This window comes from Scyliorhinus torazame, chromosome 21, assembly GCF_047496885.1.
Source record: "Scyliorhinus torazame isolate Kashiwa2021f chromosome 21, sScyTor2.1, whole genome shotgun sequence".
NCBI classification, from domain to species: Eukaryota; Metazoa; Chordata; class Chondrichthyes; order Carcharhiniformes; family Scyliorhinidae; genus Scyliorhinus; species Scyliorhinus torazame.
The window spans coordinates 57,834,785-58,988,217 of NC_092727.1; the positions used below are offsets into that span (position 1 = coordinate 57,834,785).

General features: G+C 47.8%; 1 protein-coding gene and 1 non-coding gene across 12 annotated transcripts; one reads left to right on the plus strand and one right to left on the minus strand.

Annotated features, from left to right (window-relative positions):
• The first annotated feature begins 142,282 nt into the window (after positions 1 to 142,282).
• trnam-cau (transfer RNA methionine (anticodon CAU)) lies at positions 142,283 to 142,355 on the plus strand. The gene has a single exon. It is a non-coding gene; the product is annotated as a tRNA-Met (tRNA).
• Positions 142,356 to 179,896: 37,541 nt separating this feature from the next.
• LOC140398303 (rho GTPase-activating protein 32-like) lies at positions 179,897 to 972,425 on the minus strand. Of its 11 annotated transcripts, none has more exons than XM_072486839.1 (25): positions 972,283 to 972,425; positions 838,343 to 838,463; positions 724,635 to 724,698; positions 637,353 to 637,461; positions 563,975 to 564,066; positions 523,891 to 523,975; positions 468,575 to 468,661; positions 396,754 to 396,891; positions 367,573 to 367,665; positions 357,972 to 358,094; positions 356,291 to 356,368; positions 353,815 to 353,896; positions 297,407 to 297,556; positions 276,509 to 276,611; positions 269,488 to 269,632; positions 243,598 to 243,680; positions 242,188 to 242,295; positions 235,388 to 235,533; positions 232,149 to 232,350; positions 228,627 to 228,781; positions 228,269 to 228,340; positions 216,744 to 218,090; positions 191,028 to 191,368; positions 185,244 to 187,056; positions 179,897 to 181,555 (listed from the first exon to the last, which is right to left on the minus strand). In XM_072486839.1, the coding sequence occupies exons 3-25, from the start codon at positions 724,679 to 724,681 to the stop codon at positions 181,479 to 181,481; spliced, it is 5,676 nt and encodes a 1,891-aa protein (XP_072342940.1). In that variant the 5' UTR covers positions 724,682 to 724,698; positions 838,343 to 838,463; positions 972,283 to 972,425; the 3' UTR covers positions 179,897 to 181,478. The 11 variants fall into 11 exon arrangements, with proteins under 11 accessions (XP_072342940.1, XP_072342941.1, XP_072342933.1 ...); XM_072486840.1 differs by having other exon boundaries at positions 179,897 to 184,324; XM_072486832.1 differs by having other exon boundaries at positions 179,897 to 187,056.
• Between the last annotated feature and the right edge of the window lie 181,008 nt (positions 972,426 to 1,153,433).

Sequence of the window (1,153,433 nt, forward strand, 5' to 3'; positions counted from 1 at the left end):
ATCAGCCATTTTAGGTGGCTACATGTCCTCCTTGTGATCCTAACGCGAAGCGTGAAGGATCACATAAATTTTGTCCTTTCCGTTCCCTGACCGGGGGGGACACATCCTACATGGCCACTATTCTGACCCTAGCTATGCACATAAATTTACCTAAACAATTCTTGAGGGCGCTATGTCAGGCAGGGGCATGTATCTAAAATAATAAAAAATTGGAATCTCTAATTCTACCTAAATACACTCATCAAGCATTGCATCACCCTATCTCTCTAAAACATACAACAACAATCATAACATTCCATATATAACTACCTTGGTATAATATCCGGTATGTTAGTGTGTCTGTCCTTCGGGGCCAATTATTCCCTTGTAATTGGTCACTATATGTGCCTCCCCCATTCTTTCTTCAAAACAAATGTTAGGACACGGCACACTTCCCAATGGTGGACCAGTGCTAAGTTTATCATCCAAATGTTCCTGGATGTAAATAGCATTTGGCAGCAACCCAAAGGTTGCCTAAATAAACAAAACTGTTTTTGAAAGGAAAAGGTCGAATGAGGTGCGTATGGGCCGCGCCGGGTAAGACTTGGATGGAGTCCCCGGGTAGGACGGCTACCAATACCGTATCTCCCCTACCCGAGCGTTTTTGACCAATGGGGGGGTCCCAGGCAGGGCGGGTCTCACACCGTTTCTCCACTGCCTGAGCAACCGACAAGAACGGGCAAAAATGTAGTCATCATGGTGGGGTTACTGTTGTGATTTTCCCATCAAATCAGATCGGGTATCTGGCACTTGGACCAGTACCAGCCGAAAAGCTAGTTCCTCTGAACAAGCGTTGGGTGCTGTGCTTCTACCATCGAATCAGAACGGGCGTCTGGTGGCCGAACAGGTATCAGCTAAAGTGTCTGCAGACAAGCTAGTTCTGCTGAACAAGCGTCTGGTCTGTTGACCAGGTATCTGCAGATTAGTTGGTACCACTGAACAGGCATCTGGCCGCGGTGGGGGTTTTGGAAAGAGCTAAAAAGTTTCAGGTGAATGGGTGTGTGACAGTGAGACCCATTCTCCTGTCGGACGAACAACATTTAAACAAACCGACAAACAACGCAAAACATTCTGCAGGTTCCATCAGGAAGGACAACACTTTTCACCAAGTGTCTCCTTTAAATCACCATGTGGACACCTCAGTTCTCTGTTGCGAACAGGGTCGCAAAGGGGTTGGCGGATTGGGGGTCTGAGTCGGGGTCATCCCCTTCTCCAGGGTGCCAAATTCTGGAGTGAATTAATGTTGAGAGGGCTGTGTGGTATGAGTTGGGGTTGCTCTCGTCGTTGCGGACGAGTCTGTAGGAGTTGTCGCGGTGCCAATGGCGTTCGTCAAGTTGTGTGGGGATAAAGTCGGGGTCGTCCGTCTGGTTCGGTGGTCGGCGGTGTGGTTTGTTTAAGAAAGTGATGAGGAAGGGGTCACTGGGAGTCGCTGGGTGTGGGACCAGGATAGTAGGGAGGCGTGCTGTGGCTGTCGTCAGAGTCACAGTCGCTGTCTCTGCTGCTGCAGTCTGTGGGCATTCCGGGGCGGAGTGTAAAGTTTGTGGGTGGAGTCGGGGGCGAGTCCGTGTCTGGGCTGGACGTGGAGGGGGTTGGTGTGGTCACGTTGGCTGTGGGCGGGGTTTGGTCTGCTGTGTCAAGCATGACGTGGTGGGCGTGGTTTGACTGTGCTCCATAAGCCTTTAGCTGGTTTATGTGAAACCACGCAGTCTTACCATTTGGGTATTTGATTTTATATACCGATGGGCTTACTTTATCCGTAATGGAGTACGGACCCGAGTATTTCGGAGACAGAAATGTGCTGGGGTTATACACAGACAACATCACGTGTTGTCCTATATTATACTCCGTTGCATGTACTGTCTTATCAAAACAGGCCTTGCTCTGTTTCTTTTTAATGCCCAGTTTAACAGCGGCTGCTAACTGAGCCGTTTTAACATTTACAAGTAATTGTTCAACGGCTTTCTCATGGGTGAGTGCCGTAACTTCAGGGCTGGTCAGGTCTAAACTTAACAAGTACTCTGTCCCTTTCATGGGGAGTCTGGTCATGAGGGTATGTGGGGTGAAACCTGTGGAGGTGGAAACAGTGTAACGCAAAAACATCAGCGCAAAGGGGAGGACCGAATCCCAAGTGATGTTGTTCTGCTGGACCATTTTTCTAAGGGTGGTTTTTAGGGTCCGATTCATGCGCTCCACTATACCACTCGATTGTGGGTGGTATGCAATGTGAAATTTTTGGGTTATGCCAAATATCGTGAGGACGTTCTGCATGACCCGTCCCGTAAAGTGAGAACCTTGGTCCGACGTGGTGGGTTAGGATTTTGGCGGTGGTTTTCGCGGTGTTGGTGCGGGCTGGAAATGCTTCCACCCACTTTGTAAAACTGTCTATGACCACCAGAACATATTTATAGCCATTCCTGCAAGGGGGCAATGGACCTATAAAATCGATCTGGAGGTTAGTCCAGGGGCCGTTAACGGGTCGGGTGTGGCTGAGATGTGCCTTTTTGGCATATCTATCTGGGTTGTTCTGTGCGCAGATGAGGCAATTCTCAATGTAATGGGATACATCCTCTTTGAGATTAGGCCACCAACAAAGCTGTTTGAGGTAGGCTGCGGTGGGTTCAATTCCCTGGTGTCCATGACCATCATGGAATAAACAGATTATTTGGTTCCTATCCTGCTCAGGAACTACATAAAGGGTGTCCTTTAGCACCACACCGTCATGTGTGGTTATTGTATTCCTGTACCTCTCGTATGTGGCTGGAAACTTCCCTTTCACGATTTCAGTGAGAGCGCTATCCTGCTTCTGGGCCTCTACTAGATCTTCGATCCTGGTCTGCGCAACCTGAACTGCACTCACTGGCGCACTCACTGGGGCGCTCTCGGGGGGCTTCCAAAAATACCCATGCCTGGATCCTGCCTTAGCCAGTGCGTCGGCTTTTACATTTCCGGGGGGGGAGGAACGATGGTGGCTGCGGACTTTTATAATGCCAAAGGTCCGGTTCTTGGCTTTTTGCAAAATATGGCGGAGTAATGGGGCTGAGGGGAAGGGTTTCCCATCCGCGGAAACAAATCCTCTTGTTTCCCAGAGGGGCAGAAATTCAGTGAGGCTGTTGCAGACGTATAGACTGTCTGAATATATGTCTGCTGGGCTGAGGAAGGAATCTGGGTGCTCTATGATGTAAGCGATGGCCGCAAGCTCTGCTGCCTGCGCGCCTAAGTGTCCGGGTAATTTTAATGCGATTTCCTCGAGGGCTCGTCCCTGCGCGTCCTCCACATAAATCCCACACCTGTTATGCGTTGCCCATCCAGGACTGTGGAAGATCCATCCACATAGATCCTAATGGGGTCACACGTGTCCGGGTGAGGGGGGTTCTGAGATGGAGTGGCTAGTTTTCTGGGGGGTGTTTTAGCTATAAAGGGGCCTGTATTATGGTGGGGCGAGATGATTTCACACTCATGGGGGGTTCTGGGGTACTGTAGATTGTCCGCTAAGTATGTGTGTGTTTTGGTCCGTTTGACTGTGATGTCCCGTCCTTGTAAGAGAAGGGTCGACCTAGCAGCGTAGATTTGGCTGACGGTCCCGTCTTTAAGTCGCCCGTCTAGTAAAAGTTGGGTGAGGGTGTGCTCGGTCAAAATGGTGATGGGGTTCAGTCCGGTAATGTATGAGAAGTACTGGACAGCCCAGAAAACTGCGAGCAGGTGCCTCTCACAGGCTGAGAATCCCTGCTCCACAGCATCTAAAAGTCGGGAGGCATAAGCCACGGGTCTTAGCTGGTCATGCCGTTCCTGGAGGAGCACGGCTGAAAGGGTGCGGTCTGTGGTCGCTACCTCTATTGCGTAAGGGGAATGCGGGTCGGGAACTTGTAGTGCGGGGGCGGCTATGAGTGCCTGTTTTAATGATTCCACAGCATCCGTATGCTGCGGAAGCCACTCCCAGGGGGCTCCTTTCTTTAAGAGGTCTGAGAGGGGCGCTGCCTTGCTGGCGAAACCGTCAGTGTGGTTTCGGCAGTAGCCAACCAGTCCTTAAAACGACCGGAGGGCGGAAACGTTCTGGGGAAGGGGCAATTTAGCGATCGAGTCAATTCTTTTGTGCTCGATCTCGCGTTTGCCGTGTGTGATAATAGTACCCAAATATACCACCTTTTCTTCCAATATCTGGGCCTTTTTGGGGTTGACTTTACAGCCAATGGAATGTAGTAATTCCAGGAGTTCGGTCAGAAGCTCAATGTGCTCTTCCTTTGTGTCTGTCTGCAGTAGTAGATCGTCTACATACTGTACCAGACATTCAGGGCGAGAAAATTTGCTCGTCCATTTGCCAGCTGTCGGTGGAAAATGGAGGGGGAGTTGTGGAAGCCTTGTGGCAGGCATGTCCACGTGTACTGCTGTGCTCTGAAAATGAAGGCAAATTTATACTGGCACGCCTTTGCCAATGGAATGGACCAGAATCCATTACTGACGTCCAAAACCGTGAAATATCGGGCATGGAGTCCCTGTTTGAGCATGGTCTCGGGACTTGTTGCAACGGTGGGAGCTGCTACGGGGGTGACTTTATTGAGTTCCCGATAATCTATGGTCAAGCGCCATGATCCGTCGGGCTTCCTTACTGGCCAAATCGGGGCATTATTAGTTGAGGCTACCGATCTTAGGATGCCCTGCTCTAATAAACTTTCTATAACCTTGAGGATTTCTCCCTCTGCTTCGAGGGGGAATCCGTACTGCTTTTGGGGTCTCGGGTCCGGTCCTGTTATTTGTACGGAACCGGTCATCCGTCCACAGTCGTGATTGTGGGTCGTGAATGATGCCCTGTTTTTTTGCAGGACTGCCCTAACCTGTCGGTCCGTGCTGAGTGTGGTGGGGTTGAACCAAAACTCGCCTACTGCGCTAATTTTGTTCATATAATCCCCTATATTGAGTGTTGCGGGGGCTCCAGCGGATTTCGCCATCTTCTAGACACACTGGTTGACTGGATCGAAAGAGAGGTGATGAAAATTCATGAAGTCGATCCCCAAAATGTGCTCTGCTGTTGGGGGCAGGTCGACTAACACTACGGGGTGTTTTGTATTAATGGTTCCGGTTTGGATGGATACAGGGGTTGTGATGTGTCCCTGCTGTGAGTGGCCTGTGAAGCCGCTGAGGGTGATAGTGGCTGTGGTGGGCCACGTGTCCTTACCAAGGGTGGAGGAATTTAAGGTTGTGCGGGACCCTCCTGTGTCCAAGAGAAGCTCGATCGGCTGTCCCCTAACCTTTGCTGCGACTACGGGTCATCCTGACCTATCCCAAAGGGTATCGCAGACCCAACTGGGGGAGCCTGTACACCGTCAGTCCGTTCCGGTCAAGTCTGTCTGATCAGACTGGGCGCTAACGCCAAGTATGGGAGTGCCTGTCTGTTGGGCTCTCTGTGGTTTTTTAGGGGCCTTGCATTCTTTGGCAAAATGTCCCAATTGTCCGCAATTGTAGCATTCTTGCAGTTTTGCTGGGGGGCTGCTCTTTCCCTCGTTTATCCAGGCGGGGTTGTGGAGAGTGGTTCTTACTGCCTGCACGTCTGCGGCGGCTTGCTTTTCCTCGGGGGTTCTAGCTGCGGGTTTACTGTGAGCCGCTTGTTCCCAAACGCGGGACAATCTTTTGACCACCCACTTCTCATTCTGAGCCTCCTCCAAAAGGTCATAATTATTACAGGCATTCTGTCCTGCTTCCGTGGCATGGGAGATAAGGGTGCGGGTCCATTTGGCCATATTGTCTGTGGACAAATGGGCATGGTCTACATTTCCGAAAACGGCTTCAAAGTGAATCCACAAGCGTCCTGTGAACGCTGTGGGGTGTTCAGACTTTTTCTGTCTGCACTTATTTAGACCGTCTACGGGGTCGCCCCGGTTATACCCGATCGCATCCAGGATCATCGCATCAGTATGCATTTCTGCAAGGGTGCCTCCTCCTACATTCTGTGGGTCGGGAAGGGCTGCTGCGACCGATGGGTCTAAGCTGAGGACCGTGAGCTTTACCTGCTCTTTCTCATCCAGGCCGTACAATGTCGCCTGGTGTTTGACGGTGGCAAAGAAATGGTGTGGGTCTGAAGCGGGGAGGAACGGTGTGATTTTAGCACACGCGTCCCGTAATTGGGTCACTGTGAGGGAGGTGGAATATAAGATTTCCGCCTCGTCTGCTGTGGCTGTGCGGTGGGTTGTTACAGGGTTCATGGAAGCCTGTATTACCTGCTGTGTGGAGGGGGTGGGGGTGCTCTCCTCCTTTGGGGCTTTCCCTGCGCACATGTTCCCTGCGCACATGTTTCGGCCACTGCAGGCGCCGACAGGTCTGGCCCGGCATTCAATTGCTAATATGTTGCAATTGTTCCCGGGGATAGCCGATTAAAATGCAGATGTCTGGGTTGATGTGCTACTAATAGTCACAGGTATCGATCTGGGCCGACTTCCCCAGAGCCGAATATGCTATTCTGTCTGCAGCTGTCCGTTTGTGTCCTGTTGGCTGCTTTTCCCATCAGCCTTTTCGGTTAGCCATTTTAAATCGGGTTTTGGCCAAATTAATAGGGAATCAGCCATTTTAGGTGGCTACATAACTATTTACAATTTATGATTTAAATTTACAATTTAAAATGAAGCAATCAGTCGATCGAGGGCCCTGGCTCTCCGCTGTGATTCGGTGGTGACTCCGGTGGAGGCTCAGGCGTCTGTGACTCCGGGAGCGTGGCCTCGATCTCTGTGGCAGCTTCAACACCCCTAGACGGCGCTGGTGGGGAAAACAGTTGACCTGGGGGATGCGTCGGTGGGTGGGGGGGCCTAGACGGGGCCGGCAGAAGGACCGATCCTCTTGTAAGGTGCACTGGTGGAAGGGAGGGTGGGACTGGTGGCTGGGGTGTGCGTGGGGCTGCGGGCGCCAGGTCTCGTAGGGAGACCGTATCTTGTCGGCCGTCGGGGTACGCCACGTAGGCGTACTGGGGGTTGGCGTGGAGAAGATGGACCCTCGCGATCAACGGGTCCGACTTGTGCGCCTGCACGTGTTTTTGGAGCAGGTTGGGTACGGAAGCTTCCAGCCAGGTCGGGAGCGAGGTCGCAGAGGAGGACTTCCTGGGGAAGACAAGGAGATGTTCGTAAGGTGTCTGGTTGGTTGTGGTACAAAGCAGTGACCGGATGGAGTGGAGGGCATCCGGGAGGACTTCCTGCCAGCGGGAGACTGGGTGGTTCCTGGACCGTAGGGCCAGTAGGACGGTCTTCCAGACCGTTCCGTTCTCCCTCTCTACCTGTCCGTTACCCCGGGGGTTGTAACTGGTCGTCCTGCTCGAGGCGATGCCCTTGCTGAGCAAGAATTGACGCAGTTCGTCGCTCATAAAGGAGGACCCCCTATCACTATGCATGTAAGCGGGGAACCCAAACAGTGCAAAGATGCTATGGAGGGCCTTGATGACGGTGGTTGCGGCCATGTCGGGGCAGGGGATGGCGAATGGGAACCGGGAGTACTCGTCAATCACGTTCAGGAAGTACGTGTTGTGGTCGGTGGAGGGGAGGGGGCCTTTGAAGTTCATGCTGAGGCGTTCAAAGGGACGGGAAGCCTTTATCAGGTGCGCTTTCTCTGGCTGGTAGAAGTGCGGTTTGCACTCCGTGCAGATTTGGCAGTCCTTGGTGGTTGTCCTGACCTCCTCGATGGAGTAGGGCAGGTTGCGGGTCTTGTTGTAGGTGGAGTGTTCGATCCTCCACCGCAAGATCTTATCGTATTTTATCTTGCCCCGCTGTGCATTATCGAACATGAAAGCAACCGACCATTGGTCAGTGAGGAGAGTGAATCTCCTGCCGGCCAGGTTATGCCTCCAATGTCGCACAGCTTCTACTATGGCCTGGGCCTCCTTTTCGACTGAGGAGTGGCGGTTTTCGGAGGCATGGAGGGTACGTGAGAAGAAGGCCACGGGCCTGCCCGTTTGGTTGAGGGTGGCCGCCAGAGCTACATCAGACGCGTCGTTCTCGACCTGGAAGGGGAGGGACTCGTCGATGGCGTGCATCGTGGCCTTTGCAATGTCCGTTTTGATGCGGCTGAAGGCCTGGCGGGCCTCTATCGACAGGGGAATTGTATCAGGGGACGGGCCTTGTCCGCATAGTTGGGGACCCACTGGGCGTAGTAACTGAAGAACCCTAGGCAGCGCTTCAGGGCCTGGGAGCAGTGAGGGAGGGGGAACTCCAGAAGGGGGCGCATGCGCTCAGGGTCGGGGCCTATAACTCCATTTCGCACTACGTAGCCGAGGATGGCTAGGCGGTCGGTGCTAAACACGCATTTATCCTTGTTGCATGTAAGGTTAAGGATCTTTGCGGTCTGGAGGAATTTTCGGCGGTTGGTGTCGTGATCCTGCTGGATGTGGCCGCAGATGGTGACATTATCGAGATAAGGGAATGTTGCCCGTAAACCGTACCGGTCAACCATTCGGTCCAACTTGCGCTGGAAGACCAAGACCCCATTGGTGACTCCGAAGGGAATCCTTAAGAAGTGATAGAGCCGCCCATCTGCCTCGAAGGCAGTGTATTTACGGTCACTAGTGCGGATGGAGAGCTGGTGGTAGGCGGACTTAAGATCCACCGTGGAGAAGACCTTGTAATGCGCGATCCTGTTTACCAGGTCAGATATGTGGGGGAGAGAGTACGCGTCCAGCTACGTAAACCTGTTGATGGTCTGACTGTAGTCGATGATCATCCTATGCTTCTCCCCGATCTTTACCACCACTACTTGAGCTCTCCAGGGACTGTTGCTCGCTTCAATGACTCCTTCCCTCAGTAGCCTTTGAACCTTGTCGTGTTGGAAGCTCTGCTACACAGACGAACCAACACGGTTGCAGAAGGTACAACTCAGTTTTATTACTAACAATTATTAACATTTGTAAACTGGTTGCTGTGGTTTGTTCATTACCCTCTAACCTGTGGACCCAGCCCTAACACTATCTTGGAGAGGCACTCAGCACATGGTGAATGTCTGAGTGGCTTGCTGTGAGCTCTGTGCCCTGAGCTGTCTCCTGCTGGAATGAATCGGAAGTGTCATGTTCCACGTTTTATAGTGTGTCTGCTCTTGCTTGTGATTGGCTGTGATGTTGCATGTGTATTGATTGGTCCATTGATCTGTCCATCAGTGTGTATGTGTGTTTGCACCATGATGTTTATCTGAATATCATGACATCCCCCCTTTTTTACAAGAATATGTGCCTATGTGGTAATAAATATAGATGTGTGCTGAGTGCAGCTGAATATGTGTGTGTGCAATATCTACAACATGGACATGAGGCTAAACTATATATATAGGAAGGTGGCAGGTGCAACATAGCAACGAGGTTGTACCATCAACAAAACAAGTGTAAGCATCAAGCATCAAAATGAACTCCTGTAACGACAAAAGAGAAACTTATTAACATAGTGGCATAAAACTTTTAGTGAGTCCAATGTTCAAACAGGCTCATAAGTCCAGCCTAGTAGGTGGGCGACGAATTTATCATAGAATTTACAGTGCAGAAGGAGGCCATTCGGCCCATTGAGTCTGCACCAGCTCTTGGAAAGAGCACCCTACCCAAGGTCAACACCTCCACCCTACCCCCATAACCCAGTAACCCCACCCAACACTAAGGGAAATTTTGGACACTAAGGGCAATTTATCATGGCCAATCCACCTAACCTGCACCTCTTTGGACTGTGGGAGGAAACCGGAGCACCCGGAGGAAACCCACGCACACATGGGGAGGATGTGCAGACTCCGCACAGACAGTGACCCAAGCCGGAATCGAACCTGGGACCCTGGAGCTGTGAAGCAATTGTGCTATCCACAATGCTACCGTGCTGCCCCGAATTAGGGTTGACCACCTCAAGGGTGGGTCAGGAACCACTGGCTGAGGAATGGGCCTGGCCACAGGCAGCAGAGGAATGGGCGTGGTGGCATGAAGCTCCACAAATTCGACATCAGGAACACCAGGAGGGCGTGGCACTAGCGTATGTTCCCGTAGCGAGCGCGGAAGCAGACGAGGAGCCCGGCGATTGCGCCGGTGAATGGAGCTATCAGGCACGCGAACCAGGAACGAGCGGGGAGCCACGCATCGGAGAACTTCGGCAGTTGCCGACCAGCCACCCTCTGGTAGGTGGATGCGGACGTTGTCTCCAGGCGCCAAGGCAGGAAGATCAGTTGCCCGAGTGTCGTGTGCCACCTTCTGCTGAGCACGCTGCTGTCGCATCCTTTGCAGTACTGGAATGTGGTCGAGTGTAGGGACAAGAATGGATGGCACAGTGGTCCTGAGTGCACGACCCATCAACAGCTGGGCTGGTGAGAGGCCAGTGGCTAGTGGGGCCGAGCGATAGGCCAGCAGGGCTATGCAGAAATCCGATCCGGCATCAGCAGCCTTGCAGAGGAGCCGCTTGACGATATGAACACCCTTTTCCGCTTTGCCATTTGACTGGGGATGCAGAGGGCTGGACGTCACGTGTGTGAAGCCATACGATGCAGCAAAAGAAGACCATTCTTGGCTTGCAAAACAGCGCCCATTGTCCAACATGACAGTAATCGGAATGCCATGGTGAGCGAAGGTATCTTTGCATGCCCTTATGACAGCGGACGATGTTAAATCATGCAGGCGTATGACCTCTGGATAATTTGAAAAGTAATCTATGATGATGACGTAGTCCCTGCCAAGTGCATGAAATTGGTCCACACCCACCTTCGCTCAGGGGGGGCGTCACCAGCTCATGGGGCTGAAGCGTCTCAGGAGGTTGTGCCGGCTGAAACCTTTGGCAGGTGGGGCAGTTGAGCACCATGCTGCCAATGTCATCGCTGATGCCCGGCCAGTACACAGCTTCTCGGGCCCTCCGTCTGCACTTCTCAACCCCGAGATGCCCTTCGTGCAGTTGGTCGAGGACCAGCTTGTGCATGCTGTGTGGAATCACAATCCGGTCCAGCTTTAGGAGGACACCGTCAATGGCGGCCATGTCGTTCCGGACATTGTAGAATTGTGGGCACTGTCCTTTGAGCCACCCTCCCGTCATGTGGCGCATCACACGTTGTAGAAGGGGGTCAGCCGCAGTCTCCCGGCGAATACGGGCCAGACTTGAATCGTCAGCTAGCAGACTGGCCGATGTGAAGGCCACATGCGCTTCGACCTGACATACGAACCCCCCCGATTCGGGCAGTGTGCTCACTGCTCTGGATAGGGCATCCGCAATGATGAGGTCCTAACCCGGGGTGTAGACCAGTTGGACGTCATACCTCTGGAGCTTGAGCAGGATGCGCTGGAGGCGAGGGATCATCTCGTTCAGGTCTTTATGTATGATGCTGACCAGGGGATGATGGTCGGTTTCCACGGTAAACTGGGGGAGACCATACATGTAATCGTGGAACTTATCTATTTCGGTCAACAAACCCAGGCACTCCTTCTCGATCTGCGTATAGCGCTGTTCTGTGGGACTCATGGCCCGCGAGGCATAGGCGACCGGGGCCCATGATGCAGTGTCGTCCCGCTGTAGGAGTACCGCCCCAATGCCGGACTCACTGGCATCAGTCGAGATCTTCGTATCCCGAGAGGTGTCGAAGAACGCCAATACCGGGGCTATGGTGATCTTAATTTTGAGCTCCTCCCATTCCCTCTGGTGTGCGGGCAGCCACTGGAACTCCGTGGACTTCTTAACTAGGTGGCGAAGAGCCGTTGTGTGGGAGGCAAGGTTGGGAATGAACTTCCCCAGGAAGTTGACCATGCCTAGGAAGCGTAGCACTGCTTTCTTGTCTGCCGGCTGCGGCATGGCTGTAATGGCGCTCACTTTGTCTGCATCCGGACGCACTCCTGACTGGGATATGTGGTCCCCCAGAAACTTTAGCTCAGTTTGGCCAAAGGAGCACTTTGCTCGGTTGAGGCGCAGGCCGTGTTCCCGTATCCGCGCGAAAACACGCTGGAGACGACTGATGTGCTCCTGTGGTGTGGTGGACCAGATGATGACGTCGTCAACATAGGCGCGCACCCCTTCGATGCCCTCCATCATCTGTTCCATGATTCTGTGGAATACCTCGGATGCCGAGATGATGCCAAACGGCATTCTGTTTTAGCAGAACCTGCCGAAAGGAGTGTTGAAGGTGCACAGCTTTCGGCTGGACTGATCCAGTTGGATCTGCCAAAAATCCTTCGAGGCATCAAGCTTTGTGAAAATTTTAGCCCGGGCCATTTCGCTCGGATCTCCTCCCGTTTGGGTATGGGGTAGTGTTCCCTCATGATGTTGTTGTTCAGGTCTTTCGAGTCGATGCAGATCCGGAGTTCGCCAGAGGGCTTTTTAACGCATACCATGGAGCTGACCCATGGCGTGGGCTCCGTGACCCGGGATAGAACTCCTTGGTCCTGGAGATCCTGCAGCTGCTGCTTGAGGCGGTCTTTGAGTGGTGCTGGGACTCTACGAGGCGCGTGAATGACCGGGGTGGCATCCGGTTTGAGCCGTATTCTGTAGGTATAGGGCAGTGTGCCCATGCCTTCGAATGCCTCCTGGTTGTGGGTGAGGAGCGAGTGGAGCTGTGCCCTAAATTCAGCATCCGGGAAGTCTGACGTGCCTTCTGGAGACAGAGCGTGTACCCGCTGAGCGAGGTGGAGAACCTTGCATGCCTGTGCACCTAGCAGGGAGTCCTTTGATGAATCAACAATCTCGAAGGACAGTGTGGCCTTATACACATTGTGCGTCACCTGGAGCTGGCAGGATCCCATGGCTGGGATAACGTTTCCGTTATAGTCGACCATCTTACAACGAGATGGCCGAATTGGTGGTCTGACCTTCAAGGCGTAGAAGGCTGACCATGCTATCAGGTTGGCGGAGGCACCAGTGTCCAGACGGAATGTGATTGATGATCGGTTGACCGTTAGGGTGGCACACCATTCATCACCCGGATTCACACTGTTCACTGACATTGGCTGGTGGGTCCTGCTTGGAGACATCCGGTTCCTGTCGATGACCGCAACACGGAAGGCTTCCCGGTCGTCTGTATCGCCGGTCTGTATATCGTCCGGGTATGATTCGGAGTATGGAGGATGAATGGTCCGCATGTCTCTGCGAGGCTGTCGGAATTGGGAGCGTTGGCAGGTTGAGCTGCTCGACAGCAGGCAGCGTAATGGCCCATCTTGCCACAGCGGAGGCCTTGTCGATTCTTTGCTGGACATTGCCGCTTTAAATGTGTGGATTCACAGTTGCCGCACGTCGTGATGTCATGGCGTTCGTTGCGCCATCGCACATGCGCAGTTCGATCCTGCGTAGAGCGCGCCTGCGTGTCATATCCCTCTGCGTCGACGTCTCTTTTGGCGCGTACAAGCGCGGGAGGCCGCGAAAAGCGCGTGAAATGGCCGCCCCATCCGGGCCGCGGGCCGGGAGGAACTCGATGGACTGGACCCGCTCGGCCTCGTGGGACCCCTGTCCTGCCGATTCGGCCGCGTAGGACCCCTGCCGTGCCGATTCGGCCGCTTGGAATTGGGAGTAGTGGCTGGTCGCATTTTCATGGAGGACGCAGGCTTCGATGGCGGTGGCTGGGGTGAGACTTTTTATCTTGAGGAGCTGCTGGCGTAGGGCGCCCGAGGTGACCCCAAAAACAATCTGGTCCCGAATCATGGAATCGGAGGTGGTGTCGTAACCGCAGGACTGCGCGAGGATACAGAGGTGTGTTAGGAAAGATTGAAAAGGCTCATCCTTACCCTGCAGGCGCTGCTGGAAGAGGTACCTCTCGAAGCTCTCATTTACCTCGACGCTGAAGTGTTGCTTGAATTTGAGAAGGACCGTCTTGTACTTCGCCTTGTCCTCACGTTCCGCGAACACCAGGGAGTTGTAGATGTGGATGGCGTGTTGCCCTGCCGTGGAGAGGAGGAGGGCGATTCTCCTGGTGTCCGAAGCATTCTCCCTTTCTGTGGCTTCTAGGAAGAACTGGAAGCGCTGTTTGAACAACATCCAGTTAACGGCGAGGTTTCCAGCGATTTGGAGCGGCTGCGGCGGGCTGATGGTGTCCATGGCGCAGGATGGCGGATCCCTGAGGATGTGTAGGTAGGTCTCACAGGTACTGGGTTCCAATTCTGGTACTATGTCGTGTTGGGTGCTCTGCCACACAGACGAACCAACACGGTTGCAGAAGGTACAACTCAGTTTTATTACTAACAATAACAACATCTGTAAACTGGTTACTGTGGTTCGTTCATTACCCTCTAACCTGTGGACCCAGCCCTAACACTATCTTGGAGAGGCACTCAGCACATGGTGGATGTCTGAGTGGCTTGCTGTGAGCTCTGTGCCCTGAGCTGTCTCCTGCTGGAATGAATCGGAAGTGTCGTGTTCCCCGTTTTATAGTGCATGTGCTCTTGCTTGTGATTGGCTGTGATGTTGCGTGTGTATTGATTGGTCCGTTGATCTGTCCATCAGTGTGTATGTGTGTTTGCACCATGATGTTTATCTGAATATCATGACAGACCTCTGACCTAATAAAGATCCGATCCTGGGCACTGTACCGTCTGCTCCTGGTGGCGACGGGTTTGCAATTTGGTGTGAGGTTCGCAGACAGGGAAGGCGGATCGACCTTGAGGGCCGCGAGGCCGCAGTCAGTGAGGGGGGGGGTATAGGGCCGCCGAATTTGAAAGTTAGACTTTGGAGATTACACTGGAAGTCTAAACCTAGGAGTGTGGCCGCGGAGACGTGGGGATGGACGTAGAACCGGTAATTTTTAAACTCCCTTCCCTGGACTGTAAGGTTTGCTGCACAAAGCCCCTTTATCTCTGCTGAGTGGGAACCGGAGGCCAGGGAGATTTTTTGATTAACGGGGTGGACGAGGAGAGAACAGCGCCTTACCATGTTGGGGTGCATGAAGCTTGTGGTAGTATGTATTGGGGGTCATGTGGGACTGGAAGCCCTAATGTCATTGGCTGACAGATCCCGGGTCCTGGTTGGCCGTTGACCTCAAGCTCCGCCCTGAAGGCGGAGTATAAGAAGCCGGAGTCTTCCCCCGCAGGCCAGTTTACTATCGAGCTGCGGGGGAACAGACACGCTTAATAAAGCCTCATCGACTTCACTCTATTCGTCTCATGGAGTCTTTGTGCGCTACAATTTATTAAGCGTGCCTAAAAAGGACTATGGAGCTCGGGATCATTCCGGAATGCCTGAGGATCAGCCCCTACGCAGTGAACGCGGCAGCAGCCTTCAAGCACTGGCAGACTTGCTTCGAGGCCTACCTCAGAACGACCACCGGCCGAGTCTCAGAAGACCAAAAACTGCAGGTCCTGCACTTGAGGGTGAGCACGGAGATTTTCTCCCTCATCGAAGACTCGGACGATTTCCAGACGGCGTTCGCAGCACTGAGAAGTCTCTACGTTCGCCCAGTTAACCAAATCTACGCTCGCTACCAGCTCGCGACGAGACGGCAAGCTCCCGGAGAATCGATGGACGAGTTCTACGCCGCGCTGCTGATTTTGGGAAGAGCCTGCAGCTGCCCGTCGGTGAACGCAAACGAACACACGGACATGTTAATGCGCGATGCTTTTGTGGCAGGTGTGCAATTCTCCCAAATCCGCCAAAGACTTCTAGAAAAAGAGTCGCTAGGACTCTCAGAGGCACGGGCCTTAGCAGCCTCCCTAGACGTGGCCGCGCGTAATACCCGCACCTACGGCCCCGACCGCGCGGCAACCCATTGGGCCCCGTACGTACCCGTCGCGGCAAACCCCCTACCCCCCCCCGGACACCCCACAGGCTTGCGCGGTCCAAACGCCGAGTCGCACCGGGGGCACCCGCTGTTATTTCTGCGGCCAGGCGAAACACCCCCGACAGCGCTGCCCGGCCCGCGCAGCTATCTGCAAAAGCTGCGGGAAAAAGGGCCATTATGCGGTTGTGTGCCGGTCCCGCGAGGTCGCCGCCGTCCCGGGAGCACAGGGAGCCCTGCAAGCAGTTTACGCGCCCCAACCCCCCCAGCACGCCATGGACGACCCGCAGGCGCAGCCGCTCTGGGTCCCGACCACCGCGGTCCCGGGAGAACTGGGAGCCCTGCACGCCGCCTACGTTCCCCAACCCCCCTCCCCGCAGCCCATGCATGACCCGCCGCCGGCGCTACCGCGTTGGGTCCCGGCCAACACTCTCCACGGAGAGGAGGGAGTTTTCCGCGTCCCTAACGCCACCCTAACCCCCACCCCGCGCCCCACGCCTGACCCGACGGCGCCACCTACTTGGGCCCCGACCACCGCTGTCCCCGGCGAGGGAGCTCCGCACGGTCCCAGCGCTCGCGGCCCCACGCCTGACCCGCCGGCGCCGCCGACTTGGGCCCCGACCACCGCTGTCCCCGGTGAGGGAGCTCCGTGCTGTCCTAGCGCTCGCGGTCCTAGAGCTCGCGGTGAGGGAGCTCCGCGCGGTCCTTGCGCTCGCGGTCCTAGCGCTCCCCAGCCCCCCCAGCACACCATGTGCGACCCGCAGACGCCGCCATTTTGGGTCCCGGCCACCACGAGGGGAGGAGGGGCGCCGATGTGCGACCCGCAGACGCCGCCATTTTGGGTCCCGGCCACCACGAGGGGAGGAGGGGCGCCGCCATCTTGGACCGCCCCAGACCTGTATGACGCATGGGGGTGGCCATTTTGTTCACCCCCGCCGCCATCTTGTGACCCCCCAGCCACGTGCGATGTATGGGGGCGGTTATTTTTTCTTCATCCCCGCCGCCATCTTGGACGGCAACAACGGACCCCACTCCACTACTACAACCACGGCTCGCTTCGATTACGCTCGATCAAGCCCGGCCCCGGACACTCCAGACGACGACGACAACGGTACTAATAAACGGCCACGAGACGCCATGCCTAGTCGACTCCGGGAGCACAGAAAGCTTTATACACCCCGACACGGTAAGACGCTGTTCCTTGACCACCTATCCCAGCGCACAAAAGATTTGCCTAGCTGCAGGATCCCACTCTGTACAGATCCGGGGATTCTGCATAGTTACCCTAACGGTGCAGGGGAGGGAGTTCAAAAACTACAAACTTAACGTCCTTCCCCAACTCTGTGCCCCCACCTTGCTGGGATTAGATTTCCAATGCAATCTGCAGAGCCTTACGTTCAAATTCGGCGGCCCCAAACCCCCACTCACTATCTGTGGCCTCGCAACCCTCAAGGTGCAACCCCCGTCCTTGTTTGCGAACCTCACCCCGGATTGCAAACCCGTCGCCACTAGGAGCAGACGGTACTGCGCCCAGGACCGGACCTTCATTCGGTCCGAAGTCCAGCGGCTACTAAAGGAGGGCATAATCCAGGCCAGTAATAGTCCCTGGAGAGCGCAGGTGGTAGTAGTGAAGACAGGGGAGAAACAAAGGATGGTCATTGACTATAGCCAGACCATCAACAGGTACACACAACTAGACGCGTACCCTCTCCCCCGCATATCCGACATGGTCAATCGGATTGCCCAATATAAAGTGTTCTCCACCGTGGACCTCAAGTCCGCCTACCATCAGCTCCCCATCCACCCAAGTGACCGCAAGTACACAGCCTTCGAGGCAGACTGGCGATTATACCATTTCCTACGGGTCCCTTTTGGTGTCACAAATGGGGTCTCGGTCTTCCAACGGGAGATGGACCGAATGGTTGATCAACATGGGTTGCGGGCCACGTTCCCGTATCTCGACAATGTAACCATCTGCGGCCACGATCAGCAGGACCACGACGCCAACCTCCAAAAATTCCTCCAGACCGCCAAAGCCTTGAACCTCACGTACAACGAGGACAAGTGCGTTTTTAGCACCGACCGGCTAGCCATTCTGGGCTACGTAGTGCGCAATGGGATAATAGGCCCCGACCCCGAACGTATGCGCGCACTCATGGAATTTCCCCTCCCACACTGCCCATAAGCCCTGCAACGCTGCTTGGGGTTCTTTTCGTACTACGCCCAGTGGGTCCCCCAGTACGCAGACAAGGCCCGCCCCCTAATACAGACCACGACCTTCCCTCTGTCGACAGAGGCTTGCCAGGCCTTCAGCCGCATCAAAGCGGATATCGCAAAGGCCACGATGCGCGCCATCGACGAGTCCCTCCCCTTCCAGGTCGAGAGCGACGCCTCCGACGTAGCTCTAGCGGCCACCCTTAACCAAGCGGGCAGACCCGTGGCCTTTTTCTCCCGAACCCTCCACGCCTCAGAAATCTGCCACTCTTCAGTAGAAAAGGAAGCCCAAGCCATAGTGGAAGCTGTGCGACATTGGAGGCATTACCTGGCCGGCAGGAGATTCACTCTCCTCACCGACCAACGGTCGGTAGCCTTCATGTTCGATAGTGCACAGCGGGGCAAAATCAAAAACGACAAAATCTTAAGGTGGAGGATCGAGCTCTCCACCTTCAACTGTGAGATTTTGTATCGTCCCGGAAAGCTGAACGAGCCGTCCGATGCCCTATCCCGCGGCACATGTGCCAACGCACAAATTAACCGCCTCCAAACCCTCCACGAGGACCTCTGCCACCCGGGGGTCACTCGGTTTTACCACTTCATCAAGTCCCGCAATCTCCCATACTCTTTAGAGGAGGTCCGTACAGTCACAAGGGACTGCCACATCTGCTCGGAATGCAAGCCGCATTTTTTCCAGCCAGATGGAGCGCACCTGATTAAGGCTTCCCGCCCCTTTGAACGCCTCAGACTCGATTTCAAAGGGCCCCTCCCCTCCACCGATCGCAGCGCATATTTTCTTAATGTAGTGGACGAATACTCCCGCTTCCCTTTTGCCATTCCCTGCTCTGACATGACCGCGGCCACAGTCATTAAAGCCCTGAACAGCATCTTCACACTGTTCGGTTACCCCGCATACGTCCACAGCGACAAGGGGTCCTCTTTCATGAGTGACGAGCTGCGCCAGTTCCTGCTCAGCAAGGGCATAGCCTCAAGCAGGACGACCAGCTACAACCCCCGGGGGAACGGGCAAGTAGAAAGGGAGAACGGCACGGTCTGGAAGGCCGTCCTACTGGCCCTACGGTCCAGGGACCTCCCAGTTTCAAGGTGGCAGGAGGTCCTCCCGGACGCTCTCCATTCCATCCGGTCGTTATTATGTACGAGCACTAATCAAACGCCTCATGAGCGTCTCCTTGTCTTCCCTAGGAGGTCCTCCTCTGGAACGTCGCTGCTGACCTGGCTGGCGGCCCCAGGACCCATCCTGCTCCGAAAGCATGTGCGGGCACATAAGGCGGACCCGTTGGTCGAAAGGGTTCACCTCCTCCACGCGAACCCCCAGTACGCCTACGTGGAGTACCCCGACAGCCGACAGGACACGGTCTCCCTGCGGGATCTGGCGCCCGCCGGCAACACGCACACCCCCCCAACACCTCCCAGGACCAGCCCTGTAAACCCTTACCACCATACGAAGCATCACCCCGCCGGGTTCATTTTTGACAAGGGGTGAATGTGCTAGTATGTATTGGGGGTCATGTGGGACTGGAAGCCCTAATGTCATTGGCTGACAGATCCCGGGTCCTGGTTGGCCGTTGACCTCAAGCTCCGCCCTGAAGGCGGAGTATAAGAAGCCGGAGTCTTCCCCCACAGGCCAGTTTACTATCGAGCTGCGGGGGAACAGACACGCTTAATAAAGCCTCATCGACTTCACTCTATTCGTCTCATGGAGTCTTTGTGCGCTACAAAGCTCTCCCTGCTCCCAGAGTCGATTAAGCAGGACGTCTCGTGCCCATTGATAAGTGCAGTCGTTGTAGCAGTTGAGAGTGTTCGATGCCGGGACTGATCCAGAGTCACCGAGGCTAATCGCAGCAGTTGAGTGTTCTCTTCGGACGGTGTGTGGTCAGCCGAGTTGGGGTCCTGGGAGTCCATCCAAGATGGCAGCTCCCATTGGTCGCACATGGCTGGGGGTGCACAAAATGGTGGCGCCCATCTATCTAACGTGGCGTCCGCGGGACAGGATGGTGGCGCCTGGGGGCCGCACGTGGCCCTGGAGTAGGAAGATAGCGGCGCCCGCTGGTCGCATGGGGACCGTGGAGAGGCTTGTGGTGGCAGTCCGCATTCGCCGCTGGAGACCACGGCAACCGCACGGGCCTGGCATACCACCACAAAATGGCCCTTTTTACCACATCCCTTGCAGGTGGATGCGCGGGCCGGGCAGCGCTGGCTGGGGTGCTTGGTCTGCCCGCAAAGGTAGCAGCGGGGCCCCCCGGGGTTGCCAGGCCGCCTTGCAGCCCAAGCTTGTGGGGGTATGGGGGATGTCTTGGGGTCGGCTGTGGAGGGGTTCCACGCTGCCCAGGGGGCTGCCGCGCGGTCGGGAATGTAAGCGCGGGCGTTTCTGGAGGCCACATCCAGGGAGCCGGCAAGGGCCCGTGCCTCCTTGAGGCCCAGGGTGTCTTTTTCCAGCAATCGCTGGCGGATCTGGGAGGACAGCATACCTGCCACGAAAGCGTCCCGGATCAAGAGTTCTGTGTGGTCGCTCGCCAAAACTTGTGGGCAGCTGCAGTTTCTCCCCAACACCAGGAGCGCACGGTAGAATTCTTCCAGCGATTCCCCAGCAATTTGTCGCCTCGTTGCTAGCATATGTCGGGCGTAGACCTGGTTTACTGGGCGGATATAATGTCCTTTTAGCAGCTCTATTGCCGCATCAAAGTCTTCCACATCCTCGATGAGGGTGTAAATTTCCGGGCTCACCCTCAAGTGCAGGACTTGCAATTTCTGTTCTCCCGTGGGTGTGTTTCCGAGATATCCTTTAAAACACGCCAGCCAGTGCTTGAAGATTGCCGCTGAGTTTGCCGCGTGGGGGCTGAGTTGCAGACACTCCGGCCTGATACGGAGCTCCATCCTTTTAATTCTAGCTTATTAAATTGATGCACGATCAATGACCACTAAAGCGAGGTTGTAGTCCAACTGAAGGCTTTAATAAGCTAGATGTTTCCCCCAGCAGCTCAGGTACAGAAAGAAGGCTGCTGGGGCGGCACAGGCTCTTATACCCCGCCTAGCAGGGCAGAGCTACCATACAGCTTGATCAATAGGAAGCATACAATATCTACCAATGGTGTTCCAGCATTACCAGGTACCGTAATACCTCTACACACACTACAACAATGGGGTAGTGTGTGTGTGTGAGGGGGTAGTGTGTGTGTGAGAGGGGGTAGCGTGTGTGTGTGAGAGAGGGCGTGGAGTGTGTGTGAGAGAGTCGAGTGTATGTGTGTGAGAGAGTCGAGTGTATGCGTGTGAGCGAGAGAGTAGAGAGTGTGTGTGAGGGGGAAGAGTGTGTGTGTGAGGGGGTAGTGTGTGTGTGTAAGAGGGGGTAGAGTAAGTATGTGTGTTTGAAGGGTTAGAGTGTGTGTGTGTGAGGCGGTAGAGTGTGTTTTTGTGAGAGAGGGGGTAGAGTGTGTTTTTGTGAGAGGGGGTAGAGAGTGTGTGTTGGGGGGTAGAGTGTGTGTGGGAGAGGGGGTAGTGTGTGTGAGGGGGTAGAGTGTGTGTGTGTGAGGGGGTAGTGTGTGTGTGTGTGTGAGGGGGTAGAGTGTGTGTGTGTGAGGGGGTTGTGTGTGTGTGAGGGGGTAGAGTGTGTGTGTGTGAGGGGGTAGTGTGTGTGTTTGAGGGAGTAGAGTGTGTTTTTGTGAGAGAGGGGGTAGAGTGTGTTTTTGTGAGAGGGGGTAGAGAGTGTGTGAGGGGGTAGAATGTGTGTGGGAGACGGGGTGGAGTGTGTGTGGGAAAGGGGGTAGAGTGTGTGTGTGGGAGAGCGGGTGTGGTGTGTGTGAGAGAGTCGAGTGTATGTGTGTGAGAGAGGGAGTAGAGAGTGTGTGTGAGGGGGAAGAGTGTGTGTGTGAGGGGGTGGTGTGTGTGTGTGAGAGGGGGTAGAGTAAGTATGTGTGTTTGATGGGTTAGAGTGTGTGTGTGTGAGGCGGTAGAGTGTGTGTGTGAGGGGGTAGAGTGTGTGTGTGTGAGGGGGTAGTGTGTGTTTTTGTGAGAGAGGGAGTAGAGTGTGTTTTTGTGGGAGAGGGGGGAGAGTGTGTGTGTGTCAGGGGGCAATGTGTGTGTGTGAGGGGGTAGAGTGTGTTTTTGTGAGTGAGGGGGTAGAGTGTGTATGTGTGTGAGGGGGTAGTGTGTGTGTGTGTGAGAGGGGGTAGTGTGTGTGTGTGAGGAGGTAGAGTGTGTGTGTGTGAGGGGGTAGTGTGTGTGTGTGAGGGGGTAGAGTGTGTGTGTGAGGAGTAGAGTGTGTTTTTGTGAGAGAGGGGGTAGAGTGTGTTTTTGTGAGAGGGGGTAGAGAGTGTGTGGGAGACGGGGTAGAGTGTGTGTGGGGGGGAGGGGGTAGAGTGTGTGTGGGAGGGGTAGTGTGTGTGTGAGTGAGGGGGTAGAGTGTGTGTGTGTGAGGGGGTAGTGTGTGTGTGTGAGGGGGTAGAGTGTGTGTGTGTGTGAGGGGGTAGAGTGTGTGTGTGTGAGGGGGTAGTGTGTGTGTGTGAGGGGGTAGAGTATGTGTGTGTGAGGGGGTAGAGTGTGTGTGTGAGGAGTAGAGTGTGTTTTTGTGAGAGAGGGGGTAGAGTGTGTTTTTGTGAGAGGGGGTAGAGAGTGTGTGGGAGACGGGGTAGAGTGTGTGTGGGGGGGAGGGGGTAGAGTGTGTGTGTGGGAGGGGGTAGTGTGTGTGTGAGAGGGGGTAGTGTGTGTGTGAAAGGGGGTAGTGTGTGTGTGAGAGGGGGTAGTGTGTGTGTGAGAGAGGGAAGAGTGTGTGTGTGAGAGAGGGTAGTGTGTGTGTGTGAGATGGGATAGAGTGTGTGTGTGAGAGGGAAGAGGTGTGTTTGAGAGAGGGAAAATGTGTGTGTGAGAGAGGGTAGTGTGTGTGTGTGAGAGGGGGTAGTGTGTGTGTGAGGGGGTAGAGTGTGTTTTTGTGGGAGAGGGGGGAGAGTGTGTGTGTGTCAGGGGGCAATGTGTGTGTGAGGGGGTAGAGTGTGTTTTTGTGGGAGAGGGGGGGAGAGTGTGTGTGTGTCAGGGGGCAATGTGTGTGTGTGAGGGGGTAGAGTGTGTTTTTGTGAGTGAGGGGGTAGAGTGTGTGTGTGTGTGAGTGAGGGGATGGAGTGTGTGTGGGAGAGTGGGTAGAGAGTGTGTGTGGGAAAGGAGGTAGAGAGTGTGTGTGAGGGATAGAGTGAGCGTGAGGGGGTAGAGTGTGTGCTTCTGTGAAGAGGTAGAGTGTGCGTGTGGGAGAGGGGATAGAGTGTGTTTGTGTATGTTTTAGGGGGTAGAATGTGTGTGAGGTGTGTGGTGGTATGCACTAGGGGTATTACGGTACCCTGTGATGCCAAGAGGCTATTGGTGGATAGATGCCGGGTCCCGATTGGATCAGCCGCCTACTGGCTCCACCCAGTAAGGCAGAGTATAAGAGCCCGGGTTCTCCCAGCAGCCGCATTCTGTAACTGTGTTGCTGGGGAACAAGTCTGCGTAATAAAGCCATCGATTGACTCCTTCTCATCTCGTCTCATGGGTGATTGATTGTGCTACAAGGTGTTAGTGTGTGTGTGTGAGGGGGAAGAGTGTGTGTGTGTGAGGGAGAAGAGTGTGTGTGTGTTTTAGGGGGTAGAGTGTGTGTATGTGAGAGGGGGTAGTGTGTGTGTGTGAGAGAGGGAGTAGAGAGTGTTTGTGTGAGGGGTAGAGTGTGTGTGTGTGTGAGAGAGGGTTAGAGTGTGTGTGAGAGAGGGAGTAGAGTGTGTGTGTATGAGGGAGTAGTGTGTGTGTGTGAGAGAGGGAAGAGTGTGTGTGTGAGAGAGGGTAGTGTGCCTGTGTGTGATGTGGTAGAGTGTGTGTGTGAGTGGGTAAAGTGTGTATATGTGAGAGAGGGAAGAGTTGTGTTTGAGAGAGGGAAAGTGTGTGTGTGTGTGTGAGGGGGTAGAGTGTGTTTTTGTGGGAGGGGGGTCGAGTGTGTGTCTGGGAGAGGGGGTAGAGTGTGTGTGTGAGGGGGTAGAATGTGTGTGTGGGGGTAGAGTGTGTGTGTGAGGGGGCAGTGTGTGTGTGAGGGGGCAGTGTGTGTGTGTGAGGGGGCAGTGTGTGTGTGTGAGGGGATAGAGTGTGTTTTTGTGAGAGAGGGGGTAGAGAGTGTTTTGTGGGAAAGGGGGTAGAGAGTGTGTGTGAGGGGTAGAGTGTGTGTGAGGGGGTAGAGTGTGTGCTTCTGTGAAGAGGTAGAGTGTGCGTGTGGGAGAGGGGATAGAGTGTGTTTGTGTATGTTTTAGGGAGTAGAATGTGTGTGAGGTGTTAGTGTGTGTGTGTGTGTGAGGGGGTAGAGTGTGTGTGTGTGTTTTAGGGGGTAGAGTGTGTGTGAGAGGAGGTAGTGTGTGTGTGTGTTTTAGGGGGTAGTGTGTGTGTGAGAGAGGGACAAGAGTGTGTGTGTGAGAGAGGGTGTGAGTGTGTGTGAGGGGTAAAGTGTGTGTGTGTGAGGGAGTAGAGTGTGTGTGTGAGGGGTAAAGTGTGTGTGTGCGAGAGAGGGAAGAATGTGTGTGTGAGCGATGGTAGTGTGTGTGAGGGTGAAAGTGTGTGTGTGAGAGAGGGAAGAGTGTGTGTGTGTGAGAGGGGGAAGAATGTGTGTGTGAGAGATGGTAGTGTGTGTGTGTGAGGGTGAAAGTGTGTGTGTGTGTGAGAGATGGTAGTGTGTGTGTGTGAGGGTGAAAGTGTGTGTGTGTGTAAGAGAGGGAAGAGTGTGTGTGTGTGAGAGAGGGAAGAATGTGTGTGTGAGAGATGGTAGTGTGTGTGTGTGAGGGTGAAAGTGTGTGTGTGTGTGAGAGAGGGAAGAGCGTGTGTGAGAGGGGGTAGTGTTTGTGTGTGAGATGGGTTATAGTGTGTGTGAGAGAGAGGACAGAGTGTGTGTGTGAGAGAGGGAAGAGTGTGTGTGTGTGAGAGAGGGAAGAATGTGTGTGTGAGAGATGGTAATGTGTGTGTGAGGGTGAAAGTGTGTGTGTGTGAGAGAGGGAAGAGTGTGTGTGAGAGGGGGTAGTGTTTGTGTGTGAGATGGGTTATAGTGTGTGTGAGAGAGAGGACAGAGTGTGTGTGTGAGAGAGGGAAGAGTATGTGTATGAGAGGGGGTAGTTGTGTGTGTGTGTGAGATGGGTTAGAGTGTCTGTGTGTGTGGGAGAGGGAAGAGTGTGTGTGTGAGAGAGGGGGTAGGGTGTGTGTATGGGAGAGGGGGTAGAGTGTGTGTGTGGGAGAGGGAGTAGTGTGTGGGAGTTGGGATGTGGTGTGTGTGTGGGAGAGGGTGGAGTGTGGGTGGGAGAGGGGGTAGAGTGTGTGTGTGGGAGGGGGTTAGTGTGTGGGAGAGAGGTGTGGTGTGTGTGTGGGAGAGGGGGTGGAGTGTGTGTGTGGGAGAGGGGGTGGTGTGTGGGAGTTGGGATGTGATGTGTGGGTGGGAGAGGGTGGAGTGTGTGGGTGGGAGAGGGGGTAGAGTGTGTGTATGGGAGAGGGGGTAGTGTGTGGGAGAGAGGTGTGGTGTGTGGGTGGGAGAGGGTGGAGTGTGTGGGTGGGAGAGGGGGTAGAGTGTGTGTGTGTGGGAGAGGGGTAGTGTGTGGGAGAGAGGTGTGGTGTGTGTGGGGGAGAGGGTGTGTACTGTGTGGGTGGGAGAAGGGTTGTGTGTGTGTGTGTGGGAGAGGGTGTGTACTGTGTGTGTTGGAGAGGGGGTGGAGTGTGTGTGTGGGAGAGGGGGTAGTGTGTGGGAGAGGGGGTGGGGTGTGTGTGTGGGAGAGGGGGGTGGTGTGTGTGTGGGAGGGGAGTGGAGTGTGTGTGTGGGAGAGGGGGTGGTATGTGTGTGTGTGGGGGGGAGAGGGTGTGTACTGTGTGTGTTGGAGAGGGGGTGGAGCGTGTGTGTGGGAGAGGGGGTAGTGTGTGGGAGAGGGGGTGGAGTGTGTGTGTAGGAGAGACGGTAGAGTGTGTGTGTGGGAGAGTAGGTGGAAACACTTCTTCAGTGTTTCCCTCGCTACCCCCTCTAACCAAAAAAAACCTCCTGTTATTCCTTCCAAAATGAATCACCTTGCACTTTTCTGCATTAAACTTCCAGCTGCCACCTCCCAGCCCTGCCATGCAGCTGATCTATGTCCCTCTGTAACTTGTAACATCCCTCCACACTGTCCACAACTCCATCGACTTTAGTGTCATCTGCAAATTTACTCACCCATCCTTCTACGCCCTCCTCAAGGTCATTTGTAAAAATGACAAACAGCAGTGGCCCCAAAACAGATCCTTGTGGTACACCACTAGTAACTGGACTCCAGTCTGAACATTTCCCATCAACCACCACCCTTTGTCTTCCTCCAGCTAGCCAATTTCTGATCCAAACTGCTAAATCACCCTTACTCCTATGCCTCCGTATTTTCTGCAGTAGCCTACCGTGGGGAACCTTATCAAATGCTTTACTGAAATCCATATACACCACATCAACTGCTTTACCCTCATCCACCTGATTGGTCACATTCTCAAAGAACTCAATAAGGTTTGTGAGGCACGACCTACCCTTCACAAAACCATGTTGACTATCTCTAATCAAATTATTCCTTTCCAGATGGTTATACATCCTGGGCTAAATTCTCCAGTATCGGCGCGATGTCCGCCGACTGGCGCCCAAAATGGCGCATATCAGTCGGGCATCGCGCCGCCCCAAAGGTGCGGAATGCTCCGCATCTTTGGGGGCAGAGCCCCAACCTTAAGGGGCTAGGTCGGCGCCGGACGAATTTCCGCCCCGCCAGCTGGCGGAAAAGGCCTTTGGTGCCCTGCCAGCTGCCGCGGAAATGACATCTCCAGGCGGCGCATGCGTGGGAGCGTTAGCGGCTGCTGACGGCATTCCCGCGCATGCGCAGTGGAGGGAGTCTCTTCCGCCTCCGCCATGATGGAGAGCGTGGCGAAGGCGGAAGGAAAAGAGTGCCTCCACGGCACAGGCCTGCCCGCGAATCGGTGGGCCCCAATCGCGGGCCAGGCCACCGTGGGGGCACCCCCCGGAGCCAGGTCGCCCCGCGCCCCCCCCCCCCCCCCCCCCAGGACCCCGTAGCCCGCCCGCGCCGCCTTGTCCTGCCGGTAAGGTAGGTGATTTAATCTACGCCAGCGGGACAGGCCTTTTAGCGGCGGGACTTCGGCCCATCCGGGCCGGAGAATCGCGGGGGGGGGGGCCGCCAACTGGCGCGGCGCGATTCCCGCCCCCGCCGAATATCCGGTGCCGGAGAATTCGGCAACCGGTGGGGGCGGGATTCACGCCAGCCCCCGGCGATCCTCCGACCCGGCGGGGGGCTGGAGAATCTCGCCCCCTATCTCTTATAAACCTTTCCAAGATTTTGCCCACAGCAGACGTAAGATGACTTAAAGATCAAAGAAGGACCGGTCCTGGAGCAGCGAGCCAAGTCGGGAGCGACACCCCAGATGTGGACTTCCTGGGGAAGGTAAAAACACGTTCATGAGGTGCGTTATTAGTGACGGTGCACAATAGTGACTGGATAGAGTGCAGAGCGTCAGGGAGGGCCTCTTGCCAACGAGAGGCTGGGAGATTCCTGGACCGTAGGGCCAGCTGGACGGCCCTCCAGATCGTCCCATTCTCCCGTTCTACTTGCCCGTTTCCACAGGGGTTTTAGCTGGTCATCCTGCTGGAGGCTATACACATGCTGAGCAGGAATTGATGCAGCTCATCGCTCATGAATGAGGATCCCCTGTCACTGTGGACATAGGCGGGGAAACCGAACAGAGCGAAAATGCTGCTGAGGGCCTTGATGACGGTGGCAGACGTCATATCGGGGCATGGGATGGCGAAGGGGAATCTGGAGTACTCATCGACCACACTGAGAATGTATGTGTTACGGTCGGTGGAGGGGAGGGGCCCTTTGAAATCCACGCTGAGGCGTTCAAAGGGTTGGGAAGCCTTCACCAGGCACGCACGGTCCGGCCGGTAGAAGTGCGGCTTGCACTCCGCACAGACCTGGCAGTCCCTGGTGACTGTCCTTACTTCCTCGACAGAGTAGGGCAGATTGCGAGCTTTGACCAGATGGTACAATCGAGTGACCACCGGGTGACAAAGGCTGTCGTGTAGGGCCCGGAGTTGGTCCACTTGTGCGCTGGCACATGTACCTCGGGAGAGGGCGTCTGGGGGCTCGTTGAGTTTACCGGGGCGATACAAGATCTCGTAATTATAGATGGAGAGCTCGATTCTCCACCACAAGATTTTATCATTTTTGATCTTGACCCGCTGTTTGTTATTGAACATGAAGGTTACCGACCGTTGGTCCATAAGGAGAGTGAATCTCTTACCAGCCAGGTAATGCCTCCAATGCTGCACAGCTTCAACGATAGCTTGGGCCTCCTTTTCGACGGATGAGTGTCGAATTTCCGAGGCATGAAGGGTGCGGGAAAAGAATGCCACGGGTCTGCCTGCCTGGTTTAGAGTGGCGGCAAGGGCGACGTCTGAAGCATCGCTTTCTACTTGGAAAGGCAGTGACTCGTCCACTGCGCGCATCCCGGCCTTGGCGATGTCTGCTCTGATGTGGGCGAAAGCATGTTGTGCCTCGGCCGCAACGGGGAATTGGGTGGACTGAATGAGTGGGCAGGCCTTGTCCGCATAGTTTGGGACCCACTGAGCGTAGTAGGAAAAGAACCCCAGGCAGCGTTTGAGGGCCTTGGGGCAGTGGGGGAGGGGAAGTTCCATGAGGGGGCGCATGCGCTCGGGGTCGGGCCCGAGAAGTCTGCTTTGGACTATATCGCCGAGAATGGCTAACCGGGTCGTGCTGAACACACACTTCTCTGTGTTGTAGGTCAGGTTGAGAAGAGTGGCAGTGCGGAGGAATTTATCGAGGTTGACATCGTGGTCCTGCTGGTCATGGCCGCAGATGGTGACATTATCTAAGTACGGAAAGGTGGCCCGCAAACCGTACTGGTCGACCATTCGATCCATCTCTCTTTGGAAGAGCGAGACCCCATTTGTGACACCGAAAGGGACCCTAAGGAAGTGGTAGAGGCAACCGTCCGCCTTGAAGACAGTGTATGGCCGGTCCGTCTTCCGGATGGGGAGCTGGTGGTAGGCAGATTTCAGGTCAATTGTTGAGAAGACCCACTACTGCGCAATCTGATTGACCATATCAGATATGCGTGGGAGGGAGTATGCGTCGAGCTGCGTGTACCGATTGATGGTCTGGCTGTAGTCCGCGACCATCCTGTGTTTCTCCCCAGTTTTAACCACTATCACTTGGGCTCTCCAGGGGCTGTTGCTGGCCTCAATAATACCTTCCTTAAGCAGCCGCTGGATTTCAGACCTGATGAAGGTCTTGTCCTGGGTGCTGTATCGTCTGCTCCTAGTGGCAACGGGCTTGCAATCCGCAGTTAGATTGGCAAAAAGGGAGGAGGGATCGACCTTGAGCGTCGCGAGGCCGCAAACGGTAAGGGGGGGTAAGGACCCGCCGAATTTGAGGGTGAGGCTCTGGAGGTAGCACTGGAAGTCCAGGCCCAACAGGAGTGCAGCGCAGAGATTAGGAAGGACATTGAGGCGGAAGTTCCTCAATTCTATGCCCTGGACCGTGAGGGTGACTGTACAAAAGCCTTGGATCGGGACGGAGTGGGATCCTTTGATTGGCAGGGTGGACCGCGAGGGAGCAGCGCCTTACCGTATCTGGGTGAATGAAGCTTTCGGTGCTCCCGGAGTTCAGCAGACACGAGGTCGCGTGGCCGTTGATTTTAACCGTCGTCGACGCGGTGGCCAGGTTGTGCGGGCGAGATTGGTCCAGCGTCATCGAAGCGAGCTGCAGGTAGCCATCGGATGCTTCGGGTGGCGAGCGTGTGCGGTTCCGATGTCGGGATGTCCGGAGACCCTGTGGGGGACAAGATGGCGGTGCCCATGGGGCTCACGTGGCCGAAGGGGGACAAGATGGCGGCGCCCATTGGTCGCACATGGACCCGGGAGGAGAAGATGGCGGCTCCCATTGTGTGTCTGGCGTGGGGGAGGGGGCGATAGCAGGCGCGATCGCAGCGACTGCACGGGACTGGCACACAGCCGCGAAGTGGCCCTTTTTACTGCAGGATTTACAAACTGCAGTGTGGGCCGAGCAGTTTTGGCGGGGATGCTTCTGCTGACCGTAGAAGTAGCAGCGGGGACCCCCAGGGTGCGTGGATCGGCGTGCGGCGCAGACGTATTGGGAAGGCAGGGCCCCGGCTGAGGAGGTCGTCAGCGGGGTCCAGGAGGGGTAGGAAGGGGGAGAAGGGTGGGCAGCGCGGCGGGAGGGGTAGGACTGTACATTACGGGATGCGACCATCATGGAGAGCGCCAAGGTTTTCGTCTCTGCCAGTTCGAGCGTGGCCCCTTCCAGTAATCGTTCTCGGATGCGGTCCGACGCAATCCCCGCACAAAGGCATCGCGCATGAGGAGATTCGCGTGTTCGGCGGCCGTAACGGCCTGACAGTCCCAGTCCCGGATGAGTGGAATTAGGGCCCGCCAGAAGTCTTCAATGGACTCACCAGATAGTTGCGAGCGGGTGGCGAGTACATGCCTGGCGAAGAGCGTGTTCGCCTTCTGCGCGTAGTGTTCCTTAAGGAGTTCCATTGCTTTTGTGTAATTCGTGGCGTCTTGGATCAACGGGAACACGCTGGAGCTCAGTCTGGAGTACAGGACGTTTATCTTCTGAGCCTCCGTTGGCTCGGGGTCTGCAGCCTTGATGTAGGCCTCAAAACATGCTAGCCAGTGAGTAAAGTCTTTTCTGGCGTCGGGCGAGTGCGGATCCAGCTGCAGGCAATCGGGCTTAATTCTGATATCCATTCTATGGATCTGACTGTAATAAATTGATGCACGATCAATTGCACAAAGACTAAAGTTGGGTACAACTGAGGCTTTATTACAGTCAGATGTGTGGCCTCCTGCTGCAGCTGACGAAATGGCAGGGCACTGGAGGTCATGCATATTTATACAGTTCTCTGTGGGTGGAGCAAGCCGGCAGGAGCTACCAGCGAATCTATAGTGCAGGTCCTGCCTTACATCTTCTCTTACAGTGGTTCACCACACAGATGAATACAAATTGAGTTACTGTGACCTTCAGAGCCACTGGAATTAAGTGCCCACCTGCACGGTTGAATGTGATCCGGCCCAATCATTGATTGATTGATTGATATTTATTGTCATATGTACTGAAGTACAGTGAAACGTATTTTCCTGCGGCCAAGGGAACGCACACAATACGTACATAGTAGACAAAAGAATAATCAACAGAGTACATTGACAATGGTACATCAACAAATAGTGATTAGTTACAGTGTGGAACAAGGGCAAAACAAGAGCAGCATATGGCGTCATGAATAGTGTTCTTACAGGGAAAAGATCAGTCCAAGGGAGAGTCGTTGAGGAGTCTACTAGCTGTGGGGAAGAAACTGTTCCTGTGTCTGGATGTGCGGGTCTTCAGACTTCTGTATCTTCTGCCTGATGGAAGGGTCTGGAAGAAGGCAATGCCTGGGTGGGAGGGGTCTCTGATAATGCTGTCTGCCTTCCTGAGGCAGCGGGTGGTGTAGACAGAATCAATGTGAGGGTGGCAAGCTTGTGTGATGCGTTGGGCTGAGTTCACCGCACTCTGCATTTTCTGACGATCTTGGGCCGAGCAGTTGCCATACCAAGCTGTAATGCAGCTGAATAGGATGCTCTGTATGGCACACCTGTAGAGGTTTGTGAGAGTCGATGCAGACTTCCGACTGTTGCATCAATGAATTATCAACGGCACAATGCTGTCTCTGGGAGATGGGCCTCATCAGGCACTGGACCTTGGATATGTTGAGGTAGTTGGGTCAATGCCTGTGCACTATGGCAGCAGGATAGTGGTGCCTTCTGCAGTACCATCCGCATTGCCTTCCGTGCTGGCTCTGCACCCCCTGTGCTTCCCTTCCCACAGGCCTCTCCCATTGACGCCGCCTGCAAACGCCTGGCCTCCTCTATCTTCAGACCCTCAGAGGAGGAGGTGCTTCCAGCTGTGTACACAATCCCCATCTGCTGAAATGCAGATTGCACTATCCCATGGGCTGCAATGGGCAGAAATGCTCCCACAGAGTTGACAAATCAAGAATATTCTGAACAAGGCTAACAAAGCAAATACTTCAGAAGGAAAAGGTCTGAAACCTCAAGACTGAAACAATAGCAAACTCTCACCTGAACTCCTCACAAGTCACACAGCCAATGTCCCAGCTCACTTTTTCCGGCCCTTGGATGAGAAAAGTGAAAACACTGGATGGTCGCCTGCCTGTTGCCTGTGCAATGACCTAAAAATCACACAGCCTCATTGTTGTGTTATGCTGCTTCGGATAACCCAGGCTGCTACTTGATGCAGTCTTAACTAAAGAATGAAATGAGTTCAACATGTTTATTGAACTATTAACACAGTTCTCAAATGAGTTCGACTCTCTGCTAATCTAACTGTAGTAACTCAGTCTAACTGTACCAGCCTGCTCTAAGCCACGTGCTGGGGTGTGATGCTGCTGATCAACCCTGTCTAACTCTTTAGATGTCTGTCTATGGAAAGAGGCAGGGTGCGAGTGCCTCATCCCTTTTATAGTGTTTGTGTCATGCCCCCTTGTGGTGATGCCACCTCTGAGTGTCCTGACTGCACATTGGTTGTGTCCTATTCTGAGTGTTCATTGGTTGCATGTTTGCATATCATGACATCTTCCCCCTTTTTTTGTTTTTGTTTTAGATGTATATACATGTGAACGTGTCCGTCTAATGTGACTGACTGAGGAATACAGAATAGAACAACCAAAACAAATGCTCATAAGTCCAGTCTCTGAGGCTTGCGTCTGACCCTCGTCGACCGCCGGAGAGGTGGTGGAGGGGGGATGATGGTGTCTTGACAGGCGAGTGGGAGGCACGTCTGGTGGCCTCGTGGTTCGTGGTGTCTGGAGGTGGCAATTCAACATGTGGAAATGGAGGGGAAAGTGGTTGTGGGCAAGCAACGTTTCGCAGTGCCCTTCGATTCCTTCGCACAATGGAGCCATCAGCTATACGTATGACATAGGATCTGGGCGCGGCCTGTTGAATAACGACAGCCGGAGCAGACCACCCACCATCCGCTATCTTGATCCTGACCGTGTCTGCCGGGGATAGCACGTCCAGATCGGTGGCATGTGCGTCATAGCCCTGCTTCTTGCTGTCGCGAAGCTGCTGCATCTTCTGCAGCACCGGGAGGTGATAAAGGTTGGGCAGGTGTATGGCTGGAAGCATCGTCCACAGGTCCCTTAACAATGTGCACCCCTTTTTCGACTTTGCCATTGGGCTGCGGATAGTGCGGACTGGAGGTGGCATGCCTGAAATTGTAGCTCTTGGCAAACGTGGACAATTCTCGACTGTGGATGCACGGGCCATTGTCGCTCATGACGGTGTTCGGGATGCCATGCCGTGAGAATGTCTCTTTACACGCTTTGATGACGGTCCGTGAGGTGAGGTCTGGCAGCTTCAGCACCTCAGGATAGTTCGAAAAGTAATCGATGATTAAGATATCGTCGTGACCATTCGCGTGGAATAGGTCAATGCCAACCTTGGACCATGGAGAGGTCTCTAGGTCACGTGGTTGGAGCGTCTCCTTGCTCTGCGCTGGTTGGAACCTCTGACAGGTTTCACAGTTCAGGACCATGTCCGGGCCAGATAGCTTGGCCCTGCGTCTGCACATTTCTACGCCCAGGTGTCCCTCATGAATCTGCCGCAGCACCATGCTCTGGAGATGTAGCGGGATGACTATCCTGTCCAGCTTGAGCAGGATGCCGTCGATTAGCGTCAGGTCGTCCTTGATGTTGTAGAATTGAGGGCATTGCCCTTTCTGCCAGCCATTGCTGAGGTTGTGGATGACTCACTGCAACAGGGGGTCTTTGGCCGTCTCTTCTCGGATGAGAACAATCTTCTCATCTGTCACTGGGAGAGTGCTTATACACAGTTGTACCTGCAATTCAATGTGCTGGATGATCTCGCTTAACAGCACGGTAGCCTTGTGGATAGCACAATTGCTTCACAGCTCCAGGGTCCCAGGTTCGATTCCAGCTTGGGTCACTGTCTGTGGGGAGTCTGCACATCCTCCCCGTGTGTGCATGGGTTTCCTCCGGGTGCTCCGGTTTCCTCCCACAGTCCAAAGATGTGCAGGTTAGGAGGATTGGCCATGATAAATTGCCCTTAGTGTCCAAAATTGCCCTTAGTGTTGGGTGAGGTTACTGGGTTATGGGGATAGGGTGGCGGTGTTGACCTTGGGTAGGGTGCTCTTTCCAAGAGCCGGTGCAGACTCGATGGGCCGAATGGCCTCCTTCTGCACTGTAAATTCTATGATTCTATGATTCTATGATCTCCAGTGGTTCACTGGGTGAGTTGACGGAGCGGGACAATGCATCAGCGATGATGAGCTCCTTGCCAGGTGTTTACACCAAATTGAAATCATACCTCCGGAATTTGAGCAGAATTCTCTGCAAACGAGGCGTCATGTCGTTCAGGTCCTTCTGGATGGTGTGGACCAGAGGCCTATGATCCGTCTCAACAGTAAATGTTGGCAAGCCGTAGACATAATCATGAAATTTGAGGATGCCGGTGAGAAGACTAAATATTCCTTCTCAATCTGCGCATATCTGGTCTCAGTGGTGTCATTGCCCGTGATGCGTATGCTATTGGTACCCAGGATGACGTGCCGTCTCTTTGAAGCAACACCGCCCCAATGCCATCCTGACTCGCATCTGTGGATATCTTGGTCCCTCGGTCGGGGTTAAAGAATGCAAGGACGGGTGCAGTGGTGAGCTTGGCTTTCAGCTGCAGCCACTCTGTTCGGTGCTCCGCCTTCCACTCAAAGGCGGTTGATTTTTTTCACCAGGTTGCGTAGGGCCGTGGTGTGTGTGGCCAGATTTGCGATGAACTTGCTGAGGAAATTGACCATTCCCAGGAAGCACAGTACTGCCATCTTGTCCTGGGGGACTTCCATTGCCTCGATGGCTTAAATTTTGTCTGTGTCCGGGCGCACACAGTGTTGCGAAATCTGATCGCCCAGGAACTTCAGCGTGGATGTCCCAAAACAGCACTTGGACCTGTTTAGCTTGAGGCCATGTTCTTGTATGCGTCGGAATACTTTCTTGAGTCGCGACACATGTTCCTCTGGGGTTGTGGACCAGATTATGATATCGTCAACGTGGACACGAACCCCTTCTATTCCCTCCATCATCTGTTCCATGATGCGATGGAAAATCTCTGATGCCGAGATGATGCCAAATGGCATTCGGTTGTAACAGAAGCTGCCAAAAGGCGTGTTGAAGGTGCAGAGCCTTCTGCTGGATTCTTCATGTTGGATTTGCCAAAATCCTTGGGGTGCGTCCAATTTTGTGAAGAAGTGCGCGTGTGCCATCTCACTCGTGATTTCTTCCCTCTTTGGGATGGGGTAATGTTCCCACGTAATGTTTTTGTTTAGATCCTTAGGGTCAATGCAGATGCGTAGTTCCCCCGAAGGCTTCTTTACACACACCATCGAGCTGACCCAGTCAGTTGGTTCAGTGACCTTGGAGATGATGTCTTTAAGTTGTAGACTCGTGAGTTCTGCCTGCAGGCACTCTCTCAGTGGAGCAGGGACACGTTGTGGTGCGTGAACCACTAGCTTGGCATTAGGCCGCAGTAGAATCTTGTACACGTACGGCAGTGTGCCCATCCCGCTAAATACATCTGGGTACTGGGTTAGGATGTCGTCGATGCTGGCTTGAAGATCCGAATGGGACGGTGTCGTGGTGTAGATCCTTTGAATGAGGTTCAGTTGCTTGCAGGTGTGCACACCTAGCAGGGCCGCCCTGTCTGGTTTAACAATCTCGAAGCGTAAGCTTGCTTGTGTGTGTCAGCTGGACACCTGCAGATGGCAGGACCCCAGTGCCTTGATTGCGTTTCCATTGTAGTCCAGGAGTTTGCAGGCAGCTGGAAGGATTGTGGGGGGCTTCTTGATTCTTTTGAAGTCCACCTGCAAAATCAGGTTGGCGGAGGCACCTGTGTCCAGTTTGAACTGGATGGGGCAGTGGTTGACCTTCATCACTGCATACCATTTGTCCTCGGAATCCACGGACAGGATTGATTGGAGTCGCGATGTGTCCGGTGTGGCGTATTCGCACTTCGTAATAATGCCCACTCGGTAAGTTGTAGCAATCATCTGGATTCATCAGTATTCATCATTTGGATCCGTCGCACTGCCTGGATCAGAGTCATGCATCCAGTGTTGCACACTTCTGATGCACCCTGTCGGAATTGGGAGTGCTGGCTCCTGACTGGCGTTGCAGATCTGCACAGGGCTGCATAGTGGTTTGGTTTCCCACAGTTTAAACAACGTTTGCCTCTTGCAGGACAGTTTTCAAAAAATGGACGGCGCCGCAGTTCGCACACGTCATGACGTCGGCGTCATGATGCTCAGTGCGTCATTGCGCATGCGCAGTGTGGTTCCCGGACATCTGCACCTGCGCAGTGCGGTTTTCCGCCGATTTGTGTTCCCGATCGCATTGCGCGTGCGCGGTCCGGTTCTCGGACAATTGCACCTGCGCAGTGCGATTTTCGGCCGCTTTGTGTTCCCGATCGCATTGCGTCGGGCCCCGGGAAGAGCGCGCAAAATGGCCGCTTTCGTCAATGTGGAGGCGCTGCCTACGGAAGATGGCCTGAACACTCTCCACCTCGTCGGAGGCTTGTTTCTTACTTTCTGCCATTTTGTACTGTGAATAGCGATTTTTATAGTGCTCATGCACAGTACACGTTTCAATCGCGACTGGCAGGGTCATGTGCTTGATTTTCAACAATTGCTCTCACAGAGGATCTGAGTGGACTCCAAAAACGATTTGGTCTCTGATCATGGAGTAAGTGATACCACCAAAGTTGCAGGATTGCGCTAGCAGTCTAAGGTTAGTTAGATAGGAGTTCAAGGATTCGTCTTTACCTTGCATCCTCTGCTTGACGATGTAGCGCTCGAAGATTTCGTCGGTGTCCACCTCGCAGTGGCTGTCGAATTTGTCCAGGATGGTTTGGTACTTCGTTTTGTCCTGCCCTTCGGAAATGTGAAAGGAGTTGAAGATCTCTATCGCATGGTCACCCGCAGTGGTGAGTAGAAGAGCTTTCTTCCGAGCATCGGTTGCGCCATTGAGGTTGGATGCTTCCACGTATAGTTGAAATTTCTGCTTGAATGATCGCCAGTTGGCACTAAGATTGCCGGTGGTCTTGAGCTGATGAGGAGCCTGTATCTTGTTCATTGTGCCTGTATTCAGTAGCTGGTTGTCACAGATCTTGCTGAGGTAACTAAATAGATTGAACAGTCACACCTGGTATCATGTTGTGTTATGCTGCTTCGGATAACACAGGCTGCTACTTGATGCAGTCTTAACTAAAGGATGCTCCAGACTCTGAAATGAATTCAACGTGTTTATTGAACTATTAACACAGTTCTCAAGTGAATTCAACTCTCTGCTAACCTAACTGTAGTAACGCTTTCTAACTATACCAGCTTGCTCTAAGCCACGTGCTGAGGTGTGATACTGCTGATCAACCCTGTCTAACTCTCTAAATGTCTGTCTGTGGAAAGAGGCAGGGTGTGAGTGCCTCATTCCTTTTATAGTGTTTATGTCATGCCCCCTTGTGGTGATGTCACCTCTGAGTGTCCTGGTTGCCCATTGGTTGTGTCCTATTCTGAGTGTTCATTGGTTGTGTTATGGGCCAGGGTTTAGAGAACCCCAAAGTGTATCATGGAGTTCACCTGACCCACAACTTTTCATAGATTGTGGTATGGGGAGCACACGGCCCATTCTACAGGTGTGGTACAGCAGAAATGGAAAAGTGTTTTTTAAGCAAAACAATGTTCATTCTATGAACTCAAAACAAACAGTGAACATCTTAGCAACCATTAATTCAAATACAACCCCCAAAGAGTACAAGACTAAGTAATGCTTACGCTGTCCTTTTTACATCCAGAAGACTTACAAAAAACATAACCTTTAACAGAAGCACATCAGGTTAAAGTCACTATTGAAAACTTTTATTATTCTGAATTCACCAAATGATCAAGAGATAGTCTTTTCATGGCAGAGAGAACAGCAGTACACCTGCTCTGCCTAACTTCAGCTCCAACTGAAAACAAAACTAAAACATACCCTGCAGCAAATAGCCTAAAACAAAAGTAAAAAGCGGAGACAGCCCAGCTCCACCCACTCTCTGACATCACTGCAGTAGTAAACACCCATTTCTTAAAGGTACTCTCACTACAGATATTTATATACACACCCACTTATAAACACCCATTTCTTAAAGGTACTCACACTACAGATATGTATATAAACACCCACTTATAAACACCCATTTCTTAAAGGTACTCTCACATGACAGTTGCATGTTTGCATATCATGATACACGTCAATTACCCTTTTAATTGCCTTAACTGACTGATTAATTGTCGGCAGTTTTAGTGACATCTGTAATTTTTCCTTTATGTAACACAGAAGCATTGTGTTTATAAAAAAGGAGATGCTGAGGGTGTAATCACCCAGTCTTCACTCACACAAGCTCAGGATCGCCTGCTCACTCTGTTTCAGCCTGGAAGAGTTGCAGTATGAGTTTTCCAGTATTCCCCAAGGATGTAATTGGATTCTGTTAACTCAGGTCCTGCTGATGGTAAATATTCAGGATTGCCGTAGATGATTGATGACTTTTAAATTTTGTCATCTCATCAAAAACCACATCTTGTGCTGGGTAATAAAAATGGGTTGCTCATTACATGTGAAACCCCTGCTATGTACTTGATCAGGACGTAACAAAGAAAGTAAATCAGATTAACAGCCTGAGCAATTATTTCAAAAATATGGCAGGGGGAATTCTGAATCTGACAATTTACTGCTTCACATTTCCTTCTACGATTGTGGAGAAAGATCAGGGAAAGGAAAGTCTGAATCAGATTCTCATGTTGACAATCATGATTAGAGAAATAATCCAATGATTCATAATTTTGACTGGTGGGTAAATGTTGACATATTCTTAACGTGTAAATTTGGAGTTGGTAATTGTGGATGGGGAGGTTCAATCATTCGGCGATATAAATATAATAGAAACTGGAAAGAAAATGCTCAGCTTCATTTTGAAATAAACAGCATTCAGTATTAATGACTCACAGTATAAAGTCAACTTAACCTTAGTCTATTTATCCGAGCCCGATGCTTAGTTGTCTCCTTGGGGACTTCATTCTTCAAATAATTTGGAATGGGGCACAGATTAAACAATTTCTCTTTGTGGCATTGGATGGTCAAGGTAGGCAACATGGGTGAGGTCTTCACGTTCCCATCCGTGCATGGTGGTGGTGAGAATTCGACACGCTGTACCATGGCCTCCACTTCATTTCTTGAGTTATCTGTCATCAGCTATTCATAGTGAGCTTCCAACAGAATTCCTGTTAAAAAGCCTCAGTTCACCAATGACACATCCATGACCATTCCTGCAGCACCAAAACAACTTGGAGCCTCATTAAATGGGAAGAAATACCACAAAAGATTAAAGCACCTATCCCACTTGGTCAAGCACAGAACCTTCAGTAGCAAAATGCTATGAGCAATAGAGAGACAATTACCACTTCAATTTCCTCTCCTTCGACTAGGGACACACATATATACAAATTAGGAACAGGAGTAAGAGTAAGCCATTTGGCCCTTTGCATCTGCTCCGCCATCTTCTTCTTCTTTGGCGATCACTCGCTAACGAGTACGATAATCAACCGCAGAAATTGGGTGTGGGTAATGTGCTGGTTTCCTCTAGGTAGATGCCAGGGATGGCACATCTTTTAACCTGGGTATGCCATTGCACATTCACAGACGCACGGTCCGTGACAGAGGGTATGTCCAGTTCAAATGGCAAGGGAACCTTGACGACTGGGGATCTCCCCACTGCTGCAGTCTTCATCCACCATCACAGCCGTTGATGCCTTACGAGTATTTCCTGCTTGATCCACATTGAGGACTTGTTTTGGATTGCGCTTTGTTTGGTTCCTCCCCTCCGACCTTACTGTAATGTGTGACCCTACCAGGAGCGTAACACCCGCAACAGCATTGCTCTCGGGATCAAAGGAAGATTCAAGCCTTTTCACCATGGCAAAGCCGCAATCCAAGGAAAGGCCAATCTGATTGTGGCCTCAACTCTACATCCTCAACTACCCAATACTCTTTGACTCCCTTGTTAATCAGAAATCTATTTATCTCAGCTGTAAAACTATTCAATGACCCAGTCTCGACCACTGTCTGGGGAAGTGAGTTCCAAAGACTCTGAGAGAAAACATTGTTCCTCATCTCCATATTAAATGGGGAGCCCATGGGCTGGAGTCTCTGTCGGCGGGATCCTCCGTTTCGCCGGCAGCGCACTCACGCCCGTGGATTTTTCCGATGGCGTGGGGGTGCCCAGAATGGGAAACCACATTGGCCGGTTGCCTGGACGGAGAATCCAGCTGCCGGCGGGCATGAGCCGCAGCAGAAAACTGGAGAATCCCTCCCCTTATTTTTAAACTTTATATCCCCTAGTTATAGTCTCTCAGTGGGAATTTCTGGGCCATCCCACTGATTTCCAATGGATATGACCAAGCTTTGTCTGACAATCCTAGAGAGTGGTAAGAACAGGGGCAATTGGAGGGAGGTCTCCAGGAATACAGGCATTGGGTGATATTGAGGGCAACTAAGGTCAGGCTGGAGAGAGTCTTTCTGCCCAATTTTCCTCACTAATTTTATCCGTATCCTATGGAATGGGGGGCAGGCCAGTGGGGGAAAATTCATGCTCTTATGCCAACAAACCAACCAAGAAACCTACTGAGCAGCTGCTTAATACTGATTCATTATATTGATATTGAGCTGACTGTAGCTCACGAGGCCAACATTTACAAACCCATCTGTACCCAAATACAAGACTTTTCTGGTCTCAAAAGAACAAAGAAAGGTACAGCACAGGAACAGGCCCTTCGGCGCTCCACGCCTGCGCCGACCATGCTGCCTACCTAACCTAAAACCTTCTACACTTCCGGGGTCCGTAACCCTCTATTCCCATCCTATTCATGTATTTGTTAAATGTCACTATCGTCCCTGCTTCCACCACCTCCTCCGGCAGCAAGTTCCAGGCACCCACTACCCTCTGTGTAAAAAATGTTCCGCGCACATCTCCTTTAAACTTTGAGTCTCCTGAGAGACGAAAACAACAATAGCTTTTATTTTAAATTTGACACCCAGCCACATAAGCAGATGTTCAGGAATATGACCAAAAACCTGGTCAAGGACCTCCGTAAAAGAGGAGAAATGTAGAGAAATGTAGAGCTTTAGGAAGGGAATTCCAGAGTTTAGGATCTAGTCACAGATACATAGATACATAAAAGATAGGAGCAGGAGGAGGCCTTTTGGCCCTTCGAACCTGCTCTGCCATTCATCACGATCATGGCTGACCATCCACTCAATAGCCTAATTCTGCTTTCTCCCCATAGCCTTTGATTTAGCATCAACTGCTTCCTATGGTAATGAATTCCACAGGCTCATCACTCTTTGTGTGAAGAAGAGTCTCCTTGTCTCTGTCCGAAATGGTTCACCCTGAATCCTCGGGCTGTGACCCCTGGTTCTGGACACACCCATCATTGGTAACATCTTCCCTGCATCTGCCCTGTCTAGTCCTGTTAGAATTTTATAAGTCTCTATGAGATCCCCCCTCATTCTTCTGAACTCCAGTGAGAACAATCCCAACCTAGTCAATCTCTCCTCATATGACAGTCCCGCCATCCCTGGAATCAGTCTGGTAAACCTTCGCTGCCCTCCCTCAAGAACAAGAACATCCTTCCTCAGAGAAGGAGACCAAAACTGCACACAATAGGCCAGGTGTGGTCTCACCAAGGCCCTATACAATTGCAGTAACACATCCCTGCTTCTATACTCGAAACCTCTTGCAATGAAGGCCAACATACCATTAGCCTTCTTTACCGCCTGCTGCACCTGCATACTTACCTTCAACGAATGTAGCACAAGGACACCCAGGTCCCGCTGCGCACTCCCCTCTCCCAATTTACAACCTGTCAGGTAGTAATCTGCCGTCCTGTTTTTGTTTCCAAAATGAATAACCTCACACTTATCCAAATTATACTGCATCTGCCATTGGTTTGCCCACTCTCCCAACCTGTCTAGATCTTGCTGTAGGATCCCTGCATCCTCGTCACAATTCACCCTCCCACCTAATTTGGTATCATCTGTTTTGTGAGGGCCACAAAGAATCCAGCACGAGTTTTAAGGATACAAAGAAATAACATTTAATTACAATAACATATATATACAACAGCAGCAGCAACTTTGCTTGCTGCTCACTCCTTCCTCCTGGTTCCAAACTGGTCAGCTTTATTTATACAGGTAGCCTGCTAATGATTTCTCCACCCTCCTCATTGGGGAAGCTCATACTCCCACAGGATTGTGGGATTGTCATTAGTCCCCAGCCAATGGTAAGCAGGCAGGTTATAACATCCCTCGCCCCCCAAAGTCCAAGGACTCCACCGAAGACCCTGGCGAAGGAGGGCGTCGGACTCGTTTTGCCACAGGCCGGACACCATTTGCACGAGGCGCTGGATCGGGCAACGTGTAACGAGACGGAGACCAGTACTTCCGTGATGAACGGCGTAATGGTTGTACATCCACGGCCCGTGGGCCCGAGGATTCCCCCTCTGATGCGTTCTGTGTCTCCATCTCGGAGTCAGAGTCTGCTGCCTCCGTCACCTCGGCGTCACTATCTCCACGCAGTTCTGTAACAACCTGCGCAGGCTTTGAGTGAGGCACCAGAGGAAGATTGTGAGGACTACTTTCCATTGTCTCTGGTCTCTGTGGCTGTAGAAATGAGCTCCGGGGGCGGGGAACCTTTGGAAGGAATAGTCTTCTGGACCGAACGTGGTCTACATGTTTGCGCTGGAGACGACCCTGGGCTTGCACCTGGTAAGATATAGGGCCCGTTTGGCAAAAGATTACACCAGGGACCCACTGGGCACCACCAGCAAAATTCCGAACGAACACTGGGTCACCGGGCGCAAACTGCCGAATCGGCCGATGCTGAGAAAATCCCTGTCCCTGCCGTTCTTGTGTGCGGCGTACCTTTGCGCCAATGTCCGGAAACATCATGCTAAGGCGGGTGTGAGGTCTCTGGCCCATTAGGAGTTCTGCGGGAGCTATCCCAGTCACCGCATGGGGGGTGGTCCTATACGAAAACAAAAAGCGAGCCAGTCTCATGTCCATTGACCCAGAAGACTGCTTCTTTAGGCCTCGTTTCAATGTCTGCACTGCGCGCTCCGCCAACCCATTTGAAGCCGGGTGGTAAGGGGCAATGCGGATATGGCGTATGCCGTTCATCTTCATGAACCTCGCAAACTCCTCACTTGTGACTGGAGTGCCGTTATCCGTGACCAGCGCCTCGGGGAGGCCATGCGTACTGAAAGACAAACGCATCTTCTGAATTGTTGCGCAGGACATTGTGCCTAGCATCTTATGCACCTCTAACCATTTAGACTGGGCGTTAATTAATGGAAGGAACATGGATCCTTGAAAAGGGCCGACGAAATCCGCATGCAAGCGCACCCAAGGCCGCCCTGGCCATTCCCAGTGATGTTGGGGCGTGGCCTCGGAAGCTTCTGATGCTCCTGGCAAATGGAACAGTTTTGGGCCACCTTCTCAATGTCGGTGTCGACGTCTGGCCACCAGACATAACTCCGGGCCAACATTTTCATTTTGGTCACACCTGGATGCCCATTGTGCAAGTCTCTTGGTATCAGCTCCTGTCCTTTTTCCGGGGCAATCACACTCGTCCCCCACAACGTCTTCCACGCTGAATTCTGACAGCTTAGAGGAAAATGCCCACAACTCACCTGGGAGCTGTCTATGCTGCCCACCATACAGGACTATGAGCCGAACCTTTGACAGGACTGGCTCCGTCTGGGTCCACTCACGGATCTGTGATGCCGTGACAGGCAAGGTGTCCATAAAATTTAGGGTTGTAACCACCTCACCGGTCGTGGGGGTCGACATGGGACCGGTCGATAAAGGCAATCGGCTCAGTGCGTCAGCATTCGCTATCTGCGTTCCTGGTTTGTGCTCCAGAGAATACTCGTATGCAGCGAGCAACAAAGCCCAGCGTTGGATCCGTGCGGAACCAATGGGCGGCATTGGCTTATCCTCTCTGAAAAGTCCCAGCAGAGGCTTATGATCAGTCACGATAGTGAAGTGGCGGCCATACACGTACTGGTAGAAACGTTTCACCGCAAAGACCACTGCCAGGCCTTCCTTCTCGATCTGCGCGTACTTTTTTTCAGCTGCAGTCAATGTGCGGGAGGTGAAAGCTATCGGCCGCTCGGCCCCGTTCTCCATCTTGTGGGACAGGACGGCCCCAATACTGATGAATGTGATATAAAATAGTTAGTTCAAATATTAGTTACAGTAATGTAGATGTAGGCCAGTTTAATTCTAGTGAGTTCACAAAGGACAAAGCACAAAGGAATTCAGAAAGCATGGCAAGGCAGATGGGGAAAAGGATACTGGGTAACAAGAGGCCCGGGTTAAGGAATGCGAAGGTATACGAAGTGAGCCAATCAGGATGTATGGCCAGGTCAGGAGGGGTATATGATGACCTATGGGAATCGTGTATGTGAAACTTGATGCCATTTGAATGTATTTGCAGAGATCACTTTGTCTCCGACCTCATTCGTTTTCGAGGGGTCCAGGAGACAGTTTCTGTGTTCTGAGTCTCTGTGAAGCGAGTCAGCCTTGCAAGTTGGTTAAAATAAATAATGCTATACCCACAAATCCATCTCGAGCTTTATTGAGGCCAGACTGACGGGTAAAGAATTCAATATTGTCATTTGGTGCCGAAACCCGGGATTTCTCCAGAAGGTCACCGACCAGCTGCGAAATCAGAATTAGACTGATGTTGGACAAGGGAAGTGGAAAATGTGTGTAGCTGGAAAATGACCACACATTGATTTTCCCCTCTTCTCATGGCCTGATTGGTCTGGTCACTCGCGGTTGGTACGGAAAGATCGTCTCGACGAAATCAAAGGTCAGTCTGGGGATTAGAAAATTAAACTGATGGGATATCATAAATTGATAGTTCAGTTTTGGGTTAATTTTGGAATTGATGGGACATCAGATTGATGGTTTAATTCCATATGTGTGTAGTTTTGGGATTGATGGGACATTGGATGATGGTTTAATTCCATATGTGTGTAGTTTTGGAATTGATGGGACATCGGATGATGGTTTAATTCCATGGGTGCGTGTTTTGGAATTGATTTAATTCCACGTGTGAGTGTTTTAGAAACTATAGTTGATTAAGCTAAAATTGTATCCATGGACTGTAGTGGCGAGAAACGCAGTCTTACGGATTAGTTCGAGATTATGGGGATTTGCTTGGATAACACGAGTGATCCAGGCAGTCCATTGCAAATATTATGTGATATTTATCCAGATAAAGCGAGAGATTTTAGGAAAATGTCAGCAACCTTAAGGAAGAAATTGAGTGACGAATGGCCACTAGGGGGCACTATAGACCTGGTCATCCTTAAGAAAATTCAGGGAGAAATCTGGAAAAAGGGCCAAAGTATTAAAGCAAAGGAATTAATTGGATTATGGAGACAATATTGTCAAGAGGAGAGAGATAGGATCATGTTATCAAGTTGGCAAGAAAATGCCCTTAAAATGGGGATTCCAATTAGTGAAGGGGGGAACCAGAAAACTCTGGGGATCTTGAAAAAGGAGTGTGCATTCAAAAACGCGCAAGTAAAGAGAGGGTGGACTCGAGTAAAAGAAAATGGGCTACGTAGTTCAATGGCTGGTCTTGCATTGACAGACGCAGATGATGACCTAGAGAATTGGACCATGTCGGCTAGAGTCCCGACTGCACTAGTAGCATTGTCTGCACTAATTCCGGAACCATCAGGGTATCATAATTTATATCCAGTCACTGCTCCCCAGATTCAAATCATGCCAGCCTCTCCAGCCCCTTCGTTAGATAGCTTGGGTCCTATTTCAGCACCTTCACCGTCTGTTAGAGAAGGTTTTACCATCTTCACTATCTAAGGGAGAAGGGGAGCTCTGTTCCACAAGCCCAGTTAGCTCTAGGACCCAATCTCGGACAATGATAGAGGGGCCTGATCCTATCCAGAAACAATCACGTATACCACCAGACCGATATGGTAGGACAGAAAAGTATGAGAACAAATAAAGAAGACAGGAATGGTCCTGAGGAGCCGGAGCTCCCCCTATCGGAACGGAAAGACGTCAACGTTTTTGAAGAGCCAGAGGAATCCGCTAAAGCGCCCCCTAGTGAGACTCTGAGACAGTTGCCGATTAGGAAAATACCTAACCCCGATGTTGCAACAGCAGCAGCCCAGCCCACGATAGACGTTTATTTCCCATGGAGACCAAGTGAGATGATGGCTATTCTGGCTGCAATCCCAGACAGGAAGAAATCTCCTGCTGCTTTCATGGACTATCTGAGAACTACCATCTCAGATTATCAAGCTGATTCAAGGGACCTCTGGGCCCTAGTCCAGCAGGTTTTAACCCCAGCAGAGTACTGCAATCATCTCAATCACTTGAATTATGCTAGCCACGCTGCACTTCAGCAAGCCCATGCTTTGGACGATGATAGATGGGCACAAATCCTGAATGCGTTGAATGTCACATTTCAAAAGCCCATCAACATTTCTGGTATCTTAGACCTCAAACCTAAAAAGACTGAGGAGCCAGAGGAATTTCTGGAACGTTTTAATGAAATCTACCGTGGGCAGTCAGGCGACTTGCCGTACCAAAATGGTCAGAATTCCCCTCAATATTGTGCTATGTAAATGCATTGTCTACCACCTTTCGTGGCTACTGCCGTGAAATGTAATAACATGAATTGGACAGAGAACGACCCTTCTCAGATGGCCAGGGCAGTCAGATTTTATTGGAAGGAGGGTGTAGGCCAGGAAGGAGGCTCAGTTACAAAGATTAAAACGGAGTATGTAATGAAAAAGGATGATCTGAGACCCCAACCAGCGGCAGATACGGTGGCTTACCAGCTGGAACACCAATATTGTGACCTTGGGTGGGTGGATCAACACGGGGGAGGATATCAAACCCACCCAAATGGACCCTCAGCTCCTCTTTATGGCCCACCGTATGCACCAACAGCTTTATAACTGCCGCCCCCTCTGAGGGGCCTTTGGTCTACTGGGAAAAAAGGACGGGGCAGATATAGAGGGAACAATACATGTTTTAATTGCGGCCGTGCAGATCACTGGCATCAGGAATGCCCCTTTAAAAGATGGGCAGCAGAAGGAGATTACCCGAGCCAAAGGAGGGGGTACTGTAGCCACCTAAGTTGGCCACCTCCCGATTTAAAACGGAGAACAGCAAAGGCTGAAGGGAAATTCAGCCAACACAGGCAGAAACCAGCAGGTGCAGGTTTGCTGTGTATTTAACTCTGCAAAAGCCCAGACAGCATCGATACCAGCGACCATCAGCATAATAATGTAGCAGCCATCTACATACTAATGAGAAATCCCCGGAAACAATAGCAACATTTGGGACACACAAAACTAAGCCAGACACCCCGCCGCCAGCAGGAGCCAACACAAAAGAGGTTAACGAACACCTCAAGACCGCCCATCGATCAGGGAACCGCTCCAGCATTGGAGAAATCGAACCAAGCGATTGGAACAAAGTCCAATCACCTAGAACCAGGTACAGGGTCCGCCCCGAAAGGCGGGAAGCCCCTGGGGACTATAAAAGTTAAGCCCCAAGTTCAAATCGTTCTCCTTGACCGGGTCACTCAGCAACACGAAGCAACCTCTGAGAGTGAACGGTCCAAGCTGCCACATCCCTGAAGTAAGTCTCAAGTCGACCCTCGCTACGAGATAGGCGCTCCTAGCTACCAGTCCATACCGGCTTTGAATCCTGCCGTTTCAGATTCCGAACGAAAGGCCATTTGGTCCCCTGATCTGGTGGGCCAGTCCGAAGTTAAGTATAGGCCTGTTAGTTGTAGAAGTAGCTTAGACGTAGAATTTGTGCATGAGTAGCGATTACTGTGTATAATAAATGTGCTTTGATTTGAATCTTACTAATTGGTGTGTTGAGTTATTGATCATTACTTGGACTTGAACTTCGTGGCGGTATCATAAAGATACCTGGCGACTCGAGAGCAAAGGTTATAAAACAGAGCCAATTGAACCAACCAAAAGTTAGCAACAGTACCCACCAAGGGGAGGACAGATGAGGTACACTGACTTCTCCCAGGCAAACCCTTTCCCAACACAAGATTGACTAGCTAATTTAGTCATAAGGACTCTCCACTCGGACAGGGAACCTATTATTTCTCTGCAGATAGGAGATCAACACTGCCCATTTGTAATCGACAATGGAGCAGCAAAGTCTTCGGTGCAATCAGAACTTCGACTACCACTATCCGACCACACTCAGCATTTGTCGGGGTTCCAAGGACAGGTGTGTGAGTATCCTATTTCTGAACCTGTGACAGTCACTTACGAGAATAAGTCTGCAGATCATCAGTTTGTGGTGACTACTGGATTGAACTGTAACTTGTTGGCCCGAGATTTACTGTGTATCTTCCAACTACAGCTAGAGTGCGGAGACAAAGGGGTAATGGTTCAATCATGGAGGATGAGACAACAGTGCTATATTTCTATCACACCCCAGTGGTGAACGTTAGATATTGAACATTCACTGCACCACGTTACCCTGGCCTATGACAGAACCGGACAAAACAGCGAGTTGGAGGACAAACACCAGTCGTTAATTGGGACCGAATGGCCAGTCAAGGTTACAGCCACAGTCACAGGAAAAGAAGGTACAGCCGATTTTGTTGCAATACCACCACATTTATGGCCACAGTCAGCTTCTGTAGGCCCTCATATTACAAATCAGGTCCACGACCAGTATCATACCAAGGATCAGGGGCCTATGGTAAGGAGGGCAGTGGACCATTCAGATCCAACAGAGTACACACTTCAAGTAATGCCAGACGGCACTTCCATACAATATTTTGAGGTTCCTGAAACGATTAACACTCGACTTCAGCATCACCTGGGACGTGACGTTTTGGAATATGTCAACCCACAGGTCTGGGCGGAATAACCATCACAAGTGGGACAGGCAAATGTTACACCCATTAAGGTAACGATTAAGGACCATGTAACGCTGCCTTCCATTCGGCAATACCCCCTGAAACCCCAAGCTGCCCCGTCTATAGACAAATTAATCCAAGAGCTGTTGCAACAGGGTATTCTGGTCCCTTGCCAATCATAATGTAACAGCCCCATACTTGCTGTGCCTAAACCAGCCAAACCAGACCAGTACCGATTAGTACAGGATTTACGTTCAATCAATGCCATCGCACAGCCGTTACATGCTCTCGCCCCTAATCCTGCCCACATACTGGCTCAAATTCCAGCTCGAGCCCGGGTCTTCGCCATAGTTGACCTTCAGCATGCTTTCTTTGCCCTTCCACTCGCATCTGAAAGTCAATATTTGTTTGTCTTCACTTACAATGGACAGCAGTATACCTGGACCCGACTGCCTCAGGGGTTCGTCAACTCACCTACGCTCTTCTCCAGATGTCTGCAGACCCAACTCCAGGCCTTGTCATTGGAGCATGGCTCCACTCTAGTGCAGTATGTAGATGACATATTGGTCGCGAGTCCCAACGAGCCCAGTAACAGGGATGATGTGATCCAGTTATTAAACCACCTATCCTCGTTGGGTTATGTTGTTTCACAATCAAAGATCCTGGTGGCTCAGACAAAGGTCAAGTTCTTAGGAGTTTTACTGACAGACACGGAAAGAAGTCTCGAACCCAGTAGGATTGAACCACTATGCCAATTCCCCGGCCCTACCACAGCCAAGGAGGTCCGTCATTGGCTGGGTATGGTGAATTATTGTAGGCAGTGGATACCAAACATCACTGTCTATACAAAGTTGCTGACACCTTACACGAGTGAAGAGGGGAATTTTACTCTCACCACCGAGGCACTCGAAGCCTCCCATTGCCTGAAGCAGGCCTTGTTACAAGCACCGGCCCTCGGTAGGCTACTGTACGACCGACCGTTCCAGATATACTGTACTGTTCTGGAAGGATGTTCAACAGCGGTACTCACCCAGCATGGGGAAAAGCACCGGCCCGTAGCATATTACTCTTCCAAACTCGACCCAGTGGCGTTGGGCCACCCTGTTTGCACCCAGATCTTGGCAGCGATATACAATAGTTTGCAGGCTGCTGCCAATACGGTATACCAGCTCAGTTAAGTTCTGATAATGGGCCTCATTTTATTGGACAGATTAATAAAGAGTTCTGCTCCCAGTTGGGCATACACCAGCAGTTACACTGTGCGTACAGACCGCAGGCGGCCCGGTTGGTTGAGAGACACAATCAGACCCTCAAAACTAAATTGGCTAAATTAAGAGCAGACACGGGACTGACATGGCTTAAGGTGCTCCCCTTTGCACTCTTCCAGCTGCGGGTTACACCTGCGGGACCGTCCCGGCTCTCTCCTGCCGAGATCCTTTATGGCAGGCCCCTTAAAACTCCCTGGGGCCTGCATGCTTCCAGACTGGTTCAGTTTCACCATATGACTGAAGAAGTGACCACCTATGTTCTAGCCCTCACTCAGGTCCTCAAGGAGCTCCATGGCCAGGTCCTCGCGGCTCACCCGCCACCGCCCCCATTACCTAGCTCACTTTCAGTGCAGCCTGGTAGTTATGTCATGGTCAAAAATTGGACTCGGAAAGGGTAGGAGCCACGGTGGGAGGGGCCCTTCCAAGTTTTCCTTACCACCCCCACTGCAGTTAAAGTGGAGGGGCAGAGTGCTTGGGTCCACCTCCATCACTGTAAATTGGGTCCACCTCCACCACTATAATAAGGTCGGTCACTAACCTGCCTCCCTTCCCCAGCGCTGTTTTACAGGTGTGAAGCATGATAGGGTGGCTGCACACCGCCTGTGTAATCTTCGGCCTCGCCTCGCTTGGAGTGACATCGGCGACGGACATGGAAAAGGGAAATATCATCTACATCTGTAACCCCAAACAAACTACACGGACATTTCATTTATGCAGAGGTGACGTTCTTCGCTGCCCCCATATACGAGGACATGGTATCGACTCATGGAAGGTCATCAGGTTAACGAACAATGCAGGACTCATGAAGCAATTGCACCGGTCCCGGCGATGGGAAGGGAACATTACATGGACATTGCCTTGTTTTTGGAGTACATGTAAATTTGATTTTGGATGTGTTAAGATTGGTGCCATAAAGGTAAAGTCAGACCGTCAGGAGAGCGTAGGAAGAGGTTGTGAGAGAGAGAGAGGGGGACTAGAAAGAGGACGGAGCGTGTAAGTGTAGAATCCCAAGTTTCTTTACCCGTCAGTCTGGCCTCAATAAAAGTCGAGATGGATTTGCAGGTACAGCATTAGTTATTTTATTTAGCTTGCAAGCGTTCCTCAATTCTCAGGAGCACGAAGCACATTCTGCTCCATGGACTTCTGGAATCAAGTGAGGATATGGAACAAAGGAATCTGTACTGATACATTCAAATGGCATCAAGTTTCACATACACGATGCCCATAGGTCATCCTATATCCCTCCTGACCTGTTGATCTATTCTGATTGGCTCACTTCCAATCCCTTCCTCTGGCCCCTATTACCCAGCATCCTTTTCTCCTGCTTTGGTGGACACACCTCTTCCTGCTTTTCCATGTGGTCTGAAATCCTTTGTCTGTGAACTCACCAGAATTAAACTGGCCTACCTCTACATTACATTAACTAATATCTCTAAAGTAACTATTTTATATCACATTCGTCATAAGGAGGGGAGTACAACTAGAACGTGGGTTATCATTTAGGACCCAGAATGAGGAAAACCCGGGTAGTATGAATCTCTTCTACCAGATTTACCACCGCTTGTATGGCCAGGGATGGGTTGTCTGCTACCCGAACCCCACAGCGGTGTCTAGGTTATTTTCTGTTTCACCGCTTTGGGGCACTCCCCAAACAGTGGTTCATTGTCAGCGTTCCGAGCCACCGCCCGAGCAAGTCACTCTTCCTTACGATCTGGGTTCAGCACCACCAGCTATTTGCCTTTTCCTTCCTCGGGATAATTCCCACTCACAGTATGATAGGCTGCAGCAGTGGAGGGCGTACATACCTAGCCACTTCACTCCCAATAGAGACTCCCGGTCGTACGAGAATTGTTTCAGCAGTGACGGGTACGGCTGTTTGCTGGTCGAGGTGGAAACGAATATAACATGTCTGTTCCCCACCTGTACGGACAGGAGGTGCCATATCACCCAGGCGTCTGGCCAGTGCGTCTGTTACAACACCACCTGCGTTCCATAGAACGCCGGCCTCCAGCTCCTTTGTGGCTGGGCGAATGTCTCTCACATCACTGTTGGGACTAAGGCTTTCCGCATTGCTGGGAGGCCTGAATGGGCGTTCCAAAGTTGGATAAACTGGGCTACTGGGGGATCCCTACGCAACCGATATACTGATTGTGATGTACACGGCGCAAGGATACTACTTTTTTTTTAATGGCACAGCGACCAATGTTTTATCACCCCCATTTCCCCGCCAAATTGCTATTGGGACTCTAGTCCCTACCACAGTCCCCTGCCCCTCTGCGTGGATACTGCATAATCAGTTAGCACGCCGGGCAGTCTCAGCTGAATTCTGCGAGAACTGGAAAAAACCTCAGGTTCTCGCACCCAACCGGGGCCACTCAGCCGGGTGGGGAATTCTGAGCGTCTTGAAACTGGGAGGTGTGGCGGGTTCCTTGGCGGTCAGCAATAGGAATTATTTTATTTGTGGCCTTACCATCCTGGGAAACAAAACCTTGGGAGCCCTCAGCTGCGGTTGTTTGCAATGCAGAACCGGTATGCTCTTGACTATCTTCTGGCCCGTGAGGGTGGGGTATGCGCCATAGTGCAGTGCAAGTGTATCATGGGAGTTCAAGACCTAACCGCTAACATCACTAAATTTATGGATCGCATACGGGATCACCTGGACGGTATGCAGGACCCTGGCACTTGGGGTAACTGGGGATTCGGAGGTTGGAAGGACTGGTTGATAAATATGGCCATGTATTTAGCAGTAGCACTCGGCTGCATCTTTGTGGATCTGGCCACCCTGAAATGCGTGATGGGTAGAATGCGGGGTGCACTGGAACAGATAGACGCCCCTAGAACCTTGGCTGTTAGGATCCACGAGCGTGCAGCGGATGAAGGGGGGGATACAACAGGAATTGGAAATTCAGCGAAAAATCTTTTTAGATGAGGGTAGCTACGGATTGAATAGATAGGTTAGCATGAAATGATAAAAGGAGGGAATGACGAATGTGATATAAAATAGTTAGTTCAAATATTAGTTACAGTAATGTAGATGTAGGCCAGTTTAATTCTAGTGAGTTCACAAAGGACAAAGCACAAAGGAATTCAGAAAGCATGGCAAGGAAGATGGGGAAAAGGATGCTGGGTAACAAGAGGCCCAGGGTTAAGGAATGCAAAGGAATACGAAGTGAGCAAATCAGGATGTATGGCCAGGTCAGGAGGGGTATATGATGACCTATGGGAATCATGTATGTGAAACCTGATGCCATTTGAATGTATTTACAGAGAACTCTTTGTCTCCAACCTCATTCGTTTTCGAGGGGTCCAGGAGACAGTTTCTGTGTTCTGAGTCTCTGTGAAGCGAGTCAGCCTTGCAAGTTGGTTAAAATAAATGCAGCCTTTACCGCAAACCCACGGATAACCTCACAATGCTCCACTTCTCCAGCTTCCACCCTAAACACATTAAAGAAGCCATCCCCTATGAACAAGCTCTCCGTATACACAGGATCTGCTCAGACGAGGAGGAGCGGAACAGACATTTACAGACGTTGAAAGATGCCCTCGCACGAACGGGATATGGCACTCGACTCATCGATCGACAGTTCCAATGCGCCACAGCGAAAAACCGCACCGACCTCCTCAGAAGACAAACATGGGACACAACCGACAGAATACCCTTCGTCGTCCAGTACTTCCCCGGAGCGGAGAAGCTACGACATCTTCTTCACAGCCTTCAACACGTAATTGATGAAGATGAACATCTTGCCAAGGTCATCCCCACACCCCCACTACTTGCCTTCAAACAACCGCGCAACCTCAAACAAACCATTGTTTGCAGCAAACTACCCAGTCTTCAGAACAGTGACCACGACACCACACAACTCTGCCATGGCAATCTCTGCAAGACGTGCCAGATCATCGACATGGATACCACCATTACACGTGAGAACACCACCCAACAGGTACGCGGTACATACTCGTGCGACTCGGCCAACGTTGTCTACCTCATACACTGCAGGAAAGGATGTCCCGAAGCGTGTTACATTGGCGAGACCATGCAGACGCTGCGACAACGAATGAACGGACATCGCGCGACAATTACCAGGCAGGAATGTTCCCTTCCAGTCGGGGAACACTTCAGTAATCAAGGGTATTCAGCCTCTGATCTCCGGGTAAGCGTTCTCCAAGGCGGCCTTCAGGACGCGCGACAACGCAGAATCGCCGAGCAGAAACTTATAGCCAAGTTCCGCACACATGAGTGCGGCCTCAACCGGGACCTGGGATTCATGTCGCATTACATTCATCCCCCACCATCTGGCCTGCAAAATCCTACCAACTGTCCTGGCTTGACACAATTCACACCTCTTTAACCTGGGGTTACCCCATCTCTGGGTCTGTAAAGATTTAATCACCTGCTAATGCTCGCATTCCAAGCATTGTCTAGCAGCTTTGAATTTGTCTAGAATTTGCTTCTGGAACATACCTCTTCATTCACCTGAGGAAGGAGCAGTGCTCCGAAAGCTAGTGACATCGAAACAAACCTGTTGGACTTTAACCTGGTGTTGTAAGACTTCGTACTGTGCTCACCCCAGTCCAAGGCCGGCATGTTCACATCAAAATAAATAATACTATACCTACAAATCCATCTCGTGTTTTATTGAGGCCAGAATGACGGGTAAAGAATTCAATATTGTCAATACCATACGGGGATGCATCACATGTGACGAGCAAAGGCTTTCCAGGATCATAGTGGGTTAGTAACCCAGACGACGACGATTGTGTTTTACCCACCGGAAAGCGGTTTCTTGCGGCTGACCCCAAACCCAGGTGTGATTTTTCTTTAGCAAAAGGTGCAACGGGGCCAGCATAGTTGCCAGATTAGGGAGGAACTTCCCGTAATAGTTTGCGAGGCCGAGAAAAGAACGAAGATGCGAAGTGTCTGTCGGGGCGGGGGCATGTTGAATTGCACGCACCTTCTCTGCGACGGGGTGCAAACCTTCGCGGTCCACCCGATAACCTAGGTAGACTACTTCCTTCGCCTGAAAGACGCACTTTGTGCGACGTAAATGGACTCCAGCCTCCGAAAAGCGTCTAAGGACAACCTCCAGATTTTCTAAATGTTCCTGCTCTGACGTCCCTGTGATCAAAACGTTATCTAAGTAGACAACGACACGCAGTAAACCTCTCAAAATGCCCTCCATAACGCATTGAAAAATAGCACAGGCAGAGGATACTCCAAAGGGCAACCATGTATATTCATACAGGCCCCGGTATGTATTAATCGTTACATATGGTCGGGAGGCAGGGTCCAGCTCCAACTGTAGATAGGCGTGACCCATATCTAATTTTGTGAACGAGAGTCCGCCTGCAAGCTTCGCGTAGAGATCCTCTACGCGAGGCATTGAATATCGGTCGAGTTGGGAAGCAGTATTCACTGTAAGTTTATAGTCGCCACACAAGCAAACTGTGGCATCTGGCTTCATTACAGATACAATTGGTGCTGCCCAGTCAGCGAAACGGACGGGCCTGATAATACCCAAAGTCTCCAAACGAGTGAGCTCCCCTTCTACCTTCTCGAGCAAGGCATAAGGCACCAGGCGCGCCCGGAAATAGCGCGGCATGGCTCCTGGTTCAACTTGGATACGGGCTACGGCCCCTTTTATTTTCCCCAAACCAGGCTGGAATACATCTGGGTATCGTCCTAGCACCTCTGTCAACCCTCCAGAAACTGTTTGGAGGATGTGCTGCCATTGCAACCGCAAATGGCGCCACCAGTCCCAACCCAAGAGGCTGGGCCCATGGCTGCGAACCACAATAAGTGGGAAACGCCCCTCCTGGCGTCCATAAACAACAGGGGTCACCGTAGTTCCTGCAATGTCCAATGGTTCCCCCGTATAGGTGGCCAATCTGGTCTGTGTGTCGGTCAGCAGGGGCTGTTTAGCACAGGGCTAAATCGCTGGCTTTGAAAGCAGACCAAGGCAGGCCAACAGGTTCAATTCCCATACCAGCCTCCCCGAACAGGCGCCGGAATGTGGCAACTAGGGGCTTTTCACAGTAACTTCATTTGAAGCCTACTTGTGACAATAAGCGATTTTCATTTTCATTAATGTAAGGGTCTGTATACCCTGCTTGATGCGGTCGAATGTCCTCTGGGTGATCACGGAGACCTCTGCACCAGTGTCCAACACCATCTCAAGCGGGTGACCATTGACCCGTACTGTCACCTTAATGGAGGCCACACGGGGAGCTGCCACACAATGCAGCTGCAGGCAGTCGTCCTCCGTCTCCATGACCTCAGGAGTAGTCGCCGCAGGTTCATCCACATGGAAGGTGCGGCCCCTGCGCTGGTCCAAGTTTCGGTCGTAACGACGGCGCGTCTGGCGCCCCCAGGATCGGCGTCTGCGGCGGGGTCGACGCCTACAGTCCGTCTGACATGGACATGGCTCCTCATCCATTGGCTCAGGAGAAGGCTCCCTTCGGGGAGGAATGTCCGATGGCACTGGCGTCGATCCGGACGTCGCCTCGCCCAAGGTATCGCAGGAGTGCGAGGGGACGTTTTCGGACGGAAGGGGTTGCGCCCCAAGGCATGCACCTCCATTCCCTGTAGCTCCTGCACTCCTCGTTCTGCGCTCTCTCGGGACAATACTATTTGAATGGCCTGTTGAAAAGTCAATGTTGGCTCAGCTAACACCTTTCTCTGGGTGGCCACATTGTTAATACCACAAACCAAACGGTTGCGTAACATTTCTGACAAGGTCTCACCAAAATCACATTACTCCGCAATCCTGCGTAGCCTGGATAGAAAGTCGGCAAGGGATTCTCCTGGGGTCCTCGCAGCGGTATTAAACCGGTAACGTTGGACTATCGTGGACAGGGTTGGGTTAAAATGTTGCCCCACTAAGTTCACAAGTTCATCAAACGTTTTGGTGTCCGGCGCAGCTGGGTACATAAGGCTCCTAATCACCCCAAACGTATGCGGGCCGCAGGCGGTGAGCAATATGACCACCTGGCGCTCATTTGTGGTCATGTTGTTTGCCCGGAAATAGTAACGCATCCGTTGTGCGTACTGGTTCCAGCTTTCCACCGCAGCATCAAAAACATCCAAATGTCCGTATGGAGGCATGGTATAATAGAAAACAACTTCCAACCTTATTCCAACAAAACTCCAAAGAGGTGGCTTCAGCAGTGTAGATAGTTATTCACTTTAACCCTCGTCACCAATTTTTTGATGGCCACGAAGAATCCAGCACGAGTTTTAAGGATACAAAGAAATAACATTTATTTACAATAACATATATATACAACAGCAGCAACTTCGCTTGCTGCTCACTCCTTCCTCCTGGTTCCAAACTGGCCAGCTTTATTGATACAGGGAGTCTGCTTAATGATTTCTCCACCCTCCTCATTGGTGAAGCTCATACTCCAACAGGATTGTGGGATTGTCATTAGTCCCCAGCCAATGGTAAGCAGGCAGGTTATAACAATCTGAAAACTTTGAGATGTTACATTTTGTTCCCTCATCCAAATCATTAATATATATTGTGAATAGCTGGGGTCCCAGCACCAATCCCTGTGGTATCCCACTGGTTACTGCCTACCAATTTGAAAAGGACCCATTAATCCCTACTCTTTGCTTCCTCTCTGCCAACCAGTTTTCTATCCACCTCAATACATTTCCCCCAATCGCATGCGCTTTAATTTTGCACAATAATCTCTGATGCGGGACTTTGACAAACACCTTCTGAAAGTCCAAATATACCACATCGACTGGCTCCATCTTGTCGACTGTACTGGTTACCTCTTCAAAGAATTCCAACAGATTTGTCAAGCATGATTTTCCCTTCATAAATCCATGCTGACTCTGACTGATCCTGCCACTGCTTTCTAAATGTCCCGCTATAAAGTCCTTGATAATGGTTTCAAGCATTTTCCCCACTACCGATGTTAGGCTTACTGGCCTATAATTCCCTCCTTTCTCTCTACCTCCATTTTTGAATATCGGAGTGACGTAAGCTACCCTCCAATCTGCAGGGACAGTTCCAGAGTCTATAGAATCCCGGAAGATGACCACCAATACATCCACTATTGCCAGAGCCACCTCCTTAAGCATTCTGGGATGTAGATTTTCAGGCCCTGGGGATTTATCCGCCTTCAATCCCATCAGTTTTCCCAGCGCCATTTCTCTACTAATCGAACCTGGAGCTGTGAAGCAATTGTGTTAACCACTATGCTACCGTGCTGCCCAATGTTGAACTCCCTCAGTTCTTCCCTCTCACTAAACCTTTCATTCTCCAACATTTCTGGGATCTGATTTGTGTCCTCATATCCAGATTTTGGATGTGCTCAAGTTGTGGAATGCCAAAGATGGGATGCTGGTCGGCGGAAGGTTGGAATAGTCAAGTCTAAAAGTAATATGAAATGAGGATTTGAGCAGCAGGTGAGCTGAGGCAGGGTGTGCAGCCATGGTTTTAGTGAGGGTGTGGACAATGGAAGTTCATCTGGCAGTCAAATATGAGACTGAGATTAATCCAGCCTCAGTCATTAACTGCACGGAGACGACCTGCAGCGGTCACGCCATACAACGTGGTGTCGGTCGCATGCGAATCCGACTGTCAGATAGTGCCCCCCTGGACACCCATCGCCACCCCCGGGCCACCCCCCCCGCCCCAGCCCTTGCCGAAATCCCCTCGGCCAGCAGCACGGCTCCCTCTGACTGTGGTGATGCTGGACACAGTCCGCAGCTGCCACACCGGTTTCACAAAAACTGAGAGCACACATGTCCATCGGGCTCGGCCCATCGGGGGTGGTGCATTGGGGGAGGGCCTTCAGGTAACGTCCTGAGGCTGTCCCAATGGCGTGCGGCGTACTCCTCGATGATCCCGCTTTGGAGGGGGCGGAGCATCCGAAAACAGGTTCGGCCGCAAACAGGGATTCTCAGCCCGATCGCCGATTACGATATCGGCGTCGGGGAACGGAGAACCCCGCCCGAGATATCATGGACAGGCGATAAAGGGAATGATAATGATAATATTAAAGACCAAAGCAGGTGTTGATAGTGGTCTATTGATCAGATGGAGGACAGAGTTCATGGTCTGAAGTTGTTGAGCTCAATGTTAAGTCCAGAAGGCTGTACCGTGGCTGATCAGACAATGAGGTGCTGTTCCTCCAGTTTGCGTTGGGCTTCACTGGAACATTGCAGCAGGCCAAGGACAGACATGTGAGCATCAGAGCCAGGTGGTAAATTGAAATAGCTTGTGGATTGAGCAAAGGTGTTCCGCGAAGCAGTCACCCAGGTTATTTCGAATATTCTTTTCAACCCAAGTTGCCAATCTGTATCTTGTTCTCATGTTGCTTTCGGAGAATGCTGAACCGTGTTCTGCAATAAACATATTCTGCTCTTGCTTTCTGTCAGATCTGACCTTTATGCCATATGAACATCTGTCCTTTGGTCAATCATTACCTCTCTCTTTGGCTTGTCTCCATGAAACCTTTGTCATTTAATTTCTCCTGATAGCGAACTGATCCCTGATCTTCTATTTTGTTATACCTACTCCACCACCACCCCTTCCAACAGCATAAAGCCCATCACATTTATACCTCTCTTCTTGAAACACTAACTCTGTTTTTCTATCACCACAGATGCTGCCAGAACTTATCCACCATTTTCTGTTTCAGATTTCCAGCGTCTGCAGTATTTTGTTTTTATCAAGTTGTCCATATTGGCGTGTGGAAGATTCTGTAAATTAAGCTTTCTTCAGTGTCCACCATTTTACTTTGTCCTGATTTTCCAATAATAGATGTGCACCAAGGTCATTCAGTTCTATCCTTCTTGGCAGCACACAGGAATCCTTTAGTGTCGAACATGTGAAATATAAAGGTTTCCAAGGCCATCCCAAAATTCTCCGCGGCAGAGTGTCCATGCCGTCGTAAACGCCGTCGCATTTTACGACAGCGTGAACGGGCCATTCCCACGACTAATTCTGGCCCCTACAGGGGGCCAGCACGGCGCTGGAGCAGTTTGCGCCGCTCCAGCTGCAGATCCCGGCGCGAACTGTGCGCCGCGCCGGCCCCGACGCAACATGGCGCAGGACTACTGGGGCGGCACGTAGGAATGGATGCCCCCAGCCACAGAGGCTGGCCCGCCAATCGGCAGGCCTCGATCGCGGGCCAGGCCACATTGGATGCCCCGCCAGGGTCCTTCCCCCTCCCCCACCAAAGGCCGCCACCCGACCCTTACACGCCTAGGTCCCGCCGGCCCAGAGCAGGTTAGAACAGCGCCGGCAGGACTCGGCTCTTTTCTTATGGCCGCTCTGCCCATCCGGGCCGGAGAATCGGTGGGCAGGCCGCATAGAGTGGCCCGCGACTGGCGCCGCGCCAACCACGCTCTGCGGAGAATTGCATGCTGGCATCGGGGCGGTGTGGCGCAATTCGCGCGGCCCGCCGGCGATTCTCCAACCTGGCGCGGGGTCGGAGAATCCCAACACAGTAGACTATAAATGATGGCAAAGGTTGCGGCTTTGTTGAGATTTGTGGACGTATGGATTCTCGACAGTATTTCTGACGCTGCTGACTGTTGGATGACTGGAGCATTGTGTCATCGAAAGGTCAGTCCAATTATCGAGTGTCTGTGAATGAAAGGCCATTGTTGAAAGCATCTCAACTGAGTCAGGTCATTTTACAAGGAGAACCCCTTTGGATTTTAAGAATTGAGCTGTAGGAGAAGAGCCTGCAGACGCCTTTACTTTAGTCAAACAAATAGCTTTCACAGGTCAATCGCACAGATTGTCAGATCATTATCCTAAAAATATCTGCAGCCAAGTCATGCAACATTAAAATTCCTTCAATGGTGCCACATTCAAAGGCTGAGTGTCACTTTAATGACTGTATTAGTTCACTTAATGTGTTTCAAATGAAGTGCAGCAGCTGGAAATAGGAGATTAATGGCTCAGATAAAGACACAATAGGTTAAATAAAGCACAGACACTGAGAGTTAGGTCCGTTTCACTTAGTCCTGCCTTTGACCGAGAGTGTCCTGTGTTCATTTGTGATCGAATCGGACAAAACCTTGGTCCAGATCTTGTGGGGAGAAGCAATGTTGAGCGGAATGTTGTTGAGCTCGAAGATTCCCTGTCTCAGGACAGCTGGGTGTTTTTTTTCCGGGATCTTCCGATCCCAACTTTCACAGAAAAGTTCAGTGCCAAGCCTGGGAACTCCACGCAAATGGAACAGAGTTAGGGGAAGACAGGACATGCCTCCTTTTTTATTGTATTAGCTACTATATGGTAGGGTGGCACAGTGGTTAGCATGACTGCCTCACAGCGCCAGAGACCTGGGTTCCATTCTGGCCTTGGGTGACTGTGGAGTTTGCATGTTCTCCCCGTGTCTACGTGGGTTTCCTCCGGATGCTCCAGAGGGGGTGTGGGCCGAGATAAGGTGCTCTTTCAGAGGGTCGGTGCAGGATTGATAGTCTGAATGCCCTCCTTCTGCATTGTAGGAATTCTAAGGTAAGTTTAAAGGTTCAGTGATTGGCCAGGTTTTCCGTCCGTTACCGAACTCTCCCACCACAGTTTTCCCAGTGATGAGAGGCGCATATCACAGAAAACCCCATCGACAGCGATGGGGCCAGAAGATCCTGCCGCCATCCAATAGCAGCCGCCTCTGTCACGTGAAACACGCCATAGGGCACGCGCAGAAAATCCCACCCATTGAATTTTAGTGAATGGATGGACGGGTGAGTGCATGATTAGGTAGGTGGATGATTTGGTAGGGTGGGTAAAGGTGTGAGCAGATAGCTGGGTAAGGGTGTAGGAGCATTAGTGGGTAAGGTGCATAGTTGGGTCGAGGGTAGGCTGCTCAGGAGGGGAAGACAGGTCAGGGATAGTTAGGTCAAATCTGACGAGTAGTCAGGTGGGGACAGTAGGGTAATTGGTCAGGCCGGGTGGGGAGTTTGTTCCAATTGGAGAGGAAGTCAGGTGGATGGGAGTAGTTGGGTCACGTGGTCAGGGGTGTATTCGGCAGCTAACGGGGGATTTAGTCAGGTTGGCGGGAGGGGTGTGATCCAATTGTTATTTGTGGAATTATCCAAATGTTAGACCAGGTTGTAATCTGTGTAACATTTCCTGGGGTAACTAACCTGCTAAGTATTGCAGAACTCTCCCAGATCTCCAACACTAACTCAGTCAGAGATTTTGTGGAGGATCCTGGAGAGCAGAATTGCCCTTTGGAAGTGTCAATTTCCCATGCAGTTTCCATATGGATCAATGCATCAGGAATTCCATAAGATCCCGACACACATCTTCAATTGTACAGTTGGTCTCCAACCTTCAGTGCCTGGACCGCAGGTGATTGTTTCCCTAGACACGGAAATGGCATTTGATAGGTTGGAGTGGGGATATGTCAGAGAGATTATCAGAGATTATCAGAGAATCTCTTTGAGATTCTTGGGAGGTTTGGATTTGTTTATTGTCTAGGGCCCCCACTGCTAGTGTTCGCACAAATGCTTTAAATTCGGTCTACTTTCCACTAAATAGGAGTACGAGGCAGAGATGTCCATTGTCTCCACTCCTGTTTTCTCTGGCAATTGAACCGCTTACCACAGCAGTTAGATCTTCCAGTAAGTGGAGGGGGATAAATTGGGATCAGGGAGTGGTGGAACGTATGGTGTCCTTGGATGCGGATGACCTGCTTCTTTATATTACAGACCCAATATCCATTGTGGATGAGATAACGAAGCTGCTTGGGAACTTCGGCTCCTTCTCTGCGTATAAGTTGAATCTGGATAAGAACGAATACTTCCCGGTTAACCCCCTGGGGAAGGGAGTTAATCTGGGGATGTTACCTTTTCGCCTTGTCAGATCTAGCTTTTGTTATCTGGGAATCCGGTGGCCCATGATTGGGCCTCGCTTCATAAATTAGATTATACTAGATTGGTTAATGGGGTCAAATCTGACTTGCAGAAGTGGAGTAACCTTCCCCTGTCCTTGCCGGGCAGGGTCCAGACTATTAAAATGAATATGCTCCCAAGATTTTTATTTATTTTTCAATATCTCCTCACTTTTCTCCCCAAGTCCTTCTTTGTCAAAATTAACAAGTTAATGTCCTTATTTATTTGGGCGGGTAAGACCCAATATCCCTCGGACGTTTCTCCAGAGAGATAGGAAATCAGGAGGTTTGGCTTTACTCAATTTATTATTTTACTATTGAGCAGCCAATATTGAGAAGATACTGGGGTGGTTTTGTGATCCCGGCTCCATAAGGGGCAAATGGAGGTGGGTTCTTGTAAGGGTTCTAGCCTTGGTGCATTAGTAACCACATTAGTAACCACATCGCTGCTCTTCTCTCCGGCAAGATTTTCCTCAAATCTGGTAGTGGTGTCCACCCTGAGAATCTGGAATCAGTTCAGGCAGCATTTTAAACTTAATTCCATGTCTTTGCTGGCCCCTTTCTTCAATAATCCCCTCTTTCTGCCAGCGGGTTAGGACTCAACGTTCAAGTCATGTGAGGGGAAGGATTTGGAGAGGCTTGGGGACTGGTTCGTGAAGGAAAGTTTGCCAGCCTTAAGGAACTGTCGGGTAAATTTCAACTGCCTGGTTTCAGTCTGTTCAAATACTTTCAGAAGCACCATCCTCCTCCCTGCTGAAGAGGGTTTTGTCTCTGGCCATGTCTAATGGGGGGATTACGTTGTGCATATACAGCCAGATGGAGTCAGTGGAGTCGGCTCTGTTGAACGTGTTAAGGTGAAATGGGAGGGTGAATTGGGTCCTATTCTAGATGATGAGGTATGGAGCGAGGACCTCACAGTGTCAGCTCCACGTAATGTGCTCGGCTTTCTCAGATCCCATTCAAGGTGGTGCACAGGGCTCACCTGACCAGGGCGAGGATGAACGGATTCTTCTCTGGGGTGGAGGACAGGGGCCAGCTAACCACACTCATATGTTCTGGTCTTGTCCCAAGTTAGTCAGCTTTTGGGTCTCTTTCTTCAACACCCTGTCAGAGGTGTCAGTGTCAATCTGGAGCCATGTCCGCTGATCGCCATTTTGGGGATATCAGACTCCCGGTGCTACAAAATCCTGGAACTCGCTGTCGGGCAAGAGAGAATCCCGCACATTGCCTTTATTTTCGAGTTTACCTTTCCTAGTTCCATTCTCAGTCCATTAAAATTATTACTCCCCCAAAATCTCTTGGTCGTATTCGAGTCAGTCATTAGCATAAAGCTTGGCCGGAATCTTCCGGCCAGCTACAGAGGGAAACCAATGAGGGAAACTTAATTTGACATGAGGCCACCGTTACCTGACAGTGGGATGAACCTTTGCAATTACCTTCTGGGAATTTTAAAGGTGAATCAAGCTTCCTCACAAATGGAGTCAGAAAGTCCTTTTACTTGCATTAACATCCATCCATGTTCATTCAGGCAAGCTGACCCATTCCTAATTACCATTTGTTTGCCAGCGAGAAATTAAAATGTTTACTTTTACAATTACGTCCAAGTGACGTGCAGCTGGTGAGGTTGGCCTCTTCCATGATTTTGAAATGATTGAGACACTGCCTTGTCATTCTTGGGGATGGCTGACATATCTCTGCCTTTTGGGAAGATCAGGTGTTCATAGTCCAGGCTGAAGGTTGGGCAAGGGAGGCAGGGCCAGCAGGGGAAGGGGAGCGGAGGCTGGACTGTTAGGTAGGCTGAGAGGGAATGGAGGCTGGACTGGGGGTAGGCTGAGGGGGGAATGGAGGCTGGACTGGGGGTAGGCTGAGAGGGAATGGAGGTTGGACTGGGGGTAGGCTGAGGGGGGAATGGATGCTGGACTGGGGGTAGGCTGAGGGGGGAATGGAGGCTGGACTGGGGGTAGGCTGAGGGGGAATGGAGGCTGGATGGGGGTAGGCTGAGGGGGGAATGGAGGCTGGACTGGGGGTAGGCTGAGGGGGAATGGAGGCTGGATGGGGGTAGGCTGAGAGCGGATTGGAGGTGGACAGCGAGGTAGGCTGAGGGGGGAATGGAGGTGGACAGCGAGGTAGGCTGAGGGGAAATGGAGGTGGTTAGCGAGGTAGGCTGAGGTGGGAATGGAGGCTGGGCTAGGGGTAGGCTGAGGGGGAATGGAGGCTGGACTGGGGGTAGGCTGAGGGGGAATGGAGGCTGGACTGGAGGTAGGCTGAGGGGGAATAGAGGCTGGACTGGGGGTAGGCTGAGGGGGAATGGAGGTGGACAGCGAGGTAGGCTGAGGGGGAATGGAGGCTGGGCTGGAGGTAGGCTGAGGGGGAATGGAGGCTGGACAGCGACTTAGGCTGAGGAGGGAATGGAGGTGGACAGCGAGGTAGGCTGAGGGGGAATGGAGGCTGGACTGGGGTTAGGCTGAGGGGGAATGGAGGTGGACAGCGAGGTAGGCTGAGGGGGAATGGTGGCTGGGCTGGTGGTAGGCTGAGAGGGAATGGAGGCTGGACTGGGGGTAGGCTGAGGGGGAATGGAGGTGGACAGCGAGGTAGGCTGAGGGGGGAATGGAGGTGGACAGTGAGGTAGGCTGAGGGCAGATTGGAGGCTGGACTGGGGTAGGCTGAGGAGGGAATGGAGGCTGGACTGGGGGTAGGCTGAGGGGGGAATGGAGGCTGGACAGTGAGGTAGGCTGAGGGGGAATGGAGGCTGGACTGGGGGTAGGCTGAGGGGGGAATGGAGGCTGGACTGGGGGTAGGCTGAGGGGGGAATGGAGGCTGGACTTGGGGTAGGCTGAGGGGGGAATGGAGGCTGGACAGTGAGGTAGGCTGAAGGGGGGGGGGCGTGAGAGAGTGTCTGGGTGTCTGGCCAAGGCACGGCAAGCATTTCTTGGAGCTGTTTTAGGATGGTGGATGGGTCTCTGGGCAGTGAGCACCATAGAGAGATGGGTCTAAAGGGTGTGGCCTGTGAGTTACTGAAATGTGTCCTAAGGGGTGGAATGAGGGCTCGAGGACGCAAAGGCAGGCTCCAGGCAATTCTGCCTATTTACTGACTCTCGTCCTGATGAGGGGGAACAGATGTAGGTGAGCTCAGAACCAGGAGGGACATCTGCCTCAGCAGCAGCAAAAGGCAGCAGGGCCTCATGAAGGTCAGGATGCTGGTGACCAGAAACCAGTGCAATGGTGAGCATTTACCCGACCCATGGGTATGTTACAGGTGGTGCAGCCACCTGCAGATGAGCAAAAAGCAATGCTGGAAATACCTTCGCGTGTCCCAGAATGTGGTTGCCCACATCTGTCAACTTCACCATGAAGACCTGCGGCTGCCAGGGCAGAGAGGCAGTCCCATGACGATGACATTCACCGCCATCCTAAACCACTTTGCCGGTGGCTTCCGGGTCTCCACTGGGGTCCTGAATGGCATTCCCAATCAGCGACACAAAAGTGTACCCTGGTTGTGACTTCAGGAGAGGGTGCCAACTTGTCCAATTCCGTCTGGATCCCAAAAGCCAGGCAGCCACAGCGATGGTTTTTTACAGCAAATCGCAGGATTCCCACAAGTGTAATAAGGGTCTATTTTTTTTTTTTTTAATAATTTTTATTAAAGGTTTTCATAAAATATCAAGAACAAAATGAGAAAGAAAAAAGAACCCAACAGGGTTAAGTACAAAACACAATCTAAAAAAGCAACCCCCCAAACCCCTCCCCCCCGTACCTAAATAATAAATTAACATTAACACCCCAACTTAAGACAACAGGTGTATACACCCCCTCAGGCCCTTCCAGTGTAAATAACATAAACAAAAATAAAGTAAACCCACCCCCCGAGCTGCTGTTGCCATTGACCAATGTCTAGCGTTCTGCCAGAAAGTCTAAGAACGGTTGCCACCGCCTAAAGAACCCTTGTACCGACCCTCTCAAGGCGAATTTCACCCTCTCCAATGTAATGAACCCTGCCATATCGCTGATCCAGGATTCCACACTTGGGGGCCTCGTATCTTTCAACTGAAGGAGAATCCTCCGCCTGGCTACCAGGGACGCAAAGGCCAGAATTCCAGCCTCTTTCGCCTCCTGCACTCCCGGCTCCTCTGCCACCCCAAATATTGCGAGCCCCCAGCCCGGTTTGACCCTGGATCCTACCACCCTCGACAGCGTCCTCGCTACGCCCTTCCAAAATTCCTCCAGCGCTGGGCATGCCCAGAACATATGGGTGTGATTTGCTGGGCTCCCTGAGCACCTAACACACCTGTCCTCACCCCCAAAGAACCTGCTCATCCTTGTCCCGGTCATGTGTGCTCTGTGCAGCACCTTAAACTGTATGAGGCTGAGCCTCGCGCATGAAGAGGAAGAGTTCACCCTCCCTAGGGCATCTACCCATGTCCCCTCTTCGATCTCCTCTCCCAACTCCTCCTCCCACTTACCTTTCAACTCCACCACCGAGGCCTCCTCCTCCTGCATCACCTGATAAGTTTCCGAGATCTTCCCCAATCCCCCCCCCCCGAGAGCACCCTGTCCTGTACTGTGTGTGGCAGTAGCCACGGGAATTCCACCACCTGCCGTCTGGCAAACGCCCTTACCTGTAAGTACCTGAAGGTGTTCCCCGGGGGGAGCCCGTACTTCTCCTCCAGCTCACCCAAGCTCGCGAACTTCCCGTCCACAAACAGGTCCCCTAACTTTCGTATGCCTGCCCTGTGCCACCCCGAAAACCCTCCACCTGTTCTTCCTGGGGCGAACCGGTGGTTCCCCCGTAATGGGGTCCACGCCGAGGCCCTAACTTCCCCCCTATGTCGCCTCCACTGCCCCCAAATTTTGAGGGCCGCCACCACCACCGGGCTCGTGGTATACCTCCTTGGAGGGAGCGGCAGCGGCGCCGTTGCCAGCGCCCCCAGACTCGTACCCACACAGGACGCCGTCTCCAGCCTCTTCCATGCAGCCCCCTCCACCTCCATCACCCACTTGCGCACCATTGTCGCATTGGCGGCCCAGTAGTACCCACAGAGGTTGGGCAGCGCCAGCCTCCCCCTATCTCTACTCCGCTCCAGGAACACCCTTCTCACCCTCTGAGTCCCTCGCGCCCACACAAACCCCATTATACTCCTGTTAACCCGCCTGAAAAAAGCCTTCAGGATAAACACGGGGAGGCACTGGAACAGGAACAAAATCCTTGGGAGCACCGTCATTTTGATTGACTGCACCCTACCCGCCAGGGACAGCGGCAACGCGTCCCACCTCTTGAATTCCTCCTCCATTTGCTCCACCAGCCTTGTAAAGTTAAGCCTATGCAGGGCCCCCCAGCTCCTGGCCACCTGGACCCCCAAATATCTGAAACTCCTCTCCGCCCTTTTTAGTGGGAGCTCGCCAATCCCCCTCTCCTGGTCCCCTAGCTGAACTACGAACAGCTCGCTCTTCCCCATATTGAGCTCGTACCCCGAAAAGTCCCCGAATTCCCTAAGCATCCTCATTACCTCTGGCATTCCTCCCACCGGGTCCGCCTCATACAGCAGCAGGTCGTCCGCATAAAGCGACACCCTGTGCTCCTCCCCACCCCGCACCAACCCCCTCCAGTTCCTCGACTCTCTCAGTGCCATAGCTAGGGGTTCAATCGCCAGTGCGAAGAGCAGGGGGGACAGGGGACACCCCTGTCTCGTCCCTCGGTGCAACCGAAAGTACTCGGACCTCCTCCTATTTGTGGCGACACTCGCCATCGGGACCTCGTACAACAGCCTAACCCACCTGACAAACCCCTCCCCAAACCCGAACCTCTTCAGCACCTCCCACAGGTACCCCCACTCTACCCTATCGAAGGCTTTCTCAGCGTCCATCGCCACCACTATCTCCGCCTCCCCCTCCCTCGCCGGCATCATGATAACGTTCAAAAGCCTCCGCACATTCGCGTTCAACTGTCTCCCCTTCACAAACGCCGTCTGGTCTTCATGGATGATCTGCGGCACACAATCCTCCATCCTCGTGGCTAAGACCTTCGCCAGCACCTTGGCATCTACATTTAGCAAGGAAATCGGTCTGTAAGACCCACATTGCAGGGGATCCTTGTCCCGCTTCAGGATCAAGGAGATCAGTGCCCGGGATATCGTCGGGGGTAAAGCCCCCCCCCCCCCTCCCTTGCCTCATTAAAGGTCCTAACTAACAGCGGGCCCAACAGGTCCATATATTTTTTATAGAACTCGACCGGGAAACCGTCCGGCCCCGGTGCCTTCCCCGCCTGCATGCTTCCTATCCCTTTGATCAGCTCCTCCAGCCCAATCGGGGCCCCCAGTCCCGCCACCAGTCCCTCTTCCACCTTTGGAAACCTCAATTGGTGCAGGAAATGGCCCATCCCTCCCTCCTCCCGTGGGGGCTCGGATCGGTACAATTCCTTGTAAAAGTCCCTGAAGACCCCATTGATGCCAACCCCACTCCGCACCACGCTCCCGCCCCTGTCCTTAATTCCCCCGATCTCCCTAGCTGCGTCCCGCTTCCGAAGCTGATGCGCCATCATCCCGCTTGCCTTTTCCCCATACTCGTAGACCACCCCCTGGGTCTTCCTCCACTGCACCTCCGCCTTCCTGGTGGTCACCAAGTCGAATTCGGCCTGGAGGCTGCGCCTCTTCCTCAACAATCCTTCCTCAGGTTCTTCCGCATACCTTCTATCTACCCTCACCATCTCCCCCACCAGCCTCGCCCTCTCCCCATGCTCCCTCCGCTCCTTGTGGGCCCTGATGGAGATCAGCTCTCCCCTCACCACCGCCTTCAGTGCCTCCCATACCATCCCCACTCGGACCTCCCCGTTGTCGTCGGTCTCCAAGTACCTCTCTATACTTCCTCGGACCCGCTCGCTCACCTCCTCGTCCGCCAACAGCCCCACCTCCAAGCGCCACAGCGGGCATTGGTCCCTCTCCTCCCCATCTCCAAGTCCACCCAATGAGGGGCGTGGTCCGAAATGGCTATTGCTGAATACTCGGTATCCTCTACTCTCGCTATCAGCGCCCTACTCAAAATGAAAAAGTCGATTCGAGAATAAGCCTTATGGACATGTGAGAAGAATGAAAATTCCCTAGCCCCCGGCCTTGCAAATCTCCAAGGGTCCACCCCTCCCATTTAGTCCATAAATCCCCTCAACACTCTAGCCGCTGCCGGCTTCCTACCCGTCCTAGACCTGGAGCGATCCAGTGCAGGATCCAACACCGTGTTAAAGTCTCCCCCCATTATCAGGCCCCCCACTACCAAGTCTGGGATCCGACCCAACATACGCCGCATAAAACCCGCATCGTCCCAGTTCGGAGCATACACATTGACCAGTACCACCCTCTCTCCCTGCAACTTACCACTTACCATTATGTACCTACCGCCATTATCTGGCACAATGCTCGACGCCTCGAATAACACCTTCTTTCCCACCAAGATCGCCACCCCTCGATTTTTGGCATCTAGCCCCGAGTGAAACACCTGACCTACCCACCCTTTCCTCAGTCTTACCTGATCTGCCACCTTCAGGTGTGTCTCCTGGAGCATAACCACATCCGCCTTGAGCCCCTTCAGGTGCGCGAACACGCGGGCCCGCTTAACCGGCCCGTTCAGTCCCCTTACATTCCAGGTTATCAGCCGGATCAGGGGGCTACCGCCCCCCTCCCCCGCTGACTAGCCATGACCCCTCCTCGGCCAGCCACGCGCCCGCACCCCACACCCGGCCCATTCCCCACAGCGGCATACTCCCGTCTTGACTCACCCCACTCGCTCCAGCTCCTCCTTGATCTTAGCAGCAGCAACTCGATTCCCCCCCCCCCCCCCCCCCCCCCCCCCCCGGGCTAGGACCCATCCTAGCTGGTTTACTCCCCCCATTGCACTTCCGCAAGTCAGCTGACTCCTGCTGACCCCGGCCACTCCCGCCTCCCCTTCGACTCCTCCCATTGTGTGGCACACCCTCCTCTCCCACTCCCCATTCACAGGCTCTCCCCTTCCGTTTTAAGTGCGGGAAACAATCCTCGCTTGCCCGCCCCGGCCCCGCCCCCCCAGTCTTCGGCACGGGAAAAAAAATCCCGCGCTCTCCACCTACCAGGCCCCGCCACCAACCAAAACAGTGCCCAACCCGCCCCATCCACCCTCCCCAACCCGAAAGAGAAAAACACAGAGAAAAAGAAACCCAAAACAATGCAAAGGCCCCCCACCCCCCGAACCAAAAATAGGCATAACATATCCACCACAGTCCCCAATCGCCCATCCCGACCCTCAGTCTGTGTCCAGCTTCTCAGCCTGAACAAAGGCCCACGCCTCCTCCGGAGACTCAAAATAATGGTGCCGGTCCTTGTAGGTAGCCCACAATCGCGCCGGCTGCAACCTGCCAAACTTCACCCCCTTCCTGTGCAGCACCGCCTTCACTCGATTGTACCCGGCCCTCCTCTTCGCCACCTCCGCACTCCAGTCCTGATATATCCGAACCTCCGCGTTCTCCCACCTGCTGCTCCTCTCCTTCTTGGCCCACCTGAGCACACACTCTGATCGACGAACCGATGGAACCGCACCAGCACCGCCCGCGGAGGCTCGTTAGCCTTGGGCCTCCTCGCCAACACCCTATGGGCCCCTTCCAGCTCCAGGGGCCCCTGGAAGGACCCCGCTCCCATCAGCGAGTTTAACATGGTGACCACATAGACCCCCACGTCCAACCCCTCCAGCCCCTCCGGGAGGCCCAGGATCTGCAGATTCTTCCGCCTCGACCGATTCTCCATCTCCTCGAACCGCTCCTGCCATTTCTTGTGGAGCGCCTCGTGCCCCTCCACCTTTACCGCCAGGCCTAAGATCTCGTCCTCATTGTCAGAGATCTTTTGTTGAGCCTCTCGGATCGCCACCCCCTGGGCCGTCTGTGTCTCCAGCAGCTTATCAATAGAAGCCTTCATCGGCTCTAGCAAATCCGTTTTAATCCCTCTAGAGGCAGCGCTGGATACCCTCCTGTTGCTCCGCCGCCCACGGCCTCCACGCTGCCTGGTCTCCGCCCGCCGTCATTTTGTCCTTCTTCCCTCCCTTCTTCTGGTCCACCACCACCTTTTTTGTCGCCCCGCTCCTAGTTAAAGCCATATACTGACGGGGAGCTATTATTAACTCCTTCCCACACCGGGAAACATCGAAAAAGTGCCCTTGGGGGCCCTGAAAAGAGCCCAAAAGTCTCGAGAGGGAATCCTTTTGGCAGTATTCGCTTCAACAATCTGCCCCAAAATGTCCGTGGAAGCTCCTGAAAAAGGTCTAAGTTTCCGTTCCAGACGGGAGCTGCCGAATGCGTGACCTACTCCTCCATGGCCGCCACCGGAAGCCTCGTCCCCGCTTCTTCAGTGGCCCTGGTGAGATCTTTTCACAGTTGTTCCCTCTGCTGTTAGAATTCACTTTTGATAAAGGTCCTCAGGGCTGTTTGCAACTTTAAGCTTGCCCTTCCCCCGCTTGCATGCTGCAAACTGCTGCAAATGCTGTTTATCCTGTTGCTGCCAAATCTTCCACTGCTTCTGCCGGGCCTGGCAGCCAAAATACACAACACTCCTGGGGGACACTGTCAGGGGAGTGTTGCAGTCCTCTTCCCACACCGGGAAATGTCAAACAAATGCCGTGGGGGCCCTGCAAAAGAGACCAAAAGTCCGTTCCAAGTGGGAGCTGCCGAATATGCGACCTAGCTCTGCATAGCCGCACCCGGAAGTCTGTAAGGGTCTATTGACTGAACATGTGTACATGTGGCGTTCAGATCTCCCGGGATCAGCCTGTCACATTCGTCAACGGGAAGGTTTTGCACTCTTTGAACATGCAGCTGCTATGTGATCACACAAGACAATTGCTGTACGTTTGTGCTCAGTTCTCAGGGAGTGCAGCCCTCCCGCTGCCCACATTCTCACCCACTTTGAGGTGCCAGGACCTCAGTGATTGCAGGGCTGGCAGGGATGCCAGTTCACCTTCCACAGAGTGCCGCTGAGGAGAGCTACAACTCGGCACATGCCTTCACAAGTGCCAACATTGAGCAGACGATAGACCTCCTTCAGATAAAGTAGATGTTTGGATTGCTCAGACGGGGTTCCCCGTTACTCACCACAGAGTGTGTCCCAGATCATCATTGTTTACTGCACCCTGCACAACATTGCTCAGCAAAGGGCAAATGTCTTGCCTGAGGAGACATGGAGAACCCAGATACCTCCTCTGACAATGAGGATGGTGAAAGGGATGATGATGATGGGGGCCAGGTTGTCGTGGAGATCTATGCAGAGGCCCTTGCAAGGGTACAACATGGCAGACAGAGTCCAGGCAGAATAAGCTGCTGTTACATCTATTTGGTTTTCTATTCTCTGCTGGCTGGCAGGCCCCAGTTACTTTTTTGTAACATACATTATATTTGCTCTCATGTACCTTGATTTATGACAACTGATTTGAATTGCACTACTTAATCTTTGCCCTACTGGCATTGTGATTTTTTGCATGTTCCAAACTATCCTGATTATACAGACCAAGCAAAATGATCGCATCAGAACCTGCACAGCACTCCATTCTCTGTGCACTCCATTCTCTGTGCACTCCATTCTCTGAGCACTCCATTCTCTGTGCACTCCATTCTCTGTGCACTCCATTCTCTGAGCACTCCTCCATTCTCTGACCACTCCTCCATTCTCTGAGCACTCCATTCTCTGAGCACTCCTCCATTCTCTGAGCACTCCATTCTCTGTGCGCTCCATTCTCTGAGCACTCCATTCTCTGAGCACTCCTCCATTCTCTGAGCACTCCATTCTCTGAGCGCTCCATTCTCTGTGCACTCCATTCGCTGAGCGCTCCATTCTCTGAACGCTCCACTCTCTGAGCGCTCCATTCTCTGTGCACTCCATTCTCTGAGTGCTCCATTCTCCGTGCGCTCCGTTCTCTGAGCGCTCCATTCTCTGTGCGCTCCATTCTCTGAGTGCTCCATTCTCCGTGCGCTCCATTCTCTGTGCACTCCATTCTCTGAGCACTCCATTCTCTGAGCACTCCATTCTCTGAGCGCTCCATTCTCTGTGCACTCCATTCTCTGAGCACTCCATTCTCGAAGCAGTCCATTATCTGAGCGCTCCATTCTCTGAGCACTCCTCCATTCTCTGAGCACTCCATTCTCTAAGCAGTCCATTCTCTGAGCGCTCCATTCTCTGAGCACTCCTCCATTCTCTGAGCACTCCATTATCTGAGCGCTCCATTCTCTGAGCACTCCTCCATTCTCTGAGCACTCCATTCTCTAAGCAGTCCATTCTCTGAGCGCTCCATTCTCTGAGCACTCCTCCATTATCTGAGCGCTCCATTCTCTGAGCACTCCTCCATTCTCTGAGCACTCCATTCTCTAAGCAGTCCATTCTCTGAGCGCTCCATTCTCTGAGCACTCCTCCATTCTCTGAGCACTCCATTGTCTGAGCGCTCCATTCTCTGTGCACTCCATTCTCTGAGCACTCCATTCTCTGTGCACTCCATTCTTTGAGCACTCCATTCTCTGTGCACTCCATTCTCTGAGCACTCCATTCTCTGTGCACTCCATTCTCTGAGCAATCCATTCTCTGTGCACTCCATTCTCTGAGCACTCCATTCTCTGTGCACTCCATTCTCTGAACGCTCCATTCTCTGAGCACTCCATCCTCTGAGCACTCCATTCTCTGTGCACTCCATTCTCTGAACGCTCCATTCTCTGAGCACTCCATCCTCTGAGCACTCCATTCTCTGTGCGCTCCATTCTCTGAGCGCTCCATTCTCTGTCCACTCCATTCTCTGAGCGCTCCATTCTCTGAGCGCTACATTCTCTGAGCGCTCCATTCTCTGAGCGCTACATTCTCTGTGCGCTCCATTCTCTGTGCGCTCCATTCTCTGAGCGCTCCATTCTCTGAGCGCTCCATTCTCTGAGCGCTCCATTCTCTGAGCGCTCCATTCTCTGTGCGCTCCATTCTCTGAACATTCCATTCTCTGAACGCTCCACTCTCTGAGCACTCCATTCTCTGAGCACTCCATCCTCTGAGCACTCCATTCTCTGTGCGCTCCATTCTCTGAGCGCTCCATTCGCTGTGCACTCCATTCTCTGAGCGCTCCATTCTCTGAGCGCTCCATTCTCTGTGCGCTCCATTCTCTGAGCGCTCCATTCTCTGAGCGCTCCATTCTCTGAGCGCTCCATTCTCTGAGCGCTCCATTCTCTGTGCGCTCCATTCTCTGAGCGCTCCATTCTCTGAGCGCTCCATTCCCTGAGCGCTCCATCCTCTGAGCACTCCATTCTCTGTGCACTCCATTCTCTGAGCGCTCCATTCTCTGAGTGCTCCATTCTCTGTGCGCTCCATTCTCTGAGCACTCCATTCTCTGAGCACTCCATTCTCTGTGTACTCCAATCTCTGAGCACTCCATTCTCTGTGCACTCCATTCTCTGAGCACTCCATTCTCTGTGCACTCCATTCTCTGAACGCTCCATTCTCTGAGCACTCCATCCTCTGAGCGCTCCATTCTCTGAGTGCTCCATTCTCTGTGCGCTCCATTCTCTGTGCGCTCCATTATCTGAGTGCTCCATTCTCTGTGCACTCCATTCTCTGAGCGCTCCATTCTCTGAGCGCTACATTCTCTGAGCGCTCCATTCTCTGAGCGCTACATTCTCTGTGCACTCCATTCTCTGTGCACTCCATTCTCTGAACGCTCCATTCTCTGTGCACTCCATTCTCTGAGCGCTCCATTCTCTGAGTGCTCCATTCTCTGTGCGCTCCATTCTCTGAACGCTCCATTCTCTGTGCACTCCATTCTCTGGGCACTCCATTCTCTGAACGCTCCATTCTCTGTGCACTCCATTCTCTGAGCGCTCCATTCTCTGAGTGCTCCATTCTCTGAGTGCTCCATTCTCTGTGCACTCCATTCTCTGAGCACTCCATTCTCTGTGCACTCCATTCTCTGAACGCTCCATTCTCTGTGCACTCCATTCTCTGAGCGCTCCATTCTCTGAGTGCTCCATTCTCTGTGCGCTCCATTCTCTGTGCGCTCCATTCTCTGAGTGCTCCATTCTCTGTGCACTCCATTCTCTGAGCGCTCCATTCTCTGAGCGCTACATTCTCTGAGCGCTCCATTCTCTGAGCGCTACATTCTCTGTGCGCTCCATTCTCTGAACACTCCATTCTCTGAACATTCCATTCTCTGAACGCTCCACTCTCTGAACGCTCCACTCTCTGAGCACTCCATTCTCTGAGCACTCCATCGTCTGAGCACTCCATTCTCTGTGCACTCCATTCTCTGAGCGCTCCATTCTCTGTGCACTCCATTCTCTGAGCGCTCCATTCTCTGAGCGCTCCATTCTCTGTGCGCTCCATTCTCGGAGCGCTCCATTCTCTGAGCGCTCCATTCTCTGTGCACTCCATTCTCTGAGCGTTCCATTCTCTGAGCGCTCCATTCTCTGAGCACTCCATCCTCTGAGCACTCCATTCTCTGTGCGCTCCATTCTCTGAGCGCTCCATTCTCTGTGCACTCCATTCTCTGAGCGCTCCATTCTCTGAGCGCTACATTCTCTGAGCGCTCCATTCTCCGAGCGCTACATTCTCTGTGCGCTCCATTCTCTGTGCGCTCCATTCTCTGAGCGCTCCATTCTCTGAGCGCTCCATTCTCTGAGCGCTCCATTCTCTGAGCGCTCCATTCTCTGTGCGTTCCATTCTCTGAACATTCCATTCTCTGAACGCTCCACTCTCTGAGCACTCCATTCTCTGAGCACTCCATCCTCTGAGCACTCCATTCTCTGTGCGCTCCATTCTCTGAGCGCTCCATTCGCTGTGCACTCCATTCTCTGAGCGCTCCATTCTCTGAGCGCTCCATTCTCTGTGCGCTCCATTCTCTGAGCGCTCCATTCTCTGAGCGCTCCATTCTCTGAGCGCTCCATTCTCTGAGCGCTCCATTCTCTGTGCGCTCCATTCTCTGAGCGCTCCATTCTCTGAGCGCTCCATTCCCTGAGCGCTCCATCCTCTGAGCACTCCATTCTCTGTGCACTCCATTCTCTGAGCGCTCCATTCTCTGAGTGCTCCATTCTCTGTGCGCTCCATTCTCTGAGCACTCCATTCTCTGAGCACTCCATTCTCTGTGTACTCCATTCTCTGAGCACTCCATTCTCTGTGCACTCCATTCTCTGAGCACTCCATTCTCTGTGCACTCCATTCTCTGAACGCTCCATTCTCTGAGCACTCCATCCTCTGAGCACTCCATTCTCTGTGCGCTCCATTCTCTGAGTGCTCCATTCTCTGTGCACTCCATTCTCTGAGCGCTCCATTCTCTGAGCGCTACATTCTCTGAGCGCTCCATTCTCTGAGCGCTACATTCTCTGTGCGCTCCATTCTCTGAACACTCCATTCTCTGAACATTCCATTCTCTGAACGCTCCACTCTCTGAACGCTCCACTCTCTGAGCACTCCATTCTCTGAGCACTCCATCGTCTGAGCACTCCATTCTCTGTGCACTCCATTCTCTGAGCGCTCCATTCTCTGTGCACTCCATTCTCTGAGCGCTCCATTCTCTGAGCGCTCCATTCTCTGTGCGCTCCATTCTCTGAGCGCTCCATTCTCTGAGCGTTCCATTCTATGAGCGCTCCATTCTCTGAGCGCTCCATTCTCTGTGCGCTCCATTCTCTGAGCGCTCCATTCTCTGAGCGCTCCATTCTCTGAGCGCTCAATCCTCTGAGCACTCCATTCTCTGTGCACTCCATTCTCTGAGCGCTCCATTCTCTGAGTGCTCCATTCTCTGAGCGCTCCATTCTCTGAGCGCTCCATCCTCTGAGCACTCCATTCTCTGTGCACTCCATTCTCTGAGCGCTCCATTCTCTGAGTGCTCCATTCTCTGTGCGCTCCATTCTCTGAGCGCTCCATTCTCTGAGCGCTCCATTCTCTGAGCGCTCCATTCTCTGTGCGCTCCATTCTCTGAACACTCCATTCTCTGAACATTCCATTCTCTGAACGCTCCACTCTCTGAGCACTCCATTCTCTGCGCACTCCATTCTCTGAGCGCTCCATTCTCTGGGCACTCCATCCTCTGAGCACTCCATTCTCTGAGCGCTCCATTCTCTGAGCGGTCCATTCTCTGAGCGCTCCATTCTCTGTGCGCTCCATTCTCTGAGCGCTCCATTCTCTGAGCGCTCCATTCTCTGAGCGCCCCATTCTCTGAGCGCTCCATTCTCTGAGCGCTCCATCCTCTGAGCACTCCATTCTCTGTGCACTCCATTCTCTGAGCGCTCCATTCTCTGAGCGCTCCATTCTCTGTGCGCTCCATTCTCTGAGCTCTCCATTCTCTGAGCGCTCCATTCTCTGTGCGCTCCATTCTCTGAACATTCCATTCTCTGAACGCTCCATTCTCTGTGCACTCCATTCTCTGTGCATTCCATTCTCTGAGCACTCCACTCTCTGAGCACTCCATTCTCTGTGCGCTCCATTCTCTGAACGCTCCATTCTCTGTGCACTCCATTCTCTGAGCGCTCCATTCTCTGAGCGCTCCATTCTCTGTGCGCTCCATTCTCTGAGCTCTCCATTCTCTGAGCGCTCCATTCTCTGTGCGCTCCATTCTCTGAACATTCCATTCTCTGAACGCTCCATTCTCTGTGCACTCCATTCTCTGTGCATTCCATTCTCTGAGCGCTCCACTCTCTGAGCACTCCATTCTCTGTGCGCTCCATTCTCTGAACGCTCCATTCTCTGTGCACTCCATTCTCTGTGCATTCCATTCTCTGAGCACTCCATTCTCTGAGCACTCCATTCTCTGAGCGCTCCATTCTCTGAGCGCTCCATTCTCTGTGCGCTCCATTCTCTGAACATTGCATTCTCTGTGCGCTCCATTCTCTGAACACTCCATTCTCTGAACATTCCATTCTCTCAGCACTCCATTCTCTGTGCGCTCCATTCGCTGAGCGCTCCATTCTCTGTGCACTCCATTCTCTGTGCGCTCCATTCTCTGAGTGCTCCATTCTCTGAGCGCTCCATTCTCTGTGCGCTCCATTCTCTGAGCGCTCCATTCTCTGAGCACTCCATTCTCTGAGCGCTCCATTCTCTGAGCGCTCCATTCTCTGAACATTCCATTCTCTGAACGCTCCATTCTCTGTGCACTCCATTCTCTGTGCATTCCATTCTCTGAGCGCTCCACTCTCTGAGCACTCCATTCTCTGTGCGCTCCATTCTCTGAACGCTCCATTCTCTGTGCACTCCATTCTCTGTGCATTCCATTCTCTGAGCACTCCATTCTCTGAGCACTCCATTCTCTGAGCGCTCCATTCTCTGAGCGCTCCATTCTCTGTGCGCTCCATTCTCTGAACATTGCATTCTCTGTGCGCTCCATTCTCTGAACACTCCATTCTCTGAACATTCCATTCTCTCAGCACTCCATTCTCTGAGCGCTCCATTCTCTGAGTGCTCCATTCTCTGAGCGCTCCATTCTCTGAGCGCTCCATTCTCTGAGCGCTCCATTCTCTGAGTGCTCCATTCTCTGAGCGCTCCATTCTCTGAGTGCTCCATTCTCTGAGCGCTCCATTCTCTGAACGCTCCATTCTCTGTGCGCTCCATTCTCTGAACATTCCATTCTCTGAACGCTCCATTCTCTGTGCGCTCCATTCTCTGAACATTCCATTCTCTGAACGCTCCACTCTCTGAGCACTCCATTCTCTGAGCACTCCATCCTCTGAGCACTCCATTCTCTGTGCGCTCCATTCTCTGAGCGCTCCATTCGCTGTGCACTCCATTCTCTGAGCGCTCCATTCTCTGAGCGCTCCATTCTCTGTGCGCTCCATTCTCTGAGCGCTCCATTCTCTGAGCGCTCCATTCTCTGAGCGTTCCATTCTCTGAGCGCTCCATTCTCTGTGCGCTCCATTCTCGGAGCGCTCCATTCTCTGAGCGCTCCATTCCCTGAGCGCTCCATCCTCTGAGCACTCCATTCTCTGTGCACTCCATTCTCTGAGCGCTCCATTCTCGGAGTGCTCCATTCTCTGTGCGCTCCATTCTCTGAGCACTCCATTCTCTGAGCACTCCATTCTCTGTGCACTCCATTCTCTGAGCACTCCATTTTCTGTGCACTCCATTCTCTGAGCACTCCATTCTCTGTGCACTCCATTCTCTGAACGCTCCATTCTCTGAGCACTCCACCCTCTGAGCACTCCATTCTCTGTGCGCTCCATTCTCTGAGTGCTCCATTCTCTGTGCACTCCATTCTCTGAGCGCTCCATTCTCTGAGCGCTACATTCTCTGAGCGCTCCATTCTCTGAGCGCTACATTCTCTGTGCGCTCCATTCTCTGAACACTCCATTCTCTGAACATTCCCTCTCTGAACGCTCCACTCTCTGAGCACTCCATTCTCTGAGCACTCCATCGTCTGAGCACTCCATTCTCTGTGCACTCCATTCTCTGAGCGCTCCATTCTCTGTGCACTCCATTCTCTGAGCGCTCCATTCTCTGAGCGCTCCATTCTCTGTGCGCTCCATTCTCTGAGCGCTCCATTCTCTGAGCGTTCCATTCTCTGAGCGCTCCATTCTCTGAGCGCTCCATTCTCTGTGCGCTCCATTCTCTGAGTGCTCCATTCTCCGTGCGCTCCATTCTCTGAGCACTCCATTCTCGAAGCAGTCCATTATCTGAGCACTCCATTCTCTGAGCACTCCTCCATTCTCTGAGCACTCCATTCTCTAAGCAGTCCATTCTCTGAGCGCTCCATTCTCTGAGCACTCCTCCATTCTCTGAGCACTCCATTGTCTGAGCGCTCCATTCTCTGTGCACTCCATTCTCTGAGCACTCCATTCTCTGTGCACTCCATTCTTTGAGCACTCCATTCTCTGTGCACTCCATTCTCTGAGCACTCCATTCTCTGTGCACTCCATTCTCTGAGCACTCCATTCTCTGTGCACTCCATTCTCTGAGCACTCCATTCTCTGTGCACTCCATTCTCTGAACGCTCCATTCTCTGAGCACTCCATCCTCTGAGCACTCCATTCTCTGTGCACTCCATTCTCTGAACGCTCCATTCTCTGAGCACTCCATCCTCTGAGCACTCCATTCTCTGTGCGCTCCATTCTCTGAGCGCTCCATTCTCTGTGCACTCCATTCTCTGAGCGCTCCATTCTCTGAGCGCTACATTCTCTGAGCGCTCCATTCTCTGAGCGCTACATTCTCTGTGCGCTCCATTCTCTGTGCGCTCCATTCTCTGAGCGCTCCATTCTCTGTGCGCTCCATTCTCTGAACATTCCATTCTCTGAACGCTCCACTCTCTGAGCACTCCATTCTCTGAGCACTCCATCCTCTGAGCACTCCATTCTCTGTGCGCTCCATTCTCTGAGCGCTCCATTCGCTGTGCACTCCATTCTCTGAGCGCTCCATTCTCTGAGCGCTCCATTCTCTGTGCGCTCCATTCTCTGAGCGCTCCATTCTCTGAGCGCTCCATTCTCTGAGCGCTCCATTCTCTGAGCGCTCCATTCTCTGTGCGCTCCATTCTCTGAGCGCTCCATTCTCTGAGCGCTCCATTCCCTGAGCGCTCCATCCTCTGAGCACTCCATTCTCTGTGCACTCCATTCTCTGAGCGCTCCATTCTCTGAGTGCTCCATTCTCTGTGCGCTCCATTCTCTGAGCACTCCATTCTCTGAGCACTCCATTCTCTGTGTACTCCATTCTCTGAGCACTCCATTCTCTGTGCACTCCATTCTCTGAGCACTCCATTCTCTGTGCACTCCATTCTCTGAACGCTCCATATTCTGAGCACTCCATCCTCTGAGCACTCCATTCTCTGTGCGCTCCATTCTCTGAGTGCTCCATTCTCTGTGCACTCCATTCTCTGAGCGCTCCATTCTCTGAGCGCTACATTCTCTGAGCGCTCCATTCTCTGAGCGCTCCATTCTCTGTGCACTCCATTCTCTGAGCACTCCATTCTCGAAGCAGTCCATTATCTGAGCACTCCATTCTCTGAGCACTCCTCCATTCTCTGAGCACTCCATTCTCTAAGCAGTCCATTCTCTGAGCGCTCCATTCTCTGAGCACTCCTCCATTCTCTGAGCACTCCATTGTCTGAGCGCTCCATTCTCTGTGCACTCCATTCTCTGAGCACTCCATTCTCTGTGCACTCCATTCTTTGAGCACTCCATTCTCTGTGCACTCCATTCTCTGAGCACTCCATTCTCTGTGCACTCCATTCTCTGAGCACTCCATTCTCTGTGCACTCCATTCTCTGAGCACTCCATTCTCTGTGCACTCCATTCTCTGAACGCTCCATTCTCTGAGCACTCCATCCTCTGAGCACTCCATTCTCTGTGCACTCCATTCTCTGAACGCTCCATTCTCTGAGCACTCCATCCTCTGAGCACTCCATTCTCTGTGCGCTCCATTCTCTGAGCGCTCCATTCTCTGTGCACTCCATTCTCTGAGCGCTCCATTCTCTGAGTGCTCCATTCTCTGTGCGCTCCATTCTCTGAGCACTCCATTCTCTGAGCACTCCATTCTCTGTGTACTCCATTCTCTGAGCACTCCATTCTCTGTGCACTCCATTCTCTGAGCACTCCATTCTCTGTGCACTCCATTCTCTGAACGCTCCATTCTCTGAGCACTCCATCCTCTGAGCACTCCATTCTCTGTGCGCTCCATTCTCTGAGTGCTCCATTCTCTGTGCACTCCATTCTCTGAGCGCTCCATTCTCTGAGCGCTACATTCTCTGAGCGCTCCATTCTCTGAGCGCTACATTCTCTGTGCGCTCCATTCTCTGAACACTCCATTCTCTGAACATTCCATTCTCTGAACGCTCCACTCTCTGAACGCTCCACTCTCTGAGCACTCCATTCTCTGAGCACTCCATCGTCTGAGCACTCCATTCTCTGTGCACTCCATTCTCTGAGCGCTCCATTCTCTGTGCACTCCATTCTCTGAGCGCTCCATTCTCTGAGCGCTCCATTCTCTGTGCGCTCCATTCTCTGAGCGCTCCATTCTCTGAGCGTTCCATTCTCTGAGCGCTCCATTCTCTGAGCGCTCCATTCTCTGTGCGCTCCATTCTCTGAGCGCTCCATTCTCTGAGCGCTCCATTCTCTGAGCGCTCCATCCTCTGACTACTCCATTCTCTGTGCACTCCATTCTCTGAGCGCTCCATTCTCTGAGTGCTCCATTCTCTGAGCGCTCCATTCTCTGAGCGCTCCATCCTCTGAGCACTCCATTCTCTGTGCACTCCATTCTCTGAGCGCTCCATTCTCTGAGTGCTCCATTCTCTGTGCGCTCCATTCTCTGAGCGCTCCATTCTCTGAGCGCTCCATTCTCTGAGCGCTCCATTCTCTGTGCGCTCCATTCTCTGAACACTCCATTCTCTGAACATTCCATTCTCTGAACGCTCCACTCTCTGAGCACTCCATTCTCTGCGCACTCCATTCTCTGAGCGCTCCATTCTCTGAGCACTCCATCCTCTGAGCACTCCATTCTCTGAGCGCTCCATTCTCTGAGCCGTCCATTCTCTGAGCGCTCCATTCTCTGTGCGCTCCATTCTCTGAGCGCTCCATTCTCTGAGCGCTCCATTCTCTGAGCGCCCCATTCTCTGAGCGCTCTATTCTCTGAGCGCTCCATCCTCTGAGCACTCCATTCTCTGTGCACTCCATTCTCTGAGCGCTCCATTCTCTGAGCGCTCCATTCTCTGTGCGCTCCATTCTCTGAGCTCTCCATTCTCTGAGCGCTCCATTCTCTGTGCGCTCCATTCTCTGAACATTCCATTCTCTGAACGCTCCATTCTCTGTGCACTCCATTCTCTGTGCATTCCATTCTCTGAGCACTCCACTCTCTGAGCACTCCATTCTCTGTGCGCTCCATTCTCTGAACGCTCCATTCTCTGTGCACTCCATTCTCTGAGCGCTCCATTCTCTGAGCGCTCCATTCTCTGTGCGCTCCATTCTCTGAGCTCTCCATTCTCTGAGCGCTCCATTCTCTGTGCGCTCCATTCTCTGAACATTCCATTCTCTGAACGCTCCATTCTCTGTGCACTCCATTCTCTGTGCATTCCATTCTCTGAGCGCTCCACTCTCTGAGCACTCCATTCTCTGTGCGCTCCATTCTCTTTGCACTCCATTCTCTGTGCATTCCATTCTCTGAGCACTCCATTCTCTGAGCACTCCATTCTCTGAGCGCTCCATTCTCTGAGCGCTCCATTCTCTGTGCGCTCCATTCTCTGAACATTGCATTCTCTGTGCGCTCCATTCTCTGAACACTCCATTCTCTGAACATTCCATTCTCTCAGCACTCCATTCTCTGTGCGCTCCATTCGCTGAGCGCTCCATTCTCTGTGCACTCCATTCTCTGTGCGCTCCATTCTCTGAGTGCTCCATTCTCTGAGCGCTCCATTCTCTGTGCGCTCCATTCTCTGAGCGCTCCATTCTCTGAGCACTCCATTCTCTGAGCGCTCCATTCTCCGAGCGCTCCATTCTCTGAGCGCTCCATTCTCTGAGTGCTCCATTCTCTGAGCGCTCCATTCTCTGAGTGCTCCATTCTCTGAGCGCTCCATTCTCTGAACGCTCCATTCTCTGTGCGCTCCATTCTCTGAACATTCCATTCTCTGAACGCTCCACTCTCTGAGTGCTCCATTCTCTGAGCGCTCCATTCTCTGAGTGCTCCATTCTCTGAGCGCTCCATTCTCTGAACGCTCCATTCTCTGAGCGCTCCATTCTCTGTGCACTCCATTCTCTGTGCACTCCATTCTCTGAGCGGTCCATTCTCTGAACGCTCCATTCTCTGAGCGCTCCATTCTCTGTGCGCTCCATTCTCTGAACATTCCATTCTCTGAGCGCTCCATTCTCTGAGCGCTCCATTCTCTGAGCACTCCATCCTCTGAGCACTCCATTCTCTGTGCGCTCCATTCTCTGAGCGCTCCATTCGCTGTGCACTCCATTCTCTGAGCGCTCCATTCTCTGAGCGCTCCATTCTCTGTGCGCTCCATTCTCTGAGCGCTCCATTCTCTGAGCGCTCCATTCTCTGAGCGTTCCATTCTCTGAGCGCTCCATTCTCTGTGCGCTCCATTCTCGGAGCGCTCCATTCTCTGAGCGCTCCATTCCCTGAGCGCTCCATCCTCTGAGCACTCCATTCTCTGTGCACTCCATTCTCTGAGCGCTCCATTCTCTGAGTGCTCCATTCTCTGTGCGCTCCATTCTCTGAGCACTCCATTCTCTGAGCACTCCATTCTCTGTGCACTCCATTCTCTGAGCACTCCATTTTCTGTGCACTCCATTCTCTGAGCACTCCATTCTCTGTGCACTCCATTCTCTGAACGCTCCATTTTCTGAGCACTCCACCCTCTGAGCACTCCATTCTCTGTGCGCTCCATTCTCTGAGTGCTCCATTCTCTGTGCACTCCATTCTCTGAGCGCTCCATTCTCTGAGCGCTACATTCTCTGAGCACTCCATTCTCTGAGCGCTACATTCTCTGTGCGCTCCATTCTCTGAACACTCCATTCTCTGAACATTCCATTCTCTGAACGCTCCACTCTCTGAGCACTCCATTCTCTGAGCACTCCATCGTCTGAGCACTCCATTCTCTGTGCACTCCATTCTCTGAGCGCTCCATTCTCTGTGCACTCCATTCTCTGAGCGCTCCATTCTCTGAGCGCTCCATTCTCTGTGCGCTCCATTCTCTGAGCGCTCCATTCTCTGAGCGTTCCATTCTCTGAGCGCTCCATTCTCTGAGCGCTCCATTCTCTGTGCGCTCCATTCTCTGAGCGCTCCATTCTCAGAGCGCTCCATTCTCTGAGCGCTCCATCCTCTGAGCACTCCATTCTCTGTGCACTCCATTCTCTGAGCGCTCTATTCTCTGAGTGCTCCATTCTCTGAGCACTCCATTCTCTGAGCGCTCCATCCTCTGAGCACTCCATTCTCTGTGCACTCTATTCTCTGAGCGCTCCATTCTCTGAGTGCTCCATTCTCTGTGCGCTCCATTCTCTGAGCGCTCCATTCTCTGAGCGCTCCATTCTCTGAGCGCTCCATTCTCTGTGCGCTTCATTCTCTGAACACTCCATTCTCTGAACATTCCATTCTCTGAACGCTCCACTCTCTGAGCACTCCATTCTCTGCGCACTCCATTCTCTGAGCGCTCCATTCTCTGAGCACTCCATCCTCTGAGCACTCCATTCTCTGAGCGCTCCATTCTCTGAGCGGTCCATTCTCTGAGCGCTCCATTCTCTGTGCGCTCCATTCTCTGAGCGCTCCATTCTCTGAGCGCTCCATTCTCTGAGCACCCCATTCTCTGAGCGCTCCATTCTCTGAGCGCTCCATCCTCTGAGCACTCCATTCTCTGTGCACTCCATTCTCTGAGCGCTCCATTCTCTGAGCGCTCCATTCTCTGTGCGCTCCATTCTCTGAGCTCTCCATTCTCTGAGCGCTCTATTCTCTGTGCGCTCCATTCTCTGAACATTCCATTCTCTGAACGCTCCATTCTCTGTGCACTCCATTCTCTGTGCATTCCATTCTCTGAGCGCTCCACTCTCTGAGCACTCCATTCTCTGTGCGCTCCATTCTCTGAACGCTCCATTCTCTGTGCACTCCATTCTCTGAGCGCTCCATTCTCTGAGCGCTCCATTCTCTGTGCGCTCCATTCTCTGAGCTCTCCATTCTCTGAGCGCTCCATTCTCTGTGCGCTCCATTCTCTGAACATTCCATTCTCTGAACGCTCCATTCTCTGAGCACTCCATTCTCTGTGCGCTCCATTCTCTGAACGCTCCATTCTCTGTGCGCTCCATTCTCTGAGCACTCCATTCTCTGAGCACTCCATTCTCTGAGCGCTCCATTCTCTGAGCGCTCGATTCTCTGTGCACTCCATTCTCTGAACATTCCATTCTCTGTGCGCTCCATTCTCTGAACACTCCATTCTCTGAACATTCCATTCTCTCAGCACTCCATTCTCTGTGCGCTCCATTCGCTGAGCGCTCCATTCTCTGTGCACTCCATTCTCTGTGCGCTCCATTCTCTGAGTGCTCCATTCTCTGAGCGCTCCATTCTCTGTGCGCTCCATTCTCTGAGCGCCCCATTCTCTGAGCACTCCATTCTCTGAGCGCTCCATTCTCTGAGCGCTCCATTCTCCGAGCGCTCCATTCTCTGAGCGCTCCATTCTCTGAGTGCTCCATTCTCTGAGCGCTCCATTCTCTGAGTGCTCCATTCTCTGAGTGCTCCATTCTCTAAGCACTCCATTCTCTGAGCGCTCCATTCTCTGAGCGCTCCATTCTCTGAGTGCTCCATTCTCTGTGCGCTCCATTCTCTGAGCGCTCCATTCTCCTGCCATTTGGTACCTTGATATAGAAATTATATTCACGGAGACTTCCGGGTGCGGCGATGACCAGCTAAGTCGCACGTTTCGGCAGCTCCCGGTGGAACGGACTTTTGGGCTCTTAATAAGAGCCCCAACGGCAATTTTAACGGCTAGAAGCACTGTGCGGTAAACCAGAAGGGAATCCCCCCTGGAAACGGATGGAAAAAGGAGAGGGAAGTGGCCAGATTGCAGTGGATCCTTTGGAGCAGCGGCAAGGAAGGCAAGCAAGAACCAAGATGGCGACGGAAGGTGGCAGTTTAACATGGGGACTTGAACAACAAGAGTTTTTGAAATGTTGCGTGGAAGAACTTAAAAAGGAAATGAAGAAGGAGCTGTTGGCCCCGATATTACAGATGATCGAAGGGCTAAAGGATGAGCAAAAGACCCAGGAGCGGGAGCTTCGGGTCGTGAAGGCAAAGGCTGCCGAGAACGAGGACGATATACAGGGCCTGGTGGTGAAGATGGAAACGCATGAGGCACACCATAAACGATGTGTGGAAAGACTGGAGGTGCTGGAGAATAACGCGAGGAGGAATAATTTAAGGATTCTTGGTCTTCCTGAAGGTGCAGAAGGAGCAGACGTCGGAGCATATGTGAGCACGATGCTGCACTCGTTAATGGGAGCGGAGGCCCCGGCGGGTCCGCTGGAGGTGGAGGGAGCATACCGAGTGATGGCGCGAGGACCGAGAGCAGGAGAAATTCCTAGAGCCATAGTGGTGAGATTCCTCCGTTTTAAGGACAAAGAGATGGTCCTTAGATGGGCAAAGAAAACTCGGTGCAGTAGGTGGGAGAACGCGGTGATCCGCGTATATCAAGACTGGAGTGCGGAGGTGGCGAGAAGGAGGGCGAGCTTTAATCGGGCCAAGGCGGTGCTTCACAAAAAGAAGATAAAATTTGGAATGCTGCAACCGGCAAGACTGTGGGTCACATATCAAGGGAGGCACCACTACTTTGAGACGGCGGATGAGGCGTGGACTTTTATTGTGGAAGAAAAACTGGAATAAGCGGGTTATCAAAAAAGAACGTTTGAAACAAAGTGGTGGGGCGAGTATGGGGGGCGACGAGGGGGGAAAAAGGGGGGGAAAGATTAGTTTTATGTTATTAATCCTGCGATGCGGTAACTTTTCTCTCATCCACAGGTGGTGGTGGAGGGAGGAAGGGAGGTGGAGGAGATGGGGCGTTGGCCATGGGGGGTGAGGCCAAAAGGGAAGCGCGGGCTTTGTTCCCGCGCTATGATAATCATGGCGGGAATAGGGAAGCAGGAAGGAGGGGGCGTCGCACGGTGCGAGCCGAGGTCACGGGGGGGAAGCCGAGGTCGGACAGAGTTTGCTGACTTCTGGGAGCAACATGGGGGGTGTAACTACGCTAATGGGGGATCTAGCGGGGGGGGGGGTGGGAGGGGGGAGTTACTGGGTTGCTGCTGCTGGGGAGAGGGGGGAGCCGGAATGGGGTGGGGTGGGCGGGGGGGTACCGCCTGGGGGGGACACAGCTGCGTGGGAACCGGGTGAGGAGCTGGAAAAAGGGGATGGCTAATCGACAAGGGGGGTGGGTAAAAAGCCCCCCAACCCGATTGATCACATGGAATGTGAGAGGGCTGAACGGGCCGATAAAGAGGGCACGAGTACTCGCACACCTTAAGAAACTTAAGGCAGACGTGGTTATGTTACAAGAGACGCACTTGAAACTTATAGACCAGGTTAGACAACGCAAAGGATGGGTGGGGCAGGTGTTTCATTCGGGGCTAGATGCGAAAAACAGGGGGGTGGCTATACTAGTGGGGAAGCGGGTTATGTTTGAGGCAAAGACCATAGTGGCGGATAGCGGGGGCAGATACGTGATGGTGAGTGGCAAATTACAGGGGGAGGCGGTGGTCTTGGTAAACGTATATGCCCCAAACTGGGATGATGCCAATTTTATGAGGCGCATGCTAGGACGCATCCCGGACCTAGAGGTGGGAAAGTTGGTAATGGGGGGAGATTTCAATACGGTGTTGGAACCAGGGCTGGACAGGTCGAGGTCCAGGACTGGAAGGAGGCCGGCAGCAGCCAAGGTGCTTAAAGAATTTATGGAGCAGATGGGAGGAGTAGACCCGTGGAGATTTAGCAGACCTAGGAGTAAGGAGTTCTCGTTTTTCTCCTATGTCCACAAAGTTTATTCGCGAATAGACTTTTGTTTTGGGAAGGGCGTTGATCCCGAAGGTGAGGGGGACGGAGTATACGGCTATAGCCATTTCGGATCACGCTCCACATTGGGTAGACTTGGAGATAGGGGAGGAAACAGAAGGGCGTCCACCCTGGAGAATGGACATGGGACTAATGGCAGATGAGGGGGTGTGTCTAAGGGTGAGGGGGTGCATTGAAAAATACTTGGAACTCAATGATAACGGGGAGGTCCAGGTGGGAGTGGTCTGGGAGGCGCTGAAGGCAGTGGTTAGAGGGGAGCTGATATCAATAAGGGCACATAAAGGAAAGCAGGAGAGTAGGGAGCGGTTGCTGCAAGAACTTCTGAGGGTGGACAGGCAATATGCGGAGGCACCGGAGGAGGGACTGTACAGGGAAAGGCAAAGGTTACACGTAGAATTTGACTTGCTGACAACGGGTACTGCAGAAGCACAGTGGAGGAAGGCACAGGGTGTACAGTATGAGTATGGGGAGAAGGCGAGCAGGTTGCTGGCCCATCAATTGAGGAAAAGGGGAGCAGCGAGGGAAATAGGGGGAGTGAGGGATGAGGAAGGAGAGATAGAGCGGGGAGCGGAGAGAGTGAATGGAGTGTTCAAGGCATTCTATAAAAGATTATACGAAGCTCAGCCCCCGGATGGGAAGGAGAGAATGATGTGCTTCCTGGGCCGGCTGGAATTTCCTAAGGTGGAGGAGCAGGAGAGGGTGGGACTGGGAGCACAGATCGAGATAGAGGAAGTAGTGAAAGGAATTAGGAGTATGCAGGCGGGGAAGGCTCCGGGACCGGATGGATTTCCAGTCGAATTTTATAGGAAATATGTGGACTTCCTTGCCCCGATACTGATGAGAACCTTTAATGAGGCGAAGGAAAGGGGACAGCTGCCCCCGACTATGTCGGAGGCAACGATATCGCTTCTCCTAAAGAAGGAAAAAGACCCGCTGCAATGCGGGTCCTATAGACCTATTTCCCTCCTAAATGTAGACGCTAAGATTCTGGCCAAGGTAATGGCAATGAGGATAGAGGATTGTGTCCCGGGGGTAGTCCATGAGGACCAAACTGGGTTTGTGAAGGGGAGACAGCTGAATACGAATATACGGAGGCTGCTAGGGGGAATGATGATGCCCCCACCAGAGGGGGAAGCGGAGATAGTGGTGGCGATGGATGCCGAGAAAGCATTTGATAGAGTGGAGTGGGATTATTTGTGGGAGGTGTTGAGGAGATTTGGCTTTGGAGATGAGTATATTAGATGGGTACAGCTGCTGTATAAGGCCCCGATGGCGAGCGTGGTCACGAATGGACGGGGGTCTGCGTATTTTCGGCTCCATAGAGGGACGAGGCAGGGATGTCCTCTGTCCCCATTATTGTTTGCACTGGCGATTGAGCCCCTGGCAATAGCATTGAGGGGTTCCAGGAAGTGGAGGGGAGTACTCAGGGGAGGAGAGGAACACCGGGTATCTCTTTACGCGGACGATTTATTGGTGTATGTGGCGGACCCGGCGGAGGGGATGCCAGAGATAATGCGGATACTTGGGGAGTTTGGAGAATTTTCAGGATATAAGCTGAACATGGGGAAAAGTGAGCTGTTTGTGGTGCATCCAGGGGAGCAGAGCAGAGAAATAGAGGACTTACCGCTGAGGAAGGTAACAAGGGACTTTCGCTACTTGGGGATCCAGATAACCAAGAATTGGGGTAAATTGCATAGGTTAAACTTAACGTGGTTGGTGGAACAGATGGAGGAGGACTTCAAGAGATGGGACATGGTATCCCTGTCATTGGCAGGGAGGGTACAAGCGGTTAAAATGGTGGTCCTCCCGAGATTCCTCTTTGTGTTTCAGTGCCTCCCGGTGGTGATCACGAAGGCTTTTTTCAAAAGGATTGAGAAGAGTATCATGAGTTTTGTGTGGGCCGGGAAGACCCCGAGAGTGAGGAAGGGATTTTTGCAGCGTAGTAGGGATAGGGGGGGGCTGGCGCTACCGTGCCTGAATGAGTACTACTGGGCCGCCAACATCTCAATGGTATGTAAGTGGATGGGAGAAGAGGAGGGAGCGGCGTGGAAGAGATTGGAGAAGGCGTCCTGTAGGGGGACTTGCCTCCAAGCCATGGTGACGGCGCCGTTGCCATTCTCACCGAAGAAATACACCACAAGCCCAGTGGTGGTGGCTACTCTGAAAATTTGGGGGCAATGGAGACGGCATAGGGGAAAGACGGGAGCCTCGGTGTGGTCCCCGATAAGAAATAATCATAGGTTTGCTCCGGGGAGAATGGATGGGGGATTTGGAACATTGCAAAGAGCAGGAGTAACACAATTGAGAGATCTGTTTGTAGATGGGACGTTTGCAAGTCTGGGAGCGCTGACCGAAAAATATGGGTTGCCCCAAGGGAATGCATTCCGGTATATGCAACTGAGGGCTTTTACGAGGCAACAGGTGAGGGAATTCCCGCAGCTCCCGACGCAGGAGGTGCAGGACAGAGTGATCTCAAAGACATGGGTGGGGGACGGTAAGGTGTCAGACATATATAGGGAGATGAGAGACGAGGGGGAGATTATGGTAGGTGAGCTGAAAGGGAAATGGGAAGAAGAGCTGGGGGAGGAGATTGAGGAGGGGCTGTGGGCTGATGCCCTAAGTAGGGTAAACTCATCGTCCTCGTGTGCCAGGCTAAGCCTGATACAATTTAAGGTGTTACACAGGGCGCATATGACTGGAACACGGCTTAGCAAATTTTTTGGAGTAGAGGATAGGTGTGCGAGATGCTCGAAAAGCCCAGCGAATCACACCCACATGTTCTGGTCATGTCCGGCACTACAGGGGTTTTGGGTGGGGGTGACAAAGGTGCTTTCGAAGGTAGTGGGGGTCCAGGTCGAACCAAGCTGGGGGTTGGCTATATTTGGGGTTGCAGAAGAGCCGGGAGTGCAGGAGGCGAGAGAGGCTGATGTTTTGGCCTTTGCGTCCCTAGTAGCCCGGCGCAGGATACTGTTGATGTGGAAGGAAGCCAAGCCCCCGGGTGTGGAGACCTGGATAAATGACATGGCAGGGTTTATAAAGCTGGAACGGATTAAGTTCGTCCTAAGGGGATCGGCTCAAGGGTTCACCAGGCGGTGGCAACCGTTCGTCGAATACCTCACAGAAAGATAGAGGGAATGGAAAAGAAGAAGACAGCAGCAGCAGCCCAGGGGGGGGGGGGGGGGGGGGGGAACCAGAGGGATTCTCAGGGATGTTAATATATAAGTATAATATGTATAGGTTGTTGTTATAGGTAATTGTATATTGGACTGTTAAAACATATTTTTGGAGAATATTTATCTGGGACAAGGCAGTTGCCATTTAGTTTTGTTTTTGTTTTTGTTTATATATTATTTATTTCTTGTTTATAAAACTGGCCATTGTTATTTATATTGTTATATTACTGTGTAAAGGATACACAATGTACTGTGATGGTTGGCCAAAAATTTTCAATAAAATATTTTTTAAAAAAAGAAATGATATTCACCCCATGTCCTCACAAAGCCGAGGGGTAGATTCTCCGCCGGCGGGATGCTCCATTTTGCCGGCAGCCCAGGAGTTTCCCGACGGCAAGGGGCTGCCGCACAATTGGAAACCCCATTGACCTGCCGATGTAACGGAGCATCCCACCGATGGGGTGATGCAGAAATGTGATGCGGCGGGACGGAGAATCCCGCCGATATGCAAGGCAGATTAATAGCAACATGAAATCTTACCTGGGCAAGGTTGCACTCATTGTCGCCCTCGCACCGGTTCCCAATGGAGTGCAGACTTTGCAGACAGCTCTACCAGTCAGAACCAGAAATACTGATGCATAGGGAAGTACTGAGATAGCCCCTGAGATTGCTCGTCACCTTGCTACCAATCCCCAATCACCATTCGCGCACACTAACCTCATATCCCTCCACGTTTATCATCCCAAAAAGCTTAGCGGTTACTTTGGTGTTCACTCAATGACAGCGCCTCCACTGTACTAAGGGGTTTTGAATACCAACCACTCAGAACCCTCCCACTGGAGAGACCCTACAAATCTCTGTCCTAGATGGCCTTCCTATTAAGGCGAGAATGTGCTCTATCATTCTGGACACCTCAGCCAAGGCAAGCATCTTTCCAGTATGGACCCTGCAGAGCCCTGTAAGCAGATGCTTCCTCTTGCGGAACATTCTAAAACAAGAGGTCATAATCTTAGAATAAGAGGTGGCAAATTTAAAACAGATTTGAGGAAAAACTACTTCTCCCGAAGGATTGTGAATCTGTGCAATTCACTACCCCAGAGTGCGTTGGATGCAGGGACAGTGTGTAATTTTAAGGAGGCGTTAGACAGATTTCTAATTGGTAATGGGTTGAAGGGTTACGGAGAACGGGCAGGACATTGGAGTTGAGGCCATGATGGGGTCAGCCATGATCACATTGAGGGTGTTAGGCTCGGGAGGATAAATTGCCTACTACTGCTCCTAGGACATGTGTTCTAGGGAGGAGATGCTCTGGCTGATTTTGCAATCCAGCTCTTGGTCTGTAGGTAACAGATGAGGAACACATCAGCCATGATAGAATGGCTGAGCAGACTAATTCTGCTCCTCTATCTTATGAACTTTGAACTTATGAACCCTTGAAGCTTCACACAGATAACCTCAGTCCTCAGTATGGTCCAGGGAACAGGCCCATTCGCATGCTCTCACCTGACAGGATTAAACCCCAGTCTTTCAATGAGGTCTGCTGCATTTTGATTGCAATCCCTTCATGCGAGTCTATTCCTACTCTTGATAAGTGGACGATCAGGCCAAACAATTCTCCACGTGAGTTCTCACAAAGGCTGCAGTCAACTACAAACACCTCTTTAATCTTACTCTCAATCTCTCTATTACAGACAAGGCCAATCTTTCAACCTGAAAACTGCACATACAATATTCCTTGGCACTCACAAAGCCTGCAAAACCTGTTTAACTCTCCACGAGTACTCTTTGCAACACTTCACAAAGGCAGCAGCAGGTGCAATGACCTCACTGCACACTCTGCATAGACATCATTCTCAGAGCTCTGAACCAAGTAATGGATTGAATGATGCAGACCCAGACTGCACACTCACAAATGATTGCCAATGCTTAAATATCCTGATGTCAGAATATTCAATGATGGTGAGAGAAGCGATTCTATAGGAGGACATTATTGGACTCTGATAGGGGATCTAATGTCCTTGACCATTTAAGCAACTAGCAGCAAAGTGAGAACACAGGAAATTTCCAAACTGTGCAAGAGAACAGATGTTTACAAGTGCCTAAACTATGTTTGTAGACCAGTGCCAGCTGTATGTCTTCAAAACGTCTTTATTTTTATTTTCCTACACCTTGGTGCAAGCTCAAGGACCACAGCTGAGGTGGAAGAAGCCTCCTGGCTGCTTTGCCTTGGTGACTGTGATTACTTTGGTGGGTGTCCTGTGGTGACTCAAAGCCTGCCAAGGGTCTTCTGCTCAGGTGTAGGTGCATCGTCCTCGGCCTGCCCTGCAGGAGCCAATGGGGTCACTGGCAAGGGGAGGGGGCAGCAGGGCATCCTTGGAGTGTCATGTGATGAAGCCCCTGAGGTGCCTGGTTGGCATCTCCTCTCTATGGGTGCACAATGGCACCTCCTTGACTCCTCGAGAAGAAAGAACACCTGGAGGGAGGTCAAGGTGCCCCTTCCCCCTCTTGCCACACTGCTGCACTGAACCCATGGCTAGAGTGACAGAGTGCAGGTCTGAGCACATAATACTTTTCACTGTACATCGGTACACATGACAATAAACAGAATCCACTCCAATAACCGGCAGCCACTGTACGTTCTGCTGGACCTGGGTCTCCAAGGCAGCACCACCCTTTCCAATGAGGCAGCCTTGCATGCTGGAACCGTGACAGCAGACACAACATGGTTGGGCTCCTCCAGCCTTTGTTCCAGTCGGACAGCTCTGCCTGATGTTCCCCTACCTGTCTCTGCATCTCCACAAGTCTCTTAGGGCTGAGTCCAGAGGCTCGTCACCTGAATGGGGCTGAGGAGGGACCTAGCCTCCAGCAAGTCTCCCGAGTGTCAGAGACCTTGTGTGTCACTGTCTCCACCAGCTGCGGAACCTGATGTGTTCGGCAGGTCGGTTCGGTGTGGACTGCACTTGATGCAGCGATGCGAGAAACAGACCTCGAACACTGTAGAAGATCCAACACGGTTTTATTGAACGATAGAACTAACATACATATTTAACTGTGGGTCGACACTATACTGAACTGACTGGAAACCATGTACTAGCCTGACCAGACTTACTAGCTACCGCATGTGTTTGCACTGTGCTCGCTCGTGGACTCTGACTGTCTCAGTGGCTGGGTCCAGAGAGAGCGGGAAACCTAGTGCCCTCTGGCTTTATAGTGGTGGTGTACTGTCTGGTGATTGGCTGCACTGTGCTGTGTGCTTACTGGTCATTCTGTGTGTCAATCACTGCCTGTCATATACATGTGTGGATATTATGACAGAACCATTTCTGTGAGGAGCTGGCAAAGGATGCAGGCATCTTCCTCAGGAATGGGAGTGAAACTGGAGCTGGGGGTGGTCTTCCTGTTTTGCTTCCCCCTTTTCTTGCTGGTACCTGAAATGGACTTGAGAGAGATTTAGTGGATGCCTAGACAGGCTCTCTTATCTATGTTCCATCTGTCGGTGCATTGACAACTGCAACCTGTAGGTGCCCTCACTGGCTTGCTGGGAGAATCCTGTCTCCTATTTCTGCAGCCTCCTTTTTGAAGGATATCTGGATGGTCGTCTCCGGTCTGGGTCCACTCCATCCTGTTGTGTGTGCTCTCGTCCTGCAGAAAGACAAAAGGATTGATTGCCATCTGTTGCTCTTTTTAGCTTTAGTTTATTACCTCTAATTCTGTCACCTTTGCTCACGAGTCGCCAGGTATCTTTCTGATACCGCCACGTGGTTCAAGTCCAAGTAATGATTAATAATGCAACACACCACTTAGTAAGAATTAAATCAATGCTCATTTATTATATACAGCAATTAATACTTATACAATAATCCTACTTCTAGACTAATACCTACAACTAACAGGCCAATACTTAACTTTAGGAATGGCCCACCAGGTCAGGGAAACGAATGGTCTTTCGAATTGGTCCTGAGCCCGCGGGATTCAAAGGCTGATACAGGTCGATGGTTAGGAGTGTCTATCTGGTAGCGATCGCTGGAGTCAAACTTACAGTTTTCTTTATCGAAGGTTCTTGCGAAGGTTGCGAGCAGGAAGAGAAGGGTCGAGCTGAACTTGGCCCCTATTCTTATAGTCCCCAGGGGCTTCCTGCCTCTCGGGGCGGACCTTGACCCTGGTTCCAAGTGATTGGACTTGGTGCCAATCACTTGGTTCGATATGCTCCAATAATGGGGCATTCCTTGATCGGGGGGTGGTCGCCCACCTTTCTTTGTGCCAGCCCCTGCTGGCGCCGACAGGTCTGGATTGGCTTTATGTTGCTAATGTGTAGCAATTGTTCCCGGGGATGGCTGCTTACTATGCAGATGGCTGGGTTGTTGTGATGTTGATGGCTGCAGGTATCGGTCTGGGCAGACTTCCCCAGAGGCGAATACACTGTTTTACCTGCAGCTGTCCGTTTGAGTCCTGTTGGCTGATTTTCCCATCAGCCTCTTTCGTTCGCCATTTTAAATCGGGGTTTGACCATTCTAATCGGGAATCAGCCATTTTACGTGGCTACACATCCCAATGATACATGACCACTTCAGGGGCATGCATGTTTACATTGGCTCCTGAGGCCTCCCCAGTAACAAGCAGAATGTCTTGCAGCTTATAGAACATTGGGAGAATGATGTGGCCGGCACACATTCAGTACACATGTTCCATCTGCTGCCGAATCCTGGAACTTATTCCTATCTTATATCCCAATGCACTTACACACTTACATTGCCCGATTCCCCGATGAGTGTCACTGTACAGTGAGTAGAAAGTGTCACTTATTCTGGCGGAGTGCAGCAGATTGTTCATTCTTTTTTGACATAATGGGCTGTTCTCATGTGGGCCCCATGGGATGTACCCTCTGCTACGACCTCTATCCAGGCCGCCACGATCGGACAAAAGACTTCCTGTTGCCTTTCCTGGATGGCCTGGAGGAGAACCTGCAGGGAGGTTTCACCACACCGTGGGGCCAGACCTTGTCTGGTCTGGGACGTTCTGTTATCTGCAGTATCTCCTCTTCTGGAACAACAGCCAGGCTGATGCTCTTGGCCTGCGGGGAGTGAATAGCTGTCCAGCCGCCCTGCAAATATGCTGCCTGGACCATTGACCCCTTGAGACAGCGAATTCCTACGCAGCCCCACCACCAGATTTGCCATGCTCCTCGAGCATGCATATGTAATGAGCTGAACATCACAAAATCGCACATGGTCAGCCGACCTGCCCAAGTGGAAGTCACTCACATTTCCACTCCCAACACTCAATTTATACCCAGAATGGAAGATATCGCACCTCACTGCATTGTGATTGGGATTGTCAAGTACCCCCAACTTTCTTTCTTACCTGCTTTGCACCATTTCTCATTTCTGTATCCAGTAATTATTCTTGTCTTGTTGGCTAAGAAAGAAATCCCAATTCACTGAGAAACTCCATTTCACTTTCTCTTACCCTCACATGACACTTTAATTGGAGGCTATTGAAAACCCCCATGATTAATATTAGATGTCTTTTACTCATTTCATAGATTTACTTCCAAATTTCTTCTTCTACTTCCCTTCAATTATTTGGGTACCCGGCCTTTTCTGAAAGTTGTGCTATTTGGATTCTAATTCCATTTCATTGTTAGTTATGTCCATTTTCTCTATTGCCATTCTGTTATCTCGAATCACTAGACAACTCCGCCTTCCATTTTCCTTCCCTCCTTCTCAATACATTACATCCTGTGATATTTACCAGCCAGGCCTATTCTTTCTGTACCCACGTTTCAGTTCGCCATACTACAGCTGGTTCTTCGCTGCAAGTTGTTACCTCCAATCCTCTTGTTTTGTTTGCACTTTGTGGGCCAGGAAATTTAATTTGCTTTATTTAAGCATTCCACTCATTTTATTTTTAATTGTTATTTTGTGTTGCACAACTGTTCCCTGATCATTTTTGTAACTTTTATTTCTTACCTTGCTCTGAGCTTTACTCGCATCTCCTGTTTCTTTACTTTCAGGATTATGTATTTCTACCAGGGGCGGGATTCTCCGTTTCCCAACGCCCAATTTCGTAATCCGCGATGGGGCGGAGAATCCCTATTTACGATGAAATTATGGGTGGCGCCTGTTTTCGGATGCTCTGCCCCCTCCAAAACGGCGTCGTTAAGGAGCACGGCGCATGTTGTTCCCTGAAGGCCCTCCCCCGATGCTCTGCGGGAGGACGTGTGATCTCAGCGATCGGGACCCTGGCATGGCGGCTGCGGACTGTGTCTAGCGCCACCAACAGTCGGGCGGGAGCCGTGCTGCTGGCCGTGAGGGGCTTCAGTGAGGGCTGGGGGACTGGTGGGCGATGGCCCGGGGGGTGGTGAGAAGGTATCCAGAGGGGCACTATCTGGCAGGTCTGGCCCGCGTGCGGCCGGCACCATGTTATATGGCGCAATGGCTGCAGGTCGTCGCTATGTGCATGCGCGGTCACAGACCCGCCAATTCTCCAGGCGTCTATATCGGGAAGGCCATGCTAGTCCCTCACCAGTCGGAGGATCGTTGCTGGGGCCTCGCCGATTTTTCTCATGTTAAACACCACGGATCCTCCAGACATAGCCCCAAAATAGGAGAACCTAGCCCCAGATCGTTTCGCTTTCGTTCTCGATTAAAGTCTTATCCATTGCCCTATTTATTCTTTCATCTATGACACTGATGCAATTCCACTTCAGATGGAGTTGTTACAGCAATATAGCTTCTTCATAGTCCAGCGCTGATGCCAGCGTCTGATCAGATCTCATGCCAGTCTTTCACCCACACATTCGCTTTTCTGATATGCTTATCCCGAATTGCTTGGTATGCTGTTTCCCCTGGCATCAGGTGGGCTACACACCTCCTGGACCCTTGGTCAAGGCGGCGAGGGTGTTCCCAATCCCTGATTATTTAATTCCCTATGAATAAAATCTTTTTAAGATCGTAAGACCGTAAGACATAGGAGCAGAATTAGGCCACTCGGCCCATCAAGTCTTCTCTGCCATTCAATCATGGCTGATATTTTCTCATCCCCATTCTCCTGCCTTCTCCCCATAACCCCTGATCCCCTTCTTAATCAAGAACCTATCTATCTCTGTCTTAAAGACGCTCAGTGATTTGGCCTCCACAGTTGAGGTACCCTCAATAATGATGCTTAGAGATTAAACTGTAAAGGCTTTATTAGGCTAATAACTATGCTACAGATTTGGACGAGAGCTGACTGCTATACAGACCATGAGGCAGGCCTTTATGTATGGCTCCCAGATGGGCGGAGCCAGAGGCGGAGTCCCCAGGGTTCCAAGCCTGTTCTTAAAGGGGACATCACCTTACATGATGATAAGGCAGTAACCGTTCATCACAACAGTCTTCTGCGGCAAAGAGTTCCACAGATTCACCACCCTCTGGCTGAAGAAATTCCTCCTCATCTTTGTTTTAAAGGATCGTCCCTTTTAGTCTGAGATTGTGTACTCTGGTTCTAGATTTTCCTACAAGTGGAAACAACCTCTCCATGTCCACTCTATCCAGGCCTCGCAGTATCCTGTAAGTTTCTATAAGATCCCCCATCATCCTTCTAAACTTCTCTTTATTCTGCTCTTTCCTCTCGTGGACTGACCACTGCTCCACAGTGCCATGTTTGTGGCCAGCTTGACTCATCCCGATTCTCACAGGCAAGACGTGGACTGCACCTGTTGAAAAGGACCAGTGTCTTTGGGATTTGCTTCTGTACCACCTCAAAGCTCCCCATGTCCTGCTGACAGTCAAACCCTTCCCTTGCTGGACAGGTGCCTTTTCCTGCAGTTTGACTTCAATCTGGAGGAACGATTCAGAAATATCTCTCCTCCCTGATGTGTCAGAGTGTCTCTCACGCTGCAGCTCAGGGAGAATGACTCGAGGCAAGAGACATTTTCTGTATATGTAACAATCAGGGGCGGGATTCTCCATCCCGCCAGTCCCGTTTTCCGACGCGGGATTCCCCGTCAACAGCGGGATTCTCCGTTCCGGCAGCCGGCCAATGGGGATTCCCATTGTGGCCATCCCAATCCATCGGAAAACCCACGGGCATGGATGCGCTGCTGGCAAAGTGGAGGATCACGCCAACGGAGAATCCCACAGTCTGCCTTTGCTGCTATTTCTAATCTCTGTTCATTTATTGTTAGCAGTAATATATTTCTAGAACTAACAGAATTACTAGAATTTTGGAGTATAATTACTAGACCAATTCAATATGATTACAAATCAATTCATAATTAATTACTCAGATTGTCTCTATATATTAAATTACTTATCTGGAGCTGATAGATTGGTTTATAGCTGAAATTAGTGCAGATTATCAATTTAACAATTTACAGAAATGATTTTGTCTCTGACAATGCTTCACTGTACTCGGAAGAAGATGTTCGACTTTGGGACACAGGCATCCGGATTAAATTGGGATTCCTGAGCTCCCACTTTCCAGAAATGACACTGGCTTGGCAATTATATTGCTGGCAGCCTCCTAACTGTTGCCTCAAGGCCTCCTGGATGACAGAAGGGCCCCTGCTGCTGCTGGCCCAGAGGCTCAGCACCTCTGAAGCCTGAAGGTGGATACTGCTGATACAGGGCAAAGTTCAGCGCTCCTCAAAATGGAGGTGGTCTGAAGAGGTGCCTCTCTGTTTTATGTAAAAAATCAAAAATTTCACCAATTGCGGATGGTAGCCGCTACGGCCCCGAAGGAAAAACCTTCCGTTAGCAAAATGCTGGCGGTCCGGTAAAATGGTCCTTAGCAGGGATTTTAATCATTCAACTTCCTCAGTGATAGGACAGTGGCGGGAATCCAGCATTCATAGAATCATGGAATTCCTACAGTGCAGAAGGAGGCCATTCGGCCCATCGAGTCTGCACTGACTGTCTGAAAGACCACCCTAACCAGGCCCAATCTCCCACCTTATCCCTGTAACCCCAGAACCCCACTTAACATTGTGGTATTATCATATTTGAAGATAATGTAAGGGTTAATGAAATGTATACAGGCAGCCACTAGAGGGAGCTAATCCTCGAAGTATACAAGAGATAACGCTGAGCCTTGTGGAACAGAAGGTTGGAGTCGGTGGTAGGAGCAGGAGCTGGCTAGGAGGATTGAAGATAGTGAGAGAGCAAGAGAGTAATTTAATCTGTTAGTGAGTTAGATGTAGATGAGTATAGTGAGCATAGTTTATGTGTGATCAATCAACTGTTTGTTTCTTAGGGATAAGTGTTGAATCCAGTTAGTAGTGTTCAATAAAATAGTTCTGTTGGTTTACAAGACTCGTTGTTCTCTGAACAACGCTATACATTGAAGCCATCTGGATAGAGCAAGGCAGAGAACAACACAAACCTTTTGGACACTACGGGGCAATTTAGCTTGGCCAATCCACCAAACCTGCACATCTTTGGTCTGTGGGAGGAAACCGGAGCCCCCGGAGGAAACACATGCAGACAAGGAGAGAAAGTGCAAACTCCACACAGACAGTGACCCAAGGTCAGAATTGAACCTGGGTCCCTGGCTCTGTGAGGCAGCAGTGCTAACCACTGTGCCACCCTGCCGACACACTGGCACCAATCGTGCCCCATTATTCAACATTGGTTTTAACCTCTTTGTTGCTCTAACATTTTTTAAAGTTGTTCTTCTCTGCCGCGGTGCTCTTGGGAATGGAATGGTAAACTCGTATTGAGCAGGTTGTCTTTTCCTGATGTGGTGTGAGGAGAGGTGGGGGTAACTGAGAGAATGGAGAGGAATGGAGGTGAGGGAATTGCCGCATATGAATGTTTTACTGATAACATCCTGATTCATTGGCATGCTGTTTGTGGAGTACAGTGGTTGAATCACTGACCCAAATTTGCAGGTCGAAAGCCACTTATTTTAGCCCAAAGGTTTCTCACCATGAATTATTTGGTTTGTGAAAGGGTGCAGAGACTGTGTGTGTGGCCCTGGCTGCAATGACGGCAGCTTTCACTGCACACAGTTCCTGTGTTCCATCTGAGCGAGTTGACAAATGTGAGTTCCGACTCAAGGCTGCAGAAATTCCCCAATGATTCACTAATTGCTTCTTTTTCTTCCTGCTGGGCTCCAACGCTCTTGTTCTGATATGAACTCGCGGTGCAGAGGACTAAATCAGGGGTGTGATTTATTGGCTGCTCCTGAGGAGCTTTCCGGGATAATATTTCATCTGGTATCAATTCTTCATCAGTGCTTGCTTCAAATGGAATGGACAAATGAAAGGAATGAGGCTGGAGATCTGAGCTGCAAATAATTCCTCTCTCTCTGATCGCCAAAGTGACTCTGAGGACCCTGGGGAGTGAGTGGACTGGCCAGGAATTCAACGAGAATGAGATCGAACCCACACAAAAGTATTACGCATTTTCCAAATCCTTTTATCTTTCAATGAAACAGTGACATTGTCCTTCTGGCCAACGGGAGAGGAGAAAGAGGAAATAGCTCCCATCTTCAGTAGCTTCATCAATGACCTTTCCTCATCAGAATGTCAGAAGTGGGAATTTTTCGGATGATTGAACAGTGCTCAGTACCAGTCACATTTCTGTAGATACTGAAACAGTATTCTTAAGGCCTGGACAACATTCAGGCCTGGGCTCATAAGTGGCAAGTAACATTTGTGCCACACAGTGCCAGATGATGGCCATAGAGTCATAGAATTACTACAGTGCAGAAGGAGGCCATTCGGCCCATCATGTCTGCACCAACTCTTCAAAAGAGCACTCTACCCACTCCCCCGTCCACCCCGTCCTATCCCCATAACCCAGCCTGCACATCCCTAGACACTCAGGGGCAATTTATCATGGTCAATCCACCAAACCTGCACATCTTTGGACTGTGGGAGGAAACCGGAGCACCCGGAGGAAACCCACGCACACACGAGGAGAAAGTGCAAACACCACACAGTCACCCAAGTTCGGAATTGAACCTGGGTCCCTGGCACTGTGAGGCAGCAGTGCTAACCACTCCATCTCCATCTCCAACAAGAGAGAATCCAACCATCTCCCTTTGATATTCAATGGCATTACTGAATCTCCCACTATCAATATCCTGGGAATTATCATTGACCAAAAACTGAACTCGACCAGCCATATAAGTACTGTGGCTGGGGCGACAGGTCCGAGGCTGGAAAGTTGACAGAGAGTAATTCACCCCTCACCCCCTGACTCCCCAAAGCTTTATGCCTAAATTGCCCACTACATCTTCAATCCAATTTCCTAACATTTCCCTATCGTAACACACCTCACACACTTCTCACACTACCCACACACACTGCCCACACCTCACATGCTCACACCTCACACTACCCACACACACTGCCCACACCTCACATGCTCACACCTCACACTACCCACACACACTGCTCACATGTCACACTTCTCACACCTCACACACTGCTCACACCTCACAACTGCTCACACCGTACACTGCTCACACCTCACACACTGCTCACAACTCACACTGCCCACACCTCACACACTGCTCACACCTCACTCTGCCTGCACCTCATACTACCCACACATACACTACTCACACCACACACACTTCTCACACCTCACACTGCTCACAGCTCACACTGCCCACACCTCACACACTGCTCACACCTCATACTGCTCACACTGCACACTACCCACACACACTGCTCACACCTCACACTGCTCACACCTCACACATCGCACTCCTCACACTGCTCTCACCTCCCGCTACCCATACCTTACACTGCTCACACCTCATACACCTCTCACACCACTGACCCTGTTCACACCACACTACCCACACCTCACACTGTTCACACCTCACACACTGCTCACAACTCACACTGCCCACACCTCACACACTGCTCATACCTCACTCTGCCTACACCTCACACTACCCACAAACACACTACTCACACCGCACACACTGCTCACACCTCACACTGCTCACAGCTCACATTGCCCACACCTCACACACTGCTCACACCTCACACTACCCACACACTGCTCACACCTCACACTGCTCTCACCTCCCACTACCCATACCTTACACTGCTCACACCTCATACACCTCTCACACCACTGACCCTGTTCACATCACTCACTACCCACACCTCACACTTTCACACCTCATACACTTTTAACACCTCTTACACTTCTCACATCTCTCACACTTCTCAAGCTGCCCACACCTCACACTGTTCACACTGCTCACACCTCACATTGCCCTCACCTCACATACTGCCCACACCTCTCACACTGCTCACACCTCACATTGCCCACACCTCACACACTGCTCACAACTCGCACACTGCTCACTGCCCACACCTCACACACTGCTCACACCTCCCATTGCTCACAACTCACACACTGCTCACACCCCACACACTGCTCCCACCTCACACACTGCTCACACCTCCCACTGACCACACCTCACACACTGCTCACACCTCACACACTGCTCACACCTCTCATTGCTCACACCTCACACACTGCTTACACATTACACACTGCTCACAACTCACACACTGCTCCCACCTCACACACTGCTCACACCTCCCACTGACCACACCCCACACACTGCTCCCACCTCACACACTGCTCACACCTCCCACTGACCACACCTCACACACAATGCTCACACCTCACACACTGCTCACACCTCTCATTGCTCACACCTCACACACTGCCCACACCTCCCACTGACCACATATCTCACACTGCTCACACCTCACACTGCTCACACCTCACATTGCCCACACCTCACACACTGCTCACACATTACACACTGCTCACAACTCACACACTGCTCACACCCCACACACTGTTCACACCTCCCACTGACCACACCCCACACACTGCTCCCCCCTCTCACACTGCTCACACCTCACACTGCCCACACCTCTCACACATTATAAACTGTTCACATCTCTCACACCGCACAATGCTCACACTTCACATTGCCCACACCTCACACACTGCTCACAACTTGCACACTGCTCACAACTTGCACACTGCTCACTGCCCACACCTCACACACTGCTCACACCTCTCATTGCTCACACCTCACACACTGCTCACACATTACACACTGCTCACAACTCACACACTGCTCACACCCCACACACTGCTCACACCCCACACTCTGCTCACACCTCCCACTGCTCACACCCCACACACTGCTCACAACTCACACACTGCTCACACCCCACACACTGCTCACACCCCACACACTGCTCACAACTCACACACTGCTCACACCCCACACACTGCTCACACCTCACACACTGCTCACACATTACACACTGCTCACAACTCACACACTGCTCACACCGCACACACTGCTCACACCCCACACATTGCCCACACCTCACACACTGCTCACAACTCACACACTGCTCACTGCCCACAACTCACACACTGCTCACACCCCACACACTGCTCACACCCCACACACTGCTCACACCTCACACACTGCTCACACATTACACACTGCTCACACCTCACACACTGCTCACACATTACACACTGCTCACACCCCACACACTGCTCACACCCCACACACTGCTCACACCCCACACACTGCTCACAACTCACACACTGCTCACACCCCACACACTGCTCACACCTCACACACTGCTCACACATTACACACTGCTCATAACTCACACACTGCTCACACCGCACACACTGCTCACACCCCACACATTGCCCACACCTCACACACTGCTCACAACTCACACACTGCTCACTGCCCACAACTCACACACTGCTCACACCTCATACACTGGTCACTAACCCTAACACTTCACACATTTCTCATACCTCACATACAACCAACATGCCACACACAGCTCACACCTCACATTGCTCACACCGCACACTGCTCACACCTCACACTGCCCAAACATGCTGCTCACACCTCACACATTTCTCACACCTCACATACTACCCACATGCCACAAACTGCTCACACCTCATATTGCCCACACCACACACATTGCTCACACCTTACACACTGCTCACATCTCTCACCCTGCTCACACCACACACTGCTCACACCTCACACTGCTCACACCTCACATTGCCCACACCGGACACACTGCTCACATATGTGGAGCAGCACGGTAGCATTGTGCATAGCACAATTGCTTCACAGCTCCAGGGTCCCAGGTTCGATTCCGGCTTGGGTCACTGTCTGTGCGGAGTCTGCACATCCTCCCCGTGTGTGCGTGGGTTTCCTCCGGGTGCTCCGGTTTCCTCCCACAGTCCAAAGATGTGCAGGTTAGGTGGATTGGCCATGATAAATTGCCCTTAGTGTCCAAAATTGCCCTTAGTGTTGGGTGGGGTTACTGGGTTATGGGGATAGGGTGGAGGTGTTGACCTTGGGTACGGTGCTCTTTCCAAGAGCCGGTGCAGACTCGATGGGCTGAATGGCCTCCTTCTGCACTGTAAATTCTATGATATCTCACACTGCTCTCACCTCACACACTGCTCACAATCACACTCTGCTCACATCTCACATTACCCACACCACACACACTGCTCACACCTCACACACTGCACACACCTCACACACTGCACACACCTCACATTGCCAACACGTCACACACTGTTCACACCTTGCACACTGCGCACTGCTCCCACTGCTCACATACTGCTCACAGTTCACACTGCCCACACCTCACACTGCTCACACCTCACACTGCTCACACCTCACACACTGCCCACACCTCACACTGCCCATACCTCACACTGCTCACACACAATGCTCACACCATACACTGCTCACACCTCACAACCACACACACTGCTCACACCTCACACTTCTCACACCTCACACACTGCTCACATATCACACTGCTCACACCTCACACTGCCCACACACACACTGCTCACACCATACACACTTCTCACACCTCACACTGTTCACAGCTCACACTGCCCACACCTCACACACTGCTCACACCTCACACTACTCACACCTCACACTACCCACACACACTGCTCACACATCACAGTGCCCACACAGTTCACACGTCGCACACTCCTCCTCTAAAACCGTCCTATCCCCGTAACCCTTCACATCCCTGGACACTGCGGGGCATTTTTCCATGGTCAATCCAGCACGCTGACCCAGGAGAAGACTTTTTTAAAAAATTCAATTCAGTCTACCTGCATCTGGCTTGAATATGCGCAATGGCCGAGCCTGCGGAACTCTCTTTGACTTGTGCCTTATAGATGGTGGACAGGCTTTGGGGGTCAGTAGGTGAGATACTCGCCGTAGGATTCCGAGGCTTTGACCTGCCCCGGTAGCCACAGTATTAATATGGCTAGTCCAGTTCAGTTATGACCAATGGTAACCCCCAGGATGTTGGGTTTTGGGAAGTCAGCGATGGTAATGCCATTGAATGTCAAGGGGTGATGGTTAGATCCTCCCCTGCACGAGATGGTCATTGCCTGGCACTTATGTGGCGTGACTGTAACTTGCCACCTGTCAGCCCAAGCCTGGATATTGTCCAGGTCTTGCTGCATTTGGACACGGACTGCTTCATTATCTGAGCAGTTGTGAATGGTGCTGAACTTTGTGCAGTCATCAGTGAACATCCCGACTTCTGACCTTATGATGGAAGTGAGGCCATTGATGAAGTAGCTGAAGATGGTTGGGTCTAGGACACTATCCTGAGAAACTTCTGCAGTGATGTCGTGGAGCTGAGATGATTGTCCTCAAACCACCACAGCCTTTGTGCCAGCCATGACTCCAACCAATGGAGAGTTTTCCCCTGATTCCATTGACTCCAGTTTAGCTAGGGCTCCTTGATGCCATATTCAGTCAAATGATGAGAAGGGCAGTCACTCTCACCTCACCTCTGGCATTCAGCTCTTTTGTCCATGTTTGAACCAAGGCTGTAATGAAGTCAGGAGTTGAGTGACCCTGGTGAACCCAAACTGAGCGTCCGTGAGCAGGAGCAGGTTATTGCTGAGTAAGTGCCATTTGATAGGACTGTTGATGACTCCTTCCATCACTTTGCTGATGATGACCCGTCATTGATTACCATCTCCATAACCGCCTCCAACCACTGCCCCCCAAAGGATATAGAGCCCGTGAGGTGGGTTGGCCAGCACACATGCAGGGATCACCTGGTGGAAGATGATCCTAAAGGCAAAAGTCAGACTGTGGTGATGCTGGTCGCTCCCATCCGGTGGGGAGGGTAAGCTGGGTGGTGGGATGGAGTGAAGGGAGGAGAGAGAGAGAAAGTGCGAGTGGCTATGGGGAAGAGGGTTCCATTTGGAAGGATGCGGGGGAATAGAGGGGTGGGTTAGTGAGGCGATGCTGCCAGTGGCCAGGTCAGCAAATCAGGACTTGATGAGGAGACCCTGGAGAGCACATTGAGTGGCCTGCCCTGCTAGCCTCGGCTCCATGCCTGGTTTTTCCTGGACATCCTCCTCGTCAGATGAAGCCTGGGGTTCTTCCTCCTCCTCCATCATGTCCCCGCTTTGCTGCACAATGTTGTACAGGATGTATCAGGCCATCACAATGCTCGAGAACCTCCTGGGGTTATATTGGAGAGCCCCATCAGAGCGGTCCAGACATCGGAAGCACATCTTGAGCACACCGATGCACCACTCAATGATGTTTCTGTTTGGTGCATGGACGTCGTCGGGTCTCCGCATCGGCCTGGGGCCTCGGGTCAAGCACTTTTGACCATGACCCCAGTGTGTAAATCTTGTCACCCAAGAGCCAACCCCTCATCCGACAGAGCACCTGAAAGATGCCGGGAGCCAACTAGTGCACATTGCCTAGATATCAGGTACAGACGTGGATGATGTGCATCTGGTGGTCACACATCAACTGCACATTCACAGAGTGGAACACCTTCCTATTGATGAAGGGAACTGTGCAGTGAAGGTTGACAAGGGCTGCCTCACCCACTCACATAACTGGTTGGCAGTTAAGTGTCAGTCACTTTAAGCTACTTTGATCTAAAAGCAGGTGGGGGGGGGGCGGGGAGTCAACTCGGGCCAATTTAAAAAGAGCAACATTAACTCACTCCCAGTGAGTTCTCCCAGTGAGCCAGAGAAGACACAGCCAGAGTCAGGCACAGAGAGGAGTGAGTTTGGGAATTTGAAGCTAGGTGGGAATTCAAAGCTGGGTTGGGATGAGGTGCTTTTTATCCCTGGTAAGTGACTGGTAAGTAGTTTTTTCTTTTCATTTGTCTATTTATTTATTTTTTCTTTCGTTTTTTGGAATTGTAGTTCTATAAGTTAACCTAAGGTTTAAGACATGGCAGGAGATCCCAGACCCGTGCCATGCTCCTCGTGTGTGATGTGGGAGCTCAGGGACACGTCCACTGTCCCTGGCTCCTTCACGTGCAAGAAGTGTGTCCAGTTGCAGCTCCTGTTAGACCGCTTGACGGCTCTGGAGCTGCGGATGGACTCACTTTGGAGCATCCGCGATGCTGAGGACGCCGTGGATAGCACGTTTCGCGAGTTGGTCACACTGCAGGTGAAAGGTACCGAGGGAGATAGTAAATGGGTGACCAAAAGACAGAGCAAGAGTAGGAAGGTAATGCAGGTGTCCCGTGGGGTCATCTTCCTGCAAAACAGATATACCGCTTTGAATACTGTTGAGGGAGATGGCTCACCAGGGGAAGGTAGCAGCAGCCAGGTTCATGGCACCGTGGCTGGCTCTGCTGCGCAGCTGGGCAGGAAGAAGAATGGCAGGGCTATAGTGATAGGGGACTCAATTGTAAGGGGAATAGACAGGCGGTTCTGCGGACGCAATCGAGACTCCAGGATGGTATGTTGCCTCCCTGGAGTAAGGGTCAAGGATGTCTCGGAGCGGCTGCAGGACATTCTGGGGGGGGGAGGGTGAACAGCCAGCTGTCATGGTGCACATAGGCACCAACGATATAGGTAAAAAAACGGGATGAGGTCCTACAAGCTGAATTCAGGGAGTTAGGAGTTAAACTAAAAAATAGAACCTCAGAGGTAGTAATCTCAGGATTGCTACCAGTGCCACGAGCTCATCAGAGTAGGAATGTCAGGAGAGATAGGATGAATGCGTGGCTCGAGAGATGGTGCAAGGAGAGATCTGCACCTGGGCAGGACTGGAACCAATGTCCTGGGGGGGGGGGTTTGCTAGAGCTGCTGGGGATGGGGCAGGGGAATGGATCCGATATAGGAAGTCGGGGGGGGGGGGGGGGGGGACAAAAAGTAGTAAGGGGAAAAGTGTAAGGCAGAGAAGCCATAGTCAAAAATCAGAAAGGGCCACAGTACAGGGTACAGTGATTGAGGAGAGTGTGAAAAGGGAGGCGGTCAATGCAGGATGGAGGGTGTTGTACCTAAATGCGCGCAGTATACGGAACAAGGTAAATGAGCTTGTTGCGCACATTGAAATTGGCCGGTACAATGTTGTGGGTATCACAGAGATGTGGCTGCAAGGGGATCAGGGCTGGGATCTAAATATACGAGGCTAAATGACCTATCGAAAGGACAGGCAGATGGGCAAAGGGGGCGGGCTGCATTGTTACTAAGGAATTAAGTTGAATCAATAACAAGGAACCACATAGGATCAGAAGGCATAGAATCTCTGTGGGTAGAGTTGAGGAATCGCAAAGGAAAAAAGACCCTGATGGGAGTTATGTACAGGCCCCCTAGCAGTAGTCAGGATGTGGGGCAGAAAATAAATCAGGAGATAGAAAAAGCTGTAAAAAAAAGGCAATATTACAATAATCATGGGGGAATATGCAGGTGGACTCAGAAACTCAGGTTGGTAGTGGATCCCAAGAAATGGAATTTGTGGAATATCTAAGAGATGGTTGTTTGGAGCAGCTTGTGACAGAGCCTAGTAGGGAAAAGGCAATTCTGGATTTGGTGATGTGTAATGAGGCACACTTGGTTAGGGAACTTGAAGGTGAAGGAACCCTGAGGAAGCAGTGATCACAATATGATAGAATTTACCCAGCAGTTTGAGAGGGAGAAGCTGCAATCAGATGTAACAGTCATACAATTAAATAAGGGTAACTACAAAGACACGAAGGAGGAGCTGGCCAGAGTTGATTGGAAAAGGAGCCTGGCAGGGAAGACAGTGGAACAGCAATGGCAGGAGTTTTTGGTGGTTATTAGGGAGGCACAACAGAAATTCATCCCAAGGAGGAGGAAACATGCTCAGGGGAGGACAAGGGGGGAGGTGTTCAGGGAGTCCGGCGAACCATGTCCATATGTTTTTGTCAGGAAGGTGTTCAGGGAGTCCGACGAACCATGTCCATATGTTTAGGTCATGCCCGGCACTGGAGGGGTTCTGGAGAGGAGTGGCGGGAGCAATGTCTCAGGTGGTGAAAGTCCGGGTCAAGCCAAGCTGGGGGCTAGCAATATTTGGAGTAGTGGACGAGCCGGGAGTGCAGGAGGCGAAAGAGGCCGGCATTCTGGCCTTTGCGTCCCTGGTAGCCCGGCGAAGGATCTTGCTAATGTGGAAGGAGGTGAAGCCCCCTAGCGTGGAGGCCTGGACAAACGACATGGCTGGGTTCATAAAGTTGGAAAGGATTAAGTTTGCCTTAAGGGGGTTCTACAGGCGGTGGCAACCGTTCCTAGACTACCTCGCGGAGCGTTAGAGGAAGGTCGGTCAGCAGCAGCAGCAACCCGGGGGGGGGGGGGGAACGAGAGATTGCTTGAGGGGACGGACGAGCAGGGGATAACATGGAGGGTGGGGGAAACTGGCACGAACGGGCGAGAGCCAGTGTTTCAAGCTCTGTAAATATATCATCTTACCATGTATATATCTTGCTTAGGGCGAGTTTGTGTTATTTTGTTCCGGGGGGGGGGGGGGTTATTGTTTGTAAGGGGAAAAAATTGTTTTGTTTTGTTAAAAAACTTTAATAAATATATTTATTTTTTTTAAAAGGGGAGGACAAGGCATCCATGGCTGACGAGGGATGTCAAGGACAGCACAAAGGCAAATGAAAAAGCATACAAAGTGGCAAGTATTAGTGGGAAACCAGAGGATTGGGAAGCCTTTAAAAGTGAGCAGAGAACAACTAAAAAAGCAATAAGGGGGGAGAAGGTGAAGTATGAGTGCAAGCTAGCTAGTAGTATAAAGGAAGATAGGAAGAGATTTTTTCAATATATAAAAGGTAAGAGAGGCAAAAATAGACATTGGACCACTAGAAAATGTGGCTGGAGAAGTAATAATAGGAAACAAAGAAATGGCAGACGAACTGAATAGTTACTTTGCATCAGTCTTCATGGTGGAAGACACCAGTGGGATTCCAGTGTTCCAGGAGAACTAGGGGGCAGAGGTGAGTGCAGTGACCATTACTAAGGAGAAGGTTCTGGGAAAACTGAAAGGTCTGAAGGTGGATAAGTCACCTGGACCAGATGGATTACACCCCAGCGTCCTAAAAGAGATAGCTGAGGAAATTGTGGAGGCATTAGTGATGATCTTTCAGGAATCACTGGAGGCAGGAAAGATCCCAGAGGACTGGAAGGTGGCGAATATAACACCACTGTTTAAGAAGGGAGGGAGGCAGAAGACGGGAAATTATAGGCCGGTTAGCCTGACTTCGGTCATTGATAAGATTTTAGAGTCTGTTATTAAAGATGAGATCGCGAAGCACTTGGAAGTGCATGGTAAAATAGGACTGAGTCAGCACGGCTTTGTCAAAGGGAGGTTGTGTCTCACAAATCTGTTAGAGTTCTTTGAGGAGGTAACAAGCAAGTTAGACAAAGGAGAACCAGTGGACGTGATTTATTTAGATTTCCAGAATGCCTTTGACAAGGTGCCGCATAGGAAACTGTTAAATAAGTTAAAAGCCCATGGTGTTCAGGGTAAGATCCTGGCATGGATAGCGGATTGGCTGACTGACAGAAGGCAAAGAGTGGGGATAAAGGGGTCTTTTTCAGGATGGCAGCCGGTGATTGGTTTGTGCCTCAGAGGTCTGTGCTGGGACCACAACTTTTTACAATATTCATTAATGATCTGGAAGAAGGAACTGAAGGCACTGTTGCTAAGTTTGCAGATGATACAAAGACCTGTAGAGGGACAGGTAGTATTGAGGAAGCAAGGGGGCTGCAGAAGGATTTGGACAAGCTAGGAGAGTGGGCAATGAAGTGGCAAATGAAATACAATGTGGAAAAGTGTGAGGTTAGGCACTTTGGAAGGAGGAATCTAGGCATAGACTATTTTCTAAATGGGGAAATGCTTCAGAAAGCAGGAGCACAAAGGGACTTGGGAGTCCTTGTTCACAATTCTCTTTAAGGTTAACGAGCAGGTTCAGTCGGCAGTTAAGGAGGCAAATGCAATGTTAGCATTCATGTCAAGAGGGCTAGAATACAAGACCAGGGATGTACTTCTGAGGCTGTATAAGGCTCTGGTCAGACCCCATTTGGAGTGCTGACCTTGGAAAGGGTCCAGAGGAGGTTCTCAAGAATGATCTTTGGAATGAAGAACTTGTCATATGAGGAACGTTTGAGGACTCTGGGTCTGTACTCGTTGGAGTTTAGAAGGATGAGAGGGGACCTTATTGAAACGTACAAGGTACTGCGAGGCCTGGATAGAGTGGACGTGGAGAGGATGTTTCCACTTGTAGGAAAAACTAGAACCAGAGGACACCATCTCAGATTAAAGGGATGATCCTTTAAAACAGAGATGAGGAGGAATTTCTTCAGCCAGAGGGTGGTGAATCTGTGGAACTCTTTGCCGCAGAAGGCTTTTGAGGCCAAATCACTGAGTGTCTTTAAGACAGAGATAGATAGGTTCTTGATTAATAAGGAGATCAGGGGTTATGGGGAGAAGGCAGGAGAATGGGGATGAGAAAATATCAGCCATGCTTGAATGGCGGAGCAGACTCGATGGGCCGAGTGGCCTAATTCTGCTCCTCTGTCTTATGGAACCCCCTGATGAGCCGGTGCTCATAGTGTTCCATCGATCACCCCCTGGAAGTGGGGCATGCCAGTGATGGGGGAAAATCCTGCGATTTTGTTGACAGAGAGGGGCCGATTTTGTTGACAGGGAGGGGCCGAAGCATGGTTATTTGCATTACGCACAATTCTGCGCCTGATCGCGAATCGCGCTTCTTGCGTGGTGAAACGGAGAATCCAGCCCCATGTTCAGAAGGAATGTCAGGACAACACCTCTGAATTATCATCTGATTAGATCATCATCAAGTCAAAGGAAAATTATTTGGAAAGACAAGATAAAATCAAAATTAGACGTGAGAAATGTGCAGGTGCAGAGTCTCCTCTTTGTGTCAGGCAGAAAGTCAAAGTGATCCATCCCCAAGAGAGGACATGCTTCCCTGTGGAGGTGTCTTTGAAAGACAGAGCTTTGACAGAGCTTTGAAAGTAGCAACACAAGTGGACAAGGCAGTCAATAAAGCATACGGAATGCTTGCCTTCATTGGACGGGGCATCGAGTATAAAAACTGTCAAAAAATGCTACAGTTGTATAGAATCTTGGTAAGGCCACACTTGGAATATTGCGCATAATTCTGGTCGCCGCATTACCAGAAGGATGTGGAGGCTTTGGCGACGGTGCAGAGGAGGTTTACCAGGATGTTGCCTGGTCTGGAGGGTGTTATCTATGTGGAGAGGCTGAATAGACTTGGCTGTTTTCATTAGAATGACGGAGGTTGAGGGGCGCGTAATAGAGGTCTACAAAATTATGAGGGGCATGGATAGAGTGGATAGGCAGGCACTCCTTCTGGGGGTGGAGGGGTCAGTCTCTAGGGGGTATTGGTTTATGATCGGTAGAGGAGATATGCGAGGGAGGTTTTTTACGCAGAGGGTGGTGAGTGCCTGGAACTCGCTCCCAGGGGAGGTTGTGGAAGCAGCTCCGTTAACGGCATTCAAAAGGCATCTTGACAAATACATGGATAGGATGGGTATAGAGGGATACAGCACTAGGAAGTGCTGAGAGTTTTGGCCAAGGGTGGCATCATGACCGGTACAGGCTTGGAGGGCCGAAGGGCCTGTTCCTGTGCTGTATTGTTCTTTGTTCCTTTTGTGTAGAAGTTCTGTAATGAGCTCAGGTTACATCTGGTGACCACCCTAAATGAAGTGACGTTGAGAAGGAATAGATGCCAAGTGAGAGAATTATCCAACAGCATCATAACTAACTTTCCTGTAGCATCAGGAACATGCTCACATTAAAGTTCTGAATGGAATTCAGTGGTTAGCACAGTTACTTCACAGCTCCAGGGTCCCAGGTTCGATTCCCGGCTTGGGTCACTGAGTCTGCACATTCTCCCGTGGGGTTCCTCCGGGTGCCCCGATTTCCTCCCACAGTCCAAAGTTGTGCAGGTTAGGTGGATTGGCCATGATAAATTGCCCTTAGTGTCCAAAAAGGGTAGGTGAGGTTACTGGGTTACGGGGATAGGGTGGACATATGGGCTTGGGTAGGGTGCTCTTTCCAAGGGCCGGTGCAGACTCGATGGGCCGAATGGCCTCCTTCTGCACTGTAAATTCTATGATTCTATGATATAATGAATTAGGGAAAATGGCATCACAATACTTAAGTGCAAGATAATTGTCAGTCGATACGTGCAAGTCATTCACAAAAAAGTGGCAATCCCAGATCTCAGCAAAGTTTCACTGTTATCAGATCAAGTGGAGGGTGGCACAGTGGTTAGCACTGCTGCCTCACAGCGCTAGGGACCTGGGTCCGATTACGACCTCAGGTGACTGTGTCGAATTGGCGCTTTCTCGCCTTGTCCGCGTGGGTTTCTTCCGGGTGCTCCGGTTTCCTCCCACAGTCCAAAGATGTGCAGGTTAGGTTGATTGGCTATGCTATATTGCCCCTTTGGCAAGGTGAGGCCGGATTACGGGAAGAGGAGCAGTAGGCCACTCGGACCTTTGAGCCAGCTCCGCCATTCAATAAGTCTATGACCTCCCGCATGCCCCCAGTAACCCTTCACCCTTTGCTTATCAATAATCTGTCTACCTCTCCCTTGAAAACATTCAAAGACTTTGCTTCCAGTGCCTGAAAAGGAAGAGTGTCCAAAGACTAGCTAACCTCTGAGAGAAATATTTCTCCTTATGTCTGTCTTAAATGGGCGACCTCCCGTTTTTAAACAGTGACTCCCGAGTTCGAGATTCTCCCACAAGAGGAAACATCCTATCCACATCCACCCTTTCACTACCCCTCAGGATCTTATAGTTTCAATCAAGTTGCCTCTTATTCTTCTCCACTCCAATGGATTCAAGCATGGCCTTGCCAATCTTTCTTCATAAGACAACCCACCCATTCCAGGTATTAGTCTGGGAACAATAACACTCAAGAAGCGACACCATTCAGGACAAACCAGCCCGCTTGATTGCTCTCCCTTCCACAAACATTCACTCCCTCCACGAGCAGTGGCAGCCAAGAGTAACATCTACAAGATGCTCTGCAATAACTCACCAAGGTTCTTTAGACAGCACCTTCCAAACCCACGGCCACTACCATCTAGAAGGACAAGAGCAGCAGATACCTGGGAACCCCACCGCCTGGAGGTTCCCTTCCAAGTCACTTAACACCCTGACTTGGAAATACATCGCCGTTCCTTTGCTGTCGCTGGGGTAAAATTATTTAACTCCCTCCCTCACAGCACAGTGGTTGTACCTACACCTCAGGGGCTACAGTGGTTCAAGAAGGCAGTTCACCACCACCTTCTGAAGGCCAACTAGGGATGGGCAAAAAACTCACTGGGTAGCTGTCGTACAAGGCTGTCTCACACTTCTGGCCCTGTTCCCTGCCACCTCTCACTCAGGGTGATCCCAGGGGGGATGTTCAAGTGTCCTTGGCACCCTGCCCTGTGCCATCTCCAACCACCCCGTCCCCCCCACATGGCACACCCTCTGCACCCAGCTGTAGCCCATCCCTAACACCCTTCAGACAAAGAATAGAAGCAGGTCGGAATGTTGGTGAAAAAGCATTTACTGGTGACTATATACATTATTGTGCCCTGACCCCTAACTCTCACGTCTGTGCTGCAATTCCCTGTGCTATAACGCTCCTTCTCGGTGTGACCCCAGACAGCACATCAGATGCGGAGGTGGCCTGCTGCGACTCTCTCACCCTCTGACCTCAGAAACATTTAGCAGCAGTCCTCTGGAGGACCTGTACCTGGATTGGTCTGACTGACCTTCAGGTGTCACAGGTGACGATGTGCCACGCTGTTCTGCTCGCTTCCCATCAGATGCGACAGTGTCACGTGGGGGGATTCAGAAACGCTGAGGTGTTCCAGCAGCTCCCCTGGGCCCTTACCTTTCCTCCTCCTCGGGGTACTCGATGGTTCCTGGGTTATTCCATAGGATGGAGAAGAGGTTGGAGTGCGCTCCAGAGGCTCCACTGTCACCTGACATTGCCAGTCCTAGAGGCCTGCTCTCGTTTAAGCCATGGTCTTGATGCCCTCAACCACAGTGCACTGAGACTGGGACACGTCCCTCAGCAAGTGAGACATGGCCCTCACTGCCTTGGTCATGTCCCCCTGGCACTGTGAAACATCCCTCTGAGACTTTGCCATGACCCTCGCTCACTGACCTTGGTCAGTCCGTCAGAGAGCCAATGATCTCGATGGCCTCAGCCATGGAACTTGTGACTAGGCCAAGCTCTGGAGTAACACAGAAATATCCATGCGAGCCCGGGATATGTCTGCCTGTTACTAGAGTCCTCTGCTCTGCGCCTCAGCCAACGACTGCACAGACTCTCACACGCCTTCAATGTCCTGACTCCTGGCTCGGACATCCCGCCCCAAGGCTTCCACCCATTCAGTGTTGGCCTGGAAGCACACAACACATTAGCGGCATTATCTCCTGCACCTGTAGTTGGACTCCTCCACCTGCGTCTCTAGGTGCTGGAAAGTCACTGACAATCCCGTCCTATAAATCCTGGCTCCGTATCTGCATTTCTTCTAGTGATAGGATCATACCTTCCAGAAGCACGATACTTGCTGGACTACAGCTGCTCCTGGGATCGTGTAGCCCTCCGACCCCCCGCTACCTCCACCTGATCTGCTGCTACATGTGTGCAGTTCTCATCCGAAGGTGATCCGGGAGACTCTTCCCTAAAATGCCCCAACGAGGTGATAGTCTCTATGATTGTGGAACTCATTATCGCACAAGGCTGTCGAGGCCAAGTCACAGAGTGTCTTTAAGACAGAGATAGGTATGAGCTTGATTAATAAGGGGATCAGGGGTTATGGAGAGAAGGCAGTAGAATGGGAATGAGAAAAATATCAGCCATGATTGAATGGCGGGGCAGACTCAATGGGCCGAGTGGCCTAATTCTGCTCCTATGTCTTATGGACGTATGCCAACCTCCGCTTCGGAGAAAGTTCTGTCATCTGCCTCATCCGCTAGCTCCTTCGCCCTCTGCTCCACACTTGCAGGTCTGCTCTCACAGGCCTGCTCCCATAGGCCTGCGATGTCCGAGTCGGTTTTCTGCCGCACCCATCAATTATGGGTTGTCTTGTCCTATGAGGGACATAATGGACATAGTGAGATGCATGGAGGGGAGTTCGATGGAGGACTGGAGCTGGTGGCATGTGTGTGCAAGGCACCTGGCCAAAGAGGATAATACAGGTGTTGGGATTTGGGGGAGGGTGGGTTATAGAATCATAGAATCATAGATGTAAGGGAGTTGCAAGCAGCAGGGGTGTGGTTGGCCTCTCGGGGTATGGAGGATGATGAGAGGAGCGAGGGACAGGAGTGATGCCAGAGGCACGAGGTGCTGACTCACCCGAGCTGCCCTAAGGAGGTCATTCATCTTTTATTGGCACTGGGTTCCAGTCCTCCTGGTGAGGCACTGACCGCCTCTGCCACCTCCTCCCAGACCCTATTGACGATGCTGGGCTTGAGTCTCCTGTCCACCATGGGGAGTAGGGTGCCCTCCCTCTCCTCCACGTTCAACATTCTATCCAGCTCACTCCGCATGAATCTTGTCACTAGTCTTCTCTGAGCCATCCTCTTGGCTGGAATAGATGCCTAGATACATAGAAGATAGGAGCAGGAGGAGGCCTTTTGGCCCTTCGAGCCTACTCCGCCATTCATCACGATCATGGCTGATCATCCAACTCAATAGCCTAATCCTGCTTTCTCCCCTTAGCCTTTGATCCCAACCTCCCCAAGTGCTATATCGAGCCGCCTCTTGGATATGTTCAATGTTTTAGCATCAACTACTTCCTGCGATAATGAATCCCACAGGGTCACCACTCTTTGGGTGAAGAATGAGAGTGTGCAGGGAGCCGAGAGCTTAGAAACAACTCCAGCTTGTCAGGCTCTTCAGCGTCAATTGCGGCACCAGCGAATCAGAGGCCAGCAGGAATGGGAATTGTTCTAATTTCATGTGGGTGGAATGCTGGCCCATTTGCATGTCCTGACTCGCTCCCGAATAGCGCTCCCAACGGGGAAGCAGCCCGCACCCAATTCAGTACTGGTGGCAACGCTTCGTCTCCCAAACGGAGAATCCTGCCCATGATCTATGCTGGGAATGGCAATCTCTTTCTATCTGCTCGTAGGTGTTACATTGCTATTTAAATGTCTTGACTGGTCTCCTTACATTTCAAAATCATTGACTTCCCCATCTGCACTATCCTTTCTGCTGGCCCATTTAACCTTGGACAGTGTGAGGATGATGGTTTTACAGCACATTTTGCACACATGTCTTGGAAGAGTTGTCTGTGGACAGGTATCCGACACTATCTCCTCCAGCAACCAAAATAACTGAAAATTGTGCTCATCGTGTTTGCCACCGATATTAGCGAAAGGTAGGAAATTTGGAGAATAGTCTGTGACAAGTAAGACGTCGTCGTCTCTGACAGTAATTAAGTTACTCACTGTTCATCCTGTTCCTTCAATGCCCAATGTCAAACTGACCCAGATATTTCTGCTGCAGATTCTCAAAAGGCTCAATTACACTTGCCGTAACCGTCCAATCTTGGTGACTTACTGATCCTACAAATGGTCAGGATCTGGAGCTCACTGCATGCTGACAGTCTTGCACCACTCGTCCATTGGTGCCAACAATGCAGAAGACTTGTGGTCACCATGCAGAACTTCCATAGCTGCACTTGGATTGGCAAACTTTTAAATAAAGTGAGTCTAGCTCGTGTTGACTATAACATAGACTCCCATTTTACCATGTCTTTGAATATCCACAGTGGTAACATTTTGACACTTGTCCCCATATCTACCTTACCTTGTGCTTTCCACTTTCATGAGGACATCTCAACTGTGGTGAAAGCTTCCAGGGGGGTGATTGCAACACATGCTGTATAATTGGCACTGCATGGAAAGATTGTTCACTTTCGTTCATCACTCTCAGCCTTTGACTACCTTGTAAGCGTGCCTGGGTTGAACTGCTATTTGGTGAACTATTTTTGCCCCTGTGTCGTATTTGTTTTTTGCTGAGTTGTCTTATTCTGGTTGCTGACCACTTTCTCACTACCAGACTTCCTACATCATCCTGCTTAGTTCCCTTTCGACCACACACCTTGCAGGCTTTCCTAAATGCAGGAAAATTATGCGGCTGGTGCATTAGACTGCACTTGCTGCATGTTTTGCCGTCGAGGTGCAGCCTAATTTTTGTTTTGCTATCTTTAGGTAGACTGTCTATACCGTGTCCCTTTTGTGCTTCAACCAGATGCCTTTCGAATATCTTTCAGAGAGACTATGCGATTAGCAGATCCATTATTCTCCCAGAAAAGTTGCAATTTCTGCCTTTGCCCAAACATCCCCATGAAGCTAAAAGCAAATTACTGCGGATGCTGGAATCTGAAACAAAAACAGACCGCCTCAGCATCTGTGGAGAGAGAAGGGAGCTAATGTTTCGAGTCTGGATGACTCTTTATCGTGAAGTGGCCCGTCCTTTCCTTGTAGTCTATAGGCCATCAGTTTAAGTCAATGGATTCTGAAGTTAACCTTAACTCTTGACTGATTCTCCAATTTCTTCCACAGTGTAAAAGGATCTTTCTAGTCTGCTTCTGACAGTCCAGAAATGTTGACACGATGAAGACCTTCATTGCCAATCGCTATCTTTATTTTACTGCTTGCTTGCCGGGCTCTGTAACTGCAAGATTTATGAAGCACAATTCCATCCACTGTCACAATTTGAATTCATTGAGGATTTTCAGAGCCTTCATTAATAACTAGATATTTTGTTGTCATGGTGTCAAGATTTTTTGCTTCTCAAAAATTCTTGTTCCCAAGACTTTGCCCTTTAATGATATTTCCCTGAAGAGTGAAGAATCGACTGTGTCTGCAGCACTGGATCTCCAACACACCCAAGCACCGTGGCCTTGGCACAGATTTTCAGCCTCTACACTAGAAACACTCCTTTGGCGGCATTTTTTTAAGCAGGAAAGACTCACAATATAATAATAATCTTTTTTTATTATCTTTATTATTGTCACAAGTAGGCCTACATTAACCAATTCAGATCAACTTTCCAGCCCAAACCGTCAGAACACTGGTCTGCTCTCCAGTGTCTCAATCCACCTCTCCGTTCAATTACTTACTCTCTCGGAGTACCAATTCTCAAGGGTGATCTCAGGACTCGATCCCAAACTGTTGCTTCTCCCAGCTGTTTGCTGGAGTTATCCCAGGCATTTTGACTTTTTGTCTTGCCCAATGATGTAATGAGTGCTGGCAGTAATATGAATTGCTACTACTGCATTGTTCACGGCTGTTACCTTCTTGTGCACCGCTGCCACCATGTTGTGTTTTTAGCTCTGAGCACAAATTTACCAAATATTATGACAATAATTTATAATCTAAATGATGGGTTCTTTATTGAAGAATAACAGGATTCCAGGAGAGCTCACTTGTCACCTCCTGATCAATAACGCTGCACCTTTTATATCACATATTAACTTGTATCACTCCTGCGACGATATATACCAAACTATTTAGTTTTCAGCCGCATGTTAATCAGTATGTAAAACAACATGCGATACAAACAATATTACAACAGCTTTCCCTTCCAGACACCACTCACTTGCCATTGATATATTGCTTCCAGTTGGTGAGCTACTGACATGCCAAAAATCCTGTGGGCTCAGATATAATATGAAACACAGTTAAAAATAGCATTCAATTGGCTGCTTGGCAGGATTAATTACCCGCCCAACACATCTGGAAAAAATCAGCTGGACGTGTGAACATGACAAGGTTTTGCTCTGATGTGTTCTGCTGCTATTTTATCTCCAATCCCAGCACCCCAAGGCTGGTAATGTTCAAGCCAAGAGTTCTTGTAGCTAAAGATGGCAAATAATTCAGTGGATTCAGTTCCAGAGAATAGAAACTACATTGGTGGCACCAATAGAGAACAGGCATTGGAAAAAGGCTGAATATTTATAATGTGTAAGAATCCTCCTGTTAATCTATGTGTTTCCTTGTATTTTCCTTTTGATTTCTGTTATTTTGTTCTTTCAATTTCTGTACATGGTGTTGACTTCTACCTTTATTAATAATAACCATTATATGCGAGTGCATTCCGTGTGTTGGACAAATAACCACACAACCAGTATTTTAGTACAATCACAGTTTATTATCAAACATAGGATTAGTTCTATACTTGATAAATTACACGCTTCTACACATTAGAATATAAATTAGCAGTTTAAACGACCTTTACTTAACTTCCAAGTGACCGGCTCTGTGCAGGTTAGATAAGGCCTTTATCTGGTTCCCCACGTATGGCTGCTGGAGGTTGTCTGGTTCGTCTAGGCTGAGTGTCGTCCTTCAGGTGGAGGTCGCGGGTCCTTGAACTTGGCTGGTCGAGGTGCTGCAGTTGGTACACAGAAGCTGGTCTCAAAAGAAACAGAATGTTAGTCGCGCAGTTCTTCTTATCCTCCGATCTTTCGCGCTCTTTTGAGCGGTCCCAGGTAGGGATCCAATGGATCGATAGGATTTCAATCACCCGGATTGATTCTGGCCAATTAGGGGCGGATACCTTGATAGCTCAGCGGGTTGTAGTTGTTATTGTCCAAGGCATGTAGGCACTCCCAAATAAGGCAAATATACGCCCCTGAGTCTGTTACTAATGTTAAGTTTCAATCTGAAGCCCAATGTCCTGGGGAGACCTGTGAGTGGCCTCTAGCACTTCTAATGTCGTCCCACCAGGTGGGGTCTCGGTTTCTAACAATTGTTGGATGATATCCTGGGTCTGTTGTGTGGTGTTTGGGGCTGGCCTAGGTCCTGTCCTGATTTTGTACAGGACCAAGTTACCCTTTGTGAGTGTCCCGGGGCATTTTTGTCCAATTCCCAATCCTTTTTCGGAATCCAATTTTTGCTAAACATCCAATTCCAGGACACCCTTCATTTGGAAATTCCAACCAATCCCCTTTTCCGGTGGTGCTGCTATAGCATTCTGATGTGGTCCCATTGATCCAGTCGATTTCGGCGGCGTGAGAGCAGCTGGTTAGTCAGTTTCAGCGGGAGCATTGCGGAAGGAGGGTGCTGGGAGGTAAGTCAACCTTTAAAAGCACTTCTCTTTGCAGGGGCAGGCCAGTCGATTTCGGTGGCGTGAGAGCAGCTGGTTAGTCAGTTTCAGCGGGAGCATTGCGGAAGGAGGGTGCTGGGAGGTAAGTCAACCTTTAAAAGCACTTCTCTTTGCAGGGGCAGGCCAGTCGATTTCGGTGGCGTGAGAGCAGCTGGTTAGTCAGTTTCAGCGGGAGCATTGCGGAAGGAGGGTGCTGGGAGGTAAGTCAACCTTTAAAAGCACTTCTCTTTGCAGGGGCAGGCCAGTCGATTTCGGTGGCGTGAGAGCAGCTGGTTAGTCAGTTTCAGCGGGAGCATTGCGGAAGGAGGGTGCTGGGAGGTAAGTCAACCTTTAAAAGCACTTCTCTTTGCAGGGGCAGGCCAGTCGATTTTGGTGGCGTGAGAGCAGCTGGTTAGTCAGTTTCAGCGGGAGCATTGCGGAAGGAGGGTGCTGGGAGGTAAGTCAACCTTTAAAAGCACTTCTCTTTGCAGGGGCAGGCCAGTCGATTTCGGTGGCGTGAGAGCAGCTGGTTAGTCAGTTTCAGCGGGAGCATTGCGGAAGGAGGGTGCTGGGAGGTAAGTCAACCTTTAAAAGCACTTCTCTTTGCAGGGGCAGGCCAGTCTATTTCGGTGGCGTGAGAGCAGCTGGTGAGTGGTGAGTCAGTTTCAGCAGGAGCTGAGACTTTTTCTCTTTTCTTTAAATTAGTTTTTTAGGCGGGATCAGGAAGTCGACCCGCGGACGTCTGGGAAGACCCTCACCAATATATTCTGGTGGCTAAGGTGCTCTTTAACTCATTTACTGCATCTGTGTGCTGTGAAAGCAAATTCCAGGGGGCATTCTTTTTCAGAAGTTCTGAGAGAAGGGCGGATTTAGTGGAAAAACCATCAATGTGATTCCTGCATGTGGTGAATGTATTCACCATAATGCATGACACTGTAACCATTGTATCCACCTAATGTAACCTTTGACCTGGAAGTGGTGATACGAGCTGCTTCCGGGTACTGTACTGAAACCCCGGTGGGCTCCGCCTCTGGCTCCGCCCTCACTGGGGCCATATATAACCTGGCCACCTGCGGGTGGCACTCATCTGCACAACCGACTCTGGCTAGGCAAGTTCACGACTAATAAAGCCTTATGTTCACTCGCTCTCTCAGCCTCTTGGTGAATTGAAGGTATATCAATTTATTAGTCGTCGACAGCACCATGGAAGCCGCTCGAAAGCCAATCAGGCTCGAACTCGACGCCCGCGCGTCCGAAGCCAAGGAAATATTTGAACATTGGCTTTGATGCTTTGAGGCATACATTGACTCCTCCACAACAGCTCCCTCGGAGACCCACAAACTGCGACTCCTCCACGCTCGGGTGAGCCATCGAATCTCGGTAATGATTGAGAAAGCGGCCACGTACGAGGAGGTGGTTGCAACCCTCAAGGCGCACTTCGTGAAGCCCGTAAATGAGGTGTTCATTAGACACCTCCTCACTACTCGCCATCAACGCGCCAGAGAATCACTGGACGAGTATCTGGAAACCCTGACTCTACTCACGAGGAACTGCAGGTATCGTGATGTGACGGCGGAGTAGCCTATGAACTCACAGATCCGGGACACCTACATGGCGGGGGTCCACTCGAACTATATCAGGCAGCGTCTGCTGGAAAATGGCACCTCCGACCTGCGGGACACGGTAAAGCTAGCTACCTCGCTAGCGGTAGCCTACCAGAAACCTAGCGCGTTCCCCGTGGGCCCGACGAACCCCTCGTGGACACCATCGTCGCGGCCCCCGTCGGACCCGCCTATGTCACAGGCCTGTGCCGTGCATCTGCCAGCCCAGCCCGGAGAACAGCAATGCTGCTTCTGTGGCCAGGGCCAACACTCCCGGCAGCATTGCCCTGCCCGCACAGCGCCGTGCAGCGACTGCGGGAAAAAGGGGCACTACACGAGAGTCTGTCTGGGCTGACCCAGAAATCAAAAAGGCACCAGGCCCGACCTATAGACTCGCAGCCCCACAGACCCCGCAATGTAGCTCCGTGCCTGCCCGGAACGCCCCTTCCAGATGCGTCATCGGCATCGTGCGAATCGTGGGGGCTGCCATCTTGGCCGCCGGCCCCAACACCGACCGACACGTGCGACTCATGGGGGCCGCCATCTTTGCCGCTGGCCCCGGGACCAACCGACATGTGCGACCGATGGGGGCGGCCATCTTGGTCGCCACCTTCGATCCCGTCCAACACATGCAACACATGGGGGCTGCCATTTTGTGACACCACCGGCCACGCAGGCTACCCGCAGCTGGGCGCGTTGACCCTCGACCAGGCGCAGCCGAAACCGCTAAAGAACTCCATGATGGTCGTCCGGGTCAACGGGCACGAGACCCCCTGCCTCTTCGACTCCGGGAGCACGGAGAGCTTTGTCCACCCCGACACAGTATGGCGCTGCTCCCTCCACACCTACCCCGCCTCACAAACAATCTCACTTGCCTCCGGGTCTCATTCGGTCCAGATCCGGGGGTACTGTATCACCAATCTCGCGATGCAGGGCGCGGAGTATACCCGCTTTAAGCTCTACGTCCTTCCCCACCTCTGCGCCCCCCCCACTGCTCGGATTGGACTTTCAGTGTTATCACCGAAGCCTGACCCTACAGTTCGGCGGACCCTTGCCCCACCTCACAGTATGCAGCCTCGCGACCCTCAAGGTCTCCGCCCCCCCGTTACTATTTGTAGAGGGCAGCAGAGTGGAGCTGCTGATTGGCTGTTGCAGGGAGAATTTGCATCAGTGCATTGCGGTCACTGTATCTAGAAGGTGGTTTGTGCAGGAGCTGTTGTCAAGTGACAGTGATGTCACAGCCTGCAAGTAAGTGATTGGCTGGTGACTGGTAAGTAGTTTTTCTTTTCCCTGAGGTATTCTCGTGCGGGGCCCAGTGGTTGCTGAGTGAGTGCTTGCTGAGAAGGGGAGTAAATTTTTAAAAACCTTACTGTTGGGAGTTTCCAGCTGAATCCGGTCAGAGTGAGGACAGAGTGACTGCTGGGTAAGTAGTAAAGATTTAAATTGTTTGCGCGGGCCTATATCAGCTGATTGCTGTTCTTGTGCGGGGTGCAGTGGTTGCTGGTTACGTGTTTTATTTTTACCTGTATTTAAGTTGGGAGGTTCCTAAACCCTAGACACTACACTTGTAGTGTCCCCCACCCTTCCACCTTCTCTAACCTAAGGGGTAGAGTGACTAACAGGTAAGCTCTTTTTTTCTTTTTCTTGTTTTATCTAGAGGGGATGGCAGGGAAGACAGTGCAATGTTCCTCCTGCAGAATGTTTGAGGTGAGGGATGCCGTCAGTGTCCCTGCTGATTTCACCTGTGGGAAGTGCACCCATCTCCAGCTCCTCAGAAACCGCGTTAGGAAACTGGAGCTGGAGCTGGATGAACTTCGGATCATTCGGGAGGCAGAGATGGTCATAGATAGTAGCTTCAGGGATGTAGTTACTCCGAAGAATCAAGATAGATGGGTGATGGTGAGAGGGGCTGGGAGGAAGCAGTCAGTGCAGGGATCCTCTGTGGTCGTTCCCCTCAGTAACTATATACCGCTTTGGATACTGTTGAGGGGGACGACCTACCAGGGGTAAGCCACAGTGAACGGATCTCCAGCACTGAGTCCATCCCTGTGGCTCAGAAGGGAAGGAGGGAGAGCAGGAGAGCAATAGTTATTGGAGACTCGATAGTTAGAGGGACAGACAGACGGTTCTGTTGCAACGAAAGAGACTCATGGATGGTATGTTGCCTCCCGGGTGCCAGGGTCCGTGACGTCTCGGACCGTGTTTTCAGAATCCTTAAGGGGGAGGGGGAACAGTCACAAGTCATGGTACACATCGGTACCGACATGGGTAAGAGAAGGGACGGGGATTTAAAACAGGAATTTAGGGAGCTGGGGTGGGAGCTGAGAGCCAGGACAAACCATGTTGTCATCTCTGGTTTGTTGCCGGTGCCAAGTGCTAGTGAGGTGAGGAACAGGGAGAGAGTGCAGATAAACACGTGGCTGCAGGGATGGTGTAGGAGGGAGGGTTTCAGTTACGTGGATAATTGGAGCACATTCTGGGGAAGGTGGGACCTGTACAGACAGGACGGTTTGCACCTGAACCAGAGGGGCACCAATATCCGGGGAGGGAAATTTGCTACGGCTCTTCGGGGGTTTTAAACTAATTTGTCAGGGGGATGGGAAAACGAGCTGTAGTCCAGAAGCCAGTGTTCAGAGTAGTGAGTGTATCAAGGTCGCAGGAGTGTACCAGCAGACAGAAATGCAAGGAGCATCCGGAATAAGGTAGGTGAACTTGGAGCGTGGATTGGTACTTGGGACTATGATGTTGTGGCCATTACGGAGACATGGTTAGAACAGGGACAGGAATGGTTGTTGGAAGTTCCGGGGTATAGATGTTTCAGTAAGAGTAGGGAAGGTGGTAAAAGATGTGGAGGAGTAGCATTGTTAATCAAGGATAGTTTAACGGCTGCAGAAAGGCAGTTTGAAGGGGATCTGCCTACTGAGGTAATATGGGCCGAAGTTAGAAATAGGAAAGGAGGGGTCACGTTGTTAGGAGTTTTCTATAGGCCCCCAAATAGTAATAGAGAAGTGGAGGAAGAAATTGCAAAACAGATTATGGAGAGGTGTGGAGGTCTCAGGGTAGTTGTCATGGGTGACTTTAACTTTCTAAATATTGATTGGAACCACTGTAGGTCGAACAGTTTGGATGGGGCAGTTTTTACACACTGTGTGGAGGAGGGTTTCCTGACACAATATATGGATAGGCTGACAAGAGTGGGGGCCACATTGGATTTGGTACTGGGTAATGAACCAGGCCAAGTGTTAGATTTGTTTGTGGGAGAGCACTTTGGAGATAGTGACCACAATTCAGTGTCTTTCACTATTGCAATGGAGAGGGATAGGGCCATACGGCAGGGCAAGGTTTATAATTGGGGGAGGGGTAATTATGATGTAAATTAGGGACCATAAGATGGGAACAGAAACTGTCAGGGAAAGGCACAAAGAAAAAATGGAGCTTGTTCAAGGAACAAATACTGCGTGTCCTTGATAGGCATGTCCCTGTCAGGCAGGGAGGAAATGGCCGTGTGAGGGAACCATGGTTCACAAAAGAGGTTGAATGTCTTGTCAAGAGGAAAAAGGAAGCGTATGTAAGGATGAGAAAACAAGGTTCAGTTGGGTCACTTGAGGGTTACAAGGTAGCGAGGAATGAGCTAAAAAGGGCTCAGGAAAGCTAGGAGGGGGCATGAGAAGTCCTTGACGGGTTGGATCAAGGAAAACCCCAAGGCTTTTTACTCTTACGTGAGAAATAAAAGAATGACCAGGGTGAAGTTAGGGCCGGTCAAGGACAGTAGTGGGAACTTGTACATGGAGTCAGAAGAAATAGGAGAGGCGTTGAATGAATACTTTTCTTCAGTGTTCACCAAGGAGAGGGGCCATGTTTTTGAGGATGAGAGTGTGATACAGGCAGGTAGGCTGGAGGAGGTAGATGTTCTGTGGAAGGATATATTGGCAATTTTGAAAAGCCTTAGGGTCAACAAGTCCCCTGGGCCAGAATGGATATATCCAAGGATTCTTTGCGAGGCAAGGGATGAGATTGCAGAGCTTTTGGCTTTGATCTTTGGGTCCTCACTGTCCACGGGGATAGTGCCAGAGGACTGGAGAGTGGCGAATGTTGTTCCTCTGTTCAAGAAAGGGAATAGGAATGACCCTGGTAATTATAGGCTGGTTAGTCTTACTTCGGTGGTCGGTAAGTTAATAGAAAAGGTCCTGAAGGATAGGATTTATGACCATTTGGAAAGATGCAGCTTAATCTGGGATAGTCAACACGGATTCGTGAAAGGTATGTCTTGCCTCCCAAATTTGATTAAATTCTTTGAGGAGGTAACTAAGTGTGTAGATGAAGGTAGAGCAGTTGATGTCGTATACATGGATTTTAGTAAGGCGTTTGATAAGGTTCCCCATGGTCGGCTTATGAAGAAAGTAAGGAGGTGTGGGATAGAGGGAAATTTGGCCAATTGGATAAGTAACTGGCTATTACATAGAAGGAAAATTTTCAGGCAGGAGACCAGTTACCAGCGGTGTACCACAGGGATCAGTGCTGGGACCTCTGCTATTTGTGATTTTTATCAATGACTCGGAGGAGGGGGCTGAAGGGTGGGTCAGTAAATTTACTGATGACATCAAGATTGGTGGAGTAGTGGATGAGGTGGAGGGCTGTTGTAAGCTGCAAAGAGACATTGATAGAATGCAGAGCTGGGCCGAAAAATGGCAGATGGAGTTTAACCCTGATAAGTGCGAGGCGATTCATTTTGGTAGAAAAAATTTGAATGGGGATTACAGGGTCAACGGCAGGGTTCTGAGGAATGTGGAGGAACAGAGGGATCTTGAGGTTCATGTCCACAGATCTCTGAAGGTTGCCAGTCAAGTGGATAGAGCCGTGAAGAAGGCCTATAGTGTGTTAGCGTTTATTAACAGGGGGCTTGGGTTTAAGAGCCGCGGGGTTATGCTGAAACTATACATGACCCTGGTGAGCCCACATTTGGAGTATTGTGTGCAGTTCTGGTCACCTCACTATAGGAAGGATGTGGAAGCATTGAAAAGGGTGCAAAGCAGATTTACCAGGATGCTGCCTGGTTTGCAGGATAGGTCTTGTGAAGAAAGGTTGAGGAAGCTAGAGCTTTTCTCTTTGGAGCGGAGGAGGATGAGAGGCGACTTAATAGAGATTTATAAGATGATGAGGGGGATAGATAGAGTGGCCGTTCAGAGACTTATTTCCTCGGGTGGAGGTAGCTGTTACAAGGGGGTTTAACTATAAGGTTCAGGGTGGCAGCACGGTAGCATTGTGGATAGCACAATTGCTTCACAGCTCCAGGGTCCCAGGTTCGATTCCGGCTTGGGTCACTGTCTGTGCGGAGTCTGCACATCCTCCCCGTGTGTGCGTGGGTTTCCTCCGGGTGCTCCGGTTTCCTCCCACAGTCCAAAGATGTGCAGGTTAGGTGGATTGGCCATGATAAATTGCCCTTCGTGTCCAAAATTGCCCTTAGTGTTGGATGGGGTTACTGGATTATGGGGATAGGGTGGAGGTGTTGACCTTGGGTAGGGCGCTCTTTCCAAGAGCCGGTGCAGACTCGATGGGCCAAATGGCCTCCTTCTGCACTGTAAATTCTATGAAATATAGGAGGGATGTCTGAGGTAGGTTCTTTACTCAGAGAGTGGTTAGGGTGTGGAATGGACTGCCTGCTGTGATAGTGGAGTCGGACACTTTAGAAACTTTCAAGCGGTTATTGGATAGGCACATGGAGCACACGAGAATGACAGGGAGTGGGATATCTTGATCTTGGTTTCGGACAATGCTCGGCACAACATCGAAGGCCGAAGGGCCTGTTCTGTGCTGTACTGTTCTATGTTCTATGTTTTATGTTTGCGAATCTCACTCCTCACTGTAAGCCATTGCCATCAGGAGCAGGCAGTACAGCTCGCTAGACATGGTATTTATCAAGTCGGAGGTCCAACGACTGTTGAGTGAAAGGACCATAGAAGCCAGCAACAGCCCCTGGAGAGCGCAAGTGGTGGCCATCCGGGTCCGGGGAAAAGAAGCGGATGGTTGTGGACTACAGCCAGACCATTAACCAGTTCACGCAACTGGATGCGTACCCCCTCCCCCGCATAGCGGAGATGGTCAACCAGATCGCGCAGTACCATGTGTTCTCCACGGTCAATCTGAAGTCGGCCTACCACCAGCTCCCAATCTGCCCGGAAGAGCACCACTACACTGCCTTTGAAGCAGCCGGCCGACTCTTCCACTTCCTCAGGGTTCCCTTCATCGTCACTAATGGGGTCTAGGTCTTTCAGAGAACGATGGACCGAATGGTGGACCAGTACGGTTTGCGGGCGACATACCCGTAGCTGGACAACATGACCATCTGCGGCCATGATCAGCAGGACCATGACGTCAACCTTCAGAAGTTCCTCCAGGCCGCCCAATCCCTCAATCTTACATACAACAAAGAAAAGTGCGTCTTCCATACTACCCGACTGGCCATCCTCGGCTACGTCGTGGAGAACGGAGTTCTAGGGCCCGGCCCCGACCGTATGCGCCCCTTCACAGAACTCACCCCTCCCCACAGCCTCAAGGCCCTAAAACGATGGCTGGGGCTGTTCTGCTACTGCGCACAGTGGGTCCCCAACTACGCGGACAAAGTCCGCCCACTTATTCAAACCACCAGTTTTCCCCTGACGGATGAGGCCCGCTCGGCCTTCAGCCACATCAAGGCCGACATCACCAAGGCCGCAATGCACGCAATGGACGGGTCCACCCCCTTCCAGGTAGAGAGCGATGCGTCAGACGTGCCCTGGCCGCCACACTCAACTAGGCGGGCAGGCCAGCAGCATTCTTCGCTCGGACCCTCCACGCTTCCGAAATCCAACACTTGTCGGTCGAGAAGGAAGCACAAGCCATAGTGGAAGCCGTGCGGCTCTGGAGGCACTACCTAGCCGGTAGGAGGTTCACCCTCGTCACCGACCAGCGGTCGGTCGCTTTCATGTTCGACAACGCACAACGGGGCAAAGTAAAAAATGACAGAATCTTGAGGTGGAGGATCGATCTCTCCACCTACAATTACGATATCAAGTATCTTCCTGGGAAGCTCAACGAGCCCCCAGATGCCCTGACCCGTGGGACATGCGCCAGCATGCAAGGTGACTGACTTCGGGCTATCCCGAATGTACAAATGTGAGGTAATGCATTTTGGAAGGTCTAATGCAGGTAGGGAATATACAGTGAATGTATATTCAAGAGTATTGAAAGTCAAAGAGACCTAGGAGTACAGGTCCACAGGTCATGGAAAGGGGCAACACAGGTGGAGAAGGTAGTCAAGAAGGCATACGGCATGCTTGCCTTCATTGGCCGGGGCATTGAGTATAAGAATTGGCAAGTCATGTTGCAGCTGTATAGAACCTTAGTCAGGCCACACTTGGAATATAGTGTTCAATTCTGGTCGCCACACTACCAGAAGGATGTGGAGGCTTTAGAGTGGGTGCAGAAGAGATTTACCAGAATGTTGCCTGGAATGGAGGGCATTAGCTATGAGGAGCGGTTGAATAAACTTGGTTTGTTCTCACTGGAACGAAGGAGGCTGAGGGGAGACCTGATAGAGGTATACAAAATTATGAGGGGCATAGACAGAGTGGATAGTCAGAGGCTTTTCCCCAGGGTAGAGGGGTCAATTACTAGGGGGCATAGGTTTAAGGTGAGAGGGGCAAGGTTTAGAGTAGATGTACGAGGCGAGTTTTTTACGCAGAGGGTAGTGGGTGCCTGGAACTCGCTACCGGAGGAGGTGGTGGAAGCAGGGACGATAGTGACATTTAAGGGGCAGCTTGACAAATACATGAATAGGATGGGAATAGAGGGATACGGACCCAGGAAGTGTAGAAGATTGTAGTTTAGTCGGGCAGCATGGTCGGCACGGGCTTGGAGGGCCGAAGGGCCTGTTCCTGTGCTGTACATTTCTTTGTTCTTTGTATCCACAATGACCTCTGTTACCCGAGGGGTCACCCGGCTTACCCACTTTATTAAGGCCCGCAACCTGCCCTACTCCACCGAGGAGGTCAAGGCCATGACCAGGGGCTGCCAAGTCTGCGCGGAGTGCAAACCGCACTTCTACCGGCCAGACAAGGCCCGCCTGGTAAAGACATCCCGGCCCTTTGAACGCCTAAGTATCGATTTCAAAGGCCCCCTCCCCTCCATCAACCGTAATATATATTTTCTCACCGGCATCGATGAGTACTCCCGCTTCCCCTTCACTGTCCCCTGCCCCGACATGACCTTGGCCACTGTAATAAAGGCACTGCACAGCATCTTCACACTGTTCAGTTTCCCTGCGTACGTCCACAGCGACCGGGGTACATCGTTCATGAGCGATGAGCTATGCCAGTATCTGCTCAGCAAAGGCATCGCCTTGAGCAGGACTACGAGCTATAACCCGCAGGGAAACGGACAGGTGGAGAGGGAGAACGTGACTGTATGGAATGCCGTCCTTCTGACCCTCAGGTCTAGAGGTCTCCCAATCCCCTGGTGGGAGGAAGTCCTCCCCGACGCCCTCCACTCCATCAGATCACTCCTCTGCACAGCCACGAATGAGAACCCTCACAATCGTTTGTTTATCTTCCCCAGGAAGTCCATCTCCGGGGTCTCGCTTCCACCTTGGCTGTCAACTCCGGGACCTGTCCTTCTCCGGAGGCACATGAGGAGCCATGAGACCGACTCACTGGTCGAGAGGGTCCAGCTGCTCCACGCCAACCCCCAGTAGGCCTACATCTCGCACCAGGACGGACGGCAAAATACAGTCTCCCTACGAGACCTGGCACCAGCTGGTTCCCCTACCAACGCAGTCCCCCCGTTACCCGCCCCCGCCCCCAGCACCCCGTACACCCCCCTGGGTCTCCTGTACTGTCCCGCGCCGACACTGCTGCCACCCACCACCCCCCTGCCTATCCCCACACCCCAACCGTCTCCGACTCGCCGGACTGAGGCTCCAGCTCCAGACACAATGCCCCTGGAGTCACCACCTGCAACAGCCGTGCCCGCCGCACCGCCAGAACTGAGGAGGTTGAAGAGAACGATCCGCCTCCAGAGAGACTGAATATGTAATGACTGCACGCCATCCCCACTGGACTTGATTTTTTAACAGGGGGTGAATGTGGTGAATGTATTCACCATAATGCATGACACTGTAACCATTGTATCCACCTAATGTAACCTTTGACCTGGAAGTGGTGATACGAGCTGCTTCCAGACACTGTACTGTAACCCTGGTAGGCTCTGCCTCTGGCTCCGCCCTCACCGGGGCCATATATAACCTGGCCACCTGCGGGTGGCACTCATCTGCACAACCGACTCTGGCTAGGCAAGTTCATGACTAATAAAACCTTATGCTCACTCGCTCTCTCGGCCTCTTGGTGAATTGAAGGTATAGCACCTACAAACCCGAGGAATGAACGGAGTGCTCTTACATTACGTGGCAGGGGCAATTTTACGATGATGTCAATGCGCTTCTGCTCAATTTCCCTTTTGCCGTGGGTGATAATTGTCCAGAAGTACAGTACTTTATCCCTCATGACTTGCGCTTTTTTGGGGTTTACCTTACAGCCGATAGAGTGGAGCAGGGCTAGCAGTTCAGCTAGCAGAGCCACATGCTCGTCCTTGGTGTCGGTTTGCAAAAGCAGGTTGTCCACATATTGTTCTAAGCACTCAGGGCGGGAGAATTTGGACAAACCAGTAGCTAACTGTCTGTGGAAAATAGACGGGGAATTGTGGAAGCCTTGTGGGAGACACGTCCAAGTGAGGGCTTAAGTGGGTGGGTGCAGACTCAATGGGCCAAATGGCCTCCTTCTGCACTGTATGTTCTATGTACTGCTGGCCTTGGAATGTAAAAGGAAATTTATATTGACAAGCTCGGTCTAGGGGAATGGACCAGAAGCCATTGCTAATATCTAGCACGGTGAAATATTTCACATGCACCCCCTGTTTAAGCATGGTCGCGAGACTCGTGGCAACGGTGGGGGCTGTTAAAGGGGTCACTTTATTCAATTCACGATAATCGATTGTGAGTCGCTATAAGCCATCTGGTTTCTTAACTGGCCAAATCGGAGCATGGTGGACACTACGGATAGAATTACGCCTTGCTTTAATAAACTGTTGATCACCTTTGTAATTTTGTTCTCAGCCTGCTGGGGAAAGCCGTCCTGTTTCTGTGGTTTGGGTCTAGGCCTGTAATCATCACCTCCCCTGAGAATTGCCCGCAATCATGCTTATGCATGGCAAAGACCTCTTTGTGTTTGGTGAATCCCTCCACGATGGTCGGGTGAGTGCTAATCACTAAAAGATTAAACCAGTATTCTCCCGCTGAACAAATCCGATTAACATAATCACCCACTGATAGTGTGATAGGAGCACTCGTTATGGTGGACATCTGCCATACACACCTATTTACAGGGTCAAAAGAGAGGTTATTGGAGTTCATGAAATCCATTCCCAAAATGTGCTCTGCAATGGATGTTATTTCGACCAAAACGACAGGATGATTAGTGGCTATAGTTCCAACACGGACAGGTATAGGGGATGTAATGTATCCTTCTTCATGTGCCCAATAAATCCGTGTGATGGTGTCCGTGATCGGCCATGGGGTTTCGAGGTGCAGGGTGGATGAATTCAAAGTGGTCCGAGAGTCCACCTGTGTCCCAAAGAAAATCAACGGAATAACCCCGGACTTTGCCTGTGACTACCTGCGTCTCGACATTATCCCAGCGTGTATCACAGACCTGCCTTGGAGAGGCCGAGCACCGTCAATCGCAAGATCATCTACGCGGGCATTTGCGGTATGCATGGGGTGAGCGTTGCTTTCTAGTTGGCGTGGTTAGCGGTCGTGATCGGGCCTATTGTTTCTTGGCGGGGAATTGGAGTTTCCCTGTGGTCTTTGGTATCGGTTGTAAGGTGGCGGATTTTGTCTACATTCACGGGCGAAGAGTCGCGATTTCCCAAAGCTATAACATGACCCTCGGGGCGCATAAGGTGGACCCGGTGCTCTGGTGTATTGCTCTCTGGTGTATTGTTCCCTTCGATATTGGACCTCTCCTCTACCCTCATTTATCCATGCGGGTCCCTGCTCAGTCTTAACTGGGTACATGGCATCTTCCAGGCCGTTCTGTTGTATTTGCTCCTGCAGCGACTGTTCCCATGCTCTAAAGAAATGTCTCAGCACCCATGCTTCATTGTGCGCCTGCTCTGCTGGGTCAAAGTTTGCGCAAGCCTTTGTACCTGCTTCTGGGGCATGTGTCTTCATCACCTATTATAGCGCAGTTTAAATCTCCAAATACGGCTTTGAAATGTACCCAGAGGCAACCGGCAAAGGCAGTCGGATGTTCCCCTTTCCTCTGTCTGCATTTATTTAAACCGTCCACAGGATCCCTCCATTATAACCGATGGCAGTAATATAGCTTCCTTCATTTCATCTAGGGTTCTCCCTCCTACATTTTGGGGCGCAGGTAGAGCTGACCGTATGCATTGGCCAAGGCTCATAACTATTCATTTTACCTCTTCCCGTTCATCTAAACCATACATAATTTTCTGTTGGCGAACCTCTTCAAAGAAGCAATGTGTGTCCGCAGTGGGCTCAAATGTTGTGATTTTGTCACACGCGTCCCTTAACTGGGTTGCCGTGAGTGGGGTGGTGTAGGTAATAGCAGGACCTGCAGTATTCCCTAGCCTTCTTTACGGGTTCATGGGTGCCGGGGCAGTCCCATTACTCACTGGGATTTGGTGTGACCTGTGCGACTGGGCCTGCTGGTGCGGCTGGTGCATTTATTACTGCGGTTGGTGGTGGTTGCTTTCGACTCTCAGTTCTTATTGCTTACATCTGAGCGCTTTCCTGTAACTCCTCCCAATCAGCCATCTCTTCTTCCTCTGTCCCTATTGTCCTGAAGGTACACATAAATCCCTCTTGAACTGAAAGCAATGAATGGAGTCTCTCTATTTCTCGCTGGCATTTGGTGTGGTCAGGGATAGCTTGCCATTGCTCCTTAGTGGACTGATGGAGCGCTCTTAAAGCTGCTAGTAAATTGGTATATTTGTTCTCTAACTGGGTGACCTTCTGATCGGCCTCCTCTCTTACCACGACAGCACGTTGTGTGACCTGGTAGGCCTTGTTGTACTGGGTTTGGAAGCTGCTAAGATGGATCATACTGGATTGGTGGACACATCCACAATTTCCCTGTCCTTAACGGCTAACTTCTCCAGGTGTTCCTCACCTTTTTTCTAAATCTCCTCCTCCTTCTCTACTAACTGACCGCGGAGCAACTCCAAGACCTCCTCGGTTGCTCTTAACTGAGCCAAGCAGCACACTTCGGCCATTGGCTTTTTAAACTTTGTTACATTGTTCTTGTAAATCCCGCATAAATCATCCCACCAAGTTTGTCCTATCTTCCCCGGACCTGACTCTATGTTCACGCAGAAATTTGCCCATAGGGGCCATTCTTTCCCTTTTAAGTATTTCCTCAGTACATCCTCCCATCTGGGACACTTCTCAGACATGTTGAATACTTCTACCTCAGTTTGCTGTGGATTCATCTTCTTTTCTAACAATTGCGCTGCCATTTCTTCACTATTTAATTTGGAGCAAGGGAATAGGGAGTCGATCGAACAACGGGTACAGCTTATGGCTATGTTCCGGTTCAAAATCTCTCTAGATTTGCGTGCAAATCTGTAGAGTTTACCCTATCCTTCCCTGTTAGTTTTGCATGCGGTTAGTACACACTTCCAAAATTCGGTTATTTGGTCAATACGGAACTCGTATTCGTGGTTCGTTTTTCCTTTTTACCAATGTAATCAAAGTTGTGGGATCTTTTGGAGTAACAAAGTTACTTCTAGTCGAGTCCCACCAAAGTCGCCAATTATGTTGGCTTCTATCTTTATTAATAATAACCACAATATGCGAGTGCGTCCCATGTATTGGACAAATAACCATATAACCAGTATTTTAGTACTATCACAGTTTATTATCAAACATAGGATTAGCTCTATACTTGATAAATTACACGCTCCTACACATTAGACTATATCTAGCAATTTAAACGACCTTTACTTAACTTCCAAGTGACCGGCTCTTTCAGGTTAGATAAGGCCTTTATCTGGTTCCCCACATGTGGCCGCTGGAGGTTGTCTGATTCGTCTAGGCTGAGTGTCGTCCTTCAGGTGGAGGTCGCGGGTCCTTGAACATGACTGGTCGATGTGCTGCAGGTGGTAGGCATAAGCCAACCCCAAAGGAGACACAATGTTGGTCGCGCAGTTCTTCTTATCCTCCAATCTAGCAGGTGCAAGTGTCTGCATAAGTCCGAGTTGTTGTTTGCAATCCACACAGGCTGTGTCCCAACCTGATCACAATTCCCATCATCCTTTGCAGGCAGCCATTTTAGATGGCCACAATGGACAACTAATGTGCCTAAGCTTTTAAGTTGGACTTCACCTTTACTTCGAGTGGCTGGTAAACTGAGGGTTGACCTATGGCCCTAAGACAAAGCAGGATGTGATGTTGTGGTCTGACATCAGTGATTATACATCTTGATGGGCTTGGCTGACGGCCAATGAGCTGGCTCAAATTGCCAGGCTTTTGCTGATACTCAATGCTGATTAATGCCGATCATTCTGGGGGATCAGCCAGGGGGATTAATTTTGCTTTCAGTTTAAAAAAATCCTCCAGCAACACCTCTACTGGAGCTCTCTCCAAGAAAACAGATCCAGTCAGCTTTTCCTCTTTATCCAGCCTGTGAGTATTTAATTCTTGGAGGCAGATTGGAGGGAACTTTTTGTGTTTCTCTCCCTGAAATGTTAACAGACCTCTCTAAAATGCTGTGGGAGCTGCTCTGATACTCTTGTTTTCCTCAGTAAAGCTGGGAACATTCTGGTGAGACTGGAAAGCACTTAAGTTCAAAACACAGGCTGCAGTTGGGGAGAAGGAGAGACTGAGAATCTTAAGACTCAAACTGCACTGAGGCTGTTCTTTTGAATGAAGGCCCAGGGTAACAAAAGTTAAAGTGACTCCCTCAGCGGAAACCCTACAGTCTGGGAATTCTGACTGAATGCTCCTGCCAGAAGATCCTCACTAACATTACACTGGTGGCTTCAATCCTTAAGCATTCTGGGAGGACAGCCTGCTGCAATGGCTTCAATATCAGAAGCAAGGACATTCCTCTCTCTTTTCATTTTAATTCCTATTATTTTACCCCACCCCCCTCTCTCCTATGTCTGTCTTATGTGTGTTTGGGTATATGGTGGGACAGTAAAAGGGGATGAGATAGCAAATTAGTTACCGTTATCATGTTGCATTTACTATATGTTTCAACTCTATTTTTGTTATAAATAAACAATTGTGTTTAACTTACAAATTTAGTGCTTGTACGTCTTTGGAGCAGTTAAAGGCCAAAAAATTCAGAAATCTTACAGAAATGAATTGTTTGATTTTTTAAAAATTTGTTTAATGGCACTAGCCGAGGGTGTGGCAACAAATGATATCTATGAGATAGACCTGGACAGTCCAGGAAGAGAATGTCAATAAATGACTGCATTGACAATATTCTATGAAAATAACTTTTAGCCCACATCTAGGGCAGCACAGTAGCACAGTGGTTAGCACAGTTGCTTCACAGCTCCAGGGTCCCAGGTTCGAGTCCCGGCTTGGGTCACTGTCGGTGTGGAGTCTGCACGTTTTCCCCATGTCTGCGTGGGTTTCCACCAGGGGGCTCCGGTTTCCTCCCACAGTCCAAAGATGTGCAGGTTAGGTGGATTGTAGCACAATGGTTAGCACAGTTGCTTCACAGCTCCAGGTTCGATTCCTGGTTTGGTCACTGTCTGTGTGGAGTCTGCATGTTCTCCCCGTGTCTGAATGGGTTTCCTCCGGGTGCTCCGGTTTCCTCCCACAGTCCAAAGATGTGCAGGTTAGGTGGATTGGGCATGATAAATTGTCCTTAGTGTCCAAAACGGTTGGGTTAGATGGGGTTACGGGGATAGGGTGGAGGTGTAGGGATAGGGTGGAGGTGTGGGGTAGGTAAGGTGCTCTTTCCAAGGGCCGGTGCAGACTCGATGGGCCGAATGGCCTTCTTCTGCACTGTAAATTCTATGAATCTCCCACAGGATATGCCCAATCGCTTCATCATGGAACTATCACTCCCACTCCAACATTTCTCTCTGATCCATAGCCAGCTAACTGACTTGTACGATCTTGTATCTTGGATCAGTCACTTTCCTTCCTATTGTGTCCCACTGGACCAACTCTGGCTGTGGGACTAGTTTATCCAAGGTTGATGCCCCATTTCAATCCAACAGCTTCCAGGCAGAGTCCAATATCATTATGACCATACTGTTACAAGGATGTAACTCCTGAAGCAGCAGCTTCACTGGGGCTCCTTGATCTCAGGCATGTTTCAGGGACTGTGTAGCAGATATTTCTAGATCAATGATGGTAAGGAGACCAGGTTGTTTCTTTTTTTTCTGATTGTTGCGCGATGAGTAAAGGACAAAGTTGCAGAAAAGCAAAGACCATTGCCTCTAAATCAGCAGCACAAAAATTATGAATTAATTCAGGCAGATTGATTCATCTCTAATATATGTTGTGCTATTCACCCTGGGGTAACACGGACTGCAACAGGATGCAGATGACCGGTAAAGCATATACCAAACGTAGGCGTTGGTTCAATACGATTTATTGAACTTCTGTAACAATGCACAATGGCTGTGGGTTGACACTCTACTCCTCTAAGTGTACTAACTCTAACTTACTAGACCAGGCTATCTCTGATCTACGTGTAGAAGGTGCTGACTGATATATACACCCTGACTGTCACGACAGTTGTCACCAGTGGATAGAGACGGAGTGCTGATGCCTCGTGTGTTTTATAGTAGGAAGCCCCCCTCTAGTATTCTGTCTGGTGATTGGTTGTGTTCTGTCCTGTGTGTTGATTGGCTAACCTGGGTGTCTGTCACTGTCTGTCTTTACCTCATTATGTGCATGAGTGCATATTATGACAGATTCCAATGCCCGAATCGGGGCGGGCCACCGGGGGTATGACGCCGGTCCACCATGCACCGCCCCCTCCAAGCCGGCGTCGTCGTGACGTGCGCTGTGCGCCGTTTCAACGGCACTGGCGCGTCATTGGCCAGCCCCCACGATGCTCCGTCCCTAATGGGCCGAGTCCTCGACGGCGCTGGCCACTTGTGGTCCCGTGTATGCATGAACCCTGTGTGCAACTGCGGACAGTGTCCAGTGCCACCACACCCAGCCGGGATCCATGCCGTTGGCCGGGGAGGGGTTCTGCTAGGGCTGGGGGGACTGGTGGGGGGTGGCCAGGGGGTGGGCTGTGGAGTCGCGGTTGGCGGGTGGGGACCGTGCATGGCCAGCACCACTTTGTACGGCACGGCCTTCTTAGCGCAGTAGGCAGCGCGTCAGTCTCATAATCTGAAGGTCCTGAGTTCAATCCTCAGAGAAGGCAGATTTTCCTTTCAAGTGGCAGTTGAAAGGAATACAGGACCGGCATGTTCCTGTGAGGAAGAAAGATAAATACGGCAATTTTCGGGAACCTTGGATGACGAGTGATATTGTAGGCCTCGTCAAAAAGAAAAAGGAGGCATTTGTCAGGGCTAAAAGGCTGGGAACAGACGAAGCCTGCGTGGAATATAAGGAAAGTAGGAAGGAACTTAAGCAAGGAGTCAGGAGGGCTAGAAGGGGTCACGAAAAGTCATTGGCAAATAGGGTTAAGGAAAATCCCAAGGCTTTTTACACGTACATAAAAAGCAAGAGGGTAGCCAGGGAAAGGGTTGGCCCACTGAAGGATAGGCAAGGGAATCTATGTGTGGAGCCAGAGGAAATGGGCGAGGTACTAAATGAATACTTTGCCTCAGTATTCACCAAAGAGAAGGAATTGGTAGATGTTGAGTCTGGAGAAGGGGGTGTAGATAGCCTGGGTCACATTGTGATCCAAAAAGACGAGGTGTTGGGTGTCTTAAAAAATATTAAGGTAGATAAGTCCCCAGGGCCTGATGGGATCTACCCCAGAATACTGAAGGAGGCTGGAGAGGAAATTGCTGAGGTCTTGACAGAAATCTTTGGATCCTCGCTGTCTTCAGGGGATGTCCCGGAGGACTGGAGAATAGCCAATGTTGTTCCTCTGTTTAAGAAGGGTAGCAAGGATAATCCCGGGAACTACAGGCCGGTGAGCCTTACTTCAGTGGTAGGGAAATTACTGGAGAGAATTCTTCGAGACAGGATCTACTCCCATTTGGAAGCAAATGGACGTATTAGTGAGAGGCAGCACGGTTTTGTGAAGGGGAGGTCGTGTCTCACTAACTTGATAGAGTTTTTCGAGGAGGTCACTAAGATGATTGATGCAGGTAGGGCAGTAGATGTTGTCTATATGGACTTCAGTAAGGCCTTTGACAAGGTCCCTCATGGTAGACTATTACAAAAGGTGAAGTCACACGGGATCAGATGTGAGCTGGCAAGGTGGATACAGAACTGGCTAGGCCATAGAAGGCAGAGAGTAGCAATGGAGGGATGCTTTTCTAATTGGAGGGCTATGACCAGTGGTGTTCCACAGGGATCAGTGCTGGGACCTTTGCTCTTTGTAGTATATATAAATGATTTGGAGGAAAATGTAACTGGTCTGATTAGTAAGTTTGCAGACGACACAAAGGTTGGTGGAATTGCGGATAGCGCTGAGGACTGTCGGAGGATACAGCAGGATTTAGATTGTCTGGAGACTTGGGCGGAGAGATGGCAGATGGAGTTTAATCCGGACAAATGTGAGGTAATGCATTTTGGAAGGTCTAATGCAGGTAGGGAATATACAGTGAATGGTAGAACCCTCAAGAGTATTGAAAGTCAAAGAGATCTAGGAGTACAGGTCCACAGGTCATTGAAAGGGGCAACACAGGTGGAGAAGGTAGTCAAGAAGGCATACGGCATGCTTGCCTTCATTGGCCGGGGCATTGAGTATAAGAATTGGCAAGTCATGTTGCAGCTGTATAGAACCTTAGTTAGGCCACACTTGGAGTATAGTGTTCAATTCTGGTCGCCACACTACCAGAAGGATGTGGAGGCTTTAGAGAGGGTGCAGAAGAGATTTACCAAAATGTTGCCTGGTATGGAGGGCATTAGCTATGAGGAGCGGTTGAATAAACTCGGTTTGTTCTCACTGGAACGAAGGAGGTTGAGGGGAGGCCTGATAGAGGTATACAAAATTATGAGGGGCATAGACAGAGTGGATAGTCAGAGGCTTTTCCCCAGGGTAGAGGGGTCAATTACTAGGGGGCACAGGTTTAAGGTGAGAGGGGCAAGGTTTAGAGTAGATGTACAAGGCAAGTTTTTTACGCAGAGGGTAGTGGGTGCCTGGAACTCGCTACCGGAGGAGGTAGTGGAAGCAGGGACGATAGGGACATTTAAGGGGCATCTTGACAAATATATGAATAGGATGGGAATAGAAGGATACGGACCCAGGAAGTGTAGAAGATTGTAGTTTAGTCGGGCAGCATGGTCGGCACGGGCTTGGAGGGCCGAAGGGCCTGTTCCTGTGCTGTACATTTCTTTGTTCTTTGTTCTTTGTTCTTTGACCGGTGTAGGTCATCAGCACTGCGCCTGCAGGGCCCAGAACCCGGCTATTTTCCGGCGCCGGTGCTAGCCCCTCGCTGGTACCAGAATCGGTGAGGGTTTCAGACCTAATGTTATTGCTCTGCTGGCAAGAACATTTAGTCTCCCAAACAGAGAATCCAGCCCATTATCTATTGCCACCACGGTAAAACATTTTTATAACAATTCAGAACACTGCCCGACAGATATTTTAACCATGTACTTATCCATTCCGTTTCTTCTCACCAACAGTTCTACACTCGAATTGGTGGCAAAGTAACCACTTGCTTTTCATTCCAAACCTTCTAGAATATTCTGTCAAAGAATAAAAAGTAAATTAAAGTCTTTGATGTAATTGTTACATTGTACTTACTTTCAAAAGGATGCCACCTGCTGTTCAGTTAACAACAGACATGTCCCACACACCAGTAATATCAATAAACAACTTTATAACAGGCGGCACGGTGGCACAGTGGTTAGCATTGCTTGCCTCCGTGCCAGGGACCCGGGTTCAATTCCGACCTCGGGTGACTGTCTGCGTGGTCTTTGCACGTTCTCCCTGTGTCTGCGTTGGTTTCCTCCGGGTGCCCCGGTTTCCTCCCACAGTCCAGGGATGTGCAGGTTAGGTGGATTGGCGATGCTAAATTGTCCCTTCATGTCCAAAAGGTTAGGTAGGGTTACGGGGACAAGGTGGAGGCCTGGGCTTACGCAGTGTGCTCTTTCCAAGGGCCGTTACAGACTTGATGGGCCAAATGGTCTCCTTCTGCTCTGTATGGATAAAGGCACACAAGCTTGGTTTGCTGTTCATCTGTGGAACTTCAATTGCTTCACTTATTGGGTAGCTCAGCGACATCTGCAACAGTCCTCTTCCTAGTTCATGTCTGTTCAAAGGAATTGATGTACCAGCGTCTGACTGACCATTTCCAAGAACAACGATTTGCTTCAATGTGGCACCTTTAACATCCCAAGGCATTGCACGGAGAGACATTGAGGCAGGAAAAGATGTCAATCCATGGAGGAGAGATTCAGGAAGGTAAAAAAAAACAAGTCCAAAATTCGAGTCCTGAGAATGTAATTACAATGATGGAAAGATAAAGATGCTTAGAAATCTAAGCAGGGAAATTTCAGAACACAAGGCTGAATTGGTCAAAGGCACTTTTTCCAAGAGAGGTACAAAGGAAGGAGCGATGAACAGAGGCCAGAATCAGATCTGGTGGACAGAATGAATGTTGCAGCATTAGAACAGGACAAGGGTTTCAATGTAAAGGTGAGGATTTTTAATTGAAAACATGGGGAATGAGGAAATCAAGAATTAGCAAAGTTTGGCAATTAGAATCTTGCAGATTGTCAGGAAAGAAGGTTAAAGAAGTTAAGGATTCCATGAATTTGAGAGCCTCGGACAACATGGTACGAATTTTGAGTTCAATACAGTGCAGGTGGAGGAAGGAGAGGATGTCGGACATGGAATTTAAACTCTAGGACTGAGTCACAAAAGTGATGTACAAAAGAGCTGAATTCTTGATGTATGATTTATAATTTCAGATGTAAACCTAGGCAGCCGGATCCAAACACAGACACAGGTGGGACACAAACACGTCACACATTCGATATAGATTGCCTGTGCACGAGCTATCCACTTAATTTGACTTTCCTGCTCTTTCCCCATAGCCATGCTATATGTTCTTTATGTATAAATTCAGTTTCCTTTGTAAAGTTAACTGTGAAACTGCTTCTACCGTTCTTTCAGGCAGCACATTCCAGATCACAACAACTCACTGTGCAAAAAACAATTCCTGCCTCTTGTCCTTTAGCAATTACCGTAAACCTACATGTTTCAATTATCAACCATTCCTGCACTGTAAACAGTTCCTGATTTACTCTGTTAAAACACCTTTGCTAATTCTCCCCCAAATCTCTGCTGTAAGGAGAATAATCACAACTTCTCTCATCTCTCCACATAACTGAAGCCCTTCAACCCTGATTTCATTCAAACAAAGCTCTTCTGCATCTTCCCCTAAAGTGTGGTGCACATATATGGGACACAATACTCCAGAACTCTCTCAATGCTGTATCTATTCTCAATGTTGTACGGTGGCACAGCGGTTACAGTCGCTTTACAGCTCCAGGTTCCCAGGTTCGATTCCCCGCTGGGTCACTGTCTGTGCGAAGTCTGCACGTTCTCCCCGTGTCTGCGTGGGTTTCCTCCGGGTGCTCCGGTTTCCTCCCACAGTCCAAAAATGTGCAGGCTAGGTGGATTGGCCATGCTAAATTGCCCTTAGCGTCCAAAAAGGTTGGGTTGGGTTACTGGGTTACGGGGATAGGGTGGAGGTGTGGGCTTAGGTAGGGTGCTCTTTCCAGGGGCAGGCGCAGACTCGCTGGGCTGAATGGCCTCCTTCTGCACTGTAAGTTCCATGATACCTAGAAATGAAAATTATAATTGACAGAAGTCTTTGGATCCTCACTGTTGTCAGGTGATGTCCTGGAGGACTGGAGAATAGCCAATGTTGTTCCTTTGTTTAAGAAGGGTAGCAAGGATAATCCAGGGAACTACAGGCCGGTGAGCCTTACGTCAGTGGTAGGGAAATTACTGGAGAGAATTTTTCGAGACAGGATCTACTCCCATTTGGAAGCAAAAGGACGTATTCGCGAGAGTCAGTACGGTTTTGTGAAGAGGAGGTCATGTCTCACTAACTTGATCGAGTTTTTCGAGGAGGTCACAAAGATGATTGATGCAAGTAGGGCAGTGGATGTTGTCTATATGGACTTCAGTAAGGCCTTTGACAAGGTCCCACATGGCAGACCGGTACAAAAGGTGAAGTCACACGGGATCAGGGGTGAGCTGGCAAGGTGGATACAGAACTGGCTAGGTCATTGAAGGCAGAGAGTAGCAATGGAAGGGTGCTTTTCTGATTGCAGGGCTGTGACTAATGGTGTTCCGCAGGGATCAGTGCTGGGACCGTTGCTGTTCATAGTGTATATAAATGTTTCGGAAGAAAATGTAACTGGTCTGATTAGTAAGTTTGCAGATGATACAAAGGTTGGTGGAATTGCGGATAGCGATGAGGACTGTCAGAGGATACAGCAGGATTTAGATCGTTTGGAGACTTGGGCAGAGAGATGGCAGATGGAGTTTAATCCGGACAAATGTGAGGTAATGCATTTTGGAAGGTCTAATGCAAGTAGGGAATATACAGTGAATGGTAGAACGCTCACGAGTATTGACAGTCAGAGAGATCTAGGTGTACAGATCCACAGGTCACTGAAAGGGGCAACACAGGTGGAGAAGATAGTCAAGAAGGCATACGGCATGTTTGCCTTCATTGGCCGGGGCATTCAGTATACAAATTGGCAAGTCATGTTGCAGCTGTATGGAACCTTAGTTAGGCCACACTTGGAGTATAGTGTTCAATTCTGGTCGCCACACTACCAGAAAGATGTGGAGGCTTTAGAGAGGGTGCAGAAGAGATTTACCAGGATGTTGCCTGGTATGGAGGGCATTAGCTATGAGGAGAGGTTGAATAAACTTGGTTTGTTCTTACTGGAACGACAGAGGTTGAGGGGCGACCTGATAGAGGTCTACAAAATTATGAGGGTATAGACAGAGTGGATAGTCAGAGGCTTTTTCCCAGGGTAGAGGGGTCAATTACTAGGGGGCATAGTTTTAATGTGCGAGAGGCAAGGTTTAGAGGAGATGTACGAGGCCAGATTTTTACACAGAGGGTAGTGGGTGCCTGGAACTCACTGCTGGAGGAGGTGGTGGAAGCAGACACGATAATGACGTTTAAGGGACATCTTGACAAATACATGAATAGGATGGGAATAGAGGGATATGGACCCCGGAAGTGCAGAAGATTTTAGTTTAGACGGGCAGCATGATCGGCACAGGCTTGGAGGGCCGAAGGGCCTGTTCCTGTGCTGTACTTTTCTTTGTTCTTTGTTCTTTATAATAAGTGAAGAGGGAACACAGAAGAGTTTCTGTCTCCATCGTGCTTTATTAACTCAACATTTTCATAATTATCAGACCTTCCCTGAAGCATTTCCCTTTCTGGTTGATGCTCAGCAACTACAAAGTCATAAAACAAAATATGTTTTATTAACAACTTCCATGTCACGGAGGAGGCTTCAGACCAATCCATATCCAACAACCTGCTCTGAAAACTCTGCCCACATTTTGACAGCTGTGATAAATTCCACCACAGCAGCCGAGACAATCTATAGCATTCTAAAACAATCAACAACATTTGAAATCAAAAACCCACAACATTCTGAAAGAAGTCAATTTTCCCCATCTCTCAATGTTAATGGATCCTTTGTAAAGTTCCAAGATCTGGATCAGGATTGTCACCAAAAATTAATCATTTCTTCTTTGGACCGTACCCGATGTGTGTACCACATCCGGTTGAAATAAACACCTTAGTTTTTTAGATACTATTTACAAACAAACTGACTAACAAACAGGGGCGAAAAAGATTACCTCCAATCACCTTCAATGATGGAATGAATGAATAGACTGTCTGGCTACTATGCTTGACTGCCCCTATTGAATTTTTTTGAGGATGTAAAGGGAGAATTAATAATGGTACTTTTGTAGATGTAATTTATATGGATTTTTGAAAAGGCCTTAAATAACGTGACCAACAATGAATAAGGTCACTGCCCCATCGCTTGCGATTCCTCTGCAATGAACCTAGTCGAGTCCACACTTTCGAACCACATAACTATTCAATGCTTCAAAAATCTGTGTGCCAGTCATGCTGGTTGGTAATGTCACGTAGCACAGCAAATCCTCAACAAATTCATTTTGCCAAAAATACCGAATGCAAAATAGCAAGGTTGCATAATCTGAAAACTCTGAACTTTCATCCAGTTGTATTGAGAACTCATGTGCTGACTTCAAATGAGAAATATGCTGAGCTTCTAAATTCTCAGCAATATCACAAATTTGGTGAGCCAGTTTTATCAATAAGTGGTATGTATTTCAGTTATTCAGCTAACCTTTCATCTAGGACCATACGAGCCATGTCTAATGTTGCAGGGAAAATTAATCTCTCTGTTATAATATGGGGCATTTTCTGTTTAGCTACATGGTCAGTTGCCATGTAAGAGGCTAATTGTGCTTGGTCATTCTGCTACGGACATCAGCTGAAGATTTAAGTTCTCGCCGCATCCTTTGAAAAAAATGAAGAGGTTTGCCCTTAAGCCATAAGATCATAAGACATAAGAGCAGAATAACGCCACTCGGCCCATCAAGTCTGTTCCACCATTCAATCATGACTGATCTCCATTCTCCTGCCTTCTCCCCATAACCCCTGATCCCCTTACTGATCAAAACCCTATCTATCTCTATTTTAAAGACACTCAGTGACTCGACCTCCACTGCCTTCTGCGGAAAAGAGTTCCACAGATTCACCACCTTCTGGCTGAAGAAATTCCTCCTCATCGCTGTTTTAAAAGAGCGTCCCTGTAGTCTTAGATTATGTCCACTGCTTCTACTTTTTCCTACAAGTGGAAACATCCTCTCCACGTCAACTCTATTCAAGCCTCGCAGTATCCTGTAAGTTTCAATAAGATCCCCCCTCATCCTTCTAAACTCCAACGAGTGCAGATCCAGAGTCCTCAACCGTTCCTCATACGACAAGCTCTTCATTCCAGGGATCATTCTTGTGAACCTCCTCTGGACCCTTTCCAAGGCCAGCACATCCTTCCTTAGATACGGGGCCCAAAACTGCTCACAATACCCCAAATGGGGTCTGACCAGAGCCTTTATTAGCCTCAGAAGTACATCCCTGTTCTTGTATTCTAGCCCTCTCACCATGAATGCTAACATTGCATTTGCCTTCCTAACTGCCAACTGTACCTGCACGATAACCTTAAGAAAATCGTGAACAAGGACTCCCAAGTCCCTTTGTGTTTCTGATTTTTTAAGCATTACCCCTTTTAGAAAATAGTCTATGCCTCCATTTCTCCTTCCAAAGTGCATAACCTCACACTTTTCCACATTGTAATCCATCTGCCACTCCTTTGCCCACTCTCCTAGCCTGTCCAAGTCCTTCTGCAGCCCGCCTGCTTCCTCAATACTACCTGTCCCTCAACAGATCTTTGTATCATCTGCAAACTTAACAACAGTGACTTCAGTTCCTTCTTCCAGATCATTAATGTATATTGTGAAAAGTTGTGATCCCAGCACCGAGCCCTGAGGCACACCGCTCGTCACCAGCTGCTATTCTGAAAAAGACCCATTTATCCCCACTCTCTGCCTTCTGCCAGTCAGCCAATCCTCTATCCATGTCAGGATCTTACCCTTAACACCATGGGCTCTTAACTTATTTAACAGTCTCCTGTGCCGCACCTTGTCAAAAGCCTTCTGGAAATCTAAATAAATCACGCCCACTGGTTCTCCTTTGTCTAACTTCCTTGTTACCTCCTCAAAGAACTCTAACAGATTTGTCAGACATGACCTCCCCTTGACAAAGCCGTGCTGACTCAGTCCTATTTTATCATGCACTTCCAAGTACTCCGCAATCTCATCTTTAATAATGGACTCGAAAATCTTACCAATGACCGAAGTCACTCTAACCCGCCTTTAATTTCCCGTCTCTGCCTCCCTCCCTTCTTAAACAGCGGCGTTACATTAGCCACTTTCCAGTCCTCTGGGACCTTTCCTGCCTCCAGTGATTCCTGAAAGATGACCACCAAAGTCTCCATAATCTCCATGCTTAGTCTTCAAGTGCCTTTGAAGTTTGAAGGGTTTTAAATTCCCATTTCACTGCATATAACGCACATGGGGCGGGATTCCCCGAACCCGCGCCGGCTTGGAGAATTGCTGGGGCCAAGGGAAATTCCCGCTACGCCGCTCCGGTCTCCAGTCTCCAATCGCACCCACGCGGCCGCTGCAGTGCCGGTCGGGGCTGCTGAAATAGGCTCCCGCGCCGATTTTCTGCGGGCGACCGGTCGAACGCCCGCCGAGTTCCGCCAAGTCCCGCCGGCATGGTTCTAACCAGGTACCACCCGGCAGGAGCTCGGATGCGCGGCCGCTGTGGACGTCCTAGTGGGGGAAGGGGAGGGATCTGACTCTGGAGGTGGCCTCCACGGGGACACCTGATCGGCGGGCGGCCGTGATCTGGAGGGGCCTATCTCCTTCCTCGAGGCCCGCTGTAAAGTCCCCAACATGTTGCTCCGCGGCGGCACGGAGATGGCAACCACGCGCATGCGCCAGTGTGGAGACGGCCGTCGTGCACATGCATGAACCTGCGCCGGTGGTGCAGGGCAGCCTTTCGGCGCCGGAGCAGTGCGCAGCTTTCTGGCGCCGTGCTAGCCCCCTGAACAGTGGTGAATTGCTTGGCCAGGAGGCCCGTTGACGGCGGCGTACACCATTTGGGAGAATCCAGGCCATGGTCTTTGCATCCCGATTTGCATCTTTTCACTGCTTTGTTCCCGATTTCAGTTTTTTTTGTTGGCTGATCACCGGAGTCCCTCGAGCTCTGTACGCAGCTAACACTAGCACTGCTTTGTCCTGCTATGGACTCTCCTGTGCAGCTCTCTTCAGCATATTCAGTTTTGAGATCTTGGCCAGGAGGTACACTGTCTGTGTGTCTCTGGCCATCTCGTCCTTATAATAATATGATCCGTCTTCACAGTCCTGTTGCCTTGCAAGCTCGCAGCTAAAAAATGGAGGAAGCTCTTCTGCATGATTTTGCGGCAAAGCAATGGACATACGTGACGTCAGTGTACGTGCCCGACGCGTGAACTGCTCTCCGCTGCTGCTTCTGGCCAGAAGACTACATCGCTCAATTGAATGGTTGTGGCCCGCATTCTCAAATTAAAAGCCGGTTGCGGCCGTGGGGCGCTTCTCCCACTATCGGGAATGCTGCAGCCAATCACTCCTTGACCTTTCCGATATCCCCTCTTGGCCCACGTGCCGGAGCGACCTGCACTTTGAAAAACCTTGATAATGCCATGTGCATAGACTGTGTGGACATACATGAGTACATGCACCTTGGCGCAAAGTTAGGTAATTGCACCCTGACAGAGGTGAAAATCCTAGGTATACTCGTTCAAGCTGATTGAAATGGGATAACCAAGTGGACAGAATGTTACAAGACACAATGGGCGGGATTCTCCGTCGGCTGATGTCGGATTTGGGAAACTCAATTGGGCTGAGAATCGGTTTTGACGCCAAAATCATGCCGGGTGCCGGTTTCATCTCAAATTGCATTTCTCCAGTGCCCCGACAGCGGCATCAATGCATTCCACTCTGCTCGTACAGTAAAGGCGTTGGCATATCATTAGCGGCCCTGACCCGGTATTCTCCGAGGCCTCTGCAATGCTCTGCCTCCTCTGGGATGTGTTCCTGATGGCAAGTTTCACTTATGCTTTTAAAAGTCGTGAAACAGGCGCGGGAGAGAGAGGGGGGTACGGAAAGAGCCCAACATCACCATAGTTTGCTGACAGTTGTGCCACTGGCCAGGGGGCTTCTGCCAGGGTCGGGGGGAGTAACACGGGGTGGCCAGAAGGTGGGCTGTGGGGTCAGGGTGGATGGGCAAGAACACCAAAGCCACAACCTGAAAGCAGCTATGCAGCTTTGCACGCTGCTGAGTACCCACTGTGAACTTAGAGCCACAGGTCATAGAACATAGAACATAGAACAATACAGCGCAGTACAGGCCCTTCGGCCCACGATGTTGCACCGAAACAAAAAGCCATCTAACCTACACTATACCATTATCATCCATATGTTTATCCAATAAACTTTTAAATGCCCTCAATGTTGGCGAGTTCACTACTGTAGCAGGTAGGGCATTCCACGGCCTCACTACTCTTTGCATAAAGAACCTACCTCTGACCTCTGTCCTATATCTATTACCCCTCAGTTTAAAGTTATGTCCCCTCGTGCCAGCCATTTCCATCCGCGGGAGAAGGCTCTCACTGTCCACCCTATCCAACCCCCTGATCATTTTGTATATGGTGTCCCCCAGACCACCCTCTGGCCCCAGCCGACTTATCAGCAGGATGGGCGTGCTCCAGCGCAATCAGTGCCATCTTGTTGGCTGGAATGAGGTTGTGTGGGGAGTGAAGTGTGTATAGCCAGCTGCAGCGTCTGAGCCTCCCAAGTGTCAACCTCGGAACCGGCACATTGGATCATTTCTCATTGGAATCGATTGTCGAAGGTGCTAGCCCCTCAATGGTCGCTGAGTCGGTCATGTGAGGCACCAGCTGGTGTAGACGTCCATGAATCCTGCCCCGGCATCAACACTTAGTCTCAGGAGTGGGGATTCCATAATAATAAAGATTATTAGACTTAGAAATTTCAACATTTAATACTTTGAGGAACCATTTAAGGAATTTCGTTGGACCTCTGGGGCTGCATTCTCCACCAGCGGGATGCTCCGTTTTGCCGGCAGCCCGGGGATTTGCCAACGGTGTGGGACTGCCCCACAATGGGAAACCCCATTGACCGGCCGGCGTAACAGAGCATCCCGCCGGCGGGGTGAAATGGAAACGTGGCACAGCGGTGAATCCAAGATTTCTCCTGATTGCTCTGAAGGGCGGCACGGTAGCACAAGTGGATAGCACTGTGGCTTCACAGCGCCAGGGTCCCAGGTTCGATTCCCTGCTGGATCACTGTCTGTGCGGAGTCTGCACTTTCTCCCTGTGTCTGCGTGGGTTTCCTCCGGGTGCTCCGGTTTCCTCCCACAGTCCAAAGACGTGCGGGTTAGGTGGATTGGCCATGATAAATTGCCCTTAGTGTACAAAAAGGTTAAGTGTGGGTTACTGGGTTACGGGGATAGGGTAGATACGTGGGCTTGAGTTGGGTGCTCTTGTAAGGGCTGGTGCAGACTCGATGTGCCGAATGGCCTCCTTCAGCACTGTAGATTCTATGATTCTAACGTGGATGGGGTAGGCACGTCTGAAACTGGGTAGATTACATGAGAGCCCTTGTGAACTTAGCGCAGATATTGAATTTTCTTGTTTGTAGAGTTTCGAGCTTTGTGACATGAGGTGCTGTCGTACATCTGACAATGAGGGCTGAAGACCTGTTTCTGTGCACACTTCTTTTGATTTGGGCAGTTTGCTCATGTGTGATAATAATAATAATCTTTATTGTCACAAGTAGGCTTACATTAACGCTGCAATGAAGTTACTATGAAAACCCGCTCGTCACCACATTCCGGTGCCTGTTCGGGTACACGGAGGGAGAATTTTGAATGTCCAATTCACCTAACAGCACGTCTTTCGGGACTTGTGGGAGGAAACCGGAGCACCCGGAGGAAACCCACGCAGACACGGGAAGAACGTGCAGGCTCCGCCCAGGCAGTGACCCAAGCCAGGAATCGAACCTGGGACCCTGGCGCTGCGAAGCAACAGTGCTAACCACTGTGCTACCGTGCCGCCCTAAGTCAGTACCTGTAATGTAGGAATTGTGTATTGGTTTGTAATTTTAACATCATTTTAATTCAATATTCCTTCTTTTAATATATCATCCACCATTTCCATGTTCCCTGCTAAATTTGTCAATTTTTGTTACCAATTCCTCTCACGTTTGTATGTTTCTATCCTGATTACTTACCCTATATATGAATTTTTCGATGTAAGCTATACAGCAATTCACTCTTCATCATGCGTTCCCAATAAAATAGCATTATTATTATAAGACTGCAACCAATATGAAGGAAATTCAGGAGAAAATTTTTCAGCCCGAGCATGAATCCATAGACTCCCTACAGTGCAGAAGGAGGCCATTCAGCCCATCGAGTCTGCACCAACCCTCCGAAAGGGCACCCTACCTCGGCCCACTTCCCCGCAACCCCATAACCCCACCTAACCCCACCTAACCCACACATCTTTGGATTGTGGGAGGAAACCGGAGCACCCGGAGGAAACCCACGCAGACATGGGGAGAATGTACAAACTCCGTACCGTCACCCAGGGTAGTTGAGGTAAAGAGCAGAGATGCATTCAAGAGGAAGCTGGATAAATGAAAGTGGGGAGTGGAAAATAAGGCTATGCAAATGAAGTAGCGAGTGGGAGGATGTTTGTGTGGGACAAAAACACCGCCTAGTCTGTGCCATCATTGCCATGTAACTCACCGCAGAGCTGTCTCTGCCTGACACCTGCTGGTCAGGAAGTTGCATGCAAATTTCTTCACTTTGATATCAATTCTAAGGATTGTTTTAATTTTCTTGTCAGGAACTTCAATTCTGATCACATGTCAACATTTGTCATAATTTCTGTAACCTGACCTGTGCACTATGACCCTGAAAGTCATCCATTCACTCTCTTCAGATGTTTTAGTTGGCAGACAGCGGCTGGGAAAGAGGCGACAATGTGAAGAAAATATTTTTTGTGTAGTCAGTAGTTCGCACCTGGAGAGCACTGCCTGAGGAGGAGGATGAGGCAGTGCCAATCATGGCTTTCAAAAGGGAATTAAATAATTACTCAAAGATTAGCAGGCCTATGGAGGAAGGGTGGAGGAATGGTGGAGGAAGGGACAAGGGGGCTTGTTCTTGCAAAGAGCCAGCACAGACATGATGGGTCAAATGGGCTTTCTCTGTGCTTTAACCATTCTGATTCGAGAAGCTCAGTCACAACAAAGAATCTGGTAGCAGTGGTGACAGACAGGCAAATGGTCCTGTTCCAATGGTGGAGAGAGAGAAAGAAAGAGGCAGTGGGAGAGAGAGACAGAGTATGTGAGAATGCGACAGGAACAGGAGAGACTACAAGCAGGGTTTTACAGGTGGTTCGTTATCATGGTCGGTCTTAGCTGGGGTTGCTCTTGATTAGCATGGGCAGAGACAGGGCAGATAACCCCACTGATATCGGCAGCCCCACTGCCATTTAACACTTTGAGCAGCAATAATTGACGGGAGACAGGAGATTCACTGAGCTGAGTGGTCCCACGAAAGGTGGTTCTCGTCTAAGAATCTCGACAAAGGCCTTTTAACTCCAACCATCAGGCACCAAAAGTACTCTTAAGCCCCCAGACTAACCCTCCATCGACTGCACTGCCAGGCAGAATGGGAAAGAATCAACCACCCAGCCGAAAATCCAGTAGAGGCGAGGGCAGGGAAACCTCAGCCTCGAACTACACATGGAGGTACAGAACCGGTAACGGTCGACCCCACAGAGCTTCCAGCGCAGACCCAGGCACTGATGGACAAATTGACGGACTCCAGAGACACAGGGAGAAGTTGAGAAGAGACCTCCTGGCAATGGTCAAGATGGCACTGGAAGCCGTGACGGCCCCGAAGAGGGAGGATATAGACAAGATGGAGTGGAGGCTTGAGGCCCAGGAGACAACGACAATGGCCCTTGAAAAAGCTGTCACAGACCAAGGGGATCGGATCGTGGCACTCAAGGCTGAGGTAGTGAACTTGGTCAGAACCCTGAAGGGGCTGAAGGATAAAGTTGACAACCAGGAGAATCGGTCGCCTCGGCAGAATCTGAGAATCGTGGAGCTGCTGTACCCCGCTTTATCCACCCTGAAACGGTAAGGCGCTGCTCCCTACGCACCCATCCCGCATCCCAAACCATAGCCCTCGCATCTGGGTCCCACTCGGTACAAATCACGGGGTACTGTATTGCGGATCGCTCGATCCAGGGTGCCAAATACACCCGTTTCAAATTTTATATCCGCCCCCACCTCTGCACCCCCCTGCTGCTCGGACTGGATTTCAAGTGCAGCCACCGAAGCCTGACACTGAAGTTCGGCGGACCCTTGCCCCCCTCACGGTGTGCTGCCTTGCGACACTGAAAGTCGCACCCCCCTCGCTATTCGCTAACCTCACTCCCGACTGTAGGCCCGTCGCCACCAGGAGCCGGCGCTACAGTGCCCAAGATATGGCTTTTATCAAGTCAGAGGTCCAGCGTTTACTGGGAGAGAGGGTCATCGAGGCTAGCAACAGCCCTTGGAGAGCGCAAGTGGTGGTAGTCCGGTCCGGGGAGAAGAAACGGATGGTCGTGGATTATAGCCAGACCATAAACCGATTCACGCAGCTTGATGCGTATCCCCTTCCTCGCATCGCGGAAATGGTAAATCGGATCGCCCAATACCGAGTCTTTTCCACGGTCGACCTCAAATCTGCCTACCACCAGCTCCCCATCCGACCAAAAGACCGCCTCTATACTGCCTTCGAAGCAGCCGGCCGGCTCTTCCACTTCCTCAGGGTCCCCTTTGGTGTCACAAATGGGGTCTCCGACTTTCAAAGGGCGATGGACCAAATGGTGGACCAGTACGGTTTGCGGGCTACATACCCGTACTTGGACAATGTCACCATCTGCGGCCATGATCAGCAGGACCATGACGCTAACCTCAAAAAGTTCCTCCAGACCGCCCGAGCCCTTAACCTGACCTATAACGAGGGCAAATGCGTTTTCCACACCACCCGGCTGGCCATCCTCAGCTATGTCGTGGAAGACGGGGTCCTAGGTCCCGACCCCGACCGCATGCGCCCCCTTAAGGAACTCCCTCTCCCCCGCAGCCTCAAGGCCCTCAAACGGTGCTTGGGGCTTTTCTCCTATTACGCCCAGTGGGTCCCCAAGTATGCGGATGAAGCCCGCCCACTCCTAAAGACCACCACTTTTCCCCTCTCGGCTGAGGCTCAATTGGCCTTCAACCGCATCAAGGCCAACATCATCAAGGCCGCCATGCACGCGGTGGACGAAACCATTCCTTTCCAGGTAGAGAGCGATGAATCAGACATCGCCCTGGCTGCTACACTCAATCAGGCAGGCAGACCAGTAGCGTTCTTCTCCCGAACCCTCACCGCCTCCGAGGTTCGACACTCTGCAGTCGAAAAGGAGGCACAAGCCATTGTGGAGGCTGTGCAGTGCTGGAGACACTACCTCGTCGGTAGGAGGTTTACCCTCGTCACCGACCAACGGTCGGTCGCCTATATGTTCGATAACACGCAACGGGGCAAAATAAAAAACGATAACATTTTGAGGTGGAGGATCGAACTCTCCACCTACTCGTACGATATCAAGTATAGTCCAGGGGAGCTCAACGAGCCCCCAGATGCCCTGTCCGGCGGCACATGCGCCAACGTGCAGGAGGACAGCCTGCAAGCCATCCACAATGACCTCTGCCACCCGGGGGTTACCCGGCTCGTCCATTTCATCAAGTCCCGCAACCTACCTTACTCAACCAAGGAGCGTAAGGCCATGGTCAGGGCCTGCCAGGTCTGTGCGGAGTGCAAACCTCACTTCTATCGGCCAGACAAGGTTCGGCTCGTGAAGGCCTCGGGCCCCTTTGAGCGACTGAGCGTGGACTTCAAGGGGCCCCTCCCATCCACCAACCGTTATGCCTATTTCCTCACCATTATCGATGAGTTCTCCCGTTTCCCATTCGCCATTCCCTGCACCGACATGACCTCAGCCACGGTGATTAAGGCACTGCACAGCATCTTCACCCTGTTCGGTTTCCCTGCTTATATCCACAGCGACCGGGGTACATCGTTCATGAGCGATGAACTGCGTCAGTATCTGCTCAGCAAAGGCATCGCCTCGAGCAGAACGACCAGTTATAACCCACGGGGAAACGGGCAGGTGGAGAGGGAGAACGCGACCGTGTGGAAGGCTGTCCTTCTGGCCCTGCGGTCGAGAAATCTCCCAACCACCCGCTGGCAGGAGGTCCTACCCGATGCCCTACACTCCATTAGGTCACTCCTCTGCACGGCCACGAATGAGGCCCCTCACGACCGATTGTTTCTCTTCCCCAGAAAGTCTACCTCCGGGGTCTCGCTTCCACCTTGGCTGATGGCTCCGGGACCTGATCTTCTCCGGAGGCACGCGAGGAGCCATAAAATGGACCCCCTAGTTGAAAAGGTCCGACTGCTCCACGCCAACCCGTTACGCCTACGTGGAGTACTCCGACGGCAGGCAAGATACGGTTTCCCTCCGGGATCTGGCGCCCGCTGGATCCTCCACCACAGATGCCCCTTCCCGCGCCGCTCCCCTGCAGGACCCGTCGCCCCCTACAACACACCCCCTTCCGGCCCTACCACCCGTTGGTGAGCTCCTACCATGCGCCCCCCCTTGACACACCCCGCCGGCGCCGCTACCCCCGGCCCTGCCTAGTTCCTCTGCCCCGACCCGGACCGAAGCTCCGACCGCTGTGCTCCCGGATGTGCCCTCAACCGGGATGTCCGTGCCCGCCGCACCACCGCCCGAATTGAGGAGGTCGAGGAGGACGATCCGGCCACCGAGACGGATGGACCTATGATGGCACTTCACCCCCGCCGGTCTCCTTTTTAAACAGGGGGTGAATGTGATGAACGGTTACTGCCTTATCATCATGTAAGGTGATGTCCCCTTTAAGACCGGGCTTGGAACCCTGGGGACTCCGCCTCTGGCTCCGCCCATCTGGGAGCCATCCATAAAGGCCTGCCTCATGGTCTGTATAGCAGTCAGCTCTCGTCCATAGCTGTAGCATAGTTATTAGTCTAATAAAGCCTTCTTTACAGTTTAATCTCTAAGCGTCATTATTGAGGGTACCTCACCAGGACATTGGTGCCGACCTGGCCAAGCATCGGGCAGAATTCAACAGTGCTAAATCTGCACTCTGTGAAAGTGGGGTGCGGTTTGGAATGCTCTACCCTACCAAGCTGTGGATCACGTACCAGGGTAATGAACCCTACTTCGATGCCCCAGAGGAAGCCAACATATTTGTCCAGAAAACTTGCCTGGATAACCAACAATAGAGAGTAATGGCTAGAACGTCGGATGCAAGAATTTGAGACGGGCAGGGGCGACTCCTAACACAGGAGCGAAGGGAGGTAAGGGAAAGAGGGGAGAGAGGTAGACAGGTCAAGTATGGAACTCCAAGCTGGGACACTGACGGGCCGGCTGGTGTTTGGGAGTACAGCGAAGGGAGAGGCTGTGGTGCACCCCCCGGGAGGGAGGCTGCACCAGGCAGAGCAGAAAGGAAATACAGAACTTCAGGGAAACAGAGGGTGGAAAGTGGGTCAGGGGAGGTAAAGAAAGGGATTAAGCCAAGAGGGGGGAAGACTAGGAGGGAAGGGTGGTGTGAGTATAGGGGGAGAAAGAGGGGGAGAGGGGAGGGAGAGTGCTGGTTGCAGCAGATGACACGTGGAGATGGCAAAAGTGAGAAAGTAGTCAGTAGCCATCTTGAATGGCCTGCGAGGAAGGGTAGGTCCCAGGGCAAATAGGGCAAGGCCCAGGCCTACAGGGTGAGTATGGTTGATCCCACAGGAGGGGGAAGGGGAAGGGGGGAGGGTGCAGCATGGGATGGGAATAGAGGGATATGGACCCCGGAAGTGTAGAAGATTTTAGTTTAGACGGACAGCATGGTCGGCGCAGGCTTGGAGGGCCGAAGGGCCTGCTCCTGTGCTGTATTTTTCTTTGTTCTTTGCTCCCCATCCAGATAGTAACATGGAACATGAACAGCCTCAACTGGTCGGTGAAGAGATCCAGAGTGTTCGTCCATCTCAAGGTTCTGAGTGTGGACATTCCCACATCTCTCACACCTAAGAGAGAGAGACCGATAGCCAGTAAGGAAGGGCTGGGTGGGACAAATGTTTCATTCAGGTTTCAAAACCAGGACAAGGGGGGGTGGTCATACTAATCAACAGGACAGTTTCATTCAAAAAGGGATGAGGTTGTAAAAGCAGAATACAAAGAACAACAAAGAACAAAGAACAAAGAAATGTACAGCACAGGAACAGGCCCTTCGGCCCTCCAAGCCCGTGCCGACCATACTGCCCGACTAAACTACAATCTTCTACACTTCCTGGGTCCGTATCCTTCTATTCCCATCCTATTCATATATTTGTCAAGATGCCCCTTAAATGTCCCTATCGTCCCTGCCTCCACTACCTCCTCCGGTAGTGAGTTCCAGGCACCCACTACCCTCTGCGTAAAAAACTTGCCTCGTACATCTACTCTAAACTTTGCCCCTCTCACCTTAAACCTATGCCCCCTAGTAATTGACCCCTCTACCCTGGGGAAAATACAGGTAGCTAGGAAGGAAGTTAAGAAATCAGACATCAAAGGGGTTATCTCAGGATTACTACCGGTGCCACGTGCTAGTCAGAGTAGAAATGACAGGAAATATTGTTTAATACATGGCTGAAAAGATGGTGTCAGGGGGAGGGTTTCAGATTCCTGGGGCATTGGGACCAGTTCTGGGGGAGGTGGGATCTGCACAACCTGGGCAGGACTGGAACTGATGTCCTATTTGCTAGAGCGGTTGGGAAGTGTTTAAACTAATATGCCAGGGGGATGGGAACCTATGCAAGGAGTCAGAGAAAAAGGGAGCAAGGACAAAAACAAAAGGTAGAAAAGGGAATAAGAAAAGTGATAGGTGAAGAAACCAAGGGCAAAATTCAAACAGGGCAAAAGTGAAAGATATTGGAAGCAAGACAAACAATGTGAAAAAGACAAACTCAGAAGGCTCTGTGCCTTAATGCACGGAGCAGTTGCAATAAAGTGGATGAACTAATCGCCCGGATAGATATAAATGGGTACTATATAATTGGGATTATGGAGACATGGCTGCAGGGTGACCAGGGATGGGAACTGAATGTCCCAGGGTTCTCAGTATTTAGGAAGAACAGGCATAAAAGAAAAGGTGGTGGGCATGGCGCTGCTGGTTAAAGAGGAAATTAACACAGCAGTGAGAAAGGATATTAGCTCTGACAATGTGGAATCTGTATGGGTAGAGTTGAGAAATACCAAGGGGCAAAAATCTTTAGTGGGTGTCATATATAGACCCCCAAATTGCAGTGGTGATGTTGGGAATGGCATTAAACACAAAATTAGAGATGCATCTTAGTAAGGGAATGTCAGTGATCATGGGTGATTTTAATCTTCACATAGATTGGGCAAATCAAATTAGCCACAGTGCCGGGGAGGGGGAATTTCTAGAGTGTATAGGGGTTGGTTTTCTTGACCAACATGTGGAGGAACCAACTGGAGAGCAGGCCATCTTACACTGGGTACTGTGTAATGAGAAGGGAATCATTGCCAATCTGGCTGTACAGACCCCTTGGGGATGAGCAACCATAACGTGATAGAATTTATCAAGATGGAGAGTGAAGTCGGTGATTCAGAGACTAGGGTGCTGAATCTTAATAAAGAAAATTATGAAGATATGAGGCGTGAGTTGGCCTTGATAGATTGGTGAGAGTTACTTAAAGGGATGACAGTGGATAGGCAATGACAAACATTCAAGGAACACATACGGGAACTACAGCAAATGTTCATTCCTCTCTGGCACAAAAACAATGGGGGTAAGAGGACCAACCATGGCTTACAAAGGAAATTAGAAATAGTATCCGATCCAAGGAAGATGCATACAGATTGGCCAAGAAAAATAATAGGTCTGAGGATTGGGAGCAATTTAGAATTCAGCAAAGAAGGATCAAGGGATTGATTAAGGAGAAAATACAGTACGAAAGGAAGCTTGCAGGGAACATAAAGACTGACACTAAGAGTTTCTATAGATATGTGAAGAGAAAGAGAATGTAGGCCCGCTACAGACAGAAACAGGGAAATGCATAATAAGGGACAAAGAAATGGCTGAGCATTTGAATACATACTTTGGTTCTGTCTTCACAAAAGAGGACACAAATCAGATACCAGAATGAAAGGTTTAGTAAGAGGGACGAACTGAGGGAGATCAATATTAGTAGAGAAATGGTGCTGGGAAAATTGGTGGGATTGAAGGAGGATAAATCCCCAGGACCTGAGAATCTGCATCCCAGAGTGCTTAAGGAGGTGGCTCTGGAGATAGTGGATGCATTGGTGGTCATCTTCCGGGTTTCTATAGACGCTGGAACAGTCCCGCAGATTGGAGGGTAGCTAATGTCACTCCAATATTCAAAAAGGGAGGTAGAGAGAAAACAGGGAATTATAGACCAGAAAGCCGAACATCGGTAGTGGGGAAAATGCTTGAATCCATTATCAAGGACTTTATAGCGGAACATTTAGAAAACAGTGGCAGGATCAGTCAGAGTCAGCATGGATTTATGAAGGGGAAATCATGCTTGACAAATCTTTTGGAATTCTTTGAAGATGTAACCAGTACAGTCGACAAGATGGAGCCAGTCGACGTGTTATACTTGGACTTTCAGAAGGTGTTTGACAAAGTCCCGCATAAGAGATTATTGATCAAAATTAAAGCGCATGGGATTGGGGGAAGTGTATTGAGTTGGGTAGGAAACTGGTTGGTGGAGAGGAAACAAAGAGTAGGAATTAATGGGTCATTTTCAAATTGGCAAGCAGTAGCTAGTGGGATGCCACAGGGATCGGTGCTGGGACTCCAGCTATTCACAATATATATTAATGATTTGGATGAGGGAATAAAATGTAACATCTCAAAGTTTGCAGATGATACCAAGTTGGGAGGGTGAATCGTGATGAGGATGCAGGGATCCTACAGCATGATCTGGACAGGTTGGGCGAATGAGCAAACCAATGGCAGATGCAGTATAATTTGGATAAGTGTGAGGTTATTCACTTTGGAAGCAAAAACAGGAAGACAGATTACTACCCGAATGGTTGTAAATTGGGAGAGGGGAGTGTGCAGTGGGACCTGGGTGTCCTTGTGCACCAGTTGCTGAAGGTAAGCATGCAGGAGCAGCAGGCGGTAAAGAAGGCTAATGGTATGTTGGCCTTCATTGCAAGAGGTTTCGAGTATAGAAGCAGGGGTGTGTTGCTGCAATTATACTGAGGAAGGAGCAGCGCTCCCTAAGCTAGTGACATCGAAACAAACCTGTTGGACTTTAACCTGGTGTTGTAAGACTTCGTACTGTGCTCACCCCAGTCCAACGCCGGCATCTCCACATCATGGCAATTATACTGGACCTTGGTGAGGCCACACCTAGAATATTGTGGCAGTTTTGGTCTCCTTCTCTGAGGAAGGATGTTATTGCTCTCGAGGGAGTGCAGCGAAGGTTTACCAGACCGATTCCAGGGATGGCGGGACTGTCATATGAGGAGACATTGACGAGGTTAGGATTGTTCTCGCTGGAGTTCAAAAGAATGAGAGATCTCAGAGACTTATAAAATTATCTTTTTAAAAAACATTTTATTAAGGCATTTATGGTTTTATACCAATAAACGATACAAATACAAATGTAAACAGTGTCCAGTGCGTAACCCATCCCTCCATCTCCCACTTTTCCCGCCTACTCTAAAGACAAAATAGTCTAACTCCCCCCCACCCCCCTACTGAATTTGCTGACAGTTTAGTTTTCTCTGAAGAAGTCGATAAACGGCTGCCACCTCCGAACGAACCCTAACGTTGATCCTCTCAAGGCAAACTTAATTTTCTCAAGCCTAAGAAACCCAGCCATGTCGCTAACTCATACCCCTGATTTCAGGGGCTTCGAGTCCCTCACGCTAGCAATATCCGTCTTCGGGCTGTGAAGGAGGCAAAGGCCAAAACGACAGCCTCTCTCGCCCCCTGGACTCCCGGCTCTTCTGGCACTCCGAAAATTGCCACCTCTGGACTTGGCGCCACCCTTGTTTTTAACACCGTGGACATGGCATCCGCAAATCCCTGCCAGTATCCCCTAAGCTTCGGGCATGCCCAAAACATGTGGACATGGTTTGCAGGTCCTCCCGTGCATCTCACACACCAGTCCTCCACCCCAAAGAACTTGCTCATCCAGCCCACCGTCCTGTGTGCCCGGTGAACCACCTTGAATTGTATTATCACGCCGAGCCTGGCACAAGATGAAGACATGGTGACTCTGCTCAGAGCATCCTCCCACAGACACGCCTCTACCTCCCCACCCAGCTCATCTTCCCATTTACACTTAAGCTCACCTATTTGGGTTTCCTCCCACTCCATAAGTTCTTTATAGATTTCCGATACCTTCCCCTCTCCCACCCCCGTTCTAGAAACTAGCTTGTCCTGTATCCCCTGTGATGGTAGAAGCGGAAAGGCCGAAACCTGCCTTCGTGCAAAATCCCTTACCTGCAGATATCGAAACACATTCCCTCCCGGCAATGCAAACGCCTCCTCCAAATCCTCTAAACATGGAAAGCTCCCATCAATAAATAGATCCCCCAGCCTCTCAATCCCTGCTCTTTGCAACCCCCCCCCCCCCCACCCGCCATCCAGCCTCCCTGCGATAAACCAGTGGTTGCCACAAATTGGAGCCCACACCGACATTCCCTCCACTCCCATATGCTTCAGCCACTGCCCCCAAACTCTCAGAGCTGCCACTACCACTGGGCTTGTGGAGTACTGAGCCGGCGAGAATGGCAGAGGACCCGTTACCAATGCCCCCAAACTTGTGCCCTTACATAAGGCCGCCTCTAAAATTCTAACAGGACTAGGCAGGGTAGATGTTCCCAATCGTGGGTGTGTTCAGAACCAGGGGTCACAGTCTGAGGATTCAGGATAAACCATTTTGGACAGAGATGAGGCGACATTTCTTCACTCAAAGAGTGGTGAACCTGTGGAATTCATTACCACAGGAGGTAGTTGATGCTAAAACATTCAATATATTCAAGAGGCGGCTAGATACAGCATTGGGGGGAGTGGGATCAAAGGTTATTGGGAGAAAGCAGGATTAGGCTATTTAATTGAATGATCAGCCATGATGGTGATAAATGGTGGAGCAGGCTCGAAGGCCCAATCGGCCTCCTCATGCTCCTATCTTCTATGTATCTATGTATGTAATCACGGTGACAGACCCGGTTGGGGAGAGGGGGGGGGGGGGGCGGGGGGTGATACGTTATGGTCAGCAGGACCCTGGAAGGAGCCCTGGTAGTCTTAGCAAATATATACGCCTCGAACTGGGACGATGCTGAATTTGTAAAAAAGACAATGGTCGAAATCCTAGACCTAGACACCCACCAGCTCATAATGGGGGGGGGGGGGGAGGGTGAGAGACTTGAACTGCCTACAGAACCCGACAATGGACAGATCCTACCCCAGGACAGGAATGGTGTCAGGCATGGCTCGAGAATTGAATGCCTTTATGGAGCAGGTGGGGGGGGGGGAGGGGGGGGGGGGCGTTGGACCCGTGGAGGTTCAATCAACCGAGAGAAAAATAATTCTCCTTCTCCCACGTGTGCACAAGACTTACTCATATATAGACTTCTTTCTTGTAGGGAAATGGGTGCTTCCAGGGGTAACAAGCGCGGAATTCTCAGGGATTATAATCACCAGTCACGCGCATCATAATATCAATGTATGGTTGAAGAAAGGCCGGACCCAATGTCCCCATGGGGGCTGGATGCAGCTCCCCTTGCCGAAAAGGAATTCTGTACGATGATCAGAGAATGGAATAGGTGTGAGCAGTGAGATGATGGAAGAGTACAGATGTGATCAATGGAATGATGAAGAGCACAGGTGTGAGCAGTGGGATGATGAAGAGTGCAGGTGTGAACATTGGGATGATGAAGAGTACAGTTGTGAGCAGTTAGATGATGAAGAGTATAGGTGTGAGCAATGGGATGAAGTATACAGGTGTGAGCAGTGGGATGATGAAAAGTCCAGGTGTGAGCAGGGGGATGATGAAGCATACAGGTGTGAGCAGTTATGATGAAGTATACAGGTGTAAGCAATGGGATGACAGTGAGTAAAAGAATGATCAAGAGAAGCTCGAGTACTTGTGTGGATGGTGAGATGGTGAAGAGTACAGTTGTGAGCAGTGAGATGATGAAGAGTACGGGTGTAAGCAGTGGGATGATGAAGAGTACAGGTGTGGGTAACATCAGGATGAAGAGTACAAGTGCCTGCAAGGGGATACTGAAGAGTGCAGGTGTATGCAGTGAGATGATGAAGCATACAGATGTGTGCACTGAGATGATGAGTGCAGGTGTGAACATTGGGATGATGAAGAGTACAGTTGTGAGCAGTGAGATGATGAAGAGTATAGGTGTGAGCAGTGAGATGATGAACAGTGCAGGTGTGTTCACTGAGATGATGAAAAATTCAGGTGTGAACATTGGGATGATGAAGAGTACAGTTGTGAGCAGTTAGATGATGAAGAGTGTAGGTGTGAGCAATGGGATGAAGAAGTATACAGGTGTGAGCAGAGGGATGATGATGCGTAAAGTTGTGAGCAGCTATGATGACGTATACAGGTGTAAGCAATGGGATGACAGGGAGTACAGGAATGATCAAGAGAAGATCAAGAGTACTTGTGTGGACAGTGAGATGGTGAAGAGTACAGTTGTGAGCAGTGAGATGATGAAGAGTACAGGTGTAAGCAGTGGGATGATGAAGAGTACAGATGTGAGCACAGAGAAGATGAAGAGTACAGGTATGAGCAGTGTGATAATGTAGAATACAGGTGTGTGCAGTGAGATGATGGAGAGTACAGGTATGAGCACAGTGAAGATGAAGATTACATGTGTGAGTAGTGTGATAGTGAGTATTACAGGTGTGATAATGACAAGCATAGGTATGAGCGCAGTGAAATGATGATTACAGGTGTGAGCAGCGATATGATGGAGCTTACAGGTCTGAGCAGTGAGATATTGAAGAGTACAGGTGTGAGCAGTGAGATGATGAAGAGTACAGGTTGGAGCAGCAAGATAATGAAGAACGCAGGTGTGAGCCACGAGATGATGGATATTACAGGTGCAAGCACAGAGAAGATGAGAGTACAGGTATGGGCAGTATGATAATGTAGAATACAGGTGTGTGCAGTGAAATGATGAAGAGTAGAGGTGTGAGCATAGAGAAGATGAAGATTACACATGTGAGCAGTGTGATAGTACAGGTGTGATAACTACAAGGTCAAGAGTACACTTGTGAGCGCAGTGAGATGATGAAGATTACAGGTGTCAGCAGTGAGATGATGAAGTGTATAGATGTGAGCAGTGGAAAGCTGAAGAATGCAGGTGTCCGCACTGGTAAGGTGAAAAGGACAGGTGTGAGCAGTGAGATAATAAAGCATACAGGTCCAAACACTGAGATGATGAAGAGGACAAGTGTGAGCAATTGGTTGTAGAAGAGTTCAGTTGTGGACAGTGAGATGGTGAAGAGCACAGGTGTGGACAGTGAGATGGTGAAGAGCACAGGTGTGGACAGTGAGATGGCGAAGTGCACAGGTATGGACAGTGAGATGGTGAAGTGTACTGATGTGAGCAGTGGAAAGTGGAAGAATACTCGTGTGAGCACTGGAAGGTGAATAATACAAGTGTGAGCATGAGAAGATGAAGAGTTCAGGTGTGAACAGTGGGATGATGAAGAAGAAAAGACTGAGCAATTGGATGATTAGTGCAGCTGTGAAAAGTGAGATGATAAAGAGTACAGATGTGAGCGGCGCAATAATGAAGAGCACATGTGTCAGCAACTGCACGAAGAGTACAGGTGTGTTCACGAGGAGTGTAGGTGTGATCAGCAAGATGATGAACACAGGTGTGAGCAGTGAGATGATGGTGATTACAGGTGTGAGCACAGAGAAGATGAAGTGTACATGTGAGTAGTGGGAAGATGAAGAGAACAGATGTGAGCAGTGGGATGATGATGATTACAGGTATGAGCAGTGGGATAATGAAGAATACAGGTGCCTGCAACAGGATAATGAAAAATACAGGTGTGAGCAGTGATATGAAGAGAAGTACATGTATGAACAGTGAGATAATAAAGTGTACAGATGTGAGCACAGAAATGATTTGGAGTGCAGGTGTGAGCAATGGGATAATGAGTACAGGTGTGAGATCGGATGGTGAAGAGTACACTGTGAGCAGTGAGTGGATGAAGATTAAGGTGTGAGCAGTTGGAGGATTAAGAGTCCAGGTATGAGGTGTGAGATGATGAAGAGTACATGTATAAGCACAGGATGATGAAGGGTACAGGTGTGAGTAGTGAGATGATGAAGCGTACAGGTGTGAGAATGAGAAGATCAATAGTGCAGGTGTGAGCAGTGGTATGAAGAAGAGTACAGGTGTGAGCAGTGGGATTATGAAGTGTACAGGTGTGAGAACGAGAAGATCAAGAGTACAGGTGTGAGCAGTAGGATGATGAAGAGTACAGGTGAGTAGTGAGATGATGAAGAGTACAGGTGTGAGCAGTGAGTCAGGTCTTGGGTGGATCAGCTGGCGGGGGTATTCACAGACATCTTTAACATCTCTTTACAACAATCTGAGGTCCCTATCTGCTTCAAGAAAACGATCACCATCCCTGTACCAAAAAAAAGCCAAGCAGCGTGCTTTAATGACTATCGTCTAGTGGCTCTGACATCCATCATTATGAAGTGCTTCGAAAGGTTAGTCATGGCACAAATCAACTCCAGCCTCCCGGATTGCCTTGATCCACTACAGTTCGCCTACCGCTGCAACAAGTCCACATCAGACGCCATCTCCATGGCCCTGCACTCTACCGTGGAACACCTCGATAACAAAGACACCTATGGCAGACTCCTATTTATCGACTAAAGCTCAGCCTTCAACGCCATCGTTCCTACGAAACTAATCTCCAAACTCCGTGGCCTTGGCTCCTCCCTCTGCGACTGGATCCTGAACTTTCTAACCCACAGGCCACAATCAGTAAGGATAGGCAACACCTCCTCCACGATCATCGACACCGGTGCCCCACAAGGCTGTGTCCTCAGCCCCCTACTATACTCCTTATACACCTATGACTGTGGCCAAATTCCTCTCCAACTCGATTTTCAAATTTGCTGGTGACACCACCGTAGTAGGTCGGATTTCAAACAATGATGAGACAGAGTACAGGTATGAGATCGAGAATCTGGTGAACTGGTGCGACGACAATAATCCCGCCCTCAATGTCAACAAAACGAAGGAGACTGTCATCGACTTCAGGAAGCATAGTGGGGAACATGCCCCGGTCTACATCAATGGGAACGAAGTAGAAAGGGTCGAGAGCTTCAGGTTTTTAGGTGTACAGATCACCAACAACCTGTCCTGGTCCCCCCATGCCGACACCATAGTTAAGAAAGCCCACCAACGACTCTACTTTCTCAGAAGACGAAGGAAATTTGTTATGTCAGCTACAACTCTCAACAGCTTCTACAGATGCACCATAGAAAGCATTATTTCTGGTTGTATCACAACTTGGTATGGAGCCTGCTCTGCCCAAGACCGCAGGAAACTACAAAAGGTCAAGAATGTAGCTCAATCCATCACACAAACAAGCCTCTCATCCATTGACTCTATCTATAATTCCTGCTCCCTTGAAAAGGCAGCCAGCATAATTAAGGACTCCTCACACCCCGGACATACTTTCTTCCACCTTCTTCCATCAGGAAAGATACCAAAGTTTGAGGCAACGTCCCAACCGACTCAAGAACAGCTTCTTCCCTACTGCCATCAGACTTTTGAATGGACCTACCTCGTATTAAGTTGATCTTTTCTCTACACCTTGCTATAACTGTAACATTATATTCTGCAGCCCCTCCTTCCTTCCCTGTGTACGGTATGCATTGTTTGTAGAGCATGCAAGAAACAATACTTTTCACTGTATACTAATACATGTGACAATAATAAATCAAATCAAATGTTGAGGATAGAGGTGTCAGCAACAGGATGATGAAGAACGCAGTTGTCAGGAATTGGATGAAGAACTGTGCAGGTTTGAACTGTTGGATCATGAAGAGTACAGGTGTGAGCAATGAGATAACAACGTGTACTAGTTTGAGCAGTGGGATGACGAAGTGTACAGGTGGGAGCACAGAGAAGATGAAGAGTAGAGGTGCGAGAAGTGGAATGATGCAGAGTACAGGTGTGAGAAGTGCGATGATGTAGAGTACAGGTGTGAGCACAGAGATGACGAGTAGAGGTGTGAGCAGAGGGATGATGAAGTGCTTAGGTGTGACCAATGGGATGTCAAAGTGTACTGGTGTGAGAACAGGGAAGATGAGTACAGGTGTTAGCAGTGGGATGATGAACATGTCACGTGTGAGCATTGAGATGTTGAAGATTACAGATTTGAGCAGGACGATGTTGAAATGTAGAGGTGTGACCAGTGGAATGAAGAATGTGGATGCCTGCAATAGGTTGATGATGAATACAGGTGTGAGCAGTGAGGTGAAGAGGAGTACATGTGTGAGATCATAAAGTGTACAGATGTGAGCACAATGATTTGGAATACAGTTGTGAGCAATGGGTTGATGAACACAGGCATGATGTCAAAGTGTACAGTGGGATAATGAAGAGTACAGATGTGAGCACAGGGAAGATGAAGATTACAGGTGTGAGCAGTGGGATGATGAATTGTACGTGAGTGCCAATAGGGTGATGAAAAGTGTGAGCAGGGAAGTGAGCTGATAAAGAACCGAGGTGCAAGTAGTGAGATAAAGTGTACAGGTGTGAGCACGAGAAGATGAAGGGTAAAGGTGCGACCAGTGAGATGATGAAGTGTGCAGGTGTGAGCACAAGATGATGAAGAGTACACATGTGAACAGTGGGATGAAGAGTACAGGTGTGAGCAGTGGGATGATAGTACAGGTATGAACAGTGAGATGATGAAGCGTACATGGGTGAGAAGCGGGATGTCAAAGTGTTCAGGTGTTAGCACAAAGAGGAAGAGTACAGGACAGAGCATAGGGATGATGAAGAGTACAGGTGTAAGTTGAGAAAATGAAGAGTGTAGGCATGAGAAGTGGGATGATTAAGAGTACAGGTGTGAGCACAGGGAAGATGAAGAGTACTGGTGTGAGCAGTGGGATGATGAAAAGTCCATCTCTGAGCAGTGAGATGAAGAGTACAGGTGTGAGCAGCGAGATGATGTAGAATACAGGTGTGAGTAATGAGATGAAGAGGAGTACCTGAGTAGTGAGATGATAAAGTGTACAGATATGAGTACAAAATGATTTAGAATACAGGTGTGAGCAATGGGATAACGAAGAGTGTATTTGCGAGCAGTGAGATGAAGCGTACAGGTGTGAGCACAGGGAAGATGAAGAGTACTGGTGTGAGCAGTGGGGTGATGAAGAGTCCATCTATGAGCAGTGAGATGAAGAGTACAGGTGTGAGCAGCGAGATGATGTAGAATACAGGTGTGAGTAATGACATGAAGAGGAGTATGTGAGCAGTGAGATGATAAAGTGCACAGATATGAGTACAAAATGAATTAGAATACAGGTGTGAGCAATGGGATAATGAAGAGTGCAGTTGCGAGCAGTGAGATGAAGCGTACAGGTGTGATCACAGAGAAGTTGAAGAGTACAGGTGTGAGCCTTGAGATTATGAAGTGTACGGGTGTGAGCCATGGGATAATTAAGAGTACAGGTGTGAGCACAGGGAAGATGAAGAGTACATGTGTGAGCACAGGGAAGATGAAGAGATCATGTGTGAGCACAGGGAAGATGAAGAGTACAGGTGTGAGCAGTGGGGTGATGAATTGTACATGAGTGCCAATAGGGTGATGAAAAGTGTGAGCAGTGAAGTGAGCTGATAAAGAACAGAGGTGCAAGTAGTGAGATAAAGTGTACAGGTGTGAGCACGAGAAGATGAAGGGTAAAGGTGCGACCAGTGAGATGATGAAGTGTGCAGGTGTGAGCACAAGGTGATGAAGAGTACACATGTGAGCAGTGGGATGAAGAGTACAGGTGTGAGCAGTGGGATGATAGTACAGGTATGAACAGTGAGATGATGAAGCGTACATGGGTGAGAAGCGGGATGTCAAAGTTTTCAGGTGTTAGCACAAAGAGGAAGAGTACAGGACAGAGCATAGGGATGATGAAGAGTACAGGTGTAAGTTGAGAAAATGAAGAGTGTAGGCATGAGAAGTGGGATGATTAAGAGTACAGGTGTGAGCACAGGGAAGATGAAGAGTACTGGTGTGAGCAGTGGGATGATGAAGTCCATCTATGAGCAGTGAGATGAAGAGTACAGGTGTGAGCAGCGAGATGATGTAGAATACAGGTGTGAGTAATAAGATGAAGAGGAGTATGTGAGTAGTGAGATGATAAAGTGTACAGATATGAGTACAAAATGATTTAGAATACAGGTGTGAGCAATGGGATAACGAAGAGTGTATTTGCGAGCAGTGAGATGAAGCGTACAGGTGTGAGCACAGGGAAGATGAAGAGTACTGGTGTGAGCAGTGGGATGATGAAGAGTCCATCTATGAGCAGTGAGATGAAGAGTACAGGTGTGAGCAGCGAGATGATGTAGAATACAGGTGTGAGTAATGACATGAAGAGAAGTACGTGAGCAGTGAGATGATAAAGTGCACAGATATGAGTACAAAATGATTTAGAATACAGGTGTGAGCAATGGGATAATGAAGAGTGCAGTTGCGAGCAGTGAGATGAAGCGTACAGGTGTGATCACAGAGAAGATGAAGAGTACAGGTGTGAGCCTTGAGATTATGAAGTGTACGGGTGTGAGCCATGGGATAATTAAGAGTACAGGTGTGAGCACAGGGACGATGAAGAGTACATGTGTGAGCACAGGGAAGATGAAGAGATCATGTGTGAGCACAGGGAAGATGAAGAGATCATGTGTGAGCAGTGGGATGATAAAGAGTACAGGTGAGTGCAATGGGATGATGAAAAGTGTGTGCAGTGAGATGATAAAGAGCACAGGTGCAAGTCGTGAGATGAAGTGTACAGGTGTAAGCAACGGGATGATGCAGAATACATGTGAGCAGAGGAAGGTGAAGACTGCAGCTGTGAGGAGTGGGAGGATGATAAGTACAGGTTTGACACGAGACGATGAAGAGTACAGATCTGAACAGTGGGATTAAGACGTGTGCAGGTGTGAGCAGTGAGATGAACAAGAGTTCAGATGTCAGCAGTAGGAGGGTGAAGAGCACAGGTATGAGCAGAGCATGATGAAGAGTACAGGTGTGAGCAGTGAGATGAAGAGTACAGGTGTGAGCAGAGCATAATAAAGAGTACAGGTGTGAGCAGTGAGATGAAGTGTATAGGTGTGAGCACAGCATGATGAAGAGTACAGGTTTGAGTCAGGTGATGAAAAGAGATGTGATCAGTGGGATGAAGAAGAGTCCAGGTGTGATGACAGGAAGATGAAGAGCACAGGTATGAACAGAGGGAAGATGAAGACTACAGATGTGAGTATTAGGATAATGAAGATTAAAGGTGTGAGCAGGGATGGTAAAGAGTACACATTTGAGCAGTGTGTTGATGAAGGGGACAGTGTGAGCCCATAATGATGTTAAATGCGGGTGTGAGGACAGAGATGATGAAGAATACAGCTGTGAGCAGTGTGGTGAAGAGTCCATGTTTGAGCAGTGTGCTGAGGAAAGCAGGTGCGAGCAGTGGGAAGATGAAAATTGCAGGTGTTAAGAGTGGGATTATGAAGAGTACATCTTGTGAGCAGTGAGATGATTAAGGGTACACGTGTGAGCAGTGAAATGACAGAGTACTGGTGTGAGCTGTGGGATGATGAAGAGTAAGGGTGTGAACAGTGAGATGATGAGGTTACAGGTGTGCGCAGTGAGAAGATGAAGATTGCAGGTGTTAAGAGTGGGATGAAGTGTACACTTGTGAGCAATGACCTGATGAAGAGTACAGATGTGAGCAGTGGGAAGATTGAAGATTACAGATGTTAAGGGTGGGATGAAGTGTACACTAGGGAGCAGTGGCCTGCTGAAGGTTGCAGTGTGAGGATGAAGATTACAGGTGTTAAGCATGAGATGACGAAATGAACATGTGTTAGCAATGAGATGAAGACGGGAAGAGATGTTAGCAGTGGGATGATGGGGAGAGTAGGTGTGAGAAGTGAGATGGAGAAGAGTACAGGCGTAAACTCTGGGAAGAAGACTACAAGTGTGTGTATTGGGATATGAAGAGCAGTGCTGTGAGCAGCAGTTGGAGGTGCAATATTTTTTGCAATACACTCACCAGTTGTTTTCTCAGTAGGTACAACCACATCAGTTATTTTAATGGTTTTTGGTTCTTCATTGAAGGGGAGTATTCTTCATGAATATTTCTCTGCTGCCGGTGAAACTTCAGTATTGCTGATCTGAAAGAGGCCTTCTGAAAAGGAGTGATGATGTACCATTTTTGTTATGTCCTCTGCCATGGCGAAGCAAATTGGGGTGTCATTCTGCAGGAACTTTTCTGCTATCACTGCTCTGGAAATGCTATGGAATCTGCATAAAACACCATTACATTGTGTTCTGGGATTTAGTCCCTCTGCTGATGTTCAGGTGAATGAATCTTTGCGTATCTCCATGATGTCCGCACGCTATTGGAATATCATCTTTTGGACACTGATTTCAACTTTGTTGATTAGTTATGCTCTCTTGTTTGAATGCATCAAGGGTTCTTACATTAATGGTGGCCTAGAAGAGGTCCTTGTTGACCCACTGTCACCATTATTGGTCAAAACAAAAAGGTGCAGAGGTCCCTGCAGCCCAAGGAGCATTGCTGAAAAAAAACCTTTTGGCTTTCACTGATGAGGAGAGCCACACATGATAAACAGGGAAGGGAACAATAATTTATACCGCATGTGAAGAAAGAGCTGATTGTTTGGTAAGTGTTTGATAGAGGTGTTGCCAGAGAATGTAGCAGAGAGCTATTAACTGCTAACATTCGTTTCAAATTCAAACCAAGTTGACTGAATGGTCAAGGCACTTCCATGGGGGAATGAACCGGAGAATCCCTGCCCCTCAATCTTTTGATTGTTGTAAAAGGCATAAAGCGTGGACATATTCGCGGTGCAACAGGTGATTAAGAAGGCAAATGGAATTTTGTCCTTCATTGCTAGAGAGATGGAGTTTAAGACTAGGGAGGTTATGCTGCAATTGTATAAGGTGTTAGTGAAGCCACACCTGGAGTACTGTGTTCAGTTTTGGTCTCCTTACTTGAGAAAGGACGTACTGACGCTGGAGGGCGTGCAGAGGAGATTCACTAGGTTAATCCCAGAGTTGAAGGGGTTGGAATATGAGGATAGGTTGAGTAGACTGGGACTGTACACATTGGAATTTAGAAGGATGAGGGGGGGATCCTATATAAACATATAAAATTATGAAGGGAATAGATAGGATAGATGCGGGCAGGTTGTTTCCACTGGCGGGTGAAAGCAGAACTAGGGGGCATAGCCTCAAAATAAGGGGAAGTAGATTTAGGACTGAGTTTAGGAGGAACTTCTTCACCCAAAGGGTTGTGAATCTATGGAATTCCTTGCCCAGTGAAGCAGTTGAGGCTCCTTCATTAAATGTTTTTAAGATAAAGGTAGATCGTTTTTTGAAGAATAAAGCAATTAAGGGTTATGGTGTCCGGGCTGGAAAGTGGAGCTCAGTCCACAAAAGATCAGCCGTGATCTCATTCAATGGCGGAGCAGGCTCGAGGGGCCAGATGGCCTATTCCTGCTCCTAGTTCTTATTCCTTTATCTGCAAAGGGAAGGGCTGTGGTTATGAACTAGTGCGGATTCTAGCATGCCTAAGTGAGCCACACTATGAGCCCAACTGACAATCTTCAATTAGGTTCCCATGTAATTTTTAGCACAATCAGGATTGTTTAGCAAGTACTGTCCAACCGAGTATCTGTTAAACATCAACCTCAATTTGCATTAGGGAGACAGTGGGGTGTTGGGAATGTTAATGGACTAGTAATCCAGAGGACCAGGCTAATGCTCTGGGGTTGTGGGTTCCATTCCTACCAAGGCAGCTTATGGAATTTAAATTCAATTAATAAAATCTGGAATTGAAAGCTAGTCTCAATAACGGTGACAATGAAACTATCATCAATTGTTGCCAAAACCCTTTTGGTTCACTGGTCCTTTAAAGAAAGAAATCTGCTGACCTCATCCGTCTGGCCTACATGAAACCCCACATCATTAACTGCCCTTTGAAATTGACTCCAAGGCGGGCAACGTTGTTTGCCAGCAATGCTCATATCCCATGGAAAAATAAAGACATTTATCAACACAATGGACGTATTAGGGTGGCACGGTAGCAGAGTGGTTAGCACAGTTGCTTCATAGCTCCAGGGTCCCAGGTTCGATTCCCGGCTTGGGTCAGTGTGTGTGTGGAGTCTGCACGTTCTCCCCATGTCTGCGTGTGTTTTCTCCGGGCACTCCGGTTTCCTCCCAGTCCAAAGATGTGCAGGTTAGGTGGATTGGCTATGCTAAATTGCCCTTAGGTGGGGTTGCTGGATAGGGTGGAGGTGTGGCCTTAAGTAGGGTCCTCTTTCCAGGAGCCGGCCAGACTCAATAGGCTGAATGGCCTCCTTCTGCACTATAAATTCTATGGTTGTGCACTGAATGAACAGCTGCTGCTCCTGTACAAAGATGCATCTTTGATGTTCACAGCTACAAAGCACTCTGTAATCAAAATATCATCAATATGACGTTTTTCTTTTCAAATAAATGCAGCGGCATATATACACTCTGGCCATATTTTCCTGCTTTAAAACTGATAGTTCAAATGATTTAATTTCTGCCAGTTAGCCAGGTTCAGCCTGAGTTCAGTATCAGAATTGTCTCAAATTGCGTTGGACGTCCATCTGACAGCTTATATGGTGTTGAAAAGATTTTTTTAAAGAGAAACTGGAATTACCTCTGCATTGTCGTAGGTTTAATTATAAATATGTCACAATAAGGGTGAAGCGTATAAGATAGGAGCATGCAATTGACATTGTAAGGGCCCTTCCTGTTGACTCCCTTTTTCCCCATTTCTTTATTTTATCATTTTGATGCATGGACGCTTAATGGACATGTGTCTTTAAGTCGAGCAGAAAAAGTGAAGAATTCAAAAGAGAGCACTGTGCTCGCCTTCAGTCAGCAGAATTCAGAATTTTCTGCACCAGAGGGGTCAGTGGGACTTGGTTCGATTGGTTGGCTGGTGGCCAATTATTTGGCCAAAATATCGTATTCTGCCAGGTAACAGGTGGTGATTGGGTCTAGCCTGAGTGGGATGATTTTCTGAGAGCTAGGGGAAAGGCAGTTGGTATCCTGCACGCTCAGAGGAAAGAAGCTGCTCTCTCCCTCGTGTTTTCTCCAGAAAAGCGGTATAGCTGTATAGTGAAACTCCACGAAGCCAGTGAAAACCTCAAACTGGAAGCTGAGATTCAAGGAAGGTGCTAGAAACAACCATCTGAAACAAAGACTCATCCTTTTACTATTATTTTTACATCCCTCTTCTTCTCTCTGTGTTTGTCTGTCATGTGTGTGTGTGTATTTATATATATATATATATAAAAATCTGGCTGTTTAGCACAGGGCTAAATCACTGGCTTTGAAAGCAAACCGAGGCAGGCCAGCAGCACGGTTCGATTCCCGTACCAGCCTCCCCGAACAGGCGCCGGAATGTGGCGACTAGGGGCTTTTCACAGTTACTTCATTTGAAGCCTACTTGTGACAATAAGCGATTTTCATATATATATATATATATATATATAAAAAGGGTGGGGTGCGTTAACTCTTAAACCAAAGAGAAAATGCTGGAAAATCTCAGCCGGGTTTGCAGCATCTGTAGGGAGAGAAAAGAGCTAACGTTTCGAGTCCAGATGACCCTTTGTCAAACCAATGTGATGAAGGACCCTGACGGTGTGTTTTCCCACACTGGATGCGGCAAGGCATTAGCCGGCGGCAAAATCTTGATGATCGTAGGATATAGGATTTAATGCTCAATATGTCAAACACACCCAGAATGTGATCTGATTTAGCCTCAGAGTTGGGGAGGGAAATTGATTCAGTTCTGAGTTTGTCAGGTTCAGGATTTGGTCTTACTGATGTTGAGCTTCTGAAATTGAGACCTGCACAATAACCTGAATTTATGGAGCACCGTGAACATAGTAAAACGGCACCAGTCACTTTACAGGGGCATAATCAGATCATCTCTGCTTAAACATTGACACTGAACCAAAGGTGGAGGCAACAGGGCAGATGAATGAACGAATGGTCAAAGAAGAGAGTATTATAGGAAGAGAGATCAGTGGAAAGGTTTAAGGAAAGAATGAAGGCACGGCCATAAATGGTATAATGCAAAAAGTCGTGTGGGGCGGGCTGAATGTACAAGGAGCCATTTAGGAATGCCAAGCTCTCAGAAGGTTGCAAGGCTGGATCAGGTCAGAGGAAGGGATATGGTGATAGCCTTGTCAAGAGGACTGACAATTGGGAGGCAATCAGGACATCCACTGGAGTGATGGAGAGTGAAAAGTACTGAGCCCATGTTCATAGATAAAAATGTCAAATTAGGCAGCTAATCAAAGGGGAAGATGCTGAGTGTACATTTCTAGGAGATGCCAGTGATGGGAATGCTGGGTAAAGAAGGCAAGGCACATTTATGGAGTTGTGCTGGTTGTGGGGCTACATTAGAATGGAATCATGCAAAGGCAATCTCAGGGTGATGGATGACAGAGGAGAGGCATTAAAGCAGCATGAACAACTGATCAAAGGTGCAGAGTGAATTTTAAAAGGTGATGTGCTTCAGCTACTTGTCAGAGGAGCTATTAGGAGGTGTATAAGAGTTGTTCTGATTTGAGAGAGGATTGTGTAAATGGTGACACAAAGAGAAAGCCATTTGACATACAAGCATTGGGCAGTTTGCAGCAATAGGATTTATTGAAGTGGAATGTATTACAAATTTGGTGACTGTGAATATTGAATGCATTAATTGCAATACTACAACTGTAGTGCAGCATCTTATGTGTAAGAGCACCACTGCGTTGCATGAGCTATTAGTGTGCCAAGTTAAATGCATAATTGAATGCTTGGGCTGAATGTGTGTCGGATTTCAGAATTTTTCGGATATCGGAATATAATTTTCAATGGGGCAAAATGGCTTGTTCCTGGGACCAGCACGTTGGAACCTGCGCAGGTGCGGCGTGCGTTGGGACCTGCGCAAGTGTGGTGCGTTGGGACCCGTGCATCGCCCGGGAACCTTCCCAGAGCCTTGTGGGATTTCACACTTGTGCCGTCACATCGGTGTTTGACAAAAGTGCGTATTTCACAATTTTTCAGAATTTCGGAAAAGAGATGCTCATGCTGTACCAGATACACAACCATGGTTTAGCTCACTTGGATAGGCAGCTGGTTCGTGATGCAGAGCAAGGCCAGCAGCGGGGGTTCAATTCCCGTACCAGCTGAGGTTATTCATGCCTTCTCAACCTTGCCGCTCACCTGAGGTGTGGTGATCCTCGCATTAAATCTCCACCTGTCAGCTTTCCCCTTCATCTGAGGCTATGCTGACTTTACCTTACCTTACCTTACACAGCCATATCTGCATGTTCAGCATGGGAAGGGCACATCCAAGACACACATCTTGTTCCAGAATGCGGATTTTCAGCATTGAGACAGGAGGGAAGGTGAAATAATGTGCACCAGATTAATGCACAACTCATTGAAAGTGCTCTCAATATACCTGAAGTATTTAATCAATGAGAGAACCAGAGTGGAGATGTTGATGTTGCCTTTTTTATGTAATGCAGCTGAGATCCTGTGTAATGGGACAATGCGACACTGCTGAATTGTGCAAGGCCGGCTCATCACTATACAGTACAAAAAAAGAGAAAAATCAACTCCAGTTTTGATACAAGGGTGGCAGCAGCAAGAGGTGTCCAATATGTACAGGAATCACAAACAGAATCCAGTATTTACACATAGTTACAACAACTTTGCTTTTCACACTTTACATCAAGACACAAAATAAAACCAAAAAAGACAGAAAATAGAAAGATCAATTACATGTAGCAATTGACACAATTGGGTGACTTTCTCCCAGTACTAGATCCATCAGGAATTCAGAAGTGTCGCAAAGTTGGGCTATTAGATTTCTCCTAAAGAATACCGTCAATATATTTCTTGAATGTTGTATGTCTTATCAGCACGAGTTAAGCACAAACTTCTTGACCTGCTTCTTCAGGCACTGGGTGAAATATACACTTCACGCTGTTCCCATAGTTTGAAACAACTGGCTAGCTCGAATTGGAGCTGCTGCAACACTGATTCCTTCATATATCAAGTCTGACGATGCATTTAGTGATAATCACAATAGCTCAGACCCCATTTTACACAGTGTTTACATGGAGCACTTTTCAGAGATTGAAACAAGCTTGTTGCATGGGGAATCGTGGACATCACAGCACAGAAATATCACCAAGCAGAAATCATTGTTCCTGTTTGCTATCCCACCTTTAAAAGAAGCTTGCTTGTACCCAGAGGATTCTTTCTCACCAATAGAAATTGAGAATGCTGGCAATCTGAAAACAAAACAAAAAATGCTAGACATACACATCAGGTCTGTCAAGTTGGTTCAAAAGAAATAGGAACAGGAACCAGCCATATGGCCCCTTAAGTCTGTTCCAACATTCAATAAGATTGTGACTGAACTTATACTTCAATTCCATTTTCCCACATCAGTTGCACAACCTGAAATGTTAGCCGATCTCTTTCAGAGGATGACAGACCTGCTTATTCCAATTGCTTTGGGCTTGCTTTTCACTGGAAGCTCTGCTTTATCACTGGACATGTACATCTTGAGACAATCATAAATGCTTTAGTGCATCTAAATGAGGCCCACCACAAACAAATGGATATCATCACCATGCGCCAATTTTCCAAAGCATTCTCACAATTTACTGGAGATAGTGCGGGAAATGATCTCCTTACTATCCTATCTGAGCTTTGAAAGCAGAACAAATGTCAGTTCTGTTTCTATAAACAGCAGTCAATGTTCCCTACACACTACTATCCTGCATACACTGTGCCATGTTGTAGTCTTGCTCACTGCAGCTTGCTCTTCTTTAACTCAAATTGCCATTCCAAAGGATCAAAATGGTTTAGGTGGAAAAATTCACTATCAGTATATATACATGTAACATTCAGTCAAATGATTATCTTTTAACATTTTACTGTGATTTTCTGGCTAGCTTTATTTAGTTTTTCCGAGTGACTAGGAAGTATTATGTTCAATCAACATCCATACAACAGAAACAGGTGTCTGCACTGGAGGGTGGCTATACCAGAAGTGAGCGAGGTGTGAGCTGCTGTTTAGGATGATTAATTGCTTGCCTCTCGACAGATGCTGCCTGATCTACTCAATATTTCCAACATTTTCCGTTTTTATTACACCTCCGCTGAACCCAAGTTTTGTTTCTATCCCTCTCTCATTATCAGTTTCTTCTGACTTGTAGTATAATTCCTTCTGTCATTTAACCACTTCTGCCCTCTACACTACCACAAACCCTTTTGTTCGGTCCTCCTTTTCTTCAGGCCTCTGTAATTTCCTAAAGTTATTAGTTCTGATGAAAAGTCATCGACCAGATATATTAACGTTTGTCTCCTCTCTCCACAGGTGGTGCATGACCATTCCTGCATTTTGTTTTTACATCCAGTGATACAATAACTCTTTGTTAGCTGACTTCTCTCACACTGTTATACTTCATTTCTGAAAATATCAAGACTCACCGTTAAAATGACTCAGGAAGAAAATGTGAAAATCAGTGTTGATATCTGAAGGGTCATACGGACTTGAAACATTAACTGTTTCTCTCTCTCCAGATGTTGCCAGACCTGCTGAGTTTTTCCAGCATTTCCTGTTTTTATTTCAATATCTGAAGCCTTGATTTGAAATTCGACAGGCTTATCTTCTTCAAGAACCCTTGGCCAGTGCAGTGCATAATCTCAGCATATTACAGTGACCTTGCCAAGTGCTGCCTTTAATCTGTGCATTCCAATTCAACACGCAGGGAGATCATCTCAGACTATTGGGCAGAAACCTCACTGCTGGCATCATTCGCAAAATGGAAAAAAACAGGTGTCCAGCTTTTTGGTTCAGTTTTCAGACTGGAAGATTTTGTTAGAAGGATTAGACATGAAAACTGCCTTATCTTCTGAATAAAATGGAACGGTGGGATAAATCAACATGAACAATGTCACTAAGACAAGGATAAGGTTAGTGGCTCCCAACAGTTGTTACTGACTCACTTGATAATCCAATAATAATTGTCCCATAACATTGTGCATAGGGTGGGCATTGCTACAAAAATAATCACAGTTTTAATACCCTTTCCCCAGTTACATATTTTACTGAATGTCACTCTGTAAATTATGGGAACATTATATAAACAAATTTACACACGTGACTCAAAACAAGAGGTCTGTTTGAGTAATTCACAGTGTTACTGCGTCTCCTGCAGACTGTGCGCAAACATTAATATCTAGTCTGAAACACCTTTAAACATCTCCAAGAAGGGGCAGTCCAAACAGGGCAAGGGTGGTGACAATGGCTCAACTTCAAAACAATTGTAGACTGCAGGGATTTCAGGCCAACATTATCAGCTTACACGAAGCACCAGCCTTCGGGTGCTCAGGAAGTCCTGGCACGCAGTCCCGGATCCGGCACAGTATAGCATTGATCAGCAGGGGACAAGACTTTGCTCCTTATTATGTCACAATGAGAGCACAACCCCAGCCAGAGCACAGAGATAAAAAAAAAGGATTGCTCCACTGGGGAGTCTTGTAGTTACGTGCAATTTATATACTCGATTCAAACTGGTAATGGAAATGATAAAGCTTTGATATATTCAATTGGATGGTGCAGTCTGACACTCAAATCTCAGTTAGTTTCAACCCCTGGAATGGTAAGTTAGTATCTACACACAAGCATAGTGAACAAAAAATAGATATATTTAAAATCAGCTGAACTCACTAACTGACAAACTGGTAGATATGGCTAGCATCAAGGTGGTGTATGCGAGTTGGGTAAGTTGCCACTCTGCAATAGCTATCTGCCATTTTGTGATTTATTCCCAACTAATTGTTGTTCCCAGTATGTCTGAAGTCACAAGACATGAGTGCAGGGCTAGCTCTGTGCTTCCATTAAACTAAATTTCCAAAATGGAGGGGGACTAACTCTCTCAGAGACCATGAAACTGGCACAAATATGAAGAAAAAACAATTGGAACAGTAAACAGTCCATTATTGACTCCGGCTGAGGATGAGGTGTCTTCACAGAGGCAGAGCCAGACCTGCAACAGAGGAATGTTGTATGGGTGACAAGGCGGTGGAGGGTATATAAATGCAGAGCCAGCCCTGCAGGGGGGTAATTGGGGTAGGGGTAATTGATCGAGGCAAAACAGGTAACAAGCTCTCCTCAGCAGTCTCGCTGATCCAAATCATTTTTCTCACTAGAAGCAAACAAGGAAGATAATTCCCTTAATTGTTGAGCCCTCGTGCTGTTTTTAGATAATTATTAACACTGAGCTGAGAGTCATTCACCAAGGGTACAAATGCAATCTCGTGTATCATACATGTACTTGAAATACACAACACAAAAGATCCAATATTCGCCATATTTTGTGTTTAAAAACAGTACTCTGGTTATCTTTTTAAAAAATAAAACAGTCTACTGCCCAGCAGAGACTGCATAGGATAAAATTTCTGCTCATTCCACATGTACTTCTGCTTCAGACCTCTGCAATGCCAGCTCTGTCGCCATGAAACTTCCTTGGCCTAAAGCAGTGCTAAATGTGCTCCCTTGGGGATGACTGAAGCCCAGAGGTACAAATGGGGCACTTCTTCCCAGACCTCCCCTCTGCTGCTGGGACAGAGTGTGATAGTCATCTAAGTTATCATACTGAGACATCACTGTCAATGTACTGTGCCGTTTACTGCCTGCATGCCCCAAGCATGGGTATGGGTACGAGAGAGATTGTTCCCTAACCAAGGGTTCTGGATGTTGCTGAAATCTGGTGCTGTAACTTCTCTCCAGTTGGCTGGATACCAATGGCCTGGCAGACTCATCTTCCTCACTGTAGCAGTCTCTGGAAGACTGGTCCCCTCCACCCCCTCTCACTTTGGGTCTTTCCAATTCCGGCCTCTCACTTGCTGCCCGGAAGGATTCTTCATAACTATGTAAAGGCTCATGAGAAGAAAGCGCATATTTACCCGTTGCAGATGGATATGTTCGTGAGTCTGGGTGGTCTGGTCTATGCTTCAGTCCATAGCCTGCTGGAACAGAAGTGTGTGTGCTGTACATCTGTCCCCCTTTTGAGTCTGCAGAGGGCCTTTGACAGGAATCATACTGTGATCGATCATAGAGAGATTCGTGTGGCCGCCTGGTCCTGTTGGTGCTTTGTTTCTGAGGAAGTGCTGGCTTCTCCAGCTGCCCATTTCCAAAGGGTCCATGGTGATGAGCTGCTGGTTCGATATATGGTCCACTGTCCAGTTCACAGTCCATGTGCTGATAGATGTACGGTGGGTCAGGGTCTGGTGTCTTTGAGGTGGCAGGATACCACCTTTCCTTTCCCTCACTCCCCACCATACCGGTTTTCCCAGGATCAGACTTGCTTCTGGAATGGATGATCTCCAGCCCCCCAAATTCTTCCTGTAGGGCAGGGGTCACGTTATCATACTGCGACATCACTAAGCCCTTGGTTTTTTGCCGGCTTCGGATTTCTCGTCGAATGGACTGGAAGCGGGATTTCTCAGCATCTTCCGGATCCCACATCATATGGGTCAGTTTCACATCCGGAGACGGTGGCACATCACGACTTACAAAACTGTGCTCCCGGCTCATCGCGTTGGCATGGGCACCACTGCGTGGGTAGGGTGGTGTACTGGGATATGGAAAGATTTTACCTTGAAATCTGCCACTGTAGGGTGGAATATCTCGACTGGTAAAAGAATTGAATTGTCTCAACCTTACTGAACCATAGGGATCTGCAAAGTCATAAATCACACCATCAGTCCCATGTAGGTTACGTCCAGAGGTGGAGTAAGGGCTGTACCTGTACTGAACTCGGCCATTTTCAAAGTACGGTTGCAGCTGAGTAACGTGATAATCTGACTGAGGTGGTGGTGGTGGTTGGCAGGGTTTATACTGATAGATGGGTCTCTGATAGTAGAAGAGCTCATCCGCTGGAGGCACCTCAGTTCTTGAAATGGGAACTGATCTAATGGAAGATGGAGGCACATACAGAGAATGAACGCGCCTTATTGTGGGGTACGCTGGCTCCTCAAACTGGGAATGTGGACACACAAATGTCCGCATAGCAGGATTCCCCACAGGAACATAGTCTGACCTTGAAAGGCGAGGCTTGGGAAGGTGAACGGAGGCTGCTTTAGGCTGGTTGGCAAAACTGTTAAATCGAGATGTAGCCGAGGGAATGTTCTCAGGTCGTGGCCCATACGATAGATGCTGGGGTGTACTTTCTGATCTGGACTGGTAGGACAAGTGCTGGGGTACACTGTCAGCCCGGCACTGGTAGACTAGTGGCTGCATTGAATGAGCATTCTTCTGTTGGAAGTGGTTGTCTAGATCTGGCAAGTTTTCCATATTGGAATGATACTGATGTGACTGGCAAAGAAAAGGTGGTTTGGGAGGAGGAGGTGGCGGTAAGGCATCCTCTATAGATGATGGTATGGTTGTTGAAGCTAGCAATGATTGGAAGTTGGAGGCATTAACGGCATCCGACATGGAATGACTAGGTGGCACCCGACTTTCCACAGATCGGACAGGTGGCACTGGTGGAGTGTTACTATAAATACTGCAATCCACAGGTACAGACTCAGATCTTGGTTTTACTGCTGGTGCTTGGACACTGTCTCTTGCCTTCTCCTGATATCCACTGTGAATAGTCATGATCGTGGCAGGGTGAGTGACATAGCAGTTGTCAGGGCTGAAAGCTAACCCTGACTGCTCAGGAACATGTGGCTCTGACTGCTTCACTGGAGTTCCTGCAGAAACTGCTGTTCGAACCTGGAAAGAAGGAGAAAAAACAGCTATGACAGCTACCAGATTTTAAGAAATAATTTGTTCCGATATTACTTAAAATATTGGTGCTTCCTTTCTCCTACCCCATACCATGAACAATTCTCTAGCCAAGTTTGATCCTCTTTTTGATGCTTGAAGTTGTGTATCAGTGTTCTGCACAAAGCTGCCCTTCAATTTCCTCTCTTTCTCTGCCTGCACAAACTGCTGAATCCTGCTCTGTTGCTTCCAACTCTCTGTCTGGACCTCTCCAAGACCACGAACTGCATGAATGTTCAACTCCCCTGACAGCCAGACTTAGATCTAATCCCAAGACCAGGTTCAGGTACTCCTGTATAAAAAGCTGAAATTGCCCATTGTTTTGCAATCAAACTAATATAAAACTTTGTTACAATTTGAAGAAAATAAATTGAATTGCATACCAATAATATTTTCAATTGAATATTTGAAGTGTGAAAATAATCTTCATATTTAAAAAGAATTTTCAACTCCAAGGAATAGAATGATCAGATTCTAACAGAAAGGGATAGGCACACTAGATTAGACAGTGACAATGTGAACATTATAGAATAAATGCAAAATCAAGTAAGGTACCTGCACCTTCCAATTGTGTGTAAGATTGTAAAATTTTATTGTACGCATACTATCAGCGCACCCCACTCTGAAAAGCCTTCCTTATTAACTTGTGGAGGCTTGTGCCAAAATTAGGAGAACAATTCCACAGACTAATCACACAATTGCCTGACATAGTCATACTTACAGAATCTTAACTCTCGGATAATGCTTCGGACACCATCACTATCCCTGGGCATGTCCCACTGGCAGGACAGACACAGCAGAGGTGGGAACACAGTGGTATACAGTCAGGAATGGATTGTATGACATTCAAAGGCATTGCCATCACTGAATCCTCCCTAATGGCATACTAAAAGTTACCATTGACTAGAAACTGAACTGGAGCATCCATATAAATGTTGTGGATAGAAGAGCAGGTCAGATTCTGGGAGTTCTGAGGCAAGTAACTCAACTCCCTACTCCCCAAAGCCTGCTCACCATTTACAAAACAAAAGTCAGGCTTGTGATGGAATACTCTCCACTTGCCTGGATGGGTTTAGCTCCAACAACACTTGGGAAGCTTGATTGGTACCTCATCGATCAACTTAAACATTCACTCTCTCCACACTGGTACACAGTGGCAGCCATGTGTACCATCTACAAGATACACTACAACAACCCACCAACGTTTCTTTGACAGATCTTTCCAAACCCATGGCCTTTACCACCAATAAGAACAAGGGCAGACACATGGAAATACAACCAAGTTCCCCTCCATGGCACACACCATCCTGACTTGGAACTATATTACCATTCCTTCGCTGTCGCAGTCAAAATCCTTGAACTCCCTCCCTAACAACACCGTGGTCGTACCTACACCACAGGGACTACAGTGATTCAAGATGGGAGCTCACCACTACCGTCTCAAGGGCAACTAGGGATAGGAAATAAATGCTGTCCGCAGCCAGAAACATCCACATTCTGTGAAAGAATAAAACAAATATGTAAATTATCCACTTAAGTGCACAGGCCATCTCAGGTTTTTTTTGTGTGTCTGCATAAGTTCAGTAAAAGGGGAGGACCCGTATTGGGTCTGTGCAGGTGGATCCAGGTTACTGCGCAGCTTCAACGGACTACTGGCACTATGCCCAAAACCTATTGGTCTTCCAGTGCGAAGAGCTGTCCCCAACCAGGTGTTGCAAGCTGGCACGTTCCAAATCCCAGGACTATGTGCTCAGGGATGCACTAAAGCTTGGGGCAGACACCACAGAAGCGCAATGGGAGAAGGTTGCTGTCTTAAGGCCTTTCAGCCATAGTGAACTGAGTGGCTGGGAACGGTTTAGACCCCCTTTGGGCTGTATGACTTGCATTGAATCTATACAGTGAATATTAAATGTATCACAATTGTATTGAAGCACCTCAAGAGTGCAACAAGATTTGTTTTGTTAAAGTTGTATGAGATGGTACGTAAGGCACTACGAGGTGGTAGCGACCACAATATGATTAAATTTTACATTGAGCCTGAAAGACAGAAGAATGGGTCTGAGAGTTGTGGTTTGTGGAAGCTGAGCAGGGTATAGTAAACTGGAATACCAGGCGAGGAGATAGATGAGTAGAGAAGCAGTGGCAGACATTTAAGGGGATATTTCAGAATAAGTACATTCCTGCTGTAAAGAAAACATTCTAAAGTGTGGACCCACCATCTGTGGTTAACTAAAGAAGTTGAGGAAAGGGTCAATTGTAAGGAAAGAACTACACAAAGAGGAGTGCCAGGTCAGATCATTGGTCAACATATAAAAGCAGTAGAGAATGACTGAAAGGTTAATCAGGAGAAAGAAATTAGAGTATAAGAGGAAGCTAGCTAGAAATGTAAAAACATAGCTTCTACAGGAATTTAAAGAGGAAAAGAGTAAATAAACTGAGCTTGATCCTCCATAGAGTGGGAATGGCGAGTTAATAGTAGATAATGAAATGGCGAATGAAATGAACAGATATTTTGCTTCTGTCTTCACTACAGAGGGCACAAGAAACATTCCAGTGATAGCTGTAAATCAGGAAGTGGAAGGGAGGAGTTTGGTGAAATTACAATCACTAGGGAAGCGGGATTGTGAAAACTGAGGGATCCTCAGCTGACAAGTCTCTGGGTCCTAATGGACTTCATCTTAGGGTCTTAAAAGAGGTGGCTAATGAGGTCGATGATTTGCTGGTGTTAATTTTCCAAAATTCGTTCAATACTGGAAAGGTTCTATTAGACTGGAAAGTAGCAAATATTCAAGGGAGGCAGAACACAGAAAAATTATAGGTCAGTTAGCTTGACACTGTCATGGGGAAGATGTTAGAATCGATCATTTTAGCAGGTATAGTTGGGCACTTTGGCAAGCTAATTGGGAAGAAACACCACGGTTTTATGAAAGGGGAAATTAAGGTTAGCCAATTTACGAGAGTTCTTTGAAGGAGTAACATGTGCTGTGATAGAGCGGGGCCTGTAGGTTCTGTAATGCTTCCTCTTGTGCATGAGCCCAGAACTAGGGAGCATGGTTTTAGGGCTCGCCCTAATAGGACTGAGGCAGAGAATTTTGTTTTATCTAGAGGGTTGTGCAACTTTGGAACTCTTGGCCTCAGGTGGTGGTGGTGGAAAGGGGATCACTGAATATTTTTAACGTGGAGGTTGATTGATTCCCTTGCCTAACAAGAATCTAAGGTTATTAGGGGTAAATGGGGAACATGGAGCACCACACAAACAGATTAGCCATGACCTTATTAAATGGTGGAGTACGCTCGAAGGGATGAATGGCCTACTTCTGCTCCTATTTTGTTATGTTTGTACGTGTTAGTTGCTCACTCAGCAAGTGAAATCAACCAGAATAGATCACAAAAGTAAAATACTGTAGATACAGGAAATTGGAATTAAAAAACAGAAAATGCTGGAAATTCTCAGCAGGTCTGGTAGCATCTGTGAAGTGACAAACAGAGTTTACATTTCAGGTTGACAACCTTTTACCCGAATGGATAACATTTCTGATAAAAGGGCATTATCCTGAAATGTTAACTCTGTTTTTCACAGCTTGTTTTAAAATTTGAAGACCTAGTACTGGCATTTCTCTATTTGGGAGCGAGTGAGTGGTGTTGACTGTAACGAGAAACTTACTTGATACTGCACTTTATAGAGGGACTCAGGAATGTTCAGATTTATTTCTCAATACATGACCCGAGCGTTTCACAAATAGATTTTAACCTCATGAAGAGAGCTATTATAATAGTGGTTATTGATAGAACGATTCTAACTGCAAAATAACTTAATCAATTAACGCTTATACGTTTTTTTGTTCAGTCCGAAATCTAGTAGGGGAACTGCACCAAATTCCCAGAGTCCAATTGACAGATTAATCCTTTGTTTCCCTTACCTGGCCTGAAGCTGTAGGCCCTGCTATAGTGTTGGGAGGGACTTGGCCAGTGGCAGGTTGCGGTTCGACATTTGGCTGTACAGTTATCTGATAGCTGACCGTTGTAGGAGTTTCTGAGGCAGCTGATATTGGGCATGGCTCTGTAATAGGGGCAGTGTAGAAGTTCTGATCAACCGAGGCCTGTCGCCCAGGCTTCTTCTGAGACTGCACAGTGGCCTGCTGGGCACTCTCAGCCAGAGCTAATGCCAGCAAGCGAGCAGCACTCTTTGGCGGTGGAGGTGGTGGAATGAGAGGCACAGAGCTAACCGGAGGAGCCTCCTGAGGGGATTCCATAGGAGTCACTGCAGAGAAAACAAAAGAACAGATATTATTTAGCCCCCAAAAATCTTTGCAAAATAGCATACTATCTGCTTTGTACGCAATACATGACATGATCTTTTCCAAATGTTACCATATTAGTGGCACCTTCATAGAATTCACTGCACAGGAGGAAGCCACACAGCCCAGTTTACCCGTGCCGGCACTGGGTCTCTGACTGACATTTGCTGTTCTAATCCCTTCATTGGATCTTCATTATATTCTTCTTTATCCAATTCCCTTTTAAATCATCTTTTAGTTTCTGTCCTTTAAATTTCTTCTTTAAGTCTTACTGATTCAGAAACTACTAGAAATACTTACTCTCTCAATATGCTTCATGTTTTTGAAACCGTTTATTAGATCCTCCCCTCCCAAAGGCCCAGTAGAATATTTTTCAAGCCGTAATCTGTAATGAGAAGTCTAGTTTCATCCCAGTACAACTTCATTGCCCTCTCTCTTTTGATATGCTTACAGTGGGGGGAAGCTAGAACTGGACATACCACTCCACTGTGGACGAATCAGTGCCGTACAAGCCCAACATCACTTCCTTGCTTTCACTACAAAACCCCGTGCTTCATTCATCTTCCTTGAACTGTTCTTTCCTCAAATATACTCGTTCATGTTTCTCTCACTGTTCAATTCTGTAAATTTAATAAGCTGCATATGCCAGTATCAACTCATTTCACTAACCTGTCCACCTGCCTCTGTCACATCCCTAATATTTGTAACTCCACCTGATAAAAAAACACATCTATAATTTTCTGCAGTTTACTATTAATTATAATCCCAGTGTGCATGAATGTCATCTAAATCAATAATCACAGCAATTGGTGGGTGGTACAATAGCACAGTGGGTAGCACTGTTGCTTCACAGTTCCAGGGTCTCAGGTTCGATTCCCGGCTTGGGTCACTGTCTGTGTGGAGTCTGCACGTTCTCCCTGTGTCTGCGTGGATTTCCTCCCACAAGTCCCCAAAGACGTGCTGTTAGGCAATTTGGACATTCTGAATTCTCCCTCTGTGTACCCGAACAGCGCTGGAATGTGGTGACTAGGGGCTTTTCACAGTAACTTCATTGCAGTGTTAATGTATGTCTACTTGTGACAATAAAGATTATTATAAAAGATTATAAACAACAGCCCAAATCCTTGTTTGTTCCAAGTTAAATGAACTCCAGAGACCACGACTCTCCTTAGTACCCTTAACTTTTAGTAAGGGTGGCAGTTGCAGAAAATCAGCCATGGTTTCTGTCCTTGACTTCTATGTAGCAGGTTCAATTTTGAACTGCGTTTCTAACTTAAGGACAGGTTCAAGCTTGCACGCCAGGCTTGTACAGCCCATTGGCCCTCAACATTCAGGTTTTACGAATGAAAGCAATGCCTGTGAAACTATAGACAGCAAATCATAGAATTCCTACAGTGCTGAAGGAGGCCATTTGGCCCATCGAGTCTGCACTGACCCTCCAAAGGAGCACCCCACCAGTCCTACCCCCCGTGGTATTATCATAACTATCAGCATTACAAGGGTTAATGTAGTATCATGAATAGCCACTCGAGGGAGCTGCGGATACAACTACATAAAGCAGTGATGCTAGGCCTTCGGGGAGGAGTGTATGCAGGAGACAGCTCGTGAAGGTCATAAGAGCAGTTAGTGTGTGAAGGTTAGATTATAGTTTATAGCAGTAGATGAGTGTAGTCATATGTTATTGATCAATTCTGTATTCTAAAGGACTAAGTGTCGAAACCCAGTTTAGTAATGTAAATAAAATCATAGTTTTAAGTAAAAGCTATACTATGGTCTTTGTGGAACACCATGCCAACCATTCTAAATAAGCAACACAAAGAACAACACATGGTACCAGGAGTCTATTCCTTGAAGGAAACAGTAATTAGATTAGTTTGGAATAGCATTGGATGTTGAAAAAAGCAATCCAGAGTCGGGTAAGGCCCGGGACCGGACGGCTATCCAGTGGAATTCTACAAGAAGTACTCGGAGATGCTGGGTCAGCTGCTGGTGAGTGCATTTAATGAGGCAAGGGAGCGGGGTGTCCTTCCCCCAACAATGTCACAGGCCTCGATCTCACTGATCCTGAAACGGGAGAAGACCCAGAGTTATGTGGGTCATATAGGCCAATCTCCCTATTGAATGTGGATTCTAAACTGTTGGCTAAAATATTGGCCTCAAGGATATAGGACTGTGTCCCTGGGGTGATAGAGGAACACCAGACGGGGTTTGTTAAGGGCAGGCAGCTGACGGACAATGTCATGATGTCCTCGGGGGAGAGAAGAGATGGAGGTTGCGATGGATGCGGAAAAGGCCTTTGACCGGGTGGAAGTGGAATAATTTGTGGGAGGTGTTAGGACGGTTCGGGTTTGGGCAGGGCTTCATTGATTGGGTTTGGTTATTGTACCAGGCACCGGTGGCGCGTGTACAAATGAATCGGTTAACGTCGGGCTATTTTAAGCTGCACCGAGGGACAAGGCAAGGGTGCCCCTCTCCCTGCTGTTGTTTGATCAGGCCATAGAGGCATTGACGATGATGTTAAGAGCATCTAGGGACTGGAAGGCGTAGGAGTAAGTGGAGGCAGCATCATGCAAGGGCACAAGTCTGGAGGCATTGTTAACGGCACCTCTGCCGTTCTCGCCAACCCGGTACTCCACAAGCCCGGTGGTAGTGGCGGCCCTGAGAGTCTGGGGACAGTGGAGGAAACATATGAGAGTGGAGGGAGCATCGGTCTGGGCCCCGATTTGCAATACCCATCGGTTTGTACCGGGAAGGCTGGATGGGGGGGTTCTGAGATGCAGAGAGCAGGGACTGAGAGGATGGGGGATCTATTCATAGATGGGAGCTTTCCTTGTTTGAAGGATTTAGATGAGAAGTTTGCAATGCCTGCAGGAAATGGATTCAGGGATCTGCAGGTACGGGGTTTTTTGCGACGGCAGGTTTCAACCTTTCCACTCCTACCGCTACGGGGGATACAGGACAGGGTAGTTTCCAGAACGGGGGTGGGAGAGGGGAAGGTATCGAACATCTAGAAAGAGCTTATGGAGTTGGAGGAAACTCAGATAGAGGAGCTCAAGGGCAAGTGGGAAGATGAGCTTTGGTGGGCGATAGAGGTAGGTCTGTGGGCGGATGCTTTGAGCAGAGTTAACACATCCTCATCATGTGCCAGGCTTAGCCTGATATAATTTAAGGTAGTTCACCGGGCACACATGACGGTGGCCCGGATGAGCAAGCTTTTTGGGGTAGAGGACAGGTGTGCGAGGTGTACGGTGGGGGAGGGGGGGAGACAGCAAATCATGTCCTTATGTTTTGGCCCTGTCCGAAACTTAGGGGATTCTGACAGGGTTTTGTAGGTGTCACGTCCACGGTACTAAAAACACAGGTGGTGGGGGGAGTTAGGCTATTTTCTGTTAAGGGTAGGATAGACTTGTTAGGGATGGAAATGAAGTATGTACTACATTTATATTTATATTCACTTTCTTTTCTGTTGTTATTGTTATTATTATAAAACTACAAATGCCTTTATAAAATGTTTTTAAAAGAAAAAGAAAAAAGCAATCCAGAAGCTGCAACTCAGAAAAAAATCGACAGTAAAGACTGATCAGAAGATGGAAAGTCTCAAGAAGCCTGACCACTTCAAGACACACGGTAAACTATGCCAGAACTGGGCTTTCTTTCAGCAATAATTTGAAGTCTTTATTTCTGCCTCCGTGCTAGAAAAACCTTCAGATCAACGTAAAATAGCTCTCCTACTAAATTTGGCTAGACCGCAAGCATGGAAGCTATTCAATTTATTTGAATACAGATGAGGATAAAAATAAATACAGCATGGTGCTACAGAGAGGTCCGATTGTGAACACATTCTATGAGCGCTACATGTTAAACAAACAGCTGCAGTTCAGAGAAGAGTCTGTAGATTCAGACATCACAGATCTTAAGTTCCAAGTACAGTCCGGTAATTTTTCCTCAGGCTCCGAGTCTATGCTGCGAGATAAAGTTGTGTTCAGAATAAACGGTGAACCGGTGCGCGAGAAAAAATTCAGAAGACCTGTGTTGTCGATTGAAGATGCTGTAAACATGTGTAAGGCCAGCGAGCAGGCATCGAGTGAATATGCCAAATTCGTGGCTAAGGAAAAGAGCGCGAAATCGATAAACGTGGCCGACACCATTAATGCTGTGTTGCAGCAAAGAAAACTGCGTACACGACCGGCGCCCATTTTGAATGTGACGGTATGAGCATGATGGCGTGAACAGGCTGTGGACACGCCCACAGTAAAAAGATTGTCCGGCGAGAGGGAAACATTGTTCCAATTGTGGCAGACTGAATCACTTCGCAGCACAGTGTTGTTTATCAGCAACTGTTCCAATAACCAAATTTAAACAGCATCATAGGGATGGCAGACGGATCGAAAATGTGCAAAGTGTTGCGAGAAAATCCAAAATCATAGAGGATAGAGAGGATTGCTCACCATTTTCACTTTCAGATACCTTCATGATAGAAGCTATTACGAAGATTGAAATACCAGATTGAGGATAAAGACCAGTAAAAGCACTTTCAAAGATAATAAAGGAGTGGACTGTCTCACTTGAAATAAATGGAGAATTGATCCCATTCAAGATTGATACAGGAGCGCATGCAAATATTATCACATACCGATCTTTAAAGCAAGCAATCCGAAAGCCTCTAATAAAGCAGTCCGTTTGTAAACTCACAGATTACAATGGTACCACAATAGCTACAAGGGGTCATGCTGTCTCGTCATGAAGAATGGGAAAATTGAGATACTCATCGATTTCGAGGTGGTAGAGATTGAGAAATCATTATTGATTGGAGTTGATGCTTGTGAGAAGCTGAACCTGGTGAAGCGCATTTATACGGCTGACAGTGTTCCGGAGGCACTCCAGGGTGACATCGAATAACTCTTGGACGAGTATGATCATGTCTTTTCAGGGATAATAATAATAGGCATCAGAAATTATCATAGAATTTACAGTGCAGAAGGAGGCCATTCGGCACATCGTGTCTGCACCGGCTCTTGGAAAGAGCACCCTACCTAAGGTCAACACCTTCACCCTATCTCCATAACCCAGTAACCCCACCCAGCACTAAGGGCAATTTTGGACACGAAGGGCAATTTATCATGGCCAATCCACCTAACCTGCACATCTTTGGACTGTGGGAGGAAACCGGAGCACCCGGAAGGAAACCCACACACACACACGGGGAGGATGTGCAGACTCCGCACAGACAGTGACCCAAGCCAGAATCGAACCTGGGACCCTGGAGCTGTGAAGCAATTGTGCTACCCACAATGCTAACGGGCATCTTACCGTTCACCTGTTTGATTAAGTTGAAGAAGGATGCCAAGCCACTAATACATGTGCCACAGAGAGAGCTGGTTCCGTTACGAGAGGGGCTTAAAGCTAAGCTTGAGTGCACGCAGAAACAGAATGTAATCTCCCAGCCGACGGACTGGGTCAGTTCAATGGTCCGTGTACGAAAGACCACTGGAGCCCTTTGGATATGCATTGATCCACAGGACCTTAATGCCAACATAATGAGAGAGCAGTACCAGATCCCCTAGAGGGAAGAGATTACGGTGGAAATGGCGGGTGCTATTCACAAAGTTGGATGCATCCAAAGGGTTTTGCCAGCTCAAGCTGGATGGCCCAAGTAGCAAGCTCTGCATATTTAACATGACTTTTGGGCTCTATTGTTTTAATCGCCTTCCGTTTGGCATCATAACGGTCTCAGAGATATTCCACTGAGTCATGGAGACTGTCATAGATGGGATTCCAGGGGTGAGTGTCTACGTGGATGATATCATCACTTGGTACAGCACTCCAGAACAGCACATGATAAATAATCTTTATTGTCACAAGTAGGCTTACATTAACACTGCAATGAAGTTAACAGACTTGGACAGGTAGTTGACAGGGTCCAACATTATGGTCTCATACTGAATCGGGACAGATGCCAGTTCGGTCCAAGAACATAAGAACTAGGAGCAGGAGTAGGCCATCTGGCCCCTCGAGCCTGCTCCACCATTCAATGAGATCATGGCTGATCTTTTGTGGACTCAGCTCCACTTTCCGGCCCGAACACCATAACCCTTAATCCCTTTATTCTTCAAAAAACTATCTATCTTTATCTTAAAAACATTTATTGAAGGAGCCTCAACTGCTTCACTGGGCAAGGAATTCCATAGATTCACAACCCTTTGGGTGAAGAAGTTCCTCCTAAACTCAGTCCTAAATCTACTTCCCCGTATTTTGAGGCTATGCCCGCTAGTTCTGCTTTCACCCGCCAGTGGAAACAACCTGCCCGCATCTATCCTATCTATTCCCTTCATAATCTTATATGTTTCTATAAGATCCCCCCTCATCCTTCTAAATTCCAACGAGTACAGTCCCAGTCTACTAAACCTCTCCTCGTAATCCAACCCCTTCAGCTCTGGGATTAACCTAGTGAATCTCCTCTGCACATCCTCCAGCGCCAGTACGTCCTTTCTCAAGTAAGGAGACCAAAACTGAACACAATACTCCAGGTGTGGCCTCACTAACACCTTATACAATTGCAGCAGATCCTCCCTAGTCTTAAACTCCATCCCTCTAGCAATGAAGGACAAAATTCCATTTGCCTTCTTAATCACCTGTTGCACCTGTAAACCAACTTTGTGCGACTCATGCACTAGCACACCCAGGTCTCTCTGCACAGCAGCATGTTTTAATATTTTATCATTTAAATAATAATCCCTTTTGCTGTTATCCCTACCAAAATGGATAACCTCACATTTGTCAACATTGTATTCCATCTGCCAGACCCTAGCCCATTCACTTAGCCTACCAAATCCCTCTGCAGATTTCCAGTATCCTCTGCACTTTTTGCTTTACCACTTATCTTAGTGTCGTCTGCAAACTTGGAAACATTGCCCTTGGTCCCCAACTCCAAATCATCTATGTAAATTGTGAACAGTTGTGGGCCCAACACTGATCTCTGAGGGACACCACTAGCTACTGATTGCCAACCAGAGAAACACCCATTAATCCCCACTCTTTGCTTTCTATTAATTAAACAATCCTCTATCCATGCTACTACTTTCCCCTTAATGCCGATCATCTTTATCTTATGCAGCAACCTTTTGTGTGGCACCTTGTCAAAGGCTTTCTGGAAATCCAGATATACCACATCCATTGGCTCCCCGTTATCTACCGCACTGTTAATGTCCTCAAAAAATTCCACTAAATTAGTTAGGCACGACCTGCCCTTTATGAACCCATGCTGCGTCTGCCCAATGGGACAATTTCCATCCAGATGCCTCGCTATTTCTTCCTTGATGATAGATTCCAGCATATTCCCTACTACTGAAGTTAAGCTCACTGGCCTATAATTACCCGCTTTCTGCCTACCTCCTTTTTTAAACAGTGGTGTCACATTTGCTAATTTCCAATCCGCCGGGACCACCCCAGAGTCTAGTGAATTTTGGTAAATTATCACGAGTGCATTTGCAATTTCCCTAGCCATCTCTTTTGCACTCTGGGATGCATTCCATCAGGTCCAGGAGACTTGTCTACCTTTAGCCCCATTAGCTTGCCCATCACTACCTCCTTGGTGATAACAATCCTCTCAAGGTACTCACCTGTCATAGCCTCATTTCCATCAGTCACTGGCATATTATTTGTGTCTTCCACTGTGAAGACCGACCCAAAAAACCTGTTCAGTTCCTCAGCCATTTCCTCATCTCCCATTATTAAATCCCCCTTCTCATCCTCTAAAGGACCAATATTTACCTTAGCCACTCTTTTTTGTTTTATGTACTTATAGAAACTTTTACTATCTGTTTTTATATTCTGAGCAAGTTTATTCTCATAATCTATCTTACTCTTCTTTATAGCTTTTTTAGTAGCTTTCTGTTGCCCCCTAAAGATTTCCCAGTCCTCTGGTCTCCCACTGATCTTTGCTACTTTGTATGTTTTTTCCTTCAATTTGATACTCTCGCTTATTTCCTTAGATATCCACGGTCGATTTTCCCTCTTTTTACCGTCCTTCCTTTTTGTTGGTATAAACCTTTGCTGAGCACTGTGAAAAATCACTTGGAAGGTTCTCCACTGTTCCTCAACTGTTTCACCATAAAGTCTTTGCTCCCAGTATACCTTAGCTAGTTCTTCTCTCATCCCATTGTAATCTCCTTTGTTTAAGCACAAAACACTAGTGCTTGATTTTACCTTCTCACCCTCCATCTGTATTGTAAATTCCACCATATTGTGATCGCTCCTTCCGAGAGGATCCCTAACTATGAGATCCTGAATCAATCCTGTCTCATTACACAGGACCAGACCTAGGACCGCTTGTTCCCTCGTAGGTTCCATTACATACTGTTCTAGGAAACTATCGCGGATACATTCTATAAACTCCTCCTCAAGGCTGCCTTGACCGACCTGGTTAAACCAATCAACATGTAGATTAAAATCCCCCATGATAACTGCTGTACCATTTCTACATGCATCAGTTATTTCTTTGTTTATTGCCTGCCCCACCATAATGTTACTATTTGGTGGCCTATAGATTACTCCTATCAGTGATTATTTCGCCTTACTATTCCTGATTTCCACCCAAATGGATTCAACCTTATCCTCCATAGCACCGATGGCATCCCTTACTGTTGCCCGGATGTCATCCTTAAATAACAGAGCTACACCACCTCCTTTACCATCCACTCTGTCCTTCCGAAAAGTTTGATACCCTCGGATATTTAACTCCCAGTCGTGACCATCCTTTAACCATGTTTCAGTAATGGTCACTAAATCATAGTCATTCACGATGATTTGCGCCATCAACTCATTTACCTTATTCCGAATACTACGAGCATTCAGGTAAAGTACACTTATGTTGGCTTTTTTTACCTCTGTTCTGAATCTTAACACCTCGATCAGTGACCTCCTAAGTTATATTTCCTCTTAACCTTTCTCCTAATTTTCATTGTCGTTGAACCCATATCTTCATGTAACAACCTGCCGCGTCGCTTACCATTAATGTTTTCACTTCCCGTTTTATTTCTTTTAGCATTCCTGGTCCTATTCACTGAGCTCCCCTCAGTCACTGTACCTTGTACTGTCGTCCTTTTTGATTTTCGACTATGGCTTCTCTGCCTTACACTTTCCCCCTTACTGCCTTTTATTTCTGTCCCTGTTTTACTACCTTCCAACTTCCTGCATCGGTTCCCATCCCCCTGCCACATTAGTTTAAACTCTCCCCAACAGCTCTAGCAAACACCCCCCCTCGGACATCGGTTCCAGTCCTGCCCAGGTGCAGACCGTCCGGTTTGTACTGGTCCCACCTCCCCCAGAACCTGTTCCAATGTCCCAGGAATTTGAATCCCTCCCTCTTGCACCATCTCTCGAGCCACGCATTCATCCTCTCTATCCTGACATTCCTACTCTGATGAGCTTGTGGCACTGGTAGCAATCCTGGGATTACTACCTTTGAGGTCCTACTTTTTAGTTTAACTCCTAGCTCCCTAAATTTAGCTTGTAGGACCTCGTCCCCTTTTTTACCTATATCGTTGGTGCCTATGTGCACCACGACAGCTGGCTGTTCACCCTCCCCCCCCCCCCTCCCAGAATGCCCTGCAGCCGCTCCGAGACATCCTTGACCCTTGCACCAGGGAGGCAACATACCATCCTGGAGTCTCGATTGCATCCGCAGAATCGCCTGACTATTCCCCTTACAATTGAGTCCCCTATCACTATAGCCCTGCCATTCTTCTTCCTGCCCAGCTGCGCAGCAGAGACAACCACGGTGCCATGAACCTGGCTGCTGCTGCCTTCCCCTGGTGAGCCATCTCCCTCAACAGTATCCAAAGCGGTATACCTGTTTTGCAGGGAGATGACCGCAGAGGACACCTGCACTGCCTTCATACTCTTGCTCTGTCTTTTGGTCATCCATTTTCTATCTCCCTCAGTACCTTTCACCTGCGGTGTGACCAACTCGCTAAACGTGCTATCCACGGCGTCCTCAGCATCGCTGATGCTCCAAAGTGAGTCCATCCGCAGCTCCAGAGCCGTCATGCGGTCTAACAGGAGCTGCAACTGGACACATTTCTTGCACGTGAAGGAGCCAGGGACAGTGGACGTGTCCCTGAGCTCCCACATCGCACACGAGGAGCATGACACGGGTCTGAGACCTCCTGCCATATCTTAAACCTTTGGTTAACTTCAACAATTACAATTTACCCCAAAACTTAAATAAATAAATAAACAATGAAGAACAAAACAAATAAATATACTAATGAAAAGAAACAGAAAACAGAAACACTACTTACCAGTCACTTACCAGGGATAAAAAGCACTTCCTCCCCCCCCCCCCCCACCCCCCCAAGCTTTGAATTCCCACCTAGATTCAAATTCCCAAACTCACTCTTAGCTGTGTCTCACTCCTGGCTGTCTTCTCTGGCTCACTGGGAGAACTCACTGGGAGTGAGTTTACAAGTTGCTCTTTTTAAACTGTCCTGAATTGACTCCCCTCCCCCACCTGCTTTTAGATCAAGGTAGATTTAAGGGACTGACACTTAACTGCCAACCAGTTATGTGAGTGGGTGGGGCAGCCTTTGTTAACCTACACTGCACAATACTAGCTTAATTTAAATTAATTTAAACTCCTGAAATTTAAAAGGAGCTGCCTTACTGATTAAATTCAATTCCCACCTAGATTCAAATTCCCAAACTCACTCTTAGCTGTGTCTCACTCCTGGCTCTGTCTTCTCTGGCTCACTGGGAGAACTCACTGGGTATACACAGATTGAACTTCTTGGGTGACAATATCTCATGAGAAGGTGTTCGACCAAACCCGGACAAAGTAAAGGTCATTGGCGACATGCCAAAGCCAGAAGACAAAAAGATGTTTCTGCAAAAGCTTGGAGTGGTGAACTTCATGGGAAAGTTCATTCCTAATCTCTCCAGCTGAACGCAGGCTCTTAGGAACCTCATTAAGAAAAATGTTGCATTCGAGTGGACGTCTATTCATGTGGCAGGACATGAAGGAAGTCCTGACCACTGCTCTGGTGTTGGCATTCTATGATCCCAAAAGAGAGATGAAGATCTCCACTAACACCAGCAATCAGGGCATTGGCACAGTTCTCCTACAAAAGGAAGATCACGAGAGGCAACCAATTGCATATGCGTCGCGGGTCCATGACTCCCATGGACCAGAGATACGCGCAGATTGAGAAAGAGTGCCTTGGCCTTGTCATTGGCATTATGAAATTCCACAGCTACGTCTATGGCCTACCACATTTTACTGTTGAGACAGACCACAGGCCATTGGTGCATATTATCAGAAAGGAACTGAACGAGATGTCCCCACGGTTGCAATGCATGATGAAGAAGTTAAGGAGATACGGTTTTGACCTGGTGTGTACGCTGGCAAGGAACTAGTTGTGGCGGACACGCTGTCTCGGGCAACTACTGATGCTGAAACATTAGAACCCGAGTTAGTCCGAACAGTGGAATCGCAAGCTCATTTAATTTCTGAGAACACTACCAGTACCTGATCGCAAACTACAGACCATAAAAGCTGAAACGGAAAAGGACTTGATGCTCCAGAAGGTAAAACAATACCTCAGAGAAGGATGTGCTGCTGGATTATGTCCCTTTCAAGACATTAGAGATGATCTGACTACAATTGATGGTGTCCTGCTAAAGTGAGACAGGACAGTGATACCTGCAGTTTACGTTTAGACATTCTGCAGCAGATTCACGAGGGTCATCAAGGCATCAAAAAGTGTCGTAGGCGAGCCAGACAGTCGGTGTATTGGCTGGGAATAAACAGAGTCATCGACCAGTATGTTCAAGCATGTCCAATTTGTCAGATGCATCAGCCTGCACAGAACAAAGAAACCATGCAACAGATGGAGATTGTGACCACTCCATGGAACAAAGTGGGCATTGATCTATTTCATTTCCAGGGTCATGACTACTTGATAGTCAGAGACTATTACTTCAACTTTCCAGAGGTGATGTTGTTGAAAGATTCGACTGCCAGATCAGTGATCATAGAATTTACAGTGCAGAAGGAGGCCATTCGGCCCATCGAGTCTGCACCCGCCCTTAGAAAGAGCACCCCAGTTAAGCCCACACTTCAAATCTATCCTCGTTACCAGGTAATCCCACCTAACCTTTTTGGATACTAAGGGCAATTTAGCATAGCCAATCCAACCCACCTAACCTGCATATCTTTGGACTGTGGGAGGAAACCGGAGCACCCGGAGGAAACCCATGCAGACACGGGGAGAACATGCAGACGCCACACAGACAGTGACCAAACCAGGAATCGAACCAGCTGTGAAGCAACTGTGCTAACCACTGTGCTACCATGGGTTTACCGTGACAAAGGTAACAAAACCGTTTTTTGCACGCCATGGTATTCCGCTTAACGTTGTTTCTGACAATGGCCCCTGTTTCTCGAGTTGGGAACGGACAGTTTGCAGGGCAATATAATTTCAACTATGTGATGTCTAGCCCATGTTATCCTCAGTCTAACGGTAAAGCAGAGAAAGGAGTAGGGATAATTAACCAGTTCTTCCACAAAGTGAGTGACGATGGTCAAGACGTGTCATTAGCGTTGTTAGCATACTGAGCAACACCGTTATCGACGGGTCTCTCACCTGCTCAAATGTTGACAGGGAGACGATTACTAACCACTTTACCACAAATCATCAGTCCAGAAACTGATAACAAGATAGGTGACAGAATCACGGCCACAAAAAAGAAGCAATAAGAGGTCTACAATAGACATACCAAGCCTCTAGGTGAGCTTCACGAAGGTGATTTTCTGAGAATTCAAAATCCAAAAGATGGCTGGCAAAAATCTTGTGAAAGTTCTGAAAAGGGTAGCACCTAAGTTCTACTTAGTATGAACAGAACAGGGATCGCTATTCAGGAGAAACAGACGAGCATTACATATCAAGCACAAGGTTCAATATCAACTTGAAAATGTTGTACCACGTGATGACATATTCAAGGATATTGCCTTTCCAGATCTATGTTTAGCACAGACACAGCTAGAAAATGTGGCAGAGCAATCCAACGCTTTGAACATTCCACTGAGATGATCTACAAGAAGAAGAAGACCTAAAGAGAGACTGAACTTGTGATTGTTAATTTAACCTATTCTCATCTAAGTGATGTAACGGTCATTACAAAAATACTGTATTGTATGATAATAAGATAGTTACGAGTTATTTAGACAAAAATACGCCAATAGGGTCAGAGTTAAACAAAATATCACAACCACTATAATAATATTTTCTTTTACAAAGAAGGGGGATGTGGTATTATCATAACTATCAGCACTACAAGTGTTAACTAACTTGATAGTTTTTCGAAGAGGTCACAAAGATGATTGATGCAGGTAGGGGAGTGGATGTTGCCTAGATGGACTTCAGTAAGGCCTTTGACAAGGTCCCTCATGGTAGACTCGCACAAAAGGTGAAGTCACACGGGATAAGGGGTGAGCTGGCAAGGTGGATACAGAACTGGCTAGGTCATAGAAGGCAGAGAGTAGCAATGGAAGAGTGCTTTTCTAATTGGAGGGCTGTGACTAGTGGTGTTCCGCAGGGATCAGTGCTGGGACCTTTGCTGTTCGTAGTATATATAAATGATTTGGAGGAAAATGTAACTGGTCTGATTAGTAAGTTTGCAGACGACACAAAGGTTGGTGGAATTGCGGATAGCGATGAGGACTGTCAGAGGATACAGCAGGATTTAGATTGTTTGGCGACTTGGGCGGAGAGATGGCAGATGGAGTTTAATCCAGACAAATGTGAGGTAATGCATTTTGGAAGGTCTAATGCAGGTAGGGAATATACAGTGAATTGTAGAACCCTCAAGAGTATTGAAAATCAGAGAGATCTAGGTGTACAGGTCCACAGGTCACTGAAAGGGGCAACACAGGTGGAGAAGGTAGTCAAGAAGGCATACAGCATGCTTGCCTTCATTGGCCGGGGCATTGAGTATACGAATTGGCAAGTCATGTTACAGCTGTATAGAACCTTAGTTAGGCCACACTTGGAGTATAGTGTTCAATTCTGGTCGCCACACTACCAGAAGGATGTGGAGGCTTTCGGGAGGGTGCAGAAGAGATTTACCAGGATGTTGTCTGGTATGGAGGGCATAAGCTATGAGGAGCGGTTGAATAAACTCGGTCTGTTCTCACTGGAACGACGGAGGGTGAGGGGCGACCTGATAGAGGTCTACAAAATTATGAGGGGCATAGACAGAGTGGATAGTCAGAGGCTTTTCCCCAGGGTAGAGGGGTCAATTACTAGGGGGCATGGGTTTAAGGTGCGAGGAGCAACGTTTAGAGGAGATGTACGAGGCAAGTGTTTTTACACAGAGGGTAGTGGGTGCCTGGAAGTCGCTGCCGGAGGAGGTGGTGGAAGCAGGGACGATAGTGACATTTAAGGGGCATCTTGACAAATACATGAATGGAATGGGAATAGAAGGATACGGACCCAGGAAGTGTAGAAGATTGTAGTTTAGTCGGGCAGCATGGTCGGCACGGGCTTGGAGGGCCGAAGGCTGTTCCTGTGCTGCACTTTTCTTTGTTCTTTTGCAATGTAGTATCATGAATAGCCACTAGAAGGAGCTGCAGATACAACTATATTAAGCAGAGATGATAGACCTTGGGGGAGGAGTGTAAGCAGGAGACAGCGAGTGAAGGCCATAAGGGCAGTTTGTGTGAGAAGGTTAGATTATAGTTTGTACCAGTAGTGAGATTAGCAGTTGATGAGTGTAGTCATATGTTATTGATCAATTCTGTATTCTCAAGGGCTAAGTGTTGAAACCCAGTGTAGTAGTGTAAATAAAATCATAGCTTTGTTTAAGTGTGGTAATACCAGGTATTGCGGTACCTGAGAGGTGGATGACCATTGGCTAGACCCAGGAGCCTACCATTGGCTGATGTACATAACTCCGCCCTGAGAGGCGGAGTATAAGAACCAATGCCGTCCCAGCAGCCTTCACTTTCTGTATCGGAGCTGCTGGGGAACAGTTCTAGCAGATTAAAGCCGATTAGTTATGACTCATCTTGTCTCGAGAGTAATTGATTGCGCATCATTCAGTAAAAGCTATACTTCGATCTTTGTGGAACACTACGATATCCATCCTAAATAAGCAACACAAAGAACACCATAACTCCACATAACCTTTGGACACTATGGGGCAATCTAGCATGGCCAATCAACCTTACCTGCACAGCTTTGGGCTGTGGAAGGAAACCGAAGCAGCTGGAGGAACCCACAAAGACACGATGAGAACATGCAAACTCCACACAGACTGTCACCCAAGATTGGAATTGTACCCTGATCCCTGGCGCTGAGAGGCAGCAGCGCTAACCACTGTGCCATTGTGCCGCCCAGGTGGCCAAAAAGGTAAAGACAAAATTGGTTAGTATGATGCAGAACCAAATTAGATCCCTGGTCTGAATCGAGTCAGTTAATCTCATCAACGCAGTAGATGCAATGCCAAAAGAGTTTTAACAGGTCCTTTCCCCATCACTCCTCTCAGGTGCAATGCTATTTCTCCTCACATTCCCACACCGGAACAGAATACAACACTGTGTCCACACCATCCCCCAGCTCACAACTGAGTGTAACATTGTGTAACTCAAACTTGGGACTGAGTATGACAGATCAAAGTGAATGGTGATGTACAATTACAATAACTGGAGAAAATTTCATAAATATCCCCATCCTCAATGATGTCGAAGCCAAGCACATCAGTCCAATTGACAGAACTGAAGCATTTGTAGCCATTTTCATCTAGAAGTCAGAAAGTGGGTGCACAAGCATTGGGAGAGGCATCACCTGAGTGAGACACAGTCCAAATGGGAATTTGGAGCATAGTGGAAATTCGGTGCACAAGGGAAAGAGGTGCTCGTCTGCTTTTTGCTTTCTAACATTTTCACCCTTCAGAATGTGATCTTGCCCTGCTGCAGTACAGGTGAGTTATCTGGTATTTCAGCTGCTGTGAGGAAGCAGTGGGGGAAAAAGACAACCAATATCACGGAAAACTGGTAAATGGATTGGCTGCTAAGTGCTCAGTGTAACGGGCAATGCGTTAAAAACCAGCGTCTGGAATAAGGGAAAGTTAGGGCTTACATAGCGAGGTAATACTAGCAATTCAAAACAGAATAGAGCTAACAGAAGAGAACTAAAGTTAAGATATGGCAGGATAGCGCAGTCAACTGTGTCCTGTAATATGTACAGTCATGGACGTTATTGGTGCCCTAGACGACAAGTACAGGAAGTGCTGTCAGCTGCAGAAACTTGAGCTCCGGGTTTCAGAGCTTGAGTGGCACCTGGAGTCACTGTGGCGCATCCATGAGGCCGAGAGCTACGTGGATAGTATATTCAGAAAGGTGGTCACACCACAGCTTAAGGGTGTGGAGATCGAGACGGAATGGTTGACCACCAGGCAGTGCAAGAGAACTAGGCAGATAGAGCAGGAATCCCCTGGGGTCCCGCTCACAAATCGGCTTTTTGTTCTGGAAGTTTGTGACAGCGTTGGTTCCCCAGAAGAGGGCAGTCAGAGCCAGGTTTGTGGCGCCACGAGTAACTCAGCTGTACAGAGGGAGGAAGAAGAGAAGAGCAATAGTGATCGGGGATTCATGAGTGAGGGGAACAGACTGGTGTTTCTGTGGCTGTACACCTGACTCCAGGATGGTATGTTGCTCCCCTTGGTGCGAGGACCAAGGATGTCAGTGCGGCTGCAGGACATTCCTGGGTGGGTTGTATCAGAGCAGAGCTGGACTTGAGTTTCTTGCGGGCGTTTTGCTGGTGCTGTTGAGAGGGTTTTAAACTAACTCGGCAGGGGTGTGGGAACCAAGAAGAAATAGTAGACAGGAATACCATGATGTACAAAATATTGGGTGGGACAGAAAACACTAGTAGAGCGAATAGTAAGTTATTGGGTGATGCCAGAGTAAGGGAGAAAGTAATGACATCCAGATCAGGGTTACTGTGCACGCATATGAATGTACAACGTACAGTAAATAAGATTGGGAGTTACAGGCACAGGTTGCATTGTGGAAATATGATGTTGTAGTGATAACAGGGACCTGGCTAAAGGAAGGGACTGGGTGTTAAATACTCCTGGGTACAAGGTGTTCAGAAAAGGAAGGAAAGGGGAAGGGTGGCAGTATTGGCAAAGGAGAGTGTTGCGGTGCTGGAGAAAGAGGGTGGCCCAGAGGGTTCAAGGATAGAATTAATTAGGCTGGAGTGAAGGAAAAGAAAGGAAGCAATTGCTTTGCTCAGTGTAGTCTATAGACTGCCAACTAGTGAGAAAGATGTAGAACAAATCTGCAGGGAAGTTACAAAGAGACACAAACATTCTAGACTAGTTATAATGGAACACCTTTACCCAAATGTAGACTGGGACAGTGTTAGTGTAAAGGGGGAGTTTGCGTCCAGACCACCAAGAAAGGATGCACTGGTGGACCTGGTTCTTGGGAATGAGACCAAGTAAATTAAGTGACTGTGAGGGAACATTTAGGAGACAATGATCATTGTATTATGAGGCTTAGGATGATGATAGAAAAGCTCAATAGGCAATCCAGTATAAAAATAATTAACTGGGGAAGAGCGGACTTCAATCAAACTGTAGATTAACAATGGGGGAAGAGCTGGTTTGTGATGCAGACTAAAGCCAGGTAGGGCAGTGGATGTTGTCTCTATGGACTTCAGTAAGGCCTTTGACAAGGTCCCTCATGGTAGACTAGTACAAAAGGTGAAGTCATACGGGATCAGGGGTGAGCTGGCAAGGTGGATACAGAACTGGCTAGGCCATAGAAGGCAGAGAGTAGCAATGGAAGGATGCTTTTCTAATTGGAGGGCTGTGACCAGTGGTGTTCCACAGGGATCAGTGCTGGGGCCTTTGCTCTTTGTAGTATATATAAATGATTTGGAGGAAAATGTAACTGGTCTGATTAGTAAGTTTGCAGACGACACAAAGGTTGGTGGAATTGCGGATAGCGATGAGGACTGTCGGAGGATACAGCAGGATTTAGATTGTTTGGAGACTTGGGCGGAGAGATGGCAGATGGAGTTTAATCCGGACAAATGTGAGGTAATGCATTTTGGAAGGTCTAATGCAGGTACGGAATATACGGTGAATGGTAGAACCCTCAAGAGTATTGAAAGTCAAAGAGATCTAGGAGTACAGGTCCACAGGTCACTGAAAGGGGCAACACAGGTGGAGAAGGTAGTCAAGAAGGCATACGGGATGCTTGCCTTCATTGGCCAGGGCATTGAGTATAAGAATTGGCAAGTCATGTTGCAGCTGTATAGAACCTTAGTTAGGCCACACTTGGAGTATAGTGTTCAATTCTGGTCGCCGCACTACCAGAAGGATGTGGAGGCTTTGGAGAGGGTGCAGAAGAGATTTACCAGAATGTTGCCTGGTATGGAGGGCATTAGCTATGAGGAGCGGTTGAATAAACTCGGTTTGTTCTCACTGGAACGAAGGAGGTTGAGGGGAGACCTGATAGAGGTATACAAAATTATGAGGGGCATAGACAGAGTGGATAGTCAGAGGCTTTTCCCCAGGGTAGATGGGTCAATTACTAGGGGGCATAGGTTTAAGGTGAGAGGGGCAAGGTTTAGAGTAGATGTACGAGGCAAGTTTTTTACGCAGAGGGTAGTGGGTGCCTGGAACTCGCTACCGGAGGAGGTGGTGGAAGCAGGGACGATAGTGACATTTAAGGGGCATCTTGACAAATACATGAATAGGATGGGAAGGGCAACATGGTAGCACAAGTGGTTAGCACTGTGGCTTCACAGCGCCAGGGTCCCAGGTTCGATTCCCTGCTGGGTCACTGTCTGTGAGGAGTCTGCACGTTCTCCCCGTGTCTGCGTGGGTTTCCTCCGGGTGCTCCGGTTTCCTCCCGCAGTCCAAAGACGTGCAGGTTAGGTGGATTGGCCATGCTAAATTGCCCTTTGTCTCCAAAATTGCCCTTAGTGTTTGGTGGGGTTACTGGGTTAAGGGAATAGGGTGGACGTGTGGGCTTGGGTAGGGTGCTCTATCCGAGAGCTGGTGCAGACTCGATGGGCCGAATGGCCTCCTTCTGCACTGTAAATTCTGTGTGATACGGACCCAGGAAGTGTAGAGGATTGTAGTTTAGTCGGGCAGCATGGTCGGCACGGGCTTGGAGGGCCGAAGGGCCTGTTCCTGTGCTGTACATTTCTTTGTTCTTTGTAAGGGTCAATTCCTGTACCGGCTGAGTTATTCATGAAGGCCCTGCCTTTTCAACTTTGCCCCTCTCCTGAGGTGTGGTGATCCTCAGGTTAAATCATGACCAGTCAGCTCTCCTCCTCAAAGGGGAAAGCAGCCTATGGTCATCTAGGACTACGGCGAATTTACTCACTTTTCCTTCAAAACAGAAATGGTCTGGACATAAGAAATGGTATATTTCCTTAAAAGGGAAAGGGAGGGTAAACAAATCCAGAGCCCCAGGATGAAAAAGGAGATACAAAATACGATAAGGAAGAAAAAGGGTACTTATGACAGTGTCCAAAAGGTTAGGTAGGGTTACTGGTATAGGGTGAAGGTGTGGGCTTAAGTCCCTATCCTTGCTCTATCCAAGTGCTGGTGCAGACTCGATGGGTCGAATGGCCTCCTTCTGCACTGTAAATTCTAGGATATAATGGTAAGTAAACATGGCTTGTCTCGCGCAGGTCAGCCGACGTAGGTCGTGAAGGTTGGTGGTTAGCAAAAGTGGGACCTGGGAAAAATGTTTGATGAAACATTGATCTACATCTTGGTTTCCAGAGGACAGTTTCTAAGTCTGCTGGTGATACAAAACCTGGAAGTATTGTAAACTGTGAAAAGAGGACAGTGTAGAACTTCAAAAGTCCATAGACAAGTTGCTGGACATAGAATTTACAGTGCAGAACGAGGCCATTCGGCGCATCAAGTCTGCACCACCCCTCCACCCTATTCCTGTAACCCAGTAACCTCACCTAACTTTTTTAGGACTCTAAGGGCAATTTAGCGTGGCCAATCCACCTAACCTGCACGTTTGGACTGAGAGGAAATCGGAGCGACCCAGCGGGGAAATCGAACCTGGGACCCTGCCGCTGTGAAGCCACAGTGCTAACCACTGTGCTACCGTGCTGCCCCGGTGCCTGGGGGAATGGTCATGGCAGGTAGGAAGGGCGGTGTGGGGAGTGGGGGGGGATTGCAACATGGTGTTGGACCCGAAGGTGGACAGGTTTCGGCAAAGCTCGCCGGTCCCTTCGGGGGGGGGGGGCGGTGGTGTTGGTTGGGTTCATGAGAAAGATGGGAGGGGTGAATCCGTGGAGGTTTGTGCATCCGCGGGATAGGGAATAATCATTCTTTTCGTTGGTGCATAAATTGTACTCAGACATTTTTGTGGCGGAGCATAGGCTGCCTTTGTATGGGGATGATCTGCTGCTTAACAACTTGGACCCTAGCTCGTTGGTAAGGCAAATAATGGGGTTGCTGAGGAAATTTTCAGGATGTACCATTTGTCAATGTATTCTGTTGTTTATTCTTTTTTGTCTACTATGTACGTACTGTGTACGTTCCCTTGGCCGCAGAAAAATACTTTGCACTGTACTTCGGTACATGTGACAATAAAATCAAATCAAATCTCAGCTCACCTGCTGCTGAAACATTCAACCATGCCTTCATTACCTCTATGCTCGACTATCCCAACAGACTCCTTGCCGCTCTCCCACACTTTACCCATAGAAACCCAAGGCCATCCGAAAATCTGCTGCCCGTGTTTTATCTATCAAGTTTCATTTCCTATCACTCCAGTGCTCGCTTACTTACACTGGCTCCCGGTCAAGCAGAGCCTGGATTTGAAAATTGTTTTCAAATCTTCCCGTAGCCCTTGCCTGGCACATACTCCAGAACCCTCCAGAGTATCAAAACTTTGGGGTGGCATGCTGGCGCAGTGGTTAGCACTGTTGCCTCATGGCGCCGAGGACCCGGGTTTGATCCCGGGTCACTGTGGAGTTTGCACATTCTCCCCGTGGGTCTCACCCCCACAACCCAAAGATATGTAGGGCCATGCTAAATTGTCCCTTAATTGGAAAAGAAAATTGGGTACTCTAAATTTATTTCTAAAAAGTATTGAAGCTCCTCTAATTCTGGCCTCCCCAATTATAATTGCATCACCACTGATGATCATGTAGTAAATTTCCTGGGGCCCCAGAATCCGGAAGTCCCTCCTGATACCTCACCACCTTTTGATCTTGCTTTCTTCCTTTCAGTTACTTCTTAAAACCTACTTCTTGGCCTAGCTTTGCTCATCTGACCTAATACCTCTTTGTGGGTAGCTATCATGCTTTGTTTTGTAATTCTCCTGTGAAGCGCCTTAGGCCTTTCATTACATTAAAGGCACTATATAAATTGAAGTTGTTGAGTTGAAACACACCACTATCGTGTTTACTCCAAGTCACACAGCATCTTACGTTTCTTCACTGTCACTGGGTCAAAATCCTGGAACGCCCCTCCTAGCAGCACTGTGGATGCGCCTACACCATATGGAGTGCAGCATTTCAAGGCAACCACTACCTTGTCAAGGGCGAAAAGGGATGGGAAATAAATATTGGCCTAGTCAGTGACACCAACATCTCATGAACAAATAATAAGTGCCTATTGCATCCCAGAACTGAGTGCGATACTGTGCATTGAGCAACACAACCTGTCCACATTGTGTCTGAAAATTTGAAGTCCCTCTTTACCAAATTCACTATTACAGGCTTAACACCAATCCGTGTGCAGAACCTCTCCCAATGAGGCCTCACCTTGTGTAGCAATTCTTTTTTTTAATAAACATTTTATTGAGGTATTTCTTTGGCATTTTAACAGCAAAATCAACAATATAAATAACAAGAGAAACATATACATAGTGCAAATTCCACCACCTCTCCTGCAGGTCTTGCCATTACTTACCCCCCTAACCTACACTAACCTAACCCCCCCCCACCCCTTTTCTGCTGACGATTAGTTCTCTGCGAGGAAGTCGATGAATGGTTGCCATCTCCGGGCGAACCCCAGCAGATGCCCTCTCATGGCGAACTTAATTTTCTCCAGGCAGAGGAAGCCTGCCATGTCCAATAGCCAGGTCTCCGATTTCAGGAGCTTTGAGTCCCTCCATGCCAACAATATGCGCCTCCGGGCTACCAGGGAAGCAAAGGCCAGAACGTCTGCCTCTTTCTCCTTCTGGATTCCCGGATCCTGCGATACCCCAAAAATCGCCACCTCCGGACTCATTAACACCCTCATATTTAATTCCGTGGACATGGTGTCGGCAAACCGCTGCCAAAATCCCCACTTTTGGACATGCCCAGAACATGTGGACATGGTTCGCTGGCCCCCCTGCACATTTCGCACACCTATCCTACACCCCAAAAAACCTACTCATCCGGGCCACTGTCATGTGAGCCCGGTGAACAACCTTAAATTGGATCAGGCTGAGCATGGCACATGTTGGGTTGGCATTGACCCTTCCTAACCCATCCGCCCAAAGGCCCTCCTCTATCTCTCCCCTAACTCCTCCACCCACCTTCGCTTCAGCTCCTCGGATTGCGTCTCCTCCGAACCCATAAGTTCTTTATATATGTCCGAGACGCTCCCCTCTCCTATCCATCCTCTGGAGACCACCGTGTCCTGAATCCCCCTTAACGGCAGGAGTGGGAAGGTTGGTACCTGCTTCCGCAAAAAGTTCTGTACCTGTAAATATCGGAGTTCATTTCCTCCAGCCAATGCAAACTTCTCCTCCAGCGCCCTCATACTCGGGGAGCTACCTTCCAAGAACAAGTCCCCCATCCTCTCAATCTCCGCTCTCCGCCAAATTAGGAACCCCCTCATCCATCCTCCCCGGGGCAAACCTAAGATTGTCGCAGATTGGGGACCACACCGATGCCCCCTCTGCTCCCACATGCCTCCTCCACTGCCCCCAGACTCTCAGGGCCGCCACCACCACTGGACTGGTGGAGTACCGTGCCGGCGGGAAAGACAGGGGCGCCGTCACCAGTGCCCCTAAACTTGTGCCCTTACACGAAGCCGCCTCCATATGCACCCACACCGGCGCCCCCGCCCCACCAGCCACCTCCTCACCATGGCTATGTTAGCCGCCCAGTAGTAATTACTGAAATGCGGCAGCGACAGCCCACCATCTCCCCGATTCCGCTCGAGCATTGCTCTCTTCACCCGCGGGGGCTTACCCCCCCCCCCCCCCCCACACAAAGCCCACAATAACCTTATTAAACTGCTTAAAAAAGGACCGCGGGATGAAGATGGGGAGGCACTGGAAAACTAAAAGGAACCTCGGGTGGACCGTCATTTTTACCGACTGCACCCTACCCGCCAGACAACGGGAGCCAACCAGGCCAGGTTCGATTTGTGTAGCCTGTCCCAATCCCTCACCACTTGAATACCCATCACCTAAATCTGTCCTCTACCACTCTGAACAGCAGTTCCCCCAGTCGCCCCTCCTGACCTCTCGCCTGAACCACAAACAACTCGCTCTTCCCCATATTAAGCTTGTACCCCGAAAACCGGCCTAGGATTCCCATAATTTCCTCCATCCCCTTCATTGGGTCTGAGACATACAGCAGCAAGTCATCCGCATACAACGAGACTCTATGGTCTACCCCCCCACCCCCACCCCCCCCAACCCCTTCCAGCTCCTTGAGGCCCTTAGAGCAATTGCCAGCGGCTCTATCGCCAGCGCAAACAGCAGTGGGGAGAGGGGACATTCCTGTCTCGTCCCCCGGTGTAGTCTGAAATATTCCGAAGTCATCCTGTTTGTCCTTACACTAGCTACCGGAGCCCGGTACAGCAACCTAACCCAGTCAATAAAGCCCCTCCCAAACCCGAACCGCTCCAGCACCTCCCATAGGTAATCCCACTCGACCCAGTAAAAAGGCTTTTTCCGCGTCCATCGCAACCACCACTTCAACTTCCCTACCTTCCGGGGGCATCATGATCACATTGACCAACCTTCTTACATTGGCCCCCAGCTGCCTACCCTTAACAAACCCTGTCTGGTCCTCCCCTATAACGTCCGGTACACAGTCCTCAATCCTAGAGGCCAGAATTTTGCCTAGAAGTTTGGCATCCACATTCAACAAGGATATCGGCCTATAAGAACCACACAGCTCCGGGTCCTTGTCCCGTTTCAAAATGAGTGAGACCATGGCCTGTGACATCGTCTGGGGTAAAACCCCTCTTTCCTTGGCCTCGTTAAAGACCTTCAACAGTAACGGCCCCAAAATTCCGGAGAACGTTTTATAGAACTCGACTGGGTACCCGTCCGGCCCCGGGGCCTTCCCCGACTGCATGGCCTTCAAGCCCTCTACTACCTCCTCCAGCCCGACCGGGGCCCTCAGCCTTTCTACCCATCCACCTTCGGGAAAGTCAGCCCATCCAAGAAGTGCCTCATTCCCCTCCGGCCCCCCAGCGGGTTCGGATCTGTACAACCTACTATAAAAGTCCCGAAAGGTCTTGCTCACCCCCTCCGAGTCCCCAACTAAGTTCCCATCGCCGTCAACAACTTTCCCTATTTCCCTAGCTGCCTCCCTCTTCCTGAGCTGATGTGCAAGCATCCTACTGGCCTTCTCCCCGTGCTCGTAGATCGCCCTTCACCTTCCTGAGCTGCTCCACTGCCTTTCCTGTAGTTAACAAACCAAATTCCGCCTGCAGCCTCCGGCGTTCCCTTATTAGCCCTGCCACTGGAGTCTCCGCATATCTCCTATCCACTCGTAGAATCTCTCTTACCAGTCGGTCCGTTTCTGCCCTATCGGCCCTGTCCCTGAGAGCCCGGACCGAGATCAGCCTTCAGCGCTTCCTAGACCACCGCTGCTGGGACCTACCCTGTGTTGTTTACCTGCAGGTAGTTCAGCATGCACTTCCTCTACCTCTCGCAGACCGCTTCGTCCGCCAACAGCCCCACATCCAACCTCCATTGCGGGCGCTGTTTACTATCCATACTGACCTGCAGGTCCACCTAGTGCGGAGCATGGTCCGAGATCGCAATCGGCGAATAACCCGTGTCCACCACCCCCGCCAACAGAGCCCTGCTCACAACAAAGAAATCTATCCGGGAATACACCTTGTGAGTGTGGGAGAAGAAAGAAAATTCCTTGGCCCTCGGCTGCCTAAATCTCCAAGGATCCACCCCCCCCCCCATCTGCTCCAGGAACCCTTTCAGCTCCTTTGGCATTGCTGGCACCTTGCCTGTTCTCGAGCATGGCCGGTTCAGGCCTGGATCAATAACCGTAATCCCATAATCAGCCTGTGCGGTGTAGCAATATTTTTAACATTTACCTGTGTGTGAATGGGTGGATGGTACTGCCTTGTTTTGGCTGATAAGCTCATGCCAGTCTGGACTTTGCCTTTTTGCTTCCACATGCGAATGGGTAGATTGTAGAGGCTTACTTTGATTTGTCAGGTCATGCCCATCTGGAATTTGCCCTTTCGCTCCTGCTTGCGAAAGGGTAGATGGTACAGAGTTGCTTTGATTCGTTAATTCAGGCCAATGTGAATATTTCCCTTTTATCCCTGCTTGTGAGTGGATTGATGGTGCTGCCTTGTTTTGATTGCTCGGTTCAAACCAATCTGAACTTTGTCCTTTCATCCCGGCTTGTGAATTGGTAGATGGTGTAGACTTGTTTTGAACGGGGAGATCATGCCAATCTGAATTTTGTCCCTTTGTCCCCATTTGTGAATAAGTAGGTGGTGGTGTTTTGTTAGGGTTGATCAGTACCTGCCAATCTGGACTTTTCCATTTTGCCCCCACTTGTGAGTGGGTAGATTGTACAGCCTTGTAGTGATAGGTCTGATCATCCCAATCTTGACTTTGCTCTTTGGCTTCAGTATCTGTTCGAACAGCAGAAAGTTTGCTGTGGATCTCCTGACGGCATCCCTCAGGTAGTTGCATGTCACTGGTCTTCAGCAGCATTGACATCATTTGCGGAGGTGACTGGTTGATATTGCTGTTCCCTGCTTGGTTTGTGCGAGGTGTAGATGCACCCAGTGAAACAGCTGCCATATTGCCAATCATTTCAGATACTCGCGTTGGTAGAGAAATTGTCATAGGTTCAGAAATGGTCAACAGAGGGGACTTGGGAGACTTGCGTCCAATCTTTGGCGAGAAAGCATGAACTACCTTTTCTGCAAAGGAGGTTGGTTTAGCCAGTTTCTCGTCAGTGGGGCTTAGATCTGGAGAGAAGAAGGGGCTCATCAGCTTATCTGGGGAGTGAGAGGCTAGTTCAGAACTAGTAGCACTTCCAGGGGTCAGGCACACACTGCTAAAATCTGACTCCCTCTTGCTGCTATTTGACTTGTCTTTTCCACTGGTTGAGGAATCCATCTGAGATGTGCTGCTATCAGGACCTGCAAGCTCTGCCCTTGGTGGACTACATTGAAAGGACATTGGGTCAAAGTCCAATCCTGCTGCTCCCATATCTGGTGGACTCAATTCTACATCCTCCATTCTGGGAGACATCAGTGCAGGGATTTGGCTTCTGGCATGCCCTCTTTCATTCTCAGCATTGGGTAAGTTATCATAGGAGTTGCAGTGGTTGAGACCAGGAAGGCCAGCAGCATTGAAGGAAACAGAGAGAGCATCACTGCTGGACCGAGGCCTTCTAGGTCTGTACACCTTGGATTCTCCTAGGAAAGAAAAAGCAGCATATTATTCACCACAAGCCTGCGATATCAATATGCACAGGTAAGCAATCAAACCACATTGTGTGCCACAGTATTTACCCTTCTATATATATTCCAATGTTACAAATTACATGCTTGCTTTGTTATTAGACAGAATTTCGCATCATGTCCATTCCTGAGGTTGTTCATTCTCTCACCAACTCTGTAAAACAGTTTCCTGCCATCAGACTGTATGAATTAACTAGAAGGATGAAAGGTAACAAGTCCTGTTCACCTAAACTGTGTTAAAATAATTTTCCTTTCCTTCCTGCAAAACTGACATTGACCTAATGCCTTATCAGTCAATAATGGATCAGTCTTCTTGGTCTGATGCCGACCGTGACCATCTAATGAAGATGCTAAAACATAACAGAAATAGAACAGCCATCTGAAAACACAAATCCATGCAAACAAAGAGGCACAATATCAAAATTAGTGTGAGGCTGTACAGGGGTGATGTCTGGAAGCACCACTTCACAAACAGAATTCTCTCCTGCAAACATCTTTTGAGACTGGAGGGGGTGGGGGTGCAACTGAAAACTTTAAAACCATGACTTGTATAAAAACAAAATATTTCAGATGCTTGAAATTTGAAATAAAAACAGAAAATGCTACAAACACCGAGCAAGTCTAGTGGCATCTGTCAAGTGATAAACTATCTGCACTTTGTTTTTTTTTGTTGACAGCAACAGTTGATGATAATTTGTTTATCCTATTTACACCTACTGCAGATCCATCATTACCCCCTTTGCCATTTAATGCATTTTACTCTATCACAGACCTTCCCTGTTGTTGGTTCCCCCTCCACCACTTTCTGTGCCTTGGTACTTGCTTAAAATCTTTTACATATAACTTTTTCTAGTTTTGAAGCAACATCATTGACCTGAAGCACTATTTTTCTTTCCAAAGATGCTGCCAGACTGGGTGTGTATTTCCTGCATTTTTAATTTTTATCAATATGATTTTTGTTAGGCAATGGTATTAGTGTTCACGGAATCATGGTGGGTAATGGGAGCTAGGAAATAGATCCACGAGCTAAAAGCTACTTCTGTTTCGATGTTCCAGCAGTATTTCTTGAGAGGGAGACTTGTTCAGTCTTTCAGCTCACACTAACCAGCACAGAACATAATTTTTAATTATCAATTTATTCTTTCCAGTCCTGTTAAATGTTGTAACTGTGAGTTGCACAATATTGGTGTTAGCTTCATGTTTACTGAAACGAGAGAGGTTTTAAATCTGAAATCCTTCAGTATTCTGAGAGTGATCACAATAAAAGGACATCTGTTAATTCACTCTTACCTTTGATCTGGTAAGCAAGTAGCTAACCTAATATTGTACACAATGAGAATATACAAGTATTTAATTAACTTTTGAGACTGCCCAACTGCAAGATTGAAAGTTATAATGGTGTTCAGATTGAGAAGTACAAATTCAGAGAGAAAATTATTTAATTATCAAAAGCATTAAATTTGTCACATCACAAACTGATGAACCATTGCAACAATTTATACAATGATTGTAAATCAAGTACCACCACATTAACTGAGCAAATGAATCAGTGTCCACTCATTCATCAAAATCACAACCATGAATAGGAAGAAAAGGCTCACTCTCTGCCTGCTGGCCCAGTGACATTGGGATTACAGTCTCTGCCTGCTGGCCTAGTGACATTGGGATTACAGTCTCTGTCTGCTGGCCCAGTAACATTGGGATTACAGTCTCTGCCTGCTGGCTCAGTGACATTGGGATTACAGTCTCTGCCTGCTGGCCCAGTGACACTGGATTACAGTCTCTGCCTGCTGGCCCAGTGACACCGGGATTACAGTCTCTGCCTGCTGGCTCAGTGACATTGGGATTACAGTCTCTGCCTGCTGGCCCAGTGACACTGGATTACAGTCTCTGCCTGCTGGCCCAGTGACACCGGGATTACAGTCTCTGCCTGCTGGCTCAGTGACATTGGGACTACAGTCTCTGCCTGCTGGCTCAGTGACACTGGATTACAGTCTCTGCCTGCTGGCCCAGTGACACCGGGATTACAGTCTCTGCCTGCTGGCTCAGTGACATTGGGATTACAGTCTCTGCCTGCTGGCCCAGTGACACTGGATTACAGTCTCTGCCTGCTGGCCCAGTGACACCGGGATTACAGTCTCTGTCTGCTGGCTCAGTGACATTGGGATTACAGTCTCTGCCTGCTGGCCCAGTGACACTGGATTACAGTCTCTGCCTGCTGGCCCAGTGACACCGGGATTACAGTCTCTGCCTGCTGGCACAGTGACACCGGGATTACAGTCTCTGCCTGCTGGCTCAGTGACACTGGGGTGAGTCTCAGCCTGCTGGCTCAGTGACACTGGGGTTACAGTCTTTGCCTGCTGGCTCAGTGACATTGGGATTACAGTCTCTGCCTGCTGGCCCAGTGACACTGGGATTACAGTCTTTGCCTGCTGGCTCAGTGACATTGGGATTACGGTCTTTGCCTGCTGGCACAGTGACATTGGGATTACAGTCTCTGCCTGCTGGCCCAGTGACACTGGGGTTACAGTCTCTGCCTGCTGGCCCAGTGACATTGGGGTTACAGTCTTTGCCTGCTGGCTCAGTGACATTGGGATTACAGTCTCTGCCTGCTGGCCCAGTGACACTGGGATTACAGTCTTTGCCTGCTGGCCAAGTGACACCGGGATTACAGTCTATGCCTGCTGGCTCAGTGACATTGGGATTACAGTCTCTGCCTGCTGGCACAGTGACACCGGGATTACAGTCTTTGCCTGCTGGCTCAGTGACATTGGGATTACGGTCTTTGCCTGCTGGCCCAGTGACATTGGGATTACAGTCTCTGCCTGCTGGCCCAGTGACACTGGGGTTACAGTCTCTGCCTGCTGGCTCAGTGACATTGGGATTACAGTCTTTGCCTGCTGGCTCAGTGACACTGGGATTACAGTCTCTGCCTGCTGGCCCAGTGACACTGGGATTACAGTCTTTGCCTGCTGGCCCAGTAACATTGGGATTACAGTCTCTGCCTGCTGGTTGAGCGACATTGGGATTACAGTCTCTGCCTGCTGGCTCAGTGACATTGGGATTACAGTCTCTGCCTGCTGGCACAGTGACATTGGGATTACAGTCTCTGCCTGCTGGCTCAGTGACATTCGGATTACAGTCTCTGCCTGCTGGCACTGTGACACCGGGATTACAGTCTCTGCCTGCTGGCCCAGTGACACTGGGATTACAGTCGTTGCCTGCTGGCTCAGTGACACTGGGGTTAGTCTCAGCCTGCTGGCTCAGTGACACTGGGGTTACAGTCTTTGCCTGCTGGCTCAGTGACATTGGGATTACAGTCTCTGCCTGCTGGCCCAGTGACACTGGGATTACAGTCTTTGCCTGCTGGCCCAGTGACACCGGGATTACAGTCTCTGCCTGCTGGCTCAGTGACATTGGGATTACAGTCTCTGCCTGCTGGCCCAGTGACACCGGGATTACAGTCTTTGCCTGCTGGCTCAGTGACATTGGGATTACGGTCTTTGCCTGCTGGTCCAGTGACATTGGGATTACAGTCTCTGCCTGCTGGCTCAGTGACACTGGGGTTACAGTCTTTGCCTGCTGGCCCAGTGACACTGGGATTACAGTCTCTGCCTGCTGGCCCAGTGACACTGGGGTTACAGTCTCTGCCTGCTGGCCCAGTGACACTGGGATTACAGTCTCTGCCTGCTGGCTCAGTGACATTGGGATTACGGTCTTTGCCTGCTGGCCCAGTGACACCGGGATTACAGTCTCTGCCTGCTGGCTCAGTGACATTGGGATTACAGTCTCTGCCTGCTGGCCCAGTGACACCGGGATTACAGTCTTTGCCTGCTGGCTCAGTGACATTGGGATTACGGTCTTTGCCTTCTGGCCCAGTGACATTGGGATTACAGTCTCTGCCTGCTGGCTCAGTGACACTGGGATTACAGTCTCTGCCTGCTGGCCCAGTGACACTGGGATTACAGTCTTTGCCTGCTGGCCCAGTAACATTGGGATTACAGTCTCTGCCTGCTGGCTCAGTGACATTGGGATTACAGTCTCTGCCTGCTGGCCCAGTGACACCGGGATTACAGTCTCTGCCTGCTCGCTCAGTGACATTGGGATTACAGTCTCTGCCTGCTGGCTCAGTGACACTGGATTACAGTCTCTGCCTGCTGGCCCAGTGACACCGGGATTACAGTCTCTGCCTGCTGGCTCAGTGACATTGGGATTACAGTCTCTGCCTGCTGGCCCAGTGACACTGGATTACAGTCTCTGCCTGCTGGCCCAGTGACACCGGGATTACAGTCTCTGCCTGCTGGCTCAGTGACATTGGGATTACAGTCTCTGCCTGCTGGCCCAGTGACACTGGATTACAGTCTCTGCCTGCTGGCCCAGTGACACCGGGATTACAGTCTCTGCCTGCTGGCACAGTGACACCGGGATTACAGTCTCTGCCTGCTGGCCCAGTGACATTGGGATTACAGTCTTTGCCTGCTGGCTCAGTGACACTGGGGTGAGTCTCAGCCTGCTGGCTCAGTGACACTGGGGTTACAGTCTTTGCCTGCTGGCTCAGTGACATTGGGATTACAGTCTCTGCCTGCTGGCCCAGTGACACCGGGATTACAGTCTTTGCCTGCTGGCTCAGTGACATTGGGATTACGGTCTTTGCCTGCTGGCCCAGTGACATTGGGATTACAGTCTCTGCCTGCTGGCCCAGTGACACTGGGGTTACAGTCTCTGCCTGCTGGCTCAGTGACATTGGGATTACAGTCTTTGCCTGCTGGCTCAGTGACGCTGGGATTACAGTCTCTGCCTGCTGGCCCAGTGACACTGGGATTACAGTCTTTGCCTGCTGGCCCAGTAACATTGGGATTACAGTCTCTGCCTGCTGGCTGAGTGACATTGGGATTACAGTCTCTGCCTGCTGGCTCAGTGACATTGGGATTACAGTCTCTGCCTGCTGGCACAGTGACATTGGGATTACAGTCTCTGCCTGCTGGCTCAGTGACATTCGGATTACAGTCTCTGCCTGCTGGCACAGTGACACCGGGATTACAGTCTCTGCCTGCTGGCCCAGTGACACTGGGATTACAGTCTTTGCCTGCTGGCTCAGTGACACTGGGGTTAGTCTCAGCCTGCTGGCTCAGTGACACTGGGGTTACAGTCTTTGCCTGCTGGCTCAGTGACATTGGGATTACAGTCTCTGCCTGCTGGCCCAGTGACACTGGGATTACAGTCTTTGCCTGCTGGCCCAGTGACACCGGGATTACAGTCTCTGCCTGCTGGCTCAGTGACATTGGGATTACAGTCTCTGCCTGCTGGCCCAGTGACACCGGGATTACAGTCTTTGCCTGCTGGCTCAGTGACATTGGGATTACGGTCTTTGCCTGCTGGTCCAGTGACATTGGGATTACAGTCTCTGCCTGCTGGCTCAGTGACACTGGGGTTACAGTCTCTGCCTGCTGGCTCAGTAACACTGGGATTACAGTCTTTGCCTGCTGGCTCAGTGACACTGGGATTACAGTCTCTGCCTGCTGGCCCAGTGACACTGGGATTACAGTCTTTGCCTGCTGGCCCAGTAACATTGGGATTACAGTCTCTGCCTGCTGGCTCAGTGACATTGGGATTACAGTCTCTGCCTGCTGGCTCAGTGACATTGGGATTACAGTCTCTGCCTGCTGGCCCAGTGACACTGGGATTGCAGTCTCTGCCTGCTGGCTCAGTGACACTGGGATTACAGTCTCTGCCTGCTGGCTCAGTGACATTGGGATTACAGTCTCTGCCTGCTGGCCCAGTGACACTGGGATTACAGTCTCTGCCTGCTGGCTCAGTGACACTGGGATTACAGTCTTTGCCTGCTGGCCCAGTGACACTGGGATTACAGTCTCTGCCTGCTGGCACAGTGACATTGGGATTACAGTCTCTGCCTGCTGGCCCAGTGACACTGGGATTACAGTCTCTGCCTGGTGGCTCAGTGACATTCGGATTACAGTCTTTGCCTGCTGGCCCAGTGACACTGGGATTACAGTCTCTGCCTGCTGGCCCAGTGACACTGGGGTTACAGTCTTTGCCTGCTGGCCCAGTGACACTGGGATTACAGTCTCTGCCTGCTGGCCCAGTGACACTGGGGTTACAGTCTCTGCCTGCTGGCCCAGTGACACTGGGATTACAGTCTCTGCCTGCTGGCTCAGTGACATTGGGATTACGGTCTTTGCCTGCTGGCCCAGTGACACCGGGATTACAGTCTCTGCCTGCTGGCTCAGTGACATTGGGATTACAGTCTCTGCCTGCTGGCCCAGTGACACCGGGATTACAGTCTTTGCCTGCTGGCTCAGTGACATTGGGATTACGGTCTTTGCCTGCTGGCCCAGTGACATTGGGATTACAGTCTCTGCCTGCTGGCTCAGTGACACTGGGCTTACAGTCTCTGCCTGCTGGTTCAGTGATACTGGGATTACAGTCTTTGCCTGCTGGATCAGTGACACTGGGATTACAGTCTCTGCCTGCTGGCCCAGTGACACTGGGATTACAGTCTCTGCCTGCTGGCCCAGTGACACTGGGATTACAGTCTTTGCCTGCTGGCCCAGTAACATTGGGATTACAGTCTCTGCCTGCTGGCTCAGTGACATTGGGATTACAGTCTCTGCCTGCTGGCCCAGTGACATTGGGATTACAGTCTCTGCCTGCTGGCTCAGTGACATTGGGATTACAGTCTCTGCCTGCTGGCCCAGTGACACTGGGATTGCAGTCTCTGCCTGCTGGCTCAGTGACACTGGGATTACAGTCTCTGCCTGCTGGCTCAGTGACATTGGGATTACAGTCTCTGCCTGCTGGCCCAGTGACACTGGGATTACAGTCTCTGCCTGCTGGCTCAGTGACATTGGGATTACGGTCTTTGCCTGCTGGCCCAGTGACACTGGGAATACTGTCTCTGCCTGCTGGCTCAGTGACATTGGGATTACAGTCTTTGCCTGGTGGCCCAGTGACACTGGGATTACAGTCTCTGCCTGCTGGCTCAGTGACATTGGGATTACAGTCTTTGCCTGCTGGCCCAGTGACACTGGGGTTACAGTCTAAGCCTGCTGGCTCAGTGACACTGGGATTACAGTCTCTGCCTGCTGGCCCAGTGACATTGCGATTACAGTCTCTGCCTGCTGGCCCAGTGACATTGGGATTACAGTCTCTGCCTGCTGGCCCAGTGACATTGCGATTACAGTCTCTGCCTGCTGGCCCAGTGACATTGGAATTACAGTATCTGCCTGCTGGCGCAGTGACATTGGGATTACAGTCTCTGCCTGCTGGCCCAGTGACACCGGGATTACAGTCTCTGCCTGCTGGCCCAGTGACACTGGGGTTACAGTCTCGGTCTGCTGGCTCAGTGACATTGGGATTACGGTCTTTGCCTGCTGGCTCAGTGACATTGGGATTACAGTCTCTGCCTGCTGGCCCAGTGACACTGGGGTTACAGTCTCTGCCTGCTGGCCCAGTGACACTGGGGTTACAGTCTCTGCCTGCTGGCTCAGTGACATTGGGATTACAGTCTCTGCCTGCTGGCCCAGTGACACTGGGATTACAGTCTCTGCCTGCTGGCCCAGTGACACTGGGGTTACAGTCTCTGCCTGCTGGCCCAGTGACACTGGGGTTACAGTCTCTGCCTGCTGGCCCAGTGACACTGGGATTACAGTCTCTGCCTGCTGGCCCAGTGACACTGGGGTTACAGACTCTGCCTGCTGGCTCAGTGACATTGGGATTACAGTCTCTGCCTGCTGGCACAGTGACATTGGGATTACAGTCTCTGCCTACTGGTTCAGTGACAGTGGGATTACAGTCTCTGCCTGCTGGCCCAGTAACACTGGAATTACGGTCTCTGCGTGCTGGCCCAGTGACACTGGAATTACAGTCTCTGCCTGCTGACCCAGTGACACTGGAATCCGGTCACTGCCTGCTAGCCCAGTGACTCTGGAACCCGGTCACTGCCTGCTAGCCCAGTGACACTGGAAATCCGGTCACTGCCTACCGCCCAGTGACTCTGGAATCCGGTCACTGCCTGCTAGCCCAGTGACACTGGAAATCCGGTCACTGCCTACCGCCCAGTGACTCTGGAATCCGGTCACTGCCTGCTAGCCCAGTGACACTGGAGATCCGGTCACTGCCTACTGCCCAGCGACACTGGAATCCGGTCACTGCCTACCGCCCAGTGGCTCTGGACATCAGGTCACTGCCGACCGCCCAGAGACACTGGAATCCGGTCACTGCCTACCGCCCAGTGACACTGGAATCCGGTCACTGCCTACCGCCCAGTGACTCTGGAAATCCGGTCACTGCCTACTGCCAAGTGACACTGGAATCCGGTCACTGCCTACCGCCCAGTGACTCTGGAAATCGGTCACTGCCTGCTAGCCCAGTGACACTGGAAATCCGGTCACTGCCTACCGCCCAGTGACACAGGAATCCGGTCACTGCCTACCTCCCAGAGACACTGGAATCCGGTCACTGCCTGCTAGCCCAGTGACACTGGAAATCCGTTCACTGCCTACCGCCCAGTGACTCTGGAATCCGGTCACTGCCTGCTAGCCCAGTGACATGGAAACCCGGTCACTGCCTACTAGCCCAGTGACACTGGAATCCGGTCACTGGTTGCTAGCCCAGTGACACTGGAAATCCGGTCACTGCCTACCGCCCAGAGATACTGGAATCCGGTCACTGGTTGCTAGCCCAGTGACACTGGAAATCCGGTCACTGCCTACCGCCCAGTGACTCTGGAATCCGGTCACTGCTTGCTAGCCCAGTGACTCTGGAATCCAGTCACTGCCTACCGCCCAGTGACACTGGAATCCGGTCACTGGTTGCTAGCCCAGTGACACTGGAAATCCGGTCACTGCCTACCGCCCAGAGATACTGGAATCCGGTCACTGGTTGCTAGCCCAGTGACACTGGAAATCCGGTCACTGCCTACCGCCCAGTGACTCTGGAATCCGGTCACTGCTTGCTAGCCCAGTGACTCTGGAATCCGGTCACTACCTACCGCCCAGTGACTCTGGAATCCGGTCACTGCCTGCTAGCCCAGTGACATGGAAACCCGGTCACTGCCTACTAGCCCAGTGACACTGGAATCTGGTCACTGGTTGCTAGCCCAGTGACACTGGAAATCCGGTCACTGCCTACTGCCCAGAGATACTGGAATCCGGTCACTGGTTGCTAGCCCAGTGACACTGGAAATCCGGTCACTGCCTACAGCCCAGTGACTCTGGAATCCGGTCACTGCTTGCTAGCCCAGTGACTCTGGAATCCGGTCACTGCCTACCACCCAGAGACACTGGAATCCGGTCACTGGTTGCTAGCCCAGTGACACTGGAAATCCGGTCACTGCCTACCGCCCAGAGATACTGGAATCCGGTCACTGGTTGCTAGCCCAGTGACACTGGAAATCCGGTCACTGCCTACCGCCCAGTGACTCTGGAATCCGGTCACTGCTTGCTAGCCCAGTGACTCTGGAATCCGGTCACTGCCTGCTAGCCCAGTGACACTGGAAACCCGGTCACTGCCTACCGCCCAGAGACACTGGAATCCGGTCACTGGTTGCTAGCCCAATGACACTGGAAATCCGGTCACTGCCTACCACCCAGTGACACTGGAATCCGGTCACTGGTTGCTAGCCCAATGACACTGGAAATCCGGTCACTGCCTACCACCCAGTGACACTGGGATGATGGTCACTGCCTGCTAGCCCAGTGACACTGGGATTATGGTCACTGCCTGCTGGCCCAGTGACACTGGGATTACAGTCACTCTGTGGAAGTCTTGTAGAGCTATGTTACAGATATTGACTGCACAGCTGAAAACAAAGATTGCATTTAGTTTATTTTCATTAATGTGCAATTGTTTTAACCTTGTTTACCATCTTATTTAGTGGGGCCTTCACGGCACACCAGTGTACCAGAGCACACCGGTTTGAAACCTCTGCACTAGTGTTATTGGTCATGGCTGCAAGAGAGCAACCTCCTGATAATGGTAGCAGCATAAATGAACAGATGCAATATGGAAACCTATTGCACCACACAAACATGCCGTTACCTATAAGCAAGCACACTTCAATATGTAAGATACCAGGTGAATGCACTGATGAATGGAGAATGCATCGAACTAACCTTCAACATTGTGCAGAGATGAAAGAGACTCCTCACTTTTAGCAGAGCGAAGTGTTCCTGAATCACCCCTGGCTGATGGGAAGACAACACAATCACAAATGTTCAGAAGGAAACCAATCACAACTGTCTATCACACTGCCTACAGCTGCTGAATCTATGGCTTTCCGATACCTCATTTAGTACAGAATTCTAAAGGCAGAAGCTAGGGGTATCAATGAACTTCCACACACTTGAGTAACCTGCCAACATTCATGGTGTCTTCTTGCATGTGTCGAACAATCACTTCCACAAGATGGTACTTCAACAAGAACGTGAACAGGAAAAGTTCATTCTCCACGATTAATCTGAAAACACCCACCTGCCAAAACTATGGACTTCATTTGCATTGGCTCACTGGGGTTACGGTGCAGTTTCCGCTTGATCACGGAGGAAGATTTGCCCTCTGCCTTGAGGCCAAAAAAAGAGCGCCAGGTACCAGCAGGTGATTTCTTGGGTTTGCTGATTGTTCTCTTCCTGGTTAAAGATAGCGAAAGATTCAAAGTGACACTTTACATTCTAAACAGGACACCATAAATTGCAATAACATGGACTTCCACAATCTTAATATTGAAAGTCATTCCTTGATGTATCACGGAGATGGAATCAGACTAAATCTGACACTAAAGGAATAGATATTAGGAGTGAAAAGCAAAAACTTTGTCAAAGTAGCAGATTTTAAGGGGGTTCTTGGAGAACGAGAGGGAAATGGGGAGTGCGTGTAGAACAACAATCACAACAGCGCAGAGAGGGAGCGAGGCCGAGGACCGACGAGAGGGAGCGAGGCCGAGGACTGACGAGAGGGAGCGAGGCCGAGGACCGACAAGAGGGAGTGAGGCCGAGGACCGACGAGAGGGAGCGAGGCCGAGGACCGACAAGAGGGAGCGAGGCAGAGGACTGACGAGAGGGAGCGAGGCCGAGGACTGACGAGAGGGAGCGAGGCTGAGGACCGACGAGAGGGAGCGAGGCCGAGGACTGACGAGAGGGAGCGAGGCTGAGGACCGACGAGAGGGAGCGAGGCTGAGGACCGACGAGAGGGAGCGAGGCAGAGGACTGACGAGAGGGAGCGAGGCCGAGGACTGACGAGAGGGAGCGAGGCCGAGGACTGACGAGAGGGAGCGAGGCCGAGGACCGACAAGAGGGAGCGAGGCCGAGGACCGACAAGAGGGAGCGAGGCCGAGGACCGACGAGAGGGAGCGAGGCCGAGGACCGACGAGAGGGAGCGAGGCCGAGGACCGACAAGAGGGAGCGAGGCTGAGGACCGACGAGAGGGAGCGAGGCAGAGGACCGACAAGAGGGAGCGAGGCAGAGGACTGACGAGAGGGAGCGAGGCCGAGGACTGACGAGAGGGAGCGAGGCCGAGGACTGACGAGAGGGAGCGAGGCTGAGGACTGACGAGAGGGAGCGAGGCCGAGGACTGACGAGAGGGAGCGAGGCCGAGGACCGACAAGAGGGAGCGAGGCCGAGGACCGACAAGAGGGAGCGAGGCAGAGGACTGACGAGAGGGAGCGAGGCTGAGGACCGACGAGAGGGAGCGAGGCCGAGGACTGACGAGAGGGAGCGAGGCCGAGGACCGACAAGAGGGAGCGAGGCAGAGGACCGACGAGAGGGAGCGAGGCTGAGGACCGACGAGAGGGAGCGAGGCTGAGGACCGACGAGAGGGAGCGAGGCCGAGGACCGACGAGAGGGAGCGAGGCAGAGGACCGACGAGAGGGAGCGAGGCAGAGGACCGACGAGAGGGAGCGAGGCCGAGGACTGACGAGAGGGAGCGAGGCTGAGGACCGACGAGAGGGAGCGAGGCCGAGGACCGACGAGAGGGAGCGAGGCAGAGGACCGACGAGAGGGAGCGAGGCAGAGGACCGACGAGAGGGAGCGAGGCAGAGGACCGACGAGAGGGAGCGAGGCAGAGGACCGACGAGAGGGAGCGAGGCAGAGGACCGACGAGAGGGAGCGAGGCCGAGGACTGACGAGAGGGAGCGAGGCCGAGGACTGACGAGAGGGAGCGAGGCCGAGGACTGACGAGAGGGAGCGAGGCCGAGGACCGACAAGAGGGAGCGAGGCCGAGGACCGACAAGAGGGAGCGAGGCCGAGGACCGACGAGAGGGAGCGAGGCCGAGGACTGACGAGAGGGAGCGAGGCCGAGGACCGACAAGAGGGAGCGAGGCCGAGGACTGGCGAGAGGGAGCGAGGCCGAGGACCGACAAGAGGGAGCGAGGCCGAGGACCGACAAGAGGGAGCGAGGCCGAGGACCGACGAGAGGGAGCGAGGCAGAGGACTGGCGAGAGGGAGCGAGGCCGAGGACCGACAAGAGGGAGCGAGGCTGAGGACTGGCGAGAGGGAGCGAGGCCGAGGACCGACGAGAGGGAGCGAGGCACAGGACGGACGAGAAGGAGCGAGGCACAGGACGGACGAGAGGGAGCGAGGCCGAGGACCGACAAGAGGGAGCGAGGCCGAGGACCGACAAGAGGGAGCGAGGCACAGGACGGACGAGAGGGAGCGAGGCCGAGGACTGGCGAGAGGGAGCGAGGCCGAGGACCGACAAGAGGGAGCGAGGCCGAGGACCGACAAGAGGGAGCGAGGCCGAGGACCGACAAGAGGGAGCGAGGCAGAGGACCGACAAGAGGGAGCGAGGCCGAGGACCGACGAGAGGGAGCGAGGCCGAGGACCGACAAGAGGGAGCGAGGCCGAGGACCGACAAGAGGGAGCGAGGCACAGGACGGACGAGAGGGAGCGAGGCCGAGGACCGACAAGAGGGAGCGAGGCTGAGGACTGGCGAGAGGGAGCGAGGCCGAGGACCGACAAGAGGGAGCGAGGCTGAGGACTGGCGAGAGGGAGCGAGGCTGAGGACTGGCGAGAGGGAGCGAGGCCGAGGACCGACAAGAGGGAGCGAGGCCGAGGACCGACAAGAGGGAGCGAGGCCGAGGACCGACAAGAGGGAGCGAGGCCGAGGACCGACAAGAGGGAGCGAGGCTGAGGACCGACAAGAGGGAGCGAGGCCGAGGACTGACGAGAGGGAGCGAGGCCGAGGACTGACGAGAGGGAGCGAGGCTGAGGACCGACAAGAGGGAGCGAGGCCGAGGACCGACGAGAGGGAGCGAGGCCGAGGACTGGCGAGAGGGAGCGAGGCTGAGGACTGGCGAGAGGGAGCGAGGCTGAGGACTGGCGAGAGGGAGCGAGGCCGAGGACTGACGAGAGGGAGCGAGGCCGAGGACCGACAAGAGGGAGCGAGGCTGAGGACTGGCGAGAGGGAGCGAGGCTGAGGACTGGCGAGAGGGAGCGAGGCCGAGGACCGACAAGAGGGAGCGAGGCCGAGGACCGACAAGAGGGAGCGAGGCTGAGGACCGACAAGAGGGAGCGAGGCACAGGACGGACGAGAGGGAGCGAGGCCGAGGACTGGCGAGAGGGAGCGAGGCCGAGGACCGACAAGAGGGAGCGAGGCTGAGGACTGGCGAGAGGGAGCGAGGCTGAGGACTGGCGAGAGGGAGCGAGGCCGAGGACCGACAAGAGGGAGCGAGACCGAGGACCGATGCGAGGGAGTGAGGCCGAGGACTGAGGGGGAGGGAGAGAGATCCCTGAACCAGAGACACCGACCAAGCGAGAGAGAGACCGAGACACCAACTCGGAGAGAGAGAGAGAGAGAGAGAGAGGGAGAGGCACCCTGACAGAGAGAGTGAAACCCGGAGTCCACAATTCAGGAAAGAGAGGACGTGAATTCCCTGCTCAGAGTAAGCACAGCACAATTAAGAATCTCTGGACATTGGTGGGGTGTTTCTGTCACAGATTAATGAACACATTTCTTAACACCTGCTGCAAAGGAAAGTTATAAAGGTGATGCTTTAATTACCTGTCAATTGGGAAGTCAATGACTGTGTGGAACCTGCCCTGTAACGCTGCAGGTCCATCACCCACTTCGATGTACTTGCTGTCTGAATTAACAGGGGAGATGATCTGGACCTGGGTTCGAGCCTGTGCCTCCTCCAGGGTGAGTAGTTTTGTGGAGGGGGATGACACCAACAAGGACTTGGGCCGAGACAGAGATGCATGTCCTGCGGAGAACAGAACAATGTAAGGATAAATGGCCACCAAACCTTTTCCCGTTCATAGCTGGGTAGTAACAAACATGTTTACATAGTGTTGGTGGATATGTGCAAGATCTATATTGTAATTATTTTTAAAAAGATACCATTGAATTTAACAGGCATAGAAGTCTAGGACAACGGCATTAATGTAAATATCTTAAGAACACTCCACCAGTGGGCAATGCAGTTTCTTAACCCAAAACACCACTCCATTGCACTGTCAGACAGAATCCTATCTCATAGCCTATCATTCCCCAACAGAATTCCATCCCACAGCCTCTCATTCTGAAACAGAATCCTATCCCACAGCCCCTTATTCCCAAATAGAATCCTATCCCTCAGCGCCTCATTCCCAAACAGAATCCTATCCCTCAGCCCCATTCCCAAACAGCATCCTATCCCTCAGCCCCATTCCCAAACAGCATCCTATCCCACTGCCCCATTCCCAAACAGAATCCTATCCACAGCCCCATTCCCAAACAGCATCCTATCCCTCAGCCCCATTCCCAAACAGCATCCTATCCCACTGCCCCATTCCCAAACAGCATCCTATCCACAGCCCCATTCCCAAACAGCATCCTATCCATAGCCCCTCATTCCCAAACAGAATCCTATCCACAGCCCCATTCCCAAACAGCATCCTATCCATAGCCCCTCATTCCCAAACAGCATCCTATCCATAGCCCCTCATTCCCAAACAGAATCCTATCCACAGCCCCTCATTCCCAAACAGAATCCTATCACACTGCCCCATTCCCAAACAGAATCCTATCCACAACCCCTCATTCCCAAACAGAATCCTATCCACAGCCCCTCATTCCCAAACAGAATCCTATCCACAGCCCCTCATTCCCAAACATAATTCTATCCATAGCCCCTCATTCACAAACAGAATCCTATCCACAGCCCCTCATTCCCAAACATAATTCTATCCATAGCCCCTCATTCACAAACAGAATCCTATCACACTGCCCCATTCCCAAACAGAATCCTATCCATAGCCCCTCATTCCCAAACAGAATCCTATCCAAACAGAATCCTTTCCCATAGCCCTTCTCTCCCAACTTTTGAGCAGGATGGATGGCATCAGAAGGGAAACATCACTCGGGAAGTAGTGTGCCTTTTTCCTTCACCATCCTATACGCACAGGGAAACTGTTATGATCAGGTGAGGAGCGGCAGAATATCTCCCCCCTCTTTTCCACACTTATTTAATCAGAACAGTTTTTTTGACAAGCATAGGCTTGCCAGTTCAGTGAGAGGTTAACTGTTTATGTGCTGTGACTCTAAAAGCCACACACAGGCAGGTTTCCTTGTCAGTTATTAAAAAGAAAAGAGGATTATATTTATTGTACTTAACCCGGTCCAATAAACATAATAAAAATGCTCTGATTTTCAAGCACATATGCACTCAGGTTTACAAACACACTAATTCCAGAGTGTAAGGAGAGATTAAGCACTCTCTTTTAGGATCCAATAAAAGTTAAATGTATATGGGCCTTGTAGATTGATGACTTGTATGGTTTCAGACTGAACTCAATGGTGTTGAGACGATTTAGCATGTGAGACAATTTTTCTGTTCTGATGATGCCGACAGCGCTCTGCAGCTTCTTAAAACGCTGCCTGCCGCATGTGGGTGGTCCAACAACAAAGTGTTCATACATGCAGGATAGAGAATGAGAGGGAGAGTCCTGTCTTTTAGGCGTGTGGCGTCTCTTCTGCTTCATTCTGGTCTGGAGAAAAGCAGTTTCTCAAACAGAAAAGAGGGTTAAGTTGGCTTGTCACATGATCACCTCTCCCCACTGGTCAGTTATCCAAATATGATCATTGTTAGTGAATTCCGGGCGTATCATTTCGACTTGATTAAATTCTGGCTGGGTGAATTCCTCTCTCAACCAGGGTCCACTGTCTGAAGTGGTTACTTCTAGGTGGTATCAGGACGTTCTGTAAATGGCTCAGGAGATATAGCTCATTCCCATCCATCTCGGGTGATTACTGATAGGTTTCTGTAGCCAGGTTGACTCCATTTTACTGACTTTAGAATTTATAAGGGACAGTAATGCAAATATTCAGCCATCTCAGTAGCCGCTGTTTCAAGTCACTAAATTCTGTTTCAATCTTTAAAATTCAATGTTTTTCAGCTAATAAATATACAGTCATTTTTGATAGAAAGCATGGCTTTATGGCAGAAACCAATTTAACAGAACAGAATTTTAAAGAAGACTTTTGTCTATACGGGGAAGGTGGAATATTGTCAAGTATGCACTGTTCAATATATAGACAGGGGGTATTGCACAGCAGTTTATGTGGAATGAAACTCCAGTTGCAACTTGCGTGAAGAGGGATTAAAGAAAAGGATTACAAGCCCCACTTCTAAATTAAACAAAGAAACAACTTTAGCCAGAAATCTATGTTATAACCACTAGGCAGTCAGAGTAACAGATCAAAGACAAGATTGTGGATTAATTGCTAAAGCTTATAACTTGCAAACTCTGGGCATAATTACCAAAGGCCGTTCAGAAAACTCTCTCTCTGAAGAAATGAACCTTGCTGATACACAATATTGAAGATAACAGGTGATGCCTGTGGGCTCTTTTGTACCATTTTTGTATCAAGGATACAACGTGACTCAGTGATGAGCTTCAGGTAGTTGACAGGCATGTAGCGCCAGCAATCTTACTCTAGCTTTGATTTTCAGTAGTTGACCAGTGAGAAAAATATGGAATAAAATAATTGTGCTAATCTTTTCGGCGTGACATCTCTGCAGGAACAGAAAACAGCAATCCTGGTTGGACATAACTGTAACGAAGGGTACTGTGACTAGTAGTCCCAAAATTATCAATCTACCAAACCAAGAATGTGACCACTCCAGATCAAAATCAGATTTGATTAACAATGGCGACATGGTGTGGAGGCTGAGATTCAGATTATAACTTAGTCATTGAATATTCCGCCATTTAATAGGTTTATATCAAAGCAACTCAGCAGGATGGGCTGGGACCTACCTGGACCCTCTCGCATTACTGAGCTCAACTTGGAGCTGAAGAGCATGTCCACATGATTGAGAATAAATTCGACCACCACAGACTGAATCCGAACCTCCATGAAGGCAGCAGTACCACTGAAACAGGCCGATTCGATCTGGCGGGACCTGAGGACAGATTCAGAGAAGTCAAAATGAAACTGGGAACTTAGCTCCCCCAGTTACAGAAATTCTCTGAAAAAAGGAACACCTCGTAAACAGAGACAACGCCCAACATCCCCTCCCCCACCCAGTGACAGACACCCCTCCCCAGTAACAAGTCACCTCCCTGCAGGACATTTCCTCTTGCCAGTAACAGAGAAACTCTTTCCACAGAACTGTAAACATAGCACTTGTTACTTTAACATTTAAAAAAATACATCTATAAGACCATAAGAGATAGGAACAGAATTAGGCCATTCAGCCCATCGAGTCTGCTGCGCCATTCAATCATGATTGATATGTTTCTCATTCCCATTCTCCTGCCTTCTCCTCATAACCTTTGTTCCCCATCTTAATCAAGAACCTATCTATCTCTGTCTTTAGACACTCAGAGACTTGACCTCCAAAGCCTTCTGCGGCAATGAGTTCCACAGATTCCCCACCCTCTGGCTGAAGACATTCCTTCTCATCTCTGTTTAAAAGAATCATCCGAAAGTCCCGAAAGACGTGCTTGTTAGGTGAATTGGACATTCTGAATTCCCCCTCAGTGTACCCGAACAGGCGCCGGAGTGTGGCGACGAGGGGATTTTCACAGTAACTTCATTGCATTGTTAATGTAAGCCTACTTGTGACACTAATAAAAATGATTAGAAAGATGAATAACCTCAATTTTCGCAAAGTCATTGAGTAGGTATATTGCTTTATACTAACATTCACCTACATCAACCTATACCTGAGAGGTCACTTTAACTCTGGAAAACAGGGAGTTCCGGGTGCGGCGATGACCAGCTGAGTCGCACGTTTCGGCAGCTCCCTGTGAAACGGACTTTTGGGCTCTTGATAGGAGCCCCAACGGCAATTTTGACGGCTAAAAACACTGTGCGGTAAACCAGGAGGGAATCCCCCCTGGATACGGATGGAAAAAGGAGGAGAGAGTGGCCAGATTGCAGTGGATCCTTTAGAACAGCGGCAAGGAAGGCAAGCAAAAACCAAGATGGCGTCGGAAGGTGGCAGTTTAACATGGGGCCCTGAACAACAAGAGTTCTTGAAATGCTGTGTGGAAGAGATAAAAAAGGAAATGAAGAAAGAGCTGTTGGCCCCGATACTACAGGCGATCGAAGGGCTAAAGGAGGAACAAAAGACCCAGGAGCGGGAGCTTCGGGTCGTGAAGGCAAAGGCAGCCGAGAATGAGGACGATATACAGGGCCTGGTGGTGAAGACGGAGACGCAGGAGGCACATCAGAAACGATGTGTGGAAAGGTTGGAGGCACTGGAAAACAACGCAAGGAGGAACAACCTTGGTCTTCCTGAAGGTGTGGAGGGAGCGGACGTCGGGGCATATGTGAGCACGATGCTGCACTCGTTAATGGGAGCGGAGGCCCCGGCGGGTCCGTTGGAGGTGGAGGGAGCATACCGAGTGATGGCGCGAGGACCGAGAGCAGGAGAAATTCCCAGAGCCATAGTGGTGAGATTCCTCCGTTTTAAGGATAGAGAAATGGTCCTTAGATGGGCGAAGAAAACTCGGAGCAGTAAATGGGAGAACGCGGTGATCCGCGTTTATCAAGACTGGAGTGCGGAGGTGGCGAGAAGGAGGGCGAGCTTTAATCGGGCCAAGGCGGTGCTTCATAAAAAGAAGATAAAATTTGGAATGCTGCAACCGGCAAGACTGTGGGTCACATATCGAGGGAGGCACCACTACTTTGAGACGGCGGATGAAGCGTGGACTTTTATTGTGGAAGAAAAACTGGAATGAGCGGGTTATTAAAAAGAACGTTTGAACAAAGTGGTGGGGCGAATGTGGGGGGCAAAGAGGGGTTTTATGTACTAATCCTGCGATGTGGTAACTTTTCTCTCTCCCACAGGTGGTGATGGGGGGAGGAGGGGAGGTGGAGGAGATGGGGCGTTGGCCATTGGGGGCGGGGCCAAGGGAGAAGCGCAGGCTTGGTTCCCGCGCTATGATAATCATGGCGGGAATAGAGAAGCAGGAAGGAGGGGGCGTCGCACGGTGCGAGCCGAGGTCACGGGGGGAAGCCGAGGTCAGCCATAGTTTGCTGACTTCTGGGAGCAACATGGGGGGAGTAATTACGCTAGCGGGGGATCTAGCGGGGGGGGGGGGGGTGGGAGGGGGGAATTACTGGGTTGCTGCTGCTGGGGAGAGGGGGGAGCTGGTATGGGAGAGGATGGGCGGGGGGGGCACCGCCTGGGGGAGATACAGCTGCGTGGGAACTGGGTGAGGAGCTGGAAAAAGGTGATGGCTAATCGACAAGGGGGGGGGGGTAGGAAGCCCCCCAACTCGGCTGATCACGTGGAACGTGAGAGGGCTGAACGGGCCGATAAAGAGGGCACGGGTATTCGCACACCTTAAGAAACTTAAGGCAGATGTGGTTATGTTACAGGAAACGCACCTGAAACTGATAGACCAGGTTAGGCTACGCAAAGGATGGGTGGGGCAGGTGTTCCATTCGGGGCTAGATGCGAAAAACAGGGGGGTGGCTATATTAGTGGGGAAGCGGGTAATGTTCGAGGCAAAGACTATAGTGGCGGATAACGGGGGCAGATACGTGATGGTGAGTGGCAAACTACAGGGGGAGACGGTGGTTTTGGTAAACGTATATGCCCCGAACTGGGATGATGCCAATTTTATGAGGCGGATGCTAGGACGCATTCCGGACCTAGAGATGGGAAAGCTGATAATGGGGGGAGATTTTAATACGGTGTTGGAACCAGGGCTGGATAGGTCGAAGTCCAGGACTGGAAGGAGGCCGGCAGCAGCCAAGGTGCTTAAAGATTTTATGGAGCAGATGGGAGGTGTAGACCCGTGGAGATTTAGCAGACCTAGGAGTAAGGAGTTCTCGTTTTTCTCCTATGTCCATAAAGTCTACTCGCGAATAGACTTTTTTGTGCTGGGTAGGGCATTGATCCCGAAGGTGAGGGGAACGGAGTATACGGCTATAGCCATTTCGGATCACGCTCCACACTGGGTGGACTTGGAGATAGGGGAGGAAACAGGAGGGCGCCCACCCTGGAGAATGGACATGGGACTAATGGCAGATGAGGGGGGGTGTCTAAGGGTGAGGGGGTGCATTGAAAAGTACTTGGAACTCAATGATAATGGGGAGGTCCAGGTGGGAGTGGTCTGGGAGGCGTTGAAGGCGGTGGTTAGAGGGGAGCTGATATCAATAAGGGCACATAAAGGGAAGCAGGAGAGTAAGGAACGGGAGCGGTTGCTGCAAGAACTTTTGAGGGTGGACAGACAATATGCGGAAGCACCGGAGGAGGGACTGTACAGGGAAAGGCAAAGGCTACATGTAGAATTTGACTTGCTGACTACAGGCACTGCAGAGGCACAATGGAGGAAGGCACAGGGTGTACAGTACGAATATGGGGAGAAGGCAAGCAGGTTGCTGGCACACCAATTGAGGAATAGGGGAGCAGCGAGGGAAATAGGGGGAGTGAGGGATGAGGAAGGAGAGATGGAGCGGGGAGCGGAGAGAGTGAATGGAGTGTTCAAGACATTTTATAAAAAATTATATGAAGCTCAACCCCCGGATGGGAGGGAGAGAATGATGGGCTTCTTGGATCGGCTGGAATTTCCCAAGGTGGAAGAGCAGGAAAGGGTGGGACTGGGAGCACAGATCGAGGCAGAAGAAGTGGTGAAAGGAATTAGGAGCATGCAGGCGGGAAAGGCCCCGGGACCGGATGGATTCCCAGTCGAATTCTATAGAAAATATGTGGACTTGCTCGCCCCGGTACTGACGAGGACCTTTAATGAGGCAAAGGAAAGGGGACAACTGCCCCCGACTATGTCTGAAGCAACGATATCGCTTCTCTTAAAGAAGGAAAAGGACCCGCTACAATGCGGGTCCTATAGACCTATTTCCCTCCTAAATGTAGATGCCAAGGTCCTGGCCAAGGTAATGGCAATGAGAATAGAGGAATGTGTCCCGGGGGTGGTCCACGAGGACCAAACTGGGTTTGTGAAGGGGAGACAGCTGAACACGAATATACGGAGGTTGTTAGGGGTAATGATGATGGCCCCACCAGAGGGAGAAACGGAGATAGTAGTGGCGATGGATGCCGAGAAAGCATTTGATAGAGTGGAGTGGGATTATTTGTGGGAGCTGTTGAGGAGATTTGGTTTTGGAGAGGGGTATGTTAGATGGGTGCAGCTGTTGTATAGGGCCCCAGTGGCGAGCGTGGTCACGAATGGACGGGGGTCTGCATATTTGCGGCTCCATAGAGGGACAAGGCAGGGATGCCCTCCGTCCCCATTATTGTTTGCACTGGCGATTGAGCCCCTGGCGATAGCGTTGAGGGGTTCCAAGAAGTGGAGGGGAGTACTTAGGGGAGGAGAAGAGCACCGGGTATCTTTGTATGCGGACGATTTGCTACTATACGTGGCGGACCCGGCGGAGGGGATGCCAGAAATAATGCGGATACTTGGGGAGTTTGGGGATTTTTCAGGGTATAAATTGAACATGGGGAAAAGTGAGTTGTTTGTGGTGCATCCAGGGGAGCAGAGTAGAGAAATAGAGGACCTACCGCTGAGGAAGGTAACAAGGGACTTTCGTTACCTGGGGATCCAGATAGCTAAGAATTGGGGCACATTGCACAGGTTAAATTTAACGCGGTTGGTGGAACAGATGGAGGAGGATTTCAAGAGATGGGATATGGTATCCCTGTCAATGGCAGGGAGGGTGCAGGCGGTTAAGATGGTGGTCCTCCCGAGATTCCTCTTTGTGTTTCAGTGCCTCCCGGTGGTGATCACGAAGGCTTTTTTTAAAAGGATTGAAAAGAGCATCATGGGTTTTGTGTGGGCCGGGAAGACCCCGAGAGTGAGGAAGGGATTCTTACAGCGTAGCAGGGATAGGGGGGGGCTGGCACTACCGAGCCTAAGTGAGTATTATTGGGCCGCTAATATTTCAATGGTGAGTAAGTGGATGGGAGAGGAGGAGGGAGCGGCGTGGAAGAGATTAGAGAGGGCGTCCTGTAGGGGGACTAGCCTACAGGCGATGGTGACAGCCCCATTGCCGTTCTCACCGAGGAACTACACCACAAGCCCGGTGGTGGTGGCCACACTGAAGATTTGGGGACAGTGGAGACGGCATAGGGGAAAGACTGGAGCCTTGGGGGGGTCCCCGATAAGAAACAACCATAGGTTTGCCCCGGGGGGAATGGATGGGGGATATGGAATGTGGCAAAGAGCAGGAATAACGCAACTGAAAGATCTGTTTGTGGATGGGAAGTTCGCGAGTCTGGGAGCGCTGACCGAGAAATATGGGTTGCCCCAAGGGAATGCATTCAGGTATATGCAACTGAGGGCTTTTGCGAGGCAACAGGTGAGGGAATTCCCGCAGCTCCCGACACAAGAGGTGCAGGACAGAGTGATCTCAAAGACATGGGTGGGGGATGGTAAGGTGTCAGATATATATAGGGAAATGAGGGACGAAGGGGAGACTATGGTAGATGAACTAAAAGGGAAATGGGAAGTGGAGCTGGGGGAGGAGATCGAGGAGGGGCTGTGGGCAGATGCCCTAAGCAGGGTAAACTCGTCGTCCTCGTGTGCCAGGCTAAGCCTGATTCAGTTTAAGGTATTACACAGGGCACATATGACTGGAGCACGGCTCAGTAAATTTTTTGGGGTGGAGGATAGGTGTGCGAGGTGCTCGAGAAGCCCAGCGAATCATACCCATATGTTTTGGTCATGCCCGGCACTACAGAGGTTTTGGATGGGGGTGACAAAGGTGCTTTCAAAAGTAGTAGGAGTCCGGGTCGAACCAAGCTGGGGGTTGGCTATATTTGGGGTTGCACAAGAGCCGGGAGTGCAGGAGGCGAGAGAGGCCGATGTTTTGGCCTTTGCGTCCCTAGTAGCCCGGCGCAGGATATTGCTAATGTGGAAAGAAGCCAAGTCCCCGGGGGTGGAGACCTGGATAAATGACATGGCGGGGTTTATAAAGCTAGAGCGGATTAAGTTCGTCCTAAGGGGGTCGGCTCAAGGGTTCACCAGGCGGTGGCAACCGTTCGTCGAATACCTCGCAGAAAGATAGACGGAATGGGAAAAAGAAGGCAGCAGCAGCAGCCCAGGATCGGGGGGGGGGGGGGGGGGTGGGGGGGAGGAGGAACCAGAAGGACTCTCAGGGTTGTTAATATATACTGTATAGTATGTATAGGTCGTTGCTACAGATAATTATATATTGGACTGTTAAATTATATTTTTGGAGAGTGTTACTTGTGACAAGGCAGTTGCCAATTAGGGCTAGTTTTCATTTTTGTTATTTATTCATTTTTTGTTTATAAAATAGGTCATTGTTATTTGTGTTGTTATAATATTGTGTAAAGGATGCACAATGTACTGTGTTGGTTGACCAAAAATTTTCAATAAAATATTTAATCAAAAAAAAACTCTGGAAAACAGTAAATGGGGTCACCAGAGAGCTCTGTATGATGACCTGATATATGTCTCTAGGCATTTGTCACAAAGATAATCAGCTGCTGCCTGAAACACTTGGCATGGGGTTGACTATCTTCAATCTGGCAAAGTCAGTTTTGCATTTAAGGTCTGTACAAACAGCCTCAACATTGCACCTCATATCCCATGGCTAACAGTTCACCTGTTCTTACCTCAGAAGATTTGGAGCCCAAACAATTGCCAGGTTCTTAGTGTGCATGTTGGTGATGTAACTGAAGGTCGCTAATCGAGCCAAGTGCCTCATTAGAAACTCCAGGGTCCTGGACAAAGAATAAATCATAATTTTGTTAAGATTCAGCACAATATCAACAAAGGATGTGGAGGAGAAATTTCACAAACAGGGCAGTCACACTTCACCCTAGTGCTGTGAAGACAGCCAATTAAAAAAGAAGAAAGCAGTTATAGGAGTGGTGACATTCTGGTGATATTAATGCAATTCTGTTCATACATGGGAAAATTAATGCAGTTTTGGGAACGATTAAAAGTGACAGAAGTGAAGGGAGCAGGGACAACAGCACGCAATGACCTAAAGCAGTCATCAAAAGGAGATTGATAAACAATACTTGTGCCAACAGTTGTGATTAAAAGCCTTATGAGACAGTGCTCTAAGTGCAGCAGACTGTCAGAATGCTGATGGGTCTTGGTGTGGCAAAGATACTCATGTAACCAGCGTGGGGTTACTGCAGGTCAGAGATCCACCCCATCACCCAACCTACCCATGTAGCAGTTCTAATTTTCTTCCTTTGATTGCTGCGATTGTATTTCTCTGTCAGAAATTAGAGTAACTATTACCAATGTTAACCTAAACATAGAGAAATGTATCCATTTGATATTCCACCTCCTACATTTTTCCAGTACACAATTTATCACAGCAAAGTTAATTTCGGAGGACATAAAACTTTCAAATATTGAGATAGATTTCAAAATGACGGAAACAGGCTGGGGGAATGGACGGACACATAGCAGATGAAACTAACGCAGAGAAGTAAGATGTGATACATTCTAGGAGGAAAAATGAGGAAAGGCAACATAAAACAAAGGGTACAAATCTAAAGTGGTTGTAGGAGCAGAGCGGCTTGTGCACAATTTGTTGAAGGTGGTAGAATGAGAAAACTGTTAATATGGTATACGAGAGAAAGTTGAGAAGATGTGATAGATATATTAAAAATTATGAGGGATCGGGACAGAGTCAATATCGAGAAACTGTTCCCATTGGCGGAAGGGTCGAGAAGCAGTGAACACTGATTTAAAGTGATTTGCAAAAGAACCATGAGGGGAAACAATTTCTTGCAGCAAGTGGTTGGGATCTGGAATGCACTGCCAGACAATGTGATATCGGCAGATTCAGTCGTGGTTTTCAAAAGGGATATCTGAATAGGAAGAAATTGCAGGGCTTTGGAGAAAAGGCAGAGAAGTGAGATGAGCTGAGTTACTCTTGTAGAGAGCTGGCATGGACATAATAGGCTGAATCGATTCCGTCTGTACTGTAACCACTTTGTGTTTCTATAACAAAGATTAGGCATGTGGAACTGCTCTCCAGTGCTCAAACAATTAATCCTTACCTGTAATGAGGAGGAGGAAGCTGCTGGATGACATCATGAATTTTAATCAAGCGATCTTCATCTGAAGCTACTGACACAGAATCCTACAGGACACAATCAGTTAAAGTCAGCCTCCTCTCACTGAACACATTGAAACCGACCCTTACTCATCACCCCAAACTTCACTGGAAAAAGGTGAACACTTTTTTATTATTTGTGTGCGATGTGAGAGCATTGGCAAGTATTTATTCAAGATCCCCAAGTGCCCTTGAGAAAGTGGTGATGAACTGCCTTCTTGAACCGTTGCAGTCCACCTGGTGAAGATACACCCACAGTGCTGTTAGGGAAAGAGTTCCAGGATCTTGACCCAGTTAACGGTGAAGGAAGAGCAACATAATTCCAAGCCAGGGTGGTGTGTGACTTGGAGAGAAACTTTCAGGTGTTTGTGTCCAATATATCTGCTGCCCTTGTCCTTCTCAGAGATCAGGGGCGGGATTCTCCGACCCCCCGCCGGGTGGGAGAATCGCCGGGGGCTGGCGTGAATCCCGCCCCCGCCGGTTGCCGAATTCTCCGGCACCGGATATTCGGCGGAGGCGGGAATCGCGCCGCGCCGGTTGGCGGACCCCCGCCGGTGATTCTCCGGCCCGGATGGGCCGAAGTCCCGCTGCTGGAATGCCTGTCCCGCCGGCGAGAATCAAACCACCTCTCTTACCGGCGGGACAAGGTGGCGCGGGCAGGCTCCGGGGTCCTGGGGGGGGGGGGGGGGGGGGGGGTGCCACCACGGTGGCCTGGCCCGCGATCAGGGCCCGCCGATCCACGGGCGGAGGCGGAAGAGACCCCCTCCACTGCGCATGCGCGGGGATGATGCCGTGAGCGGCCGCTGACGCTCCCGCGCATGCGCCGCCTGGCAAAGTCATTTCCGCACCAGCTGGCGGGGCACCAAAGGCCTTTCCCGCCAGCTGGTGGGGCGGAAATCAGTCCGGCGCGGGCCTAGCCCCTCAAGGTGAGGGCTCGGCCCCTCAAGATGCGGAGACTTCCGCACCTTTGGGGCGGCGCGATGCCAGACTGATTCCTGCCGTTTTTGGCGCCGGTCGGCGGACATCGCGCCGATTGCGGAGAATCCCGCCCCAGATGTCATAGGTTCAGAAAGTGCTTTCTCAGTAGCCTTGGCATCCTGTAGATGGCGCACACATTTGTGGTGGAGGGAGTGGATGTTTAACATGGGAATGGGTGCCACTCAAGCGGGTTGCCTTGTCCTGTATGGTGTCAAGCTTCTGGAGTCTTGTTGGAATATTCTATCCCACTTTTGACTTGTGTTTTGCAGATGGTGGAAACACTTTGGAGAGTCAGATGGTGAGTAACTCTGCAGAACTCCCGGCCTCTGACTGCTGTTGTGGCCATAGTGTTTCTTTGGCTGGTCCAGTTCACTTTCTGGTCAATGACGACACCCAGTATATTTATGGTGGAAATTCAGCAATGATGATGGTACTGAATGTCATGGGTAGATGGTTAGATTCTCACTTATTGCAGATGATCATTGCCTGGCACTTGTGCAGCAAATATTACTTGTCACTTATCTGTCCAAGCCTGAATGTTGCCCAGGTTGTGCTGCTTGCAGGCAGAGACTGATTTTGTATCTGAGAGTTCTGAATTGTGCTGAACATTTGTGCAAAGATCGCCAATCATTCTATTTCTGACAGTATAATAGTGGAAAGATCAATGATGGAGCAGCTGAAGATGGTTGTATCCTACAGCAATGCCCTTGACGTGAAGGACAGTCAGACTTGCCTCACTTTTAGAATTCAGCTCTTCTGTCTAATTTTGAACCAAGGCTGTTTTGAGGTCCGGAGTTGAGTGGCCCTTGGCAAAACCCAAACCTTTTCTTCAGCGAACAATGTCAAACCCCACCCCCGCACTGACCAAATTGAACCTTCCCTCTCACTCACTGAACAGTCACTCCTACCAAATTGAAATAGTCATGCTCCACACCCTGAACAAAGTCAGCCGCTCTCCTCCACTGTCCAATGACACGACCTCTGCCCCTTTGGAATCGGTCTATGATGGCAAGGGTGACAGTTAAAGGCTGTGTGGCTGGTGTTTGACCTTGTTGCTGTGTGTTTTGCTATGGATCCACATCTTTGTTCCCTGATGCGTGTCATGCTATGGTGGGACTGAACAAAATGAGCAGATAATTTAGTGTAAAAGTCTGCAAATGTGTTGGAACATTGGTGCAATTTAATGGCCTCCCATGAGGCAGGTTAGAGGTGGGGTGGTGGGGGTGCATTTAATTACGCTAGAGAACCCGTACCCCGATTAAGACTATGGTAGGAAAGCCTATTGTTACAGGCTGGTTAGGGACAGTACTTTTTTCTTATAAAGTACACAAAACTTGAAATCCCAATTACATGAGAGAAGAAGGCCACAAGATTTCACAGTTTTAATCAAACAAAATAAGCTTTACGATATCAATATTATACTCTAACATTCAGAATTAACAAGGGACAAATATGAATTGACTAGCAAACTGTGCTTGAACACAGCACACTGTACATTCAATTTCAGATGCAACCAAGACAGATCCCATGGATTTGCCAGCAACCCAGCCAGATATCAGTGGCCAGTGAGTCACAAAATCTCAGTTGTCAGTAACCCAGCCAACTATCAGTGACCAGTGAGTCACAAAATCTCAGTAAAATTCTGAAGGGTTTCAACTCTTAATTTATGAAGATATAGCCTCTGAATTCTCTCAAAAGCTGCTCCGATTCAAATTGCCTCAACTACTGCTTACCTCTCAATGGTTCAACCTCTTCTGCTTTTCACATGATTCACAAAACTGCACTCCCACTTTTAGTTGCTGGCACATTTCCAACTCTTTTGCAGACAGCTAGCTTTACTAAACTGGCACAGTGGCTGTCCATCACCTTCCCGCTTCCAGGGACTTCTTTGAGTCCGAATGGCTTGGAGCATGTTAACAGATCTGAGAGTTTCTCTGTGTGCTGCAAATCACATGAGTTCCAAACTGCAACCCTGTAAAATATCTCTTTGGACTGCACTTCATAGCAAACAGTGAAGACATCAGGTCTCCAGTTCTGAAGCTAGGCCAGTCCACCTGCTGGTTTATAGCTCCATCCCTTCTATTCTGATTCTATTAAACAGACATACGTAACCTTCTGAACTGCCACCCTCTTCTGTATATCTAACGCCCAGAATTTTAGTTACCTTACCTTCATAACAACAATTACCCTCTAACATTACCTTTAAAAAGTTAGCATGAACCATGAACTAGATATTCATCACACAGTAGATGGCCTTCCCCCATCCTGATGTCAATGGAAGCCCTTACTAGATGATTGTTGCCAAGTTAAGAGTCACAATCTATCGCCACTGGTTGAATAATGGCGGGACAATCACCGTACAGAAGCCTGAAAAGTAAACACTTGTTGAGTTTGCTTATGGGTTTTCAGGTTCAAAGACCCGATCAGTGCTTGATTGAAGGACCTGGCAACAGTGCAGGGGGCCCAATGAGAGCCACCCCAATTACCCTTTCTTCTGACAACCTCAAACTCAGCCAGCGACCCTTCCCTATGACCTGCTCTCACTTACCTGTGGCCTAGGCCCATTACTGATCCTAGGCCCCTGCATTGCTGGCAGCTATCATCACTCATGGTGCACTCATGGTATGAGGAGTTGCTGACTCTGGCTGGCAGTTTTCAGGACGTGAGCAGGATTTCCACTCTGGGGTCATTAATTCCAGGAAAGGACCAGTGTGCCTGACTGCAAATTAATATGGCAGACCTTCCCCAAAGGAGGTGACTTGAGGCTCTTGCCAGCTAACAAAATCCCCATCACCCCGATTAAATTCTACCTACCCTCTCTGTCCATATTGTAGTGTTACTGTATGTGGGTCTAAGCTCTGGTGTCACTGTCCTCAGAGCCTGCACCTCATTGCCGAGCAATGCTGCTCTCAGTAGATGCTAATTCAGAAAAAATCAGTGTTATTTTTCCTCTCACAATCTAACAGCTTATTTGGAGCAGATTGAACTGGATTAGTTGGTAGCTTGCTGAATCTTCACCAGCAGATATAGGTATCAGGGAGAAGTGACAGCCAGTATGAGCTCAACTAGCAGCCAGTCCCCCTTGACCTGGGATTTAGTCTTCTCACATCAAAAATGTTTGGGAGCTTTGTAACTTCATTGCACTGTTAATGCAAGTTTACTTGTGACAATAATAATAATAAAGATAAAAGAAGTAGAAGCACTGTCGTTTGGGAACTCTGTAAAAGCACTGTTGTTTGGGAGCTCTGGAAAAGGACTGTTGTTTGGGAGCTCTGTAAAAGCACTGTTGTTTGGGAGCTCAGTAAAAGCACTGTTGTTTGGGAGCTCTGGAAAAGCACTGTCGTTTGGGAGCTCTGGAAAAGCACTGTCGTTTGGGAACTCAGTAAAAGCACTGTTGTTTGGGAGCTCTGGAATAGCACTGTCGTATGGGAGCTCTGTAAAAGCACTGTCGTTTGCGAGCTCTGTAAAAGCACTGTCATTTGCGAGCTCTGTAAAAGCACTGTTGTTTGCGAGCTCTGTAAAAGCACTGTCGTATGGGAGCTCTGTAAAAGCACTGTTGTTTGCGAGCTCTGCAAAAGCACTGTCGTATGGGAGCAATGTAAAAGCACTGTCGTATGGGAGCTCTGTAAAAGCACTGTCGTTTGCGAGCTCTGGAAAAGCACTGTCGTATGGGAGCTCTGTAAAAGCACTGTCGTTTGCGCGCTCTGTAAAAGCACTGTCGTATGGGAGCTCTGTAAAAGCACTGTTCTTTTGGAGCTCTGTAAAAGCACTGTCGTTTGGGAGCTCTGCAAAAGCACTGTCGTATGGGAGCTCTGTAAAAGCACTGTCGTTTGCGAGCTCTGTAAAAGCACTGTTGTTTGGGAGCTCTGTAAAAGCACTTTCATTTGGAAGCTCTGGAAAAGCATTGCCATTTGGGAGTTCTGTAAAAACACGGTCGTTTGGGAGTTCTGTAAAAGCACTGTCGTTTAGGAGCTCTGTAAAAGCACTGTCGTTTGGAAGCTCTGTAAAAGCACTGTCGTTTGGGAGTTCTGTAAAAGCACTGTCGTTTGCGAGCTCTGTAAAGCACTGTCGTTTGGGAGCTCTGTAAAAGCACTGTCGTTTGCGAGCTCTGTAAAAGCACTGTCGTTTGGGAGCTCTGTAAAAGCACTGTCGTTTGGAAGCTCTGTAAAAGCACTGTCGTTTAGGAGCTCTGTAAAAGCAATGTCGTTTGGAAGCTCTGTAAAAGCACTGTCGTTTATGAGCTCTGTAAAAGCACTGTCGTTTGCGAGTTCTGTAAAAGCACTGTTGTTTGGGAGCTCTGTAAAAGCACTGTCGTATGGGAGCTCTGTAAAAGCACTGTCATTTGGGAGCTCTGTAAAAGCACTGTGGTATGGGACCTCTGTAAAAGCACTGTCGTTTGGGAACGCTGTAAAAGCACTGTTGTTTGGGAGCTCTGTAAAAGCACTGTTGTTTGGGAGCTCTGTAAAAGCACTGTCGTTTGGGAGCTCTGTAAAAGCACTGTTGTTTGCGAGCTGTGTAAAAGCACTGTCGTATGGGAGCTCTGTAAAAGCACTGTCGTTTGCGATTTGTGTAAAGGCACAGTCGTATGGGAGCTCTGAAAAAGCACTGTTGTTTGGGAGCTCTGTAAAAGCACTGTCATTTGGGAGCTCTGTAAAAGCACTGTTGTTTGCGAGTTGAGTAAAAGCACTGTCGTATGGGAGCTCTGTAAAAGCACTGTCGTTTGCGAGTTGTGTAAAAGCACTGTCGTATGGGAGCTCTGTAAAAGCACTGTTGTTTGGGAACTCTGTAAAAGCACTGTTGTTTGGGAGCTCTGGAAAAGCACTGTTGTTTGGGAGGTCTGTAAAAGCACTGTTGTTTGGGAGCTCTGTAAAACAACTGTTTGGGAGCTCTGGAAAAGCACTGTCATTTGGGAGCTCTGTAAAAGCACTGTCGTTTGGGAGCTCTGTAAAAGCACTGTCGTTTGGGAGCTCTGTAAAAGCACTGTCATTTGGAAGCTCTGTAAAAGCACTGTCGTTTGGGAACTCTGTAAAAGCACTGTTGTTTGCGAGTTCTGTAAAAGCAATGTTGTTTGGGAGCTCTGTAAAAGCACTGTCGTATGGGAGCTCTGTAAAAGCACTGTCATTTGGGAGCTCTGTAAAAGCACTGTGGTATGGGACCTCTGTAAAAGAACTGTCGTTTGGGAACTCTGTAAAAGCACTGTTGTTTGGGAGCTCTGTAAAAGCACTGTTGTTTGGGAGCTCTGTAAAAGCACTGTCGTTTGGGAGCTCTGTAAAAGCACTGTCGTTTGCGAGTTGTGTAAAGGCACTGTCGTATGGGAGCTCTGTAAAAGGAATGTCGTTTGGAAGCTCTGTAAAAGCACTGTCGTTTGGAAGCTCTGTAAAAGCACTGTCGTTTGGGAGCTCTGTAAAAGCACTGTCGTTTGGGAGCTCTGTAAAAGCACTGTCGTTTGGAAGCTCTGTAAAAGCACTGTCGTTTAGGAGCTCTGTAAAAGCACTGTCGTTTGGAAGCTCTGTAAAAGCACTGTCGTTTATGAGCTCTGTAAAAGCACTGTCGTTTATGAGCTCTGTAAAAGCACTGTTGTTTGGGAGCTCTGTAAAAGCACTGTCATTTGGGAGCTCTGTAAAAGCACTCTTGTTTGCGAGCTCTGTAAAAGCACTGTTGTTTGGGAGCTCTGTAAAAGCACTGTCATTTGGGAGCTCTGTAAAAGCACTGTTGTTTGGGAGCTCTGTAAAAGCACTGTCGTATGGGAGCTCTGTAAATGCACTGTCATTTGGGAGCTCTGTAAAAGCACTGTCGTATGGGAGCTCTGTAAAAGCACTGTTGTTTGGGAGCTCTGTAAAAGCACTGTTGTTTGGGAGCCCTGTAAAAGCACTGTCGTATGGGAGCTCTGTAAAAGCACTGTCGTTTGCGAGTTGTGTAAAAGCACTGTCGTATGGGAGCTCTGTAAAATCACTGTCGTTTGTGAGTTGTGTAAAAGCACTGTCGTATGGGAGCTCTGTAAAAGCACTGTTGTTTGCGAGCTCTGTAAAAGCACTGTTGTTTGGGAGCTCTGTAAAAGCACTGTCATTTGGGAGCTCTGTAAAAGCACTGTTGTTTGCGAGCTCTGTAAAAGCACTGTTGTTTGCGAGCTTTGTAAAAGCACTGTTGTTTGCGAGCTCTGTAAAAGCACTGTCGTTTGGGAGCTCAGTTAAACACTGTCGTTTGGGAACTCTGGAAAAGCACTGTCATTTGGGAGCACTGTAAAAGCACTGTTGTTTGCGAGCTCTGTAAAAGCACTGTCATTTGGGAGCTCTGTAAAAGCACTGTCATTTGGGAGCTCTGTAAAAGCACTGTTGTTTGCGAGCTCTGTAAAAGCACTGTTGTTTGCGAGCTTTGTAAAAGCACTGTTGTTTGCGAGCTCTGTAAAAGCACTGTCGTTTGGGAGCTCAGTAAAACACTGTCGTTTGGGAGCTCTGTAAAAGCACTGTCATTTGGGAGCACTGTAAAAGCACTGTCATTTGGGAGCTCTGTAAAAGCACTGTCATTTGGGAGCTCTGCAAAAGCTCTGTCATTTGGGAGCTCTGTAAAAGCACTGTCGATTGGGAGCTCTGTAAAAGCACTGTCGTTTGGGAGCTCTGTAAAAGCACTGTCGTATGGGAGCTCTGTAAAAGCACTGTCATTTGGGAGCTCTGCAAAAGCTCTGTCATTTGGGAGCTCTGTAAAAGCACTGTCGATTGGGAGCTCTGTAAAAGCACTGTCGATTGGGAGCTCTGTAAAAGCACTGTCGTTTGGGAGCTCTGTAAAAGCACTGTCGTTTGGAAGCTCTGTAAAAGCACTGTCGTTTGGGAACTCCGTAAAAGCACTGTTGTATACGAGCTCTGTAAAAGCACTGTTGTTTGGGAGCTCTGTAAAAGCACTGTAGTTTGGGAGCTCTGTAAAAGCACTGTCGTTTGGGAGCTCTGTAAAAGCACTGTTGCTTGGAAGCTCTGTAAAAGCACTGTCGTTTGCGAGTTGTGTAAAAGCACTGTCGTATGGGAGCTCTGTAAAAGCACTGTTGTTTGCGAGCTCTGTAAAAGCACTGTTGTTTGGGATCTCTGTAAAAGCACTGTCGGTTGCGAGCTCTGTAAAAGCACTGTCGTTTGGGAGCTCTGTAAAAGCACTGTTTGGGAGGTCTGTAAAAGCTCTGTCGTTTGGGAACTCTGTAAAAGCACTGTTGTTTGGGAGCTCTGGAAAAGCACTGTTGTTTGGGAGGTCTGTAAAAGCACTGTTGTTTGGGAGGTCTGTAAAAGCACTGTTGTTTGGGAGCTCTGTAAAACAACTGTTTGGGAGCTCTGGAAAAGCACTGTCGTTTGGGAACTCAGTAAAAGCACTGTCGTTTGGGAGCTCTGGAAAAGCACTGTCGTATGGGAGCTCTGTAAAAGCACTGTTGTTTGCGAGCTCTGTAAAAGCACTGTCGTATGGGAGCTCTGTAAAAGCACTGTTGTTTGCGAGCTCTGCAAAACACTGTCGAATGGGAGCTCTGTAAAAGCACTGTCGTATGGGAGCTCTGTAAAAGCACTGTCGTTTGCGAGCTCTGTAAAAGCACTGTCGTATGGGAGCTCTGTAAAAGCACTGTTGTTTTGGAGCTCAGTAAAAGCACTGTCGTTTGGGAACTCTGCAAAAGCACTGTCGTATGGGAGCTCTGTAAAAGCACTGTCGTTTGCGAGCTCTGTAAAAGCACTGTTGTTTGGGAGCTCTGTAAAAGCACTGTCATTTGGAAGCTCTGTAAAAGCATTGCCATTTGGGAGTTCAGTAAAAACACGGTCGTTTGGGAGTTCTGTAAAAGCACTGTCGTTTGGAAGCTCTGTAAAAGCACTGTCGTTTGGGAGTTCTGTAAAAGCACTGTCGTTTGGGAGCTCTGTAAAAGCACTGTCGTTTGGGAGCTCTGTAAAAGCACTGTCGTTTGTGAGCTCTGTAAAAGCACTGTCGTTTGGAAGCTCTGTAAAAGCACTGTCGTTTGGAAGCTCTGTAAAAGCACTGTTGTTTGGGAGCTCTGTAAAAGCACTGTCATTTGGGAGCTCTGTAAAAGCACTGTCGTTTGGGAGCTCTGTAAAAGCACTGTCGTATGGGAGCTCTGTAAAAGCACTGTCATTTGGGAGCTCTGTAAAAGCACTGTCGTATGGGAGCTCTGTAAAAGCACTGTCGTTTGCGCGCTCTGTAAAAGCACTGTCGTATGGGAGCTCTGTAAAAGCACTGTTGTTTTGGAGCTCTGTAAAAGCACTGTCGTTTGGGAGCTCTGCAAAAGCACTGTCGTATGGGAGCTCTGTAAAAGCACTGTCGTTTGCGAGCTCTGTAAAAGCACTGTTGTTTGGGAGCTCTGTAAAAGCACTTTCATTTGGAAGCTCTGTAAAAGCATTGCCATTTGGGAGTTCTGTAAAAACACGGTCGTTTGGGAGTTCTGTAAAAGCACTGTCGTTTAGGAGCTCTGTAAAAGCACTGTCGTTTGGAAGCTCTGTAAAAGCACTGTCGTTTGGGAGTTCTGTAAAAGCACTGTCGTTTGCGAGCTCTGTAAAAGCACTGTCGTTTGGGAGCTCTGTAAAAGCACTGTCGTTTGCGAGCTCTGTAAAAGCACTGTCGTTTGGGAGCTCTGTAAAAGCACTGTCGTTTGGAAGCTCTGTAAAAGCACTGTCGTTTAGGAGCTCTGTAAAAGCAATGTCGTTTGGAAGCTCTGTAAAAGCACTGTCGTTTATGAGCTCTGTAAAAGCACTGTCGTTTGCGAGTTCTGTAAAAGCACTGTTGTTTGGGAGCTCTGTAAAAGCACTGTCGTATGGGAGCTCTGTAAAAGCACTGTCATTTGGGAGCTCTGTAAAAGCACTGTGGTATGGGACCTCTGTAAAAGCACTGTCGTTTGGGAACGCTGTAAAAGCACTGTCGTTTAGGAGCTCTGTAAAAGCAATGTCGTTTGGAAGCTCTGTAAAAGCACTGTCGTTTATGAGCTCTGTAAAAGCACTGTCGTATGGGAGCTCTGTAAAAGCACTGTCATTTGGGAGCTCTGTAAAAGCACTGTGGTATGGGACCTCTGTAAAAGCACTGTCGTTTGGGAACGCTGTAAAAGCACTGTTGTTTGGGAGCTCTGTAAAAGCACAGTTGTTTGGGAGCTCTGTAAAAGCACTGTCGTTTGGGAGCTCTGTAAAAGCACTGTTGTTTGCGAGCTCTGTAAAAGCACTGTTGTTTGCGAGCTGTGTAAAAGCACTGTCGTATGGGAGCTCTGTAAAAGCACTGTCGTTTGCGATTTGTGTAAAGGCACAGTCGTATGGGAGCTCTGTAAAAGCACTGTTGTTTGGGAGCTCTGTAAAAGCACTGTCATTTGGGAGCTCTGTAAAAGCACTGTTGTTTGCGAGTTGAGTAAAAGCACTGTCGTATGGGAGCTTTGTAAAAGCACTGTCGTTTGCGAGTTGTGTAAAAGCACTGTCGTATGGGAGCTCTGTAAAAGCACTGTTGTTTGGGAACTCTGTAAAAGCACTGTTGTTTGGGAGCTCTGGAAAAGCACTGTTGTTTGGGAGGTCTGTAAAAGCACTGTTGTTTGGGAGCTCTGTAAAACAACTGTTTGGGAGCTCTGGAAAAGCACTGTCATTTGGGAGCTCTGTAAAAGCACTGTCGTTTGGGAGCTCTGTAAAAGCACTGTCGTTTGGGAGCTCTGTAAAAGCACTGTCATTTGGAAGCTCTGTAAAAGCACTGTCGTTTGGGAACTCTGTAAAAGCACTGTTGTTTGCGAGTTCTGTAAAAGCACTGTTGTTTGGGAGCTCTGTAAAAGCACTGTCGTATGGGAGCTCTGTAAAAGCACTGTCATTTGGGAGCTCTGTAAAAGCACTGTGGTATGGGACCTCTGTAAAAGCACTGTCGTTTGGGAACTCTGTAAAAGCACTGTTGTTTGGGAGCTCTGTAAAAGCACTGTTGTTTGGGAGCTCTGTAAAAGCACTGTCGTTTGGGAGCTCTGTAAAAGCACTGTCGTTTGCGAGTTGTGTAAAGGCACTGTCGTATGGGAGCTCTGTAAAAGCACTGTCGTTTGGGAGCTCTGTAAAAGCACTGTCGTATGGGAGCTCTGTAAAAGCACTGTCATTTGGGAGCTCTGTAAAAGCACTGTCGTATGGGAGCTCTGTAAAAGCACTGTCGTTTGCGCGCTCTGTAAAAGCACTGTCGTATGGGAGCTCTGTAAAAGCACTGTTGTTTTGGAGCTCTGTAAAAGCACTGTCGTTTGGGAGCTCTGCAAAAGCACTGTCGTATGGGAGCTCTGTAAAAGCACTGTCGTTTGCGAGCTCTGTAAAAGCAATGTTGTTTGGGAGCTCTGTAAAAGCACTTTCATTTGGAAGCTCTGTAAAAGCATTGCCATTTGGGAGTTCTGTAAAAACACGGTCGTTTGGGAGTTCTGTAAAAGCACTGTCGTTTAGGAGCTCTGTAAAAGCACTGTCGTTTGGAAGCTCTGTAAAAGCACTGTCGTTTGGGAGTTCTGTAAAAGCACTGTCGTTTGCGAGCTCTGTAAAAGCACTGTCGTTTGGGAGCTCTGTAAAAGCACTGTCGTTTGCGAGCTCTGTAAAAGCACTGTCGTTTGGGAGCTCTGTAAAAGCACTGTCGTTTGGAAGCTCTGTAAAAGCACTGTCGTTTAGGAGCTCTGTAAAAGCAATGTCGTTTGGAAGCTCTGTAAAAGCACTGTCGTTTATGAGCTCTGTAAAAGCACTGTCGTTTGCGAGTTCTGTAAAAGCACTGTTGTTTGGGAGCTCTGTAAAAGCACTGTCGTATGGGAGCTCTGTAAAAGCACTGTCATTTGGGAGCTCTGTAAAAGCACTGTGGTATGGGACCTCTGTAAAAGCACTGTCGTTTGGGAACGCTGTAAAAGCACTGTCGTTTAGGAGCTCTGTAAAAGCAATGTCGTTTGGAAGCTCTGTAAAAGCACTGTCGTTTATGAGCTCTGTAAAAGCACTGTCGTATGGGAGCTCTGTAAAAGCACTGTCATTTGGGAGCTCTGTAAAAGCACTGTGGTATGGGACCTCTGTAAAAGCACTGTCGTTTGGGAACGCTGTAAAAGCACTGTTGTTTGGGAGCTCTGTAAAAGCACTGTTGTTTGGGAGCTCTGTAAAAGCACTGTCGTTTGGGAGCTCTGTAAAAGCACTGTTGTTTGCGAGCTCTGTAAAAGCACTGTTGTTTGCGAGCTGTGTAAAAGCACTGTCGTATGGGAGCTCTGTAAAAGCACTGTCGTTTGCGATTTGTGTAAAGGCACAGTCGTATGGGAGCTCTGTAAAAGCACTGTTGTTTGGGAGCTCTGTAAAAGCACTGTCATTTGGGAGCTCTGTAAAAGCACTGTTGTTTGCGAGTTGAGTAAAAGCACTGTCGTATGGGAGCTCTGTAAAAGCACTGTCGTTTGCGAGTTGTGTAAAAGCACTGTCGTATGGGAGCTCTGTAAAAGCACTGTTGTTTGGGAACTCTGTAAAAGCACTGTTGTTTGGGAGCTCTGGAAAAGCACTGTTGTTTGGGAGGTCTGTAAAAGCACTGTTGTTTGGGAGCTCTGTAAAACAACTGTTTGGGAGCTCTGGAAAAGCACTGTCATTTGGGAGCTCTGTAAAAGCACTGTCGTTTGGGAGCTCTGTAAAAGCACTGTCGTTTGGGAGCTCTGTAAAAGCACTGTCATTTGGAAGCTCTGTAAAAGCACTGTCGTTTGGGAACTCTGTAAAAGCACTGTTGTTTGCGAGTTCTGTAAAAGCACTGTTGTTTGGGAGCTCTGTAAAAGCACTGTCGTATGGGAGCTCTGTAAAAGCACTGTCATTTGGGAGCTCTGTAAAAGCACTGTGGTATGGGACCTCTGTAAAAGCACTGTCGTTTGGGAACTCTGTAAAAGCACTGTTGTTTGGGAGCTCTGTAAAAGCACTGTTGTTTGGGAGCTCTGTAAAAGCACTGTCGTTTGGGAGCTCTGTAAAAGCACTGTCGTTTGCGAGTTGTGTAAAGGCACTGTCGTATGGGAGCTCTGTAAAAGCACTGTCGTTTGGAAGCTCTGTAAAAGCACTGTCGTTTGGAAGCTCTGTAAAAGCACTGTCGTTTAGGAGCTCTGTAAAAGCACTGTCGTTTGGAAGCTCTGTAAAAGCACTGTCGTTTATGAGCTCTGTAAAAGCACTGTCGTTTATGAGCTCTGTAAAAGCACTGTTGTTTGGGAGCTCTGTAAAAGCACTGTCATTTGGGAGCTCTGTAAAAGCACTCTTGTTTGCGAGCTCTGTAAAAGCACTGTTGTTTGGGAGCTCTGTAAAAGCACTGTCATTTGGGAGCTCTGTAAAAGCACTGTTGTTTGGGAGCTCTGTAAAAGCACTGTCGTATGGGAGCTCTGTAAATGCACTGTCATTTGGGAGCTCTGTAAAAGCACTGTCGTATGGGAGCTCTGTAAAAGCACTGTTGTTTGGGAGCTCTGTAAAAGCACTGTTGTTTGGGAGCCCTGTAAAAGCACTGTCGTATGGGAGCTCTGTAAAAGCACTGTCGTTTGCGAGTTGTGTAAAAGCACTGTCGTATGGGAGCTCTGTAAAAGCACTGTTGTTTGCGAGCTCTGTAAAAGCACTGTTGTTTGGGAGCTCTGTAAAAGCACTGTCATTTGGGAGCTCTGTAAAAGCACTGTTGTTTGCGAGCTCTGTAAAAGCACTGTTGTTTGCGAGCTTTGTAAAAGCACTGTTGTTTGCGAGCTCTGTAAAAGCACTGTCGTTTGGGAGCTCAGTTAAACACTGTCGTTTGGGAACTCTGGAAAAGCACTGTCATTTGGGAGCACTGTAAAAGCACTGTTGTTTGCGAGCTCTGTAAAAGCACTGTCATTTGGGAGCTCTGTAAAAGCACTGTCATTTGGGAGCTCTGTAAAAGCACTGTTGTTTGCGAGCTCTGTAAAAGCACTGTTGTTTGCGAGCTTTGTAAAAGCACTGTTGTTTGCGAGCTCTGTAAAAGCACTGTCGTTTGGGAGCTCAGTAAAACACTGTCGTTTGGGAGCTCTGTAAAAGCACTGTCATTTGGGAGCACTGTAAAAGCACTGTCATTTGGGAGCTCTGTAAAAGCACTGTCATTTGGGAGCTCTGCAAATGCTCTGTCATTTGGGAGCTCTATAAAAGCGCTGTCGATTGGGAGCTCTGTAAAAGCACTGTCGTTTGGGAGCTCTGTAAAAGCACTGTCGTTTGGAAGCTCTGTAAAAGCACTGTCGTTTGGGAACTCCGTAAAAGCACTGTTGTATACGAGCTCTGTAAAAGCACTGTTGTTTGGGAGCTCTGTAAAAGCACTGTAGTTTGGGAGCTCTGTAAAAGCACTGTCGTTTGGGAGCTCTGTAAAAGCACTGTTGCTTGGAAGCTCTGTAAAAGCACTGTCGTTTGCGAGTTGTGTAAAAGCACTGTCGTATGGGAGCTCTGTAAAAGCACTGTTGTTTGCGAGCTCTGTAAAAGCACTGTTGTTTGGGATCTCTGTAAAAGCACTGTCGGTTGCGAGCTCTGAAAAAGCACTGTCGTTTGGGAGCTCTGTAAAAGCACTGTGGTATGGGACCTCTGTAAAAGCACTGTCGTTTGGGAACGCTGTAAAAGCACTGTCGTTTAGGAGCTCTGTAAAAGCAATGTCGTTTGGAAGCTCTGTAAAAGCACTGTCGTTTATGAGCTCTGTAAAAGCACTGTCGTTTGCGAGTTCTGTAAAAGCACTGTTGTTTGGGAGCTCTGTAAAAGCACTGTCGTATGGGAGCTCTGTAAAAGCACTGTCATTTGGGAGCTCTGTAAAAGCGCTGTGGTATGGGACCTCTGTAAAAGCACTGTCGTTTGGGAACGCTGTAAAAGCACTGTTGTTTGGGAGCTCTGTAAAAGCACTGTTGTTTGGGAGCTCTGTAAAAGCACTGTCGTTTGGGAGCTCTGTAAAAGCACTGTTGTTTGCGAGCTCTGTAAAAGCACTGTTGTTTGCGAGCTGTGTAAAAGCACTGTCGTATGGGAGCTCTGTAAAAGCACTGTCGTTTGCGATTTGTGTAAAGGCACAGTCGTATGGGAGCTCTGAAAAAGCACTGTTGTTTGGGAGCTCTGTAAAAGCACTGTCATTTGGGAGCTCTGTAAAAGCACTGTTGTTTGCGAGTTGAGTAAAAGCACTGTCGTATGGGAGCTCTGTAAAAGCACTGTCGTTTGCGAGTTGTGTAAAAGCACTGTCGTATGGGAGCTCTGTAAAAGCACTGTTGTTTGGGAACTCTGTAAAAGCACTGTTGTTTGGGAGCTCTGGAAAAGCACTGTTGTTTGGGAGGTCTGTAAAAGCACTGTTGTTTGGGAGCTCTGTAAAACAACTGTTTGGGAGCTCTGGAAAAGCACTGTCGTTTGGAAGCTCTGTAAAAGCACTGTCGTTTAGGAGCTCTGTAAAAGCACTGTCGTTTGGAAGCTCTGTAAAAGCACTGTCGTTTATGAGCTCTGTAAAAGCACTGTCGTTTATGAGCTCTGTAAAAGCACTGTTGTTTGGGAGCTCTGTAAAAGCACTGTCATTTGGGAGCTCTGTAAAAGCACTCTTGTTTGCGAGCTCTGTAAAAGCACTGTTGTTTGGGAGCTCTGTAAAAGCACTGTCATTTGGGAGCTCTGTAAAAGCACTGTTGTTTGGGAGCTCTGTAAAAGCACTGTCGTATGGGAGCTCTGTAAATGCACTGTCATTTGGGAGCTCTGTAAAAGCACTGTCGTATGGGAGCTCTGTAAAAGCACTGTTGTTTGGGAGCTCTGTCAAAGCACTGTTGTTTGGGAGCCCTGTAAAAGCACTGTCGTATGGGAGCTCTGTAAAAGCACTGTCGTTTGCGAGTTGTGTAAAAGCACTGTCGTATGGGAGCTCTGTAAAATCACTGTCGTTTGTGAGTTGTGTAAAAGCACTGTCGTATGGGAGCTCTGTAAAAGCACTGTTGTTTGCGAGCTCTGTAAAAGCACTGTTGTTTGGGAGCTCTGTAAAAGCACTGTCATTTGGGAGCTCTGTAAAAGCACTGTTGTTTGCGAGCTCTGTAAAAGCACTGTTGTTTGCGAGCTTTGTAAAAGCACTGTTGTTTGCGAGCTCTGTAAAAGCACTGTCGTTTGGGAGCTCAGTTAAACACTGTCGTTTGGGAACTCTGGAAAAGCACTGTCATTTGGGAGCACTGTAAAAGCACTGTTGTTTGCGAGCTCTGTAAAAGCACTGTCATTTGGGAGCTCTGTAAAAGCACTGTCATTTGGGAGCTCTGTAAAAGCACTGTTGTTTGCGAGCTCTGTAAAAGCACTGTTGTTTGCGAGCTTTGTAAAAGCACTGTTGTTTGCGAGCTCTGTAAAAGCACTGTCGTTTGGGAGCTCAGTAAAACACTGTCGTTTGGGAGCTCTGTAAAAGCACTGTCATTTGGGAGCACTGTAAAAGCACTGTCATTTGGGAGCTCTGTAAAAGCACTGTCATTTGGGAGCTCTGCAAAAGCTCTGTCATTTGGGAGCTCTGTAAAAGCACTGTCGATTGGGAGCTCTGTAAAAGCACTGTCGTTTGGGAGCTCTGTAAAAGCACTGTCGTATGGGAGCTCTGTAAAAGCACTGTCATTTGGGAGCTCTGCAAAAGCTCTGTCATTTGGGAGCTCTGTAAAAGCACTGTCGATTGGGAGCTCTGTAAAAGCACTGTCGATTGGGAGCTCTGTAAAAGCACTGTCGTTTGGGAGCTCTGTAAAAGCACTGTCGTTTGGAAGCTCTGTAAAAGCACTGTCGTTTGGGAACTCCGTAAAAGCACTGTTGTATACGAGCTCTGTAAAAGCACTGTTGTTTGGGAGCTCTGTAAAAGCACTGAAGTTTGGGAGCTCTGTAAAAGCACTGTCGTTTGGGAGCTCTGTAAAAGCACTGTTGCTTGGAAGCTCTGAAAAAGCACTGTCGTTTGCGAGTTGTGTAAAAGCACTGTCGTATGGGAGCTCTGTAAAAGCACTGTTGTTTGCGAGCTCTGTAAAAGCACTGTTGTTTGGGATCTCTGTAAAAGCACTGTCGGTTGCGAGCTCTGTAAAAGCACTGTCGTTTGGGAGCTCTGTAAAAGCACTGTTTGGGAGGTCTGTAAAAGCTCTGTCGTTTGGGAACTCTGTAAAAGCACTGTTGTTTGGGAGCTCTGGAAAAGCACTGTTGTTTGGGAGGTCTGTAAAAGCACTGTTGTTTGGGAGGTCTGTAAAAGCACTGTTGTTTGGGAGCTCTGTAAAACAACTGTTTGGGAGCTCTGTAAAAGCACTGTCGTTTGGGAACTCAGTAAAAGCACTGTCGTTTGGGAGCTCTGGAAAAGCACTGTCGTATGGGAGCTCTGTAAAAGCACTGTTGTTTGCGAGCTCTGTAAAAGCACTGTCGTATGGGAGCTCTGTAAAAGCACTGTTGTTTGCGAGCTCTGCAAAACACTGTCGAATGGGAGCTCTGTAAAAGCACTGTCGTATGGGAGCTCTGTAAAAGCACTGTCGTTTGCGAGCTCTGTAAAAGCACTGTCGTATGGGAGCTCTGTAAAAGCACTGTCGTTTTGGAGCTCAGTAAAAGCACTGTCGTTTGGGAACTCTGCAAAAGCACTGTCGTATGGGAGCTCTGTAAAAGCACTGTCGTTTGCGAGCTCTGTAAAAGCACTGTTGTTTGGGAGCTCTGTAAAAGCACTGTCATTTGGAAGCTCTGTAAAAGCATTGCCATTTGGGAGTTCAGTAAAAACACGGTCGTTTGGGAGTTCTGTAAAAGCACTGTCGTTTGGAAGCTCTGTAAAAGCACTGTCGTTTGGGAGTTCTGTAAAAGCACTGTCGTTTGGGAGCTCTGTAAAAGCACTGTCGTTTGGGAGCTCTGTAAAAGCACTGTCGTTTGTGAGCTCTGTAAAAGCACTGTCGTTTGGAAGCTCTGTAAAAGCACTGTCGTTTGGAAGCTCTGTAAAAGCACTGTCGTTTATGAGCTCTGTAAAAGCACTGTCGTTTATGAGCTCTGTAAAAGCACTGTTGTTTGGGAGCTCTGTAAAAGCACTGTCATTTGGGAGCTCTGTAAAAGCACTGTCGTTTGGGAGCTCTGTAAAAGCACTGTCGTATGGGAGCTCTGTAAAAGCACTGTCATTTGGGAGCTCTGTAAAAGCACTGTCGTATGGGAGCTCTGTAAAAGCACTGTCGTTTGCGCGCTCTGTAAAAGCACTGTCGTATGGGAGCTCTGTAAAAGCACTGTTGTTTTGGAGCTCTGTAAAAGCACTGTCGTTTGGGAGCTCTGCAAAAGCACTGTCGTATGGGAGCTCTGTAAAAGCACTGTCGTTTGCGAGCTCTGTAAAAGCACTGTTGTTTGGGAGCTCTGTAAAAGCACTTTCATTTGGAAGCTCTGTAAAAGCATTGCCATTTGGGAGTTCTGTAAAAACACGGTCGTTTGGGAGTTCTGTAAAAGCACTGTCGTTTAGGAGCTCTGTAAAAGCACTGTCGTTTGGAAGCTCTGTAAAAGCACTGTCGTTTGGGAGTTCTGTAAAAGCACTGTCGTTTGCGAGCTCTGTAAAAGCACTGTCGTTTGGGAGCTCTGTAAAAGCACTGTCGTTTGCGAGCTCTGTAAAAGCACTGTCGTTTGGGAGCTCTGTAAAAGCACTGTCGTTTGGAAGCTCTGTAAAAGCACTGTCGTTTAGGAGCTCTGTAAAAGCAATGTCGTTTGGAAGCTCTGTAAAAGCACTGTCGTTTATGAGCTCTGTAAAAGCACTGTCGTATGGGAGCTCTGTAAAAGCACTGTCATTTGGGAGCTCTGTAAAAGCACTGTGGTATGGGACCTCTGTAAAAGCACTGTCGTTTGGGAACGCTGTAAAAGCACTGTTGTTTGGGAGCTCTGTAAAAGCACTGTTGTTTGGGAGCTCTGTAAAAGCACTGTCGTTTGGGAGCTCTGTAAAAGCACTGTTGTTTGCGAGCTCTGTAAAAGCACTGTTGTTTGCGAGCTGTGTAAAAGCACTGTCGTATGGGAGCTCTGTAAAAGCACTGTCGTTTGCGATTTGTGTAAAGGCACAGTCGTATGGGAGCTCTGTAAAAGCACTGTTGTTTGGGAGCTCTGTAAAAGCACTGTCATTTGGGAGCTCTGTAAAAGCACTGTTGTTTGCGAGTTGAGTAAAAGCACTGTCGTATGGGAGCTCTGTAAAAGCACTGTCGTTTGCGAGTTGTGTAAAAGCACTGTCGTATGGGAGCTCTGTAAAAGCACTGTTGTTTGGGAACTCTGTAAAAGCACTGTTGTTTGGGAGCTCTGGAAAAGCACTGTTGTTTGGGAGGTCTGTAAAAGCACTGTTGTTTGGGAGCTCTGTAAAACAACTGTTTGGGAGCTCTGGAAAAGCACTGTCATTTGGGAGCTCTGTAAAAGCACTGTCGTTTGGGAGCTCTGTAAAAGCACTGTCGTTTGGGAGCTCTGTAAAAGCACTGTCATTTGGAAGCTCTGTAAAAGCACTGTCGTTTGGGAACTCTGTAAAAGCACTGTTGTTTGCGAGTTCTGTAAAAGCACTGTTGTTTGGGAGCTCTGTAAAAGCACTGTCGTATGGGAGCTCTGTAAAAGCACTGTCATTTGGGAGCTCTGTAAAAGCACTGTGGTATGGGACCTCTGTAAAAGCACTGTCGTTTGGGAACTCTGTAAAAGCACTGTTGTTTGGGAGCTCTGTAAAAGCACTGTTGTTTGGGAGCTCTGTAAAAGCACTGTCGTTTGGGAGCTCTGTAAAAGCACTGTCGTTTGCGAGTTGTGTAAAGGCACTGTCGTATGGGAGCTCTGTAAAAGCACTGTCGTTTGGAAGCTCTGTAAAAGCACTGTCGTTTGGAAGCTCTGTAAAAGCACTGTCGTTTAGGAGCTCTGTAAAAGCACTGTCGTTTGGAAGCTCTGTAAAAGCACTGTCGTTTAGGAGCTCTGTAAAAGCACTGTCATTTGGGAGCTCTGTAAAAGCACTGTTGTTTGGGAGCTCTGTAAAAGCACTGTCATTTGGGAGCTCTGTAAAAGCACTGTTGTTTGGGAGCTCTGTAAAAGCACTGTCGTATGGGAGCTCTGTAAATGCACTGTCATTTGGGAGCTCTGTAAAAGCACTGTCGTATGGGAGCTCTGTAAAAGCACTGTTGTTTGGGAGCTCTGTAAAAGCACTGTTGTTTGGGAGCCCTGTAAAAGCACTGTCGTATGGGAGCTCTGTAAAAGCACTGTCGTTTGCGAGTTGTGTAAAAGCACTGTCGTATGGGAGCTCTGTAAAATCACTGTCGTTTGTGAGTTGTGTAAAAGCACTGTCGTATGGGAGCTCTGTAAAAGCACTGTTGTTTGCGAGCTCTGTAAAAGCACTGTTGTTTGGGAGCTCTGTAAAAGCACTGTCATTTGGGAGCTCTGTAAAAGCACTGTTGTTTGCGAGCTCTGTAAAAGCACTGTTGTTTGCGAGCTTTGTAAAAGCACTGTTGTTTGCGAGCTCTGTAAAAGCACTGTCGTTTGGGAGCTCAGTTAAACACTGTCGTTTGGGAACTCTGGAAAAGCACTGTCATTTGGGAGCACTGTAAAAGCACTGTTGTTTGCGAGCTCTGTAAAAGCACTGTCATTTGGGAGCTCTGTAAAAGCACTGTCATTTGGGAGCTCTGTAAAAGCACTGTTGTTTGCGAGCTCTGTAAAAGCACTGTTGTTTGCGAGCTTTGTAAAAGCACTGTTGTTTGCGAGCTCTGTAAAAGCACTGTCGTTTGGGAGCTCAGTAAAACACTGTCGTTTGGGAGCTCTGTAAAAGCACTGTCATTTGGGAGCACTGTAAAAGCACTGTCATTTGGGAGCTCTGTAAAAGCACTGTCATTTGGGAGCTCTGCAAAAGCTCTGTCATTTGGGAGCTCTGTAAAAGCACTGTCGATTGGGAGCTCTGTAAAAGCACTGTCGTTTGGGAGCTCTGTAAAAGCACTGTCGTTTGGAAGCTCTGTAAAAGCACTGTCGTTTGGGAACTCCGTAAAAGCACTGTTGTATACGAGCTCTGTAAAAGCACTGTTGTTTGGGAGCTCTGTAAAAGCACTGTAGTTTGGGAGCTCTGTAAAAGCACTGTCGTTTGGGAGCTCTGTAAAAGCACTGTTGCTTGGAAGCTCTGTAAAAGCACTGTCGTTTGCGAGTTGTGTAAAAGCACTGTCGTATGGGAGCTCTGTAAAAGCACTGTTGTTTGCGAGCTCTGTAAAAGCACTGTTGTTTGGGATCTCTGTAAAAGCACTGTCGGTTGCGAGCTCTGAAAAAGCACTGTCGTTTGGGAGCTCTGTAAAAGCACTGTTTGGGAGGTCTGTAAAAGCACTGTTGTTTGGGAGCTCTGGAAAAGCACTGTTGTTTCGGAGGTCTGTAAAAGCACTGTTGTTTGGGAGCTCTGTAAAACAACTGTTTGGGAGCTCTGGAAAAGCACTGTCGTTTGGGAACTCAGTAAAAGCACTGTTGTTTGGGAGCTCTGGAAAAGCACTGTCGTATGGGAGCTCTGTAAAAGCACTGTTGTTTGCGAGCTCTGTAAAAGCACAGTCGTATGGGAGCTCTGTAAAAGCACTGTTGTTTGCGAGCTCTGCAAAACACTGTCGAATGGGAGCTCTGTAAAAGCACTGTCGTATGGGAGCTCTGTAAAAGCACTGTCGTTTGCGAGCTCTGTAAAAGCACTGTCGTATGGGAGCTCTGTAAAAGCACTGTTGTTTTGGAGCTCTGTAAAAGCACTGTCGTTTGGGAACTCTGCAAAAGCACTGTCGTATGGGAGGTCTGTAAAAGCACTGTCGTTTGCGAGCTCTGTAAAAGCACTGTTGTTTGGGAGCTCTGTAAAAGCACTGTCATTTGGAAGCTCTGTAAAAGCATTGCCATTTGGGAGTTCAGTAAAAACACGGTCGTTTGGGAGTTCTGTAAAAGCACTGTCGTTTGGAAGCTCTGTAAAAGCACTGTCGTTTGGGAGTTCTGTAAAAGCACTGTCGTTTGGGAGCTCTGTAAAAGCACTGTCGTTTGGGAGCTCTGTAAAAGCACTGTCGTTTGGGAGCTCTGTAAAAGCACTGTCGTTTGGAAGCTCTGTAAAAGCACTGTCGTTTATGAGCTCTGTAAAAGCACTGTTGTTTATGAGCTCTGTAAAAGCACTGTCGTTTGGGAGCTCTGTAAAAGCACTGTCATTTGGGAGCTCTGTAAAAGCACTGTCGTTTGGGAGCTCTGTAAAAGCACTGTCGTATGGGAGCTCTGTAAAAGCACTGTCATTTGGGAGCTCTGTAAAAGCACTGTCGTATGGGAGCTCTGTAAAAGCACTGTTGTTTGCGAGTTCTGTAAAAGCACTGTTGTTTGGGAGCTCTGTAAAAGCACTGTCGTATGGGAGCTCTGTAAAAGCACTGTCATTTGGGAGCTCTGTAAAAGCACTGTGGTATTTGACCTCTGTAAAAGCACTGTCGTTTGGGAACTCTGTAAAAGCACTGTTGTTTGGGAGCTCTGTAAAAGCACTGTTGTTTGGGAGCTCTGTAAAAGCACTGTCGTTTGGGAGCTCTGTAAAAGTACTGTCGTTTGCGAGTTGTGTAAAGGCACTGTCGTATGGGAGCTCTGTAAAAGCACTGTTGTTTGCGAGCTCTGTAAAAGCACTGTTGTTTGGGAGCTCTGTAAAAGCACTGTCATTTGGGAGCTCTGTAAAAGCACTGTTGTTTGCGAGCTCTGTAAAAGCACTGTTGTTTGCGAGCTTTGTAAAAGCACTGTTGTTTGCGAGCTCTGTAAAAGCACTGTCGTTTGGGAGCTCTGTAAAAGCACTGTCGTATGGGAGCTCTGTAAAAGCACTGTCGTTTGGGAACTCTGTAAAAGCACTGTTGTTTGGGAGCTCTGTAAAAGCACTGTTGTTTGGGAGCTCTGTAAAAGCACTGTCGTTTGGGAGCTCTGTAAAAGTACTGTCGTTTGCGAGTTGTGTAAAGGCACTGTCGTATGGGAGCTCTGTAAAAGCACTGTTGTTTGGGAGCCCTGTAAAAGCACTGTCGTATGGGAGCTCTGTAAAAGCACTGTCGTTTGCGAGTTGTGTAAAAGCACTGTCGTATGGGAGCTCTGTAAAAGCACTGTTGTTTGCGAGTTGAGTAAAAGCACTGTCGTATGGGAGCTCTGTAAAAGCACTGTTGTTTGCGAGCTCTGTAAAAGCACTGTTGTTTGCGAGCTTTGTAAAAGCACTGTTGTTTGCGAGCTCTGTAAAAGCACTGTCGTTTGGGAGCTCAGTAAAACACTGTCGTTTGGGAACTCTGTAAAAGCACTGTCATTTGGGAGCACTGTAAAAGCACTGTTGTTTGCGAGCTCTGTAAAAGCACTGTCATTTGGGAGCTCTGTAAAAGCACTGTCATTTGGGAGCTCTGGAAAAGCACTGTTGTTTGCGAGCTCTGTAAAAGCACTGTTGTTTGCGAGCTTTGTAAAAGCACTGTTGTTTGCGAGCTCTGTAAAAGCACTGTCATTTGGGAGCTCAGTAAAACACTGTCGTTTGGGAGCTCTGTAAAAGCAATGTCATTTGGGAGCACTGTAAAAGCACTGTCATTTGGGAGCTCTGTAAAAGCACTGTCATTTGGGAGCTCTGCAAAAGCACTGTCATTTGGGAGCTCTGTAAAAGCACTGTCGTTTGGGAGCTCTGTAAAAGCACTGTCGTTTGGGAGCTCTGTAAAAGCACTGTCGTTTGGAAGCTCTGTAAAAGCACTGTCGTTTAGGAGCTCTGTAAAAGCAATGTCGTTTGGAAGCTCTGTAAAAGCACTGTCGTTTATGAGCTCTGTAAAAGCACTGTCGTTTGCGAGTTCTGTAAAAGCACTGTTGTTTGGGAGCTCTGTAAAAGCACTGTCGTATGGGAGCTCTGTAAAAGCACTGTCATTTGGGAGCTCTGTAAAAGCACTGTCATTTGGAAGCTCTGTAAAAGCACTGTCGTTTGGCAACTCTGTAAAAGCACTGTTGTTTGCGAGTTCTGTAAAAGCACTGTTGTTTGGGAGCTCTGTAAAAGCACTGTCGTATGGGAGCTCTGTAAAAGCACTGTCATTTGGGAGCTCTGTAAAAGCACTGTGGTATGGGACCTCTGTAAAAGCACTGTCGTTTGGGAACTCTGTAAAAGCACTGTTGTTTGGGAGCTCTGTAAAAGCACTGTTGTTTGGGAGCTCTGTAAAAGCACTGTCGTTTGGGAGCTATGTAAAAGTACTGTCGTTTGCGAGTTGTGTAAAGGCACTGTCGTATGGGGAGCTCTGTAAAAGCACTGTTGTTTGGGAGCCCTGTAAAAGCACTGTCGTATGGGAGCTCTGTAAAAGCACTGTCGTTTGCGAGTTGTGTAAAAGCACTGTTGTATGGGAGCTCTGTAAAAGCACTGTTGTTTGCGAGCTTTGTAAAAGCACTGTTGTTTGCGAGCTCTGTAAAAGCACTGTCGTTTGGGAGCTCAGTAAAACACTGTCGTTTGGGAACTCTGTAAAAGCACTGTCATTTGGGAGCACTGTAAAAGCACTGTTGTTTGCGAGCTCTGTAAAAGCACTGTCATTTGGGAGCTCTGTAAAAGCACTGTCATTTGGGAGCTCTGGAAAAGCACTGTTGTTTGCGAGCTCTGTAAAAGCACTGTTGTTTGCGAGCTTTGTAAAAGCACTGTTGTTTGCGAGCTCTGTAAAAGCACTGTCGTTTGGGAGCTCAGTAAAACACTGTCGTTTGGGAGCTCTGTAAAAGCACTGTCATTTGGGAGCACTGTAAAAGCACTGTCATTTGGGAGCTCTGTAAAAGCACTGTCATTTGGGAGCTCTGCAAAAGCACTGTTGTTTACGAGCTCTGTAAAAGCACTGTTGTTTGGGAGCTCTGTAAAAGCACTGTAGTTTGGGAGCTCTGTAAAAGCACTGTCGTATGGGAGCTCTGTAAAAGCACTGTCGTATGGGAGCTCTGTAAAAGCACTGTCGTTTGGGAGCTCTGTAAAAGCACTGTTGCTTGGAAGCTCTGTAAAAGCACTGTCGTTTGCGAGTTGTGTAAAAGCACTGTCGTATGGGAGCTCTGTAAAAGCACTGTTGTTTGCGAGCTCTGTAAAAGCACTGTTGTTTGGGAGCTCTGTAAAAGCACTGTCATTTGGGAGCTCTGTAAAAGCACTGTCTTTTGCGAGTTGTGTAAAAGCACTGTCGTATGGGAGCTCTGTAAAAGCACTGTTGTTTGGGAGCTCTGTAAAAACACTGTCCTATGGGAGCTCTGTAAAATCACTGTTGTTTGGGAGCTCTGTAAAAGCACTGTTGTTTGGGAGCTCTGTAAAAGCACTGTTGTTTGGGAGCTCTGTAAAAGCACTGTTGTTTGGAAGCTCTGTAAAAGCACTGTCGTTTGGGAGCTCTGTAAAAGCACTGTCCTATGGGAGCTCTGTAAAATCACTGTTGTTTGGGAGCTCTGTAAAAACACTGTCCTATGGGAGCTCTGTAAAATCACTGTTGTTTGGGAGCTCTGTAAAAACACTGTCCTATGGGAGCTCTGTAAAATCACTGTTGTTTGGGAGCTCTGTAAAAGCACTGTTGTTTGGGAGCTCTGTAAAAGCACTGTTGTTTGGGAGCTCTGTAAAAGCACTGTTGTTTGGGAGCTCTGTAAAAGCACTGTTGTTTGGGAGCTCTGTAAAAGCACTGTCGTTTGGGAGCTCTGTAAAAGCACTGTCGTTTGGGAGCTCTGTAAAAGCACTGTTGTTTGGGAGCTTTGTAAAAGCACTGTTGTTTGGGAGCTCTGTAAAAGCACTGTTGTTTGGGAGCTCTGTAAAAGCACTGTTGTTTGGGAGCTCTGTAAAAGCACTGTTGTTTGGGAGCTCTGTAAAAGCACTGTTGTTTGGGAGCTCTGTAAAAGCACTGTTGTTTGGGAGCTCTGTAAAAGCACTGTTGTTTGCGAGCTCTGTAAAAGCACTGTCGTTTGGGAGCTCTGTAAAAGCACTGTCATTTGTTTGAATTGCACTGCCATGAACTATTAAGGATTGCTTTTAATTCACCGACAGTGAAAGTACTTACTGAGAATTTCTCATACAGCTGGTAGGTTAGTAGTGGGTTTGGTAGCTCTCTGAAGTACAGCTTACACAGGGATCCAACACAATGGATATCCTGGAGGTAAAGATCCTTTGTTAACTCCGGAATCTGCTCAGAGTCAAACTCATGTCTGTAAGAGAAATTAGTCAAAATCAGCTCACTCAGTGACGAAACACACAAAAAAAACATGCAATGCACATTTTAGCTGATGCTCTCTTCCCAACGAGCTATGGGAAGTTGCAATGAAGCTCTTGATCTTAATCACAAGTTCAGTGTCCCAGCATTTGCTTCAGGAAGCCACTGGGAGTTAAGCACATGAAGACATTGTCATGTCACCTTCTAGAAACAGGTGAAGACCATTCGAACGAAGTGGGTTCTACCATTCAATTCGATCGTGGTTGATCTGTATATCAACTCCTGGCTTTCAAACCTTCGATACATTTGCTTAACAGAAATCTATCAAGTCTATCAAGCTCCGTTTTTAAAATTTTCAATTGATTCCCAGCCTCATTAGATTTCTGGCGGAAACAGTCCACTACCCTATGTGTGAGTAAGTGCTTCCGGATGTCACCCCTGAATGACTTAGATTTAATTTTAAGGTTATTTTCCCTTGTTCTGAACCCTCTCACTCAGAGAAATAGCTTTATCTACCCAATTAAATCCTTTAACAATCTTAAACATCTCGATTAGATCATCCTTTAATCTTCTGCATTCAAATCTTGTCCTATCAACTTAACCTTTTTTAGCCCGCTATAATTCTAGAACTGATCACATTTAATCAGAGCAGACTGCATCACCAATAAATAGCTCCTTAATTTTTAAGGAGGAACATTTCCGGAGAGTGAAATACCATGGGCGGGATTCTCCGAAATGGAGGAAGAGTGTTCGCGTCGTCGTGAACGCCGTCGAGGTTCACGATGGCGCGAAACGGCCCCTATCCGACCGATTCAGGGCCCGATAATGGGCTAGGAGCGGCGCCGCGTCATTTACGCATGCCAGGCCTTGGCGCCGCGTAAAGGCGGCGCCGCATACATGACGCGGCCGGCGCCGCATAACTGGCGTCACCCGCGCATGCGTGGTTGCCGTCCTCTCCGAGTCCGCCCCGCAAGAAGATGTCTGACGGATCTTGCGGGGCTGCGGAAGTAAGAAGGGAGAGGACGGCCCGACGATCGGTGGGCACCGATCGCAGGCCAGACCCCATTTGAGGCCCCCCCCCCCGGTGCAGGATCCCCCCTCGCCCCTCCACAGGCCGCCCTCCCAGCGTTCCTGCCGGCAGCGACCAGGTGTGGACGGCGCCGGGGGGAACCCGCCGTTTTGGGCAGGCCGCTCGGCCCATCCGGGCCTGAGAATAGCAGGGGTGCCGGAGAATCGCCATTTTGGGTGTCTCGGGTGATTCTCCGGCCTGCACCACGCGGAACTCGACGGGGCCGTTCTCGCCGCTTGGGTGAATTGCGGGAGGGCGTCTGACCGGCGTCGCGGGAAAATTTGGCGACCCAGGCGATTCTCCCAACCAGCATGGGAGCGGAGAATCGCGCCCCATAAGAACGCACATTGGCAATTTAATCCATAAAAACGGGTTTGTATGGGCATTTTCACTCCAGGGCCGGATGAAGGTTCGAAGCTCAGAACTCTTACTAGGGTGTCTTTATTTCTCTACTGGAAGAGATTTTACTCAGTAAAGCAAGATTGCAGGTGGTGACTCAATTTGTGGTTATCCTAGGCTTTTGCTCATTTTATTTTAACACAAGGGATCTATTTAATACTTCCAGACAATCTTAGGCAGTGGTAGTCAAGTTTCACCACAGAGATCAGAGCTTTTAACAGACAGGGAATGGGGGAAGAGTGCAAAAGAAGTGATGGCTTAAAAATTTCAATAAAACCATTAAAAAATATGCTTCGTGTCTCTCCTCCTGCACTGCCTGGGTCTGGAACTCATTATACTAAAAAAACGCAGAACAAAAAAAACATTTTGAAAACGACTTTGAAAAGGATTCTGCACCACTAATGATTTAATGATGGAAAATGGAACAACATGCATTTATATGGTTTCTTTATGTCTCAAGGCACGAAACAGAAGTATTATTAAATACTGCTCATCACCAAATCGCACAAGAATATAGGATAAGCCTCGTTAAAGATCGGTTAGTAACAGAATAAACCGATACCCTTGTTCTGGTAACGGTGAGGGCTTGGTTCATTGTGCTTTCACTCGCAGTGCCAAACTCTCAGACAATCCTGGTGATTTTTTTCCTTCATTTTATCATAGAATTTATCATAGAATTTACAGTGCACAAGGAGGCCATTCAGCCCATCGAGTCTGCACCGGCTCTTGGAAAGAGCACCCTACCCAAGGTGAACACCTCCACCCTATCCCCATAACCCAGTAACCCCACCCAACACTAAGGGCAATTTTGGACACTAAGGGCAATTTATCATGGCCAATCCACCTAACCTGCACATCTTTGGACTGTGGGAGGAAACCGGAGCACCCGGAGGAAACCCACGCACACACGGGGAGGATGTGCAGACTCCACACATCCAGTGACCCAAGCCGGGAATCGAACCTGGGACCCTGGAGCTGTGAAGCAAATGTGCTAACCACTGTGCTACCCATAATTAGTTGGTTAGGCATTAATATTTGATAGGGCACCAAGAGAACCCTATTTAACTTCTAATAGTGTCATGGGATCTTTCACATCACAAGCCGGCAGACAAGACCTTGATGTCTCATCCAAAAGATCACAGCTCTTGACAGTGCAACACTCAGCACTGAGGTGTCAGTCTTGATGATGCACTCAGGTTTGAGGGTAACATTTTGACCGAGGCAAAAGTGTTACAACTGTGCCAAGGGGAGACTTGTAGTAATTATTTAACCAGTGCCACATCTTGGGAAATACATAAACATGCAACCACTGGGAAAGCACACAAGAGTGTAACCTCTACTCCAAGGGAGAGGCAGCGGTTGTACCCAGTGAAAGTCAATGCCAATCAAACCCATAACCCAGTGAAATTCAGGAATGGAGGGAAAGAAATTGGCAAAAATAGAAAATTAAATCTGACTTCAGTCAGAAGAAACACATATATAGTGCAAGTGCCAAATAGAAAACAGCAGCTTAGTAACGGTTCACCAGACAGTAACTTTGACCCTGCAACAGTGAAGGAACGATGATATATTTCCACGTTAAGATGGCTCGAGGAGAATTTGCAGGTGGTGGTGTTCCCACGCTCTGCTGCCCTTGTTCTTCCACATGGTAGTAGTCGTGGGTTTTGATGGTGCTGTCTGGGGAGTCTAGGTGAGTTCCTGTAATGCATCGTATAGATGGTACACATTGCTGTCACTGTGCCCCGGTGATGGAGGGAATGAATGTTTGTGGACTGGACGTCAATCAAGCAGGCTGCTTTATCCTGGATGGTGTCAAGCTTCTTGCCATAGTGTTTCTAGCCTCTGACCTGCTCTTGTAGCTGGTCGAGTTCAGTTTCTGGTCAATGATAACAACTCTCCCCCCCCCCCGCCCCCCGCCCCCCCCCCCCCCCCCCAACCCAGGGTGTTGATGGTGGGAATTCAGTAATGGTAATGTTATTGAATGTCAAGATGGTTGTATTTTCTTTTGTTGAAGGTTGCCTGGCACTTGTGTGGCACAACCGTACTTGTCACTGGTCAGTCCCAAGCCAGGATTTTGTCCGGGTCTTGTTGCATTTGGACATGGACTGCTGCAGTATCGGTGGAGTCACAAATGGTGCACCTGAGGGAGCAGAGGCCACCAGGGAGAGTAGGGGCACGGAGAGATTAGGAATACAGGGGAAAACACTTGACGAGCAGGTGGAAAGGAGCCTTTTTAATGAGAGCAATGCCATGGGTGGTCACCCATAGTAGTTGCCCAGCTGTCCCAGCTCTGTGTCGTGGACTCTCTGGAAAGGCTCCGTGGACTCCAGTATAAAGCAGCTGAAGGTCCAGTATGAATTTTTGTCTGTATTTTCCTCTCTGCAGAAGACAAGCATTCTATTTTTGAGACCTCAGCTTATCCTCTATACTGACCCTCAGAAGTTTACCTAATACAGATCTGCCTTTACCTTGTTTACACTTCTCATGAACAGCTGTGTCAAATAGGAAAAAATGCAGTGCATATTCCTGCAATCTGATCTATTTACAGATTCCAGTTGAGGAATTTTACAAACATTGCTCGATGTTCTCCTGTATGTTACAGTAGCACAGTGGTTAACACTGCTGCTTCACAGTGCCAGGTACCCGGGTTCGATTCCCGGATTGGGTTACTGTCTGTGCGGAGTCTGCACGTTCTCCTCGTGTTTGCATGGGATTCCTCCGGGTGCTCAGGTTTCTTCCCACAAGTCCCAAAAGACGTGCTTGTTAGGTAAATTGGGCATTCTGAAATCTCCCTCGGTGTACCAGATTGTGGTGACTAGGGGATTTTCACAGTAACGTCATTGCAGTATTGATGTAAGCCTACTTGTGACACTAATAAAGATTATGATGACTATATTGTCCCATATTAACCAGTCAATGACGTACAAATCCATTTCAAGTTTAGTTCTCAACAATTCTGGAAAATTGATGTTTATGTTGTTGGTATCAGCAGAGCTGTAGATAGAATGACTAATACTTTGTGAAGCAACTTGAGCAAACACAAACTGTGGAACAAGGTAGCTCATCAATGGGAAAGGAGAAGAAGAAAACATCAAAGGATAAAATACAAGTGATTTTTTGTTTGACAAGTATCGTTTGTACGTGAAGGCAAATAAAATCATGTGTTAAATTACACAGTAATTCCACTCTTATGAACACACCATTCCTGTAGAATTTAGATTAGATTACATGTTCACAGAGAACGATAAATACTTAGTTCCCCCCTTCAATCATCTTGAGCTTATCCAAAACTCTGCAGCTTGTACGCAATCTCACACCATGTCCTGTTCATTCATCACCTGCTCACTGATGTACATTGGCACCCAATCTGACAACGTCTGAAACATGTATTAAATCCCTCCACAGTCTCGCCCTCCCTTTGTCTTTAATAATATTCAGCCCTACAATCCTCCAAGAAATCTGCTTTCCTCCAATTTGGGCCTCCCGTTAATACCTTCTCCACTCCATCACTGACCGGGACTTCACCATAGAATCAAATAATCCTTACAGTGCAGAAGGAGGCCATTTGGCCCAGCACCCGCCACCCGCCATCCCCCCCCCCCCCCCCCCCCCCCCCCCCCCGCCCCCGTAACCCCATCTAACCTTTGGACACTAAGGGGCAATTTAGCATGGCCAATCCACCTAACCTGCACATCTTTGGACATCCAGGAAACCCATGTAGACATGGAGAACACGTGCAAACTCCACACAGACAGTCAGCCAAGGCCGGAATTAAACCCATGTCACTGGCACTATGAGGCAGCAGTGCTAACCACTGTGCCACCATGTTGCCCTGATACATTCCTGCGAAATGCCTTAGAACATTTTACTATTAAGGTGCTGTATAAATCAGAGCTTGGTATCGTTGTTACATATGGATATGCATTAAAACAAATAGGCAGCAACCAACCCCGAGTGACAGCACGGTAGCATTGTGGATAGCGCAATTGCTTCACAGCGCCAGGGTCCCAGGTTCGATTCTGGCTTGGGTCACTGTCTGTGCGGAGTCTGCACATCTTCCCCGTATGTGCGTGGATTTCCTCCGGGTGCTCCGGTTTCCTCCCACAGTCCAAAGATGTGCCGGTTAGGTGGATTGGCCTTGATAAATTGCCCTTAGTGTCCAAAGTTGCCCTTAGGGTGGGGTTGCTGGGTTATGGGGATACGGTGGAGGTGTTGACCTTGGGTAGGGTGCTCTTTCCAAGAGCCGGTGCAGACTCGATGGGCCGAATGGCCTCCTTCTGCACTGTAAATTCTATGATCTATGACATTCAGATAAAAATAAATGGCCTAATCGGTTTATCATTCCATAGTATCCAGTGAATGGTCATGAACCTAGAAGGTTTGCTAATCTCACACAGAGGACAGTAACTGTGTTACACTTGTTATTTGCTCTTGGTTGCTTCCAGATGCAAATCAAAACTCATGGAACCACATCCAAACAAGGGGCAACAACATCCAGGATAGAAGATAATTAAATAACATCAACTCAAGGATGCATTTTGAAATCATTTGAGTAGGAGTGAAAATGATGGGCGGCATGGAATTGCTCGATATGTTGGAACAAGAAACTGATGAGTGGAAAATCATTAGTGGAATTCTTGTGGAAATTCCCATTATAACACAAACTGTTAACTAAACTCTCTCACTCAGCTGCACAAGCATATTTACTTCTGTTTCAGAACCTAAATTTAGAACCAAGCCATTTTACAGCAAACATTTATTTCCCACAAAAAGGGTAGTGGAAACCTGGAACTCAATCTCACAAAAGGCTGTGGATGATGAGTCAATTAACATTCTTAAAACTAAACCGGTTTTGATTTTTGTTACGCAAGGGATATGGGACTAAGTTGAGGTACAGATCAGTCACGATCTACTAAATGGTAGAACTGGCATAGAGTTGAAGGTCCTGCGATTAATTCGACAGATTTGTGTGTTTGAGCTTTTCACCTTGTGATCCTCTTTTGTTCACTTCATATTTGGTCACCAGACTCTCACTGTGAAAAGGAGAGTTTGGCAGGGAATCTGCTGTCCTGGAGATGTCCACCAATCACCCTCTGTCCATGGGACGTGCCCATCTGGATTCAATGCTGCCTCACAGTGGAGTAGCTGGGCTCAGTCTCACATTATATGGAGCTGGCTGCTGGCACTCCAGCATTCTCGAACAATGTGATTGAGTCTCCCGTCACTTCAACGGATAAGTGTTCAGCAGAAAAAAAAGTTTACAGTCGACCAATGTAGCTTCATTCCTTCCTCATACTATTTATGTCTCCAATTGGAAATTGATTGCTTTTAAAGAGACTTAAGAGGAAGATGTCATGTGAGATCATGCGACAAGCCCTCCATTCTTCTACTGTGGCAACTTACCGTAGTTTCTGAATATTGGATGCGATTCCTGAAAGTCGGTAGATGCCGTCCACAACTCCATGCCTCTCAATAAACTCTGTGCAGCTTTTAAGTACCTGGGGGACTGAGGAGAAGGGGAGACTTATCAAAAGGTTTAAAAAAAGTACATTCCTCTCAGGTTCAAAGCAAAGAAAACAGTTACATTTACACCCCACCAGGTGATCAATTCCCTTTCCACCTGGAAACATTCAAGCACTCTAATGGGACAAATGTATCTTTCAGGGGTGTCTTGAAAGAACGTTATCCTTCAGAGTACCAGAGTCACCTTATCCTCATCCTCTCTCACCATCTAATTTGTTAACTGCAGCTCTGTGCAATAAACTACCCTTTTCCAGAAACATTAGCGGTCATTTCTTCATTGAGTTTACTGCATAAAATCACTCACGTCAACTGCAACTTACACAACCGTATAAAGGTCTATTGTGTAAAAATGCCTGGATGCTTAGTTTATGACAAAGGCCAACATCAGTTACTCAAGGCTTATCTGTGAACAGTTGGTAGAATTCCCCACCCCACTGGCTTTTAACATGAATGAGCTCCTGTATTCTGTTTCCAGGCAGATGATATTTGCTCATCTCATCATAGTATTTTCACCGAATGTATATTGAAATGGTTACACCTTCAGCAGCATCAGTAGCCAAATAAATAAACCTCTCCCAAGAACAGTGTAATGTGGCTCAATTACTCTGAGAGTATAAAGTATGTTTATGTTCTACAAAGTCAACTATTCAGATTATTTTACAATGCTCCCTTTGTTTAAATTAAATGGGATCACAGTAAATTCACTGCTAAAATCACTGAAGACCAAAACAAAACAGCTTTTCATTGTACTGACAGACAGATTGGTTACTCCAAAAAGTTGAGAAGCTCCTGGACATTGCCAGCGATGACACGGGTATATTACAAGAGATTCTCCCTTGACTGCAGATGTCAATGAAAACAGAAGAAGCCAGTACAGAATCTCAGGTGATACTGTGACATCTGTACTTCCTAGTACACTAGGACAAATATGCGCCATTGAACAGATCAGTCAACTAAATGGAATCATTGTGTACAGGTTTAAAACTGCACTGGACTGCCGCACCAAGATTTTAACAGAGAATAACTTACATTACAGCACCCATTATATCCATTTTTTTTTGCTGAATGTTCAATTAGTAGATTTTAAAACTCCATGAAATAAAAATGAAATCAGCACACAAGAGGCTAAAAAGCAGCTGACTTTGAGGCAGGCGAATATGCAAGAGATCCAGGAGGCGTGTGTTGCCTTCAACTTCTCTGACATCTGAAGATACATTAGTGGGTACTTACCCCTCATCCCTTTCCCACTATCGCTTTGTCACACACTGTAAAACCTTACCTTCAATTCAAAAATATCTTTGGAGTATTGTAACACATGGAGAAGGAAATGTAAGCCTCACCATGGATTCTCACAGTCTAACCACAACACAAACAATACGAGATGTTCATTAGTATGATACCAAGTTCAGTGGACATTGTGGCACCAGTCATAAATAACACAAAGTTTTCAAGTTCAATCTCTAATGCGCTGACTTTAGAAAATAAAATGTGGAAATGCTGGCGTTGGACTGGGGTGAGCACAGTAAGAAGTCTTGCAACACCAAGTCCAACAGGTGGTTTGTTTCAAACACTAGCTTTCGGAGCACTGCTCCTTCCTCAGGTGCTTCTTCACCTGAGGATGGAGCAGTGCTCCGAAAGCTAATGTTTGAAACAAACCTGTTGGACTTCAACCTGGTGTTGTAAGACTTCTTACTTTAGAAAATAAAGGAATGCATTCATATAACTCCTCTCAGGAACATGTCAAAGCACCTCACAAACAAATTAACTACTTCAAACTTGTTACAAAGAATGCTCACATTTTGTTATGCAAGGTAAAACAGCGGGTGTTTTACACACCCTGACAGAAGCACAGAGATGAATGGCCAGTTAATCTGCTTTGGGTCTCGGTTCTGCAAGTGATATTGGATTGGATTTGTTTATTGTCACGTGTACCGAGTTACAGTGAAAAGTATTTTTCTGAGAGAAGCTCAAACAGATCATTTAGTACATGAAAATAAAATAAAATAAAAAGAAAATATATAATAGGGCAACACAAGGTACACAATGTAAATACATAGACACCGGCATCGGGTGAAGCGTACAGGATGATATCAGCTGGATACTGACAGAATTCCCTGCTCTTCCCTGGATTAAACTGCATTAACCAGCTGAGTTATCAGGGAGCCATCAATTATTTTTAACATGGTCATTAACATTGTTATGTGCCCCAAGCCTCTGCTTGCAGGGTGGGGGATGTTCATCAAATAGTTCACCATCAATCTGAGATCGAGATACAGATGTTGGATTTAAAACAGAAATGTCAGTTCCTGCATCAGTTTATGTAGAACTCGTGTGTAGTCCTTTCCACCCTCACTGGGCCCTCCGCCCCCTCCCTTCCTATTCGCCATTGGCCACGAACAGGTCTTGGAACAGGCTGATGAATTTCCCCCTTGCTTTGTGGAAGCCCTCATCCGACCCTCCAAGATGGAGAAATTCCAACAGGTTTGCCAGCCGGTCCGCAGCTGTGGGTAGTGCTGCTGGATTCTCCGGCGTGTCATTAGGGATGCAAAAGCAAGAATATCAGCTCTCTTCCCCATATGAAGTTCTGGCTGGTCCGATACCCCGAAGACTGCCACTCTCAGGCACGGCTCCACCCTCAACCCTGGACATCGCCTCGAAGAAGGCTGCCCAGGACCCGACAAGTCTGAGGCATGTCCAGAACATGTGGGTGTGGTGGCCAGGCCTCCCTGGCACTGTTCACATTTTTCCACCACCTCTGGGAAGAACCTGCTCATTCGGGTTCCAGTCAGGTGGGCTCTGTGTACCACTTTAAACTGCATAAGGCTTTGCACAGGGGAAGGTGGAGTTGGCCCTGCTCAGTGCTTCGCTCCAGAGTCCCCACCCCACCTCCGTCCCTAGTTTGACCTTTCATTTCTGTTTTGCTCAGTCCAGTGGTGTCTTTGCCCTTTCTAACAGCTGTCCATACATGTCCGAGTAGTTCTCCTTCTCCATACTGTCTGTCTCTGCAGGTCCTCCAGCATTGTGTCTCTCGGAGCCCTCGGGTACGTCGTCGTTTCCTGCGGAGAATGCTTTTGATTTGTAAATGTCGGAGCTCCTGTCCGTTCGGTAGCTCCAGTCTTTCTGTCAGCTTGTCTAGGGTTGCAATTCTGTCCCCCCCTGTAGAAGTCCCTAATTGCTAACGTCCCCCCAACATGTCTCCTCTTCTTAAAAGTGGCATCTAGAATGGCTGATGAGAATTTGTGGGTATCGCAAATGGGGCCATGGTGGACACAGCGGTTAAGCAAAGTGCGAACTCATCTGGTTCCAAGTTTTTAAACTTAGCTACGACCACTAGGCTAAATGCGTACTTTGTCGGGGGGGGGGGGGGGGAAGAGAGAGAGAGAGCGAAAGAGAGGGAGAGAGAGAGCGAAAGAGAGCGAGCTAGTGCTCGGAGGGTCGTTCCTGTGCAGGAGGACTCCTCCATTTTCACCCATTCCTTGCTCGGCTCCTTTACCCATCCACTCACTCTTTCGGCTGTGGCTGCCCAGTGGTAGGACTGCAGGTTCGGAAGGGCCAGGCCGCCCATGTTTCTTCTCCTCTGCAGTGTATTTTTGGAGATTCTTGGATTCTCACCCCGCCCAGTCACACACAAACGCCATAATCATTTTGTCTATTCCTTGTAAAAAGGCCTTGTTGGGGATGAAGATCGGTGTAAATCTAAAAAGGAAGAGAAACCATGGCAGTCGGTTCATCTTGATCGTCTGCACCCTCCCTGCCAGGGAGAGTGGGAGTGCATCCCATCTCTTTAGGTCCTTTTTAACTTCCTCCGATAGTCTCGTCAGGTTCCATTTGTGGATCTGTATCCTGTCGTGGGCTATCTGAATCCCAGTAAGTGGAGTTTTTGGGGGGCTAGTTTTAATGGTAGACCTTCCAGCTCCATCCCTCCCCCATTTGGGTTCACCAGGAATACCTCGTTCTTTCCATGTTGAGTTTGTAGCCCGAGAAGGCCCCAAACTCTTCCAGGAGCCTCATGATATCCGTCAAGCTGTTCCACGGGTCCAAGGTGTAGATGGTCATCCGCATAAAGTGAGACTCCTGTGCTCTCTGGCTCCTCTTCTGATATCCTCCCAGCCTTTTGTGATTCGCAGCGCGATCGCCAGAGGTTCAATTGACATGGCAAACAGAATGGGGACAGCGGCATCCCCGCCTGGTGCCTCGTGCAGCTGGGAGTATTCAGAACTGGTGGTATTGGTCCATTCACTTGCCGTGGGGGCATTGTACAAGAGTTTCACCCATGTGGTGAACCCTGTCCCTAGCCCAAACCACTCCAGTACCTCAATGAGGTACTTCCATTTAACTCTGTCAAAGGCCTTTTCTGAGTCCAGGGAGCCGATCACCTCTGGTGTTCTCTCCCCGGATGGGGTTAGTATCACATTCAGCAGCCGTCTGATGTTCGTAGTTAGCTGTCTGCCCTTGGCAAACCCAGTCTGATCCTCTGCAACCACTTCTGCTATGCAGTTCTCCTGTCCCTTGGCCAGGACTTTCGTGAGTATTATCGCATCTATGTTAAGCAGCGAAATGCGTCTATACGATCCACATTCCATCGGGTCTTTGACTTTTTTGGTTATCGGTGATATGGTGACCTGTGTTAGCGTAGGAGGCAGGGTGCCCCTCATTAGCGGGTCTGCGGACATCTCTCCGAGGAGTGAGGCCAGAGCTGATGTGAATTTTTAATAGAAGTCAGTCAGGAACCCATCGGGTCCTGGCGCCTTCCCCACCTGCATGGAGTCGATGCTCTCCATAACGTTGCCCAGTCGTATTGGTGCTTCTAGCTCCCTCCGCCTATCATCCCCCATGACTGGCATGTCCAGTACATCGAAGAACCGTTTCATTCCAAGTCCTCGTCGGGAGGGCTCAGAGGTGTACAGTCCCTGGTAGAAGGCTCAAATGCTTGGTTGACCTTTTTTGGTTTGGTTACCAGTCTGCCTCTGCTGTCCTATACCTGGGCTATTTCCCTCGTGGCTGCCTGTTTTTTCAGCTGTTGAGCCAACAAGCAGCTAGCCTTCTCCCCGTTGTGGTCATATGCATCACTGTAAATACACAAGGGGTTAATGTGAATACCCTACGATTAAGTAAACACTAGAGGGAGCACCAGAGACGTCATGACATGCAGATATACTGCTAATGAACACATAGAATAGGACACGCCCAATGGGCAGTCAAAACAAGAGGTGACACTGCCGCAAGGGGGAATTACACAACCCATATATAAGGACAGGGCACACATGCTCTGTCTCTTTCCACAGGCTACACTTAGAGAGTAGGACAGGAGCAGATCAGAAGCATCACACCCATCACGTGGCTTAGAGCAGACTGGTTAGTTAGACTGAGTTACTATAGCAAGATCAGCAGGAGTGTCGAACTCATAGAGAACTGTGCTAATGGTTCAATAAATCACATTGAACTTACTTCAAAGTCTGGAGTATCTTTTGGTCAAAGCTGCATCGGGTTGCAGCCTGTGTTATCCCAGAGTACATAACACAACACCCATGTTCATAAAAGGTCCCCTCGGGTATCTGGCAGAGTTGGTGCACTGCCTTCCTGGTACATATCAGGTGAAAGTCCATTTGCAGCATTTTCTCTCCGCCAGATGCTCTACGTCGGGGCCTCAGCATATTTTCTACTGACCTCCAGGATGGAGTCGATCAGTTGTTGCCTAGCCACCCTCTCTTCCCTATCTCTACGAGCCCTGCAGGCTATAATCTCTCCCCTAACCACCGCCTTCAGTGCCTCCCAGAACATGGAAGCTGAAACTTCCCCATTCTGGTTGTTAGTGTTATACTCGCCTCTGGCCTTTGATGTTTTCTGGCAGAAGACCTTGTCGGCCAAGAGGTCCGTGACCAACCTCCAAGAGGGGCGTTGGGCATGGCCTGTCTCCAACTTCACATCCATGTAATGTGGAGCACGGTCAGAGATGACTAATGGGGAGTATTCCATAACTTATTCCGCACTTATTATTTCTGGAAGCATTGATTTCCCCACTGCAAAGAAGTCGATACGGCTGTATACCTTGTGCACCGGTGAAAAGAACGAAAATTCCTTCTCATCAGGGTGCAGGAAGCGCCATGGGTTCACTGCCCCATCTGCTCCTTGAATGCTCCCAGTTCCCTGGCCATGCCTGTCTTTTTCCCGTTCTGGGGTTAGATCAGTCCGTCAATGGGTCCTGTACATAGTTAAAGTCCCGTCCCATCATTAGTGTGTCTTGAAAGCCACCGTGGGAATGTTTACCCGAACATTGGAGGTTGACTGTCCTTGACTGTCGATGTTGGGGTTTTCCAGCATGGTCTTCTTTATGAAATCAGAGTTGCCCCAGTTGGGCGCGCACACGTTTACCAGGACTACCGGTACCCCGTCGAGGACATCGCTGACCATGACATACTGCCCCCCATGGGTCTATGACTGTCCTTGTTGCCGTAAACACAGTCTTCTTACTAATCAGTACAGCTACCCCCCAGCCCTCGTCCCATAACATGAATGGTACATCTGTCCGACCCAGCCCTTCCTTACTCCCAGTTGGTCCTTCTCCCTCAGGAAAGTCTCTTGAAGGCTTTCATACTTCTCAAACGGGTGACGATTCTGGATCTTTTCACTGGGCTGGTAAGTGCCCTAACGTTTCAGGTGATAATCCTGGTCGGGGTTTTTTGTGCCCCCCTTTCTGCAGGATCAACCATACATACACTAGGTAGTGGACACACCCCTGCACTCCAGGGTTTCCCTTTGTTAGGGGGCCATCCAAAATGGCCAAAAGGGACCACTCCTGCCTGGCGATTGTTGCGCGGTGTCTGTTCATCCTTTGTCGCAGCGTCTGCATGGTCTTGCCGATGTACCATGCCTCGGGACATCCTTTCTTGCGGCGTATTGAGGTAGACCGTCAAGGACATTCAGCCTCCGATGTTCAGGTAAACATTCTTCAAGGTGGCTTTCAAGATGCACGACAATGCAGAATCGCCGAGCAGAAACTGGTCGCTAAGTTCTGCAGGCATGAGGATGGCCTCAACCGGGATCTCGGGTTCATGTCACAATTCATGTAACCCTCACGGGTTACCTGTCGTTACCTCATGTAACCTGTCCGGGTTTGCAGAACCCGACTAACTGTCCTGACTTGAGACAATTCACACCTCGATTACCTGTGATTATCACTCACCCAACTCACACTGTCTGTTCCTGTAAAGGTTTGTTTACCTGTAAAGACTCACATTCTGACCATTCTTCACATTCCAATCTGCAATTATCTTGCAACTGTGTCTCTGCCTATATCGGCTGTGATTGTGAATCTGCCTCTACTTCACCTGATTATAAATCAGAGAATTTACAGTGCAGAAAGAGGCCATTCGGCCCATCGTGTCTGCACCGACCCTTGGAAAGAGCACCCCACTTAAGCCCACGCCGCCACCCTAAGGCGGAGCCGAAAGCAGCTAAATGTGGTGCACAGAGCGCACCTAAGCAGAACACAAATGAACGGTTCTCCTGGAGGTGGAGGACAAATGTGATCTGTGCCAGGGAGGCTCGGCCGACACAACCCACATGTTCTGGGCGTGCTCCAGACATGTCAGGTACTGGACGACCTTCTATGAGGCCATGCTCAGTGTTGTAGGAATGAGGGTGGAAGCATGCTCAAAAGTAGCGGTCTTCAGAGTATCAGATCAGCCAGGACTCTTCACGGGGAGGCGGGCTAATGCCTGAATTTGATGTATCATCTCAAAGTTTGCAGATGATACCAAGTTAGGTGGGAGGATAAATTGTGACAAGGTGCAGGGAACCTACAGCATGATCTGGACAGGTTGAGTGAGTGGACAAATCAATGACAGATGCAGTATAATTTGGATAACTGTGAGGTTACTCACTTTGGAAGCAAAAACAGGAAGGCAGATTACTACCTGAATGGTTGTAAATTGGGAGAGGGGAGTGTGCAGCGGGACCTGGGTGTCTTTGTGCACTATTCGATGAAGGTAAGCATGCAGGTGCAGCAGGCGGTAAAGACGGCTAATGGTATGTTGGCCTTCATTGCGAGAGGTTTCGAGTATAGAAGCATGGATGTGTTGCTGCAATTATACAGGGCCTTGGTGAGGCCAGACCTGGAGTATTGTGTGCAGTTTTGGTCTCCTTCTCTGAGGAAGGATGTTCTTGCTCTCGAGGGAGTGCAGCAAAGGTTTACCAGACTGATTCCAGGGATGGCGGGACTGTCATATGAGGATAGATTGACTAGGTTGGGATTGTTCTCACTGGAGTTCAGAAGATTGAGGGGGGATCTCATAGAGACTTATAAAATTCTGACAGGACTAGACAAGGTAGATGCAGGGAAGATGTCACCAATGATGGGTGTGTCCAGAACCAGGGGTCACAGACTGAGGATTCAGGGTAAACCATTTAAGACTGAGATAAGGAGACATTTCTGCACACAAAGAGTGGTGAGCTTATGGAATTCATTGCCACAGGAAGTAGTTGATGCTAAAATTTTGAATATATTCAAGTGGCGGCTGGGTATAGCACTTGGGGAGAATGGGATCAAAGGCAATGGGGAGAAAGCAGAATTAGGCTATTGAGTTGGATGATCAGCCATGATCGTGATGAATGGCGGAGCAGGCTCGAAGGACCAAAAGGCCTCCTCCTGCTCCTATCTTCTATGTATCTATGATCTCCCGCCTGCTCAGTTGGCAATTGGCAGCACCACCCAAGGCTGCAGACCGGCTATCTGACCCGGCGGAATGTTTCAAGCTGGAGAAAATAAAATTTACCATCTGTGGGTCGGAAGGCATTTTCCTCAGGACGTTGAAGCCATTCCCCAACTTGTTTCAAGACCTGTTCATAGCCAGCAACCAGCAGAGTAAAAGGGGGCATTTTGGTTAAGTCGAAGTGGGAGACACAAGCGAGCCCCAGGAAAAGGTGAAGGCAAGCAAAATGAACGTGAGGGACAAGGAGGAGGGACAAAGCCGCAGGGAGCGATCCTAAGGCCAACTAAGACCCAAACTAAACAATAAATAGCAGCTTGTAAATATGTATTTTGGCCATATTGGGGAATGTAAAATAAGTATGCCGACTTAAAGGAGGTCACGGCCACAATTGTAACGAAGATGCCTGCTTGAGAATATATGTGTTGGTTTTTTGGCGCGGTTTTGAAATTGTAATTTATAACTTGTAGGATATAAAATACGGAAACTTTATAAAAACATTTAAAATAAAAGAAGTGCCAAGTGGATGATACATTGCGGTGTTTTCTGGAGGTCCCCAGCATTACAGGTGCCAGTTTTCAGCCAACTCGATTTACTCCACAAGAAACGGCTGAAGATATTGGATACTGCAAAGAAAATGGGGCCTGCCAATATTCCAGCAATAGTACTGAAGACTTGTGCTCCAGAACTTGCCACACCACTTGCCAAGCTGTTCCAGTACAGCCAGAACACTGGCTTCTACCCAGCAATGTGGAAAACTGCCAAGGTATGTCCTGCACATGAAAAGCAAGACAAATCCAAACAGGACAGTTACTGCCCCATCAGTCTACTCTTGATCAGCAGTAAAATGATGGAAGGGTTATCAATAGTGCTATCAACAAAACATGTTTAGCAACAATCTGCTCGGTGATGCTCAGTTTGGGTTCCGTCAGGGTCACTCAGCTCCTGACCTCATTACAACCTTGGATAAACAAGGACAAAAGAGCTGAACGTCAGTTGTGAGGTGAGAGTGACTGCACTTGATCAAGGCAGCATTTGACTGAGAATGGCATCAGGAAGCCCTAGCACAAAGAACAAAGAAAAGTACAGCACAGGAACAGGCCCTTCAGCCCTCCCAGCCCGTGCCGACCATGCTGCCCGACTAAACTACAATCTTCTACACTTCCTGGGTCCGTATCCCTCTATTCCCATCCTATTCATGTATTTGTCAAGATGCCCCTTAAATGTCACTATCGTCCCTGCTTCCACCACCTCCTCCGGTAGCGAGTTCCAGGCACCCACTACTCTCTGCGTAAAAAACATGCCTCGTACATCTACTCTAAACCTTGCCCCTCTCACCTTAAACCTATGCCCCCTAGTAATTGACCCCTCTAACCTGGGGAAAAGCCTCTGACTATCCACTCTGTCTATGCCCCTCATAATTTTGTAGACCTCTATCAGGTCGCCCCCTCAACCTCCGTCGTTCCAGTGAGAACAAACCAAGTTTATTCAACCGCTCCTCATAGCTAATGCCCTCCATACCAGGCAACATTCTGGTAAATCTCTTCTGCACCCTCTCTGAAGCCTCCACATCCTTCTGGTAGTGTGGCGACCAGAATTGAACACTATACTCCAAGTGTGGCCTAACTAAGGTTCTATACAGCTGCAACATGACTTGCCAATTCTTATACTCAATGCCCCGGCCAATGAAGGCAAACATGCTGTATGCCTTCTTGACTACCTTCTCCACCTGTGTTGCCCCTTTCAGTGACCTGTGGATCTGTACACCTAGATCTCTCTGACTTTCAATACTCTTGAGGGTTCTACCATTCATTGTATATTCCCTACCTGCATTAGACCTTCCAAAATGCATTACCTCACATTTGTCCAGATTAAACTCCATCTGCCATCTCTCCGCCCAAGTCTCCAAACAATCTAAATCCTGCTGTATCCTCTGACAGTCGTCATCGCTATCCGCAATTCCACCAACCTGTGTCGTTTGCAAACTTACTAATCAGACCAGTTACATTTGCCTCCAAATCATTTATATATACTACGAACAGCAAAGGTCCCAGCACTGATCCCTGCGGAACACCACTAATCACAGCCCAATTAGAAAAGCATCCTTCCATTGCTACTCTCTGCCTTCCATGACCTAGCCAGTTCTGTATCCACCTTACCAGCTCACCCCTGATCCCGTGTGACTTCACCTTTTGTACCATTCTGCCATGAGGGACCTTGTCAAAGGCCTTACTGAAGTCCATATAGACAATATCCACTGCCCTACCTGCATCAATCATCTTTGTGACCTCCTCGAAAAACTCTATCAAGTTAGTGAGACACGACCTCTCTTTCACAAAACCGCGCTGCCTCTCGCTAATACGTCCATTTGCTTCCAAATGGAGTAGATCCTGTCTCGAAAAATTCTCTCCAGTAATTTCCCTACCACTGACGTAAGGCTCACCGGCCTGTAGTTCCCTGGATTATCCTTGCTACCCTTCTTAAACAGAGGAACAACATTGGCTATTCTCCAGTCCTCTGGGACATCACCTGAAGACAGTGAGGATCCAAAGATTTCTGTCAAGGCCTCAGCAATTTCCTCTCTAGCCTCCTTCAGTATTCTCGGGTAGATCCCATCAGGCCCTGGGGACTTATCTATCTTAATATTTTTAAAGACACCCAACACCTCGTCTTTTTGGATCTCAATGTGACCCAGACTATCTACACACCCTTCTCCAGACTCAACATCTACCAATTCCTTCTCTTTGGTGAATACTGATGCAAAGTATTCATTTCGTACCTCGCCCATTTCCTCTGGCTCCACACATAGATTCCCTTGCCTATCATTCAGTGGGCCAACCCTTTCCCTGGCTACCCTCTTGCTTTTTATGTACGTGTAAAAAGCCTTGGGATTTTCCTTAACCCTATTTGTCAATGACTTTTCGTGACCCTTCTAGCTCTCCTGACTCCTTGCTTAAGTTCCTTCCTACTTTTCTTATGTTCCACACAGGCTTCGTCTGTTCCCAGTGTTTTAGCCCTGACAAATGCCTCCTTATTCTTTTTGACGAGGCCTACAATATCTCTCGTTATCCAAGGTTCCCGAAAATTGCCGTATTTATCCTTCTTCCTCACAGGAACATGCCGGTCCTGAATTCCTTTCAACTGACACTTGAAAGTCTCCCACATGTCAGATGTTGATTTACCCTCAAACATCCACCCCAATCTCGGTTCTTCAGTTCCCGCCTAATATTGTTATAATTAGCCTTCCCCCAATTTAGCACATTCACCCTAGGACCACTCTTATCCTTGTCCACCAGCACTTTAAAACTTACTGAATTGTGGTCACTGTTCCAGAAATGCTCCCCTACTGAAACTTCTCCCACCTGGCCGGGCTCATTCCCCAATACCAGGTCCAGTACAGCCTCTTCCCTAGTTGGGCTGTCTACATATTGTTTTAAGAAGCCCTCCTGGATGCTCCTTACAAACTCTGCCCCGTCTAAGCCCCTGGCACTAAGTTGACTTTTCTCGTCAGCTATAACCATGAGAGTAAGGGAAGATGATGGAAGTAAAAGGGTTAAATGAGAACTCATTAAGAATAATTAACCATAATCATATTAAGCAAAACTTGAGTGCAACAATAGCTGGGAATCCGGCTGCAAGGTCAGTGAAACCAACTAGCTAAAAGGCCCCATTGTATTGTAAGAACTGGTGCTGCTGTCCCAGCACGGGCAGTCCCGTTTCTATAGTAACAGCCAGTCTAGGGTGATAATTAGGGGCTGTTTAGCACAGGGCTAAATCGCTGGCTTTGAAAGCAGACCAAGGCAGGCCAGCAGTACGGTTCAATTCCCGTAACAGCCTCCCTGAACAGGCGCCGGAATGTGGCGACTCGGGGCTTTTCACAGTAACATCATCAAAGCCTACTTTGCTTCACAGCTCCAGGGTCCCAGGTTCGATTCCTGGCTTGGGTCACTGTCTGTGTGGAGTCTGCACGTTCTCCCCGTGTGTGCGTGGGTTTCCTCCGGGTGCTCCGCTTTCCTCCCACAGTCCAAAGATGTGCGGGTTAGGTAGATTGGCCATGATAAATTGTCCTTAGTGTCCAAAATTGCCCTTAGTGTTGGATGGGGTTACTGGGTAATGGGGATAGGTGGGGTCACTGGGTAATGGGGATAGGGTGGAGGTGTGGGCTTGGGTAGGGTGCTCTTTCTAAGAGCCAGTGCAGACTTGATGGGCCCATTCGGCGCCTGTTCGGGAAGGCCGGTACGGGAATTGAACCCGCGCTGCTGGCATTGTTCTGCATTACAAGCCTGCTGTTTAGCCCACTGTGCTAAACCAGCCCCATGTTGTTGGCCAAATTGTTGGAGAAGATACTGAGGGATAGGATCTATTTACATTTGGAAGAAAATAGACTTATCAATGATAGGCAGCATGGTTTTGTGCAGGGAAGGTCATGTCTTACAAACCTAATAGAATTCTTTGAGGAAATGACAAAGTTTTTTTCAATTTTTAAAATAAATTTAGAGTACCCAATTCATTTTTTCCAATTAAGGGGCAATTTAGCGTGGCCAATCCACCTAGCCTGCACATCTTTGGGTTGTGGGGGCGAAACCCACGCAAACACAGGGAGAATGTGCAAACTCCACACAGACAGTGACCCAGAGCCGGGATCGAACCTGGGACCTCGGTGCTGTGAGGCTGCAGGGCTGACCCACTGCGCCACCGTGCTGCCCCAGGAAATGACAAAGTTAATTAATGAGGGAAGGGCTGTAGATGTCATATACATGGAATTCAGTAAGGCGTTTGATAAAGTTTCCCATGGCAGGTTGATGGAAAAAGTGAAGTCGTATGGGGTTCAGGGTGTACTAGCTAGATGGATAAAGAACTGGCTGGGCAACAGGAGACAGAGAGTAGTGGTGGAAGGGAGTGTCTCAAAATGGAGAAAGGTGACTAGTGGTGTTCCACAGGGATCCATGCTTGGACCACTGTTGATTGTGATATACATAAATGATCTGGACGAAGGTATAAGTGGTCTGATTAGCAAGTTTGCAGATGATACTAAGATTGGTGGAGTTGCAGATAGCGAGGAGGACTGTCAGAGAATACAGCAAAATATAGACCGATTGGAGAGTAGGGCAGAGAAATGTCAGATGGAGTTCAATCCAGGCAAATGAGAGGTGATGCATTTTGGAAGATCTAATTCAAGAGTGGACTATATGGTCAATGTAAGAGTCCTGGGGAAAATTGATGTCCAGAGAAATGTGGGAGATCAGGTCCATTGTACCCTGAAGGTGGCAACGCAGGTCGATAGAGTGGTCAAGCGGCATACAGCATGCTTGCCTTCATTGGGCGGGGTATTGAGTACAAGAGTCGGCAGGTCATGTTACAGTTGTATAGGACTTTGGTTAGGCCACATTTAGAATACTGCGTGCAGTTCTGGTCGCCACATTACCAGAAGGATGTGGATGCTTTAGAGAGGGTGCAGAGGAGGTTCACCAGGATGTTGCCTGGTATGGAGGGTGCTAGCTATGAAGAAAGGTTGAGTAGATTAGGATTGTTTTTGTTGGAAAGACGGAGGTTGAGGGGGGACCTGTTTGAGGTCTACAAAATTATGAGAGGTATGGACAGGGTGGATAGCAACAAGCTTTTTCCAAGAGTAGGGGTGTCAATTACAAGGGGTCACGATTTCAAGGTGAGAGGGGGAAAGTTTAAGGGAGATGTGCGTGGAAAGTTATTTTTTGCAGAGGGTGGTGGGTGCCTGGAACGCTTTGCCAGCGGAGTGGTAGAGGCGGGCACGATAGCATCATTTGAGATGCATCTAGACAGATATATAAACGGGCGGGGAACAGAGGGAAGTAGTTCCTTGGAAAATAGGCGACAGGTTTAGATAAAGGATTTGGATCGGCGCAGGCTGGGAGGGCCGAAGGGCCTGTTCCTGTGCTGTTATTTTCTTTGTTCTTTGTAGATGGCGAAAGGCTTTGGAGAGTCAGAGGTAAACTACCTGCTGCAGGATTCCTAGCCTCTGACCTGCTCTTGCAACCACAGTATTTATATAGCTAGTCCAGTTCAGTTTCTGGTCAATGGCAACCACCAGGATGTTGATATTGGGGATTCAGCAATAGTACTGAAATTGAATGTCAAGGGAAGATGTTTGGATTGTCTCTTTTTGGAGATGGTCATTGCCTGGTACTTATTCACGCCACACAAGTGGTTAGCACTGCTGACTCAGCACCAGAGTTCAATTCTGGCCTTGGGTGACTGTCTGTGTGGAGTTTGCACTTTCTCCCCCTGTCTGCTTGGGTTTACTCCGGGTACTCCGGTTCCCTCTCTCAGTCCAATATGTGAATGATTCGACATGCAGAAGCAGCAGATGCAAGACGCCCATAAGTTTAAAAACTTACCTTGCAGGAGAAGCGGCCTTCATATTTTCGGCAGGAGCAGTGGCCAGGGGTCTTTCGGGAAGGTAAGTTTACCTCTTTAAAAACTTACCTTCAGAGCTGCAGGAAGTCGGCCGAGGGGATTTCTGGGAAGATTTGTTAGTACCTGTATATAGGTTGGGCGGTTGCTAAACCCGAGATACTACACTTGTAGTGTCCCCCACACTTCCACCTCCTCTAACCTAAGGGGTTGAGTGACTATCAGGTAAGCTCTTCCTTTCTTTTTCTTGTTTTATCTAGAGGGGATGGCAGGGAAGGCAGTGCAATGTTCCTCCTGCAGAATGTTTGAGGTGAGGGACGCTGTCAGTGTCCCTGCTGATTTCACCTGTGGGAAGTGCACCCATCTCCAGCTCCTCAGGAACCATGTTAGGGAACTGAAGCTGGAGCTGGATGAACTTCGGATCATTCGGGAGGCAGAGGTGGTCACAGATAGAAGCTTCAGGGATGTAGTTACTCCAAAGACTAAAGATAGATGGGTGACGGTGAGAGGGGCTGGGATGAAGCAGTCAGTTCAGGGAACCCCTGTGGGCGTTCCCCTTAGTAACAAGTATACCACTTTGGATACTGTTGGGGGGGTGACTTACCAGGGGTAAGCCATGGGGTACAGGTCTCTGGCACAGAGTCTGTCCCTGTTGCTCAGAAGGGAAGGGGGGAGAGGAGTAGAGCATTAGTCATTGGAGACTCTATAGTTAGGGGGATAGATAGGAGATTCTGTGGGAACGAGAGAGACTCGCGGTTGGTGTGTTGCCTCCCAGGTGCCAGTGTCTGCAATGCCTCAGATCGTGTTTTTGGGATCCTTAAGGGGGAGGGGGAGCAGCCCCAAGTCGTGGTCCACATAGGCACCAACGACATAGGTAGGGAAAGGGATAGGGATGTAAGGCAGGAATTCAGGGAGCTAAGGTGGAAACCTAGATCTAGAACAAACAGAGTTATTATCTCTGGGTTGTTACCCGTGCCACGAGCTAGCGAGACGAGGAATAGGGAGAGAGAGCAGTTGAACACGTGGCTACAGGGATGGTGCAGGAGGGAGGGTTTCAGATACCTGGATAATTGGGGCTCATTCTGGGGTAGGTGGGACCTCTACAAACGGGATGGTCTACACCTGGACCAGAGGGGTACCAATATCCTGTGGGGGGAAATTTGCTAATGCTCTTCGGGAGGGTTTAAACTAGTTCAGCAGGGGGTTGGGAACCTGAATTGTAGCTCCAGTATACAGGAGATTGAGAGTAGTGAGGTCATGAGTAAGGTTTCAAAGTTGCAGGAGTGTACCGGCAGGCAGGAAGGTGGTTTAAAGTGTGTCTACTTCAATGCGAGGATCATCCGGAACAAGGTGGGTGAACCTGCGGCATGGGTTGGTACCTGGGACTTTGATGTTGTGGCCATTTCGGACACATGGATAGAGCAGGGACAGGAATGGTTGTTGCAGGTGTTGGGGCTTAGATATTTCAGTAAGCTCAGGGAAGGTTGTAAAAGTGGGGAAGGGGTGGCATTGTTAGTCAAGGACAGTATTACGGTGGCAGAAAGGACGTTTGAATCATAGAATTTACAGTGCAGAAGGAGGCCATTCGGCCCATCGTGTCTGCACTGGCTCTTGGAAAGAGCACCCTACCCAAGGTCAACACCGCCACCCTATTCCCATAACCCAGTCACCCCACCCAACACTAAGGGCAATTTTGGACACTAAGGGCAATTTATCATGGCCAATCCACCTAACCTGCACATCTTTGGACTGTGGGAGGAAACCGGAGCACCCGGAGGAAACCCACGCACACACGGGGAGGATGTGCAGACTCCGCACAGACAGTGACCCAAGCTGGAATCGAACCTGGGACCCTGGAGCTGTGAAGCAATTGTGCTATCCACAAGGCTACCGTGCTGCCCCTGAGGACTCATCTACTGAGGTAGTATGGGGTGAGGTTAGAAACAGGAAAGGAGGTCACCCTGTTAGGAGTTTTCTATAGGCCTCTGAAAAGTTCCAGAGATGTAGAGGAAAGGATTGCAAAGATGATTCTGGATAGGAGCGAAAGTAACAGGGTAGTTGTTATGGGGGACTTTAACTTTCCAAATATTGACTGGAAACGCTATAGTTCGAGTACTTTAGAAGAGTCCGTTTTTGTCCAATGTGTGCAGGAGGGTTTCTTGACACAGTATGTGGATAGGCCAATGAGAGGCGAGGCCATATTGGATTTGGTACTGGGTAATGAACCAGGACAGGTGTTAGATTTGGAGGTAGGTGAGCACTTTGGTGATAGTGACCACAATTCGATTACGTTTACTTTAGCGATGGAAAGGGATAGGTATATAATCGCAGGGCAAGAGTTATATCTGGGGGAAAGGCAATTACGATGCGATGAGGCAAGACTTAGGATGCATCGGATGGGGAGGGAAACTGCAGGGGATGGGCACAATTGAAATGTGGAGCTTGTTCAAGGAACAGCTACTGCATGTCCTTGATAAGTATGTACCTGTCAGGCAGGGAGGAAGTGGTCGAGCGAGGGTAGCGTGGTTTACTAAAGTATTTGAATCACTTGTCAAGAGGAAGAAGAGGAGGGTTATGTAAAGATGAGACGTGAAGGTTCAGTTCGGGTGCTCGAGAGTTACAAGTTAGCTAGGAAGGACCTAAAGAGAGAACTAAGAAGAGGCAGGAGGGGACATGAGACGTCGTTGGTAGGTAGGATCAAGGATAACCCTAAAGCTTTCTATAGATGTGTCAGGAATAAGAGAATGACTAGGGTAAGAGTAGGGCCAGTCAAGGACAGTAGTGGGAAGTTGTGTGTGATAGGAGAGGTGCGAGGAGATAGGAGAGGTGCGAAATGCATATTTTTCGTCAGTATTCACACAGGAAAAAGACAATGTTATTGAGGAGAATACAGAGATACAGGCTACTAGACTAGAAGGGATTGAGGTTCATAAGGAGGAGGTGTTCGCAATTCTGGAAAGTGTGAAAATAGATAAGTCCCCTGGGCCGGATGGGATTTATCCTAGGATTCTCTGGGAAGCTAGGGAGGAGATTGCTGAGCATTTGGCTTCGATCTTTATGTCATCATTGTCTACAGGAATAGTGCCAGAAGACTGGAGGATAGCAAATGTTGTCCCCTTGTTCAAGAAGGGGAGTAGAGACAACCCCGGTAACTATAGGCGAGTTAGCCTTACTTCTGTTGTGGGCAAAGTCTTGGAAAGGATTATAAGAGATAGGATTTATCATCTAGAAGGAATAATTTGATAAGGGCTGGTCAACACGGTTTTGTGAAGGATAGGTCGTGCCTCACAAACCTTATTGAGTTCTTTGAGAAGGTGACCAAACAGGTGGATGAGGGTAAAGCAGTTGATGTGGTGTATATGGATTTCAGTAAAGCGTTTGATCAGGTTCCCCACGGTAGGCTATTGCAGAAAATACGGAGGCATGGGATTCAGAGTGATTTAGCAGTTTGGATCAGAAACTGGCTAGCTGGAAGAAGACAAAGGGTGGTGGTTGATGGGAAATGTTCAGCCTGGAGTCCAGTTACTAGTGGTGTACCACAAGGATCTGTTTTGGGGCCACTGCTGTTTGTCATTTTTATAAATGACTTGGAGGAGGGCGTAGAAGGATGGGTGAGTAAATTTGCTGATGACACTAAAGTCGGTGGCGTTGTGGACAGTGCGGAAGGATGTTACAAGTTACGGAGGGACATAGATAAGCTGCAGAGCTGGGCTGAGAGGTGGAAAATGGAGTTTAATGCAGAAAAGTGTGAGGTGATTCATTTTGGAAGGAATAATAGGAAGACAGAATACTGAGCTAATGGTAAGATTCTTGATAGTGTGGATGAGCAGCGAGATCTCGGTGTCCATGTCCATAGATCCCTGAAAGTTGCTCCCCAGGTTGAGAGGGTTGTTAAGAAGGTGTATGGTGTGTTAACTTTTATTGGTCGAGGGATTGAGTTTCGGAGCCATGAGGTCATGTTGCAGCTGTACAAAACTCTGGTGCGGCCGCATTTGGAGTATTGTGTGCAATTCTGGTCGCCGCATTATAGGAAGGATGTGGAAGCATTGGAAAGGGTGCAGAGGAGATTTACCAGGATGTTGCCTGGTATGGAGGGAAGATCTTATGAGCGAAGGCTGAGGGAAGGCTGTTTTTGTTAGAGAGAAGAAGGTTAAGAGGTGACTTAATTGAGGCATACAAGATGATCAGAGGATTAGATAGGGTGGACAGTGAGAGCCTTTTTCCTCGGATGGTGATGTCTAGCACGAGGGGACATAGCTTTAAATTGAGGGGAGATAGATATAGGACAGATGTCAGAGGTAGGTTCTTTACTGAGAGAGTAGTAAGGGCGTGGAATGCCCTGCCTGCAACAGTAGTGGACTCGCCAACATTAAGGGCATTTAAATGGTCATTGGATAACCATATGGATGATAAGGGAATAGTGTAGATGGGCTTTAGAATGGTTTCACAGGTCGGCGCAACATCGAGGGGCGAAGGGCCTGTACTGCGCTGTTGCAGAATTGGGCCACCATCTTGTTAGGCAAGCTATACCTGAAGCTGAAGAAGGCAATGAACACAAAGACACAATGGCAATTTGCAACAGAAAAATTGAAGTGCAAGGACATAGCCCTCTCCAACAGATTCGAAGTACAGTAGAAAATCTTCCAAAGAAAGTATGGGGAGTTCAGAAGTCACCATCGGATGGGGTAGAAGAACCAAGAAACAATGATGGATCGTTGGCCCAATGTGTATGTTGATTGGCAAAGAGAAAGAGACACCAGGAAAAGATCATTGCGCAAAGCCGAAAAGGTGTTCAGAAGAAGACTGGATAAAGCCAAGAAGAACAGCAGAAGTGGCAAATGAGGGTGCATAGATATAAAAGATGGGACATCGTGACCGAGAGGTGTCTGAGGCTGGCAAGACATGTATTTTCCCCTCGTGCTCATATTCCCCACTAGGAAGGCAATAAAATGAACACGATTGGATGGAAAATGATGACAGGGCCAGCTAAAGAAGACCGGGAGAAGTACATTTAAGGAGGATCTCTAAGAATAGAACACCACCTGAGCTGCTGAGAGGGAGATTACGATAGACTAGTGCCAGTGACAGAGTCTTGCTGCCCATTGTCCAAGTCCAAAGTCCAAGTCTGGATAGAGTAGATTGAGACTATTCCCATTAGTGGAAGGATCAAGAAGCAGACAGTCTGAATTTATGATGATTTGTAAAAGAACTAATTGTGACACGAGGAAAATATTTTAAGCATCGTGCGGCTAGCATTTGGAATATAATGCCAGAAGTGATGGAAGTAGGTTCAATCATGCTTTCAAAAGAGAGTTGGATAAGCACTGAGAGAGAAAATATTTACAGCATTACGGGGCTAGGGCAGTGCAATGGGACTAGCTGAGTACTTTTGCTGAGAGCCAGCATGGACACAACAGTCTGAATGGCTTTGTTCTGTGTTGTAATATTCCATGATTTTATCATGAACACATGTAAAACTTTTCAGAGTGAACATCACCTCTGTGAAACACTGATATCAGAATCAACTGCCAGGATTAACACCAAATGTCACTCATGTAGAATTGCAAAGGGGACAGCTGTAATTCAACCACAACATGAAGGATACACAACAGAATGGCAATTGCCAGTGAAATACTTGCTTTATAAACTCCATGTAACTCCTGCACTTTTTGAGCCTTACCATCATGACCAGAGTTGAGTAGGTGTTCGCCCAGGTCACAGCCAAACACTCGCTCCTTCAGGATTCCTCGCTGTTTCAGCTTCTGCTTGGTTGGCCGTGACTTCATGAATGTGCGCAGGAAGGTAATGAGTTTGCCGTGCTTTTTTGAAACTGGAACAAAAACAAAAAAGAGAAATTCTGTACATTTTGGCTTTACGGCAGTGTGAACCTTTGACATAACTACAGGCATCTGCAAGGTGGTTAAAAAGAGACAAGTTACAAAAAGGAAACAAAGGGTTCTGCAACAATCAAATGGATAAAGGCACTGCTTATGCTTCATCGAGCTGCAGAAACCTGGAAAGTCTTGGGTATAATTGCTGGTCTTTGCAGTGGCAGACAGCTACAGGTAGGACTCAGGACTGCTGCTCAATGGAGCATGGTTTACAACAACCGAAGAGAAAATGCTGGAAAATCTCAGCAGGTCTGGCAGCATCTATACGGCTGGGCTTCGAGAAAGGGTCACCTAGACTCGAAACGTTAGCTCTTTTCTCTCCCTACAGATGCTGCCAGACCTGCTGAGACTTTCCAGCACTTTCTCTTTGGTTTCAGTTCCAGCATCCGCAATAATTTGCTGTTACCCATGGTTTACAACAACCAGTCATAACGTCTATTCCACAACCACTATTGTCCAGAAGAAGGGAGGATAAAATGGAAAAAATCCTAATTGAATAAGATTCCTTGATGATCAAGTGGGTAAAGATGGTGTCTTGGAGGCGCTGGATCCTAGTGTGACATCTGTGGTCTTATTGATAGTTTCTTAAGAAACGTGGAGGTCAGTTACTGAACATATTCACAGAGGTCCGATTAACTTTTAATACAAAGAATAAAGTATTATTAAAACAAGATAAATAGGTTGGAAAGATCTCAATACAAACAAGACCACCAGTCAACACCCACTATTCCTTTACTCCAGCAATATCTTTACTGACGCATGCACCAGTGATGAGATACCACTAGCTTGACATTGGCACAGTTGCGATTGGTTTTCTTCCTGTGAACGTCTGAGCATTCACTTGATGCTTCTCCCCCAATTCTTATATCTCCCCAAGACACTCAAAAACTGCACTGTAAAGTCTGCTTGTTCAACTGTGGAGAAAACGAGGTCTAAGCTCAGGTTTCCAGTAGCACCTCCAGTAAACTGACCACTCTTTGGAGCACAATAAATCATTATTCTGTTAACTATTGTCCAAATAGCCATGCAGTTTTTCTTCTCAGAAAGCTTAAAATTTCCTATCTTCTCTCACTGTCACACACACAGCCTGGACTCTCTCCCTCTCAACTCTGACTTTGTTTGTGTGAGCGTTACTGGATCACTGTCGCTGTGCAATAGTTAAGCTTTTTCCACTTTTTATTTTGTTTCTCAGAACCACTGAACTTTGAACCGCTTTTAACCCTTTTCTTTAACTTCAGGGGTTGTAAGACCTCATTAAAAATGTTTACATACAAACAAACCGAAAAGAACGGAAACCTTTTTGTCACAATCCAGACACCATGGTTCATAAAAAAACACCTTATTTTCACGAAATTAAATTTTTACTTTCTTAACCCAAACATACATGTATATTATATGTACATAGACTCAACTTCAAAATTCTACATTGTTCATAACACTAACGAATAGGAAACAAGATATGGTATTGATGTTGTCGCTTCCTGAAAGAAGTAAATTCAGAAGTAAGGTATATTTGTGAGGTGGATGCCTCACAATTGGATAGTGATTAAAGCTTGGGCATGCCATTGGAGTTCTTAGATGAAATATAGAAGAAAAATGATCACAGAATTGTTGCCGCTCAGGAGGCGACCATTTAGCCATTGTGTCTACACTGGATCGGTTTAAGTTTCCAAAAGGGTGGCATGTGGTTAGCACTACTCCCTCACAGCACCAGGACCCGGGTTCAATCCGGCTCTTGGTGACTGTGTGGAGTTTGTACATTCTCCCTGTGTCTACATGGGTTTCCTCCAGGTACTCTGGTTTCTTCCCACAGTCCAAATGTGGATTGGCCATGCTAAATTGCCCCATAGTGTCCAAATGTTTGGGGGGGGGGGGTTACAGGGTTAGGGTGAGGGCCGAGGTAAAGTGCTCTTTCAGAGGGTCGATGCAGACCCGATGGGCCTCTTTCTGCACTGTATTGATTCTATGATTCTAAAATATGTTGAAGCTTTGATAGATTTGATGGGCGGTGCGTTAGCACAGTGGTTAGCACTATTGCTTCACAGCGCCAGGGTCCTAGGTTCGATTCCCGGCTTGGGTCTCTGTCTGTGCGGAGTCTGCATATTCTCGTGTCTGCGTGGGTTTCCTCTGGGTGCTCCGGTTTCCACGCACAAGTCCCGAAAGACATGCTATTAGGTCATTTGGACATTCTGAATTCTCCCTCAGTGTACCCGAACAGGCGCCGGAATGTGGCGACTAGGGGCGTTTCACAGTAACTTCATTGCAGTGTTAATGTAAGCCTACTTGTGACAATAAAGCTCATTATTTGATAGAAAACAGATAGAATGACAATGTAGAGATATATCATGGACTTTAACAGATTGTATAAAAAAACTAGGACTACTTGGACCAGTACAAGCATTTAAATCCTTGGATTGTGCTATTGTGTGTCTTATATGGACAAGTTATGGTTGTAACTGGTGTTTTGTTTTTGGAGGAGACCACCCTGTTGGATCAGGAGATTGCTGCCTTGATAATGTTCCTCGGGAAGCTTTCATGTCCTTCTGCCTTTGTGGAACAAATCAGACTTTCCCCATTGACACAAATAGTAGAGGGCTTAATGACTACCAGAAAATGAAAACAATGGAAAGGTTAAAGACAGGCAGGAAGCGATAAATGCTGCTTGTGCAGATCTGCCATCACTTCAGGAAACAGAATTTGAACAGAAAAAATAGTGAATTAATCCCGGTAATGCCAAGGAATAGTTAATGAGTGGTTCAGTATAACCTGAAGTGTCATTATGCCACAGGAGGCAGGCAAGGACATTGAAATGACACATGAAACTCTGAGGAAGAGAATGAAAATAATGATGAATCCCAACAAATTGTACTGGTCACAAGGAGTGATGAATGAGTTAGTCTCTAACTTGTTTAATTGTGCACTGCACTTTGAAAGTATTGGAACAAATTAGTTCAAATGTTAAAGACAGAAAATGCTGGAAATACTCAGGACGTCAGGCAGCATCTGATTAATCAGCTAAAATTGTGTATAGTATTTCAATGCTCACTACATCCAGTATCCACTTTCAACTGCAGAATTCACAAACATGGATTTCCATGGTTTCACATGTGTCTCTCAACTTGTCATTGGCAATTCCCCTCCGTTTCCAGCCCGAAACTTTGGTGAAGGCCCAAGTCTGGTCCTCCTTGATTTTGTCTTTAATAAATCTTTGGTTCTTACTATGTATTATTGCAAAAAGATTAAATCTGCTCGACAAAATGGAGAATCAAAATATTGATTTTGGTTCCACAGCTTTGGTCACTAAGTCACATGTCAATGGAAAGTTTATGGATGGAGAGGCTTGTTCCGATACCATTTACAAATTTCACACTTCTCATTTAACCATCCTGCACCTTTCAGCAGGATATTTAAGCTTTCAACAAGTAGTCTGAACAAATTATGATCAAACTTTAAGACAATTCTTTCTTTCTCTTTTTGATTCTTCTCATCTGATGTCATTTATATATGTCTAATACTCTAATGAGAAACATCAGGCCCTGTTAAGGTGATACAATAAGCCAGTCCTGACTGGCTAAACTGCAGAATTATTGACTTTCCAAAAACAATTCCTCTATTGGGTCTAAGAGCAGATCCATCTATTCAACAACATTAGCAAACGAGGTTAAATGGCAGCCATTTAAAATAGCACTGATCAAAGTCTGAGAATGATTTGCTGCCACTTAAACAAGTCCTAATAACATTTTTGAAAACATGAACTGTATTTTCTCCAGCTGAAATATTGCACCTGACCCACAAGTCTGATTGAAGCAGAAAGAATACATAAAATCAAATATTCTAAAGATTGGCTATTGTGAAGTTTTTTATTTGGCACTGAGATATCCTTCAACTGAAACTGCAAATTAAAGAAACCAGGCTGATTAAATTGACCACAGTTGAACACTGGTTTTCGACAGGATTACCTTACGAAATTTGTTTTCAGATGAAGCAATCAGAGAAGGTTCAGCGTTCCCTGATTCTTCTGAAACAGGAATGTTCCCTTCCCTGACTGACATCATCAAGGTGCCCGCTACCTAGCCCTTCCGAGTACACCTAAAAATGTAAAATATTAACCAAGTTATACACATGAAGGTGCAGTCCCAATAACCACCTTGCAATAGGTGCAGAAGGTCTGAGCTGAGGGCTGTTGCACTAACTGTTGCAGGGTTCTTCTCAGCGCCATCCATTGGTACTGTTCAGCTTCAGAAACTCTGAATACTAAACCTCACTTCAGGACTATACAGATCAGAGTCTCAGAATTCAAGAGTGATGAACAGGAATTAACAGAGAGCTCTCACCCACACATTGCTGCGGCTGATGCCGAGTGCAAACATTTGAGCCAGGGAAATAACTGAAACAGATTGCCTGCTTTAGCTACTATCTGCATGGTAGAAACCGAACTGATGAGCCAACTGGGAGGTACAGTCAGTTTAAATGCAGCCACACACATATTCCAATCCGAAGTACACGTTAAAGGCAAAAAACATTAAGTTACAAGATCCTTTCAGGTTTGACACACTGTCAGTCTGTTCATGCCAGTTTTAACAATTGAGTGAGTTGGACATAACTAATTGGAAAAATTAGCGGCTTGGGTTTAAAAAATGTGAAGCAAATCACTCTGTACTTAACACAAATATGTAGGAACTTTCCCAACTCACCAGTAAGTCAAAGATGTAATACAATTCTAGCGGATAAAGATCACACAGAAGCCAACACACTTTAATGTGCTACACTGTAAATTGCTTTTCATAACTGCCGTCACTCTGCAATTCTGGGTCAGCAGAACGATTAATCTAACTGCCGTGCAATCGTGTGGTGATCAAACTAGTGTACTACATTCTATTCTATTTAACAAGTGTAAATAAAAATTGTAACCAGAGGGTAAGATAACTGCATTGTAATCCAACTCCACTGTAATTGTTGGGTAATCTGTTTTTTCTTATGTACTCAGTCACTGACAAGGCCAGCATTGTGTCCATCCCTGTTTGCTGTTACTTCTTTGAACCACAGAAGTCTGTGTAGTGAAGATACTCCCATGTTTTTGTCAGATAGGAAGTTTCACAATATAGATATGGAGTTTTCATCACGATGCAGCAGTATTTACAAATCAGAATGGTGTGTGACTTGGGAGAAGAACTTGGAAGTGGTAGTATTTGCATGAGCCTGGCACTTTTGATCTTTTATGTGGCCACCTGGTTTGAAAGGTACTGATGGAGAAGTCTTGGCAAGTTTCTGCATGGCATTTTGTAGATGGCACTCTGCAGCCACGATGCACCTGTGGTGGAGGGATGTTTATAACGTGAATGGTATGCGAATTAAACATGCTGCCTTGTGCTGGATTGTCAACCCTCGAGTGATAACAAAGAACAATACAGCACAGGAACAGGCCCTTCGGCCCTCCACGCCTGTACCGGTCATGATACCAACCTTTGCCAAAGCCCTCAGCACTTCCTTGTGCTATATTCCTCTATACCCATCCTACCCATGTGTTTGTCAAGATACCTTTTGAATGCCGTTAATGTATCTGCTTCCACAACCTCCACTGGCAACGAGTTCCAGGCATTCACCACCCTCTGTGTAAAAATACTGCCTCGCACATCTCCTCTAAACTTTGCCCCACGGACTTTAAACCTATGCCCCTGGTGACTGACCCCTCCACTCTATCCATGCCCCTCATAATCTTGTAGACCTCTATCAGGTCACCCCTCAACCTCTGCGGTTCTAATGAAAACAGTCAGAGTCTATTCAGCCTCTCCACATAGCCAACAACCTCCAGACCAGACAACAGCCAGGTAAACCTCCTCTTCGCCCTCTCCAAAGCCTCCAGGTAGTGTGGCAACCAGAATTGTGCGTAATATTCCAAGTGCGGCCGTACCATGGTTCTATACAACTGTAGTATGTGTCATGTGAGAGTACCTTTAAGAAATGGGTGTTTATTACTGCAGTGATGTCAGAGAGTGGGTGGAGCTGGGCTGTCTGTCAGCCTTTTACTTTTGTTTTAGGCTGTTTGCTGCAGGGTGTGTTTTAGTTTCATTTCCAGAGCTGGATAGCTGCAGTCACAGCCAGAAGGTGTGTGAATCTCTCTCTGTAATCTAAAGACTGTAAATCGATCCTGGTGATTTAAAACTAATAACAGTAGTGACTTTAACCTGATGTACTTCTGATAAAGGTCTTGTTGTGGGTCAGGTGAACTCCATGATACACTTTGGGGTTCTCTAACGCTGGCCCACAACACATGACGTGCCAGTTTTTATACTCGATGCCCCTTCCAATGAAGGCAAGCATTCCGCATGCTTTCTTGACTACCTTGTCCACTTGTGTTACCACCTTCAAAGATCTGTGGAACTGCATGCCCAGATACATAGAAGGTAGGAGCAGGAGGAGGCATTGTGCCCTTCGAGCCTGCTCCGCCAGTCATCACAATCATGGCTGATCATCTAACAATAGCCTAATCCTGCTTTCTCCCCATAACCTTTGATCCCATTCTCCCCAAGTGCTATATCCAGCCACCTCTTGAATATATTCAAAGTTTTAGCATCAACTACTTCCTGTGGTAATGAATTCCACAGGCTCACCACTCTTTGTGTGAAGAAGTGTCTCCTTATCACTGTCCGAAATGGTTTGCCCTGAATCCTCAGTCTGTGACCCCTGGTTCTGGATACACCAATCATTGGTAACATCTTCCCTGCATCTACCTTGTCTAGTCCTGTCAGAATTTTATAAGTCTCTATGAGATCCCCCCTCAATCTTCTGAACTCCAATGAGAACAATCCCAACCTAGTCAATCTATCCTCATATGACAGTCCCGCCATCCCTGGAATCAGTCTGGTAAACCTTCGCTGCACTCCCTCGAGAGCAAGAACATCCTTCTTCAGAGAAGGAGACCAAAACTGCACACAATACTCCAAGTGTGGCCTCACCAAGGCACTGTACAATTGCAGCAACACTTCCCTGCTTCTATACTCAAAACCTCTGTTCTCTCAGATCTCTCTGACTTTCTATATTCCGAAGAGTTTTGCAATTTACGGTATATTTCCCCTCTATGTTGTTTTTTAATAAACATTTTATTGAGGTATTTTTGGTATTGTAACAACAACAAAATAAACAATGTACATGAAACTATAAACATAGTGCAAACGCCATCTCCCTTCCTTACAGGTCCCACCTTTATTAACCCCCTACTCTAAGCTAAACTAACCCCTCCTGCTTCTGCTGACGATAAATTTTCCACGAAGCAGTCGACGAACGGTTGCCACCTCCGGGTGAACCCTAACAGTGACCCTCTCAAGGCGAACTTGATTTTCTCCAAACAGCGAAAGCTAGCCATGTCCGATAAGCCAGGTCTCCGACTTTGGGGGCTTTGAGTCCCTCCAAGCTAATAGTATCCGTCTCCGGGCTACCAGGGAAGCAAAGGCTAGAATGTCTGCCTCTTTCTCCTCCTGGATTCCCGGGTCTTCCGACACCCCGAAAGTCGCCACCTCTGGACTCAGCGCCCCCCTTGTTTTTAACACCATGGACATGACATCTGCAAACTGCTGCCAAGATCCCCTAAGCTTCGGACATGTCCAGAACATGTGGACATGGTTCGCTGGTCCTCCCACACATTTTGCACACCTGTCTTCCACCCCAAAGAATGTGCTCATCCGGGCCACTGTCACGTGAGCCCGCTGAACGACCTTGAACTGTATCAGGCTGAGCCTGGCACATGTTGCGGACGCGTTGACTCTACTCAACGCCCATAGACCATCCTCTATCTCTCCTCCCAGCTCCTCCTCCCACTTGCACTTCAGCTCCTTGGTCTGCGTCTCCTCTGACCCCATAAGTTCCTTGTAAATGTCAGAGACGCTCCCTTCTCCTACCCACCCCCTGGAAACTACCCTGTCCTGAATCCCCCTCAGCGGTAGGAGCGGGGAGGTTGACACCTGTTTACGTAGGAAGTCCCACACCTGCAGATACCTGCATTTGTTTCCCCTCGCCAACCCAAACTTCTCCTCCAGCACCCTCATATTCGGAAAGCTCCCCTCCATAAACATATCCCCCATCCTCTCAATCCCTGCTCTCCGCCATATCCGGAACCCCCCCATCTATACTTCCCGGGGCAAACCGGTGATTATTCCCTCTGCTCCCTCTGCTCCCACGTCTCCTCCATTGCCCCCAGACTCTCAGGGCCGCCACCACCATGGGGCTGGTGGAGTACCGTGCCAGCGGGAACGGCAGAGGCACAGTTACCAACGCCCCCAGACTGGTGCCCTTGCATGGAGCCACCTCCATATGCTCCCATGCCGACCCCAACCCCACCACCCACTTCCTGATCATGGCTATATTCGCCTCCCAGTAATAGTTACTGAAATTTGGCAGCGCCATCCCGCCCTCTCCCCGACTCCGCTCAAACATTACCTTCGCCCGCCCAAACGAAGCCAGTGGTCACTTGAATGCCTAGGTACCTAAAGCTTCCCCCTACTAATCTAAACGGCAGCTCCCCCAATCACCTCTCCTATCCCCTCGCCTGGACCGCAAACATCTCACTTTTCCCCATATTTAGCTCATAACCCGAAAACCGGCCAAATTCCCCTAGAATCCTCACGATTTCTTCCATCCCCTCTATTGGGTCCGATACATACAGAAGCAGGTCGTCTGCATAGAGCGAGACTCTGTGCTCCACCCCGGACCAGCCCCTTGAGGCTCTCAGAGCAATTGCCAACGGCTCTATAGCTAGCGCGAACAACAGTGGAGAGAGGGGGCATCCCTGTCTTGTCCCCCGGTGCAGTCTAAAATAGTCCGATGTTGCCCTATACATCCGTATGCTTGCCACAGGAGCCTGACACAGCAACCTGACCCAGTCAATAAAGCCCCGCCCAAATCCGAACCGTCCCAGTAAAAGCCCCGACCAAATCCGAACCGTCCCAGTACCGCCCACAGATAATCCTATTCTACCCGATCAAAAGCCTTTTCTGCATTCATTGCGATCACTACCTCCACCTCCCTACCTTCTGGGGGCATCATGATCACATTTAACGACCTTCTTACACTGGCCACCAACTGCCTAACAAACCCCGCCTGGTCCTCCCCAATAATGTCCGGAACACAATCCTCAATCCTGGAGGACAAAATTTTGGCCAGCAAGTTAGCATCCACATTCAACAGGGATATTGGCCTGTAGGACCCACACAGCTCCGGGTTCTTGTCCCGCTTCAGAATCAGCGAAATCGTGGCCTGTGACATCGTCGGGGCAGCACCCCTCTTTCCCTTGCCTCGTTGAACATCCTCATTAACGGCCAATATCCCAGAGAACTCTTTATAAAACTCAACTGGGTACCTGTCCGGCCCTGGGGCTTTACTCGACTGCATGGCCTTCAGACCCTCCACTATCTCTTCCAACATGATCGGGGCACCCAGCCCTTCTACCAGCTCCCTCGACACCTTTGGGAAATTCAGCCCTCCAAGAAGTGCCTCATCCCCTCCGGCCCCGTAGTGGGTTCCGACCTGTACAGCCTACTGTAGAAATCCCTAAACGCCATATTCACCCCTGCTGAATCTCCAGCCAGGTTCCCATCTCCGTCATTTACTTTCCCTATCTCCCTGGCCGCCTCCCTCTTTCTAAGCTCCTGTGCAAGCATTCTGCTGGCCTTCTCTCCATGCTCGTAGATCACCCCCCTCGCCTTTCTCAGTTGCTCCACCGCCCTCCCTGTGGTTAACAAGCCGAACTCCGCCTGTGGCCTCCACCGTTCCCTTAAAAGCGCTGCCTCCGAGGTCTCCGCATACCTCCTATCGATCTGTAGTATCTCCTTTACCAGTCGGTCCGTCTCTGCCCTGTCCACCTTCTCCCTATGGGCCCGTACCGATATCAGCTCCCCTCTGACCACCGCCTTCAGTGCTTCCCAGACCACCGCTGCTGAAATTTCCCCCTTGGCGTTGACCTGCAGGTAGCTCTGAATACATTTCCTCAGCCGCTCGCACACCCCTTCGTCAGCCAAAAGTCTTACATCTAACCTCCAGTGCGGGCGCTGGTTACTGTCTTTACTAACCTGCAGGTCAACCCAGTGCGGAGCATGGTCTGAGATTGTAATCGCCGAGTACCCCGTGTCCACCACCCCAGCCAGCAAGGACCTGCTCAAAATAAATAAATCAATCCGGGAGTACACTTTATGCACGTGTGAGTAGAAGGAGAACTCCTTCACCCTCGGCTGCCCAAATCTCCATGGATCCCCCCCTCCAATCTGCTCCATGAACCCTTTCATTTCCTTTGCCATAGCTGGCACCCTGCCCGTTTTAGAGCTTGACCGGTCCAAGCCAGGGTCCATAACTGTGTTGAAGTCCCCTCCCATGACCAACCTGTGCGAGTCCAGGTCCGGTATCTTCCCCAGCATCCGCTTTATAAACTCCACATCATCCTAATTTGGCGCATACACATTTACTAATACCACCTGCACCCCCTCTAACTTCCCACTGACCATAATGTACCGGCCTCCCACTTCCGAGACTATTGTACTCGCCTCAAACATCCCGAAAATGAAATGAAAATAGCTTATTGTCACAAGTAGGCTTCAAATGAAGTTACTGTGAAAAGCCCCTAGTCGCCACATTCCGGCACCTGTTCGGGGAGGCTGGTACGGGAACTCGCTTATTGATCAGGATCGCGACCCCTCTAGTCTTTGAATCTAGTCCCGAGTGAAAGACCTGACTGACCCAGCCTTTCCTCAATCTAATCTGGTCAGTTACTCTAAGGTGCGGCTCCTGCAACATTATCACGTCCGCCTTCAGTCCCCTCAGATGCGTGAACACACGTGCCCTCTTGACCGGCCCATTTAACCCTTGAACACTCCAGGTGATCAGCCTAGTTGGGGGTCTCATTGCCCCCCCCCCCCCCCCCTCGCCAATCAGCCATCCCCTTTTTTGGGCCTGCCTCCAGCCCACGCTCCGCGCCTCCACCGGTCCACCCCCAGGCAGCCTCCGCTCCCAACCTCCTCTCTGTCCCTTAGCCCAAGTCCCTCCCTCGTCAGCAGAACATTTACCCCCCCTCCACCCCCAGTAACAACACTCTGTAACCCAATCCCTTTAATAAACCGAACACATGCACACCCCCCACTGCGCTTTCGTGAGTTAGCCCGCCCAGCTAGCTTGGTGACCCCCAACCTTGCCGCCGGATAGTCTCCCACCTATTGTTCCCTCCCCCCCCCCCGCTCATGCAAACATACTCCAACATCAAACAATCCCCACACAATTGCCCTGACAGAAAAACACAAGATCTAAACAAGCACACCTCCATCCCCCAACAGTGCAAATGAAAACCTTAACTCACTCAGCTCTACTGCTAGTCCCAAATCAATGCTAAAGGCATTACAAACAGCTTCCACAAAACGAAAAACTTTTTTTTTTTTTAAAAAGAGAAAAAAACAAAACAAGAACGTTGCAGCAAAGTTCAAAAGTTCTCAGTCCACCACCAGTCCTTTCCTTTTCGCAAAGTCCAGCGCGTCTTCAGGCAACTCGGAATAAAAGTGCTGTTCCTCGTACGTGACCCAGATACGGGCCGGATACAACAGACCGAACTTCACCTTTTTCTTAAAAAGGATGGACCTAATCTGGTTGAAGCCTGCTCTTCTCCTGGCCACCTCCACACTCAGGTCTTGGTAAACCTGCAGGATTTACAGCTCCGTGTCTGCTTGGCCCACTTTAGAATGCGCTCCTTATCCAAGTACCTGTGGAATCACACCACCATTGCCCTTGGGGGGATCGCCCATTTGCGGCTTCCTCGCGAATGCTCTGTGAGCCCTGTCCACCTCCAAGGGCTGGGAGAATGCCCCATCCCCCAGCAGCTTCTCAAACATGTCTGCGATGTATGCCCCAGCGTCCGCTCCTTCGGACCCCTCCGGGAGCCCAACGATTCTCAAATTCTGCCGGCGGGACCTATTCTCTAGGTCCTCCACCTTCTCCAGGAGCTCCTTCTGCTGGTCTCTCAGCATCCCCATCTCCAACTCCACCGCAGTTTGATGTTCCTCCTGCTCAACCAGCGCCTTCTCTACCTTCTGGATCGCCCAACCTTGGGCGTCCAATCTAAGCTCCAGCCGCTCAATTGACTCTTTTATCGGGTCCAAGCAGTCCCGTTTCGGCTTAGCAAAGCCTTCCTGAATAACTTGCATCAGCTGCTCCGTTGACCGCTGGGTCGACAAACCAGATGTCCGGTCCTCCGCCATGCTGTCTCCTGCTGCAGCTTCAGCCCAAGCCTTCTCTGTCTTTTTGTTTCTGCCTTTACGAGTACTTCTAGTCCTTCTCTCCATGCACCGATGTGGGAATTCAGTACACAATTGCCTCTGTCATCAGTTTTACAATTCAAGTCCGGTAGAAAATCAGGGGAAAAGGTCCAAAGGTCCGACCAGAGCGGGAGCCACCAAATGTGCGACTTACTCCTTGATAGCCGCCACCGGTAGTCATTTCCCCTCTATGTTTGACCTACAAAATGTTGTTGAAGCTGTATTCATCCAAGACAAATTGAGAATATTCCATTACGCTTGTGCCTTGTGGAAAAGGTATGGGGAGACAGGAGCCAAGCCACTCGCCTTAGAATACCCAGCCTATTAGGTGGGTGATCCAGTAAAGCTTCCGGTCAATGGCAATCCCTAGGATGTTGATGGTGTGGAATTTGACAATGGCAATGCCACTAAATATCAAAGGATGGTGGTTAAAAACACTCTTGGAGATGTTTACTGCCTGGAACCGTGGCCTGAACAGTATTTACCACTGAACAGTCCAAGCCTGAATGTTGCCCATGTGTCACTGCATGTGGAAATATGATCATTCGCTGAGGAATTACAAATGGAACGGAACATTCTAAACTTAACAGCAAGCATCCCCAGTTTTTACTTCATGATGGAGGGAACATAATTGATGAAGCAGGTGAAGGTGACTGGACTGAGGATATTGCCCTAAGGAACTCCTGCAGCAATGCCCTAGGACTGAGATGATTGGGCTGCAGTAACCTCAACCACCTCCCTTTGCTATAGATATGACTCCAAACAATGGCCTACTCCACTTGGAGTTGTGTGCTGCTGTCTCTCTCCCAAATATTTCCTGCCTGCTGTTTCTGAGTCTGCAGAGAATTCTCAAGACCCTGATAAGTCTACAGTGAGAACCATTACAGACGGAAAGCAAAGACATCATCCAACTGGTGCCCTAGACTGAAGAAAAATCTAACTGGAAGACATCTATCTGAAATAGAGACTTTCATCCTTGTACTTTTAGTTTTTCTTTCAACATCACTCTTTTCCCTTTGTGTTTGTCTATCTTGTGTGCGTGTAGAGGGTGTGGCAAGTTAAAGGGGGGGGGGGGTTTAGAAATTAGATAGTAGTTAACCAGATGTATTTGTTGCCTATTTAATTCTTGCTATTAATAAAAGTTAATTGTATTTAAATTTACAAACCTGGTGATTCTAGTTATTGAACAGCAAAGACCAAAGACTTTGCGTATTTTTAAAATCTCAAAATGATGCCAGAGCATAGCGGCTCTCTGCGAGCTCCCGCACACAGATCCTCTTCCCACATCTCTGATAACCATACTAACGGTTTGGGGTAGCACAAGTGGATAGCACTGTGGCTTCACAGCGCCAGGGTCCCAGGTTCGATTCCCCGCTGGGTCACTGTCTGTGCGAAGTCTGCACGTTCTCCCAGTGTCTTCGTGGGTTTCCTCCGCGTGCTCCGGTTTCCTCCCACAGTCCAAAGGCGTTCAGGTTAGGTGGATTGGACATGATAAATTGCCCTTCGTGACCAAAAAGGGTAGGAGGGGTTACTGGGTTAGGGTGGAAGTGAGGGCTTAAGTGGGTCGGTGCAGACTCGATGGGCCGAATGGCCTCCTTCTGCACTGTATGTTCTATGTTCTAATCTATTAAAAACCCAAAACCGACGAAGACCCCACACGAGGACCCGAACGCAACAAAAGATAGACGCGTACGTGTGGAATCCTGGGGCTGTGAACATGACTGTGAAGTGCCGCACATACTACCTTCCATGCAAGTTCAGTTCAGCCATTGTCACAGTGGTCTACATCCCACCCCGGGCAGAAGTGAAGAAGGCACTTGATGAACCGTACACGGTTATAAATAACAATGAAACAGAATACTCGGAGGTCTTGTTCATCATGGCCGGTGACATCAAGCAGGCCTATCTCAAGAGTGTACTGCCAATATTTCACCAATGCAGCTACTGCCACACCAGGGGTGCCAACACTCTCGACCACAGCTACACAAACATCAAGGACGCCTATCGATCCATCCAACGAACGGACTTCGGAAAATTGGACCATAAGACGGTGCTCCTTCTCCCGGCATACAAGCAGAAACTTAAGTGGGAGAATCTGGTTAAGAAGGTAACGCAATGCTGGTCCGAGGCAACAGAAGAGCTCCTACGCGATTGCTTGGAGTAGGTGGACTGGTCCATATTCAAGAACTCAGTGGCCAACCTAAACGAGTATGCCACCACCGGCACAGACTTAATCGGCAAGTGTGTAGAAGATTGCGTGCCGAAGAAGGTAGTACATACATTCCCCAACCGGAAACCATGGTTTAATCGGGAGATTTACTCCCTACTGATGGCCAGATCTGAGGCATTCAAGACAGGCGACCTTGATCTACACAAGAAATCTATGTGCGACCTCCGCAAAGCAATCAGGGATGCTAAGAGACAATATCAGATCAAGCGAGAGTCACAGACTAATGACACGGATGCCCATTGGTTGTGGCAAAGATTAAACAACATAATGGGTTACAAAGTGAAGCCGAGTAGAATCTCCGGCAGCAGCACACCCCTCCCGATGAACTCAATGCTTCTATGCTCGATTCAAACAGGAAACCAACAAACCGCTTTCAATTGCCCCAATAGCCTCGACACACCCATACCTACTGTCACAGCTTCCAAAGTCAGACCCGCTGCTTCAAGAAGACCATCATCATACCGGTACCAAAGAAGAACCAGGCAATGTGTCTCAACGACGACCGTCCAGTAGCTTTGACATCTATCATTATGAAGTGCTTTGAGAGGTTGGTCATGAGACACCAACTCCATATTCCCAGAATGCTTTGATCCACTGCAATTTGCATACCATCACAACCGGTCCACAGCGGATGCCATCACCCTGACCCTACACTCATCCCTGGAGCATCTCAACAACAAAGACTCCTACGTCAGACTCCTATTCATTGACTACAGCTCCACCTTCAACACCATAATCGCAGCCAAGCTCATATCAAAATTCCAAAACCTAGGACTTGGCTCCTCCCTCTTCCAACTGGATCCTCGACTTCCTGACCCATAAATCAAGTTAGTAAGGATAAACACCACCTCTGCGACAGATCTCAATACCAGAGCCCAGCAAGGCTGTGTACTTAGGCCTCACTATACTCCCTACAAACACATACAACTATGTGGCAAAATTTGGCTCCAACTCCATCTACAAGTTTGCTGATGACTTGATCTTAGTGGGTCGGATCTCGAACAATGATGAGTCAGAGTACAGTGGGGAGATAGAGAACCTAGTGGAGATGGAGAATCTAACGATAACAAGCTCTCCCTCAACATCAGCAAAACTAAAGGGCCGCTCATTGCCTTTAGAAAGCAAAGTATCGTACACACCCCTGTTTGCATCAATGGTGCCGAGGTGGAGATGGTTGACAGCTTCAAATTCCTAGGTGTGCACGTCACCAACAATCTGTCCTGGTCCACTCATGCCGACACCATGACCAACAAAGCGCAACAGCGCCTATACATTCTCAAGAAACTAAGGAAATTCGGCATGTCCACATTGACTCTTACCAACTTTTACAGATGCACCATAGAAAGCATCCAATCTGGCTCCATCACAGGCTGGTATAGCAACTGCTTGGTCCAAAACCATAAGAAACTAGAGTTGTGAACACAACCCTGTCTAACATGCGAACCCACCTCCCATCCATTGACTCTGTCTACACCTCCCACTGCTTTGGGAAAGTGAGCAACATAATCAAAGAACCCTCCCACACGGGTTATTCTCTCTTCCAACTTCTTCCATCAGCCAGATACAAAACTATGAGAACATGCACTGTAAGGCTCAAAAAACTTCTTCCCCGCTGTTACCAGACCCCTGCTTGACCCCCTTATGGACTGAACTGATCTCTTCACACATCTTCTCTACTGAGTAGTACTACACTCCGCATACTCACCCGATGCCTGTGCCTATGTATTTACATTGTGTATTTATACATGTCCTATGTATTTTCATGTATGGAATGATCTGTCTGGACTGTACACAAACAATAGTTTTCACTGTACCTCGGTATACGTGACAATAAATTAAATTAAATTTAAATTTAAATTTAATTTCAATTGTGTTGCGACTCCGGGTCAAGTGGGGCTGGAATTCACCACGCATTACCCGTGGACCCATAATTGGGTTGTGCCTTTATCAGAAGACTCAGGTGAAACAGGACACTTGCCAGGACATTGCGTTCCCAGGTTTTGATTTTGGAGAGGAGAGATCAGACTCTTGGCACCGGATGGATCTTAGGAACTGGTTTTGAAGGAAGCCAGTACGATTGGTTAACTGGCAACCAGTGGGTTGGCCAGGGATAGTGTTCTACCGGACAACGATCAGTCATTGGTTCCTGCGTGATGCTTTCTGAAAGAACTGGGAGTGTTTAGACCTTGGGAGGAGGAACGCTCTCTCTTTGGCGGCACGGTAGCACAGTGGTTAGCGCTGTTGATACACAGCGCCTGGATCCCAGGTTCAATTCCTGACTTGGGCCACTGTCTATGCGGCTCTGCACGTTTCCCCCGTATACATGTCCTATATTCCCCGTGTCTGTGTGGGTTTCCTCCGGGTGCTGCAGTTCCCTCTCACAAAGTGCCGAAAGAGGTGCTGTTAGGTAATTTGGACATTGTGAATTCTCCCTCAATGTACCCGAACAGGCGCCAGAATGTGGCGACAAGGGGATTTTCACAGTAACTTAATTGCAGTGTCAATGTAAGCTTGAAGTGAAAGAAATGCCTTACTGTTCTGAAAGCAGTGAGTGCCTGACACATCTTTGCTGTGAGCCAGAAATGATGCTGAGTGGCAGAGAAGGTAGACAACCTTGCCAGAGAGAACTATCCCAAGCCTAAAAGGCAGTATCAAAACGAAAGCTTAACTTCAGAAGGATATTAACTAGAAGTCACCCTAGTGCATCAAAGATCTTTATCCTTTTATTTTTAGGAATATTTTCTTTCCCTTTTCAGAACCTTTTCTTCTGTGTTGTTTGCCTGTGTGGAGAGAGTGGGGTAGTTAGGAAGGGGGGTTGGGAAAGGGGTGTTAGATATGAGTTAAATTTTTTGTCATTTTAATTATAATACTGTACATAATGAAAGGATACTTGTGTTAAAGTCACAAACCTGGTGACTGTAACATTTTGGGGCTCAACCAAGGACCTAGGGTATTTCAGATGTGTTGTGATTCCGGGTCAACTGGGGCTTGAATTGACAGCACTAGCCCAGGGTGTCATGACACTGATCGAGGTGAGCTCAAGGATGTCCCTCTTCTTGCTTCCCTTACTATCTATCACAGGTCAAGTCTGGCAGCTATTTCCTTCAGGACTCAGTCAACTTGGTCAGTTGTAGTTCTACTGAGTTAATCCTGGTGATGGACATTGAAAATCCCCACACAGGAGTTTGCTACCTTTGCTACCCTCAGTGCCTCTTTAAAGTGGTGTTCAACATAGACGTTGATTGATTCATCAGCTGAAAGATGATGGTAGATTTCCATTGACCATGAAACTTCGTGAGGTTCAAAGTCTTGCTGATAATACCGAGTGAGACAGAGACAGAAAGTGAGAGAGAGACAGATAAAGAGAGAGAGAGAGAGAGAGAAAGAAAGAAAGAGAGAGAGAGAAAGAGAGAGAGAGAAAGAGCGAAAGAGAAACAGAGAGAGAGAGGGAGAGAGGGAGTGAGAGATTTGGTAAGGTGTCCAGCGGGAGGGGCAGAGCCGGGCAGCGGGGGCAGGGGGGGGGGGCAGAGCCGGGCAGCGGGGGCAGAACCGGCCAGCGGGAGGGGCAGAAACGGCCAGCGGGAGGGGCAGAACCGGCCAGCGGGAGGGGCAGAGCCGGCCAGCGGGAGGGGCAGAGCCAGCCAGCGGGAGGGGCAGAGCCGGCCAGCGGGAGGGGCAGAACCGGCCAGCGGGAGGGGCAGAGCCGGCCAGCGGGAGGGGCAGAGCCGGCCAGCGGGAGGGGCAGAACCGGCCAGCGGGAGGGGCAGAGCCGGCCAGTGGGAGGGGCAGAGCCGGCCAGCGGGAGGGGCAGAACCGGCCAGCGGGAGGGGCAGGACCGGCCAGCGGGAGGGGCAGAGCCGGCCAGCGGGAGGGGCAGAGCCGGCCAGCGGGAGGGGCAGAACCGGCCAGCGGGAGGGGCAGGACCGGCCAGTGGGAGGGGCAGGACTGGCCAGCGGGAGGGGCAGGACCGACCAGCGGTAGGGGCAGAACCGGCCAGTGGGAGGGGCAGAAACGGCCAGCGGGAGGGGCAGAACTGGCCAGCGGGGCAGAGTACAAACTAAGTTAAATAGAAAGTTTACAAATATAACAATTTTGGAATGTACAGTATTTCAGCTTATAGCAAATGTAATAATAGTAATTTTTGTCACAAGTAGGCTTACATTAACACTGCAATAAAGTTACTGTGAAAAGCTCCTAGTCGCCACATTCCAGCGACTGTTCGGGTCCAGAGGGAGAATTCAGAATGTCCAAATTACCAAACAGCACGTCTTTCAGAATTTGGGGGAGGAAACCAGAGCACCCGGAGGAAAACCACGCAGGCACAGGGAGAACATGCAGACCAAGCCAGGAATCGAACCTGGGACCCTGGGGCTGTAAAGCAACAGTGCTAACCACTGTACTACCGTGCCACCCTGTAAACGTTATGTTTAATTTTTTGTTCTGATAGGAAAGGTTCTACAAAAGCTAACTACAGTTTTTACGTTGGTTGTAATAGGAAAGTCTGATTTGCTTGAAGTTGTTTCACTTAAGATGCACTATTCAGAAACGTGACTAACAATAAGTGAGGAATTACTACACTAACCTTGTAAAGCTGGACTTTCTCAATTCAATATAAATTCTCCAGTTGCCAGGATTGAATTTGAACTGATAATTGCATGCAGATCATTACAAATCTAGTCCAGCAAACCTTTTAAAATGCCATAGCTTTATGAAAAGCTAATTAATGAAACCACACAAAATTGTTCTGCTGTATATTCACATTGTAATTCAACTTTACTGTAACTATCTGAACCAAAATATACTTTAGTCGTGCTGTAATCTAACCGTTGCAACTATTGTTTTAACCATGTTCTTTAACTGTACTGTAAAACTACAATTGGCGATAGTTCAGATGAATTGTAGCAGTAAAATTTCGGACATCTGCCTTCAGGCTTCATTGAATTCCTGGCAGCAGCACTGATCAAAATGCCAAGAGATCATATGGAGTATAAAACACACTGGCCGCAATGGGAATAGTGCTGATTGTAAATAGATTCACTTTAAGAGCACATGATTGTCTGCTCAGTTAACAAGAGAAAATATTTAACAACCTAATCACAAAAATACAAATGTGGTCCTTACCCTAAGTCTGTAGCGCCAACTTTCAGGTGTCTATCCAAAATGGGTTTGAAGTGCAACTTCAGATAGGCTCCCAGCACGGCATTCCACACTAGGCACCTTACTACTAGAGTACAAGCTGGCAGGTTTATATGTCTTTGTAAACAGTTTTCATTGACTGCTTCTTGCCTGGTCCTGTAAACCTTAGCAGTATCGTCTGACAAACGTACCTTTGTCCTTTACAACATCGCTCTGATATAAACAGCTCACTGTAAATCCTCACTTCAAACAGCCTGGTTCACTTGCCCCACCCTCCCCTTGCCTACTCAGGCAATGGTTTGGAAGAGACAGTCCCATTGGTTATTATGACACAGATCTGTTTACCTGAAGCAGATATCTGGGGATTTACAGCAGCCGAAAGAGTTTTGCATGACACCAGGAATTAGTAATGCTGCGCGAGGTGACGTCTGCAGCAGCTGACAGCTCCTACTCAGTGTGGTTAGCTTTCAAACTCTTGCCCTGGGAGCTCTCTAATTCAGAAAGTTGCTTCACATTGACAAACTGATCACTGCAGTCTTGCCAGTAGTAACTGCTGGCAAGACTGCAGCATTGGGGCGGGTTTAAACTAACGTGGCAGGGGGATGGAACCGATGCAGGAAGTTGGAAGGTAGTAAAACAGGGACAGAAACAAAAGGCGAAAGTGTAAGGCAGAGAAGCCATAGTCAAAAATCAAAAAGGTCGACAGTACAAGGTACAGTGACTGAGGGGAGCAGTGAATAGGACCAGGAATACTAAAAGGAATAAAACGGGAAGTAAAAACATTAGTGTTAAGCGACGCGGCAGGTTGTTACATGGAGATATTGGTTCAACGACAAGGAAAATTAGGAGAAAAGTTAAGAGGAAATATAACTTAGGAGAGGTTACTGATCGAGGTGTTAAGATCCAGAACAGAGGTAAATAAGCCAACATAGTGTACTTTACCTGAATGCTCGTAGTATTCGGAATAAGGTTGATGACGCAAATCATCGTGAATGACTATGATTTAGTGGCCATTACTGAAACATGGTTAAAGGATGGTCACGACTGGGAGTTAAATATCCAAGGATATCAAACTATTCGGAAGGACAGAGTAGGTGGTAAGGGAGGTGGTGTAGCTCTGTTATTTAAGGATGACATCCGGGCAATAGTAAAGGATGACATCGGTGCTATGGAGGATAAGGTTGAATCCATTTGGGTGGAAATCAGGAATAGTAAGGCGTAAAAGTCACTGTTAGGAGTAGTCTATAGGCCACCAAATAGTAACATTATGGTGGGGCAGGCAATAAACAAAGAAATAACGGATGCATGTAGAAATGGTACAGCAGTTATCATGGGGGATTTTAATCTACATGTCGATTGGTTTAACTGGGTCGGTCAAGGCAGCCTTGAGGAGGTGTTTATAGAATGTATCAGCGATAGTTTCCTAGAACAGTATGTAATGGAACCTACGAGGGAACAAGCGGTCCTAGGTCTGGTCCTGTGTAATGAGACAGGATTGATTCATGATCTCATAGTTAGGGATCCTCTCGGAAGGAGCGATCACAATATGGTGGAATTTAAAATACAGATGGAGGGTGAGAAAGTAAAATCAAACACGAGTGTTTTGTGCTTAAACAAAGGAGATTACAATGGGATGAGAGAAGAACTAGCTAAGGTAGACTGGGAGCAAAGACTTTATGGTGAAACAGTTGAGGAACAGTGGAGAACCTTCCAAGCGATTTTTCACAGTGCTCAGCAAAGGTTTATACCAACAAAAAGGAAGGACGGTAGAAAGAGGGAAAATCGACCGTGGATATCTAAGGAGATAAGGGAGAGTATCAAATTGAAGGAAAAAGCATACAAAGTGGCAAAGATTAATGGGAGACTAGAGGACTGGGAAATCTTTAGGGGGCAACAGAAAGCTACTAAAAAAGCTATAAAGAAGAGTAAGATAGATTATGAGAGTAAACTTGCTCAGTATATAAAAACAGATAGTAAAAGTTTCTACAAATATACAACACAAAAAAGAGTGGCTAAGGTAAATATTGGTCCTTTAGAGGATGAGAAGGGAGATTTAATAATGGGAGATGAGGAAATGGCTGAGGAACTGAACAGGTTTTTGGGTCGGTCTTCACAGTGTAAGACACAAATAACATGCCAGTGACTGATAGAAATGAGGCTATGACAGGTGAGGACCTTGAGAGGATTGCTATCACTAAGGAGGTAGTGATGGGCAAGCTAATGGGGCTAAAGGTAGACAAGTCTCCTGGCCCTGATGGAATGCATATCAGAGTGCTAAAAGAGATGGCTAGGGAAATTGAAAATGCACTGGTGATAATTTACCAAAATTCACTAGACTCTGGGGTGGTCCCGGCGGATTGGAAATTAGCAAGCGTGACACCACTGTTTAAAAAAGGAGGTAGGCAGAAAGCGTGTAATTATAGGCCAGATTATAGGCCAGTGAGCTTAACTTCGATAGTAGGGAAGATGCTGGAATCTATCATCAAGGAAGAAATAGCGAGGCATCTGGATGGAAATTGTCCCATTGGGCAGACGCAGCATGGGTTCATAAAGGGCAGGTCGTGCCTAACTAATTTAGTGGAATTTTTTGAGGACATTACCAATGCGGTAGATAATGGGGAGCCAATGGATGTGGTATATCTGGATTTCCAGAAAGCCTTTGACAAGGTGCCACACAAAAGGTTGCTGCATGAGATAAAGATGCATGGCATTAAGGGTAAAGTAGTAGCATGGATAGAGGATTGGTTAATTAATAGAAAGCAAAGAGTGGGGATTAATGGGTGTTTCTCTGGTTGGCAATCAGTAGCTAGTGGTGTCCCTCAGGGATCAGTGTTTGGCCCACAATTGTTCACAATTTACAAAGATGATTTGGAGTTGGGGACCAAGGGCAACGTGTCCAGGTTTGCAGACGACAGTAAGATGAGTGGAAAAGCAAAAAGTGCAGAGGGTATTGGAAGTCTGCAGAGCGATTTGGATAGGCTAAGTGAATGGGCTAGGGTCTGGCAGATGGAATACAATGTTGACAAATGAGAGGTTATCCATTTTGGTAGGAATAACAGCAAAAGGGATTATTATTTAAATGATAAAATATTAAAACATGCTGCTTTGCAGAGAGACCTGGGTGTGCTAGTGCATGAGTCGCAAAAAGTTGGTTTACAGGTGCAACAGGTGATTAAGAAGACAAATGGAATTTTGTCCTTCATTGCTAGAGGGATGGAGTTTAAGACTAGGGAGGTTATGCTGCAATTGTATAAGGTGTTAGTGAGGCCACACCTGGAGTATTGTGTTCAGTTTTGGTCTCCTTACTTGAGAAACGACGTACTGGCACTGGAGGGTGTGCAGAGGAGATTCACTAGGTTAATCCCAGAGCTGAAGGGGTTGGATTACGAGGAGAGGTTGAGTAGACTGGGACTGTACTCTTTGGAATTTAGAAGGATGAGGGGGGGATCTTATAGAAACATATCAAATTATGAACGGAATAGATAGGATAGATGCGGGCAGCTTGTTTCCACTGGCGGGTGAAAGCAGAACTAGGGGGCATAGCCTCAAAATAAGGGGAAGTAGATTTAGGACTGAGTTTAGGAGGAACTTCTTCGCCTAAAGGGTTGTGAATCTATGGAATTCCTTGCCCAGTGAAGCAGTAGAGGCTCCTTCATTAAATGTTTTTAAGATAAAGATAGATAGGTTTTTGAAGAATAAAGGGATTAAGGGTTATGGTGTTCGGGCCGGAAAGTGGAGCTGAGTCCACAAAAGATCAGCCATGGTCTCATTGAATGGCAGAGCAGGCTCGAGGGGCCAGATGACCTTCTCCTGCTCCGAGTTCTTATGTTCTTATAAACAAGCTAAACTCAGAAAGTTTTGGGTTCAAATTCTACCTGAAGTATTTACGACGAAACTCCAGTCTGACACTCTAATGCAGTGCAGAGGGAGGTGTCCTCCTTTGGATGAAATGCCTGCACTCTCTGATGGGCAAAGAAAATCCCATGGGAACGTTTTGGAAAAAGAGCGGGAGAGTTTGAGGTCCTGGATCAACAATTATCACTAAAGCAACATCACTCAAGTAAATAATTGGGGCATGTTTTTGTGTGTGGACCTTGCTGTGTTCAGACTGCCAAATTTCCCACTTTACAACAGTGACTATATCATAATATATGAACAGAAATAGGCCATTCGGCCCATCAAGTCTGCTCTGCCTTTCGATCATGGCTGATAGGTTTCTCATCCCCATTCTCCTGCCTTCTCTCCATAACTCCTGATCACCATATTTATCACAAACCTATCTATCTCTGTTTAAAGACACTTAGTGACTTGGCCTCCACAACCTTCTGTGGCAATGAGACCCACAGATTCACCACCGTGTCTGAATAAATTCCTCCTCATCTCATTATTAAAGGATCATCCCTTCAGTGAGGCTGTGCCCTCGGGTTTTAGACACTCCTACAAGTGGAAGCCACATCCATTTTATCCAGGCCTCTCAGTACTCTCAAGTTTCAAAGAGATCCCCCCTCATCTTTCTAAACTCCACCGAGTACAGACCCAGAGTTCACAACTGCTTCTCATATAACAAGCCCTTCATTCCCAGGATCATTCTTTTGAACCTCCTCTGGACCCCCTCCATGGTCGCCACATCCTTCCTTAGGTACAGGATCAAAACTGCTCACAATATTCCAAAGGGGTCTGAAAAGAGCCTTATACAGCCTCAGAAGTGCATCCCTGCTCTTGTAATCTTGCCCTCTCGAAACTTGCCTTCCTAACTGCCAACTGAACCTGCATGTTAATCTTAAGTGAATCATGAAGCAAGACTCCCAAGTCCCTTTGCGCTACAGATTTCCGAAGCCTTTCCCCATCTAGAAAATAGTCTCTGCCTCTATTCTTCTTATCAAAGTGCATAACCTCTGAAGCACTAAGCGTCAAGAACCACAAAGACATGTGAGACTTTAACTAAGGCTTTAATATACTACATGGGAGGCTTACCCGACACAGACGACCCCAGACAGAATGGGGCCGGTCCCAGAAGAGGGTTCTTATACGTAACTCCCGGGGAAGTGGCTAAGGCGGAGCTCTCCGTGGCCAGGTCGGGTTACCTACCAGTGACCGAACCTCTGCAGAGCTACAGTACAATACACAGTATTACAGGGCCACGTTACACACAACTATTATATACTATGTACAATGGTAGGGAAGTACAGTGGTGTATCACCACAACCTCACTTTTCCGCATTGTATTCCATCTGTCACTTCTTTGCCCTGTCATATGAGAGTACCTTTAATAAATGGGTGTTGAAGAAATGTACCTTTAAGAAATGGGTGTTTATCAGTGATGTCAGAATGTGGGTGGAGCTGGGCTGTCTGTCAGCTTTTTACTTTCATTTTAGGCTGTTTGCTGCAGGGTGTGTTTTAGTTTTGTTTTCAGTTGAAGCTGAAGCTAGGCAGAGCAGGTGTGCTGTTGATCTCTCTGCCATGAAAAGACGATCTCTTGATCATTTGGTGAATTCAGAATCATAAATGTTCTCAGTAGCGAATGTATACCTAATGTGCTTCTGTTAAAGGTGTTTCTTTTGTCTTCTGGATGTTGTTTGCGAAGTTATTAAGGATTACTTAGTGTTGCATCCTTTGGGGGTTGTATTTGAATTGGTGGTTGCTAAGATGTTCACTGTATGTTTTAAAAGGTTAACTTGAGTTCATAGAATAAACATTGTTTTGATTTTAAAAATACTTTTCCATTTCTGCTGTGCCACACCTGTAGAATGGGCCGTGTGCTCCCCATACCACAATCTATTAAAAGTTGTGGGTCAGGTGAATTCCATGATACACTTTGGGGTTCTCTAAACCCTGGTCCCTAACAAATTGGGGGCTGGAGGGGGATAAAAGTCTACCTATTGGATTGGCTTAGTGAACTTAAAAACAGCGACGGGTGAGCGTATTGTGGTTGCTTTTCAGGTGTGGTATTTCAGTTAAGTTGGGAGTGTGTTGTGGACAATGGCTCTTTCAGAGGCTCTGGAGTTTTTGGGGGGTGGAGACGGTCACACGCAGTACCTTACGGACAGAGAATAACAGCAGACTGTTAGATTTGGCAAAAACATTGCAATTAACATTACCTGACAAAATGCGAAAAGATTAGGTAATTATGGTGGTGGCTAAGCATTTAAAGTTGCCTGAGATACAGTTTGACTCAATGGAAATGGCAAAGATTCAGTCACAAATTAAACAAATGGAACATGAGAAAGAATTAAAGCAGCTTGAATACAAGAGAGAGGAAACAGAAAGAGATAGAGAGGAAAAAGAAAAGGAGAGAGAAGAGAGGAGAAAAGAAAGAATAGCCCTAGCAGAACAAAAAGAAAGAGAAAGGGAGATACAGATCAGGGAAAAAAATAAAGAGAGAGAGTTTGAACTTCAGAAAATGGCCATGAAACACGACAGTCAGTTAAAATTGGCAGATGTAAAGGGAAATGTACAGTTGGATGATAGTGATGAGGATAGTGAGAAAGAGCATCATAGTCAAAGGCTTGGTGGGGATCTATTTAAATATGTCCAAGCATTGCCAAGGTTTGACGAGAAGGAGGTAGAAGCCTTTTTCATTTCATTTGAGAAGGTAGCAAAACAAATGAAATGGCCACAGGACATGTGGGTATTACTGATTCAAACAAAGCTGATAGGTAGATCTAGTGAAGTGTTTGCATCACTACCGGTGGAGGTATCTGGGACATATGAGGAGGTGAAAAAATCCATCTTAGGTGCATATGAACTAGTACCTGAAGCCTACAGACAAAGGTTTAGAAATTTAAGGAAACAATTTGGTCAAACATACATGGAGTTTGAAAGGATCAAACAGAGTAATTTTGATAGGTGGATAAGGGCTTTGAAAATAGACCAAACGTATGAAGCTCTCAGAGAAATTATACTTTTGGAGGAGTTTAAAAATTCAATTCCTGATGTAGTGAGAACACAAGTGGAAGAGCAGAGGGTTAAAACTGCGAGGTTAGCAGCAGAAATGGCAGATGATTATGAATTAGTTCATAAATCAAAGCTTGGTTTCCAACATCAGTTTCAGGGAGGGGTAGAAACTGGGGACATGAGAAATACTCAAGTGGTAAAAGTAAAGATGATCTGATGGGAGATAATAAGGAAAGTGTACCTCAGATTTTAAAAAAATCCAGGAGTGTGCAAAAGAAATGAAACATTTCAAATGTTTTCACTGTAATAAACTAGGCCATGTAAAGTCCCAGTGTTAGTGGTTGAAGAAAAGCACTGGGAAGGCTAATGTGGTAAAACAGGATAACTCAGTGGGGTTTGTTAAAGTGGTAAAGGAAAGCACAAATGAAGCGAAGGAGGTGGTAAAGAGTGTACAGCCTGGTCAAGAGGTAATTGATAAGAAGGTGCCAGATCTCTTTAAAGAATTTGCTTGTGTAGGTAAAGTTTACTCATGTGTATCAGGAGGAGCAGGTAAAGAAGTCACAATTTTAATAGATACGGGAGCTAGTCAATTATTAATGGTATGAGATGAGGAGTTATGTAGTTTGGGAAGAATGTTGCCAGAAAATGTGGTAATATGTGGAATTCAGGGTGAGAGGAGTAGTGTTCAATCATATAAGGTAAGTTTGCAAAGTCCCATGAAGAGTGGTGAAGTGGTAGTAGGAGAAATAGAGAAATTATCTTGTCCAGGAATGCAGTTTATCTTGGGTAATGATATAGCTGGATCGGAGGTGGGAGTGATGCCTACTGTGGTTGATAAGCCAGTGGAAAACCAGGCAACTAAAGTGTTGAAGGATGAATATCCTGGGATTTTTCCGGACTGTGTGGTAACAAGGTTGCAAAGTCACAGGTTAAGACAAGAGGAGAAATCAAAGAGTGAAGATGAAGTTGAAGTGCACTTATCAGAAACGATTTTTGATTAGATGGTTGAAAAAGAACAAGAACAGGTGGAGGATGAGGCGGTTATTTTTAGTTCAGGAAAATTGGCGGAGTTAGAACAAAAAGATATGGAAATAAAACGGATGTATGAGAAAGCATACACGGAAGAGGAATCTGAGTGTATACCAGAGTGTTATTACCGTAAAAGGTATGTCTTGATGAGAAAATGGAGACCTTTACATATGCAGGCGGATGAAAAGTGGGCAGAAGTTCATCAAGTAGTATTGCCGTTAGGGTATAGAAAGAAGGTGTTGCAAGTTGCACATGAGGTACCAGTGGGAGGTCATTTGGGAACAAGGTAAAATCCAGAAACATTTTTATTGGCTTGGACTACATAAAGATTTAGTTAAATTTTGTCGATCATATCACACATGTCAATTGACAGGGAAACCTCAAGCAGTGATAAAACCAGCACCCTTCTTACCCATTCCAGCATTTGAGGAACCTTTTGCAAGGGTCCTAATTGATTGCGTAGGACCGCTTCAGAAAACGAAAAGTGGTAATCAGTATCTTTTGACGATAATGGATGTGTCTACTCGGTTTCCAGAGGCCATTCCAGTACGTAATACTACTGCTAAAAAGATTGTGGAAGAGTTACTTAAATTCTTTACTAGATATGGACTACCCACCGAAATACAATCGGATCAAGGATCAAATTTTACCTCCAGGTTATTGAAAGAAGTTATAGATAGCTTTGGAATAAAACAATTTTTATCAACTGCGTATCATCCAGAATCGCAGGGAGTGTTAGAAAGGTGGCATCAGACATTAAAGACAATGTTGAGAGCGTTTTGTCACGATTATCCAGAGGATTGGGAGAAATGAATTCCATTCGTATTGTTTGCAATTAGGGATGCTCCTAATGAGTCAACCAAATTTAGTCCTTTTGAACTAATTTTGGTCATGAGGTAAGAGGACCACTTAAATTGATTAAGGAAAAATTGGTGAGTGAGAAATCGGAAATTACATTGTTGGATTACGTGTCAAATTTTAGGGAATGATTAAATAGAGCAGGTGAATTGGCGAGACAACATTTGAAAGTTGCACAAAATGTGATGAAACGGGTAGCGGACAAGAAATCCAAAGTTCGTAGTTTTGCCTGTGGAGATAAAGTTTTAGTATTGTTACCAGTGATAGGTGAACCTTTAAAAGCTAGGTTTTGTGGACCTAATCAGATTGAAAGGAAATTAAGTGAGGTGAATTATGTGGTAAAAACACCAGATAGAAGGAAGACTCACCGAGTGTGTCATGTGAATACGCTTAAAAGGTACTTTGAAAGGGAAGGAGAGAAAAAGGAGGTGGTTTTAATGATTCTAACTCAAAGTGACAAACCAAATCCAGATGACTGTGAACTTGACATACCTCAAATTAAATTGGAAAACGAGGATGTTCTTAAAAATTGGGATAAACTGTTAAGTTACCTTCCAGAGGATAAACGGACTGACCTGAAAGAGTTATTGTTATCACATGGGCAAGTTTGTGGAGATAAATTGGGAAGTACTAAAATGGCTATTCATGATGTAGATGTGGGAAAGACTGTTCCGATCAAACAACATCCGTACAGACTTAACCCGTTAAAATTGGCACAAGTTAACACAGAGATTGAGAGTATGCTTCAAAATGGCATAACTGAAGTGGGTTGCAGCCAATGGAGCTCACCTATATTGATGGTACCAAAACCAGATGGTACCCAACGGTTGTGTGTGGACTATAGAAAGGTTAATGCAGTTACAAGAACGGACTCTTATCCTATCCCATGTTTGGAGGATTGCATTGAGAAAGTGGGAAAATCAGCTTTTATGTCCAAACGGGATTTACTTAAAGCATACTGGCAGGTACCTTTATCCGAAAGGGAGAAGGCGATTTCAGGTTTTGTGACTCCAGATGGTATATACTAATTCAAAGTTATGCCATTTGGCATGAAAAACGCCCCGACCACATTTCAACGGTTAACTAAGAAATTTGTTTCAGGATTACCCAATTGTGCGGTATACATCGACGATCTGGTAATTTTCAGCCAGATATGGAAAGAACATTTAAAACATCTGATGGGAGTTATTCGATCGACTTTGGATTTGGTGGTAAACCTAGCCAAAAGTGAATTTGGAAAAGCCCAAATCGCTTTCCTTGGCCATACAATCGGACACGGTCGAATGGTCACATGGGATGTGAAACCAACAGTTATTGAGGAGTTTTCAATACCCTCAAGATGAAGGGAAATAATGTGATTTCTTGGCATGAGGGGATTTGATCGAAAATTTGTGAAACATTTTTGTAGCGTGGTTGCTCCACTGATAGACTTGAAGAAACGTCGAAAATTCCAGTGGACAGCTGACTTTCAACAAGCATTTGACAGCCTGAAAGCTGTGATAACCAATGCTCATGTGTTGGAGAATTGCAAGGGACTCTGTGGTCAGATTGAACTAAAGTATCTGACTTTAAAGAGAAATGCTGAGGCATAGAGAAATGGATGGATCGTGCAGAGACCTTCTTGTCCAAAGAGACTGTCAATCGAGAAGGTTTTCAGTTGGAGGAAGAACGAACAAAAATGGACGATATTATTATACCTGTTTGCTTGCGGGTGTTGTTTTTTTGAAACGATAAAGTATATTTACTGTGTGAATTTCTTAAAGGATGGTGAAAAGGTGAAAAATGAAACCAACTTGAAGTTGATTGTTTATTTTTTTTTCTGGGGGGGGGGGAGAAGTGTCATGTAAGAGTACCTTTAAGAAATGGGTGTTTAAGAAATGTACCTTTAAGAAATGGGTGATTATCAGTGATGTCAGAGTGTGGGTGGAGCTGGGCTGTCTGTCAGCTTTTTACTTTCGTTTTAGGCTGTTTGCTGCAGGGTGTGTTTTAGTTTTGTTTTCAGTGTTGGAGCTGAAGCCAGACAGAGCAGGTGCACTATTGATCACTCTGCCATGAAAAGACTATCTCTTGATGATTTGGTGAATTCAGAATTATAGATGTTCTCAGTAGTGAATGTAAACCTAATGTGCTTCTGTTAAAAGGTGTTTCTTTCGTCTTCTGGATGTTGTTTGTGAAGTTATTAAGGATTGCTTGGTGTTGTATCCTTTGGGGGTTGTATCTGAATTGATGGTAGCAAGGATTTTCACTGTATGTTTTAAAAGATTAACTTGAGTTCATAGAATAAACATTGTTTTGCTTTAAAAAGTAGTTTTCCTTTTTTTGCTGTGCCACATCTGTAGAGTGGGCCGTGTGGTCCCCATACCACAACCTATTAAAAGTTGTGGGTCAGGTGAATTCCATATACACTTTGGGGTTCTCTAACCCCTGGCCCATAACAGCCCACTCTCCTAGCCTGTCCAAGTTCTTTGGCAGTTTCCCCGCTTCCTCAATACTACCTCTTCATATCTTATCATCGACCAACTTAGCAACAATGCCCTCAATTCCTTCTTACAGATGGTTAATGTATATCTTGAATAGTTGTGATCCCAACATTGACCCATGTGGAATACCACTAGTCACAGGCTGCCTTTATCTCCACTCTCTGACTTCTGCCACTCAGCCAAACCTCTATCCATGCCCGTACCATGCCTCTAACACCATGGGCTATTATCTTATTTAGTAGCCTCCTGTACCTGCTGCACGACACCTTGTCAAAGGCCTTCTGGAAATCTAAATAGATCACATCCACTGGCTCCCCTTTATCTAACTTCCTCATTACCTCCTCAAAGAATTCCAATGACCTCCCCTTGATGAACCTTCAAAAGCGGTTTGCGGTCTGTGAAACATCATGTAAAAGGGACTACATAAATGCAAACCTTTCTTTCCCTCTTTCTCCGTGTTTAAATTTCCATAGCCTTCTGGAATCACGAGGAGAGATACCGAGGCCGACAGTGAGAAGCTGAATTTTGACGTAACACAAATTTCCTCATAACACAAATCAAATTTGAAGTGAGCAGTCAGCTCCATTTTAAGTGCTGGTCAAGATGGTTTTTTTAAAAAAACTCTCACAGACAGCCTAGTTTAAATGACTGGGAATTTCAATAACTTTTTTTATCTATCCAACACAGGCAGACATTTTAAATTTTTAAAAAGCTAAGAACTTAATTAACCTCAACGCTTTAAAGTTCGGCAGACATTCTACGTCCTTCAAAAGTATTTGTGTTTACTCTAAACATTTGTGATTCCCACACTGTGGGTAAAGGCCCTTCCTGCAGTAAACGTAGGGTGTTTGAATTCATCAGTGTTGAAATGACCCTGCTGAGCTTGGGTTTCCCCTATGTGTGAATAACTCCCTTTCCCCTCCTGCCAAAAATGGGTTCTGTTGGACATGCGGGTGGGACTTCTCGATCCAGGTCCAACTGCCTCTGCAACTTTGAAAATTCAGACCTTTTCCTTATGATTGCACTTATCCTCACTCTTAGAATCATGCCATCCACTCTTAGAAACATAGAAAATAGGAGTAAAGGCCAATCGGCCCTTCGAGCCTGCCCCACCATTTATTATGATTATGGATGATCATTCAACTCAATATCCTGTTCATGCTTTGCCCCCATATACTTTGACTCCTTTATCCCCAAGAGCTAAATCTACCAACCTCGAAAATATGCAATGTTTTGGCTTCAACTGCTTTCTCCGGAAGTGAGTTCCAGTGACTCGCCACTCTCCGGGTGAAGAAATTTCTCTTCATCTCAATCCTAATTGGTTCATCCCATATCCTCAGAGGGCAGTGAGGCTATATGGGTAGAGATCAGGAATAAGAAGGGTGCAGTCACAATGTTGGGGGTTTACTACAGGCCTCCCAACAGCCAGCGGGAGATAGAGGAGCAGATAGGTAGACAGATTTTGGAAAAGAGTAAAAACAACAGGGTTGTGGTGATGGGAGACTTCAACTTCCCCAATATTGACTGGGACTCACTTAGTGCCAGGGGCTTAGACGGGGCAGAGTTTGTAAGGAGCATCCAGGAGGGCTTCTTAAAACAATATGTAGACAGTCCAACTTGGGAAGGGGCTGTACTGGACCTGGTATTGGGGAATGAGCCCGACCAGGTAGTAGAAGTTTCAGTAGGGGAGCATTTCTGGAACAGTGACCACAATTCAGTAAGTTTTAAAGTGCTGGTGGACAAGGATAAGAGTGGTCCTAGGGTAAATGTGCTAAATTGGGGGAAGGCTAATTATAACAATATTAGGCGGGAACTGAAGAACCTAGATTGGGGGCGGATGTTTGAGGGTAAATCAACATCTGACATGTCGGAGGCTTTCAAGTGTCAGTTGAAAGGAATTCAGGATCGGCATGTTCCTGTGAGGAAGAAGGATAAACACGGCAATTTTCGGGAACCTTGGATAACGAGAGATATTGTAGGCTTCGTCAAAAAGAAAAAGGAGGCATTTGTCAGGCCTAAAAGGCTGGGAACAGACGAAGCCTGTGCGGAATATAAGGAAAGTAGGAAGGAACTTAAGCAAGGAGTCAGGAGGGCTAGAAGGGGTCACGAAAAGTCATTGGCAAATAGGGTTAAGGAAAATCCCAAGGCTTTAATATGTACATAAAAAGCAAGCGGGTAGCCAGGGAAAGAGTTGGCCCACTGAAGGATAGGCAAGGGAATCTATGTTTGGAGCCAGAGGAAATGGGCGAGGTACGAAATGAATACTTTGCATCAGTATTCACCAAAGAGAAGGAATTGGTGGATGTTGAGTCTGGAGAAGGGTGTGTAGATAGCCTGGGTCACATTGAGATCCAAAAAGACGAGGTGTTGGGCGTCTTGAAAAATATTAAGGTAGATAAGTCCCCAGGGGCTGATGGGATCTACCCCAGAATACTGACGGAGGCTAGAAGGGGAGGTCGTGTCTCACTAAGAGTTTTTCGAAGAGGTCAGAAAGATGATTGATGCAGGTAGGGCAATGGATGTTGTCTATATGGACTTCAGTAAGGCCTTTGACAAGGTCCCTCATGGTAGACTAGTACAAAAAGTGAAGTCACACGGGATCAGGGGTGAACTGGCAAGGTGGATACAGAACTGGCTAGGTCATAGAAGGCAGAGAGTAGCAATGGAAGGATGCTTTTCTAATTGGAGGGCTGTGACTAGTGGTGTTCCGCAAGGATCAGTGCTGGGACCTTTGCTGTTTGTAGTATATATAAATGACTTGGAGGAAAATGTAACTGGTCTGATTAGTAAATTTGCAGACGACACAAAAGTTGGTGGAATTGCGGATAGCGATGAGGACTGTCAGTGGATGCAGCAGGATTTAGATTGTTTGGGGACTTGGGCGGAGAGAGGGCAGATGGAGTTTAATCTGGACAAATGTGAAGTAATGCATTTTGGAAGGTCTAATGAGGTAGGGAATATACAGTGAATGGTAGAACCCTCAAGAGTATTGAAAGTCAGCGAGATCTAGGTGTACAGGTCCACTGGTCACTGAAAGAGGCAACACAGGTGGAGAAGGTAGTCAAGAAGGCATACGGCATGTGCTGTACTTTTCTTTGTTCTTTGTTCTTAGACTGTGACACCTGGCTCTGGAAATCCATCGTCTGGAACATCCTGCATTCACTCTGTCTCGTCATTTTGAATTTTATAGGTTTCTATGAGATCCAATCAGGTTAGCCATTTCTTTGTTCCCCACTACAAATGGCCAGTTTCTGACCTCCCGTTCTTTTACCTCCACAGCTACACTCTCAGTCTCGCTCTTTCTCATGCTCTTTTGTCTCCTGGCTCCATGCTTAGTCTCGCTCTCCCTTGCGTTCTTTTATCTCATGGCTCTACTCAATTTCGCATTGCACGCTTCCCTTTTAATTTCCTGGCTCCGCTCTCAGTCTCACTCTTTCTCTTGCTCTTTTATCTCCCCGGCTCCACTCAGTCTCGCTCTTTCGCGGGTTCTTTTATCACCTGGCATACACTCTTGTGCTCCTTTGTCCCCCAGCTCTGCTCTCAGTCTCACTTTTCCTCGCATTCTTTTGTCTCCCGGCCCGGCTCTCAGTTTCGCTCTTTCTCATACACTTTCTCACGTCCTTTTATCACCCAGCTCCACACTCAATCTCGCTTTTCCTTACACTCTTTTGTCTCCCAGCTCTGCTTTCAGTCTCGCTTTTCCTCGCTCTCTTTTATCTTGCGGGCTCCGCTCTTAGTCTCGCTCCTTCTCGCACTCTTTTATTTCCCCTTTGTGGTAGTCACCACTGTTTGTATATAGTACACAAATGAGATGTAATACGGTAAGGCTCCTGTACTACAGGTACGGGGTAGATCCCTGCCTACTGGCTCCAGCCAATAGGCGGAGTATAAATGTGTGTGCTCACCGAGCTGCAGCCATTTCGGCAGCAGCTGTAGGAGGCAACACATCTCTGCGTAATAAAGCCTCGATTACTCTCTACTCTCGTCTCGTCGTAATTGATAGTGCATCAATTTATTAAGCAGAGATTTTATAGTGATGGACCTACGCATCAAGCCAGATCACCTGCAGCTCCACCCTCAAGCATACAACGCCACGTCGGCCTTCAACCACTGGCTAGCTTGCTTTGAAGCCTACATCGGATCAGCGACAGAACAACCCTCAGAAGCACAGAAACTCCAGATCCTGTACACACGGTTGAGCTCCGATATTTTTCCACTTATCCGGGACGCTCCCAACTACACTGAGGTCATGGCGCTTCTGAAAGAGAACTACACCCGGCCAATCAACAAACTCTATGCCAGGCACCTCCTGCCCACACGGCAACAACTCGCTGGTGAGTCATTGGAAGTTTCTGGCGTGCCCTGCACACCCTGGCAAGGAACTGCGATTGCCAGGCAGTTTCGGCCGTTGAACATACCAAACTCTTAATCAGGGACGCTTTCGTTACGGGCATAGGGTTGGCGTACATCCGCCAGCGCCTCTTAGAAGGGGGTATGCTCGACCTTGCAGCGACCAAGAAACTCGCGACCTCGCTAACGGTAGCCTCCCGTAATGTACAAGCGTACACCCCTGACAGCACGGCGCCCCCCCTCCTGGACATCGCATACCCCTCCAGCGACCACCCCCAGCCAACCCCAAGCCTGCGCCGCGCGGCAGGCAGCCAACCCCGGGGGGCCCCAAGTGCTATTGCTGCAGGCAGACAACGCACCCCCGGCAGCGCTGCCCGGCACGGATCACAATCTGCAAGGCCTGCGGGAAGAAGGGACATTTTGCTGCGGTGTGCCAGGCCCGGTAGATCGCCGCTGTAACAAGGCCCATTGTTCCTGCACCCCCCACTTGCGACCCGTGGGCGACGCCATTTTTGTCCCCGCAACCCACGTGCGGCCCGTGGGCGCTGCCATCTTCCTCGTATCAGAACACGTGCAGCCCGTGGGCGGCGCCATCTTCTCCCCATCAGACCTCGTGCGGCCCGTGGGCGCCGCCATCTTTCACGCCGCCATCGTCGGCGCCATTTTGGCCGGCGCCTCAGGGCCCCTGCTCATTGGGCACCTCATCGGGCCACTCATCGTCTGCAACCGCCACCGACCAGCCCGGGGCCCACCAACACCAGCCACAGCTCGCCTCCATCACGCTTGACCAGTCCCGGCCACACAACCTCGCAATCGCGACAACGATGGTGAAAGTCGATGGCCACAAGACACCTTCCCTTTCGACTCCGGGAGCACGGAGAGCTTCACCCACCCCGATACAGAAGTCCACCTCCGGGGTTTCGCTCCCAACGTGGCTGGCAGCTCCAGGACACGTTCTTCTCCGCAAACACGTGCGGCTCCACAAGGCGGACCCATTGGTCGAGAGGGTACAGCTACTCCATGCAAACCCGCAGTACACCTACGTGGCGTACCCCGACGGCTGCCAGGACACAGTCTCCCTCAGGGACCTGGCACCAGCTGGGTCCCCCCCCCCCACCCCCCAACTGCCCCGGCGCCACCCATCCTCCCCCCAGTGCACCTCACCACAGCCACCCGCTCCAGGACGATCCGTCCTCCCATTGGTTCCACCCGGGGATGAAGATGAGGACTACACACTCCCGGAGTCACCGGCGACCAAGCCGGCGCCTGCATCGCCACCGGGACTGCGGCACTCACAACGGAGGATCAAGGCACCCGACCGGCTGAATTTGTGAACTTTTCCAGAACTGTACACTTTAAAAATGCTCACTTACATGTAAATAGTTTTCCACCACCCCCGCTGGACTCTTTTTTAACAGGGGGTGAATGTGGGAGTCACCACTGTTTGTATATAGTACATAAATGAGATGTAATACGGTAAGGCTCCTGTACAGGTACGGGGATAGATCCCTGCCTGCTGGCTCCGCCCAGTAGGCGGAGTATAAATGTGTGTGCTCGCCGAGCTGCAGCCATTTTGGCAGCAGCTGTAGGAGGTAACACATCTCTGCGTAATAAAGCCTTGATTACTCTCTACTCTCTTCTCGTTGTAATTGATAGCGCATCACCCGTCTCCACTCTCATTTTTGCTCTTTCATCCTCTAGGCTCTGCTCTCAGCCTCTTTTCCCTTTATCCTCCCCTCTCTTTCTCATGTTCTTTTATCCCACGACTCCATTTTCAGTTTCACTCTTTCTTGTGCTCTTTCATCACCCTGGTCCCACTCTCAGTGTCCCTCTCTTTGCTCATCTTTTTTTACTCTTTTCACCTTGGTACCATCCTGCACGCAGACCTCTTGGTAAATGTTAGGTTATAATTGCAAATATTTCTCCAAATTATCCATTTTCCAAGCTAGGAGAGGAAACGTAGCTGCCACAGTAGTTGCTGTAACATGGGACCAACAAAATGGTGTGCAGGGTCTCATTGAGAAAGCAAACCAAAGATTTTAAATGAGGCTGTAAGGAGACAGGAATCTTAAAACACATTTTGAACATGGATCTCCATGGCTCTCCAGTTGCCTTAACAGGCCTCAATTCAATCAATTTAAAGATAAAAAGAGCTAATTTTGAGACTGGGACTTCGGACCAGAGGTCACTGGACAAAACTTGGCAAGTTTATTTTTTACAAAAAGACAGACTGTGCTGTAATTGGAAACAAAGGCATAACAAAATTCAGCCTTTGAATTTATTTTAAGATGCTAAACCCAAGTGCTTTTTAAAAAAGTGAATTGTATCAGTACATGTCACCAATCAATTTGTAAAACGGGCCCAATGGCGAGACTTTGTTTGTTTTTATAAGATGCAGGCAGAACAGCTTCTTCCTCATGTCTGTAATCCAGAATTTAGGGAGAGGCTGTGATGTAGTGGTAATCCAGAGTTCCAGCCTCTGAATACACACACACATTCAAATCTCACCGTGGCAGCTGGTGAAACTCAAATTCAATGGATAAATACGGAAATACAAGCTAATCTTGGTAATAGTGACTGTGAAGCCATTGTCAATTGTTGTAAAAATCCACCTTGTTCACTAATGTCCTTTAGGGAAGAAAATCTACCATCTTTACCTAGTATGGCCTGTGACCCCAGATCCACAGCAATGTGGTTGCCTCTTAAGTGCCCTCTTAAATGCCCTAACAAGTCACTCAGTTGTGTCAAACAACTATAAACCGTGATTAAAAAGGAATGACATCAGACTGAAAATCTGGCATTGATCTAGGTCCTGAAAACAACAAAGACAAAACCAGCCTTGTCGACCCTGCAAAGTCCGCATCACTGGTGTCTGGAGGCTTGCCCTGGAACTGGAAGACCTATCCCAAAGACCAGTTAAACAACAGCCTTATATAGTCACACTCCCCGAATCATACCTTTCACTGTCCCAGATATCACCATCCCACCTTGCCAACCAACAGGACAAACCCACTAGAGGTGGCAGCACAGTGGCATACAATCGGAAGGGAGTTGCTCTGGGATTTTGCAACATCAGATTTGGACCTCAAGAAGTCTCATGGCAGCAGGTCAAACGTGGACTAGGATATATCACCGTTCGTTCACTGTCGCTGGAACTCCCTCCCAAACAGGACAGCAGATGTACCTACACCTCAGGAACTGCAGCGGTTCAAGAAGGTAGCTCACCACCACCTTCTGAAGGGCAAGTAGGATTGGGCAATGAATGCTGGCCTAGTCAACGATGCCAATATCCCACAAAAATTAATAAAAAATAAACTGCGCTCTGCTACTCTCTGGACAGTCCAGGCCCCAGGTTACAATAATTTTCTTCCCCAAATGATTTCAGCATTTTGCCGGAATCACATATGCTGTCTCTGGAGGATAATGGGGAGGCTGGAAATTCTGGATTGGAAGTGAAGAGGACAATTTGGGCATCTTTAGATATTACACTGCAACCAGTTTAAAAATTCTAGTTCCATTATTTACTGGAAAAGTTAAAATATTCAGTTCTGAGAGACTTGCCAAATTGTAAAAAGACATCACAAGGACAATCTGTTAGTTGGGGCCAGCTTCCAGGCATGAAATCTGCAGGTGTTAACATTCAAGGTATATTCTACAATGTGGTGCAGCGTATCAGTTGCTATGACTCCAGGATGTCTGCCGATAAAAGCAGGGAGGGATGATAGCATCCATGCCTTGAGAGGAGCCATTAAACAGCACTCCAGATATTGGACCACCGATATCACTAATTGCAAGCCAACATGCGTGCCTTTGTAATGATTAGATAGTTTAATTAAGCATGCGGACCTTTAATGTGATTGATTAATTATTCTCATATACCATGCATGATGTAACCATAATCGATAGTTATAATTAGATATGGTTCACTAGTAACAAATGTGGACCTGTGAGGGAGGAAGACGGCCTTTGTACTATGTTTATATTTGTATGTACACTGTTTCTTGTTATTGTTATAAAATCATAAATACCTCAATAAAATGTTTATTTTAAAAAAAACTAGTAGCAAATGATTGTCAAATGCTACTTTCTTGTAATCGAATCTCGACGTATAACTGTCTGTACTATCCTTGAATCTGTGCTCTCTGCTGTCCCAATTTGGAATGCCAATAGTCCTTGCCATACATTGTAATAAAGGACTAGTTTTTTTACTCATCATCTGGTTTCTCGTGAGTGGAAGAGTGAAGTACACTAAAGGTCGAATAGCTGTACTTTTCTCTGCAACAGAAGAGCAGCTCCTCAGATTCTGTCGGTTATACAAATAGGGGCAACTTGTCTTTCATTAGTCACCCGTGATTGAAATTTTGAGGTCATTTCAGGGCAATCGGTGAAGAACTGCCCACTTCCCCCATGTATTTTGAACCCTGATTCAAATAAATAACAGTTTAATTCCCTGGTATTTTGCCAAGTTTTGGGAGAATAATTTCAGTCGCCATTTTTACTCTTTCCTTACATTTCAGGGACAAAATGAATAGTGTGGGGTGAGGGAGGGAAATGAGCACTGGTAAGAGAAAATCAGGCCATTGGAGAGAGCGGAAAGAGATACGACAGGAGAAAGGAAAGACAATCAGGTAGTTTGGGACTTGGGAAGATTAGATAGAGCAGGGAGGAAAGGGGAAGGGGTCAATGCCAGGAACAAGTTGGCGAAAATGGTCAATACAGGAGGTGGGGAGAGAAGAGACAGCATAGAGGACTGGAATGAAAAACTTGGGACAGTGTGAGGGAAGGGGAGAGGTCAGGCAGTGCGAGGGGAGAGGTCGGACAGCGCGAGGCGACAGGTCTGACAGCGCGAGGAGGCAGGTCTGACAGCGCGAGGAGGCAGGTCTGACTGCGCGAGGGGAGAGGTCGGACATCGCGAGGGGAGAGGTCAGACAGCGCGAGGGGACAGGTCGGTCAGCGCGAGGGGACAGGTCGGACAGCGCGAGGGGACAGGTCGGACAGCGCGAGGGGAGAGGTCAGACAGCGCGAGGGGAGAGGTCAGACAGCGCGAGGGGAGAGGTCGGGCAGCGCGAGGGGAGAGGTCGGACAGCGCGAGGGGAGAGGTCGGACAGCGCGAGGGGAGAGGTCGGACAGCGCGAGGGGAGAGGTCAGACAGCGCAAGGGGACAGGTCGGGCAGCGCGAGGGGACAGGTCGGACATCGCGAGGGGACAGGTCAGACAGCGAGAGGGGACAGGTCAGACAGCGAGAGGGGACAGGTCAGACAGCGAGAGGGGACAGGTCAGACAGCGAGAGGGGACAGGTCAGACAGCGCGAGTGGACAGGTCGGACAGCGCGAGGGGACAGGTCGGACAGCGCGAGGGGACAGGTCGGACAGCGCGAGGGGACAGGTCGGACAGCGCGAGGGGAAAAGTCGGACAGCGCGAGGGGAGAGGTCGGACAGCGCGAGGGGACAGGTCGGACAGCGCGGGTCGGACAGCGCGACGGGAAGGGGCTAAGGAGCAGGGAAGGAATATAGTGAAATAGAATTTCCTTGTCAAAACGGCCTCTGTTTTTGTGCAGTAGAAAGCTACCTCTAATAACTGCAAGTGCATTATCACATAGCCTCTCAATATGAAGCGAAGATCATTGGCGGCACAGTAGTACAGTGGTTAGCACTGTTGCTTCACAACGCCAAGGTCCCAGGTTCGATTTCCGAATGGGTCACTGTCTGTGTGGAGTCTGCACATTCTCCCCGTGTCTGTGTGGGTTTCCTCCGCGTGCTCCGGTTTCCTCCTACAAGTCCCAAAAGACGTGCTTGCTAGGTGAATTAGACATTCAGAATTCTCCCTCCCAGTACCCGAACAGGCGCTGGAGTGTGGCGACTAGGGGATTTTCATAGTAACTTCATTGTAGTGTTAATGTAAGCCTACTTGTGACACTAATAAAGATGAGTAATATTTGACCATTACGAATGTAAAACACATTACTAGAATTCTTCAAAAATTCCAAACCTGCCTTTACTGCAAGAGAACGTCAAAACAAGTCACAGCAGCAGTGATGTTTGTCCGACATTACCAGTGGAAATCACTCAAATTCCCCACTTGGCATTCTATGAGTGAAGCAGGCAGGTTTGATGGTGTGGTTAGAACAGGCCAGAGCAAAAATGAATCATGATTCGGAGACAAATCTCACGTCAGAGTGACTGACTCCATTGTGAATCACAACAACCACAGATGTTGACAAACATAACCATACTACCAGTGTGTCAATGACACGAAGGACGTGAGACACTCATCTGATGCTTTCAGACTGGCGTGTGGCCAGCCAAACAACCCGGTTAAAGCTCTGGAACTGGAAGTGAAACTGCATGGGATACAGGGAGCCAGACTGCACCGTCTCAGAATGATTAAACTATTTATCACTTAGGATTTCAGAATAAATGGGAGACTCCCCAAACCACCTCCTCACTATTATTGAAGCCCATTCTTTCTGCAGCCTGCCATAGTGTAGAAATGACAATCTCTCACCACACAGTCATTTACCTGGGAGATGCTCATGCCTCAGCATGCTGTGTGTGTACTGTTGCTGGTTCGTGCCATAGGATGTGCTGTCACTCCTGCACATTCTTAACATTTCTCGGAATGATTCACAACCATGGATTTCTTTGGCTCCTTGAGAATCAAACAGGTATTTCCAAACACACCTCCATTAATTTGTAAATAGAATTATATGGTATAAACAACACATTTGTCCAACATGTCTGTGCCACCATTTGAGCTCCACATTGCAACATTTGAGATTCCATCTCATTTCATCACATCCTATCAACCTATCATTTTGTTTCTTCCTTCCTCAAATACATTTCCAGCTTCCCTCTTAATTGGACGTTAGGCTTTAACTACTCCTGTGGTAGTGAGTTCCACATTCTCACCATTCTCAGTAAAAAGATTACTCCTGAATTCGCAAGTTGGATTTCTTGCTGACTACTTTATATTTATGGACTCCCTGACAAGTAGAAACATCTTCTCTACATATGGCCAATCAAACCCTTTTATAGTTTTAAAGATTTTCATCTAATCACCCTCAGTAGTCTCTTTATTCGAAAAACTGGCCTCAGCCAGTTCAATATCTCCTGAGAATTTCAGTTATGGCATCATCTTGTAAAATTCTTTTGCACTTTGCTCAGAGTTTCGATATCCTTTTTGTGATATGGAGACCAGAACTGTGCACAGTACTCCAAGTGTAGTCTAACCAAAGTTCTTTACAAATTTAACATACCTTTTCTGTTTTTGATTCTATTTCTGTAAGAATGAACTCCAATGCTTTGATGGGATATTTTATACTAAGATACAGCACTGCTACTTTTAAGGCTTTGTGAATAATTCCGATGGATCTTTGTGCGTCTTTATCTGATTTAGACAGAATGGATATAATATTATTACCATACATGATAATAATGGTGCCATAGTCCCAGATGACCATAGGCTCACCCTTTGAGGGGGAGAGCTGACTGGTGGTGATTTAACCTGGGGTTGACCACACTTCAGGCGAGGGGCAAGGTTGAGAAGGCTGGGCCTTCATGAATGATCTCAGCCGGTATGGGAATTGAACCTGCGCTGCTGGTTGTAGAAGCCAGGTATTTCTAATACACCTACTGTAGGTAAAAGATAGCTGTTTAAGTGTAAATATTAAGCCCCAGTTTTAAATTAAGGATTGAAGAGACACATATTCTGCAAATTCATTTTACATAGTTTTAAAGTAACACCGAAGTTTGATAAAACAAACACTTTTAATTACATTTCTTCAAGGACAAGGGCTGAATTCCATGGCAACGAGGTGACAAGAATCCAGTAACTTAAAGGCTCTACTATTCTCATTTTGGGCCATTAGTGATTACAGCGTGAACCACATTCCATAACTTATACAGGCTGAAACATTTTAATGGACAGTTTATAAAACATCAAATCAAAATATTTGATTCGAACATTCTCAAAACATAACAATTTACATTTTGCAAATCATTGTCCAGCATTGCATGAAGAGATTACATGAAGTCTCCAGTGTTATGAGAGCCAAGCCAGCATAAAACCAGTTTTTTGCTGGTAAAGACAAAGCAGAATATCGCATTCCTTAACATACACAAGTATGCAGATACGGAAAAATTAGAAGTAATGTTACAGATTGAAGATGGACGGCTTACCGTCAAATCAAATGTGTTTGAGTCTAACCGAAACCAATTAGGATTATATTGGGGTGTGATTAGATGACTTAAGACAGATATGAAAGAGTATAACTGAAGAAGTTTCGGCCCGCCATTTTGAGTTTTAGTTTTAGTTTTTTGAGTTTAGTTGGAGTTTAGTTTTAGATTAGATTTGCATTAGGTTTAGTGGTAGAATGTTAGTTTTTGTTTTGTTGGTTTGAAGCTGAAGATTAGCTCTCTCTCTCTCTTTTTCATATTTGATTTTCAGACTTTGACTTTTTAAAAAAAAAGTTATTGTCGAGCTGTTTGCCTAAGCAAGATAATGTCTGTGATTCTTTGAAAGCTTCAAATTGTCTACGAATTGCCTTTTAAATGACTTTCAAATTGTAATCAATAGAAGACAAATAAAACAATTCCTATTGGCACCTGAGAAGTTTTAACTTAAATTTCTACTGAGTTCCAGTAATCGCAAAGTGCTGCTGGTCACCGAATGGTAGAAATCCTTCACTGGCCTGGCTCTGTATTCACCAACCAGCTGTCCAGACAACTGAGCTAAACTGTTCGAAAGACCAGCCTTCGAAAGACCACCCCACCCAGGCCCAAGCCCGCACCCTATTCCTGCAACCCCACCCTAAGGGGCAATTTAGCATGGCCAATCCACTTAAGTTGCGCATTTTTGGACAGCGAGGAAATCAGAATACCCGGAGGAAACCCACGTAGACACAGGAATGAAAGTGCAAACTCCACACAGTCTGGAGCAGGAACTGAATCCGGTGCCCTGCGCTGTGAGGCAGCAGTGCTAACCATGTGCCACCCTTTTGGGGACTAGTGTAGACACAATGGCTAAATGGCCTCCTTCCGTGCGACAACAATTCTGTGATCATCTTCTAAATTTCATCCAAGAACTCCAATGGGTTGCCCAAGCTTTAATCACAATCCATTTGTGAGGCGTCCACCTCACAAATATACCTTACGGGCAGCACGGTGGCGCAGTGGGTTAGCCCTGCTGTCTCTTGGTGCCGAGGTCCCGAATTCGATCCCGGCTCTGGGTCACTGTCCGTGTCGAGTTTGCATATTCTCCCCGTGTTTGTGTTGGTTTCGCCCCCACAACCCAAAGATGTGCAGGGTAGGTGGACTGGCCATGCTAAATTGTCCCTTAATTGGAAAAAATGAATTGGGTACTCTAAATTTATTTTAAAAAACAAATATACCACGGTGCCTGAGTCCGGATTGTGACAAAAAGGTTTCAGTTCTTTTCGGTTTGTTTGTATGTAAATATTTTTAATGAGGTCTTACAACCCCTGAAGTTAATGAGAAGGGTTAAAAGCGGTTCAAAATAAAAAGTGGAAAAAGCTTAATTGTTGCACAGCGACAGTGATCACACAAACAAAGTCAGGAGTTGAGAGTGAGAGTGTTCAGGCTGTGTGTGTGACAGCGAGAGAAGACAGGAATTTTTAAGCTTTCTGAGAAGAAAAACTAAAGGCTATTTGGACAGTAGTTAACAGAATAATGATTTATTGTGCTCCAAAGAGTGGTCAAAGAATGTACAAACTCCACACAAACAGTCACCTGAGTTGGGAATCGAACCCAGGTCCCTGGTGCAGAGAGACAGCAGTGCTAACCATTGTGCCACCATGTTGCCACAAATTGTGTTGTTCCCACTAATTGGTCGGGGACCCTGGTTTACACGTTAAAGTAATTTCTCAGCATGTCTAAAATTTGCAGTGGGGTGGATATCAGGGAGAATAAGGCCGTAAGTTGAGTACCCTGATTTTCAGACTGCTACTGCCTAACTTGAAAACAGGTGAAAATTAGCCCCAAAGTCAAAATCCAAACACTGTTTGTTTAAATGGCATAACAACTAAAAATAATCCAACATTACAACCTCCTGCCAGCACTGATGCACATAAATGATCAAAACCTCGATATTTTAACCTTTTGCACAGACTTAGTAAATCTGTTTCTCACACCCACATCAGACCACCCATATGTGCATCTGACTCCAGTTACCAACTTCTCCCACACTCTTCATACATCAGTAATTTTCAGCTGCATTAGCTCTCAAACCAGCTAAGGTAATGATCCCAGAGTTATGAACATGCTGTTTTTATTTAACTGCCAGCTCATCCACTATTCTTGCATCCGTTTTCTGATGGTGAACTGTTTCCGTTACAACTGTTTCACCTCCAACGACTGTGTTGCTTGCTGCTAACACTATGTCAAGCCATCATGCCAGTGTCTGAGAATTAGTGTCAGCACATATGACAGTACAAGAGTTAAAGCATCACATAGTATTAGTTTAGTGTTCATACACAGAATTTGGTGTTACTCCCATGATCATGTCTACCTGAGCATGGTCTGGATCGCAATGGAGGGATGGCAACACAAGCAATACTTGGATATGCACTTTCCATCTTTAAATTTGCATGCAAAGCGAAAAATACATCAGGTCAAAGGATTAGATCCTGCTTCCCAAGACAATGACTCTGGTCATTTAATTAGAAAGAGTCTTGTTTTTCCACGCAATAGAGTCAGACATTCTTCAGAGCAATACAGACTGAGCCCAATTCTGCTTACTGAGGGGATGGGGGCTGTGGGAAACATGTGTGCCACACCTTTTCATCACTCTTCTTTCTCCTGCAATTGTTCTTTAATGACAACATGATGATGCCTTCATCGTAAGGTAAGTTACCCAAGGGGGTACTGTTGTATTGGATGAACATAACTGAATACCTATGTTGATGAGCACCCTGGAAAACAGTTGTAGGCGGTATAGTGGTGCTGGTGTGCATGACTCTACTCACCTATTGTGTCTGTGGCTGATGCTACCACCGGCGTCGATGCTACCACCAAGAAAGCACAACAGCGCCTATACCTCCTCTGGAAACTAAGGAAATTCGGCATGCCCACATTAACTCTTACCAACTTTTACAGATGCATCATAGAAAGCATCCTATCTGGCTGCATCACAGCCTGGTATGGCAACTGCTCGGCCCAAGACCGCAAGAAACTTCAAAGAGTCGTGAACACAGCCCAGTCCATCACACGAACCTGCCTCCCATCCATTGACTCCATCTACACCTCCCGCTGCCTGGGGAAAGCGGGCAGCATAATCGAAGACCCCTCCCACCTGGCTTACTCATTCTTCCAACTTCTTCCATCAGGCAGGGGATACAAACATCTGAGAACACGCACAAACAGACTCAAAAACAGCTTCTTCCCTGCTGTTACCAGAGTCCTAAACGACCCTCTTATGGACTGACTTCATTAACACTACACCCTGTATGCTTCACCCGATGCCGGTGTTATGTTGTTACATTGTGTAACTTGTGTTGCCCTATTATGCATTTTCTTTTATTTCCTTTTCTTGCCATGTACTTAATGATCTGTTGAGCTGCTCGCAGAAAAATACTTTTCACTGTATCTTGGTACAAGTGACAATAAACAACTCCAATCCAAAGCATCTTAATTGGGCTCGCAAGCTTTGGCAATGATCATAACAAGTTTGGGATAGTGAGCAGGATGGGAGAACAGCACTTCAGGTGCTTATCAGGAGGCTGCTGATTATCTTAGACACATGCTGGCAGTGGGCCAAGCACTGGGCCCAGATTGCACAGAATTTCTCTAGCCTCAAGGAGATTTTCTTCCATTTCAGCAGTCTTTGGAGCCAAGTCTCTCAAGTGCAACCAGCAGATTGGCAAGTCAGGAATCCACTCAACTCAATCTATCAATTGGACTATTTATTAATAAGCATCCTGAACCTGGAGCCTCAAAACCCAGACTTCTAGTTGTGTTTTGCCATTGCTTGTCTACTCAATACACCCAATTGCTACAGGACAAGGGGAGTGGCATGAGATCAGAGTCAATCACGTGTTCTGAGATCAATGTCTATCAGAAACTGAAAACAATCAAGAATGTCTCCCTCTGCTGCAAAGAGGCAAGAAGGATATTTCTGCATTTGCAAGGATTCCAAGAGCAGGGAATGTAAGCAAAGGGGCAAATTTAAAGAAAATTAGCTTGTCTTTTTAAAAGGAGCCAACTCTGCGGTAATCGAATTAAAACTTTTAATCATGAAGGAAGTGTACTGATTCAGGTAAATTCCCAATGCCAGAGGATTTCGATTCTGGACTTGTCTTTGAGAAGTTTAAGCCAATAGGCACCAAAGGAAATATCCTTCCACTGAGTATAATGCTGTTCTGGAAAGACTCGAGCAAAATAAAGTAGAATGTATTTGCTGTGTTGTACATAATGGTTCCATTTACAAAGTACAATGATGGGCAGTGAAACCTTTTTTACATAAAATTTCAACGGTTAAATTGAATTAAATCAAAGCAACTGCTCCACTGGTTAACTGTGATCACATTGAACTTCCTGTGAACATTTTAATTTGATTAATTGCTTGAATAGCAAATTCTCATGGATGCAAGGCCAGTGCTGTGAAATAGTTTTCATAGTTTCATAGTTTTCATAGTTTTCATAGAATTTACAGTGCAGAAGGAGGCCATTCGGCCCATCGAGTCTGCACCGGCTCTTGGAAAGAGCACCCCACCCAAGGTCGACACCTCCACCCTATCCCCATAACCCAGTAACCCACCCAACACTAAGGGCAATTTTGGACACTAAGGGCAATTTTATCATGCCCAATCCACCTAACCTGCACATCTTTGGACTGTGGGAGGAAACCGGAGCACCCGGAGGAAACCCACGCACACACGGGGAGGATGTGCAGACTCCGCACAGACAGTGACCCAAGCCGGAATCGAACCTGGGACCCTGGAGCTGTGAAGCAATTGTGCTATCCACAATGCTACCGTGCTGCCCACTAATATTTGTGAACAGGAGGTTCCAAATTCAAGCCTTGGTCTGTAGTTAATTGACCTCAATTAGAGCTTTACAGTCAACTTCGGCACTGGGTTAGGAAGGAAAAAAAGTTCTGACAAAGGATCCCATTCCTGATCACGAGCTAATGACCCTTTGCTGGATAGGGCAGTTGTACGAATGGCCAGTGCGATAGGATTAAACCATCTACCAGACAATAATGTTCGTAGCTTCATAGATTACTAAGCCAGCTGGCAGTAACAATTCTATGTGACAGGAGAACTGGAAACATACTGCGAGAAAAGTAACTCCAGGAGGTTGGACAGATTCCATGTCGGGGGGGAGACTGGGAACGGACAAGCAGAAACAGCGTTAAGCACACCACAGTAAGCAAGTTTGCTTTTCGGAACATAGTAAGAAGTCTTACAACACCAGGTTAAAGTCCAACAGGTTTGTTTCAAATCACTAGCTTTCGGAGGAATGTAGCAATGATATAGCAAGGCAGCTGTTGATGATGATCACACTTCCTCCAATGCTACACACCAGTTCAAGGATAAGCGTCAGTCAGCTTGCCTGATACATTGTGTAAATGGACCCACACGATTTTATCACTGTGCCTCCACCATACCACAAATTAAGCTTCAAGCCACAAAAAAGTAACTACCTTGCACAGCAGCCTGATGTGTACATCCAGTTGAAAATCTGAAATAAGGAACTAAATCTGGGGCAAAGTACTTCTGTTAGGTTTCCGTGACAGTCATTAATAATACTCCAACAACTCTCCAGACTCAGGACTCTATCTAGTTTCAGTCCCGGGCCCCAGCACTCTGTCAGTCTGGAATCAAGTCACACATCACTACTATAAAGGTTATTATTTACTCCTGGAAGTTGAATATATTCACTTTCCCAAGTTTTATCACCTAAAGGACAAATTATCTGATCCAGTGCCTTTTGATGACCTCAGATAATTCAACTCTACCTGCTGGAATACTCAGAGCTCTCACATCTTAATGAAAATGTTAACAAAACACTAAATGCAAAACATGTGACTATCACTTCACTGTAAGGTGCAGTCTGATTTGAATTTGCTGATTTTATTTTTATTTCTGCTCAAACTGGTTTGAATTTATTTTGAAAACCGGTGTCACTAACCTAGTATCAATCCTGTTCCTTTGCATGGTTCGGCCTTAATAACATACCTTATTTGGACCAGGTATGCACCATGACAGAAACTAGTTCCACACAGAAACCACATTGATTGATTATCTTCCCAACGCAAGCACAGGAATGAATAAACGCCAACAAAAACGTAAGGCATACTATACTCCAAAAACAAGCTCACGGCAGAATATTCTCCAATAAAAACATATGATAGATTATACTCCAACAAAAACACAGGACAGAAAAGAAAGGCGAGCAGGGGCTATAATCGAAAATTTTGCTCCAGTATACAGTATTCCATAAGACATAGGAGCAGAATTAGGCCACTCGGCCCATCGAGTCTGCTCCGTCATTCAATCATGGCTGATATGTTTCTCATCCCTGTAGCCACCTGGGTTGGCCACTTCCCGACTTAAAATGGAGATCCGCAAAGACTACAGGGAAATTCAACCAACACAGGCAAAAACTAGCAGGTGCAAAGTTCCTGTGTATTAGAACTTGCAAAAGCCCAGACAGCACTGAAACTCACAGCCATCTGCATATTACTGAGCGATCCCCGGGAACAATTGAAACATTTAGGGTGAATAAGACCAAGCCAGACTCCTCGGCGCCAGCAGGAGCCAAGACAAAGGAAAGCCAACGGACACTCAGGGACCGCCCAGCGATCAGGGAACGGCTCCAGTATTGGAGAAATCGATCCAAGTGATCGGAACATAGTCCAATCACTTGAAACCAGATACGGGGTCCGCCCCGAACGGCACGAAGCCCCTGGGGACTATAGAGTCCCCAAGTTCAATTCGGTCTTCTTGGCAGAGCTTGACAGTGAACTGCCTAGCTGCCGCATCAACCAAGTAAGTCTCCAGTCAACGCACGCTACGAGATAGGCGCTCCTAGCTACCAGTCCATACCAGCTTTTGAATCCTGCAGGCTCAGAATCGAACGAAAGGCCATTTGTTCCCCTGACCTGGTGGGCCAGTTCCAAGCTAAGTATAGGCCTTTTAATGTTAGAGATAGTCTAGTAAGTAGAGTTTATGCATGAGTAGTGATTGACTGTGTATAATAAATGCGTTTTGATTTGAATCTTACTAATCGTGTTATTGATCAGTACTTGAACTTGAACCTCGTGGCGGTATCATAAAGATACCTGGCGACTCCAGAGCAAAGGTTATAGAAACAGAGCAAATTAAGTAAAGACACAACGAGCAACATTTAAGAGCCAACCAAAAGTTTTTACTGGTGACACCGCTGGGACCCGACTTACTTGGGAGGCAGAGGGGGTCATAGATAGCAGCTTCAGGGAGTTAGTTACACCAAAGATTGGAGATAGATGGGTAACTGTAAGAGGGACTGGGAAGAAGCAGTCAGTGCAGGGATCCCCTGCGGTCGTTCCCCTGAGAAACAAGTATACCGCTTTGGATACTTGTGGGGGGGGGGGGACGACACTTACCAGGGGTAAGCCATGGGGTACTGGCCTCTGGCACAGAGTCTGTCCCTGTTGCTGAGAAGGGGAGGGGGAGAGGAGCAGAGCATTAGTAATTGGGGACTCGATAGTCAGGGGCACAGATAGGAGATTTTGTGGGAGCGTGAGAGACTCACGTTTGGTATGTTGCCTCCCAGGTGCAAGGGTATGTGATGTCTCGGATCGTGTTTTCCGGGTCCTTAAGGGGGAGGGGGAGCAACCCCAAGTCGTGGTCCACATTGGCACTAACGACATAGGTAGGAAAGGGGACAAGGATGTCAGGCAGGCTTTCAGGGAGCTAGGATGGAAGCTCAGAACTAGAACAAACAGAGTTGTTATCTCTGGGTTGTTGCCCGTGCCACGTGATAGTGAGATGAGGAATAGGGAGAGAGAGCAATTAAACACGTGGCTACAGGGATGGTGCAGGGGGGAGGGATTCAGATTTCTGGATAACTGGGGCTCTTTCTGGGGAAGGTGGGACCTCTACAGACAGGATGGTCTACATCTGAACCCGAGGAGCACAAATATCCTGGGGGGGAGATTTGTTAGTGCTCTTTGGGGGGGTTTAAACTAATGCAGCAGGGGCATGGGAACCTGGATTGTAGTTTTAGGGTACGGGAGAATGAGAGTATAGAGGTCAGGAGCACAGATTTGACGTCGCAGGAGGGGGCCAGTGTTCAGGTAGGTGGTTTGAAGTGTGTCTACTTCAATGCCAGGGGTATACGAAATAAGGTAGGGGAACTGGCAGCATGGGTTGGTACCTGGGACTTCGATGTTGTGGCCATTTCGGAGACATGGATAGAGCAGGGACAGGAATGGATGTTGCAGGTTCCGGGGTTTAGGTGTTTTAGTAAGCTCAGAGAAGGAGGCAAAAGAGGGGGAGGTGTGGCGCTGCTAGTCAAGAGCAGTATTACGGTGGCGGAGAGAATGCTAGATGGGGACTCATCTTCCGAGGTAGTATGGGCTGAGGTTAGAAACAGGAAAGGAGAGGTCACCCTGTTGGGAGTTTTCTATAGGCCTCCAAATAGTTCTAGGGATGTAGAGGAAAGGATGGCGAGGATGATCCTGGATAAGAGCGAAAGTAACAGGGTAGTTATTATGGGAGACTTTAACTTTCCAAATATTGACTGGAAAAGATATAGTTCGAGTACATTAGATGGGTCGTTTTTTGTACAGTGTGTGCAGGAGGGTTTCCTGACACAATATGTTGACAGGCCAACAAGAGGCGAGGCCACGTTGGATTTGGTTTTGGGTAATGAACCCGGCCAGATGTTGGATTTGGAGGTAGGAGAGCACTTTGGGGACAGTGACCACAATTCGGTGACGTTTACGTTAATGATGGAACGGGATAAGTATGCACCGCAGGGCAAGAGTTCTAGCTGGGGGAAGGGCAATTATGATGCCATTAGACGTGACTTGGGGGGGATAGGTTGGAGAAGTAGGCTGCAAGTGTTGGGCACACTGGATAAGTGGAGCTTGTTCAAGGATCAGCTACTGCGTGTTCTTGATAAGTATGTACCGGTCAGGCAGGGAGGAAGGCGTAGAGCGAGGGAACCGTGGTTTATCAAAGAAGTGGAATCTCTTGTTAAGAGGAAGAAGGAGGCCTATGTGAAGATGAGGTGTGAAGTTTCAGTTGGGGCGATGGATAGTTACAAGGTAGCGAGGAAGGATCGAAAGAGAGAGGTAAGACGAGCAAGGAGGGGACATGAGAAGTATTTGGCAGGTAGGATCAAGGAAAACCCAAAAGCTTTCTATAGGTATGTCAGGAATAAGCAAATAACTAGGGTATGCGTAGGACCAGTCAAGGACAGGGATGGGAAGTTGTGTGTGGAGTCTGAAGAGATAGGCGAGATACTAAATGAATATTTTTCGTCAGTATTCACTCAGGAAAAAGATAATGTTGTGGAGGAGAATGCTGAGACCCAGGCTATTAGAATAGATGGCATTGAGGTACATAGGGAAGAGGTGTTGGCAATTCTGGACAGGCTGAAAATAGATAAGTCCCCGGGGCCTGATGGGATTTATCCTAGGATTCTCTGGGAGGCCAGGGAAGAGATTGCTGGACCTTTGGCTTTGATTTTTATGTCATCATTGACTACAGGAATAGTGCCAGAGGACTGGAGGATAGCAAATGTGGTCCCTTTGTTCAAAAAGGGGAGCAGAGACAACCCCGGCAACTATAGACCGGTGAGCCTCACGTCTGTAGTGGGTAAAGTCTTGGAGGGGATTATAAGAGACAAGATTTCTAATCATCTAGATAGGAATAATATGATCAGGGATAGTCAGCATGGCTTTGTGAAGGGTAGGTCATGCCTCACAAACCTTATCGAGTTCTTTGAGAAGGTGACTGAACAGGTAGACGAGGGTAGAGCAGTTGATGTGGTGTATATGGATTTCAGTAAAGCGTTTGATAAGGTTTCTCACGGTAGGCTATTGCAGAAAATACGGAGGCTGGGGATTGAGGGTGATTTAGAGATGTGGATCAGAAATTGGCTCGCTGAAAGAAGACAGAGGGTGGTGGTTGATGGGAAATGTTCAGAATGGAGTTCAGTTACAAGTGGCGTACCACAAGGATCTGTTCTGGGCCGTTGCTGTTTGTCATTTTTATCAATGACCTAGAGGAAGGCGCAGGAGGGTGGGTGAGTAAATTTGCAGACGACACTAAAGTCGGTGGTGTTGTCGACAGTGTGGAAGGATGTAGCAGATTACAGAGGGACATAGATAAGCTGCAGAGCTGGGCTGAGAGGTGGGAAATGGAGTTTAATGTAGAGAAGTGTGAGGTGATTCACTTTGGAAGGAATAACAGGAATGCGGAATATTTGGCTAATGGTAAAGTTCTTGGAAGTGTGGATGAGCAGAGGGATCTAGGTGTCCATGTACATAGATCCCTGAAAGTTGCCACCCAGGTTGATAGGGTTGTGAAGAAGGCCTATGGAGTGTTGGCCTTTATTGGTAGAGGGATTGAGTTCCGGAGTCAGGAGGTCATGTTGCAACTGTACAAAACTCTGGTACGGCCGCATTTGGAGTATTGCGTACAGTTCTGGTCACCGCATTATAGGAAGGACGTGGAGGCTTTGGAGCGGGTGCAGAGGAGATTTACCAGGATGTTGCCTGGTTTGGAGGGAAAATCTTATGAGGAAAGGCTGATGGACTTGAGGTTGTTTTCGTTGGAGAGAAGAAGGTTAAGAGGAGACTTAATAGAGGCATACAAAATGATCAGGGGGTTAGATCAGTGGACAGTGAGAGCCTTCTCCCGCGGATGGAAATGGCTGGCAGGAGGGGACATAGCTTTAAACTATCTGTCAGAGATCCTGGTTACTCATACACACCTTTTTGAGCCACATTTAAGTTACAAGTGCTGACTCAGCTTCCTGCCCACAATAGTTAGCCCCTATTCAGGCAACCACCAGCAGCTGTTAAATGATGCTTCTGTTAACTATCTTGCAGTTTCATTACAGTTTAAAAAATTCCAAGTCAACTGCAAAAATATTAAACTAAATTAGTTTAAAATTTTCTCACCTACCAATTACAAGTGAAATGTCAAATTCCAGGACAGATTAAACTCCAACACATAAATGTGACAGATGTTATTCCAATACAAGGACCAGGACAGACTTCACTCTAATATAAATGCAAGAGAACTTCATTGTAACAAACTCCAATACACAGCACAGCTGAGTCATCAAACTCCAGTCACATCCCCCACTTGCAAAGTTAACTCTCTCCATTGCTATTAGTTTAGGCTGGGAGATCAGCCACTGTATCACAAGTTGCATTTGAATCATCAACTGGATAGGAAAATGGCCTGCAGCGCTCCGAAAGCTAGTGACATTGAAACAAACCTGTTGGACTTTAACCTGGTGTTGTAAAACTTCTTACTAAATATTGGAAAGACCAAGGAACTGATCATCAACTTCAGGAAGCGTACCACGGCACACACTCCCGTCTGCATCAATGGCTCCGAAGTGGAGATGGTCGATAGCTTTAAGTTCCTGGGGGTCACCATCACCATCCTGGTCCACTCACGTTGATTCAACAGTCAAGAAAGCCCAACAACGTCTCTACTTCCTACGGCAGCTCAAGAAATTTGGTATGTCTGCATCGATTCTCACAAATTTCTACAGATGTGCAATAGAGAGCATCCTATCCAGCTACATCACAGCCTGGTATGGCAACTGCTCGGTCCAAGATCGCAAGAAACTGCAGAGTGTGGTGAACTCAGCCCAACGCATCATACAAGCTTGACACCCCCACATTAATTCTTTTTACACCTCCCGCTGCCTCAGGAAGGCAGACAGCATTATCAGAGACCCTTCCCACCCAGGCATTGCCTTCTTCCAGACCCTCCCATCAGGCAGAAGATACAGACGTCTGAAGACCCGCACATCCAGACACAGGAATAGCTTCTTCCCCACAACTACAAGACTCCTCAACAACTCCCCTCGGACTGATCTATTACCTGTAAGAACATTATTCACGACGCCCTATGCTGCTCTTGCTCATGTATTTGCTTTGTTTGGCCCTTTGTTCCGCACTGTAATCAATCACTGTTTTTTGATGTACTATTTGTCAATGTTCTCTGTTGATTATTCTTTTGTCTACTATGTACGTACTGGGTACGTTCCCTCGGCCGCAGAAAAATACTTTTCACTGTACTTCAGTACATATTACAATAAATCAAATCAATCAATCAATCTTTGGACTGTGGGAGGAAACGGAGCACCCAGAGGAAACTCACGCAGACCCGGGGAAAATGTGCAAACTCCACACTGATAGTTACCCGAGGCCGAAATCGAACCAAGATCCCTGGCCCTGTGAGGCAGCAGTGCTAACCACAGTGTCATCATGCCGCCCCTTGTGTTGGATGCTTCCATGTTCAGCAGGCTGCATTCATTAATCACTGCGATTTTGCAGATTTTACAATTTACACATTCCTGAGATTACAAAGAGAACAACAGCTTCACAATCTAGTGTAAAGATACAGTGAGATGCAATTTCTTCTCCCAGATGTATTTTCTGCACAGCTTAATACACAAATGAAAACTCAGAAATGCCAGTGTTGAATAGGTTTGTTTCATGTAATGCTACACTTAAATGGCTGTGTAAGGTTATGATGACATTTTTCTGGAAGTTCCAATTAATATGACTAATATATTTCGGAGTTAACATCACAGAGCAAGATATCCACTGTCAGCATTAGTACTATTTACACCTTCCTGTAGAAATCATCGATGAACATTTAGAGATTCTGACACCCACATCAATCAGAACTGGGTTGGATGCTATCTGCACAGCAGGTGCAGGATAAAGGGTTACTATACCTGGCTTTGGCATTGCGCTCGTCACAGAATGAGGAACTTTATCATTAATGAGCTCCACACACTCGCTGGGAAAGAATCCAACCTGCAAATCAAAGAAAGCTACAAATCAAACACCAAGTCCCAATGTTGTTCACATTTGTTGATTTACTGATTGAACATTCCAGTTAAAATCAAAAAACAATAAAATTAAAATCCAATTAAGATCAAAATGAAAAAAATAGTTAAATTTAAAACTAAGATGCATAAGGCACCTTGACTTCAATTTCTTATAAATGGAAGAGTTTCAAACTGTGAGGTATCAAACTGAAACTAACGCTCACAGAAAAATGTTGTACTGCAATCTGGTCTAGGGCGGTCCAAGAAGGCAGCTCACCAACCACCTTCAAAAAGGCAATTAGGGATGAGCACTAAATGCTGGCCTAAGCAGCAACACCTGTATCCCTTGAATTAATAAAATAAAAAACATCCTATCTGTGGGGGTTTATGAATTTCAAATTGGTTTCCTGAGCACTGCTCTTAAGAATAAAGAGACAGTCCCTGAGAAACTGTCAGCTGGATTTGGATTTTGGAAATCACAAAGGTCGACCAGCCGAGACACTGAGCATCCGCTCCTGCATCTGCTCCCCAACTCACCCAGCAGTACAGATTCCTCAACCACCCCATTCAAAGAAACCACACAGAAATAAACTTATTATTAGTCAGGACAATATATTGTTCACATTCACAGTTTACTCCTGATCCAGATCTTGCCATTCAGAACTCAACCTTGTCTGAGACTCTGATTGGATTAAATACATTTATAGCTCATTCCTGCTCATCATATTTTGCACATTTATTAAATAGTTATATATATTGCTTTTGTTACACTACGATTACATGGGTCATTTTCCAGTGTTGAGAGGGTCTTTTATGTTCTAGTTACACATCCTGGTATGTTTTCTCCTCCTGTGGGTTACTTTGTGAAGAGAGGCCAATTTGAACACTGTAGAGTTCCACATAGAGCAATGAGATAGATGGTCACTTAAATTGTATTCAGTAATGTTGCACGGTGGAGGAATATTGGCTAGGCCACCAAGAGAACATTTTGTTCTTCAGTGAATGGTGTCAATTGCTCGTTTAGAACCACTGAAACAGCCCTTTGGAGTTTCACTTCACATCACAATAAAAGGTCGCAGCTTGCTCAGTGCTGTACTGTAAGCCTCAATCGAGTGCTAAAGTCCCAGAGCGAACTTAAACTCACAACCTTCTGATGCAGAGGCTACAATGGAGCCAGGGCTGATACTCTCTTAGTTCATCTACACAAATCTTCATGATGTGATGATAAGTTGATAAAACTGCAAAGGAAAGGGAGTCCAGCTTTTATAAATGAGGGTAATTATGGCAAAAGCAAAGAGGAAATGCTAAGCTTGTAAAAATCATTGATTCGGCTCCAGAAGAAGTGTTGGGAACCCTACATTAGAACAAACATTTCATAACCACAGAGAAGATGCAGCATAGATTCGCTGTGATGATCGCAGGGATGAGAAGAATCATTTGAAAAAAGTCTAGAAAAACTGGAATGTTTCCCACTGGGGCAGAGAACTACTCAAAACATCAAGGGGTTTGGATAAGGCCAGGTGAAGAAACCATCTCAACTACTCAGTGAGTCAGTAACTAAAGAATGTAAATTTAAGGCCACTACCAAAAGACTAAAGAGAGATTAGGAGAAATATTCAAACAAGGGTTTATTAGGACACAATTGTGGAAACATTAGCTTTTAAAAGCGAACCTACACTAGATAAATATTTGACAAAGAAAAAATTAAAAGGCAATCAGTAAAGGACAGCAGGGTCGGGAATGATGTGGCTAGTTCCCCCAGAGAGTTAACACAGATGCAATGCACGTTCACGCTATAAAATAATAATATACAACATGCAAAAAAAAGGACAGAAGGACTAAAAGGAATGCAATAGCTATTCCACTCATGAGGAAGATTTTATGTTGTAATTCTTCACAATAAAATAGTCAGAATATTCTCGCTTGTGCAATAAATGCTGTTTCCACAACAGCTGTGAAAGTCACAAAGGCATTCCAATTTCACAAAATAGTAAATCCCCAAATATATCCTCAAAGGAAAATGCAATACAGCTTTTCTCAGATTTAAATTCTTCCAACAATCTTACTGCACAAAACGCAGTTTTGAATAGAAATGGCAAAGCAGAAGTGAAAAAGTGTTATTGAGCATATATTATTGAGAGAAAATGAGTAAGTGTTATATGGATGGAAGGCTGAGCAAAGAAAGATACACAAGTTTTGTTCGTTCCCAGCAACCTCAAGTTCATGTTCAACTGAGCACTGTGTTTAAGGAACAATTTATTCAAATTTTCTGTTTAGGTAAATGTGCAAAAGAGGAAAGCCCACATCTCAAAACATCAATACGTCAGCTCAGTGCCCAGATCCGAACACTGTACCATCACAGTCCTGCACAGATCCTTACCTGAAAGCCATGTTTTCCTCTCCACCAGGTGGTATCTTCTTTGGGTGGCATGTCAATAACAGACACAATATCTCCAACCTGGAGAAACAGAGTCAAACAACACTTCGGTCAGTCTTCTCGCCGCTTCCCTTGCCAAGTGAGTAGTATACTAGCCACCCAGCAACAAGTGCTTCTTCACTCCAATATTGAATGTGCAATGGATGCAGTAAAATAACTAAGCTTAGAAATTTCACACACTTCTTTGCAACTGCAACAAATCCAATCTTAGCATAAAACCATAGCATCGTAGCTATACATAGCACAAGAAAATGATCAGTTTCAAGGTACACTGCATATGTAGTGCAGGAAAAATCACAAGGTAGTCCTGACAGTACCTGCACCAATGCAATGAATACGGTCTCCTTTCTTTGCAAACCAGTTTAAGATGTGCAGGACAGAGCATGGAGGTTCACAGGTGACTGGCACTTTTATTGGCCTGCTCTGTGGGTGGCAGATCTCAGAATTGCCACAATCAAAAATGGGCGAGTAAAAGGAAGCAAGTTCCACACTTTGGACATCATCCAGCGACTAATGGCCTACAGATTCTCAAATGATTATCAGAGGCTCAGAGAATGAATGCGCCACCAGCTTTGAATGGGTACAGAAGGGAACTGGCTGATCACTGGAAAATTCAGATTTAGCACTGCAGTTTAGAGAGCTTTGATTTAAAGCTTTGTTTTATATCTGCTATATCACTGATATAAAAAACTGTCACATATCTAGCCAGGTGTTCAATTAAGTTGTGCACAGCAGTGATAGAGGTAACGTAAACCATGTCAAACACTTTTAATATTTTAAAGAAAACCAATTAGTTGCTCCAGCTGTAGGCGGAATATTTTCAAACAGTTGAATGGCTACGAGCTGATGCACTCTCACCTATCGGTGACTGCTGACTCCCGATCAACCAGATGGCAGATAGATCTAACAAATTCTACAAGATATTTGCCTGTAAATACAACTTGGTTCTGAATGCTGGCACTGCAAGAAGCTCAGGCACAGGAGCTATGCAGTACAGCTATGCAGTACTCTCAATTTTGCAGCGACTGAGCAGCTCAAAGAACTTCAAATCTTACAATTATGATTGCACGTTTGAGAAACTGGAACTTCTAATATTAGATCTGTTAATCTGATTGGACATTTCAAATCCAAAGTTAGCCAATAAGTTGGGTTTTGATTCTTGGGAGTCCAGTTTTTATCCAGGAGCATCATGAGTACAACTCCTTGATGCTTAGTTGATGAAGATAAGTGTACATTGAACTATACTGGTCAGCAAGGCCCAAGTACAATTCTCAGTCTATGCTGACTCCATTAATACATATGGGGGCAGCATTGGCCACTGCAATAAGGATACAATTCACACACATGCCCACTACCCCATTGATACCTGCTCATTTGCACACATTTACGGACAATAGTGAGACGGGATCAGGATTGGGCTTGGGTTTGATTTCTCCAGTCAGAATCCCACAAACAAAAGACTGATAAGTAGGGAAAGGTTAGCTGAAGCAGTTAGTGTCCATAAATGATGTCAGCATTTCCAGGAGAGAGGGGAGAAAATTGGAGGAAAAAAAATTAAAATAAAAAAGAATGATCATTCCATTCTGTCAGACTTATTTTGGCTTGTAATTAACTGGCGACTTACCTCAAAGGACAGCTCATCAGCAGCCTGGGCGGTGTATCGCTTGATTACGTGTGCAGCAGCAATGGCAGGAACATTGATGGAGGACTCTTCATGCACCAATAGATGGTTCCCTTTGTTATCTATCTGTGAGGAGATTCAGCACAATCACATATAAATAGATTTTACAGCACACACTTGTAAACCATCGAATTGGAAGAACACGTTATTGATACCCACTTTAATATACCCAAATAAATGTCAGAGTCTTTCCATCAGGATCATGTCTAGTCATCAGTTATGAAGAGAAGTCTTCTACAGCAATCAGCAACTAAGCTGCTTGGTGACATGGGCTGTGTTAACTGAGATCTCAGTCAGCACAGTGGAGAAAATACTCAGGTAAGCTTCAGAGCCCGAGTCCAAGTGGCGATTTCAAATAAGATAATTAAGATTCCAGATAACCATCTAATGACTCCTGGTGTGATTGGTGCCAGTGAAAAAAAGATATGGTTTGTTGTGATAGCTCCTCCTCAGCTCACATAAGTAAGGGTGGCTGATAAGTGAGATTCAACATCTACAGCACAAAATAACAAAAAAGCAAAGGGAATAATGAGGGGAGGGGAAAGCATGAACACTAATATCCTTTCACTCTTCAATACAAACGCTCAACTCATTTTGACAGTAAATGATAATATCAATTGAACTTGGCTGAAGGATTTTGTGAAGGAACAAGATACCTAGTAAAGATACAAGAACAAAATGAGGCAAAACGCATCATATGTGTGTTCCCCTGCCTCCCTCAGTGATTCTACCAACTATATTCCGCCAATGTTCACTATCCAGACAAAAATATTTTAGACATCAGGGAATAGACAGATTCAAAATTATCAAAATTCAGTGTACACACTTGGTTACATGCTCAAGAAGTTCAATCAAATTTGTTAGGCATGACGTACCTCTGACAAAGCCATACTGACCATCCCTGATCAAACCTTGCCTCTCCAAGAAGAGATAGATTCTCCCCTTCAGAATCTCCTCCAGTAGTTTCCTAACCACTGATGTGAGACTCACTGGTCGGTAGTTCCCAAGTACGTCTCCACAACCTTTCTTAAAAAGTACGACCACATTAGCTGTTCTCCAAACCTCTGGCACCTCCACAGTGGCAAGAGAGGAAATAAAAATTTGGGTCAGAACCCTTCTCCTCCCTTGGCTCCCACAGCAACCTGAGACACAATTAACCCAGACCTGGAGATTTGTTCACTTTTAAGCCCAATACCTTGTCACACCCTATGACAATTTTCTCAACAACCTCAAAATCTAGAGGGGTCTGCGTGCGCGAGAGAGGTCTGCACGCGTGCGCGAGAGAGGTCTGCACGCGTGCGCGAGAGAGGTCTGCGCGCGTGAGAGGTCTGCGCGCGTGAGAGATGTGCGCATCCGAGAGGTGTGCGCGCGCGAGAGGTGTGCGCGCGCGAGAGGTGTGCGCGCGCGAGAGGTGTGCGCGCGCGAGAGGTGTGCGCGCGCGAGAGGTGTGCGCGCGCGAGAGGTGTGCGCGCGCGAGAGGTGTGCGCGCGCGAGAGGTGTGCGCGCGCGAGAGGTGTGCGCGCGCGCGAGGTGTGCGCGCGCGAGAGGTGTGCGCGCGCGAGAGGTGTGCGCGCGCGAGAGGTGTGCGCGCGCGAGAGGTGTGCGCGCGCGAGAGGTGTGCGCGCGCGAGAGGTGTGCGCGCGCGAGAGAGAGAGGTGTGCGCGCGCGCGCGAGAGAGGTGCGCGCGCGCGCGAGAGAGGTGTGCGCGCGCGCGCGCGCGAGAGAGGTGTGCGCGCGCGCGTGCGAGAGAGGTGCGCGCGCGCGAGAGGTGCGCGCGCGCGCGAGAGAGGTGCGCGCGCTGCGCGCGAGAGAGGTGTGCGCGCGCGAGAGAGAGGTGTGCGCGCGCGCGTGCGAGAGAGGTGCGCGCGCGCGAGAGAGAGAGGTGTGCGCGCGCGCGTGCGAGAGGTGTGTGCGCGCGCGCGAGAGAGAGGTGTGCGCGCGCGCGCGAGAGAGGTGTGCGCGCGCGCGAGAGAGAGGTGTGCGCGCGCGCGCGAGAGAGAGGTGTGCGCGCGCGCGCGAGAGAGAGGTGTGCGCGCGCGCGCGCGCGAGAGAGGTGTGCGCGCGCGAGAGAGGTGTGCGCGCGCGCGCGCGCGAGAGAGGTGTGCGCGCGCGCGCGCGAGAGAGGTGTGCGCGCGCGAGAGGTGTGGGGGGCGCGAGAGGTGTGGGGGCGCGAGAGGTGTGCGCGCGCGAGAGGTGTGCGCGCGCGAGAGGTGTGCGCGCGCGAGAGGTGTGCGCGCGCGAGAGGTGTGCGCGCGCGAGAGGTGTGCGCGCGCGAGAGGTGTGCGCGCGCGCGAGAGAGGTGCGCGCGCGCGAGAGAGGTGCGCGCGCGCGTGCGAGAGAGGTGTGCGCGCGCGCGGCGAGAGAGAGGTGCGCGCGCGAGCGAGAGGTGCGCGCGCGAGAGGTGCGCGCGCGAGAGAGGTGCGCGCGCGAGAGAGGTGTGCGCGCGAGAGAGAGGTGCGCGCGCGAGCGAGAGGTGCGCGCGCGAGAGGTGCGCGCGCGAGCGAGAGGTGCGCGCGCGAGAGGTGCGCGCGCGAGAGAGGTGTGCGCGCGAGAGAGAGGTGCGCGCGCGCGAGCGAGAGGTGCGCGCGAGAGAGAGGTGCGCGCGCGAGAGAGAGGTGTGCGCGCGCGCGCGCGCGACAGTTCTGCGCGCGCGAGAGGTCTGCGCGCGCGAGAGGTCTGCGCGCGCGAGAGGTCTTCGCGCGCGCGCGAGAGAGGTGCGCGCGCGCGCGAGAGAGGTGCGCGCGCGCGCGCGCGCGCGAGAGAGGTGTGCGCGCGCGCGCGCGCGAGAGAGGTGTGCGCGCGCGCGAGAGGCGCGCGCGCGAGAGGTCTGCGCGCGCGAGAGGTCTGCGCGCGCGAGAGGTGTGCGCGCGCGAGAGGTGTGCGCGCGCGAGAGGTGTGCGCGCGCGAGAGGTGTGCGCGCGCGAGAGGTGTGCGCGCGCGAGAGGTGTGCGCGCGCGAGAGGTGTGCGCGCGCGAGAGGTGTGCGCGCGCGCGAGAGGTGTGCGCGCGCGCGAGAGGTGTGCGCGCGCGCGAGAGGTGTGTGCGCGCGCGAGAGGTGTGTGCGCGCGCGAGAGGTGTGCGCGCGCGAGAGGTGTGCGCGCGCGAGAGGTGTGCGCGCGCGAGAGGTGTGCGCGCGCGAGAGGTGTGCGCGCGCGAGAGGTGTGCGCGCGCGAGAGGTGTGCGCGCGCGAGAGGTGTGCGCGCGCGCGAGAGGTGTGCGCGCGCGAGAGGTGTGCGCGCGCGAGAGGTGTGCGCGCGCGAGAGGTGTGCGCGCGCGAGAGGTGTGCGCGCGCGCGCGAGAGAGGTGTGCGCGCGCGCGTGCGAGAGAGGTGTGCGCGCGCGAGAGAGAGGTGCGCGCGCGCGCGAGAGAGGTGCGCGCGCGCCCGAGAGGTGCGCGCGCGCGCGCGAGAGGTGCGCGCGCGCGAGAGAGAGGTGTGCGCGCGCGCGTGCGAGAGAGGTGCGCGCGCGCGAGAGAGAGAGGTGTGCGAGCGCGCGCGTGCGAGAGGTGTGCGCGCGCGCGCGAGAGAGAGGTGTGTGCGCGCGCGAGAGAGAGTGGTGTGCGCGCGCGCGCGAGAGAGAGTGGTGTGCGCGCGCCGCGCGCGCGAGAGGTGTGCGCGCGCGAGAGGTGTGCGCGCGCGAGAGGTCTGCGCGCGCGAGAGGTCTGCGCGCGCGAGAGGTCTGCACGCGCGAGAGGTCTGCACGCGCGAGAGGTCTGCACGCGCGAGAGGTCTGCACGCGCGAGAGGTCTGCACGCGCGAGAGGTCTGCACGTGCGAGAGGTCTGCACGCGCGAGAAGTCTGCACGCGCGAGAGAGCGAGATCTGCACGCGCGCAAGAGTTGTCTGCGCTCGCCCGAGAGGTCTGCCGCACGAGAGATCTGCGCCCGCGCGCGCTAGAGAGGGGGGGGTGCGCCCGCGCGCGCGAGAGAGGGGGGGTCCGCACGCGCGCGAGAGGTCCGCGCGTGCACCAAGAGGTCTGCGTGCGCGTAAAGGTCTGTGCACGCGCGAGAGGTCTGCGCGCTTGAGAGGTCTGAGCTTCTGAGAGAGGTGTGCACCTGCGAGAGATGTGTGCGCCTGCGAGAGAGGTGTGCGCAAGAGGTCTGTGCCTGCGAGAGGTCTGCGCCTGCGAGAGAGGTCTGCGCCTGCGAGAGATGTCTGCTCCTGCGAGAGATGTCTGCTCCTGTGAGAGAGGTCTGCGCTTGTGAGAGATGTGGGTGTGTGTGAGAGATGTGTGAGAGATGTGTGAGAGACATGTGTGTGTGAGCTGTGGTTGAGAGAGAGAGAGATGCGTGTGTGTGCGCAAGAGGTATGCGTGGGAGGTATGAATGTATGTGAAAGTTGTGTGTGTGTGTGTGCATGCGCACGTGCGAGATATGTGTGTGCCTGCGCGAGGTGCATGTGCATGTATGCACGAGAGGTGTGCGCGCGCAAGTGGCATGTGTGTGCGCACGTGTGAGATTGTGCACGCACATGAGAAGTGCGTGTGCACGAGTGGTGCATGTGCATGCATGAGACGTGCGTGTTGAGAGGTGTGCATGCGTGAGATGTGTGCATGCACGAGAGGTGTGGATGTGTGTATGTGTATGAAAGAAAGCCGCGTGCAAGAGGTGTGTCAAAGGCGTGCGCGAGAGGTGTGTGTGTGTGAGAGAGGCGTGCGCGAGAGGTGTGTGCATGCGAGAGGCATGCACGAGAGGTGTCTGTGTGTGTGAGAGAGGAGTGCGCGAGAGGTGTCCGTGTGCATGCGCGAGTGTTGTGTGTGCGTGCGAGAAGTGTGCGTTCGCGAGGGGTGGCTGTGGCTGCGTGAAAAGTGAGAGAGAGTAAGAGCGAGAGAGGTGCATGTGTGTGAGAGAGATGCAGGGGTATGAGTGTGTTTGTATGTGAGGGAATGTGACTGCTTGCGCTTTTGGGTGCGAGTGCTTGTCTGATATGAAAACCCAGCTCTCCAGCAGCAATCCCAAAATTAAACAAATTTGTGAGCAAAAAATCAGCATCACTCCTCCCATTAATAATGACAAAAAAGGTAAGACTTAAGTGTTTGTTCAATAAGAGAACTTATCAATTGTAATAAATGCATATATATAAGAAATAGAACAGACTTCAATCAATGCGTTTTTGTATGTTTGTCAATTTTATGCAAAACAATCATTTTTTTGCGGTTCAACTCTTCAACACAATAAGGATGTTTCTTAGGGCTTCCATCAGTACTCGTAGGAGGTCAGAAGGCTTCTGTGGCTGGAATGGTTTGGGAAACCCTGCAAAAACAGATTCTGCTCGATGCATAATTGCCCGCTATTTAAAAACACGCAGGAACGTAAAGATAATCTCTGGCTTAGTTTCTACACCACAAAACATACTCAGAAACCATCCTCTCCTGCCTTCTCCAACCTCACCTCCAAATTGCAGGGTCTATGGACTTTTTGTCACAAAGATTACGACTGAACTGCCTGTCACTTGGATTGGATTGGATTTGTTTATTGTCACGTGTACCAAGGTACAGTGAAAAGTATTTTTCTGCAAGCAACATCATTAAGTACATGGGAAGAGTAGGGAATAAAAGAAAATACATAATAGGACAACACAAGGTACACAATATAACTACATAAGCACCGGCATCGGATGAAGCATACAGGGTGTAGTGTTAATGAGGTCAGTCCATAAGAGGGTCATTTAGGAGTCTGGTAACAGCGGTGAAGAAGCTGTTTTTGAGTCTGTTCGTGCGTATTCTCAGACTTCTGTATCTCCTGCCCGATGGAAGAAGTTGGAAGAGTGAGTAACCGGGTGGGAGGGGTCTTTGCTGCCCACTTTCCCCAGGCAGCGGGAGGTGTAGATGGAGTCAATGGATGGGAGGCAGGTTCGTGTGATGGGCTGGGCAGTGTTCACGACTCTCTGAAGTTTCTTGCGGTCAACTTTCAGGAAGAAACTTCTCTTCCTGCTCCAAGCCAAAATTCCTCACTGCCTTCACCCTGAACCTGTACCTTGCTCTAGACTATATCCTAACTCTTGCTGTGCTCTCTGAGCTTATCTTGTCCATGCAACCCACCTCTTTCTATTTCAACCAAACTGTGGACCATCCAACTTCCAGATATCTACTTATCCAGTAGTGAATGGCGGGCAAGCAGTCTGATAACTTGGCAACAGTCGTGGAGTCGAGAAGGGTAGCAGTGAAGTAGAGTCAGGTGTCAGCAATGTACAGGTGAAAAATATTCCTGTTCTCAGATGATGCCACCAAGGGGTGACCTGTGAATTCAAAATGGGGGGGGGGGGGGAAAGGACAGAGATACCGGTGCAGTAGTGAGAAGAAAAGCTATTGCCAGTGATTCTCAGGCTATCATTAGTTAGGTGAGGATGGAAGCTGGTGAGAGTAGTCCCGTCCAGCTGGACAACAGTGTGTGGTCAAGTGTGTTGAAAGCTATAGACAGTCAAAAAGGAGGATATATAGTTTACCGTTGTTACAGTCACATTGGATGTCATTTCCCCCTCAGCCTTCTAGTATCCCAATCTTCGCCAGCAAGCCCCTTACATATGTGCAATGTGCTTTGTTCTGATTTTTAGAACTTAGTTTTGGGCTGAACTAAATCAATCTTGGAGACAATTTCCAAATTGCTGGATCGGTTCTGAATCTATCCCATTTGGCATGGTGGTAGCATCACACAACTCAATGGAGGGTATCTTCAGTGTGAAAATGGGACTTCATCTCTACAAGGACTGCAATAATCACTCCCACCTATGCAGTCATGGACAGATGTATGGGCTTGAAATGTAAATCGATATACTGTAGAATTGGTGGCGTCTGTTTCCTTATTTGGAAAGGCCTATGTGCCTCGGACACCAAAGGACATGATCGGCAAGGACATGGCCCACCATCAAGGTGGCGGGCGGGTCTTGATTGGACTTAATCGATCAGGGTGATCGAGCCCTGATCGATTGGTTGGACATGCCCCTTGGACCGCCCAAAAGGACACAAAAACTCAGGGGGTTAGAAGGTGCTGCGCAATCCCTCACTCGCTCTCTCGACAGCAATCAACAATGGTGACCCTTCACCAGCCAAAGAAGAGGAAGACCATCCAAGCCATCGATGGAAGGGCCAGAGCCTATGACAACAATGAACCAGCAACAGACTTTCAACACTGCCAGACTGCGGACTCCAGATAAAGCCATATCTGCGCGGTACTTGCCAGTCACTTGAAAATTAAGTTAAGGTCTTGTTTGTAATAGCTTATAAATCAACTTGCATGTGTGTGTGATTAAGATAACTTTAACATTGTGTGCTAGCCAATAAATTATATTATTGTATGAAACAACTTGTGGTCATTTGTCGATCGTATACCAGTTAAAGACACACTGTGCGGCCCTGGGTCACTGTCCGTGTGGAGTTTGCACATTCTCCCCGTGTCTGCGTGGGTTTCACCCCCACAACCCAAAAGATGTACAGGGTAGGTGGATTGGCCACGCTAAATTGCCCGTTAATTGGAAAAAATAATTGGGTACTCTAAATTTAAAAAAAACACACACTGTGGTTTAGGCACAACAGAGCATGAGTTTGTTAGACTGTCACTTGGATCAGTCTATGGAACATTTCTCTCAATTCTGGCACAAGTGCCCAGATGTTAGAGGACATTGCTGGGTTGATAGGGCTAGACATCCCTTCATTGTATCTGATGCTTGCATTGTTATTGGGCGGTCTGCGTGTTTGTATTTTTAATGTTTTTTGCAGTAGTTTGATACAACTAAGCCACTTCAGAGTGTGGTTAGGGATCAGGAACATTGTTGCAAATCTGCTTTCCCTTCCTCTCATTACTCCCTTTCCTTTTTTGTTCTTTTGTGCAATAGGTGTTGACTCTCACTCACCAACTACCCTTTTATGTGTGAACCTTTATAACCAAGGGCTATCATAGTCAAGTCTAATCATTTCTCGCTGGCACCAATCACAAAGGTGTCACTTGACAGTCACATAAAGGACAAACTTGGTAAGGATGGCAAATCCTTCCTGAAAGGACATGTGGCAGTTTCATGTATACCAGGATCTAATGCAGCAGAAAGCAGGAATGACCTGGAGCCTCCTTCACAATCAGTGTGCTTTCACAGAATTAGTTTCCGATTCAGCCATGTATAAATGGGTTAACCATTGAATGGTCACCAGATCCATTCTGAATAAGAAATTCCCATTCTGAACTCACAAGAACAGTACCAGAGTTTACATTGGATGGGATTCTCCAGCTGCGCCCGCCTGGCGACTGGAAATTCCTGCCCGAAGTCACTGGGCCTTTACATGGTCCACGCCCCGCCCGTGGCGATCTTGCAGCGGGCAGGGCAGAAGAATCCAGCCCATTCTGACTACCGCTGTTACCTTATCAGTAGTTTTCTATTTTGAAGGGTGAACACATGAACTGCATTGAAGAATACTCAATCACTGATCCACTGGGACATGCAGTTTTAGGTCAAGGCCACACACACTCATTGCTATTATTTTTCTGAGCAGAATCTAGTGCTGTAAATATCAGTGAATACATTACCAAACTATCTGCCACTGGTATACCAGAATCCCAGAACATATAGCGAAGTCTCCTGAATTAATAACCCAGATTCATTTACTTACAGGAGATGTAAGCCAAATAACCGCTAAAAGACCAGAACAAGAGGTCATAACCTTAAAGTTAGAGTTACGTCGTTTGGAGATGATATCACAAAGCATTTCTTCACAAAAAATGCTGTGGAATTCCGAAACTCGCCCTCAAAAAGCTGTTGAGGCTGGATATCAGTTGAACAGTTTCAGAACTGAGATTTTTAGATTGTTAGGTAAGGATACCAAGGATTATAGAGCAAGGCAGTAAATAGAGTCAGATACTGATCAGCCATGATCTAACTGAATGGAGGCACAGGGTCAAGGTCTGGCGGCGTTCTGATGTTCCTGCCTCCTCACAGCAGAGAAGGCGAAGGGGAGATTTAATTGAGGTGTTCAAAATCCTGCAAGATTTTGATAAAATGATGAAGGAGAAACTACTTGCAGTGGCAAAACTGCTGGTGACCAGAGGTCACAGATTTGAGGTAATTTGAATAAAACCAGGAGCAAGGAGAGGAGTACCCTTTTTTCCCCCCAGAGTTGTGGTGTCTTGGAATGTACTGGATGAAAGGGTGGTGAAAGCAGATTCATCACCAACTTTTAAAAGAGGTTAGACAAACACACTTGAAAAGAAGATATCTGTATGGCTTGAGGAAGGGAATGTTGCACAGGACTTTTTGGAGACCTCTTTTGAAGTGATGGCAGAGGCCTGATGGGTCGAATGGCCACTTTTTGTGCTATATTATTCTATAATTCAATCGGCATTAAGAGTTACAGATCCAAAGCTGGTAAATGGGGTTAAGATATAAAGTATCCATGATCTAATGGAATGATGAACAGACTTGAGGGACCTACTCCTGTTGCTATGTATTCCATAATGATAACTGTCAAGAGCAACAGAGTAATCTATAATGAATCTCTGTTTAGTGCTGTACTTTGCAAATCCTGTTGCATATTACACCTTAGGGTGCAGTAGCAGAGGACATACCTCCATCCATGTGAGAGCAGGCCCGCAGTTGATCTTGTTATCTGCTATGAGAGTGAGTCGGGCCAGAAAAGCCATCAGCATCTGGGTAACGGCCTGTATAAGAAAAACAATAATCGGTTGTTAGAACAGACACCCCTGAAGCAATGGTAAACAGTCCCCAGACACGAGGAAAACAGAGGTGGCTAATTCATTCTTCTCGTTCCAACTCGCAAAGAGAAAGATGGCTAACCCCTGGAAAGCAAAACTTAACAACTAGAAATATTAAAATGGCCTCTCCCCTCTCAAACACTGGACTTGGTGAAAGGAAACTTTCTGAAAGCTGTGCTGGCTGTCCAACATTCGAAGGGACTTCCGCATTCATTGAAAATAGTACTAATTAGGACAGTCCCGTCATGCAAACTGGTGAAAGAAAGACTTAAAGGAACCATTGAACAAAAGCAGAGAGTTTGGATCAGAACTGGGAGAAGAACTGAAGCTAAGAATTACAGGTACAGATTGGAACAAGGAATGAATTAAGAGCATGGATGGGAGCTAGGGCATCAATTACACACACGGATGCAATCTATGGCAGGAATATAGGCACAGGTCAGAGATAAGAATTGGAACTACGGCAGAGATGTCAGAGTCAACTTGCCAACCAATCAGTGTACTTTTCTCATGTCCTTTGCTTCCTTTGAAATTTGACATTCTTGCATGTCCTGATGAGTGCAATAAAAAAGTTTTAACAGCACGTCCCTTTTTTCAGAAATAGCCTGATAGAGTTGGGTGGTTTATTACGATCCCAGACCTGACCCCAATAGTGGCTATGATACTGGACTGAAACCCCAATATTTTAGTTTATTTTAAGACTGTGCGGAAATAATGATTCTTTTCATGCAAGAGAGATTGCATGAAAAATATAGGGCATTGGTATTTCTAAAACAAACCTTTATTATAAATACAATATTCAACTTTTTAGCTTCACACCCGAAAAAGAACAGCTCAGGATTACCCCGAACACAACCATAAAATTTCCCATTGAACAAAAGAAACATACAGCTCTTAATCCAGCTTAAAATTAGCAGAGCATGGAGTAACGCTTCAGTACAGAACTGATTCTGGATCTGGTTATAACCCCTTCAGACTCTGGCTGAATACCTTCAAATAGCTGCTTCAACTGGGTTGTGATATTTCAGCCTCTTCCTTGTCTTCAGACAAGATTGCTCTGCTTTTAAAATATTACTTTCTTCTTTTACTCTCCCGAGAAAGAAAACTGCCTTCACTTGTGGTCTCAAGAAAAACAAGGATTGCCATATCAGACTTCACTTCCAAAAGCCTTTCTCCAAAAACCCTGTCTCTCTCACAGTTTTCTCCAAAAGTGCTTCTCTCCACAGCTTCTCAAAACTCACTGCCTCTCTGGGCTCCACCCAGCAATGACCTTATCTCCCCAAGCTAAAAATCTAATTCACTCCGCAGGCTGCAAAAGCACATTAACACCCCAGGGACATCCCCAGTCAAACCACAATCCATTAGCCTAGACTGAAAAACACATTCCTTGTCAGTTTCACATGCTGGCTACTAAAACACCCAGGCTCTGCAGAACAGAATGTTTTTTAAACAAACACATTCTAACCCCAGACTTTTAAACCCTTAATTGCTCACTACATTTATAATCCAATTTTCCTAACATCTTCCAATCGTCATAGATTAAAGAGAGACAGTTGGAGTTAGGGAAGAATGGAGTTAGAGAGAACTGGGTTAGACAGAGGGATGAGGACAGGAGATCAGGGGCTATGGGGAGAAGGCAGGAGAATGGGGATGATAAAAATATCAGCCATGATTGAATGGCGGAGCAGACGCGATGGGCCAAGTGGCCTAATCTTGCTCCTATGTCTTATGGCCCAAATATAGAGAGCTTGCCTAAAGTGAAAGATGAATGAGATCGGGGGTAGAGAGAGAGAGATCGGGGATAGATAGAGAGAGAGATCGGGGGTAGAGAGAGAGAGATCGGGGAGAGAGAGTGAGAGAGAGATCGGGTATAGAGAGAGAGAGAGATCGGGGGTAGCGAGAGAGAGATCGGGGTAGATAGAGAGAGAGAGAGATCGGTGATAGAGAGAGTTTGGGGATAGAGAGAGAGCTGTGCAATTAAGGTCATGTCCATTGAGCTGATTTCTTGCTCTCGGGATGAGTCGCTCTTTCAGGTTCAGAAAAGCCTTGTGCTTGCGACTTATCAGCTCCTGGATCTCTTGGTCATTTACATCAAAACAGTCTTGGTCTTTCTTGGTCAAATGACCAAGTACCTCTTCACAGGTGCTAATTATGGAGGTCTTAAGGGCAGACCAGGCACTCTGAGCACTCTGCATCAGTGGGAGTCATAGGCTGGCAGTGAGGCACTGGCTGAATTGGCTCTCTTATCAGTGTCTTTGAAAGCCTCAGCTTGCAGTATTGTTTCTGTTGCCGTCGCTGCTTTGGGGCTACATTGATGTCGATCAGAGCAGATGAGACTGGGGTCCATTCAGGAGTCATCGGCACGGATGATACACACACCCTTGCAGTCCCTTGCTCAATCGGTGTGTAGTCGTTCAGGTGCCAGTGCTTGAAGCGAGGGTGTTGCCATGACGCCTTGTACGTGTCTCTCTGATGGAACAAGGCGTTGGTGATGACAAGGCATTTTTCTAGATATTTGTCAAGAACAGGATACCATTGATGTTGGATTTCCCTACTCCCTCTCTGCTGATTACACCTCTCAAGAGGTCTGTGTTCTTTCCAACCCTGACGCTGAAGGAGATTATTCAGCCCACCATTTGCACGCCAGTTTATAAAGAGCTATTCAGTTTAATCTCATCTTCAAGAGCTCTTGCTCTGTAGCTTTGTGCACCTCAAATGCATTTCCGATTATTTTTTAAAAGTGATGCGGGCTTCTGCTTCAAATACCTTTCAAACAACGAATTCCAGAGTCCCTCGACACTCTGGGTGAAAAAGATTTCTCCTCAATTCTCCTCTAATCCTGCTGTCAATTCATTTAAACCTCTGTCCTGGATAATGGTCTCTCTGCGAAGGGAAACAGATCCATCCTGTCCTCCCTGTTAAGGTCCCTCATAATTTCATACATCTTAATTAAATCTCCCACAAGCCTCCTCTGTTCCAAAACAAACAAGTCCAGCCTATTCATTTTTTCCTCAAAGCTAAAATTATCTATTCTTGGCAACATTCACATAAATCTTCACTGCAACCTCTTTGGTGTGATCACATCCTTCCTGCAATCAGTGGCCAAAACCATCGGTAGTACTCTATCTTTGCCCTAACAAGTGCTTTCCACAGTTCTAATCCAAACTGCTCCCTCTTCTGTTCTCGAATGTTGCCGATAAGGAAAGAATTCTGTATGCCTTCTGAAACATTTTATCTAACTTTATCCCCTTCAGGGATTTGTGGACATGCACTCCAAGGTTCCTCTCTTTTTTTTAAATTTAGAGTGCCCAATACATTTAAGGGGCAATTTAGCATGGTCAATCCACCTAGCTGCACATCTTTGGGTTGTGGGGGTGAAACCCACACAAACACGGGAGAATGTGCAAACTCCACACGGACAGTGACCCAGAGCCGGGATCGAACCTGGGACCTCAGCACCGCGAGGCTGCAGTGCTACCCACTGCGCCACCATGCTGCCCTTCACTCCAAGGTTCCTTTACACTGCTCAGTATTCTCCCATTTATAGTGTATTTCCTTGGCCGTTTGTCCTCCCCAGTGACCCGTTTGTCCAGATTGAATTCCACTTACTTGTCTGCTGATTTGATCTTTGCATTGTAGTCGTCAGCTTTCTTCCTTATAATCAACCACACAGCCAATTTTCCCATATCGGCCTCCCACCAGTCAACCAATTTTGGGTCCAACTTGCCTATTTCCTTTAGATTCCATAAGCTGTTACTTTTCTGATCAGTCTGCCGTATGGAGTTTTGTCAAAAGCTTTGCCAACATTTTTGTGAAAGCGGAACAGTCCATGCAGCAAGATTCCAGATAAATAATGGTTACTTGGATGAAGTACCAGAGAGTATCGAGAGCCCAAGTAACTGGATCCCAGCAAGAAAGGTGAACGTGGCAGGAGAAAATAATCTTTTTGTAGCATTTGGCTCCAAACACACAGAGGTTAGTCTATATATTCCAGGAATTAGAGAATTCTGACTCTGGCTTGTATCTGCTCCACAACTGATTCCAAGCCTTGTGCATTTGTGAATTATGGGGTAGATTTGGTTATGGCAGCACTTTGATCCTACTCGGTCGGTGATCCGCAGAAACTCAGATAACATGACACGTTGCTGTGAAAGTATTAGGATAGGCTCAAGGAAAAAGATGGAAGCAGGGACAAACAGAAACCTAAAAATAAAAGGAATGACACAAACTGCACGGCAGCAGCACTTTGCACTCTGCCGAACCCCTGTTTGCACAGCCTCTTTGGCAAGGTTGAGCAGTTCATCCTCTTGCCCTCCACTCTATCCGACGCTGTACGCCATAACTGTAGATTTGGATTGAGATTATTGGCATTGTTCATTGGAGTACTGGAGGTAAAACTGACTTCTTTATTTTTCTGTTTTGTGTCTCATTTCCTCTCTTTGTTGCTGGCAAGTGAGACTACCCAGGCACATTCACCTTTTAATTGCCCTCATCTATCTTGGGAGATACTACAGCCTTTCTTCAGCGCCAGCTGCTCAATGGTTGCAACTTTTAATCCTCAACAAAGACTAAATTACAGCCAAGACAGTCAATGCTACCCCAAGCTACTACTGCCACATAAATATTGCCCCAATCAAAAGCATCCCCAACCCTAGGGCAAAATGTGATCACACTTGTCTTTTAATCTTCTGCTTAAAAGAAATGTAATCCCAGAAGCAGATAGAGGGGTTTTCATTAACCCTCAGGGCGATGAAAAGACACAGAAGCTTTAACCAAGAATAGGCAGGACTAAGGGTGAGGGCAAACAGGCAGAGGTCGTTATTAGTGTCGGGTGGGGTTACTGGATTATGGGGATAGGGTGGAGGTGTTGACCTTGGGTAGGATGCTCTTTCCAAGAGCCGGTGCAGACTCAACGGGCCGAATGGCCTCCTTCTGCACTGTAAATTCTATGATAATCTTTCAGGCTCTCCCGATCTTTATACCAAAGGCCTTTTTTCGGAAAGTGGACACAATCATCTCTGACTTTGTATGGGTGGGGAAGGTGCCGAGGGTGGGGAGGACCCTGCTACAGAGACAGCAGGGGGGGCTGGCGTTGCCAAACCTGCTTCATCATTATTGGGCGGCGAATGTGGACAAGGTGCAGCAGTGATGGGAAGGAGAAGGGGTAGAGTGGGTTAGGATGGAGGAGGAATCTTGTGAGGAGTCTAGTTTGAGGGCTATGGTGACAGCAGCAATGCCAATGGCTTCGAGTAGGTATTCAGAGAGCCCAGTCGTGCAGTCCACGGTGAAGATATGGAATCAGTTGAGGAGGCATTTTAGGGTGGAAGGGATGTCAGTGCTAACGCCGCTTTGCGAGAATCATGGGTTTGAGCCGGGGGGGGGGGATGGTTAGCGAATACAGGAGGTGGAGGGAAGTGGGGCTGGTCAAGGTGAGGGATTTGTATTTGGAGGAGGGGTTCGCCAGTCTGGAGGAGCTAAGGGGAGGGTAGAGCTGCCGAGGGGTAGTGAGTTCAGGTATCTACAGGTTAGGGACTTTGCACGAAAGATCTGGGAGGGATTCCCTAGATTGCCGGAATACACCCTGCGGGAGCGACTGCTGATTCCGGATGTGGAAGGGGAGGGAAGAATTGGAGATATATATAAGTGGCTGAGGGAGCAGGGAGGCGAGCAGGTGGTGAAGATCAAGGAGAATTGGGAAGCGGAGTTGGGAATGGAGATCAATTGGGGAGTATGGAGTGAGGCACTGCAAAGGGTAAATGGGACCTCCTCTTGTGCAAGGATGAGCCTGATACAGTTTAAGGTGGTGCACAGGGTTCATATGACTCGGTCGAGAATGAGTGGGTTCTTTTAGGGGGTAGCAGATGAGTGTGAGAGGTGTGGGCGGGGGCCAGCGAATCAAGCGCACATGTTTTGGGGCTGTGAAAAATTGGGAAGATTCTGGGCGGAGGTGTTCGTGGTCTTAGCCAGGACAGTGGCGGAGGAGGTGGACCCTTTGGTGGCGATATTTGGGGTTTCAGAGAAGCCAGAGCTCATGGAGAGGAGGAAGACCGATGTCATGGCCTTCACCTCTCTGATTGCACGGCGACGAATTTTACTGGAGTGGCGGACGGCATCGCCACCGGGTTAGCAGCATGGTTGGGTGACCTGTACGACTTCCTGCGATTAGAGAAGATAAAGTATGAGTTAAAGGGCTCAGCAGGGGAGTTTGATAAAAGGTGGGGGATGTTTGTGACCGTGTTTGAGGAGCTGTTTGTCGCAGGGAGGAGGGGTGAAAAAGGAGGAAAATCTGTACAAAGTGTACAGTTGATTGTTGGGAAGAATGTTTCACGGGGTGTTTATTTGCTGTAACTACTTTGATACATGTTTGAATAAAATGCGTTTAAAAAAAAATTCTTTCCATAGGAAGACAACTGAATCAACTGAGAGGCACAATAAGGCACCACAAGTTCTTACCTTAACATTTAAAAATTTTAAAAAATAAATTTAGAGTGCCCAATTAATTTTTTCCAATTAAGGGGCAATTTAGCACGGCCAATCCACCTACCCTGCACATCTTTTTGGGTTGTGGGGGCGAAACCCACGCAGACACGGGGAGAATGTGCAAACTCCACACGGACAGTGACCCAGAGGCGGGATCGAACCTGGGACCTCGGTGCCATGAGGCAGTAGGGCTAACCCACTGTGCCACCGTGCTGCCCACCTTTCCTTAACATTTAAGATCAGCCTCTGGCTCCAACCCTGGAAGGTATTTAATTGGAGGAGGGGAAATAATATTGCTATTAGACAGGAGCTGAGGAGCATAAAGTGGGAACAATTGTTCTTGGGGAAATGCACAACAGTAATGTGGGGGATTGTTTAAGGAGCACTGGCTGCGAGTGCTGAATAGTTTTGTCCCACCGAGATGAGGAAGGAATGGTAAGGTGAAGGAGCCTTGGATGACAAGAGAAGTGGAGCTTCTAGTCAAGAGGAAGAAGGAAGCTTACATAAGGTTGAGGAAGCAAGGATCTGACTCGGCTCTAGAGGGTTACAAGGTAGCCAGGGAGGAATTCAAAAATGGACTGAGGAGAGCTAGAAGGTGGCATGAAAAAGCCCTGGCACTAAGGATTAGAGAAAACCCCAAGGCGTTCTACACTTATGTGAGAAATAAGAGGATGATCAGAGTGAGAGTATGGCCGATCAGGGATAGTGGAGGGAACTTGTGCCTAGAGTCTGAGGAGATGGGGGAGGCCCGAAATGAATACTTTGCTTCAGTATTCACGAGAGAGAGGGACCTTGTTGCTCATGAGAATTGTGTGAACCAGGTTAATAGACTCGAACAGGTTGATATTAAGAAGGAGGATGTGCTGGAAATTTTGAAAAGCATCAGGATAGATAAGTCCCTTGGGTCTGACGGGATATATCCAAGGTTACTACGGGAAGCGAGGGTGGAGATTGCTGCGCCGTTGGCGATGATCTTTATGTCCTCACTCTCCACTGGAGTAGTATTGCATGATTGGAGGGAGGCGAATGTTGCTCCCCTGTTCAAGAAAGGGAATAGGGAAATCGCTGGGAATTACAGATCCATCAGTCTTATGTCTGTGGTGAGCAAAATATCGGAAAGGATTCTGAGAGATAGGATTTATGATTATTTAGAAAAACATAGTTTGATTAAAGATAGTCAGCCTGGCTTTGTGAGGGGCAGGTCATGCCTCACAAGCCTCATTGAATTCTTTGAGGATGTGACGAGACACATCGATGAAGGTTGGGCAGTGGATGTGGTGTACATGGACTTCAGTAAGGCATTTGATAAGGTTCCCCATGGTAGGTTCATTCAGAAAGTTAGGGGGCATGGGATACAGGGAAATTTGGCTGTCTGAATACAGAATTGGCTGGCCGAAAGAAGACAGCGAGTGGTAGTGGATGGAAAGTATTCTGCCTGGCGGTCGGTGGCCAGTGGTGTCCTGCAAGGATCTGTTCTGGGACCTCTGCTCTTTGTGGTTTGTATAAATGACTTGGATGAGGAAGTGGAAGGATGGGTGAGTAAGTTTGCCGATGCCACAAAGGTTGGGGGAGTTGTAGATCGCGTTGAGGGTTGTTGCAGGTTACAGCAGGACACTGACAGGCTGCAGAGTTGGGCTGAGAAGTGGCAGATGGAGTTCAAACTAGATTAATGTGAAGTGATTCATTTTGGAAGGTCGAATTTGAATGCTGAATACAGGGTTAAAGGCAGGATTCTTGGAAATGTGGAGGAACAGGGGGATCTTGGGGTCCACATACATAGGTCCCTCAAAGTTGCCACCCAGGTTGATAGGGTTGTTAAGAAGGCGTATGGTGTGTTGGCTTTCATTAACAGGGGATTGAGTTTAAGAGCCGCGAGGTTTTGCTGCAGCTTTATAAAACTCCCGTTCGACCACACTTGGAATATTGTGTCCAGTTCTGGTCGCCTCATTATAGGAAGGACGTGGATGCTTTGGAGAGGGTACAGAGGAGATTTACCAGGATGCTGCCTGGACTGGAGGACATGTCTAATGAAGAAAGGTTGAGGGAGCTAGGGCTTTTCTCACTGGAGCGAAGAAGGCAGAGATGTGACGAGAGGCATGGATAGAGTGGATAGCCAGAGACATTTTCCCAGGGTGGAAATGCTGTCACGAGGGGACATCATTTTAAGGTGATTGGAGGAAGGTTTCGGGGAGATGTCAGAGGTAGGTTCTTTACGCAGATGGTGGTGGGTGTGTGGAATGTACTGCCAGAAGAGGTGGTGGAGTCAGAATCATTAGGGACATTTAAGCGACTCTTAGACAGACAGACACACGGACAGCAGTAAATTGAAGGGGTGTAGGTTAGGTTGATCTTAGATTAGGATAAATGGTCTGCACAACATCGTGGGCTGAAGGGCCTGTACTGTGCTGTACTGTTCTATGTTCTATGAACCAAGAGTCATTTCCTCTGATCTCAACATAGATATTGGAAGTCCAGCGTGATGAGTGAAAATATCAGGGCCACAGTAAGGAACAAGGTGATATCAATGGTTGAGGAACACGTACACAGAATGTGTAAATAATGGTTTGAAATAAAGAGAGGTGAATAGTTAGTATAAACAGATTAAATTGACTGTACAATATTCAAAACAAAATGGGGGAGACTGGAGGCAATAATTTGTATTGAGGAACCAGATGCATTAGGGATAACTAAAACAAGGCGACTCATCTAAAGAGGTACGGAAAAATGGTATTACAGGATTGGTGGGAGGGAGGCACGCGAGCTGTATAGTGATTGAGGTAAAGAATAACAAGATATCACACTAATCTGCACACCAGTGAATAGTAGAAGTGGAGAAAGAAATATGCAAGCATTTCTAAACCGAGTAAAGGACATTGAATAATAAACAAAGGCGATTTCAACGACCCCCAAATAAACTAGTAGGAGGGAAGGAGAGATGGTTATGGACTTTTGTAGTGTTCAGAAAACTTTGCTTACCCTTGAAAGAGGGAAGACTCGAGAGATATTTGACAGAGATACAGTAATTCCTCCCTTAAAGTGTGGTTGTGTTACTGAAAGTAGTGACTTGAAATGAAACGACTTAAAGTGAACCATGGGTCCCCATAATAAGCAATGTTAAAGGCTGAGTTTGGTTCCTTTAGATAATTCTTGCCCAGAAAAAAAACAATGTACAAGTTGAAAAACTGTACCACACATGGGCACAGTACTGTGTACTTTTGCTGAGATAACTTGCAAAATAAACAAATGTATTGAATATAACAGAAATACTATATAAATTCAATCAGATACATCTCTCTCTCTCCGGCCTCGCTGCCTCTCTTTTGCTGCCATCTCTCGTTCATGCGGCTCTTTCCTTTCCCACTCACGCTCTCTCCCCTTTACCTGCTCGTGCTCGGTCTCTCATTTCCTGCTGATGCTCAACTTTATCATTTCTCACTCACATTCAACTCTCTCTCGTTTCACGCTCATGCTCAACTCTCTTGCTTCTGACTCACGCTCAAATCGCTAATTTCTCGCTCATGTGCGCTCTCCCTCCTTTCCTGCCTGCGCCCTCCGTCTCTCTTTCCCGCTCGCACTCTCTCTCGCCATCCAGCTCTCTCAAGTGCTCTTTCTCTTTCCATTCCCGCTCCATCGGTTTCTCTCTCGCCTTTCCTGTTCCGTCCGTTCCTCGTTTTCCACTCAGCCTGTCTCTCTCTCCGACCCGTCTGCTTCTCCTTTGCTACCATCTCCCTCTCTCCTTTCCCGCTCGCTCCGTTTCTCTCTCTCTCCTTTCCCGCTTGCTCCATTTCACTCTCTCCTTTCCTGCTCGCTGCGTTTCTCTCTCTCCTCTCCTGCTCGCTCCGTTTCTCTCTCTCCTCTCCCGCTGACTCCTTTCTTTCTCTCCTTTCCCGCTCGCTCCGTTTCTCGCTCCTTTCCCGCTCGCTCCGTTTCCCTCTCCTTTCCTGCTCGCTCCGTTTCTCCCTCTATTCCGCTCGCTCCATTTCTCGGTCCTTTCCCGCTCACTCCGTTTCACTCTCCCCTTTCCCGCTCCGTTTCACTCACTCCTTTCCCGCTTGTTCCGTTTCTCTCTCTCCTTTCCCGCTTGTTCCATTTTCTCTCCTTTCCCACTCGCTCCATTTCTCTTCTTCCCCGCTCGATCCATTTCTGTCTCTCTCCTTTCCAGTTCGTTCCATTTCTCCCTCCTTTCCCTCTCGCTCCGTTTCACTCTCACCTTTCCCGCTTGCTCGGTTTCTCTCTACTTTCCCGCTCCGTTTCTCTCTCCTTTCCCGCTCGCTCCGTTTCTCTCTCTCCCTCCTTTGCACCCCATTTCTCCCTCTCTCCTTTCCCGCTCGCTCTGTTTCTCTCCCCTTTCCCACTCGCTCCGTTTCTCTCTCTCTCCTTTCCCGCTCGCTCCGTTTCTCCCTCTCCTTTCCCGCTCGCTCAGTTTCCCTTTCCTTTCCCTCTCACTCCGTTTCTCTCTCCTTACCCGCTCGCTCCATTTCTCTCTCTCCTTTCCCGCTCGCTCCGTTTCTCTTTCCTTTCCCGCTTGCTCCGTTTCACTCTCTTTACCCGCTTGCTCCGTTTCTCTCTCCTTTCCCGCTCGCTCAGTTTCCCTTTCCTTTCCCGCTCGCTCAGTTTCTCTCTCCTTACCCGCTTGCTCCATTTCTCTCCCTCCTTTCCCGCTCGCTCCGTTTCTCTCTCTCCTTTCCCGCTCGCTCCGTTTCCCGCTCTCCTTTCCCGCTCGCTCCGTTTCTCTCTCTCTTTCCCGCTCGCTCTGTTTCTGTCTCCTTTCCCGCTCGCTCTGTTTCTCCCTCCTTTCCCGCTCGCCCCGTTTCTATCTCCTTTCCCGCTCGCCCCGTTTCTCTCTCCTTTCCCGCTCGTTCCGTTTCTCTCTCTCTCCTTTCCCGCTCGCTCCATTTTCTCTCCTTTCCCGCTCGCTCCATTTCTCTCTTCTTCCCTGCTCGCTCCGTTTCTGTCTCTCTCTTCTTTCCCGCTCGCTCCGTTCTCTCTCCTTTCCCGCTACGTTTCTCTCTTTCCTTTCCCGCTCGCTCCGTTTCTCCCTCTCCTTTCCCGCTCGCTCAGTTTCCCTTTCCTTTCCCTCTCACTCCGTTTCTCTCTCCTTACCCGCTCGCTCCATTTCTCTCTCTCCTTTCCCGCTCGCTCCGTTTCTCTTTCCTTTCCCGCTTGCTCCGTTTCACTCTCTTTACCCGCTTGCTCCGTTTCTCTCTCCTTTCCCGCTCGCTCAGTTTCCCTTTCCTTTCCCGCTCGCTCCGTTTCTCTCTCCTTACCGGCTTGCTCCATTTCTCTCACACCTTTCCCGCTCGCTCCGTTTCTCACTCTCCTTTCCCGCTAGCTCCGTTTCCCTCTCTCCTTACCCGCTCGCTCCGTTTCTCTCTCTCTTTCACGCTCGCTCTGTTTCTCTCTCCTTTCCCGCTCGCTCTGTTTCTCCCTCCTTTCCCGCTCGCTCCGTTTCTATCTCCTTTCCCGCTCGCTCCGTTTCTCTCTCCTTTCCCGCTCGCTCCGTTTCTCTCTCCTTTCCCGCTCGCTCCGTTTCTCTCTCTTTCCTTTCCCGCTCACTCCGTTTTCTCTCCTTTCCCGCTCGCTCCATTTCTCTCTTCTTCACCGCTCGCTCCGTTTCTGCCTCTCTCCTTTCCCGCTCGCTCCGTTCTCTCTCCTTTCCCGCTCCGTTTCTCTCTCTCCTTTCCCGCTCGCTCCGTTTCTCTCTCTCCTTTCCCGCTCGCTAAGTTTCCCTTTCCTTTCCCGCTCGCTCCATTTCTCTCTCTCCTTTTCCGCTCGCTCCGTTTATCTCTCTCCTTTCCCGCTCGCTCAGTTTCCCTCTCTCCTTTCCCGCTCGCTCCATTTCTCTCTCTCCGATCCCGCTCGCTCTGTTTCTCTCTCCTTTCCCGCTCACGGTTTCTCCCTCCTTTCCCGCTCGCTCCATTTCTCGGTCCTTTCCCGCTCGCTCCGTTTCTCTCTCCTTTCCCGCTCGTTCAGTTTCTCTCTCTCCTTTCCCGCTCGCTCCGTTTTCTCTCCTTTCCCGCTCGCTCCATTTCTCTCTTCTTCCCCGCTCGCTCCGTTTCTCTCTACTTCCCCGCTCGCTCCGTTTCTGTCTCTCTCCTTTCCCGCTCGCCCCGTTTCTATCTCCTTTCCCGCTCGCTCCATTTCTCTCTCCTTTCCCACTCGTTCCGTTTCTCTCTCTCTCCTTTCCCGCTCGCTCCGTTTTCTCTCCTTTCCCGCTCGCTCCATTTCTCTCTTCTTCCCTGCTCGCTCCGTTTCGGTCTCTCTCCTTTCCCGCTCGCTCCGTTCTCTCTCCTTTCCCGCTACGTTTCTCTCTCTCCTTTCCCGCTCGCTCCGTTTCTCTCTCTCCTTTCCCGCTCGCTCAGTTTCCCTTTCCTTTCCCTCTCACTCCGTTTCTCTCTCCTTACCCGCTCGCTCCATTTCTCTCTCTCCTTTCCCGCTCGCTCCGTTTCTCTTTCCTTTCCCGCTTGCTCCGTTTCACTCTCTTTACCCGCTTGCTCCGTTTCTCTCTCCTTTCCCGCTCGCTCAGTTTCCCTTTCCTTTCCCGCTCGCTCCGTTTCTCTCTCCTTACCCGCTTGCTCCATTTCTCTCTCTCCTTTCCCGCTCGCTCCGTTTCTCTCTCTCCTTTCCCGCTCGCTCCGTTTCCCTCTCTCCTTTCCCGCTCGCTCCGTTTCCCTCTCTCCTTACCCGCTCGCTCCGTTTCTCTCTCTCTTTCACGCTCGCTCTGTTTCTCTCTCCTTTCCCGCTCGCTCTGTTTCTCCTTCCTTTCCCGCTCGCTCCGTTTCTCTCTCTCTTTCACGCTCGCTCCGTTTCTCTCTCCTTTCCCGCTCGCTCAGTTTCCCTTTCCTTTCCCTCTCGCTCCGTTTCTCTCTCCTTTCCCGCTCGCTCCATTTCCCTCTCTCCTTTCCCGCTCGCTCTGTTTCTCTCTCCTTTCCCGCTCCGGTTTCTCCCTCCTTTCCCGCTCGCTCCATTTCTCGGTCCTTTCCCGCTCGCTCCGTTTCTCTCTCCTTTCCCGCTCGTTCAGTTTCTCCCTCTCCTTTCCCGCTCGCTCCGTTTTCTCTCCTTTCCCGCTCGCTCCATTTCTCTCTTCTTCCCCGCTCGCTCCGTTTCTCTCTACTTCCCCGCTCGCTCCGTTTCTGTTTCTGTCTCTCTCCTTTCCCGCTCGTTCCGTTCTCTCTCCTTCCCCGCTCCGTTTCTCTCTCCTTTCCCACTTGCTCAGTTTCTCTCTCTCCTACCCCGCTCGCTCCGTTCTCGCTCCGTTTCTCTCTCCTTTCCCGCTCCGTTTCTCTCTCCTTTCCCGCTCCGTTTCTCTCTCCTTTCCCGCTCCGTTTCTCTCTCCTTTCCCGCTCCGTTTCTCTCTCTCCTTTCCCGCTCGCTCCGTTTCTCTCTCTCTCCTTTCCCGCTCGCTCCGTTCTCTCTCCTTTTACGCTCCGTTTCTCTCTCCTTTCCCGCTCGCTCCGTTTCTCTCTCTCCTGTCCCGCTCGCTCCGTTTCTCTCTCTCCTGTCCCGCTCGCTCCGTTCTCTCTCCTTTCCAGCTCGCTCCGTTTCTCTCTCTCCTTTCCCGCTCGCTCCGTTTCTCTCTCTCCTTTCCCGAACGCTCCGTTTCTCTCTCTCCTTTCCCGCACGCTCCGTTTCGCTCTTCTTTCCCGCTCGCTCCGTTTCTCTCTCCTTTCCCGCTCACTCCGTTTCTCTCTCCTTTCCCGCTCGCTCTGTTTCTCTCTCCTTTCCCGCTCGCTCTGTTTCTCTCTCCTTTCCCGTTCGCCCCGTTTCTCTCTCCTTTCCAGCTCGCTCCGTTTCTCTCTGTCCTTTCCCGCTCGCTCTGTTTCTCTCTCTCCTTTCCACTCCATTTCTCTCTCTCTCTCCTTCCCCGCTCGCTCCGTTTCTCTCTCTCTCCTTTCCCGCTCGCTCCGTTTCTCTCTCTCTCCTTTCCCGCTCACTCCGTTTCTCTCTCCTTTCCCGCTCGCTCCGTTTCTCTCTCCTTTCCCGCTCGCTCCGTTTCTCTCTCCTTTCCCGCTCGCTCCGTTTCTCTCTCCTTTCCCGCTCGCTCCGTTTCTCTCTCGCCTTTCCCGCTCACTCCGTTTTCGCTCCTTTCCCGCTCGCTCCATTTCTCTCTTCCTCCCCGCTCGCTCCGTTTCTGTCTCTCTCCTTTTCTGCTCGCTCCGTTCGCTCTCCTTTCCCGCTCCGGTTCTCTCTCCTTTCCCGCTCGCTCCGTTTCTCTCTCTTTCCTTTCCCGCTCGCTCCGTTCTCTCTCCTTTTCCGCTCAGTTTCTCTCACTTTCCCGCTCTCTCCATTTCTCTCTCCTTTCCCGCACGCTCCGTTTCTCTCCCCTTTCCCGCTCGATCCGTTTCTCTCTCTCCTTTCCCGCTCGCTCCGTTTCTCTCTCTCCTGTCCCGCTCGCTCCATTTCTCTCTCTCCTGTCCCGCTCGCTCCGTTGCTCTCTCTCCTGTCCCGCTCGCGCTGTTTCTCTCTCTCCTTTCCTGCTCGCTCCGTTTCTCTCTCTCCTTTCTCACTTGCTCCGTTTCTCTCTCTCCTTTCCCGCTCGCTGTTTCTCTCTCCTTTCCCGTTCGCTCCGTTTCTCTCTCTCCTTTCCCGCTTGCTCTGCTTCTCTCGCTCCTTTCCTGCTCGCTCCATTTCTCCCCCTCCTTTCCCGCTCGCTCCGTTTCTCTCTCCTTTCCCGCACGCTCCATTTCTCGCTCTCCTTTCCTGCTCGCTCCTGTCTCTCTGCGTTCTCATTCGTTGTTTCTCTCCCTCCTTTCCCACTCGCTCCATTTCTCTTTCACCTTTCCCTCTTGTTCTGTTTCTCTCTCTCTCCTTTCCCACTTGCTCTGTGTCTCTCTCGATTTTACCGCTCGCTCGGTTTCTGTCTAGCCTTTCCCATCATCTCTTCCCTCTTCTCCTTTTGAGGGATTGAGTGATATGGTGGTGAGGCAGAGCAAGGTGTCATTAGTATAGCTGTGGAAACTGATACTGCATTTTCAGATGACATCATCAAGGAGCAACAGGAAGATAAAAAATAGGAGGGTGTCGAGGATTGATCCCTGAGGGACACAAGTTATAACATTCTGTGAATGGTGATTTTCTGGCTTTGAGTAAAATGTTATGAATGATGATAGGCAAATACAGACCCATCCAGCCGGACAATATTGGAGAGGTGTTGGAGGAGGATAGTGGTCAACTGTTTCAAAGCTGTCAGACAGGTCGAGAAGGACAAGGAGGGATAGTTGCCTTTGTCACAGTCACATCGGTCATCATTTGTCACTTTAATAAGAGTCGTTTCAGTACCATGACTGAGGAAAAAAACTGTTTGGAAAGATTCCTCTGGAGCCCCCGAAAGGTTGAGCACAAATGTGGACAAAGAACAAAGAAAAGTACAGCACAGGAACAGACCCTTCGGCCCTCCAAGCCTGCGCCGACCATGCTGCCCGACTAAACTAAAATCTTCTACACATCCGGGATCCATATCCCTCTATCCCCACCCTATTCATGTATTTGTCAAGATGCCCCTTAAACGTCACTATCGTCCCTGCTTCCACCACCTCCTCCGGCAAGTTCCAGGCACCCACTATCCTCTGTGTAAAAAGACTTGCCTCGCACAACTCCTCTCAACCTTGCCCCTCGCACCTTAAACCTATGCCCCTAGTAATTGACCCCTCTACCCTGGGAAAAAGTCTCTGACTATCCACTCTGTCTATGCCCCTCATAATTTTGTAGACCTCTATCAGGTCGCCCCTCAACTTCCTTCATTCCACTGGGAACAAACCAAGTTTATTCCACCTCTCCTCATAGCTAATACCCTCCATACCAGGCATATCCTGGTAAATCTCTTCTGCACCCTCTCTAAAGCCTCCACATCCTTCTGGTAGTGTGGTGACCAGAATTGAACACTATACTCCAAGTGTGGCCTAACTAAGGTTCTATACAGCTGCAAAATGACTTGTCAACTTTTATATTCAATGCCCTGGCCAATGAAGGCAAGCATGCCGTAAGCATTCTTGACTACCTTCTCCACCTGTGCTTCCCCTTTCAATGACCTGTGGACCTGTACACCTAGATCTCTCTGTCAACACTCTTGAGGGTTCTACCATTCACTGCATATTCCCTACCTGTATTAGACCTTCCAAAATGTATTACCTCACATTTGTCCGGATTAAACGCCATCTGCTATCTCTCCGCCCTAGTGTCCAAACAATCTAAATCCTGCTATATCCTCTGACAGTCCTCATCGCTGTCCGCAATTCCACCAGCCTTTGTGTCGTCCGCAAACTTACTAATTAGACCAGTTACATTTTCCTCCAAATCATTTATATATACTACGAACAGCAAAGGTCCCAGCACGGAAGCCTGTGGAACTCCACTAGTCACAGCCCTCCAATCAGAAAAGCACCCTTCCATTGCTACTCTCTGCCTTCTATGGCCTAGCCAGTTCTGTATCCATATTGCCAGCTGACCTCTGATCCCGTGTGACTTCACCTTTTGTACCAGTCTGCTATGAGGGACCTTGTCAAAGACCTTACTGAAGTCCACATAGACAACATCCACTGATCTACCTGCATCAAACGGGGCGAGCGGGAAAGGAGAGAGAAACGGAGCGAGCGGGAAAGGAGAGAGAAACGGAGTGGGAAAGGAGAGAGAAATGGAGAGAGCGGGAAAGGAGAGAGAAACGGAGCGGAAAAGGAGAGAGAAAGTTAGTGAGACACGAACTCCCTTCACAAAACTGTGCTGCCTCTCGCTAATACATCCACTTGCTTCCAAATGGGAGTAGATCCTGTCTCGAAGAATTCTCTCCAGTAATTTCCCTACCACTGACGTAAGGCTCACCGGCCTGTAGTTCCCTCGATTATCCTTGCTACCCTTCTTAAACAAAGGAACAACATTGGCTATTCGCCAGTCCTCTGGGACATAACCTGAAGACAGTGAGGATCCAAAGATTTCTGTTAAGGCCTCAGCAATTTCCTCTCTTGCTTCCTACAGTATTCTGGGGTAGATCCCATCAGGCCCTGGGGACTTATCCAGCTTAATATTTTTCAAGACGCCCAACACCTCGTCTTTTTGGATCTCAGTGTGACCCAGGCTATCTACACACCCTTCTCCAGACTCAACATCCACCAATTCCTTCTCTTTGTTGAATACTGTCGCAAAGTATTCATTTATTACCTCGCCCATTTCCTCTGGCTCCACACATAGATTCCCTCTCCTGTCCTTCAGTGGGCCAACCCTTTCCCTGGCTACCCTCGTGCCTTTTATGTCCGTGTAAAATGCCTTGGGATTTTCCTTAACCCTATTTGTCAATGACTTTTCATGACACCCTTTTAGCCCTCCTGACTTCTTGCTTAAGTTCCTTTCTACTTTCCTTATATTCCACACAGGCTTCGTCTGTTCTCAGCCTTCTAGCCCTGACAAATGCCTCCTTTTTCTTTTTTGACGAGGCCTACAATATCTCTCGTTATCCAAGGTTCCCGAAATTTGTCATATTTATGCTTCTTCCTCACAGGAACATGCCGGTCCTGAATTCCTTTCAACTGACATTTGAAAGCCTCCCACATGTCAGATGTTTATTTGCCCTCAAACATCCGCCCCGAATCTAGGTTCTTCAGTTCCTGCCTAATATTGTTATAATTAGCCTTCCCCCAATTTAGAACTTTCACCTAGGACTATTCTTATCCTTGTGCACCAGCACTTTAAAACTTACTGAATTGTGGTCATTGTTCCCGAAATGCACCCCGACTAAAACTTCTACCACCTGGCCAGGCTCATTCCCCAATACCAGGTCCAGTACCGCCCCTTCCCTAGTTGGACTATCTACATATTGTTTTAAGAAGCTCTCCTGGATGCTCCTTACAAACTCTGCCCCGTCTAAGCCCCTGGTACTAAGTGAGTCCCAGTCAATATTGGGGAAGTTAAAGTATCCCATCACAACAACCCTGTTGCTTTTACTCTTTTCCAAAATCTGTTTACCAATCTGCTCCTCTATCTCCCGCTGGCTGTTGGGAGGCCTGTGGTAAACCCCCAACATTGTGACTGCACCCTTCTTATTCTTGATCTCTACCCATATAGCCTCGCTGCCCTCTGAGGTGTCCTCCTGCAGTACAGCTATGATATTCTCCCTAACCCAGTAGCGCAACTCCTCCACCACTTTTACGTCTCCCTCCATCCCGCCTGAAACATCTAAATCCTGGAACGCTTAGCTGCCAATCCTGTCCTTCCCTCAACCAGGTCCATGTAATGGCAACAACATCATTGTTCCAAGTACTAATCCAAGCTCTAAATTCATCTGCCTTACCTGTTATACTACTTGCATTAAAACATATGCACTTAAATCGCTGGCTTAGAAAGCAGACAAAGGCATGCCAGCAGCACGGTTCAATTCCCGTACCAGTCTCCCCGAACAGGCACCGGAATGTGGCGACGAGGGGCTTTTCACAGTAACTTCATTTGAAGTCTACTCGTGACAATAAGCGATTTTCATTTCATTTCATTTCAGGCACCAGACCTGCTGTATTCAGCAATATCTCCTTGTCTGCTCTGCCTCTATACTGGCCCTATTTCCTAGTTCTCCCTCAAACTTTTCACCTTCTGACCTATTGCTCCGGTACCCTCCCACCTGCCATACTAGTTTAAACCCTCCCGTGTGACACTAGCAAACCAAAATGCCTTTCCAGTTTAGATGCAACCCGTCCTTATTACGTCCTTCCCGTAACAGCCTCCCCAAACAGGCGCTGGAATGTGACGACTAGGGGCTTTTCACAGTAACTTCATTTGAAGCCTACTTGTGACAATAAGCGATTTTCATTTCATTTCATTTTCTTTTTTTAAAAAAATATATTTATTAAGAATTTTATAACAAAATTTTCAACCTTACAAACAAGCCCCCCCCACCGTAACACAAAAGAAAGAAAGTTTGCGTAGCAATACATGAACTTGGCAAGTCAATATGATACAGAACTTTGTACACTGGATTCCTCCCGTACATTTCAGTTTTCCGGATCATTCATGTATATTCTTGCTCAAATGCCCCCCAGAAACACACCCCCCCCCCCCCAAGAAAGATATCTCCCCTTATCCGAGGGTATCAAACTATTCGGAAGGACAGAGTGGATGGTAAAGGAGGTGGTGTAGCTCTGTTATTTAAGGATGACATCCGGGCAATAGTAAGGGATGACATCGGTGCTATGGAGGATAAGGTTGAATCCATTTGGGTGGAAATCAGGAATAGTAAGGCGAAAAAGTCACTGATAGGAGTAGTCTATAGGCCACCAAATAGTACCATTATGGTGGGGCAGGCAATAAACAAAGAAATAACTGATGCATGTAGAAATGGTACAGCAGTTATCATGGGGGATTTTAATCTACATGACCGACATGGTTAAACCAATCGACAAGGCAGCCTTGAGGAGGAGTTTATAGAATGTATCCGCGATAGTTTCCTAGAACAGTATGTAATGGAACCTACGAGGGAACAAGCGGTCTTAGATCTGGTCCTGTGTAATGAGACAGGATTGATTCAGGATCTCATAGTTAGGGATACTCTCGGAAGAAGCGATCACAATATGGTGGAATTTAAAATACAGATGGAGGGTGAGAAGGTAAAATCAAACACTAGTGTTTTGTGCTTAAACAAAGGAGATTACAATGGGATGAGAGAAGAACGAGCTAAGGTATACTGGGAGCAAAGACTTTATGGTGAAACAGTTGAGGAACAGTGGAGAACCTTCCAAGTGATTTTTCACAGTGCTCAGCAAAGGTTTATAACAACAAAAAGGAAGGACGGTAGAAAGAGGGAAAATCGACCATGGATAACTAAGGAAATAAGGGAGAGTATCAAATTGAAGGAAAAAGCATACAAAGTAGCAAAGTTTAGTGGGAAATCTTTAGGGGGCAACAGAAAGCTACTAAAAAAGCTATAAAGACGAGTAAGATAGATTATGAGAGTAAACTTGCTCAGAATATAAAAACAGATAGTCAAAGTTTCTACAAATATATAAAATAAAAAAGAGTGGCAAAGGTAAATATTGGTCCTTTAGAGGATGAGAAGGGAGATTTAATAATGGGAGATGAGGAAATGGCTGAGGAACTGAACAGATTTTTTGGGTCGGTCTTCACAATGGAAGCACAAATAACATGCCAGTGACTGATGGAAATGAGGCTATGACAGGTGAGGACCTTGAGAGGATTGTTATCACTACGGAGGTAGTGATGGGCAAGCTAATGGGGCTAAAGGTGGACAAGTCTCCTGGCCCTGATGGAATGCATCCCAGAGTGCTAAAAGAGATGGCTAGGGAAATTGCAAATGCACTAGAGATAATTTACCTAAATTCACTAGACTCTGGGGTGGTCCCGACGGATTGGAAATTAGCAAACGTGACACCACTGTTTAAAAAAAGGAGGTAGGCAGAAAGTGGGTAATTATAGGCCAGTGAGCTTAACTTCGGTAGTAGGGAAGATGCTGGAATCTATCATCAAGGAAGAAATAGCAAGGCATCTGGATGGAAATTGTCCCATTGGGCAGACGCAGCATGGGTTCATAAAGGGCAGGTCGTGCCTAACTAATTTAGTGGAATTTTTTGAGGACATTACCAGTGTAGTAGATAACGGGGAGCCAATGGATGTGGTATATCTGGATTTCAAGAAAGCCTTTGACAAGGTGCCACACAAAAGCTTGCTGCATAAGATAAAGATGCATGGCATTAAGGGGAAAGTAGTAGCATGGATAGAGGATTGGTTAATTAATAGAAAGCAAAGAGTGGGGCTTAATGGGTGTTTCTCTGGTTGGCAATCAGTAGCTAGTGGTGTCCCTCAGGGATCAGTGTTGGGCCCACAATTGTTCACAATTTACATAGATGATTTGGAGTTGGGGACCAAGAGCAATGTGTCCAAGTTTGCAGACGACACTAAGATAAGTGGTAAAGCAAAAAGTGCAGAGGATACTAGAAGTTTGCAGAGGGATTTGGATAGGCTAAGTGAATGGGCTAGGGTCTGGCAGATGGAATACAATGTTGACAAATGTGAGGTTATCCATTTTGGTAGGAATAACAGCAAAAGGGATTATTATTTAAATGATAAAATATTAAAACATGCTGCTGTGCAGAGAGACCTGGGTGTGCTAGTGCATGAGTCGCAAAAAGTTGGTTTACAGGTGCAACAGGTGATTAAGAAAGCGAATGGAATTTTGTCCTTCATTGCTAGAGGGATGACGTTTAAGACTAGGGAGGTTATGCTGCAATTGTATAAGGTTTAGTGAGGCCACACCTGGAGTATAGTGTTCAGTTTTGGTCTCCTTACTTGAGAAAGGACGTACTGGCACTGGAGGGTGTGCAGAGGAGATTCACTAGGTTAATCCCAGAGCTGAAGGGGTTGGATTACGAGGAGAGGTTGAGTAGACTAGGACTGTACTCGTTGGAATTTAGAAGGATGAGGGGGGATCTTATAGAAACATATAAAATTATGAAGGGAATAGATAGGGTAGATGTGGGCAGGTTGTTTCCACTGGTGGGTGAAAGCAGAACTAGGGGGCATAGCCTCAAAATAAGGGGAGCTAGATTTAGGACTGAGTTTAGGAGGAACTTCTTCACCCAAAGGGTTGAGAATCTATGGAATTCCTTGCCCAGTGAAGCAGTAGAGGCTCCTTCATTAAATGTTTTTAAGATAAAGATAGATATTTTTTTGAAGAATAAAGGGATTAAGGGTTATGGTGTCCGGGCCGGAAAGTGGAGCTGAGTCCACAAAAGATCAGCCATGATCTCATTGAATGGTGGAGCAGGCTCGAGGGGACAGATGGCCTACTCCTGCTCCTAGTTCTTATGTTCTTATTAGTGTGAGGTACTACGTTTTGGTTAGAGGTATGAGGAGACCATATACTGTTTGTGAATAAAAGTCGAAATGGGACAGAGGAGCAGAGGTTCACAATCAGAAATAATTTAAAGCAGTAAAGTTAGTTAACAAAGAAACACTCAAAGCACAGCGGTACCTTTCTCATGCATAAGAATTGAGAAGTAAGGAAGTTATGTTAAATGTGCCTTCGACCTTGGTTAGACAACACTTGGGAGTATTTGGCACATTAAAGAAAGAATTCTTTCTTTCGATGACACAGTGGCGCAGTGCTGTCTCACATCTCCAAGGTCTGGTGTTCAATTGCCGCCTCGGTTGACTGTGTGGAGTTGGCACTTTCTCCCGTGTCTGCATGGCTTTCCTCCGGGTGCTCCGGTTTACTCCCCCAGTCCAAAGATGGACAGGTTAGGTGAATTGGCCATGTTAAATTGCCTTTTAGTGTCCAAAAGGTTAGGTGGGATTACTGGATTACGGGGATAGGGTGGAGGCATGGACTTAAGTAGGGTTCTCTTTCATGCGCCGGTGCAGATCCCCCATGGGCTGAATGGCCTCCTTTTGCACTGTAAATTCTGTTATTCTATGAATTCAGAAGAACCCAAAGTGTTAAAAAAAACACAGATGTCAACGAAACTGAAGATACACATCAGGAAATTCTAAACAGGCTGTGGCTCTTTCATTTAGGCCTCCAGCACAGAAAATGCCGTTCGGCCAATTGCGCCTGTGCTGGTCAAAAATAACCACTTAAGTATTCTAATCCCATTTACCAGCCCTTGGCCCATAGTTTGTATGCCTTGGCATCGCATGTGCACATCTAAATACTCCTTTAATGTTATGAGATTCTCTGCCTCCACCACCCTTTCAGGCAGTCAGTTCCAGATTCCTACCGCCCTCTGGGTGAAAAGGTTTTCTCCTCGCATCCCCTCTAAACTGCCTGCACCTTAACCTAAATCTACGCCCCTGGTCATTGATGCCTCCACCAAGGGGAAAGGTTTTGTCCTATCTAGCCCATCTATGTCCCTCACAATTTTATACATCTCAATCATGTGCCCCCTCTGTCTCCTTTGCTCTAACCTCAGTCTATGCAATCTCTTTTCACAGCTAAAAAATCTCCAGTCCAGACAACATCCTGGTAAATCTCTGCACCCTTTACAGTGCTATCACATCCCTCCTATAATGCAGATTCTAGAATTGCACACAATATTCTAGCTTGGCATTCTATACAGTTCCAGCATAACCTCCCTGCTCTTAAGTTATATGCCTTGGCTAATAAAGGCAAGTATACCATATGTCTTCTTAACCACTGTTCTTCTACCTTAAGGGATCGGTGTACAAGCACACCAAGGTCCCTCTGATCCTCAGTGCTCCCAGATCCTGCCGTTTAGCATGTATTCCCTTGCCTTGTTCATCCTGCCCAAGTGCATTGACACACTTATCTGGATTGAATTCCATTTGCCATTGATCAGCCCATCTGACCAGCCTGTCAATATCCTCCTGTAACCCAAGTAATCTCTTCACTATTTACTACCCCACCAATTTTTGTATCACTTGCGAACTTACTGATCAACTCTCCTACATTCACGTCTAAATCATTTATATAAACGCAAACAGCAAGGCCGCCAACACTGATCCTTGTAGAATCCCACTAGATACAGGCTGTCAGTCAGAAAAATGCCTCTTGATCATCACCCTCTACTTCCTGCCACTCAGCCAATTCTGGATTCTGGATCCAATTTGCCAAATTTCCTTGGATTTTGTGGGCTCTTACCTTTGCTATCAATCGCCCATATGGGGCCTTATCAAAAGCCTTGCTGAAGCCCAAGGAGATTACGTCAAATGCACTGCCCTCATCTACGCACCTGGTCACCTCTTTGAAAAACTCAATCAAGTTGGAGAGACATGATCCCTCTTTAACAAAACCATGCTGGCCGTTCTTGACTATTCCCTGCCTCTCCGAATGCAGATTAATTCTGTCCCTCAGTTTTGCTTCCAACAGTTTCCCCAGCACTGAGGTCAGACTGACTGGTATGTAGTTTCCTGGTTTATTGCTTCCTCCCTTCTTGAACAATGGTACCATTTTATCTGTCCTCCAGTCCTCCGGCACCTCTCCTGTGGCCTGAGAGGAATTGAAAATTATTGCCAGAACCCCTGTTATTTCCTCCCTTGCCTCACTCAACTGGGATACATTTCATCTGGCCCTGGAGATTTGTCTGCTTTTAAGCATGACAGACCATTCAGAATCTTGTATCTGTCAATATTAATTTGTTCAATTTTATCCTGATTTCTATATCCACACCAGCCCTTTCACTAGCGAACACCAACACAAAGTATCCATTTAGAACCCTACATACGTCCGCTAGCTCCACACACAAATTACCACTGTGGTCCTTAGGTCACCTACTTTGTCCCTTGTTATCCTTGTACCCTTAATGAACTTGTAAAACAACTCAGGGTTTTCCTTTCTTTTATCTGCGAGTATCCTTTCATGTCCCCTTTTTGTTCTCCTAATTTCATTTTTAAGTTCCCCTTTGCACATTCTATATGACTCCAGGGCTTCTGCTGTTTCGAACCCTTAATATCTACCATAAGCCTCCCTTTTTCTCCTTATCCAATGCTGTATATCCTTCAATATCCAGGGTTGACTAAGTTTGTTGGTTCCACCCTTTTTCTTGATTGGAACATGTTGGCCCTGTACTCTCCCTATTTCCTTCCCATTGTTCTGTCACAGAATTACCTAAAAGTGCCTGTCCCCAATCAATTCTGGCCAAATCGTAACTGATCTTATTAAAATTGGCCTTCTCCCAGTTTAGAACTTTGATCTCAGGCCCATCGGTTCCTTTTCCATAACAATCTTGAATCTGATGGAGTTATGATCAGTCTGTAAAATGCTCCCCCCCAGTTACTTCAACCCCTTCCCCAGCTTCATTATCTAAAATTAAGTCCAGGACCGCCCTCTCTTGGTAGGATCTTCTACATACTGGCTTAAAATGTTCTCCTGTATACATTTTAAGAATTCCACTCCCTCTAAACATTTTACACTATGACTACCCCAGTTACTGTTGAAGAATTTGAAAACCCCTACTATTACTACCCTAATACTTTTACTATTCACTGTCTCGCCTGAAGATCATATATCCTGGAATATTGAGCTGCCTATCCTGCCCGTCTCTCAACCATGTCTCAGTGACAGCAATGGCATCATACCCCAATGTTTTAATTTATGCCCTCAACTCATTTGCATTGTTCGTCAGATTCCTTGCATTGAAACATCATCCAATCTTGCCAAACTCCCTTGTGACTTAACTGATCCAGTCAGAAATCCTATGTCTTCCTGACTCACTTAATGTCTCTTCTAATTTTGCCTGTGCATCTATTCCTGCTGAACTATTTCTCAGGATCCCAGCAAAGTTAGTTTAAACCCTCCCCAACAGCACTAGCAAACGTCCCTGCAACACAGTGGTCCCATTTTGGTTAAGGTGCAAACCGTCCATCTTGTACAGGTCCCCAATGTCCCAGAAATCTAAAGCCCTCCCTCCTGCACTATCTCTCCAGCCACGCATTCATCTGGACTAACCTATTTCTATACTCACTTGCAGATGGCACTGGAAGTAATCCAGAGATCTGCAGAAGAGATTTACCAGGATGTTGCCTGGTATGGAGGGCATTAGTTATGAGGAGAGGTTGAATAAACTCGGTTTGTTCTCACTGGAACGACGGAGGTTGAGGGGCAACCTGATAGAGGTCTACAAAATTATGAGGGGCATAGACAGAGTGGATAGTCAGAGGCTTTTTTCCCCAGGGTAGAGGGGTCAATTACTAGGGGACATGGGTTTAAGGTGCGAGGGGCACGGTTTAGAGATGTACGACGCAAGTTTTTTTACACAGAGGGTATTGGGTGCCTGGAACTCGCTGCCGGAGAAGGTGGGGGAAGCAGGGACGTTTAAGGGGCATCTTGACAAATACATGAATAGGATGGGAATAGAGGGATACGGACCCCGGAAGTGCAGAATATTTTAGTTTAGATGGGCAGCATGGTCGGCACAGGCTTGAAGGGCCTGTTCCTGTGCTGTACTTTTCTTTAGTTTTTTGAGATTACTGCCTTCTGGGTCCTGTTTTTTAAACCACTCCCTAGCTCCTTAAATTCTGCTTACAAAACCTCTTCCCCTTTTCTGCCATTGGTACCAACGTGTACCACAATATTTGTCTGTTGCCCTCCCCCTTTAGTATGCCCTGCAGCTGTGCATGACATCCCTGACCCTGTCACCAGGGAGGCAACATACCATCCTGGAGTCCCTTTTTGCAGTTGCAGAAACTCCTGTCTGTTCCCCTTACAATTGAATCCCATACCATTATAGCCCTGACATTCTTCCTCCTCCTCTCGTGCAGTAAACCCATCCATGGTGCCATGCAAATGGCTGCCACTGCTTTCCCCTACAGTCATCTCCCCCAACAGATCCAAAACCGTATATCTGTTAGAAATGGGGATGGCTTCAGGGGACTCCTCCACTACCTGTCTTGCTCTACTCTGCCTGCTCATTCTTCACCTGCGGTGTGACCACCTCACTGAACGTGCTATCACAACTTGCTCAGAATCCTGGATGCACCACAGTGAATCCACCTTCAGCTCCAGCTCGGAAATGAGGTTAGCCAGTAGCTGCAGTTGGACACACTTCCAGGGATAACTGAAGTTTCCATGATTTGCCACATAGCACAGGAGCAGCATTTCACGGGTAAATGCTTTCCTTCCATTACTACCCTTAAGTTGCTTATTTACTCCCTTTTTAAACAAAACATTACACTTATATCAGAATACTATTAACTTACCTCCTATACACTAACTTTACTTCCTTCCCTTTCTTTACTTAATAGTACTTTATTATAATGACCCTGACTTTCACTGATTTGTGTTTTTTCTCAGTTAATCCCTTCCTCCAAAACAAAAAATAAACACTTCTTAAACTCATAACTGCTTCACTGTGACACTGACTGTGAGGTCAATGAGAACAGGAATCCGACCTTGATGTTTATGAAACTCCGTTACGCTCCTCCACTCCTGCCCGCACTGTGACTGAGCTCCGCACTTCAGTCTTTTAGCTTCATCTTCTCCCGGTTTCACCTACCTTCATGCTTTGCACCCAACTTCAAAAGCACTATCGTTTAGCCAGTGTTAACTTTGTTTACTGACTGGCCTGGAGAAGCCACTTTGGAAATTCTGCAATGTTGCACATACTCTATAAATATAAGCTGTTGTTAAAGTTGAAGTAGAGTCAGAGGAGACTCGTGGGAAGCATAAATAGATGGACTGAATAGCATGTCTTTCTGTTTAAATTGTATGTGCAGCCAAAACTAAAAATTGAACCCAGAGGTCTTGAAAATTATGAAAGAGTAACTGTGAAAAAAGAATCATTTGTGGGAGAGTTGAAGACTAGAATCACAGAATCCCTACAGTGCAGAAGGAGGCCATTCAGCCCAACGAGTCTGCACCGACCCTCTGAAAGAGCAACCTAACAAGCCCACTCCCCACCCTACTCCTGTTATCCCAAAGAAGCTATGGACACTGAGGGGCAATTTAGCTTGGCCAGTGCATCTAACGTGCACATCATTGGACTGTGGGTGGAAACCAGAGCATCCGGAGGAAACCCACGCAGTCACAGGGAGAATGGGCAAACTCCACAGACAGTCACAGAAGGCCGGAATTGAACTCGGGCCCCTGGCGTTGTGAGGCAGCAGTGCAAACCACTGTGCCACCTGTCATAAGTATAAAAGTGACCCATGTATAAGATATTCAGTCGAAAGTTCTTTATTCAGAGAATGGTTACCATACAGAACGGACTACCATATCTATTAAATGTTAATTTCCTACATTACTACAAGGTCTACACTTCAGAAGTACTGATTGGCTGTAATACGGTTTGGGGTGTCCTGAAAGTTGTGGTGAAAGTCACTGTATAAATCCAAATGCCTTCTTTCACATGGAGCAGTTGAGGTGAATAGATTGATGCGTTTAAGAAAAAGGTAGCTAGGTACATGAGAAAAGAAGTGAAAGATATGCTGGTACAGAGCTGCGAACTTCGATTGGCAGGCAGCTCTCAGAGAGGTGGGGATTGAAGGGTTGGGGACCCGTTGGCCAGTCGGAAAAGCCTGCTGCTGGCCTGTCAGGTGCCTGAGTGGCATAAGTTGAAGCAGGCCTTTCCGAACAGAGGCGATGCAAATATCTTGCCAAAGACCATCGCCTCACATGATTCTGTGGGGAGTGGCGGGAGACTGCGGGGAGTGATGGGGGGACCGCAGAGAGTGATGGGGGCGGGGACCACCAGGAGTGGCGGATCGGGGGTAGCTGTAGCAGGGGGAGAGGAAGGGAGGGGAAGGGATGGCAGAAGAGGAATGGATGTGGGGGATAGAGAGTAAGAGGAGGGAGAAGAGAGGTGAAGGAGGAGAGGGCAGGAAAGGGGTCAGGGGAGGAAATGGTGAGGGGCTGGGGTGGAAAGAGGCAAAAGTACAGGGATGAGGCTAAGTACAGAAGAAGAGCAGAACTAGGGTCACTAAAGCAGAAAGAAAAGGGATTGTTAAAAAAAAAGGATAAGGTTGGTAGAAGAGAGAAAGCCAAATAAAGATATGCAAGGAGAAACAAAAAAGAGCAGGCAAGAGAGGAAAGGGGAGAAAATAAGTACAACATGGCCTGGCCAATCCTGTGGGTGGTGGCTTGGGCAGGGGCAGAACATGACTGCATCATACCTCTGCACTGTCATTCAGCCAGTCTGTACGAGGCAGCTCTGCAAGCTGGGAAAAACGCCGATCGTAAATGCAGAGATGGAGGTGTTTATCCAGCACCCGGAAATCTTCATAACTCCTCTTCACAATCCAACTCCTGCCCTGCAGATAGAAGAAAGTTTACTGAAGACATTGAACATCTCATTTGGAAATGAGCCAATACAAAATCAAGCGATTTGAAGAAAGGAAACAGTTGGTTTCAATAAGTGTCTTAGAAATACATTTTGTATTTTATTAATTAATGTCAACTGGTACTTTCAGGAAATCCCTCCAATCAGGTTTCTGCCCCTGCTACAGTACCGAAACAGTGCTTACCGAAGTCAGAAATTACACCCTATGTAATTATGACAAAGATAAACTCTCCCTTCTCGTCATTCTTCACCTGTCTGAAGCCTTTGACACAGTTGACCACATTCATCCTCCATGAACACCTCTCCACTATTTTCCAACTGGATGGGAATGCACCGGGTGCCAGGTTACATTTTTATCTCTCAAATTGTAGCCAGGGAATTGCCATCAATGGCTTCTCTTCTCACTCCCGCACCGTTACCTCTGTTGTCCTCCAAGGATTTATCCTTGGCTTTCTCCTGCTGTTCCTCACTGGCATCATCCAAGAGCAACACATTAGTTTCCACATGCAGAATTGACACCAAACTCTACCTCACCACCTCCACCGTCTCGGAACTGCAAGTTTGAAAGTGTCTTCACCAATATTTATCCCTCAACCAGCATCACCAAAACAGATTAGCTTGGTCATTAAGCTCACAATTGTTTGTGGAATCTTACTTTGCACAACTGTGCTGCCTTTTTCTCCACAATATAGTAGTCATGAGAGGAGCTATATGAATGCAAATTATTTCTTCAACATATTTCAGTCTCATCATTTAAATATTTATAATATATTAACATTTTTCCCCCCATAAAACCTTACCACTAACGATGGAGCACTTCCTCTCCCCCATGACCTCTCTGACTAATCATCTCACTGAAGCAGCCACACCAGTGAGGGGAGCCTGGGACAACAGTGCAGCATGGCACTGTGCTAATTTAAAAAAAAGGTGTGCTCAATATTTTAAGCAATGTACAAACTTTCAACATCAAATTAATCATTTTGAACAAAAAGTACCCCCATATACTTGCTTTCTTCTTTATATTCAAACTGGTAACTTGTGGGCAATGGGAAATACTCACTCAGATACGAGATCTAAAAGACATGTTTTCTGAACAAGGAAATTACATATAGATCCAAAAATCACTAAAGATTTGGTGCTGTTCAGGTCTCAAACAGAGTAATTTACACAGATCCCTGGTACAGGGAAAAGACTGTGGGGGAGGGAAGTGGGGCGGAACGACCAATAAAATTTAAACCACTCTATCTCATAATTAGTACACAACATTTCTACAGAAAAGAAAATGATGAATATGAACAGTTTTATTAAACAGGAACTGCTTTCTGAAGAAACATCTGCGCTCCGTCACAGCATCTGTCAGTTTAGACTTTTTATTTCTTATTGCTCCAGAGCCAACTCGGAGGCCCTGGTCCACAAGGAATTAAGACCACAGCTTGCTCCATATTGACCTTTAAAGCTGTAACACATCAGTGTAAGCAGAAAATCCTACTTTCTCACAGCCTACATATGGCTATACTGAGAGTACAGCCAGCTTACACAATCACTGCTACATATTTCAAACACTTTAAAATATCCCAACTCTCTTGGCTCAACAAGAATGCAATTGTGTTAGGATTCTCAAGAAAAATGGGTGATACAGGCTGGCTACTGCTGGCTTCAATGTGTGCACGCATGTGTGTGGTGTCCTTATGGCATGTGTGTGTTTGAGACAGAGACAGAAAGAGAGAGGTGCCCTTGCAGTGTGTACGTGCAAGTGTGAGCATGGTGCTTACTCCAATTTCTAAATTCATTGATGACATCAGATTCAGTGGAATCGTTTTTAAAAAAAATATTAATTCAAGGAATGTGGGTATCATTTATTGTACTTCCCTAACTGTCCTTGAGAAGGTGGTGATACACTGCCTTCTTGAACCTCTGCAGTACAAGTAGTGTGGGAACATCAACAGTGCTGTTCAGAAGGGAGATCCACAATTTTGACCGAGTGACAGTGAAGGAATGGCTCCAAGTTCCAAGTCTGGATGAAGTGTGATTTGGAGGAAAACTTGCAGGTGATTGCATGCCATTGTCCTTCTAGGTGGTAGCGGTCGTGGGTTTGGAAGGTCTTGTTAAGTTCCTGCACTGCATATTGGAGATGCTACGCACTACTGCAACTGTGCATCAATGGTGTAGGGAGCGAATATTGAAGGTGGTGGATGGAGCACCAGTCAAGTGGGCTGCTTTGTCCTGAATGGTGTCAAGGTGTTTTGAGTGTTGTTGGAATTACACTCATCAAGGCAAATAGAGAGTATTCCACCACACTTATGACTATTATCTTGTGGATGGTGGACAGGCTTTGGGATTCAAGAGGAGAGTTGGACTTTGCAGAATTACCAGCCTCTGACCTGTCTTGTAACCACAATAGTTATCGGATTGGTCCTGTTCAGTTTCTAGTTAATGGTAATCCCCAGAATGTTGATAGTGAGGGATTCACTGAATGTAATGTCATTGTATGCCATGGGGAGATGGTTGGATTCTCTCTTGTTGGAGATGGTCATTGTCTGGTACTTTTGTGGCACAAATGTTACTTGCCAGTTATCAGCCCAAGCCTGGATATGTTTTGCTGCATATGGTCACCGAGTGCTTCAGTACCTGTGGCGTCACAAATGGCGCTAAACAATGTGCAATCATCAGCAATTATCCCCACTTATGACCATATGGTAGAGGGAAGGTCATTGGTGAAACAACTTAAGATGGTTGGGTCAAGGCCACTGCCTTGCGGAACTCCGGCAGTGATGTCCCCGTTCTAAGATGATTGACCTCCAACAACTACAACCATCTTCCTTTGTGCTGGGTATGACTCAAACCAGTAGAGAGCTTTCCTCCTACTTCCCGTTGACTCCAGTTTTTCAAGGGTTCTTTGATGCCACAATCAGTCAAATGCTGCCTTGATGTCAAGGGAAGTCACTTCTGCCTCTTGAGCTCAGCTCTTTGTCCATGTTTGGACCAAGACTGTAATGAGGTCAGGAATTGAACGGCCCTGGCGGAACCAAAATTGAGTGACAGTGAGCAGGTTATTGCTGAGTAAGTGCAGCTTGATAATACTATCGATGACCTCTTCTGATAATTGAGACTAGACTGATGTCTTTTGGATCCCATATCTACGAGTATTTCCCATTATCTACAAGTTACCAGTTTGAATATAAAGAAGAAAGCAAATGTATGAGGGTACTTTTGTTCAAAGTGATCAATTTTATGTTGCATTGGCTAGGTTGGATTTGTCCTGCTATTTGTGGACAGGACATACCTGGGCAATTTTCTACATTGTCATGTAGATGCCAGTGCTGTAACTGTATCATAAGAGCTTGGCTAGGGGAGCAGCTAGTTCTGGAGAAAAGTCTTCAGTACTATTGCTGGAATGTTGCCAGGGTCCATAGCCTTCGCAGTATCCAGTGTGTTTAGCCGTTTTTCATTTCACATGGAGTGAGTCGAATTGGCAGAAGGCTGACATCTAAGATGCCGGGAACCTCAGGAGGAGGCAGAGATGGATCATCCACTCAGCACTTCTGGCTAAAGATTGTTGCAAATGCATCAATCAGCCTTGTCTTTTGCACTGATGTGCTAAGCTCCCCCATCAGTGAGGATGGAGACATTTGTGGAGCCTTCTCCTCCAGTGAGCTGTACAATTGTCCATCACGATTCGCGACTGAATGTGGCAGGACTGCAGGGTTTATATTTGATCCTCAGCTTTGAGATTGCTTAGCTCTGTCTATTACTTGCTGCTTCCGCTCTCTGGCATGCAAATAGCCCTGTGTTGTAGTTCCATCAGGTTGACATCTGAGTTTTAAGTATGCCTGGTGCTACTCCTGGAATGCCTTCTGCACTACTCATTGAACAAGGTTGATCCCTGGCTTGGTGGTAATGGTAGCGTGGGAGCCATGCCAGGCCATGAGATCACAGATTATGGTTGAGTACAGTTCTGTTGCTGCTGATGGCCACAGCACCTCATGGATGCCCAGTCTTGAGTTGCTGGATCAGTTCTAAATATATCCCATTTAGCACGGTGGCAGTGCCACACAACTGATTGACGGTATCCTCAATGTGAATACCGGTTGTGATGGAGATCACACTGTCTGCAGAATTCAATTTAGAATAAGGAAATGTATAAGTAGCAGAAATTAATACATCAAGTGTTTTAATTCAAAGTAGAATAAAATCACTTCAGTAGAAAGGCCTTTCAAAAGTCACCACCAGCTGCAAAAACTTTAGCTGATCCCTAGGATCATTAAGCCATCCTAGACAAATGCGGGATAAGGAAGATCCTTGAATTGACAGCCCATAAATTCTTCAAATTACCTTACTGCAATTATAACCATAAGCTAGAGGGTGGGAAGGTATATTAGAAGATGGCAACTGGAATAAATTAAACAAACTTCTTTCTTAGACTATAAACCTTAACACTTAAGATAACACCATTTGGAATAGTGGCAATCTGGACATCTATATATTTAAGAATCTTAACACATTGAAAATAGACAGAAGTAGAAATGTGTCTCAAACAACTCCTTGTCTGACCATATATCTAAGACACCTGACATTCAAGCAGACACTAAGATCATTAAATCACATTATTGTTGATTAACCACAAACCTGGCCATTTGGCATTGGAAATTGTCCAGTAGAGAAGATAAGACCCAGGAAAAGCTATTCACTAAGTAGGGAGAATTATATATAAAAGATGAGTAGTTTGGGAGAATCAGCTCTCACTCTCTCCTGCTAGAGTACAGTCAAAGGTCTGTTCTTCCGCCTGCATTGTCCAACAAAGACCATTGTGGTTTTTGTAAGTATGATTCTATTAAACCTCTTAGAAATGTATTAGAAATTGATATGATATACTTTAGGATTTTCCATGTATACATATATCCTTCTCTTAGAGAAGTTAGTTTGTTAGCGGATAACAAAGGACTGTTAACTGTTTTTTTTTTTTTAAACAGATAACAAAAGACTTTTAATCAATTTATATTTTTAACTCTACAATTCTGTAAGTATCAATTGAGTGTATCTTATAATAAAAATACTATTAGAAATTAAACTGAGCAGTCTTACTCTCAATAAATTTTAGATCCTAGACACTCATTTAGGAAGTCTTAAATGACAATGTTCCACGACCGACAGAGTTGGGGGTTTAGTCACGAGTGACGTATTTGAACTTCTTCCATTGAAAATAACTGAAATCCTGTTTAACTGTTTGAGACACAGAAAGTAACCTCCCCTCGTGAGAGCTATTCTGAGTCTTAACAGAGAAACAGATTTCCCTTTTTTGGTGGCTTAACCTGATATGTGTTAGTAAGATAATCCCTTCGGATCTGGAATACCAAAACCGCTCACTGGTTCTGCACAAGGACTGTGCAGTGGACACTCCTACATACTATCTTGGACAGATTCATCCACAAAAGGTTGTCGTTTTTTTCCCTCTAATTAGTTCCCACACCACCTGCCAAGGACTCAGTACAGCAGCTATAATATTCTTTTGGACTCGGCTGGCTCATTCAATAATGATGCTACCAAATCATTCTTGGCATTGAAATCCCCACCATGAGCACATTCTGCACTCATGCCACCCTCAATGCTTCTGCCAAGCGGTGTTCAACATGGACAAGTACTGATTCATCAGCTGAGCAGGGACGGTACAGGATAACCAGCAGGAGGTTTCCTTGCCCATGTTTGTCCTGATGCCGTAAGAGTTCATGAGGTCGATTGACTTCCGGTGGCGGCTATGAGGGAGTAAGTCGCACATTTGGTGGCTCCCATTCTGGCCGGTCTTTTGGACCTTTTTTCCCCAACTTTTTTGCGGTTTTGAGCACTGGCTTTGAAGGCGCAGATAATTTGGTACTGGATCCACACATTGGTGTATGGAACGAAGAACCCCAAGGGATCGAAAAGGAAGAAATAAGAAGATAAGCAAGGGCTGAGTGGAGGTTGCGGCTGAAGACAATAAGGCTGATGTTCGGACCCCTGCTGCAACGGCCCAACCATCAACGGAGGAGCTGATGCAGGTCATCCAAGAGGGCTTTGCTAGACAGAAACGGAACTGTCTTGACCCGATAAAGGAATCGATCGATCGGCTGGAGCGCAGGCTGGATGCCCAGGATTGGACGATTCAGAAGCTGGAGAAAGCGCTGGCGGACCAGGAGCACCAAACGGTGGTTGAGCTGGAGGTGGGGATGCTGAAGGATCAGCAAAAAAGGTTGCTGGAGAAGTTAGAAGACCTGGAGAATAGAGCTCGCCGGCAGAACTTCAGAATTGTCGGTCTCCCAGAAGTGGCTGAGGGGGCTGATGCTGGCGCGTTTGTGGCGAGTATGTTTCAGAAGCTTCTGCGGGAGAGGGCTTTTCCCCGACCATTGGAGGTGGACAGGGTGTACAGGGCGATGGCGAGGAAGCCGTGGCCGGGGGACCCCCCAAGGGCGATGGTGGTCCGGTTCCACAGATCTTTGGACAAGGAGTGTGTTCTCCAGTGGGCCAAGCGACACGGAGCTGCAAATGGGACAATAGCATTTTGCGTGTCTATCAGGATCTGAGCGTGGATGGAGGGCAGGCTTTAACCAAGTTAAGGCAATCCTGTTCAAGAAGAAAGTGAAATTTGGGCTGCTACGACGGCGCATCTTTGGGTTACACACGAGGACCAGCACCATTATTTTTAGTCGCCCGAAGACGCGCTTAGAAGAAAGGGCTGGTGCTGAACTGAGAACTTTTTGTTTTAAGTTGTAACTTTTCTGAGTGATGTTTATACGTTTTGATTATTGTTTTTCTTCTGCATTTGAGTTTGGTTGAAGATGGGGGAAGTAAAAGTTATTCGGTTTCTGTGGGTTTTCGGTGTTTTGGTGGGGGTGGCTGGTGGTGCTTTTAACTTTTTATTACTTTGATTTGCACTATGGCGGGGGGTTTTCGTGGGTCTTTCATTTTGGGTTGTCGCTTATGGTAATTGGGTGATTGTTTGGGGTCGGTTTGATGAGGGAAGTGGTTTTGATGGGTGGGGGGGGGGAAGAGTGAGGGAACAACAGGTGGGAGACTTCTTGGCGCCGGTGGCGAGGGGCCACCAGGCTAGCTGGGTGAGCTAGTCTACGAGAGCCCAGTGGGGGGTGTGTATATGATTAATATATGGCAGGGGTTAGGTTACAAAGCGGTGTTGCTAGGGCGGGGAGGGGAGGGGAGGGGGGAGTTACTCTGCTGATGAGGGAGGAACTTAGGATTTGGGACAGAGAGGAGGTCGGGGGTGGGGGCTGCCAGGAGGCGGGCCAATGGAGACACGGCGCATGGTCTGGAAGAGGGCCCAGGAAAGGGGATGGCTGATCGGGGGAGTGGGGTGCACGGTGCCCCCCAACTAGGCTGATCACCTGGAATGTCAGAGGGTTGAATAGGCTGGTTAAGAGGGCACGTGTGTTCGCGCATCTGAGGGCTCTGAAGACGTGGTAATGCTGCAGGAGACACACGTGAAAGTGGCGGATCAAGTCAGGCTAAGGAAGGGTTGGGTCAGTCCGGTCTTTCATTCAGGGCTGGACACCAAGACAAGAGGGGTGGCGATTTCAGGTGGGCAGTATAGTCTCGGACGGGGGAGGGGCCGTTATGTCATTGTGAACGATAAGCTGGAGGGGAGGAAGGTAGTCTTGGTTAACGTGTACGCGCCAAACTGGGACTATGTGGAATTCATAAAGAGGGTGCAGGGGGTGATACCTGATCTGGACTCGCACAAGTTAGTTACGGGAGGGGATTTTAATGCAGTCATCGACCCCGGCCTGGAACGGTCGTGTTCGAAAACGGGGAGGGTGCCAGCGATGGCAAGGGAACTGATAGGGTTCATTGAACAGATGGGGCGGGGGGGGTTCTTCCCCATGGAGGTTTAGGCAGCCGACGGGGAAAGAGTTTTCTTTTTATTCGCAACTTCACAAGGTTTATTCCCAGATTTACTTTTTCCTTTTGACCAGGGATTTGCTGGCGGGGGTGGTGGACTCGAGGTACTCGGCCATCACTAATTCGGATCATGCCCCACACTGGGTGGAACTGCAGGTCAGTGAGGAGAGCTTCCAGCGCCCGCAATGGAGGTTGGACGTGGGCTTGTTGGCGGGCGAGGCGGTGTACGAGAGGCTGAGGAAGTGCATGCAGAACTACCTGCTGGTTAATGACACGGGGGGTGGCGGGAGTCTCAGCAGCAGTGGTCTGGGAGGCGCTGAAGGCACTGGTGAGAGGGGAGCTGATATCGACAGGACGGATAGGGCAGAGACGGACCGACTGGTTAAGGAGATCCTACAGATAGATAGGAGGTATGCGGTGACCCCGGGGGTGGAGCTTTTAAGGGAACATCGGAGGCTGCAGGTGGAGTTCAGGGTGCTGTCCACAGTTAGGGCAGTGGAGCAGCTTAGGAAGGCGAGGGGTGCGTTCTACGAAGTTGGGGAGAAGGCCAGCAGAATGCTGGCACAGCAGCTTAGGAAGAGGGAGGCGGCCAGGGAAATAGAGAGGGTGGTTGATGGGGATGGGAACTTGGTAGGGGAGTCAGCAGGGCTAAACAGGGCGTTCAGGGACTTTTACAGTAGGCTCTATTGCTCGGAACCCCCCACGGGGCCTGAGGGGATGGGACGCTTTTTGGACGGACTGACCTTCCCAAGGGTGGGTAGGGAGCTGGTAAATGGGCTGGGGGCCCCGATTAGGGCCGAAGAAATAGTTGAGGACTTGAAGGCAATGCAGTCGGGTAAAGCCCCAGGGCCGGACAGGTATCCGGTGGAATTCTATAAGAAATTCTCGGGGATTTTAGGGCTGTTGCTGGTCAAGGTTTTCAATGACGCAAGGAATAGAGGGGTGCTACCCCCGACGATGTCACAGGCCACTATTTCGTTAATATTGAAGCGGGACAAGAACCCGGAGCTATGCGGGTCATATAGACCTATCTCACTGCTTAATGTGGACGCCAAGTTGCTGGCCAAAGTTTTGGCCTCCAGGATTGAAGATTGTGTGCCGGATGTGATTATGGTGGATCAAACCGGGACTGTCAAGGGCAGGCAGTTGGTGGCCAATATAAGAAGGCTGCTCAACGTGATCATGATGCCCCCGGAGAGCAGGGAGGTTGAGGTAGTTGTGGCAATGGATGCGGAGAAGGCGTTCGACCGGGTGGAGTGGGACTATTTATGGGAGGTGCTGGGACGATTTGGGTTCGGTAGGGGCTTTATCGACTGGGTTAGGCTGTTGTACCAGGTCCTGGAGGCTAGTGTAAGAACGAATAGGACGGCTTCAGACTATTTTAGACTGTATCGGGGGACAAGACAGGGATGTCCCCTCACCCCACTGCTGTTTGCGTTAGCTATAGAGCCGCTGGCAATTGCTTTAGAGCTTCAAGGGGCTGGTTCCGGGGGAGAGACCTGGTTAACTGACATGGCAAGCTTTCTTGGCCTAGAGAAGATTAAGTTCGCCTTGAGAGGGTTCGCCCGGAGGTGGCAACCATTTATCGACTTCTTCGCAGAGAATTAATCGTCAGCAGGGGGGGGGGGTTAGGGTAGCGTAGAATAGGGGGTCAATTAGGCGGGTCTTGGCGGGATGGGAGTCGGTGATTGCACTATGTTTGTTGTTCTTTGTACATTGTTTTTATACTGTTGCTGTTTGTAACGCCAAAAATACCTCAGTAAAATTATTTATTTTTTAAAAAAGAGTTCATGAGGTCCAGAGTCGGTGTTGAGCACTCCCAGAGCAACTCCCTCTCGAATGTATATCACTGTGCCACCAACTCTGCTGGGTCTGTCCACGTACCCAGGGATGGTGGTGGTGTTGGCTGGGACATTATCTGTAAGGTATGACTCAGTGCGACTGTGTCAGGCTGTGCTTGACTGGTCTGTGAGACAGCTCTCCCAATTTTAACACAATGCCCCCAGATATTAGTAAGGAGGACTTTGCAAGACTGATGAAGGAAGACACTGGAGTGTTGGAAAGAGAGGATGTCCTGGACACTGCACAAACAAAATCCATTTGGTTGGTGTTGCGAAGCAAAAAGAGGAAGAATACACTACCAGTGGTATTTTGCAGGCCTCTGAATAGTGAGAGATAAAGACCTAACCTGCGGAACAATCACACAAATGTACAAGAACTAGAGTGGTGATTTGGAACTCTTTAATTAACCAAATATTATATTATTAAATTAATAGCATACATGGCACAGAAAAGCCCATTCAACCTAACTAATCCATGCCAGTTTCATGCTCCACTTGAACCTCCTCCCATCTTTACTCATCTAAATCCACCATCAAATATATTTGTCCAGATTCCCCTTAAATCCATTTACACTATTCCCTTTAACCGCTCCTTGTGGGGGCAAGTTTCACATTCTCACCACTCTTTGGCTACAAAAGCTGTTTTTGAATTCCCTACTGGACCATATTGATGGCCACTAGTTACGCTTTTCCTCTCCAAGAGGAAATATTATCTGTCGATCCACTCTATCAAAACTTTTCATAATTTTTAAAGACCTCAATTAGGTCATCCTTCAGCCTTGTTTATTCAAGCAAAATGAAATTTAGTCTGTCAATCCTTTTCTGATAGGTAGACCCATCCAATATTGGTGTCACTTTTGTAAATCTTCTCTGCACCATCTCTAGTGCATATCCTTTTCATAATATGGCAACCAGAACTGCACACAGTACTCCAAGTGCGATTTAACCAAAGTTAGAAATGGGTTCAGCATAACTTTCATACTTTTCAATTTAATCTCTTTAGAAACAAAGCTGTGTGTTTGGTTTTCTTTTGTTATGGCCTTGCTAACCTATGGTGCAACATTTGGTGATTGACACATTTGTCAAAGATCCCTTTCTTCCTTTACCGCGTCTAGACTTGCATCTTACAAGTAATAAATGGTCTCTCCATTTTTCCTACTAAACTGGCTTACATTTTGAATCGATCATTAAAGAGGTTATAGCTAGGCACTTAGACACTGGGCACGGTGGCATAGCAGTTAGCACTGCTGCATCACAGAGCCAGGGACCCGGATTCAATTCTGGCTCATTCCCCCCATGTGTGTGGGTTTCCTTTGGTTTTCCCCCACAGTCCAAAGATGTGTAGTGGGGTTATGAGGTTACATGGGTAGGGCAAAGGAGTGGTCCTAGGTAGGGTGATCTTGTTAGGGTCAGTGCAGACTCGATGGGCCAAATGGCCTCCTTCTGCACTGCAGGGATTCGATGAAGCTGAAGGTAATAGCAAGAGTCAGCATGGTTTTCTGAAAGGGAAATCATGTTTAACCGATCTACTGGAGTTCATTGAAAGAGTAACATGTGCTGTGGATGGAGGGGAGCATGTAGATGTACTGTCCTTGGATTTCTAGAAAACATTTGATAAGATACCAGATCAAAAGTTATTGCAAAAAGTAAAAGCTCATGCTGTGGGTATTCATATAGTAGCCTGGATTGAAGATTGGCTGACTGGCAGAAAACAGAGAGTATGCATAAATGTTTTTTTGTCGGTTTGGCAGGATGCGATGAGTGGAGTCTTGCAGGGGCCAGGACTGGGGCCTCAACCTTTTACAATTTACATCAATGACTTAGATGAGGGGAGTGAAGGCATGGCAGCTAAATTTGAAGATGACATAAAGATGGGTAGAAAAGTATATTGTGAAGATGACATACGGAGTTTGCAGACAGATATAGTTATGTCAATCGAGTGGGCAAAAAATCTGGCAGATGGAGTGTAATATGGAAAAGTGTGAAGTTGTTCACTATGACAGGAATAAAAAAAGAGAATTACTTAAATGGAGAGTAACTGCAGAATGCCAAATGCAAAGCGATCTAGGTGTTCTCGTGCTTGAGTCACTAAAAGTTAGTATGCAGGTGCAGCATGTAGTCAAGATGGCTAATGAAAGCTATCCTTTATTTCGAGAGGAATTGAACATAAAAGTAAGGATTTTATTCTCCTGTCATATAGGACATTGGTGAGACCACATCTCACAAACTGTGTGTAGTATTGGTCTCCTTATTTAAGGAAGGATGTAAATTTGTTGGAGGCGGTTCAGGATTGATGCCTGGAATGAACATGTTCTCTGAAAAGGGAAGGTTGGACTGATTGGGTTTGTTTCCACTGGACTTTTGAAGAGTGAGGGGTGACTTGATTGAAGTAAATAAGATCCTGAGCGGTATTGACAAGGTGGACATGGAAAGGACGTTTCCTCTTGTGGGTGTGTCCAGAGGTAGGGGGCAATGTTTTAAAATTAGGGTCACTCTTATAGGACAAGAGATGACGAATTTAAAAAAAATCTGAACTCTCTGCCTCAGAAGGTGCTGGAAGGTGGGGCGACTGAATATTTTTATGGTGAAGATAAATAGATTCATGTTCGGCAAGGGAATCAAAGGTTATTACATCAAACATAGAATTTACAGTTCAGAAGGAGGCCATTTGGCCCATCGAGTCTGCACCGACGCTTGGAAAGATCAGCCCACTTAAGCCCACACTTCCACCCTATCCCTGTAACCCCATCTAACCTTTTTTCTGGACACGAAGGGCAATTTATCATGGCCAATCCACCTAACCTGCACATCTTTGGACTGTGGGAGTAAACCAGAGCACCCGGACGAAACTCACGCAGACACGGAGAACGTGCAGACTCCGCACAGACAGTGACCCAAGCCAAGAATCAAACCTGGGACCCTGGAGCTGTGAAGCCACAGTGCTAACCACTGTGCTATCCTGCCACCCCCGATATTGGGGGTACGTGGGGCTGTGAAACTCCACAGGAACAGTTTAGCCATTGAAAGGTGGAGCAGGCTCTAGGGGCCGAATGCCCTACTTCATCTCCTATTTCGTATGTTAATTTTCTAAACTTACATTTATCTGCATTGAACTTCATTTGCCAATTATTTACTCATTCTTAAGCTTATTCGTGTCCACCTCAGTACTGGCTGCCCACCAATCCGATGTGATTCATAAATTTACAAATTGTGTTTTTGATTTCTAAGTCCAAATAGTTAATGTAAATTGTAAAGGGCAGTGATCCCTGCACTGTCAGTTGATTGGAATACAGGACCGGCATGTACCTGTGAGGAAGAAAGATAAGGGTGGCAAGTATAGGGAACTCTGGATAATGAGGAATATTATGAACATTGTCAAAAAGATAAAGGAAGTGTTATAACCTGCCTGCTTACCATTGGCTGGGGTCTAATGGCAATCCCACAATCCTGTGGGAGTATGAGCTTCCCCAATGAGGAGGGCGGAGAAATCATTAGCAGACTCCCTGTATAAATAAAGCTGGCCAGTTTGGAACCAGCAGGAAGGAGTGAGCAGCAAGCGAAGTTGCTGCTGCTGGAGTATATATATGTTATTGTAAATAAATGTTACTTCTTTGTATCCTTAAAACTCGTGCTGGATTCTTTGTGGCGACAAGGGTTAAAGTGAATAGCTGAAGCCACCTCCCTGGATTTTTGTTGGATACAGGTTGGAAGTTGTTTTCTATTACACATTGCCTCTGTATGGACGTTTGGATGTTTTTGATGCTGCGCTGGAAAGCTGGAACCAGTACGCACAACGGATGCGTTACTATTTCCGGGCAAACAATATCACCGAAAACGAGCGCCAGGTGGTCATATTGCTCACCGCCTGCAGCCCGCATACGTTTGGGGTGATTAGGAGCCTTACGTACCCAGCTGCGCCGGACACCAAAACGTTTGATGAACTTGTGAACTTAGTGGGGCAACATTTTAACCCAACCCTGTCCACGATAGTCCAACGTTACCGGTTTAATACCGCTGAGAGGACCCCAGGAGAATCCCTTGCCGACTTTCTATCCAGGCTACGCAGGATTGCGGAGTACTGTGACTATGGTGAGACCTTGTCAGATCTGTTACGCAACCGTTTGGTTTGCGGTATTAGCAATGCGGCCACCCAGAGAAAGTTGTTAGCTGAGCCAACATTGACTTTTCAACAGGCCATTCAAATAGTATTGTCCCGAGAGGGCGCAGAACGAGGAGTGCAGGAGCTACAGGGAATGGAGGTGCTTCTCTTGGGGCGCAACCCCTTCCGTCCGAAAACTTCCCCCCGCACTCCTGCGGTACCTTGGGCGAGGCGACGTCCGGATCGGCGCCAGTGGCCGTCGGACATTCCTCCCCGAAGAGAGCCTTCTCCAGAACCAATGGATGAGGAGCCATGTCCGTGTCAGACTTGTAGGCGCCGATCCCATCGCGGACGCTGATCCTGGGCCGTCGTTCCGACCCAAACTGGGACCAACCCAGGGGCTGTACCTTCCATGTGGATGAACCTGCGGCGACTACTCCCGAGGGCGCGGAGACGGAGGACGACTGCCTGCAGCTGCATTGTGTGGCAGCTCCCTGTGTGGCCCCCATTAAGGTGACAGTACGGGTCAATGGTCACCCACTTGAGATGGAGTTGGACACTGGCGCAGCGGTCTCCGTGATCGCCCAGGGGGGTGGGGGGTGGGGGGGGGTGGGGGTGGGGGGGGGTGGGGGGGTGGGGTGGGGGGGGGGGGGAGGGGGGGGTGGGGGGGGGTGGGGGGGGAGGTGGGGGTGGGGGAGGTGGGGGGGGGGAGGTGGGGGGGGGGAGGTGGGGGGGGGAGGTGGGGGGGAGGTGGGAGGTGGGGGGGGGGGAGGTGGGGGGGGGGGGGGAGGTGGGGGGGGGGGGGAGGTGGGGGGGGGGGGAGGTGGGGGGGGGGGAGGTGGGGGGGGGGGGAGGTGGGGGGGGGGGGAGGTGGGGGGGGGGGGAGGTGGGGGGGGGGGAGGTGGGGGGGGGGGAGGGGAGGTGGGGGGGGGGGAGGGGAGGTGGGGGGGGGGGAGGGGAGGTGGGGGGGGGGGAGGGGAGGTGGGGGGGGGGGAGGGGAGGTGGGGGGGGGGGAGGGGAGGTGGGGGGGGGGGAGGGGAGGTGGGGGGGGGGAGGGGAGGTGGGGGGGGGGGAGGGGAGGTGGGGGGGGGAGGGGAGGTGGGGGGGGGGAGGGGAGGAGGAGGAGGAGATGTTATAACCTGCCTGCTCACCATTGGCTGGGGACTAATGACAATCCCACAATCCTGTGGGACTCGTGCTGGATTCTTTGTGGCCCTCACAAAAGGAAGCATTCAAAATATCTAAAAGGCTTAGGACAGATGAAGTCCTTGAAGAATATAAAGCAAGTAGGAAGGAACTTAAGGTAGGAGTTAGGAAGGCTAAAAGGGGTCATGAAATGTCATTGGCAAACAGGTTTAAGGAAAATCCTAAGGTGTTTTATCCATATGTAAAGAGCAAGAGGGTAGCCAGAGAAAGGGTTAGTCCATTCAAGGCTATGGGAGGGAATCTATGCATGGAACCAGAGGAAATGGGAGAGATACTAAATGAATACTTTGCCTCTGTATTCACCAAAGAGAAGGACTTAGTGGATGAGGACTATAGGGTGGAGTCTGTAGATATTCTGAGTCATGTTGATATTAATAAAGAGGACATGTTGGGCATCTTAAAAAGCATTAAAGTAGATCAGTCCCCAGATCCTGATGGGATCTACCCCAGAATACTGAGGGAGACAGGGGAGGAAATTGCTGGGGCCTTGACAGTAATCTTTGTATCCTTATTGGCTACAGGTGAAGTTCCAGAGGCTGAAGAGTAGTCAATGGTGTTCCATTGTTAAGAAGGGCAACAGGGATAATCCAGGAAATTATAGGCCGGTGAGCCTTGCGTCAGTGGTAGGGCAATTATTGGAAAAGATTCTTAGAGACAGGATTTACTCACATTTGGAAACAAATGGACTTATTAGTGAGGGACAGCATGGTTTTGTGAAGGGGAGCACTAATTTGATCGAATTTTTCAAGGAAGTGACAAAGATGATAAATGAGGGAAAGGCAGTAGATTTGTACACATGGACATCACTAAAGAGTTTGATAAGGTATCGCATGGTAGACTGGTACAAAAGGTGAAGTCACGTGGGATCAGAGGAGAGCTGGCAAGTCAGATACAGAACTGGCTTGGGCACAGAAGACAGAGGGTAGCAGTAGAAGTGAGCTTTTCTGAATAGAAGGCTGTGACTAGCGGCGTTCCACAGGGATCAGTTCTGGGACCTTTGTTGTTCGTAGTGTATATCAATGATTTGGAAGAAAATATAGCTGGTCTGATTACTAAGTTCGTATACGACACAAAAATTGGTGCAGTTGGGGATAGTGAAGTGGACTGTCAGAGGATGCAGCAAGATATAAATTGGTTGGAGTCTTGGGCGGAGAAATGACAGATGGAGTGTAATCCGGACAAGTGTGAGGTAATGCACTTTGGAAGGTCCAATGCATGTAGGAATTACACAGTAAATGGTGGAATTCTTGCGAGTATTGACAGGCAGAGAGATCTGAGCGTGCATGCGATCGATCACCGAAAGTTGCACGCATGTGGAAAAGGTGGTTAAGAATGCATACGGCAGGCTGGCCTTCATCGGTCGGGGCATTGAATATAAAAATTGGCAAGTCATGTTCATAGAATTTACAATACAGAAGGAGGCCATTCATAGAACAGACAGTGCAGAAGGAGGCCATTCGGCCCATCGAGTCTGCACCGACCTACTTAAGCCCTCACGTCCACCCTAACCTGTAACCCTCCTAACCTTCTGGCCACTAAGGAAAATTTAGCATGGCCAATCGACCTAACCTGCATGTCTTTGGACTATGGGAGGAAACCGGAGCACCCGGAGGAAACCCACGCAGACACGGGGAGAACGTGCAGGCTCTGCACAGACAGTGACCCAGCGATGAATTGAACCTGGGACCCTGGCGTTGTGAAGTCACAGTGCTAGCCACTTGTGCAACCGTGCTGCCCATATTCGGCTCATTGAGTCTGCACAGGCCCTTGGAAAGAGCACCCTCTCTAAGCCCACACCTTCACCCTAACCCCGTAACCCCACCTAACCTTTTGTGGACACTAAGGGCAATTTAGCATAGTCAATCCGCCTAACCTGCACATCTTTGGACTGTGGGAGGAAACCTATGCAGGCACGGGGAGAATGTGCACAGACCGTGACCCAAGCTGGGAGTCGAACCAGTGACCTTGGAACTGTGAAACAACTGTGCCAACCACACTGCCCTCTGTACAGTTGCAGCTGTACAGGACCTTAGTTAGGCCTCATTTGGAATATTGTGTACAATTCTGGTCACCACACTACCAGAAGGATGTGGATGCATTGGAGAGGGTACTGAAGCGGTTTACCAGGATGTTGCCTGGTTTGGAGGGCATTAGCTCTGAGGAGAGGTTAGATAAGCTCGGTCTGTTCTCACTGGAACGACGGAGGTTGAGAAGGGAGCTGATAGAGGTCTACAAGATCATGAGTGGCATGGACAAAGTTGATAGACAGATGCTCTTTCCTCGGGAAAAGAGTCAGGTACTAGGGGACATAAGTTTACAGTGCATGGGGAAAAGTTTAGAACAGATGTGCGAGGCAAGTGTTTTTTTTTTTAAACACCGAGGGTGGTAAATATATGGGACGCGCAGCCTGGGGAGGTGGTGGGAGTAGGTATGATAGCGGAATTTAAGGGGCATTGAGATAAATATATATGAATAGGGTGGGAATGGAAGGATACGGACTCCGTAAGTGCATACAGTTTTAGAGGGGAGCTTTCAGAGTATGAGGGCGCTAGAGGAGAAGTTTGGGTTGGCGAGGGGAAACAAATTCAGATTATCTGCAGGTGTGGGACTTCCTACGTAAACAGATGTCAACCTTCCCGCTCCTACCGCTAAGGGGGATTCAGGATAGGGTAGTTTCCAGAGCGTGGGTAGGAGAAGGGAGCGGTCTCGGACATTTACAAGGAACTTATGGGGTCAGAAGAGCCGCAGACCGAGGAGCTGAAGGGCAGCACGGTAGTACAGTGGATACCACTGTGGCTTCAGAGCTCCTTTGTCCCAGGTTCGATTCCACGCTGGGTCACTGCCTGTGCGGAGTCTGCACGTTCTCCCCATGCATGCGTGGGTTTCCTCTGGGTGCTCCGGTTTCCTCCCACATCCAAAGACGTGCAGGTTAGGTGGACTGGCCACGCTAAATTGCCCTTAGTAACCAAAAAGGTTAGGAGGGGTTATTGGGTTACGGGGATAGGGTGGAAGTGAGGGCTTAAGGGCTTAAGTGGGTTGGTGCAGATTCGATGGGCCGAATGGCCTCCTTCTGCACTGGAGAGATTCTATGAAGCGCAAGTGCGAGGAGGAGCTGGGAGGAGAGATAGAGGATGGTCTATGGGCGGGCGCGTTGAGTAGAGTCAACGCGTCCGCAATATGTGCCAGGCTCAGCCTGATACAATTCAAGGTCGTTCATCGGGCTCACATGACAGTGGCCCGGATGAGCAGATTCTTTGGGGTGGAAGACAAGTGTGCAAAATGTGCGGGAGGACCAGCGAACCATGTTCACATGTTCTGGACATGTCCGAAGCTTAGGGGATTTTGGCAAGGGTTTGCAGATGTCATGTCCACGATGTTAAAAACAAGGGGGGGCGCTGAGTCCAGAGGTGGCGATTTTCGGGGTGTCGGAAGACCCGGGAATACAGGAGGAGAAAGAGGCAGACGTTCAAGCCTTTGCTTCCCTGGTAGCCCGGAGACGGATACTATTAGATTGGAGACTTGGCTATCGGACATGGCTAGCTTTCTGTTTGGAGAAAATCAAGTTCGCCTTGGGAGGGTCACTGTTAGTGTTCGCCCGGAGGTGGCAACCGTTCGTCGACTTCTTCACGGAAAATTAATCAGCAGCAGAAGGCGGGTGGAGGAGGGGGGGGGGGTTAGTTTATCTTCGATTGGGGGTAAATAAAGGTGGGACCTGTAAGGAAGGGAGACGGCTTTTGCACTATGTTTATAGTTTCATGTACATTGTTTATTTTGTTGTTGCTACAATACCAAAAATACCTCAATAAAACGTTTATTAAAAAAGAAATGTTCAGGCAAGGTGGATTGGCCATGCTAAATTGCCCCTTTGTGTTCAAAAATTAGGTGGCGTTACGAGGATAGGGCGAGGGAGTGGGCCTAGTTCGGGTGTTCTTTCAGAGGGTTGGTGCAGACTCGATGGGCCGTATGGCCTCCTTCTGCACTGTAGGGATTCTATGGTGTTAACTAAATTTGTATGTGAATTCTATGTTTTGTTAACTTATGAAATGAGATAAAAGCTGCTCCCTGACGAAATTTTGTATAAATATTAGGGAAACCATTTAACTGTATGGAATGATCAAGGAAGATTACTTAAGGACTACTATTAAGAAAAATGTCCTGAACTCATGCTTTCAATGAACAAGGATGCATCATCACTCCTCTCTGAAGGTTGCTCTATATATTTCACTGCGCACATAGACCACAGCTTCTCTTCCTTTTATAGAAGGCATATAAAGCGGATCAGTACAATTGACATGTTGAAACTCAGCATTATGAAACATTTTTTTCAAATGATGAAATGGATTTATTACCATGTAAATCTCATGGTTGCACAGCATTTATGAGTACATCGATTGTGCTGGTACTGAACGATGGTCAGAGGAGCATTTGTGAAACACAGCCAGTCTCTGGTTGCGTGTCCAAGGCACTCACAGATTAATGCTATTACACTGCCAGAAACACAGATGGGAAATGCTCAGCAAACATTTATTATTAAGGAGTCAAACAATGAGGTCTGCAATTCAGCCCGACCAGCTATTACATTCAGAAGCATCAGTTTCTATTTGTGATTAGTGATTAACAGCCAGAATCACATCACTCAGTTGCTCCCGCAGCAGGGAAATACTCTCTAATGGGTTATATGATGATGGGAATCTCACAACGAATTTAGTGTGTACAATCTGTCAAACCAAAGCAAGTTGTATTGTATATGTGGCATACCTTTTCCTGAGAAATGTGTAGCTTGGAGGTTTTTTAAAGCCACATAAATCACCTATACTGAAAAGTACTGTATGAATGGCCTGGCTCCCATTCCATCCACAACGCAAGCAGTCACAAAATGCATGTGCTGTTAGCCAATTTGAGGGAGAATCCTTCATCAGAGGATGGGCAGCACAGTAGCATTGTGGATAGCACAATTGCTTTACAGCTCCAGGGTCCCAGGTTTGATTCCGGCTTGGGTCACTGTCTGTGCGGAGTCTGCACATCCTCCCAGTGTGCGTGTGGGTTTCCTCCGGGTGCTCTGGTTTCCTCCCACAGTCCAAAGATGTGCAGGTTAGGTGGATTGGCCATGCTAAATTGCCCTTAATGTCCAAAATTGCCCTTTGTGTTGGGTGGGGTTACTGGGTTATGGGGATAGGGTGGAGGTGTGGACCTTGGGTAGGGTGCTCTTTCCAAGAGCTGGTGCAGACTCGAAGGGCCAAATGGCCTCCTTCTGCACTGTAAATTTTATGAATCTTCATTATTTGTCAATGAATCAATCCCTGCACAAACATGAAAATAAATGAAACTATATCCACACGCTGTTTTTATGGTGTATTTGATTCCTCTGCCAAAGTACTCCATCCCCCAGGCAAAGTGGACAACAAACCCCGATTGTTGATGGACGAATACTCGTGCTTTCAGTGACAAGCATCGAGAGAAGTAGGAGAAACTCCAAATTCAGCCTCCTCACGTACATACAAGAATAAAACAATCTCCACACAACCAATACACAATCCTATTACTCCCACCTGAAGTCTTTCCCCCCGACAACATAGATGCAGTCAAATTGTCAAGAAAACCAACTGCACTTTTGTTCTCCCTAAATTTTAATAGTCCAGAAAGATCACTATAGTTTTGAAGGATGAACTAGAACAGAAACACTGACCTCCAGAAATCCCACTACGTGATTATAAGGCCCATCCAGCCACAAGCAGCAGGGCGAGAGTGGTTTCTGGTAACCAAGGTAGTAGTTTTCTTAACTACTATGTGAAGCAACACAAAGGTTTGGTAATGATTTCTGCTTTACTAGTACAGGTGACGATATAATTAATACAGTGGCATCACATTCTGCCAAGTCTTTCCTTTCTTGAAACACACCCTTTTAAAAAGAGCTCACACAGGTCTGAGACCCACAGCTTTGAACACAGTTTTTTCCCCATTACTCACTTTCAAAACATGTCACACGAGTAATAAAATATTCAAATTCAAGTTTCCCTGAGCCCAAGCCTACCTCAATTTGCACAGCCTCAGCACCGATGAAGTCATCGCACCACCACATGATAGCCAGTTGGAATACTGGCTGCTGTGAAACATGGCAATAACTGTCACCGATCAGATAGATAAAGGGACAATCCACAAGGCACCAATTTTGACAATAGGCACTGCCAGCACTCACCTACACTGCTCAATTGGGCATCTTTCAAGCATGACTGTTACAATCCTTCAATGGCAAAGGGTGCCTGAGCTTAGCCCTGTCCTGTTTCCTACTGACATCCTCGCCCAATACCCCCCAAAGTCCTGCCCAAATGTTTCCAGCGGGGATTGTTGGATACTGCAAGCCACTTAAAGGCCAAGTAAAGTGGCCTTTAGCTAGAAACCTGAAACAGATGCATTAATATTATGTTGGCAGAAAGCCCTGTCCCAAAGTCAGGGCAGTTTTGCGGTGAATCCTATTCCCAAACAAATCCAGCAGGAGAAAGGGCAACAAGTAAAATAAACGGATATTTAAGAAGAAAAATACTCAATTTTTAACTGTAAAATTATCTATCGAAAGAGGAACTTGCTTAAAAAACGAATTCAAGGTTTTTAATGTCATGAATAAGGAATGATGTGGAGATGCTGGCGTTGGACTGGGGTGAGCACAGTACGAAGTCTCACAACACCAGGTTAAAGTCCAACAGGTTTGTTTCGATGTCACTAGCTTTCGGAGCGCTGCTCCTTCCTCAGGTGAATGAAGAGGTCTGTTCCAGAAACACATATATAGACAAATTCAAAGATGCCAGACAATGCTTGGAATGCGAGCTAAGAATACAGTTACAATAACAATTACAGCTAAGAATAAAGAACAAAGAAAATTACAGCACAGGAACAGGCCCTTCGGCCCTCCCAGCCTGCGCCAATCCAGATCCTTTATCTAAACCTATTGCCTATTTACCAAGGATCTACTTCCCTCTCTTCCCCACCCATTCAGATATCTGTCTAGATGCATCTTAAATGATGCTATCGTGCCCGCCTCTACCACCTCCGCTGGCAAAGCGTTCCAGGCACCCACCACCCTCTGCGTATAAAACTTTCCACGCACATCTCCCTTAAACTTTCCCCCTCTCACCTTGAAATCATGACCCCTTGTAATTGACACCCACACTCTTGGAAAAAGCTTGTTGCTGTCCACCCTGCCCATACCTCTCATAATTGTCTTCAGGACCCGCGACAACGCAGAATCGCCGAGCAGAAACTTATAGCCAAGTTCCGCACACATGAGTGCGGCCTCAACCGGGACCTGGGATTCATGTCACATTACATTCATCCCCCACCATCTGGCCTGCGAAATCCTACCAACTGTCCTGGCTTGAGACAATTCACACCTCTTTACCCTGGGGTTACCCCATCTCTGGATCTGTAAAGGTTTAATCACCTGCTAATGCTCGCATTCCTAGCATTGTTTGGCATCTTTGAATTTGTCTATATATGTGTTTCTGGAACAGACCTCTTCATTCACCTGAGGAAGGAGCAGCGCTCCGAAAGCTAGTGACATCAAAACAAACCTGTTGGACTTTAACCTGGTGTTGTAAGACTTCGTACTATGAATCAGGAAGGGGAAGGAGTAGGGGGAGGTGGGATTGGAGAGGGAAAGGAGGTAGGGATGGATGGAAAATGTGGAATAGGGAAGTGGCGGGAGAGCAGGAAGGGAAAGAGATAAACAGAAAATGGGAAGGGGAGAGGAGAAGGCGATGTCAGCATTTGCATGGGAACACAGCCACCTGGAAGTTCTTCTCCAAGCCACTCACCATCCTGACTTGGAATTGTATCGCCGTTCATTCAGTCATTGGATCAAAATCCAGCAATTCCCGAACAGCACTGTGTGTGTGTCTACACCACATGGAAGGCAATGGTTCAAAATGGCAGCTCACTACCACCTTAACGAGGGCAATTAGGGATATGCAATAAATGCTGGCATATACAATGGTGCGGCGAGGCGGGGGGAAAACGGCAAGGGCGGGTAAACGGGGAAGGCGGGGGGAAAACGGTGAGGCGAGGGAGGGGGCAACGACGAGAGTAGGGGGAAACGACGAGGGAGGGGGGAAATGAGAAGGCGGGGGAAAACGGCGAGGCGGGGGGAAACGGCGAGGCGGGGGGAAACGGCGAGGAGGGGGGAAACGGTGAGGTGGGGGAAACGGCGAGCGAGGGAGGGGGAAACGGCGAGGCGAGTGAGGGGGAAACAGCGAGGTGGGGGAAACGGCGAGGTGGGGGAAACGGCGACGGCGAGGGAGGGGAAACGGCGAGGCGAGCGAGGGGGAAACGGCGAGGGTGGGGGGAACGGTGAGGGAAGGGGGAACGGTGAGGGAAGGGAAACCAGGAGGGAGGGGGAAACCGGGAGGGAGGAGGAAACGGCAGAGGATGAGGAAACGGCGAGGGAGGAGGAAACGGCGAGGGAGGAGGAAACGGCGAGGGAGGAGGAAACGGCGAGGGAGGAGGAAATGGCGATGCGGGGGGAAACAGCAAGGTGGGGGGAAACGGCGAGGGAGGAGGAAATGGCGATGCGGGGGAAACGGCGAGGTGGGGGGAAATGGCGAGGCGGGGGAAACGGCGAGGCGGGGGGAAACGGCGAGGCGGGGGGAAACGGCGAGGTGGGGGAAACGGCGAGGTGGGGGAAACGGCGAGGCGAGCGAGGGGGAAACAGCGAGGTGGGGGAAACGGCGAGGTGGGGGAAACGGCGAGCGAGGGAGGGGGAAACGGCGAGGCGAGCGAGGGGGAAACGGCAAGGTGGGGGAAACGGCGAGGTGGGGGAAACGGCGACGGCGAGGGAGGGGAAACGGTGAGGCGAGCGAGGGGGAAACGGCGAGGCAAGCGAGGGGGAAACGGCGAGGGTGGGGGGAAACGGCGAGGCTGGGGGGAAACGGCGAGGGTGGGGGGGAACGGTGAGGGAAGGGAAACCGGGAGGGAGGGGGAAACTGGGAGGGAGGAGGAAACAGCAGAGGAGGAGGAAACGGCGAGGGAGGAGGAAACGGCGAGGGAGGAGGAAATGGCGATGCGGGGGGAAACGGCAAGGTGGGGGGAAACAGCGAGGGAGGAGGAAATGGCGATGCGGGGGGGAAACGGCAAGGTGGGGGGAAATGGCGAGGGAGGAGGAAATGGCGAGGTGGGGGGAAACGGCGAGGCGGGGGAAACGGCGAGGCGGGGGGAAACGGCGAGGCGGGGGAATCGGCGAGGCGGGGGGAAACGGCGAGGCGGGGGAATCGGCGAGGAGGGGGGAAACGGCGAGGAGGGGGGAAACGGCGAGGCGGGGGAATCGGCGAGGCGGGGGGAAACGGCGAGGTGGGGGGAAACGGCGAGGTGTTGGAAACGGAATGACAGTGAAAGAATAGGGAGGTAGAAGGGAGCGATGGTGTCATGAAGTGAGTGTGCGATGATGTCATGAGTGAGCGATGGTGGCATAGTGGTGAGCATAGCTGCTTTCCCAGCAGTTGACCAGGGTTCGATTCCCAGCCTTTGCCGTGATAATTTATTCAGAAACTTTGTGGGCGGAACGGTGGCACAGTGGTTAGTACTGTTGTTTCGATTCCCAACTTGGGTCACTGTCTGCGTGCACGTTTTCCCCGTGTCTGCGTGGGTTTCCTCTGGGTGCTCCGGTTTCCTCCCCCAAGTCCCGAAAAGCGTGCATTGGGTGAATTGGGCTTTCTGAATTCTCCTTCAATGGACCCGAACAGGCACCGGAATGTGGCGACTAGACGATTTTTATTTCATAACACTAACTTCATTGCAGTGTTAATGTAAGCCTACTTGTGACACTAATAAAGATTATTATCTATCCATCATGGATCAGTAACCCTAGTTCTCAATTTTGACATTTAAAAAAAATTATATTTTGAGGCACCCCAAATTTCCACTATTTGTTGTTTGTAGAGGTGTTTCCTGAATGGCCCAGCTTTCATTCTAAGACTGGACTCCCCCCCCCCCCCCCCCCCCCCCCAGGTAAATAGTTTCTCTCATTCTTGCCCAGTAAATCTTTTGGTCATCTTAACTACCTTAACCCTTAATCATCTATTCAAGGGTATGAATATATGTTGTGGGGTCATCCAACCTAAACTCAGAATTTAACCTTTTAGTGTTTATGGAATTCTTGCTTCAAAGGAAGTTACTGTGAAAAGCCCCTAGTCGCCACATTCCGGTGCCTGTTCCCATAACAGCCTCCCCGAACAGGCGCCGGAATGTGGCGACTAGGGGCTTTTCACAGTAACTTCCTTTGAAGCCTACTTGTGACAATAAGCGATTTTCATTTCATTTTCAATCGGCACTGTCTCATCCAAAGGCTAATTTAACTTTTGCAAGATTGCAGTGCCAAGGCCTGAATGCAGTACTCCACAGTGGTCTGACCAAGGGTCTATACAACTGCATCCTTTTATACTCCAATGTCCTTGAGATAAAAGCCAACATTCAGCCCATCAGCTTTTAAAAAAATATTTTGCACATGTCGACTAGCTTTTGATACTTTTTGCACGTGGATGCCTAAACCTTTCTGTTCATCCACAGTTTCTCGGTTTGCACCATGTAGAAAATATTCTGATTTGTCTTTCTTGGGTCCACAGATGACTTTGTACTTCGCCACACTGAATACATTTGTCATAACTTTCCCTGAACGGATGGTATTTAGTGGAGTTGACGGGGTTCTTGCCCACCGACTGGAAAACCCGTGAAAGTCCACCGTAATTTCTTTGGGGAAAGTCCACTGCACTAAGTGTACCTCAGGCACTATCGCCTGATGCAGATAGACTGAGCCAGGAACCTTCCCGATTACCACTACCCGCCTTGAGGGTAAAAATCCAGGCCTATTTACTGAGTATTGGCAGAGGACAGTTTCATTTTCTAATCCAAGACTTGTGCATGGCACAAGAATTGAACAGAATGGAGAGGGGAGAAACAAAATTCATGTTTCAGAAAAAAAAGCATTCAGCAAATAAACATGGTTTGGCTCGGGGTCTACACAGAATAACCATTATTTATTTCAATATGTATGGTGTCCCCAACTTCTTCACAAGATTATTTTCTAAGAACATGCAAGTATGAAACACAGACAAACCGAGAAGGCAACCCTCCTATGCCAGATATATTATGGATTTGGATGCACTCTCCAGCTCTCTCCATTGAGCAGACACCAAATACATTCCCTAAGTGCCACTTGTAGCACCAGCTTGTACAGTGCGACCATTTTCTTTTTTACGTCCTCCTCACAAGCAGACCGAAGGAATCTTTACTGTTATCAAATTCACTAGTACTCCAATAAATCTTTTAGATTAAATGCAAATTTAAAAAAGCTTGGATGTTGTTGCGGCTAAGGAGAACATATGTACTATTCTCCCAATTTGTTAATCCTCTTGAGGCTTGAACACTCCCTTCACATTCTGAATTACGCACATTTCCTTCAATATTTGCCCAATATAGAATTTCCATTGCCGAGTACTGTATTGTAAAGGGAAAAAGGAATTGTTTTCAGACAGGCTGGTGAGATGGAATGCATACCTAATTTTACTAAGTCATAGAAATACTGCAGGAGGCACAGACAAGATTATGGGTTCATCAGATATGTGTAGGTAAAACCCTCAGGCAAAAAGAACAGTTCCAATATTCTACCACTGTTAACAAACAGCAATTTAAATGTTTCTCAATACCAGTGATGACTAGCCCAGTAATGAGAAATTAGCACCATATACTGTCAAACATTTATAAACAGAAGTGTAGGCGTTATAAAATCAGTAGCTGAGGATATTATTCTGGCTATTCTCATCTCAGCAGTATAAGCAGCAAGAATATTAAGATAAATAGTATCCTGCAGACGTGTAAATAATTGAAGAAAAATCAGAATTTGGATAGGATTGCTAAACACAACAGACTCACAGGTAATGACAATAAAATAGAAATAAAATTCAATAATTACTTTGCTTCAATATTTACACAATCCAGTAGTAATTAACAACTTAGATGAAGGAATAGGAAACCAAATATACAAATTTGTCAATGACATAAATAGACAATATATGCAGTGTAGATGGAAACAGATATACTGGTGGAAACAGATATATGATAAATTAAGTTTCTGAGAAACTAATAGGATAAACGTGACATTAAGAAAAGAGGTGATTAAATCTAAACTAACTTAGAGAGAATAAAATCTCTGGTATTGGTGGGTTGCATTCATTCCTATCCAAATTAAGCTTGGGAATTGCTATCAGAGGCACTATTTTGTAATAGCAAAAACATCATTAGAATAGGAAATAGTTCTAGAGGACTGTAGATAGCTAATGTAATTCCTATGGTTAGAAAGGGAAATAAAACCCACCCCGAAACTACAGGCTAGATTAATATAGGTGATCAAAAAATATAAATAAAATCATTGTTTGCAGAAATAATTGAAAAGCATCTAGAAACAGAAAATATCAGACAGTTGGATATAAAATGGAACGGTTAGTCTTGATCAAAGTTAATGAATTTTTTTTGAAGAACAGAAAGAGCATACAAGGGAAATGCAGCAGATGTAACATATTTGGATTTTCAGAAGGTCTTTGCTAAGGTATTTCACAGTAGGCTCAAGGCTAAGGTTAGAGTGGTGTCAGGGATGGATAGCAAACTGGCAACATAAAATTCAGCAGAGAGTCGGGGCTAAGGGCAGTTACTCAGACTCCCATCAGGTGGAAAGTGGTGTTCCACAAAGATTGGTACTGGGGCCATTATTTTCACAATCTACATTAATAATTTGGTCTTGGAAATCTGAAGTATAATTGTAAAATTTGCAACAACAATGAATTAAGGGGTGCAGATAACTCAGATTTTTAATGTAAATAAGCAGGCCACATATTGCTCAGATCGTAAGAGTCCAAATGAGATAGAGAAGCAAAGGGATCTGGAGATCCAGATATCTTAAAATTAGAGGCCCAAGCTAATCGGGCCATTAAAAAAAAAACATACATTGGGTTTCATTTCTTGAGGAATAGTATTACAAAGTAGAGAAGCTATGTTCAACTTTGAGCGACACTTGGAATACAGTTCTGGATTCCTTCTTATAAAAAGGAGATCGAAGCACTTGTGAAGTGCTAAAAAAGATTCACAAAGTGTGACACGAGGACTGAGAGGTTACACCGATCAGCAAAGACTGAATGGGCTGGGGTTCCTTTCATTAGACATTGAAGATTACAAAGTCTTTAAGACAATGAAAGAGTTTGACAGGGAAGATGTAGAGGATATGCATCCACTGCTGACAGAGACAAGAACCAGGGGCCATAAAGAGAGGTGAGTCATTAATAAATCTAAAAAGGAACTGGAACAAGGAAATCATCACCACCAGACATGGTTAAGCACGAGGGGGAAAGAGATAAAAGGATATGTAGATAGTTAGATGAAGGTGGGTGGAAAGGGACTCGTTTGAACCATCAACACAGGTAGTGATCAGCTGGACTGAATGGCCTGTTTCAGTGCTAGAGACTCAATTTGAGGTGTGACAGCTAGAAAACGACCTTAATATTTATTTTCCCTTCCGCAACATGAACTCTCAGCAGCGTGATATATGGGACTCGGGGAGAGGCTTCAATATATCAAGTGTCTATGGGTTATTCTGAAGTGACTCAAAGGAACTCGCACTAAATCAGCAAGTTAAGTAGCCAAAGAAAGTGCTCAGGGCTCTCAAAAATTAGCACCAAATGTTAGAGGCTCCTTCAAATTTCAATGTGAGATGGAGATGGTGTCTTCAACTGCAAGTGTTATAAAGCAGTAATGGATGAGATCAATCTACGGTTCAATGGTCTTGGAGGCAGATCAGCACCGTGTTGTGGAAAGCATACAGTATCTATCACCAGCTGTCTAGCTCATAGGTTACTTGATAAATCAGGATGAGAGAATGAGGCTGTGGAGCAATTCTCCCTCACCATAATCCAATTCATGCCCAAGCCATGCTCACCATCTATCATCCATCATCTTTTTGTCATGAGTCCTGTGGCGATGGGCAAGTGACAATGGATTCACTGGGAGTTGTAGCCCTGAACCTGCAGGCAGTAAGCTCAGGTCATAGGGTTGTTTTTTTATTGGAAGGAACTTGGCAGCTTCCTGAGCAAGTGAACAGCCCTTTACAAGACCACGCTTCTCACCTCCCGAATATGAGGAAGGAGCTAGAAAAGGTGCCCTCAACATTATCTTCTTCACTTTCCTGGCCAATAGACCACAGCTGGAAGGCATCCCACCAAGCATAGGTCAATCTCAAAAATAAATGTAAAGGTGCCATTGGTCACCATCTGCGCATGGAATTTACACATCTTCATGGACAGCTTCATGAAGCTGTGCAAATAGCCTGAGAGAAAAACTGCCCTAGTCAGTAGAAGGCTGGTTAGGTACAACATCCAGATCACTGCCCTCAGCAAGGCTCATCTACCTGTGGAGGGTCAGTTCAAGGAAAAGATTGCAGCCTACACATTCTTCTGGAGTGGTTATAGAAAACAGTGCAAAGCTGGCATAGAGATTACTGTCATGAACAATCTTAACAGTAAATTGACTCGACTTCCCAAGGGTGTTGACAATCATCCGATCAAGCTTAAACTCCCTTTGCACAGCCACAGGCAAGCAACTCTCATCAGTGTGTACGCCCTGCCGTGGCCAACCCTGATGCAGTCACAGATACATTCTATGATGACCTTGACTTTTACTGTGCCGAAGCCAGGCCAATCATTCCTAGTGATTGCAACGCAAGAGTTGGTGCAAATCAGCAGCATGGGAAGGGTTATCCGGAAAACACGGTTGGCAGAGTAACAACAATGATCTCCTCTTGCTGAAGCTGTGTGCTGAGTATGGACACTTACTCAACACAGTCTTCCACCTCCCTAACTGCAACAAGATGTCAATGATACAATAAACTATGTCATCAGCAGGTAGAGTTATGGGTGGGATGTACGTGTAATGTGAGTCATGGGCAGGGCTGATTGCTGGATTCACAGAATAATACAGTGCAGAAGAGGCACTTCGGCCCATCGAGTCTGCATCAACGCATGAAATACACCTGACCTGTCTACCTAATCCCATTTGATCTCTGTCTTATAATTTCAAAGCGAAACATCAGGATCCCCCCCACGCAACCCATGAAGGCCTAGAAGCTTCTCAATGCCATAAGGCTCAAACAGACATTCAAGAATGAATTATTCTCAGATAAATTTGAGAATCGCCTGCATGCACCAAATATGGACATCCTCTATTGAGGATGACTATGCGTCCTTCAGGAATGTAGTGTCATTCACTGCCCCGGAGGCCCTTGGCCCTACCGTTTATAATCAGGATTGGTTCAATGAAAACATTGAGGTAATCCAGAAACGACTTGAAGAGAAACACTATCTATACAGGATTTACCTCAATGACAAGGCGTGGGCTATCCAAGCATGATGCCTACCGAAACATCCGCAGGACGGTCCAAAGCAAGCTCAGTGAGAGGCAAGCAAGTTGCTGAATTTGGAAGCTGACAAACCTCAGTGATATTCAGACCACAAAGACTAGAATAGATTCTATGATGCTCAGAAATGTGTCCACAATGCCCATCCTATCGCCAATCCTCATTGCCAACAGGTGAACACTGCTCATGGAATAAGGCCAAATTCTAGAAAGGCAGCCAGAACATCCTAAATCAGCCTTCTTCGCTCAATGAAGAAGAAATCAACAGGTTTCCACAGACTGCCATCAACTGCCACAAACTGTTACAAACAACAAACTCAATCAAACTCTTGTCTAGTGGCCAAGCTGCATGAGGTTGTGCTAAGGGGTGGCAAGGTGGCACAGTGGTTAGCACTGCTGTCTCACAACACCAGGGACCCGGTTCGATTCTGAGCTTGAGTGACTGTGTGGAATTTGCATGTTCTACCCGTGTCTGCGTGGGTTTCCTCATGGTGCTCCGGTTTCCTCCCACAGTCCAAAGATGTGAAGGTTAGATGGATTGGCCATGCTAAATTGCTCCTTAATGTCCAAAGGTTTAGGTAGGGTTACTAGGCCGGGGGAAGGAGGACCTAGCTAAGGTGCTCCTTCAGAAGGTCGGTGCGTACACAATAGGCTGAATGGCCACCTTCGGCAATGTAGGGATTCTATGATTCGCTCGCAGATGAGGTCAACAAGCTGGAGATCAGTGCCCTGTCAAGAAGCTCCCTGAACACTTTCAAGTCTGTGTAAGACCATCCTACAAAAATAGAAAGACACCTCCACTGTTCACCTGTAAAAGCAGAAAGGAACTCGTCAATCTTGCGACAATTACAGAGGAACATCAATCCTCTCCAATGCCAGCAAAATCTTCACCAGAATCCTCTGAACCGCTTGTGCAATATCTTGACCAGGATCTGCTGCCAGGGAGTCAGTTTCAGAAAAGGGTCAAGGAACTACTGATATGGTATTTGCAGATAGAAGCTGCAAGCAAAATGCCAAGAATAGAACATGAGCCTCGACACAAAGATTCGTGGAATTGCGGATAGCGATGAGGACCTGATAGAAGTCTACAAAATTATGAGGGACATGGGCAGAGTGAATAGTCAGAAGCTTTTTCCAAGGATGGAAGAGTTAATTACTACGGGACATAGGTTTAAGGTGTGAGAGGCAAAGTTTAGAGATGTGCGAAGGAAGTATTTTACACGGAGGGTAGTGGGTGCCTGGAACTCGCTGCCGGAGGTGGTTGTGGAAGCAAGTATGATAGTGACGTTTAAGGGTCGTCTAGACAAATACACGAATACGATGGGAATAGAGGGATACAGACCCCTGAAGTGTCGAAGGTTTTAGGTTAGACGGGTATCGTGGGCCACGCTTGGAGGGCCGAAGTGCCTGTTCTTGTGCTGTATCTTTCTTTGTTCGTCTTACACCACAATTGTTGAGCTGACAAAGGCCTTTCATAGAGTCAGCTTTGAGGACCTTCAGAAGGTAATGGAAACATTTGACTGTCCTGAGAATCTCACCATAATGGTTCGACACTTCCATGAGGATGTGCTTGCATGTGTCCTGGATGATGGTGAGTTTTCTGACCCGTTCCCACATTAATGGAGTTCAACAGGGCTGCATGCTAAATCCCACTCTCCTCAACATCTTTTTCTAAACCATGCTCTCCGATGCCTTCCTGGATGGTGATTCTGGCATCAAAATCAGAAAGTGCACAGACAGGAAGCCACTCAACTTTAGTTGACTCTGATCTTCAAGGAGATACTTTGCAATCTCCTGATTATGCATTAGCTGCCAGTTCAGAGTCAGATATGCAATGTAGCATGGACTTAACCACCAATACAAGTGACAATTTTAGCCTTTAATCAGTTCAAAGAAAACTGAAGTAATGTATCAGGCTATCCCATTGCGAATCCAAGATTTCAATTCATGAAAAGTCATCTCAGCCGTGGTTAAGGAAGGGGCCTTGTTTTAATGTCTCATCTGAAAAACAGTACCTTTAACATTATAGCACTCCCCCAATACTGCACCAGTGTGTTAGCATTATTTTTTTTCTCAAGTCCTGCAGTAGGACTTGAACCACAACTTTCTGACTTAGAAGTGAGCGTGCTACTCAGAGCCCAGCTTTTTATTCTATATTAATTTACTTAATTGAATTCAAATTCCTGAGTTGCTATGGTAGAATTTGAAATCATCTCGCTCAATGAGTAGTTCAGGTCTCTGGATTACTTGACCAGTAATGTAACCACTATGCTACTGTGCTGCACAAGCTGGCTCATGGCAATGAACCTCAGCTGTGAGTTTACTGAACAAATGGCAGTTACAACAAGCATGCTGACTGAGTAATGATACAGCTGTCATTTCAATTCAGAAACCATTCTAATTCATAAATCATAACATTGCTCATGTATTAGCTTTGTTTGGCCCTTGTTCCACACTGTAACCAATCACTATTTGTCGGTGTACTATTTGTCAATGTACTTTGTCGATTATTCTTTTTGTCTACTATGTAAGTACTGTGTACATTCCCTTGTCCGCCAAAAAATACTTAAAATTTTTAAAAAATAATAAATTTAGAGTACCCAATTCATTTTTTCCAATTAAGGGGCAATTTAGCATGGCCAATCCACCTAGCCTGCACATCTTTGGGTTCATATCATAGAATTTACAGTGCCAAAGGAGGCCATTTGGCCCATCGAGTCTGCACCGGCTCTTGGAAAGAGCACTCTACCCAAGGTCAACACCTCCACCCTATCCCCATAACCCAGTAACCCCACCCAACACTAAGAGCAATTTTGGACACTAAGGGCAATTTATCATGGCCAATCCACCTAACCTGCACATCTTTGGACTGTGGGAGGAAACCTGAGCACCCGGAGGAAACCCACGCAAACACGGGGAGAATGTGCAAACTCCACACGGACAGTGACCCAGAGCCGGGATCGAACCTGGGACCTCGGCACCGTGAGGCAGCAGGGCTAACCCACTGTGCCACCGTGCTGCCCTCGAAAAATACTTTTTACTGTACTTCGGTACATTTGACAATAAATATCAATCAATCAAATAATCAGTAATTTATTAGGAATACAACACAAATTTGTACTACTCAATACCCTATCATACTTGGACTAATGCCCACAATACTGTTTCCGCTCTCAATTACCTATTTGCCTGAACTTTCACATTTACTTTCTCAATTTTGTCTTTTTAACCCTCAAGTTCATCTCTGGCAGTTTGTGAGAGGAGGAGCAGGGGAGTGACCTTGATGTGGGCAGGGAGGAAGGGGAAGGGAGGAGGCAAATTGGAAGAGGCAGGGAGAAGACTCAGACTGGATTTAGCAACAGCAGGGCACCAGGTGGTCTTTGAGACTAACAGGACTTCACATACTCACACATCTTAGTTTGCAAAATTCCCCATTCCGTGATGAGATTTGATGAGAACACAGGATGGGAAGGGATAGGGAGAAACCTTGCTGATTCCCTCAGATTGTCACCATTGAGAATTTTACTGCATAAACTGCTAGTTCTTGGAAAGAATATGAGCTGCAGTAAATCTCAATTTAAATCCCAACATAGAGGATGAGCAGATACTGAAATCGTTACTCTCGAGACATTGTAGGTACAGGCTTCCTCATGTGTTGCAGATCTGAGCATTGCAGGCATAGGCACCCACAGGGCAGGTACATGTACTCCAGGTAGAGCAACCTACACAGCAGGTACAAACATTCCAGATATAGGGATCAAATCTGCGAACAGCTAACCCTCCCCTGCAGATACTGGCACTGCAAGCAGAGTCCAGCCTGCAAGCACTGATTACCATGTTGCTAACACAAAATTAATGAAATGTCACTATGTCAAGACATTGACAGGCAGCTTACTTCCCAGACGTTGCAGTAAATCATGGAGATGTGTGTGGTTAAGAAATTATCAAAATTATATTTATTAACTGCATTCAATCATGTAATAGGTTGGATATCTGTAAAAGTAGTGCTAATTATGAAGAAGTAAAGAATGGTAAAATTTGTGTATGAAGAAAAGTGGACCGTGGTTCTAATTTCATTTAGAGTTTTTCTGAGCTTGATGCCAGGAAGTCTGGAGCACCTGTTTGTATACATGCATTTTCATAAGGTTTTATAACCCTTGAAATGAGAAGATGAGTTACAAAGAGGCTAACAGTTTTGTGAATTTAGAGAAAAAAAATAAAAAGTAGAAAAACTAGCGACAGGGGTCCAGGGACACACAGGCAGGGAAAGACAGAAGGGCAGTTCCGTCAGGATGATTATGCCAGAGCCAAGGCAGGTGTTCTAAACCGACGAGTAAGAAATCTTACAAGATGGCTGAGAAACTGAGTTTAGGAAACTAGTGTATTGGCTCTGCAGCTGAAATAATGGTAAGATCCTATTGTGGTATTTTTTTGGGGTGTCTCAGGGAGAGATACAAGCTAGGGAAAAAAAGCATCAGTGAACGCTCAGAAATCTGCCAGATGAAAAACCTTTTGCAACTTTACCATCCTGAGCAAGACGCCTCACTGTTAAGACAGTGACAAATCCTCACTGTGGTTTTGTGTCTGTAAAGGTACTGTTGGGATAAAAGAAACAGTGTGAGTTTGAATCATTTTCTGATGTTTGTGTTGAAATCCTTCCAACAGTGTGTTTTATCAAATGGCTGCAGTGATGTCATTGTGTGGGTGGAGCTAGGCTGTGATTCTGTCTTTTACTTTTGTTTTGAGCTTTGTGGCTCTGAGGTATTTGGTTTCGTTTTCACTTGGGAGTTGCATTCAAACCAAGAAGGTGTATTTTTGGTCTCTCTCTCTGCATGCTAAATAATGTCCCCAGACCACTTGATAACTTCAAAGTAATACCTGTTTTCTGTAAGGAATTCAAACCTACTGTTTTGTAGAAAAAGGGTGTTTGGCTTATGGATGTTGTTAGGAAAATTATTAAGGATTACCTATAGAGTACTGTATCTTTGGGGGAGTATTTGTGTTGGTAGTTGATAAGATATTTACTGTGTGTTTACAAAATGTTAACTGGATTTATAGAATAAACATTGTTTTGTTTAAAAATATTTTAGATCTCTGTTATATCACACCTGGAAAGTGGGCCCTTGTGCTCCTCATAACCATAAACTATTAAAAGTTGTAGGTCAAGTGAACTCCATGATATACTTTGGTGTTCTCTAAGCCCTGGCCCATAGCAAAATATTAAGTATGAAGTTGTTTAAATGTCCAGCCCTTTAAAATAATAATAATCTTTTATTGTCACAAGTATGAAGTTACTGTGAAAAGCCCCTAGTCGTCACATTCCGGCGCCTGTTCGGGTAAGCTGGTATGGGAATTGAATCCGCGCTGCTGGCCTTGTTCTGCATTACAAACCAGCTGTCTAGCCCACTGAGCTAAACAGCATGGCACAGTACAGAGAAGTCTGGGTGTTTTTGTACATGAATCACAAAACATTTGAATGCAGGTACAGCAAGCAATTAGGAAGACAAATTGAATGTTTGCCTTTATTGTAATGGGAATGGACTAGAAAAATACAGCTAGTTGTGCTCAGTCCATACCTAAAGTAAAAACAGAAAATACTGCAAAATCGCAAGAGATTTGGCAGCATCTGCGGAGAGGGAAACAGAATTGATAATACGTAGAGTACTGTGGACAGATTTGGTCTGCTTAGTTAAGGAGAGATATTCTTGCATTGTTTATAGATGACATTGCTGAGGAGCAGCATGCAAATGAACAATAGTGGCGGGCTGCAGATAGAATCTTCAAGAACATCAGCAAAAATGGTCTGGAAGTGAAGCGAAGAAATTGCATAAGATTATCCGGCTTCAAATGGAAATATTGTAATGATTCCAAGGCAGCACACGATTCCCCGAGGCAACATAGGACGGAAGATGGTGCGCTGTCAATAGTGACACATGTTGAGTAAGATGAGGATAGTCTGATATAGTATCATAGAATTTACAAAGAGTTCACTGATGGACAGTGCATAAGGAGGCCATTCAGCCCATCGAGTCTGCACCGGCCCTTGGAAAGAACACCCCACTTAAGCCCATGCCTTCACCTTATCCCCGTAACCCAGTAACCCGACCTAACCTTTTGAGGCACTACGAGGTATTTAGCAAGGCCAATCCACCTAATCTGCACATCTTTGGACTGTGGGAGGAAACCGGAGCACCCGGAGGAAACCCACGCAGACACGGGGAGAACGTGCAGACTCCACACAGACAGTGACCCAAGCGGGAATCGAACCTGGGACCTGGAGCTGTGAAGCAACAGTGCTACCCCCTCTGTGCTACCGTACTGCCACTAATTTCATCCAATGTGAATGTGAGAAAGATAAGCTCTCCCTCATTGTCCTTGGTCTTTTCGCTATCTTTGACACCATTGACCAACCCATCGTCCTCCAGTGCCTCTCCATTGTTGCCCAGCTGGGTGGAACTGCACGCTTCTGGTTCCTTTCTTATCCACCTTGCTATAGCCAGAGAATCACTTGCAGTGGCTGTGATTATTCGAGTTACATTTTCAGACTGACTCACTCAGTAAGTGATCAGGTATCACTGAACCTTGACATAATTTCTTTTTATTATCACTCTCACAGTGACTATATTTTACTGACTAAATCCTTCTTCTCACACCAACTGTTCAGGATAAGGTCAGCAGAGAAAACTGAAAGAACTCTAGCACACCACCCAAGCTCAGAATGGTAAAAATATGTGCCCCCTTTTCAGATTTCATGATAAATTTTCACTGCTACCTGCTGCTTCCCACGTTCAGGCCACAAACACTTCCACAGTCACATTGGATGTAATTTCTGACTTTGATTCGGGCCAGTTCACTGCTGGGGTAGGGACGGCAACATAACTGAAGGAGTTGAAATACAGAACTAAGGAAGGGCTAAGTATGGATTTGGGAGGCGACAATATGTTCAAGAGGAAAGGAAGATGTGCAGGTGGGGTGGTAGTTTGCAAGGATATAGGGTCAAATGTCTGTTTTCTAACCAGGAGAGTGATGATAATAGATTTGAAGTACCCAAGAGAAGTGATCTGTCAACAACAATCAATTACTGGTCCCCCGATTCCCCCCAAGGCAACCCTCCAATGACTACTCCCCACCACCTGATTTCCCTCCTGACCATCCTACCGGACACCCTCAATCCTACCTGAATGAATCCCCTCGATGATCTGATCCAACCCTTGGCACCATACCCCCTGCCACACCTCAGCACCATGCCCCCCCCCCCCCCCCCCACCCTTACAGGCCTACACATTCACTCGCCCATTCATCCACTAGCACATTGGGATATTTAAACTCTGGCATACCAGAATATGTCAGCTCATGCTATAAAAAGGGGGCTTGGTTGCTCCCGCTGACATTTTGATGTGTTGAGTGAGATTTACAGGAGCCTTCATTGGAGCATTGGCCAGAACAATCAGAGGAAGATAAGTAGGTAGTTTTTTTTGGTATCTGATCAGTGTCAGAAACAGGGCTTGCAATTCTGATTGGAAGATTTGGGCCGTTAATTCAGTGTTTAAACTATTTACAGTGGGTGTGTGGTAAATTAGTAGCATTGAGTGACAAAGAAATACTGCAAGATTTGTGTTTATATATCACCTTACACATCCTTAGAAGATCCCACAGGACTTCAACTGCCAAGTAATTATTAGCTTCATTTTTATAGCCACTGTTTGTAAGGTGGACAAAGAAAGCAACCAATTTGCATAAAGTGAGGTCCCACATACGCCAATGAGATAAATGACCAGATATTCTCTTCACAGTCGTTGGTTGAGGGATAAATGTTAGATGGGACACCATGAAAATGGTGGGTTCACTGTGGTTATTGCAAGAAAATAATCCAGTTGGTTAGAGCTGGGAAGCAGAGAGAGTATTATCAAGCTTCTGGGGTATTCTGTAGGTTTTGAAATAGCAAGGGAGGGCAGGACATGGCGAATCTGCGGGAAAATCACAGGAATATGCAAGGACTACTGAGGGATAACACTGGGGGGGCTTTGTTTCCCCAAAATTGATGGGAATATTGTTAGAGTAAAGGCAAAGGAAGGGGAAGATATTTTTGAAATGACGTTAGCTCTCTTCCAATTTAGAATTCTACCTTGGATTGTTCCTTGCTGTTCTCCATTACTAATCTAATCTTAGCCTTACAGTACAATGATTACTCTAACTCGAGTGTTCTCCAACAGACACCTGGTCCACTTGGCCCACCTCATTCCTCAGCACCTGATCCAGCAACATTTCCTTCCTAGTTGAATCGAGAACATGCTGATAATAATAATCTTTATTGTCACAAGTAGGCTTACATTAACACTGCAATGAAGCCATTGTGAAAATTCCCTAGTCGCCCCATTCCGGCACTTGTTCGGGTACGCAGAGGGAAGATTCAGAATGTCCAATTCACCTAACAGCACATCTTTCAGGATTTGTGGGAGGAAACCGAAGCACCCGGAGGAAACCCACGCAGACACAGGGAAAACGTGCAGACTCCGCACAGACAGTGACCCAAGCCAGGAATTGAACCTGGGACCCTGGTGCTGTGAAGCAACAGAGCTAACCCCTTTGCTACTTTTGACGCCCAAGGAAGTTCTCCTGAACACATTTCAAAAATATCTTCCCCTTCCTTTGCCTTTACTCTAACAATATTCCCATCAATTTTGGGGAAACAAAGCCCCCCCAGTGTTATCCCTCAGTAGTCCTTGCATATTCCTGTGATTTTCCCGCAGATTCGCCATGTCCTGCCCTCCCTTGCTATTTCAAAACCTACAGAATACCCCAGAAGCTTGATAATACTCTCTCTGCTTCCCAGCTCTAACCAACTGGATTATTTTCTTGCCACTGCAAGATATTTTCCCTTTTCAACATTATATCTTCCCTAATCAGTACTGCCATCCGACCTCACTCTTTCCCTCTCTATCTTTACTGACCTTTTTGTATCCGTAAATATCCGTAAACAAATGTTAATCAGATACTCTGATCGGATACTGTTGTTTTTTATTAAAGGATAGATCCTTATCTGGATTTAGCTTTCAGATTTTACCTTCAGCTGAATCAGATGGCTTCGCCATTTATCTCCCATTGGCCTTGTAACAAGAAACATTTTGTTGGTTATTTCTTCCTGCCATCCATTGTATCACAGACATTCCCTTCCGTTCTTCTTCCCAACACCAAAGTCCCTCACTTGCCATTCCCTTACACAAAAATCAATAACATTGTTAACTTCTTCCAATTTTGATGAAAGGTCACAGCCATGATACATTAACTCTCGTTTCTTTCTGAGCAAGTGCTGTCTTGAGATAAGGAGAAATATTTTCTCTCAGAGAGTAGTGAGTCTCTGGAACTCTCTTCCGCAAAAAGCATGGAAAGTAGAATCTTTGAAAATCTTTAAAGCAGAGCTGGATAGATTGTCAATTAACAAGGAGGTGATTCATTATCAGGGTTGAGGATGCAATCAGATCAGCCATGATCTTATTGGACGGCAGAACAGGCTCGAGGAGCCAAGTGGCCCACTCCTGCTCCTAATTCGTATCATAGAATTTACAGTGCAGAAGGAGGCCATTCGGCTCATCGAGTCTGCACCGGCTCTTGGAAAGAGCACCCTACCCAAGGTCAACACCTCCACCCTATCCCCATAACGCAGTAACCCCACCCAACACTAAGGGCAATTTTGGGCACAAAGGGCAATTGATCATGGCCAATCCACCTAATTTGCACATCTTTGGACTGTGGGAGGAAACCGGAGCACCCGGAGGAAACCCACGCACACACGGGGAGGATGTGCAGACTCCACACAGACAGTGACCCAAGCCGGGATCGAACCTGGGACCCTGGAGCTGTGAAGCGATTGTGCTATCCACAACGCTACCGTGTTGCGTATGTTTGTATGATCTTCTGAGTATTTTCAGCTTTTACTGTTTTTAATCACCTCCTTGCTGTGTGTTAATTGATTGATGTCATCGCTGCAAAACATCGATGATTGTTTTTCTGAACATATTCATTGGGAGTGGCTTGGAACATGCCACGGATGTAAAGAGCACAATATAAATGCAAGCTTTCTATTTCAATTTCACTGGCAGTTCTAAATTCCTCTCCAGCTTCTAGTTACAAAACTGGAAATGTTTACTACACATAAGTAACATCTTGTTCAAACCTTAATTATCCCCCATAAAGGAGTGAACATCCAGTGAATAAAAACCGAGAGATCATTGAGACATCCCAATTACATCAATTGATGCTCTGTATTTTGAATGGATTGCCTCTCCTTTTCTGTTTCAGTGTTCCCTGAAGAACTCAATTTTGTTCCTCAGCTGACCTCCAGGTTAAATACGCTCCATGCACAAGCTCAAAACACAGGCCACCAATCCACAAAAGATCCAAGAAAGACAGTCAAGATATTCTCCCCAATATCAAGATAAAGCCCCATTCTGCCAGCAGTAGTTCGTCTCACCAGAACAAAGCTCAACACCAATGAACACCTTCCCTGTTTAAATAATTCCCTCGTCAGTGGTCAGATTACACATTGACTGTAACATCTACTTTTAATTAAGCAGTTCAGTGGAATGTGTCTGATCACAGGGACGATTAGCACAATCCAACAAATAGCTTTATACTGATATGCACTGCAACAATTAATGATGGAAAATCAGCACATCAGTGCAAAAGACAAGGCAGAAGTACCCAGTGAAGACACACTGGCCTCCTCCCCATCAGATGCCAGTCTTCAGTTAATCTGTGATGCCAGAAAATAGTTGAATGAAATGGATACAAGCAAAGGCTTTAGTCCCCAACAGCATTCCAGCTGTAGTGAAGACCTGTGTTCTAGAACTACGCAGGCCTCAAACCAGTACGGCAACAAAACTGGCTTCTACCCGACAAATACGTCTTGCCCACAAGGAGATGAATCTAATCACTGCTCCATCAGCCTCCTCTCAAATCATCAGCTAAGTGATGGAAGGTGTTAAGCAACATTCACTCACCAATAATCTGGTTACCAATTCTCAATTTAGGATCCACGTGGACCACTAGGTTCTTGACCTCAGATTTCAACCAACTAGCAGAGTTGACAAGGGAAAGCCAGTGGATGTGGTATATTTGAACTTCTAGAAGGCTTTTGACAAATTCCCGCTTAAGAGATTAGTGTGTAAAATTAAAGCATATGGGATTAGGGGTAGTGTATTGAGATGGATAGAAAACTGGCCAGCAAACCGGAAACAAAGAGTAGGAATAAACAGGTATTTTTCCAAATGGCAGGAAGTGACTTGTGGGATACCGCGGGGATCAGTGGTGGGATCCCAGCTATTCACAATATGCATTAATGATTTAGATGAGGGAACAAAATTTAATATCTCCAAATTTGCAGATGACTCCAAATTAGGTTGAGGGTGAGGTGCGAGGAGGATGCAGAAATCCTTCTGTGTGATTTGGATTGTATTCGCTGGAGTTCAGAAGAATGAGCCGGGGGTTGGGGGAAATCTCATATAAACCTATGATATTCTAACAGGACTAGACAGGGTAGATGCAGGAAGGATGTACCCGATGGTGGGGGTACCCAGAACCAGGGGTCACAGTCTGAGGAAATGGGTAGACCATTTAAGGAGATGAGGAGAAATTTCTTCTTTTTTTTTTAAATTTAGAGTACCCAATTCATTTTTTCCAATTAAGGGGCAATTTAGCATGGCCAATCCACCTACCCATCTTTGGGTTGTGGGGGCGAAACCCACGCAAACACGGGGAGAATGTGCAAACTCCACACGGACAGTGACCCAGAGCCAGGATCGAACCTGGGACCTCAGCGCCGTGAGGCTGCAGGGCTAACTCACTGTGCCACCGTGTTGCCCCTGAGGAGAAATTTCTTGACCCAGACAGTGGTGACCCTCTGGAATTCGTTACCACAGGAAGTAGATGAGGACAAAACATTGTATGTTTTCAAGATGAAGTTAGATACAGCACTTAGGGCGAAGGGGATAAAAGAATATGGGGGGAAAGTGGGATTAGGCCATGGAGTTGGATGATCAGCCATGATCATAATGAATGGCGGAGCAGGCTTGAAGGGCTGAATGGCCTCCTCCTGCTCCTATTTTCTATGTTTCTATGAATAAAAGATCTAAATTCCAACGGTGTGGTGAGTATGACTGCCCTTGACATCTAGGCAGCATTTGACCAAGTGCAGCATCAAGGAGCGCGAGCAAAAATTAAGTCAATGGGAATCGGAGGGAAAACTCTCCACAATTTGGAAGCATACGTAGCACAAAGGAATATGGTTGTACGTGTTGGAAACCATTCATCTCAGCCCCAGGACATCACAGCAGGAGTTTCTCAGGGCAGCATATTGCACCCGACCATCTACAGCTGCTTTATCCATGACCTTACACTGGAAGAAAGGCCAAAGTGAGAATGTTAACTGATGATTGAAGTGTTCAGTTCTATTCTCAACTCCTCAGATAATGAGGTAATCTGTGCCACATGCAGCAAGACCTGGACAACATTTAGACATGGTCTGATCAGCGCCAAATGGCATTCAGACCATCTCCAACAAGAGATAATGTAACCACTCCTCCTGGCCATTCAGCAACAACATAGTCAAATCTCCCACCATCAGTTTAACTGAACCAGCCACAAGTGACTCAACTCCTGACTCCACAAAGCTTTTCTGCAATGTATAAAGAACAAATTAGGAGTGTGATGAAATATTCTTGACTTGCCTGAATGAGTACAGTTCCAACAACAATACTCAAGGAGTTTGAAAATATTCAGAACAAAGGGCTTGCTTGACACACATCCCACCCATCAACAATGCGCCATGGCGGCAGTGTGTACTATCTACAAAATGCAATATATCAACTTTCTAAAGCTTGTTCAACAACATCTCCCAAACCAACAACCTCCACTTGGTTTTGGCCTTCCCAAGTATTAACACCTCCAAGTCACATGCCATCATTTCACCTTTATGGAGTCAAAATCCTGGAACTCCCAACCCATCAGCAGTGAAACAGCACTGTGAAAGACTGCAATGGTTTAAGAAGGTAACTCGCCCAACTTCTCAAAGTCAACAAATGGTGGCCCTGTCAGTAATGTCTACATCCTCTGAATGAATTAGAAAAAAAATCAAGAAGTCTATTCCACAAGCTATGCGTTGTCAGCTGCTCTTAAAAATCAGAGTTTTTTTGAAAGGCAAAATATGTAACACCCCTAACCCTAAAAAAGAGGCTTTGCAATCAGTTCATGGAGAGCAACAGATTTCATTAATCCTGTTTCTGATATATCAAGGATGAAATACTTTACTTATAAGGAGAGATTAGAGTAACAGAGGCTCTTTTGAGTACAACAAAGGAGGTTAGAAGATCTGACAATTATGTTCAAAAGTTATTTCAGCTAATTAGTGAATTGTAGCCAGCGGATCATCACCATTCCAGCACAAGGGAGATGTTGGGATTTGTTTTCTTTACATAGAAGGTTGTTAGAATGAGCTGCGAGAGCAGATACAATGGGGGAAACAGAATCAATCAGTTTTTACAGCAAATTGAAAAATATTTGAAGAACAGAATTTTAGGAGTGGAAGATGAAGGACTGGGGGAATAGGACTGTGGATCATGGTCTATCAGACCATGATGGATCGTTAATCCTCCTTCTATGCTGCAAGATTCTGTGATTCTACAACACAGCTCGAGTCTATCAGACCATGATGGATCTTAAATCCTCCTTCTATGCTGCAAGATTCTGTGATTCTACAACACAGCTCGAGTCTATCAGACCATGATGGATCGTAAATCCTCCTTCTATGCTGCAAGATTCTATGATTCTACAACACTGCTCGCTACGTTGAAGAAATTCTAAAAGCTAACAAGGGAGGGCAACAATCCACCGGCACCACTGCAAATTCAAATTTAAATAAAGACAGAGGATGTACAGACTGTCCCGGTGACAGTGCTCACTGTATATGAAATACTTCTCAAATTGATAATCGGGGAATGCTCCATGGTTCTGTCAATTTCTCTAATTTCACTGACCATTGATGAACAATTTAAAGAAGCAACACAAAAAGGTCATCTGAGGTCATTCAGGTCTTGACGTTTTCATTGTCACATGCAGTGTTCTGACAATAGATTCTATGGGATGCACAATGCAGAAACTCATAGACTATGTCACAATGCGCTATGTTATGGCCAAAACAGTTGCCCTAATCCCAGCATACATCCATTCAGGAGGTCCACTGGTGATATTAAATGCCCTCATAGCCACAATGGGGGAGGCTGGGGTGGAGAGAGTAGCAGGAATTGTGAAGAAATTATTTTTCCATTTGCAGAATAATCAGAAGACGCTTTGTGACTCATATTCTGACTGTAGAGCTGCCAATCTGCACTGCAAATGCAATCTCAGCAGTTGTGCACAGTGTGTAATCCTTTTGCTCTGTCAGGAGTTCCTTGATGAATGAACTATTCTGATCCAATTATTGATCTTTTTCGTTTTCCTTTCTGTTGCGCTCAGCGACATGGAGAAAGCTCGTTCATCTAACACAGCAGAAATTGTTTCAATCTAAGTGGTTGTGTTTCTTTTAACCTATACATTGCCTACCTTCATTGTTTCACTTGATCCATCATTGCCCTGCACAGCTACATAGTCAAGGATAGTACAAATCCCAGACATAGCCTGATTAACGACAGTGGCACTGCCTGTACAGCAGCACGGTTATTGACTGCACTGTCACCGGGACAGTCTGTACAGCAGCACGGTTATTGACTGCACTGTCACCGGGACAGTCTGTACAGCAGCAGGGACATCGACTGCACTGTCACCGGGACAGTCTGTACAGCAGCAGGGACATCGACTGCACTGTCACCGGGACAGTCTGTACAGCAGCAGGGACATCGACTGCACTGTCACCGGGACAGTCCATACAGAAGCAGGGACATCGACTGCACTGTCACCGGGACAGTCTGTACAGCAGCAGTGACATCGATTGCACTGTCACCGGGACAGTCTGTACAGCAGCAGTGACATCGACTGCACTGTCACCGGGACAGTCGGTACAGCAGCAGTGACATCGACTGCACTGTCACTGGGACAGTCTATACAGCAGCAGGGACATCGACTGCACTGTCACCGGGACAGTCTGTACAGCAGCACGGTTATTGACTGCACTGTCACCGGGACAGTCTGTACAGCAGCAGGGACATCGACTGCACTGTCACCGGGACAGTCTGTACAGCAGCAGGGACATCGACTGCACTGTCACCGGGACAGTCTGTACAGCAGCAGGGACATCGACTGCACTGTCACCGGGACAGTCCATACAGAAGCAGGGACATCGACTGCACTGTCACCGGGACAGTCTGTACAGCAGCAGTGACATCGATTGCACTGTCACCGGGACAGTCTGTACAGCAGCAGTGACATCGACTGCACTGTCACCGGGACAGTCGGTACAGCAGCAGTGACATCGACTGCACTGTCACTGGGACAGTCTATACAGCAGCAGGGACATCGACTGCACTGTCACCGGGACAGTCTGTACAGCAGCAGGGACATCGAATGCACTGTCACCGGGACAGTCTGTACAGCAGCAGGGACATCGACTGCACTGTCACCGGGATAGTCCATACAGCAGCAGGGATATCGACTGCACTGTCACCGGACAGTATGTGCAGCAGCAAGGAGATGTCAACGAGATAGTCCTACAGGAGCAGGGACACTGCCTGCACTGTCATCGGAACAGTCTGTACAGCAGCAGGGTCATTGACTGTACTGTCACCAGGACAGTCCATTCGGGAGCAGGGATATCAACTGCACTGTCACCGGGATAGTCCGTACAGCAGCAGGAACATCAACTGCACTGTCACCGGGACCGTTGGTACAGCAGCAGGGACATCGACTGCACTGTCACCGGGACCGTTGGTACAGCAGCAGGGATATGTCACCGGGAGAGTCCATACAGCAGAAGGGACATTACCTGCACTGTCACTGGATCCGCCGGTACAGCAGCAGGGACATCAACCGCACTGTCACCGGTATAGTCCGTACAGCAGCAGGGTCATCGACTGCACTGTCACCATGACCGTCAGTAGAGCAGCAGAGACATCGACTGCACTGTCACCATGACCGTCAGTACAGCAGCAGGGACATCGACTGCACTGTCACCAGGACAGTCTGTACAGCAGCAGAGACATCGACTGCACTGTCACCATGACCGTCAGTACAGCAGCAGGGACATCGACTGCACTGTCACCGGGACAGTCTGTACAGCAGCAGGGACATCGACTGCACTGTCACCGGGACAGTCCATACAGCAGCAGGGACATCGACTGCACTGTCACCGGGACCGTCGGTACAGCAGCAGGGACATCGACTGCACTGTCACCGGGACAGTCCATACAGCAGCAGGGACATCGATTGCACTGTCACCGGGACTGTCGGCACAGCAGCAGGGACATCGACTGCACTGTCACCGGGACTGTCGGCACAGCAGCAGGGACATCGACTGCACTGTCACCATGACCGTCGGTACAGCAGCAGGGACATCGACTGCACTGTCACCGGGACCGTCGGTACAGCAGCAGGGACATCGAATGCACTGTCACCGGGACTGTCGGCACAGCAGCAGGGACATCGACTGCACTGTCACCGGGACCGTCGGTACAGCAGCAGGGACATCGATTGCACTGTCACCGGGACCATTGGTACAGCAGCAGGGACATCGACCGCACTGTCACCGGGACCATTGGTACAGCAGCAGCCACATGTCATCGGGAGAGTCAATACAGCAGCAGGGACATTGACTGCACTGTCACCGGGAGAGTCCATGCAGCAGCAGGGACACGGACCGCACTGTCACCAGAACATATCAGCATAAGAGTTTAAAGGAAAGTCTTAATGAAGGAGGTGGAAAGGTGGTGAGATTTCCAGAGCTTAGAGACAGCTGAAGGTAGAGCTATCAATGGTGGGCAAAGGAAGTTGGGGATGTGAGCGAAGTTAGCGTTAGGACAACATAGAGATCTCGAACAATTCTGGGGCAGAAACTTTAATATGGCACAGTTAACAAGGAAAATAATTTCCACGGAAATTCCAACAGTGGTATCAATGCAACCAAACAAAGCGCAAGAGACCTGTGGTTCAAGATTTCACTACAGTCGCTTTAAATCCCTCGAAACTGATCATTTCAACAAGCCGAGAACTGCCATCTATTTAACTGTTGGAAAAATGAGTACCAACTTGGAAAAATATGTTATCAACGTCACAAGTAAGCTTACATTAACACTGCAATGAAGTTACTGTGAAAATCCCCTAGTTGCCACACTATGGCGCCTGTTCGGGTACACTGAGGGAGAATTCAGAATGCCCAATTACCTAACAGCATGTCTTTCAGGACTTGTTGGAGGAAACGGGAGCACCCGGAGGAAACCCATGCAGACACAGGGAGAACATGCAGACTCCGCACAGACAGGGACCCAAGCCGGGAATCGAACCTGGCGCAGTGAAGCAACAGTGCTAACCGATTAAGGGTCACAAGATAACAATTAGCCTCTCTGTGGTTAATTATAACCCATTACAGCCCTCTGATTAACTGATTATATGATATTTAAACAATTTTCTGTTGAGGGCAAGTCGGAACACAAGAAATATGAAGAATAAACCACATGGCCCTTCCAGCCTGTTCCACCATTCAAAATGATCAAGCCTGATCTTCGGCTTCAACTCCACTATCCTGCCCATTACCCATATGCTTTGATTCCTTTAGTGACCAAAAATCTGTCCATCCCAGCCTTAAATGTATTCAATGGAGAATTATTCTGAATCCTCTGGGGGCAGATAATTCTAATCATTGACAACGCTTTGAGTGAAGTAATTTCCCTTCATCGCCGTCATAAATAATCGGACTATTCCTCGAGTACTGATAACAGTGCCTCATGAATCTCACACACTGAGCCATGCATTTATTTCTCTAATTTGCTTGACCCTATGCCAATTGGTGTGTGGTGTATGTACATTGGGTGAAGATATTACAGTTTGTGAGGCCAGCCGGTTTTACAAATCCACATTATCTTGCTGAGCCTTTAATGTTACCGCTTCCAGTTACCTGAACAAATTAATGTTGGATTAAAAGACATGAGTCCTCAGATTGTCAGTTCTCAGTATGATACTTGACAGTTTTAGCTCTATCTTTCACCTATGTCTGATAGCTTATTTCCTGTGTTTCAAGTTCACATCAAACAATTAGGTTTTTAAAAGATTCTTACATGGGATTTGGGCAACACTGGAAAGGCCAGCATTTTCTGCCCATCCCTAAATGCACTTGAACTGAGTGGCTTGGCATCTGAGAGGACAGTTAAGAGTCAACCACATTGCTGTGAGTCTTGATTCACATGTTGGCCAGACCAGGTAAGCTGGCAGATTTCCTTCCCAAAAGGACATCAGTAAATCAGTTTTTTTACAATAGTTCCGTGGCCACCATGACGAGACGAACTTTATAAATTAAATTTCACCAGCTGCCGTGGTGGGATTTGATCCAACGTGCCCAGGTTATTAGCCAGGGTCTCTGGATTACTAGTTCAGTGACATTATCAAAATGGCACCAAGACGTGACTGGTTCAACCCTGGCCTGTACTGCCCTAACTACTCTCTGCACAGGTAGGAGTAAACGTACAAGTGATATCAGTGGGCCTGGAATAAGGAGGGCAAAATCAGCCCAGAGGTTCCTGCTACTCATCACAATCACCAGTCAACCGCAAGCTAAATAAATAGATGCCCACAAGGTCACATTGATGGTCTGTTACACTCTTATACGCACTGAGAAACTGGTGCAGTTGAGTCAGAAGCACAAAGGTGCTAGACCACCGACAACTCAACCAAACTCCCCTGGTGACCTTACCTAATGTACCCCTAAAGCATTGAACAGAAAACTCCAGTTTCTATCAGCTAGTTGACATCCAGATCCTGTGCTGGACAAGGATCTAAGAAAACAAAACAAGATTACACTCCTGACGTGTACTAAGTGAGGATTGGTGGAAAGTGCAGACACCAAGATCAGGTGAACGCAGGACAGGGCTGGGTCCAGGAATTTGAGATGTGCCAAACTCACCATCCACATGTCATGTTTCAAATTGTTCAGCAGTTTCACTGTATTTAGAAGAATCAATACAGCCTACTTCCATCATCTGTCTCGGGAGCCTATTCCATAGAACGATCACTTATTCATAAATGTTGTTTCCATCGATTCGTTTTGAATTTACTCTCAGGCGGGTGCTCTGGTTCTGCTGTGCTGGACAAGGTGAAACAGCTTTCATGGTATACACTGGTTAATCCCCTCAGAATCCAGATATCAGCAACCATATCACCTCCATGCCTTCGCTGTTCCAGTGTGATCACAACCAATTGCCATAAATCACTCTTTGTAATCCAATCCCTCCATTCCCTCAATCATCCTGGTTGTTCTCTTTTGTATCCTTTCAACAGCTGTAATATTCTTTCAGTACTCAGGCAACCACAGAACTGCCCACAGTGTTCTAAATGCAGTTGTACCAATGATTTGGAAACAAACAGGATTAACCTCATCCTTACAACGCAATATTGATATTTTAATGTATCCCAATATCATTCATTGTCATCAAGCACTCTAGCAATAATTTCAATTTACCATGGATGAGGATCCCAGATCACAGAATAATACAGCGCAGAAGAGGCCCTTTGGCCCATCGAATCTGCACCGACGCATGAAAGACACCTGACCTGCCCGCCTAATCCCATTTGCCAGCATTTGGCCCACTGCCTTGACTGTTAAGACATGCCAAGTGCTCATCCAGGTACTTTTTAAAGGATGTGAGACAAACTGTCTATTATAAGGTCTGGAATTGAGTCTACACCGAGCCAAACAGGTTGAGTCAAAGGAAAAAGGTTTCATGTAACAGAACAAGAGTACAAGGCAGTTCCTCTACTATGAGAAGCCACTCACAGATTATGGCCCTCCGGTTTTATACAGGATGTAGAAGGGGCACCCCGCCCCTCAGTATATTCCCTGTAGACCCAGTCTCATAAGTATCCCATGATTTGCTTAAGGTTTCATTGGTGTCCCATTGAAGGGCGGCATGGTAACACAGTGGTTAGCACTGTTGCTTCACAGCGCCAGGGACCTGGGTTCAATTCCCGGTTTGGTTCACTGTGTGGAGTCTGCACGTTCGCCCTGTGTCTGTGTGAGTTTCCTCCGGGTACTCCGGTTTCCTCGCACAAGTGCCAAAAGACGTGCTGTTAGGTGAATTGGACATTCTGAATTCTCCCTCAGGGTACCCGAACAGGCGCCGAAGTGTGACGACTCGGGGATTTTCATAGTAACTTCATTGCAGTGTTAATGTAAGCCTACTTATGACACTAATAAAGATTATTTGATTAATATTACCTGCTTAACCCCAGGTTATGGCATCCTTCCCCGTCCCCCCAAAGCCCGTGGCAGTGCCGTCGCACACATGACCGAGACGAGACGGGGAGGTGTCTCAAGAAACAGTAGTCCCATAATGGCTACAGAACGAAGCGGGTCCGACGAGTAGTGCAGTGGGGTGCGCCTCTTCCATCCAAATTTTGGGCACCATGTGGTGACGGCGGGGGAGGCACCGGCAGCCCCGGTACTGGGGGAGTCAAGTCCACCGCCAAATCAGAGGAGTCTCACGGGGAGCCACCATGTGGCACAGTGGAGGAGCGGGCACCGTAGGGATCCAACAGAGCCTGCATGCTGTCGGAGGAGCTGCTTGTCAACGTGCTGCTGAGCTCCTGGCTCTAAAGTGTTCCATGTGACACTTCACTTGTTGCCGCCCCGCTTGCAAGCTATACGAGGTCAGCCCGGTCCGCCACGGAACAGTGCCCTTAAGTCAGCGGTCACCCTGAGCGTAGTTACGAAAGTAGATCTCATCCCATGGGACAAAAATGCAAACCGGACGTTTGGAATGCAGAACCGCAATCTGAAGGTCCTTTCCCCCCTATGTCAGTCAACAGCAACTCCAATCTGGTCCATAGACGCCAACCCATCAGAAACTCTGCAGGGGCAATCCATGAAACTGCATGGCGGGTGGTCCGGCAAGTAAACAGAAATCTGGCTAACCTGGTATCCCAAGAGCTAGCGCCCTTTTTCCTGAAACCCTGCTTCAGGGTCTGTACGGCCTGCTCGGCCATACCGTTGGATGCCGTATGGTAGGGGGCCGACATGACATGGCGGACCCCGTTGGAGCGCAAGGCGGCCAAAAAATCTTGGCTTGCGAATGAGGGCCCATTGTCGGACACGAGGATCTCCGGAATCCCGTGGGTGGGGAAGGAGAGGTGAAATTTCCCGATCGTCATTGCCGTGGTGATAGACGCCATTCAATCCACTTGGAGCGTGCGTCGATTAGCAGAAGAAACATTGAGCCCAGAAAGGGACAGGCAAAATCAACATGGTCGCGAGCCAAAGGACGGCCATGTCATTCCGACAGGTGCAGTTCAGCAGCAGCTAGCCGCTGGTGTTCCTGACAGACGTCACACTGGTGGGCTACTGTCTCGATGTTTGCGTCCATACCAGGCCACCAGATGTAGCTCCGAGCTAACATCTTCATCCATGAGGCCCCAGGATGGCCACTATGCAGGTCGCTTAAAACTAACGACCTACCCTTCTCAGGGATCACCACCTGATCTCACCATAGTAAGGCCCCATCTTCTATGTTTCAACGTAACTCGGTCAACTTGGTGGCGAAGGTTTACAACTTCCCAGATAACTGATCTGCATGGCCTCCAATGAGGACGACGTTTCCACCTTCGCCAAGAAGGGATCCTTTTGCGTCCATTCGTGGACATGAGGCCGTGACAGGAAGAGTATCCATAAAATTTAATACAGCCGACAATCTGTCGACACGGTGGGGAGGTACCATCTCCGAGGGCAATAGCGTGGGAAATTTGGGTCCCATGGCGATGGCCGAGCGTGCATCCGTAAGCCGCTAGTAGCAAAGCCCAGTACTGGATTCGAGCCAAGGTTATGGGCAGAATGGCCTCATCTTCTTTAAAAAAGCCCAGCAGAGGTTTGTGGTCGGTGAACAATAAGAAATTCCGTCTGTACACATATTGATGGAATTTCTTGAAGGCGTAGATCACCGCCAGTCTTTCTTGATGCGGGCAAAGCTGCGCTCAGTCACTGATAGGGTCCTGGAAGCAAAGACACTAGGCCGCTCAGCCATCCGGCATTTGATGACAATAAAAGATTTTTTGAGGGTCATGGTGCGTCAGCACGCACGAGTTGTCAGCTGCCTCTTCAGTTGACGGAAGCAGGCTTCCCGGTCGGGGCCCCAATGCCATTCAAAGTTTTTCCTCAAAAGAGAATGTAGAGGGACCATAATAACAGCCAGGTGTGGAACAAATTTTCTTTAATAGCTAATGGGGCACAAGGACAACCTCAGAGTCGTGGCTTAGGTGTGAGTCGGAGCCATTTGGATGGACTTCACCTTGTCCCGTGGGGTGGAAGCCAGTGCTGTCTACTCGGTATCCCAGGAAGACCATTTTGTGCGCATGAAAAACGCATTTCACTTGACACAGTCAAATGCTGAAGTCTGATACCTGCAGAGCATTGCCTCTAGATTTTGCAGGTGTTCCTCTTCCGAGCTGCTGGTGACCAAAACATCATCCAGATAAACGGTGACTTGAGGCAATCCACGTAGCTTGCTTTCCATGGTGCGCTGAAAAATGGCATATGCAGAATACACCCCAAAAGGCAAACAATGTATTCAAATAGGCCCCGTTGGGTGTTGATGGTGACATAACTCAACAACTCAACAACTAGCTGCAGACATGTGTTGCTCATGTCGAATTTTGTAACGCCGATGACTAGTTTGGCATAAAGGTCTTCTATTTGCGGAAGCGGTTATTTGTCCAGGCAGGAAGCGGTATTCACAGTTAATTTATAATCCCCACAATGTGGATGGAGCTGTCTTGCCTGAGGGTGGGAACTGGAGCGGACCAATTGGCAAAACGAACAGGCTGGATTATGTCTAATGCTTCCAGACGATCCAATTCTGAATTAACTTAAACCACCTCACTGACCTGCAGGATCCTGCATGACTTTCTCAAAAAACAGGAATAACACCTGCTTTTCCCCAGTCCCGAGAGACCTCCTCAGGACTCAGTGATTTCTGGATGATTTGTGACAAAGTTCCTGCAATCTCTTCTCTTATTTCCTTCAGATGTATCTTATCTGTCACCTGAGATTTACTCACCTCAAGCTTGCAGATGCTTTCCAACTGTGCTGGTAGTAGTAAGGAGAACATCACAACTTATCACCAATACACTGTAGTTCCCCTTCTAAATCAACTTACTTAATTATCTGTCTCCTTCTTAAATTGATTCAGCACTATTTCAGCCTGAATAACATGTTATGCTGCCCTCTCCTGACTTAATGTTCAGTGTCATCAATCCATCCCTCCCTTTTCCTGTTCTCTGCATACAACTAAATAACTTATTTTCTTATCCTTCATCCTACACCTTGGTTTGACGAATATCAGCAGTACTGGACCAGAATGAGCATAAATTCAAACCCCAACTAACAAGATCAAACAACTCTGCATTAGCTCCTAGGCCAGAATAAAGCTGTGACTCGACTGAATCGACGAGTTATAAAAGGCTAGACAATGAGGGAGAGAACTAACAAATCTCCATGGAGACTGCAAGTACATTTATAAGGAGGGGCAAAAGTTTATTTGTAATACATGCTGATTACTAGGCTTTTAGCAAGTTATAACCAACATTGTAGCCCCTGGCTGGTCAACCAAGATTTTGCTTTTGTAATGGTCCTTCCTGTTCCTTTTCGATAATTCCCTCGTTTCCCCCTTTGTTATTTTTGCGGTTACATTTTTGATTCATGGGTGATTTATGGGCATGTGTCTTAAAGCAGCTTGCCATTTTAATTCATCCAGAAGAAAGCAATGGCCTGTGCCTTTAATTCAAACAGCAGGATCCAGAAGGATGTGCTGTGTTAGTCTGGCGACTGAAGATTGGCTGGCTTCAGTGATGACTCGGTTTGATTCATGTGGCTGGTGGCCAATGAATTGGCCATAAAGGTGTGATCTGGTCGGTAACATGTGGTGATTGGACATTATTCCTTTGGAATGTTTTTCAGAGCCACAATATTGCATTTTAATTTCACTTTTGGTTCTGCCAGCGAAGGAAAAGATCCAGCACAATCCTCTCCAGAAAACTGCTAAGCCACTCAATAAAAGATCCAGCTAACTCTCTCTCTTCAATAAGCCCGTGGGTGTTGGATTTCTGAAACAGGGCCTGGAGGCAGGCCACGGACTGAGAGCAAAGCCTGATGAAACAGTGGCACTATCTCTCCAGGAAAATTGAGAGTACAGGCTGTAAAGCAAGGACTGTGATTCCCAAGCTTTCTGTAGAGAAAGCCTGCAAGGACTCATTATCTGAAGCAGATTCTTTTCTCTTTCATTTGTCATGTGAGAGTACCTTTACGAAATGGGAGTTTAAGAAATGTACCTTTAAGAAATGTGTGTTTATCAGTGATGTCAGAGTGTGGGTGGAGCTGGGCTGTCTGTCAGCTTTTTACTGACTGTCATGTTTCATGGCCATTTTCCGAAGTTCAAACTCTCTCCATCTTTTTCTCTGATCTGTATCTCCCTTTCTCTTTATTTTTGTTCTGCTCGGACTTTTCTTTCTTTTCTCCTTTCTTCTCTCTCCTTTTCCTCTCTTTCTCTTTCTTTTTCCTCTCTCTCTCTTTCGTATTCAAGCTGCTTTAATTCTTTCTCATGTTCCATTTATTTAATTTGTAACTGAATTTTTGCCATTTCCAATGAGTCAAACTGTATCTCAGACAACTTTAAATGCTTAGCCACCGCCATAATTACCTCATCTTTCCACATTTTGCCAGGTAATGTTAACTGCAATGTTTTTGCCAAATCTAACAGTCTGCTTTTAGTCTCTGTCCGTAAGGCACTACTGCGTGTGACCGTCTTCACCCCCAAAAACTTCTGAGCCTCTGAAAGAGTCATTGTCCACAACACACTCCCCACTTAAACTGAAATACCACACCTGAAAAGCAACCACAATATGCTCACCCCTCACTGTCTGTAAGTTCACTAAGCCAATCCAATCGATACTTTTATCCCGGACGAGCCCCCAATTTGTTATGGGCCAGGGTTTAGAGAACCCCAAAGTGTATCATGGAATTTACCTGACCCACAACTTTTAATAGATTATGGTATGCGGAGCACACGGCCCACTCTACAGGTGTGGTACAGCAAAAATGGAAAAGTATTTTTTAAAGCAAAACAATGTTTATTCTATGAACTCAAGTTAACCTTTTAAAACATAGTGAACATCTTAGCAACCATTAATTCAAATACAACCCCCTAAGAATACAACACTTTATCAGTGATGTCAGAGTGTGGGTGGAGCTGGGCTGTCTGTCAGCTTTTTACTTTCATTTTAGGCTGTTTGCTGTAGGGGGTGTTTTGGTTTCGTTTTCAGTGTTGTAGCTGAAGCCAGACAGAGCAGGTGTATTGTTGATCTCTCTGCCATGAAAAGACTATCTCTTGATCATTTGGTGAATTCAGAATTATAAATGTTCTCAGTAGTGAATGTAAACCTAATGTTCTTCTGTTAAAAGGTGTTTCTTTTGTCTTCTGGATGTTGTTTGGGAAGTTATTAAGGATTACTTAGTGTTGTATTCTTTGAGGGTTGTATTTGAATTAATGGTTGCTAAGATGTTGTGGGTCAGGTGAATTCCATGATACACTTTGGGGTTCTCTAAACCCTGACCCATAACACATTTACATTTCCTCCCTTTGTGTTTGTCCGTCTTGTGTGCCTGTGTATGGAAGGTGTGGGGAGGCAAGTTACAGTAGGGGTTAGGTACTTAGCAATATTTAATCAACTGTATCTGTGTATTTCACCTGTTAGAAATAAACAGTAATTGTGTTCCAATTTACAAACTTTGTGACTGTAATTATTGGGCAGCCAAGGGCCAAAGATTTCAGGAATTTTTATAAGAATTATTGGTTAATTCACTTGTGTTGTGACTCCAGGCACTTGGGGCTTTAATTAACTGCGCACTCGCTCAGGGTGGCGTAACATTTCCCAAGAACTTAACACTCAACAATGCAAACAGCTTACATTTATATGGCACCTTTAATGTTGTAAAATGTGCCAAGGCGCTTCACAGAAGAGCTACCGAACAAACTTTGACGCACAGCCACGTAAGGAGATATTAGAACAAATGACCAAAATCTTGAACAATTAGGTCGAAAGGCTGAAAACCAATACATTAACATACATTCAAATATATGAATTAGGAGGAGATAATCTAGAGAACGATACTAGTACAATGCTGGGGGATAGTGGTAACCTTAGAGTTATCTGTCAGACAGACTGGGGAGAGAGGGAACCTACAGAGGCAACTGATCAGATGCTCTCAATCTTTGTGACAAATAAGTCCTTGAGCTCCATGGACATCTTATTGGAGATAAAAGTACAGGAGACATGAAAGATTTAAGATGATGGTTTGCAACAGAGAAAAGAAGCCAGGTTTATCTTTGCATTTCAGGACGATCCTGGAAGAGTGAGCAGTACTGTCTGACGAGAATAGGATCCAGTTATGGCAATAACTGTGCAAACTTGTTCATCCAAGTTGCCTTCCTTAAACTCAAAGAAGAGGAGATAAGGGCTACCTCTGGTGTCATGGTTGATACACGAAAATATATATATATTTTGTCAGCTGGGCTACGTTATAAAGTCTTTTTTTGTGCTGTTCAAAATGGACAATTGCTGAACTGACAGGATGTCTCCAGCTGGTCACATGCTGGCATTTAGCATTTTTAAAGGTATCAAAGACTTCAAATATCTGGAATGTGACATGCCTGGCCCAGCATAAATATTCCAACCTGGCCAACACCATGATCCTGCAGACGATGGTTCTGCTCCAGCCAACTTTCAACAAATAAAACCTTTTGCAGATCTCCAATAATGGTGCTAAAGGCCTAAGTATTAACTGTTTTAACACAATGGTTTCTCGACAAGGGAGTTTCATTTAGTTGACCTGAAACCAGTATCTCCAAGAACAAAAGGAATCCTCAAGATTCCAGCACTCATAATTGGGGAGTATGGAGTGAGGCCCTGCGTAGGATAAATGGGACCTCCTCTTGTGCAAGGATGAGCCTGATACAGTTGAAGGTGGTGCACAGGGTGCATGTGGCTCAGGCGAGAATGCGTGGGTTCTTTCAGGGGGTAGCAGATGAGTGTGAGAGGTGTGGGCAGGGGCCAGCGAAACACACACACATGTTCTGGGGTTGCGAAAAATTGGGAAGACTCTGGGCGGGAGTGTTCGCGGTATTAGCCAGGATAGTGGAGGAGGAGGTGGACCCGGACCCTTTGGTCGCGATATTTGGGGTTTCGGAGAAGCCGGAGCTCATGGAGAGGAGGAAGGCTAATGTTGTAGCCTTCGTCTCTGATTGCACAACGCCGAAGTTTACTGGAGTGGCGGTCAGCATCGCCACCGGGGATAGCAGCTTGGTTGGGTGCCTTGTATGATTTTATGTGGTTGGAGAGGATAAAATAGGAGTCAAGGGGCTCTGCAGGGGGGGGGGGGTTGAGATAAGGCGGGGGATGTTTGTGACCGTGTTTGAGTAGCTGTTCGTCGTGGGGGGGGGGGGGGGGGGGGGGTGCGTGGTGAAAAAGGGAAAACATCTGTACAGACTGTAAAGTTGATTGCTGGGAAGTATGCTTCCCGGTGTGTTTATTTGCTGTAACCTGTTTTGATACAAGTTTGTAATGAAATACATTTTTTAAAAAGATTCCAGCCCTCATTTGCCAACATCGAGGAGATGTGTCACTTGACCTCCCCAAGTTGCACTGCAATATTGCCTGGAACTGAACTCTGGCAGTTACTGCTTGCCCTCCAATGTGAACAGAACTCCAGGCAACAGCCTGTGCGATCGATCAACAAGTCGGTAGCAGATAAAGGAACTTTGGCCCCATCAAACTTGTCAGCTGCTGGAACCCTGGAACTCATGCCGCTAGACTAACTCAGTTTACATGCCATCTCCCATCATGGAATTCTGCTCTGGAAAGTTGATCACTCTACAATCAGTCATCCTACCCTCGGAAGGAACAATTCAGTTAGCTCTAATTCTGGACTCTGGACACATGCAAAACCCTAACTTGTATTTTATTGTGGTTGTCCCTTGAACATTCTTCCTCTTTTTCTCATCTCCCATTTACTGCGTGACTGCAAAACCCTTCTCGCATCATGTGCATAAATAAACCAATCCGTTATATTTCATTTTATCGCGTGTTTGCTGTGTAAGTTATTAATAGAGGGTTGGGACATTCCAAATTTAAGGGCAATTTACATTCATTTATAAAGGGGGAAATCAGAAATGGAAAAAAAAACTTTCAGTTTATGGACAGGTGGGGAACAGTGACATCAGGGCAGTTGAAATTGACCGTCCCTCCTGTCCGTGACATTGGTAATGGAGAGTGCGTACTAGCTTTTCAGGGGTCTAGGTCATTAAAGCTGGAAGTAAGGATGTGGTTGATGAGCTGCAGAAACATTGTGGAGAACCGAAAGCTGAAGTTAAGATATTGAAAGTTCAGGTGTAACATAAATGGAAGAAAGTTTTTTTCCCCCCCAGAGGTGGACACAGAAGGAAGCAGGGTTGGAGGGAGAATGGATATTTGAGTGCACAATGATACAAGGAAGTGATCAGCTATGGTGCTATCTATGACTGATACGATAGGGGTAGCATTGCCATGAGGGGACAAAATCAAGGGAGTGGCTGTAAATATGGGTTCTATTCCCCAAATATAAATGTAATTAAATTATAATTCATAAAATGTCTCCTCACGTGCCCTGCAACTGAACAGATTTTGTTTATTTAAAACATGTCCTATTTACATATTTTTTTATAGACAAGCATATTTTACAAATTGATTTGGAAGAATAATCAAGGGACCAGTGGAAAATTTTCCTAATTTTCTTTTAAAAAGCACAGACTCATGCTTGGATACCAGTCATCTAGGACTTAGTACCAAGTGTTCACCAAGTGGTCCCTACTCTATCTTCCCTCCACAACCATTTCTGTGTTTGAAACCATGAGAAAGAGCTCCTTTTTCAATATCAGGGTGATGGAGGAATACCAAGAATATACAGCAGCCACACTGCACTCCAGACCCCACCCCATTATTACAACTCTGAGTGCTACAAAGGTCTCCAGTGCTATAAATCTCATTTTCAATTTTCCACTCCTCAGTGATCCATAACATATAGCATCTCTGTCTGAGTACCACCATCAATAAGAACTTTGTTCTCCCTGGTTCACCTGGGGCAGGTGGCGATCCCTGCTCCAAGGTCCACCACGTATGAAATCACTGTCACAAACCTGCTTGAATGTGAAGTGCTGTGGTAAATATGCTCCCTGAATCCATCTTATGTTCAGCACCAAAACCCAAAACATTGGGCGCGATTCTCCACTCCCATGCCGGTTGGGAGAATCGCCTGGGCCGCCGAAATTTCCGGGGCCGCCGGTCCGACGCCCTCCTGCGATTTTCCCGAGCAGCGGGAACGGGCCAGTCGAGTTTCGCGGGCCGCAGGCCGGAGAATCGCCAGAGATACCCAAAATGGCGATTCTCCGGCACCCCCGCGATTCTGAGGCCCGGATGGGCCGAGCGGCCAGGCGAAAACGGCGGGTTCCCCCCAGTGCCGTCCACACCTGGTCGCTAGTCGTGGGCGGTGCGTGAGCGCTGGGGGGGCGGCCTGTGGGGGGATCCTGCACCGGGGGGTACCTTAAATGTGGGGTGGCCCGCGATCGGTGCCCACCGATCGTCGGCCCGTCCTCTCTGAAGGAGGACCTCCTTCCTTCCGCCGCCCCGCAAGATCCGTTCCCCCATCTTCTTGCGGGGCGGATATGGACAGGACGGCAACCACGCATGCGCGGGTTGGCGCCGGCCAACCCGCGCATGCGCGGATGACATTCGTTATGCGGCGCCGGCCGCGTCATCTAATCGGCGCCGCTTTTACGCGGGCGAGAAGGCCTCGCGCGGGTAGATGACGTGGCCCCGATACTGGCCCATTGTCAGGGCCTGAATCGGTCGCGACCAGGGCCGTTCCGCGCCGTCGTGAACCTCGATGGCGTTCACGACGGCGCGGCCACTTCGGCGTGGGGGTGGAGAATCGCGCCCATAGTGTGAGCGTTATAGAATGAGCCACAATGCTCTCTGGATTTGTCTAGAGGTTCCCAAATCCTAGATCAGAAGACAATTTTAGACAGCCCATTCTGCAGGACAGCAGCAAGAGCTATTCAGGCAAGAAAGATGTTTTAAATCTTTCATTCTGCTTACATTCCTTTCAATTTTTTCTTTCGTAATTCATCTCTAGTTTTAAAAGACAGGTCATTTTGTTTTTAAATTTAGAGTACCCAATTCATTTTTTCCAATTAAGGGGCAATTTAGTGTGTTCAATCCACACACCCTGCACATCTTTGGGCTGTGGGGGCGAAACCCACGCAAACACGGGGAGAATGTACAAGCTCCACACGGACAGTGACCCAGAGCCAGGATCGAACCTGGGACCTTGGCGCCGTGAGACTACAGTGCTACCACTGCGCCACCGTGCTGCCCTAAAGACAGATAATTTAAAGATAACGTGTGACTGAGACTGTGGAAACCATTCAGAAAGAAGTTGGATGAATAGGGTGCAATAGAGATTGTAGGCACGAGATGATGTACATCAGAAGCATGTGAACAAGAACCTGGGAGCTCGGTGCTGTGAGACAGCAGTGCTAACCATTGCACCACCGTACTGCCCTGTGTTTTAAATTACAGGAGTTTAAATTAATTTAAATTAATCTAGAATTGTGCAGTGTAGGTTAACAAGGGCTGCAGTGTAGAATTGTGCAGTGCAGGTTAACAAGGGCTACCCCACCCACTCACATAACTGGTTGGCAGTTAAGTGTCAGTCACTTTAATCTACTTTGATCTAAAAGCAGGTGGGGGAAGAGAGTCAACTCAGGACAATTTAAAAAGAGCAACTTGTAACTCACTCCCAGTGAGCCAGCAAAGACACAGCCAGAGTGAGACAGCAAAGAGTGAGTTTGGGAATTTGAATCTAGGTGGGAATGCAAAGCTTGGGGGGGGGGTATCCCTGGTAACTGACTGGTAAGTAGTTTTTCTGTTTTCTTTTTCTTTTCATTGGTATATTTATTTACTTTTTCTTCGTTGTTTATTTTTGGGGGGGAAATTGTAGTTGTTGAAGTTAACCGAAGGTTTAAGACATGGCAGGAGATCTCAGACCCGTGTCATGCTCCTCGTGTGCGATGTGGGAGCTCAGGGACACGTCCACTATCCCTGGCTCCTTCGCGTGCAAGAAGTGTGTCCAGTTGCAGCTCCTGTTCGACCGCGTGACGGCTCTGGAGCTGCGGATGGACTCACTTTGGAGCATCCGCGATGCTGAGGACGTCGTGGATAGCACGTTTAGCGAGTTGGTCACACCGCAGGTGAAAGGTACTGAGGGAGATTGAAAATGGGTGACCAAAAGACAGAGCAAGAGTAGGAAGACAGTGCAGATGTCCCCTGCGGTATCTCCCTGCAAAACAGATATACCGCTTTGGATACTGTTGAGGGAGCTGGCTCACTAGGGGAAGGCAGCAGCAGCCAGTTTCATGGCACTGTGGCTGGCTCTGCTGCACAGCTGGGCAGGAAGAAGAATGGCAGGGCTATAGTGATAGGGGGCTCAAGCGTAAGGGGAATAGACAGGCAGTTCTGCGGACACAATCAAGACTCCAGGATGGTATGTTGCCTCCCTGGTGCAAGGGTCAAGGATGTCTCGGAGCGGCTGCAGGACATTCTGGGGGGGGGGGGGGGGGGGTGAACAGCCAGCTGTCATGGTGCACATAAGCACTAACGATATAGGTAACAAACGGGACGAGGTCCGACACGCTGAATTCAGGGAGTTAAACTAAAACGTAGGACCTCAAAGGTAGTAATCTCAGGATTGCTACCAGTGCCACGAGCTAGTCAGAGTAGGAATGTCAGGATAGGTATGTTGAATGCGTGGCTCGAGAGATGGCGCAAGAGGGAGGGATTCAAATTCCTAAGGCATTGGAACCGGTTCTGGGGGAGGTGGGACCAGTACAAACTGGATGGTCTGCACCTGGGCAGGACTGGAACCGATGTCCTAGGGGGTTATTTGCTAGAGACGTTGGGGAGGGTTTAAACTAATGTGGCAGGGGGCTGGGAACCGATGCGGGAAGCTGGAAGGTAGTAAAACAGGGACAGAAACAAAAGGCAGTAAGGGGGATAATGTAAGACAGAGAAACCATAGTCAAAAATCAAAAAGGGCGACAGTACAAGGTACAGTGACTGAGGGGAGCTCAGTGAATAGGACCAGGAATACTAAAAGGAATAAAACGGGAAGTAAAAACATTAGTGGTAAGCAACGCGGCAGGTTGTTACATGAAGATATGGGTTCAACGACAAGGAAAATTAGGAGAAAAGTTAAGAGGAAATATAACTTAGGAGAGGTTATTGATCGAGGAGTTAAGATTCAGAACAGAGGTAAAAAAGCCAACATAAGTGTACTTTACCTGAATGCATGTAGTATTCGGAATAAGGTAAATGAGTTGATGGCGCAAATCATCGTGAATGACTATGATTTAGTGGCCATTACTGAAACATGGTTAAAGGATGGTCACGACTGGGAGTTAAATATCCAGGCGTATCAAACTATTCGGAAGGACAGAGTGGATGGTAAGGGAGGTGGTATAGCTCTGTTATTGAAGGATGACATCCGGACAATAGCAAGGGATGACATCGGTGCTATGGAAGATAAGGTTGAATCCATTTGGGTGGAAATTAGGAATAGCAAAGCGAAAAAGTCACTGATAGGAGAAGTCTATAGGCCACCAAATAGTAACATTATGGTGGGGCAGGCAATAAACAAAGAAATAACGGACGCACATAGAAATGGTACAGCAGTTATCATGGGGGATTTTAATCTACATGTCGATTGGTCTAACCAGGTCGGTCAAGGCAGCCTTGAGGAGGAGTTTATAGAATGTGTCCGCGATAGTTTCCTAGAACAGTATGTAATGGAACCTACGAGGGAACAAGCGGTCCTAGATCTGGTCCTGGGTAACGAGACAGGATTGATTCATGATCTCATAGTTAGGGATCCTCTCCGAAGGAGCGATCACAATATGGTGGAATTTAAAATGCAGATGGAGGGTGAGAAGGTAAAATCAAACACTAGTGTTTTGTGCTTAAACAAAGGAGGTTACAATGGGATGAGAGAAGAACTAGCTAAGGTAGACTAGGAGCAAAGACTTTATGGTGAAACAGTTGAGGAACAGTGGAGAACCTTCCAAGCGATTTTTCACAGTGCTCAGCAAAGGTTTATACCAACAAAATGGAAGGACGGTAGAAAGAGGGAAAATCGACCGTGGATCTCTAAGGAAACAAGGGAGAGTATCAAATTGAAGGAAAAAACATACAAAGTGGCAAAGATTAGTGGGAGACTAGAGGACTGGGAAATCTTTAGGGGGCAACAGAAAGCTACTAAAAAAGCTATAAAGAAGAGCAAGATAGATTATGAGAGTAAACTTGCTCAGAATATAAAAACAGATAGTAAAGGTTTCTACAAATATATAAAACAGAAAAGAGTCGCTAAGGTAAATATTGGTCCTTTAGAGGATGAGAAGGGAGATTTAATAATGGGAGATGAGGAAATGGCTGAGGAACTGAACAGGTTGTTTGGGTCGGTCTTCACAGTGGAAGACACAAATAACATGCCAGTGACTGATAGAAATGAGGCTATGACAGGTGAGGACCTTGAGAGGATTGTTATCACTAAGGAGGTAGTGATGGGCAAGCTAATGGGGCTAAAGGTAGACAAGTCTCCGGGCCCTGGTGGAATGATCCCAGAGTGCTAAAAGAGATGGCTAGGGAAATTGCAAATACACTAATGATAATTTACCAAAATTCACTAGACTCTGGGGTGGTCCCGGCGGATTGGAAATTAGCAAACTTGACATCACTGTTTAAAAAAGGAGGCAGGCAGAACGCGGGTAATTATAGGCCAGTGAGCTTAACTTCGGTAGTAGGGAAGATGCTGGAATCTATCATCAAGGAACAAATAGCGAGTCATCTGGATGGAAATTGTCCCATTGGGCAGAAGCCCTAACTAATTTAGTGGAATTTTTTGAGGACATTACCAGTGCGGTAGATAATGGGGAGCCAATGGATGTGGTATATCTGGATTTCCAGAAAGCCTTTGACAAGGTGCCACACAAAAGGTTGGTGCGTAAGATAAAGATGCATGGCATTAAGGGTAAAGTAGTAGCATGGATAGAGGATTGGTTAATTAATAGAAAGCAAAGAGTGGGGATTAATGGGTGTTTCTCTGGTTGGCAATCAGTAGCTAGTGGTGTCCCTCAGGGATCAGTGTTGGGCCCACAATTGTTCACAATTTACATAGATGATTTGGAGTTGGGGACCAAAGGCAATGTGTCCAAGTTTGCAGCCGACACTAAGATGAGTGGTAAAGCAAAAAGTGCAGAGCATACTGGAAGTCTGCAGAGGGATTTGGATAGGCTAAGTGAATGGGCTAGGGTCTGGCAGATGGAATACAATGTTGAAAAATATGAGGTTATCCATTTTGGTAGGAATAACAGCAAAAGGGATTATTATTGAAATGATAAAATATTAAAACATGCTGCTGTGCAGAGAGACTTGGGTATGCTAGTGCATGAGTCGCAAAAAGTTGGTTCACAGGTGCAACAGGTGATTAAGAAGGCAAATGGAATTTTGTTCTTCATTGCTAAAGGGATGGAGTTTAAGACTAGGGAGGTTATGCTGCAATTGTATCAGGTGTTAGTGAGGCCACACCTGGAGTAGTGTGTTCAGTTTTGGTCTCCTTACTTGAGAAAGGACGTACTGGCACTGCAGCATGTGCAGAGGAGATTCACGAGGTTAATCCCAGAGCTGAAGGGGTTGGATTACGAGGAGAGGTTGAGTAGACTGGGACTGTACTCGTTGGAATTTAGAAGAATGAGGGGGGATCTTATAGAAACACATAAAAGTATGATAAATGCGGGCAGGTTGTTTCCACTGGCGGGTGAAAGCAGAGCTAGGGGGCATAGCCTCAAAATAAGGGGAAGTAGATTGAGGACTGAGTTTAGGAGGAACTTCTTCACCCAAAGGGTTGTGAATCTATGCAATTCCTTGCCCAGTGAAGCAGTAGAGGCTCCTTCATTAAATGTTTTTAAGATAAAGATAGATAATTTTTTGAAGAATAAAGGGATTAAGGGTTAAGGTGTTCGGGCCGGAAAGCGGAGCTGAATTCACAAAAGATCAGCCATGATCTCATTGAATGGCGGAGCAGGCTCGAGGGGCCAGATGGCCTACTCCTGCTCCGAGTTCTTATGTGTTGTAAGACTTCTTACTGTTCATTTAATTCATGGAACATTTTTGGGGTTGAAGTAAAAATAACTCTCTCCAAACCCAGACTTGTGCATTTCACGAAAGACCTCATCAAAACTACCACTTTGAAAGAAAGCATTTTAATGATCTAAAAATTTGCTTTCAGGAAATTAATTGAACTAACAGAATTAAACACTGTCAGCTTTATCTGCTGACTTAATTAGTTTTTTTTAATATTATGATCTTGTAATAAACCTAATTTGAAGTTTTAGCCTGAATTGGATGACAGAGCAGCAGTATGCAGTGGACAACTAAAAAGATATTTCGGTACCTGAGAGAGTGCAGAGGAGATTTATCAGAATGGTCTCAGGGTGAGGAATTTTAGCTACAGGATTGGAGAAACTGGGGTTGCTGTCCTTGGATCAAAGGAGATTGAGGGGAGATTGGACAGAGATGTTGAAGATTATGACAGGTTAGATAAAGTAGACAAAGAAAGTTGTTCCCATTGGCTGATGATACAATGACTACAGGACATAATTTCAAGATATTGGGCAAGAGGTGTGAGAAAGAACATTTTTTATGCGTAAGTGGTAATGGCCTGCAACTCACTGCTGACAAGGGTGTTGGAAGCAGAGACTATAAATTATTTCATAAAGAAATGGGAGAGACACTCGGAGAAAATAAACTTCCAGGGCCACGTAGATCAGTTGGGGAATTGGGTCAGAGTAGATCATTCTACAGAGAGTTGGCATTAGCTGAATGGGCTAAATAGCGTCCTTCAGTTTCCAAATGACTCTGTGGCTCTCTGACTGGTTCTTTTGCTAATGGCTTTCAATCATTGTCCTCTGGTTCTCCACCTTTGTACCAATGGAAATAATCCACCCCCCCCCCAACCATTTACTCTGCACAGAGACTCATGATTTTGAACACTCCCAGTCAAATCTCCTCTGAACCTTCTCTTCTCGGAACAATTCAGTTTCTCCAATCAATAGCTGAAACCTTAACATGATTTGCCCTGAACAAATCAGTGTTGACTTTCCATAATTAATTTACATTTGTCCAAGGCAGCACGGTGGTCAACACTGCTGCCTTACAACGCCAGGGACATGGGTTCAATCCTGGCCTTGGGTCACTGTCTGTGTGGAGTTTGCACTTTCCCCCCATGTGTGTGTGGGTTTCCTCCGGGTGCTCCAGTTTCCTCCCAAGTCTAAAGATGTGCAGGTTGGGTGGATTGGCCATGTTAAATTACCAATGTCCATGGATGTGCAGGTTAGGTCATGAGATTATGGTATAAGGCGTAGTGGATTAGTGCAGAGTCGTTGGGCCAAATGGCCTCCCTCTACACAGTAGGGATTCTATGATTCTAAGTGACTGTTTACATTGGCCCGGATTATCGTTTTTAAAAGTTTTCCCGCCACCAAGCTTAAACTGACTGGTTTGTAAAGCTGGGCTCATCGCCATACTATTTTTGAACAGGGGTGTTATATCTTCAATTCCCCAGTCCTCTGGCACTGCCACTTCGGAGGAGGAAGATTGGAGGATTATGGCCAGTGCAATTTCAATAGATTCGTGTCTCAGTCTCCTTGATCACATGAGATCTGGTTCTGGTGAGTTATCAGGTTTAAATGCAGCCAGCCTATTTATTGCCTCATGAAATATACAAAATGAGCCACATGTGGTCCAATGATAGTCTATATTTAAAATTCCCTTTTACAGGATGTGGGCTTCACTGGCTAGAACAGCATTTGTTGCCCATCCCTAATTGTCTTCGAAAAGGTGGTGGTGAGCTGACTTCTTGAACTGCTGCAGTCCATTTGGTGTTTCAGGATTTTGACCCAGTGCCAGTGAAGGAATGGTGATATATTTCCAAGTCAGGATGGTGAGTGACTTGGAAGGGAACCTACAGGTGGTGGTGTTCACAGGTATCTGTTGCTCTTGTCCTTCTAAATGGAAGTAGTCATGGGTTTGGAAGGTGCTGCCTGAGGAACCTTGGTGAGTTCCTGCAGTGCATCTTGTAGATGGTACACACCACCACCACTACATCGGAGGTGGAGGGAGTGAATGTTTGTGTATCAGGTGGCAATCATGCAGGCTGTTTTGTCCTGGATGGTGTCGAACTTGAGTGTTGTAGGAGCTGCACTCATCTAGGCAACTGGGGAGTATTCCATAATATTCCTGACTTTTGCCTTGTATCTGGTGGACAGGTTTAACGGAGTCAAGACGTGAGTTACTCGCTGTAGGATTCCGAGCCTCTGGCCTGCTCTTGTAGCCACATATGGTTAGTCCAGTTCAATTTCAGGTTAATGGTAGCCCGTAGGATGTTGATAGTAGGGAATTCAGTTATGGTAATGCCATTGAATGTCAATAGGCAATGGTTAGGTTCTCTCTTGTTGGAGATGGTCATTGCCTGGCACTTGCATGGCACAAAAGTTACTTGCCACTTGTCAGTCCAAGCCTGGATATTGTCCAGGTCTTGCTACATTTTCGCATGTACTGCTTCAGTGTTGAACATTAGAACATAGAATAGAATTCCTAGAGTGCAGAAGATGCCATTCGGTCTATCAAGTCTGCACCAACCCTCTGAAGGAGCACCCTACCTAGGCCCAGTCCCCCACCCCTCTCCGTAACCCCACCTAACTTGCACATCTTTAGACTGTGGCAGGAAACCGGAGCACCCAGACATGGGGACAAAGTTCAAACTCCACACAGATAGTCACCTAAGGCTGGAATTGAACCCGGGTCACTGGCGCTGAGGCAATCATCAGCGAACATCCCCCACCAATCTGACCTTATGTTGGAAGGAAGCTCAATGACGAAACAGCTGAAGGTGGTTGGGCCTAGGACATTATCCTGAGGAACTTCTCCAACGATGTCTCGGGACTGAAATAACTGACCTCCAATAGCCACAGCCACCTTCCTTTGCACGAGGTATGATACCAACCAGTGGAGACTTTGCCACCCCACCCATTGACTTCAGCTTTGCGAGGGCTCCTTGCAGCCATACTCAATCAAATGCTGCCTTGATGTCAAGGACTCTCACCTCTGAAGTTCAGCTCTTTTGTCCATGTTTGAACCAAGGCTGTAAGGAGGTCAGTAACTAAGTGACCATGACTGAACCCAAACTGAGCATCAGTGAGCAGGTTTTAGTTAAGTAAGTGCTGTTTAATAACGGTGTTGATAACCCCTTTCATCACTTTACTGATGATGAGAGTAGACTGATAGGGCAGTAATTGGCCTGGTTGGTTTGTCCTGCTTTGTGTGTACAGGACATACCTTAGCAATTTTCCATATTGTTGCAGCTGTACTGGATCAGATTCGCTGGGGGCACAGCAAGTTCTGGAGCATAAGTCTTCAGTATTATTGTTGGAATATTGTCTGGGCCCTTAGCTTTTGTGGTATCCAATGCCTTCAGCCGTCTCTTGATGTCACGTGAAATGAATCGAATTGGCTGAAGGTTGGCAACTGTGATGCTAGGGACCACTGGAGGGGACTGAGATGGATCGTCCACTCGGCCATTTTAGTTAAAGATTATTGCAAATGCTTCAGCCGTGTCTTTTGCATTGATGAGGTGTGGTCCTCCATCATTGAAAATGGGGATATTTGAGGAGCCTCCTCCTCCAGCAAGCTGAGCTGTTTAATTGTCCACCATCATACACGAATATGCCAAGACTGCAGAGCTTAGATCTGATCCATTGATTTTGGGGTCGTTCAACTCTATCGATAAATTCTATTATTTGGCATACAAGTAGTCCTGTGTTGTAGCTTTACCAGGTTGACACCTCATTTTTCAGTATGCCTGGTACTGATCCTGGCATACCCTCCTGCATTCTTCATTGAACCAGGCTTGATGCCCTGGCTTGGTGGTAACGGTAGAGATGGGGATATGCCAGGCCATGAGATACAGATTGTGACTGAGTACAATTCTGCTGCTGATGGCCCATAGCACCTAGTAGGTGCCCAGACTCGAGTTGCTAGATCTGTTCTGAATCTATCTTATTTAGCATGGTGGTTGTGCCACATAACACTATGAAGGGCATTCTCAATGTGGAGACGGGACTTTGTCTCCACAAGGACTGTTTGGTGGTCATTCCTACCAATACTGTCATGAACAGATCCATCTGCAACAGGCAGGTTGGTGAGGATGAGGCCTAGTATGTTTTTCCCTCTTGTTGGTTCCTTCACCACCTGTTGCAGATCCAGTATAGCAGCTATGTCCTTTAAGACTCGGTCAGTCGTGGTGCTACCGAGCTACTCTTGGTGACGGACTTTGAAGTTCCCCACCCAGAGTACATTCTGTACCTTACCAGCCTCAGTGCTTGTTCTAAGTGGTGTTCAACATGTAGGAGTCCAGATTCATAGAATAATACAGCACAGGAGAGGCCATTCTGCCCATCGAATCTGCATCGACATATGAAAAACACCTAATCCCATTTACCAGCATTTGGTCCATAACCTTGAAAGTTGACATGTCAAGTGCTCATCCTGATGGATGTGAGGCAACCGCCTCTACCACCCTCCGAGGCATTGTATTCTAGACACTCACCACCCTCTGAGTAAGAAGGTTTTCCCTCAAATACCCCTAAACTTCCTGCCCTGACCTTGAACTTGTGTCCCCTCGTTTCTGCCCTAACTAAGGGGAAAATCTGCTCCCTGTCCATCCCCCTTATAACCTTGTACACCTCGATCAGCTCTCCCCATCCCCCCCCAATCCGCTGTGCTCCAGCGAAAACAACCCAAGCCTATCCAACCTCTCTTCATAATTGTTCCATTCCAGGGAACAACCGGTGAATTACCTCTGCAACCTCTCGAGTGCAGTCACATCCTTCCTATGATGTGGCGACCAGAACTGCACACAGCACTCCAGCTGAGGCCTCACCAACATTCTAAACAGTCCATCATGATTCATCAGTTGACGGTGGACGGTACACGATAATCATCAGGATGTTTCCTTGCCCGTGTTTGAACTGGAACCATGAGGCTTTGTGATGTCGGGAGTTGATGTTGAGGAGTCATAGGCCAACGCCCTTCCAACTGTTTAACACTGTGCTGCCACCTCAGCTGGGTCTGTCCTGCGGGTGGGATAGGACATATCCAGGGAAGGTGATAAAAGATTTTTGGGAAGTGTAAGGTCTGATTCCATGAGCATGACTCTGTCCGACTGTTCCTTGACTAGTTGCACAAGCCCCCAGATGTTAGTAAGGATGACTTTGCAGGGTTGACAGGGCTTGATTTGCCATTGTCGCTTCCAGTTCTTATGGATTCTTATGGCGAATCCATAAGAAGCATGTTTCATAAAGTTTCATTCAAGAAATAAGTGGACGTAGTCTAAATATAATTTAGAACCTCTGCTCAAGACTGGCCAATGTTTTCAGTGGCAATGGCTGGAGCAATTTGGTAAAAACCTCTAGGCTTCAGGCCTAACTGCCACATACAGATAGATGCCTAAGTGGCATGGTGCGATATTGGATCAGTCCAGCAGTGTAACTGCATTGATCAAGGACAGTGTCTCACATAATAGGTCAGTGCATTTCTCTTCCTTTTGCATTCACTTTTTCCAGGTCTAATGTTATCATAGAATTTGCAGTGCAGAAAGGAAGCCATTCGGCCCATCTGGTCTGCACCGGCTCTTGGAAAGAGCACCCACCCATCTGCCTCGACTACTCATATTGTGTCTGCTGTATCACAAGTTGAATCAGCATGGGGGCTCATCTGGTTAAAGCAATAATCAAAAACCGATGTAATCTTACCTGACAGGAGACCTGAACCAGAAACACAAGGTCTTTGGTGTCAGCACAATTCCTACTCGCTTCATTCTGCTCCTCTGTCAGCGCCAGCTACACGAGGCCAAACAATCGGGAAGGACGGAGGGGGTAAAAGGAACAGGAAAAAAACACACACATTAGTTCAAGGCCGAACAATTTGTTAAATAATGCATGAGTGTGGCTTTGTCACTGTTAATCCTGGAGTGTATTACGCTGGAGTCTGTGTTAAACAAATTGGAGGGGGAGGGGGGCACGTTTGCGAGTGTGTGAAGCTACAATCAGTTATGTCATTACCAGCTGGCTAATACAGGCTCTCGGCAATCGATGATTTCCAGCAAGACTCAATCTATATTTAAAAATGGATTGATTACTACAGGAAGCTTCAGATTCATACAAAGGCTTACATCCAAAGTGTTAATATACTAATTGTTCAATTTAAAAACACACACATACCACCACCCCTGGATGTAATAAAGCCACACAGCCGACAATTAGCACAAAGAGAGGGCTCAGCCATTTATTTACTACAAATGTTTTGGTGTCTTTTCCGATTGTGCCACAGAGGAAACAAAAAACTGGGACTTGTATATAATCTGACAAAAGCTAATCCTTTTTTCTGTTTGCAGATTCCACCCTCAGATCCCTACTGTGAAAATGGATGTGTTCACTGCATTATTTGTGTAGGGCATTCATGATGGCTGTGACGCTCTTGCAAAACAGAGCTTTATGATGAAAAGCACATGAATCACTTCAGTGTCTGTCCTATACATTTATTAGATAACAAGGCACCGAACGATCAAAGCGTAGTGTGCACGAAGCAGCACCCATTTCAAGGGGAGAATATCATTGCAATCTCACACTTACCCTTCCTAACAATGCTTTCCTCACAATATACAGACCAGCAGAGATTTAACAGCTCATTTGAGTCATGTCCAGGCACAAGTTAAATGCTAGAACTGCACAGCAAGAGAAAGTATCCATCCTCTAGTTTTAAAAGGTCAATCTGTAAACATCCGTCGCCCTTATTGAGCAGACCACACGGTGATCGTTCAGATGGTTTATAAGCTGAGTCTCTGAGCTCCCTGTTAACCCATTTCTGTGCCGCCCGCTTCATGCTCAATTTGCTTAGCTAAGGCAGCTGCTCTGTAGTAGGAAGAGTCCCACTGGACTAGGACCGACAGCATGGAGCTCGGCAGCAGCCAAGAGCAACACAGGAGTACGTGCAGCAACGACGTGCCTGCCAGACATTTCACTGCTCAGAGCACTCAGTAGGGACATGAACAGTTCATGTAAGAGTCTTTATCTGAAACATGACATTCATTAAATAAAAACGATGCATGGCTTCTGAGCAGCCATGCAGCACTGTTCAAACTGATTGTGTATGCTGGAAGCTCATTAGGACTGGGATATTAGGCAGATTCCGAACTCTCGCATTATATATCCTTTTCTAACCAGAACGTCAGAGCTTTGCTTAGTCCTGAACTTGTTTTTCTAAAATTATCCTTTTTTCATTTCTCTTAGAAGAGGAACTATTTCAGAAATGGGAATTTTCCAAATGCTGTGCTTACTTTAGCTGGCCCTCAGTTTCTGGTAAGGGATTCCATGTTAGCTGTATGTTTCTCCTTCCCCACCCGCACACAAACTGCACATGGCGTTGAGCTCATCTTAACCTTCCACAAGCCATTCTCTATTTAAAGTCAAATGCAACACAGATTCTGCACCGGAATATGTGCAAAAGTTTCACAAATCAGGAGCTGACTCTGAGCAAGGAGTATTGAAAGATACATTAAACTGAAGTTGTGAAAAACAAGGACTAATGTGAATGGATGAGTAAAGGCAATCTTGAAAAAAATCAAACAGAAGGTGTCCTGTAGCTTTCAATCACTTCAAGAATAACAGCAAGACATGGGACTGCAAGCAACTTCATTAATCCTTTTGCATTGACAAAAAGGATGTTTCCTCAAATTAAATGGATAAACCAGTATTTTGTGAACAAAGCGGGAAAATGCCTCAAACCCCTTGCAGTCACCCAATTCTGTTAAGTAGCAACAACAACAAAAAAGAAGCCTTTTGCGGGAAAACATGCATAATTTAAAAGGTATTAGCCTGTACAGGATTAAACGCTGATACCGAGTTATTTCTGAACCAGTGATGCATTTCACCAGTGGGGGGGGGGGGGGGGGGGGGGAGGATAAGCATCAGATCTGAAATTTCACTAATAAAATCCTAACCCTGTTCCTCACTTCTAGCTCAGGAAGCAAAGCCATCTCTCATTGTGCACCACAGAGCACTGCACTATAGCCCATGGAGATGAAGCACACAGTTATTAGGGAATCATATCCAGTAGAATTAGTCAAACATTTCCACTTGATCATCCAGCCAATAAAACTAAGCAGGTTGTATTTTAACAAAGTATATTCACCAACTAGATGTTTTTATTAAATTGGAAGAGAATCCCTAATCCAACCCTCATTTCAATTCAAGAGGACCCACACAAAAATCAATGAAACCTTTTACATTCTACAGTGCATGTTCAGGTCAGCAGCACATCTATTCACGTCTGTTTCAGCAATCTGTCACTGCTTTTAATCCGATCACGGAACTTTATGTTTCACCAATACTGATGGGCAATGCACATACAAAACCACCAAATTTAGAAGTTGTTTTGAAAATGGCAAAAGCGATTGAGAGCTGAACACCTGCTGTCCCTGGGCCGGAAAGGCACATTTGCTTTTATCTCTTTTAGATGACATATTTTCAAGATACATTTAGCTCTCAAAGTCTGGTTATTGAAGCACCTACATTTGAATTTTAATACATGATTTGTGTTCTTTGTGTAAGCTCTCCTGTGCAATATGGCATTCCCAAGGGATATGGGGGGGTTGTCATTCACTGTATCTGCTGCTAATCTCAGACGTCATAAACAATAACAGCGTCCTATACACATGCCATTTTCCACTCTGCCCTTACCCAAGAGCCTGACACTCTCCTTCAGAAGTGCGTTTGAAGGTTTTTAGTCTCCAGGACAGAAGGCAACTTTCATTCTTGCATAAAAGGAACTGGAGAAAGCTACTCAGTCCCACAAGCTTGTTTTGCTATTCAATTAGATCATCACTGATCTATATTCATTTGTATTTTATATTCCATTTAGCCACTTTAGTTTTGTAACCTTTGATATCCTTAACTCTAACAATATGAGTTTTGTAATTCTCAATTGGTCTCCAGCCTTGATTGCTTGTTTTGGAAGGAGGAAGTTACAGATTTTCACCAACCTTTGCATCAGGAAGTGCTTCCGGACACCACCCCTGAAAGGTTCAGTGCTCATTTTAAGGTTACGTTCCCTTGTTATGGATTCCTCGTCCAGAGGAAATAGTTTCTCTCTATCTACCAATCAAATAGTTCAGGGCCTCATCCATCCATCAGTTAGGTGGACAACCACAAATTGTTGCTGGCCTCGTCTTTCTGGAGTTCAAAGTCTAGCAAAATTTGACATTGTACACATTAATACATGTTGTCAACATCTTACTTTTCAGTAAGTCCTGCTATTGGGCTCCCCGATTCTTTCTCTGCTACTCAGCACAACTTGCGTTCTTCCTCGACAAGTTCATGCTCGATACCAAATGAGGTGCATACCTTATATCTCCCTGCCCCACCTCATCTCATACACTGCATGATTTCTGTCAGCATCAACTCTGTCCCTGAACCCATCTGCCCCCAACAGCTCTCCATGCCTCCAACGCCTACCCACTATGGAGCTGTACCCCAGCATGAGGCAGCGTTTTCAGGAAAGGACCAGAGAAAATCAAGCAGATTAAAAAGAAGAAAACAGCAGAGCTTAATTTAATGTACAGGAAAACAAAGTCAAGCATTATACCTCATGTATTATGTCACCATGTACATGGATTACCAGGATACCCATAGAATCCCTAGTTCAGGTGGCCATTTCGGCCATTGAGTCTGCACCAACCCTCCATCTATCTAGGCCCACTCTCCCCTGCCCTATCCCTACTCATTGGTCATGGCCAATCCACCTAACCTGCACATCTTTGGAAATCTCCAGTGTATAATCACACTTATACCAGATCTTTAAGTGAGCCACTTAGTTTCTTCCCCACACCATGTCAAATAACCCCGTTTTGCAAATATTTATTCACTTTCCTTCTGTAAGCCACCATTGATTCTGCTCTCCACCCCTCCCCTGTTGTTGGTCAGGTATTCACAGCCTAACAGCTCTCTTTAAAAAAAAAACCTTTTAACTTCTTCCTTCATTCTTCTGGTAATAATCTGAAATTGATGTTCTTTAGTTACTGATCGACTAACCAGTGGAAATATTTTTTTTCCTCTAAGTTAGCTTATAACTAAAGTGATTCAACTGCCCATGACGTCAATTCTGCAAAGGTGAGCTTCAAGATCTATTTTTTTAATAAAGGGTGCACACTTTACTGTTACAGAGGTCTGTTTTCAGAACTGCTCTGATAGCAGCACACTAAATCCAGATTGTGAGCACGCTTAGTTCCCCCTTTTTGTTGAACTGTGCTTCAGTGGAAAGGAAAAAGAAAAGGACATTTGGGCACTAGACAGTAGGAGAGGTAGGGACACATGCTTCCCATCCCTTGCCCAATCACCAGATCTCACCACAACATACTCTACTGGAAAGTGGTATTTGAGATCAAATTAAAGATTCCCAGGAACCCAACTCAATGTCACAGCGTCTTAGTCCAATGTTAATCTCTATGTTTTCATACCTAACATAGTAGTAAACCTAAAGATTGTCAGTGTGTGTGAGGGAGAGAGAGAGAGAGAAATGTCCAACAACATCACTACTAACAACATGCTTTCAAGTTTTCAGCTCGAGCACAGCCTCCCAGGATCCATCATGCCAGCCAGTGCAACCAGAAACAAAGGACAGCCAATGGGATTTCTGAGACACTTATCTTAGTTTCCAAAGTTCCAAACTTTACTTGAGAACAGAAGGCACCATATCAAAATTGGGCCTCTGACATTATTGACAAGGTAAATGTTGATTCTGTTTCTTTCAAGTGATCAATTTCATGATCAGCAATGATAATAATGAATGGTGGAGCAGGCCCGAAAGGATGAATGACCTCCTCTTGCTTCTGGGTGTTCAGTCTTTATCCTGCTGCATTACACAGTTGGAAAGTGAACCATAAGCAAACCGTCAGCTCATATTCATTTCGCAATGGGCACCATCTCCCACGACATGCTCGAGCCTGAAAGTCAGGACTTAATACCTTACCTAGTTTAGCAAGCGCAGGAATCGGAGACACTTGACCATCTTCTGGGAACTAATTTCTAAAGCATGAAAACATGCAGCTCTGACAGGGAACGTGGGCAGTGAATTAGAATCAGCACTGCACAGAGACTGAACAGCTCCCATGCTCACACTAAACATGCTTACTAACCTGTACCTGCATAAAGAAATGGACTGTGTCGGTAAATCTTTGTGATGTTGATGGTGAACTGCAGTTCGCATGTACAGCAGCACCTCCTCCTACCAGTATGTTAAGTTACTCAAATAGACTTCAGTCAGAGACAACAAAAAAACCAAACTATAAACAAATAAGTACTGAATTACACTGCTTTATCTAGTGCCCCGACAGACCAGTCAGTGTTAATCTGAATAATTAATAACTGGATAATTCTAAACCAGAAATGCAATCCACCATCTTCAGGGTGTCGAAAACTAACACACAGGCACAGCAGCAGTAAGACACCCCACACATCCAGGATTGAGGTGAAATAAGATCACTTCACACTGCTCAGGTAAACAAGAAATGGCCAGATTTTTCTCCACAACTGAATTTGCCCTGTCCATCACAAGAAAGTAAGATGAGAACACAAGTTTATATTTTAATCACAGGAGCATTTGTCGGAACACAGTTTCCATTTCCACAGTGCTTCAATCAGGAAGGCAGACATATTGTTGGAGATGTTTTTGTTTATTATTATTCTTTCACAGGATGTGGGCATCGCTGGCTCAGGCAGCATTTATTGCTCATCCCAAATTTCCCAAGAATGTAATGGAGAGCCGCTCTCTTGAACCGCTGCAGTCCATGTGGTGGAAGTACACCCACAGTGCTGTTAGGGATGAAATTGCACAATTTTGACTCAGCAAGTCAAGGAATGGTGATATACTTCCAACTCAGGAGGGTGTGTAGTTTAGAGAGGAACCTGCGTGTAGTTTAGAGAGGATCAGGCGGCACGGTAATGCAGTAGTTTGCACTGCTGCTTCACAGCAACAGGGACCCGGGTTTGATTCACGCTTGGGTCACTGTCTGTGCAGTGTCTGCACGTTCTCCCCGTGTCTGCGTGGGTTTCCTCTGGGTGCTGCAGTTTCCTCCCACCGGCCTCAAAAGATGTGCTTGTTAGGTGAATTGGACATTCTGAATTCTCCCTTAATGTACCCAAACAGGTACATTAAGTGTGGCGACTTGGGTATTTTCACGGTAACTTAATTGAAGTGTTAATATAAGCCTACTTGTGACAATAATAAAGATTAAAACGTAGTGGTGCTCCCATGTGTCTGTTGTTCCAGTCCTTCTAGGTTATAGAGGCTACGTGTTTGGAAGATGTTTTTTGAAGAAGCCTTGGTGAGTTGCTCCAGTGCATCTTTTTGATGGACCACACTTCTGCTACTGTACATCTGTGATGGAGGATGAGAATGTTGAAGTTGGTGGATGGGGTGCCAATGAAGTGGGCTGCTTTGACCTGAATGGTATCGAGCTTCTTTAAGTGTTGATGGAGCTGCATCATCGAAGCTAGTGGAGAATATCTCATAGTACTCCTGACTTGTAGATTGTGGACAGGCTTGGGAAGTCAGGAACGGAGTTATCCGTTGCAGAATTCCCAGCATTTGATCTGGTTGTTCATATGGCTAGGCCAGTTCAACATCTGGTCAATGGTAACCCCAGGATGTTGATGGTGGGGATTCAGCAATGATAATGCCATTGTCATGGGGAGGTGGTTAGATTCTCTCTAGTTGGAGATGATCATTGCCTGGCATTGGTGTGGCGCAGATGTTGAGTGCCACTTGGCAGTCCAAGCCTGAATGCTGTCCACGTCTTGCTGCATATGGTTAGTGACTGCTTCAGTATTTGAGGAGTTGTGAATGTTGCTGAAAATATGCAATCAGCAGCGAAAATTCCCACTTTTGACTTTATGAGGTGGGAAGGTCAGTGATGAAACACAGAACATACAGTGCAGAAGGAGGCCATTCGGCCCATTGAGTTTGCACTGACCCACTTAAGCCCTCATTTCCACCCGTAACCCAATAACCCCTCCTAATCTTTTTGGACACTAAGGGCAATTTAGAATGACCAATCCATCTAACCTACACGTCTTTGGACTGTGGGAGGAAACCAGAGCACCTGGAGGAAACCCACGCAGACATGGGGAGAATGTGCAGACTCCGCACAGACAGTGACCCAGCGGGGAATCGAACCAGGGACCCTAGCGCTGTGAAGCCACAGTACTAGCTACTTATGCTACCATGCTGAAGATGGTTGGGCCGAGGACACTACCCTGAGGAACTCAAAGAACAATACAGTACAAGATCAGGCCCTTTGGCCATCCAAGCCTGTGCCGGTCATACCAACCTTTACCAAAACCCTTAGCACTTCCTTGTGCCATATCCCTCTATACCCATCCTATCCATATGTTTGTCAAGAGGCCTTTTGAACGCCGTTAATCTATTGGCATCACAAGTGCCCCTGGCAATGCATTCCAGGCACTCATAAACCTGCCTCGCATATCTCCTCTAACCATTGCCTCACGGACCTTAAACCTATGCACCCTGGTGACTGACCCCTCCACCCTGGGAAAGAGTGTCTGCCCATCCACTCTATCATGCCCTTCATAATCTTGTAGACCTCTATAAAGTCACCCCTCAACCTCCGTCTTTCTAATGAAAACAGTCCGAGTCTATTCAGCCTCTCCACATAGCCACCATCCTCCAGACCTGGCAACATCCTGGTAAACTCCTCTGCACCCTCTCCAAACCCTCCACTCCAATGAACGCAAGCATTTCATATGCTTTCTTTTTTTTTTAAAGAAATATTTTTATTAAAATTTTTACATATTTTCAACAAAATAAAAAAACACTTACAGAAAAAAGATAAACAAAGAACACATATATAAACATCTTACAACTACCTCACGAATTTCCCCAATATACAAACCCCCCATTAAGCAATAATAAACACAGTAGAAAACACAAAGTACCCCCGCCCCCCCCCCACCGGGTTGCTGCTGCTGCTGACCACCTCCTAAGTCTAGGAACTGCCTGAAGAACCCTTGCACAGACCCTCTCATGGCAAATTTTACCCTCTCCAATTTAATGAACCTTGCCATGCCGCTGATCCAGGCTTCCATGCTTGGGGGCCTCGCATCCTTCCACTGTAGCAGAATCCTCCGCCGGGCTACCAGGGACGCAAAGGCCAGAATACCGGCCTCTTTTGCCTCCTGCACTCCCGGCTCGTCTGATACCCCAAATAGTGCTAACCACCAGCTCGGCTTAACCTGGGTGTTCACCACCTTAGACACCGTCCTCGCAATACCCCTCCAGAACCCATCCAGCGCCGGGCACGGCCAGAACATGTCGATGTGATTTGCTGGGCTCCCCGAGCACCTCCCACACCTGTCTTCCACCCCAAAGAACCTGCTCAGCCTCGCCCCTGTCATATGCGCTCTGTGAAGAACCTTAAATTGTATCAGGCTAAGCCTGGCGCAAGAGGAAGAATTAACCCTACCCAGGGCGTCTGCCCACGCACCCTCGTCTATCTCCTCCCCAAGCTCCTCCTCCCATTTACCCTTTAGCTCCTCCACCAAGGTTTCCTCCTCCTCCTGCATCTCCTGGTAGATCGCCGAGACCCTGCCCCCTCCAACCCACACCCCCGAGAGCACCCTATCCTGGATCCCGAGTGCTGGAAGCAGCGGGAACACCCTCACCTGCCTTCTTACAAACACCCTTACCTGCATGTACCTGAAGGCATTTCCGGGGGGGGGGGAAGCCCGAATTTTTCCTCCAGTGCCCCAAGGCTCGCAAACGTCCCACCTAAAAACAGGTTCCCCATCCTTCTAATTCCTGTCCTGTGCCAGCTCAGGAACCCTCCATCCATTCTCCCCGGGACGAACCGATGGTTCTCCCGGATCGGGCACCAAACCGAAGCCTCTACCTAACCCCTGTGACGTCTCCACTGCCCCCAAATTTTCAAAGTCGCCGCCACCACCGGACTCGTGGTGTCCCTAGTTGGTGGGAGCGGCAGCGGTGCTGTCACCAGCGCTCCCAGACTCGTGCCCACACAGGACGCCATCTCCAGCCTCTTCCATGCCGCCCCGTCCCCCTCCATCCCCACTTGCATATCATCGCCACATTGGCAGCCCAGTAATACCCACACAGATTAGGTAACGCTAACCCTCCTCTGTCCCTACTCCGCTCCAGAAACACCCTTCTCACCCTCGGGGTCTTTTTCGCCCACACGAATCCCATGATGCTCCTACTGACACGCTTAAAAAAGGCCTTAGGGATCAGGATAGGGAGGCACTGAAATACAAAAAGGAACCTCGGGAGCACCGTCATCTTCACCGACTGTACCCTACCCACCAGGGAGAGTGGCAGCGTATCCCACCTTTTAAACTCCTCCTCCATCTGCTCCACCAGCCTCGTCAAGTTGAGCTTGTGTAGGGCCCCCCAGCTCGTGGCCACCTGGATCCCCAAGTACTGAAAACTCCTTTCCGCCCTCTTCAGTGAAAGCTCGTCTATCCCCCTTCCCTGGTCCCCTGGGTGTACCACGAAGAGCTCACTCTTCCCCACGTTGAGCTTATACCCGGAAAAGTCCCCAAACTCCCTGAGGATCCGCATCACCTCCGGCATCCCCCCTACTGGGTCCGCCACATACAGTAACAGGTCACGGCATACAACAATACCCCGTGTTCCTCCCCCACCCGGACCAGCCCCCTCCAGTTCCTGGACTCCCTTAGAGCCATAGACTCAATTGCCAATGCAAATAGCAAGGGGGATAGGGGGCACCCCTGCCTCGTCCCCCGGTACAGCCGAAAGTATTCCGACCTCCTCCGATTCGTGGCCACACTCGCCACCGGGGCTTCGTAAAGTAGCCTAACCCAACTAATGAACCCCTCCCCGAACCCAAATCTCCTCAACATTTCCCAAAGGTACCCCCACTCCACCCTATCGAAGGCCGTCTCCGCGTCCATCGCCGCCACTATCTCCGTTTCCCCCTCCACTGCAGGCATCATGATTACGTTAAGGAGCCACCGCACATTGGTATTCAGCTGCCTTCCCTTAACAAAACCCATCTGGTCCTCGTGAATCACCCCCGGGACACAGTCCTCAATTCTGGTAGCCAACACCTTCGCTAACAGCTTCGCATCCACGTTGAGGAGATTGGCCTATACGACCCACACTGTAATGGGTCCTTGTCCCACTTCAAGATCAGCAAGATCAGCGCCCTGGTCATCGTCGGGGGTAGCCCCCCCCCACCCCCCGCCCCCATTGAAAGTCCTCACTAATAGAGGGCCCAGCAGGTCCATGTACTTCCGGTAAAATTCAACCGGGAACCCATCTGACCCCAGTGCCTTCCCCGCTTGCATACTCCCCAGCCCCTTAGTCAGCTCCTCCAGCCCTACCGCTGCCCCAAGCCCAGCCACCTGCTCCTCCTCCACCCTCGGGAACCACAGCCAATCCAAAAATCGACGCATCCCCCCCTCCTCCGTCGGGGGCTCAGACCTATACAGCCCCTCATAAAAGTCTCTAAATACCCCATTTATTCCCACCGCACTCCGCACCGTGTTCCCCCCTTTGTCCCTAACTCCCCAATCTCCCTCGCTGTCTCCCGCTTCCGAAGCTGGTGTGCCAACATCCGGCTAGCCTTCTCCCCATACTCATACACCGCCCCTTGCGCTTTCCTCCACTGCACCTCTGCCTTCTTGGTGGTCAACAGGTCGAACTCGGCCTGGAGGCTTCGTCGCTCCTAGAGTAGTCCCTCCTCGGGAACCTCTGCATACTTCCTATCCACCCTTAAAATCTCCCCCACCAATCTCTCCCTCTCTCTCCTCTCCTTCGTCTCCATATGGGCCCTAGTGGAGATTAGCTCTCCCCTAATCACCGCCTCCCAGACCACCCCCACCTGCACCTCCCCATTATCGTTAGCCTCTAGATAGCTTTCAATGCACCCCCGGATCCGCCCGCTCACCTCCTCATCCGCTAGCAAGCCCACATCCAGGTGCCACAGCGGGCGCTGGTCCCTCTCCTCCCCTCGCTCCAGCTCCACCCAATGCGGGGCATGGTCTGACATGGCTATGGCCGAATACTCCATGTCCTCCACCCTCTGGATTAGTGCCCTGCTCATAACGAAGAAGTCTATCCGGGAGTAGGCTTTATGGACGTGGGGAAAAAAAAGAAAATTCCTTGGCCCCCGGCCTGACAAACCTCCATGGGTCCACTCCTCCCATCTGCTCCATAAACCCCCTCAGCACCTTGGCCACCGCCGGCCTCTTACGCGTCCTGGACCTGGAGCGGTCCAATGCTGTGTCCAGTACCGTGTTGAAGTCCCCCCCCCCCATTATCAAGCTCCCTGCCTCCAGGTCCGGAATCCGGCCCAACATGCGCCGCATAAATCCGGCATCGTCCCAATTCGGGGCATATACATTCACTAATACCACCCGCACTCCCTGCAGCTTACCACTCACCATCACATACTTACCTCCATTGTCTGCCACGATGTTCAGTGCCTCAAACGACACCCGCTTCCCCACCAAAATCGCCACCCCTCGATTCGTTGCGTCCAACCCTGAGTGGAAAACCTGCCCTACCCACCCCTTTTTCTCAGCCTAACCTGATCTGCCACCCTCAAATGCGTCTCCTGGAGCATAACCACATCTGCCTTCAGTCCCTTCAGGTGCGCGAAAACACAGGCCCTCTTGACCGGCCCGTTCAGGCCTCTCACATTCCAAGTTATCAGCCGGATCAGCGGCTTCCCAACACCCCAGCTAATTAGCCATCCCCTTTTCTAGGCCAGCCTCGTGCCCGTGCCTCCCGCACTCTCCATTCCCCCCAGCGGCAGACCCCCGCCCTGACTCTCTCTCCAAGCTCCAGCTCCCCTTTGGCCAATGCAGCAGCAACCCAGTCCCCCCTCCCACCCCCCCCCCCCAGCATTGTTACTCCCCCCATAGCACTCCCGTAAGTCAGCTGACTCCTGCCGACCCCGGCCACTTCATCGAACCCCCAGTGTGGTAGTCTCTCCCCTCTCCCCCCCCTCCACTCCTCTCCATCAGCAGATGCTCCTCTCCAACACCCCCCCCCCACCCCAACCCCCTTCATTCCCTAGCACGGGAAAAAGCCCGCGCTTTCCATCAAACCGTCCCCGCCCTCTCTGGCGCAGCTCCCTTTTGCGGCCTAATCCCAGCTCCCCCACCTCGGGCCTCCCATCTCCCCTCCCCACAACGGGGCCCCGTCCTTCCAACCACCGAAGCCCACACTCTCACAAAATTCCCACTTCGAACCATTTCACCCTACCCCACCCAGCACCCAAAGAAACAATACAGAACAGAACATCCCCCAAAGCACAGTAATTACAGTAGCCCCCCCTCGACCTCCCCTCGCAACCGACCCTCTGTCCGTGTCCAACTTTTTGGCCTGAATAAAGGTCCACGCCTCCTCCGGCGTCTCAAAGTAATGGTGCTGGTCCTTAAACGTGACCCACAGTCGCGCCGGCTGCAGCAGCCCGAATTTCACCCCCTTCCGATGCAGAACCGCCTTAGCCAGATTGTATCCGTACCTCTTCTTGGCCACCTCCGCGCTCCAGTCTTGGTATATACGGACCTCTGCATTCTCCCACCTGGTGCTCCGCTCCTTTTTTGCCCATCTTAGTACACACTCCCTGTCCACCAAGCGGTGGAACCGCACCAGTACCGCCCGCAGTGGCTCGTTAGACTTGGACCTCCTCGCCAGGACTCGGTGGGCCCCATCCGGCTCCAGGGGGCTCGGGAAGGCACCTACGCCCATCAACGTGTTCAGCATCGTGACCACATATGCTCCAGCATCCGACCCCTCCACTCCCTCCGGGAGACCAAGAATCAGCAGGTTATTCCTCCTCGACCGATTCTCCATGTTTAGCACAGGGCTAAATCGCTGGCTTTAAAAGCAGACCAAGGCAAGCCAGCAGCACGGTTCAATTCCCGTATCAGCCTCCCCGAACAAGCGCCGGAATGTGGCAACTAAGGGCTTTTCACAGTAACTTCATTTGAAGCCTACTTGTGACAATAAGCGATTTTCATTTCCTTTTTTCATTCATGTCCTCGAACTTCTCCTGCCATTTCATATGCAGCGCCTCGTGCACCTCCACCTTCACCGCCATGCCCAATATCTCATCCCCATTCTCCGAGGCCTTCTGCCGCACCTCCCGGATCGCCGCCCCTTGGGCCTTCTGGGTCTCGACCAGCTTGTCGATCGAAGCCTTCATCGACTCCAGCAGCTCTGCTTTCAATTCCGTGAAGCAGCGCTTGAGAAATCCCTGCTGCTCTTGCGACCACGCTGCCTGGTCTCCACCAGCTGCCATCTTGGCTTTCCTCCCTCGCACTTTTCGCTGCACCAGAATTACTTTTTACACCGCTCCACTCCTGGTCCAATCCATACAGTGCCGGGGAAATCGTACTGTCACCTACCCACACTGGGAACCGTCGAACAAATGCCGCTGGGGCCCCTAAAAAGAGCCCAAAAATCCGTTTCTGGCGGGAGCTGCCGAACGTGCGACTAGCTCAGCATAGCCGCAACCGGAAGTCTTCCATATGCTTTCTTGACTACCTTGTCCACTTGTGTTGACACTTTCAAAGATCTGTTGACCTGCATACACAGATCGCTCTGACTTTCAATATTCCAAAGAGTTTTGCCATTTACGGTATATTTCCCCTCTACGTTAGACCTACCAAAATGCATTACCTCACATTTATCTGGATTAAACTCCATTTGCCATTTCTCTGCCTAAGTCTCCAACCTACCTATGTCCTGCTGTATCCTCTGTCAATCCTCAACATTATCTGCCACTCCACCAACCTTGGTGTCATCTGCAAACTTACTAATCAGACCAGCTACATCTTCTTCCAAATCGTTTATGCACACTACAAACAACAGAGGCCCCAGTACAGATCCCTGTGGAACACCACTAGTCACAACCTTCGATTCAGAAAAACACCCTTCTACTGCTACCTTTTCCCTTCTGTGATCGAGCCAGTTCTGTAAGCATCTTACCACCTCACCTCTGATCCCGTGTGACTTCACATAGAACATAGAAAATACAGCACAGAACAGGCCCTTCGGCCCACGATGTTGTGCCGAACCTTTGTCCTAGATTAATCATAGATTATCATTGAATTTACAGTGCAGAAGGAGGCCATTCGGCCCTTTGAGTCTGCACCGGCTCTTGGAAAGAGCACCCTACCCAAACTCAACACCTCCACCCAACACCAAGGGCAATTTGGACATTAAGGGCAATTTATCATTGGCCAATTCACCTAACCTGCACATCTTTGGACTGTGGGAGGAAACCCGAGCACTCGGAGGAAACCCACGCAGACACGGGGAGGACGTTCAGACTCCGCACAGACAATGACCCAAGCCGGAATCGAACCTGGGACCATGGAGCTGTGAAGCAATTGTGCTATCCACAATGCTACCGTGCTGCCCTTAAGAACAAATAAATCTACACTATATCATTTTACCGTAATCCATGTACCTATCCAATAGCTGCTTGAAGGTCCCTAATGTTTCCGACTCAACTACTTCCGCAGGCAGTGCATTCCATGCCCCCGCTACTCTCTGGGTAAAGAACCTACCTCTGATATCCCTCCTATATCTTCCACCTTTCACCTTAAATTTATGTCCCCTTGTAATGGTGTGTTCCACCTGGGGAAAAAGTCTCTGACTGTCTACTCTATCTATTCCCCTGATCATCTTATAAACCTCTATCAAGTCGCCCCTCATCCTTCTCCGCTCTAATGAGAAAAGGCCTAGCACCCTCAACCTTTCCTCGTAAGACCTACTCTCCATTCCAGGCAACATCCTGGTAAATCTTCTTTGCACCTTTTCCAGAGCTTCCACATCCTTCCTAAAATGAGGCGACCAGAACTGTACACAGTACTCCAAATGTGGCCTTACCAAAGTTTTGTACAGCTGCATCATCACCTCACGGCTCTTAAATTCAATCCCTATGTTAATGAACGCGAGCACACCATAGGCCTTCTTCACAGCTCTATCCACTTGAGTGGCAACTTTCAAAGATGTATGAACATAGACCCCAAGATCTCTCTGCTCCCCCACATTGCCCAAGAACTCTACCGTTAACCCTGTATTCCGCATTCATATTTGTTCTTCCAAAATGGACAACCTCACACTTTTCAGGGTTAAACTCCATCTGCCACTTCTCAGCCCAGCTCTGCATCCTATCTATGTCTCTTTGCAGCCGACAACAGCCCTCCTTACTATCCACAACTCCACCAATCTTTGTATCGTCTGCAAATTTACTGACCCACCCTTCAATCACAAACAGCAGAGGACCCAGAACTGATCCCTGCGGTACGCCACTGGTAACTGGGATCCAGGCTGAATATTTGCCATCCACCACCACTCTCTGACTTCTATCGGTTAGCCAGTTTGTTATCCAACTGGCCAAATTTCCCACTATCCCATGCCTCCTTACTTTCTGCATAAGCCTACCATGGGGAACTTTATCAAATGCCTCACTAAAATCCATGTACACTACATCCACTGCTTTACCTTCATCCACATGCTTGGTCACCTCCTCAAAGAATTCAATAAGACTTGTTAGGCACGACCTACCCCACACAAATCCGTGCTGACTATCCCTAATCAAGCAGTGTCTTTCCAGATGCTCAGAAATCCTATCCTTCAGTACCCTTTCCATTACTTTGCCTACCACCGAAGTAAGACTAACTGGCCTGTAATTCCCAGGGTTATCCCTAGTTCCTTTTTTGAACAGGGGCACGACATTCGCCACTCTCCAATCCCCTGGTACCACCCCTGTTGACGGTGAGGATGAAAAGATAATTGCCAACGGCTCTGCAATTTCATCTCTTGCTTCCCATAGAATCCTTGGATATATCCCGTCAGGCCCGGGGGACTTGTCTATCCTCAAGTTTTTCAAAATGCCCAACACATCTTCCTTCCTAACAAGTATTTCCTCGAGCTTACCAATCTGTTTCACACTGTCCTCTCCAACAATATCGCCCCTCTCATTTGTAAATACAGAAGAAAAGTACTCATTCAAGACCTCTCCTACCTCTTCAGACTCAATACACAATCTCCCGCTACTGTCCTTGATTAGACCTACCCTCGCTCTAGTCATTCTCATATTTCTCACATATGTGTAAAAGGCCTTGGGGTTTTCCTTGATCCTACCCGCCAAAGATTGTTCATGCCCTCTCTTAGCTCTCCTAATCCCTTTCTTCAGTTCCCACCTGGCTATCTTGTATCCCTCCAATGCCCTGTCTGAACCTTGTTTCCTCAGCCTTACATAAGTCACGTTTTTCCTCTTAACAAGACATTCAACCTCTCTTGTCAACCATGGTTCCCTCACTCGACCATCTCTTCCCTGCCTGACAGGGACATACATATCAAGGACACGTAGCACCTGTTCCTTGAACAAGTTCCACATTTCACTTGTGTCCTTCCCTGCCAGCCTATGTTCCCAACTTATGCACTTCAATTCTTGTCTGACAACATCGTATTTACCCTTCCCCCAATTGTAAACCTTGCCCTGTTGCACGTACCTATCCCTCTCCATTACTAAAGTGAAAGTCACAGAATTGTGGTCACTATCTCCAAATATTTGGGAAGTTAAAGTCACCCATGACTACTACCCTGTGACTTCTGCACCTTTCCAAAATCTGTTTCCCAATCTGTTCCTCCACATCTCTGCTACTATTGGGGGGCCTATAGAAAACTCCTAACAAGGTGACTGCTCCTTTCCTATTTCTGACTTCAACCCATACTACCTCAATAGGGTGATACTCCTCGAACTGCCTTTCTGCAGCTGTTATACTATCTCTAATTAATAATGCCACCCCCCCACCTCTTTTACCACCCTCCCTAATCTTATTGAAACATCTATAACCAGGGACCTCCAACAACCATTTCTGCCCCTCTTCTATCCAAGTTTCCGTGATGGCCACCACATCGTAGTCCCAAGTACCGATCCATGCCTTAAGTTCACCCACCTTATTCCTGATGCTCCTTGCGTTGAAGTATACACACTTCAACCCATCTCCGTGCCTGCAAATACTCTCCTTTGTCAGTGTTCCCTTCCCCACTGCCTCATTACACGCTTTGGCGTCCTGAATATTGGCTACCTTAGTTGCTGGACTACAAATCCGGTTCCCATTCCCCTGCCAAATTAGTTTAAACCCTCCCGAAGAGTACTAGCAAACCTCCCTCCCAGGATATTGGTGCCCCTCTGGTTCAGATGCAACCCGTCCTGCTTGTACAGGTCCCACCTTCCCCAGAATGCGCTCCAATTATCCAAATACCTGAAGCCCTCCCTCCTACACCATTCCTGCAGCCACGTGTTCAGCTGCACTCTCTCCCTATTCCTAGCCTCGCTATCACGTGGCACCGGCAACAAACCAGAGATGACAACTCTGTCTGTCCTGGCTTTCAACTTCCAGCCTAACTCCCTGAACTTGTTTATTACCTCCACACCCCTTTTCCTACCTATGTCGTTGGTACCAATGTGCACCACGACTTCTGGCTGCTCCCCCTCCCCCTTAAGGATCCTGAAGACACGATCCGAGACACCCTGGCCCTGGCACCCGGGAGGCAACATACCTTCCGGGAGTCTCGCTCGCGACCACAGAATCTCCTATCTATTCCCCTAACCATTGAATCTCCTACAACTATTGCTTTTCTATTCTCCCCCCTTCCCTTCTGAGCCCCAGAGCCATACTCCGTGCCAGAGACCTGACCGCTAGGGCCTTCCCCCGGTAGGTCATCCCCCCCAACAGCATCCAAAACGGTATACTTGTTTTGAAGGGGAACGGCCACGAGGGATCCCTGCACTGTCTGCCTGTTTGTTTTTTTCCCCCTGACTGTAACCCAGCTATTCTTGTCCTGTACCTTGGGTGTGATTACCTCCCTGTAACTCTTCTCAATCACCCCCTCTGCTTCCCGGATGATCCGAAGTTCATCCAGCTTCAGCTCCAGTTCCCTAACACGGTCTTTGAGGAGCTGAAGTTGGGTGCACTTCCCGCAGGTATAGTCAGTGGGGACACCGGTGGTATCCCTCACCACCCACATCCTACAGGAGGAGCATGTAACTGGCCTAGCCTCCATCCCCTCTTACCTTACAGAATATAGCTGCTGTGTAGACTAACTAGATCTCCGCCCTCCGACTCTGCTCCCAGTCAGCTACACTTCCTGTAAACTCCTGGCTCTCTTCGCACTCTTTGCGGAAATGTAGGAAACAAAATGAAAGGAGCACCTTACTCCCTCCTCACCTAACTCCCTCGGTCACCAAACTCTCACTATCGCACTCAAAAAGCACCAAATTCAGCACTCAGTGCAAACAAAGTCTGCATTGTAGGGGATCACTTTTATACTGTGAATCTAGCCTCTGAAAAACTGGCCTAATCCAATTAACTAATTAACAAGCTCCAGCTGCAAGTGCCTCGAAGTAGAAGCCTGTTTAAAGCTGATTGAAAATTCACCTTTTTCTAAACCAAACAGCAACTTTTAAGTTAATTAACTAAATAAAAGAAAGACTAAACTTTAGATAAAAATGAAGCCTTATACTCCCTCGGTCACCAAACTCTCACTATCGCACTCAAAAAGCACCAAATTCAGCACTCAGTGCAAACCTTTTGTATCAGGCTGCCAGAAGAGAGATGGTCAACGCAGAATTCAGGGTGTTGTGCCTAAATGCGCGCAGTATACGGAACAAGGTAAGTGAGCTTGTCGCGCACATTGAAATTGGCCGGTACGATGTTGTGGGCATCACAGAGACGTGGCTGCAAGGGGATCAGATCTGGGATCTAAATAGCCAAGGATATTTGGGCAGCACGGTAGCACTGTGGCTTCACAGTGCCAGGGTCTCAGGTTCGATTCCCCGCTGAGTCACTGTCTGCACGTTCGCCCCGTGTCTGCGTGGGTTTCCTCCGGGTGCTCCGGTTTCCTCCCACAGTCCAAAGGCGTGCAGGTTAGGTGGATTTGCCATGCTAAACTGCTCTTAGTGTCCAAAAAGGGTAGGAGGGGTTATTGGGTTACGGGGATAGGGTGGAAGTGAGGGCATAAGTGGGTCGGTGCAGACTCGATTGGGCGAATGGCCTCCTTCCGCACTGTATGTTCTATGTTTTATGTGTCCAATCGAAAGGACAGGCAGATGGGCAAAGGGGGTGGGGTTGCACTGTTACTAAGGAATTAAGTTGAATCAATAGCAAGGAACGATATAGGATCAGAAGGCATAGAATCTCTGTGGGTAGAGTTGAGGAATCGCAAAGGTAAAAAGGCCCTGATGGGAGTTATGTACAGGCCCCCTAGCAGTAGTCAGGATGTGGGGCAGAAAATAAATCCGGATAGAAAAGGAATGTAAAAAAGGCAATATTACAATAATCATGGGGGATTTCAATATGCAGGTGGACTGGGAAAATCAGGTTGGTAGTGGATCCCAAGAAAAGGAATTTGTGGAATGTCGAAGAGATGGGTTTTTGGAGCAGCTTGTGACAGAGCCTACTAGATTAGGGAACTTAAGGTAAAGGAACCCTTAGGGAGCAGTGACCACAATATGATAGAATTTACCCTGCAGTTTGAGGGAGAAGCTGCAATCAGATGTAATGGTATTACAATTAAATAAGAGGAACTACAAAGACATGAGGGAGAAGCTGGCCAGAGTTGATTGGAAAAGGAGCCTAGCACGGAAGTGAATGGAACAGCAATGGCATGGGTTTTGGGGGGTTATTTGGGAGGCACAACAGACATTCATCCCAAGGAGGAAATATGATAAGTGGAGGACAAGGCATCCATGGCTGACGAGGGAAGTCAAGGACAGCAGAAAAACAAAAGAAAAAGCATACAAAGTGGCGAGAACTAGTGGGAAGCCTTCAAAAGCGAGCAGAGGACAAAAAAAACAATAAGGGGGGAGAAGATGAAATATGAGTGCAAGCTAGTTAGTAATATAAAGGAAGATAGGAAGAGTTTTTTTCAATATATAAAAGGTAAGAGAAGCAAAAATAGACATTGGACCACTGGAAAATGTGGCTGGTGAAGGAATAATAGGAAACAAAGAATTGGCAGACAAACTGAATAGTTACTTTGTATCAGTCTTCACGGGGAAGACACCAGTGGGATGCCAGAGCTCCAGGAGAATCAGGGGGCAGAGTTGAGTGCAGTGGCCATCACGAAGGAAAAGGTTCTGGGGAAACTGAAAAGTTTTGAAGGTGGATAAATCACCTGAACAGGATGGGCTACTCCCCAGGTTCTAAAAGAGATAGCTGAGGAAATTGTGGGGCATTGGTGGTGATCTTTCAGGAATCACTGGAGGCAGGAAGGGTCCCAGAGGACTGGAACGTGGATAATGTAACACCGCTGTTTAAGAAGAGAGGGAGGCAGAAGACAGGAAATTATAGGCCGGTTAGCCGGACTTCAGTCATTGGTAAGATTTTAGAGTCCATTATTAAAGAAGAAATCACGGAGTACATAGAAGTGCATGATAAAATAGGACTGAGTCAGCATGGCTTTGTCAAGGGGAGGTCATGTCTGACAAATCTGTTAAGAGTTCTTTGAGGAAGTAACAAGGATGTTAGACAAAGGAGAGCCAGTGGACGTGATTTATTTAGATTTCCAGGCTTTTGACAAGGTGCCGCATAGGAGACTGTTAAATAAGTTAAGAGCCCATGGTGTTACAGGTAAGATCCTGGCATGGATAGAGGATTGGCTGACTGGCAGAAGGCAGAGAATGGAGATACAGAGCCTTTTTCAGGATGGCAGCCGGTGACTAGTATGCCTCAGGGGTCGGTGCTGGGACCACAACTTTTCACAATATACATGAATGATCTGGAAGAAGGAACTGAAGGCCCTGTTGCTAAGTTTGCAGATGATACAAAGATCTGGAGAGGAACAGGTAGTATTGAGGAAGCAGGTGGCCTGCACAAGGACTTGGGCAGGCTAGGAGCGTGGGCAAAGAAATGGCAGATGGAATACAATGTGCAAGAATGTGAGCCACGATGTGGAGATGCCGGCGTTGGGCTGGGGTGAGCACAGTACGAAGTCTTACAACACCAGGTTAAAGTCCAACAGGTTTGTTTCGATGTCACTAGCTTTCGGAGCGCTGCTCCTTCCTCACAAGAATGTGAGGTTATGCACTTTGGAAGGAGAAATAGAGGCATACACTATTTTCTAAATGGGGAAATGCTTCGGAAATCAGAAACATAAAGGGACTTGGGAGCCCCTGTTCACGATTCTCTTAAGGTTAACGTGCAGGTTCAGTCAGCAGTTAGGAAGGCAAATGTAATGTTAGCATTCATGTCGGGAGGGCTAGAATACAAGACCAGGGATGTACTTCTGAGGCTATATAATGAATGAATGAATGAATGAAATGAAATGAATAAATGAGATGAAATGAATGAAAATCGCTTATTGTCACAAGTAGGCTTCAACTGAAGTTACTGTGAAAAGCCCCTAGTCGCCACACTCCGGCGCCTGTTCGGGAGGCTGGTACGGGAATTGAACCGTGCTGCTGGCCTGTCTTGGTCTGCTTTCAAAGCCAGCAATTTAGTCCTGTGCTAAACCAGCCCCTTGCTAAACCAGCCCCTCTGGGATAAGATCCCATTTGGAGTATTGTGAGTAGTTTTGGGACCCGTATCTAAGGAAGGATGTGCTGGCCTTGGAAAGGGCCCAGAGGAGGTTCACAAGAATGATCCCTGGAATGAAGAGCTTGTCGTATGAGGAGCAGTTCAGGACTCTGCATCTGTACTCATTGGAGTTTCGAAGGATGAGGGGGGATCTTATTGAAACGTACAGGATACTGCGAGGCGTGGACGTGGAGAGGATGTTTCCACTTGTATGAAAAATTAGAAGAGACAATCTCAGACTAAAGGGACAATCCTTTAAAACAGAGATGAGGAGGAATTTCTTCAGCCAGAAGGTGGTGATTCTTAGAACGTTTGCCGCAGATGGCTGTGGAGACCAAATCACTGAGTGTCTTTAAGACAGAGATAGATAAGTTCTTGATGAATAATGGGATCAGGTGTTATGGGGAGAAGGCAGGAAAATGGGGATTAGAAAAACCTCAGCCATGATTGAATGGTGGAACAGACTTGATGGGCCGAGTAGCCTAATTCTGCTCCTATGTCTTATGGTCTTATGGCCATGAGGCACCTTGTCAAAGGCTTTACTGAAGTCCATGTAAACAACATCCACGCCAACTCCTGGAGTGATATCCTGGGACTGAGGCGACTGACCTCCAACAACCAAAACTATCCTTTCTTTGTGCTAGGTATGACTCCAACGAATAGATTCTCTGATTTTCATTAACTCCCGTTTTGCTGGTGTTCCTTGGTGCTACATTTGGTCAAATGCTGCCTTGGTGGCAAGAGCAGTAATTCTCACCTCACTTTTTCTGTCCATTGAACCAAGAATGTAATGAAATCTGGAGCGGAGTGACCCTGGTAGAACCCAAATTACGCATTTGTGAGCAGGTTATTGCTGACTAAGTGCTGCTTGATAACACGGTCGATGACACCTTCCATCATTTTGTTGATGGATCAGGAGTCGACAGGATTGATAACTGGCCAATTTGGATTCGGCCTCGGTTGTGGACAGGACATACCTGGGCAATTTTCCACATTGACAGGTAGAGTGTTGTAGCTGTGAATTTACATAATTGTGAATATATTTGCTGCAAAACAGCCTTTATTCTCTTCTTTACGCGCAGCCACTATGAAACAACACGACTCAGCACCAAGTTCTTATACTGGAGTGTTGAGTAGCTCAGTGATCACACTGTTGACACAGGAACATGAACAGGGATTCCTCATCAATTTAACTCCTTAGTCTGGGTAACCGCAAGAGCATCAAGATGAATGGCATTTTACAGAATTCCTTTCCACGGACTGGCTTAGAAGAATCATAACATTTCTATAATCAACTTACTGCTGAAAGATGTCTAGTACGGACATCTTAAAATTGTTACTCTGTAATTCACTGAACCTGCGTGATACAAATGATATCAGCAGATGTGCTACCGACACCCAAGGTACAGCAATTGTGCAGATAGTTACAAACCAGTTTGAAAGACATACCTTCCTGACAGCTGATTTTAAAGTCCTACCAGTTTAACATAAAATTTGTAGCCACTTCTTGCAACTCTGCATATGCAAGCATTGGATGGCTGTCTTACTGACAACACAATGCTCTCATTCAAAAGCACACTTTCTATAGACAGTGAGCAATCATCCCCAATCCAAATGACAGAGGCGATCACACCCGTCAAGCTTCACTCAAGTGCAGATGGACTTGAAGCGAGCACCATCAGTCAATGACGATGATCTAATGTTTTCCTGAGCTGTGTTTCACCCATAAGGTGATCAGGGAGTCCACTGTTGATGCTTTCTAAATCTGTACAACTCTCACCTCTGCTGGATTTTTATGGTAAGTATACCGGCAAAAACACAAACACCGAGACACACACAAAAACACCGAGACACACACAAAAACACCGAGACACACACAAATACACCGAGACACACACAAATACACCGAGACACATACAAAAACACCGACACACACACACAAAGATACCGGCACACACACACAAAGATACCGGCACACACACACACAAAGATACCGGCACACACACAAAGATACCGGCACACACACGTGTACCGACATGCGCACACACATGGGTGCCGACAAGCACACACAGACACCGACACACACAGACACAAACACACAAGGGTACTGACACATACAAAGATACCCACACACACGCAAAATATACTCATACACACACACACACAATATACACACACACATGGATATTCACACACACACAGATTAACACACAAACACACTCTCATGCACACACACAAAAACATCCACACTCATGCACACAAAAACACCGAAACGCACGCAAAGACACCGACACGCACACACAAATACACCGACATACACATACACAAAGGCACCGACACACACACAAAAATACCGACATACGCACACAAAAACGGCACACACACACAGACACCGACACTCACACAGACACTGAGACGCACACAAAGACAACGACACACACACAAAAACACCCAGACACACACAAATACACCGAGACACACACAAATACACCGACACACACACACACAAAGATACCGACACACACACACACACACACAAAGATACCGGCACACACACACACACAAAGATACCGGCACACACACACACACACAAAGATACCGGCACACACACACACACAAAGATACCGGCACACACACACACAAAGATACCGGCATACACACACACAAAGATACCGGCACACACACACACAAAGATACCGGCACACACACACACAAAGATACCGGCACACACACACAAAGATACCGGCACACACACACAAAGATACCGGCACACACACAAAGATACCGGCACACACACAAAGATACCGACACACACACGTGTACCGACATGCGCACACACATGGGTGCCGACAAGCACACACAGACAACGACACACACACACACAAAAACACCGACACACACACACAAAGATACCGGCACACACACACAAAGATACCGGCACACACACACAAAGATACCGGCACACACACACAAAGATACCGGCACACACACACAAAGATACCGGCACACACACACAAAGATACCGGCACACACACACAAAGATACCGGCACACACACACACAAAGATACCGGCACACACACACACAAAGATACCGGCACACACACACAAAGATACCGGCACACACACAAAGATACCGGCACACACACAAAGATATTGACACACACACGTGTACCGACATGCGCACACACATGGGTGCCGACAAGCACACACAGACAACGACACACACACACACAAAAACACCGACACACACGCACAAAGACACTGACACCGACACACACGCACAAAGACATCGACACACACGCACAAAGACACTGACACCGACACACACGCACAAAGACATCGACACACACGCACAAAGACACCGACACACACGCACAAAGACACTGACACAGACACACACACACAAAGATACAGACACACGCAAAGACACCGACATACACACAAAAACACCGATACACATACCCAAAAACACCGTTCCAGACACAAAAACACCGACACACACAAAAACACCAACACACAATGGCACCGACAAGCACAAAGGCACCGACACACACAAAAACAACACGCACACACAATGGTACCGACACACACACACACACACACACACACACACACACACACACACACAAGGGTACCGACACACATACACACACACAAGGGTACCGACACACACACACACAACGGTACCGACACACACACACATACATACACACACACACACACACACACACACACACAAAGGGTACCGACACACACACACACACACAAGGGTACCGACACGACACACACACACACGGGTACCGACACACACACACACACGGGTACCGACACAAAGAACAAAGAACAAAGAAATGTACAGCACAGGAACAGGCCCTTCGGCCCTCCAAGCCCGTGCCGACCATACTGCCCGACTAAACTACAATCTTCTACACTTCCTGGGTCCGTATCCTTCTATTCCCATCCTATTCATATATTTGTCAAGATGCCCCTTAAATGTCCCTATCGTCCCTGCCTCCACTACCTCCTCCGGTAGTGAGTTCCAGGCACCCACTACCCTCTGCGTAAAAAACTTGCCTCGTACATCTACTCTAAACTTTGCCCCTCTCACCTTAAACCTATGCCCCCTAGTAATTGACCCCTCTACCCTGGGGAAAAGCCTCTGACTATCCACTCTGTCTATGCCCCTCATAATTTTGTATACCTCTATCAGGTCTCCCCTCAACCTCCTTCGTTCCAGTGAGAACAAACCGAGTTTATTCAATCGCTCCTCATAGCTTATGCCCTCCATACCAGGCAACATTCTGGTAAATCTCTTCTGCACCCTCTCTAAAGCCTCCACATCCTTCTGGTAGTGTGGCGACCAGAATTGAACACTATACTCCAAGTGTGGCCTAACTAAGGTTCTATACAGCTGCAACATGACTTGCCAATTCTTATACTCAATGCCCCGGCCAATGAAGGCAAGCATGCCGTATGCCTTCTTGACTACCTTCTCCACCTGTGTAGCCCCTTTCAGTGATCTGTGGACCTGTACTCCTAGATCTCTTTGACTTTCAATACTCTTGAGGGTTCTACCATTCACTGTATATTCCCTACCTGCATTAGCCCTTCCAAAATGCATTACCTCACATTTGTCCAGGTTAAACTCCATCTGCCATCTCTCCGCCCAAGTCTCCAGACAATCTAAATCCTGCTGTATCCTCAGACAGTCCTCATCGCTATCCGCAATTCCACCAACCTTTGTGTCGTCTGCAAACTTACTAATCAGACCAGTTACATTTTCCTCCAAATCATTTATATATACTACAAAGAGCAAAGGTCCCAGCACTGATCCCTGTGGAACACCACTGGTCACAGCCCTCCAATTAGAAAAGCATCCCTCCATTGCTACCCTCTGCCTTCTATGGCCTAGCCAGTTCTGTATCCACCTTGCCAGTTCACCCCTGATCCCGTGTGACTTCACCTTTTGTACTAGTCTACCATGAGGGACCTTGTCAAAGGCCTTACTGAAGTCCATATAGACAACATCTACTGCCCTACCTGCATCAATCATCTTAGTGACCTCCTCGAAAAACTCTATCAAGTTAGTGAGACACGACCTCCCCTTCACAAAACCGTGCTGCCTCTCACTAATACGTCCATTTGCTTCCAAATGGGAGTAGATCCTGTCTCGAAGAATTCTCTCCAGTAATTTCCCTACCACTGAAGTAAGGCTCACCGGCCTGTAGTTCCCGGGATTATCCCTGCCACCCTTCTTAAACAGAGGAACAACATTGGCTATTCTCCAGTCCTCCGGGACATCCCCTGAAGACAGCGAGGATCCAAAGATTTCTGTCAAGGCCTCAGCAATTTCCTCTCCAGCCTCCTTCAGTATTCTGGGGTAGATCCCATCCGGCCCTGGGGACTTATCTACCTTAATATTTTTTAAGACACCCAACACCTCGTCTTTTTGGATCACAATGTGACCCAGGCTATCTACACCCCCTTCTCCAGACTCAACATCTACCAATTCCTTCTCTTTGGTGAATACTGATGCAAAGTATTCATTTAGTACCTCGCCCATTTCCTCTGGCTCCACACATAGATTCCCTTGCCTATCCTTCAGTGGGCCAACCCTTTCCCTGGCTACCCTCTTACTTTTTATGTAAGTGTAAAAAGCCTTGGGATTTTCCTTAACCCTATTTGCCAATGCCTTTTCATGACCCCTTCTAGCCCTCCTGACTCCTTGCTTAAGTTCCTTCCTACTTTCCTTATATGCCACACAGGCTTCGTCTGTTCCCAGCCTTTTAGCCCTGACAAATGCCTCCTTTTTCTTTTTGACGAGGCCTACAATATCACTCGTCATCCAAGGTTCCCGAAAATTGCCGTATTTATCTTTCTTCCTCACAGGAACATGCCTGTCCTGTATTCCTTTCAACTGACACTTGAAAGCCTCCCACATGTCAGATGTTGATTTGCCCTCAAACATCCGCCCCCAATCTATGTTCTTCAGTTCCCGCCTAATATTGTTATAATTAGCCTTCCCCCAATTTAGCACATTCATCCTCGGACCACTCTTATCCTTGTCCACCAGTACTTTAAAACTTACTGAATTGTGGTCACTGTTACCGAAATGCTCCCCTACTGAAACATCTACCACCTGGCCGGGCTCATTCCCCAATACCAGGTCCAGTACCGCCCCTTCCCTAGTTGGACTGTTTACATATTGTTTTAAGAAGCCCTCCTGGATGCTCCTTACAAACTCTGCCCCGTCTAAGCCCCTGGCACTAAGTGAGTCCCAGTCAATATTGGGGAAGTTGAAGTCTCCCATCACCACAACCCTGTTGTTTTTACTCTTTTCCAAAATCTGTCTACCTATCTGCTCCTCTATCTCCCGCTGGCTGTTGGGAGGCCTGTAGTATACCCCCAACATTGTGACTGCACCCTTCTTATTCCTGATCTCTACCCATATAGCCTCACTGCCCTCTGAGGTGTCCTCTCGCTGTATAGCTGTGATACTCTCCTGAACAAGTAGCGCAACTCCGCCTCCCCTTTTACATCCCCCTCTATCCCGCCTGAAACATCTAAACACACACACACATGGGTACCGACACACACACACACATGGGTACCGACACACACACACACCCGCGTGTGGGTGTCAGTACCCTCGAGTGTGAGGCATAGAAGATGATCAGAGGATTAGATAGGGTGGACAGTGAGGGCCTTTTTCCTCGGATGGTGATGTCTAGCACGAGGGGGCATAGCTTTAAATTGAGGGGAGATAGATATAGGACAGATGTCAGAGGTAGGTTCTTTACTCAGAGTAGTAAGGGTGTGGAATGCCCTGCCTGCAACAGTAGTGGTCATCGGATAGACATATGGACGATAAGGGAATAGTGTAGATGGGCTTTGGAGTGGTTTCACAGGTCGGCGCAACATCGAGGGCAGAAGGGCAGCACGGTAGCATTGTGGATAGCACAATTGCTTCACAGCTCCAGGGTCCCAGGTTCGATTCCGGCTTGGGTAACTGTCTGTGCGGAGTCTGCACATCCTCCCCGTGTGTGCGTGGGTTTCCTCCGGGTGCTCCGGTTTCCTCCCACAGCCCAAAGATGTGCAGGTTAGGTGGATTGGCCATGATAAATTGCCCTTAGTGTCCAAAATTGCCCTTAGTGTTGGGTGGGGTTACGGGGTTATGGGGATAGAGTGGAGGTGTTGACCTTGGGTAGGGTGCTCTTTCCAAGAGCCGGTGCAGACTCGATGGGCCGAATAGCCTCCTTCTGCACTGTAAATTCTATGAATTCTATAAAAGGGCCTGTATTGCGCTGTAATGTTCTATGTTCACAGACACGGGTACCGACACACACGCGGGTACCGACACACACACAGGTACCGACACACACACACACGGGTAGCGACACACACACACGGGTACCGACACACACACACGGGTACCGACACACACACACAGGGTACCGACACACACACACAGGGTACCGACACACACACACAGGGTACCGACACACACACACAGGGTACCGACACACACACACACACACACACAAACAAGGGTACCGACACACGGGTACCGACGCACACACATGGGTACCGACACACACATGGGTACCGACGCACGCACACACGGGTACCGACGCACGCACACACGGGTACCGACGCACGCACACACGGGTACCGACGCACGCACACACGGGTTCCGACGCACGCACACACGGGTTCCCACACGGGTACACACACACACACGGCTACCAACACACACACACACGGCTACCGACACAAACACACACGGCTACCGACACAAACACACATGGCTACTGACACAAACGGCTACCGACACACACACACTCGGGTACCGACACACACACGGGTACCGACACACACACACACACACGGGTACCGACACACACACACACTGCTACCGACACACACACACACATACGGCTACCGACACACACACACACATACGGCTACCGACACACACACACACGGCTACCTACACACACACACACGGCTACCGACACACACACACACACGGCTACCGACACACACACACACGGCTACCGACACACACACACGGCTACCGACACACACACACACGGCTACCGACACACACACACTCGGGTACCGACACACACACACTCGGGTACCGACACACACACACACGGGTACCGACACACACACACACGGGTACCGACACACACACACACGGGTACCGACACACACACACGGGTACCGACACACACACACGGGTACCGACACACACACACGGGTACCGACACACACACGGGTACCGGCACACACACAGACGGATTCTGACACACACACACACACGGGTACCCACACATACACACGTACCGACACACACACACACGCGTACACACACGTACCGACACACACACACACACACGTACCGACACACACCCACACATACCGACATACACACACACGGGTACCAACACTCACACACGGGTACCAACACACGCACACACACGGGTACCGACACACACACACATTGTCTTCTTCTCTTTGAAGTTTAACTAGTGTGAGTCATCGAAAGTCTGTCTAAAAACCAGACAGAAAGCGCACTCAGTACGTGTTGCGCAGGTCAAAGAGACACAGCCTGAGTGAGTAAGACACATCCAGTGTGGGAATTTGAAACTTGGTAATTTGGTGCAGTGAGGTAATTCGGTGCAGAGTGGGAGAAGGTGCTTTTTCCCTACTGTTTTGTTCTCTTTCTTCTGGCCTGTAACTTTTAATCTGCAGGGAGAGAACCAGAGAGCATCTAAGACCCTCAGAAGGTAAGCAAGTGATTTTTACTCATTTTTACTTTTATTACCTTTTCAAATTGTGTGTGGGGGGGGGGGGCGGGGGGGGGAGAACTGAAGTGACATCACCGAAAGGCTGTGACCCGAGTGGCTGGTTGGGAATCTACACTAAATTTTAAAAAATTAAGCATTGGTAACTAATTAAACATACTTACTTAATTATAATTTAGAGGGGTATCTAAGCCAGAGATCGGAGAGTACTATATTTAGCTTTCACATTTATAGTAGAAATCTAGTGCTCGGAAACAGATAGTTAACAGTAACTTTTTAAAAACTTTTAACTTTAATTTACTAATTAATTGACGCAATGTCAGTTAGAGGGGTGCAGTGCTCTGACTGTGAGATGTGGCAGGCCCGGGAGGCTTCCATCGTCCCGGATGGCTTCATCTGCAGAAAGTGCACCCAACTGGAGCTCCTCACAGACCGCATGGTTCAGTTGGAGCAGCAAATGGATGCACTTAGGAGCATGCAGGTGGCGGAAAGCGTCATAGATAGCAGTTATATAAATGTAGTCACACCTAAGGTGCAGGCAGAGAAATGGGTGACAACCAGAAAGGGCAGGTAGTCAGTGTAGGAATCCCCTGTGGTTGTCCCCCTCTCGAACAGGTATACCCCTTTGGATACTGTCGGGGGGATAGCCTATCAGGGGAAAACAGCAGCAGCCAGAGCAGTGGCACCACGGCTGGCTCTGATGTTCAGAAGAGAGGGTCAAAGCGCAGAAGAGCAATAGTATTAGGGGACTCTATAGTCAGGGGCACAGGTAGGCGTTTCTGTGGACATGAAAGAGACTCCCGAATGGCATGTTGCCTCCCTGGTGCCAGGGTCCCGGATGTCTCCGAACGGGTAGAGGGCATCCTGAAGGGGGAGGGCAAACAGGCAGAGGTCGTTGTACATATTGGTACTAACGAAATAGGCAGGAAGGGGCATGAGGTCCTGCAGCAGGAGTTCAGGGAGCGAGGCAGAAAGTTAAAAGACAGGACCTCTAGGGTTGTAATCTTGGGATTACTCCCTGTGCCATGTGCCAGTGAGGCTAGAAATAGGAAGATAGAGCAGCTAAACACGTGGCTAAACAGCTGGTGTAGGAGGGAGGGTTTCCGTTATCTGGGCCACTGGGAGCTCTTCCAGGGCAGGTGTGACCTATATAAGGACGGGTTGCATCTAAACTGGAGAGGCATAAATATCCTGGCCGCGTGGTTTGCTAGTGTCACACGAGAGGGTTTAAACTAGTATGGAAGTGGGGTGGGCATGGGAGCAATAGGTCAGAAGGTGAGAGCACTGAGGGAGAACTAGGGAATAGGGCCAGTATGGCTCTGAGGCAGAACAGAGAGGGTGAAGTGCTGAACACCAGCGGGTCTGGTGGCCTGAAGTGCATATGTTTTAATGCAAGAAGTATTACGGGTAAGGTAGATGAACTTAGAGCTTGGATTAGTACTTGGGACTATGATGTTGTTGCCTTTAGAGACCTGGTTGAGGGACGGGCAGGATTGGCAGCTAAACGTTCCAGGATTTAGATGTTTCAGGCGGGATCGAGGGGAATGTAAAAGGAGTGGCGGAGTTGCGCTACTGGTTAGGGAGGATATCGCAGCTGTACTACGGGAGGACACCTCAGAGGGCAGTGAGGTTATATGGGTAGAGATCAGGAATAAGAAGGGTGCAGTCACAATGTTGGGGGTTTACTACAGGTCACCCAACAGGAGATAGAGGAGCAGATAGGTAGACAGATTTTGGAAAAGAGTAAAAACAACAGGGTTGTGGTGATGGGAGACTTCAACTTCCCCAATATTGACTGGGACTCACTTAGTGCCAGGGGCTTAGACGGGGCAGAGTTTGTAAGGAGCATCCAGGAGGGCTTCTTAAAACAATATGTAGACAGTCCAACTAGGGAAGGGGCGGTACTGGACCTGGTATTTGGGAATGAGCCCGGCCAGGTGGTAGAAGTTTCAGTAGGGGAGCATTTCGGGAACAGTGACCACAATTCAGTAAGTTTTAAAGTGCTGGTGGACAAGGATAAGAGTGGTCCTAGGGTGAATGTGCTAAATTGGGGGAAGGCTAATTATAACAATATTAGGCGGGAACTGAAGAACCTAGATTGGGGGCGGATGTTTGAGGGTAAATCAACATCTGACATGTGGGAGGCTTTCAAGCGTCAGTTGAAAGGAATTCTGGACCGGAATGTTCCTGTGAGGAAGAAGGATAAATACGGCAATTTTCGGGAACCTTGGATAATGAGAGATATTGAAGGCCTCGTCAAAAAGAAAAAGGAGGCATTTGACAGGGCTAAAAGGCTGGGAACAGACGAAGCCTGTGTGGAATATAAGGAAAGTAGGAAGGAACTTAAGCAAGGAGTCAGGAGGGCTAGAAGGGGTCACGAAAAGTCATTGGCAAATAGGGTTAAGGAAAATCCCAAGGCTTTTTACACGTACATAAAAAGCAAGAGGGTAGCCAGGGAAAGGGTTGGCCCACCGAAGGATAGGCAAGGGAATCTATGTGTGGAGCCAGAGGAAATGGGCGAGGTACTAAATGAATACTTTGCATCAGTATTCACCAAAGATGTTGGTCTGGAGAAGGGTGTGTAGATAGCCTGGGTCACATTGAGATCCAAAAAGACGAGGTGTTGGGTGTCTTGAAAAATATTAAGGTAGATAAGTCCCCAGGGCCTGATGGGATCTACCCAGAATACTGAAGGAGGCTGGAGAGGAAATTGCTGAGGCCTTGACAGAAATCTTTGGATCCTCACTGTCTTCAGGTGATGTCCCGGAGGACTGGAGAATAGCCAATGTTGTTCCTCTGTTTAAGAAGGGTAGCAAGGATAATCCAGGGAACTACAGGCCGGTGAGCCTTACGTCAGTGGTAGGGAAATTACTGGAGAGAATTCTTCGAGACAGGATCTGCTCCCATTTGGAAGCAAATGGACGTATTAGTGAGAGGCAGCATGGTTTTGTGAAGGGGTGGTCGTGTCTCACTAACTTGATAGAGTTTTTCGAGGAGGTTACAAAGATGATTGATGCAGTTAGGGCAGTGGATGCTGTCTATATGGACTTCAGTAAGGCCTTTGACAAGGTCCCTCATGGTAGACTAGTACAAAAGGTGAAGTCACACGGGATCAGGGGTGAGCTGACAAGGTGGATACAGAACGGGCTAGGTCATAGAAGGCAGAGAGTAGCAATGGAAGGATGCTTTTCTAATTGGAGGGCTGTGACCAGTGGTGTTCCGCAGGGATCATTGCTGGGACCTTTGCTGTTAGCAGTATAGATAAATGATTAGGAGGAAAACGTAACTGGTCTGATTAGTAAGTTTGCAGACGACGCAAAGGTTGGTGGAATTGCGGATAGCGATGAGGACTGTCAGAGGATACAGCAGGATTTAGATTGTTTGGAGACTTGGACGGAGAGATGGCAGATGGAGTTTAATCCGGACAAATGTGAGGTAATGCATTTTGGAAGGTCTAATGCAGGTAGGGAATATACAGTGAATGGTAGAACTCTCAAGAGTATTGAAAGTCAGAGAGATCTAGGTGTACAGGTCCACAGGTCACTGAAAGGGACAACACAGGTGGAGAAGGTAGTCAAGAAGGCATACGGCATGCTTGCCTTCATTGGCCGGGGCATTGAGTATAAGAATTAGCAAGTCATGTTGCAGCTGTATAGAACCTCAGTTAGGCCACACTTGGAGTATAGTGTTCAATTCTGGTCGCCACACTACCAGAAGGATGTGGAGGCTTTAGAGAGGGTGCAGGAGAGATTTCCCAGAATGTTGCCTGGTATGGAGTTATTAGCTATGAGGAGCGGTTGAATAAACTTGGTTTGTTCTCACTGGAACGACGGAGGTTGAGGGCGACCTGATGGAGGTCTACAAAATTTTGAGGGGCATAGACAGAGTGGATAGTCAGAGGCTTTTCCCCAGGTAGAGGGGTCAATTACTAGGGGGCATAGGTTTCAGGTGAGAGAGGCAAGGTTTAGAGTAGATGTACGAGGCAAGTGTTTTACACAGAGGGTAGTGGGTGCCTGGAACACGCTACCAGAGGAGGTGGTGGAAGCAGGGACGATAGTGACATTTAAGGGGCATCTTGACAAATACATGAATAGAGGGATACCGACCCAGGAAGTTTAGAAGATTGTAGTTTAGTCGGGCAGCATGGTCGGCACGGGCTTGGAGGGCCGAAGGGCCTGTTCCTGTGCTGTACATTTCTTTGTTCTCTGTACAGGTACCGACACACACGCACACACTGGTACCGACACGCACACACACGGGTACCGACACCCATACTCAAAGATACCGACCGACACACACACACACGGGTACCGACACATACACATGCGGCTACCGACACACACACGGGTACCGACACACACACAGGTACCGACATGCGCGCACGCACACACACAAGGGTACCGACACCCACACTCAAGGATACTCACACACACATTCAAGGATACTCACACACACACACTCAAGGATACTCACACACACACACTCAAGGATACTCACACACACACACTCAAGGATACTCACACACACACACACTCAAGGATACTCACACACACACACTCAAGGATACTCACACACACACACTCAAGGATACTCACACACGCACACTCAAGGATACTCACACACGCACACTCAAGGATACTCACACACACACACACTCAAGGGTACTCTCACACACACACACACACACAAGGATACTCACACACACTCAAGGATAATCACACACACACACTCAAGGATACTCACACACACACACTCAAGGATACTCACACACACACTCAAGGATACTCACACACACACGCGCAAGAATACACACACACACAAAGATTCTGGTCTGAGGTCGGTGTGTCAGTCCTCGGGTTAAACATCCGCAAAACAGAGGTTCTCTACCAGCCTGCTCCTGCCACACAGAACTGTCCCCCAACCGTCAAGACCCACGGTGAGCCCATGGACAATATGCATTATTTCCCATACCTCAGGAGCCTCCTCTCAGTGCGAGCAGACATTGACGACAAAATCCAACATCGACTCCAATGCGCAGTGGATTCTTCGAATGCCTGAAGAACAGAGTACTTGAAGGACAGAGTATTTGAAAACCTAGACTTCAAACCCAGCACAAAGCTCATGGTCTACACAGCAGCCATGACCCCACCCTCCTGTATGCGTCATAGAAAGAGAACCCAGTGGCATGGTGAAATGGCAACAATCTCTCCCTCAATGTCAGCAAAACTAAGGAGCTGGTCATCAACTTCAGAAAGCGAAGGGTCGTTCACACCCCTGTCTGCATCAATGGTGCCGAGGTGGAGATGGCTAGCAGCTTCAAATTCCGAGGTGTGCACATCATCACAATCTGTCCTGGTCCACCCACGTCGACGCTACGACCAATAAAGCACAACAGTGCCTATGCTTCCTCAGGAAACTAAGGGAATTCAGTATGTCCACATTGACTCTTACCAATTCTTACAGATGCTCCATAGAAAGCATCCTATCTGGCTCCATCACAGCCCGGTATGGCAACTGCTCGGCCCAAGATCAGAAGAAACTACAGAGAGCCATGAACAAAGCCCAGTCCATCATGCGAACCCGCCTCCCATCCATTGACTCTGTCTACACCTCCTGCTGCCTTGGGAAAGCGCGCAGCATTACCTCCCATCTGGTTTATTCGCTCTTCCGTCGAGCAGAAGATACAGAAGTCTGAGAACACGCTCTAACAGAAAACAGCTTCTTCCCCGCTGTTACCAGACTCCTGAATGACCCTCTTATGGACTGAACTGATCTTTACATGCACCTTCTCTACTGTGTAGCATTATACTCCTTATGCTTCACCCGATGTCTATGTATTTACATTGTGTATTTATTGTATGTTCTATGTCTTTCATACACAGAATGATCTGCCTGGACTGTACGCAGAACAATACTTTTCACTGTACCTCAGTACACGTGACAATAAATCTAAATCAGAAACATGGACAATGTACAGCAGACACCTGTATCGCCAACGCTGCCTCCGCAAAATCCTGCAAAACCACTGGCAGGATAGGCATACCAACATGAGCGTCCTCTCCCAGGCCAATATCCTCAATATCGAGGCACTGGACACATTCGACCAGCTGCGATGGGCGGCCATATTGCCCGCATGCCTGACCCAAGACTCCCAAAACAAGTGCTCTACTCCGAACTTTGCAATGCAAGCAATCACTAAGAGGACAGAGCAAACGCTACCCGGACGCTCTGAAAGCCTCCCGAAAGAAATGCAACACCCCCACCGACACATGGGAATCGCTTGCTTTAGAATATAACAAATGGGAGAAAAAGCATCCGTAAAGGCGCCAATCACCTTTAGCACCGTAGGGTGGAACACGTGGAGGCCAAGCGTATACAGCAGAAGGACAGTGCAAAATCCAGAGCGTCCCACCCACTCACCCATCAAGCACCACCTATCAAACCTGCGACAGGATCCAGGATCAGACTGTTCAGCCACCGCAGAACCGACCTCCCCGGAGTGGAAGCAAATCATTCTCGATACTGAGGGACTGTCCAAGAGAGAAGAAAGAGACTGGCACGAACACACACAAAGATACTGACACACGTACACAAATATGCTGACACACGCACAGATGCTGACACACGCACACCAACACACACAGAAAGATGCTGACACACACACAGATGCTGACACACACACAGATGCTAACACACACACAGATGCTGACACACACACAGATGCTGACACACACGCACACAAAGATACTGACACACACACAAAGATACTGACCTATACAAGAAATCCAGGTACGACCTCCGCAAAGCCATCCGGAATGCCAAGAGAGAATATCAAACCAAGATAGAGTCACAGACAGACTCTCGGCGGTTGTGGCAAAGACTAAACAACATAACGGGCTACAAAGCGAAGCCGAACAGTATCTCTGGCAGCAGCGCACCCCTCCCCGATGAACTCAATGCATTCTATGCCCGGTTCGAGCAGGTAACCAACAATCCGCTGGCGAGTGCCCCGAGCAGCCCATAATTCACCCATACCCACCATCACAGCTTCCGAAGTCAGATTGGCCTTCCTGAAAGTGAACCCTCGGAAGGCGACGGGCCCAGGCGGGATCCCTGGTCGTGCACTCAGAGCCTGCGCGGATCATCTGGCAGAGGTATTCACGGACATCTTTATCCTGTCCCTACTCCACTCCGAGGTCCCCACCTGCTTCAAGAAGACCACCATCATACCGGTACCAAAGAAGAACCAGGCAACGTGCCTCAATGACTACCGACCAGTGGCCCTGACTTCAGTCGTAATGAAGTGCTTCGAGAGGTTGATCATGAAGCGAATCACCTCCATACTCCCAGAACGCCTTGATCCACTGCAATTCGCATACCGCTGCAACCGGTCCACATCAGACACCATTTCCCTGGCCATACACTCATCCCGAGAGCATCTCGAAAACAAGGATTCCTACATTAGACTCCTATTTATTGACTACAGCTCCGCCTTCAACACCATAATCCCAGCCAAGCTCATATCAAAGCTCCAGAACCTAGGACTTGGCTCCCCACTCTGCAACTGGATCCTCAATTTTCTGACCAACAGACCACAATCAGTAAGAATGAACAACAACACCTCCTCCACAATAGTCGTCAACACCGGCGCCCCGCAAGGCTGCATACTTAGCCCCCTACTCTACTCCCTGTACACACACGACTGCGTGGCAAAACTTGGATCCAACTCAAAGAACAAAGAACAAAGAAATGTACAGCACAGGAACAGGCCCTTCGGCCCTCCAAGTCCGTGCCGACCATGCTGCCCGACTAAACTACAATCTTCTACACTTCCTGGGTCTGTATCCCTCTATTCCCATCCTATTCATGTATTTGTCAAGATGCCCCTTAAATCCATCTACAAGTTTGCTGACGATACGACCATAGTGGGCCGGATCTCGAATAACGATGAGTCCGAATACAGGAGGGAGATAGAGAGCCTAGTGGAGTGGTGTAGTGACAACAATCTCTCCCTCAATGCCAGCAAAACTAAAGAGCTGGTAATTGACTTCAGGAAGCAAAGTACTGTACACACCCCTGTCAGCATCAACGGGGCCGAGGTGGAGATGGTTAGCAGTTTCAAATTCCTAGGGGTGCACATCTCCAAAAATCTGTCCTGGTCCACCCACGTCGACGCTACCACCAAGAAAGCACAACAGCGCGTATACTTCCTCAGGAAACTAAGGAAATTCGGCATGTCCACATTGACTCTTACCAACTTTTACAGATGCACCATGGAAAGCATCCTATCTGGCTGCATCACAGCCTGGTATGGCAACTGCTCGGCCCAGGACCGCAAGAAACTTCAGAGAGTCGTGAACACCGCACAGTCCATCACACAAACCTGCCTCCCATCCATTGACTCCATCTACACCTCCCGCTGCCTGGGGAAAGCAGGCAGTATAATCAAAGATCCCTCCCACCCGGCTTACTCACTCTTCCAACTTCTTCCATCGGGCAGGAGATACAGAAGTCTGAAAACACGCACGAACAGACTCATAAACAGCTTCTTCCCACTGTCACCAGACTCCTAAATGACCCTCTTATGGACTGATTTCATTAACACTACACCCTGTATGCTTCATCCGAAACCAGTGCTTATGTAGTTACATTGTACATGTTGTATTGCCCTATTATGTATTTTCTTTTATTCCCTTTTCTTCTCATGTACTTAATGATCTGTTGAGCTGCTCGCAGAAAAATATTTTTCACTGTACCTCAGTACACATGACAATAAACAAATCCAATCCAATACACAAAGATGCTGACGCACACACCAAGATGCTGACGCACACACCAAGATGCTGACGCACACACCAAGATGCTGACGCACACACCAAGATGCTGACGCACACACCAAGATGCTGACGCACACACCAAGATGCTGACGCACACACCAAGATGCTGACGCACACACCAAGATGCTGACGCACACACCAAGATGCTGACGCACACACCAAGATGCTGACGCACACACCAAGATGCTGACGCACGCACACAAATGCTGGCACACGCACACAAAGATGCCGACACACACAAAGATGCCGACACACACAAAGATGCTGACACACACAAAGATGCTGACACACACAAAGATGCTGACACACACACACACACACAAAGGTGCTGACACACACACACACAAAGATGCTGACACACACACACACAAAGATGCTGACACACACACACAAAGATGCTGACACACACACAGAAAGATGCCGCCACACACACACAAACACACAAAGATGCCGACACACAAACACACAAAGATGTCGACACACACACAAAGATGCTGACACACACAAAGATGCTGGCACACACAAAGATGCTGGCACACACAAAGATGCTGGCACACACAGATACTGGCACACACAAAGACACTCACACCGACAAAGATACTGACACACACACACAAAGATGCTGACACACACACACACGAGATGCTGACACACACACACACACACGAGATGCTGACACACACACACAAAGGTGCTGACACACACACACAAAGATGCTGACACACACACACAAAGATGCTGACACACACACACAAAGATGCTGACACACACACACAAAGATGCTGACACACACACACAAAGATGCTGACACACACATAAAAACAAAGATGCTGACACACACATACAAACACAAAGGTGCTGACACACACACAAAGATGCTGACACACACACACAAAGATGCTGACACACACACACAAAGATGCTGACACACACACACAAAGATGCTGACACACACACACACACACACACAAAGATGCTGACACACACACACAAAGATGCTGACACACACACATACACAAAGATGCTGACACACACATACAAACACAAAGGTGCTGACACACACACACAAAGATGCTGACACACACACACAAAGATGCTGACACACACACACACAAAGATGCTGACACACACACACACAAAGATGCTGACACACACACACAAAGATGCTGACACACACACACACAAAGATGCTGACACACACACACACAAAGATGCTGACACACACACACACAAAGATGCTGACACACACACAAAGATGCTGACACACACACACAATGATGCTGACACACACACACACAATGATCCTGACACACACACACACAATGATGCTGACACACACACACACAATGATGCTGACACTGTCATGTGAGAGTACCTTTAAGAAATGGGTGTTTACAAATGGGTGTGTATATCAATATCTGTAGTGAGAGAACCTTTAAGAAATGGGTGTTTACTACTGCAGTGATGTCAGAGTGGGTGGAGCTGGGCTATCTGTCAGCTTTTTACTTTTGTTTTTGAGCAGGCTGCAGGGTGTGTCTTAGTTTTGTTTTCAGTGTTGGAGCTGAAGCCAGACCAAGCAGGTGTACTATTGTTCTCTCTGCCATCAAAAGACTATCTCTTGATCATTTGGCGAATTCGGAACTATCAATGTTTTCAGCCGTGACTTTACCCTGATGTGCTTCTCATAAAGGTTTTGTTTTTAAGTCGTATGGATGCTAAAAGGAGAGCTTACAGGATTACTTAGTGTTGTATTCTTTGGGGTTGTATTTGAATTAATGGTTGCTAAGATGTTCAGTGTATGTTTTGAAAAGGTTAACTTGAGTTCATAGAATAAACATTGTTTTGCTTTAAAAAATACTTTTCCATTTCTGCTGTACCACTCCTGGAGAGTGGGCCGTGTGCTCCCCATACCACAATCTATTAAAGGTTGTGGGTCAGGTGAACTCCATGATGCACTTTGGGGTTCTCTAAAGACTGGCCCATAACACACACACACACACACACACACACACACACACAAAGGTGCTGACACACACACACACAAAGATGCTGACACACACACAAAGATGCTGACACACACACACACAATGATGCTGACACACACACACACAATGATGCTGACACACACACAATGATGCTGACACACACACAAAGACGCTGACACACACACAATGATGCTGACACACACAAAGATGCTGACACACACAAAGATGCTGACACACGCGCACAAAGATGCTGACACACGCGCACAAATATGCTGACACACGCGCACAAATATGCTGACACACGCGCACACATATGCTGACACACGCACACAAATATGCTGACGCACACACAAATACGCTGACGCACACACAAATACGCTGACACACACATAAAAATGCTGATACACACACAAAGATGCTGACACACACACAAAGATGCTGACACACACACAAAGATGCTGACACACACACAAAGATGCTAACACACACAAAAAGATGCTGACACACACACAATGATGCTGACACACACACAATGATGCTGACACACACACAATGATGCTGACACACACACAATGATGCTGACACACACACAATGATGCTGACACACACACAATGATGCTGACACACACACAAAGGTGCTGACACACAGACAAAGGTGCTGACACACAGAAATGTGCTGACACACACACAAAAGTGCTGACACACACACAAAGATGCTGACACACACACACACACAAAGATGCTGACACACACACACACACACAAAGATGCTGACACACACACACACACAAAGGTGCTGACACACACACACAAAGATGCTGACACACACATACAAACACAAAGGTGCTGACACACACACACACAAAGATGCTGACACACACACACAAAGATGCTGACACACACACACAAAGATGCTGACACACACACACAAAGATGCTGACACACACACACACAAAGATGCTGACACACACACACACACAAAGATGCTGACACTGTCATGTGAGAGTACCTTTAAGAAATGGGTGTTTACAAATGGGTGTGTATATCAATATCTGTAGTGAGAGTACCTTTAAGAAATGGGTGTTTACTACTGCAGTGATGTCAGAGTGGGTGGAGCTGGGCTGTCTGTCAGCTTTTTACTTTTGTTTTTGAGCAGGCTGCAGGGTGTGTCTTAGTTTTGTTTTCAGTGTTGGAGCTGAAGCCAGACCAAGCAGGTGTACTATTGTTCTCTCTGCCATCAAAAGACTATCTCTTAATCATTTGGCGAATTCGGAACTATCAATGTTTTCAGCCGTGACTTTACCCTGATGTGCTTCTCATAAAGGTTTTGTTTTTAAGTCGTATGGATGCTAAAAGGAGAGCTTACAGGATTACTTAGTGTTGTATTCTTTGGGGTTGTATTTGAATTAATGGTTGCTAAGATGTTCAGTGTATGTTTTGAAAAGGTTAACTTGAGTTCATAGAATAAACATTGTTTTGCTTTAAAAAATACTTTTCCATTTCTGCTGTACCACTCCTGGAGAGTGGGCCGTGTGCTCCCCATACCACAATCTATTAAAGGTTGTGGGTCAGGTGAACTCCATGATGCACTTTGGGGTTCTCTAAAGACTGGCCCATAACACACACACACACACACACAAAGGTGCTGACACACACACACACAAAGATGCTGACACACACACACACAAAGATGCTGACACACACACACACAAAGATGCTGACACACACACAAAGATGCTGACACACACACACAATGATGCTGACACACACACACACAATGATCCTGACACACACACACACAATGATGCTGACACACACACACACAATGATGCTGACACACACACAATGATGCTGACACACACACAAAGACGCTGACACACACACAATGATGCTGACACACACACAAAGACGCTGACACACACACAATGATGCTGACACACACACAATGATGCTGACACACACAAAGATGCTGACACACGCACACAAAGATGCTGACACACGCACACAAAGATCCTGACACACGCACACAAAGATGCTGACACACGCACACAAATGTGCTGACACACGCGCACAAATATGCTGACACACGCGCACACATATGCTGACACACGCACTCAAATATGCTGACGCACACACAAATACGCTGACGCACACATAAAAATGCTGATACACACACAAAGATGCTGACACACACACACAAAGATGCTGACACACACACAAAGATGCTGACACACACACAAAGGGGCTGACACACACACACACACAAAGGTGCTGACACACACACAAAGGCGCTGACACACACACAAAGGTGCTGACACACACACAAAGGTGCTGACACACACACACACACACACACACACACACACAAAGGTGCTGACACACACACCAAGGTGCTGACACACACAAAGATGCTGACACACACACAATGATGCTGACACACACACAATGATGCTGACACACACACAATGATGCTGACACACACACAATGATGCTGACACACACACAATGATGCTGACACACACACAATGATGCTGACACACACACAATGATGCTGACACACACACAAAGACGCTGACACACACACAATGATGCTGACACACACACAAAGATGCTGACACACACAAAGATGCTGACACACACAAAGATGCTGACACACGCACACAAATGTGCTGACACACGCGCACAAATATGCTGACACACGCGCACACATATGCTGACACACGCGCACACATATGCTGACACACGCACACAAATATGCTGACGCACACACAAATACGCAGACACACAAACAAATACGCTGACGCACACACAAATACGCTGACACACACATAAAAATGCTGACACACACACAAAGATGCTGACACACACACAAAGATGCTGACACACACACAAAGATGCTGACACACACACAAAGATGCTGACACACACACACAAAGGTGCTGACACACACACACAAAGGTGCTGACACACACACACAAAGGTGCTGACACACACACACACACACACAAAGGTGCTGACACACACACACACACAAAGGTGCTGACACACACACACACACCAAGGTGCTGACACACACACCAAGGTGCTGACACACACACTAAGGTGCTGACACACACAAAGATGCTGACACACACAAAGATGCTGACACACACAAAGATGCTGACACACACACACATAAAGATGCTGACATACACACAAAGATGCTGACACACACACAAAGATGCTGACACACACACAAAGATGCTGACACACACACAAAGATGCTGACACACACACAAAGATGCTGACACACACACAAAGATGCTGACACACACACACAATGATGCTGACACACATACAATGATGCTGACACACACACAATGATGCTGACACACACACACAATGATGCTGACACACACACACAATGATGCTGATGCTGACACACACACACACAATGATGCTGATGCTGACACACACACACACAATGATGCTGATGCTGACACACACAATGATGCTGACACATACACACAATGATGCTGACACATACACAATGATGCTGACACACACACAATGATGCTGACACACACACAATGATGGTGACGCACACACACACACAAAGGTGCTGACACACACACACACAAAGGTGCTGACACACACACAAAGGTGCTGACACACAGAAATGTGCTGACACACACACAAAGGTGCTGACACACACACAAAGGTGCTGACATACACACAAAGGTGCTGACACACAGACAAAGGTGCTGACACACAGACAATGGTGCTGACACACACACCAAGGTGCTGACACACACACCAAGGTGCTGACACACACACAAAGATGCGGACATACACACAAAGATGCTGACACACACACAAAGATGCTGACACACACACAAAGATGCTGACACACACACAAAGATGCTGACACACACACAAAGATGCTGACACACACACAAAGATGCTGACACACACACAAAGATGCTGACACACACACAAAGATGCTGACACACACACAAAGATGCTGACACACACACAAAGATGCTGACACACACACACACAATGATGCTGACACACACACAATGATGCTGACACACACAATGATGCTGACACACACACAATGATGCTGACACACACACACAATGATGCTGATGCTGACACACACACACACAATGATGCTGATGCTGACACACACACACACACAATGATGCTGATGCTGACACACACACAATGATGCTGACACATACACAATGATGCTGACACACACACAATGATGCTGACACACACACAAAGGTGCTGACACACACACACACACACAAAGGTGCTGACACACACACACACACAAAGGTGCTGACACACAGACAAAGGTGCTGACACACAGAAATGTGCTGACACACACACAAAAGTGCTGACACACACACAAAGGTGCTGACATACACACAAAGGTGCTGACACACAGACAAAGGTGCTGACACACAGACAAAGGTGCTGACACACACACAAAAGTGCTGACACACACACAAATATGCTGACACACACACAAATATGCTGACACACACACAAATATGCTGACACACACACAAATATGCTGACACACACAAATATGCTGACACACACACAAATATGCTGACACACACACAAATATGCTGACACACACACAAATATGCTGACACACAAATATGCTGACACACACAAATATGCTGACACACACAAAAATGCTCACACACAAATATGCTGACACACACAAATATGCTGACACACACAAATATGCTGACACACACAAATATGCTGACACACACAAATATGCTGACACACACAAATATGCTGACACACAAATATGCTGACACACAAATATGCTGACACACAAATATGCTGACACACAAATATGCTGACACACAAATATGCTGACACACAAATATGCTGACACACAAATATGCTGACACACAAATATGCTGACACACACACAAATATGCTGACACACACACAAATATGCTGACACGCACACAAATATGCTGACACACACACAAATATACTGACACACAAATGTTACTGACACACAAAAGTTACTGACACACAAAAGTTACTGACACACAAAAGTTACTGACACACAAAAGTTACTGACACACACAAAGCTGCTGACACACACAGCAAGATACTGACACACAAAGATACTGACACACAAAGATACTGACACACAAAGATACTGACACACAAAGATACTGACACACAAAGATACTGACACACACACACACAAAGATACTGACACACACACACAAAGATACTGACACACACAAAGATACTGACACACACACAAAGATACTGACACACACACAAAGATACTGACACACACACAAAGATACTGACACACACACAAAGATACTGACACACACACACACACACACACAAAGATACTGACACACACACACACACAGACATACAAAGATGCTGACACACAAAGGCAAACTGACAGGAAATGAGTCAGACTCTCCATGCCCTTGGGTCAAGTGCTGATCATGTGTTTCAGCTGACCTCTTAGCTCTTCTGCAGTATGGAATGCCCTAGCACCTTTTGTGAATATTTCTGCTAATATGATATGGAAAATGCCCGAGATTAATTTAATCTTAGTTAGAAAAATGCTGGTCAGCACTTCAAAGAAACCTTGAGTTAATTCTACAGTTTCCCGACTCCTGCAGGTGCAAACCACTTGAAAATAATTGATGGTATTGGACTTTTCACGTCTGGAGAAACAGGATCCATTACGTACACACTTCACATGCTCTCTGTGACCGTTACACTGTGTTCATTCTGAACAACATTACCCCTACTGGGACAATCTGGACTTCCATCCTGCAGTTACATCTCAGTTTCTGCTGCCATATCACGAGTTTCAGACCACAGCTAGGAAGTAATTAGTTTTACTAAATCCAGGGAGACTAGGATGATTCATTACATACTAATGATACACAGACCATTCCATTCGCAAGATTCAATAATGGGCCAAAACGCAAAACACTTCACCAGTCAAAAGAAAGCAAACTTCATGTCAAATGCATCATAAACATTTATTTTTAAATTATCTGGTCACACCATGAGAATCTATCTCTCAAGTTAATCGAACTGAAAAGCCAAAACTACTTTATGTTTGCACACACTGGCACTAACAGAAATGAGCTCCAAATACAGCAAATACACAGCAGAAGGGACTAGCTGCTTACGTCCAGTCCTCTCCTCCCTGACATCAGATTTCTTGGATTTTCAGCGTGTCTCTAGCATTACAGTTTGGGTCTTGGAAAAGAACCAGTTAGATGTTAGATGTTTTAGTTGCTGTGATATGAAGAGTCTAAAGTTATGTTTCTTTTTCACAAACACCCATTTATTTCATTGCAACAGCCTTTGCACAAAACTCTCACTATACATCACCTGCCAGAGGCCACCTGAAACCCCTTTATATATCAGTGTCAATTAATGGATACTTAACACAAGTATCCCTTCCTGGGAGAACTTGTTTCTCCCTTCCTGGGAGAAAAAAAAATTCGGTGAAAACAAAATTTCAAGAAACTCAGAAACACACACATGATTTCCCCCCCACCTTTTTTTTTTGTTTGGACGAGAAAGAAAAAAAAGTCACAGAAACAAGCGCCCATCATTAACAATATCCAAAAGTTTCTGTGAACTTGCCCCTCTTTTCGTAAAACAGTCTGACAGTTGATAGCTCCTGTCGACCCATTTAATTTTTGTCATTTCCCCTCTGTCCAACATCTGCTTCAATCTTGCGATGTCTATCCGTAACCTCTTTTCAATTACACTTTTTGTAGAGTGCACATTTTCCCACAGGGATTTATTGTTAATGTGACAGTCAATAGGTATATTACCCGAATCCCCTAATCCCAAAATTTCTGTCAATATCATACTTATATAAAAGGCCATATCCACCGCCTCTACAAGGCTTAACGTCTCAGCAGCCAAAGTGCTTTTTACCACTCCTTATTTTCTTTGTTTCCCACACAAGCGGGCAACATTTACCATTGTTCCCCAAAAGGAAAATTATAAAACCTCCTGCGCTTGAAACCCCATCACATAAATTTGCGGGACACATCACTTCAAACTATGAGTTCAAGTGCCTAAGGTCACCTAAAACAGGAAACTTCAAAACACACTCCTGCATTTTTAATTTGGCCAACGCTTTATTTGCTCTTATTATGTCTTCCACTTTGGGATCATTCATTTTTGTACTCAACTCTATGACATCAAAACTCACATCCGGTCTAGTCTGTCTACCTAACCAGTTCAGTTGCCCACCTAAACTTTGCAGTTGCTCTTTTTCTATCTTTGAAACCATTGCGTCTTTTTGTGAAACTTGGCCACGACTAATTGCTATTGGGCTGATGCTTTCCAAATAAGATTGCTGACGTAAAGTTGCCCCTAACTTAGTCTGTCCAATTTCCAGTCCAATATATTTAAATGCACCGGAAGCCTGACTTCCAACCCTGAATTCTTTCCTCAAACCAGAGATTACAATAGCTTCAAAATCACTAGTCCCACCCCACAAAACATCATCGACATGCATCATAAAAATGCCAGAAAGATTTCCTTTATAGTGCCAGTAAAACATTGCAGGATCTGCTTTCAACTGGCAACAGACTAACTTTAACAAAACTGACCTTACCGAAAAATACCAGACTCTAGATGCATCATTTAATCCATATAAATCCACATTTGTTAAACTTCCAGAGTACCACTTCTGTGTTAGCTGCTTCTTTAGGAGGACAGAGAAAAATGTCTCTCTGGAGCTGATGCCCCTGCAAAAAGGCAGCTTTTATATCTATAGATTTGCATTCCCATGCCTTTGTGGCTAATAGAGCCAAGAAGACCTTTAAAATAACCTTTCCTGCTGTAGGTGAATCTACCCTTAAATTCTGATCTTCTAAGTTTTCTTCAAATCCCTTTTCCACAAGCCTGGCCTTTGCCTTATAAGTTCCATCCGGAAGAACCTTTTCCATGTAAATCTATCTGTGGGATAGAGCTCTTTGTCCCCTATCCGGTACTTCCGTGTATACCCCAAATTCACTCCAGCAGTGTTGAAAGGGATCACCACTCTTTTCAGCGACTTCAGAGTATTATCATCCCTAAACCTGAAACTTGTGGAACTTTCAAATTCTTTAACCTTGTTACGATTTTCAGCATTCAAAGAGTCCAGGTAACATTTTAACCAGTCAATTCCACACACAGTAGATGTGCAGCCACTGTCCAATACAGCACAGTTGAAGGATTTTGCAACCAACACCGTCATTACCGGCGTAAAACTACTTGTCAATAGGACAATGCCTTCTTTCTGGTCACTATCTTTTTCCTCTTCTGACTCTTCCGTGTCATGTGTCGCTTCAAACACTCTATCATAACGAGTTGGACAGTTGAAAGCATAATGGTATTGAGAGTCACATCGAAAACATCGATTTATCATGCCCCGTGCATTTCTAGGGTTCATCTTCCTATTGTAGGTTCTAACTGGGTTTCTGTCTTCATAATTTCCTTGTCTCAGTCTCCTTCTATAGTCTTGAGCCCTGTTCGTAGCCATACGATTTCGCCATCCTGTTAGTAGTGTATCTTCCATATTCTGCCTTATTGCAGGCTGACCTATTTGGGTCATCAGAGCCATCGGAATCGAATGTTTCCCCAGAAACGTCTGTAAAGCTTTTGTCATCTGTTCGAATAAGGTATCCTTATCAGTAAACTGAACTCCTGTCAAAACCAGGAGCCTATCCACGTTGCTCACTCTAGCCCAGTCAAGTAATTTAAAGGCCAACACAGACTGTGGAAATTCCAGGTTGTGTTTCTGTAGCCTTTTATATAGTCTGCCAAATTCCATTATATAGTCTTCCATGGAGATATCCTCCATTTTCCAGAACTTATCAAAATCCGACCATGCTTCATACGGACTTAACAAGTCATTTTTCTTATAAATCTTATTCATATAATGTAAGAAAGTTTCCAGACCTTCTTCTAAGTCTAACTCTTCCAATTCCAGCTCAGAAAGCACTTTGTTTCGGGTTTTACTGCCATGTGGTAGAGAAAGAGCCAATGCCATACCTTGTTTTCTCTTTCCCAAAGCAGTTACCTTAGTCCACATAACTACTGCACTTCTCCACTCGTCGTACGATTCCCTTTCAGAAAATGAGGGAGGATAGTCATATCCAGCCATCTTTATTCTCGGTTCAGCCATATATCCCATTTTTTTCTTCTTTTCTCACTCACTCCTTGGTTTAATCTGGAAAAGTTGGATCTTTCAACCCTTCACATTTACACAGCAACCATGCTCTGCTACCAATGGTTAGACGTTTTAGTTGCTGTGATATGAAGAGTCTAAAGATCTGTTCCTTTTTCACAAACACCCATTTATTTCATTCCAACAGCCTTTGCACAAAACTCTCACTATACATCACCTGCCAGAGGCCACCTGAAGCCCCTTTACATATCAGTGTCAATTAATGGATACTTAACATAAATGAGACAACTAATTGCAATGTCTCTTAACCCATTACTTAACATTAGAGAACATGGTTCAACGAGCCTCAATTTTAACAGTTCAGAGAATGACAACTTAGCCTTGTACAACACTGATAATGCTGTAAAACCCTCCAAGGCCATTCATGGAAGCAGGAAGATGGGGCGGACAGATCCAGCTGGGACTGGGAGGAGTTTTCAGAAAAAACAAGGAGTGAAAGAGATTTAAAGGAGCATTTTGAAGGAGGACCAAGTTATAACAAAGCAGAGGGGTTTAGAAAGATAACTGGAGAAGATAGAGCCGTGGTACTTGAAGCTTCTGTCATCTATAGCAGTTCAGGCAGAAGCTGAGGGAGGGAAGTGATGTCAGGATCAATGGGCCAGCATCAGAAGAATAGAGGGTGCGATCTGTGACGTAGTTTGGAAATCGTCACCGGGGTGAAGTGGGCAAACATCTTAAAGTCTTCATAAACCTGGCCGAAGAGATAAGAAGCCGTAAGTCAGCATAGATGCGGCAATAGGTTAGTGGGATATAATGAGGGCAGTGGATCCTGGATGAGTTGGAGTTGATGTTGCGAACACATTGGAGTTGCTGAGTCTGAAGACAATAACGATGTAGTCATGGGTCTTGGTATGAATAAATAAGAAAGATGGCCTTGTGAAGTTTAAACTAGTTCAGAGTAACAGCACAACTACACCTAAGAAAGCTACTGAGAGCCAGAAGCAGAAGTTCACTTGATGTCAGACAGCCTAGCACAACAGTGAAGTTAAGAGTGATGATATGAGAGCTAAGACGAACACATTGCTTTTAAATAATGCCAGAGAGAGGCAATGGGTATACAAGGGCTGCATGTACAACCTTGATAGTGAGTAGACAGAAGAGACTTTAATCACAGGTCTTGGAGGAGAATTCACTGTTTAAGTCCCTTCTTCAAGCAACAACTGGTATAGACAACAGAAGATAAAACACTAAGGATCACGAAGCACAAAGCAAAATATAACTATCGGAGAACTTCCACACACTAGCCGTGAGTCAGTTGGAAAACACACATTCAGCACTAATTTATTCAGAGAGAGTAGAGTTCATTCCCTCTTTCTGGATATAACCTGTACAACAGCAGGAGGCAGTTCAAATGTTACCAAATTCCATTAGTCTTTAAAATGTAGGCAATGTATAAGGCAGAGATCACACTTAAAAGTAAGCGTACAGTAAGACTGGAAATGCTGCCATCTAGGGATATAGAAGCCCATTCGGTGCACAGTTAAGATGAACAAATACCGCAAGCCAGTAGAGGGCAGCCATTTCCCTTTCAGAAAATGAGAAAAAAATCTACAATGGGCTGGATTTTTAAAAATAAATTTAGAATACCCAATTCATTTTTTTCCAATTAACGGGCAATTTAGCGTGGCCAATCCACCTACTCTGCATATCTTTGGGTTGTGGGGGCGAAACCCACGCAAACATGGGGAGAATGTGCAAACTCCACACGGACAGTGACCCAGGGCTGGGATCGAACCTGGTACCTCGGCGCCGTGAGGCAGCAGTGCTAACCCATTGCGCCACCGTGCTGCCCTCAATGGGCTGGATTTAATGCAGCCTGTCTTAGCAGGAAAGTCGGGAGGCCAGAAAGGGAGAAAGCCACTTGGTCTGCTGAAAAAAAACACGCCCTTGATCCTGCCTCAGTCTGCCCTGCTTCCCCCTTCCCATCTCGTCCTCAGAGTCTAAAGATTCAACGCTGATTCTTGGTGAAGTCCCTGCACCATCTCCAACTGCAACCACCACTCGTAGCAATGGACAGCTGCCATCCTCTGATTGATCAGGAGTTCTCGGCGGATAGGATTTCAGGGAGTTCCGGAGTCCTGGGGAAGGCCCAACATTGACCAGTTGGGATGCCTGACAGCTGCTTAATTTGATCCTCCTCCGACCTCCTGCAGAAGCAAAGGGGGTTTTCTACCAGTTCTCGCATCAATTATATTAAATGGTGGCCATTGTCTCTCAGACATGTCACTCATTTCACCTCCAACTGTCAAGTGCTTTTCACAAAGATGTTGTAGTGCCTGAGACATTAGTGTTGTTTATCGTGCACTTGGAACTGAGGAGTGACACAAAACCCTGTTGAAAGTACCAAACTGGAAAGGGCGATAGACAACAGCCAGTCAAATTCAGATGGGCATGGATAACTTGGGGGAACTGCACTGACACGGGCACCTATCATTTAATGTGAGTAAATGCTAAAACGTAAGATTGGCAAAGGATAATAAACAGTGATAAGATAACTGCAATATTGTACAGGGCACTTCACAGGGAAGAATTTGGAGGTCCTGATGAGAAGATCATGGAGGCCATTGTCACAGTGTAGGCAACAGTGAAGAAAGAAAACAGGACCTTGAGCAACAGAATCAATCAGAGGAATAGACAAATATCAGGCAATGATTTTCTCTGTGGACAGGGTCTTTGTCTAGTCCCACCTGGAGGTCTGAGTACATGTCCGATCAGAGTATTATGAGAAAGGCATCTAGGCAATGAAAGGGGGCAGCAGTGGGCAACCGGGCTGAGAGCTGGAACTTGAGTAACAATGAGAGGCGGAAGGAGTTGCAACTGGCAACACTGGTGAAAAATGAGATGATCTTACAGGATTCAAGAAGAACGCAACCACAAACTGTACAACTGGAGGACATAGCCTCAAACCTAGAAGTCAGAAGAAGAAGTGAAAATTTGGTCCTATTTTACAAATATTTGCTTAAAGAGACAGTGGAGCCAAGTGTATCAGCAGCTTTGAAAGCCAGGAAGTCCTTGGTGAAATATTTGACAGGAGAGTAGAGATTTAAGGTATGGAGCAGGAGGTTTAGAGAGGATTTGAGGAAAAACATTTTCAGCCAGAGGGTGACGAGAATCTGGAACCTTCTGCCTGAAAGGGTGGAAAAGGCACCTCATCATTTAAGAAGCATTTAGATGTTTACTTGAAACGCCATTGCATACAAGACTATGGACAAAGTGCTGGAAAATGGGATTAGAATAAATAGGTGCTTGATGGCAACCAGACACGATGGGCCGAAGAGCCTTTCTGTGCTGTAAAACTCTATAACTATACGAGAAGCATTGCCATATGGTTTTCCAAGCACTGTGACCGGGCTGATGGTCTGCATCTAGTCCTACATATTCCAAAACTGGCACACCCATACGACAGCCACATCAAGTCACCTCACCCTCCATTGTTCTGCTAATTGAGTTACAGCAGCTGACAGCACCACCCCCGCCCCCCCACCCCCCAACCCCCACCCCCCAAACCAGAAATCCAGGTTGTTATTTTCACCAGTCTGAACAAAGACTGTGCCCTGTTCTTGATCTCTCACTCCCCAACAAGTGGACTCTCGTACACCTGTTCAAAGTTTCTGCCAAGTGCGTTCTTTCCATTTGAATACCTACCACCTCTTGTGATTCTATGCCCGACCCCTATTTTCTCAATTCATGATGGCTTCATTATTAAACAGTTAGTGCGCTTTTGCAAACAGTTTTAGTACCAGCTGGTTGACATGGCGATAGAGGACATATGTTTAATAAGGCAGAAGAATGGCAGGACAGGGAGCAGCTATGATGGAGAAGGTGGTACAAAACTGTCATTGATTGAATAACACCACATTCTCCCATACATGTTACAGTGTTAGCAGCTCATTAAGTGCACACACTCACTCAAGGGCTTTAGGCATGTAAATATCAGCTACTGAAATTGAAATAGATTTTCAAATATTTACTATACCAGAAAGAAGGTTTGATTTTAAATGTTATGTTTGAAAATAATAATTGAGACAGCCGGAAAGCACAGTCTTTTCACCTATGAGTTCCAGAACCCAACAGACGGCAGCTGAGTTTACACTGCTGCCTGCATATTCTGTCTTCTCTCTCTCTCTCCCAGCTGCAAAGCTCCTAAACAAATTCAGGTGTGAGTAATTTCAATCCAATTCTAATTGATCCAACAGAAATCTCCTTCTAATTCTGTATTCAACTGGCATTCATTAGAGGAAAGATCCATAACAAAAAAAAGATACTCAGCTATCACTTAGAGAACCTGTGATGGTTTAGCCAAGATCTCCGCTGGATTTTCACTGTGACATACAGGTTGATTACAGAACAATCTCTATTACATCTATAAATAGCATCCCCATATGATAGTGAGGTGCGTTCTCATCATGTGATGATACAATGTGGGGTAACATTGCTGTATAACAGCAGTGACATCTACTAACATGACCATATTACGGTAGTGTGGTACATGCCCACACAAGTGTCACTCACCTGTATGCTGCCAAAGTCAACGTTCTCATAGTGGAAATGGGCGCATTCAGCCAATTTGGGAAAATGTCCTTTAGTAAATGCCAGCCTGTAACATGGAGAGGAATGCAGCATTAGTGTTAAGCTTCACTTTCACCATTGCCAACTGACACTTACATGGTGCCTGTAACAGCTGTGGTAACGTGCCCTTGCTCATTTCACCTCAACTCCAGGAGAAGGTTTTCATCCATAGTCCCTCCAAGAAAATGACGGGATAGCAGGAGAGATGGGAACACAATTCTTCCCCCACTACCACCGTTGCTAACTTTGCCTTAGTTCAATTGCTCTGTTTTATTACCTTTGCTCAAGTCGCCAGGTATCTTTATGATACCGCCACGTAGTTCAAGTCAGAGTAATCATCAATAATCCAATACACCGCTTAGTAAGATTTAAATCAAAGCACATTTGTTATACACAGTAATCGCTACTCATGCACAATTTCTACGTCTAAGCTACTTCTACAGCTAACAGGCCAATACTTAACTTGGAACTGGCCCACCGGGTCAGGGAAACAAATGGCCTTTCGTTCGGGTTCTGAGTCTGCGGGATTCGAAGTTGGTACAGGTTGATAGCTAGGAGTGCCCATCTCGTAGCGAGCGTTGAAGTAAGACTTACAGGTTCGGTCGGCTGCTGAAGAGTGACGAGAGCTGGAAGCGAGCCGAAGAAGAGCTGGAAGCGGTGGAAGAGAGAGCGCCTTGAACTTGGGCTCAATTCTTATAGTCCCCAGGGCCTTTCGATGCGGATCCTGTACCTGGTCCCAAGTGATTGGACTTTGCCCCAATCACTTGGTTCGATTTTCTCCAATGCTGGAGCGATTCCTTGATCGATGGGCGGTCTTGAGGTGGTCGTTCACCTCCCTTTGTGTAGGCTTCTGCTGGCGCCGAAGAGTCTGGTTTGGCTTTGTGTGTTGAAATGTTGCTTATTGTTCCCTAGGATTGCTCATTAGTATGCAGATGGCTGGTGTTTTGTTATGCTGATGGTTACTGGTATCGATCTTGTCTGGCCTTCCCAGAGGTCAACCTGCAGCTGCTCGTTTTTGTCCTGTTGGCTGATTTTCCCATCAGCCTTTGCCGTTCGCCATTTTGAATCGGGAGCTGGCCATTTTAAGTGGCTACATTCCCTCCTTGTGATCCTAACGCGAAGCAACTATGTTGCTTTCCATTCCCTGACCTGGGGGGGGGGGGCACTTCCTTCATGGCCTCTGTGCTACCATAGCTATGCAAAAAACTTTTAACTAACAATTCTAAGGGTGCTATGTCAAACAGGGACATGCACTACAAAACAATAAACTGGGAACCTCTAACTATTCTTAATACACTACACTCACTTAAACATTTCATTATCCTAACTTCCTCAATCATACAACAAAATCATAGCATTTTATGCACAGTCTTTCCTGGCTTGGCAGTCAAGCTCAGGATCGTACAATTTGCTCATGAACAGTTCGTTACATTTCTTTAGTTACAATAAACGCAAGTGAATGCACTTTATTATAGATCGCGGGGGTCGGGGGTCTGGTCGTATCCGAAAATAGGGGATCTGATCCTATATACCGGGTTCGGGCGCGGTAGGCTTTCCTTCTCCATTTCCGGAGACGCATAGTCTGCACTATGCAGCAGAGTATCGCTAATACCAGTAAGGTTTCTATTACATATGACAGAGAGTACCAGGTTATAAACCTGGCACACCAAGGTGATGTGGTGTCGCTGGTGACTGGGCTCTGGTTACTGCAGGGAAGTGAAACATTAACGGCTGGGGGGCTTGAAGTCATGGGGTTCGCGTTCACTCGCAACCAAATGTCCATTAAGATGATGGTGATCCATGTGGAGGAAGTCCTCATGGCTCTTCTCTTTCCTTTTCTTTTCTTTGTCTTCTCCGGTCCTGGAGCTTCTGGAGTTCTGTGGAAACAAGCATAGTGTCTGTAACTATCTTTGTTTAATATCTCGTACGATAGTGTGTCTGTCCTTTGGTGCCAATTATTCCCTTTATAATTGGTCACTATGTGTAACGCCATCATTTTTTTTTCAAAAATCTAATTTTAGGACAAGACACACTTCCCAATAATGAACCAGTGCGAGCCGTCTCACAGACTGTGCAATTTACCATCCAAATGTCTCAGGATGTAAATAGCATGTGGTTGGCAACCTAAAGGCTACCTAAACAAAACAAAACTTTTTGAACGAAAAGTGCCAAAATGAGGTGCGTATGGGCCACGATGGGTAAGAGTTGGATGGAGTCCCCGGGTAGGACGGCTACCAATGCAATGTCTCTCCTACCCCATCGTAGCTCACCAGAGGGGGGGTTCCCAGGCAGGGCGGATCCCAAGCCGTTTCTCCACTGCCTGAGAAACCAACAAGAATGGGCAAAAATGTAGTCATCGTGGTGGAGCTGCCGTCGTGTTTCTTTCCTTCGAACCAGAAGGGCAGTTACGAACGGGCATCTGAACAAGTCTCTGCAGACAAGCTAGTTCCGCTGAACTAGTGTCTGGCAATAGTGAGTCTCTGTGGGCAAGTCCTCAGAGGGATCATGAAGGGATCACTCGGATCGTAGTCGGATTCGCTGGATGTGGGTCTTGTTGCATGGGGATAGTAGGGAGGCGTGCTGCGGCTATTGTCGAGTCACAGTCGCTGTCTCTGCTGCTGCAGTCTGTGGGCGTTCCGAGGCGGAGTGTATATTTCGGGGGTGGAGTCGAGGTCGAGTCCGTGGCTGGGCTGGACGTGTTGGGGGATGGGAGGGTTACGTTGGCTGTGGGCGGGGCGTGGTCTGCTGCGTCGAGCATGACATGGTGTGCGTGGTTGGACTGTGTTACATATGCCTTCAGCTGGTTTATATGGAACCACGCAGTCTTACCGTTGGGGTACTTTATTTTATATACGGAAAGGCTTACTTTGTCCGCAATGGACTACGGACCCGAGTATTTTGGGGACAGGAATGTGCTGGGGTTATATACAGAGAGCATGACTTGCTGTCCTATACTGTACTCAGTCGCATGCACTGTCTTGTCGAAACAAGCCTTGCTCTGTTTCTTTCTGGTGCCCAAATTTACTGCGGCTGCTAGCTGAGCCGTTTTAACATTTTCCACTAATTGCTAAACTGCTTTCTCGTGTGTAAGGGCCGTCACTTCGGGCCTGGTCAAGTCTAAACCTAACAAAAATTCTGTGCCTTTCATGGGGCGTCCGGTCATGAGGGTGTGTGGGGTGTAACCTGTGAAAGTAGAAATTGTATTACGCAAAAACATCAGCGCAAAAGGGAGGACCGAGTCCCAAGTGTTGTTGTTCTGCTGGACCATTTTTCTGAGGGTGGATTTTCGGGTCCGATTCATGCGCTCCATGATACCACTCGACTGTGGGTGGTATGCTATGTGGAATTTTTGGGTGATGCCAAATATCGTGAGGACGTTCTGCATGACACGTCCCGTAAAATGGGAACCTTGGCCGGATTCAATGCTGCGGGGGAGTCCCCATCTTGTAAAAATGTGGTGGGTCAAAATCTTGGCTGTGGTTTTTGCAGTGTTTGTGCAGGCTGGGAATGCTTCCACCTGTTTCGTAAATGTGTCAATTACCACAAGTACATATTTATAGCCATTCCTGTAAGGGGGCAATGGTCCTATAAAATCAATCTGGAGGTTAGTCCAGGGGCCATTGACTGGTCGGGTGTGACTGAGTTGAGCCTTTTTGGCATATCTGTCCGGATTATTCTGGGCACAGGTGAGATAATTCTCAATGTAATGGTTTACATCTTCCTTTAAATTCGGCCACCAACAAAGCTGCTTGAGATGGGCTGTAGTGGGATCGATTCCCTGATGTCCATGACCGTCATGGAACAAACAAATCAGTTGATTCCTGTCCTGTTCAGGAACCACATAAAGGGTGTCTTTTAACACCACACCGCCATGTGTGGTCAGTGCATTTTTGAATCTCTCGTAGGGTGCTGGGTACTTCCCTTTTACAATCTCCCTGAGATTGCTGTCCTGCTTCTGGGCCTCCACTAGATCCTCGATCTTTGTCCGTGAGACCTGAACTGCACTCACTGGTGCGCTTTCGGGGGGTGTCCAAAAATGTCCATGCCTGGAACCGGCTTCAGCCAGTGCGTCGGCTTTCACATTTCCAGGGGGGGGGGGGGGGGGGAAACGATTGTGACTGCGGACTTTGATTATCCCAAAAGTCCTGTTCTGGGCTCTTTCTAAAATATGACGGAGCAATGGGGCTATGGGGAGGGGTATTCCGTCTGCGGAAACAAATACTCTTGCTTTCCACAGGGGCAGGAATTCCGTGAGGCTGTTGCAGACATAGAGGCTATCTGAGTATGTGTCTGCTGGGCTGGGGAAGGAATCTGGGTGTTTCACTATATACGCGATGGCCGTGGGCTCTGCTGCCTGCGCGCCTAAGTGGCCTGGAAGTTTTAACGATATTTCCTCAAGGGCGCGTCCCTGCGCGTCCGCGACATATACACCGCAACCTGTTATGCGCTTCCCATCCAAGACTGTGGAAGATCTATCCACATAGATACGTGTCCGTGTGATGGGGGCTCTGGGTTGAACTACCTATCTGTGTCTTAGCGATAAAAGGGCCTGTGTTGTGGTGTGGAGAGAGAATTTCACATTCATGGGGGGTTCCGGGGTACTGTAAGTTGTCGGCTAAAAAGGTGTGCGTCTTTGTCCGTTTAACAGTGATGTCCTGTCCCCGCAAGAGAAGGGTCCATCTCGCTGCTCTGATCTGGCTTACGGTACCGCCCTTGAGTCGTCCATCCAGTAAAAGTTGGGTGAGGGTGTGTTCGATGAGAATTGTAATGGGGTTCAGTCCGGTAACGTGTGAAAAATACTGCACTGCCAAAAATACTGCGAGCAGGTGCCTCTCACAGGCTGAAAATCCCTGCTCCACAGCATTTAAAATTCAGAAGGGGTAAGCTACGGGCCTTAACTGGTCGTGCCGTTCCTGAAGGAGCATGGCTGAAAGGGTGCGGTCTGTGGTCGCTACCTCTATGGCATAAAGGGAAAGGGGGTCTGGGACTTGTAGTGCGGGGGCTGCTATGAGTGCCTGTTTTAAGGAGTCCACAGCATTCGTATGCTGCGGAAGCCATTCCAAGGGGGCTACCTTCTTTAGGAGGTCTGAGAGGGGTGCTGCCTTGCTGGCGAAACCGTCAATGTGGTTTCGGCAGTAGCCAACCAGTCCTAAAAACGACCGGAGGGCTGAAACGTTCTGGGGAAGGGGCAATTTAGCAATCGAGTCAATCCTTTTATGCTCGATCTCGCGTTTACCATGTGTAATAATTGTTCCCAAATATATCACTTTTTCTTCCAAAATCTGGGCCTTTTTGGGGTTGACTTTACAACCGATTGAGTGCAAGAGTTCCAGGAGTTCGGACAGAAGCTCAATGTGCTCTTCCTTGGTGTCTTTTTGCAGTAGTAGATCATCTACATACTGAACCAGACATTCGGGGCGAGAGAATTTGGCTAAACCATTTGCCAGCTGTCGGTGTAAAATGGAGGGGGAGTTGTGGAAGCCTTGTGGCAGGCATGTCCACGTGTACTGCTGTGCTTTAAAGATGAAGGCAAATTTGTACTGGCACGCCTTTGCCAATGGAATGGACCAGAATCCATTACTGACGTTCAAAACCGTAAAGAATCGGGAATTGTGTCCCTGCTTGAGCATGGTCTCGGGACTTGTTGCTACTGTGGGGGCTGCTGCGGGGGTGACTTTGTTGAGTTCCCGGTAATCGATGGTCAGTCACCATGATCCATCGGGCTTTCTCACTGGCCAAATCTGGGCATTATTAGTGGAGGCTACTGATCTAAGTACGCCCTGCTCTAATAAGCTTTCTATTACCATGGAGATTTCTCCCTCTGCCTCTTGGGGAAATCCATACTGTTTTTGGGGTCTAGGGTCAGGTCCTGTTATTTGTACGGAGCCAGTCATCCGTCCACAGTCGTGCTTGTGGGTCGCAAATGCTGCCCTGTTCTTTTGCAGAACTGCCCTAACCTGTTGGTCCGTACTAAGCGTGGTTGGGTTGAACCAAAATTTGCCTACTGCGCTAATTTTGTTCCTGTACTCTCCTGTGTTGAGCGTTGCGGGGGCTCTTGCAGATTTTGCCATCTTCCAGACACACTGGTTGACTGGATCGAATGAAAGATTATGGGAATTCATGAAATCGATTCCCAGAATGTGTTCTGCTGTGTGGGGCAGGTCAACTAAAACTACGAGGTGCTTGGTGGTGATGGTACCGATTTGAATGGGTACAGGGGCTGTGATGTGTCCCTGCTGTGAGTGGCCTGTAAAGCCGCTGAGGGTGATGGTGGCTGTGGTGGGCCACGTGTCTTTTTGAAACAGGGTGGAGGAATTTATTGTGGTGCGGGACCCTCCTGTGTCCCAGAGAAATTCGATGGGCTGTCCCCGAATTTTTGCTGCAACTACCGGTCAGCCGGACCTATCCCAAAGGGTGTCGTAGACCCAACTGGGGGAGCCTATGCACCGTTAGTCTGTTCCGGTCAAGTCCGTCTGATCTGAATGGGCGCTAACGCTATGAATGGGTTCTGTCCATTTCTTACTCAAGAGTGCCCGTCTGCTGGGCTCTCTGTGGCTTTTTAGGGGCATTGCATTCGCTTGCGAAGTGCCCCATCTGTCCGCAGTTGTAACACTCCTGTGACTTGGGTGGGGGGCTGTTCTTTCCCTCATTCACCCATGCGGGGTTCTGGTGTGTTGTAACTGCCTACATATCTGTGGCAGCCTGCTTTTCCTCGGTATTCATAACTGCGGGTTTACCTTGTATAGATTGCTCCCAAGCGCGGGACAATCTTTTCACTACCCACTTCTCGTTATGGGCCTCCTCTGAGGTATCATAACTCGCGCAAGCTTTCTGTCCTGATTCTGCGGCATAGGAGATAAGGGCGCGGGTCCATTTGGCCATGTTGTCTGGGGACAAATGGGCACCGTCTAAGTCTCCAAAGACTGCTGCAAAGTGAATCCACAGGCGTCCAGCAAACGCTGTGGGGTGTTCGGATTTCTTTTGCCTACATTTGTTGAGGCCATCTACGGGGTCGCCCCGGTTATACCCGATCGCATCCAGGATCGCGGTATGCATTTCTGCAAGGGTGCCTCCTCCTACATTCTGTGGGTCGGGAAGGGCTGCTGCTACTGAAGGGTCTAAACTTAAAATGGTGAGCTCTCGCTCATCCAGGCCGTACATGGTCACCTGATGCTTAACTGTGGCAAAGAAATGGTGGGGGTCTGAGGTGGGGAGGAACGGTGTGATCTTATCGCACGCGTCCCGTAATTGGGTCACTGTTAAGGGGGTGAAGTATAGAAATTCCTCATCGTCCGATGTGGCTGTGCGGTGGGTGGTTACTGGGTTCATTGGAGCTTGAACTATCTGCTGTGTGGGGGTTCGGGGCGCTTTCTTTTTTTGTGGCTTTCCCTGCGCACATGTTCCCTGAACATGTCTATGCGCTGTTTCGTTCAATTCTTCCCAATCAGGGCCGTCTTCCTGATCTAATTTTTCTCCAAAGGTTTCCTGGAAACCTTTCTGAACAGAAAGCAGAGATTGCAGCTCTGCAATCTGCTTCCGGCACTTTGCGTGATCTAGCGTGCTTTGTCTTTGTTCTGTGGTGGCAGCATGGAGTGCTCTTAATGCTGCCTTGAGGTCACTACACTGTCTCTGTAATGCCTCTACCTGTTTTTCCGTTTCCTCACGTACTAGGACTGCATGTTGCGTGTCCTGATAGGCCTTTTCGTATTGAGACTGGAAGCTGCTTAAGTGCGCCAGACAAGACTGGTGAGCCCTTTTGGCATCATCCACCTCTCCATCTTTTGCTGCCAACTTCCTGCTCAATTCCAAATTCTCCTTTTCTACCTCGCTTACATCGACCTTGCTCATTCAATGTATGCCCTCAACTTCTTTCCGGAGCGTCCCAACGACTTCCTCTGTGCCTCGCAATTGTGCCAAGCAGGACATAATTGCCATCGGCTTGCGAGCTTTCCCTAAGCTCTTTTTGTGGATCTCGCTCAGGTTCTCCCACCAAGTATGTCCTATACTCCCGGGGCCTGATTCCTCGTTGTCACAGAATTCATTCCAAAGGGGCCATCCTTGCCCTTTGAGATATTTCCTGATCTCTCCTCCCAAATGGGACATTGTCCCACTCTACTGCTGCTGGTCGCTGCGACCGCAAATTCCTCGTGGTTCATTAGGCGCTGCATTGCCTTCTTTCCTATCCGAATGCTGCTCTTCAAATTTTGGGACAGGGGTTTTAATCCGAATGCTGCTCTTCAAATTTGGGACAGGGGTATTAAGGCAGTGCTGTAAATACGGGTACGGCTTTCGCTACATTCCGACATACAAACTTCCGACAGTTTTGTCGCAACAAAAAATCTATCAGTTTTACCTTATCGCCCTGTTAGTTACACATGCATACACACATTTACGAATTATGAGTATTGATCAGAACTACTTGAACACTTGTGGTTTTTTGTTTCCAATTGGATCTCTAATTCAAATTCTTGGGTTCTCCCGGAGTGGTTTTCCACTTCTAGATCGGGTCCCGTCAGGATGTCGCCAAATAATGTTGCTAACTTTGCCTTAGTTCAATTGCTCTGTTTTATTACCTTTGCTCGAGTCGCCAGGTATCTTTATATCGCCACGTGGTTCAAGTCCGAGTAATGATCAATAATCCAATACACCGCTTAGTAAGATTTAAATCAACGCACATTTATTATACACAGTAATCGCTACTCATGCACAATTTCTACGTCTAAGCTACTTCTACAGCGAACAGGCCAATACTTAACTTGGAACTGGCCCACCAGGTCAGGGAAACAAATGGCCTTTCGTTCGGGTTCTGAGCCTGCGGGATTCGAAGTTGGTACAGATTGATAGCTAGGAGCGCCTATCTCGTAGCGAGCATTGAAGTAAGACTTACAGGTTCGGTCGGCTGCTGAACAGCGACGAGAGCTGGAAGCGAGCCGAAGAAGAAGAGCTGGAAGCGGTGGAAGAGAGAGCGCCTTGAACTTGGGCTCAATTCTTATAGTCCCCAGGGGCTTCCCACCTTTCGGGGAGGACCCTGTACCTGGTCCCAAGTGATTGGACTTTGTCCCAATCACATGGTTCAATTTTCTCCAATGCTGGAGCGATTCCTTGATCGACGGGCGGTCTTGAGGTGGGCGTCCACCTCCCTTTGTGTAGGCTTCTGCTTGCGCTAAAGAGTCTGGTTTGGCTTTGTGTGTCTAAATGTTGCTTATTGTTCCCGGGGATTGCTCATTAGTATGCAGACGGCTGGTGTTTTGTTATGCTGATGGTTACTGGTATCGATCTTGTCTGGCCTTCCCAGAGGTGAATACACAGTCAACCTGCAGCTGCTCGTTTTTGTCCTGTTGGCTGATTTTCCCATCAGCCTTTGCCATACGCCATTTTGAATCGGGAGCTGGCCATTTTAAGTGGCTACACCACCCAGAACCATCAAGGTCTGACATTGCCAACCAATTAGAGTCATCGACATCTTCAGCACAGAAAATCTATCGGGTCTGTGCCAGTGAAAAACAACCACCTATTCTAATTCTATTTCCCAGTACTTGGCCCATAGCCTTGTATGCCTTGGCATCACAAGTACACATCTAAATACTTGAGGGTCTCTGCCTCCATCACCCTTTCAGGCAGTGAGTTCCAGACTCCCCCACCCTTTGCGTAAAAACATTTTCCCTCACATCCCTTCTAAACCTCCTGCTCTGTATCTTCAATCTATGCCCTTGGTCATTGATCCCTCCACCAAGGGGAAAAGTTTTTGCCAGTCTACTCTATCTACGCCCCTCATAATTTTATACATCTGAATCATGCCCCCACCTATCCCCTCGTCTCCTCTTCTCCAAGGAAAACAACCCCAGTCTATCCAATCTCTGAGCATAACTAGAACTCTCCAGCCCAGGCAACATCCTGGTAAATCCCTTCTGCACCCTTTCCAGTGATATCACATCCCCTCTATAATGTGGATTCCAGAACTGCGCACAATATTTTAGTTGTGGCCCAACCAAATGTTTCATGCAGTTCCAGTATGACCACCCTGCTCTTAAACTCTATGCCTCAGCCAATAAAGGTAAGCATAACCGCTGTATCCACCTGTCCTGCTATCTGAAGGGAGTGGTGCACATGCACACCAAGATCTCTCTGATCCTCGGTGCTTCCCAGGTCCTGACATTCATCAAGAATTTCCTTACCTGTTTGTCCTGCCCAACTGCATCACCTCACATTTATCCGGATTTAATTCCACTGATCAGCCCGTCCAAATCCTCCTGTAATCTAAGGCTCCTCATTATTTACCACCAGTTACCCACCAATTTTCGTAAAATCTGTGAACTTACTGTATCAACCTTCCTACATTCATGTCTAAATTATTTATGTTAACCACAAACAGCAAGGACCCCAACACAGGACACAGGCTTCGAGTCAGAAAGATATCCCTCAAAGACTTCCTGTGGAAACATGTATGTGGATGTCGCATGTTGGGTGGCTCCTGCCGTTTTCTGGCCCTTTCCACCCAGATTTGGGGGGAAATTTGTATCATTATCATCATTATTTGATGATTGATCTCCAGTAAAGTTGTGGCAAAATGATGTTGAAAACCCAATGAAAAAATATCGGATGAAAAGGAGTGAGCAAGAGTCCGTCTGTGAGCTCAAGTTTGGTACGGAGTTCTTTTGGTGGAAAGAGGGCAGGAACAAGCTCATCGGGTCGGGTTGAGCCCATTATGGCGGATAAACTGGCTGAAGTGATAACGATGGAATCTGAACGGCAGTCCGCCAAACATTTTGAGAGGCAGGGGAAGGAGATAATGGCTTTGCTTAAACCATTGGTGGATGATACGCTGGCTCTGATAAAGGAGGCTCGTGGAAAGATGTTTATAGTGTCATGTGAGAGTACCTTTAAGACATGGATGTTTAAGCAATGTACCTTTAAGAAAACATTGATGTCAGAGAGTGGGTGGGGCTAAGCTCAGGTCAGCCAATTTGCAGGTTTTTAGTTTCAGTTTAAAAAGCAGTGTGTGTGTCTGTGTGTTTCCAGAGAGCTGCAAGTTTTGAAGAGAGCTGGGTGTGTGTCTGTGTTTTGCAGTGAGCTGGATTTGCTGTGATGTCTGCCATGAAAGACTATCTCTGGATCATTTGGGTGATTTAAACTTATAATAGTGAAGCCTTTAACCTGATGTGATTTTGTTTAAAGGTGTTAAGTCTCTTGGAAGTTTGAAGGAACATTTTAAGGAATTATTTACTGTTGCAATATTTTCTGAGTTATATTTGAAGTAATGGGTGTTAAGAGATCCAATGTTTATTTAAGATGTTAAGTTGAGTTCATGGAATAAACAGTGTTTTGTGTTTAAAAACCCACGTGTCCATAATTGTAATCCTACACCTAGGGAAAAAGCCGTGTGCTAGGAAAAGCAACAAATCCATTAAAGGGAGAGGTTGGTTGAAATCCATGATACATTTTGGGGTTCTGAAAACGCCTCGCCCATAATAATATAGCGATGCGGGAACAAAGGAGGTGTTGAAGGGGGTGGAGGAGGCATTGTCGCAGCACAGGGACAAGTTCACCTCGATGGGAGAGGAGCTGCAGAGGGTAGAGGAGAGCAACAGATGGCAGAGAGCAGGTCACAGTGGGACTGCCTGCGGGGCTGGATGTCGATGGAGTACTTTACAGAGATGTTCGCCAGGTTATTGGAGGAGGTGGATGCCTCCCTCTTTGAGCTGGGTAGGGCTCACAAGTCGCTCCGGCCGAAGTCAAAGTTGAATGAACCATCAAGAATTGTGATAGTCTGCTGTCATAGCTACCAGATAAAGTGATGGGCGAAGCAGAATCGAGAGGTGAGGTGAGAAGTGGTATTCATATATACCAAGACTTCATGGTTGAGTTGGCAAGGTGGCGGGCAGCCTTCAAGAGGGCGAAGGCAGCGTTGTAGGAGAGTAACGTGTGGTTTGGGGTGGTCTACCTGCCAAAATTGAGAGTAAAGCAGAACTCCAAACACTATTACTTTGAGTTGGCGGAGGCGTTCGTGAAGATTGAAGGACTGGGACTGAACTGAGTTTGGACTGTGTTTTCTTTCAGGTTCTGGTTGGGAGGGGATGATTTTGGGACATTGAGTAATATGTTGGGGCTTGTCTCCCTTTGTTGGATTATGAGAGGACCTGGGTGTGGGGAGCGCTTTTGTGTTAGTTTTTCGATATTGGGCATGTGTTGGGCGAGGGGGTTCTGGCAGGGGCCACCTCGCTAGCAAATGTAAGTTGGCTAATGAATGGGAGTGAGGTGGAGGGAGGGGCTGTATGTGGGAGTTTCTGGACAGTGAGACACTGTGGTTAGCATTGTTGCCTCACAGCGCCATACCTATAGAAACGTTTACATTCAGATTTTATGTTCCCTGCAAACTTACTCTCGTACTCTATTTTTCCCTGCTTAATCAATCCCCTGGTCCTCCTTTGGTGAATTTCAAACTTCTCTCAATCTTAAGGTCTGCTGACTTTCTTGGCGAATTTGCAAGCAATTTCCTTGGAATTAATACTATTTCTAATTTCCCTTGTAAGCCATAGTTAGGGTTAGTATTTTAAATAAAAGTTGTCCCATCACCGCTATTTCTTTTTAAACTGTATTCATGTGATGTGGGCGTCACTGGCTAGGCCAGCATTTATTGCCCTTGAGAAATTGTCTACTTGAACTGCTGCAGTCCATGTGGAGTAGGTGCATCCACAGTGCTGTTAGTGAGGGAGTTACAGGATTTTGACTGACAGTGGAGGAACGGCGATGCAGCATCATTAGTTGCTTAAACCATTAGCTTTTAGGGGAACTGCCAAGACGCAGTGTTCCCATTGCCTGCTGCCCTTTTCCTTCCAGATGGTCGTGGATTTTGAAGCTGCTGTCTAATGAGCCTTGGTGAGTTTTTGCAGTGCATCATATAGATGGTATACACTGCTGCTACGGTGAATAGATGTTGATGGGGGTCAATTAAGCGGACTGCTTTGTCTTGGATGGTGGCAAGCTTCTAGAGTGTTGATGGAGAGGCACTCATCCAGGCAAGTGGAGAGCATTCCATCACACTCCTGACTTGTGCTTTATAGATGGTGTCTAGGCTTTGGGGAGTCAGAAGGTGAGTTCCGCAGAATTCCCAGCCTCTGGCCTGAACTCATATTTATAGTCCAGTTCAGTTCTGGTCAATGGTTTGCCAAAGAATTTTGATAGTGGGGAATTCAACAATATGAATATCATTAAATTACATGGGGCGATAGTTATATTCGCTCTTTTTTTTTGTTCATTCATGGGACTTGGGCGTCGCTGGCTGGGCCAGTATTTATTGCCCATCCCCAATTGCCCTTGAGGGGGCTGTTAAGAATCAACCACATTGCTGTGGGTCTGGAGTCACATGTAGGCCAGACCTGATAAGGACGGCAGATTTCCGTCCCAAAAGGACATTAGTGAACTAGATGTCTTTTTTACGACAATCGACATGGTTTCATGGTTATCATAGAACATAGAAAATACAGCACAGAACAGGCCCTTCGGCCCACGATGTGCTGAACTTTTGTCCTAGATTAAGAACAAATCAATCTACACCCCAGCATTCTACCATAATCCATGTACCTATCCAATAGCCGCTTGAAGGTCCCTAATGTTTCCGACTCAACTACTTCCACAGGTACTGCATTCCATGCCCCAACTACTCTCTGGGTAAAGAACCTACCTCTGACATCCCCCCTATATCTTCCACCATTCACCTTAAATTCATGTCCCCTTGTAATGGTTTGTTTCACCCGAAGAAAAAGTCTCCGACTGTTTACTCTATCTATTCCCCGATCATCTTATAAACCTCTATGAAGTTGCCCCTCATCCTTCTCTGTTCTAATGAGAAAAGTCCTAGCACCCTCAACTTTTCCTCGTAAGACCTAATCTCCCTTCCAGGCAACATCCTGGTAAATCTCCTTTGCACCTTTTCCAAAGCTTCCACATCCTTCCTAAAATGAGGCGACCAGAACTGCACACAGTACTCCAAATGTGGCCTTACCAAGGTTTTGTACAGCTTCATCATCACCTCACGGCTCTTAAATTCAATCCCTCTGCTAATGAACTCTAGCACACCATAGGCCTTCTGCACAGCTCTATCCACTTGAGTGGCAACTTTCAAAGATCTATGAACATAGACCCCAAGATCTCTCTGCTCCCCCACATTGCCCAAGAACCCTACCATTAACCCTGTATTCCGCATTCATATTTGTCCTTCCAAAATGGACAACCTCACACTTTTCAGGATTAAACTCCATCTGCCACTTCTCTGCCCAGCTCTACATCCTATCTATGTCTCTTTGCAGCCGACAACAGCCCTCCTCACTATCCATAAATCCACCAATCTTCGTATTGTCTGCAAATTTACTGACCCACCCTTCAACTCCCTCATCCAAGTCATTAATGAAAATCACAAACAGCAGAGGACCCAGAACTGATCCCTGTGGTACGCCACTGGTAACTGGGCTCCAGGCTGAATATTTGCCATCCAACACCACTCTCTGACTTCTATCGGTTAGCCAGTTCGTTATCCAACTGGCCAAATTCCCCACGATCCCATGCCTCCTTACTTTCTGCAGAAGCCAACCATGGGGAACCTTATCAAATGCCTTACTAAAATCCATGTACACTACATCGACTGCTTTACCTTCATCCATGTGCTTGGTCATCTCCTCAAAGAATTCAATAAAACTTGTGAGGCAAGGCCTACCCCTCACAAATCCGTGCTGACTATCCCTCATCAAGCAGTGTCTTTCCAAATGCTCAGAAATCCAATCCCTCAGTCCCCTTTCCATTACTTTGCCAACTACCGAAGTAAGACTAACTGGCCTGTAATTCCCAGGGTTATCCCTATTCCCTTTTTTGAACAGGAGCATGACATTTGCCACTCTCCAATCCCCTGGTACCACCCCTGTTGACAGTGAGGACGAAAAGATCATTGCCAACGGCTCTGCAATTTAATCTCTTGCTTCCCATAGAATCCTTGGATATATCCCGTCAGGCCCGGGGGACTTGTCTATCCTCAAGTTTTTCAAAATGCCCAACACATCTTCCTTCCTAACAAGTATTTCCTCGAGCTTACCAGTCTGTTTCACAATGTCCTCTCCAACAATATGGCCCCTCTCATTCGTAAATACTGAAGAAAAGTACTCGTTCAAGACCTCTCCTATCTCTTCAGACTCAATACACAATCTCCCGCTACTGTCCTTGATCGGACCTACCCTCGCTCTAGTCATTCTCAATATTTCTCACATATGTGTAAAAGGCCTTGGGGTTTTTCTTGATCCTACCCGCCAAAGATTTTTCATGCCCTCTCTTAGCTCTCCTAATCCCTTTCTTCAGTTCCCTCCTGGCTATCTTGTATCCCTCCAGCGCCCTGTCTGAACCTTGGTTCCTCAGTCTTACATAAGTATCCTTCTTCCTCTTAACAAGACATTCAACCTCTCTTGTCAACAATGGTTCCCTCACTCTGACAAAACACAATTTTCTTTACCCGTCAGTCTGGCCTCAATAAAAGTCGAGATGGATTTGCGGGTTAGCATTAGTTATTTTATTTCACTTGCAAGCCTGACTCAGTTCACAGCGGTACAAAACACATCCTGCTATCTGTACCTCTGGAATAGAGTGAGTCTGTAGGACAAAGGAATCTCTACTGATACATTAAAATGGCATCAGGTTTCACATACACGATTCCCATAGGTCATCCTATACCCCTCCTGACCTGGCCATACATCCTAATTGGCTCACTTCCAATCCCTTCCTCTGGCCCCCTATTACCCAGCATCCTTTTCTCCTCCTTTGCTGGACACTCCTCCCCCTTGCTTTGCCATGCGTTTTGAAATCCTTTGTCTGTGAACTCACCAGAATGAGACTGGCCTATCTCTACAGTACAGTAACTAATATCACTAAAACAATTATTTTATATCACATTCGTCAACTCGACCATCTCTTCCCTGCCGGACAGGGACATACATATCAAGGACACGTAGTATCTATTCCTTGAACAAGTTCCACATTTCAATTGTGTCCTTCCCTGACAGCCTATGTTCCCAACTTATGCACTTCAGTTTTTGTCTGACAGCATCGTATTTACCCTTCCCCCAATTGTAAACCTTGCCCTGTTGCATGCACCTATCCCTCTCCATTACTAAAGTGAAAGTCACAGAATTGTGGTCACTATCTCCAAAATGCTCCCCCACTAACAAACCTATCACTTGCCCTGGTTCATTACCAAGTACCAAATCCAATATGGCCTCCCCTCTGGTCGGACAGTCTACGTACTGTTAGAAAAGCTTCCTGGACACACTGCACACACACCACCCCATCCAAACTATTTGATCTAAAGAGTTTCCACTCAATATTTTGGAAGTTGAAGTCACCCATGACTACTATCCTGTGACCTCTGCACCTTTCCAAAATCTGTTTCCCAATCTGTTCCTCCACATCTCTGCTGCTATTGGGGGGCCAATAGAAAACTCCCAACAAGGTGACTTTCCTATTTCGGACTTCAACCCATACTACCTCAGTAGGCAGATCCTCCTCGAACTACCTTTCTGCAGCTGTTATACTAACACTAATTAATAATGCCACCCCCCCACCTCTTTACCACTATCCCTAATCTTATTGAAACATCTATAATCAGGAACCTCCAACAACCATTTCTGCCCCTCTTCTATCCAAGTTTCCGTGATGGCCACCACATCGTAGTCCCAAGTACCGATCCATGCCTTAAGTTCACACACCTTATTCCTGATGCTTCTTTCGTTGAAGTATACACACTTCAACCCATCTTCATGCCTGCAAGTACTCTCCTTTGTCAGTGTTGCCTTCCCCAGTGCCTCACTACATGCTTTGGCGTCCTGAACATCGGCTACCTTAGTTGCTGGACTACAAATCCGGTTCCCATTCCCCAGCCAAATTAGTTTAAACTCTCCCGAAGAGTACGAGTAAACCTCCCTCCCAGGATATTGGTGCCCCTCTGGTTCAGATGCAACCCGTCCTGCTTGTACAGGTCCCACCTTCCCCAGAATGCACTCCAATTATCCAAATACCTGAAGTCCTCCCTCCTACACCATTCCTGCAGTCACGTGTTCAACTGCACTCTCTCCCTATTCCTAGGCTTGCTATCACGTGGCACCGGCAACAAACCAGAGATGACAACTCTGTCTGTCCTGGCTTTTAACTTCCAGCCTAACTCCCTAAACTTGTTTATTACATCCACACCCCTTTTCCTACCTCGTCGTTGGTACCAATGTGCACCACGACTTCTGGCTGCTCATCCTCCCCCTTAAGGATCCTGAAGACACGAAGTCATGGACCCTGGCACCCGGGAAGGCAACAAACCATCCGCGAGTCTCGACGGTGCCCACAGAACCGCCTGTCTGTACCTCTTACTATTGAGTCCCCTATGACAAGTACTATCCTAATCTCCCCCCTTCCCTTCTGAGCCCCAGAGCCTGACCTCGTGCCAGAGACCCGGTCACTGCAGCCTACCCCTGCTAGGTAATCCCCCACCAGTATCCAAAGGGGTATACTTATTGCTGAGAGGAACAACCAAAGCCCTGCACTGACTGCTTCCTCCTCTTCTCACCTCTAACTGTTACCCAGCTACCTTTGTTCTCAGGTGTAACTATGTCCCTGTAGATTCTATCTATCATCCCCTCAGCTTCCCGAATGATCCTCAGTTCATCCAGCTCCAGCTCCAGTTCCCTAACACGGTCTGTGAGGAGCTGGAGATGGCTGCACTTACCGCAGGTGAAGTCAGCAAGGACACCGGTGGTCTCCCTTACCTCGAACATTCTGCAAGTGGAACATTCCACTGTCCTAGCTGCCTCTAATTAGTCTCCCAGTAAAAAAGAAAAAAAAAGTAAATAGCTTGCCTGCTTACAGCAGAGTCGTTTTTTTTTTTTTAAGGTTAGAGGAGGAGGGAGGGTGGGAGACACTACACGTGTACTGTCTCGGGTTTCCTCACCGTTCAAATTTATTGGGTAATGCAACCTTACCCACGGCCGACTTCCGGTTTCCTGCACCGAAAAAGTAAGTTAAAAATCAAAGCCTCAGCTTACCTTCCAGCTCTCCCCTCCAAAAATCGCTCCCCTCTCTGCCTGCTCCGCTGGAAGAATGAGGCCAAAACCTCGGAGGTAAGTGCCTTTTTAAAGAAAATACAAACCTTCACAGGTCTCCCCACGGCCAACTTCCGGTTTCCTGCTCCGAAAAAGTAAATTAAAAATCAAAAACTCAGCTTACCATCCACTTCTCCCCTCCAAAAATCGCTCCCCTCTCTGCCCGCTCCACTGGAACATCGCTAAGACTTTAATTCAGATTTATATTGAATTCAAATTTCACCATCTGCAGTGGCGGGATTCGAATCTGGGTCCCCAGAGCTTTGCCCCGTGTAGCCATCTGAGATGGCCACCTGCAAAGGACCATGGGAATTATAGCCAACCCAGGACTCAGACAGATACAGAGCTTGTGTGTATTTGTAACCCAGGCAGGTAGACCTGATCGAAACTCCTGCTCGTTTGCATTCTAATGGCCCATTTCCCCAGAACAGTAGGACTGCACTCAAGAAACTGATACAGCCACAGACTGATCGGCGCCACTCCCTTTACTCAGAGAGCCCAACCTCCAAGGTCAATGACCACTAAGGACCCGCCCAGCCACCAAGGTACCCGCCCCTTTATTGGCCAAAATCGAAGGCAGTGATCGAAGCCTATCGAATTATTGGGTCCAAGATTAAGGACCGCCCCAAAGAGCGCGAAACTCAGAAGGATAAAAAGGGACACAGCCATGTGTTCTGCCTCTTTTGTACCCGGCCTGTGCCAGCCTCCTTTGAATCCAGCCTGTGCCAGCCCAACTGCAGCATAACGACCAGATAGCCAAGTTCAAGACCAACGATCGCTACCTGACGGATGAGCCCAGCAGAGACAGAGCCACTTCTTCAAACCAGCCATGTGATCAAGATAAAGGCCTTATCCACTTGCCGGTCGCCTGAAGTTAAGTATAGGTTATTGTAGTTGATAGGTGTAGTTTAACTTGTAGTACATTGTGCTTGCATGTCGAAGTAAACCTTGTGTGTAAATAAACCATCTTTGAACTTGAACTGACTAACTGGCTGTGTGGTCATTTGACCGATATATATTGTGGTTCAGTGAGAGAAATTGAAACACCCACAGTACTGCCAACGCTGTTGGGACATAACATCATATCATAAAAAGAGCCTCAGTATCATATTGGCGACTCTAAAGAGCAACATTATTGGTGACGCTGGTGGGATAGTATTCCATTAAATTGACAACACCTGGGCTTCTGGTTTATTAGTCCACTGACAATATCACTACGTCACCGCCTCCCCTGATGGAGATGATCATTGCCTGGCAATTGTGTGGCATGAATATTACTTTCCACTTATCAGCATTTGAACATGGACCGCTTCAGTGTCTGAGGAGTAGTGAATGGTGCTGAACATGGTGCAATCATCAGCAAACATCCCCACTTCTGATCTTATAATGGCAGCTCATTGATAAAGTAGCTGAAGCCAGTTGGGCCTAGGACAACTGGTAAGTTTTCAACTGATGTAATTTGACCTGCTTTCCTTTTTTGGAATAATTCAGAGGTCACAGAATGGGAGGAAATTTACAATGCTGTAGAAGCCTGTCCTCTGAGCTTGGCCAGAGCAACTGTTTGTGCAAAACAGAGGAAGTTTGGCTTTACCTCATTAATCTGAGAATACCTGACACTAGCGCAGTGCCCCAGCGACATAAAAGTTCCCAAGGCACTATTTTGAAGATGAGAAATGTTATCCCCGGTCTGGTAACCAATATTTTATCCCTTCAATTATCAAAAAAACAAAATATCTGCTTATTACCACATTGTGGCGAGTGGGAGCTTTCTCTGTGCAAATTGGTTGTCATGCTCCCGACAATATCAAAGGTGTGAGATAAACACACAGTTTTCATTCTTTCTTACTATTCTTTCATCCTCAAAATCCAAAAAGAGAATGACTCTTTAACATGGATATCATTGTACCTGTATTTGCATACATCAACAAAATCTAACTAGCTAAAAGGACTACAGAAAATAATATTGTTCAGATACGTTTAACACAAGGGGTATGTCAGGACAGAAAGGATCAGGTCAGATCATATGCTCTGAAGCAACTGCTGAGAGTTCCAGTCTGAAGCTCTGCAAGCCAAACACTTGACTTGTCAGTATGATGTACAATTTGGATCAGAGGGATAGGAATGGAGCCTGAGTGCAAGCCGAAATCCCACAGTGTGCGCGTGTCCTGTCAACCCTTTTATTCAGATCCAAAATACGCAACAAAACTAGACAGATTGTCTCCCTGCATCTCACAGCAGCAAACCTACTGGTTGCAATTACACAGAACTCTACTAACAGCACGGGCACAGCGATGAACAGCAAGCTGCCGCCAACATTTTACACGCTCAGCTGACCTAAGAGGAAAAATTGCAAGGCCATTACCCTAAAACGCTGTGAGAGATGACCAGACTCTCAGAAACACTGGATTAGTGGCAGGCAACTTTGCGGCAAGAACAAAGAGCGAGCTTGAGGTGGTTCGCTACTTTCCACTTCCAAAAACAATACTGTATTTCCAGCAGCTGGTGTGAGTGGGTTAATTTTCCTGACATGAAGGAAAATGGAAAAAGGAGTGAAGCATTCAACCCCTCCAGCCTGCTCTGCCATTCAAGTATTCATGTTTGACTTGCATATAGGCTCCAATAAACTGCCTCGGTTCCATCACCCTCAATATCCTTACAATTTCACGAGGCTGGTGGAGCAAATGGAAGAGTTTAAGAGGTGGGACGCATTGCCGCTGTCCCTGGCGGGTAGGGTGCAGTCAGTCAAGATGACGGTGCTCCCAAGGTTTTTGTTCCTGTTCCAGTGACTCCCCATTCTTATCCCGAAGGCCTTCTTTAGGCGGGTCAACAGGAGCATAACGGGGTTTGTGTGGGCGCGAGGGACTCCGAGGGTGAGAAGGGTGTTCCTGGAGCGGAGTAGGGATGGGGGGGGGGGAGGGGGGGGGGGGGGGGGGGCAGGCGCTTCCCAACCTCTGCAGGTACTACTGGGCTGCCAATGCGGTGATGGTGCGCAAGTGGGTGTTGGAGGGGGAGGGGGCGGCATGGAAGAGGCTGGAGACGGCGTCTTGTGAGGGTACGAGTCTGGAGGCGCTGGCAACGGCGCCGCTGCCGCTCCCTCCAATAAGGTATACCACGAGCCCGGTGGCGGCTACCCACAAAATTCTGGGGCAATGGAGGCGGCACAGGGGAGAAGTGGGGACCTCTGTGTGGACCCCGATACGGGGGGACCACCGGTTTGTTCCAGGGAGAATAGATGGAGGGTTTTTGGGGTGGCACAGGGCAAGGATAAGGAGGTTGGGACCTGTTTGTGGATAGGAAGTTCGCGAGCCTGGGTGAGCTGGAGAAGTACGGGCTCCCCCGGGAAACACCTTTAGGTATCTACAGGTAAGGGCGTTTGCCAGGCGGCAAGTGGTGGAATTCCCGCTGCTGCCGCTACGCACGGTACAGGGTGTGGGTTGGAGAGGGGAAGATCTCGGCAATATATCAGGTGATGCAGGAGGAGGAGGAGGCCTCGGTGGAGGAGCTGAAAGGTAAGTGGTAGGAGGAGTTGGGGGAGGAGATCGAGGAGGGGACGTGGGCAGATGCCCTAGGGAGGGTGAACTCTTCCTCTTCGTGCACGAGGTTCAGCCTCATACAGTTTAAGGTGCTGCATAGGGCACACATGACCGGGACAAGGATGAGCCGGTTTTTTGGGGGCGAGGGCAGGTGTGTTAGGTGATCGGGAGCCCAGCAAACCACCACCCATATGTTCTGGGCATGCCCAGCGCTGGAGGAATTTTGGATCGGCGTAACGAGGACGGTGGTAGGATCCAGGGTTAAACCGGGCTGGGGGCTCGCAATATTTGGGGTTGCAGAGGACGACCGGGAGTGCAGGAGGCGAAAGAGGCCGGTATTCTGGCCTTTGCGTCCCTGGCAGCCAGGCGAAGGATTCTTCTTCAGTGGAAAGATGCGAGGCCCCCAAGCGTGGAATCCTGGATCAAAGATATGGCAGGGTTTATTAAACTGGAGAGGGTGAAATTTGCCTGAAGGCGATCGGTGCAAGGGTTTTTCAGGCGGTGGCAACCGTTCTTAGACTTCCTGGCAGAACGGTCATGAAAGTGGTCAGCAGCAGCAGCAGCCCGGGGGTGGGGGTGTTCTATTTTATTTTTGTTTGTCTATACTGGGAGATCTGAGGGGGTGTATATATTTGCTATGTTTGCTATGTGTTTCGGCGGGTGTTAATTTATTATTTATGTATGGGGGGAGGGGGCACTGGGTTGGTTTGTTTGGTTTGGTATTTCATTCTATTGGGTTCCTTTTACATTTTATTGTTGATATTTTGTGAAAACTTTAATAAAAATTATTTTTTTTTAAATATCCTTACCTAACGACCTTAATTTCTACAAAAAGATCTTCTCAGTTTTGAAATTTTCAGTTGACCACCCCCCAGCCTTATGAGGAACAGTGCCAAATTTGCATTATCCTTTGTGCGAAGAAATGCTTTCCAACAATGACTAGTTCTAATTTTAAACTCCTTTGTCCTGAACTCCCGCACCAGAGGAAATAGTTACTCTGTATCTATTCCATCAAATCTTTTAATCAGCTTCAACATCTCAACAACCTCATTCCTTAATTTTTTTTTATGTTCCAGGAAATACAAATCTAGTTTATTGTAATCAGTCCTTATCCCTGTGAATCTGCACTGCACCCCTCAAAAGCCAATACATAATTCTTGAGGTGCGGTGTTCAAAACAGGACACAATACCTAAATTAGAGTCTAATCAGAATGTTTACATAACATAGCTATAACCCTTTGCATCCCAGAACTCTTGGGCTAAAGGCCAATATTTCAGCAACCTTAAAATTATTTTTTGTACTTAATAGTTTCTTTACACTAACACCTAAATCTCTCTGCTCCTCCACAATGACAAACTGCTATCCAATTAGAAAATACTATTAGAAGCTTCAGAATAACTTAAAAATCTCATCTCTCAGTTTTGCCTACTGTGGAAAGTGTTAAGTAATGGGTTAAGAGACACTGCAATTAGTTGTCTCATTTATGTAAAGTATCCATTAATTGACACTGATATGTAAAGGGGCTTCAGGTGGCCTCTGGCAGGTGATGTATAGTGAGAGTTTTGTGCAAAGGCGGTTGGAAGGAAATAAATGTGTGTTTGTGAAAAAGGAACAGAACTTTAGACTCTTCATATCACAGCAACTAAACGTCTAACAATTGGTAGCAGATGATGGTTGCTGTGTAAATGTGAAGGGTTGAAAGATACAACTTTCTAGTTCAAACCAAGGAGTGAGTGAGAAAAGAAAGAAAAAAAAAGGGATATATGGCTGAACCGAGGATAAAGATGGCTGGATATGACTATCCTCCCTTATTTTCTGAAAGGGAATCGTACGACCAATGGAGAAGTGCAGTCGTTATGTGGACTAAGGTAACTGCTTTGGGAAAGAGAAAACTAGGTATGGCATTGGCTCTTTCTCTACCATATGGCAGTAAAACCCGAAACAAAGTGCTTTCTGAGCTGGAATTGGAAGAGTTAGACTCCGAAGAAGGTCTGGAGACTTTCTTACATTATATGGATAAGATTTATAAGAAAGATGACTTGTTAAGTGCGTATGAAGCATGGTCGGATTTTGATAAGTTCCGGAAAATGGGGCATATCTCCATGGAAGACTACGTAATGGAATTTGGCAGACTATATAAAAGGCTACAGAAACACAACCTGGAATTTCCAGTCTGTGTTGGCCTTTAAATTACTTGACTGTGCTAGAGTGAGCAACATGGATAGGCTCCTGGTTTTGACAGGAGTTCAGTTTACTGATAAGGATACCTTATTCGAACAGATGACTAAAGCTTTACAGACGTTTCTGGGGAAACATTCGATTCCGATGGCTCTGATGACCCAAATAGGTCAGCCTGCAAGAAGGCAGAATATGGAAGATACACTACTAACAGGATGGAGAAATCGTATGGCTACGAACAGGGCTCAAGACTATAGAAGGAGACCGAGACAAGGAAATTATGAAGACAGAAATCCAGTTAGAACCTACAATAGGAAGATGAACCCCAGAAATGCACGGGGCATGATAAATCGATGTTTTCGATGTGACTCTCAATACCATTATGCATTCAACTGTCCAACTCGTTATGATAGAGTGTTTGAAGCGACACATGACACGGAAGAGTCAGAAGAGGAAAAAGATAGTGACCAGAAAGAAGGCATTGTCCTATTGACAAGCAGTTTTACGCCGGTAATGAGGGTGTTGGTTGCAGAATCCTTCAACTGTGCTGTATTGGACAGTGGCTGCACATCTACTGTGTGTGGAATTGAATGGTTAAAATGTTACCTGGACTCTTTGAATGCTGAAAATCTTAACAAGGTTAAGGAATTTGAAAGTTCCACAAGTTTCAGGTTTGGGGATGATAATACTCTGAAGTCGCTGAAAAGAGTGGTGATCCCTTGCAATATTGCCGGAGTGAATCATTTCATTAGCACGATGTTGTATCAAGTGAGATACCTTTGCTTCTGAGCAGACCGTCGATGAAGAAAGCACACATGAAACTGGATATGGAACAGGATAAGGCAACAGTTTTTGGAAAGACGGTGGACTTACAATTTACACAGTCGGGACACTATTGTATTTCATTACTGACAAATAATATTTCAAGTAGAGTGGTTAAGGATGTGTTAATGGCAGTTGAAAATGGGACTTTAGCTGATAAAAAGCTTGTGGTATTAAAACTGCATCGGCAATTTGCACATCCGTCTCCTCGGAGGCTGAAAAATGTATTAAAGGATGCAGGGGTAAGGGATGAAGACTATACTAAACTGATAGAACAAGTTAGTGACCGCTGTGAAGTTTGTAGGAAGTACAGAAGGACACCAGCATGACCGATAGTAACCCTACCTTTGGCCACGGATTTTAACGACATTGTGGCCATGGACCTTAAGATCTGGGATAAAGCAAATAATATATTTATCTTGCATTTTGTAGATTTAGCAACCAGATTTAGTCAATCAACGATTGTACGAAGTTAAGAAAAGAGAGTAATTCTGGATCAAATCGTGGCAAAATGGATAGGGACAGGAATGGGTCCACCGGCAAAATTCCTTACGAACAATGGGGGAGAATTTGCTAATGATGAGTTTCGGGATATGTGTGAAAACATGTATAACAGAGTTATGAATACGGCTGCAGAAAGCCCATTTAGTAATGGTGTCTGTGAAAGAAATCATGCCGTCATCGATGACATGCTTCGGAAAATTTAGGCAGATCGACCAAATTGCAGGCTAAATTCAGCTTTAGCATGGGCAGTACATGCTAAGAATTCATTGCAGATGGTTGGGGGGTGTTATCCTTATCAGTTAGTGTTTGGTAGAAATCCTAAAATTCCGTCCATTTTGGATGACCAGCCTCCAGCTTGGGAGGGGACTACAATTAGCTCTGGTTTTGCTGAACATTTAAATGCATTACATTGCAGTAGAAAAGCTTTTTTGGAAGCAGAAGTCTCTGAAAGAATTCGCAGAGCTTTAAGACATAATGTATGGCCATCAGATGCCGTTTTTCGGCAAGGTGGCATGGTATACAATAAGAGAGACAATTCTAATGAATGGAAAGGCCCAGGGAAGATCATAGACATAGATGGCAAAACAATTATTTTGCAACATGGTAATCAAACTGTTAAGGTACATTAATCAAGGATAATGGGTACAGATGACAAATTTTCAAATTTAGACAGAGCAGACAGACATGAGGAGGAACCAGTCATCTGGTATGCATGTGTTACAGAACTATGAGGACCAATTAACTGATATAGACAGGGTTTCTGTGAAGGAACACAACTGATGAATCAGAACAGGCCATTTTTCCGAATGGGCAACTGCCAAAAGTTGGTACAAAAGTGACATACTTGCCTGAAGGGTCTAGTCAATGGAAGGATGCAACTGTTATTAGTAGAGCAGGGAAGGCCACTGGAAAGTATAAACATTGGTTGAATGTACAGCATTCAGGGGAAGGAGTCAAGACAATGGATTGGGAAAACGAAGTTCAAAAATGGAGGGCACAGAAACGCAGTGCCAGTTCAGATAGTACATCGGATAGTGAACAGGACCGCAGGAAACGGTCAAGAACTATTGAAAGGACACCCCACAGCAGAAGGGAAAGATCAAGCAGTAGCAGTACAGAACGAGATAACAGGCGGGAGAGGGGACGTAGTTTATCAATATCTCGGAACAGGAGTAAGACTACGAATACTAATAGGAGTAGAAGGCCACATGCACGTGAGATTTTGGTGGCTTCAAATAAATTAGATGAAAAAGTTATCAAAGAAGCTAAACCGCAAGAATTGCATAGTTGGAGTGAATTTGGGGTATACACGGAAGTACCGGATAGGGGACAAAGAGCTCTGTCCCACAGATGGATTTGCACGGAAAAGGTTCTTCCAGATAGAACTTGCAAGGCAAAGGCCAGGCTTGTGGCAAGGGGATTTGAAGAAAACTTAGAAGATCAGGATTTAAGGGTAGATTCACCGACAGCAAGAAAGGTTATTTTTAAGATCTTCTTGGCTCTATTAGCCACAAAGGCATGGGAATGCAAATCTATAGATATAAAAGCTGTCTTTTTGCAGGGGCATCAGCTCCAGAGAGACATTTTTCTCTGTCCTCCTAAAGAAGCAGCTAACACAGAAGGGGTACTCTGGAAGTTTAACAAATGTGTACATGGATTAAATGATGCATCGAGAGTCTGGTATTTTTCGATAAGGTCAGTTTTGTTAAAGTTAGTCTGTTGCCAGTTGAAAGCAGATCCTGCAATGTTTTACTGGCAGTATAAAGGAAATTGTTCTGGCATTTTTATGATTCATGTCGATGCTTTTTTGCAGGGTGGAACTAGTGATTTTGAAGCTATTGTAATCTCTGGTTTGAGGAAAGAATTCAGGGTTGGAAGTTCAGCTTCCAGTACATTTAAATATATTGGACTGGAAATTGGACAGACTAAGTTAGGGGCAACTTTACGTCAGCAATCTTATTTCGAAAGCATCAGCCCAATAGCAATTAGTCGTGGCCGTGTTTCACAAAAAGACATAATGGTTTCAAAGATAGAAAAAGAGCAACTGCGAAGTTTAATTGGGCAACTGAACTGGTTAGGTAGACAGACTAGACCGGACGTGAGTTTTGATGTCATAGAGTCGAGTACAAAAATGAATGATCCCAAAGTGGAAGACATAATAAGAGCAAATAAAGCGTTGGCCAAACTAAAAATGCAGGAGTGTGTTTTGAAGTTCCTGGTTTCAGGTGATCTTAGGCACTTGAAACTTATAGTTTGTAGTGATGCGTCCTACGCAAATTTATGTGATGGGGTTTCAAGCGCAGGAGGTTTTATAATTTTCCTTTTGGGGAACAATGGTAAATGTTGCCCGCTTGTGGGAAACAAAGAAAATAAGGAGAGTGGTAAAAAGCACTTTGGCTGCTGAGACGTTAAGCCTTGTAGAGGCGGTTGATATGGCCTTTTATATAAGTATGATATTGACAGAAATTTTGGGATTAGGAGATTTGGGTAATATACCTATTGACTGTCATATTGACAATAAATCCCTGTGGGAAAATGTGCACTCTACAAAAAGTGTCATTGAAAAGAGGTTACGGATAGACATCGCAAGTTTGAAGCAGATGTTGGATAGAGGGGAAATCATGTGTGTTTGTGAGTTTCTTGAAATTTTGTTTTCACCTACTTTTTTTTTTCTCCAAGGGGAGACTGTTAAGTAATGGGTTAAGAGACATTGCAATTAGTTGTCTCATTTATGATAAGTATCCATTAATTGACACTGATATGTAAAGGGGTTTCAGGTGGCCTCTGGCAGGTGATGTATAGTGAGAGTTTTGTGCAAAGGCTGTTGGAAGGAAATAAATGGGTGTTTGTGAAAAAGGAACAGAACTTTAGACTTTTCATATCACAGCAACTAAAACGTCTAACATAATGAAGTTATTTTAAATACTTTTAGGGGTTATTGTGATATTCTGTGAAACAGGCTTGTGGCTGTATGCGTGCTTACCTGCATGTGAACATAATTTAATTAAGGTGGGACTGGATGTCACAAAATTGAGGACATCAAAGGGATCTAGGTGTGAAATGCAAGCACTTGTAATTATGGCCACATAATTTTCTATAAGTAATTAAGATTTGCATTAGTAGATTAAAAAGGTTGTTGTGTCCAATTGTTAAATTTCAAAATGAAGTAAAGAAAGTTTTAAAATTGGAAAAGGTCATAAACAACGCGGTTATTCATTTCTATTTGATCCGTTCTGCGACAGGTAAATTTCAAAGAAGGATAAGGACAATAGAATTGAGATGAAAGTGTGTGTGGGGTGGGGGGGGGGGAATACTTAAGGAGAAATGCTGAAAATTAGGGGAATGACCATGGAAATCGTGGAGTGTGCTCTATACTGGAACAAAACTGCGGGAAAGTACAGTGAGGCAGACCCAGAAAAGTATTTTTACAGAATGCATGGTTTTGTTTTCAAGTTTCTTCAACTTTTACAACAGAGTTGGAGCAAGAAAAAAAAAAACCACGACATACCTCCAGTGCAACAACAGTGGGTTTGCCTTGTAGTAATGTTACAGGAATTCTTTATAGATTAAATATCTACGGCTGTTGCCTAAAGGGTGTTTATTTGAATCTACGCAAGTAGGAAATATTTGGGGGAGATGAGAATAATTTGAACTGTGTAAATGTAATTTTGTGTGTTTAAGCTTTCTTTTCTTTCTAATAAATGTTTTCATTTAATTTTTTTAAATCTCAAAGTGTTATTGGAATTTGTGGCTTCTGACTTCAGTACACGCATCTTCTCATGGTCAAAATAAAAAAGGAAAATATTTTTGATAGCTTGCAAAGTTTCCATTTGAAATTTGGTTACCACCTGCCAGATTATAACAGTACCAACACCTCCTTTCCAACCTCCTGCTCTCAAGTTATGCCACTTACTGTGCCACCTAACTTGGAGTCACTGTTAACTCGGATATATGACTCTCTATTCCTTCTTCCAAGCCATTTATAATAAAATGCTGTGGCTCTAATGCAGACACCAGAGAACACCATGAGTCCCATCCTTCCAACTGGTTTGGGGAGGAAATTCCAGAGCTCAGGGTCTCGGGAATCAGAATTTGAGGTGCAAAAAGTTCTCATGGGAGGACAAAATAGGGAGAGGTCTCAACGTCATCTGTGTGGGCAGCATGCCTGTTTAACATCATGCTATGGAGGACCATCTTCAAATTAACAACACAGAACGTCAACAATCATGAGAGGCTGTTCAGCCAAGCAGTCTGCTTTTTTTTGGAATGTTGGCATTGCCGGCAAGACCAGCATTTGTTGCCCATTCCTAATTGCCCTTGAATGGCTTGTTATGCTATTTCACAGGACAGCTAAGAGTCAATCTGTTGGTCTTGAGTCACATGTAATTCTCACCAGCTAAGGATAGATTTCCTTGTCTAGTTGGCAGGGAGCAGAGCTGGTGCAAACCTGGGGAGGAGTAGCTTCGGAACACGAAGTACAAATAACTTATCTGTTGGGTATCGGGGAAAACAAAACTGAAAAGTGACGTCGAAGTAAAGCTGGGACATGATTGGCTGGTTGGGAATCTGTTCCAAATTTGACAAATTGGAATAATTAATTAAGTAGAGGAATAACTAGGAGATTAGTGTATTTAGCATTTAATATTTAAATCTAGCGTAAGGTTAATTTTAACTTAAACTTAATAAGTATTTATTTCACTGTAATTGATTAATTAGTGCTGAATTTAATAAGTATTTATTTTACCGTAATTGATTAATTAGTGCTGAATTTAAGAAGTATTTATTTTACCATAATTGATTAATTAGTGCTAAATTTAATAAGTATTTATTTTACCGTAAGAAATCGATTCGGAGAGGAAAGAGGGGATATGAGAAAGCTCTGGCTGGTAGAAGAAGAGAAAATCCCAAATACTCTGTAACTATATCAATGGGAAGAGGCTAACCAGGGAAAGAGTAGGGCCCATTAAGGACCAAGGGGGAAATCTGTGGGTCGAGCCAGAGACATTGGTAGGGTGTTGAACGAATATTTCACATTTGTCTTCACCCACAAAAATGAGGAGGTTATGAATTTGGGGAGATGCTTGAGCAAATTGTCATAGGAAGTGACATGGTATCGGATGTATTGACGGACTTAAAAGTGGACAAATCACCAGGTCCAAATGAGTTGTGTCCCATCTGTGGGAGGCGAGGGAGGAGATTGCAGGGGCTTTGACCAAATTTTTAATTCTTCTCTGGCCATGGGGAAGGTGTCAGAGGATTGGAGAACAGATAATGTAGTCCCACTATTTAAGCAAGGTTGTAGTGATAAGCCAGGGAACCTTAAGCCAGTGAGTCTCAAGTCGGTGGTTGGGAAACTACAGGAGAAGATTCTGGAGGAGAGGCAAAGTTTGATCAGGGAAAGTTAGCATGGCTTTGTCAGAGGGAGGTCACGTCTAATAAATCTGAATGAATTTTTTGAGCACGTAACCAAGTGTGTAGATGAGGGTTGTGCACTAGATGTAGTTTACATGGATTTCAGCAAAGCCTTTGACAAGGTCCCACATGGAAGGCTTATTAAGAAGGAAAATGCACATGCGATATAGCGTGATTTGAAAAGGTGGATTCATAAATGGCTTAGCGGTAGGAGACAGAGACTGATGATAGACAGCTGCTTTAGTGTCTGGAAACCAGTGACCAGTGGCGTACCACAGGGATACATGCTGGGCTCCCATTTATTTGTCATTTATATAAATAACATAGATGACGATGTGGGGGGTTGAATCAGTATGTTTGCAGATACTTTTTTTTTTAAAAACTGTTCTATGTTCTATGCTGGACCTAAGGTGCAGGAAGATAGATGGGTGATCGCCAGTTGGGATAGGCAGACAGTGGCGGGGTCCCTTTATAGCTGTACCCCTATCTAACAAGTATGCCGTTTTGGATACTGATGAGGGGGAAGGTCCATCAGGGGACAGCAGCAGCAGTGGCCAGGGCGAAGGCACCGTGGCTAGCCCTGCTGCATAGACAGAGGGACAAAGATTAGCAATAGTGGTAGAGGATCCAATAGTCAGGGGCAAAGATAGGCACTTCTGTGGCCGCGAAAGGGACTTCAGGATGGTAGTTTACCTCCCTGGTGCCAGGGTCCTCGATGTCTCTGAGCGGATACAAAGCATCCTAAAACTGGAGGGAAATCAGACATTGGAACAAATGACACAGGTAGTAGCGAGGTCCTGCAATGACAATTTAGGGAGTTAGGAAGAAGATTAAAAAGTAGGGTCTCTAGGGTAGTAATCTCAGGATTACTCCCCATGCCACGTGCTAGTGAGGTTAGGAACAGGGAGATAGTGCAGCTGAACACGTGGCTAAAAAACTGGTGCAGGAAGGAGGGAGGGCTTCTGTTTTTTGGATCATTGGGATGTCTTCCAGGGAAGGTGGGGCCTCTACAAGAAGGAGAGGTTACACCTGAGCTGGATGGGCACCAATATCCTGGCTGGGAGGTTTGCTAATATAGTTTGGGTGGGTTTAAACTAATGTGGAAGGGCAGGCTGGGGGAGGTCAAACACAGTGGGTCTGAAGTGCATCTGCTTCAATGCACGGAGTATAACAGGTAAGAAAGATAAACTTAGAGCCTTGATTCATGTGCGGAACTTGGATATGGTTGCGGTAACGGAGACTTGGTTAAAAAAGTGACAGGACTGGCAGCTAAATATTCCGGGTTATTGGTGTTTAGGCGAAACAGAGGGGAAGATAAAAGGGAGTTGCAGTACTGGTTAGAGAACATATTACAGCTGTATAGAGGGAAGACACCTTGGAAGAATCAAGTAACGAGACATTGTGGGTAGAACTCAGAAACTGGAAGGGGGCAGTCACTATGATGGAGGTGGACTACAGGCCTCCCAACAGCCCAGGGGAAGTTGAAAAACAGATATAGATCATAGATTTTACAGTGCAGAAGGAGGCCATTCAGCCCATCGAGTCTGCACCGGCCCTTAGAAAGAGAACCCTACTTAAGCCCCACACCTCCACCCTATCCCCTATCCCCTTTATCCCCGTAACCTTTTTGGACACTAAGGGCAATTTAGAATGGCCAATCCACCTAACCTGCACACCTTTGGACTGTGGGAGGAAACCGGAGCACCCGGAGGAAACCCACACACACACGGGGAGAACGTGTAGACAGTGACCCAAGCCGGGAATCGAACCTGGGACCCTGGAGCTGTGAAGTAACTGTGCTAACCATGATGCCACCGTGCTGCCCAGGTAAGTATAGCCTTGACGCCAGTGATAATGAAATTGTTGGAAAAGAGTCTCCGAGATGGTATGTAAGCAGATTTTGGATAGATGTAGGGATAATAGGGTTGTTGTAGTGGGAGACTTTAATTTTCCTCATATTGACTGGAAATCCTTTAGGGCTAGGGGTCCAGATAGTGAGGAATTTGGAAAGTATGTCCAGGAAGGTTTTCTGGGAACTAGAGAGGGGGCTATACTGGACCTAGTACTAGGGAATGAGCCCAGCCAGGTCATTAAAGTTGCAGTGGGGGAACATGTGACGAACAGTGACCACAATTCCGTAAGCTTTCAGATACTCAGAGAAAAGGATGAGTGTTGCCCTAGGGTTAAGGTGCTAAACTGGGGGAAGGCTAACTACAACCAGATTAGGCAGGATTTGGAGGCAGTTGGTTGGGAGAAGCTGTTTGAGGGTCAATCCACATTTGGCATGTGGGAATGTTTTAAGGAGCAGTTGATGGGAGTGCAGGACAGGCATGTGCCAATGAAAAGACAAGAAAAGCAGAATTCAGGAACCGTGGAGGACCAGGGAAATTGCAAGTCTAATCAAAAAGAAAAAGGATGCATACATGAGGTCTAGGCAACTAAAAACAGATGAAGCACTTGAAGAATACAGGGAGTGTAAAAAAGAGCTCAAACAGGGAGTTAGGTGGACAAGGGGTGACAAAATGTCCTTGGCAGACACTAGACAAAGAGTTGGTCCACTCAAGGACAAAGGAGAGAAATGTGTAGAACCAAAGGAAGTGGGTGAGATCCTGAATGAGTACTTTGCATCAGTATTCACAAAGGAGAGGGACGCTTTGATTGGTGGTGTCTCAGAGGGATATGTAAACACTTTAGAACAAGTCATTATTACAAGGGAGGAAGTGTTAGGTGTGTTAAAAAGCATTAAGGTAGACAAATCCCCAGGGCCAGGTGGCATCTATCCCAAATTACTGAGGGAGACAAGAGATGAAATCACTGGGCTTCTGACAGAAATCTTTGTGTCCTCATTGGTCACAGGTGAGATCCCAGAGGATTGGAGGATAGCGAATGTTGTCCCATTATTTAAGAAGGGTAACAAGGATAACCCGGGTAATTATAGAATTGACGTCAGTGATAATGAAATTGCTGACAAAGATTCTCTGAGATAGTAACTATGCACATTTGGAAGTGAATGGTCTTATTTGCGATAGACAGGTTTTGTACGAGGGAGGTCATGTCTCACTAATCTAATTGAGATTTTGAGGAGGTGACAAAAATGATTGACGATGGAAGGGCTGTGGATGTTGTCTATGTGGACTTTAGTAAAGCATTTCACAAGGTCCCTCATGGCAGGCTGGTGCAAAAGATAAATTCACACGGGGTCAGGGGTGAACTATCTACATGGAATCAGAACAAATTTGCGGATTATACTGTTTAAAAAAGGAGGCAGGCAGAAAGCGGGTAATTATAGGCCAGTTAGCTTAGCTTCCATAGTAGGGAAGATGCTGGAATCTATCAAGGAAGAAATAGCGAGGCATATGGATGAAAATTGTCCCATTGGGCAGACGCAGCATGGGTTCATAAAGGGCAGGTCGTGCCTAACTAATTTAGTGGAATTTTTTGAGGACATTACCAGTGCGGTAGATAACGGGGAGCCAATGGATGTGGTATATCTGGATTTCCAGAAAGCCTTTGACAAGGTGCCACACAAAAGGTTGCTGTATAAGATAAAGATGCATGGCATTAAGGATAAAGTAGTAGCATGGATAGAGGAGTGGTCAATTAATTGAAAGCAAAGAGTTGGGATTAATGGGTGTTTCTTTGGTTGGCAATCAGTAGCTAGTGGATCAGGGATCAGTGTTGGGCCCACAATTGTTCACAATTTACATAGATGATTTGGAGTTGGGGACCAAAGGCAATGTGTCCAAGTTTGCAGACGATACTAAGATGAGTGGTAAAGCAAAAAGTGCAGATGATACCGGAAGTCTGCAGAGGGATTTGGATAGATTAAGTGAATGGGCTAGGGTCTGCAGATGGAATACAAGGTTGACAAATGTGAGGTTATCCATTTTGGTAGGAACAACAGCAAAAGGGATTATTATTTAAATGATAAAATATTAAAACATGCTGTTGTGCAGAGAGGCCTGGGTGTGCTAGTGCATGAGTCGCAAAAAGTTGGTTTACAGGTGATTAAGAAGGCAAATGGAGTTTTGTCCTTCATTGCTAGAGGGATGGAGTTTAAGACTAGGGAGGTTATGCTGCAATTGTATAAGGTGTTAGTGAGGCCACACCTGGAGTAGTGTGTTCAGTTTTGGTCTCCTTACCTGAGAAAGGACGTACTGGCGCTGGAGGGTGTGCAGAGGAGATTCACGAGGTTAATCCCAGAGTTGAAAGGGTTGGATTACGAGGGGAGGTTGAGTAGACTGGGACTGTACTCTTTGGAATTTAGAAGGATGCGGGGGGATCTTATAGAAACATAAAATTATGAAGGTATTAGATAGGATAGATGCAGACAGGTTGTTTCCACTGGTGGGTGAAAGCAGAACTAGGGGGCATAGCCTCAAAATAAGGGGAAGTAGATTCAGGACGGACTTAGGAGGAATTCCTTCACCCAAAGAGTTGTGAATCTATGGAATTCCTTGCCCAGTGAGGCAGTAGAGGCTCCTTCATTAAATGTTTTTAAGATAAAGATGGATAGTTTTTTGAAGAATAAAGGGATTAATGGTGCGTGGGCCGGAATGTGGAGCTGAGACCACAAAAGATCAGCCATGATCTCATTGAATGGTAAAACAGGCTCGAGGGGTCAGATGGCCTACTCCTGCTCCTAGTTCTTATACTAAGATTGCTGGAGTTGTGGATAGTGATGAAGATTGTCAGAGAATACAGCAGGATATTGATAGACTACAAAACTGGGTGGAGAAATGGCAGATGGAATTTGACCTGGACAAATGCGAAGTGATGCATTTTGGTAGATCCAATTCAGGTGGGAGCTATAAAATAAATGGCAGAACCATCAGGAGCATAAACACAGAGAGATCTGGGCATGCAGGTCCACTGATCCTTAAAAATGGCAGCACAGGTGGAAATAGTGGTAATGAAAGTTTATGGCTTGCATGCCTTCATCGGATGGGACATCGAGTACAAGTGTTCGCAAATTATGTTCGTTATTTAAAATATTGGTTAGGCTACATTTTGGAACACTGTATCCAATTCTGGTCACCATACTACCAGAAGGATGTGGAGGTTTTCGAGAGAGTACAGAAAAGGTTTACCAGGATGTTGCCTGGTATGGAGGGTGTTAGCTATGAGGAGAGATTGAATAAACTAGGATTGTGTTCCCTAGAGAAACGGAGGATGAGGGGCGACATGATAGAAGTTTATGAAATTATGAGGTGTATAGATAGGATGAACAGTTGGAGGCTTTTTCCCAGGGCACAAGTTCAAGGTGAGGGGGGAAAGGTTCAGTGGAGATGTGCGGGGCAAGTTTTTTTTACACAGAGGGTAGTGGTGGCCTGGAATGCACTGCCAAGTGAGTTGGTTGAGACAGATATGTTAACGACCTTTGAGGCTTAACTAGATAGACACGTGAACAGATGGGGTATAGAAGGATGTAGGTCTAGTTAGGACACGTGAGATTGGTGCAGGCTTGGAGGGCCAAAGGGCCTGTTCCTATGCTGTACTGTTCTTTGTTCTTATGGCACAAAGATTGGCTGGGTGGTTAACAGCGAGGTTGAGCGTCTTGGGTTGCAGGAAGATATAAATGGGATGGTCAAATGGGCAGATAAAATTTTACCCTAAGAAGTATGAGATGATTTACTTTGGAAGGAGTAATTTGACAAGGAAGTATACTGGGAAAGGTCTGTCACTGGGAAGTTCCGAAGAACAAAAGGACCTTGGCGTATTTGTCCATAGATCTCTGAAGGCAGAAGGGCAGGTTAATAGGGTGGTGGAAAAGGCTTTTATCAATCGGGGCATAGACTACAAAAGCAGCGAGGTCATGATGGAGCTGTATAGAACTTTGGTGAGGCCACAGTCAGGGTAGTGTGTGCAATTCTGGATGCCACATCATAGGATGGATGTAATTGCACTGGAGGGGGTGCAGAGAAAATTCACCAGAATGCTGCCTGGGATGGAAGATTTAAGTTATAAAGAGAGGTTGGATAGGCTTGGTTTTTTTTTCTCTGGTGCAGAGAAAACTGAGGGGTGACCTGCTTGAGGTGTACAAGATTATGAAGGGCATGGACAAGGTGGATAGGGAGTAGCTGTTCCCTTAAGTTGAAGGGTCAGTTACGAGGGGACACAAGTTCAAAGTGAGGGGTCGGAGGTTTAGGGGACTTTGAGGAAAAATACTTTTACCCAGAGAGTGGTCTGGAATGCACTGCCTAAAAAAGTGATAGAGGCGGGGTGCCTCACATCCTTTATAAAGTACCTGGATGAGTACTCGGCTCATCATAACATTCAAGGCTATGGGCCAAGTGCTGGTAAATGGGATTAGGTGGGCAGGTAAGGGACTTCCATGATCAGTGCAGACTCGATGGGCCGAAGGGTCTCTTGTCTCTTCTGCACTGTAGTATTCTGTGATTCTGTGAAGGACATTCATTAATGAACCAGATGTGTTTTATGACAATCGATGCTAGTTTCTTTATAGAAGAGTAGCTTTATATTCCATGTTTTTACTAATTGAATTCAAATTCCACCAGCTGCCGTGGTAGAATTTTAACCTGTGACCCCAGAGCATCAGCCTGGGTCTTCAGATTACTAGTTCAACGACATTACCACGATGCCACATCCTCGCACCCCAATCACCCCCCAACCGCAGGAGGGTTCCTGTGGGTTAGCACTGACCAGGTGGAAGATACAGAAGCCTCAATGTAGACATAAGAAGATGCGGAAGTAGGCCATTCAGCCCATAAGAGTATGCTCCGCCATTTAGATCCTGACTGATCTGATACAATCCTCAACTCCTCTTTCCTGCCTTATCACCATAATCCTCGATTTCCTTCCTGATTAGAAATCTGCCCATCTCAGCCTTGAACATACTTAATGACCCAAGCTGTAGCCCTCTCTGCGGTAAAGATTCCACAGATTCACTACCCTCAAAGGATTTTCCTAATTTCTGTCTTAAATGGTCAATCCCCTTACTCTAAGAAGTCTTACAACACCAGGTTAAAGTCCAACAGGTTTGTTTCGATGTCACTAGCTTTCGGAGCGCTGCTCCTTCCTCAGGTGAATGAAGAGGTATGTTCCAGAAACACATATATAGACAAATTCAGAGATGCCAAACAATGCTAGGAATGCGACCATTAGCAGATGATTAAATCTTTACAGATCCAGAGATGGGGCGACCCCAGGTTAAAGAGGTGTGAATTGCATCAAGCCAGGACAGTTGGTAGGATTTTGCAGGCCAGATGGTGGGGGATGAATGTAATGCGACATGAATCCCAGGATGAATGTAATGCGACATGAATCCCAAACCTGTTGGACTTTAACCTGGTGTTGTAAGACTTCTTACTGTGCTCACCCCAGTCCAACGCCGGCATCTCCACATCACCCTTACTCTAAGATTACGCCCTCTGGTCCTAAACACTCCCACAAGGGAAAACAACCTCTCACCATTTACCCTGTTGATCCTCCGGAGAATCCTATTTGTCTCAATAAGGTCACCTCTCATTCTTCTAACACCAGTGAGTACAGACCCTCGACTTAAGAAAATCCCTCAATACCGGGATCAACCCAATGAACCTTCTCTGGACTGCCTCCAATGCCAGTATATATTTCCTTAGATAAAGGGTCCAAAGCTGTTCACTGTATTCCAGGTGTGGTCCAATTCGTGCCTTATATACTTTTAGGTCTTCCTTATATTCATACTCCATTCCGTTTGAAATAAAGGTCAATATTCCATTTGTCGTCCCAATTGCCTCCTGAACTTGCATGCTAGCTTTTTATGATTTATGCTCAAGGACCCCAAAATTCCTCTGTGCTGCAGCTTTCTGCAGTCTTTCTCCATTTAAATCATTCTTACTACCAAAGTGCATAACTTCACATTTTCCTACATTATATTCCGTCTGCCAAGTTTTTGCCCACTCATTTAATCTGTAGACATTTTGTGCCATCATCATCATTTGCCTTCCCACCTTTTGTGTCATTTGCAAATTTGGCCCTGCCCTGCCATCTAACCTGCCTTACAAGCCTGGAGCAGATGTCTCGAACACTGGCAGGCAGGCAACACAGGGGAAATATTATACTTTGTATCAACACAGCTCCTTGCTACAGAGAACAGTGTCAGCGATGCCAACAGCGCAGGTTCAATTCCCGTACTGGCTGCAGTTATTTATCAAGGACACACCTTCTCAACATTGCCCCTTGCCTAAGATGTGGTGACCCTCAGATTAAATTACCACCAGTCAGCTCTTTCTAAAAGACAAAAAGGGGGAGTGCGGCTTCTGGTCCTCAGGGGCTACAGCAGGTTCCACTGTCCCCTACTGCCATAACGTTCTTATATATTCCCTCCACTTGAGTGGCCTCAAAGTGCCATGGTCACTCCGCTGATCCTCCACTCTTTCATTGAAACAGGCTGAAAGAACCTCAAACTTGTTAGACACTCATGCCCTCTGGGTCCCCTTACCTGCCTCAGCTGCAGTCACCCCGTCACCAACCCCCCTCCCCCTAACCTGACCACTTTCCAAACTAGAAGACCCTATTCTAAGGGTAGCCTAAGGGACCACCTCCTGAAACAAAACATCCAGGTAACTCTCTCCCTCCTTGATATATGTCAACATTGACTTGGCTCTGCTGCCCTGATGTTACTGCTGCCATTACCATGTTTTGATATCCTTCATAGAATTCCTACAGTGCAGGAGGTTGTCATTTGACCCATCGTGTCAGCACCGACCCTTCGAAGACTACCCCACCTAGGTCCAACCCTCCACCCTCTTCCTGCACCCCACCCTGAGGCATATTTGCATGGCTAATCTACCTAACCTGCACATCTTTGGATTGTGAGAGGAAACCGAAGCATCTGGAGGAAACCCACACAGGCACGGGGAGAATATGCAAACTTCAGACAGTAACCCAAGGTCGGAATCAAACCCGCGTCCCTGGCACTGAAGCGGCAGTGCTAACCTCTGTGCCACCCTACAATCCCAGAGGCCAAAACACTGGGAGGTTTCCATCTAGTCAAGTCTTTGTGAATATCTAGCACTTTAGTTAATAGCTTAGTTGGAATTAAATCAACTCAGCCAAATATGAGACAAAAACATTGAAGAGGATATTTAATTTTATGATTTTCAGCTTCAGCCTCTAAGAAAGCGAATGCACATTCCACACCCCATGGATGTAAAATAGGCATCAATAATGTTCTCTGACGTGTTTACAATCCACTGCAGCTTGTGAAGGCCACAAGCACACGACTGAACGCACATCCGCTGTCACAATCACCCAAATCAGAGGAAATATTACACTTTGTATCAAACAATAAACAACAAAGGGGCCAGGTTGAGAACATGGTTGATTAAGTACAGTTTGATCAGTGTAGTGAAGCATTAGCGGGATAATCTGCTCAATGGACAGCTTGAAATCTCAAAACAGAAGTCAATCAGGCGAACTTAGTCTGTGCAAACAGAAATACACCGTCTTACTTTTTGACATGTTTAACTTTCATGCTGGCAGTGCTCCCGCATGGGCGGAGTGGGAGTTCTCCTGGGAGATCAGGAAGATCAGCGCTCCTCGCCTGTGGACAGAAGGAGAAAGTGATCAGTACTTGGGGCATATGCGCAAGTTTCAGTCTGTTTTTTTTTAAACAAAGAATTGTTCAGCACAGAAACAAGACAATTAGACTAACTTGGTGATGAGTCACCGAGGCTAGTGAGTGGGCCGCATGATTGAACACGGGCATGTCCACTAACCATAACTGCATGCATAAGATCGAATACATTTAATACATGCCAAATGTTTCATTGTTATACAAAACGCTTACTTATTCATCTTAATAGGCCAGTCATCAACTTCAAATGATAAAAACAAAATAAATATTTATGCTTTGATTGGACAGAGCGCATGGCTCTCACAGCAAATGCTTTATGTGCGCATCACTATCATAGAATCCTAGAATTTACAGTGCAGAAGGAGGCCATTCAGCCCATCGAGTCTGCACCGGCCCTTGGAAAGAGCACCCTACTTAAGTCCACACCTCCACCATATCCCCATAACCCCACTTAACCTTTTGGACACTTGGTGCAATTTAGCATGGCCAATCCACCCGACACACACATCTTTGGACTGTGGGAGGAAACCGGAGCACCCGGTGGAAACCCACGCAGACACAGGGAGAAGGTGCAGACTCCACACAGACAGTGACCCAAGCCGGGAATGAAACCTGGGACCCTGGAGCTGTGAAGCAACTGTGCTAACCACTGTGCTACCAGTGATACTGGTAGAAAATACACGACATGGATGGAAACAAGTGGAATCTGGCAATCCTGCTTGTGGGCAATGGACAATAAGATGTCTCGCGGCCGCGTTCAGAACCCAGATGGGCCACACGTGGCACCGGGCCACAGGTTGTCTATTATTAGTCTAACTGGTCCCAAGCTGGTACTTGCGCTCCACATGTGCCTTCTCTCATCAACCCCATCAACAAATCTTTTGATCTTCAGAGGGTGGGGGGGGGTGGTTAGGGGTAGGGTGCTCTTTCAAAGGGTCGATGCAGACTCGATGGGCCACGCCTACAACCTAGCCCTGTAACCCAGTAACACCAGCAAATTTTGAAACTGGGAGCAGACTTTAATGTACATGAGAGTCCCATATCACCTTTTTGTTCAGGAAAGCCCACCCCATAACTCAACAGGAACCTGCCTTCCCTGGATCAAGGACCCTGGAGGCAAAGGTTCTAGATGCCGAGACCTCCCCGTCGAACCAGAGACTGGCAGCTCTTCATTGCCTAGCAGTTCCAGAGGAGGCGATGGTTGCTGCTAGCAATGCACCTACCCAAGGCCCAGAATCTTGGAGGGACTCAGATCACAGGTTGAGTGATGGCCAGAGGGGAACTGCAAGGGGTCAGGCAGCAGAGAGAGAGGAGCAAGGGAGGCCGGCAGCAAGAGCAAGGGTGTGGCTCTCAGCAGGCACTCCTTACTGCCCAATGCCAGATCAAAGATCAATGCCTTTGAACAAGGGATCCCTTGCCCCCCCCCAACCCCCAAAATTCACAAGCAACCCCGACAGGGTTTGGTTTCCAAGCTTCTTGCCTAGCACATCACCCACCTGCCATTCTATGAATAACAGGGGCAGCAGGATGAGGCCCTTAGATGGGCAATGTGGTGGTATGTATTAGGGGTAATACGGTACACCATGAATGACAGCGGGGCAAGATAAAAAACGACAAGATCCTGCGGTGGAGGATCGAACTCTGCACCTACAATTATGAGATCTTGTATCGTCCCGGAAAGCTGAACGAGCCGTCCGATGCCCTATCTCGCGGCACTTGTGCCAACGCACAAGTGGACCGTCTCCAAGCCCTCCACGAGGACCTCTGCCACCCGGGGGTCACTCGTTTCTCCCACTTCATAAAGGCCCGCAACCTCCCGCACTCCATCGAGGAGGGCCAAACAGTCACCAGGAACTACCAAATCTGCGCAGAATGCAAACCGCACTTTTTCAGGCCAGATAGAGCGCACCGGATAAAGGCTTCCCGTCCCTTTGAACGCCACAGTTTGGACATCAAAGGCCCCCTCCCCTCCACCGATCGCAACACGTACTTTCTTAACGTCGTTGACGAATACTCCAGTTTCCCCTTCGCCATCCCCTGCCCTGACATGACCGCGGCCACGGTCATTAAAGCCCTATGCACCATCTTTACACTGTTCGGTTTCCCCGCCTACATCCATAGCGATAGGGGGTCCTCCTTCATGAGTGACGAGCTGCGTCAATTCCTGCTCAGTAAGGGCATAGCCTCAAGCAGGACGACCAGCTACAACCCCCGGGGGAACGGGCAGGCAGAGAGGGAGAATGGAACGGTCTGGAAGACCGTCCTACTGACCCTACGGTCTAGGAGTCTCCCAACTTCCCGCTGGCAGGAAGTACTCCCGGATGCCCTTCATTCTATCCAGTCCCTGCTGTGTACCACCACAAACCAAACGCCGCACGAGCGCCTCCTTGTCTTCCCTAGGAGGTCCGCTTCTGGAAAGACACGGTCTCTCTGCGGGACCTGGCGCCCGCCGGAGCTTCCCACACACCCCCAACACCAATCACCTCCCCCTCACTCCCGCCGGTGCACCCCACAGCCACCCCTTTCCCGGGGGGATCGGTTCTCCTCCCAGGCCCGTCCAGGAGTAAGGAAACAGAAGGGGACAGCGCGATGCTCCCAGAGTCGACCGGACCCGAGCCAGCGCCACCACCACCACCCGGGCTGAGACGATCGGAAAGGGCGACCAGAGTACCATCTCGACTCATCGAATCGACTTAAGATGTATATAATTCAGTGGCCCAGTAAAGCGGCATTGTTGTAAATAGTTAACGCTGCTAATCGGGTAAAATGTGAATAATTCAGTGGGCCCAGTAAAAGCGGCATGATTGTATATAGTTCAATGGTTAAGGCACCGACCCTGTAAACCCCTACCACCATACCACCCAGCCAGGTTCTTTCTAACAAGGGGAGAATGTGGTGGTATGTATTAGGGGTACACCATGAATGCCGAGGAGCTATTGGAGGACAGATGCTGGGTCCCGATTGGATCTGCCGCCCACTGGGCTCCACCCAGATAGGCGGGGTATAAGAACCCGTTTTACTCCCGCAGCTGCATTCTGTGACTGAGCTGCTGGGGAACAAGTCATAACAAGTCTGCTCAATAAAGCCTCGATTGAAGTTCTCTCCGTCTTGCCTCGTGTGTGATCGATGGTGCTACAGGCATTAAGGACCTTCCACAATCCTTCACACCATGAACTTAATCGGGACAGAGGCAGGGTGAAGGCAGGATCCCCAACCGCCTGGTTAAATGCCCTCCTATCACAACATCCACCCTGGGGCATTAAATCCATCCTAGATGTGGTGGTTATTTGAATACTGTGCAGATCCGACCTATTGATAGTTGACCTATTGATCAGGATCATAGCACTTCAGACAAAGCTGTGAATTTTCTAGCAAAACACAATGGCCAGAATTCTCCGGCCTTTGCAATTCAGTTCTTTCTGGCAACACACCCAGTCAGGGTTTCCCGGTGGCATGAGGTGGCTTCAATGAGAAACCCCATGGACAAGTGGCGGGATAGAGAATCCTGGCGTCAGCGAATGCCGCGCCCCTGAGAAACATATGGCTGGGGGACCGAAGAATCCAGCCCAATAACTTATCTATTTAACCAACAAGTCAATGTGCGCTCTAAACCACTTCTAATCAGTCAGTACACACTCTAAACTGATTTGTCAGCCAGTGCACACTAAATCGACTCCAGGCAATCAGTTTTCTTAGGAAGTCCCTCAATGACTTGCTTCAACATAAAAATGAGATCTCAGGTGACTGAGGAGTCCAACGCGAGACCTATAGTTTCTGTCACAGGTGGGGCAGACAGTGGGTTCAAGGAGCGGTCAATCAGTACATACTCTAAAACTAATTACATTCACCATACACTCTATTCGTGAATCAGCATGTATCTCTTTTCATCAAAAGATTAATTCACCTGAATAAAACTATTTCCTGAAGAGTCACTGAACATTCTTCTAATCAAGAAAGCACAGCCATGAGGGGGCAGTATGTGACTATTAAACCCACAAAAGTTGCATCCCCTCACTCAATATACTGCCTCCAGGCCCCTAACGGAACTGAACATGTCAACCGAGGAAACTACCTAAAATTGAAAAGATCTTAATAAGTTACACAGATCCAACCAGGTGGCAACGGAAAAGTGGATCTGACTATAGAGTTAAGACGCATGGAAATAATATCAAAAGCGTTTCTGGACCAATGTCTAGTGTTCACTTCTGCCAGTAAAAATAAATACAGACTGAAAGCTGTTGTCCTCCATCCTGAGTGCATCTGTGAGCCACTGACCCACAGTGGGGGTGGGCGTGAGAGCAGTGTAGGGAATTTCATTGAATTCTGACTGAAACATAAATATCTTTGAGGTAAACTTTCAACCAAATTATCTTGTTCATAAAGTTTAGCTCGAGAATGCTCTAGCCCAAGCATTTAAATGGCTTTCCTCAGGAAAAGTTTGTGAAGTTGTCAGAGTAATTAAATCCCCATTACTTTCCCCTCTGTCAAAGAGCTAAGTACAATGTGCACGGAACTGCTTCACACTGACTTATAGAACAGCATTGGCAGAGCAAATCAATGCACAGTAAGTTTTTCTGATAACATGGATGCCAAATTTGAAAAATATAGATCGTTGATAGCAAGAACGTTGCACTTAAGAAAGAATTAAAGTTAGATGAGCGAGACTTTGCTCAAACTCCAAGAAATTTTATCGTCATCCAATGCTTTCAATTATCCATTTCCAGGTCATCCATGATGCAAGAGTGTTGAGCTTTTATTAAAACACACGCTGCCTCTCCAAATATTAAACCTCAAGATATTGAAATCTGCATTCAGTACTAGAACAAAAGCATCGCAGAATAGCAGTCCTTCATTTGAGTTCAAACTATGAGGCGTAGAGGCCAAGGGAGCACATCTCCATTTCAAATATATCTTCATTCACACTATCACATCTTGTGTTGACTGTGATCGTACACACTTCCAAGGCTGCTGGCCCGCTCACAAGATGTTTAGGCTCTTGCTGAACACACTAGCTGCATATTTACATTGAGGTTGCAGTGAATGCATTCCTAGACTAGTATTGAAAATCACTTGCCTCAATTTGAAACATCTCCATGAATTCCAGCAATAAACTTTATATCTCAGCTGGAAGAGAATATGCAGTTTCTGAACACCCCCGCTCATAAATCACTGCAATGCGTGATTTTAAAAGAATTTCCTCATCACAAGTAAAAGCCAGAACTCCTGACCTAATTTCACTCGTTTCCAGCTGTTCACTGGTGTTATTAAATGCTAACTACTAGTCACATCTGGCAAATTGAGAATCCAGATGTGTAATTTTTTAAAATGATGGTCATGTGGTTGCAATCCTCATATTTAACACGGACATTTGTGAACATTATTTTTTCGATAGATTTGTTCGTAAAATGGAGATGAATGCAGACGTATGTGTATTTTAGTGATCGTGATGTATGCTTTACTTCCTTGCTTACTGCTTATTAGTTATCTTTTTAAAAATTAATTCACATGATGTGAGAAGACAAGATTTGTTACCCTTTCCTAATTGCCCTTGCGAAGATGGTGATGGAGTCGCCTTTCTGAATGGAGCTGACTGGCTTGGCCTGGCCTGGCCTTTCAGAGGGCAGCAAAGAGTCAACCACACAACTGGAGACACAGATAATCCAGAGTGGATAAGGATGCCAGATTTCCTGCCCTGAAAGCACATTAGTCCACTTGACAGATTTTTTAATGCGAAAACAAGACAATCAAATTACTGATATTAGATTTTTATTCCAGAATTGTTTAATTGTTTTAATTTAAATATCCCAGCTGCCAAAGGTGGGATTTGAAGTCATGCTCCTGGTTTAGTAACCCAGACTTTAGGATTACTAGTCCACTAACATAATCATTATGCTGCATGGCAACAGTCCAGATTTTCTGGATGGAGAGCAAGGGCAGGTTTGCTGCCATTGTGTCCACTGAAAGGATACAAAAGAGACTAACCCTAACCCTAATTGACTGGCGAAGTGAGGGATTAATTTATGAGAAGTGATTACATAAACTGAACATGGTCTCCGCAGGAAAAAAACATCGAGACGATCCGCTTGTTGATTTCAGGATTCTTAAGGTGAGATAATGTTGCATCTCATACAGAACAGCAGAACCACAGAACACGGCCTCTGTTCAAAGGGGTAAATTAAAAACCAATCCGTGAAAACCACAGTGAGTGAGTGGAAGAATCATCAAATCATAGAATTTATAGTGCAGGAGGTCATTCGGACCATCGAGTCTGCACCAGCCTTTGGAAACAGCACCCTACTTGAGCCCAAGCCTCCATCCTATCCCCATAACCCAGTAACCCCACCTAAACTTTTTGGACAATAAGAGCAATTTAGCACAGCCAATCCACCTAACCTGCACATCTTTGGAATGTGGGAGGAAACCGGAGTACCCGGAGGAAACCCACACAGACACGGCGAGAATGTGCAGATTCCGCACAGTGACCAAAGCCGGGAAACGTACCTTGGACCCTGGAGCTGTCAAGCAACTGTGCTGGGAGGTAGGTGAGCACTTTGGTGTTAGTGACCACAATTCGGTTACGTTTACTTTAGCGATGGAAAGGGCAAGATACCACAAAATACCACAGGGCAAGAGTTATAGCTGGGGGAAAGGCAATTATGAATCGATGAGGCAAGACTTAGGATGCATAGGATGGGGAAGGAAACTGCAGGGGATGGGCACAATTGAAATGTGGAGCTTGTTCAAGGAACAGCTACTGCATGGCCTTGATAAGTATGTACCTGGCAGGCAGGAAAGAAGTGGTCGAGCGAGGGAACCGTGGTTTACTAAAGTAGTTGAATCACATGTCAAGAGGAAGAAGGAGGCTGATGTAAAGATGAGACGTGAAGGTTCAGTTATGGCGCTCGAGAGTTAAAAGTTAGCTAGGAAGGACCTAAAGAGAGAGCTAAGAAGAGCCAGGAGGGGACATGAGACATCTTTGGCAGATAGGATCAAGGATAATCCGAAAGCTTTCTATAGGTATGTCAGGAATAAAAGAATGACTAGGGTAAGAGTAGGACCAGTCAAGGACAGTAGTGGGAAGTTGTGCGTGGAGTCCGAGGAGATAGGAGAGGTGCTAAATTAATAGTTTTCGTCAGTATTCACACAGGAAAAAGACAATGTTGCCGAGGAGAATACTGAGATACAAGCTACTAGACTAGACGGTCTTGAGGTTCATAAGGAGGAGGCATTAGCAATTCTGGAAAGTGTGAAAATAGATAAGTCCCCTGGGCCGGATGGGATTTATCCTCAGAGTCTCTGGGAAGCTAGGGAGGAGATTGCTGAGCTTTTGGATTTGATCTTTATGTCGTCATTGTCTACAGGAATAGTGCCAGAAGAGGAGTAGAGACAACCCCGGTAACTTTAGACCAGTGAGCCTTACTTCTGTTGTGGGCAAAGTCTTGGCAAGGTTTATAAGAGATAGGATTTATAATCATCTAGAAAGGAATAATTTGATTAGGGATAGTCAACACGGTTTTTTGAAGGGTAGGTCGTGCCTCACAAACCTTATTGAGTTCTTTGAGAAGGTGACCAAACAGGTGGACGAGGGTAAAGCAGTTGATGTGGTGTATATGGATTTCAGTAAAGCATTTGATAAGGTTCCCACGGTAGGCTATTACAGAAAATACGGAGGCATATGATTCAGGGTGATTTAGCAGTATGGATCAGAAATTGGCTAGCTGGAAGAAGACAAAGGGTGGTGGTTGATGGAAAATGTTACGCCTTCGAGTTCAGTTACTAGTGGTGTACCACAAGGATCTGTTTTGGGGCCACTGCTGTTTGTTATTTTTATAAATGACCTGGAGGAGAGCGTAGAAGGATGGGTGAGTAAAGTCAGTGGAGTTGTGGACAGTGCGGAAGGATGTTGCAGGTTACAGAGGGACATAGATAAGCTGCAAAGCTGGGCTGAGTGATGGCAAATGGAGTTTAATGCAGAAAAGTGTGAGGTGATTCATTTTGGAAGCAATTACCAGGAATACACAGTACTGGGCTAATGGTAAGATTCTTGGTAGTGTGGATGAGCAGAGAGATCTCGGTGTCCATGTACATAGATCCCTGAAAGTTGCTATCCAGGTTGATAGGGTTGTTAAGAAGGCGAACGGTGTGTTAGCTTTTATTGGTAGAGGGATTGAGTTTCGGAGCCATGAGGTCATGTTGTAGCTGTACAAAACTCTGGTGCGGCCGCATTTGGAGTATTGCGTGCAGTTCTGGTCGCCGCATTATAGGAAGAATGTGGAAGCATTGGAAAGGGTGCAGAGGAGATTTACCAGGATGTTGCCTGTTATGGAGGGAAGATCTTATGAGGAAAGGCTGAGGGACTTAAGGCTGTTTTCGTTAGAGAGAAGAAGGTTAAGAGGTGACTTAAGCATACAAAGTGGCAAAGATTAGTGGGAGACTAGAGCACTGGGAAATCTTTAGGGGGCAACAGAAAGCTACTAAGAAAGTGATAAAGAAGAGTAAGATTATGAGAGTAAACTTGCTCAGAATATAAAAACAGATAGTAAAAGTTTCTACAAACATATAAAACAAAAAAGAGTGGCTAAGGTAAACAGTGGTCCTTTAGAGGATGAGAAAGGAGATTTAATAATGGGAGATGAGGAAATGGCTGAGGAACTGAACAGGTTTTTTGGGTTGGTCTTCACAGTGGAAGACACAAATTACATGCCAGTGACTGATAGAAATGAGGCTATGACAGGTGAGGACCTTGAGAGGATTGTTATCACTAAGGAGGTAGTGATGGGCAAGCTAATGGGGCTAAAGGTAGACAAGTCTCCTGGCCCCGATGGAATGCATCCCAGAGTGCTAAAAGAGATGGCTGGGGAAATTTCAAATGCACTAGTGATAATTTACCAAAATTCACTAGACTCTGGGGTGGTCCCGGCGGATTGGAAATTAGCAAACATGACACCACTGTTTAAAAAAGGAGATAGGCAGAAAGCGGGTAATTATAGGCCAGTGAGCTTAACTTCGGTAGTAGGGAAGATGCTGGAATCTATCATCAAGGAAGAAATAGCGAGGCATCTGGATGGAAATTGTCCCATTGGGCAGAAGCAGCATGGGTTCATAAAGGGCAGGTCGTGACTAACTAAATTAGTGGAATTATTTGAGGACATTACCAGTGCGGTAGATAACGGGGAGCCAATGGATGTGTATATCTGGATTTCCAGAAAGCCTTTGACAAGGTGCCACACAAAAGGTTGCTGCATAAGATAAGATGCATGGCATTAAGGGGAAAGTAGTAGCATGGATCGAGGATTGGTTAATTAATAGAAAGCAAAGAGTGGGGATTAATGGGTGTTTCTCTGGTTGGCAATCAGTAGCTAGTGGTGTCACTCAGGGATCAGTGTTGGGCCCACAATTGTTCACAATTTACATAGATGATTTGGAGTTGGGGACCAAGGGAAATGTGTAAAAGTTTGCAGATTACATTAAGATGAGTGGTAAAGCAGGTTGAGTAGACTGGGATTGTACTCGTTGGAATTTAGAAGGATGAGGGGGGAATCTTATAGAAACATGTAAAATTATGAAGGGAATAGATAGAATTGATGCGGGCAGGCTGTTTCCACTGGCGGGTGAAAGCAGAACTAGGGGGCATAGCCTCAAAATAAGGGGAAGTAGATTTAGGACTGAGTTTAGGAGGAACTTCTTCACCCAAAGGGTTGTGAATCTATGGAATTCCTTGCCCAGTGAAGCAGTAGAGGCTCCTTCATTAAATGTTTTTAAGATAAAGATAGATAATTTTTTGAAGAATAAAGGGATTAAGGGTTAAGGTGTTCGGGCCGGAAAGCGGAGCTGAATCCACAAAAGATTAGCCATGATCTCATTGAATGGCAGAGGAGGCTCGAGGGGCCAGGTGGCCTACTCCTGCTCCTAGTTCTTACGTTCTTATGTTAATTTTTTTTAAAAAATTTTTTTTACATGTTTATTCAAATTTTCCAACAAAACTTTTAACAAACCCCCCCCAATAACAAAAAGAAAAAACCACAAACACAAGTCAAAATTTATACAAAACTTATACATTGAGTTTCCCCCATATACAGTAACCCCCCATATGACATTCAAAGGTACCCATAGGGAAGCCCCCCCACCCACCCGAATTCCCCCCCCCCCCCCCCAAAGAGACACCCCCCCCTCCCTCCCCACCCTTGGGTTGCTGCTGCTGCTGACCTCCTCCTAACGCTCCGCGAGATAGTCTTGGAACGGTTGCCACCGCCTGAAGAACCCCTGCACAGACCCTCGTAAGGCAAACTTTATCCTCTCCAGCTTAATGTCATTTATCCAAGCTTCCACACTAGGGGGCTTCGCGTCCTTCCATAATAGCAAGATCCTCCATCGGGCTACCAGGGACGCAAAGGCCAGGATACCGGCCTCTTTCGCCTCCTGCACTCCCGGCTCGCCCGTTACCCCAAATAGTGCCAACCCCCAACTCGGCTTGACCTGTACTTTCACCAGCTTGGACATAGTCCTCGCAAAACCCCTCCAAAACCCATCCAGTGCTGGGCACGACCGGAACATGTGGACGTGATTCGCCGGGCTTCCCGTGCACCTCCCACATCTGTCCTCCACCCCAAAGAACCTACTCAACCTCACGCTGTCATACGCTCCCTGTGAGTAACCTTGAATTGTATTAGGCCGAGCCTGGCGCAAGAGGAGGAAGAATTAACCCTACTCAGGGCATCAGCCCACAGACCCTCATCTATCTCCTCCCCAAGCTCCTCCTCCCACTTGCCCTTTAACTCCTCTACCGAGGCCTCCTCCTCTTCTTTCAGCTCCTGGTAGATAGCCGAAACCCTGCCTTCTCCAAACCAGACACCCAAAATCACCCTGTCCTGAGTCCCCTGTGCCGGGGCAGCGGGAATTCCCTCACCTGCCGCCTCACAAACGACCTCACTTGCATATACCTAAAAGCATTTCCCGGGGGTAACCCAAACTTTTCCTCCAGCGCCCCTAGGCAAAAGTCCCAACTATAAACAGGTCCCCCATTCTTCTAATCCCTGCCCTTTGCAGCTCCGAAACCCCCCATCCATCCTTCCCAGGACAAACCGATGGTTCTCCCGAATCGGGGACCAAACCGAGGCTCCCACCTCGCCCCTGTGTCGTGTCCACTGCCCCCAGATCTTCAACGTCGCCGCCACCACCGGACACGTGGTGTACCTTGTCGGCGAGAGCGGCAGCGGTGCCGTCGCCAGCGCCCTCAGGCTCGTGCCCACACAGGACGCCATCTCAAGCCACTTCCAAGCCGCCCCCTCTCCCACCATTACCCACTTACGCCTCATCGCCACATTGGCAGCCCAATAATAGCCGCACAAATTCGGCAGCGCCAGACCCCCCCCTGTCCCTACTACGCTCCAGAAACACCCTCTTTACCCTCGGGGTCTTATTTGCCTACACGAAACCCATGATGCTCCTACCTACCCGTTTGAAAAAGGCCTTGGGAATCATAATGGGGAGGCACTGGAACACAAAGAGAAACCTCGGGAGGACCGTCATTTTAACCGACTGCGCCCTGCCCGCTTGCGAGAGTGGCAGCACATCCCATCTTTTGAAATCCTCCGCCATCTGCTCCACCGACCGCGTCAAATTGAGCTTGTGCTGGGCCCCCCAACTCCCAGCCACCTGGATCCCTCAGTACCGAAAGCTCCTTTCCTCCCTCTTCAACGGTCCCTGATGCACCACAAAGAGCTCACTTTTCCCTACATTGAGCTTATACCCCGAGAAGTCCCCAAACTCCCTTAGGATCCGCATGACCTCCGCCATCCCCTCCACTGGATCTGCCACATACAGCAACAGGTCGTCCGCATATAGCAACACCCGATGTTCCTCTCCCCCTCGGACCAGTCCCCTCCATTTCCTGGACTCCCTTAGTGCCATGGCCAGAGGCTCAATTGCCAATGCAAACAAGGGGGACAGGGGGGCACCCCTGCCTCGTCCCTCGGTACAGCCGAATGTACTCCGACCTCCGCCGATTCGTAGCCACACTCGCTACCGGGGCTCTATATAGCAACCTGACGCAGCTGATGAACCCCTCCCCGAACCCAAACCTCCGCAGCACTTCCCAAAGATACTCCCACTCAACCCGGTCGAAGGCCTTCTCCACGTCCATAGCTGCCACAACGTCCGCTTCTCCCTCCACCGAGGGCATCATAATCACATTGAGGAACCTCCGCACATTGGTGTTTAGCTGCCTGCCCTTTACAAATCCAGTCTGGTCCTCATGAATCACCCCCGGGACACAGTCCTCAATTCTCGTAGCCAGCACTTTTGCCAGCAACTTAGCATCCACATTGAGGAGCGAGATCGGTCTATACAACCCACATTGCAGTGTGTCCTTGTCCCGCTTCAGGATCAGAGAGATCAGCGCCCCGGACATTGTCGGGGGCAAGGTCCCCCCCTCCCTTGCCTTACTGAAAGTCCTCACTAGTAACGGGCCTAGCAGGTCCACGTATTTCCTGTAAAACCCGACCAGGAACCCATCTGGCCCCGGGGCCTTCCCCGCCTGCATGCTCCCCAATCCTTTAACCAGTTCCTCCAGCCCAATTGGCGCCCCTAAACCAGCCACCTCCTGCTCCTCCACCTTCGGGAACCTCAGCTGATCCAAAAATCTTTGCATCCCCTCTTCCCCCGCTGGGTGCTCAGATCTGTATAGATCCCCATAGAAGTCCCTAAATACCTTGTTTATTCTCACCGCACCGTATTCCCCCCACTATCCTTAACTCCACCAATCTCCCTCGCTGCCTCCCTCTTACGAAGCTGGTGTGCCAGCATCCGACTCGCCTTCTCCCCATACTCATACGTTGCCCCCTGCGCTTTCCTCCACTGTGCCTCTGCTTTCCCTGTGGTCAACAGGTCGAACTCCGTCTGGAGGTTCCGCCGCTCCCCGAGTAGTCCCTCCTCGGGGGCGTCTGCATATCTCCTGTCCACCCTTAAGATCTCCCCCACCAACCTCTCCCTCGCCCTGCCCTCTCTCTCTCTTCTCCCTGTGGGCCCTGATGGAGATTAACTCTCCCCTGACCACAGCCTTCAGCGCCTCCCAGACTACCCCCACCTGCACCTCCCCGTTGTCATTGGCCTCCAAATATCTTTCAATGCACCCCCGCACCCCTCCTCATCCGCCAATAATCCCACATCAAGACGCCACAGCGGGCGCTGGTCCCTCTCCTCTCCTAACTCCAGCTCCACCCAGTGCGGGGCGTGGTCTGAGATGGCTATGGCCGAATACTCCGTTCCCTCCACTTTCGGGATTAGCGCCCTACTCAAAATTTAAAAATCTATCCGGGAGTAGGCTCTATGGACGTGGGAAAAGAATGAAAATTCCCTGGCCAGGGGCCTGACAAACCTCCATGGATCCACTCCCACCCATCTGGTGCATAAACCCCCTAAGCACCTTGGCCGCAGCCGGCCTCTTACCAGTCTTGGACCTAGAGCGATCCAGTGCTGGGTCCAGCGCCGTGTTGAAATCCCCCCCCATTATCAAGCTTCCTACCTCCAGGTCCGGAATCTGACCCAGCATGCGTTTCATAAATCCGGCATCATCCCAGTTCGGGGCATATACGTTTACTAGTACCACCCGCACCCTCTGCAACCTACCGCTCACCATCACATATCGACCTCCATTATCCACTACAATATTCATTGCCTCAAACGACATCCGCTTCCCCACCGTATTGCAACCCCTCTGTTCCTCGCATCCAGCCCAGAATGGAATCCCTGTCCTACCCATTTCTTTCTCAGCCTAACCTGATCTGCCACCTTCAAATGTGTCTCCTGGAGTATAACCACGTCTGCCTTCAGTCCCTTTAAGTGCACGAACACCCGGGCCCTCTTGACCGGCCCGTTCAGGCCCCTCACATTCCAAGTTATCAGCCGGATTGGGGGGCTGCTCACCTCCCCCCCCCTGCCAACTAGCCATCTCCTTTTCTAGGCCAGCCACGTGCCCGCGCCTCTCGCACCCTCCAGCCCCCCAGATGGAGGACCCCCGCCCCGACCACCTCTCCTATTTCCAGCTCCCCTTTGGCCAATGCAGCAGCAACCCTATACCCCCCTCCCCCCCACACCCCCTCCCCCCGCTAGACCCACATCTAGCCCTTTTGCTCCCCCCATAACAGTCAGCTGACTCCTGCTGACCCCGGCCTCTCCCGCCATTCCATCGATCCCCCCCAGTGTAAGAATCCCCCCTCCCTGGCAATCAGTGTGCGCTCCTCTCCAGCATCGCCCATCCCCCCCGGCCCCCACCCCTGTCCTTCCCTAGCGCTGGAAAAAGCCCGCGCTTTCCTGAGCCGGCCCCGCCCCCTCTGGCGCAGCTCCTTTTGCGGCCTTACCCCAATTCCCCAACCCCGGGCCTCCACTCCCTCTTCCTTCGTGGGGGTCTGCCCCTCCAACACACTCTCCCATCTCAGGACACACTCGCTGTCCATTAAGCGGTGAAACCTCACCACTACAGCCTTTGGCGGCCCCTTGGCCTTGGGTCTCCTTGCTCGGACCCGGTGAGCCCCATCTAGCTCCAGAAGCCTTGGGAAGGCTCCCGCGCCCATCAGCGAATTGAGCATCATGCTCACATATGCCCCGGCATCGGGCCCCTCCACTCCTTCAGGAAGACCCAGAATCCGAAGATTCTTCCTCCTCGACCTATTCTCCAGGTCCTCAAATCTTTCCACCCACCTCTTGTGCAGCGCCTCGTGGGTCTCCACCTTTACCGCCAGGCCCAAGATCTCGTCCTCGTTCTCCGAGGCTTTTTGCCGCACCTCCCGGATCACCGCCCCTTGGGCCTTCTGCGTCTCCAGTAGCTTCTCAATCGCCGCCTTCATTGGCGCCAGCATTTCGGTTTTCAGCTCCTCAAAGCAACGTTTAAGAAACCTCTGCTGCTCCTACGACCACTGCGCCCATGCTGCTTGGTCTCCACCCGCCGCCATCTTGTTTCTTCTCCCTCTCACTTTTCGCTGCTCCAAGATCACTTTTTTCACCGCTCCACTCCTGGTCCAATCCATATAATGTCGGGGGGACCTTGCTGTCACCTTCCCACACTGGAAGCCGTCGAACAATTGCCGTTGGGGCCCCTCTAGAGAGCCCAAAAATCTGTTCCCGGCAGGAGCTGCCGAACGTGCGACCTACCGAGGCATAGCCGCAAACGGAAGTCATGTTCTTATGTTAATTGAGGCATACAAGATGATCAGAGGATTAGTTAGGGGGAACAGTGAGAGCCTTTTTCCTCGGATGGTGATGGCTAGCACAAGGAGACATAGCTTTAAATTGAGGGGAGATAGATATGGGACAGATGTCAGAGGTAGGTTCTTTACTCAGAGAGTAGTAAGGCAGTGGAATGCCCTGCCTGCAACAGTAGTGGACTCGCTAACATCAAGGGCATTTAAATGGTCATTGGATAAACATATGGATTATAAGGGAATAGTGTAGATGGGCTTTAGATAGGTTTCACAGGTCGGCGCAACATCCAAGGGCCGAAGGGCCTGTACTGCACTGTAATGTTCTATGTAACCACTGTGCTACTGTGTTGTAAATAGTACTGATTGATTCAAATATAAATTATATAGATTTTTAAAATTATTTTTAAATAATATATTTTTTAAATTATTGTAGAATAATGGAGATATTAATTATGAGTCATAATGTTATTATTGTTAGTGTATTATGCAACAGCCAAGTTAGAAGGCAAACTAGATGGACCTCAGCCTTTTTTCAAATGGCAATTCCTATGCCCCTCTGAAGTGAATGAATACAGTAGGTTTGTCACAAGAATCTATTGCTTTTGTAAATAGTTATTTAGGAGAGCTGATTGATGTGCCAGTGGAAACATCAGACAGAATGACTCAACAGTGTGCAGAAAAACTGGATGAAAATTTCACAATGAATGATCAATTTGTTTGTGGAAACTAAGGTGAAGCCACTTTGCCTTTTGCTCCGTCATTTGGTGAGAATAAAATAAGGTGCATAATGTGAAGATGCATTGAAATTTAAACAGTTCCATTAGAATGGCAGAAAATTTCCAATCAGTTCACAGAAGAGTGAATAAAACCTCTCAGCAGTAACGATTCTCAATCAGCAAAACAGTCCCAAAACAGATTATCTTATCTTCAAAACTTAGAATTTCTGTTCGGAAGGTACTTGTTAAATGTCTGCAGATGCTGGGTATTAACTCGGGATTCATTGCGCCCAAACAAAAGGAACAGACTACCACCAGCATGTTGTTCTAAAAATATGATTATCACTTAGGAACTTTGAGTACGTGAGAGAGTGGTTGTGGATATAAACCTCAGATGAGGTTTCCTTTGTCAAAAAAAAAACTTAAACTGTGGTTGTTGGATGAGGAGATGCATGTTCTCAGTAAGTAAAAGGCTGCGGTTCTATCCTTCAGCAATTGCCTTTCTGCAGTGCAACAGGAAATGAAACAAAGAAACATTTCAGACAGTAATATAAAATACTGGTGATTATTGTGTTATGCTTTTTCACGTTGCATAAGCTGCTTCCTTGATCTATACTCTGACAAAGGAAGGTTCAGACTTGGAGATAGATTAACACATTTATTGAACAGTTAACAATTCTCCTACTTGGGTTCGACTTGCCTGCTAATCTAACTATAGTAACTCAATCTGACTAACAAGTCTGCTCTAATCCATTCGGTGGGTGTGATGCTTCCCTGATCTGCCTCTGTGCCTCTGAGTGTCGCCTATGGAAAGAGAAAGAGCATGTGTGCCCTGTCCTTTTATATGGGTAGCCCCCTTGAGGTAGTGTCACCTTTGGGTGCGTCTTGACTGCCCATTGGTCGTGTCCTATCTTACTGACCTATTGGTTGAATGTCTGTGTGTCATGATGTCTCTGGTGCTCCCTCGAGTGTTTATTTAGTCCCAGTGTATCTACATTAACCCCTTGTGTATTTACAGTGATGCATATCTCCACATCTCCCCTTTTTTCGTGTTGCATATTTTCTGTACTGTGTAAAAGAAAAATGAACAAAACAGGTAGATAAGTGATGACATGTACAAATCATGATGACAGTGATGATTAAACAATAAGTCCAAATCATATGTACGAGTCCAATGTTCATGAATTAATATGGTCGAGTGGCTTTCTTGTTTTGTTGGTCAAGTGGTGATGTTGATGGTGGCACGTCCCTGTGAACGCTGTCAGTGTCCCTGTGCTTAAGGAACCAAGAAGTGGTCAAATCACTTCATTGTCTGATTTGGACTCTTTTTTCTTTTGATGCTTGTGGTAGCGATGTATGCAATCTGTGTCGTCCTGCCATGGTATGTCATTGTACTGAGCTGAGCAGTAACAGTGTCCCGCATTTGCAAAGTTGTATCATGTTGTACCAGTCGTAGTTCCATTGTTGTTGTTTTTGTCGTGTTTGTTGTCGACGTTGTTGCCTCTGGTGCGCTTCTTGATGTTGTCTTCGTTGCTGGATTTTTAGGTTTTGTTGTTGAGTTTGTTGCGCTCAATGACCACCCTCTGTGGATAATACGAGTCCTTCACACAGTTACTCGTGTCAGCGTCCTTTGTGGCATCTGCTGTTTCCTTGAGCGTGACATCATTGAGTCCATGGCGCTCCCCGTCTGGAGTCATGTCCGGCTTACTTGAACCAGCTTTGGCTTGTCGATGCTCCCTGCCTGGAGTCCTTTCTGGTTCACATGAACCAGCTTTGATTTGTTGACACTCCCCGGCCGGAGTCATTTCAGGTTCACTTGAATCATCTGAGGTGTCACTTGAATCATCTGAGGTGTCTTGATGTTCCCCATCCGGAGTAAAAACGTTCAGGAATGCATTTTCTTGTGGAGAGGCTCGAGTGGATGAGGTTTGAATTAACGTCGTGTCACTGGAGTCACTAGTAGCCTCACTTTGATCAGCGAGTACCTCTGTACATACTAGCGGAGAACAGTCAGTCTCGCTGTCATGTTGCACATCTTGTATGGGAATTGTGATGCTTTTGTCACTTGTCGCACATAGAGAGAAGACCTTCTGTGTCTTCTTGTCGGTTAATTGAGCTGGGTAGACTGCCAGAGTCTTCTTCTGGTGGCTCAAATAATCTGGGTGGACTGTCATGGTCGCTTTGTTGTTCGCGTGAGCATAGTAGACGGTCAGAGACTTCTTGCTGTGCACTTGAGCATGGCAGACTTGCATCATCTGCTGCTGGTTGCTCACTTAAGGTTGCTAGATTTTCATGGTCTTGTTCATGCAAGGACTGCGCTCTGGAGTCTTGCGTTGCTTCCATCGTGGAGTCTGTCCACGAGCTCGCTGTGGAGGCTTGTGACACTCGCTCTCTCTGGAGTCTTGCAGTAGTTCCCTGTGTGGAATTGTGCATTGGTCTCACTGTGGAGACTGTCATCGCTTTGTGTGTGGAGGCTGGGACCCTTTGTGGTGTGTGGACCACTCGCTGTGTGGCAGCAGGCCGCTCTCTGTGGGCTTGTACCGCTCTCTGTCTCTTGGTGTCAGGCCGCAGCATAATCCTGCACTCACGAGTCAGGATGTCATATATGGTGGGCTGAAGATCCTCAAATCCGTAGAACTCGTCCATATCTGTGTTGGATTCTTCACTGTACAACACATCGCATTGCAATTCGGATTTGGTACTGGGGTCTCTATCTCCAAAGATGAAACCTTCGTCTGAGTCGTAGTCTTCAAGGACCATATCATAATTTTTTGTGTCGGAGCTGTCATTGTGCTCGGGATGTCTAAAGAAGTAATCAACGTCTGAGTCGTAGTCTTCAAGGACTAAATCATCTCTTAGGGCGGTGCTAACTGCTTGTTGCAGGGTTCTGCGGAGGTTACTTTCAGCTACTAGCCGAAGTTCAGGCATTGTGCTCTCGTTCCAGGTAAAAGAATTGTGTTTTCCGGCTGTAACATTTTTTTTTTTTTTTAACTGTTTTGGGACATTTCCCCTTTAAGTGGGCGTGGTCCGCAGCCTCAGATGCCATGACGCTTGTGACGTAGAGCGTAGGAACGGATCGCGCATGCGCGGATCTCTGTTCCTTTACTTTGCGCTACTGCGCATGCGCGGCTTCTCGCCAAAACAGTGTTTTGCCGGCAAGCTTCTTTTGGGGAACTGCGCATGTGCGGCTCCTTTCCCAAGATGGCTGCCAATCAAAACTGTCGTTTTCTGCATTTGCAGGCCTACCTTCGCCTCGTGGAGAGTATTGGTGCCTCTTTTACCGTTCCCTCTTGTGTTTTTCTAGCAGAATTCTTGAAACTTGACCAGGACTGTCTGGGAGTCTCTCTTTTCTTGCCCTTTGGAGTACTGGAAGGTCTTGAAGATTTCTTCTGCACTTGCACCCGCAATTGTGAGCAGAAGGTTTATTTTCTCTGCATCCGCCACGCCATCTAGGTCGGACGTTACCAGGTAGATCTCGAATCTCTGCCTGAACGCACGCCAGTTTACACTGAGATTGCTGTGGTACCTGAGCTGCTGCGGTACCGGAATCTCGAACATCATGCCTGGGTGCTGTTGCTGGTAGTCACGGATTTTGAGTTGAACTATGTTGATCTAACAATCACTCACTGGTACCATGTTGTGTTATGCTTCTTCATGTAGCAAAAGCTGCTTCTTTGATCTATACTCTGACAAAGGAAGGTTCAGACTTGGGAGATAGATTGAACAGTTAACAATTCTCCTACTTGGGTTCGACTTTCCTGCTAATCTAACTCTAGTAACTCAATCTGACTAACCAGTCTGCTCTAATCCATGCGGTGGGTGTGATGCTTCCCTGATCTGCCTCTGTGCCTCTGAGTGTCGCCTATGGAAAGAGAAAGAGCATGTGTGCACTGTCCTTTTATATGGGTAGCCCCCTTGTAGTAGTATCACCTCTGGGTGTGTCTTGACTGCCCATTGGTCGTGTCCTATCTTACTGACCTATTGGTTGTATGTCTGTGTGCCATGATGTCTCTGGTGCTCCCTCGAGTGTTTATTTAGTCCCAGTGTATTTACATTAATCCCTTGTGTATTTACAGTGATGCATATCACCACAGTGATAACAGTGGAAAAATGGCAGAAAGCAACTGTAAATTGTTGGGGTATGATTACCCCTCCAATCAAAACCAAATGGAATTAAGTAAATAACCTGGGGTTATGTCCCCACCAAAGACAAAACAAGATGTGGCCTTCACATTGTTACTTCCTGCAAAAGTGCAAACCATGGTAAAGTATTTTGCAAAATGAATGCCTACCAGTTGGATAGTGATGAAGGTTTGGACCTTTTATTGGAGTTCTTGGATGAAATATGATCTGATAATTATCTCTGGAGCAAACTCAAGACTTTGATCGATTTCAGAAAACATGGTTATTTCATGAAAGAACATATCATGGACTTTTAAGAGATTGCATAAAAGACTCACAAAATGCAATTTTAAAATCCTTGGATGAGTACTAGCATTTAAATAAATTGTTCTATGGATTTTTACATGCCAGCTTGCTTCCTGATTCTATCTGGTGTTCAGAGGAGACTGTGTTGGGTCAGATATCTGCTGCCTTCACAACATTCTTGAGGAACCATTCATTTCCTTCAGCTTTTGTGGAACAAAAAAAAAATGAGGAATTCTACAGTGACATAAGGAACAGAAGACTCAGACTCAATAATTACCATTTTGAAATAGCCCAGATGCTGGACACAATAATCAATACAACGGAAGGATTAAAGTCAGGCAGAATGATGATGAAAACATTTTAAGATGGCCAGGCTATTACAGCAAATGACTAAATTTGAACAGCAATAATAGATGAATGAATCCCAGGAATGCCCAAGGGACAGTTAATAGGTGCTTTATGAATGTACCATTGTGTGGTAAATTGCCCAAAGCGAACAGGCAGGGTCCTTGAAATGTCATTCGATGAAGTAATTTCTGTGGAACGGGATGAAGATAATGATGAATCTGAACGAATTATACTGGTTACAAGTTTTGTTCCAGTGATGAAGGGGCGAGTCACAGGCTCAATTAACTATGAAGTACAAGATAACATTCGTAGCGATTCCTCCATTATTATTAGCATTTTCTTAGCTGTAAAACACTTTGAGGTGGCTGGTGGTCATGAAAAGCCCTAGATAATTGCAATTCTTTCTTTCTACAGTTATGTGGAACAGGTTGGTCAAAGTAGTCAGGATTAATGCAAGGTTGAAAAACAAACTCTCGCTTTGACATTTCATAGGGCGACATGATAGGAGAAAACTTCAGTTTACTATGACTTTAATAATAAAAATATGAATATTAATTTCACCATTCGGATGGAACACCAACTTTCCAATCCATTTCTCAATATTCTCTTCAGCCAGTCTCATGCTGAAACACCATTATATCAACTGTACTGTAAGCCTATTCATAATGACAGATACCCGAATGACCAATTTTTCATCATCACTCTAATCGGTTTCCAACAGCCTCATTAGAAAAGTCTACTCCATTCGTGACACTTCAACTCAAAAGGTTCCCTTCATACAAGATTAACTCCCACCTTACTCATTCTACAGCAACTACTTTCACTAAGACGTCCACCTCATACAGATTGCGACGTATACTTAAATCAGTGGACATAGAATCACCATCTAAGAAGCTTCACTCCATTCTTCATACCCACAAAGACAAGAAACCATATTATAACAAACCAGGAATTTACATCATAATACATGATTTGCAGACTTGTCTACGTTGGATAAACAGGCTTCAATTTACATCCTAGACACAAGGAACATCAAACCTACTTCAAACACATTGAATGAGATAAGTCAGCTATCGTCAAACATGCTCAATTACCATTCCAATAGCCCAATTCTAATCTTGTCTCTTAATTCACAGATTGGCATACAAAATGCATCAGGGACACCATTGAGATTCAACAACAGCACAGCATCCCCCAAGTGAGCAGTCTTCTCATCAGTAACATCTGATACCTTTACTCAACCCATTCTACACAGCCAACCAATCAGCAATAAGAATGCGAACATAATCTATTACAAACATAATAGACTGACCAATCAGCAGTAACATCCTGCCCAAAGTCCAAAACTACAAGATGCACAGCAGGGGAGGTATTATGGCACAGTGGTTAGTACTGCCGTCTCACAGCTCCAAAGTCCTGGGTTCAATTCTGGCCTCTGGTGACTGTGTGGAGTTTGCACTTTCTCCCAGTGTCTGCGTGGGTTTCCTCCTGATGCTCCGGTTTCTTCCCACAGACCAAAGATGTTCAGATTAGGTGGATTGGCCATGCTAAATTGCCTCTTAGTGTTCAAAGATTAGGCTGAGCTACAGGGATAGGGTGGAGGCTTGGGCTTAAGTAGGGTGCTCTTTCCAAGGGCTGGTGCCGAATGTCCTCCTTCTGCACTGTAAATTCTATGATAACTCACCAACCCTCCTTCGGCAGCACCTTCCCACAACCGCTACCATCTAGAAGGACAAGCAGCAGATACATGGGAACACCACCACTTAGAAGTTACCCTCCAAGTCACTCACCACCCTGACTTGGAAATATATCGCCGTTCCTTCACTGTCGCTGGATCAAAATCCTGTAACTCCCTCCCTTATACCATGGTAGATGTAGCAACACCACATAGAACATAGAACAATACAGCGCAGTACAGGCCCTTCGGCCCACGATGTTGCACCGAAACAAAAGCCATCTAACCTACACTATGCCATTATCATCCATATGTTTATCCAATAAACTTTTAAATGCCCTCAATGTTGGCGAGTTCACTACTGTAGCAGGTAGGGCATTCCACGGCCTCACTACTCTTTGCGTAAAGAACCTACCTCTGACCTCTGTCCTATATCTATTACCCCTCAGTTTAAAGTTATGTCCCCTCGTGCCAGCCATATCCATCCGCGGGAGAAGGCTCTCACTGTCCACCCTATCCAACCCCCTGATCATTTTGTATGCCTCTATTAAGTCTCCTCTTAGCCTTCTTCTCTCCAACGAAAACAACCTCAAGTCCGTCAGCCTTTCCTCATAAGATTTTCCCTCCATACCAGGCAACATCCTGGTAAATCTCCTCTGCACCCGCTCCAAAGCCTCCACGTCCTTCCTATAATGCGGTGACCAGAACTGTACGCAATACTCCAAATGCGGCCGGACCAGAGTTCTGTACAGCTGCAACATGACCTCTCGACTCCGGAACTCAATCCCTCTACCAATAAAGGCCAACACTCCATAGGCCTTCTTCACAACCCTATCAACCTGGGTGGCAACTTTCAGGGATCTATGTACATGGACACCTAGATCCCTCTGCTCAGCCACACTTTCAAGAACTTTACCATTAGCCAAATATTCCGCATTCCTGTTATTCCTTCCAAAGTGAATCACCTCACACTTCTCTACATTAAACTCCATTTGCCACCTCTCAGCCCAGCTCTGCAGCTTATCTATATCCCTCTGTAACCTGCTACATCCTTCCACACTATCGACAACACCACCGACTTTAGTATCATCTGCAAATTTACTCACCCACCCTTCTGTGCCTTCCTCTAGGTCATTGATAAAAATGACAAACAGCAACGGCCCCAGAACAGATCCTTGTGGTACTCCACTTGTGACTGTACTCCATTCTGAACATTTCCCATCAACCACCACCCTCTGTCTTCTTTCAGCTAGCCAATTTCTGATCCACATCTCTAAATCACCCTCAATCCCCAGCCTCCGTATTTTTTGCAATAGCCTACCGTGGGGAACCTTATCAAACGCTTTGCTGAAATCCATATACACCACATCAACTGCTCTACCCTCGTCTACCTGTTCAGTCACCTTCTCAAAGAACTCAATAAGGTTTGTGAGGCATGACCTACCCTTCACAAAGCCATGCTGACTATCCCTGATCATATCATTCCTATCTAGATGATTATAAATCTTGTCCCTTATAATCCCCTCCAAGACTTTACCCACTACAGACGTGAGGCTCACCGGTCTATAGTTGCCGGGGTTGTCTCTGCTCCCCTTTTTGAACAAAGGGACCACATTTGCTGTCCTCCAGTCCTCTGGCACTATTCCTGTAGCCAATGATGACATAAAAATCAAAGCCAAAGGTCCAGCAATCTCTTCCCTGGCCTCCCATAGAATCCTAGGATAAATCCCATCAGGTCCCGGGGACTTATCTATTTTCAGCCTGTCCAGAATTGCCAACACCTCTTCCCTACGTACCTCAATGCCATCTATTCTATTAGCCTGGGACTCAGCATTCTCCTCCACAACATTATCTTTTTCCTGAGTGAATACTGACGAAAAATATTCATTTAGTATCTCGCCTATCTCTTCAGACTCCACACACAATTTCCCATCCCTGTCCTTGACTGGTCCTACTCTTTCCCTAGTCATTCGCTTATTCCTGACATACCTATAGAAAGCTTTTGGGTTTTCCTTGATCCTTCCTGCCAAATACTTCTCATGTCCCCTCCTTGCTCGTCTTAGCTCTCTCTTTAGATCCTTCCTCGCTACCTTGTAACTATCCATCGCCCCAACCGAAACTTCACACTTCATCTTCACATAGGCCTCCTTCTTCCTCTTAACAAGAGATTCCACTTCCCTGGTAAACCACGGTTCCCTCGCTCGACGCCTTCCTCCCTGTCTGACCGGTACATACTTATCAAGAACACGCAGTAGCTGATCCTTGAACAAGCCCCACTTATCCAGTGTGCCCAACACTTGCAGCCTACTTCTCCACCTTATCCCCCCCAAGTCACGTCTAATGGCATCATAATTGCCCTTCCCCCAGCTATAACTCTTGCCCTGCGGTGTATACTTATCCCTTTCCATCATTAACGTAAACGTCACCGAATTGTGGTCACTGTCCCCAAAGTGCTCTCCTACCTCCAAATCCAACACCTGGCCTGGTTCATTACCCAAAACCAAATCCAACGTGGCCTCGCCTCTTGTTGGCCTGTCAACATATTGTTTCAGGAAACCCTCCTGCACACACTGTACAAAAAACGACCCATCTATTGTACTCGAACTATATCTTTTCCAGTCAATATTTGGAAAGTTAAAGTCTCCCATAATAACTACCCTGTTACTTTCGCTCATATCCAGAATCATCTTCGCCATCCTTTCCTCTACATCCCTAGAACTATTAGGAGGCCTATAAAAAACTCCCAACAGGGTGACCTCTCCTTTCCTGTTTCTAACTTCAGCCAATACTACCTCGGAAGAAGAGTCCCCATCTAGCATCCTCTCCGCCACCGTAATACTGCTCTTGACTAGCAGCGCCACACCTCCCCCTCTTTTGCCTCCTTCTCTGAGCTTACTAAAACACCTAAACCCCGGAACCTGCAACATCCATTCCTGTCCCTGCTCTATCCATGTCTCCGAAATGGCCACAACATCGAAGTCCCAGGTACCAACCCACGCTGCCAGTTCCCCTACCTTGTTTCGTATACTCCTGGCATTGAAGTAGACACACTTCAAACCACCTACCTGAACGCTGGCCCCCTCCTGCGACGTCAAATCTGTGCTCCTGACCTCTATACTCTCATTCTCCCTTACCCTAAAACTACAATCCAGGTTCCCATGCCCCTGCTGCATTAGTTTAAACCCCCCCAAAGAGCACTAACAAATCTCCCCCCCAGGATATTTGTGCCCCTCAGGTTCAGATGTAGACCATCCTGTCTGTAGAGGTCCCACCTTCCCCAGAAAGAGCCCCAGTTATCCAAAAATCTGAAACCCTCCCGCCTGCACCATCCCTGTAGCCACGTGTTTAAATGCTCTCTCTCCCTATTCCTCATCTCACTATCACGTGGCACGGGCAACAACCCAGAGATAACAACTCTGTTTGTTCTAGTTCTGAGCTTCCATCCTAGCTCCCTGAAAGCCTGCCTGACATCCTTGTCCCCTTTCCTACCTATGTCGTTGGTGCCAATGTGGACCACGACTTGGGGCTGCTCCCCCTCCCCCTAAGGACCCGGAAAACACGATCCGAGACATCACGTACCCTTGCACCTGGGAGGCAACATACCAAACGTGAGTCTCTCACGCTCCCACAAAATCTCCTATCTGTGCCCCTGACTATAGAGTCCCCAATTACTAATGCTCTGCTCCTCTCCCCCCTTCCCTTCTGAGCAACAGGGACAGACTCCGTGCCAGAGGCCCGTACCCCATGGCTTACCCCTGGTAAGTCGTCCTCCCCACAAGTATCCAAAGCGGTATACTTGTTTCTCAGGGGAACGACCGCAGGGGATCCCTGCACTGACTGTTTTTTCCCAGTCCCTCTTACAGTTACCCACCTATCTCCAATCTTTGGTGTAACTAATTCCCTGAAGCTGCTATCTATGACCCCTTCTGCCTCCCGAATGATCCGAAGTTCTTCCAACTCCAGCTCCAGTTCCCTAACTCGGTCTTGGAGGAGCTGGAGATGGCAGCACTTCCTGCAGGTAAAATCAGCAGGGACACTAACTGCATCCCTCACCTCAAACATCCTGCAGGAGGAACATTGTACTCCCTTCCCTGCCATTCCTCTAACTTTCTACCAAGGTCTGGCTAACAACTAAATTAAATTTTTATAAAAAATAATAATAATATAATAAAAATATGGTACTTACCTCAGACCAATGGGTTTTATTATTAGGTTAGAGGAGGAGGGCGGGTGGGAGACACTACACGTGTAGTGTCTCGGGTTTCCTCTCCACCAGAATTTATTGGTGAGGGGCTTCCCAGACGTCCGCGGGTCGACTTCCTGATCCCGCCTAAAAAACTAATTTAAAGAAAAGAGAAAAAGTCTCAGCTCCTGCTGAAACTGACTCACCACTCACCAGCTGCTCTCACGCCGCCGAAATCGACTGGCCTGCCCCTGCAAAGAGAAGTGCTTTTAAAGGTTGACTTACCTCCCAGCACCATCCTTCCGCAATGCTCCCGCTGAAACTGACTAACCAGCTGCTCTCACGCCACCGAAATCGACTGGCCTGCCCCTGCAAAGAGAAGTGCTTTTAAAGGTTGACTTACCTCCCAGCACCCTCCTTCCGCAATGCTCCCGCTGAAACTGACTAACCAGCTGCTCTCACGCCACCGAAATCGACTGGCCTGCCCCTGCAAAGAGAAGTGCTTTTAAAGGTTGACTTACCTCCCAGCACCCTCCTTCCGCAATGCTCCCGCTGAAACTGACTAACCAGCTGCTCTCACGCCACCGAAATCGACTGGCCTGCCCCTGCAAAGAGAAGTGCTTTTAAAGGTTGACTTACCTCCCAGCACCCTCCTTCCGCAATGCTCCCGCTGAAACTGACTAACCAGCTGCTCTCACGCCACCGAAATCGACTGGCCTGCCCCTGCAAAGAGAAGTGCTTTTAAAGGTTGACTTACCTCCCAGCACCCTCCTTCCGCAATGCTCCCGCTGAAACTGACTAACCAGCTGCTCTCACGCCACCGAAATCGACTGGCCTGCCCCTGCAAAGAGAAGTGCTTTTAAAGGTTGACTTACCTCCCAGCACCCTCCTTCCGCAATGCTCCCGCTGAAACTGACTAACCAGCTGCTCTCACGCCACCGAAATCGACTGGCCTGCCCCTGCAAAGAGAAGTGCTTTTAAAGGTTGACTTACCTCCCAGCACCCTCCTTCCGCAATGCTCCCGCTGAAACTGACTAACCAGCTGCTCTCACGCCACCGAAATCGACTGGCCTGCCCCTGCAAAGAGAAGTGCTTTTAAAGGTTGACTTACCTCCCAGCACCCTCCTTCCGCAATGCTCCCGCTGAAACTGACTAACCAGCTGCTCTCACGCCACCGAAATCGACTGGCCTGCCCCTGCAAAGAGAAGTGCTTTTAAAGGTTGACTTACCTCCCAGCACCCTCCTTCCGCAATGCTCCCGCTGAAACTGACTAACCAGCTGCTCTCACGCCACCGAAATCGACTGGCCTGCCCCTGCAAAGAGAAGTGCTTTTAAAGGTTGACTTACCTCCCAGCACCCTCCTTCCGCAATGCTCCCGCTGAAACTGACTAACCAGCTGCTCTCACGCCACCGAAATCGACTGGCCTGCCCCTGCAAAGAGAAGTGCTTTTAAAGGTTGACTTACCTCCCAGCACCCTCCTTCCGCAATGCTCCCGCTGAAACTGACTAACCAGCTGCTCTCACGCCACCGAAATCGACTGGCCTGCCCCTGCAAAGAGAAGTGCTTTTAAAGGTTGACTTACCTCCCAGCACCCTCCTTCCGCAATGCTCCCGCTGAAACTGACTAACCAGCTGCTCTCACGCCACCGAAATCGACTGGCCTGCCCCTGCAAAGAGAAGTGCTTTTAAAGGTTGACTTACCTCCCAGCACCCTCCTTCCGCAATGCTCCCGCTGAAACTGACTAACCAGCTGCTCTCACGCCACCGAAATCGACTGGCCTGCCCCTGCAAAGAGAAGTGCTTTTAAAGGTTGACTTACCTCCCACCACCCTCCTTCCGCAATGCTCCCACTGAAACTGACTAACCAGCTGCTCTCACGCCACCGAAATCGACTGGCCTGCCCCTGCAAAGAGAAGTGCTTTTAAAGGTTGACTTACCTCCCAGCACCCTCCTTCCGCAATGCTCCCGCTGAAACTGACTAACCAGCTGCTCTCACGCCACCGAAATCGACTGGCCTGCCCCTGCAAAGAGAAGTGCTTTTAAAGGTTGACTTACCTCCCAGCACCCTCCTTCCGCAATGCTCCCGCTGAAACTGACTAACCAGCTGCTCTCACGCCACCGAAATCGACTGGCCTGCCCCTGCAAAGAGAAGTGCTTTTAAAGGTTGACTTACCTCCCAGCACCCTCCTTCCGCAATGCTCCCGCTGAAACTGACTAACCAGCTGCTCTCACGCCACCGAAATCGACTGGCCTGCCCCTGCAAAGAGAAGTGCTTTTAAAGGTTGACTTACCTCCCAGCACCCTCCTTCCGCAATGCTCCCGCTGAAACTGACTAACCAGCTGCTCTCACGCCACCGAAATCGACTGCACATGGATTGCAGTGGTTCAATAAGGCAGCTCACCACCACCTTAAGGACACAGTAAGAAGTTTGACAGCACCAGGTTAAAGTCCAACAGGTTTGTTTCGAATCACAAGCTTTCGGAGCGCAGCTCCTTCCTCAAGTGAATGAGAGGTGGGTTCCAGAAACACATATAGACAAAGTCAATGATGCAAGACAATACTTTGAATGCGAGTCTTTGCAGGTAATTAAGTCTTTACAGGTCCAGGCGGAGCGACTGGAGAGGGATAATCACAGGTTAAAGAGTTGTGAATTGCCTCAAGCCAGGACATTGGTAGGATTTTGCAAGCCCAGGCCAGATGGTGGAGGGTGAATGTAATGCGACATGAATGCAAGGTCCCGGCTGAGGCTGTACTCATGTGTGCGGAACTTGGCTATCAGTTTCTGCTCAGTAATTCTGCGTTGTCACGCGTCCTGAAGGCCGACTTGGGGAACGCTTACCCGAAGATCAAAGGCTGAATGCCCTTGACTGCTGAAGTGACTGGAAGGAAACATTCCTGCCTGGTGATTGTTGTGCGATGTCCGTTCATTCGTTGTCGCAGCGTCTGCATGGTCTTGCCACTTTACCACGCCTCGGGACATCCTTTCCTGCAGCGTATGAGGTAGACAACATTGGCCGAGTCGCACCAGTATGTACCGCATTCCTGATGGGTGGTGTTCTCACGTATAATGGTGGTACCCATGTCGATGATCTGGCATGTCTTGCAGAGATTGCCATGGCAGGGTTGTGTGGTGTCGTGGTCGCTGTTCTCCTGAAGGTTGGGTAGTTTGCTGCAAACAATGGTTTGTTTGAGGTTGTGCGGTTGTTTGAAGGCAAGTCGTGGGGGTGTGGGGATGGCCTTGGCAAGATGTTCATCTTCATCAATGACGGGTTTAAGGCTGCGAAGAAGACGTTGTAGTTTCTCCGCTCCGGGGAAGTACTGGACGACAAAGGGTACTCGGTTGGTTGTGTCCCGTGTTTGTCTTCTGAGGAGGTTGGTGCGAATTATTGCTGTGAAGCGTTGGAACTGTCGATCGATGAGTCGAGTGCCATATCCCGTTCGCACGAGGGCATCTTTCAGCGTCTATAGATGTCTGGTATGTTCCTCCTCGTCTGAGCAGATCCTGTGTATACGGAGGGTATACGGTAACCTGTGATTATCCTGCTCTCCAGTCGCTCCGTCTGGACCTGTAAAGACATAATTACCTGCAAAGACTCGCATTCAAGGTATTGTGTTGCATCATTGACTTTGTCTATATATGCGTTTCTGGTACCCACCTCTTCATTCAGCTGAGGAAGGAGCTGCACTCCGAAAGCTAGTAATTCAAAACAAACCTGTTGGACTTTAACCTGGTGTTGTCAGACTTCTTATTGTGCCCACCCCAGCCCAACGCCGGCATCTCCACATCATGACCTTAATGACAATTAGGGATGGACAACAAATGCTGGCCGAGCCAGCGAAGCCCACATCCATAAAATAAGATTAATTTATTAAAAACCTCTTTCACCTGTTCCAGTCATTCCCCCAGATGATGGGCTGCCTGAAATATTGGGGCCCATCAGTTCTCCCAAGGAAAATGTTATCAACTGCTCTTTTCAGAGCAAAGCTTCACATGGTAGAAACGTAAATTTGTCTTCTACCGTAAAAGTACTCGTAGAATTCCTACAGTGCAGAACGCCATTCGGCCCATCGGGTCTGCACCGACCCTCTGAAAGAGCATCCCACCTAGCCCCAATCCCCCACCCCATCCCCATAACCCCACCTAGGGGCAATAGACCATTGTCAATCCACCTAACGTGCACATCTTTGGACTCCAAAGTCCAAGTACTACTTGCTTCAAGTTTACTGACAATAACGTGTTGAGGTCACTGAAGAGAGTTGTAACTCCATCTAAAATAGTTGGAATCAGCCATTTTATAAGTACTAATGTAGTCTTCAACAAGATACTTAGTCTATTGAGTACATCTTATATAAAGAAATCACAAATGAAACTTGATATGGATTATGTTTTTTTTCATTTTTTGGAAATGTAGCGCAAATTACCCAGTCATAACTTTTTTGTATCCATTTATAAAACCTGATGTTTCCCATCAGGGCTTTCGACCAATATCAATCCAATCAGATGGGCAGCACGGTGGTGCAGTGGATTAGCCCTGTTGCCTCACGGTGCCGAGGTCCCAGGTTCGATCCCGGCTCTGGGTCACTGTCCGTGTGGAGTTTGCACATTCTCCCCGTGTTTGCGTGGGTTTCGCCCCCACAACCCAAAAGATGTGCGGTTAGGTGAATTGGTCATGCTAAAATTGCCCCTTAATTGGAAAAAATGAATTGGGCACTCCAAATTAAAAAAAAAAAAAATCAATGCAATCAGATAAGAAGAAAAATAAATTGCCTCAAAATTTCATTACCATTTGCTCATCTTACTAGGCAAAGGTGAAAACTTCTGCTAAAAGATGCAGGTGTGATTGAATAAAGTATTCCAGTCTTTCAGAAGAGGTTTGTGCACACCACTATGTCCTATTGTAAGCCTCCCAAATACATTTGACTTCAGAGCCATGCCAGTTACTTCATTAAAGATATGAGACAAAATATATTTTCATTCTACATTTTGTAGACCTGGTTATCAGATTTAGTCTTTCTACAATGATAGCTAGTGAGAATAAACGGTTTATCATCAATAGAATCATAGAAGGCTTCCGGTGGCGGCTATGACGGAGTAAGTCGCACATTTGGTGGCTCTCGCTCTGGTCGGACTTTTGGACCTTTCCCCCGTTTTTCTATCGGACTTGAATTGTAAAACAGATGTTAGTGGCAATTGTTTACTGAATTCCCACTTCGGTGCATGGAGAGAAGGACTAGAAGTGTTCGTAAGGGCAGAAACAAAACGATAGAGAAGGCTTGGGCAGGATAGAGAAGGCTGCAACAGAAGACAGCATGGCGGAGGTTCAGACCTCTGGCTTGTCGACCCAGCAATCTATGGAGCAGCTGATGCAAGTCATTCAGGAAGGCTTTGCTGCACAGAAACAGGACCCGATTAAAGAGTCAATTGAGCGGTTGGTGGATAGATTGGACGCCCAGGATCGGGCGATCCAGAAGGTGAAGAAGGCGCTGGCTGAGCAGGAAGAACATCAGATTGTGGTGGAGCTGGAAGTGGGGATGCTGAGAGACCAGCAGAAGAAGCTCCTGGAGAAGGTGGAAGACCTAGAAAATAGGTCCCGCCGGCATAACCTAAGAATCGTAGGGCTCCCGGAGGGGTCCGAAGGAATGGACGCTGGGGCATACATCGCAGACATGTGTGTGAAGCTGATGGGGGATGGGGCATTCTCCCAGCCCTTGGAGGTGGTTAGGGCTCACAGAGCACTCGTGAGGAAGCCGCGAATGGGAGACCCCCCCCCCGAGGGCAATGGTGGTGAGATTCCCCAGGTTCTCGGATAAGGAGCGCATTCTATAGTGGGCCAAGCAGACACGGAGCCGTAAATCGGACAATAGCATCCTGCGGGTTTAGCAGGACCCGAGTGTAGAGGTGGCCAGGAGGAGAGCAGGGTTCAACCATATCAGGTCGATCCTTTTTAAGAAAAAGGTGAAATTTGGACTGTTATACCCAGCCCGACACTGGGTCACATATGAGGATCAGCACTTCTACTTCGAGTTGCCTGAGGACGCGTTGGACTTTGCGAAAAAGAAAGGGCTGGTGATGGATTGAGAACTTTTGAACTTGGCTGCAAGTTCATGTTTTTGTTTGTTCTTTTTATTTCTCTGTTTCTGTAAAAAGTTTCCCGTTTTGCATTTCATGGAAGATGTTTGTGATGCCGTTTGCATTGATTTGGAACCAGCGGTAGAGCTGAGTGAATTAAGGTTTTCATTTGCACTGTTGGGGATGGAGGGGTGCTTGTTTTGATCTTGGTGTTTTTCTGTTGGGCAATTGTGTGGGGATTGTGTGATGTTGGAGTTTGTTTGTATGAGCGGGGGGGGGGGGGGTCAATAGGTGGGAGACTATCTGGCGCCGGGGTTGGGGGCCACCAAGGCTAGCTGGGCGAGCTAGCTCTCGGGAGCGCAGTGGGGGCGGGAGGGGGGGTGTATATGTTTGGTTTAGTAAAGGGGTTGGGTTACAAGGCGTTGTTACTGGGGGGGGGGTTAATGTTCTGCTGTCGAGGGAGGGACTTGGGCTGAGGGACAGAGAGGAGGTTGGTGGCGGGGGCTGCCTGGGGATGGACCGGTGGAGGTGCGGAGCACGGGCTGGAGGCGGGCCTAAAAAAGGGTATGGCTGATTGGCGGGGGGGGGGGCAATGAGCCACCCAACTAAGCTGTTCACCTGGAATGTTCGAGGGTTAAATGGGCCAGTCAAAAGGGCACGTGTGTTCGCGCATCTTAGGGGATTGAAGGCGGACGTGGTAATGTTGCAGGAGGCGCACCTTAGAGTTACGGACCAGGTTAGACTGAGGAAAGGCTGGGTCAATCAGGTCTTTCACTTGGGACTAGATTCAAAGACTCGAGGGGTCGCGATCCTGATCAATAAGGGGGTGGTGTTTGAGGCGGGTAGAATAGTCTCGGACGTGGGAGGTCGGTACATTATGGTCAGTGGGAAGTTAGAGGGGGTGCAGGTGGTATTAGTAAATGTGTATGCGCCAAATTGGGATGATGTGGAGTTTATAAAGAGGATGCTGGGGAAGATACCGGACCTGGACTCGCACAGGTTGGTCATGGGAGGGGACTTCAACACAGTTATGGACCCTGGCTTGGACCGGTCAAGCTCAAAAACGGGCAGGGTGCCAGCAATAGCAAAGGAACTAAGAGGGCTCATGGAGTTGATGAGGGGGGTGGATCCATGGAGATTTGGGCAGCCGAGGGTGAAGGAGTTCTCCGTCGACTCACATGAGCATAAAGTGTATTCCTGGATTGATTTCTTTTGAGCAGGGCCTTGGTGGCTGTGGTGGTGGATACGTGGTACTCGACGATCACAATCTCAGACCATGCTCCGCACTGGGTTGACCTGCAGGTTAGTAAAGACAGTAACCAGCGCCCGCACTGGAGGTTGGATGTGGGACTTTTGGCGGATGAAGGGGTGTGTGAGCGGCTGAGGAAATGTATTCAGAGCTATCTGCAGGTCAATGACACGGGGGAAATTTCAGCAGCGGTGGTGTGGGAAGCACTGAAGGTGGTGGTCAGGGGGGAGCTGATCTCGATCCGGGCCCATGCGGAGAGGGCGGAGACGGACAGACTGGTAAAGGAGTTACTACAGATTGATAGGAGGTATGCGGAGACCCCAGAGGCAGGGCTTTTAAGGGAACAGCGGAGGTTACAGGCGGAGTTTAGCTTGCTGACCACAGGGAGGGCAGTGGAGCAGTTGAGAAAGGCGAGGGGGGTGATCTATGAAAAGGAGAGAAGGCCAGCAGAATGCGTGCACAGCAGTTTAAGAAGAGGGAGGCAGCTAGGGCGATAGGGAAAGTAAAGGACGGAGATGGGAACCTGGTTGGTGATTCAGTAGGGGTGAATAACGCGTTTAGAGATTTCAACAGCAGGCTGTACAGGTCGGAACCCCCTACGGGGCCAGAGGGGATGAGGCAATTCTTGGAGGGGCTGAATTTCCAAAAGGTGGACGGGGAGCGGGTAGAAGAGCTGGAGGCCCCAAATGAGCCGCAGGAGATAGAGGAGGGCTTGAAGGCTATGCAGGCGGGTAAGGCCCCGGGTCCGGACGGGTACCCAGTGGAGTTTTATAAAAAGTTCTCGGGGATAATAGAATCATAGAGAAATGTATGGGGTTTGATCTGAGCATAAATGTAATTTCACTGATAATCGCAGGCACTTTGTCAATGTGAGTTCAGAGATTTGTGCGAAAATAAAAACAATTTGGTCATGAATACTGCATTTGGGTCAGTTTAGCAATGGTCTCTGAAATTGTATATGGTAATCAATGAATCGCTGTACAAAATTTTTGTTGGCCCACCAAACCGATAACCACCTTGGCATGGATGGTTATGACAATGAATTCACTCCAGATATTTGGAGGATATAGTCTCTATTAATTAGTCTATGGCAAAATCCAAATTGCCTTATGTTCTGTGTGATAATCCTCCAGTTCTAGAAGGTACTACAATTAGTTCCACTTTTTCTGCAGAGTTGAATGCTTTATATGCACAGAGGATGGCTGAGAGAACCAAGGCATCATATAAAACCTAATTCAAGAGATTCTGTGCTTTTATAAAAGAGATGGGTCGGTGGTAATGAAAAAGTCCCAGTAAGAAAATAAGACATAATGGTAAGATAACGGTATTCTTAAATATAGCAATCAAACCATTAAGATTAATTCATTACAATAGTTTGGAATAAATTACAAAATCTTGGATTTAAAGCAGTTGATAAAAGTAATGATGTGGAGATGCCGACGTTGGACTGGGGTGGGTGTCATGTGAGAGTACCTTTAAGAAATGGGTGTTTATAAATGGGTGTGTATATCAATATCTGTAGCGAGAGTACCTTTAAGAAATGGGTGTTTACGACTGCAGTGGTACCAGAGAGTAGGTGGAGCTGGGCTATCTGTCACTTTTTACTTTCGTTTTAGGCTGTTTGCTGCAGGGTGTGTTTTAGTTTTGTTTTCAGTGTTGGAGCTGAAGCCAGTCCAAGCAGGTGCACTGCTGTTCTCTCTGCCATCAAAAGACTATCTTTTGATCATTTGGTGAATTCAGAATTATAAATGTTTTCAGTAGTGACTTTAACCTGATGTGCTTCTGATAAAGGTTTTGTTTTTAAGTCATATGGTGTTAAAAAGGAAAGCTTAAAGGTTTACTTAGTGTTGTAGTCTTTGGGGGTTATATTTGAATTAATGGCTGATAAGATGTTCACTGTATGTTTTAAAAAGATTAACTTGAGTTCATAGAATAAACATTGTTTTGCTTTAAAAAATACTTTTCCATTTCTGCTGTACCACACCTGTAGAGTGGGCCATGTGCTCCCCATACCACAATCTATTAAACGTTGTGGGTCAGGTGAACTCCATGATACATTTTGGGGATCTCTAAACCCTTGCCCATGACAACACCAGGTTAAAGTCTAACAGGTTTGTTTGGAATCACTTGCTTTCGGAGCTTTCTATCTCCTTTGTCATCCAAGGAGTTCAGGATTTGTTTGCCCCACCTTTTCCTTTTGAAGAAATATCAAACTATATCTTCTTTGAAGGTAGCCCATTGTTCGCACCGTTTCCTGACAACCTTTGGCTCCAGTTTATTTGGTCCATTTCCTTTCCTGTCCTCTTGTGCAACCCCCCCACCCGAAAAAATGTTCTCCTACTGTTACTTGTGTTACAACATCCTGGGCTAGTGCGCAGTCAATTTCAGCTCCACTTGACCCAGAGTCGCAACACAATTGAAATGAAGTATTAATTCTTAGAAAAGACCCAATTTTGGTCCCTGGCTGCCCAATAACCACAGTCAACAGGTTTGTAAATTTAAACAATTAATGTTTATTCATAGAATCATAGAATTTACAGTGCAGGAGGTCATTCAGCCCATTGTGTCTGCACCGACCCTTACAAAGAGCACCCGACTGAAGTCCATGTATGTAACCTATCCCCTAACCCAGTAACCCCCACTTAACATTTTTTGGACACAGATGGCAATTTAGCATTGCCAATCCACCTACACATCTTTGAATTGTGGGAGGAAACCAGAGCACCCGGAGGAAACCCACGCAGACACGGGGAGAACGTGCAGACTTCGTACAGACAGTGACCCAGCCAGCAATCGAACCTGGGACCCTGGAGCTGTAAAGCAACTGTGCTAACCACTATGCTACTGTGCTGCCCACGATAAGGGGAAGAATATACAATTATTATCTAATTCCTAACCCCCTTCTTTAACTTGCCCCGCTCTCTACACACACACACACAAGACAGACAAACACAGCGGGGAAAGAGGGGGTAAAGAAAATATCACCATAAGTGAAAGGGTAAACATTTCAGATGGACAACTTCCAGTGTGTCTTTCTATTTACTATAGGCCTTCAGTTGGGTGTTCTTGCTTTCAGTCTGTAGATTCATCAGGATCTCAAAACTTCTCTGCAGATTCGGAAACCAGCAGGCTGCAATACTTTTCGGAGAGGGAGAGAAACTCACTGCTTCTTCTCTCAGCATTCTGCTTTCTGGGTCCTCTGAAAACCTCCCACCTGGCTGAACCCAATCACGGTCTGTCACCAGGGAGAATATGGTCTTGGGCCAATCCATTGGCCACCAGCCAACCAATCTAGCCAAATTGCTACGATTTTTGAGGTGCCAGAAAGTCTGAGTTCTGCTGTTAAAAATCAAAATCTTCATGGCAGAATGTATTATTTTGCAACTTCTGAGTTCCTTACTTCCTCTGCTCGACTTACAGGCATATATGTCCATTACATTTCCATGGATCAAAAAATGGTAGCGAAAACGTTAAAGAAATAGGAAATAAGGGAATCAACAGGAAGGGTCCTTACACTTCATCAACTGGCTCACCTCATTTCCAAGAGCCAGGTTGAGCAATGCATCCTCTCTCATTGGACTGGAAACATACTGCAGTGTAAAATCCTCCAAAACACTTTAGAAAATCTTCCCCTCTCTGCCTTTTACACTGATACTATCCTAGACTAAAATAATCTTTAATAGTGTCACAAGGAGGCTTATATGGCAATTAAGTTACTGAGAAAATCGATTGGTCGCCACATTACCTCACCTGTTCAGCTACACGGAGGGTGAATTCAGAATGTCCAATTCACCTAACAAGCATGTCTTTCGGGACTTGTGGAGGAAAACGGAACACCCGGAGGAAACCCACGCAGACACAGGGAGAACATGCAGACTCGGCACAGACAGCGACATAAGCCGGGAATCGAACCCGGGTCCCTGGCGCTGTGAAGCAACAGTGCTAACCACTGTGCTACCATACCACCAAAGTCCCTACTATAACGACCCTAGAATTTTTGCCTCTTTTTATAATTTCCTCGGCCGCCAGGCGCTCCGCTATCGGGGGCTTCAATACTTCTCTCACTGTTCTTATAGCCCCTACATATAGTGCCATTAACGTAATAAAACATCACAAAGCTCTTTGGGCTTTATCAGATTAAATTTGACAGAGCTACATTCAGATTATTTGGAAAGAAGACTGATCAAAGTGTTAAGGTAGAGAGTGATAGATAGAGGGAATCCAGAGTTTAGGACTGAGACAGCTAAAAGTTCATTGTAAAGTCAAGGAAATTGGCAATGTGTGAATGGCAGAGATCTTGTAGAGTTGCAAGTTTGGAGGAGAGTATTGAAATAGGGAGAGGCAAGGCTTGGAGAGATTTTAACACAAGATTGAGGCTGGACCAGGAATCAATGCAAGTCAGTGAGCACAGGAATGATGATGGTTGAGTGCCGCTTGATGTGAGAAACTAAATGGGCAGCAGGTTTTACGATGAGCTTAAGTTCACAAAATGTGGTAGGTGGGAGACAGGCCAAGTAAACAGTCAAGCCTTGAGGAATAAGAATTAGTGGGCACATATTCAAAATATTGGGAAAATGGAGTAGAAGTGATGAAGAAGATTTTTTATCTCCGAAGGTGGTTGGAGTCTGGAACAAACTTTCTGAAGTGGAGGCAGACTGAATCAAGGAATTCAAAAGGGAATTGGATGCTATTTGAAAATATGTAGAAGGTTATGGGGATAAAGCAGGGGAGTGGGACTAGTTAGAATGCTCTCACTGCAAGCCAGTGCAGACTCTGGCCAAATGGCATCCTTCTGCACTGTAAAGATTCTGAAGGGCATGGATGAAATGTTCAGCAGCAGTCATGCTGAGGCAGGGGCAGAACACAAGGTGGCACAGTGGTTGGCGCTACTGCCTCACAGCACCAGGAACCCAGTTTCGATTCCAGCATTGGATCACTGTCTGTGTGGCACTTGCACATTTCCCGTGTCTGCGTGGGTTTCCTCCGGGTGCTCAAGTTTCATCCCACAGTCCAAAGATGTGCAGGATTTGGCAATGCTAAATTGCCCCTTGGTGTCCAAAGGTTAGGTGGGATTTCAGGGTTCCGGGATAGGGAGGGGGAGTGGGGATAGGGAGGGGGAGTGGGCCTAGGTAGGGTACTCTTTTGGAGGGTTGGTGCAGACCCAATGGGCCAAATGGCTTCCTTCTGTACTGTAGGGATTCTATGATTCAAAGACAGGCAATATTATAGAGGCATGTCAGCGTTTTGGTGGCATGAAAGATATAATAATAATCTTTATTAGTGTCACAAGTAGGCTAACATCAACACCGAAATGAAGTTACTGTGAAAAGCCTCTAGATATGAAACCGGAAGATGCGATGAGCTGTCTGTTTCAGCCTCAGACACTGATCAGGGAGAAGGTGGAGTCAGTGGTTAGGGAATAGAATAAGTGTCAGGGACCAAATATCTGACTGGAATTTTTTTTTCATTGTCCAACATTCGCGTCAGACAAGCAACATGTCAAATCAGAGGCAGTGGAGTAGTGGGAAAGATACAGCTGGGTGTCACCAATATTAATGTGGTATCTAACACTATTTTTGGATATCACTAATGAATATTATGTAGACGATAGGATAGATCCTTTGGGACCAAATGATCTGACATGTGGTTGACATTTTGACTGCTACAAAACGACTGTTGAAAAGTCTGAGATGAACCTGGACAATGTGGGCTCAGACACCGTAGATGATGCAGCTGCCACGATCAACTAAATTTCTAGCTTCACTTCAGCACTGTCAAAATATCAGAGTGAGATTGGGAGCACACAGGTGTCTGGGCTCCTTTCACGGCACAATTCAGTAAGGCCGTGCAGACTCGATGGGCCGAATGGCCTCCTTCTGCACTGTAAATTTTGTCTGTCTATAACAGAGCTGTTTTTCAGATAGCAGCTGCTGATTCGTTGAAAACTGAGATCGAAACTGTTATATACATCATCAATTTTTCCTTATCCAATGCGCTAAATCATCAGCAGTTTCTGCTGAAAGAGACAGAGGGCCTTTTATCTGGAAATGGTATGCAGATTCAAGACAAGTATTGGAAAGATTCATCTCACTGTTGCAGTGACTCTCCTGAAGAGAGTGCTACCTGAACAATTTCTAGGAAAATTGGAAGATAAAACTTGGGCAAATAATTTGCTCATTCTCACCGATATCAAGTCACTGGAAGAAACAAAATATGAAACTACGAGGAAAGGGAGACAATTTCAAGCAAAGGCCAACTGTTCTTTTGGCAAGACTTAATTCACTTTCCAAATTGCAACAATATGCAGCTGCCTACGATTTTGCAAGATTGTTAAGCTGCCTGGTTTGAAAATTTCATGGAAAATTTAGTAAGTGATTTGCTGATTTTTAACGGTTTCAGTTTACTGTTCGTGGAAGGCTCATTCCAATCTAATATCAGAATATGTAGAAATTAGTGGGACAGCTGTAGCAGATTTGGAATGAAGATAAATGTGATGTTGCAAAGACTATAGGGGAACAGCAACGAGAACGACTTTCTGTAAGTGCTAAAAATGTGGCAAGTTGCCTGGCTGAGGAATATCATGGGCAGCATGGTAGCACAGTGGTTAGCATTGTTGCTTCACAGCGCCAGGGACCTGGGTTTGATTCCCAGCTTGGGTCATTGTCTGTGCGGCATCTTCACTTCTCCTCGTGTCTGCGTGGGTTTCCTCCGGGTGCTCCAGTTTCCTCCCACAAGTCTTGTTAGGTGAATTGGACATTCTGAATTCTCCCTCAGTGTTCCCGAACAAGCGCCGTAGTGTGGCGACTAGGGGATTTTCTCAGTAACTTCATTGCAGTGTTAATGTAAGCCTACTTGTGACACTAATAAAGAGTATATAATATCTGGGATTGAGAACTCCCATCATCTGTGAACCATGTCCAGTTCAGCTTGGCTTGTGTGCCCAACATTCTTAGTGATCATAATCGTAGAATATCTAGAGTGCAGAAGGAGTCCACTCAGCCCATCAAGTCTGCACTGACCCTCTGAAAGAGCACCCTGCACAGGCCCCATCCCCGTAACCCCACCTAACCTTTAGGCACTAAGGGGTCATTTAGCATGGCCAATCCACCTAACCAGTACATCTTTGGACTGTGGAGGAAACCAGAGCACCCAGAGGGAACCTACGCAGACACGGGAGAATGTGCAGACTCCAGAGTTACCCAAAGCCAGAATTGAAACTGGCTCCCTGTGAGCCAGCAGGGCTAAGCACAGTGCCACCGTGCCACCCTTCTGACAAAGTCCAAGCAAAACTCACAACTGCTCAACATTTATGTCTGGTAAGTTATCAGAATTCAAGTTCCGACGAACTCGAAACCTTAACGCCGTTTCTCTTTCCCTCTACGGATGTTGCCAGGCCTGCCGAGTTTTTCCAGCAATTTGTTTTTATTTCAGAATTTAAAATATTGGTGATTGAGAAACGGTTACATTTTGCACTGAATGATGGTTATTTAGATATTTAGGTATTTACCTAAATTTGGAGCATAGTTTCCTAAAACAGATTGCAGTGTTCACACAAGTTGTACTCCGTGATCTCGACTGGACAACAGTGGTAGCCAAACCACAAAGTCCATTCTATGCATCTACATCCCATTATTTCCCACAATAAAGCAGGAACTCTCACAATATCAGGCCACTCCTGAAGCAGCATCCAAAAGCAGCAACCAGCACATATAAAATTGTACAATGGGAAACAGAGCAGAGAAGTCACAGCTCTCAACTCTGTTCTCCTAGAACCAAATTCAAGTGCCAAAAGTTTCCTCTGCCGTTTATATAAATTTTACATTTATCTCACTCTAGCCTGTGTTAATTGTAATGCTCAAAAGACATTGGATAGGTAGAGACATCAAATTCCAAGGACACATTCTGGTCTCATCGTCACCCACATTTCTAGTGAGTGATGGTCCTGATACCTGAAAGCACAAGCTGCTGGCATTGTAAGTTTCACCAGCTGCCGTGCCATGGCTGACGCTGTAAAGAACTGCCATCACCTGTGGGTCAGTCAAATAAAGATCAAAAGCTGAAGTCAAACAAACATGAACCAACACTAAAATACTGTGGATACAGAAAATCTCTTTAGCTCTGGAGAGTCATAAGGACTCAAAATGTTAACTCTGTTTTTCTCGCTCCATAGATGCTACCAGACCTGTTGAGTCTTTCCAGCATTTTCGTTTTTATTCTATGCACCAACACCGATTCATTCTCGGCCCATTTATCCAACAAAACACACAACTCTACTAACCTGTTGCTGCAGTTACCAGATTGAAACATGGTGGCAGGAGAGTATGTGTCCACATGCTGAAGGGAAAAAGCTAGCTGCCAATTGTCGCTAATGGATCTGGGTGAGCAGCAGGGAGAGGGTCTTCTCCCCTCCAACATCAGCAGCAATGCCAGCAGCACATTGGTCCAACCTCACAGGGGTGCATTCAATTAAACTCTTTTGGAAGTGAGTTAAAAAATGCTGATTTTGAACTCTCATAATAAACAAAAATTGGGGACTGTACTATTGGGAGTGTGTTGTACACGAATTAACTGCCACATTTTCTACATTACAGCACTTCCCAAGTATTTCATTGGTTGTGAAGTGCGTTGGGACATCTTGAGGTCACAACAGACGCTATGTAAATGCAAGTTTTTCTTTTTAACTGGGCACTAGTCATTGTGAGATTCTCCAATACCGAGGTGCCAGTCATTGTAATTCAAAACCCTGGTACATATTGAAATTCACCCCGATACCCTGCTACCATCACATGCAAACCTATGTCTGAGGTTTCGTTTTGCAATGTATTGAAAACACAATGCATGTTCATTAGGAAAAGACAGGCAAGCTGTGAGGTCATGAGTTCTTAACTCGCGCACTGATGTCTCCGTAGCAACCATATCAACAACTCTTTTAACCAACATTTCCAAACATCTTTCACAGCATATCTGTGACTGCCGCACAAACAGGAAATAAAATAAACAGAAGACAATGTTACATCACCACTAGCAAAAGCTAAGAACAACTTATTCTAAAGTCGTTCTCATTAAGTCTAGGTTCCTCATAGCCCTCACCCCAAGCTGAGCAAGAATCTTGCCTACACAACATTACCAATAAAATCTCCCAGCACGTGAGACTGAAACAAGCTCAAAGATGACCTGCTGTTAACAGGCACTTTCTCTAAGCTGTGGTAAGGAAAGCATTTACAATAAAGTCTGCCATTCACAGGGGCAACGTTCCCATGAATCCCCGAAAATGCCGAAATTGCGAATGATGAACATGGTTTTCAATGGGAGTCAATTAGACAGGTTCCAGCAACGCGAGTGCAGCAGTGGTTTGTGGTTTAACTCAACTGTGCAGCAAATTGTGGTATCTACATATGACAGACGGGGAAATCCCTTAGCAATACAAGGCATTGAATATTTTAAGAGGGAGACAATCACTCATTTAAGAAAAAAATGAATCCCTTTAACACTCGCAGACAAAAATCGGTGAATGTTTGAAAATTGGACAGCTGTTATTTCAGCTCTGGAATCTTCCAGGTAAATCTCTCCATTCGGGCACACTTCATAGAATCACAGAATCACTACAGTGCAGGAGGAGGACATTTGGCCCATCAAGTCTGCACCGACCCTCCGGAAGAGCAACCTACCTACATCCACGCCCACTCCCCATAGCCTAGTAATCCACCTAAACTTTTGGACATTAAGGGGCAATTTGGAATGGTCAACCCATCTAATCTGCACATTTTTGGACTGTGGGAGGAAACCAGAGCACCCAGAGGAAACCCATGTGGACACCGGGAGAATGTGCCAACTCCACGCAGACAATCATCCAAGGTCGGAATCAAACCAGTATCTCTGGCGCTGTGAGGCAACAATGCTCATCACTATGCCACCATGCTGCCCTTATCTCAGAGATGTGTTTTCTCTCTGACATTGCTTTATGATACCAATGTTATCTGTAAAACTGTCAAACATTCATTGGGCAAACTTTTCTCAGAATGACCCCTGCATTTCAGCTACAACTATTCCAGGTACCACTTCTCACCCTGTCAGAAAGGTGCTGAAGAAAGAGAAACAAATGTACACGGTGTTAGGAATGTGGTAATTTAAGAGATTAACAGTGAATTTGGGTTAAAAATAAAATAACGGACAAGTAACGTGATTAGCAGTTATATAGAGGAATAATGAAGTGCAATTTGCTCAGTAACAATATTAGCATGAGTCTAGAGACCTTGAGGTGCGAATGGCCATTTGAGAAACGTTGTTTACCAGAGATCAGTGGGGCTATACAAACGATAACTTCTGAAGACAATGGATTTGAGAGGTAGACAGCAAAATCCACAGAGGGGAATTTCAAAGAGACAAAACAGTATAACCACTAGCACCCTCATTTGGGAGGGATGCTAGTTCTCCAACCAACAAAGAGTCAGACAGGCCAGGTCCATCTAGGATGTTACATCTAATATTTAGAGCCACGGCAGACTGCAGATATTCTCTAAGACACAGATTTGTGCCTTCACTGAATCAGGAAGAGACGGTTTCCCAGACTTGCTACGTAAGCGGCATTGTGTCGTAACTATTAACTGGATTTAACCTATCGAGTAACTAAAATTGGATGTTGCTTGGGAAAAGGGGTGTCTCAGTGAGTTAAGAGAATATAGGTATATTTGGGAACAAGAGGGCAGCACGCTTGCACAGTGGTTAGCGCTGCTGCCTCATGGCACCAAGATCCCAGGTTCGATCCTGGCCCTGGGTCACTGTCCGTGTGGAGTTTGCACATTCTCCCCCTGTTTGTGTGGGTTTTGCCCCCACAACCCAAAGATGTGCAGGCTAGGTGGATTGGCCACGCTAGTTTGCCCTTTAATTGGAAAAATGAATTGGGTACTCTAAATTTAAAAATATATATATTTGGGAACAAGAAGTAACTTCAGATAAAACAATGTGTGTAGGGTTTCGGACAATGCTCGGCACAACATCGAGGGCCGAAGGGCTTGTTCTGTGCTGTACTGTTCTATGTTACTCAGGCTTGTGTTACAGTGTACATGTCTTTTGTCATGTTTTTTTCTTTCATTGTATTAGATATTCTTTATTAATCTTTGACACAACGACTGGACTGGTTCCTCACCGGTTGTACAGTGTTCTTCACATTATTCCAAATAAAAATACACCACTAAGAACCAGAGTTTCAAGTTATCCTTGGGGGCTTTGAGACTCTCGCACAGGTAACATCGGTAGGGTTCTTAACAACAGCCAGGACTAAAGAAAGGCATCCGCTTCCATGGACTTCGCCACAGAGAAGGACAACACAAGTAAACGAACATTGCTCATGCGAGGGATGATGCAGTATATAAAGTACGGATAAGCAAACGCACAAAGAAGGGATTCGCAAATGTTGGGACTTTATGGTGAAAAGTGAAGAGAAACAGAGCAGTGGTTTTATATAGTGCAAAAGATTTAAAAAGCCTCCCCAAGGGAGTTAGGCATGGATTGCCAAGATCCAGGTCCATCCTGACACTCCACCAAAGGTGATGAACCTATCTGGCATTTCACACTGTGCATTTCATCACTGTGGTTCTAATCCAACAAGAAATCACCAGCACACAGCATAGCATTTTACTGACACACTACAGTAGCCTCACTGCATTCACTGTGATCAGGTCTATTCACATTTACTTTCCTTAAGTGATGTTAAACTGGTGTGCAATGGAAATAAAGGTAGAAACAGAATCAATGTGAAATCAGTTACAGGTCAAGCCCTGAGGAAAGGTTCAAGACAGGATGTAATAAATTATTAGCTTAGATGCTCCCATTCCAATCTGAGTATCAGCATAAATCCGTCACTTTTTTCTGTAGAATTCAGAAATTAGATTAGTTGGGATGTGAAATGATCGCATTCCCTTTTGTTCACAGTTATCAATGGGGCTGAGAAGCATGAAGCCCTGATGCTGAAATGTTTTGACAACATTGCCTCATAATATTGTTTTGCAAAGCCTTGGCTGGAATTGTTTAGCAAAATAACTCAAATTTCTGCCAATGGCTGTAGTCCACTACAGCATCTTGCTGGAGGACCACATAAGATTCATGGAACGAAGGATGATGGCACCAGTTGTACAATATACTATTGCTACAAAGTTGTTGACTCTTGATTGAATCAAGATTCATGTCTGCAAAGGGGGCAAGGGAAAGAAACAAGTGATTTGAATAGCCAGCCATTGAGGCAGAGCTATGGCATGGTGAAGGAGACAGCTAAGTCGAGTTTCATTTGCTCGGAAATCTCCACTGCAAGGCCTAGCAATGAAGGCAGGCAGGAAGGGAAAGAGGCAATACTTGGCACTTCGTCCGCACAAGACACAACTATAAAAGAAGATAGAAATTAGTTTTATTTTTACTGGTCAAAGTAAAAAAGCTGGAGCTTAAAACCCAGGCTACTCTTTTTGCTAAATGATGTGTTGGGTACTCAGCTACACAGACAAACCAACACGGTTGCGAATGATACAACTCAGTTTTATTTCAAGCATCTATTTACACTGGTAAACTGTTTACTGAGGTTCGATCATTACCCTTGAATCTGTGGACTTATTCCTAATTCTATCTTGTAGTGGCACTCAGCACATGGTGGATGTCTGAGTGGCTTGCTATAAGCTCTGTGCCCTGAGCTGTCTCCTGCTCGAGTGCTCAGGAAGTGTTATGTTCCCTGTTTTGTACTGTGTATGCTCTTGCCTGTGATTGGCTGTCGTGTTGTGTGTGTGTTGATTGGTCCGTTGATCTGTCCATCAGTATGTATGTGCTATGATGTTTACCTGAATATCATGACACGAAATATTGAGTATCATTGAATCATAGAATCCCTACAGTGCAGAAGGTGGTTGTTTGGCCCATGGAGTCCGCACTGCCCTCCGAAAGAGGACCCTGTCCATGTCCATTCCTCCGTCCACCTTGCCCGATCCCCGTAACCTAACCTGCACATCCGTGGACACGAAGGGGCAATTTTGAGCATGGCCAACCCACCTAACCTGCACATCTTTGAACTGTGGGAAGAAACCGGAGCACCAGGAGGAAACCCACGCTAACATGGGGAGAACCTACAAACTCCATACAGACAGTCACCCAAGGCTGGAATTGAACCCGGGTCCCTGGAGCTTTGAGGCAGCAGTGTTAACCATGTGTCGTCGTGCCTCCGCTAGTGTACTAGACTAAACAAAATCAAGATGGTGAAGGAAATCAGCTATTTCTGATAGGTAAAAGGCCATTTTAATGTAAATATTAAAGCCCAGGCTTTAAAACGCATTTTAAAAAGGATTTCAGTATTCATAACCTTAGGTCATGACAAAACACATAACTTGAACAGAGGTCCACATGCACAAACTAGCTGGAGATAAATGCAACATTTTTACTGACAATATGAACTGACTATTGTTCTAATGAACAGAATTCAAAATTAGTATCATATTAAAAATGAGCTGTACCAGTAATCAGATCAAGATCGGAATGAGCACCATAGCAAAATTAATCCACCATTGTTCAGAATATGGATAAAATGTGAGTCAGCAGAAAACCAGTACGAACCAGACTCGATTACAGCACAAAATCACATTCCATAGCACACACAAAAATTCAAACATGAAACATTTAAAACTGATGTTGCACATTGAGGATTGACAATTAACTATCCAATCAAATGTATTTGAAACTCACCCAAACCAATCAGGACGTCACAGAGGTAGGGACAGATGGCCTCAGACTGATAATATTTTCCTTAAATATGAGAGCTCGGACAGCCATTTTCTATACGGATCAATCTATACTTTTACTTGACTATTCGCTATCCTTATTTTCATATTTTCCCTTCTAAAACTCTTGAAGTTTTCGCAAGTTGTCTTTGCTTTAAGCAAGAAACCATTTCTGTATTATTTTTGAAAGTTAAAATTGTTTTATAAATTATTTCTCTTTAAGTCTTTGCTGGCAAGGCTTTATTGAGAATAGATTTAAGTTTCTCTTAATTGTAATCAGTAGAGGCAATAAAAGATTCTTACTTCGCATCCGAGAAGTGTAACTCAAATTTCTACCGAGTTTTAAAGTGTATGCGAGACTGCACTTGAACCGCATGGTAGATCTCTACAGGTGGTCTCTATCCATGTGAACCTGGGAGCATTTCAGTGTACAGATCGGTTAATAAAGGAAATGCAGATTCTGACATGTTACTGCTAGTTGAAATCAGAGGTGAAAACTATTGGTGAAAAATGCAGAAAAGCAAATGTTGTAGACCAATGTTTACCAAGGTATGCAGACTTGTTTTGACTGTATCAAAATTCAATGAGATTCCACGGAATAAATATCACGATCCAGCAACAGCGCACCAAACTCCACAGGTGTTTGTGATTCATTTTGTCAATAGCTCAGTTGGCTGGACAGCTGGTTTGTGATGCAGAGCAAGGCCAGCAACGTGGGTTCAATTCCAGTACCAGCGGAGGTTATTCATGAAGGTTATTCTCAACCTTTTTCGTGTCCTGAGGTATGGTGATCCTCAGGTTAAATCACCATCAGTCAGCTCTCCACCTCAAAGGGGAAGACAGCATACGGTTATCTAGGATTATGGCGACTTTACCTTTATATTGTTCAAAAAAGTTGTACGGATAGCCCCAGCAATTACAGGCCAGTCATTTAACTTCAATAGCCTACAAACTTCTAGAATTAGCAGTCACACGAAAAATGCGGGATGATTAGGAAAAGCCAGTATGGATTATTTCTGAGTTAACAAAACGGGCCACTGAGGGTAATTCTGGTTATGTGGTCTACATGGACTTTCAGAAGGCAGACAGTACAGTGCCACACAATAGACTTGTGAGAAAAGTCATATTTCATGGAATAAAAGGGGCAGTAGCAACGTGGATACAAAGTTGGCAGAATAATAGGAAGCAGAGAGTAACGGTCAATGGGTACCTTTCGATCTGGAGCAAGGTTTGTAGTGGTATTTCCCAGGTGTCGTTAGTATTGGGACCCTAGAACATAGAACTTTACAGCGCAGTACAGGCCCTTCGGCTCTCGATGTTGCTCCGACCTGTGAAACCACTCTAAAGTCCATCTACACTATTTATTCCATTATCGTCCACATGTCTATCCAATGATCATTTGAATGCCCTTAGTGTTGGCGAGTCCATTACTGTTGCAGGCAGGGCATTCCACGCCCTTACTACTCTGAGTAAAGAACCTACCTCTGACATCTGTCTTATATCTATCTCCCCTCAATTTAAAGCTATGTCCCCTCGTGCTAGACATCACCATCCGAGGAAAAAGGCTCTCACTGTCCACCCTATCTAATCCTCTGATCATCTTGTATGCCTCAATTAAGTCACCTCTTAACCTTCTTCTCTCTAACGAACACAGCCTCAAGTCCCTCAGCCTTCCCTCATAAGATCTTCCCTCCATACCAGGCAACATTCTGGTAAATCTCCTCTGCACCCATCCAATGATTCCACATCCTTCCTATAATGCGGCGACTAGAATTGCACGCAATACTCCAAATGCGGCCGCACCAAAGTTTTGTACAGCTGCAACATTACCTCATGGTTCCGAAACTCAATCCCTCTACCAATAAAAGCTAACACACCATACGCCTTCTTAATAACCCTCTCAACCTGGGTGGCAACTTTCAGGGATCTATGTACATGGACACCGAGGTCTCTCTGCTCATCCACACTACCAAGAATCTTACCATGAGCCCAAGTACTCTGTCTTCCTGTTATTCCTTCCAAAATGAATCGCCTCACACTTTTCTGCATTAAACTCCATTTGCCAGCTCTCCAGCTTATCCATGTCCCTCTGTAACTTGTAACATCCTTCCGCACTGTCCACAACTCCACCGACTTTAGTGTCATATGCAAATTTACTCACCCATCCTTCTACGCCCTCCTCCAGGTCATTTATAAAAATGACAAACAGCAGTGGCTCCAAAACAGATCCTTGCGGTACACCACTAGTAACTGGACTCCAGGCTGAACATTTCCCATCAACCACCACCCTTTGTCTTCTTCTAGCTAGCCAATTTCTGAACCAAACTGCTAAATTACCCTGAATCCCATGCCTCCGTATTTTCTACAATAGCCTACCGTGGGAAACCTTATCAAACACTTTACTGAAATCCATATACACCACATCAACTGCTTTACCCTCGTCCACCTGTTTGGTCACTTTCTCAAAGAACCTACCCTTCAGAAAACCGTGTTGACTATCTCTAATCAAATTATTCCTTTCCAGAAGATTATACATCCTATCTCTTATAAACCTTTCCAAGATTTTGCCCACAACAGAAGTAAGGCTCACTGGTCCATAGTTACCTGGGTTGTCTCTACTCCCCTTCTTGAACAAGGGGACAACATTTGCTATCCTCCAGTCTTCTGGCACTATTCCTGTAGACAAAGATGACATAAAGATCAAAGCCAAAGGCTCAGCAATCTCCTCCCAATCTTCCCAGAGAATCCGAGGATAAATCCCATCCGGCCCAGATAACTTATCTATTTTCACACTTTCCAGAATTGCGAACACCTCCTCCATATGAAACTCAAGCCCTTCTAGTCTAGCAGCCTGTATCTCAGTATTCTCCTCAACAACATTGTCTTTTTCCTGTGTGAATACGGACAAAAAATATTCATTTAGCACCTCTCCTATCTCCTCGGATTCCACACACAACTTCCCACTACTGTCCTTGACTGGCCCTACACTTACCCTAGTCATTCTTTTATTCCTGACATATCTATAGAAAGCTTTAGGGTTATCCTTGATCCTACCTGCCAAAGACTTCTCATGTCCACTCCTGGCTCTTCTTAGCTCTCTCTTTAGGCCCTTCCTAGCTAAGTTGTAACTCCCGAGTACCCTAACTGAACCTTCGCGTCTCATCTTTACATAAGCCTCCTTCTTCCTCTTGACAAGTGTTTCAACTGCTTTAGTAAACCACGGTTCCCTCGCTCGACCACTTCCTCCCTGCCTAACAGGTAGATACTTATCAAGGACACGCAGTAGCTGTTCCTTGAACAAGCTCCACATTTCCATCGTGCCCATCCCCTGCAGTTTTCCTCTCCATCCGATTCACCCTAAGTCTTGCCTCATCGCATCATAATTGCCTTTCCCCAGATATAACACTTGCCCTGTGGTGTATACCTATCCCTTTTCATCACTAAAGTAAACGTAATCGAATTAATCACCAAAGTGCTCACCTACCTCCAAATCTAACACCTGTGCTGGTTCATTACCCAGTACCAAGTCCAATATGGCTTCGCCTCTCATTGGCCTATCTACATATTGTGTCAGGAAACCCTCCTGCACACATTGGACAAAAATGGACCCATCTAAAGTACTCGAACTATAGCGTTTCCAGTCAATATTTGGAAAGTTAAAGTCCCCCATAACAACTACCATGTTACTTTCGCTCCTATCCAGAATCATCTTTGGATCCTTTCCTCTACATCTCTGGTACTTTTCGGAGGCCTATAGAAAACCCCTAACAGTGTGACGTCTCCTTTCCTGTTTCAAACCTTAGCCCATACTACCTCAGTAGACGAGTCCTCATCAAACGTCCTTTCTGCCACGGTAATACTGTACTTGACTAACAATGCCACCCCTCCCCCTCTTTTACCACCTTCCCTGAGCTTACTGAAATATTTAAACCCCGGCACCTGCAACAACCATTCCTGACCCTGCTCTATCCATGTCTCCGAAATGGCCACAACATCGAAGTCCCAGGTACCAACCCATGCCTCACGTTCACCCACCTTATTCCGGATGCTCCTGGCATTGAAGTACACACACTTTAAACCACCGTCCTGCCTGCCGGTACACTCCTGCAACTTTAAAACCTTACTCATGACCTCACTACTCTCAACCTCCTGTATACTGGAACTACAATTCAGGTTCCCAATCCCCTGAACTAGTTTATACCCTCCCGAAGAGCATTAGCAAATTTCCCCCACACGATATTGGTACCCCTCTGGTCCAGGTGTAGACCATCCCGTTTGCAGAGGTCCCACCTACCCCAGATTGAGCCCCAATTATCCAGGAATCTGAAGCCCTCCATCCTGCACCATCCCTGTAGCCACGTGTTCAACTGCTCTCTCTCCCTATTCCTCGTCTCGCTAGCACATGGCACGGGTAACAACCCAGAGATAATAACTCTGTTTGTCCTAGATCTAAGTTTCCACCCTAGCTCCCTGAATTCCTGCCTTACATCCCTAACCCCTTTCCTACCTATGTCGTTGTTACTTATGTGGACCACACTTGGGGCTGCTCCCCCTCCCCCTTAAGGATCCTGAAAACACGATCCGAGACATCGCGGGCCCTTGCTTTTCCTGATATATAGTAATGATCTAGATCTTGGTGCTCAGGGTATAATTTCAAAGTTTGCAGATGACACAAAACTTAGAATCACTGTGAAGACGACAGTGTAGAAAAGAGGCCATAGGCAAGTTGGTGGAATGGGCAGACAGGTGGCAGATTAGTTCAATGCAGAGAAGTATGAAGTGATTCATTTTGGGAGGAAGAATATGGGGAGACAATATAAAATATGGGGTAAAATTAAGGGGGTACAGAAGCAGAGGGGTCTGGGTGCATATTAGCCTTATTAATAGGGGTTATGCTGAACGTATACAGGAAAGTAGCTAGGCCTCAAGTCATAGACAGAATTTACAGTGCAGGAGGAGGCCATTCGGCCCATCGAGTCTGCACCGGCCCTTACAAAGAGCATCCTACTCAAGCCCACATATCTATCCTACCCCCGTAACCCAGTAACCCCGTTTAACCTTTTTTGGGTACCAAGGGCAATTTAGCATGGCCAATCCACCTAACCTGTACATTTTTGGACCGTGGGAGGAGCTCCCGGAGAAAGCCCACGCAGTCGCGGGGAGAATGTACAAACTCCACACAGCCAGTGAACCAAAGCCGGAATTGAACCCCGGTGCCTGGTGCTAACCATTGTGCCACCCCTGGTGTGTTATTGCTTTGCGGTATCAGGCATTGTCAGATCAGATACAACATATCTCAGACACTAGGAAAGGCTCTCTCAGCTCCAACCTCAGAAGAGTATCCTTAATGAAGCTTGAAGCTGTTGTTCCATTTCCAATAAAGTTATGCCGCAGCCTCAGCAAGTGATTGCAATCAATGCACAATTTTGACCAGTCGGGTTCACAGCCTTGAAGAACTGGATGCCAAACTAATTTCATGTACAGCCATACAGACAGCAGAGAGAAACCTTCACTGCTGATTTGATCTCAGATCCCAGTGTTTAAAATGTCTCCTCATAAGCAGCTCCTCACATGAGGAATACCATCAAAAAGAAATTCTACAGGTCACCGACACATTTTTGCCTTCAGTCAGTTTTAAAAGGCTCTGTTCATGTGGGATCCAATGGGACTGATTTATGTAAAGTCAGAAGAGCCAATCCAGTCTTTATGGGGTGAATTCTAGGACTGTGGGAAGGGATTCTGGCCGCAATCTTTCAGTTGTCATTGATTATGGGGATAGTGCCAGGGGTCTGTTGGATTGCAAATGTTACACCCACATTTTTAAAAAGGGCAGGAGATAAATCTGGTACCTACAGTTCAGCCAAAATCATTCTGGCGGTAGGAAAATTTAGAGACACTAATCCGGGACAAAATAAATTGCAGTTTGGTGGATTATGAAATAATAAATGAGCACAGATTTGTGAAAGAAAAATTATCTTTATTTAACTTGAACAAGTTCATTACAGAGGGTAGTGTGCTTAATGCTGTGTGCACTTCACAAAGGAGCAAATAAACTTGATGGCAAAATCAAATGACAAAAGGGATAAATATAACAGCAAGGATATAAAATTGGCTAAGGAACAGAAAGTAGCTGTGAGTATTTAATTTTCAGGCTGGAAAGGGGTAGGCTGGTGATGCTCCCCAGGGATTGGTATTTGCGCGACTGTTTTATTAATGAGCTGAACGTGAGCATATGGGGCGAAATTTCAAAATTTGTAGATGACATGTAACTCAAACAAACTGAGCAATGGAGATAACAGCAACAAACATCATCAAGATGGCATAGATTGGTGAAATGGTCAGTGTTAAGAATCCCACTGCGGGAATATATCAAAACCCCAAAGGATAACTTGAAACACTGTTTCCTACTGGTGTATTTTTGTTCGGAAGTTTTTTAATTCATTTGCAGGATGTGGGCGCCGCTGATTAGGCCAGCATTTATTGCCCATCTGTAATTGCCCATAAGAAGGTGGTGGTGAGTTGTCTTCTTGAACCACTGCAGTCCCTGAGATGTAGGTACACTCACAGTGCTGTTAGGGAGGAAGTTCCAGGGTTTTGACCCAGCGGCAGTGAAGGAACGGTGATATATTTGGTCAGGGCGCTGAGTGACTTGAGGGGAACCCCCGGGAGGTGGTGTTCCCAGGTATTTGCTGCTCTTGTCCTTTTAGGTGGTAGTGGTTGTGGGTCTCGAAGGTGCTGTCTAAGGAGCCTTGGTGAGTTCCTGCAGTGCATCTTGCAGGTGATACACACTGCTGTTACTGTGTGTCAGTGGTGGAGGGATCGATTGTTTGTGGAAGGGGGCAGCAATCAAGCAGGCTATTTTGCCCTGGATGATGTTGAGCTTGAGTGTTGTTGGAGCTGCACTCATCCAGGCAAGTGCAGAACATTCCATTACAAACCCTGGCTTGTACCTTGTAGATGGTGGACAGGATTTAGGGGGTCAATAGGTGAATTACTTGCAATAGGATTCCTAGCCTTTGATTTGCCCTGGTAGCCACAATATTAAAATAACTAGTCCAGTTCAGTTTCTGATCAATGCTAACCCTCAAGATGTTTATTGTGGGGGATTCAGCGATGGTAATAGAAAAAAGAACAAAGAACAATACAGCACAGGAACAGGCCCTTCGGCCCTCCAAGACTGCACCAGTCATTATACCACCCTTGGCCAAAGCCCTCAGTACTTCCTTGTGCCATGTTCCTCTATACCCATCCAACCTCTCTCATGGTGGGTTTGTCAAGATGCCTTTTGAATGCCATTAATGTATCTGCTTCCACAACCTGCCCTGGCAGCGCGTTCCAGGCACTCACCACCCTCTGTGGAAAACTCCTGCCTCACACATCTCCTCTAAACTTTGTCCCATGGATCTTAAACCTATGCCCCCTAGTGACTGACCCCTCCACCCTGGGAAAGAGTGCCTGCCCATCCATTCTCTCCATGTCGCTATCAATCTTGTAGATGTCTATCAGGTCACCCCTCAACCTCCATCGTTATAATGCAAACAGTCAGAGTCTATTCAGTCTCTCCGCATAGCTAACACCCTCCAGACCAGGCAACATCCTGGTAAAGCTCCTCTGCACTCTCTCCAAAGCTTCCACATCCTTCTGGTAGTGTGGTGACCAGAATTATGTGCAATATTCCAAGCGCGGCCTTACCAACGTTCTATACAACTGTAGCATGACTTGCCAGTTTTTGTAACTACCTTGTCCACTTGTGTTTCCACTTTCAAAGATCCGTGGACCTGCCCGGCAAGATCTGACTTTCTATATTCCCAAGAGTTTTGCCATTTACTGTATATTTCCCCTCTATGTTAGACCTACCAAAATGCATTACCTAATTAATGTCCTTGAATGTTCAGGGGCGAGGGTTAGATCCTCTCTTCTAGGAGATGGTCCAGCACTTGTGTGGTGCAAACGTAACTTGCCACTTGTCAGACCAAGCCTGGATATTGCCCAGGCCTTGCTGCATTTGGACATGGACTGCTTCATTATCTGAGGAGTTGCAAATGGTGTTGAACATAGTGTAGTCATCTGCGAACATCCCCACTTTTAACCTCATGATGGAAGGGACGTCATTGATGAAGCAGCTGAAGATGGTTGGGCCATGGACACTATCCCGAGTAACTCCTGCAGTGATGTCCTGGAGCTGAGATGATTGACCTCCAACCACCACAACCATCTTCTTTTGTGCCAGGTATGACTCCAACCAGCGAAGAGTTTTCTCTGACTCCCATTGACTGCAGTTTTGCTAGGGCTCATTGATACCATCTTCTGTCAAAGGCTGCCTTTATGTCAAGGGCAGTCACTCTCACCTCACCTCTGGCATTCAAGCTCTTTTGTCTATGTTTGACCCAAGGCCATAATGAGGTCAGAAGCTGAGTGACCCTGGCAGAACCCAAACTGAGTGTCCGTGAGCAGGTTTTAAGTGCCGCTTGATAGCACTGTTGATGACTCCTTCCATCACTTTGCTGATGAGAGAGAGTAGAGTAGACTGATAGGTTGGTAATTGGCTGGGTTGGACTTGTCCTGTTTCTGATGTACAGGACACACCTGGCAATTGTACATATTGTCGGCTAGATGTTGTAGTTGTAATGGAGCAGCTTGGCTAGCGGTAGGCAAGTTCTGGAGCACAAGTCTTTAGTATTATTGCTGGAATATTGTCAGGGCCCATAGCCATTGCAGTATCCAGTGTCTTCTGCCATTTCTTGTGAGCACGTGGAGTGAATCATATTGGCTGAAGACTGACATCTGTGATGCAGGGGAAATCCGGAGGTGACCCAGATGGATCATCCACTCGGCACTTCTGGCTGAAGATTGTTGCGAATGCTTTAGCCTTGTCTTTTGCACAGATATGCTGGGCTCCTTCATCATGGAGGATGGGGATGGAGCCTCGTCCTCCAGCGAGATATTCAATAGTCCACCACTATTCATGGCTGGATGTGGCAGGACTGCAGAGCTTAGATCTAATGCATTCATTGTGGAATGGCTTAGCTCTATTAGGCACACAAGTAGTCCTGTGTTGTACCTTCATCAGGTTGACACCTCATGTTTAGGTGTGCCTGGTGTTGCTCCTGGTATGCCCTCCTGCACTCTTTATTGAACCAGGGTTGACCCCCTGGCTTGGTGGTAACGGTAGAATCATAGAATTATAATTTACAGTGCAGAAGGAGGCCATTCGGCCCATCGAGTCTGCACCGGTTCTTGGAAAGAGCACCCTACCCAAGGTCCACACCTCCACCCTATCCCCATAACCCAGTAACCCCACCCAACAATAAGGGCAATTTTGGACACTAAGGGCAATTTAGTATGGCCAATCCACCTAACCTGCACATCTTTGGACTGTGGGAGGAAACCGGAGCACCCGGAAGAAACCCACGCACACACGGGGAGAATGTGCAGACTCCGCACAGAGTGACCCAAGCCGGGAATCGAACCTGGGACCCTGGAGCTGTGAAGCAATTGTGCTATTCACAATGCTACCGTGCTGCCCTGAATGGGCCATGAGGTTGCAGATTGTGGTTGAGTATAATTCTACTGATGACCCACTGCGCCTCATAGATGTCTTCAGTTGCCGGATCTGTTCAAAGTTTAGCCCATTTAGCACGGTGATAGTGCCACACAACACGACGGAGGGTATCCTCAAATGTGAAGAAGGGACTTTGTCTCCTCAAGGACTGTGCTGTGGTCACATCTACTGATACGGTCATGGACAGATGCATCTGCCACAGGTAGATTGGCAAGGATGAGGTCAAGTATGTTTTCCCCTCTTGTTGGTTCCCTCACCACCTGCTGCAGTCCCAGTCTAGCAGTTATGTCCTTTAGGACCCAATCAGCTCGGTCTGTGGTACTACTACTGAGCCACTCTTGGTGATGGACATTGAAGTCACCCACCCAGAGTACATTCTGCGCCCTTGCCACCTTCAGTGCTTCCTCCAAGTGATTTTCAACATGGAGGAGTACTGATTCATCAGCTGATGGTGCACGGTATGCGTAATCAGCAGGAGGGTTCCTTGCTCATGTTTAACCTGAAGCCATGAGACTTCATGGTGTCCAGAGTCAGTGTTGAGGACTCCCAGGGTAACTCCCTCACAAATGTATACCACTGTGCCGCCACCTCTGAGACAGGACATACCTAGGAATGGTGATAGTGGTGTCTGGGACATTGTCTGGAAGGTATGATTCTGTGAGTATGACTATCAGGCTGTTGCTCATCTCTTCCAACTTTCGCATAAGCCTCCAGATGTTAGTAAGGAGAACTTTGCAGGACTGGGTCGATGCTGAGTGGTCCATCTGGTTTCATTCATTTTTCATATTTTTGTAGGGGTTGAATTCAACGGAGTGGCTTGCCAGGTCATTTCAGAGGGCATTTAAGAGTCAACCACGTTGCTCTGTCATCACATCTACATGCGTGGACTTCAACCAGATGTTTTTTTTTAACGAAAATTGACAATGGTTTCATGTCCATCATTAGACTTTTAATTTCAGATACTTTGATTCGAACCCGGGACCCAGGTCGTTATGCTGGGCCTCTGGATTACGAGTCCAGCGACAATACCACTAGTCACCACCTCCTCCTAATATTGTGAGGAACCACGTACAACTCAGTGAGGAACCAGTCCAGCCGTTGTGTAAACAATGACGAATATGTAATAATAATACACTTTGTCACACGTAGGCTTACATTAACACTGTTATGAAGTTACTGTGAAAAGCCCCTTATAGCCACATTCTGGCGCCTGTTCGGGTACACGGAGGGAGAATTCAGAATGCCCAAATTACCGAACAGCACAATCGGGACTTATGGGAGGAAACCGGAGGAAACCCACGTTGACACAGGGAGAGCTGCAGACTCCACAGTGACCTAAGCCAGGAATCAAACCTGGGGCCCAGGGGCTGTGAAGCAACAGTGCTAACAACCATGCTACCATGTCAAGGCACTATATTCAATTTGGGTATCATTGTCTAGGAAGCACTTTAAGATCTTAGAGAGACTGCAGCTGTGATAAACTAGAATTGAACCAGGAATGAGGGATCACAGTTAAGTGGAGGCAGTGGAGAAACTAAGGTTGTTTCTCTTGCAGCCGAAGAGGAGATCTGATAGTGTGTTCAAAATCATGAACAGTTCTGATAAAGAAAACTGGATAAATAGTTGAAGAACAAAAAGATTCTAGATACATCAGCAAAGAGCACCGGACTGGGACTAATAGGATAGTCCTACCAAATAACTGTCATAGACATGATGGGCCAAATGGCAGTCTACTGTGTTGTTTTACTCCATGATTCTATTTGCAAGTACTCAGCATTGTAATAAATTCCAGGATACCATAAGGTTTGAATCTCACATCAGATCATCAAACATCCCACCGTAGGAAAATCAACTAGGCTACGTTCATTTGAGGAATAGTGCATCTTGAGCATTGAGGTGATCCTCTTTTCAACTACTGGATTGCAACCACAAACCTTAGGCAGCACCTTCCAAGCCCACGACCACTACCATCCAGAAGGACAAGGGCAGCAAACACATGGGAATATCACCACTGCCGATCCCCCTCCAAGTCACTCACCATCCTGACTTGGAAACATATCGCCGTTCCTTCACTGTCGCTGGATCAAAAATCGTGGAACTCCCTCCCTACTAGAACATGGACTGCAACTGTTCAAGAAAGGAGCTCACCGCACCTTCTCAAGGACAATTAGGAATGGGCAACAAATGCTAGTCTAGCTAGCGAAGCCCATATCCCGTAAAAGATGGATGGAAAAACAATGTGCAGCTGGGTCACAGCATAATGTTTATTAAACAGAAGTAGGATTAAGAACTGACGAATAAGAGGTTCAAAAAAGACAAATAAACTTGCAACTACAAGAAACAAGGGCAGCCAAGCATATTGGAGAGTAAAGTAACCCTGCCGAATCATGTTGGCAGGATTGTCGGGGCTGGGAGAAAAGGGTGATGATACTGCAAACTCATCCCCTCCAGATTCCAAACGTTCTTTTGCTAAAATGTCACCGATGTAGTGATTCTTATTAAAGTACTGTAATCTTTAACACTAATGCTAGCGTATAATTTTGTTGTGGGAAAAATAAATATGACCTAATGTGTCCACTATTACATTCTTTCAGTTTGTGTCTTGGAGCTCAATGATGTATAACGGTTAATGTACACAGAAGCAGAATGCACTCCCAGTTCAATTCTCTAGATGTTCAAAACCTCCCCTTTACAGAATGTTATAGAGGCAGTCATTAATGTCTTAAAATAGCCACTCTGCTTCATGCAGACTTCAACTGTTTGAAAAAGCTGATCATTACAGCTGCTAACCTCATCCCTGTCTGTAAAAGCTCGACCAATATCCTCAACCATTCTCCAAAGGATTTATGTGCAATAAGTACACTTGTGCCATTTCTGGGCGAAAGGGTCAGGCAGTCGAAAGAATGACTACTACGACCAAAACCGGGAATTGTCTGTCGCATTTTATTAAAATTGCACTCGACAATATTTAATGCAATGTGTCTGCAACAATTGATATTTGCTTTACTATATGCCTGAAGTTAACTTACCAATATTTTGTTTCATAATGTGCCTATGGGGTGCCTTGGTATGGTTTGTTACATTAAATATGCTATATAAATATAAGTTGCTGATAACCAAGACATGCCTGTAATGTAATTAACTAGTTTTTTTCTTTAATACTTAAATTATTCTGGGTGAATGTCTTACCGAACTGTAGCCTTGTGTTATATCTATGTCTGGTTAAAAACATAGCTTACTGTTTCCATGAGTTCCTGAGCAGATGAGAGAGAAATAATTTTGTTATAGTACTTTCAAAATGTAATTATCAAAGTGTTGCCAGTTCTTAAACTGCCTAGTGACCACCACTGAGAGGACGCATGATTGTAAACCATTTTTGATTGTAAACCATTTTTGATTGGAATGATAGTGCCCTCAGACCTCTTTTACTTTAAACAACTATGCTTTCTAGTTATCCTGAGGAAACAGGTGGAAAGACATTAAGAAGAAAGATAATCTAATATATGCACCACCGCAGACTATGACCCAGATTTTGAGGTCAGGGGTATGATTCAGCAGATGTTACTTGCTGCGCAAACCAAATCTCAAAGGGAAACTTGGCTCATGTATCACAACCTTTGGGTGCTCTGACAACAACAAGAAAAAGTCTATAGAATTAAGAAGCCACGAATTCCAGTAACACTTTTGAGATTTTAAGTATTAAATTAAAATATTTATTAAGAAAAGAAAACCTAAGCACACAAGGTTACAATTACAGATAAAATTTGCTTCACAAAACATCCCTCTAAAGAAGCTCACTTTACTAGACAACACTTGCTTATAGATGTTTAACGACAAAATTCACAAAATATTACCATACATTAACTTTCCTACAGTAATAGTGAGTGAGTTTAAGTCACAGGACTTCCAACCTCGCTTCCACTTCAAAACCAAAGCCCTGCTTTCTGAAAAACTGACATGTTTCTGACATGGCTGGAATAGTTGCTTCTAACCGTGGACTTTCACAGATCTTTTTCCATAATGGAGAGGGACTCCAGGTGGTCTCACATAGCCACTGTCCAACTGAGCTCAACATATCTCCTTAAATAAAAACAGACAATACTGGACAAACTTAGCAGTGGGTAGGAATTTGTATTAGTTAACTTTGAGTCCATATGACCCTACTTCTTGGGGCAGCACAGTGGCAAAGACTGCTGCTTCACAGTGCCAGGGACATGGGTTTGATGTGCAGGTTAGGTGGAGTTACGGGGATAGAGTGGGCCAGTGTCTTTATATAGAGACAGACCCACAAGCTTGCTTCAAAGAATACAATAGACCCCCAAAATATTTAAAAATAAAACACCTCTCAGCAGCAAAGGGTCAGCGGCCCAGAAAATTTAGCAGGATTCTGAATGTAGATGTCCTCTTTTCAGAAATTGTGTAGTTCTATTTATGAAGGATTTGTGCCATCCAACAATAGCCAATCATATTAAGGAACTCTCACAGAAAGCAAAGCAGGAAGTAAAATACAAGGGATATAAATTACATTTGAATCATCGTACATAAACAAATTGATAAATTGAGTAATGCATATTGAATTAAGGAAGATGCTTAAATATAATTTTTTTAATTTTAATGCAATTTTCAAATGTTCTTCTGAGGGAATGAGACTTCACGTGAGATTAGTTTTCTTCTCGGCTAGAGTGGTTATTCAATAATAATTATGGCTTAGTCTGTTTTAAAAACTCAGAGTGAACCGAGCTCAACATTTTCATTTTTCAAGGGACATCTGTCATCCTAGCTGATTTTGATATCTGTTAGATCACAATTTCACCCATATGACATTCTACTCAAGTGATATTAAAAGCATATTCCAAAGTCTACAATGGCTATTTGGCCTGACCAAAAGGGATAAAGGCCTATGAGGATAGGTACGTAGAAACTGCACATACAAAACATCTCAAATTTAAGGCAACCCCCTAAGCAGGTAACTTTATTCTAAATATCCCTCCCCACACACTGCACAAGACTGATCAAGTTTGTAAATACATTTTTGGCTGGCTGCATTAACTACCGTTTTACACTGCAGCTGTGTGTTTTTTTTTTTTAAATATGTTTATTCAAAGTTTTTCCAACAAAAATTTTCAACCAATTAAACCCCCCCCCCGTAACAGAAAAAAGAGAAAAGAACAGAACAAAACATAAACATATCAATCATACTACAGAACTTATACAATGGGTTTCTCCCGCACATAATAACCCTCCCATATGCTTTTTACAAGTACCCCGAGGGAAAAAAAACCTCCCCCGCCCGCCCAACTACTGCAGCTGTGTGTTAAGCAAAAATTATCACTGACTGTTCCATGAGAAGAGTCTGATTAGTATAATTTCAGAGAAACCAAGGACAAGATGTAACAAACCATTGTAGTTTTATCATCCACAAATAAATTGATTGTTCTATATCTGAGTTTGAATTCATACCACTCAAGATTCCAATCGGTTCATGGCCAGACAACAAATTGATGATACTTTTCTTATTCCTTCATTCACAGGACGTGGGGATCGCTGGCAAGGTCAGCATTTATTGCACTAGTTGCCCTTGAGAAGGTGAACGGCTACAGCGTGTAAAAGTACTCTCACAGGTTGGGCGTCATGGTGTCATAGTGGTTAGGACTGCTAGATCACAATGCCAGGGACCCGGGTTCAATTCTGACCTTGGGTGACTATCTGTGTGGAGTTTTTAAAAAATAAATTTAGAGTACCCAATTAATTATTTTTTCCCAATTAAGGGGCAATTTAGCATGGCCAATTCACCTAACCAGCACATCTTTGGGTTGTGGGGTGAAACCCATGCAGACATGGGGAGAATGTGCAAACTCCACACGGACAGAGCCGGGATTTGAACCTGGGTCCTCAGCGCCACAGTCCCAGTGCTAACCATTGCGCCACATGCCACCCTATCTGTGTGGAGTTTGTACGCTCTCCCCGTGTCTGCGTGGGTTCCTCTGGATGCTTTGGTTTCCTCCCATAGTCCAAAGATGTGCAGGTTAGGTGGATTGCCTCTTAGTGTCCAAAGGGTTTGGTGGCATTGCAGGGAGCTTGCTCGGTCGATGCAGACTCGATGGGCCAAATGGCCAACTAGGGATTCTCTGATTCTATGAGTTGCAGCCTTTGCTTTTGTATTAATAGCATTCATGGGATTGGTCCAGATCAACTGCTGGTCATTGGTGACTGAAGGCTATTTCTGATAGGTAAAAGGGTAATTGATTTAGCCATTTTAATTTAAATACCAAAGCCCAGTTTATAATCCATTTTAAAATGGGTTTTATCATTACAAAAACACACAATTTGCAGGGGCAAAGCACAGAATTTGAAACATTCAAAAGCTAGCTAAAGCTTATGCAACATTTTACTGATATTATAAACAGACCATTGTTCTAATTAACAGAATTGCAAAAGTTATGCAGCCATACCACAATCTGATCACGGTCACCATGACAACATGAACCCACCATTGTTCAGAATACAGATAATAGCGCAGTCAGCAATAAAACCAGTGAAAGCTAGAATTGATGAAAAGAATATGTCACATTCCAACACACACAAACGTCTAAAAATGCAATATATCCGAATATATGTTGCACATTGATGATTGGCAACTAACCATCGAACCAAATGCATTTGAAACCCATCCAAGCCAATCAGCACATTGCAGGGGTAGGGACAGATGGAGTCAGACTGATAACATTCTCCTTAAACATCGAGGTCCGGGCAGACATTTCCCATCCAGGATCACTCTATACCTTTTACCTGACTACTCGCTATCGTTATTTCGTATTTTCATATTTCCACTCTAACTCTTGAACTTTGCGCAAGCTGCTTTGCTTTGAGCAAGAACCATTACTGCATTTTGAAAGTTAAATCTGTTGTAAACCATTAATCCAATTATTTCTCTTAAAATCTTTTGCTGGCAAGGGCTTTATTGAGAACATTTGATTTGTAACCACAAGAACATCTTAGTCTCTCAATTATAATCAATAGACACAATAAAAGATTTTTATTTCACATCCGAGAAGTGTAACTTAAATTCTACTGAGTTTTGAAGTGTATACAAGACTACACTTAAACCGCACGGTAGATTCCTACAGTGACCCATACCCGCCCATCCCTGTCCCCAGGATGTTGAGTCTATGGGGGTACATGGCAATGCAGTTGAATATCAAGGTACTTGATTAGATTCTCTCTTATGGAGATGGTATTCCATTTGGGTGGAGTGAATGTCTCTTGCCACTTAATATCCTAAGCCAGAATTGCCGCTTAATAGCCCAAGTCTGAATGTTGCAGCACACACAGACTGCTTAGTATTTGAGGAGTTACAACTATAAATGCACATGCACTGTGGGTGTACTAAAGTTTAAATTTATCATGTCCCACTAACAGCAATAAAGGAAATATTTTATCAGTATTTTGCAGTGTTGGTTAAAGGAGGAACTGTTGGCTAAAACACCATAAGGACTCCCCCTGAGCAAGACATTCTCCAGCTGGTGGAAATAAGTATTAAGTGGAAATAAGCTCAAGTATTAAGTGGAAATAAGCTCATTGACAGGCTACCCTGCCTCAATCGCTGCTTGGGGTAGAAGACCTGTCAGTCTGTACAAATTGAAGCTTGTGAAAAATATCAAACATGACTAAAATTGTTTTACTGAATAGTATTTTGAAAATGGTATTATTCTGGAGTTAGCATATACACCGGAATACACCGCAAACAACACCAATGGTCAATCATGCCCTGTATGATGACTGTAGAGATCTGTATATCTGCTGGTATGTAAAGGGTTAACAACTGCATCATAGTGTTACAACCACTAGATGGTAGCACTAGATTAAGGTATATAAACTGAACCTGGAAGATCCTGCCACTCTTCGAACCAGGAGTGACTAGATGGCAGAGTGTTAGAAAGATATAGCTTAGTTGGCACCTGTAGTTAAACAGTTAATACTTCTTCTGATTTACTTTATCATCAGTTATAGTTCTGAAGAGTGAACAAAATCATTAGTATTAATATTCATTATTCATTAAATATAATTTGCTTTAAATTGAAGATTGGTAGTTTCATTGAAATTCAACCATCAGACCAATCTGGAAGTAAAGCGAAGAGTAACAACAGGTTTTTGCTTCAGAAAACTAGCTGGAGTGATTTAGTTAGATCAGAAACAGGAGAAAACCGTAGCAGCTATTCGACTGGAGAAGCATCGAAGCAAACAAATCCTTCGAAGACAAACGCCTCGATGGACCACGCACAAGCTCCACATCACCTCAAGATAACTGGTAATTTGAATGCTAATTGGAAGCTGTTTAAACATCTGGAAGCTACAGGTTTAACGAACGCAACTGATGCTTGAAAAATTGCATTGCTCTTAACAATGGCAGGACAGCATGCAATCGAAATATACAACTCCGTTCAGTATTCTGCTGGTCAGGACAAAGCTAAATTTCAAGTTATTTTAAGTAAATTCGACGACCACTTTAAGATGCAAACAAATGAGACATTTGAACGTTTCATTTTCCATAAGCGATCGCAAAAAACAGGGGAATTGTTTACTAGCTTTGTGACAGACTTAAAAATTCTAGCTCAATCTTGTAACTTTGCAGCATTGCATGATTCTTTAATTCGTGACCAGATTGTATTTGGGATAAATGATGAGCACCTCAGAGAAAGAATTTTGAGACAACAAGATTTAACGTTAGAAATAGCGATTGAAAAATGCCTCACCCATCAGCAAAGTGAGAATCAGTACCAAGAGTATTATATCCGTGAAAAAGATGCAGAAATACATCACAAAGTTGAGTGTGTAAAAATGATGTTGCAATCGATGGACCAGCACGTTTCGGACAGCAGCCATCTTGCGCGCGCGCACTTGAGCCCTGCACAAGCGTACTTCGTGATAAAATGCGAGACGATCGAAATCCGATCTACGCATGCGCGAAGATGTGTCGTGCGTCACGACGTCAACGTCATGAAGTGTTATAGATGTGGAATCGCCCACTTATAGAAGAAATGCTAAGCACAAGGAAAACAATGCTCTAAATGTGGCAAATTAAATCATTTTGCTGCACAGTGCAGATCTTCACTCGTATTTAAACCTACTAAACAAAACTACAGGCAGATTAATGTTCGTAGTGTCGAATCAAAAGAAAAAGAAGAACAGAATTTTTCATCCGATACTGACAATTAGTCACCGGAAAACACGTTTTTTGTTGGCATAATAGTGAAGTGTGAAGAATCCAATGAGGCAACAAACAATCCTCAGCAAATTAATTCAGTAAATTCTAATAATGAATGGAACACAGTCGTACAAGTAAACAACTGTCCAATGCTGTTTAAATTGGATGCTGGCGCTTCAGCTAACTTGCTCTCAAGGCTGGATCTCAACAAGCATCAAGATGCACCTGAGATGCTTCCAGCAGCCTGCAGACTGAAGGACTATAACAGCAACTTGATTTCTTCAATAGAGTCATGCCATTTAAAAGTCTCCAATAAACAAATTGAAAAGATCTTAAGATTTGAGATTGTCAAGAATGACATCTTCACTTCTAGGTGCACAAGCATATAAAGAATTGCATCTAGTGCAGCATATTTATACAGCGTCTGCATCTACACCAATATTGGATGATGATATCCAGTGCATTTTGAATCAATATCCTGATGTTTTCATAGAATCATAGAATTTACAGTGAAGGAGGCCATTCAGCCCATCGAGTCTGCACCCATTCTTTGAAAGAGCATCGTACCCAAGCCCGCACCTTCACCCTATCCCCATCACCCAGTAACCTCACCCAACACTAAGGGCAATTTAGCATGGCCAATCAACCTAGCCTGCACACCTTTGGACTGTGGGAGGAAACCGGAGCACCTGGAGGAAACCCATGCACACACGGGGAGAACGTGCAGACTCCGCACAGACAGTGATCCAAGCCGGGAATAGAACCTGGGACCCTGGAGCTGTCAAGCAATTGTGCTAACCATTATTCTACCGTGCTGCCCACTATGCCTTTTCAGAGGCATGGGTACACTACCATTCCAATATAAAATCCTATTAAGGAAGGATGCCAAGCCAGTGGTACATCCGCCTAGGAGACTTACTGCTCCTTTAAGTGAAAGGTTGAAGCAAGAACGAGACCGACCTCAGAACCAAGGGATAATGTCATGAGTCACTAAACTGACTGACTGGGTCAGTTCAATTGGTTTGCTTAAGAAAAACGTCCAGTGATCTACGAATTTGCATTGATCCCAAGGATCTTGCAAGAACATAAGAAGGGAACACTATCCCATACCAAAATGCGAGGAGATCACCAATGAGATGGCAAATACAATCATCTTTACGAAGTTAAATACGTCACAGGAATTTTGGCAAATGCAACTCGACGACTTGAGCAGACAACTCTGCACATTTAACACACCCTTTGGAAGATTTTGTTTCAATCGTATGCCTTTCGGTATCATATATGCATCTGAGATATTCTACAGGATCATGGAACAAATGACGGAAGGAACAATGACTACCTATGTTTCCGATTAAGATATAGCACTGTAAAAAGACCATGATAAAGAAATTGCTGGAATGGCATTGTGATCAACACAACCTGGACGTTTCTCCTAAACCTTCAGATTGCACTATATTTGCTTCAGAAATGCTGGAAATGTGAATTCATCAGGAACATCAAAGAATCTGGAACCTTGAGAAACATTGAGTTGATGTTTTATCTTCTTAACCAGAACAAAGAAAGGACCAGCAAGTGATGAAAGAAGAAAAAGGATAATTTAGAGCTCGAAAGTACAAAAAAAATCTTAAATATAAAAAATCTCTAGGAGCAATTTACTACTTGCTGGAGTAAGACAGTTGTATTTGTCTTATCTGAGCTAAAGGTTGAGTTTTGTGTAAGGACCATAAATAATATCATTAACCTTATCCTTGTGACAGGAATTACCAACCCTAAATGGAAGCAACAATATTAATTTGTCTTTCTGGTGTATATCCAACAATTTTTGTCATGCAAAAGTTCAGTGGAGAGGCTCACGGGGACGTTGTCATTCTTATGTTTTTTGAGATGTTAGGAGCGGTGCAAATTGTCCAGCAGTTTGTAGAGTATCAGAACTCAATGCCTGTCTTCTTTTCACCACAAATTGTTTGTTTGCAAAACACCCATCAATGTTGGACAGTTTTTATTCCCCATTGTTTTTCGAGCAACTTTTGAGGCCATGCGATGTCTTATTGATCAATTCAACTATTCGTGAAACACATTTTCTTCCAAATATACAAATTATTTTTTTAAGTGGACTGCCTGACCAACCACTCGGGTATTCTCAAAGGAGGTGATCAACAACACCTAGAAGACATGGCAAGAAATCAACTGCGCTGATTTCAGATTAGCAAATAAATCTCTGTGCTTAAATCACCATGGTAACTTGCTACTGATTCATTCCCTGCGGCTGACAGTTCTGCATCTGACGCAAAATGTTTTTTTCACCAAATCTGCATTAGGATTCAAATGGCCTACATTACAATACCATAGTTATCAAATAGGGAAACAAATCAACAACAAATATGTGGCATAAAAATGCTCAGGATCTTCAAGTTAACAGTTAGCCATTATGATGCAATAGCAACTTTATTGATCTTGTACAGCTTCACCACAAACAGCATCATCCTTACCCTTGCAAAGAATAAATTTTCTTTCGTACAGATTCATCACTTTTTTTCATAGATTTTGAGGACCCAATTATTTATTTTCCAATTAAGGGACAATTTAGTGTGGCCAATCCACTACCCTGCACATCCTTGAATTGTGCAAACTCCACACGGACAGTGACCGGGGCCAGGATCGAACCCTCAGTGCCGTAGGTAGCAGTGCTAACCACTGTGCCACCTTGGCACCCCTGTACTGAGATTTATCACATCCTCTGGAAATCCCAAAGCATTTCAGAATCAATGAACTTTGCAACTTCTGTCACTATTCTGCAGCAAACTGCTCTAGTCAATTATGATAATCGCAAGGTCCAATAAACAACAAATGTGAGGGATATTTTGGTGGTGTTGGATGTGGGAGGAATTTGAACCCGGACACCAGGGAACTACCATGTTTTTCTTCAGTGTTGCTGGATTCTTTTTACATCCACCAGAGGATGGCTACGAGGTTCATTTTAACATCTCATCCAATAGCACCTCAGACAGTGCAACACTCCTTCAGTTCCACAGTGACATGTCAACCTGGGCTATGAGATTAAATACTGTGGCTGCAGGATTAGCTCAGAGGCTGGGAGTTCTTCAGAAAATAACTTACCTCTGACCCCCCCACAAAGCTTATTCAACATCTAACAAGACACATAGGAATGTAATTAAATACTCCCCATTTGCCTGGATGAAGGCAGATCCAAATATATCATCCAGGATAAAGTAGCCCACTTTATTTACAATGCATCTACCACCTTAAACATTCACTCCCTCTGCCATCAGTGCACAGTGGTAGCAGTGTGTACCATCTAAAAGATGCACTGCAGCAACTCGCCAAGCATCCATCAACAGTGCCCACGACATCTACCATCTACAAGGCCAAAAGTAGCAGATACCCTGGAACACCACCACCTGGAGGTTCCCCTCCAAGCTACTTACCTGCCTGACTTGGAAACATATCATCATTCCTTCCCTGTCACTGGGTCAAATTCGTTCACCTAACTGCACTGTGGGTGTACCTCCACCTCAGGGGCTGCAGCGGTTCAAGAAGGCAGCTCACAACCACTTTCTGAAGGGCAACCGGAGATAGGCAATAAATCCTGGCCAAGCCAGAACGCCCACATTCCATAAATGTATTCTAAAAAAATGTCTTCCAAATCCACAACTTCTAGCCTATAAGGACAAAGGCAGCTGATGCATGGGCGGCACGGTAGCACAGTGGTTAGCACTGTTGTTTCACAGCTCCAGGGTCCCAGGTTCGATTCCCCACTTGGGTCACTGTCTGTGCGGAGTCTGCGCGTTCTCAGTGTCTGCGTGGCTTTCCTCCAGGAGCTCCGGTTTCCTCCCACAGTCTGAAGACGTGCAGGTTAGGTGGATTGCCCATGCTAAATTGCCCTTAATGTCCAAAAAGGTTGGGATGGGTTGCTGTGTTGCGGGTATGGGGCGGAGCTGTGGGTTTAAGTGGGGTGCTCTTTCCAAGGGCCGGTGCGGACTCGATGGGCCGAATTGCCTCCTTCTGCACTGTAAATTCTATGTCTATGTCATCACGTGCAAATTTTCCTCCAAGTCACACGACATCCTGATTTGAAACTAAATCAGCGTTTCTTCATTGTCACTGGGTCAAAAATATGGACACCCCCTCCCAAACACCACAGAGTGCAGTAGCTCAATAAGACTCCTCACCGCCTTTTCAAGAGCAATCAGGGTTGAGCAACAAATACTGGCTCACATTCCACGAACAAATTAAAAATAAATCCCCAAAAGGCTCTCGAATCTATAATCTTATGATTCACAAGAATGTACTATCAATGAACCAAACTGACATCATTGACACAACACACATAACACAGTAGTTGATCTGCCTAATAAAATCCCATAGTGTACATGCACATAACTCTTCAAACAGTAAACCTCCAGAAGCGACTCTTACTTCTTTTACTGCAAGAAGGTAGCCTCATGTAAACTGCTGCTTTTTGGCAGCTGTTCAAATATACATGGAATTGCACAAAATGCTCAACAGAGAAACAGAGGCCTACGGCCCAACCGGTTCACGTGTGCTAATGCTCCACACGAGCCTCCTCCGAACCCCACTTCATCTCGCCCTATCAGCATTCCTTTCTAACTTCCCCTTAACAGCATCTATGGTTTTCGCCTCAACTACTCCATTTGATACTCAGTTCCACATTACTATTACTTTTTAAATAAAGAATGAGAGGAAAGAGTTCCAGCCTGATCACTCTTTCCAGATGGATATAATCTCCCAGTTCTGGTATCATTTGGAGACGGTTTCCCCTGGTTGCGGAATCTAAAACATGGGAGCAGAGTCTCAGTATAAAGGCCCGATCATTTCATTTTGAGATGAAGAAAAATGACTTCACTCAGAGTTGCAAATCTTTGGAATTCTTTGCAGAGGGTTGTGGGATGCTCCATTGTTAAATACAGCTAAGCCTGGGATTTATGGCCTCTCAGAGAATCAAAGAATATGGGGAACAGGCAGGAAAGTGGAGCTGAAGCCCAAGATCAGCCAGGATCACAATGAATGGTGGAGTTGGCTTAGCAGGCCACATGGTCTATTCCTGCTCCTATTTCTTGTGTTATGATCATGTTTGTAAATTTTTTCGCACCTTAGATTATGAAAGAACTGCAAGTGCAAATATCTGGGTAAACCATTCTGCTCGATATTGGAGCTCAGGATTCAGAAGCACCCTCTCAAAACTAAACTAGAATAGCACTGCAAAACTCTTTAACACAGCACCGTCACCCATACAATCCTGCCAGAATAAAGGTCAGTTTATGTGCAAGTATGGTGTGTAGCAAAATTGATTAGCTTATTCATATAATCAATCATTCACCTTAACGCTTTCTTTGTAAATCTATACAGGCAGAATGGATTAGAGATCCCTGATCTCTGTATCGCCCAGTTCGTTAGAGATCCCTGATCTCTGCAACGCTTATTTAGTTTTTTGCTTGAGCCACACAGTCCAAAGATATGCAGGTTAGGTGGATTGGACATGCTTAATTGCCCCTTCGGGTGAGATCACAGAGTGGGAGATCGGACCTGGGTAGGGTAGTCTTTCAAAGGGTCGGTGCAGACTCATTGGGCAGAATGGTCTCTTTCTGTACTATAGGGATTCTATAATTACATCACTAAAGATGCAGGTTTTGACAAAATTAATACATAAGACATTTTACTTATTTTAGCTTGGTCAGTCGGATCAGTTACAGAATGTAAGCCTCAGCTGCCATGGAAATACGAGTCACATTATCAGTACTATTCAGGTGATTTGTTTTCTCTAACTTCTCCCCTGTCATTTTGCGTTGGTCTCCATGTGCCACTCACGTGATACAGGACACTTCATCTTTTCCTCCCAGATAGGTTCCAACAACACCCTGAAATCAGCAGTGAGGAGATGTATCGGAAATGTTCTGGGTATCACACAGTTGTGAGGAGTATTTTCAAAGAGACCTAGAGATGTTACCTCTCATTTCCACTCCATTCAACGTCTCTGCACAGGACCCGAGCTGGGAACCACTGTTCATTATGCATAGTATGATCTGCTGACAACCAATCCATTGCTCAGCACACTCAGGCATCAAGCACCACCATGCTATGCCCAAAACCTTTCCTTTAAATATGCGACAACTTAGTTCAAAATAAAATCTGTGATTCAGGAAAACTACTCGTCAGTGTCTCCTCAACTAAGTTAATATTGACAACGGGCACATTTATTTCTATAATTTCCAAGTACCTGGTGGGACCCGATTAGTATTTGGAAATACTGGCTGCACACATCATTCTCCACGCACACGATATCTGGTATCAATGAAGCCATCAGTCCTGGCCAACGGTAACAGTCTTATGCATCAAAAGTCCTTTGGAGAACTCAAATTTGAAGATGTCTGCATACCTGTTTTATAATAGCCATGACAATTGCCTTGATACTTAGCTTCACCGCTTGCTAAAACTAACCATCACAGGTGTGGTAGAACCTAATGTGGTCGTGGATTTGCATTGGTAATATTTATTAAATGTACAGAGCATCACAGCTGAGTGAATGGGTGACATGCGCATCAATAAATGAAAGGGAGCGATGGTTAGCAATGCTGCCTACGGCACTGAGGACCGGGGTTCGATCCCGGCCCTGGAGTCACTGTCCATGTGGAGTTTGCATATTCTCCAAGTGTCTTTGTGGGTTTCACCCCCACAACCCAAAGATGTGCAGATTAGGTGGATTTGCCATGCTAAATTGCCCCTTAATTGGAAAAAAATTATTGGGTACTCTAAATTTATCAAAAAAAAGAAATAAATGAAAGGTAGAACCTCAATTTGTCCACATTAATATTCTGCAAAGAGACATTACCATAGCACTGATTGTCTCTTCCCAATCGAGACGATTACGAGGAGGGAGTGTCAGCAGCAATTCTGGAACATAATCATCTTCTTCCAGTGTTGGAGAGCTTCTCTTCAACCTGCCAGAGGAGCATATAAAGCAAAAAAATCAGACACTCAACAAAAAACACCCCAGAACAGTCCAGACGAAGGATGAGTTACTTCAGGATTTATATCAAGTTCTTTGTGCAAAGAGTGATCAACAGGAAACAATTAAATGCCAGAACGCGGAGTGCAGCAGCTTTCTGGATAGATGAATTAAAATGGGCCCAAATGAGCAGCATTTCAACATGATTCCAACATAACCACAATGATGATAATATGAAACAATCTCGAACCATGTTTTAACATAAAAACCTACATTGTTCCTTGGTGAATACCTTTAACTTGGTAAGTTTAAGTCCCAATCTAAGCTTTTAACTGAAACTGACAATTCAATACTGAGGAGAGCTAGATTGTTGGGGTTGATGGCCTTCAAGAGGAAATGTTAAACCAATCCCATTCTTAGCATTCTCAGTAGTTCAGTTGGATACAAAGATTCTACAGCACTATTGAACCTCACTTCCGATCCCGTCTCAGCGTGACTGGGAAAATTCAGCCCATGATTTCAGGGAACTGTGTATTTGACCTTCGGGTGTCTTTATTCATTCACAACTGCATGTCATTCCGTTCAGTGCATGCTCCCGTTTCTAGTTTTACCTCCCTAAAAGTATTACCTCAGACTTGTCTGTATTAACTTGTATCTACCACCTCTGCTCATTCAGTTACTGTCTGCCTTCTCGTAACATTTTCTGATTATTTGCTAAACTATCCACTTTTGTCTCATCTGATGTGTTAGGCAGGTAGGTTCGATGTGGACTGCACTCGATGCAGGGAACCTAGAAACAGACGTCTAACACTGGAGAAGATCCAACATGTTTTATTCAACGATAGAACTGATATACATATTCAGCTGTGGGTCGACACTATACTGAACTGACTGGAGACCTTGTAGTAGCCTGACCAGACTTACTAGCTATCGCATGATGTTTGCACTTGCTAGCTCGTGGATTCTGACTGTCTCAGTGGCTGGGTCCTGAGAGAGCGGGAAACCGAGTGCCCTCTGGCTTTATAGTGGTAGTGTCCTGTCTGGTGATTGGCTGCACTGTGCTGTGTGCTTACTGGTCATCCTGTGTGTCAATCACTGCCCTTCTACATCTCATTATATACATGAGTGGATATTATGACATCATCAGCAGATTTTGCTCCATGCACCTCTGATTAACATATTCAGAGTCCCTTAACTGATGTGTTGTAAATGATCATTAATTCTATCTTGAATGGAGTTCTAAAAGTTTACCCTCAATTGACACTAAATGAACTGTTTTGTAAAACCTGGTTACTTCTTCTCTTCCATATTGATCGAAGATATTACATTTCCATTACTAACATACAATTTACACATTTGAGAATTACTGTTTGATTGTGGCCGGAGCCACTGCTGCCTCCCCTCATACTTCACTCAACAGCCAAGGATGCAGCCACCAGGGCTCAGTGATTTATCCACCATGAGTGCTGATCATTTTTAAGCAGTTCCTTTTCTACATTTATCTGTAACAATTGTTCCACATTTCCTCCTGTGCAGCCTGTTCCTCTCAGTCTTCATTTTCGACATGACTATTAATCAAAGTCACGAACCCAGGATGTCAATCACATAGGATGCATGGAATTGAATGAATGGCACGATATATGTCAACTGTTTTAAATTACCTGTTAAATAATTCCACCCAGATACAGTAACATCTCTTCGGGATGTCTGTGACCAACCAAATTGAATGGAACAACGCAACATTGAATGGCGACAACACAGAACTACTTGTATGCCAAACAATAGAAGCAGCGTATGATAAGCCCAGAACGCAGCAGCACCAAAATATTTAAAGGGACCTTGCGCTGATTAAAAACAGTTGCAAGAGGGTCTCGCGATGCGAGAACGGGAGCGGCTGTGTAGAGCGCTCCGGTTCCGCTCATCTTTTAATCCCTTTATTTTATTCTGGTGCACAGCTCACATTTATCTTCTCTTGGATTACATGGCTTCGCTAAGTCCCTTGAGGTTCCGGGTTGGTGCTTTGTGAAGGCCTGCGATAAATCATAAAAATCCTGATGCACAGAAGCTAGAACCCTCGTGGAACGTTTGCTCGTGGTGGTGAGAGTGGGCTCGGGTGGGGCCCAGCCTGTAGTGGTGTTGTTAATGCTGAGCAGGCGCTCACTTCGACAATGCTGTGTGCATCCAGATGATGGCCGCCATTGAGAATATTTTTCTTGGTTGAGGAACTCGGTTCTGCATTGCAGGTCGTTCACTTTGAACAATTGCGGAATACCTTGGGAGAGCGGTGGAGGCACCGGAGATGTGGTTGGCAGGGTTAATTCAATCCTCACTTAGGCTAAGGATATCCCCCCCCAGTTACATCGAATCGGTATTGGGTTTTCATTTTGGATTTATTTTTGTTTTAAATTTTAAGGTACTAGAATTTATGAATACGTGCCTTTATACTTCGATGGCCGGGACAGATTTTATATCTTGGGGAGGACTGGGTTCCTTCTGACTCCCGATGTTAAGCCTTCATTCACTAGGGTTTCTCTCTCTGTAGTACTCTTTTGACTTATTAGAACAAGGTGAATTAATAATGTCGCACACTGAGGTGAGATTAAACTAATTATGGTTGGGTTGTTGGGTCTTGGTATCTTTTCTGTGATGCCGGTCATTCTGAATCTAATCGGGCATCTCATCCCAGGGAACTTTCTTTCTTTCTCTCTTCATCCAGGTGAGCAGGGTGTGGTTTCTCATCCTGGTCTGGTCTGGTGGAGGTTCCCCTGGTTGTACCAGGGAGGAGGGAATCAGCGCTCCCTTCTAGGGGATTTTTGACGGTACTTCTTCTCTGATTGCGGTCACCCTGGCTAGGACTGGAGTGATTATTCTCTTCTTAGTATTTGTAGAGAGGGTGCATTGCCCCAGCTGGGGTGGGAGAGGTATGGGTTCGGCCAGGGTACAGGATTTGGGGAGTGCTGCAGGTCTTGGGGGGTATAGTTTCCGGTGTGCGGTAATGTGCTGGGCTAGGTCAGGTCCGGTGCTATGGCTGGTATCCTGTTGCATCTTGGGATGTCCCTTTTCAAGGGTGCTTTTTGGGGTATCCTGGGAGGTTGGGTTTTGTTACTTCAGTGCACGGGAGCCTAGGGATGAGTTGAGTAGCATGGCACAGTAGCACAGTGGTTAGCACAGTTGCTTCACAGCTCCTGGGTCCCAGGTTTGATTCCCGGATTGGGTCACTGTCTGTGCGGAGTCTGCACGTTCTCCCCATGTCTGCGTGGGTTTCCTCCGGGTGCTCCGACACAGTCCAAAGATGTGCAGGTTAGGTGGATTGGCCATGCTACATTGCCCTTTGTGCCCTTAGATTGGGTTACTGGGTTACAGGGTTAGGGTGGAGGCGTGGGCTTGGATGCTCTTTCCAAGGGCCGGAGGAGGCTCGATGGGCCGAATGGCCTCGTTCTGCACTGTAAATTCTATGATTCTATAATATCTAGGAGTTCAAAGCCTGGTAGATACCCTGTTGTTCCCTTGGGGTTGGAATGCCCTGGTGGGTTTATTGGGCAACCCATTATAGAATCCTTACAGTGCAGGAGGCGGCCATTCGGCCCATTAAGTGTGCATTGATCCTCCAATAGAGCACCCTGCCTAGGTCCACTCCCCGCCCAATCCCTGTAACCCCATAACCTAATCTACACATCCCTGGACACGATGGACAATTTAGCATGGCCAATCCACCTAGCCCTGAATGTCTTTGGACTGTTCTCTTTTCTTCTTCAGTGGTAGTTGCTCGGCTTTTGCCGAGAAGAGAGAGTCTGGATTGCGTCTTAATCGTTTGCTATCCTGTGGGTTACTTCTGGTAGTTCCAGCTTTTCTTTCCTTTTTCATTCTTTCTTGAGAAGTTCAGAACGTTTGGTTATAATCCAAACATGTTACTGCTGGACTTCTCTGTATAGAAAGATGTTGCTTCTGCTCTGCGCTTTAGTTTGGGATTAAGTTGTATTGTGGGATATATATGTAACTCCCCTTAGAACTGGGGTTTTCACATATTTTGTTTGCTTTTATAAAAGTGCAGTAAGAAGTCTTACAACACCAGGTTAAAGTCCAACAGGTTTGTTTCGATGTCACTAGCTTTCGGAGCGCTGCTCCCTCCTCAGGTGAATGAAGAGGTATGTTCCAGAAACATATATATATAGACAGATTCAAAGATGCCAGAGAATGCTTGGAATGCGAACATTAGCAGGTGATTAAATCTTTACAGATCCAGAGATGGGGTAAACCCAGGTTAAAGAGGTGTGAATTGCGTCAAGCCAGGACAGTTGGTAGGATTTTGCAGGCCAGATGGTGGGGGATGAATGTAATGCGACATGAATCCCAGGTCCTGGTTGAGGCCGCACTCATGTGTGCGGAACTTGGCTATAAGCTTCTGCTCGGCGATTCTGCGTTGTTGCGCGTCCTGAAGGCCGCCTTGGAGAACGCATACCCGGAGATCAGAGGCTGAATGCCCTTGATTGCTGAAGTGTTCCGCGACTGGAAGGGAACATTCCTGCCTGGTGATTGTCGCGCGATGTCCGTTCATTCGTTGTCGCAGCGTCTGCATGGTCTCACCAATGTACCACGCTTCGGGAATCCTTTCCTGCAACGTATGAGGTAGACAACGTTGGCCGAGTCGCACGAGTATATACCGCGTACCTGGTGGGTGGTGTTCTCACGTGTAATGGTGCTATCCATGTCGATGATCTGGCACGTCTTGCAGAGATTGCCATGGCAGGGTTGTGTGGTGTTGTGGTCACTGTTCTGAAGGTTATCCCATCTCTGGATCTGTAAAGATTTAATCACCTGCTAATGCTCGCATTCCAAGCATTCTCTGGCATCTTTGAATCTGTCTATATATACATTTCTGGAACATACCTCTTCATTCACCTGAGGAAGGAGCAGCGCTCCGAAAGCTAGTGACATCGAAACAACCCTGTTGGACTTTAACCTGGCGTAAGACTTCTTACTGTGCTCACCCCAGTCCAACACCGGCATCTCCACATCATTTATAAAAGTGGGCATGAAGAATCCTTGCGTGGCTCCTCCATGGGTGCAGATATGTCTGGCATCCGAGGAGAAGAGACTGCATTAGGTTGTTGGTGCCTTTCGTGCTGCTAGAGTTGAGGGAGATGTATATCGGTGTGCACCCGAACAAGGTGCAGAAAGTCTATCCTGATTTCTCTCAGTAATTGTGGGCTGACGCAGCGTGGGAGGGTGTGCATCATTTTACCATGTTTTTCATGGCCTCATCCTGTTTCTCCCTCAGTCTCTGGTGGTGCTGTATAGGTATTGAGTAATGTCTAATGATTGTATCAAGCCAGTTGTGATGCTGTTGTCCTGATTTTCTCTGTACTGATGTATGCTGAGCCTATTTTTTAAATCCTTGTTTATGGTAATGTATAATTTTGTAATTGTATTACATTATTCTCTAAAATTTTAAACCTCAATAAATGTACTTATTAAAACAAAACAATTGCATAGAACAAGTAAATTATAAAGAGAACACTGATGGAGATTAGGTCCAGATGGTAGTGACACCAAATAAATTGTTTTCTTAGGTCAAGTATCTTGAGTGCTTTTATAGCTCCACCTCTGCAGGCATGGGTATATTCCATTCTTGGCTTGAGCTTGTATATTGAGAAAATACAATAAATGTTGCTGAGCACATCATTAATGTTATGTGAAGAACAAGTTCTTGTGTCCTTCAGTAAGAGTGACCAACTAAACTGTCCCCGCCAGCTGCCTGTGCAAACTCAAGCTAGTGAAACAGTGGCAAAATAATGTTCATTCAGCACATATTGACTTTAGCCATTTGTTCTGAATAGTATATTTAATTAAACAGACTGAAAAAGTAACTGGCTATCTATTACCCATTTCCCACTCCTCCCCCCTCACCACTCATTACACACACATACACAGAAAGACCTCATAGAGGGGAAAAGAGTGGTGGAAAGGGAAAGAAAATATTAATAAAATAAAAAGATAGGGATCTTTGATTCACAGGGATGATTTCCATTCAATATCTTTCTGAAGTTCAGGCTTCCGATCTGGTACTTTTTTTTCTTCCAGTTTTTTTATGATCTTCTCAGACAAGGTTGTCTACCTTCCTTGCAGACCAAGCATGGTTTCAAGTTTATAGCAAAAGACACACTAGACACTCACTGCATTCAAAGCAATAGATCAGTTCTTTTACTTCAGCCTGAAGAGTAAAGAGGTTTTAATAAACTTTAAAAGTCTTCAGCTTCCACTACAAACAACAGGCAGCAGAGTGAGAAAACAGCTCCCTTCACTTTTAAGATTAAATCACTTCTGGAAGGTTCTCTCAGAAACATCACCTTGAAGGGACCAATCAGGGCATAAGTGTCCTTGACCAACCCATTGGTTGCTGGTTAACTAATCAAACTGATTCTCTCCAAAACTGGTAACCGTCCTCCCATCTACTTGTGCCGAAGAATTAGGCACCTCCTTCTGCCAAACACAAGCGTGAGAATACAGTCTCCTGGCAAGCAGGCTATTTTAAACTTTGAGTCTTCTGCTTTCTTCTCTTTACTTAAAGGCACATCCAATTATTGATCCACAGACAAAAACAATAAAAGAAATGGGAACAAATCCTCATCAAAAAACTTAAGCAAGCTCAATGAAGTTAGCAAAATACGATTTGGTGGCTTTCCATAATGAATCTGTACTTGCTCAAGTATCTAATAATCTGTCCTAGATTGTCGTCTAGAAAAAGTTTCCCACCACTGTGGCTAAAGTTATTGGCCTTTAGTTGCTGGTTGAACTCAATTGAATATTGGTGTAACATTTGCCTCTTGCAGATATATCACCTTTCAGACCCTCAGTAAGTTGTTCCACAGCGAATTAATTATTTCTGAAGTGCATTTACACAACAGCCCATTTACACAGCAAGGTCAGAGAAACAGAACAGGTAAATAACCAGTACATTGCTTCTCATTGTGTTAAGTGAGCAATGTTGTCCTTTACACCAGGAACATTCCCCTATTCTTCTCTGAATAGTGCCATTGCAACTTCTATGTCAACCCAAAAGGTTGATGCAACCTCACTTTAATATCTCATCTGAAATCAGCATTTGTGGCAATGCAGCACTCCCTCAGTACTGCATTAGATCACCAGCCTGCAATATGTGCTCAGGTTTTTGAAGTGAGACTTGAACTCACAACTCACCAAATCAGTGGTCAGAGCCCTACCACTAGGCTAAATTAATATTTAACGGGAAAGGATTTGGGAGTATTACAATCACGGGCCAGAACAGAAACCCTAATATTTTATTTTAGTTTTGTAAGACTGTGATTGTATCAAGCCAGTTGTGATGTTGTTGTCCTGTTTTTCTCTGAATTATTACTAACACAATATTGAAATATCTTCAACATCACGCAAGAAAAGAGTTTACAATTACCCCTTAAATAATTGTTTAAAATAAATTTAGAGTGCCCAATTCATTTTTTCCAATTAAGGGGCAATTTAGCACGGTCAATCCACTTACGCTGCACATATTTGGGTAGTGGGGGCGAAACCCACACAAACACGGGGAGTATGTGCAAACTCCACACAAACAGTGACATAGAGCCGGGATCGAACCTGAGACCTCGGCGCCGTGAGACAGCAATGCTAACCACTGTGCCACCGTGCTGCCCCCACCCCTTAAATAATGCTAATCAACGACAGTGACACAAGAACCTTATCTTTATTTCCACACAAACAACAAAACCATCATATGTTCTGATCCACAGTTAGCACTCAGGAATACTTACTGTAAAGAATTTTTGAAGACACCGCTTTGAGAAAGAGATCTTTTGAGACTGCTTTGAAGAAAAACACCTGACACCCTGTCAGAATAAAGCAGAAACACTGGCTGTATTTCTTCAGAAACCTTCTCAGCTCACCTTCCAGCCAAAATCTAACTCCGAACCTCAATACCTGACTGCTTCAACCCCTGGTTCCTTCCATTAACTACATCACCTTACTAAACTCAAAATAACGTCTCTAATTTAAACGGCTCTGCAGGGAACCCACTTAATATAAATAGAAGTCCATTAACCCAAACTTTTACAATGCTTTAATTGCACCTCTGGCTCCGAACAGTCTAGCTGTCTTGCAAACCAGGATTATTCAAAACACTACGCAGAAATCATACACACGCCATCCCAGGCTTTTAACCCTTGCTGCACCAAATACCTATAATACAATATATCTGAAATTCCTACATTCATCACCGTATACTGGACTAATTCATTCAGGCAGTAAAACAGATGGAAGAGGAGGAACCCATGACAGCAAAATGCAATCAAATATTGCAGATGCTGAAAGTCTGAAATAAAAACAAAAAGTGTTGTAAATACTCAGCAGCTCAGGCAGGCAACATCTGTGGAGAGAAACAGAGTTAACTTTGTAGGTCAATGACCTTTATTCAAACGCTGAAAAATAGAAAGGCAACAGAATCCACAGCCCTGTCGCCTTATTCTGTAAACTGTCAGGGTTCATAGTGCCAATTCGTAACATGTAACCTCAACAGTTTATAAAAGCAACCTGAAGTGGGGATCTCAGCATTAATGCAAGTGCTCTTCAGGGGAATTAACCTTGATCTCAATGACCAAATCTCACTGCACAAAGAAAGCAAATGGTTTTCAACAATCCATTTGTGCAACAAAATGCCTATTAGTTAAAAGCTGTGCTTCAAGTCCCAGCCAGAATCAGCACTGGACAATACATCCTCTATACCAACTCAAATTACTGCCAATGCTCATTAAACATTTCTATTAAAATTATTGCAATATTCGACAAGTGCTTCACCTCTCGTTGAGCACATGACAATGCTGAAATTTAAATAACAGCTTTTAAGCACTAATCAGTTATCAACAGCCGGCACTGCAGATGGCAGATTATTTGACATTAGGCCAGAGTTAATTATAGATTAAATCAGGTAGAACATGCAAAAAAGTATTCAGTCACCACCCATTCTAAATGCATTTAAAATTATAATCATTTGGCTCATAACAGACTTTCATGCAATAATCCTTACTCTTTTTGACTTTGTTTTATTAATAGCTACTGAACAATAGAGTGTAGGTAGTTATTGCTGCAGGTTACTAGGTCTAACAATGAGCAAATGTCATTCAGAAAGAGTATTGTAACAATAGCAAATGCTTTGGCAGAAGCACAAAATATATTAGTATTTGAGAGACCAGCATTGATTTCTCATGTTCCCAGCACAAGTCCAATGCAAAAAGATCTGATGCTAGTTGGAGCAGACATCTATTAGATTACTGGTAAGATCAAAGGCTAGGCTTACACATACCAACATTTATGAGGTTAAATAACTAAATGGAATTGTGGTGATATGCATCACTGTAAATACACACGGGGTTGATGTAGATACGCTAGGACTGAGTAAACACTAGAGGGAGCACCAGAGACATCATGACATGCAGACATACAGCCAATGAACACATAGAATAGGACACGACCAATGGGCAGTCAAGACACCCAGAGGTGACACTACTACAACGAGGCAACCCATATAAAAGGCCAGGGCACACATGCTCTTTCTCTTTCCACAGGCGACACAGGGGCAGATTGGAAGCATCACACCCACCGCATGGATTAGAGCAGACTGGTTAGTTAGATTGAATTACTATAGCAAGATCAGCAGGAGAGTCGAACTCAAGTATGAGAATTGTTAACTGTTCAATAAATGTGTTAAACCTATCTCCAAGTCTGAACCTTCCTTTGTCAGAGTATACATCAAGGAAACAGCTTACGCTACATGAGGAAGCATAACACAACATGGTGCCAGGAGTGCCCTGCTGAATCTATATAGTTCAACTCGAGGTCCGTGACTACCAGCAACAGCACCCAGGCAAGATGTTCGAAATTCCGGTTCCTCAGCAGCTCAGGTACCACATCAGTCTCAGTGCTAACTGGCGTGCATTTAGGCAGAGATTTGAGATCTACCTGGTAGCGTCCGACCTAGATGGCGTGGCGGCTGCAGAGAAAATAAAGTTTCTGCTCACCATTGCGGGTGCGGGTGCAGCAGAAATCTTCAAGATGTTCAAATACCCAAAAGGGCAAGACAAGAGAGACTTCCAGACAAGTTTGAAGAATACTGCAAGGAAAACACAAAAGAGATCGGTAAAATATGCGCCAATACTCACCAAGCGGCGAGGGTAGGCCTGTAAATGCAGAAAACGGCAGTTTTGATCGCCAGCCATCTTGAGAAAGGAGCTGCACACGCTCAGTTCCCCAGAAGACGAGAACCGACAAAAACAGTGTTTTGCGCATGAGCGAGAAGCCGCGCATGGACAGTTGCGCAAAGTGCGCACCAAAAAGGAAGGTTCATTTGCGCATGCGCAGTTGCGCAAAGAGCGCACAGTAAAGGAAATGCAATCTGCGCATGCGCAATCCATTCCTACGCTCTACGTCACAAGCGTCATGATGTCAGAGGCACCGGACCACGCCCACTTAAAGGGGAAATGTCCCAAAATAGTGGGGGAAAAATTTAAAGCTGCAAAACACAATTCTTTCACCAGGAACGACAGCACAATGCCTGAATTTCAACCAGTAGCTGAAAGTAACCTCCGCAGAACCCTGCAACAAGCAGTTAGCACCGCCCAAAGGAATGATTTGGTCCTTGAAGACTAGGACTCAGATGTTGATTTCTTCTTTGGACATCGCAAGCACAATGACAGCTCCGACACAGAAAGTGATGATATGGTCCTTGAAGACTACAACTCAGACGATGATTTCATAATTGGACGTGGCAATCTCAGTACCAAATCCGAACTGCAACGAGATCTGTTGTACAGTGAAGAATTCGACACAAACATGGACGAGTTCTTCGGATTTGAGGATCATCAGCCCAACACAGACGACATCCTAACCCAGAAGTACAGGATTCTTCTGCGGCCTGATTCCAAGAGACAGAGAGCGGTACAAGCCCACAGAGAGTGGCCTGAAGCCAAGAGACAGAGAGAGGTCCAAGCCCACAGAGAGCAGCCTGACGCCATACCAGTGCTCCATGCACCACGAAGAGTCCCCGACTCCGCACAAGAAGCGATGACAGACTCCACAGCAAGCCCACTACACGTGTCCACAGAGAACACAAAAGACTCCACAGCGAGACCACTGCACGACTCCACACAGGGAACAATGCCAGACTCCACACAGAGAGAGCGGTACAAGCCTCCATGGCGAGATCGTTGACAGGCTCCATGATGGAAGCAACGCAAGACTCCAGAGCGCAGTCCTTGCATGAACAAGACCATGAAGGTCTAGCAACCTTATCTGAGCAACTAGCAGCAGATGATGCAAGTCTGCCACGCTCAAGTGCACAGCAAGACGACTATGACAGTCTACCACGCTCACGTGAACAACAAAAACACTATGATAGTCTACCCAGATTATTTGAGCCACCAGAAGACTCTGACAGTCTACCCAGCTCATCTAACCGACAAGAAGACACTGAAGGTATTCCCACTGTATGTGTGACAAGTGACAACGGCTTCACAATTCCCAAACAAGATGTGCAACATGACAGCGAGACTGACTGTTCTCCGCTAGTATGTACAGAGGCACTCGACAGTCAAAGTGAGATTACTAGTGACTCCAGTGACACCACGTTAATTCAAACCTCATCCACTCGAGCCTCTCCACAAGAAAATGCATTCCTGAACGTTTTGACTCCAGATGGGGAGCATCAAGACACCTCAGATGATTCAAGTGACACCTCAGATGATTCAAGTGAACCTGAAATGACTCCGGACGGGGAGTGTCAAGAAACCAAATCTGATTCAGGTGAACCAGAAAGGACTCCAGATGGGGAGCATCGACAAGCCAAAGACGATTCAAGTGAACCGGACATGACTCCAGATGGGGTGCGCCGAGGAATCAGAGACGGCACGCTCAAGGAAACAGCAGATGCCACAAAGGACACTGACACAAGTAACTTAGTGAAGGACTCGACTTCTCCACATGGTGTGGTCATTGAATGCAACAAACTCAACAACCAAACCTATGAAAACAACAAACATGACAAGAACAAGAAGCATACCAAAGGCACCAACGTCAACAACAAACACGACAAAACTAACACTGGAACAACGACTGGTACGACAAGGTACAACTCTGCAAACGCAGGACAATGTAACAGCACAGCTCCTAACACTGGCAAGAGTACAGCCATACCATGGCATGACAGCAAATCTCACCGATTCAAGTTTGCTCCACTACAAACAAGCAGACCAGCTTTCAAGGCAGATGACATACTGCATCAATATCGCAATCACAAGAAACAGTCCAGGCCGGACGACAGATTACATACTGCATCGTTACCACAAACATAGAAAAAAAAAAGAGTCCAAATCAGACAACAAAGTGATTTGACCACTTCTTGGTTCCTTAAGCACAGGGACACTGACGGCGTTCACAAGGGAATGACAACATCAACATCGGCACTTCATTAACAAAAACAAGAAAGCCACTCGACCATATTAATTCATGAACTTTGGACTCATACCTATTATTTGGTATTGTATAATCATCACTGTCATCCTGATTTGTACATGTCATAACTTATCTACCTATTTTGTTCAATTTTCTCTAACACTGTACAGAAAATATGTAACACGAAAAAAGGGGGGATGTGGTGATATGCATCACTGTAAATACACAAGGGGTTAATGTAGATACACTAGGACTGAGTAAACACTAGAAGGAGCACCAGAGACCTCATGACATGCATATATACAGCCAATGAACATATAGAATAGGACATGACCAATGGGCAGTCAAGACACACCCAGAGGTGACACTACCACAAGGGGGCAACCCATATAAAAGGACAGGGAACACATGCTCTTTCTCTTTCCACAAGCTCCACAGGGGCAGATCGGAAGCATCACACCCACCACATGGATTAGGGCAGACTAGCTAGTTAGATTGAGTTACTATAGCAAGATCAGCAGGAGAGTCGAACTCAAGTAGGAGAATTGTTAACTGTTCAATAAATGTGTTAAACCTATCTCCAAGTCTGAACCTTCCTTTGTCAGAGTATACATCAAGGAAGCAGCTTATGCTACATGAAGAAGCATAACACAACAGGAATATTAGATTATTGCTGAAAAAGAAACATGATATCAACGCTTTGAGTCTTGCATTTGTCAAGGCAGCTTGCAAGAAGTTACCAACAGTAAAGGGAGAACAATTTATACTGAAAGAGAAGACACTGCTGATTGGTTGGCATCGGACTCTGATTGGTGGAGGCGTTGCCATGGAGAATACAAGATGGAGCAATTAACTGCCCAGCTTTGTTTAAAGTCAAACTGGCCAGGGCAGCTCTGATTGGTCAAAGTATTGTCCGACTGACAATCTTTAACTGGTTTTCACAATCAGATTGCTTAGCAGGTGCTGACCATCTAATATTGGGTGTTATGTTTTGAACTTGCAAGTACCTGCTGGCTGGGTACCGTCAGTAATTTATCTGTTGGAAACAATTGTTTGTTACGATCAACTGATCATTTGGATGCATGGCCTATATACCTAGCATCACACCTGCACTGACAGAAAGCTGCCATCAAGACAAGAATGAATAATGTGGTGTATGATTTTCAGTGCCGGTGTGATGCGAGATATATGGGTGCTACCTCCCAACGACAGGCGCATCATATCAAACTGCACATCCCTTTGGCATAACAGGCAAAGCACTGACTGTACCCAATCAGTGCGTGCAAAGGTCAAAACATAGCATCAAATATCAGATGTGATTCTGTGATTGGACAACACCTGCTTCACAATCCAAATTTTGCTAGGAATTACGCTGAACACCAATTTTAGACATGCTGTAAGCTATACATATTCCAGCAGGGGCCTTGTCCTCCGAAAACAGAAGAAAGGAACATGCCTACACATTGCACCATTTTCAGTGACACAAAAGCTTGGGGTACAGCCAATCCCTGGCTCATTCTCCACGGCAATGCCTTTGACCAGAGTCGGTCTGACCAGTCTGAATTTTCCATGTATTAGGAATTTTGGAAATTAACGAGGGTTGTGAACTTGAGATGTAAACAAAATAACAGACAAATAGCAAGACTTTAAATAACAAGATTAGAAGACGTCTAGAGGAATAAAGAGATGTGATTTGCCCTGTACCAAGACTAGCAGGTATCTCACTGTTCGTGTGGAGTTTGCACATTCTCCCCGTGTTTGCGTGGGTTTCGCCCCCACAACCCAAAGATGTGCAGGGTAGGTGGATTGGCTGCGCTAAATTGCCCCCTTAATTGGAAAAAATGAATTGGGCACTCCAAATTTTTTTTTTTAATTAGCAGGTATCTAGGGACATTCATTCAGATGTGAGTGGCCAAAGGGCAGCACAGTGGTGCAGTGGATAGCACAGCTGCCTCATGGCGCTGAGGAGCCGGGTTCGATCCCAGCCCTGAGTTACTGTCTAGGTGGAGTTTGCACATTCTCCCAGTGTCTGCGCGGGTCTTGCCCCCACAACCCAAAGATGTGCAGGGTAGGTGGATTGACCACAATAGCCCCTTAATTGGAAAAAAGAATTGGGTACTCTAAATTTAATTTTGTTAAAAGGTGGTGTGAGTGGCCGTATCAGAAACATTGAGGCAAGTAGAGCAATACACAAGATAACTTCCAAAGGCAACCAATTTGAGAAACGTAGACAGCCGACTCCACAGGGTAGGAGTAACAGAGAGACTGAACAGTGTAACCGGGAGCACCCACATTTGGGAAACAGGCTAGAGAAGCCAGTTCCATCTATGATCCGAGCCACGGTGGCCTTCTCCATCTAACATTTAGAGCCATGACAGATTGCAGATATTCTCTTCTAAAAACATGATGTGGAGATGCCGGCGTTAGACTGGGGTGAGCACAATAAGAAGTCTTACAACACCAGGTTAAAGTCCAACAGGTTTGTTTCGATGTCACTAGCTTTCGGAGCACTGCTCCTGCTCCTCACCTGAGGAAGGAGCAGCGCTCCGAAAGCTAGTGACATTGAAACAAACCTGTTGGACTTTAACCTGGTATTGTAAGACTTCTAAAAACAGTCAGTTTTGTGCCTTCTCTAGGTGGAATAGTAAGTTGCAATGAGGAAATAAGAAACTTACAAATGGCAATCGATAGGTTAGGAAAGTGGGCCAAAATATGGCAGATGGAGTTTAGCGTGGAAGTATGAGGTCATGCATTTTGGTCAGAAAAATGGTAACTTATCTAAATGGGGAGACACTTTGAGGTGCTCCGTTGCTGAGAGATCTGGGGTTCTCGTTCATGAGTCACAGAAAGCTAGAATGCAGGCACAGCAGATAATAAAGAAAGCAAATGGAACGTTGCCGTTTATAGCTAAAGGAATAGATTATAATGCTAAGGAAGTGCTGTTGCAACTATACGAGACGCGAGATCGCACCTGGAGTGTTGTGCGCAGTTTTGGTCCCCTTATTTGAGGAAAGATATAGCGGCATTGGAGGCAGTTCAGAGGAGGTTTGGTATACGCCAGTTTCTACACTTTCTAGAATGTAGAAGAATGAGGGGAGATCAAATGGAGGTATACAGGATGACAAAAGGTTTGGATGAAGTAGATATGAAGCAGATGCTTTCTCTTGTGGGACATTTTAAAATGAGGGGTCATAATCTTGGGGTAAGAGGTAGCAAATTTAAAAAAGAATTAAGGAGAAACTACTTCTCCCAAAGGGTTGTGAATCTGTGGAATTTGCTACCCCAGAGTGTGGTGAATGCTGGGGCAATGAGTAAATTTAAAGTAGAGTTACACAGATTTGTAATGGTTTGAAGGGTTAGAGAGAATGGGCAGAATGGTGGAGTTAAGGCCAGTTTGAGATCAGCCATGATCGAATGGTGGAGCAGACTCAATAGGGCAAATGGCCTAATTCTGCTCCTATATCTTATGAACTCTGAACTAGTTAGAGACAATTTCCCAGACTTTCACCGGAGTGGTATTGTGTGGTAACTATTAATTGGATATGACCTATATAGGGTTACTAAAATTGGTTGTTGCTGGGAAAAGGGCGAGTTCAGGGATCGTGGGTATATTTTGGGAGCAAGAAGTAACTTCTGATAAAACGGTTTGTTTTGTTATTAATAGACTTGATACTATATATTAGTCATTTGTTGTGTGGTTTTTTTTCTACTTTAATAAATACTCTTGATTAATTGTTTACACACCGACTGGACTATTTCCTGACTGGGTTGCACATTGTTCCTCACACCGGGAAGAACCAGTGTTTCAAGTTATCCTTCGGGGTTTTGAGACACACGCGCAGGTGTCAGCAGGGTTCTTAACACGTGGCACATTTGCATCCTCCAAGGCAATGCCTTCAGCAGCCAGCTTTCTCTTTTCATGCGGAATAAATTATTGTTCCCCCGTTACGTTTGGTAATTCCTTGCAAGTTGTCCTGATGGGTGCAACAACTCCTTTTCAGCAGTACTCAAGTCCTGCATTACCAAACAACTATTTGCAATATTAGATGTTAGAGACAGAGTCAACAGAATAGTTCTTGAATGAACCAATATGAGAACGTTTTGGACAGGAAAGGGCTTTTGGTCCATCCAAACCATTCCATACACAACTACCTCTATCTGTGTACCCCAAACAAGACCATGCTAATAATCAATAATAATCTTTATTAGTGTCACAAATAAGCTCACATTAACATTGCAATGAAGTTGATATGAAAATCCCCTAGTCGCCACACTACAGCACCTGTTCGGGTACAGAGGGAAAATTCAGAATGTCCAATTCACCTAAATAAGCTCGTGTTTTGGGACTTGTGACTGGAAACCGGAGCGCCTGGAGGAAACCCACGCAAACACGGGGAGAACATGCAGAATCTGCACAGACAGAAACAACAAAGAACGATACAGCACAGGAACAAGCCCTTCGGCCCTCCAAGCCTGTACCGGTCATGACACCATGCTCGGCCAAAACCCTCAGCAATTCCTTGTGTCGTATTCCTCTATACTCATCCTATCCATGTATTTGTCGAGGTGCCTTTTGAACGCCATTAATGTATCTGCTTCCACAACTTCCCCTGGCAATGCGTTCCAGACACTCACCACCCTCTGTGTAAAAATCCTGCCTCGTACATCTCCTCTAAACTTTGTCCCATGGGCCTTAAACCTATGCCCCCTGGTGACTGGCCCGTTCACCCTGGGAAAGAGTGCCTGCCCATCCACTCAACCCATGGCCCTCACAATCTTGTAGAAATCTATCAGGTCTCCCCTCAACCTCTGCGGTTCCAATGAAAACAGGCCGAGTCTATTCAGCCTCTCCGCATAGCTAACACCCTCCAGACCAGGCAACATCCTGGTAAACCTCCTCTGCACCCTAACCAAAGCCTCCACATCCTTCTGGTAGTGTGGCGACCAGAATTGTGCACAGTATTCCAAGTGCAGCCTTACCAAGGATCCACACAACTGTAGCATGACTTGCCAGTTTTTATACTCAATGCCCTGTCCAATGAAGGCAAGCATTCCCTCTGCTTTCTTGTCTATTGTGTTGCCACTTTCAAAGATCTGTGGACATGCACGCCCAGATTGCTCTGACTTTCTATATTCCCTAAGAGGTTTGCCACTTATGATATATTTCCCCTCTATATTAGACCCACCAAAGTGCATTACCTCACATTTGTCTGGATTAAACTCCATTTGCCATTTCTTTGCCTAAGTCTCCAACCTTTGTCCTGCTGTATCCCCTGACAATCCTCAATGTCATCTGCCATTCCACCAAGTCCTTTTCTTTGGTGAACACTGATGCAAAGTATTCATTTTGTGCCTCCCCTATTTTCTCTGGTTCAATACAGAGATTCCCCCCACTGTCCTTAGGTGGTCCAATCCTATCACTGGTCTCTCTCTTGCTTTTTACATATGAATAAAAAGCTTTGGGATTCACCTTAATTCTACTTGCCAAGGACTTTTCATGGCTCCACCTAATTTCTCGCTTAAATTCCTTCCTACTTTCTTTATTCTCCATAAGACCATAAGACATAGGAGCAGAATTAGGCCACTTGGTCCATCAAGTCTGCTCCGCCATTCAATCATGGCTGATATTTTCTCATCCCCATTCTCCTGCCTTCTTCCCATAACTCCTGAACCCCTTATTAATCAAGAACCTATCTATCTCTGCCTTAAAGACACTCAGTGAATTAGCCTCCACAGCCTTCTGCGGCAAAGAGTTCCACAGATTCACCAGCCTCTGGCTGAAATTCCTCCTCATCCCTGTTTTAAAGGATTGTCCCTTCAGTCTGAGATGGTGTCCTCTAGTTCTAGTTTTTCCTACAAGTGGAAACATCCCCTCCACGTCCACTCTATCAGGCCTCGCAGTATCGTGTAAGTTTCAATAAGATCCCCTCTCATCCTTCTATACTCCAACGGGTACAGACCCAGAGTCCTCAAACGTTCCTCATACGACAAGTTCTTCATTCCAGGGATCATTCTTGTGAACCTCCTCTGGACCCTTTCCAGGGCCAGCACATCCTTCCTTTGATATGGGGCTCAAACTAAGGGTTTCCACTGTCCCCACCCTTCTTGACGTACAAGAGCCTCCTTTTTCGTTTTGACGAGGTTCACAATATTCCTCGTTATCCAAGGCTCCCTAAATTTCCCATATTTATACTTTGTTCTCTCAGGAACGTGACTTTCCTGAATCCTAATCAACTGTCACTTGAAAGACTCCCACATGTCCGCTGTTGATTTACCCTCCAACAGCTGCACCCAATCCAAATTTAATTCCTGTCTAATGTTATCGTAATTTGCCTCTCCCCAGTTTAGCATCTTAACGCGAGGGTTACCTTCATCCCTATCCAAAAGTACTCTAAAAAGTACAGAATTGTGGTCACTACTCCCAAAATGTTCCCCGACTGAAACCTCAACCACCTGTCCAGGCTCATTCCCCAATATCAGGCCCAGTACTGCCCCTTCCCTAGTTGGACTATCTACATATTTCATCAGGACGTTTTCCTGGATACAGCTTACAAACTCTGCCCCATTCAAGTCCTGGTACTAAGTGAGTCCCAGTCAATATAGGGGAAATTAAAATCCCCCACCACAACAACCCTGTTACTTTTGCACCTATCCAAAATCTCTACCCATCTGGTCTTCTATCTCTCGCTGGCAGTTGGCAGCTGTAATAAACGCCCAATATTGTGCTGGCCCCCTTCCTGTTCCTGAGCTCTATCCAGATTGCCTCATTATATGAGCCCACCAAGATGTCCTCACACAGTACTGCTATAATATTCTCCTTAACCAGTAATGCTACTCCCCCACACTTTTTACATCCCCCACTATCTCTCCTGAAGCATCTATATCCTCCAAATTTCAGCTGCCAATCCTGCCCTTTCTTTAACCACCCAAGCCGGGAATCAAACCCGGGTTCCTCGCGCTGAGAAGCAATGGTGCTAACCACTGAGCTACCGTGCCGCCCATATCGTGCTCCATCCTTCCTAACTCTCATTTTAATCAAACTTATTACAGGTATCTCTTAGCCCGTTTCCCTCTACTGTTGCTGATCGAAATCCTTAAGTTTAAACTTCTCCAGCTTCCACCCTAAACACATTAAAGAAGCCATCCCCTATGGACAAGCCCTCCGTATACACAGGATCTGCTCAGACGAGGAGGAGCGTAACAGACATCTACAGACGCTGAAACATGCCCTTGTACAAATGGCATATGGCGCTCGACTCACCGATCGACAGTTCCAACGTGTCACAGCAAAAAACCGCACTGACCTCCTCAGACGACAAACACGGGACACAACCGACAGAGTACCCTTCGTCATCCAGTACTTCCCCGGAGCGGAGACACTATGACATCATCTTCGCAGCCTTCAACACGTCATGACATCGATGAAGACGAACATCTTGCCAAGGTCATCCACACACCCCTGCTACTTGCTTTCAAACAACCGCGCAACCTCAAACCATTGTTTGCAGCAACCTACCCAGCCTTCAGATCAGCGCCCATGACACCACACAACCCTGCCATGGCAATCTCTGCAAGACGTGCTAGATCATCGACATGGGTACCACCATTACACATGAGAACACCACCCACCAGGTACATGGTACATACTCGTGCGACTCGGCCAACGTTGTCTACCTCATACGCTGCAAGAAAGGATGTCCCGAAGCATGGTACATTGGCGAGACCATGCAGACGCTGCAACAACGGATGAACGGACATCGCGCAACAATTGCCAGGCAGGAATGTTCCCTTCCAGTCGGGCAACACTTCAGCCTCTGAACTTAGAGTAAGCGTTCTCCAAGGCGGCCTTCAGGACACGCGACAACGCAGAATCGCCAAGCAGAAACTTATAGCCAAGTTCCGCACACTAGTACGGCCTCAACCGAGACCTTGGATTCATGTCGCATTACATTCACCCCCCCTCCATCTGACCTGGGCTTGCGAAATCCTACCAACTGTCCTGGCTTGAAACAATTCACACCTCTTTAACCTGTTATTATACCTCTCTCCAGTTGCTCCGTCTGGACCTGTAGACTTAATTATCTGCAAAGACTCGCATTTAAAGTATCGTCTTGCATCAATGACTCTGTCTATATATATGTTTCTGGAACCAACCTCTTCATTCACCTGAGGAAGGAGCAGTGCTCCAAAAGCTAGTGATTCGAAACAAACCTGTTGGACTTTAACCTGGTGTTGTCAGACTTCTTACTTAAGTTTGAAGGCATCAAGTGACCTAGAGTTAAAATCTTCTCCCCCGGTGGCTGTTTCATCTTGTGGATGTGTTCTTCAAGTTCTGTGCTCACTGCCTAAGTTAAATTAACTGCTTAGTTAAACATTTTGTTTGACCCTGAGTTGAGAATCTGACTGCACATCCTTTCCATTAAAATAATTACTAACTCACACTTAAAAAGGAACAGAACAAAGGCAAGGAAGGGCAGTGGTGGGAAGAGAGAAACAGGAGAACTCAATGTTCTATTGCTGGCTTCCCACCATTCCCCCTGCATAAACTCCATCTGAAACTCTGCTGCTCATTCCACCCACTTGCACAGGAACACTCCAGAGAACAAAGATCATTCTGCCTCCACTTCTAACCACCCACTCAAACCTTTATCAGCCTTTTCCACCTTCAACAGCAGTGCAAGGTGATCATGAACCTGTTTATCGATAAAGCCATTATTTAGCTGCCTCTCCTGTTTCCTGCATTCCTTTTACCCACCTAGTCAAACCCCCCCGAGGCGTCCTAGAAAAAAAAATACAGCGACACCTTATTTGCTAGAGTTGGAAGCATGAAAGAAAAATAAGAGAAACTGAAATGCAAGAATAACTGCTCAAGATGGCTGGCTTTTCAAGCTGAGTAAAATCACTGAAGTATGATATTGTTCAACTTTATAAAATGTTTTATACATCAGCAGACAAACTGGCTTTACTCATTACTTTGACACAAGCAATCCACACTTGCCCTGTGACATTACTACTTATTTGTTTAACTAAGTTCCTTATTTGCTTCCCCATAATCTCCAGCCAACCCCCTTCTCCATGCACATACACTTTAGTCTCTCAGGATTGGGATTGACTTGCTTCCACTCTGGTTCAATGGGTTTTGAGATGGCTGCTAAATCCACTGTGCAATCTGCAGATTCTGCCAAGTTCTGGTGCAGGTGATGCTTGAACGATCAGGTAGATGAGTTCCTTTGAAGTTTGTGCACTCTGTCCAATACAAGGACAGCACGATAGCACAGTGGTTAGCACTGTTGCTTCACAGCACCAGGCTCGATTCCTGGCTTGGATCACTATCTGTGTGGAGTCTGTACGTTCTCCCAGTGTCTGCGTGGGTTTCCTCCAGGTGCTCCAGTTTCCTCCCACGGTCCAAAGATGTTCTGGGTAGAGGGATTGGCCATGCTAAATTGCCCTTGGGTTAGGTGGAGTTACTTGGTTACGGGGATGGGGTGGAGGTGTGGGTTTAAATGGGTGCTGTTTCCAAGAGCCGGTACAGACTCGATGGGCCGAATGGCCTCCTTCTGCACTGTAAGTTCTATGATTCTATGACTACCTAGACTCCACCTCAGCGTGTTCTCAACAAAGTGCCTCGATGTGTTCAGTGCCTCCTCAAACAAAACTTTTACATTTTGGTCAGGAACAAGCCAGGGGTTCCCATTAATTGACTGGGTTGTTTGACCTCTTTTGGATGGTTTGAGGACACCCCTAAAACATCGTGTTGGCTCCTGGGAATCTTCTGCGGTAACTGAATTCCAAATAGAGCTGGTAGAGCTAGCTGGCATCAAGCATACAAACAACTTGTCCTGCCCAGCGAATTTGCTTTTGATTGATTAGCACCTCGATGCTGAAGCTTTGGAGAGACTTCTGCTGATGGAACGTCTTTCTTACCTCCGGAGCATCTTGCGAGGTACCACTAATGGTACTTTTCCATTGCTTTGAGTACCTGCTATAGGTTGTCCCAAGTCTCCAAAGCATGTAGGAGCTTGGGGGCAACTGCTACATGGTAAACCACACCTGACCGTAGTCTGGATTTGAGATTCTGGTCCTCAAATCTTTTCCTTAATCAGTAAATGGAGGAAGCTTGAGCAAGTCAAGGAACAGCACCAACCACTGTACATGGCCTTTTCGACTTCAAAACAGCCTTAGAATCTGTCAACTGTGAAGGCTTATGGAATATATTCCTCAAAGTTGACTGCCCTTGGAAATGTGTCGAACCCCTCTGTCTACACCATGGTGACATGCAAACCATGATCCTCATCATCAACAGAACCGCAACAGGCCCTATATCTCAATGAAGAGTGGGGTTGAACAAGGTTATCTCATCACACCAACTTGCTTTCGCATCTTCTTCACTGCAATACTGCACCTCAAATTCAGCAAATTACCCACAGACGTGGAGATAATCTCCAGAACTGACTGTTTAACATAAGTAATCCCCCAAAACATAAAATCCATAACTTCAAACCAAAACCAAAATCACTCCAACTTCAGCAATTGAGCTCCAGTATGCAGAAGATGCTTTTGTGTGTCCTCACTCAGAAACAGACCTTCAGGTCATTGACAAATTCTTCCCCGAAGCTTACAAGGAAATGGGACTTTCACTAAACACCAGGAAAACAGAGATCTTCTTCCAACCAGTTCCCAAAGCATAATATCTCCTCCATCAATTAAGATCCTGGAAATTGTGAACTATTTCCTATATTTTGGAACCTACTCTTGATGAAGACAGCCATAGACAATAAAATTTATTGTAACCTCCAATATAACTCAGTCTTCAATACCTCTGTCAACCCCACCAATGCATGCCAACACCATCATTCTTTGACAGCCTGCAGGAGCATGGGAAAATACCTTGTAGCCATCTGAGATGGCCACCTGCAAAGGACTATGGGAATTATGGTAAACCCAGGACTCAGACAGATACAGAGCTTCTGTGTATTTGAAACGCAGGTAGCTAGACCTGATCGAAACCCCTGCTCGTTTGCATTCTAATGGCCCATTTCCCTAGAACAATAGGACTGCATTCAAGAAACCGATACAGCCACAGGCTGATCGGCGCCACTCCCTTTACTCAGAGAGCCCAACTGCCAAGGTCAATGACTGCTAAGGACCCGCCCAGCCACCCGCCCCTTTATTGGCCAAAATCGAAGGCAGTGTCGAACTATTGGGTCCAAGATCAAGGACCGCCCCAAAGAGCGCGAACCCTAGAGGGATAAAAAGGGGACTCAGCCATGTGTTCTGCCTCTTTTGGACCCGGCCTGTGCCAGCCTCCTTTGAATCCGGCCTGTGACAGCCCAACTGCAGCATAACGACCAGACAGCCAAGTTCAAGACCAACAATCACTACCTGACGGATGAGCCCAGCAGAGACAGAGCCACTTCTTCAAACCAGCCACGTGAGATCAAGATAAAGGCCTTATCCACTTGCCGGTTGCCTGAAGTTAAGTATAGGTTATTGTAGTTGATAGGTGTAGTTTAACTTGTAGTATATTGTGCTTGCATGTCGAAGTAACTCTTGTGTGTAAATAAACCATCTTTGAACTTGAACTGACTAACTGGTTGTGTGCTCATTTGACCGATATACGGGAAAGCCTTGTGGTTCAGTGAGAGAAACAGAAACACCCATAGTATTGGCAACGCTGTTGGGACATAACATATCATAAAAAGAGCCTCAGTATCATATTGGCGACTCTAAAGAGCAACATTATTGGTGATGCACATGGGATAGTATTCCATTAAATTGGCAACAACCTGAAAGAACTTCTCCAAGTCATAAACCTTCCTGTCCTGGAAACATACCCTCGAACTGCCTCCCTAATAGCATCGTGGATGTATATATACTCCATGGACCATAGTGGTTAGCTCACCACCATCACCTTCACAAGGGCGATTAGGAATGGGCAATAAATGCTGATCTCCAGTAACACCTACGTCCTATAAACAAATTAAAAAACACAAGGCCCTCAGCTGATTGAGTCACTTTCATATCTTGTGACTGAAGCAAATTTCACAGGTGGCAATTGAAGTTAAATACTGGGTGACAAGGACATTTTACATTCCTGCTCCAATGAGTAAAGGTGAACTCAGTCGTCATCCCTGTACAGATTTTACCATGAAGTGGCGATGCCAGCGTTGGACTGGGGTGAGCACCTGGTCTTACAACACCAGGTTAAAGTCCAACAGGTTTGTTTCGAATCACTAGCTTTCGGAGCGCTGCTCCTTCCTCAGGTGAATGAAGAGGTAGAGGTAGAGAATGAAGAGGTTATCCCTCTCTCCAGTTGCTCCGTTTAATGACTTGCAAAGACTCACATTCAAAGTATCGTCGTGCATCTTTGCCTTTGTCGATATATATGTTTCTGGAACCTACCTCTTCATTCACCTGAGGAAGGAGCAGTGCTCCGAAAGCTTGTGATTCGAAACAAACCTGTTGGACTTTAACCTGGTGTTGTAAGGCTTCTTACTATATTTTACCATATGAACTGTTTCGCCAGATGGTGCATTGAGTAAGTACTTGGTTAATGTTCTCAAATTAAAAAGACTCAAAGATCCCAGATTCAATTCTTCTTTATGGGAAATCAAAAACGAGAAAGGAGGAGTAAGGTAGGTAGGTGGAACACTTTAACCCAAGAGCTAACAAACAGCGATGTGTAATAATTTACCAGGAAAAGCCCCTTGAAGTAATACAAATAGGTTGAAGAGATAATCTGGAAAAAGATGGGGTAAGTGAGAAACAGGTCATTTCCTGTTCTTTATTGAACAATCCTCTCCAGATGCTGGGAAAATTCCATTTATCCATGAGTTTAGAGCACAAAATAATTCTGAGGCCAATAGACCGAGTGAAAAAATAATTAATTGTAATGTTTTTGTTATTTGGTTCATTGCACTCGAGATTAGCGATTTGCTTTTACAATGCAATGGCTGCAGGGGGTAAAAAGCCTTTGAGGCGTTGATAACATCAAGTGGAAAATTCAAGATTCCTGACTCCTAATAAGTTTTCAAATTAACATAAAAATCACTCACTTTGGAGCATTGGAAAATTCCATTTCTAATCGTTTATGTAAAATGGCTATACAGCATTACATAAATAGATAGAAAAGCTCCATGTTGACCTCACAAAGCAACTCTTTGTGACATTATTCACAACACCATAAACACGGTACAATATGGGTGGCATGGTAGCACAGTGGTTCGCACTGTTGCTTCACAGCACCAGGGACCCGGGTTGGATTCCCGGCTTGGGTCACTGTCTGAGCGGAGTCTGCTCGTTCTCCCTGTGTCTGCTTGAGTTTCCTCCGGGTGCTCCGGTTTCCTCCCATAAGTCCTGAAAGATGTGCTTGTTCGGTGAATTGGACATTCTGAATTCTCCCTCAGTGTACCCGAACAGGCGACTCGTGGCTTTTCATAGTAACACCATTGCCGTGTTAATGTAAGCATACTTGTGACACTAATAAAGATAATTATTAACTGGGGGCTGCGAGCCATGGTTCACAACCCAGTAAGATTGCAGAGATAGCATTTGGGGTTGTGAGCGTCCCCTCTCCAAAGCAACAATTACGACTGCAGAGAAGAGACTCCAGCAGGATAGCCCTGGACTCATTAGCTGCGTACCGGTGGACAATAAGCCCAAAGCACTTCTTAATCTCAGCAAACACTTTAGGTGGTAACCCCCAGGATGTTGATGGTTGGGGATTCAGCGATGGTAATGCCATTGAATGTCAGTGGCTGGATTCTCTCTTGTTGGAGATGGTCATTGCCTTGGCACTTCTGTGGTGCGAATGTTGCTTGCCACTTGTCAGGCCAAGCCTGGATATTGGCCAGGTTTTACTGCATATGGGCTTGGACTGCTTCAATATGGGAGGAGGCACGAATGGTGCTGAACATATGTCTGGTCATCAGTAAATAGCGATTTACAATCGATTAAACAACTTAGATACAAGAATAGATGGTTCTATGGCCAAATTTGCAGGCAACACAAAAATAAGTGGGACAGTAAGTTACAATAAGGAAATGAGAACCTTACAAATGGCTATAGATAGGTTTGCAGAGTGGGCCAAAATGTGGCAGATGAAGTGGATAAGTGTGAGGTCATGCATTTTGGTCGGAAAAATGGGAAGGCAACTTATTATCAAAATGAGGAGACACTTCGGGGTGCTCCGTTGCAGAGGGATCTTGGGGTCCTCGTTCATGAGTCAAAGGAAACCAGCATGCAGGTACAGCAGATAATAAAGAAAGCAACTGGAATGTTGGCATTTATATCTAAAAGAATGGAGTATAAAGGTAAGGAAGTGTTATTGCAACTATACAAGGCATTGGGGAGACCACACCTGGAGTATTGTGCACAGTTTCGGTCCCCTTATTTGAGAAAGGCTGTAGCGGCATTGGAGGCAGTTCAGAGTAAGTTCACTAGGTTGATTCCAGAGATGAGAGATTCGTCGTATGAGGAGAGATTTAACAGTTTCTCGAGTTTAGAAGAATGAAGGGAGATCAAATTGAGGTACAGAGGGTGATAAAAAGGTATGGATAAAGTAAACGTGGAGCAAATGTTTTCTCTTGTGGGGGCATTCTAGAACGAGAGGTCATAGTGTTAGGGTAAGAGTTAGCAAATTGAAAACAGAGTTGATTCAATCCCACCCCCGGGTCACTGTTTATGTGGAGCTTGCACATTCTCCTCCCCCACAACCCAAAGATGTGCAGGTAGGGTTATTGGCCACGCTAAATTGCCCCTTAATTGAAAAAAAAAGTAATTGGGTACTCTAAAAAAAAATTTTTAAGAAAACAGTTGAGGAGAAACTACTTCTCCTAAAGGGTTGTGAATCTGTGGTATTCGCTACCCCAGAGTGTGGTGAATGTTTGGCAGTGAGTAAATTTGAGGAGTTAGACAGATTTTTAATTGGTAATGGGTTGAAGGGTTACGAAGAATGATCAGGACAGTGGAGTTGAAGCAAGGATGAGATCTGCGATGATCGAGTTGCGGAGCAGACTCGGTGGGCCAAATGGCCGAATTCAGCTCCAATATCTTGTGAACTTATAACACCCCCATTTCTGACCTTATTATGGAGGGAAGGTCATTGATGAAGCAACTGAAGACGGTTAGGCCTAGGGTACTACCCTGAAACGTTGGGGGAAGATGGGGGCTGATTTCTTTGTGTGTGTTGTGTGGAAAGGGGAGGGGGGAGCGGGGAAGGATAGGGGCTGTGTGCTGTATGGAAAGGGGGGAAAGGACTGCTTCATGTGTGAGGGTGGGGGACAGGGGGAGAGGCTGATTATTGAGCGTGGGGAAGAGAGGGGTTCAATCAGTCTTTGGTCACTGGAGAATATGGAAAGCTTAGCTGAAATTTCTTTAAAACAAAGATTTTTATGTGACGCATGCTGATCCATAAAAATGTTTTAAATTTATTTATGGAACTTGAGTGTCGCTGGCTAGGCCAGCATTTATTGCCCATCACTAGTCACTCTTGAGAAAGTGCAAACTTAAAAAATCATGTACTGAATGTTAGAACGCTGCTTAACTACCATTTCATTTTTGCTGACATCTGGGGTCACGTTAATTGTTACGAGTTAAAATGGGATCGCATGGAATCACTCAAACAGAATGGTCGATCTGCAGTCTTCACATTTATTAAGGAACAAGATGATTGCACAATTAATACAACCATAGAATCACAAACAATGCTGTACACTCAAAGGAACAAATAGAAAGCCCATCTTCATATTGTTTCAATGAATGACTGCCTATCTTCCATATGTTGTTGGTCACAGTAGACCAGAAGATGCTGCTTTGATTCATGGTCTTTACAAAATTAAAGCTGAAGTAGTAGAGATATTACAATTCACCGCACTATACTGCAGGTAGGCAAAGGGCAATAGCCAAAGTTCCCACAACTGTTAGAATGTGCACATTTGTGGATTCTGGATGTGAACTCGACTGAATGTCCCTACAGATGAAGAAGTTGTTAATGGTCACATTGGTCTCATGCAATCAGGTTGGTAACTTGGGCAAGGTACTGGAGGTTAACGGTACAGGTTAAAAAATAATACAGTTTTAAGAGAAAGAGAAAATTAAAAATGTGAAAAAAGAATGCAAGTAAATAATGATACATTAGTCCATTGAGTCTGCACCGACCCTCTGAAAGAGCACCCTACCTGAAACCCCATAACCCCAACTAACCTACACATCTTTGGATACGAAGGGCAATTTACCATGGCCAATCCACCTAACCAGCACATCTTTGGACTGGAGGAGGAAACCGGAGCACCTGGAAGAAACACTGACACAGGGAGAGAAAGTACAAACTCCATAGTCACCAAGGCTAGAAATGAATCTGGGTCTCTGGCGCTGTGAGGCAGCTTTGCTAACCATCGTGCCACCTCCGATACAGCTTAAAAATACTTATTTAGTAACTTGCTCTAGGTTTGTATTGATATTCTTTTTTAACTGGACCCTTTTTATTATGGCTGATAGTGAATCAAAGATTATGCTGCTGTCATCGGAGGTCTATATTTTGCGAGAAAGGCTGGATCCACACACATATGAAACTTTCAAAAGACCAAGCTAGTTTGCATCTTCACTAAACATCTCCAAAACTGATGAACCAACAATATTAACTTAATGTTTAAACTCAAGGTTGCATTCAGAACATCTCTCTCAACTTGACCAGTAAACTTGGACTGATAACGCAAAGACAATCACAGACCAAGTGAACATAAAATAAATGCAGCAGCTAGACCCATCTAAAACACATTGTAAATATTTTTTTAATTGTTCAAAGTCCAATCCCACCCATCAGTTACCTGAGAAAATGCTGTTTTTATGATTTGCCTTGTTCGGATTATAGTTACTCCTGAGCCGATTTCTCCAAGCACTTCCAGACTGTCATGGTGGTGTGGCTCTCATCACCACATCACAGTTTTATCTTCCCCTCCCCTTACTCCACTAGCACCCACTTTTGAGCATGTCACCTTGTGTTCTCTCCCCCCCCCCACCCCCACCCCCACGCACTCCAATTGAAATTCTTTCTTCTCCACTACCTGCCCAAGTAACAAAATAATTTTCTCAATACAACACTGAGTGACTTCTCATCCAAGGTGATTTTAACCTCAGTCTCAATTCATCATGTTCACTCCACGTAAACCCACCAACCCAGGGACACGGCCAGCCACTTTACCTGGCCATCTCGTGTGGCCTCATTACTCATGCCAATCACAGAATAGATAATCTTTGATCATTTTTGTTGTTATTCACCTTGGGGTAACACGGACTGCAACTGGATGCAGTTGTACTTGAAAGTAGACTCCAAACTGTGATGTTAGTTCAATACGCGTTACTGAACTTAAGCAGTGCACACAGTTCGCTGTGGGTTTGACACTCTACTAATCGAAGCGTGCTTACTATAACTAACTAGACCAGACTAGCTCTGAGCCACGTGTAGGAGGTGCTAACTGATATATACACCCTGACTGTCATTACAGTTGTCACCAGTGGAAAGAGGCAGAGTGCTGATGCCTCGTGTGTTTTATGGTGGGAGACCACCCTCTAGTGTTCTGTCTGGTGATTGGTTGTGTTCTGTCCTGTGTGTTTATTGGCTGTACTGGGTGTCTGTCACTGCCTGTCTGTATCTCATTATGTGCACGAGTGCATATCATGACAATTTCCTTGTATTGCTGCTCACTCTCTCTTCCAAGTTATTTGCAACAGCATTTTCAAAATCCCAGCTCTCTTGCTTTTAGTCCTCAAGCCACTATGACATTTCTGTAGTTACCAACCTGCAAAATCATATTCACATCTCTCTACCTTTGATGCCCTAGTCCCCATTAAAACCATTATGCGCTCTGACATTGGTCATTCTCCCTTGTTCAGTCCTCACTTCCATTATCTTAAGTCTGAGGGCACCTGACTTGAACAGATATAGCAGACAATTGGTTCAGTCATCCATCTTTACATCGCATACAATAATATGAAATCCCACTCACCTCTCAAAACTACTTACTGTTCCTTGATCATCCTGAAATGCAAAGATAACACCCTCCAGCTTTTTTTCTCTACTCATCCCATCTTCTTAAACTCCTCTCTCTTGTCTCCCTCATCTCCAGTAAGTGCAGGGAACTTATGGACTTCTTTGATACCAAGATTGAGACCATTGGATCAGCTGTCTTGGAAGCTATCCATCCCTTCCAGAGCCCATCAGGCTAAACTTTCTCTAAATTTCCCACTTCCCTAGGCCTAAACTCGCACCTTTCTCTAGTTTCTCTTCTATCTCTTGCACTCTCCAATTTAGTCTTTTCCATGAGACCCACTTCCTGCTTCTTAATTCCCATTTCCACTAAACTAGAGACTTGCACAATCCCCCTCCTGGTTCCCATCAGATAATACTGTAAAATGTTCTCTTCTTCCAGCAGGGCCCCCACACCTTCACTCCTTTCATTGAATTCATAGAATTTACAGTGCAGAAGGAGGCTATTTGGCCCATCAAGTCAGCACTGGCCCTTGGAAAGAGCACTCTAGTCAGGCCCACACATCCACCCTAACCCCACCTAATCTTTTTGACACTAAGGGCAATTTAGCATGGCCTCCCTCCATCCAAATCCCAGGAATCAGTTGAGTAAACCTTCTCTGAACTGCTTCTCTCAGATGTTTATGCTTTCCTAAATAAGGAAACCAAAACTGTACACAGTACTCTAGCTGTGATCTCACCAGTGACCTGCACAATGCAGCACAACTTTTATATTCCATACCCCCTACAATAAACACCAACATTCCATTTGCCTTCCCAATCACTTGCTGTACCTGCAGAGTAACTTTATGTGATTTATACAGCTGGACATTCAGATCCCTCCATACTGCAGAGTTCTGCAATCTCGCTCCATTTAAATAATTTTGCTGCTTTGCTACATTTCTGGACAAAGTCGACAAGTTCACATTTTCCAACATTATACTCCACCTGCCAAATTTTAATCCACTCACTTAACCTATGCATAACACTTTGCAGGATCCTTGGGTCCTTTTCACAACTTAATTTCCTACCTTTCTTTGTGTCATCAGCAAATTTAGCAACCATAACTTTTGTCCCTTCATCCAAGTCATTGATCTAAATTATAAATAGTTGAGCCCCAGCATTTATCCCTGTGACACTCCATTCATCACATCTTGCCAACCTGATAATGATCCACTTATGCCTACTCAGTGACCTGTTAAGACAACCAATCCTCCAACCATGTTATTATGTTATCCCTTACCCCATAAGCTTTTACTTTGCCTAGTAACTTTTGATGTGGCACCTTGTCAAATGCCTTCTGGAAATCTAAGTACGTCACCCAACCCTGGCCCTTACTCTTTCTTCATACCTTTGCAAATTCCTTTACCCAAGATTAAGACATTAGTTTCACATCCAGGTTTCTCACCCTCAAACTGAATGTGAAGTTAATTGTTATGATCACACTTCCCTAAAAAAAATGTTTTTAAAATAAATTTAGAGTACTCAATTCATTTTTTCCAATTAAGGGGCAATTTAGCGTGTTCAATCCACCTACCTTGCACATCTTTGGGTTGTGGGGGCGAAACCCACGCAAACACGGGGAAAATGTGCAAACTCCACACGGACAGTGACCCAGAGCCGGGATCGAACCTGGGACCTCGGCGCCGTGAGACTGCAGTGTTACCACTGCGCCACTGTGCTGCCCTCACACTTCCCTAAATGATACTTTACTGTAAGATCATGAATTAATCCTGTCTCACTGCACATTACCAGGTCTAAAATAGGCTGTTCCTTGGTTGGTTCCACAACGTATTGTTGTAAGAATATGAATTTGACCTCTAAGCTACGTTTGCAACATTTATTTTTTCAATACATGTGAAAATTCACCCACAATTATTACAGCACATTTCTCTCAAGTTCCCATTATTTCTTTATACTCTGTCCAACAATGTAACTAATGTTAGGGGCAGAAGGACTATTCCCATTCATGGCCTTCTTCTCCTCACTATTTCTCAGCTCTGCTCACTGACTGAATACAAACAGTCATGATGCAGGAGGTATTCTAACAGCCATAGAATTTATCCAAAACAGAACACACACACCCTCTGTAAAGTGAGGGGACAAATATAAAAAGTGTATGACTGCCTGGTGTGGCAAAGTATTAATCATTGTGATGGCAATTTATTTGCCGGTGGAGCATTCTGATCACAGAATGCTGCACTTGAAAATCTGCCTAGGATTTTTACAGTCAATTGACAGACCGACAAGCAGCTTCCTCAGCACCAGTACCTCTTCTAACACCAATCCTCACTTTCCTTTCCCATGTGAGATCCTTCACATTAGTCTTTGGTAGGTTTTGAACAAACAAATGTATTTCCTGTTAACATACATCATCTGCATTCCTGATCTGATCGGCACAATCTTACCCGAGAAGTCTTCTCTACTGTGAGCAGTGGTATAAGCACAATGACAGTTTTCAGTGTGGGCGGGTTCGGGTGGGTGGGCAGATATGCAGAGGGAAAACAGACATGTTACATAAAAAATGTGCCCACCTCAACTGCATTTTAAACAACGGAGGAGAGATATTTCTAGGTAAATAAAATTGTAAATTTGAAAGGGTGCTTGTCCACCGAACTAGAAACGATTTGTAAAATGTCAGCAGTTTGAGCATTTATACAAGAGAAACAAAAGGCAGCATCAGTGTAGGCTAATCTGATAGTTTCTAGAAAGCTAATTTATGGAAGGTTGCGACAGTAGGGTTAATCCATAAACCTGTCACATCTTGCACATTCACATATCTAGCAGTGAGTGTGCAAAGTGTGAACAGATATAATCAGTGTCCCACTGATTGCCAAAACAAGGTAAGGAGGAATTTAAATAGCACTTCAGGGCATCCTGGAGTGCTTTAGAGCCATTAGAGAACTTTTGAAGCATAACCATTGATATAATGTGGGAGAAATGTCAACGAATGTGTGCACAGTGTAAGGGTCCTTCCTGGTTATTCTCCTTGTTTCCCCTTTCTTATATCTTGCTATTTTTCTTTTGGTCCCTGGATGATTAATGGATATGCCTCTTTAAGGCAAGCGGCTTGTATCTTTAATTCAAGCAGAAGAATCCAGAAGCAGGAGAGATCACTTCACTAGCCAGTGCTGGTTTGTTCAAGAGACCACAGACTCGGCCACACCAGTGAGAGAGATGGGTTGGGACACGGTTTCATTGATCAGCCGGTGGCCAATGAATTGGCTCAAAAGGCTGTGCTCTGCACGGCAACAGGTGGTGATTGGATCTTATCCCACTGGTATGCTTTTCAGAGTCTCAAGATTTCAGTTTTGATTCTGGCAGTGCAGGAGAACCGACCATCTCTCTCCGGAAAATCTGCTGCAAGTGCTCTCTCTCCAGGAAGCCTGCAGTGAGTGTTGCATATCTCCATAAGGCCTGTGAGTGCCATCTCTCTCCAGAACGCTGCTGTGAACACTACCCATCTCTCCAGAAAGCCTGTGGCAGCTGTGTTCCTGAAACTACAGGGGCCTGAATACAAACCATAAACTGAAAGCAAGGTTTGAAGAGAAGTAAGGTGCCTCTCTAGGAAAGTTGAGTACTACACTTCTAAACGGCAGAGAACTTGAATAAATGAATCTACAGAGAAGACCATTACAGGCTACAAGCCAAAGACTTTAATCTGCATGCTTACTGAGAAGAAAAGTATGCTAAAAAACATAATTTGAAACAAAGACTCTTTTTCCTTTCACTTACGATTTTTATACCTTTCCACACACCTGCTTTTGTCTGTCTTGAGTGTGTAGAGGGCGGGGGCAAATTAAAGTGAGAGTTAGGTATTAGTTAATAGTTAACCAATTGTATCTGCTGCATTTTTCATTATAGTTCCAGTTATAAGTAAACAGTAACTATATTTACATTTACAAACTTGGTGACTGTAATTATTGGGCAGCCTAGGGCCAAAAGCCTTGGGTATTTTAATGCAAATTACTGGTAAATTGATTGTGTTGTGACTCCGATAACAGTGGGGCTGGAATTGGCCACGCACTTGCCCAGGATGTCACAACAACAGCAAGATCCCACAACCAATAATATGACAACGGTCAGATAGCTGCTTTAGAAATTTTGCATGAAGGATAAATATTGGTCAGGACACAATTGCCATTTCCAAATGCTGATTATTTCTAAGTGAACCTAGATACTGATATCATCAGGCAATGCAACAGTGGAGGGCATCACAATCATGCCCCATTATGTCCCCAGGCAGCCCTCACAAGCACTCTCCAGTGAATAGAAATTAGGTCAAGAATCTCTTGTGTGCTGAGCATTGAAGACACTATTCGTGCTCCACAACAAGATCTGCTGAATGTATATTTCCACTCCGGTACTACTGGGCATTAACTAGGAAAGTAAAACCGCGTAGGTAGTACAAGTAATGGATGCTTACGTCAGTCAGTGTTAATAAAATGAAGAATACAAGATAAAGACAATTTAACAACTCAATAGTTCTGCATACAGGAAAGATAATACTACAACTCAGGTCACTTATAATCAAGCAAATTGGATTAGATTAAATAAATTTAGTGCGCTTAAATCAATGTGAGGAACTGAAACCAGGAGCAAGATCAAAACGGCAGGGGGGAAAAGCAGTAAAATCAGAGATGGTCACGGAGAAAAATTAAATAGCAGAAGAATGCTCGACCAAATGTCCAATAATGATGCAGAAACAGAAAATACTGGATAATCTCAGCAGGTCGAACAGCATCTGTGGAGAGAAAAGGAAACTAATGTTTCAAGTCTGGATGATTCTTTATTCAAGCTTTTAGTAATTTGCTTTTATCTTAATGTCCAATAAAAAAGAACAAAGAACAATATAGCACAGGAACAGGCCCTTCGGCCCTCCAAGCCTGCACCAATCACGTGTCCTATCTAGACCAACTGCCTGTATCCTTCTATACCCCGTCTGTTCATGTGCATATCCAGATAAGTCTTAAAGGTTGCTAACGTATCTGCCTCAAGCACCCTCTGTGTAAACGACTTTCCTCGCACATTTCCACTGAACCTGTCCCCACTCACCTTGAACTTGCGACCCTTGGTCATTTCCATTTCCGCCCTGTGAAAAAACTTCCAACTGATCACCCTATCTATACCCCTCATAATTTTATAAGCTTCTATCATCCTCCGTCTCTCTAGGGAGAACTGTCATGTGAGTGTCCCTTTAAGAAATGTGTTTGTCTTATCACATGGCTTCAGTAATGTCATTGTGTGGGTGGAGCTGGGCTGTGGCTCTGAGTTTACTTTCGCTTTTGACTTTTACTTTTATTTTGAGTTTGTACTGCACAGGTTAAAAGAAAGAGTTTCTCTATCTTCATATTAAAAGCTGTTTCCAGACTGCTTGATAACTTGAAAGAAATAATTGCTTTTTGGAAGGAATTCGAACCTGCTGTTTGGAAAGGAAACAAGAGTATCAATCCCAAGTCTTAAGAGTGCCGTATGCTGGGCCACACCTTTGAAAAGAGGGTTCTGGATTTTACTTGGACCTTGTTATTAAATTGGAACAGTAAAGGGGGGATTCATTAAGGGTTATACATACATTACTGTAGCTTTGTGGGGTATGTTTGTTTGTAGTTGATAAAAGTTCTTGCATGTGTGTATTTATACAAATGTTAACTAAATTCGTGGAATAAAGTTTTTTTTAAATTAAAAGTGTCTAAGAACTCTGTTGAATAACACCTGAAAGGCATCCCAGCCACATTCAATAAACAGTTGTAGGTCAGGTGAACTCCATGATATACTTTGAAGTTTTCTAAAACTTGGCCCATAACAGAACAATCCCAGTTTATTCAATCTCTCCTCATAGCTAATACCCTCCATACCATGCAACATGCTGGTGTAGCCATGTAAAATGGCTGCGTTCCGATTAATCTGGCCAAAACCCAGTTTAAAACGGCTAACCCGAAAGACTGCTGGGAAAAGCAGCCAAGAAGACACAAGAAGACAGCTGCACAGTTTTGCATATTCGGCTCTGGGAAGGTAGCCCAGATCGATACACAGGGCTATCAACAGCCCATCAACCCAGGTATTCACAGTTGCATTCAGGGCTGTTTGCAACCAATCTATTCAGACATCCACAGTTAAATCGGCTATCCCCGGGAACAATTGCAACATATTAGCAATTGAATACCGGGCCAGACCTGTCGGCGCCTGCAGTGGCCGAAACAAAGACAGGTGAGTGACCACCCCCCGATCGATGAACGCCTCACCATTGGACACATCGACCCCAGAGATTGGGGACAGAATCCAATCACTTGGGACTCAGGGTCAAGGGCCGCCCCGGGAGGCGGGAAGCCCCTGGGCCCTATAAAAGTGAAGGTCCAAGTTCAGATCTCTCTCTCCTCTTCGCCTGCTCGAGACCTTCGCAAGACCAGCCACCGGCAAGTGTAAGTTTGAATCCAACGATCGCTATCCGGTAGAGATACCTAGCCACCGACCTGTAGCAGCCTTTTGAATCCCGCGGGCCAGATTTGATTGGACAAGCCATTCATTTCCCTGACCTGGTGGGCTCTTCCTAAGTTAAGTATTGGCCAGTAGTGATAGGTTTATTATATAGAAAGTAGTATTAGGGTATTAATATTGCTTGTTGTATATAATAAATGACCGTTGTTTTAATCCTTACTAAGCGGTGTGCTGTGTTATTAATCATAACCTGAACTTGAACCACGTGGCGGTATCATAAAGATACCTGGCGACTCATGAGCAAAGGTGACCTAAACAGAGCAAATAGACTAAGGTTAAAAAAGAGCAACACTGGTAAACCTTTTCAGTGCTCTCTCCAAAGCCTCCAAGTCCTTTTGATGGCCAGAATTGGACACAGTATTCCAAATGTGGCCTAACCAACCTTCATATAATTGTAACAATGTTCGAAGTTTTATACTCGATACCCCATCCTATGATGGCAAGCATGCCATATTGCTTTCTTTACCATCATTTCCACCTGTGCTGATGCCACTTTTAAGGATCTTGAACCTGCATGCCCAAATCTCGGTGTCTCTAACCTCCTGATGGTTCTGCCATTTATTTTATAGCTCTCACCTGAAATGGATCTACCAAAATGCACCACCTCGCATTTGTCCGGGTTAAATTCTATCTGCCATTTCTCTGCACAATTTTACAGCCTATCTAATCTTGTTGTATTCTATGCCAATCTTCATCACTATCCTCAACTCCTGCAATCTTAGTACCAGCCGCAAACTTGCTGATCAGACCCACTACGGTTTCTTCCAAGTCATTTATACATATTCCAAACAGCAGAGGTCCCAATACTGATCCCTGCAGAACACCACTAGTTGCATACCTCCATTCATAAAAACAGCCTTCGCTGCTACCCTCTATCTTCTATGGCCAAGCCAGTTCTAAATCCATCCAGCTAGTTCACCCCTGACCCCATGTGATTTAATCTTTTGCACCAGCCTGACATGAGGGACCTTATCAAATGCTTTACTAAAATCCATGTAGACAACATCCATAACCCTTCCCTCGTCAATCATTTTTGTCACCTCTTCAAAATAACTCAATTAAGTTAGTGAGACATGACCTCCCTCGTACAAAAGCATGCTGTCTGTCATTAATAAGACCATTCACTTCCAAACGTGCATGGATCCTATCTCTCTGAGAATCTTTTCCAACAATTTCACTATCACTGATGTCAAGATCACTGGCCTACAATTACCCGGGTTATCCTTGAAACCCTTCTTAAATAACGGTCTTAAATAACGGTACAACATTGGTTATCCTCCAATCCTCTGGCTCTCATCTGTGGCCAACGAGGACACAAAGATTTCTGGTAGAGGTCCAGCAATTTCATCTGTCTCCCTCAGTAATCTGAAATGGATGCCATCTGGCCTTGGGGATTTGTCTACCTTAATCCCTGAATGAGGTGGCATTACAGAAGCTAGAGTACAGTTTAATAGCTGATAGAAGATGTGAAATGCAAGTTAACTATATAACCTCACTGATCTCCAACATCTCTCTTAATCCAACAGTTTTGGAATTTAAGACTTTTATGTTTTTCTGAGCCTCTCTGTTCTAAATGTTTAAAGTATCTGTATTTACAACTCACATCCCAGAGTCTCATACATGCAGCATCAGCAATATAATTTCCTATTTCAAATTACAAGTGTGTCACTCAGGTCAATGTTTTAAAGCAAATAACCAGCTTGCAACTCACTGCCACTGAACATCTAAATGTCTCATGTGGAGAGTCAGATTAAGACAACTAGATGTGAGGAAACAGCTATATTTATGGATAGTGAAGCAGCACAGGCTCAATTTAAAGGTTGAACACAACATTTAAAATGTGGTTTAGAAGCTCGATTACTTGGGTTTTATTTTCTGCAGAAAGTGCCTCCATGAACTGTAGTTAGACTGACGCACATTTGCATCGTAGCACAAACATGTATTTTTTCAAAGACCAACAGCATAAGCAAAGAAATGAGCACAATTGATAATCTCTGAAAAGCCAGGACGATATACACATGAGCAGACACCTCAGTTTCCTGGCGGCCTTGCTTCCTAACATCCGGACACAGCGATGAGAAGCAAGCAAAAGATGTTTCCTGCAACACTTATCCTCAGCTGAAATTTCGCAGTTTTCAAATATTCCTGAATTCTGGACTGGTTTGCCTGTAAGCATGCCCAATGCAAGTCTCTGTAACCTTGACAGCTCTGTAATGTCATGAACTCATGTCCTTCCTACAAATACCTAATGTTGAATTCCAACAATGATAATCCACTGACTGCTTGATAATAATGTTTTAACCTTGCTGCAAATATGGCAATTCTCTCCAGTATGACCTCTCGGTCTTCTCAAGCAAGATGCCAGAACATCACTGCTAACAGTAAGAACTGATAAACCTTTGAAACGGATTTTAAAATGCTCAACTGACATTGATCTGGGAAGTATAGATTTACTTTAGGGTTAATGTAATGAAACAACTACAGCAACATTGCCTTCAAGACCAATGTATCAACGGTCAAAGTTAGTTCCAGAAAAATGTGATTAAAACTCCCAAAAGTTCAAGCATATTCAGAAACAAAAATAAAACTATTCCAATAAAAGTCATTACAACTTGTCAAAATCACTGAAGCATCTCTGCATCCTCCTCACAGCTCACCCTCCCACCCAGCTTTGTGTCATCTCCAAACTTGGAGATATTACATTTAATTCCCTCATCTAAATCATTAATATACATTGCGAATAGCTGGGATCCTATCACTGATTCTGGAGGTATCCCACTAGTCACTGCCTATCACTTGAAAAAAGACCCCTTCATTCTCTATGTTCTCTGTCTGCAAACCAGTTTTCTATCCATCTCAATACCCAATAGCCCCAATCGCATGCACTTTAAATTTACATGCAATATACATATATATATTTCTAATTTCTAAAAAAAAAATTGGGACAAGACCTTAAATTGGCTGGAGCTATATCTGTTTGTAATCCTGAACAAGACTAACTTTTTGGCAGTATCAGGAAAATTCTAACCTCATTATCTCTGAACACACTCTAACAATGGGCGGCACAATGGTTAGCACTGCTGCCTCTCAAGAGCCAGAGAATTGGGCTCGGTTCCAACATCGGATGAAGGTCTGTGTGGAGTTTGCACTTTCTCCCCGTGTCTGGTGGGTTTCCTTTGGTTGCTCCAATTTCCTCTCTCAATCTAAAGGTGTGCAGGCTAGGTGGATTGGCCATGCTATATTACCCCTAGGTGGGGTTACTGGGGTAGGATGGGGGATTGGGCCTGGGTAGTGTTCTTTCAGAGGGTCCATAAGACCATAAAATATAGGAACAGAATTAGGCCACTCGGCCCATCGAGTCTGCTCCGCCATTCAATCATGGCTGATATTTTTCTCATGTCTGCTCCCCATAATCAGTGCAGACTCAATGGGCCGAATGGCCTCCTTTCTGCACTGTAGGGATTCTATGATTCTATGAACCCCCCAGAAGGGTTGCAGAGATGAAATTCAAAAGGGAACTAATATTGCTTTGTAGAGCTGCAGATCTCAGTCTGCCATTTTCCCCCTCTACCAAGCAACAGCACAGAAAAGGGGTTTGCCCAGGCTTAACTGCCTGCTCTCCCTCTCTCCCCCCTCCCCCTCCCCTCCCTCCCCCCCCCCCTCCCCCCCCCTCCCCTCCCTCCTCCCCCCCCCCTCCCCCCCCCCCCCTCCCCCCCCCTCCCCCCTCTCCCCCCCTCCCCTCCCTCCTCCCCCCCCCCTCCCTCCCCTCCTCCCCCCCCCTCCTCCCTCCCCCCCCCCCCCCCTCCCTCCCCCCCCCCCTCCCCTCCCCCCCCCTCCCTCCCCCCCCCCTCCCCCCCCCCCCTCCCCCCCCCCTCCTCCCCCCCCCTCCCTCCCCCCCCCCCTCCCCCCTCCCCCCCTCCTCCCCCCCCCTCCCTCCCCTCCTCCCCCCCCTCCTCCCTCCCCCCCCCCCTCCTCCCCCCCCCCTCCCTCCCCCCCCCCTCCCCCCCCCCTCCTCCCCCCCCCCTCCTCCCCCCCCCCCTCCCCTCCCCCCCCCCCTCCCCTCCCTCCCCCCCCCCCCCCTCCCCCCCCCCCCTCCCCCCCTCCCCCCCCCCCTCCCTCCCCCCCCCCCCCCTCCCCCCCCCTCCCCCCCTCCCCCCCCCCCCCTCCCCCCCCCCCCTCCCCCCCTCCCCCCCCCCTCCCTCCCCCCCCCCCCCCCTCCCCCCCTCCCTCCCCCCCCCCTCCCCCCCTCCCCCCCCCCCTCCCTCCCCCCCCCCCCCCCTCCCCCCCCCCTCCCCCCCTCCCCCCCCCCCCTCCCCCCCCCCTCCCCCCCTCCCCCCCCCCCCCCTCCCTCCCCCCCCCCCCCCTCCCCCCCCCCAACCACCGGCAGACTGGAACTTCTGTACCATCAGCTACAAGACTGATTCATCTCTGCGTGCCTATCTCAGAGAAGTCAACTCGACTGAAAAAGTGAATTATCCAGCATCCGTTTTCAACACTCCAACCTCTGTGAAGGAAGAAACCATTGGTCTTTGATTCTGGACTCATGTGAAACAATAATTATTTTTTCTGTGGTCTTTGTCCTATAAATCTTTATTTCTCTATCGCTCTTTTACTGACTATGCAGAACCACATCCTTTGTCCTACTTATGTCGTTGGTACCTACATGGCAGATGACTGGGTCCTCGTCCTCCCATTGCGACTGAATAGAACGAGTTCAAGGAGTCAAATGGCCTCCTCCTGCTCCTATTTCTCATGCCTTTGTGCTTAAGTAAGCTGCCTTCTTCACAATTTACATTCCTACGTATTTTTGTCACATCAGCAAATTTAGCAACCATACCTTCAGTCCTTTCATCCAAATCATTTATATAAATTGCCAGCCAGAAAAAAGACCCATTTATACTTATTCTTTGTTTCCTGTTAGCTAGCTAATCTTCAATCCCTGCTAATGCCCCCCCCCCCCCCACCCCCCCACCCCACCATAAGCTTTTATTTTCTGCAATAGCCTTTGATGTAGCATCTTATCAAATTCTTTCTGGAAATCTAAGTACAGTAATCCACAATCCCTTTACCCACAGCACATGTGACTCCTTCTAAGAACTCCAATAAATTGATTAAACATAATTTCCCTTTTACAAAACCATGTTGACTCTGCCTGATTTCCTTGAATTTTTCCAAGTTCCCTGCTATAACGTTTTTAATAATGGCTTCTAACATTTTCCCAATAACAGATATTAGTCGCAAGTGATAGTGAGAAAGATTTTCTGGATTGACTGGATTGGATGTGTCTTTGTTGTGTCCTGTGTCAAGGCTGACACCAAGTGACGCATCCAGTTTTATTGTTTGGACTTTGTCAACGTACAATGGAGAGAATTGCTCTAAAAGCTCCAATACACGGTTGAGTGTGTATCCTGGAATGCAGCTTTAATCAGTCGAGACAAAGATGAAAAATGCACATGTCACACCTAAATATCATTAGTTTGCTTCTCCTAAATCATCAGCAAATAAGGAATGTAACAGCATTTGTGTCACAAGGCACAGTAGGTTCTATGGCTCCAATGGTTATGGGCACCACATTTTAACCATCGATGAGTTAGCAAGCTGAACTTCGTACAGCCACCCCATGTAGATCCCCAAAGCAATTTATTCCCATCTTCCGGACACTGGCAAATGTTTACTGTTGGTGACTTGAAAATAATAATCACTGATAAATTGTATTTAAATTGTTTTAAAATTGATTTTCATGCTGAATACAGCATCCTGCAATACAAACAGAACTTTCTGTAGCACCAGATGGTACTCAAAAGCACTTAGAACATAAGAACTAGGAGCAGGAGTAGGCCATCTGGCCCCTCGAGCCTGCTCCACCATTCAATGAGTTCATGGCTGATCTTTTGTGGACTCAGCTCCACTTTCCGGCCCGAACACCATAACCCTTAATTCCTTTATTCTTCAAAAAACTATCTATCTTTATCTTAAAAACATTTAATGGAGGAGCCTCTACTGCTTCACTGGGCAAGGAATTCCATAGATTCACAACCCTTTGGGTGAAGAAGTTCCTCCTAAACTCAGTCCTAAATCTACTTCCCCTTATTTTGAGGCTATGCCCCCTAGTTCTGCTTTCACCCGCCAGTGGAAACAACCTGCCTGCATCTATCCTATCTATTCCCTTCATAATCTTATATATTTCTATAAGATTCCCCCTCATCCTTCTAAATTCCAACGAGTACAGTCCCAGTCTACTCAACCTCTCCTCGTAATCCAACCCCTTCAGCTCTGGGATTAACCTAGTGAATCTCCTCTGCACACCCTCCAGTGCTAGTACGTCCTTTCTCAAGTAAGGAGACCAAAACTGAACACAATACTCCAGGTGTGGCCTCACTAACACCTTATACAATTGCAGCAGAACCTCCCTAGTCTTAAACTCCATCCCTCTAGCAATGAAGGACAAAATTCCATTTGCCTTCTTAATTACCTGTTGCACCTGTAAACCAACTTTTTGCGACTCATGCACTAGCACACCCACTTCTGCTAGAGGCACTTGCATACGTATTGCCTTAAATCCTGTAGATGCTAGCAATCATGCCGTACCTCATCCAGCATTCCCGTACCAGCCTCCCCGAACAGGCGCCGGAATGTGGCTTTTCACAGTAATTTCATTTGAAGCCTACTTGTGACAATAAGCGATTTTCATTTCATTTCATTTTCATCATAACCAACTTCCACAGGCATTTATAGGCTTGTGATAGAAACTGTGCCTTTATTGTTCACAGCACAGGAGACCACAAACTTTACAGTTTTAAATTTCCTTTATGTTGGACTAACTGATTAAAGATTTAATGTACGATGAAGTCTGCAATATAGCAGAATATAGAGATCACAGTGCCAGGGGACATTTCTTAAAGGAGCAGTCTTCTGCGATTGTGATGAATCCTAACCTTCTTTGGAATTTAAATGAATGTGGAAGAGTGTTTTTAAATCTTAATTTAATTTTTAATTTTAATTTGCTGTGAATGCAAATCCCAGTTGCACATTTCCTGCCAAATTGAGTTAATTTGGCAATTATCCAATGTGTCGTCAATGCCCATTTATAGGGCGAGATCAAAGCACTGAACTGTTGTCAATGATGTAAACCAATCCAATCTCATTAAACAAATGTTGCTGTAATTAATAGATAATAGAGAAGATAATCAGGTTTAAATGCCAGTAGAAATCAGACAGGGACCTGAAAATTGTAATCTTTTAAAAATCAGTGAATTGCTCTAAAAGCTCTGATGTTTAAATAGCAAGGAAAAAATATTTAGAAATAAAAACGGAAAATGCTGCAATAACCCTCAGCAAGTCTGGCAGGGTCTGTGGAGCAGAAACAGAGTTAACGTTTTGACTCTTTTTCAGAATGGAGAGCTAGAAATCTCTCTTCTCTCTCTCCAGTTTTGAAGCGTCGTACTGCACTCAAAATGTTAACTCTGTTTCCTTCTCTGCAGATGCTGCCAGGCCAGCTGAGTTTTCCCAGCATTTTATTTTATTTCTGATTTCCAGCATCCACAGTATATTGCTTTTATTTTAGAAATTATTTCAGGGTGGCCGAAATCAGTGTCATGTATTTCATCTAACAGTCCTTTAGAAACCTGAATAAACCATTCACATAGTCACATCTTTAAAATATCCTTGTGCTCATTCTTAAAGGACTGGTCTGTTCTTCAGCAGCTTAAAAATAACTTTGGCATGAAGCAAAAACAACCACATATACTCCAGAGTATTTGATTCACATGACACGATTACTTAAAACGGAGGGCAAGACCATCAAACACTTCATTTGCACTCTTAATGAGATCCATTTTTTTGTAAGCTCTACTGTTGTAAGCGGTTTGGCAGCACGGTAGCACAAGTGACTAGCACTGTGGCTACACAGCGCCAGGGTCCCAGGCTCGATTCCCCGCTGGGTCACTGTCTGTGCGGATCTGCACGTTCTCCCCGTGTCTGCGTGGGTTTCCTCCGGGTGCTCCGGTTTCCTCCCACAGTCCAAAGACATACAGGCTAGGTGGATTGGACATGTTAAATTGTCCTTAGTGGCCAAAAAGGTTAGGAGGGGTTATTGGGTTACGGGGGTAGGGTGGAAGTGAGGGCTTAAAGTGGGTCGGTGCAGACTCGATGGGCCGAATGGACTCCTTCTGCACTGTATGTTCTATGTTCTAAGGGGTAATCAAATCAGTTCTTAACTGAAGCATCACAAGCAGCAGAGGCGCTGGCAATTGTAATTAAAAATAGGAGGAAGCCATTCAGCCCTTCGAACTTGCTCCGCCATTCATTATGATCATGACTGATCATCCAACTCAATAGCCTAATCCCGCTTTCCCCCCATATCCTTTGATTCCCTTCAACCTAAGCACTATATAAAACTGCTTCTTGAAAACATACAATGTTTTGGCCTCAACTACTTCCTGTGGTAACGAATTTCACAGGCTCAGCATTCTCTCAGTGAAGTTTGATCAGGTGTCCTATCCCAACATTATTAGACCAGTTTACCTTCCAATCAATTCACCTTGGACACCAAATTGTCAAAACTGTCTAAAATGGAAAATCAGCACGTTAATAAGAAATAAAACAGAAAATGCTGGAAAAACTCAGCAGGTCTGGAAGCATTTGTGGAGAGGGAGGCAGAGTTAATGATTCGGGTCCATATGACTTTGCTTCAGAGCATGTTAATAATGCACTGATATTCTGCTACTGCATGTCATGAGCACATTTTGCAAACAGTATTTGTACAAAAGATGCAACACAACTCAGCATGGATCAGTGTGGTAGGAATTTGTGAGCTATTTTCACTCTTAACCTTGGGCATCAGATCCGAGCTCAAGTGATGTGCCCTGTTCAGTATTTCTTTTTTTTTTTTTTTTTTAATATATTTTATTGAAATTTTTTTCCAAAACAACAATTTTTCCTCTTACAAAACAAACGCAACAGTAACAAGACAGAAATTTTTAACAATACACAAGTAACAAAACCCCCTTATCTATTGACCTAAACTAAACTAACCCCCCCCCCCATCCCCCTGGGTTGCTGCTGCTGGTCATCTGTCTTCCCTCTAACGTTCCCCTAGGTAGTCGAGAAATGGCTGCCACCGCCTGGTGAACCCTTGAGCCGATCCTCTCAGGGCAAACTTTATCTGCTCCAGTTTAATGAACCCCGCCATATCGTTTACCCAGGCCTCCAGTCCGGGGGGTTTCGCCTCCTTCCACATGAGTAGGATCCTACGCCAGGCTACTAGGGACGCAAAGGCCACAACGTCGGCCTCTTTCGCCTCCTGCACTCCCGGCTATTCAGTATTTCTAACACAGTATGAGTTACACACTTCAAAACAAACATACCTGAATAACACAGCCAGTGAGTGGCTAAGGTCATTCAAATGTGTTGTTCTTTCACTGTCAGCGATTTGGATCTGGCAATAAAAAGTATCACTCCCAATTGTACAAGAGGACTATGATACTCAGTAACTATGTTTTGAGCTTTGGGATGCATGTTCAAAACCGAAGGCTTCTCCAACTGTTCAACAGATAAACACGGTCGATATTGCTTTCTTAAAATTAATTTATGGGATGTGGGTGTCACTGGTTAGGTAAGCATTTACAGCTCATGCCTAGTTGCCCTTCAGAAGGTGGTGGTGAGTTTCCTTCTTGAACCGCTGCAGTCCTTGAGATGTAGGTACACCCACTGTGCTGTTAAGGGAGGGAGTTCCAGGATGTTGCCACAGCGACAATGAAAGAACAGATATATTTCCAAGTCAGGGTGATGAGAGACTTGGAGGGTAACCTCCAGGTGGTGGGGTTCCCAAGTATCTGCTGCTCCTGTCCTTCTATATGGTACTGGTCATGTGTTTGGAAGGTGCTGCCTAAGGAACTCTTTGGTGAGTTACTGCAGTGCATCTTGTAGATGATAGATACTGCTGCCACCTGTTCAATGTTTGTGGAAGGTGGAGCAATCAAGCGGGCTGCTTTGTCCTGGAAGGTGTTGAGCTTCTCGAGTGTTGTTGTAACTGCACTCATCCAGGCAAGTGAAGAGCATTCCATTACTCTCCTGGCTTGTGCCATGTAGATGGTGGACAGGCTTTGGGGGGGGGGGGGGGGGGTCAGGAAGTGAGTTACTCGCCATGTGATTCCGCGCCTTTGACGTGCCCTGGTAGCCACAGTATTAATATGGATAGTCCAGTTCAGTTTCTGATCAATGCTAACCCCCAGGATGTTGATTGTGGGGGATTCAGCAATGGCAATGCCATTGAATGTCATGGGGCAGTGGTGCTCTCACTTCTGGCATTTAGCTCTTTGTTCATGTTTGAACCAAGGCTCTAATGAGGTCAGGAGCTGAGTGAGCCTGGCAGAACCAAAACAGAGCATCCATGAGCAGATTATTGCTGAGTAAGTGCTCCTTGTTGTGTTATGTAATTTGGAATAACACAAGCTGCCACTTGATGCAGTTTTGAGTAAAAGATGCTCCAGACTTTGAAGTGAGTTTAATGTGTTTTATTGAATAGTTCTCAATGAGTTCGACTCTCTGCTAATCAAAATGTAGTAACTCAGTCTAACTGAACCAGCCTTGCTCTAAGCCACCTGCTAGGGTGTGATGCTGAGGATACACCCCGTCTCACTCTGTAGATGTTGGTCTGGAAAGAGGCGGGGTGTGAGTGCTTCATCCCTTTTATAGTGAGATACCACCCAAGTGTCCTGACTGCTCATTGGTCGTGTCCTATTCTGTGTGTTCATTCGCTGCATGTTTGCATATCATGATATCTCCCCTTTTTTTTAAATGTTTTGTTGGCGTATTTGAATGTATTTACATGTGAATGATTCTGTCTAACGTGACTAACAGAGGACAACAGAACAGAGCATTCAAAAGAAACGTTCACAAGTCCAGTCTCTGAGGCTTGCGTCTGATCCAGCTTTGGATACTGTTGGGGGGGGGGGGGGGGGGGGGATACTGTTGGGGGGGGGGGGGGGGGTAGACTTACCAGGGGTAGGCCATGGGGTACAGGTCTCTGGCACAGAGTCTGTCCCTGTTGCTCAGAAGGGAAGGGGGGAGAGAAGTAGAGCATTAGTCATTGGAGACTCCATAGTTAGGGGGATAGATAGGAGATTCTGTGGGAACGAGAGAGACTCGCGGTTGGTGTGTTGCCTCCCAGGTGCCAGGGTGCGTGATGTCTCGGATCGTGTTTTCGGGATCCTTAAGGGGAGGGGGAGCAGGCCCAAGTCGTGGTCCACATAGGTACCAACAACATAGGTAGGAAAAGGGATAGGGATGTAAGGCAGGAATTCAGGGAGCTAGGGTGGAAACTTAGATGTAGGACAAACTGAGTTATTATCTCTGGGTTGTTACCCGTGCCACGTGATGGAGAGACGAGGAATAGGGAGAGAGAGGAGTTGAACACGTGGCTACAGGGATGGTGCAGGAGGGAGGGTGTCAGATTTCTGGATAATTGGGGCTCATTCTGGGGTCGGTAGGATCTCTACAAACGGGATGGTCTACACCTGGACCAGAGGGGTACCAATATCCTGGGGGGGAAATTTGCCAATGCTCTTCGTGGGGGTTTAAACTAGTTCAGCAGGGGCTTGGGAACCTGAATTGTAGCTCCAGTATACAGGAGGTTGAGAGTAGCGAGGTCATGAGTAAAGTTTCAAAGTTGCAGGAGTGTACCGGCAGGCAGGAAGGTGGTTTAAAGTGTGTCTTCTTCAATGCCAGGAGCATCCGGAATAAGGTGGGTGAACTTGCGGCATGGGTTGGTACCTGGGACTTCGATGTTGTGGCCATTTCGGAGACATGGATAGAGCAGGGACAGGAATGGTTGTTGCAGGTGCCGGGGTTTAAATATTTCTGTAAGCTCAGGAAAGGTGGTAAAAGAGGGGGAGGGGTGGCATTGTTCGTCAAGGACAGTATTACGGTGGCAGAAAGGACGTTTGATGAGGACTCATCTACTGAGGTAGTATGGGCTGAGGTTAGAAACAGGAAAGGCGAGGTCACCCTGTTAGGGGTTTTCTATAGGCCTCCGAAAAGTTCCAGAGATGTAGAGGAAAGGATTGCAAAGATGATTCTGGATAGGGGCGAAAGCAACAGGGTAGTTGTTATGGGGGACTTTAACTTTCCAAATATTGACTGTAAATGCTATAGTTCGAGTACTTTAGATGGGTCTGTTTTTGTCCAATGTGTGCAGGAGAGTTTCCTGACACAGTATGTAGATAGGCCAACGTGAGGCGAGGCCATATTGGATTTGGTACTGGGTAATGAACCAGGACAGGTGTTAGATTTGGAGGTAGGTGAGCACTTTGGTGATAGTGACCACAATTCGATTAAGTTTACTTTAGTGATGGAAAGCGATAGGTATATACCGCAGGGCAAGAGATATATCTGGGGGAAAGGCAATTATGATGCGATGAGGCAAGACTTAGGATGCATCGGATGGAGAGGGAAACTGCAGGGGATGGGCACAATGGAAATGTGGAGCTTGTTCAAGGAACAGCTACTGCGTGTCCTTGATAAGTATGTACCTGTCAGGCAGGGAGGAAGTGGTCGAGCAAGGGAACCGCGGTTTACTAAAGCAGTCAAAACACTTGTCAAGAGGAAGACGGAGGCTTATGTAAAGATGAGACATGAAGGTTCAGTTCGGGCGCGCGAGAGTTACAAGTTAGCGAGGAAGGACCTAAAGAGAGACCTAAGAAGAGCCAGGAGGGGACATGAGAAGTCTTTGGCAGGTAGGATCAAGGATAACCCTAAAGCTTTCTATAGATATGTCAGGAATAAACGAATGACTAGGGTAAGAGTAGGGCCAGTCAAGGATAGTAGTGGGAAGTTGTGCCTGGAGTCAGAGGAGATAGGAGAGGTGCTAAATGAATATTTTTCGTCAGTATTCACACAGGAAAAAGACAATGTTTTTGAGGAGAATACGGAGATTCAGGCTACTAGACTAGAAGGGCTTGAGGTTCATAAGGAGGAGGTGTTAGCAATTCTGGAAAGGGTGAAAATAGATAAGTCCCCTGGGCAGGATGGGATTTATCCTGGGATTCTCCGGGATGCTAGGGAGAGATTGCTGAGCCTTTGGCTTTGATCTTTAAGTCATCTTTGTCTACAGGAATAGTGCCAGAAGACTGGAGGATAGCAAATGCTGTCCCCTTGTTCAAGAAGGGGAGTAGAGACAACCCCGGTAACTATGGACCAGTGAGCCTTACTTCTGTTGTGGACAAAATCTTGTAAAGGTTTATAAGAGATACGGTGTATAATCATCTGGAAAGGAATAATTTGATTAGAGATAGTCAACACAGTTTTGTGAAGGGTAGGTTGTGCCTCACATACTTTATTGAGTTATTTGAGAAGGTGACCAAACAGGTGGATGAGGGTAAAGCAGTTGATGTGGTGTATATGGATTTCAGTAAAGCGTTTGAGAAGGTTCCCCACGGTGGGCTACTGCAGAAAATACGGAGGCATGGGATTCAGGGTGATTTAGCAGTTTGGATCAGAAATTGGCTAGCTGGAAGAAGACAAATGTTGGTGGTTGATGGGAAATGTTCAGACTGGAGTCCAGTTACTAGTGGTGTACCACAAGGATCTGTTTTGGGGCCACTGCTGTTTGTCATTTTTTATAAATGACCTGGAGGAGGGCGTAGAAGGATGGGTGAGTAAATTTGCAGATGACACTAAAGTCGGTGGAGTTGTGGACAGTGCGGAAGGATGTTACAAGTTACAGAGGAACATAGATAAGCTGCAGCGCTGGGCTGAGATGTGGCAAATGGAGTTTAATGCAGAAAAGTGTGAGGCGATTCATTTTGGAAGGAATAACAGGAAGACAGAGTACTGAGCTAATGGTAAGATTCTTGACAGTGTGGATGAGCAGAGAGATCTCGGTGTCCATGTACACAGATCACTGAAAGTTGCCACCCAGGTTGAGAGGGTTGTTCAGAAGGCGTACGGTGTGTTAGCTTTTATTGGTAGAGGGATTGAGTTTCGGAGCCATGACATCATGTTGCAGCTGTACAAAACTCTGGTGCGGCCGCATTTGGAGTATTGCGTGCAATTCTGGTCGCCGCATTATAGGAAGGATGTGGAAGCATTGGAAAGGGTGCAGAGGAGATTTACCAGAATGTTGCCTGGTATAGAGGGAAGATCTTATGAGGAAAGGCTGAGGGACTTGAGGCTGTTTTCGTTAGAGAGAAGAAGGTTAAGAGGTGACTTAATTGAGGCATACAAGATGATCAGAGGATTGGATAGGGTGGACAGTGAGAGTCTTTTTCCTCGGATGGCGATGTCTAGCACGAGGGGACATAGCTTTAAATTGAGGGGTGATAGATATAGGACAGATGTCAGAGGTAGTTCTTTACTCAGAGAGTAGTAAGGGCATGGAATGCCCTGCCTGCAACAGTAGCGGACTCGCCAACGCTAAGGGCATTCAAATGGTCATTGGATAGACATATAGACGATAAGGGAATAGTGTAGATGGGCTTTAGAGTGGTTTCACAGGTTGGTGCAACATCGAGGGCCGAAGGGCCTGTACTGCACTGTAATGTTCTATGATCCTGGTCGACCACCGGAGAGGTGGCGGAGGGGACGACGACACCTTGACAGGCGGGATGGAAGCCTGACTGGTGGCCTCATGGTGCGAGGTATCAGGAGGTGCGAATTCAACATTTGGAAATGGAGGAGAAAGTGGTTGCGGGCAGGCAACTTTGCGCAGTGCCCGTCAATTCCTTCGCACGATGGAGCCATCAGCCATACATACAACACAAGAGCGGGGCGCAGCCTGTCGAACAACGACAGCCGGGACAGACCACCCACCATCCAGTATCTTGATCCTGACAGTGTCTGCCGGGGATAGCACGGCCAGATCGGCGGCATGGGCATCATAGCCCTGCTTTTGATGGTCTCTGAGCTGCTGCACCTTCTGCAGCACCGGGAGGTGATCCAGGTATGGCTGGAAGCGTCGTCCGCAGGTCCCTGTTCATCAGGAGTTGAGCCGGCAACATGCCAGTGGACAATGGAGTTGCCCTGTACGCGAGCAATGCAAGGTGTATGTCGGAAGCAGAGTCCACGGCCTTGCAGATAAGGTGTTTCACAATGTGCACCCCTTTCTTGACTTTTCCATTGGACTGTGCATAGTGCGGACTGGAGGTGACGTGCTGGAAATTGTATGACCTGGCAAACGTGGACCATTCTCGACTGCTAAAGCACGGGCCATTGTCGCTCATGACGGTGATTGGGATGCCATGCCTTGAGAACGTCTCCTTACAGGCTTTGATGACGGTCCGAGAAGTGAGGTCCGGGAGCTTCAACACCTCAGAATAATTCGAGAAATAGTCGATGATCAATACGTAGTCGCGGCCATTGGATTGGATTTGTTTATTGTCACGTGTACCGAGGTACAATGAAAAGTATTTTTCTGCGAGCAGCTCAACAGATCATTAAGTACATGAGAAGAAAAGGGAATAAAAGAAAATACATAATAGGGCAACACAACATATACAATGTAACTACATAAGCACTGGCATCGGATGAAGCATACAGGGTGTAGTGTTAATGAGGTCAGTCCATAAAAGGGTCATTTAGGAGTCTGGTGACAGTGGGGAAGAAGCTGTTTTTGAGTCTGTTCATGCATGTTCTCAGACTTCTGTATCTCCTGCCCGATGGAAGAATTTGGAAGAGTGAGTAAGCTGGGTGGGAGGGATCTTTGATTATGCTGCCCGCTTTCCCCAGGCAGCGGGAGGTGTAGATGGAGTCAATGGGTGGGAGGCAGGTTCGTGTGATGGACTGGGCGGTGTTCACGACTCTGATGTTTCTTGCGGTCCCGGGCCGAGCAATTGCCATACCAGACTGTGATGCAGCCCGATAGGATGCTTTCTATGGTGCATCTGTAAAAGTTGGTAAGGGTTAATGTGGACATGCCGAATTTCCTTAGTTTCCTGAGGAAGTATAGGCGCTGTTCCATTCGCATGAAAGAGGTCGATGCCAACCTTGGACCAAGGAGTGGTCACTATGTCATGCTGTTGGAGCGTCTCCTTGCTCTGCGCTGGCTGGAACTGCTGACAGGTAGCACAGTTCAGGACCATGTTTGTGATGGCCTGGCTGATGCCAGGCCAGAAGGCAGCTTGCCAGGCTCTGCGTCTGCACTTCTCGACGCCCAGGTGTCGCTCATGAATCTGGCGCAGCACTAAGCTCTGGAGACTGAGCGGAATGACAATCCTGTCCAGCTTGAGGAGGATACCATCAATCACTGTCAGGTTATCCTTCACATTTTAAAATTGTGGGCACTGCCCTTTCTGCCAGCCATTGGTGAGGTTGTGGATGACGCGCTGCAAGAGGGGGTCTTTGGCTGTCTCATCACGGATGAGAACTACCTTCTCATCTGTCGCCGGGAGAGTGCTGGCACACAGCTGCACCTGCGATTCGATGTGCTGGATGATTTCCAGCGGCTCAATGGGCGAGGTGACGGAGCGGGACAATGTATCAGCGATGATGAGCTCCTTGCCAGGTGTGTACACAAGTTGAAGTCATACCTCCTAAGTTTAAGCAGGATACTCTGCAACGGCGTCACACCGTTCAGGTCCTTGTGGTTGATGTGGACCAGAGGTCTATGATCCGTCTCGACAGTGAATGTCGGCAGGCCATAAACATAATCAGGAAATTTGAGGATGTCTGTGAGAAGATCCAAGCATTCCTTCTCAATCTGTGCATATCTGGTTTAAGTGGGCGTCATCGCCCTTGATGCGTAGGTTACTGGTGCCCAGGATGATGTGTCATCTCGTTGAAGCAGCACCGCACCAATGCCACCCTGACTCGCATCTGTGGAAATCTTTGTCTCCCAGTCCGGGTTGAAGAATGCCAGGACTGGTGCAGTGGTGAGCTTGGCTTTCAGCTCCAGCCACTCTGTCTGGTGTGCCGCCTTCCACTCAAAGGCAGTGAACTTTTTCACCAGGTTGCGTAGGGCCATGGTGTGTGGGGCCATGTTTGGAATGAACTTGCCCAGAAAATTGACCATACCCAAGAAGCGCAGCACTGCCTTTTTGTCCTCAGGGACCTTCCTCGCCTCGATGGCCTTGATTTTGTCTGTGTCCGGGCGCACACCATGCTGTGAGATCTTGTCGCCTAGGAACTGGAGTGTCGATGTGCCAAATCAAATTTGGACCTGTTTCACTTTAGGCTGTTGGCATGTACACGGCAGAATACCTTCTAGAGACGGGACACATGTTCTTCAGGGGTCGTGGACCATATGATGATGTCATCCACGTACACACGAACCCCTTCAATGCCTTCCATCATCCGCTCCATGATGCAATGGAATATCTCCGATGCCGAGATGATGCCAAATGGCATGCGATTGTAGCAGTCTCTGCTAAAAGGCGTTTTGAAGGTGCCGAGTCTTCTGCTGGACTCTTCCTGTGATGTATCCAATTTGGTAAAGAAGCGTGTGTGTGCCATCTCACTCGTGAGTTCCTCCCGCTTCGGGATGGGGTAGTGTTCCCGCATGATATTCTTATTGAGATCCTTGGGATCAATGCAGATGCGCAGGTCCCCCAAAGGCTTCTTTACGCACACCATCGAGCTGACCCAGTCAGTCGGTTCGGTGACCTTGGATATGATGCCTTCTTGCTGAAGATCCTTGAGCTATGCCTTCAGGCGCGCTCTCAGTGGCGCAGGGACTCGTCGTGGTGCGTGGACCACTGGCTTGGATTCAGGTCGTAGCAGAATCTTGTATCGATACAGCAGCGTGCCCATCCCGTTGAACACATCTGGATACTGGGCGAGGATGTCGTCGATGCCGGCCTGAAGATCCACATGGGAGGATGTCATGGTGTAAACCCTTTGAATGAGGATCAGCTGCTTGCAGGCATGCTCACCTAGTAGGGATGCCCTGTCCGGCTTAACAATTTCAAAGCGCAACCGTGCTTGTGTGTGTTAGTTGGATACGTGCAGATGGCAGGATCCCAGTGCCGTGATGGCATTCCCGTTGTAATCCAAGAACTTGCAGACAGCTGGAAGGACCGTGGGGGGCTTCTTAATGTGTCTGAAGTCTGCCTGTGAGAGGAGGTTGGCAGAGGCACCTGTGTCCAGGTTGAACTGGATGGGGCAGTGGTTGACCTTCATCACTGCTCACCATTCGTCATCGGAATCCACAGCTAGGATGGATTGGACTTGATGTGTCTGGTGTGGCACACTCACATGTAATAATGCCCACAAGGTAGGCGTTGTCCAGGCATTCATCATCTGGATCCGTTGCACTGCCGGGATCAGAACCCTGTAGGCGTTGTTACACACTCCGGATGTGCCGTCGTCGGAATTGGGAGCACTGGCTCCTAACTAGTGGCGCAGATCTGCACACGGCTGCATAGTGCCCTGGCTGCCCGCAGTTTAAACAGCGTCTGGCTCTTGCAGGGCAGTGTTTCTTTAAATGGGCAGTGCCACAGTTCGAACACGTCACGATGTCGGCATCCTGTTGCTCCGTGCGTCGTTGCACATGCGCAGTGCGGTTCTCAGACGTCTGCACTTGTGCAGTGCGGGTTCCGGCCGCTTCGTTATCACGTTCGCATCGCGCATGCATCGGGCCCCGGGAAGAGCACGCGAAATAGCCGCTTTCGTCAATGTTGAGGCGCTGCATCCGGGAGATGGCCTGCACACTCTCCGCCTCGTGGGAGGCTAGTCTATCATTTTCTGCTGTTTTATACTGGGAATAGCGATTTTCAGCGTGCTCATGCACTGTGCGTGTTTCAATCACGACTGGCAGGGTCATATGCATGATCTTCAGTGACTGCTCTCTCAGAGGATCAGAGTGAACTCGAAAACCGATTTGGTCTCTGATCATGGAGTCTGTGATATCACCGAAGTTGCAGGATTGCACTAGCAGTCTAAGGTTAGTTAAATATGAGGTGAAGGATTCGTCTTTACCTTGCAATCGCTGCTTGAATATGTAGTGCTCGAAGATTTTGTTGGTGTCCACCTCACAGTGGCTGTCAAACTTGTCCAGGATGGTCTGAAACTTTGTCTTGTCCTGGTCTTCGGCAAAGTGAAAGGAGTTGAATATTTCCAAGGAGTGATCACCCGCTGTGGTGAAGAAAAGAGCTATCTTCCATGCATCAGACGCACCATTGAGGTCTGATGCTTCGATGTAAAGCTGACATTTCTGCTTGAATGAGATTGCCGGAGGTCCTGAGCTGGTGAGAAACCTGAATCTTTTCCATTGTGCCGGTATACATTCGCTGGTCGTCACTGATCTTGCTGAGCTGAACTAACGAGATTGAACAGACTCCTGGTATAATGTGTTATGCAATTTGGAATAACACAAGCTGCCACTTGATGCAGTTTTGAGTAAAAGATGCTCCAGACTTTGAAGTGAGTTTAATGTGTTTTATTGAACCATTAGCACAGTTCTCAATGAGTTCGACTCTCTGCTAATCTAAATGTAGTAACTCAGTCTAACTGAACCAGCCTTGCTCTAAGCCACGTGCTGGGGTGTGATGCTGAGGATACACCCAGTCTCACTCTGTAGATGTTGGTCTGGAAAGAGGCGGGGTGTGAGTGCTTCATCCCTTTTATAGTGAGATACCACCCAAGTGTCCTGACTGCTCATTGGTCGTGTCCTATTCTGTGTGTTCATTAGCTGCATGTTTGCATATCATGACACCGCTTGATATCACTGTCGATGACTCCTTCCATCACTTTGCTGATGATGGAGAGTAGACTGATAGGGCGGTAATTGGCTGGGTTGAATTTGTCCTTTTCTTGTGTGCAGGACCCACCTGGGCAATTTTCCACATTGCCGGGTATATGCCAGTGTTGCAGCTGTACTGGTACAGCTTGGCTAGGGGTGTGGCCAGTTCTGGAGCACAAGGATTCAGTACTATTGCCAGGATATTGTCAGGGCCCATAGCCTTTGCAGTATCCAGTGCCTTCAGTCGTTTATTGATATCACGTGGAGTGAATCGTATTAGCTGAAGACTGACATCTGTGATGCTGGGGACCTCCGGAAGAGACCGAGATGAGCATCCACTCGGCACTTCTGGCTGAAGATTGTTGCGAATGCCTCAGCTTTGTCTTTTGCGCATATATGCTGGGCTCCTCCATCATTGAGGATGGGGATATTTGTGGAGCCTCTTTCCCCAGTGTGTTGTTTAATTGTCCACCACCATTCATGGCTGATGTGGCAGGACTACAGAGCTTAGATCTGATATGTTTGTTGTGCAATTGCTTAGCAGGTTTGCATATGTAGAATTACCACTTAACTGCATAGATTTCTCACATGTGGAACACTGCAGTTGTAATCAGGAAGGAGAGGATGGATCAGCTCACCCAGCTTCAACTGCCACTTACCAGAATGGGAAAGGCAACCTCGACAGGCAGAAATCGAAAATAACCCATATAAAAATAATCAAATAAATCTTAGCCAGCTGGAGCTCAAAATGGTAAATTTTAACTTCCCAAACACTTAGCCAGTTTTGTGGAGGATATTCAACATCCCAAACTGCTCAGGGCTTGGGGTTGCGGGAGGATGGAGTCAAATAAAGTCAGTCAGTATGAAGGAGGCGACATGTGAATGGATATGTAATTCGCTAAGAAGAATAAAACAGTATTTGTAAATGAAACAAGATTACAACAGGGGATGGAAAGCAGAAAACAAGGGGGTAATAAGTTGGGCACATCGGCTGGTAGTGTGTTGGAGGCAGGTTCAATTAAAGCATTCAAAAGGGAATTGTTATCTGAAAAGGAAGAACGTGCAGGATTATGGGGAGAATTCGGAGAGCTGGTGCAGACACAAGGGCCAAATGGGCTCGCTTCTGCACTGTAACAATTCTGTGATCCTGTTCCAAAGAAAAGAGGGCAGATAACTCTCCATGAACAGAAAGTATGTGAAAGCAGAAAGATCAAACTAATAAGGGATAATTACCAACTCTTATAAATTGCGAAAGTCCAAGTAGGATCTGAACTAATGAATGGCAGTGCATGATTGCTTTCTGTTTGGTGTGTTAGGTATGCATTGTAATGATAAGTTACCAGAGCATAAATAAATGTCGTAAAAACTGGAATAAATCAACAGTACGCAGATTTAAAAGCGCCAACTTCAAGGCAACAAGGAAAGGAATTAAACAGGTAAAATGGGATAGCATACAAGAAAACTGCAGTTCAGAATAAATGGAAGACCTTTAGTGATACTCTATTGCTTATACAGAATAAATGCATAACAAATACTATTAAGTGCAGACATACATGTCTTCTATCAGGAACTGGCAAAATAATGGAACCAATGATTAGAATCAAGCTGCTGAATTATCAACTTGTAAATGTAAAACAACTTGATAAATTACAGTCAACACTGTCCTACAAAATTGACATCCCAAATGGATGTTACTCAGCTCTTGATATACTGTACCTTTAAACAGCAGCTGGTGTGAATTTGAGGTGAACATAGAACAGTGTAGCACAGAACAGGCCCTTCGGCCCTCGATGTTGTGCCGAAACCAAGATCAAGCTATCCCACTCCCTGTCATTCTGGTGTGCTCCATGTGCCTATCCAATAACCGCTTGAACGTTCCTAAAGTGTCCGACTCCACTATCACAGCAGGCAGTCCATTCCACACCCTAACCACTCTCTGAGTAAAGAACCTACTCGGACATCCCTCCTATATCTCCCACCTTGAATCTTATAGTTATGCCCCCTTGTAACAGCTACATCCACCCGAGGAAATAGTCTCTGAACGTCCACTCTATCTATCCCCCTCATCATCTTATAAACCTCTATTAAGTCGCCTCTCATCCTCCTCCGTTCTAAAGAAAAAGCCCTAGCTCCCTCAATCTTTCCTCATAAGACCTATCCTGCAAACCAGGCAGCAACCTGATAAATCTCCTTTTCACCCTTTCCAATGCTTCCACATCTTTCCTATAATGAGGTGACCAGAACTGCACACAATACTCCAAATGTGGTCTCACCAGGGTCATGTACAGTTGCAGCATAACCCACACTCAAGCCCCCTGTTAATAAACGCTAACACACTATAAGCTTTCTTCACGGCTCTATCCACTTGAGTGGCAACCTTCAGAGATCTGTGGACATGAACCCCAAGATCCCTCTGTTCCTCCACATTCCTCAGAACCCTGCCGTTGACCCTGTAATCCGCATTAAAATTTGTTCTACCAAAATGAATCACCTCGCACTTATCAGGATTAAACTCCATCTGCCATTTTTCAGCCCAACTCTGCATCCCATCAATGTCTCTTTGCAGCCTACAACATCCCGCCACCTCATCCACTACTCCACCAATCTTGATGTCATCAGTAAATTTACTGACCCACCCTTCAGCCCCCTCCTCCAAGTCATTGATAAAAATCACAAATAGCAGAGGACCCAGCACATTTCCATCCACCATCACCCTCTGTCTTCTATCCAATTGGCCAAATTTCCCTCTATCCCACACTTCCTTACTTTCTTCATGAGCCGACCATGGGGAACCTTATCAAACGCCTTACTAAAATCCATGTTTACGACATCAACTGCTCTACCTTCATCTACACACTTAGTTACCTCCTCAAAGAATTCAATCAAATTTGTGAGGCAAGACTGACCCTTCACGAATCCGTGTTGACTATCCCGGATTAAGCTGCATCTTTCCAAATGGTCATAAATCCTATCCTTCAGGACCTTTTCCATTAACTTACCGACCACCGAAGTAAGACTAACTGGCCTATAATTACCAGGGTTATTCCTATTCCCTTTATTGAACAGAGGAATAACATTCGCCACTCTCCAGTCCTCTGGCACTAGCTAGCTATTGAAGTTAGCTGAGCTGAAGTAATATACTCAGGAGAGTGTATCTGGAATCAGTTTCTGATCTATATAAATCAAGTGTCAGTTTTGCAAAGAGATTGTGGAAAGTTAGAGGTGGTAGAAAGTTAGAGTTGGGTGGCATGGATAGCCAAGCTTAAGCAGACCCCATGCTTTTGGTCAATGGTGCCTGGGAGCAGCATCCATCTGAGAAAAAAAAGGATTTCTCTAAGCTGTATAGTGCATCAGTTATGTTGGACCCAGAGTGCTGTGCACCGTATTGGCAGCACAAATAATGGGACATTCAGGCCCTAAAATCAGTGCAGAATAGGCAAAAGGCTGCTATTGTTAGAGGGAAGAGCTCGGAGAATGACAAGTTTTGGCATCTTGCGGTACTTAACACAACAGACAACATAAACACAATGAAAAAAGACTTCCATGAAAGCCAAGGCAGCTACGCAAGAGGACCAAGATTCAGTGTTGTGAAGGGGAAAATCCTCATTCAAGTGCTGCAAAAGACAACTGTAGTTAAACTGCCAGACACCATACCGACCATTTTAAGTGCAAGAATACTATGGTTGCAACTCACCATCGCCTTAAACAGTTTGAGACCAGATATTGACAGTGGAACAGTTTTAATGTTTTTCTGACCATGTCTTTTCTGAATCGAAATACCAAGCAACTTTCTTCAATTAGGTTCCCTGTCAAAGGCAAGTGGGTAACTGCAGCATTGTCACTGAACTGGGTGATCAACTCCGACTCAAGTCGTTCGTTAGAAAAAGGGAAGGATGCCAGACTGATAAATCTTGCAGTCATCTTGGCATTAGGTCTCTGCGCTCAGCATTGTTGGTCTCTAATGGTCCATTTATATTACAATAGAAGCAGCTCCGTAACAGAACACAGCTAAATTTGTTCTGATTTTAATACAGGGTGGATTCAGCAACACTGAACCTGAATTAATTGTGATGTGGTAAAACACATGCCCAGGACCACATATCCTAACCAAACCTCACAGTTTCATCATTTTCTGCCAGCTTCATTTTTCCATGCACACGCTCAAATCCAACAGATAAAACAAAATAATCAACAGAAAGATCCACCTACCTGACCTATAACCAATTATAAAAAACTTACTCAACCTGTAACTGCATAACATCTGCCTAATCTGAACAGTAACCATTTAGAACATCCACCTACCCGACCTGTAACCGTGTATAATATCTGTTTAATCTGACCAGTAACCATGTATAACATCCACGTACCCAACATGTAACCATCCACAGCACCCACCTACGCCTGGGGTGAACTCAGGTGAGTCCTCCATTTTGTAGCTGCTAGCAAGCAAACAACACGACTGTGTGAAGAACTGAAGATGAATCATTTTATAATAAAAGAAAAGAGAGCCAGAGGCACAAACAGGCCCAGATCTCTCACAACTGAATCTGCTGGAAAGCACGTCTCAGGAGAATCCATGGCAGGCCAAAGCAGTGCTGGTGTGAGCTGTAGCCAGAGCTCCAGGGCCTGTGGTGAACAAACAATTAAGAAGAAACTGAAATCGGAAGAAAAATGATTTCTTGAGGAATGGCATTGTTAATTTTGCCATTGTAAATCTGGATACAAAGCCCATGTTTGTTATATGCAGGGAAGCACTGGCAAATGAAAGTTTAAAACCTTCAAAAGTTCAAAGGCATTTGAAGACTAATCATGGCAAGCTCAAGGACAAACCTCTTGGTTTTTTTTCAAAGGATGTAGCAAGAACTTAAAATGTCACCTTGAAGTCCTTAGCAACAATGTAAAATTGATCCTGAGACGTGGGTCGAAAAGGACGGCCGGCGTGGGTCGCAAAGGCCGGCCAGTGTGGGTAGCACAGGTCGGCCGTCGTGGGTGGCAACATCCCCTATACACAAACCTCATGTCACAGTGCCCTGGTGCTAGGGTCAAGAATGTATCCGAGCGGGTACAAGGCATTCTGGAGGGGAGGGTGAACAGCCAGTGGTCATGGTACACATCGGTACAAACAACATAGGTAAAAAAAAGGCAGGAGGTCCTAAAAGCAGAATACAGGGAGCTAGGTCAGAAGTTAAGAAATTAAAGGTAGCGATCTCAGGATTACTACCAGTGCCACTTGCTAGTCAGAGTAGAAATGACAGGATATATTGGATGAATACGCTGAAGAGATGCTGTCAGGGGAGGGTTTCAGATTCCTGGGGCAGGTGGGACCTGTACAAACTGGACGGTTACACCTGGGCAGGACTCGAACTGAAGTCCTAGGGGTATTGTTTGCTAGTGCGGTTGGGGAGGGTTTAAACTAATATGCCAAGGGGGTGGGAACCTATGTAAGGAGTCAGAGAAAGAGGGAGCAAGGACAAAAACAAAAGGTCGAAAAGGGAATAAGAAAAGTAATAGGTAGAGAATCAAGGGCAAAATTCAAACAGGGCAGAAGAGAAAAATATTGGGATCAAGACAAACAATGTGAAAAAGACAAACTTAAAGGCTCTGTGCCTTAATGCACGCAGCATTTGCAATAAAGTGGATGAACTAATCGCGCAGGTAGATATAAATGGGTCCGATATAATTGGGATTACGGTGACATGGCTGCAGGGTGACCAGAGATGGGAACTGAATGTCCCAGGGTTCTCAGTATTTAGGAAGGACAGGCATAAAAGAAAAGGTGGCGGCATGGCACTGCTGGTTAAAGAGGAAATTAACACAATAGTGAGAAAGGATATTAGCTCTGACAATGTGGAGTCTGTATGGGTAGAGTTGAGAAATACCAAAAAACATTTGGACATTCTGAATTCTCCCTCCGTGTACCCGAACAGGCGCCGGAATGTGGCGACTAGGGGCTTTTCACATTAACTTCATTGCAGTGTTAATGTAAGCCTACTTGTGACAATAAAGTTTATTATTATTACATATTCGTCATCGTTTACACAACGGCTGGACTGGTTCTTCACTGAGTTGTACGTGGTTCCTCACAATATTAGGAGGAGGTGGTGACTAGTGGTATTGTCGTTATTTTCAACAAAAAAAAAGTAGGGGCTGGTTTAGCACACTGGGCTAAATCGCTGGCATTTAAAGCAAACCAAGGCAGGCCAGCAGCACGGTTCAATTCCCGTACCAGCCTCCCCGAACAGGCACCAGAATGTGGCGACTAGGGGCTTTTCACAGTAGCTTCATTGAAGCCTACTTGTGACAATAAGCAATTTTCATTTTTCAAAACATTAGTGGGTGTCATATATAGACCCCCAAACTGCAGTGGTGATGTTGGGAATGGCATGAAACACAAAATTAGAGATGCACGGGAATATCGGTGATCATGGGTGATTTTAATCTGCACATAGATTGGGCAAATTAAATCAGCCACAATGCCGTAGAGGAGGAATTCCTGGAGTGTATACGGGAATCGAACCTGGGATCCTGGCACTGTGAAGCAACAGTGCTAACCACTGTGCTACCGTGCTGCCCATCCTGATGCTGACAGCACTGCCAAGGCACAGGCCCACTCACCAGCAAAACCGCCACTGCAAGCTGGGTTCCACCACAGCCACCTCTATCAAACAAGGATTTTTATTTCCTAACTTGGCTCCTCATAGTCAAATTCTAGCCAGGATCTTCCAGGAACATAGTACAATGTATGCACCCCAAAAGCCAGTAATTATAGGATGTGCATCAGGATGAAAAAGGATTAAAAGACAAGTAGAGCCAGGGTTCACGAAACTGCAGCCGCTCCGGCACTCATCACGGGGCCCCCTGGACTGTGATTTTTAAGCAGCTGAGCTGTCTGAATGGATAATGGAGCTGGTGAGAGCTTTGACGCCAAACAAAGCCGATCAAAATGAAAGAAAAAGTCTACTGCATGGACAACAAAATGATCATTTTGAATCATTAGATCCTGCTACTCATGTTGGCGCGGTAGACAGAAACCAAAAAACAAGTCACAAGGCAAGTTCAGTCTACTGCGTTGCAAGATCTTGGCAAGGTATGTGATGTAAAAGGACATTAGGCTCACCCATGTATGTAATCTGGATCTGGAGGTGTGACCAGGCATTACGATGAGATACAACCAAACAAAAAGCATGTGCAACGCACTGACTGCAACAACAGGGATTGCGACAGACACCCGTCTGAAGTGCAAGAACATACACAAGGTTAGCTGCCAGACAGCCAGGGTGAAGATGGAGAGTAGAAAACTCTTCAACTGGAAAGTGAACAAGCTTTCCACACTGTGAATGTGACAGCATGTGTGAATGAAACATAGTTATAGGTGCAAGTAGACCATTTGGCCCTTCGAGCTTGCACCACCATTCAATATCATGGCTGATCATGTAAATTCAGTATCCCACTCCCGCTTTCTCTCTATACCCCTGTAGCCACCTGAGTTGGCCACTTCCCGACTTAAAATGGAGAACAGCAAAGGCTGAAGGGAAATTCAGCCAATACAGGCAAAAACTAGCAGGTGCAAGTTTACTGTGTATTAGACTCTGCAGAAACCCAGACAGCATTGATTACAAGCAGCCATCTGCATATTAATGTAGCAGCCATCTACATAGTAATGAGCGATCCCCAGGAACAATCAAAACATTTTAAGGTAAACAAAGCCAAGCCAGACTCCTCGGCGCCAGCAGGAGCCAACACAAAAGAGGTTAACGGACACTCAAAGACCACCCAACGATCAGGGAACAGCTCCAGTATTGGAGAAATCGAACCAAGCGATTGGAAAGTAGTCCAATCACTTGAAACCAGGTACGGGGTCCGCCCCGAAGGGCGGGAAGCCCCTGGGGACTATAAAGTAAAGCCCCCAAGTTCAAATCGTCCTTCTTGACAGGGTCACTCAGCAACGCGAAGCAACCAGAGAGTGAACTGTCCAGCGGCCTCCAAGAAAGTAAGTCTCAAGTCAACGCTCGCTACGAGATAGGCGCTCCTAGCTACCAGTCCATACCAGCTTTTGAATCCTGCAGTTTCAGAACCCGAACGAAAGGCCATTTGTTCTCCTGACCTGGTGGGCCAGTCCGAAGCTAAGTATAGACCGGTTAGTGATAGAAATAGCCTAGAAAGTAGAGTTTATGCATGAGTAGTGATTTACTGTGTATAATAAATGTGCTTTGATTTGAATCTTACTAATTGGTGTGTTGAGTTATTGATCATTACTTGAACTTGAACCTCGTGGCGGTATCATAAAGATATCTGGCGACTCTAGAGCAAAGATTATAAAACAGAGCCAATTGAACCAACCAAAAGTTAGCAACACCCCTTGATCCCTTTAGCCACAAGGGCCACGTCAAGATCCCTCTTGAATATATCTAATGAACTTTCCCCAACAGCTTTTTGAGGTAGAGAATTCCACAAATTCACAACAGTCTGAGAGAAGAGGTTCTTCCTCATCTCGGTCCTGAATGGCTTACCCCTTATTCTTAGGCTGTGTCCCCTAGTTCTGGACGACCCCAACATCAGGAACATTCTTCCTGCATCTAGCCTGTCCAGTCCCATCAGGATTTAATATGTTTCTATGAGATCCCCTCTCATTCTTCTGAACTCTAGTGAGTACAAGCCCAGTCGATCCAGTCTTTCTTCATATGTCAGTCTTGCTATCCCAGGAATTACTCTGGTAAACCTTCGCTGGACACTCTCAATAGCAAAAATGTCCTTCCTCAAACTACGAGACCAAAACTGTACATAATACTCAAGGTGTGGCCTCACCAAGGCTGTTTAACTACAGCAAGTGATCCCTATTCTTATACTCAAATCTTCTCGCTATGAAGTCCAGCATGCCATTAGCTTTCCTCACTGCCTGCTGTACCTGCATGCAGATCTTCAGCGACTGTTCTACCATGACACCCAGGTCTCGTTGCACTTCCCCTTTTCCTACACTGAAGTAGAACAACAGAGAGATTTTCACTACTATCAGCATCATATGCCAAAGGAAAAGGGGCAAACACACACACTCAGCCAAAGTCGACACGGGAATGAGCACAAACATCTTACCCAGTCAATATCTAGATCTTTGGAAGTCTACAATCTACCACAAATGAATGAAGTGCATACAATGAGTCATCTATTCATTGTGTAGGTACACGGACGTTGAAATGCTTCTTATGGAAAGTCTGCATGGAAACTACAAGTATTTTACTTTTTGGACATGAGTGGACCAGCAATAGCAAGGTTACCGGCATGTACAGAACACAACATTGTGACCATACGAGATCACCAACATACTAAAATGTGTCAGAAGAGGCCAAGAATAATTGCATACAGTCAGAGATACCCAGACAGAGTAAATGCCATCGGAAACTTCAGAGATGATGTTGTACTGAACCTCAAAAAAGGTGTACTTCCATTGATTGAACCTCTTAAAAAGTGTAGTGTGGGCATACAATATAAGAATGAGTTGGACAGCATGGAGCATGATGGCACTGTCCGTCCTGTGCATCAGCACGCCGACTGGTCCCATTCTACCACGTGCGTACTTGTAAGAGAAGGCACAACATGGATACGCTTGAAGCCAGCACATGCAAATCTTGCTCTGAAGAGGTGCCCAGGCATGATTCCAACATTAGAGGAATTTAATCCCAAATTCACAGGATCAAACCTTTTTTCCAAGCCGGATGCCAAACACAGATACTAGTCAGTTAATGTGGCAGAGGATCTCATGAAATCACTACATCAAGGCATCATTTGGAAGATATTGGCCAGGGTTCTCCGACACCCCGCCGGGTCGGAGAATCCCCAGGGGGAGACACGAATCGCGCCCCGCCGCCGGATGCCCTACTCTCCGCCGCCGTTTTTCGGGCGGCGGGAGGATTCCCGTCATGCCAGTCGCCGGCCGTTGACAGCACGCCACCCCCCCCCTCCTCCCGGCGATTCTCTGGGCCCCAATGGGCCAAACGGCCGTCCTATTTTGGCCAGTCCCTCCGACGTGAATTACTCACCTCACGCACGCACGTTGAGTATGCAGGGGCGGTCCTCGCGGGGGGGGGGGGGGGGGGGGGGGGGGGGGGGGGGGGGAGAGATCCGACCCCAGCGATCAGGGCCTACCGATCTGCGGGCAGGCTTGTTCCGTGGGGGGGGGGGACTTCTTTCCTCCGCGCTGGGCCCCTGTAGGGCTCTGCCATATTGCCCGGGGGCCAGCGCGGAGAAGAGAACCCCCGCACATGGCGGCAATACACCGGCCAGTCTGCGCATGCGCGGAACTATGCCGGCCAGTCCACGCATGCGCGAGATCACTCCGGCCGTTCCGCGCATGCGCAAACTTGCCCCGTCCCATCGCCGCCGGCTGGAGCAGCGCCAACCCCTCCACCGTCCACCTAGCCCCCGAAAGTTCGGAGAATTCCTTACTTTCGGAGGCTGTCGACGCCGCAGTGGTTGGCGCCGGTTTTCCCGCTGGCTAGGGGACTCTGTCCCCATAAGGGAGAATCCCGCCCATTGTTTCCAGAGATACCCTTTGGTTTATCCATCAATCAAGATCCGTTCCAGCAGCACATGGACAAAATCACAGAAAATATTCCTGGATGCGCATGCATTGCCGATAATATTGTGGTAATCTTTATTAGTGTAACAGGTTGGCTTACATTAACACTGCAATGAACTAACTGTGAAAATCCCCCACACTCCGGCACCTATTCGGGCACGGAGGGGGAATTCAGAACGTCCAATTCACCTACCAAGCACGTCTTTTGGGACTTGTGGAAGGAAACCGGAGCACCCGGAGGAAACCCATGCAGACACAGGAAGGCCACACAGACAGTGACCCAAGAGACAGGAATCGAACCTGGGTTCCTGTAACTGTGAAGCAACAGTGTTAACCACTGTGCCAGTAATGAGCAAAATTAAAGATGACCACGACCGAAATCTACACTCATGGCTGGCAACAGCCTGGCATGAAAGACTTGTCTTCAACAGCAAGAAATGCCAGGTGAACAAATGTAGGTCAGTTTAACTTTCTTGGCTCTATTTATTCAAGTTGTGGGAAAGTCCTGACCCAGGCAAACTTGAAGATGTCGGACAAAGGGGACTTACAGACATGCCTCGGAATATTCAACTTCTTAGTTACATTCATAGCCAACTTTGCCAATAAAGCATCAGCAACAAGAGAGCTCTTAGGGAAGGATATTCCATACGCATGACAGGAGGAGCTTTAACGCATGTTCAGGGGCGGTTAAACAGGCATTGTTAGAAGGGACAAGTGCCCGATAATACAATAAACCAAGAAAAGAAATGGTCTTAGAGGTCGACAGATCTCAAAAGGGATTAGGAGCATGCATTATGAAAGATGGCAAACTCAACTGCATTTGGTTCCAAAAGTCTATCATGAGCAGAGTCCAATTATTCAAGCACAGTGCATGAGGCACGGCTCTGGTATTCAGTGTCACAAAATTCCGCACGTATCTATTCTGTAAACGACCACTAAACAAGGGAAATGATTTGGCACAGGTCACTGATGAATACACCAATCAGACTAGAATGACTTCTGATTTAAAAAAAACAGGGATACTTCAAGGTGTGTTACAGGCCAGGTAACAAAGTCGTTATTTCAGACAGAGTAGATTACCAAATCTGAAAAAGGCTGTGAATATTTTGATAGATTTACAGTGGATGACAGAGAAATAGAAGTAGAAGATGTACTCAACATCCATCTGATGCGTTTTGGTCAACACAAACAACTTCGGGAGGAAACAAAAATGGTCCACAACGAAAACATTATGGAGCTATATTGCAGAAGGCTGGCCTGATATGATGCAAGAAGTGCCAGACATGAACCAAGTATTTCTAGAGGCATGATTTTTCAAAGGAAACCAGGTGCTTGTACCTAAAGCTCTTTGCTAGGACATATTGTCACTGTTAGACCTGGTGCATAGAGCAAATAAGGCAACTGGTAAGGGAAACTGTGCTTTGGCCAGGGAACAACAATAATATTTTGAAGGTGGTGAGGATGTGCATTACATGCCAGAGTCACCAACCACATCAACACAAAGGGCTTCTACACTCTCATGAGATTCCATCGTACATTGGTCTAAAGTTACAACAGTGACTTATTCACTGTCCAACCTGACAATTGTCTCCTAATCACTGATTACATTTCCAAGTTTCCAATCATCAGACAATTTTGAAGGATACCTCCAGTGCATCTGTGGTCAACACGATTAAGTGCAATATTCAGTGTGATTGAAGAGCATTAATCGTGGTGTGCAGGGAAACCAAACAAGATCTCCACATTACTATGTTACACTTAAAAGAACATCTTTAGATATGAGGCTTATGTATAATATTACCTTACTCTAAAAGTGAGCACGAGTATAGTGTTGAGCACCACAGACAACGAACAATTGAATACATGGAAAGTTCAACTTAGACATGGAAGCAAAGGGAGAAGATCTCTGATTGAGATAGATTAGCTAGAATTTATGAAAAGGGCTGTTAGAGCATGGAATGTTTTGCCAGAGGTCAGGATCAAGGTACAACCCAGCGAAAATTAGATCAATAATTGAAGACAAAGATACAAGACAATGGAGAGTGGGTTGGTTTAGTTTGCTGTAGCAAACAGCTAGTACAGACATGAGAAGACAAATGGTTTCCTTCGGTTAATTAATCTTGGTTCAGCGGCAACACTCATCACTTCTGATTCAAAAGACCACGGGCTCCACTCACACAACTGCGCATATATGGGCTGACACTTTAGTGCAGTTGAGTGTAGCATCTGAGCTGGCAGCTTTCAGTTAAGACATTAAAGAGATTTCCCATCTGTCCACTCAGATAAATATAAAAAATTCCTTACTATTCGAAGAACAGCAAAGGAGTTATTCTGCTTTTCTGCCAATATTTCAGATCATCTGATCATTATCTCCTTGGTTGTCCTCTGCAATTGCTTACATAACAATGGCAACTACACTTTAAAAATATTTCATTGGCAGCACAGCACTTTGAGACAGCCTGAAACATTATATATGCAAATTCTTTATTTGTGTGATATAAGCCTCTAGTTCTCAGAAGCTAATCTTCCCCTTTTGGCCCTTCATTTGCAGAGCTTCTCTCCACAAATCTGCATCAAAGAGCTTTGCCTCGTCTACACCACACTCATGTTTTCTCCCTTTAACTTTGAAAGGACACTGATGTGACCAAGTAGGATGATGACCCTAAAAGAAAGCCTTTTAATCTTAACTGCTTTCATACTTTCAGTAAGAAGTCTTACAACACCAGGTTAAAGTTGAACAGATTTGTTTTGAATCACTAGCTTTCGGAGCACAGCTCCTTCATCAGGATTCACCCGAGGAAGAAGCAAGCTGTGCTCCGAAAGCTAGTGATTCGAAACAAACCTGCTGGACTTTAACCTGGTGTTGTATCACTTCTTACTGTGCCCACCCCAGTCCAACGCCAGCATCTCCACATCATTCATATTTTTAAGTGTCCAATTTTTCCACCATTATAAACATTGGACCGTTTTTGCTTATTTTCTTATGAGATTTGTTGGCAAGGCCAGCATTTATTTCCCACCCCTAATTTCCCTTGATACGAGTAACTTACTGGGCTACTTTAGAAACCTTTGCTGTGGGTCTAGAGTCACATGCCAGCCTGGTAAGGATGGAAACTTCTTCCCCAAAAGGACATTAGTGAGCCATTATGGTTTTTATAATCACAGGGGCTAGCTTTGTCCCAGAATTATTTATTGAACTTCAATTCCACCAGCTGCCATGGTGGGATTTGAGCCCATGTCCCCATAGCATTAACCTGGGCCTCTGGATTACTCGTCCAGCGACATTAGCACCACATCACCATCTTTGTATACACTGTATAAGAAACTGGACTGCTTTTACTTTCTTTTTAATTAAATAAACTGTCATATTATACAGCTACCTCTCGCAATTATACTTGGCATTTTCTCAAGCATGGAGGGGAGAAAAAGGGGTCACAAGTTTGAAAAGATTAAGACAAAATAGAATACGACACTAAACAAGGTTTTACCCTTATTACAATGCCACATTTGCATTACAATGCTTCGACTGAAAGCCCAACGTCAGTAACAGTGCTGAAAAGCAAACAAGGCGATAGTGTTAGGTCTCCCCCCTCGCCCCCCCCCCCTCTTTTCCTTCCTGATTGGTGCAGCGCATCAAGTCCCAAGGTGCTCAATCCAAACATCATAAATAAATGGCTGCTCTCATCCATCATCTCCAACTGCTTCACCTGCCTATACAGACCATCAAAACGCATAGACTATATTGCTTTTGCCAAGGCAAGTTCCAAAGTATAAGTAACCAAAATGAAAACAAAACCGCTCATTCTAAAATCCTGAATTAACTCTTCTTTAACCCTCATCAACTGAATCACTTCTCCAGATCAGAGTGCAACTCAAACCATAAATATATCATAACACCCTAGTAAACATTATTGTTGATTGCCACTGGCAGTCATGAGATTTGACTACATGATATCAATAGAGTAGAGGCCAACAGCCCAAACTGAAGAGCTCCGACTAGTGTGGTTTATTTGCATACCTGACTCGAGGCCTGTTAGTCATAGCTTTGCTGCCTTCCTCATTGATGGAGGAAGTGCAATATTAATGAAGTCTCAGCAGGTTCTCTCTCAGTCCCACTGTGAATGAGCTCCCTTCTGTCATCTCATCTGCACTCTAACGGAATGATTAAACATCTCATCTACCCACATACATAAAAAGCCAGCCAACATATCCCACCAACATGAATTCCCTTGCCTTTCTTCAAATGCTGTAAGGTAATACTTTATAGGTTCAAAACCTGTATTCATTGAAGCTGACCTCAATTATTGTAGGAAACTATAGAACTAGAAAGAATATTAGGTTCAATTTTTATATTGTCTAAAAACGACTCCAAGTAGAGTGGCAGAATTACAACTATTGCAAGATTTCATGAAATGCTATGATTTTTTATAAACTAACAAATAGAATTCACTTAATTTAAAATTGCTGTTGTAAAAAAAATAGCTTCAACACTTAGCCAGATGTGATCTACTCCAGGAACACTTCATACCCCAGTTACATCTCAAGGAAGTCATCTTTGTAGATATATCGACTGTAGGTACATATTCCCCAATGCTATTGAAGTAAAACATTAACAGCCCTAGCTCCACATGGCTTGTGGTTACAGGGACCCATTTTTACCATAAGTCTCGCAAATTGCTGACAGATCAGCTGCATCTTGCTCCAATCCAAAAGACACCCGAGCTGGTTCTTTGTCTGCATGCTTTGTAATGAAGCAAGCACTGTGCTTTGTATTTACATAGAGCAGTAACTTCTCAGCTCATTAGGTGCCTCATTCCACCAGCTGAGCTTTTAGTACGATGACAGAAAAATCTGCAGAAAAGTGAGCAGATTTTATTTATTTCCCAAAGTGACTAAGCACATTCTGATTAGACTCCACCCATCATTTATTTATTTCAAAACATGTACACAGATTGTAGGAGGAAATGTTTTTTTAAAAAGCTTCACACATGCAGACATGATCTGTTTTCCTTGCACTCTTCCAACTTCCAAGAGGGCAACAGGTGACCCGTCAGAAACAGGCAAATTTGCAGTCGAGTAATGCAACGTCATAATTTTAGTGCCTGAGGCACACCAAACCACAAGCTAAAAGGATCTTTAAAGGACAGAAAGATTTCCCAATAAAAAAACATGGATTTGTTCATATCTACATGGAGGCAAGAACAGCACAGGCGAGGATAGCAGCAGCTGCCAGCAGTCTCTGCCAAAACCACACACTCCATTAATGGTTTCCCTACTCCCATTTCCTGGTTCTCGGCAAGCCTGCTCCCACAATTATGTGAATGTTTGCTTTCAATCCACACCATTCTATTTATAGGGAAATCTACACACTTAGTGCATATAAATATTTAAACCAATACTCTGATCCAGTTCATTCCTCTTTACAGTACCCAAGCGATGGCACTTAACAGCCACTGCAGTTAAAACAGCATCACCTTTATAAAACCAGTAACTAAAAGCTGCCTCATAACTTTCCTTTAAATTTCACATTAGTTTTCTTCAAATTTTAATCTAGCCAAACAACAGAACATATGTTTACAGCAACCTAAGCACTGTTGAAATCCTGGACATCTTTACACTTAAATTCAGAACCACTGTTTGAAATCATAAATGATCCAACAATTCTAGTGATTGGCTAGCAGGACTGACTGCCTAAGACAGCACCCACAAATCCTACAGTCTCTAGCGACACAGTATAATGATAAAACCTAATTGCGTGCGATTCACAGCCACATCTTCCCTGTAACAGGTAAATCGCAGCACACTGTATAATTAGAACAATAGGCACTTAGAGCACAGGAGGCCATTCAGCCCATGTCTTGCCAACTCTGCTAGCATTGACTAAAATTAATTCTACAGCCCATCTCTGTCCCCATAACCTTGCGTCTTCCTCTGCTTCAAATATTTAGTTAATTGTCTCTTAAAATGATGCAGCGGTCACTGTTTCAGTAAATCCCTCTAGCAAAGCATCCTCCAATAAACTTCTGTGATGAGAAATTTCTCCACACAATTTTAAACTGATAACACAACATCATGCCCCCATCAGCAACTATTCCTGTTTACCATTCAGAATTTTAAAAAATTCTATCAATTCTCTGAATGTTCTTTCTTTTTATAAATAGTCCCATTAACTGAAGCATCTATCTATTGAGGACAATAGCCTCCCATCCCGTCATATGCTTTCCGTAGAACTGTACATCTACAACACTGGTATCTACCCAACAATGCGGAAAATTGTCTAGATATGTCCATTCCTCAAAAAGCAGAACCAGTCAAAACAGCCAATCACTGCCCCATCAGTCTATTCGCAAACGCAAGTAATTTGCAAAAATGCTATCAAACTGCAATTACTCAGCAATAACTTGCTCAGCAATTCTCAATTTGGATTAGAGTCATAGAATCGTAGAGTTTTTACAGCACAGGAAAAGGTCCTTCGGCCCATCATGTCTGTGCTGACTGTCAAGCACCTATTTACTCTTTCAGCACTTGGCCCGTAGCCTTGGATGCTATTGCATTTCAAGTGCTCATCTAAATGTTTCTTAAATTTAGTGAGGGTTCCCAGCTCTAGCATCTATTCAGGCAATGAGTTCCAGATTCCCACCACTCTCTGAACAAAGAACAAAGAAAAGTACAGCACAGGAACAGGCCCGTCGGCGCTCCAAGCCCGCGTCGACCATGCTGCCCAACTAAACTACAATCTTTTACACTTCCTGGGTCCGTATCCCTCTATTCCCATCCAATTCATGTATTTGTCAAGATGCCCCTTAAATGTCATTATCGTCCCTGCTTCCACCACCCCCTCCGGCAGCGAGTTTCAGGCACCCACTACCCTCTGTGTAAAAAAACTTGCCTCGTACATCTACTCTAAGCCTTTCCCCTCGCACCTTAAACATATGCCCCCTAGTAATTGACCCCTCTACCCTGGGGTAAAGCCTCTGACTATCCACTCTGTCTATGCCCCTCATAATTTTGTAGACCTCTATCAGGTCGCCTCTCAACCTCCTTCATTCCAGTGAGAACAAACAGAGTTTATTCAACCGCTCCTCATAGCTAATGCCCTCCATACCAGGCAACATCCTGATAAATCTCTTCTGCACCCACTCTAAAGCCTCCACATCTGTGATGCAACCCATCCTTCTTATACAGGTCACACCTGCCCCGGAAGAGCTCCCAGTGGTCCAGATAACAGAAACCCTCCCTCCTACACCAGCTGTTTAGCCACATGTTTAGCTGCTCTATCTTCCTATTTCTAGCCTCACTGGCACGTGGCACAGGGAGTAATCCCGAGATTACAACCCTAGAGGTCCTGTCTTTTAACTTTCTGCCTAGCTCCCTGAACTCCTGCTGCAGGACCTCATGCCCCTTCCTGCCTATGTCGTTAGTACCAATATGTGCAATGTCCTCTGCCTGTTTGCCCTCCCCCTTCAGGATGCCAGCTACCCGTTCAGAGACATCCTGGACCCTGGCACCAGGGAGGCAACATACCATCCTGGAGTCTCTTTCACGTCCACAGAAGTGCCTATCTGTGCCCCTGACTATAGAGTCCCCTATGACTATTGCTCTTGTGCTTTGACCCTCCCTGCTGAACATCAGGGACAGCTATGGTGCCACGGCTCTGACTGCTGCTATTTTCCCCTGATAGGCTATTCCCCCCCGACAGTATCCAAAGGGGTATATCTGTTCGAGAGAGGGACAACAAAAGGGGTTTCCTGCACGGAGTGCCCGCCCTTTCTGGTGGTCACCCATTTCTCTGCCTGCACCTTGGGTGTGACCACATTTATATAACTGCTATCTATGACGCTTTCCGCCACCTGCATGCTCCTAAGTGCATCCAACTGCTGCTCCAACCGAGTGAGGAGCTCCAGTTGGGTGCACTTTCTGCAGATGAAGCCATCCAGGACGCTGGAAGCCTCCCGGACCTGCCACATCTAACATCAGTCAGAGCATTGCACCCCTCTAATTGACATTGCGTCAATTAATTAGTAAATTAAATTTAAAAGTTTTTTTTTTAAGTAGCTGTTAACTATATGTTTCTTAGTACTAGATTTCTACTATAAATGTGAAAGCTAAATACAGTACTCTCCGATCTCTGGCTTAGTTACCCCACTAAATTATAATGAAGTAATTAAGTAATTATGTTTAATTAGTTCAACAATGCTTAATTTTAAAATTTAATGTAGCTTTCCTACCAGCCATTCAGGTCACAGCTTTACTGTGATGTCACTTCAGTTTCCCCCCCACACACAATTTGAAACGGTAATAAAAATAAATAAAAATCACTTACATTTCCAGATTCTCAGATGCTCTCTGGTTCTCTCCCTTTCCTGATTACCTCACTGCACCAAATTACCAAGTTCCAAATTCCCACTCTGGATGTGTCTCACTCACTCAGGCTGTGTCTCCTTGACTTGCGCAAAAAGCTGGATGGAAATGTTTTTCCTAACATCTCCTATCAACCTTCTGCCCCTTACCTTAAATCTATGCCTCCTGGTTATTGACCCCTCTGTTAAGGGGAAAGGTTTCTTCCTTTCTATGCCCTCAATTTTATACATTTCATTCAGGTTATCCCCTCAGCCTACGCTGCTACAAAGAAGACAGACCCAGCCTTTCCAATCTCTCTTTATAGCTGAAAAGCTCGAGCCAGGCAACATCCTGGTGAATCTCCTTTGCATCCTCTCTAATGCAATCACATCCTTCCTATATTGTGGCGACCAGAACTGCTCATAGTGCTCCAGCTGTGGCCTAACCAGCATTTTATTTAGCTCCATTCTAACTTCCCTGCTCTTATATTCTATGCCTCGCAAAATAAAGGTCAATATCCATTTGTCTTCTTGACCACCTGTTCTGCTGTCTTCGGGGATCTATGGACAGACACGCCAAGGTCTCTCTGATCCTACAATCATAGAATTATAGAACCCCTACAGTGCAGAAGGCAGCAATTCGGCCCATCGAGTCTGCACCGACCCTCTGAAAGAGCACCCTAGCCAGGCAGCCGCCCTATCCCTTCAACCCCATAATCCCACATAACCCATACATCCCTGGACACTAAGGGGCAATTTAGCATGGTCAATCGACCTAGCCCACACATCTTCAGACTGTGGGAGGAAACCAAAGCACCCGGAGGAAATGCAGACACGATGAGAACATGCAAACTCCAGTCACCCAAGGCTGGAATTGAACCCGGAACCTTGGTGTTGAGCCAGCAGTGCTAACCACTGTGCCACCGTGGCGCTCTGTACATCGTAGGGTCCTCCCATTCATTGTATATTCCCTAGCCTTGAAACTCCTCTCAAAATATATTACCTCACATTTTCCGGGTTAAATTCCATTTCCCATTTTTCTGCCCATTGAGTCAGCCCGTCTATATCGTCCCGTAATCAAAGGCTTTCCAGTGCAATCTGTAAACTTACAAATCATACCTCCTACATTCACGGCCAGATCATTAATGTGAACTACAAACACAAACAGCAAGGGACCCAGCACCATTCCCTACAGCAGGCATTTTCAAAGTGGGGATCGCGACCCGCAGGTGGGTCACAGGCGGGTTTCGGGAGGATTGTGGAGCCGTCCATCGTGGCGTTGCTTGGGTGCATGTCTTACCTTGCCGACATCTTTTCAATTCTAAATGAACTGAACCTCAAATTGCAAGGGAAGAATGATGATTGCTTTCGGCACTGTGAAGAAATCACAGCTTTCCAAAACTCATTGTAAGTTTGGCAATTGCGAGTGCAAAGACAAAATTACTCCATGTTCCCCACACTGCTACGACACATCGAAGAAAACGGCATTAGTACGGAAACTGTAAATGGACTGGCAAGCCCGACTCCAAATGAAGCTGACTGAACTTCTGCGCCTCTGCTTTGACAGCACATAAAAAACACGGCACAAGTCAATAAAACTGTTAGCATTCTGGAGTAGCGTCCCTGAGGAGTATTCAGACCTGAATAAAACAAGCATTTTGTTGCTTTTGACCTTCACAACGACCTACATGTGCGAGGTTGGATTTTCCGTCCTCACAAAGATGAAGACAGCACAAAGGAACCGGCTGAATCTTACACCCAATATGTGCATAGCCTTCTCCTCTTGTGAATCTGATTGGAGTGAGATCGTGAGGACCAAGCAGGCTCACCTCTCGCTTTAAAGCTAAGAGAAAATGGTAGGTCACAAAGGTCGGCTGGCGTGGGTCGCAAAGGTCGGCCAGTTGGTAAAATGGGTCCCCGGACAAAAAGTTTGAAAAACACTATCCTACAGTCACAAAAAAAACCTTCAACCATCGGCCTCTGCCTCCTGCCACGAAGCAAATGTTGGATCCAAATTGCCAATTGCTCAGCATCCCATTGGCTCTTACTTCTTACCAGCCTCCCATGAAGTCTACATCAACTGCACAACCCTTATGTACACACCTAGTCACCTCCTCGAAAAATGTAATTAAATTTGCAAGACATGATTTACCTTTCACAAAGCCATGCTGACTATTCTTGATCAACCCTTGCTTCCCCAAGTAGAGATTAATTCTGGCTCTTTGGAATTTTTTCCAATAGTACCACTCAAGTTAGATCCACTGGTCTGTAATATTCTGTTTTTTCCTACTTTCTTTCTTGAATAGTGGTACCAGATTAGCTGCCCTCCAGTACTCTGGCACCTCTCTTGTGGCCAGAAAAGATTTGAAAATTGTCAGAGTCCTTGCAATCTCCTCCCTTGTCTCTCACAGCTGCCTGGGATACATCTCATCTGGGCCTGGGGATTTATCCACTTTAAGCCCGCAAGAAGCGTTAATACGTCCTCCCGCACAATGTTAATTCAAGTACATCAGTCCCCCTCCCTTAATTCTATACATATATCGTCCTTCTCAACAGTGAACACAGATGCAAAGTATTAATTTAAAACCTCCCTTACGTCTTCCAGCGCCACATACAGATTGCCATGTTTATCATTAACAGGCTCTACTCTCTCCCTGCTCATCCTTTTGCTCTTAATATACTTGTAAAACACCGTTGGATTTTCCTTTATTTTACCCGCAAGTGTTTTTTCATGCCTGTTTAGGGCCTGTTTAGGGGCTGTTTAGCACAGGGCTAAATCGCTGGCTTTGAAAGCAGACCAAGGCAGGCCAGCTGCACGGTTCAATTCCCGTAACAGCCTCCCCGAACAGGCGCCGGAATGTGGCGACTAGGGGCTTTTCGCAGTAACTTCATTTGAAGCCTACTTGTGACAATAAGCGATTTTCATTTTCATTTCATGTCACTTCTTCGTTCTCCTAATTTCTTTAAGTATTTCTTGGTTTGCTTTGCCCCTTGTTCCGCACTGTAACCAACCACTGTTTTGTCGCTGTACCTTTGTCAATGTTCTCTGTTGATTATTCTTGTGTCTACTATGTACGTACTGTGTCCGTTCCTCGGCCGCAGAAAAATACTTTTCACTGTACTTCGGTGCATGTGACAATAAATCAAATCAAAATCATGAAGTAACTCCCTGAACTCTACATACGTTTATAGGGCTTCCGCTGTTTTGAGCCCTCATTATCTGCCATGAGCCTCCTTTTTTTTCCTTATCCAACCGTGGATATCCCTTGATAATCATGGGTTCTCTGGACTTGTGCCCACCATTCACTTTTATGGGAACATGCTGGCCCTATACTCTCTCTATTTCCTTTTTAAATGAATCCCTCTGCTCTGATGTAAATTTTCCTACAAGTAGCCACTCCCAGTCTTGCCAGATCCTGTCTTATCCTAGTAAAATTGGTCTTCCCTCAATTCAGAACACATATTTCCAGTCCATATTTGCTCTTTCCACAATTAACTTAAGTCCTACTGAGCTATGGCCACCATCACCAAGATGTTTCCTCACCGAAACTCTACCACTTGCCAGGCTTCATTCCCTAAAACTAGGTCCAGCACCACCCTCTCTCTTGTAGGTTTTCTACGGACTGGTATAAAAAGTTCTCCTGGATGCATTTTATGAACTCCATCCCCTCTTGAGTATTTTACACTTTGGCAATCCCAGTTAATATTAGCAAAGTTAAAATCCGCTACTACTAATACATTTCTCAACAGATTTGCCGACATATCTGCCCTTCTATCTCTCACTGACTGTTTGGGGGCCTACATCAATGTGATTGCCCTCTTTCTTGCTCCTAAGTTCTCACCATATGGCCTCATTTGAGGAACCTTCCAAAATATCATCCCTCCTTACTGCAGTAATTGATTCCTTGATCAATATTACTACAACACCTCCTCTTTTACACCCCTCCATCTCACCTGAAGATTATATAACACGGAATAGAATTAACAGTCCTGCCCCTCACTCAATCATGTCTCTGTGATAGCAATATCATATTCCCATGTGTTAATCAACACTCTCACCTCATCTGCCTTACTCGCAAGACTCCTTGCAATAAAATATATGTCATCTAACCTTGCCATACAGCTCCTTTGTGCCTTAAATTGGCTATAATCTCTCTGACTTCCAGACTTTTAAATAAATTTAAAGTACCCAATACTTTTTTTTCCCCAATTAAGGGGCAATTTAATGTGGCCAGACTACCTACCCTGCACATCTTTGTGTTGTGGGACTGAGGCCCATGCAGACACGGGGAAAACGTACAAACTCCTCACGGACAGTGACCGGGGCCAAGATCGAACCTGGGTCCTCGGCGCCGTGAGGCAGCAGTGCTAACCACTGTGCCACCATGCCGCCCGACTCTGCCTTCCAGGCTGACTTTGTTTTTCTTCTATATTGGCTGTGCATCACCCCCCCCCCCCCCCCCCCACTGTGACCTGTTCCACTTGCCAAATTAGTTTAACCCTACCCCACAGCACTAGCAAAATTCCCTGCAAGGATGTTAGTCCCATTACAGTTTAGATGCAACCCGTCCAACTTGTACAGGTCCCACCTTCCCCAGAAACAAACCCAGTGATCCAGGAATCTAAAGCCCCCTCACCCCACCCTCCCACACCATAGCTTCCAGACTTCAAGGAGCATTTACAAATACCCACATGCTGTAAGGAGTGTTTACTAATTCCCACATGCCACAGGCAGTGCAACACAGGACTGAGCTCCCCTGCCATAACTTTAGTTAAAATTATTTTACCTTAAATTTATGCCGAGATCCAATGCACCGGCTACCTTGTCCTTTAAGGAGACAGTGGCACAATGGTAAGGTCACTGGACTAGCAATCCAGTGGCCTGGTCTAATGCTCTGGGGACACGGATTCAGCAGCTGGTGCAATTTAAATTCATTTAACGGTGACCAAGAAAACATTATCATTAAAAACACATCTGGCTCACTAATGTCATTTAAGAAAGGGAATCTGCCGTCCTTACCTGATCTCGCCACATGTGACTTCAGAACCACAACAATATGATTGACTCTTAAATGCACTCCGACTTAGCCTAGCAAGCCACTCAATTACGTTAAACCACTACCCAGCAGAAAGAAGATAGACTGGTAGTTGCAGACCAATTAACTGAGTCCCAAGACAAGGGAAGCACGGTAGCATTGTGGATAGCACAGTTGCTTCACAGCTCCAGGGTCCCAGGTTCGATTCCCAGCTCCAGGGTCCCAGGTTCGATTCCCAGCTTGAGTCACTGTCTGTGCGGAGTCTGCACGTCCTCCCATGTGCGCTTGGGTTTCCTCCAGGTGCTCCGGTTTCGTCCCAGAGTCCAAAGATGTGCAGGTACATCCCGTACCAGCCTCCCCGAACAGGCGCCGGAATGTGGCGACGAGGGGCTTTTCACAGTAACTTCATTTGAAGCCTACTTGTGACAATAAGCGATTTTCATTTTTCATTTCAGGTTAGGTGGATTGGCCATGCTAAAATTGCCCTTAGTGTCCAAAATTGCCCTTAAGTGTTGGATGGGGTTACTGGGTTATGGGGATAGGGTGGAGGTGTGGACCTTGGGTAGGGTGTTCTTTCCAAGAGCCGGTGCAGACTCGAGGGCCGAATGGCCTCCTTCTGCACTGTAAATTTTATGTAAGACATTGCTGCAGGAGTTTCTCAGGATTTTGATTTTTAGGTCCAACCGTATTCAGCAGCTTCATCAATGAACTTTCCTCCATCATAATGTCACAGTGGGGAGTTTACTGATGATTGCGCAATGTTCAGCATCATTCATAACTTGTTGGATAATGAAGTAGTCCATGCCTGCATACAGCAAAACCTGGACAACATTCAGGTTTGGACTAAATGGAACAAATAACATTCACACAACACAAGTACTGCATTATCCTTGTACTCTATGCCTATAAATACAAAACCTGATATCTTGCTTTGTCCACTAATAATAATCTTTATTAATGTCACAGGTAGGCTTACATTAACACTGCAATAAAGTTAGTGTGAAAATTCCCTAGTCGTCAAACTATGGCGCCTGTTCGGGTACACGGAGGGTTAATTCAGAATGTCCAATTCACCCAACAAGCACGTCTTTCAGGACTTGTGGGATGAAACCGGAGCACCTGGAGGAAATCCACGCAGACACGGGGAGATCATGCAGACTCCACACAGTGACCCAAGCCGGGAATCAAACCCGGGTCCCTGGCACTGTGAAGCAACAGTGCGAACCACTGTGCTACCGTGCCGCCCATAAAGCACTTGCACTCGTACAGAAGAACTGGTTTCCATGTATCCTTTCAACTTTCAAGAGAATGGCAGTGGCCTGGTGACCGACGGGTGTACAATACAGAAACATAGGAACATAGGAGGAACATTGCGGGGAAATTCATAACATTCATTGTCTCTGCTTTGATTGAAAATTCCCCTTCCATGTTTCCTCTCACAAAGACAAAGCTTGTATTTATTCCAACTAAGCTGTATTATGAAAGAGTTATAGAGGTTTACAGCATGGAAACACGCTCTTCGGCTCAACTTGTCCATGCCGCCCAGTTTTTAACCACTAAGCTAGTCCCAACTGTCTGTGCGGAGTCTGCACATCCTCCCTGTGTGTGCGTGGGTTTCCTCCGGGTGCTCCGGTTTCCTCCCACAGTCCAAAGATGTGCAGGTTAGGTGGATTGGCCATGATAAATTGCCCTTAGTGCCCAAAATTGCCCTTAGTGTTGGGTGGGGTTACTGGGTTATGGGGATAAGGTGGAGGTGTTGACCTTGGGTAGGGTGCGCTTTCCAAGAACCGGTGCAGACTTGATGGGCTGAATGGCCTCCTTTTGCACTGTAAATTCTATGAAATTGCCTGCATTTGCCCATATCCCTCTTTACCCACCTTACCCATATGGCTGTCTAAATGCTTTTTAAAAGACAAAATTGTATCTGCCTCTGGCAGCTCGTTTCAGACACTCACCATCCTGTGTGTGAAAGAATTGCCCCTCTGGAACCTTTTGTAGCTTCCCCCTCTCACCTTAAACCTATGCCCTTTAGTTTTAGACTCCCCTACCTTTGGGAAAAGATGTTGACTATCTACCTTATCTATGCCCCTCATTATTTTATAGACCTCTAAGATCAGCGCTAAGCCTCCTACGCTTGAGGGAAAAAAGTCCCAGCCTACCCAGCTTCTCCTTCTAGCTCAGACCATCAAGTTCTGGTAGCACCCTAGTAAATCTTTTCTGCACTCTTTCTACTTTAATAATATTCTTTCTATAATAGGGTGACCAGAACTGTGCACAGTATTTCAAGTGCGGTCTTATTAATGTCTGGTTTAGATTGACATGTTAAACATTCTATCCCTCTGAATGTTACATTAATAAACATCTTCAGTTTAAACCATGTTTCTGAAATTCTATCTACTTTGAAGTTTGTTACAATAGCCTCCATTTCAGGCAATTCATTTTTCATCACTAACAGTCATGCATACTGTGGGTGGTATGTATTAGGGGTATTACGGTACCCTGTGACATTGGATAGACACTGGGTCCCGATTGGATCAACCGCCAGCTGGCTCCACCCAGTAAGGCGGCGTATAAGAGCCCACGGTTCCCCCAGCAGCCGCATTCTGTAACTGTGCTGCTGGGGACCAAGTCTGCGTAATAAAGCCATCGTTTGACTCCTTCTCATCTCATCTCATCTCATGAGTGATTGATTGTGCTACAATACATACTTCAATATAAGAGCACCACCTATGATAACTCCCAGTGTCAGTTGAGTTTAGTCCGGGTGTTCAGTTTAGTCCGGGTTTTCAGTTTAGTCCGGTTTTCAGTTTAGTCCGGGTTTTCAGTTTAGTCCGGGTTTTCAGTTTAGTCCGGGTTTTCAGTTTAGTCCGGGTTTTCAGTTTAGTCCGGGTTTCCAGTTTAGTCCGGGTTTTCAGTTTAGTCCGGGTTTTCAGTTTAGTCCGGGTTTCCAGTTCATGGATGGCCTCTCTGGATGCGTGCATACCAACCTGTCAACTGCCTTTTACACTGATGATCTTTCTTAACTTGGGCAAGGTTTTCCCAGTGACAACCCCAACAATGCACGTTAAATCATTTTTGATTCTTGTTCATTGTATGCTCTCTGCGGCAGCTCCCCCGACCTCTCCTACAGTTCCGCCTGTGCTCCACTCTAGCAGGAGCTCCTCCTCCTCACCCTCTCCCAGAGCAGCTCCTTCCATCACCCTCTCCTACAGCAGCTCCTCCCATGCCCCGTTCCCACACAGCTGCTCCCCCCCCACCACAGCAGCTCCTCCCCCTCCCCCACAGCAGCTCCTCCCCCTCCCCCACAGCAGCTCCTCCCCCTCCCCCACAGCAGCTCCTCCCCCTCCCCCACAGCAGCTCCTCCCCCTCCCCCACAGCAGCTCCTCCCCATCCCCCACAGCAGCTCCTCCCCCTCCCCCACAACAGCTCCTCCCCCTCCCCCACAGCAGCTCCTCCCCCTCCCCCACAGCAGCTCCTCCCCCTCCCCCTCCCCCACAGCAGCTCCTCCCCCTCCCCCTCCCCCACAGCAGCTCCTCCCCCTCCCCCTCCCCCACAGCAGCTCCTCCCCCTCCCCCACAGCAGCTCCTCCCCCTCCCCCACAGCAGCTCCTGCCCCTTCCCCCCAGCGGCTCCTCCCCCTCCCCCCAGCAGCTCCTCCCCCTCCCCCCCAGCAGCTCCTCCCCCTCCCCCCCAGCAGCTCCTCCCCCTCCCCCCAGCAGCTCCTCCCCCTCCCCCCCACAGCAGCTCCTCCCCCTCCCCCCACAGCAGCTCCTCCCCCTCCCCCCACAGCAGCTCCTCCCCCTCCCCCCACAGCAGCTCCTCCCCCTCCCCCCACAGCAGCTCCTCCCCCTCCCCAGCTCCTCCCCCCTCCCCCACAGCAGCTCCTCCCCCTCCCCCACAGCAGCTCCTCCCCCTCCCCCACAGCAGCTCCTCCCCCTCCCCCACAGCAGCTCCTCCCCCTCCCCCACAGCAGCTCCTCCCCCTCCCCCACAGCAGCTCCACCCCCTCCCCCACAGCAGCTCCTCCCCCTCCCCCACAGCAGCTCCTCCCCCTCCCCCACAGCAGCTCCTCCCCCTCCCCACAGCAGCTCCTCCCCCTCCCCCACAGCAGCTCCACCCCCTCCCCCACAGCAGCTCCTCCCCCTCCCCCACAGCAGCTCCTCCCCCTCCCCCACAGCAGCTCCTCCCCCTCCCCCACAGCAGCTCCTCCCCCTCCCCCACAGCAGCTCCGCCCCCTCTCCCACAGCAGCTCCGCCCCCTCTCCCACAGCAGCTCCGCCCCCTCTCCCACAGCAGCTCCTCCCCCTCCCCCCACAGCAGCTCCTCCCCCTCCCCCTCAGCACCCCCCCCGCTTCCCAGCTCCTCCCCCTCCCCCACAGCAGCTCCTCCCCCTCCCCCACAGCAGCTCCGCACCCTCCCCCACAGCAGCTCCGCCCCCTCCCAGCAGCTTCTCCCCGCACCCTCTCCCAGAGCAACTCCTCCCCTGCACTCTCTCCCACAGCAGCTTCTCCCCCTCCCCCACAGCAGCTCCTCCCCCTCCCCCACAGCAGCTCCTCCCCCTCCCCCACAGCAGCTCCGCCCCCTCTCCCACAGCAGCTCCGCCCCCTCTCCCACAGCAGCTCCGCCCCCTCTCCCACAGCAGCTCCGCCCCCTCTCCCACAGCAGCTCCGCCCCCTCTCCCACAGCAGCTCCGCCCCCTCTCCCACAGCAGCTCCTCCCCCTCCCCCCACAGCAGCTCCTCCCCCTCCCCCTCAGCACCCCCCCGCTTCCCAGCTTCTCCCCCTCCCCCACAGCAGCTCCTCCCCCTCCCCCACAGCAGCTCCTCCCCCTCCCCCACAGCAGCTCCGCCCCCTCCCCCACAGCAGCTCCGCCCCCTCCCAGCAGCTTCTCCCCGCACCCTCTCCCAGAGCAACTCCTCCCCCGCACTCTCTCCCACAGCAGCTTCTCCCCGGCACCCTCTCCCAGAGCAACTCCCCCTCCCCACCGAGCAGCTCCTCCCCCACACTCTCTGCCAGAGCAGCTCCTCCCCCGCACCCACTCCCAGAGCAGCTCTTCCTCTGCAACCTCTCCTAGAGCAGTTCTTCCCCTGCACCAGGTCCCAGAGCAATTCTTCCCCCAGAACCTCTACCAGAATAGCTCCCACCCCCCACCCTCTCGCAGAGCAGCTCCTCCCCGCACCCTCTCAGAGCAGCTCTTCCCCACACCCTCACTCATCGCAGCTCGCCCCAGCACCCTCTCCCAGAGCAGCTCTCCCCCACACCCTCTCGCAGAGCAGCTCCTCCTTGGCACTCTCTCCCAGAGCAACTCTCCATTGTACACTCTCCCAGAGCAGCTATTCCCCCTCACCCTCTCCCAGAGCATGATCTCCCCTGCACCCTAGCCAACAGCAGCTCCTCCCCTGCATCCTCTGCCAGAGCAGCTTCTCCTCCGCATCTCACCCAGAGTAGCTTCTCCCCAGAGCAGCTCCTCCCCGGCAACCTCGCCAACAGCAGCTCCTCCCCGGCAAACTCGCCAACAGCAGCTCCTCTCCTCCACCCTCTCCCAGAGTAGCTCCTCCCAGCAGCCTCTCCCAGAGCAGCTCCTCCCCGGCAAGCTCGCCAACAGCAGCTCCTCCCCTGCACCCTCTCCCAGAGCAGCTCCTCTCCCTCATCTCGCCCAGAGTAGCTCCTCCCCAGCAACCTCTCCCAGGGCAGCTCCTCTCTGGCAACCTCGCCAACAGCAGCTCCTCCCCGGCAAGCTCGCCAACAGCAGATCCTCCCCGGCAACCTCACCAACAGAAGCTCTCCCGCACCCTCTCCCAGAGTAGCTCCTCCCCAGCAGCCCCTCCCACAGCAGCTCCTCCCCGGCAACCTCACCAACAGCAGCTCCTCCCTGGCAACCTCACCAACAGCAGCTCCTCCCTGGCAACGTCGCCAACAGCAGCTCCTCTCCCGCACCCTCTCCCAGAGTAGCTCCTCCCCAGCAGCCTCTCCCAGAGCAGCTCCGCCCCAGCAACCTCTCCCAAAGTAACTCCTCCGCAGCAGCCTCTCCCAGAGCAGCTCCGCCCCAGCAACCTCGCCAACAGCAGCTCCTCCCCCGCACCCTCTCCCAGAGCAGCTCCACCCCCGCACCCTCTCCCAGAGCAGCTCCTCCCCCGCACCCTCTCCCAGAGCAGCTCCTCCCCAGCAACCTCACCAACAGCAGCACCTCCCCGGCAACCTCGCCAACAGCAGCACCTCCCCGGCAACCTCGCCAACAGCAGCTCCTCACCGGCACCCTCGCCAGTAGCAGCTCCTCCCCAGCACCCTCTCCCAGAGTAGCTCCTCTCCCACAGCAGCTTCTCCCACAGCAGCTTCTCCCACAGCAGCTTCTCCCACAGCAGCTTCTCCCACACTCCTGCCTAGAACTACCTCTTCCACAGCACCAAATTGATCAACATCCCCTCCTACACTTGTACCACTCTTTACCAATAAGGATGCATCATCTTGTGGGATTTGTTCCATCCTGTTGTATATTCTTGTACCCCTAGTTAAAGAGTTGGACTTTGCAAGCTCTGCCAATCAAGGATTCACACTCACCTTACAAAATCATCTGCAGCCCTTCCAGCTGCAGAAGCACTCTCCATGTCACTGAAGCAATGGCCTGCGAAGTGAGAGAGAGAGCACGATTAGCCAAAGAGCAATTCTCAACCAGCAGCATTTTATTGCAGTGTAAGAAATGTTTGATAAATCAAGCTACGGTATATTTCTTAAAATCTTGCTGATGAAGTGATTTTTATTTTGTCAACTTGTCTAAACATCACACTGAAGCATTCAGAACATTCTGTGGTCCGTAATTCACAGCGACAGTAACTCGGTAAACCACTGACGGAACAAACCCACCAGTCAGCATAGAGTGAGCCCTGCCCTCTCCACACTGAGCCAATGCCTAGCTTTTGCTGTTTGGTACATATTTTAGATCTTCCACTTCCTGCGTATAGCCCCTCACCAAACAGGTTTTTGAATTACCACAATCTGCTGCCACAAATGCAAGTTCCTGATTTCCCTGGGATAATTAATTCAAACTTCCTCAGTAAACTGGCACAGGTAACTCCAAATACTGTGCACAGCCACACTTCTCACAAAATGGCGACATTTTCTCTGTCAATCCTCTGCTATTATATCTGACACCATGGTCTCTTCTCCCACATGCGCTCTTCCATTCCATGCCGTCCAATCCTTTCCAATACCTTCCTCATCCAAGCAGAGCCACTCATCTCACTCTGTACAGAGCTAACAAGCTCCGCAAGACAGGATCATCAGACAATGCTGGACCAATGGCCAACCTTCACCTTTATGCTATTTGTTTATTATGTCTGAGAAGGTAAGCAGCTCACCAATGCCCTATCTGAACCTAGCCACTAGGAGGTGCAGAAACATAGCCTCACACTCAAATCCCTTCACTTCTGCTCCATGATATAGCTGAGACCTGGAACATGAGATGAAAAAATAAACAGGCTCCATATCCACCCACCTACAGTGTATTGAAACAGGGCACATAATAATAATAATCTTTATTAGTGTCACAAGTAGGCTTACATTTACACTGCAATGAAGTTACTGCGAAAATCCTCTAGTCACCACAGTCCGGCACCTGTTCGGGTATACCGAGGGAGAATTCAGAATGTCCAATTCACCTCACAGCACATCTTTCAGGACTTGTGGGAGGAAACTGGAGAACCCGGAGGAAACCCACGCAGACACAGGGAGACCATGCCGCCCTAATAAATAGCAGAGAAAGGTTTCGATCCATCTACCTAATTCATAAATTCATAAGATATAGGAGCAGAATTAGGCCATTCGGTCTATTGAGGCTGCTTCGCCATTCTATCATGGCTGATATGTTCCTCATCAGTTATCGACAATGTTACAGGCCAAGAGCTGGATTGCAAAATCAGCCAGGGCATCTCCTCCCTAGAACACACAACCTAGGAGCAGGAGTAGGCAATTTAGCCTCCCAAGCTTAACACCCTCAATGTTATCATGGCTGATCCCACCCTGGCCTCAACTCTACCGTCCTGCCTGTTCTCCATAACCCTTCAACCCATTACCAAATAAAAAATCTGTCTGACTCCTCCTTAAATTTACTCACTGTCCCTGCATCCACCAAACGTGAATTCCACAGATTCACAACCTTTTTGGAGAAGTAGCTTTTCCTCAAAGCTGTTTTAAATTTGCTACCTCTTATTCTAAGATTATGACCTCTCCTTTTAGAATGCCCCACAAGAGGAAGCATCAGCTCCACGTCCACTTTATCCATACCTTTTAGCATCTTGTATACCTTAATGAGATCTCCCCTCATTCTTCTAAACTTTAGAGAGTATAGGCCTAAACTGTTCAATCTCCCCTCATACGACAAACCCCTCATCTCTGGAATCAATCTTGTGAACCTCCTCTGAACTGCCTCCAATTCCACTACATCTTTCCTCAAATAAGGGGACCAAAACTGTGCACAATACTCCAGGTGCGGTTTTACCAATGCCTTGTATAGTTGCAACAACACTTCCTTACCTTTATACTCAATTCCTTTTGCTATAAATGCCAACATTCCATTTGCTTTCCTTAATATCTGCTGCACCTGCATGCTCGTTTTCTGTGACTCTTGCACGAGGACACCCAGATCCCTCTGCATCAGAGCACTCCAAATCTCTCCCCATTTAGATAACAAGTTGCCTTGCCATTTTTTCGACCAAAATCCACGACCTCACACTTATCCACGTTAAACTCCATCTGCCACATTTTGGCCAACTCTCCTAATCTATATCCATTTGTAAGGTTCTTATTTCCTCATTGCAACTTACTGCCCACCTATTTTTGTGTCATCAGCAAATTTGGCTATAGAACCTGCTATACCTGGGCGTCATTCTCCGACCCCCGGCCGGGTCGGAGAATCGCCGGGGCTGGCGTGAATCCCGCCCCCGCCGGTTGCCGAAGTCTCCGGCACGATTCGGCGGGGGTGGGAATCGCGCCGCACCGGTTGGCGGGCCCCCCCGCTCGATTCTCCGGCCCAGATGGGCCGAAGTCCCGCCGATAAATTGCCTGTCCCGCCGGCGTGGATAAAACCACCTTTTGAACGGCGGGACAAGGCGGCGTGGGCGGGCTCCGGGGTCCTGGGGGGGCGATCTGGCCCGGGGGGTGCCCCCACGGTGGCCTGGCCCGCGATCGGGGCCCACCGATCCGCGGGCGGGTCTGTGCCGTGGGGGCACTCTTTCCCTTCCGCCTCCGCCACGGTCTCCACCATGGCGGAGGCGGAAGAGACTCCCTCCACTGCGCATGCGTGGGAAACTGTCAGCGCCCGCTGACGCTCCCGCGCATGCGCCGCCCGGGGATGTCATTTCCGCGCCAGCTGGCGGAACAACAAAGGCCGTTTCCGCCAGCTGGCGGGGCGGAAATTCCTCCGGCGCTGGCGTAGCCCCTCAATGTTGGGGCTCGGCCCCCAAAGATGCGGAGCATTCCGCACCTTTGGGCCGGCGCGATGCCCATCTGATTGGCGCCGTTTTGGGCGCCAGTCGGCGGACATCGCGCCGTTTCGGGAGAATTTCGCCCCCTGTATCCAAGTCGTTAATATATATTGTAAATAGCTGAGGCCCAAGGACTGAACCCTGTGTAACCCCACTAGTTACATCTTGCCATCCAGAAAAAGACCCATTTAACCTGACTCTCTGTCTCCTGTCTGTCAGCCAGTCTTCTATCCAAGCTAATAAATTACTCCTAATCCCATGTCATCGCACCTTGTGAATTAACCTTTTGTGCGGCACCTTAAAACACCTTCCGGAAGTCCAGATATACATCTACAGGATCCCCATTATGCACTTTGCTCGTTATATCTTTGAAAAACTCAGGTAAATTAGTCAAACATAACTTGCCCTTCGTAAACCGGGCTGACTCTGATGGATATCGCTTTGGCTTTCCAACTATCCTGATATTACGTCCTTGATAATTGATTCTAACAATTTTCCAACAACAGATGTTAAACTAACTGGTCTGTAATTTCCTACATTCTGCCTCCCTCCCTTTTTGAATAAGGGCGTTATGTTAGCATTTTTCCAATCCACTGGAATCTTTCCCGTGTCCATGGAATTTTGGAATACTATAACCAATGGATCCATTATCTCTGCTGCTACTTCCTTTAACACCCTAGGATGTAGGCCATCAGGCCCTGGGGACTTGTCTGCCCTCACTCCCAAGAGTTTGTTGAGTACCGTTTCCCTATTGATGCTGATTGTTCCCAATTCGACCCTTTCTATTACCTCTGAATTGCCCGTTCCTATAAGAATGGTGCTAGTGTCCTCCACCGTGAAAACTGAGGCCAAGTATTGATTTAATATCTCTGCCATTTTTGTGTTCCCCACTATTAACTTACCACTTTCATCTTCCAAGGGGCCAACATTCACCTTAGCAACTCTCTTCCCTTTTATGTACCTGTAGAATCTTTTGCTATCCTTTTTAATATTCTATGCTAGTTTTTTTTAAATTTACCTTAGCTTTATTAAATTATTTTTTAAATATCCCTTTGTTTATGTTTGAAAGTTTCCCAATCTTCCAGTCTGCCACTGGTCTTTGCAATATAATATAACTTTTGTCTTTACAATGTCCTTGGCCTCCTTGTTTAGCCATGGATTTTTTTTTTTTACCCCTCTTCCCATCTTTCTACCTCACTGGACTATATTTTAGTTGTGAGGAATTGAGTGTCTCCTTAAACAACTGCCACTGCTCATCAGGTGCCCTACCTTTTAGCCTTCTTGCCTAGTCCAAAAGGGCCAAATCTGACCTCAAGCCCATGTAATTTCCTTTGTTTAATTCAAGAACAAGTGGGACTCCACTTTCTCGCCCCCAAACTGAATGATTTTCTGAAGTGGAGGTCATGCCTCACTAACATGATTGAGTTTTCTGAGGAGATGACAAAGATTATTGAGGGGAGGGCGGTGGATGCTGTTTACATGGACTTCAGTAAAGCCTTTGACAAGGTGCCTCATGGCAGACTGGTACAAAAGGTGAAGTCACACGGGATCAGAGGTGAGGTGGTAAGATGGATACAGAAGACAAACGGTAGCAGTAGAAAGGTGTTTATCTGAATGGAAGGTTCTGACTAGTGGTATTCCGCAGGAATCTGTGCTGGGGCCTTTTTTGTTTGTAGTGTACATAAACGATTTGGAGGAAAATGTAGCCGGTCTGATTAGCAAGTTCGCGGATGACACCAAGGTTGGAAGAGTGGCATATAGTGTTGAGGATTGTCAGGGGATACAGCAGGACATAGGTAGGTTGGAGACTTGGGCAGAGAAATGGTAAATGGAGTTTAACCAGACAAATGTGAGGTAATGCATTTTGGTAGGTCTAATACAGAGGGGAATATGAATGAGGGGAACAGAGGGGAATTGAATGGCAAAACTCTGAGGAATATAGAAAGTCAGAGCAATCTGGGCATGCAGGTCCGCAGATCTCTGAAAGTGGCAACATAAGTGGGCAAGGCAGTCAAGAAAGAATATGGAATGCTTGCTTTCATTGGACAGGGCATGGAGTATAAAAACTGGCAAGTTCTGCTACAGTTGTATAGAACCTTGGTACGGCTGCACTTGGAATATTGCGCACAATTCTGGTCGCCAAACTACCAAAAGGATGTGGAGGCTTTGTAGAGGGTGCAGAGGAGGTTTACCAGGATGTTGCCTGGTCTGGAGGGTGTTAGCTATGCGGAGAGGCTGAACAGATTCAAACTGTTTTCGTTAGAAAGACGGAGGTCTACAAGATTATGTTGGGCCTGGATAGACTGGCTGAGCAAGCACTCTTTCCCAGGGTGGAAGGGTCAGTCCAGGGGGCATAGGCTTTTTACACAGAGGGTGGTGTGTGCTTGGAATGTGTTGCCAGGGGAGATTGTGCAATCAGATGCATTAAGGGCAATCAAAAGGCATTTTGACAAATACATGGATAAAATGGGTGTCGAGGGATATGGCAAGGGAAGTGCTGAGGGTTTTGGCCGAGGTTGGTGTCATGACTGGTACAGGCTTGGAGGGCCGAAGGGCCTGTTCCTGTGCTGCATTGTTCTTTGATCTTTCTTTGTTCTTTGAATCTTGAATTCTACCATACTATGATCACTACTACCTAGTGGATGCTTTACTAGGAGGTCATTCACTAATCCCTCCTCATTACAGAATACCAAATCGAGAGTAGCCTCCCTGGTTGGTTCCCCAACATACTGTTCCAAGAAACAATCTCTGATGCATTCAATGTACTCTGCCTGCAGGCTACCCGTGCCAATTTGATTCCTTTAGTCTAGGTGCATATTAAAATGACGCATTATAATTGCCCTACCTTTCTTGCAAGCCCCTAGTATTTCCTGGTTTATACTGTGCACCACTGTAGAACTACTGTTTGGGGATCGATAGATTACTCCTACCAAGCACTTCTTCCCTTTGTTATTTCTTATTTCTATCCAGGCTGATTCCACAGATTGATCTCCAGTGCTCATGACATTTCTCATTACAGCACTGATCCCTTTCCTCACCAGCCGGGCTACGCTGCCTCTTTTTCCTTTCACGCTATCTTTCCAAAATACTGCATACCCTTGGATATTCAATTCCCAGACCTGGTCTCCCTGAAACCACGTTTCAGTAATTCCCATCAAGTCATAACCTTTTGTTTCTATTTGTGCCGTTAGTTCATTAAGTTTGTTACAAATGCTTTTTGCATTTAGATACAAAGCTTTTAAATTTGTTTCAATGTTAGATTTCCCTACTCTTCTATAATTCCTTGGTGCATAAAGACAATCACCTGTTCTGTATCTCACTTTTATTTTCTGGTAACCATCCACCACATTGCTAACCTGCACTCTTGCTTCCACCTTCAAATTGGGTTTCTAGTTTCCCGTACATCAGGTGAGTGATGAAGGAGCGACGATGAAGCAGCTATGCTCCGAAAGCTCGTGATTCCAAATAAACTTGTTGGACTTTAACCTGGTGTTGTAACACTTCTCACTGTGCACACCCAGTCAAACACCAGCATCTCCACATCATGGCTAACATATACATAATTCAATAACACATTTTAAAATTTTCAACCTACAGTTAAAGGTAATATTTAAAACTGTGCTGGGCTTGAGGAAATCGAAAGAACTGTCAGACTGGCACAAACAAGCTCAGTTCCCACAAGCAAAGCTTTTGAAGGTGTAAGTACATGAAATGCATTCTGATGGTCCATAATCGACTTGTAAACGCAAAGGGAGGAGGACTCAACAGGAGCAGTTTAACCATCTACAAATAGTTTGATAATAGATTCCCTTTGCTGAAACGAAGGTAGCTATTCATCCAGCGTCCCTAATCTCCAAATTGAAACGCAGCGTTTCCAATTAATAAATAATTCCTCAGAACAAACCAGCATTGATCATTTCAGTTAGTTCCATTTGCTCCAGAACTGCACTGTTCATCTGGCCAGTTCTGACTTGATTTTACTTGATCAAATCGATCAGCTACAAAATAGCATTAACCTCCCCACCCCATGAACACAGGTCAATATTTTGGACACATTTCTCTGGTTGTAGATAATTAGATGTATGCAAATAATCTGAGACATTATTGCAGGTCACCCATTTTTAGTAATTGGGCTCCCAATATATAATTCCTGCTAATGGCGTAGAGCGGAGATGCTGACTGGCTGTTGCGGGGGAAATTTGCATACGTCCATGTGCTCACACTAACTTGAAGGTGGTTTGTGGAGGAGCTGTTGTCAAGTGACACTTAAAACCCGAAACACTTCTTCAGTGTTTCCCTCCCTACCCCCTCCTCTAACCAAAAAAAACCAACCGCTGTGAAGATCAAGAGGAAGGCTCGAGGGGAGGTAAAAGTCGAAAGAAGTTGAACCGTGACGTCACAGCCTGCAGGTAAGGGACTGGCTGGTGACTGGTAAGTAGTTTTTCTTTTATTTTCCCTCGGGTGTTATCGTGCGGGGAGCAGAGGTTGCTGAGTGAGTGCTTGCTGAGAGGGGGAGTGAATAACAGGTAAGCTCTTTCTTTCTTTTTCTTTATTTATCTAGAGGGAATGGCAAGGAAGGTAGTGCAATGTTCCTCCTGCAGTATGTTTGAGGTGAGGGACGGCGTCAGTGTCCCTGCTGATTTCATCTGTGGGAAGTGCGCCCATCTCCAGCTCCTCAGAAACCGCGTTAGGGAACTGGAGCTGGAGCTGGATGAACTTCGAGAGGCAGAGGTGGGCATAGATAGAAGCTTCAGGGATGTAGTTACTCCGAAGAATAAAGTTAGATGGGTGACGGTGAGAGGGGCTGGGAGGAAGCAGTCTGTACAGGGATCCCCTGTGGTTGTTCCCCTTAGTAACCGGTTTTGGCAAGGGGGCCGCGGTCGCGGCCCGGGGTATTGCTGCGCACTTCAAGGGGGATGGACTAAGGCTGTTTCAGCTGGGAACCATTGGTTCGGAGGAGGAGGAGCAGTCTCTGTCAGGGAGAGAACCTGAGAACATCTAAGACACTCAGAAGGTAAGTAAGTGATTATTACTCATTTTTACTTTTATACCTTTTTCAAATTGTGTGTGTCGGGGGGGAAACTGAAGTGACATCACAGAAAAGCTGTGACCTGAGCGGCTGGTGGGGAATCTACACTAAATTAAAAAAATTAAGCATTGGTAACTAATTAAACTTAATTACTTAATTATAATTTAGAGGGGTATCTAAGCCAGAGATCGGAGAGTACTATATTTAGCTTTCACTTTTATATTAGAAATCTAGTGCTAGGAAACAGATAGTTAACAGTAACTTTAAAAACATTTTTTACAAATATAAAAAATGTTTTTAAACTTGAACATGCAGGTGGCGGAAAGCGTCATAGATCGCAGTTATATAAATGTGGTCACACCCAAGGTTCAGGCAGGGAAATGGGTGACCACCAGAAAGGGCAGGCAGTCAGTGCAGGAATCCCCTGTGGTTGTCCCCCTTTGGATACTGTCGGGGGGGATAGCCTATCAGGGGAAAACAACAGCAGCAGCCAGAGCAGTGGCACCACGGCTGGCTCTGATGTTCAGAAGGGAGGGTCAAAGCGCAGAAGAGCAATAGTAATAGGGGACTCTATAGTCAGGGGCACAGATAGGCGCTTCTGTGGACGTGAAAGAGACTCCAGGATGGTATGTTGTCTCAGTGGTGCCAGGGTCCAGGATGTCTCCGAACGGGTAGAGGTCATCCTGAAGGGGGAGGGCAAACAGGCAGAGGTCGTTGTACATATTGGTACTAACGACATAGGCACGAAAGGGCATGAGGTCCTGCAGCAGGAGTTCAGGGAGCTAGGCAGAAAGTTAAAAGACAGGACCTCGAGGGTTGTAATCTCGGGATTACTCCCTGTGCCACGTGCCAGTGAGGCTAGAAATAGGAAGATAGAGCAGCTAAACATGTGGCTAAACAGCTGGTGTAGGAGGGAGGGTTTCCGTTATCTGGACCACTGGGAGCTCTTCCGGGGCAGGTGTGACCTATATAAGAAGGACGGGTTGCATCTAAACTGGAGAGGCATAAATATCCTGTCCGCGAGGTTTGCTAGTGTCACACGGGAGGGTTTAAACTAGTATGGCAGGGGGGTGGGCACCGGAGCAATAGGTCAGAAGGTGAAAGCATTGAGGGAGAACTAGGGAATAGGGTCAGTAATGCTCTGAGGCAGAGCAGACAGGGAGAAGTTGCTGAACACAGCGGACCTGGTGGCCTGAAGTGCATATGATATAATGCAAGAAGTATTACGGGTAAGGCAGATGAACTTAGAGCTTGAATTAGTACTTGGAACTATGATGTTGTTGCCATTACAGAGACCTGGTTGAGGGAAGGGCAGGATTGGCAGCAAAACGTTCCAGGATTTAGATGTTTCAGGCGGGATAGAGGGGGATGTAAAAGGGGTGGCGGAGTTGCGCTACTGGTTAGGGAGAATATCACAGCTGTACTGCGGGAGGACACTTCAGAGGGCAGTGAGGCTATATGGGTAGAGATCAGGAATAAGAAGGGTGCAGTCACAATGTATTCACCAAAGAGAAGAAATTGGTAGATGTTGAGTCTGGAGAAGGGTGTGTAGATAGCCTGGGTCACATTGAGATCCAAAAAGACGAGGTGTTGGGTGTCTTAAAAAATATTAAGATAGATAAGTCCCCAGGGCCTGATGGGATCTACCCCAGAATACTGAAGGAGGCTGGAGAGGAAATTGCTGAGGCCTTGACAGAAATCTTTGGATCCTCACTGTCTTCAGGTGATGACCCGGAGGACTGGAGAATAGCCAATGTTGTTCCGCTGTTTAAGAAGGGTAGCAAGGATAATCCAGGGAACTACAGGCCGGTGAGCCTTACTTCAGTGGTAGGGAAATTACTGGAGAGAATTCTTCGAGACAGGATCTACACCCATTTGGAAGCAAATGGACGTATTAGTGAGAGGCAGCATGGTTTTGTGAAGGGGAGGTCGTGTCTCACTAACTTGATCGAGTTTTTCGAGGTCACTAAGATGATTGATGCAGGTAGGGCAGTGGATGTTGTCTATATGGACTTTAGTAAGGCCTTTGACAAGGTCCCTCATGGTAGACTAGTACAAAAGGTGAAGTCACACGGGATCAGGGGTGAGCTGGCAAGTTGGATACAGAACTGGCTAGGTCATAGAAGGCAGAGAGTAGCAATGGAAGGATGCTTTTCTAATTGGAGGGCTGTGACCAGTGGTGTTCCACAGGAATCAGTGCTGGGACCTTTGCTGTTTGTAGTATATATAAATGATTTGGAGGAAAATGTAACTGGTCTGATTAGTAAGTTTGCAGACGACACAAAGATTGGTGGAATTGCGGATAGCAATGAGGACTGTCAGAGGATACAGCAGGATTTAGATTGTTTGGAGACTTGGGCGGAGAGATGGCAGATGGAGTTTAATCCGGACAAATGTGAGGTAATGCATTTTGGAAGGTCTAATGCAGGTTGGGAATATACAGTGAATGGTGGAACCCTCAAGCGTATTGAAAGTCAGAGAGATCTAGGTGTACAGGTCCACAGCTCACTGAAAGGGACAACACAGGTGGAGAAGGTAGTCAAGAAGGCATACGGCATGCTTGCCTTCATTGGCCGGGGCATTGAGTATAAGAATTGGCAAGTCGTGTTGCAGCAGTATAGAACCTTAGTTAGGCCACACTTGGAGTATAGTGTTCAATTCTGGTCGCCACACTACCAGAAGGATGTGGAGGCTTTAGAGAGTGTGCAGAAGAGATTTACCAGAATGTTGCCTGGTATGGAGGGCATTAGCTATGAGGAGCGGTTGAATAAACTCAGTTTGTTCTCACTGGAACGATGGAGGTTGAGGGGCGACCTGATAGAGGTCTACAAAATTATGAGGGGCATAGGCCGAGTGGATAGTCAGAGGCTTTTCCCCGGGGTAGAGGGGTCAATTACTAGGGGGCATAGGTTTAAGGTGAGAGGGGCAAGGTTTAGAGTAGATGTACGAGGCAAATCTTTTTACGCAGAGGGCAGTGGGTGCCTGGAACTCGCTACTGGAGGAGGTGGTGGAAGCAGGGATGATTGTGACATTTAAGGGGCATCTTGACAAATACATGAATAGGATGGGAATAGAGGGATACGGACCCAGGAAGTGTAGAAGATTGTAGTTTAGTCGGGCAGCATGGTCGGCACGGGCTTGGAGGGCCGAAGGGCCTGTTCCTGTGCTGTACATTTCTTTGTTGTTCTTTGTTTAACCACAGTACGAAGTCTTACAACACCAGGTTAAAGTCCAACAGGTTTGTTTCAATGTCACTAGCTTTCGGAGCGCTGCTCCTTCCTCAGGTGAATGCAGAGGTCTGTTCCAGAAACACATATATAGACAAATTCAAAGATGCCAAACAATGCTAGGAATGCGAGCATTAGCAGGTGATTAAATCTTTACAGATCCAGAGATGGGGTAACCCCAGGTTAAAGAGGTGTAAATTGTATCAAGCCAGGACAGTTGGTAGGATTTTGCAGGCCAGATGGTGGGGGATGAATGTAATGCGACATGAATCCCAGGTCCCGGTTGAGGCCGTACTCATGTGTGCGGAACTTGGCTATAAGTTTCTGCTCGGCGATTCTGCGTTGTCGCGGGTCCTGAAGGCCGCCTTGGAGAACGCTTACCCGGAGATCAGAGGCTGAATGCCCTTGACTGCTGAAGTGTTCCCCGGCTGGAAGGGAACATTCCTGCCTGGTGATTGTTGTGCGATGTCCGTTCATTCGTTGTCGCAGCGTCTGCATGGTCTCGCCAATGTACCACGCTTCGGGACATCCTTTCCTGCAGCGTATGAGGTAGACAACGTTGGCCGAGTCGCACGAGTATGTACCGCGTACCTGGTGGGTGGTGTTCTCACGTGTAATAGTGGTATCCATGTCGATGATCTGGCACGTCTTGCAGAGATTGCCATGGCAGGGTTGTGTGGTGTCGTGGTCACTGTTCTGAAGACTGGGTAGTTTGCTGCAAACAATGGTTCATTTGAGGTTGCGCGGTTGTTTGAAGGCAAGTAGTGGGGGTGTGGGGATGACCTTGGCAAGATGTTCATTGTCATCAATGACGTGTTGACGGCTGTGAACAAGATGACGTAGTTTCTCCGCTCCTGGGAAGTACTGGACGACGAAGGGTATTCTGTCGGTTGTGTCCCATGTTTGTCTTCTGAGGAGGTCGGTCCAGTTTTTCGCTGTGGCGCGTTGGAACTGTCGATCAATGAGTAGAGTGCCATATCCCGTTCGTACTAGGGCATCTTTCAACGTCTGTAGCCGTCAGGAGTCGTGTCAATGTCAGATTCATCAGTCGCATTCACAAGACAGCCCCGAACGTCACCCAAGCACAACGCAATGCCATCCGCGCTCTCAAGACCAACCGCAGCATCGTCATCAAACCAGCAGACAAAGGAGGGGCCACTGTCGTACTGAACAGAACGGACTACTGCAAAGAAGTATACTGACAACTGAACAACCAAGAACACTACAGACAGTTACCCGCAGATCCGACCAAGGAACACATCCGCCAACTTAACAGACTGATCAAGACCTTGGATCCAGATCTTCAGAGCACCCTACGTGCTCTCATCCCACGTACTCCCCGCATTGGAGATCTCTACTGCCTCCCGAAAATACATAAGGCCAACACACCAGGCCGCCCTATCGTTTCAGGCAATGGGACCCTGTGTGAGAACTTCTCTGGCTACATCGAGGGCATCTTGAAACCCATCGTACAAGGTACACCCAGCTTCTGTCGCGACACGACGGACTTCCTACAGAAACTCAGCGCCCATGGACCAGTTGAACCAGGAACATTCCTCGTCACAATGGACGTCTCGGCACTCTACACCAACATCTCCCATGACGACGGCATTGCTGCAACAGCCTCAGTACTCAACACCGACAACTGCCAATCTCCAGACGCAATTCTGCAACTCATCCGCTTCATTCTGGATCACAACGTCTTCACCTTCGACAACAAGTTCTTCATCCAGACGCACGGAACAGCCATGGGGACCAAATTCGCACCCCAATACGCCAACATCTTCATGCACAAGTTTGAACAGGACCTACTCACCGCACAGGACCTTCAACCGACGTTATACACCAGATACATCGATGACATTTTTTTCCTTTGGACCCACGGCGAAGAATCACTGAAACGACTACACGATGACATTAATAAGTTCCATCCAACCATCAGACTCACCATGGACTACTCTCCAAAATCAGTTGCATTCTTGGACACACTCGTCTCCATCAAGGACGGTCACCTCAGCACGTCGCTTTACCGCAAACCCACGGATAACCTCATGATGCTCCACTTCTCCAGCTTCCACCCTAAACACATTAAAGAAGCCATCCCCTATGGACAAGTGCTCCGTATACACAGGATCTGCTCAGACGAGGAGGAGCGTAACAGACATCTACAGACGTTGAAAGATGCCCTCGTACGAACGGGATATGGCACTCGACTCATCGATCGACAGTTCCAACGCGCCACAGCGAAAAACCGGACCGACCTCCTCAGAAGACAAACATGGGACACAACCGACAGAATACCCTTCGTCGTCCAGTACTTCCCCGGAGCGGAGAAACTAGATAGGCCAACGAGAGGCGAGGCCATATTGGATTTGGTACTGGGTAATGAACCAGGACAGGTGTTAGATTTGGAGGTAGGTGAGCACTTTGGTGATAGTGACCACAATTCGATTAAGTTTACTTTAGTGATGGAAAGGGATAGGTATATACTGCAGGGCAAGAGTTATATCTGGGGGAAAGGCAATTATGATGCGATGAGGCAAGACTTAAGATGCATCGGTAGGAGAGGAAAACTGCAGGGGATGGGCACAATGGAAATGTGGAGCTTGTTCAAGGAACAGCTACTGCGTGTCCTTGATAAGTATGTACCTGTCAGGCAGGGAGGAAGTGGTCGAGCGAGGGAACCGTGGTTTACTAAAGCAGTCAAAACACTTGTCAAGAGGAAGAAGGAGGCTTATGTAAAGATGAGACATGAAGGTTCGGTTAGGGCGCGCGAGAGTTACAAGTTAGCAAGGAAGGACCTAAAGAGAGACCTAAGAAGAGCCAGGAGGGGACATGAGAAGTCTTTGGCAGGTAGGATCAAGGATAACCCTAAAGCTTTCTATAGATATGTCAGGAATAAACGAATGACTAGGGTAAGAGTAGGGCCAGTCAAGGACAGTAGTGGGAAGTTGTGCTTGGAGTCCGAGGAGATAGGAGGTGCTAAATGAATATTTTTCGTCAGTATTCACACAGGAAAAAGACAATGTTGTCGAGGAGAATACGGAGATTCAGGCTACTAGACTAGAAGGGCTTGGGGTTCATAAGGAGGAGGTATTAGCAATTCTGGAAAGTGTGAAAATAGATAAGTCCCCTGGGCAGGATGGGATTTATCCTAGGATTCTCTGGGAAGCTAGGGAGGAGATTGCTGAGCCTTTGGCTTTGATCTTTAAGTCATCTTTGTCTACAGGAATAGTGCCAGAAGACTGGAGGACAGCAAATGTTGTCCCCTTTCCCGTCATCGCTTCCCATTGTATCGTTCCATGGAAAAACGGGAAATGTAATTCCTGCCGTCTAACCTACTCTCTTCTCACCGCCCAAGGCCCCAAACATTCCTTCCAGATGAAGAAGCGATTTGTGTACTCCTTTCAGTTTAATGTTGTGCATTCTCTGCTCACAGTGTTGTTTCCTCTACATTGAGGGGACTAAATGCAAATCGGGTGACATTTTGACTGATTGATTGATTAATTGATTTATTGTCACATGTACTAAAGTACAGTGAAAAGTATTTTTCTGAGGCCAAGGGGAGGTACACAATAGACAAAAGTAATAATCGACAAAGTACATCGACAAATAAGTAATTGGTTACAATGCAGAACAAGGGCCAAACAAAGTAAATACATGAGCAAGAGCAGCATAGGACGTCGTGAATAGTGTCTTACAGGGATCAGAACACATCAAGCGGAACACCTCAAGCTCGTCTCCAAGCTTCTGGTGGCCTGTGACTTTAATTTGCCACTAGGTTCTTTACTGTTTTTCAGACTCAGCACTGAGTTCAACATTTTCAGACTATGAACTAATTTTATTCCTTTGCATGTTTTCTTAGTGTCACTTTCAGTCAGCAGCATCTGCTCTCAGCACATCTTTTGTATCTTTGTTTCTTTTCTTGTCCTGAGACCAACTCTTCTGTCATTCGATTTTGCCTGTCTTCCCCCCCATCACAGACATTCCTTTTGTCCTTGTCACACCCACTCTTTGCTCAAAACGTATTACATCTCTAACTCTACCCCATCTAGTTGAAAGGCTAACAACCTGAAATATTAACTCTCCACTGATGCTGCCTGAGCTGTTGAGTATACCCAGCATCTTCTATTTTCATTTCCGATTTCCAACATCCGCAATGTTCGGTTTGTCCTTTCACTCTATAACTAAACTGTCTGGCCAAGGTTGCAGTAAGATGCCATATGACCCAACCAGCAGCACAACTCTTTGCTTATTATTCCTGGAATATTCTCCCAAGACTTCACTATCGCAGCAAGAATGTGCTGGAGCACATAACAGCTGTTGCTAAACATTTCAAGAATTCTCTTAAACTATGCAATGATCTGGAATTGCATTCTTCTGTGAATCACATTGGATAATTTCACACTCAACACACATTCAGGGGACATAAAAAGCAAGTCTAGGCACACAACGGTTAAATTGTTCCTCTCCATAGAAAATCGCATTCTTGCATTTTTATGAGGACTGTGCGAGTCAAGCATTTCAAAAAGAACGCATTCAGATTAAATGAACCAGTTTAATTGGTGTGAAAGGCATTACATCTGTAATTAGTTAGTGCAGAAAAGCATCCCAAGTTCTTCATTTCACTAGAAGATTGATCAGGGGAAATAAATTTTAATCTTACAATTTTATCAGCTCCTGAGATGCTCTATTTTCATCAATTCTAGGTGTTGGGGAGTCTGCACACATTCTACAATTGACAGCCTCAATACTTGCATACTATTCCATGCAGAGTTCCTTGAGAAACACAATAGGACTTCATCAAAAGTTCAAATCCATCATCTCTCATCCTGTATTACAATCGCATGAGCAAAGATTTCTCCATTTCCGGTGCAATGCATTTCACTCCACAGACAGATTTCGGTCTTTCCTTCCGAAAGATCCTCTCCAGCTCAAAGTGGGAGGAGGAAACAGAAATATAGCAGCAGTTGACGGCAATTTAATAAAGGAGACAGATAGTGTTCTCTGCAGCTGAGAACTAGAAACCTGAAGGTATGTTGTCTATTTGGTTCCAGGGCTAAGGACATCTTAATGGGGCTGGTGAGGAACTTGGGAGAGGGAGCAGGAAGATTCAGTTTTCATGGCCCACATGGGTATCAATGACATAGGTAGGACTAAGAGGTCCACATTCTCCCAGTGCCTGCGTGCCTCTCACCCACAACCCAAAGATATGCAGGGTAGGTGGATTGGCCACGCTAAATTGCCCCTTTAAAAAAAAAGAGGTCCTGCAGAGGGAATATGAGCAACTAAGGGCAAATGAAAAATCAGTACTACAAAGACAATAATCTCTGCATTATCATCTCAGCCACAAGCAAATTGGCATTGGGTAAACAAGATCAGAGAGTTAAGCGCATGACTCAAAGGGTGGTGTGAAAATAATGAGTTTCAGTTCATAGGGCACTGACATCAGTACTGGGGAAAGAGGAGATAGTTCAAATGGGACAGGCTTCAGTGGTGGGACAAAATGCCCGGGTGAATCAAATATTTAGGACTACAGATAGAGATTTAAATTTAATAGTAAGGGGAGGGATAAAGTGAGGAGGGAAATTTTGAAAGTTAGAGAAAAGACAAAGCTGGGTAGCAATATGGAGAATGAAAACCAGAGTCAGATAGAAAAGTTTTAAAGGATACAAACATAAGAGCCCACCAACAAGTAGGGTGAGTAGGGAAAAATGGTAAAAATACACAATTTCAAATTCTTCATCTGAATGCTCAAAGCAATGATAGAAAGATTGATTAATTGATGGCACAAATAGAAATAAATGTGCATAATCTGATAGTCATCACAGATATAAGGTGATCAAGGGTGAGAAATGAACATTGTTATGACACCCGGCTAGTGCGTTGTCAATTCCAGTCCCACTAGACCTGAAGTCACAACACAAGAGAATTAACCAATAATTCTTGGAAAAAAAGTATTTGGCCTTTGGTTGCCCAATAATTACAGTCACCCGGTTTGTAAATGTAAACACAACTACTGTTTATTTATAACAAGAACTATAATGAAATATGTAGCAAATACAGCTGGTTAGCCATCATCTAATTCCTCACTTTAACTTGCGGTGCATCCCATCCCCTGCACACACACACACACACACACACACACACACACACACACAAAGGCAAACACAGGGTAAGAAAGGGGTAAAGAAAAATCATAAGTAAAAGGAAAAAGAGTCTTTGTTTCAGATGGTTGCTTCCAGCACCTCACTCCAACTTTACTTTGTTTGAGGTCTTTATGGTAGATTCAGTGAGAGTGAGAGTGAGAGGCGAAAGGCGCGAGCGAGAGAGCGAAGTTCCTGCAGATTCATTCATTCGATTTGATTTATTATTGTCCCATGTATTAGCATACTGTGAAAAGTTTCTTGCATGCTATACAGACATGCATATCATATACAGGGAAGGAGAGACTGCAGACTGTAATGTTACAGTCATAGCTAGGGTATAGAGAAAAGATGAACTTAATGAGGTAGGTCCATTCAAAAGTCTGATGGCAGTAGGGAAGAAGCTGTTCTTGAGTCGGTTGGTACGTGATCCCCAACTTTTGTATCTTTATCCTGATGGAAGAAGGTGGAAGAGAGTATGCCCGGGGTGCGTGGAGTCCTTAATTATGCTGGCTGCCTTTCCGAGGCAACGGGAATTATAGACAGAGTTTACAATTGGTTTGCGTGATGGAATGAGCTACATTCACGACCTTTTGTAGTTTTCTGCAGTCTTGGACAGAGCAGGATCCATAACAAGCTCTGATACACCCAGAAATAATGCATTCTATGGTGCATCTGTAAAAGTTGGTGAGAGCCGTAGCTGACATGCTAAATTTCCTTTGTCTTCTTAGAAAGTAGAGTCGTTAGTGGGCTTTCTTAACTATAGTTTCGGCATGGGGGGGGACCAGGACAGGTTGTTGGTGATCTGGACACCTAAAAACTTGACGGTCAAATTGAATTTAATTTGTTGCCACATGTACCGAAGCACAGTGAAAAATATTGTTCTGTGTACACTCCAGACAGATCGTTCCATACATGAAAAAACATAGGACATACATAAATAAACAATGTAAATAGTGTCATGAGAATGTCGCTTTAAGAAATGGTTAGCTGCTCATGTTACTACTGTGACATCAGAGTGTGGGTGGAGCTGTGCTCTGGTTCTGCTTTTTAGTTTCACTTTGAGAAAAGCTTGGGTGTCTCTGTCTTTTTGATTTCATTTTTTCAGTGTGTTGCAGCTGAAGTCAACAAAGCAGCTGTACTGCTGTTCTCACTGCCATGAAGGACCATCTCTTAATGATTTAGTGAATTCAGAATTATAAATGTTTTCACTATTGAATGTAAACCCTGATGTGCTTCTGTTTAAAGGTTTGTTAAATCTTCTGGGTGTTAGAAGAACAGCATACAGGTTACTTAGTGTTGTATTCTTTGGGGGGTGTATTTGATTTACTGGTTCCTAAGATGTTCAGTGTATATTTTAGAAAGGTTAACGTGAGTTCATAGAATAAACATTGTTTTGTTTTTAAAAATACTGGTCCATTTCTGCTGTACCACACCTGTAGAGTGAGTCGTGTGCTCCCCATACCACAATCTATTAAAAGTTGTGGGTCAGGTGAACTCCATGATATACTTTGGGATTCTCTAAACCCTGACCCATAACAATAGGCACACGCATCGCTTGAGCATACGGTATATAGTACGAGTCAGTAGAGAAGGTGTGTGAAGAGACCAGTTCAGTCCCTAAGAGGGTTATTCAAGAGTCCGGTAACAGCGGGGAAGAAACTGTTTTTGAACCTGTTAGTGCATGTTCTCAGACTTTTGTATGTCCTGCCCTATGGAAGAGGTTGGAAGAAAGAATAACCCAGGTGGGAAGGGTCTTTAATTATGTTGCCCGCTTTCCCATGGCAGCAGGAGGTGTAGACAGTCAATTGGTGGGAGGCGGGCTCGCGTGATGGACTGGGCTGTGTTTATGACTCTCTGCAGTTTCGAACGGTCTTGGGACGAGCAGTTGCCATACCAGGCTGTGATGCAGCCAGATAGGATGCTTTCTATGGTCCATGTGTAAAAATTGGTAAGACATACCTAATTTCCTTAGTTTCCTGAGGATGTATAGGCATTATTGCGCTTTCTTGGTCATTGCGTCGACGTGGGTGAACCAGGACAGATTGTTGGTGATGTGCACACCTAAGAATTTGAAGCCGTCAACCATTTCGGCACCATTGATGCAGACAGGGGTGTGTACGATACTTTGCTTCCTGAAGTCAACGGCCAGCTCTTTAGTTTTGCTGATATTGAGGGAGATTGTTGTCGTTACACCGTGCCACTAGGTTCTCTATCTCCCTCCTGTACTCTGACTCATCGTTGTTTAATATCTGACCCACTGCGGTCGAGTCATCAAAACCTTGTAGATGGACTTGGAGCCAAATTTCGGCACACAGTTGTGTCTGTGTATAGGGAGCATAGTAGTAGGCCTAGTACACAGCCTTGCAGGGCCCCGGCATTGAGGACTATCGTGGAGGTGTTGATGTTTATCCTTACTGATTGTGGTCTATGGGTCAGGAGTCAAGAATCTAGTTTCAGAGGGAGGAGCCAAGTCCGAGGTTTTGTAGTTTTGATATGAGCTTGGCTGGGAGTGTTGAAGGCGGAGTTGTAGTCAATGAATAGGAGTCTGACGTAGGAGTCCTTGTTGTCGAGCTGTTCCAGGGATGAGTGTTGGGTCAAGGAGATAGAATCCGCTGTGGACCGGCTGTGGCGGTATGCGAATTGCAGTGCATCAAGGCATTCTGGGAGCATGGAATAGATGTGTCTCATGGCCAACCTCTCAAATCGCTTCATAATGATAGATATCAGTGATAGATGGTACTGTGCAGCCTCAGGAACATAGTATTTCTGGAGAGAATACAGAGAGAGACCGTTTCCCTGTGCTTTCAGGAAACAAACTGAAACTCCTTGGGACTCTGAAAATCATTCCATTGGGACAGGATCCAATCACCACCTGTTACCTGGCAGAGTATGGCCTTTTAGGCCATTTCATTCACCACCAGCCAATCAATGAAACTGAGTCCCACCTCTCTCTCGCTCTGGTGCCAACAAGTCTGATGGGTGCAGAGGAGATTTACCAGGATGTTTCCTGGTATGGAGGGAAGATCTTATGAGGAAAGACGGTTTTCGTTAGAGAGAAGGTGGTTAAGAGGTGACTTAATTGAGGCACGCAAGATGATCAGAGGATTAGATAGGGTGGACAGTGAGAGCCTTTTTCCTCGGATGGTGATGGCTAGCACAAGGGGACATAGCTTTAAATTGAGGGGAGATAGATATAGGACAGATGTCAGAGGTAGGTTCTTTACTAAGAGAGTAGTAAGGGCGTGGAATGCCCTGCCTGCAACAGTAGTGGACTCGCCAACACTAAGGGCATTCAAATGGTCATTGGATAAACATATGGATGATAAGGGAATAGTGTAGATGGGCTTTAGATTGGTTTCACAGGTCGGCGCAACATCAAGGGCCGAAAGGCCTGTACTGCGCTGTAATGTTCTAGGTTCTATGGAGCTCCTGTTCAAACCAGCAAAAATTAACAGTGCTCTCTCCTGTACCTTCTGCTGCTTGACTTAAAGATATATGTCCATTAATCATCCATGGATCAAAAATAATAATAGGGAAATAGGGAAAAAAACAGGAAGGATTCTTTCAATATTCTAATGTACTTAATATTTTGGAGGGATCGCCAGAAAGATAAAGGAGGTGGGTAGTTCTGTTAATAAAGATTACGATCATTACAGTAGTGAGAAATGATCTTGGCTCAGATCAAGATATAGAATCAGTTTGAATTAAATAAGAAATAGCAAGGGGAGTAAGTCATTAATTGGAGTAGTTTATCAACCGCCAAACAACAGTTGCATTGTAAGACAAGAGTATAAATCAAGAAATAATGGGGGCCTGTAAGAAAGTTACTGCAATAATTATGGGTGACTTTAATCTTCATATAGAATCTACAAATCAAATTGGCAAAGGTAGCCTCGCAGACTAGTTCATCATCTTATGGAATGATCTTATGGAATAATCTTATGGAATAATCTTATGGAATAATCTTATGGAATAGTGGAGTGGGCTTGACGGACTATATGACCACCAGATCCTGCTTTCTTATGACCTGGTATAGCCATAAACATTTATCTCTCCAAGTAAACAAGTTGGATAATAAACAAACTATTGCTGTGCAACTGAAATAAACAATACTGGAAATTCGCAGATCAGGCAACAGCTGTGGAGAGAGAAAGCATTAGCATTTCAGGTCGATCTACTTTCATCAGAACTAGGGAGAGAACGACCGGTAACAACAGTTCCCTGGTGGCCTCCATGGGTGATGCCTCAACCTTTTCTCATGCAGTATAAATTGTTGCTCCTTTGAAATTTGGTATTCTTATGTCTACCTGATGAATGCAAGACAAAATTCTTTGACAGCATGCATCGTTTTTCAGCAATACTGTATTAGCAAGTGACCTTTTACACCATTGTTTTTCAACATTGCTGTGTTTATGTGCACATTCTGGCGGAGGACAGATTTGAGGTCAATAACAACTCCAATGCTCAAATAACAGGGCCAATCCTCAGGTTAACAGGTATGAAACGTGAGCACTTGGGCAAATCATCAGAGTTACTACCAGAAAGGGAATAGGAATGACCCTGGTAATTATAGGCCGGTTAGCCTTACTTCGGTGGTCGGTAACTTAATGGAAAATGTCCTGAAGGATAGGATTTATGACCATTTGGAAAGATGCAGCTTAATCCGGGATAGTCAACACAGATTCGTGAACTTGCCTCACAAATTTGATTGAATTCTTTGAGGAGGTCAAGTGTGTAGATGAAGGTAGAGCAGTTGATGGTGTATACATGGATTTTAGTAAGGCGTTTGATAAGGTTCCCCATGGTCGGCTTATGAAGAAAGTAAGGAGGTGTGGGACAGAGGGAAATTTGGCCAATTGGATAAGTAACTGGCTATCACATAGAAGACAGAGGGTGGTGGTGGATGGAAAATTTTCAGACTGGAGACCGGTTACCAGCAGTGTCCCACAGGGATCAGTGCTGGGTCCTTTGCTATTTGCGGTTTTATCAATGACTTGGAGGAGGAGGCTGAAGGGTGGGTCAGTAACTTTGCTGATGACACCAAGATTGGTGGAGCAGTGGATGAGGTGGAGGGCTGTTGTAGGCTGGAAAGAGACATTGATAGGATGTAGAGCTGGGCTGAAAAATGGCAGCTGGAGTTTAACCCTGATAAGTGCGAGGTGATTCATTTTGGTAGAAAAAATTTGAATGCGGATTACAGGGTTCTGAGGAATGTGGAGGAACAGAGAGATCTTGGGGTTCATGTCCACAGATCTCTGAAGGTTGCCACTCAAGTGAATAGAGCCGTGAAGAAGGCCTATAGTGTGTTAGCATTTATTAACAGGGGGCTTGAGTTTAAGAGCCGCGGTGTTATGCTGCAACTGTAAATGACCCTGGTGAGACCACATTTGGAGTATTGTGTGCAGTTCTGGTCACCTCACTGTAGGAAGGATGTGGAAGCATTGGAAAGGGTACATAGGAGATTTACCAGGATGCTGCTGGTTTGTAGGATAGGTCTTATGAGGAAAGGTTGAGGGAGCTAGGGCTTTTCTCTGGAGCGGAGGAGGATGAGAGGTGACTTAATAGAGGTTTATAAGATGATGAGGGGGATAGAGTGGACGTTCAGAGACTATTTCCTCGGGTGGATGTAGATGTTACAAGGGGGCATAATTATAAGATTCAGGGTGGGAGATATAGGAGGGACGTCCGAGGTAGGTTCTTTACTCAGAGAGTGGTTAGGGTGTGGAATGGACTGCCTGATGTGATAGTGGAGTCGGACACTTTAGGAACTTTCCAGCGGTTATTGGATAGGCACATGGTACACACCAGAATGACAGGGAGTGGGATAGCTTGATCTTGGTTTCAGACATCGATTGCCGAAGGGCCTGTTCTGTGCTGTACCTATGTTCTATGTACTACCCATTGTACCGTACCCCATCAATCATTAACTCCAAACCAGGAGGTGCAAGGGGAGAACATTAGGGGGTGAAAGGCAGAGGAATAAACTTATTTCAAATCAGTCGACGCACTTGATCAAGATTTGAATGCAGTCTGTCAAAATCTTAATTTTGCAATCAGAATTTTAATTGCTGGGCAGGATATGAATGTGGGCTTTAATGCAGCAGCACTGCTATTCAGACACTCATGATTCTGATCCCTTGATGCTAGCCCCTCCTCCCAAACCTAGTAATTTCACTCCAGGCTCATGATTTCACACTCAACGCCCACGCTTTGATAGCAGCAGTTCTTGCAAATAATGCTGAACATATACTGGTTCATCACTGCCCAGTTTCTACCTCAATATGAAACAACCACTAAAATGAAAATATTATCCAGGAAATAAGGCAAATTAAAAGTTGTATTCAAACAGAAACAAATGATATTCCTGTTTTGTTTTGTTAATTTAGTATGTCTTGTTAACCGATACAACACCCCTAAGGCTGCCGCTCAGGTCATACAATAAATACAAACCCAGACTCAGCATCATTCAATCAGGCAAGCATGGAATTCACCAGCTGACTTTTTTTTTAAATTATTGCACTGGAAGGTTGATGTTACAGATCACTTCAGTAAAGTTGTGTGTACACTTGAGCAAGAATTCTTAAATTGATAAAATGAGCGATGAGAGTCAGGGTGGCCAGTTAGCAATCCAGATACCCACCACAAGACAAAATGACACAGGGCATGAGCACCCAAATGCAATTAATGCTCATGGGTTGAATGGAACCTGATTATTAGCCAGGAGCATCATTCACAGAACAATTTATCTGGTCGTAAAAAGTGTGGTAATTACACCAATTCATGGAGTTGGTTATATCAGGTTTCACCATCCCCTCATCTCCAACCCACTTAAAGCAGCGTTTAGGAATTTGGTAAAAATGATTTAAGTTGGGAAGAGGTGAAAGTGATATGCAATTAAGATCTCTGCAAGTTATAGAAGTGTTTAAAATAAAATGGTGCAAACATTATTTTTTAGTCTTTCACAGGATGTGATCATCACGAGCTCGGTCAGCTGTTGTTGTCCATCACCAATTGCCTTCAAGGTGGCTAAACGGCAACAAATCAAATGGTGCAGGTACACCTACAGTGCTGTCAGGAAGGGAGTTCCAAGTGAAAAAATGGTAATATAGTTCCAAGTCAGGATAGTGTGTAGTGTTGGAGAGGAACTTGCAGATTCTGTTCTTGTGCATCTGTTGCCCTTGTCTTTCTCGATGGTAGAAACCACTGGTTCAGTAGGTGTGTCAAACAAGGCTTAGTGAGTTGCAGCAGTGCATTTTGTAGATGGTACACACTATACGTCAATTGTCAGGGAAAACATTTAAGGTGGTGGATGGGGTGCCAATCAATCGGGCTGTTGCGTCCCGGATGGTATCGAGCTTTTTGAGTGTTGTTGGAGCTGCACTCATCCAGGCAAATGAAGAGTATTCCTTGTAGATAGTGAACAGGGAGCCACGAGATGACTTACTCGTTGCAGAATTCCCAGCGTCTGACCGAATCTAATAGCCACAGTATTTATATGGTTAGTCCAGTTCAGTTTCTGGTCCATGGTAAACCACAGGTTGTTGATAGTGGGGAATTCAGCGATGGTAATGTCATTGAATATCGAGGAGAGATGGCTAAATTCTCTCTTGTTGGAGATGGTCATTGCCTGGTACTTCTGTGGTGTGAATGTTACTTGCACAACCCAAGCCTGAATATTATCCAAGTCTTGTTGCCTATGGACAGACTGCTTTACTATCTGAATCATGAACAATCGTCAAATTTGTGTAATTTGTAAACATGCCCACTTCTAACCTTATGATCGAGGGAAGATCATTGATGAAGCATCTGAGATGGTACGGTGCAGGACACAACCCCGTGCAAAAAGCATGAAGGATACAGAAAAATTGCAGTTAATGCATAGCAGGAAACATAAAATATAAAGAGAAATGCTATAACACGGCCATTAGTACCAATGAGAAACGGCAACACTCTATCATCACTACATAATACCAAGAGGATGGTTTATAATGGGTGGGATGGGGAAGAGAAGGCAGGATGATAATTTGATCCCAAACCAGGAGAACTGGTGTTTGTTTGGAGTTTCCCAATACTGCTGCATATCTCATTTGCACCTTACAATGACTTTTCTGGGGAAACCAAAGCAGCAACAGACCAAACAGTTCAACACAGAACCTCCTGCTGGAACTTTAGGTTTTTACTCCAATCTTTATTACATCATTGTTCCTTTGCAAATAAATGAAATACAACATGGAGAGGAAGTGTGTTTCACAGCAATACAGTAGACAGGAAGAGTGGGGTATAGCCCCAAATATCAGGATTAAGCAGGAGGCTCAAGCAGTGAAAGTTGGTAAGTTGTACAGTCAATTACTTGATGTGGAGATGCTGGCGTTGGACTGGGGTGAGCACAGTATGAAGTCTTACAACACCAGGTTAAAGTCCAACAGGTTTGTTTCGATGTCACTAGCTTTCGGAGCGCTGCTCCTTCCTCAGGTGAATGAAGAAATCTGTTCCAGAAGCACATATATAGACAAATTCAAAGATGCCAAACAATGCTTGGAATGCGAGCATTAGCAGGTGATTAAATCTTTACAGATCCAGAGATGGGGTAACCCCAGGTTAAAGAGGTGTGAATTGTACCAAGCCAGGACAGTTGGTAGGATTTCGCAGGCCAGATGGTGGGGGATGAATGTAATGCGACATGAATCCCAGGTCCCGGTTGAGGCCGCACTCATGTGTGCGGAACTTGGCTATAAGTCTCTGCTCGGCGATTCTGCGTTGTCGCGGGTCCTGAAGGCCGCCTTGGAGAACGCTTACCCGGAGATCAGAGGCTGAATGCCCTTGACTGCTGAAGTGTTCCCCGACTGGAAGGGAACATTCCTGCCTGGTGATTGTTGCGCGATGTCCGTTCATTCGTTGTCGCAGCGTCTGCATGGTCTCGCCAATGTACCACGCTTCGGGACATCCTTTCCTGCAGCGTATGAGGTTGATATGGCATGTTGCACATCAGCACAGAGTGCTGACTCACTTATTACAAAGCAAGAAAACTGTATGAGAGCTGTTGGGTCATTTTGATGATAATTAAGCAAATAAAAGTTGGAAATACCCAAATGGTTCAGAGGATTAAGTTCAAAGATGACTGCCTCCTGATCCAGTCAGTCAGAATTTACACCGCAGGCAAGCGACAAGTTAATATTCTGAGTGATTACTTTTTATTCACTCCCAATGTGGGCACAGTTGGCAAAGTTACATTTATTGTTCATCCCTAGTTGCTCTTCAACTGCTCCCGTCCATGTGGTGAAGGTACTCCCTCAATGCTGTCATATGGGGAGTTCAAGGAAGAGTAATACATTTGCAACTTGGAGCGGATTGTGTTGGAGGGGGTGCAGAGATTCACTAGGTTGATTCCGGAGTTGAGAGGATTGGCTCATGGGAAGAGACGGTGTAGACTGGGACTATACTCATTGGAATTTAGAATAATGAGCATGGATCTTATAGAAACGTATAAAATTATGAAGGGAATAGATAAGATTGAAGCAGGGAGGTTGTTTCCACTGGCGGGTGAAATTAGAACTAGGAGGGATAGCTTCAAAGTAAGGGGAGCCATATGGACCGAGTTGAGGAGGAACTTCTTCACCCAAAGGGTTGTGAATCTGTGGAATTTCCTGCTCAGTGAAGCAGTTGAGGCTACCTCGTTGAATGTTTTTCAGGCAAAGATAGATAGATTTTTGAACTGTAAAGCAATTAAGAGTTATGGTGAGCGAGTGGGTAAGTGGAGCTAAGTCCACAAAAAGATCAGCTATGATCTTATTGAGTGGCAGAACAGGCTCGAAAGGCCAGGTGGCATCCTCCTGCTCCTAGCTCTTGTGTTTTAATATGCACCGGTGTCTTTCTGGCTGCAGGAGGTCATGGGTTTTGGAGGTGCTGCAGTACATCTGGTAGATGGTATACATTTGTGCATCAAATGTTACTTGCCAATTATTAGCAAATTTGGATGTTGTGCAAGTATTCCAGCAATTCAGACAAAGATCTGAGGAATTACAAATGAAGCTGAATATTGTGAATTCATCAGCAAACAATACTAATTATGATCTTATGTTGGAGAAGATCATTGAAGCAGCTGAAGATAGTTAAACCAAGGAAATATGAGCAGAGATAGCCAAGCTGAAGGAATGGTCAATATATGGGAACAGGAAGATTTATATAGAAAAATGGCTCAAAACAAATACTGGGAAACTTATTCCAGAAAACTTAAGATCCTCAGAGAACATGTCGGTGTGTCATCAACTATCATAAAGAGGGCGTCAATGGAACTTTGTAGGCATTTGCAGATTGCTATGCCGATGTGCTTCAGAAATGGTGACAGAGCAAACACCAAACATACACTAGTCTTTTTTTGTTCTCTTTGCTTCACAAGGTAATTATGAACAGTGATCGACTTGTTTTGAAACCTTTCAATAGTAAACCATGAAAATAAAATACTGGTGCAAATTAATGAAATTAAAGGTTAGTGCAGTTGTCTGGAAACTCCTTGTGATGAACGGTTACTGCCTTATCATCATGTAAGGTGATGTCCCCTTTAAGACCGAGCTTGGAACCCTGGGGGCTCCGCCCATCTGGGAGCCATACATAAAGGGCTGCCTCATGGTCTGTATAGCAGTCAGCTCTCGTCTCTAGCTGTAGTTAGTTATTAGTCTAATAAAGCCTTCTTTACTGTTTAGTCTCTAAGCATCATTATTGAGGGTACCTCAATTTATTAGACTAAACTAGATTCAGGATGGACGCAGGCCTAAAACCAGAGAAGCTCAATCTGGAAGCACGAACGCCGGAGGCAAAGGACATTTTTTAATACTGGCTGCGATGCTTCGAGGCCTACCTGGACTCCGCAGAGACTCCCATCCTGGGGCCACGCAAGCTGCGTCTACTCCACGCCCGGGTGAGTCACAGAATCTCCGCCACGCTCGAAAAGGCGACGGCTTATGATGCGGCGATTGAGTTGCTCCGCAAGCGGTTTGTCAAACCCGTCAATGAGGTGCACGCCCGGCATCTGCTCTCTACCTGCCGGCAGCGCTCGGGGGAATCGCTCGACGAGTTTGTTGAAAAACTCACCGCGTTTGCCAGGGACTGTGACCATCAGGATGTGACAGGGGAAGTCCATATGAAACTGCACATCAGGGATGCTTTCGTGTCCGGAATCCGCTCGACCTACATCCGGCAGCGGCTGCTCGAAAACGGGGCAAAAGACCTCCAAGAGACGCTAACGTTCGGCTCGTGAAGGCCTCGGGCCCCTTTGAGCGACTGAGCGTGGACTTCAAGGAGCCCCTCCCGTCCACCAACCGTTATGCCTATTTCCTCACCGTGATCGATGAGTTCTCCCGTTTCCCATTCACCATTCCCTGCACCGACATGACCTCAGCCACGGTGATTAAGGCACTGCACAGCATCTTCACCCTGTTCGGTTTCCCTGCTTATATCCACAGCGACCGGGGTACATCGTTCATGAGCGATGAACTGCGTCAGTATCTGCTCAGCAAAGGCATCGCCTCGAGCAGAACGACCAGTTATAACCCACGGGGAAACGGGCAGGTGGAGAGGGAGAACGCAACCGTGTGGAAGGCTGTCCTTCTGGCCCTGCGGTCGAGAAATCTCCCAACCACCCGCTGGCAGGAGGTCCTACCCGATGCCCTACACTCCATTAGGTCACTCCTCTGCACGGCCACGAGTGAGACCCCTCACGACCGATTGTTTCTCTTCCCCAGGAAGTCTACCTCCGGGGTCTCGCTTCCACCTTGGCTGATGGCTCCGGGACCTGTTCTTCTCCGGAGGCACGCGAGGAGCCATAAAACGGACCCCCTAGTTGAAAAGGTCCGACTACTCCACGCCAACCCCAGTTACGCCAACGTGGAGTATTCCGACGACAGGCAAGATACGGTTTCCCTCCGGGATCTAGCGCCCGCTGGATCCTCCACCACAGACGCCCCTTCCCGCGCCGCTCCCCTGCAGGACCCGTCGCCCCCTACAACACACCCCCTTCCGGCCCTACCACCCGTTGGTGAGCTCCTACCGTGCGCCCCCCCTTTACACACCCCGCCGGCGCTGGCTCCGCTACCCCCGGCCCTGCCTAGTTCCTCTGCCCCGACCCGGACTGAAGCTCCGACCGCTGTGCTCCCGGATGTGCCCTCAACCGGGACGTCCGTGCCCGCCGCACCACCGCCAGAATTGAGGAGGTCGAGGAGGACGATCCGGCCACCGAGACGGATGGACCTATGATGGCACTTCACCCCCGCTGGACTCCTTTTTAAACAGGGGGTGAATGTGATGAACGGTAACTGCCTTATCATCATGTAAGGTGATGTCCCCTTTAAGACCGAGCTTGGAACCCTGGGGACTCCGCCTCTGGCTCCGCCCATCTGGGAGCCATACATAAAGGGCTGCCTCATGGTCTGTATAGCAGTCAGCTCTCGTCTTTAGCTGTAGTTAGTTATTAGTCTAATAAAGCCTTCTTTACTGTTTAATCTCTAAGCATCATTATTGAGGGTACCTCACTCCTCTTCACCCAGTTATCAATACATGGAATGGTCTCCTGGGTAGGGTAGCCGAGATGAAAACTTGAACTTTTTAAGAAATAACTGGTGCAGCACTGAGCACGTACAGGGTCTTTGTTGAATATACATGCTTAAGGGCTTACCTACCTCTGCTCTCTGGAAAGCCAAATGACTAAGCATGCATTCAGACTCAGATTGCAACTTGACCCATGTAGACAACTTAAATACCATTGCACAATTTGTAATGGCCACTTTGAAAAGTCTGTAATTGTTTCTTTGACTGTATAGAAACACCTAAAAATGCAACATGGTCTATGATAGAGAACCTGAATATTATTGCACTTGGTGCGATGGTCATTTGAAATGTTGTTTCAGATATTTTAATAAAATATTTTTTTGCAGTAAAACAAAATCCCGTTACGAAGAAAATCTGAATTTTATTTTGAAGTATTTTTTATTCTCCTCCTTTTCACATTTTCTCCCACATTTACACCCACCAACAAACAATAATCAGTAATATGTCAATTCCCATATCAATAACAACGATCCCATCCTCCCACCAAACCCCAAACATTAGCCCACATGTTTACATAAACAAATAACAAAAAGGAATCAGGAATTACCCATAGTCACCATCAACACACACCGCCACCTCCCCCCAACCCTCCCACCCACCCCCCCCAACTAATGTTCGATGTTATCCAGTTCTTGAAAGTGCATGATGAATAATGTCCATGAATTGTAGAACCCCTCCATCCTTCCCCTCATTTCAAACTTAACCTTCTCAAGAGTCAAGAATTCCAACATGTCCCCCCACCACGCCAGGGCACAGGGTGGAGAGGCAGCTCTCCAACCCATCAGGATCTGCCTTCCACACCCGTTTCCAACCCTGGCTGGTCCGACACCCCGAATATGGCCACCCAGGGGCCCGGATCCAGTTTCACGTGCACCATTTTAGAAATTACCCTAAAAACCACCTTCCAGTAATCCTCTAGCTTTGGACAGGACCAAAACATATGAACGTGATTAGCGGGGCCTCCCCCGCAACATTCACACACATTTTCTAATCCTTCAAAGAATCGGCTCATCCTCACCCTTGTGAGGTGTGCTCTGTACACCACCTTCAGCTGTATCAGCCCCAACCTCGTGCACGAGGTAGAGGCATTCACTCTCCGGAGCACCTCACACCAGAACCCCCTCCTCTATATCCTCTCCCAACTCTTCCTCCCACTTTACTTTGAGCCCTCCCAGTGGTGTCTCTTCCAAAATAGCTCCGTAAACCGCTGACACTACAGCCTTCTCCAGTCCCCCTGTCGTCAGCACCTCCTCCAGCAATGTGGAGGCCGGCTCCACTGGGAAGCACTGTATCTCCTTTCTGGCAAAATCTCGAACCTGCATGTATCTAAACAATTCCCCCTGCTCCAGCCCATACTTCGCTTCCAGCTCCTTCAATCCTGCAAACCGACCCCTAAGAAACAAATCTTTTAGTGTCTTCATCCCCTTCTCCTCCCATTTCCATCCCACCTCCCTGGCTCAAATCTGTGGTTCCCCCGAATCGGCATTTCCCTTGACCCGCAGTGTTGGCGAAACTACCTCCAAATCCTCAATGAAGCTATTATTACTGGACTCCCTGAGTACTTCCCTGGGGCTATTGTGAGCGGCGCTGTTGCTAGTGCTTTCAATCCCGACCCCCTGCACAAACTCTCCTCCATTCTGACCCACTGGGAATCAACCCCTCTGACCCAGCTCCACACCACCTCCACATTCGCCGCCCAGTAGTAATACATCAGGTTCGGAAGACCCAAACCCCCTGCCTGCCTTCCCCTCTGTAGCAGCACCTTTCTAACTCTGGCCACCTTCCCTCCCCATATGAACGAAGTAATCCTTCCCTCAATCTCTCTGAAAAAAGCCTTTGGCAGGAAAATCGGCAGGCATTGAAAAACAAACAGAAATCGCGGCAGCGCGTTCATTTTAACCGCCTGTACCCCACCCGCCAGTGATAGAGGGAGTCCATCCCACCTTGCCAGATCAAGCTTTCACTCTCCCCACCAAACTAGAAGTGTTGAACCTGCAGAGCCCCTCCCACTCCCGGACAACCTGCAACCCCAGGTACCTAAAGTGAGTTCCTGCCCTACGGAATGGTAGCCCCCCCCCCCCCCCCAACCCTGCCCCCACCCCCGGCCGAGACACCACAAAATACTCACGTGTTTAGATTGTAAGTCCCAAACACTCGAAGCAGCTCCAATATTCCCCCTATCGACACACTAACAGCAAATCATCGGCATATAAGGACACCTATGCTCTATCCGCCCCCCACACTATTCCTTTCCATACCCCCGAACTTCTTAATGCGATGGCCAACGGCTCAATCGCGAGTGCAAACAGCAGGGGATACATAGGACATCCCTGCCTAGTCCCACGGTGGAGAGAAAAGTATCTCGAGCTGATGTTGTTTGTGCAGACACTCGCCCTCAGCTCCTTATATAGTAGCATTACCCAGTTCACAAATCTTAGCCCAATCCCAAACCGTTCCAGAACTGCCATCAAGTACCCCCATTCTACCCGGTCGAATGCCTTCTCAGTGTCCAGTGCCACAACCACTTGTGTTTCCTTCCCCTCTGCCGGTGCCATAACGACATTCAATACCCCTCTAATGTCATCTCATGGTCTCCCCCAGGTGGCTCTGACCTATACAACCTCTCATAAAATTCCTCAAAAACCTTGTTAATCAGATCTGGAGCCACCACCAACTTCCCTGCCCTATCCCTCACCTGAACAATTTCCCTTGCCCGCTTTATCTCCATTTTCCTAAACTGCACCCCTTGCTCGCCTCAGTTGGCGCACCGCCTTCCTGGTAGATAGCCAGTCAAAGCTCACCTGTAGTTCCTTCCTCTTTTCCAGCTTCACTGGGTCCCCATCTTCTACATAACTCCTATCTACCTCCAACATCTCATCTATTACCCTCTGCCGCTCCTACCTCTCCTCTTTGCCCACCTTGGCCTTAAACAAAATCACCTCACCCCTCACCACCGCCATTAGAGCCTCCCAGACAACTGCCTTCAACACCACACCCATACAGTTGAAACCTACATATTCCTTAATTAGAAAATCTGAATATTAATGCACTTGGTGCGATGGCCATTTTGAAATGTTTGTAAGGTTCTTTCAGATATTTTATTAATAAAAAATTTTTTGCAACAAAAAGAAAATCCCGTTATGAAATAAGTAGAAGCGATATTTTCGGAACTGCCAAGCAAGCAAGACAAAGATGTGATACGACCCCTAAGGCTCGACTGCAAATTTGCTGCAATCTGGAATCTCCAAAACTTACAAAGCATCATTTATGATTCACAGCTGCCATAGACACAAGGAAATACTGGCCAATTAGCACAAATATTGCTGTGCGGTTAAGCTGACAGGCCAACAAAAATACTGAAGTATTGTTTTTTGTCACCAAGATATTTTGTCTCTCTGCCAGTCCCCGGAGTACATTAAAGCAATGGATGCCATTGCCAGCAAAAAACCTCAATGCTGAATCTAAACTAAAAACTCACCAACAGCCCAATTTGGGGGTACAGAACGGAGGAACAAAACCAGGATCACCATTAATCTGGTGGGAATGAGGGGAAAGAAGAGCTTACTGGGCTGGAACAGGGGAGTGAACTGTCACAAAATGTCACTTCATTTTGGTGGTGTTCAATAAGACTTAGCTTAGAACAAGTGTAAATTTGATCCTCAATTCTAAACACATGAAAATCATTCTGCAAAGAAACAGCTACTGTTTGTTTCAAACACTGACAAAATCTAGAACCAGGTAGATGCCGAAATATAGGCTTCAACTGTGTAACAGATTTAGGGAACAGGGGATTCCATTATTTTCTCTAAAAACGAGGAGCATTCGAGGCATCCTAAAATTCAAGTTTTTCAGATTACTAAAGGCATTAACAAAAAAAAGTGTATCTGGGCAAATTACTCATGACAATAAAAGATTAAAATTCTCAGGGATGCAAGTTAAATATTAGGATGACATGATTTTATAACTCTCACTGCTCTGCAAACACATCTTGTACAATCCTCTTAGAGGATGAGAATTATTCTAGAGCAGAGGATGAGAATTATTCTAGAGCAGTTATTCAATCAAGTTATAATTACAAATCCAACCTGCATTCTGTCATAAGAACTCACTGATCATCAGTTTGCTTATTCAAGGATCAAGAGCTAAAAATATGCATTTTCAGATGCTCCTCTAACTGATTTGGTTTCTTCATTTCAAATCATTAACACCTGATATTAATAATGATGTAGTACAGATTTCAAATATAGGAGTTGTCCCAGGAAATACTTCCTAAAGTCCAGTGAAATATTGCCTTCCAATGACAAACTTTGAAGGGAATCACAGAATTCCTACAGTGCAAAAAGAGGCCATTTGGCATATCAACTCTGCACTGACCCTCTGAAGGAGCACCCTACCAAGGCCCAACCCCCCCAAAAAAAACCACACCACCACCTAACCTTTAAACAGTAAGGGGCAATTTTGCATGGCCAATCCACCTAACCTGCACATCTTTGGGCTGTGGGAGGAAACCGGAGCACTCGGAGGAAACCCATGCAATCATGGAAAGAATGTGCAAACTCCACACAGGCAATCACCCAAGGCCAGAATTGAACCCTGGTCTCTGGTGCTGCGAGGCTGCAGTGCTAACTACTGTGCCACTGTGCCCATCTTCATATATTCATGTCATAAAGATTCATTATAAACCCATATTGAACAGCCACTGAGATTGGTGCTTGTCTTATGTCAAACTGCACTGGAACCAAAGTACCAAGAGGCATGATGCATAATGAAAACATTCCTGAAACTCTACTCAAGTAACTTCACTGTAGTATTTTGCACATTCTCTAATGCAAGGCACAACATAGCCTGATTGGTGGTTAAATTCCACAACTAAACTGAGGCAATTGAGTTTTGGGGAATTGTGTAAGCAAACATTTGTAAGACTTCCCAATGATCCTCAATGAAGGGAGTCAAGAGAAATAAGGGTGACTCACCCAATCAGTTTTCATATATAATGAAGGGGAAATCATGCACGACAAATCTCCTGGAATTCTTTGAGGATGTAACTAGCAGAGTTGACATGGGGTGCCAGTGGATGTGGTCTTTTTGGTCTTTCAGAAGACTTTTGCATAAGAGATTAGCATGTAAAATAAAGTGCATGGGGGCAGAAGTAGTGTATTGAAATAGACAACTAGTTGGCAGACAGGAAACAATGAGTGGGAATTGACGGGTCGAAAGAGATCGGTGCTAGGACCCCAGCTATTCACAAATAGATATTAATGATTTAGATGATGGAACATAATCTAATAACTCCAAATTTGCAGATGACACAACGTTGAGTGGAAGGGTGACTGGTGTGAGGAGGATTCAGAGATCCTTCAGTGCGGTTTGGACAAGTTAAGTGAGTGGACAAATGAATGGCAGATGCAGTATAATTTGGATAAATGGGAGGTTATCCACTTTGGTAGCAAACACAAGAAGGCAGACCATTATCTGAATGGCCAGAAATTAGGAGAGGGAAATGTACAAGACTTGGATGCCCTCATACATCAGTCACTGAAGGTAAGCATTCAGATACAGCAGGCAGTGAAGGAGGAAATGGTATGCTGGCCTTATTGCCATATTGCAATCTAAGCTATATTGCCCCTTAGTTGGGGAAAAAGAATTGGGTACTCTAAATTTGTAAAAAGAAAAAAAAGGGATCAAAGAATATGGAGGGAAAGCAGGATTAGGCTATTGAGTTCGATGATCAGCCATGATCATAATGAATAACGGAGTAGGCTCGAAATGCTGCCTCCTGTTCCTATTTTCATGTTTCTATGAGAGATGCTGCATGGTTTTAAAATCAAAGCAACGACAGTGTTGAAATCCCAGAATTTTCTTTCTTGCACCACTTCCATACTAGTTCCAAATCCTGAATTTGTCTATTTTCCTTCCATGAAAAGTAGCAGCTCTTGCTGGTATGGATTCACAGGTGATGGGCTGCAGGCATTTATCCCAAAAGACCAAATCTGCATTAGTCATTGTCACAAAAGTACAGAAAGAGGCCATTCAGCACATGCCTGTTCTCTGTGGAGCAATCGATTCAGTCCCAGTCTCACTCCTCCGCCCTGCAGGTTTATTTCCCATCTAATTTTGTTGTAAAATCATGGGTCCAGAACTTTTGATCTGAGATGATCATGCCCCCCAAAATGCCTTTTGATGAGCAATTCCTCTGCATCTAGAACCCTGCAAAGTCAGAAACTTGAGGTGCTTCCGACTCACTTTCCAGAAATTTAACACAGGGAAAATTTGTAGTAAAACCAGTTCTAATTCCTTGGGAACTATAGTGCGAACTACCCCTCACCCCCACTTCCCTCCAAACGCCAACTACCTACCACCCTCCCATCTGACCACGTACCTGCCACCCTATCGCCTCACCCACTTTCCTGCCACCCTACCACCCTTACCCACACACCTGCCACCTTATCGCCTCACCCACATATCTGCTACCCTATCCCCTCGCCCACTTATCTGCCACCCTACCACCTTCTCACTCACTTAAAATTTAATTGCCCAAGTATCACTAAAGTCCCTGCAACATTTTATTTTGAATAGTTTGATATCGGGGTCGATTCGTTCAGTTGGCTGGACCACTGGTTCGTGATCCGGAGTGATGCCAACAGCCCGTGTTCAATTCCCGTGCCGGCTGAGATTATCCATGAGCCTTCTCAACCTTGTCCCTCGCCTGAGGTGCGATGACCCTTTGGCTAAATCACCACCTGTCAAAGGGCAGAGCAGCCTATGGTCCTCGGGTTCTATGGTGACTTTTATTTCTTGAATAAAGGTGATCCTCTTCTCTTGAGTGTGTTCTTAAGGCCAAGCCCGTTGTTTATTTAACTTATAAACTCCCTTCCTTCAATCCACTAGAATTGTCAGACATTCGATTCTCTGCCACTCCATTTAACTCAACTCCAACACCGGTCCCTTTGACACCTTCATTCAAACAGGGCACTGGCTCCCTCACTGCAGATGAGACAGAATACTTTGGGGTGAATCTTTGCCTCTTATTGATATTTAGCGTCTATTAGCAGGGATTCCATTATGGAAGGTACCTAATCACCACACCCATTCCCCCCCCCCCCCCAAGAGTCACTGGATTGCAACCATGAACAGGAACTTTGGTGGATTCTCTTTTCTCTGCAATGCCCCTGATCAAATCACCTATTTCATCACAGAAGAAATTAAATCTCACATCCATCTACGAAAGATGATGGACACACGACAAATTAATTTCAGATAGGATATCTTGATATAGTGCAACTTTGTTAATAACTGAATAGAATAATCCTTAAGAGACAGCATCTGCTCCAAGTGCCGCACAGGAAGCTACCAGGGTGTTATGTTCTGTGTCATGGCCGTGGTAAAGATCCACACAGTACATCTAGTTCTTTGACTAGTGATGATAGTTTATTAACAAAATGAACATTTGGAAAGATAACTTTATTGGGAGTTTTTTTACAGACCCCCCCAATAGAAGCTGAGAGATGGAGGAACAGATTGGACAGCAGATCATGGAAAGGTGCAGAAGTAACAGAGTTGGTGTCGTGGGTGACTTCAACTTCCCTAATATTGACTGGAACCTCCTTAGTGCAAATGGTCTGGAAGGAACAGATTTTGTCAGGTTTATCCAGGAAGGATTCCTGGCTCAATATGTAGAAAGGCCAACTAGGGGGAAGCCATATTGGATTTGGTGCTTGGCAACGAACCAGGCCAGGTGTCAGGTGTCTCAGTGGGAGAGCATTTCGGTGACAGTGACCACAACTCCTTGATCTTTACAGTAGTCATGCAGAGGGATAGGAATAGACAGTATGGGAAGGTATTTAATTGGGATGGGGAAATTATACTGCTATTAGACAGGAGCTGGAGAGCATAAATTGGGAACAGTTGTTCTCAGGGAAATGCACAACAGTAATGTGGGGGTTGTTTAAGGAGCACTTGCTGCGAGTGCTGGATAGTTTTGTCCCACTGAGAGAAAGAAGGAATGGTAAGGTGAAGGAGCCTTGGATGACAAGAGAAGTGAAACCTCTAGTCAAGACAAAGGAAGCAAGTTTGTGTAAGGTTGAGGAAGCAAGGATCTGGTACAACTCTAGAGGGTTACAAGGTACCCAGGATGGAACTCAAAAATGGACTTAGGAGAGCTAGAAGGGGCCATGAAAAAGCCCTGGTGGGTAGGATCAGGGCAAACCCCAAGGCTTTCTACACTTATGCTACACAGTAGCATAATGGTTAGCACAGTTGCTTCACAGCTCCAGGGTCCCAGGTTTGATTCCCGACTTGTCACTGTCTGTGCGGAGTCTGCATGTTCTCCCGTGTGTGTGTGGGGGGGGGGGGGGGGGGGGGGGGGGGGGGGGTTTCTTCCGGGTGCTCTGGTTTCCTCCCACAGTCCAAAGATGTGCGGGATAGGTGGATTGGCCTTGCTAAATTGCCCTTAAGTGTCCAAAAAGGTTAAGTGGGGGTTACTGGGTTACGGGGATAGGGTAGAGACGTGGGCTTGAGTAGGGTGCGCTTTAAGAGTCGGTGCAGACTCGATGGGCCGAATGACCTCCTTCTGTACTGTAAATTCTACAAAATTCTATGAAATAAGAGGTCGATCAGAGTGAAAGTAGGGTCGATCAGGGATAGTGGAGGGAACTTGTGCCTGGAGTCTGAGGACGTAGGGGAGAGGAGGCCCTAAATGAATATTTTGCTTCAGTATTCACTAGAGAGAGGGACCTTGTTGCTCGTGAGAACAGCATGAACCAGGTTAATAGGCTCGAACAGGTTAATATTAAGAAGGATGTGCTGGAAATTTTGAAAAGCATCAGGAAAGATAAGTCCCCTGGGTCAGACGGGATATACCCAAGGTTGCTACGGGAAGCAAGGGAGGAGATTGTTGTGCCGTTTGCAATGATCTTTTAAAATGAAAATGAAATGAATGATCTTTGCGTCCTCACTCTCCACTGGAGTAGTACCGGATGATTGGAGGAAGGCGAATGTTGTTCCCCTGTTCAAGCAAGGGAAAAGGGAAATCATTGGGAATTACAGACCAGTCAGTCTTGCATCTGTGGTAAGCAAAATACTGGAAAGGATTCTGAGAGATAGGATTTATGATTATTTAGAAAAACAGAGATTGATTAAAGATAGTCAGCATGGCTTTGTGAGGGGCAGGTCATGCCTCACAAGCCTCGTTGAATTCTTTGAGGATGTGGTGAGACATATGTGAAGGTCGGGCAGTGGATGTGGTGTATGTGGATTTCAATAAGGCATTTGATAAGGTTCCCCACGGTAGGCTCATTCAGAAAGTCAGGGGCATGGGATACAGGGAAATCTGGCTGTCTGGATACAGAATTGGCTGGCCTAAAGAAGACAGCGAGTGGTAGTGGATGGAAAGTATTCCACCTAGAGGTCGGTGACCAGTGGTGTCCCGCAGGGATCTGTTCTGGGGCCTCTGCTCTTTGTGGTTTTTATAAATGACTTGGATGAGGAAGTGGAAGGGTGGGTTAGTCATTTTGCCGATGTCACGAAGGTTCGTGGAGTTGCAGATAATGTTGAGGGCTTTTGCAGGTTACAACAGGACATTGATAGGTACAGAGCTGGGCTGAGAAGTGGCAGATGGAGTTCAACCTAGATAAATGTGAAGTGATTCATTTTGGAAGGTCGAATTTGAATGCTGAATACAGAGTAAAAGGCAAGATTCTTGAAAGTGTGGAGGAAGAGAGTTATCTTGGGGTCCACGTATATAGATCTCTCAAAGTTGCCCCCCAGATTGATAGGGTTGTTAAGAAGGCGCATGATGTGTTGGCTTTCATTAACAAGGGGATTGAGTTTAAGACCCGCACGGTTTTGCTGCAGCTTTATAAAACCCTGGTTCGACCACACTTGGAATATTGTGTCCAGCTTCATTATAGGAAGGCTGTGGATGCTTTGGAGAGGATGCAGAGGCGATTTACCAGGATGCTGCCTGGACTGGGGGGCATGTCTTATGAAGAAAGGTTGAGGGAGCTCGGGATTTTCTCATTGGATCGAAGAAGGAAGAGACTTGATAGAGGTGTACAAGGTGAGAGGCATGGATAGAGTGGATAGCCAGGGACTTTTCTCTAGGGCGGAAATAGCTGTCACGAGGGGGACAAAATTTACGGCGATTGGAGGAAAGTATAGGGGAGATGTTAGAGGCCGGTTCTTTTCACAGAAAGTGGTGGGTGTGTGGAATGCACTGCCAGCGGAGGTGGTGGAATCAGAGACATTAGGGACATTTAAGCGACTCTTGGACAGGCACATGGACAGCCGTAAATTGAAGGGGTGTAGGTTGGGTTGATCTTAGATTAGGATAAGGAGTCGGCACAACATCGAGGGCCAAAGGGCCTGTACTGTGCTGTATGTTCTATAACTAACAAACTACATACAAACGGTAACAACTAAGTGAATTCTCCTGGAGCTACTTCTAATGCGACTATCCTCTAGTATGACTTACTACCACTGCCCAATTTCTGGAGTCACATGGTGGATCTCTGTCCCCACCTGCTGGTCGGAGGTTGTACATCTAACTATAAACATTACTGTGCATATGCATGTCACCACATCCCCCTATCTTTGGAAATGTGAATGTTTAATAAACATAAGTCTGTGCGGAGTCTGCACGTTCTACCCGTGTCTGCATAGGTTTCTTCCGGGTGCTCCAGTTTCCCCCCCATAGTTCAAAGACGTGCAGGTTAGGTAGATTGGCCATGGTAAATTGCCGTTCGTGACCAAAAAGGTTAGGAGGGGTTATTGGGTTCCGGGGATAGGGTGGAAGTGAGGGCTTAAGTGGGTCGGTGCAGACACGATGGGCCGAATGGCCTCCTTCTGCACTGTATGTTCTATGTTCCAAAACTGTGCCCTACCAAACATGATATGCATAACAATTTCAAACAAGTAACATATACAAATATAACTGTGCTCTACAAAACACGACAGGTGTAAATTTCAAACATGTGCCTGTACACAATTCATTACACGTTCGGTCTTTCAGGTTAACAACATCTTCTTGCTGGTCTCCTGAGCATTGTCCGAATACATGATCTTGTTTCATTTTTCAAAAGACCAGTTTTCTGCCTGGGCTTTGAGTCGCCAACTCTTTCAGCTTTTTGAAATGATGCTTCCTAGCCAGTGTGTGTTCTTGTACATTGGCCTTTTTGCCAAAACTCGTGTCTTCACTGTCGCGACTACTACCTGGTCACCCAACTATGTCCTTGATTCTTCTATTACCCATCCGTCTCTTTTTTATAATAAGCTCTTTCCTTCTCCTTTTCTTCTTAGCTTCAGTGGCATCCGTGAAGTTGGTACAGTCCACACTCACATCTGCCTGTGCACTTAGAGCATCATTCTTGCTACTGGTCTCAGACAAGGGATTAGCTGTTTCTGGATCCCTTGCTGTAATATTTGTTTCTGGGTCATCTGCAGTAATAGCTGCTTCTGGATCTTCTGCTGTAGTAACGTTTCTGGATCTTCTGCTATAAAAGCGGTTTCTGGAGCCTTTGCTGGAATGAGGAGTTTAGGTTGATCCATTGTGCTTACGCTCGAACACTGTACCGTATGCCCATCAAATGGTGAGGCATCTAATGTTGGCATGCTTTTCGACACATTTGAAGTTGCAGGCAAGTTTGCGACTTCAGGAATGATCTGCAAACGTTCGCATTCCGGTATCTTAGCTAGATCAATGTCTTCAACATTAGGCATTACTTCTTCACTTGTGCTTTAGCCTTAATTAGTGGCTCGTCCTCATCTGATATAACGATATATGCTTCATCTTTTGAAGGAGAACTGCACAAAGATATATGTGGGCTGTTTAGCACAGGGCTAAATCGCTAGCTTTGAAAGCAGACCAAGGCAGGCCAGCAGCACGGTTCAATTCCCGTAACAGCCTCCCCGAACAGGCGCCGGAATGTGGCGACTAGGGACTTTTCACAGTAACGTCATTTGAAGCCTACTTGTGACAATAAGCGACTTTCATTTCATTTCATTTTCATATATCCATCTGTTCCTCCAGCAAGTTTTTTGATGGACTGGCTTAGAGTACTTGGGAATCCACTGCAGGAACCATTCCATGGGCTTAGGACAATTCATCCTACTTCTCTGGAGCCAATTTCTCCAAAATGGGGATTATTTCTTCAGTTACCAGTTGGCTGTTCGCAGTTGATTTGCTCTCAGCTAATTTGTCTGCTGTTGCAATCTCACTTTCAACCTCTGCACACTCCATCTTTAAGAGAATTCACACCCACCTCTTCACTGTCAAATAAACTAGATAAACTTTCATGGTCATCCTCTTCTGGCTCATCATCGGATTCTTCCCTTTCCTCGTCGCGGTCATCATTGTCGCGGTCATCAGCGGCGTAATCGTCACCATCGTAATCATTGTGGAAATTACAACTTTAAATATGCATATGGTTAGAGTGCCCATTTGTAAAGGCGGAAAATGATTTGGATGTATTTACTGGCTGTTTACAAAGTTGCTGTGAAGCTGATGATGTGATAAGTAGTCGGCACAACATGGTGCGCCGAAGGGTCTGTTCTGTGCTGTACTGTTCTATGTTCTATGTAATCATCGTCTGCAATAGCTTCGCCTGTGAAGTATAACACTGCTCGTGGGATTGTGTTCCTACAAGAAATGACCAATTTCAAAGTCAGCAGTGAGTCTTGCTGCAGAACCTTCATCCAGTTCCCCATCCTCTGGAATGACAGGAAGACTAAAGAAATTGAAGAAAAAATGATTTAGTACAGTTTTCGTAACTGTTTTACCAGTGCCCTGACCCTTGTGCTTCTGCTTCGCTTTAATCGTTTTCAGTGAGATTTTTTCCTTTCTTCCAGTCGATCTGGCACCCAGCGAATCCTGTGATTTCTGGTTCATCAAAGAAGAAAAGGTCTGACTCATCAGGCTGCGACTCCATCTGGTATGTTTTTGTCACTGCTTCATTTATGAAATATTCATTTGGCTCAAACTTAAACTCCATAGTAAAAACTCATTGGCTGTCCAGGATCTGAAAATTTCACCTTTAAATCTTGTTAATGCTTTAAGACAGGCTCATCATGCTCCTGTATCACATCACTGAGTAAATCCACGTTTTTGAAGACTGTCAACCAGAATTCCTTTTGGCTCCTCCTTTTCTTCATCTCATTGCCATTTGCATTCATCTGCTGCTGCAGTGATGTCTGGAATGTATAGCCGCTCAACGAGCTCAAGTGCCTCACATGCTTCCACTCTTACGTTCCGTGTCCACAATGGAAAATTATATGATGAGACTTCTGTTGTGTACCCATGCTTCGAGCTCACAAGCGCCCAATGCCACAATCTCATTCGCATTGTAGCCTCTCAGTAGTTTTGCTTGATTGACGACTTTCAGTTCAACTCACAGCCCGTTCAAATCATACAAACTGATATGGTTGGCCCTCGCTCCCGTGTCAAGCTTGCGTTTGATCACTATGCCATTTGGCATCAATGGAATTGTCCATCTGTCTTCCATGGTATCAGCATCACCATCACTACTGCAGCAAGGAGCAAGCTTGCATTTGACCACTTTGCCATTCAGCATCAATGGAACTGTCCATCTGTCTTCCCTGCTATCAGCATCACCATCACTATTGCTGCAACTGATAAGTCTTCTTCACTTTGCATATTCAGACTCATCGTATCCTCAGTCGAAACCAGATCAACGAAAAACGGGTTTTCAATGCACATCTCATCAATCACGTTGACTGATCCCGTTTGGTCCACTGTTGGACGTGAAAAACATTGCCTTGCAAAGTGATTTGTTCTGCCACACTTGGAACGCACCTTCCAAACGCTGGACATTGTGGTGGCCCAAGCGATTGTCGCATCGCTGGCACAAAATGGCAGATCCGGACCGCCGTTTAAAATGGCCGCCTGCACTGGGACGTTTCTTATTGGAATGCGTCACTAAGCTTCTGGCACTGGCGTCTTCTTCCACATTGGCGCCAAAATGTTTCAGGTTGACCGTACTAATCTGCTTTTCAGCTAGCTCGCTTGCATGACAAATCTTGATAGCATTTTCTAATTGAAGCTCTTCTTTCTTCAATTGCCTTTCGTGTACCTTATTATTCGATATCCTGAACACTATCTGATCACGAATCATCGACGACTACTAAAATTGGACAACTATGCCTTAAACCACAAGTCAGTTAGAAAGCTATCGAAAGATTTGCCTGTCTTCTGAGTACACGTGCGAAAGATAGACTGCTCAAATATTTCATTTCTTTTTGGGGAGTAATGGTGATCAAAGTATTTTATTACTTCGTCAAAGGTTTTGCTTTCTGCTTCGCTGTTGAATGCAAAGGTATTGTCGATTTTGATGGCTTGAGGACCTACTACCGTACAGCAATGCAATACACCTCTCGTGTGAACTAAGCCCAACGTATCACACAAGCTTGCCATCCCCACATTAATTCTGTATATACCTGCCGCTGCCTCAGGAAGGCAGACAGCATTATCAGAGACCCCTCCCACCCATGCATTGCCTTCTTCCAGACCCTTCCATCAGGCAGAAGGTACAGAAGTCTGAAGACCCGCACATCCAGACATAGGAACAGCTTCTTCCCCACAGCTTCAAGACTCCTCAACGACTCCCCCTCGGTCTGATCTCTTCCTTGTAAGAACACTATTCACAACGGCCTATGCTGCTCTTAATCATGTATTTGCTTTATTTGGCCCCTTGTTCAGCACTGTAACCAATCACTGTTTGTCGATGTACCATTTGTCAATGTTCTATGTTGTTTATTCTTTTTGTCTATTATGTACGTACGTACTGTGTACGTTCCCAAGGCCACAGAAAAATACTTTTCACTGTACTTCGGTACATGTGACAAAAAATCAAATCAAGCAGCCAAGGGCTGCAACATAGAGTTTGAATTGTTGCTTAAAAGCACGCCAATTGTTGTCTACATTACCGGTGACTTGAAGCTGGTGAGTTGCCTTCAGACCTTCCATCTCTAACTTTACAGTCTTTCCGTGCGTTGAGTTCCAGTTGCCCGTAGTTTACCAGGTAGGTGGAAGCATTTTCTATTTTCTTTCTTCAGTCTGTTTCTTCCCGTCTTCTCAGTAGTTATCTTCAATTGGTCAACACTCTTGGTACCATGTTATGTTCGGTGCTGTGGCCATGGTAAAGATGCACACAGAACATCTAATTCTTTGACTAGTGATGATAGTTTATGAACGAAATGAACACGTGGAAAGATAACTAACAAACTATAATAAAAATAGTAACGAATAAGTGAATTCTCCTGGAGCTACTTCTAATGCGATTGTCCTCGAGAACGACTGACTACCAACTGCTTGATCTCTAGTCACATGGTGGATCTCTGTCCCCACCTACTGGTCGGACTTGTATTTCTAACTGTTACTATGCACATGCATATCACCACACAGGGGTCATTTAGATTGTTTTTGGCATTGATGTCTGCTGCTAAGCTGGTGTTGCATTATGGTGGTGCATGCCATCTCACAAAAGGTGTCACCATTTTTCTCTGACATCAGCTAGTGACTCTCAAGTGCAATAATTAAAGTCTTCATATCACACTTGCAAGCATTCTTGAAGCGGAGCTTTGGGCACCCTTCTGGTCTTCTAGCACTGACTAACTTTAGGGAAACACTAGACATCACATGGGGCTCCACTGGAGATCCAGTGTCAAGTTTACTCCCTTAGCCATTAACAACAATAATATCAAGAATCAATGCTGAAAGCACCAACCAGCAAGACCCAGATCACCAGAGACGTGGATGTGATCTTCTCCTCCAGCTGTGCCATTCCTTTGTCTCTCTCAAAGAGATCAGCCCCCTATCCGGTGAACACCCGTAAAACACAGCCGAGACATTAATCACCCTCCAAAAAGTACCCACCGCAGCAAAGTAAGTTAAATTAAACCCCCTCACTAGCCCATCACCTCAGCAATTTTATCACATTCAGGCAGCAAAGAGCACCTGACTTGTGAGGGAGACTCATCTGGGAGCAACAGATAAAGGGAGCATGAGGTTCGGGGTCCTCACTCACCTTCAGGCAGCAGAGAGCACCGGACCTGCGAGGCACACTCTTCTGGAAGTGTATATGGGATGGTTTTCTGGATCTATCCATTGAGGAACCAACAAGGGAACAGGCCATCTTGGACTGGGGATTGTGCAATAGGAAAAGATTAGATGGCCATCTAGTTGTGAGAATTACCATAATATGATAGAATTCTTTATCAAGGTGGATAGTGAGGTAGTTGAGGTGAGGACAAATTTCTTCAGTGGTGAATCTGTGGAATTCACTACCACAGAAAGTAGTTAAAGTCAAAACGTGATTTCAGTCAGCTCCCCCACTCAGGAATCACACTACATTCAGGTTCTGGCTCTCACTGCCCCCACTAATAAACCCAATTAAAAACAGCCACCACCAACCCCATTTGATTTTAAGGCCTGTAGGAATACAAGGACAGTGCTGCCTTCCCTCACCTTCTGTGGGTGATCATAGCCAAATAATGCCAAACAAGGCAGCATGTCATTGGAGCTGACAACATTGGCTCTTCAGCACTCTGCCCTCTTGGCAGCCTATCAGCTGATCTGCACATCCTAACATTATACTTTATTCGCTGCACCTTTTGAAAGCTGCAAGCAAGATTTCCATTGTTCAATTTAACAAATGTTTTTATTTATCGGAAAGGGTGATTTAAAGCTCACAATTAGGTCATGGATTTAAGCACACTGAGGTCAAAACATCACAGATTGTGATTAGTACCACGGGGTAATCAATTTTACAATGTCCAAACTTGTCACACCTGCACAGGACATTCAACACTTGACTGGTATTTATAAGGAGCCATCAATTGAGAGCAGCAAATTAAAATTCCATTCTTTTATCCACTTAAAGCATGTTTAGAATAGAAAGCTAACTCTGCCAACAAACAACAGCAGTCAGTTGACCCAGGCAAGCACCAATGATTAACTGTCTCTTTACACAGCCTGGCATTTTTAGTGGGGCTGAATATTTTATGATGCTAACTCAGCAAGTGTTATTGGGTTTGGATAAGGGCACCATTTACACAGGATTGGGTGACACAACGCAGAAAATCTGCAACCACTGTCCAGTCAAAATCCAACCCAAACAAATTCTCCAGCTTCTCACCACGTTTTTCTCTTATTTCTGGAAGGATTCCAGATGATGCAATGCAGGCAACCTCAATATCAAGTGGTCCCCATTGAACCTCAATATCAGGTGGTTCCTGTTGATATTTGGTCCACAAAATACATATGCTTGAATACTCTGAAATGGATTAAACAGCAGCAATAAAACTGCCTTTACCTTTTCCTGGGCATATTCTCAAGTGGTTTTCGTACAGAAGGTACAAAACGGAGAAAGTGCTCATGTCCTTTTACACCACCAATTTTTCTTCACCAGCGTGCCTGATTCCATTTACACTGCTGCCTCGAACATCATTCTCTGGACCCATAAAAAAAGAGCTGAGCTGTCCTCCTTTCTACAGAGAGCAGGACCATCTTATACAACCAATCCCTAGAGACACCACGAGATGGCGAAAGGGCTGGGAAAGGCTCCTGCTGCCATTCAGCTGAACAAATTACACCTGTGCCAGACTTGACACAAAAGGAAATCAGTACCTTCTCAGACCACACAGGAACTTTGGGAGTTCCCGGCTATGAGAAGACAGATGAAGAGTCTTGGGTGATTGGTGATTATAAATTATAAAGTTAACACTCCACTATCACCATACTTCTATGTAAAAAGGGTTGCAGAGCCAGCATTGCAGACCGTCAAAAATAGCAGATAAAAGAACCCAATTCTCTAAATCTCCATATTGAACAATGGAGGTTGGCTCAACATTGACGCAGCCTGAGTGTAATGAAATTGCATGGAGGCCACTCTTCCAAACAGGATCCAAGACCTATGCCAAAGTAAAGGTTCCTCTGTTTCTGAAAGCAACCAGAAGCATTCTGGTCATGTTTAGAACCTCCAACACTATTGGGTCAAAGCTCCAGACTGACAACTATGCTGAATCAGAAGAGTAGGAGTGGCTTTTGTCAAGATGTGGGAAACATTAGGAACTTCAATGAGGTCATGGTTGATCTGTGGCCTAACTCCACGTGCCTGCCTTTGTGCCATATCTCTTAGAACTTTGCTTAACAAAAACTTATATATTTCAAATTTAAATTTAACTGATCTAGCATCAATTGCCATTTGTGGAAGAGAGTTCCAAACCTCTATCACCCTTTGTGTATAGAAGTGCATCAGAACATTTCTCCTGAATGGTCTGGCCCTAATCTTTAGACTATGTCCCCTAGTTCTCGAATTTGCAACCAGTGGAAACAGTTTATCTTTATCTACCCTGGCTTTTCCTGTTACTATCTTGTAGACTTAGATCACATCACCACTTAACCATCCAGAATTTAGAGAAAACAGGCCTAATTTCTATAATCTATCCGCACAATTTAACCCCTGAGCTCCAGGTATCATTCCTGTAAACCTACGTTGCATTCCCTCCAAGGCCAAAATATCCTTCTTAAGGTGCGGTGCACAGATCTGTTCACTGTACTCCAAGTGGGTCTCACCAGTGTTTTGTAAAGGTACAGAATAACTCTATGTCCTTATACTCCAGTCCTCTAGATATAAAGACCACAATTTCATTAGCCTTCTTGATTACTTTCTGCACTTGTTTGTGGCATTTTAAAGATTTATGGAGCTGAATCCCCAGGTCTCTGTGGACATCCACTGAAGTTAGCTTCATACCATCCAGAAAGTACCTTGATCTATGCTTTTCTGGTCCAAAATTAATGTTTAAAGTAATCTAAATGATGAAGTGGCTTGATTTATGGCACCCCCAAATGTCATACTATAGGTTCTTTATGCTGCTATGGTGATGGTTTATTGACGAGATCTTAAGATTTGTGTGTTTAAATAAAAACATCTTTATTGGTAGACTTTAACTATTTACAGTTCCAAGTATGGGCATGCATGGTGTTTCTCCCACCATATAGTGGAGTTGTTTAGAGTGTTCTTCCAGACTGTTCTCTGACCATGTGACTACATACATCACACTGTGGGTGGTGTCACTCTCCAGTCCAACATTAACGCTTACTATGCTGAGCATCTTTACATTATAATGCATGCAGGCACATATACGTATCATCACACCAAGCATTACGCTGCCCCTTATGCGTCATTTCCTGATATGTCACTATCCCATTGATTGCTTTAAACGCAAATCTTCTGCTTTTTAGTGTATTACCTGGGACTGATTGTACAACAAAGGAACCAAACAAGTTCTCTGCCAAAAGTGAGCTTAGTAGTTGATAGGAAAATGCCATCTTATACAAAGCATGAGTCAAGATCTAAATAAGGGATGAACTAGAACTGTAGTTGATTAAAGCTCTTATTCGCTCAGATTTGGAATGCATCTAAACCTAGGGTTAATGTCTAGAAACTGCATTTTAAAAAAAAACTATTTTTACTTTGTGAAAGAATACAAACGGAGTATTTACTTATCCCCATCCCCCACTTCCGGACTGAGTAGTTTCCAAGTCCACTGCACTCACCAACACGTGCTCAGTGCCCCAATTCTCTACCAGGGCAGATCGATAACTCCACAGAGGACTGTCGCAACCTGTGCCTCTCGGGTGTTGGATGGAAGCCAGTACTGCAGTCTGCATATCTTCAGTGCAGTGACTGACTTTTAATCTGCTGCTCAAGAAAATATTCCAAGATTAATATCTCATGAAACGGTACTGACTTTACCACCAAGAGAGTCGACTTCAGAACACATCCTTCAGGCCTAATATTCTCCTCTTCTCCATCCAGCAATTTTTTTAATGAGACAGCACAGGGGAAGCCCATAATCTAGGAATGAACCCAGCCCCAGACAGTTCCAGACTATCAAATGCTTCATTAAATTACAAAATGTTTCAGTCCACAAATAAGCATATTGCTCACATAACCACAATTTAAGCACATACACATTAAAGCCTAGCTCTCAAAAAGCTGAGCTCTCAACTGCTTGTCTGTATAAAGCACAACTGATGCTAACTCAATGTGAAAAACGGAGAGCTTAAAATTCAATTGGAGCAGCTGCACGCCCTCATCCAGCTGATGCTGCTTACTTAGCACACTCCACCTTCAGTCACTCGCTGTGGGCAGACGCAAGGGAGGGATACAAATCACTAATCGAGCAAGGAGCGAGGATATTTCAACACTGAATGGGACATGTTGAAAACAGTGAAAGAGGTGGTCTTTCAGCATTGCTTGTGCAACCCATACACTCAGGTCAAGGAGCATGTTTCAAGGGAGACATTCTTCAACAGCACTGATGCTGGAGTTTAACATATAGCTTGTAGTGGCGAAATGCTGTATGTCATGGGACGGGAACAGAGTACAGCAACTTATATTGAGCAGTTATTAATAGCACAGAGATGGATTAAATTAAACTTTTACCAAAAGCAGCACTTTTCTCCTCTGTCATTCTGGTTTGATTAAAGAGTAAAGCTGTTATCTTGGAGCCTACATTAGTGCCAGAGGAGCACATTTTTCTCCCGACAGATTTTCCCACCGATTCTCCATGACAAAACCATCTCGTCTGTTGCTGTTCAAAAGTTCTTATACTGCTTTCAAATTCAGTTCTATAAATATTTATACTTTTCACAGCTCTGTCCCAACAAAGGAGAACACCCAGATTCCACACAAACAGATAAAGTACATCCTTGTTTTTCTCCAGAACCACAGCACCATGCTGCTCAATTACAGAATTATCTTCACATGGGGTAATGGAGAATATTTAAGCTATTTGCCATAATTTATAAATTCGTTATTATACATAATTGCCAGAATTAAAACCCCACACTTATTCAGCACCATCAAATGAGAAGAAATAAGGCCTTCACAGAGATGCAAGAAAAATGCGAAGAGATTTTAAGGAATGAGAAAAGTCAGTTAAAGAGGAGAGTTTTAAAGAAGGTTCTAAAGGAAGAACATCACAGGGAATTCCAGATGATGACAGCTGAAGCAACAGCCATCAATAGAGGGTTAAAAAGTGGGGATGTTCAATCACCCAGAGTCAAAGGTAAAGAGACAGAGGGTAGAAGGGCAGAGCAGAGAACAGAGAGGGTAGAATGGAAAGGTAGAGGATCAGGGTGACAGAGCCAAGCAGAACAACCACCTATGTTCCAGATACTGAAGCAGAAATGGTTTGAGCCTGTTAGTAGAATACCACATGACTAACTTTCAAAAAAACAATGTGCACTCCAAAATCCAACTGGACATAGAGAAAGTGAACCAAATTCCAGATTAGGGACAGAGATAAAGGCCATTAAATGCACATCACTTCAGTTATTGAACTAAAAAGAATGATTGCGGGGAACAAGGGAATGTGATGTGTGATGAATGTAAGATATTGTCATATTTTATATTTTTTGAAGTAATGTTATTAAAACCTGGGTTAAGATGCATACAGACAATATTACTGCTAGAGTGTGATTAAGGTGCCATAAAAGTGAATTAATTATTAATTTACAAGTGAAGTGTTTTTCTAATAGATTTTAAGAACCAGTTACTTGATTACAGATAGATAGCTATTTTTTACATTTGAAGGACCCCTGGGGGGGGGGGGTGATCATTTATGAGGAGTATTGTGTTTGGTCTAGTTAAATAAGTCAGGCGACATCCTGTAAGAGAAAAAATAATGTCTTATGTTTTGGGTACAGATGATGTAGTTAATGGAAGGAGCCAGGTCTGTCTGAAAGTTGGTCCTAGAATTCAACAGAGTTGTTTCAGTTTGATTTTTACAGGTTCTCTCTCCAAATATTCCGCACAGGGAAAATCAAGTGAAAACTGGTTGTTAATTTTATTCATGAGTGATATTTGGGGCTGGTTTAGCACAGTAGGCTGAACAGCTGGCTTGTAATGCAGAACAAAACCAGCAGCGCGGGTTCAATTCCCGTACCGGCCTCCCCGAACAGGCGCCGGAATATGGCGACTTGGGGTTTTTCACAATAACATCATTGAAGCCTATTTGTGACAATAAGCGATTATTATTTGAAATATATTGAATTGCTTAATTGGAATATAGTGGCAGGTTTAGTAAGTTAAGGTTTACTCTTTTTCTTTAGAACTGTTCTGTTAAATGTAAAGCTTTTAATTCTGTGTTTAAATTAAATTAAAAATGTTAAAGATTCCCATCAAAATCCTTGTTTGGCTTGGGATTATTAAATTTAAAGACTGCAAGTGTGAGGAGCTCCTGTTTTTCAGGTGCAGATACACTGTTAATAGAGAGTAACTTGTAAAATAGCTCTTTCAGAGGCCAAGCGTTTACTGGGTGTTGAAGAAATAACCTTGGATGGTTTACAAATTGGTGCTCAAAATAAAACATTTGGAATTGGCTGACAATTTGCAGTTGAATTTATCTGCACAGATGAGGACGGTTGAGGTAATTAAAGCGATATGATCACTGAATTCCTACAGAGCAGAAGGGGCCGATTCGGCCCATCGAGTATGCACCGACTCTCCGAAAGAGCACCCTACCTAGGCCCAATTCTCCGCCCAAATAAACAGCCTGAATTCCAGCAAGAATGATTGGAATTAGCTAAGATTCAGTTGCAAAGTAAACAATCACAACATGCTGAAAATGTGAGACACTGGAATTAGAAGTAAAAAAAATTTTTAAGGCACAGAAAGGAGAGAGAGACAAAGACAATGGCAGAAGCATAGGAAAAAGGAGAGGCAATGGCAAGAGAGAAGGAAAAAGCACAGGGAAGGAAAAGAGAGAGAAAAGAGTAAAGAGAGAATTTGAACTTCAGAAAATACACCTGAAGGAGAGGAAGTTGGCAAGGCATACAGCATATCAACTTAAAAAGCTGTAGTTAGAGGCAGAAGATGAGAAAAGGAAGAGTACCCCGTCCTAGTCCAAATCCTAATGGGGATATGTCTAAATATGTTCAACCACTGCCAAGATTTGATGAGAAAGATGTGGAAGCATTTTTAAATCTCATTTGGGGAAGTAGCTAAACACTTGAAATGGCCAAAAACCACGTAGGCATTGTGGTTCAATCAAAATTCATAGGCCGAGCTAGCAAAGCGTTGCACCATCATCAGAGGAGGTATTTAGGGATGATGGTGAGGTGAGAAAAGCCATTCGAAGTGCATATGAACTCGTGCCAGAAGCCGAGACACAAGTTTAGAAATATAAGGAATGAACCAGGTCTCACATATATAGAATTTGAAAGAACCAAACAAAATAATTCATAGGTGGATAAGAGCACTAAAAATAGACCTAAATTATGAAGCTCTTATTCGGGAAAAATTTAAACACTCACTTCCTGCAATAGTTAGAACTCATGTAGAAGAGCAACGGGTTAAAGCTGCTAATCAGACAGCAGAAATGGCGGATGATAGGGCAGCACGGTGGCGCAGTGGTTAACACTGCAGTCTCACGGCACTGAGGTCCCAGGTTCGATCCCGGTTCTGGGACACTGTCCGTGTGGAGTTTTCACATTCTTTTTAAAAAAGAAATGGCGGATGATTTTGAATTCATTCAAAAATCAAGATTTGGTTTATCAACATCATTTTTAGTCTGTGAAGGATAGAACCTGGGGAAATAAACAAATCCACAGGTGGTCAAGGCAAAGCAGGTATAATTGGAGACATCAAGGAGATTTTGCCTCCTGTAAAAAAGGAAACATGAGAGTCAAAGAGAGATAAGAAACCTTAAATGTTTTCACTGTAATAAATTTGGACACAAAGTCACAGTATCGGTGGCTTAAGAAAAATAATAGGAATACAGACTCTTTTAAAATAGGATAAGCCAGTGGGATTTATTTAAGTAGCAGAAGAGTGGTTGGAGTATTAGATGAAAATACCTTTTTCAGGAGTACAGTTTATCTTGGGTAATGATGTAGCTGGATCAGAAAAGGGGGTGATGCCTACTATGGTTGAAAAGCCAATGGAAAGTCAAACATCTGAGGTGTTGCAAGAAGCATATCCTGGGGTGTTTGCAGGTTGTGTGGTCATAAGATCACAAAGCCACAGGTTAAGGCAGGAGGAGGAAAAATCAACGGGTGAAGAAGATAAGGAGCTGACGTTCAGTTATGAGAAACAATCTTTGACCAGATGGTTACTAAAGAGCAGGTGGAAGTTGGTAGAATTCTAACAGAAGAATTCAGAGATAAAGCAGTTGTATCAGGAAGCGTACACTAAAATAGAATCTGAGTGTATACCATGAGTGTTACTGCATTAGAAATAATGACAAAGTGGAGACCTTTATATATTCAGGCAAATGAGAAACGGGCAAAACTTCATTCAGTTATATTGGTGGGTTTTTGAAAGGAAACTTTGCAGGTAGCGCATGAGGCTCCAGTGGTGGTGGTGGTGGAGAGTCATTTAGGAGTAAGGAAAACTCTAGCAAAAATGGAAAAATATTTTTATTGGCATGGACTGCATGAGGATGTAGCTCAATTTTGTTGTATATGGCACACATGGCAGGTGATTGGAAAATCTCAAGCAGTAATCAGATCAGCCCCTTAATACCAATTGCAGCATTTCAGGAATCTTTTACTGGGGTCCTAATTGATTGTGTGGAAGCCCTTCCTAAGGCAAAAAGTGGGAATCAGCATTCATTGACTATAAGGGATGCCTGTCTCTACTAGAAATAGGAAGGATGCAGTAACATTGTTGGGACTTTACTACAGGCCTCCCAAAAGCGAGCGTGAAGTAGAGGTACAAATATGTAGACAGATTCTAGAAAAATGTAGGAGCAATAGGGTGGTCGTGATGGGAGATTTTAACTTCCCCAACATTGAATGGGACTCATGTAGTGTTGGAGGCGTAGATGGAGCAGAATTTGTAAGGAGCATCGAGGAGAGTTTTTTTTAGAGCAGTATGTAAATAGTCCAACTCGGGGAGGGGCCATACTGGACCTGGTATTGGGGAATGATTCCGGCCAGGTGGTTGAAGTTTCAGTCGGTGATTACTTTGGGAATAGCGATCACAATTCCGTAAGGTTTAGAATACTCATGGACAAAGACGAGAATGGTCCTCAAGGAAGAGTGCTAAATTGGGGAAAGGCAAAGTATAACAAAATTCGGCAGAGCTAGGGAATGTGGACTGGGAGCAGCTGTTTAAGGGTAAATCCACATTTGAAATGTGGGAGTCTTTTAAGGAAAGGTTGATTAGAGTGCAGGACAGACATGTCCCTGTGAAAATGAGGGATAGAAATGGCAAGATTAGGGAACCATGGATGACGGGTGGAATTGTGAGACTAGCTAAGGTGAAAAAGGAAGCATACATAAGATCTAGGCGACTTAAAACTGATGAAGCTTTGGAGGAATATCGGGAAAGTAGGACAAGTCTCAAACGCGCAATAAAGAGGGCTAAAAGGGGTCATGAAATATCTTTGGCTAACAGGGTTAAGGAAAATCCCAAAGCCTTTTATTCGTATATAAGGAGCAAGAGGGTAACTAGAGAAAGGATTGGACAACTCAAAGACAAAAGAGAGAATTTATGTGTGGAGTCAGAGGAAATGGGTGAGATTCTTAATGACTACTTTGCATCGGCATTCACCAAGGAGAGGGACATGACGGGTGTCGAGGCTAGGGATGGATGTTTAAATACTCTAGGTCAAGTTGGCATAAGGAAGGGGGAAGTTTTGGATATTCTAAAAGGCATTAAGGTGGACAAGTCCCCAGGTCCAGGTGGGATCTATCCCAGCTTACTGAGGGAAGCGAGGGACGAAATAGCTGGGGCCTTAACAGATATCTTTGCAGCATCCTTGAGCACGGGTGAGGTCCCGGAGGACTGGAGAATTGCAAATGTTGTCCTTTTGTTTAAGAAGGGTAGCAAGGATAATCCAGGGAATTATAGACCTGTGAGCTTGACGTCAGTGGTAGGCAAACTGTTGGAGAAGATACTGAAGGATTGGATCTATTCACATTTGGAAGAAAATAGACCTATCAGTGATAGGCAGCATGGTTTTGTGCAGGGAAGGTCATGTCTTACAAACCTAATAGAATTCTTTGAGGAAGTGACAACGTTAATTGATGAGAGATGGGCTGTAGATATCATATACATGGACTTCAGTAAGGCGTTTGATAAAGTTTCCCATGGCAGGTTGATGGAAAAAGTGAAGTCGTATGGGGTTCAGGGTGTACTAGCTAGATGGATAAAGAACTGGCTGGGCAACAGGAGACAGAGTAGTGGTGGAAGGGAGTGTCTCAAAATGGAGAACGGTGACTAGTGGAGTTCCACAGGGATCCGTTCTCAGACCACTGTTGTTTGTGATATACATAAATGATCTGGACGAAGGTATAGGTGGTTTGATTAGCAAGTTTGCAGATGATACTAAGATTGGTGGAGTTGCAGATAGCGAGGAGGACTGTCAGAGAATACAACAAAATATAGATAGATTGGAGAGTTGGGCAGAGAAATGGCAGATGGAGTTCAATCCAGGCAAATGAGAGGTGATGCATTTTGGAAGATCTAATTCAAGAGCGGACTATACGGAAAATTGATGTACAGAGAGATCTGGGAGTTCAGGTCCATTGAACCCTGAAGGTAGCAACGCAGGTCAATAGAGTGGTCAAGAAGGCATACAGCATGCTTGCCTTCATCGGAAGGGGTATTGAGTACAAGAGTCGCCAGGTCATGTTACAGTTGTATAGGACTTTGGTTAGGCCACATTTGGAATATTGCGTGCAGTTCTGGTCGCCACATTACCAGAAGGATGTGGATGCTTTAGCGAGGGTACAGAGGAGGTTCACCAGGATGTTGCCTGGTATGGAGGGTGCTAGCTATGAAGAAAGGTTGAGTAGATTAGGATTGTTTTCGTTGGAAAGACGGAGGTTGAGGGGGGACCTGATTGAGGTCTACAAAATTATGAGAGGTATGGACAGGGTGGATAGCAACACGCTTTTTCCAAGAGTGGGGGTGTCAATTACAAGGGGTCACGATTTCAAGGTGAGAGGGGGAAAGTTTAAGGGAGATGTGCGTGGAAAGTTTTTTACGCAGAGGGTGGTGGGTGCCTGGAACGCTTTGCCAGCGGAGGTGGCAGAGGCGGGCACGATAGCATCATTTAAGATGCATCTAGATAGATATATGAACGGGCAGGGAACAGAGGGAAGTAGATCCTTGGAAAATAGAAGACAGGTTTAGATAAAGGATCTGGATCGGCGCAGGCTGGGAGGGCCGACGGGCCTGTTCCTGTGCTGTAATTTTCTTTGTTCTTTTGTTCTCGATTTCCAGAGGCCATTCCATTATGAAATCTACAGCTAAGAGGGTTTCGGAAGAGTTAACCAAATGTTCTTTTAACCAGCTGTGGACTACCAAGAGAAATCCAATCAGATGAAGAATCAAGTGGTGTGTCAAAGTTATTCATGGATAGCTTAGGAGTACAGCAATTTAAATCAACCATGTATCATCCCGACACGTGTTAGAAAGGTGGCATCAAACTTTAAAGACCACGTTGAGGGCCTACAGTTAGGATTATCCTTTAGGATTGGGATAAAGGAATTCCATTTGTACCATTTGTGATGAGGGATGCACCTAATTATCAACTAGTTGTCAGCACTGCTGGACGTGCCGCCAAGCCCACGTTCGATCCCGGTCCCGGGTCACTGTCTGTGTGGAGTTTACACATTCTCCCAGTGTCTGAATGGGTTTCACCCTACAACCCAAAGATGTGCAAGATAGGTGGATTGGCCACTGTAAATCGACCTTAATTGGGGGGAAAAAAGAATTGGGTACTCTAAATTTATTTTTTAAAAGAATCAACTAAATTCAGCCAATTCAAATTGATTTTATCATCATGAAGTAAGAGGACCACTTAAATTGATTAAGGAGAAAATGGTGATTTGAGTTCTGAGACTGCATTGTTGGATTGTGTGACAAACTTGAGGGAGAGATTAAATAAGGCTGTGAGTTGGCTAGAAAACATTTCAAATTGTCATAGCACGTTATTAAGAATGAGGTGGATAAGAAATCAAAACTCAGTTTTGTTAAGGGGTAGAATGTATTAGTGTTATTACCAGTGGTAGGTGAACCATTAAAAGCAAGATGTAGTGGGGCTTCTCAAATTGAGTGAAGTGAATTATTTGATAAGAATGCCAGATGGAAGGAAAACGAGTGTGTCATGTCAGTATGCTCAAAGGGCATTTTGATAGGAAAGGAAAGTAGGAGGGCATGTTAGTCCCTAGCAAACAGGGAGTAGATAAATACCAATGATTCAGAATTTGACATTCCTCAAATTAGATTGGACAATGAGGAAATAAGAAGAAATTTGGATAAATTACTGAGTTGCCTACGAGAGGAAAAACTGACTGACCTGAAAGAGTACTACAGTCACTTGGAGCTATATATGGGAACAAACTAAGAAGTACAAAGGTGATTTTACATGATGTAGGTTTAGGAAGTTCCAATTACACAACATCCATATAGGCTGCATCCATCTAAAGTTGGCACCGTTTCAAAAGGTGATTGAAAGCATGATTAAGAATGATATAATTGAATGCAGTGATGGGAACTCACCTATTGTGATGTTACCAAAACCAGATGGAATGCAACGACTACGTGTGGACTCCTATGAAAGTCAATTCAGTAATAAAGTCAGATTCGTACTCTATTCCTCATTTGGAAGACTGTATTGAAAAGGTGAGACAAACAAATTTCATTACCAAACTTAACTGACTAAAAGGATACTGGCAAGTACGTTTATTAAGGAGGTTTCGGCTTTTGTAACGCCAAATAGTCCGTACCAGTTTAAAGATATGCCACTTGGAATGAAGAATGTGCCAGTAACATGCGTGGAACCACAGGAAGTGGGTGAAATCCTTAATGGATGCTTTCTATCGGTATTCACCAGGGAGAAGGACATGATGGATGTTGAGGTCAGGGATAGGTGTGTGAACGCCCTTGAGAGCATCAATACATCAAAGGAGGAAGTGTTGAGTATCCTAAATTGCATTAAGGTAGAAAGGTCTCCGGGGCCGGATGGGATCTATCCCAGGTTACTGCGGGAGGCAATGAGAGAAATAGCTGGGGCCTTAACAGATATCTTCACATCTTCTTTGCCCACAGGCGAGGTTCCAGAGGACTGGAGAATAGCCAGTGTTATTCCCTTGTTTAAGAAGTAGCAGTGGAAAGGTGTTTTTCTAAATGGAGATGTGTAACTAGTGGTATTCTGCAAGGATCAGTCGATATATACTACAAACGACCTCTGTTGTTTGTAGTATATATAAATGACCTGGAGGAAAATGTGGATGGTCGGATTAGTAAGTTTGCGGATGACACGATGATTGGCGGAATTACTGGTCGAGGATTGTCAGAGGATACAACAGGCACAGAAATGGCAGATAGAGTTTAATCCGTACAAATGTGAGGTGATGCATTTGAGGATCAAATATAGGTATGAATTATATTGAAAATGGCAGAACCCTTAGGATAATGAACTGTCATGTGAGAGTACCTTTAAGAAATGGGTGTTTATAAAATGGGTGTGTATATAAATATCTGTAGTGAGAGTACCTTTAAGAAATGGGTGTTTACCACTGCAGTGATGTCAGAGTGGGTGGAGCTGGGCTGTCTGTCAGCTTTTTACTTTTGTTTTTGAGCAGGCTGCAGGTGTGTTAGCTGGATAGCGACTGTAAATCAATCCTGGTGATTTAAAACTAATAACAGTAGTGACTTTAACCTGATATGCTTCTGGTAAACGGTGTTTTAAGTTTTATGGATGTTAAAAGAAAAGCTTAAAGGATTGCTTAGTGTTGTATTTGAATTGATGGTTGCTGAGATGTTCATTGTATGTTTTAAAAAGGTTAACTTGAGTTCATAGAATAAACATTGTTTTACTTTAAAAAAATACTTTTCCATTTCTGCTGTACCACACCTGTAGGGTGGGCCGTGTGCTCCCCAGACCCCAATCTATGAAACGTTGTGGGTCAGGGGAACTCCATGATACACTTTGGGGTTCTCTAAACCCTGGCCCATAACATAACATACAGAGAGATCTGGGCGTGCAGGTCCACAGTTCCCGAGTGGCAACACAGGTGGCCAAAGTGATTAAGAAGGCATATGGCATCGGGAATGGGGGATAACTAAGGGAAAGAAACAGGAGAAGGGAGAAGGGGGGCAGCTACTGGGTAGGGGGAGGAAAGAAGATGAGGAGGGTGGGGGGAGAAGAAACAACAAGGGAGAGATAGGCAAAGAAAGACTGAGGGCATTAGGCTGGCAACAGGCCACACATGGCGACTTGGAACAAAATGGTGCTGCAAGCAACCACTTTGGAGGGTCCCTGAACAAAGGGAAACCCCGGAGCGTAAGGACCCGACCTCATGGGGAGAACAGTGAACGCGGCCACCTTGGACGGCCTCCTAACAAAGTGAAACCCCGGAGTTCAGGGGCACGTCCACCAGGTAAGCATGGTTGATCCCGCAGGAACGGGGGGACAAAAATCCCCATCAGCACAGTCACCTGGAACATCAGAGATCCAGACTCTTCGCCCACCTGAAAAGTATGAAAGCCGACATAGGTGCATCTCTTGGGAGGAAGACGGAGAGTGAAGGACCGACTGCGAGTAAGGAAGGGATGGGTGGGACAGACCTACCACTTCTGATACGGGACGAAGGCCCGGTGGGGGGGGGGGGGGGATTGGCCATACTGCTGAATAAGAAGATGACGTGTATGGCAACAAGGACGATTACAGACTCAAGGGGACTGTATGTCATGTTCAGCGGTGTCTTGGATGGGGCACCGGTAGTTCTGGTGAACATGTATGCTCCCAACTGGGACGGCATGGAGTTTGTAAAGAAGACCATGATGGAAATCCCCGACATAGACACACACTGACAGATTATGGGGGAGGACTTTAACTGTGTACAGGACCCACGGACGGATGGACAGGTCGAATCCCATTACGGGAAAGACCTCCAACATGGCGAAAGAACTCAGCCTATTCATGGAACAGATAAGGGCAGTGGACCCATGGCGGTTCACCCATCCAAGGAAGAAGGAGTTCTCCTTCTTTTCCCAAGTACATAATGTCTATTCACAGACTTCTTAGTGGTAAAATCAGTACTTCCAGTGCTAGTAAGAGCGGAATATTCTGCGATCGTAATCTCTGTCCACGCCCCACATTATATGGATGTGAGGTTGGAGACAGGTCATGCCCAATGCCCCCATGGAGGTTGGACACGGCCCTCCTGGCCGATAAGGCTTTCTGCGAAAAAATATCACAGGCCATAGATGAGCATGTTACTAACAACCAGAATGGAGAGGTCTCACCCTCCACATTCAGGCAAGCGCTAAACGCTGTGAAATTAAGGGGTGAAATTACAGCTTACAAATCACGGAGAGATTGGGAAGAGAGGGTGGCTAGGCAACAGCTAGTCAACTCCATACTGGAGGTAGATGGGCGATACTCCCGAGGCCCCAAATGTAGAGCTCCTGGCGGAAGAGAAAAAAACTACAGATGGACTTTGACCTGCTCTCCACGAGGAAAGCATTGCCAACTCCCCCAGGCACGGGGGATTTTGTGGAAACGTGGAGACAAGGCCGGCCGCCTGCTGGCTCACCAGCTGAGAAATCAGGCAACCGCGAGGCAAATAGCCCAGATTAGGGGCAGCAAAGGCAAACTAGTAGCAGAGCGGAAAAGGTCAACAAAGCATTTGAGCCCCCAGCAGGGTACTTTGAGGATGAAGCAGTTCCTCGATGGACTGGACATGCCAGTCGTGGGGGAGGATAGGAGGCAGGGTCTGGAAGCACTGCTAGAACTGGGAGAAATCATGGAGAGTATCAGTTCCATGCAGGCGGGAAGGTGGCTGCACCAGATGGTTTCCCGGCGGACGTCTACAAAAGATTTGCGGCAGCTCTGGCCCCACACCTGCGGGTTCAGATTCAGATTTAGTATGAAAAGGCAGTTTAGTCCTAGAACTCTCATCTGAACTTACTGTTAACTGTAAAGCTATTTATTTGTTTACCTACATAGGGCTAGTTGAATTGTCATGAGAGGGTACCTTTAAGACATGGATGTTTAAGCAATGTACCTTTAAGAAAATAGTGATGTCAGAGTGGGTGGGGCTGAGCTCAGGTCAGCCATTTTGCAGTTGGGTTTTACAGTTTGAAAAGTGCCTGGCTGGTTTTGCTGAGAGCAGTTTAAAAGTGCCTGGCTGTTTTGCTGTGAGCTGATTAAAAGGAGAAAGCCAGTTTGAGACAACAGCTTCAGAAGTTCTGGTTTGCTGTGAGTTGCTTGAAGGGAGAAAGCCAGTTGGAAAAAGCAGTTTGTGTGTGTGTGTGTGTGTGTGTCCAGAGAGCTGCAAGAAGAAAGCAAGGTGCTGGAGCTGAAGTCAACCCAAGCTAATATATCTCTGCCATTCTACAGAAAATATATATATCCCTTAACCTGATGTGATACTGTTTAAAGGTGTTAAGTCTCTTGGAAGTTTGAAGGAACATTTTAAGGAATTATTTACTGTTGCAATATTTTCTGAGTTATCTTTGAAGTAAGGGGTGTTAAGAGATCTAATGTTTATTTAAGATGTTAAGTTGAGTTCATGGAATAAACAGTGTTTTGTGTTTAAAAACCCACGTGTCCATAATTGTAATCCCACACCTAGGGAAAAAGCTGGGTGCTAGGAAAAGCAACAATTCCATTAAAGGGAGAGGTTGGTTGAACTCCATGATACATTTTGGGGTTCTGAAAATGCCTCGCCCATAACAGAAATGTGTTCATAGAAAAAAGGTTCCCTGGGGTTTAACTAATTGAGGGATATGTGGGTAGCATTAGTAAGATGGTCATAACCCAGTTAGTGGGACAGGGATGATGCAGTTAATGGGAGGAGCCAGGGGCTGAAGCAGTCAGAAATTGAGCTTTCGTTTAGATTTTGTTTAAACAGGAGTTTTTTGCCAAATGCTGGGAAGTTAACCAGTAGTTTGACATGGGCAAGAATGTGCAGGTGGTTTCCTAAAGGATTTCTCTCTCTCTCAAAGCAGTTTCTCCAAGACATTTCTATACAACAATTATTCCTGCATTTGCTAACTATATTTAAAAATAAATTTTGACCAGAAATTTTACTTGATTAAAGATAAAAAATATAGCAGTTTAATTTTATTGTTAAGCATAGTTTAACTAGTAACTGTATGCTATTTCTTCTATGATGTTAAAGTTAGTTTAATACTAGGTGTTAATAATAGTTTGTTTTAATATACCATATCCCTGTGTGTACATGGAGTCACTCCTGGAGCGAAGTATCCTTTCCTCACAGTCTTACAAATTAAATAAGATATTGGGGTTTCTGTCCAGTTCCCTAGCAAATATCGAGGTCTGATCTGGGATTGTAATATGGGGTCTCATCCGGGATCTGACCAGGTGTTAAAGTTATGTGGTGATCTGTTGAAGTGTGAGTAAGACAAAATGAAAGACGCAATTGTTTTAGAAATGGAGGCCCGTTCCTCACATAATATCAAGGGGACAGTTCTGGTGTCGGTCTCCTAAAACAACTGGCACTTCAAAAGCTTACAATATGGAAACAAACAGCAGGAATAGTTGCAGCAAAATCAACTCTTTCCAGCAGTTTTAAATGATACTACAGTAACTCCAAGGCAGTCACTCTGAGGCAGTCATTTTTTTTTGTTATTCTTACTTCCCTTCCAGTTGTGAATCTTGAGACATTCCACACAGCTGGGGCTGGTTTAGCACAGTGGGCTAAACAGCTGGCTTGTAAAGCAGAACAAGGCCAACACGCGTGTTCAATTCCCATACCAGCCTCCCCGAACAGGCGTCGGAATGGGGCGACTAGGGGCTTTTCACAATTAACTTCATTTGAAGCCGACTGGTGACAATAAGTGATTTTCATTCATTCATTTCACAGCATGTCAAGCCTCTTCTGTCAATGTCATCAGGACACTTTTAAGCCAATCCTTTAGAAGAGTTCTGCAACCTCTTCCAGCCCTACACCCATCCAACGCCCTTCAGCCCTCCAACTCTGGCCTTTTAAACTCTCTTCCTCCCTTCCCCCAGAGCTGGTGACAAAGCCTCCAATTACCTGGGGTCTAATACAAATAAAAAGAGCCAAACAATAGAAAACAATAAAGGAGCAACAAAGTCAAATCTCCATCCTGTGGGCAACTTTGCTGGATTCCCATCGACAAATTTATAAAGCATTCAAAACCTCAAACACATTCAGCAACAAAATCATGTACCCCATTGTCCAATTCTTCCAATACGAAGTCTTACAACACCAGGTTAAAGCCCAACAGGTTTGTTTCGATGTCACTAGCTTTCGGAGCGCTGCTCCTTCCTCAGGTGAATGAAGAGGTCTGTTCCAGAAACACATATATAGACAAATTCAAAGATGCCAAACAATGCTTGGAATGCGAGCATTAGCAGGTGATTAAATCTTTACAGATCCAGAGATGGGGTAACCCCAGGTTAAAGAGGTGTGAATTGTACCAAGCCAGGACAGTTGGTAGGATTTCGCAGGCCAGATGGTGGGGGATGAATGTAATGCGACATGAATCCCAGGTCCCGGTTGAGGCCGCACTCATGTGTGCGGAACTTGGCTATAAGTTTCTGCTCGGCGATTCTGCGTTGTCGCGGGTCCTGAAGGCCGCCTTGGAGAACGCTTACCCGGAGATCAGAGGCTGAATGCCCTTGACTGCTGAAGTGTTCCCCGACTGGAAGGGAACATTCCTGCCTGGTGATTGTTGCGCGATGTCCGTTCATTCGTTGTCGCAGCGTCTGCATGGTCTCGCCAATGTACCACGCTTCGGGACATCCTTTCCTGCAGCGTATGAGGTAGACAACGTTGGCCGAGTCGCACATACCTGGTGGGTGGTGTTCTCACGTGTAATAGTGGTATCCATGTCGATGATCTGGCACGTCTTGCAGAGATTGCCATGACAGGGTTGTGTGGTGTCGTGGTCACTGTTCTGAAGACTGGGTAGTTTGCTGCAAACAATGGTTCGTTTGAGGTTGCGCGGTTGTTTGAAGGCAAGTAGTGGGGGTGTGGGTGGGGGGGTTCTTCCAAGACCTTCCATACACAGATCCAGCCTTACAGGGGGTCTTCGACTCACCTCCTGCTCTACTGATGCAAGTGGGACTCTTCAAACAGGCTTTCATCCAGATATTTGAGAACACACCAGGTATGTGTGAACTAAGTTCCCAAAAGAGCTTACAAATGCAGTGTTCACAGGTTGCCGTCTTTATAACTGGCTGTTACAAATTTCAGGTCTGCACTTGATTTCCTCTTAAGTTCAGTGTCGTAAGACCATAAGACATAGGAGCAGAATTAGGCCACTCGGCCCATCGAGTCTGCCCCGCCATTCAATCATGGCTGATATTTTCTCATCCCAATTCTCCTGCCATCTTCCCATAACCCCTGATCCCCTTATTGATCAAAAATCTATCTATCGCTGTTTTAAAGACAGTCAGTGATTTGGCCTCCACAGCCTTCTGCGGCAAAGAGTTCCACAGATTCACCATCCTCTGACTGAAGAAATTCCTCCTCATCTCGGTTTTAACGGATTGTCCCTTTAGTCTGAGATGGTGTCCTCTGGTTCTAGTTTCTCCTACAAGTGGAAAAATCCTCTCCTCATCCACTCTACCCAGGACTCGCAGTATCCTGCTAAGATCCCCCCTCATTCTTTTAAACTCCAACGAGTACAGACCCAGAGTCCTCAACCGTTCTTCATACGACAAGTTCTTCATTCCAGGGATCATTCTTGTGAACCTCCTCTGGACCCTGTCCAAGTCCAGCACATCCTTCCTTGGATACGGGCCCAAAACTGCTCACAATGCTCCAAATGGGATCTGACCAGAGTGTGAAAGAAGTACATCCCTGCTCTTGTATTCTAGCCCTCTCGACGTGAATTCTAATATTGCATTTGCCTTCCTAACTGCCGACTGAACCTGCACGTTAACCTTAAGAGAATCGTGAACAAGGACTACCAAGTCCATTTGTGCTTCTGATTTGCTAAGCATTTCCCCATTTAGAAAGTAGTCTATGCCTCAATTTTTCCTTCCAAAGTGCATAACCTCACATTTTTCCACATTATATTCCATCTGCCACTTCTTTGCCCATTCTCCTAGCCTGTCCAAGTCCTTCTGCAGCCTGCCTGCTTCCTCAATACTACCTGCCCCTCTACAGATCTTTGTACCATCTGCAAACTTAGCAACAGTCCCTTCGGTTCCTTCTTCCAGATCATTATGTATATTGTGAAAGGTTGTGGTCCCATCACTGACCCCTGAAGCACACCACTAGTCACCGGCTGCCATCCTGAAAAATACCCCTTTATCCCCACTTTCTGCCTTCTGCTAGTCATCCAATCATCTATCCAGGCCAGGATCTTACCCTCAACACGATGGACTCTTCACTTGTTTAACAGTCTCCTATGCGGCACCTTGTCAAACGCCTTCTGGAAATCTAAATAAATCACATCCACTGGTTCTCCTTTGTCTAACTTTCTTGTTACCTCCTCCAAGAACTCTATCGGGTTTTTTTTTTAGTTGTTTTTTTTGCACTAAGTGCTGAATGTGATGCATTTGAGTGCTATAGTGAGAGTTTGGTGACTGAGGGAGTATAAGGCTTCATTTTTATCTAAAGTCTAGTCTTTCTTTTATTTAGTTTATTAACTTAAAAGTTGCTGTTTGGTTTAGAAGGAGGTGAATTTTCAATCAGCTGTAAACATAGCTTCCACTTGTAGGCACTTGCAGCTGGAGCTTGTTAATTAGTTAATTGGATTAGGCCAGTTTTCAGAGGCTAGGTTCACAGTATAAAAGTGATCCCCAGCATTTGAGTGCTGAATTTGGTGCATTTGAGTGCTGAATTTGGTGCATTTGAGTGCTGAATTTGGTGCATTTGAGTGCTGTAGTGAGTTTGGTGACTGAGGGAGTGCTGAATTTGGTGCATTTGAGTGCTGTAGTGAGAGTGTGGTGACTGAGGGAGTGCTGAATTTGGTGCATTTGAGTGCTGTAGTGAGAGTTTGGTGACTGAGGGAGTTAGGTGAGGAGGGAGTAAGGTGCTTCTTTCATTTCCATTTCCTACATTTCCTCAAAGAGCGTGAAGGGAGACGGGAGTTTGGAGAGAGTGCAGCTGACTGGGAGCAGAGTCAGATGGCGGAGATCCAGTTGGTCCACAGGGCAGCTATATTCTGAAAGGTAAGAGGGGATGGAGGCTAAGACAGTTGCATACTCCTCCTGTAGGATGTGGGTTGTGAGGGATACCACCGGTGTCCCCGCTGACTATACCTGCGGGAAGTGCACCCAACTTCAGCTCCTCAAAGACCGTGTTAGGGAACTGGAGCTGAAGCTGGATGAACTTCGGATCATCCGGGAGGCAGAGGGGGTGATTGAGAAGAGTTACAGGGAGGTAATCACACCCAAGGTACAGGACAAGAATAGCTGGGTTACAGTCAGCGGGAAAAAAACAAATAGGCAGACAGTGCAGGGATCCCTCGTGGCCGTTCCCCTTCAAAACAAGTATACCGTTTTGGATGCTGTTGGGGGGGGGGGGATGACCTACCGGGGGAAGGCCCTAGCAGCCAGGTCTCTGGCACTGAGTCTGGCTCTGGGGCTCAGAAGGGAAGGGGGGGAGAATAGAAAAGCAATAGTTGTAGGGGATTCAATGGTTAGGGGAATAGATAGGCGATTCTGTGGTCGTGAGCGAGACTCCCGGAAGGTATGTTGCCTCCCGGGTGCCAGAGCCAGGGGTGTCTCGGATTGTGTCTTCAGGATCATTAAGGGGGAGGGGGAGCAGCCAGAAGTCGTGGTGCACATTGGTACCAACGACGTAGGTAGGAAAAGGGGTGTGGAGGTAATAAACGAGTTTAGGGAGTTAGGCTGGAAGTTGAAAGCCAGGACAGACAGAGTTGTCATCTCTGGTTTGTTGCCGGTGCCACGTGATAGCGAGGCGAGGAATAGGGAGAGAGTGCAGCTGAACACGTGGCTGCAGGAATGGTGTAGGAGGGAGGGCTTCAGGTATTTGGATAATTGGAGCGCATTCTGGGGAAGGTGGGACCTGTACAAGCAGGACGGGTTGCATCTGAACCAGAGGGGCACCAATATCCTGGGAGGGAGGTTTTCAAGTGCTCTTCGGGAGGGTTTAAACTAATTTGGCAGGGGAATGGGAACATGATTTGTAGTCCAGCAAATAAGGTAGCCGATATTCAGGACGCCAAAGCGTATAATGAGGCAGTGGGGAAGGGAACACTGACAAAGGAGAGTACTTACAGGCACGGAGCTCGGTTGAAGTGTGTATACTTCAACGCAAGAAGCATCAGGAATAAGGTGGGTGAACCTAAGGCATGGATCGGCACTTGGGACTACAATGTGATGGCCATCACGGAAACTTGGATAGAAGAGGGGCAGAAATTGTTGTTGGAGGTCCCTGGTTATAGATGTTTCAATAAGATTAGGAAGGGTGGTAAAAGAGGTGGGGGGGGGGGGGGTGGCATTGTTAATTAGAGATAGTATAACAGCTGCAGAAAGGCAGTTCGAGGAGTATCAGCCTACTGAGATAGTATGGGTTGAACTCAGAAATAGGAAAGGAGCATCACCTTGTTAGGAGTTTTCTATAGGCCCCCCAATAGTAGCAGAGATGTGGAGGAACAGATTGGGAAACAGATTTTGGAAAGGTGCAGAAGTCGCAGGGTAGTAGTCATGAGTGACTTTAACTTCCCAAACATTGAGTGGAAACTCTTTAGATCAAATTGTTTGGATGGGGTGGTGTTTGTGCAGTGTGTCCAGGAAGCTTTTCTAACACAGTATGTAGATTGTCCGACCAGAGGGGGGGCAATATTGGATTTAGTACTTGGTAATGAACCAGGGCAAGTGATAGATTTGTTAGTGGGGGAGCATTTTGGAGATAGTGACCACAATTCTGTGACTTTCACTTTAGTAATGGAGAGGGATAGGTGCGTGCAACAGGGCAAGGTTTACACTTGGGGGAAGGGTAAATACGATGTTGTCAGACAAGCATTGAAGTGCATAAGTTGGGGACATAGGCTGTCAGGGAAGGACACAAGTGAAATGTGGAACTTGTTCAAGGAACAGGTACTACGTGTCCTTGATATATATGTCCCTGTCAGGCAGGGAAGAGATGGTCGAGTGAGGGAACCATGGTTGACAAGAGAGGTTGAATGTCTTGTTAAGAGGAAAAAGGAGACTTATGTAAGGCTGAGGAAACAAGGTTCAGACAGGGCGTTGGAGGGATACAAGATAGACAGGAGGGAACTGAAGAAAAGGATTAGGAGAGCTAAGAGTGCATGACCAATCTTTGGCGGGTAGGATCAAGGGCAGCACGGTAGCATTGTGGATAGCACAATTGCTTCACAGCTCCAGGGTCCCAGGTTCGATTCCGGCTTGGGTCACTGTCTGTGCGGAGTCTGCACATCCTCCCAGTGTGTGCGTGGGTTTCCTCCGGGTGCTCCGGTTTCCTCCCACATTCCAAAGATGTGCAGGTTAGGTGGATTGGCCATGATAAATTGCCCTTAGTGTCCAAAATTGCCCTTGGTGTTGGGTGGGGTTACTGGGTTATGGGGATGGGGTGGAGGTGTTGGCCTTGGGTAGGGTGCTCCTTCCAAGAGCCGGTGCAGGCTTGATGGGCCGAATGGCCTCCTTCTGCACTGTAAATTCTATGAAAACCCCAAGGCCTTTTACACATATGTGAGAAATATGAGAATGACTAGAGCGAGGGTATGTCCGATCAAGGACAGTAGCGGGAGATTGTGTATTGAGTCTGAAGAGATAGAAGAGGTCTTGAACGATAATTTTCTTCTGTATTTACAAATGAGAGGGGCCATATTGTCGGAGAGGACAGTGTGAAACAGACTAGTAAGCTCGTGGAAATACTTGTTAGGAAGGAAGATGTGTTGGGCATTTTGAAAAACAAGTCCCCCGGGCCTGACGGGATATATCCAAGGATTCTATGGGAAGCAAGAGATGAAATTGCAGAGCAGTTGGCAATGATCTTTTCGTCCTCGCTGTCAACAGGGGTGGTACCAGGGGATTGGAGAGTGGCGAATGTCGTGCCCGTGTTCAAAAAAGGGACTAGGGATAACCCTGGGAATTACAGGCCAGTTAGTCTTACTTCGGTGGTAGGCAAAGTCATGGAAAGGGTACTAAAGGATAGGATTGCTCAGCATCTGGAAAGACACTGCTTGATTAGGGATAGTCAGCACGGATTTGTGAGGGGTAGGTCTTGCCTCACAAGTCTTATTGAATTCTTTGAGGAGGTGACCAAGCATGTGGATGAAGGTAAAGGAGTGGATGTAGTGTACACGGATTTTAGTAAAGCATTTGATAAGGTTCCCCATGGTTGGCTTCTACAGAAAGTAAGGAGGCATGGGATAGTGGGAAATTTGGCCAGTTGGATAACAAACTGGCTAACCGATGGAAGTCAGAGAGTGGTGGTGGATGGCAAATATTCAGCCTGGATCCCAGTTACCAGTGGCGTACCACAGGCATCAGTTCTGGGCCCTCTGCTGTTTGTGATTTTCATTAGTGACTTGGGTGAGGGAGTTGAAGGGTGGGTCAGTAAATTTGCAGACGATACGAAGATTGGTGGCGTTGTGGATAGTGAGGAGGGCTGTTGTCGGCTGCAAAGAGACATAGATAGGATGCAGAGCTAGGCTGAGAAGTGGCAGATGGAGTTTAACCCTGAAAAGTTGAGGTTGTCCATTTTGGAAGGACAAATATGAATGCGGAATACAGGGTTAACGATAGAGTTCTTGGCAATGTGGAGGAGCAGAGAGATCTTGGGGTCTATGTTCATACATCTTTGAAAGTTGCCACTCAAGTGGATAGAGCTGTGAAGAAGGCCTATGGTGTGCTAGCGTTCATTAAGAGAGGGATTGAATTTAAGTGCCGTGAGGTGATCATGCAGCTGTACAAAACTTTGGTAAGGCCACATTTGGAGTACTGTGTTCAGTTCTGGTCGCCCCATTTTAGGAAGGATGTGGAAGCTTTGGAAAAGGTGAGGCCTTTTCTCATTAGAACGGAGAAGGATGAGGGGCGACTTGATAGAGGTTTAGAAGATGATCAGGGGAATAGATAGAGTAGACAGTCAGAGACTTTTTCCCCGAGTGGAACAAACCATTACAAGGGGACATAAATTTAAGGTGAATGGTGGAAGATATAGGGGGGATGTCAGAGGTAGGTTCTTTACCCAGAGAGTAGTGGGGGCATGGAATGCACTGCCTGTGGAAGTAGTTGAGTCGGAAACATTAGGGACCTTCAAGCAGCTATTGGATACGTACATGGATTACGGTAAAATGATATAGTGTCGATTTATTTGTTCTTAAGGGCAGCACGGTACCATTGTGGAAAGCACAATTGCTTCACAGCTCCAGGGTCCCAGGTTCGATTCCAGCTTGGGTCACTGTCTGTGCGGAGTCTGCACATCCTCCCAGTGTCTGCGTGGGTTTCCTCCGGGTGCTCCGGTTTCCTCCCACAGTCCAAAGATGTGCGGGTTAGGTGAATTGGCCAATGATAAATTGCCCTTAATGTCCAAATTGCCCTTGGTGTTGGGTGGAGGTGCTGACTTTGGGTAGGGTGCTCTTTCCAAGAGCCGGTGCAGACTCAATGGGCCGAATGGCCTCCTTCTGCACTGTAAATTCAATGATAATCTATGATTAATCTAAGCCAAAGGTTCGGCACAACATCGTGGGCCGAAGGGCCTGTTCTGTGCTGTATTTTTCTATGTTCTATGTTCTATTTGTCAGACATGACCTCCCCTTGAAAAAGCCGTGCTGACTCAGTCCTATTTTATCATGCACTTCCAAGTACTTCGCGATCTCATCTTTAATAATGGACTCTAAAATCTTACCAATTTCCGAAATCAGGCTAACCGGCCTAGAATTTCCCGTCTTCTGCCTCCCTCCTTTCTTAAACAGCAGCGTTACATTAGCCACTTTCCAGTCCTCTGGGACCCTTCCTGCCTCCAGTGATTCCTGAAACATCACCACCAATGTCTAGACAATCTCATGAGCTACCTCATTTCGAACCTGGGGTATAGTCTATCCGGTCCAGGTGATTTATCCACCGTCAGACCTTTCAGTTTCCCAAGAAACTTCCCCTTAGTAATGGTCACTCTGCTTAGTAATGCTCACCTCTGCTCCCTGATTCTCCTGGACCTCTGGCATCCCACTGGTGTGTTCCACTGTGAACACTGATGCAAAGTAACTATTCAGTTCCTCTGCCATTTCTTTGTTTCCTATTATTACTTCTCGAGCCGCATTTTCCAGTGGTCCAATGTCTATTTTTGCCTCTCTCTTACCTTTTATATATTGAAAAAAAACTATTCCTATCTTCCTTTATATTACTAGCTAGCTTGAACTCATACTTCATCTTCTCCTCCCTTATTGCTTTTTTAGTTGTCCTCTGCTCACTTTTAAAGGCTTCCCAATCCTCTGGCTTCCCACTAATTCTCCTCACTTTGTATGCTTTTTCTTTAGCTTTTATGCTGTCCTTAACTTCCCTCGTCAGCCATGGATGCCTTGTCCTCCCCTTTGCATGTTTCCTTATCCTCGGGATGAATTTCTGTTGTGCCTCCCGAATCACCTCCAAAAACTCCTGCATTGCCGTTCCACTGTCTTCCCTGTTAGGCTCCTTTTCCAATCAACTCTAGCCAGCTCCTCCCTCGTGGCTTTGTAGTTACCCTTATTCCTTGCAGCCACGTCTCTGTGATGCCCACAACATCGTACTGGCCAATTTCAATGTGCGCAACAAGCTCATTTACCTTGTTCTGTATACTGCGCGCATTTAGGTACAACACCCTCAATCCTGCATTGACCACCTCCCTTTTCACACTTGTCACATTTTTTGCTCTGCCTGAAGGTGATGTTGTTCTTTTATTTTGGTTTTCTATTTCCCCTTTTAGTTATTACACCTTTTAAACTCACATTCTGATTCCCACACCCCTGCCATACTAGATTAAATCCACCCGAGTGATTTTAGCAAACCTCCCAGCCAGGACATCGGTCATACCCGTAGTGAAATGTGTGTTCTCTACATGTTACAACCATGTGAGGTGGGGTAAAATTTGACTCCCCTAATCTATCACTCCAGATGGACTAGTGTTCCAGAGAACCAGAGAATGCTCTGGGGACCTGAATTCAAATCCCACCGTGACAGACGGTTGAAAAAATTCAATCTGAATTAAGTATCCAATGATGACCATGAAACCATTGTTGACTGTCATAAAAACTCACATAGTTCACTAATATCTTTTATGATGTGGAGATGCCGGCGTTGGACTGGGGTGAGCTTTTTCAGTTGTCGGTATACTTCTTTGCAGTAGTCCGTTCTGTTCAGTACGACAGTGGCCCCTCCTTTGTCTGCTGGTTTGATGACGATGCTGCGGTTGGTCTTGAGAGCGTGGATGGCATTGCGTTGTGCTTGGGTGACGTTCGGGGCTGTCTTGTGAATGTGACTGATGAATCTGGCATTGATGCCACTCCTGACGGCTTGAGCATACATGTCGAGTCTAAGGCAGCGGCCTTCCGGAGGGGTCCAATTCGACTCTTTCCTCTTCGGTTGCCGCACCGCAGATCTCTCGGTCTGCTGTTCCGGTTCATTGATAGTCTGCTTGGGTTCGCTGTTGGCCTCTTGGGGTCTGTGGAAGAATTCCCGGAGCCTCATTCGCCTGATGAATTCCTCCGTGTCTGCCGCGAGACTGATGGGGTCCATTTTGGTGGTGGTGCAGAAATTGAGCCCTCTGCTGAGGACTTCGATTTAGTCTGGTTGAAGGGTGTAGTCTGACAAGTTGACAATAGATTTCCCTGCATTGTTTTCTACTGTGACACCGGGGGTGGCTTGGTTGCTGCCGGTGGCGATGCCAAGTTTCTCAAGCTTTCTGTTCTTGGTGTGCATATAGGTGGCATAGTATTGTTGTCTCATCTGTTTGGCGGTGTTCCGCAGCTGGTCTGCTGCGTCCTGAGCGCAAGTTGAGAATATGGCCTCTATCTTGGTTTCCAGGTTGCGTCGTCTGCTGTAGAGTTGGCGGACGAGGTGGTTGAGGAGCGTGAGAGAGGTGCGACGGCAGAGTCTCTCAGCGTAGTCTGTGTTGTAGGTAGACTTGAGTGGGTTTGTGATCTGTAGCCCTTTCGGGATCTTGTCTGCTTTCTTGCATCTTTGTAGCTCACCCCAGTCCAACGCTGGCATCTCCACATCATGGCTACCATCGACACCGCAAACTGCCGGCTCAAAGTGGAGAGGATCTCCAGGAAGATCGCGCATGTAGACACTGACATTAAGTTTCTACAAAGATGCAAGAAAGCAGACAAGATCCTGAAAGGGCTACAGATCACAAACCCACTCAAGTCGACCTATAACACAGACTACGCTGAGAGACTCTGCCTGTCATCACCTCACAAAGCGAGTCATTGTAAAGTATTCTGTAACTATCTGAGCTGAATGACTCCTTTCAAAATCACTCACCAAATACCACGCATGAGAGAGGTCAACAGCCTTTCAGTAGATTTAATCCCCTACTTACATCACATAACTCTATCCAATAGTTACGAAGATGCCTCGGTTCCAGATTTGACCAATTTTTAATGGGTGTTTTTAGAGGCAGACCATCACAACTGGGCGTCACGGTAGCATAGTGGTTAGCACTGTTACTTCATAGCGCCAGGGTCCCAGGTTCGATTCCCGGCTTGGGCTACTGTCTGTGCAGAGTCTGCACGTTCTCCCCGTGTCTGCGTGGGTTTCGTCTAGGTGTTCCAATTTCCTCTCAAGTCCCAAAAGACGTGTTTGTTTGGTGAATTGGACATTCTGAATGCTCCCTCCGTGCACCTGAACAGGCAACTAGGGGCTTTTCAAAGTAACTTCATTGCAGAGTTAATGTAAGCCTACTTGTGACAATAATAAAGATTATCATTATTAACTGTATGACGTTCCACTTCTGGCAAATGTCTTTCCTGATGGGGAAGGTTCCACTGAGACTTTAATGTGAGTGGGGTGGAATTTTCACCGATGCAAAGTAGCGCCCATGCAGGTACGCACAATTACTCTTTCCAGCACTGTTCCATCAGAAGCAGCAAGCAGAACTGTTTGTCACAATACTCTGTGCTTCCAAAGACATATAAACCACTTCAGTTATATTACATGCCCCGCCTAAAGACAGGACTGTACAGTAATGTACGGGTAAAATTATCACTCATATTTATAATAAGACCGTTATTTACAGCTGGATAATACATTTACAAGCTGAACTTGTAACTTGTGCTGCCACCAAAATCAAATTTTAGTATGTGCCTCACGTGGTGCACACAGCTTGTACTGGGGCTTCCAAAATGCTGGACGAAGCAGTGTTAGTCAGTCACACAATGGACTAGAGAGCTATAATGGAGATAAAAACAATTGCACAGCAACGTTAAAATAATCACAAAGGCAACAGAGTCTAGGACATTGCTTTATGTGCACTGCTGCTCTCTTCTCAACGTCTTGCCCTCTCACAACTGCCTCCAAACTATCGTTGGTAGAAGTTAGCTCAAGCACTAAATTAAGATAAATTATTGATTTCCATATAGTGTGTTCCTTATTATAGAAATACCCTCACAGTTAACATTGTCAGCAACAATTACCACACAGTTTATGGGTCAAATTCTAGAACTAGCTGTACGTTTCCCCTTCTGCTCATATATATATTATATATATATGAGGGAGTGGGGCACGGCTATTTCTGAAGATGATTTTGGGCACTAATTTTTTTCAGGGTCTGATTGCACCGACCCAACTCCACTTTAATGCTCCCAGTGTGAATCAGGTTGGTATCCGAGAGTCGTGTTAGACGGGCATTGGTTCTGAATTGCTCAGCATGTTCTGTTAATTGTGTAAATTAAAGTTTTATATGCAGGTCGAAAGATTTGATTGATGATTAGTGTTTAGAGACACTAATTTGATACTGGTGTGGGAGTTGGGAACTTCATACTTATAAACATACGTATGAGTAGAAGGTCATTCGGTCCCTCAAGCCTGCTCCACCATTTAGTTTATGACTGATCTGATTGTGATCTCAATTCCGCTTTCCTGTCTACCCCTTAAATCCTTCGACTCCCTTATTCTTCAAGAAAGTTAAAAAAAACTTGCAAAATTTCAGTCTCTGAATAAATCTAAAATGGAGTGAAAATTACTTCATCAATTAGCGGTTGGTAGTTCAACACATCCAGGCCCCATTCCACAGCAGCATCTGCACTGAATAACAAAACATAGGACGCACAGCACTTGGCAGATTGGGGCAGTGAAGCCCTTTAGAACATAGAACAATACAGCACAGTTCAAGTCCTTCGGCCCACGATGTGGTGCCGACCACTTATCCTAATCTAAGATCAATTTAACCTACGCCCAAAGAACAAAGAACAAAGAAAAGTAGAGCACAGGAACAGGCCCTTCGGCTCTCCAAGTCTGTGCCGACCATGCTGCCCGTCTAAACTAAAATCTTCTACACTTCCTGGGTCCATATCCCTCTATTCCCATCCTATTCATGTATTTGTCAAGATGCCCCTTAAATGTCACAATCATCCCTGCTTCCACCACCTCCTCCGGCAGCGAGTTCCAGGCACCCACGACCCTCTGTGTAAAAAACTTGCCTCGTAAATCCACTCTAAACCTTGCCCCTCGCACCTTAAACCTATGCTCCCTAGTAATTGACCCCTCTACTCTGGGAAGAATCCTCTGACTATCCACTGTGTCTATGCCCCTCATAATTTTGTAGACCTCTACCAGGTCACCCCTCAACCTCCGTCGTTCCAGTGAGAACAAACCGAGTTTATTCAACCGCTCCTCATAGCTAATGCCCTCCATACCAGCAACATCCTGGTAAATCTCTTCTGCACCCTCTCTAAAGCCTCCACATCCTTCTGGTAGTGTGGCGACCAGAATTGAACACTATACTCCAAGTGTGGCCTAACTAAGGTTCTATACAGCTGCAACATGACTTGCCAATTCTTATACTCACTGCCCCGGCCAATAAAGGCAAGCATGCCGTATGCCTTCTTGACTACCTTCTCCACCTGTGTTGTCCCTTTCAGTGACCTGTGGACCTGTACACCTAGATCTCTCTGACTTTCAATACGCTTGAGGGTTCCACCATTCACTGTATATGCCCTACCTGCATTAGACCTTCCAAAATGCATTACCTCACATTTGTCCGGATTAAACTACATCTGCCATCTCTCCGCCCAAGTATCCAAACGATCTAAATCCTGTTGTATCCTCGACAGTCCTCATCACTATCCGCAATTCCACCAACCTTTGTGTCGTTTGCAAACTTACTAATCAGACCAGTTACATTTTCCTCCAAATCATTTATATATACTATGAACAGCAAAGGTCCCAGCACTGATCCCTGTGGAACACCACTAGTCACAGCCCTCCAATTAGAAAAGCACCCTTCCATTGCTACTCTCTGCCTTCTATGACCTAGCCAGTTCTGTATCCATCTTGCCAGCTCACCCCTGATCCCATGTGATTCACCTTTTGTACCAGTCTACCATGAGGAACCTTGTCAAAGGCATTGTCAAATTTACTGCTGTCCATGTGCCTGTCCAAGAGTCACTTAAATGTCCCTAATGACTCTGACTCAATCACCTCCGCTGGCAGTGCATTCCACACACCCACCACACTCTGTGTAAAGAACCGAACTCTGACATCTCCCCTATACCTTCCTCCAATCACCTTAAAATTATGTCCCCTCATGACAGCCATTTCCACCCTGGGGAAAAGTCTCTGGCTATCCACTCAATCCCTGGTATTGAGGTTTCTTTCTGTATCGTTCTGTATGACAAGACCTATAATTGTTGACGCTGGGAAGAATAGAATGTTCTAGCAGTGACATTCCATATGGTATTAATGAGCAGCGAGGTGTGTCAGGTATAGACATAATTAGTCAGAGTTCAACTGCTAATTAGTGAGAGGTTGAGTTTTAATCTGGAAATTCTAGAACAAGGTAAACAAAGACTTGCGTTTATGCAGTGCTTTTCATGATAACCAGATGTCTCAATGCGTGGAATGCCCTGCCTGCAACAGTAGTGGACTCGCCAACACTAAGGGCATTCAAATGGTCATTGGATAGACACATGGACAATAAGGGAATAGTGTAGATGGGCTTTAGAGTGGTTTCACAGGTCGGCGCAACATCGAGGGCTGAAGGGCCTGTACTGCGCTGTAATGTTCTATGTCTATGTCTCTCATCACCTTGTACACCTCTATCAAGTCTACTCTCTTCCTTCTTCACTCCAGTGAGAAAAGCCCTAGCTCCCTCAACCCTTCTTCATAAGACATGTCCTCCAGCCCAGGCAGCATCCTAGTAAATCTCCTCTGCACCCTCTCCAAATCATCCACCTCCTTCCTACAATGAGGCAACCAGAACCGGACACTATTCCAATTGTGGCCTAACCAGGGTTTTATAAAGCTGCAGCAAAACCTCGCGGCTCTTAAACTCAATCCCCCTGTTAACGAAAGCCAACACACCAATGCCTTCTTAACAACCCTATCAACCTGGGCAGCAACTTTGAGGGATCCATGTACGTGGACCCCAAGATCCCTCTCTTCCTCCACACTTCCAAGAATCCTGCCTTTTACCCTGTATTCAGCATTCAAATTCGACCTTCCAAAATGAATCACTTCACATTTATCTGGGTTGAATTTTGTCATAGAATTTACAGTGCAGAAGGTTGAGCTCCATCTGCCACTTCTCAGCCTAGCTCTGCAGCCTGTCAATATCCTGTTGTGACCTGCAACAACCCTCATCACTATCTACAACTCCACCGACCTTCTGTAATCGGCAAACTTACTAACCCACCCTTCCACTTCCTCATCCAAGTCATTTATAAAAATCACAAAGAGCAGAGGTCCCAGAACAGACCCCTGCAGGACACCACTGGTTACCGACCTCCAGACGGAATACGTTCCATCTACTACCACTCGCTGTCTTCTTTCGGCCAGCCAATTCTGTATCCAGACAGCCACATTTCCCTGTATCCCATGCCCCCTAACTTTCTGAATGAGCCTACCATGGGGAACCTTATCAAATGCCTCACTGAAATCTATGTACGCCACATCCACTGCCCGATCTTCATCAATGTGTCTCGTCACATCCTCAAAGAATTCAACGAGGCTTGTGAGGCATGACCTGCCCCTCACAAAGCCATGCTGACTATCTTTAATCAAACTATGTTTTTCTAAATAATCCTAAATCCTATCTCTCAGAATCCTTTCCAGTATTTTGCTCACTACTGATGCAAGACTGACTGGTCTGTAATTCCCAGGGATTTTCCTTTTCCCGTTCTTGAACAGGGGAACAACATTCGCCTCCCTCCAATCACCCGGTACTACTCCAGTGAAGCGTGAGGGCGCAAAGATCATCGCCAACGGCGCAGCAATCTCCTCCCTTGCTTCCCGTAGTAACCTTGGGTATATCCCGTCTGGCACAGGGGACTTGTCTATCCTGATGCTTTTCAAAATTTCCAGCACATCCTCCTTCTTAATATCAACCTGGTCGAGCCTATTAACCTGGTTCACACTGTTCTCACGAACAACAAGGTCACTCTCTCTAGTGAATACTGATGCAAAATATTTATTCAGGGCCTTCCCTGTGACCTCAGACTCTAGGCACAAGTACCCTCCACTATCCTGAAAGGCCCTGATCATCCTCTTATTTCTCACGCAAGTGTAGACCGCCTTGGAATTTTCCCTAATCCTTCCCGCCAGGGCCTTTTGATGCCCCTTCTAGCTCTCCTAAGTCCATTTCTGAGTTCCTTCCTGGGTACCTTGTAACCCTCTAGAGCCGTGCCAGATCCTTGCTTATTCAACATTACATAAGGTTCCTTCTTCCTATTGACTGGATACTCCACTTCTCTTGTCATCCAAGGCTCCTTCACCTTACCATTCCTTCCTTGTCTCAGTAAGACAAAACTATCCAGCACTCGCAGCAAGTGCTCCTTAAACAACTCCCACATTACTGTTGTGCATTTCCCTGAGAACATCTGTTCCCAATTCATGCTCCCCAGCTCCTGTCTAATAGCAGTATAATTTCCCCTCCCCCAATTAAATACCTTTCCGTACTATCTGTTCCTATCCCTCTCCGTCACTATGGTAAAGGTCAAGGAGTTGTGGTCACTGTTACCGAAATGCTCTTCCACCGAGACATCTGACACTTGGTCTGGTTCGTTGTCAAGCACCAAATTCAATATGGCCTCCCCCCTAGTCGGCCTATCTACATATTGAGTCAGGAATCCTTCCTGGACAAACCTGACAAAATCGGCTCCATCTAAACCATTTGCACTAAGCAGGTTCCAGTCAATATTAGGAAAGTTGAAGTCACCCATGACAATAACTCCGTTACTTCTGCACCTTTCCAAGATCTGTCGCCCAATCTGTTCCTCCATCTCTCTGCTGTATTGGGGGGGGTGGGTCTATGGAAAACTCCCAATAAAGTGACTGCTCCTTTCTTGTTTCTGACTTCCACCCATACTGACTCAGTAGACAACCCTCCTCAACTACCTCCTTTTCTGCAGCTATGATGCACTATCTCATTAACAGTGCCACACCCCTCCTCTTTTACCTCCCTCCTTATTCTTCTTAAAACATCTAAATCCCGGAACATCTAACAACCATTCCTGCCCCTGTAAAATCCCATGTCTCCATAATGGCCACAACATCATAGTTCCAAGTACTGATCCATGATCTAAGTTCATCTCCCTTATTCCTGATACTCCTTGTATTGAAACAGTCACACTTTAACCCATCCCACTGAGTGCAACTCTGCCCTATCAACTGCCTATCCTTCCTTACAGACTCACTGCATATTATTTCTGCCCGTTAAACAGCTACCCCATCCTCTGATCCGTAGCTCTGGATGCCATCTTTAATTCAGTGCTAATGTTGGTTTAGATAAACTTTGCATTCATTGCCTGTGGGCAGAAGGCTGGAAGACGGACAGTATCTATAATTGGAGTCTGGGATATATGAGTAGCCCTTCACTCACCATTACTGGCTCACAGTCCCCTCAAAGCCCATTCTTCAGGTTGAATCCAGTCAACACTACACAGGAATGATTCGGGGGCAGAGACCCATGTGTGGGGGGAAAGGACTACTTATGTGCAGCATGGAACCACCTGTACATGATGATGTCACTGCACAAATGCCCAAATGTTTTCAAAATAGTACGTACAGAAAATTGCCATATTTTGAGTATGTCATCATCATCTCGGTGTTAGTGTGAAGGCCTTCAATTGTTACCAGGAGTTACAGTTCTCTCACAAACTGACTGACCTCCTTCATTTATACCTAAAGGGGTGCTGGTTACAGATCTGATATTAGCTTTCAAAAGGAATTCGATAAATACTAGAGAGAGAAAAAGGCTGCAGTGATAATGCAGAGGAGTGGGACTACCTGGATTGCTCTTTCAAAAATGGCATGGATTCAATGAGCTGAATGGTCTCCTTCTGTGGGGTACAATCTTATGATTCTGGCTCTCTGTCCCCACAATAATCCTTCACCATGATCTTTTTAAACTGCTGAGTTTGTGAGAAATGGGGGAGTCACAAGTTTACTATCATAAAAGAGCTATGAGGGACTCAGCCACCTCTTTTGACTGCTGACCCACTGGAATGAGGACAAAACATAATGCACAATGAAGCCTTGGGAAGATTTCCTTCTAATATGGCGTCTTTGCTGTGGATCAGTTATGGGAGAGCTTGCCAACCATTGCATGTTGTGTCTATGTGACAAAGACTAGATTCAACTTTGCAAAAAAATCGGAAGGATAAATATCAATTGAGTATTAATGTGTGAAGTGATCATTTGCAAAAAGCATTGTCAAAGCATTTCAAAAAACTGTACACACTAAGTCACGTGCATGAAATGGGAACTGGAGTAGGCCAGTGTCCTTGAGCCTTCTCCACCCATTTGATAAGGCCATCGTTCAACCTCTACATTAACTCTAATTTCTTGCCCTATCTCATATTACCAACAGCGTGCACTGAAGTTCTGTAAAGATTTACAGTGGTGCAATAACTGCTGCTTTGTAGCAAACTCCTAACGTACAGCTAAAAAAAGAGTGCCAGAAGCCTATTTGTGTCCTCGACATTCTCTTCAACTGATGACCTTATTCAGTAAAACTGCTCCAATGAAAAGGAAGGTTTGCAGCAAATCTGCAACCTTTAACAAAGCCATCACACATTTGGCATCCAAGTGAAGTATTCATGTGCATCATTCTTTTTTAATGTAAAAACAGACTGGGAGGAATATTATTGCACTAAAGCAGGAAAGACACTTTGCATTCTCATGCAGCCACATCCTGACCCCATTTCTGAAGCAAGTCTGGAGATACAAGTCTTCAGTGCAGTAGCGTCAATACAGTAACAGACTAGCAACCTACACCACAGGCAGAAAGACCTACATTTATACAGCATCTTTCACAACGTCAGGGCATTTGAAAACACGGAGTATTTTTGATTGTTGAACGTAGGAAAAAGATTGCACCTTCAAATTTCACCCAGCACGAGGTGGCATGAAAGCTGTTAGATTGTTCACTCATGTCCTTTGAGGGCAGGGAAAAGACCATATCTGCATGGGAATACCAATTCCACGCCAAGGGGAACAGATAGGGGAGAGGGAGGAAAATTATTTATTTGAGGGAGCTGAGAACTAGAGGCCATAGTCTAAAAATTAGACGCAAACTGTTCGACATAAAATTAGAAACATGTTAGCAATATTTCCACACAATTTTGATTACAGGATGATATAGACGAGCTGGTTAGATGGGTAAAACAGTGGCAAATAGAATTTAAACATGGAAAGTGTGATGTAATGCATTTTGAGAGGACGAACAAGGCAAGGAAATATACAATAAATGGGAGGACCGTTGGAAGTACAGAGGATCAGAAGACAGCAAAACAATTAGATTGGGTGGTTAAGTTGGCATATGGGATAATAATAATCTTTATTGTCACAAGTAGGCTTACATTAACACTGCAACAAAGTTACTGTGAAAAGCCTCTAGTCGCCACATTCCGGTGTCTGTTTGGGTACAGAGGGAGAATTCAGAATGTCCAAATTACCCAACAGCATGTCTTTCGGTACTTGTGGGAGGAAACCGGAGCACCCAGAAGGAATCTATGCAGACAAGGCGAGAATGTGCAGACTCCGCACAGAGAGTGACGCAGGCTGCGAATCAAACCTGGGACCCTGGTGCTGTGAAGCAACAGTGCTAACCACGGTGCTACCGTGCCACCCTACTACTTGTCTTTATTAGCCTAGGCATAGAATATAGCAGCAGGGAGGTTATGTTAGAGCTGTATAAAATGCTCATTAGGGCCCCAGCTGGAGCACCATGTGCAGTTCTGGTCGCCACACTATAGGAAGGAAGTGATTGCATTAGAGAGGGTGCAGAGGACATTCACCACGATGTTGCCTAGGCTGGAGTGTTTCAGCTATTAAGTGAGATTGCATAGGCTGGGGTTGTTTTCCTTGCAGAAAAGAAAGCTGACAGGGGACCTGACTGAGGTGTATAAAATTATGAGGGGCACAGATAGGTGGATAGGAAGCTACATTTCCTCTTAGCAGAGGGGGTCAATGAACAGGGGTCATTGATTTAAAGGTTTAGAGGGGATGTGAGGAAAAATGTTTTCACCCAAAGGGTGGTTGGACAATACCTGAAAGTGTGGTCGAGGCGGCACCCCTCACAACCTTTTAAGTAGTATTTAAATGAGCACTTGAAATGCCATTGCACACAAAGCTGGGCCAAGTGCCAGGAAATGGGATTAGAATAGATGGGTGTTTCATGGCCAGTACAGACACGGTAGCTCAAATGCCTCTTAACATTCTGTAAAACCTTCATGACAATGGCTCTGCAAACAGCAAATGATTTTAGATCATTGATATATATCTAAGGTGGCCAGATTTTGCTTCTATTAATTTTTAAAAAATGTTTTTATACATAACGAACAAAAATTACAGCAACAAATCCTCCCCCCCCTCCCCCCTCTAACAGCACCGGTGACCAACTCTTTGAAGTACAAAATAAATATCCGCCATTCCGCCATCTTCTTTTTTTTAGAAAACATTTTATTGAAGCATTTGTAAATTCTCACAGTTTAGCAAATTAACATTTTAAACAGACTAGCGGCCCGATACACGCAACAATATTACAATAATATAACCAACTACGCCCCCGCCCTAGCTCCTAACTACCCGTATATTAGATTCCCTGTCTCTTATTTGACACTGCCATGCCTCACATTTCCCCCCCCCCCTTTTCCCCCACCTCTCTTTCTGCTGACGTTCAGTTTTCCTTAAAGTCGATGAACGACTGCCACCTCCGAGCAAACCCCTGAATTGAACCTCTCAAGGCAAACTTAATCTTTTCCAGCCTGAGAAACCCTGCCATGTCACTAACACACACTCCTGACTTTGGAGGCTCCGAGTCCCTCCATCCCAGCAAAATCCGTCTCCGGGCCACCAGGGAGGCAAAGGCCAAAACATCAGCTTCTCTCCCCCCCTGGGCCCCCGGATCCTCCGATACCCCAAATATTGCCTTTTCTGGACTCGGAATTACCCTCCCTTCCAGGACCTCTGTCATGACGCCCGCAAATCCCTGCCAGAATCCCCTCAACTTCAGACATGCCCAGAACATCTGTATGTGGTCCGCCGGGTTACCCCCACACCGCCAGCACCTATGCTCCACTTCCTCTAAAAACCTACTTATCCGGCCCACAGTCATATGAGCCCTATGAACCACCTTGAACTGAATCAGGCTAAGCCTGGCACACAACGAGGATGAATTGATTCCCTTCAAGGCCTTTTCCCATAGTCTGACTTCCAACTCCCCTCCCAACACCTCCTCCCACTTCCCCTTCACCTCCCCTATAGGGACCCCTTCCCACTCCATCAACTCCTTGTATATCTCTGAAACCCTCCCCTCCCCAAACCCCGTTTGTGACATCACCTTATCCTGTAGTCTCCTAAGGGGGAGGCGAGGAAAGCTTGGAATCTGCCTCCGGACAAAGTCCCGTACCTGCAGGTACCAAAACCGTTAGTCTTACTTCGGTGGTAGGCAAAGTAATGGAAAGGGTACTGAAGGATAGGATTTCTGAGCATCTGGAAAGACACTGCTTGATTAGGGATAGTCAGCACGGATTTGTGAGGGGTAGGTCTTGCCTTACAAATCTTATTGAATTCTTTGAGGAGGTGACCAAGCATGTGGATGAAGGTAAAGCAGTGGATGTAGTGTACACGGATTTTAGTAAGGCATTTGATAAAGTTCCCCATGGTAGGCTTGTGCAGAAAGTAAGGAGGCATGGGATAGTGGGAAATTTGGCCAGTTGGATAACGAACTGGCTAACCGATAGAAGTCAGAGAGTGGTGGTGGATGGCAAATATTCAGCCTGGATCCCAGTTACCAGTGGCGTACCGCAGGGATCAGTTCTGGGTCCTCTGCTGTTTGTGATTTTCATTAATGACTTGGATGAGGGAGTTGAAGGGTGGGTCAGTAAATTTGCAGATGATACGAAGATTGGTGGAGTTGTGGATAGTAAGGAGGGCTGTTGTCGGCTGCAAAGAGAGATGGATAGGATGCAGAGCTGGGCTGAGAAGTGGCAGATGGAATTTAACCCTGAAAAGTGTGAGGTTGTCCATTTTGGAAGGACAAATATGAATGTGGATACAGGGTTAACGGTAGAGTTCTTGGCAATGTGGAGGAGCAGAGAGATCTTGGGGTCTATGTTCATACATCTTTGAAAGTTGCCACTCAAGTGGATAGAGCTGTGAAGGCCTATGGTGTGCTCGCGTTCATTAACAGAGGGATTGAATTTAAGAGCCGTGAGGTGATGATGCAGCTGTACAAAACTTTGGTAAGGCCACATTTGGAGTACTGTGTACAGTTCTGGTCGCCTCATTTTAGGAAGGATGTGGAAGCTCTGGAAAAGGTGCAAAGAAGATTTACCAGGATGTTGCCTGGAATGGAGAGTAGGTCTTACGAGGAAAGGTTGAGGGTGCTAGGCCTTTTCTCATTAGAACGGAGAAGGATGAGGGGCGACTTGATAGAGGTTTATAAGATGATCAGGGGAATAGATAGAGTAGACAGTCAGAGACTTTTTCCCCGGGTGGAACAAACCATTACAAGGGGACATAAATTTAAGGTGAAAGGTGGAAGATATAGGAGGGATATCAGAGGTAGGTTCTTTACCCAGAGAGTAATGGGGGCATGGAATGCACTGCCTGTGGAAGTAGTTGAGTCGGAAACATTAGGGACCTTCAAGCAGCTATTGGATAGGTACATGGATTACGGTAAAATGATATAGTGTAGATTTATTTGTTCTTAAGGGCAGCACGGTACCATTGTGGATAGCACAATTGCTTCACAGCTCCATGGTACCAGGTTCGATTCCGGCTTGGGTCATTGTCTGTGCGGAGTCTGCACGTCCTCCCTGTGTCTGCGTGGGTTTCCTCCGGGTGCTCCGGTTTCCTCCCACAGTCCAAAGATGTGCGGGTTAGGTGAATTGGCCAATGATAAATTGCCCTTAATGTCCAAATTGCCCTTGGTGTTGGGTGGAGGTGTTGAGTTTGGGTAGGGTGCTCTTTCCAAGAGCCGGTGCAGACTCAAAGGGCCGAATGGCCTCCTTCTGCACTATAAATTCAATGATAATCTATGATTAATCTAGGACAAAGGTTCGGCACAACATCGTGGGCCGAAGGGCCTGTTCTGTGCTGTATTTTCTATGTTCTATGTTCTATGTTAAAACCCTTTCCCACCTGGCAATTCAATCTCCTCCTCTAAGCCCTCCCCAATGAAGAGATTCCCAAATCTCTCAACCCCTGCCCGCTGCCACCTCCTAAAGCACCCATCCAGCCCCCCCGGAACAAAATGGTGATTCTGGTGATTTATCACAGATCAGTGACTACACTGACAATCTCAATCTCATATGCTGTCTCCATTGTCCCCACATCCTCAGGGCTGCCACCACCACTGGGCTTGTGGAGTACTGAGCCGGCGAGAATGGCAGGGGCGCCGTTAGTAAAACCTCCAAACTCGTACCCTTGCAAGGTGCCGCCTCCACTCGCTCCCACACTGACCCCTCCCCCACTACCCACTTCCTTACTATTTATTTGTTGGCGGCCCAGTAATAGTAAATAAAATTTGGAAGGTTCAAGCCCCCCACCCACGTTCCATAAGTACTTTTTTCACCCTCGGGGTCTTACTAGCCCATACAGAACCCAAAATCGCTGCGTTCGTCTTCCTGAAAAAAACCTTACGGATAAAAATTGGAAGACATTAAAAAAAGAGCAACCTCAGGAGGACTGTCATCTTCACAGTCTGTACCCTATCCGCCAATGGCAGCGGGAGCATGTCCCACCTACGGAATCTCCTTTTGTTTGCTCGACCACCCTGTCCAGATTTAACTTATGGAGTTGACCCCAGTTCCTAGCCACCTGGATACCCAAGTACCTAAAACTCTTCCCCACCACTTTAAACGGCAACTCCCTCAGTCTCCTCTCCTTCCCCCATATCTGGATCACGAACACCTCGCTCTTACCCATATTTAACTTGTGGCCTGAGAACCGACCAAATTCTTCCAATATCTCCATAATTTCAGGCATCTTCCCCAACGGGTCTGTTATGTAAAGGAGCAAATCGTCAGCGTAGAGCAAGACCCTATGCTCCACCTCCCTCTCACTATCCCCCGTCAGGCATTCGATGACCTAAGGTCCACTGCCAAGGGCTCTATGGCCAGGGCAAACAGCAGTGGGGAGAGCGGACATCCCTGTCTTGTCCCCCGACACAAACTAATGTATTCTGACCGGACCCAGTTGGTCCTTACATTCACCATAGGTGCCTGGTATAGCAACCGGACCCAATCCACAAATCCCTGCCCAAACCCAAACCTTCCTAGGATATCCCACAAGTACTTCCACTCCACCCGATCAAAGGCCTTTTCTGCATCCATGGCTACTACCACCTCTCCCTCGCGTCCCTCCGCCTGCATCAATATAACATTTAGGAGCCGCCTAATGTTGGACGTCAAGTGCCGTCCCTTCACAAATCCCGTCTGGCCCTCCCCTATTACCCCCGGGACACAGTCCACTATACGTGTGGCCAAGATCTTTGCCAGCAACTTCGCATCTACATTCAAAAGAGAGGTCGGCCTAAACGATCCACAGCTCTCTAGATCCTTATCCCGCTTCAAAATAAAGGAAATCGAAGACTGCGATAGCATTGGGCGGAGCACCCCCCAGCTCCTTGGACTCATTAAAAACCTTTACCAGGAGCGGCCCCAGCAACTGGACAACTTTTTGTAAAATTCGACCGGGTATCCATCAGGTCTCCGAGCCTTACCCGATTGCATCGCCCCCAGTCCGTCTATCATCTCCCCAAGCACGATTGGGCCTCCCAAGCCTTCTACCAGCTCCTCGTCTACCATTGGGAATTCCAGCCCCCACCAATAATTGCTTCATACCCTCCTTCCCGGCTGGGGGTTCCGATATATAAAGTCGGCTATAAAATTCCCGAAACACATCATTCACCCCCACCGGGTCCACAACCACCCTTATATCTTTTACTTTCCCAATTTCTCTCGCCGCCTCCCGTTTTCTCAGCTGATGCGCCAACATCCTGCTGGCGTTTTCCCCATATTCATGCACGGCCCCCTTTATCCTCCTCAGCTGTTCCTCCGCCTTACCTGTGGACAGGAGCCCAAATTCCATTTGGAAATTGGGAAAGTAAAAGATAAACGTCTCTGCCACTCCTTCAGGAGCCCCTTATCCGGAGACTCCATTTATCTCCTGTCGACGTGTAAAATTTCACCTACCAGCCTGTCCAACTCCGCCCGTTCCGTCTTCTCCCTATGGGCCCGAATCGAGATGAATCCCCCCCTAATAACCGCCTTCAGTGCCTCCCATACCACCCCTGCCAATATCTCACCCGTATCATTAATATTTATATATCCCCAAATGGCCTCCCTCACCCGCTCACACACCTCATCTTCCGTTAGTAGCCCTACATTTAATCTCCATTGCAGCCGTTGGGCCTTTCCTTTGCTCACTTGCACGTCTACCCAGTGTGGGGTGCGGTCTAACACCACAATTGCTGTATTCAGTATCCGCCACCTCCGCCAGCAGCGTTTTGTCTAACACAAAGAAGTTTATCCTGGAATACACCTTGTGCACATGGGAGTAGAATGAGAACCCCTTACTCCTTGGCCTTCCGAATCGCCACGGATCCACCCTTCCCACGTGCTCCATAAACCCCTGCAGCTCTTTTGCCATTGCGGACAGCTTTCCAGACATGGGATTCGACCGGTCCAGTCTCAGATCCAGGACCGTGTTAAAATCCCCCCTCCCATAATCAGTCGGTGCAAGTCCAGGTCCGGAATCTTCCCTAGCACCCTCCTCACAAACTCAACATCATCCCAGTTTGGGGCATATATGTTCACCAGCACCACAGCAATTCCCTCCAGCTTCCCGCTAACCATAATAAATCTACCCCCCGGGTCTGCCTCTATCTGCCCCATCTCGAATGCCACCTTTTTGTTGACCAGAATTGTCACCCCCCCTCGTTTTAAAATCCAATCCCGAATGGAATATCTGTCCGACCCATCCCTTACTCAGTCTAACCTGGTCTTCCAACTTCAAGTGCGTCTCCTGCAACATGGCCACGTCCGCCTTAAGTTGCCTCAAGCGTGCAAACACACGAGCTCTTTTGACCGGCCCTTTCAGTTCCCGAATGTTCCACGTGACCAACCTGGTCCGGGGGCACCCAACCCCCCTCCCCTGTCGACCAGCCATAGCCTCTCCTAGGCCAGCCCTTGGCCCATGACCCGCACCTCACCTGGCCCACCCTCCGGCTACTACCATCATCAACTCTTCTCCTCCATCACCTTAAAAGTCCTCTCCCCGCCAGCAGTCTAACCCCCCCCATTACATTAGTCTTCAGCTCACCCCCCACTTTGCTTCCGTGAACTAGCCCTCCCAGCTAGCCTGGCAGCCCCCGCCCCGGCACCTAGCATCCTACCCCCCACTGGTTCCCCATCCCCCTGCTCTTACTGCAAACTCTCAAAACGATAGCAAGAAGCAAGAACAAACAAACAATCCCTCCCAAGGTCCGAGCACAAAGGCCCAACTCTCCTCCCGTAACAAAGTATAATCTATATAGCTAACCCCAGACAAACCGATTGAAAAACGGAAAATGAAAATATATATACAGAGCCTCAAACATCATTCTGAACATTGCAAATTGAACGTTGAAAGTTTAAAGTTTTACAAAACATAGCTCAGTTCCCCACAGTCAAATCTCAAGGTCTTCATTCTCCCATCAGCTTATTGTCTTTCATAAAGTCCACCACATCCTTCGGCAAGCCAAAGTACAATTCCCGACCCCCATAGGTCACCCATAGACGGGCCGGGTAAAGCAGCGCAAACTTTATTCCCTTTGCATACAGGGCTGACTTGACCTTGTTGAGGCTCACCGTCCTCTTTGCGAATTCTGCTCCCAGGTCCTGGTACACCCGGACTTCAACATCTTCCCACATACACCGTCTCGTCTGCCTGGCCCATCTCATAATATGTTCCTTGTCTAGGAACCGATTCAGTGCAGGTGACATGGATTGGACACACTAAATTGTCCCTAATTTGAAAAAAAAATAATTGGGCACTCTAAAATAAAAATAAAAGAATTGTCGACACGGTGCTGAAGGAGACCCAAAACCCCACAAGCCTCGGACATGCCCAGAACACAATGTACATGATTGGACGGGCCCTTTCCACACTCATCCTCTACTCCCACAAAAAGATTTGTCCCACTTTCAACTGTATCAGTCCTAACCTTTAACAGATAACGTCACATTTACCCATCACAGAAGCACGCACCACACCCCATCTCCTCTTCCCACTTGGTTTTGACCCCAACCAAGGGTGTAATCTCCTCTGCTATGAACCTCCCATAAAGCCCTGACATGCTCCCCTCCTCCTCCCTCCCCGCCAACGACAGCACCCTCTCCAACAACGAGGAACGGGGCATCACCGGAAAAGACAGAAAAATCTTCTTCAAAGTCACACACCTGCAAATATCTAAATGTGCCTGCTCACAAAAGAACATTTTCGCACTAGCTCCTCAAAACCCGCCAATTAGCCCTCCGCAAACAAATCCTTCAACACACAACCCCATTCTCCTCCCATCGCCGAAATCTATCGCCGAGCCTCACCGGCTCGAACATATGGTTTGCACACACCAGCACCAACTTCAACACCGCCCTCAGTTTAAAGTGTTGTAGAAACTGTGTACATATCTTCAATGTGGAGGCTACCACCAGATTCCCAGAATACCTCCTAGGAGAAAAGGGTAAGGTAGCCATCACCAATGTCCATAGCCCTGACTCCCTACATGAGTCCAACTCCATCCACACCCACACCTCCTCCGAATCCACATAACATCCCAGCACCTTCTCAGCATTCACCGCCCAATAATCGTACAGCAGATTCATTAGCGCAAGACCTCCTGACTGCCGATCCCTCTGCGGCGCTGTCTTCCAGATCCTGGCTACTTTTCCTGCCGAAATGAACATCGAAATCAGTCTCAGACTCCCATTAAAAAAAAAAGGACTTGGGTAAAAACCATGGCAGGCACAGAAATAACAACAGAAAACGCGGCAGGACATTCATTTTCACCGACTGGATTCTGCCAGCCAAAGGCAAACAGAGGCTGTCCCCACCTCTGCAAAGCCGCTTTAGCCCTGCTTACCAGACTCGTGAAATTAAATTTTCGAAGCCGACCCCAATCCCGGGCCATGTGAACACCCAAGTGCTGTAAATGGGAACGCGTCAGACAAAATGGCAGCACCCTCAATTTGACTCCTCTCCACAATTGGATAAACGGGAAACTCACTTTTCTCCCAATTTATTTTATACCCCGAAAAAGCTCCAAACCATTTCAGCAGTGCCATATCTCCCATTGTGGGATGAGCCTGTTACATATAAAAAATCATCAGCGTAGAGACATCCAATACTCCACCCACCCAACCACTTCCCACCTCACTATCCCCTCCACCGACCCGACGACCTCAGAGCAATGGCTAACTGCTCATTTGCCAATGCAAAAAAGAGGGGGGAGCATAAGGCACCCTGCCCCATTCCCCTGTGCAATTGAAAATATCTCAGACCACAACCAGCTAGGATGGGTCCTAGCCGGGGGGGGGGGGGGGGGGGGGATCGAGTTGCTGCTGCTAAGATCAAGGAGGAGCTGGAGCGAGTGGGGTGGGTCCAGACGGGGGTATGCCGCTGTGGGGAACGGGCCAGGTGTGGGGTGCGGACGCGTGGCTGGCCGAGGAGGGGTCATGCCTAGTCGGCGGGGGAGGGGGGCGGGTAGCCCCTAATCCGGCTGATAACCTGGAATGTAAGGGGACTGAATGGGCCGGTTAAGCTGGCCCGCGTGTGCGCGCACCTGAAGGGGCTCAAGGCGGATGTGGTTATGCTCCAGGAGACACACCTGAAGGTGGCAGACCAGGTAAGACTGAGGAAAGGGTGGGTAGGTCAGGTGTTCCACTCGGGGCTAGATGCCAAAAATTGATGGGTGGCGATCTTGGTGGGAAAGAAGGTGTTATTCGAGGCGTCGAGCATTGTGGCAGATAATGGCGGTAGGTACATAATGGTAAGTGGTAAGTTGCAGGGAGTGAGGGTGGTACTGGTCAATGTGTATGCTCCGAACTGGGACGATGCGGATTTTATGCGGCGTATGTTGGGTCGGATCCCAGACTTGGAAGTGGGGGGCCTGATAATGGGGGGAGACTTTAACACAGTGTTGGATCCTGCACTGGATCACTCCAGGTCTAGGACGGGTAGGAAGCCGGTGGCGGCTAGAGTGTTGATGGGATTTATGGACCAAATGGGAGGGGTGGACCCTTGGAGATTTGCAAGGCCGGGGGCTAGGGAATTTTCATTCATCTCACATGTCCATAAGGCTTATTCTCGAATCGACGTTTTCATTTTGAGTAGGGCGCTGATAGCGAGAGTAGAGGATACCGAGTATTCGGCAATAGCCATTTCGGACCACGCCCCGCATTGGGTGGACTTGGAGATGGGGGAGGAGAGGGACCAGCGCCCGCTGTGGCGCTTGGAGGTGGGGCTGTTGGTGGACGAGGAGGTGAGTGAGCGGGTCTGAGGAGTATAGAGAGGTACTTGGAGACCAACGACAACGGGGAGGTCCGAGTGGGGATGGTATGGGAGGCACTGAAGGCGGTGGTGAGGGGAGAGCTGATCTCCATCAGGGCCCACAAGGAGCGGAGGGAGCGGGGGGGAGAGGGAGTGGCTGGTGGGGGAGATGGTGAGGGTAGACAGGAGGTATGCGGAAGAACCCGAGGAAGGATTGTTGAGGAAGAGGCGCAGCCTCCAGGCAGAATTCGACCTGGTGACCACCAGGAAGGCGGAGGTGCAGTGGAGGAAGGCCCAGGGGGCGGTCTACGAGTATGGGGAAAAGGCAAGCGGGATGATGGCGCATCAGCTTCGGAAGCGGAACGCAGCTAGGGAGATCGGGGGAGTTAAGGACAGGGGAGGGAGCGTGGTGCGGAGTGGGGTTGGCATCAATGGGGTCTTCAGGGACTTTTACGAGGAATTGTACCGATCCAAGCCCCCACGGGAGGAGGGAGGGATGGGCCGTTTCCTGGACCAATTGAGGTTTCCAAAGGTGGAAGAGGGACTGGTGGCGGGACTGGGGGCCCCGATTGGGCTGGAGGAGCTGATCAAAGGGATAGGAAGCATGCAGGCGGGGAAGGCACCGGGGCCGGACGGTTTCCCGGTCGAGTTCAATAAAAAATATATGGACCTGTTGGGCCCGCTGTTAGTTAGGACCTTTAATGAGGCAAGGGAGGGGGGGGCTTAACCCCCGACGATGTCCCGGGCACTGATCTCCTTGATCCTGAAGCGGGACAAGGATCCCCTGCAATGTGGGTCTTACAGACCGATTTCCTTGCTAAATGTAGATGCCAAGGTGCTGGCGAAGGTCTTAGCCACGAGGATTGAGGATTGTGTGCCGCAGATCATCCATGAAGACCAGACGGGGTTTGTGAAGGGGACACAGTTGAACGTGAATGTGCGGAGGCTTTTGAACGTTATCATGATGCCGGTGAGGGAAGGGGAGGCGGAGATAGTGGTGGCGTTGGACGCTGAGAAAGCCTTCGATAGGGTAGAGTGGGGGTACCTGTGGGAGGTGCTGAAGAGGTTCGGGTTTGGGGAGGGGTTTGTCAGGTGGGTTAGGCTGTTGTACGAGGTCCCGATGGCGAGTGTGGCCACAAATAGGAGGAGGTCCGAGTACTTTCGGTTGCACCGAGGGACGAGACAGGGGTGTCCCCTGTCCCCCCTGCTCTTCGCACTGGCGATTGAACCCCTGGCTATGGCACTGAGAGAGTCGAGGAACTGGAGGGGGTTGGTGCGGGGTGGGGAGGAGCACAGGGTGTCGCTTTATGCGGACGACCTGCTGCTGTATGTGGCGGACCCGGTGGGAGGAATGCCAGAGGTAATGAGGGTGCTTAGGGAATTCGGAGACTTTTCGGGGTACAAGCTCAATATGGGGAAGAGCGAGCTGTTCGTAGTTTAGCTAGGGGACCAGGAGAGGGGAATTGGCGAGCTCCCACTAAAAAGGGCGGAGAGGAGTTTCAGATATTTGGGGGTCCAGGTGGCCAGGAGCTAGGGGGCCCTGCATAGGCTTAACTTTACAAGGCTGGTGGAGCAAATGGAGGAGGAGTTCAAGAGGTGGGACGCGTTGCCGCTGTCCCTGGCGTGTAGGGTGCAGTCAATCAAAATGACGGTGCTCCCAAGGTTTTTGTTCCTGTTCCAGTGCCTCCCCGTGTTTATCCCGAAGGCTTTTTTCAGGCGGGTTAACAGGAGTATAATGGGGTTTGTGTGGGCGCGAGGGACTCAGGGGGTGAGAAGGGTGTTCCTGGAGCGGAGTAGAGATAGGAGGGGGCTGGCGCTGCCCAACATCTGTTGGTACTACTGGGCCGCCAATGCGACAATGGTGCGCAATTGGGTGATGGAGGGGGAGGGGGCTGCATGGAAGAGGCTGGAGACGGCGTCCTGTGTGGGTACGAGTCTGGGGGCGCTGGCAACGGCGCCGCTGCCGCTCCCTCCAAGGAGGTATACCACGAGCCCGGAGGTGGTGGCGGCCCTCAAAATTTGGGGGCAGTGGAGGCGGCATAGGGGGGAAGTTAGGGCCTCGGCGTGGACCCCATTACGGGGGAACCACCGGTTGGCCCCAGGAAGAACAGGTGGAGCGTTTTTGGGGTGGCACAGGGCAGGCATACGAAAGTTTGGGGACCTGTTTGTGGACGGGAAATTCGCGAGCTTGGGTGAGCTGGAAGAGAAGTACAGGCTCCCCCCGGGGAACACCTTCAGGTACTTACAGGTAAGGGCGTTTGCCAGACGGCAGGTGGTGGAATTCCCACGGCTACTGCCACACACAGTACAGGACAGGGTGCTCTCGGGGGGGTGGGTGGGATTGGGGATGATCTCGGAAACTTGCCAGGTGATGCAGGAGGAGGAGACGGCCTCGGTGGTGGAGTTGAAAGGTAAGTGGGAGGAGGAGCTGGGAGGGGAGATCGAAGAGGGGACGTGGGCAGATGCCCTAGGGAGGGTGAACTCTTCCTCTTCATGCGCGAGGTTCAGCCTCATACAGTTTAAGGTGCTGCACAGGGCACACATGACCGGGACAAGGATGAGCAGGTTCTTTGGGGGCGAGGACAGGTGTGTTAGGTGCTCAGGGAGCCCAGCAAATCACACCCATATGTTCTGGGTATGCCCAGCGCTGGAGGAATTTTGGAAGGGCGTAGCGAGGACGGTGTCGAGGGTGGTAGGATCCAGGGTCAAACCAGGCTGGGGGCTCGCAATATTTGGGATGGCAGAGGAGCCGGGAGTGCAGGAGGCGAAAGAGGCTGGAATTCTGGCCTTTGCGTCCCTGGTAGCCCGGCGGAGGATTCTCCTTCAGTGGAAAGATACGAGGCTCCCAAGTGTAGAATCCTGGATCAGCAATATGGCAGGCTTCATTAAATTGGAGAGGGTGAAATTCGCCTTGAGAGGGTCGGTACAAGGGTTCTTTAGGCGGTGGCAACCGTTCTTAAGACTTTCTGGCAGAACGCTAGACATTGGTCAATGGCAGCAGCAGCTCGGGAGGTGGGGGGGGTGGGGGGTTTACTTTAATTTTGTTTATGTTATTTACACTGGAAGGGTCTGAGGGGATGTATACACCTGTTGTCTTAAGTCGGGGTGTTAATGTTAATTTATTATTTAGGTACGGGGGAGGGGTTTGGGGGGGGGGGGGGGGGGTTGCTTTTTTAGATTGTGTTTTGTTATTTACCCCTGTTGGGTTCTTTTTTCTTTCTCATTTTGTTATTGATATTTTATGAAAACCTTTAATAAAAATTATTTTTTTTTTAAAAAAAGCAAATATCTCAGACCACAAGACCATAAGACATGGGAGCAGATTTAGGCTACTCGGCCATCGAGTCTGCTCCGCCATTCAAACATGGCTGATATTTTCTCATCCCTATTCTCCTGCCTTCTTCTCATAACCCCTGATCCCCTTATTGATCAAAAACCTATCTATCTCTGTTTTAAAGACACTCAGTTATTTGGCCTCCATAGCCTTCTGCGGCAAAGAGTTCCACAAATTCACCACCCTCTGGCTGAAGAAATTCCTCGTCATCTCTGTTTTAAAGGATCGTCCCTTTAGTCTGAGATGGTGTCCTCTGGTTCTAGTTTCTCCTACAAGTGGAAACATCCTCTCCACGTCCACTCTATCCAGGCCTCGCAGTAGCATGTAAGTTTCAATAAGATACCCCCTCATCCTTTTAAACTCCAACGAGTACAGAACCAGAGTCCCCAACTGTTCCTCATACGACAAGCTCTTCATTCCAGGGATCATTCTTGTGAACATCCTCTGGACCATTTTCAAGGTCAGCTCATCCTTCCTTTGATAGGGGGCCCAAAACTGCTCACATACTCCAAATGGGGTCTGACCAGAGCCTAATACAGCCTCAGAGGTACCTCACTGGTCTTGTATTCTAGCCCTCTTAACATGAATGCTAACATTGCATTTGCCTTTTTAACTGCCGACTGAACCTGCACGTTAACCTTAAGAGAATCGTGAACAAGGACTACCAAGTCACTTTGTGCTTCTGATTTCCTAAACATTTCCCCATTTAGAAAATAGTCTATGCCTAAATTTCTCCTTCCAAAGTGCATAATCTCCCACTTTTCTGCATTGTATTTTATTTGCCACTTCATTGCCCACTCTCCTCGCTTGTCTAAATCCTACTGCAGCCCCCTTGCTTCCTCAATACTACCTGTCCCTCTACAGATCTTTGTATCATCTGCAAACTTAGCAACAGTGAATTCAGTTCCTTCTTCCAGATCATTAATGTATATTGTGAAAAGTTGTGCTCCCAGTACAGACCCCTGAGGCACACTACTAGTCACCGGCTGCCATCCTGAAAAAGACTCCTTTATCCCCACTCTCTGCCTTCTGCTAGTCAGCCAATCCTCTATCCATGCCAGGATCTTACCCTTAACACTACAGGCCTTTAACTTATTTAACAGTCTCCTTTGCGGCACCTTGTCAAAGGCTTTCCGGAAATCTAAATAAATCACGTCCATTGGTTCTCCTTTGTCTAACTTCCTTGTTACCTCCTCAAAGAACTCTAACAGATTTGTCAGACACAACCTCATTTTGACAAAGCTGTGCTGACTCAGTCCTATTTTACTATGCACTTCCAAGTACTTCGCGATCTCATCTTTAATAACAGACTCTAAAATCTTATCAATGACCGAAGTCAGGCTAACCGGCCTATAATTTCCCATCTTCTGCCTCCCTCCCTTCTTAAACAGTGGCCACTTTACACTTTTTGGAACCCTTCCTGTCTCCAGTGATTCCGGAAAAATCATCACCAATGCCTCCACAATTTCCTCAGCTATCTCTTTTAGGACCCTGGGGTGTAGTCCATCCGGTCCAGGTGGCTTATCCATCTTCAGACCTTTCAGTTTCCCCAGAACCTTCTCCTTAGTGATGGTCACTGCACTCACCTCTGCCCCCTGGTTCTCCTGGAGCTCTGGCATCCCACTGGTGTCTTCCACAGTGAAGACTGATGCAAAATAACTATACAGTTCATTGCCATTTCTTTGTTTCCTATTATTACTTCTCCAGCCACATTTTCCTGTGGTCCAATGTCTATTTTTGCTTCTCTCTTACCTTTTATAATTTGAAAAAAACTCTTCATCTTCCTTTATATTACTAGCTAGCTTGCACTCATACTTCATCTTCTCCCCTTTTATTGCTTTTTTAGTTGTCATCTGCTCACTTTTAAAGGCTTCCCAATCCTCTGGCTTCCCACTAACACTCGCCACTTTGTATGCTTTTTCTTTAGCTTTTATGCTGTCTTTGACATTCCTCGTCAGCCACGGATGCCTTGTCCGCCCCTTACCCCTTAGCATGTTTCCTCCTCCTTGGGATGAATTTCTGTTGTGCCTCCCTAATAACCCCCAAAAACTCCTACCATTGCTGTTCCACTGTCTTCCCTGCTAGGCTCCTTTTCCAAGCTGCTCCAAAAACTCTTAGACATTCCACAAATTCCTTTTCGTGGGATCCACTACCAACCTGATTTTCCCAGTCCACCTGCATATTGAATCCCCCATGATTCTTGCAATATTGCCTTTTTTATGTGCCTTTTCTATCTCCTGATTTATTTTCTGACCCACATCCTGACTACTGCTAGGGGGCCTGTACATAACTCCCATCAGGGTCTTTTTACCTTTGCGATTCCTCAACTCTACCCACAGAGATTCTATGCCTTCTGATCCTATATCATTCCTTGCCATCGATTTAACTTCATTCCTTAATAACAATGCAGCCCGCCCCCTTTGCCTATCTGCCTGTCACCTTTTGATAGGACATATATCCTTGGATATTTAGATCCCAGCCCTGATCCCCTTGCAGCCACGTCTCTGTGATGCCCACAACATCGTACTGGCCAATTTCAATGTGCGCAACAAGCTCATTTACCTTGTTCCGTATACTGTGGCGTATTTAAGTACAACACCTTCCATCCTGCATTGACCACCTCCCTTTTCACACTCTCCTCAGTCACTGTACCCTGTACTGTGGCCCTTTTTGACGATGGCTTCTCTGCCTTACACTTTCCCCCTTTACTGCTTTTTGTTTCTGGCCCCAATTTACTTCCCTCCGACTTCCTGTATCGGTTCCCATCCCCCTGCCACATTAGTTTAAACCCTCCCCAACAGCACGAGCAAACACCCCTACTAGGACATCGGTTCCAGTCCCGCCAGATGAAGACCATTCGGTTTGCCCCAGAATTGGTTCCAATGTCCAGGAATTTGAATCCCTCCCTCTTGCACCATCTCTCGAGCCACGCATCCATCCTATCTATCCTGACATCCCTAGTCTGATTAGCTCGTGGCACTGTCAGCAATCCCAAGATTTCTACCTTTTAGGTCCTAATTTTTAGTTTAACTCATAACTCCCTGAAATCAGCTTGTCGGACCTCATCCCGTTTTTTACCTACATCGTTGGTGCCTGTGTGCAGCACGACAGCTGGCTGTTGACCGCCCCCCCCCCCCCCCCAAAGAATGACCCCTGCACCAAGGAGGCAACATACCATCCTGTAGTCTCGATTACGCCCGCAGAAACACCTGTCTATTCCCTTTACGATTGAGTCTCCTATCACTATCGCCCTGACATTCTTCTTCCTGTCCTCCTGCGCAGCAGAGCCAGCCACGCTGCCATGAACCTGGCTACTGCTGCCTTCCCCTGGTGAGCCATCTCCCCCAACAGTATCCAAATCGCTATATCTGTTTTGCAGGGAGATGATCGCAGGACACACTAGCACTGCCTTCCTACTCTTGCTCTGTCTTTTGGTCACCCATTTTCTATTTCCCTCAGTAATTTTCACCTGCGGTGTGACCAACTCGCTAAACGTGCTATCCACGACGTCCTCAGCATCGCGGGTGCTCCAATGGGAGTCCATCCACAGCTCCAGAGAAGTCAAGCGGTCTAACAGGAGCAACAGCTGGACACACTTCTTGCACGTGAAGGAGCCAAGGTCACTGGACATGTCCCTGAACTCCACATCACGAGCATGACACAGGTCTGGGATCTCCTGCCATGGCTTAAATTGGAGGTTAACTTATACAACTACAAGGCCACAAAACAAAAGAAAACAAAAAAAATAGATGAAAAGAAAAACTACTTACCAGTCACCACTACTTACCAGCAGGTCCTCTCTTGGCCAATCACAGCCCTCCTGTGACATCACTCTTCAGTTTCTCTCCGCTCCTTACTGAACTCTTGTTCTTTTAAATCTCCGGCTCCTCTCCCGCTTTTAAATCTCCGGCTCCTCTCCCGCTTTTAAATCTCCGGCTCCTCTCCCGCTCTTAAATCTTCGGCTCCTCTCCCGCTTTTAAATCTCCGGCTCCTGGCCCGCTTTTAAATCTCCGGCTCCTCTCCCGCTTTGTTAATCTCCGGCTCCTGGCCCGCTTTTAAATCTCCGGCTCCTCTCCCGCTTTTAAATCTCCGGCTCCTCTCCCGCTTTTTTTGATATTGAGCGAGCTGATATTGTTTCTGCAAACGCTAACCTTAGGTGCCTTATATAGTAACCAAATCCATTCCACTAACACGTAGGCCCAATCCCAAAACGCTCCAATATTGCAAACAAATATACCCATTCTACCCTATCAAAGGCTTTCTCTGCATCCAATGCCATAATGATCTCCTGCTCCCTCCCATTCAACAGCTGTCTCACATTAGACAACAAGCACCTATCCTTCACAAGCCCGCCTGGTCTTCCCCAATGACTTGCAAGAGACACCCCTCTAACCTAAGCGCAACCACCTTTGCCAGGATCTTGGCATCTACATTCAATAATGAGATCGGGCGATATACCCCACACTCTACCGGCTCATTATACTTCTTTAGCAAAAGTAAGAATGATGCTTGCATCACTCTCTCCCGGAATCCGCACAACCAAATCTTCAAACATCTCTACATCAGCTGCACCAATCGAGCAGCAAATTTTTAATAAAATTCCACCTGGAACCCATCAAGCTGAGGCGCTTTCCCCATCTGCTTTTTTGACCTCTTCCACACACAATGGCACCTCCATCCCTTCCCGATCCTCTTCCTCTATTTCAGGACAATCCACCTCCTCCAGAAACCTCCGCATATCCAACTCGTCCACCAGTGGCTCCGACCTATAAAGCTTCTTGTAAAAGGCCTGAAATGCCCCATTGATTTTGGCCGGCACCGACATTAATTCTCAAATCCGTACCATCTCCCGAGAGGCCGCTTGCCGTTTGAACTAACCAGTCAAAGGCGGCTGGCATTCTCCCCATATTCATATACTACCCCCCTCGAGTGTCGTTACTGTCATGCCGCCTAATCAATGAAAAGTAACTAACATTGCATCCGCAACTTCTTTTCACGAGCCAACAGCTCTGGAGTTGGGTCCCTTGAATACCTACCACCTCCAGAATTTCATCCATCAAATGCAGGCACTCCTCTCTCGCCTCCTTGTCCCTCTGTGCCTTCAATTACCTCCCCTCACACCCCCACCTTCAAAGCCGTCAACAGAAAATGTGACATTTCCCCATTCTTATTGAACCACACATATTCATCAAATCGCCCAGGCCATCTTCAGACAAAACCCCAGATCTGCTAAGAACCCCACATCTAAAGTCCACGCTGGCCACTGGGCTGGTCCCGTCACCAATACCACATCCACCACATGCGGAGCATGGTCTGATATGACTATCGCGGAGCATTCAGCATTCCTCATCCCTGGCAAAGGACTCTCCCCATCACAACAATGTCCGTTCACAAACACACATCAAGTACCAGAGAGAGAAAAAGAGAATTCCCTGTCTCTAGGTGCAAAAATCACCATGGATCTGTTCCCCCATAAACACCGACAACATCTTTGCTGCCCCCTTGGGGAGCAGCGCCCTCAGCTTGGGGCTCAGAACACAAATCTTATCCCCTCCAAAAATCAGCTGGTGCATATCCATACAGGTATCGCCGCCAGCATCCTCTTCATACACTCCCAAGTCATACCAATTTGGGGCATAAATGTTCACTGGAACCACTGGTGTACCAGGTTCTGCAAGCTGTAGGCCCTCCCCCCACCTCGCTCCCAAGCCATCCTCAATCATCTAGCGAGATAGATCCCCTGCCAGAGCCCACCCAATCCAAATAAACAAAGTATAAAGCAAGGCCCCTTATCAAAGCCAAAAGCGCCCCCCCCCCCCCCCCCGCGTCTCCACATTCCAGAAACTGCTCAGCACCTTATCCCCCCCCCCCCCAAACCCCAACCAAACACCCCCTCCAAGCCTCGAGAACCCTATAGGGCTCAAAGAACCTAGGACAAAGGAAGATAGAACCCCCCACTCTCACCAGAAACTATTTTAAGTATTATTAACTATATCATACAAAGTAAAAGAAACAGGGAAAGGCAACTAGGAACACAGAAATACATGTACAAGCCTCCTTACTGTTACAACGTCCCCATACTGACCAGTCCCAAACACCAACCACGTCTCATACAAGCCCCCTCAGTTCAGTCGAAAAAATGATCTTGGGCCTTGTGCATAACTCTCAGCTTCGCCGGGTATACCACACCAAACCACACCCCACTCTGTCAAAACGTTGATTCCACTCTATTGAAAGTTGTCCTCTTTCTTGCCAACTGCACAACAATTGATATTGTTACCTTCCTGGTTCTCCTTGGCCCATTTTAGGACCTGCTCCTTCGACTGATAGCTGTGAAAACATGCCATCACAGCTCGGGGTGGCTCATTCCTTTGTGGCTTCACCCAAAGTGAACGGTGGGCCCCTGCTTGTCCTCCCCCACCAATATTTTCAACGTAGCTTTGAAATATTCAGTCCACTTCAGACCCTCCACCCCTTCAAGGCAGCCCCATGATCCTCAGGTTATGTTATCTCGACCGATTCTCCAGGTCATCGACCTTCGCTCTCAGGCCCTTATTTCACTCTTCCACCCTCCGCAACTCAGCATCGAGCAAGGCCAGCTGGTCACTGTGCCACGATAGCGCCTCCTTCAACATCTTACCATGCTGCCGCACCGTCACCAATGTCTTTTCCACTGCCACTTACAGGTGTCAGGGCCTCATCCACAAACTTTGAGAACCTCCACCATTTCCCTCCGATGCCACTCAAAATGTTTGCCAAATTGATTCTCGAATTCGACAGTCATCACCTCCATCAATTTATCAACTGTAATCAGCATGGCTCCAAAGCAATGTATTGCCTCCGCCATCTTAGGTCCCCCTGGCTCCGCACCTTGCTCAACTCCTCCGAAGGACTGCTGCTTCACCCTTTTTTAAATTGTGCATTTCTTTGCGCCCGTGGGCATCCTTAACCCAGAGCTGCCAACCTTTCCCAACAGAAATCAGTATTTCAGATACCAAAAATCAATATTTTGGCAGTAAAATCTTGATTTTTATTTCAAAGCAAAAATGCCCATCAAGTATAGCTTTACACCTTTATTACACAAATCTAAAACACAAATGGAAAATGCAAATCCAATGCTTAATACATAGAACATAGAACAGTACAGGACAGTACAGGCCCGTCAGCCCACGATGTTGTTCCAACCATTTATCTTAATCTAAGATCAACCTAACCTACATCCCTTCAATTTACTGTTGACCATGCGGCTGTCCAAGAGTTGCTTAAATGTCCCTGATGACTCTGACCTCTCATCACCTTCTACACCTCTATCAAGTCACATGTACATCATCATGAGTGGGTGTTTTCAAATTAAGTTTCAAACATTCAGTAAATCTAAGAATGAAAAATTCCCGTACATGCCTCCCCGAACAGGCGTCGGAATGTGGCGACTAGGGGATTTTCACAGTAACTTCATTGAAGCCTACTTGTGACAATAAGTGATTATTATTATTGTGTGGGCAAGTTAGATCAATGGGACGTCGGAACCCCAATTCCTCCATACCTGGCACAGGCAAGGTGACAATACGACTCATGTCTCACAAAATCATTTTAAAGTTTTGAAATAATAATAATGTCGCCAAGACAGGGAGACAAAATGGCTATAAAAGTCTTCCCATACTTCGTCTCAGTTCAGATACCATTTCCTCAACACAATAAGAATTCTGATTGAAAGGTGTGGTCATCTAAAATGGCCGCTCGCAAAGGATAATGGGAATTGTGGTCAAGTTGGACACAGACAGTACACAGCCCCTGAGTATTGTGCAAAGGAAAACCAGACCGAACTGAAACTTGCACCTGTCAAAGGTCAATCACTGATTTCCCCAGGACAATAGACTCAAATCAAGGAATAGCAACAGTAGCAGACTCACCGGCACCGCTTCCCCTTATTTGGGAAAGGCATACATACTTGGGACAATGGTAACTAGGGCCCGCCTAGCCATTGAGGTATCCATTCCTAATTGGCCAGAATCGATTAGGGTGATCGAGACCCTATTGATCCATTGGATCCAGAGTTAGCACCGCCCAAAAGGGCGGGAAAAAGGAGAAAGGTAAGAGGCACTTCGCAACTAGGGTTCGGTCTCTTTTGGGACCGGCCTGTGCCCACACCAACTGCAGCATAACGACCAGCCAAGTTCAAGACCCGCGATCGCTTCCTGAGACGAGCCACAGCCAAGACGAACCTGACGACTTCCAGCTGACACACGTGGGGATTCAGATAAAGGCCTTATCTACCCACACAGAGCCGGTCATCCAGAAGTTAAGTAAAGGTCATCTTAGTTGATAGGTGTAGTTTAATGCGTAGCCACGTGTATCATTGCACGTAGAGATAAGTCTTGTGTTGAATAATAAACTGTCTTTGAACTAACATACTGGTTGTGTGGTCATTTGGTCAATACAAGAAACATACTCGCAGCTTGTGGTTATTAATAAAGATAGCAGCATAGGTTCACTTCTACCTTAATCGGAGTGTTACTAAAATTCAATTTAAACAAGTTGGTTACCTCAGGAGGCGCCTGGGTGTGCCAGCAAGGCTGTTAACACAATCACGATTCAACTATAAACCCAGAGATTAAAGGACTATACTTGTTCCGTCAATTTAACAAGCAATACCCAGGGCTCAGATGAAAGAGGTGTTATTTTAGATACAGATCAAACGCTACACTTATACTACCTATTGGCTCTGGAATTTGGAATGACTCCAGTTTAGCCTTGATTTAAAGTACCCAACAGCGAACTGCAATCTGGAGAATATTTGAAGTTGGATACCTTTCCATTTACAAATGAGAACATTAAAACTAGACTACAACTCTCTTTTAGTTGCTCGTAGCGTAATTGAGATCTACAGCACAGAAAAGGCTCTTCAGCCCATTGCGTCTGCACTCGTCTAAAGCAACCACCTACCTATTCTAATCCCATTTTCCAGCACTAGGCCCATAGCGTGTGTGCCTTGGCATCGCAAGTGCACATTTAAAGACTTAAACGTAATGAGGGTCTCTGCTTCCACCACTGTTTTCAGGCAGAGAGTTCCAGACTCACCACACTGAGTTTTTTTTCTTTACTAGGTTTGTGGGATGTTGGCTGGGCCAGCATTTATTGCCCATCCCTGAGGGCATTTAAGAGTCAACTATATTGTTGAGGGTGTGGAGTCCATTAAGGACCCCAGTGATAATATGTGTGTGGAGCCGTAAGTTGTAGGTAGGGTTCTAAATGAATACTTTGTGTCAATGTTCACTAGTGAGAGAGACTATGTAGGTACAGAAAGACTAGCCGGTCTATATCCTCCTACAATCTATCCCCCCTCACTATTTACCACCCCACCAATTTTCGTATCTCCGTAAACTTACTGATCAACCCGCCTACATTCAAGTCTAAATCATTTGTATAAACCACAATAAGCAACACCAATCCCTGCAGGATCCCACTAGACACAGTCTTCTAGTCAGAAATACACCCCTCAATCATCAGCCTTTGATTCCTGCCACTCAGCCAATTCCGAATCAAATTTGCCAAATTTCCTTGGATCCCAATGGCTCTTACCTTCGCTATCAGTCTCCCACTTAGGGCTTTATCAAAATCCTTGCTGAAGTCCAAGTAGACCACGCCAAATGCATTGTCCTCATCTACACACCTGGTCACCTCTTCGGTATATTAATTAAGTTGGTCAGACATGACCACCCCTTAACAAACCATGCTGACTGTTCTTCATTAATCTCTGCCTCTCCAAATGCACATTCATTCTCTCTCTCAGAATTGCTTCCAATAGTTTCTCCACCACTGAGGTTAAACTGACTGGCCTGTAGTTTCCTCTTTCTTTCCCTCTTGAATAATGATACCACATTGGCTATCCTCCAGTCCTCTGGCATCTCTCCTATGGCCAATGAGGAATTGAAAATTATTGCCAGTGCCCATGCTATTTCCTCCCTTGCCTCACTCAACAGCCTGCAATAAATTTCATGCAGCCTTGGAGATTTATCTACTTTTAAATCTGTCAGACCACTCAGAACCTCCTCTCTGTTAATTCCTTGAATTTTTTTTTTAAATTTAAAGTACCCAATTATTTTTTTCCAATTAAGAGGCAATTTAGCATGGCCAATTCACCTACCCTGCACATCTTTTGGGTTGTGGGGGCGAAACCCACGCAAACATGGGGAGAATGTGCAAACTCCACACGGACAGTGACCCAGGGCTGGGATCGAACCTAGGACCTCGACGCCGTGAGGCAGCAGCACTAACCACTGCTCCCCATGCTGCCCTTTAATTTTATCACAATCCCTTTTCCTGATTTCTGTACCTACATAGTCTCTCACTAGTGAACATTGACACAAAGTATTCATTTAGAACCCTACCTACATCCTACGGCTCCACACACATGTTACCAATGGGTTCCTTAATGGGCCCTACTCTTTCCCTAGTTATCTTTTTACCCTTAATGGAACGAAGGAGGTTGAGGGGGGACCTGATAGAGGTCTACAAAATTATGTGTGGATAGTCAGAGGCTTTTTCCCAGGATAGAGGGGTCAATTACTAGGAGGCATAGGTTTAAGATGCGAAGGGCAAGATTTAGAGGAGATGTACAAGGTAAGTTTTTTTTTTTTTTTTTTTTACACAGAGGTTAGTGGGTGCCGGAACTCACTGCCGGAGGAGATGGTGGAAGCAGTGCAAACCATTGCGCCACCATTCTGTCCTAGAGCCCTCCAAGATATCATGCCTCCTTACTGCTGGATTGGATTCCCTGATCAAAACTGCAACAGCCCCTCCTCTTTTACCTCCTTCCCTGTCTCACCTGAAGATCCTATATCCTGGAATATTGAACTGCCAATACTGCCCCTCTCTCAACCATGTCTCAAGTGACAGCTATGGCACCATATCCCCATGTTTTAATTGGTGCTCTCAACTCATCTGCCTTGTTCGTCAGACTCCTTACATAAAAATAAATACATCCAATCTTGCCAAACTCCCTTGTGACTTAACTGGCCTATAACTTCTATGCCTTCCTTACTCACTTGCTGTCTCTGCTAATTTTGGTTGTGCTGAATCTTCTCTTAGGGTCCCTATGAAATAAAGAGACCACAGACCCTGACCCTAGCAGCGACGTCCAACAGCGCAACACCATTTGGGAGCATTTTACAAATCACTTTACATTGGAATCTTTATCCGATTCCGTCCAGTTAAGCTGCATATGCACAAGCGAAGTTCATCGTGTTCCACCTTCTGATGATGAACAGCACTGTCTGATTATTGGCAGAGTCCACCGGTTGTGCTATATTATCCACACCAACATCCTTCAGGAAAGTGATTGGGAATAGCAGCCATAGTTACTGGACCATAATCCAGAAGCCTGAACTAATAATCCAAAAACAGGAGATCAAAGCCCACCACCACAGCTGCTGCAGGAATTTTAAATTGTTAATTAAATAAATGTGGAATAAAAAGTTAGTAATGGTAACCATGAAAACCAGACGGTCATAAAAATCGACCTGCTTCACTAAGGTCCTTCAGGGAAGGAAATGTCTTTCTTTCCTGTCTGGTATACATGTAACTCCAGGCCACAGGAAATGGTTTACTCTTAGCAAATCACTCCGTTATTTAAATGTGTGACAGAAAAGTCTAATAAGACTAAAACCGGATTGATCACAAAGATCGACCTTGACATCAGACATAACAAAAGCAAACCCAGCCCCCAGTTGACCCTGCAAAGTGCTCCTCAGGAAATCTCGGCAATTGTGCCAAAATGCCAAGCAATGATCACTTCCAACAAAAGAGAATTTAATCACCTCTTTTTGACTTTCAATGGTATTATTAAAACCGAATTACCAAGTTTCAACGTTTGTGGGTAGAGAAGCATCACTGAGCAGAAACTGTGGACCAGCCACAGTCACTGGAGACCAATCAGCTTTTCGAACCGTGGTGTTCATCGTAAGTGCTCTTTTATACAAATTATTGACTTGGATTTATGCAGACTGGGCATAATTTCAATGCTTGCAGATGACACAAAACGTAGAAATATAACCAATGGGGATAATAACAGATTTCAAGAGAACATAGCCATATATGAAATGGTCAGATGCATGGCAGGTAAAATTCAATAAGTGTGATGGTAAATTTTGGCCAGAATGAGAAGATGCAATATTAACTAAATGGCACAATTTTGAGTACAGCAAGAGAAATATAAGTGTCTATTTTGTTATGACCACGTGAGGAGTGATAAAGATGATGCCCCTGTCCTACAGTGGTACTCCAAGTCTGATAGTAACAGACTTTCTTGTGAATTTAGAAGGATGAAAGAATTTTGCTCAATGTCTATGTTTAAACATTCATGTGTTGATTGCAAAGAAACAAGTCTAGCAGGCTTTCTTCAGGTTTAAAACAAAAAAGGGGTTCATTTTTAGTGAGTTAAAAACCCACCCAGGTAAATAAAGGTAGCAAAACAATTTAAAAGGGAAACCAGTGTGTCTTGAAATTTCACTACCTGCATCCACACAAACAAGCACAATGTATAAGTAACTGTAGGCAGTTACTTACTTAGCCAAATTAAAATATAATGCTGAAATGTAAAAAAGCTTGAGAGTTTGCTGTTTATGAGTCCATGGCTGGTCACCGTAGTTGCGGCAGACATTTTTCCCAATTCCTTTAGATTGTAGGAGTTGAGATGAATCCTACGTGATTACAATTGCCAGAAAATTTATTTTTAATCCATAATCTTTCTCTTCCAGCAGTTGCACCTGAGGTTCCTTTTGATGGAAAATTCACTATCTCTGTGCTGGATTTTTAAACCGCAAGAGATAGGGTATCAAATTGGGAGAGGAGAGAATCGAGTTTTCCCGCTTCATTGACAACTTTTCCAGACTGCTCACTGCTCATCCTTAGCAGCTTCTATCGAGAGGTTTCAAAATGGTTATTCAGTCACATGACCTCTCCCCACCTCCCATAATGATTTCAGAAGGGGTTTATTTATCAGATGTATGAACTGACTGTTACTTTTGTTTCATGGCCAAGGATGGGGCAGATTCAGTAACATCCCAACTTGGTTAGCACTGGGACTTCAGCGCTGAGGACCTGGGTTTGAATCCCAGCCCTGGGTCACTGTCCGTGTGGAGTTTGCACATTCTCCCTCTTTCTGCATGGGTTTCACCCCCACAACCCAAAAGTTTGCTGGTTAGGTGGATTGGCCACGCTAAAATTGCCCCTTAATTGGAAAAAAATAATTGGGTACTCTAAATTTATTTTTAAAAAGTAAGTTCCCAATCATTCACTCCCTCAATGAGTCATTATCCATCTTGATGACATAGGAAGACTTACATATCAGCATTGTTCTAGCAGACTGTCTCCTCTGGAGAAGGTGTCTTATAGAAATCCAGATGCGATGCCCAGCACGTTTCAGTAAATCTCTGAAGTGTTTCTTGACATCCTCAGGTGTAAAATTTCAGAGAAGAAAGTCATGGCATGTCTGAATTGCAATTCATACTGAACTTAAGAGAAGCTCATGAACTTGCAATATCAGACGTTAAGTAACTTGTGGGAGTCATTTTTAGTCAGCGTCTTTTCTGGTCTTTAAGAAGTCCTTTTTAAACAGTTCATTGTTAGAGTCCTTCCTTTTGATTTCCCTGTATTCCCTTTTCTTTTATTTATATATTTTTTGGTCTGTGGACCCATTATCAGAATGTGTTTTTAAACAGTAGGCTCAAGTTTAGGCAGCCTGCCAGTCAGGACATTGTGTTCCAGGTTTTGTATTTTGGAGAGGAGAAAACAGTCTCATATGTGCTGGATGAATCTTAAGAAACAGCTTTGGAGGAAGTTGGTTCGATTGGTTGGCCAGCAACCTGTGGGTTGGTCAGGTACAGTGTTCTGACTGACTGACAACAGTCAGTGATTGATTCTGCTTGATGCTTCTGAGGGAGCTGAGCAGAAGTGAGTAGACCTTGAAAGAAGAAGGAACAGTCTCTCTCTCCCTCTGCTAAAGAATGGCTTTATTGTTCTAAAACCAGTGAGTGCTTGGCACCTCTGGACGATAAATTTGAAATGATCTTAGGGCAGCACGGTGGCGCAGTGGTAGCACAGCTGTCTCACGCCACCATGGTCCAAGGTTCCATCCCGGCTCTGGGTCACTGTCCGTGTGGAGTTTGCACATTCGTCCCGTGCTTGCCTGGTTTTCGTCCCCACAACCCAAAAATGTGCAAAGTACGTGGATTGGTCACGCTAAATTGCCCCTTAATTGGAAAAAATTAATTGGGTACTCTGAATTTATTTATTTTTAAATTTGAAATGATCTTGAATCTACAAAGAAAGTAGATAACCAGAGAAAATCATCCCCAGTCTAAAAGGAAGAAATGCTGAAACAAACGTTTGAACTCTAGAAAGACATTAACTGGAAGCCAGTGATCCGTGTGTGCGATATAGTTTATTGGGCTCAGCCAAGGTCCTCAGGTATTTTATAACAACATCTAATGTCACTTGTGTAGCGACTCCGGGTCAGGTGGGGGCTGGAATTGACCGTACATTAGTCCAGGGTGTTGACAGTATGTTTTGTCAGACAGTGAAATTACTGATTAATATCATAATCGTGAAAATATACACAAATCGTTGAAGGTAGCAGGACATGAGAAGGCTGTTAAAGGGCATCTAGGATTCTTGGCAGCCATAGAGGACAATACAAAGAAGTTTGCTCACCCTTTTATAAAACATAGTTTCAGCTCGAATATTAATTTCAATTTGAGACATCATGCTTTGGAAAAGATGTCAAGATCTTACGAGTGCAGAAAGGATTCACTTAAATTATACCAGGAAGGGCAGCACGGTGGTGCAGTGGTTAGCACTGCTGCATCACGGTGCCAAGGTCCCAGGTTCGATCCCGGCTCTGGGTCACTGTCCGTGTGGAGTTTGCACATTCTCCCAGTGTTTGCGTAGGTTTCGCCCACACAACCCAAAGATGTGCAGGGTAGGTGGATTTGGCACGTTAAATTGACCTTAATTGGAAAAAATTAATTGGATACTCTAAAAAAAAAAAAAAAAAAATTTTTTTTAATTATCCCAGGAAAAAGGGGTTTTGGTTTTCTGAAGATGCTGGAAAAGCTGGGGCTTTTCTCCTTAGGGCAGAAATGTCAAGAGGAGATTTAATAGAGATGTCAAAATCATGAACAGCTTTGATGTTCCAGTGGTAGAAGGACAGTAGTGAGAAGAGAGATTTAAGGTGTCTGGCAGAAAAAGGTGACATGAGAAACTTTTCTTTACACTAGTTGCGATCTAGAATGCATTGGCTGAAAGAATGGTGACATCAGATTCAGCAATAATTGGATAAATACCCGAAAGGGTAAATTTTAGACGGCTATGAGAAAAGAGCTGCGAGTGGGGCTACTGGATAGTTTTATCAAAGAACCAGCATAGGTACAAGGAGTGGAATGGAATCCTTCTGAGCTATTATTTTTGGATTCTAGTTTCCTCTGATATCAATTACAAGGTAGGGAAATTAACCAATGTCACACATTTATTATACATTACTGTCAAAATGGAAATGCTATACAACACCTTCTGTAGTCAAATTCTGCCATCCAATTCTATGGTTTTAAAACAGAATGCTCCCTCTTGCTTTTTTTACTACTTTATGGGGGAAATAGCTAATTGCCTATCTGCTAAAGTCTTATTTTTAGCCAGGGCTCAGTGATAGCACACTCACCTCGATAATGAGGTCATAGTCTCAAGCCCTACTTCAGAGACTCGAGAGCACAACATCGGCTGACATTTCTGACAGTACTGGGACAGTACAGCACTGTTGGAAGTGCTGGGTTTCACATGAGCCTTCAAACCTCTCAAGTGGTTACAAATAATCTCATGACACTTTCAAGGAACAATCACTCAATCATCATCACTGAAAAACAGATGATCTCATTGCTGTTTGAGGAATTTTGCTATGAACAAATTTGACCACTGTACACCCAACACTCCAATAGTGACTGCATTGAAAACTTACATCATTAGCTATGAAACACTTTGGAATGCTCTGATTTAATGACAACAGTATTTGGAATGTCTCTCAATGTGGGTCCAGCTGAAGGTTAATCAGAGTGAAAACAAGCTTAGCGTTAATGGCCCAATAGCTATTTCTTTTAATCACATTTCTACAGCGTTCCAACTATTCAAGAATGCATCAGGCAGTCACAGCAGTCTGATTCTGCACATTTCCTCAAACTTCAGAATTATTTGTTTTTGCAAAAGCACCCACTGACTCGATGGTAATCTATCAATTCCAATGAAGTAGATAGAGGCTTTCAGAAATGTAGAAACATAAAAGCACATGAGCTTTAGCACAGAGGATGGCCATTTAGCCCTTCCGCGATCTGAAGTTACAAAAACATTGAGGCCCCTTTCAAAGACTGATTTTACAATGTTCCATTTTCCTGCTTTCCACCCCCATACCCTTCAGATCCTCTGGAATAAAGGTAAAGAAAACACTTGTCATAAAACAGAGAACCAGTTTCATCTGATATCTTGCCAAAGAATAAAACGTGTACACAAATATTCCACTGAAAGTGATTCAATGGGCTGATTTGGGCTGCCCTGTACCATCTGCTAACATCCTTCCACTGAGCTCAGGGTCAGAGACTTGGGGCTAGATATGTACTACTTACTCAGATACTTGCCTCAAATTGTTATAATAATAATCTTTATTGTCACAAGTAGGCTTACATTAACACTGCAATGAAGTTACTATGAAAAGTCCCTAGTCGCCACATTCCGGCACCTGTTTGGGTACACAGAGGGAGAATTCAGAATGTTCAATTCACCTAACAGCACGTCTTTCGGAGGAAACCCACACAGACACAGGGAGAACGACAACGTGCAGACTCCACACAGTGACCCAAGCCGGGAATCGAACCTGGGACCCTGGAGCTGTGAAGCAACAGTACTAACCACTGTGCTACCATGCTGCCCATGACACTATTACACTGTTTCACCTCTGGTATAACTCAGTGATTAAAAGCACAATCCAACTCACCACTCCCACAGGCCCGATTCAACTAATCCCCAATTCCCACCTGATCCAAGTGCCTTTAAAAACCTTTGACTCAAATACACCCACCCCAGATCCCCCAAACCACACCCTGACCTGACCACATTCCTCCTAACCCGACTACCCATACCCCGGCTTGACTACCCACACCCTGAGCCAAGATACCCACCCCCCAAACCCACCCGACCACACCCTGCAACATGACTATCCACTCTCTCACTAAATCCTCCAAAAGATTTGAGACCTTAGAAACATACCTGAATACAGCAGCTGATATCATAAAAATACAGATGTCCTCTGCGCTGCTCCTCTTTGTGAGTTTCCTCCTGGTTCACTGCACTGGAGCTTCGTTGACCCAGCTGGGCTCGAAAGTCCTGGCTGAAAGTGGGAAAAAAAGGTAAGCATGCAATGATCCCCACAATCAGCAGCGATGCGTGTAGCATCAACAGAAATCTGAAGAATATGAACAGTTCTTCTCCAATAGCAGAAAGTAAACACAAAATGGCAAGATTTTCTGGGAGATGAGTGCTCTACTGACAAATTTTAACTATTATCAAAATATTTAAGGTATGGTCTTCTTAAAGGTTTAATTTCTCCCATCGGGGGTTTGGCAATTTGCTACCTATATGTGGAATGCAGTTAATATCTAACCTATAAGGAGACTTTCGGTGGCAGCATGTAGGAGGAAGTCGCACACTGGAGGGCACCTGCTCGAGACTTGATTTTTTGGAGTTTGATGCCCGGTCCCAGGAGCAATTTCTGATTAAATAAGTGCAGGAAGACATAAAGAAGAAAAGTGTCTAAATCCCGAAGATAAACGGCCGTGAAAAAGGGGGCTAATGAAGGTTCGCTGCCGAGTGGAAAGGTCGGCTCAGGAACTGGAAGGAAGACGGAGGCTGGGTCACCGGGTGAGGCCGCACTGCTCACGGCAGAAAGGATGACCGAGGCGCTGGCTGTGGAACGTGAAAAACAGTTCACAAAGCACGTGGAAGCGATGAAGATGGAGATGGTGGCGGTATTGAAAGTGCTGGTGGAGGAGGCGATTGCCCCGGTGAGGGCGGCGGTATCGAGAGCATCGGCCGAGGTGCGGGAGCAAGGTAAGGCACTGAAGGAAGTGGAAGAGGCATTGTCACAACACAGTGACCAACTCACCTCGATGGGTAAGGAGCTGCGGAGGGTGGTGGAGACCAACAAGGGTCTGCGAGCCAAAATGGAGGACTTGGAAAACAGATCCAGGCAGCAGAATCTGTGGATCGTGGGGACTGCCAGATGGTGTGGAAAGCATGAGGCCGACGGAGTATTTTGCCACGATGTTGGCGGAGCTTTGGGGGAGGGGGAAAGTCCCTCTCAGTACAAACTGGATCAGGCTCATAGGTCGTGGAGGCCTATGCCAAAGGCGAGTGAGCCGCCAAGAGTAGTGACTATTTGTTTCCGTAGGTACTGCGTGAAGGAAAAGGTCCTGTCCTGGGCAAAGCAGAAGCGGGGGGTGCAGCGGGCTGGAGTGGCTATACGCATCTTTACTGTGGAGTTGGCAAGGAGGCGGCCGAGTGAAGACGGCACTGTATAACAGCAAGGTGCGGTGCGGCATAGTGTACCCAGCTAAGTTGAGGGTGACCTACAAATCCAAAGACTTTTATTTTGAGACGGTGGAAGCGGCGGAGGTGTTTGGGAAGGCAGAAGGACTGTGGCATAACTGAGAACTGGGACCGAGGATTGGTCTTGTACTGAGGGTAGGGGGTTGGTAGGAGAATATGTAGCTTTATTTTTTCACTGCATGTTGTTATATGTACTAAATGAGTCAACATTGTCTATTTGGACAAGGTAAGAGTTGGGATTTAACTTTTGCAATGATGGTTCTTTGGGGCATGTGTTTATATGCTGGGGTTGTGTGTTAAAGGGGATTTCTTTGTTCTCCTGGGACCGGGCACGGGGGAGGGGATGGGAGGGGAATGAGACATGGGCAGGGGCCTCCACAGTGGCTGGTTTAAGCCAGCCAGTGAACGGGAGTGAAGTGGGGAGAGGGGCTGCGGCCATCAGAGCCTCGCAGAACAGGTTTCGATGAGCCCAGTCGGGGTGAAAAGTTGGGGGTGGGACCGATACTGGGTGAGGTGTTTTCGAGAGGAAGTGGAGGGGAGGAGTCTGGGAGAGGGGGGGTGGGGGGTTACAATACATGGGTGTTATTCATTGTACACTTTCGGGAATTGGATGGCCTTTAATGTTAACGGGGGGGGGGGGTCTATGTATATTAATGGTGACTATAGGCGATTCTTGATTCCTTTTTAACAATTTGACGTTTATGTTGCCATGCGGGCTGTTGTTTGGGGTTGGTGGGAGGATGGGATTGTTGTTATTAAGAAGGGGATTTACGCTGTATTCGTTACCGTTTACTGTTTGTTGGTGGGTGTAAATTTTGAAGAAAGTGTGAAAAAGGAGAATAAAAGCATTTTTTAAAAAAATATCAACATAAGAACACAAGATCTAGGAGCAGGAGTAGGCCATCTGGCCCCTCGAGCCTGCTCCACCATTCAATGAGATTATGGCTGATCTTTTGTGGACTCAGCTCCACTTTCCGGCCCGAACATCATAACCCTTATTCCCTTTATTCTTCAAAAAACTATCTTTATCTTAAAAACATTTAATGAAGGAGCCTCAACTGCTTCACTGGGCAAGGAATTCCATAGATTCACAAACCTTTCAGTGAAGAAGTTCCTCCTCAGCTCAGTCCTAAATCTACTTCCCCTTATTTTGAGGCTATGCCCCCTAGTTCTGCTTTCACGCACCAGTGGAAACAACCTGCCCGCATCTATCCTGCCTGATCCCTTCATAATTTTATATGTTTCTATAAGATCCCCCCCGCATCCTTCTAAATTCCAACCAGTACAGTCCCAGTCTACTCAACCCCTCCTCGCAATCCAACCCCTTCAGCTCTGGGATTAACCTAGTGAATCTCCTCTGCACACCCTCCAGCACCAGTACGTCTTTTCTCAGGTAAGTAGACCAAAACTGAACACAATACTCCAGGTGTAGCCTCACTAACACTTATACAATTGCAGCAGAACCTCCCTAGTCTTAAACTCCATCCCTCTAGCAATGAAGGACACAACTCCATTTGCCTGCTTAATCACCTGTTGCACCTGTAAACCAACTTTTTGCGACTCATGCACTAGCACACCCAGGTCTCTTTGCACAGCAGCATGTTTTACTATTTTCTCATTTAAATAATAATCCCTTTTGCTGTTAATCCTACCAAAATGGATAACCTCACATTTGTCAACATTGTATTCCATCTGCCAGACGCGAGCCCATTCACTTAACCTATCCAAATCCCTCTGCAGACTTCCGGTATCCTCTGCACTTTTTGCTTTACCACTCATCTTAATGTCATCTGCAAACTTGGACACATTGCACTTGGTCCCCAACTCCAAATCATCTGCGTAAATTGTGAATAATTGTGGGCCCAACACGGATACCTGAGGGACACCACTAGCTACTGATTGCCAACACCCATTAATCCCCACTCTTTGCTTTATATTAATTAACCCATCCTCTATCTATGCTACTACTTTACCCTTAATGCCATGCATCTTTATCTTATGCAGCAACCTTTTGTGTGGCACCTTGTCAAAAGCTTTCTGGAAATCCAGATATACCATATCTATTGGCTCCCCATTATCTACCGCACTGGTAATGTCCTCAAAAAATTCCACTAAATTAGTTAGGCACGACCTGCCCTTTATGAACCCATGCTGAGTCTGCCCAATGGGACAATTTCCATCCAGATGCCTCGCTATTTCTTCCTTGATGATAGATTCCAGCATCTTCCCTACTACTAAAGTTAAACTAACTGGCCTATAATTACCCACTTTCTGCCTACCTCCTTTTTTAAACAATGGTGTCACGTTTGCTAATTTCCAATCCGCTGGGACCACCCCAGAGTCGAGTGAATTTTGGTAAATTATCACTAGTGCATTTGCAATTTCCTTAGCCATCTCTTTTAGCACTCTGGTATGCATTCCATCAGGGCAAGAAGACTGGTCTACGTTTAGCCCCATTAGCTGGCCCATCACTACCTCCTTCGTGATAACAATCATCTCAATGTCCTCACCTGACATAGCCTCATTTCCATCAGTCACTGGCATGCTATTTGTGTCTTCCACTGTGAAGACCGACCCAAAAAACCTGTTCAGTTCCTCAGCCATTTCCTCATCTCCCATTATTAAATCTCTCTTCTCATCCTCTAAAGGACCAATATTTACCTTAGCCACTCTTTTTTGTTTTATATACTTGTAGAAACTTTTACTATCTGTTTTTATATTCTGAGCAAGCTTACTCTCATAATCTATCTTACTCTTCTTTATAGCTTTTTTTAGCTTTCTGTTGCCCCCTAAAGATTTCCCAGTCCTCTAGTCTCCCACTAACCGTTGCCACTTTGTATGCTTTTTCCTTCAATTTGATACTCCGACCCAAAAAACCTGTTCAGTTCCTCAGCCATTTCCTCATCTCCCATTATTAAATCTCCCTTCTCATCCTCTAAAGGACCAATATTTACCTTAGCCACTCTTTTTTGTTTTATATATTTGTAGAAACCTTTACTATCTGTTTTTATATTCTGAGCAAGTTTACTCTCATAATCTATCTTACTCTTCTTTATAGCTTTTTTTAGTAGCTTTCTGTTGCCCCCCTAAAGATTTCCAAGTCCTCTAGTCTCCCACTAATCTTTGCCACTTTGTATGCTTTTTCCTTCAATTTGTTACTCTCCCTTATTTCCTCAGATATCCACGGTCGATTTTCCCTCTTTCTACCGTCCTTCCTTTTTGTTGGTATAAACCTTTGCTGAGCACTGTGAAAAATTACTTGGAAGGTTCTCCACTGTTCCTCAATTGTTTCACCACAAAGTCTTTGCTCCCAATATACCTTAGTTAGCTCTTCTCTCATCCCATTGTAATCTCCTTTGTTTAAGCACAAAACACTAGTGTTTGACTTTACCTTCTCACCTTCCATCTGTATTTTAAATTCCACCGTATTGTGATGACTCCTTCCAAGAGGATCCTAACTATGAGATCATTAATCAATCCTGTCTCATTACACAGGACCAGATCTAGGACTGCTTGTTCCCTCGTAGGTTCCATTACATACTGTTCTGGGAAACTATCGTGGATACATTCTATAAACTCCTCCTCAAGGCTGCCTTGACCGACCTGGTTAAACCAATCGACATGGAGATTATAATCCGCCATGCATCAGCTATTTCTTTGTTTATTGCCTGCCCCACCATAATGTTACTATTTGATGGCCTATAAACTACTCCTAACAGTGACTTTTTTGTCTTCCTATTCCTGATTTCCACCCAAATGGATTCAACCTTATCCTCCATAGCACCAATGTCATCCCTTACTATTGCCCAGATGTCATCCTTAAATAACAGAGCTACGTGGGACCACCTCCCTTACCATCCACTCTGTCCTTCTGAAGTTTGATATCCTTGGATATTTAATTCCCATTTAACCTATAAATACATCAAGTTTGACAGGTAATCTTCATCACAACATGAATAGGCTAGATGTCCAATAGCTTTTTGACATTTCTGACTTTAATTTTAAATCTTGTGTGAAATCTGGTGACCTTTTGACCAAAGCAACAAATATAAATCGACTCGAGTCAGTGGCCACTGCTGCTTCCACTTCAGTCACAAATTGGATATCCTGCTTCCTGATAACACCACAGCAGATACCACAGACATCAAATAACAGAGTTCTGGAAGTGGTACAGGAAGCACCGCTGTCTATAAGTTGCAAGACAATGTCACAAATAATCACTTCACATACACGATCAGGCCCAGTTACGATAGAGGTTAGACAATATCTACTCTTCTACTCACATGTACATATAATGGTTACAGCAGGGGTTGAGAGTTCAAATTTCACCATGGCAAGTTGTGAAATTGCATTTCAAAAATATGATAATGGTTTGTCCAGCAATGATGATTACTGGGTACAATTCATTGCCCAATAAATTATGGGGAAAAAACACACCTTTTCCTCCCCAGTTTGGCATACACATACTTCCAGTTCCACAACACATGGTTGACCCAGCATGTCCAACAAACTATTCAGTGATTTAGCAGTAATAACAGTACAGAGGACAATATCATTTCAAACAAGGCAAACATTTTTTCAAGGCAAATAACAAGAGTACATGAAAGGAATCTGTGCACCCATCGCCAATCTGTTTAAAAAAAATAATTCCACTCAATAATAAAACAAGCAATTGTTCCCATTAGTATGTGAATAATTTGAGATATCACATGCGGTAAGTGTAGCAGCCTTGAGAGGAACAGGTGATGTTGGATCAAACCTTTCCACATCTCATATCTGCATCTTTTGCAGTTTGCCTATTGTCAGTGTCCCCCTGCTAAGCCCTGTCTGGCTTTTGTTTTTTTCCTTTTACTTTCTGTTATTCTGCTATTTCAGTTTTTGTACCAGGACAATTAATTGGATCTATGCCTTTAAGGTAGACTTCACCTTCAATTTAAAAAAAACAGGGTACTCCAGCAGGTTGTGTGGTTTGGTCTGACATCAATGATGACAGCTCTTGTGGACTTTGCTGGAGGCCAATGGGTTGTTTTACAATTGCCAGGTCTTAGCTGATATTTTAGGCTGATTGGTGCTGACTGTTCCTTCCTCTGTGGAAATGTGTTTTGCTTTCAGTTTCATTTTGAACAGAAGCTGGAGGGTTACAGCTCTGATTTCTCTGTCTGGCCTGATGGATTCTTTCTGAAGGTCCAGAGTTTAGACCTTTATCTCTGCACAGCCAGTTTGAGCTGAAAAGGAAAACCAGTCCAGCACCAGCTGCAGGCAGGGTCAGTTGTTTAAAAGCCCTTTTTGAAATCTCGTGTGGGGAACTCTGCTCTTATCTCAAAAACGCTGTTAGACATTCTGGTGGCGTTGGACACAAATAAGAATTACACAGGCCTGAGTCTGTTCTTTTTGAGTGAAGGCCCAAGTTAATAAAAGTGAAAGTAACTCTCCAGGGTATCAGCCGGGAGTTCTGACTGAATGTTACTGCCAGAAGATATTATTTGCAATCCAACTGCTGGATTCAATCACCCCATCCTGGAATGACAGCCTATTGCTGCAACGACTTCAATATCCAAAGCAAGGACACTCGTATTCCATTTCAGATTTTAATTCCCATTATTCTTAGCGCTCTCCCTGTGCATCTGTCTTTGTGTGTTTGGATGGAGGGTGGGATGGTAAAAGGGAGAAATAGTAGATTAGCTGGCCGTTATTCTATTATAAGTATTGCAGGCTTATCTCTATTTTGGTTATAAAATCTGGTGCCTGTAAGTCATTGGAGCAGTCCAGGACCAAAGACCTCAGAAATTGTATGCAAATTATTGGTTAATTCACTTGTGTTGAGACTACGGGATCTGTGGGCTAGAATCGGCCACGCAATAATAATAATAATGACAATAATAAAAATAATCACTTATTGTCACAAGTAGGCTTCAATGAAGTTACTGTGAAAAGCCCCTTGTTGCCACATTCCGGCGCCTGTTCGGGGAGGCCGGTACGGGAATTGAACCCGCGCTGCTAGCCTTGTTCGGCATTACAAGCCAGCTACTTAACCCACTGTGCTAAGCCAGCCACTAATAACCCAGGTATTTAAACACTGTTCTCCTAAAAGTACATTGATGGGGTCATCTGTACCTAAGTGGTGCACTCTCACCTCTGAGTGAGAGGTCCTAGGTTCAAACCACACTCCATACAGCTCAGTATATAATACAGGCTGACATTTCAGTGCAATACAGAAGGTATTGCTGCACTCTTGGAAATGCTATCTTTTGGATGACCAAGGTCTGACCAAGGTGCACGGTCTGACCTCTCAGGTAATATAAAATTTCTCTCAGCAATATCCAAAAAGGTAGTGAATTCACCCTATGTCCTGGCCAGCATTTAGTCAACCAAAGATAGGTTATTTGGTCATTTATCTCATTGCTGTTTGTTTACCTCAACTGTGCACAAATCGGCTGCCTCATTTTCTATATTACAACAGTAGCTATACTTCAAAAGCAGTTCATTGGCTGGAAGCATTTTGGGACATCTGTGAAAGGCACTACATAAATCAAGTTCTTCCAGATTTCTTTTTTAACCTTACAGCAGTTGCAGCCATTTTGCTCTTCCTTGGCTGCATTACATGCAAGGGGCCAAACACAGTTCAATCCCAAATGCAGCTCTGGAAATGTAATATATGGTTCATCTGCTTGTCCCTGCAAGGGAATGCATGAGTACTCCCTTATTGAGAGACTGGTACCTGGTGGAAATGTAAATGGTCAAAACAGCCAGCAGACGACTTTCGGTGGTGGCCATGGAGTAAGTTGGAAGTTTGGTGGCTCCTGCTCGAGGCAGAACTGTTTGGTATTTTTCACCCGAAAAAAGGGGGGCTGGGTTCTCCGCCCCACCGCACCACATTTCCATTTCACCCCGCCGGCGGGATGCTCTGTTACGCCGGCTGGTCAATGGGGTTTCCCATTGTGGGGCAGCCCCACGCCGTCGGGAAATCCCCGGGCTGCCGGCAAAACGGAGCATCCCGCCGGCAGAGAATCCAGCCGTGGTGTTTGCTGGAGCAAAGTGCATGAACAGCGAGAGATAGCAATTCTCCTCCGCTGGAGCCAGTTTATGGCTTATCGAACGAAGAGTTCACACAAAGAGTTTTGGGAGGACTTTTGAACTGCGACAGAGGAAAAAATGGCGGAGGGCTCTGGGGCGTCACTGGCTGCCCAGTGGTCTACTGAGCAATTGGTGAATTTTTTTGAACGCCAAGTTTCAGCAGCAGTGGGAAGAGGCCTTGGAGGACCTAGATAAGGTGGAGGAGCCGATCAGGGTGGCTATTGAGACAGTGGAGAAAAGGTTGGAGGCGCAGAGTTTGGCACTCCAGAAGGTGAAGAAGTCGGTGGTGCATCATGAGGACTGAACCTCGTTGGAGCAGAGATGGCACTCATGACAGTGGGCCAGAAGCAGTTGAGGGAGAAGGTGGAGGACCAGCAGAATCTCCAGATTGTGGGGCTGCCTGAGGCAATCAGGCAACAAAATATGTGGCGAATATGTTTGAGACGTGTGTGGGGGGGGGGCCTTTGACCATCCTCCCGAGGTGAATCGAGCACACAGGACATTCAGGAGGAGGCAGAAGGCAGAAGAGCAGCGAGGGCGAGGGTGTGGTTGCATCATTTTCTGAACAAAGAGAACATTCTGCTGTGGGCGAAGGAGATGAGAGGAAGTAGGCAGGAGAATGGGGATGAGAAAAATATCAGCCAATAACAGGCGCCAGAATGTGGCGACTAGGGGCTTTTCACAGTAACTTAATTTGAAGCCTCCTTGTGATAAGAAGCAATTTTCATTTCATTTCATGATTGAATGGCAGAGCAGACTCAATGGGCCGAGTGGCCTAATTCTGCTCCTATGTCTTATGGTCTAAATATCTGGGAAGGAAACGTGGTGCGTATCTACCAGATCTTGGGTGTACAAGTGGCGGACTGGTTCAACAGGGTCAAGCCAACCCTTTACAAGAAAGGAGTGAAGTTTATGGTGTTGTATCCTGCTCATCTGTGGGTCACACACCAGAATCATGAATTTTATTTTGACATGCTGGAGGAGGCTAATAATTTTATGAGAGACCATGGACTGGACGCTTGTGAGGAGACTGAACTTTGGGCTGCCAGTACAGGAAATGCAGGTTTGTATGCCGGGCGGATTGTTGTATTTACCATGTGTGGATAGGGTAAGAGTGTTCAACTGTTTCGGGGGAATTGCGGGTGAGCGGTGGTAGAGGGGAAGGGGTGGTAGGCGATTGCCATGCTAGCAGGTAGGCTTGTTAGTGGGAGTGTGGTGGAGGGGGTGGGGGGGGGGGGTTGACTCTTTTTATTTGTTTGTTTATGGGGTAGTTGGCGTGGTCGGAGATGGTGTAGTGTAGTTGGTTAAGGAGAAATGGCAGCGGACGTCTTGGGGCGGCCCAGAGGGTGAGTAAGGTATGGACTGCGGAAGAGGGGGTTGAATAGGTGGAACATTTGGGGGTTGAATTGGCCGATTACGAGGTCTCGTGTTTTCACATATTTAAGGGGTTTGAAGGCAGACGTGGTGTTTCTTCAGGAGATGCATTTGAAGGTGGGGTACCAGACGAGTTTGAGGGCAGGCTACGTGGGGCAGGAATCCCAATCGGGGTTGGATATAAAGATGAAGGGGGTGGCAATTTGGATTAATAAGAGGGGGACTTTTGAGGTGGGGAGTATAGTGACAGACCCTGGGGTGGATTTGTGATGGTGAGTGGGAGGTTGGAGGGGGTGCCCGTGGTGCAAGTGAATATGTATGGCCTAAATTGGGATGATGGAGAATTTTGTGAGGCGGGCTTTGGCAAGGATTCCGGACCTGGACACATGCTGGCTAATTATGGGGAGTTTGTCTCCATCTGGGCGCACAAGGAGAGGGTGGAGGCCATTCTGAGGGTTGAGCGGTGCATTCCGCGGCGTATGAGGCTGCGCTGTTAAGGGAGAGCCAGAAGCTTGAGATGCCTTTTGGGCTTGTGTCCACGGGAAAGGTGGTGGAGCAACTGCACAGGACCAGCGGGGCAGGTTATGAATGCAAGGAGAAAGCCAGCAGGATACTTGTGCATCAGTTGAGGAGGCAGGCAGTGGCAGGAAATTGAGGATGAGAAATGGCGAGGGTACGGTGGTAACTGAACTGGAGGTAATGAATCAGGTGTTTGAAGCATTTTACTGGAAATTACATAGTTCAGATCCTCAGGTAGGGGAATGAGGGTGTAAGGCGATTTTTGGATGAGCTGGAGTTCAAGGGTGGCGGAGGCGAAGGTGCAAGGATTAGGGGCCCCGATCGGGCTCAGGGAGGCAACGGATTGCGTGGGGTCGATGCAGTCAGAGAAGGCCCCGTGTCCGGAATATTCTCAGCCAAGTTCTACAAGAAGTTGGGTCAGAGCTGGGCCTCTGTTAAGTCGATATGTATGATGGATCGATGGGGAGGGGAGAGCTCCGCCCTCCACATTGTCTCCACAAGGACTGGGGGGCAGTGTGGGTCATACCGCCCAATTTCGCTGTCGAATGTAGAAGCGAAGCTGTATGCGACGTGGATAGAGAAGTGTGTGCCGGGGGTAATAGATGACACCAGACAGGATTAGTGAAGGGGTGCCAGTTGTCGACGCGGAGAAAGCTTTCATATTTATTTGAGGTGTTGGGGCAGTTTGGGCAGGGATTCATGGACTCGGTTCGGCTGTTATACAAGATGCCTAAAGCGAGTGTTCAGAACAACAGAGCCAGCTCGGAAAGCAAGGAGCGATATAGGATCAGAAGGCATAGGATCTCTCTGGGTAGAGTTGAGGAATCGCAAAGGTAAAAAGACCCTGATGGGAATTACGTACAGGCCCCCTGGCATTAGTCAGGATGTGGGGCAGAAAATAAATCAGGAGATAGAAAAGGCATGTAAAAAAAAAGGCAATATTACAATAATCATGGGGGATTTCAATATGCAGGTGGACTGGGAAAATTAGATTGGTAGTGGATCCCAAGAAAAGGAATTTGTGGAATGTCTAAGAGATTCGTTTTTTGGAGCAGCTTATGACAGAGCCTACTAGGGAACAGGTAATTCTGGATTTGGTGATGTGTAATGAGGCAGACTTGATTAGGGAGCTTAAGGTGAAGGAACCACAATATGATAGGATTTACCCTGCAGTTTGAGAGGGAGGAGCTGCAATCAGATGCAACAGTACTACAATTAAATAAGGGTAACTACAAAGACATGAGGAAGGAGCTGGCCAGAGTTGATTGGAAAAGGAAGACAGTGGAACAGCAATGGCAGGAGTTTTTTGGGGGTTATTCGGGAAGCACAACAGAAATTCTTCCCAAGGAGGAGGAAACATGCTTAGGGGAGGACAAGGCATCCATGGCTGACGAGGGAAGTCAAGGACAGCAAAAAAGAAAAAGAAAAAGCATGCTAAATGGTGAGGATAAGTGGGAAGCCTTTAAAAGCGAGAAGAGGACAACTAAAAAAGCAATAAGGGGGGAGAAGGTGAAATATGAGTGCAAGCTGGTAATATAAAGGAAGATAGGAAGAGGTTTTTTTTTTCAATAAATAAGAGGTAAGAGAGAGGCAAAAATAGACATTGGACCATTGGAAATGTGGTTGGAGAAGTTATGATACGAAACAAAGAAATGGCAGAGGAACTGAATAGTTACTGTATATCAGTCCTCACGGTGGAACACACCAGTGGGATGCCAGAGCTCCAGGAGAATCAGGGAGCAGAGGTGAGTGCAGTGACCATCACTAAGGAGAAGGTTCTGGGGAAACTGAAATGTCTGAAGGTGGATAAATCACCTGGAGCAGGGTTCTAAAAGAGATAGCCGAGGAGTTGCGGAGGCAGTGGTGGTGATCTTTCAGGAACCACTGGAGGCAGGAAGGGTCCCAGAGGACTGGAAAGTGGCTAATGTAACACCACTGTTTAAGAAGGGAGGGAGGCAGAAGACGGGAAATTATAGGCCTGTTCGCCTGATTTTGATTATTGATAAGATTTTTAAGTCTGTTATTAAAGATGAGATTGCGGAGTACTTGGAAGTGCATGATAAAATAGGACTGAGTCAGCACGGCTTTGTCAAAGGGAGGACATGTCTGACAAATCTGTTAGAGTTCTTTGAGGAGGTAACAAGGAAGTTAGACAAAGGAGAACCAGTGGATGTGATTTATTTAGATTTCCAGAAGGCCTTTGACAAGGTGCCGCAAAGGAGACTGTTGAATAAGTTAAGAGCCCATGGTGTTAAGGGTAAGATCCTGGCATGGATAGAGGATTAGCTGACTGACAAAAGGCAGAGAATGAGGATAAAGGGGTCTTTTTCAGGTAGGCAGCCGGTGACTAGTAGTGTGCCTCAGGGGTCTGTACTGGGACCACAACTTTTCACAATATACATTAATGATCTGGAAGAATGAATTGAAAGCACTGTTGCTACGTTTGCAGATGATACAAAAATCTGTAGAGGAATAGGTAGCATTGAGGAAGCAAGGGGCCCGGAGAAGGATTTGGACAGGCTAAGAGAGTGGGCAATCAAATGGCAGATGAAATACAATGTGGAAAAGTGTGAGGTTATGCACTTTGGAAGAGGAATTTAGGCATAAACTATTTTCTAAATGGGGAAGTGCTTAGGGAATCAGAAGCACAAAGGGACTTGGGAGTCCTTGTTCGCAATTCTCTTAAGGTTAATGTGCAGGTTCAGTCGGCAGTTAGGAAGGCAAATGCAATGTTAGCATTCATGGTGAGAGGGCTAGAATACAAGACCAGGGATGTACTTCTGAAATTGTATAAAGCTCTGGTCAAACCCCATTTGGAGTATTGTGAGCAGTTTTGGGCCCCGTATCTAAGGAAGGATGTGCAGGCCCTGGAAAGGGTCCAGAGGAGGTTCACAAGAGTGATCCCTGGAATGAAGAGCTTGTCGTATGAGGAACGGTTGAAGACACTGGATCTGCACTCGTTGAAGTTTAGAAGGATGTGAGGGGAATCTTATTGAAACTTACAGGATACTACGAGGCCTGGATAGAGTGGACGTGGAGAGAATGTTTCCACTTGTAGGCAAAACTATAAGCGGAGGACACAATCTCAGACTGAAGGGACGATCCTTTAAAAGAGATGAGGAGGAATTTCTTTAGCCAGAGGGTGGTAAATCTGTGGAACTCTTTGCTGCAAAAGGCTGTGGATGCCAATTCACTGGTTTTTGATCAATAAGGGAATCAGAGGTTATGGGGAGAAGGCAGGAGAATGGGTTTGAGACAAATATCAGCCATGATCGAATGGCAGAGCAGACTCAATGGGCCGAGTGGCCTAATTCTGCTCCTATGTCTTATTGAGCGGCGGGGGGAGGAGGAGGAGAACGGGGGGGGAAGAGACCAAGTATGCAGATAGTCTCCTGCTGCATATTGCGGACCCAGTCAGGAGCTTTGACAGGATCGTGGAGAGTTCATAAGCTTAAAATGGGGAAAAGTGGAATATTCCCAATTAATGCCCAGGGACAGGGGAGGAGTTAGGGGAGGGCTACCTCTTCAGTTGGTCGGGGCAGGTTTTTATTACCTTGGGATACAAGTGGCACAGAGTTGGGCCCAGCTGCATAAGTTGAATTTGCCGCGGTTGGTGGAGGGAATGAAGTTGGACTTTCACAGGTGAGATGTGCTGCCATTGTCGTTGGCCGGTCGGGTCTGGACGGTAACGATGACTGTGTTGCCGAAGTTTTTGTTTGTGTTTCAGAACCCCCCGATCTTTGTGCCCAAGCTCTTTTTAGGAAGGTTAAAGGGATGATTTTGACGTTCATGTGGGCAGGTAAGGCTCCAATGGGCTAGGAGAGTGTTCTTGGAGATGGATCAATGGGGGTGGTGGCAGGTGGGGATAGAATACTTTAGGAATCTATTTGTTGGAGGGACATTTGCAAGCCTGAAGGGGACATATCAATTGCCAAAGGGGAATGGGTTCAGGTATCTGCAGGTTAGGGGCTTCATAGAATCATAGAATTTACAGTGCAGAAGGAAGTGCCTTCGTTTCGGACATTGCCACCACTGGTGCTGCAGGACAACTCCTGTCCGAGGGCAAGGTCTCGGATATATGTGGGGAGCTTTTGAAGAGAGAGAGCACCCCAGTGGAGGAGGTAAGTGGGATGAGGAGCTGGGTGGGGCGCAAGGGGGCTGGAGTGAGGCTTTGCGTCCTTGTCTTGTGCAAGACTAAGTCTCATCCAGTTGAAAGTGTACACAGGGCCGACATGACGGTATCCAGGATGGATCGGTTCTTTCCCGGGCTAGAGGATAGGTGTGGGTGATGTGCGGGGAAGCCGGTGAATCATGTCCATATTTTCTGGGCATTTCGGAAGTTGAGGGAGTTTTGGACGGGATTTGCAGATATAATGTTGAAGATTTGGGAGATAGAGGTCGCCCCGAAGGTGGTGGCAATATTTGGAGTGTCGGAGGGTCTGGGAGTGCAGTTGGGGAGAGAGGCCGATGTATTGGCCTTTGCCTCCTTCATAGCCCGGAGGCGGAATTTGTTGTGCTGGTGGGACTCGCCGAGCGCAGGGGCGTGTGTGAGCGATTTGGTAGAGTTCCTGCACTTAGAGAAAATCAAGTTCACCATCAGGGGTGCGGAGGAGGGGTTCACCTCGAGGTGGAAGATGTTCACCAACCTCTTTAAGGAGTATTGAGCCGTCATCGGTGGGGGGAGGGGGTTATTTTTCTGTTCGGTTTGGGTTCAAAGTTAAAAGGGGGGGGCAGGTGCCGGGGTGGCAGTGGGTAGAGTTGGGGGAAGATGTTGGGGGGTGTGTAATGGTGTTTAGGTTGTTTGTTGTTGACGGGGTTGTTTTTTGTGTTTTTTCGCCTTTGTTATGTATATATTTGAAAATGCCTCCAATAAAATGTTTTTCAAAATAATAACAGCCAGCAGGCATAAAAGTACAGAAATCCTAAACAAAACAATTATATTAATTTGTTTTGAACCAAGTAATGCAGTCACCTGGCATTCTCAGTTTCTGAGCAAGGGAGATGTATACAGACAATTGTACAACGTTCTCCTATAAAAGGGCCCCAAACATTTGGCCATAAAGGCACAACCAATATGTGGATCGAAGTAGCAATCGAGATAAATGAAGAGGTTGGCACTCACTCCTTGCCAAAGCTAAAAGTACAAAATGAATCTAATAATCAGTTCTTTCAATTACCAGTACAATAAACATCTGATTAACTGCAGTGTAACTAAAGCAGCTAGATGAAAGTTTGATTCAGGAATTAAAGGAGAGATTTACAGATCAATGAACATTACAGCACAGGAACAGGTCCGTTGGCTCACCAAGCCTGCGCCAATCTAGATTCCTTACTTAAACATACTACTTATTGCCCAAACGGTCTGTATCCCGCCATTCCTCGGCCGTTCATGTGTTTATCAAGATACATCTTAACCGGGCTTCCGTTTGCGGCTATGCGGAGCTAAGTCGCACATTCGGCAGCTCCCATCAGAAACGGACTTTTGAGCTCTTTTGAGGGGCCCCAACGGCATTTGTTCAACGGTTCCCAGTATGTGAAAGTGACAGTACGGTTCCCCCGGCACTGTATGGATTGGACCAGGAGTGAAGCGGTCAAAAAAGTGATTTTGGTGCAGCAAAAAGTGCGAGGGAGGAGAAGCAAGATGGTGGCGGGTGGAGACCAAGCAGCGTGGGCGATATGGTCGCAGGAACAGCAGGAGTTCCTCAAGCGCTACTTTGCGGACCTGAAGGCAGAGCTGCTGGAGCCAATGAAGGCGTCGATTGACAAGGTGGTCGAGACCCAGAAGGCCTAAGGGGCGGCGATCCGGGAGGTGCGGCAAAAGGCCTCGGGAGAACGAGGATGAGATCTTGGGCCTGGCGGTGAAGGTGGAGGCGCACGAGGCGCTGCACAAGAAGTGGCAGGAAAAGTTTGAGGACATGGAGAATCGGTCAAGGAGGAAGAATCTTCGGATTCTGGGTCTCCCGGAGGTAGTGGAGGGGTCAGATGCCGGGGCATACGTGGTCACGATGATGGGCATGGGAGCTTTCCCAAAGCCCCTGGAGCTGGATGGGGCTCACCAAGTCCTGGCGATGAGGCCCAAGGCCACCGAACCGCCGCGGGCGGTACTGGTGCGGTTCCAATGCTTTGTGGACAGGGAGTGTGGCCTGAGATGAGCCAAAAAGGAACGGAGCAGCAGGTGGGAGAACACAGAGATCCGAATATATCAGGACTGGAGCGCGGAGGTGGCCAAGAAGCGGTCCGGCTGCAACCCGGCTAAGGCGGTTCTGCATCGGAAGGGGGTGAAATTCAGGATGCTGCAGCCGGCGCGATTGTGGGTCACGTTTCAGGATCGGCACCATTACTTCGAGACACCGGAGGAGGCGTGGACTTTTATCCAAACTGAAAAGTTGGACTCGAACTGAGGGTTTGTTGGGAGGGGGTCTGGGGGGGTTACTGTGTTTTGGGGGATGCTCTGTTCTGTTATCTTTGGTGCTGGGTCGAAATGATTCAAAGTGGGGGCTGTGTGGGTGTGTGTGTGTCGGTTGTTGGAAGGATGGGGCCCCGCTCGGGGGGGGGGGGGGGGAAGAGAGAGAGAGAGAGAGAGAGAGAGAGAGAGAGGGGAGAGAGAGAGGAGTTGGAGGCCGAGGGGGGTTGAGACAAGGCCACAAAAAGGGAGCTGCACCAGAGAGGGCGGGCTGGCTTGGTAGGAGCGCGCGGGCTCTTTCCCGCGCTAGGGAAGGAAGGGGGCGAGGCCGGGGGGGGCTTGCTAGAGAGGAGCACACACGGATTGTCAGGAGGAGGAGGGGATTCTCGCACTGGGGGGGGGGGGGGGGGGGGGGGGGGGGATGGAGTGGCGGAAGAGGCCGGGGTCAGCAGGAGTCAGCTGACTTACGGGAGTGCGATGGGGGGAGCAATACAGCTAGAGGGGGACCTAGCTGGGGGAGAGGGGGGGGATGCTGCTGCATTGGCCAAAGGGGAACTGGTGTTCAGAGAGAGAGTCAGGGCGGGAGTCCGCCGCCTGGGGGAATGGAGGATGCAGGGGGCGCGGGCACGTGGCTGGCCTAGAAAGGGAGATGGCTAGTCGGTGGGGGGTGGCAGGACGCCCCCTGATCCGGCTGATAACGGAATGCGAGAGGCCTGAACGGGCCAGTCAAGAGGGCCCGGGTGTTCGCGCACCTAAGGGGACTGAAGGCAGATGTGGTTATGCCCCAGGAGACGCATTTGAAGATGGTTGATCCGGTTAGGCTGAGAAAGGGGTGGGTAGGGCAGGTTTTCCACTCGGGGTTGGACGCGAAGAATAGAGGGGTGGCGATTTTGGTGGGGAAGCGGGTGTCGTTTGTGGCGCTGAACATCATGGCATACAATGGAGGTCGGTGCGTGATGGTGAGTGGCAAGTTGCAGGGCGTGCGGGTGGTACTAGTGAATGTATACGCCCCGAATTGGGACGATGCCTGATTCATGAGGCGCATGCTGGGTCGGATTCCGGACCTGGAGGCAGGGAGCCTGATAATAGGGGGGGGGACTTCAACACGGTGTTGGACCCAGCACTGGACCGCTCAAGGTCCAGAACGGGTAAGAGGCCAGCGGCGGCCAAGGTGCTTAGGGGGTTTATGGACCAGATGGGGGGAGTGGACCCATGGAGGTTTGCCAGGCCGAGGGCCAGGGAATCTTCCTTTTTTTCCCACGTCCATAAAACCTATTTCCGGATAGATTTTTTCATTATGAGTAGGGCGCTATTCCCGGGAGTGGAGAGCACGGAATATTCGGCCATAGCTATTTCAGACCATGCCCCGCATTGGGTGGAGCTGGAGTTGGGGGAGGAGAGAGACCAGCGACCGCTGTGGCACCTTGATGTGGGACTGTTGGCGGATGAGGTGTGTGGGCAGATTCGGAGGTGTATTGAAAGATACTTTGAGGCCAATGACAATGGGGAGGTGCAGGTGGGGGTAGTCTGGGAGGCGCTGAAGGCAGTGGTCAGGAGAGAGCTAATCTCCACTAGGGCCCATAAGGAGAGGAGAGAGAGGACAGAGAGGGAGAGATTGGTGGAGGAGATATTAATGGTAGATAGGAGCTATGCAGAGGCCCCCCAAGGAGGGACTACATAAGAAGCGACGAAGTCTCCAGACCGAATTCGACTTGTTGACTACCAGGAAGGCAGAGGTGCAGTGCAGGAAAGCGCAAGGGGCGGTGGACGAGTATGGGGAGAAGGCGAGCCGGATGCTGGCACATCAGCTCCGTAAGCGGGAGGCAGCGAGGGAGATTGGTGGAGTTAGAGATAAAGGGGGGAACACGGTGCAGAGTGCGGCGGGAATAAATGGGGCATTCAGGGACTTTTATGAGGAGCTGTATAGGTCTGAGCCCCCGACGGGAGGGGCGGATGCGGCGATTTTTAGATTGGTGGTGGGTGGAGGAGGAGTAGGTGGTTGGGTTGGGGGCACCAATTGGGCTGGAGGAGCTGGTCAAGGGGCTAGGGAGCATACAGGCAGGGAAGGCACCGAGGCCGGATGGGTTCCCGGTAGAATTCTATCGGAAGTACATGGACCTGTTGGGCCCACTGCTAGTGAGGACTTTCAATGAGGCGAGGGATGGGGGGGGGGGGGGGGGGGGCCTGCCCCCAACAATGTCCTGGGCGCTGATCTTGAAGCGGGACAAGGACCCATTACAGTGTGGGTCGTACAGGCCGATCTTGCTCCTCAATGTCGACACGAAGTTGCTGGCGAAAGAGCTGGCTACAAGAATTGGGGACTGTGTCCCGGCGGTGATTCACGAGGACCAGACGGGATGTGTGAAGGGTAGACAGTTGCACACCAATGTGCGGAGGCTCCTTAATGTAATTATGATGCCTTCAGTGGAGGAGGAAGCGGAGGTGGTGGCGGCTATGGACGCGGAGAAGGCCTTCGATAGGGTGGAGTGGGAGTATCTTTGGGAAGTGCTGCGGAGGTTTGGGTTCGGGGAGGGGTTCATCAGGTGTGTTAGGCTACTTTATAAAGCCCTGGTGGCGAGCGTGGCCACGAACCGGCGGAGGTCGGAGTACTTTCGGCTGTACCAGTGGATGAGGCAGGGGTGTCCCCTGTACCCCTTGTTGTTCGCATTGGCAATTGAGCCTCTGGCCATGGTACTGAGGGAGTCCAGGATCTGGAGGGGATTGGTTGTGGGGGGGGGCTGGGTGTTGCTGTATGCCAATGACCTGTTATTGTATGTGGCGGACCCAGTGGAGGGGATGCCGGAGGTAATGCGGATCCTCGGGGAGTTTGGGGACTTTTCTGGATATAAGCTTAACGTGGGGAAGAGTGAGCTCTTTGTGGTACACCCAGGGGACCAGGGAAGGGGGATAGACGAGCTTCCACTGAAGAGGGAGGAAAGGAGCTTTCGGTACCTGGGGATCCAGGTGGCTAGGAATTGGGGGGCCCTGCCCAAGCTCAATTTGACACTGTTGGTGGAGCAGATGGAGGAGTTCAAAAGATGGGATATGTTGCCACTCTCGTTGGCGGGTAGGGTGCAGTCGGTTAAAATGACGGTCCTTCCGAGGTTCCTCTTTGTATTCCAGTGCCTTCCCATTCTGATCCCAAAGGCCTTTTTTAAGCGGGTAAGCAGGAGTATAATGGGATTTGTGTGGGCGAATAAGACCCCGAGGGTAAAAAGGGTGTTTCTGGAGCGTAGCAGAGACAAAGGAGGGTTGGCTTTGCCGAATCTATGTGGGTAATACTAGGCTGCCAATGTGGCGATGATCCGAAAGTGGGTAATGGAAGGGGAGGGGGCGGCGTGGAAGAGGCTGGAGATGGCACAAGTGAGGGCGCTGGTGACGGCACCGTTGCCACTCCCGCCTACAAGGTACACCACGAGTCCGGTGGTGGCGGCGACTGAAAATTTGGGGACAGTGGAGGTGGCACAGGGGTGAGGCGGGGTCCTCGGTTTGGTCCCTGATTCGAGAGAACCATCGGTTCGTCCCGGGAAGAATGGATGGGGGGTTTCTGAGCTGGCATCGGGCAGGAATTAAAAGAATGGGGGACCTGTTTATAGATGGGACGTTCGCGGGCCTTGGGTGACTGGAGGAGAAATTTGGGCTGCCCCCTGGAAACACCTTCAGGTACATGCAGGTGAGAGCGTTTGAGAGACGGCAGGTGAGGGAATTCCCGCTGCTTCCAGCATGAAGGATGCAGGACAGAGTGATTTTGGGTGTATGGGTTGGAGAAGGCAAGGTCTCGGCGATCTATCAGGAGATGCAGGAAGAGGACGAGGCCTCGGTGGAGGAACTAAAAGGCAAGTAGGAGGAGGAGCTCGGGGAGGAGATAGATGAGGGTCTGTGGGCTGATGCCGTGGGTAGGGTTAATTCTTCCTCCTCTTGCGCCAGGCTCAGCCTGATACAGTTTAAAGTTGTTCACAGGGCGCATATGACGGGGGCGAGGTTGAGTAGGTATTTTGGGGTAGAGGACAGGTGTGTGAGGTGCTCGGAGAGCCCGGCAAAATCACACCCATATGTTCTGGGCGTGCCCAGCGCTGGAGGGGCTTTGGAGGGGCTTTGCTAGGACTATGTACAAGGTGGTGAACACCCGGGTCAAGCCGAGCTGGGGGTTAGCATTATTTGGGGTATCGGACGAGCCGGGAGTGCAGGAGGCGAAAGAGGCCGGTATTCTGGCCTTTGCGTCCCTGGTAGCCCAGCGGAGGATTCTGCTACTGTGGAAGGATGTGAAACCCCCAAGCATAGAAGCTTGGATTAATGACATGGCAGGGTTCATTAAATTGGAGAGGGTAAAGTTTGCCTTGTGGGATCTGTGCAAGGGTTCCTCAGGCGGTGGCAACCGTTCCCAGACTTTCTGGCGGAATGTTAGGAGGAGGTCAGCAGCAGCAGCAGCCCCGGGGGGGGGGGGTCTCTCTGGGTATGTGTTTATTTTGTTTCGTGGGGGGGGTTGTATATTGGGGGAATTCTCTGTATAATTTGAGCGTACGGTGTCTTTGTGTGTTTTCTTTTTTCTTTCTGTAAGTTTATTGAAAATTTGTTAAAATTAAATAAAAATACTTTTTTTTTAAAAAGATACATCTTAACCATTGCTATTGTATCTGCCTCCACCATCCCCACTGGCAATGCATTCCAGGCACCCACCACCCTCTGCATGAAAAACTTTCCCCCTCATACCTTGAACCTGTGCCTCCTTGTAATTGAGTCTTCCATCCTGGAAAAAAGCTTCTGAAAATTCACCCCGTCTATAAATTTAGACCTCAAAGGTCTCCCCTCAACCTCCATCTTTCCAAAGAAAACAATCCAAGTTTATTCAAACTCTCCTCATAGCTAACACCCTCCAGGCTAGGCAACATTCTGCTAAACCTTTGTTACACTCTCTCCTAAGCATCATGCTGCTTATAATCAACAGGAAGGAAGCTCCTATTAATAGCCACAAAATGCAAATTATGTTCCTTAAAGAAGAATATCCAACTCTAATTGGGCAGAACACCTTAATAAAGGTAGACATCTGTGTGAACCTTTCTGCATGAGACGGGGGTTGTGAGCATTTCAATCACTGCCAAAAAGTGCAGGTTAAGCTGGAAGAATATTGGGCACGAGTTTTCCAGCTCATTTTATTGGGAACCAGATAACAAAGAAAACATGACGGCACTCAATAGTTCAGCTGGTCAATACATTGGATAACACAGCCATGCAGACCAGAGAAGTTTACGCTTCAATTCCCAGGCAATGTTGATCTCAACCAGGGTAGTGATAGAAGAATTATAATTAGAATCGGTATTCCTGGATTAAGTTGAGGGTAACAGCCAGGGGCCCAACTCCCGATCATTATAGAAACACCCTTTGCTAAATTTGCATATGTGGACAGGACAGGCTTGATTACGATGTCCCCAGGGTTGGACAGCTCACTCACTAACTAACTGCATTCAAACACAAATTCAGATGTCATTTTAAACAGCGTATTGGAATATCCAAAGATTGCACCCCAAGATGGAAGGGATTATACAAAATTGGCTAATGAGGGAAAGGAGAGAGACACAAGCTTCCCAGTCCATTCCTTGGATCAATTGCATATAATGTGTATCATCAACATCCAGAGAGGAGATGGTCACGGTCACAATCCTGGTCTATGTAGCTATGGTTTGGTCAATGATATGACTCCATTACTCAAGAGATCCTGTGTCACTGTTCATATTCCCAGTAAAGACACACGGGTCTCCAGCACTGTCTGTTGCTGGCAAAACCTTATTTTTAAAGCACTGTTCTGAACTTGAAAAAAATGAAAATCGCTTATTGTCACAAGTAGGCTTCAAATGAAGTTACTGTGAAAAGCCCCTAGTCGCCACATTCCGGTGCCTGTTCGGGGAGGCTGGTACGGGAATTGAACCGTGCTGCTGGCCTGCCTTGGTCTGCTTTCAAAGCCAGCAATTTAGCCCTGTGCCAAACCAGCCCCTTTAACTTAGAGGGTTAAACTGTGTTACTCAATTCCTGTTCCATCGAACTTACTTCAACTAGCTCAAAAACAAAAGAACACCAACGGATTTAAGATTCAGCAGGCTGGCTTGCTACTCCCAAGGTATGAGTGTGGGTGGGGAGGAGGCTGCAGCTCATTATTTGTAAAGCAATGTGTGAGCAGATTCTAGGAATCAACAGATGATCTTTGCACGATTTGAGAGATGACTGTAGCATGTGGAGGCGAGAGGTGAACAGAGCGCAGGAGGATGTCTGACGGTTTCATCAGTGAAGGGAGGTCAGGATTTAATGTTCATGAAAAAATGGGTAAATGTTCATTGGGGCACTGGACAAAATGTTATGCTTTTGATCAGATTTGGAATTCTGTTTCGGGCATTTAGATGGGAGCTCACTGATGATGAGATTTCAACAGGCTGCAGTATGTGGTCAAATAGCACAATCCAGACCCATTTTGTTCAATACTTTAACAAATCAGAAAAAGCTAGTATGCAGGTACAGCAAGTGATTAGGAAGGCAAGTGGAATGTTGTCATTTATTGCGGGGGGAATGGAATATAAAAGTAGGGAATTTTACTACAGTTGTACTGTGGGTGAGACAACATCATGAGCACTTTGTACTGTTTTGGTCTCATTTAAAAAAGGATAGAAATGCATTAGCATAACATTGCTGCCTCACAGCACTGCGGTCCCAGGTTCGATCCCGGCTCTGGGTCACTGTCCATGTGGAGTTTGCACATTCTCCTGTTATGGGCCAGGGTTTAGAAAACTCCAAAGTATATCATAGAGTTCAGCTGACCCACGACTTTGAATAGATTTTGGTTATAGGGAGCACAAGGGTCCACTCTCCTGGTGTTATCCAACAGAGACCTTAAGTCTGTTTAAAACAAAACAATGTTTATTCTATGAATCAAGTTAACATTTTATAAACACACAGTAAACATTTTATCAACTACCAACACATGTAACCCCGCAGATACAATACTCTATAGGTAACCCTTAATACCTTTCCAAGCAACATCCATAAGTTAAACCCTTTTAACAAAGACTTTATTTGCTCACACATTGCTTTACAAATAAAGACTTTAACAAAGGTTTAAATTCTCCACAGAAACAGGTATTACTTTGAAATCATCAAGTGAGCTGAAGACATTCTTTAGTTTGTAGGGAGAGAGGTCAGAACACTGAGTGCTGAATTTGGTGCTTTTTGAGTGCGATAGTGAGAGTTTGGTGACGGAGGGAGTATAAGGCTTCATTTTTATCTAAAGTTTAGTCTTTCTTTTATTTAGTTAATTAACTTAAGTTGCTGTTTGGTTTAGAAGAAGGTGAATTTTCAATCAGCTTTAAACAGGCTTCTACTTGTAGGCACTTGCAGCTGGAGCTTGTTAACTAGTTAATTGGATTAGGCCAGTTTTTCAGAGGCTAGATTCACAGTATAAAAGTGATCCCCTACAGTGCAGACTTTGTTTGCACTGAGTGCTGAATTTGGTGCTTTTTGAGTGCGATAGTGAGAGATTGGGGACCGAGGGAGTGCTGAATTTGGTGCTTTTTGAGTGCGATAGTGAGAGTTTGGTGACCGAGGGAGTTAGGTGAGGAGAGAGAAAGGTTCTCCTTTCATTTTGTTTCCGACATTTCCGCAAAGAGTGAGAAGAGAGCCAGGAGTTTACAGAAAGTGTAGCTGACTGGGAGCAGAGTCGGAGGGCGGAGATCTAGTTAGACCAAAGGGCAGCTATATTATGTAAGGTAAGAGGGGATGGAGGCTAGGCCAGTTACATGCTCCTCCTGTAGGATGTGGATGGTGAGGGATACCACCGGTGTCCCCACTGACTATACCTGCGGGAAGTGCACCCAACTTCAGCTCCTCAAAGACCGTGTTAGGGAACTGGAGCTGAAGCTGGATGAACTTCGGATCATCCGGGAGGCAGAGGGGGTGATTGAGAAAAGTTACAGGGAGGTAACCACACCCAAGGTACAGGACAAGAATAGCTGGGTTACAGTCAGGGGGAAAAAAACAAACAGGCAGACAGTGCAGGGATCCCTCGTGGCCGTTCCCCTTCAAAACAAGTATACCGTTTTGGATGCTGTTGGGGGGGGGAATGACCTACCAGGAGAAGGCCCTAGCGGCCAGGTCTCTGGCACTGAGTCTGGCTCTGGGGCTCTGAAGGGAAGGGGGGAGAATAGAAAAGCAATAGTTGTAGGAGATTCAATGGTTAGGGGAATAGATAGGAGATTCTGTGGTCGCGAGCGAGACTCCCGGAAGGTATGTTGCCTCCCGGGTGCCAGGGCCAGGGATGTCTCGGATCGTGTCTTCAGGATCATTAAGGGGGAGGGCGAGCAGCCAGAAGTCATGGTGCACATTGGTACCAACGACATAGGTAGGAAAAGGGGTGTGGAGGTAATAAACAAGTTTAGGGAGTTAGGCTGGAAGTTGAAAGCCAGGACAGACAGAGTTGTCATCTCTGGTTTGTTGCCGGTGCCACGTGATGGCGAGGCTAGGAATAGGGAGAGAGTGCAGTTGAACACGTGGCTGCAGGAATGGTGTAGGAGGGAGGGCTTCAGGTATTTGGATAATTGGAGCGCATTTTGGGGAAGGTGGGACCTGTACAAGCAGGACGGGTTGCATCTGAACCAGAGGGGCACCAATATCCTGGGAGGGAGGTTTTCTAGTACTCTTCGGGAGGGTTTAAACTAATTTGGCAGGGGAATGGGAACCGGATTTGTAGTCCAGCAACTGAGGTAGCCGATATTCAGGACACCAAAGCATGTAGCGAGGCAGTGGGGAAGGGAACACTGACAAAGGAGAGTACTTGCAGGCACGGAGATGGGTTGAAGTGTGTATACTTCAACACAAGAAGCATCAGGAATAAGGTGGGTGAACTTAAGGCATGGATCGGTACTTGGGACTACGATGTGGTGGCCATCACGGAAACTTGGATAGAAGAGGGGCAGAAATGGTTGTTGGAGGTCCCTGGTTATAGATGTTTCAATAAGATTAGGGAGGGTGGTAAAAGAGGGGGGGGGGGGGGAGAGAGGCATTGTTAATTAGAGATAGTATAACAGCTGCTGAAAGGCAGTTCGAGGAGTATCTGCCTACTGAGGTAGTATGGGTTGAAGTCAGAATTAGGAAAGGAGCAGTCACCTTGTTAGGAGTTTTCTATAGGCCCCCCAATAGTAGCAGAGATGTGGAGGAACAGATTGGGAAACAGATTTTGGAAAGGTGCCGAGTCACAGGGTAGTAGTCATGGGTGACTTTAACTTCCCAAACATTGAATAGAAACTCTTTAGATCAAATAGTTTGGATGGGGTGGTGTTTGTGCAGTGTGTCCAGGAAGCTTTTCTAACACAGTATGTAGATTGTCCGACCAGAGGGGGAGGCAATATTGGATTTGGTACTTGGTAATGAACCAAGGCAAGTGATAGATTTGTTAGTGGGGGAGCATTTTGGAGATAGTGACCACAATTCTGTGACTTTCACTTTAGTAATGGAGAGGGATAGGTGCATGCAACAGGGCAAGGTTCACAATTGGGGGAAGGGTAAATATCATGTTGTCAGACAAGAATTGAAGTGCATAAGTTGGGAACATAGGCTGTCAGGGAAGGACACAAATGAAATGTGAACTTGTTCAAGGAACAGGTACTACGTGTCCTTGATATGTATGTCCCTGTCAGGCAGGGAAAAGATGGTCGAGTGAGGGAACCATGGTTAACAAGAGAGGTTGAATGTCTTGTTAAGAGGAAAAAGGAGACTTATGTAAGGCTGAGGAAACAAGGTTCAGACAGGGCGCTGGAGGGATACAAGATAGCCAGGAGGGAACTGAAGAAAGGGATTAGGAGAGCTAAGTGAGGGCATGAACAATCTTTTGCGGGTAGGATCAAGGAAAACCCCAAGGCCTTTTACACATGTGAAAAATATGAGAATGACTAGAGCGAGGGTAGGTCCGATCAAGGACAGTAGCGGGAGATTGTGTATTGAGTCTGAAGAGATAGGAGAGGTCTTGAACGAGTACTTTTCTTCTGTATTTACAAATGAGAGGGGCCATATTGTTGGAGAGGACAGTGTAATACAGACTGGTAAGCTCGAGGAAATACTTGTTAGGAAGGAAGCTGTGTTGGGCATTTTGAAAAACTCAAGGGTAGACAAGTCCCCCGGGCCTGACGGGATATATCCAAGGATTCTATGGGAAGCAAGAGATGAAATTGCAGAGCCGTTGGCAATGATCTTTTCGTCCTCACTGTCAACAGGGGTGGTACCAGGGGATTGGAGAGTTGCGAATGTCGTGCCCCTGTTCAAAAAAGGGAATAGGGATAACCCTGGGAATTACAGGCCAGTTAGTCTTACTTCAGTGGTCGGCAAAGTAATGGAAAGGGTACTGAAGGATAGGATTTCTGAGCATCTGGAAAGACACTGCTTGATTAGGGATAGTCAGCACGGATTTGTGATGGGTAGGTCGTGCCTAACAAGTCTTATTGAATTCTTTGAGGAGGTGACCAAGCATGTGGATGAAGGTAAAGCAGTGGATGTAGTGTACATGGGTTTTAGTAAGGCATTTGATAAGGTTCCCCATGGTAGGCTTATGCAGAAAGTAAGGAGGCATGGGATAGTGGGAAATTTGGCCAGTTGGATAACGAACTGGCTAACCGATAGAAGTCAGAGAGTGGTGGTGGATGGCAAATATTCAGCCTGGATCTCAGTTACCAGTGGCGTACCGCAGGGATCAGTTCTGGGTCCTCTGCTGTTTGTGATTTTCATTAAACACTTGGATGAGGGAGTTGAAGGGTGGGTCAGTAAATTTGCAGATGATACGAAGATTGGTGGAGTTGTGGATAGTGAGGAGAGTTGTTGTCGGCTGCAAAGAGACATAGATAGGATGCAGAGCTGGGCTGAGAAGTGGCAGATGGAGTTTAACCCTGTCCATTTTGGAAGGACAAATATGAATGTGGAATACAGGGTTAACGGTAGAGTTCTTGGCAATGTGGAGGAGCAGAGAGATCTTGGGGTCTATGTTCATACATCTTTGACAGTTGCCACTCAAGTGGATAGAGCTGTGAAGAAGGCCTATGGTGTGCTAGCCATGTGAATTTAAGAGCCATGAGGTGATGATGCAGCTGTACAAAACTTTGGTAAGGCCACATTTGGAGTACTGTGTAACAGTTCTGGTCGCCTCATTTTAGGAAGGATGTGGAAGCTTTGGAAAAGGTGCAAAGAAGATTTACCAGGATGTTGCCTGGAATGGAGAGTAGGTCTTACGAGGAAAGGTTGAGGGTGCTAGGCCTTTTCTCATTAGAACGGAGAAGGATGAGGGGCGACTTGATAGAGGTTTATAAGATGATCAGGGGAGTAGATAAGAGTAAACTGTCAGAGACTTTTTCCCCGTGTGGAACAAACCATTACAAGGGGGCATAAATTTAAGGTGAATGGTGGAAGATATAGGGGGGATGTCAGAGCTAGGTTCTTTACCCAGAGAGTAGTGGGGGCATGAAATGCACTGCCTGTGGAAGTAGTTGAGTCGGAAACATTAGGGACCTTCAAGCAGCCATTGGATAGGTACATGGATTACGGCAGAATGATATAGTGTAGATTAATTTGTTCTTAAGGGCAGCATGGTAGCATTGTGGATAGTACAATTGCTTCACAGCTCCAGGGTCCCAGGTTCGATTCCGGCTTGGGTCAGTCTGTGCGGAGTCTGCACATCCTCCCCGTGTGTGCGTGGGTTTCCTCCGGGTGCTCTGGTTTCCTCCCACAGTCCAAAGATGTGCAGGTTAGGTGGATTGGCCATGATAAATTGCCCTTAGTGTTGGGTGGAGGTGTTGACCTTGGGTAGGGTGCTCTTTCCAAGAGCTGGTGCAGACTCAATGGGCCGAATGGCCTCCTTCTGCACTGTAAATTCTATGATAATCTATGATTAATCTAGGAAAAAGGTTTGGCACAACATCGTGGGCCGAAGGGCCTGTTCTGTGCTGTATTTTTCTATGTTCTAAGTACTCCCAGTGTCTTCATGGGTTGCCTCAGTCTGAAAATGTGCAGGTTAGGTGGATGGCCATGATAAATTGCCCCTGAGTGTCCAAAGATGTGGGGTTATATGGATAGGCTGGGGGAGTGGGCCAAGTTAGGGTGCTCTTTCAAAGGGTTGGTGCAGACTCAATGAGCTGAATGGCTCCTTCTACACTGTAAGGATTCTATAGCACTATTTCCAAGTCATGACCTGCTCCGCATAGGCACATGACAGCCAATGCAATTTTCAATGATATTCCAATTAGTGGCCAAAACTGGCAAGTGAGCTAAGAATTGACAGGTGAGCAAAGAATTGGCAGATGAAGTGTAATGTGGGGAAATGGGAGGCTGTTCATTTTGGTTCAAAAGCAGAATATTTTAATGGAATGCTGCAGTACAGAGGGACCTGGGTGTTCTCTTGGAAAGTGGATGAGTCCCAGAATTAGGAGGCACTATTTTAAAATTAGGAGTCACCATTTTAAGACAGAGATGAGGAAAAGATTTTCCTCTCGGGAAGGTTGCGTGACTTTGGAAGGTGGTGGAGGCAGAGTCACTAAATATTTTTAAGGTGCAAGTAGATTGATTCTTGTTATGCAAGGGAATCAGAAACACAAATAGATTAGCTATGGTCTTATTGAATGGTGAAGCAAGCTTGAGGGGCAGAATGGCCTACTTCTGCTCTTATTTCATATGTTTGTTTGTATCACAAACAGTTAGTATGCAGGTACAGTAAGTACTTGGAAGCAGAACGGAATATTGGCCTTTACTGCACGAAGATGGAATATAGAATAGGGAAGTCTTGACACAACTGTAAAGGGCACTGATAAGACCACACCTGGAGTATTGCTTACAGTTTCAGTCTCCCTATTTAAGGAGGGTTCTATGTTCTATATCCATTGGAGGTAGTGCAGAGAATATTTACTAGGTTTATCTCTGGGATGAAGGAGCCATTTTATGAGGAAAGATGGAGCAGATTGGGCTTGTATTCATTTGAGTTCTTAAGAATGAGGGGTGATTTGATTGAGACACAAGATTCTAAGAGAGCTTCACAGGGTAAATACTGAGAGAATGCTTCCTCCTGTGGAGAAAACCATAACTAGGGGGTCACAGTTTGATTTAAGATGGAGATGAGTAATTTCTTCTCTCTGAAAGTTTTTAATCTCTGGATTCTCAAAGCATAGAATGGGTAATCAAATATATGCAAGGCTGAGTTAAACAGATTTTTGATCGACAGTAGTCAATGCAGGAAAGTGCTTGGGTCACAATCAAAGCAAACATAGTGTTACAAAATGGCAGAGCAGGCTCAATGGGCCACCTGCACGACTCCTATTTTTTGTGATCTTTCACGTTTCTAGAGGGCCATGTCATGAAGGCTGCAGCAGGACACAACAATCCAAGAGTATGATGGAGGACACTTTCTTCCTCCCACCCTGCCCCAAAATTTCTAACCAACCTCGAATGGCATCACAGACTGTTTCTGTGAAGATTGTGTTAGCTGCACCAAGTGTAGAGTACTCGTGCAATACTTTGCTTCCAGTGATTTTGGAAGAGGTATACCAGCAATCTGCCCAAATGTGGTGGTTCGTCGATTTATCTTACAAATGAGCCACCCCAGAGCTTGTGACTAACGCATTACAAACCCACAATAATAAATCAAAGAGATTCCATCAGCAACCATGAGTGCAGATGTTTTAAGCTGCACCTTTATCACAAGTTATCAGCAAATGGAAGGACCAGAAAATTGGGTGATAGTGGCGGGGAGCCTGAATTGACAACTCAAGTTTTACTGCAAGTCATAGAATCATAGAATTTACAGTTTAGGAGGCCATGTGGCCCATAGAGTCTGCACCAGCTCTTGGAAAGAGCACCCTACCCAAGCCCACACCTCCACCCTATCCCCATAACCCAGTAACCCCACCCAACACTAGGGCAATTTTGGACATTAAGGGGCAATTTAGCATGGCCAATCCACCTAACCTGCACATCTTTGGACTGTGGGAGGAAACTGGATCCCCAGAGGAAACCCCCGCACACACAGGGAGAACGTGCAGACTCGGTACAGGCAGTGACCCAAGCTGGGAATCAAACATGGGACCCTGGAGCTGTCAAGCAATTGTGCTAACCACTATGCTGCCCTAAAATTAAATAAAATTAAAGATGCTAGGATATCTGATTGGCACAGTGCCTATCATGGGTGAATACAATAATCCACACTACAACTCAATTCATCACTCAAATACAAAGCTAAAGTGATATCTAATTTCAAGGTAAGAAGTCTTACAACGCCAGGTTAAAGTCGAAAATGTTTGTTTCAAATCACTAGCTTTCGGAGTCAGCTCACCTGATGAAGGAGCTACGCTTCGAAAGCTAGTGATTCGAATCAAACCTGATGGACTTTAACTTGGTATTGTAAGACTTCATATTGTGGGTCACCCCCAGTCCAACCGACCGGTATCTCCACATCATAGTTTCAAGGTGGTTGACTCGAGAACCTCTGATTTGTGCACTGCAACGATCAGAGTGTCGACCGCTCTTGCCCTGCAGGAATGATGTCAGGAGAACGCCTGCTCCTTTCTGGCAGATGGCCACAACCCCATTCCTGGAACTACAGCTTTTTAAGTAGAACTACTCAAATTTCTCCCTCTGTGTGCCTGTGTTTCACCCCCACAACCCAATGATGTGCAGGTTAGGTGGATTGGCCGTATCTTTCTATTAAAACAGTAAAAGATTTATACAAGGCTAAACAATACAAACACTAATTTTGCATTGGGGAAACAGGGTACTCTCCCCTCAGTACCAACGTACGGGAGGGGTGGTAGGATACTCTAATTATTAAAATAGTTCACAACACACAGTTGTACAAAAAACAAACGGTACAAGCACTAAACTGGAGAGACCAGATACCCTCACCTCTGTACCAACAGAAGGGGGGGGGGGGGGGGGGGGGAGGGGAAAGGAGGGTGGTGGGGAGGGAGGGAGTCAGGGTGCTGGTGGATGGGGGCCCAATAGGGCACTGTCTGAACTATCTATGGAAGCAGAATAACAAAAGAACCTTCAATTATGATGTGCCAAATTCTAGGAGTCCCCCAGAGGGGGTGAGGGGCAACAGTGTCAGGAAGGTGGATTGACCACACTAAATCCAAATCGCCCCTTAATTGGGAAAAAAATAATTGGATACTCTAAATTATTTTTTTTAAACGACTCCAATTTGTTACATTAGTCACTATAGCAACAAACATATAGTTAAACCACACTTCATCAACATTACCACCTCATGTTTGTGTTAGAGCTGTCTAACTACAACCTTTCCACTGTTTCAGTGCACCACAAAGCTTTTTAAACTTAGTTTGGTTGCCACTACTAGAATAGTCCAACTCATTAATTTTAAACAACACACCCTGGAGAACACAATCACCAAAAAATATCTAATGTGTCACAGCAACTGCCCATTTACTGCCAATATCCTGGAGAGGAAGTTCAATAGGTTTTATACACATACACATTACACAAAACAATATTTACAATGACAAAGAACATCAACGATGTGACATTTACGACGGAACCGCCCCTCACTCCCTGATTTTTGAGGGTGATGTGTATTTTAACAAGTGTTTAACTTGTTTAGTCTTAAATTCACGCCAATTATTCCAGTCACTGCAGTTTTCACCAACATGGACTAGATTCAGAATGGTCCCAGAGGTCGGTGCTACCGCGTTACCAAAATCTCCAGCATCTCCGACACATGTTCAGGCTCTGAACAGCTATACGCACACAAAAGTAATTTGCAAAGGAAGCGGTTTGCCTGGTTAACAGCACAGTTTCAAGGCAGATCAGATGTTGGTAATAGAGCACTGAGCTTTCCTTCCACTCCTGTTCAAACTGGTTTCACAGTTCACCAAACAATTAGCTTCAAGACAAACTGGCCAGTCAAGCTCACACGCATAAATTGCATTCGCTGACATTTCTTGTTACAGCCTCAAAAAATATTGGTCAGCATATCAGAGTAAAGGGACACACAACTACCTGAGCAGCGAGAGTCAGAAGTCAATAATGCTGCACTGAAGGCACATTACATACAGCATTTCTTCCATTCGGTCACTCTCAGGAGCCAGCTTGATTATGTACCAATGGATTCAAAGCTGCATCAATCCAAATCCAAGCAACATGCTGTACTTTATGTACAAGCACGTTAACATAGTTTACACATCCAGTACCTGAATGCAGTTACAGTGCATCCAACGCACGGAAGCTCCTCACTGTGTTACATTCGAATGCACACACAGCATAGTTACATCACCGGAGGCCAACCGGAAGCAGCTTTCAACTCCCCGTTCCCTGGTTACACACGCATGCAAATTTAATCCACAAGCAGCACTGCTTGAAAAGTAACCCTGCAGCGTCCAGGCCAGTATCACTGAAGGCATGCTGCAAAGGCAGAACCCATCGTATTAAAGAGCTCAAAAAACTTTGATACATTTATTCCTGAACTGATTTCAATCCATCTTAAAGCTTCAGTTGCCTCGAAATGCTACAGGCCTGCAACATGTCGAAGCAGTACAAATATACTGTGCCACATACGAGACAGAATACACAGCTATGCCTGTGATTCTAATTCAAACTTCCTGTCACAACCACGATCATAGGCATCAAGTGAGAAAGCATGCAGCGTTTGGATCAGTTACTCACCCAAAGAAGCTGTCACTCATCCAACACTCTTGAACAGGATAAAAGTAAATCTAACTGCTGCATCCCAAACATATCCTCCCCATGAAAAATGTTATTTATGTTCAGGAAATATGTTGAGCACTTTGAAATCTAAATTAATGCAATCGCCATTCTTATAATGTTAAAAGTAACTAAGTTGTTAAGGAAGGGCCAGATTTGATTAGTTAGCAACACACCCCACAGTTTGGGTACAACAGATGGCTGAAACATGCAGAACTGGAAAGGAATAATCAGGCACCCTCTTCCTGACTCCATTCCACATATCTATGCTTTCCATGTGTAGCTGTGGGGAGACCTGGGTAAGACAGGATCAATCTCAACTATAATGGCACATGGCAATAAAGGTGCTTGCTGACGCTCATTGTTCAAGAATGAGCACTTGGCCAAGGTATTAGAGGGCTGCTAATATCTGGAAACTATTTCCCAGCAATGGGGAGAAATCACAGGCAAAAATTCAAACCACTTTCTTGCTCTGTAACTGATAGAACTTTTAAAGTATTTGAAAAACTTTGGATCAATTACATGCAGCTATTTCTCACAATCAGCCTCATTTTGCACTCTCTGTACAGTCCAAAGGTATTCCATCCTTTTATAATCTACAAAATACTGAAAGCCAATCTGAGCCATAACCATAGCTTCAGGGCCAAAACCCAATCTTCAAGTGAAACACTGTGATAAATGGATTTTCAATAGTAAACATCTTGAGTTACGTACCGTACACCTGGCCAATTGAAGCTCTCTCTTTGCCATTTCAATAAGACACTTCACTCCGTATACGAGGAGAAACAAGAAACTTGTGCCAGACACGGATTATTCCGCCCCTCTCTTACTGGAAGGGTGTATAATACATTGAAACTCCTGAGAAGAAACATGAAGTTTCACATAAGAGTTGCATTTGTATAGCACCTTTCACAGCCTGACAACATTCCGTGGGTGGCACGGTAGCACAGTGGTTAGCACTGTTGCTTCATAGCACCAAGGCCCCAGGTTCGATTACTGGCTTGGGTCACCGCCTGTGCAGAGTCTGCATGTTCTCTCCTTGTCTGCGTGGGTTTCCTCCAGGTGCTCCCGTTTCCTCCCACAAGTCCCGAAAGACGTGCTGTTTGATCATTTGGACATTCTGAATTCTCCATGTACCCGGACCGGTGCCTGAATGTGGCGACTAGGGACTTTTCACAATAACTTCATTGCAGTGTTAATGTAAGCCTACTTGTGACAATAAAGATTATATTGGGTGGCACGGTAGCCCAGTGGTTAACACTGTTGCTTCACAGCTCCAGGGTCCCAGGTTTGATTCCCGGCTTGGTTCACTGTCTGTGTGGAGTCTGCACGCTCTCCCTGTGTCTGCGTGGGTTTCCTTCGGGGCTCCGATTTCCTCCCAAATGTCCTCAAAGATGTGCTGTTAGGTGAATTAGACATTCTGAATTCCCCCTGTGTACCCGAACAGGTGCCGGAATGTGGCAACTACGGGCTTTTCACAGTTACTTCATTGCAATGTTAATGTAAGCTTACTCATGATAATAAAAGATGATTATAAAAAGCATTTTCCAGCTAACTAAGAATCTTTGATATGTAATGAACCCAGCTGCAATGAAATAAATTCCCTGCCCTTCTTTGAATAATGCAATGGAATCTTTTATACTAGAGTGTAAATGGAGCCTCAGTTCAAAGTTGAAAAACCTTGCAGTATGTCACTGCAAGGCTAAAATATAACAATGAACCTAATAACCAAGCAGAGGATTCTACCAAAATCTTACTAACATTGGGGACACCTCAACGTTGATCAGGGATCCAGGCCCAGATTTGCAAAGCAGCTATCAAAGGCCTCCTGACTAACATCTTAGGCTAAAGTTAGGACAGCCTTCCCACAGACATGTCAAGCAACAGCCTGACACAGTGACTCATATCTTATCAACAATATCCCAGATATTGCCTCAGACACCAAGACCATAAGACCATAACATAAGACATAAGAGTGGAAGTAAGGCCATTCGGCCCATCGAGTCCACTCCACCATTCAATCATGGCTGATTTCAACTCCATTTACCCGCTCTCTCTCCATAGCCCTTAATTCCTTGAGAAATCAAGAATTTATCAACTTCTGTCTTAAAGACACTCAACGTCCCGGCCTCCACCGCCCTCTGTGGCAATGAATTCCACAGACCCACCACTCTCTGGCTGAAGAAATTTCTCCTCATCTCTGTTTTAAAGTGACTCCCTTTTATTCTAAGGCTGTGCCCCCGGGTCCTAGTCTCCCCTGCTAATGGAAACAACTTCCCTACATCCACCCTATCTAAGCCATTCATTATCTTGTAAGTTTCTATTGGATCTCCCCTCAACCTCCTAAACTCCAATGAATATAACCCCAGGATCCTCAGACGTTCATCGTATGTTAGGCCTACCATTCCTGGGATCATCCGTGTGAATCTCCGCTGGACCCGCTCCAGTGCCAGTATGTCCTTCCTGAGGTGTGGGGCCCAAAATTGCTCACAGTATTCTAAATGGGGCCTAACTAATGCTTTATAAAGCTTCAGAAGTACATCCCTGCTTTTATATTCCAAGCCTCTTGAGATGAATGACAACATTGTATTTGCTTTCTTAATTACGGACAACCAACACTGAGGGTAACATTGACCAGAAACTGAACTGGACTAGCCATATAAATGCTGTGACTACAAGAGCAGGTCAGAGGCTAGGAATCCAGTTGCAAGGAACTCACCTCACGACTCCCCAAACGCTGTCCATCATCTACAAAGTCCAGAGTGTGATGGAATATTTTCCACTTGCCTAGATGAGTGGAGCTCCAACACTATTTAAGAAGCTCGGCACCATTCAGGTAAAATCAGCCCATTTGATTTGCACTTCTTCCAGTGGCAGCCGTGTGTATCTTCTGCAAGATGCACTGCAGGAACTCACCAAGGCTTCTTAGGCAGAACCTTCCAAACTCATGCCCACTATTATCTAGAAGGATAAGGGCAGCAAACACATGAGAACACCACCACCTGGAAGTTCCCTCCAAGTCACTCACCATCCTGACTTAGAAATATCTCACCATTCCTTAACTGTCGCTGGGTCAAAATCCTGGAACACCTTCCCTACATCATGTAGGATGTACCTACATCACAGGGACCATAGCACTTCAAGACAGCCAAGCACCACCTTCTCAAGGGCAATTAGCGATGTGCAATAAATTTAGGGGAAACCTTATTTGACCTCACCTTCACCAAGCTATACATCACAGATGCATCTGTCCAACACAGTACCAATAGAAGTGACCACCACACAGTGCTTGTGCAGGCAAAGTCCCACCACCACATTAAGGATACCCTCCAACATGTTGCGTGGCACTGCCACTGTGGGACGGACTCCAAATAGATCGAGGAACTCAAAATGTATTCCTCCATGATATACTGTGGCCCATCAATAGCTGTAGAATTTTATTCAACCACAATCTTGAATTTATTAATAGCTGTATAGGATAGAAAAGCAAGGAAACTATGCTGAACCCATATTTAACACGTTAGGCCTTAACTGGTTAGGTGGATTGGTCATGATCAATTGCCCCCTAGTGTCCAAAAGGTTAGGTTAGGTGGTTAAGGGGATAGCGTGGGGCCTAGGTATGATACCCTTTCAGAGGGTCGGTGGAGACTCGATGGGCCAAATGGCCTCCTCCTGCACTGGAGTGATTCTATGACTCTGCAGCCTCATAGCCCAGCATAGCCCCACTCTGCCATGACCATCAAGTTGGGGATCAACCATAGTTCAATGGAGATTACAGGGGGCATGCCAGGAACAGCACCAGGGTTGGCTAAAATGAGGCATCAACGTGGTGCAGATACAACACAGGATTACATGTCAGACAGCGGTATCCATGTTAGCCCCTCTTCAAGATGCCCAGCATCACAGCTGACAATTCGATTCACTCCATGCAATATCAAGAAAAGGCTGAAAGCACTATGCTGCAAATGCTAGGAATCCTGACACATTCTAGCAGTAGCACAGAAGACTTGTCCTCCAGATATAGTTGCACCCTTAGCCAAGTCATTAAGTTACAGCTACATCGCTGGCAGCTACCGGATATGTGGAAAATTGCCCAGGTATGTCATCCACATAATGCAAGACAAATCCAACCCAGCCAATTAGCACGCCTTCAGACTACTCTCAATCGTCAGTAAAGTGATGGAAGAGATCATTAACAGTTTTATCAAACAGCACTTGCACACCTATAACCGCTCACTGAAGCTCAGGTTGGATTCCACCAGGGGCACTCAGCTCTTGACCTCATTACAGCCTTGGTCCAAACACGGACAAATGAGCTGAAACGCCAAAGTTGAGGCGAGAGTAACCGTCCTTGATATCAAAGCAGCATTTGACTGAGTGTGGCATCAAGAAGCCCGAGCAAAACTGGAATCAATGGAAATCAGGGAAAATCTCTCTACTGGTTAAGAGTCATACCTAGCCCAAAGGTTGTGGCAGTTGGAAGTCAATCATCTCAGTCCCAGGATATCGCTGCCGGAGTTACTCAGGTTCTTAACCTAGGCCCAAATCATGCTCAGCTGTTTCATCAATTGCCTTCACTCCACTATCGGAAGTGAATCATCAGATGTTCGCTGATGATTGCACAATGTTCAGGACAGTTCTCAGGTGCTGAAGCAGGTTGTATCTACGACCTAGACACTTGGGTTGATAAGTGGCAAGTAACATTTGTGTAACATAAGTGCAAGGTCTTGTATCTGTGGAGGGACATGTTGGGGATATTGTCCCAAACTCATCCTTTTGTTATTGTTTGTTCCTATGCTCGCAATGATATGTGATATATGTGTGCTTTACACTGATACCTATTGTCATAATATACACCAGTATATCATGGTGCAGACACACACTGATGGACACACAGTGGGACCAATCAACACACACCGCAGCAAATCACCAGTTAGAGCACACACACTATAAAGACAGGGGGCATCAGAGTTCACGCTCATTTGAGCTTCAGCTTCCTAGTAGGACAGAGCTCACAGCCTGCAACACAGACATTCACCATGTGCTGAGTGCATCGACTGGTTAGGATAAGGCAAAGGTCTTTAGTTAAAGCTAATATCGTGTTAACCCACAGTGAGAGTATGTTAAACAGTTAATGACTCAATAAAATAGTGTTGCACTATTTCAAGTGTTGGTGACCTGTATGTGTTCCACAGATCCAGAGCGCCCAACACAACACCTATTGCTTTTTCTCTTTTTTGTTTTGCTGCGATATTTGTAAAAACTTAAATTTCAATAAAAATACATACCGTGCCCCCCTAATCTAACCATTCCCCTTTTGGGCCTGGGCAGACTGTATGTTATCCTGGTGAGGACAACTTGTGGCTGCTGTTCCTTCATTTATAATTTTGTAGTCATATGAAGGTTGTTTGCTCTGTCCTGGATGGGGTTGGATTGGTTATGGGGTATTAATGTAATTCCGTCTTAGTTTTGGGGTTCTCGTGAATTTTTTATTTCCTCTGCTGTTTTCCTTTTAAGTGTGATGTATCTCCGTGTTGTTAACAGTATCCTATATTGGTGCAGACAGGTCTTGTATCTGTGAAGGGACGCACGGCACGCACTATAGAAAAAAAACACTGATCAATGCCATTAGGTAGCATTTCCAGCAGACTCTCTTGGCCATCAGTTCAATACACAGCTTCAAGTATCATTCACAATTGAAAGATTAATAATACTACACCTAAGTGCCCTGTAAATTGAAATATTTCGAAATGTGTTATAAACAGCCCACTACTAATGTACCTGCTCTCAGTTACTTAGTGCATGTTTAAATCTACACCTCAGTGCATCAGATTGGCTAACAAGGGCAGTACGGTGGCACAGTGGGTTAGCCCTGCTGCCTCACGGCGCCGAAGTCCCAGGTTCGAATCCGGCACTGGGTCACTGTCCGTGTGGTGTTTGCACATCTTCCCCGTGTTTGCGTGGGTTTCGTCCACATCACCCAAAGATGTGCAGGATTGGCCACGCTAAATTGCCCCTTAATTGGAAAAAATGAATTGGGTACTCTAAAATAATTTTTTTATTTTAAAGATTGGCTAACTAACTGGACCATACAAAACTATAATATAATAATCCAGCCTATATAATAATAGTTGTCGAAAGATGTAGCAATAACTCAAAACTACACATGCATACACAGTTCATGACAGGATGACCTGGGCACAAGATGGCACTAACACTGAATTGAACACTCCATGGAGGAGTAGGTCGCACATTCAATAGCTCCCGCCTGAAACAGACTTTCGGACCTTTTTTCCAGGATTTTTGTGGACTTTAGGAAATAAATCGGTGGAGTGAGCAATAGTAAGGAGGATTTCCCCCCCCCCCCCCCCCCAATGTTTGGATAGCTGGACCAGAAGTGGCCGTGTGAAAACGATTTAGTCCCGATGGAGGGAAGTGAGTGGAGCTGGCAGTGCGGCAAAGCATGGCAGACGGCAAGGACCAGGGAGCGGCGGCTCACTGGCCGAAGGAGCAGCAAGGGTACTTCTTCAAGAGTTGCTTTGCCGAGCTAAAAAAGGATACGCTTGAACCGATGAAAGCATCGATCGACCAAATGGTGGTGACTCAGGCGGCACAGGGGAAAGCGATTCAGGAGATCGAGTTAAAACTATCCAACCAAGAGGACGAGATAACTGTACTGGAGCACAAGGTGGAGGTGCTAGATGACCGCCACAGGAAGATGCAGGAGAAGCTGGAGGAGCTGGAGAGCAGAACCAGGAGGCAGAATTTAGGAATCGTTGGCCTTCCTGAAGGCATTGAGGGACCAGATGCGGGAGCAAATGTGTCGGGTATGCTGGAGTCGCTGATAGGAGCGGGGGCTTTCCCTCGACCCCGAGAACTGGATGGACCGCACAGAGCCCTCGCTAGGAAGCCCAAGGCGAATGACCCGCCAAGGGCCGTGGTGGTTCGTTTTCACCGTTTTTCAGATAAGGAGCGCGTCTTGCGGTGGGCCAAGAAGGAACGGAGCAGCAAGTGGGAGAACAGTGAGGTGCGCATCTATCAGGACCTGGGAGCGGAGCTGGCCAAGAGACGTGCTGGGTTCACCCGGGCAAAGGCAACCTCTCTGGCTTGAGTGACAATGTCAGTGTCCTGCTGCAAGATTTTGTACCATACCAGTGTGCGCACTGGAAAACCTTTATATTCCCTGATCAGAGCTGGATTTGGCAGCATGGATTCAATGCAAGAATATAAAAAACAAAAGAGAACAATTAGTTGGCTAGGAGTATGCCTGAACCATACAAGAAATCGTTCAACAGCATACAAATAGAAACACGATTAACAATTCCATAAGTTCTGAGGGCAGCACAGTGGTGCAGTGGTTAGCACTGTTGTCTCACGGCACCGAGGTCCCAGGTTCGATGCGGCTCTGGGTCACTGTCCGTGTGGAGTTTGCACAATCTCCCAGTGTTTTCGTGGGTTTCGCGCCCACAACACAAAGATGTGTAGGGTAGGATTGGCCAAGCTAAATTGCACCTTAATTGGAAAAAAATAATTGGGTACTCTAAATTTAAAAAAAACAATTCCATCAGTTTATCAGGACACTTGGAAATGTAGCAACCAATTTGCAAGCACCACCAAATATTGCAAGCAATCTCTCTGAAGGAAAAAAATGGTTTCCGACAGTGTTGAGCAATGCAGGTGGAAATATTTGACTGTAATGACTGCCCTTGTGTACAATTAAAAGGAGAACAATATCCTGACAGCTACAGTCATGGTATTACCAATCCTAATGTTAGCAAAGATCTCAACATAATTTTGTGCCAAGTGTTTAAGCAGGATCCTCCCTCAGAGGCCCAGCTTTTCATTGCTAATTGGATGCAAGCGGAAGCTGCGCAGTGAAAGCGAGTATGTGAGATTTTACATTCCACAATAAACGATTGGACTGAGTGCTCGGAAGTGCAGAGGAAGTTATTCAAAGAAAGGCTGCGTTTTTTATTCCCCCTGGGAGCCATCATAGTATAATCATTTAAATAAACTTAGGTTATTGGCTACATTGTGTTGGTGCATTCTAATAGAGCCTTAATGTGTTAAAGAATTTGCAATCCGATTTCAATGATTTCCTCTGCCACCCAGAGCTATCCACCATAACCCAGCCTTGTGCAGCACTCTTCCACATAACCCTCTCTCCTCGCAGCGAGGCAACCTGTTCCACTCTATTCCCCGCCAAACAGTATTACAAACAGAAAAATTAGGTCCTTGTGCCAGGGGCTTAATCATAGAATCACTACAAGGCAGAAGGAAACCAATCGGCTCAGCGAGTCTGCACAGACCCTCAGAAAGTGTACCCTACCCAGGTCCATGTCCCATCTATAACCCCACCTGATCTTTTTGGACACTAGGGGGCAATTTAGCATGGCCAATCCACCTTACCTACATCTTTGGACTGTGGCGGGAAACCGGAGCATGCGGAGGAAACCCACGGAGACACAGGTAGAAAGTGCAAACTCCTTGAATGGCATCACAGACTGCTATGAAGATTTTGTTAACTGCACCAAATGGACAGAGTACTCGTGCAATATTGATAAATCAATTGAGTGGAAGCAATTGTGGCTGATGGATTTCTTTTTTTTTTTAACAAATATTTTTATTGGTATTTTCAATTTATACACAGTGGCTGATGGATTTCAAAGTGTGAGGTCATTCATTGTGGACCAAAAAACAAAAGATCCGATTATTACCCAAAATTGAAAAGTTAGGATTGGTGGAAGTCAAAAGAAATTAAAAGGTCCACGTACACACTAAAATGTAATACGCATCCAAAAAAATCAAAAAAGGCTAAATGTAATGTTAGCCATTATAACTGGATGGTTTGAATAAACAAAAGGAGGAAATTTTTCTACAGCTATGCAAAGCCTCAGTTAGGCCAAATTGAATGTATTGAGTAGAGTTCTGGGCATTGCACCTTACTAACTGACCATCGAAGAAATGAAGCACAAATTCACCAAAATGTTACCAGGATTCCAAGTGTCAGACGATTATGAGGAGGGATTAAATAAATTAGGCATGTATTTCCTGCAAACTTTCTTTTCACTGAAGGAACCATCTCAGACAACAAGTCATAACCTTAAAATCAGAATCAGGCCTCTCAGAAGTTAGGAAACAATTCCTTCACACAAAAGATGGTGGAAATGTGAAACTCTCCCTTTGCCTAAAATGAGTTTACTAACTTCTCCCTTCAATTGTCTAGCTCTCTTGTTGAGGTTATGACCTCTTGCCCTAGACTGCTGCTTTAGTGAAAATGTTTCTTTATACCGACTCAATCAATTGCTTTCAAAATCCAGAAAAAATGTCACGTCGTCCCACAATCTTCTACATTCAACACTCAATCATTTCAGTACATCACGGAAAATCTCAGCTGGAAGTCCAGGAGATGCACAAAAGTTCCATCAGCATTTGTAAAGAGGGGAGACAAGTTATTGGTCCAGGTACTGAATTCACCACAACCTGACAAAATGATTGAACACAAACATTAAATTGTCCCTTTTTTTGTCACTACTCTTTGCGTAAAGAACCTACCCCTGACCTCTGTCCTATATCTATTACCCCTCAGTTTAAGGCTATGTCCCCTCGTGCTAGCCATTTCCATCCGCGGGAGAAGGCTCTCACTGTCCACCCTATCTAACCCTCATTGTTATGTATTTGTGACATATTCCATACTTAGTTCAGATTTGAATAACAATAATCATTTTTATTGTCACAAGTAGGCTAACATTAACACTGCAATGAAGTTACTGTGAAAAGCCCCTAGTCGCCAACATTCTGGCGCCTGTTCGGGTACACGGAGGGAGAATTCAGAATGTCCAAATTACCCAACAGCACGTCTTTCGGGACTTCTGGGAAGAAACCGGAGCACATGGAGAAAACCCATGCAGACACAGGGAGAACGTGCAGATTGCGCACAGACAGTGATCCAAGCCAGGAATCGAACCTGGGACCCTGGCGCTGTGAAGCAAGTGCTACCACTGTGCTACCATGCTGCCCATTTTACAGCATAAATTGCACTAAACGCTCTATATTTGCTCAGGCACTAATGAAATGAAATGAATGAAAATCGCTTATTGTCACAAGTAGGCTTCAAATGAAGTTACTGTGAAAAGCACCTAGTCGCCACATTCCGGCACCTGTTCGGGGAGGCTGTTACGGGAATTGAACCATGCTGCTGGCCTGCCTTGGTCTGCTTTCAAAGCCAGCGATTTAGCCCTGTGCTAAACAGCCTAGGTAGGAGCCTAGTGCTGCAGAATTGTGAGGGGAAACATGGTACTTACATCTCCAGCCAGACAGCCCGTAGTAGGGAATTGGGGATTGAAAATCTACAATTACTCATCTTTGAAAGGAGTAAAAACTTGCATTTCATAGCTCAGAATAATGCAGTGCATCACAATAACTGCTTTCAAAATGCAGTTACTGTAGTTTTGTAGGGTAGCATAGCACCCAATTTCGACAGAGACGATTCCCCAAACGAGGTGCATGGCCAGTTTTGATGATGTTGATTGAGCATAGATGTTGGTTGGGGAGAATGCAGCTCCTTTTCTACAATTAGTGCCATGGGATCTTTTATATCCAACCAAAAGGGTGGGAGGAACCGCAGCTTAGTATTTCATTCGGAAGACAGCAACTCTAAGGGTGGCACGGTAGCACAGTGCGTCGCATTGATGCTTCACAGCAGCAGGTCCCAGGTTCGATTCCCGGCTTGGGTCATTGTCTGTGCGGAGTCTGCTCGTTCTCCCAGTGTCTCCCCGGTGCTCCGGTTTCCTCCCACAAGTCCCGAAAGATGTGCTGTTAGGTAATTTGGATATTCTGAATTCTCCCTCTGTGTACCCGAATAGGTGCCGGAATGTGGCAACTATTGGCTAACTTCATTGCAGTGTTAAAGTAAGCCTACTTGTGACAATAAAGATTATCATAACAGATCAAAAATACTTCTAGTCCAGAACACTGGCCTCAATGCCCCAATGCATCATACTCCACCTCCCTTTCCCAACCTTCGGGCCTCATTGGAAATTTCTTCACCCAGAGTGGCAAGTCTGTGGAATTCGCTACCACAGAAAGCAGTTGAGGCCAAAACATTGTATGTTTTCATGAAGGAATTAGGTATAGCTCGAGGCTAAAGGGATCAAAGAATATGGGGGGTAAGCAAGAACAGGTTACTAAGTTGAATGATCAGCCGTGATCATAATGAATGGCGGGTAGGACCTGAAGAGCCTACTACTATTAGTAGGCTACTACTAATTTCCTCCCACTACTATTTTCTATGTTTAGAACATAGAACATAGAACAATACAGCGCAGTACAGGCCCTTCGGCCCACGATGTTGCACCAAAACAAAAGCCATCTAACCTACACTATATACCATTATCATCCATATGTTTATCCAATAAACTTTTAAATGCCCTCAATGTTGGCGAGTTCACCACTGTAGCAGGTAGGGCATTCCACGGCCTCACTACTCTTTGCGTAAAGAACCTACCCCTGACCTCTGTCCTATATCTATTACCCCTCAGTTTAAGGCTATGTCCCCTCGTGCTAGCCATTTCCATCCGCGGGAGAAGGCTCTCACTGTCCACCCTATCTAACCCTCTGATCATTTTGTATGCCTCTATTAAGTCTCCTCTTAACCTTCTTCTCTCTAACGAAAACAACCTCAAGTCCATCAGCCTTTCCTCATAAGATTTTCCCTCCATACCAGGCAACATCCTGGTAAATCTCCTCTGCACCCGTTCCAAAGCCTCCACGTCCTTCCTATAATGCGGTGACCAGAACTGTACGCAATACTCCAAATGCGGCCGTACCAGAGTTCTGTACAGCTGCAACATGACCTCCTGACTCCGGAACTCAATCCCTCTACCAATAAAGGCCAACACTCCATAGGCCTTCTTCACCACCCTATCAACCTGGGTGGCAACTTTCAGGGATCTAGGTACATGGACACCTAGATCCCTCTGCTCATCCACACTTTCAAGAACTTTTCCATTAGCCAAATATTCCACATTCCTGTTTTTCCTTCCAAAGTGAATCACCTCACACTTCTCTACATTAAACTCCATTTGCCACCTCTCAGCCCAGCACTGCAGCTTATCTATATCCCTCTGTAACCTGCTACTTCCTTCCACACTATCGACAACACCACCGACTTTAGTATCGTCTGCAAATTTACTCACCCACCCTTCTGCGCCTTCCTCTAGGTCATTGATAAAAATGACAAACAGCAACGGCCCCAGAACAGATCCTTGTGGTACTCCACTTGTAACTGAACTCCATTCTGAACATTTCCCATCAACCACCACCCTCTGTCTTCTTTCAGCTAGCCAATTTCTGATCCACATCTCTAAATCACCCTCAATCCCCAGCCTCCGTATTTTCTGCAATAGCCTACCGTGGGGAACCTTATCAAACGCTTTGCTGAAATCCATATACACCACATCAACTGCTCTACCCTCGTCTACCTGTTCAGTCACCTTCTCAAAGAACTCGATAAGGTTTGTGAGGCATGACCTACCCTTCACAAAGCCATGCTGACTATCCCTGATCATATTATTCCTATCTAGATGATTATAAATCTTGTCTCTTATAATCCCCTCCAAGACTTTACCCACTACAGACGTGAGGCTCACCGGTCTATAGTTGCCGGGGTTGTCTCTGCTCCCCTTTTTGAACAAAGGGACCACATTTGCTATCCTCCAGTCCTCTGGCACTATTCCTGTATCCAATGATGACATAAAAATCAAAGCCAATGGTCCAGCAATCTCTTCCCTGGCCTCCCAGAGAATCCTAGGATAAATCCCATCAGGTCCCGGGGACTTATCTATTTTCAGCCTGTCCAGAATTGCCAACACCTCTTCCCTACGTACCTCAATGCCATCTAATCTATTTACCTGGAGCTCAGCATTCTCCTCCACAACATTATCTTTTTCCTGAGTGAATACTGACGAAAAATATTCATTTAGTATCTCGCCTATCTCTTCAGACTCTACACACAACTTCCCATCCCTGTCCTTGACTGGTCCTACTCTGTCCCTAGTCATTCGCTTATTCCTGACATATAAAAGTCAAGTATACTTAAATAATCATGCAAAGCATCAGACATGGTCCTCCGAGATATGGTTCACCTCAACTAAATACACGATAAACAGGTTTAATCTTAGGTTTCTAGGAAACCCAATGGTGCATAATCAATTTTAAACAATAGTCAGTCATAGAATCAATGTTTTACAGCACAGAAAGATGTCCTTCGGTCCATCATGCCTGTGCCGGCCATCAAGCACCTATCCATTTTAATCCCATTTTCCAGCACTTGGTCTGTGGCCTTGTATTTGCTATTGCATTTCAAGTCAAGTGCTCATCTAAATGCTTCTAAACATTGTGAGGGTTCCCGCCTCTACCACCCTTTCAAGCAGTTTCCTGTTTCTACCAGCCGCTAGGTGAAAACGTTTTTCCTCAATTCTCCTCTAAACCTCCTGGCCCTCATCTTAAATCTATACCCTGATTATTGACCCCTCTACCAAGGCAGAAAAGGGATACGTTTCTTCCTATCCACTCTCTAAATTCCTCAATTTTGTACATCTCGATCAGGTTTCCTCCCCCCCCACCCCACCGAGCCCACCCAGCCTTCGCTGCTCCAAGGAAAACAACCCCAGCCTATCCAGCTTCTCTCTACAGCTGAAACGCTCCTGACGAATCTCCTTTGCACTATAAAAGATGCAGTCACATCCTTCCTATAGCGTGGTGGCCGGAACTGCACACAGTACTCTCGCTGTGACCGAACCATTGTTTTATAGAGCTCCATCATAATCATCCTGCTCTTATATTCTATGCCTCGGCTAATCAAGGCAAGTATCCTATATGCCTTCTTAACCACCTTACCTACCTGTCCTGCTGCCTTCAGGGATTTTTGGACATACACCGAGGTCCCTCTGGTCCTCTGTACTGCCTCGTATCCCACCGTTCATTGTGTATTCCCTTGCCTTGTTACCCCCCAAAAAATGCATCACCTCACACCTTTCAGGGTTAAATTCCATGTGCCACTGCTCTGCCTATCTGACCAGCTTCTCTATATCATCCTATAATCTAAGGTTTTCCTCCTCACTACTTGCCACACAATCAATTTTCACGTCATCTGCAAACATACTGATCATGCCCCCACATTCACATCGAGATCATTAATGTACACTACAAACAGTACGGGACCCAGCACCAATCCCTGCAGTACATCCAGTCACAAAAACAACCTTCAATATTTGCCCTCTGCCTCCTTCTAAGCCAATTTTGGACCCTGGATTTTTCTTGATCAGTCTTCCATGCAGGACCCTGTCAAAAGCCTTATTGAAGTCCATGTAGAAGCATCAATTGCACTACCCTCATTGACACACCTAGTAACCTCCTCGAAAAATTCATTCAAATTTTTTAGACATGATCTCTCCCTGACAAAGCCATATTGACTATCCTTGACTATCCAAGTGGAGATTAATTCTGTCCCTTAGAATTTTTTCCAATAATTTCCCTACCACTGGTACTAGATTCACTGGCCTTTAATTAGCTGTTTTGTCCCTCCTTCCCTTCTTGAATAACAGTACCAGATCGTGACCAGACAGGATTTGAAAATTAGCGTCAGAGTCCCTGTAATCTCCTCCCTTGCTTCACATGGCACCTGAGGATACATCTGATCTGGGCCTGGGGTTTTTCCACTTTTAAGCCTGTTAAAACCTCCTCCCGCTCAATGTTAATCTGTTCAATTGTATTACAGTCCCCGCTCCTGCATTCTATCCCCACAGCATATGGGCTGGTTTGCACAGTGGGCTAAATAGCTGGCTTGTAATGCAGAACAACACCAGCAGTGCGGGTTCAATTCCCGTACCAGCCGCCCCGAACAGGTGCCGGAATATGGCGACCAGGGGCTTTTCACAGTAACTTCATTGAAGCCTACTTGTGACAATAAGCGATTATTATTATTATTCTCCACAGTGAACACAGATGCAAAGTACTGATTTAATACCTCACCTGCGTCTTACGGCTCCACACACAGGTTGCCACTGGGCACTACTGTTTCCCTGGTTACCCTCTTGTCCTTAATATACTTTTAAAACACCGCAGGATTTTCCTTTATTTTGCCCATCATTGTTTTTTCATGCCGATCTTCACTTTCCTAATTTCTTTAAGTACCCTCTGCACTTTCTATATTCCTTCAAGACATCCACTGTTTTAAGCCACCTGAATCTGCCATAAACCTCCTTTTTCCCCTTATCTAATTAATGCTGGTTATCCCTTGACATAAAGGGCTCCTTAAGACTTTTTTTTAAATTAAAAAAAATAAATTTAATGTACCCAATTATGTTTTCAAATTAAGGGGCAATTTAGTATGGCCAATCCACCTACCCTGCAGATCTTTGGGTTGTGGGGGTGAGACCCGTGCAGACAAGGGGAGAATGTGCCAACTCACGGACAGTGACCCGGGGCCGGGATCAAACCCGGTTCCTCGGCGCTGAGGCAGCACTGCTAACTACTGCGCCAGCGTGCTGCCCCGGGTTCCTTTTACTTGCTGGTCCCATTCTTTACCTTTACGGGAACATGTTGGCACTCTACTTTCTCGATTTCCTTTCTGAATAACTCCCACTGCTCTGATATGGATCTTCCTACCAGTAGCTGTCCTCAGTCTACTTTGGCCAGGCCCTCTCTTGCGCAAGTCAAGGAGACACAGCCGAAGTGGGAATTTGGAACTTGGTAATTTGGTGCAGTGAGGTGATTCGGTGCAGAGTGGGAGAAGGTGCTTTTTCCCTACTGTTTTGTGTTCTCTCTTTCTTCTGGCCTGTAACTTTTAATCTGCAGGGAGAGAACCAGAGAGCAATGAGACCCTCGGAAGGTAAGTAAGTGATTTTTATTCATTTTTACTTTTATTACATTTTCAAATTGTGTGGGGAGGGGGGGCAAAACTGAAATGACAGCACAGTAAAGCTGTGACTTGATTGGCTGGTTGGGAATCTACACTAAATTTAAAAAATTAAGCATTGTTAAACTAGTTAAACATAATTACATATTACTTAATTATAATTTAGAGGGGTATACAAGCCAGAGATTGGAGAGTACTGTATTTAGCGTTCACATTTATAGTACAAATCTAGTGCAAGGAAACATATAGTGAACAGTAACTTTTTTTTTTTTTTTTAAACTTTTAAATTTCATTTACTAATTAATTGACGCAATGTCAATTAGAGGGGTGCAGTGCTCTGACTGCGAGATGTGGCAGGTCCGGGAGGCTTCCAGCGTCCCGGATGGCTTCATCTGCAGAAAGTGCACCCAACTGGAGCTCCTCACAGACCGCATGGTTCGGTTGGAGCAGCAGTTGGATGCACTTAGGAGCATGCAGGTGGCGGAAAGCGTCATAGATAGCAGTTATATAAATGTAGTCACACCCAAGGTGCAGGCAGAGAAATGGGTGACCACCAGAAAGGGCATGCAGTCAGTGCAGGAATCCTCTGTGGTTGTCCCCCTATCGAACAGGTATACCCCTTTGGATACTGTCGGGGGGGATAGCCTATCAGGGGAAAACAGCAGCTGCCAGAGCAGTGGCACCACGGCTGGCTCTGATGTTCAGAAGGGAGGGTCAAAGCGCAGAAGAACAATAGTCATAGGGGACTCTATAGTCAGGGGCACAGATAGGAGCTTCTGTGGACGTAAAAGAGACTCCAGAATGGTATGTTGCCTCCTTGGTGCCGGGGTCCAGGATGTCTTCGAACGGGTAGCGGACATCCTGAAGGGGGAGGGCAAACAGGCAGAGGTCGTTGAACATATTGGTACTAACGACATAGGCAGGAAGGGGCATGAGGTCCTGCAGCAGGAGTTCAGGGAGCTAGGCAGAAAGTTAAAAGACAGGACCTCTAGAGTTGTAATCTCGGGATTACTCCCTGTGCCACGTGCCAGTGAGGCTAGAAATAGGAAGATAGAGCAGCTAAACATGTGGCCAAACAGCTGGTGTATGAGGGAGGGTTTCCGTTAGCTGGACCACTGGGAGCTCTTCCGGGGCAGGTGTGACCTGTATAAGAAAGACGGGTTGCATCTTAACTGGAGAGGCATAAATATCCTAGCCGCAAGGATTGCTAGTGTCACACGGGAGAGTTTAAACTAGTATGGCAGGGGGGTGGGCACCGGAGCAATAGGTCAGAAGGTGAAAGCATTGAGGGAGAACTAGGGAATAGGGTCAGTAATGCTCTGAGGCAGAGCAGGCAGGGAGAAGTTGCTGAACACAGCGGGACTGGTGGCCTGAAGTGCATATGTTTTAATGCAAGAAGTATTACGGGTAAGGCAGATGAACTTAGAGCTTGGATTAGTACTTGGGACTATGATGTTGTTGCCTTTAGAGACCTGGTTGAGGGACGGGCAGGATTGGCAGCTAAACGTTCCAGGATTTAGATGTTTCAGGCGGGATAGAGGGGGATGTAAAAGGGGTGGCGGAGTTGCGCTACTGGTTAGGGAGGATATCACAGCTGTACTACGGGAGGACACCTCAGAGGGCAGTGAGGCTATATGGATAGAGATCAGGAATAAGAAGGGTGCAGTCACAATGTTGGGGGTTTACTACAGGCCTCCCAACAGCCAGCAAGAGATAGAGGAGCAGATAGGTAGACAGATTTTGGAAAAGAGTAAAAACAACAGGGTTGTGGTGATGGGAGACTTCAACTTCCCCAATATTGACTGGGACTCACTTAGTGCCAGGGGCTTAGACGGGGCAGAGTTTATAAGGAGCATCCAGGAGGGATTCTTAAAACAATATGTAGACAGTCCAACTCGGGAAGTGGCTGTACTAGACCTGGTATTGGGGAATGAGCCCGGCCAGGTGGTAAAAGTTTCATTAGGGGAGCATTTCGGGAACAGTGGCCACAATTCAGTAAGTTTTAAAGTGCTGGTGGACAAGGATAAGAGTGGTCCTAGAGTGAATGTGCTAAATTGGGGGAAGGCTAATTATAACAATATTAGGCGGGAACTGAAGAACCTAGAATGGGGGTGGATGTTTGAGGGTAAATCAACATCTGACATGTGGGAGGTTTTCAAGTGTCAGTTGAAAGGAATTCAGGACCGGCATGGTCCTGTGAGGAAGAAGGATAAATACGGCAAATTTCAGGAACCTTGGATAACGAGAGATATTGTAGGCCTCGTCAAAAAGGAAAAGGAGGCATTTGTCAGGGCTAGGCGGCTGGGAACAGACGAAGCCTGTGTGGAATATTAGGAAAGTAGGAAGGAACTTGAGCAAGGAGTCAGGAGAGCGAGAAGGGGTCACGAAATAGGGTTAAGGAAAATCCCACGGCTTTTCACCCGTACGTAAAAAACAAGAGCGTAGTGTAGCCAGTTAAAATGGCTAACTCCCGATTTAGAATGGCTAACCCCAATTTAAAATGGCGAACGGAAAAGGCTGATGGGAAAATCAGCCAACAGGACTAAAACAAGCAGCTGCAGGTTAAACTGTGTATTCGCCTCCGGGAAGGCCAGACAAGATTGATACCTGCAGCCATCAGCATAACAAAACACCAGCCATCTGAATACTAATTAGCAATCCCCGGGAACAATGTGCAACAGATTAGACACACAAAGCCAACCCAGACTTTTCGGCGCCAACAGGAGCCTACACAAAGAGAGGTGAACGACCACCCCAAAACCGCCCATCGATCAAGGAATTGCTCCAGCATTGGAGAATATCGAACCAAGTGATTGGGATGAAGTCCAATCACTTGGAACCAGGTACAGGGTCCACCCCGAAAGGCGGGAAGCCCCTGGGGATTATAAGAATAGAGTCCAAGTTCAAATCGACGTCTTCGGCTACCCTTCTGCAACCCCTTCTGCCTCCTGCACCCTTCTGCTGACCTTCTGCAACAGCCACTCAAATCGTAAGTCTTACTTCAACGCTCGCTATGAGATAGGCGCTCCTAGCTATCGAACTGTACCAGCTTCGAATCCCGCAGGCTCAGAACCCAAACGAAAGGCCATTCGTTTCCCTGACCTGGTGGGCCATTTCCAAAGTTAAGTATTGGCCTGTTAGTTGTAGGAAGTCGCTTAGAAGTAGAATTTATGCATAAGTATTGATTACTGTATATAATAAATGTGCGTTGATTTAACTCTTACGAATCGGTGTGTTGGATCATTGATCATTACTCGGACTTGAACCATGTGGCGGTATCAGAAAGATACCTGGCGACTCAAGAGCAAAGGTGATAAAACCGAGCAATTAAACGAAGGCTAAAGTTAGCAGCAACAGTAGCCAGGGAAAGGGTTGGCCCATTGAAGGATAGGCAAGGGAATCTATGTGTGGAGCCAGAGGAAATGGCGAGGTACTAAATGAATACTTTGCATCAGTATTCACCAAAGAGAAGAAATTGGTGGATGTTGAGTCTGGAGAAGGGTGTGTCGATAGCCTGGGTCACATTGAGATCCAAAAAGACGAGGTGTTGGGCGTCTTGAAAAATATTAAGGTAGATAAGTCCCCAGGGTCTGATGGGATCTACCCCAGAATACTGAAGGAGGCTAGAGAGGAATTTGCTGAGGCCTTGACAGAAATCTTTGGATCCTCACTGTCTTCAGGTGATATCCCGGAGGACTGGAGAATAGCCAATGTTGTTCCTTTGTTTAAGAAGCGGAGCAAGGATAATCCAGGGAACTACAGGCCGGTGAACCTGACGTCAGTGGTAGGGAAGTTACTGGAGAGAAATCTTCGAGACAGGATCTACTCCCATTTGGAAGCAAATGGACGTATTACTGAGAGGCAGCATGGTTTTGTGAAGGGGAGGTAGTGTCTCACTAACTTGATAGAGTTTTTCGGAGAGGTCACAAAGATGATTGATGCAGGTAGGGCAGTGGATGTTGTCTATATGGACTTCAGTAAGGCCTTTGACAAGGTTCCTCATGGTAGACTGGTATAAAAGGTGAAGTCACACGGGATCAGGGGTGAGCTGGCAAGGTGGATACAGAACTGGCTAGGTCACAGAAGGCAGAGAGTAGCAATGGAAGGGTGCTTTACTAATTGGAGGGCTGTGACTAGTGGGATCAGTGCTGGGACCTTTGCTGTTCATAGTATATACAAATGATTTGGAGGAAAATGTAACTGGTCTGATTGGTAATTGGTGGAATTGCGGATAGTGATGAGGACTGTCAGAGGACAGAGCAGGATTTAGATCATTTGGAGACTTGGGCGGAGAGATGGCAGATGGAGTTTAATCCGGACAAATGTGAAGTGATGCATTTTGGGAGGTCTAATGCAGGTAGGGAATATACAGTGAATGGTAGAACCCTCAAGAGTATTGAAAGTCAGAGAGATCCAAGTGTACAGGTCCCTGAAAGGGACAACACAGGTGGAGAAGGTAGTCAAGAAGGCATACGGCATGCTTCCCTTCATTGGCCGGGGCATTGAGTATAAGAATTAACAAGTCATGTTGCAGCTGTATAGAACCTTAGGTAGGCCAAACTTGGAGTATAGTGTTCAATTCTGGTTGCCACACTACCAGAAGGATGTTTCAGGCGGGATAGAGGGGGATGTAAAAGGGGAGGCGGAATTGCACTACTGGTTCAGGAGAATATCACAGCTGTACTGCGGGAGGACACCTCAGAGGGCAGTGAGGCTATATGGGTAGAGATCAGGAATAAGAAGGGTGCAGTCACAATGTTGGGGTTTTACTACAGGCCTCCCAACAGCCAGCAGGAGACAGAGAAGCAGATAGGGAGACAGATTTTGGAAAATAGCAAAAACAACAGGGTTGTTGTGATGGGAGACTTCAACTTCCCCAATATTGACTGGGACTCACTTAGTGCCAGGGGCTTAGACGGGGTAGAGTTTGTAAGGAGCATCCAGGAAGGCTTCTTAAAACAATATGTAGACAGTCCAACTAGGGAAGGGGCTGTACTGGACCTGTTATTGGGGAGTGAACCCCGCCAGATGGTAGAAGTTTCAGTAGGGGAGCATTTTGGGAACAGTGACCAGAATTCAGTAAGTTTAAAAGTGCTGGTGGACAAGGATAAGAGTGGTCCTCGGGTGAATGTGGTAAATTGGGGGAAGGCTAATTATAACAATATTAGGCGGGAACTGAAGATTGGGGGCGGATGTTTGAGGGTAAATCAGCATCTGACATATGGGAGGCTTTCAAGTGTCAGTTGAAAGGAGTTCAGGACCGGCATGTTCCTGTGAGGAAGAAGGATAAATATGGCAAATTTCGGGAACCTTGGATAACGGGAGATATTGTAGTCCTCTTCAAAAAGAAAAAGGAGGCATTTGTCAGGGCTAGAAGGCTGGGAACAGACAAAGCCTGTATGGAATATAAGGAAAGTAGAAAGGAACTTAAGCAAGGAGTCAGGAGGGCGAGAAGGGGTCACAAAATGTCATTGGCAAAAATTTCCAGTCCAATATATTTAAATGTACTGGAAGCCTGACTTCCAACCCTGAATTCTTTCCTCAAACCAGAGATGACAATAATTTCAAAATCACTCGCCCCACCCTACAAAAAATCATCGACATGAATCATAAAAATGACACAAAGATTTCCTTCATAGTGCCAGTAAAACATTGCAGGATCTGCTTTCAACTGGCAACAGCCCAACTTTAACAAAACTGACCTTACCGAAAAATACCAGACTCTAGATGCATCATTTAATCCATGTACACATTTGTTCAACTTCCAGAGTACCCCTTCTGTGTTAGCTGCTTCTTTCGGAGGACGGAGAAAAATGTCTCTCTGGAGCTGATGCCCCTGCAAAGAGGCAGCTTTTATATCTATAGATTTGCATTCCCATGCCTTTGTGGCTAATAGAGCCAAGAAGATCTTTAAAATAACCTTTCCTGCTGTAGGTGAACCTACCCTTAAATCCTGATCTTCTAAGTTTTCTTCAAATCCCCTTGCCACAAGCCTGGCCTTTGCCTTGTAAGTTCCATCCGGAAGAACCTTTTCCGTGCAAATCCATCTGTGGGACAGAGCTCTTTGTCCCCTATCTTGTACTTCTGTGTATACCCCAAATTGTGCAACTGTGCAATTCTTGCTGTTTAGCTTCTTTGATAACTTTTTCATCTAATTTATTTGAAGCCACCAAAATCTCACGTGGGCTTCTACTCCTATTAGTATTCGTAGTCTTACACATGTTCCGAGATATTGATAAACTACGTCCCCTCTCCCGCCTGGTATCTCGTTCTGTACTGCTACTGCTTGATCTTTCCCTTCTGTTGTGGGATGTCTTTTCAATAGTTCTCGACCTTTTCCTGCGGACCTGTTCACTGTCTGATGCACTATCTGAACTGGCACTGCGTTTCTGTGCCCTCCATTTTTGAACTTCATTTTCCCAATCCATTGTCTTGACTCCTTCCCCTGAATGCTGTACATTCAACCAATGTTTATACTTTCCAGTGGCCTTCCCTGCTCTACTAATAACAGTTGCATCCTTCCATTGACTAGACCCTTCAGGCAAGTATGTCACTTTTGTACCAACTTTTGGCAGTTGCCCTTTCGGAAAAATGGCCTGTTCTAATTCATCAGAAGTGTTGTGTTCCTCCACAGAAACCCTGTCTATATCAGTTAATTGGTCCTCACAGTTTTGTAACACAGGCGTACCAGATGACTCTGGTTCCTCGTCAGGTCTGTCTGCTCTGTCTAAACTTGAAAATTTGTAATCTGTACCCATTATCCTTGATGAATGTACCCTAACAGTTTGATTACCATGTTGCAAAATAATTGTTTTGCCATCTATGCCTATGATCTTCCCTGGGCCTTTCCATTCTTTAGAATTGTCTCTCTTATGGTATACCATGCCTCCTTGCTGAAAAACAGAATCTGATGGCCGTACGTTATGTCTTAAAGCTCTGCTTCCAAAAAAGCTTTTCTACTGCTATGTAATGCATTTAAATGTTCAGCAAAATCAGAGCTAATTGTAGTCCCCTCCCAAGCTGGAGGCTGGTCATCCAAAATGGACGGAATTTTAGGATTTCTACCAAACACTAATTGATAAGGACTATAGCCCCCAACCATCTGCAATGAATTCTTTGCATGTACTGCCCATGCTAAAGCTGAATTTAGTCTGCAATTTGGTCGATCTGCCAAAATTTTCCGAAGCATGTCATCGATGACAGCATGATTTCTTTCACAGACACCATTACTAAATGGGCTTTCTGCAGCCGTATTCATAACTCTGATATTCATGTTTTCACACATATCCCTAAACTCATCATTAGCAAATTCTCCCCCATTGTCCGTAAGGAATTTTGCCGGTGGACCCATCCTGTCCCTATCCATTTTTCCACGATTTGACCCAGAATTACTCTCTTTTCTTCGTACAATCGTTGATTGACTAAATCTACAAAATGTAAAATAAATATATTATTTGCTTTATCCCAGATCTTAAGGTCGATGGTCACAATGTCGTTAAAATCCGTGGCCAAAGGTAGGGTTACGATCGGTCGTGCTGGTGTCCTTCTGTACTTCCTACAAACTTCACAGCGGTCACTAACCTGTTCTATCAGTTTAGTATAGTCGTCATCCCTTACCCCTGCATCCTTTAATAAATTTTTCAGCCTCCGAGGAGACGGATGTGCAAATTGCCTATGCAGTTTTAATACCACAAGCTTTTTATCAGCTAAAGTCCCATTTTCCACTGCCATTAACACATCCTTAACCACTCTACTTGAAATATTATTTGTCAGTAATGGAATACAATAGTGTCCCGACTGTGTAAATTGTAAGTCCACCGTCTTTCCAAAAACTGTTGCCTTATCCTGTTCCTTATCCAGTTTCATGTGTGCTTTCTTCATCGACGGTCTGCTCAGAAGCAAAGGTATTTCACTTGAAACAACATCCGTGCTAATGAAATGATTCACTCCGGCAATATTGCAAGGGATCACCACTCTTTTCAGCGACTTCAGAGTATTATCATCCCCAAACCTGAAACTTGTGGAACTTTCAAATTCCTTAACCTTGTTACGATTTTCAGAATTCAAAGAGTCCAGGTAACATTTTAACCAGTCAATTCCACACACAGTAGATGTGCAGCCACTGTCCAATACAGCACAGTTGAAGGATTCTGCAACCAACACCCTCATTACCGGCGTAAAACTGCTTGTCAATAGGACAATGCCTTCTTTCTGGTCACTATCTTTTTCCTCTTCTGACTCTTCCGTGTCATGTGTCGCTTCAAACACTCTATCATAACGAGTTGGACAGTTGAAAGTATAATGGTATTGAGAGTCACATTGAAAACATCGATTTATCATGCCCCGTGCATTTCTGGGGTTCATCTTCCTATTGTAGGTTCTAACTGGATTTCTGTCTTCATAATTTCCTTGTCTCGGTCTCCTTCTATAGTCTTGAGCCCTGTTCGTAGCCATACGATTTCGCCATCCTGTTAGTAGTGTATCTTCCATATTCTGCCTTATTGCAGGCTGACCTATTTGGGTCAGAAACTTTTGTAAAGCTTTTGTCATCTGTTCGAATAAGGTATCCTTATCAGTAAACTGAACTCCTGTCAAAACCAGGAGCCTATCCGTGTTGCTCACTCTAGCACAGTCAAGTAATTTAAAGGCCAACACAGACTGTGGAAATTCCAGGTTGTGTTTCTGTAGCCTTTTATATGGTCTGCCAAATTCCATTATATAGTCTTCCATGGAGATATCCTCCATTTTCCGGAACTTATCAAAATCCGACCATGCTTCATACGCACTTAACAAGTCATCTTTCTTATAAATCTTAACCATATAATGTAATAAAGTCTCCAGACCTTCTTCTGAGTCTAACTCTTCCAATTCCAGCTCAGAAAGCACTTTGTTTCGGGTTTTACTGTCATAAGGTAGAGAAAGAGCCAATGCCATACCTTGTTTTCTCTTTCCCAAAGCAGTTACCTTAGTCCACATAACTACTGCACTTCTCCATTGGTCATACGATTCCCTTTCAGAAAATAAGGGAGGATAGTCATATCCAGCCATTTTTATCCTCGGTTCAGCCATATATCTCTTTTTTTTTTCTTCTTTTCTCACTCACTCCTTGGTTTGATCTGGAAAAGTTGTATCTTTCAACCCTTCACATTTACACAGCAACCATCCTCTGCTACCAATTGTTAGACATTTTAGTTGCTATGATATGAAGAGTCTAAAGTTCTGTTCCTTTTTCACAAACACCCATTTATTTCATTCCAATAGCCTTTGCACAAAACTCTCACTATACATCACCTGACAGAGGCCACCTGAAGCCCCTTTACATATCAGTGTCAATTAATGGATACTTAACATAAATGAGACAACTAATTGCAATGTCTCTTAACCCATTACTTAACATGGCCTAAATTGAGGAGCTTGCTAACATATCATCCCTTATTATTGTATAATTGACTCCTTGATCAATTCTGCAATACCACCTTTTTTACCTGTCTTACTTATACCAACTTCCCCAGAAACAAATCCAGTGATCCATGAAACTAAAGCCCTCCCTCCTGCACCATCGCTTCAGCCATGCATTCACCTGTTCTATGCTCCTATTCCTATGCTCACTAGCAAATGGCACCGGTAGTAATTGAGCCACCCGCAGGACTGTGAACTTGGCTCTGGTCACACTCCCCAGGGGAACTGTCACTCCCACCGTTTTCCAACACAGAAATATGGTTCTTGAGTGAGATGCACTCTGGGGCTTCCCTGAATACCTGCCTGCCCTCCCTTTTTTCTGATTGGTGGCCACCCATTCCCTCTCTGACTGCACCTCCTTCGAGTGCAGGGTGACAACATCTAAAATGTGCTATCCACGAAGCTCTCAGTCTCACGGATGCACAGCTGTGTCTCCAGCCGATGATGCTCAAGCTCTGAAACCCATCTCTCAAGCTAGGAGTTCCCACATACTGCAGGCTAAGCTTCTTATTAAAGAGCAAGTTTTGTGCAGGAATTAAAATTCTGTCTTGAGCTAAAGAATAGTCAACTTTCGTAGCCATCTACACAAAGAAACTGATGTCAATGGACATGTAACTAATAAACGAGTTAAATACAATTTGTCAATTGAATCTGTTACAAAATGGTTGTCGATGTCAAAGCCAGCCCTGTGTTTATAATTCAATAATAGTTTCCAGTCCATAAGCAAAGAGAGATGTGCTTGTTCATCAGTGCCTCAATGTTTTAATCCAGATCCCTAAATTGTGCAGCTTCCTTAGTGGTGTCTCAGATTGCAATATCTCCCATAATCCCAAACAGCCTGGGTTCATTGCCTCCCCCATCACTTCCATTACCCAAAGGCCAGTAAAATGTCGTAGAGCCATAACAGCACAGACAAAGACCATAGTATTTAGCTAGTTGATGGTGAGACTGAAGAATCTCAGCAACTGCAGCTGGGAACTATACCGGCTGAAATTTACACCAGAAGCACAAAATATTACCATTCCATTAAGCAGACTAAGTGCCTACAAGTATTAAATTGACAAAACTGCTGACAAAAACCCAATTATGAACCTGCATGATTTCTGCTACTTTTTCCATAATCTCTCCCCCAGAAACAGTACATCATTGCTCACAATTCCTGTCATTGTGTTCAGCATCATTAGAGCTTAGCACCATTAATGTATAAAGGATTGGATATGGCCATTAACAACATGAGCAGTTTTGTTGAACTAGCTGATTAACTAACCATAAGAGTCAGCCATAACTCAGTTGGTGGCAGTCTCAAGTGTCAGTCAGAAGGCTGGAAGTTCATGCCCTACTCGGAGATTTGAGAATGTCATCTTGGGTGACACGCCACTGCAGAACTGAGGGAGTGGTGTTGGTGAGCTGGCCAATATTTACCTGAAGTACATCTATTTGTCACACTGATGTTTGTGCAATCCTGTAGTGTAGAAATGGGCTGCCACCAGCAACTACACTTCAAAAGTCCTGATGAAAAACACCTTGGGATGTCCAGAAATTGTGAAAGCTGCTATATAAATGCAAGCCTTTCTTTGTGAAAAGTCTCCTAATTCATGAGAAATGGAAGGTTCTGAAAGAGTAAAATGGAAGAATCCCTGGAGGAATTATTAAATAATAATAGGACATACACACAATCTCCAAGAAAAATCCAAACACATGGGCATACAGAAATAGGGTAAAATACAGCATTAAAGGTTAGGAGAAATAAACAGAGTTTAGAGGATATCCTGTGGAGGCAAACTTTCCATTCTCTCCAGCTGTATTTGGATGAATTTATCATGCAAAGAAACCACTTTAACCCTGATATTGAGAACTGCAGGAGATCCACCTGGGCTTCAGTTCACCCTCATAGTACTGCTAATTCCCACATAATGCACTCGCTTGCTCAAAATATTCAGTTCAGTACAAATATTCAAGGCTTTACATTCAAATCTTAGCAGAAGCAGAGACCAGCTTCAAAGAAATTTCCCACCATTTTAGAATAAAGGGCTACTAAACTGATCTATGAATCACTGCAAGAAGGGCTGGCAGTCATTGTGATCAGTCAGCAATCTGGCAAAACATACTGCCAGCACAGTACTGGAAGAAAAATTCTGCAAACCCCATTATTACTAATAGACTACATATGGCTCTTTCGGAAATGAAAATGCCCTAAATAAATGCTCAGGTCGATTCATTTCACTACAGAACCATACATCTATTTCCAAAGAGTCAGACATCCTTGCACTATTCAGCTGTCTGTCCACGATCAAATATCAGTCATCCTTGCTTGGCTTTCACCAGCACATTGTTCCTGGCTGGACTTGATGGAACATAGGAACAGGAGTAGGGCATTCAGCCCCTTGAGCCTGCTCCACCATTCAATGGCTGATTCATGGCTGATCTGTGGCCTAACTCCACATACCTGCTTTTGGCCCATATCCCTGAATACCTTTGATTAACATTTGTTTCACAAAATATTATCTATCTCAGATTTAAAATTAACAACTGATCTCGAATCAACTGCTGTTTGTGGAAGAGAATTCCAAACCTCTACCATCCTTTGTGTGTTTCTTAACATCTCTCCTGAATGGTCTAGCCCTGATTTTCAGACTATGCCCCCTAGTTCTAGAATTTCCAACCAACATATTTTCCTGTTAATATCTTGATGATCAATCAGATCATCATGTAACATTCAAAATTCTAGAAAAAACAGACTTAAATTATATAATCTGTGCTCATAACATAACCCCTGAAAATCCAGCCCCCAGATGGGACGCTATTGCAAGCTGCCTTAAAGCCTTGAAGCTCCATCCATTTGCCTGGATGGATTTACAGTTCCAATAACACAAGAAGCTTGACACCATCCAGGACAAAGCAGCTTGCATGATCAACACCTCATCCACCTTCTTGAACATTCACTCCACCATCGACACACAGTAGCAGCAGTGTGTATCATCCAAATGATGAAGTGCAGCAACTCACCAAGGCTCCTTTGACAGCACCTTCCAAACCTGCAACCTCTACCATCTAGAAGGTCAACTGAAACATAGGGCGCAATTCACCCAAATGGGGACAAAGTCCCATAGCGACCTCATTTAGCAGTGTGTTTTCAGGCACTCGCAGTGCCAAGAAATACATGGCTATACAACGCAACCTGTTGTATAAGGGACATGAACGGGGAACCAAGGCCACACACAGCCCCGTTTTGTACAGTGGGGAGGCCTCCAAAGCGATCCCCAACCTCCCCTCCAGCCAGAACGCTCTATGGGAGGGTCCCCAGCCTTCCCCTCACCCCTGCCAAACACCTATGCAGGGTACCCTGGCCCGATCGCACGTGCGCACATAAAATGTCAGCTTGGAACTTTGGCAGTGCCAAACTAGCACTCACGTGCCAGGTTCGCACTGCCAGGGTGCCCATGTGGCACCGGCAGTGCCAGGGCACCACCCTGTACAAAGGGCATGCAGCTGGGATCCTCTGGTCCCCTGGGAGACCCCACGAGTGCCATTCCATCTGATGGCACTTGCGCCCGGGGTCTCAGAGGCTAAGGGATGTATCCCAACGCTTCAGGCACCTCAGGAATCTGCATGTTAAAATGAGACGAGCTGTCTCGCTCTGTTATGCAGATTTGCCAATAAGTGATCCCACCCACAATTGGTGGGATTTACATTGCAACGTCTCACGAGATCCAGCACGATCTCGCAAGACATTGCGAGCCAGGTAAATCCCGGGAGCAGGGTCTCCCAGCTTTTATCGCCCACACTGCACCGCGGCAAGCAGCTTTTCCGGCGCAGTGTGGCCATTGGACTGTGCCCATGGAAACACTAATACCTGCAATTTCCCTTCCCAAGCCACTAGCCATCCTGACTTGGACATCTGTCATCTTTCCTTCACTGTCACTGGGTCAAACTCCTGGCACTCCCTCCTCAACTCCACCATTACCTACACCACATGGACTGCAACAGTTTCAAGGCAGCAGCTCACCATCTCCTTCTCAGGGACAATTGGGATGAGAAATAAAAGGACGGCACGTAGTACAGTGGTTAGCACTGCTATCTACGGCGCTGAGGACCCAGCTTCGAATTCCGGCCCTGGTTCACTGTCCGTGTGGAGTTTGCACATTCTCCCCGTGTCTTCATGGGTTTCACCCCCACAACCCAAAGTTTTTTTGTTTTGTAAAAAGAAAAAATTTAGAGTGCCCAATTCATTTTTTCCATTAGGGGCAATTTAGCATGGCCAATCAACCTAACCTGCACATCTTTGGGTTGTGGGGGTGAAACCCACGCAAACACAGGGAGAATGTGCAAACTCCACACGGACAGCGACCCAGAGCCGGGATCGAACCTGGGACCTCGGCGCCGTGAGACTGCAGGGCTAACCCACTGCGCCACCATGCTGCCCCACACAACCCAAAGATGTGCAGGTTAGGTGGATTGGCCACACTAAATTGCCCTTAATTGGAAAAAAAATAATTGGGTACCCTAAATTTGAAAAAATAAGGGATGGGAAATAAATGCTAGTCTAGCCTGCGCCGTCCACTAGTGATCAGGTCAGGACCAGTGTTGACGGTATGAGGTGCAGGTCAACTGCGATTTATGTGAGTAACACTACCTGGCCTTCTTCTAGAACAAATCACCAACTTTTCAATTAAATGATAGTGATATTCGGGCGGCATGGTGGTTAGCACTGCTGCCTCACAGCGCCAGGGATCTAGGTCCAATTCTGGCTTTGGGTGACTGTGAGAACTTTGCACTTTTTCCCTGCATGGGTTTCTTTCGGGTGCTCGGGTTTCCTCCCAAAGTCCAAAGATGTGCAGGTTAGGTTACAGGGTTACGGGGATAGGGAGAGGTGGCGGGGCGGGGTGGGGCAACGTACCTGGGTAGTGCTCTTTCATGGGTGCAGATTCGATGGGTCGAATGCCTTCCTTCTGCATTGTAGGGATTCTATGATTTCCATCAGTTGTTTGTGGCAGTGAGTCATTACAGGAAAGATTTTTAAAACCTGCATCTTTTACATAGATCTAAAATGCTTCATTAGCAATAAGTTACTTGAAGTGTAGTCACAGTTCTTGTTCAAGGTATCAAAGGATATGAAGGAAAGCTAATTTGACAAAGTCAAAGTACACATCAGTCAAAATCTAACTGATGGCAGAATAGGTTTGACAGACTGACTGTCCTATACTCCTATGTTCAGCAAATGGCTGGCTTTATCCTTCAATATATTGCTTCTTGGTTTTTCTGCAGCAATTACAATAATATATTTTTGACTGAATCCAAAGGTTGAAAGTTAAAACAATAAAAAGCATGTAATTCTCTATTGGGTACAGCAACTGCCTGAGGAGAGGCAATTGCTTATGTTTAACATTCTATTGCCAGTTTGACATATACACATAATTAGTTTTATTTGAAATTCAATTGGTAACATCACATCAGTGCGAGGTCCTTTTTAAGTGCTTTGACTGAATGCTCGAGGGTCATACAGGAATCTTAAAAGGAGTAACGTTTCCGTCTACTCAGGTTGTCACTTGATGGGAGTGCACAACAGGAAAGAGCTCACAGTCCACAGCTTTCCATCCAAACTTTATTCTTGTATTCAGACCAGAATGGCAGTTTCCACATCCTTAGGAACCAAAGCCACAATCTCATTCACTGCTAGATATGGAAGAATATGCCCAGGTTTAACAATTAATTCCTCACGACAGAACATTGCTCACTGAATACAGAGGGTCCTTGCATCTACAGTTTCCCAGTTTAGTTAGCCCCGTCACGTATGATGATGAAAATAATAATCTTTATTGTCCCAGGTCGGCTTACATTAACACTGCAATGAAGTTACTGTGAAAAACCCCCAGTCGCCACATTCCAGCGCCTGTTCGGGTACACGGAGGGAGAATTCAGAATGTCCAAATTACCGACCAGCTTGTCTTTCAGGACTTGTGGAAGGAAACCGAAGCACCCGGAGGAAACCCAATCAGACACAGGGAGAACTCCACACAAACCGTGACCCAAGTCGGGAATCGAACCTGGGACCCTGGCGCTGTGAAGCAACTGTGCTAACCACTGTGCTACCGTGCTGCCCTAATGAGCTCTACAAATGGCTCTTTAGGGTCATTCATCAGAGTGTCACTGAGAAGCTGATGAAAAGAACATGGACTTTGAACACTGTTTTTGGAACATTTTTTGGAACATTTTATCTAATAACAACTTATATTTCAAGAGTGTACCTTTAACTGGTATCAAACAAGATTTTATTATCAAGTCATTATCAAACAAGATTTGGTTATCAATGCGTTATCAAACAAGATTTTGCAAGGAGCTACATGATATATTAGGACAGATAACCAAAAGTCTGGTTATCACATCACAAAACCAAAGCAGATAGACTTACCTCAATCAGGTTTCTTCGTAATTCAGTTGTAATTCACAGAAAGACTCTACAAGATATTAAAAGGGCTATTTATGGATGGGAAATAAATGCAGGCCTAACTAGCGAAGCCCACATCTCATAAATTATTTTTTTCTTAAATAACATGGTTTATACAATAAACTAATATCATAATCTTGAGCTCATCCAACCTTTGCAGCCTGCATCCTAACCAAGTCCCATTCACCCTCACCAAGGAAGACTGCAGGTGTTCAAGAAGGCGGCTCACCACCACCCTCTCATGAGCAATTAGGGCTAGGCAATGAATATTGGCCTTGTCAGCTATGCTCACATTCCAGGAATGAATAGTAAAAGGTATAAAATGCCATTTGACTGTAAGGAGGTAATCATATCACAGAATCCCTACAGTGCAGGACACCATTCAGCCGACCCTCTAAAAGAAAATCCTACCTAGGCCCACTCCCCACCTTATCCCCTTAACACCTAACCTTTGGACGCTAAGGGACAATTTAGAATGGTCTAACCTGCACATCTTTGAACTGTGGGAGGAAACCAGAGCACCTAGAGGAAGCCCAGGCAGAGAAGGGGAGAATGTGCAAACTAGACATAGTCACCCAAGGTTAGAATTGAACCCGGGTCCCTGGTGCTGTGAGACAGCAGTGCTAACCACTGCGCCACCGTGCCGCCCTACACCTTTGCAGCAGGAGTAAAGGGGCAAATAGTGGCATTGTCACTGGACCAGTAATCCAGAGACCCAGTTCTGGGGACATGAGTTCAAATCCCACCATGGCAGCTGGTGGAATATAAATTCAAAATTGAAATCTAATCTCAGCAATGGTGACCATGAAATTGTCATCGATTGTCGTAAAAATCCACCTGGTTCACAGAGAAGAAAATCTGCCATCCTTACCGGGTCAGACCTACATGTTACTCCAGATCTACACCAAGTTGATTCTTAACCACACTCAAAAATGGTCCATTCAGTTCAATTAAAAAATTAAGGATGGGCAAGAAATGCTGGCGTTGCCAGCATCGCCCACATCCCATGAAAGAATAACTTTTAGAAAAGCAAATAAGGCAAAGGCAGCGAAGATATATAACAGAGGGAACAAAGCACAAGCATGTGATGCTGCATGCATAACAAGGTATTGGTTCAGTTCCCTCCAAGTACTGCAGTTGCCGTTACAAGGAGAATATGCCGGCACCCAGGAAAGGAGCAGAATTGGGCCATCTAAGACTGATGTCAAGCACTGAGCTACCAGGAGAGATTGTAGAAGCTAAATTTATTCACACCTGAGAATACTGAAACTTTTTTAAAATATCTATTTCTTCTTGGGATGTAGGTGATACTGACAAGGTTGGCATTTATTGCCATCCCACGTTGCCCTGGAGCAAAAGGTTAGCAGTAAATCACTGCAGTCCATGTGTGATGATGCTCTCACAATAGTGTGACATTTCCTTATTTCTGAACTTGAAGGTATTTGTTTATAATTCTAGGCCACTCCATTATTAATCTTCTACCTTTACTTTTGCATCCAAGCTAAACAACTAGCACACTTACATTTTCATCCATTTAAAAATGTACACCAGGGGCGAAATTCTCCCCCAAAGGCGAGATGTCCCCCGACTGGCGCCAAAAATGGCGCCAATCAGACGGGCATCGCGCCGGCCCAAAGGTGCGGAATGCTCCGCATCTTTGGGGGCCGAGCCCCAACATTGAGGGGCTAGGCCGGCGCCGGAGGGATTTCCGCCCCGCCAGCTGGCGGAAATGGCGTTTGTTGCCCCGCCAGCTAGCGGAAATGGCGTTTGGTGCCCCGCCAGCTGGCGCGGAAATGCGGCGCATGCGCGGGAGCATCAGCGGCCGCCGACAGTTTCCCGCGCATGCGCAGTGGGGAGAGTCTCTTCCGCCATGGTGGAGGCCGTGGCGGAGGCGGAAGGGAAAGAGTGCCCCCACGGCACAGGCCCGCCCGTGGATCGGTGGGCCCCGATCGCGGGCCAGGCCACCGTGGGGGCACCCCCCGGGGTCAGATTGCCCCGCGCCCCCCCCAGGACCCCGGAGCCCACCCACGCCGCCTGGTCCTGCCGGTAAATACCAGCTTTGATTTACGCCGGCGGGACAGGCAATTTCTGGGCGGGACTTCGGCCCATCCGGGCAGGAGAATTGAGCGGGGGGGCTCCCGCCAACCGCGCAGCCCGATTCCCGCCCCCCGCCCAATCTCCGGTACCGGAGACTTTTCGGCGGGGCGGGGGCGGGATTCACGGCGGCCAACGGCCATTCTCCGACCCGGCGGGGTGTCGGAGAATGACGCCCCAGGACTCGCTTAAGTTTTCTCTCCAATAGGCATATCTGCTCTCGAAATAAAACAGAAAATGCTGGAAAAACTCAGCAGCATGTGTGCAGAGAGAAACAAAGTTAACCTCAAACCTAAATCAGATGCCACCAGAGCTGCTGAATATTTCCAGCATTTTCTGTTCTTATTTCAGATTTCTAGTATCTGCAATATTATACTTTTGTATGAGTTGCTTCAGGCTTCTTCTCGAGAACCCCAATCACCCTGGTCATTCCTGTCTGACTGAACCTTTTCAAATAGATTCGTACCCCGAGGTTGAGTGATTAACACTGCATCGTCTACCTGCAACTCAAAAACTTCCTACGAAAGGAGACAAGGACGTACCCACAACCGCTACGACAGACATTACTGGAAGAGTTACTGGACGCAAGCATACTAGATAAAGGAAACTGTAGTGACATGTATGACCGATTGGTAGAAAGGGCCGACACTGCACTGGACGCAACAAGAAAGAAATGGGAGGACCTGTGGATTGAAATAGGGTGGGGATTCTGGAGAGAAGCACTGCATAGGGTCAGCTCCACCTCCACGTGCGCAAGACTCAGCATGACGCAACTAAAAGTGGTACATAGAACCCACTTAACAAGAACCCGTATCAGTAGGTTCTTCCCGGAGGTGGAGGATAAATGTGAACAGTGCCAAGGAGGCCCGGCCAACCACGCCCACGTGTTCTGGTCTTGCCCCAGACTTGCGGGGTACTGGACAGCCTTCTTCGAGGCAATGTCCAAAGTGGCGGGGATGAGGGTGGAGCCATGCCCGAAAGTGGCGGTCTTCGGGGTATCAGACCAGCCAGATCTATTTCTGGGGAGGAGGGCAGACACCCTTGCCTTTGCCTCCTTGATCGCCCGCTGTAGAATCCTGTTCGGCTGGCGGTCAGCAGCACCACCCAAAGCCGCAGAATGGCTGTCCGACCTCTCAGAATCTCTCCAAATGGAGAAAATGAAATTCACCATCTGAGGGTCAGACAACGGCTTCCACAGAATGTGGGAGCCATTCACCCGATTGTTCCAGGACCTGTTTGTGACCAACGAACAAGCAGAAGAATAGCCAGGCAGCCACGAATCAGGGGAAAGTAGCCAAGGCATGAGAGGGAGAGATAGACGGGGGGGGGGGGGGGGGGGGGGGGGGAGGAGGAGAATGATAGCCGGAAGGCAGGCATGGGAAACAATAACAAACTTGGCATCTATAGGAACAGAGAGCAAGGAGAATCTAGGCAAAAGACGGGACGAACGGCTGAAGTAGACGTGAGTGCGAGATGACAACGGCAGCGAAACCCGTCCGGGAGAAGCAAGTGACAACACCAACACCAGCCCCCCCCCCACCCCCCCCCCCCCCCCACAAACAGATGCCTACTTATGTGTTGTAAATAATATTGTCAATTGTACAGAGTTGCTGCTGTTGAGCTGATGCATAATACCTTACCAGTTACTTTATTTTATTTTTTATTACTACTTTTTTTGGGGTATCTTTGTGTGTGCCCTTCTCATATATATCTTATTCTGTGTACATAACGGTAAATTTACTTTGTTCAAAACCCCAATAAATACATTTATTTAAAAAAACACACTGCATCATCATATTCCTCCCTAACTGGCCACACGACAGATTTCTGCACTGTTAATAAAAGGTTTTCTGACTTGCATCCCAAACTGGTGAAAGCTTGGTGAATAAGCAGATGTGAAACAACAGAATTAAATTTTATAAACTGAAATTTCAAATGGGAACTGGTGCTGAAATTCTCATTCATGGAATGGTTGCATACTGACCAGCTGGAGGGAAGGGACAAACACATCTTGGAAATGCTGGACAAGAAGAGGAGAAATGAGAAATGCAGGAGAAAAAAAAAAAATCAAAGTTTTTTTGAAGGGATAAGGAGACGGCTCCATGCTTTAATTTAGAAAATATCCACAATACACCATAAATAATTGGACACATGGAAACATTTATTGTAATATATCCAAGGGAAGTAAGGCACTGCAAGTTCAGTCGAAAAAGAAGCACAGTTAGCTACACATTTTTCCTTGCAAATCACTGTTGCCTCACAGCACCGAGGGCCCGGGTTCGATCCCGGCCCGGGTCACTGTCCGTGTGGAGTTTGCGCATTCTCCCTGTGTTTACGTAGGTCTCACACCCAGCCCGACACTTGACCCATCGAGGCCATCACCGCGTTAAAACATTAATTGTTCCACTTAACGAGGTGCCACAGGATTCAGGCCGCAAATCATGGTTTGCCGGCTGATTCGCAAGGGCCACGCATCTCCAGCTCCGTGCCAACAAGGGATAGTCGCACTAAAACCACTCCAGCATAGCCAATCCCACTCCGCTCACAGCCATGTCGCCACAGAGATCAGCCCTGGGACGACTGTTAGACACGGTGGAAGCCAGACGGGATACCTTGTACCCCCAGAGGGTCAGCCACAGGACAGCCCCTCCGCCGGGGAAGAAGTGGCAGTGGCCATCAGCTTGGGGAGCATGGTGGCATAAGTCACCTGGACTGGATGGACCAGACCGCAGGGTTCTAAAAGAAATAGCCGAGGAGATTGTGGAGGCATTGGTGGTGATCTTTCAGGAACACTGGAGGCAGGAAGGGTCCCAGAGGACTGGAAAGTGGCTAATGTAACATCACTGTTTAAGAAGGGAGGGAGGCAGAAGACGGGAAATTATAGGCCTGTTCGCCTGATTTTGATTATTGATAAGATTCGCAATATACATTAATGATCTTGAAGAAAGAATTGAAAGCACTGTTGCTACGTTTGCAGATGATACAAAGATCTGTAGAGGAACTGGCAGTATTGAAGGAGCAAGGGGCCCGCAGAAGGATTTGGACAAGCTAAGAGTGGGCCATCAAATGGCAGATGAAATACAATGTGGAAAAATGTGAGGTTATGCACTTTGGAAGAGGAATTTAGGCATAAACTATTTTCTAAATGGGGAAGTGCTTAGGGAATCAGAAGCACAAAGGGACTTGGGAGTCCTTGTTCACGATTCTCTTAAGGTTAACGTGCAGGTTCAGTCGGCAGTTAGGAAGGCAAATGCAATGTTAGCATTCATGGTGAGAGGGCTAGAATACAAGACCGGGGATGTACTTCTGAGGCTGTATAAGGCTCTAGTCAGACCCCATTTGGAGTATTGTGAGCAGTTTTGGGCCCCGTATCTAAGGAAGGATGTGCTGAACAGCTTGTCGTATGAAGAACGGTTGAGGACACTGGGTTCTGTACTCGTTGGAGTTTAGAAGGATGAGGGGGGGGATCTTATTGAAACTTACAGGATACTGCGAGGCCTGGATAGAGTGGACGTGGAGAGGATGTTTCCACTTGTAGGAAAAACTAGAAACAGAGGACACTATCTCAGACTAAAACAGAGGCGAGGAGGAATTTCTTCAGCCAGAGGGTGGTGAATCTGTGGAACTCTTTGCCGCAGAAGGCTGTGGAGGCCAAATCACTGAGTGTCTGTAAGACAGCGATAGATAGGTTCTTGATTAATAAGGGGATCAGGGGTTATGGGGAGAAGGGCAGGAGAATGGGGATGAGAAAATATCAGCCATGATTGAATGGCGGAGCAGACTCAATGGGCCAAGTGGCCTAATTCTGCTTCTATGTCTTATAATCCTATGGCATGATTGTGCAACGGCTAGTACTGCTGCCTCATGACGCCGAGGACCCGGGTTCAATCTGCGTGGAGTTTGCACATTCTCCCCGTGCCTGCATGGGTCTTAACCCCACAACCCAAAGATGTGCAGGGTAGGTGGACTGGCCACGCAAAATTGCCGCGCAATTGGAAAACATTTTTTTTTTTTAGAAAGCTCAGGGAGCGTGACAAGGAGCACTGGCACCCAGTGCCGCAAGAATGTTAACGACCTCCACCGGGCCGCTCAGCTGATTTTGCACCAGACACCAGACCACCCCCTCCCCCCCCCACCTCCCCCTCCCCTCCCCCACGATGAACGACGCATGTTGCTAACTATGTGCCCTCTGTTCCCCCCGCAGAAGATGGCCCACACCCAGCGGGAGAGGCCCCAGGCGGCGGCAAGGCTCCGGACTTCAGAGTACACACCACCCATCCAATGGGGCCTGGAGATCGCGGATGTGGCAGAGGACCCGAGCGATAACCACCGTGGAGGTCGGTGCACGGCGCAGGTGAGGGTTCCCCAGCCCCCAACCAGATGACCTGTCAAAACACGAGTTGTTAATGCCATACACTGACCCATCCCTCCCACTGACCACATGTCCATTCCCCCACAACGGCGCCAAGCCCTTTCACAGCACCCCACCCCACCCCCCGCGCCGTCGCCCCCCCGAGACAACATCTCGGAGGAGAGCTTTGTGGATGCAACCATAATGCAGACTCGATGGGCCGAATGGCCTCCTTCTGCACTGTATGTTCTATGTTTATAATAGTCACATCACAGCTGTCAGCGCCACCCTCCACCAGTGCAGAGACACACACCTCAGTGGGCGAAAATAGTGGACAGGCTTCTGGGGCACATTCTGGTGAGCGCCACACACCCACTGATGCACATCAGGTGGAGGTAGGAACGCCGAGGCGAGACTGCAGTCGGAGGTCATCTGGACCCCAGCTGGGTCCCAGTCAGACGCTGAGCCTCTGGAACCGGTTTGCCTGGAGCTGATGCTGACACTAGGGTGCAGCTGTGAGATTCAGAGGGGGATGTCTGAGACCCTCCAGCAGGTCCATAGCCGATTGGAGGAGTCCCAGGAGCTACAGGCACAGCAGATGGTGCTGGAAATGCATGGCACCGAGGCCAACACTGCTAGGGTGGCAACTGCAGTGGAGAGCCTGGTACACAAGATCAGCAGCATGAGTGGTGTCTAAGACATGGCTCCGTCAGTGACGGCCGTGGCAGAGTGCCTCGACACCATGTCCTAGTCACTGGAGGCATGTACCAGTCCCAGGTGGACCTTGATGAGGCACTGCGGAACATGCTCCAGTCTCAGGTGGGTATAGTCGAGGCGTCAACACCATGTTGCAGACATTGGGGAGCTGCCAGAGCCAGATGATGCAGGGGCAGGCGGGGCTCGACCAGCCGCCCCTCCATCCCAAGGTACACCCCAGGGACGGAGCACTGGGTGTCAACCCGGAGCCATCCTACGGAGTGGTGACGGCAGCTACAAGCACCCCAGAGTTCCACCCTCCCCGGACAATGGCAACAACCATACAGTGCGGCACAGGTGAGGATTCCCCAGCCATGTGCCACCAGCAAGTGCGCCGGGACACTCTGGTGCCAGAGGACGTCCGCTGGGGGCATCGAAGATCACGGATGCAGTAGGCAGCAGGCTGCCTCCACCTCTGATGTGCATGTTGAGGACACACCTAGACCCAGCGGAAGAGCACAGAAGGCTAAGTACTAAGCAAATCATCAAGAGGGCATGGGGAGCTTGGAGGGGGGCCAAGCGGCACAGGGGGGGCCAAGCGGCACAGGGGGGGCCAAGCGGCACAGGGGGGGCCAAGCGGCACAGGGGGGGGCCAAGCGGCACAGGGGGGGGCCAAGCGGCACAGGGGGGGCCAAGCGGCACAGGGGGGGGCCAAGCGGCACAGGGGGGGGCCAAGCGGCACAGGGGGGGGCCAAGCGGCACAGGGGGGGGCCAAGCGGCACAGGGGGGGGCCAAGCGGCACAGGGGGGGCCAAGCGGCACAGGGGGGGCCAAGCGGCACAGGGGGGGCCAAGCGGCACAGGGGGGGCCAAGCGGCACAGGGGGGGCCAAGCGGTACAGGGGGGGCCAAGCGGTACAGGGGGGGCCAAGCGGTACAGGGGGGCCAAGCGATACAGGGGGGCCAAGCGATACAGGGGGGCCAAGCGGTACAGGGGGGCCAAGCGGTACAGGGGGGCCAAGCAATACAGGGGGGCCAAGCGGTACAGGGGGGGGCCAAGCGGTACAGGGGGGGCCAAGCGGTACAGGGGGGGGCCAAGCGGTACAGGGGGCCAAGCGGTACAGGGGCTAAGCGGTACAGGGGCTAAGCGGTACAGGGGCTAAGCGGTACAGGGGCTAAGCGGTACAGGGGCTAAGCGGTACAGGGGCTAAGCGGTACGGGGGTAAGCGGTACAGGGGGTAAGCAGTACAGGGGGTAAGCAGTACAGGGGGCAAGCAGTACAGGGGATAGGGGGGGGAAGAGGGTGTGCAAGGGGATGGGTGCGGGGGGGGTCTGGGGTGGCACGATCGGGAGAGTGGGGTAGTTGGAGACAAGTTTGTTCACTATTAAAGCCTGTTGACCTCAATCAGCGTGACGTCTCTGGCACTTTGTTCAGCAATGTAGGCCAAGCACCGATCCCATGCCCCATCTCGCAGTTCATGGGGGTCCTGGGTTCCCCTTATACAGGCAAGGAGACAATCTCTAGCATTCAGACAATCTCTCGAGTCAACATGTGTAAATCATGTCAACCCAGTAAACTGGCAAGAGTTTCAACAACGTTCATCACTTGGACACAGTCATGACTTTTATCGAGCATACAGTGCAGGAGGTCATTCGGCCCATCGAGTCTGCACCGACCCACTTAAGCCCTCACTTCAACACTATCCCCTCATCCCAATAACCCCTCCTAACCTTTTTGGACACTAAAGGCACTTTAGCACGGCCAATCCACCTAACCTGCACGTCTTTGGACTGAGGGAGGAAACCGGAGCACCCGGAGGAAACCCACAGACACGAGGAGAACGTGCAGACTCCGCACAGACAGTGACCAGCAGGGAATCGAACCTGGGACCCTGGCGCCATGAAGCCACAGTGCTCACCACTCCAACCAATGATGCTTCTGCTCTAAGGAATCATACTTCTCCTCCATACTGTGGCTGAAATTTCCAATGCCAATCTTGCCAATGTATTGCGAGAACAATGCTAAAGAATTACATTCAAGGGCATTACATTCAAGTGGTTAGCACTGCTACCTCACGACAGTGAGGTCCCAGGTTCGATCCTGGCCCCAGGTCACTGTCCATGTAGAGTTTGCACATTCTCCGCCTGTTTGCATGGGTTTCGCCATCACAACCCAAACAAGTGCAGGGTAGGTGGATTGGCCACACTAAATTGCCCCTTAATTGGAAAAAATGAATTGGGTACTCTAAATTTTTTTTTAAAGAATTACACACACATCAGCAGATTGAAGCTGGGAGGGGCAACAAACAGCAGCACTAGCAACAATAGTGGTTGAGGGACAGGGCCAGCATGTGTTCCCCCAAAATGTGTAATCATAGACATGCACAATCTCAGTCCAAAATAACAGCAGGAATGTCTAAGACAAGTAGATGGGATTCTATAATAAATCCTGGTTCTCACAGCCAGCTGATGTATTGTGAAGTGCATGTCCTTAGATAATGGAAAGTACCATGAAAGGAAAGTTTGGCTTAGCTGACCTCTGTCTGAACTCCCACATGAATAAACAACACATCTTGTCCAAAATTAATTACAGGTTTCAATAATTTATGAATTGTGAAGCAATGCGCCCAGCATCATCATTCTGCTGGGCATGTTACTGCACAAAGTCGACATCCATCATGACTCAATCAGCAAGAAAGACAGTTGTTTAACAAGTGGGCTTCCTCCCTACTTGTTTTTCTTGCATGATAACCTGCAACCCAGAGGACATAAAATACGTGTGCTGGAAATCTATAGTACAAGCAGGAACCACTGCAAATACACAGCAGATCCATCAACCTATGACCCTTTGGCTAAAGTATGACAACGGTTTACAGGGTATGGGGGGTAGGAAGGAAAGTGAAGTTGAGGCCACAATCAAATCAACCATCGTCTTACCAAATGACAGAGCAGGCGCTAGGGTCGGAATGGCCTTCTGCTCCTAATTCCTATGTTTATAAGTTTAGAACCCAAAATGTTAATTTGTCACACTCTTCCTGATGCTGAAAGCCTCTCTGTACACTATCACTCCGGACTTTAGATAACTGATGAATAGGCACATGAAAAGTGGTTATTTGTCCAAACCCTGGCAGGCAAGTGTGGCTCATGAGTTTCTTTTAACTGTTCACATAGAACCAGCATGTTGTAATGCTGTATTCTGTGACCTCGTCACCCTGAAACTTTGACTGCAGTTTCATCCTGCCCTCACCCAGTAAATTCCTTCATGTTTTCCAATTTTCTAGGTGCACTGCAGACTAAAAACCGTAATTAGTGCTCTATTTCCATTTACCAGACGAGACACAGTGAAAGGACCTAAAGACCTATGTACAGTTGGGCGGCACGGTAGCACAGTGGCTAGCAAATTTTTCCACAGCTCCAGGGTCCCAGGTTTGATTCCTGGCTTGGGTCAATGTTTGTGTGGAGTCTGCACGTTCTCCCCGTGTCTGCGTGGGTTTCCTCTAGCTGCTCCGGTTTCCTCCCACAAGTCCCGAAAGATGTGCTGTTAGGTAATTTGGACATTCTGAATTCTCCCTCGGTATCCCCAAACAGGTGGCGGAATGTGGCGACTAGGGGCTTTTCACAGTAACTTCATTGCAAGCCTACTTGTGACAATAAAGATTATTATTATACAGTCTCCGCTATTCACCCAATTTCACCTCACCAATGACCAGCTATCCGAACCAATGTAAACTCAGGCTTTGGTCTTCAGGTTGAGTCACAATACAGGCTAAATACATTCCCAAGTGACTCATTAATGGGGAATGGCCCTATGAATTTACAATTAATTCCAAATTCATTCCCATAATCTGCTGGGATATACTCTTAACTTTGAATTTAGTCAATGAAATGTTCAGTTTGTTTTCAGCCATACAGCAGCATATCAAGGCACTGGTTTATTAAACAATACCACCATCTCGCTCACTACAGACCCATCCCAGAAGCTTTAACTGTAACAAGAAATCTACATTACCACAACATGCCAATGGTGTAACTGCAAACCAAGGCACCTTAGTTTTCCAGTGAATCAATGACCTGTAAATTAAACATTTACTATTCATCAAAGACATGTTCAAATACATTACAGATGGTTAATAAAAAATCTTGAAATACATCAGCATACGGAACAGAGTAACAAATTCATTTGCTGAACTAGATTAAGTGCCTCATTATAAGAGGTGGTCAGAATTATTATTCCTTCAAATCAATTATAAATCTCAGTTTGATTGCAGGGCAGCATTTAGACTCCCTGGATGCACCAGCCACATTTCATTACATGCAGTCAGCTGAATATTTAATACTTAACATTAACACATTCACACTAGACAATCTAATGGACATTTCCCACCACCTACTCTAGATATCTAGAACCATGTCAGCACTGAGAAAATAAAGGCACTTGAATTGCACAATGAGCGCAGTACATTGTAATCAGAACATAAGCACTGTAGTGCATCAACCCCTTTTTCCTGATTGCTGAGCAACTACTGGTGAAATTTGTGTATCTGAACAGGCACACCAAGCATTACTGCAGCATCTCACAACAGCAAGACATGGCTGGGCAATTATATCCTGGCACGCTCTGACACCAAGTTCATTGGTGCTTTCACGGACATTCCAACCTGATTAAAGCATTTACACGTGTTATTCCCTTGCAAAGCTTCACAGTAATACAAATGGTCTAAAAGGGACTAACCTGAGCCAAGTAGGAGCTGCCTGTGTGCATAATTGAACCAGAAAGCCAGGTTACAAATATAGAGAATAAGTCTAGAACATAAATGGAACTCCACAACAGACTGTTGTTCAATGAATTTCGACTGCATAATACCATCATTTCATCCTTAAAGTTATGACAAGAATTACTCCAAGGATGGAACCCACTAAAGCCAGTCCCCTTTTCACATATTGATCACAGTCGCAAAACAGTTTTACATTTGGTATTTCTGCAATCCAGAATGCAGGCGACTTATCCAAGTGCTAAATGGAGTACTAAGGGAGCGCTTGGGTAGCACGGTGGCCCAGCGGTTAGCCCTGCTGCCTCACAGCACTGAGGACCCGGGTTCGATCCCAGCTCCGGAGTCTGTGTCCGTGTGGAGTTTGCACATTCTCCCCGTGTCCGTGTGGGTCTCACCCCCACAACCCAAAGATGTGCAGGGTAGGTGGATTGGCCACGCTAAATTGCCTGGAAAAAATTGAATTGGGTACTCTAAATTATTTTTTTTAAAACTAAGGGAGTACTGGAGATGCCACTTTCAGGTGAGATGTTAAACCAGGGCCCAGTCTGTCCTATCGGGTGAACATAAGCACATCATTCAAAGAGGAGAGTTCTCTACGGTGTCCAGGCCAATAGTTACCCCTCAAACAACAATACTCACTTAACCAGATGATTTGATCATTTATCACACAGTCATTTATGGGACCGTGCAACTGGTTGATGCGTTTCCCATAATACGACAATGACTATACTTTTTTTAAAATACTAAATTCGTAAGAAAGTGTTTGGAATATCCTGCAATCATGCAAGATGATATACAAATATAGATTCAACTTTTCCTTCAGTGCTTATATTTTTATAACAGGCTTCTTTACCCCAGCAGAATTCCAAATCTTGGACTCTGAGCAACTAATAGAAGTAAAAAAAGACACCTTGTACCTCAAGAGATCCTATGTTTTGTGATGCTGGCGCTGAAGAACTGTATGCAATGGATCAAGGGCTGGACAGTGATAATATAAATGAATACAACGCACAGAACAGAGCTAACACATCTAAAGGCCAATTGCCTAGAGTGGGTATTCGGATGACATATTTTTAGAGAAGTTTAGTGAAAGGAGGATGCAAAAATTGTGGGACATGCAGGAACAGCTATTGACAAGTTTAAACAGTAGTTGAATGTTCCAAGAAGCAAGCTCCATAGACTGTCAGAATGGGGTGAAAGAACAGGATGTAAGAAGTACACTGCAAAAACTGATCCTGGATTAGGCAGTGGCTCTTGCATCAGAGGACATCCTGAAGAAAGACCCCCTTAGATAGCACAAGAGGGCAGGATCTATGATCTCGCAGCAGGAGTCCCAACAGATACAAAAATGCAAGTAGAGGGCTTAGCTTGAATAGATTAGACAATTAAATAAAGGCCACAAAACAGTCTCAGAACAGAACTAGAAACAAAGGTTCTAATAATCATGAAATTTCAGTGGTTGCCAATAATACTGGGATAAACTAATTAGAGGCAGGGGCGGATCTACTATGAAACTAATGAAGCTTAAGCTTCAGGGCCCCTAATCCCGGAGGGGCCCCAGAAGTGACTTTAGTCCACTTAAAAATTTTGGGTCTACTGTATGAGAAGGGTTTTTTAAAAAATAATAATATTAATAATATAGTGCAATTCAATACAAAATAAGTTAAAATAAAAATTACACGGTTATTAAAGTATCATGTAGGCTAGCCGTAAACAAAAAAACGTTCAAATTAAGGATGTTTCATTCATATTTAATATAAAATAATTATAATTTAAAACACTATTAACATTTATGACAGAAATACAAACAGTAGATGACATGTCATAACAAAAAAGGGGAGCCGTTGAAAAGGCAATCACAATGCTAATGTGAATTTTCAACGTGATAGCACTTGTGATAGCGATCTAGACAAGAATTTTTTTCAATAAAGTGTTCATAAGGATACAATATTTTAATTACCCCTACTCAAAAATAAATGTTATATTTAGAAAAGTAAGGTAAGTAATAAAGGTGAAATAGTGTTAGATTAGCCGAAGCCTATTGTTTTTATGAAGAGGTGAACGGAAGGTAGGCTACGACTGTATGTTTTCTTTTCTGGATCTCCACGAAGATGGGGGATTTTAAACACACAGGGCAATCTACATTTTTCTCTAAAGAGCTTAAGTGTAACTAGATGGTCTGCACATTATGAAGCATTCCGGGTAATTAAAAATGGATATATGGGTATTTTATAAACTCTCAAGCATATTTTTGAAGACTCAGAAGAGAAGCCTGAATGTAAACGAGATGCAAAGAATTGATACCACAAGTTGGTAAAGCTGGAATATGCTATTTTAACAGTCGTTTGGGAAGAAGTGCTGGAGCGTTTCAACAAAACAAGTAAGAAACTCCAAACCCCTAGTTTTGATGTATTTGAAGGTTATCTTCTGTTATCATCTTTACTTTCGTTTGTTAAAGAACTCAGAAAATTCAGCCGATAGGATTGCACACTATGAATCAGAAGCAAAAGGTTTGTGTGAAGATGTCACCTCAAGTTATTCTGATGCTTCCAAACGCATTGTTACAAGGACATTTTCAGATGGAACAAGTCGCATTGCTTCTTTGAGAGGAGCTGACAAATTTAGGATAGAAGTTCTATATCAACTCTATGACTGCTTGATAATCCAGTTACGCAAGAGGATTGACCCATATGAGCAGATTGCGAAAAGGTTCAAGTTCCTCTCAGAATTGGTGAACAATTCTGAAATTGATGAGGACTGTATTAAACTTATAATATCGTATTACAAAGATGATAGTGACCACAAATTAGTAAACGAGTGTTATCAGTTCAAAGAATATTTGCACCGTGGGAAATCCCAGAACACCGAAGAAAACACGTCATCTAAAATGCAATGCGCAGAATTTCTTCAGGTTATTTGTGAGCAACACCTAATTGAAGTGTTCCCCAATATTATTACTGCGCTTAAGCTCTACTTGACAATGCCTATCACGAACTGTGAAGCAGAAAGGAATTTTTCAAAGCTATCCATGACTGAAGAGCGCTTAAATTCTTTATGCATATTGTCTCTAGAAAATGACATTGCAAGGAAGCTCTCGTATAGCAAAACTGTACGTGAATATGTTGCTAGAAAAAACAGAAAAAAGAGAATTTTATAAAATGTGCTTCATGTAGTATGTATTCTCATAGGTGTCTAAAATAAAAGATTATAGTGACTGTGGTCTTTTCTATGTTTTAATGCCACAGCTGTCTTGCCAAATTTGAGATGTCAACTGAGCCAACTAACTGAAAATACCAAGTTCCGTGTGTACCAGGTTTGTGCTCTTCACACTCTCTTTTAATGTAGCAAGCCATGACTTCCATGGTGCAAGTGGCAGCTCCAGCTCGGAGACAAAGGTTTTGACGCTTTAAACCCCATTAACGGAATAACTCCAACGGGAAAAGTTGCAGTAGTTGAAGAAGATACAGTACTCCCCGGGATTGTTATGCCAGTAAACTACGAGACCCAGCAAAAATCGGTTAAAAAACCCAACCAAAATATTGAAGGGAACACACAGTGCGGCAACGATTGAGAAAACGGCAGCAGAAGGGGAAGTGTCAATGCCTGCAGGGAAGGCTCAAACGAAATATCTAATGGCCTTGAACAGGGATGAACTCCGGCAACAGAGAAGAGAAATGCAAAGCGACTGGTCGAGGGCCATCGAGGTCCTGACAGCAGAACCTTTGAATTGTGGGGCTGCCAGAAGGCGTTGAGGGGACAAGCGCTACATAATATGTGACAAAGATGTTGGCTGGGCTGACGGAGCAGGGAGTGCTGGACAAGGCCCCAGAACTGGACAAGACACTCAGGTCCTTAAGGCAAAGGCCGAGAATGGGGGAACCGCCGCAGGCAGTGATTGTGCGGATGTACAAATCGAGAAGGAAAGGATCTTGCAATGGGCCAGGGGGAAGTGAGATCGTGAATGGGAAGGGAACCGGGTTCGCATATACCAGGATACGGGACAGAACTGGCAAAGAGGCGCGCAGGCCTCAGCAAGGCTAAGCCGACATTATACCGAAAGAAAATTAGGTTCGGGATTTTATACCCAGCGAAACTGTGGGCCACACGTAGGCCGCGAATATTACCTCGAAACGCCAGGAGAGGCGAACAAATTTATAAGAGACCGTAAGCTGGGGGAGATCTGAGAGTTGTCGTAAAAGGAGGGAGCTGCATCAGTAAAGGTTGGAGGGTACAGTTGTTGTTTATTGTCGGAGGGTGAGGGGGTTCTTTTGATCCTGTTTGCTGTTGATTGTTGAGACTAACAAGAACGGGGAGGTGTCGGCGGCCACTTTTTGGGAGGCATTGAAGGCAATGATCCAAGGGGAAATTATCTTATTTAAGGCACATATGAGATAGGAAATGGAGGGAAGAATATGGACGGCTGTCAGACGATAGTTGATATGGACAGGAGATATGCTGGGGCTCCCACTGATGGGTTGCTGTTGGAGAGGAAGAGGTTGCAGGTTCAGTTTGATAGGCTGACGATGGGGAAGGCAATGGGGCAGTTAAGAGCAAGGGGGCTGCAATACGCATACGGGGAGAAGGCGAGCCGCATGCTGGCCCACCAGCTGAGGAAACAGGTTGCATCCAGAGAAATTTTAAAAGTAAGAACTGAGAGGGGCAGCACGGTAGCACAAGTGATTAGCACTGTGGCTTCACAGCGCCAGGGTCCCAGGTTCGATTCCCCGCTGGGTCACTGTCTGTGCGGAGTCTGCACGTTCTCCCCGTGTCTGCGTGGGTTTCCTCCGGGTGCTCCGGTTTCCTCCCACAGTCCAAAGACATGCAGGTTAGGTGGATTGGCAATGATAAATTGCCCTTAGTGACCATAAAAGGTTAGGTGGGGTTATTGGGTTACGGGGATAGGGTGGAAGTGAGGGCTTAACTGGTGCGATGCAGACTCGATGGGCCGAATGGCCTCCTTCTGCACTGTAAGTTCTATGTTCTATGTTCAGGGGCGAGGTAGTATCAGAACTGGGGGAGATAAATGAGGCGTTCCGATGATACTACGTGGAGTTATATAGGGTGGCGCCAGGTGGAAAGGACGGGGATATGGGAAGGTTCCTAGACGGTTTAGAGTTCCCAAGTTTGGAGGAAGAGAGGAGGCAAGAATTGGAGGAACCACTGGGCATGAGGGAGGTGATTGATAGCGTTAGGGGAATGAAGTCGGGGAAAGTGCCGGGGCCTGATGGCTTTCCGGCGGAGTTCTACAAGGTGTTTGTAACAAAACTGGCACCACGCTTGTTGGGGATGTTTAATGAAGAATTGGAGAGGGGAGAGTTGCCTGAGACATTAACGCAGGTGTCCTGAAAATTGGGAGACCCGGAGTGTGGGTCATATAGGCCCATTTTGTTTTGGAATACTAACGTGAAGGTGCGAGCCAAGTTGTTGGCGGGAAGGGTGGAGGGATGTGTGCCAGGGGTGGGAGGAGAAGACCAAACTGGCTTTGTAAAAGGCAGACAGCTTTCCAGTAATATCAGGTGGCTATTTGATGTGATAATGACACCGTCAGGGGGGCAGGTGCCATGGATGCAGAGAAGGCCTTCAACTGGGTGGAGTGGAGGTATCTACTTGAAATTTTGGGTAGGTTTGGATTTGGACCGAAGCTGATGGTTTGGGTGCGCTTGTTATATATAGCACCGGTGGAACGTGTAGTCACGACCTGAACAAGCTCACAAAGAGATACAAGACAGAGATGTCCGCTGTCGCCATTGCTATTTGCGTTAGCGACTGAACCCTTGGCAATGGCCCTTAAGGGGTCAGCGGGATTGTGAGGGGAAGTAGAGAACATCGAGTATCACTGTACACGGACGACCTGTTGTTGTTTGTATCGGATCTGCTGGAGTGTATGGGTAGGATCATGGGAATACTGGAAAGGTTTGGGGCCTTTTCAGGATATAGGTTGAAAGTAGGGAAGAGCGAGGGGGGGTGGGGTGGGGGTGGGGGGGGGGGGGGGGGGGAAGAGAGAGAGCAGAGTGGGTTAGGATGGAAGAGGAGTCATGCAGGGGTTCCAGCTTGAGAGCCATGGTGATGGCCCCTCTATTGTTTGCCCCGGGGAAGTACACAGACAGCCCGGTGGTACAATCGACAGTCAAGATATGGAACCAATTGAGGAGAAACTTTAAATTGGAAAGGATGTCAGTGTTGGCACCATAGCTTTAAGCTGGGGGAGATGAATAGGAGGTGGTGGTGGGGGGGCTGAAGGCGAGGGACCTGTACCTGGAAGGGTAATTTGCGGGTTTGGGTGAGTTACTGCCACGGGGAAGCAATTTTAGGTACATGCAAGTACCTAAAAATTTTGTAAGAAAGGAGTGGATGGCGTTTCCCAAGTCGCTCAAGCAATTGCTGCTTCCAGACGAGCCGGGAAAGGGTAACATTGAAGATATGTACAAGTTGCTTGGGGAGCAAGTGATGAAGATTAAGTGGGAGGAGGAGCTGGAGGGAAAATAAGATTGGGGTCTGTGGTGCGAGGCTATGTGTAGGGTGAATGCTTCTTCCTGCGCGTGGATGAGCCTGATCCAGCTTAAGACTGTGAACAGAGTGCACATGACTCAATCACGAAGGAGCGCTTTCTTTCGTGGGGTGGCCGACATGTGTGAAGAGTGCAGGCGAGGGTCCTGCGAACCACGTGCACATGTTGTGGTGATGTGCGAAGCTGCTACGGTACTGGGAAGCAGAGTTTGTGATGTTATCAAAAATGATAGGAGTAGAGATCAGACCAGACCAAATGGTGGCAATCTTTGGGGTCTCAGAGGTGCCGGAGCTGGTGGAAGGAAGAGGGGTCGACATTGTGGCCTTCGCCTCTCTAATTGCCCGGCAGAGGATTTTGTTAAGTTATAGGTTGGATATGCCACTGGGAGTGGCAGCCTCACTGGGGAACTTGTATGATTTTCTACAATTGGAAAAAATCAAATTCGAGTTGAGGGGGTCAGAGGCACGGTGGGGAATGTTCATGAAAGTGTTTGAGGAATTGTTCGTCGCAGGGGAGGGGAAAAGGGCAAGGGTAAAATGGGTAAAAACTGTACAAACAGTAGGTTGTTGAATGCGTGACAACAACATTTGTTACTGTTCTTGTTTATACATGTTTGGAATAAAATACATTTTCTTTAAAACTTATGCAAGTTATGCAAAGCAACTGAACAGCTTCTGCTTCCACTGTCAGACAAAATCTGGACATCACCTGGCAATACAGGGTGCCAAATACAAAGGTACACCAGCATGTAGGGGTCCCAGTGGATTTGCTCTCAAGTCAGCGACAACTCCAGTGGTTGGGTCAAGTGAGCCAAATGGATGATGGCCACGATGCCAAAGACATGCTCCACGGCGAGCTTGCTATTAGCATTAGGCCAAGAGGTTAGCCACGTCTGTGATACAAAGACATCAGTAAGCGAGACTTCAAGTTGACCAGGATCACAGTCGATGCATGGAGTACCTGGAGACAAGAGTCAAAATCAGCATAAAAATAGCAGAGGGCAAAAGAAATGACCAAAATGCAGAAGAGAGAGCCCACGGAGAGACACAAGTCAACCTCAGGCCATCGCTATTCATCTGGGCTAGTTGTGGAAGGGACTGCCACTAATGAATTGGCCTCTAGTCACAACAGAGAATGTTCTGTCCAGAAGTGACATACACCCTGCGCACAGTCCATCAGTGACCCAGACTGGTGGACTATCAGCCTATACTGATTTATAAGAGTACAGAAAGCTCATCTCTAGAAACCCAGGCATCACGTTAATCATATATCAGATCAGCAATTGTGGGTTATGCGGTCTGTGGCTTTTAGATTATAAATCAGCAACTTCCTGTGAGAGGTTCTATTAAAACTTCCATGTACTAACCATCAAAAACTACACTGTTAGAAACCTGCTAGTACAGATATGTCAGCGGAATGCAGAAGAATTGTCTCTCTCTCACCTTTCCTGAAATCAGTTTGATTATAATGGACTACGATACCTCAGGAAGTCAAGCATACATAACACATTTCTGCTAAATGTAACACAGAGCTTTGGGATTTTGTTTTCCTGTTGAGGTCTCACCGAAGTCAAGAATGAAATATTTTATCAACTTTTCTCTTCCAATTCTCATGATAGATATTGAGTTTATTCACTCATATAAAGAGCAATTGTCGAAGATGACTATCTCATCCAAAAATATTTTATATCTCTTTTTTTTTACAAATTTAGAGTACCCAATTATTTTTTACAATTAAGGGGCAATTTAGCGTGGCTAATCCGCCTATCCTGCACATCTTTGGTTTGTGGGGATGAAACCCACGCAGACACGGGGAGAACGTGCAAACTCCACACAGACAGTGACCCAGGGCCGGGATTCAAACCCAGGTCCTCAGTGTCATAGGCAGCAATGCTAACCACTGTGCAACCGTGCTGCCCTTAATATCCCTTTTTAAATGAAGGTTGGTTCAATTAAACCATCCAGGAGTTGTAGTTTACTGAATAACAGAATGATACAACCCAGGAGAAACCTTTGACCAATCATGTCTGTGTCAGCTGTTTGGGAGAGTTTTCCCATTACAGGTTGAGCATCCCTATCCGAAATTCTGAAAAATACAGAAATACGCACTTTTTTTTTTTCAAGCGCCGACGTGACGTTACAAGTGAGAAATCCCACAAGGTTCATGGCGTTGCGCAGTTCCCAACGTGCATCGCACATTGCAGTTCGCAACGTTCCGCACATGAACAGTCCCCAATGCGCGATGCACATACAAATTTCCCAAAGCATGCCACACATGCGCAGTTCCCAACGCCGCCACGCATGCGCAGTTCCCAACGCCGCCGCGCATGTGCAGTTCCCAACGCCGCCGCGCATGTGCAGTTCCCAACGCCGCCGCGCATGCGCAGTTCCCAACGCCGCCGCGCATGCGCAGTTCCCAACGCCGCCGCGCATGCGCAGTTCCCAACGCATGCCTCACATGAGCAGTTCCCAATGCGCGTCGCACATTGCAGTTCCCAACGTTCCGGACATGAATAGACCCCAATGCGTGATGCACATGCAAAGTTCCCAACGTATGCTGCACATGCGCAGTTCCCAACTCATGCCTCACATGCGCAGTTCCCAATGCGCGCCGCACATGTGCAGTTCCCAACAACTTTCTTAACCTGTCCTGCCATTTGTGGATATATAACAGAGTTAATGCTTTGGATCGAAGGTCTTTGTTTTTGCTGGCGAAAGGTCATTGACGCGAAACATGGGACCATGGGCGCAATTTCCCATCGGGAGACTAAGTGCCGACGCCGGAGTGAAAACCAGAGTGTTTCACTCCAGCGTCGGAGGCCGTTCCCAGCCCCCTATTCTCCCGCCCCCGGGGGGGCGAGGGGCGGCACCGCGTCATTTACGCCCGCCGGGCCTTGGCGCCGCGTAAAAGCGGCGCCGCGTAAATGACACGGCCAACGCCGCGTAAATGACGTCATCCGCGCATGCGCAGGTTGACCGGCGCCAACCCGCGCATGCGCGGTTGCAGTCCTCCCCTCGGCCGCCCTGCAAGAAGATGTCAGATGGATCTTGCAGGGCAGCGGAGGAAAGGAGGTCCTCCTTCAGAGAGGCCGGCCCGCCGATCGGTGGGCACCGATCGCAGGCCAGACCCCTTTTGAGTCCCCCCCCCAGTGCAGGAACCCCCCTCCCTCCCCCCCACAGGCCGCCCCCCCCCCAGCGTTCCTGCGCTGTTCCTGCCGGCAGCGACCAGGTGTGGACGGCCCCGGTGGGAACCTGTCGCGTTGGGCAGGCCGCTCGGCCCATCCGGGCCGGAGAATCGCCACTCGCCCATTACAAACAGCGAGCCGCGATTCTCCGAGCGGCCAGTTTTGGTTCTCGCCATGCCAGTTTGTGTGTGTGTGGGGGGGGGGAGATCGCGTGTGGGGGCGGCGTGGTGGGACTCGCGCAGCGCCCCGGCGGTCCTCCCACCCGGCGTGGGGGGGGGGGGGGAATTCCGCCCCATATGCCCCGAGCTCCAGGGCAGTAACTGGGGAGTACCCCAAAGATGCTTCAGATGATTCTGACTGGGGCACATCAATAGTTCATAGAATCATACAATTTACAGTGCAGGAGGCGGCCATTTGGCCCATCTAGTCTGCACTGGCCCTTGGAAAGAGCACCCTACCCAAGCCCACACCTCCACCCTATCACCATAACCTCAACTAACCTTTTTTGGACACTAAGGGCAATTTAGCATGGCCAATCCACCTAACCTGCACATCATTGGAATGTGGGAGGAAACCAGAGCACCCAGAGGAAACCCACACAGACATGGGGAGAATGTGCAAACTCCACACAGACAGTGAGCCAAGGTCGGAATTGAACCCGAGTCCCTGCCGCTGTGCACATCAGTGCTAACCACAGTGCCGCTCCTATTCTGCTTGGTTCAATATCTCTCAACGATCTCATCACAGTATCTTCAACTTCCTGATCACCAGCCTACAGAAAAAACAATGGGTGAATTTTGGTCTGGATGAACAGAGGCTAGGTAACTCCCATAATGCAGGAAGCAGCAGTCAAGCACAACTTTAGCAGCAATTGCATTTTCACCATAGTGCAATTTCCCAAAGCCTCAAGTAACTGAGACACAGATTTCAGAAGATGTCAGATTCACTTTCCATTGGGCTAGCAGCATACTGCAACAGACCTCAGCTGCCAGGCAGAAGAAGAGAACATTAGTCATGGCTCCAGCTCCCTTTTGTGATCTAGCAACCTTCCATATTAACATGGTCAGTGACAGGCTCAGCTGTTATAACTTCCACAACTGGCACTCACAAATGAAGAATGGCCCTATAAGTACCCAAGAGGGTTGTGGGCTTTCATGGAGCAATACCCCAACATCAATCAACACCATCAGGGAAGAGATAGCAAAATTGGAAAAGAGATGACAACAGATGCATCAACACCCAATCTCCCGCGACAGGCTTTGTAGTGCGGCGTGAAAGGTCCATATCAGTCTGCATCCATATGCATAATGAATGAATATTTGCAACATCTCCTTAGCCTCCCCGAACAGGCGCCGGAATGTGGCAACTAAGGGCTTTTCATAGCAACTTCATTTGAAGCCTACTTGTGACAATAAGCGATTTTCATTTCATTTCCATTGCCATTATTCGTCCAAATTGTTATGATAATAATTTACAGCAGCTCCGACATCTCCATGTACATAAACAGAGGTTCAAAATCTCCAAGATTATTACCAGATGCAGTGGCACTAACAGGAATTGTAAAATTAATCTCTTAGCAATTCTTACAATCACACGATTTTGCAAGAAAGCAGCATGACCTTGCTTGGATTCTGTTGCATTTTTGCAAGAAAGCAGAACGACCTCGCTTGGATTCTGTTGCATTTTTTTGACAAAATCTAAGCAGCAGACAATAAGTGAGGAGTGAACAGCATGCCATGTACACAAATTTGGCAGGCACCTCTAACATGCCTCCAACTCTGAAAACAGGCAGAAGTCAATCCCAGGGTACCAGACAAAGCCTTAAAATTTGTTGCATTTAATTTGAATGCAACAAATTAACTTAATGAAAAATGAATGCAAAATATTCACTCTTACCACAACCTGCAAATGGTTCACTGATCAGACTGGCACCATCACAGAAAGAGTTAAATAGCACATTGCTCCAAGAGTGGGATACAGCTGCAAGAATGAAACTTGAAAGCACATCAGTCACTTCACCCTGTCACTTAATAATACATGCACATATATCGAGACTGAACCATTTTGTTAGCGTACGAACACCACACTTAGCTTTTTTCTACATTAATGGTGTTGCATAAATATAAATTGTAGTACCAATGACTTCAGGAGTCAGTGTAGTCATATTTCAATTTAACAGGTTAATAAATTACAAGAAGTAGATTCCCCAGATTGAGAACTGACAGCATCACTATCTTCACACACCATGGAAATCACCTCAAATTTCAGACTCCATTGGGTAAATTCTGCAGATGTTAAGGATTCATTTTCATTCACTAGTGAGCAGAAATCAGGAATGTTTTCTGTACAAATCGCAGAATCATTCTTTTACGCTGACTGTGACAGGACTGGTGCCACAAAAGACAGAGAGAGACTGCCTGGATGACTCAGTATATCAGTACTCTTCGACCTCCAGGGACCAATCAAGCCAGGGCTGATGGGATGAAAGCTCAGTAAGAAATCGGACCTCAGCATTACTCTAAATTATTCATCACAGAAAGACCACAGAGATCTGGTGTAGGTATTGGGGAAGGATCACTGTAACACAACAGGGACTGCTTTTTAAAGCTGACTTGAGGCAGAGCAGAGAAAGCTTTATCGTGCTGCTTGTCACAATTATCTGACTCAGGAGCTTAGACAATATGTGACCAAACTGAAAACGATGTGTTTACATTTTTCCTTCATTGCACATATTTACCAAACAAAAAAAAATTAAATGTGAGAGAAATTAGCTTCTTGCCAAAGGAAGAATCCCCTGATCGCACTCCAGAATTATACGGTACAATTTACCTGAGAAGACGTAGCCACAAAGATCATAAAATTAAGTAGTTGAAGAAAACCAGTGGACTGATTCAACTCAATCTTTAAGTTCACCTGGTCCACACAAGGAATTCAAGAATATAATTTAATTTCCTTCAAGTTTAAACTAAACAGAATATTTCTTGTCAAAATTGTCTGTTCTCATCAGGATTGAACTCCACAAAGGGAAAATTTGTCTCTATTCCCTAAAGCAGCAAGCCAGCTGTGAATGATAGTGAGACGCAGCAAACACCCACAGCTTGCTGCAGTTTCAGCGCGCATCAAAGTATGCTTTTACACTGCAGTCACGTTACCTCAAGACAAGCCACTGTAAATACTCTGGCTAGGCAAAAGCATCTTAATAACTACAAGCCAACCAACACAGCCCAGCTACAAGCCAGCACAGTCAGCCATAACCCAGCTCTTGTTCATCCCAATGATAGCCGAGCCCAGCTGCAGATCAGCAAAGAAATAGCACAAGAATATTAACAACTGAAAACAGGTCTTCTTTTTCACAGCCCAACATCCACACTTAATTTCCTCTGATTGTGTCTTGAATCTGATTTTACTGCTCAGTCATCACTAATAATATATTCTACAGCTCTACTGCGATTGAAGTAATTCTGCATGACTTTTCGACCCCTTCCATATTATGTCCCTAGATTTTCAACCATATATCACGGTGAATAATTTGCCTGGGTAATTTTGTAACCTTAAATTAGGTCACCTGGAATTCTCTCAGTGAAAGTTTGATAGCCACCCATCCCTTCTGGCACTGCCTAGTGTATAAACTGTAAGGCTGCCACCTGCAGTTTGAGCACTATCATTCCAATTCATATTGGGAATATTAGAGTTCCCACTGAGAACAGGCCTTGGCACAAAATTGGTAATCTCTGTCTGAGAGGATATCTGCTGTCTGAAACAAAAGACACACCTGGTACACACTGAGGCTGAGAAACATTATTCCAAGAATGTGGAAGAGCTTTAGATCCATATTTGAGGTAGCAGGCTGGAGACAGGCGGCAGGCTGGAGCAGCTCAGCCTGGAGACAGACGGCAGTGCACAAATGCACAAACCCGCTCCCATCCATAGATGGTTACAGCACAGAATTTCGCCATTTGACTCAAGATGCCTATGCCAGCTGTTTGCTAAGACGATTCAAAACTGACCACACTGCACCACACAGTCCCTGTAGCCCAGTGCTTCCCAAAATGTGGGTCATGACCCTATAGAGCCATTGGATCACGTCAAGATGAGCAGATTGTAATAGATTGATACACTGTGCTGCCTCCATTTCATCGCAGAGCATAGTTTCGGCAAATGCTAGAGTTAGGGAAGGCAGCTAAACCTGGTTGCGGCCATGTGTGCAGCACAACTCAGTCAATCGAATCAAACAGCGAGAAGGTGGGAAACCTGTCAATGGAGGACCAGTGAGTGAGATTGGAGGGTGGTACTGCAAATGAGCCACCGGAGGAAGGTCACAGAGAGTGGCTTGAACACAGCGTGAAGATGGGAAATTGGTGGATGAGAAAGTTGGGTGAAGAGGGGAAAGAAGTGCTCACTTCCTTTTCCTCCCTTTTACAGCCTCCAGTAGTTGGTGAGCTTTCTTCCTTTGTCTACAAGCTAGGAAGTGCAACTCAACTTTAAGCCAATTGGACAGCGAGTATCCACTGTGGGGACTGTGTATAAACAGCTGCATTATAAAAAATATAGATGTTTGAAATAACCCTCAACTACCTACAGGACAGGAAAGGGAGCCGATTGGTGAGTGACTGTCGGGAATACTAAATCCCACCAGCAACTAGTTTAAGTAAGATTAAAGTATGACAGGGCAGCCCGGCCAAGTGAAACAAACTTCCCATGGTATGTGGGAACTCGTGGACACTTCATATGGCCTAGATTAAATCACCTGCAGGATAGTGTCACCAGCTGTGGAAACTTGAGCAGCAGCTGAAGTCTCTGTAGTGCATCAGCGATGCTGAGGGCAATGTGGATAGTACAGTGAGGGAGGTGGTCACACTGCAGATTAAGAGCACATGACTGCAAGGAAATTTTGAAGTTCTGTGAACTAATTCTTCTGAGAAAAATAGTCAAAAAAACTCCCATAACATGACAGTGTTCAAAAGCTTCCTAGTTAGTCCCTGCTAATCCAACACAGTAAGCACCAACATTGAGGCAGATTCCACACTAGTCAACATCAAACATACTGCCCATCTCCACACTCAACTCTGTGGCTCCTAGCAATACCATCTCACGGTCAAATTCAGCTTAGCACTGACATCCAAATCCATTCTGTTCCAACTCCCGACGAGAAACTTCCGGGCTTGACATAATGCTTTGCTTCCGTCGCCTTAGTCTCCGTGCCCACATTTTTGGGCAAGAGCCGGGGGGGGGGGGGTCTCTTGTTCCACAGATCCTTTCATGTGCCTCCAACATTCTGTCTCCAATTGTACAGCCCGCCGGGACAATTAACTGCCCTCAATCTTTTCATTGATAACTGTTGACGGGACATTGGCCGTCTTAATTTTTCTGCCCCCGTCACCCATTCCAACCCCTCTCCTTCCAAACTTTCCTCTCTTCACTCCGTCAGGTCCAACCCGAGCTTTGACAAAGGTCATCTGGACTCAAAACTTTCTCTTTTCTCCCCCTACAGATGCTGCCAGACCTGCTGAGATTTTCCAACATTTTCTCTTTTGGTTTTGGATTCCAGCATCCGCAGTAATTCGCTTTTATCCAGTGAGAAGCTTTAATCCTTGGGGTACAATTTTAACCCTGTCTTTAGCAGTTTGCCAGCACACCTCAGCTCCATATCCCAGCCTGTTTCAAACAGTTCACCATGAAGGCTGCATTCTTCCAGGATATACCCTACTGAAACCCAGGTTCACTACTGATATACACACTTATGTCAATCATCTATTAATCCAGCACTCTCTTTGCTAGTTTCCCCAACTCAATTCTACATAAACTTCACACATCCAGAACTCTCCTTTCTACATCGTATTGTGCACAAAGTCATAGACCCCTCACTCTTCCCTCACTAATCTATCTGCATTCATTTAATATCGCCAGTGCATCCACTTCGAAGTTTGCATTTTTGACTTTGCATCCGTCCACCTCCTTGCTCCACTTTGCACTTGAAATTTTCTCGAGGGCCAGATCCCACCCTCTATTCTCTTCTCACATGTAGCACAGCTGAGAACCACCTCCATGTTCTCTGAAATTCTCCTCCTAAGCTTTAGCCACCTTGCTTCAATTCCTCCCGCTTCAGCAAGTTCCTCTAATGCCTACTTCACACTGTGTGTGAACCATCTCGTGTATGATATAACAGGTAATCTTTTGTTGGGGAAAGGCATTATAAGCTTTTAATTTCCCACTGGTAACATCTTCTGCCTGAGAAAATTCATACGAAAAAATGCAGAACAAATTTAAACAACAAAAGTAAAAGAGATCCCATTGGCAATGACAACAAGAAAAGGTTTAATTATGAGGAGAGTCCAGTTTGACTGCAGAATTAGAGGAGATTTAAGCCGAGTCGAGATCCTTACAAATAAAATCAGAATCGAGATAGCCATGTACTATCTGCTTAAGGCAGTACAACATATGTACTGGATTTGCATAACCATTTGAGGTCTCACAGAAAGTTTCCCACTCTTTTCAGTGCGAAACCATCACAAGTCTGTATTTGAGCAAAGCAAGACAAACCATTTTAGAAGTGACTGAAATAGCCACAAGCGAAGACTCAAGTCCATTCCTCTTCCAAACAAGGCCTCAACAGCTCGATTCTAAGCAAAATGTTTTATTGAGCAGATTATTATAAACTAAATAGTAAAGACTGGTAGCAAACTGTGTACATTTCCTGAGGCTTATGATCTCAGAATTGCAGTTCAAGTGAAGGATCCCACATTAAACCATGAATCTAAGTTTATCCATTGCACCTCTTTCAATCTGGTCTATTGCATTCGCTGCTCCCAATGTGGTCTCCTATATATCAGAGAGACCAAATGAAGCCTGAGTGAGCGCTTTGCTGAGCACCATCGGTCTGTGCTCATTCAGGACCCTGACCTTCCCATTGCTTGCCATTTTAACACAAGAGCCTGCTCCCATGCCCGCATGTCTGTCCTTGGCCTGCTGCAATGTTCCAGTGACGCTCAACGCAAACTGGAGGAACAACATTTCATCTTCCGGTTAGGCACATTACAGCCTTCCGGTCTCAACATCGAATTCAACAACTTCAGGTGATTAGCTCTACCCCGCCTCCACCCATTTATTTTCATCCCATTTCATTTTAACTGTCTTTTACCATTTTGTTCTCTCGTCTTTCTTTATATATATATTTAACCCCCCCCCAATCTTATCCACCTTTGCTTCCCCTTTCTCCCCTTTGCTTCCCCCTTCCCCTCCCCCCATATCTACATCTGTCACAGTTTACCCTCTGATGTTAGTTTCTATGGTGTTTGGTCTTTCACAACGTTTGTTCTCTCTGGGGACTGCCATTAACACTCTTTCCCCGTGGTTTCTGTGGCTATTAGCACCCCATTTCCCTGGGTTTCTGTGGCTTTGACACATCTTTCATTCTCACCCCACAGTATAAATATTTCCCACTTGCTCGGTATTATAGCTTTGACAAAGGGTCATCTGGACTCGAAACGTTAGCTCTTTTCTCTCTCTACAGATGCTGGCAGACCTGCTGAGATTTTCCAGCATTTTCGCTTTGGTCTCAAGTCCATTCCTTTTTAACTGTATAGATAAACTCTCACCTAGCCAATCTTTAGGTATCATTCTCCTAACACATCAGAGAAAACCCTCATCAAGTGCACTGCAATTAATCACCTCTCATAACACAAGCAAGGCTAAATATGTTGAACTATGGTAGCCATTCTCTCTATACATGCCATGCCACCCCGCCCGCCTCTCCCCACGCACCCCCTTCCAAACAAGGCCTCAGCAGCTTGATTTAAAGCAAAGTGTTTTATTGAACAGATAGTAAAGACTAGTAGCAAACTGTGCACATTTCCTGAGGCTTATGATCTCAGAACTTGCAGCTCATGTGAAGGATCCCACATTAAACCATGAATCTAAGTTTATCCGTTGGTCTGTGGTGCTAAACCAGAGCTTCTGAAGCTTAGATTGCAGTTAAAGCTGGGGTCTGCAACTGATAATTCAGCCGTTTGTGTTAAAAAATTAGAATTATTCAACATTTGAATTAAACATAAATTACAGACTCTATTAATAGAACAATGTTTTTGTGCTAAAAAAAGATAATTTGAATTAAAAGCCTACAACCAAAAACCGGGGAAACAAGATTGCTGTTTACAATGAAACAGTAAAGGCACGTTTGTAGACATGTCTGGCCATGTTTGGTTGACACTTCAACAAACAACATAAATGTTTATCCAAGTGTTGGCTTTCCTCTGCTGTCCCCTGCACCACCCCCCAAACTGGACAACAGCTGTAACAAGATAGTTCAAAACCCATCAAGAAATGGAGCAAGCCAAAGACTAGTCCTTTATCTCAAGTATTCTCCAAATCATCTGAACATTGAACTCTTGTTTATATTTACAGCTTCTCAATGAAACAAATTGCAAACTTACTGGTTTGGGGTTGCAAACAGTATATGCAGAAAGTGTCAAATCAACATATCAAGGATTTGCGTGGGATTAGAGTGTCTAAAGTAAGCCTCACTGAGTCACACAACACTCTAAGCTATAAGTACAGAAAGCTACTTTCCTCCCACCATATCGTATATCCATGAATATTTAAACAGACGGAGCAAGATTCAATGCTGAACAAGATTCAATGCTATTGCAGTTTTTTATTTCATTGCTTAACCAGCATTTATTGCCCATCCCTAATTGCCCTTGAGAAGGTGGGGGATGAGCCACCATCTTGAACCACTGCAATCCATGTGGTGTAGGCAGTGCTGTTAGAAAGGGAGTTTTTTTAAATATAAATTTAGAGTACCCAATTCACTTTTTCCAATTAAGGGGCAATTTAGCGTGGCCAATCCACCTAGGTTGCACATTTTGGGGTTGTGGGGGCGAAACCCACGCAACCACGGGCAGAATGTGCAAACTCTAAACCGACAGTGACCCAGAGTCGGGATCGAACCTGGGACCTCAATGCCGTGAGGCCGCAGTGCTAACCCACTGCGCCACCGTGCTGCCCGTTAGAAAGGGAGTTGCTGGAATTTGACCCAGCGATGAGAGGACATGGGTGTATTTCCAAGTCAGAACGGTGTGAGACTTGGAAGAAACGTTGAGGTGGTATTTCCATGTGTCTGTGGCCTTGTTCTTCTCGGTGACAGCGGTTCACAAGTTTATGAAGTGCTGTTGAAGGAAAGTAGTGCATAGTTTCCATGCTAATACCAACACGGATTCCTATTTCTGATCACTGTTCTGGCTCTCCTGTTAGACAATGGCCATTTGTTTCCTTTAAAACAGAGATGAGGAGGAATTTCTTCAGCCAGAGGGTGGTGAATCTGTGGAACTCTTTGCCGCAGAAGGTTGTGGAGGCCAAATCAGTGAGTGTCTTTAAGACAGAAATAGATAGGTTCTTGACTAATAAGGGGATCAAGGGTTATGGGGAGAAGGCAGGAAAATGGGGGATGAGAAAAATATCAGCCATGATTGAATGGCTGAACAGACTCGATGGGCCGAGTGGCCCAATTCTGCTGCTATATCTTATGGTCTTATGGATAAAGGTCAGATTAGACTCAGCTATGGTGTCCTTTGCAGTCGAGTAGTGGGCCAAGAGTCACTGACCAGGGTCGTACATGAATTGGCAACAGGCATTTGGGCAAGGTACTGGGCAACTAGTCTCTGGAACATGCCCAGAACATTTGGGTGTGATTTGCTGGGCTTCCTGAGCACCTAACACACCTGTCCTCACCCCCAAAGAACCAGCTCATCCTTGTCCCGGTTAGGTGTGCCCTGTGCAGCACCTTAAACTGTATGAGGCTGAGCCTCGCGCACGAAGAGGAAGAATTCACCCTCCCTAGGTCATCTGCCCACGTCCCCTCTTCGATCTCCTCTCCCAACTCCTCCTCCCACTTACCTTTCAACTCCACCACCGAGGCCTCCTCCTCCTCCTGCATCACCTGGTAAGTTTCCGAGATCTTCCCCACTCCCCCCCCCCCCACCCCCGAGAGCACCCTGTCCTGTACTGTGTGTGGCAGTAGCCTGAATTCCACCACCTGCCGTCTGGTAAACGCCCTTACCTGTAAGTACCTGACGGTGTTCCCCGGGGGGAGCCCGTACTTCTCCTCCAGCTCACCCAAGCTCGCAAACTTCCCGTCCACAAACAGGTCCCCCAAAAGTACTGTCACATTTAACCAACATCGGGGGGTCTATTTTAATTTAGCTGAGTTCAGATCAATGACAAAATTGAGTCCCATTTACTGGGATGTGCATGCCATTTTAACAACAGGTCCAACTACAGCCTTGAGTCCATCAGCAACAACAGGAGTCCTGCCACGGAAGGCACAAAACAGCAAGAATTATTTTTCAATTACCATGCTTTGTGGGCCAGAATCAGCAGGAGAGTTCCACAAGACACCACAAGGATACACTGGACCTCATCTCATCCAATCACAGGTTTTTCAACCTGCAGCTGCTGCCCCACCCCTTATTCCTTTTGGAGGATTATTTGGGTGCCAGGGTCGGGATTTGGAAACAAAGTCCATGAGTTAAAATCGCCTGGGCCTCAGGTTGCCTGATTATTTGTCATTGACCTAAGGCCCCAGTTACAAAAAGAGGCTTTAGCAAGAGCTTCACCAATAGGGGCCAGGTACAGAGATGGAGTTCAGGTGGAGGAAGACACTTTTGAAAATGCTGAGAGATTTTCACTAAAGAATCTGCCAATGTTGCGGGTGCAGGATGGTATAAAGTAGGACACAGCTGGACAGAGTACAGTAATATCAGGGAAGTGTTGAGAGACAAGGATGAGAATTCTGAGATTAACCCACGAATGTGCAGGGAAGCAGTAGAGGCCGGCAAGGAAAGGGACTACCAGATGACCTAGAGACTGAGCATGGAATAGAATGAGGTCAGCAGATTGTGAATTAAACAGGTGTTGGAAATCCAAAATGAAAACAGGACACACTGGAAACATTTAAAATGACAGTGTCTGTAGAGAGAAAAGCAGAGTTAACATTTTGTTTCAGGTCGATGGCCTTTGACACCCAGATTTTACTGTTTTTACTTCAGAATTCCTAGATAACCTGGCTTTCCTGCTTGTACTTGGGAAATTCCAGGACTGGAAAATTCGGCAGTCCATCTAGCTAGCTGATCCCAACTATTTTGTCCAACATAATTTACTAAGTAGACAAAATCAAATGAACTGAAGGATAAATTAAAGGGACAGACCCAAATGGAAACTACCTTACAAACAAAAAACAAATCCCAAATTAAACTTAAAACATGAAATCAAAATGTGGTTAACGGGGTCAATAAGCCACCCCAGCCCCTGCAATGCCCAACGGTCAAGGAGGGTCTCGAGGGTGCCCGATGACACCGCATGCTCCCTTTCCAGCGACACCCGGCAGCAAATGTTGCCGTGGAAGAGAGGCAGACAGTTGGGTCAGACCACCCCCTCAATCGTCCGCTGCCTGGACCCATTAATGGCAAGCTTAGCAAGGTCCAGGAGCAGGTTCACGAGCAGGTCCATCTCCCGTTTCACCCTTCTTTGCATAGGGTGCCTGTGGATTAAGAGCATGGGGCTGAAGTGCAAACAAACCTTCAACAAAAGATTTATTTTAAGTAACTAAAGAGGGAGTGTAAGCAGCTGTCAAGCAGCCAGTCCTTCAGACAGATAACGATGTGATTCAGCATCACAATCAGATTCTTTCACCTCTTGCTAACACTATCCTGACTCAACATGAAGCTGGCCACTCGGGGGGATATTAGTGGCAATGAACTGTACCATGGATCACAGCTCACCAGCCATGATGCAGGCTAACTTGATCTTTCCATAACATAGAACACGTGGAATTATGTCTCTCTCTCATAGAATTTAGAGTGCAGAAGGAGGCCATTCGGCCTATCGAGTCTGCACCGGCTCTTGGAAAGAGCACCCCACCCGAGACCACACCTCCACCCTATCCCCATAACCCAGTAACCCCACCCAACACGAAGGGCAATTTTGGACACTAAGGGCAATTTAGCATGGCCAATCCACCTAACCCGCACATCTTTGGACTGTGGGAGGAAACCGGAGCACCCGGAGGAAACACACGCACATACAGTGAGAACGTGCAGAGTCCGCACAGGCAGTGACCAAAGCTGGGAATCGAACCTGGGACCCTGGAGCTGTGAAGCAATTGTGCTAACCACCATGCTGCCCATATTGCTCTCAATAGTCCTTTCCTCCTACAAACAGGCCTTTAAAGTCTAAGCGATCATCGCCTAATCCTTACTACTGATTAACACTTACTCTCTTTCATTATTTCAGTCTCAGGGATACCAGTCTTAGGTCTCAGGGATACCAGTCAGACGCTTTAAGAGGAACAAGCCATTGCCTGCATTGTTAAACTAATAGTAGCCTAATACTAACTCACCTACCCATCTTCCCGAATTGGAACCGTGAATGCTGTGGGGTGGAGGAAAAAGAATCGTAACATATATCGAGGGTAGATTGCAGAGCTGGTATATATTTTCATAGAACACAGAACAGTACAGCACAGAACAGGCCCTTCGGCCCTCGATATTGTGTCGAGCATTGTCCGAAACCAAGATCAGGCTACCCCACTCCCTGTCATTCTGGTGTGCTCCATGTGCCTATCCAATAACCACTTGAAAGTTCCTAAAGTGGCCAACTCCACTATCACAGCAGGCAGTCTATTCCACACCCGAACCACTCTCAGAGTAAAGAACCTACTCGGACATCCCTCCTATATCTCCCACCCTGAACCTTATAGTTGTGCCCCCTTGTAACAGCTACATCCACCCTAGGAAATAGTCTCTGAACGTCCACTCTATCTATCCCCCTCATCATCTTATAAACCTCTATTAAGTCACCTCTCATCCTCCTCCGCTCCAAAGAGAAAAGCCCTAAACCTTTCCACATAAGACCTATCCTGCAAACCAGGCAGCATCCTGGTAAATCTCCTTTGCACCCTTTCCAATGCTTCCACATCCGTCCTATAGTTAGGTGACCAGAACTGCACACAATACTCCAAATGTGGTCTCACCAGGGTCATGTACAGTTGCAGCATAACACCGCGGCTCTTAAACTCAAGCCCCCTGTTAATAAATGCTAACACACTATAGGCCTTTTCACGGCTCTATCCACTCGAGTGGCAGCCTTCAAAGATTTGTGGATATGAACCCCAAGATCTCTCTGTTCCTCCACATTCCTCAGAACCCTGCCGTTGACCCTGTAATCCGCATTCAAATTTTTTCTCCCAGAATGAATCACCTCGCACTTATCAGGGTTAAACTCCATCTGCCATTTTTCAGCCCAGCTCTGCATCCTATCAATGTCTCTTTGCAGCCGACAACAGCCCTCCACCTCATCCACTACTCCACCAATCTTGGTGTCATCAGCAAATTTACTGACCCACCCTTCAGCCCCCTCATAGAACATAGAACAGTACAGCACAGCACAGAACAGGCCCTTTGGCCCTAGATGTTGTGCCGAGCATTCCTCCCAAGTCATTGATAAAAATCACAAATAGCAGAGGATCCTGCACTGATCCCTGTGGTACACCGCTGGTAACGGGTCTCCAGTCTGAAAATTTTCCATCCACCACCACCCCCCCTGTCTTCTATGTGATAGCCAGTTACTTATCCAATTGGCCAAATTTACCTCTATCCCACACCTCCTTATTTTCTTCATAAGCCGACCATGGGGAACCTTATCAAACGCGATAAGTTTTCATGGTTCAAGAGATGATTATTTCACATTTCATGACACCAAACCGTATGTCAAGGATGTGTAACACTTACAACTATTCAGTACCCTTTATTTCTATTGCAGTCTGCATCTTCAAATATTTAGACAGGCAAACTTGCATTTATACAGTGCTTTTCACAACCACCAGGCATCTCCAAGCACTTAATAACCAATGTATTACTTTTGAAGTGTAGTCACTATAATGTACAATTGTAGACAATATGCACACAGACAGCAATGTGATTCTTATCAGAAATGTTTTATGTGCTGTTGATTTAATGATAAATATTTACAAGGATGCCAGGGCAGCTTCCTTATTCTTCTTTGAAATAATGCCACAGGATTTTTACACCAATCTGAGTCGGCAGATGAAGCCTTGCTTGAACATCTCATCTAAAAGATTGCACCTTCGACTGAGCAGCACTCCCTCAGTACTGCACTGGAGAGACAGCCCTTAATCAGGTTGAACCCAGATTGAGACTAGAGTGCTACCAACTGAGCTACAGCTGATATAAAGAGCACTTTACCTAATGAGAGCTTAAGCTTTATGTAACACAGCTAGAATCTCGCCAAGTTTCGCTCAAAAGCTCACATTCATGGCAGCCTGTTTCTAATCCCCCTCCTTAAAACTAACAAAGTTTCAGTTCCATATTAAATGGTCGCTTTGACACGTTTAACTTCAAGTTTAGCAATACTGCTACAAATTCCCAGCGTCGGCCCAGCCAAATCGAAAACAGACCTTGCACATTCCTTATTTTACACTGAGATGACCTCTTGAATTCCAGAAACACATTTTAATGGAAGCCCTAATCCATATTATCTTACTAATAATAAATCCAGCAAAATTCCAAAGTGATCAATACGGTCAGCATGCTTTTTCAAAAGCGAAGCACAGAATACTGCAATAGGATTTCCTAGTTTGGTGAAATCACCATAATTTCACCCTGAAGACACCTTTATATTTTTCACTGTTATTTTCTCTCCTCTCCTGAAGGTGCTGGCTCTCGGTGAGGTGTAGTTCCACAGATACCAGATGCCAGCAGTACTTCGGCCAACTGGTCATTCGAGTGTAAGCCTAGACAGCCGAGTGCTAGTTGGCTATTGAATGAGTGAGGGCATGCAGCTAAACTAATTCTCAAACATCACCCAAAGCTCAGTCATATATATTGCACAACTGGAAGCCTGTCAAATGGCCAATCCAACTGCCCTGGCTGAAATTGGTTAACCGCAAAAAACAGGAATTCTATTTCTGAACCATATAGCGTTATGCAACGTGTAGTAACTGTGTGAAAGATTGTTGTTACACAAGAGTAGTATATAGGGATATTGGACGAAGCCGGGTAAGTTAAATTAACATGCGGAACAGCAAGTTTTCAATGGAAGAACAGGCTCACATTGCCTCTAACTGTACCTCTATTACAACACAAAACTATGCACTCAATAGAATCATAGAATTTACAGTGCAGGAGGCCGTTCAGCCCATTGAGTCTGCACCGGCTCTTGGAAAGAGTGCCCTACTTAAGCCCACACCTCCACCCTATCCCCGTAACCCCACCTAAACGTTTTGGACACCAAGGGCAATTTATCATGGCCAATCCACCTAACATCTTTGGACTGTGGGAGGAAACCGGAGTGCTCGGAGGAAACCCACGCAGTCACGGGGAGAACGTGCAGACTCCACACAGACAGTGACCCAAGCCGGGGATCGAACCTAGGACCCTGGAGCTGTGAAGCAACTGTGCTAACCACTCTGCTACCGTGCTGCCCTTAGGAAGAGCTCCCAAATATTTTTTTGAGACACATTTGATACACATTGAGACTCAATGGGCCAGATGGCCTTCTTCTGCACTGTAAATTATATGATATGATTCCAGCACAGATAATCCTCCAGGGTTTAAGTACTGTTATACTGGGCCAAAACAAACATCTTTACCACTTGGTAGCTGTTAGCACAAGGAGTGACAGGGAGGCACAGTAGTTAGCACTGCTGCCTCACCGCCAGGGACCCAGATTCAATTACGGCCTTAGGCGAGCGCCTGTGTGGAGTTTGCACTTTCTCCCAGTATCTGCGTGATCCTCCCAAGGTCTAAAGATCGGCAAGTTAGGTGGTGATACGGGGATAGCGTAGGGGAGTGGGCCTGGGTAGGGTGCTCTTTCAGAGGGTGAATACAGACTTGATGGGCTGAATGAGAACAAACATAAGAACAAACCACCCAATACATCACTACCTTCTCAACCCACAGTGCTCTTAAACAGCAAGGATAACAAGGACGGCATGTGGCGCAGTGATTAGCACTGGGACCGCGGCGCTGGGGACCTGGGTTTGAATCCCGGCCCTGGGTCACTGTCCGTGTGGAGTTTGCACATTCTGCCCTTGTCTGCGTGGGTTTCACCCCCACAATTCAAAGATGTGCAGGTTAGGTGGATTGACCACGTTAAATTGCCCCTTAATTGGGAAAAAAACCAAATTGGGTACTCTAAATTTATTTTAAAAACAGTAAGGATAACGTAGAATGTTACAATTTATTCCCAAATATTCCTGCTCATACATGGCACAGCAAGCATGCTTTCAGCTTATATTACACTGGAGGCTGATTTTGCTATGGATCAGTTCATTCCATCAGCTGCTGCCTCAACATCCTGCATTGATCGCAAGCATCACAATTGAGAAAATATGGTTTAAACTAACCTGAACACGACAGCGTGTTTGCAAAAATGAACTACATCATCCAACCATGCCGGTAACAAATATGCAGGGTCACCACAGAGACTGAATTACTGAAACTCATTATCTCCACTATCTGATCTGACAGCAGCCTGTTGTTGAAGGTTCAGCAATTAATGACCACAAATCTGCTTTTCCCCCATTAGAAATCAGCTAACCATTAGAAACGCAAATGCAGAATATACACAGATCAACAACATCTGTAAAGATGAGTTCTATTTTGGGTGTTTGTCCATTCTGATGTGCACAACATAAATGTCATATCCTGTCTTCTTACAGATACTGTGACCTTCTGCATATTTCCAACAGTCTCTGTTTATGATGGGCACAGGAATAGTGGCACAAGAACAGATGTTCCATTACAGCAACCCAGGGGGATGATATCAAACCTGCAATCACTCCCCAGGGTACAATACTGCAGCCAGCTGCCAATTTTCGGAGCTGTAATTCCCCTAACTCTCAAAACTCTGATGTCATACACAAAATAAGCAATGTTGTGACAGAAGTGCAGCTCTGTCATGTATCAAACAGGATCTCTCTGTACTTTATGCTTCACGATAAAGCAGCATGATTCAAGAGTTACTCAGTGGCTTGAGAATTACATTCTGAAGAGTTAGTTCCGGTGGCAAGGAATACTTTTATTACACAGGATATAGAACATAGAACAGTACAGCACAGAACAGGCCCTTCGGCCCTCGATGTTGTGCTGAGCATTGTCGGAAACCAAGATCAAGCTATCCCACCCACTGTCATTCTGGTGTGCTCCATGTGCCTATCCAATAACCGCTTGAAAGTTCCTAAAGTGTCCGACTCCACTATCGTGAAGGGTAGGTCTTGCTTCACAAATTTGATTGAATTCTTTGAGGAGGTAACTAAGTGTGTAGATGAAGGTAGAGCAGTTGGTGTCGTATACATGGATTTTAATAAGGCGTTTGATAAGGTTCCCCATGGTCGGCTCATGAAGAAAGTAAGGAGGTGTGGCTATCACATAGAAGACAGAGGGTGGTGGTGGATGGAAAATGTTCAGACTGGAGACCAGGTACCAGCAGTGTACCACAGGGATCAGTGCTGGGTCCTCTGCTATTTGTGACTTTTATCAATGACTTGGAGGAGGGGGCTGAAGGGTGGGTCAGTAAATTTGCTGATGACACCAAGATTGGTGGAGTAGTGGATGAGGTGGAGGGCTCACCACCCGCCCTGTCTTCTATGTGATAGCCAGTTACTTATCCAATTGGCAAAATTTCCCTCTATCCCACACCTCCTTACTTTCTTCATAAGCTGACCATGGGGAACCTTATTAAAAGCCTTACTAAAATCCATGTATACGACATCAACTGCTCTACCTGCATCTACACACTTAGTTACCTCCTCAAAGAATTCAATCAAATTTGTGAGGCAGGACTTACCCTTCACGAATCCGTGTTGACTATACCGGATTAAGCTGCATCTTTCCAAATGGTCATAAATCCTATCCTTCAGGACCTTTTCCATTAACTTACCGACCACCGAAGTATGACTAACCGGCCGATAATTACCAGGGTCAATCCGATTCCCTTTCTTGAACAGAGGAACAACATTCACCCCTTTCCAGTCCTCTGACACTATCCCCGTGGACAGTGAAGACCCAAAGATCAAAGCCAACGGCTCTGCAATCTCATCCCTTGCCTCCCAAAGAATCCTTGGATATATCCCATCTGGCCCAGTGGACTTGTCGACCCTAAGGTTTTTCAAAATTGCTAATACATCCTTCCTCAGAACATCTACCTCCTCCAGCCTACCTGCCTGTATCACACTCTCAACCTCAAAAACATGGCCCCTCTACTTGGTGAACACTGAAGAAAAGTATTCATTCAACGCTCTCCTATTTCTTCTGACTCCATGCACAAGTTCCCACTACTGTCTTTGACCAGCCCGAACCTCACCCTGGTCATTCTTTTATTTCTCATACAAGAGTAAAAAGCCTTGGGGTTTTCCTTGATCCGACCCACCAAGGACTTCTCATGCCCCCTCCTAGTTCTCCTAAGCCCTTTTTTTTTAGCTCATTCCTTGCTACCTTGTAACCCTCAAGCGACCCAACTGAACCTTGTTTTCTCATCCTTACATACGCTTCCTTTTTCCTCTTGACAAGACATTCAACCTCTTTTGTGAACCATGGTTCCCTCAAACGGCCATTTCCTCCCTGCCTGACAGGGACATACCCATCAAGGACACGCAGTATTTGTTCCTTGAACAAGCTCCACTTTTCATTTGTGCCTTTCGCTGACAGTTTCTGTTCCATCTCATGCTCCTTAATTCTTGCCTAATCGCATCATAATTACCCCCCCCCCCCAATTATAAACCTTGCCCTGCCGTATGGCCCTATCCCTCTCCATTGCAATAGTGAAAGACACTGAATTGTGGTCACTATCTCCAAAGTGCTCTCCCACAAACAAATCCAAGGTGCCCCCCCCCTCTTGTCGGCCTATCCACATAGTGTCAGGAAACCCTCCTGCACACACTGTACAAAAACTGCCCCATTCGAACTGTTCGACCTATAGAGGTTCCAATCAATATTTGGTACGTTAAAGTCACCCATGACAACTACCCTGAGACTTCCACACCTATCCATAATCTGTTTTGCAATTTCTTCCTCCACTTCTCTATTACTATTTGGGGGCCTATAGAATACTCCTAACAATGTGACCGCTCCTTTCCTATTTCTAACTTCAGCCCATATTACCTCAGTAGGCAGATCCCCTTCGAACTTTCTGCAGCCGTTAAATATCCTTGATTAACAATGCTACTCCTCCACCTCTTTTACCACCTTTCCTACTCTTACTGAAACATCTATACCCCGGAACAACCATTCCTGACCCTGTTCGAACCATGTCTCCGTAATGGCCACAACATCGTAGTCCCAAGTACCAATCCACGCTCCAAGTTCACCTACCTTATTCCGGATGCTCCTTGCATTGAAGTAGACACATTTCAACCCACCTTTCTGTCTGCCGGTACACTCCTGCGACCTTGATACCCTCCTCAGTACCTCACTACTCTCAACACTGGCTTCTGGACTACAGCTCGTTTCCCCATCCCGCTGACAAATTAGTTTAAACCTCCCCGAAGAGCCATAGCAAATTTCCCTCCCAGGATATTGGTGCCCCTCTGGTTCAGGTGCAAACCAAAATTATCCACATAACTGAAACCCTCCCTCCTACACCATCCCTGCAGCCACGTGTTTATCTGCACTCTCTCCCTGTTCCTCACCTCGCTAGCACGTGGCACTGGCAACAAACCAGAGATGACAACATGGTTTGTCCTGGCTCTCAGCTTCCACCCTAGCTCCCTAAATTCCTGTTTTAAATCCCCGTCCCTTCTCCTACCTATGTTGTTAGTACCAATGTGTACCATGACTTGTGACTGTTCCCCCTCCCCCTTAAGGATTCTGAAAACACGGTCCGAGACGTCACGGACCCTGTCACCCAGGAGGCAACATACCATCCGTGAGTCTCTTTCGTTGCCACAGAACCGTCTATCTGTCCCTCTAACTATCGAGCCCCCCAAAACTATTGCTCTCCTGCTCTCCCTCCTTCCCTTCTGAGCCACAGTGACACAAACACCTCTTCCCATCTACACAGAAATGTCTAATGATTAGATTCATGAGAAATCAGTGAGTCACCGTCTGCATTCAAAATACAGCAGTTTAGCTCAGTTGGCTGGACAGCTGGTTTGTGATGGAGAGCGAGGTCAATTGCGCGAGTTCAATTCTGTACTGGCTGATGTGTGGGGATTCTCAACCTTGCCCCTCGCCTGAGGTGTGGGGATTCTCAGGTTAAATCACCACCAGTCAGCTCTCCCCCTCAAAGGGGATAGCAGCCTATGGTCACCTGGGACTATGGCGACTTTACTTACTCAAAATACAATCAGGTCAAGATTGTTTGACAAGTCCTCATATTTTTTAAATGCTAATAATCAAATTTGCAAATTTCGCTGGAATGAGGCCCCACATGATGAGCAACATTGAACTGTAGCTTTCCCCCAAGCACAGCAAATAGTTGGAAGTCTAAATTGATAGTGGAGCAAAATATACAGACATTGTTGCTTATCCCAAAATAATCTTTTGAAAGAAACCTAACTAATCTGCATTTCTGACTGCCGAAACAGCTTTGCATCCCGAGAATCTGCCTTCCGACACTAACAGAAGTGTGACAAAGAAGCTGGCACAAAAACATAAATATTTTAAAAAGGTTGAATAGAACTGTAGGAACAATTTACTACCTGCTGGAGCGAGATATCAGAGTTATATTTGTGCCTTTCTGGGTTTCCAAGATTGAGCTTCATGTCAGGATCACAGCCCTTACAACATGGATTACCAGCAGAGAAATTTAACTTTGCATGTGGTGCAAACATCACTGCCTGCAAGTTATCCTCCAACTCATTCTGACTTTGAGCTAGATCACTGCTCCTTCCTTGTTATGGTGTCAAAGTCTTCAACAGCACCATGAGCATACCTTTGGTTCAAGGCAACTCACTACCCATTACGTTCACAATGGTTTGCATTACAACAATGCCAATGTTTAAACATAAGCTGTAAAACATTTGGGGAAGCAATGAGAAGACACATTTCTTCAATTTTTTATAAGCAAGCTTGAGGGAGGGAGGAGAAAGAAGTGACTAACACTAGGATGAGTGGATGAAGAGGTGGAAAGAGAACAAGGTTGCAATAAGACCAAGTCAGGATAAGAGATATTTGGGCAGCACGGTCGCGCAGTGGTTAGCACTGCTGCCTCTCGGCGCCAAGGTCCTAGTTTCGATCCCGGCTCTGGGTCATTGTCCATGCGGAGTTTGCCCATTCTCCTGGTGTTTGTGTGGGTTTCGCCCCTACAACCCAAAGATGTGCAGGGTAGGTGGACTGACCATACTAAATTACTCCTTAATTGGAAAAAATGAATTGGATACTCTAAATTTATGTTTAAAAAAAGGGATACAAGATTTTTCCAAGGAGGCCGGGAGTGAGTGAAAGCGCATAAAACTGAGGAGAGGGAATTCGATATTAGAGAGGGTGTGGGAAGTGGACTTAAAACTATGTTGTCAAGCCAAAATCCTATGGTCCAAAGATTAAACCTCTGCTGTAATGAGCCTCATCTAAAGTGCCACTGAAGAATTGCATATCCTTTTCCAATGAAAATTCATAAAAACAAACTAATTAAACACAGAACACTTTTTCCTTGAACACATCAAAAAACTGATCATTTAGGGGCAGTAGTTATGGGATCTTAAACCAAGTTTCACGGAGACTATTTCTCACTACACTGGACGCTCACAATGTATAATTTTTAAATGTTATAATTTATTGAAGATAGGCAGTTCTTCCCCCGCCCCTGCAACATAACACATTCTCCCCACCCTCTTCAGCCCCTTCCCCTCACTCGCATACAACTCTAAACATGTAAAGCCAGTACGTTATACATGGTGTATCAGTTATACATTGTATATCACCCAAAGTAAATCTGAACACATTCCCAGCCCCTAAACACTGCCAATCTTCCAAACCTTTACTGATGCAAAAAAGACAAATGTGATTTGCTACACCTAATAATCCCAACCTTTTGGATAATAATAATAATAATTGTTTATTGTCACAAATAGTTTTCCATGAAGTTACTGTGAAAAGCCCCTAGTGACCACATGCCGGCGCCTGTTCGGAGAGGCCGGTACGGGAATTGAACCTGCGTGCAGGCCTTGTTTTGCATTACAAGCCAGCTGTTTAGCCCCTGGCAGGGTGTGATCAGCACCCAACATTACGCGATACAAGATACTGCCCAGGCTCAAGCATGAGGAACCGAGCAAGTGGGAAAGAACCAGCAATCTCACCCCATTCCCTAGACATACAAGTGCGACGTCAGTTATTGCTCATAATAACACTCTCGTCTGAGTCAGAGATTGTAGGTTATAAAGTTCCCTCTCCAGGATTGACACTGAGGGTATGGTACACTGCTGGAGGTGCTGGATTTCGAGTGAGATAGCAAACCAAAGTATCATCTGCCTTCTCAGGTTAAGATAAAGATCCCATGGCATTATGTTGGAAAAGAGCTGGAGCCAATATTTATCCCTGAATCAACATCACAGAAACAGATCATTGTCACATTGCTAATTATGGCAGTTTACTGCGCTCAGATTGGCTACCATGTTTCATACACAACTGCAATTTCACAAGTACAGTAATTCATTGGCTGTGGAGCAATTTGAGATGTGCTTTGGTCAAGAAAATAACTTTATAAATTGCAAGGCTGTTTTTAAATTTATAATCTTTCAAGATAATGATATTCTGTACCCTCTCCAATCCTCCGTCAAAGTCTCTTATCTGCTCTAAGTAGCCACGAGACCTCTCGAGACACTCCCGGATTTTCACATAACTCAGTCTGAACCTCTAGTCACAGTAAACCCGTATTCCAACATTCCACAACGCACAGCCCTCCTCCAACTGCCGTTCACCATCTCAAAACAACAAACCCACAGCTCCTTAACCCAGTAAGTACCTGCTGTACAACCCATACAACAGTTTAAACGTAATCTGTCTATGCACCTCAACTAAAACTAAATAAATGCCTTCTTAAAACTGGAAGATATGGGCATTCATTTTGTTTTAGTTGAGGGGCATAGACAGATTACATTTTAACTGTTGTAAGGCCCCGAGCTAAACTTCTGACCCCATATCCTCCACATTACCAAGTCTGACTACTTCCACATCCACAACATTACCCAATTCAACACCTGCCTCAGCTCATCTGCTGCTGAAACCCTTCGAGGTTCAACTATTCCAATGCTCAGGGCAGCAGGGTGGTGAAGTGGTTCGCACAGCTGCCTCACAGCGCCGAGAACATAGAACATACAGTGCAGAAGGAAGCCATTCGGCCCATCAAATCTGCACCGACCCACTTAAGCCCTCACTTCCACCCTATCCCTGTAACCCAATAACCCCTCCTAACCTTTTTGGTCACGAAGGGCAATTTATCATGGCCAATCCACCTAACCTGCACGTCTTTGGACTGTGGGAGGAAACAGGAGCATCCGGAGGAAACCCATGCAGACACGGGGAGAACGTGCAGACTCCTCACAGACAGTGACCCAGCGGTGAATCGAACCTGGAACCCTGGCGCTGTGAAGCCACTGTGCTATCCACTTGTGCTACCGTGCTGCCCGACAGTTTCGCAGTCATCATTAGACTTTTAATTCCAGATATTTTATTAAGTTTTAAATTTCATCACCTGCCATGGTAGGACTCGAACCCCGGTCCCCAGATCATTATCCTGGGTCTCTGGACTCCGAGTCCAGCAACAATATCACTATCCCACCGCCTCCTATTCCGAGGTCCCAGGTTCGATCCCGGCTCTGGGTCACTGTCCGTGTGTAACACATTCTCCCCGTGTTTGTGTGGGTTTCGCCCCCACAACCCAAAGATGTGCAGGGTAGGTGGATTGGCCACGCTAAATTGCCCCTTAATTGGAAAAAATGAATTGGGCACTCTAAATTTATATTTTAAAAACTATTCCAATGCTCTCCTATGTGCCTCCCAACATCCAATCTCTATAAACCTGAACTCATCTAAAACTCTGCTGACCCTAGCCTAACTTACAGACTGCACCCCCTCCCCCAAGTGCAGCAATGAGTCAATACTGAAATTTGCATCCTTGATTCCAAATCCCTCCATGGCTTCACCCCTCCTAAACTCTTCCAGCTGTACAACCCACTGACATCTGTGTTCTTCCAGCTCAAACCCCAAATTCGTTCCCACTACTGGTGGAGCTTTTAGCCACCTGAGACCTAAGCTCTGGAGTTGCCTCTCTGAGCCTCTCTCTCCTCCCTAACTTCAACTCCATTATCCCGACAAGACTAACAACCAAACTCTGCAATCTTGGACTTGACCCCTCCCTGTGCAGCTGGATCCTTGACTTCCTCACCAACAGACCACAATCTGTCAGGATATGCAACAGCACCTCCTCCACATTAGTCCTCAACACCGGGGGCCCTCAAGGATGCGTGCTCAGTCCTCTACTGCACTCCCTATACACACATGACTGTGTGGCAAGATTTAATTCCAACTCAATCTATAAGTTTGCGGATTATACGACTGTGGTGGGCCGCATCTCAAACAACGACGAATCGGACTACAGGAGTGAGATAAATCACTTGGTTGCATTGTGTACCGAAAACCTCTCTCTAAATGTCGGAAAGCCCAAGGAACTGATCATCAATTTCAGGAAGCTTAGTATGACACACCCATCCTCATCAATGGCTCCGAAGTGGAGATGGTCGATAACTTTAAGTTCCTGGGGGGTCACCATCACCAATCATCTGTCCTGGTCCACTCACGTTGATGCAACAGTCAAGAAAGCCCAACATCTCTACTTCCGACGGAAGCTAAAGAAATTTGGCATGCCTGCATCGACTCTCACAAACTTCTACAGATGTGCCATAGAGAGCAACCTATCTGGCTGCTTCACAGTTTGGTATGGCAACTGCTCGGTCCAAGATCGCAAGAAACTGCAGAGTGTGGTGAACTCAGCCCAACACATCACACAAGCTTGCCAACCTCCCATTGATTCTGTCTACATCTCCCACTACCTGAAGAAGGCAGACATTATTGTCAGAACCCCCTCCCACCCAGGCTTTGCTCTCTTCCCGAACCTCCCATCAGACAAGATACAGAAGTCTGAAGACCGCACATGCCGTCATAGGAAAAGCTTCTTCCGCACAGCTACTAGACTCAACGGCTCTCCCTTGGACTGATCTGTTCCCTGTAAGAACACCATTCACGACGCCCTATGCTGCTCTTGCTCATGTATTTGCTTTGTTTGGCCCTTGTTCCGTACTGTAACTAATCACTATTTGTCGATGTACCATTTGTCAATATACTCTGTCGATTATTCTTTTTCTCTACTATGTACGTACTGTGTACGTTCCCTTGACCGCAGAAAAATACTTTTCATTGTACTTCAGTACATGTGACAATAAATAAATCAAAATCAATCAAATCTATGACCAATCTTTTGGTGAACTGTCCTAATATCTCCTTCCATTGCTGTTATTGCTTGTCTGATTACAAACTTGTGAAGTGCTTTACAATGCTTTCCCATGTTGGGGCAGCACGGTGGCACAGTGGTTAGCACTGCTGCCTGACAGTGCCAGGGACTCGGGTTCAATTCTGACCTTGGATGAGTGTCTGTGTGGAGCTTGCACTTTCTCTCCATCTCTGCGTGGGTTTCCTCCAGGTGCTCCAGTTTCCTCCCTCAGTCCAAACATGTGCATGTTAGGTGGGGTTATGGGGATAGGGCAGGGGAGTAGGCCTTGGTAGACTATTCTTTCAGAGGGTCAGTGTAGTTCCGATGGGCAGAATGGCCTCCTTCTGCACTGCAGGGATTCTAAGTGTTCGCGATCTGAAATACACTGCCCGAGATAGTGGCAAATTATTCATATAATACCTCAGCCATACCCTCTGCCTCCATGTGTAAATTCCCTTCTTGGTTCCTAATCGCCCTCCTCCTCCTGTACCACCCTTTTACTTTATTTGTATGCCTGTGAACGACTTTAGGATTCCTTTTACGTTAGTTGGCTATCTCTTTCATACTCCCATTTTCCTTCTCTTACTTGCTTTCACCTTTATTCAACCTGGTTCTCAATTGTATTTTCTATCATAGAGTATCCTTTTTCTTCATTATCTTAATTTCCATCTCCTTTGTCATCTAGGGAGCTTTGGATTTGTATTTGTTAGCCAGAGCTTTACTTTTCAAAAGAACATACCTCGATTGTGGTTGAAGTACCTTTTCTTTGAAGGTAGTCCATTGCTCAGCTCCCGTTTTTCCTGCCAACCTTTAGATTCCAGTTTATTCAGTCCAGGTCCCTTCTTACCTATTGAAGTTGGTTTTCCCTGCAGTTAATTACCTGCACTCTGGATTGTTCTTTATTCTTCTTTACAGGTAGTCATTATTCACCTCGGTTACTGCATGTGGTAATGAATTCCACATCGTAGCCACTCTCCAGATAAAGATGTTTCTCCTCAGACGTTCTGGCCTTTGCTTCCCTGGTAGCTTGGAGACGGATACTATTAGCATGGAGACGGATACTATTAGCATGGAGGGACTCAAAGCCCCGAAGTCGGAGACCCAGCTATCAGACATGGCTAGCTTTCTCTGTTTGGAGAAAATCAAGTTCGCCTTGAGAGGGTCACTGTTAGGGTTCACCCAGAGGTGGCAACCATTTGTCCGTGCGGGAAATTAATCGGCAGCAGACAAGGGGGGGGGGGAAGAGTTTAAGTAGTGTGAGTCACCTGGTTAGCCGAGGTCTGTATAAAAGACAGACAGAAAGCGCACTCAGTAAGCTTTGCGCAAGTCAAGGAGACACAGCCGGAGGGAGACACATCCAGAGTGGGAATTTGGAACATGGTAATTTGGTGCAGTGAGGTAGTTCGGTGCAGAGTGGGAGAAGGTGCTTTTTCCCTACTGTTTTGTTCTCTCTCTTTCTTCTGGCCTGTAACTTTTAATCTGCAGGGAGAGAACCAGAGAGCATCTGTGACCCTCGGAAGGTAAGTAAGTGATTTTTATTCATTTGTACTTTTATTACCTTTTCAAATTGTGTAGGGGGGGTGGGAAACTGAAGTGACATCACAGCAAAGCTGTGACCTGATTGGCTGGTTGGGAATCTACACTAAATTTTAAAAATTAAGCATTGTTAAACTAATTAAACATAATTACTCATTACTTAATTATAATTTAGAGGGATATCTAAGCCAGAGATCAGAGAGCACTGTATTTAGCTTTCATATTTATAGTAGAAATCTAATGCGAGGAAACATATAGTTAACAGTAACTTTTTTTTAAAAACTTTGAAATGTAATTTACTAATTAATTGACGCAATGTCAATTAGAGGGGTGCAGTGCTCTGACTGTGAGATGTGGCAGATCCAGGAGGCTTCCAGCGTCCCGGATGGCTTCATCTGCAGAAAGTGCACCCAACTGGAGCTCCTTACAAACCGCATGGTTCGGTTGGAGCAGCAGTTGGATGCACTTAGGAGCATGCAGGTGGCGGAAAGCGTCATAGATAGCAGTTATACAAATGTGGTCACACCCAAGGTGCAGGCAGAGAAATGGGTGACCACCAGAAAGGGCATGCAGTCATTGCAGGAATCTCCTGTGGTTGTCCCCCTCTCGAACAAGTATATCCCTTTGGATACTGTCGGGGGGGGATAGCCTATCAGGGGAAAACAGCAGCAGCCAGAGCAGTGGCATCACGGCTGGCTCTGATCTTCAGAAGGGAGGGTCAAAGCGCAGAAGAGCGGGACCTCCGGTTGCGGCTATGCGGAGCTACGTCGCACGTTCGGCAGCTCCCGCTAAAAACTGACTTTTGGGCTCTTTAGAGGGGCCACAATGGCAATTGTTCGGCAGCTCCCAGTGTGGGAAGGTGACAGCAAGGTTCCCCCGGCACTGTATGGATTGGACCAGGAGTGAAGCAGTTAAGAAAGTGATTCTGGTGCAACGGAAAGTGCGAGGGAGGAGAAGCAAGATGGCGGCGGATGGAGACCAAGCAGCGTGGGCGCAGTGGTCACAGGAGCAGCAGGAGTTCCTCAAATGCTGCTATGCGGAGCTGAAGTCAGAAATGCTGGCGCCAATTAAGGCGTCGATTGAGAAGCTTGTGGAGACCCAGAAGGCCCAAGGGGCGGCAATCCGGGAGGTGCGGCAAAAAGCCTCGGAGAACGAGGACGAGATATTGGGCCTAGCGGTGAAGGTGGAGGCGCACGAGGCGCTGCACAAGAGGTGGCAGGGAAAATTTGAGGACCTGGAGAATAGGTCGAGGAGGAAGAATCTTCGGATTCTGGGTCTCCCCAAAGGAGTGGAGGGTGTTATACATTTTAGTTGCTGTGATATGAAGAGTCTAAAGTTCTTGTTCCTTTTCACCAAACACCATTTATTTCACTTCCACAGCCTCTGCACAAAACTCTTAACAATACACCACCTAACAGAGGCCACCTGAAGCCCCTTTACATATCAGTGTCAATTAATGGATACTTAACATAAATGAGACAACTAATTGCAATGTCTCTTAACCCATTACTTAACAGTCTCCCCTTCCTTGGAGAAAAAAAAAATTAGGTGAAAACAAAATTTCAAGAAACTCAAAAACACACACATGATTTCCCCCCCCTTTTTTTTTTGTTTGGACGAGAAAGAAAGAAAAAAAAGTCACAGAAACAAGCGCCCTTCATTAACAATATCCAAAAGTTTCTGTGAACTCACCCCTCTTTTCGTAAAACAGTCTGACAGTTGATAGCTCCTGTCGACCCATTTAATTTTTGTTATTTCCCCTCTGTCCAACATCTGCTTCAAACTTGCGATATCTATCCGTAACCTCTTTTCATTGACACTTTTTGTAGAATGCACATTTTCCCACAGGGATTTATTGTCAATGTGACAGTCAATAGGTATATTACCCAAATCCCCCAATTCCAAAATTTCTGTCAATATCATACTTATATAACAGGCCATATCCACCGCCTCTACAAGGCTTAACGTCGCAGCAGCCAAAGTGCTTTTTACCACTCTCCTTATTTTCTTTGTTTCCCACACAAGCGGGCAACATTTACCATTGTTCCCCGAAAGGAAAATTATAAAACCTCCTGCGCTTGAAACCCCATCACATAAATTTGCGTAGGACGCATCACTATAAACTATGAGTTTCAAGTGCTTACGGTCACCTAAAACCAGGAACTTCAAAACACACTCCTGCATTTTTAGTTTGGCCAACGCTTTATTTGCTCTTATTAGGTCTTCCACTTTGGGATCATTCATTTTTGTACTCAACTCTATGACATCAAAACTCACGTCCGGTCTAGTCTGTCTACCTAACCAGTTCAGTTGCCCAATTAAACTTCGCAGTTGCTCTTTTTCTATCTTTGAAACCATTGCGTCTTTTTGTGAAACTCGGCCATGACTAATTGCTATTGAGGTGATGCTTTCCAAATAAGATTGCTGTCGTAAAGTTGCCCCTAATTCAGTCTGTCCAATTTCCAGTCCAATATATTTAAATGCACCGGAAGCCTGACTTCCAACCCTGAATTCTTTCCTCAAACCAGAGATTACAATAGCTTCAAAATCACTAGTCCCACCCCACAAAAAATCATCGACATGCATCATAAAAATGCCAGAAAGATTTCCTTTATAGTGCCAGTAAAACATTGCAGGATCTGCTTTCAACTGGCAACAGCCGAACTTTAACAAAACTGACCTTACCGAAAAATACCAGACTCTAGATGCATCATTTAATCCATATACACATTTGTTCAACTTCCAGAGTACCCCTTCTGCTTTAGCTGCTTCTTTAGGAGGACGGAGAAAAATGTCTCTCTGGAGCTGATGCCCCTGCAAAAACTCAGCTTTTATATCTATAGATTTGCATTCCCATGCCTTTGTGGCTAATAGAGCCAAGAAGATCTTAAAAATAACCTTTCCTGCTGTAGGTGAATCTACCCTTAAATCCTGATCTTCTAAGTTTTCTTCAAATCCCCTTGCCACAAGCCTGGCCTTGGTCTTGCAAGTTCTATCCGGAAAAACCTTTTCCGTGCAAATCCATCTGTGGGACAGAGCTCTTTGTCCCCTATCCGGTACTTCCGTGTATACCCCAAATTCACTCCAACTATGCAATTCTTGCAGTTTAGCTTCTTTGATAACTTTTTCATCTAATTTATTTGAAGCCACCAAAATCTCACGTGCATGTGGGCTTCTACTCCTATTTGTATTCGTAGTCTTACTCCTGTTCCGAGGTATTGATAAACTACGTCCCCTCTCCCGCCTGGTATCTCGTTCTGTACTGCTACTGCTTGATCTTTCCCTTCTGCTGTGGGGTGTCCTTTCAATAGTTCTCGACCGTTTCCTGCGGTCCTGTTCACTATCCGATGTACTATCTGAACTGGCACTGCGTTTCTGTGCCCTCCATTTTTGAACTTCATTTTCCCAATCCATTGTCTTGACTCCTTCCCCTGAATGCTGTACATTCAACCAATGTTTATACTTTCCAGTGGCCTTCCCTGCTCTACTAATAACAGTTGCATCCTTCCATTGACTAGACCCTTCAGGCAAGTATGTCACTTTTGTACCAGCTTTTGGCAGTTGCCCATTCGGAAAATGGCCTGTTCTAATTCATCAGTTGTGTTCCTTCACAGAAACCCTGTCTATATCAGTTAATTGGTCCTCATAGTTCTGTAACACATGCATACCAGATGACTGGTTCCTCCTCATGTCTGTCTGCTCTGTCTAAATTTGAAAATTTGTCATCTGTACCCATTATCCTTGATTAATGTACCTTAACAGTTTGATTACCATGTTGCAAAATAATTGTTTTGCCATCTATGCCTATGATCTTCCCTGGGCCTTTCCATTCATTAGAATTGTCTCTCTTATTGTATACCATGCCTCCTTGCCGAAAAACGGCATCTGATGGCCGTACGTTATGTCTTAAAGCTCTGCTTCCAAAAAAGCTTTTCTACTGCAATGTAATGCATTTAAATGTTCAGCAAAACCAGAGCTAATTGTAGTCCCCTCCCAAGCTGGAGGCTGGTCATCCAAAATGGACGGAATTTTAGGATTTCTACCAAACACTAACTGATAAGGATAACACCCCCCAACCATCTGCAATGAATTCTTAGCATGTACTGCCCATGCTAAAGCTGAATTTAGCCTGCAATTTGGTCGATCTGCCTAAATTTTCCGAAGCATGTCATCGATGACGGCATGATTTCTTTCACAGACACCATTACTAAATGGGCTTTCTGCAGCCGTATTCATAACTCTGTTATTCATGTTTTCACACATATCCCGAAACTCATCATTAGCAAATTCTCCCCCATTGTCCGTAAGGAATATTGCCGGTGGACCCATTCCTGTCCCTATCCATTTTTCCACTATTTGATCCAGAATTACTCTCTTTTCTTAACTTCGTACAATCGTTGATTGACTAAATCTGGTTGCTAAATCTACAAAATGCAAAATAAATATATTATTTGCTTTATCCCAGATCTTAAGGTCCATGGCCACAATGTCGTTAAAATCCGTGGCCAAAGGTAGGGTTACGATCGGTCATGCTGGTGTCCTTCTGTACTTCCTACAAACGTCACAGCGGTCACTAACCTGTTCTATCAGTTTAGTATAGTCTTCATCCCTTACCCCTGCATCCTTTAATACATTTTTCAGCCTCCGAGGAGACGGATGTGCAAATTGCCTATGCAGTTTTAATACCACAAGCTTTTTATCAGCTAAAGTCCCATTTTCAACTGCCATTAACACATCCTTAACCACTCTACTTGAAATATTATTTGTCAGTAATGAAATACAATAGTGTCCCGACTGTGTAAATTGTAAGTCCACCGTCTTTCCAAAAACTGTTGCCTTATCCTGTTCCATATCCAGTTTCATGTGTGCTTTCTTCATCGACGGTCTGCTCAGAAGCAAAGGTATCTCACTTGATACAACATCGTGCTAATGAAATGATTCACTCCGGCAATATTGCAAGGGATCACCACTCTTTTCAGCGACTTCAGAGTATTATCATCCCCAAACCTGAAACTTGTGGAACTTTCAAATTCCTTAACCTTGTTAAGATTTTCAGCATTCAAAGAGTCCAGGTAACATTTAAACCAGTCAATTCCACACACAGTAGATGTGCAGCCACTGTCCAATACAGCACAGTTGAAGGATTCTGCAACCAACACCCTCATTACCGGCGTAAAACTGCTTGTCAATAGGACAATGCCTTCTTTCTGGTCACTATCTTTTTCCTCTTCTGACTCTTCCGTGTCATGTGTCGCTTCAAACACTCTATCATAACGAGTTGGACAGTTGAAAGCATAATGGTATTGAGAGTCACATTGAAAACATCGATTTATCATGCCCCGTGCATTTCTGGGGTTCATCTTCCTATTGTAGGTTCTAACTGGATTTCTGTCTTCATAATTTCCTTGTCTCGGTCTCCTTCTATAGTCTTGAGCCCTGTTCGTAGCCATACGATTTCGCCATCCTGTTAGTAGTGTATCTTCCATATTCTGCCTTATTGCAGGCTGACCTATTTGGGTCATCAGAGCCATCGGAATCGAATGTTTCCCCAGAAACGTCTGTAAAGCTTTTGTCATCTGTTCGAATAAGGTATCCTTATCAGTAAACTGAACTCCTGTCAAAACCAGGAGCCTATCCATGTTGCTCACTCTAGCACAGTCAAGTAATTTAAAGGCCAACACAGACTGCGGAAATTCCAGGTTGTGTTTCTGTAGCCTTTTATATAGTCTGCCAAATTCCATTACGTAGTCTTCCATGGAGATATGCCCCATTTTCTGGAACTTATCAAAATCCGACCATGCTTCATACGCACTTAACAAGTCATCTTTCTTATAAATCTTATCCATATAATGTAAGAAAGTCTCCAGACCTTCTTCGGAGTCTAACTCTTCCAATTCCAGCTCAGGAAGCACTTTGTTTCGGGTTTTACTGCCATATGGTAGAGAAAGAGCCAATGCCATACCTTGTTTTCTCTTTCCCAAAGCAGTTACCTTAGTCCACATAACTACTGCACTTCTCCATTGGTTGTACGATTCCCTTGCAGAAAATAAGGGAGGATCGTCATATCCAGCCATCTTTATCCTCGGTTCAGCCATAAATCCCTTTTTTTTTTCTTTTCTCACTCACTCCTTGGTTTGATCTGGAAAAGTTGTATCTTTCAACCCTTCACATTTACACAGCAACCATCCTCTGCTACCAATTGTTATACATTTTAGTTGCTGTGAAATGAAGAGTCTAAAGTTCTTGTTCCTTTTCACCAAACACCATTTATTTCACTTCCACAGCCTCTGCACAAAGCTTTTAAAAACACACCATCTGACAGAGGCCACCTGAAGCCCCTTTACATATCAGTGTCAATTAATGGATACTTAACATAAATGAGACAACTAATTGCTATACCTCTGAACCCATTAATTAACAGAAGGGCCCGATGCCGGGGCATGTATGAGCACGATGCTCAATTCACTGATGGGCGCGGGAGCTTTCCCGAGGCCCCTGGAGCTGGATGGGGCTCATTGGGTCCTGGCAAGGAGACCCAAAGCCAACAAGCCGCCAAGATCTGTAGTGGTGAGGTTCCACCGCTTTATGGACAGAGAGTGTGTCCTGAGATGGGCCAAAAAAGAACGGAGCAGCAGGTGGGAGAACACAGAGATCCGAATCTACCAGGACTGGAGTGCGGAGGTGGCTAAGAAGAGAGCTGGTTTCAACCGGGCTAAGGCGGTTCGCCATCGGAAGGGGGTGAAGTTCGGGATGCTGCAGCCAGCGCGATTGTGGGCCACGTTCCAAGATCGGCACCACTATTTTGAGACGCCTGATGAGGCATGGAACTTTATCCAGTCTGAAAAGGTGGACTCAAACTGAGGGTTTGTCGTGGGGAGTGCTTACTGTGTTTGGGGAATGTTCGGTTCTTTTTGTTTTGGTGCTGGGTGGGGATGGGTGAATGGATTTGATGTGGGGGCTCTGGGAGAGTGTGGGCGTCGGTGTTGGAGGGGCAGGGCCCCGCAGAGGAACTGAGGGTGGAGGCCCGGGGATGGGGAGTTGGGGTAAGGCCGCAAAAAAAATAAAAGGAGCTGCGCCAGAGGGGGCGGGGCTGGCTCAGACGGAAAGCGCAGGCTTTTTCCCCATGTTAGGGAAGGATGGGGGCGGGGCCGAGGGTAAAGGGCGGTGCTGGAGAGGAGCGCACACTGATTGCCGAGGGGTGGGGCGATTCTCACACTTGGGGGTCGATGGAATGGCGGGAGAGGACGGGGTCAGCTGACTTACGGGAGTGTCATGGGGGGAGCAAAATGGCTAGATGAGGATCTAGGGCGGTGGGTGGGAGGGAGGAGGGAGGGAGGGGCGGGAACTGGGTTGCTGCTGCATTGGCCAAAGGGGAGCTGGAAATAGGAGAGATAGTCGGGGCGGGGGTCCACCGCCTGGGGGACTGGAGGGTGCGGGGGGGCGCGGGCACGTGGCTGGCCTAGAAAAGGAGATGGCTAGTCAGCAAGGGGAGGGGGCGAGTAGCCCCCTGATCCGGCTGATAACTCGGTATGTGAGGGGCCTGAACGTGCCGGTCAAGAGGGCCCGGGTGTTTGCGCACTTAAAGGGACTGAAAGCAGACGTGGTTATGCTCCAGGAGACGCATCTGAAGGTGGCGGATCAGGTTAGGCTGGGAAAGGGATGGGTAGGGCAGGTCTTTCATTCAGGGCTGGATGCGAAGAACAGAGGGGTTGCAATACTGGTGGGGTAGCGGGTGTCGTTCGGGGCACTGAATATTGTAGCAGATAATGGAGGTCTATATGTGATGGTGAGTGGTAGACTGCAGGGGGTGCGGGTGGTACTGGTGAATGTATATGCCTCGAACTGGGATGATGCCGGAGCTGGAGGTAGGAAGCTTGATAATGGGGGGGGGGGGACATCAACATGGTGCTGGATCCAGCACTGGACCATTCTCGGTCCAGGACGGGTAAGAGGCCGGCTGCAGCCAAGGTGCTCAGGGGGTTTATGGACCAGATGGGGGGAGTGGATCCATGGAGGTTTGCCAGGCCGCTCGCCAGGGAATTTTCCTTTTTCCCCACGTCCATAGAGCCTACTCCTGGATAGATTTTTTCATCTCGAGTAGGGCGCCGATCCCGAAAGTGGAGGGAACGGAATATTCGGCCATAGCCATCTCGGACCACGCCCCGCATTGGGTGGAGCTGGAGTTGGGGGAGGAGAGGGACCAGCGCCCGCTGTGGCGCCTCGATGTGGGACTGCTGGCGGATGAGGGGGTATATTGAAATATACTTGGAGGCCAACGACAATGGGGAAGTGCAGGTGGGGGTAGTCTGGGAGAAGTTGAAGGCGGTGGTCAGGGGAGAGCTAATCTCCATTAGGGCCCACAGGGAGAAGAGGGAAAGGAAGGAGAGGGAGAGGTTGGTGGGGGAGATTGTAAGGGTGGACAGGAGTTATGCAGAAGCCCCCGAGGAGGGGCTACTTAGGGAGCGACGGAACCTCCAGACGGAATTCGACCTGATGAGCACGGGGAAAGCAGAGGCACAGTGGAGGAAAGCGCAAGGGGCAGCGTATGAGTATGGGGAGAAGGTGAGTCGGATGCTGGCACACCAGCTTCGTAAGAGGGAGGCAGTGAGGGAGATTGGTGGAGTTAGGGACAGAGGGGGAATACGGTGTGGAATGCGGTGAGAATAAACGAGGTTTTTCGGGACTTTTATGGGGATCTATAGAGGTCTGAGCCCCCAGCAGGGGAGGAGGGGATGCGACGATTCCTAGATCAGCTGAGGTTCCCGAGGGTGGAGGAGGAGCAGGTGGCTGGTTTGGGGGAGCCGATTGGGCTGGAGGAGCTAGTTAAAGGATTGGGGAGCATGCAGACGGGGAAGGCCCCGGGGCCAGATGGATTCCCGGTTGAATTTTACAGGAAATACGTGGACCTGCTAGTGAGGACTTTTAATAAGGCGAGGGAGGGGGTGCCCTTGCCCCCGACAATGTCCAGGGCGCTGATTTCTTTGATTTTGAAGCGGGACAAGGATCCATTGCAATGTGGGTCGTATAGACCGATCTTGCTCCTCAAAGTTGACGCTAAGTTGCTGGCGAAGGTGCTGGCTACGGGAATTGGGGACTGTGTCCCGGGGGTGATTCATGAGGACTAGACGGGATTTGTGAAGGGTAGGCAGCTCAATACTAATGTGCGGAGGCTCCTCAATGTGATTATGAATGCCCTCGGTGGAGGGGGAAGCGGAGGTAGTGGCAGCTATGGACGCGGAGAAGGCCTTTGATCGGGTAGAGTGGGAGTATCTTTGGGAGGTGTTGCGGAGGTTTGGATTCGGGGAGGGGTTCATCAGTTGGGTCAGGCTGCTATATAGAGCCCCTGTGGCGAGTGTGGCTACGAACCGGCGGAGGTCGGAGTACTTTCGGCTGTACCGGGGGACGAGGCAGGGGTGTCCCTTATCCCCCTTGCTGTTTGCACTGGCAAACGGCGGGGGGGGGGGGGGGAGACACGGACAATGGCGGAAGTCATGCGGATCCTTAGGGAGTTTAGGGACTTTTCGGGGTATAAACTCAACGTAGGGAAGAGTGAGCTCTTTGTGGTGCATTCAGGGGACCAGGGAAGGGGGATAGACGAGCTACCGCTGAAGAGGGCGGAAAGGAGCTTTCGGTACCTGTGGATTCAAGTGGCTAGGAGTTGGGGGGCCCTGCATAAGCTCAATTTGACGCGGTTGGTGGAGCAGATGGAGGAGGATTTTAAAAGATGGGATATGCTGCCACTCTCACTAGCGGGTGCAGTCGATTAAAATGACGGTCCTTCCGAGGTTTCTCTTTGTGTTCCAGTGCCTTCCCATATCGATCCCCAAGGCCTTTTTCAAATGGGCAAGGAGGAGCATCATGGGATTTGTGTGGGCGAATAAGACCCCGAGGGTGAAGAGGGTGTTTCTGGAGCATAGCAGGGACAGGGGGGTGCTGGTGCTGCCAAATCTATGTGGCTATTATTGGGCAGCCAATGTGGCGATGATCCTTAAGTGGGTAATGGAGGGAGAGGGGGCGGCGTGGAAGAGGCTGGAGATGGCGTCCTGTGTGGGCACGAGCCTGAGTGCGCTGGTGACTGCACCGCTGCCACTCTCGCCGACAAGGTACACCACAAGTCCGGTGGTGGCGGCGACGCTGAAGATCTGAGGGCAGTGGAGGCGACATAGGGGCGAGGTGGGAGCCTCGGTTTGGTCCCCGATTCGGGAGAACCATCGGTTCGTCCCGGGAAGGATGAATGGGAGGTTTCGGAGCTGGCATCGGGCAGGGATCAGAAGAATGGGGGACCTGTTCATTGATGGGACGTTTGCAAGCCGAGGGGCGCTGGAGGAGAAGTTTGGGCTTACCCCAGGAAATGCTTTTAGGCACATGCAAGTGAGGGCTTTTGTGAGGCGGCAGGTGAGGGTATTCTCGCTGCTTCCGGCACGTGGGATTCAGGACAGGGTGATTTCGGATATATGGGTTGGAGACGGCAAGGTCTCGGCGATTTACCAGGAGCTGCAGAAAGAGGAGGAGGCCTCGGTGGGGGCAAGTAAAAGGCAAGTGGGAGGAGGAGCTTGGGGAGGAGATAGATGAGGGTCCGTGGGCTAATGCCCTGAGTAGGGTTAATTCTTCCTCCTTGCGCCAGGCTCAGCCTAATACAGTTTAAAGTTACTCACAGAACGCATAAGACAGGGGCGAGGTTGAGTAGGTTCTTTGGGGTGGAGGACAGATGTGGGAGGTGCTCGGGGAGCCCAACAAATCATGTCCATATGTTCTGGTCGTGCCCGGCACTGGATGGGTTTTGGAGGGGTTTTGCAAGGACTTTGTCCAAGGTGGTGAACGCCCAGGTCAAGCTGAGCTGGGGATTAGCATTATTTGGGGTATCGGACGAGCCGGGAGTGGAGGAGGCGAAAGAGACCGGTATTCTGGCCTTTGCGTCCCTGGTAGGCCGGCGGAGGATTTTGTTACGATGGAAAGATGCAAAGCCCCCTAGTGTGGAAGCTTGGATCAATGACATGGCAGGGTTCATCAAGCTGTAGGATAAAGTTTGCCTTGCAAGGGTCTGTGCAAGGGTTCTCCAGGCGGTGGCAACCATTCCTAGACTATCTCGCGGAGCGTTAGGAGGAGGTCAGCAGCAGCCCAGGGGGAGGGGGGCTTCTTTTAGGGTGGCGTTTGGGTTAAGGTGGGGTTTTTTCCCATTTGTGTTTTCCACTGTGACATGGGGGGTTATTGTATTTGGGGGAAATCCAATGTATAGTTTCTGCTTGTTGTGTCTTTTCTTGTTGGGGGAGGGTGGTTTTGTTGAAAATTTCAATAAATATATTTTCAAAAAAAAAGCTCAGAAGAGCAATAGTCAAAGGGGACTCTATAGTCAGGGGCACAGATAGGCGCTTCTGTGGACGTGAAAGAGACTCCAGGATGGTATGTTGCCTCCCTGGTGCCAGGGTCCAGGCAGTGGGCATCGTGAAGGGGAGGGCAAACAGGTAGAGGTCGTTGTACATATCGGTACTAACGACATAGGCAGGAAGAGGCACGAGGTCCTGCAGCAGGAGTTCAGGGAGCTAGGCAGAAAGTTAAAAGACAGGACCTCTAGGGTTGTAATCTCGGGATTACTCCATGTGCCACGTGCCAGTGAGGCTAGAAATAGGAAGATAGAGCAGCTAAACACGTGGCTAAACAGCTGGTGTAGGAGGGAGGGTTTCCGTTATCTGGACCACTGGGAGCTCTTTCGGGGCAGGTGTGACCTGTATAAGGAGGACGGGTTGCATCTAAACTGCAGATATCCTGGCCGTGAGGTTTGCTAGTGTCACACTAGTATGGCAGGGGGCTGGGCACCGGGAACAATAGGTCAGAAGGTGAAAGCTTTGAGGGAGAATTAGGGAATAGGGCCAGTATGGCTCCGAGGCAGAGCAGGCAGGGAGAAGTTGCTGAACACAGCGATCTGGTGCCTGAAGTGCATATGATTTAATGCAAGAAGTCTTACGGGTAAGGCAGGTGAACTTAGAGCTTGGATTAGTACTTGGAACTATGATGTTGTTGCCATTACAGAGTCCTGGTTGAGGGAAGGACAGGATTGGCAGCTAAACGTTCCAGGATTTAGATGTTTCAGGTGGGATAGAGGGGGATGTAAAAAGGATGGAGGAGTTGCGCTACTGGTTAGGGAGAATATCCCAGTTGTACTACGGGAGGACACCTCAGAGGGCAGTGAGGCTATATGGGTAGAGATCAGGAATAAGAAGGGTGCAGTCACAATGTTGGGGGTTTACTACAGGCCTCCCAACAGCCAGCAGGAGACAGAGAAGCAGATAGGTAGACAGATTTTGGAAAATAGCAAAAACAACAGGGTTGTTGTGATGGGAGACTTCAACTTCCCCAATATTGACTGGGACTCACTTAGTGCCAGGGGCTTAGACGGGGCAGAGTTTGTAAGGAGCATCCAGGAAGGCTTCTTAAAACAATATGTAGACAGTCCAACTAGGGAAGGGGCTGTACTGGACCTGGTATTGGGGAATGAACCCCGCCAGATGGTAGAAGTTTCAGTAGGGGAGCATTTTGGGAACAGTGACCAGAATTCAGTAAGTTTTAAAGTGCTGGTGGACAAGGATAAGAGTGGTCCTCGGGTGAATGTGGTAAATTGGGGGAAGGCTAATTATAACAATATTAGGCGGGAACTGAAGATTGGGGGCGGATGTTTGAGGGTAAATCAGCATCTGACATATGGGAGGCTTTCAAGTGTCAGTTGAAAGGAGTTCAGAACCGGCATGTTCCTGTGAGGAAGAAGGATAGATATGGCAAATTTCGGGAACCTTGGATAACGGGAGATATTGTAGGCCTCTTCAAAAAGAAAAAGGAGGCATTTGTCAGGGCTAGAAGGCTGGGAACAGACAAAGCCTGTATGGAATATAAGGAAAGTAGAAAGGAACTTAAGCAAGGAGTCAGGAGGGCGAGAAGGGGTCACGAAAAGTCATTGGCAAATCGGAAAATCCCAAGGCTCTTTCCACGTACATAAAAAGCAAGAGGGTAGCCAGGGAAAGGGTTGGCCCACTGAAGGATACGCAAGGGAATCTATGTGTGGGGCCAGAGGAAATGGGCGAGGTACTAAATGAATACATTGCATCAGTATTCACCAAAGAGAAGGAATTGGTAGATGTTGAGTCTGGAGAAGGGGGTGTAGATAGCCTGGGTCACATTGTGATCCAAAAAGACGAGGTGTTGGGTGTCTTAAAAAATATTAAGGTCGGCAAGTCTCCAGGGCCTGATGGGATCTACCCCAGAATACTGAAGGAGGCTAGAGAGGAAATTGCTGAGGCGTTGACAGAAATCTTTGGATCCTCACTGTCTTCAGGTGATGTCCCGGAGGACTGGAGAATAGCCAATGTTGTTCCTTTGTTTAAGAAGCGTAGCAAGGATAATCCAGGGAACTGCAGGCCAGTGTGCCTTACGTCAGTGGTAGGGAAATTACTGGAGAGAATTCTTCGAGACAGGATCTACTCCCATTTGGAAGCAAATGGACGTATTACTGAGAGGCAGCATGGTTTTGTGAAGGGGAGGTCGTGTCTCACTAACTTGATAGAGTTTTTCGAGGAGGTCACAAAGATGAGTGATGCAGGTAGGGCAGTGGATGTTGTCTATATTGACTTCAGTAAGGCCTTTGACAAGGTTCCTCATGGTAGACTGGTATAAAAGGTGAAGTCACACGGGATCAGGGGTGAGCTGGCAAGGTGGATACAGAACTGGCTAGGTCATAGAAGGCAGAGAGTAGCAATGGAAGGGTGCTTTTCTAATTGGAGGGCTGTGACTAGTGGTGTTCCGCAGGGATCAGTGCTGGGACCTTTGCTGTTCGTAGTATATATAAATGATTTGGGGGAAAATGTAACTGGTCTGATTAGTAAGTTTGCAGACGACACAAAGGTTGGTGGCATTGCGGATCGCAATGAGGACTGTCAGAGGATACAGCAGGATTTACATCGTTTGGTGACTTGGGTAGAGAGATAGCAGATGGAGTTTAATGCGGACAAATGTGAGGTAATGCATTTTGGAAGGTCTAATGCAGGTAGGGAATATAGTGAATGGTAGAACCCTCAAGAGTATTGAAAGTCAGAGAGATCTAGGTGTACATCCACAGGTCACTGAAAGGGGCTACACAGGTGGAGAAGGTAGTCAAGAAGGCATATGGCATGCTTGCCTTCATTGGCTGGGGCATTGAGTTTAAGAATTGGCAGTCAATTACAAGGGGGCATAGAATTAGAGGGGTCAATTACTAGGGGGCATAGGTTTAAGGTGCGAGGGGCAAGGTTTAGAGTAGATGTACGAGGCAAGAGAGTAGATGTACGAGGCAAGTTTTTTTTATACAGAGGGGTAGTGGGTGCCTGGAACTCGCTGCCGGAGGAGGTGGTGGAAGCAGGGAAGATAGTGATATTTAAGGGGCATCTTGACAAATACATGAATAGGATGGGAACAGAGGATTACGGACCCAGGAAGTGTAGAAGATTGTAGTTTAGTCGGGCAGCATGGTCGACAAGGGCTTGGAGGGCCGAAGGGCCTGTTCCAGTGCTGTACTTTTCTTTGTTCTTTAGATTAAGAGTAGGGGGTCAATAAGGGAAGGACCTATACGGGAGGTAAATGGCTTTTGCACTATGTTTATGGTTTCATGTATACTGTTTATTTTGTTGCTGTTACTATACCAAAAATACCTCAATAAAATGTTTATTAAAAAAAATGGGGAAAAAAGATGTTTCTTCTGAATTCCTTATTCGTTTTGTCAGAAAGGTAAAAAAAAAAGTTGAATACTTGAAAAGGAAATATTTGCAGGGTGACAAGGAATAGGGAGAGAAGTGAGACAAATTTTAACATGGATAAGTGTGAGGTCATGCTATTTGCTCAAAAAAATGGAAAGGCAACTTATCTAAATGGGGAGACTTTGGGGTGCTCCAATGCAGAGGGATCTGGGTGTCCTCGTGCATGAGCCACAGAAAACGAGCATGCAGCAGATAATAAGGAAAGCAAATGGAATGTTGGCATTTATAGCAAAAGGAATTGATTATAAAGGTAAGGAAGTGTTGTTGCAATTATACAAGGCATTGGTAAAACCGCACCTGGAGTATTGTGCACAGTTTTGGTCCCCTTATTTGAGGAAAGATGTAGTGGCATCGGAGGCAGTTCAAAAGAGGTTCATTAGATTGATTCCAGAGATGAGGGATTTGTCATGCGAAGATAGATTGAACAGTTTAGGTGAATACTCTCGACAGTTTAGAAGAATTCGGGGAGATCTAATTGAGGTATACAGGATGCTAAAAGGTATGGATAAAGTGGACGTGGAGCCTGATGCTGCCTTTTGTGGGGCATTCTAAAACAAGAGGACATAAGAGGTAGGAAAATTAAACAAGATTTGAGGAAAAACTACTTCTCCCAAAGGGTTGTGAATCTGTGGAATTTGCTACCCAGGCGTTTGGTGGATGCAGGGACAGTGTGTAAATTTAAGGAGGAGTCAGACAGATTTTTTATTTGGTAATGGGTTGAAGGGTTATGGAGAGTGGGCAGGACGGTGAAGTTGAGGCCAGGATGGGATCAGCCATGATCACATTGAGGGTGCCAGGCTCGGGAGGCTAAATTGCCTACTCCTGCTCCTAGGTCATGTGTTCTAGGGTGGAGATGCTCTGGCTGATTTCGCAATCCAGCTCTTGGCCTGTAACATTGTAGATAGCAGAAGAGGAACATATCAGCCATGATAGAATGGCGAAGCAGACTCGATGGGTCGAATGGCCTAATTCCACTCCTATATCTTATGAACTTATGAATTGGATAGTTCTTTCAAAGAGTGGACACAGCTACAATGGGCTGCATGGATCATTAGATTCAGTGAATGGGACCACAGTATAGAAAAGCAAGTTGATGTTGACTAATCTACCACAAACTATACGGTATCTGTGTGTCAACAAATCAGAAGGGACTTCTCAAGAGTTATCTTTTCACAGAAGCTGTGGTTGTTAAAGAGGGAAACAAAGTAAATTTGGTGCCAGCAATAATGTTTTATTCCTAACACCCCAGCAGAGTAGGATCAGCAAACAGGAGTGGAAGTTACATTTCAATTCATAAAACATTTTGAAAGTCCCATAAGGAAATCAGTAATTCATGATCTTTGGTAAATCTTAACCTCAATCTTGAGCACTTCAATTACTGCATACTCTGAATGCAAGAATCAAGGATGAAAAGCCATTCAACTAATTTCTCTAGCCCAACTTTCCATTCCAGCATTCAAATACATTGTGGGCACTCTTCTATCCAATTCAATTTTCATTATGCTTAGGATTCACATTCCATAATCAATGAACATTACTTTATTTTCCCCTTTGCTATTATCGATCTGACATATAGCAGGTGGTGACTGCCAGGTTGCCCAAATCCCAAAGGGAAACTTGAACAAGCTATCATAAGTTGTCATTTATATATAAGACTACCCACTTCTTTTTTTTCCCAATTAAGGGGCAATTTAGCGTGGTCAATTCACCTAACCTGCACATCTTTTTTGGTTGTGGGGGAGAGGCCCACGCAGACACAGGGAGAATGTGCAAACTGCATACAGACAGTGTCCCAGGGCCGGGATCGAACCCGGGTCCTTGGCGCCATAAACTGTAATTTATATTTATGAGAAAAAAATTTAAACCACTTTTGGAGATTGTAAATATTAAACTTAAACGGTTGTTTTAAAAAATTAAACACACAAGATTACATTTATAGTTAAGTGATTTCATAGATTTTTTAACTGATGATTTCATAAAATCCCTAGAGCGCAGGAGGTGGCAATTTGGCTCATTGAGTCTGCACCAATCCTCCAAAAGAGCATCTCACCTAGATCTCTGCAACCCCACCAAACCTTTTGGGCACTAATGGGCAATACAGCATGGCCAATCCACCGAACCTGCACATTTGTGGACACAGGTGAAACTGCAGCACCTGGAGGAAACCCATGCAGTCACAGAAAGAACGTGCAAACTCCACACAGACAGTCACCCAAGGTAGGAATTGAACCCATGTCCCTGGCGCTGTGAGGCAGCAATGCAAACCACTGTACCGCCGTTTAATTCTACAAACATTCCCCAAAAGATTTCTGATTAGTTAACCTCAGAGCTAAAGGCCCCTTTCAGGCAACTGTCCTCAGATTTTCTCAATAAAAATTACAGTAAGATGACCACAAATATCCACAGTTGCTACACGGAAATATTTCACTGGCTTCTTTCAATCTCACTCAATAATAGAAAGACCAAAAGTTGTATCAAACTTGACTTCCCTGCGGGTGGCTACATGCTGCTTTCGTCACAGGTCTGTTTCAGCAGACATGCACTTCAAGATCTCATGTCCATACTCCCTATATATTACTTTCAATCTCTCTTTACATATAATAATCTTTATTGTCACAAGTAGGCTTACATTAACACTGTAATGAAGTTACTGTGAAAAGCCCCTAGTCGCCTCTGTTCGGGTACACGGAGGGAGAATTCAAAATGTCCAAATTACCTAACAGTGCGTCTTTAGGGACTTGTGGGAGGAAACTACTGTGCTACCCACAAAAGGGGAAAATATGTTTTTCCCCTTTAAATCTATTGTTTCTATATCCCTTTGGAAATTCTTCTTCTCAGAATATATACCATGTTATTTTCATGGCTACAACTTGCAAGTAAAAATATATTAAATACTTTACTTTATTCATTTACAATTTTTACAAATTGTACTTGTTATTTCCAATACAATAGTTAAACTTCAATTCACCTCCCTTGCCCTCGGAATACAAATTTTCATTCATGCTGCTTACTGTTCCCATCTTAGCCCGGCTCATCTCCACTTAAAAATATTTGCTTTCACATCTAACGCCTTTTTGATGTTTTTAACCTTGCAGTCTGTCTTCAGTATAATTAAATTAGACACATATCCGTTTCACAGTTTACCACAGTGCTATTGGGAAAATAATGAAAAAATGATACATGTCCAAATCAGTGGTGGACAACCTGAAGCCCAGGGGCCACATGCAGCCCATCTGGTTTGTGAGTGTGGCCCACGATTCATTTTGTTGACCGTTGTCCACATACAGGGTTGGCACGTTCCACTAAATTCTGTCTGCGTTATGTTTTTCTTCCAAGTGTGACTGAAGTGATTCGCCCGTAACTCATTAGGAAATATTCAGCATGTATTCAATCTTAATCCCGGGTCATGGTTAGTCAACAAGCAGATTTCAATCTTACAGCCCACTCACATGGCCCACACGAGGTTGCCCATCACTGATCTAAATCCTTTTCCTGTACACTGCACCTCTACCAAGCTCTGTTTTATTGCCAGATGTACAAGTGTTTTGGTATTAGTCATTAATGGAGGTTAGATACAGAAAATCAACACGCTGGCATTGCAGTGAACACACACCACTCAGCCTGAACATGAAAACAAAGTTCATGCTCTACAACTATCTCACACCCAGAGAAGACCCGATGCAGCTACAACACACCCTGCTGACAATAAGTTCTCATTCAACATACATATGCTCACACCCTACAGTACATCTGGCTTTGTATATATTCAAAAAGCTTGCAGCACTGAATCATACATGAATCAGCTCATTCCTGGCTGACTCCCAGTGTCTCCTCTCTAAAGCCAAGTGCGCCCCTACCCACCTCACACCCACTGAGGCCCTTCAAACCCCACTCCCGACCTCACACCCAGTGAGACCCATCCATCCCCCCCAACCTGGCACCCAGTGAGACGCTTCAAACCCCCCCCCCACCTGGCACCCAGCGAGACCCTTCATACCCCATCTGGCACCCAGCGAGACCCTTCATACCCCTCACCTGCCACCCAGCTAGACCCTTCATACCCCCTCACCTGCCACCCAGCGAGACCCTTCATACCCGCTCACCTGCCATCCAGCAAGAGCCTTCATACCCCCTCACCTAGAACTGTGAGACCCTTCAAACCCCTTCCCTCGTACCCAGCGAGACCCTTCAAACTCCCCTCACCTCGCACCCAGTGAGACCCTTCAAACGTCCCTCACCTCACACCCAGCGAGACCCTTCAAACCCCCCTCACCTCGCACCCAGCGAGACCCTTCAAACCCCCCTCACCTCACACACAGCGAGACCCCCACCTAATACCCAGTGAGATGCTCCAAAACCCCAACCAACACCCACTCCTCGCCCAGCGAGATCCTCCAATCCACCCCCCTCATCCAGCAAAATGCACCAAATCCCCTCACCCAGCTAGATTCTCCAAACCACCCACACCAAGCTAAATACTCCAAATGCCCCTTACCCAGTTAGATCCTACAAACGCCCCTCACCCAGCTGGACCCTCCAAACCCCCCTCATCAAGCTGGACCCTCCAAACCCTCCTCACCCAGCAGGACCCTCCAAACCTCCCTCACCCAGTAGGACCCTCCAAACCTCCCTCACCCAGTAGGACCCTCCAAACCTCCCTCACCCAGCTAGATCCTGAAAAACCCCCTCACCCAGTGAGACCCTCCAACCTCCCGCACCCAGCTGTACCCTCCAGCCACCTCTCACCCAGCTAGACCCTACAAACCCTCCTCACCCAGTGATACCTTGCCCTCACCTAGTGAGATCTTCCAAACCTCCCCTCACACACTGAGACCCTCCAACCCCCCCTCCCCTAGCTAGACCCTCCATCCCTCCCCTCACCCAGTGAGACCCTCCAAACCGCCCCTCACCCAGTGAGGCACTCCACACAACCCCACCCCGTGAGGCCTTCCAACGCCCCGCCCCCCCGAGACTCGCCAACCCCCCCTTCCTAGTGAGATCCTCCAGCCACCTCTCCCATTGGCTATCCCCATGACCCATTGCTACTACCTTCCCTCTGAAGCCATTTGGTTTCCCATTCTGGGTGAGGTCTCCGCCTGCTACAACCAGGGGACATTCCTTGTGTAACATCAGGACTGAGTGGTCGTTCACTCCCAGCATCATTGTCCACTCACCCCGAGACCCTCATTACCCCCCTTTCCCCACCATTCACAATGGGTCCCTGCCCAGGGGGTTCTTTCCAAGCCTCCATTATCCTCAAAACCACCCCAGGTCGTACCTGCCTTCACCGGCTCCCGCAGGTTAGCCGCAGACTCGACCAGTTCCTGCCGATTCCATCTCCCTCCCTTGCTGAGGAAACCGCAAAGCTCAAACCGCCAACCGCCGGAGTGTCAGCACGCACAGCCCCGCCCACTGCGTCAGCACGCACAGCCCCGCCCATTGCGTCTGCATCACCGCCCCGCCCATTGCGTCAGTCTGCACAGCCCCGCCCACGCGTCAGTACGCACAGCCTGGCCCATTGCGTCAGCACGCACATCCCGCCCAACACGCGTAGGCCGGCCCAATGCGTCAGCACGCACAGCTCCGCCCGCAAGCGCAGCCTGGCCCATGCGTCAGTAACAACAGACCCGCCCAGCACGCACATCCCGCCCAGCTCGCGCAGCGCCGCCCAATGCGACAGCACGCACAGCTCCGCACGCAAGCGCAGCCCGGCCCAATGCGTCAGTAAGCCCCGACCGCTGGTACGTTGTGTAGGGCCCAGTCAACAAAATAGAAGAACACAAATTAACAGGTAGACAAATTAAAAGGGGCCGTTCCCAAAGAACAAACGGAACTCAACCCAAAAGGAATAAAAAGGAAACGGCAATTTAAAAAACCATCAAACCAAGATGTGAAAATCAGGTCGATAAAGCAGCCCAACCCCTGCGGTGCCCATGGACACTGCATGCTCCCTTTCCAGGGACACCTCGCCGTGAATGAGGCCGTGGAAGAGGGGCAAACAGCGTCCTCTGGTATACCGAAAGGAAATTAGCCACTGATTATATAATTTAATGAATCTACCTATTGCGGGCAGGTCAAAGCTCTTTATACAGTTTATATTATCTCAAATCTGGGCAGAATCTCAAAGGCACCACATTGAGCCTAGGCCAGAGTGGCTGCTTCAGCTGGACAAGTCTCATTGGATCCCCAGGCCCGGTGCCAATGGATCCCGAGTTCCGAGCCCAACAGATAGCCAGGCCCGATCCCACCGGATCCACAGGCCCGATCCCAATGGATCCTCAGGCCTGATCCCAATGGATCCCCAGGCCTGATCCCAACGGATCATCCAGCCTGATCCCAATGAATCCCCCAGGCCTGATCCCAGTGGGCATATCTAAGGTCATGGATATTGTGACCACCGCAAGGAAGCAGTTCACACCGAGTTGTAGGGTTAAACAGTAGGTTTATTGCATTGTAGAGCAGAGCCCCAGCAGCTGTGGGACCCATATCTAAGGAAGGATGTGCTGGTCTTGGAAAGTGTCCAGAGGAGGTTCACAAGAATAATCCCTGGAATGAAGGACTTGTCATATGAGGACTCTGGGCCTGTACCTGACGGTATTTAGAAGGATGAGGGGGGACCTTATTGAAACTTACAGAATACTGAGAGGCCTAGATAGAGTGGACGTGGCGAGGATGTTTTCACTAGTAGGGGAGACTGGAACCCAAGGGCACAGCCTCAGACGGAAGGAACAATCCTTTAAAAGTGAGAGGGTGGTGAATCTCATTGCCGCAAAAGGCTGTGGAGACCAAATCACTGAGTGTCTTTAAGACATAGATAGATAGGTTCTTGATTAATAAGGGGATATGGGGTTATGGGGAGAAGGCGGAGAGTGGGGACGAGAAACATATCGGCCATGATTGAATGGCGGACTAGATGCGATGGCCGATTGGCCTAATTCTGCTCCTATGTCTTCTGACTATTCAGCAGGTTGAGTGCCGGCCGGCTTTATATCTGAAGTCCTGGGTCACTTCACCCCATTCAGCAGGGGAGCGTGTAGTCTCCTAGGGTTCTGGTGAAACCAGATTCCCCCATGCTGTAGGCTTCGGCAGGGCCCAGGATATGAATCCCTTCCTCACCTCAGCCCCAATCCTATTAGCCATTGACAAGAGGAACATCGAATGACCCGGAAAGTGGCCCCGGCAGAGTATACCATGCTGGGGAATTCTCTTATGACTGGAGCATTGTGGTCGGACAGTGGCAGGTGATTCCTTTGCGTCCGTCTCCCCCCTGGACTCCTCAGGAGGCTCGGACTCCATCTCGGAGATCTGAAGAAGCCATCGCTGGCAGGCGGTCCAGGGAGTGAGTGCACGACGGTTCCACAGGCCTGCTGTCCATGGCCTTGGATTTTCTGGAACCACCAGTTGCATACACAAAGGTGGCTGACGTGCCCGTAGATGATCTAAATTCTGCTGTAACTGTTGAGCCCCTACCTGAACCCAATAGGACACCAGACCAGTCTGACGAAGCACAGTCCCAGAGAGGTAATGGCCTCCAAGGGCAAAATTCCAAACAAAGAACTCATCTCCAAGGGTAAAACGACAGGGTGGATGATGCAGACCACGGCTGTGTGTCTGCTGATCCTGGGCACAGCACACCTCTGCCCTGATATCCGAGACTAACAACCCCAAGGAGTGCGGAGCCGTTGGTCCATGAGTAGCTACACCGGAGCCACTCCTGTCAGGTTTGCGATGTGGTCCTGTACATAAACGAATATGGCCAAACATGTGTCCCAAGGAACCTGTCGCCTGCTTGCCGAGGCCCTGCTTAAAGATTTGGATGGTCCCTCTGCCAACCCGTTAGATGCTGGATGATATGGGGCCGTCCTCACATACCAGATGCCATTGTTCCTAAGAAATGTCAAAAGATCCGCACTCATGAAGGACACCTCATTGTCCATTATGAGGACCTCAGGAATGGCATGGAGACAGAGAGAGAGAAGCATCTACTCCACCATCACGTTAGAGGTTATGATTGCCGTCCAGTGGACCTCTAACCATTTTGAATGGGTGTCCACTAGTAGCATAAACCTTGAGCCCATGAAAGGGCCAACAAAGTCTGTGTAGACCCGGGCCCATTGGCGGCCCGGCCACTCCCAAGGAGAAGTGCAGCAAAAGGGAGTCACTGATGTTCCTGGCAGACGGGGTATTGCTGCGCTAACTTTTCGATGTCGTCATCATGTCCTAGCCACCATTCATAGCTCCTCGCCAGCATCTTCATCTTGGTCACCCCTGGGTGCCCATTGTGAAGGTCCCCTAGAACGAGAGTGATGTGTTGGGTGCTCTGGATCCGTGGAACACATACAGGCTACCAACACTTAAAATAGTGCAACACTATTTTATTAAGTTAGAAACTGTTGAACATACTTTCACTGTGGGTTAACACGATGTTAGATTAAACTAAAGACCTATGCCTGTCCTAACCAGTCGATGCACTCAGCACATGGTGAAGATCTGTGCTGTGAGCTCTGTCCTTCTAGGAGGCTGCATCCCGAATCAGCAGGAACTCTGATGCCCCCTGATTTATAGTGAGTGTGCTCTAACTGGTGATTAGCTGCGGTGTTGTGTGTGTTGATTGGTCTTGCTGTGTGACCATCAGTGTGCGTTTATCTGCACCATGATATACTGGTGTATATTATGACAGAGAGCAGTTCTGGTGTTTCTTCAGAAGGAGTTGCAGAGGGACCAGTACCACAACCAGGCTCAGGACAAACTTGCCGTAGTAATTCACCAAGCCGAGAAATGAGCAGAGTCCATCGTGTCCGTAGGAGGCCAAATGTATGGCATGCACCTTGTCTTCCATCGGGTGTAACCTGGCATGGTCTATGCGATAGCCTAGGTAGATGACCTCTTTGACATGGAATACACATTTAGCCTGCCACAGGCAGATGCCAAACTCTGAAAACCACCGGCGCACTGCCTCCACATTCCGCAAATTCTGTTCTGTCGTGCCTGTGACCAGGACATCATCATGACCCGTGGTAGGCCACGCAAAATGCTCTCCATTACGCATTGAAGTATTGTGCAAGTCGACAAAACCCCAAAAGCCTACCGGGTTTATTCATACAGGACATGCTGCATATTGATGGTGACATATTTTCACAAAAATTGATCCAGCGTCAGCTGCAGGTAGGCGTTCATATCGAGCTTGGTAAATGTGCTTCCGCCAGCGAGTTTGGCATAAGAGATCCTCAATGCGGAGCATGGGGTATCGGTCCAACCTGAGGGCGGTATTAACCATCAGTTTATAGCCACCGCAGAGGCATACGGCCCCATCTGGTTTCAGAACCAGTGCCACCCAATCAGAAAAACACACTGGCGATTTCCACCAACTAGTCAAAAATGTGGATGTTCGGGGCAACCGGATACGTGAGGTCATCGATAACCCCATATGTCTGAGCCCCACATGTCGTCATCAAGATCACCGTCTGCTGCTCGTCATCCATGATATCATTGGCACATGTGCTCTGCATAGCGGATCTATCCTTTGATACCAGCATCAAATGCGTCCAATCGGCCAAACAGCTGGTGGAAATCGTCGGGTGGTATTTTAGCCCCCCTCCCTCCATTATTGTACAGCAATACCGTCTGAATATGACAGAACGCACCCCGGGTGAGTCCGTGACAGACATCATGACCAGGCTACGCTGGCTCACTGGGTTTTGCGAGTACGGGGCCTCCCTCTTGGACGTGTTGCGGGACCGCATTGTCTGTGGCATCAGCAACGCTGCGACCCAGCGACGGCTCCTGGGCGAACCCATTTTGATGCTCCAGCAGGCGCTCCAGATCGCAATGGACCATGGGTCCTAACCTGCAATGGGAGTCCCACGAGGTGGCTGAGTGGAAAGCCCTCAGCATCAACAGAGGACCGATAGTTCGCCAGTATTTTGATCGCCCCAAGGAAGGAGTCCACACCGAGTTGCAGGGTTAAACAGTAGATTTATTGCGTTTAACAGCAGAGCCCTAGCCAGGGCGACTCATCAGATTGAGTGCCAACCGGCTTTATATGGGAAGACCTGGATCGCTCCGTCCCCTTCAGCAGGGGAGTGCATGTTCTCCTAGGGCTTCAGGGAAAACCAGATCCCTGATGCTGTAGGCTTTGGCAAGGCCCAGGATATGACAATACAGTCATACAGCACAGAAAAGGCCTTCACATCTGCGCTAGTCCAAAACAATCACCAAACGATTCTTTTTTTAAATAAATTTAGAGTACCCAATTCATTTTTTCTAATTAAGGGGCAATTTAGCGTGACCAATCCACCTACCCTGCACATCTTTTTGTTGTGGGGGCAAAACCCACACAAACACGGGGAGAATATGCAAACTCCACACGGACAGTGACCCAGAGCCGGGATCGAACCTGGGATCTCGGCGCCGTGAGGCAGCAAGCACTTGGCCCAAAGCCTTGCATGCCTTGGCATTGCAAGTGCACATCTAAATACTTCTTAAGTATTGTGAGGGTCTCAGTCTCCACTCCCTTTTCAAGCAGTGAATTTCAGACTTTCACTATGCTCTGGGTGAAAAAGCTTTTCCTCAAATCCCATCTAAACCTCCTGCCCCTTACCTTCAATCTACGCCCCGTAGACATTGATCCCTCCACCAAGGGGAAAGTTCCTTCCTGTCTATCTATGTCTCTCATAATTCTCTATCTCAATCATGTCCCCCCCTCAGTCTCCTCTGCTCCAAGGAAAACAATGCAAGTCTATCTAATCTCTCTAAAACTGAAACTATCCAGCCCAGGCAACATCCTGGTAAATCTCCTCTGTACCCTTTCCAGTGCTATCCTTCTTCTTGGGCAGATTCTGAGCGTCGAAGATGACTTGCTTCCACTCCAGGGAGGTGGGTTCTGCGGTGGCTGAATAGTCCGATCCTGGATCCGCAGACTCTGCCACCGGTTTGGCAGGTCATGCTTGATGAGGTGGGTGGGACGCTCTGGATTCTGCGCTCTCCTTCCGCTGTTCATGCTTGGCCTCCACATGCTCCACCCTATGACACTCAAGGTGTTTGGCGCCTTAGCAGATGCATTTTCTCCAGTTTCTGCGTCCTAAGGCAAGCAATTCCCCCATGTCAGTGGGGATGTTGCAATTATTTAGGGAGACTTTCAGAGCGTCCTTGTAGCATTTTCTCTGTCTTCCTAGTGATCACTTGGCATTACAGAGTTCGGAGTTTTGGGAGTCTTGTGTCGGGCATGCGGGCAATGTGGCCCGTCCATCGCAGCTGGTCAAGTGTGACCAATGCCTCAATACTGAGGATATTGGTCGAGGGATTGAGTTTCAGAGCCATGAGGTCATGTTGCAGCTGTACAAAACTCTGGTGCGGCCGCATTTGGAGTATTGCGTGCAGTTTTGGTCGCCGCATTATAAGAAGGATGTGGAAGCATTGGAAAGGGTGCAGAGGAGATTTACCAGAATGTTGCCTGGTATGGAGGGAAGATCTTATGAGGAAAGGCTGAGGGACTTGAGGCTGTTTTCGTTAGAGAGAAGAAGGTTAAGAGGTGACTTAATTGAGGATATAAGATGATCAGAGGATTGGATAGGGTGGACAGTGAGAGCCTTCTTCCTCGGATGGTGATGTCTAGCACGAGGGGACATAGCTTTAAATTGAGGGGAGATAGATATAAGACGGATGTCAGAGGTAGGTTCTTTACTCAGAGAGTAGTAAGGGTGTGGAATGCCCTGCCTGCCACAGTAGTGGACTCGCCAACATTAAGGGCATTCAAATGGTCATTGGATAGACATATGGACGATAAGGGAATAATGTAGATGGGCTCCAGAGTGGCTTCACAGGTCGGACTGCGCTATAATGTTCTATGTTCTATTGGCCTAGGAGAGGACGCTCATGTTAGTATACCTATGCATCTATCCTGCCAGTTTTCAGGATTTTGCGGAGGCAGCGTTGGTGATATCTCTCCAAGGATTTGAGATGACTGCTGTACATTGTCCATGTTTCTGATGCAGGTGGGAGGGTAAGGATCACTGCTGCTCTGTAGACCATGAGCTTGGTGCTGGGGTTGAAGTCTCGGTCTTCGAATACTCTGTTCCTCTGGCGTCCCCCAGACTGCACTGGTGCATTGGAGTTAATGTTGGATTTCATTGTTAATGTCTGCTTGCACTGAGAGGCAGCTCCCGAGGTATGGAAAATGATCCACATTGTCCAAGGACTCACCATGGATCTTGATGGTTGGAGGACAGTCAGCACTAAGATTGCCCACTTTTAAACTGTCTGATTCTAGCCTCTGAATACTGGTTTAATCCAGATATCGAGCAAGGTCTAGCTGCAAGCAGAGCCTGTATGTATGAATCCTGCTTTAAAGCTGGTCAAAAACTCACCTTCTTCCAACCCAAACAACAACTTTTAAGTTAATTACTAAATAAAAGAAAGACTAGACTTTAGATAGAAATTAACCCTTAATTTCCCTCTGTCACAAAATTCCCCCTTTAGCACTCTAATGAGCTGGAAGTCAACACTCCAGTGTCCCTTGTTTTTTCCTTTCAATTTCTGGTTATTCTGCTATTTCAATTTTTATATCTGGACAATTAATGAGACCTATGTTTTTCAGATGAACTGCACCTTTAATTTTAAAACAGGAAGCTCTAGCAGGATGTGCTGTTTAGTTTGACATCAGTGATGGCACCTTTTGATGGACTTGGCTGACAGCCAGTGACTGGCTAGACCTTAGCTGATGCTCAATGTTGATAGATGCTGACCATTCTGGAATGCATGACATGGAGCTTTTCATCTTGTCCTTTGGTTTCGTTTTGATCAGATACTGGAGGTTCACAACCCTAATCTCTCTCTCCTACCTGATGGATTCTGTCTAAAGATCCAAAGTAAATATCTTTCTCTCTGTGCAGCCAGATTGAACTGCAAGCAAACCCAGTCCAGCAGCAGCGAAAGACAGGGCCAGTTGTTTAAAAACCCTTTAAAAAATCTTGTATGGGGTACTCTTCTTATCCCAGAAAGGCTGTTGGTTATCCTGGTGGAGTTGGAAATAAGTAAGAATTAAACAGGCCTGAGGCTGTTTTTTTGCAGTGAGGGCCCAGGCTATTAAAAGTTAAAGTGACTCCCCCAGAGAGAATCCTACAGTTGGGAGTTCTGACTGAATGTTACTGCCAGAAGATCCTCATTAGCAATCCAACCGGTAGTTTCAATCACTCAGTGTCCTGATTGATTGCTTGATATTTATTGTCACATGTACCATTTGTTAATGTTCTCTGTTGATTATTCTCTTTGTCTACCATGTACATACTGTGTACGTTCCCTCGGCCGCAGAAAAATACTTTTCACTGTACTTCGGTACATGTGACAATAATAAATCAAATCAAATTAAATCAAAAGAACAGCCCTTTGTTCACACCATGAGCGTTCTGAAATCACTTCCAGTTATTGTGTATTAAAGTAACAATCAAACTCTGTCATTCTTCGCTACATGTGAAGTATAAACCTGCCACAGGGGCCTGGGCCCTCACTGCAAAAAAACAGCCTTATTCCAGAAACACAGCCAGCAAGCTTCTTTCTAGCTGTGGAATCAAATTATTGAATGAAATACTTAAAAAATGAAAAGCAAAATGTTTAACATGATTCCTGTGACACTCAAAGAGGCTGCACCTCCCTTCTGCATGCTTATCTTTAATAAGAATGAACAAGGGCAGCACGGTAGCATTGTGGATAGCACAATTGCTTCACAGCTCCAGGGTCCCAGGTTCGATTCCGGCTTGGGTCACTGTCTGTGCGGAGTCTGCACATCCTCCCCGTGTGTGCGTGGGTTTCCTCCGGGTGCTCCGGTTTCCTCCCACAGTCCAAAGATGTGCAGGTTAGGTAGATTGGCAATGATAAATTGTCCTTAGTGTCCAAAATTGCCCTTAGTGTTGGGTGGGGTTACTGGGTTATGGGGATGGTGTGGACCTTGGGTAGGGTGCTCTTTCCAAGAGCCGGTGCAGACTCGATGGACCGAATGGCCTCCTTCTGCACTGTAAATTCTATGAAACACTTTTATTAAGGACTCCCTCTGTCAATGTGACAGCTCCTCTGGTTTCATATTCTGCACAGATAGAATGTAGAATTTTCAGCCTTTGAAAGAGCACCCCACTTAAGCCCCACACCTCCACCCTATCCCTGTAACTCCACCTAAGGACACTAAGGGCAATTTAGCATGGCCAATCCACCTAACCTGCACATCTTTGGACTGTGGGAGGAAACCGGAGCACCCGGAGGAAACCCACCCAGACACGGGGAGAAAATGCAGACTCCGCACAGACAGTGACCAGCCGGAATTTGAACCTGGGACCCTGGCGTTGTGAAGCAACCGTGCTAACCACTGTGCTATTGTGCTGCCCATATTGACATTAAACCAGGACATGGAAGGAATGAAAAACATTCTGCATATTAATACATTGCTGTGAAAATTTGAGCACAGAATGTACAATAGTTACTCAGACTAGAAGTTCCCCCATTCGACCTGGTGTCCATGTTGAGCAGCTCACTTTCAGCCTCGGGATGCTAGAATTAACCACAATATTCCTGGAGCTGGCTAGAGAGGAGAAAATCAGTGAGGTTTTCCACTCACCATTCTCATCTATTGACTCTTACTGGAAAGTTGCATGAGTAGGGTGTAAACACAATGGAGATTTGTAACGTAGACCTTCCAATAATTCTACAATGCTTCTAGTTTTACTGCAGCTGTGAAGGCTCCATAATTTTCTCTTATTTCCTCCTGCTCACATGGAGAATGTGGGAGAATTGGCCAACCTGGTGATGCAAAAGAACAGAGCAACTACTTTTTATTCTTTCAGGGGATCTGGGCTTCGCTGGCTGTGGTGACACCAGGTATTGCGGTACCTGAGAGGTGGATGACCATTGGCTAGACCCAGGAGTCTACCATTGGCTGATGTACATAGCTCCGCCCTGAGAGGCGGAGTATAAGAACCAATGTCATCCCAGCCTTCACTTTCTGTATCGAAGCTGCTGGGGCATAGTTCTAGCAGATTAAACCTATTAGTTATGACTTACCTTGTCTTGAGAGTAATTGATTGCGCATCACTGGCAATGTCCGCATTTTTTACCTATCCCTAATTGCCCTTGAGAAGATTGCAAGCTGCCTTCTTAAACCGCTGAATCCATGTGGTGTAGGTGCATCTGCAGTGCTGTTAGGGAGGGATTTCCAGGATTTTGAGCCAGCGACAGTGAAGGAACGGCGATATATTTCCAAGCCAGGATGATGAGTGACCTGGAATGGAAACTCCAGGTAGTGGTGTTTCATGCTTTTGCTGCCCTTGTCCTTCTAGATGGTCGAGAATGCTGATTTGTAAGGTACTGTTAAAGTAGCCTTAATGAGTTTCTGTAGTGCATCTTATAGATGGTAAGCACTGCTGCCACAGTGCTTCTGTGGTGGAATGAATGTTTACGCTGGGTGATGATCATGCAGGCTGCTTTGTTCTGAATGGTGTCGAGCTTCTTGATTGTTGTTGGAGCTGCACTCATCCAGGCAAGTGGGAGTATTCCATCACACTCCTGACTTGTGTCCTTGTAGCTGGTGGACAGGCTTTGGGGAGTCAGGAGGTGAGTTATTCGCTGCAGAATTCCCAGCCTCTGACCTACTCTTGTAGCCACAGTATTTATATGGCTTGTCCAGTTCAGTGTCTGGTTAATGGTAACCTCCAGGATGTTGATGAGTGGAGATTCAGTGATGGTGATGCCATTGAATGTCTATGGGGGATGATTAGATTCTGTCTTATTGGAGATGGTCAATGTAGAATAAAAGCACAGTGAAGAATTTTGCCATCCTCTCCCCATTCCCTGTGATGATGTATATTTGTCTCAATGGCTGGTTTAACTGGTAGTCTTGTTCCTTTGTGCAGGAAAACTGCAGTCCCATCCCAAGACTCCAGATCTAGAGACTACGGCAGTCCAGATCTATGCAGGGATCCATGTGTGTGGGTGTATGCACCAGAGTGGTACCGCATCTAGATCTTATCATGAAGCTTCTCTGAGTTAGAGCCCCAATCGACTTCACGACATGTTCTGAAGTCAGCTCACTGCAAAAGGGCCCAACTGAAGTTCTGTTGTGTTAAATGAAACAAATCACGGGAAATACACGGCAAATATTAGATGAAAGTTTCGAGCTAATTTGTAAATTCAGAGTTGATACACCTTGTGAATCTGTGCAGTGTTAATGTTTCCTGTGTTATAATGCGGAAAGCCAGCTGGTGAAGGAATGTAATGGAACCAATCTTTAGTCAGTCATGCATTTGTTTAAGCATTATAAGCATACAGCTCCTAATACCACCTGACCAGCCTCAGTAAATGTTTCTTTATATCTTCTGAAACATCAATTAATAATCTGTACTTTGATATAATGAACATAATTGATATACAATCAAAGGGAGATGGTGGGGTAGTGGTATTGTCACTGAACTAGTTATCCAGAGACCCTGGGCAAGATCTGGGGATCAGGGTTTGAATCAAAGGGAGATGGTGAAATTTGAATTCAATAAAAATATGAATTGAAAATCGAATGATGATCACTGCCAATTGTCATAAAAAAAACATCTGGAAAGGAAATCTGTCATCCTTACCCGGGTGTGGCCGACATGTGACCTAACCCCAATATGCAGCTCGAACCCTAACCCCAATGTCCAGCTCTAACCCTAACCCCAATGACCAGCTCTAACCCTAACGCCCAGCTCTAACCCTAACTCCAATGCCCAGCTCTAACCCGAACCCCAGTGCCCAGCTCTAAACCTAACCCCAATGCCCAGCTCTAAACCTAACCCCAATGCCCAGCTCTAACCCTTACCATAACCCTAACCCAAACCCCAATGCCCACCTCCAACCCTAACCCCAATGCCCAGCTCTAACCATAACCCCAATGCCGAGCTCTAACCCTCACCCCAGTGCCCAGCTCTAAACCAAACCCCAATGCCAAGCTCTAACCCTAACCCTAACCCTAACTAGTTATCCAGAGACTCTGGGGAAGATCTGGGGACCAGGGTTTAAATCCCACCAAGGGAGATGGTGAAATTTGAATTCAATAAAAATATGAATTGAAAGTTGAATGATGATCATTGTCAATTGGCATAAAAAAACATCTGGAAAGGAAATCTGCCATCCTTACCTGGGTGTGGCCGACATGTGACCCTAACCCCAATTACCATAGAATTTACAGTGCAGTACAGTACAGCCCAATATCCAGCTCGAACCCTAACCGCAATGCCCAGCCCTAACCCTAACCCCAATATCCAGCTCAAGTCCTAACCCCAATGTCCAGCTCTAACCCTAACCCCAATGCCCAGCTCTAACCTTAACCCCAGTGCCCAGCTCTAAACATAACCCCAATGCCCAGCTCCAACCCTAACCCCAATGTCCAGCTCTAACCCTAACCCCAGTGCCCTGCTCTAACCCTAACCCCAGTGCCCAGCTCTAACCCTAATCCCAAATGCCCAGCTCTAAACCTAACCCCAGTGCCCAGCTCTAACCCTAACCCCAGTGCTTAGCTCTAACCATAATCCCAGTGTCCAGCTCTAAACCTAACCCCAGTGCCCAGTACTAACCCTAAACCCAGTCTCAGATCTACCCCTAACCCCAGTGCCCAGCTCTAACCCTAACCCCAGTGCCCAGCTCTAACCCTAACCCCAGTGCCCAGCTCTACCCCTAACCCCAGTGCCCAGCTCTAACCCTAACCCCAGTGCCCAGCTCTACCCCTAACCCCATTGCCCACCTCTACCCCTAACCCCAGTGCCCAGTTCTAAACCTAACCACAGTGCCCAGCTCTACCCCTAACCCCAGTGCCCAGCTCTAACCCTATCCCCAGTTCACAGCTCTAAACCTAACGCCAATGCCCAGCTCTAAACCTAACCCCAATGTCCAGCTCTAACCCTAACCCCAGTGCCCAGCTCTAAACCTAACCCAGTGCCCAGCTCTAACCCTAACCCCAGTGCTTAGCTCTAACCATAATCCCAGTGTCCAGCTCTAAACCTAACCCCAGTGCCCAGCTCTAAACCTAACCCCAGTGCCCAGCTCTAAACCTAACGCCAGTGCCCAGCTCTACCCCTAACCCCAGTGCCCAGCTCTAACCCTAACCCCAGCGCCCAGCTCAACCCCTAACCCCAGTGCCCAGCTCTAACCCTAACCCCAGTGCCCAGCTCTACCCCTAACCCCAGTACCCAACTCTACCCCTAACCCCAGTGCCCAGTTCTAAACCTAACCACGGTGCCCATCTCTAACCCTAACCCCAGTACCCAGCTCTACCCGAAACCCCAGTGCCCAGCTCTAACCCTAACCCCAGTGCCCAGCTCGACCCCTAACCCCAGTGCCCAGTTCTAACCCTAACCCCAGTGCCCAGCTCTACCCCTAACCCCAGTGCCCAGCTCTAACCCTAACCCCAGTGCCCAGCTCGATCCCGAACCCCAGTGCGCAGCTCTACCCCTAATCCCAGTGCCCAGCTCTAAACCTAACCCCAATGCCCAGCTCTAAACCTAATCCCAATATCCGTCTCTAACCCTAACCCCAATGTCCAGCTATAACCCTAATCCCAATGTCCTGCTCTAACCCTAACCCCAATGTTCAGCTCTAACCAAACCCCAATGCCCAGCTCTAACCCTAACCCCAATGCCCAGCTCTAACCCTAATCCCAATTCCCAGCTCTAACCCTAACCCGAGTGCCCAGCTCTAACCCTAATCCCAATTTCCAACTCTACCCCTAACCCCAATGCCCTGCTCTAACCCTAATCCCAATGCCCAGGCTCTAACCCTAACCCCAGTGCCCAGCTCTAACCCTAACCCCAATGTCCAGCTCTAACCCTAACCCCAATGCCCAGCTCTAACCCGAACCCCAATGTCCAGCTCTAACCCTAACCCCAATGCCCAGCTCTAAACCTAATCCAAATGTCCGTCTCTAACCCTAACCCCAATGTCCAGATCAAACCCTAACCCCAATGCCCAGCTCTAACCCTAATCCCAATTCCAGCTCTAAACCTAATCCCAGTGCCCAGTTCTAACCATAACCCTGACCCTAACCCTAACCCCAATGCCCATCTCTAAACCTAATCCCAATGCCCAGCTCCAAACCTAACTCTAACCCTAGCTCTACCCTAACCCCAATGTCCAGCTCTAACCCTAACCCCAATGTCCAGCTCTAACCCTAACACTAACCCCAATGCCCAGCTCTAAACCTAATCCCAATGTAAAAGTCTACCCCTAACCCCAATGCCCAGCTCTAACCCTAACCCCAATGTCCATCTCTAACCCTAACCCTAATGTCCAGCTCTAACCCTAATCCCAATGTCCAGCTCTAACCCTAACCCCAATGTTCAGCTCTAACCAAACCCTAATGCCCAGCTCTAACCCTAACCCCAATGCCCAGCTCTAACCCTAATCCCAATTCCCAGCTCTAACCCTAACCCGAGTGCCCAGCTCTAACCCTAATCCCAATTTCCAACCTAACCCTAACCCCAATGCCCAGCTCTAACCATAACCCCTGTGCCCAGCTCCAACCCTAACCCCAAAGTCCAGCTCTAACCCTAACCCCAGTGCCCTGCTCTAACCCTTACCCCAGTGCCCAGCTCTAACCCTAATCCCAAATGCCCAGCTCTAAACCTAACCCCAGTGCCCAGCTCTAACCCTACCCCAGTGCTTAGCTCTAACCATAATCCCAGTGTCCAGCTCTAAACCTAACCCCAGTGCCCAGCTCTAATCTTAATCTCAATGCCCAGCTCTAACCCTAATTCCAATGCCCAGCTCTAAACCTAACCCCAATTTACAGCTCTAACCCTAATCCCAATGCCCTGTTCTAAACCTAACCACAATGCCCAGCTCTAAACCTAACCCCAGTGCCCAGCTCTAACCCTAACACCAATGCCCAGCTCTAAACCTAACACCAGTGCCCAGCTCTAACCCTACTCCCAATGCCCAGCTCTGAACCTAACCCCAATGTCCAGCTCTAACCCTAACCCCAATGCCCAGCTCTAAACCTAACCCCAATGACCAGCTCTAACCCTAACCCCAATGCCCAGCTCTAAACCTAACCCCAGTGCCCAGCTCTAACCCTAACCCCAGTGCCCAGCTCTAACTCTAATCCCAAATGCCCAGCTCTAAACCTAACCCCAGTGCCCAGCTCTAACCGTAATCCCAGTGCCCAGTTCTAACCATAACCCTGACCCTAATCCTAACCCCAATGCCCAGCTCTAAACCTAATCCCAATGCCCAGCTCCAACCCTAACCCCAACCCTAGCTCTACCCCTAACCCCAATGCCGAGCTCTAACCCTAACCCCAATGTCCGGCTCTAACTCTAACCCTAACCCAATGTCCAGCTCTAACCCTAATCCCAATGCCCAGGTCTAAACCTAACCCCAGTGCCCAGCTCTAACTCTAACCCCAATGCCCAGCTCTAACCCTAATCCCAAAGTACAACTCTACCCCTAACCCCAATGCCCAGCTCTAATCCTAACCCCAGTGCCCAGCTCTAACCCTAACCCCAGTGCCCAGCTCTACCACTAACCCCAGTGCCCAGCTCTAACCCTAACCCCAGTGCCCAGCTCTAACCCTAACCCCAGTGCCCAGCTCTAACCCTAAACCCAGTGCCCAGCTCTACCCCTAACCCCAGTGCCCAGCTCTACCCCTAACCCCAGTGCCCAGTTCTAACCCTAATCCCAGTGCCCAATTCTACCCCTAACCCCAGTGCCCAGCTCTAACCCTAATCCCAATGTCCTGCTCTAACCCTAACCCCAATGTTCAGCTCTAACCAAACCCCAATGCCCAGCTCTAACCCTAACCCCAATGCCCAGCTCTAACCCTAATCCCAATTCCCAGCTCTAACCCTAACCCGAGTGCCCAGCTCTAACCCTAATCCCAATTTCCAACTCTACCCCTAACCCCAATGCCCTGCTCTAACCCTAATCCCAATGCCCAGGCTCTAACCCTAACCCCAGTGCCCAGATCAAACCCTAACCCCAATGTCCAGCTCTAACCCTAACCCCAATGCCCAGCTCTAACCCGAACCCCAATGTCCAGCTCTAACCCTAACCCCAATGCCCAGCTCTAAACCTAATCCCAATGTCCGTCTCTAACCCTAACCCCAATGTCCAGATCAAACCCTAACCCCAATGCCCAGCTCTAACCCTCATCCCAATTCCAGCTCTAAACCTAATCCCAGTGCCCAGTTCGAACCATAACCCTGACCCTAACCCTAACCCTAACCCCAATGCCCATCTCTAAACCTAATCCCAATGCCCAGCTCCAAACCTAACTCTAACCCTAGCTCTACCCTAACCCCAATGCCCAGCTCTAACCCTAACCCCAATGTCCAGCTCTAACCCTAACACTAACCCCAATGCCCAGCTCTAAACCTAATCCCAATGTACAAGTCTACCCCTAACCCCAATGCCCAGCTCTAACCCTAACCCCAGTGCCCAGCTCTAACCCTAACCCCAATGTCCATCTCTAACCCTAATCCTAATGTCCAGCTCTAACCCTAATCCCAATGTCCAGCTCTAACCCTAACCCCAATGTTCAGCTCTAACCAAACCCTAATGCCCAGCTCTAACCCTAACCCCAATGCCCAGCTCTAACCCTAATCCCAATTCCCAGCTCTAACCCTAACCCGAGTGCCGAGCTCTAACCCTAATCCCAATTTCCAACTCTACCCCTAACCCCAATGCCCAGCTCTAACCATAACCCCTGTGCCCAGCTCCAACCCTAACCCCAATGTCCAGCTCTAACCCTAACCCCAGTGCCCTGCTCTAACCCTAACCCCAGTGCCCAGCTCTAACCCTAATCCCAAATGCCCAGCTCTAAACCTAACCCCAGTGCCCAGCTCTAACCCTAACCCCAGTGTTTAGCTCTAACCATAATCCCAGTGTCCAGCTCTAAACCTAACCCCAGTGCCCAGCTCTAATCTTAATCTCAATGCCCAGCTCTAACCCTAATCCCAATGCCCTGTTCTAAACCTAACCACAATGCCCAGCTCTAAACCTAACCCCAGTGCCCAGCTCTAACCCTAACACCAATGCCCAGCTCTAAACCTAACACCAGTGCCCAGCTCTAACCCTACTCCCAATGCCCAGCTCTGAACCTAACCCCAATGTCCAGCTCTAACCCTAACCCCAATGCCCAGCTCTAACCCTAATCCCAATGTCCTGCTCTAACCCTAACCCCAATGTTCAGCTCTAACCAAACCCCAATGCCCAGCTCTAACCCTAACCCCAATGCCCAGCTCTAACCCTAATCCCAATTCCCAGCTCTAACCCTAACCCGAGTGCCCAGCTCTAACCCTAATCCCAATTTCCAACTCTACCCCTAACCCCAATGCCCTGCTCTAACCCTAATCCCAATGCCCAGGCTCTAACCCTAACCCCAGTGCCCAGCTCTAACCCTAACCCCAATGTCCAGCTCTAACCCTAACCCCAATGCCCAGCTCTAACCCGAACCCCAATGTCCAGCTCTAACCCTAACCCCAATGCCCAGCTCTAAACCTAATCCAAATGTCCGTCTCTAACCCTAATCCCAATGTCCAGATCAAACCCTAACCCCAATGCCCAGCTCTAACCCTAATCCCAATTCCAGCTCTAAACCTAATCCCAGTGCCCAGTTCTAACCATAACCCTGACCCTAACCCTAACCCCAATGCCCAGCTCTAACCCTAACCCCAATGTACAGCTCTAACCCTAACACTAACCCCAATGCCCAGCTCGAAACCTAATCCCAATGTACAAGTCTACCCCTGACCCCAATGCCCAGCTCTAACCCTAACCACAATGTCCATCTCTAACCCTAACCCTAATGTCCAGCTCTAACCCTAATCCCAATGTCCAGCTCTAACCCTAACCCCAATGTTCAGCTCTAACCAAACCCTAATGCCCAGCTCTAACCCTAACCCCAATGCCCAGCTCTAACCCTAATCCCAATTCCCAGCTCTAACCCTAACCCGAGTGCCCAGCTCTAACCCTAATCCCAATTTCCAACTCTACCCCTAACCCCAATGCCCAGCTCTAACCATAACCCCTGTGCCCAGCTCCAACCCTAACCCCAAAGTCCAGCTCTAACCCTAACCCCAGTGCCCTGCTCTAACCCTTACCCCAGTGCCCAGCTCTAACCCTAATCCCAAATGCCCAGCTCTAAACCTAACCCCAGTGCCCAGCTCTAACCCGAACCCCAGTGCTTAGCTCTAACCATAATCCCAGTGTCCAGCTCTAAACCTAACCCCAGTGCCCAGCTCTAATCTTAATCTCAATGCCCAGCTCTAACCCTAATTCCAATGCCCAGCTCTAAACCTAACCCCAATTTACAGCTCTAACCCTAATCCCAATGCCCTGTTCTAAACCTAACCACAATGCCCAGCTCTAAACCTAACCCCAGTGCCCAGCTCTGACCCTAACACCAATGCCCAGCTCTAAACCTAACACCAGTGCCCAGCTCTAACCCTACTCCCAATGCCCAGCTCTGAACCTAACCCCAATGTCCAGCTCTAACCCTAACCCCAATGCCCAGCTCTAAACCTAACCCCAATGACCAGCTCTAACCCTAACCCCAATGCCCAGCTCTAAACCTAACCCCTGTGCCCAGCTCTAACCCTAACCCCAGTGCCCAGCTCTAACCCTAATCCCAAATGCCCAGCTCTAAACCTAACCCCAGTGCCCAGCTCTAACCGTAATCCCAGTGCCCAGTTCTAACCATAACCCTGACCCTAATCCTAACCCCAATGCCCAGCTCTAAACCTAATCCCAATGCCCAGCTCCAACCCTAACCCCAACCCTAGCTCTACCCCTAACCCCAATGCCGAGCTCTAACCCTAACCCCAATGTCCGGCTCTAACTCTAACCCTAACCCTAACCCAATGTCCAGCTCTAACCCTAATCCCAATGCCCAGGTCTAAACCTAACCCCAGTGCCCAGCTCTAACTCTAACCCCAATGCCCAGCTCTAACCCTAATCCCAAAGTACAACTCTACCCCTAACCCCAATGCCCAGCTCTAATCCTAACCCCAGTGCCCAGCTCTAACCCTAACCCCAGTGCCCAGCTCTACCACTAACCCCAGTGCCCAGCTCTAACCCTAACCCCAGTGCCCAGCTCTAACCCTAACCCCAGTGCCCAGCTCTACCCTAACCCCAGTGCCCAGCTCTAACCCTAAACCCAGTGCCCAGCTCTACCCCTAACCCCAGTGCCCAGCTCTACCCCTAACCCCAGTGCCCAGTTCTAACCCTAATCCCAGTGCCCAACTCTACCCCTAACCCCAGTGCCCAGCTCTAACCCTAACCCCAGTGCCCAGCTCTAAACCTAACCCCAATGCCCAGCTCTAAACCTAACCCCAATGCCCAGCTCTAAACCTAATCCCAATGTCCGTCTCTAACCAAACCCCAATGCCCAGCTCTAACCCTAACCCCAATGCCCAGCTCTAACCCTAATCCCAATTCCCAGCTCTCACCCTAACCCCAGTTCCCAGCTCTAACCCTAATCCCAATTTCCAACTCTACCCCTAACCCTAATGCCAATGCCCAGGCTCTAACCCTAACCCAGTGCCCAACTCTAAGCCTAACCCCAATGTCCAGCTCTAACACCAACCCCAATGCCCAGCTCTAACCCTAACCCCAATGTCCAGCTCTAACCCTAACCCCAATGCCCAGCTCTAAACCTAATCCCAATGTCCGTCTCTAACCCTAACCCCAATGCCCAGCTCTAACCCTAACCCCAATGCCCAGCTCTACCCCTAACCCCAGTGCCCAACTCTACCCCTAACCCCAGTGCCCAGTTCTAAACCTAACCACGGTGCCCAGCTCTAACCCTAACCCCAGTACCCAGCTCTACCCGAAACCCCAGTGCCCAGCTCTAACCCTAACCCCAGTGCCCAGCTCGACCCCTAACCCCAGTGCCCAGTTCTAACCCTAACCCCAGTGCCCAGCTCTACCCCTAACCCCAGTGCCCAGCTCTAACCCTAACCCCAGTGCCCAGCTCGAACCCGAACCCCAGTGCGCAGCTCTACCCCTAATCCCAGTGCCCAGCTCTAAACCTAACCCCAATGCCCAGCTCTAAACCTAATCCCAATATCCGTCTCTAACCCTAACCCCAATGTCCAGCTCTAACCCTAATCCCAATGTCCTGCTCTAACCCTAACCCCAATGTTCAGCTCTAACCAAACCCCAATGCCCAGCTCTAACCCTAACCCCAATGCCCAGCTCTAACCCTAATCCCAATTCCCAGCTCTAACCCTAACCCGAGTGCCCAGCTCTAACCCTAATCCCAATTTCCAACTCTACCCCTAACCCCAATGCCCTGCTCTAACCCTAATCCCAATGCCCAGGCTCTAACCCTAACCCCAGTGCCCAGATCTAACCCTAACCCCAATGTCCAGCTCTAACCCTAACCCCAATGCCCAGCTCTAACCCGAACCCCAATGTCCAGCTCTAACCCTAACCCCAATGCCCAGCTCTAAACCTAATCCCAATGTCCGTCTCTAACCCTAACCCCAATGTCCAGCTCTAACCCTAATCCCAATTCCAGCTCTAAACCTAATCCCAGTGCCCAGTTCGAACCATAACCCTGACCCTAACCCTAACCCTAACCCCAATGCCCATCTCTAAACCTAATCCCAATGCCCAGCTCCAAACCTAACTCTAACCCTAGCTCTACCCTAACCCCAATGCCCAGCTCTAACCCTAACCCCAATGTCCAGCTCTAACCCTAACACTAACCCCAATGCCCAGCTCTAAACCTAATCCCAATGTACAAGTCTACCCCTAACCCCAATGCCCAGCTCTAACCCTAACCCCAGTGCCCAGCTCTAACCCTAACCCCAATGTCCATCTCTAACCCTAATCCTAATCTCCAGCTCTAACCCTAATCCCAATGTCCAGCTCTAACCCTAACCCCAATGTTCAGCTCTAACCAAACCCTAATGCCCAGCTCTAACCCTAACCCCAATGCCCAGCTCTAACCCTAATCCCAATTCCCAGCTCTAACCCTAACCCGAGTGCCCAGCTCTAACCCTAATCCCAATTTCCAACTCTACCCCTAACCCCAATGCCCAGCTCTAACCATAACCCCTGTGCCCAGCTCCAACCCTAACCCCAATGTCCAGCTCTAACCCTAACCCCAGTGCCCTGCTCTAAACCTAACCCCAGTGCCCAGCTCTAACCCTAATCCCAAATGCCCAGCTCTAAACCTAACCCCAGTGCCCAGCTCTAACCCTAACCCCAGTGTTTAGCTCTAACCATAATCCCAGTGTCCAGCTCTAAACCTAACCCCAGTGCCCAGCTCTAATCTTAATCTCAATGCCCAGTTCTAACCCTAATTCCAATGCCCAGCTCTAAACCTAACCCCAATTTACAGCTCTAACCCTAATCCCAATGCCCTGTTCTAAACCTAACCACAATGCCCAGCTCTAAACCTAACCCCAGTGCCCAGCTCTAACCCTAACACCAATGCCCAGCTCTAAACCTAACACCAGTGCCCAGCTCTAACCCTACTCCCAATGCCGAGCTCTGAACCTAACCCCAATGTCCAGCTCTAACCCTAACCCCAATGCCCAGCTCTAAACCTAACCCCAATGACCAGCTCTAACCCTAACCCCAATGCCCAGCTCTAAACCTAACCCCAGTGCCCAGCTCTAACCCTAACCCCAGTGCCCAGCTCTAACCCTAATCCCAAATGCCCAGCTCTAAACCTAACCCCAGTGCCCAGCTCTAACCGTAATCCCAGTGCCCAGTTCTAACCATAACCCTGACCCTAATCCTAACCCCAATGCCCAGCTCTAAACCTAATCCCAATGCCCAGCTCCAACCCTAACCCCAACCCTAGCTCTACCCCTAACCCCAATGCCGAGCTCTAACCCTAACCCCAATGTCCGGCTCTAACTCTAACCCTAACCCTAACCCAATGTCCAGCTCTAACCCTAATCCCAATGCCCAGGTCTAAACCTAACCCCAGTGCCCAGCTCTAACTCTAACCCCAATGCCCAGCTCTAACCCTAATCCCAAAGTACAACTCTACCCCTAACCCCAATGCCCAGCTCTAATCCTAACCCCAGTGCCCAGCTCTAACCCTAACCCCAGTGCCCAGCTCTACCACTAACCCCAGTGCCCAGCTCTAACCCTAACCCCAGTGCCCAGCTCTAACCCTAACCCCAGTGCCCAGCTCTAACCCTGACCTCAGTGCCCAGCTCTACCCTAACCCCTATGCCCAGCTCTAACCCTAAACCCAGTGCCCAGCTCTACCCCTAACCCCAGTGCCCAGCTCTACCCCTAACCCCAGTGCCCAGTTCTAACCCTAATCCCAGTGCCCAACTCTACCCCTAACCCCAGTGCCCAGCTCTAACCCTAACCCCAGTGCCCAGCTCTAAACCTAACCCCAATGCCCAGCTCTAAACCTAACCCCAATGCCCAGCTCTAAACCTAATCCCAATGTCCGTCTCTAACCCTAACCCCAATGTCCAGCTCTAACCCTAATCCCAATGTCCAGCTCTTACCCTAACCCCAATGTTCAGCTCTAACCAAACCCCAATGCCCAGCTCTAACCCTAACCCCAATGCCCAGCTCTAACCCTAATCCCAATTCCCAGCTCTCACCCTAACCCCAGTTCCCAGCTCTAACCCTAATCCCAATTTCCAACTCTACCCCTAACCCTAATGCCAATGCCCAGGCTCTAACCCTAACCCAGTGCCCAACTCTAAGCCTAACCCCAATGTCCAGCTCTAACACCAACCCCAATGCCCAGCTCTAACCCTAACCCCAATGTCCAGCTCTAACCCTAACCCCAATGCCCAGCTCTAAACCTAATCCCAATGTCCGTCTCTAACCCTAACCCCAATGTCCAGCTCTAACCCTAACCCCAATGCCCAGCTCTAACCCTAATCCCAAGGTCCAGCTCTAACCCTAATCCCAGTACCCAGTTCTAACCATAACCCTGACCGTAACCCTATCCCTAACCCCAATGCCCAGCTCTAAACCTAATCCCAATGCCCAGCTCCAACCCTAACCCTAACCCTAGCTCTACCCCTAACCCCAATGCCGAGCTCTAACCCTAACCCCAATGTCCAGCTCTAACCCTAACCCTAACCCTAACGCAATGTCCAGCTCTAACCCTAATCCCAATGCCCAGCTCTAAATCTAACCCCAGTGTCCAGCTCTAACTCTAACCCCAATGCCCAGCTCTACCCTAATCCCAATGTACAACCCTACCCCTAACCGCAATGCCCAGCTCTAACCCTAACCCTAATGTCCAGCTCTAACCCTAATCCCAATGTCCAGCTCTAACCCTAACCCAATGTTCAGCTCTAACCAAACCCCAATGCCCAGCTCCAACCCTAACCCCAATGCCCAGCTCTAACCCTAATGCCAATTCACAGCTCTGACCCTAAACTCAGTGCCCAGCTCTATCCCTAATCCCAATGTCCAACTCTAACCCTAACCCCAATGCCCAGCTCTAACCCTAACCCCAGTGCCCAGCTCCAACCCTAACCCCAATGTCCAGCTCTAACCCTAACCCCAGTGCCCTGCTCTAACCCTAACCCCAGTGCCCAGCTCTAACCCTAATCCCAAATGCCCAGCTCTAAACCTAACCCCAGTGCCCAGCTCTAACCCTAACCCCAGTGTTTAGCTCTAACCATAATCCCTGTGTCCAGCTCTAAACCTTACCCCAGTGCCCAGTACTTACCCTAAACCCAATCTCAGATCTACCCCTAACCCCAGTGCCCAGCTCTAACCCTAACCCCAGTGCCCAGCTCTACCCCTAACCCCAGTGCTCAGCTCTAACCCTAACCCCAGTGCCCAGCTCTAACCCTAATCCCAATTCCCACCTCTAACCCTACCCCCAGTGCCCAGCTCTAACCCTAATCCCAATTTCCAACTCTACCACTAACCCCAATGCCCAGCTCTAACCCTAATCCCAATGCCCAGGCTCTAACCCTAACCCCAGTGCCCAGCTCTAACCCTAACCCCAATGTTCAGCTCTAACCGTAACCCCAATGCCCAGCTCTAACCCGAACCCCAATGTCCAGCTCTAACCCTAACCCCAATGCCCAGCTCTAACCCGAACCCCAATGTCCAGCTCTAACCCTAACCCCAATGCCCAGCTCTAAACCTAATCCCAATGTCCGTCTCTAACTCTAACCCCAATGTCCAGATCTAACCCTAACCCCAATGCCCAGTTCTAACCCTAATCCCAATTCCAGCTCTAACCCTAATCCCAGTGCCCAGTTCTAACCATAACCCTGACCCTAACCCTAACCCTAACCCCAATGCCCAGCTCTAAACCTAATCCCAATGCCCAGCTCCAAACCTAACTCTAACCCTAGCTCTACCCCTCACCCCAATGCCCAGCTCTAACCCTAACCCCAATGTCCAGCTCTAACCCTAACTCTAACCCCAATGCCCAGCTCTAAACCTAATCCCAATGTACAACACTACACCTAACCCCAATGCCCAGCTCTAACCCTAACCCCAGTGCCCAGCTCTAACCCTAACCCCAATGTCCATCTCTAACCCTAACCCCAATGTCCATCTCTAACCCTAACCCTAATGTCCAGCTCTAACCCTAATCCCAATGTTCAGCTCTAACTAAACCCTAATGCCCAGCTCTAACCCTAACCCCAATGCCCAGCTCTAACCCTAATCCCAATTCCCAGCTCTAACCCTAACCCGACTGCCCAGCTCTAACCCTAATCCCAATTTCTAACTCTACCCCTAACCCCAATGCCCAGCTCTAACCATAACCCCTGTGCCCAGCTGCAACCCTAACCCCAATGTCCAGCTCTAACCCTAACCCCAGTGCCCTGCTCTAACCCTAACCCCAGTGCCCAGATCTAACCCTAATCCCAAATGCCCAGCTCTAAACCTAACCCCAGTGCCCAGCTCTAACCCTAACCCCAGTGCTTAGCTCTAACCATAATCCCAGTGTCCAGCTCTAAACCTAACCCCAGTGCCCAGTACTAACCCTAAACCCAGTCTCAGATCTACCCCTAACCCCAGTGCCCAGCTCTAAACCTAACCCTAACCCCAGTGCCCAGCGCTAACCCTAACCCCAGTGCCCAGCTCTACCCCTAACCCCAGTGCCCAGCTCTACCCCTAACCCCAGTGCTCAGCTCTAACCCTAACCCCAGTGCCCAGCTCTAAACCTAACCCCAATGCCCAGCTCTAAACCTAACCCCAATGCCCAGCTCTAAACCTAATCCCAATGTCCGTCTCTAACCAAACCCCAATGCCCAGCTCTAACCCTAACCCCAATGCCCAGCTCTAACCCTAATCCCAATTCCCAGCTCTCACCCTAACCCCAGTTCCCAGCTCTAACCCTAATCCCAATTTCCAACTCTACCCCTAACCCTAATGCCAATGCCCAGGCTCTAACCCTAACCCAGTGCCCAACTCTAAGCCTAACCCCAATGTCCAGCTCTAACACCAACCCCAATGCCCAGCTCTAACCCTAACCCCAATGTCCAGCTCTAACCCTAACCCCAATGCCCAGCTCTAAACCTAATCCCAATGTCCGTCTCTAACCCTAACCCCAATGCCCAGCTCTAACCCTAACCCCAATGCCCAGCTCTACCCCTAACCCCAGTGCCCAACTCTACCCCTAACCCCAGTGCCCAGTTCTAAACCTAACCACGGTGCCCAGCTCTAACCCTAACCCCAGTACCCAGCTCTACCCGAAACCCCAGTGCCCAGCTCTAACCCTAACCCCAGTGCCCAGCTCGACCCCTAACCCCAGTGCCCAGTTCTAACCCTAACCCCAGTGCCCAGCTCTACCCCTAACCCCAGTGCCCAGCTCTAACCCTAACCCCAGTGCCCAGCTCGAACCCGAACCCCAGTGCGCAGCTCTACCCCTAATCCCAGTGCCCAGCTCTAAACCTAACCCCAATGCCCAGCTCTAAACCTAATCCCAATATCCGTCTCTAACCCTAACCCCAATGTCCAGCTCTAACCCTAATCCCAATGTCCTGCTCTAACCCTAACCCCAATGTTCAGCTCTAACCAAACCCCAATGCCCAGCTCTAACCCTAACCCCAATGCCCAGCTCTAACCCTAATCCCATTTCCCAGCTCTAACCCTAACCCGAGTGCCCAGCTCTAACCCTAATCCCAATTTACAACTCTACCCCCAACCCCAATGCCCTGCTCTAACCCTAATCCCAATGCCCAGGCTCTAACCCTAACCCCAGTGCCCAGATCTAACCCTAACCCCAATGTCCAGCTCTAACCCTAACCCCAATGCCCAGCTCTAACCCGAACCCCAATGTCCAGCTCTAACCCTAACCCCAATGCCCAGCTCTAAACCTAATCCCAATGTCCGTCTCTAACCCTAACCCCAATGTCCAGCTCTAACCCTAATCCCAATTCCAGCTCTAAACCTAATCCCAGTGCCCAGTTCGAACCATAACCCTGACCCTAACCCTAACCCTAACCCCAATGCCCATCTCTAAACCTAATCCCAATGCCCAGCTCCAAACCTAACTCTAACCCTAGCTCTACCCTAACCCCAATGCCCAGCTCTAACCCTAACCCCAATGTCCAGCTCTAACCCTAACACTAACCCCAATGCCCAGCTCTAAACCTAATCCCAATGTACAAGTCTACCCCTAACCCCAATGCCCAGCTCTAACCCTAACCCCAGTGCCCAGCTCAAACCCTAACCCCAATGTCCATCTCTAACCCTAATCCTAATCTCCAGATCTAACCCTAATCCCAATGTCCAGCTCTAACCCTAACCCCAATGTTCAGCTCTAACCAAACCCTAATGCCCAGCTCTAACCCTAACCCCAATGCCCAGCTCTAACCCTAATCCCAATTCCCAGCTCTAACCCTAACCCGAGTGCCCAGCTCTAACCCTAATCCCAATTTCCAACTCTACCCCTAACCCCAATGCCCAGCTCTAACCATAACCCCTGTGCCCAGCTCCAACCCTAACCCCAATGTCCAGCTCTAACCCTAACCCCAGTGCCCTGCTCTAAACCTAACCCCAGTGCCCAGCTCTAACCCTAATCCCAAATGCCCAGCTCTAAACCTAACCCCAGTGCCCAGCTCTAACCCTAACCCCAGTGTTTAGCTCTAACCATAATCCCAGTGTCCAGCTCTAAACCTAACCCCAGTGCCCAGCTCTAATCTTAATCTCAATGCCCAGTTCTAACCCTAATTCCAATGCCCAGCTCTAAACCTAACCCCAATTTACAGCTCTAACCCTAATCCCAATGCCCTGTTCTAAACCTAACCACAATGCCCAGCTCTAAACCTAACCCCAGTGCCCAGCTCTAACCCTAACACCAATGCCCAGCTCTAAACCTAACACCAGTGCCCAGCTCTAACCCTACTCCCAATGCCGAGCTCTGAACCTAACCCCAATGTCCAGCTCTAACCCTAACCCCAATGCCCAGCTCTAAACCTAACCCCAATGACCAGCTCTAACCCTAACCCCAATGCCCAGCTCTAAACCTAACCCCAGTGCCCAGCTCTAACCCTAACCCCAGTGCCCAGCTCTAACCCTAATCCCAAATGCCCAGCTCTAAACCTAACCCCAGTGCCCAGCTCTAACCGTAATCCCAGTGCCCAGTTCTAACCATAACCCTGACCCTAATCCTAACCCCAATGCCCAGCTCTAAACCTAATCCCAATGCCCAGCTCCAACCCTAACCCCAACCCTAGCTCTACCCCTAACCCCAATGCCGAGCTCTAACCCTAACCCCAATGTCCGGCTCTAACTCTAACCCTAACCCTAACCCAATGTCCAGCTCTAACCCTAATCCCAATGCCCAGGTCTAAACCTAACCCCAGTGCCCAGCTCTAACTCTAACCCCAATGCCCAGCTCTAACCCTAATCCCAAAGTACAACTCTACCCCTAACCCCAATGCCCAGCTCTAATCCTAACCCCAGTGCCCAGCTCTAACCCTAACCCCAGTGCCCAGCTCTACCACTAACCCCAGTGCCCAGCTCTAACCCTAACCCCAGTGCCCAGCTCTAACCCTAACCCCAGTGCCCAGCTCTAACCCTAACCTCAGTGCCCAGCTCTACCCTAACCCCTATGCCCAGCTCTAACCCTAAACCCAGTGCCCAGCTCTACCCCTAACCCCAGTGCCCAGCTCTACCCCTAACCCCAGTGCCCAGTTCTAACCCTAATCCCAGTGCCCAACTCTACCCCTAACCCCAGTGCCCAGCTCTAACCCTAACCCCAATGTCCAGCTCTAACCCTAATCCCAATGTCCAGCTCTTACCCTAACCCCAATGTTCAGCTCTAACCAAACCCCAATGCCCAGCTCTAACCCTAACCCCAATGCCCAGCTCTAACCCTAATCCCAATTCCCAGCTCTCACCCTAACCCCAGTTCCCAGCTCTAACCCTAATCCCAATTTCCAACTCTACCCCTAACCCTAATGCCAATGCCCAGGCTCTAACCCTAACCCAGTGCCCAACTCTAAGCCTAACCCCAATGTCCAGCTCTAACACCAACCCCAATGCCCAGCTCTAACCCTAACCCCAATGTCCAGCTCTAACCCTAACCCCAATGCCCAGCTCTAAACCTAATCCCAATGTCCGTCTCTAACCCTAACCCCAATGTCCAGCTCTAACCCTAACCCCAATGCCCAGCTCTAACCCTAATCCCAAGGTCCAGCTCTAACCCTAATCCCAGTGCCCAGTTCTAACCATAACCCTGACCGTAACCCTATCCCTAACCCCAATGCCCAGCTCTAAACCTAATCCCAATGCCCAGCTCCAACCCTAACCCTAACCCTAGCTCTACCCCTAACCCCAATGCCGAGCTCTAACCCTAACCCCAATGTCCAGCTCTAACCCTAACCCTAACCCTAACGCAATGTCCAGCTTTTACCCTAATCCCAATGCCCAGCTCTAAATCTAACCCCAGTGTCCAGCTCTAACTCTAACCCCAATGCCCAGCTCTACCCTAATCCCAATGTACAACCCTACCCCTAACCGCAATGCCCAGCTCTAACCCTAACCCTAATGTCCAGCTCTAACCCTAATCCCAATGTCCAGCTCTAACCCTAACCCAATGTTCAGCTCTAACCAAACCCCAATGCCCAGCTCCAACCCTAACCCCAATGCCCAGCTCTAACCCTAATGCCAATTCACAGCTCTGACCCTAAACCCAGTGCCCAGCTCTATCCCTAATCCCAATTTCCAACTCTAACCCTAACCCCAATGCCCAGCTCTAACCCTAACCCCAGTGCCCAGCTCCAACCCTAACCCCAATGTCCAGCTCTAACCCTAACCCCAGTGCCCTGCTCTAACCCTAACCCCAGTGCCCAGCTCTAACCCTAATCCCAAATGCCCAGCTCTAAACCTAACCCCAGTGCCCAGCTCTAACCCTAACCCCAGTGTTTAGCTCTAACCATAATCCCTGTGTCCAGCTCTAAACCTTACCCCAGTGCCCAGTACTTACCCTAAACCCAGTCTCAGATCTACCCCTAACCCCAGTGCCCAGCTCTAACCCTAACCCCAGTGCCCAGCTCTACCCCTAACCCCAGTGCTCAGCTCTAACCCTAACCCCAGTGCCCAGCTCTAACCCTAATCCCAATTCCCACCTCTAACCCTACCCCCAGTGCCCAGCTCTAACCCTAATCCCAATTTCCAACTCTACCACTAACCCCAATGCCCAGCTCTAACCCTAATCCCAATGCCCAGGCTCTAACCCTAACCCCAGTGCCCAGCTCTAACCCTAACCCCAATGTTCAGCTCTAACCCTAACCCCAATGCCCAGCTCTAACCCGAACCCCAATGTCCAGCTCTAACCCTAACCCCAATGCCCAGCTCTAACCCGAACCCCAATGTCCAGCTCTAACCCTAACCCCAATGCCCAGCTCTAAACCTAATCCCAATGTCCGTCTCTAACTCTAACCCCAATGTCCAGATCTAACCCTAACCCCAATGCCCAGTTCTAACCCTAATCCCAATTCCAGCTCTAACCCTAATCCCAGTGCCCAGTTCTAACCATAACCCTGACCCTAACCCTAACCCTAACCCCAATGCCCAGCTCTAAACCTAATCCCAATGCCCAGCTCCAAACCTAACTCTAACCCTAGCTCTACCCCTCACCCCAATGCCCAGCTCTAACCCTAACCCCAATGTCCAGCTCTAACCCTAACTCTAACCCCAATGCCCAGCTCTAAACCTAATCCCAATGTACAACACTACACCTAACCCCAATGCCCAGCTCTAACCCTAACCCCAGTGCCCAGCTCTAACCCTAACCCCAATGTCCATCTCTAACCCTAACCCCAATGTCCATCTCTAACCCTAACCCTAATGTCCAGCTCTAACCCTAATCCCAATGTTCAGCTCTAACTAAACCCTAATGCCCAGCTCTAACCCTAACCCCAATGCCCAGCTCTAACCCTAATCCCAATTCCCAGCTCTAACCCTAACCCGACTGCCCAGCTCTAACCCTAATCCCAATTTCTAACTCTACCCCTAACCCCAATGCCCAGCTCTAACCATAACCCCTGTGCCCAGCTGCAACCCTAACCCCAATGTCCAGCTCTAACCCTAACCCCAGTGCCCTGCTCTAACCCTAACCCCAGTGCCCAGCTCTAACCCTAATCCCAAATGCCCAGCTCTAAACCTAACCCCAGTGCCCAGCTCTAACCCTAACCCCAGTGCTTAGCTCTAACCATAATCCCAGTGTCCAGCTCTAAACCTAACCCCAGTGCCCAGTACTAACCCTAAACCCAGTCTCAGATCTACCCCTAACCCCAGTGCCCAGCTCTAAACCTAACCCTAACCCCAGTGCCCAGCGCTAACCCTAACCCCAGTGCCCAGCTCTACCCCTAACCCCAGTGCCCAGCTCTAACCCTAACCCCAGTGCCCAGCACTACCCCTAACCCCAGTGCCCAGCTCTACCCCTAACCCCAGTGCCCAGTTCTAAACCTAACCCCAGTGCCCAGCTCTACCCCTAACCCCAGTGCCCAGCTCTAACCCTATCCCCAGTGCCCAGCTCTAAACCTAACCCCAATGCCCAGCTCTAAACCTAACCCCAATGTCCAGCTCTATCCCTAAACCCAGTGCCCTGCTCTAACCCTAACCCCAGTGCCTAGCTCTAACCCTAATCCCAAATGCCCAGCTCTAAACCTAACCCCAGTGCCCAGCTCTAATCCTAACCCCAGTGCCCAGGTCTAAACCTAACCCCAATGCCCAGGTCTAAACCTATCCCCAATGCCCAGGTCTAAACCTAATCCCAATGTCCGTCTCTAACCCTAACCCCAATGTCCAGCTCTAACTCTAATCCCAATGTCCTGCTCTAACCCTAACCCCAATGTTCAGCTCTAACCAAACCCCAATGCCCAGCTCTAACCCTAACCCCAATACCCAGCTCTAACCCTAATCCCAATTCCCAGCTCTAACCCTAACACCAGTGCCCAGCTCTAGCCCTAATCCCAATTTCCAACTCTTCCCCTAATCCCAAATGCCCAGCTCTAAACCTAACCCCAGTGCCCAGCTCTAACCCTAACCCCAGTGCTTAGCTCTAACCATAATCCCAGTGTCCAGCTCTAAACCTAACCCCAGTGCCCAGTACTAACCCTAAACCCAGTCTCAGATCTACCCCTAACCCCAGTGCCAAGCACTAAACCTAATCCCAATGTACAACTCTACCCTAACCCCAATGCCCAGCTCTAACCCTAACCCCAGTGCCCAGCTCTAACCCTAACCCCAATGTCCATCTCTAACCCTAACCCCAATGTCCAGCTCTAACCCTAACCCCAGTGCCCAGCTCTAACCCTAACCCCAGTGCCCAGCTCTACGCCTAACCCCAGTGCCCAGCTCTAAACCTAACCCCAGTGCCCAGCTCTAACCCTAACCCCAGTGCCCAGCTCTACCCCTAACCCCAGTGCCCAGCTCTAACCCTAACCCCAGTGCCCAGCTCTACCCATAACCCCAGTGCCCAGCTCTACCCCTAACCCCAGTGCCCAGTTCTAAACCTAACCACAGTGCCCAGCTCTACCCCTAACCCCAGTGCCCAGCTCTAAAGCTAACCCTAGTGCCCAGCTCTAAACCTAACCCCAATGCCCAGCTCTAAACCCAACCCCAATGTCCAGCTCTAACCCTAACCCCAGTGCCCTGCTCTAACCCTAACCCCAGTGCCCAGCTCTAACCCTAATCCCAAATGCCCAGCTCTAAACCTAACACCAGTGCCCAGCTCTAACTCTAACCCCAATGCTTAGCTCTAACCATAATCCAGTGTCCAGCTCTAAACCTAACCCCAGTGCCCAGTACTAACCCTAACCCCAATGCCCAGCTCCAAACCTAACCCCCATGTCCAGCTCTAACCCTAACCCCAGTGCCCAGCTCAACCCCTAACCCCAGTGCCCAGCTCTAACCCTAACCCCAGTGCCCAGCTCTAACCCTAACCCCAATGTCCATCTCTAACCCTAACCCCAATGTCCAGCTCTAACCCTAACCCCAGTGCCCAGCTCTAACCCTAACCCCAGTGCCCAGCTCTACGCCTAACCCCAGTGCCCAGCTCTAAACCTAACCCCAGTGCCCAGCTCTAACCCTAACCCCAGTGCCCAGCTCTACCCCTAACCCCAGTGCCCAGCTCTAACCCTAACCCCAGTGCCCAGCTCTACCCATAACCCCAGTGCCCAGCTCTACCCCTAACCCCAGTGCCCAGTTCTAAACCTAACCACAGTGCCCAGCTCTACCCCTAACCCCAGTGCCCAGCTCTAAAGCTAACCCTAGTGCCCAGCTCTAAACCTAACCCCAATGCCCAGCTCTAAACCCAACCCCAATGTCCAGCTCTAACCCTAACCCCAGTGCCCTGCTCTAACCCTAACCCCAGTGCCCAGCTCTAACCCTAATCCCAAATGCCCAGCTCTAAACCTAACACCAGTGCCCAGCTCTAACTCTAACCCCAATGCTTAGCTCTAACCATAATCCAGTGTCCAGCTCTAAACCTAACCCCAGTGCCCAGTACTAACCCTAACCCCAATGCCCAGCTCCAAACCTAACCCCCATGTCCAGCTCTAACCCTAACCCCAGTGCCCAGCTCAACCCCTAACCCCAGTGCCCAGCTCTAACCCTAACCCCAGTGCCCAGCTCTACCCCTATCCCCAGTGCCCAGCTCTACCCCTAACCCCAGTGCCCAGTTCTAAACCTAACCACAGTGCCCAGCTCTACCCCTAACCCCAGTGCCCAGTACTAACCCTAAACCCAGTCTCAGATCTACCCCTAACCCCAGTGTCCAGCACTAAACCTAATCCCAATGTACAATTCTACACCGAACCCCAATGCCCAGCTCTAACCCTAACCCCAGTGCCCAGCTCTAACCCTAACCCCAATGTCCAGCTCTAACCCTAACACCAGTGCCCAGCTCTAGCCCTAATCCCAATTTCCAACTCTTCCCCTAATCCCAAATGCCCAGCTCTAAACCTAACCCCAGTGCCCAGCTCTAACCCTAACCCCAGTGCTTAGCTCTAACCATAATCCCAGTGTCCAGCTCTAAACCTAACCCCAGTGCCCAGTACTAACCCTAAACCCAGTCTCAGATCTACCCCTAACCCCAGTGCCAAGCACTAAACCTAATCCCAATGTACAACTCTACCCCTAACCCCAATGTCCAGCTCTAACCCTAATCCCAGTGTCCAGCTCTAACCCTAACCCCAATGTTCAGCTCTAACCAAACCCTAATGCCCAGCTCTAACCCTAACCCCAATGCCCAGCTCTAACCCTAATCCCAAATCCCAGCTCTAACCCTAACCCGACTGCCCAGCTCTAACCCTAACCCGACTGCCCAGCTCTACCCCTAACCCCAATGCCCAGGTCTAACCATAACCCCAGTGCCCAGCTCCAACCCTAACCCCAATGTCCAGCTCTAACCAAACCCTAATGCCCAGCTCTAACCCTAACCCGAATGCCCAGCTCTAACCCTAATCCCAAATCCCAGCTCTAACCCTAACCCGACTGCCCAGCTCTAACCCTAACCCGACTGCCCAGCTCTACCCCTAACCCCAATGCCCAGCTCTAACCCTAACCCCAGTGCCCAGCTCCAACCCTAACCCCAATGTCCAGCTCTAACACTAACCCCAGTGCCCTGCTATAAACCTAACCCCAGTGCCCAGCTCTAACCCTAACCCCAGTGCTTAGCTCTAACCATAATCCCAGTGTCCAGCTCTAAACCTAACCCCAGTGCCCAGTACTAACCCTAAACCCAGTCTCAGATCTACCCCTAACCCCAGTGCCCAGCTCTAACCCTAACCCCAGTGCCCAGCTCTACCCCTAACCCCAGTACCCAGCTCTAACCCTAACCACAGTGCCCAGCTCTACCCCTAACCCCGTGCCCAGCTCTAGCCCTAATCCCAATTTCCAACTCTGCCCCTAACCCCAATGCCCAGCTCTAACCCTAATCCCAATGCCCAGGCCCTAACACTAACCCCAGTGCCCAGCTCTATCCCTAACCGCAATTTCCAGCTCTAAACCTAACCCCAATGCCCAGCTCTAACCCTAACCCCAATGTCCAGCTCTAACCCTAACCCCAATGCCCAGCTCTAAACCTAATCCCAATGTCCGTCTCTAACCCTAACCCTAATGTCCACCTCTAACCCTAACCCCAATGCCCAGCTCTAACCCTAATCCCAATGTCTAGCTCGAACCCTAATCCCAGTGCCCAGTTCTAACCATAACCCTGACCCTAATCTTAACCCTAACCCCAATGCCCAGCTCTAAACCTAATCCCAATGCCCAGCTCCAACCCTAACCCTAACCCTAGTTCTACCCCTAACCCCAATGCCGAGCTCTAACCCTAACCCCAATGTCCAGCTCTAACCCTAACCCTAACCCAATGTCCAGCTCTAACCCTAACCCCAGTTCTTAGCTCGAACCATAATCCCAGTGTCCAGCTCTAAACCTAACCCCAGTGCCCAGTACTAACACTAAACCCAGTCTCAGATCTACCCCTAACCCCAGTGTCCAGCACTAAACCTAATCCCAATGTACAACTCTACCCCGAACCCCAATGCCCAGCTCTAACCCTAACCCCAGTGCCCAGCTCTAACCCTAACCCCAATGTCCATCTCTAACCCTAACCCGAATGTCCAGCTCTGACCCTAATCCCAATGCCCAGCTCTAACCCTAACCCCAATGATCAGCTCTAACCAAACCCTAATGCCCAGCTCTAACCCTAACCCCATTGCCCAGCTCTAACCCTAATCCCAATTCCCAGCTCTAACCCTAACCCGAGTGCCCGGCTCTAACCCTAATCCCAATTTCCAACTCTACCCCTAACCCCAATGCCCAGCTCTAACCCTAACCCCAGTGCCCAGCTTCAACCCTAACCCCAATGTCCAGCTCTAACCCTAACCCCAGTGCCCAGCTCTAACCCTAACCCCAGTGCCCAGCTCTAACCCTAACCCCAGTGCCCAGCTCTACGCCTAACCCCAGTGCCCTGCTCTAAACGTAACCCCAGTGCCCAGCTCTAACCCTAACCCCAGTGCCCAGCTCTACCCCTAACCCCAGTGCCCAGCTCTAACCCTAACCCCAGTGCCCAGCTCTACCCATAACCCCAGTGCCCAGCTCTACCCCTAACCCCAGTGCCCAGTTCTAAACCTAACCACAGTGCCCAGCTCTACCCCTAACCCCAGTGCCCAGCTCTAAAGCTAACCCTAGTGCCCAGCTCTAAACCTAACCCCAATGCCCAGCTCTAAACCCAACCCCAATGTCCAGCTCTAACCCTAACCCCAGTGCCCTGCTCTAACCCTAACCCCAGTGCCCAGCTCTAACCCTAACCCCAGTGCCCAGCTCTACCCCTATCCTCAGTGCCCAGCTCTACCCCTAACCCCAGTGCCCAGTTCTAAACCTAACCACAGTGCCCAGCTCTACCCCTAACCCCAGTGCCCAGTACTAACCCTAAACCCAGTCTCAGATCTACCCCTAACCCCAGTGTCCAGCACTAAACCTAATCCCAATGTACAATTCTACCCCGAACCCCAATGCCCAGCTCTAACCCTAACCCCAGTGCCCAGCTCTAACCCTAACCCCAATGTCCAGCTCTAACCCTAACACCAGTGCCCAGCTCTAGCCCTAATCCCAATTTCCAACTCTTCCCCTAATCCCAAATGCCCAGCTCTAAACCTAACCCCAGTGCCCAGCTCTAACCCTAACCCCAGTGCTTAGCTCTAACCATAATCCCAGTGTCCAGCTCTAAACCTAACCCCAGTGCCCAGTACTAACCCTAAACCCAGTCTCAGATCTACCCCTAACCCCAGTGCCAAGCACTAAACCTAATCCCAATGTACAACTCTACCCCTAACCCCAATGCCCAGCTCTAACCCTAACCCCAGTGCCCAGCTCTAACCCTAACCCCAATGTCCATCTCTAACCCTAACCCTAATGTCCAGCTCTAACCCTAATCCCAGTGTCCAGCTCTAACCCTAACCCCAATGTTCAGCTCTAACCAAACCCTAATGCCCAGCTCTAACCCTAACCCCAATGCCCAGCTCTAACCCTAATCCCAAATCCCAGCTCTAACCCTAACCCGACTGCCCAGCTCTAACCCTAACCCGACTGCCCAGCTCTACCCCTAACCCCAATGCCCAGCTCTAACCATAACCCCAGTGCCCAGCTCCAACCCTAACCCCAATGTCCAGCTCTAACCAAACCCTAATGCCCAGCTCTAACCCTAACCCGAATGCCCAGCTCTAACCCTAATCCCAAATCCCAGCTCTAACCCTAACCAGACTGCCCAGCTCTAACCCTAACCCGACTGCCCAGCTCTACCCCTAACCCCAATGCCCAGCTCTAACCCTAACCCCAGTGCCCAGCTCCAACCCTAACCCCAATGTCCAGCTCTAACACTAACCCCAGTGCCCTGCTCTAAACCTAACCCCAGTGCCCAGCTCTAACCCTAACCCCAGTGCTTAGCTCTAACCATAATCCCAGTGTCCAGCTCTAAACCTAACCCCAGTGCCCAGTACTAACCCTAAACCCAGTCTCAGATCTACCCCTAACCCCAGTGCCCAGCTCTAACCCTAACCCCAGTGCCCAGCTCTACCCCTAACCCCAGTACCCAGCTCTAACCCTAACCACAGTGCCCAGCTCTACCCCTAACCCCGTGCCCAGCTCTAGCCCTAATCCCAATTTCCAACTCTGCCCCTAACCCCAATGCCCAGCTCTAACCCTAATCCCAATGCCCAGGCCCTAACACTAACCCCAGTGCCCAGCTCTATCCCTAACCGCAATTTCCAGCTCTAAACCTAACCCCAATGCCCAGCTCTAACCCTAACCCCAATGTCCAGCTCTAACCCTAACCCCAATGCCCAGCTCTAAACCTAATCCCAATGTCCGTCTCTAACCCTAACCCTAATGTCCACCTCTAACCCTAACCCCAATGCCCAGCTCTAACCCTAATCCCAATGTCTAGCTCGAACCCTAATCCCAGTGCCCAGTTCTAACCATAACCCTGACCCTAATCTTAACCCTAACCCCAATGCCCAGCTCTAAACCTAATCCCAATGCCCAGCTCCAACCCTAACCCTAACCCTAGTTCTACCCCTAACCCCAATGCCGAGCTCTAACCCTAACCCCAATGTCCAGCTCTAACCCTAACCCTAACCCAATGTCCAGCTCTAACCCTAACCCCAGTTCTTAGCTCGAACCATAATCCCAGTGTCCAGCTCTAAACCTAACCCCAGTGCCCAGTACTAACACTAAACCCAGTCTCAGATCTACCCCTAACCCCAGTGTCCAGCACTAAACCTAATCCCAATGTACAACTCTACCCCGAACCCCAATGCCCAGCTCTAACCCTAACCCCAGTGCCCAGCTCTAACCCTAACCCCAATGTCCATCTCTAACCCTAACCCGAATGTCCAGCTCTGACCCTAATCCCAATGCCCAGCTCTAACCCTAACCCCAATGATCAGCTCTAACCAAACCCTAATGCCCAGCTCTAACCCTAACCCCATTGCCCAGCTCTAACCCTAATCCCAATTCCCAGCTCTAACCCTAACCCGAGTGCCCGGCTCTAACCCTAATCCCAATTTCCAACTCTACCCCTAACCCCAATGCCCAGCTCTAACCCTAACCCCAGTGCCCAGCTTCAACCCTAACCCCAATGTCCAGCTCTAACCCTAACCCCAGTGCCCAGCTCTAACCCTAACCCCAGTGCCCAGCTCTACGCCTAACCCCAGTGCCCAGCTCTAAACGTAACCCCAGTGCCCAGCTCTAACCCTAACCCCAGTGCCCAGCTCTACCCCTAACCCCAGTGCCCAGCTCTAACCCTAACCCCAGTGCCCAGCTCTACCCATAACCCCAGTGCCCAGCTCTACCCCTAACCCCAGTGCCCAGTTCTAAACCTAACCACAGTGCCCAGCTCTACCCCTAACCCCAGTGCCCAGCTCTAAAGCTAACCCTAGTGCCCAGCTCTAAACCTAACCCCAATGCCCAGCTCTAAACCCAACCCCAATGTCCAGCTCTAACCCTAACCCCAGTGCCCTGCTCTAACCCTAACCCCAGTGCCCAGCTCTAACCCTAATCCCAAATGCCCAGCTCTAAACCTAACACCAGTGCCCAGCTCTAACTCTAACCCCAATGCTTAGCTCTAACCATAATCCAGTGTCCAGCTCTAAACCTAACCCCAGTGCCCAGTACTAACCCTAACCCCAATGCCCAGCTCCAAACCTAACCCCCATGTCCAGCTCTAACCCTAACCCCAGTGCCCAGCTCAACCCCTAACCCCAGTGCCCAGCTCTAACCCTAACCCCAGTGCCCAGCTCCACCCCTATCCCCAGTGCCCAGCTCTACCCCTAACCCCAGTGCCCAGTTCTAAACCTAACCACAGTGCCCAGCTCTACCCCTAACCCCAGTGCCCAGTACTAACCCTAAACCCAGTCTCAGATCTACCCCTAACCCCAGTGTCCAGCACTAAACCTAATCCCAATGTACAATTCTACCCCGAACCCCAATGCCCAGCTCTAACCCTAACCCCAGTGCCCAGCTCTAACCCTAACCCCAATGTCCAGCTCTAAACCTATACCCAGTGCCCAGCTCTAACCCTAACCCCAGTGCCCAGCTCTTACCCTAATCCCAAATGCCCAGCTCTAAACCTAACCCCAGTGCCCAGCTCTAACCCTAACCCCAGTTGCCAGTACTAACCCTAAACCCAGTCTCAGCTCTACCCCGAACCCCAGTGCCCAGCTCTAACCCTAACCCCAGTCCCCAGCTCTAACCCTAATCCCAATGCCCAGCTCTAAACCTAACCCCAGTGCCCAGCTCTAACCCGAACCCCAGTGCCCAGCTCTAACCCTAACCCCAGTTCCCAGCTCTAACCCTAATCCCAATGCCCAGCTCTAACCCTAACCCCAATGCCCAGCTCTGAACCTAACCCAAGTGCCCTGCTCTAACCCTATCCCCAGTGCCCAGCTCTAACCCTAATCCCAAATGCCCAGCTCTAAACATAACCCCAGTGCCCAGCTCTAACCCTAACCCCAGTCCTTAGCTCTAACCATAATCCCAGTGTCCAGCTCTAACCCTAATCCCAATGCCCAGCTCTAACCCTAACCCCAATGCCCAGCTCTGAACCTAACCCAAGTGCCCTGCTCTAACCCTATCCCCAGTGCCCAGCTCTAACCCTAATCCCAAATGCCCAGCTCTAAACCTAACCCCAGTGCCCAGCTCTAACCCTAACCCCAGTGCTTAGCTCTAACCATAATCCCATGTCCAGCTCTAAACCTAACCCCAGTGCCCAGTACTAACCCTAAACCCAGTCTCAGATCTACCCCTAACCCCAATGCATAGCGCTACCCTGAACCTCAATGCCCAGCTCTACCCCTCACCCCAATGTCCAGCCCTAACCCTAACCCCAATGCCCAGCTCTAACCCTAGCCCCAGTGCCCAGCTGTAAACATAACCCCAATGACCAGCTCTAACCCTAACCCCAATGCCCAGCTCTAAACCTAACCCCAGTGCCCAGCTCTAAACCTAACCCCAATGACCAGCTCTAACCCTAACCCCAATGACCAGCTCTAAAACTAACCCCAGTGCCCAGCTCTAACCCTAACCCCAGTGCCCAGCTCTAACCCTAATCCCAAATGCCCAACTCTAAACCTAACCCCAGTGCCCAGCTCTAACCCTAACCCCAGTTGCCAGTACTAACCCTAAACCCAGTCTCAGCTCTACCCCTAACCCCAGTGCCCAGTTCTAACCCTAACCCCAGTGCCCAGCTCTAACCCTAATCCCAATGCCCAGCTCTAAACCTAACCCCAGTGCCCAGCTCTAAACCGAACCCCGGTGCCCAGCTCTAACCCTAACCCCAGTTCCCAGCTCTAACCCTAATCCCAATGCCCAGCTCTTACCCTAACCCCAATGCCCAGCTCTGAACCTAACCCAAGTGCCCTGCTCTCACCCTATCCCCAGTACCCAGCTCTAACCCTAATCCCAAATTCCCAGCTCTAAACCTAACCCCAGTGCCCAGCTCTAACCCTAACCCCAGTGCTTAGCTCTAACCATAATCCCAGTGTCCAGCTCTAACCCTAATCCCAATGCCCAGCTCTAACCCTAACCCCAATGCCCAGCTCTGAACCTAACCCAAGTGCCCTGCTCTAACCCTATCCCCAGTGCCCAGCTCTAACCCTAATCCCAAATGCCCAGCTCTAAACCTAACCCCAGTGCCCAGCTCTAACCCTAACCCCAGTGTTTGGCTCTAACCATAATCCCATGTCCAGCTCTAAACCTAACCCCAATGCCCAGTACTAACCCTAAACCTAGTCTCAGATCTACCCCTAACCCCAGTGCCCAGCTCTAACCCTAACCCCAGTGCCCAGTTCTAACCCTAACCCCAATGTCCAGCTCTAAACCTAACCCCAATGCCCAGTACTAACCCTAAACCTAGTCTCAGATCTACCCCTAACCCCAGTGCCCAGCTCTAACCCTAACCCCAGTGCCCAGTTCTAACCCTAACCCCAATGTCCAGCTCTAAACCTAACCCCAGTGCCCAGCTATAACCCTAATCCCAATGCCCAGCTCTAACCCTAACCCCAATGTCCAGCTCTAGCCCTAACCCCAATGCCTAGCGCTATCCTTAACCCAAATGCCCAGCTCTACCCCTAACCCCAATGTCCAGCCCTAATCCTAATCCCAGTGCCCAGCTCTAAACCTTACCCCAGTGCCCAGCTCTACCACTAACCCCAATGCTCAGCTCTACCCTAACCCCAATGTCCAGCCCTACCCCTAACCCCAATGCCCAGCTCTAACCCTAGCCCCAATGTCCAGCTGTAAACATAACCCCAGTGCCCAGCTCTAACCCTAATCCCAATGCCCAGCTCTACCACTAACCCCAGTGCCCAGCTCTAACCCTAACCCCAATGCCAAGCTCTACCCCTAACCCCAATGTCCAGCCCTAATCCTAATCCCAGTGCCTGGCTCTAAACCTAACCCCAGTGCCCAGCTCTACCCCTAACCCCAATGCCCAGCTTTACCCCTAACCCCAATGTCCAGCCCTACCCCTAACCCCTGGGCCCAGCTCTAACCCTACTCCCACTGCCCAGCTCTAAACCTAACCCCAATGTCCAGCTCTAACCCAAACCCCAATGCCCAGCTCTAAACCTAACCCCAATGACCAGCTCTAACCCTAACCCCAATGCCCAGCTCTAAACCGAACCCCAGTGCCCAGCTCTAACCCTAACCCCAGTGCCCAGCTCTAACCCTAATCCCAAATGCCCAGCTCTAAACCTAACCCCAGTGCCCAGCTCTAACCCTAACCCCAGTTGCCAGTACTAACCCTAAACCCAGTCTCAGCTCGACCCCTAACCCCAGTGCCCAGCTCTAACCCTAACCCCAGTGCCCAGCTCTAACCCTAATCCCAATGCCCAGCTCTAAACCTAACCCCAGTGCCCAGCTCTAACCCGAACCCCGGTGCCCAGCTCTACCCCTAACCCCAGTTCCCAGCTCGAACCCTAATCCCAATGCCCAGCTCTAACCCTAACCCCAATGCCCAGCTCTGAACCTAACCCAAGTGCCCTGCTCTAACCCTATCCCCAGTGCCCAGCTCGAACCCTAACCCCAGTGCCCAGCTCTAACCCTAACCCCAGTGCTTAGCTCTAACCATAATCCCATGTCCAGCTCTAAACCTAACCCCAGTGCCCAGTACTAACCCTAAACCCAGTCTCAGATCTACCCCTAACCCCAGTGCCCAGCTCTAACCCTAACCCCAGTGCCCAGCTCTAACCCTAACCCCAGTGCCCAGCTCTACCCCTAACCCCAGTGCCCAGCTCTACCCCTAACCCCAATGCCCAGCTCTACCCCTAACCCCAGTGCCCAGCTCTTACCCTAACCCCAGTGCCCAGCTCTAACCCTAACCCCAGTGCCCAGCTCTAACCCTAAACCCAGTCTCAGCTCTAACCCTAATCCCAGTGCCCAGCTCTCACCCTAACCCCAGTGCCCAGCTCTAACCCTAACCCCAGTGCCCAGCTCTAACCCTAAACCCAGTCTCAGCTCTAACCCTAATCCCAGTGCCTTGCTCTACCCTTAATCTGTGTCCAGCTCTATCTCTAATGCTTGCAGAAATAAGAAACTTATCACATTCAGAACTTTACCACCAGACGGAGCTCCAAGACAAGATAAGATAATAGGGGTGATTGTCAGCAGGTCTGTCAGGCGGTGCTGATCCTCTGAGGTGGCCAAGTCTACGGAACTGCAATGCTGGTTTACATCACGTGTAGTGCAAGACACTATCCTAACAAAGGAGTTGGAGCATGTACTACAAACAGTCAGCCAGCAGCTGATTACACTTAAAATGCCTGTTGAGTGAAGAGATTGCACGGCATTTTCAGATTCACAGAATTGTTAAATAAAAACAAAGAAAATAGGAGCAGGAGGAGGCCATTCAGCCTTTTGAGCCTGCTCCGCCATTCATTATGATCATCCAACTCAATAGCTAAACCGTGCTCCCCCCCCCATATCTTTTGATCCCCTTCGCCCCATGTGCTATATCTAGCTGCTTCCTGAAAACATACATGGCGGGATTCCCCGTTCCTGAGACTAATTGTTGACGCCGGGGCAGGATTCGTGGACTTCCACGACAGTAAAGCTGGCGCTGCACCTGGACCGATTCAACAACCATTGAGCGGCTAGCCCTGGTGCCATGTGGAACACGATTGATTCCAATGGAAAACTGTGTTGGATTCGCCAGGGTCAGAATTGATACACGAGAGGCTGACCAGCTGCAGCCGCATTTTAGCACTCCACTCCCCACACACACTCATCCCAGCCAACAAGATGGCACTTGTTCCGCTGGTGCATGCCCATCCCATTGATGGGTCGGCTGGGGCCAGAGAACACCTAGGACGGGTGGCCTAGGGGGGCACCCATACACCCCATGGCCCTAAGTTCACAGTGGGCAGTCAGCAGCATGCGCAGCCTCATGGTGTTCCGTGCCTGTCCACCCTGACCGCACGGCCCACCTCCTGGCCACCCCTCATTACTCCCCTGGCCCTGGCCGAAGCCCGTGGCAAGCGGCACAACTGACAGCGAACTATGGTGATGCTGCGACCCCCTCTCTCCCACATCAGCCACGGCGCCTGTTTCACGATTTTTGAAAGTACAAGTGAACCTCGCCGTGGGGAATTATCCTGGTGGAGGATCGCAGAGGCCCCGTAGAATACCGGGTCAGGCCCGCAAATGATATGCCAACGCCGTTTACTGCTCTTGCGGAGTGGAATGCATTGACGCCACTATCGAGGCACCAGAGAAATGCAATTTGGCATCAACCAAGCGCCGGCCACGATTTTGGCGTCAAAACCGATTCTCTGCCCAATCCCGTTTTGTGATTCTGGTGTCGGCCGACAGAGAATCCCGCCTACAATGTTTGGGCCTCGACTACTTCCTATGGTAACGAATTCAACAAGCTCGCCACTCTCTGGGTGAAGAAAGTTCTCTTCATCTCTGTCCTAAATGGTCCACCCCATATCCTCTGTTTGTGACCCCTGGTTCTGGACACACCCACCATCGGGAACATCCTTCCTGCATCTTCCCTGTCTGGTCCTGCTAGAATTTTATAGATTTCTATGATATCCCCCCTCATTCTTCTAAATCCTAACTGATTCAATCTCCCCTCATACGTCAGTCTCACCATTCCAGGAATCACTCTGGTAAACCTTCTCTACATCCCTCGAGAGCAAAAACATCCTTCCTCAAATAAGGAGCCCAAAACTACACACAATATTCCAGGTGTGGCCTCACCAAGGCCCTGTAGAACTGCAGTAAGACATCCCTGCTCCTGTATTTGAATCCTCTCGCAGTAAAGGCCAACATACCATTTGCCTTCTTTACCGCCTGCTGCACCTGCAAACTTACCTACATACACCAGTCACCTACATACGTGACTGGTGTACTCGAGTACTCAGGTCTCATTGCACATTCCCCTCTCCTAATTTATGGCCATTCAGATAATAGTCTGCCTTCTCGTTTCCAAAGTTACAATGAAGAAGGAGGCCATTTGGCCCATCGTGGGCAATGCTTCGACTAATGCCGTCTCCTGACAGCAAGCAGCTGATTGACGAATTGATGTTGAACTACTTAAAGGGATAGTCACCATTGAAAGTGATTTTCATCATTTCACATCCACTTGCTGTGGTAGCTATGTAAGGAATTCCTCTAAAACTCATCACAGACTGCATTAAATTTGCAAATCTCTGAGGACTTCTTCACAGAAAGACTAAGTGCTGTGATACCCAACCCTTCAGGAATCACCAATGCACTCCTTGGTCATGGATGTGTTTCTAGGGATCCGTGTGGTCTATATGAGGAATGGGAGGTGGACACGGGGCCAGGCAGAGCAGCAGTAGCTGCTGTGTGAGAGCGGGAGAGCGTGTGGCAGGTTGGGTACTGGACAGCTTCTTCTCTGGGCGCCCGCCACCACGACCTCTCGGGTGGTGTCTGAGTACCCCCACCCCTATTCCCTGTGCCCATTGTGTACCAACCAGGCCATTGTGCCCTGTTAGTGAAAGTGGCCTGGGAGAGCCCACATTCATGCTGGCTCAAAGGGCCCAATGGCTTACTCCTGTTCCTTTTTAAAAAAATATTTTTATTCTCCTTTTTCACAGTTTCTTCCAAATTTACACCCACCAACAAACAATAATCAGTAACGAATGCAATGTCAATCCCCATATCAACAACAACAATCCCATCCTCCCACCAAACCCCCAAACATCAGCCCACATATGAGGATAAACAAAAAACAAAAAGGAATCAGGAATCACCCATCGTCACGATTAGCACATACAGTCCCTCTCCCCCAACCCTCCCAATCCACAAGACCATAAGACATAGGAGCAGAATTAGGCCACTCGGCCCATCGAGTTTGCTCTGCCATTCAATCAAGGCTGATATTTTCTCATCCCCATTCTCCTGCCTTCTCCCCACAACCCCTGATCCCATTATTAATCAAGAACCTATCTATCTCTGTCTTAAAGACACTCAGTGATTTGGCCTCCACAGCCTTCTGCAACAAAGAGTTCCACAGATTCACCAACCTCTGGCTGAAGAAACCCCTCGTCTCTGTTTTAAAGGATCGTCCCTTTAGTCTGAGATGGTGTCCTCTGGTCCTAGTTGTTCCTACAAGTGGAAACATCCTCTCCACGTCCACTCTATCCAGGCCTCGCAGTATCCTGTAAGTATGAATAAGATCCCCCCTCATCATTCTAAACTCCAACGAGTACATACCCAGAGTCCTCAACCGTTCCTCATACGACAAGCTCTTCATTCAAGGGATCATTCTTGTGAACCTCCTCTGGACCCATTCGAAGGCCAGCACATCCTTCCTTAGATACCGGCCCAAAACTGCTCACAATACTCCAAATCCAGAGTCTTATACAGCCTCAGAAGTACATCCCTGGTCTTGTATTCTAGCCCTCTTGACATGAATGCTAACATTGCATTTGCCTTCTTAACTGCCGACTGAACCTGCACGTTAACCTTAAGAGAATCGTGAACAAGGGCTCCCAAGTCTGTTTGTGCTTTTGATTTCCTGAGCATTTCCCCATTTAGAAAATAGTATATGCCTAAATTCCTCCTTCCAAAGTGCATAATCTCACATTTTTCCACATTGCCCACCCTATCCCTAACTTTATTGCCCACTCTCCTAGCTTGTCCAAGTCCTTCTGCAGCCCCCTTTCTTCCTCAATATTACCTGCCCCTCCATAGATCTCTGTATCATGTGCAAACTTAGCAACAGTGCCTTCAGTTCCTTCTTCCAGATCATTAATGTATATTGTGAAAAGTTGTGGTCCCAGCACAGACCCCTGAGGCACACCACTAGTCACCGGCTGCCATCCTGAAAAAAAAGTGGTTTGCCCCCCCACCACCCCCTGCAACGTTCACACACACAAAGAGCTGGCTCATCCTCACGCTTGTGAGGTGTGCTCTATATACCACCTTCAGCTGTATCAGCCCCAACCTCGCGCACGAGTTGGAGGCATTCACTCTCCGGAGCACCTCACACCAGAACCCCTCCTCCATTCCCTCTCCCAACTCTTCCTGCCACTTTGCTTTGATCCATTCCAGCGGGGCCTACTTCTGTTCCAATGTCCCATTTCACTGTCCACAATAATTGTGTCCAATCAGCAATTGCGAGATAAATCAGCAACTCCCGACAAATTCAAATTATGATAATCAGCAATGAGGTTCAGAATGATATGTGACAAGCAAACCTTGCCATGGTCTTGTTGGCAGCTCGGCCTCAGAACACAATCTCAATGTTTAGCTCCGAGAGACAGCTCACTACTCTGCCTGAGGTTCAGCAATATTGGTTGGACAATACAAATTTCTTAAAGCAGGGTTGGTTACAAGATGGTACTTTGTACCGTTCCATCTGTTGGAGTTGAGTTCTAATGCAGCGCAGACTAACACTGCCTGTCTAACTCAAGGTTCCTTCATGAACTATCCTGGCCTGGTGTGACCCTACAACACAACCCTGGTTCACCATTCCAGGAATCACACTTTGCTGCACTCCCTCAGTACAAATCTCACTCAGAGGATGACTGGTATTGGATCAAAGAGATGTCATACTGGTTCCAAAAGAGGTGATCGTCTCAGGTGGGAGCTGAGTCACATTGTAAATGGAATGTAGAGGGAGCTTTACTCCGTGCCTCACTGTACATGGGAGTGTTGGGGGGGGGCAGGGAGATTAATTCTGTCTTTAAAAAACTTCTAGTCCTGTGAGCATGGTGCCAATGGATTATAGGCTTGTAAATGTCCCAGCATTGTTTGAGTAGAAGATGGTGTAGTAATAGTAGTAGTCACCACTAGCTGTATTATATGTATTATGGTAAGACACATATACTAGAGGTACATGGGTAACCCTGCCTGCTGGCTCCGCCCAGTAGGCGGCGTATAAATGTGTGTGCTCGTCGGTGCTGCAGCCATTCTGGTTCCAGCTACAGGAGGCACAACATCTTTGCTCAATAAAACTTCGATTATTCCACTACTCTCGTCTTTGTGGTAATTGATAGTGCATCAATTTATTGAGCGAAGATTTTTAAACGATGGATCTTCGCATCAAGCCTGATCGCCTGCAGCTGAGCCCTCAAGCAGCCAACGCTACGTCCGCTTTTGACCACTGGCTAGCCTGCTTCGAAAGCTACCTCAGAACATCCGCTGAGGGACCCTCGGACGCGCAGAAGCTCCAAGTCCTTTATTCATGGGTGAGCCCTGACATTTTTCCTCTCATCCGGGATGCGCCCACTTACTCCGAAGCAATGGAGCTCCTGAAGGGACATTACGTTCGGCCAGTCAATCAGCTATACGCCAGGAACCTCCTGTCCACGAGACAGCAACTCCCCGGTGAGTCCCTAGACGATTTCTGGCGTGCCCTACGCATCCTGGGGAGGAACTGTGACTGCCAAGCAGTTTCGGCTGTCCAGCATACCGAGACGCCTTCGTTACGGGCATAAGGTCTGCGTATGTCCACCAGCGCCTATTTGAGGGGGATACGCTTGCTCTTGCGGGAACCAAGCAGCTCGCGAACTCGTTAACAGTGGCCTCCCGTAACGTCCAGTCGTACGACCCGACCACACGGCACCCTCATGGACATCATGGGGCCCACCAGCTTCCGACTCCAGCTCATTGCAAGCCTGCGCCGCGCGGCAGCCAGCCAACCCCGGGGTGCCCAAATGCTATTTTCGCGGGCAGAACAAACACCCCCGGCAGCGTTGCCCGGCGCAGAGCGTAACCTTCAATGGATGTGGAAAGAAGGGACACTTTGTTTCTGTGTGCCAGGCCCGGTTGGTCGCCGCTGTTTCTAGGCCCAGCGTTCCTATGCGCCCCACGTGCGTCCCAGGGGCACTGCCACTTTCCTCCTCTCAAGCCACGTGCAGCCCGTAGGCGCCGCCATCTTTAATGCCGCCCGCCATGTGGGCGCCGCCATCTTTGGCGCCATTTGGGACGACGCCTCAGGACCCCTGCTCGTCTGGAAGCTCGTCTGGCTGTTCATCACCTGCCGCTACCCCCACCACCGCTGACCAACCCGGGGCCTCCCAGCATCTGCTGCAGATCGCCTCGATCAACCTGGACCAGTCCCGGCCTCGCAACCTCACGACCGCAACGACAACGGTGAAAGTCGATGGGCACAAGACGTCCTGCCTTTTTGCCTCCGGGAGCACAGAGTGCTTCATCCACCCCATGACGGTAAGGCACTGCTCCCTCGTGGTACACCCCGTTACCCAGAAAATCTCCTTGGCCTCCGGATCCCATTCCATGGAATTCCGGGGGTACTGCATCGCGACCCTCATCATCCAAGGCGTAGAGTTTAGCAACTTCCGGCTCTACGTCCTCCCCCACCTCTGCGCTGCCCTGTTACTCGGCCTGGACTTACAGTGCCACCTCTAAAGCTTAACCTTAAAATTCGGTGGACCCCTACCCCCCCACACCGTATGCCTCATGACCCTTAAGGTCGATCCACCTTCCTTGTTTGCGAACCTCACCCCGGATTGCAAACCCGTCACCACCAGGAGCAGGCGGTACAGTGCCCAGGACAGGACCTTCATCAGGTTGGAGGTCCAACGGCTCCTGCGGGAGGCATCATTGAGGCCAGCAACAGCCCCTGGAGAGCCCAAATGGTAGTAGTAAAGATAGGGGAGAAGCAAAGGATGGTCATTGACTACAGTCAGACCATCAATCGGTACACGCAGCTCGACGCGTACCCCCTCCCATGCATATCTGACATGGTCAATCAGATTGCACAGTATCGGGTCTTTTCCACAGTGGACCTGAAGTCCGCCTACCGCCAGCTCCCCATCCGCCCGGAAGACCGCCAATACACTGCGTTCGAAGCAGATGGCCACCTCTATCACTTCCTTAGGGTTCCCTTCGGCGTCACTCATGGGGTCTCGGTCTTCCAACATGAGATGGACCGAATGGTTGACCGGTACAGACTGCAGTCACCTTCCTGTACCTAGACAACATCACCATCTGCAGCCACGATCAGCAGGACCACGACGCTAACCTCTTAAAATTTCTCCAGACCGCCAAGCTCCTTAAGCTCACATACAATAAGGAGAAATGCGTGTTCCGCACCAACTGCTTAGCAATCCTGGGATTTTTCTCCCACTATGCCCAGTGGGTCCCTAACTATGCGGACAAGGCCCGCCCACTCATTCAGTCCACAGTTTTTCCCCTGAGGCAGACAACGCCAAGGCCACAATGCACGCGGTCGCTGAGTCCCTCCCCTTCCAGGTCGAGAGCGATGCATCGGACGTAGCTCTGGACACCACCTTCAACCAGGCGGGCAGGCCCGTGGCCTTCTTTTCCCGCACCCTCCATGCCTCCGAAATTCGGCACTCCTCTGTCGAAAAGGAGGCCCAAGCCATTGTGGAAGCTGTGCTGCATTGGAGGCATTTCCTGGCCGGCGGGAGATTCACTCTCCTCACTGACCAACGGTCGGTTTCCATCATGTTCACTAATACACAGCGGGGCAAGATCAAAAACGATAAGATCTTGAGGTGGAGGATCGAGCTCTCCACCTATAATTACGAGATCTTGTATCGCCCCGGGAACCTCAACGAGCCCCCTGACGCCCTATCCCGTGGTACATGTGCCAGCGCACAAGTGGACCGACTCCCGGCTCTCCACGATGGCCTCTGCCAACCGGGCGGGTCACCCGGTTCTTCCATTTCATCAAGGCCCGCAACCTGCGCTACTTCATTGAGGAGGTCAGGACTGTCACCAGAGACTGCCAAGTCTGCGCAGAGTGCAAGCCGCGCTTCTACCGGCCAGATCGAGTGCACCTGGTGAAGGCCTCCCGCCCCTTTGAACGCCTCAGCGTGGACTTCAAAGGGCCCCTCCCCTCCACCGACCGCACCGTACTTTCTGAACGTTGTCGATGAGTACTCCCGGTTCCCTTTCGCTATCCCATGCCCCGATATGACTTCTGCCACGGTCATTAAAGCCCTCCACAGTATCTTCACTCTGTTCGGTTTCCCCACCACAGCGATCAGGGATCCTCCTTTATGAGTGATGAGCTGCATCAGTTCCTGCTCAGCAAGGGCATTGCCTCGAGCAGGACGATCAGCTACAACCCCTAGGGAAACGGGCAGGGGGAGAACGGGACGATCTGGAAGGCCGTCCTGCTGGCTCTGCAGTCTAAAGATCTCCCGGTCTTCCGCTGGCAGGAGGTCCTCCCCGACGCGCTCCACTCCATCCGATTGCTCCTCTGTACCACGACTAACGAAACCCCCCATGAACGTCTCTTTGCCTTCCCCAGGAAGTCCACCTCCGGGGTCTCGTTCCCAACATGGCTGACAGTTCCTGGACCCGTCCTCCTTCGCAAGCATGTGCGGACTCATAAGTCGGACCCTTTGGTCGAAAGGGTCCACCTCCTACACGCGAACCCACAGTACGCCTATGTGGCGCACCCCGATGGGTGTCAGGACACAGTCTCCCTCTGGGACCTGGCACCCACTGGATCCCCACCCACGGCCCCCGACCCGACATCCCCCCCCACCCCCCCTCCGGTTGCCTTGTTCACCCCTGCGCCACTCCCCCTCCTCCCAGCGAACCTCACCGCAGCCCCCGCCCCAGGAGGATCCGTCCTCCCACTGGTTCCACTCAGGGGTGATGTCGAGGACAACACGCTCCCGGAGTCACAGGTGACCAAGTCGGCCGGCGCCCACATCACCACCAGGATTGAGGCGATCACAGAGGAGGATCAAGGCCCCCGACAGACTGAACTTGTAAATTTTATTTCCACCACTCCCGCCGGACTCTTTTTTAACAGGGGGTGAATGTGGTAGTCACCACTAGCTGTATTATATGTATTACGGTAAGACACATATACTAGAAGTACATGGGTAAATCCCTGCCTGCTGGCTCCGCCCAGTAAGTGGCGTATAAATGTGTGTGCTCGCCGGTGCTGCAGCCATTCTGGTTCCAGCTACAGGAGGCACAACATCTTTGCTCAATAAAGCCTCGATTATTCCACTACTCTCGTCTTTGTGGTAATTGATAGTGCATCAGTAATATAATCAGGGCCTAGTTTTAAGGCTGATTAAATTGGATATCTTAAATTAAAGAATTGGGCACTTTAAAAACCACAGTCTGCAGAAGCCTACAGAATCCGAATATCCAGAACTCAGACAAGCTGCTGGAGCCTGTCTAAAGCAGCCCCTAAATAACCCATCAAGTAATTATCGTTGCTACTTGAGATGCACTGGTCTATTGTCTCCAGTTCCAGATACCCCATCAAATGATTTTCGCTCCTACTTAAGATGTATTGGCCTATTGTCTACAGTTCCTGATAACCCATCAAGCAATCATCGCTCCTCCCAGGTCGGGCTCAGGTACCCTGTCAACAGGTCATCAACCAGACCATTGGGCACTGAGACCCTGCCTCCTGAGACTCCATTGGCCGAAGGCTAAGGGCAGCCGGAGAAAGGAGGTGGGTAGCGACAGGGGGATTAAAAAAATAGACATTCCAAACATCTGGGGAGAAAGGACTGGAAGCGAAGACTGGAAGCGAAGACTGGAAGCGAAGACTGGAAGCAAAAGACTCGAAGGAAAGACTCGAAGCAAAGACTCGAAGCAAAGACTCGAAGCTTGGTGTGTGAGGTGACCTTGACCAGACCAGAAGGAAGGAAGGAAGCAACAGCCAGCGAGAATCACCTTTACAAAAAGGAACCAGAGGACTCGGGGATCGGATCTGCAGCTTACCAAATCACCTTTGCGGGTAGCATGGTTGAATCCTGGGTGTTTCTTGTATGTATTGTGGGTAATGGGTTAACTATATTTAATAAAGTGTGTTGCATTATATCTGTGTCCTATTTTGTTCTATTCATAAATAAAGACACCTGGGTAAACTTTAATTAAAGAGCTGGTTGAAGTATCTGAATTGGACAGACACAACAATGGATAAACCTGGAAACTACAGGCCAGTTAGCGTAATACAGGGGTGGGGAAAATCTTTCAAGACAATGGCTGGAATTTTCTATTCCCCACCCCCAACGTGGTGGGTTTTCTGGTGGTGGAACTAGCTCACCATTGGTCACCGGGAGGACGGGGGAGTTTCTAACGCTCCCATCAAAGTCAATGGCCATTTCCGTTGCTCTCTGACTGTGCTTCTGAGGGTCCCATCACTAAGGGATCACCTCTGTTGGGACCGGAAGATTCCGCTAGTGGTAATTTTAGGAAAACCCCTGGCAATGTTTCAGAACAAAATTAAATGTCACTTCAAATAAATCCGATGAGTGAAGACTCCACAGGTATTCCAATCAGGGCCCGGAACATCAGTGCAAAAGACAAGGCTGAAGCATTCAAGGCCAGAAGTTCCGAGTGGACGATCCATATCGCTCACCCCTGGAGGTCCCCAGCATCACAGATGTCAGTCTTCAGCCAGTATGATTCACTCCGAGTGATACTCCTTGTTGAGCGTGGTGAGGCCACACCTTGAGTACTGTGTGTAGTTTTGGTCTCCTAGTTTGAGGAAGGACATTCTTGCTATTGAGGGTGTCCAGCGAAGGTTCACCAGACTAATTCCTGGGATGGCAGGACTGACATATGGAGAAAGATTGGATCGACTGGGCTTGTACTTGCTGGACTTTAGAAGAATCAGAGGAGATCTCATAGAAACATATAAAATCCCGATGGGACAGGACAGGCTAGATGTGGGAAGAATATTCCCATGTTGGGGACATCCAGAACTAGGGTTCACAACCTAAGAATAAGGGGTAAGCATTTCAGGACTGAGATGAGGAAGAACGTCTTCTCTCAGAGATAATAATAATAAGTTGTGAACTTGTGCAATTCTCTACTACAGAAAGCTGTTGGGGCCAGTTCATTGGACATATTCAAGAAGGAGCTGGATGTGGACCTTGCGGCTAAAGGGTTCAAGGGGTATGGAGAGAAAGTGGGCGTGGGACACTGAATTTGCATGATCGTATTGAACGTGGTGCAGGCTCAAAGAGCTGAATGGTCTACTCCTGCACCTATTTTCTATCTTTCTGTGTTTCTATATTAAGAAATGACTGAAGCACTGGATACTATAAAGGCTCTGGGCCCTGACAATATTCCGGCAATAGTACTGAAGACGTGTGCTCCGGAGCATGCTGCACCCCTAGTAAAGCTGTTCCAGTAAAGCTACAACACTGGCATCTACTGACAATGTGGAAAATTGCCCAGGTGTGTCCTGTACATAAGAAACAGGACAAATCCCACCCGGCCAATTACCACCCCATCTTTGGTTGATTCCCTCAAATTTGGGTCATCTGGTTACAAACCTGCCGCTGGAAAGCTTCTGTTTATTAATTCAATAAAAATTCTTCCAGATTTTGAACAAATTTGCTGTTCTAGGGCAATTAGAGAGAAGCAAGAAATTCTTTCCATAATCTTCCCAAGACATGAAATGACCTGTGATAACCCAGGAATCTGCGCCAAAAGCTGTCAGCGAATAATTTGATGTATTGAAGAGATCCAACAGCTTCTGCTTTTCACAATTTTATTGATTGCCATGGGCAAGCTGTGTTTCTGTTCCACGAGACAGCGGTGTGTGTACAACTATGTTTTATTCAGGCTGATACATGCCAGAGCTGAATGCGAATCAACATAGTCAGCAGCCCCACAACTCCGAATCCATTAACCCCGATGCACAATTTTCCCCATCAGCAGCCACATCGTGGTGAACAAATGGGAATTTAAATATTTCCGAGCATTAATCTTCCCGAGATACGGGGAAGACGCCAGAGCATTGGAGAGTGGGAAATGTGACACTCCTATTGAAGGAGGGTGTGAGGACACTACACAGAATAATGCTGTACCCCGGTGCACGTGACGATAAATCTAAATCTAAATCTAAAAAGAAAATCTAGTAACTACAGGTCGGTCAGTTTAACATCAGCTGTGGGGAAGGTTTTAGAAACACTAATCAGTGAAAAAAATCAATGGCCACTTTGTGAGGTTGGAGTTAATGAAGGAGAGCCAGCACCAATTTGAAAATGATAGATCACGTTTGAACACATTAATTAAATGTTTTAATGAAGTAGCAGAGAAGGTTGATGAAGGGGATGTAGTGGATGTTGTCTTTTTAAAAAATATATTTTTTATTCTCCTTTTTCACATTTTCTCCCAAATTTACACCCACCAACAATAAACAATAATCAGTAACAAATATGTCAATCCCCATATCAACAACAACGATCCCATCCTCCCACCAAACCCCAAACATTAGCCCACATGTTCTCACAAACAAATGACAAAAAGGAATTAGGGATCATCCATAGTCACCATTAACACACACAGACCCCTTCCCCCAACCCTCCCACCCACCCACCCCAACTAATGTTCGATGTTATCCAGTTCTTGAAAGTGCATAATGAATAATGCCCATGAATTGTAGAACCCCTCCATCCTTCCCCTCAGTTCAAACTTAACCTTCACAAGAGTCAAGAATTCCAACATGTCCCCCGCCACGCCAAGGGCACAGGGTGGAGAGGTTGCTCTCCAACCCATCAGGATCAACGAGGCAAAGGCTACAATATCTGCCTCCGCACCTGTTTCCAACACTGGCTGGTCCGACACCCCGAATATGGCCACCCGGGGGCCCGGATCCAGTTTCACGTGCACCACTTTAGAAATTCTTCCTTCCAGTAATCCTCTAGCTTTGGACAGGACCAAAACATATGCGGGACCCCCCTGCAACATTCACACACATCTTCTACTCCTTCAATGAATTGGCTCATCCTCGCCCTTGTGAGGTGTGCTCTGTATACCACCTTCAGCTGTATCAGCCCCAGCCTCACGCACGAGGTGGAGGCATTCACTCTCCGGAGCACCTCACACCATAACCCCTCCTCCATATCCTCTCCCAACTCTTCCTCCCACTTTGCTTTGATCCCTTCCAGTGGTGCCTTCTCCTATTCCAAAATAGCTCCGTAAACCGCTGACACTACCCCCTTCTCCAGTCCCCCTGTTGTCAGCACCTCCTCCAGCAATGTGGAGGCCGGCCCCATCGGTAAGCTCTGTTTCTCCTTTCTGGCAAAATCTCGAACCTGCATGTATCTAAACATTTCCCCCTGCTCCAGCCCATACTTCGCTTCCAGCTCCTTCAATCCTGCAAACCGACCCCTAAGAAACAGACCTTTCAGTGTCTTAATCCCCTCCTCCTCCCATTTCCGAAAATTTCCATTCCACTTCCCTGGTTCAAATCTGTGGTTCTCCCGAATCGGCATTTTCATTGACCCTGTCCCCAACCGGAAGTGTTGGCGAAACTGCCTCCAAATTCTCAATGAAGCTATTATTACCGGACTCCCTGAGTATTTCCCCGGGGCAATCGGGAACGATACTGTTGCTAGTGCTTTCAGCCCCGACCCCCTGCTCAAACTCTCCTCCATTCTGACCCACTGGGAATCAACCCCTCTGACCCAGCTCCGCACCTTCTCCACATTCGCCGCCCAGTAGTAGTACATCACTTTTGGAAGACCCAAACCTTCCCCTCTGTAGCAGCACCTTTCTAACTCTGGCCACCTTCCTTCCCCATATGAACAAAGTAATCCTTCCCTCAATCACTCTGAAATAAGCCTTTGGCAGGAAAATCGGCAGGCATTGGAAAATAAACAGGAATCGCGGCAACACGTTCATTTTAACCGCCTGTACCCGACTCGCCAGTGACAGAGGGAGACCATCCCACCTTGCCAGATCAGCCTTCACTCTCTCCACCAAACTAGTGATGTTGTACCTGCGGAACCCCCCCCCCCCCCACCCCCCACTCCCGGGCAACCTGCACCGCCAGGTATCTAAAGTGAGTCCTTGCCCTACGGATTGGCAGCCCCCCACCCCTGCCCCCACCCCCGGCCAAGACACCACAAAATACTCACTCTTGTCTAGATTTAGTTTGTACCCAGAGAAAGACCCAAACACTCAAAGCAGCTCCAATAATCCCCCTATCGACACACTCGGTTCCGACACGTATAACAGCAAGTCATCGGCATATAAGGACACCCTATGCTCTATCCAGCCCCCCACACTATTCCTTTCCATACCCCCGAACGTCTTAATGCGATGGCCAATGGCTCATTCGCGAGTGCAAACAGCAGGGGGGACATAGGACATCCCTGCCTAGTCCCACGTTGGAGAGAAAAGTATCTCGAGCTGATGTTGTTTATGCGGACACTCACCCTTGGCTCCTTACATAGTAGCTTTACCGAGTTCACAAATCTTGGTCCAATCCCAAAGCGCTCCAGAGCTGCCATCAAGTACCCCCATTCTACCTGGTCAAACGCCTTCTCAGCATCCGGTGCTACAACCGCCTCTGTTTCATTCCCCTCTGCCGGTGCCATAATGACGTTCAATACCCTTCTAACGTTTGAAAAGAGCTGCCTCCCTCTCACGAACCCCGTCTGATCTTCACCCATCAACTTCGGGAGGCACTCCTCCAGTACCTTCGCCAATACTTTTGCGTCCACATTCAGAAGTGGTATGGGCCTATACGACCCACACTCAGTTGGATCCTTATCTTTTTTTAGCAACAGGGAAATCGATGCCTGCCCCAAGGTTTGTGGTAACACCCCCTTCCCTATCGCCTCTTCAAACATCCCCACCATCAGGGGTGCCAGCTTGTCCTTGAATGTTTTATAATATTCCACCGGAAATTCATCCGGCCCTGCCACCTTCCCCGACTGCATCCTCCCAATCGCATCCTTTATCTCCTGCTCCACTATCGCTCCTTCTAATGTCGCCCTGTCCCCCTCCCCTAACCCATCCAGAAATTCCTGCATCTCCCGGTTTCCCCCAGGTGGCTCTGAACTGTACAACCTCGCATAAAATTCCTCAAAAACCTTGTTAATCAGATCCGGAGCCACCACCAACTTCCCTGCCCGATCCCTCACCTGAACAATTTCCCTTACCGCTGCCTCCCTCCAGAGCTGACCTGCTAACATACATGTTTGTAAACTGCACCCCTTGCTCGTGTCAGTTGGCGCACCGCCTTCCTGGTAGATAGTCGGTCAAAGCTCGCCTGTAGTTCCTTCCTCTTTTCCAGCTTCGCTGGGTCCCTATCTTCTGCATAACTCCTATCTACCTCCAACATCTCATCTATTACCCTCTGCCGCACCAACCTCTCCTCTTTGTCCACCCTGGCCTTAAACAAAATCACCTCACCCCTCACCGCCGCCTTTGGAGCCTCCCAGACCCTTCGACACCTCACCTGTACAGTTGAAACCTACGTATTCCTCAATTACCTTTTCAATTTTGTCACAGAGCCCTTGGTCCCCCAAAAGTCCCACATCTAATTTCCACCCCAGCATCTGCGCTACCCCCTTCTCCTCTTTGTCTACCCAATGCGGAGCATGATCTGATACTGCAATTGCCGAGTATTCCGACCTCTTAACCCCAGCCAGCAAAGCCTTCCCCACCACGAAAAAGTCGATCCACGAGTATACCTTATGGACTGCTGAGAAAAACGAGTACACCCATTCCCTCGGGTGCAGAAACCTCCAAGGATCCACCCCTCCCATTTTCACCATTCGCCCAGCCAACGCCTTCGCCCCCCCCCCTGATGGGACCAGCGAGCGCGGTCGTGACCTGTCCAACCTTGGCTCCTGCACCAAGTTCCAGTACCCCCCCACTATCAGTTTGTGAGTGTCCAAGTTGGGGATGGCCCCAAACACCTTCTTTGCGAATCCCACATCGTCCCAATTGGGACTGTATACTCTTTTTTTAAAAATTAAATATTTTATTGAAAATTTTTGGTCAACCAACACAGTACATTGTGCATCCTTTACACAATATTATAACAACACAAATAACAATGACCTATTTTATAAACAAAAAATGAATAAATAATAAATAACAAAAATGAAAACTAGCCCTAATTGGCAACTGCCTTGTCACAAGTAACACTCTCCAAAAATATAATTTAACAGTCCAATATATAATTATCTGTAGCAACGACCTATACATACTATACAGTATATATTAACAACCCTGAGAGGCCTTCTGGTTCCTCCCCCCCCCCCCCAACCCCCACCCCCCCCCCCCCCCCCCGATCCTGGGCTGCTGCTGCTGCCTTCTTTTTCCCATTCCGTCTATCTTTCTGCGAGGTGTTCGACGAACGGTTGCCACCGCCTGGTCAACCCTTGAGCCGACCCCCTTAGGACGAACTTAATCCGCTCTAGCTTTATAAACCCCGCCATGTCATTTATCCAGGTCTCCACCCCCGGGGGCTTGGCTTCTTTCCACATTAGCAATATCCTGCGCCGGGCTACTAGGGACGCAAAGGCCAAAACATCGGCCTCTCTCGCCTCCTGCACTCCCGGCTCTTGTGCAACCCCAAATATAGCCAACCCCCAGCTTGGTTCGACCCGGACCCCCACTACTTTTGAAAGCACCTTTGTCACCCCCATCCAAAACCCCTGTAGTGCCGGGCATGACCAAAACATATGGGTATGATTCGCTGGGCTTCTCGAGCACCTCGCACACCTATCCTCCACCCCAAAAACTTTACTGAGCCGTGCTCCAGTCATATGTGCCCTGTGTAATACCTTAAACTGAATCAGGCTTAGCCTGGCACACGAGGACGACGAGTTTACCCTGCTTAGGGCATCTGCCCACAGCCCCTCCTCGATCTCCTCCCCCAGCTCTTCTTCCCATTTCCCTTTTAGTTCATCTACCATAGTCTCCCCTTCGTCCCTCATTTCCCTATATATATCTGACACCTTACCATCCCCCACCCATGTCTTTGAGATCACTCTGTCCTGCACCTCTTGTGTCGGGAGCTGCGGGAATTCCCTCACCTGTTGCCTCGCAAAAGCCCTCAGTTGCATATACCTGAATGCATTCCCTTGGGGCAACCCATATTTCTCGGTCAGCGCTCCCAGACTCGCGAACTTCCCATCCACAAACAGATCTTTCAGTTGCGTTATTCCTGCTCTTTGCCACATTCCATATCCCCCATCCATTCCCCCCGGGGCAAACCTATGGTTGTTTCTTATCGGGGACCCCCCCAAGGCTCCAGTCTTTCCCCTATGCCGTCTCCACTGTCCCAAAATCTTCAGTGTAGCCACCACCACCGGGCTTGTGGTGTAGTTCCTCGGTGAGAACGGCAATGGGGCTGTCACCATAGCCTGTAGGCTAGTCCCCCTGCAGGACGCCCTCTCTAATCTCTTCCACGCCGCTCCCTCCTCCTCTCCCATCCACTTACTCACCATTGAAATATTAGCGGCCCAATAATACTCACTTAGGCTCGGTAGTGCCAGCCCCCCCCCTATCCCTGCTACGCTGTAAGAATCCCTTCCTCACTCTCGGGGTCTTCCCGGCCCACACAAAACCCATGATGCTCTTTTCAATCCTTTTAAAAAAAGCCTTTGTGATCACCACCGGGAGGCACTGAAACACAAAGAGGAATCTCGGGAGGACCACCATCTTAACCGCCTGCACCCTCCCTGCCATTGACAGGGATACCATATCCCATCTCTTGAAATCCTCCTCCATCTGTTCCACCAACCGCGTTAAATTTAACCTATGCAATGTGCCCCAATTCTTGGCTATCTGGATCCCCAGGTAACGAAAGTCCCTTGTTACCTTCCTCAACGGTAGGTCCTCTATTTCTCTACTCTGCTCCCCTGGATGCACCACAAACAACTCACTTTTCCCCATGTTCAATTTATACCCTGAAAAATCCCCAAACTCCCCAAGTATCCGCATTATTTCTGGCATCCCCTCCGCCGGGTCCGCCACGTATAGTAGCAAATCGTCCGCATACAAAGATACCCGGTGCTCTTCTCCTCCCCTAAGTACTCCCCTCCACTTCTTGGAACCCCTCAACGCTATCGCCAGGGGTTCAATCGCCAGTGCAAACAATAATGGGGACAGAGGGCATCCCTGCCTTGTCCCTCTATGGAGCCGAAAATATGCAGATCCCCGTCCATTCGTGACCACGCTCGCCACTGGGGCCCTATACAACAGCTGCACCCATCTAACATACCCCTCTCCAAAACCAAATCTCCTCAACACCTCCCACAAATAATCCCACTCCACTCTATCAAATGCTTTCTCGGCATCCATCGCCACTACTATCTCCGTTTATCCCTCTGGTGGGGCCATCATCATTACCCCTAACAACCTCCGTATATTCGTGTTCAGCTGTCTCGCCTTCACAAACCCAGTTTGGTCCTCGTGGACCACCCCCGGGACACATTCCTCTATTCTCATTGCCATTACCTTGGCCAGGACCTTGGCATCTATATTTAGAAGGGAAATAGGTCTATAGGACCCGCATTGTAGCGGGTCCTTTTCCTTCTTTAAGAGAAGCGATATCGTTGCTTCAGACATAGTCGGGGGCAGTTGTACCCTTTCCTTTGCCTCATTAAAGGTCCTCGTCAGTACCGGGGCGAGCAAGTCCACATATTTTCTATAGAATTCGACTGGGAATCCATCCGGTCCCGGGGCCTTTCCCGCCTGCATGCTCCTAATTCCTTTCACCACTTCTTCTACCTCGATCTGTGCTCCCAGTCCCACCCTTTCCTCCTCTTCCACCTTGGGAAATTCCAGCCGATCCAAGAAGCCCATCATTCTCTCCCTCCCATCCGGGGGTTGAGCTTCATATAATTTTTTATAAAATGTCTTGAACACTCCATTCACTCTCTCCGCTCCCCGCTCCATCTCTCCTTCCTCATCCCTCACTCCCTCTATTTCCCTCGCTGCTCCCCTTTTCCTCAATTGGTGTGCCAGCAACCTGCTCGCCTTCTCCCCATATTCGTACTGTACACCCTGTGCCTTCCTTCATTGTGCCTCTGCAGTGCCTGTAGTCAGCAAGTCAAATTCTACATGTAGCCTTTGCCTTTCCCTGTACAGTCCCTCCTCCGGTGCTTCCGCATATTGTCTGTCCACACTCAAAAGTTCTTGCAGCAACCGCTCCCGTTCCTTACTCTCCTGCTTCCCTTTATGTGCCCTTATTGATATCAGCTCCCCTCTAACCACCGCCTTCAACGCCTCCCAGACCACTCCCACCTGGACCTCCCCATTATCATTGAGTTCCAAGTACTTTTCAATGCACCCCCTCACCCTTAGACACCCCCCCTCATCTGCCATTAGTCCCATGTCCATTCTCCAGGGTGGGCGCCCTCCTGTTTCCTCCCCTATCTCCAAGTCCACCCAGTGTGGAGCGTGATCCGAAATGGCTATAGCCGTATACTCCGTTCCCCTCACCTTCGGGATCAATGCCCTACCCAGCACAAAAAAGTCTATTCGCGAGTAGACTTTATGGACATAGGAGAAAAACGAGAACTCCTTACTCCTAGGTCTGCTAAATCTCCACGGGTCTACACCTCCCATCTGCTCCATAAAATCTTTAAGTACCTTGGCTGCTGCCGGCCTCCTTCCAGTCCTGGACTTCGACCTATCCAGCCCTGGTTCCAACACCGTATTAAAATCTCCCCCCATTATCAGCTTTCCCATCTCTAGGTCCGGAATGCGTCCTAGCATCCGCCTCATAAAATTGGCATCATCCCAGTTCGGGGCATATACGTTTACCAAAACCACCGTCTCCCCCTGTAGTTTGCCACTCACCATCACGTATCTGCCCCCGTTATCCGCCACTATAGTCTTTGCCTCGAACATTACCCGCTTCCCCACTAATATAGCCACCCCCCTGTTTTTCGCATCTAGCCCCGAATGGAACACCTGCCCCACCCATCCTTTGCGTAGCCTAACCTGGTCTATCAGTTTCAGGTGCGTTTCCTGTAACATAACCACATCTGCCTTAAGTTTCTTAAGGTGTGCGAGTACCCGTGCCCTCTTTATCGGCCCGTTCAGCCCTCTCACGTTCCACGTGATCAGCCGAGTTGGGGGGCTTCCTACCCCCCCCCCCCCCCCCCCCTTGTCGATTAGCCATCACCTTTTTCCAGCTCCTCACCCGGTTCCCACGCAGCTGTATCTCCCCCAGGCGGTGCCCCCCCGCCCATCCTCTCCCATACCAGCTCCCCCCTCTCCCCAGCAGTAGCAACCCAGTAATTCCCCCCTCCCACCCCCCCGCTAGATCCCCCGCTAGCGTAATTACTCCCCCCATGTTGCTCCCAGAAGTCAGCAAACTCTGGCTGACCTCGGCTTCCCCCCGTGACCTCGGCTCGCACCGTGCGACGTCCCCTCCTTCCTGCTTCTCTATTCCCGCCATGATTATCATAGCGCGGGAACCAAGCCCGCACTTCTCCCTTGGCCCCGCCCCCAATGGCCAACGCCCCATCTCCTCCACCTCCCCTCCGCCCCCCATCACCACCTGTGGGAGAGAGAAAAGTTACCACATCGCAGGATTAGTACATAAAACCCCTCTTTGCCCCCCACATTCGCCCCACCACTTTGTTCGAACGTTCTTTTTAATAACCCGCTCATTCCAGTTTTTCTTCCACAATAAAAGTCCACGCTTCATCCGCCGTCTCAAAGTAGTGGTGCCTCCCTCGATATGTGACCCACAGTCTTGCCGGTTGCAGCATTCCAAATTTTATCTTTTTATGAAGCACCGCCTTGGCCCGATTAAAGCTCGCCCTCCTTCTCGCCACCTCCGCACTCCAGTCTTGATAAACGCGGATCACCGCGTTCTCCCATTTACTGCTCCGAGTTTTATTTGCCCATCTAAGGACCATTTCTCTATCCTTAAAACGGAGGAATCTCACCACTATGGCTCTGGGAATTTCTCCTGCTCTCGGTCCTCGCGCCATCACTCGGTATGCTCCCTCCACCTCCAACGGACCCGCCGGGGCCTCCGCTCCCATTCACGAGTGCAGCATCGTGCTCACATATGCCCCGACGTCCGCTCCCTCCACACCTTCAGGAAGACCAAGAATCCTCAGGTTGTTCCTCCTTGCGTTGTTTTCCAGTGCCTCCAACCTTTCCACACATCGTTTCTGATGTGCCTCCTGCGTCTCCGTCTTCACCACCAGGCCCTGTATATCGTCCTCATTCTCGGCTGCCTTTGCCTTCACGACCCGAAGCTCCCGCTCCTGGGTCTTTTGTTCCTCCTTTAGCCCTTCGATCGCCTGTAGTATCGGGGCCAACAGCTCTTTCTTCATTTCCTTTTTGATCTCTTCCACATAGCATTTCAAGAACTCTTGTTGTTCAGGGCCCCATGTTAAACTGCCACCTTCCGACGCCATCTTGGTTTTTGCTTGCCTTCCTTGCCGCTGTTCTAAAGGATCCACTGCAATCTGGCCACTCTCTCCTCCTTTTTCCATCCGTATCCAGGGGGGATTCCCTTCTGGTTTACCGCACAGTGTTTTTAGCCGTCAAAATTGCCGTTGGGGCTCCTATCAAGAGCCCAAAAGTCCGTTTCACAGGGAGCTGCCGAAACGTGCGACTCAGCTGGTCATCGCCGCACCCGGAAGTCGGGACTGTATACTCTTAACAGCGCCACTAACCTCCCCTCCAGCGCCCCTGTCACAATCACATATCTACCCCCCTGATCTGCCACCACCTTCTCCATCTGGAAGCGCACTCTTTTGCTGACCATTACCGCTACCTCTCGAGCACTTCCGTCAAATCCAGAGTGCAACACCTGACTAACCCAGTCCTTTTTAAGTCTCACCTGATCCTTCACCCTCAAGTGAGTCTCCTGCAGCATTGCTACATCGGCTTTCAAACTTTTAAGATGCGCAAGTACCCTCGACCTCTTGACCGGACCTCCTAACCCCCTCACGCTCCACGTGACTATCCTAACTGGGGGTCTCTCACCCCCCCCCCTTCTTACCCACCATCATCATACCACCAGCCCCTGCCCCATAAGCCTGACCCACCCATATCCATTACTAACATCGAACCCCTTTCCCCTTCCCCAAAACCCCCCCCCTACATTTCCGCTCGACAAAACATCTCCCAGCATCAATCAATCAATCCCCACTTTGCTCGCCTCGTAGGCCCATCGAAACCTGCTAAACAGGCTCCAATGTCTGCAGTCCTCCTCTCACCTCACCCCTGTTCACGAGCCGACTTTAGTTAGCTAGCATGGGTGGCTCTCCCACCAAGGTATACCATCCCCTCCCACCCAGTCCCAGAGAAAGAAAAAACAAAAACAACAATCCAACCCACACCATTCACTAAAATAAGATATAACCATCGCAACACAAAATGCCAATCAACCCAACCAATAAGTTGAACTCTGTAACAATATGAAGTGAAGTAAATTACAATACACGCCAGTAAAAAGAAAGTTATAGCATTTATACATTTTTCAGCTCCCCAATCACAGTCCACAGTCTCTCTTCCAGCTCCCCTCCTCACGTCTGTCCCAAGCCTTCTGCCCTCACGAAAGCCTCAGCCGCCTCCGCTGTTTCGAAATAAAAGTCTTTGACATCATACGTCACCCTCAGCTTCGCCGGATATACCATACAAATTGCACCCCCTTTTTGTACAATGCCGCCTTCACTCGCCCGAACACCGCTCGTCTTTTTGCCAACTCCACCGTCAAGCCCTGGTAGATCCGAACTCCAGCACCATCCCACTGAACCTCGCGCTTCTGCTTCGCCCAGCTTAACACCTTCTCCTTCATGCAGTACTTATGGAAGCAGATAATTACTGCTCTTGGCGGCTCATTCACTTTGGGCTTCGGCCTTAATGACCGATGAGCTCGGTCCAGCTCGTACCGGGAGGGGTTCTCAACCTCCCCCACCAACTCCGCTAACTTCTTAGCGAAGTACTCTGTTGGCCTTGGTCCCTCTGTCCCTTCGGGCAAGCCCACAATTCTCAGATTGTGCCACCTCGAGCGGTTCTCCAAGTCCTCAAGCTTTGCTCGGAGTCCTCTGCTGACCTCCACCACCCTCCGCAGCTTGTCCCCCATCGAGGTGAACTGGTCGCTGTGCTGCGACACGGCCTCCTCCACTTCATCTTCTCGCCCTTCTCTCTCACCTCGGCCGATGTCCTTGCCACAGCTACCCTCACCAGGGCGATTGCCTCCTTCACCAATGACTTCAATGCGATCGCCATCTCCTTCCTCAATGCCTTCATGTGCCTCGCAAACTGCTTTTCCAGCTCCACCGCCATCACCTCGGTCATCTTCTCCACCCTAAGTAGTGCGGCCCCACCATGCGGTCCAGCATCCGCATCTTGTCAGCGCTTTTGCTGGTCCTCTCACTCAACGGCAAGCCCGCGTTTCCTCCGTTCTTCGACTTTTTGCATCCTTTAACGACTTACTATTTTTCCTTTTTTTTCACCCTTCCTTCCTTCTTCAATCTTTTTTAATAGAAAAAACAAAATATTCTTCCTTCAAAGAAAGAGAAAGAAACTTTCACCAAGTTACTTTAAAACTTCTTTCTCTTCTTTTTTGTATTCCTCCAGAATTCCCCTGGGACTCCGCGGACTTCAGTCTTCTTACCACATTCTAGGCGGGAGCCCCCTGATGTGGGATATCTCACCTACATCGCGCCCTGGCTTCGGGCCTGCCGCCTCGGCCTCCGCTTGGCTCCGCCCCCGCTGCTCCGACCTCCGCGCGTGCTGGGCCCGACGCCTCAGCACCAGCCGCCCGACTACCGCGCGGGGTTTGGTGGATGTTGTCTATGTGGATTTTTAATAAGCATTTTAAAATCTCAAAATGCTCCGATGATACCAAACTTGGAGGCGTAGTCGACAGTGAGAACAATCGACTGTAATGGATATATACAGGCTGTCAGAATGGACAGACAAGTGGCAGGTGGCATTTAATGCAGCAAAGTGTGAGATGATTGTTAGGGACAGGAGAGAGAGAGCAACTGAACTTCTTTATCCTCTCCCTGTCTGTCTGTAAGAAGAGGTGTTTCTGAATTATTTTTGAAGTAGGCTGTGGCATGTTTATCCAAATGGTCTAATTTTATAAGAATTAAACAGCAAACTCTCTTTAGGATTAAGTCAGAATGGTAGCTTATTTCACATTCAAACCGGGGAGGGTTCGGTGGGGCACGGCGATTTGTGAGAGGCAACCTCACACACACACTCACACATACACTCACACACACATCACACTCACACACACTTACTGACACAGACAGAATTTCTTTCACACACACCCACAACACTCACAAACTCACAAATACACTCTCAAACAGATACAAACACACAAACACATTCACAACACACACACATTTGCACACATACATATGCAACCACTCACATATTCACATATCACAGCAGTCTGAGGGGTTTTTAGTTCTCAAAGGAAATAGGGTTTAAAAATGTTCACTCATGTTACGTGACCTTCCTCTTCCACATTAATTTCAAAAGGGGTGTTTATCTAGTGTCTGGGATTGGCTTTGGATTTAGGACTGATAATAGCCCAACCATTAGCTTTTGAAAGAGTTACCATCCATTATGATGATTCGGTTGGATTTGCTAATTGTCACGTGTACCGAGGTACAGTGAAAAGTATCGATCTGCTTACAGCCCAGTCAGATCATTCCATACATGAAAAAATGTAGGGCAAACATAAATACACAATGTAAATACATAGACACAGGCTATGTGAAGCATACAGGAGTGTAGTACTACTCAGTTGAGAAGATGTGTAAAAAGATCAGATCAGTCCATAAGAGGGTCATTTAGGAGTCTGGTAACAGCGGTGAAGAAGCTGGGGCGTCATTCTCCGACCCCCCGCCGGGTCGGAGAATGGCCGTTGGCCGCCGTGAATCCCGCCCCCGCCCCCGCCGAAGTCTCCGCTCCCGGAGATTGGGAGGGGGTGGGAATCTGGCTGCGCCGGTTGGCGGGACCCCCCGCTGGATTCTCCGGCCCGGATGGGCCGAAGTCCCGCCCAGGAATTGCCTGTCCCGCCGACGTAAATCAAACCTGGTATTTACCGGCGGGACCAGGCGGCGTGGGCGGGCTCCGGGGTCCTGGGGGGGCGCACGGGGCGATCTGACCTCGGGGGGTGCCCCCACGGTGGCCTGGCCCGCGATCGGGGCCCACCGATCCGCGGGCGGGCCTGTGCCGCGGGGGCACTCTTTCCCTTCCGCCTCCGCTACGGCCTCCACCATGGCGGAGGCGGAAGAGACTCTCCCCACTGCGCATGCGCGGGAAACTGACAGCGGCCGCTGATGCTCAAGCGCATGCGCTGGGAAACTGACAGCGGCCGCTGACGCTCCCGCGCATGCGCCGCATTTCCGCGCCAGCTGGCGGGGCAACAAACGCCATTTCCGCCAGCTGGCGGGGCGGAAATCCCTCCGGCGTCGGCCTAGCCCCTCAATGTTGGGGCTAGGCCGCCAAAGATGCGGAGACTTCCGCACCTTTTTGCCGGCGCGATGCCCGTCTGATTGGCGCCGGCTTTGGCGCCAGTCGGCGGGCATCCCGCCGTTGGGGGAGAATTTCGCCCCTGTTTTTGAATCAGTTAGTGCGTGTTCTCAGACTTTTGTATCTCCTGCCCAATGAAAGAAGTTGGAAGAGTGAGTAAGCTGGGTGGGAGGGGTCTTTGATTATGCTGCCCGCTTGCCCAAGGCAGTGGGAGGTGTAGATGGAGTCAATGGACGGGAGGCGGTTTGCGTGATGGACTGGGCTGTGCTCATGACTCTCTGTAGTTTCTTACGGTCTTGGGCCGAGCAGTTTCCATACCAGGCTGTGATGCAGCCTGATAGGATGCTTTCTAGCAACAAGCTTTTTCCAAGAGTGGGGGTGTCAATTACAAGGGGTCACGATTTCAAGGTGAGAGGGGGAAAGTTTAAGGGAGATGTGCGTGGAAAGTTTTTTACGCAGAAGGTGGTGGGTGCCTGGAACGCTTTGCCAGCGGAGGTGGTAGAGGCCGGCACGATAGCATCATTCAAGATGCATGTAGACAGATATATGAACGGGCGGGGAACAGAGGGAAGTAGATCCTTGAAAAATAGGCGACAGGTTTAGATAAAGGATCTGGATCGGCGCAGGCTGGGAGGGCCGAAGGGCCTGTTCCTGTGCTGTAATTTTCTTTCTTCTTTGTTCTGTGGTGCATCTGTAAAAGTTGGTAAGAGTCAATGTGGACATGCCGAATTTCCTTAGTTTCCTGAGAAAGTTTAGGTGCTGTTGTGCTTTCTTGGTCGTAGCATCGACGTGGGTAGACCAGGACTGATTGCTGGTGATGTGCACAGCTAGGAATTTGAAGCTGTCAACCATTTCCACCTCGGCACCATTGTTACAGATATGGGTATGTGCGATACTTTGCTTCCTGAAGTCAATGACCAGCTCTTTAGTTTTGCTGACATTGAGGGCGAGATTGTTGTCATTATGCCACTCCACTAGGTTGTCTATCTCCCTCCTGTATTCTGACACCTTGGGCGGGATTCTCCACTCCCACGTCGAAGTGACCGCGCCATCGTGAACGCCGTCGAGGTTCACGACGGCACGGAACGGCCCCGGTCCCGACCGATTCAGGCCCTGACAATGGGCCAGCATCGGGGCCGCGTCATCTACACGCGCCAGGCCTTGTCGCCCGCGTAAAAGCGGCGCCGCATAGATGACGAGGCCGGCGCCGCATAACGGACGTCCCCGCGCATGCGTGGTTGTCGTCCTGTCTAAATCCGCCCCGCAAGAAGATGGGGGACGGATCTTGCGGGGCCGCGGAAGGAGGTCCTCCTTCAGAGAGGACGGCCCGACGATCGGTGGGCACCGATCACGGGCCACCCCACATTCCAGGTGAAGCCCGGTGCAGGATCCCCCCTCGCCCCACCACAGGCCGACCCCCCCAGCATTCATGCACCGCCCACGACTGCAGCGACCAGGTGTGGACGGCGCCGGGGGGAACCTGCCGTTTTGGCCTGGCCGCTCTGCCCATCCGGGCCTCAGAATAGAGGGGGTGCTGGAGAATCGCCATTTTCGGTGTCTCCGGCGATTCTCCGGCCTGCAGCCCGCGAAACTTGACCGGGCCGTTCCCGCCGCTTGGGAGAATCGCGGGAGGTCATCGGACCGGCGTCCCCGGAAATTTTGGCGGCTCAGGCGATTCTCCCAACCGCTGTGGGAGTGGAGAATCGCGCCCCGGGGCTAAATTCTCCGGTATCGGCGCGATGTCCGCTGACCGGCGCTCAAAACGGCGCAAATCAGTCGGGCATCGCGCCGCTCCAAAGGTGCGGAATCCTCCGCATCTTGGGGGGCCGAGCCTCAACCTTAAGGGGCTAGGTCCGCGCCGGACTAATTTCCGCCCCGTCAGCTGGCAGAAAAGGCCTTTGGTGCCCCGCCAGCTGGCGTGGAAATGACATCTCTGGGTGGCGCATGCACGGGAGCGTTGGCGGCCGCTCACGGCATCCCCGCGCATGCGCTGTGGAGTCTCTTCCGCCTCCGCCTTGGTGGAGACCGTGGCGAAGGCGGAAGGAAAAGAGTGCCCCCACGGCACAGGCTCGCCCGCGGGTCGGAGAATCTCGCCCAAGATCTTGTTTGCTCCTTCAGGTGGACAGAAACAACTCATCTTTCACAGCATCACTGAAACAGTAATAATGATCATTAGCTGATCATCTGATTAACTGATCACTATCACATTGCTGTTTCTGGGAGCTTGTTGTGCACAAATTTGACTTTCACATTTCCTACATTAGAACAGTGACTACACTTCAGAAGTACTTAATTGGCTGTAAAGTGCTTTGAGACATCATAAAGTCAATAAATGTGCTAAATATGTGTTCAGGGGCAATCCAAACGTAATCTCGGACAATAAATGTTTATGATGTCTCTGACATTGATGGCCACCCGCAATGCTGCAGGAGTGTGGCTGTCGAGGATACAGTGTGACTCTGCCATGATGTTCATCAATAACGCTCAGGAAACTCAACACCATCCAGCACAAAATAGTTCACTCAGTCAGCACCCCATCCACCACCTCAATTATTCACTCCCTGCCCCTACCACACAGTCAGAGCCATGTGTACCATATACAAGATGTACTGTACTAATTCCCCAAGGTTTTAGCACCTTCCATGCCTGTGACCTCCAGCATGGAGCATCACCATCTGCAAGTTCCCCTCCAAATCACATGCTAATCCTAACCCTAACCCTAATCCTAATCCCATCCTGATTGGGAACCATATCGATGCCCATTCACTGTCACTGGGTCAAAATCCTGAAACTCACTTCCTCGCAGAATTGTGTGTGTACATACACCCAATGGACTGTAAACAGCTCAAGAAGGCAGCTCGCATTCTCTTCACAAAAATGCTCACCTTGCCAAGAATGGAAAACAAATAGAGCATGTATATCCAAAAATGTGATTAAGACAGCACGATGGCGCAGTGGTTAGCACTGCTGCCTCACGGCGCCGAGGACCCAGGATCGTTCCTGGCCCCGGGTCACTGTCCGTGTGGAGTTTGCACATTCTCCCGTGTCTGCGTGGGTCTCACCCCCACAGTCCAAAGATGTGCAGGGTAGGTGGATTGGTCACACTAAATTGCCCCTTAATTGGAAGATTTTAAAAAAAAATCCAACATTGTGGTTAACTTTGGTCAGGATATTGCCTTGTACAAACATTGAGGAATTTTGTACATATCAAGGTGATATATTTGGTATTTCATTAAAATATTCTAATGAAGCATTCACCTTTGTGGTGCGAACGTGCTGACCCCATGTTTAGTTCCAAATAGAAAAGATGTGCAAAATGGATGGATATCTGGGGTCAGTGATGTTGAGTCAGTGTTCCAACTCTCTGCCCTAAAATTGGATGTAAACAATGTCAAAATTTATCCTACTTCATCGGGAACATTGTCAAAGATGAAAGGAGGACTTTTGTATCTCCTGCCCAATGTCAGGATGACTGGAGAGAATTTCTCCCCCTTCTAAAACTGTGTTGCTTTGTCATCTCTCCTCCAGCAACACCAACCTGTTACTGGCATTAATCTTAAGGATTTATCATGGCTCAAAGTGTCATTCCCTTTTGAAATACGGGTGCTGTGTGCATTTCCTCATGGACCTCTCAAAACCCCAAGAGCCCTTCAGTGATGAATGTTGGGAGCCTCAGTACCTCTCCATTAGAATCTGAGGATATTTATCCCTCGGGTGTGCCAGTCTTCAGTACCTTGATCTAACTCACCATCTCTGCCATACTGACCTTAAACTGGGTTGAACACAAATTGGACAGCAAGTCAGCATTGTCCTTTGTGATACATAGTGGGAGGAGATTCAATCCCCTGAGTCTGTACTGTCATTCAGTTAGATTATGGCCGATCTGTATCTGAACTCCATCGAGCCACCTTTGGTCCTAATCCTTTGATTCCTTTTATCTAACAAATAAAACCTATCTAAACATTGTCCCAGCGCCCACCGCCTTTTGAGGCAGAGAATTCCAGATTTCTTCCAGCCTTTGTCTGGAAAGGATTTCCCTTTGAAATTGCCGAGCTCTCATTGTAAGATGTCCCATTGTACATGATTTCCCCATCAGAGGAAATAGCTTTTCTCCTGCTAGCGTCCTGAATCCATTTAACATTTGAAACATTTCAATCAGATCGGCTTTCAATCTTCCAAACTTCAAAGTCAATATTATGCAACCTGTCCATATAATGTAACCCTTTAAGCTGTGGCACCTTTCTGGTGAATCTACCTGGCACTCTCTCCAAGTCCAGCGTAGCCTATGTGTGGTGACCAAGGTTGAATAATGTTATCCTGACGGGGTTTAAGCAGAATTTTGTGTAACGGTAACATAACATCCAACTCCTTTGTTTCCAAGCCCCCTTGAGATAAAAGCCAACATTCCATTCGCCTTTTTGATTGCATTTTGGACAGGTCCATCAATGTTAAACTAGTTTTGATGAAAACTAGAGAGAATTCTTTTACTATTTTAACAATGTTTCCTTTAGTTTCACCATTGTTTTTATCTTTTAGATCTCAAGCCATTCAAACACTTTTTACTTGCAGATGATTTTCTGTGCTTTTTTGACATTTTTCCATGCTGTTAACCTCTATATTTAGCTGTTCTCATCTTTCAGACTGTCTTACCTATAAATTAATAGTTAAAGATATATCAGTAAAGCAAAGAACAAAGGAAAACTGACTGGATAAATTGGAAAGTATTCAAAATAGTGTTCAGAAAAATGCTTTCTGCTGAATAGACACGAACAAGCAAATATCAGGAAAGTTAAAACTCATGAAATGAAAGTGACAGTAAAGCAACAAGGAATGACAGGAAAGAGAAGGTAAGTGGTGAACCTACCCTCAGGATGGCATGGTGTCACATGGTTAGTACTGCTGCCTCACAGCACCAGGTGACGCATGTGATATAAAATAGTTACTTTAGAGATATTAGTTAATGTAATGTAGAGGTAGGCCAGTCTAATCCTGGTGAGTTCACAGACAAAGGATTTCAGACCGCATGGCAAAGCAAGGAAGATGTGTGTCCACCAAAGGAGGAGAAAAGGATGCTGGGTAATAGGGGCCAGAGGAAGGGATTGGAAGTGAGCCAATCAGAATATATCAACAGGTCAGGAGGGATATAGGATGACCTATGGGAATCGTGTATGTGAAACTTGATGCCATTTGAATGTATCAGTGCAGACTCCTTTGTTCTACAGACTCACTTGATTCCAGAAGTGTACGAAGCAGGATGTGCTTTGTGCTACTGAGAATTGAGTAAAGCTTGCAAGCTAAATAAAATAACTAATGCTGTACCTGCAAATCCATCTCGACCTTTATTGAGGCCAGACTGACGGGTAAAGAAACTTGGGATTTGACAATTGGTGCCGAAAACCCAGGATTTCTCAAGACGGTTCTGACCAACTGCGAAATCAGAATTAGACTGATTATGAACAGGAGGATGGGGAAAAAGGGCCCACAATGTACAGCTGGAAAATGACCGCGCATTGATTTTTCCCCTCTTCTTATCGTCTGATTAGTCTGGTCACTCGCGGTTGGTACGGAAAGATCGTCTCGACGAAATCAAAGGTCAGTCTGGGGATTAGAAATTTAATTGATGGGATTTCATATTGTTGATTCGGCTTGGGTTAGGTTTTGGGTTGATGGGACATCTAAAAGGATGATTCAATTCCAAGTATAAGTGTTTTTATGGCTGATGGGACTTCAGTAGTGAAGGTTCAGTCCAGTATAAGTGTTTTTAAATCTGAAGATGATTCAATTCCATGTGTGAGTGTTTTAAATCTATAGTTGATTAAGCTAAAAATTGTACCCTTGGACTGTAGTGGCGAAAAACGCAGTTCTGAGGACTAGTTGAGATTATGGGGAATTCCTTGGATAGCACAAATGATCCAGGCATGCCACTGCAAATACTATGTGATATGTATCCGGATAAAGCAAAGGATTTCAGGAAAATGTCAGCAATGTTAAGAAGTTAAATGGGGGATTCTGAGCGTCTTGACACTGGGAGGTGTGGGGGGTTCCTTGGCTGTCAGCAATAGGAATTATTTTATTTGTGGCCTTACCATCTTGGGAAATGAAACCTTGGGCGCCCTCGGGGCAATAACCAAGGAATTGTCTCAGCTACGGTTGTTTGCAATGCAGAACCGGTATGCTCTTGACTATCTTCTGGCCCGTGAGGGTGGGGTATGCGCCATAGTGCAGGGCAAGTGTATCATGGGAGTTCAGGACTTGACCGCTAACATCACTAAATTTATGGATCGCATACGGGATCACCTGGACGGAATGCAGGATCCTGGCTCTTGGGGTAACTGGGGATTTGGAGGTTGGAAGGACTGGTTGATAAATATGGCCATGTATTTAGTGGTGGCTATCGGCTGCATCTTTGTGGGCCTAGCCATCCTTAAATGTGTGATGGGTAGAATGCGGGGTGCACTGGAACAGATCAATGCCCCTAAAATCTTAGCTGTTAAAATCCATGAGGGTGCAGCAGATGAGGGGGGGCTAAGCCAGGAATTGGAAATGCAGCGACGGATCTTTTTAGATGAGGAACCGTAGCTATGGATTGGATAGTTCGGTTATCATGGAATGATAATAGGAGGGAATGACGAATGTGATATAAAATAGTTACTTTAGAGATATTAGATAATGTAATGTAGAGGTAGGCCAGTCTAATTCTGGTGAGTTCACAGACAAAGGATTTCAGACCGCATGGCAAAGCAAGGAATAGGTGTGTCCACCAAAGGAGGAGAAAAGGATGCTGGGTAATAGGGGCCAGAGGAAGGGATTGGAAGTGGGCCAATCAGAATATATCAACAGGTCAGGAGGGATATAGGATGACCTATGGGAATCGTGTATGTGAAACTTGATGCCATTTGAATGTATCAGTACAGACTCCTTTGTTCTACAGACTCACTTGATTCCAGAAGTGTACGAAGCAGGATGTACTTTGTGCTACTGAGAATTGAGTAAAGCTTGCAAGCTAAATAAAATAACTAATGCTATACCTGCAAATCCATCTCGACTTTTATTGAGGCCAGACTGACGGGTAAAGAAACTTGGGATTTGACACAGGGACTCAGGTTTGACCCCGGCCTTGGGTCACACCCTGTCTGTGTGGAATTTGCACATCCTCCCTGTGTCTGTGTGGGTTTCCTCCGGGTGCTCCAGTTTCCTCCCACACTCCAAAGATGTGCAGGTTAGGTGTGGTTATGGGGATAGGGCGGGGAAATAGGACTAGGTAGGATACTCTTTCAAAGAGTCTGTGGAGACTCGATGGGTCAAATGGCCTCCTCCTGCACTGTATAGATTCCAACTGTGAGGAGGGTCGGGTTAGATTTCAAGAGTATGGAGGAATTGGTGGGCAGATATGCAAAATGAGATTTTTGGTAGGAAGAAGGATGAGAGGCAATATAAAATAAACATTATAATTTTAAAGAGGGTGCAGGAACAGAGGGTCTTGGGACAATATGTACACAACTTAAGTAGTGGGGCAGGTTGAGAAAGTGCTGTACCAGGCGAACAAAATCCAGGGTTTTAACAATGGAGAGAATAGTCACAAAAGCAGGGAGGTTATCTGGAATGTCTATAAAACACTAGTTTGAGCTCAAGTTGGGCAAGGTGTCCAGTTCTGGGCACTGCACTCAGGAGGATGTGAAGGCTTTCGAGTGGGTGCCGTACGGAGCTATAAGAGTGGTGGTTCCATGGTATGTGATAATTTGGAGAATAGGCATTGTTCTCCTTAGAGAAGAGAGAGCTGAGAGGAGGTTTGATCGAGGTGCTCAGAATTATGAAGGGTTTAGACAAGAATACATGCAGAGAAACTGCTCCCTTTGGCGGAAGTGTTGAAGAACAGGGGACGCTGGTTTAAGATGATTGGTCAAACAGCCAGAGGTGACAAGGTGGAAACACTTTTCACACAGCGAGTGGTTAGGAACCTGATGAAGGAGCTGTGCTCCGAAAGCTAGTGATTCCAAACAAACCTGTTGGACTTTAACCTGGTGTTTGTAAGACTTCTTACTGTGCCCACGGCTTTCAAAAAGGGAATTGAACATCTGAAGGAAAGAATTTGCAGGGCAATGGGGGAAGTGGGTGTGGAGAGAGGGACTTGCTAAATGACTTGCTGAGAGCTGGTGTAGACACAATGGTCTGAGCGGCAAACATTCTGGGCAGGATTCTCTGTCGGCGGGATCCTCCGCTTCGCCGGCAGTGCACTCACGCCCACAGATTTCCCTACGGCGTGGGGATGCCCACAAGGGAAAACCCCATTGGCCGGCTGCCGGGACGGATTATCCCGCTGCCAGCAGGGGTGCGCCGTACCAGAAAGCGGGTGTTGCGGGACAGAGAATTCTGCCCTCTGTTTTTCATTCTATCTTTCAAACTAGTCCATAATCGCACACTCCATGGATGAATTAAAACATGAGAGGAAAATTAAGACCAAAGTAAAATGTGTCATGATATTCAAACACACACATCATGATAGACACACCAACAGACAAATCAGAACACACAACACCACAACCAATGACAGAAAGATATAAAAGCACAGACACGACCCCCGGTGGTCAGTATTAGCTGCAGAGGAGAACCAGGACACATCTATTGCCAAACACACTCAGGGAGACAGCACGTGCAGAGTATCCAGAACGAACTGTATTATAAGAGTTATAATAAAATAGAGTTGTACCACATACAACTGTGTTGGCTCATCTGTGCACCAGAGCACCCAACACCACATGGTACAGGAGTGGATCGATACCTGCCGGCATACCTCAGTGTACACAGACAACCAGCAGTGCCCAGGCAAAATGATGTACGAGCTCCCGGTTCCGCAGGCGCTCCAGTGCCACGGCGACCTCCGCGAAAACTGGCGGCGATTCCGGCAAATGTTCGAATTGTTCCTGGTGGCAGCTGAACTCAAAGACCTGGATGATAGGGAAAAAATTGAATTTCTCCTCACCATCGCCGGTGCAAGGGCAAGAGAAATATTCAGAAGGTTCAGGTTCTTCAGGAGGCAGCAAAGGTACGATTACCAGGCAGTCCTGGGCAAATTCTCCAAGTACTGTGAAGAAAACGCAATCCAATCGGCACATAAAGGTAAGAAAAGCTGCAGTACTCACCTCGTGGCTGGGATCCCGGAGCCCGAATTCCCAGAGACCGAAATCCCGGGCCTGAGAAAAGGCTGGGTCGAGGTCGGCGGCCATCTTGCTAAAGGTATAACGCTAGCACAGTTGCGCGAGAAGTGCGCAGAACCGGAAGTTTCGTTTGCGCATGCGCGAGATGCTGCGCATGCGCAGTCAAGAAAACGGCCATCGGTAAAGGAACAGCGATCTGAGCATGCGCAGTCGCTTCCTACGTGCTACATACCGAGCGTCAGGATGTCAGAGGCCCCAGACTGCACCAATTTAAAAGGGAAATGTCCCAAATCCAATTTAAAAGGGAAACGTCCCAAATCAAAAAAACAAAAATCTGTTAAAGCTGTAAAACAACCTTCCCTCACCTGGAATGACAGCACAGTGCCGCAAATTGACCCAGGAGATGAATTTGACCTCCGAAGAACCCTCCGACAAGCAGTTCCCTACGCACAAGCCGATGATTCCGACCTTGAATACTTCGATGACGATCTTTACAGTGTTTCCGGACCTCGCGAGCCCAATGATAGCTCCGTGGTCCTATATGACTATGACTCGGACGAACCTTTCGTGTTGCACATTGGCGGCCCCCACATTGAATCCGACCTTGAATACTTCGATGACGATCTTCACAGTGTTTCCGGACCTCGCGAGCCCAATGATAGCTCCGTGGTCCTATATGACTATGATTCGGACGAACCTTTCGTGTTGCACATTGGCGGCCCCCACATTGAATCCGACGCAGATGCGGATTCATTTTTCGGATTTGAGGATCTTCAATCCAGCAGATATGCGTTCCAACTTATCAGTACCGGATGATGCTGCAGCCTGACATTAACAGACAGGGAGCGGTGCAAGCACACGGAGAGTGCCCTGCTGCCACACAGAGCGTGGTCCACGTCCCGCTCAACGTTCCCGACTCTATGAAAGAAGACATGCAAGACTCCAGAGTGCAGTCCTTGCACGAACAAGAAGTGACTCCAGTGTCACAAGCCTCCACAGAGAGCTCGTGGACAGCCTCCACGATAGAAGCAACGCAAGACTCCAGAGCGCAGTCCTTGCACGAACAAGAAGTGACTCCAGTGTCACAAGCCTCCACAGAGAGCTCGTGGACGGACTCCACGATGGAAGGAACGCAAGACTCCAGAGCGCAGTCCTTGCAGGAACAAGACCATGAGGGTCTAGCAACCTCTCCTGACCAACCAGCGGCAGACGATGCAAGTCTACCATGCTCCACTACACAGCAGCATGAACATGACGGTCTCTCATGCTACAATGAAGGGCACAGCGCTGAAGACTGTTCAAGCCCAACTGAAGACAAGCCAAAGGAATCGCCTCGTCCAAGCCCGAAGAAAAAAGGTTTATGCGCTGACCTTCAGGATCATTATAGCCGAACAGAGATTAATAATGCTGCACGGCCACAGAAGGATGCTGAGGATTTGCTAACGAAATTAATTGAATGTTTAACTTGCAAGGAGCAGACTGAGAATTGCCAGTGTTTTAGTACGGATCGAAAAAATGGACAAGACATTGATCCTCAGGTAATGGAAATAACACAACCTGAATCATATCTACAGCAGGGACAAATGTCTCCCTTCAACACAACACCGCAAAATCCCAACTTCGGAGACCAGCAGTTAGTCAGTAATGACTCTTCAAACCTTGAGGGGAACATTAATTGCATTGAACCTATACACGCTCCACTGATTATTGAGCAGAACATTGGAGCAAGAATCCTGAGGACACCGACATCGAGTAGCCAGATAACGAATTTAAAACCCACAACAGTGTCAAGTGAACCAAGTGTGCTTTCCACTAATGGTGAAGATGCAGATAAGGTCGACCCGATTATCCATGGTACCACACTAACCCCAGTGATTAAGCAGTTATGTATGGGGAGTATAAGGTGGGCAATTGAGAACAGTAAAAGAGAGACTGTGACCATGCCAGTCCCAGCAAAATCAGACCCAGAGACCATGAAGGCATGTACATTAGACAAAGATACACATGAGGCACCTGAGAAGAAAAGTGAAACGGAATGTTCTTTGGAAAATAGTACAATGTCGATAGAAACATTGGATCCTATATTCGAGACCATACCTATGGGAGAATTTGGGGGTAATAAACAAGGTTCTGCAATGTCTGGGGGAAGATTTAAAATTCCAAAGAAGAAAAGCCCAAATGAAGGACAACGGCAAGACAATGACAGTCCACCGACATGGTGTGCACCACCAGATGAAAACTCTGACAATTTACCCAACCCTAGTGAACAGCAAGCTGCTAATGAGGATCTATCCACGGGATGTGAGACGAGTGACGACAGCATCCCACTTCCCATGCAAAAGGTGCAAGGTGACAGACCTCGCCTAGTGCGTACCGAGGCACTCGACGATCACGGTGGGACCACTGACGACTGCGGTGGCAGCGCATCGCTTCCACCCTCGATGGCTCGACCCTCTCCACTGGTTGGTGCATTCCTGCATGTTCCGACTCCAGAAGTGCAGCTTCAGGGAATCTCGGCTGCCTCCAGTGAACCTGTTGGGACTCCGGACGGGGGGCATCGACGGAAGGCAGACCGGACTCCAGATGGGGAGCAGCCAAGCGCCGACTCTGATTCGCGCACGCCAGACCTTGCTCCGGACGGGCGGTGTCGCGGCCTCGGTGATGACACGCTCAGGGTGACGGCGGATGCCACGGCGACAGGGAATGGATCGCGTGGCAGTCCCACTGGGTCGGCAGTGGCAACCAGCACCGGCGGTCCAAGATGGACACACCAATTCGCGCCATCGCCAGACGTTGATGCGAGCAACAATTCTCTCTCCAAGGCGACATGCTTCGACGTTTCTCTGCGGAGTCGCCCTTCCGGCACAGCAGGTGGCCGGAACCAGCGTACACGGTCTCGGCCAACTTCCACATCTGGCACAGTCATCGCCTTGCATGATATTAGTGATGGTGCTACTTCGATGGCAACGACCCATCGGCTACAAGATGCCGTCCACCACAAACATAAAAAGAAAAAGACTCCACCTTGTTCCTGGCATGCAGGGCGGATGGATTGGTGCGTAGGCGCAATCAGCGAGCTTTGCGCCGCCTTCCACGCTCGCAACTGAACCGTACGCACACGCCGGATCCTCCACTGGTTCCCAAGGATGACTTCGTGGAGATGCCACGGATCATGCCCCTTCCATCGCCACCAGAACCAAATCTCCACAGCTGAACCGGCTTGAGGACCAGCCCATTCTTGAGGCGGTCACCCATTAGACTGGACTTATAACGCTGTTCATACGTTCAAAAAGTCAAACACTTCTGTATTATAACCTGTTGTTGTTTATTGTTCCAGATATCGTCTGACCAGACCAATGTTCAAGTTTTTTTTTTTTTCTCTCGCATCCAAGTTTTGTTATGGTACAACCTTGTTAGTGTGACGCACCCGACATCGCCCCATGTAAATAGTTACGTCATATACACACGCTGTACATAACACACACACACACTCTTCGATGCACTCACGACACAATTATATTTATAACCACGTAGGCACATATCTTTGTAAAAAGGGGGGATGTCATGATATTCAAACACACACATCATGATAGACACACCAACAGACAAATCAGAACACACAACACCACAACCAATGACAGAAAGATATAAAAGCACAGACACGACCCCCGGTGGTCAGTATTAGCTGCAGAGGAGAACCAGGACACATCTATTGCCAAACACACTCAGGGAGACAGCACGTGCAGAGTATCCAGAACGAACTGTATTATAAGAGTTATAATAAAATAGAGTTGTACCACATACAACTGTGTTGGCTCATCTGTGCACCAGAGCACCCAACACCACAAAATGTACATAAAAATTACACAGGCAATAAATGAGAGGATGACAAAAGAGTAGATAAAGAGGCTTGGACAGAAGTAAAAATAATTTTAAAAAAAGAAATTAGGGTAATGTGGCCCCTTTAAGGGGTGTGCCCTCACGGTCCATGTGACTGATTCAGGGCCAATATGCAGAAGCGCACGAACCTTGACCAATGACGAAAAAGCATGGGGCCCAGGGAGTGGGGTTCGGGTCAGAGTGAATTCGGGTGCCAGGGTGTGAACTTTGGGCGGGATTCTCCCCTACCCAGCGGGGCGGGGGCCCCCGGCGCCGAGGAATGGCGTGAACCATTCCGGTGTCAGGCCACCCCAAAGGTGCGGAATTCTCCGCACCTTCAGGGGCTAGGCCGGCGCCAGAGTGGTTTGCGCCGTGCTGGCCGACGGGTAAGGGGCTTAACGTCATGCCAACCGGCGCCGAAGGCCCTCCGCCGGCCCGGCGCGTGTTGCCGCATGTGTGGGAGCGCCAGTATGCGCTGGCGTCATCCCAGTGCATGCGCAGAGGGGTTCATCTCCGCGCCGGCCATCGCAGAGGACCACAGCGGCCGACGCGGAACAATGGAGTGTCCCCACGGCACAGGCCCGCCCGGGGATTGGTGGGCCCCGATCGCGGGCCAGGCCACCGTGGGGGCACCCCTTGGGGCTAGGTACCCCCGCGCTCCCCCGAGGACCCCGGAGGCCGCCCGCCCAGCCAGGTCCCGCCGGCAAATGCCTTGTGTAACATACGCCGGCGGGAATGGCCGAAAACGGGCGGCCTATCGCGTGCCGGAGAATCGCTGGGGGGGGCCACTGCCAGCAGCCATTGACAGGCGCGGCGTACCTGCCGACGAAGCGGAGGATCCTGCCGACAGAGAATCCTGCCCAGAACAACGCCACCCCTCCCGGCAATTCTCCGGCCCGGCGGGGGGTCGGAGAATCCCGCACCTGGTTCTTCATTACTGATGTCTACCTGGAATTGCCTCGAGCCACCACATTGGTGCCGATTATAAACCGGATCGATCCAAGCTCACAGACATTGAATTTGAGGGGGAAGAGAGAAACTTCCAAGACAAACACAGAGTCGGAAAATGTCGACGATACCAGAGAACACTGGATGAAAATGCCCATGATTGAGAAATTAGACCCATTCGATCAGGGGGCCGAAGACTGGAGCAAGTATATTGAGCGGCTTAGTCACTTCTTCATGGCAAATGATATAAACAGAAAATCATCCTATTAACAGTTTGTGGGTCAACAACCACACCCTTATAAGAAATCTGGGGCTGGATTCACCCCAAATGGGACTATGTCCTCACGCCGGCGTAAAAACGCTGGCGTTTCACTCCCGAGTTTCCGATAAAAAAGATCGTCCAATTAACTCAGCTGCAGGGGGCTCGCAGAGATCCAGAGTGATTCACACAGCTTTAGCTGCGGGAGCCACCGGCACGGGCCCCATCACGTCCTCTTCCGATGGCTCCCGGGCTACTCCACTGGACGGGGATGTGAGCGGAACCATCCCCTGAGGTCCCCCCCTCCATTGGCGCTGCCAGTCCTGAAGGCCCGCGCTGGTCTCGGCCAGGGTCTGCATGCTCGCGGCCATGGAGCATAGGGAGCGGACCATCTCTGCCTGGGACTGCATCACATCACACTGCGACTGTGCCACCACCCTGTGGGTCTGTGCAACATTAGCCAGTCATTGGGCTACCTCCCTCTGGGACTGGGCCAACTCCCTCTGGGACTGGGCCACTCCGCCCAGTGTCTGCACAACGCCGACCAGTGCCATGCTGAGGAGCGTCGCTGCGATGTCCAAGTGGCTCTGGCACATGGCTGCCTGTGTGAGGGCAGCGCTGTCCTGGGCCTTGGCCACCGCCTGCACAGAATGCCCCAGGCCTTGAACACACTGATCCATAGCCAAAACCGTTGGCCTCAATGCCTCCACCGTGGACGCCACCCGTGCGGTGTTGGCCTGGGTGGTACACATGACCAGCACCACCCCCTGCTCCTGCATGCGGATGGACTCCTCCACCTGCGCCTGCAGGTGCTGGATGCTCGCCATCATCCTCTCTTGTGGTCCCTGACTCTCTGACTGCATCTGCACTGTGGCTGGGACTGTGGATGTTCCATCTGGACGGCAGCTGGTTCCTGGGGCCGGGCTGCCCTCCAACGTACGGCCCCTCAGCTGCTCTTACCTCCACCTGCTATACCAGATTCAATGTGTGGTGCACACCAGATAGTGTCCCAGGAGCCTCTTTGCTAATGTGCCCAACCGAGGTGATAGTCTCTGGCATGGTGGAGGATGTTGGAGACAGCTGTGACGGAAAGTCAGTGTCATCCTCCGACCCGAGCTCCAGGGTGTCCTGAATCTCGGGCGGAGGGCTGGTGTTCGGGCTGCTCTCCCCGTCAGTGCTTGGCCGCCTAGGTGGCACCAGCTCTGGCACTGGCTGGGGGTGGGAGACACCAGATGGACGGGCCCCATCTCCGGCAGGTCCTTTAAGACACAAGATGACATGTATGATTATACAGCGGGCCGGGGCGGTATGAGGGTGGGGTGGAGGTTGAGGGGGTGAGGGGTGAGGGGGTGTGGGCTGAAGGGTGTGATGGGGATGCAAGTTGAGGGGGGTGAGGGAGGTGCGGGTTGAGGGGGCTGAGAGGTGGGGGGCTGTATCCGCACATGTCACGGGAATCCACAACTAAGCAGGGTCTCACTTCCTCGCCTGCTGCCAAACGCCACCTCGGTGACGTCCCATTCCTCCTGACCACCGACCATGCCCAGTGCCCTCTGCTCGGGCATGGTAAGGGGCTGCAGTTCTGCTGGTCCCCCTCCGATCTTCTCCTGCTCCCGGCGGTTGTGCGCAGCCTTCTCCTGGGGGGGCAAACACAAACAACGATACCGTTAGACGGTCCGGCGCATGCAGCCCTGGGGTTGGGTAGATGGTAGCCTCAGTGACCAGGGCACCCGGCCATGGCGGCTGGCATGTGGGGCAGGGTGGTGTTCGTCCGTCCCCCGGGGGGGAGGGGCCGGGCTACGGCGGTGTGTGTGAGGAGATTGTGCAGTTTCTTCTGGCACTGCACGCCAGTCCGGACGAGGTTGCCCACGGCCCGGACACCTGCGCCCAGGCAAGGCGAACGGCGGCGCCTCGCGGCTTTCCTCCCAGGCCGGGGTACATGGTCATCCGCCTCTCCTCCACAGCATCCATGAGGGTGTCCAGCTCAACGTCCCTGAACCGTGGCGCTGCTCTCCTTCCAGCCATCTTGTTGGTTGGGACGGTGTGTGTGGGGGAAGGACCGTTTAACTGTGGCTTCGGCGTGTGAGCCTCATGCCTGCCAATCACGGACCCAGCCAATCCGGCACCGTTTTCCATGGAATTGGTTGCATTCCACGTGGCGAAGATGCTAGCCCATTTAAAGTAGCTGAATTTGTGAAGCTACTGCGCCCTTTCTTCTGTCGTAAAACACCACGGTTCCCCTGCCGGCGTCGGCACTTAGCTTCAAAATCGGAGAATCCAGCCCGAGATGTGTCTGTTATTAAAGTGTGATGAAGTGAGCTGGAAGAAGGCTCATGTACAGTGGGACATGAACAGTATCATTGACCTATCAGACAAATTGGCTTGTTTCTGCGCTGTACATCCCATGTAAAGGTATTTAATTTGCCTCTAATATTTCTAGGAATATTTGGAAATTCTTTGCAGTCCTGAAACATGCTCAGGCTGGGACCGTATCTGTTTGCTGCCTAATTGTGCAGTGCACACACCTGCCAGTCATAATAAGTTCTGGAAGCTACACACTCAGGTTCAGGGCTCCAGTATAAAGTGTTATGAACCCCGAAGCATTGGCAAACATTGACAAACAGCCATCTCTCATCCACATTTAGCTGCCAAACCCTTAAGTTATTTAACACCTGATTTAATGTGAACTATGTTCTCATTCTGCTTTAACTAGGGCACCAGGACCATGTGAAGTGGACGATAGTCACAATCTGGGCGCACATAGTTACGGGTACCTCTGTTTAAAAGAAGTCAGCACAGTGGACATGCACACTGGAATTTCTGGGCCAAGGGCAGTCTGTCACAAGGCATGAATAAGTGGTTTGTGAATCTAATACTAAAAATTCACTGATGTGTTAAGTAAGTTGGTTCAACGTTGACTGCAACTGGATGCAGTGAAACTAGAAACAGGCTTTTGACTCAGGAGATGGTCCAACACTGTTTTATTGAACTTCCTGATTGCTCTTATCATAGAATTTACAGTGCAGAAGGAGGCCATTCAGCCCATCGAGTCTGCACCGGCTCTTGGAAAGAGCACCCTATCCAAGTTCAACACCGCCACCCTATCCCCATAACCCAGTAACCCCACCCAACACTAAGGGCAATTCCGGACACTAAGGGCAATTTATCACGGCCAATCCACCTAACCTGCAGATCTTTGGACTGTGGGAGGAAACCGGAGCACCCGGAGGAAACCCACGCACACACGGGGAGGATGTGCAGACTCCGCACAGACAGTGACCCAAGCCGGAATTGAACCTGGGACCCTGGAGCTGTGAATCAATTGTGCTATCCACAAGGCTACCGTGCTGCCCAAATGCTTTTCTTCATAGTCTGCTGTGAGTTGACACTCTATCAATCTAACTGATAACCTCCTACTGGCTTGATCAGACTAACTCTCTACCTCATGGTGATAGTGCTCACTGGCTTATGCACTCTTACTATCTCAGTAGCTGTGTCCTGTAGAGAGAGAGTCTTAATGCCCTGTGTGCTTTATAGTGGTGGTGTCCTGTCTGGTGATTGGTTGTTATGTGTTGTGTGTGTTCATTGGTTATCCTGTGTGTCAATCACTGCCTGTCTGCATCTCATTATATACATGAGTACATATTATGACATTCACAGAAGTGCTAAACTGGCAAAGTTGAACTGGATTGAAGTTGTTTTTTTAGATTCTGAATGAGTGACACAGATATGGTCATCCTGAAACAACGTGTCCCACTGCCCACTGCAGGCTCCTCACAATCTCTGGGGTGGATTTGCTTCAGTTGTGATTCATAGAATCAGAGAACGTTTACGACACAGAAAGAGGTCATTCGGCCCATCGTGTCTTCACCAGCCAAAAAGGAGCCATCCCACTGAATCCCATGATCCAGCATTTGGTCTGTAGCCCTCCAGGAGCAAACCCAGCCACCTTTTAAACAAGTAGAGGATTTCAGACATCAGAACATAAGAACTAAGAGCAGGAGTAGGCCGTCTGGCCCCTCGAGCCTGCTCCGCCATTCAATAAGATCATGGCTGACCTTTTTGTGGACTCAGCTCTACTTACCCACCTGCTCACCATAACCCTCAATTCCTTTACTGTTCAAAAATCTATCTATCTCTTATGTTATTCTACAAGTCTGAATAAAGATTGTAGACTTTCAGTTAACACAAGTACTTTATTCAGTAGGTTCGTTCTGTTTCCAGAGCTTAACTAGATACAATACAGTCAAGAGGTATGACTAGTAAAGCTAAGGTAAGCTGCCTATCCTGAGCCCTCTCTGTCTGCTGCTGCTCCCTGGCCCTGTGCTTCTGAAAGAGGCGGATCCTGCCTTGGGCTCGACCCTTTATACCCGTCTCTGATGCTGCCCTCTAGTGATGCTGTGGCTGTTACATGTGTGCTGCAGTCCCTGGTGTATGTGCAGATCTATGTACAGGGATGTACAGATCACTACATCCCCCCCTTTTGATTTGATATGTTTTCTAGATTGGCCGCAAGAAAACTGTACATAACAAGTAGTGAGAATAAGCAAATCTGCACACTGCGAAAATGATAAAGTAGTACAGAAACAATTAACAGTGTCATGAGTCCATCGTGAGAAATGTTCATATTCGTCTTGTGGGTGTGTTGAAGTGTCGTTACAAATCTATCGGGCGGGTGCCTTACGGCTTCTGCTGGAGCGTCTTAATGGTGGTAGTAGGAATGATGGTTTGATGTCATCACGAGTGCTGTCTGGGATGTGTGGCGAGGAACGTCCTGTGGACAAATGGACATAATCAAGTCCAGTGTGGGAAATACTGGCGTTGTGGGTCGAATCTGTAATAGATCCCGGCGGTTACGGCGAAAAGGTACTCCCGCAGACGATTTGACAATGTAGGACCGCGGTGCCTCCTGCCTGATCACCGTAGCTGACTCAGGCCATCCGCCTTCTGGGTCCCTGATTCTGATGCCGTCATCTATTGTCAGTGGCTTGAGTGGGATCGCATGTTGATTGTCGTATAGTTTTTGTTTGGAGCATATTGCCCGCATGTCGTCGAGAACCGGTGCATTGCCGGGGTCTCGGAATTGCTTTGCCGGTAGGGTTGTCCGGATGTCTCTGCCAAAGAGCATTCGCGCTGGCGACAGTCCTGAGCTCAATGGGGTTGCTCGGTACGATAACAGAACTAGGTTGATGTCAGAACGTGACTTGGCTGCTTTGCTGATGAGTCCTTTAATGATGTGGACACCTTTTACCCCTGTTCCATTTGATTGCGGGTAGCGATTCTGTGTCGCACCGTTGTCTGACCTCGACTTTTTCCTGTGTTTGTAGTATTGATTCTGTATGTCATCGTTCATGAAAGCTGTTTGGCTTGTTTATTCTGGAGTAGATGTGAATTTGTGAGATTCTTTATCATGCCATGGCATGTTTGTAGTCTTGTCATTGTTTCGCAGTGTGCTGTGGCATTGTCCTTCATGTGCAGAGTTGTACCATATTGTACAGGCCGTTGTTTCACTGTTGTTGTTTTTGTCATTTCTGTCTTTGTTGTTTTCGTTGGCGTTCTTGCTGTTGTCATTCTTGTTGTTCTTTTTGTCATGCTTGTTGATTCTGTTTTCGTTGTTTTCACTTTTATTCATGTTCTTTTTCTTGTCGTGCTTGTTGTTTCTGGATTGCTTCTTGTTGCTTTTGCCTTTCTTGTTGCACTGCATGTTGTTTTTGTTGCTGTTGTTCTTGTTTCTGCTGTGCTTCTTGTGGTTTTTGTTGTTCTTGTTGTGCTCAATGAGTGTGCCATGTGGATGATTTGAGTCATTGTCACAGTTATTGGCGCCAGTGTCCTTTGTGGTATCTGCTACATTGAGTGTGTCTTCTTGAGAATTGTGAGAATGATCTGATGTTGTATTGATGTTGGTGACATCAGTCATTTGTGGTGGATTCGATTCCTCTTCTTTGCTTACTTGGTGCTCCTCTTTTGGAGTCATTTCTGGTTCACTTGAATTATCATTGAGTTCTTGGTGCTCCTCTTTTGGAGTCATTTCAGGTTCATTTGAAACATCGGAGGAGGAGGAGCAGTCTCTGTCAGGGAGCGAACCTGAGAACATCTAAGACACTCAGAAGGTAAGTAAGTGATTTTTACTCATTTTTACTTTTATACCTTTTTCAAATTGTGTGTGTCAGGGGGAAACTGAAGTGACATCACAGAAAAGCTGTGACCTGAGTGGCTGGTTGGGAATCTACACTAAATTTAAAAAATTTAAGCATTGGTAACTAATTAAACATAATTACTTAATTATAATTTAGAGGGGTATCTAAGCCAGAGATCGGAGAGTACTATATTTAGCTTTCGCATTTATATTAGAAATCTAGTGCTAGGAAACAGATAGTTAACAGTAACTTTAAAAAAATAAAAAATATATATAAATTTAAAAAAAAAACTTTTAATTTTAATTAATTGACGCAATGTCAGTTAGAGGGGTGCAGTGCTCTGACTGTGAGATGTGGCAGGTCCGGGAGGCTTCCGGGGTCCCGGATGGCTTCATCTGCAGAAAGTGCACCCAACTGGAGCTCCTCACAGACCGCAAGGTTCGGTCGGAGCAGCAATTGGATGCACTTAGGAGCATGCAGGTGGCGGAAAGCGTCATACATCGCAGTTATATAAATGTGGTCACACCCGAGGTGCAGGCAGAGAAATGGGTGACCACCAGAAAGGGCAGGCAGTCAGTGCAGGAATCCCCTGTGGTTGTCCCCCTCTCGAACAGGTATACCCCTTTGGATACTGTCGGGGGGATAGCCTATCAGGGGAAAACAACAGCAGTAGCCAGAGCAGTGGCACCACGGCTGGCTCTGATGTTCAGAAGGGAGGGTCAAAGCGCAGAAGAGCAATAGTAATAGGGGACTCTATAGTCAGGGGCACAGATAGGCGCTTCTGTGGACGTGAAAGAGACTCCAGGATGGTATGTTGCCTCCCTGGTGCCAGGGTCCAGGGTAACTCTGAACGGGTAGAGGGCATCCTGAAGGGGGAGGGCAAACAGGCAGAGGTTGTTGTACATATTGGTACTAACAACATAGGCAGGAAGGGGCATGAGGTCCTGCAGCAGGAGTTCAGGGAGCTAGGCAGAAAGTTAAAAGACAGGACCTCTAGGGTTGTAATCTCGGGATTACTCCCTGTGCCACGTGCCAGTGAGGCTAGAAATAGGAAGATAGAGCAGCTAAACACGTGGCTAAACAGCTGGTGTAGGAGGGAGGGTTTCCGTTATCTGGACCACTGGGAGCTCTTCCGGGGCAGGTGTGACCTTTATAGGAAGGACGGGTTGCATCTAAACTGGAGAGGCATAAATATCCTGGCCGCGAGGTTTGCTAGTGTCACGCAGGAGGGTTCAAACTAGTATGGCAGGGGGGTGGGCACGGGAGCAATAGGTCAGAAGGTTAGAGCATTGAGGGAGAACTAGGGAATAGGGACAGTGGGGCTCTGAGGCAGAGCAGACAGGGAGAAGTTGCTGAACACAGCAGATCTGGTGCCTGAAGTGCATATGTTTTAATGCAAGAAGTATTACGGGTAAGGCAGATGAACTTAGAGCTTGAATTAGTACTTGGAACTATGATGTTGTTGCCATTACAGAGACCTGGTTAAGGGAAGGGCAGGATTGGCAGCTAAACGTTCCAAGATTTAGATGTTTCAGGCGGGATAGAGGGGGATGTAAAAGGGGTGGCGGAGTTGCGCTACTGGTTAGGGAGAATATCACAGCTGTACTGCGGGAGGACACCTCAGAGGGCAGTGAGGCTATATGGGTAGAGATCAGGAATAAGAAGGGTGCAGTCACAATGTTGGGGGTTTACTACAGGCCTCCCAACAGCCAGCGGGAGATAGAGGAGCAGATAGGTAGACAGATTTTGGAAAAGAGTAAAAACAACAGGGTTGTGGTGATGGGAGACTTCAACTTCCCCAATATTGACTGGGACTCACTTAGTGCCAGGGGCTTAGATGGGGCGGAGTTTGTAAGGAGCATCCAGGAGGGCTTCTTAAAACAATATGTAGACAGTCCAACTAGGGAAGGGGCAGTACTGGACCTGGTATTGGGGAATGAGCCCAGCCAGGTGGTAGATGTTTCAGTAGGGGAGCATTTCAGGAACAGTGACCACAATTCAGTAAGTTTTAAAGTGCTGGTGGACAAGGATAAGAGTGGTCCTAGGATGAATGTGCTAAATTGGGGGAAGGCTAATTATAACAATATTAGGCGGGAACTGAAGAACATAGATTGGGGGCGGATGTTTGAGGGCAAATCAACATCTGACACGTGGGAGGCTTTCAAGTGTCAGTTGAAAGGAATTCAGGACCGGCATGTTCCTGTGAGGAAGAAGGATAAATACGGCAATATTCGGGAACCTTGGATAACGAGAGATATTGTAGGCCTCGTCAAAAAGAAAAAGGAGGCATTTGTCAGGGCTAAAAGGCTGGGAGCAGACGAATCCTGTGTGGAATATAAGAAAAGTAGGAAGGAACTTAAGCAAGGAGTCAGGAGGGCTCGATGGGGTCACGAAAAGTCATTGGCAAATAGGCTTAAGGAAAATCCCAAGGCTTTTTACACGTACATAAAAAGCAAGAGGGTAGCCAGGGAAAGGGTTGGCCCACTGAAGGATAGGCAAGGGAATCTATGTGTGGAGCCAGAGGAAATGGGCGAGGTACTAAATGAATACTTTGCATCAGTATTCTCCAAAGAGAAGAAATTGGTAGATGTTGAGTCTGGAGAAGGGTGTGTCACATTGAGATCCAAAAAGACAAGGTGTTGGGTGTCATAAAAAATATTAAGGTAGATAAGTCCCCAGGGCCTGATGGGATCTACCCCAGAATACTGAAGGAGGCTGGAGAGGAAATTGCTGAGGCCTTGACAGAAATCTTTGGATCCTCACTATCTTCAGGTGATGTCCCGGAGGACTGGAGAATAGCCAATGTTGTTCCTCTGTTTAAGAAGGGTAGCAAGGATAATCCAGGGAACTACAGGCCGGTGAGCCTTACTTCAGTGGTAGGGAAATTACTGGAGAGAATTCTTCGAGACAGGATCTACTGCCATTTGGAAGCAAATGGATGTATTAATGAGAGGCAGCATGGTTTTGTGAAGGGGAGGTCGTGTCTCACTAACTTGATAGAGTTTTTCGAGGAGGTCACTAAGATGATTGATGCAGGTAAGGCAGTGGATGTTGTCTATATGGACTTTAGTAAGGCCTTTGACAAGGTTCCTCATGGTAGACTAGTACAAAAGGTGAAGTCACACGGGATCAGGGGTGAGCTGGCAAGGTGGATACAGAACTGGCTAGGTCATAGAAGGCAGAGAGTAGCAATGGAAGGATGCTTTTCTAATTGGAGGGCTGTGACCAGTGGTGTTCCACAGGGATCAGTGCTGGGACCTTTGCTGTTTGTAGTATATATAAATGATTTGGAGGAAAATGTAACTGGTCTGATTAGTAAGTTTGCAGACGACACAAAGGTTGGTGGAATTGCGGATAGCGATGAGGACTGTCAGAGGATACAGCAGGATTTAGATTGTTTGGAGACTTGGGCGGAGACATGGCAGATGGAGTTTAATCCGGACAAATGTGAGGTAATGCATTTTGGAAGGTCTAATGCAGGTAGGGAATATACAGTGGATGGTAGAACCCTCAAGAGTATTGAAAGTCAAAGAGATCTAGGAGTACAGGTCCACAGGTCACTGAAAGGGGCAACACAGGTGGAGAAGGTAGTCAAGAAGGCATACGGCATGCTTGCCTTCATTGGCCGGGGCATTGAGTATAAGAATTGGCAAGTCATGTTGCAGCTGTATAGAACCTTAGTTAGGCCACACTTGGAGCATAGTGTTCAATTCTGGTCGCCACACGACCAGAAGGATGTGGAGGCTTTAGAGAGGGTGCAGAAGAGATTTACCAGAATGTTGCCTGGTATGGAGGGCGTTAGCTATGAGGAGCGGTTGAATAAACTCGGTTTGTTCTCACTGGAACGAAGGAGGTTGAGGGGCAACCTGATAGAGGTCTACAAAATTATGAGGGGCATAGACAGAGTGGATAGTCAGAGGCTTTTCCCCGGAGTAGAGGGGTCAATTACTAGGGGGCATAGGTTTAAGGTGAGAGGGGCAAGGTTTAGAGTAGATGTACGAGGCAAGTTTTTTACGCAGAGGGTAGTGGGTGCCTGGAACCCGCTACCGGAAGAGGTGGTGGAAGCAAGGATGATTGTGACATTTAAGGGGCATCTTGACAAATACATGAATAGGATGAGAATAGAGGGATACGGACCCAGGAAGTGTAGAAGATTGTAGTTTAGTCGGGCAGCATGGTCGGCATGGGCTTGGAGGGCCGAAGGGCCTGTTCCTGTGCTGTACATTTCTTTGTTCTTTATCTGTGATCTCTGTGTGCTCGTTTTCTGGAGTCAAAATCTTCACAATTTGATTTTGTTGTGGGTCGTGGTGTTCCTTTTCTGGAGTCAAAATCTTCAAGATTTCTATTGACGTGGTCTCTCTGGACTCTTGGTGCTCCTCTTCTGGAGTCAAAATTTTCTAGGATTTCTATTGACATGGTCTCTCTGGACTCTTGGGTGGCCGTCCTCTGATTATTGAGTGCTTTTGTGCAGACGAGCTGAGATATGTCAGTTTCGCTGTGATCCTGCACATCCTATATAGGAATTGTGATTTCTTCGTCACTTGTCTCACATACAGGGGAAGACATTCAGTGTCTTCTTCTGGTGGCTCAAATAAACTTGATAGATCTTCATGGTCTTGTCCATGCATGGCGTTCGCTATGGAGCGTTTGCTTGCTTCCATTTCTGAGTCTGTCACCGAACTGTCTGTGGAGGCTTGCGTCACTCTCTCTGTGGAGTCCTTCATCGCTCTCTCTGTGGAGTTTGTCATTGCTCTCTCTGTGGAGTTTGTCATCGCTCTCTCTGTGGAGTTTGTCATCGCTCTCTCTGTGGAGTCTGTCATCGCTCTCTCTGTGGAGTCTGTCATCGCTCTCTCTGTGGAGTCTGTCATCGCTCTCTCTGTGGAGTCTGTCATCGCTCTCTCTGTGGAGTCTGTCATTGCTCTCTCTGTGGAGTCTGTCATTGCTCTCTCTGTGGAGTCTGTCATCGTTCTCGTTGTGGAGTCGTGCAGTGTTCTCGCTGTAGAGTCGATGTGTGCTCTCTCAACGGAGTCGTTCTGTGCTCTCTGTGTGGCCTTGTCTTCGTCTTGGGTATTGCTGTCATCCAATGTACCGATAATCTGCCATGGCACCATGGTATTGGATTCATCTACCATGAGAAGAGTCGTATTGAGCTTTTCAACCGTGTTGCTGATGCTGTGATCAGGATCTCTGAATAACTGAGCCATGTCTGAGCAGTATTGTGTGCATTGTTCGTTGGACAAACCATCGCTTTCTGTTTCGCAGTTGTGATCGTTCTCTTCCTGTTCAATGAAAAAATCATCTTGTGTGGAGGCTGGGACCCTTCGTGGTGTGTGGACCACTCTCTGTTTCTTGGCGTCAGGCCGCAGCATAATCCTGCACTCACGAGTCGGGATGTCATATATGCTGGGCTGAAGATTCCCCAATCCGAAGAACTCATTGTCGGGGTCTTTACGGTACAACACCTCTAGTTGCGGTTCGGATTTGGAACTGGGGTAGCCATCTCCAAGATGAAATCTTAGTCTGAGTCGTAGTCTACAAAGACCATATCATCTTCTAGGGCAGTGCTAACTGCTTGTTCCAGGGTGTTGTGAAAGTTATTTTCAACTGCTGGTGTAAGTTCGGGCATTGTTCTGTCTTTTGAGGCATGAAAATTGAGTTTTGCAGCGTTAAATTTTTTTTTGTTCATTTTCGTGCATTTCCCTTTTAAGAGGTCCTTGTCCTCTGATGTCATGATGCTTGTGAAGTCATGCGCACTCTGAGTTTCCTGTACTGTGCGCTCTTTTCGCAATTGCGCATGTGCGGCTCCTTTCTCAAGATGGCTGCCGCTCAGAACTTCCTTCAATCCTGCCTCTGCCTCGTGGTAAGTTTTGGCCGATTTTTCCAATTTTCTTTTCGAGACACTGATTCTGCGTTTGTAAAGACTGATAGTATTGATTTTGTTTTTGTTCATAAGCAAGGCATTTTTTATAGCAGTTTCTAGAGTTAGATGCTTATTTTGTGATAGTTCTTCCCTCAAATGTTTAACAGATAATCCAGAAATTAATTGATGCATTATCACAGTGTCTCTGAAATCAGCATAATCACAGCCTTGTGGTATTAACTTGAGATTTGCAATAAAATCAGTGATGGGCCCTCCGTTTCTCTGACAAGAGTTAAATCTTTCCAGCATCTCACCAGACGGACTCTTACAGTGTTCATCAAATTTTTTGAGTTCAACTTCTAATTTGGATTTGTCCTCACCTTCTAAGTAATTAAAGCAATTATAGATTTCTCTAGCTTCATGCCCTCCTGTTGAGAGTAGTAGTGCTATTTTTGTTGCGTCAGAAGCAGTGCTTAAATCATTGGCTGTAATAAATATTTGGAACAGCTGTTCAAACATTTTCCAGTTATAACTTAAATTACCGGCTGTTTCCAGCTGCCATGGAGTTTCAACAAGTTCCATCGAATCAGTTAGTCGTCGAGGATCCATTTGCTGCGAAGTCTTCCACAGTCGAATATCCGGTTTAAGTTTTTCTTCTCTTGCTGGTGTCTAGCTAGCTGTCTGAAATCACTCCAGGTACCATATGTTATTCTCCAAGTCTGAATAAAGATTATAGACTTCCAGTTAACACAAATACTTTATTCAGTAGATTCGTTCTGTTTCCAGAGCTTAACTGGATATAATACAGTCAAGAGGTATGACCAGTGAAGCTAAGGTAAACTGCCTATGCTGAGCTGTCTCTGTGTGCTGCTGCTCACTAGCCCTGTGCTTCTGACAGAGGCGGATCCTGCCTTGGGCTCGACCCTTTATATCCGTCTCTGATGCTGCCCTCTAGTGATGCTGTGGCTGTTACATCTGTGCTGCAGTCCCAGGTGTATGTGCAGATGTATGTACAGATGTACAGATCACTACATCTTTGCCTCAAAGACATTCAACGAGGTAGCCTCAACTACTTCACTGGGCAGGGAAACCCACAGATAATTCCACAGAGAGCGAGTTCCAGATCCCCACAACCTTTGGGTGAAAATATGTTTCCTCATCTCTCCTCTAATCTTTCACCCAATCACTTTAAATCTATGCCCCCCCAGTCACTGACCTCTATGCGAAGGTAAATAGGCCATTCCCTCTCACCCACTCTATCCAGGCCCCTCACAATTATGTTGATCCCAATCAAATCTCCCCTAAGCCTCTCCTGTTCCGAGGAGAACCTCAGCCTATCCAGTCTTTCCTCATAGCTGCAATTTTGCAGTCCCGGCAACATCCTCATAAATCCCCCTCGTACCCTCTCAAATTTAATTACAGCCTTTCTGTAATGAGGTGACCAGAACCCAACACAGTACTCAGGTTGTGCCTAATTTGTGTTTTATTTAGTTCCAGCATCACTTCCCTGCTCTTAGAATCATAGATTCCCTGAGTCTGCACCGATCCTTCGAATGAGCTACCCATTTACACTCCCCCTTCCACCCCGCCCTATCCCTGTAACCCCATAACCTAACCTGCACATCCCTGGACACTAAAGGACAATTTTGCATTGCCAATAATAGATACATAGAAGATAGGAGCAGGAGGAGACCTTTTGGCCCTTCGAGCCTGCTCCGCCATTCACCACGATCATGGCTGATCATCAAACTCAATAGCCTAATCCTGGTTTCTCCCCATACATTTGATCCCATTCGCCCCAAGTGCTATATCTAGCTGACTCTTGAATATATTCAATGTTTTAGCAACAACTACTTCCAGTGGTAATGAATTCCATCTAACCTGCACATCTTTGGACTGTGAGAGGAAACCGGAGTACCGGGAGGAAACCCACGCCTCCACCCTATCCCCAGAACCAAGTAACCACCACCCAACCTTTTTTGGACACTAAGGGCAATTTATCATGGTCAATCCACCTAACCTGCACATCTTTGGATTGTGGGAGGAAACCGGAGGAAACCCACGCAACCACGGGGAGAACTTGCAGACTTTGCACAAACAGTGACCCAAGTCGGGAATCGAACCTGGGACCCTGGTGCTGTGAAGCCACGGTGCTAACCACTGTGCTACCGTGCTGCCCAAAAGACACAAAAGGAGAGAGAATGGATTGTAAGAAAAGAAAGAGGAGGGAAGAAAGGTGTGAGGCAGCAAAGGAGGATGAAGAAGGTAAAGAAAAGGAGAAAGAGAGGAGAGATGTTGGAAGGAGAAGAGTTAAATAGAAGCAGGGGGAGAAGAGATGGAAGAGTAGACTGGAGTAAAGAATTGAGAAGAGGGGAGGGAGCGAATAAATCTGGGGAGTCGTGAGCAGAGAGGAATATACAAATGGAGGGGAGAGGAGATGAAGAGATGGAGAAGTAGTGAAAGAGAAATAATCTGTGCTAACATGCCATTCAATACCCAGTGTACATCTCTGTGCCAATCTATTGCATTGTATCCTGTCCGCACTACCGATCGCTGATCCGGTGTTCATTTCCGATCTGGTGCTCATTACCGATCCGGTGCTCATTGCCGATCCAGTGGACATTGCTGCTCTTGTGTTCATTGGCATATATAACCTCAAGAGTTATATCTAACTCCATCTTGAAATTACACAACATTTTGGCCTGTGGTAGTAAATTCCACAGAATCACCACTCTCTGGGTGAAGAAATCACCTCAGTCTGAAAAGTTTTACCCCTTATCCTCAAACTATGACCCCCCAGTTCTGGACTCCCCCACCATCACAAACATTCTTTCTGAATCTACCCTGTCTAATCCTGTTAGAATTTTGTACGTTTCTATGAGATTCTCTCTCACTACTTCTAAACTCCAATGAATATAATCCTGACCGATTTAAAATCTCCTCATATGACAGCCCCCCACCCCAGGAATAAGCCTGGCAAACCTTTGCTGCACTCCCTCCGTAGCAAGAACATCCTTCCTCAGATAAGGACACCAAAACTGCACACAATACTCCAGGTGTGGCCTCACCAATGCCCTGTACAGTTGCAGTAAAACATCTCCATTGCTATCCTCAAATCTTCTTGTTATTAAGGCTAACATACCATTTGCCTTCTTTACTGCCTGCTGTATCTGCGCGCATACGTTCAGCAACTGATGCACGATGACACCAAGGTCTCGCTGAGTATCAACTTCTCTCAATTTATACCCATTTAACTATCTAACAACAATCTAATTACCTTTTTTCCCCCTTTATGGGATAATCTGGTGAGAGAGTCACATGACCCACGTTACTATCAGGAACCTGTGCTTGCTCAGGTGATCCTTGCCCTGGTCCCTGATTGGTTACCTGGGTCAACTGACCCTCTCAGCACACACCACACCATTATTTTGTTGACAGATCTTTAATCTGTGCTCTCTCATTCCCGATCCTTCTACCAATGGGGACAGCTTTCCCTATCTATGTCCGGATGTGCAAAGAGAACATCATTCAAGAAACTTCTCAGACTTTGTGAAATCTGGAAAACTGCTACAAACTTTGCAGCACCGAGAGAAATCTGCCAATGTCAAACCAAACCCACAGGGGCTGCGTTCCCTGATCCCATCAGCAAATGGGCAGCTGTCAGTGATAAACAGAATGATGCACAATCAATAACCTCAGAAACGAGATTGGAGACAATTGAAGGCATTAATACGCTAGATGTTTCCCCAGCAGCGCAGGTACAGAAGGAAGCTGCTGGGGCGGCACGGGCTCTTATACCCCGCCTTGCAGGGCGGAGCTAACATGCAAGCTTATCCAATGGGAACAAGTACATTCTGCACCAATGGTATTCCAGCATTACTAGGTACCGTAATCCTCCTAAACCCCCTGTTTAAAAAAAGAGTCCGGCGGGGGTGGAGGCTTCGTATTAAACGTGGGAAAAGTGGTAGAAGTAATAGTTATGAAGGTACCGTAATGCCTATGTACAGCGTTTTGCCTCATTACAACTTTTAACTATTTACAACAGTAATGTACATTTCAAAAGGAAGCAATTAGTCGATCGGGGGCCCTGGACATCCGCTGCGATCGTCGTAGCTTTGGTGGTGATGTCGGTGGAGGTTCAGGCGTCTGTGACTCCGGGAGCATGGTTTCAGCTTCTGTGGCAGCTTCATCACCCCTAGACATGGCTGGTGAAAGGGCCGACTGACCTGGGAAGGGGGCGGCTGTGGGGTGCGCTGGTGGGGTGCGCCGGTGGGAGGGAGGGTGGGACTGGTGGCGGGGGTGTGTGTGGGGATCCAGCGGGCGCCAGGTCCCGTAGGGAGACCGTATCCTGTCAGCCGCCGGGGTACGCCACGTAGGCGTACTGAGGGTTAGCGTGGAGGAGATGGACCCTCTCGACCAATGGGTCCGATTTGTGCGCCCGCATGTGTTTTCGGAGCAGGATGGGTCCGGGTGCTGCCAGCCAGGTCGGGAGCGTGGTCCCAGAGGAGGACTTCCTGGGGAAGACAAGGAGACGTTCGTGAGGTGTTTGGTTGGTCGTGGTACACAGTAGTGACTGGATGGAGTAGAGGGCATTGGGGAGGACTTCCTGCCAGCGGGAGACTGGGAGATTCCTGGACCGCAGGGCCAGTAGGACGGTCTTCCAGACCGTTCCGTTCTCCCTCTCTACCTGTCCGTTTCCCCGGGGATTGTAATTGGTCGTCCTGCTCGACGCAATGCCCTTGCTGAGCAGGAATTGACGCAGTTCGTCACTCATAAAGGAGGACCCCCTATCACTGTGTAAGTAGGCGGGGAAACCGAACGGCGTAAAGATACTATGGAGGGCTTTTATGACGGTGGCAGCGGTCATATCGGAGCAGCGGATGGCGAATGCGAACCGGGAGTACTTGTCAATCACGTTCAGGAAGTACGTGTTGCGGTCGGTGGAGGGGAGGGGGATTTGAAATCCATACTAAGGCGTTCAAAGGGACGGGAAGCCTTTATCAGGTGCGCTTTCTCTGGCCTGTAGAAGTGCAGCTTGCACTCTGCGCAGATTTGGCAATTCCTGGTGGCTGTCCTGACCTCCTCGATGGATTAGGGTAGGTTGCGGGTCTTGATGAAGTGGAAAAATCGAGTGACCCCCCCCGTGTGGCAGAGGTCCTTGTGGAGGGCTCGGAGGCGGTCCACTTGTGCGTTGGCACATGTGCCGCAGGATAGGGCATCAGCATTAGCTATGAGGAGCGGTTGAATAAACTCGGTTTGTTCTCACTGGAACGACGGAGGTTGAGGGGCGACCTGATAGAGGTCTACAAAATTATGAGGGGCATAGACAGAGTGGATAGTCAGAGGTTTTTCCCCAGGGTAGAGGGGTCAATTACTAGGGGGCATAGGTTTAAGGTGCGAGGGGCAAGATTTAGAGTAGATGTATGAGGCAAGTTTTTTTACACAGAGGGTCGTGGGTGCCTGGAACTCGCTGCCGGAGGAGGTGGTGGAAGCAGGGATGATTGTAACATTTAAGGGGCATCTTGACAAATACACGAATAGGATGGGAATAGAGGGATACGGACCCAGGAAGTGTAAAAGATTGTAGTTTAGTCGGGCAACATGGTCGGTACGGGCTTGGAGGGCCGAAGGACCTGTTCCTGTGCTGTACTTTTCTTTGTTCTTTGTTCTTTGATCAGGAGGCTCGTTTAGCTTCCTGGGACTATACAAGATCTCATAGTTGTAGGTGGAGAGTTCGATCCTCCACCGTAAGATCTTGTCGTTTTTTTATCTTGCCCCGCTGTGCATTATCGAACATGAAAGCAACCGACCGTTGGTCAGTGAGGAGAGTGAATCTCCTGCTAGCCAGGTAATGCCTCCAATGTAGCATAGCTTCTACTATGGCCTGGGCCTCCTTTTCGACTAAGGAATGGCGGATTTCGGAGGCGTGGAGGGTGCGTGAGAAGAAGGCCACGGGTCTGAGCGCTTGGTTGAGGGTGGCCGCCAGAGCTACGTCGGATGCGTCGCTCTCAACCTGGAAGGGGAGGGACTCGACGATGGCATGCATCGTGGCCTTTGCAATGTCTGCTTTGATGCGGCTGAAGGCCTGACGGGCCTCTATCGACAGGGGAAAAACTGTGGATTGGATCAGTGGACGGGCCTTGTTCGCATAGTTGGGGACCCACTGGGCATAGTAAGAAAAAAAAACCTAGGCAGCGCTTCAGGGCCTTGGAGCAGTGAGGGAGGGGGAACTCCATAAGGGGGCGCATGCATTCAGGGTTGCGGCCTATCAATCCATTATGCACTACATAGCCGAGGATGGCCAGGCGGTTGGTGCTAAACACGCATTTATCCTTGTTATATGTTAGGTTAAGGATTTTTGCAGTTTGGAGGAATTTTCGGAGATTGGTGTCGTGGTCCTGCTGGTCGTGGCCGCAGATGGTGACATTATCGAGGTACGGGAATGTGGCCCGTAAACCGTACCGGTCAACCATTCGGTCCATCTCTCGTTGGAAGACCGAGACCCCGTTAGTGACACCGAAGGGAACCATTAAGAAGTGGTAGAGCCGCCCATCTGCTTCGAAGGCAGTGTATTTGCGGTCACTAGTGCGGATGGGGAGCTGTGGTAGGCGGATTTTAGATCCTTGTAATGCGCGATCCTGTTTACCAGGTCGGATAGGCGGGGGAGAGGGCACGCGTTCAGCTGTGTAAACCTGTTGGTGGTCTGACTGTGGTCGATGACCATCCTCTGCTTCTCCCCGGTCTTTACCACCACTACTTGAGCTCTCCAGGGGCTGTTGCTAGCCTCAATGACACCTTCCTTCAGTAACCGTTGGACCTCTGACCTAATAAAGATCCGGTCCTGGGCACTATAACGTCTGCTCCTGGTGGCGACGGGTTTGCAATCTGGGGTGAGGTTCGCAAACAGGGAAGGCGGATCGACCTTGAGGGTCGCGAGGCGGCAGACAGTGAGGGGGGTATAGGGCCACCGAATTTGAAAGTCAGACTTTGGAGGTTGCACTGAAAATCCAACCCTAGGAGTGTGGCCGCGCAGAGGTGAGGAAGGTTGTAGAGTCGGTAGTTTTTGAACTCCCTTCCTTGGACTGTGAGATTAGCTACACAAAACCCCTTGATCTCTACTGAGTGAGATCCAGAGGCCAGGGAGATTTTTTTGATTAACGGGGTGAACGGGGAGAGAACAGCGTTTTACCGTGTCGGGGTGTATGAAGCTCTCCGTGCTCCCAGAGTCGATTAGGCAGGACGTTTCATGCCCATTGATAAGCACCGTCGTTGTTGCAGTCGATAGTGTTCGGAGCCGAGACTGGTCCAGGGTCACCGAGGCTACTCATGGCAGCAGTTGAATGTTTTCTTCGGGTGGTGTGTGGTCAGCCGAGCTGGGGTCCTGGGAGTCCATCCAAGATGGCGGCACCCATTGGTCGCACATGGCTGGGGGTGCACAAAATGGCGGCGCCCATTCTTTGCACGTGGCGTCCGCGGGACAAGATGGCGGCGCCTGGAGGCAGTACGTGGCCCTGGAGGAGGAAGATGGCGGCCCCTACTGGCCGCACAGGGACCGTGGAGAGGATTGTGGTGGCGGTCCGCATTCGCCACCGGAGACCGCAGCGACCGCCCGGGCCTGGCATACCGCCACAAAGTGGCCCTTTTTACCGCATCCCTTGCAGGTGAATGCACGGGCCGGACAGCACTGTCGGGGGTTCTTGGCTTGCCCGCAGAAATAGCAGCGGGGCCGCTCGGGATTGCCAGGCCGCGTTGCAGCACAAGCTTGTGGGTGGATGGGAGGTGCCTCTGGGTCGGCCGCGGGGGGGTTCCACGCTGCCCAGGGGGCTGCCGCGTGGTCAGGGACGTAAGCGCAGGCGTTTCGGGAAGCCACATCCAAGGATCCGGCAAGGGCCCGTGCCTCCTCGAGGCTTAGTGTGTCTTTCTCCAGCAATCACTGGCAGATTTGGGAGGACAGCATACCTGCAACGAAAGCGTCGCGAATCAAACGTTCTGTGGTCGCTCGCCGAAACTTGCGGGCAGCTGCAGTTTCTCCCCAACACCAGGAACGCACGGTAGAATTCCTCCAGCGATTCCTCAGGGGTTTGTCGCCTCATTGCTAGCAGATATCAGGCAGAGACCTGGTTTACAGGGCGAATATAATGTCCTTTCAGCAGCTCCATTGCTGCATCAAAATCGTCCACGCCCTCAATGAGGGTGTAGATTTCTGGGCTCACCCTCGAGTGCAGGACTTGCAGTTTCTGTTCTCCCGTGGGTGTGTTTTTGGCTGTTCCGAGATATCCGTTGAAGCACACCAGCCAGTGCTTAAAGGTTGCCGCTGAGTTTGCCATGTGGGGGCTGAGTTGCAGACACTCCGGCTTGATTTGGAGTTCCATCCTTTTAAATCTAGCGTATTACATTGATGCACAATCAATAACCTCAGAAACAAGATTGGAGACAATTGAAGGCTTTAATACACTCAATGTTTCCCCCAGCAGCGCAGGTACAGAAGGAAGCTGCTGGGGCGGCACGGGCTCTTATACCCTGCCTTGCAGGGCGGAGCTAACAAGCAAGCTTATCCAATGGGAACAAGTACATTCTCCACCAATGGTATTCCGGCATTACTAGGTACCGTAATCCTCCTAACACAGACTACCACACATCTTTTGCCAAAAGTTTCAGCACCAAAAATGTAAAGAGGTGGCCTTGAAGGGGTCTTAAGCTGAAGTCGTCATTTTATAAATGAAGTAAGATGCTGATTTCCATTTAAAATGGATGTGGGTGTCGCTGACAAGACCAGCTGTAACTGCTCTTGAACGGATTGGTGTTGGGCCATTTTAAGAGCCAACCACTTTGCTGTGGGTCTGGAGTCACATGTAGGTCAGACTAGGTAAGGACGGCAGATTTCCTTCCTGAAAGGACATTAGTGAACCAGATGGATTTTTATAATAAACAATGGTTTCATGGTCATCATTAGACTTTTAATTTCAGATATTTTATTGAATTCAAATTTTACCATCTGCCATGGTGAGATTTGAACCTGGATCCTATCCGCCGAGCATTACCCTGGGACTCTGGATTGCTGGTCCAGTGACAGTGGCAATACCGCTCTGCCGTCACCACTGCACCTCCCCCGCACCTCCTAAATGACACCCTCTTTGAATGGTGACCAACTGTTTGAGAATACATTTGTCAATTTCAAGTGCTGCTTAATGGGACACTCACTGCTTAAAGGGATACTCATCATTTCATGCTCACTGGCTGCTGGAGCTGTGACTAGGACCCTCTGAAACACATTGTTTTAATGATATATCAAAACTATTGTTATATTGTTCCCTGGCGGAACCGTAAACGAAAATAGCAAAATTTACCAAATGATCCCCAGGTGCAAAAAGTACCAGCAATATTTCAGATTTTGTAACTTTTACTTTAACACATATCAGAATAAATGTAAATCAAGTACATCACAAAAACAGAAGAATTAGGAGCAGAAATAGGCTATCCAGCTCCTCAAGCCATTCAATAAGAGCGCGCCTGATCTGATTGAGTTCTAAACTCCTGTTATACCGTCAATTTACTGGGAGACCGTGAGAACGAGTGAATACTAGGCTTAATTATCCATGAACTCGCCTGCCAGTATCGGTTGTACAAATGAGTGCCACCCACAGGTGGCTGGTCTATATATCCCCCGGTGAGGGCAGAGCCAAAGGCGGAGCCCACCGGGGTTCCAGTATAGTACCTGGAAGTAGACCGTATTATCAGTTCCAGGTCATAGATCACAGCACTATATAGACAGTTCATACTTAGGTGAATACATTCACCACATTCACCCCCTGTTAAAAAATATCAAGTCCAGCGGGGGTGACGTGGGGGGTCATCAAATGTTCAGTCTGTCTGGAGGCCGGATCGTTCTTTTAGACCTCCTCAGCTCTGGTGATGCGGAGGGCACAGTTGTTGCAGATGGTGACTCCGGGGGCGTTGTGCCTGGAGCTTGAGACTCAGTCCGGCGTGTCGGAGACGATTGAGGGGTGGGGGTAAGCAGGGGGGTGGTGGTGGCGGCAGTGCAGGCGCGGGGCAATACAGGGGGGTGTAAGGGGTGCTGGGGTGGCGGTAGGCAGCGGGGGGGGGGCGCGATGGCAGGGGATCCAGCAGGGGCCAGGTCCCGTAGGGAGACTGTATCCTGCCATCCGTCCTGGTGCACAACGTAGGCGTACTGGGGGTTGGCGTGCAGCAGCTGGACCCTCTCGACCAGGGGGTTGGTCTTATGACTCCTCGCATGCTTCCCGGGAAGGGCAGGTCCCAGAGTTGTCAGCCAGTATGGAAGCGAGACCCCAGAGATGGACTTCCTAGGTAAGACAAACAAACGGTCGTGAGGGGTCTCATTCATGGCTGTGCAGAGGAGTGATCTAATGAAGTGGAGGGCGTTGGGGAGGACCTCCTGCCAGCGGGGGATCGGGAGACTTCGAGACCGGAGGGCCAGAAGGACGGCCTTCCATACCGTCGCGTTCTCCCTCTCCACCTGCCCGTTTCCCTGCGGGTTATAGCTCGTAGTCCTGCTCGAGGCGATGCCCTTACTGAGCAGCTACTGACACAGCTCATCGCTCATGAACAATGTGCCCCGGTCGCTGTGGATGTACGCAGGGAAACCGAACAGTGTGAAGATGCTGTGCAATGCCTTTATCACAGTGGCCGAGGTCATGTTGGGACGGGACAGCGAAGGGGAAGCGGGAGTACTCATCAACGACGGATAGGAAGTATACATTACGGTTGATGGAGGGGAGGGGCCCTTTGAAGTCAATACTGAGGCACTCAAAAGGGCCGGGAGGCCTTTACCAGGTGGGCCTTGTCTGGCCGGTAGAAGTGTGGTTTGCACTCCGCGCAGACCTGGCAGTCCCTGGTCATTGCCTTGACCTCCTCGGTGGAGTAGGGCAGGTTGCGGGCCTTAATAAAGTGGGTAAGCCGGGTGAGCCCAGGGTGCCAAAGGTTATCGCGGATAGCCTGAAGTCGGCTATCTTGCGCGCTGGCGCATGTGCCGCGGGACAGAGCATCTGGCTCATTGAGCTTCCCAGGACGATACTTGATATCGTAATTGTAGGTGGAGAGTTCAATCCTCCACCTCAAGATTTTGTCATTCTTAATCTTGCCCCGTTGTGCGTTGTCGAACATAAAGGCAACCGACCGCTGGTCGGTGACAAAGGTGAACCTCCTACCGGCAAGGTAGTGCCTCCAGTGCCGCATGGCTTCGCCTATGGCTTGTGCTTCCTTCTCGACCGAGGAGTGTCGGATTTCGGAAGCATAGAGGGTTGTAGAGAAGAATGCTGCTGGTCTGCCCGCCTGGTTGAGTGTGGCAGCCAGGGCGACGTCTGATGCATTGCTCTCTACCTGAAAGGGGAGGGACTCATTGATTCACTATCAATTACGACGAGGCGAGAGTAGAGTAATCGAGGCTTTATTAAGCAGAGATATATTGCCTCCTGCAGTTGCTGCCAAAATGGCTGCAGCTCGGTGAGCACACACATTTATACTCCACCTACTGGGCGGAGCCAGCAGGCAGGGATCTACCCCCGTACCTGTAGTACAGGAGCCTTACCATATTACCTCTCATATACGTATTATACAAACAGTGGTGACTACCACATTCACCCCCTGTTAAAAAAGAGTCCAGCGGGGGTGGTGGAAAACTATTTACATGGTATGTGAGCATTTTCAAAACTATTTACATGGTATGTGAGCATTTTTAAAGAATACAGTTTGGTGAAAGTTAACAAATTTAGCCGGTCGGGTGTCTTGATCCTCCGTTGTGAGTGCCGCAGTCCCGGTGGTGATGCAGGCGCCGGCTTAGTCGCCTGTGACTCTGGGAGCGTGTAGTCCTCATCCTCATCCCCGGGTGGAACCAATGGGAGGACGGATCGTCCTGGAGCGGGGACTGTCGTGAGGTGCGCTGGGGGAAGGGTGGGTGGAACCAGCTGGTGCCAGGTTCCTGAGGGAGACTGTGTCTTGGCGGCCGTCGGGGTATGCCACGTAGGCGTACTGCGGGTTCGCATGTAGCAGCTGTACCCTTTCGACCAACGGGTCCGCCTTGTGGAGCCGCACGTGCTTGTGGAGGAGGACGGGTCCTGGGGCTGCCAGCCACGTTGGGATCGAAACCCCGGAGGTGGACTTCGTAGGGAAGGCATCGAGACGTTCATGGGGGGTTTCATTGCAATGCAAAGTAGCGATCGGGTGGAGTGGAGGGCGTCGGGGAGGACTTCCTGCCAGCGGGCGATCGGGAGATTTTTAGACCGTAGGGCCAGCAGGACGGCTTTCCGGACCATCTCATTCTCCCTCTCCACCTGCCCGTTTCCCCGGGCGTTGTAGCTGGTCGTCCTGCTCGATGCAATGCCCTTGCTGAGCAGGAACTGACGCAGCTCATCGCTCATAAAGGAGGATCCCCGGTCGCTGTGGACATAATTGGGGAAACCGAACAGAGTGAAGATGCTATTGAGGGCTTTGATGACTGTGGCAGACGTCATATCATGGGATGGCGAAGGGGAATCTGGAGTATTCATCGACCACGTTCAGGAAGTACGTGTTTCGGTCGGAGGAGGGGAGGGGCCCTTTGAAATCCACGCTTAGGCGTTCAAAGGCCTTCACCAGGTCCGCGCGGTCTGGCCGGTAGAAGTGCAGTTTGCACTCCGCGCAAACCTGGCAGTCTTTGGTGACCGTCCTGACTTCTGCAATGGAGAAGGGTAGGTTGCGGGCTTTTATGAAGTGAATGAACCGGGTGACCCCTGGGTGACAGAGACCATCATGTAGGGCCCGGAGTCGGTCCACTTGTGCTCTGGCACATGTACCTCGGGATAGGGCATCGAGGGGGCTCATTGAGTTTACCAGGGCGATACAAAATCTCGTAATTGTAGGTGGAGAGCTCGATCCTCCAAATCAAGATTTTATCATTTTTGATCTTGCCCTGCTGCCTATTATTGAACATGAAGGCTACCGACCGTTGGTCAGTGAGGAGAGTGAATCTCCTGCCGGCCAGGTAATGCCTCCAATGCCGGACAGCTTCAACGATAGCTTGGGCCTCTTTTTCGACAGAGGAGTGTCGAATTTTGGAGGCATGGTGGGTGCGGGAAAATAATTCCACGGGTCTGCCTGCCTGGTTGAGGGTGGCGGCCAGAGTGTGAGAAGTGACCATTTTGTGTTGTTTTTACATGTATAAACTCTGGTTCACAATTAAGATGTCAACAATAAGGCCTGATGGGAAATTAACATGTCAAGCTCTGTGTAAGCTACAGTGAGCGAGTTGTTGTAACTATGTACAGGACTGACCTTCGGGGAAGACAAAATGAACATAACAAGTCCAAATAAGGAATCACTTATAAGGGAACTGCCCTTTCTGCAGTTTGTGGGATATGTTTCTCACGGATTGTATTCTCACGGATTGTATATAACAAAGTGACGCTGTGTGAATTCTTTGTGTCTGCTATTGTTTACCGGCGGCACCCGTTCTTGCAAGATCGATTGAAATAAATACTTCTTCAGAATTTGGCTAAGTGTAAATTATTATTAAGTGAGCGGTGTTTCTCACAATTGGGGGCTCGTGGCCGGGATAGTTTTCATTGATCGAGGGGGGGCGGCTCAAGAGGAACTGAGAAGATGCGTCCCGTTATTTAAACGGTCTTGTACTTCATCTTGAGTAGTTACCCACGGTCAACTGAACACGTTCCTAGGGTAGTCATTCTGAAGAAGCAAATAACGGAATATAATGGCAGGCACGCCGTGAAAGTGAAAGTCAGGCAACTCTGTGCACGGAGCAAGGTAAGAAAAACGACTTTTAAGTACTACCTTGTTGACTTGGGTTCGTATCTAGACATCCGTAAGGGTGGATTGATGATATAAGTACTTTCAGAATTGTGATTGTTTTGACGGACCGGTCATAACTAGACACTTTACTTAGAAATAAGTGAAAGTTGATTACATTACAATGGGAAGTAAAAACTCGAAACAAGGAGACGGCGCCGATAAGAAAATCCCTAAGAATATCCCACCAGAAAGTCCAGTGGGTCGGATGTTACTGAATTGGGATTTTGAGAGTTGTACAAAAATAAGGACAGGTAAACAATGATAAAATTTTGTTGCTTCATATGGATAGAAGAAGCAATCCGTAAACCCTCAGTCTTTTGGCCGAAATACGGTTCGGACGAAGATTGGGTGTGCCAAATTTTGAATATATATGTCAATGATAAAAGACCCTGTTCCGATAAAGAAGTAAGTTACGCGAGTTGTTGGCTTCCCAGCAGGAATGCCACCCGAATATATCCATTAATCCCACAGGGCGAAGACGTTCCCACAGCCCCTCTTAAACAATGAGATGTCCGAGACAATTTTCCACCCCCTTATCAGAATAAGTCAAACGCCGATAACTCGCCAAATGACCAACAAATGAATAAAGGCAAATCAGAGAAAGTCCCTGAAAAAGGAGAGAATAAAATGCAATTAAGATCCGCGAAAGGACAGGGAAAGGAACCAGAAATAACAAAACTGAACCCCCTTCGTGAAGTCCCGATTGGAAATGGAGATGTAGGATTTGTAAATTCTCCTTTAAATTCAGGAGAAGTCAGAGCATTCAAAAAAGAAATGAAAACGTTAATGGAAGACCCCTGAGGACTGGCGGAACAATTCGATCAGTTCTTAGGTCCTAATATATACACATGGACCGAATTAATGTCCATTATGAGTATCCTATTCAAGGGGGAAGAAAGGGGTATGATTAGAAGAGCAGGCATGCGACTGTGGGAGAATAAACACTCGACAGGGGGAAGCGAACCAGACAGAGAGAGAGAGATACAGAGAGAGACAGACAGAGAGATACAGAGAGAGAGAGATACACAGAGAGAGAGAGATACAGAGAGAGAGACAGAGAGAGATACAGAGAGAGAGAGAGACAGAGACAGAGAGAGAGAGATACAGAGAGAGAGAGAAAGAGGCAGAGCGAGACAGAGAGAACAGAGAGAGAGAGAGACAGAGAGATTCAGAGAGAGAGAGAGAGACAGGCAGAGAGAGAGAGATACAGAGACTGAGAGAGATACAGAGAGAGAGACAGAGAGAGACAGAGACAGAGAGATACAGAGATACAGAGACAGAGACAGAGAGAGAGAGAGAGAGACAGAGAGATAGAGAGAGAGAGACAGAGAGAGACAGAGAGAGACAGAGAGAGAGACAGAGGCAGAGAGATACAGAGAGAGAGAGAGAGAGACAGGCAGAGAGAGAGAGATACAGAGACTGAGAAAGATACAGAGTGTAGCGCACAATGACTTACGAGAGAGACGAGAAGTGATGAAGTCGATTCAGGCTTTATTAAGCAAGACTTGTCCCCAGCAACTCAGCAACAGAATGAAGCGGCGGGGAGAAGCTTGGGTTCTTATACTCCGCCTTCAGGGCAGAGCCAGGAGTCGGCAGACAACCAGGACCCGGGATCTGTCAGCCAATAGCATCACGGCTTCACAGTCCCACATGACCCCTAATACATACCACCACATTCACCCCTTGTTAAAAAGGAACCCGGCGGGGTGGTGGTTCGTATGGTGGTAGGGGTTTACAAGGCTGGCCCTGGAAGGAAAATTTCGGACATTTTACTACAGTTTTAGCCCTACACTGGGCTATGTACAAGTTTGTGAAAAACTATTTACAATATTAGCAAAAAGTTCTTTTTTTTTTTGTTACAACAACATTCTTGGTGTCACGTGGATTTCAAGAGTCGAGCGGGCGGTCTGGTCTTCCTCGTCGATCGCCTCAGCCCCGGTGGTGGTGCAGGTGCTTGTTCGGGCGTTGTCGTCTCCGGGAGCGTTTCGGTGTTTGTTCCTGTTTTACTCCTGGGCGGGCACGGGAGGAGGACCGATCCCCCCCGGGAAGGGGGCGGTCGCGGGGTGCGCCGGTGGCAGGGAGGGGATGATCGGTATCGGGGGGTGTGTGTGTTGCCGGCGGGCGCCAGGTCCCGCAGGGAGACCGTGTCCTGTCGGCCGTCGGGGTACGCCACGTAGGCGTACTGCGGGTTCGCGTGAAGAAGGTGAACCCTCTCGACCAACGGGTCTGATTTGTGCGCCCGCTCATGTTTCCGGAGCAAGATGGGTCCTGGGGCCGCCAGCCAGGTCGGCAGCGACGTTCCTGAGGAGGACTTCCTGGGGAAGATAAGGAGGCGCTCATGAGGCGTTTGGTTAGTGGTGGTACACAGCAGCGACCGGATGGAGTGGAGAGCGTCCGGGAGGACCTCCTGCCACCGGGAAACTGGGAGATCCCTGGACCGTAGGGCCAGTAGGACGGTCTTCCAGACCATGCCGTTCTCCCTCTCTACTTGCCCGTTCCCCCGGGGGTTGTAGCTGGTCGTCCTGCTCGAGGCTATGCCCTTGCTGAGCAGGAACTGGCGCAGCTCGTCACTCATGAAGGAGGACGCCCTGTCGCTATGGATATACGCAGGGCAACCGAACAGTGTGAATATGGTGCCAAGGGCTTTAATGACTGTGGCCGCTGTCATGTCGGGGCAGGGGATGGCGAAGGGGAAACGAGAGTACTCGTCCACCACGTTCAGGAAGTATGCGTTGCGGTCAGTGGAGGGGAGGGGCCCTTTGAAATCCAAACTGAGGCGTTCAAAGGGGCGGGAAGCCTTGATCAGGTGCGCTCTATCCGGCCTGAAAAAGTGCGGTTTGCACTCTGCGCAGATGTGGCAGTTCCTGGTGACTGTACGGACCTCCTCCACAGAGTAGGGGAGGTTGCGGGACTTTACGAAATGGTAGAATCGAGTGACCCCCGGGTGGCAGAGGTCCTCGTGGAGGGCTTGGAGGCGGTCTATTTGTGCGTTGGCACATGTGCCGCGGGATAGGGCATCGGACGGCTCGTTCAGCTTTCTGGGACGGTACAAGATCTCATAGTTGAAGGTGGAGAGCTCGATCCTCCACCTTAAGATCTTGTCATTTTTAATTTTGCCCCGCTGTGCATAATCGAACATGAAGGCTACCGACCGTTGGTCGGTGAGGAGAGTGAATCTCCTGCCGGCCAGGTAATGCCTCCAATGTCGCACAGCTTCCACTATGGCTTGGGCTTCCTTTTCCACTGAGGAATGGCGGATTTCTGAGGCGTGGAGGGTCCGGGAGAAAAAGGCCACGGGTCTGCCCGCTTGATTAAGGGTGGCCGCCAGAGCTACGTCGGATGCGTCGCTCTCGACCTGGAAGGGGAGGGACTCGTCGATGGCGCGCATCATGGCCTTTGCGATATCCGCTTTGATGCGGCTGAAGGCCTGGCGAGCCTCTGTCGACAGGGGGAAGGTAGTAGACTGTATTAGCGGGCGGGTCTTGTCTGCATACTGGGGGACCCACTGGGCGTAATATGAAAAGAAACCCAGGCAACGTTTCAGGGCTTTGGAGCAGTGGGGGAGGGGAAATTCCATATGGGGGCGCATGCGTTCGGGGTCGGGGCCTATTATCCCATTGCTCACTACGTATCCCAGGATGGCCAACCGGTTTGTGCTAAAAATGCACTTTTCCTCGTTGTATGTGAGGTTCAGGGCGTGAGCGGTCTGGAGGAACTTTTGGAGGTTGGCGTCATGGTCCTGCTGATCGTGGCCGCAGATGGTTACGTTGTCGAGATACGGGAACGTGGCCTGCAACGCGTGCTGGTCAACCATTCGGTCCATCTCCCATTGGAAGACCGAGACCCCATTTGTGACACCAAATGGGACCCTTAGGAAGTGGTATATACGCAGCCTTCTGCCTCGAAGGCTGTGTACTTGCGGTCACCTGGGCGGATGGGGAGCTGGTGGTAGGCGGACTTGAGGTCCACGGTGGAGAAAACCTTATACTGGGCAATCCGATTTACCATGTCGGATATGCGGGGGAGAGGGTACGCATCCAGCTGTGTGTACCTGTTGATGGTCTGACTATAGTCTACGACCATCCTTTGCTTCTCCCCGGTCTTTACTGCTACCAACTGGGCTCTCCAGGGACTATTGCTGGCCTCGATTATGCCTTCCTTCAGCAACCGCTGGACTTCAGACCGAATAAATATTTGGTCCTGGGCGCTGTACCGTCTGCTCCTAGTGGCGACGGGTTTGCAATCCGGGGTGAGGTTTGCAAACAAGGACGGCGGTTCAACCTTGAGAGTTGCAAGGCCGCAGATAGCGAGTGGGGGTATTGGGCCGCCGAATTGAAATGTTAGGCTCTGCAGGTTACACTGGAAATCTAATCCCAGTAATGTGGGCGCGCAGAGTTGGGGAAGGACGTAGAGCCTGTAGTTCTTAAACTCCCTCCCTTGCACCGTTTGGTTCGCGATGCAGAACCCTTTGATCTCTACGGAGTGGGATTCTGCAGCTAGGGAAATCTTTTGCGTGCTTGGATAGATGGTCAGAAAACAGCGTCTTACCGTGTCTGGGTGAATAAAACTTTCAGTGCTCCCGGAGTCGATCAGGCATGGTGTCTCGTGTCCGTTGATCAGCACCGTTGTTGTCGTCGTCTGGAGCGTCGGGGGTCGCGATTGATCCAGTGTCACCGAAGCCAGTCATGGTAGTAGTGTCGCGGCGTCTTCTTCGGACCCCGTGGAGCCGTCGATGCTGGGGTCCTTTGTTGTCAACCAAGATGGCGGCGTCCATGAATCGCACGCGGCCGGGGGTGGACAAAATGGCCGCCCCCATGGATCGCACGTGGTCGGGGGTGGACAAAATGGCCACCCCCATGAATTGCACGTGGCTGGGGGGTCACAAGATGGCGGCGCCCATCCTCCCCTCGTGGTGCCCGGGACCCAAAATGGCGGCACCCGCGGGTCGCACATGGGTCGCTGGGGGGGTTGGGGAGCGTTTGGGATGTGCTGGGCTCGTTCTTCTCTGGGGATTGCGGCGACCCCCCGGGACCGGCACACTGCCGCATAATGGCCCTTCTTGCCGCAGCTTTTACAAATAGCTGCGCGGGCCGGGCAGCGCTGCCGGGGGTGTTTCGCTTGCCCGCAGAAATAGCAGCGGGCCCCCCCGGGATGGTCTGGCACAAGCCTGAGAGGGGGAGGGGTTGTCGCGACGGGGGTCCACGGAGCCCAAGGGGCTGCCGCCCGGTCGGGGCCGTAGGCGCGGGCGTTTTGCGAGGACACATCTAGGGAAGCTGCAATGGCCCGTGCCTCTGAGAGTCCTAGTGACTCTCTTTCTAAAAGTCTTTGGCGGATTTGGGGGGAGTTCATACCTGCCACAAATGCATCGCGAATTAGCATGTCCGTGTGTTCGATCGCGTTCACCGGCGGGCAGCTGCAGCCCCGTCCCAAAATTAGCAGCGCGGCGTAGAATTCTTCTCGCGATTCTCCGGGACTTTGCCGTCTCGTCGCGAGTTGGTGGCGCGCGTAGACCTGGTTAACGGGCCGAACGTAGATGCCCTTCAGTAATGCGAGCGCCGTCGGGAAATCCTCTGCGTCTTCTATGAGAGGGTAAATTTCCGGGCTTACCCTCGAATGCAGGACCTGCATTTTCTGGTCTTCTGTGATCCGGCCGGGGGCCGTTCGGAGGTAGCCTTCAAAACATGCTTGCCAGTGTTTAAATACTGCTGCCGAGTTTGCTGCGTGGGGGCTGATCCGCAGGCATTCCGGGGCGATCCGGAGCTCCATAGTCTTTTTTCATCTCGCTTAATAAATTGTAGCGCACAATGACTTACGAGAGAGACGAGAAGTGATGAAGTCGATTAAGGCTTTATTAAGCGAGACTTGTCCCCAGCAGCTCAGCAACAGAATGAAGCGGCGGGCAGAAGCTCGGGTTCTTATACTCCGCCTTCAGGGCGGAGCCAGGAGTCAACAGCCAACCAGGACCCGGGATCTGTCAGCCAATAGCATCACGGCTTCACAGTCCCACATGACCCCTAATACATACCACCACACAGAGAGAGAGACAGAGAAAGACAGAGACAGAGAGATACAGAGAGAGTGAGACAGAGACAGAGAGAGACAGAGATACAGAGAGAGAGAGAGAGAGACAGGCAGAGAGAGAGAGATATACAGAGACAGAGAGATACAGAGAAAGAGACAGAGAGAGAGAGACAGAGACAGAGAGAGAGAGAGATACAGAGAACAGAGAGAAAGATACAGAGAGACAGAGAGAGAAATAGACAGAGAGAGACAGAGAGAGAGATACAGACAGAGAGAGACAGAGAGAGAGAGAGAGACCGGCAGAGAGAGAGAGAGATACAGAGAGAGAGAGACAGAGACAGAGAGATACAGAGAGACAGAGAGAGAGAAAGAGTCAGAGAGAGCCAGAGAGAGAGAGGCAGAGAGAGAGAGATACAGAGAGAGAGAGAGAGACAGGCAGAGAGAGAGATACAGAGAGAGACAGACAGAGAGATACAGAGAGAGAAAGAGACAGAGAGAGAGAGAGAGAGAGATACAGAGAACAGAGAGAGAGAGAGACAGAGAGATACAGTGAGAGAGACAGAGAGACAGGCAGAGAGAGAGAGAGAGACAGAGAGATACAAAGACAGAGAGAGAGAGAGAGACAGAGAGAGAGATACAGAGAGAGAGAGAGAGAGACAGAGAAGGTTGCAACATGCCTGGAGTCACTGTTTCAATACAGAGAGAGAGAGAGAGAGAGAGACAGAGAAGGCTGCAACATGCCTGGAGTCACTGTTTCAATACACAGAGAGAGAGAGAGAGACAGACAGGCAGAGAGAGAGAGAGATACAGAGAGAGACAGACAGAGAGATACAGAGAGAGAAAGAGACAGAGAGAGAGAGAGAGAGATACAGAGAACAGAGAGAGAGAGAGACAGAGAGATACAGTGAGAGAGAGACAGAGAGACAGGCAGAGAGAGAGAGAGACAGAGAGATACAGAGACAGAGAGAGAGAGAGAGACAGAGAGAGAGATACAGAGAGAGAGAGAGAGAGAGACAGAGAAGGTTGCAACATGCCTGGAGTCACTGTTTCAATACAGAGAGAGAGAGAGAGAGAGAGACAGAGAAGGCTGCAACATGCCTGGAGTCACTGTTTCAATACAGAGAGAGAGAGAGAGAGAGACAGTTTGTTACAGAGAAGGCTGCAAATACTGAACTATCACCCGTGGGAAGGCTGAAATAAGCTTACCCTACAACCACCGCCACCGCAGGCGGAGTCTCTAAAATCATTCGGGAGCAAATAGTTCCCCAATACGGGTTGGTAGAAAATATAGACTCGGACAGGGGAAGTCACTTTACCTCTAAGGTCTTATCAACCGCAGTGTCAGTTCCCCGTCCGGCAAGTTCCCAATATAGAATACAACCCTGCCAACCGCAGGGGCCCAATAACCAGGAATTTCAAAATAATTATTATAATTAATAAATTAATCAAATTTGATACTACTGATTCAGTATTAATAAATTATACAATATAATACAGTCAAACAGTTGATTGAACAGTAACATTTCAATAATAGTATTTCAGCTCAAATTCATCGATTGTAAAAGTTGGATTGCTGCCAAATTCCTGTTATCAGATGTCCTTGAACGATCTGTTCTTTTTAATCAAAGTTGTTTTGGTTTTTTTAAGACCAGGTTCCACATCATTTTAAGTTTTGATTTCCAGGCTAATTCTAAACATTTATTTTAAAATATCAAACACAATAACTTATTAAACATATAGGTTTTCTGTAGATGAATTTGTCGATTCTATTAAAGAAGGCACTACTAGAAGTTTGGAGATAAATTGGGACTTCCACACTCCTTGGCACCCCCCCTCATCGGGACGGGTGGAAAGGATGAATCAAACCCTTAAAAATCATTTGTCAAAAATAATACTAGAAACTAGGCTCCCCTGGACAAAATGCTTACCGATAGCCTTTCTAAGAAAAGATTTGGGGTTGTCCCCATACAAAATGTTGTTCGGATTGCCATACCTTGGAACAATGGGAGAATGGCCCATTGCAGAATGTAAAGATATCTATGTAAAGAAATATATACTGGCACTGTCTTCCTCATTATCATTCCTCAGGAGACAAGGACTGCTAGCGCAGACACCTCCCCTTGAATTCACAGTCCACAAATTTAAACCAGGAGATTGGGTACTGGTGAAATCGTGGAAAGAAACCAAGCTTCAACCCACTTGGGACGGACCGTTCCTGGTCTTGTTAACCACAGAGACTGCCATACGAACCGCGGAAAAAGGTTGGACTCATTACAGCAGAACGAAGGGACCCGTGAAATCATCACCTGAACAGGAACAATGGCATGTGGAGGCCACTGAGGAACCTTTAAAGATAAGGTTGCAAAGACACTGAAAATAGGACTAAAATAATATGAAGAGACTACAGCAAAAATGGACTATACAATGTATTATAATATTAATAATGTGGGGGGGACGGAAATGGTCATATGTTTAAATTAACAATCCCAGAAAGTCGGTACCCTCAGGTAATACGGACTGATCTATGCACCCTCATGGACTGCGGGTCAGCGGGGAATGGAAAGGAATTTAGGGTGGAGTCTCTTGATTATTACTGAGGGAGGATGATTACGGAGAGGGAGGGTTGGCTGAAAAGGTTCTGCCAATTGCCCACAGGGGCACCACCGGTCGTATCCATTCACCAGATTAATGGAAATTCCCCTCAACGTGCAAGGCTGGAACTTGTCACCCTGTATACATCACCGGAAAACACACGGCCTAGGTCGAGACAGGCAATAGGGTTTGTTCACTTAGACATGAGATATTCGGGGTAAAAATGAGAAATGGCGAGACTGAATGCTGCTTCCGTATCTCATTAGATCAGGGGGCAACTCCCACTAATGGAACTAGGAACGACAATGCGGAGGGAGGACAGGGAGTCAAAATAATTGAAGTAAAAGATTTAGAGCAAGCCTTTGAGATAGAAACCGGCTATGAGGAACAGAATGCGTGGACTGAGTGGGTGAGGTATTCGGCCCAGACGCTGAAGAAAGACAATTGTTATGCTTGCGCATCAGGTAGACCACAGGCCCATATGGAGCCTTTTCCAATGGGGTGGACAGAAAATAGAGGGAGCATGGAATGCATGATGGCCTTGTACCAAGATGAGACAGCCTGGGGCAACAAGACCTGCACTGCCCTATCTCTGATGTTTCCTCCTGTTAATGAGAAACTATCAGCAAACCCTCCCTCCTTCTTGGTTACCGTGACGCATCACAAATCATGTATAAGTCGTTCTGGTACGGGGCTAAATAAAGATATGGGAGAACTCAAGACTTGTATTGAGACTAAGAACGTGGCAACCCAGGGCAATTACTCATCACTAAAAATACCACGTGCGGATATATGGTGGTATTGCGGAGGAAAGATCCTAAGACCCACTCTACCCCCCCAATGGAAAGGGACATGCGCATTAGTTCAGCTCGCCATTCCGTTCAGTATAGCCTATGAAAGACAAGAGGAGAGGGGGAGTGTAAAAGGGGGACGATCTAAACGGGGCATACCCACCTCATTTGATGACAGGATTTACCTGGACTCCATTGGCATTCCCAGAGGAGTACCAGATGAGTTCAAAGCCCGAAATCAGATTGTAGCTGGGTTCGAGTCCCTCTTCTGCTGGGTTACAATCAATAAGAATGTGGATTGGATAAACTATATATACTATAATCAACAGAGGTTCATCAATTATACCAGGGACGCCGTAAAGGGCATAGCAGAACAACTAGACGCAACCAGTAGAATGGCCTGGGAGAATAGATTGGCTCTGGATATGATTTTGGCAGAGAAAGGTGGTGTATGCGTTATGCTCAAGGGACAGTGTTGCACGTTTATCCCCAACAACACGGCACCCGATGTATCGATTACCTGTGCGCTACAAGGGTTAACCACTCTGGCTGAGGAAATGGCAGACAACTCAGGGGCAGACACATCCATGACTGGGTGGCTTGAATCAATGTTTGGGAAATGGAAAGGGTTAATTGTATCCATCCTCACCTCCATCATCGTGGTGATAGGAGCATTGGCGGCAATAGGCTGCTGCATCATCCCGTGCGTAAGAGGCTTGGTGCAGAGGCTCATCGAAACAGCCTTGACCAAGCAGATGCCATTACCCCTGGGTAAGGGAGGCCAGGATACAATTTGCCTACTAGAAAGAGGGAAGACTGAAGGGGAGGACAACCCCATAGAAAAGGAGGTTGAGAGGATGTTGGACAATTTTGGGGTAGGTTAGAAGGGGCTACATAGTGTAAAAAGCAACAAGAGTAAAAAGAAAAAAAGGGGGAATTGTGAGAAGTGACCGTTTTGTGTTGTTTTTACATGTATAAACTCTGGTTCACAATTAAGATGTCAACAATAAGGCCTGATGGGAAATTAACATGTCAAGTTCTGTGTAAGCTACAGTGAGCGAGTTGTTGTAACTATGTACAGGACTGACCTTCGGGGAAGACAAAATGAACATAACAAGTCCAAATAAGGAATCACTGATAAGGGAACTGCCCTTTCTGCAGTTTGTGGGATATGTTTCTCACGGATTGTATTCTCACGGATTGTCTATAACAAAGTGATGCTGTGTGAATTCTTTGTGTCTGCTATTGTTTACCGGCAGCACCCGTTCTTGCAAGATCGATTGAAATAAATACTTCTTCAGAATTTGTCTTAGTGTAAATTATTATTAAGTGAGCGGTGTTTCTCACAAGAGCGACGTCTGATGCATCGATCTCGACTTGAAAGGGGAGGGTCTCGTCGCACGCGTGCCTCGCGGCCTTGGCAGTGTCGGCCTTGATACGGTTGAAGGCCTAGTGAGCCTCAGCCGTCAGGGGGAAAACTGTGGTGTGAATGAGTGGGCGGGCCTTGTCCGCATAGTTAGGGACCCACTGGGCATAGTATGAGAAGAACCCCAGGCATCGTTTGAGGGCCTCGTTTGAGGGCCTTGGGGCAATGGGGGGGGGAGAGTTCCATGAGGGGGCGCATGCAGTCGGGGTCGGGCCCTAGAACTCCATTCTGCACCACATAGCCAAGGATGGCTAAGCGGTTGGTGCTGAACACGCACTTCTCCTTGTTATAGGTAAGGTTCAGGAGTTTGGCGGTGTGGAGAAATTTGAAAAGGTTAGCGTTGTGGTCCTGCTGGTCGTGGCCGCAGATGGTGACGTTATCCAGGTACGGGAAGGTGAAATGAAATGAAATGAAAATCGCGTATTGTCACAAGTAGGCTTCAAATGAAGTTACTGTGAAAAGCCCCTAGTCGCCACATTCTGGCGCCTGTTCGGGGAGGCTGTTACGGGAATCGAACCGTGCTGCTGGTCTGCCATGGTCTGCTTTCAAAGCCAGCGATTTAGCCCTGTGCTAAACAGCCCCTACCCGCAGTCCGTACCGGTCAACCATTCAGTCCATCTCCCGTTGGAAGACTGAAACCCCATTAGTGACGCCGGAGGGAACCCTAAGGAAGTGGTAAAGGCGGCCGCCTGCTTCGAATGCAGTGTATTGGCAGTCCGCCTTACGGATGGGGAGATGGTGGTAGGCAGATTTCAGGTGCACTGTAGAGAAGACCTGATACTGTGCAATCTGATTGACCATATCAGATATGCGTGGGAGGGAGTACGCGTCGAGGTGCATGTACCGATTGATGGTCTGACTGTAGTCAATGACCATCCTGTGTTTCTCCCCAGTCTTTACAACTACCACTTGGGCTCTCCAGGGGCTGTTGCTGGCCTCGATGATGCCTCCCGCAGTAGCCGCTGGACCTCCGACCTGATGAAGGTCCTGTCCTGGGCACTGTAATGTCTGCTCCTGGTGGCGATGGGTTTGTAATCCAGGGTGAGGCTTGCAAACAGGGAAGGTGGGTTCACCTTAAGGGTCATGAGGCCGCATACAGTAAGGGGTGGTAGGGGCCCGCCGAATTTCAGAGTTAGACTTTGGAGGTTGCACTGGAAGTCCAGGCCGAGTAGCAAGGCAGTGCAGAGGTTGGGGAGGACGTAGAGCCGGAAGTGGCTGAACTCTCTGCCCTGGACGGTGAGGGTGGCGGCGCAGTACCCCCAGATCTCCACGGAGTGGGATGCGGAGGCCAGGGATATTCGTTGGGTAATGGGGTGCACCGCGAGGGAGCAGCGCCTGACCGTATCGGGGTGGATGAAGCTCTCAGAGTCGAGAAGGCAAGGTGCCCTGTGGCCATTGACTTTCACCGTCGTTGTCGCGGTTGCGAGGTTGTGTGGCCGGAACTGGTCAAGCGTGATGGAGGCGAGCTGCGGCTGCTGTTAGTGGGCCCCGGGCTGGTCTGCGGCAGTTGTGGGCGATGAATGGCCCGATGAGGTGCCCGACGAGCAGGGGTCCTGAGGCGTCGTCCAAAATGGCGCAGAAGATGGCGGCGCCCACGGGTGCACGTGTGTTGCGGGGATGAGAATTGATGCGCCCATGGGTCGCACGTGGGGGGTGCAGGAACAATGGGCCTTGTTACAGCGGCGATCTACCGGGCCTGGCACACCGCAGGGAAATGTCCCTTCTTCCCCTTGCAGATTGCTCTCAGCATCGGGCAGCGCTGCCGGGGGTGCTTTGTTTGCCCGCAGAATTAGCACTTGGGCCCCCCGGGGTTGGCTGGCTGCCGCGGCGCAGGCTTGGGGTTGGCTGGGTGCGGTCGCTGGTGGGGTCCACAACGTCCAGGAGGGGGGCGCGTTCGGTCGGGGGTGTACGCTTGTACATTACGGGAGGCTACCGTTAGTGAGGTCACGAGTTTCTTGGTCGCCGCAAGGTCGAGCGTACCCCCCTCTAAGAGGCGCTGGCGAATGTACGCCGACCCTATGCCCGTAACAAAAGCATTCCTGATTAAGAGTTCTGTATGTTCAACGGCCGAAACTGCCTGCCAATCGCAGTTCCTCGCTAGGCCGTGCAGGGCACGCCAGAAATCTTCCAATGACTCACGGGGGAGTTGTTGCCGCGTGGACAGGGGGTGCCTGGCGTAGAGTTTGTTGATCGGCCGGGTGTAGTTCTCTTTCAGAAGCGCCATGGCCTCAGTGTAGTTGGGCGCGTCCCGGATAAGAGGAAAAATATTGGAGCTCAACCGTGTGTACAGGATCTGGAGTTTCTGTGCTTCTGAGGGTTGTTCTGTCGCTGATCCGATGTAGGCTTCAAAGCAAGCTAGCCAGTGGTTGAAGGCCGACATGGCATTGTCTGCTTGAGGGTGCAGCTGCAGGCAATCTGGCTTGATGCGTAGGTCCATCGCTGTAAAATCTCTGCTTAATAAATTGATGCACTATCAATTACGACGAGACAAGAGTAGAGAGTAATCGAGGCTTTATTAAGCAGAGATGTGTTGCCTCCTGCAGCTGCTGCCGAAATGGCTGCAGCTCGGTGAGCACACACATTTATACTCCGCCTACTGGGTGAAGCCAGCAGGCAGGGATCTACCCCCGTACCTGTAGTACAGGAGCCTTACCGTAATACCTCTCATATACGTATTATACAAACAGTGGTGACTACCACACTTGTCCACCGCGTGCATTGTGGCCTTAGAGATGTCGGCCTTGATGCGGCTGAAGGCCGAGCGGGCCTCAGCCGTCAAGGGAAATGTGGTGGTTTTAATAAGTGGGTGGGCTTTGTCCACATAGTTGGGGACCCAATGGGCATAGTAGGAGAACAGCCCCAGGCATCGTTTGGGGGCCTTGAGGCTGTGACGAGGGGGAAGTTCCGTGAGAGGGCACATGCGGTCGGGGTTGGGTCTTAGTACTCCGTTCTCCACGACGTAACCGACGATGGCCAGTTGGGTAGTATGGAAAACGCACTTCTCTTTGTTATATGTGAGGTTGAGGGATTGGGCGGCCTGGAGGAACCTCTGAAGGTTCGCGTCATGGTCCTGCTGATCGTGGCCGCAGATGGTAACATTGTCCAAGTACGGGTATGTAGCCCGCAACCCGTACTGGTCCACCATTCGGTCCATCGTTCTCTGAAAGACCGAGACCCCGTTAGTGACAACGAAGGGGACTCTGAGGAAGTGGAAGAGTCGGCCCGCTGCTTCGAAGGCAGTGTAGTGGCGCTTTTCCGGGCGGATTGGGAGCTGATGGTAGGCTGACTTCAGATCGATCGTTGAGAACACCTGGTATTGTGCGATCTGGTTGACCATCTCCGCTATGCGGGGTAGGGGGTACGCATCCAGTTGCGTGAACCGGTTAATGATCTGGCTGTAGTCTACAACCATCCGATTCTTTTCCCCGGTCCGGGCGACCACCACTTGTGCTCTCCAGGGGCTGTTGCTGGCCTCGATGATCCCTTCACTCAACAGTCGCTGGACCTCCGACTTGATAAAAGTCACGTCTTGGGAACTGTACCGCCTGCTCCTGGTGGCGACGGGCTTACAGTCGGGAGTGAGGTTCGCAAAGAGGGAAGGGGGGGGGGACCTTGAGGGTCGCGAGGCTGCATACCGTGAGGGAGGGGGGGGGCAAGGGTCCGCCGAACTGCAGGGTCAGGCTTCAGTGACTGCATTGGAAGTCTAATCCAAGCAGTAGGGGGCACAGAGGTGAATGAAGACGTACAGCTTAAAACGAGCGTACTCAGCGCCCTGCATCGCGAGGTTAGCGATACTGTACCCCCGGATCTGAACCGAATGGGACCCGGAGGCAAGGGAGATTGTTTGGGATGCGGGGTAGATGCAAAGGGAGCAGCGCCTTACCGTGTCAGGGTGAACAAAGCTCTCCGTGCTCCTGGAGTCGAAAAGACAGGGGATCTCGTGCCCATTGACCCGGACGACCATCATGGAATTTTTCAGGTGCTTTGGCTGCGACTGGTCGAGGGTGACTGCGCCAAGCTGCGGGTAGCCTGTGTGGTCGGCAGTATCACAAGATGGCGGTCCCCATGAGTCGCGCGTGTCGGTCGGTGTTGGAGCCGGGGGCCAAGATGACGGCCCCCACGAGTCGCACAAAGCTGATGACGTGTCTGAAGGGGGCGTTCCCAGCTGGCACGCAGCCACATTGCGGGGTCTGCGGGCCTGTGAGTCCATGGGTCGGGCCTGGTGAGTTTTCGACTTCTGGGATTTAGGTCGGCCCAGACAGACTCTGGCGAAGTGTCCCTTTTTGCCACAGTCGCTGCACGTCGTTGTGCGGCTGGGCAACGCTGCCAGGGGTGTTGGCCCTGGCCACAGAAGTAGCACTGCGGGTTCCTTGATCTGGACGGGCAGCCGCGCGGCACAGGCCTGTGAGGTAGTCGAGTCCGATGGGGGCCGCGCCGATGGTGTCCATGAGGGGTTCGCCGGGTCTGCGGGGAACACACTGAGGCTCTGGCAGGTCACCTCTAACGAGGTGGCTAGTTTTACCGTGCCCCGCAGGTCAGAGGTCCCCTTTTCCAGTAGGTGCTGCCTGATGTAGTTCGATCGGACCCCAGCCACGTAGGTGTCCCGGATCTGTAGGTTCATGTGCTCCCCCACCGTCACATCCCGATAACTGCAGTTCCTTGCGAGTAGGGTCAGGTTTTCCAGATACTCGTCCAGCGATTCCCCGGCGCGTTGACGGCGAGTACTGAGGAGTCGGGCGAATGCGTCGTTTACGGGCTTCATGAAATGCGCCTTGAGGATTGCGACCGCCGCCTCGTACCTGGCAGCTTTCTCTATCATCACGGAGATGCGATGGTTCACCCGAGCGTGGAGGAGTCGCAGCTTGAAGGTTTCAGTGGGAAGCGTTGTGAAGGAGTCGAGGTAGGCCTCGAAACAGCGAAGCCAGTGTTTGAAGATCTCCTTGGCCTGTCATTCGTGCGTCGAGTTCGAGCTTATCTGGCTTTAGAGCGGCTTCCGTGGTGCTGTCAATGGATAATAAATTGTTATCCCGTCAATTCACTGTGAGACCGTGAGAACGAGTGAATACTAGGCTTTATTATCCATGAACTCGCCTGCCAGTATCTGTTGTACAAATGAGTGCTACCCACAGGTGGCCGGTCTATATATCCCCCGGTGAGGGCAGAGGCAGAGATGGAGCCCACCAGGTTTCCAGTACAGTACCTGGAAGTAGACCGTATTATCATTTCCAGGTCATAGGTCACAGCACTATACAGACAGTTCATACTTAGGTGAATACATTCATCACAACTCCACTTTTCTGTCTGCTCTGATTACTCTCGACTCCCCTATTGATCAAAAACCTGTCTAACTCAGCCTTGAATACAATGACCCAGCCTCCACTACTGTGGGCAAAAGAATGAGAGAGAAAATATTCTCCTCATCTCAGACCTAATCCCCATTTTTAAACAGTGTCCCCAGTTCAAGGGGAAAATCCTTTCAGCATCAACCTGTGAAGTCCCCACTAATCTTGTATGTTCCAATGAAATCGCCTCTCATTTTCCTAAACTCCAATGAGTATCGGCTAACCGTAGACTTCAAACAGTGCAGAAGGAAGCCATTTGATCCATTGAGTCTGAATCGACCCTTCGAAAGAGCACCCTATTTAGACACACACCCTCGCCCTCTCCCCGTAACCCCTCCTAACCTCTGGACACTAAGTGGCAATTTAGCATGGCAAATACACCTAACCTGCACATCTTTGGACTGTGGGAGGAAACCGAGGCTTCCGGCGAAAACCCACGCAGACACGGGGAGAACGTGCAAACTCTACACAGACAGTAACTCGAGACCGGAATTGAACCCGGGTCCCTGGCACTGTGAGGCAGCAATGCTAACAACTGTGCCACCATGCCACCCCGACCCTGCTCAAGCTTTCCTCATAAGTAAACCCCTTCATCTCAGGAATCAATCGCGCAAGTCTTCTCCAAACTGCCTTCTAATACAATTATATAGTTTCTTACGTGAGCAGACCAAAATTGTTGAGAGTACGCCAGATGTTGTCTAAGGCTCTGTACAGCTGTAGCAGCACTTAACTACTTTTATACTCAATTCGTCATGCAATAAACACCAACATTCAATGCAGAAAGGGGAGTGCGGACACCAGACTACACCTGAGTCTGATATATATTGAGTGAGGAATTCAGTCCAGTGTCAGGAGTGGAAGGGATGTTCTTTTTTTAAAACTTTTTTTTAGCCTTTTTATTATTGCCATTTGCTAATTAATTAAATAAATATATGTGGACAGAAATGGCAGGGCTGATGTGTTGTGACTGCAGCATGTGAGAATCTGGAATGCACTACAACCCCAGACGACTGTATCTGCGGAAAGTGTATGCAACCTAGGCAGCTTGGGCTAATTCCTGAGGCAGTCCACCACTTACAGCTTACTGACCTGAAAACGACCCATTTATCCCTCCTCTTTGCCTCCTGTTAACTAATCAATCCTCTATCCATGGTAATATGTTAAACTCACCACCCACACACAGCTTGCGCACGTATTTTGTGTGGCACAGAATCAAAAGTTTGCCTCTGCTTGATTGTATTATGATTTTCTAAATGTTTTGCTAAAACCTCCTTAATAATGGACTTTAGTATTTTCCCAATGACAGATGTTAGACTCACTGGTCTCTAGTTTCCTTGCTCTCTGTCTCCCTCCTTTCTTGAATAGAGGTGTTACATTTATGGTTTTTCAATCTGCTGGGACTTTTCAAGTGTTGAGTCCACTATCTCCCGAGCCGCTTGGTTTAAGATGAGGCCATCAGGTCCAGGAGACGTCAAAAAATATATTTAATGGGATGTGGGTATCATTGGCGAGATCAGCATTTGCTGCTCATTCCGAATTGCCCTTGAACTGAGTGATTTGCTGGGCTATTTCCGAGGGCAGTTAAGAGTCAACCACATTGTTGTGGGCCTTGAGTCAGAAGCAGGTCAGACTGGGTAACAGCGGAAGATTTCCTTCCCGAAAGAACATTGGTGAAGTTGAAGAGTTTTTGCAACAATCTGTGATAGTTTGATGAGCATCATTGCTGGGACTATCTTAAAATTCCAGATTTTATTTATTTATTTTAAAAAATTATTTTTACTCAGATTTTTGTCAAAAAACATAACTTTTGCATAACCGCACGCAACAATTAACAGAACAAAGAAAAAAAAAATGTTAACCGTATATACAAAGAAAGGAACAATACAACGTAACGATTACCTCCCCGCCCCCCCCCCCCCCCCCCCGCCCCCCCAGGAAGCTGCTGCTGCTGACCTCTCCTGCTCTCCTAGAAAGTCGAGGAACGGCTGCCACCTCCGCGAGAACCCCGCATGGACTCTCTCAAGGCAAACTTTATTTTCTCGAGATTGAGAAACCCAGCCATGTCACTAACCCAGGTCTCTACACTCGGGGGCTTCGAGTCCCTCCACATTAACAAGATCCGTCTCTGGGCTTCCAGGGAGGCAAAGGCCAATAAGCCTGCCTCCTTCGCTTCCAGATCGTCTGACACACCAAAGATCGCCATCTCTGGACTCGGCAACATCCGCGTGCCTAAGATCTTGGACATTGCCTTGGCAAATCCCTGCCAGAATCCCTGAAGAGCCGGGCATGCCCAGAACATATGGACATGATCTGCAGGGCTTCTCGCACACCTCGCACATTTATCCTCAACCCCAAAGAGCTTGCTCATCCTGGTTACCGTCATGTGTGCCCAGTGGACCACCTTAAACTGGATTAAGCTAAGCCTGGCACATGATGAGGAGGAATTGACCCTGTTTAGGGCATCCGCCCACAGGCCTGCATCCAGCTCCCCACCTAGCTCCTCCTCCCATTTGCCCTTAAGCTCCTCCACTGGGGCTTCCTCCGCCTCCTGAAGTTCCCGGTAAATGTCCGAAACCTTCCCCCTCCCCTCCCCTACACAGGTGCCGGAGACCACCCTATCCTGTATCCTGCGTGGAGGTAGCAGCAGAAATGATACCATCTGCTTTTTCAGAAAGGCGCGTACCTGAAGGTATCTGAAAGCATTTCTGAAAGGGGCAAACTGAATTTCTCCTTCTGCGTTTTCAGGCTGGGGAAGGTCCCGTCAATGAACAGGTCCCTCATCCTTTTAATGCCTGCCCTTTGCCAGCTTTGAAACCCTCCGTCTATCCTGCCCGGGACAAATCTGTGTTTGTTGTGTATCGGGGTCCAGACTGAGGCTCCCTCCATCTCCCTGTGCCTTCTCCACTGACCCCAGATCTTTAATGCCACCACCACCACCGGACTGGAGGAGTAGCGGGCCGGCGGGAACGACAGAGGTGCCGTTGCAAGTGCCCCTAGGCTTTACATGAGGCCGCCTCTACACCGCTCCCACGTCGACCCCTCCCCCAATACGCAATTCCTAATCATGGCTATGTTAGCCGCCCAATAGTAGCTGCAAAGGTTCGGCAGCGCCAGCCCCACCACCCCCCCCCCCCCCCCACCCCCGTCTGCGCCCAAGGTACAGTCTCTATACTCGCGGGGTCTTATTTGCCCATACGAATCCCGAGATAATCTTGTTCACCCGCTTAAAGGAGGACTTAGGGATGAAGATGGGAAGGCACTGGAAGACAAACAGAAATCTGGGGAGGACCGTCGTCTTAACGGTCTGCACCGTCCCCGCGAGAGATAGCGGGAGCATGTCCCACCTTTTGAAGTCCCCCTCTATCTGCTCTACCAGCCGAGATAGATTAAGCTTGTGGAGGGCATCCCACTTTCGAGCCACCTGTATCTCTAGGTACCGAAGGCTCTTCTCGACCAATTTCAGCAGAAGCTCTCCCTGTCTCTTTTCCTACTCCTTAGCTTGGATTACGAACATCTCGCTTTTCTTCTCGTCTATTTTGTACCCTGAGAAATTGCCAAAGTCCCTCAGAATCTGCATGACCTCCCCCATCCCCTCTAGTGGGTCCGAAATATACAGGAGCAGATCATCTGCATAAAGCAAGACCCGATGCCCCCCCGAACCAACCCCCGCCAGTTCTTTGAAGTCCGCAGCGCTATAGCCGGCAGCTCTATCGCAAGGGCGAATAATAACGGGGAGAGGGGGCACCCCTGCCTTGTTCCCTGGTGGAGCCTAAAGTATTCAGACCTCACCCTGTTCATGCACACACTTGCCACTGGGGCCTGGTAGAGTAGCTGGACCCAACCTATGAACCCCTCACCAAATCCGAACCTTCTTAGCGCTTCCCACAGGTACTCCCATTCCACCCGGTCAAAGGCTTTCTCCGCGTCCATTGCCGCCACCACTTCTGCCTCCCCTCCCTCTGAGGGCATCATGATGATGTTTAGGAGCCTCCGTACGTTGGAGTTCCCTGCCCTTGACGAAGCCTGTCTGATCCTCCCCTATCACCCAGGGACACAGTCCTCAATCCTAGCAGCTAAGATCTTTTTAAAAAAAAATAATCTTGATTAAAGGTTTTCATAAAATATCAATAACAAAATGAGAAAGAAAACAGAACCCAACAGGGTTAAATACAAAACACAATCTAAAAAAGCAACCCCCCAAACCCCTCCCCTACGTACCTAAATAATAAATTAACATTAACACCCCGACTTAAGACAACAGGTGTACACACCCCCTCAGACCCTTCCAGTGTAAATAACATAAACAAAAATAAAGTAAACCCCCCCCCAACCCCCGAGCTGCTGCTGCCATTGACCAATGTCTAGCGTTCTGCCAGAAAGTCTAAGAACGGTTGCCACCTGTAGCGCACAAAGACTCTATGAGACGAATAGAGTGAAGTCGATGAGGCTTTATTAAGCATGTCTGTTCCCCCGCAGCTCGATAGTAAACTGGCCTGCGGGGGAAGACTCCGGCTTCTTATACTCCGCCTTCAGGGCGGAGCTTAAGGTCAACGGCCAACCAGGACCCGGGATCTGTCAGCCAATGACATTAGGGCTTCCAGTCCCACATGACCCCCAATACATACTACCACACCACTGCCTAAAGAACCCTTGTACCGACCCTCTCAAGGTGAATTTCACCCTCTCCAATTTAATGAACCCTGCCATATCGCTGATCCGGATTCCACGTTTGGGGGCCTCGTATCTTTCCACTGAAGGAGAATCCTTCGCCGGGCTACCAGGGACGCAAAGGCCAGAATTCCGGCCTCTTTCGCCTCCTGCACTCCCGGCTCCTCTGCCACCCCAAATATTGCAAGCCCCCAGCCCGGTTTGGCCCTGGATCCTACCACCCTCGACACCGTCCTCGCTACGCCCGTCCAAAATTCCTCCAGCGCTGGGCATGCCCAGAACATATGGGTGTGATTTGTTGGGCTCCCTGAGCACCTAACACACCTGTCCTCACCCCCAAAGAACCTGCTCATCCTTGTCCCGGTCATGTGTGCCCTGTGCAGCACCTTAAACTGTATGAGGCTGAGCCTCGCGCATGAAGAGGAAGAGTTCACCCTCCCTAGGGCATCTGCCCACATCCCCTCTTCGATCTCCTCTCCCAACTCCTCCTCCCACTTACCTTTCAACTCCACCACCGAGGCCTCCTCCTCCTCCTGCACCACCTGGTAAGTTTCCGAGATCTTCCCCACTCCCACCCACCCCCCCGAGAGCACCCTGTCCTGTACTGTGTGTGGCAGTAGCCGTGGGAATTCCACCACCTGCCGTCTGGCAAACGCCCTTACCTGTAAGTACCTGAAGGTGTTCCCCGGGGGGGAGCCTGTACTTCTCCTCCAGCTCACCCAAGCTCGCGAACTTCCCGTCCACAAACAGGTCCCCCAACTTTCATATGCCTGCCCTGTGCCACCCCGAAAACCCTCCACCTGTTCTTCCTGGGGCGAACCGGTGGTTCCCCCGTAATGGGGTCCACGCCGAGGCCCTAACTTCCCCCCTATGCCGCCTCCACTGCCCCCAAATTTTGAGGGCCGCCACCACCACCGGGCTCGTGGTATACCTCCTTGGAGGGAGCGGCAGCGGTGCCGTTGCCAGCGCCCCCCGGCTCGTACCCACACAGGACACCATCTCCAGCCTCTTCCATGCAGCCCCCTCCCCCTCCATCACCCAATTCCGCACCATTGTCGCATTGGCGGCCCAGTAGTACCCACAGAGGTTGGGCAGCGCCAGCCCCCCCTATCTCTACTCCGCTCCAGGAACACCCTTCTCACCCTCGGAGTCCCTCGCGTCCACACAAACCCCATTATACTCCTGTTAACCCGCCTGAAAAAAGCCTTCGGGATAAACACGGGGAGGTACTGGAACAGGAACAAAAACCTTGGGAGCACCGTCATTTTGATTGACTGCACCCTACCCGCCAGGGACAGCGGCAACGCGTCCCACCTCTTGAACTCCTCCTCCATTTGCTCCACCAGCCTTGTAAAGTTAAGCCTATGCAGGGCCCCCCAGCTCCTGGCCACCTGGAACCCCAAATATCTGAAACTCCTCTCCGCCCTTTTTAGTGGGAGCTCGCCAATCCCCCTCTCCTGGTCCCCTAGCTGAACTACGAACAGCTCGCTCTTCCCCATATTGAGCTTGTACCCCGAAAAGTCCCTGAATTCCCGAAGCATCCTCATTACCTCTGGCATTCCTCCCACCGGGTCCGCCACATACAGCAGCAGGTCGTTCGCATAAAGCGACACCCTATGCTCCTCCCCACCCCGCACCAACCCCCTCCAGTTCCTCAACTCTCTCAGTGCCGTGGCCAGGGGTTCAATCGCCAGTGCGAAGAGCAGGGGGGATAGGGGACACCCCTGTCTCGTCCCTCGGTGCAACCGAAAGTACTCGGACCTCCTCCGGTTTGTGGCCACACTCGCCATCGGGACCTCGTACAACAGCCTAACCCACCTGACAAACCCCTCCCCAAACCCGAACCTCTTCAGCACCTCCCACAGGTGCCCCCACTCTACCCTATCGAAGGCTTTCTCAGCGTCCATCGCCACCACTATCTCCGCCTCCCCCTCCCTCGCCGGTATCATGATAACGTTCAAAAGCCTCCGCACATTCGCGTTCAACTGTCTCCCCTTCACAAACCCCGTCTGGTCTTCATGGATTATCTGCGGCACACAATCCTCAATCCTCGTGGCTAAGACCTTCGCCAGCACCTTGGCATCTACATTTAGCAAGGAAATCGGTCTGTAAGACCCACATTGCTGGGGATCCTTGTCCTGCTTCAGGATCAAGGAGATCAGTGCCCGGGACATCGTCGAGGATAAAGTCCCCCCCTCCCTTGCCTCATTAAAGGTCCTAACTAACAGCGGGCCCAACAGGTCCATATATTTTTTATTGAACTCGACTGGGAAACCATCCGGCCCCGGTGCCTTCCCCGCCTGCATGCTTCCTATCCCTTTGATCAGCTCCTCCAGCCCAATCGGGGGCCCCAGTCCCACCACCAGTCCCTCTTCCACCTTTGGAAACCTCAATTGGTCCAGGAAACGGCCCATCCCTCCCTCCTCCCGTGGGGGCTCGGATCGGTACAATTCCTCGTAGAAGTCCCTGAAGACCCCATTGATGCCAATCCCACTCCTCACCACACTCCCTCCCCTGTCCTTAACTCCCCCGATCTCCCTAGCTGCGTACCGCTTCCGAAGCTGATGCAGCAGCATCCGGCTTGCCTTTTCCCCATACTCGTAGACCGCCCCCTGGGCCTTCCTCCACTGCACCTCCGCCTTCCTGGTGGTCACCAGGTCGAATTCGGCCTGGAGGCTGCGCCTCTTCCTCAACAATCCTTCCTCAGGTTCTTCCGCATACCTCCTGTCTACCCTCACCATCTCCCCCACCAGCCTCTCCCTCTCCCCCCGCTCCTTGTGGGCCCTGATGGAGATCAGCTCTCTCCTCACCACCGCCTTCAGTGCCTCCCATACCATCCCCACTCGGACCTCCCCGTTGTCGTTGGTCTCCAAGTATCTCTCTATACTTCCTTGGACCCGCTCGCTCACCTCCTCGTCCGCCAACAGCCCCACCTCCAAGCGCCACAGCGGGCACTGGTCCCTCTCCTCACCCATCTCCAAGTCCACCCAATGCGGGGCGTGGTCCGAAATGGCTATTGCCGAATACTCGGTATCCTCTACTCTCGCTATCAGCGCCCGACTCAAAATGAAAAAGTCGATTCGAAAATAAGCCTTATGGACATGTGAGAAGAATGAAAATTCCTTAGCCCCCGGCCTTGCAAATCTCCAAGGGTCCACCCCTCCCATTTGGTCCATAAATCCCCTCAACAATCTAGCCGCCGCCGGCTTCCTACCCGTCCTAGACCTGGAGCGATCCAGTGCAGGATCCAACACCATGTTAAAGTCTCCCCCCATTATCAGGCCCCCCACTTCCAAGTCTGGTATCCGACCCAACATGCGCCGCATAAAACCCGCATCGTCCCAGTTCGGAGCATACACATTGACCAGTACCACCCTCTCTCCCTGCAACTTACCACTTACCATTATGTACCTACCGCCATTATCTGCCACAATGCTCGACGCCTCGAATAACACCTTCTTTCCCACCAAGATCGCCACCCATCAATTTTTGGCAACTAGCCCCGAGTGAAACACCTGACCTACCCACCCTTTCCTCAGTCTTACCTGGTCTGCCACCTTCAGGTGTGTCTCCTGGAGCATAACCACATCCGCCTTGAGCCCCTTCAGGTGCGCGAACACGCGGGCCCGCTTAACCGGCCCATTCAGTCCCCTTACATTCCAGGTTATCAGCCGGATTAGGGGGCTACCCGCCCCCCTCCTCTGCCGACTAGCCATGACCCCTCCTCGGCCAGCCACGCGCCCGCACCCCACCCGGCCCGTTCCCCACAGCGGCATACCCCCTTCTCGACCCCCCCCCACTCGCTCCAGCTCCTCCTTGATCTTAGCAGCAGCAACTCGATCCCCCCCCCCCCCCCCCCCCCCCCCGGGCTAGGACCCATCCTACCTGGTTTACTCCCCCCATTGCACTTCCGCAAGTCAGCTGACTCCTGCTGACCCCGGCCACTCTCGCCTCCCCTTCGACTTCACCCATTGTGTGGCACACCCTCCTCTCCTGCTCCCCATCCACAGGCTCTCCCCCTCCGTTCTAAGCGCGGGAAACAAGCCCCGCTTCCCCGCCCCCCCCAGTCTTCGGCGCGGGGAAAAAATCCCGCGCTCTCCACCTACCAGGCCCCGCCACCAACCAAAACAGTGCCCAACCCGCCCTATCCACCCTCCACAACCCGAAAGAGAAAAACACAGAGAAAAAGAAACCCAAAACAATGCAAAGGCACCCCCCACCGAACCAAAAATAGACATAACATCCACCGCAGTCCCCAATCGCCCATCCCGACCCTCAGTCTGTGTCCAGCTTCTCGGCCTGAACAAAGGCCCACGCCTCCTCCGGAGACTCAAAATAATGGTGCGCCTTGTAGGTAACCCACAGTCGTGCCGGCTGCAACATGCCAAACTTCACCCCCTTCCTGTGCAGCACCGCCTTCGCTCGATTGTATCCGGCCCTCCTCTTCGCCACCTCCGCACTCCAGTCCTGATATATCCGGTCTGCATCAAAAAGGGGCCGTCAAAGCTCCTTGAAAGAGCCCTTTAGTCCGTTAGCGGTGGGAGCTGCCAAAAACGCGACCTACCTGTGCATGTCCGCCACCGGAAGTCTTCTTTAGTTTACTTAAATACTTTTCTACTCATTCTCTCGGGGAGGTTGGTGAACTTGGTGTTCCTGATCTGGCTGCCTGGATCTGAGCTCCGCACTGGCCCGGCTTGTGCCACGCTTGAAGTTGCCTGAGCCACACTTATCGGCACCTCTGCTCCCTCGCCACAGTGCTCGGGCCCCAAATTCCACGGCCAGTATTTCTGCTGAGGACATCCGATTTTAGGGGCTGTTTAGCACAGGGCTAAATTGCTAGCTTTGAAAGCAGACCAAGGCAGGGCAGCAGCACGGTTTAATTCCCGTAACAGCCTCCCCGAACAGGCGCTGGAATGTGGTGACAAGGGGCTTTTCACAGTAACTTCATTGAAGCCTACTTGTGACAATAAGCAATTTTTATTTTCATTCATTTTCATTTTTGTTGCTTTTTTAAAAAATAAAATGTTTCCCTCCGATTGGGCAGATACGCCCGAAGTGCCGGAGCCTGCGTGGGATCCACCCGAGATGCGACCGTCACTCCCTGCCGCCGCACCAGAAGTAAAATTCCAGGTTTTATTGATTGAATTTAAATTTCACCAGCTGTTGTGGAATTTGAACCCTCAGAGGATTAGCAGGGGCCTCTGGATTGCTAATCCAGGGACATTCAGAAGCTACAGTCCTATTAAATTTCCCTGTGCCTTTGCCCTGGTGATCTGATTGTTTTAAGTTCTCTCCCACCCCTTTACCTTTTGATTTATAATTATTCTTGGGATTTTTAAAATATCTTATACAGTGAAGACAGACACAAAATACCTGCTCAATGCTTCCGTCATTTCCTCATTTTCCATGATTAATTTGCTCAGTTTCACCATTTAAGGGTAGAATCCCTTAATATCAGTTTCATATTTCTAGCTAACTTTCTCTCATTCTGTAACTCCTCTCTCCTTATTTTTATAAAGTGATATTTATCTGGTTTCGAAACTCGAACCAATCTTCTGACATGCCAATAATCTTCAGTTTTGTACACTTTTCCTTTGAATTTACCAGTATCCTTAGCTTCCTTAGTTAGCCATAAATGGCACATCCTTCCCACACGGTGTTCCTTTCTTAATAGGATATATCTTTCCTGCGAGTTATGAATATCTCCTTAAATTTTTGCCGCTGCTTCTCTACTATACCTTTTAATCTATTTGCAAAGTTCACTTTAGACCAGGCATTGTCAAACTCGGGGTCGTGGGCGGGTGTCGGGAGCATCGGGGAGCCGTCTGTCACGGCACTCCCGATCGCGCAAATCTGCGCGCAACAGCCGGCTGTTACTAACTCCGGCTGCAAGCGGCCTTCAAAATGGCCACGAACATGCAAAAATAAGGCGGCCGCACTGCGCATGCGTGCCAGATCATCCGCGTGCATGCACAAAATTCGGGCACGCATGCGCAGTGCGGCCACTTTTTTTTTAAACAGTCGCAGCTTTTTGTTTTACAAGTTTGGGGGGGGGGGGGCGGTTTATTCATTTATTTTATTTATTTAATTTTTTTTTTTCATTTATTTTATTCATTTTATTTTTATTTTTTTTACAAGTTTGGGGGGCTTTATTTGATAAAATTTTACAGGAACAAAATGCAGAACTTTGGACAGATGGAGACACCATACTTTCTGACACCGGAAGGCTTCACCTTCACCCAACAGGTTCCATTGGAGGAGCGTGTACGAGGGCAAAGGGACCCAAAACCATTTCCTCCATTTTTGTCAGCAGCAAACAAGGTAATGGTGGGTCGTGCAGGTCGGCTGGCGTGGGTCGCGAAGGATGGCTGGGTTGGGTACCGAAGATTGGCTGCTTGGTAAAAATGGGTCCCCGGAAAAAAAGTTTAAAGAACACTGCTTTCGACCACTTTGTCTCTATATCCTTGTAATTGTCTTTGTTTTAGTTTCAGACACTAGTCTTAGATTCACACTTCTCACCCACAAATTGAGTGTGAAATTCATGAGTTAACAGGCAAATGATACTTGCAGTACAGTGAGGTGCTGAGCAACAATGTATCTGGTAGCAGCACATAGTGTGATCTACGAAATAGATTGGAAGTTGGCTCCAACACTTGTCTCTAAAAGTGATTATTTTGAATTCTGGGAACCACATGGTAGCACCAGGTGTCAGTAAATAAAACACAAATATTTTAAACATATTTAATGCTGAATTAGACTGAGAAAAATCAAACCTAATTAGTACCAGAGCGAGAGATTAACTGAGTGAATAATGGAAAAATGAAATGGCCACAGCCTCATCAATGAACACACAGCTTCAGCCCAGGATGAATTGGGAGACTGATGATTTCTTGGAACAATTGAGAAGTTTTTTTAAAAAACGTGCAGATTGACATTTAGCACCTCTCTAAAAGGGACTAATGAAGAGCAAAGGGTTAAATTTGTTTCATAGCTGGGAGCTGAGTGAAGATGATGGTTTAAAATTCAGACCAAACACGTCTCCAGCCGAGGTCAAACTATTGGATCCACTGATATGAATTTTAGAACCCGAGGCACAAATCAGCTGAGCTTGTTGATAATCTTTTAATGAGATCGAGACATGAAACCAGGACGTGTAAGGTCAAGGCAACAGATGGTCGGTCAGCTCATCTGAGGCTCGGCACACTGTGAAGTACAAAAAGGTTTGACTGGAAAGGACAAGCTCACAGTATTGCAGACTGTAGACATAGCCAGGGCATGTCAAGCCATGAGTAGCTTTCAGTTAAGTCAAGGAAAAAAGTAGCAGGATTGATGTAGTGAACCAGCAACAAAGAAATGCACAATAGATAGATAGAAAGATGTTCAGCGGCTGTGGATGACCACATGAATTCACAGACAGAAGGAAATGTACGACAAACGGATCAGACTGTACAGGTTGTGGAAAGCCCAATCACTGGAAACAATGTGCAGGACAAAGAACGCAGATGGTAAAGCAATTACCAGCGCAACAGAGCAAATGAGAAGGGAAAGAAATCAAAACATCCATATCTTTGAAGATGACAATGTGTTTGAGGACATAATCGACATAGAAACAATACAGCTGCAGGAAATGGCCGGATGTAACATTTCCCCGAGAAAAGAGATACACACAACCATTCAGGTCAGGAGGAAGGTGAGAAATAAACCCAAAACGATAAATCTGAAGCTGATGCTTGATCCCAGAACACAGAATAACATCATCCCACTCAAACTATACCAGAACATCGTTCATGAAAATTTTAAAGCAAATGTATACCTAAGGAAACATACTCTGAAACTGTCAGGCTCAACACTTTCACTGAAACAGACGGTCCTGCTAACACGGGGTTGAGAAGTAGTGAAGAGCAGTTTATCTCAGTGAACCGTGAGATGAAGGAGGGGACAGGCAGGGTCAAAAGCTGTGAACTCATTGAAATGCACCCTTCAATCAGAAGTAAGGAAGGTCTGGTCAAATACACCCAGAGTGTTTTGATGAGATGATTGGATGGTTTGAAGATTTTGAGTATCGCGTGACTATTGACTCAGAAATGAAACCAGTGATTTGTGACCCAGGTAAAGTACCAAAGGAAACTTGAAAGAGAACTCCAAAAGTTGGACAAAAAGAAGCTGATCGCCAGAGTCACAGAGCTGACAGATTGGATAAATTCCATTGTGGCAAGAGAAAAGTCAAAGGGACGGAAAAGGATTTGTCTGGACCACAAATCTTTTGATCTATAAAGAGGAACCAATATCCGATTCCAACACTGGAAGTGATCGCACTGTGGTACTATCGTAACTATCAGCATTAAAAAGCAGACAAAGTGGCAAAGATTAGTGGGAGATTAGAGGATTGGGAAATCTTTAGGGGGCAACAGAAAGCTAACAAAAGCTATAAAGAAGAGTAAGATAGATTATGAGAGTAAGCTTGCTCAGAATATAAAAACAGATAGTAAAAGTTTCTACAAGTATATAAAACAAAAAAGAGTGGCTAAGGTAAATATTGGTCCTTTAGAGGATGAGAAGGGAGATTTAATAATGGGAGATGAGGAAATGGCTGAGGAACTGAACAGGTTTTTTGGGTTGGTCTTCACAGTGGAAGACATAAATAACATGCCAGTGACATGGAAATGAGGCTATGACAGGTGAGGACCTTGAAATGATTGTTATCACTAAGGAAGTAGTGATGGGCAAGTTAATGGGGCTAAATGTAGACAAATTTCCTGGCCCTGATGGAATGCATCCCAGAGTGCTAAAAGGGATGGCTAAGGAAATTGCAAATGCACTAGTAATAATTTACCAAAATTCACTAGACTCTGGGGTGGTCCCGGCGGATTGGAAATTAGCAAACGTGACACCACTATTTAAAAAAGGAGGTGGGCAGAAAGCGGGTAATTATAGGCCAGTGAGCTTAACTTCGGTAGTAGGGAAGAAATAGCGAGGCATCTGGGTGGAAATTGTCCCATTGGGCAGACTCAGCATGGGTTCATAAAGGGCAGGTCATGCCTAACTAATTTCGTGGAATTTTTTGAGGCATTACCAGTGCTGTAGATAACGGGGAGCCAATGGATGTGGTATATCTGGATTTCCAGAAAGCTTTTCACAAGGTGACACACAAAAGATTGCTGCATAAGATAAAGATGCATGGCATTAAGGGTAAAGCAGTAGCATGGATAGAGGATTGGTTAATTAATAGAAAGCAAAGAGTGGGGATTAATGGGTGTTTCTCTGGTTGGCAATCAGCAGCTAGTGGTATCCCTCAGGCCAATAATTGTTCACAATTTATATAGATGATTTGGAGTTGGGGACCAAGTGCAATGTGTCCAAGTTTGCAGACGACACTAAGATGAGTGATAAAGCAAAAAATGCAGAGGATACCGGAAGTCTGCAGAGGGATTTGGATGGGTTAAGTGAATGGGCTAGGGTCTGGCAGATGGAATACAATGTTGACAAATGTGAGGTTATCCATTTTGGTAGGAATAATAGCAAAAGGGATTATTATCTAAATGATAAAATATTAAAACATGCCGCTGTGCAGAGAGACCTGGGTGTGCTAGTGCATGAGTCGCTAAAAGTTGGTTTACAGGTGCAACAGGTGATTAAGCAGGCAAATGGAGTTTTGTCCTTCATTGCTAGAGGGATGGAATTTAAGACTAGGGAGGTTATGCTGCAATTGTATAAGGTGTTAGTGAGGCCACACCTGGAGTATTGTGCTCAGTTTTGGTCTCCTTGCCTGAGAAAAGACGTACTAGCGATGGAGGGTGTGCAGAGGAGATTCACTAAGTTAATCCCAGAGCTGAAGGGGTTGGATTACGAGGAGAGGTTGAGTAGACTGGGACTATACTCGTTGGAATTTAGAAGGATGCGGGGGGGATTTTATAGAAACATATAAAATTATGAAGGGAATAGATAGGATAGATGCGGGCAGGTTGTTTCCACTGGCGGGTGAAAACAGAACTAGGGGGCATAGCCTCAAAATAAGGGGAAGTAGATTTAGGACTGAGTTTAGGAGCAACTTCTTCACCCAAAGGGTTGTGAATCTATGGAATTCCTTGCCCAGTGAAGCAGTAGAGGCTCCTTCATTAAATCTTTTTAAGATAAAGATAGATCGTTTTTTGAAGAATAAAGGGATTAAGAGTTATGGGGCGGGATTCTCCACTCCCGCGCCGAAGTGGCCGCGCCGTCGTGAACGGCGTCAAGGTTCACGACGGCGCGAAACGGCCCCGGTCCCGACCGATTCAGGCCCTGACAATGCGCCAGGATCGGGGCCGCGTCATCTACACGCGCCAGGCCTTGTCTCCCACGTAAAGGCGGCCCTGCATAGATGACGCGGCCGGCGCCGCATAACGGGCGTCATCCGCGCATGCGTGGATGCCGACCTCTCTAAGTCCGCCCCGCAAGAAGATGGCGGACGGATCTTGCGGGGCCGTGGAAGGAGGTCCTCCTTCAGAGAGGACGGCCCGCCGATCGGTGGGCACCGATCGCGGGCCACCCCACATTTGAGGTACCCCCCCCCGGTGCAGGATCCCCCTTCGCCCCCCCCCGCAGGCCGCCCCCCCAGCGTTCACGCACTGCTCACGATTGCAGCGACCAGGTGTGGACGGCGCCGGGGGGAACCCGCCGTTTTGGCCTGGCCGCTCGGCCCATCCGGGCCTGAGAATAGCGGGGGTGCCGGAGAATCGCCATCTTGGGAGTCTCCGGCGATTCTCCGGCCTGCGAAACTCGACCGGGCCATTCCCGCCGCTTGGGAGAATCGCGGGAGGGCGTCGGACCGGTGTCCCGGGAAATTTTGGCGGCCCAGGCGATTCTCCCAACCGGCGCAGGAGTGGAGAATCGCGCCCATGGTGTTCGGGCCGGAAAGTGGAGCTGAGTCCAAAAAAGATCAGCTATGATCTCATTGAATGGCGTAGCCGGTTCAAGGGGCCAGATAGCCTACTGCTCCTCGTTCTTATGTTCTTATTACAAGGGTTAATGTAGTACCATGAATAGCCACTGGAGGGAGCTGCAGATACTACTATATAAAGCAGAGAGCGAGATCATCAGAGCAGTTAGTGTGAGGTTATAAAAAAGCCCCTAGTCCCCACATTCCGGCACCTGTTCGGGTATACAGTGGGAGAATTCAGAATTCTCAGCTGGTATGGGAATTGAACCCATGCTGCTGGCCTTATTCTGCATCACAAACCAGCTGTCTAGCTCACTGAGCTAAACCAGCCATTAGATTAAAGTTACACCAGTGAGTGAAATTAGTAGTTAGATGTTATTGATCAATTCTGTATTCTAAAGGACTAAGTGTCGAAACCCAGTTTAGTAGTGTAAATAAAATCATGGGCGGGATTCTCCGACCCCCCGCTGGGTCGTGAATCCCGCCCCCGCCGGCTGCCAAATTCTCCGGCGCCAGGGATTTGGCGGGGGCGGGAATCGCGTTGCGCCGGTCGGCAGCCGCTAGCAGCGGCCCCCCCGGCAATTCTCCGGCCCGCGTGGCCCGACTGGCCGCCCGTTTACAGCCGGTCCCACCGGCGTAAATTAGAGAAGGGTACTTACCGGCGGGACCTGGCTCTGCGGGCGGCCTCCGGGGTCCTCTGGGGGGTGCGGGTGGCCTGGGCTGCGGTTGGGTATCCACCGATCCGCGGGCGGGCCTGTGCCATGGGGGCACTCTATTCCTCCGCGCCGGCTGCTGAGATGAACCCCCCTGCGCATGCGCTGGGATGACGCTAGCACACGCTGGCATTCCCACGCATGCGCCAACTCACGCCGGCCGGCGGAGGCCCTTCGGCACCGGTTGGCACGGTGCCAAGCCCCTTCAGCACCGGCCGGCGGGCCGCGAACCACTGGGGCGCCGGCCTCGCCCCTGAAGGTGCGGAGGATTCCACAACTTCGGGGCGGCCTGATGCCGGAGTGGTTCACGTCGCTCCTTCGCGCCAGAGTTGTCCACCCCGCAGATTCCCGCAGATTCCCGCCCATGGTGTAATTGGAAAAGATCATGACCACATCCTACATGAAACCACAGGGAAAACCTGGAAATCTTGGATCAAACTCAACACAGACAAATGCATTGGGAAGGTGACAGAATGCCAGTTCTTCGGAATGGTGTATACACCTGACAAGGTCAATCAGAGTCTTGAAAATGTCAAGCGACCTGAACATCAGGAGATTAAAAAAAAGAGTTGACAAGTTTCTTTGATTTGATCCAGGAGTTCTTTCACACCTCTCTTATAGTCACCCCTCGGACAGTGCTCACCCCCTCCTGCCCACCTTGGACAGTGCTCACCCCCTCCTGCCCCCTCGGACACTGCTCACCCTCTCCTGGATCCTCGGACACTACTCACCCCCTCCTGCCCCCCCTCGGACAGTGCTCACCCCCTCCTGGATCCTCGGACACTGCTCACCCCCTCCTGCCCCCTCGGACAGTGCTCACCCCCTCCTGCCCCCTCGGACACTGCTCACCCTCTCCTGCCCCCTCGGACACTGCTCACCCCCTCCTGGATCCTCGGACACTGCTCACCCCCTCCTGCCCCCTCGGACACTGCTCACCCTCTCCTGCCCCCTCGGACACTGCTCACCCCCTCCTGGATCCTCGGACACTGCTCACCCCCTCCTGCCCCCTCGGACACTGCTCACCCTCTCCTGGATCCTCGGACACTACTCACCCCCTCCTGCCCCCCTCGGACAGTGCTCACCCCCTCCTGGATCCTCGGACACTGCTCACCCCCTCCTGCCCCCTTGGACACTGCTCACCCCCTCCTGCCCCCCTCGGTCACTGCTCACCCCCTCCTGCCCCCCTCGGACACTGCTCTCCCCCTCCTGCCCCCTTGGACACTGCTCACCCCCTCCTGCCCCCCTCGGACACTGCTCACCCCCTCCTGCCCCCTTGGACACTGCTCACCCCCTCCTGCCCCCCTCGGACACTGCTCTCCCCCTCCTGCCCCCTTGGACACTGTTCACCCCCTCCTGCCCCCCTCGGACACTGCTCTCCCCCTCCTGCCCCCTCGGACACTGCTCACCCCCTCCTGCCCCCCTCGGACACTGCTCACCCCCTCCTGCCCCCTTGGACACTGCTCACCCCCTCCTGCCCCCCTCGGACACTGCTCTCCCCCTCCTGCCCCCTTGGACACTGTTCACCCCCTCCTGCCCCCCTCGGACACTGCTCACCCCCTCCTGCCCCCTCAGACAGTGCTCACCCCCTCCTGCCCCCTCGGACACTGCTCACCCTCTCCTGCCCCCTCGGACACTGCTCACCCCCTCCTGGATCCTCGGACACTGCTCACCCCCTCCTGCCCCCTCGGACACTGCTCACCCTCTCCTGCCCCCTCGGACACTGCTCACCCCCTCCTGGATCCTCGGACACTGCTCACCCCCTCCTGCCCCCTCGGACACTGCTCACCCTCTCCTGGATCCTCGGACACTACTCACCCCCTCCTGCCCCCCTCGGACAGTGCTCACCCCCTCCTGGATCCTCGGACACTGCTCACCCCCTCCTGCCCCCTTGGACACTGCTCACCCCCTCCTGCCCCCCTCGGTCACTGCTCACCCCCTCCTGCCCCCCTCGGACACTGCTCTCCCCCTCCTGCCCCCTTGGACACTGCTCACCCCCTCCTGCCCCCCTCGGACACTGCTCACCCCCTCCTGCCCCCTTGGACACTGCTCACCCCCTCCTGCCCCCCTCGGACACTGCTCTCCCCCTCCTGCCCCCTTGGACACTGTTCACCCCCTCCTGCCCCCCTCGGACACTGCTCTCCCCCTCCTGCCCCCTCGGACACTGCTCACCCCCTCCTGCCCCCCTCGGACACTGCTCACCCCCTCCTGCCCCCTCAGACAGTGCTCACCCCCTCCTGCCCCCTCGGACACTGCTCTCCCCCTCCTGCCCCCTCGGACAGTGCTCACCCCCTCCTGCCCCCTCAGACAGTGCTCACCCCCTCCTGCCCCTTCGGACAGTGCTCACCCCCTCCTGGATCCTCAGACACTGCTCACCCCCTCCTGCCCCCTCGGACAGTGCTCACCCCCTCCTGGATCCTCAGACACTGCTCACCCCCTCCTGCCCCCTCGGACAGTGCTCACCCCCTCCTGGATCCTCAGACACTGCTCACCCCCTCCTGCCCCTTCGGACAGTGCTCACCCCCTCCTGCCCGCAGACAGTGCTCCATCTCTCCTGCACCCTCAGACAGGCTCTCCCCCTCCTGCCCTCAGACAGTGCTCCGTCTCTCCTGCACCCTCAGACAGTACTCATCCCTTCCTGCCCTCAGACAGTGCTCACCCCCTCTGATGCACGATTAATTGCACTCAAGACGAAGTGATTTCATAACTGAAGGCTTTAATCGACTAGAACTTGTTCCCCAGCAGCTTCGGTACAGAAAGTAAAGGCTGCTGGGATGGCACCGGTTCTTATACTCCGCCTGTCAGGGCGGAGCTACGTAGCAACAGCCAATGGTAAACTCCGAGGTTTAACCGATGGTCATCAGCCTCTTAGGTACCGCAATACCTGATAATATCACATTCACCCCCTGTTAAAAAAGAGTCCGCCGGGGTTGGTGGCCAGTGGTAACAGTCGCCTTTAACATGGTATGATCAGATATGGAGGTACCGTGATACCTCCTTACAGGGCTGTCGAGAATATTTACAAAGTGTTCGTTCACGGTTAAAGTCACAGCGAAGCAATCAGTCAGTCGGGTGGCCTGGTCGCCTTCTGGATCGTCTGGGCTTCGGTGGAGATTCTGGTGGGGGTCCAGGTAGTTGCGACTCCGGGAACGTGGTTTTGGACTCCCTAGCAGCTTCATCGCCCCTAGGGGGCGCTGTTGGGGCAAACGGTTGACACGGGGGGTGGGGCAGGCCTAGGTAGGAGCGGCGGAAGTACTGACCCTCCAGTGAGGTGCTGGGGGGGGTGGGGGGGGGGGGGGTAATGGTTCAGGTGCGCGTGGGGTTCCGGCGGGCGCCAGGTCCCGTAGGGAGTCCGTATCCTGCCGGCCGTCAGGGAACGCCACGTAGGCGTACTGGGGGTTAGCCTGCAGCAGGTGGACCCTCTCAACCAACGGGTCCGACTTGTGCGCCCGCACGTGCTTCCAAAGCAGGATGGGTCCGGGTGTCGCTAGCCAGGTTGGGAGCGAGGTCCCGGAGGAGGACTTCCTGGGGAAAACAAGGAGACGTTCATGAGGTGTCTGATTGGTAGTTGTACAGAGCAGCGACCGGATGGCGTGGAGGGCCACTGGGAGGACTTCTTGCTAGAGGGAGACTGGGAGATTCCTGGACCGTAGGGCCAGTAGAACAGTCTTCCAGGCCGTTCCGTTCTCCCTCTCCACCTGTCCTTGATGACGGTGGTTGCGGTCATGTCTGGGCAGGGGATGGCGAATGGGAACCGGGAGTACTCGTCAATCACGTTCAGGAAGTACGTGCTGTGGTCGGTGGAGGGCAGGGGGCCTTTGAGGTCCATGCTGAGGCGTTCAAAGGGACGGGAAGCCTTTATCAGATGCGCCCTCTCTGGCCAGCAGAAGTGCGGTTTGCACTCCGCGCAGATTTGGCAGCCCCTGGTGGCTGTCCTGACCTCCTCGATGGAGTAGGGCAGGTTGCGGGTCTTGATGAAGTGGAAGAAACGAGTGACCCCCGGGTGGCAGAGGTCCTTGTGGAGGGCTCGGAGGCGGTCCACTTGTGCAGTGGCACAAGTGCGGACAGGGCATCAGGAGGCTCGTTTAGCTTCCCCGGACGGTACAAGATCTCGTAGTTGAAGGTGGAGAGTTCTATACTCCACCACAAGATCTTGTCGTTTTTAATCTTGCCCCGCTGTGCATTATCGAACATGAAAGCAACCGACCGTTGGTCCGTGAGGAGAGTGAATCTCCTGCCAGCCAGGTAATGCCTCCAATGTCTCACAGCTTCAACTATGGTTTGTGCCTTTTTCGACCGAGGAATGGCGGATTTCGGAAGCATGGAGGGTACGGGAGAAGAAGACCACGGGCCTGCCCGCTTGGTTGAGGGTGGCCGCCAGAGCTACGTCGGACACATCGCTCTCGACCTGCAAGGGGAGGGACTCCATCCCTTCTTCCCTCAGACAGTGCTCCATCTCTCCAGCACACTCAGACAGTGCTCACCCTCTCCTGCAGGCAGACAGTGCTCACCCCCTCCTTCACCCTCGGACAGTGCTCACCCCCTCCTTCACCCTTGGACAGTGCTCACCCCCTCCTGCCGGCAGACAGTGCTCACCCCCTCCTTCACCCTCGGACAGTGCTCACCCCCTCCTTCACCCTCGGACAGTGCTCACCCTCTCCTTCACCCTCAGACAGTGCTCACCCCCTCCTTCACCCTTGGACACTGCTCACCCCCTCCTGCACCCTCGGACAGTGCTCAGCCCCTCCTGCACCCTCGGACAGTGCTCAGTCCCTCCTGCACCCTCGGACAGTGATCACCTCCTCCTGCCTCCCTCGGACAGTGCTCACCCCCTCCTGCCCCCTCGGACAGTGCTCACCCCCTCCTGCCCCCTCGGACAGTGCTCACCCCCTCCTGCACCCTCGGACAGTGATCACCCCCTCCTGCCCCCTCGGACAGTGATCACACCCTCATGTCTGCTGACAGTGCTCACCCCCTCCTGCACCCTCGGACAGTGATCACCCCCTCCTACCCCCTCGGACAGTGCTCACCCCCTCCTGCACCCTCGGACAGTGATCACCCCCTCCTGCCCCCTCGGACAGTGATCACCCCCTACTGCCTCCCTCGGACAGTGCTCACCCCCTCCTGCCCCCTCGGACAGTGATCACCCCCTCCTGCCTCCCTCGGACAGTGATCACCCCCTCCTGCACCCTCGGACAGTGCTCACCCCCTCCTGCACCCTCGAACAGTGCTCACCCCCTCCTGCCCCCTCGGACAGTGATCACCCCCTCCTGCCTCCCTCGGACAGTAATCACCCTCTCCTGCCTCCACCGGAGAGTGCTCACCCCCTCCTGTCCGTGGACAGTGATCACCCCCTCCTGCCTCCCTCGGACAGTGATCACCCCCTCCTGCACCCTCGGACAGTGCTCACCCCCTCCTGCACCCTCGGACAGTGATCACTCCCTCCTGCACCCTCGGACAGTGCTCACCCCCTCCTGCCCCCTCGGACAGTGCTCACCCCCTCCTGCACCCTCGGACAGTGATCACCCCCTCATGCACCCTCGGATAGGGAGAACATCACAGTATTACTTGGGATAATATCTTAGAAGGTTCCACAGTTGAAGCCATATGGGTGGAATTTAGTAACAAATGAGGTAATCACCTTACTGGGAATGTACCATAGATCTCTAAACAATCAGGGAAAGATAGGAGGCAGATATTTTCATAGAATTTACAGTGCAGAAGGAGTCCATTCGGCCCATCGAGTCTGCACTGGCTCTTGGAAAGAGCCCCCTACCCAAGGTCCACACCTCCACCCTATCCCCATAACCCAGTAACCCCACCCAACACTAAGGGCAATTTTGGACACTAAGGACAATTTATCATGGCCAATCCACCTAACCTATGTTGCTTCTCAGAGATATGTTGGCAAATTTCTGAGAACTATAAGAAAAATTGGTTCAAAATTATCGGGGATTTCATCATCCCCAATATAAAGGGTAAGAACAGGAGAATATGGCAGATGAATGCATGGCTATAGAACTGGTGCACGGGGCAGAGATTCAGATTCTTAGATCATTGGGATCTTTGGCACCGGAGCAATAGGTCAGAAGGTGAAAGCATTGAGGGAGAACTAGGGAATAGGGCCAGTATGGCTTTGAGGCAGAGCAGACAGGGAGAAGTTGCTGTACACAGCGGGTCTGGTGGCCTGAAGTGCATATGTTTTAATGCAAGAAGTATTACGGGTAAGGCAGATGAACTTAGAGCATGGATTAGTACTTGGAATTATGATGTTGTTGCCATTACAGAGACCTGGTTGAGGGAAGGACAGGATTGGCAGCTAAACGTTCCAGGCTTTAGATGTTTCAGGCGGGATAGAGGGGGCTGTAAAAGGGGTGGTGGAGTTGCGCTACTGGTTAGGGAGACTATCACAGCTATACTACGGAAGGACACCTCAGAGGGCAGTGAGGCTATATGGGTAGAAACCAGAAATAAGAAGGGTGCAGTCACAATGTTGGGGGTTTACTACAGGCCTCCCAACAGCCAGCGGGAGATAGAGGAGCAGATAGGTAGACAGATTTTGGAAAAGAGTAAAAACAACAGGGTTGTTGTGATGGGAGACTTCAACTTCCCCAATATTGACTGGGACTCGCTTAGTGCCCGGGGCTTAGATGGGGCAGAGTTTGTAAGGAGCATCCAGGAGGGCTTCTTAAAACAATATGTAGACAGCCCAACTAGGGAAGGGGCGGTACTAGACCTGGTATTGGGGAATGAACCCGGCCAGATGGTAGAAGTTTCAGTCGGGGAGCATTTCGGGAACAGCGACCACAATTCAGTAAGTTTTAAAGTGCTGGTGGACAAGGATAAGAGTGGTCCTCGGGTGAATGTGGTAAATTGGGGGAAGGCTAATTATAACAATATTAGGCGGGAACTGAAGAATCTAGATTGGGGGCGGATGTTTGAGGGTAAATCAACATCTGACATGTGGGAGGCTTTCAAGTGTCAGTTGAAAGGAATTCAGGACCGGCATGTTCCTGTGAGGAAGAAGGATAAATACGGCAATTTTCGGGAACCTTGGATGACGAGTGATATTGTAGGCCTCGTCAAAAAGAAAAAGGAGGCATTTGTCAGGGCAATAAGGCTGGAAACAGACGAAGCCTGTGTGGAATATAAGGAAAGTAGGAAGGAACATAAGCAAGGAGTCAGGAGGGCTAGAAGGGGTCACAAAATGTCTTTGGCAAATAGGGTTAAGGAAAATCCCAAGGCTTTGTACACGTACATAAAAAGCAAGAGGGTAGCCAGGGAAAGGGTTGGCCCACTGAAGGATAGGCAAGGGAATCTATGTGTGGAGCCAGAGGAAATGGGCGAGGTACTAAATGAATACATTGCATCAGTATTCACCAAAGAGAAGGAATTGGTGAATGTTGAGTCTGGAGAAGGGTGTGTAGATAGTCTGGGTCACATTGAGATCCAAAAAGACAAGGTGTTGGGCGGCTTGAAAAATATTGAGGTAGATAAGTCCCCAGGGCCTGATGGGATCTACCCCAGAATACTGAAGGAGACTAGAGAGGGAATTGTTGAGGCCTTGACAGAAATCTTTGGATCCTCACTGTCTTCAGGTGATGTCCCGGAGGACTGGAGAATAGCCAATGTTGTTCCTTTGTTTAAGAAGGGTAGCAAGGATAATCCAGGGAACTATAGGCCGGTGAGTTTTACATCAGTGGTAGTGAAATTACTGGAGAGAATTCTTCGAGACAGGATCTACTCCCATTTGAAGCAAATGGACGTATTAGTGAGAGGCAGCATGGTTTTGTGAAGGTGAGGTTCTGTCTCACTAACTTGATGGAGTTTTTCGAAGAGATCACAAAGATGATTGATGCAGGCAGGGCAGTGGATGTTGTCTATATGGTGTTATGGGCGAGGCGTTTTCAGAACCCCAAAATGTATCATGTAGTTCAACCAACCTCCCCCTTTAATGTATTTGTTGCTTTTCCTAGCACATGGCTTGTTCCCTAGGGGTGGGATTACAATTATGGACACGTGGGTTTTTAAACACAAAACAATGTTTATTCTATGAACTCAACTTAACCCAACCTTTTAAATAAACATTGGATCCCTTAACACCCCTTACTTCAAAGGTAACCCTGAAAATAATACCACACTAAATAATCCCTCAAAATGTTCCTTCAAACATTCAAAAGACTTCCCCTTTAACAACAGACATGGGGTTACGTTCAATATACTTATAGTCTTTCGATTTGCAGACATCAACAGACCAGTTCTGTGTTTTCTTCTTGCAGCTCACTGGAAACACCCAGACACACACAAGCTGCTCTCTCAAAGTGGCTTTCTCCCTTCAAGAAACTCACAAGAAACCAGAACGTCTCATGCTGCTGTCTCAAACTGGCTTTCTCCTTTTAATCAGCTCACAGCAAAACAGCCAGGCACTTTGAAATTGCCTTCATTGGCCAGGACATTGAGTTTAAGAATTGGCAAGTCATGTTGCAGTTGTATAGAACCTTAGTGTTATAACCTGCCTACTTACCATTGGCTGGGGACTAATGACAATCCCACAATCCTGTAGGAGTATGAGCTTCCCCAAAGAGGGGGGACGGAGAAACCATTAGTAAACTCCTAGTATAAATAAAGCTGGCCAGTTCAGGAACCAGCAGGAAGGAGTGTGCAGCAAGGGAAGTTGCTGCTGCTGTTATATATATGTTATTGTAAATAAATGTTATTACTTTGTATCCTTAAAACTCGTGCTGGATTCTTTGTGGCCCTCACAAAACTGGCGACGAAGGTTAAAGTGAATAGCTGTCTACACTGCTGAAACCACCTCCCTGGATTTTTGTTGGATACAGGTTGGAAGTTGTTTTCTATTATACCATGCCTCTGTACGGACGTTTGGATGTTTTTGATGCTGCGCTGGAAAGCTGGAACCAGTACACACAACGGATGCGTTACTATTTCTGGGCAAACAATATCACCGAAAACGAGCGCCAGGTGGTCATATTGCTCACCGCCTGTGGCCCACCAATTGTACCTGCAATGAAGCCAGATGCCACAGTTCACTTGTGTGGAGATTATAAACTTACAGTGAATACGGCTTCCCGACTCGACCGATATCCAATGCCTCACATAGAGGATCTCTATGCAAAGCTTGCAGGTGGACTCTCATTCACAAAATTAGATATACGTTTGGGGTGATTAGGAGCCTTACGTACCCAGCTGCGCCGGACACCAAAACATTTGATGAACTTATGAATATAGTGGGGCAACATTTTAACCCAATCCCGTCCACGATAGTCCAGCGTTACCGGTTTAATACCGCTGAGAGGACCCCTGGAGAATCCCTTGCCGATTTTCTATCCAGGCTACGCAGGATTGCGGAGTACTGTGACTATGGTGAGACCTTGTCAGAAATGTTGCACGACCGTTTGGTTTGCGGTATTAACAATGCGGCCACCCAGAGAAAGTTGTTAGCTCAGCCAACATTGACTTTTCAACAGGCCATTCAAATAGTATTGTCCCGAGAGAGTGCAGAACGAGGAGTGCAGGAGCTACAGGGAATGGAAGTGCATGCCTTGGGGCGCAACCCCTTCCGTCCGAAAACGTCGCCCCGCACTCCTGCGGTACCTTGGGCGAGGCAATGTCCGGACCGACGCCAGTGGCCGTCGGACATTCCTCCCCGAAGGGAGCCTTCTCCAGAGCCAATGGATGAGGAGCCATGTCCGTCTCAGACTTGTAGGCGCCGACCCCGTCGCAGATGGTGGTCCTGGGGGCGCCAGAGGCGCCGTCGATCCGATCGAAACTGGGACCAGCCCAGGGGCCGTAACTGGGACCAGCCCAGGGGCCGTACCTTCCATGTGGATGAACCTGCGGCGACTACTCCTGAGGACGTGGAGACGGAGGGCGACTGCCTGCAGCTGCATTGTGTGGCAGCTCCCCGTGTGGCCCCCGTTAAGGTGACAGTACGGGTCAATGGCCACCCGCTTGAGATGGAGTTGGACACTGGCGCAGCGGCCTCCGTGATCGCCCAGAGGACATTCGACCGCATCAAGCAGGGTATACAGACCCTTACATTAACAGACTCACAGGCCAGGTTGGCCACCTACACGGGGGAACCACTGGACATTGCAGGAACTACAATGACCCCTGTTGTTTATGGATGCCAGGAGGGGCGTTTCCCACTTATCGTGGTGCGCGGCCATGGGCCCAGCCTGTTGGGTCAGGACTGGTTTCGCCATTTGTGGTTGCAATGGCAGCACATCCTCCAAACAGTTTCTGAAGGGTTGACTGAGGTGCTAGGACGATACCCAGATGTATTCCAGCCTGGTTTGGGGAAAATAAAAGGGGCCGTAGCCCATATCCAAGTCGAACCAGGAGCCACGGCGCGCTATTTCCGGGCGCGCCCGGTACCTTACGCCTTGCTCGAGAAGGTAGAAGGGGAGCTCACTCGTTTGGAGAGTTTGTGTATTATCAGGCCCGTCCGTTTTACTGACTGGGCAGCACCAATTGTACCTGTAATGAAGCCAGATGCCACAGTTCACTTGTGTGGAGATTATAAACTTACAGTGAATACGGCTTCCCGACTCGACCGATATCCAATGCCTCACATAGAGGATCTCTATGCAAAGCTTGCAGGTGGACTCTCATTCACAAAATTAGATATGAGTCACACCTACCTGCAGTTGGAGCTGGATTCTGCCTCCCGACCATATGTAACGATTAATACACACCGGGGCCTGTATGAATATACACGGTTGCCCTTTGGAGTATCCTCTGCCTGCGCAATTTTTCAACGTGTATTGGAGGGCATTTTGAGAGGTTTACCACGTGTTGCTGTCTACTTAGATGACGTTTTGATTACAGGGACATCGGAGCAGGAACATTTGGAAAATCTGGAGGCTGTACTTAGAAGCCTTTCGGAGGCTGGAGTCCGTTTACGTCACACAAAGTGCGTAGTTCAGGCAAAGGAAGTAGTCTACCTAGGTTATCGGGTGGACCGCGAAGGTTTGCACCCCGTCGCAGAGAAGGTGTGTGCAATTCAACATGCCCCCGCCCCGACTGACACTTCGCATCTTCGTTCTTTTCTCGGTCTCGTAAACTATTACGGGAAGTTCCTCCCCAATCTGGCAACTACGCTGGCCCCTTTGCACCTTCTGCTAAAGAAAAATCACACCTGTGTTTGGGGTCAGCCGCAAGAAACCGCTTTCCGGCGGGTAAAGCAACAATTGTCGTCATCTGGGTTACTAACCCACTATGATCCTGGAAAGCCTTTGCTCGTCACATGTGATGCATCCCCGTATGGTATTGGGGCCGTCCTGTCCCACAAGATGGAGAACGGGGCCGAGCGACCGATAGCTTTCGCCTCCCGCACATTGACTGCAGCGGAGAAAAAGTACGCGCAGATCGAGAAGTGGTTTTTGCAGTGAAACGCTTCCACCAGTACGTGTATGGCCGCCATTTCACTGTCGTGACTGATCATAAGCCTCTGCTGGGACTTTTCAGAGAGGATAAGCCAATACCGCCCATTGCTTCCGCACGGATCCAGCTCTGGGCTTTGTTGCTCGCTGCATATGAGTATTCTCTGGAGCACAAACCATGTACGCAGATAGCAAATGCCGACGCACTGAGCCGATTGCCTTTATCGACCGGCCCCATGTCAACCCCACGACCGGTGAGGTGGTTGCAACCCTAAGTTTTATGGACACCTTGCCTGTCACGGCATCACAGATCCGTGAGTGGACCCAGACGGAGCCAGTCCTGTCAAAGGTTCGGCACATAGTCCTGTATGGTGGGCAGCATAGACAGCTCCCAGGCGAGTTGCGGGCATTTTCCTCCAAGCTTTCAGAATTCAGCGTGGAAGACGGCATCCTCTTGTGGGGGACGCGTGTGATTGTCCCGGAAAAAGGCCAGGAGCTGATACTAACAGACTTGCACAATGGGCATCCAGGTGTGACCAAAATGAAAATGTTGGCCCGGAGTTATGTCTGGTGGCCAGGCCTCGACACCGACATTGAGAAGGTGGCCCAAAACTGCTCCATTTGCCAGAAGCATCAGAAGCTTCCGCCGGCTGCGCCCCTACATCACAGGGAATGGCCAGGGCGGCCTTGGGCACGCTTGCATGCAGATTTCGCAGGCCCTTTTCAAGGATCCATGTTCCTTCTATTAATTGACGCCCAGTCTAAATAGCTAGAGGTGCATAAGATGCAGGGGACAACGTCCTGCGCAACAATTGAAAAGATGCGTTTGTCGTTTAGTACGCATGGCCTCCCCGAGGTGCTGGTCACGGATAACGGCACTCCATTCACGAGTGAGGAGTTTGCGAGGTTCACGAAGATGAACGGCATACGCCATATCCGCACTGCCCCTTACCACCCGGCTTCAAATGGGTTGGCAGAGCGCAGACATGCAAAAGAGGCCTAAAGAAGCAGTCTTCCGGATCAATGGACATGAGACTGGCTCGCTTTTTGTTTACGTACAGGACCACCCCCCATGCGGTGACTGGGGTAGCTCCCGCAGAACTCCTAATGGGCCGGAGACTTCGCACCCACCTTAGTATGGTTTTCCCGGACACTGGCGCAAAGGTACGCCGCACACAAGAACGGCAGGGACAGGGATTTTCTCGGCATCGGCCGATTCAGCAGTTTGCGCCCGGTGACCCAGTATTCGTGCGGAATTTTGCTGGTGGTGCCCAATGGGTTCCTGGTGTAATCTTTCGCCAAACGGGCCCTATATCTTACCAGGTGCAAGCCCAGGTTCATCTCCAGCGCAAACATGTAGACCACGTTCGGTCCAGAAGACTATCCCCTCAAAAGATTCCCCGCCCCCGGAGCTCATTTCTACAGTCGCAGAGACCAGAGACAAGGGAAGGTAGTCCTCACAATCTTCCACTGGTGCCTCACTCGAAGCCTGCGCAGGTCGTTACGGAACCGAATGGAGATCGAGGCGCTGACATGACGGAGGCAGCAGACTCTGACTCCGAGATGGAGACACAGGATGCATCAGAAGGGGAATCCTCAGGTCCACGGGCCATGGATGTACAACCGTCGCGCCGTTTATCACGGAAGCGCCGGTCTCCGTCTCGTTACACGCCACCTGATCCAGCGCCGCGTGCAAATGGTGTCCGGCCTGCGGCCAAACAAGTCCGATGCCCTTCTTCGCCAGGGTCTTTGGTGGATTCCTTGGACTTTGGGGGGGGGGAGGGATGTTATAACCTGCCTACTTACCATTGGCTGGGAACTAATGACAATCCCACAATCCTGTGGGAGTATGAGCTTCCACAATGAGGGGGGCGGAGAAACCATTAGTAAACTCCTAGTATAAATAAAGCTGGCCAGTTCATGAACCAGCAGGAAGGAGTGTGCAGCAAGGGAAGTTGCTGCTGCTGTTATATATATATATGTTATTGTAAATAAATGTTATTACTTTGTATCCTTAAAACCCATGCTGGATTCTTCGTGGCCCTCACAAAACTTAGTTAGGCCACACTTGGAGTATAGTGTTCAATTCTGGTCGCCACACTACCAGAAGGATGTGGAGGCTTTAGAGGGGGTGCAGAAGAGATTTACCAGGATGTTGCCTGGTATGGAAGGCATTAGCTATGAGGAGCGATTGAATAAACTCGGTTTGTTCTCACTGGAACGACGGAGGTTGAGGGGCGACCTGATAGAGGTCTACAAAACTATGAGGGGCATAGACAGAGTGGATAGGCAGAGGCTTTTCCCCAGGGTAGAGGGGTCAATTACTAGGGGGCATAAGTTCAAGGTGTGAGTGGCAAGGTTTAGAGTAGATGTACGAGGCACGTTTTTTACACAGGAGGTGGGTGCCTGGAACTTGCTGCCGGAGGAGGTGGTGGAAGCAGGGACGATAGTGAGATTTCAGGGACATCTTGACAAATACATGAATAGGATGGGAATAGAGGGGTACGGACCCAGGAAGTGTAGAAGATTGTAGTTTAGTCGGGCAGCATGGTCGGCACGGGCTTGGAGGGCCGAAGGGCCTGTTACTGTGCTCTACATTTCTTTGTTCTTTGTTCTTTTCTTGGGCAGAGGTGACCTGTTTAAGAGAGATGGGTTGCATCTGAACTGGACGGGGATCAATATCCTGGGTGGCAAATTTGCTAGTGCTATAAGGGAGGGTTTAAACTGTTGTGTTATTTACCCTTGGGTAACACGGACTGCAACTGGATGCAGTTGTACTGGAGACACCAAACCTAGACATCGGATCAATACGTTTTATTGAACTTCTACTAATCTAATAGTGCTAACTATGACTAACTAGACCAGACTAGCTCTGAGCCACGTGTAGAAGGTGCCAACTGATATATACACCCTGACTGTCACTATAGTTGTCACCAGTGGAAAGAGGCGGAGTGCTGATGCCTCATGTGTTTTATAGTGGGAAACCCCCCTCTAGTGTTCTGTCTGATGATTGGTTGTGTTCTTTCCTGTGTGTTAATTGGCTGTGCTAGGTGTCTGTCACTGTCTGTCATTATGTGCATGAGTGCATATCATGACATCCCCCCTTTTTAAAAAAAAAATTGTCGGTAGCTTAGAGCATGTGCGACTGTATATACAAATATTGCTATTTACAGTAAATGGCGAGTGAATGAATATGTACATGAAAGGTGTCTAGCGTGCAGATACAGAACAATATGTACAAGATAAATGTCTATAAGTCCAATCTTTGGGGCTGGCCGACGATCCTTGTCGACCGCCTGAGAGGTGGAGGTGGGGACGACGGCACCTTGACAGGCGGGATTGCAGCCAGACTGGTGGCCTCGTGGTGCAAAGTGCCCAGAGGAGGCATAACAACATCTGGAAAGGTGAGATTTGGTGGTGGGCAGGCATGCTTGCGTAGTGCCCAAGGGTTGGAGGGCCGAAGGGCCTGTTCCTGTGCTGTACTTTTCTATGTTCTTCTTTTGTTCTTTTTGTGAGGTCTGACAGCTTCACAACTTCCGGGTAATTTGAGAAATAATCTACGATGAGCACATCGTCACGCCCATTGGCATGAAAAAGGTCGATTCCCACCATGGACCACGGAGAGGTCACAATCTCGTGTTGCTGGAGTGTTTGTTTGGCCTGAGCAGGCTGGAAACGCTGGCAGGTCGCACAATTGAGGACCATGTTGGATATGCCCTGGTTGATTCCAGGCCAATAGACAGCCTGCTGGGCCCTGCGCCTACATTTTTCGACACCGAGGTGTCCCTTGTGGATTTGTTTGAGCACTAAGCTCTGCAGGCTGCGAGGAATAACGATATGATCTAGCTTGAGGAGGATCCCCTCGACGACTGTCAGGTCGTCCTTGACATTAAAGAACTGAGGGCATTGTCTTTTCTGCCAACCATTTGCAAGGTGGTGCATTACACGTTGCAGAAGAGGATCCTTGGCAGTCTCTTCTCGAATGTTGACCACTCTTTCATCTGAGGCCGGGAAGTTGCTGGCACACAGCTGCACCTGTGCCTTAATCTGGCGGATGAAGTCTACCTGTTCACAGGGCGAGGTGATGGAGCGGGACAGGGCATCCGCAATTATTAGCTCCTTGCCTGGTGTGTATACTAACTCAAAATCATACCTGCGGAGTCGAAGGAGAATGTGCTGAAGCCTGGGCGTCATCATAGATTATCATAGAATCTACAGTGCAGAAGGAGGCCTTTCGGCCATCGAGTCTGCACCGGCTCTTGGAAAGAGCACCCTACCCAAGGTCTACACCTCCACCCTAACCCCATACCCCAGTAACCCCACCCAACACTAAGGGCAATTTTGCACACTAAGGGCAATTTATCATGGCCAATCCACCTAACCTGCACATCTTTGGACTGTGGGAGGAAACCGGAGCACCCGGAGGAAACCCACGCACACACGGGGAGGATGTGCAGACTCCGCACAGACAGTGACCCAGCGGGGAATCGAACCTGGGACCCTGGAGCTGTGAAGCAATTGTGCTATCCACGATGCTACCGTGCTGCCCTAATCATGTCATGTCATTCAAGTCCTTATGAATGATGTGGACCAAGGGTCTGTGGTCAGGACCGTAGACGTAGTCATAGAACTTTACAATGCCGGTAAGGAGGCCCAGGCACTCTTTTTCTATCTGAGCAAACTTCTGTTCAGTAGGAGTCATGGCCCTTGGCGCACAGGCCACTGGAGCCCAGGACGAGGAGTCATCCTTCTGGAAGAGCACCGCACCGATGCCGTCCTGGCTGGCATCCGTGGAGTTTTTTGTCTCCCTCTCCGGGTCAAAGAACGCTAATACCGGAGCAGTGGTGAGCTTTGCCTTTAACTCGAGCCACTCTGCTTGATGTGTGGGTAGCCACTGGAATGCAGTGGACGTCTTCACCAGATGCCTGAGAGGCGTGGTGTGTGATGCAAGGTTGGGAATGGATTTTCCCAAGAAGTTCATCATTCCGAGGAAGCGTAGTGCCGCCTTCTTGTCTTCCGTGGTCTTCATGGCGTTAATGGCCTTGACTTTGTCCGAATCTGGTTGCACACCCTGCTGGGATATCTGATCGCCCAAGAACTTGATGCATGACATGCCAAAAGAGCACTTGGCCTTGTTCAACTTGAGGCCGTTTGCATGGACACGTCGAAAGACTTGTTTGAGACAAGATATGTGTTCCTTGGGGGTCATGGACCATATGATTACATCATCTACGTAGACACGCACACCCTCAATGCCCTCCATCATCTGCTCCATGATCCTGTGGAAGATTTCAGAGGCTGAAACAATGTCGAACGGCATATTGTTATAACAGTACCTGCCAAATGGTGTGTTGAACGTGCAGAGCTTCCTGCTGGACTCGTCCAATTGTATCTGCCAGAAACCATGCGATGCATCTAGCTTCCTGAAGAATTTGGCGTGTGCCACCTCACTGGTCAGTTCCTCCCGCTTCGGGATAGGGTAGTGTTCCCGCATTATGTTCCGGTTAAGATCTTTGGGATCTATGCATATCCGCAACTCTCCTGAGGGCTCCTTCACACAGACCATCGAGCTGACCCAGTCAGCCGGTTCCATCACTTTAGAGATTATGCGCTGGTCTTGGGGCTCCTGCAGCTGCGCCTTTAAACTTTCCTTAGAGGAGCCGGCACCCGGTGCATGGATTACAGGCGTGGCATCAGGCCTGAGTAAGATCTTGTAGCAGTATGGCAGCGTGCCCATCCCACTGAACACATCCGGGTATTGCGCCAGGATGTCATCAATGTCAGCCTGAAGATCCACATTGGAAGAGGACATGGCATGGACTCGCTGTACGAGGTTGAGTAGCTTGCATGCATGGGCACCAAGCAGGGATGCCTTGTCAGGCTTGACGATTTCGAATTGCAGTGTGGCATTGATGGTCTTCTTGGAGACATGCAGATGACAAGATCCTAATGCAGTTATGGCATTGCCATTATAATCAAGGAGCTGGCAGGCTGGCGGAAGAATTTTGGGTTGCTTTTTAATGCGGTCAAAATCTGCTTGGGATATGAGATTGGCTGAAGCACCAACGTCCAGCTTGAACTGGATGCTGCATTGGGTAACGTGTATGACAGCATGCCATTCGTCCGCAGAATCCACGTTGAAGATAGATAGGCGTCTTGCTGAATTTGAGGAGGCATATTCACATGTAGTGATGATGCCCACACGATATGGGGACTCCAGGCAGTCGTCCTCTGGATCCATAGTGTTACCAGGATCAGAATCCAGCAGCCCTTGCTGTACATATCGAACGCGTTTGCGTTGGAAATGGGATCGCTGGCCCTTGACCGGTGGTGCCGACTTGCACAATGCTGCATAATGTCCAGGCTCCCCACAATTTAAACATCGCCTGCCTCTTGCAGGGCATTGCCGCTTTAAGTGGGTGGTGCCGCAGTTCGGGCACGTCATGATGTTGTTACGCTCCGTGCGTTGTCGCACACGCGCAGTGCGGTCAGCCACCGTTCGCACCTGCGCAGTTTGGTCTTCGGCCGCTTCGTTCTCCCATCCGTGGTGCGCATGCGTGGGACCCCGGGAAAAGCGCGCGAAATGGCCGCCTTCATCAATACTGAGGCTCCTCATCCGGGCGATGGCCTGTACACTCTCTGCCTCGTGGGAGGCAAATTGTTCCTGTTCTGCCGATTTAACACGGGAATACCAACTTCTCGCCTGTTCATGCACTTTACACGTCTCAATTGTGACTGGCAGGGTCATGTTTTTTATTTTGAGGAGCTGCTCCTGCAAAGCATCAGAGTGGACCCTAAACATGATCTGATCCCTGATGATGGAATCAGCGGTGTCACCATAGTTGCAGGACTGCGCTAATATACAGAGATGAGTTAGAAAGGATTGGAAAGGTTCATCCTTACCCTGCAGACGTTGCTGGAAGACATAGCGCTCAAAGCTCTCGTTCGTTTCGACTTCACAGTGACTGTCGAATTTGGACTGAAACTGGATGCAGTTGTACTGGAAAGGAGACACCAAACTTAGACGTCAGTTCAATACGTTTTATTGAACTTCTAAGAACAGTGCACACAGCTTGCTGTGGGTTGACAATCTAAAAGTGCTAACTATAACTAACTAGACCAGACTAGCTCTGAGCCACGTGTAGAAGGTGCTAACTGATATATACACCCTGTCACTACAGTTGTCACCAGTGGAAAGAGGTGGAATGCTGATGCCTCATGTGTTTTATAGTGGGAAACCCCCGTCTAGTGTTCTGTCTGGTGATTGGTTGTGTTCTGTCCTGTGTGTTGATTGGCTGTGCTGGGTGTCTGACACTGCCTGTCTGTATCTTATTATGTGCATGAGTGCATATCATGACATAAACTAGATTGGCAGAGAGGTGGATCCTCAGCAGCAGGGAAGCACATGAGGGGCTGAAAGGAGATGCAGTACTCAACAACACCAAGCTGAATAGACATGATAGGCAGGAGCATGGCAGGGAGCAGTGAAAACCTGTTGGATTAAATTGCAGCTAATTCATTGCAAGAGGGCTGACAGGTAAGGCTGATGAACCCAGGGAATAGATAGCTCCGTGGGACTGGGATATTATAGTCGTAACTGAAACATGGCTAAGGGAGGGACAGGACTGGCAGCTTCCTGTTCCAGGGTACAGGTGTTTTAGGCGGGACAGAGGTGGAGGAAAGAGAGGAGGGGGAGTTGCATTTTTGATTAAGAGGAGCCTCATAGCAGTGGTCAGAGATTAAATAACCGAGAGATCATCCAGTGAGGTTTTGTGGGTGGAACTAAGAAATAAGAAGGGGATGGTGACCTTATTGGCGTTATACTATAGGCCCCCAAATAGTCAACGGGAATTAGAAGAACAAATATGCAGGGAGACTTGCAGGAGTTTCAGGGTTGTCATACTAGGGGATTTTAAATTTCCTAACATAGACTGGGACTGCCATAGTGTCAAGGGTTTAGATGAGGTGGAATTTGTGAAGTGTGTTCAGGAAAGTTTACTCAGGCAGTATGTGGAGGGTCCTACTCGGGAAAGGGCAAAACCTGACCTACTCTTAAGAAATAGGGCAGGGCAAGTTACTGAGGTGACGGTGGGGGACCACTTTGGGACCAGTGACCATAGTTCTAATTAATTTTAAAATAGTTTTGGAAAGGGGCAAAACTAGACCACAGGTGCAAGTTCTAAATTGGAGCAAGGTATTTAGATGGAATTGGACAGGGGTTTGCAAGGGTTGATTGGAGTAGCTTGTTTGAGGGCAAAGGGGCCTCCGGCAAGTGGGATGCCTTTCAAATTGAAATAGCTAAAGTTTTGGGTCTATCTGTTTGTGTTAGGGTGAAGGGCAAGGCTGGCAGGAGTAGGGAACCCTGGATGACAAAACATATTGAGGTTTTGGCCAGGAAAAAGAAGGAGGCTTGGCTCAGGTACAAGCAGCTGGAATCAAGGGATTCCCTGGAGGTGTGCAGGAAATTAGGAGGGCAAAATGGGGGCATGAGGTAGCTTTGGCTGAGAGGATTAAGGTGAATCCAAAATGATTGTTTTAGTATATTAAATGAAAAAAAATAACGAGAGAGAGGAGAATAGGACCCCTCAAGGACCAAAGTGGACACATATGTGTGGAACCGCAGGAGATGGGCAAGGTTCTCAATTAATATTTCTCCTGTGTTTACTGGGGAGAAAGACATGGAGACTTGGGAACCAGGGAAAGTTAGTGGCGATATATTGGGGACAGTTCGCATTTCAGTAAGGGGTGATGGACATATTAAAATGTATGAAGGTGGATAAATGGAATTTATGAGGGGCAGCACGGTAGCCTTGTGGATAGTACAATTGCTTCACAGCTCCAGGGTCCCAGGTTCGATTCTGGCTTGGGTCACTGTCTGTGCGGAGTCTGCACATCCTCCCCGTGTGTGCGTGGGTTTCCTCCGGGTGCTCCGGTTTCCTCCCACAGTCCAAAGATGTGCGGGTTAGGTGGATTGGCCATGATAAATTGCCCTTAGTGTCCAAAATTGCCCTTAGTGTTGGGTGGGGTTACTGGGTTATGGGGATAGGGTGGCGGTTTTGACCTTGGGTAGGGTGCTCTTTCCAAGAGCCGGTGCAGACTCGATGGGCTGAATCGCCACCTTCTGCACTGTAAATTCTATGATAATCTATGAAATCTCCTGGCCCTGACCAGGTATATCCAAGAACACTGTGAGGCTAGAGAAGAAATTGCAGGATCCCTGGCTGAGGTATTGGCATCATCATTAGCCACGGCTGAGGTATCGGAAAACTGGAGGGTAGCAAATGTTCTCCTCTTATTTAAGAAGGGCTGCAAAGAAAAACTTGGGAATTATAGACCGGTAAGCCTGACATCTGTGGTGGGTAAGTTACTGGAGAGGATTCAGAGGGATACAGGCATTTGGAAAGAGGGCGGCGGGATTCTCCGAGCCTCCGCACCACAATCACGCTCAGCGCAGGGGGCGGCGAATGGGCGTCAGACCCGATCTCGGATCCGACGCCGCCCCCACAGAATCACCACCAATCCGGTGCACGCGGTCGACGCGGCTACGGTTGGGGTCCATTGAAAAAGGCCCCCGCGGCGATTCTCCCAGTGCAGCTGGCCGAGTTCCCGCTGGCGTGGTTCTCTCATGGTTCCAGCCGGCAGGCACTCGGCGTGGTGGCTGTGGACTCAGTCCATGGCCGCCCTAGTGGGAGGGTGGGGGCATCATTCACCGGGGGGTATCTCCAGGATGGCCAGGCCATTGATCAGGGGCCACCGATCCGCGGGCGCACGCAATTTGTGGTGGCCAGTCTGTGGCGTGGGTCGGCCATGTCGTGTGGGACGGCCGACACAGGCCGCCGCCATGCGCATGCGCGGACCGCTCACTGGAAGCGCAGGTCCCCGTATCAGCAGCTGGAGCTGCGAGGAGCACTGCAGGATCCTGCTAGCCCCCTGCAAATCGCAAAATCACCCTAGACTTACTCCAGAGTGATTTGCGCTCGTTTTTTCGCTGGCATCGGGACATAGCCCCATTGTTGGAGAATTCCGCCCAGGGTTTGATTATCAATAATAATAATCTTTATTATTGTCACAAGTAGGCTTACATTAACACTGCAATGAAGTAACTGTGAAAATCCCCTAGTCGCCACTCTCCGGCGCCTGTTCAGGTACACTGAGAGAGACGTCAGAATGTCCAATTCATCTAACAAGCACATCTTTCGGGATATGTGGGCGGAAACTGGAGCACCCGGAGGAAACCCACGCACACACCACGCACACACGGGGAGAACGTGCAGACTCCGCACAGACAGTGACCAAGCCGGGAATTGAACTTGGGACCCTGGCGCTGTGAAGCAACAGTGCTAACCACTATCCTAATGTGCCACCCTAGGAGTAGTCAGCACGGCTTTGTGCATGAGAGACCTGTCGACTTACAAATTTGTTTGAGTTCTTTGATGAAGTGACAAGGAAGATTGATGAGAGCAGGGCGGTAGACATAGTCTATATGGACTTCAGTAAGGCCTTTGATAAAGTTCCACATGGTAGTCTGCTCTGGAAGGTTAGATCACATGGAATCTAGGGAGAGCTGGCAAATTGGATATACAATTGGCTTAATGATCAGAAGCAGAGGGTATTGGTGGAAGGATGCTTGTCGGACTGGAGGCCTGTGACTAGTGGTGTGCCTCAGGGGTCAATGCTGCGCCCATTGCTGTTTGTTATCTATATCAACGATTTGGATGAGAATGTACAAGATATGATCAGTAAGTTTGCAGATGACACTAAAATAATTGGTATTGTAGACAGTGAGGAAGATTATCAAAAATTGCAACAGGATCTTGATCAGCTGGGAAAGTGGGCTGAGAAATGGCAAATGGAATTCAATCCAGATAAGTGTGAGGTGTTGCATTTTGGGAAGTCATCAATGTGGGACTTTCATGGTGAATGGTAGGGCCTTAGGGGGTATCGTGGAACAGAGGGACCTTGGAGTTCAGGTGCACGGTTCTCTAAAGGTGGAATCACAGGTAGATAGGGCAGTGAAGAAGGCTTTTGGAATGCTGGCCTTCATCAGTCAGGGAGTCAGGGCACTGAGTACAGAAGTTGGGAAGTTATGTTGCAGTTGTACAGGATGTTGGTGAGGCTGCACCTGGAGTATTGTGTTCAGTTTTGGTCGCCTTGCTTTAGGAAAGATGTTATTAAACTGGAGAGAGTGCAGAAGAGATTTACAAGGATGTTGCCAGGACTCAAGGGACTGAGTTATAGGGAGAGATTGGACAGGCCAGGACTTTTTTCTTTGGAGGGTAGGAGACTGAGGGGTGAGCTTAAAGAGGTGTTTAAGATCATTAGAGGCATGTATGGGGTGGTCTTTTCCCAGGGTTGGGGAATCAAGAACTAGAGGGCATAGGTTTAGGTTAAGGGGGGAAAGAATTAATGGGAACCTGAGGAGCAACTTCCTTACACAAAGGGTGGTATGTATGTGGAATGAGCTGACGGAGAAAGTGTTTGAGGCAACATTTAAAGGCATTTGGACAGATACCAGGATAGGAAAGGTTAAGAGGGATATGGGCCAAATGCAGACAAATGGGGTTAGCCGAGATGGGCTTTTTGGTTGGCATGGACCAGTTTGGGCCCGAGGACCTGTCTCCGTGCCGTAGGTTCTATGATCTATGATTAACTGGAATAGTCAATCTGTGAAAGGCTTAAAGGGGCAGAATTCTTACAATGCACCCAGGAGAGCTTTTTATGTCAGTACGAAGAAACCCCTACAAAGAGAGGGGGCCATGCTGGATCTAGTTTTATGGAATGAAGCCCAGCAAGTGGATGAAGTTTCAGTGGGGGAGCATTTTGGAAACAGTGACCATAACTCAGTAGAACTTAAGGTAGTTATGGAAAGGGACAAAGGTAGACTGGAAATCAAGGTTCTTAATTGGGGGTGGGCCAAGTTTAATAAAATAAGACCGGGTCTGTCATTATGACATCTATATGGTTTTGTCAAGGGCAGGTCATTTCTGACTAATTTTGAGTTCCTTGACAAGGTGACACAGAAGGTAGTGGTGTGCATGTTGTATATTTAGACTTTCAGAATGCATTTGATACAGTGCCACATGGCAGGTTGGTAGGCAAATTAAAATTTTTGTTATTGATGGTCCTTGGCAGCATGGATTAGAAGTTGGCTAAGTGATAGGAAACAGAGGGTAGGTATAGATGGGCATTTCTCAGACTGGAGTGAAGTTGAAAGTGGTGTTCCCCAGGGCTCAGTGTTGGGACTCTTGCTTTTTCTGATTTATGTAAATGACTTAGAAGTGGGTGTTGAAGACAAAATCTCTAAAGTTGCAGATGGATTGGATTTGTTTATTGTCACGTGTACCGAGGTACAGTGAAAAGTATTGTTGAGCTGCTCGCAGAAAAATATTTTTCACTGTACCTCGCTACACGTGACAATAAACAAATCCAATCCAATCCAATGATACTAACCTAGGGAGACTAGTGAATTGTGAGAATGATGCTGAGCGGCTTCAGAGGGACATTGAGAAGGCGATCAAATGGACAGACACCTGGCAGATGAACCTCATTGCAGCGAAATGTGAGGTAATACATTTTGGTAGAAGAAACCTGGGAGACAATACAGGTGCAATGGTACAACTTTGACGGGAGCACAGCAGCAGAGGGACCTCGGGGTTCAAGTGCACAATTCTCTGAAGGTGGCCAGGCAAGTTGAAACAGTTGTTAAGAAGGCTTCTAGCATCCTTGAGTTTATAAATAAAGTCATAGAGTATAAAAGCTAGGAAGTGATGCTACACCTCTACAAATCATTGGTCAGACCACATTTGGAGTATTGTGTTCAGTTCTGGGCACCTTATTTAAAGAAGGATGTTAAAGCCCTGGAGAGAGTGCAGAGGAGATTTTTTAATTCTCCTTTTTAACATTTTCTCCCAAATTTACACCCACCAACAACAAATAATAATCAGTAACAAATATATCAATCCCCATATCAATAACAACGAGCTCATCCTCCCACCAAACCCCAAACAGTAGCCCGCATATTCATATAAACAAATGACAAAAAGGAATCAGGAATCACCCATAGTCACCATCAACACACACTGTCCCCCCTCCCCCCAACTCTCCCACCCACCCCCCCCCAACTAATGTTCGATGATATCCAGTTCTTGAAAGTGCATGATGAATAATGCCCATGAATTGTAGAACCCCTCCATCCTTCTCTCAGTTCAAACTTAACCTTCTCAAGAGTCAAGAATTCCAACAAGTCTCCCTGCCACGCCAGGGCACTGGGTGGAGAGGTTGCTCTCCATCCCATCCGCCTTCGGGCGATCAACGAGGCGAAGGCTACAAGATCTGCCTCCGCACCTGTTTCCAATCCTGGTTCGTCTGATACCCCGAATATGGCCACCCGGGGGCCCGGGTCCAGTGTCACGTCCAGCACTTTAGAAATTACCCGAAAAGCCTCCTTCCAGTAATTCTCTAGCTTTTGACAGGACCAAAACATATGAACATGATTAGCGCCCTCCCCGCAATGTTCACCCACATCTTCTACTCCTTCAAAGAATTGGCTCATCCTCGCCCTTGTGAGGTGTGCTCTGTGCACCACCTTCAGCTGTATCAGCCCCAGCCTCACGCACGAGGTGGAGGCATTCACTCTCCGGAGCACCTCACACCATAACCCCTCCTCCATATCCTCTCCCAACTCTTCCTCCCACTTTGCTTTGATCCCTTCCAGTGGTGCCTTATCCTCTTCCAAAATAGCTCCGTAAACCACTGACACTACCCCCGTCTTCAGTCTCCCTGTCGTCAGCACCTCCTCCAGCAATGTGGACGCCGGCTCCACCGGGAACCTCTGTGTCTCCTTTCTGGCAAAATCTCGAACTGCATGTATGTAAACATTTCCTCCTGCTCCAGCCCATACTCCGCTTCCAGCTCCTTCAGTCTTCCAAACCGAACCCTAAGAAACAAATCTTTTGGTGTCTTAATCCCTTTCTCCTCTCATTTCCGAAAATTTCCATCCCACCTCCCTGGCTCAAATCTGTGGTTCCACCGAATCGACATTTCCCTTGACGCTGCCCCCAACCCGAAGTGTTGGCGAAACTGCCTCCAAATTCTCAATGAAGCTATTATTACCGGACTCCCTGAGTACTTCCCCGGGGCTATCGGGAGCGGCGCTGTTGCTAGTGCTTTCAATCCCGTCCCGCTGCACAAACTCTCCTCCTTTCTGACCCACTGGGAATCAACCCCTCTGACCCAGCTCCACACCTTCTCCACATTCGCCGCCCAGTAGTAATACATCAGGTTCTGAAGACCCAAACCTTCTGCCTGCCTTCCCCTCTGTAGCAGCACCTTTCTAACTCTGGTCACCTTCCCTCCCCATATGAACGAAGTAATCCTTCCCTCAATCTCTCTGAAAAAAGCCTTTGGCTGGAAAATCGGCGGGCATTGAAAAATAAACAGAAATCACGGCAACACGTTCATTTTAACCGCCTGTACCATACTCACTAGTGACAGAGGAAGACCATCCCACCTTGCCAGATCAGCCTTCACTCTCCCCACCAAATTAGAAATGTTGTACCTGCGGAACCCCCCCCCCCCCCGACCCCCGGACAACCTGCACCCCCAGGTACCTAAAGTGAGTCCTTGCCCTACGGAATGGCTGCTCCCCCACCCCTGCCCCCCACCCCCGGCCGAGACACCACAAAATACTCACTCTTGTCCAGATTTAGTTTGTACCCCGAGAAAAACCCAAACACTCGAAGCAGCTCCAATATTCCCCCTATCGACACACTCGGTTCCGACACGTAAATGTGGTGAACCACTGTAATAGGAGATGTAAGGTAGGACCTGCACTACAGGTTCGCCGGTAGCTCCAGCCGGCTGGCTCCGCCCCGGGAGAACTGTATAAATATGTATGACCTCCAGTGCCCTGCCATTTCGCCAGCTGCAGCAGGAGGCCACGCATCTGACTGTAATAAAGCCACAGTTGTACCCAACTTTAGTCTTTGTGCAATTGATCGTGCATTAATTTATTACAGTCAGATTTTCCATAGAATGGATATCAGAATTAAGCCCGACCGCCTGCAGCTGGATCCGCACTCGCCCGACGCCAGAAAAGACTTTACTCACTGTCTAGCATGTTTTGAGGCCTACATCAAGGCCGCGGACTCCGAGCCAACGGAGGCTCAGAAGATAAACGTCCTGTACTCCAGACTGAGCTCCAGCGTGTTGCCGTTGATCCAAGACGCCACCAATTACACAAAAGCAACGGAACTCCTTAAGGAACGCTACGCGCAGAAGGCGAACACGCTCTTCGCCAGGCATGTACTCGCCACCCACTCGCAACTACCTGGTGAGTCCATTGAAGACTTCTGACGGGCCCTAATTCCACTCGTCCGGGACTGTGACTGTCAGGCCATTACGGCCGCCGAACACGCAAATCTCCTCATGCACTATGCCTTCGTGACGGGGGTTGCGTCGGACCGCTTCCGAGAACGATTACTGGAAGGGGCCACGCTCGAACTGGCGGAGACGAAAACCTTGGCGCTCTCCATGACGGTCGCATCCCGTAATGTACAATCGTACCCCTCCCGTCGCGCTGCACACCCTTCTACTCCTTCCTACCCCTCCGGGACCCCGCTCACAACCTCCTCAGCCGGGGCCCTGCCTTCCCAATACGCCTGTGCCGCACGCCGATCCGCGCACCCCGGGGGTCCCCGCTGCTACTTCTGCGGTCAGCAGAAGCACCCCCGCCAACACTGTAAAGCCTGCAGTAAAAAGGGCCACTTCGTGGCGGTGTGCCAGGCCCGTGCAGTCGCTGCGATCGCGCCGGTTATCGCCCCCTCCCCCACGCCAGATGCACAATGGGAGATGCTATCTTCTCCTCCTGGGTCCATTTGCGACCAATGGGCGCCGCCATCTTGTCCCCCTTCGGCCACGTGCGGCCAATGGGCGCCGGCATCTTGTCCCGACCACGCAATGTGCGCACCATGGGCGCCACCATCTTGCCCCGAGCCCGCAATGTGCGCACCATGGGCGCCACCATCATGTCCCGACCCCGCAATGTGTGCACCATGGGCGCCGCCATCTTGTCCCCCACAGGGTCTCCGGACATCCCGAAATTGGAACCGCACACGCTCGCCACCCGAAGCGTCCAATGGCTACCCGCAGCTCGCTTCGATGACGCTGGACCAATCTCGCCAGCACAACCTGGCCACCATGTCGACGGCGGCTAAAATCAACGGCCATGCGAACACGTGCCTGCTGGACTCTGGGAGCACCGAAAGCTTTGTTCACCCAGATACGGTAAGGCGCTGCTCCCTCGCGGTCCACCCGGCCAATCAAATGATCTCCCGAGCCTCCGGATCCCACTCTGTCCCGATCCAAAGCTTTTGTACAGTCACCTTCACGGACCAGGGCGTAGAATTTAGTAACTTCCGCGTCTATGTCCTTCCTAATCTCTGCGCTGCACTCCTGTTGGGCCTGGACTTCCAGTACAACCTCCAGAGCCTCACCCTCAAATTCGGCAGGCCCTTATCCCCCCCCGCCCTTACCATTTGCGGCCTCGCGACCCTCAAGGTCGATCCCCCCTCCCTTTTTGCCAATCTAACTGCGGATTGCAAGCCCGTTGCCACTAGGAGCAGACGGTACAGCACCCAGGACAAGACCTTCATCAGGTCCGAAGTCCAGCAGCTGCTTAAGGCGTGTATTATCGAGGCCAGCAACAGCCCCTGGAGAGCCCAAGTGGTAGTGGTTAAAACTGGGGAGAAACACAGGATGGTCATGGACTACAGCCAGACCATCAATTGGTACACACAGCTCGACGGGTATCACCTCCCACGCATATCTGATATTGTCAATCAGATTGCGCAGTACCGGGTCTTCTCAACAATTGACCTGAAATACGCCTACCACCAGCTCCCCATCCGGAAGTCGGACCGGCCATACACTGCCTTCGAGGCGGACGGTCGCCTCTACCACTTCCTTAGGGTCCCTTTCGGTGTCACAAATGGGGTCTCGGTCTTCCAAAGAGAGATGGAATGAATGGTCGACCAGTACGGTTTGCGAGCCATCTTTTCATACTTAGATAATGTCACCATCTGCGGCCATGACCAGCAGGACCACGATGCCAACCTCGATAAATTCCTCTGCACTGCCACTCTTCTCAACCTGACCTACAACAAAGAGAAGTGTGTGTTCAGCACGACCCGGTTAGCCATTCTCGACTATATAGTCCAAAACGGACTTCTCGGGCCCGACCCCGAGCTCATGCGCCCCCTCATGGAACTTCCCCTCCCCCACTACCCCAAGGCCCTCAAACGCTGCCTGGGGTTCTTTTCCTCCTATGCTCAGTGGGTCCCAAACTATGCGGACAAGGCCCGCCCACTCATTCACTCCCGACTTGGCTCGCTGCTCCAGGACCGATCCTTCTCCGTAGGCACGTCCAACTCCACAAGACGGACCCCTTGGTGGACAGAGTTCACCTGCTCCACGCCAACCCTCAATATGCCTACGTTGAGTTCTCCGACGGCCGTCAAGATACTGCCTCACTCAGGGACCTGGCACCGTCAGGTTCCACCCCAACCCCCCCCCCCCACCAATGCGCCCCCCTCCCCTCAGCTCCCACCGCGCCGCCAATATTAACCCCACCAGACCACCCCCCCTCCCCTTTTCCGCACAAGAGGACGAAGAGGACTTCCGCATGCTCCCGGAGTTCCCCGATGACTGGCCAGCATCAGCACCACCACCACCGCCATCGCTGCCACCTCCACCACCGCCAGCACCGACTTCGCCGCCACCATTACGCCGATCCCAACGAAACACCAAAGCACCGGAACGGCTGAACCTTTGACGGACTCCGGACAGTCAACATGGACTTTTCTTTCCCTACCACTGTACATAATTGCACTAATTGTATATAGTTTCACGTCACCCCCGCCGGACTCATTTTTAACAGGGGGTGAATGTGGTGAACCACTGTAATAGGAGATGTAAGGTAGGACCTGCAGTACAGGTTCGCCGGTAGCTCCTGCCGGCTGGCTCCGCCCATGGAGAGCTGTATAAATATGCATGACCTCCAGTGCCCTGCCATTTCGCCAGCTGCAGCAGGAGGCCACACATCTGACTGTAATAAAGCCACAGTTGTACCCAACTTTAGTCTTTGTGCAATTGATCGTGCATCACTCCCGTTCCCTCGGGTGCAGAAACCTCCAAAGGTCCGCCCCTCTGATTTCCACCTTTAGCCCAGCCAACGCCTTCGCCCCCCCCCCCCCCTGATGGACCAGTGAGCGCGGCCGTGACCTGTCCAACCTTGGCTCCTGCACCAAGTTCCAGTCCCCCCCCCACTATCAGTTTGTGTGTGTCCAAGTCGGGGATGGCCCCAAACACCTTCTTTGCGAATCCCACATCGTCCCAATTGGGATCGTATACACTTAACAGCGCCACTAACCTCCCCTCCAGCGCCCCTGTCACAATCACATATCTACCCCCCTGATCTGCCACCACCTTCTCCATCTGGAAACGTACTCTTTGTCTGACCATTTCCGCTACCCCTCAAGCCCTTCCTTCAAATCCAGAGTGAAATACCTGACTAACCCAGCCCTTTTTAAGTCTCACCTGGTCCTTCACCCTCAAGTGAGTCTCCTGCACCATTGCTACATCGGCTTTCAAACTTTTAAGATGCGCAAGCACCCTTGACCTCTTGACCGGACCTCCTAACCCCCTCACATTCCACGTGACTATCCTAACTGGGGGTCTCTCACCGCCCCCCCCCCACCACCACCACCACCACCCCCCACCACCCTTCTTATTCCGAGATTTACTAGAATGATACCAGGAATGAGGAATTTTAGATACAAGGAAAGACTGGAGAAATTGGGCTTGTTCTCCTTGGAGCAGAGAAGATTAAGAGGTGGCCTTATTTGTTTCAATGCCAGAAATATAGTAGGTAAGGCAGATGAATTTAGAGCACTTATTAGTACTTGGAATTACGATGTTGTGGCTATCACAGAAACATGGTTAAAAGAAGGGCAAGATTGGCAGCTGAACGTTGGAGAATATAGATGCTTCAGGAGAGATAGAGGGGGATGTAAAAGGGGTGGGGGAGTAGCATTACTGGTTAAGGAGAATATTATAGCCATACTGCAGGATGACACTTTGGAGAGCTCATACAATGAGACAATGTGGGTAGAGCTTAGGAACAGGAAGGGGCAATCACAATGTTGGGTGTTTATTACAGGCCCCCCAACTGCCAGCGAGAGATAGAGCGGCAGATTTACCAGAGGGGCTGGTTTAGCACAGGGCTAAATCGCTGGCTTTGAAAGCAGACAGAGGCAGGCCAGCAGCACGGTTCAATTCCCGTACCAGCCTCCCCGAACAGGCGCCGGAATGTGGCGACTAGGGGCTTTTCACAGTAACTTCATTTGAAGCCTACTTGTGACAATAAGCAATTTTCATTTCAGATAGGTAGAGAGATTTTGGATAGGTGCAAAAGTAACAGGGTTGTTGTGGTGGGGGATTTTAATTTCCCCTATATTGACTGGGACTCACTTAGTGTTCGGGGTTTGGATGGGGCCGATTTTGTAAGGTGTATCCAGGAAGCCTTCTTGATGCAATATGTAGATAGTCCAACAAGGGAAGGGGCAGTACTGGACATGGTATTGGGGAATGAGCCTGGACAGGTCATTGAGGTTTCAGCAGGGGAACATTTTGGGAGTAGTGATCACAATTCCGTAAGTTTTAGGGTATTTTTGGACAGGGATGAGTAACCCTCGCGTTAAGGTGCTAAACTGGGGAAAGGCAAATTACGATAACATTAGACAGGAATTGAAGAATTTGGATTGGATGTGGATGTTGGATAATAAATCGACAGCGGACATGTGGGAGTCTTTCAAGCGACAGTTGATTAGGATTCAGGAAAGTCACGTTCCTGAGAGAACAAAGGATACGTATGGGAAGTTTAAGGAGCCTTGGATTGCGAGGGATATTGTGAACCTCGTCAAAAAGAAAAAGGAGACTTTTGTACGTCTAGAAAGGTGGGAACAGTAGAAACCCTTGAGGAGTATAAAGAAAGTAGGAAGGTACTGAAGCGGGAAATTAGGAGGGCTAGGAGGGGTCATGAAAAGTCCTTGGCAAGTAGGATTAAGGTGAATTCCAAAGCTTTTTATTCATATGTAAAAAGCAAGAGTGTGGCCAGGGAAAAGATTGAACCACTTAAGGACACGGGGGGGAATGTATGTGTTGAGCAGGAGGAAATGGGCGAGGCACAAAATGAATACTTTGCATCAGTGTTCACTAAAGAAAAGGACTTTGTGGAAGATGATTCTTGGGTAGGGTGGGTGGACAGTCTGGATCATGTTAACATCAAAAAGGAGGAGGTATTGAGTCTTTTAAAAGATATTAAGGTAGATAAGTCACCTGGGCCGTATGGGATTTATCCCAGAATACTGAGGGAAACAAGGGAGGAAATTGCTGGCGTCTTGACTGACATCGTTGTATCCTCATTGGCTACATAGAATATAGAACATAGAACATAGAACAGTACAGCACAGTACCGGCCCTTCAGCCCACGATGTTGTGCCGACCATTTATCCTAATCTAAGATCGACCTAACCTACACCCCTTCAATTTACTGCTGTCCATGTGCCTGTCTAAGAGTCGCTGAAATGTCGCTAATGACTCTGACTCCACCACCTCCGCTGGCAGTGCATTCCACGCACCCACCACTCTCTGTGTAAAGAACCTACCTCTGACATCTCCCCGAAACCTTCCTCCAATCACCTTAAAATGATGTCCCCTCGTGACAGCATTTCCACCCTGGGGAAAAGTCTCTGGCTATCCACTCTATCCATGCCTCTCATCACCTTGTACACCTCTATCAAGTCACCTCTCTGTCTTCTTTGCTCCAGTGAGAAAAACCCTAGCTCCCTCAACCTTTCTTCATAAGACATGCCCTCCAGTCCAGGCAGCATCCTGGTAAATCTCCTCTGCATCCTCGCCAAAGTATCCACATCCTTCCTATAATGAGGCGACCAGAACTGGACACAATATCCCAAGTGTTGTCTAACTAGAGTTTTATAAAGCTGCAGCAAAACCTCGCGGCTCTTAAACTCAATCCCCCTGTTAATGAAAGCCAACACACCATACGCCTTCTTAACAACCCTATCAACCTGGGTGGCAACTTTGAGGGATCCATGTACGTGGAGCCCAAGATCCCTCTGTTCCTCCACACTTCCAAGAATCCTGCCTTTAACCCTGTATTCTGCATTCAAATTCAACCTTCCAAAATGAATCATTTCACATTTATCAAGGTTGAACTTGTTATGGGTCTGGGTTTACAGAACCCCAAAGTGTTTCATGGAGTTCAACAGACCCACAACTTTTAATAGATTGTGGTGTGGGAAGCACACGGCGTACTCTCCAGTTGTGATACAGCAATTATGGACAAATGGTTTTTAAAACTAAACAATGTTTATTCTATGAACTCAATTTAATCTTGAAAAAACAAACATTGAATATCTTAACACCCATTACTTCAAAGATAACCCCAAAAGACTACAACATTAAATAATCCTTCAAACTGTTCCTTTAAACATCCAAAAGACTTCAAACCTTCAAAAACAGACATGAGGTTACATTCAATATATTTATAGGGCGTCATTCTCCGCCGGCGGGTGTCTCCGTTTTGCCAGCGCCCGGGGGTTTCCCGATGGCGTGGGGCTGCCCCACAACAGGAAACCCCATTGACCGGCCGGTGTTACGGAGACTCCCGCTGGCGGGTCGGGGCAGAAATGTGGCGGGGCGGGTAGGAGAATTTCGCCCAAAGTCTTTGGATTTGCAGACATCAACAGACCAGCTCTGCTTCTTCCTGCAGCTCTCAGCAAAACACACAGACACTCCCAGCTTTCTCCTCAAACTGAAACCAAAATCAGAAGTGAGCTCAGCTCAGCTCCCCCCCACCCTCTGACATCAATTGAGTAATATGATCAGCTTCTTTTCTTAAAGGTACATTGCTTACATCCATTTCTTAAAGGTACTCTCACATGACAAATTTCATCTGCCACTTCTCAGCCCAGCTCTGCATCCTGTCAATGTCCTGTTGTAACCTGCAACAACCGTCAACACTATGTACAACTCTCCCAACCTTCGTGTCATCGGCAAACTTACTAACCCACCCTTCCACCCACCCTGGACAGCACGGTAGCATTGTGGATAGCACAATTGCTTCACAGCTCCAGGGTCCCAGGTTCGAATCCCGGCTTGGGTCACTGTCTGTGCGGAGTCTGCACATTCTCCCCGTGTGTGCATGGGTTTCCTCCGGGTGCTCCGGTTTCCTCCCACAGTCCAAAGATGTGCGGGTTAGGTGGATTGGCCATGCTAAATTGCCCATAGTGTCCAAAATTGCCCTTAGTGTTGGGTGGGTTTACTGAGTTATGGGGATAGGGTGGAGGTGTGGACCTTGGGTAGGGTGCTCTTTCCAAGAGCCGGTGCAGACTCGATGGGCCGAATGGCCTCCTTCTGCACTGTAAATTCTATGATTTTTCCACTTGCTCATCCAAGTCATTTATCTATGTGTGAGATCCCAGAGGACTGGAGAATAGCTAATGTGGTACCGCTGTTTAAGAAAGGTAGCAGGGATAATCCTGGAATTATCCAGACGAATTCTCAGGGACAGGATTTATACCCATGTTGAAACAAATAGACTCATAAGCGATAGACAGCATGGTTTTGTGAAGGGGAGGTCGTGTCTCACTAACTCGATCAAGTTTTTTGAGGAGGTGACAAAGATGAATGGTGAGGGGAGGGCGGTGGATATTGTTTACATGGACTTCAGTAAAGCTTTTGACAAGGTGCCTCATGGCAGACTGGTACAAAAGGTGAAGTCACACGGGATCAGAGGTGTGGTGGGAAAATGGATACAAAACTGGCTCGGTCACAGAAGGCAAAGGGCAGCAGTAGAAGGGTGTATTTCTGAATGAAAGGTTGTGACTAGTGATGTTCCACAGGGATCGGTGCTGGGGCTTCTGTTGTTCGTAGTGTACATAAACGATTTGGAGGAAAATGTAACTGGTCTGATTAGTAAGTTCACGGATGACACCAAGGTTGGTGGAGTGGCAGATAGTGTTGAGGATTGTCAGTGGATACAGCAGGACATAGAAATGGCAAATGGAGTTTAATCTGGACAACTGTGAGGTAATGCATTTTGGTAGGTCTAACATGGAGGGGAAATATACTGTAAATGGTAAAACTCTTCGGAATATTGAAAGTCAGAGATCTGGGCGTCCATATCCACAGATCTTTGAAGGTGGCAACAGAAGTGGACAAGGTAGTCAAGAAAGCATACGGAATGCTTGCCTTCATTGGATGAGGCATTGTGTATAAAAACGGGCAAGTCATGTCACAGTTGTATAGAACCTTGGTAAGTGGTGGTGAGGGGGGGGGCTAGTGGAAGGTGAGGGGGGGGGGAGTGACCAGGGGATGGGCCGTTGGGTTAGGGTGACCCTCCATGAGACCAGGGTACAGACTGCCATTGCCACGGCCTGTAAGGCAGCCACCCTGCTGCGCAACCCACTGACTGCCCAGCGTGAGCCGTGGTTGCGCAGAGTGACACTGGCTGTATGGGTGCCCTCACCCCTGCCAGCAGGGTCGGACAGCAGGGCCAAGGGCCCCCACGGTACCGGCACCAACAGGGCCTGATGTGCAAAGGCCAGGGTGCCGGGGGAATTAGTAGCCGGTTACTAATCAGACCGGCTACATTTTCCTCCAAATCGTTTATGTACACTACGAACAACAGAGGCCCCAACACCGATCCCTGTGGAACATCACTAGTCACAACCTTCCACTCAGAAATACACCCTTCTACTGCTGCCCTTTGCCTTCTGTGACCGAGCCAGTTCTGTATCCATCTTACCACCTTGTCATAAAATACACACGAATATATGATGGTGCACAGACAGGCAGTGATTGACACACAGGATGACCAGTGAACACACAGAACACAGCAGCCAATCACCAGACAGGACACAACCACTATAAAGCCAGAGGGCACTAGTTTTCCCGCTCTCTTGGGATCCAGCCTCTGAGACAGTCAGAGCCCATGAGCAGCAACTAGAACATAAACCATGTGGTAGTAAGATAGTCTGGTCAGGTTAGCCTCAGGTCTCCAGTCAAGTCAGCATAGTGTCAACCCACAGTTAAAGTATGTATGATAGTTAAGAGTTCAATAAAATCGAGTTGCATTTCTTCAAGTGTTGGAAGCCTGTCTCTCTCACTGCTGCAGTAAACGCAGTCCTCGCAGACCCGGCATACCCAACACATCATGGTACCAGTGAGTCACGCTCGAGTTTGACGGACCTACCTTGAGATAGTCTGCCTTTGACCAGCGATCAGCCATCCGGTAACATGGACAGCGTCCGCCCTCCCCCGCAGCTCCGCATCGCCGGCAACCTCGGTGCTAACTGGAAGATTTCAAGCAGAAGTTCCAGCTGTATCTTGATGCCACCGACCTCGAAACCGCATCGGATGCCAGGAAGATCGCTCTCTTTCTCTCTACAGCCGGGGACCATGCTATCCACATCTTCAACTTCCTCACCTTTGCTGAAGGCGAGGACAAGACAAAGTTTAAAACAGTCCTGCTGAAGTTCGACAGCCACTGTGACATCAAAGTCAACGAGAGCTTTGAACGCTATGTGTTCCAGCAGAGGCTTCAGGATAAGGATGAACCTTTTCAGTCCTTCTTAACCCATTTCCGTATCCTCGCGCAGTCCTGCAACTACGGCTCCACTTCCGACTCCATGATCCGCGACCAGATCGTTTTCGGAGTTCACTCCGATCCCCTTCGTCAGCAGCTCCTTAAAGTTAAGCAGCTCACCCTTACCATCGCCATCGAAACCTGCGTCCTCCTCGAGCACGCTAACAACCGTTACACCCATATCAAAGCGGCAGAGATGGCGTGGCAAGGCCCCTACGATGCGGAGCGGGTGCAGGCCGTAAAACAGCTCCAGGGCCTGAGTCTGGATGAGGGCGGTCATTTCGCGTGCTTTTCCCAGGTTCCTGCGCATGCGCGCCACGACCCAATGTGAGGCCGACGACCGAACTGCGCAGGTTCGCACAACGTTCGATTGCACCGCGCATGCGCGGTGGCGCACGGAGCGTCCTGACGTCAGCGGCATGATGTGCAACAACTGTGGCTCCGCCCATTTAAAGCGGCAATGTCCTGCGAAATCTCGACGCTGTCTCCAGTGTGGCAAGCTTGGCCACTACGCAGCCCTGTGCAGATCTGCTCAATTGCCCAATACACACGATCCCAGTCGCAGCGCAGGAACGTCCGGTCAGTACAGCAACCCGTTGCAGTCTCCGACTCTGACATGGTTCCAGATTCCGACACCGAGGGCCTCACATCCCCATTCTGGGCGGGCATCATCATCAAGCATACGATGCTTTCAGCGAAGAAGGTGCAACAACTCCCAGTGATGAGCATTGATCCGGACGACGAGTAGTGTACCACCCTCACGGTCAACAAGGCTCATATACGCTTCAGGCTGGACACCGGCGCTTCAGCGAACCTCATTTCAAAGTCTGACCTTGACACCATCCGCGTCAAGCCAAGCATTCTTCCACCGGCCTGCCAGCTCCTCAACTACAATGGCAATGCCATTGCTGCCAGTGGTTCATGCCAGCTTGCGGTATCCCATCGTTCTTCAAAAACAACCCTGCGTTTTGAAATTGTAGGAACCAACAGAGATCCCTGTTCGGTGCTCGGGCCTGCAAAATCCTGAATCTTGTGCAGCGGGTTCACACCATGTCGTCCGCAGAGGCAACGGCCTCGCCAGATGTCAACTTCCAAGCCCAATTAGATGACATCATAGCACAATACCACAGTGCCTTCGAAGGTATGGGTACACTACCTTACCGATACAAGATACTGCTGAAGCCGAATGCCACACCTGTGGTTCATGCAACCAGGATTGCGGCCTTCATCCTGACCGCCATAGCCCTGGGCGATGCACTCAGGCTGTACGAGCTGCTTGACAAGGGCCCAACAGCAGCAGAGCCTACCCCAGAGGAACAGAAGGAAGCCGGTGAGGACGGAGAACCAGCCGCTCAACAAGCCGAGGAGCAGGTGGGAAGGAGGCATCGCATCAGGCCTTGTTCATAGCAACAGCGCCTGTAATTCGAGGATCTGCCCAACCGGGCCTGCTGTCAAAGACTCTGGCTGAGCAGGGAGACCGTACGGCATATCTGCCAGATCATGGCGCACCTGGCACTGCGGGGGTATGGGGGAGGACACCCGCTCCAGGTGGCTGTCAAGGTGACGGTCGCCCTGAATTTTTACACCACGGGTCCTCCCAGGTGCAGAGTGGGGACATGTTTGGGATCTCATAGACCTCGGTGAAAAGTGCATCCGTGCCATCACGTAGGCCCTGTATGCCTGGTTGGCACAAAACATCAATTTCAATGTGGACCGAGCCCACCAGGATGCCCGGGCAGCGGAGTTTGCCATATTCGGCGAGATGCCCCAGGTCAAGGAGGTGATCTGGAGTGCCACTGCAATGTCCATGTGGCCCTGGTACACGGCAGCCTGTGACATGGCCGCCCTGTCCTGTGCCTGAAACACTGCCTGCACACTGTGTCCTGCACCCTCAGACTGTGCCCACTGCATACTGCACCCTCAGACTGTGCCCACAGCATCCTGTACCCTCGGACTGTGCCCACTGCATCTTGCACCCTCAGACTGTGCCCACTGCAACTTGCACCCTCAGACTGTGCCCACTGCATCCTGCACCCTCAGACTGTGCCCACTGCATACTGCACCCTCAGACTGTGCCCACTGCAACTTGCACCCTCAGACTGTGCCCACTGCATCCTGCACCCTCAGACTGTGCCCACTTCAACTTGCACCCTCAGACTGTGCCACTGCATCCTGCACCCTCAGACTGTGCTCACTGCATCCTGCACCCTCAGACTGTGCCCACTGCATCCTGCATCCTCAGACTGTGCCCACTGTATCCTGCACCCTCAGACTGTGCCCACTGCATCCTGCACCCTCAGACTGTGCCCACTTCAACTTGCACCCTCAGACTGTGCTCACTGCATCCTGCACCCTCAGACTGTGCCCACTGCATCCTGCACCCTCAGACTGTGCCCACTGTATCCTGCACCCTCAGACTGTGCCCACTGCATCCTGCACCCTCAGACTGTGCTCACTGCATCCTGCACCCTCAGACTGTGCCCACTGCATCCTGCACCCTCAGACTGTGCCCACTGTATCCTGCACCCTCAGACTGTGCCCACTGTATCCTGCACCCTCAGACTGTGCCCACTGTATCCTGCACCCTCAGACTGTGCCCACTGCATCCTGTACCCTCGGACTGTGCCCACTGCATCTTGCACCCTCAGACTGTGCCCACTGCATACTGCACCCTCAGGCTGTGCCCACTGCATCCTGCACCCTCACACTGTGCTCACTGCATCCTGCAACCTCAGACTGTGCCCACTGCAACTTGCACCCTCAGACTGTGCCCATTGCATCCTGCACCCTCGGACTGTGCCCACTGCATCTTGCACCCTCAGACTGTGCCCACTGCATACTGCACCCTCAGGCTGTGCCCACTGCATCCTGCACCCTCACACTGTGCTCACTGCATCCTGCACCCTCAGACTGTGCCCACTGCAACTTGCACCCTCAGACTGTGCCCACTGCAACTTGCACCCTCAGACTGTGCCCATTGCATCTTGCACCCTCAGACTGTGCTCACTGCATCCTGCACCCTCAGACTGTGCCCATTGCATCTTGCACCCTCAGACTGTGCCCATTGCATCCTGCACCCTCAGACTGTGCCCACTGCATCCTGCACCCTCACACTTTGCTCACTGCATCCTGCTCCCTCAGACTGTGCTCACTGCATCCTGCACCCTCGGACAGTGCTCACTGCATACTGCACCCTCAGACTGTGCCCACTGCATCCTGCACCCTCACACTGTGCTCACTGCATCCTGCACCCTCAGACTGTGCCCATTGCATCCTGCACCCTCAGACTGTGCCCACTGCATCCTGCACACTCAGACTGTGCCCACTGCATCCTGCACCCTCAGACTGTGCTCACTCCATCCTGCACCCTCAGACTGTGCTCACTGCATCCTGCACCCTCAGACTGTGCCCACTGCATCCTGCACCCTCAGACTGTGCCCACTGTATCCTGCACCCTCAGACTGTGCCCACTGTATCCTGTACCCTCAGACTGTGCCCACTGTATCCTGCACCCTCAGACTGTGCCCACTGCATCCTGTACCCTCGGACTGTGCCCACTGCATCTTGCACCCTCAGACTGTGCCCACTGCATACTGCACCCTCAGGCTGTGCCCACTGCATCCTGCACCCTCACACTGTGCTCACTGCATCCTGCACCCTCAGACTGTGCCCACTGCAACTTGCACCCTCAGACTGTGCCCATTGCATCCTGCACCCTCGGACTGTGCCCACTGCATCTTGCACCCTCAGACTGTGCCCACTGCATACTGCACCCTCAGACTGTGCCCACTGCATCCTGCACCCTCACACTGTGCTCACTGCATCCTGCACCCTCAGACTGTGCCCACTGCAACTTGCACCCTCAGACTTTGCCCACTGCAACTTGCACCCTCAGACTGTGCCCATTGCATCTTGCACCCTCAGACTGTGCTCACTGCATCCTGCACCCTCAGACTGTGCCCATTGCATCTTGCACCCTCAGACTGTGCCCATTGCATCCTGCACCCTCAGACTGTGCCCACTGCATCCTGCACCCTCACACTTTGCTCACTGCATCCTGCTCCCTCAGACTGTGCTCACTGCATCCTGCACCCTCGGACAGTGTTCACTGCATACTGCACCCTCAGACTGTGCCCACTGCATCCTGCACCCTCACACTGTGCTCACTGCATCCTGCACCCTCAGACTGTGCCCATTGCATCCTGCACCCTCAGACTGTGCCCACTGCATCCTGCACACTCAGACTGTGCCCACTGCTTCCTGCACCCTCAGACTGTGCCCAGTGCATCCTGCACCCTCAGACTGTGCCCACTGCATCCTGCACCCTCACACTGTGCTCACTGCATCCTGCACCCTCAGACTGTGCCCATTGCATCTTGCACCCTCAGACTGTGCCCATTGCATCCTGCACCCTCAGACTGTGCTCACTGCATCCTGCACCCTCAGACTGTGCCCACTGCATCCTGCACACTCAGACTGTGCCCACTGCATCCTGCACCCTCAGACTGTGCCCATTGCATCCTGCACCCTCAGACTGTGCCCACTGCATCCTGCACCCTCAGACTGTGCTCACTGCATCCTGCACCCTCAGACTGTGCCCACTGCATCCTGCACCCTCAGACTGTGCTCACTGCATCCTGCACCCTCAGACTGTGCTCACTGCATCCTGCACCCTCAGACTGTGCCCACTGCATCCTGTACCCTCGGACTGTGCCCACTGCATCCTGTACCCTCAGACTGTGCCCACTGCATCCTGCACCCTCAGACTGTGCCCACTGCATCCTGTACCCTCGGACTGCCCACTGCATCCTGTACCCTCAGACTGTGCCCACTGCAATCTGCACCCTCAGACTGTGCTCACTGCATCCTGTACCCTCGGACTGTGCCCACTGCATCCTGTACCATCGGACTGCGCCCACTGCATCCTGCACCCTCAGACTGTGCCCACTGCAACTTGCACCCTCAGACTGTGCCCACTGCATCCTGCACCCTCAGACTGTGCTCACTCCACCCTGCACCCTCAGACTGTGCCCACTGCATCCTGCAGCCTCAGACTGTGCCCACTGCATCCTGCACCCTCAGACTGTGCCCACTGCAACTTGCACCCTCAGAC

What these genes read in the sequence shown, in the direction of transcription:
- LOC140398303 (XM_072486832.1), bottom strand. Translation starts at nt 724,681, where the DNA reads ATGGAGAGTGCTTCTGCAGCTGGAAGGGCTGCAGATGATTTTGTAAG. An exon ending in AAGAGACAATCAGTGCTATG is followed by an intron (nt 564,067 to 637,352) that starts GTAATGTCTCTT and finishes TTCTGTCCACAG; the next exon opens with GCGAGGAGCGCTGATCTTCC. An exon ending in TTGACTTTGGCAGCATACAG is followed by an intron (nt 468,662 to 523,890) that starts GTGAGTGACACT and finishes GGCCTCGTGTAG; the next exon opens with CTGGCGCTGACAGAGGAGCA.